At 45.8% G+C, this 1,153,433-nt stretch overlaps 1 protein-coding gene and 1 pseudogene across 11 annotated transcripts; one reads left to right on the top strand and one right to left on the bottom strand.

Annotated features, from left to right (window-relative positions):
• Nucleotides 1-49,798: 49,798 nt before the first annotated feature.
• C2CD5 (C2 calcium dependent domain containing 5) lies at nt 49,799-925,112 on the bottom strand. Of its 11 annotated transcripts, none has more exons than XM_085652740.1 (28): nt 925,020-925,112; nt 842,838-842,950; nt 832,126-832,212; nt 812,015-812,186; nt 801,694-801,789; nt 788,239-788,394; nt 763,692-763,890; nt 736,550-736,701; nt 731,252-731,440; nt 728,809-728,894; nt 687,556-687,664; nt 528,473-528,587; nt 492,144-492,239; nt 467,072-467,263; nt 430,968-431,154; nt 420,857-421,021; nt 388,296-388,436; nt 369,285-369,348; nt 342,666-342,727; nt 331,543-331,641; nt 303,984-304,073; nt 294,182-294,269; nt 270,768-270,854; nt 253,689-253,751; nt 253,413-253,514; nt 252,330-252,520; nt 134,010-134,156; nt 49,799-51,671 (listed from the first exon to the last, which is right to left on the bottom strand). In XM_085652740.1, the coding sequence occupies exons 2-28, from the start codon at nt 842,925-842,927 to the stop codon at nt 51,543-51,545; spliced, it is 3,354 nt and encodes a 1,117-aa protein (XP_085508866.1). In that variant the 5' UTR covers nt 842,928-842,950; nt 925,020-925,112; the 3' UTR covers nt 49,799-51,542. The 11 variants fall into 11 exon arrangements, with proteins under 11 accessions (XP_085508866.1, XP_085508864.1, XP_085508872.1 ...); XM_085652738.1 differs by having other exon boundaries at nt 492,051-492,239; XM_085652746.1 differs by lacking the exon at nt 731,252-731,440.
• On the top strand, nt 403,125-403,424 carry LOC146855157 (ARL14 effector protein pseudogene; annotated as a pseudogene).
• Nucleotides 925,113-1,153,433: the final 228,321 nt, after the last annotated feature.

Genomic DNA, 1,153,433 nt, shown 5'->3' on the forward strand with positions numbered 1-1,153,433 from the left:
AGTGCAGAAAGAGGCAATAGAGTTGCAGAAACATGCAAAAGAGGTGCAGATAGAAGCAAGAGCAGTGCAGAGAGAACCAACAGGGGTGCAGGAGGCAAGAGCAGTGCAGAAAGAGGCAAGGAGGATGCAGAACTTGCAAGAGCAGTGCAGAAAGAACCAACAGAGGTGCAGAGACCAACAAGAGGGGTAGAGAAAGAGGCAAGAGAGGTGCAGAAAGAGGCATGAGAGGTACAGAAAGAAGCAAGATAAGTGCAGAAAGAACCATCAGAGGTACAGAAAGAGGCAAGAAGGGCTGAAAAAGAGGCAAGAGGGATACAAAAAGAAGCAAGAGAAGTAAAGAAAGAGGCCAGAGAAGTACAGAAACAAGCAACTGAGGTGCAGAAAGAGGCAAGAGGGGTGCAAAAAGAGGCAAGAGAAGTACAGAAAGAGGCAAGGGAAGTACAGAAAGATGCAAGAGAGTTGCAGAAACAGGCAAAGAGGTGCAGAAAGAGGTAACAGGTGCAGAAAGAGGCAAGAGAGGTGAGGAAAGAGGTGTGCAGAAAGGAACAAGAATAGTGTAGAAACAAGCAACAGAGGTGTAGAAAGAGGCAAGAGGGTGCAGAAAGAGGCAAGAGCCATGCATGGAGCACCAACAGAGGTGCACAAAGAGGGAAGAAGGGTGCACAAAGAGGCAAGAGGGGTGCAGAAAGAAGAAAGAGAGGTGCAGAAAGAAGCAAGAGAAGTGTAGAAAGAAGCAAGAGAAGTGCAGAAACAAGTAAAAAGAGATAAAAGAGGCAAGAGGGTGCAGAAACAGGCAAATGAGGTGGAGAAAGAAGGAACAAAGATACAGAAAGAGGGAAGCGAGTTGCAGAAATAGGACGAGAGGTACACAAACAGGCAAACGAGGTACAGAAAGAGGCAAGGGGGGCAGAAAGAAGCAACAGAGGTGCAGAAGGAGGCAAGAGAAGTGCAGAAAGAGGCATGACAGTTGCAGAAACAGGCAGAAGAGGTACAGAAAGAAGCAAGAGCAGTGCAGAAAGAACCACCAGAGGTGCACAGAGAGGGATGCAGAAAGAAGCAAGAGAGGTGCAGAAAGAAACAAGTGAAGTGCAGAAACAAGCAACAGAGGTGCAGGAAGAAGCAAGAGGGGTGCAGAAAGAGGCAAGAGAAGTACAGAAAGAAGCAAAGAGAGGTGCAGAAAGAAGCAAGAGAAATACAGAAACAAGCAACAGAGGTGCAGAAAGAGGCAAGAGAAGTACAGAAAGAGGCAAGAGAGTTGGATGAAGAGGGAACAGGGGTGCAGAAAGAGGGACCAGGGTGTAGAAAGAGGCAAGAGATTTGCAGAAAGAGGCAAGAGAGGTGCAGAAAGAAGCATGAGAGGTACACAAACAGGCAAAAGAGGTGCAGAAAGATGCAAGAGGGGTGCAGAAAGAAGCACAAGAGGTGTAGAAACAGGCAGAAGAGGTGTAGAAACAGGCACAAGAGGTACAGAAACAGGCAAATTAGGTGCAGAAAGAAGGAACAGAGGTGCAGAAAGAGGCAAGAGAGGTGCAGAAAGAGGCACATGAGGTGCAGAAAGAAGGAACAGAGGCGCAGAAAGAGGCAAGAGAGGTGCAAAATAGGCAAGAGATGTACACAAACAGGCAAAGGCGGTGCAGAAAGATTCAAGAGGGGTGCAGAAAGAGTCAAAAGAGGTGCAGATAGAGGAAAGAGAGATGCACAAAGAGGAAAGAAGGGTGCAGAAAGAGGCAAGGGGGCAGAAAAAAGAAACAGAGGTGCAGAAAGAGGCAAGACAGTTGTAGAAACAGGCAAGAGAGGTACAGAAAGAAGCAAGAGCAGTGCAGAAAGAAGCAAGAGAGGTGCACAAAGAGGGATGCAGAAAGAAGTAAGAGAGGTGCATAAAGAAACAAGCGAAGTGCAGAAACAAGCAGCAGAGGTGCAGGAAGAAGCAAGAGGGGTGCAGAAAGAAACAACAGAGGTGCAGGAAGGAGCAAGAGGGGTGCAGGAAGAAGCAATAGGGGTACAGAAAGAGGCAAGAGAAGTGCAGAAAGAAGCAAGAGAGGTACAGAAAGAAGCAAGAGAAATGCATAAACAAGGAATAGAGGTGCAGAAAGAGGCAAGAGGGTGTCAGAAAGAGGCAAGAGTAGTGCATAAAGAAGCAATAGAGGTGTAGAAAGAGGCACTAGAAGTACAGAAAGAGGCAAGAGTTGCAGAAACAGGCAAAAGAGGTGCAGAAAGAGGCAAGAGAAGTGCAGAAAGAGGCAAGAGAGGTACACAAACAGGCAAAAGAGGTGCAGAAAGATGCAAGAGGGGTGCAGAAAGACACACAAGAGGTGCAGAAACAGGCACAAGAGGTGTAGAAACAGGCAAATGAGGTGCAAAGAAGGAACAGAGATGCAGAAAGAGGCAAGAGAGGTGCAGAAAGAGGCAAGAGAGGTGCAGAAAGAGGCAAGAGAAGTACAGAAAGAGGCAAGAGAGTTTCAGAAACAGGCACATGAGGTGCAGAAAGAAGGACAGAGGTGCAGAAAGAGACAAGAGAGGTGCAAAATAGGCAAGAGAGGTGCACAAACAGACAAAGGAGGTGCAGAAAGATGGAAGAGGGGTGCAGAAAGAGGCAAGAGGTGCAGATAGAGGCACGGGAGATGCACAAAGAGGGAAGAAGGGTGCAGAAAGAGGCAAGGAGGCAGAAAGATGCAACAGAGGTGCAGAAGGAGGCAAGAGAAGTGCAGAAAGAGGCAAGACAGTTGCAGAAACATGCAAAAGAGGTACAGAAAGAAGCAAGAGCAGTGCAGAAAGAACCAACAGAGGTGCACAAAGAGGGATGCAGAAAGAAGCAAGAGAGGTGCGGAAAGAAACAAGCGAATACCGAAACAAGCAACAGAGGTGCAGGAAGAAGCAAGAAGGGTGCAGAAAGAGGCAAGAGAGTTGCATAAAGAGGCAAGAGAGTTGCAAAAACAGGCAAAAGAGGTGCAGAAAGAGGGAACAGGGATGCAGAAAGACGCAAGAGAGGTGCAGAAAGAGGCAAGAGAGGTGAAGAAACAGGCACATGAGGGATAGAAAGAAGGGACAGGGGTGCGGAAAGAGGCAAGAGAGGTGTAGAAATAGGCAAGAGAGGTGCACAAACAGGCAAAGGTGGTGCAGAAAGATGCAAGATGGGTGCAGAAAGATGCAACAGAGGTGCAGAAGGAGGCAAGAGAAGTGCATAAAGAGGAAAGAGTTGTAGAAACAGGCAAAATAGGTGCAGAAAGAAGCAAGTGCAGAAAGAACTAACAGAGGTGCACAAAGAGGGAAGAGGGGTACAGGAAGAAGCAAGAGAGGTACAGAAAGTAACAAGTGAAGTACAGAAACAAGCAACAGAGATGCAGGAAGAGGCAAGAGGGGTGCAGAAAGAGGCAAGAGAAGTGCAGAAAGAGGCAAGAGAGTTGTAGAAACTGGCAAAAGAGGTGCAGAAAGAGGGAACAGGGGTACAGAAAGAGGCAAGAGAGGTGCAGAAAGAGGCAAGAGAGGTGCAAAAAGAGGCATGAGAGGTGCAGAAATAGGCAAGAGAGGTGCAGAAATAGGCAAGAAAGGTGCACAAACAGGTAAAAGATGTGCAGAAAGATGCAAGAGGGGTGCAGAAAGAAGCAAGAGAGGTGCAGAAATAAACAAGAGAAGTGCAGAAACAAGCAACAGAGGTGCAGAAAGAGGCAAGAGGGGTGTAGAAAGAGGCAAGAGAAGTGTAGAAAGTGGCAACAGAGGTACAGAAATAGGCAAGAGAGGTGCAGAAATAGGCAAGAAAGGTGCACAAACAGGTAAAAGATGTGCAGAAAGATGCAAGAGGGGTGCAGAAAGAAGCAAGAGAGGTGCAGAAATAAATAAGAGAAGTGCAGAAACAAGCAACAGAGGTGCAGAAAGAGGCAAGACAGTTGTAGAAATAGGCAAGAGAGGTACAGAAAGAAGCAAGAGCAGTGCAGAAAGAAGCAAGAGAGGTGCACAAAGAAGGATGCAGAAAGAAGTAAGAGAGGTGCATAAAGAAACAAGCGAAGTGTAGAAACAAGCAGCAGAGGTGCAGGAAGAAGCAAGAGGGGTGCAGAAAGAAACAACAGAGGTGCAGGAAGGAGCAAGAGGGGTGCAGGAAGAAGCAATAGGGGTACAGAAAGAGGCAAGAGAAGTGCAGAAACAAGCAAGAGAGGTACAGAAAGAAGCAAGAGAAATGCATAAACAAGGAATAGAGGTGCAGAAAGAGGCAAGAGGGCGTCAGAAAGAGGCAAGAGTAGTGCATAAAGAAGCAATAGAGGTGTAGAAAGAGGCACTAGAAGTACAGAAAGAGGCAAGAGTTGCAGAAACAGGCAAAAGAGGTGCAGAAAGAGGCAAGAGAAGTGCAGAAAGAGGCAAGAGAGGTACACAAACAGGCAAAAGAGGTGCAGAAAGATGCAAGAGGGGTGCAGAAAGACACACAAGAGGTGCAGAAACAGGCACAAGAGGTGTAGAAACAGGCAAATGAGGTGCAAAGAAGGAACAGAGATGCAGAAAGAGGCAAGAGAGGTGCAGAAAGAGGCAAGAGAAGTACAGAAAGAGGCAAGAGAGTTTCAGAAACAGGCACATGAGGTGCAGAAAGAAGGAACAGAGGTGCAGAAAGAGGCAAGAGAGGTGTAAAATAGGCAAGAGAGGTGCACAAACAGACAAAGGAGGTGCAGAAAGATGGAAGAGGGGTGCAGAAAGAGGCAAGAGGTGCAGATAGAGGCACAAGAGATGCACAAAGAGGGAAGAAGGGTGCAGAAAGAGGCAAGGAGGCAGAAAGAAGCAACAGAGGTGCAGAAGGAGGCAAGAGAAGTGCAGAAAGAGGCAAGACAGTTGCAGAAACAGGCAAAAGAGGTACAGAAAGAAGCAAGAGCAGTGCAGAAAGAACCAACAGAGGTGCACAAAGAGGGATGCAGAAAGAAGCAAGAGAGGTGCGGAAAGAAACAAGCGAATACCGAAACAAGCAACAGAGGTGCAGGAAGAAGCAAGAAGGGTGCAGAAACAGGCAAAAGAGGTGCAGAAAGAGGGAACAGGGATGCATAAAGACGCAAGAGAGGTGCAGAAAGAGGCAAGAGAGGTGAAGAAACAGGCACATGAGGTATAGAAAGAAGGGACAGGGGTGCGGAAAGAGGCAAGAGAGGTGTAGAAATAGGCAAGAGAGGTGCACAAACAGGCAAAGGTGGTGCAGAAAGATGCAAGAGGGGTGCAGAAAGATGCAACAGAGGTGCAGAAGGAGGCAAGAGAAGTGCATAAAGAGGAAAGAGTTGTAGAAACAGGCAAAATAGGTGCAGAAAGAAGCAAGTGCAGAAAGAACTAACAGAGGTGCACAAAGAGGGAAGAGGGGTACAGGAAGAAGCAAGAGCAGTACAGAAAGTAACAAGTGAAGTACAGAAACAAGCAACAGAGATGCAGGAAGAGGCAAGAGGGGTGCAGAAAGAGGCAAGAGAAGTGCAGAAAGAGGCAAGAGAGTTGTAGAAACTGGCAAAAGAGGTGCAGAAAGAGGGAACAGGGGTACAGAAAGAGGCAAGAGAGGTGCAGAAAGAGGCAAGAGAGGTGCAAAAAGAGGCATGAGAGGTGCAGAAATAGGCAAGAGAGGTGCAGAAATAGGCAAGAAAGGTGCACAAACAGGTAAAAGATGTGCAGAAAGATGCAAGAGGGGTGCAGAAAGAAGCAAGAGAGGTGCAGAAATAAACAAGAGAAGTGCAGAAACAAGCAACAGAGGTGCAGAAAGAGGCAAGAGGGGTGTAGAAAGAGGCAAGAGAAGTGTAGAAAGTGGCAACAGAGGTACAGAAAGAGGCAAGAGACTTGCAGAAACCGGCAAAAGAGGTGGAGAAAGAGAGTACAGGGGTGCAGAAAAAAGAAAGAGAGGTGCAGAAAGAAGCGAGGTGCAGAAAATGGCAAGAGAATTTCATAAAGAAACAAGAGAGGTACAAAAAGAGGCACGAGAGTTGCAGAAACAAGCAACAGAGGTGCAGAAAGAGGGAAGGGGTGCAGAAAGAGACAAGAGAAGTGCAGAAAGAAGCAAGAGGAGTGCAGAAAGAAGCAAGAGAGGTGCAGAAAGTGGCAAGAGAAGTGAAGAAAGGGAGGTGCGGGAAAGCAGAAGAGATGTGCAGAAAGAGGCAAGAGAAGTACAGAAAAAGGAAGAAAGAAGAGAAATGCAGAAAGAGGCAAGAGAGCCGCAAAAAGAAGCAAGAATGGTTTGCGCACCATTAGTACTAATTTACACCCACATTTAGCAATAAGTAACAGGTGACCATTCAAGGTTTGCAAAGGTCCTTCCACCATGCTGAAACACTTGTCGCTGCATTTTTGTTGACATTTGAGCCGTTAGAGCTAGAAACAAGTTTTTTTTGTTCCAATCTGCAGATTATGCAGCAGATGATGGATTATGTGGCAAATGCAGAAAATGTATAATTATGCAAAAATCGGTGCAGCCAAACAGTTGCATAATTCCAGTGGCCCTGCTCATACCTCCGACTAGATCCAGAAGCGCTTCTCAGTGGTTCCTTCTTTTTTTGTCTCATTGAGTTTATAGTTTAGCTTCTATGGAAACGAGGAAGTCTAAACCTGAGGTTACCACGCCACAACACAGGCTACCATACCAATTAATTACTCTCAATAATACATAATCCCACTCTACATAATTCTTCAACACCAAATACCACATACTTTCTATCCACATAATTTCACAGCACAACATACCACATAATTCCACTACACACAACGTACATCCACTCCACTCCAATGAACATTAGTAAACAACTTTTACATTTACAACGCCAATAGCCCTACCTTTCGCGACTGCAAGACCTATTACACTGCAAATGCTTATTTAACTAGTAGTCGCGTTTACAGAGTGGTGGATAAAGGGGGCTGGGCCTCCAACCAGCGCTAAGGAATTCCGCTGCATTACACTTACAGAAGGTACCAGCAGGGCTTCTTCACCCCCAAAGTCCCTCAGCAGTAAAGTGGGCTTCATCCCCCAACCAGTAGTATGCCAGGAGGCGCATTTGCAGAGTGCTGGTGAAAGGGGGGGCGTGGCCTCTGAAGACCTCTTAGCAATCCAACTGTGTGGGACTTACTGGAGGTAACAGGAGGGGTAGTTGGCCCCCAGGGACATCCTTGGTGGCCAACTACCTGTGAGAAGTTGTCCTGATATATGCTGTCCACTAGTTCTAGTGGGCACACTGTATCAGTCCAAACAACCCCTTATTGGTTATAGGTTAAAGACAACCTTTATTGAAAGCTATCCTAGTGGTAGCTATGGAGAACAGCCTTCAGGCTAAGTCTTGAAGGAATGTAAAGCAGCTTGTTTTACCAGTCTATAATCTCTTGAGTCACTAAATGAAAGATATCCACACCAGGTTTATATATAAAATATATGTATTTATTATTAAACACACCCTCCTAGTCTCTTTATGAGACTAGAGGTCAAAACACATAAGTTACACTTCAATAATCACAGTAAAATAGCACAAATAAACGTCAGGCCCTAGGGGCGAGCCAAACCATATACTACAATAGTGGTATAAGAATCACGACTTAACTAGACATAAGGCCTAGAGCCTGTAGAATCGCTGGGACCCCAAGGAACCACCCAAGGTAGTGACACAGGAGACCCACGGGGCCGTGTGCAGTGTGTGAACACAGCCGCGAGCTCCCGTTAGCTTCTATGGGGAAAGTCGCGGTTAGATTTTTAAAGATTAGGGACACTTAGAAATGAGTCAGGACCAAACCCTTTTGGACTTCGGAAGTTCTAGAGCTAGCACCCACGGGAGCACTTGTGTTACCTCACCCAGGGAAGCCGGGTGCATAGGTGTCTTGGTGTCAGGTCGCGTCGTCGATTTCAATGGGAGCTGGCGAAGAAGTGCTGCTGCCGTGATGATTGCTAAGTGTCTGAAGAGACCCTGAAAGCAGAGGGGACAGAGTCTGGGTCACTTGCCAGTGACAAGGGAGGCGATGAGCAGATGCCCACCGATGCCGGGTGATTTCAGGTGGAGGAGGTGAAGCTTGACTCTTCAGCCACGAGGTCCAGGAGGCGTCAAGGACGACCAGGAACTGGATTCAAGCTGTCCCACAAAGGATGTCGAGTGCTGCAGCGTCGGTGCCTGGATTGGACACAACAATCCTTGGCAACAGTAACCCACGCAGAAACGAGAAAGATGCTTCGGTGCAGACCAGCAAGGTCTGTGGGACTCACCACTTGGATGGGAGTCAGGGCACGTCTGGAGCAACCAGGAAAGCCCAAGAAACCTCAGGGACCCACCAGTCAACGGACCAGGGATCGCAAAGGGACTTCGAGATGAAACACAAAATGGCTGCCCACGGGTCACTCGGAATGACCAGGCTGACAATCTTCGGTGGATTCAGTGCTCGAGGTGGGGGCTACAAGTCAGCTCAAGCACGACTTCAAGTGATGTCGAGAAGTCAATGCACTTGCAGAAATGCACGGTGACCAGGATTTCCGGTTCCATGCTACTCACAAGAGCTGCGGGTCTCAGCTTTGCTGGGGACACGGGTCGGCCTCTGAGATGTCCGGAAATCCTCTTCCTGGGCTGCAAATACTTTGGAGTCCGGCGGGAGCTTCGATGATGCAGACCGGCAAATTGCTTTGTTAGTGCCTGCCAAGCAGGGGACTCACTCCTTGACCCCAACTGAAATTTCTTCAGTCCTCTGATCTTGAGCAGAGCGTCGAAGGTCCAGGATTCAGCTTTAGAGTTTTGTCCAGGGTAATCTAAAGTCCTAATGACAGGGGTCCCATACTTATACTAAGGTAGGGGGTTGGACATACTCTGGGGACCCACCTATGGGAGGGTTTGGAAAGAGGGGTGGCTACACCCATTTCATTTGTCCAGTTTCGCGCCAGAGCAGGGGCTGGAAGCCCCTGAACCGGTTTGGGCTGAACTATGCACAGGGACACCAAATGTGCCCCCAGTGCAGGACTTCAAAGCACTCAGAGAGTGCTCCCACCCAGCCCCAATACACATAAGCCTGTCTGGGAGGTGGTTACACCTCCCTGTGACAGGAAACCTATTGTCCAGGCCTCCCCTGCTGTAGTTTCGGTCAGCAGCAGGAGGCCAGACCTGTGTCTGTGGCTGCAGCATCCATTTTGTGATGCCAGGGCTCTATTAAGTTTCTACCGGGTATAACAGTACAGTCATGTCTCTCCCTCTAGAAGGGTGGAATCATACTCCCACACCAGTTTCTGGTGTGGGGGTATGATTCCAAGGTGTTTGACACCAAACACGACATGTTTCCGTGCAGCCAGTCCAAAGTTAGCATTTACCGTTTAGTTATAATGCACTTAAGAGTATATGGTCAGGCTGCACTACAAACAGCATCAGAGAAGGGTCTGCGAACGCTGCAGAGGGGCTCTGCTCATGCAGGGGCACCCTCTCACATAAGAACCAAACACTCTGCCTTCAGGATTGATAAGGCCTGCCATAGGAGTGACTTATAGGTTTATATGTGTACATAAGCACGTATCCTCCTGAGGCGGAAGCCGGGAGTTCTTTGTTGTTTATTTTAAAATTTTGATGTCACTGTAATTTCCTGTTTTTAAAAGCACTCACTTGTTCTTTGGGACCCCAGGACTTGCCCTTCGAGCATACCGCACAGCCGAGTGAAGGCTGGTAGCGGACCCAAACCAACAAACATTTCCCGCTGCCATCGCTGGCGAGCCGCGAGGCCACGCCCACTCTGAGGCCACGCCCATCGACCTTCCTACCCCTTGATAAACATGTGCTTTCACCGTACGCGCAGCGGACGGGCGCAGCGGACGCGCCTAAGGCAAGCCCGTCTGCGCCCGTCATCGCCAAGATATCGCCTCTCGCCTGTCCCCCTGGTCAAATCCCCCGGGAAGCCCATCGCTATGATAGAGACTGTCTTCTCGCTCTAAATCCGGGACAAAACTGCGAGAAGATATCGGGAAATGTTGGACAGACATACCTACACTGTAAGTCGTGCCACTTCTCCACACCCAACCCTTGCTCTTCAAAGCGCCTTTCAGCTGCGTATAAACTCACCCCTCTCACCATTTTACAACTTAATGTGAGATCACTATGTAAGCACCATCAAGAGATCAACACCATTCTACTTGAAGATAACCCTGATATCCTTTTTATCTGTGAAACCTGGCTACATGATGATATGACCAGTATCATCAATCTTGCGCTGCCAGAGAGCTATCACATGAAGTCGATAAATAGAGACACCAGAGGAGGTGGCATTGCTGTCATTTATAGAAAGAAATTTCTGTGCTCCTTCACTAAAGAATTTATTTCGAACTGTGAAAGCGCTCACTTTAAGATCATAGCGGGCCCCCACTTCTCTTTATCTGGCCTCTACATTTATCGGCCTCCCGGCCCTTCATCTAAATTTATAGAAGCTCTCCTTGAAACGGCGAACTCCCTGGTGGTGAGCTCGGCTAACTTTACGACTCTGGTAGACCTGAATCTCCATTTCGAGAGGAATCTAGATCCCACTATTAAAAACCTCCTAGCCGACCTATCAGCCCTACAACTCTGCCCCCTGATCCAGGACGCCACCCACTCGGCTGGTCACATCCTAGACCCTGTTTTTACCAACATCCCGGATACTATAATAGAGACGCCCAAACCTATGGATTGGTCGGATCACTACTTAGTCAAATTTACGATACTGATTAAGGAAGTGTTTAATAAAGCTGAACCTATCCGTCATCTCAAAAGAGCATGGCACAAACTCTCAGCTAACGACCTACATACCACCTTAGGAGAATTCCATCAAGAAGAACATACAAACATAAACACCACATATGCTGCTTTCTATGATTGGATTAACCAGGGATTGGATACCCTTGTACCTCTTAAATGGATTAAAGGACGCAGCTCTCCCTCTAACCCTTGGTATAACAACACCTTGAAAGCCATGCGTAAGGACTGCAAGACAGCCGAAAGAACATGGAGACGAGAATACAGTATCAAAGACAAATCTGCCTATCGACTCAAACAAAATCTTTATCACAAAGCTATTTGTTCTGCTAGGGCCACTTTCTATGCGGAAGAAATTACTTCCAGTACCAACCCCTCCAAAGTTATATTTAATTTAGTAGATGAGCTGCAGAAAAACAGATCTCCTTCCTCCAATGCTATGTCAGCACAGCAATGTGAGGATCTTGCCTCTTTCTGTGTGAACAAAGTACAAAACATCTACAAATCCTTTCCACGCCACTCTGCTATAGCTCTTAGCTCCCCTCCTCCTATTAATAAATGCACCAGGATGGAGCTTATACCTGGAATCTCTCATGAAGACCTAGCTGTACTTTGCAGGAAGGTCAAATCTGGTTCCCCAGCAGACCCCATGAGACCGGCCCACTTCTTAGAATCCCTGGATTTCTTTTTACCCTCTCTAGCATCCATATTAAATTTGTCCTTTTTCTCGGCCACTGTCCCGACTGTCTGGAAGCAAGCATGGGTCTCTCCTATCATTAAAAAACCGACCCTTGACCCCTCCAAACCGGAGAATTATAGACCCATTTCGCTGCTTCCATGGATTTCCAAACTCGCAGAAGCTCACGTTAACAACATCCTGACCAAATACATGGATCTATATAACATCTTAGATCCATCCCAAAATGGGTTTAGGCCACGCCATAGCACTGAATCTGCCCTCCTAGCCACGTCAGAACATCTTCGGACGATACTTGATGCCGGCCAAAGTGCTGCGCTGATCTTATTAGATCTCAGCGCGGCCTTTGACTCGGTATCACATAACATTCCACTGTATCGTCTGAACATGGCAGGTATCTCGGACCGTGCATTGGACTGGTTCCGCTCCTTTTTGGAGGACAGGTCTTTTCGGGTGTCAGCCCCTCCTTTCCTCTCCCAGTCCCGCTCCATCGGACAGGGAGTACCTCAGTGCTCCGCACTCAGCCCATCCCTTTTTAACCTATATGTACAGCCGCTTGCGGCTGTAGCTAGAGAATGGGACCTCTCGCTGGTGTCCTACGCTGATGACACACAGCTAGTAATCACTCTTACTGAGGGTACCTCTATTTCTGCAGCGAGGTTCAGGGATGGGCTGGCTGCCGTAGCCCAATGGATAACGGATAATTGCCTGCAGCTCAATCCAGGCAAGACGGAGGTACTGCTTCTTGGAAAGAATACCAGCTACTGGAACCAACACTGGTGGCCTTTGTCACTAGGTACCATCCCTCCCCCCAAATCCCTGGTTAAAAACCTGGGCGTTTGGATGGACTCATCACTCAATTTCCAGACCCACACAAAAAGAGTAGCGGCCACTTGTGTGGGCCTGATGAGGAGCCTTAATCCCATACTCGGCTTCTTCGACTCCAAGGTTCGCCAAACAATTATACAAGCCACAATTCTGTCCCGCCTAGACTACGCTAACGTCTTACTCATGGGCGCTAATAAAGCTGAGATTGCGCGTCTACAGCGTGTACAGAACACCGCGGCAAGAACCTTGGCCGGACTTCCCCGTAGGTGCTCGGCTAGAGCCACTATACACGAAAGCTGCATTGGCTGCCGATTGAGTCCCGTATCCAGTTTAAAGCTCTCGTTATGATCTTTAAAATTCTCAAAACTGGACGCCCAAAACTTCTCCGCCCTTTCCTTATACCTTACGTGCCACAGCGCAATCTGCACTCTCTTGGCCAACATTTATTGACAGTTCCCCTCACAAAATTAGCTCGCATAGGTGGGCGCTCCTTTAGAGTACTAGGAGCCAAACTTTGGAACAATCTGCCGGTGAACATCCGCTCAATGGAAAATCTGTCTGCTTTCCAGAGAGCTGTCAAAACCCATCTATTTCCTCCCCTTAAGGTTTCTGACTCCTGGTTTTCTGTTTTTTGTGAAGATTCTGTGGTTCTTTAGCGCCGGGACGCCCCTTTGCTGGGGCAGCTGTTTTGCGCTCTACCAAATTTTAACATAACATTTAACATAACATATATATAGTGATATAGGTAACCTATATCACAGTGAGGGGTGCATGCCCAGGCTGCAGTAGCAGTGCGTCATTTTGGTTGGCTTTCCAGGGGTGGCATAATACATGCTTCAGCCCCTGGTAGGCCTCTAGAGTACCTATACCCTGGGTACATAGTATACCATATACTAGGGACTTACAAGGGCACCTCAGATCCAATCTGAACTGTACCTAAAGTCCATGGAATCATTTTAGAGAGGAAGCAGCTAGGCTGGGGCCATGATTAGCAGGGTCCCAGCCTGACTAAAATCGAAAAACAATGAAACACCAGCAAAACGTGGGGATAAACATGTGAAGCAGATCCCACTCTCCTACAGGGGTGGTCCCCAGGGCCAAGGAGGGGTCGTGGAAGGGGGCCCCCGCACATTATTAATAAAGCCACATGGAGGTGGCCGTCCCCGGGCCCCTGCATAGTAATTGAATATTGCCCCTGGGACCTGGCCAACCCTGTGGCTTAAAAAAATGAAGTGCGTGAGACCGTGCTTCGTTTTCTAAAAATAATTTGGCGCGATGTGTGTACCGTACGCTAATCCCGCCAAAATCTGTTTAAAAAAATGCTTTTTTATGGCCCTGGGGGCCCCTGTGAGACCTCCTGAGCAGGCAGGTGTTTGCACCCTGCCCCCTTTTCTTGTTTTTTAAAGATTTTTCACCTTTTTTCTTGTGACTCGGTTCAACCAAGTCACAAGATGGCTGCCAACACCTCCTGGTTTGAAGTGCTGGCAGCCGATCAGAGTCAGGCTCATGCTCGGGAGGGTTCGCGGATCCACCGCGGTCACTAAATAAAAATAATTTTTTACGAATGTATTTCTTAGAAACTACTGAACAGATTAACACCATTTTTTTTTTAAAAGCCCACTTTCTGAAGCAAGAGCTACCTTTTTGCCAAATTTGGTGTAATTCCATTCAGCAGTTCGGGCTGTAGCTTTGTCTAAAGTTTCCTATGGAAATTAACATGGCGAAAAAACGTTTTGGGACCCCCTTTTTTGTCAGCCCCCGCTTGAAGAATCACCCCGAAACTTTCAAGATAGGAGCTGACTTGAGCAGCGTATTATTCTTGAAAATTTCGCGAAGATTCATCAAACGGCGGCAAAGATATTGGCAAATCAAAAAACGCTTTTCCTATGGAAACTAGGTCCTAATTATAACTACCTACTAGCGACCGTAGGTCATATATGTATAGTAATATTTAAAATTTTTCATTTAACAGAGGAGGAGATGTAGCGTATTGCGAGTTAGCAATGAAAGAACCCTTTTGGCTCCTGATGGACTCCGTAGAGCTGTGACGTAAGTGTTAGGAGGAATGTAATGAAGGTTGATTTATAATGGAGTTTGCAGTTACACGCAGTAGAATAGACATGTAATATTAAGCTCCGTGTGTGGCGTAGTCATTGGTAGATACTCAGGTTGCATAAGACACTACAGAGGGCAGAAAGGCTTTTAATGCCAAACGGATCGCTCGGAGCTCCAACAGGTTTATGTGGAGTCTGGATTCCGCCGGAGACCACAGTCCTCTGATCTCCACCTCTCTCAGATGGCCACCCTTTCCCAGGAGTTACGCAACTGTCACTCTTGTGAGAGCTTGTTGCAGAAGGGACAGGGGTCTGCCGCTGACCCAATCGTGATTTGTTAACCACCACTGCAGATCGTCTGCAGTACCTTTTGAGATCTGGACCATGTCAAAGATTCCCCTGATGCTGCGCCCACTGGAACATCAGGTCCCACTGCAGAGCCGGCATATGCCAATGGGCATGTGTCACCAGCAGGATGCAGGAGGCCGTGAGGCCCACCAGCCTCAGAGTCAGTCTCATCGAAATCCAGGATACAGGATGAAACATTGGTATCAGAGCCGGAGTATTCTGGACTCTACCTGTAATGGACGATAGGCCTGAAACTGCATAAGGTCCAGAACAGCTCTGATGAAAGGGAGTGTCTGAGAGGGAGTTAGGTGTGACTTCAGCATGTTGATAGTGAACCCCAACGAATGCAGGAGGTCCACCGTAGACTGGAGGTGGGAGCCTGGGGCGAGTCAGTCTTCAACAGCCAGGCGTCAAGAAATGAGAAGACTGGCAGATGAGATGTAACCACTGCCATCGCCTTGGTGAACACCCAAGGGGCGGTGGTGAGGCAAAAGGGGAGCACAGCAAACTGAAAGTTCTGGTGACCCACCATGAACTGCAGGTGACACCTGTGGGCAGGCAGGATGGGAATATGGAAATATGCGTCCTGCAAGTCCAACGCCACCATCCAGTCTGCCGGGTTCAGGACAGTTAGGGTCTGAGCTAGAGTGAGCATTTTAAATTCTCCTGCTTAAGGGAGCAGTTGAGAGAGTGCAGGTCAAGGATAGGACGAAGGCCTCCTTCATTCTTGGGCACCAGAAAGTAGTGGGCATAAGAACCACAAATCACTGGCCCTGGCACTCTCTCTATGGCCCCTTTGACCAAAAGAGCCACCATTTCCTGGCGGAGAAGAGATAGGTGGTCCTCCGTCAGCCTGTCCTAGGTAAGTGACATTGAAGGAGGGGTAATCTCAAAGGTGAGTAGCCTCTTCAGACAATCTGCGAAACCCACCTGCCCGATGTTATTAACTGCCAGCTGGGCAGGTGATGGAGAATCCTGTCGCCCACTGGGTGCCGATGATTGTGAACGAGCAGACTAGGAGGGCTTGGAGGCTGCGACTGTTGGGGGGTGGTGGACTGATCCAACCATTGGCCACCTAGCCCACAGGGCCGGTAGGTACCGCATTCACAGCCATGTAGAGCCTGGAAAGGTTGCACAGCGCAGTGACTGGGTGGGTAAGGACTCGCCTACATACCCTTTCCGTGGTAGCAAAAGGCAGATTGAGCAGGACGAGGAGCCATGGAAAGGACTGGCCGTAGCCCTGATGTCCTTACAGTGCTCTGGCGCAGAATTCCCCTAGTCACCAAAGATCTGGGAGCCATCAAAAGGCCATGAGTGATGTCTGGACATCCCCAGAAAAGCCAGTAGTGTTCAACCAAACGTGGCATCGCAGGGTCACTGTCGACAAAAGTGCCCTGCCCAGTGAGCAGGTGGTGTCTATTCTACATTGAATGGTGTACTTTGCTGCATCCCTTCTATTGGCAACAGCCTGGGAGAGCACAGCCTGGGCCTCCTCCGGTACCGTAGGCAGTACCTGCGCAACCGTATCCTGCAGGGTGGGGGACTAGGGCCCCAGAAAGGCATTCAGTGTTCACTAACCGCAATGCCAGGCTAGTGGAAGAAAAAACATTTTCTTGCCTAAATTGTCCAGCCTCTTGTATTCCCGATCCGGTGGGGTGGTCGGGAATGCATCAGGATTTACATGAGAAGTGGAGTCTTGGACCACCAAGATCTCAGGGGTAGGGTGTTCTGTGAGGAATTTGGGGTCCCCTGGAGTGGGGCAGTGGCGGCAGGCAATTGTCCTGTTCACAAGAGCGCGTGTTGGGCTTGGACCAGATCACAATCAGGACATCAGTAAGTGCTTTTTTGAATGGGAGAAACAGTTCGAAAGAGGACATTCCCAGTTGAAGCACTTCCATCAAGACATTAGACTTGACTGCAACTGAGGGCAAAGCAATGCCCAGGACCTCAGCCACCCTCAGCACTACCATAGCAAATGAAGCTCCCTCCTCGGTAGCCATGGTAGAGGGAGAAAGCCTGACAGTATAAGGAGAAGTATCCAGCAAACTGGCTTCAACCAGTGTAGAAAGCTGCTTAGTATATGGTGCACACTTATTTAAGTGAAGCAACTTGCACTAATCCAGACAACCCTTATGGCGATTGTAATGGTCTTAGACAACCATAGAAAGCTCACCAAGTGGTAGCTGTGGAGAGTAGCCTTCAGGCTTAGTACAAAAGGAGTGTTAAGCAGAACTAATCATATAGTGTAGGTTAAACAAAAAAAAGAACCACACAGTGAAGTTATAGAAAAAGTTATATTTAATATACACACTAACACATTGGTATATCTCCTACCCGGAAGTATCAACACAATATTTCAAATGCAAACAGGTAAGTAAGCACAAATTCAAGTGGTCTCAAGGGGGAGACCAAACCAAATATTAAAGAAGTGGAATGTGAACTGTGACTAAAGTAGAGAATCGGACCAGAAGACTCTGAGCTTGGGACCCAAGGAACCACCCAAGGGATGTGCTCAGGAACCCCACGGAGGCGGTATGCAGAGTGGAAAAGAGGCCGCATACTCAATGCAAGTCAATGGGAAAGTCACGGTTGCAGTTTTCAAAAAGAAGGACCCTTCCCAGTGGAACTTGAAGAAACCCAGTGGAACATGGAAGGTTGGAGAGTCACCCCACCAGTGGATACCCAGGAACCAGGATACCTACACCAGGGAAGCCAGGTGCAAAGTGATGTGGGAAAATGCAGTAGACCACAATGGAGGACTTCAGAAAAGATGCCACTGGCGAAGAAGGTGAAAGAGTTTGGTGGAATCCAAGGATGGATGCTTGATAAGGAGTAACTGCAAGCAGAGCAGACAGAGTCTATGCCACTCGGGAGTGAGTAGGAGGCATGGCAGACTAATGACCTCCGGTGACGGAAGATGCAGCAGGGAGGACGGTGACGTTATTGCTGCAGCTGCGACGACCAGGCAATGCTGTGAAAGATCAGGAGTCATTCACGAGCTGTCCCATGTTGGAAGTCGAGAACCAGGGGGTCGGTGTCCAGCGGGAACACTAACAACCCTTGGCAGCAGCAACAGACGAGGTAAATGGTACAACGTTGGGACCAGCAAGATCCAAGGGACTCACCATGTGCAGGAGAGTCCGAGCAGGCCCCGAGCAAGCAGATAAGCCAACTGAAGCAAAAGACAACCCTCAATAGGACCCACAGGCCGAAGGCACAGGAATAGCAAGAGGACCTTGAGCAGCTCAAGAAGGATGCAGGCTCATGGTGCAGAGGATGCGGCAAGGATGAAGATCTTGGTAGGAAGAGATGTTGGAGGCTGGAGCTTCTTGTAGCCTCAAGATCTCTGGAGGACAGTCAACAAGCCTTGGCAACGGCAAGTCGTCGCGGTGCACAGGGATGCTGTTCCAGCAGTTCCGACGAGGGATACTGGCTTCAAACTTCCTGAGAGGACAGGTCAGGCTTCGAAGGAGATGCAGAACCACCAACTGTGTTGCTGAGCGCTTCGAAGTCTGGTGCAGCAGACCGGTCAGCTTCGTTGCGATGCCTGCAGATGCAGGGGAGTGACTCCTTCACTCCAAGGGAGATTCCTTTGGGTGTCTTTGATGCCCACAAGCTTGGAAAAGAACCTGGATGAAGCACAGGCACAGACGACGCAGAAGACTGGCAGGACAATGAGACCAGGTGCAGCAAGAGTCTTTCTTGGTGCAGTCTTGGTTCTTAGGCGAAGTCCAAAGTGCCCAGATGGTAGAAGTTGAAATGGCTTTGGGTTTGAATCTTGTCCCACAGCGAATCTGAAGAGCCACCCACAGGTAAGCCCTTAAGTCCTATCTGGGAGGTGGTTACACCTCCTTGTGACAGGAACCCTAATGTTCAACCTTTCCCTGCTCGAGCTTAGCTCAGCAGCAGGAGGGCAGAATCATGTCTGTGGTCGGCAGAAGTACTAGCTTGCTCTTAGACCCTGAAAGGCTGGTACTGGGAATACAAGGGGGCTCCCTATTGGAACCCCCTCAGTTCATGGGACCCTACACCCAACACAGGAATCAGTGTTGGGGTAGGATTCCGACATGTTTGATACCAAACCTGACCAGTTTCGGTGCAGCCACTATATAGTTAGACATCTAATAATTCACCTGATGTTCACTATATGTATTAAATGGCTGACTGCACTTACAAAGCCTGGGAAATTGACTCTGGGGTTTGTAGGGGGTGTCCTGCTCATACAGGGGCACACACACACACCCCTATAACCCAACACCCTGCCTTCAGGATTAAAAGGCCTGCCTTAGGGGTGACTTATAGGATTTAAGTGCAGTGACCTCAGATATAAGAAGACATATATCTGTTGTAAGTGGTGCTAGCACCAACTCACACAGGCTGCAATGGCAGGCCTATAGTCACATTTTGAGTGGCCTCTCTTGGGTGGCATAATACATGTTGCAGCCCGTGAGAGACCCGTGGTGTACCTATGCCCTGGGTACCTTAGTACCATATACTAGGGACTTATGAGGGTACACCAGTAGCCAAACTGGAGCGTACCCAAGTACTCACCATGTCTAATTTAGGGAGGAAGCACAGAGACTGGGGTCCTGATTAGCAGGATCCCAGTTACACTTGTCGGAAACCATAGCAGCACCAAGCAGATCCTACTTTCCTATACTCAGAAACCTCAAATCAGTCCAAGGATTTGTAAGGCTGGTATTCTTCAGGGTCCAGCAACCCCTTAAATTCTTCCCAGAGTCCTAGCCCATAGAAATAGGGCACAGGCTCTGGCCTGAAAGTCAGGGCACCAGCTGGCGTTGGATTCGGACGACGTCCCTCCATGTCGGAGTCGGGGATGTAAATTACGGGGAAGATCGACATGGCACGACCTGTGCCGATCTGGCTCCATCTCTGGACTTTGGGCCCCGACTGGCACTGGAGATGCTGGTGTGGATCCAGTAGGGGCCCCTACCGAACCTGTGGGACTCGAAGGCGCACCAGACTGAACCAGCCGCTCAAATATGAAGCACATAGCCTCATAAAACTCTTGAATTTGAGCAGGGGTCGCTCTGGCTGCTGGAACCGCGGGGAGGTGCAGAGTATGCACAGGCACTGGCTTAACCACAGAGCCACACCTCCCTTGTCTTGTCGGTCGAAGGATGAGGTGAAGTCTAAGCATTCTTTGATTTCTTCTTCTGTGTGATAGAGACGTACCTGAATGGCTTGACGACTTCGAGTGTGACAACAATCTCGGACTCTGAGGCAGCTCCCTGGACCTTCCCTTGATGAACATCTTGAGCGTCAAGGCTACACGTGTCGAGCTGCCTGGAGTTTGAGGGATCGCTCTCTCAAGGCCTTCAGATACAAGGTACAGCAGTCGTGACAGGCCTTTGGGTCATGGTGTCGTAAGAGGCACAAGAGGCAAACAATGTGCAGGTCAGTTACCGACATCGGTTGGTGAAACATGCTGTAGGGCTTGAAGCTGACCGTCTCTGATGGCATTTTTGCCACACCAGGAGGTAAGACCTCAAAAAAGACTTCGACAAAACGTCAAAAAAAGCTTAGACAAAAATTGACAAGGGGGTAGTAGCTCTTCCCAGATCTGTTGTGACTGGCGCAGAAAGGAAAGTACTGCCATCAGTATGCCTAGGTGGCACCTGCGCAGCGAGGACACCAACGACGCCAAGCTGAGCAGAACGACGCCACCTACCGGCGCTCAGGGGTACTGCTCATACAATTTCCAGTACAAGTCTGACACCTGGGGATAATTTTAAAGTAAGGAATCTGAGGCTTGAAGTCTCTATCACATGTAGGGGACCACTCCGCCCCCCTCCCCATTACGACAGGATGACCCATCCTAACAATACCCAGACCCTCCATTGTGATGCTGTCTGGGAGGAATACACAAATGTCAACTGCTGACTACACCTAGTCTTATGACCAGCGACAGGCTGCAGACATCAAAGTGTTGGGGACAGAAAAATGCCATAATTCTAAAAAGTGGCATTTTCAAAATTGCTTCTTAAAATTCGACTTTACCAAGAGGATTTCAAATTATAACTTCTCACACACCAAATGTGACTTTCCTACCTGCTCCTAAACAAAATGGTAACCTAATGTTATTCTATGGGGGAGGTAGGCCTCACAGTAGTGAAAAAATGAATTTCTCAGTTTTTCACTAACACACAAGTCACTTACCTTCGGTAATGATATATCTGTAAGAAGCATTAGTTAGTTATAGATTCCTTACCTTAGAATTACCCTCAGGTGTCAGACTGGATCCGGAAAGTTTTTTCGTCAGCAGTACTTCTGCCCTTCGGAAGGTGGCATCGGTCGGCTCCGCATCCGTTGTCAGCGTCGTGATCACCGGGATGACGTCGCGGCAGCTACTTAGACGCCGCTCTCGCGTGCTGACGTCAGTTCTGTATACAACTTTCCGCGCCAGAAACGCAGAACCATGCAAGACATTGTCTATTGGTGCACAAAACTAGGGCCCTAAAAGGATGTCCTTAACCCTAGAAATCAGTTCGCAGAACGGGGAGGATGGGTGTGGCGGTATGGAATCTATAACTAATGTTTGTTACAGATATATCGTTACCGAAGGTAAGTAACTTGTGCATCTGAAAGAAACACGCTAGTTATAGATTCCTTACCTTAGAATAGATACCCCAGTAACACAAACCCCGGTGGAGGGTCAGTGAACCAAGATCACACCAGAAAGTCCTGGAGAACAGAACGGCCAAAGAAACCGTCTCTCCGGACTTGGCTGTCCAGGCAGTAGTGTTTGGTAAACGTGTGCAGCGATGCCCACGTGGCTGCCTGACAATCTTCATTAAGAGGCACTCCCCTTCCCAAGGCAGTAGTGGCTGCCGTCGCCCTGGTAGAGTGAGTGCGTAGCCTGACTGGAGGCTCTTTTTTAGCCAGAGAGTAACAAGCCTTAATACACAACACGACCCATCGAGTAATGGTGCGTTTGTGTACAGCCCGACCCTTCTTTGCACCCATATAACCAACAAAAAGTTGATCATCCACCCAGAACTGTTGTGTGCGATCCAGATAGGGGAGCGCATGTTTTGGGTCCAGACGGTGAAGCCTCTCTTCTTCCTTTGAAGGAGGCGGAAAGAAGGTGGGCAAAGTAATGGTCTGCCCGATGTGAAAGGCAATGACCACTGAAGGAAGGAAGGATGGACGGGTCCGGAGAACCATCTTGTCTGGCTGAACAGATAGGAAAGGAGGTTTTGAAGAAAGAGCCTGGAGCTCACTTACTCTTCTAGCAGAGGTGATGGCTACCAAGAAAGCAGTTTTAAGAGTCAGAAGGCGTAAAGGACATTTATGCAGTGGCTCAAAGGCAGCACACATGAGACACAAGTCCCACTGAGGCATAACGAAGGGAAATGGAGGAAAAAGATGCGTTAAGCCTTTTAGGAAATGGTTAACAACCTGGGACTTGAAAAGAGAAGGCTGATCTGGCAACCGAAGGAAGGCAGAAATGGCTGAAAGATAGCCCTTGTTAGTGCCCAGAGCAGAGCCCTGCTAGGCTAAGAAGAGAAGAAACAAGAGTACTTCAGAAAAAGGGGCAGAAAAGGGATCCACAGCCTTTGCTGAGCACTATGCCCTAAATTTGTTTCACCTACAGGCATATATCGTCTTAGTGGAGGGACACCTGGCTGCCAAGATTACATCACAGACTTCAGGAGGCAGGTCGAACGACGTTAACTGCCGCCGCTCAATGTCCATGCAAGGAGGTGGAGACTGGACAGGGTCGGGTGGAGAACCGTCCCCTGCTGCGGCAGCAGAAAATCCTCCCAAAGAGGCAGTCTGATCGGAGGATCGACGGCCATGTTGATTTGCTCGGAATACCAGACTCTTTGAGCCCAATCCGGAGCCACAAGAATGACTTGGGCCTGGTAACGCCTGATCTTCAGCACTCTGGGCAGAAGTGGTATAGGTGGAAAGGCATACAACAGACTGCAACGCCACTTGTGACGAAAAGTGTTGCAGAGCAAGTGATGCCTTGGAAATTCCAAAGCACGGAATTGCTGACATTGCGCATTCTCTTTGGTGGCGAATAGATCTAACCAAGGCTCTCCCCACTGTTGAAAGAGACCTTGCAACACCTCCGAGTAAAGACGCCATTCGTGATCCATCATGCACCTGCGGCTGAGTTCATAGGCCCAGGTGTTCAGAGAACCAGCCAGGTGTTGAACCACCAAGGAAATGCTCTGATGTTCCAGCCATGTCCTGAAGCGGAGGGCATCTTGACATAAGGTCCATGACCCCACCCCGCCCAATTTGTTGCAATACCATATGGCGGTGGTGTTGTCCTTGGACACCTGCACTCTTCTTCCCCAGACAGAGGGAAGGAATGCCTTCAGTGCAAGACGAATCGCCCGGAGCTCCAGAACGTTGATGTGAAGCCCGGACTCCGCCAGAGGCCTCTGATCTTCACCTCTTCCATGTGGCCGCCCCATCCCAGAAGGGATGCGTCCGTCACCACAGTTTGGTCTGGTTGGGGAAGGGAGAGGGATCTGCCATTGACCCAATCCTGGTTCGTAAGCCACCACTGCAGTTGTTGGGCAGTGCCCTCCGAGATCTGGACACAATCGTACAGATTCCCCTGATGCTGCGCCCACTGGAACTTCAGGTCCCACTGTAGAGCCCGCATATACCACCTGGCATGTTCGACCAGCAGGATGCAGGAGGCCATGAGGCCTAGCAGCCTCAGGGTCATTCTGACCGAAACCCGGTATAGAGACTGAAAGATCGAAATCATAGCCGAATATCCTAGACTCGCTGTTCAGGAGGATAGACCCGAAACCGCGTCATGTCTAGAACCGCTCCGATGAAGAGGAGCTTTTGAGAGGGAAACAGGTGTGACTTCAGCACATTGATGGAAATCCCCAGCAAATCCAAGAGGTCGGCCGTAGTCTGGAGGTGGGAGACGACTGCCTGGGGTGAGCCCGCCTTCAACAGCTAGTCATCGAGATAGGGGAAGATTGAAACCCCTGATCTGTGCAGATGAGCTGCGACCACCGCCATCACTTTCGTGAACACCCGAGGAGCTCTGGTAAGGCCAAAGGGGAGAATGGTAAACTGAAAGTACTCGTGGCCTACCGTGAATTGTAGGTTACGCCGGTCGGCCGGCAGGACGGAAATGTGAAAATAGGAATCCTGCAAGTCCAACGCTACAATTCAGCCTTGCGGGTCGAGGGCAGACAAGACCTGAGCAAGCGTCAACATCTTGAACTTCTCCTTCTGGAGAAAGCGATTGACGTCCCTCAGATCCAAGATAGGGCGCAGACCCTTGACCTTCTTGGGGACCAGAAAGTAGTGGGAGTAACAACCACGACCTACTTCTGGGACAGGAACGTGCTTGACGGCTCCCTTGGCCAAGAGAGCCGTAACTTCCTGCTGGAGAAGGGCCAGATGATCCTCCGACATGCGGTGGTATTTCGGTAGCATGGCTGGAGGAGTAGTCTCGAAGGGGAGGGAGTAGCCTCTTCAGACTAGTTGCAAAACACACCTGTCTGACATGATGGTGCGCCAGTGGGGGAGGTGATGGCAAATCCTGCTGCCCATCGGCGTTTGATGGGCCTGAAAGGACGGACTAGGAGGGTTTGGAGGCTACTGCAGAGGAGGGGGTTGGTGGACCGGCCCACTCGCTGGCCCCCGGAACCATGCCGGTTGTTTCCACATCCCCGCCGCGCGAAGGTTGGGTAACTTGCTGCGGCCTGTGACCCTGGGTGGGACGTAGCGGGGCACCCCTTCCGTAGCCACAAAAGGGGCGAAAAGCAGACATCGCTAGACGGGTGGAGAGGCCCAAGGACTTAGCCATGGCCGGGAGTCCTTGAAGCGCTCTAGGGCGTTGTCTGTTTTGTTGCCAAAAAGGTTACTGCCATCAAAAGGCATCTCCATCAAGGTGTTCTGGACATCGCCTGAAAAGCCAGTGGACCTCATCCAGGCGTAGTAACGAAGTGCTACCGACATTGAAATGGTCCTGCCCAGAGTGTCGGCGGTGTCCAGCCCACAACGGATTGTAAACTTTGCTGCATCTCTCCTGGCGGCAACAGCCTGAGAGAGCACTGCCCGGGCCTCCTCCAGACACTGAGGCAGCACTTGCGCCACCGTATCCCACACTGAGTGCGAATAACAGCCCTAGAGACATGTGGTGTTTACAGACCGCAGTCCTAAGCTGGCGGAAGAGCACATATTCTTGCCAAGGTGGTCCAGCTTCTTGGATTCCTTTCCGGTGGAGCGGTAGGGAAGGCGCTTTTGGAGGTGGAAGCTTGAATAACCAAGCTCTCAGGGGTGGGGTGTTGGGCGAGGAAAATGGGATCGCCCGGAGCCAGGCGGTGGTGTCGGGCAATCATCCTGTCCACGGGAGCCCCTGTGTTGGGCCTGGACCACGTGCTCAATAGGAAGTCTGTAAGGGCATCATTAAACGGCAGCAGGGGCTCCGAAGAGCTTGCAGCCGGTTGAAAGGAACAAGTTACTTACCTTCAGTAACTATGTATCTGTAAGAAACATTAGTTAGTTAGATTCCTCACCTTAGAATATCCCCAGGCGTCAGGCTGGATCCGGAAAGATTTTTCGTCAGCAATACCCTTTGAGCGTCGCTAGGCGTCGTCTGCTGCTCCACGTCCATCGGCATTGTGCGCCGGAATGACATCGGAGTACTTAGACGCCGCCCTCGCGCGCTGACGTCAGTTCTTGTACATAGCTTTCTGTGCCAGAAACGCAGAGCCATGCAAGAGACCGACACCGGTGCCAAAAAAGTCTAGGGGCCTGAAAAGGATAACCTTAACCCTAGATGTCGGTTCGCAGAACAGGGAGGATGGGTGGGTTGGTGAGGAATCCAACTAACTAATGTTTCTTACCGAAGGTAAGTAGCTTGTTCATCTGAAAGAAACACGTTAGTTAGATTCCTCACCTTAGAATAGATAGCCCAGGAATACCAACTCCGGTGGTGGGCCTGCAAACCAAGATCACACCAGAAAGTCCTGGAGAACAGAACGGCCAAAGAAGCCGTCTCTCCGGACTTGGCTGTCCAGGCAATAATGCTTGGCAAATGTGTGCAGCGAGGCCCACTTGGCTGCCTGACAGATGTCCTGCAAGGGGACTCCCCGACCCAGGGCTGTCGTCGCCGCCGTGGCCCGAGTGGAATGGGCCCTCAACCCAACAGGAGGTTCCTTTTTAGCTAAGGAGTAACAAGTTTTGATGCACAAAACGACCCACCGAGAGATGGTTCGCTTGTGCACCGCCCGCCCCTTCTTAGCGCCCACGTAGCCAACGAAGAGTTGGTCGTCCACCCGGAACTGTTTTGTGCGGTCCAGATAGAAGGAGAGCGCACGTTTTGGGTCCAGACGGTGGAGCCGCTCTTCCTCTTTCAAGGGATGCGGAGGCGGAAAGAAGGTGGGCAGCGTAACAGACTGCCCGATGTGAAAGGCAGTCACAACCTCAGGAAGGAAGGAAGGGCGAGTGCGGAGCACAACCTTGTCCGGATGAATAGAAAGGAAAGGAGGCTTAGAAGAGAGAGCCTGGAGCTCACTCACCCTTCTAGCAGAGGTGATGGCTACCAGGAAAGCAGTCTTAAGCGTCAAGAGGACAATTGTGAAGTGGCTCAAAGGGAGCGCACATCAGATAAGTCAAAACAAGATTCAAATCCCACATTACGAAAGGGACAGGAGGAAACATGTGAGTAATGCCCTTAAGGAACCGAGAAACAACAGGGGATTTGAAGAGAGAAGGCTGATCAGGAAGCCGAAGAAAGGCAGAGATAGCAGACAGATAACCTTTAAGAGTGCCCAGAGCAGAGCCCTGCTGGGCCAACGAAAGAAGGAAGAGGAGAACCTCAGAAAGAGGGGTGGAAAGGGGATCCACAGCCTTTGCTGTGCACCATGCCACAAATTTGTTCCACCTACAGGCGTATACCGTTTTAGTGGAGGGACGCCTGGCTGCCAGAATCACATCGCAGACTTCAGGAGGCAAGTCAAATGGCATCAACTGTCGCCGCTCAATCTCCACGCATGAAGGTGGAGACTGGACAGGTTCAGGTGGAGGACCGTCCCCTGCTGCTGGGACAGAAGGTCCTCCTGAAGAGGCAGTCGTATCGGGGGATCGATTGACAGACTGAGTAGCTCGGGATACCAGTACCTTCGTGCCCAATCTGGAGCCACCAAGATGACTTGGGCCCGGTCGCGCCTGATCTTCTTCAGCACTCTGGGCAGAAGTGGTATAGGCGGAAAGGCGTACAACAGACCGCAACTCCACTCGCGATGAAAAGCGTCCCCGAGCGAGTGCCGCCTTGGAAACTCCAACGCGCAGAACTGCTGACATTGCGCGTTCTCTTCGGTGGCGAATAGATCTAACCAAGGCTCTCCCCACTGCCACAAGAGGCCTTGCGCCACGTCCGAGTTGGGACGCCATTCGCGATCCATCATGCACTGGCGGCTAAGTTCGTCTGCTCTGGCGTTCAGAGAGCCCACCAGATGTTGAACCACCAGGGTGATGCCCTGATGTTCCAGCCATGTCCAGAGGCGCAGAGCCTCCTGACAAAGGGTCCACGACCCCACCCGCCCTGTTTGTTGCAATACCACATGGCGGTGGTGTTGTCCGTGAACACCTGCACCACACTTCCCTGGACAACAGGAAGGAATGCCTTCAGTGCAAGTCGGATAGCTCTCAGCTCCAAAAGGTTGATATGGAGCCAAGATTCCGCCGGAGACCAGAGTCTCCTGATCTCCGCCTCCCCCATGTGGCCCCCCATCCCAGGAGGGACGCATCCATCACTACTACGTGCTCCAGGTGGGGTAGGGAGAGGGATCTGCCGCTGACCCAATCGCGGTTCATGAGCCACCACTGCAACTGTTTTGCAGTGCCCTCCGAGATCAAGACATGGTCGGACAGGTTGCCCCAATGCTGGGCCCACTGAAACTTCAGGTCCCACTGCAGAGCCCGCATTCGCCACCTGGCGTGATGCACTAACAGGATGCAGGAGGCCATCAGACCCAGAAGCCGCAGCACCAACCTGACCGAAACCCGGGATAGAGGCTGAAAGATAAGAATTAGAGCCTGAATATCCCGGACCCGCTGCTCCGGAGGATAAGCCCGGAACTGCGCCGAGTCCAGAACCGCCCGATGAAATGGAGCTTCTAGGAGGGACTCAGATGCGACTTCGTCACGTTGATGGAGAACCCCAGCAAATGCAGGAGGTCGGCCGTAGTCTGGAGGTGGGAGATAACCTGCTGGGGCGAGCCCGCCTTCAACAGACAGTCGTCGAGATAGGGGAAGACTGGAACCCCTGATCTGCGCAGATGAGCTGCGACCACCGCCATCACTTTCGTGAACACCCGAGGGGCACTGGTGAGGCCGAAGGGGAGCACCGTGAACTGGAAATGCTCCTGACCCACCGTGAACCGCAGGTAACGCCGGTGGGACGGCAAGACGGGAATATGAAAATAGGCGTCCTGCAAGTCCAACGCTACCATCCAGTCTCCTGGATCCAGGGCAGCCAGAACCTGAGCTAGGGTAAGCATTTTGAACCTCTCCTTCCAGAGGAAGGCGTTGACGCTCCTGAGGTCCAAGATAGGGCGTAGGCCCCCTTTGCCCTTCTTGGGAACCAGAAAGTAGTGGGAATAACAACCATGACCTACTTCTGGACCAGGAATGCGCTCGATGACCCCTTGGCCAAGAGGGCTGCAACTTCCCCCCGTAGAAGATTCAAGTGATCCCCTGACATGCAGTGGCACTGCGGTGGCATGGCTGGAGGGGTCGTCTCGAACAGGAGGGAGTAGCCCCTTCAGACGATTTGCAGCACCCACCTGTCCGACGTGATGGAACGCCAGTGGAGCAGGAGATGGTGAACTCTGCTGCTCACTGGCGTGGGATGGGCCTGAAAGCACGGACTAGGAGGGCTTTGAGGCGGGTGCTGCCGGGGTGGATGTGGACTGACCGGCACATTGACCCCCGGTACCGCCTCAGCGGAATCCACGTCCGCGACCACGTGCAGGTTAGATCTGCGGCCAGTGGCTAGGCGGACGTGAAGGGGCACGCCTTCCTTGGCCACGAAAGGTGGAAGTTACCGGTCGCGGCCCCAAGAGGCGCAAGGACTTGGCCGTAGCCCAGAAGTCCTCGAAGCGCACCAGCGCACTATCTGCCTTCTCGCCAAAAAGGCGAGTGCCATCAAAGGGCATATCCATGAGGGCGCTCTGGACATCCCCTGAGAAAGACGTGGACCGCAGCCAGGCGTGGCGGCAGAGAGCCACCGTGGTTGACATCCCCCTACCCAGCGAGTCCATGGTGTCTAGTCCACATCGAATAGCATGTCGTGCTGCATCCCGCCTGTCGGCAAGAGCCTGGGCGAGCCGCATCCGGGCCTCCTCCGGACACTGGGGCAGCACGTCCTCCACCGTATCCCACAGAGAATGGGAATAACGGTCCAAGAGGCAAGCAGTGTTCAAGGACCGCAGTCCCAAACTAAGGGAAGCGAACAGCTTCTTACCGAACTGCTCTAGCCTCTTGGATTCCCGATCCGGGGGAGCTGACGGGAAGGAGGTTTGGGAAGTAGAGGCCTGGATAACCAGGCTCTCGGGCGTGGGGTGTTGGGACAGAAAACTGGGGTCGGTGGCGCCGGGCGACGTTTCGATCCACAGGAGGTACTGTGGAGGTCTTGGACCAGGTGCCTTTCAGAACGTCCACTAGTGCCTCATTGAACTGCAGCAGAGGCTCCGAGGAGCTTGCTGACGGTTGAAGCACTTCAGTGAGGAGGTTAGTCCTTACGGCCACAGCAGGCAGCTCCAGCCCAAGGGCTTCGGCCGCCTTGCGCAGCACCACTGAAAATGCAGCACCTTCCTCCGAAGCCACAGTCGGAGGAGAGATGAAACCAGTGTCCGGGGAGGTGTCCAGACCACTGGCATCCCCCAGCTCATCTGCCCAGTCCTGAGATAAGTTGGCCTGCATGGCCAGAGGGTCCTCAGACCCCTCCCAGTTGCCCCTGCCATCCGATTCCTGATAAACATGGGGAATAATCGGAGCCGGAGAGTAGATGAAATTATCATCCATCGGCGTCGACTGCGGCGCCAGATGGCGCCGCACCGGCGCCTGGCCCGGACCGGGGCTGAACCGGGGAAGGCGTCGTCCGGAGATGGCGCCGGGGTTGGAACCGGTGCCGGCGGAGGAGGCATCGTGAGGTCGACCGGCACCGACTGAGATCCAGGCCTAGATCCCACAGGAACCTGCAGCGTTGGGACCGAAGTCGACGACGGCGCCGGGGCCGCCGGCTCGCTAGGTCGCCCAGTCAAGCCCGCGGGGCCCGAAGGCGCGCCGGCAGGCGTTGATGGCGGAGCCAGGCCCCTCACGGCCGAGAGGAAGGCACTGATCTCTGCCGGAGTTGCGTCAGTCCCAGGGACCGGAGGGTATGGGGACAGACGCGGCTCCTGCGGCTCCGACGGAACCGCGGGGGTGGTACCACCCAGACCCTCGAACGAGTCGTGCGACCGGCGAGGGGAGCCCGAAGAGTGATGTCGCCTCTTGGACTTCTTACCATGCTTCGACTTACCCAAAGACTTTGACCCCGACGAGCGGTGGTGGTGGCTGCGGCTCCGGCTCCGCGACCGGTCTTTCGACCTCCTCCTGGAACCGGGACCGTGAACGGCGCGGAGCCGAGTGTCGGAGCTCGAGAAGCTTACGGGACCGCTCCCGCCTAGCCTTCGAGGTCAAGGCCTGGCAGTCGATGCACGACTCCGCATCGTGGTCGGCCCCCAGGCAGTAAAGGAACCGGCGGTGGTGATCCGTCACCGACATCAGTCGATGACAGGAGTCACAGGCTTTAAACCCGGGCATCCTACCGGCACCAGTTCGAATCGAGTAGACAAAAGAGTCCAAAAAGTTTTAGTAAAAAGTGACTAAAGGGGTAAGCTCTTTACGGCGCTGTCTGGCACGGAAAAAAGAAGAACGGACGTCAGCGCGCGAGGGCGGCATCTAAGTACTCCGACGACGTCATTCCGGCACACGACGCCGACGACGGACGCGGATCCACAGAGGACACCTAGCGACGCGCAAGGGGTATTGCTGACGAAAAATCTTTCCGGATCCAGCCTGACGCCTGGGGATATTCTAAGGAGAGGAATCTAACTAACGTGTTTCTTTCAGATACCTCTGTCAGGAGGTTCGTCCGGGGTCAACGCCGGCCAGGGAGCCGACCCGCGCCGAACGCAGTAGTGGTGCCATAAGGAGTGGCGCCAGTAGAGGTGAAACAAGGTCAACCGGGGCCGATCCGGATCCAAGCCTGGATCTAAGGAGGGCCTGCAGCGCCGGGGTGGAACTGCCAGCAGCGGAGACCTAGGCCCCTCAACGGAGTCCGCGGGGCCCGAAGGCACGCTGGCAGGGTTGGTCCGCCCAAAGATGGCATGCATCGCCTTGTAGAACGTACGAAGCTGGGCGGGGGTCACTCCGGGTCCCGGAAAGGGAGGGAAGCTCGGATTCGACCCGTCAGGCTCCGCGCGCAGAGCCACGGGAGTGGCCCCACCCGTGTTCCTCGTCGGATCGGCTTACCGACAAGGAGAAGTCAGAGAGCGCCGATGCTTCTATGACTTCTTATGCTTTGACTTACCCTACCCCAAGTGCGAAGACTTCCAATGATTTCGAACAGGAATGGTGGTGGCTCCGCGACCGGTCCCTTGACCTCCCTCTCGACCAGGACCTTGAACGCCGTGGAGCCGACGGTCGGCGTTCAAGCAGCTTTCGGGACCACCCCTGCAAAGTCTTTAGCGCCATCAACGGACAGTCGGAGCACAACTTGGGGTCATGGTCGCGCTCCAGACAAAAGAGGCACACGCGTGCAGATCTGTCACTGACATCTGTCGGGTACAGGAACCGCCGGCCTTGAAGCCAGGCATCCCTCGTGCACCTGTTCGGAGTCAGAGACTCGAAACAAGAAGTCGACAAAAGTCGAGAAAAACTTAGTCAAAAAATGACTGAGGTACCGCTCTTCCCGTATCTGTGATGGCTGGCGCGGAAAAAGAAAGAACTGACGTCAGCGCAAGAGGGCAGTGTCTAAGTAGCTGCTGCGACGTCATCCCAGCGACCATGACGCCGATGATGGATGCGGAGCCGACCAACGCCACCTTCCGATGCGCAGAGGTACTGCTGACGAAAAAACTTTTAGGATCCAGTCTGACGCCTGGGGATCATTCTAAGGTAAGGAATCTATAACTAACGTGTTTCTTTCAGATAGGACATGTATCACTTAACCCTTTCAGTGCTCATGACTGAATGGTTTCGTCATGAGCACCAGTGCTCCTGTGCTCATGACGGAACCATTCAATCATGAGTACAGGGGTACTAAATCCCTCTGCTGCATATAGCGGAGGAATTTCCTTTTTTTTAATTGGCCTCAGGAGTTTCGGGAAGAGCTTCCCCAACCTCCAGAGGCCGTTTTGCATTTTCAATGCAATGACGATCGCGCGTATGGCACGCTGACGTCATTGCATTGAAAAGTAAACTGAAACTTAGTTTCATTGTTTCGGTGCTCGTTAGGCTATCTCAGCCCCCGAGCACCAAAACACTTGGGAGAGGTATCATTGTAAAGGGGAGAATCTCCCCTTTCCAATTGTACCTTCCTCTAGAGGATACCTGCTTGGGGATCACTGTGATCCCTAAGCAGGGATCCACCCACTAGCCACCAGGGAGGGGGGGAGCGGCCCCTTGGGCAAGGGCCTTTGCTCCCCCTCATAAAATTGGTCACGTCCAGTTTTTCTGCACCCCGAGGGGCAGAAAGCACCCTAGACGCCAGGTATTATTTTTTTTATAGGCGAGGGGTGAAGGCTGTCCAGAATGGGCATTCCAATGACCCACACTACCCCCCAAAGAACGCAAGACTTTCTGCCCCCTAAGAGGCAGATGGGGGCAATGGCCCCTGATCTGCCCCCCAGGGGGGGCAGAAAGCCCACTAGGCCACAGGAATTTTCTTTTTTTTATATACGTAGGGGTGGGGGCTGCCCAGAATGGGCATGCCGATGCCCTCACCCAAATAAATTGCTTGTCTTTCTCCCCCCTGGGAGGCAGATAGGGGCAGTAGCTCCTGATCTTCCCCCCAGGGGGGGGGATAAAGCCCACAAAGCACCAGGGATTTATTTCCCTTAACGTTTGGGGTGGGGGCTGCCCAGAATGGGCATGCCAATGCCCTCTCCCCCGAAAACAAATCCCAGTCTTCAGCCCCCCGAGGCAGAGAGGGGCAGTAGCCCCAGGCAGAAGGCCCACAAGGAACCAGGGATTTTTATTTTTATATAAGTAGTGGTGGGGGCTGCCCAGAATGGGCAAGCCAATGCCCCAACCCCCCAAAAATGCTGGTCTTTCTGAACACCCGGGAGGCAGATGGTGCAATAGCCCCTTATCTGCCCCCTGGGGGGGGGGGGGGGGGAGCAGAAAGCACACTAGGAACCAGGCATTTTTTTAATAAGTAAGGGTGGGGAATTTCCAGAATGGGCATGCCATTGCCCTCACCCCCAAAAATATGCCACAGTCTTTCTACCCCCCCCAGAGGCAGGTGGGTCTGTAGCCTTGCAAACCTCAAATTTTGTAAAAATAAAAATACATTTTCCTCACATTTCTGTGGTGGAAAGTTCTGGAATCTGCGCAGATCCACAAACTTCCACTCACCCAGTATTCCCCAAAGTCTTCCGATAAAAATGGTACCTCTCTTGTGTGGGTAGGCCTTGTGCCTGGGATAGGAAATGGCCCAAAACGCAACGTGGACACCACATTTTTACAGTGAAAACTGACCCCTTTTTGCAAAGTGCCTAGCTGGTGATTTTGAACCGCAGCTCTGCCGGCACCTAGGGACACCTAGCAAACCTATAAATTTTTGAAAACTAGACACCCAGGGGAATCCAGGATGGGGTGAATTGTGTGGCTCTCACCAGGTTCTGTTACCCAGAATCCCTTGCAAACCAAAAAAAAAAAACATTTCCCCATATTTCTGTAATGGAAATTTCTGCTATCTGCGTTGGTCCACAAACTTCCACCCCCCCCGCATTCTCCAAAGTCTCTGATAAAAATGGCACCTCACCCGTGTGGGTGGGTCAAGTACCCGCAAAACGTATTAGGGAGACATCAAAATTACCCATCACAAAATGACCTGGTTTTGCAAGGGGGGGGGGCACCTGGGTTTTTGGCACCGGGCTCAGTGGCCATCTAGGGAAACGTTCCAAACCCACACATTTCTGAAAACTAGACACCCTGGGGAGTCCAGTGAGGTATGGCTTGCGTGGATCCCAAACGTATCCCTATTCAAAATCCCCTGCAAACCTCAACTTTAGGTGGAAAAAAAATCAAATTTTCCTCACTTTTCTGTGTGGGAAAGTTGTGGGATCACCGGGCTGACACAAATTTCCTACCAACTAGCGTTCCCCCAGGTCTCCCGATATAAATGGTACCTCACTTGTGTGGGTAGGCATAGTGGCTGCCACAGGAAATGGCCCAAATCGTACTGTGGTGACTGCAAAATTACCTATCATAAAACTACCTGGTTTTTTTGGCCCGGGTTCGTGGCCATCTAGGGAAACCTTCCAAACCCACACCTTTCCAAAAACTAGACACCCTGGGGAGTCAACTGAGGTATGGCAGTCTTTTGGCTGTCTATTTGTCTTGGTGTAATCTCTGTAACATTTTTTGAGAGTCCTTTTGTTTGTAAATATGACTTACAATTGGTATTTACAAATGGTTTAGTTTGAGTACAGTCTGTGGGCTGTCTCTTGTTTTGTTCCAAGTGTTGATTTGTGGGTTAGTTGTTTTTTTGGAGTGTTTATGTGGTTGTGGACTGACATACTTGTGAAGTACTTGTTTCAGTAAGTAAACTATGTTTTTTGTGTGAGAATGGCTTGCTGTAACAAGCAGTGTTGTGTGTTCTGAGTGTATGACCCCCTTCTTGAAAATGTCTGGAATGAGCTCAATTTGTTTGTTGTTGTTATTCTGTTATGCAAGTGTCATCGAAAAAAAATAGGCCTCATAGAAAGGAAGAAAAAACGAAATTGAGTGCTTTGCAATAACTAGGACTAAAATACAAAATGTTACAGCATTCTCCTTAGATACATTGTATTAGATACTAAAAGGCATTCACATTATTTGAGTAATTAGTTGCTGTAAAATAAAAGCGCCTCTTTTGTACCACATTACAAAACGATAGATTTTGACTGGCTTGAAAGGCATGAGTTTTAAAAAGATCAAACCGTGCTCACATTTCAGCACCAGAAAGAGAGCCTTTCTTTTTGCAGCTGTTCAAAGCTGTCTGTACCGAAGGAAGCTGTCTGAACAGCAGAGGTTAGAAATGGTTTGCAAACAGGGGGCGTGGTTTGGACACCGGGGAAGATGGCGGCTTAGCGCACTGCTCCTCCCGTGGTCGTGCAATCTGAAGCAGTTTAAGGAGTTAAAGTCAAGCCATGCAAGCGGAAAATGACTGATTTGGCGATCGGAGTTCAATGCCTGACTCTGGTTCGAGTTTGAGACGCCTCTGCAGCCCTGTCAGTGAGTTCTTGCCGAGTCCCATGGAGGCTGATCCCGAGCGAGACACAGGGTCGTAGGACCCTGCTGGCCACCGGACGGATGCTGACGCTGCCGATGTTACTGCACTACTGGAAGGTCTGTCTTGGTGGGTCGTAGGGACTGCACGCAACAACAGGAGTGAGGGGGACCTTTGCAGGATTGAATAAGGTGGTGCTTCCCCGACAGGAGAGGTAACGCGGATACGCAAGATGGCGGCGACGGGAATCCTTGGAGTCCCGGTTTCGGAGCGCGAATCGGCTTCACCGAGGCTTAACTGAGGAAAGGTCAGTGCGAGATCGCTGTTGGCGCATATAAGCGGGGAGCACCTTGGGACCTGTAGCTTTCACCACCAATGTGCCGGGTTGGCCGTGATTCACCGATGTATGAAAGGGCATAAAATGGCGGCGGCAGGGTTCCCCGGAGCCCCTGTGCATTCGTGAGGCTGCGAGGACTGCTGTGTTGAGGAAGAGGTCAGCGTGGACTACAGATGTGGTACAAGACGGGCGAAGTAATGCTGCACATGGCACATAAGAGTGCAATTATGATTTAGTCGGCTGCGCAGGTCTGCTCTCTCACGGAATAGCGGTAGCGGTGGTAGATAGTGGGCTCCTTTGAGGCGCTGTACCTAGCGGCAGGATGTTGGGAGTTCACTTATGCGTGGAGCATGAATGGAGCATAAGGAGCATAACAGACACAAATGAGCATGGAATATGAATGTCGGCATAAGGAGCACGATGAACATAATAAGCACTAATGAAGGCTGGGAGTGCTGATGATGCAGGGGGCTTCCTGATTGCACGTGCACCGACTGTGTAGCTAATGCCTGAGCAGCACATGGAAGCAGTAAGCTAAGAGGAGGCGTGATTGACTCGGATTTGTCGCGGATTTGCCGCTCCATCTGTGCGTTGGCTGGCCTCAAACGGGATGCTGTTGTATGCTGAGGTATGCTCTAAGGTTTTGGATTCCTACCCACACTGCTTCTGGGGAGAGAGACCACATTGAAGGACTCTTGCCGAGGTGAATGTCTTTGGGATTTGTAATTGAGCTTAGCAGCTTCTACGTGCGATCACAAGATGGGGGACAAAGAAACAAACAAAGAAACAAAGAATCTGAAAAGACTCAAAGCGGAGCCACCTAATCCGATCTCACCTGTCAAGGGTAAAAAGGATGTGACGGACACGATGGACATAATACTAAATAGATTGGATGAGGTGAGAGAGATTGCGAAGTCTACAAAAGAAGAAATTGTAGCAATCCGCAAAGACATCAGAGACACTAATGCCAGATTGACGGAGTCGGAATCGAGAATCAGCCGCCTCGAGGATTCGGAGACCAAGACGTGTAGCTCCTTGAAACAACTACATATTTCCACAGAGCAGATGTCAAGGAAGTTGTCGGAATTGGAAGACAGAAATCGGAGGGGGAACCTACGCATTTTTGGGATACCGGAGGGGTCAGAAGAAACGTACGGGTCCTGTGTCCCATTTTTGGAGACATGGTTCTCGCAGGCAACTAATCTTAACTTTCATCACCCACTGGAATTTGATAGAGCTCATAGGGTTCCGATGATTAATGTTGATAATCCCAATGGGAGGTGACCTAGCGTCAGCTTTAATTGTATAAGTTAGTTGTTGCCTGGATAGGCTCGGTTGCTTAATGGGCGCTCAGGTTTGGGCTGTTTAGACGTTGGGTTAATTCCCGAATTGCCTACACTAATGCGATTTGTGACCATGGGAGGGACACTAGTCTTTCCGTGTCACCATGCCTACTAGTTTATCTCGGGGTGGAGGGGTGGGGGAGGGTGGTTGGGAGGGTGAGGGGGAGGTGGGAGGATGGGAGAGGGAGATTGGGGGGGGGTGCGTGTTTGTTTTCTGTGTTAATTTTTATTTATGTTGTTGCTTACGTCATGTTCCAGCGCATACCAGGTCCATTTTATTGCCAATGCCTATGTCGATTGCACTGCCGCGATACTACTTATGTTTCTGTCATGTTCCAATGCACTCCAGACTCAGACTCTTTCTACTGCCACTGTCTACGCTGGGGTGGCTGTCACGATCCTGATAGTGTTTATGTCCAGTTGCAATGCATACCAGGTCTAGTATCATTCTCCTGTTATTGCCCTTGTCGATTGTACTTCTATCTTCATGCCAGTGCTGTGAGAGTTGGGGCGTTTTTGGCGAGAGTGAGGGAGGACCGAGTAAACACTTTTAAGGGTAGTTTGTTAACAATCCACCATGTTGGCTCTTGATTAGTTATGTCATTATCCGCTATTGATACTCCTATAGGCGTAACGAGAATGAATAACTTGAAAATACTCTCTCTCAACGTCAAGGGTCTCAATCAGCCAGTTAAGCGCCAGAAGGTCCTGGAGTATTTACGTAGGCAAAAAGGTGATATTGTGTTGTTGCAGGAATCTAAACTTGAAGCCTCACAATTTCATACTCTCAGGAATAAATTCTTTGTTGAGGTTGCAGGGTCTGAGGCGATAGGAAAGAAAAATGGGGTCCTGACATTGATTGCAAAAAAATCTAACGTAGATTTGCTCTCCTCCGACTTGGACTCAAAAGGGCGATGGGTTACGACCAAGCTGACTAAAGACGACACTGAATTTTATGTGACAAATGTTTATGCCCCTAATACCTGCGACCTAACCTCTTGTATTTCCTTGTCCATCTCCAATGTTAAATCTTCTACTCGACAATCAATCTGGAGGTTTAATGAGGAGGTCCTTGATAAAGAACAACATAAGGTAGAGATAGAGTCCGCGATTAGAGAATATTTAGAACATAATGGTAGAGGAGATACTACTGATCTGATTCGTTGGGAGGCGCTAAAGAGTACAATAAGAGGGGTTGTTATTAAAATAAAATCTGTTATCAACAAGGAACACAATAAAGCTCTGGAGACTTTAGAAAAAGAAATTGCCGCGCTAGAGAAGAAACACCTGTCTGATAGGAAAGAGGACACAATGAATAAACTAGCAAATAAGAAGTATGAATATAACAAAATAGTAAGTGAGAGAGCAGGGATTTGGTTGACTAAGAGGAAGCAATTCAAACTCTGTGCATCCAACAAGGCAGGGAAGAGCCTCGCGGCATACCTCAAATTTAAAATACAAAAAAATACGATAATTTCCATCAAAGATCAGGGGGGAACAGCACACTCTGACCCGGTCAAGATAGCGGAAGTATTCAAACAATTTTATGAGCAACTTTATGCCAAGAATACGGAAGTAGTCGATTCCAAAATAGTCGGTTACTTGGATGGCTGCAATCTTCCCTCCCTCTCCACTGTAGATCGTGATGGCCTTAACGGTCCCATCACACTCCAGGAAGTCGAGATGGTCATTAAATCGTTAAAATGCGGTAAGGCACCCGGACCGGACGGGTTCACTGCTAGATTCTACAAAAGCTTTTCCCCACTATTATCACAACCACTCTTACACCTATTCCAAGAAATCAGTACTGTGGGGGAAGTGAGAGGAACGTTGTCGGAAGCCATCATTGCGGTACTGCCAAAGGAGGGAAAAGATCCGGCGCTACCAAAGAATTATAGGCCTATCTCCCTCATTAATCTTGACTGTAAGCTTCTAGCCATGATTTTGGCTAATCGGCTTCAAAAGGTCCTGTCCAAATTGATACATGCCTCACAGGCGGGGTTTTTAAAGCATAGACTGTCTAGCGATAATACCAGAATACTGGCGCATGTACTTGAAAGGTCAAGACTGTTATCTACCCCCACTGTTGCAATCACGCTTGACGCCGAGAAGGCATTCGACAGAGTCGATTGGAACTATTTGAATGCAGTCCTAAATAAGTTCAACCTGGGTCAAACTTTTATAAAGATGGTGAGGTCTCTCTACTCCTGTCCCTCTGCGAGAGTTAGGGCTGGCGGCTCATTTTCCTCCTCGTTTCACTTACACCAAGGCACCAGACAAGGCTGTCCTCTCTCACCCTCACTGTTTTTATTGGCCATTGAACCCTTTCTCTATCAATTGAGAAATAACGATGGTATTGCTGGTATCCCATTTGAAGACTGTATAATAAAGTTGACCGCATATGCGGATGATGTTTTATTAGTCTCAGAAAGGGCGGAAGAAGCTATACCGGCTCTCCTTTCTACCATTGACGATTTCTCCAGGGTGTCAGGATACAAGCTGAATAAAGAAAAAACAGAGGTTAAATTGTTGAATAATTTGGGTAATAGAGAGATTATGGGGGACTCAGGTTTGACGTGGCAGCCAGGCTGCTTTAAATACTTTAAATACTCGAGCGACCCTTGGCTTAAGACCCAGGTTCCACGACTTATGAGGTCGGGTCACTTTGTCTCTAAAATCTATAAATTACTCCTCCCTACCCCAAGGAAGGCATACAAGAAAAATGAATCCAAGTGGGAATCTGAGCCTAACTCTACTGGTTTGATATTTGACTGGGACTTGATACATGCTGCTGCCCTAACGAATAAGATTTCCCCGATTCTGGCCCAAACCAAATACATGCTCCTTAACAGGACATACTGGACGCCAGAAAAACTCCATCGACTGCATCTGAGGGATAGCCCCCTATGTTGGAACTGTAATTCAGCGGTGGGTGACTTAGCTCATATGCTCTTTGGGTGCTCTGCGCTAGGACTGTTTTGGGGGAAAGTGTTTGACTGCATAGATCATATTTTTAAGATCAAATCTAAGAGGGAGTTTGTCTATGTTCTATTGGGGGTGCTGGATCACGAGCTTCATAATGACAATGACCGTCAGTTGTTAGATATTCTGCTTACTCTAGCTTGCAAGGTGGTACTATGTAAATGGAAGAGCGCCTCTGAGGTCTCATTCAGGGTTTGGCAGGAATGGCTCTCGTTTCTAAGAGAAGCTGATAATCCAGCTCTACACTCATCCCCGTGGTGCGCTCCCAATAGGAGGCTCTGGAAATCCCTGGACAGTTCTTCGTTCTCATTTGACCCGCCCTGAGGGGAAGAGACAGAATTATGTCTGCTAGGCTATAGAGTACAGGGCGTGGCGGACTCTGAAGGTACCACACATGATATAGGGCATTGGCTGATATGGCGCTCACTCACCATAGCGCAATCGGAGTCTGGGGGCCGATATGGGGTTCATGACATATCTTAGTTTAATTCAATTTCATTTATTTTCATTTCATTTAATTTAATTTAATTTCATTTAGTTTCAGTTTCAGTAGTTTCAGTTTCACTACAAGTTCGTCCATGTTATTCGGACGTAAGGTCAGAATTATAGTCCTGACGTACGGATCTTATTACTATGTATATAGGAATATGACTCCATATATGTCTGTGTTGGGGGCGACTCCCCTATCGATTTGCCAGTTCTCAGGGGCTCGGGGATTGCATATGTCATTTATTGTCATTTATTGTATGTCTTTGTCATCTCTTTATTTCTTTCTCAATAAAAAAGATTTGAAATTAAAAAAAAGAAATGGTTTGCAAACTTTTTCAGGACATTACAATACAGTAAAAGGGGGTTCTCCTGAAAAAGGTTAAGAAGTTGACACCTGCTGGTCGCAAAAAGCACAGCTGAGTAAATAACACATGGCTATTCCTGGCCACAAGCCACAGAGGAAAATGCTGGGTCAACTAGATCTTAAGAGAGTGCAACATTGTATGAAGACACGTTCATTAAAGGCTACTGATTTTGAAAAGTTAGATTTACAGTTTTATTATTTTGGATAAAATAGAAAGGATTAAAAGTGTAGGTCTTTCTTTCTTGTTGCTTTTTACATAAGTACATCTGTGGATCTGATGGTAAAATAATTACTGCCCTTTAAAAAGTGGCGCAGGCTATTTCATGTTTCAGTAAAGATTCTGTGCTTAGTGTTATAAATAAATGCATTTAAAGGCGAAAGGAAAGGAATAAAGCTTGCTTTTCATATGTGGAACGATCAAAAGGGGTTAGTGATCATTATTCAGGAAAGATGACTACAAGAAAAAAATTGTTAAAAGCCACTGCATTAAAATCGTTTTTACACTAACAGGATTGTTCTAATGTCTAATACCACTATTGTGAAAACTCAATAATATTTAGCACTGTAGAAAATGACTGTGCACGTTGTGGGTTTAAATTTCAATGTTTAGATGGTTAAATACTGTCCATCAGAATTTAAAAGGCGACTATTAGTTTTTCTAACAATGACAACATTATTGAATCTTAGGGACAAACTTAATGATTCCTAGTATGGCCTGTTGGCTGCAGTCTCAAATACATTTACAAAGTTATGCAAAGAGTACACAGACATGTGAATTACATTACAAGCCTTTATGCAATTTTTCTTGTACAAGAATTCTGGGCACATTATGGCATTATGAAAACTTTAGTTCTTTAGGTGCTAGAACACGCAGTGCACAAGAAATAAATAATAATATGGAATATAAGTCATATCCTACCTTCTAAAATGTCAGCACACAGGCACTGAGCAGGAATGTTTTTCAACCATGCTTCTCGAGCGAGCGTTACTTTGAGTTGTGATAGCTACGTGGGAATAGCCCTTGCACAGAGATGGGACAGCTGGTTTAAGGGTCAGGGGTCGAGTTCTACATTTAGCAGCCTAGCAGGGCTAAGGGCAAGGTTTGCTTAGGCACTTCGACCTCTGAAAAGATTCTGAAAGAAGAGATGACAGCGCAGAGAGAGAAAGAGAAGCTTTGCTTATTTTTTTTGACAAAAGACCAAGCAAGTTTTGCGCAGTCATAGGAAGAGAAGGAAAGGCAGTAACGTATGTGCGCCCTGTGTAGAGCATAGCTCTGCCATGTATATAAAAATAATGGTTTTAGCTTAAAGATTACTGTGCAAGGGCTGAGATAAGGAGGCAATGGGATTTAGTTTGCATTCATGCGCCCTCATGTTAAAATAGTACAATTGCCAAGGAAATTGGTAGTTGGTTATTAATGCTTTCTAAGTTAACTCAATGTGCTTGTGTTAGGCTGAACAAGAACATAGCCACTTTCTAAAGTGCTATTTTCAAACACAATCCTTCCTAACAGATGGGTTATTAAATTCTGAGTTCAGGGATGGCAGACTCTATATGTCCAGCTTGCCGTTATGGAAATATGTAGGTAAACGTTACATAGCATTCCCATGTTATTCTGAGGCCAAGATAGCCTTTCAATAGTGAAAAACGAAATTGAAATTGACAGTATTTCACTATCAGGACATGTTACCCACACTAGTACATGTCCTACCTTTTACATACACTGCACCCTGCCCAGGGGTGTACTTGGGGCCTACCATAGGGGTGTCCAATGTGTGAGAAAAGGGAAGTGTCAGGCCTGGCATGTGTGTACACTGGCCAGGACAATGTGACAGTTCACAGACAGGGGCACTGTGGTGGCAGGCCTGAGACACCATTTTAGGACTACTTATGTGGGTGGCACAATCAGTGCTGCAGGCCCACTAGTAGCATTTGAATCACCAGCCCTGATATACTCGGTGCACTTTACTGGAACATACTGGTAAGACAAATAAGCCAATCATAGATAATTAATTATAACAGCAATTTACAGAGAGGGCATATGCACTTTTAGCATTGATTAGCGGTGGTAAAGTGCCCAGAGTCCTATTGCCAACAACAATAGGTAAGGAAAAATAAAGGGGGAAGAAGAAAAAAAAGTTTGGGGATAACCCTGCAAAAAGGGCCATTTCCAACACTTTGTATACCAAAATGTATAAAGTGGTACAGTTCAATATATTGGATATGGCCTGCTTGATATGGATTCCCCTAGCTATTTACCTCCTATAAGTCTTTCGACAGAAGGTCACCTGTATAGGTTTCCTACTGTCGAAATGGGGGAAAGGAGGTTAGCTCCTGGGCAAATTAAGGGTAAGCAAATTTGTTTTCTCTCTCTTTTTCTCACTCTCTTTTGCGCCTGTCTAAGCTGTCTAGGAATGGCCATGAGACCTTTAATTGGCTATTCAATAAAACTTTTAAAATTAATGTTAGCATTAATAAAATGAATAAATAAATACGTCATGTTACTGCCCATCCTGTCTGATGAAATTATGAAAGGATGAGTAGTCTAGGTTGCTATTACCTTATTTGACCTTTAAGGGGGACTATATGCTATTCTCATGCTATATACAGTTGTGTAAGGGCATTGCTAGTCTCTTATTAGTTAATCTGTGTAAATAAGCTGACAGCCCTTATTAGAGCTGGTGAATGTTTTTTTTTCTTTGAATATTATGTTGCATAGTCCAGATCGTGAAAAGTAGAATGCACGAGGTTCATAATGTCAGGAAAGATGCACATGTGATCCTCAGCAAACATTGTTGAAGGAAAATATTGTTTTATAGGAGTTTGTTTGTTACAACATGTTCTGCTGGAGAAATGTATGTACCCACTATGTTGAAGTTTTTTTTTAGTTATTTATGTAATAAGAATCCATGTTAAAATAGCAGTTTTAGATTTTCCCGCTGCACCTATAACATGAGAGCATAGTCCTAAGCGTACAATGTAGGTGTTTTTACGTAAGAAAAATAATTTTAGAAGTGTCTGCAGTCCTGTACAAGTAGTGAAAGGTTATGCCTTATGAAACACAAGCTTGTTAAGACAAGAAGCACAAAAGAATGCTTGTTCTAAAACTTCCCTTTCTTGGGGTTATTCAGATGAATAATATAGGAATACACAAATGTAAGGATTTAGACTATGTCTGTATTGTTTTTCTTTTTTCCCTCAGAATTTAGTATATAAAAACAGACTTACTTGGCTGCTTCAAATAGTGTAACGTTTTACTCTGGTCAGTTCATCAAAAAGTTTCTTTTATACTCGCTAATAGGTCCAGGGTGTTTTTTACTCTCAGATAGATTAAATGGTTCTTGGGTGCCTTGCTAATATCCCCATTAGACTAAGAAAGTATTCTGAGACTATCCTCTCTGTTGATAGATTTTTTGTATGCCTTGTCTAAAGATTTATTGTTCTGTCCACCAATAGATATTCGCTGCCTTACAACCATTGCCAGAGGGGCCCGGACATCAGATCCAGTCTGGGGAGTCAGCACCAGTCCAGCTTGAAGCCAGGGTAAAGGGAACCAGCACAGGCATTGCTGGCAAATAGTACCTCAGTGAAGGTAGAAGGCCGGAAGCACTGGGTCATGAAGTGTGTACCCCAGCCACTGTCTTGGGCGAAAGACGGGGTCACAAATCAGAATGGAGAAATTGTGAATGCAGTTTTTGATGCCCAGCTGAGAGAGTCACAGACCGACAAGGACGGCAAGGAGGCTTTTGCTTGAGGTGACCCCCTTTGAAACAAGGGTTGCTTCAGATATCCCAACATCAAGCCTTTGAGTCCTAGTCTCCAAGTGAATGCAAGTCTGCACCTCTGTTTGTTGATGAAGAGATACCTGGGCATACTGGGTACAATCTGTGGCCCTAACAAAAGAGTAGTGCGTCAGCAGAGCAACACAGGAGTTAGGGAAGGACTTGAGTTCAGGGTACAGGTGCTGTGCCTTTGGTGCCTGTTAGATTAAAGTGAAGAAAACTGGTACACTGCCTGAGACACTGGACAGGATCGTTGAGGGCATTTGCCCCGGAGGGTGATTGCCCTATCCTGAGAGAAGAAACTTTTCCCTTAAAATTGGGCCGTGATTGTTTTCTTGAGTTGCAAGTTGTGCAGCTCCACCGTTGGATAAACAATAGGAGCCTGCCTGTGAGGCTCAGACGGACACAGGGAGAAGACTCCCCTCTGACTGGTTGTACAGCGGCTTCAATTCCCCCAAGGACTTTTTGTTAGTAATGTACCTGTTTGGTCGTCCCTTTTTTGAGGAGGCGCAGCCCTTTGCGGCTCCTTGTCCTAATTCCCATGGACCCGTGTGGTCCCCTGAAGTGAAGATTGTTTTCGTGACAATATGTCTAATTGCTTTAATATTTGCATTAGGAATGTTTATTCTGCAAGAGAAACGTTTTGTTGAACAGTTGATAAATTCTTCTTTGCCCTCTTCCTGAGCGTTTTAATTGGTACTCTAGCCCTCATGAAAAGAACATTGGAAAGGTCTATTAAAAATACATAGGAGCCCTAAAATATAGAATTGGACTGGATGGTTTTGGGATTTGACTTCTGCTTGGGGATGGAAAATATTGATAGTTCTGTTTGTAATAATAGCCATTATTTTCTCCTGCTATCTGTGTGTTCATTATGACCCAATGCTCTGTTCCCTTTGTGCTCCTGGCTATACCTTATATATGCCCGCTTAACAATGTTTAGAATGTAAATACCCACCTAGCAATGGATCAAGATATTAATTTATGAGAATTAATGTCCGAAATATTTCTTATATTCCTTCTAGATCATAGCGGATGTCTTCAGCTAATGCTAAAACGGCCATCTGTCGAAAGTAGCTGCAATGGCTGTTAGCATCAGCTGAAGCCATTTTGTTTGTGGCAGCCATTTTAGTTAGCCATGTGCTCGCCATGTGCTTGCTCCCTCTTCACTGTTGACTGCCCTTGTAGTCTGCTTGTGTCATGTGATATAGTTAACTCCTTCAGCACTGAGCCAGAGTCTTGCACATGCTCAGAAAGACCTGTAGCTGCCAGAATGCACCTGCTCTTAGTGTATAACTGTCAGGCTGTTTTTACTGATGTATGGAGAAATATCTCCCCTCCCACTTTGTTGAGCAAGCAATTATTGTATACCCATATTAGTCAATAACTATTCTTGTATGTGCCAGTACCTCCCCTTGGTCTCATGCTGACTATGCAACAAATGTATATATAAGACCCATGTTCTCTGTACTCCTTAGACTGTCTCATTACAGTGGCCTGAGGGTACCGTATTGACGCAGTCTCCCTCATGTGAGGTCAGTCTCCCTCATGTGAGGTCAGTCTCCCTCATGTGAGGTTAATAAACTTGTGTTTTACTATTCCAACTTCCGTACCAATCTCTTCTTTGTTGGTTTAAGGACCAGGTGCATCAGTGAACCCCTTAAAGGGTTTTTGATTTCTATAGTGTGAGTGGGGGAGGGGCTGCAGGGGCAGCAGTAGCAGCAGGAAAAACCAGCAAGGATTAAGCTTCAATTAAGCTTAATGAAAAATAAAGTAAACATCAAGTAAGCCTACTTAAAAATAAGCAGCTCAAGTGTGCTAAAAAAAGTGATTTTTTCAGCTAAATTTGTGGTTTGCAGGGGATTTTTGGTAGGGAAACGTTGAGGGATCCACGCAACCCATACCTCACTGGACTCCCCAGGGTATCTAGTTTTCAGAAATGTGAGGGTTTGGTAGGCTTCCCTAGATGGCCTCTGAGCCAGGGGCCAAAAACCCAGGTGACCCCCACCCCCTGCAAAAGCAGGTCGTTTTATGAGAGTTAATTTTGAAGTCTCCATAATGCGTTTAGGGCCCTTGCCTGTTGAGGGGACTTGACTCACCCACACGAGTGAGGTACCATGTTTATTGCAAGACCTGGGTGAACGTTGGGTGGAGGGAAAATTATGTCAGCCCAGTGATCCTACAAATTTCCCACACCAAAAATTTAGAAACATTTGTTTTTTTCAGCAAAATTTGCAGGGGATTTTGGGTAGAAAACATTGGGGAGTACATGGAAGCCATACCTCCCTGGACTCCGCGGGTGTCTAGTTTCCAGAAATGTGTGGGTTTGGTAGGTTTCCCTAGATGGCTGCCGACCCTGGGACTGCGTTGTTGGTGCCATGCTCGGCGGCCATCAGGGGGAAACCTAGCAAACGCAGACATTTCTGAAAACTAGACACCCGGAGAGTTCAGGAAGGTATGGCTTGCATGGATCCCCGTAATGTTTTCCTACCAAGAATCCCCTGCAAACCTCAAAATTAGCTAAAAATAAATCACATTTTCCCTACATTTTTGTGTGGGATCACCGCGCTGGCAAATATGTCCTACCACCCAGTGTTCCCTTTGGTCTTCCGATAAAAATGATACCTCACTTTTGTGAGTGTCCAACGCAGAGTCGCATAAAAACTTATAAAAAATATATATATATATATATAGCGCTTAGAGTTTTCGGTGCTATACCCTCAATGTCGCAGGCACTTGGCCCACCCACACAAGTAAGGTATCATTTTACTCAAGAGACTTAGGTGAACGCTAAGTGGTAGGACATTTGTGCTGGCGTGGTGATTCCACACAAAAAGTGTGGGAAAAGTGATTTTGTTCAGCTAATTTTGAGCTTTGCAGGCAATTCTGTGTGGGAAAACGTTAGGGGATCCACGCAAGCCATACCTAATTTGGCTCCCCAGGGAGTCTAGTTTTGAGAAATGTGTGGGGTTGGTAGTTTTCCCTAGATGGCCGCGAGCCCCAGGTAGTTTTATGAAGGGTAATTTTGAAGTCACCACAGTATGATTTAGGCCATTTCCTGTTGCAGCCACTATGCCTACCAACACAAGTGAGGTATCATTTTTATCGGGAGACCTGGGGGAACGCTAGGTGGTAGGAAATTTGTGTCAGCCCGGTGATCCCATAACTTTCCCACACAGAAAAGTGAGGAAAATGTGATTTTGTTTTCAGCTAAATTTGAGGTTTTCAGGGGATTCTGGGTAGGGAAACGTTGGGGGATCCACATAAGCCATACTTCACTGGACTCCCCAGGGTGTCTAGTTTTCAGAAATGTGTGGGTTTGGAACGTTTCCCTAGATGGCCGCTGAGCCCGGGGCTAAAAACCCTGGTGCCCCCCTTGCAAACCAGGTCGTTTTGTGATAGGTAATTTTGATGTCAATACGTTTTGGGCCCTTGCCTGTCGCGTGTACTTGACCCACCCACATGAGCGAGGTACCATTTTTGTCCACGTTGCGTTTTGCGCCATTTCCTGTTGTGGGCACTAAGTCTGCTCACACAATTGAGGTACTATTTTTATTGGAAGACTGTCGCGGGCTCTAGGCCTTCCCACACAAGTGAGGTACCATTGCTATCGGGATACTTAGCAGAACACAGCATTATAGAGCAACTGTTATTACCTATTGACATCAGATGCATTTCTGCCTTCCTAATGTAAGACAATGTGTAAAAAATATGTCTCTTTGAAAAATGTCCTATTATTCACATGCTAGTATGGGTACAGACGCTTTCTTCTGCAGCACTTTTTTCCCTTTCTCCCCCCCCCGCCCCCCCAAAAAAAATGTAGCTGTAGTTTGCCTAATTTCTGTGTCTCCTGCAGGGGAATCAACAAACCCTGGGTGCCTTTAAAATCCCCATGATGTTGGAAAAAAGGGACGCAAAGTTGGCGTGGATACCTTATGTGGTCAAAATGTTACCAGGGCCTAAGCGCAAACTACCCCAAATAGCCAAAAAAGGCTTAGCACAGGGGGGGAAATGCCTAGCAGCGAAGGGGTTAAAAGTGTATGTCCATCTTTTTAATTCAAAAGGCAGCCTGCACTGTGGGTTTTTAGGGCCTAACAGAGGGGTGACATATGGAATAAAAAGGGAGTTTGAGCATTGGTGAAGGGGTTAACTTGCCAGTCAAATTGGCAGTTTACCACTGCTAACAGGCTGCAGCGGCAGGCCTGAGATATGCTATAAAGGGCTACTTAAGTGGGTGGCACAATAAATGCTCCAAGCCCATTACTAGCATTTAATTTACCAGCTCTAGGCATATGGTATACCACTTTACTAGGGAAATAAGTAAATTAAATATGCCAATCAGTTATTAGCTAATTACACGTGTTTAAGGGAGTGAGCACAAGAACTTTAGCACCTGTTAGCAGTAGTAAAGCGCACATAGTCCTAAAGCGAACAAAAACGAACTCAGCAAAAATTAGGAGGCGTGCAGGCAAAAAGTTTCGGGGGGGGGGGGGAGGGGCAAACCTGCAGAGTAGGCAGAGTCCAACACTTAGGCATTCTTCCAACAAATACTTGTTGGAACCAACAAGCCTCTAAAGCGAACTCCGTCCAGAAATCAATAAATTCATTAATAAAAAATTTGACATGAGCATGTCCCATGACCTGCTTACTGCATGTATAGGCATTCAAGCAAGAATGTACTTACTGGGCTTGATAAATCAAATGTAATGCTATTAGATATACTCACAATTCTGCGAACTAAAACCATCCTCACCGAATGGAAGCTAATCAAGCCATTAAATAATGACATTTGGTAGGAATATTTAGGTTTCCGGTGCAGTGCAGATAATATATTCTTTCACCAATCAATGCTCATTACTCATGATAGAAACACATGGAATTAACTGAGCACCTACCTTCAGAAGAACCAACCACCATCAACAGCATTTGTTTTTTAAACATTTTGAACAATTTCCCTTGCTTTTAATGGAGATCCATAGCTCACCTTTGATATTCATACAAGTGTCCTCTTTCTCAACTCTTAAACTTTCTTAAATTACTATTTTGTATTTTTATATCCTCTTCTATAGGCAAAACATCCCTCCAACTAGGTCTTGCCATGATGCACTAAGGTAGGAGGGGCCAGTTGTATAATATTTAAATCACTTATAATTGTTTTTCTAAGGTTCAATGATAAATCCATAATTCTAAAGACAAGCCACTTGTACAAGTATAGTTGATCCATATGTATGTGTATATACATGCATTCTTATTCACTAGTGCCAAACACAATTGTGATACATTAAACATCAGGGTTGATACTTTATACAACTACAAGCTACTGTCTTCTTTTCTTGAAATCAATACAAACGTTTGAATGATAAAAGAAAATACCAATCATTTTAAAGAAAGGATCTGTAACAAATAATCATTTTTAAATTTAAACTTTACTGTACAATGATACATTTGACAATGATGTGTATACACAATAAATGGGTCATTTGTGGCAAAAGGACAAATAATTTCAGTGCTTCTCTGATGCATACAAGTGCATTAACATTCACATTCTATAGAGAATCAAATTGGATTAAAAAAGAGAAGCCAAAATTCTCGAAGTTTTACAACCAAAAATACATCTTTTGATTATAGTCTGTTTTGGATTTGTGAAGTTTATTTTTAAGGTACTGATGCTACCTAAGTTTAAGTTCTTTGTAAAGGACTATATATTATTTACAAAAATAGTTTCTTTAAAATAATATTTTCTATTAGTCTTTCCACATCAGTCAGGGAGTTTACATGAATATGACATGGCCCATTTGAATGCATATAATTCTTTGTTATACAATGCTGAATACCATGTTTAAATAAATATTATCAGATAAAACTAGTTTTAAACAGTAGGAACACTGAAGAATGCTTGCAAGCATACGATAATACAGGGAAGCCTGTCAAAAAGCTAATCAATAAATATGGTACAACATGTACAATCCTCAGTTTTCTGAGATATATGGAATATAAAACCAGTTCATATGGAGTGCAGGTCACTTTGGCTTCCCCTTAAACATTCATAAACAGTTACAGAAAATGTATATTCCCTCAGTGCATGATCATAAGCATTTTCATTTACAAATAAACAATGTTAATTTATAATGGTCTATATTCCTATATAGAAAGTTGACTATCTTTCCAATTGTATTCCAGTTTTTCTAATAAAAATTAAAATAAGCATGCATAAGTTGCCCACAAAGTCCTCGAAAGTGCTATCCCTTAAACAATTGTTGTATGTGGATTTGCAGTTGTACTGTTTACAACACCCGTTCTATAAGATCCTCATTGCGTTCACCTCCGTTTCAGAAAAAATGGTTCAGGTGTGTCAAAAGCTAATCTTTATGAATGGCTACTTGACAAACATTCACACTTGACTTCTTACAGGTGAATGTAAACAATAGCATGTTTTTCCATGTGTTACAGGCTTGGTATTCTCAGAACTACAGGCCTGATCTAATTTTTTGCATATGGCCCGTCCTCTGCCAGGTCAAAGAAAACGAATCAGTCACCCTGACATTAACAGGAACCTCTGTCACAATGGTTCTTGCTAATGCATTGTAACTTTGAAGGAATTCTCTGTCAAACATGACAAAGCCCCATGTCAAAGTTACATTTATTTTGTTTATTTTCAAAAATCCATTCCAACACAGGATTTTCTTTTAAAAAAAAAAAACAATTCCCCTCGCCATGGGAATTTCCTTCAATGGTGAGGGGGCATTGTGCACTTTTCAGTGCCTCTTAATGCCATATTTTCCCTTGTGGTGATGGGCACTAAAACACTGCTGAAGTTCGCTCATCTAAATTAGGCATTCGTACATAAAGCTAACCTTCCGACACCCCTCATTTTGTGAAGCCATCGGAGCAGTCTGACTACGGCAGAGTAGTCTGTCATCATCAAACTGTGGTCTGCCTGAATTTAAATCGGGTGGGCAGACTATAGTCTTGGTGGGGAGGGAACTTCCGTCCTTGTAACGGACTACCTTCTAAGCCAAGATTAAACCAGGCCCTAAGTTACATTCATCTCTCTATGGAGAAATCATTAAACCAAAACAAAATATTGTGAGTCAACGTTTTCATATTAACTTCAACAAAGTTATAAACTGTGACGGAGGCCTTGCTGAACTTTACGTCGTAACTTCTCCATTACTTGCTGGTTGAGATGCAGCTGACAAGGTCTGGGTTGGTGCCACTTCTATCTCAGATTCACGAAAAGAGATCACTGCATCACCACTGACATTTATTAAACATTGGGCCTGCAAAGCAAAAAGATTAAGGAGATGTTAGTATTAAGAGAAAGTACTTTTACCTAATCCACAGTTGCATTTCCTTCTGGCTGTTACTTATCCTTTTAATTGTCTGTGAGTCTTTTTCTGACTAAAACGTTTGGCCTAATAATACGTGACACTTGCGTTTAATGTTTGTTTTGTAATGACATTGTTCCTAAAGAACTCCAGAGGAAGCTTTTATATACTTTCAAAGCTCTTCCTGCTTGCACACTGGACTTCATTCACTCATGAGTCTTTTCATTGTTAATGTAACCATATTTGTTATGACACTTCTGATGACAATAGGTCAGAAGGGGCATAATTATTATTCAATTAGGGGGATAGTTCTATGGTTACGGTGGACGGTAGCATTATACAACATTTTGTAGTGTTGACCTGTGATTTGCTGACGTTTTTATACATTTGCTCACCTCACACTGGCTGCCTGTGGAATTTCCTTTGCTTTCTATTGTGAAATTTGCTACAAAAACCCTTGAATTTGTGGGTGAGCCAGACCTTTTTGAGTCTCTACTAGGAGGATGTTGCCGATTTCTTGATCGCTTTGCTGACCATTCTGGAGTTGGACTATTATTCCGATTTTGCTTAATGCTGCATCTCTTTAAACTCTGGAACCATCATTGATTTGTAGGTCTTTTGACTGATGCATTGAGATTGCTATATTTTCACCTTTGTGTATTGCACTTTAATATTTTAATAAAACTTTAAGGTTTTACTATATTACTGATCCTAAACTCCTTTTTGAAGTTAGTCTTAATTATTGATTGTATTTTGAAAGGCTGTTTGAACCTTTTCACTAAGGGCACATTGCCTCATCTAGTCTTGTGGACAACACCGCCCCGACCCCATGTGATTTTCCTCTCTATCCTGGCACTGATAGGTCTAACAAAAAAGCAAGCATCAGCAATGATTTTACCGACAAGCGATGGGCCTTCCTCTCACGTCTTTATGATAATGCAATTCTCTCTGTTTTCAATCTAAACCAACACAATGTCACCATGACTCGGGTTTAGCTCAGTTTTATACAAATTACCATAAACTATCACTACTATTTCAAACAGAAATATTTCAGATTTGTGGAGACTTGAATGAAAAGTAGCAGGTAGATTCCATGTTCAGCCTGAAGTTGTGCACTCTGTGGATTATAAATCTACAGCCACCACATCATCAATATTTACTATGCCATTTACACATCTAACATGACACATCTAATACAACTATACTGTCACTACATACTTAAAACACCATTATATTATCAATATCAGGAAAAAAGTACCCTCTGCAATACATTGCAAGGATGTTGCAAGTTACAGAATTCCATGACCATTAAGAGAAATGAGGCTGAAGGCCAGGTTACTTACAAAATGCTTTAACTGTATGGCAGATGGTATTTTATTCCTTATAATACATGGCTATACCATCATCCTTCACACTAATTGTTAAAAAAACTTGGTGTCTTGCTGTTTTATGTTTATTACAGACAAGGAGAACAAAAGCAAAACCTGTATTGTTAAATTAAACCCCCCAAAGTGCTGTTAGTATGTTTTAAAGAGGGTATTAGAATCAGTTTCAGTTAGCAAGGTTAGAAAATGTTGTGGCTCAATTTCTATCTTTCCTAAAATGATGAAGAACTGCTGTTATTTTGTTTTTCAAGCCTTCTATATTGTTCATTGATATCAAAGATTGACATTTTCCTTTTTTCCACACAGGCACACACACACACACACACTGAACTGATAGAAGTCACTTTAAACAAGATGGATGCCATCTCTGTCACTCATTCCGGTTTCACCTCCTGCACACATCTTCTCCTCAAGGGCTCTGCAGGGCTCAATGAAGCTGACGTGTAGTAGTTTATTTCCACTGGTATGATTACATTGCTTTCAATTAACTTTCCCTGTTCTCTATGACTTGCAACATCTGTCAAGGATATTCCGCTGCCGTCACTAGTCTATTCACTGGGTGAAAGTCTTATTGTCTTAATGTATCATGTTAGTTAGAATTTCTTTGGGTGACATTAGCATAGAGGGTGTTGAATGACTTTTTCTGAAATTGGATAATGCCTGTTTGTTAATGTAATGAAGTGTATAAGTCTTGTGCGCTGACTTTCTAAGTAAATGATACTTTTGCTCTCATCACAATGATTCTGCAGTTTCTCTAATTTACTATGCAAGAAATGTGTATACCCCGTAATTTTGTGGGTGAGATAGATTTTACAAAGACTTTCTTATGCTGCTAGGGTGCTTTTGGGGGTATCTAAATTTTGGGGTATGGGTTTGCTCCCACAAATCTTGACACGTCAAGGTGCCCTCCTTTTTCTAAAAGACCCCTTTTAAGTTTTCCACTTATCCCTTATGCCTGACCCTGGGGGATAATTGGTTTTCTGGTGGAGTTCCCAGTGTTGATATTATGCCAACAAGCCTGACTTGCAGTGCTGTCCCTGAATGATTTGGAGTTTAAGTATGACAGTATGTTTTTGTGAGTTGTATTATGAGGTGTTTGTGATGTGTTGCTTAAGTTAGTGTTTGTGAGATGGACTGCTATGCTTTATGTGAGGTAGTTAGTTATGCGATGCAGATTTCTGGTCCAACTAGAAGTTTGATCACTTTTGTGCTGATGTATGATTCTCATTTGAGTATCATGTTTTATAAAAGAGTCGACCTTTGATAGAACTGCACTAAGAGTGGTTGTTGTTCGCTAGCTTGTTTTGTGTGGTTTTTTTTTTGAGTGATCTGAACAAAATTAATGGGTGCTGTATTGAAAAAGCCTAAGGTTTCTATTGTATATTTTACTGAAGGTCAGAAATTACCTCTTGAGGGAACACCTGCAAATGAAATAATGACGGACATTGGGTTATGTACGTATACCTGGATTTCGGAATGGCATGACTATACTGCTTCGGATAAAGATTTACAGTTTCCTTTAGAAGTTCCTTTTAACATTAGGAAGCTAGACTTTCTGAGACAAACAATGAACAACAAAAGGCCTTGCCTAGACATGCACAATTTGAGGCAATAAACAAATGGAATCGAATGGCTAAAGAGAAGGGGGGGAAAAAAGTAAATGACAAAGCAATTAAAGGGTTCACTTAGACTGAGACAGTGGTTACAGAACAAGTGGGATTGACAAGAGAAGTGTTGGAGGGTAGATATTATGTAAAGTATGAACATTTTTCCAGCAATAATTAAAGAAAACTGAAGACAGAAAGAACAATCATTGGTAATGCATCGGTTTTGCCTACATAACAAATAAAGAGCTGTTTTCATCAATCATCGTCCTGTCAGATAACACGAGAGCGGAGAGGATGTGTCACAGCGGCCAGAGCTGCTGACTCGAGTGCTGCGGATCCCGGTTCAAGTCTCGGTGGCGCCGCGCAATATCCTGTGATTCTATGCAAATCACTTAATCTCTCCGGTGATGAGATGGCATATAAATATGCGGCAAGAGTAGAAGGCAAAGCTTTATGAAAATATAGGCAGGAAACTGATAAGTGAAGCAGATGAGGAACAAACATTGGTAAATGCAGGAAAATATGCTACAGCCAATAGAAATGCAGAAAAGCTAAGTGGCACGCACAGGAACCAATTAGAGGCCAGGAAAGAGAGGAGGCGGGACTCCTTTTTAAGTTTATATTAAAACCAATAGATTTCCCAAGCACAGCACATGCGCTGTGCATGCAAAGCCTAAAAATGAGGAGGGGAAAGAACAAAACAAGATTCAGAAGTGGAAAATAACTTTTTAAATGATCTTTCAAACTCTGACCTTCTGCATATCTCAACAGGGAACAAGGAACTGGTGCTGGTGGTGTACCAGAAACGTGTGCGGCAGGAAATAAAGAGCTCACCTATGGCTGTGTCTGTTAGTACAATAGCGAGTGCCCCTTCTAAAATTACAATGACAGCATTACCAAGTACTAATAGAGAGACCTCAGTTGTTACTCAAATTCAAATCTATTCACTTGTTACCACAGTTGTGGTTGAAAAGACTTCGAAAGAGTGGACTAATAATGTTGGTCTTTTGAAAATGATATTTAGAGAAATGTAACAAGATACAATTGACAAATAGATTGTCATACATTGTTGAAGAAATGAAGTATTTGATCAAAGAAGTAGTCAAATGTGCAAATGAAGAAGCTGATAAATTAGAGTAATTAGTTGATGCGTGTGAATTTGACACAGAGAAGATGTAGAATGTGAGGAAAAATTATAATATTGATTTATCACATGACAAAATAAAGGAATTGGATTGGTTTGATGACTTGGAAACAAGGGTATGGAGTCATTCAAAGAAATCCAGCGAAAGGTGGAAGAGTGGGACAACATATCAAAAGAATATTAAGGAATTAGACAGAAAAGTGAAGGGATCAGTTAGGCGATTCAGAAATGGGATTAGGAAGGTTTTGGAATTTCATGGAGAGAAGTACATGGGGGAAATTTAGTGCATGCCATGGACGAGATCTGAAATTTATGCTTCTTCTACAAATTTTCCCGAAACTGCGAGAAGAACCTGATAGTTGGTACAAGGAGGTTCATAGGCTGACACCGGTTTCTCAAATATTGCGGACTGACTTGAATTCACTATTTGAGATTTTAATCACTAGTAATTTATGGTCCGAATGTAAGGTCAGCATAGCCAACTGACGAACCAGTTATAGTTGCTCCTAATAATGCTCCTTCTGAGGAGGCAGCTAACAAATACAGACAGGTGGTTGAACAGTTCAAAAAGAAGGTACCAGAGAAGGAAATAAATTGGGCAACCAGTTTGAGAACTTCATGGGAGCTGAAAAAGTCAAATCATGCCTATTATGAGAGGCTCATGCAGATTTTCAAGAGGAACAGCGGAGTTGATGATCCAAAGAAAGAGTGGTTTTGTTTCTGCTTTTGTTATGGGTTTGGGTCCTGAGTGGAGTAGCCATATACAACAAAGTGAAATGTGTTGGCAGACAAAGAATTTTGATGAGATCATGAAACTGGCCAAATGAAGTAGTGACTGGTTTGATCTGAAGCAGAAGAGAAACAAATAGAATCTGATGGTTGCCCAGATAAAGCAATTTGAAAGATATGCAAGGTGATGGAAAAGAAATGATGGTGAATAATCCCGGAATGAATGCAAATGTTGAAATGGAGCAGCGCTTGCCATTCCTGGGGTAAGACTGGGAATTAGAAGCGGAAATGCAGACAAAATCCTCATAGAATCCAGAATTAATTTGTCCCTCAGATGCAGAAAAATACATGGTCCATGGTCCCGAACCCAATCGACTTCTGCACAGAGGATGCATGATCAGAAATAGTTTTTCATGAAAATGCCTTCAGCCCCAGTGAGTTAGCAAAACAAGAAAAAGAAAATACTATATAGTCCAGGGTACCAACACAATCCACTGATTCTGGACAATGATTCCTCTCAATTTTCTTCAGGGAGTGCCTGAGAAGGGAAGAAGATTGCTTTCTTAGAGAAGTCTTGCAAGTAGATCAAAGTGGGCCATTCATTGCTGGTCAAGTCAATGGCCACCCAGTTTCATTTTTAATCTATATGCCAGCTACCAGTTCTACAGTTTGCTCTGTGAAAGTTCCAAACTGACCCTCACAGAACGTGAAGTCCAAGTTGAAGGGATCAGTAATAGTTAATCAGGTGCAGAAGATGTAGGACATATGGAAAATAAACATCAATTCATCTTGTGTGATTCAAGTCTGGTAAAACAGTTGGGCTGGGACTTTCTTTGCTAAATGAATGTGATTTACTGCACACCGGAAGGTGTTGCGATTTAAACACAAGATGAATTTCAGTGTTCAAAATCAAATCACAAGATTCAAGGGTTCAATAGTTAACAGCTTTAACAAAATATGACCTGCTTTTGAATTTAAGACATGCTGGCAAACAAAAAGTGTGGCATATCTCTGGTAAACAGAGAGGACTGATAAAAAAAAAGTGCAGAAGTTGTTCAAATTGAAATAAAACCTGATGCCATTTTCACCAAGAATTATACATTATAAACTCTCCAGAGAAGCAATGGAAGGGATGAAACCAGTTATGGAAAAATTGATCGAAAGGGGAATCCTTCTGGAAGTGTAGCCCTTGCAATTGTCCTGTGATGGGGATAAACAAACCAAGTGGGAAATGGAGCATTATCCAGGGCCTCCGAAAAATTAAAGTAACTGTCATCCCATGTTGTCTGTGGGTACCCAATCCAGCAGTGACTTTGTTCCCAACTCCATGACATACAGAATGGTGTACAATCATTTACTTATGCCAAGAGTCAATCTCTCTGCATTTGGAAAGTCAGCTCCTCTTTGCATTTCAATTTCAAAATAAAGTTCTTGTATGATGTTGAATACCACAGGAAATACAGAAAGCCTTTAATTCTTTAGCCACATTTTGAAGATAGATCTAGAAAATTTGAGGTTGCTTGTAACATAACCTTAGTTCAGTGAATGTATAGATGAGTTGTTGGTCGCATCCAAGAGGAAACATGACTGTAAACCTGATACAATTGTCATAAAGTTTCCCTACCAAAGATGCAGTAAAAATATGTAATCTATCTTGGTCACTATATTGAGAAAGGTGCAAGAAGAGTCTCAAAAGAACATTTTAGTCTGGACAGCAACATTTTTAATATGGTTGACTTCCAGTGACATAAAAGATCTGGTGCCATTTGCCAAAAATGTACAGAGGCACATTCCAAATACTGGGGAAGAAAGCTTCTGCAATGCATCAACATTTGGAAAGCCCGACTATAAATTAACCATCTATTTGGACTGCCAAGAGCAGGGTGGGTGTGCATTATCAATTCGTACACAAAGACACGGTGGAGCAGGGGGGCGCTAGAGGGCGCCAAGCATGATGGCCGCATTCACATGAGGCTCCTGCAGCTCGGGACACAATCCGACAGGCATCCTCCTAATTTCTTGCCCTACACACCGGACAAACTGATGCAGGGATAGCGCACAATAACTGCCAGCCGTTGACGGGACGAAACTGTTGAAAAACACGCCACAGCTGTGGAGACTGCTTCTTTTATCTTCTCTGCCTCGCGGCTCCAAAATGGCTGCCTCCATGGTCGCGGTCCTCTGAACTCGCCACTGATGCCCTGAGGCAGGACAATCCTGAACTCACATCACCGCTGGAGGCGGCTGCTGACTCTGGGGACGACTCGGCCCGGAGTGCGGAGGCTGCCCTGCCTGCTGTCGGGGGCCCCGGAGATCCACTGTCGTGCCGAAGATCCGGACAAACTTACCCCCGGATGCTGGGAGCCCCGGGACCGAATTGGCTGGCCGGGTGGGAGCGCTGGGGGCCTCGCTCTGCCTCGGCGCCTGTCCGCCTTAATGTGCCTGCGCAGCGGACTACCACCGGGAGTTTCTGCTGACGAGACGGAGGGGAGGATCGGCGTGAACTCTGCCGCAGTGGACTTGGCGGGCCTGGCAGCGCACGCCTGGGCCCTGACCCGGCTGGATCTCCTCTGTACTTGTTGCGGCATAGAGAGACAGCGCCTACCCCTGCTGCACCTGAGTGCTGGCAGGCCTCTCCACGCCGAGGACATTGCCACCCTGTGCCTTCTGTTGGTGAGTCTGCCCGCGGTGGCTGCTACCGCCTCTGGCTGCTGCCCTGATCCCGCGGCACGGCGACCTGCTCCACCACACTGAGGTGTGCTGCCCCCTGAGCGTTCTCCCCTCGGCTGTGCTCCCAGAACACCATCCCGCGGCCTCTGGGCCCTGTCAAACTCATCCCTGCGGTTGCAGGCGTGCTCGGACGTTCTGGCCTCTTCGCCCGGCTAAAAGTCCGACAGAGCGCCATACCCGCCGCACCTCCCGGAAAAGGACTCCCTTCTCCGCCAGGATACCTGCGCCATACTGTCACCATCTCCATATTGATGCATCTTGCATAACCACTTTGCATCCGCAGACCTAACACTCACAAACTGTTGGTGGCTACCCCTTTGCTAAGGTCTGTCCTGCTCCCACCATCAAGGCGGACTGTTTTCACAATCTCTACGCCTGCTCAGCCACCTAGCAATGCCCGCCGGCCATCTCACTGTTGCGGACCAAGCTTAACAACGCTTTCTCACATGGACACCATTCGAGGGCCCGCCGCACCTTCCAGCCTACCTTCGCCACCTGCCTGCCTGTGACTGGGGCTGGAGCGAGAGGACCCTAGCAACAACCCATCCCAATTTCCGCTGACCGCTGCTCTTGCCTGCCCTTTGCCACCAGCAGGGACTATCCTGCTCCTGGGCCTCCTCAACGACGTGCACCGCTGCCCCATGACCAACAACAGAGCTGCGCAACCGCACCATTGGGACCTGCGAGGGAAATAGCGGCGCCGCCTGCCTGTGCTGGAGTACTGTGGAAGAGATTACCCCTGGCCATCCTGATCAAAGATACCTCGCTGCACCTGGTGAGTTACCTTGCCGCTGCGAACTGTTGAACGCTGGTGGCCTTGTGTTGTGGTGGCCGGTACGGTCCTGGGACGCCCCCGCTACCTAGCGATTGACACTGTCCTATTACCTGGGGGATGGCCTCGTTGCTGGTCTGGTGCCCCACCTCTCCGGAGGCCCCACCGCGACCGCGGTTCCTGCTGCCGCCACCGGGCGCATTTCCCACCTTTCCAGGAAGCGGCCTCATCGCCCACTTCCCCGCAGATTGCCACCTTGGGATTGGCGCGGAGCGGATTGGCCTCAGACCTACGTCGCCCCCATGCGCGCCATCCCCATCTCACCAGCGGCCTGTGCAAATTGCGGTGCCTTAGGTTTCCCGTCTTGCGCACAGACGTATCGCTCGGCCCCGGTGCTAGGGTTGGTGGGGCCGCGAGCATCGGCCAGCGCACTTCCCTCTTGGCTGACGCACATCTGCCCCCTCGCTGCACAGCATCATCCCGCCAGCCCGGTCGCTGCCTGTTTCCCGCTGGATCACTTCCCCGCCACGGGATGAACAGATGGAAAGCAACCTTAAACTTACCTTTGAGGCCAGGAAATCCACAAGAACGCAGGCTGACATGGAAGGTGAACACTCCGGCACCCCGGACCAACCCACATCCACGGACGACCTGAAGGCCCTCCTCCTCGCCATAGAGTCCAGCCTGTCCTCTATTGAAACCAAAATGGTTACTATGAATGCCCGCATAGACATCCTAACGCACAAAAGTGACCAACATGATTAACGCCTCAAGGAAGCTGAGCAACGTATTTCTGACCTGGATGATTCCTCCACCACAACCATTACCAAAACGTTGGATATGGAGAAGGTCCTGAAACTCATAGCCGCAAAGAACAAGGACTTGGAAACGCACTCCAGATGCAATAATCTACGAGTCCTGGGAGTACCGGAATCCACCGCCACTGGCAGGATGGAAGAGTACGCAGAACGCATGCTCACCACCGCCTTTAGAAGAGAGGCGTTCTCACCAGTATTCATCATTGAGAGAGCACATCGCTCACTGGCCTCTCGCCCGTGCCTGGCGCCCCTCCTCGCCCCATTATTGCGAGACTCCTTAACTATAGGGATCGGGACACCGCCCTGCGACTCGCCAGGAAACACAAGAAGGTGTTCTTTGACGGCATAGAAGTCCCACTATACCCGGATTTTACAATGGCTGTCCAGGAGGAGTGCAGAAAATTCCTCCCAGTAAAGAAAAAACTCCCAAAAATGAACATTGAGTGCGCTATGCTCTTCTCAGCACGCCCCAAAGTTACTCACCAGGGGAAACAACACTTTACTAACCCTCAACATGTATATGACTTTCTTAAAAGCTTACTCAGGGTGTCCGCGGGCCGTACCTCCTGTAACTCCTCCTCCACTCAACTCACTGACGATGGAGGTACATCGGATGTAGAGTGACGATTCTGCCCCGGCCTGAGGATTCTGTGTCCATCTCCACTTGGTAACTTCCATGGCCACTGACCCCCTTTTTTGACCCACAGCCTGGAACACCGAGCACTGCGCGGTGAACTGTGACACGACCCCCGCTGGGCCTACCCGGCGGATGGTGGGGCTGCTCCCCTCACTAGCAGCTCGCTACTGCAGTAGCTCTGGACTGATGAGGGCCTCTACTAATACCTCCCAAGCACCCTTGCTGAAGCGAGGAGTAATTGGTCGCCCTCTTTCTACTACCCACTCAGGAAAACCCTACATTGTTCTAGTTTGGAATGTTTGACACTTTGCGCCCATTCTCCCCTGTTGGGAGTATGGAACATAGGGTCTTTGGGGAAGGTGGGAGGGGTACACGACGCGGCAGGTTTAGGCTGCTGCTGTGGGAGGGAAAGGGGAATGTTTCATGCCACTTTTCACTAAATTGACTAGCACATGTATGCCCTGGTTAGCTGACCAGCTCAGAAAGCGTCTACTCTCCACCACTATTACTCTGCCACACTGCCATGGAGACCCGACCTAGGCCCCCTAACTATAACTTTCTGACATGGAACATACGTGGCCTGGGAGACCTCCACAAACACCGACACATCCTCTCTTATCTAGACCGCCAAAATGTCCACTGTGCTATGCTTCAGGAGACACATCTTGGCCCCACCGCGTCCCGCTGGGCAACCTGTAGATGCTTCTCATCATATTCCTCCTGGGGCACGGTTATACTGGTGAAACACACACTCCCCTACACCCCCATCGGGTCTCATACCGACCCCAAGGCCGCTACAGTATCCTATGGGGTAGATTGGCTGCTCAATCTAAGACTTTTGTCTCCTGCTACGGACCGAACACTGCCGATCCAGAATTTTTTAGGGTGCCCTGGGGTAAGATACTTGACATTGGCTCCCCACATTTGATGTGGGGAGGAGATTTTAATGTTACCCTGGATCCGACACTAGACCATTCACACCCACAACCCCATCACTACTCCAATGCACATCACATCCTCAACCACATTATCAATGACCATGATCTGATCGACGCATGGCGTGCCCTTCATCCGCAGGTTCGGGAAGGCTCCTGCTTCTCCACGGCTCATTCCTCCTGGTCGTGTATAGACGGCTGGCTTCTCACTACAGGGTTAACCGCACGCACGCTTCTCACCTCTCTCGCACATACTCCGATCATTCACCGGTGCTCATCACCCTCACGAAGAATCTCCCTATCTATCCTGGCGCCTGGCCCCGCAGGCCCTGTTAGACCCAGTATTCAAGACAGAACTAGAGCAAGAGATCACAGATTTTTTCCCCGAAACGACAACTCTGTCACACAATATTCCACGATCTGGGAGGCCTTTAAGGTCACCATACGCAGAATTTGTATTGCCAAAAGTGGGTGAGTCTTCGAAGATATCCGCGCTACACTCCGTATGTTAGAACTGGAGCTCAAACAAACAGAAACGTAGATACAGACTGCACCCGCCCCTGAGTTGAAGGCGCGCCTGAGAGACCTGCTCACTGACTATCAGGAGACGGCCGAGAGGGAATGTAAGTTCAGAGGGAAATACCACCAAGCACACCGCTATGGAGAAGGCGAGAGACTAGGCAAAGTGCTCGCATCTTTGATCCGCCCTCCTAGATTCTCCAATACCATCCTAGAAATCGTTGATGAGGAAGGCCAGCTACACAGAACCACCCCAGATATTGTAGCCGTCTTTAGACGTTTTTACAAAACCCTGTACACAACACACAGAAGGCAACCCGTAGATTTCACCCCCTTCTTTGAGGACACCGCGATAGCCTGGCTGGGAGACAATCAAAGAGAATTTCTCCTTGCGCACCATGAGGACGAGGAGATCATATCCGCTATAATGCAACTACAATCTGGCAAGGCCCCGGGGCCTGATGGCCTCACGGCCGAATTCTACAAAACATATCGCCATTTACTCATCCCCGTGCTGTATCATGTCTTCAAGGAGGCCCGTGAAACGTGCATGTTGCCCCAGACAATTTGAGAGGCGCTAATAATCTCCTTGCCGAAACCTGGCAAGCCGGCCACGCAGTGCGATTCCTACAGACCCCTCTCCCTCATCAATGTAGATGCTAAGATTTTAGCAAAGTTGATTGCAAATCGCATTAGTCCCCTCATGACCGCCCTGGTCCTTCCTGACCAATCAGGATTTGTACCAAGCAGAGGCACATCTCACAACCTGCGCACCCTGTTTGCTGTCCTCCAAGATATTGACCCTGACAAGAACGCTGCGGTCGTCTTTCTCGACGCCACTAAGGCGTTCAATTCCCTAGAATGGGATTATCTTGTGTTAGATCTGGGGGTCTCTAGTTGGCAGGATAGGTACCACTGTCCAAGTAGGGACCCTTGCTTCTAGTCAGGGAAAGGGGGATACACTGTTAAGATAACCCCTGCTCACCCTCTAGGTAGCTTGGCCTGAGCAGTCTAGGCTATCAAAGGCAATGTGTAAAGTATTTGTACCAACACTCACAGTAACACAGTGAAAACACCACAGATTTACTCCACACCAGTTTTAGAAAAATAATGTATCTTTACTAAAAACTTCACAAGACCAAATGATACAGAAAAACCAACATACAATTAAAAAGATTACTTTAAAGATAGTTCAAGAGTTTGCAGAAAGTACTCCAGGATGTAAAAGTCAGTGTCCTGCACAATGCGACTCTCAATGCACAAAATGCGACACTCTCATGCCCAACAGTACCTGTAGTTGCGATAAGGTTCCCAAAAGCTATAACAAGGAAGATGGCAAAGGCGATGCGATACTCCTGAGATCCTGGGGAGGCTTTGCAGCAGCCCTGCTTCACGCAGCAGAGGTGGATGCGCCGGCTCCGATCTGTAGGGGGAGGATGCGATGACTTTGGCTTTCGTTGCGTAGGTTTCTTAGGTGGAAGCTTCACGCACAGGTTCGATGTGACACTCTTCGAGGTGGCACGATGCGCGGCACAGAGTTGACTTCCGGCGCCGCAACTCTCGATGCGCCACGTAACGGGACTCTGCGTCGACGCACGCAGCGACTGGATACTTTTCACGCACCGGCAGTGGTGCGGCCCGCAAACTGGTTCTGCGACGACCCTCGCAGCGTCAGGAATCTTCTCGCACCGGGACGATGCTCGACACACTCGGCGATGCGGGGACTCCGGGTGCTGCGATGACGCCGCAATGAAATTCTCCTCGCACTCTCGTTCTTGCGACACGCAATCGGATGATGCGTTGGGTACCAGTTACTCTTTTTCACGCTTCTGCTTCCCAGCTCACAAAACACAGCAAAACGACCTCCTGAGGCCCCAAGACTGGGCAAGCACTCCAAGGCAGGTCAGAACTCCTTCAGCAGAGTTCCAGGGGAGCTGGTGGTGAAGTCCTTTTGTTCCTGGGACTTCTTAACACGGAGCCAGCTCTTCTCAGGCCCTTGGAGATCAGAATCAAAAGAAGGGGACACAGCAAAGTCCTTCCCCTCTCCTTGGCAGCAAAGCAAAACAGCAAGCAGGCAGTCTTCTCCTCTTCAGTCCTTTTCAGCTTTCTCCTTGGCAGAGGTTTCTTCTTAGTTCCAAAGCGATCTAAAGTTTAGGTGTCTGGGGTCCTCTTCTTATACCCCTCCAAGCCTTTGTCTCTCTTTGTTCAGTGGGGGGATTCCCCTGCTCAAACCGGTTCCTGGGTGTGCTCTGCTCTGGAGCACCTGGTTCCTTTCAGAGTGAGGGGCAGGGTCGTTAGACGCTCAGCAGGAGGTGGAGCCTTCTTTGTGCCAGCAGAGGCAGAGTCCTCAGCCTGGCCAGCAGGGGGTGGAGCCAGCTTTGTGTTTGGCAGGGACAGCCCTATTCAAACCCAGGGACTACTCCTCCCACCCATCTAAAGCAGATCTCCCTATTCACCATGCTGCTGACTCATCCAGGCTCCTGGAGCCACCCAGCCCATCACATGACACCAGTCAGCCAACCAGCACACAGGCACACAGGAAGGTTAAACAGGAGAATAGCTACTTTCTAAAAAGTGCTATTCTCACACAGTGAATTTAAAAACCATCTTGCTAAAAAGATGTATAATTAAATTCTGAACACAGAGATATCAAACTTGGATTTTCTATCTTGCCCCTATGGGAAGATAGGCATGTAAACAGCCTTCCCCATTCTATCCTATGGGCAAGATAGCCTCTCAGCAGTGAAAAACGAAAATGGCTGTAATTCACTACCAGGGCATGTTACACACCTTAGTACATGCCCTACCTTTCAGATACACTGCACCCAGCCCAGGGGGGTACCTAGGGCCACCATAGGGATGCCTGACATGTACAGAAAGGGAAGGATAAGGCCTGGTCAGTGGGTACACTGGCCAGGTCGACATGGCAGTCCTGGACTGCACATAGGCACTGCAAGCAGGCCTAAGACATCATTTTAGCGCTACTCCTGTGGGTGGCACAATAAGTGCTACAGCCCACTAGTAGCATTTGAATCACCAGCCCTGGCACACGCAGTGCACTTTACTAGGGGCTAACAGGTGAAACAAATATACCAATCATGGATAACCAATCAATATAACAATTTATACAGAGAGCATATGCACTTTAGCACTGATCAGCAGTGGTAAAGTGCCCAGAGTCCTATTGCCAACAACCACGGGTCAGAAAAAATAAAGGAGGAAGAAGCAAAAAGTTTGGGGATAACCCTGCAAAAAGGGCCGTTTCCAACACAACCCCCTTCCAGCCTAAAGCCAGGGTAGACCAAGCGATACCTCGATGGGATTCCCTGCTTAGGGCGAGAGAACACGGAAACTGGCCCACACAGCAGGGCACTATTCCTGTTCTACGCCTTCCTGAACCCGGTTGGATCTCTCCATCCATACTCTCAGGGTCCACCAAACCAACCCATGTGGAACCCTTCTCTTCACCTGTGGACACCACCTGTGCAGCACCTAGCCTTAACTTGCTCACAGGTGTGTCCCAACAGACAGACAGCAAGCCGCAGTGACCAGTGACAGTGGTCAGGGATGAGACCCAGGCCTTATGCCTCTCAGGGCCCTCAAACCCCTGTGGCGTCAGAAGGTGGGGGGCAGTAGCCCCAGGTGCTTGGCACCCTTTGTCCACTTCCTTTCCTGTCAGGTCGGGTCTGACAACCTGGCACTGACCCACCAGCCCCGGGCCTGTATCCGGCGGCTGGACAGGAGGCTGGGATGGGCCGTTCCATACCCGTTCCTCCTCTTCCTTGGGGCTCTGTACCCTCCCACCTGGAGCGGTACCCCCTTCTAGAATAGTCAGGGCACCTGTGGCAGGTGTCCTGCACCATTCGCCCACCAGTTCAGGGGTTCTATCCTGCAACTGGGACTCCAGGTCAGGGGGGACACCCCGGACCTGGCCCTCCAACCTAGGGTCTAAACCCTCCAGGTGAACCGGGGTCAGAGGCGAGGACTCCCTCCCTCTGCACCCTCTTCCAGAATTCTGCACCCTCCTACTCGGAGCGGTACACCTCGAAGACAAACTGGTAGAAACACTGATTACAGATGTCCCTCCCTCCAGTTCAGGACCTCTCTCCAGCAACTGGTCTCCCAACCTAGGGTCTAAACCCTCAGGTTGCACCGGGGTCAGAGGCGAGGACTCTCTCCCTCTGCACCCCCTTCCAGAGATCTGCACCCTCCCCATTGGAGTGGTACCCCTGGAAGCCAAACCGGTCAGGACACAGCTAACAGATGTCCTTTCCCCCAGGTCAGGCAGATCCTGAACCTGGCCTCCCATCCCAGGGACTAAACCCTGCGGTTGCACACCTGCCTGGCATGCCAGGACTTCTGGGGACTCACACAGTATCTCCCCGAGGGTGACACATGACTCGTGTGTCTCGTGACAGTCTGCCTGGCGCAGATCTCCCGGCCCCTGTCCACCTGACAGTGCGCGAAGATCCCCCAGGACAGAAGTGGTGTCACCATGGTCACTCCTAGGGGACTCAGCCCTTCTGGCTGGTCCCTGACCCACTGGTTCTCCCACTGGGGAACACATCCCCCTCTCACTCCTCAGTCTGGACTTCTGCACCCTCCCAACTGGAGCGGTACCGCCAGACACCAGAACCACTGGAGCTCTGTTTACAGAGGCTCCAGGTTCTCCTGACACTAGGAGATCCTCCTCAAATGGCCTACTAGCACTGTCTAGGCCCCCAACCTGGTGTTCCTCCAGGCCCTGAGACTGGGTTTCGGGCACCTTGGGACCCACAGTCCCACACTCACCCCTTCTCCACTGAGACAGGACGTGAGCCCCTACACCCCTCCCACTACACTGGGACCTAACTGGGCTACACTGAACCTCTTCCACCTCACAGGTCTGGAAGATATCCGGGCCACTCCTTTTGGGATCACTCCCCAATGCCTCTCCAGACCTTTTGACATCCAACCAAAGGTCTGCCTCCAACGCAAGCTCTCTGGAACCAGAGAACTCACACTCCACCGGGTGTTGGCATAGCTCTGGAAAACAGGGACTTAAAATATGCTCTCCAACAAATGAATCACACAGCCCCCCACAGCTGTTAACCAAGCTACCGTTTGCCTCACCCTCCAGTGCCTCACACAAGTACCCCACACCACTCTCCTGAGATTGGCAAGACAGTACCTGACTGTCTCTGTCACACAACTCACACTCTTCTGGGCGGTCTTCACACTCACACACCAAGGTTTCTACCATGGGGGAACCCCTCTCCCTGTACCTCTCATCTAGGGTCAGTAGAGTGTCCCTCCCACCACTAGGAATATGGTCCCCTGTGCCAGTTCCCCAATCCACTTCAGGGACACTGCACTCCACTGGAACTACATCATAAACCTGAACCCCCTGGTGTATGTCAACCCCCTCCCTCAAGTAAGGCACCACATCTCTGGGTGTTTGTACCTCTCCCTCAGCACTGGATATTACAATCTTGCTGCCACCATCTGAGCTGGACTCCACCTCCAACTCAGCAAAGCTCACTTCTAGAGCTAACCATTCTTCTTCAGCTGAGACACTCATGGCCTCAAGCCTCTCGAGCTCCAAATCAAGCTCCCTCATTCTTAATTCATGTGCCAAGGTCAATTTCAATTCTTCCAAGGCATACATCTTCTTGCTCTCCTCCGCCGCCTTGTCTACTTCCATTTGCTTCATTTTCATTCTCATTATTTCCAATTCATGGTCTCTCACCCTTTGATTCTCCTCCAACTCCTCTGGAGTGAGCCCCCTACTGGAATGGGAGCTGCCAGCCCTTGAGACTGTTCTGCCCACGGGCAGATCTTGGGGAGAAAAACCATCCTCTTCATCTGCATCATCCTCCTCTTGGGCCTCCCACCAGGCCTTCAAGACTTTTTGGAGCTCATCCTTTCTAGCTCCGCTTTTAAAGGGGCAACCACGGTCTTTGCAGAATTGCTTGAGTGCTACCACTCCGTACGAATACAACTCCGTAATGGAAAACTCCACTTCTGCCTTCTCACTTGTTGCCACCTGAGACATGATGCTCTTGAAGAGTTACTTAAATAGAATCAAGAAAAAAAAATATAGTATGTGGTTGTCTATTGGTCTGCACTCCTAGTGATGTACACCAATTACTGTGGGTCAAGTACAAATACAAGTTCAATCCCACCGCTGCCACCAAGGTTAGATCTGGGGGTCTCTAGTTGGCAGGATAGGTACCACTGTCCAAGTAGGGACCCTTGCTTCTAGTCAGGGAAAGGGGGATACACTGTTAAGATAACCCCTGCTCACCCTCTAGGTAGCTTGGCCTGAGCAGTCTAGGCTATCAAAGGCAATGTGTAAAGTATTTGTACCAACACTCACAGTAACACAGTGAAAACACCACAGATTTACTCCACACCAGTTTTAGAAAAATAATGTATCTTTACTAAAAACTTCACAAGACCAAATGATACAGAAAAACCAACATACAATTAAAAAGATTACTTTAAAGATAGTTCAAGAGTTTGCAGAAAGTACTCCAGGATGTAAAAGTCAGTGTCCTGCACAATGCGACTCTCAATGCACAAAATGCGACACTCTCATGCCCAACAGTACCTGTAGTTGCGATAAGGTTCCCAAAAGCTATAAAAAGGAAGATGGCAAAGGCGATGCGATACTCCTGAGATCCTGGGGAGGCTTTGCAGCAGCCCTGCTTCACGCAGCAGAGGTGGATGCGCCGGCTCCGATCTGTAGGGGGAGGATGCGATGACTTTGGCTTTCGTTGCGTAGGTTTCTTAGGTGGAAGCTTCACGCACAGGTTCGATGTGACACTCTTCGAGGTGGCACGATGCGCGGCGCAGCGTTGACTTCCGGCGCCGCAACTCTCGATGCACCACGTAACGGGACTCTGCGTCGACGCACGCAGCGACTGGATACTTTTCACGCACCGGCAGTGGTGCGGCCCGCAAACTGGTTCTGCGACGACCCTCGCAGCGTCAGTTATCTTCTCGCACCGGGACGATGCTCGACACACTCGGCGATGCGGGGACTCCGGGTGCTGCGATGACGCCGCAATGAAATTCTCCTCGCACTCTCGTTCTTGCGACACGCAATCGGATGATGCGTTGGGTACCAGTTACTCTTTTTCACGCTTCTGCTTCCCAGCTCCCAAAACACAGCAAAACGACCTCCTGAGGCCCCAAGACTGGGCAAGCACTCCAAGGCAGGTCAGAACTCCTTCAGCAGAGTTCCAGGGGAGCTGGTGGTGAAGTCCTTTTGTTCCTGGGACTTCTTAACAGGGAGCCAGCTCTTCTCAGGCCCTTGGAGATCAGAATCAAAAGAAGGGGACACAGCAAAGTCCTTCCCCTCTCCTTGGCAGCAAAGCAAAACAGCAAGCAGGCAGTCTTCTCCTCTTCAGTCCTTTTCAGCTTTCTCCCTGGCAGAGGTTTCTTCTTAGTTCCAAAGCGATCTAAAGTTTAGGTGTCTGGGGTCCTCTTCTTATACCCCTCCAAGCCTTTGTCTCTCTTTGTTCCAGTGGGGGGATTCCCCTGCTCAAACCGGTTCCTGGGTGTGCTCTGCTCTGGAGCACCTGGTTCCTTTCAGAGTGAGGGGCAGGGTCGTTAGACGCTCAGCAGGAGGTGGAGCCTTCTTTGTGCCAGCAGAGGCAGAGTCCTCAGCCTGGCCAGCAGGGGGTGGAGCCAGCTTTGTGTTTGGCAGGGACAGCCCTATTCAAACCCAGGGACTACTCCTCCCACCCATCTAAAGCAGATCTCCCTATTCACCATGCTGCTGACTCATCCAGGCTCCTGGAGCCACCCAGCCCATCACATGACACCAGTCAGCCAACCAGCACACAGGCACACAGGAAGGTTAAACAGGAGAATAGCTACTTTCTAAAAAGTGCTATTCTCACACAGTGAATTTAAAAACCATCTTGCTAAAAAGATGTATAATTAAATTCTGAACACAGAGATATCAAACTTGGATTTTCTATCTTGCCCCTATGGGAAGATAGGCATGTAAACAGCCTTCCCCATTCTATCCTATGGGCAAGATAGCCTCTCAGCAGTGAAAAACGAAAATGGCTGTAATTCACTACCAGGGCATGTTACACACCTTAGTACATGCCCTACCTTTCAGATACACTGCACCCAGCCCAGGGGGGTACCTAGGGCCACCATAGGGATGCCTGACATGTACAGAAAGGGAAGGATAAGGCCTGGTCAGTGGGTACACTGGCCAGGTCGACATGGCAGTCCTGGACTGCACATAGGCACTGCAAGCAGGCCTAAGACATCATTTTAGCGCTACTCCTGTGGGTGGCACAATAAGTGCTGCAGCCCACTAGTAGCATTTGAATCACCAGCCCTGGCACACGCAGTGCACTTTACTAGGGGCTAACAGGTGAAACAAATATACCAATCATGGATAACCAATCAATATAACAATTTATACAGAGAGCATATGCACTTTAGCACTGATCAGCAGTGGTAAAGTGCCCAGAGTCCTATTGCCAACAACCACGGGTAAGAAAAAATAAAGGAGGAAGAAGCAAAAAGTTTGGGGATAACCCTGCAAAAAGGGCCGTTTCCAACATCTTGCTTTTGTCCTGCAACGTATGGGGTTCCCCGCTCCTTTTTTAGCCTGGATTAACTTGATCTACACTGGCCTGCAGGCCAGCGTTATAGTCAACGGCACTCGATCCTCTCCCTTCACAATAGCCAGAGGTACTCGACAAGGGTGCCCTCTTTCACCCCTTCTTTTTGCCCTTGCTATTGAACCTCTGGCTGCCAAAGTCAGACAGCACTTCCGAGACCACACTCATCTATCCAGAGAGACATATACTAATCTCCTTATATGCGGACGACCTCACCCTCTATCTTCGCAATTCGGACGAAAGTCTCAACCCCATTCTCAGGTTGCTCATTCTCTTTGGTCACCTCTCTGGGGTCCCTATCAATTGGGGAAAGTCCCAGATTTACCCCCTCACTGATGCCACAACGCAATTCGTGCCTGACCATCCCCCTACATGGTGCGACAACACACTCACATATCTCGGCATAGTCATCACTCGCAATGGGAGTGATTTGATGACGGCCAATTATGGGAGGACGCACAATCTAATGACTGAGAAAATCACCAGATGGATTGTGTTACCCCTCTCCCGGGCTGGGAGAATCTCCCTTATGAAAATGGTGGTCCTACCCAAACTGCTCTACTTCTTCATTAATATCCCCTACGCCCCCAGCCGACATTTTGTTAAAGCCCTTAAAACTCAACTCATTCACCTTATATGGGGTGGGAAACAAGCCGGGCTGCGCGGGACACTCTCACTCGACCCTTCAGTGCCGGAGGATTTGAAGTACCAGACATGGATTTATACTTCCGCTGCGCTCAGTCTCACTTTGTGGCATACTGGATAAATCCCCCCCTCCCCTTACATGCCCCACCTGGCGATAGAGGACATGGCATATCAATACATCAAGACCTGATCTTCAAGGCACCTCTTTTGAGGACAATTATATAAGTGGAGGTAAGGGTTCCATAACTTTTTTCTCCATATACACCCCTATTTAATATTCAGAGGTAGTGACCTCCCACTTTAATGCCTTCATTTTTTTTTTTTTTAAATGTAATTATTTTTACAGATGACAGTCACTGAACTACAATACCCCTGGCCAGCATACAGGAGTGTAGCTGTGAATAGTGTATCAAAAATAGATCACCTCAATCTATATACAAATTCAGAAAAAATGGTGAGATGGCAAGATGGCGCCTCACGTGCGCACCACCAATAGAGCTTGCTGATTGGTACTCACCAGCTATGCCCACTTGTTTCATCATTGGTAGCCGTCTTGCCTTAAAGAAAAAGTGTCCCAAACAAACGGAAATGGTGCTAAGAAAACGTGAAGTGAATATATCAAACCACAAACACGACCATGTGAAAATTAAAATTGATATAAGTAGCACGTTAGCCGAAGTCAACTTTATTATTCACTTGTGCACTTATTCAAATTAAAACCGGTTGCAATGTATGCATACCGCTTCATACTGCGCCAACATGTTTCATTGCCACTCAAATTTTTGAGACAATTTCATCAGGGCAGTGAGGTCGACTGGCACCAGTACTGGACACTGACATTTTCTTTTACAGGGACATAAACGAGCCACAGTCCTTCATACCAGCTCTTCTCTTATGTCACTCAGACAAAACTCCATCCGTGAGTCTTCTCAATCTGATTACACTCTGCCGTAGTGTCAATCGCCTACGTCCTCTGGAAGCGTGTTGTCTCAACCGTCCGGAGTGACATAAGGGAAGACACAGTCTAGCCACACTTTTTAATTCTCCCCAGATGCCAGTCTGGATCTGGAAATATTTCAGAAGTAACTCTGGGCACCGGCGTCGTACGGCTCCATGATGCAGTTTTCTACGGATATGACGTCAATGGAGCCATACAAGTCCCCTCTGGAGCGCAGAAGTCCATTTCTTCCGTGAAACTTTCCGTGCCAGAACACAGAGCCATCCTAGAAACTGGCTGTGGAAACAGTGTGCCCAAAAACGACCAAATTCAAAAAAAAAAAAACATCAATTACAAACAAAATGTAATGGAATGTCAATCCCATCCATAGGGTTTAAAGTAAAAACCCCATATTAATTAACAATGCTTAGGCTAAGTGAAACCCTGCACCCCAAGCAGAAACATCCTTAAAAAGGGGAACACCCTCCACTCTACAGACCACTCACTAATGGAAGTGAGAAGTATGAACATACCAATACAAGACCCATGAAACAACAATAACATGTTTTATGAGCTACTATAAGAGAGATAGTGACCACTGGTATACAAACCAGTATAGATATATGGATAAACCCATTGTCTCATAGGTCTTTCACAGAGCAGGGAGGATGGGCAGGGTACTAAGGAATCAGTGGCTAGACTGTGGCTTTACCAGATATTACGTTACTGAAGGTAAGTAACGTGTACATCTGATAGAGACATCTAGCCGCAGATTCCTTAACTTTTTAAATAAATACCATAGCGATCCACCTCCCCCCCCCCCCCCCCCCCCCCGGGGGGGGGGGGGGGGAATAATCCTACAAGAACCAGCTGTTCAATACCAACAAATGACTAAATGTATGTAGGAAAAGAACCTGGCTCCTAATAGTACCTATGATCACTATCACCGAATATACAATTAATACACCACCCTATACACCCGAAAAAATTGAGTCCTGAAAGAAAACCACTAAATAACCATCTGACAGTTATCAGATACTATTATCTATCCCCTGAGGGAAAAGAGAACTCGAGGTCCAAAAGAGACCAGAATAAGACAAGAGCCTTGTTAACCATAATCTTCACATCAGTAAAGAATTATCAGTAAAGAACCGTCCTGATAAAATCCATAAAGAAGTACTCCCAGGACTCATCCCAATTTCACCAAGATCAATCAATCAATCAATCAAACAATCAGGGGTTTGAAGAGCGCACTACTCACTTGTTAGGGTCTCAAGGCGCTGGGGGGAGGGGGTAGTTGCAGCTCAGTTGGGGTCATTTGACGAGCCAGGTCTTGAAGTCTTTTCTGAATTGGCGCAGTGTCAGGCTTTGCCGGAGGTGGAGGTCGTTCCAGGTCTTGGCTGCGAGGCAGGAGAAGGATGTTCCACCCGCTCTGTTCCTGTAGAAGCGTGGGAAGGTGGCTAGGGAGAGGTTGGCTGAGCGGAGGTTACTCATGGGGACATGGAAGGAGAGACAGTTATTGAGGTATTGTGGTCTGATGTTGTGGAGGGCCATGTAGGCCTGCGTGAGCAGCCTGAAAGTTATTCTTCTTTCGACGGGGAGCCAGTGGAGATAGCAAAGGTGTTGGGTGATGTGGTTGTGCCGTGGGATGTCGAGGATTAGTTTGGCCGCGGCGTTCTTGATGGTCAAGTGCGTTGCCATTGTCCAGTCCGCTGTTGATGAGGGCGTGCATGACCGTTTTTCTGGAATCGGCGGGTATCCATTTGAATGTTTTACTGAATAGGCAAAGGGTGTTGAAGCATGTGGAGGAGACGGGGTTGATCTGGTGGTTCATAGTGTGCGATGAGTTCAGTATGATGCCAAGGTTACGTGCATGGTCTGTTGGGGTGGGTGGGTTTCTGAGGGCTCAGGGTCCACCAGGCGTTGTGCCATGTGGAGGGGTGGATCCGAGGATGAGGACTTCTGTTTTTTCTGAGTTGAGTTTCAGGCGACAGTTCTTCAACCCGGTTGCAACAGCTTTCATCCCTTTTTGGAAGTTGTGCCTGGTGAGATCTGGTTCCTTTGTGATGGGGAGGATGAGCTGGGTGTCAGCGGCATAGGAGACTATGTTGAGCCCGTGGTTTCTGATGATGGTTGCGAGGGGAGCCATGTAGACGAAGAGGGTGGGGCTGAGGGAGGATCCTTGGGGTACTCCGCATCTGGTCTCTTGGTTCTGAAAAGAAGGGCAGGAGTCTTATTCTCTGTGTTCTGCTTGTGAGGAATGAGCCTATACAGTCTACAGCATTTTCTTGAATGCCGATGCCGTGGAATCTGGTGGCTAGTTTGCGGTGGGAGACAGTGTTGAAGGCTGCTGATAGGTCCAGGAGGATGACCAAGGCCCTTGGCCTTGGTCGAGGAGTGCGCAGATGTTGTCTGTGGTGGCGAGGAGGGCGGTCTCAGTGCTGTGGAATCCGAGTTGGGAGGTGTCTAGGATGTTGAGCTTAGCTGCGAATGGAAACAGCGAGATGGGCCTGAAGTTCTTGCGGTCCATTGGGTCTGCGAAAGGTTTCTTTAGGAGGTGGTTAACTTCGACATGCTTCCAGTTGTCGGGGAATGTGGCGGTCTCGATGGAGAAGTTGATCATTCGACGTAACTCGGGTGCGATGGCTGTAGTGGCCTGTGGAAGATGTGAGGCGGGCAGGGGTCTGAAGGTGCTCTAGAGTGGATGCTCTTCATAGTCTTTAGGGTGTCTTCTGTCATGAGTGGGGTCCAAGTAAGTAGGGCCTGTTGGGTGGCGTCGCTGGGGGTGGGGGATTAGGAGGTGCTGAGGTCTTGATCGTCGAAGTTGTTGTAAAGCATCTTGATCTTGAGGTGAAAGAAGGAGCGGAGTCTATTGCAGAGGTCTTGGGAGGCAGGGACCTCTGTTTTGCTGTTTTGTTTGACAAATTCCTGTATGATGGATTAGAGTTCCTTGGAGTTGTGGGCAATGCAGAGGATTCTGTCTTGGAGGAAGTTCTTCTTTGTGGATTTGATGAGTTGGTGGTGTGCCGTGGTGGCTGTTTTGTAGGCGGTGTGTGTTTCCAGGGTTTTGCTGTTTCTCCACGTCTTTTCCAGTCGTCGGCAGGAGCGCTTGGATTCTTGTTGTGCCTAGGTGAACCAGTTCACTGTCTTGTTGTGTCGTCTTGTAGATTTCTGGAAAGGGGGGAGGGGGGAGTGTGTTGGCGCAGTTGCCGATCCATTGGTGGAGGTTGCTTGCCGCGGTGTTGGCATCTATCATAGTTGGGGGTGGAGTGCAGGTGAGGTGTTCTTCGGAGACTTTTTTCCAGATTCTGCATGGGAAGCGGCACACATGCTTGTGTGTAGTGAGTTTTCTAAAGGAGAAGTGGACGCAGTGGTGGTCAGTCCAGAGCAGTTCCACGGTGTGGCTGAAGAAGATGCTGTTTCCTCTTGAGAAGATGGGGTTGAGTGTGTCTCCTGCTGTGTGAGTGGGGGCAGAGACAAGTTGCTTCAGTCCTGTTTTGGTATGATACTCTCGGAGGGCGGTGTTGTTGGAATCGTTGTGGTAGTCCAGGTGGAAGTCTAGGTCTCTGAGTAGTATGTAGTCTGTGGAGGCGAGGGCATGGGGAGCAATGATGTCAGCGAGGATGCTGGCTAACGGAGAGCGGAGGCCAGGCGGTATGTAGACGAGGGTTCCGCGGAGCGTCATTCTGGGGTTGGTCTGGATCTGGAAGTGGATGTGTTCCATGGGGGGGGGGAGAGGAGGCGTCCGGGTTGTGGCTGTCATGGGGAGGGAGGTTTTGTGGATGATGACGAGGACTCCTCCTGGGCAGGTGGGGCGGTCTTTTCTCAGGATCTTGTAACCGTCGGGTATGGTGGTTGCGATGTTGGGGCGGAGCTGGCGTTGGTCCAGGTCTCTGTGAGGAAGGAGACGTCGGGCGTGTGGGTGTTGAGGAGGTCCCAGATTTCTATGGCATGTCTGTGCAGGGAGCACACGTTGAGGAGGATACAGTTCAGTGGTTTGTGTGTGCTGATGTCTGGTGGGCTTGGGGTTACTGCTGGGGTCCAGAGTTGCGTGAAGGTGCCGTGGCAGTGTCGGCAGGAGATCGGGCCTTTGGTGTTGCTCAGCGTCGAGACCTGGGAGTTGTTGCTGCAACCGGGGTTGAGGGTGCTGTGGTCATAACGGTGGCGTGTAGGGGGACCAGGGTCCCTGGCACTGGTCGGCCACAGACAGGCTTGCATTTGGCACGGCCGCCATTAAGCAGGGGACAGGGGAGGGACATCAGCTGGGAGGCGGGAGCGATACGCTTGGGGGGAGGGCCGCGGGGGCAGCAGAGGCGGGGAACGGGAAAACAGAACAAAAATAGAAGCAAAAGAGGAACTAAAATAGAGACAAAAGAGAAAAGCAAAACCACAAAGAGCAAAAAGAAGGAAAAGAGCAAGGCAGAAAGAGTGGAAAAAAAGAAAAAGCCTAAGAGAAGTAGCAAAAAGAGAGAAACGGGCACAGAATAGCAGAAGAGTAGATTGCTCTTCCACTAGACCACCAGGGATGAGGTGCAGGCAGGAGCCTGCTGGTGGAGGAGAACCATTAACACCTACTTGGCACAGAGCTCGGGCTATATGGAATATGCTACTTACCAGTATGCATCTGTTCTTGGCATGTAGAGCTGCAGATCTACACACTTGTGCATAGATCTCCACCTGGTGTTGGGCCCGGATGTTTGCAGTTGTTTTTCCTCTTGGAAAGTCTTTGGAAGTCACGAGGTCCGTGACTCCTCCTTTGGATCGTATTGCGCATGGGCTTCGGCTCCATCCTCAGATTGTTTTTCGCCAACAGGGAAAGATGGAGCGTAGTAATAACCAGAAAGATGCCCATGTGTGTTGCATCTAAATAAGATAAACTGGAACAGATAAAGGTAGCCGGGGAGGCGGGTGGGCGTGTGTAGATCTGCAGCTCTACATGCCAAGAACAGATGCATACTGGTAAGTAGCATATTCCGTTCGAGGCATATGAGCTGCAGATTACACACTTGTGAATAGATTATATAGCAGTACCCACCGTCAGCGGCGACCACCCGTATCTGTGGCAGTGGTTTGAAATAATGTTTTGAGCACAGCCTGGCCCACACTAGCTTGTTGCTTAGTTTGCACATCTACACAATAGTGTTTAGTGAAAGTGTGCGGTGTTGACCAAGTAGCTGCTCTGCAGATATCATCTAATGGGATGTTCCCTAAAAATGCCATTGAAGCCCCTATTTTGCGTGTAGAGTGGGCTTTAGGGGGAACGGAAAGCGTTCGTTTTTCTTTGTGGTAGCAAATCTGGATGCATTTGACAATCCACCTAGCTATTCCCGACTTGGAGATGGGGTTACCCTTGTGTGGTGGAGAGAAAGAGACAAACAGCTGTTTGGTCTTGCGGAAAGGTTGTGTTCTCTGTATGTAGTAGAGTAAGGCTCTTTTGACATCTAGTGTGTGAAGAGTTCTTTCTGCAACGGTTTGTGGTTGCGAGAAGAAAACTGGTAGTTCTACCGCTTGGTTTATGTGAAAGGGAGAAACGACTTTAGGGAGGAATTTTGGGTTGGTACGGAGAACAACCTTGTTATGGTGTATTTGCAGAAAAGGTTCTTGAATGGTAAGTGCTTGTAGCTCACTGTCCCTTCTGAAGGAAGTGAAGGCTACAAGAAAAGCGTTTTTTTATCTTAGGAATTGGAGTTCACATTTGTGCAGAGGTTCGAAGGGAGGTCCCATTAGTCTGGTGAGAACGGTGTTTAGGTTCCAAACAGGTGAGGGTGGCAGTCTGGGTGGAATTATTCTTTTAAGGCCTTCCATGAAGGCTTTAATGGCAGGTACTCTAAAAAGTGATAGATTTTGCCTGTTTTGCAGATAAGCTGCTATGGCTGTGAGATGCAGTCTAATAGACGTATAGGCTAGATTGCATCTTTGCAGGTGTAGCAAATAGCCTATGATGTGTTGAATGGACACATCTAGGGGATTGATGGTATTGTTGTGACAGTAGACAACAAAACGATTCCACTTGGCGGCGTAGCACGCTCTAGTGGTGGGTCGCCTAGCTTCTTTGATGACGTTCATACAGTCAGGGGGAAGATTGAGGTAACCAAATTCTAGCATTTCAGGAGCCAGATCGCTAGGTTGAGCTGAGCTGGGTCCGGGTGTCTGATCTCTCCATGGTTCTGGGTTAGGAGGTGTGGAGAGAGGTGTAACTTTTGGTGCAGTACTACAGATAATTCTAGCAGTGTGGTGTACCACGGTTGTCTGGCCCAAGTTGGAGCTACTAGTATGAGAGTGAGGGAGTGTTGTTGTAGTTTGCGCACCACTAATGGAATGAGTGGGAGAGGCAGAAAAGCGTACGCAAATTTGCCTGACCAGTTCATCCATATCGCATTGCCTTTGGACAATGGGTGTGGATATCTGGCGGCGAAGCTTGAGCATTTGGCGTTTTCGTGGGTGGCGAAGAGGTCTATCTGTGGATGCCCCCACAATTGAAAGTACGGGTGAAGAACTTGTGGATGTAGTTCCCACTCGTGGATCTGTTGTGTCTTTCTGCTGAGTAGATCGGCCATAGTGTTTTGGACTTCTGGGACATGTTGGGCCAGGAGAAAGATTTTCTGGGGTATGGCCCATCTCCATATACTCTGCGCTAGCTGAGAGAGCTGTGGAGAGTGTGTGCCGCCTTGTTTTTGAATGTAGTACCTGGCTGTCATGTTGTCTGTGCAGACTCGGACTGCCTTGCCTGAAATCTGTGTCTGGAAGGATTTCAGGGCTAAGAATATTTCCAGTAACTCCAGATGGTTGATGTGGAGTAACTTTTGTTGAGGTGTCCATCTGCCCTGCATGGTGTGATGTAACAGGTGAGCTCCCCAGCCGGAGAGCAATGCGTCCGTTGTCAGTATTATCTGAGGAACCGGGTCCAGGAACGGTCGCCCTTTGGAAAGGTTTTTGGTGGTCCACCACTGCAGAGAGCGATGCGTACGACCGTCTACCAACACCAGATCTGTTAATTGATCTTGGGCCTGGTTCAATTGGCGCACAAAGCACTCTTGGAGAGGACGCATCTGGAGTCTTGCGTGAGGTACTATGAATATGCAAGAGGCCATCATCCCGATTAGTTGCATAAACACTCGAGCTGGAAGGGAGTGTTGTGCTATAAATTGTGCGCGTAGAGCCTGAATGCTTGTGATCCTGGCCGGACTGGGGTAGGCTAGCGCTTTTGAGGTGTCTATGGTGGCACCGAGGTATTGTTTTACGTGGGACGGTTGCAGATGGGACTTTGTGTGGTTTACCGTGACGCCCAGTTGGTGAAGTAGTTGGATAGTGGCATGCGTGTGTTGTACACACTGGTTGTATGAGCTGGCTTTTATTAGCCAGTCGTCTAGGTATGGGAAGACATGGATGTGTTGTCTCCTGAGGTGTGCTGCCATGACTGCTAGGCACTTGGTGAATACCCGTGGTGCTGTTGTGACTCCGAATGGGAGTACCCTGAATTGGTAGTGTTGGTTGTCCACTACGAATCTGAGGAACTTTCTGTGAGCGTGGTGTACAGGAATGTGGAAGTAAGCGTCCTTTAAGTCTAAAGTGGCCAGGAAGTAGTTTTGGGAGAGCAAGAGAAGTACCTGCTGAAGTTTTACCATGTGAAAATGGTCCGAGTGTTTGTATGCGTTTAGGGGCCGGAGGTCTAGGATGGGCCGTAGAGTCTCGTCCCTTTGTGGTATGAGAAAATATAGGGAGTAAACCCCCAGATTTCGTTGGTTGGTAGGAACGTGTTCTATCGCCCCTTTTTGTAGGAGGGAGATTACCTCCTGCTTTAGTAATGCTAGATGTTCCTGTGACATTGGGCGTTGTCTGGGTGGAATGTTTGGGGGGGTAGACATTAGCTCTAGGCAGTAGCCTGACCAAATTATTTGTGTCACCCATTTGTCTGAGGTGATGGTAGCCCAGACATGAAGGAAATTTTGGAGTCTGCCCCCGACCGGAGTGGGATGGTCTGGGGGGAGTGGAGGGAAGTTATTGGGCAGGTGTGGGAGCAGAGCGGGCGGTGTTTGTTTTGCCTCTGCCTTTATTATTGTTGCCCCTGTAGCCGCCTCTTTGGTAACCCCTTGTAAAGGTGGATTGGGTAGTAGCTTTGTATGACGTGGAAGCGGTATCAGAGGAGTAGCCTCTGGATGTGCTCCGAAAGGAGGAACGGCTAAAGGAACGCCTGGGAGGGTGTGATTGTAAGGCTCCCATAGATATCGCCTTGTCGGTGTCTTTTTTTCATTTTTTCTAGGGCCTCATCCACTTTTGGGCCGAACAGATATTCCTGGTCAAAGGGATGGTTCAGGATGGAAGCTTGCACTTCTGGTTTAAATCCTGAGATCCTGAGCCAGGCATGGTGGCGGAGGAGGACGCTAGTATTGATGGCCCTGGAGGTGGTGTCTGCTGCATCTAGGGCACAACGGATGGAGGTATTACTGATGATTTTACCCTCCTGAATTAACTCGTTTGCCCTGTTTTTGTATGTGTCAGGGAGGTGTTGCATTATGGCTTCTAACTCATCATAATGGGCCCTGTCATATCTAGCCAGTAACGCTTGTGTATTGGCGTTACGCCATATGTTGGCAGCTTGTGATGCAGTACGCTTGTCGGATGCGTCCAAGAGTTTTGACTCTTTGTCAGGTGGTGGTGCATCGCCTGATGCCTGGGAGTTGGCCCTCTTCCGTGCTGTGGATACTACCAGGGAATCTAGGGGTGCTGGCCCTCTGATGTAGGAGGGATCTGTAGGGGCGGCTTTGTATTTTTTGTCAATGCGCGGGTTAATAACCCTGGCTCTGACTGGGTCTTTAAAGACCTCTGGCGCATGTTTTACCACTCCTTTGAGCATGGGCAGTATGGAGGTGGCCCTATGCGTGGTGTCAAAGGTATCGAGGAGGAAATCCTCCTCCACGGGGTCGGTATGGAGATCTACCCCGTGATAGTGTGCCGCCCTCTGGAGTAAATGGTTGAACCCCAATGAGTCTTCTTGTGGGGATGGTCTCGAAGGATAGAGATCATCTTGTGGGACGTTAGTGATGTCGGGGTTGTTATAGTCGTCCCATGGGTCTGGATGTGGGAGTGGGGTCTCCTGTAGGTAAATCATGGGGCACATCCCCCATGTCATCATATGGGGGATGATGACACGACCCTCTGTGCCGGAGTGATGTCCTCCACATCTGAATCGTCGGCTTCGGAGGCGCTGATGAGGCCCTCGTCGGTGTGGTGTTCTTCCGGAGCGTTGACGTCCTCTCCGAAGATGTCATCTGGAATCGCCGTCGACGAGTGCGCCATGGTCCTTTTTGCTCTTCGGTCTCGAATCGTTTTCTTGGACCGGAAGGACTTGCACGCCAGGCAGTCTCGAGCCTCGTGTTCAGGGGAGAGGCAGAGATTACATACTTCGTGGAGATCGGTGTGGGGGAATTTGGACCCACATCGAGGGCACTTCTTGAAGGGAGTCCTTTCCATGAGCCAGGACCGGAGCTTGGGTAGGCCCGAAGGCCGGCGTCGACGACTGGAATCGAAGGTGTTGATCGATGAGAGCCGCGTCGAGTGTGGAGATCGCGATCTAAACAATACCGCAAATTGGGGTGAGGATTGCGCGTCGATTGAACTGGAAACCTGTTCGGAACCGGAGCGCGAAGATTACATCAGAGCCCGATGGCGGAAAAAAACAATCTGAGGATGGAGCCGAAGCCCATGCGCAATACGATCCAAAGGAGGAGTCACCGACCTCGTGACTTCCAAAGACTTTCCAAGAGGAAAAACAACTGCAAACATCCGGGCCCAACACCAGATGGCGATCTATGCACAAGTGTGTAATCTGCAGCTCATATGCCTCGAACATATAGATAGATAGCTATATATATATATATATATACACAAATAAATATATACATGCCAGGTATCTTCCACCAGAGACTCCGACTGGCCGAATAACTCATGGAATTTCACTGGTCAATGTCCCCTGCTGGACCGCAAAGATCTACAAAGCTTGTCCAGCATGGACCTCAGAGCCATAGCCCGGCAGTCTAAACATGAACTCGAGTCGAGGACACCTCGAGGCACCAAAGGGAAATGAGGAAAGAGAAGCAACCGCATCTCACACTAAAAACCTCTGTTTTCTTCCTCTCTCTTTTAAAAAACAAACATGTGTGACACATGCACACAGCCATGTATACACTGTATACAGAATGGCGAAACAGAACTGAGAAACCATTTCCAAACACTTTATAATATTGAAAAAAGTACTGCACTTAACAACAAAACCACCTTAGGTGACAAGCACCAAAAGTTTCATAACCAAAGGTAAACTGCCATTAAGATAATGCGTCCTGTAAAACTGAAACTTTGTCAGCAGCAAGCACATGCAATCACACTTTTGATTGAAACAAAAAAAACACACCCACACCCACCCCTATATATCATTTACCCTTCGTCACAAAGCAGCAGTCATGAATTATCCAGAACTGTTGAGTACCAAAAAGAAAATTAGATACATACCTAAAAAAAAAAACGGTGATATCTAACCTTAGAAAGAAACATATGAAGAAACATTGTAGAAGAGTAAGAATACCACCTTCTTATTCCAAGAATAACTCCTACTATGTAGCCAATGACTAAAAACAGCCTTATGTGTTTCAGACACTACCTCTTAGACAGTTTAAGGCACTGAGCTTATACCACCTTGTTCTAAAATTGAACAAAGGAATTTCCTATGCCTCACAAGAAAGGAGGGATCAATGAACCTATGTATTCCAAGAACACATCATGGTTGTTCATAATCGAAATACTCCTAATAAATATGCAGTCCACTTCAAGCAAAGAAAACAAACTGCACAAAATACGCAGGTTAGAAAAAAACAGACGAGAGTGAAAGGTAGCAAGAAGGAAAATAATGACTATGAGCCCACCTAATGGCCCCTAAAGGACATATAATATAGTCCAAGAAGGACCAATCCAATAGCAAACAAGTAGACTGTGTAAGTAGTACACATACAAGCTATACAATAGCCAACCAATACTCCACATAGAGTAAGGCATATAGAACAAAAGGTATGAACTCTTAAGACTGAGCTCCTCATCAGAGTAAAATAAAAGAACAAATCAGCTATGCAGCTGCAAAGACCATCCAGAGATCAGAAACCAGAGGCAAACACTCTCTCAATAAGAAAGAAGTAGTGCTTAATACTTCAACACCACAAGCACAACAACAGCATAGGTAGCAAATAAACCTTTACCCAACTTAAAGATCCACGACCGTGGCTGTATAAAAAGGGAAGCAAAAGACCTGAAAAGGCCATACTACATGCGCTCAGCTCCCGCAACAAAGCGTGTTTGCAAAGACCAGCAGAACAAGCCATAACACCAGCAATAGAATAGGTGGTGAAAAACCATACAGACTGATTTAACTCAAGTGCAAAGGAAGAAAGTCTGCAAAAAAGTGGGGGGACCCCTCCACCCATGCACACAAACTGAAAAAAGGAAGGGGGAGACAGGCTAAGGATCTGGCCCTCCCGGATTAGCCCTAAACCTAGGTAGGGCCCCATTAGCTTGGGCTCCAAAAAGATGAGCACCATCAAATGGCATGTCAATCAAGACCGAAAATCCAGACGTCCGCAGCCATGCATGTAGTCGCAACGCCACAGCCAGTCCATCTGAGACCAACTGTTACAACTAGCCCCTCTAAGCCTCAGGGAACAAGGGTAAAAACTGACTCAAAGACTCCCACACGGTATGGAGAAAGTGTTCGAGGATGCAGACCGTATTAGTGGAGCGTAAAGCCGCACTTGTCAAGGAAAAAAACAGTTTCTCACAAGAATCCTGTTCCCTGGATTCTTTAACAAAAGGGGTATAAGGGAGGTTCCCCATCTCGGAGGACGACATAATGGCCTGGACCACGAAGCTGTGGTGGGTTGGTTGCCGAACAAGGCAAGCGGGGGTCACCCGGGGCAGGACGGTATGTGTGGGCAATGATACAATCCACTGGCACACCTGACTTGGGTTTTGCCCATGCCCCTAACAAAGTGTCAAAAAGGGCCTCAAGAAAGGGAGCACTGGCTCAATCCCCGAATGGCCAGGATGTAAAACCTCAACAAGAGGGTCTATAGTCTTCTCCACAGTAGGCAGAGTGAGATGCAAGATATCAGCCACTCTCCTCAAGACCTCTGCTAAAGAGGAACTGGCTTCCGAGGCAAGGCCTGGGACAAAAGGGAGGAAGTAGGGGACAAATCCAGCCCGCTTGCTTCACCCAGCGCCGCAATCCAGCTGTCCAACCCAGAAAGAGCCACTGGCTGTTCCGAAGGGGGTCATCTCCTCACAACCTTCCCCTAATAGGTATTGAGGATCCCCCACAGAAATGACCAGTGATGCACATAGCTTCATGAACTACGTTGAACGGCATTGAGGCGACGTCAAAGGGCGTTGAGGCAACGCCGTGTCGATGTCCACCTGGTAAGGAGGAGAGTCTTCAGCCGGTGTCTGCGTTGGTTTCCGGTGTCGCGGCAAAGCTGGTTCCACAGCGCACATCGACTCCAGATTGGAGTCTGCCGGGTGCTGCTATGACAGGCACTGAAATGGCAACCGGCATTGTGTGGGAGTGTAGCGCCATTGGTGGCCCCGAAGGACGGTTCACCGGTGCCTCAGCCAAGGCTGGAACTGCCGCCGAGGCCGAACCTGCCAGCCATGATGCAGTTACGGCGTCTACAACCTCCTTGGGGCCCGCAGGCCCTCCAGAGGATGACAAGGGCCCGAAGACCAGATGGAGAGCTTCATAGTACTCTTGCCTCTGCTTCCAGGTTGCTCCGGCTCCAGGGCAAACCAAGAGGCTCAAGAGCAATGCCGGAGAGGGAGTCTCAGGACAAGATAAACACCCACATCATGAGTCGAAGATGTCATAGAGGATTGTACCTTCGACTTATTGTGACGCAGTTTGCCATGCGATAATGGTGACTGGGAACATTGCCGTTGACCATGGGGAGAAGAGCGGCGTTCCGGGGAACGAACTCTGTCCCGGGAGGAAGATAGATGACATGAGCCAGAAGGACGCGACAATTACGACGTCAGACGCTTCATGCACCGCTCCAGCAGCACCTTCGGCTTCAACTGCTGTCAGGCATCACATTCGTCGGCGTCGTGGTGCTGGCCTAGGCACCTCATACAGATAAAATGTGGGTCCGTACCCAACATCTTACATGCACCTGACCCACAAGACTTCAATCCAGAGGGCATAGAACACACTGTTTCAGACGACAAAAGATCATCGCAGCAGGCCGAAAAATTGCCAGAGATACGCTTCTCTGGATCCGCGTTGTAACAGAGAAAAGAAGAAACTGACTCTCTGACCCCCGGAGGGGACATATGGCTCCCATGACGTCATTTCTGGAGACTACATCATCATTTAGCCGTATGACGCCGTCCTATGGCGCACAGAGGTACTGCTGAAATATTTCCAGATCTAGACTGACACCTGGCTGAGTTCAAAGGTTAAGGAACATGGGGCTAGATGTGTCTATCAGATATTGAACTATATTCCTTCAGTTGCATTAGTCTCAATAACTGATGACATTTTCCTAGATTACTGCAAAGGTCTGGCTGATATGGTGGAATCTGTCTCTCATCAGTTGAGTGTGGCACCAGAAGCAACAAAAGAGATACTATGTGTAGGAAGCTGGCTCTGTATATACTATACCAAAATGAGGTATAGTGTGCACAGAATCCAGGGATTCCCCAGAGGTATAGCAGAGGCTAAATTTGGTAAGTACCAACAGCTCTTTGTGGTAGTGTGAGCGAGCAGTTAGGCTTATCCAGAGGGTGTGTTAAGCATTCATTGTATTCACTCAATCAAGGACTGATACACTCAGAGACAGAATCCAGACCAATTAGGTAAGTCTAAAAAAGATATACTTATCTTTTATTTTTAGAACCAAGCAGAACTTGGCACATGTGAGTAATACATACTTTCAAAATGCAAGACTGTTCAGGGTAATGCAGTTGTGCTTAAAATTAAAATTGTTACAGGTTTGTATCATGTACTTTCAAATTACTTTTGAGTTACTTTGGATTACTTTGAGTACTGGGGGGGGGGCGGAGGGGGGTATGCCTAGGTACCCAACCCTAGGAGCTCTATATAGGTACCCAACCCTAGGAGCTCTATATAGAAGGTAAGTATGACTTTTTATACTTTGCAATTGAGTTCACTTTTCTCCGTAGATCAACAGTTTCACACTTAAAACTATTTTAGGCCCAAAATCTTATATCATGGGTTCTTATGGGAGAAGCATGGTTATCAGTTTTAGAGGTAAGTACACGACTAACAAGGGTGAGCTTTGGGGGTTAGGACCAAGGTTCCCCAAGGTCTAGATGGGCACTCAAGTTGCACCACCAGCGACACTGGGGCGGCCGAGTGCAGGGGCCCAATTTTAGCCAATGGGGCTAAGGGGGCCTTTGTTTAGGGACTGCTGACAAGCAGGCCACTCAGTTGCGGGGCCTTGACAGAGGATTTACGCCTCGTCGTCCACAGGTCTGATGAGGAGGCATGAGATTTATCTCTATCCCAGTTAGACGGTTTAAATGGCACAGATAAGGCTGTCTCTGAGGAGAATTGTTTTTGCTTATCCTTTTTCTTAAGAGTCCTTAGTCTGATGGGAAGTCTCCATAGATTTCCTGCTCAGAAGTCCCTTCATGAGACCTAGCTCTCTTTGTGAGACCTAGCAGACATATCACTGTCTTCCTTAGAAGATGCTCCCTTAGTTTTTACTTTCTGAAGCCACAATAGCAGCCTCCTCTCCGCTCAACAACCTGTCTCCATTTATACTTGGTATATTCTTTAATAAAATCATTCTCGATTTAGGTAACTTACATGCTTGTGTTACTGCTTTCAGTGTTAGTACTTCGAAACATTAAAACACCTTTACTACTTTCAGTTGCTTCCAGATTTCTAAATTCAGGAAAATTATCTATTGAACTGTCAAGGCCTACATTAGTTTCCTCTAAATAATCCTGATGTTCAATGAGTGAATATATTACACTGCACACACACAAACACAACAACCCTTAAGTAAGAGGCAATTGAACATATGTTACACTCTCTGAAACAGAAGTTGGTAAATGCATACTAATGTAACAAGTAGGCATTCATTATTTCTCTACAATTCTTAAATACATTTATAGAAGCGTTTTCTTCAAACCCTTCATCAAAACTATCTCTACATTCTAATCTATGATTCTTAGTGTCTGTCACAGATATTGAACTATTTATTAGTAGTGTTTGAAAGATAGCCATTATGAGGATATATATACAATAACCGCGCAATAAGGGTAGCCAAAATAAAAACTATAAAAATGAATTAGAAAGCCATGCAAAGTTTTTATTTCCTTGAATCTTATTGCGCTACAAGAGTAATCCTTAAACTGGGTATAAATAATTATCCTGCAACAATGGTTCTCATTAGTATAATTGAGGATAAATAAATGAATCAGAAGGTTAAATGACCTTGCACAATAAATGCTGTTGTATGGTAACACCAATATCTTCATGAACATATAAGACCACCACAATTGTTCATAGAATAAAGAAAACCGTTTTATCACTTCAAATATTTTACTAATCCAATGTATTCTGTCATCAAAGTGTAAAACAGTGCATAGTGTCCCCAGTGAATAAAATCACATCACAACCAAAGAAGCAAGCAAAACCAAACAAATACAGAAATGCTTTTGTGTTTGTAACAAACAACTGTTGAAGATGTAATCAAATTAGTCTATTGCTTGTAGTTGGTTGCCCACTTGTTTGTTTGTTACTCATCAGTGTTAACAGCGCTTCGGCCCTTGGCCCTGATACAAGGGTCTCATCGGGACGAGGAATATAGGGACATCTGAATCCTAAATACCAGTGACTGTCTAAGCTTCCGTGTTGTCAAGTGGCAACTTGGAGGACTGACTCCATCTGGTAGGCTTATATTCGTTAGAGGCTTCTTGGCCATCTAATCTGTTTTAGCACTGTGTCCATTATTCATCACAGGCCCTTGCCACTCGGGGTATCAGTCACTCCTGAATGACTATAATTTTTCAATTTTGCTTGGGTGAGCATGGCATGTGTGATTCAGCCACTCTATCCGCACTACTGAATATTGGGATTTTCAGATGTCTCTAGATCCGTTTAGTGCTGAATCCTTGCCCAATGCAGGACTTTTTAAAATCTGAATTCTAAAAGATATTGGCTATCCTGGATTTGGCACCACGGGAAAACTTGGAACTATGATCTCACTAATCTCTCTCAAATCTTGAACTATTCTCCATTTCCCATTCAGTTTGGACAAGCCCATTATCGGCGAGTTGCATGGACTCTCCAAACCATAAATAAAATGCCTCGCTGAACCATCATTTCAATCATAAGTATTATACCTTCCTCCGTTTCTTGAGAAAGTCTATATTGGGGAATGCTTTGAAACACTGCATATGGTTTCATTGTAATTTGCACTGGTTTTGCACTTTTAATTAGCCCAACATCTTTTCCAATAAAATTCCAATTCTCACTTTCGTAAATATTGAGGTATGTTCTCTTCTGTGAGTCCTGGAAATATAACATTTTTCATTTCTTGTGATCTCAGTTTAAATTCTGCATCTGGATCTATTGTCTGAATGTCAAACGTCTGGTGCACAATAAATCAAACTATTCATTTTACACAATAGGTCACAACCCAACACATTTATTGGACTAGTTTTACTCATCGTGAATTCATGCTCCTTTATATTTGAACCTGTTTTCCTTGGAATGTTTAATGACTACCTATTAATCACATATTTATTTTAAATACTTAAACTTGGACTTACATTTCTCAAGAAGTGTAGTTTAGGAACTCCCACTGGTCTAATTGTGGAAAATGTAGCACCTGTCTCAAACAAAAACGATGCAGGATGGCCATTCCCTTCTCTTTCTATAAATGGGCCATTCGTTCTGGCCTACCCTTAAAACTGTATCTACCATACAGTCCTCTTTCACCTCCTTCCCCCGGCACCATCATTGAGTCAAGTCAGCCACATGACTCTGTCCTTGCAGCACTGTGAGGGTACGAAACCAATAAGGGTATCCCTCTGTCTAGTCAAAAAAGCTAGGGTGCACTTCACAGAAAGACACTGCCTCTGCATGAGATGGAAAAAGGAAAAATAATTGTTTTTTATGTATAACCATCACCCACTCAAATATTGGCTTGCTTCATCATTGGGTTCATCTTGACCCCTAAAAGTCAGGGTGCGCTCGACAGTATTCCAGGGAGTTCTTTGAATTTTATGGTGTCTGCAGAAAGCTATGTGTAATAAAAATGTCTCAGCCACACCCAAGGATTATTATTATTATTAATAGTGGGGTGAATGGGCACAAAATAAAATAATTAATAATGGGAGACAGTGAAGGATGTAATAGTAGCCCTATGATCCTCATAGCGCCAACATGTTTATGCCCTATGCTAACGGCCAAAAATGATCCAGAGCATTCGTCAGGGCGGGTTCATTTTGCTAGCACTACCCCGGTGATGGGCTTTTCACTGTGGCATGCACATAAAAATATGGCATGCAAAACGTGTATTGTACTCGCCTGATCAATGGTACCTACAGATACAACTACATAAAAGAAAACATTCTTGTTTGGTGTGCATAAATGGGGATCGTGATGTGCAACCAGCAAACAAATGCGTGTTCATCGGACAAATACATCCTTCGTTGTCCCTCATTATTAATACTTTTCTACTCTGCCCATCCACTCAACTAATAAAGGGATAACTTTAGTGTAGATAAGATATTTTTATTACACATACCTTCCCCAGGACACCATAATATTCAAAGAACTCCCTGGAATATGATGAAGCCCATCCTGGCTTTTAGGGATCAGGATGAACATGATGATGAAGCAAGCCACTGTAAGAGTGGGTGAGGGTTATACATAAAAAAGGATTATTTTTCCTTTTCGCATCTCATGTAGAGGGGGTGACTATCAATAAAGCGCACCCTACCTTTTTCGACTAGGCAGATGGATACCCTTATTGGTTTTGTAACTTTAGACTCGGGAGAGCATATCCTCCTTTGTGTAACAGAAAGGTCTCTGTTCCTTCCTGTTCGGTTAGTCCCCTGACCTCCCATAGAGTTGTTTTGAAGGCACTCCGAGGGTAGCCACAACGGTAGCGATTACTTATGGTCTTACTATGAGTTGAACTGAATTTTGTTGAAATTAAAACTTATGTAGAGTCTGTGGAAATCCTGATCCGCTATTCCATCCACATCTGAGATTGCAGCACTAGAGCTGGAGCCATAGTTCCACTAAACTGCCTTGTATTGTGCATATTCTGTGCAGGTATCGGTAGGGTTGGTCCCTTGATCTACTTTTCCTTGGAAATCAGATTCTGCTGCACAGGGTTCATTTGAGTCACCATGTGTGTCCCATTAGCATATGGCCTGACATTAAATGTAACATTTTTCTCCCAATGTTCTTTAACACAAATGTGACAAGCTTCCGAATTTATATGAACACTGTTAGCATTGTTATTAAAACCACTACCTCTACCTGGAAAACCATTTACTCCAGCTTTTTGAGGACCCTTCAGTTGCACCCCATTTCCCAGAGGAACTTATCCTAGTCCTCCTTGTGAGAGAATTCATTCTGTGTTAACATCTACTTCTCTTTTGTCAATTTCTTTTTAGTCACAATATCACTGCAATATTCACATCACACTGCTGAAGCTATGAAATCAACTCCGGATGCAATCACAATGCAAAAGCTGAAGGAAATCACAAAGTATCTTCTTTAAGTGGATCTGCCTTCAACTCTATTGCCTATAAATCTGCATACATCTCTCATAGAACACATGTACTGATTACTCTGCATTTTGAGTTGGAGTCATGACCTTTGACCAATTAATCTGTTTTGTTGAAACTTCTGCTTTTAAATAATTACTGCCTACTGTGTATTTTTATATCACCACAGCTGAAGGCCCATAAGTCAGCACATTCCTATGCAGTGTGGGAGCAAAACTTTACACCACAATTTAGTCACCCAAAAATTGAACACCCTGCAAATGTCACCTCATACCGTTCTCCCACAATTTGGTGTCAAGGCACTTCACCAAATATCAATTAGGAGAGTAAAACAGTTTATTAACAATTGGGGCTTCTCAATCATTTAATTCTTCATCGATAAAAGTTAAAGGACTTTATTGCACAATTTAAAAATAAGCGGAACAGAGTCAATGCCATGAAGGCTCTCAGATTCAAAGTACAGCATGTTTTAAAATCAGAAAAATATTCAAAGTTGTAGTGTGCAGCAGAATCATAAAAACCATCTGACAGCATCCCTACCAGCATAGAAAAGTCTTTGTTAAATCCGGTTTATCCCCAAAATTAAGGGGTTCTTATACACAATTCTTGCATAGCAAATAACAGAAACTGCAGAGAATCATTGTGTGTGAGCAAAAGTATCATTTCACTGGCAGATCAGAACACAAGAATAATGCATGTCATTACCCTAACACATAAGCACCATCCCATTTCAGAAAAACTCATTCAGCATACTCAATGCTAACGTCATCAGAGATGTTCCAACTAATATGAAACATTTAGAGAAAAGGACTTTCTTTCAATGAGTAGGCAGGTCCTAAAGCAGTTAATCAAATGCAATGTAATCATAACATTGGAAATAAACTACTACACGTCCGCTTGATTGTGCTCTGCAGAGCCTGTGGGGGTGAAGATGTGCACAGGGGGTGAAACAGGAGTGAGTGACAGAGATGGCATACATCTTTTTCTAAATAGCGTTTTTCAGGAAATTTTGGCATAACTAAAACACATTAAGAATATGTTACTGCACATCATATGAAATTCCTTTTGAATGCTATTGTCAATTCAGTATGTGTGTGTGTGTGTATATCTATATATATATATGTATTCACTGAAAAAACCCTAGGTTTCAGGCACGTTATAGTTAGGAATTAGCATTTAAAAAACCTTAGAAATTCACTGGGCGTTATAGTTAGCTGGACTTTTCACTCGTACAAAACCATTGAAATTCCCCCGTTATAGTTAGTTCAGCTAACTATAACTCGCGCGCCCACAATGCACTGCTGATGACGTCACATATTACATCACTCATGACATGGTCAGTGACATCACTCATGACATCTCAAATGACAGAGAGGTGTAAAAAGTGGCACGGCCTGGACCACCTCTCTGCAACGCAGCTCAGTGGTGCTTACTGGAAGCACCTGGTGGGCTAGTTGGCCCCCAGGGTCCCTCAGGATTGAAAGGGAATTATTTCTCCAACTTAAAACGCGCCACAGGGCAGTTTGCACACGTCACCTCAGGCCCCGTCCCCCTCCCTTCACCACTGTGTAAACGCGCCCTGTGGCCTTTCTAAGTTGAGAGATTAAGTCCCCTTGAATCCTAAGGGTCCCTAGGGTCAAACTAGGCCACTAGGTACCTCCAGTAAGCGCCACAGAGCTGCGTTGCATAGAGGTGTAAAAAGGGGCGTGGCCTCAGAACACCTGTCTGCAAGCAGCTCCCTGGCGCATACTGGAGAAACCTGTTGGGCTAATTGGCCCTCAGGGACCCTCAGTATTGAAGGGGAATTAATTCCCCAACTTACAACTGGCCAGGGGGCGCGTTTGCAGAGTGCTGCAAGGAGGGTCATGGCCTACGGCGCGATGCCGGTCATTTATTTATTTTATTTTTTTAAGAAGGAGGGCTGTGTGGCCCCCCTTCTTTTTCTAATTTACTGTCCCTGGGGACCCCATCCCCCAGGGCCTGCACCCTAATTTTTTTTGGTGAAAAAAATTAATTTGGCCTTAATCGGTCCCGGGGACCCCAACCCCCGGGTCATGGCCTTTTTTTGTTTTTTAATTCTTTAGGCCACTTATGGCCCTGGGGACCCCATCCCCCGGGGCCGGCCTTTGTTTTTTATTATTTAAAAAATATATATATTTATAGAAACACCTAGGACATGCTGGACAAACCGTATGTACCTATCACCATGACGATTTGCGTGATATTCATTAAAAGGCGACTATGCATAGAATGAATCCACATGGAATGTATTTACACCGCTAGTGAAGCTCTGACGTGTCTGACGCCCTACCGTGCCTAATCCCGGCGCCCCCGCCGGTGGGTACTCTCCAAGTAGACACCCTTGTCGTTTATTTATACAAACATGGGTAGCTATTGACGGGCACATTTAATATACACGCACACCAAGCCATTCAAAGGAGATTCAACAAAAATTCGACCAAACTATGCAAGAAACCCCCCTCACGGTTAATAAAACACACATCCACCGCCGGATATGTAATACTTTTTATTTTACTCTCTGGAAAGGAGACAAACCTCACTTGAGAGTCACAGCGTGCTCCTGGCTGAGCCCAATGCTGTGTTACACCCACCAGTGCCCGCCGAGTGCCTCACACCTCTGTGTTGTATTCCACCAGCTAGTGCGTATGCTATGACACTCTCTAGCCCATGTGCACTGTAACACCACCCCGTGAATATGTTTATATTACAACTTTAGAGACTAGTTAGGTTACACAACACTGCCCTGTGCATATTACACTCCAAGGCGCATATCTCATAGCACGTGCTAGTGCCTGTGCTATCTCGTGCTCTCCAATGAATCTGTCATTGCGCACAATGTATTGCACATTATATTTCACGCCCTGGTTCATCTTATATCACACTTTTTGGTGCATAGTTTATACCATATACTATATCTAATTTTCATTTTTAATCGTGCTCTCTGGACTATGTTCTATATAACACTACGTCCACCTACCCTTTTCACGGGCATTACATTTTGCGATGGGGGGGTGGGTCAGGGGGTGTTTCTGCCAAGTGAGCCTGGAGTCACAGTCACAAACGTCCTCTTCTTCCTGAATAAAAGTGAGATTATGCTGCATACTTGTTCATATTTTAAGTAGTTTGCACAGACACACATTTTAAAAACAATAACGTTCCTAATACCCACCTTCTCTGAACAGTTAGCTTGCTGCCCCATCCACCTCCTCCCTATCCTCTGTTGTCTGAATCCATGGACTAGCCTCCTCCCTCCTGCCATGCATGGTCTGATGTGCTGCCACTGCCCTCCATTTAGCATGATGTACCAGTCCACTCCTCCTGCCCTCCATTGCCCAATTATATGGCCCATCATTGACCTCCTGCTTAGCCTCTGTGCTTAGATTGCTGCCCCTATTCTCCTTCCCCCTGCCCTCCGATGTCTTTGTGCATGCCCCTGCTCCATCCTTTTTGCCCACCATGTTCCATGGACCTGCCATTCCTATCTACACTGAGTGTTCTGTTGAGCTGCCACTCCCCTCCCACCTGCCTAGCATTGTCAGATGACTGTAACCTGTCCCTGCCACCTCCACCCTGCCTGTCCACATGCCATGCCCCTATCCCCTTCCTCCTGTCCTCCATGGTCCATTTTACTGCCACACCATTCTGCCCTCCCTGGTCTGTTGTGCTGCAACTGCTCCTCCTGCCTGCCCCACGCGGTCTGTTGTGAGGCCCCCTTCCCCTTAACTCTCTTGTCTGTGCCCAGGTCCTGACCCCTGCCTTCTATCCTCCATGGTCCTTTGTGCATGCCCCTGCACCCTCCTTCTTGCCCATCATAGCCATTGTGCTGCCACTAACCCTCCCGCTTGCCATGCATGGTCTTCCGTGCTGCCATAGCCCCTCCCACCTTCCCTGTGTGGTCAGCTAGCTGCCCCTGACCCCCTACTACCTTCCCTCCATGGTCTGTGTGTATGCCATCATAGTCTCATTGTTGCTCTCCATGGTGTGTCTTGTTTCTATTGCCCATCCTGCCTGACCTCCATGGTCATCTTGCTGCTCCTGCCCTGCCCCCTTGCCCCCAGCCCTCTGTTTCCATGTGCAGACCCCTATTCCCCCCCCTCCTGGCTTGTCTGTTCCATTGTAATGCCCCTGATCCGTCCCTCCTGCCCTTTATGGTCTGTTATGCTGCAGCTTTCTCTCCTGTCTGTCCATTATGGTCAGCTAGCTACCATTGCCTCTTTCCCCTCTGTTGTCTGTTGTCCATGTGCATGGTCCTGTCCCCTCTCTATTGCTTTCTATGGATTGTTGTGCTGCACTCCCGTCCCGCATGCGCTGTGTGGTGTATTGTGCTGCTGCAAACCCTGATGCCTGCCCTGTAGGGTCAGTTTGGTGCACCTCTCCATGTCCCTCCTGTCCTCTGTTATCCCAGTCCATGTCCCTACCGCAATTCCTCCTGCCTACCATGATCCAATGTACCATACTTGCGAACATTTTGAACTTGGTAAGAGGGAGATTTTGAAAAAAAAATGGGGTATTGATTTTCCCCTTTGAGTTACATTGAAAAAGAGGAGATTGTAGACAGGAGACAGATCAAATAAAGCCCATTTGAGCTTAAAAACATTGGACATTTCCTGGCTGAAACGGTTCTGTTGGCATGTATGGTTGTACTACCACTGTCTCTTCCTTCTGCAAAACAATGGACTATTATATTGCCACAGCCTCTCTTGCCAGTCCTGTATTGGTTTGTTGCCCCTGCCCCCATTTCCACTGCCCTCCATAGTCTGTCGTGCTGCCAGTGCCCTTCCTGCCTGCCCACTGTGGTCAAATTGTTGCATCTGCACTCTCCTACCTGCCTTCAATTTTCAGAGTCCGTGCCCCTGGCCTCTGCCTCTCAACAGTATCCCAATGAACAACTAGATTGCTAACGTTCTATATTTATTACAAAAGTGTGTAACGCCTGACGTCATCTTGATGTAATCAAAACTGTAATACCTAGAGTATTTCCTTTAGAAATTACATATATGAGAGGGTCTTATTTACATCAAAATTATGGTTAGTGCTCTAAAAAACTAAAATGAGGACATATTTTCTGAGTTTTCAAATAGCGACAAAGAACTTTTAAATTATTTGTAATCTTTATGTTTTTTTCTCCAGTTGACCACTTGATTAAATGTTGCACCTAGGGGAGAGGATGTGGTGTTACTTCCAGAGCTGCAGACTTTGCAACTGGGGAACCAGGTTGGAGTTTCTGCTTCAGCTCAACATTCTGTGATTCTGTTCAAATCACTTAATCTCCCCATGTCTACAACCAAAATGAATTTGATCTTGTGTGATGTAACCAATGCTCATGTAAAGCACTCCAATACCTGACATGTCTGCACTATATAAAACTGCAAATACACAAAAAATAAGTGTATTGCACACTTCTGTCATTGGGCTATACTTGGGCTACATCTGGGTGATATTTGTGCTGCATTTGGGCTCTTTTGTCTCTGGTGGCCATCTTGGGAGATTTATTTGTTATGAAGTTTCCTAATTTCCTCATTTACTGCAGTCTCCTCAGTGGGAATACTTTCAGTTTTTTATTTTGGTTCCATCAAGAAGGCATTCAGATGTGTCACACATTTGCCATACAATCTGAATGTTAGCACTCTAGTTGCTCATTAGATCACTGTAGTAAAACTACTGCTCACCAGGGAAGACTGCTGCTGGTATTCAAAGTGCATGTTTCAGTCTGCATGTCAAAATTTGTTTATGAAATAGAAGAGGATTTGAGAAGTCAAAATGTGCCCTAATTTTTCTTTCTGCAGAACTAATAATAATTTCTATGGCAAAATTAACCCCCTCATTTTGTTCCTTTGTAAATTAAATGTTTTAAGTATTACCACTTTATTCCAATCAAGATGGCTTCAGGTGTGCCATACTTTTGTCATAAGTAAGACTGTTAGCGCTCCAGTTGTTCGTTAGAACACTCTGGGACATTCTGTCATTGGACTATACTTGGGCTACATCTAGGTGATATTGGGGCTACATTTGGGCTCTTTTGTCTCTGGTGGCCATCTTGGGAGATTTATTTGTTATGAAGTTTCCTAATTTCCTCATTTACTGCAGTCTCCTCAGTAGGAAATACTTTCAGTTTTTTACTTTGGTTCCATCAAGAAGGCATTCAGATGTGTCACACATTTGCCATAAAATCTGAATGTTAGCACTCTAGTTGCTCATTAGATCACTATAGTAAAGCTACTGCTCACCAGGGAAGTCTGCTGCTGGTATTCAAAGTGCATGTTTCAGTCTGCATGTCAGAATTATTTTATTAAATAGAAGAGGATTTGAGAAGTCAAAATGTGCCCTCATTTTTCTTTCTGCAGAACTAATAATAATTTCTTTGGCAAAATGAACCCCCTCATTTTGTTCCTTTGTAAATTAAATGTTTTAAGTGTTACCACTTTATTCCAATCAAGATGGCTTCAGGTGTGCCATACGTTTGTCATAAGTAGGACTGTTAGCGCTCTAGTTGTTCTTTAGAACACTCTGGGAAGCTGCAGTAGAACACAAAGGAATCAACTGACAGTATCTGCCCTTGTTGGATGTACATGTTTTACTGAGAATGTCAGACTTCATTCTCACATGACTGAGAAAGATAATGTAAATTTACAGAAAATATGCTCTCAGTTTAGCTTATAGATCACCTTCCAAACCTCTGTGGGAAAAGCATGAGAAAATAGTTTAAGGAATCAACTGACAGTATCTGCCCTTGTTGGATGTACATGTTTTACTGAGAATGTCAGACTTCATTCTCACATGACTGAGAAAGATAATGTGAATTTACAGAAAATATGCTCTCAGTTTAGCTTATAGATCACCTTCCAAACCTCTGTGGGAAAAGCATGAGAAAATAGTTTTCTCTCAAACATGATATCACAGCAGAAGGCTTTTTCACATGGTAAAATCACCTTAGAACACACCACAATTCCTAAAATGAGAATGGTACCATCAACAAATGATTTATAATGTAACTTGTCTTAAAACCTTCTATTAACTGCAATGCTTTTTAATGAGGTGCTATCATGTATATTGGTCCCAAGATGGATGCTAACACTTCTTGGATGAAGTGCTGACAGCCAATCAGATCTCACGATGAGATGTGTGGTTAGGCTCCGCCCAGATATATATGTGATTTTACTTTTGATTTTCTCAGGAACTACTTAACGGATTTACACCATTTAAGCAAAAGGCACGAGTCTGAACTGAGGACTACCTCTTTGCCAAATTTGGTGTAATTCCGTTCAGCACTTCGGGCTGTAGCTGCGTCAACAGGTCCTATGGGAAAATGCATGGGGAAAACGCGTTTTTGGATCCCCCTTTTTTCTTGGCCCCTGCTTGACGAATCACAGTGAAATTTTCAGGATAGGAGCGGACCGGCGATGGCCAAAAGTTTGGAAAATTTCGCGAAGATTCATCAATCGACGCCAACGATATTCCAAATAAAATGTTGCGGATTTCCTATGGAAAATAGGTCCTAACTATAACTACCTACTGGCGACTGCCAGTAGGTAATATCTATCTATATATCTATATCTATATATATATATATATATATGAAGATATGCGTTCCTGGCTCGCTCCTTATCAGCCAAGAAACAGGTACGGACCACAGCGTGCGTTTTCAGTGCAGGTTTATTGCATCCTTATTCAGCTACATTCGTACAGCAAGTGCCCGGCATGACGCGTTTCGACAGCAGAACGCTGTCTTGATCACATATATATATATTATATTGCTCCAACTCTCCATGCCACATACGCACGTAGTCCAGCACATTTTAAGATCAATGTAGGAGAAGGCTCGACCGCCAGAGTTGGTTTTCCATATGCGAGGGATGTGTGCAAGCAGGAGTCTGCACAAGCTGAGTTGTCTGGAAGGTTTGTGAAAGAAGGTGCAATTGTTGAGGTATGCTGGGCAAGTGTTATGTAGTGCCTTGAAAGTGTGGGTAAAAAGTTTGAATTGTGCTAGTTTGTGAACTGGTAGCCAGTGGAGCTCCTTCAGGAATGGTATGATGAGTGCGGCATTGGAGGTTGAAGGTGATTCTGGTCGCCGAGTTCTGAATGGTTTGCAGCCTTCTGGTGAGTTTTTTGTTGATCCTGGCGTAGAGGGTGTTTCCACAGCCCAGCTTGCTTGTTATCAGAGCGTGTTTGACTGTTTTCTGGGTGCTGATTGGGAGCCATTTGAAAATCATCCTCATCGTATGGAAGCATGAGGCGGTGTAGGCATTGACTTGGGCGGCCATGCTCAGTTTGCTGTTGCTGATCAAGAGGTTCTTGGCATAGGTGGTGTGGGTGGAAGGCAGTCCTAGCTTTGTTGGCCAAAAGATCATGATTTTGCTATGGTCGATGTTCAGCTTTAGACAGCTAGTCTTCATTGAGTGGGCTAGTTCAGTCATGCAGCCATTGAACTTGATTCAAGTACATGATGGAGGGAATGAGTTCAGTAATGAAAAGTTGCGTGTCATGGATGAGTTAAGAGAAAAACGTTTTGCCGACAAGTATTAGATGTTTTTGGTGTTTTAATTCCTCCTATAAGCGTAGCTTTAAATGCTACATAGATTAAAGAATTATCAACTTTAGCAGAGCATTTGAACAGTAACACAGTAAGTGCTTTAGCTAAGTTTAATGAAGAGATGCTTGCAAGTAGATCAATGATGAGTCTAAATCGCCTATCTTTAGATATGGTTTAGGCTAAAGAAGTAGGGGTCTGTCATGGTGTGAGAACACAATACTGTATATTCCAGATAATAGTGAGGATGTTGAGAGATAAATGAACAATTCAACTAACATCGTGATTGAGATTCAACTGTTATAAAAGACTTGAGTCTGGGAAAAGATTGGCTCATGGATAGAAGAATTGGTACAGATTTGTTGGTAAACATTTTCATTTCACCAGTAATGATAGCAGTAGCGATGAAAAAGTTACTTACCTACAGAAAATCTTTTTATGGTTGTGACTATCTTCTGGAGACTTTTAATAACAATTTCCTTGTGCCTCAATAGGTGGCGTAGCGTGGCTCTGCCTCGGAACCATCCTTCCCAGAATGTGACTTTGGGGTCAGTATATATGCGCCACCTCCTCATGATGACATCTGTTTCTTTCCAATCTCAGTTCATGCCATCAGACGCAGAGCCCTTAGAAAACAGAAAATTCCAGTGTGCAAATCTGAAGTTTGGGATCTTGCTAATGAACTGTATTAGTCCATTCCATAGAATGGGGAGAGAGTGGGGCATGAGTATCTGTGGTTACATAGTGTCTGTACCAGAAAAATGTGACCCAAGGTTAGCAAGTTATTCTTCTAACCACAGATTCCTCACCTTGTAGATACCAAAGCAGTACCACTCCAGGTGGTACGTCTAAGACTAGAAAATCCTGCCTGATGAATTGGGTAAAATGCCCACCTTCTGTGCTTGGATATTGAGGTAATAGTGCTTAGTGAACGTGTGGAAGGATGCTCCATAGCATCAAGACTGACACACTGCATGTTTGCACAGTGGTACCAGCCTCTGCTCTGGTGGAAGGAAGGAGCAAGCCTTTTGGGGGCTGCTTTTTGGCCAGCCCACAGTAGATCCTAATGTACGAGTTACTTACCTTCAGTAATGATGTATCTGGTAGAGACGTTGTTTAGCCACAGATTCCTTAACTTAGCATTATCCCCAGGCGTCAGACTGGATCCGGATTTTTTTTTCAGCAGCACCTCTGGACCACACTACCCTGTCCTGACGTCGTCCACGGACATGACGTCAGCGAGGTCATATAAGTTCCTCCCGGCGAGCTGATGTCAGTTTTCTTCAGAGAAACTTTTCCGCGGCACAACGCGGAGCCACTAACAAAACAGTGAAAGTATGGGAACAGTGTGCGAAGGAGAAAAAATCTGTATGGCAAAGAAAGCGGATGGTGCATAGCACCATCATAAAGGACAGTATCAGACACTGTCTACTTACAACCCAAGAAGTAAAGGCTAGAGCAACACTCAGAAACAACCCCGCAAAGCGAAGCGTGGACCCTTCCCAGAGACTGAGTAACCAGGGAAGAATATCCCGATAGACAAAGATAGACTGTTATTACAACATAGAACTGTGCCAGCCAACAAGGGCACAGCACAGGAAGAACAACAATCTACTGCGAGAAGGCATTACAAGAATGGCACTTCCCCTATGATAATGGAAAGCTGAAGCACAGCCCAGCAGATCCCAAAAGGACGACTGAATAGGAGACAAGATCTCCAAGTAGAAAGAGGAGGCGGGAGGGAGGGAAAGTAATAGGAGAAGATCCCACACTGAAAGGACCAGGGTGGAGGAATGCAGAGAAAAGGAAGAAGAATCTCCCGGTGAAGGCGAAGCAAAAAGCACCGCTCAACAGGAAGAGAAGCCACCTGGAGGAAGGTGGCTGCATATTGTAAATCATAAAAGGGTTGCACCAAATTGAACACCTTGGATGAAGACCAGTGCCAACTGAAAGGAGGCAAAGCGGAGAAACTCACCTGGCAAGGTCCTCGCAGAACGGGGAGGATGGGCGGGCGTTAAGGAATCTGAGGCTAGACAAAGTCTCTACCAGATACATCGTTACTGAAGGTAAGTAACCCATACATCTGATAGAGACATCTAGCCGCAGATTCCTTAACACAGAATAGATACCACAGCCATACCCCAGGGGGAGGTGGGTCTGCGACAGAACAACAGAAAGTGCCCGATAGCACTGAGCCGGCAACAGAGTGATGGACTAAGGGGAAAGCTGTGGTGGTGCAGCCAGTCAGCAACCCAAGCAGCTCGGAAGAGCAAAAGATAACAGGAGGCGAGGCATCACAAGACTGCCAAAATGGCGTGACACCATACCTGTGTGAGTGCAAGATGTAGAAACGGCACTAAGCCATATCCCAGAATGGAAGAGAGAGTAGATAACGATGGGAGGAAGGAGAACTACTCCCAGAGCTGCATACTGCACTAACCACTCCCAGAGCTCAATGGCGCAGTAAATTGACACCAACCAAGCTAGAGGACAACATGGAGAGACGTACCCAGAGCCTACCAGGCGAGCCCACGCAAAGGAGGCCGGGCAGGCAGCATCCAGAAAGCGAAGGGCAAGAGGCAGGAACAGAGCAGCGCCTCAGAAGCACAGGCGTGTATATAAGACACGCCAAGTGCACAGTTAGTCACTAGAACGCGACGGGCGGACAGTACCACGCCGAACCATATCGAAGCAGGCCACAACGAGAACATGCACATAGAAGAAAGCTACAGCGACAACAAGGTGGAGTAGCTATGAGGAGTACGGGACTGCCCAGCAAGGCAGTTTGAAGGCCAAGGGGAGAACACTCCCAGAAGACAGAAGCGCAGGGTGCAGCACCTGGGACGACCTTCATTAGAGGAGCTGGCCGTATGCACCCAAGACACAGATGAGGGTAACACCCAAAGTAAAAAGACACACCCGAAGAGTGTAGCATCCGAGGCACTGAAGGTGCCTACAGGAACTGTGAAGAAGAACACACATAGCTGTTGAGAACAACATCAGATCTTCAGACCACCACCTCCGACCCGGAGGGCAAATGCACCCCCACAGAAGAGAGGGACTGTGGAGTAAATGAACGGGACAGATAAGGCCCTAGAAAGAGCATCCAGGAGCGGAGGTCCACCTCAGGGAGCGGAACCCTGGGAAACCTCATTGCTGAAGATGCAGGAACATGAACCGAAGGGCAGCATAAACATTGTAAGAAAAAACACCGCCGTGCAGAACGGTGGCAAGCCTGAGTATAAGGGACCCAACTGCTCCACGAAATACGAGGATATAGAACCAGACCTCGCAGAAGCGAAGAGAGGTGGAGGTGTGTAGAAAGGGATACCCAACTGGCAATCCGAAATATATATATCTATATATATATTTATATATATATATCTCAAAAGGGGCCCAGCCACGAGACCAGGCAACTGCGGGTACGGTAGGAGGACCTGCCTGATGCACCTGTGGCAGGAGGCAGCTTCATTTTGAAGCGTGTTGAAATACACTGAAAAGAGATAATACAAGGAAAAAAAACCTAGAATGAGGCATACACGCAAGGCTCAAGGAAGGCGAGACCTGTGGCATGTAGGAGACAGTGCCAGAAGGCACAACACTATAAACTGTCCAACGGTAAGCAAATAACGGTAGTAGGCGTGTGGAGCCCAAGGGAACCTCCACGCCTGCCTGGCGCAGAGCAGAGCTACACAATAGCATACAGGTACCCCACCTGGAGTATATCACACCCCCAAGAAAAACAGGGGAACACCTCTTAGGGTAAACTACAGTCAGAGGACACAACAGAACAATCTGTGGAACACCACCACAGTAGGCTTACTGCCAGCCCAATAACACATAGTCCAACAGGCAGACGTTAAATGAAAGCGTAACCACCCCAGGATATGACAACGTGAGACCCGCTAAGTACAGACCTATTGGGGAGGGCGAAAGCCCGCAAGGAGGCACCGAACTGCCGAATCAGCGTGGGCATCAAACAAAAGGACCCCATCAAAGGGCAGGTCACCAAGGCGTTCCCGGATATTCTCCGGCAAGATGACATCCCGCAACCAAGCATGGCGTCGTAGTGCAACCGAACCAACCACAGCTTGGCCTAAGAAATCCGAGGTATCCAGGGTCGAGCGGATAGTAAATTCCGCCAGATCACTGCAGTTACGGATAAGACAGAGGAGGTCAACACGAGCACCCTGAGATGTGGAAGATAGAAGAGACTCAGCAGAGTCCCAAAGGGTAAGTAGCCCAAGCCAAGACACACACTGTATTGAGTGATCGAAGTGCTGCGCTAGTGGAGGTGAAAATATTACGACCCCACGACTCCAGCCATCTGGACTCTCGGGAGGGAGGAAGCAGCAGCTGGGCAAGGAAGGAAAAGCAGCTTGCAGAACCAACTCCTGAACGTCTGGATGAACCAATAAGCAAACTGGATTGTTTGGAGCAGGGCGGTGCATGATAGAACGAGCCACCGGATCACCCGATGCCGGCTGAGGCCAGGTGCCCAGAAGGGCAACATAAAGAGAAGCTTCGAAAGGCAGAATCGGCTCTACCTTACCCGAACCGTGGTGGAGGACATCCAACAGAGGGTCAACAGGCAGAGGGACTGAAGGGGGATGCATACTCAGAATGCGGCCGGCCATGGAAACAAATCTTAGAAATGACGCACCAGCCTCGGTAGCCCTCCGAGGAGGGGGACAATATCTCATCTGTGGGTGAGAGCTGTAAACTGAGCCTCCCACCCTAAGGAGGGTTTCCGATGAACGGAGGATGAGACCAATGTCCAAATGAAGGAAGCCCCATGGACGAATGAGGGTCCTGAGGAGGCGGAGAATCCACCGGAACCACAAATTCCAAGGGAGGAAGAGGCAATGACAGATCTGGCATTGCCGGACGTTGGGGTGACGCCGAACTCCCCCCGGAAGCCTCCGGAGAGGAGTCAATGATCCGGCGTCGAGGCCGAGGCAGGGCGTCCTCGGCCGGCACTGACTCTGCCTCGTCTGGCACTGACTCTGCCTTGTCCGGTGCCGACTCTGCCTCGTCCGGTGCCGACTCGGCCTCAACCACAATAGGCTCTGGCTCCGAAGAAGGGAACGGTGCCGGAGCGGCAAGTCTACGGCGCCGACCCTGCCTCGACCACAACAGGCCCTCACTCTGAAGTAAGGGACGGAGCCGGAGCCGGGTAGGCAAGCCTTCGGCGCCGAACCGGCTCGGCCTCCGAAAAGGCAGCCGCCTGTCTGGAAGGCCGAGGTGGGCTCAGAGCCAAGCTGTTTGCGACGCCACAGAGAGCCCCAATGGACTATGCGGCGCGGTGGGGGTGCTATGGGTCGAAGAGGGGGACCCAGCCGGGCCACGCCTTGACAATGCCATATCTCCTTCATCCCTAGAGGCAAGGGGCTCAATTGGCGCCGGGGGTGTACCCACCGGCGCCCCGCACGTAGCGGAGGGTCCGAGGATGCCCCAGGGAGAGGAGGGGACCCAAGGGAGGCCAGCAAGGCCGCGGCATAGGCCACCATCTGGGTCCGAGTCGCCGTCACGCCCGGGAAAGGCGGATAGGGGAGGGACGACTCCCGGGGGCACAAGTTTGGAGAGATCCGGGAACTAGTGCCCCCGACAACAGAAGGAAGGGAGGTCGAGAACCTCGGCGACATGTGCCGGGACTTACCAGGGAGGGGCGAGCGACACACACGGGAGCCAGACGGCCGCTGAAGAGGAGGCCAGGGGCCTGGATGGCTCCCACCGGGACAGGCGAGCCGAAAGTAACTTCATCCGGCGCTCCCGCCGGGACTTAGGCTTGAGCTGTTGGCAGGCGTCGCAATCCGTCGAGTCGTGGTGTTCGCCCAGACACCACATGCAGATATGTGGTTCCGTTGCGGACAATTGCCGCGAACAGGAGGTACATGTTTTAAAGCCCGAAGGCATCGCACACTGTTCCAGACGTGAAAGTGTCAAAATGGGCCTGAAAACAGGCCAGAGGAACCGCTTACTGCGGATCCGCGTTGCACGCGGAAAAGAAGGAGACTGACGTTAGTGCGCCGGGAGGGACTTATTTGACCTCGCTGACGTCACGTCTGTGGACGACGTCAGGGCGGGGTCGTGTGGCGCCGTCCTCTGGCGCGCAGAGGTGCTGCTGCAAAACAGTTCCGGATCGAGTCTGATGCCTGGGGATAATTCTAAGTTAAGGAATCAGCGGCTAGATGTCTCTATCAGATACACAGCGCAATCCATTGGGATATGGTTCTCTTTTGCACCACTTTCCCCATTTTGCACTAGAGAAACCCACAAACAGTTGATTGTTTCTGGTCCAATCAATGTAAAAAAAATGAGTCCTCGTAGGGCCAAGATGGTAGAGGTGTTCCACAGCATTAGAGGGGTGGGATAGGGCGGAGCCAGGGCAGGAGGACAATCCTTCTCTCACATTGCGGCCAAGACATGGAACGAGCTCCCAGCAGACATCAGACTCTCCGCCTCCCTGAACACCTTCAGAAGGACCCTCAAGATCTGGCTCTTTAGCTAAGCAGATCTGCGGACCCTCCCCCCGTACCTTGAGACCCTCAGAGGTGAGTAGTGCACTTACAAACTCCTGATTGATTGATTGGTGTGTAAAAGGTCAGCAAGGTGATGTGTAAGGGTGTAACTACCTTCGGTGGTTATCCAATCAATCAAATCTTTATTGTATGATTAATTACAAAATGTAAAATTCAAATCAAAAGTTGAAGACGACTCTTTAGCTAAAAATAGCGTTAAAACATTTCACCACCCCACTAAGTCACCCTATGTCTAAAGGTTCAAAACCTTCAGTTATTGCGTCTCAATATTATCTGGTATTCAACTATTTAAAAGGTGATAGAAATTTCATGCATTCTTAACCCTTTCAACAGCAGAGTACATGGGCCAAGGATTCAGTCTTATATGAATAAGAGGGTAAACCTTCAAGACATCTGGAGTGAAACTGCTAGTCAGATAAAACTGAATAGAGTTTTGCATGAAGGGATGTAATAAAGTGCTGATGTAGATGAAGGTAAGACAGACAGGGCTGTCTAGTACAAAAGAGCTACCCCACTGTTTTCTCAGTAATGGTTTCAGTTGGTGCCACGGGACAGAATGCTCCTAGAGTTCCTCCATGTTAAGCATTTTGATTGCATTTTTCAGGGGCTATAGATGAGACTATGTTAAGTACCGGCAAACCCATAATGCTCTACATAGGCACAATATTAGCAGGACCTGTTTGTCTCTCTTGCAACTTTGCCAGTATGAAAATAAGCGGCCAGCCTGATTTTCTAATTGTTTTTGTAGGTCAAATTCTGTATAGCCTTCTGAAGATAGCACTTTGCTGTATCCAACATCTAAATCTGAATTGAGGAAAAGATTTCACAGCCATACTATAGGGAAAGTACATAAGTTGCTTTTAGCCCCTTTCATAATGGGTTTAGACTTCACAGGGAAATGCTACTTTCGCCCCGGAAGGCTAATTTGTCTGGGAAGAATAATGTGTATAGCTTTTGGATGAACAGGATCTAGAATTCACTCTCTCGCCTTGCAGATTTAATGGTGATGAGGAACATAGTCTTGATCATCAACAAGCATAGAGGACAGCTGTGCATTGGTTCATCCTAAGTGAAAACCAAAGTGATCTGAAAAGTGATGGCTGATCTGGCAAACATAACAAGACCCAAAGGAACAAAAGATAACATTTCACTGTTGCCACAACAAGGCCTTACTAGGCTAAAAACAGACAAAGCAACAAGATATCAGACAACTTTGCATTCAAAGGTTGGATGTTCTGTTGAGAAAAGCAGGTAAACTTCTCCTACCATCCTGCGTACATTGTTTTGATGGTGAATGCCTGGCTGCCGAGATGTCACCAACTACCTTGGGAGGAAGATTAAAAGCCATCAACTATTGGTGCTCAATTTCCACGCATGGAGATGCCAGCTGTGCAAGCTTGGATGCAGGACCCTGCCCTGCTGCTGCAACAGGATGTCCTCCTGAAGGGGCAACATGACTGAAGGACAAATGCTCAAAGCCAGAAGTTATGGCTACCACGCCCTCCGTGGCCAATCTGGAGCCATTAGTACAACTTGTTCCTGGTCTTTCTTGATCTTTTTCAGCACTCTGGGCGGGAGAGGTAGGGGCGGATAGTTATACAGCAATCAGACAGAAGGCATCTCCGAGGGAGTACTGCCTTGGGAACTCCAACATGCAAAATCGCTGACATGTTGCGTTCTCTACAGTGGCAAATAGATTGAGCCAGGGTTCTCCCAAGGGCTTGAAGATGTCCTGCACCATCTTCGAATGTAAATGCCATTCATGAGCAACTTGGTAACAGCACCTGAGTTTATCTGCCCTGGTGTGTAAAGATTCTGCCAGGTTCTGGACAATTAGGGAAATGCCCAAAGCATTCATCCACTTCCAGAGACGTCTCCTGGCACAGGACCCCACTTTGCCTTGTTTCTTGCAATACCACATGGCAGTCGTGTGTTCCATGGCAGCCAGCACTCATTCCCCCTTTATGGTTGGGAGGAACGCTCGAGTGTCAAGTGAATTGTTTGCAAATCCAGCAGGATTATGTGGAGGCAAGTATCCGCTGGAGACCAGAGTCCCCTGATCTTCACCTCTCAAAAATTACTTCCACAACCCAGAATTGATGCATCCATCACCACCATCAGTTCTGGGTGGGACAGGGTTGGGGTCTCCTGCTGGTCTAATTGTGGTCGGCCAGCCACCACTGCAGGTCTCTTGCAGTCACATTCGATACATGGATAGAGTCTAACACGTCTCATTGGTGCTGAGCGTACTGAGACTTCAGATTTCACTGCAGAGCCCGCATGCGCCATCTGACGTGGTCCACGGGCAGGATGCAGAGGGTCAGGAGACGGAGAAGCCCGAGAGCCGCTCTCACTGAGACCCATGTCAACTGTTGAAACATCAGGATCATAGTCCGGATGTCCTGCACCCGTCGAAGCAGCGGAAAGCCTCGGAAGAGCCCCATGTCTAGGATGGCTCCAATGAAGGGGAGGCGTTGAGGAGTCAGATGTGACTTCAGCAAGTTGATGGAAACCCTAATGATGTTGTCAACAGGTAGGCCACTGTCTGAAAGTGGCTTACGTCTGCCTGATGCGAACCTGCCTTAATTAGCCACTCATTAAGGTATGGGAAGACTGGCATTAGCCTCCTCTACAGGTTGCCTGCAACCAATACCATCACCTTCGTGAACACGTGTCATGCTCTGGTAAGACCAAAGAGGAAAATGGAAAACTTAAAGTGTGTTTGACCTACCTGAAACCGCAGATAGCGTCTGTGGAACTGCAGGATGGGAATATGAAACTAAGTTTCCTGTAATCCCAATACCCCAATCTAGTCTCCTGGATCCAGGGTAGACAGAACTTGGGTCAGAGTGAGAATTTTTAAACTTGTTCTAGCAGAGGAAGAAATTCAGAAGGCCAAGATCTAGGATGGTCTGAAGGCCTTCATCCCTCTTCGTCACCAGAAAAAAACATGATTAACAACCAGTCTCGATCTCTGGTGCTGGCACCGATATTTTTGCTCTCTTGGCCAAGAGAGCTTTAACTTCTCCTAGGCGTATGGACATTTTTAGACTTAGCTGCATTCCATCACTTTGAAGATATTGTGCTATGAAAACTGTTTGCTTTCTTTCTTTAAAACATAATAAAATACATGCCTATTGGGGAACAGCAATGATTTTATGTATTTTGCTTTTAGCTTCAGAGCACTGAGGGTTGGTCAGAGCTTATCTTTGGATTTTGGTTGGTTTGGGTCAATCTGGTTGACACGTAGACACACATATGTTTTGCTTATGGTTGGATTATGTTAATTCCCTAATGATTAACTAATCTTTTTGCTTTCTGCAATGATCATTTCGATATTTGAATAAATTAACAGAACTGAGATTTGTATTTCAAGCCTTTTCCTTAATGTTAATGGCTAAATATATGATATCAATATTTCTCTCGTTCCCGCAATTTGACCCTCATAAAATTAGATGTATTTGGGGGTCAACGTCTGCATTCTGGGTCTTGCAAGTTTGATCACGTCTTTTTTCTTTTTCAGCAAAAGTTTATAGCCAGATCCAATAATAAGACATGTATTGGCATAATGCACACTGATTTTGCCACAATTCTGTACCACAACAATAAATAGACTTTTAAACAGACATAAAAGTCTATATACACAGAGTCCTAATATGCAAAATTTCTACGCAGAGAATAAAATATCTCAAGAGAATGTATGTGATCTTTTTAGTCACACAGCATACAGAATGTATGAAACCACAACAGTAACCAGCTGGCTACTATCACTTTTGCAAATTCTTAAAGCATTAACTTGATCCCTTAGTTCTAGGCACATATAGAAATAATCTATCTGGCTCTCAGCTTATAGAAGAAAGGGCAGAAGAAAAGCAAGTGCTCCTCTATTTCCTGAAAGTAACAGCACACTGGACACAGTTTTGACTTGTCAACAGAGGGCAACCAAGACGAGGTCAAATTGACAATTGGCAAGATGTCGTATCTAAAATTCATATTAAGAAACCTCGCATACATTTGTTTGATGTAATCAAGAAACTCCTCAAACCTGAACATGTTTATAAATCAAGAAAAGTATGGACCAACTATTGATGAAATTAGATGATTTGGTTTGTTTAATGAATAAAGAATAATACCTTTTTGTGGAAGAAATAGTGAGGAAGGGTGTGATAGAGGAGTTTAAATTTAAAACTGCACTATGTATATTATAAGATAATGATAATACCTTGTAGGGAGTTTTATTTTTTTGGAACAGTATAGACTAGCCTGTGTCCATCAAATGTATATTGCTCTCTCCCTAAGTAAAACCTGCTAAAACAGACATAAAACAGCCACTTAAGTGATTGAATATAGCTTGTTTTGCTGCCCTTCTGCAGCTGACACATATAGAAGGCTAGGAAGCAAAAGACACAATTGATGGACGGAATGCAGAACAAATCAAAACATTCACCCCCAGTCAAGAGATCTGGGTTAAATCCATCATTCTTTTGCTCACCATGCCACCCCAGTTTAAACTTGGCCATATGCAAATCAGTCTTGACCCTGTGCCTCATGAGAACAGTCGAGCCCGAGCTGCTAAGCCAGGTCCTTCATGGACCGGAAACAAGCATCCTAGGACCGGCTTGGGGGTTTCACCCCTCTTCAGACAGGATAGCTTGAATCCAGTGGCACAGTGAGCCCGGGACCCACGTCTGGGCATACCCGGCACACTTAGGGCGAGGAAGCAAAAGACACACAAGTGATGGACGGAATTCAGAACAAATCAAAATATTCACCCCCCAGTCAAGAGATCTGGGTTAAATCCATCATTCTTTTGCTCACCATGCCACCCCAGTTTAGACCTAGCCATATGCAAATCCGTCTTGACCCTGTGCCTCATGGGACCAGTCCAGCCCGAACTGCTAAGCCAGGTCCTTCCTGGACAGGAAACAAGCATCCTAGGACTGGTTTTGGGGTTTCACCCTTCTTCAGCTAGGATAGCTTGAATCCAGTGGCACGATGAGCCCGGGACCCACGTCTGGGCATACCCGGTGCCCTTAGGGCGAGGAAGCAAAAGACACACAAGTGATGGACAGAATGCAGAACAAATCAAAAGATTCACCCCCAGTCACGAGATCTGGGTTAAATCCATCATTCTTTTGCTCACCATGCCACCCCAGTTTAGACCTGGCCATATGCAAATCAGTCTTGACCCAGTGCCTCATGGGAACAGTCCAGCCCGAACTGCTAAGCCAGGTCCTTCCTGGACTGGAAACAAGCATCCTAGGACTGGTTTCGGGGTTTCACCCCTCTTCAGCCAGGATAGCTTGAATCCAGTGGCACAGTGAGCCCGGGACCCACGTCTGGGCATACCCGGCACACTTAGGGAGAGGAAGCAAAAGACACACAAGTGATGGACGAAATGCAGAACTAATCAAAACATTCACCCCAAGTCAAGAGACCTGGGTTAAATCCATCATTCTTTTGCTCACCATGCCACCCCAGTTTAGACCTGGCAATATGCAAATCAGTCTTGACCCTGTGTTTGTATTGTCAGCATTCCGTCCATCATTTGTTTGCTGTAACACTTTTCGCCCTAAGTGGAATGGGTATGCCCAGACGTAGGTCCCCTGCTCACTGTGCCACTGGATTCAAGCTAGCCGGGCTGAAGAAGTGTGACATACCCTGAAACCTCTTAACTTTTTAAAAATTAAGCTTATCCTTTATGTACTCTAAGAACATTGTTAGAGAACAGTTGACTCCAGTATATGTGATTACATCTCTACATCCACTTGTTTTTATCCCACAAGAGTTTGATTCCTTCTTAACCAACAGACCCTTAACAGGTAATCAAAGCCCAAGGTATCTGAATAGACCAGTGTGATTTCAAAAGATTTATTTCCAGGTAATGTGTTTGAGGTCATTGATTGTGTTCAGGGTTGCACAACACTGCTAGATCAATGTATGATTCTCAATATAAATATAGTTTGTTATCAAGTCTGGGCGACTTTACAAGGCAATATAAAAATCTCCTCAAGAATGTTTCTAGATGGCTCATCTGTGACAAAACAAGCTCTGCATAACTGAGATTAAACACTCATTTAAGCTCACGAGGCAATAAAGAGAATCTGAGACACGTGGTACTCTATTACAAACCTGCATAACTGTTCAGTTAATGTTGAATAGGTTAAGGTGTTTTAAAAGTAAACACTTAATATTAAAAATGTAAAGACCAACATTTGGAGCAATCTGGTGTGAAATGGCTACTATGTATCTCTTTAGTATGGTACACCGCGGAGTGGAGCATATGTGTATCCATATTAGTGCAATCCTTCCCTCTTGTTTTCAAATTCAAAATACTTTATTTAGACAATTAAGTCTGTCAAAGTGTTTTAGTGCCAAGTAGAATAAAAATAATAGACAGTGCCACAATTTTTTCAAAAGTGTTGATGTTTCGACAGATAACCCATGGATCTTCAGCAGGTTTCCTAAATGGTGGTACTGTTAATAATTCAAAACGTGATTCGAAAAGCAAATAGTAACTTGGTAAAATAATCTTTAGGTAAAATTTCATCATGTGAAGCTTGCTAATTATCAGTCTGCTTGAAAAAAAGCCAAAACTTTAGTAATGCTCTGTTTCTATTTAAAGGTAGTCTTTGAGGCTGCTGGGATTCAAGGTTCCTCCCCTTCTTAGTTTAGTGCTTCTGTGTTATTTCTTAGTTGCTGGTCTATACTCTTTAGGAATTTTACCAGTTTAGTAATCTCTTGCGGCTGCGCATTGTTCAGTAGAAAGCTAACGGCAGATGGTAATGTCCGTGTCCCAACCTTAGTTCACAGATGCCGAAGCAATCTTCTGCGGTCTTCCAGGAGTATAGGGCATATGCAGAGCAAGTGAGTTAATGATCGCTGGAATAGACTGTATAGTCGACATGGTTTCAACTCTGGTCTAACAGCCCATGGAGGAGATAGTTCTAAAGACGCAGAAGAGCCCATCCGAAACTGCAGGTATTTCATTTTATAATAGGAGGAGAATGGTTCCATGATATATTTTTGTGGGCCTTCTCTATTGTAACTGCTGAGGACCAAGTGGGCATGTTCTCTTTTGGCAAATGCTCTTTGGTCAGTTTCAAGAGATTTAATTTTAACTTTTCTATTTAGAGCTGTTTTAAACTGAAGGTGTGGTAATTTTAAATTCCATAGCTCCATTGAGGATATTTGCAGCAATGTTTCGGAAAGGGCATGTGATCACACATTTGAGTGGCTTGCACTATAAGGACACGCAACTTCGAGGCAGAGGAGGTTTTTCAATGATCCTTGCTCAGCTGACCTTGTGGAGTGCAAATATTTTATTATGATGGCCTTCTGTGCGAACAACTGGTCCTTTAATGCAAATTCGTCCCTGGGCTGGCGAGGTATTACATGGTAATTGAAATAGAGACATGAACACTGCGCTCTGTGCCCTGTTAAAAAACGTCCCCAGTTTCCCCGGGCCAGCCTCTGACCCATATGACAATGTTGGCACTAATTTGGCAGGGACTATTTTTAGCAGTGTCTCAAAAGAACAACTTGTTAGTACTCTTGAAAATTGTTCAAAAGGCACATTGCAACAAAGCTAGTTTTTGTTTTTAATGCATTCAGGTGCAATAAGTGACCTTCTTTGTCGTATAACCAGCATCCCAAATATTTGTATTTATTCGCGATATTCAAGCGATGGTTGTCAAGATGCCAGTGATGATGTTTTTTCTTTTTCCGGCCGAATACAACAATATTCTTTTTTTCATGATTAATTTTCATCTCGGTTGCGAGGCAGTGTGTATCTAAGACGTCTAACAGTCTTTGAAGCCCTACTGGCGTTTGGCTGAGCAGGACAACATCATCCACATAAAGCCGAGAAGAGATGTGTTGGATAGCTAATTTAGGAGCACAACTGTTTTCTTGGTTTAATGCAGGAACCACATCGCTCATAAACAAGTTTAAAAGGGTGGGTGCTAATACGCACCCCTGTTTGACCCCTTGTTCCAGGCTGAACTTTTCCGATACCGCAGTGTGTCGTCCTAATTTTACTCTGGCCCATGTGTTGGAGTAGAGCAATATGATGCCTTGTAATATTGGCTCTGGGATTTCCTTTTTGTTAGTAATCATGGTTTTGCTCGGATTCAAAAGCAAGTTCCAAAGGTCCATGTTAGGTCTCACATATGGAAGAGTCATACGTCTGCCTGTTTAAGTTGACTAATTCAGCGATGATGATTATGTACACCAGAACCAATATTCACTGAAAGAGCAGGTGAAACTTTCTGCACCAGGAAAGTCCCTATAAGCCTGAAAATACTGGAGCACGCTATTCTACTAGAGCAGGCATCTCCAACCTTTTCTATAACAAGAGCTATTTCTGATCAGTGATAATCGGCGTGAGCTACTAAAGGCCAAGTAACTTGCACATTGTTACCAGACACCCCCTCACCCAGCAATATAACCTTAAACCTAATGTCCAAGGAGCCTGATAATATGGTTTAAACTAAATACTGGGACTGGGGGTACAATGATAGGGCTGCCATGTAAGTCAGTGAGTTCATGGTCTGTAAGGATGTAAGAACATGTGTGTGAATAAATGGGATATATGTGTATGGGTGACTGAGAGACTGTGTAGGGCATACCTTTCGCCATATGTGGCACCATTACATGTACAACACAAACGTATAACCTTTTTTTTTTAATGGGAACAATTAAAGTGCAGAAAAATGTTCTGTAAAAATGGTTCTAATAAGGAACATTTTTCTACACTTTTAAATTTCTCCAATTTATAAGATAAATAGCATATTTTTCAGTTATAAACATGGCAGTGTGTCTACCAGCCAGTGGAACCAAGATGCCTGCTGTGTGTAAATGCAACACTTTGAAATGGGAGAAAATGTAACTTCACAGTTAACGTTCTGTTTATACGCATTACATGAAGCTCATCATTTTAATTTTCTCCCATGTCTAAGTATCTTTACAAACAATTTTATTCCTAGCGGCCAGAAAATATGGTGCGATATTTATAACAGGAAAATACAGTAATTTCTTTAAATGAGAGGAATGTAAAGTGAAGAAACATGCTTCATAAAACACTAGGGCTTAATCTAAAGCAGAGAAAACAATATTTCATTGAAACAAAATCTTCACTTTAAATTTCTCTCATTTAAAAGAAAATAACTGTATTTTTAAGTTATAAATATGGCACTGTGTTTACCAGCCACTGGGATCAAGATGCCTGCTGTTTGTAAACGCACTTTGAAAAGGGAGAAAATTAAAATAAAGTTTATGTAAGCATTAAGTTAACTCTTTATTTGATTTATGTCATGTGAAAGCATTCAGAAACATCATTTTGTTCTCATGCTCCAATATTGAGTTGACAAGGACTTTTATTTAAGAGTTAAATATGTCAGTGCTTCAGATCTTGAACTCTGTGACCCATGTGGGTCATAAATCTGAGTGAAGCAATGCGCATTATCAGTCTCTGCTATCTGCAGCCTGATAAAATAAACATAGCCTTTCCATAATTTTAAAAGGAAAACTTATTGCAGTTCTTAGCTAAAAATGAACTCAAGGCTGGGAGCTACTCTGAAGGTTTCTTTGAACTATGGGTAGCTCGCAATCCACTGGTTGGAGACACCTGTCCTAGAGGCATTGCTAGAAAAAATATCTGTTTAAACACTTTTCAGTAGTAATTGCACAGTCTATAAACCTAAATGGGAATCCGTACAGTTGGTTTAGCTTCAAGCCCCACCAGAAAAGAAATGGTTGAAGGGACAGCACAATAAAGACTGCCTTCAGTTGTTTTTCATTTCCCTATTCTGAGCCAAGCTAACCCACTGGAGTGTATGGAGGTCTTCGTCTTACTCTCTATGGAACCACCATTGTGAAATCATCACCTTTAAATATACCATGGTATTGTCTGGGGTGATAAATATGAGCTGTACACTTGTAACTGGAACATTAAAACTAAAAGTATCGATACAATTCATGGATTTTGGGTTACAGGAGGAAATAAAGAAACTAGCCCACATCAATCAGTATATCAGCTGTACAAGTACTGCTGTAATAGAGTCAAACACACTTTGTTTAATTGTGGCATTTGCCCATGCTGGAATATCTCATTTAAAATTGGGGTACATATGAAAACATTATCACAGGTTTTGCAGGGAAACTGAAATTACCTGGTCAGTCACTGCTCAACATTTTGATGCAAAATTATAAGGCTCGACTCCATTTTTAGTAGGCTGTGACTCTTTTCTGTATTTCTGCAGAAACATCCACATGTCTGCCTTTGACGCAGATGTTGTCCATTCCTATCTTTCCAATAACTGGGAAAGTGTCAAGTCATTTAGAAATAGACATCAACAAAACACATGATTTGACATGTGTCTTTAACAAGTGCTTTGGTATCTCAATTTCAAGGTAAAAAAAAAAAAAAAAAGTCAAAATAGTGAAGTCTGAATTGTCGACTTTTACCTTGTATGTTTAAAAGAATGCATCTAAAGCACACGTTACTTACTTGTGTAACAATATATCTGTAAGAGACATTAGTTAGTGATAGATTCTTTACCTTAGAATTTCCCCAGGCGTCATACTGGATCTGGAAAGTTTTCGTCAGCAGTACCCCTGCACGTCGCTAGGCGTCGTCGTATGGCTCCGCGTACGTCGCTGGCGTCGTAGCCTGTGAGATGACGTCGTTGGAGCTACTAAGATGCGCCCACGCGCGCTGGCGTCAGTTCTGTACGCAACTTTTCCACGCCAGGAGCGCAGAGCCATGCCAGAGACCGACTACTGGTGCAATAGAACTAGGGCCCTGAAAGGGAGGACCTGAACCCTAGAGAACAGTTCGCAGAACGGGGAGGATGGGCAGGCGGTAAGGAATCTATCACTAACTGTCTCTTACAGATATATCGTTACACAAGTAACTTATGCATCTGAAAGAGACACGTTAGTGATAGATTCCTTAACTTAGAATACGTATCCAAGCAATACCAACCCCGGTGGTGGGTCTGCGAAGTGAGATTACACCAGAAAGTCACAAAGAAGCCGTCTCTCAGGACCTGACTGTCAAGGCAAAAGTGCTTTGTGAAAGTATGCAGTGAGGCCCAAGTGGCCGCCTGACAGATGTCTTGCAGGGGGACACTGTGTCCAATGCTGTAGTAGCTGCTGTCGCCCTGGTAGAATGGGCGTGTAGCCCAACCGGAAGTTCCTTTTTAGCCAGAGAGTAACAGGCTTTAATGCACAAGACAATCCATCGGGAGATAGTTCGCTTGTGCACAGCCCGGCCTTTCTTGGCGCCCACGTAACCAACAAACAGCTGGTCTTCCTCCCATTGAAGCATCACAAAAGGAATAGGAGGGAAAAGGTGAGTAATGCCTTTGAGAAATCTATTGACAAGTGGGGACTTGAAAAGAGAGGGCTGATCAGGCAGCCTAAGAAAGGCTGAAAGCAGAAAGGTAGCCCCTGATAGTGCCCAGAGCAGAGCCCTGCTGGGCCAAAGAGAGAAGGAACAATAGGACCTCAGAAAGAGGGGCAGCAAGAGGATCTACAGCTTTCGCTGTGCACCATGCCACAAATTGATCCCACCGACAGGCGTATACCGTTTTAGTGGAGGGACGCCTGGCTGCCAGAATCACATTACAGACTTCAGGAGGCAAGTCAAATGGAATCAGCTGTCGCCGCTCAATCTCCAAGCAAGGAGGTGGAGGTTGGACAGGTTCGGGTGGAGGACCGTCCCCTGTTGCTGCGACATGAGATCCTCCCAAAGAGGCAGTCGGATCGGGGATCTACGCTCACACTGAGTAGCTCGGGATACCAAATTCTTCGAGCCCAGTCCGGTGCCACAAGAATGACTTGGGCCTGGTCGCGCCTGATCTTCTTCAGCACTCTGGGCACAAGTGGCATAGGCGGAAAGGTGTACAATAGACCGCAACTCCACTCGTGATGAAAAGCGTCTCCGAGCGAGTCCCGCATTGGAAACTCCAATGCGAAGAACTGCTGACATTGCGCGTTCTCTTTGGTGGCGAACAGATCTAACCAAGGCTCTCCTCACTGCTGAAAGAGACCTTGCGCCACCTCCGAGTGAAGACGCCATTCGTGATCCAACATGCACCTGCGGCTGAGTTCGTCCTCCCTGACGTTCAGGGTACGTGCCTGGTGTTGAACCACCAAGGAAATGCCATGACGTTCCAGCCATGTCCAGAGGCACAGAGCCTCCTGACATAGGCTCCAGGACCCCACCCCGCCCTGCTTGTTGCAGTACCACATGGCGGTGGTGTTGTCTATGAACACCTGCACCACTTTCCCCTTGACAGAGGGAAGGAACGCTTTCAGTGCAAGTAGGAGCGCCCTGAGCTTCAAAAGGTTGATATGGAGCTTGGACTCCGCCGGAGTCCAGAGGCCTCTGATCTCCGCCTCTCCCATGTGGCTGCCCCATCCCAGGAGGGATGCGTTTGTCACTACTGTGTGCTCCCGTTGGGGAAGGGAGAGGGATTTGCCGCTGACCCAACGCTGGTTCGTGAGCCACCACTGCAAGTCCTGTGCAGTGCCCTCCGAGATCTGGATGTAGTCACATAGATTTCCCCGATGCTGCGTCCACTGGAACTTCAGGTCCCACTGCAGAGCCCGCATATGCCATCTGGCATGATAGATCAGCAGAATGCAGGAGGCCATGAGGCCCAGCAGCCTCAGGGTCTTCCTGACCTAAACCCAGGACCAGTGCCGAAAGATCGGAATCATAGCCCGAATGTCCCGGGCTCGCTTTTCGGGAGGATAAATCGGAAACTGCGCCGTGTCCAGAACCACTGCGATGAAGAGAAGCTTCTGAGAGGGAATCCGGTGCGACTTCGGAACGTTGATGGAAAACCCCAGCAAATGCAGGTGGTCTATCATAGTCTGGAGGTGGGAGACGACTGCCTGGGGGGAGCCCGCCTTCAAAAGCCATTCGTCGAGATAGGGTAAGACTGAAACCCCTGATCAGCGCAGATGAGATGCGACCACCGCCATCACTTTCGTGAACACCCGAGGGGCGCTGGTAAGGCCGAAAGGGAGCAGGGTGAACTGAAAGTGCTCGTGGCCTACCGTGAACCGTAGGTAACGCCGGTGGGACGGCAGGATGGGTATATGAAAATAAGGATCCTGGAAGTCCAACACTACCAGCCAGTCTTGTGGGTCCAGGGCAGACAAGACCGGAGCAAGCGTGAGCATCTTGAACTTCTCCTTCCGGAGGAAGCGGTTGACGTTCCGGAGGTCCAAGATAGAACGCAGGGCCTTGTCCTTCTTTGGAACCACGAAGTATTGGGAATAACAACCACAACCTACTTCTGGCATCGGAACACGCTCGATGGCCCCCTTGGCCAAGAGGGCCGCAACTTCCCTGCTGGAGAAGTGACAAGTGATCCCCTGATATGCGGTGGAACTGAGGTAGCATGGCTGGAGGGGTAGACTCGAAGGGGAGCGAGTAGCTCCTTCGGACTATTTGCAGAACCCACCTGTCCGAAGTGATGGTGTGCCAATAGGGAAGGTGATGGCGAATCCTGCCACCCACTGGCGTCTGATGGGCCTGAAACACCGGACTAGGAAGGTTTTGAGGCAGCGGCGGCAGGAATGGTGGTGGACTGACCCGCAGGCTGTCCCCGGGACCCACCACGGCGGGCCCCACGTCCGCAGCTGCGCTGAGACGCGGCTGCGCAAGGTTGCGGGTCTGAAAGGAACGCACCTGGGCGCCTCGACCCTGACCTCGAAAGGAGCGAAAAGCCGACCCCGAGGGAGTATGCGTGGTGGCGAGACCTAAGGACTGGGCCGTAGCTCGAGAGTCCTTGAAGCGTTCCAGGGTGCTATCCGCCTAGTCACCATAGAGGCGTGTGCCATCAAAAGGCATGTCCAACAAGGTGTACTGGACATCCCCGGAGAAGCCAGTTGTTCTAAGCCAAGCATAACAGCGCAGCGCCGCTGTTGTGGAAAGTGCCCTGCCGAGAGAATCGACTGTGTCAAGCCAATAACGGATGGTAAATTTAGCATCAAGCCAATAACGGATGGTAAATTTAGCAACAACTCTCCCCTCGGTAATGGCTTGGGAGAGAAGCGCCCGTGCCTCCACAGGGCACTGAGGCAGCACCTGTGCCATGGTATCCCACACAAAATGGGAATAGCGGCCCAATAAGCACACAGTATTCACCGCTCGCAAACCCGGAACTGGCAGAAGTGAAAATCTTTTTCCCCAAACTGCTCCACTTTTCTAGATTCCTTGTCCGGAGGAGCAGAAGGGAATGCACTCGGCGAGGCAGAAGCCTGGGCAACCAGACTCTCAGGCGTCGGGTGTTGTATGAGAAAGCTGGGATCACCCGGCGCCGGGTGATGGCGGCGTGCCACATCCTTGTCTACAGGAATTCCTGTGTTAGGTTTGTTCCAGGTGCTCAACAAGATATCAGTAAGCGCCTCATTGAAGGGCAGCAACAGCTCCGCAGAGGAGGACTGTGGCTGCAACACCTCGGTCAGAAGATTGGTCCTGATAGGTACAGAAGGGAGCTCGAGGTTAAGAGCCTCAGCCGCCTGACGCAACACCACTGAAAAAGTTCCAACCTCCTCCGTAGACACGGAAGAAAGGGACAGTGTACCCGGGTGTGGAGAAAAATCCAGATCTACTGGACCCTCCACATCGCCTTCCCATTCAGGCTCATCCTCGCATTGAGCTGCAAGAGGGTCCTCAGACCCCTCCCAGTACTCCCCTTCATCGACCGGTTGTTGAAGAGGCCGGTAAGGACGAGGTGCCCGGGACAAACTCCCCACCAAGAAATGGAATGGGGGGGGGGGGGGAGGTAAGATACCAGTCCCTGTTCGACACCGTCTGGCGTCAGTGGCGGCGCCGCGCCCAGCGCCGAGGCCCGTTCCAGGCACGGCACCGAGGCCGGAGCCGGCGGCGCTGAAGGGCATGGTACTGGTCTAGCCGAGAAAAAAGTCGGCGGCATGGAGGCAGACCCTCCCAATGGATCCGCGGGGCCCGAAGGTGCTCCGGAGGGACCCGATGGGGCAACCAATGGCGCAAGGCCGACACAAAGGCCTGCACCTCGGCCAAAGTCACGCGCGGTCCCAGAAAGGGTGGGTAGGCCGCAGGTAACAACGGAGGCTCCAACGGAGGCGCGGGGGAGAGACCGCCCGCCCCCTCCACCTCGTCCCACGACCGGTGAGGGGTAGAGGAAGAACAACGTCACTTCTTCGACTTCTTATGGTGCCTAGAATTACCTGTCCCCGATTCCAGCGAGGGATGCTGATGGCTCCGCGACCGGTCCCTTGACCTTCCACGGGAGCGGGACATCGATCGGCGCGGAACTGATTACCGGACCTCCAACAACTTTTGGGAACACTCCTGCAAGGCTTTCGGCGCCATGGCCCGACAATCGGGGCATGCCTCGGGGTCATGGGCTTGCCCCAAGCAGAAGAGACCTGTCATGCGGGTCCGCTACCGATATATTTCGGTGGCAGGCCCTACAGGACTTAAACCCGGGCATCCCTACTGCACCAGGAGTCAAGTACTCGACAAAACAAGTTGTCAGGAACCAAGTTAAAACTTTTAACTAGGGGTACTGCTCTCTCTCAGATCTGCGCTGCTGCGCGGAAAAAGAAAGAACTGACGTCAGCGCGCGTGAGCGCATCCAAGTAGCTCCAACGAAGCCATCTCGGTGGCTACGATGCCAGCGACGTACGCGTAGCCGTACAATGATGCCTACCGGCGCGCAGGAGTACTGCTGACCAAAACTTTCCGGATCCATTCTGATGCCTGGGAATATTCTAAGGTAAGGAATCTATCACTAACGTCTCTCTTTCAGATAAAGGAATTCACCTTGTATGTTTAAAGGAATGCATCTTGATGCTTATTGGCTAAATCAAACATTACTAAGGAGACAATACAAATTACATCTCAAATTTAATAAGGTGTATAAGGATTTGCCACTTAACCACCTGTACTAGAAGTCCTCCTCTCCAGATTATCATGAGCAAGATACTGCCAGACCAGAAGACGATCCTGCCTGCCAGAGATGCTCCTGCCATATCGCGCTTTCGACTGAAAGCGGATACCGAGCCCGGGAGGCGTTGCTGTTTAACATGTGTTTGCCTTTCGCTGTGAACACGGTATCCTTGACTTCTAATAATTATAGCGTTCTCCTTTAAACAGGTATGCAGTGCGCTTATCCTCCCTAAGAAAATCTATCTGCAAGTTATTTCTGCTTTCCATGCTCTCTTAGTATAGCACATAGAAGTAGGTCTTAGATGAGATTTTAACCATGTTAATTTTATTTTTGTTGTTCACAATGTGCATTTGTGCTGTTTTAATTGTATTCTGTGTGGTTAATTTGGATGTGCTGAGCAGACCATCATCAAATCTATCCCTCTCTCATGCTCCTGTCTATTTGCAATGTCATAGCTATCTACCACCTTGATGATCAATTCCCCATGAAGGCCTGTGCAATTCTGCAGGTTATCCTATACTTGAATGCTGAATCGTATGATGGGATTTTTTGCACAGATTGATGCCTGTTGTTTATCAAACAGATACATAGATAAGCCACCTCAAGCAGCTTAGACTAGGCAGGACCTAGCAGTGGGATGGGTAGAGACATAGCATTCCTTTGGTTGATTTATTGTGCATCTGTTTGGTACCGAAATGCAAAGAAATCAGTTCTTTCCAAGTTTACTTCGGCTAGACCACAGACATCAGGGTATAACTAGAAGGACTGCCTCTGAACATTCTGCTACTTAGTATTGCAAATCTGAATGAAAGAACCGTACTGTGTCTGAATTCAAGTCAAGTATGAGAGTGGAGCAGTACAGAGTGGGCAAGCATTGATCAGGCGACCCTGGCTCAAAGCTGTGTGGGTGAGAAGTTGTCTCAATTTTCACTGCTATTGCCTCTATACTTGAGGAAGGAACATGTAATAAGATTGCCAGCTGGGATTGTTGCTCTTACTGCTACCAAAGGATGGATTTCCTTTGCATGTCATGGGACTGCAAATGAATCCATTTATAGTTTTAGACGTATTTCCTACAATTTGTATCTGTGGCACTCTTCCCCATAGGATTAATCTCTTCAGAGACAGCTGAACTCATACAATACAAAAAATGTGAGACATAGGAGGGTTGTTGCAGAAGAATTTGCATTAGGGCACACATTGGAACAAATATGGGGCATTTGGGTTCTTTCTTATACCAAGCAGACTTGGAGAGACAGTAATTTAGTGTTATATTTTGGCTGTTCCAGCTGAATCCACTTCCTTCTGTTCGTGCTTCACTTCCCTTCCCCAACTACAAGAACACCCTTTTCATTCAACTGGGACTTTGATCATGTGCTCTGGCTAGAAGGGTGTACCCTCCACTTTATGTGTCTGACATCTGTTGAACCCGACCCAAGGTGTAACCAAACCAGATGTCAAGATGGAGGCTCTGTGATGCCACGTGTGGTATCAGAAGGCAGACCCAATTTTGAGCAATTAAGTCTCCAAGACAGAGCCATATACCTTCTATCGAAGGTTTGCTTAAAATGTGCTTCTCTGTCTACAGCCAGGGAAGATGCATGTGGAGCATTGAAGCTTTGAAAGAGCGGTAAACATTTTCTTTTGGAAATGTCACTCTGCTACTATGTATACTTTAACGTAAGTAGTGACAAGAAAAAACACAAAAGAAAAAAAACGCTATGAACAATACAGCAAGCAATAGAATTAGTCAAGGATACATTTGATTGTAATGCTCATAGACACAAATCTCTTGTTTATTTTCATTATTCTACCCACCACAAGTCTTTGTACCGCTGCATGCATTCCACTTCAAAAGTTAAAAAAAGGTAATGCTAGCAAAGGGTTCACACAAGATGATCATATTCTTTACAAGTCCCTAGGTTGGTTTATTAATCTTTTCACTTTACTAACGTATTTGGGAAGGCATATTGCTAGTTTTGTCCTGACTGAGAACAGAGGCTGGCACTAATACAAAATAAGCTATTTATAGAAGCCTGTTTCTATTTGCCATGCTATATCTGGGACACGTCCTTGTGCTGTCTTCTTGACTAACATTCTTCTTCTCTCAGATATATAAGTAAGATGGTGTGTTGTGGAGAATATTGCATGAAGACATGTCCTTACCTATAAAGCAGTTTTTTCCTTTACGTTTACATATTTGTATAGCACATTGCAAGCAATCTCAGAAACACTTTATGGGACAGGATGACGGAGAAGGGAAAAGCACCTGCAGTCCCAGAAAAATTCTTCACATCTTTTAGGAAGGAGGGAAGAACTCCCAGAGAAGGTGCTAAGGAGAGGGATAAAATAAGGGCTGTAAAAAAGCAGGCCAATGTGAAGCCACGGAAATTTGAACTCTGGCTTTTGATGAGCACTTTGGGATTCTCTGAATAGGGAAGTAGCCAAGAAGATCTTAAGCTGCAAGAGGAGGGGTTGGTTAGAAAAGTCCAATCACAGGTAAAAAAAAAAAAAAAAAGAAGCACTAGAAAAGCTAATAGGTCTCGCCTATTTAAGAGCTATTGAATTAGCCAATGTGTTTTAGCCATGTTGTATACCAGCGTGGATGCTGATCAGCATGACTAAAATTCTGTGGCGTAGAGGAGTGTGGCGTAGAGTGTAGTGTCGTGAAGTAGAGTTTATTGAAGAGGAGAGGAGTAGAGTATTGAGGAGTGCAGTGTTGTTGAGTGGAGTGGCACAGAGTGGCGTTGAGTGGAGTGGAGTAGAGTGCCGTAGAAGGATTTGTGTAAATTGGAATACAGTGTTGTACAGTGGACTGGCATAGAGTGGAGTAGAGTAGAATTTTGTAGTGTGGCGTAGAGGGGAGTAGAGAAGAGAAAGATTGTGTGGAAGTATTGGCACAGGGTGGAGTGACAGAGTGGAGTAGTATGTCATGCAGTGGCATGGAGGGATTTGTGTAGATTGGAGTGAAGCGCCATAGATTGGCGTAGTGTGTCATATAGTGGAATGGAGTGTCGTACAGTAGAGTGGCATAGAGTGGAATAGAATAAAGTGTCGTGGTGTGGCACAGAGTGTAGTAAAATAGCATAGAGGGGGTTGAGTAGAGGGTCATAGAGTGGAGTAAAGTGGTGTGGCATGGTTTGGAGTGAAGTGCCACAGTGGAGTGGTGTACACTGTCAGAGTGGAGTATTGTAGACTGGCATTGATGGAGATGGGTGGAGTAGAGTGTGATAGAGTGCAGTGGCATGGCATATCATAGCGTGGAGTAAAATGTCAGAGTGACGTGGAGTGGCGTAGCGTAGAGTGGTGTAAAGTGTCATGGAATGTCATTAAGTTGGGTGTCCTATAGTGGAGCGCTGTGGAGAGATGTGGCCTAGAGTGAAGTGACATAGCGTGTCGCAGAGTGGAGTGTCAAGAGAGTGGAGTAGGGTGTTGTAGAGTGTAGTATGCAAGGTGTATTACCATGCTGCCATTACTGACAACACATTTTAATTTGAAATTACCATTACACTTTTACTGATAAAACTATACAGCACACAAATGATAATGTGTGGAAATGCCATCACCTAGTGTAATGATTTGTTTTGATTTAATTAAAATATGTTTTGATTTAATTAAAATATGTTTCCACCACACTTCAGAATTACAAAAAAAAGTACTTGATTTTTGCTTTCCATATTCTGAAACATTTGCAACGTTCATTTACAGACATTTAAATTTTGTAGTGCGCTCGAAAAAGGCGTTTCCCACCCATACCCAGCAAGATTGTCATATAAATCCTCTCACTTTGAAGTCACAGAAAGAAAAGTAAACACCAAACTCCCTCGGAAGACAGAGCCTGACAATTGGCCTCTGTCTTTGAATGCACAGCAAATGTGACAAAATAAGAACAAAATGTATGAGCCTGTTTATAGAAAGTGAGCACTTGTGGAAGAATAAAGTGAACATGATATGCTTCATGTGAGCGGACTAACTCAAGCGGTACAGCCTAAAAAAATAAACCCACCAAATATAGAGAAAGCAAATGTGAATTACAAATCACAAAACCAATGGTAAGCAATGGGAGAAACGCATTCCCAGGGAAGCTTTCGGTATGCCCATAACAAGTCTTTTCACAACCAAATGGCAGCATTGTCTGGTACGGTTTGACCTAAAAACAGGACAGAGAGCTCTAGGTTCCCCGAGAGAACCGCCAAGGAGAACATTTCCCTATTAAAAAAGAGAGTTAGAGAATGTTATCCGGCTGTGCCAAGTTCAAAAAGGGGCCAAGCCAGGAATTGAAGACTATTTTTAAAACAAAAGTTAAAGCATGGTTTAATGAATACTTGGCCACTGTCATGTGTCCAATTGCAAGAAAGTGGCTGATACAAATCAGGCTGGGTCAACTTTCCATTCTAGCCGTGGTAGGCAGATGTTCAAGGGGAACCTGGCTGAGACGAATTCTTAAAAATAAGGCGTTCAAACTGTAAGGGAGTCAACAATCCTGTAATTAATATATGAAATTTATCAAGAGCTCATAGAAAAGCCTAATTTTTAGAGAAGCGTGCAAACAAGGACGCGCACAAGTCAAAGGTGAAAAGAAAAGGAGGATTCTCGTCCCTCATATAGAATTCAGTTATAAGCCACTTGCTAGATGTATTTGGGTGTCTTTTGAGAAATTATAATTTGTATGCGTTTTACAAAATCAGTATATTTATTGTTGGTTGTTTTGTACAGCTGTAAAGTAAAATTTATTGACAGGCACTAATGAAAGACCAATCCAGGAGAGCCCCTGGGCTAATTTAGCGACACCAGTGAGGACAGCGAATGGGAGATTCTACCTTAGTTTGGGGGATTGACTACAAAGGAGCCCAGACCAAATAAGATCTGCCCCATTCGAAAAATGTGTGTCCTCTGCATCAAATGTTAACAGTTCGCTACTGCATGTGATGCAGTTGTGAGCACTGCTACCAATTGGAATGCAGAGATTTTCTCTAATATTCCATATTCTCAAATAGAACAGGGAGAGTTCCTTTGCACTACATGTCTGAATATTAACTAATTATCGAAGTTGGAGGCCATAGAAACAAGTAAAAGCAAGAGTTGAACACATTTGCCCTTTTAGGGGAACATTGTTTGTTTAGGAATACTTCATCTGTTTTTTCTAAGTTTAGGATTGTGGTGTAAAAGTAGGTAAAGTATGCATCTGCATCAGGGTCTGCGGCGCTTGCTACAGGCAGACTGCAAACTAGAGCCTAAACCACAGGGAAGAGATTAGTTTTTATTGCCTTCCAAAACAACAGGTAGTTCTCCAAACTGCGAATGTGAGGGGGAAGGGAGTTCCAAAGCTTGGCCGCCAGACAGCGGAAAGATCATCCGCCGGCACGTAAACGTTTTACCCTTGGGACAAGGACCAAGCATGACGCCATAGAGCGCAGATGGCGCGTGCGTGTCAATGGGGCCAGCACATCAGTCAAAATCCAGGGGGAAGAAAGTTTCAGGATTTTAAAGGCCAGGTAGAGAGCTTTGATTTCTATGCGCTTGGCCACCGGCAGCCAGTGTAATCGCCGGATTGCACCTGAGATGGGGCGCCTTCTCGGGAGACCCAAAAGAGCTCTGGCAGCCGCATTTTGGACCCTTTGTAGGCGCATGACCTCAGCTTTATTCGCCCGCCAAAAAAGCGAATAAGCATAATCAAGCCTTGACAGTATGGCCGCCTGGACAATCAGTTGTCTAGAGGACGGGTCAAAGTAACCCAAAAGGGGTTTCAGTCCACGTAATAGACCGAAACACGTGCCTGCTAAATTCTTGCTGTGGTCCTGAAAACTGAGGGTTGAGTCCATCCATACCCCTAAGTTTTTCACCAACGATTTAGGGGTAGGTGCGCTCCCAAGGGAGTTGGGTCACCAGTTCTCACTCCAAAGTTTGATGTTTTTTCCCACCAACAACACCTCGGATTTATTAGCATTAAGCTGGAGGCAGTTAGTGGTCATCCACTTCGCGACCGCCGCCAGCCTGCTCCTAAATTTAGGGGCATCCTGCGTAGAATTGTCGGAGAGAACCACCACTAACTGCGTGTTGTCGGCGTAAGAGACAATGGAGAGACCCCTGTCCTTAGCTATCACTGCCAGAGGTTGGACGTACAAATTAAAAAGTACGGGACTCAGGGCAGAGCCCTGTGGCACACCCTGGCCGGTAGACTGACACAGGAAAGAAAAGGCGGGGCAGACACCTGAAAAGATCTTTCAGAGAGGAAAGATCTAAACCATTCCAAGGCAGAACCACCGATTCCTGCCTCCTCCAGACGATTTAGAAGGATCTGGTGGGACACAGTGTCAAACGCGGCACTGGGATCTAACAAGATCAGTGCCGCGGTATTGACCGCATCTAGAATGGTCCGCAGATGCTCGGTCACAGCGAGGAGCCCTGTCTCCGTACTGTGGCCTGGGCAGAAACCATTCTGCGTGGGATCCAGGATGCCGTTGGTATTCTAAAATGCAGTAAGGATGGTATTGATGTGTGCCTCAGCGATTTTAGCAGCCCAAGGTAGAAGAGAGATAGGGTGAACGTTTTCTTATTTTGCTGGATCCAATGATGGCTTTTGAGAAGGGGGGCTACCATAGCCTGTTTCCATTGCCTCGGAACCGTAGCTGTGGAGAGAGAAGTATTAATCAACTGGCACAGAGGCGCCAAAACCACAGGCAGAGATTTTAAAAACTGGTCCGGCTTGAGCGGGTCTGCAGGGAAGCCAGATTTAATTTTGCTGCAGAGCAGGCGGAGCTCATCCTGATCGACATGAGGAAAAGCTGTAAGAGTGTGAACGGTAGGGGGCCTGGACACAAGGCTGGCACAGGCCGGGCCGGAGGAAAGGACTTGTATATAGTCTCAACTTTTTTTTACAAAAAAGGTGGCAAGGTCCTCACAGTACTTCTTAGACGTTATCCAGAGGCCACAGGTTTTCTTGAGTTTAAAATCATTAAGTATTTTAAAAATGCATTCAGATGGATTGCGAATAGACTGAATTTCCTTAGCAAGGTAAGCAGCACGCTCAGCCTGAATGGCCCGATTATATCTTTTGATGGCAGTCTGATACCATCTCTTAGCAAACAGATCATAATCCCTTCTACAAGCCTGTTCCATTGTTTTACTTGCTTTGCGCATAACAGCCAGTCTATTGGAAAACCAAGGATTGGCATGAGAAGTACGGCACTTGGACCAATTGGCCGGAATAAGAGAGTCCAGTACTTGGTGAATCCAGTCGCAAAAGATTTTATAAGCCGCATCTGGATCCGTAAGTAACGTGGGCAATTTTAGAGCAAGAAGGACGTTAAATTGCTTGAGGTTCAATTTACGCCAAGGGCACTTATATGAGGATTTTTGGGCACCTATAATTGGAGGTACAGGAGCCAAAATGGGCACTGAAATTAAAAAGTGGTCGGACCAACAGACCGGACTAGGTGTGCTAACAGTCAGGAATGGAATGTTAGAAAAGATGGGGTCTATAAATGGCCTGCAGCGTGGGTGGGACCAGAGACTAGTTGATTTAGTTGACATGCTGCAAGATCTGCGAGGAAGTTGCTGATTCTTATCTCTGTAAGGTCATCAAAATGTAAATTCAGGTTCCCAAAAATAGTGAAGTTAGCTGATCTCATTGCCACAGCACTGGTGACCTCAATAAGTGCAGATTTAAATTCCTTGGAGTGTCCAGGAGGGCGATAAACCAGCAGCCCTGATATAGTGTAGTTCGCACTAAAGGAGATCGCAAAACATGCGCATTCACAGCCCGCCACAGGCTCTTTAACAAATGTGCAGCCGTAACAGGATTTAAAAATGGCCGCGATACCCCCGCCTCTTGACATCCTATTTAAGGTCACAATACTATAGCCAGGTGGGAGCGCTAAGCCTGGCTCCGCAACCATATCGTCAGCGAGCCAGGTTTCTCTCAAAAAGAAAACATCAGGCACTTCATCCTGTATTAGATCATAAACATTCAGATAGTGTTTGGCCAGGGACTGGCAGTTGAGACTCAGAATTTTAAAAGAATTCCTGGGTGACGGCACAGAGGAAGAGGGGGACGTATTAATAAAAGAATTAAAACCACAGCAGAGGCAGCAAAAAGGTCTTTCTAAACAGGTTAGCAGCTGACGGCATGGGCTTACCCCAGTATTGGCAGCCCATAATTGTTGAGAAATCACAAAGTCCAGACCAAATCTGGGGAGAGGGAACCAGAGGCACGGGGTGCTGGGAGACGGCAGCCTCCAACATAAACTATGTACCACAATGTAGCCGCTCCCAGGGTGGTGTCGCTAGTGCTAATGCAGTTTTAGTTTGTGAGTGCAAGCTTCTCACAAAAAGTGAAGGACTGGTCTCACACATCACCTGGTGTCATGCTTCATCATAGACCAGTCCTCGACCTCTAAAAACTTAGTTTGATAGAGGGCGGGCATACACCTGACGACAGGGATGCACTTCTAAACTAAGTGGGGGCCCATGGAATAAAATAGTGAGTTAAAAGGCCATTAAAGTTGTCAGCTTAAATTTAATAGTGCTGGCATCTATATGGTAGTTTAAAATAAGGTGATCGGTGTAATGGGGATATTATTGTGCCCCCACCGCTGTCAATGAGGTCAACATGTTTCTGCCTGTAGGCCCAGTTGGGTCCGCGGCATTCATCAGGACCGTGATAACAAAAAAGAGAAAGGGCTCCACTCTTACCACACTACGGTGAGAGGATTTCCACTCAGTGGGGTGATGTGGATCACACTCCACTGTGAAATGGCTAAATTCTAAAGCCCTAAATGAGGTCAGAATGGCCCCATAGGAGGGTGAGGGCAGGAGACCCCTTAGGTCCAATGTGTGAATAGACGTGGTCTCCGCCTCTATACCTAGGTCTGCGCACCTCCGCTCCTCGCCGGTGATTATTTCCACGAATATGAACGCACACCCCTGGCACCGCCTGCAGCATCTCTGGCGTCAGGCAGCGTCCAGGCGCAGACGGGCTTGCCTTTGGCTCGCTTTCGGCGTGTCGGCGCCAGCAGCCCCAGAAATAGGCAAGCTCGTTAGGAAGTCTCAAGTGACTAGAGCGTCACCCGACCCAAGAGGGCGGTAGCAGATGGAACGCAGGAAGTGAGGGAGATTGTGATACCAGAAGGGGCATAGAGGGAGTGGCAGCCCTAAAGAAGTCCAGCATTGACAGCAGCTGAAAGGACTCGGCCTGAGACAGATGAAGTTGTAAACTTTTTTAAGAACCATGATTACCTTCGAGGAAGAGTCTGCTACTGGGGAATACAGCCGCTGATTATCTGAAAAGTCCCAGGAGCTGGGCCAGTTCCTAAAAGAAGAAGAGAAGGACTTGCCCTCCTGATTATGTTCCTTATATGCTTTTAACGGAGGGTGTTTGGACAATCGCGCTCTGTCAAGAAAGTTGCCAAAGGGTGGGAGGGGTACCAGAGTCTCCTTACTGATAGAACCAGAAATAAATTGGCTACAAGGTCCCTGATAACTTTCGCATGAGTCGCAAGCCAAATGAATATGGCCACACGCATGAGTCACAAACTGAACGACTGTAGTCAGGGCTCAGATACCACAGGAAGAAATTTCAGTTATCGGTCAGGAACATTTTCTTGCAGCATCTTCAAGGGAGCTTTAATGCCGATACTTTAAAAGGTGGCATGAAACTTAATCTGCATTGTTCAAACAGTTGAGTTATTTAGTAATCAACGAAAAGAGCTTGAGGCCGGCAATGGTAAGGCACGTAAAAAAACTAACTGATGCCAGTGTGCAAAGCAGTGTAATATCTAAGTTCTGTAGAACGGTGTTGGGACTTCCCATATGGGCGAAGGTGCAATTGAAGCCATAAGGCGCCACCTGACAGTAGAGTTATGGCTTGAGAAAAACTTTTCTGGATCCAGTCTTCCTCTTTGGAATATTCATGAGGTTAGGAATCAGTGGAAATAAGCATCCGTTAAAGATGACCAATGTATTCTTATTACCTGTAAGTCCACACGCATGCTCTACACGCGCACACACACACATAAAGCGGATGAGCAGGCGAGCCTGTGCGGATCCCAACTCTGCACTGGTGTTCTACAGTAGGAGGACTCGGCTTGCCTATCTGCCCCACTGAACAGTCCGTGGATTTCCCAGATGCTCGTGTATGCACAAACCCCTATAGCCTAGTGATTGGTTTTGTGCTTCAACAAGCATGCGTGTGTTCGAGGCCACAAGCTTAAGCGACAGCAATGATCCACTGGACTTCAGAAAAGTGGCTTGACACTAAAATACTCATTATTTTCATGCGCTTCAAAAATAACAGACACCTATTTAAAAAATACTACAACCTATAAATGTAATACTTGCGTAAAATCTTATCTTTGCCCCATATTACTAATACTTGCCTATAATGCGAACATAAACAATTACAGGACTCTTAAGTCATCCAATATTATCAACATCTAACATACAAACCAATTCTATAAAGCATAAGCTAAAACACAGTACATATTTACATACGCCGTGTGATGCCAGATTTTCTGAAGCCCCTGCAGAATCAGAGGGATTGGTGAAAAAATACAGTGGAGACTGAATGACCACTCTGAACATAACCCATTGCCTAGCGATATTTACCGCTAAAATCATTGGCAAATCAATCTGTCTGAATGGCTCCATTTCTCGACAATCCATTGTGCTATTTCTGGAAGCAGCTCCTATTCATGGTTCATTGGATTCCATCTTCTCATCCTACGCCCTCTCACATTCAGAGCGACTTCCAGGCTAATATCTCTGTTTGGGGCCCATTGGCTTAAGCCCTAATCCTATGCACTCCTTTCCTAATTAATGTGTTAAATGGTCTTAATGTTCATATAACAGATGTGAAGTATGTATGTTCATGAAGCACTTTCTACTGTTACATGGCTACTGAATAAACATACCATTGAACTGAATTAGTAAGAATATCTGTTTACCTGATTCTTGTTGGCGTTTTCACTGAACACACACTGCCTCATAATGTAGGAGACCACAGCATTCCCTCCTAAGGCTGCAACGTGAGCACGCACCATGGCAAATACCTCACAGATGAATGCGTGCAGGAAGCCACTGACTCCGCCCTCCTATAATATTGCAATGAACATAAACAAGGATTTACTGATTAGGTTTATCTCACTTTTATTCGCTCACAAGCACATGTAGCTAACCTGGATTACATTAATGCTCATTCAAAAATATTACAGCATTACTACTAGTCATAATGTGGCATATCAGCAATATTTTTTGTACAGGTGAAATTAGCATGGTAGATGACATTTGAAAAAAATACTTTAAGTTACAGAAATGTGGGAGTTGGATTAAGAAGAGAAAGCAAAGTTTAAAACACCACTGTTGTCTGATTCGTTTCAGTGCAGAGGGCTAAACCGGTGAGAATGCTTTCAGGAAAAAACTGAAGACATGGCTATTCCCAGGCTGAGTCGTTGGTGTCCGCTCTCCCCTGCTCCCTAGCGCTGGGAAGCACCTTGGACAGCTATGTGCTCAACATAACTCATAAACCTAAACATAAACGATTGGTCACCCGTTATTTGTTTTTAAATTTAATGAGGATGATTAGGTAGTGAGGTGTAGAAAATGGAGCATAAGAACTAGTACAGGAGCGAAAGCAAAGGGAGATCAGGGGTTAAAAAGCCTCAACTGAGTGAGATTGAGTCCATTTACCTCTAGCTTCTTGGGGCTAAACTATTGGTGCTCTTAAAAGTGAGCACCAAAAAATGTGAATACTAAGAGACTCAGAATACAACATTAAGCACAATAACACTCAGAAACTGATTGTCAGGACCGGAGGCGAGGATTATGCTTTTTACCTTCGCTTTATTCAAACAGCAGCAGCCATTTTCAACAGTATTTTCAAAACTAACATTCCCATAAGCACTTGGAAATAAAGCAAAACTTCACAACCAATCATGGATCAACAGTTCAAAGTCCCTTGTCAGTGTTGCAGCTCTCTCTCTTTCTTTGCTGCTCGCAGCTACAGAGAAGTCCCGTTTTCTTAACTGCTCCGTGTGACAATGTCATTATTGTGCTGACCCACTGTTGGGAAAGGGTTTTAATGACATGTTGCGGCCGCAGTAACGCTTTGCACTCCTCTCGCAGCTGTGTTTTCCTGTTGGGACGGTGCGCGTGGTGCGGTTCGCCGGCCGCTGCCCATCAGGTAACGCTGTGCCCAGCGCGACACTCGGCTTCGCGGCGCGCATGCTTCAAATTGCGAAGTGAAATGGACAGTGCACTGGAGACTGTAAACAGCTGTGAGCAAATTGGTGATGTTTTCAGGGGTCTGTATTTCATTTCTTGACGCCCAGCAGGGCTTATAAAACTGTCAATGGCCACCCAGCCCTCTGTCGGGACACTGTCTCAGGCTCTCACTCCGGCGACCCGAAGGGGTGTGTGTCCCTGGGCATAGACACTATACACTGTGCGGCTTGGCCCACCCCAACACTACTGGACCCTTAGTACCATATCAAGCTGCACTGGGCCTGGTAACCTTTTAACCTTGGTGCCTACTTGATGCAGACGCCTGAGGGTACACTTGGGGAAGGGAAACCCCTGGCTATTCTCCCCTGGGATGATGATTTCTACGAGGCAGTAGATACCTCTGTTTACAGGGCAGTCGCGGAGACTATGGAACCTATGGAAATCGACCAGGTGTGCTCTTCAGCAACCAAATCGGACCTTGCATCTCTAGGCCCCTGGGGCCCTCGCTCCCCCCTCGGGCGCAAAATGGTTCAGAGCCCTTAACTCCCTATAAAAGAGCCCAGGAAGCCAGGGTGGATTACGATGCATTTGTGCGCCTAGAGTGGGTCTTCCTGGCCCACACTTATCCCCCCCCCCCCACACCCAGAGCCGTAGACACAGCCCTCCCAGCTTGTTTCGCTGGGTTACCCTGATGGGGATGACTCCCAGGGGTGATAACGCGGCAGGGCCCTCTAGACCCTGGCACCCCTCCCCTGACCCAGGCTCTGCTGTGGGATCCCTTCCCCCGGGCGTGAAGGAGGACATGCTACGGATGAATGCAGTTAAAACATGGTCTCTGGCAATGTTCAGTCCACAACTGCTGAGGACATGGGAGCTTGGGCAGTGGCTTCAATCATGAGGAGCCGCAGCCATCGGAAGCCACAGTTCAACCCCACGGGAAGTATAGAAGTTTGTGGTAGGTGAGTAGTCACAGATCTCAGCTTTAAGGCCCAGTAAAACCACCCACCGAGAATAGGAATCTGGACCAGCCACAGCTTCTTCAAGTAGGTTACAGGAGCCTTTTGTGGGATTAAAGGTAGTCAAAGAGCCCCAGGATACTGGACAATGGAGATAGCGGCCACTGGCACACTTGAAAGATGAAAGTACAGTTTAGTCCTGAAATACAACTGCGGAAAGGAGCTAAGCTTTGCTATGGCACAGCATGTCTCAGGGCCCAGTCAGGGTCTGCAATAAGTAATGGGAGGGACACAAACACAGAGCTCCCTTGCAGTTCATGCAAGCAACTCTGCCAATCACTCCTAGGCCAAGGGGCAATTGGGGATACAGACTTATGACAGGGGTGCAGGACTTATCATGGACTCCAGGAGCTCCATTGCTTCTCCTCAAGACAAGAGCTGCAACGGGATCATAAATTCAAAGCTGTTCCGAACAGGGGCCCGACATACCTGCCCTGCTACTTACGTCTAACGGGGGTGTAAGAAAAGGAGGGATATAACCAGAGACTTTTGTTGCATTTCTGAAGAACCAACTGTGTGTACATCCCTCCGGCACAAAGGCTATAGAAATGCAAACAGTGTAGTATGCTTTTCTGAGAGGCCACGTCCACTTCAACTTTGCACAGCAATTCTTTAGTGGCATTCCAAGAAGGATTCCACCGAGCCTACAGTCCAACAGGACTCATACTCTCCGGACTTGCGCTACCACACAACAGTACTCTCAATTTAGAAAAAGATCCAGTCCCTGAAGTTTGGCAGTGCTTACCATTTTGAGGCAAATAGGACCCTCACCCATTAGCAGGAACAGGTAAAACATACTGTTCCACTACTACAAATTACACACCACGACTACTGTCCGTCGCAAGGAACACAGTGATCTGGTGATAGGCTCGATGGCTAAAGAGAGAAATCTTGTTGTGTCGCTTCAGATCAGCTCTGAGTCCCAATGTCACTAAAAAGGATCCTCTGTGTACACACGATTGACTGAAACAGGACAAATTGCACCACTTCTTCATCTAGGGGTAACCCAGGGATAGGATGAATGCTCAAACGTCATACGGGGGACTTTCCAAAACAACACAAAGTTGTAGATGTACTAGGTGAGGCGACTGGGCTCCATTGGTATCCTTATATAACTATAACGTGGGTCGCACACCGCTCGTCATACTAGCAAGTAGCCCCATAGGATTCTGGAGAATGAAGTAGCAGCGGCGAGTACACCTATGCCACAAGTATAATATATAAATGCCATCCCTGGACACGTGTTTCGAGGTAGTTGCCTCTCGTCAGCAGGGAGCAGGTCTGTATGCGGGGTGCCTAGTAGACTGCCAAATATATAAGGTTTAGTACCTTTCACGGCGCGCGGGTGCGGGATCCTGACTCGTCAGCCAATCGCTCAAGGGAGCTTTTAAATACAACTATAACGTGGGTCGCACACCGCTCGTCATACTAGCAAGTAGCCCCATAGGATTCTGGAGAATGAAGTAGCAGCGGCGAGTACACCTATGCCACAAGTATAATATATAAATGCCATCCCTGGACACGTGTTTCGAGGTAGTTGCCTCTCGTCAGCAGGGAGCAGGTCTGTATGCGGGGTGCCTAGTAGACTGCCAAATATATAAGGTTTAGTACCTTTCACGGCGCGCGGGTGCGGGATCCTGACTCGTCAGCCAATCGCTCAAGGGAGCTTTTAAATACAACTATAACGTGGGTCGCACACCGCTCGTCATACTAGCAAGTAGCCCCATAGGATTCTGGAGAATGAAGTAGCAGCGGCGAGTACACCTATGCCACAAGTATAATATATAAATGCCATCCCTGGACACGTGTTTCGAGGTAGTTGCCTCTCGTCAGCAGGGAGCAGGTCTGTATGCGGGGTGCCTAGTAGACTGCCAAATATATAAGGTTTAGTACCTTTCACGGCGCGCGGGTGCGGGATCCTGGCTCGTCAGCCAATCGCTCAAGGGAGCTTTTAAATACAACTATAACGTGGGTCGCACACCGCTCGTCATACTAGCAAGTAGCCCCATAGGATTCTGGAGAATGAAGTAGCAGCGGCGAGTACACCTATGCCACAAGTATAATATATAAATGCCATCCCTGGACACGTGTTTCGAGGTAGTTGCCTCTCGTCAGCAGGGAGCAGGTCTGTATGCGGGGTGCCTAGTAGACTGCCAAATATATAAGGTTTAGTACCTTTCACGGCGCGCGGGTGCGGGATCCTGGCTCGTCAGCCAATCGCTCAAGGGAGCTTTTAAATACAACTATAACGTGGGTCGCACACCGCTCGTCATACTAGCAAGTAGCCCCATAGGATTCTGGAGAATGAAGTAGCAGCGGCGAGTACACCTATGCCACAAGTATAATATATAAATGCCATCCCTGGACACGTGTTTCGAGGTAGTTGCCTCTCGTCAGCAGGGAGCAGGTCTGTATGCGGGGTGCCTAGTAGACTGCCAAATATATAAGGTTTAGTACCTTTCACGGCGCGCGGGTGCTTGGTAGGTGGAGCAGTGTGCGACCAATTAGACTTAACTTTATTTCAGGCTCCCTTGAGCCGTTGGAGCCGACGGGCTCATGGTTACGCACCTGCGCGCTACGAGAGGTACTTGACCTGATAACGATTTTAGCAGCTTACACAGCAACCCTACACACTTTCCTACTCCCTGCTGACGAGAGGCAACTACCTCGAAACACGTGTCCAGGGATGGCTAACGCTACTCATACTTGCATGCATTACACGGGCATAGGCGTACTCGCCGACGCTGACCTCAGGGACCATTTTTCATTGGGGTAACACGCTTGGTAGGTGGAGCAGTGTGCGACCAATTAGACTTAACTCCATTGGTATCCTGTCTAAAGCAAATTTGTAAATGAGACAGTTAAAGAAAGGATATGAAGCAACCGATGGCACCCATCCATGTAGCAACGACTGTCAAACCTACCAACCACCTTTTTTGCCCAGATTACGGTTTAAGGACGAGCACTACTTTTGGTTGGATAAAGAACAATCAGACTACCTCACATGTCTTGTTAGGGATGCCAGAGTTAAAGGAACTCAGAAAAAAATGTTGAAATATTTACATGTCTGTAAATATATTCCTTAAACTTTGGGGGGCAAAATAGTTCACTCACAACTTTGGTCCAGTCAGGAGGTAAAACCACAAGATGCATCACTGCCAGCAGTTGTACCGGCCACAATTGAAGTCTTCCACCGTGAGGTTTTCTGGTATGTACTCTATGGCCAAGATGGGCTGCAGGGGCAGGATCCAAATGTGTTTATAATCCTTCCTTTCCGATGGCTGTCAACAGTGCTTCAGGTCTCCGCTCTTGCCCTTGCACTGTGCAGTATCAGAAGGCGCTATCATGAGTACTGATGTGGTTTTATTATTATGTTTTATAGCAGTAGGTTCTACATGAAGATCTCCTCCAGAGAACTCATCACTCACAGAGTGCTGCCTAAACTTTAGTCGTCTTATACTCAGCATTTCTGTACCGACTTGACACAACCAAAAAAGGGGCTCATCCTTAAACTGTAATCTGCGCATAAAAAGGCGATAGGTAGTTTTGACAGCAGCAGCCACCTCCTGTCCTCTGCCGCAGGCCTATGGTATAATCTCAAGTGCCCTAACTCGCTGAAGGGTAGGTCTTTATGAGGCATAAAATGCCTTAGATTATAAATGACTCTGATCAAAAACAATTCACATTGCCCGCTATGCTTTTTTTCTTAGTGTCTTTTCAACAACCTGTTTCAATCCATTATGCAATCCTTTTTTTCCTTCAAACAGATAACCAGCATCAGAGATTCAGCCAGCCTCAAAGGCTATGTGCAACAAGCTTTGGCATAGCCAATAGGTCTCGCCTTTGGGACCTTAGAAGTGTTTAGCCATGCAGCAGTTGCATAACTAAATACTTATAAGGTCCCAAAAGCGAGACCTATTGGCTATGTCAAGCGGCAGTGCGGCCGCGAAAGTGATCGCGATCAAACATCAAAGTAATCGTGGTCAAGCGCGCGCGCACATGCACTTTAGCTTTAGGCTGGCCTGGTAGCACTTTTTGGAGCCCTCTCAATAAGTCTCGCCAGACCAACGCATGCGCTGGGTCAGGGGAGACCTAAAAAACAGGTAACATTTCCTTCCCTTTTTTGAGAGACAACAGACTGTCATCAAGGCCACTGAGCAGAGCCGCGATTCTCCAGCAACAATAAGACTGACTGGTGCACATGCCTCTTTGATGAATCGAGCCCCAGTTTGAGTCGCAAGCCTCGAAACGGGATTAAGTCCCTCAAATTCACAACTTTCCTCAGCTCGGACCCTTCTAAAATATCCATGTTTTGGTCTTCTGAAGTCACTAAATTGTGGCACAATAAGTCAACTATAGAATGTTCATAGCGTTACGGTCTAAGGCTTGAATAATCCAGCCACCATGTAGGTGATTAAAGCGAGGTAGACCCTTCAGTGTCATTTTCACCAATATTGTCTTCTCTTTCCAATAAAAGGCTCAAGCTTTCTTTGGAGGGCACCTGGTCAAGGCTAATACCATTCAAGTAAAATTTACCATAAGATGGTTTCTCGCCAAACACCAATGACTTGTTTTTGAGTGGTAAAACACAAAAATAACTGACACAACAATAACCTGCCAGTCAGTTTAGCAAATGTTGGTACTCAATAATGCGAGGCAGTGCAGCACTTAAACTAGCAGCTTAATTATCAATGAAAGTTAATTCATCACAGAGTTTAACAATCAAGAATTCTCCTCACCACAACATGCAGTAACTACCAGTGTCGCCCGCTTGCCAGCACCTGGTTGGAAAACCAGTCTTCACACAATCGAACTGAATATGGGTACAAGGTCTACAAACAGTAATACTAGGGTGAACTGCTCTACACCATAGCTGACGGAGCTAAACAGCGAATCACCAGCGTATTATACAACATAGAGAAGCATCCCGAGCAAAATCTAATCTGAAGCTATGAAAGTATCCTATTTAATGGACCCATTCATCAATCTGCTTAGACAATTCTTTGGCAAATGTTTTACAGGGATGGCTTTCCATTTTAAAGACTAATAGGTGTAGAAATAAGTATAAGTGCATCTAGCACGGTAGAGGAACACTACACTATTTATCAGGAGTTCATTACGGATGCCTTGGACCAATTAATTCCACTGAGGAAAATAAAAACCAGAAATAAAATCTCTGCACCCTGGTATAATGATGAACTGAAACAGTCATGTCTACTGTGCAAAAAGGCTGAAAGGAAATGGAGGAAGGGGTATTTGGAGGGGGATAAGTTAGTGTTAAGGACGGCACAGACTAGGTATAAGAAACTCATCCTGGAAAGCAAAGCCAACTTCTATGCCAAAACCATCGTACAAGCATCTAATGGGACTAAAGAACTCTTCAAGATTGTTAGAGATATCTCGGCTCCAACCTGTTTGGAAAATAAAGTGGAGGCTTCACAGAAGTTATGCGATGAGATCGCTGCCCACTTTGAGGAAAAAGTGGCAAAGATCGTTGGCTCCTTTAAGGACAACGAAATTGCCATCCAGGACCTTGGTATAGAGGCAACTGAAGGGACTCCGGGTCAGCAATGCTCCTTGGTTAGTTTTACTACCCTCACAGACCTCACTTTTAACACAATGGTGCAAAGTATTTCTTCGGGTTCGCCACTTGACCCCCTGCCCCAGAAAGTGTGGAAGACATATGGCCGCCTGACTCTCCCCTGGCTACGTCAGATATGCAACCACTCTCTGGAAGAAGGCATAGTCTTGAAGGGATGGAAGCAGGCGGTGGTGTCACCTTTAATTAAGAAACCCTCGTTGGACCCAGCCAACTTTCGGCCAATTTCCCTCCTCCCTTTTCTAATTAAAATTTTGAAAAAGGTTGTAAGTAGATCTCTATCAGATTACCTGGAGGAACATCACTTGTTGGACAGGGATCAGTTTGGCTTCCGACCCGGAAACGGGACAGAGTCAGCCCGGACAACCATGATGGACAACTTGCGGATGCGGGCAGACAACAGGAACACCGCAGTCTTGGTGCTCCTGGATATGTCGGCCGCATTCGACACAGTGAGTCATCCAATTCTGCTTGAGAGATTGGAGGGTATAGGGGTAAAGGGACGGGCACTGCAGTGGCTTCGGTCCTACTTGGCGGGGAGACAACAGATGGTAACTTTGGGTCCATTTACATCTGGGAAATCACCCATAGTCTATGGAGTACCACAGGGCTCTAGTATCAGCCCCATTCTTTTTAATATATATCTACAACCACTTTTTTCTATTATTAAAGCGTTTGGGGTCGAATTAGTCAATTATGCAGACGACACGCAACTGGCATTTTCTGTGGAGGGAAAACAGGCTGTCCCCATGGAACAATTTCAAGAATGCATGCGTCTGACCACAGAATGGCTGCGGAGAAATTCCTTGCAGTTCAATGGAGGGAAGACTGAGGTATTGTATTACTCACCGGCAAGGTTTTGTTGGCCCCGGCCAATACAATACGCAATCTGGCGGTTCTAATAGATAAAAACCTCCAAATGGATTCACAGGCAAACAAGACAGCCAGTGTGTGTTTTGGGTTATTGCGCCTGCTGCGCCAGATTCTTCCGATTTTGCTGAAGGACATGCGCCCCCTGATTGTAAGCAGCACGTTGTTGAGTAGAATGGACTACTGTAATTCTCTGTACTTAGGGGCCCCTCAATACATCTTCCAGGGGCTGCTAAGAGTCCAGTCGGCCACGGCTAAACTTGTGTTCAACCGTAGGCGCGACTCATCTTCTACTCAGGCTCTGAGAGAACTCCACTGGCTGCCAATCAAGGAAAGGGTCCTCTTTAAATCTCTTTGCCTGATACACAGAGCAACACATGGGATGGGCCCAGTCCCTCTTCAGGAAAGGTTCACCTGGTATCTCCCCAGAGACAGCTTCGCTCTTCCAGAGCCAATTTGCTGGTAACGCCTAGATTCAAACGGGCTAGAATGGGCGGGAGGGCATTCAGCGTTGTGGGCGCTCGGATGTGGAATGAGTTACCACAGAGGATCAGACAGATCGACTCTTTAACTGATTTCAGAAAGAGCCTTAAAACATGGCTCTTCCCGAGAGCCTGATCTCTTCGTCCTGCCTAATTTCTCCAGCACCGGCAACACTTGTCTATATCAGAGCGCCAGGATACCCGTGGGGTGACAGCAGTGCTATACAAGAATCAATACATTACAAGTGACCAGAGCAATAATGTATGTGTACTTAATGGGCGAGGCAATGAGGAAGAACACTTAATTATGTGTGTTTACTAAAAGAGATACCACCGGACAATTCGGCCATCCTCTGTACTGTCCATTGTTGATGATGAAGAGAATGTAAGTTCTTATTCCGAATTGATAAATTTGATCAGCTCTACGGAAAAGTCATGAGTAGCTGGTCTGGACGGCAAAGTCAGAATGTCGCTGAAAGCACACAGTATGTTGAGAATTAGTTCTGCACACTGTATTCAAAGATAATATGTGGGGTTCACAAACGTTGCATCCCTAGGAGGGTTCGGATTTTGTCCTTTTATTAAAAAGTGTGACATACTCAAGCCATGTAATTACAGATTTGTGATGCACGCGCATAGCACAGACACCATTTTTGAAGGTATAATCCAAACACAACCAGTTATGGGGGCCAGGACAGACTTGTGGCCATTCAGAATTCTTACATCGTCAATGCAAAATAAAAGAGTGCGCTTTGCCACAGCCATGAGTTAGTACAATAGAGAACTTAATATAGGCTACCTAGCTGAATCAAAGTTTAGTGGGCAAGTCATCCAGGCATTAACATTCCCCAGTAAAAATAAACAACCATTTGCAATCCAATCGGTCTCGCCTATGGGACTTTATATGTATTTAGCTATGCAGCACATTATCCTGGGTGCTGAAACATCTACTGTTCTTTAACATGGAGGCTTTGACACTAATAGGTAAATTATCATACTATACATTATCGCACATTACTGTAGCGTAGCCTCATCCACATTTATCTTCAGGACAATGACATCCCCAGCTCATGGTAATCACCAAGACACAGGGAAGATCCAACGACTTCCGGTGAGTATTACATATATTTTTTAAATCACAGCAGCACGAGTAAAAGCAGGCACTGAGCATCTCTACTTGCCTTTCAGTGCGATGATGCAGGAACATGCAGTGGAATGCATTTTTTTGAAACCACTATGCCATGGCGATTCGCCTGTAGAAAAGTGCCTGAATGTTCCCCCTCGTCGAAATACCAACACATATGGTCATATCGCCACAGTTGGTTTTAGTAAACATAGAAGTGAAGAGTCCTACTCAATCATTTTGGGATGGTTCCAGGACATGACACTTTGTGGCCTGTTGAGTTTTCTGTTTCTGAACAATATTGGTAAAAAGCCACAACAAAGCGAAGCCTGTTGGCACTGCCAATGCTTGTTTTTGTATGTAGTGAATGCCATTGTGGATTTACCATTTACTAGTCCTGTAAACATGAGGTAGTACAATAACCCAACAAGGATGTACTGTCTTTAGTGAATTCAGAAGGCTAAAGTTGCTTTATCGGCATTCAAACCTGAGACTCGGAAGAGTGCAAGCTGAGTCAGTCTTGGTAGGAGTTGAAGCCATGATCTCCAGAACACTGCAAGTGTCAGCAGCGAGAGTTCATATCTGATATTCAGTATTCCTAACGATTCTAAGCAGTTTGGAGCTTGAAGTAACATCCTGTCACAAGATTTACAGTTGTACAGAGGCACAACTTGTGTTAGGGTAAGTCAAATTTGCTTGTTACGTGGTTTGAGAGTACACGTTTTCACAACGTGATTTGATGATTTATAATTTCAGGAAATTGGTCTCTTGCATAAAAAGTGTATGAGAGGGTGAGATGATATCAGAGTGTGTCGCCTTGGGGCAGCCATATGAAGCTGTGAGGGTGTTGAATGCGATAGCAGGTGGCAGAGATTTGCTGTGCATAAGAGAGATGCTGAGCACTAAACCAGGGATGTAACAGGTCTCTGCCCTGCACCCTCAGGCTCGACCTAAAAATGTGGCGACGTAATCAAGGAAAAGACTCCCAGGGTTTCTCTCTAGCTCAAATGTACATGGATTATTTGCTGTTACAGGGGAAAATGTACAGTGACAAGCACCAATTTTTTGGCGCCCTAGGGGAAACCCACTCAAGAAATTATTATAAGACACTATCAAAACGTACCTGTACTTTATAAGCTGACAGCGTAAATTTGTCAAAAAAACCTAGCAACAAGCTGCTACTTGGTTAACTTCTAGGACTCTTATTAGGTTTAGAAAAAAACAATGAATATGCTGAAACCAAAACAATCAAGAATCATGCGGAGCAATAAAGGAAATGAGACAAAAAGTCACAATTGTTAGGTTGAACAACAAGTCGCTTTACACCTCTGATGTTTCAAACAATATTTCTTTGAAGTCATGGCTCTCACAGGGTTTTTTCACACGGCCCTTATGCAGTGCTGTGGCTATTCAACACCAATCTTTCTCAGCTGTCAATGGGGAAAGAGTCAGAAGATTGAATGTACAGGCTACAATCATGATCATCACTACTTCCCCAATAGTAAAAATGGCTCCATAGGCTTCCCTGGCCGACTGGAACCATTTTCTAAATCAGTTGCATCATTTACAAAGCCATCACAACCAGTACGCCCCACTTAACTGGTGGTTCTTAGCTTTCCTTCACAATGCCAGGACACCATCAGATAACAGACTGAGAAGTTTAAAAAAGAGGAACCAGGCAGCAGTCCTTTTACCTCTATGCACTCGGGATCTGGGCAAACATCCCAATAAAAATTAAGAGCAGCCCGAGATGCTCCAATTTAGGAGAAGGTTTAATACACACCTCTCTTGGATTTCCTGTCCCGGGGTGAGAAAGCGAACGTGCCACGGTAAGTGGAAGCCTGGACCACCAAGCTTTGTGGTGTGGGGTTGGTGGTGAGGAGAAGTGGGTCGCCCGGTGCAGGGCGATGGCAGCGGGAGATCGTACTATTCACAGAAGCCCCTGTGCTGGGTTTAGAACAGGTACCCAGAAGGACGTCTTAAAGCCTCATTAAAGGGCAATAGGAGTTCCGTACTGGAGAACCCAGGCTGCAGGACCTCTGTCAAGACATTAGGCCACTGTAGGGAGCTGCAGGTCCAGGGCCTCCGCAGCCCTACGCACTACCATGGCAAATGATGGTCCCTCCTCTGTAGCCATGGTAGAAGAGGAAAGCTGGCCGGAATCTGGGGAGGTGTCCAAACCACTGGCATTACCCAACTCCTCGTACCAGTCCACATCTTGTTAGTGCGGGATTTCTAAGAGAGTCTGCGCCCCCTCACAATCCTCGTCCTCCATCCCTAACCCTTCAGAATAGGGCAGGGTGAAAGGCATGGAGCCGTACGGCTCCGTCAGTGCTGGTCTCAACGTCGGGGGATGCCCGACCGGCTCTGTGTCATCGGGAATGAGGATCTGGTGGGTGCGGGTGGTCACCGGCAACACCGAGGACATCGGACGCGATGCAGGGGAAGGTTGCTGTGGAGGTGCGACCGGCGTCGGTTCAGACCCGGGAATGGACCAATCGGAGGCCGTGGCAGGAGTCGCAGGCATGGGAACCACGGGGGCCCCTCCATCCTCTGAGCCTGTGGGCCCGAAAGCATGCCGGCAGGGTCAGGCCGCCCAAATATGGCACAAATGGCATCACAGAACTCCTTCAGCTGGGCGGGGGTCGCTCCCGGACCCAGAAAGGCAGGGAAGCGCGGAGCAGACGCAAGCGCCTGCTCCACGGAGTGGGCCTTGAACGCCGAGGTTCCTCAGCCATGTCGCGAAACGAGCAGGGCGAAGTCGAATCACGCTTCGACTTCATGTGTTTTTTGTGGTGCCTCTTACCTGACATTGATGACTTCGACAAAGAGGACTTCGATTCACCGAAGCCGTGCTCGGACCTTCCTCTCAACCGAGACCTGGACTGGGATCGAGAACGACGAAGCAACCTCCGTGGTGCCGGCTGCCGGGCCACAAGTAGCTTTAGGGACTGCTTCCTCAAAGCCTTCGGTGCCATGGCCCGGCAGTTGGAGCATGACTTCGAGTCGTGGTCAAGCTCCAGGTACCAGAGACACACTAAATGGGGGTCCGTGACAGACATGGCGTGGTGACAGGCGCCACAAGGCTTGAACCCCGAAATCTTCTTGCTTGACATACCTAAACACAATAACGAAGTAGACAAAAGGGTAACAAAAAAGTCTGTCAAAAATTGACAGGGGGTAGTTCTCTTCAATGGATTGGTGCTGGCTGGCGCGGAAAGAAAAGAACTGACATCAGCGTGCCAGCATGCCAGAGTGGCGGTAATATTGACGACGCAGATATCATGACGATGACGAACACAACGCCGAAGGTATGTGTAGTCAACCAATGCCACCTACTGGCCCGCAGGGGTACAGCTGAGAAAAATCTTCCTGATCCAGCCTGACGCCTGGAAGTTGAGGAAGGTAAGGAATTTGCGGTTAGATGTCTCTATCAGATGCCTGGGTTAGACAAAATTTGAAGCGAACCGCATACATTGCCGCAAACGTGTTCAACTTGCTTAATTTGCATACATTTTTTCCTACAGTAGTGTCCATGAAGGGTTTTTACATAAATTGTCTCCAGTGCTTACAAACCGCTAGGGGGAATGTTGAACCAATGCTACACTTACAAAGAAGAAAAATGTCTATGACCATGAGAGCTATAGAACAATCAAAAACAATTGTGTAACACAATGTTTTCAGTATCAAATGAGATATATGGTTCCTTTCACTTAGACCTATGTAAATACATTTCCCAGATAAACAACATTTTGACAACTTTGAGTATTTCCTTCCCCCAATGTTTTGAGTATTTTTTTATTTTCTGGTGATGTTTTCACTTAAATTCGATCATTTTGCTTTTGAGCACATTCATTTTCAAGAAATGCTATTTTAGTCTACCTAATTTTTTTGGGGTTAACCTTTGGTCGTCACATCAGATATCGCAATATCATATCGTCCATATATAACCAGCAGACTTTTTTTTGGCTTCCTACCATAGGGGCACCTCCATTAACAGGGAACATAATAGAAGGGCCAGTAAGCATTCCTGTTTTCACCCAATATTTGTGGGGATTTTTGAAGAGAGGCCCTGATTTCCCTCAGAGACGATGACACCAAGTAGAAGCAAACAGGGACATACTAGACGTAACAATGGTTGAGGAACCCCTCTCAACCCTGCTAACAGCATCTTCCATTGGATGGTCTGACTACGTCGTTAAAAGCCTCATATTTTTCATTAATTCTTGAACTACTGCAATATTATTTTTGGTAGAGCTGCTAGCCCTGAATCTGGCTTGTTCGCCCAGCAAAATCATCTTGTCTGATACCCCCCTCCTCCTCCTCCCCCCCCTATAGATGTTCTAAAATACTTTTCGGGGAGATTTCTCCTACTAAGTTTATTAGTAGAACTATCCTTCAGCTCGTCTTTAGTAAGCAAGAGCCTATTCTGTCCTTCTTGACCATTACCAGTGATCTAGTGAGATGCTTCAGAGAAGGGCTCATTAGCCACCCAAGGTCACTGGTCTGATTCTCATTTTTATAAGAAGGGCTCTTGCACATTATAAGGCCATCATGAATCGATGCTAAGGGAGAACCATCTGTATAAATACTATTCATGGTTGATGACACAAAACCATCAGAATTCACAGTAACTCTTTCACCATTACACATGTAGGAAATAAATAAAAAAAGATCAATAGTTCTCTTCCGGATCACACTCTTGATCCTAGGTATGACTGGTGGAAGAGGATACTCCATTGCTATGGTGCATTCTGTAAAATACGTTTGTGTTAAGGAATTGAGTGTGCATAGCGGACAGTGAGTCGCCATAGCTTGTAACTTATGCTCAAATCTTCAATGAAGGATCAAATAATAGGAGAGCATACTTGAGTTCCAGGCCCAAGAGAATTTTCTGGGCATTTACTTGTAGCTTGGCAAGCCCCAGAGAAAATGGTTTGGTAACACTCTCCAAGCTTGTGCCTAATCCGGTTGATGCACATTAACGAACTACATCGCCTGTCTAAGCCTGTGCACCCGCATAAAAGTAGAGGTGCCTAATGCTACCCCTAAAACTCTTGAGGTTCAGAATTCCAGAACTCATACTGACCAGCAGAATTATGGGGGCACAAATCACCAAACCAATCATATACATCTCTATGGAACCAGAAACAACAAATTTATGACACATTAAATGAAACCTACACGAAAGGACACTCACTTTATCTCCACATCATTACCACAGTGCTTGGGTAAACCGCAAGAGATTTAGGACTGACACAAACTCGCAGTCAAACCTGTGCTAAATACTTCCTAGGAGTTCAATTAGCTGTACCCAGCTAAACAGAGGCTGAATACAGGAGCTAATTCCACATCAGTGGAATCGATTTTAGGTTGCGGCCTGGTGAAAGCAGCGCATGCGCTGCACTGCCATGGAGAGGCCTTTTGGAATCGATACGATCCCAGCATGCACGCGGGGGAGACAAACGAGACAGAAGATGTGCACGCGGGGATTGGATGCTTTACTGGTAGCGCGATATATTGGGGACTTTTTTACTCGCCGCCAGTAAAGGCAGTACACGCGTGCACATCTTCTGCCCGTCTACTCTGTCTATTGGGACAGAGTCCAGTGGGGAGACAATGGGATTGTATGGTCTTTTTCGGAGTCCTATCAGAACATCTGTTGAGGAAACAAAACCCCTCTGAGCAGGGAGAGGAGTGACGGCTATCCTGCGAGGTCGTCTTTAAGTCCGATCTACGCATCCAGAAAACCAGAGTACTCTGAGCTCTGCCAATGTGAAGTTTTTATTCCAGGACAGGGTAAAATATTTCCAGATGGGTGTATTTAATTAAAAGGTCGCTTTAAGAAGTTTTTCCTCCGATGTTTCCAGGGATGAACCCCATTGTTTTCAGTCCTCTTGAACTCTTGATGACTCGCTCATACCTCAGTCTTACAGCTGGTGCCAGGCTCTGCTCCCTAGAAGGCCCTGAGTAAGTTCACCGAAGAGCTGGTGAGGGGCGCATCCATCTTCTCTAACACAAGACAGTCTGAGCTCCTGGTACCCAAGGCTCTTGGGAGCCATGTTTCCCTGCAGGGAAGATGCTGTTCTCCAGCAGAACAGGACGTGCTCACTATCAGGGGCAGCGGTGCACCCGGAAGAAAAGGGATTTCAATTCACTGCAGAGGAAATAATGACAGAGAGCCCGATAAAACAAGCATTGGCATAGCCAATAGGTCTAGCCTTTGGGACCTTATAAGGTTTTAGCCATGCAACAGTTGATGTTATTGCACCAAGGATATTGTGCTGCATAACTAAATACTTATAAGGTCCCAAAAGCGAGACCTATTGGCTATGCCAATGCTTGTTAAACTTAGGAACTCCGCAGATTGCAGGGCCACAAATTTAAAAAAACGAATTGTGTAGTTTCAAACTAAGAAACTTTTCGACGTCGTAGACCCCTAATCAGGACCATTTTATTTTTATTTTGCTCTAATTCTGATTCACAGCTGGTTGTAAATTTGATCGGTAGTTTCTCCCATGCATGAACCACAAAAGAAAGCTCAAATACAGAAAAATTAATAAATAAATGTGGAACAAGTTTAAAAAATACAGTTTGTGTGGTGTATTCCTAATTGTGATGATGTTTAGAACTGAATGATCAAGCTATGATGTAATGGAGCCATAATCATGATAGAGTTCCAATTTAAACCAGTACTAAGATGTAATGCTGGAGGTTGTTGTGTTCAGATTCACTTCAATAAAGATCCTATTTTTGATCCTGGATTTGGACTATTTACTACATATTGGCGACGAGCGATCTTGTGCAGGGGACAAGCGATCAACCTCCACCTCTGGACCGACACTGATTTGAGAATTGGTGCTATTGAAGAGACTTTTTGCTGTTTTCTCATCTACTGTAAGTTATTATATACAAGGCTATCTAAAACGGATTAAATTAATATATAACTACAGTAGGAAAGTACATGGTGCAAATTATGTCTACTTTGCAAAGAATCCTTATTGATGAATGAAAGAACTGTCAAGACACTGCAAGTGGGAAGCTACGTATTAAATTAATTGAGAGCTCATTTGAGGATTTGTGATTTTTGAGACGCTGTTTCGTTGCTTTCATCAACATAAGCACCCAAAAGATGAACCAACGTTTTGATGTCTAATTAATGGGGAAGTGATTTCGCTGGCCCGTCCGTGCACAAATTTGAATATAAACACGGCGCATGGTTACCACGCGCGTATTCACTTCAAGTGTACCGATTGCGGTCTATATTCAAGGAGCTTTTCTGTATGTGTGAGCACTAATTTACTGCTACGCGTTGTGGAATACACGTACGATTCAGAGCATCAAAGCGCATCGGTGAACGAAATACGTAAACTGCATAAACTCAAAATTAGCCATCATACAAATTCGAATGTAAACACGGCGCATGGTTACCACGCGCGTGTTCACTTCAAACGTTCCGATTGCTATCTATAGTCAAGACGTTTTTTTGAATGCGTGTGCACTAATTTACTGCTACGTGTTGTGGAATACACGTAAGATTCAGAGCATCAAAACGCATCGGCGAACGAAATATGTAAACTGCACAAACTTAAGATTGCCATCATACTTGTGCTGGTGCCTCGCAAATTATTTTGTAAAAAGAAGACACACCGTATCCACAAGAAAATATTCACAAATCAAATACCTTTCGAACTTCGAGCTATTTTGTGTGCGTTGTAACCGGTGAAGGAGCAGTGGAAATAAAGGAGGACTTACTTTGGAAAAAAGGTTCAAGGAAACAGAAAAAGGACTTGCGTAGTGAAACAAAGTTGTTAAAGAAACTGAAATAGGACTTACGTAGTGGAACAAAGTTGTTAAAGAAACTGAAAAAGGCCTACTTGACCAAGAAGTACACAGTGGTGAAAATAGATTAACTGGAATTTATTTAAGAATGGGTTCAAGTGACTATTCTAGTTGGTTGTTTTAGTTGATTATTTTAATTAATTGTTTTAATTAGTTATTTTAATTAATTATTTCAGCTAATTATTTTAGTTATTTTTATTAATCATCAAATTTGAAAATGTCTGAAGATTCTATGTCAGCTCCACCAACATTTTTGCCTGTGCCTGGAGAACCCACTATCCCATGGAAACGGTGGAAAATATTTTTTTCACTTATTTATTAGCGATTGGTGGCGATAAGTATGGACTTGTCCGGAGACAAGCCATATTACTGCATCATTTAGGTCTAGAGGGTAGGAGAATTTATGATGACTTGCCAGAAATTTCTTTGGGGATGGGAGATGGGCAACCAGTAAACATTTATGAAATGTCATTGCAAATGCTGGAGAAACATTTCACGCCAAAAATTAATGTTGCTTTTGAGAGGCATAGATTTTTTTCCAGAGGGCAAAAACCTGATGAGAGCATTGTATCTTATGTAGCAACTCTTCGTGGATTGGCTGTCACATGTGAATTCCAAACTCTCTGTGATTCGTTAATAAGAGATCAGATAGTCAGGTGCACAAATAATAAAAGAGTTAGGGAAAAGTTATTATCCAAGAATCCTACTCTGGAAGAAGCCATCCAAATTGCTAGAAGCATGGAAGATACTGATCATTGGATTAAGGAGATTGATAAAGAAAAAATAAATCCAGAGAGTTCATTAACAGTAATTGAAAAAGAAATATCAGCCGAAGTAAAGGATGTAAAGAAGGAGGCTAAGAAAACAACATATAAGGGTTATGGGAATGTACCGATAAAACCAGGAGAGAGAAGGCCTGTAATTTGCTACAGGTGTGGGTGTCCTGGGCATATAAATTCAAGTTTTGCATGCGGAGCTAGAAATGCTACATGCAGGTCTTGTGGAAAAAGGGGTCACTTAGCCAAGGCATGTAGGTCAAAAGGAAGCGTACCATCAACAGGAGTGAAAGAAATAGGAAACGAAGAAGAAGACAGTGGAGAGATATTTTTAACTGTAGATGGCATTGAATTAAATGAATGCCAATTGATGGAGACAGTTGAGGAAGATAATGTAGAAGTTGTTTCAAAAGTCAATAAAAATCCAATGAATTTAAAAATGGAGAGTACAGAGAAACTGGTAAAACCACATTGTGAAATTACTGTGGGGGATGGGGTTGTGAAATTAATAGTGGATTCTGGTAGTCTATTCACTCTTATTTCTAAAGAAACTTTTCAAGAGAAATTGAGTGGGAAGATGAGTGAACTTGCATCTCCTGATGTGAAAGCTGTTGGATATGGGGGTTCAAAAATCAATATCTTAGGGATGCAGTGGACAAGTATTATCTTTGAGAAGAGAGGGGTTTATGGAAGGGTCTATATCACGGAAGAGGGATCCAATTTGCTAGGGTGGAGACATCAGAAAGACTTAAGCATAATTCTCAATCCTAATGCACCAGAACCTGTAATGACGGTTGAGAATAATGTGGGAGAAAAGTTAGTTAAAGAAAATGCAGAGGATGAATGGCGTGAAAGGATGATGTATAAGTACTCTAAAGTATTTACTGAAAATTTAGGAATGTTAAAGGGTTTCACACATAAAATTGTTTTGAAAAGTAATGCAAAACCTGTGGTACATAAAGTAAGGACAATACCTTACATGATGAAGGAACCCCTGCAGAAGGAATTAGAAAAACCCTTGCAAGCCAAGGTTATTGAACCAATTGAGTCATCAGAGTGGCTATCTCCGATTGTCGTAGCCCCTAAGGAGGGAAATAATATTAGTTTGTGTATTGACTTACGAGACCTAAATAGAAACATCTGGGTAGATAGGCAACCCTTGCCCAATATTGGAGAAATGTTGAGTGTGATGGGTGGGGGGTGTGTTTTTAGTGTTTTGGATATGTCTTCGGCTTATCATCAGATAAATTTGCATTCAGATTCACGACATTTGACCTAATTTGTGACACCACTAGTAGCATTTCGTTATCGGAGGATGCCATTTGGTCTGGCATCAGCTTCTGCTGTATTTCAGAGGGTGATGCAGAACATATTTAAGGGTTTGGAGAGAGTGATGTGTTTCCAGGATGATATAATGATAGTAGGGAGGTCATTCAAAGAGCACGATGAGATCATGGAAGAAGTTTTACATAGAGTTGACAAATGTGGTTTGACGATAAAGAAGGAAAAGTGTCAAGTCAGATTGGGAGTGGTCAATTATCTTGGACATCAAATATCAGCCGAAGGGATAAAACCAAAGAACAGTATTGTGAAAGCAGTTAAGGATGCACCTTCTCCCACCAATAGGGAGCAATTAAAATCTTTTCTGGGACTTGCAGAATATTGTTCCAAGTTTGTTTCCAAGTTTAGTGAGTTAGTGGAACCTATGAGACTCTTGTTGAAAAAAGGAGCTGTTTTTGATTGGGATTTGGATTGTGAAAGAGCATTTGGGGATTTGAAGTCTTGTCTTGCTAGTGCACCATCGTTAGGGCATTTTGATCCGAAAAGGAAAACTATTTTAGTTAGTGATGCAAGTAACGTGGGTATTGGTGCTGTATTGCTACAAGTGTCTGATGGGGATGAGAAGATTATAGGATTTGCTTCTAGGAGATTGCAAGGTGCAGAGAGAAGCTATTCGACAATTGAAAAAGAAGCGCTTGCCTGTTGTTGGGGGATAGTGCATTTTAGGTATTATTTGTGGGGAATACCTTTTGTACTTAAGACAGACCACAAACCTTTAGTTCACATATTCAAGGGTGGTCGTGGACTAGATGATAGTGTGACTCCCCGCATATCTAGGTGGTTGACATCGGTACTGGATTACAATTTTGTTGTAGAGTATGTGCGGGGAAACAGGAATGTGATGGCTGATTGTCTTTCCAGGATGCCAGTAGAAGATGACTCTGGTATTTTAGATGTGGATGTGGAGGATTTAGTTGTAGAGGTGGATGATGAATTTGCCATAAGTCAAGATGAATGGAAGGAAGCGGTGGAGAAAGATGAGGAATACAAAGGATTGAAAGAACTCATTATCAATTGTTGGGTTGATTCTAATGTGTTGCATAAATACAAACAATATTTACAGGTCAAAGATGAATTGAGTCTGCAAGGTGATAGGATTTTGAGAAGGAGCAGGATTGTTCCCCCAGTTGTGTTGAGACTTAAGATACTGAGAATTGTACATGAGGGACATCTAGGTAGGAGTTTGACCAAGCGGAGGTTGAGAGAGTCGTTTTGGTGGCCTGGAATGGACAAAGATGTGGAAGATCTGGTGAAAGAATGTTGTGTGTGCAGTAATAGTGACAAGGTGAAAATCACAAGAAATCCTCCTATGAAGTGCATTGAGCATCCGAAGAAGCCATGGGAGAAACTGGGGTTAGATATATTAGGCCCGGTTGAGAAATTGGGTAGTAATAACAGATACTTAGTGGTGTTAGTAGACTACCATAGCAAATGGTTCACCTGTAAATCCATGGGTGAAGTGACTTCAAGAAATGTAATAACATTTCTGAAGGAAGTTTTTTTAGAGGAAGGGGTGCCAAAGACACTTGTGACTGACAATGGTGTCCAATTGGTTTCATCGGAAATGGGCAATTACTTAAGTAGTCTTGGAGTTTTCCATAATAAGGTTGCTTTGTTCCATCCACAAGCAAATGGTTTAGTGGAGAGGATAAATCGAATTGTTATGGAATCTATTCAGCTTTCATTGGCGAATGGTTTGTCTTGGAAAGATGAACTGAGAAGAATGATGTGGGGTCATAGGATCACACCTCACACGGTGACTGGAGTTTCTCCTTTTGTTGCATTGAGAGGAAGGGAGCCTGGAACTAAAGAATCTCCAATGTGGTTGCAAGAAAAGAGGCAAATTTGGGTTGACAGAGAAGGAATGAGATTAAGGGTGCTGGAAAGTCAGAGGCGAAATAAAATGGAGTATGATCACAGAAAGGCAGTTAAGGAATTGGTCTTTGATAAGGGTGATTGGGTGGTGGTAAGAAGATTTGGATTTATAAAGAAAGGTGAGAGTAAGTTTTCTCAACCCTGTAGAATAATATCGGTGGAAGGTTCTGTGGCTCTTCTTGATAATGGGAAAAAAAGGAGTGTGGGAGATTTATGTAAAGTATCTCATTTATGAAATCTAATGAATGTAAGATTTATGTAGAGTATTTCATTCATTAACGAATTCCAATGGATGGAAGATAGTTTAAGCATTTATAGTTTCTTTTGCTTAATTTGCATTGTTTTTTTGTTCTGTGGGGTGATTTGGAAAATGTTTATTAATTATTTCTATAAGGGGGAAGATATGTGATGATGTTTAGAACTGAATGTTCAAGCTATGATGTAATGGAGCCATAGTCATGATAGAGTTCCAATTTAAACCAGTACTAAGATGTAATGCTGGAGGTTGTTGTGTTCAGATTCACTTCAATAAAGATCTTATTTTTGATCCTGGATTTGGACTATTTACTACACTAATTTTTTGCACAACCTTAAAAGAGGGCGTAAAAGCTAAAAACTAACTCATTCTGTAACTGGTCCCAAATTTTGCACTAAGGTCGAAATGACCCACAGTTTCACTCAGGGTACACTTCTATAACAAAATGATTCAAGAATAGATCTGTACTGCACTATTTAGTTTTTAGTGACAAAATTAGGGACGCATTTGAAGTTTTACAAGGAAGGTGGGCACAAAATACCCTTTCCACCTCTCTTTTCACGTTTCTAAAAGTCTGTTTCCTTGTAATAAAATTAGAATAATTCAGAACAAAGTTTTAAAGGACAAAGGTGGCATTTCTCTTTCCTTTTGCCCTTGGGACGCTTTGTTTATAAATGTCTTGCTGACAAATTATTTAGGAATATTGTGCGCGTTTAAATATTTATAATTATAAACATTACACAATTTCGAAAGAATTAATTTTGGTTTGCCTATTTAAGTCACCAAATCTTGTGGCATGTAGTTGCATACAAAGGTAATTAATTTTGTTATTTTAGGTTAAATTACCACTCTACTATTCACACCATTACTACGCAAGAGGTTGTAAGTAGGAATTCCATGGAGTAGTTTACCTTAGACGTTTGGGAACGCCCACATACATGCATGTTTGCGGACATTTCAAAACTCCTCTCCGACCACTTTAAACCCTGGAAATGATCGGAAATGTACAGTCCCTTTTCAGGATGAACAGGTGAACGGGTCACTACCACAATTCTTGGGGGTGTAAAAAAATGCGCAATTGCACAGGAGTTTGCAGGCCTAATTCTGGAAATGTTTGTAAACAGAAAAAAATCATAAACGTACTTTCAGGAGGTGTAAATCTCCACCCCTACTCTATGATTATTTTTATGTTTTAGGGCCTTAAGTGCTCAACTTTGCAGGGGGATTTAGACCAGCCGACCCACTCAATCACTAACGCTTTTCTGTGACAGTTAGTCAAATTTCACTTTGCACTGCACTGTTACACTGGGACGTGCCATTTGCACGATTTCATTACATTACAATTGGCAACATACCTTCAGAAGGTCTTTGATTGGATGAGCAGCTCCTTCTTGAAGCTTAATGGATCCAAGACTGAGCTTATGCTCTCGGGAAATCCGCCCCCTCTATCATTGACCATCTGTGGCCTAACTGCTTGGCTGTCCCCCCCCCCCCTCCCCCTCCCCCCCCCCGGCCCCAAAAAGTCGAGTCAAGTGTTTAGGAGTCTGGATTGATCGCAACTTGGATTTTAGAGAGCAATCGCGTAAAGTGGCAGCAAACTGTTACGGATTGCTCAGTAGATTTAGAAAGGTACTGCCAATGCTTCCGTTTGCAGCAAGACGACTACTTGTACAATCCATTGTACTGTCGCGGCTTGACTACGCCAACGCATTATATCTAGGAGCCCCCCTGGCCACTATCAAAAGACTCCAAATCGTACAGAATTGTGCGGCACGCATGCTGATGAACATTCCTAAACGTTCCTTGGCTAGACCGGCCTTTAACATTCTTCATTGGCTTCCTGTCCAGCAAACATACAATTTAAAGCGCTTTGTATTATTCATAAATCATTGGCAGGAACGGGCCCGCCCTTGATCCGCACTTGGAATCAACTGTACATTCCTAATCGAAATCTTAGGTCAGGGAGAAAAGGTTTAATCTGTGTGCCTAAGATCAAACGTGCTCGTAGTGGAGGTCGAATGTTTTCATATAATGGGGATAGACTTTGGTACAGTATTCCACTGCACATACGTTCTGAACCGGATCATCTTAAGTTCAGAAAATTAGTGAAAACCTTCCTCTTCCAGCAATTCATTCGTAGCTTACCGAGTGCCTTTTAGCGCTGGGATGCCTCTGGGTAACCATGCGCTTTACAAATATTCCTTCCTTCATTCATTAATTACATGTGTTAAAGGAAATTAAGCAAATAGTTTTCGCTCCAAACTTAAATACTACAGGTGGGCAAAGCATAGAGCATCTGACTTGCAGCATGTGTTCCCTTTTTTGTATACTTATCATTAATAGGGCTAATCTACGCTCTCAATTTTGTAAATTGAAAAAGAATGAAGTATATCGCAGGCAATATCATAAGTAGCATTTGACACTGACCTATTCTCTAATATTTGAAGAGCAAAATAAATTCCACGATCTGCTTCAAGCAACGGCTACCCGAAAACGAATCTGCGATCTGTGGGCATTAAAAAATAAAACAAGCATTTTCAATGCAATAGGTCTCGCATTTACTAGAGTTTGAGCTATTGGCATTGTAAATGACAATGCTTAGGCTTGCAAATTAAAAACATAGATAAGAACGAAAAGACACGCCCCTTTCACGTGCCCCTGGTTGTAAAAGGAAGTGACACGTAGAATGAAAGCCTACACCATGTGTTGTGCACATGAAAGTGACAATCCGGAAACAAAGCAGGCTGGCCGGCTCTGTGGTCTGCAGAGATCTTATCAGGCGCTATAACCGTCTTCACCATCAATGGGCCCTAAACACTGTCGATCGCCCAAAGTGGCCATATGTTAATGTGATGCTAACACTTGAATGGGTATTTTCCACTTTGAATTCTTCCAACTCTGCCCGAATGAGGAAACATTTTCGTTTCAAACTGCTTTGCCCAGTGCTGTTCTATTACTTAAATTCTGAATGTGAAATCGTGCTTGCATACAATAATATTGTATTTGTGCACACAAACGAAATGGGTGTGTTCCTAAAAGCAGGGCATAAATAAATGGAATAAATGCAATTTTGAGTCTTTCATTAAGGATGAAAGCATGTAAGAGTTCCTGTGTCAACCAAGGAGGCCTTGAGGACACATAGCTGTGCTATCAGAAACTTGGTCCGAAACACGATTTGCTAATGATATGAATGTATTTTTTTAGGAGTGATTAAGTTCATGTTTTGTGGCTTGGAGATAGCACACACACACACACATCTAGTCAGGCGCAAACGTAACTTCAAAGAGTTAGCACATTAAAGTCCGATCATTTGCCTTCAGCGATGCACGTTATGAGTGTCACTTGGCCTTGGAACAGTTTGTGGTTCATGAATGCAGCAAACTGCTGTGTTAAGAGACATATTATGTGCAACGACTGATTACAGAATATGCAGCCCTCCATATGTGCGGTCTGTATGGAGACACAAATGTATAGCATATCTAGTTTTAAAAGCCACCTTATTTTTTGTATTTGTGGCAGTGAGCTGCTCTTTAAGCAGGACTTCCCGTGCCACTGACACGGCCCCAGCCCTTCCAGTGTATCCAACGTGGTAACATGGATTTTTTTACTTTAACTAACAGGCACCATAGTTTTCCCCTTTTACAGTGGCAGTGAGTTGCACGTCAAAGCAGGGTTTGCCATGTCACTAATACTGCCCCAGCCCTTCCAGTCTTTCCATTGCGCACTTCCACTACAGATAATTCCTGCTTTTCCTAGTGACAGGAAAGGAGTAACCTGAAGATGGGGAATCTGTACATTTCCTTGACCTAGAATGTTTCCCCATCATATATTACTTTAAGCAATAAGTAAAGAAAAGAAAATTTGATAAGCAAAACCAACAGCATTGATTTTTAGAACTGCTGCAATACTTTCCGCGGTGCTGTTTTAGCAAAAGATATGCGCTACCCACAACTGAAAGCTTGGGAATGTGCAGCAGATAATACCATCAAGCCAGCACACAATTTGAGACATTACTTCACTATTTACCAGTCTGCTGCACCCGAGCGCAAGATAAATATCTAGCGGTTCTGAGTGAAAAAGAGAGCAGGCTTTCCTATCATCACTCGGGTACTCATATTAATTCCTGCGCCAACAACCAAACACCAGCATTGGACCTTCATGTAAAATTTACAGTACTTCCTCGCTCTGTGATTATCTCACACACTGCACTTCCCCGGTCTTTCTTGTGCCTGGCCCGAACAGACTGTGTCATGTGAAGTAGCACAACCCAAGACTTCCTTTGCCCATGTCTCAGTCATGAGGCAGCAGAAAGGAACAGAAATAACCTGGGGGAAGCTAACCTAATAGCACTCTTAGGATGAGTGCAAATTATCTCACTACCTTTCTCCAGTGAGAGGTGCGTTCAGATCAAAAGTAATCACTGGGACGAGGACGGAGGAAAGTAGGGATAGTGAGACCACTGTCATAATTTGTCACCTCATTGCATGGCAAGTGATAATAGCCAGCCTCTGCACTGCATGGAGAAGTAGTACAATGGTATGCCATATAGGAACTCACACCATTCAATGCATTGTGCTCAAGTGCACAGAAACAGGTATACAAAAGCAACCGTCAACTCTGATTACGAACATGCACTAAGAAATACATCAAACAATATGGGGAAGTGCACAAGACAAACCAAAAGAGAGAAAAACAGCCCGTGGTACCAATCATTAGGAGCTAGGGGAAATGTATGAGTCTAAGCTATGGGGCAAAGGGAAGGCACAGCACATCGACCACATGCCTCCCACCCACATTTACAGAGGTGGATCCCTACACCCCCAAAGTGAGATGTGGCAGGACTATGGGGTTTCTCTACGGGAACTTAACGGTCATTCGGCGAAAAAGAGTCAATTAACGTACTTAACCGGGCAAGTAAAGAGTAAGAGGTTACAGACGGGCCCAGGAGGAGGTAGGGGGGCTCTTACGACTGCAGTACTGGGAACTCCAATTCTAAGGCCCCACTACAAACGCAAACCCCTTGTTTCTACTAAGTATTACCCTTTCACTTAGGTTCATCAGGCAGCCTTCTAGACCAGCTTTGTGAATAAACTCCTGGGAAAACAAGTCCAAACGGTCCCTCTATCCGGCACTGAACATTACGCATAGAACAACAAAAAAATTCCCATCAGCCTTGTGGGTCGTTGGGGCAATTGTGTACAACAGCAGGACGTCATCATCATATGAAAGTCAGGCGCTGACACACCATCTTGAGTGGGACATTAAAACGCCTCCATGGAAATAAACAAAAATGAGTGCAAGTGCCAACACCCACCACCACCGGCACAAGTTCATCTCTGCCACGGTGCTCTAGTTATAAAGCGGGTCTTCTCCTCACACTGACCTACAGGGACCAGTTCTTGTGGTTCATGAGCTACTCGGGTAAATCAGCAGCTCGACGCTCCCACGCTGTTCTACATCTCCACGCCATGAAGAAGGAATCGCACACGGCGTGCAAACAATGTTGCACCGCACAGTTAACATGAGCTCCTGGAAGGAGGAATTTTAAGGGCGTTTCTGCACTCTAGTGCCTGCTGGCAGCACCTGCCCAGCTTGGTTCCATTGGCCAACTGTTTGCGTGTGTTCATGGCACCCTAGAGGAATGTGTGATCCAAGCTGTCTTCAGAAGGAGTTGCAAAAGTACTGTTAACTGACCATTGCACTCCAAGATAACTCGGGTACCAGACTCAGACACACTTTAGAAATGGCCACCTCTGTGTCGTGCAAACTTATACTGCCAGTCAGCAGGTCGCTTTCAGGCAAAGAGTTGGGACATCCCCAAGACCTCCCTGAACTTGAAGAAGTTTGGTTTAAGCTTTCGCAGGGCAATTGCAATAAAGAACAAGCGGCAGAGAAAGCAATCGTTTTCCCTTCCGCTTGAAAAAACCACAAAGAAGCCCACGACTGGTGCGCGCGGGCGCCACTGCGAGCCATGGCCTATTGGTGTCTATTACACGCACCAAGCGCGTAATAGACACCAATAGGCCATGGGCGGAGCACTGCGCCCGCCTTTTGGCCAATTGCGTGCAGTCTTTTATAAAAAGACGCACGCAAAGGCCAATTGCGTAGCACAAAAGGAATCGCACACACACGAGCGTGTGCGATTCCAGGGTCGATTTCTGAACCTCGGACAAAAGGACTCTTGCCTGCGCGAGCACTGCTGCGCAGTGCAACGCAGGTCGCGAGACCTAAAAAACTGCTAAATGGCCATGAGGTATGATGCTTAAAAAAACAATAAATTTTTTTTTAGAAAAGGTTGAAAAAGGATGCACTAGGGATAAAGTCGCCTTGGAAGGAAAAACACCAAGTAACAGTTCGTGTGGGTCCATATACACACATCAAATCACAAAGTCCGTACTTTATACCTTGTCTGCAACAGTAATGGAAATCACTCAACCACGAGCCTCGTCTACAAGCCCGATCATGAATTAATAGTGTAAAAAAGCAAAGGAACACGTTTTCCCGGAGTTTCAGGTTTTTAAAGCACTGCGGATGGCTGAAATAGGAACAAGCACAGGCGCGCCATTAAAAAAAAAAACACGCTTGCGCAACTCGCGCTTTAGAAGGGAGGGAAGACAGGAGGGGGGCCTGCGCCTGTTTCCCTTCCGGGAACGAGCAGGGGCACCATATGTTTGCATGTTAATTACAAACATATGGTGTCAAAGCTCGCTCCCGCAAGGGAATCGCCAGACGTGCACGTGTTGCCATTAAAAGCAATGCACTGCGTACACATTTTTGGTTGAAAGGGCGCATCGATGGCTAAAGGTCTTTCTCTTAAGCAGCGCATGCGCGCTGCGCAGGCGAGACCTAAACAGAGGGACATGCATCTGGTAAAAGGAATTGCTCCCCCACTTCATCTCCTCTGCTTTATCCGTCTGTCCAACTCCACGAAGTGCTGTGCACTATGAAATCACCCAACGCTAACACACCGGGGCGTTCGTCTAATGATGGAGCTCTGAACACTGAAAGACTGTGTCCATCACACCTTTGAAGAGTGATGCTGACACACCTTGTTATGTCTGCTCTTCTTATAATGATGACCTCATGTGCATAGATACCACACCCTTAACACCTGGATAATGAAACAATAACAATCCCAAAAATGCATTGTACAGGACAGCCACCAGCCAGCCTTGTGCGACCTAAAGCCCTTTCCTAGGTGGTCCAGTTACATAAGGGAGAGAAAAGAATGAAGCAGAGAGAAAGGGTGACAAATTTAAGGTGAGAGAAAAGAGAAAAAGGATGAAAGAAAAAAAGTAAGAAATGTATAAAATTATAGCACAGATATGAATTTTATTAAAATATTTCTGTACGTCACCAATTTCTTTTCAGGAAGAATATGTGGAGTGTCATCTGTAGATCTTCAAATGGATTACTGTTAAGTGTTTTTCAGAGAGAGGTGTGGAATGTCAGTGTGACTGCATACATCTGCGTCTCCATGTGTCACTAATTCTATGTCCTATGAGCAACAAAAATATGATGAGGGCTTGCCAGCGCTATATGAAACCCTTCAAATAAATAAATAAATACATGATTTAATTAATCTAGATCACTAGTAGTCTGGAGTTGCATTATATTCCATCGTTTTGTGTTCACCTGCATCAGTAGAGAACGAAAAACGTTGTGCAGTCATGCCCACTTTCCAAAAAAGCAGCACTTGTGCTCAAAATGCTAGGGCACCTGGACCAATCAGGTGCTGAAGAAATTCCCCATGCTCTGCCCATGCACCCTTCTTGCAGCTCCTCCTTGCCTGCCTACCTAGATACCTGTGGTGCTGCACCCAGTGTATATCAGGGGGTCAGGCTCCACATCACACATGCATACACATTCTCATAGGAAAGGGCAACTGCATTATTCTTCATTTTCTCGGATAGTTGGCAGAGGTATGGTACAGTGAAGTAGCCTGTACTGTACAGTAGGTGCGAGAGTAGATAGTTTTCACTTAGGTACGACTGAAGGTCCAGTAGCATGTGCGTTACTGAGATGTACAGGGGCTCACTGTTGAGTAATGCAGCGTAGTCGCCATAGTGGGTGAACTTCGTTGGGTGTCCCTGCCTAGTACTACCCAACTTTGGTAGAGCTTTTCCTTTACTGTGCATCACCAGTGTGGTTGTGTTTTGTGGAAGGGAAGGTGTGTTGTAATTTATGTGTTGCGTGAAGACACGTTGTGATTTGTATGTAGCGTCCTGTGTGTTGTTGTTGTGAAGGAGGGAGCCGTGTATTTTTGTGTTTTCTTGTGTGTCCTGTTCAGGCAATCTTCTATGATGCCATATGGAAATGTGCAGGTGTTACTGTGTGAGTGGACTGGTCCTTTGGCAGTGAAGAGAGGGAGGCTGGGCAAGGAGCTGGTCCTCCTCCTAGTGGGACGCCTTATTAGGTCAAGCCTAGCGGCAGCGCGGAAACGCTGCTCGCTCTGCGAGATTGCTGTAGTAGAGTATGGGAGAGAAGCTGTGCCCACTCTCCTCCCATATTTTTAATTGGCTTGTGTCATTGTCTTTCTTAAATGCTGCCTTTGGATTCGTTAATAGGCTTGTTAGTCCCTCCTGAGTACGGCCTTGTCTTCATTTGTACCCTTCCATGGTGACTGGCCCTTTTACTTCGGCTGTTACACAGGACCTGTTATTTAGTCTGTAAGCACTGTTTACTTTATTGAGTTTCTCTTACTGCAGGCTGGACATGCACTGCTTCAGCTGAAACCGCTTGTGTTTTTTTGAGCAGCACGGCCGCCCTCGTAATACGGGCGCCTGCTTTCAATCACTTTAACCCAGCATTATCTTGTGTCTGTTTCAACCGCTGCCCCAAGTAAAAGGGATTTAGAAATGATTAGCGAAAGTCATGTGAATCCTGTGCTAATGGGCTGAAGCTGACAACAGCACATCTGTGTTACATGTCATCTGCAGTAAAGCCACCTGATGGGTTGTTTTCAAAAGCCTGTTTTATTAACAACACCTCCACCAATTCCCCCACCACCAATACCACCACCTCCACCAACACTCCCACCTCCACCAATACCACCACCACCGCCAATACCACCACCAATACCGCCACCACTAATACCAATACCACCACCACCACCAATACCATCACACATACCACCAACACTACCACTTCCACCACCAATACCACCACCACCACCAATACCATCACCACCAATACCACCACCACCACCAATACCAACAGCACCAATACAAATACCACCAATACTACCAACGCCACCAATACCACCACCACCACCACCAAAACCACCACCACCACCAATACCACCACCAGTGCAAATAACAATACCATCACCACCAATACCACCAGCACCAATACCACCACCAATACCAATACAACCACCACCAATACCAGTACTAGTACCACCACCAATACCACCACCACCAATGCCATCACCATCAATACCAGCACCACCAATACAATCACCATCAATACCACGACCACCAATATCAACACCTCAGCATCTCTCGCTCACTAGTAACAGCAGGGGCACTGTACGAGGCCGGAGCTGCAGCCGAGACCATCCCTCCATGCATGCCATAAAGCACAGCCTGCCCTGCACTAGGAGGTGAAGCCAGGGCCCTACTACAGCTGGAGTGTTTTTCATCATGCCAAAGATAGCAATGACATTACGCAATGCCACACTGCACACTCAAATCACGGAGAGGACAGGAACTAGACCCCCTCCCGCTCTTCCTCCTGAGCCGCGACAGTGTAATCACAGAGCAAAAGGTGTTGGAGAGCTTTGTTAGTGTTTATAGCTCGGATCATATGCAACTCTCGCTTCACACTTGTGTCTGTGTAATTTACAACACTTACAAATCTTCTTCACTGCACTATTTATCACTACTTTGAAGACGTTGCAGGTCAGTCTCTTCTTCTGATATTTACAATCTAACAAGCGGTCGAAAAGGCCCTTTATTGCAATGCAATAGGTCTCACATTTGCAAGAGTTTAAGCTATTAGTATTGTAATTGACATTGCCTTTTATTTATGTTTTAAAACCCAAAACATAAATAAAAGGCATTGTCATTTACAATGCCAATAGCTCAAACTCGTGTGAATGCGAGACCTACTGCATTGCAAATGCTTGTTATTTGCTTAGAGTTGTGGAGCCTAATAAAGAGGGCTCATATGAAGTGGGACATCCTCATACCCATATATATAGCAAACTGAGTTTAGGAAGTTTATGTTTATAATGAGAATGGCCACAGTACAAGTCCTATAATACAACATGTAGCTGGCTAAAAAGCTTGGGTTAAGTGAAGGTATAATACAGGACACAAAGCAGTTTGGTAGCACTTCAGTTACATGTTAGGCTGACCTCTGAAAGGCAATCAAATGTCAGCATCACTCTTGAAAGCACGGCAGGCCTGAGGAATTGTCAGTAACATATTAGGATCTCCACTGAAAGGCTAACAAAGCAAAGTCCATCTCAGTAATGTCATAAAAGTGCCGTCCTTGGGCAACCTAACAAGTAACTGATTCTGCTCCAGCGGTACTGTGCTATATGCTGAAAATAACTGCCCTCTGATGTCTAAGCATCTACTCTGAGCCAGATGTAGAATGAAAACAACCCCTTCTAAAACAGTGGTATCTCCAAATTCCCAAGCCTACTGTAGAAACCAGCTTTCAAGTAAAAGCAACCAGGTCACAACCCAGTAGATTGGTTGTCGCCTTAGATTAATATTGCCCTGAAGAAGTTCTATGTAAAAAGGACGAAACGCGTTGGCTGATGGTTTTGTACAAATTGAAAAATAAAGAAGAGAAACATCATATATTTTGCATTAGCAGTGACTTTTTTCATTGAATTAGGATTCCGCAATATTTATGGTTAATTTCTTATGGACTTTTCTGATGAGTTGTGATGCAGTTCCAATCTAGTTTTTCTTTTTGTATCTATATTCCCCATTGAGGGGAAGTGCCTTTGGACAGGGAGCACATTTGAGTACTTGCACACTAAACTGTTCAGCATTTAAAATGTATTGGTAATTCAAGGAACCGGTGCTGCACATGCTCTTTATGGTCCACTGTCCGCATCTCGAGTTTTCTCTTATTGGATTAACTAAACTATTTAATGATGGACTACTAAAATCATATCTCTATCAATGGTATTGTCATTACATTTACAAAGACTAAAAAGTCCCACACATGGGCCAGACAACTCAGTTTTTACAACAATTAATGAAGAATCCATGATGGAGAACCTCGAAATGTCAACAGCAGACAAGAATAAGATATCATACACAGGAAGAGATATAAAAAGGTCAGTTTAAAGAACTTAGTTAAGATACAAATGAAATTAAGACAGATTGTTCATTGTTCAACAGATGATGGCCAAACTGGATGCCCTGACAAACGTGTGTGTAATGCATCAGAACGATGACTATCTTCTGCTGTTTTCTTTTAAAAAACTGCTAAACTACAGAACTACATATAGAGCAACTCTAAATTTTCACTTTGTCCTCCAATTAAAATTCAATCCGACTGCAACATCTTCCGCAAAATGACACCGAGGTTTCGAGGCTGGCCAAAAGGATGAAAGCATCCAATCTACCTGTAGAACACTGCACGGTAGCATGTACAAAGCAATTACTCAGCTGTATTACAGGCAGATCCAAAAGCAAGGTTCAATGAATCCTTTTGCCACCGAGGACTGCCAGTCCACTTGAAACATGCCTACTCCGCAGAAGAAATGATCAGGTCCACTGTACTGATTAATTATAGCCCAATTTACCTTGCTCCAGCAAAAATACGGAAAGCTAAGTTACAAGACATTTGCAAGAGTACATTGAAGTAATCTCATCATTTGGGATCACCAGGTAGGGTTTAGGGAAACAAGGGGCACTGAATCCGTCCATTGTACTATAGAAAATGTGCCTTTTTTTTTTTTCTTTTAAATTCAGAACAAAACATACCTACCTGCCCTCTCAGGAGCCAACATCATCATGGCCCATGATCTGTTGAGCAGACTCAACAAATTGGTCCAAATCACTCATCTTCCAAGGAGAATCTCTGACACTTCCTCTTCAACTGCATTCTATAAATCTGTTTGGAATCATTCTTCCCATTTGCTTTGAGTCCTATTATTTTCTGAACTCTTCATAGTTCCTATTCTTCAGGGGTAAGACCGGGGAATTACTTCTAGACTGTCATAAATGGTATGACCTTAAATGGCATTACTAACCACAAGACAGTTGCATATCAAACATCCATTGGAGATGAACATTGAGTCGATGCCACAATTGATAAGTGGGTGACTGAGACTTATAGGGGGGGGGGATATTGATAAATGATGTGTGCAAGGGGTTTACTTGGATCTATAAACCTAATAAAGTTTGTTTAAAAAAAATAAAAATAAATGGTATGACTTTCCACCCCTAAATTGAGTAGCATGAATGCTTATTTCCTGGTAGATGAAAATTTCTCTTCCCCCCTCAAAAAGCTTTATCCACCTCTCCTACGGTATCAGTGGTTCACATTTGTCCGTTAAAAATTATGGAGAAGGCATGCTAGTTGTAGCGTTTGCTCGGGCCAGATTAATTCCTAAGTCCCCTTCAGGGGTGCCTGAATCGTCTCCAGGATTATCATCTATTCCTTGAGGTGAACGGGAACCCTCATCAGGGGTACAGCCAGGTTGGAAATTGTTCTGAGCCTCTAGAGCGTCGAGCTGCCTTTTTAAGAAGGCCTTACGAAGCCAAGGAGGGTAGAGGTCGCCCTAACTTCTATGGTCAGTTTGGATTTTCGTTTGCCCTTAGGTGACCTTTAGGCATCAAGAGGAGGCATAGGCCTTCTCTATCCAGAGGTACAACACTGTGCCAGACTTGAATACTCCCCAGGCGTCAGTCTGGATACGGAAAACTTTCAGCAGTAACTCTGCGTGTCGGTGGATGGCATCGTACGGTTCCGTGATGATGACGACTTCAGTCATGATGTCAGTGGTGCCATATAAGTCCCCTCCGGCACGCGGACTGCAGTTTCTTCTTTTCTGCGCTGCAACGCGGATCTGAAGAAGAGTATCTCTGGATGATTTTTGGCCTGCTGTGACAAATTTTTTTCGGCTGAAACAGTGTTTTCTATACCCTCTGGGTTTAAGTCTTGTGGGTACTATGCTCTCAAGATGTCTGGTATGGACCCAAACTCTATCTGTAAGTGGTAAGTGGGTGAACACCACGACGTCGACAAGTGTAATGCCTGTCTGCGGTTAAAGCCAAATGCACTGCGGGAGCAGCGCATGAAGCTTCTGACGGCGTAGTTGTTGTGGACTTCCAGCTCATGTCGTCGGTCTTCCTTCCGGTCCAGAAGTCATTCCCGGGAGCGCCGCTCTTCACCCGGTGGTCAATGTGATAAAGTGGCTCTGTATATACTGTTCCCAAATAGGTACAGTGTGTACAGAGTCCACAGTCCCCAGAGGTTTGGCAGAGGCTAAAGTTTGATATAACCTTACTCTCTAAAGTGGTAGCTTGGTCGAGCAGTAAGGCAGTATCAGAGGACAGTGTAAAGCATTAGTTGCACACACTCAGTCAGCAAATGGTCTCCCACACTCAATAACTGAACTCTAGGCCAATGGAATATAATATAATAAATATATGCTTGTTTTATGTTAGAACCAACACTTGGTATTAAAATATACTTTCTCAGAATGAGATGCTTTATATAAATACTTTTGCAATATGCAATTGGCTTTTGTAGGAAGTTACAAGTGGTTGCAATAGGCAACACAATTGTATGGTTTAAATCTTTTATTGGCATTTCAAAAATATACAACAAGGCTCCAACCCAAATAGATAATAACACCTTGCTCAGTCTCTGAATGGTGGATAGGTTCCACACTTCTCTACCGCAGTCTAAATCAAACGTGGACCAATCTGGAGACTCCATATTAATTCCCCATTATATGCTGTGGAGCAAACTATATATCGAAGATAAAACACCCCTCCCGTACCCCAACCCACCCCCTCCCCCTTCTCCACGTCCATCTGTCCCCCTTCCCCCACCACTGTCTCAGCCGCTCCCAAGCCCTACCCCTCCGTCCGCCCCTCGGACAGCCGCAGCAGGCGCAAATAGCGAGGACAAGTAATTTCCCTGAACTCGAAGGACAACAATGCCAGAAAGGGCCTCCACAACTCCCCATATTTGGAGCCCTCCCCGGTCAGTGTTAGTGTGAGTTTTTCCATGCCTAGGACATGCCACAATCGGTATAGCCAGCCCATAAACATTGGTGGGTTGGGAGTGCGCCAATGAGTAAGTATATTCTGTGTCGCTGAGCCCAACGCTATGGCAATCTGTCGTCCCCTACGCGATTTGAGCGGGTATGTCAAAGGGCTTGGGAGGCCCAACAGTGTGTACGCCGGGAAGCGCAGTATCGTAGTGTCGAAATGCTTGTCCACCTCGTCGAGCACCTGGGTCCAGTATGGCTGGACACACTCCCAATCCTAAAGCAGATGGGTCAAGGTGCCTATCTGCCCACATCCCCTCCAGCAGTGTGCATCTCTCTGCCCATCTATCGCATTTAAGTGCTCCGGAGTGTAATACCAATATGTCGCAATCTTTGTGAGGGTGTCCGTGAGTCCCATGTGGTACGCAGAGTTTCTGGCCCTGTAATATATCCCCCCCCACTCCTCGTGAGTCAAATTCCTACCGAGCTCCCTTTCCCAACGTGTCCATCCTGCATTGTAAGTGTGCGCGAATCGCATTTGGAGCATTCTGTACAGATCAGAGATTAGCTGCTTATCTGATGATCGTGTTATTAACCATCGGTCGTACTGGGAGAGCCGCCGGTCCGCAAATGGGCAGACCCGCCCATCGAGCGCCCAATGTCGGACCTGGAGGTATCGTGTCCGTTCCTCCTCCGGTAACCCGTATTCCTGCCTGAATTGCTGGAATGGGTGCACCCCCTCCGCATCATACATATGATAGAGGAAACGGCAGCCAGCTGGTTTCCACCCGCTGAAGGCCGCCGAGTCCATTCCAGGAGTGAATTCCGGATTGTCGAACAGGGGTGTAAGCGGGGAGGGAAAGGTGGTGAGATCATGAGGGACGTTAGTTCGATCCCAGAATTCTAAGGGGGGCCTGTGTTGCTTCCGCAGGAAGGGGATTTCTTGTAGAGGCCGGGCTGCTACAGCCTGGTCTTGAAACAGCCAATGTTTCTCAGACTCCCAGCGGCTCCACTCCACCAGATAGCGTAACTGTGTGGCCCGGAAATAGAGCTGAAGATCAGGGATCCCGAGTCCCCCGGTTTCAGGTGCGAGAGTGGACAATGACCTCTTCATGCGCGGCTTCCGCCCGTTCCAAATGAACTGGGCCAACTCTGATTGAGTCTGCTGAAGCCACCCCACCAGCGGATACAGAGGAATGGTGCGAAAGAGGTAGAGGATCTGTGGTAGTATGGTCATCTTGACCTCCGCGACCTTGCCCAACTATAAGAGGGGATAGTGCTTCCACTGCCCTAACTCCCTGCGGATCCTCCAGCGCAAAGCGGCATAGTTGAGGGCCACCACTCGCGAAAGCGTAGGAGCCAAGTGAATCCCCAAATAGGGGACCGATTCCTCTGCCCAAATGTTCCCGGGTAGAAGGAGTCAGGGAGATGCCAAGAGCCACCGACTTGTCCGCGTTCACCTTGAACCCCGCCACTCGTTCAAAGGCGTCCAATTCCGCCATGCACGCCGGCAGTGCCTCCCGCGGGTTTGATAGAGACAATAGCACATTGTCCGCGTATAGGCTGATGGTGTGAATATACCCCCCGAACGTAATTCCGGAAATTCACGGATTTTGTCTGATCTTCTGGGCAAGGGGTTCCATGTATGCAGCAAAAAGCAGCGGAGACAACGGGCACCCCTGCCTCGTGCTCCTCGCTATAGGGAAGCTGGTGGACGTGTGGTCATTCACCCAAACCATCGCCGACGGAAATTTGTATTAGTTAAAAATATGGGTGCGGAATTTCTCCCCCAGCCCCATCCGCAGCAATACCTGCTCCAAATACGGCCAGTGAACACGGTCAAACGCCTTTTCAGCGTCGATCGTGAGCAACATGTATTCTCCCGCCGTACGAGAGGCTTTCTCGACCAAATGCAGGACACGTTTCGTATTGTCGGGGGCCTGACGTTCTGGGATGAACCCCGCCTGATCCGGGTCAATTAGGCGTGGCATATACGATGCCAGTCGGCCGGCCAGGATTTCCGAGTAAAGCTTAAGATCGATGTTCAACAGCGAGATGGGGCGGTAGGCCCCACAGCGAGTCCAATCTTTCCCCGGCTTGGGGATGACTACTATGTGGGCCCCCAAAAGGTCTGGGGGGATCGCCCCTGCACTCGAGAAGGAATTGAAGAGCCGAGTGAGAAGGGGCGCCAGCAAGGTGCAGAACTTCTTATAGAAGATGGCGGTGAAGCCATCCGGCCCAGGGGCTTTCGCCGGTTTCAACCGGGAGATAGCAGCAATCACCTCCTCAGGACTGATTTCTTCATCCAGCTGATCTGCCTGGACCTTGGTCAGGGTTGAGAGCGTGACCGAGTCCAGGAAGGCCGCCCCACCTTCGGCGGTCAACTGAGAGCCAGTGTACAAGGTAGCGTAGTACGCGTGGAATGCTTCAGCTATGTCCCTGTCTTCGGTAACTCTTGTGCCGTCCTCCCGGCAGATCTCGTGGACCCCCTGGCGTTTCCGGACCTCCCGAAGTTTGTGCGCGAGAAGGCGCCCGCACCTATCCCCTCCCGTGTAGTAGGCATGTTTTAAGCGAAGGGCAGCGTATTCCGCTCTATCCTGATCAAGCGCAGCCAGCTGCTGTCGAGTGGCTCTCAGCTGCCGCCACACCCTAGGGTCCCCCGTCCTCTAAGGCATCCGCTCCAACTCCTTAGTTTTTTGTGCAAGCTCCTCCCGCTTGCGTCGCCACTCTAGATTGTCAGCAGCAGAGATAGCAATGAACTCTCCCCGAAGGACCGCCTTCATCGCCACCCACTGTGTCGCTAAGGTTGTGTCGGTATTGGCGTTGTGTGCAAGAAAATCTGTGATCGACCCACGAATCTGCCCTATCACCTCCTCCCGGTGTAGCAGGGTGTCCCTAAGGCGCCATATCCTATCCGGTCGCACCACCGGCGACAGAGTCAAGATAGTAAACACCGGAGCGTGATCCGAAAGCGAAGCCACCCCCATCTCTACTGTCGTAGCCATCTCTCTGACCGTGGAGGAAACCAGAAGGTAATCCAGCCGCGCATATGTTTTATGTGCATTAGAGTAATAAGAAAACTCCCGACTCTGCGGGTGGAAACTACGCCACAAATCATCAAGCCCTATGTCTCGTAGACGGTCAAGGCCCGCCGCTGAAAATGCACCTGCCTGATGTGTGCGTTGACAAGATCTATCCTGTACGTTATCAAAAACGAGATTCAAATCTCTCCCCATGAGGATATGGCGGTCGCTCGTTGCCGTGACTTCCGTGAGGGCGGACTGCAAAAAGCGCTCCTGACCCTCATTGGGAGCGTAGAGAGAGCCGATGGTAAAGGTCAGGGCTCCCAAGGCAAACCTGTAGATCAACAGCCGTCCTCTAATTTCCGCCTCCTTCTGCAAAACCTCCCCCCTAAACCGCTGGGCCACCAGGATCGCTACCCCCGCCGTCTTGGTGAGGCTAGAAGAGAAGAGTTGTACCGGAAACTTACGGGACCTGAGCCGGTGACAGTCTTGCGCTAGTAAGTGGGTCTCCTGGAGGAGACAAATATCAGCCTGGGAGTTCTCCAAACAGGACAGCACGTCTCTGCGCTTTACCGGGTTGTTGAGACCCCTAACATTAAGGGTTAATATTTTAAGCGTGTGCGACGCCATTCACTCCATCCAGCCATCTCAGAAAATGCAATGTATACTGCGCAGCCCGTGCAGGAGGAATGTATCATGGGCAAGCGGTGTGTGCTCCCTGTGTGCCTGCAACTGTCACAACCCCACCCCATGATGGACGTGGAACCCCATTCCCTCCCTCAACCCGCTCCCCCCAACCCCAACCCGAACCTCGCAACAATTGAATAGCAACAGTCCATAACCAGTGTCCTCCACCTTCCGGTGGATGGTAATGTAGCAACGTAGAGTGAGGTAGCAGAATGAGAAGCGCCCCCCCCCCCCATAGGCGACCCCTTCAAAAATCCAGTGGTGATGCCGGCTACAACTGTCACACAACTCCGCTGGGCGAAAGACTACGCAGACCCGCAGAGACTGTCTCTAGTGCTGCTTGCTGTCTTCGGAGGATCTCCGCCACTGGAGGTTTCTTAGCGCGCTTACGTCGGCCCTGTTGGCACCAGCCCGGTCCGGCCGTCTTTGCCTCCGTTGGGCCCCCCTCAGCACCGCTGTCTTCTGCCGGTAACTCCACCCCCAACAGCTTGGCCGCCTCTGACAGGGACCGCAATTGGTAGAGTGTGTTGTCAATGCGGAACACCAAGCGGAAGGGATGTCCCCAACTATACCGAATGTTGCGCTGGTGAAGGTGCGCCGTAATCGGCTTAAAAAGTCTACGTTTGTGGAGCGTGAGGGCCGATAGGTCCTGGTATAGCACCGGCGCGTGGTCTAGGAACTTCACTGGATGTTGTTGACGGGCGTTACGCAGTATGTCCTCTTTGGTGCGGTAGTCTTGCACACACACTAATATGTCGGGCGGAGTGGCGGATGAGGGCCTCGGGGGACCCACCCTGTGTGCCCGGTCTATCCGCAACTCCGACTCCAGTGGGCGTTCTAGGATATGATTAAAGAGCTCTTTCGTGAATTCAAATAGATCTTTTGAGTCCTCGGTTACCCGCACTCCCCGGATGCGTATGTTGTGGCGTCGAGACCGGTTTTCCAGGTCTTCCACGTGCGACTGAAGGTCGACCTGTTGGTCATGGATCCGAATGATCTCCTGTTGTAGCGCCGCCAGCTCCGTATCGCGACCATCACTTTTGTCCTCCAGCGTGGCGACCCTTTCCCCGATGTCGTCCACATCCCTGCGAACTTCCTTAAGTTCCGCCGCAAATTCCTTTTGAAGATTTTGGATATCAGCTCTCAGGCCAGTGAACATGGATTCTAGAAATGACTTAGTGATCGGTTCAGCTCCCTCTGGCTGCGTGGATGGGGGACCAGACGCAACCGCCGCCATGACCCCTGTCGAGGGCCCCACCTGTGGCTTCGCGAACAGTTCTTTCAGTGTCTTGTCTCTGCGGCCCTTAGGGGGGACCATAACGTGCCCCCGGCTCCTCCACCTGCTCGCCCGGGAGAAGTCACGACCTCGCCCGACAGCTATCCAGTGCCGGCCGCCCGTCTGCCTTGAACGACTCTGCCGCCTCTGCCGTCCAGTCCACTCATGCGGATCTCACTCTTGATATCGAACCCCAACAGTCTGCTGTGGTGCCCCCGATGCAACCCTGAAGCCGTGCTCCCGGTGACTCTCCGCCCGTTCACTCCGCCGTGGTCTATTGCCCATCGGGCGCCAAGCGCTGTCCAGCCGCGCCACGGTCCTAAACCCGCCGCAGAGTACCGGACGCCGCTGGTCCGCTGGGGCAGCAGGGACCTGGAACGCTTCACCCTGACCCGGCGGGGCCGCCACCTCGAATCTCCTCACCGCTGCTCGGGTGTCCCCAACGTCTGTCCGTGCTATCCCTCGTCGGTAGGTCTCGCCACCAGACAACGGGCCCCAACCTCGATGCTATGCTTCCCGCTTCGCGGACGCAGTAAGTCCCTTCCGGCGTGCCAAGTAGGCGTGGGGCTCGAAAGTCTCTGCATGCTTCACAGGGCCCCACTCCCCCTTCCAGTGCATGTGCGTCCCAGATCCAGGCCTAGCCAGACACGCTTCGGGCCTGCCCTCACAGATCCACGGCCGTACACCGCTGGGTCCCCCGCTGGCAGCAGCCGCCGCAGATCCCACCTTCTGTACGATCGTTTGCCTGACCGCTGTAGAGGCCGGAGGGCCCCGTCCAGGCAATGGGCCCCTCCACTCGCTCCGGGCCGTCCAGCCGCTGTGTAACCGCCTCACGGCTGCAGGCCCAGTCTCTCCGAGGCTCCCGCCCCGACCCCAGCGCTTCACCAGCTGGCAGGCCCCGGGCCCATCGACACGCGTCCCCTCTGTGCGCAAATTGCCAGTCCCCCTCAGGACCTCACGTGCACTCAGGGCCCGCTGGCCCCCCAGCTTGGGCCTCTGTGTCCTTGGGTGTGCTATCGGGCCTTCGTCCCAGGGAAGGGCATCGCAGGTCTCCCGCCGCTGGCTCCTTCCTTCCACCCCGGACCCCCACCGTTGGCGCTGACAGCGCGATCACTTGCCTGTCCGGCGGTGGGGCGGCGGGGTCCCGTCGTTGCTCCCAATCTCCTCCGGGGTCCCCGAGTTGCTGCAGCCGCCCCGAGATGGCCGATCCGTATCTTGCCACTCCGGGTCCGCCGCGCCCGCACTGCATTCGCTGATTCCGTCGCTCAAGGGAGGGAGGAGTCCCCCTCTGCACCGTCCGCCACTGTCGACCTCCCCGCAGGGGCTCACGCTGCCGCCGACTGGTTCTCACTGCCCCCGCCTGGCCGCTACCGCTGCGGGGCCGCGTTGACTCCCCGCCAGACCTCGGCCTCCGGGTCCCCTCCTCGCTCTGCTTAGCCCGGCTTAGGATGCCGGTGTGCTCCTGCGCGGGGGTGGCAGGGATCGTCCGCGGCTCGGCTCCTCTTATCAGTCCTCCGCCCGGGCTCCGCGTCGTAGCAGGCCTACCCTGGATGTGCCTGCCCAGCCTCATTTGCGGCGAGGCCGCGCCCCCTCTCCGACAGGCCTCTCCCTCGCGGGTCCGCTCTCCGTCGCCTACTTTCGGGCCCCGGGGGTCATGTCCGCACCGGACTGCTGCTCTTGTGCCTCCTTCGTCACCACTGGCACCCGCTGGGCTAATGTCGTCGGTGTCGGCCAGGTGGAAACGGCCGATCACCGGTGCTGAGCTAGGCCGCCTGCGATAGAGGCAGAACAACACGTCTGCCTAAGCCGCCATCTTAACCACGCCCCCCCGGCAACACAATTTTAAACACAATAATGCATTGAGTTCAATGGAGGTTTCAAGTTATTTGCAGTAGATTACTTTTTGGAATTCCAGGACTGGATCCTAGATTCAGTCCTGGGACAGTACTTAGAAACAAGTGATAAAAGTCGACTTAATTACTGTGATGATTTTTAGACAATATTTTACTATTTTAAAAGTTGACACTTAGAAAATATTTCATAGAAAACAGTCAATGATTTCCTATGGGAGAAAATTGGGTTACTGGTAAGTACAGTTGTAAGCATTTTTCAGAGTCAATGCTGGGCACCAAGATCCAGCACTGGGAGCAGGTGAGTATTTTCGTTTTCGTTACTCGGCTGATTTTTGGTGAATATTTTAAGTTTTGAAAAGTCCACACTTGGAAGAAATTTCAGGAAAAACCAGTCAATGTTACCCTATGGAGAAAATTGAGTTATCGGTTTAAAGGTAAGTACTCAACTGGCAGAGTTAAGGTTCTGGGCATAGACTCAGGGGTCTCCCAGGGTCAGGTAGGTACAGTTGGTTCACCCTCAGTGGCACAAGGGCGGCCTGGTGCAGAGAGAGTTAGGCCCAATGTTATACTATGAGAGGTAGGGGGGCCTTTGTTGGTGGCTGCTGACTAGCAGGCCACGCGGCTGTGGGAGCTGGGCTCCTGGTCACTTACTCAGGGCAAGTGGGGAAGTGGATAGGTGTAGAGGTTGCACTGCCAGGGCCACTCGGGCGGCTGGGTGCAGGGTGCTTTTGAGCCTTCGGGCGCTCAATTGATTTCGATGGGAAAGCTCTGGTTTAGAAAAAGACTGCAAGCTCGGGGACGAAGATTCTTCAGGTGCCACCACCACTTCGAGAGGTAAGTTGGGTAGTTGGAGGATAGGTAGGTACCCCGGGCTTGGGCAGGGGGGCTGTGGGGTGCCTTTTGGTGTAGGGAAATCTTACCCTCTGTTGATCGCGGTTGGGGGGGCACCTGGTTCTGAGGCTGCAGGCTTCTTCAGGTTTGTTGAGGGAGGTCCTTGGGTGCCGGACTCGGGGTCACAGTCGCCGTGGGGTCGTCCTCATGGTCTTTGTTCACTCCGGCACAGGCCAGGCTTGGCGGGTGCAGAGTGTGCTGGGTTCGCGGTTCCGGGCTGCTGCCAGGGATTAGAAGTAGATTTTGAGTAGTCCCAGGGGGCTTAGAGTCAAAAGGTAGCCAGGTCCTCCGGGGTTTGTGAGGTTGCTGGCCACAAGAGATGCCGGGTTGGAGCAGGAGCAGGTTCGAGGATAGACAGGCCGGTAGGGCTGGGTCCCAAGCAGTTGGTGTCTTCCTCTTCTTAGCAGCTGCAGGGCAGGTCTTCTTTCTTCTAGCTCTTCTTCGGATTTTGGAACCTGGGGAAGGAAGGTTCAGGGTGCCCCTAAATACTAGATTTAGGGGCGTTACAGGTAGGTGAAGGGCAGGGACCTATGGGTCCCTGTCCTGGGGTGGGTACACCCCCTATCCTGACTCTCTCCTGTGGGAGGGGGGCAGTAGCCTAGTCCTGATTGGGCAGGGCTTCCCATCTTGAAGATGGCGAGAGCCCGGAGATGTGCTTCACCTCGCCTCCCCCACCTGAGGGGTGGGGTTGGCAGGCTGGCGCATACTTATTTGGGGTTTCCTGGCCAATCTTCCCGCCAGAGTGGGGGGGTTGCAGTGGCCTGGGGAAGCTCACAGAGGCGGCATGCCTTTGAAGCTTCCCCCTGCCCATCCTGGGGGAGGAGATTTAGCACCTCGCCCAGGATGTGCATTGTTGTAGGCCCAGGAGAGCAGAGGCTCTCCTACCCAGGGGTCCAGCAACATGTCTGCTGTGTGGCAGCCTCCCAGACCAGATGTGGATTGTAGGTTAGGTTTCAGGGGGCATCTCTAAGATGCCCTCTGCTGGATGGCGGACTTTCTAGAGTCCTTTGGGCTTACTGACCTATGGCGCATGCTCCACCCCACCGAAAGTCAATTTAGTTTCTTCTCCGGGGCACATCACTCCTTCTCGCGGCTTGACCACATCCTTACTCCGCTGCAGCTTGATATGGAGGTACTGGAGGCGGTACTCCTCCCTCGGGGCATCTCTGACCATTCACCGGTCCTTACACATATCGTATTTGGGAGTAGACGAGAGGGCTGCACTGCCCCAATACAGGCCTGGCACCTGAAACATGAGGTTACTAGAAAACACATTTCCACCTCCATATCGCGTTACTTTACCGAGAATGAGGGGTCGGTGGACTCCCCGGTCACCCTGTGGGAGGCGTTCAAACCCGTGGTGCGGGGTGAGGTGCTGGAGCAGAGTTTTCTGTTTGAAAATTCGTTGGGTTTTGAAGCTCTGGCATGTCTATTTGTCATATTAAGTTATTAATTACTAATAATTAATTATTTGTCTTGTGCAAGTGTGTTTATATTAATCAATCCGTTTGTCCTAATAAGAGAGAGTTACACGTGGGTACGCATAAATGTGCTGTTTAATAATAACGTGCGTGTTTTCATGTTTAAACGTTGCTATGTGCTGTTTATTTTTGAGCACAAAACGCTTTTCGAATTAATGCTTTTCTATGTTGCAAGTGCTAGATAGATACATACACATAAGGGTATTAGTGGGATTAGCACTGTTTAATCACTATGCTGTGGTAACGTTGTTTTTGTTTCTTTTAATTAAGATGGTCTATTGTGGCCTATGGTGGCCTAGACAAAGATGGCCGATTTTGTAAGCCTGGCCTCGATTTGAAAGTAGAAAACCGTGATGGGAGAGAGCCCTGCTGAATATGGTCCTGAAGTCAGCTGACCACAGTCCTTGCTTTCCTTGTTAAAATTTCCGTGAGGACAGCAGCAGCCTGGGTAATCTTCAAGTGAAATGGAACGTCCTTGGCAGCCTTGGGAAACAAAGGAGCCTTAGAGAAAGACTATGAACTATGGTCTCATTGCCGAGGAGAAGTAGAACTAACAAGATACATTTATGTTTCTTGGTTCCTGTTCCGTAGTCTTTATTTTGTGATTTTTCCTGAGCGGAGATTTTCAAATGTAGCAATGTTACATCCTTTCCTTCTCGCTCTGCTCAGCGGTCCAGCGGACATTACAACTTTTCTATGTATCTTTCCTTTGTTCGATTCATTATAAGAATTGTTAGCCTAGAGAGGCCATTTGCCACTTGCCATTTGCCTTTGCCGCGTACCGAATCTGCGTTGCTGAGGATTGATGCTGAAGGGACTTCGTCTTGAGAGACTTTACCGAGAGACTTGTCCTGACCCGTTCTGACATTTAGCTAGAATAGGTAACTATGAGAAAAATGATTTATTCTGATTGATTTCCATTTTGACTAATTTTAGATAAAGCAATATAATTTGAACATGGTGTTGGATATTATTTCTTGTCAATTATTGAGTATTATATTTTGATTATTGCCGTATAGGTTGTATAGATTATGTTTATGGACAGTCATAATAACCAGGTCTTATCAACCTCGATATAGATGCAGGGTGACTAGGAGTTTTCTTTCCACAGGTTTATTGCTGGTTGAGTATTTGAGTGTATGTTAGTGAAATGGGCCCTAGCGTATGATGAATGTATGTGCGTGTAACTGTGAGATTACTCTATCTGTGGTAGTGGGAATATTATACACACCCTGATCTCTATCAATTTCCTGGTAGCAGAGTAGGATGGTTATTGATGATTGTCTTGATCTGATAAGATTGCTTGTACATTAGCTTATTGATTATTGATTATTGGTTGATGTTGGTATATGTACTAATACTATATGTTGGAGTCGTAATGTTGAGTTATATGTAGTGCTTCTGGAACTTGGGAGCTGGTAGCAGTTCCGTAGTAGGGCAGAGGGAAGTATATGCTGCTCTCGGGAAAGACGGAATTGTAAGGAATAACGTGTGACAATTGAAGTTGCGCGTCACATTGTCTGGGTTCGGAATCAGTGACATTGTCGTATGTTACTATTAGATATTTCTGGTATATAAGGAGTGTGTATGATAGTGAAGGTTATCTGTGAAACTCTGGTCTTAAGTCCCAGGGATCCGTAAGGATTACCGTTAAAGCTTATCGCGGGAGAAGTAATAGGTATTCTCTGAGCTTGTTTGAGAAACTGGGCAGAGGAAAGCTGTTTAGTTGATGTATGTTATAATTCTGTAGTGGGACAGATTGTTCGCTGTTCTCGGGAAGCAGGATTCTGTGTGTGTGTACTATATTTTCTTGTATGAATGTGCGTAAATGTATATACATTTAATTGATTGTAAGACTCTTTGGACAAGTCCTAGAGGAAACAGTTAAGAGATGTATGAAAGTTTGTTGACTCTTGAGGAATAGACTCTCTTTTACTATTCTGTGGTTAGCGAAGCAGACAATGGAGATGTTTTTATGTTGTAACTAATAGATTTTGTAGAAATTTTGACACGAAGTCTACTGAGAAGATTTTGTAAAGAAGGGGTAGACGAGTGACAGAAGACAGGAGACAAGCGACTGCAGCGACTGTTGACGTCAGAAAGACCGCGCTCTGATTGGATAGTGGATCAGAATAGTGTTCGCGCTAGGATTGGTGCGTTGGTGTGAGCCGCGCAAGGATTGGAAGAGCTATTTAGTGACGTAGACGCTCCAGGATTGGTGCGTTGGTGTGAGTCGCGCTGTTATTGGTTGAAAATTCGTATTGTATATTTATAATACGGAAAGAGTAGAGAGTTTTGGTAAACGCTAAAATGTATTATCAAGAAGAGAAAAAGAAGAAAACATTTTTTGGTAAAATTAAAAAGTGGTTTAACAAGGATAAAGATGTTAAAACGAGAGAGGGCGAGTTGTTACCTCCAACGAAAACACCTGCATCCTTCATGGCTGCGAAATATGGGTTTCATACCTGTATATGGTTGGAGAATTGGGTTAGGTATACTAAAGAAGATGGTGTTCTAGCATTTCCAGAACATGGTTCATTTAATCTGGCCGTGTTGAGAAATTTACGGGAAAAGATGTTATGTCTAGACCCGAAACCAAGACCTACACAGTTCGAGGCTTTAGTGGAATGGGAAGAGGAAGTACATGAGCGAGAAAAACAGAGATCTGGAGGGTACTACAGGTACATGTTTGGGAGGAGACATGATCGTGAGACTCATAATGATCGAATGAAAAGGTGGCGAGATGCTAGTATGTCAGAGGGATTATATCCGATGAGAACAGTTGAAGGAGGAGCAGAAAGGGTTCCTGAGTCAGAAATGAGAAAATATGGAGTTAATGAGTATGAGGATGAGGTCTTGAATGACATGATTTACAAGAGACCACCTCCATATAGACCAGAACCGGATAAGAGTACACCAGTTGTTTCTCCGATAAGAGATACAGTTTGTGTCAATGAGACAGAAAATGAGACACCTGAGTTAGGAAGTGATCACTACCTTGATGAGAATGCCAGACAATTAGCCAGAACTACAACAGAGTTGACTGAGAAGATTAGGGAGTTAACGAAGAATCTGGAAGCTGTTACGGTGCCTGTAACTATAGGTCCGGTTATGCCTGTGTTTGACAAACAGAGGACAGGTGAAAATGGACTGGTGATTCCATATGTTGGGAATAATTTGACAAATTCAGTTGGTCCTTCAGGAGATTCAGGCAAAAGAGCAGAAAGAAGTGACCTGAGACAATCAAGACATGACATATGTAGTGAAATATTGGATACTAGTGAAGCTAGTTGTTCAGGGATGCCAATTTTAGAACCGCAGAAGAGAGTGGTTCCAGTGAGAAAAACTGCTGAAATAACAGTTGAAGATTTGAATGATTGGATGAAAGTTCTACAGAAAAAGGATAAAGATTCACAAGTAATTGACGTGGCTAGGTTGCGTGTAGAACTAGAAGAGCTTGTTACAGGAACAGTTCCAACAGAAATTCTGAAGAGTCATCATGATGGTGAGTTAATGTTTATGTGCAAGAACATTACCTGGAGAGCAAGAAATACACATGACAGGCTAAGAGCAATAGCGAATGAGCAGGGAGTTGACATTGATAAAGTGAAAGCTTTACAAAAAACCTACAGGATGGATTTTACAGAGAAGGATATTGAAAATTTGAATGCTACTGGTAGAACAGGACAGATTAAGGAAATGGTAGCATTATTGCGAAGATGGGGTGATGTAGAAAAGTGGAAGGATAGGTGGTATAAGAAAAGAGAGGAAGCTGAAGATAGAACAACTTATTCAGCATTTCCAGTGAGAGAAAAAGAGAAACCGGTGGATAATTATCCTATGAGAGAAATACCTGGAGGAGGATATGTACATGTTCCATGGACCAGACAGGATATTTTATCATTTACGAATGATTTCCCTCGATTGAGAGAAAAGCCCGTCGAGTGGTATAGGCAGGTAGATAGGTTTGTGAAATTGTCAAAAGTGCTGTGGGTTGACCTGAATAGTCTGTTTGATATAATTGTTCCAGCAGACTTGTGGACTGAGTGTAAAATAGTTGTGAGTTGGCCTACTGAGGAATATCCAAGAGACCCAAGAACAGGGGCACCAGATCCAGAGGTAATGAGAAAGTATGATCAGGTGATGGTATACCTGAAGAGTAAAGTTCCTGCAAAAGAGACAGACTGGGTAAAAATAGATCGAACACAACAGGAAGCGAAAGAATCAGTTCATGCTTTTTACGAGAGGCTGATACTGGCATTTAAACAATTCAGTGGAGATGAATACCTGGGTGACAAGGATTTGAGTCATTTTGTATACAGATTTGTATATGGCCTTAGACCTGAAATTGGTGAAAGAATTCGTGAGCATACAGTGGATTGGCAGAGTAAGAAAGTAGATGAGATTCTGAGACATGCGAAATACTTTAGTGATGAAATTGAAGCAAAACAAAGAAAGCTGAAAGAGAAAGCAATGTGGGCACAGGTGAAAGTTGCGGAAAGACAGGAAGCACAGTTAGTGGAACAGGCGAATAATCCAGGAAACAATGCAGGGAATAGACCTAGATATGCAGGGAAAGGAAAAGGAAGTCTTGAGGAGGCGAAAAAAAAGTTTCCTTGTCACAACTGTGGCCAATTGGGGCATTGGAGATCAGAATGTCCTAATCCACCATTAGTGAGTAATGAGAATAAATCCTTAAATCAACAGGTGCAGAATGAAGGAAATAATCAACAGCAGCAACAACAGAAAGTTGTGAGACAGCAGAGTCAAGAGCCAAAACCGCCCTTGCCGCAGAATAAAGGGTTACAAAAGTATAATCAGGATTCAGGATTCTACAATGATGAACAGGTAAACAAACCAAGACGTTCAAACAAGGTACAACAGTACTTGTTAAAGAGTGAAGGGAGTGAATCTGAGGGTGATTATTGACGGTGCCGAGGAGAGGAAGAAGAGTGCATACTTGGTGCAACTCTAGAAATAGACCAGGCAGGACCATTTGTGGATGGGAAAATAAATGAGGAGAGTGTTACTTTTTTGGTAGACACAGGTGCGACAAGATCAACTGTCAGGTCAACAGATGTTAGAAATCTTCCTCTCTCGGATGAAGCAATCCAAGTAGTTGGTGTAGCCAATACGCAAATCAGAACACGTCTTACTGAACCAGTAAGAGTACAGATAGGGAAATTTTCAGACATGCACAGATTCATTGTCTGTGACACGAGTCCAGTGAACCTGTTAGGTAGGGACTTGTTGTGCAAGATGAACTGCACAATTTTTTGTACACCGGATGGAATAGCCTTTGAGACACCAGATGAGGATGTTTTGTACCGAGTGACTCTAGAGAATAGAGAAAGTGAGTTAATTGGTGCATTTGCTGTGTTTAATCCGGAGGATTTGCCTCGAGAGCTGAGAGACACAGTGAAAAGGACAGTTTGGGATTTTACTGGAGAGGATGTGGGATTGATGAATAATGTAGATCCAGTGAAAATTGCAGTAAAAGAGGAAATTACATATCCTAACATTCCTCAATACAAAATGACACCAGAAATAATTGAAGGGATAACTCCTATAATTGAGAAAATGATTCAGCAGGGAGTCCTGAGAGAACTACTGAGTAGTCCGTGTAATTCACCGATAATGGGACTAAAAAAGCCTAATGGGAAATTTAGGATCGTACAGGATTTGAGGAAAGTTAATCAAATCGTGGTGGCATGTTGTCCTATCGTGCCAAATCCATCAGTGATCCTGTATCAAATTCCACATGATGCTGAGTAGTATACAGTAATTGATTTGTGTCATGCGTTCTTTTCAATTCCATTGCATCATGATAGCCAGCCGATTTTTGCATTTAGGTTTGGCCAGCGTATTTTAGCATGGTGTCGTATCCCACAGGGGTATACGGAGAGTCCTTCGATATTCAATCAGTTGAAGAAATCGTTGGAGAGTTTGATCATGCCTGAAAGTTCAGTACTAGTGCAGTATATTGATGACCTACTTGTGGCATCAAAGACACGTGAAGCTTGTGAAGTAGATACCATAGCTTTACTGAATCATCTGGCCGATGGAGGGTTAAAGGTATCTCCAGCTAAATTGCAATTTTGCAAGAAAGAGGTGCATTATCTTGGACACAATATTGAAAAGGGTCTGAGAAAAGTGACGGATGACAGGATCAGAATAATCAGAGAAATGAAAGCCCCAAAAACTCAGAGGGAAGTGAGAATGTTCCTGGGTATGGTGGGTTATTGTCGTCAGTGGATAATTCATTTTTCTTTGATAGCAAAGCCACTGATTAAACTGACAAAAAGTGGGATGACAGACCCATTGGCTCTAGATGCAGAACAAATGGCAGCATTTGAAGAGCTCAAAAGTAAAATGTGTGAGGCTCCAGCTTTGGGTATGCCTGACTATGAAAAGGAGTTTGAGTTGTACTGCAGTGAGAGAAATGGATGTGCACTTTCAGTGTTAATTCAGAAGCATGGATTACTGAGAAGGCCTATTGCGTACTTCTCATCGACACTTGACCCTGTAGCTGTGGGTTTACCAGGTTGTCTGAAATCTGTGGCTGCAACATGCAAAAGTCTGGAACAAAGTGAGGGAATCATAATGGGATATCCTGTAAGGGTATTCGTACCTCACAATGTGGCAATTCTTTTGACAAGAAGCAGAACCCAGACATGTCACATAGTCGGTTGACTAAATATGAGAAAGTGATTCTAGGAGCATCAAATGTGACTCTTGAAAGATGTGTGAATGTGAATCCAGCGACACTCTTGCCGGATATTGAAAACGTGGGTGTAAAGATGGAAGATGATCATGATTGTTTGGATGTGCTTGAGTACTGTACAAAACCGAGACCAGACATAAGGGATCTTCCCTTGCATGAGAGTGATCATGTGTTGTTTGTGGATGGATCATGCCTGAGAAATGATAATGGTGTGTTATGTGCAGCATATGCGGTGTGCAAAGTTTCAGAGGTCATGGAAGCATCACCATTGAAAGGAGTGAAATCTGCGCAAGTTGCTGAATTGATGGCATTGACAAAAGCTTGCGAAATTGGGAAAAATTTGAGGACAACTGTGATGACTGATAGTCAGTATGGATTTGGAGTTGTGCATGATTTTGGCCAGCTTTGGCTACAAAGAGGTTTCTTGACATCGAGTGGAACTCCGATAAAGAATGCTGAAATGATTGGTAAATTGCTTGAGGCGATACAGCTGCCTAAGGAGTTAGCAGTTGTAAAATGTGCTGCCCATGGACAAGGAGAAGATTTTATAACGGTCGGAAACCGTTACGCGAATGATGTTGCGCAATACTGCGCCAAAACAAATCAGTCCATTAATCGGGACCGAGAGGGGGAAATGTCTTTTCTCTCTGTGATGTTTACTAATGTCTTAGAAACATGGGATGAAGTGAAACAGTTGCAAGATGAGGCAGGAGAGGAAGAGAAAAAAGATTGGATTAAGGCAGGATGTGCTCCAAGAGAAACAGACCATGTTTGGGTCTACAGAGATGGCAGACCAGTAATGCCTAACTCCATTTTGTCGTCAATGGCAAGAATGTATCATGGCCAGGGACATTTGGGGAGGGATGCAATGGTTAGGTCATTTAAACAAATCTGGTACAATGCAAAGTTCAGGACAATTGCAGAAAGCATCTGTCAGAGGTGTTTGGTTTGTCAGCAATTTAACACTGGGAAAAAGACAGTGGTGAGTCTGGGAACAATAGGCAGAGAAGGAGGTCCTTTTACAAGAATGCAGATTGATTTCATTGAAATGCCCCAAGTAAACAGACTGAGGTATGTTCTAGTGGTAGTCTGTTTGTTTTCAAGGTGGGTGGAAGCTTACCCGACTAGAAGAAATGATGGAATAACAGTGGCAAAGTTACTGTTAAGGGAGTTGATTCCTAGGTACGGGTTTCCAGTAACAGTTGAGTCTGATAGAGGTGGACACTTTCAAAATGAACTCATGGGTTTGATTTGTGAAGCATTGAAAATACAGCAGAAGCTACATTGTGCATACCGACCAGAGGCTTCTGGTGTGGTTGAGCAGATTAATGGCACAATCAAGAACAGGATTGGAAAAATGTGCTTAGCCACCGGCATGAAATGGCCAGATGTTTTACCTCTAGTGCTGATGACTATTAGATCTACTCCAGATAGAACTACTGGCTTGAGTCCGCACAAAATAATCATGGGACGTGCAATGCGCCATGCATTTTTGCCTGTCAATAAGTTGGTGACAATAACTGATGACATGATTTTGGATTACTGTAAAGGCCTGGCTGACGCAGTTCATTCTGTGTTTCACCAGGTTGGAGAAGAAGCTACCACACTTGAGAAGAAGCAAGCCCATGATCTGAGTCCAGGAGACTGGGTGAGGATTAAGGTACATAGAAGAAGAAATTGCTTGGTTCCAAGGTGGGGAAGGCCGAGACAAGTTATTCTGACTACGACAACTGCAGTAAAGTGTGCTGGAGTGAAACACTGGGTACATGCAAGTCATACTCTGAGAGTTCCAAACCCAAAAGAAGGGACTGGTAAAGAGTATTTTGAAGAGTCAGATTCCAGTGATGATGAAGATACAGAATCAGTGAGGAAAGAAGTAGGAAAAGCTTCAAATGAACCACTGCGAGTATCAGAGAAAAGATCAGATTCTGTAAGAAAGCCTGAAGTTTCAAAAAGCAGTGAAGGAAAAAGAAAAGAAAAGAGAAATTTCACAGAGACTACTCCTGAATCAGAAGAGGAGGAGATTGAGGAACCACTTGAGATTATACTTGAAGAAGTAGGGTCAGAAGAAGATAGAGAGGGAAAGATTGCGGAAGACCCCCGAGGAGGTGTAGGGAACATTCTTGATGAGCTAGGTGAAGGGACAAGTAGACAGCAAGAAGATTGCGTGTCGGAGACTCGAGGAGGGACAGAAGTAGGGAAATCTCAAACAGTGGTGAAAGAATCTGTGGAAAAGAAGAAAACTGCTAGAAAACGAAAACAGAAGGCACTTGAAGTAGAATTGGATGATGAGAATGAACAAACAGAGGGTCGAGTTCTGAGAAAGAGAACTTGGATTTGAGAAAGAAGTAATAAAGAAATAAAGCCGAAAAAGGTGATAAAAGGAGATCGTTGGCCTAACAACAGAGTTAAGAGGCTGAGATACAGAATAATAAGAGCAAATACATCAAAAGCTGAACAAGTGAATGAAGTATCGAGTCAAAGTTCAAAAGCTGAAGGAGAAGAATCAAAGGAATCAAAAGAACCAGTAGAAATAAAAAGAGTAAGAAGACCCAACCAAAAGTACAGATCACCGGAATGGTGTTATGTGGCACTGTCTGAAGAATGAAAAGAAGAAACAGTGACTCGAGATAATCCGGAAGAGATCTTGAGAGAAGTGGTTGAGGAAGATACTGGTGAAATTCTGAAAGTACTCTTGACTGACATTGGAGAAGAGTCAAATACTGAGGATTTTGATGTTGGAGATCTAATACAATTTGATTTTGAAGAAATTGAAGTGAAGAATGACAAGTATCCAAACTGAATAAAGGAAGGATTCACTTGGATTAAGTGAACGAAAGGATCATTTGGAAAAACTGAGGAAAAAAAATTTTTGGGAAAGAATTGTTGAAGAATTTAAGAGTTCCAATTTCAGTAGTGGAGTAGTAGAGGCTAAATTAAAGTAGTAAAATGGCTAACATAGAGGATAATCGAAATAGATGTGCCTTCTTTAAAAGGTGGTGTAGAATGTGCTGCTGCTGTACTGGATTATTAATGCTTCTATGGGGTGTTTTAGTTTTATTAGTTACTTTTAAAGTTGAGTTTGAGATGCATACAGAGAATGTGACAAATGTAGAGAAGAATTCGCAAAAAGTAGTTCCGATTAGAATTAGTAATACTTACATACACAAAGGTAATGTTTTTTCAAAATTGTTATATGAATATGTGAAAACAATGGAAGTGAGGGATTGCTACGTTTGTATGCAATTACCTGCATCCGTTTCAGAGGGTGTTACTTATCATCATTTACCAGCTACATATGGTATTTCTTGTAGTATTTTAAGTAGTGTTTTTTATTTGTTAGGGAAAGTAGATTATAAGATGTCTAGCAGAGATAGTATTTTTGGGCATTTGCCAATGAACAAGGAGCTGAATCCAGCTAAAGAAGCTAACACTTTTGGTGAGATTTTTATTGAAGAAAAAGGATTAACATTAGATTATATTTTTAAGAATAATTTAACTTGCAGTCTGAAAGGAGAGGAGAAAGCTTTCCTGGATATGGTAGAGGAAAGGAGATTGAACATGCAGGAGAAAGCAGGAAAATATAAAGTGAGTGAGACAATTTGGGACATTGAGATGGGAAAAGAGTTGAAGAATGGGGCTAGTCCAACTTTAGCTTTAGATGCACCACAGAAGGGTAAACTTTGCATTACAAGAAGGAAATCCCAATATGATACATATTTTGTTGGGACTAGTGAGTGCCATGATACATACTTCATTGCAACAGGTTGGGGTTTCAGAGGTGGAGAAGATACAATTTTTCCAGGAGTATACTATGTTTGTGGGAACAAGGCTTATTACAAGTTGCCTGACCATTGGTATGGCACGTGTTATGTGGGCCTGGTTTTTCCAAAGATTTTTCATATAGATAAGATAAGAGATGTGGAACATATTAATTTACTAATGCGTTTTAAGAGAGAAACTTGGTCTGAAATAGTGGGTGATATTTTTGGAGTTTTGATTCCAGCAGTGGGAATTTCTTTGAATGCTTATGGAATTAGGAAACTGTCCACAGTGGTTGATCGCTTATCGACAAATACCGCTGGAGGGTTTCTTTTGGTGAATACGGAATTAAGTGCCGTACGTGCCATGTCTATGCAAAATCGACTTGCCCTTGATATTCTATTGGCCAAGGAGGGTGGAGTCTGTGGAATGCTGAAAGTTCAACATTGTTGCACTTACATTCCAGACGAAAGCAAAGACCTGAAGGTCTATATCAAAAATATTACTGATTTGCATGAAGAATTAGTACCACTTGAAGCTGAGAATTTATGGACTAAAATAGCTAATAAAATGATAGCTGTTAAGGATTTTATTGCGAAAGTAGGTAGTAATATTATAGGTAGAATATTGTTTCCTTTAACTTGTATAATTGTTGCTTTATTGATACTGAGATTAGTGTGTGTGTGTTGTAAAAACAGGGGAGGGAAAAAAGGGAAAAAGAAATTGAATAAAGAGAAGAAAAACAAGAGGTTGAAAAGAGAACCGCAAGAAATTGAATTGGAAGAATTGAGGGAGAGTGTTTACTTAGAGACAAAAAGGGATGATGAAAGAGTGACTGGTGTGTAATGTTGTGTAAGGAGGAAAAGACATTTCTGATTTCTCCTAAAATGGGACTAAATTTTCACTAATTTTTTTTTTGGGTTTATTTGGTGATAAAATCACCAAAGGGGGGATTGCGGGAGCAGAGTTTTCTGTTTGAAAATTCGTTGGGTTTTGAAGCTCTGGCATGTCTATTTGTCATATTAATTTATTAATTACTAATAATTAATTGTCTTGTGCAAGTGTGTTTATATTAATCAATCCGTTTGTCCTAATAAGAGAGAGTTACACGTGGGTACGCATAAATGTGCTGTTTAATAATAACGTGCGTGTTTTCATGTTTAAACGTTGCTATGTGCTGTTTGTTTTTGAGCACAAAACGCTTTTCGAATTAATGCTTTTCTATGTTGCAAGTGCTAGATGGATACATACACATAAGGGTATTAGTGGGATTAGCACTGTTTAATCACTATGCTGTGGTAACGTTGTTTTTGTTTCTTTTAATTAAGATGGTCTATTGTGGCCTATGGTGGCCTAGACAAAGATGGCTGATTTTGTAAGCCTGGCCTCGATTTGAAAGTAGAAAACCGTGATGGGAGAGAGCCCTGCTGAATATGGTCCTGAAGTCAGCTGACCACAGTCCTTGCTTTCCTTGTTAAAATTTCCGTGAGGACAGCAGCAGCCTGGGTAATCTTCAAGTGAAATGGAACGTCCTTGGCAGCCTTGGGAAACAAAGGAGCCTTAGAGAAAGACTCTGAACTATGGTCTCATTGCCGAGGAGAAGTAGAACTAACAAGATACATTTATGTTTCTTGGTTCCTGTTCCGTAGTCTTTATTTTGTGATTTTTCCTGAGCGGAGATTTTCAAATGTAGCAATGTTACATCCTTTCCTTCTCGCTCTGCTCAGCGGTCCAGCGGACATTACAACTTTTCTACGTATCTTTCCTTTGTTCGATTCATTATAAGAATTGTTAGCCTAGAGAGGCCATTTGCCACTTGCCATTTGCCTTTGCCGCGTACCGAATCTGCGTTGCTGAGGATTGATGCTGAAGGGACTTCGTCTTGAGAGACTTTACCGAGAGACTTGTCCTGACCCGTTCTGACATTTAGCTAGAATAGGTAACTATGAGAAAAATGATTTATTCTGATTGATTTCCATTTTGACTAATTTTAGATAAAGCAATATAATTTGAACATGGTGTTGGATATTATTTCTTGTCAATTATGGAGTATTATATTTTGATTATTGCCGTATAGGTTGTATAGATTATGTTTATGGACAGTCATAATAACCAGGTCTTATCGACCTCGATATAGATGCAGGGTGACTAGGAGTTTTCTTTCCACAGGTTTATTGCTGGTTGAGTATTTGAGTGTATGTTAGTGAAATGGGCCCTAGCGTATGATGAATGTATGTGCGTGTAACTGTGAGATTACTCTATCTGTGGTAGTGGGAATATTATACACACCCTGATCTCTATCAGAGGCACTGTCGGCCATAGCGGCCAGACGGCGTGACCGAACCCAGCAGGTCACGACACTTGAGGCGCAACTGGAAGAACTGGAAAGGGAGGCGACGGCTAGCGGGGACCGGGAGGTGAGGCACAGGATGCAGCTCAAGGCTGCGGAATATAGAGCGCTTGCGACCCACGAAGCCCAGGAGGTGGCGCGGCACAAAATCGGCAGGATATACGACCAAGGTGATAAAGCCGGGAAACTTATTGCTTGGCTTGAGCGGAAACAACGTGCCGGTCGGGTGGTGCCTGAGCTGCGCACTGAAGACGGGAGAGTGCTTACAGAGCCGCGGGAAATAGTACAGCAATTCGCGGATCACTATCAGCAGGTCTATAGGCGGGAATCGGACCGGCCAGAGGAGGACTCTACGGACCTCCTTGCCGACATACGCATGCCCACTCTCTCGGACACAGACCGGGAAGCTTTGGATAGCCCACTCACTGAGGCGGAGCTACAGCAGGCGATTGGGGACCTCCGCCCGGGTAAGGCGCTCGGTCCAAACGGAATTCCCATAGAGCTCTACAAGCTCCAGCCAGACGTCACTAGTAAACACCTTAAACCTATGTTTGACCGTAGCAGGGAGGTGGGGATGCTGCCCCAGGATCAGCGCATAGCCACCATAGTAGCACTCCCGAAAGAGGGGAAACCTAAAGACCTATGTGCCTCCTACAGGCCCATCTCGCTCCTAAACGCGGAACCCAAAATACTGGCGAAAACGTTGGCCAATAGGCTTAAGCCGGTGCTAGCCTCATTAATACACCCCGACCAATCGGGGTTCATGCCTCACCGCAACACGGCCCTCAATATCAGAAGACTCCACGGGGTGCTAGGGCAATGCCATAGGCTGCAGGAGGACGCGGTGGTGGTCTCATTGGATGCCACCATGGCCTTCGACACCTTGGAATGGCCGTATATGTTCGCAGTCTTACGCAAGTTGGGCTTTGGACCTCGCTTCATCGAGTGGGTGCGCTTAATGTACGCAGAACCCCTGGCGCAGGTGCTGGTAAACAACAAGGTGTCTGAAGTCTTCACGCTGGCCAGAGGGACTCGACAGGGCTGCCCCCTTTCGCCACTTCTTTTCGCCCTCTCCCTGGAGCCGCTTGCGGCCTGGATAAGACAGGTTGCCACCGTGCAGGGCATAGTATGGGCGGAGGGGTGGGAGGATAAAATATCGCTGTATGCTGATGACATACTTCTTTACCTCTCTAAGCCGCGTGGATCCCTGATCGCGGCGCTGGACATACTGGCCAGTTTTGGTCGCAACTCTGGGTTCCGAGTCAACTGGGCTAAATCGCATCTCTACGTCCTACACGGGGACCCTCCCAGACTCCCTGCCACTTGTCCTATTCGGGTGGCTAAGGACGGGTTTAAGTATCTCGGAGTGTATATCACCGCTAATAAGGCCCTGATGTACGAACACAACCTCAAACCGCCGCTGCTCCGGCTCCAGAGGGAGGCGAAGTCCTGGCAGAACCTCCCACTGTCCTTGCTGGGCCGAGCAGCGCTATTTAAGATGTTATCGCTCCCGCGATTCCTCTACGCGCTGCAAAACTACCCTGACCTGTTTCCGAACAGTTATTTTCTGGCGATCGAGACCGCGGTACGCACCCTCCTCTGGGCCGGGATGCCCCGTATCTCGCTGACTAAGCTCACGCTGGGGTGGTACGATGGTGGAATTGCTCTCCCCGACATCGGTAAATACTACTGGGCGGCTCACCTGTCCGCGATTAACCATTGGACGTACGGGGACGGGAACGACCCAGCATATGGCATGGATAGATGGTTGCTTCCCGGTGGGAATTATGAAGTAGCACTCTATTCTAAAAGAGGGGCGCGCGGACTCACCGGTCCGACGCTCCACTCGGTGCAGATATGGCATATCGCCCAGAAGAAACTCGGCTGGTCGGGCGTCCTCACGATGGCCACGCCACTTTGGGCCTCCGAGGCACTGGGCAATCTCAGACGCACCAAGGGGTTCCGTAACTGGGACCTGATTGGCATCTCCCAGATCAAAGACATCTGGGGGTCTGGCGGGCTCCGTACGTTCGCCCAAATGCGAGAAACCTACGAGCTGGCGGATACTGAATACTTTAGGTACTTGCAGATAAGTCACTCCCTGCAAGCCAACATCCCACCGGAGGCCAAACTGCCGCCTGCCTCCCCCCTCGAAGACAGGCTGCTGGACGGCCATCTCGCGGAGCACGCCATCTCCCTCACCTACAAAAAACTTATCAATAACCCCCCAGATATGCTTCTCCCCCTAAAAGAAAAATGGGTCGCGGAAGGGTTGGAGATAGATGATGAGGAGTGGCTGTATGCCCTGGCTTCCCCCCGTGAAGTCGCGATATCGGCTAGATTGCGGCTCGTTCAACTGAAGATTCTTCACAGAGTCTACATCTCTTGCACGAGACTACAAGTGATGGGGAGGGCGGACACAGCGCGCTGCAGGAGGGGTTGTGGGGACACGGGAACCTTTTTCCACATATTGTGGGGCTGCCCGAAGATTCAGAGGTATTGGAAAAGAGTGGTGAGATGTATGGAGGAGGTGTGGGAAGTGGAGATTCGCCCGGAGGCTAAAAAGTGCATCCTTAATATATGGGAACCAACCGACCTGCCGCCAAAAGGGAGGCTCTGGGTCACGCTTGGTCATATGGTTGCGAAGCGGAACATTGCTAGGCTCTGGGGAAGCGCTGTTCCACCAAAACTATCAGATTGGAACAACGATATGGACTGGTGCATGCTGCAAGAAAGAACTGTGTATGTGGCGAGAGGGTGCCCTCGCAAATGGGTTGAGGTATGGACCAAGTGGAACGATTTCAGGGGCGGCATTTGCGAACCTCCTGCTATCGCGCAGGAAGACCCTGGAGATGTCTAGTATCCTGCTGATGCGGTTAGGGTGCAGGGAAGGGGGCGGCGACTGCAGCCCCCAGCCTTGGACACGTGAGATGAGCGTAGTGATGACCGGTAGTTAAGGGGTGGGAGGGAGGGGGAGTTTGATTGTTTGGCACATTAATGCAAATTGGGGCGCTCTGCCCATATCTCTGTGGATGTTCTGAAGGACACTAGACCTGCCACATTCTGGTTTCACCTTGGTACACCTGCATCCTTCAACGCCGCCGTACCTCCGGGTTGACGGCATAGGGCTGTGTGATTCGAGACATATGCGAGATATTTACCACGGCCGGCCCATAAGGGTTGTAGGCTCTCTGCTGTGTACCTTGACTCTTTGAATAAAGGTTTTTCAAACAAAAAAAAACAAAACAAAAAAAAAAAAAAAGATGCCCTCTGGGGTGCTTGGTACATTAAATCCCACACTGGCATCAGTGCGGGTTTAATGTGCTGAGAAGTATGATACCAAACGACGCCCCCACACCTCAATGGGGGAGCCGCCACTGATTATACCTCATTTTGCTGTAGTATATATAGAGCCAGATTCTAACAGGGAGGGTCAAACCCTTAGCCTGTCTCCTCCTTCCCTTTTCAATTTGCGTGGATGGGGGAACCCTGTTCTGCGGACTTCCCTCCTTTTTGCCCGAGTTGACTCAGTCTATATGATTTTTACACCACTGATTCTATTGGTGCTGCTATGGCTCGTTTTGCTGCTCTTTGCAGACACGCTTTGTGGCAGGAGTTGAGCGCTTGTAGTGTGGCCTTTTTAGGTATTTTGCTTCCCTTTTAGACAGCCATGGTCGTGGATCTTTAAGTTGGGTAAAGGTTTATTTCCCGAGAACCCAGTCTATCGTTGCCATGTATGGTGGGCTAAGGAATTGGCGGTGTTCAAGCCACGACGAATTGTGAACTTGGTTTCATCACAACCATTTTGAATTACCTAGTAATAACAGTTTGAAGGTCTTTGGGCACAACAGGGATTTGTACTATGAATCCGTAAGGGTGTAGAAGTAGCTTCCCAACAAGCAGCTGGCATTAACAGATCAGAGGGACAGACTGGTGGAAGAAAATACCCATTTGCCAAACGTTTGCACCAATTTAAATTTCCTGTAAGGGGGAGTGGTAGAAAATGTGATGGCATTCGATCGGCTGTAGGTTTAGGGTGCTGCAAGAGAAAATCAGGTTCACCTGCAGCAGGATGATGGTACATGGCAATCTGTAGATTGATTGGGGGAAAGGAACAAGGTTTGTCCCAAGCCGCAAATAAGGTATCTGTCAGTGCCTCATTAATTGGAAGGAAGAGCTCAGAATATGTCTGCCTTGGTTGGAGGACTTCTGTCAATACATTGGGTTTAATCTCCTATGTGAGGAGTTAGAGGTCAAGTATTTCAGCTCTCCTACACATCACCATGTTGTAGGAGGCAGATTCCTGTATCACTGGTACAGTGGGTGAAAGGATACCTGTTTTCAGGGATGTATAGAGACACCTACCCCACTGTAAGTCCTGGTGCCAATTATCATCCTGATAGGGTTGAGCGAACTCATCACCTGGGTCACAGTCATTATCTGAGTCTGTTCCAAACAGAGAATGCAGAGTGTGTGTTCTCCTTTGTGGAGGTGGTAATAAAGTGCAGGAAGTGGTACCTGCACTGGAATTGGGCACAATGTCAGTCGAATTCAGACTGGCATTGACTCTGTGTTGGAAAGAACTATAGGAACTGTTTCCCCTGACATTTAAATGGACATCGAAGTGCCCGGGCCGGCGTAGGTCGTGGTGCCAGAAGTGGGGTCGGGACTGCAGCGTAAGCGAGAAGGGCGCAGAGGGTCCAAATGGTGTCGAGGGTGAAACCGTCAACAGCACTCAAGATGGGAGGTCTCTCAGCTCAATGGGGTTCGAAGACGTGCCAGAGGGAGTCCGTAAGGATCCGATGAGATGGAGCATGGCTGCATGGAACTCCTTGATCTAATGTGGCGTGGCTGTCCGTCCTGGAAACTCCGGTTGTGTTGGAACCAGGTGCGGGATCTACTCCAAAGTCAACCGCTTTTGGGACAGAAATTGAGAGGTGTGGCACCATTCCTGTGCTGATCAGAAAAACGTGAGTGGGGAGAAGGAGCAGAATCCCGCTTCAGTTTCTTGTGGTTTTTTTTCTACTTATCCGACGATTTTACCCATGATAAAGACCCGCCAATAGAGTAGCTTTGTCGATTTCAGGAACAGGACCGCGGTGGAAATATGGATGCAGACTGTGACTTGGAATGGCCCCGGCGAGGAGTCTTTTTATGGTTTGTGGTGTAAATCTTCGCCTCTTAACCCCTAATGGCCTTTGGGCTTATCGGTATGTAATTGCAGGCCTTCGAGTTGTGGCACAACCCCAGACACCACAGGCATACCTGGTAAGGAGGCTTCTCCTGGTGGTGCTCTCTCCTATGTAACTTGCTACTCAATAAACCTACATGGAAAACTACTTGGATTCGACTACCTTCATTTTACTACATTTTGGTACCAGGAGTGTCTAACTACGGTCTGGAAAAGAACTACTGATATTTCAAACATCAAGCCATTCCTAATCTTGAAAAGGCTGACAAAACCGGACACCCATGATCAAGCTAAAGGACTTTCTTTCAAACTAATGCTGAGCACTTCAAGTTAACAGGCACCTCTGAGCCTCACCAGTGATCTTCCATCGGTCGCCCACAACCCAAACGTGCCAGTTACAACTTAAGTCTACTAGCTCCTCCTGCCTGCTACGTACCTGCTGTCTTGCTGCCTGCCTTGCTACTTGCTTCTTCTGTAATGTTTCTGTTCTTGTCCTGCTGCCTTCAGACTAACATCCTTGTCTTGCTGCCTGTGCTACTACCTCTTGTAAGAAGTCTTCATCTCTAAAGAATGAAGTTAACGGAGCTGAGGTGATACCGCCTACATACTGGTGACTGAGTTTACCAAGGAACCGTCGTGAAGGAGAATACCAGCTTTTCCTGTTTTTGCACTGAGGAATTCATTTGTCATGTTTTGAAGAGGAGTGATCAGTGGGAGGGAACTACCTATAGAAAATAACCAATTCCCGCTATCCCTGCCGCCACCGGAGGACCACTGCAACCAGCCTGCCCTGCTCTTTCTGGCGCCTCGCGCCCACCAATCAGTGCTTGGAGGTGCTTTGAAATCGGACGCGGGCTCCCGCAGCGCGGATCCCGCTATCCCTGTCACCACTGGAGGACCACAGCAACCAGCCTGTCCTGCTCTTTCTGGCATCTGGCGCCCACCAATCAGCATCACCAATCAGTGCCTGGAGGCGCTTTGAAATCGGGCGCGGGATCCCGCAGCGTGGGATGTGTGCGGCCGTACCCAGGCTGTGCCCGGACGAAGCCCGGGCCAAGGGCTAGCCCATCTGCGCCCGTCAGAGGCCGGGCTGGGCACCCTCTCTGACACCTGATGATCGGGACACTTGAGCAGGTGACTATAGAGGTACTCATTCTTAAATAAGGTCATTGCGCTGTATTCTGATCAAATCCAAGAGGGTCCTGGAGTAGTGGAAGTCTTCACTAACAGCGGTGTACAGACATTGAACCAAATTCATCTTGGTCTAACAGAGTTTATAATTGTATAATATTGTATTTTACACTTGCTAGGGCTATCCAGTATGGGAAGAGGACATTGTGTGAAGGTGGTACAGGTGATGCACAGAAAAGGAAAGTCATAAAGGGAAGAAGAAAAAGTCCTAGCCACAATGATGCTGAGGGTGGTGTTATGGATAGGATAGATAGTTTACTATCCGAATACGAGGGGTTATTGGAATTCACACACCTTGCCCAGGCCCCTAGGGATAGCACGCAACTCATTCTGAGTAGCAAACAATCGAAAGGGCGTGTACCCGACATGTTTAAAAAATCAGCCAAAAAGCCAATAACACCAGACCCCCAGAATGTACCAGAATTAAATATAACAGTAGAGGGACCCCTCCAGTGCCAGTCGGACACCCACAAAGCTTTTAACACTTTAGCATGTAGTAATAGATTCTCAATTCTGGCTGACCTAACTGACCCGTTGGCAAATACCCTACACAATGGAAATGAGGGATACACTATGGGCCTGGATAATGCAGTGAGTAGCAGCCCTAACAATCATAGGTGTATGGGTGATCGAAGTGTAACCGGCACAGATAACAGTGCGTCCGTTGCTAGCAACTTACAACAAGAAAGACCTATAGATGACACTGTCTATCAAACAGTGACTAATAAGCTGGTTACATTGATGGATGAAATCAGGGCCCTCAAATTGTCAGTTAGCATACTTAGTGACACTATAAGTAAGGTGCATGTAGCAATGGGCACCCATCCGAGTCATAAATCATCCTTACATTCCGTTATAGGTGTTAGCAATTATCCAGTGGTACAAAGTGTGGCTAAGACATCCCAGAGATCAAGTATGAATGGATTTTCTGGTCCCCTAAATACGGATACGATGAGTAAAAGTCATGGGCACCCTGGGAGGAAAGACAATTTAACGTCTATCCTCAGACCCCTGTTGCTGTTATTCCAACCTCTATCAATGCTAATAGATATGATGGCCAGAGAGTGGTAGGAGCAGGGAGTAGCACACCAAGTACAGCAAATAAGGTGTACATGATTAACGTCCCCAAACCTTCAGGTGCATCCTATAGAGAAGATGAGGGATCACTTAAGAATAAGTAAACTCAGTGGATTCGTTATGGTAGGGGCTGTCGGTCAATAATAAGGGATGACATCATCACAGCAGAAAGACACTGATGCCCTAATGCCACATCTGACTATATTGCCCTGACACTAACTCATCAAGACTTAGTGGAAAACCTCGTAAGCTTTGATATTCGCACACAAAATCTTACCTGTTCTAATACTAGACCAAAGTACAATCCGCCAGAGACGGCTTTGATTTCCAGCTCACCTCTAAGGGAGGTAGATTGAAGAGTGAAGTTTACTTCCACCTGCTGGCGACTTTTTTGGAGAACACAATACAACTATCCCCCAGCGATTGTGGAGCTCCCGTGACATTAAATCTAACATCTACTGAACCTAGACAAACACCTGACACTGCCTTGACAATAGCGGGAGGGAGGGATAGTGGTACACTATCTACCAATGTGGGCGTTGGGCAGATTTCATGTGGATTAACTACACGTAGGCTAGCAGTATTGTCATGGAACATCGCAGGGTTGGGCACCAAGGTTACATCCCCTGATTGGTTAACATTTATTGACTGGTTCGACATCTGCCTTTTTCAAGAGACGTGGCTAGTCGACCCTCTCTATCGAGTGAGCTACCTGAATTATTATATTCCAGCCATAAAAGGGGTTAAAGGTCGACCTGCAGGGGGCCTTACAATCTGGGTGCGTCAGGAGATCAGCTATAAAATCCAGTCTCTTCCGACCCAGAATAATGATGTCCTCTCAATACGGCTGAGAGTAAGCCCACAATGTAACATTGAGATTTACAATGTTTACTCAAGGGGTCTTCGTGGGGGCAAGAAGTCTGAGGTTATAACGGCCCTCGACGATCTTCTGGATATACATTCCTGGGACTCCCTAGTGTTGGTGACTGGAGACTTCAACCCGACCTTTGAGCCTCTTTGGCATTGAGGACCAAGACCTCACAGGCGAGGAAGATACTGGGTGGGGCATGCTAAACTGGAACTAGCTGGACGGATGCAGCAATCCAAATTAAAGCACTTTGTCTTGAAAAAGGGTTGCGGGCAGCAAATGGACGCACAGTCTCCGATAGGCATGGGGCTAATACTATTGACAACGGCCATAGTGCTAGCCGTATAGATTATCTACTAATTAATCTATAGTTATGGCACGCCTTAGGGGATATGATTGTGAGGGATCGTCTAGAGAGTGATCATAATCCCTTATAATCAACCCTAGATTTTCAAGTACAGAGCACAGTGGTTCAGCCAGTTCCTGAATTACTTACACTAGATTTGATCCCCACTAATGATATGCGGCGATTTAAATGGGCTAAGCTCGTATAGAACCCAGATTTTCTAGATACTATTAACAGGGACATTGATTTTACTATAGCTGACCTAGACCCCTGCCGTGATCACCCCGAGTTCTCTAAGAAAATTATCGCAACTCACAAAGAATCTTTTTCCCATCTAAGATTGTATTTTTTAAAGCAGGATACAGATAAGAATATAAAAAAGAAAAAACCTAGCTCATGGTTTAATGAGGATTGTAGGCTGGCTCGTACAATACTGGGAAAGGAACTTAAGACTGGGGCGCAAGACAAAGTAAGGGTGGCCAGGAGTAACTATAGGAAGATCCAGGAAAAGACCAAGAAGCAATGGGATGAAAGCAGATGGAAGGATTTGAGACTGGCATGTGCTACTAATAACTCCAAACAGTTTTTGAACATTGTAAAATGGGACAGGGGATGACAGCCAGTCCCGCCACAAAATAATGTACCTCAGGATGAATGGGTTAATCACTTTAAACCCCAATACTCTTGTAGTGATGTAGTGCCCCCGTTGTGCCTTTACACGTGTCCTACCAAGACACAGCCTTTACACTGGCTGATGTTAACTTTACCTTCGGATAATGTAATAGGGGGTAAAGCACCAGGTATAGATGGCATCCTGGCTGACATTTTCTTGCATGATAAACCGAAATGGTGCCGGTACATTATACTATTGGCAAATGCCATTGCCAAAGGAGCCCCAGTGCCTGATTCTTGGAAAGGGGCTGAGATTATCCCACCCAGGTAATTATAGGCCCATAAGCCTCATAGATTCACTACAAAAGGTTATGGGCCGGGTAGTGCTGAATAAGGTCCAAGCCTGGATTGATGAGTATGACATTCTTTCACCACTACAGGCAGGCTTTCGGACCCATATCAGTAATATTGATCAGGTTTTTCGGTTTACTTTAATATATTGGCGGACAGTGGTATTAGGCAAGGGTTCCTTGTATGCTGCATTTGTTGATCTTAAGTCAGCATTTGATTTAGTTTCCCGCAGCAAGTTATGGGCGGTGCTACAGGAGTTAGGGATGTCACTTGAGGTGCTATCGCTAATCATTCGCTTACATGAGGATAATTTTGCCCAAATACGGTGGGGGTCACAAGGTAGTGTTACTAAACCATTTCTCATTGATAGAGGTGTGCGGCAAGGCTGTGTAATGGCTTCCACATTATTCTCACTCTTAATCAATGGGATCGCTAAGTTCTTATCGCTAACCCCCACGGATGCCCCCGTATTAGCGGGAATTCATATCTCTATTTTAATGTTTGCGGATGATACGCTGATTATCTCAAAAACTCCCAGCGGCCTTCAGCGTGCCTTGTTGCTATTCGAGGAGTTTGGAAATAAACATAGCCAAAACAAAGTTTATGTCATTTAATCAACACAAAACTTTTAAGGGTGGTCTATGTATGAATACCCGCCCCTTAGAATAAGTAAGGGCTTTCACTTACCTGGGGGTAATCCGCCAAAAAGACATGAAGTATTGTACTGTATGCGGTATTTGTAGAGCGCAAATATCACCCAACGGGTATCTTGGCGCTATAGTACGCGGATCATCAATCAGTGGAAGGTACCAGAAGTGGGTTTAGCAAGGAAGTCCTCCAAACTGTCGAGTTCTAGGGAACAGCCATGTTTTAACCTTTTTCCTGAACTGCAGAAGATCATGAGACTGTCTAGTTTCCAAAGGGAGGTTATTCCAGAGTTTGGCAGCGGCCGAGCTAAACGCCCTGCCTCCTGATTTGGCTTTGCGAATTTTAGGAGCTCTCACCAGACAGGCAGTGGAGGAGCGAAGACATCTAGATGAAGTATACCATGTAAAGGTCTCCTGAAGAGGTTTGGGTCCAAAACCATGAAGGGCCTTAAAGACCAAGCAGAGAGACTTGAACTGAACCCTCTGCATTATTGGTAGCCAATGAAGCTCTGCAAGGGCCAAAGAGCCTGATGAGTAACGTGGTTTCATCAGTGCCAGTTTGGCCGCCAAGTTTTGGACTCTTTGAAGACGTTCAACCAGGAATATTGGGGCCTCCAATAGTAGGGCGTTGCAATAATCCAACCTGCTGAGGATGATACTTCCAACGACCAGCGCTCTGGCCGTCTTTGGCAACAGCGGGAGGATCTTCCTCAAAGCTCTGATCAGGAAAAAACAATTCCCCACCAACTTGTTTACATGTATTTCCAGGGTTAGATGAGCATCAAGCATAACTCCCAAATTACATACTGCTTTAGCCGGGACCAGAGTAGATGCAGTTGGAGAAGGCGAGAAATTGTCAGGAAATGGGGGAGGGACTTTCCCCACAGCACAATATAAAACTTTAGTCTTATCTGAGTTGAATTGAAGTGAGTTGACTCTTAGCCAATGAGCAGTATCTTGCATACAGTCGTGAAAAGTCGCCAGAGGAGTTGACTGATTTCCCTCTAGGGTGAAGAAGAGCTGAGTGTCATCGGCATAGTTCACCAATTTCACACCATGCGCCTTTATGATTTCAATCAAGGGTCTCATATAAATGTTATAGAGAATAGGGCTTATCGACGATCCCTGAGGAATGCTGTGGTGTATATTGAAAAATTTAGATTGATACGGCGGGAGGGAGACCGCCTGACACCTGCCGGATAGATAGGAGCGGAACCATTCTAAAGCCGTCCCCGACACCCCGACCTCTTCTAACCTGGTCAGCAAGATGTCATGGTTGACCGTGTCAAAAGCGGCAGACAGGTCAAGCAAAATGAGAATGCCAGATTGTCCCCTGTCTGCCCGCAATAGAAGATCATCTAACACGGTCACCAGAGCAGTCTCAGTTCCATGGCCAGGGCGAAAACCAAACTGATCATCATCTAGCCTGGAGTTGGATTCCAGGAATTGAGACAGAGTTTTGCTGACCAGACGTTCGATGATTTTGATCGGATATGGTAAGAGAGAAATTGGTCTGTAGTTACCAGCGCAGGTCGGGTCGAGTGCCGCTTTTTTCAAAAGTGGAGTGACCACAGCCCGTTTCCAGCATGCTGGTACTAGTCCAGAAGTTAGGGAGTTATTGCAAATCTGACGCAAAATGGAAAAAAGCTCAGAACCCAATTCCTTCCAGATTTTGTGTGGGAGAGGATCTAAAGGGGAACCTGATGACACACCCAAAGCGGTTCTGTTAAAAATCTCCTCTGAGGGTGGTTCAAAATGGTTCAGGGAGGTCAGTGGGTCTGACTCTGCCCCGTTTACCTTTCCTATATCTCGTGCCCCATTAGTTTCCACAGTGAGGCCTTCTTTCCTGGAAGGATTATTCACCTTCAATCCATCAATGATGTTACTTATTTTCTCCATACGGAAGGTCGCTAAGCTGTCACACAAAGCTTGAGTTGGCAAGATTTTAGATTGTGTACATTCAGGGACAGTCATTTCCTTCACTAGTGGAACTGCCAACTTGATATGGCTACTTTAAAGCACCGGCAACTATCTGGGGCTCTACTCACTAAGTTCAAAACATCTCTCACAAAGCCAATTAGCCCTGTACTATGTATTTATGGCATGAAAGGTGTGAGCTCCACTCTATATGGGGCCGAGCTCTGGAGTTTTGAGAACCTATCTCAGTTAGCCATTGCATAAAACAGGTTTTTACATAGCATTACGGGCCTTCTGCAAAGTACCCCAGTGTGTCCGATGCTATTTGAATTAGACAGAAAATCTGTGGGTGATATTGCAAGAATACGTCCACTACTCTATTGGCGCAGAATCTGGTGCATGCCAAAACTAGCACCATATGCTTCTGACCTTAATGATTTAATCCGGGCAACTGCTATCACAAAATCAAATGGCTGCGGGAGATAAGAACTGTATTAGTTAAGCTCGGCTTGGCCGTTGTTGTGGGAAGACCCTGTTAATGCGTCTTTCCCCCCCAAAAGATTATCTAAAAGAAAAGTACTGGGAATGGGTTTCCTCCGATATCCATCGAAATAGTGCCACTTCAATGCTTACTGAAAGTTTTTGGAAGTTAAGTTTCCGCCAAATCTCGAGCAATATTGGGATGTAATAAACAAACCATTCGACCGGAAGCTGTATTTTCAATTCAGGGTGGGCACACTAACAATAAGATCGCATACTGCAAAATGGGTTCCATCTGGTAATAGTAAGTGCCCCTTGTGTCTGGACCTACAGGCGACCCTGGCAGACTTATTGTTTGTTTGTCCAGCTTATGTGGCCCCCCCGTAAACTGTGGCTTAAGCTAATCTGTAAGTCTTTGGGCTTCAGAAGGTGTGCCAATGCATTACAAATTTTAAGTACTGAAATGTCTCCATGTATTACCATCGCAATGGCTAAGTTCTTGAGCGGGTCATGGACCAATAGATCTCCGCAAACCCTTGAAACCGGAAGTACGCACTGAAAAGAGCTATTATGGCGATTGCAGATATGTTGGTGGTAATCACTCATCTTGTATTGTATTCATGCCTGGCTCTATGGTAAAGTGCAAGGTCTCCGAAAAAACTATACGTATTAGTGCCATTTTACGTTATGCCCAGTAAAAATATAATCAATTTTATTCTCTGATTTTTAACTCAAAGAAATGTTTTAATACTTGCTATGACAGTTAATGTGAATATTTAATAATGTTTTAAAATTGCGCTGGCTTATTTATTCATTGCTTAGTGTGCTATGTAATATTTTATGTATGTGCTTTTATGACTTAACTGTCGAATAAAGCTTGTTGGAACTTGATATGTCACAATTCTGTTTGTCACAGTCCCAGTAGGGCTTAAAACCTGTTGTTTTTGGGAGTTACATCCATTGCACACTGAAGAAAAATCTGAGGTAAAACTCTGAGAGAGACATGAAGGGATCTCCAGATCAATGTCTGGTGGTGCAAAAACAAAGGAACTGATGTCAGCGCACATGGAACCTATGTGGGCTTCGCACATCATTCTGGAGCTGAAGAGCATCAGGGCGTAGCCACAAAGCGCCACCGGAGGGCAGACCAAGGTACTGCTAAAAACGTTCCGGATCTAGTCTGACGCCAGGAGGATATTCAAAAGGTAAAGGATCTGCAGCTACAATTCTCTATCAGAAACATTGTTTATTCTAAACACCCAAAACAACTGCCTGAAAGGCTTTAAAATATTCAAAAAGAATTCTCTACACCTGTGGCACTGCACTCACGTAAAACAGTGTCAAACGAGATGCGAGAATATAGTTTAAAACTCTTGGTACTGTAAACAAATCTTAGTAGGGCAAAGAAACACCATACCTACAGGGACTGCCCCGCCTCCACTCTTCACGGGCAACTGAAACCTGTGATCAGTGATAGCAAACCTAACCTATCAGACTTCTGAGATTCACTGGACCCAGACTGCGGATCCATGCATAAGGCTGGAAAGGCCTGAAATTGTAACTGTTCTGGAGTACATACAACAAAAAGCCACTATCTTGAGGTTAGTGGTGGAAGAATCGTGGACAGAGACCTCTGCTTTACCGAATAGACTTTAACTCCTCTTTTTCTTTACCTTGCTCAATATTATAAATAAGGCTTTCCAAAGTGAATGAAAGAAATACATGATAAATAAATATCCAATAACATTGATGCAGTAAAATAAGAATTTGAAATATATTTATTAACTACCTAAAAATACATTAGACTTTGCACTTAAAAAAGGATGTGCTGAACCCATTGGTGTAGTAAATTCATAAAGCTATTTGACCCACAAGTCGTCTAGCAATTTACAGATTAGTTGGTCCCTGCATAGGGCATAGATTTTTAACAGTTAAGCACATACATAAAAAGATAGGACAAAGATTTCCCTATTCAGATTTACAACTGAGGGAGCAAGAGAAAGCTGAGGAAAATCTTTGACAGCTCTTATCCTTTGCAATTAATTACATTTCAGTTTGTTTTAAAATGTTTTGGCGTCCTGATTTGCAAATACATTGCAGGCCAGTATGAAAACTACTGTACCATCAGACAGATCATATTATATTTCTTTGAAAATTCACTTAACATAGGGGAGTTCCTCCTACCACTTACTCCGAATAAAACAATAGGTTACTCACTTTAGTATTTCCTTCACACTAAGCCTTAATAGACAACAGTTACTGCAGAACTATTTCATGAAGATATCAAGAGGCTAGAAGCTTTATAATGCTCAGGACTGCAGGGCTTTCATGTACATTACAATGTCCTATACATTTCGATTCCTTGCTCCCGATTCAGTGGCTTTGTCCCAGTCTTGGGCTGGTCCTGTTGCAGAGGCATTCTTTGTTTTTTACTGGGTGAAAAAAAAGCTTCTACTGCTGACATCAGGAAACTTTTCTTTCTTTTTTAAATAAAAAGATTGTAATTTAGCCCTCTATGGGCATGCATATTCTGCTCCTTTTTCTCTCTTGTGCATGCACATTGCATGTTCAGGGCTCCTTTCCTCGCTCCCCGTGTGTCTCTCATTCGCACCATTCAAGCTCTAATGACCCCACATCCCTGTCTAGATGTTTCAAGGTCCACCTTCCTCAGACATCAAGCACTTCATATTCATCTTTCTCTCTCTCTCTTTTGCCTTCTCTTTTCCCCAGCCTCTCTCCCACCACTCTCAGCTTGAGGTTATTGGCTCTGCCAGTACTTTAGTTGTACCAGGAATGGAAAGGCAACAGAAGTGGCTTGCTATTTGAAACTGTATTTTATATACTTCTAAGATGGTCATTGCTTTGTGGGTAGATGCCACATATTGGCCATCTTAGAAGTATATAAAAAAACAGTCCAAGATGGCAGACAGTTATTTTCCAAACTTCCAAGATGACCACCACATTGCAACTACAACATCATGCCATCTAGGAAGTATAGAAAGGAAAATGTTATTTACCCATCAAACATCTCTTTGTGGCATGTAGTGTTGAAGATTCACATGCTTAGCATAATCTCACCGCCTAGTGGATGTGTGCAAGTTGTTTTAATTCAAAGAAAGTCTGGAGTCAGGAGGTATAGAGACTCCTCCTCTTGCTTGTAATGCACATGGTCATCGACTCCATTGTTAGATTGTTCTCCACAAGGTGGGTGAGGATGGAGTGTAAAGGATAGTGTAGTATAGTGAGATGACCATGCGAATGGAATGGAATATATAAGTAACTGCAACCAACAGAGGTAAAACTGGAGGTGACTAGAGTGTAGGGGCTCGAATGGAGGGCCCATGAGCTTTGTTAATACAATAGTAAGATTCAAGCTGGTGGTATCCTAGGAGGAATGACTCTCGAAACCCACCAGGAAGGCTTTAATTACTGGAATCCTGATTAGAGAAGTTTATTATCAGTTCTGGAGATATAAGGCTTCTGCTGTTAGGTGTAGCCTTCTAGATGTAAAAGCTAGGCCAGAGGTATGTAAATGAAATAAATAACACTGTCCTAAACTTTAGCCCCTAGAGGATCAATATGTTAGGAATGACAATAGTGAACTAATCTTTCCCACTTTGCAGCATAACAGGCCCTAGTGGTGGGTTGTCTTGCTTCTTTGAGAATGTCCATAAAAGGTTGTGGTAGATTTAAGGAACCAAACTCTAGAACTTCAGGAGCCCGATCTCAAGGTTGAGGTACTTGGGGTGTCTGACTTCTCCATGGTTCTGCATGAGAAGGTCCTGCCTGTTGGGCAGTACTTGGTGGGAAACTACACACAACACTGTCACTTTACAAACAATAGGAACAATCAACTGTATTTCTGTATCGCCGACTGTCATGAGGAAAGAATTAGATGAGTTGTTTGAGTATGGCAAGAAACGTCATGGTACATTTCTGGAAACAGAACATGCAGACAGGTCTCTAAAAATAGAAAAATCAAATTTTCTAAGGTCCGGACTTTCATTGCTGCCTCAGTGCTAAAAACCATTCTTACCCAAATGAAAATGATTGTCATATCCTATGTTATGGGCAGTGAATCACAGAACACAGTGTTGTGGAATACTTCAATATTGATCAGTTCCCTAGCTAAGGCAGTTCTACTTCTCGGGAAGCTAGTTTTTTCCTCATTCTGCTGTAAATGATATCCACAAGATCCTAAATGATGGGAGCTCTGCTGCTCTCATCCTCATTGATCCATGGGCAGCCTTTGATACCTTCTCCCATACGATTCTTTTGGAGAGGATGTGTGAAATTGGTATTCAAGGCAGTTAATTTCAATGGTTGAAGTCCTTTTTGACAGGTAGAACAAAGGCTGTTCAAATGGCATCGTACTGCTCTAACTTTAAAGCAGAGTCCTTTAGGGCTCCGCCCCCAACCCCCCACTCTAACATTTACCTGGCTCCATTGGCGGATCTGATTTCGATCTTTTGGCATAAAGTTGTAATGCTATGTAGATGACACTCAGATGATCATGCGCATGGAGGGTAATTTCAGTCACCAGCAAGACAAGTTTTAATATGGTCTTGGTGAGATACCATTTAGACTTCAACAGGCCAGACAGTTCTGAATACAAGCTTTGATTATCAGAAGGCAATCTGTGTGGGCAGCACAATTAATCAGTTTACATGAGAATCCACCCTCCGGTTGAAATCTTAATGGCGGCACTATGGTCATTGCTTAATGGCTGCAATCACTGCACTAGACGAATCCATACTTTAAGTAGTTTTCACATTAAAATTCATCATACCGTAAAAACTTTCAATGGGACGAAGCACCGAATGCAGAAAACCGCCAACCGTCCCGTTGGAAGATTTTTACAGGATGGTGAATTATAATGTGAAAACTACTTAAAGTATGGATTCGTCTAGTGCATTCAGTCAACAACCAGCGCTTAGGTTGAAAAAATAAATAAATACAAATAAAATAATATATCTATATACAAACACACACATATATATGTATACATAAAATTATATATTAAATATATCAATGTATTAGAGAAAATGAGAGGAGCACCCATGAAGTGGGTATGTTTACTGCTACTAGGTTTATGGATAATTATTGCTCCAACTGGGATTCCCTATCGTGGGGGTCTCCATAATCACCTGGTTTAAGGATTCCTATTGTTCCTTTGGGATGTGTGCCTTATGAATAGACAGTTCCACAGAGCAGTTAACCTGGCCCTGGTTATGGACATTATTGCATGACAGGGATGATTTCCTGTTATCCAGTAGCTGGTTGCATCTTTCCTTTGGGTACTCGTGTCTTGGGAATATACAGCTCCATGCAATTGTTAGCCTGACCGTGGCTAGCTTACACCAATTCATCACAGGAATGATATATTGCTATCCAGTGGCAGATTACTTTAGTGTGACACCCAGGGTCGGACTCGGACAGAACACAGACCTGGTGTAGGAAGGTATGATCCTTCTGCATGGCTACCCCCACTTTTGGCCTCGTGCTGTGATGGTTTTTTTATTAGTCTGATTGGGATCCTGCTAACCAGGACACCAGTCTATGTGCTTTCTCCCCTAAATTGGTTTGGTAAGTACATAGATACATCCGAGATTGGACAATGGTGCAACCTTATCAGTCCCTAGTATATGGTACTAAGGTACCCAAGGCATAGGTACACCAGGGGTCCCCCATGGGCTGAAGCATGTATCATGCCACCCATGGGAGACCACTCAATTTGTAACTACAGGTCGGCCAATGCAGCCTGTGTAAGCCGGTGATAGCACCACTTACGAAAGATGTAGGATTCCCTATTTCTAAGGTCAATGCACTCAAAACCTATTGGTAACCCCTACAGCAGGCCTTTGCAATCCTGAAGGCAGGGTGCTCGGTTCTAAGTGTGAGGGTGCCCCTGCATGAGCAGGACACCCCTACAACCTACGGAGTCCATTCTCCCGGGTTATAAGTGAGGCAGCCATATGACATATGGAGGGGCAGGCACTGCGTCATTACGCAGTGACCATCTCGGAACTGGCTGCAACGAATCCTATCATGTTTGGTATCAAACATTATGGAATCTTACCCCCACACCGTAAACAGAGTGGTAGGTATGATTCCATGCACCGTAAAGCTCCTCTGGGTGGCCCTCCGTGCTCCCGGTACCAGTCCTCCAAACCCGGACAGCAAGCTAGGGCTTCTGCCGGCCAATGACCCGTTTCTGCCCTCATGCTGCTGAGCCAAGCTTGGGCAGAGGAAGGCAGAACAATAGGTATCCTGTCACAGGGAGGTGTGATCACCTCCCAGACAGGATTTTGTGTATTGGGGCAGGATGGGGGCGCTTGCCAGTGTCACAGAGTCTGTGTGCAGGTCACACTTGGTGCCCTCCATTCCAACCATTTCAGGAAACCGTTGGCTCCTTCTCTGGCACAAACCTGGACAAAGGACAGGGGAGTATCCTCCCCCTTGTCCAGCCCCTCCTTAGGGAGGGACCCCTGCATCATCCCAACCCTTTCCTTAGGGTATTTAAGGGCTTACCTGTGGGTGGGTCCTCAGATTCATCGTGGGACAAGATACATTTCTGACACCACTTCTTCTTCAACTGTCTGGGCACTCTGGACTTCGCTTTGGGCATCAAGGCTGCAACTAAGAATACTCCTGCTTCCCTGATCCCGTCCGTTTCTGTGCACCATACAGGAACTTTACAAGGCCTGTGGGCATCCAAGACACCCTAAGGAATCTCCCTTAAAGTGAAGGAGTCACTTCCCTGCATCTGCAGGCACCGCAACTAAGCTGACCGGTCTGCTGATCCTGGGCTCCCACAGACTCCGAAAGGCTCAGCAACACAGGTGGTGGTTCTCCTCATCCCTCGAGGCCTGCCCTGTCCTCTCACCAAGTTTTAGGCCAGTATCCCTCGTCGGAGCAGCAGGAACTGAACCCCTGTGTACCGCCTCGACTTGAAGTTGCACAGGCTTTTTGACTTCCTCCCACCAAGATCTTTGGGCTCCAAGTAGCCCTATCCTCAAGCATCTCCAGTGACAAAGATCTTCACCCTCACCGCATCTCTTGCATTGTGGGCTTTCATCTTTGGTGAGCTGCTCAAGGCCCTCTTGAGACCCCAATGCCTCCGGCTATGGGTCTTCTTGAGGGCCATCTTCGTATTATTTGGGCATCCCTGATTGTTCGGGGCCTGCCCGGACTCCCATGCTTGTGGAGAGTCTCCTGAACCTTGCTGGTCCCGATATTGCACCTTTCTCCACTTCCACGTTGGTTACAGTTGCCAAGGCTTGTTGGTGCTCCCACCAGACACCGACCCCTCAACTTTCGACATCTGACGTGGGACAGCTCATGTACGGCTCCTTGTCTTTCACAGCATCGCCTGGTCAACACAGCTGCAGATCCACGGTCACCGACAACTCTCCTACAGTATAGATATTGGTGGGCATTCTTCTTCCGTGCCTCCTGGACACTTCCAAGTGGCATAGACTCTGTCCCCTCTGCTTTCAGGTACTTCTCGACTTCAATCCACCTTTGGTTTCCACCGGACACTTCCTTCTTCTCCTGAAGCGGCATCTTCCTGATGTCCCTCATTGGGTCCGACAGAGATTTTCGACGCCACTTCACACCTATGCACCCGGATTCCCTGGTGTAGGTATACTGGTGCTCAGGGTATCCACGAATGGGTGGCTCTCCAACCTTCTGTCTTCCACGGGTTCTATTCAGGGTCCACTGGGAAGGGTCCTTCTTTAAATATGCAACCGCGACTTTCCCATTGATTTGTATTGATCACCCTGTTGTGTTCCCACACTGCACACAGCCTCCGTGAGGCTCCTAGATACTTACCTTGGGTGGTTTCTTGGGTCCCTGACACTTCTACGTCTTCTGGGTGTAGTCTTGACTCGAGTTGTGGTTTGCATTCCACTATTATAGTATATGGTCTGGTCCCCCTGGTGACCACTCTGTATTACGTGTTACTTACATGTTTCTATTGAAATGTATTGTGTGCACTGTGTGTATTTCCTGCTAGGAGACACCTGTATGTGTTAGTGAGTGTTATATAATCGATACATATTTTTATAGGTACACTGTGTGGTTCTTTTTCACATAACCTATATCAATAAGATTATGTGCTGGTAAAAAAAAAGCTGCTTTACACTCCTTTGTTACTAAGCCTGAAGGCTGCTCTCCACAGCTACCACTTAGAAAGCTTTCTAAGGTGGTCGAAGACCACTCAAATCACCATAAGGGTTTTCTGGATTGGTGCATCACATACTAAGCCAGCTTCTCACACCTGGGCACCAAAATAAAAGCGGCACCCAGTAGCAAATTAGATAGCTAGAATATTGCCCCATGTCTGAAAATTGAGGCGGTTTTGAACTTGTAAAGGCATGCAATCATTTGTGAGGTATGGATTTGAGCTTGCTACAGGCAATGTTTGTTTTTATATAAGGGATAGTAAAAACTGACCCAGCAGACCATAAAACAGGCCCTAAAACAACCAAAAAAACAATTCACACACTGTCCTGTCCTGTTGGGCACTACCTGATTGCGTACAGGCCAGTCCAACCCTGGTGCTACCACAGCGTCGATCTCTTGGGCATCTGTTACTTGCAGTGCCCCATTTCATTCGTTATGGTAGCGATTCCCTAATTTACTATAAGTGCAACCTGAACATAACAACACTTGCACTTGTTTTTTTATTCACATAGAACACACATAATTGTCTTCTTTTGGCTTACAGTTCCATATTGCCACGGGTTGTCCGTAGTGCATTGATTATATATTCTGTTTCTTTATGGTCATAAACATGTGAATGCTACTAGAATATGGTTTGTAATATAGGATTCATTCATTAGCTACAATTGCTTATCATGAATTGACAATTTTGTTATTAACCCCTTGTGAATATTATGATGCGGAAGTATGTTTGCCATGTTTATGGTTAATTTGGTATTTGTTTTCATAGGTAAATGGGCACGTTTTCACATGACAAAACGAGTTGTGTTAGTTCGTTCATCACAATAAATCGGTGTTTAATAGTAGGAGAGTGACACATTTTTTTTAATGATTTGTTGCTGGGCATGTAAGACAGGTCTCAAAGCCTGCTGTGGGCACTGGGAACTGAGGTCGCTTCTATGAATAATCTTTCGTCTGAGGATAATGCGATCTGCACTAAAAAGTATCAACACATTTACTGGCTTGGTTCTTGGCAGGCCGCTGTGCAGTTTCAGACGCGAGCTGTTGAGTAATAGGCGGCACACATGGGATTGTTTTATGTTTAGATTAGTTTTCATTAATAATAACATGTGATAAGTAAATTTAACACATGATCCTGCAAAAATAGACTGAATTAATATAGTTGCAATAAAAACTAATTTGATAGGATTTATACAAGTGAAGTAATTCATGCTTTTTAGTTAGGCCACATGTCTGTATAAATCTCAATTTTCAAAAAGATAGATGCCATCTCTGTCACTCACTCCTGCTTCACTCCTTGCAAACATCCTCTCCCCACAAGCTTCACAGAACACAGTTAGCTGATGGCATAATGGTTTATTTCCACTGCAGTAGTTGCCTTAATAGTGTTGAGCTTGCTATGGTGGGGATATAAGATTGCAACAAGTATCTGTCTCATTTGGTTTATTCACTGGGTCCATTCACTAGAAGAAAGTCTTATGTCTAAATGTTTCATAATTGTCTGAACATCGGCAAATTACATTTCCATACGTTGAATATGTTTTTTTTCGAATTTGGATGGTGCTTATGTAAGGTAATGATGTGTATTATTCTTCTGTTCTGATTTGCTAAAGAAATGATACTTTTGCCCACATCATGATGATGCTGCAGTTTTACTATGCAACATTTTGTATAAGAATCTCTTGATTTTCGGGTGAGAGAGAACTCTTTCCTGTGCTACTAAAAAGCTGTCAGATGTTCTTATGATTATGATGCCCATTGAGACTTAGCATATTTTCCGGTTGTTATATACTTTGTGCAACCTTGGATCTGAGCGCCTTTGATGACATTGACTCTGTACTTGAAAATTTGTAATAAAATCCTTTAACTTTTCATTGATTTAGAACTCAATGAGTGGACTCCATTATTTAACGAAATGTTTTTACTCTAATTGATGTTTGGGGAGGTGCCTTAACGGGGGGGCACATGGTGCCTCATGCACTCGAGGTTTAACACCACTTCCGATCCAGTAAACTGTGGGAGAAATGAATGGGATACATTTTGGGGGGGTCCTAATTTTGTTAAACAGTTTTGCTCCTACACACAACGGGCTAAATTCTTTCAAGAGACTTGGGATGATGCTCCCCTATCACTGGAAACTTTCAGCAACGGTTCATTGTGACAACCTTTTTACGCTGCCAAAGCATGAATGACAAACAAAAACGTCAAGAGGATACACAAGCACTTTTCTATGTAAATACATTGGTGGAGATCACAGGCACTTCCTACTTAATACAATTCCCCCAGATTGGTCTAAAAAATATAAACTATTTTAAATTGAAAAAGTTGTCGAAATGAGAATCTAAATAAGTGGTGGAAGTCAACATCTCTACAGAATTAAAATGAGGCATGGTGAGCACCAAGGGGCATTCAGGTCTTTATTGTTCCTATCTATGAAAACCCACATCCTGAACTTCTTGAGGGATGGTCTAAAATCATGGTCAACATGCACAAAAGCATGCTCGAAATTCTAGTAAAATGTGCCAAAAGGCATACTAAAGAGGAACTATCGAAACTAAGGGAAGAAACAGAAAAACATAAGGATGAGACCTTAGTAAAAGAATTTATAGAAGCATTGGTGATCTGACTAACGAAATATGAGAATGAAATTAAATTGAAATTAAGACTGAAGTTCCCCAAGGACAAGAAACACTATATAGAAGGTTGCCAAAAATACACCTTACCTACAAATGAGTTAAGCACCATTCAAGCTCATAGAAAACAGGAATTATTTGTCCCAAATTTTGTTGTCAGTTCGGAGCATGTAGTGGTGTGTCGAGCAAATAATGGACTTATTTTTTTTTAAGAGTTAGGACTTCTAAAACAGAAACAAGACCACCCACTAAGAGGCAGGCCAAAGAGAAAAGGCAGAAGAGATAAAAAAAAATATTCACAAGATGAGAAGAGGTGGCAAGGGACAAAGTAGAGCACGACCAAGCATACCAAGAAAAAGGAATGAATCCAAAATCAATGGAAGAGAATAAAGGAATAAAGTCATTCTATCCAAACATGTATTAACTTCTACTGAATCATCTGTATTTATGCTTGGGCTTATCATTTTGCCCTGATGAACGAGTTACTTACCTTCGGTAACGATGTATCTGGTAGAGACATTGTCTAGCAGCAGATTCCTTAACTTAGAATATCCCCAGGCGTCAGACTGGATCCGGAAAACTTTTCCTGCAGCAGCACCTCTGCGCTCCGGGGGGCGGCGCCGTTCGGCTCTGCCCTGATGTTGTCCCCGGACATGACATCAGTGGAGCCATATATGCCCCTCCCTGTGCGCTGACGTCAGTTTTCGTCGGAGAAACTTTTCCGCATTAGAATGCGGAGCCAGTACCAAAAAACTGTGAGAATGAGGGAACAATGTACAATATGATGAAAAAATTGAAGAAATTGACAGGCGAGATAGAGCAGAGCTCCGAAAAGCCATCCTGCAAAAGCGAACGTGCAATGAATGTGAAAGGAAGACAAGAATGTGGAAAACAGCCTGGCAGAGATTAGAATGCCGCATCCAGAATGGAAAAACGTGAAGTTGAACAAGTGTGGAACCGAGGAGTAAAGAAAGTACACCATAAGACGTCACCAGAAAGAGATGTCCCAATCCAAATTAAAAAACCCCAGAAATGTACAGAACCACAGATCTGAAGTAAAATGGCGCAGGGGTGGGAAAGATCCTGAGGCAATGGAGAAGGGGAGAGAGGGAAGGTGGGAAAAATCCGGAAATGTATGCCACACCGTACAGTTCAGCCTGATGGTTTGGAAGAACACATGATGCATGAACACACCGCTTGCTCCTGAGGAGGCGCGGACTGGATTTGAGAAACAGAATGAAGCAGTCTGTGTTAGAGTGAAGAGAGTACAACACTGTTCAAAAGGGCAAGCCACCTTAAGGGAGGCGAGTATAGAAGGCCCCAACCTGAAAAGGTCCTCGCAGAGCGGGGAGAACGGGTGGGCGTTAAGGAATCTGCGGCTAGACAATGTCTCTACCAGATACATCGCTACCGAAGGTAAGTAACTCGTTCATCTGATAGAGATGTCTAGCTGCAGATTCCTTAACTTAGAATAGATACCAAAGCCATACCCACAGAGGAGGAGGGTCTGCGACTGAATCCCATGAAGTTCTAGAAAGAAGTTAGCGGTCCAAGGGAAGCCGACTCGACGCCGGAGCCGACGTCAATCGGCGCCGTAGTGGAGTCGCCAGGATGCCGACAACCTCCCTGAAGAGAGTACAAGGCGCCCGCGCCGAGCCTTTGGCAGTACCCGGCGCCGAGCTCGGTGTCGCCGAGGCCCACGCCGCTGAGGCCCGCGCCGAGACGTCGGCACAGGGAGCCCTACAGGGCTAACGCTGAACGACGGGGAGGGCCGTGCTCAGGGGCCTGGCTTGTCGGCGTCGCATCGGCTCCGGAATCGGAGTCGACGCACACAGCCGGTGCCGGGGAAACGTCCACAGACGATGACCCGGCCACAGTGCCTGCTACCTCTGTGGGGTCCGACGCACCAGGGAGAGGGGGCGACTGAAAACAACCCTGGAGTGCCTTAGAATAGGCCTCCATTTGGGCACATGTTGCCCCAACACCCGGAAAGGGTGATACGGAGGATGCCGAACGCCTTTAACCAGCTCATTACGAGAGGAATGGCCTGTAGCGGTACGGGTGGAAGAAGATCTCCGTAAGTGACGCCTGTGCTTACGCTTACCTGGTGTCACACGGTGGTCGCGGGAGCGACCTCGGGAACGAGCCTGATCCTGAGAAGAGCGGCAACAGGAGGGAGCTGGACCGGACAGCCGTGCGGCCAGCAATTTCATGCGTCGCTCCCTCAAGGACTTTGGCTTCATCTGTTGACATGCGTCACAGTCCTTGAAGTCGTGGTGCATGCCGAGGTACCACATACGTATGAAGTGCAGGTACGCGCACAGGCTTCACAAGCTTTAAAGCCAGGTGTTGCACACTGTCCCCCCACAACCCCCGACACACACAGCATCGAGAAGGCCCAAAAACCAGGCCAAGGAACTGCTGGTTTTCCAGGATCGGCGTTCGAACGCAGAAAAGAAGAAAACTGACGTCAGTGCGCCGGGAGCGGCATATATGGCTCCACTGACGTCATGTCCGGGGACAACGTCAGGGCGGAGCCGGACAGCGTCGCCCCCGGCGCGCAGAGGTGCTGTTGCAGGAAAAGTTTTCCGGATCCAGTCTGACGCCTGGGGATATTCTAAGTTAAGGAATCTGCAGCTAGACGTCTCTTATCAGATATTGATTTTGACCATCCTAAATCTAGAATTGACTAACTTTTTGTACATTCATAAATAGAAATTGTTGAAAATGTATAAAATATGGAGAAGGGGGAGTGAGCTGGAACCAAGATGCACCAATTGAAGTCTAAACTTAATCCCAACATACCAAATGATCATGAAATGACCATTAGCTGCTTGAAATGACAAAGGAAATGTAGAAGCAACATGAATAAAAATCTCAATAGGGAACATTGAAGAGCCCTAGATAGTCCAATGAACGATCCCAAACCCTTAGCTAAGTGGGGAATGTTGTCTTAACGGATATTGACAAGTCTAGGTCAGAGACGTCTAGACAACTGTCCAATTCTACCTGCTTTGAGAACATCACAATTAATGACATTAAGAAGGCCATTAGTGAACATCATGAACTTTTTTGGGAATGGAGAGAGCCCCGACTACACCTTTTCGAAAACTGATAACCAAGGGATCTATGCTTATTTTCGAAGATTCATTAACATGTAACCAACCTCAGGAAAAAACTTTTTTCCCTCTAATGGTTGGCTTCTAGAAAATACAATTTTATAGGTTATTCACTTTTTACACCCACATGCCAGGGTTTTCTCATCGTGCTGCAGGGACAATTCTGACAAAAAATCATGACATCACATGGGAAGCTATCTAAATCATGATTACATTAGACATGAATTCCAAACACACCTGTATAAAACAAGAAATGGGGGATCACACATGTATACTTTTTCTTAGAGGCAAACCACTTACATTATTCGATCACACTAACATGTTACAATCCGTGATGAATTTTTGCCTCAAACTAAATATATTTAGCTAGCTTCCCCCAGATTCGTAAATCTTTTTACAGGCTGGTGGGATGAGGAGGTGATGTAGATGGAGGCAAATGAACAGTTCACATACCATATACCTCTAAGCGCAAGATACACTGATGATCATTTCTTGAAATGGAATGGTACCACTGAAGTGGGAGGGATATGTATTGGCACCTTACAAAATAGTGATCTTATTTAGACTTTTTTCAATAAAGAAAGGAAGCGGTTTAACATCTTGACATTTTCCTGGAAAGTAAGCATCATCAAATTCTGCCGAAACTACATAGAAAAGAAACAGTGGGTAACAACATGGTACAAGCACACAGACGCCACCCACCCAATCTGAAGTACAGGGATGTGGAATTCCTATAGCCTGACGCCCAGGACATATTGTTTGGGGTCAAGGGCAACACGTTTTCATGTGTATTTTGTCCTTGGGACAAGTTTGCCCAACCCCCTGCGGCACAAACCCTTTAACTGCCAGTTTGCAGTACCACATTATGGATCAGGGAAGGGCACTGTCTGCAGTTAAGGTAATATGTTTGTCCATATGTGAATGCTGTTCAAACTTGTATTTATGGTTCATTAATGTAAAGCCTTTATGATTAAGGGTGAGTGCTCTCAGTAAATGTTGTAGGCTCTGACTGCACTACTGACAGTGGTTTCAGTATAAAAATGTGTAAAAACGTTTTCAAAGTTAAGTAATATGAGGCTCAGTATAATGCTCCCAAGAATGCTCTCTGATTTGATGCAAATATTTGCAGACGCTTGAAAGCAAGATTGATTATTCTTCGCTTTAAAAAAAAAATGTTCATATAGAAATGAAATCAGGAAAAGCATTTTTTAGCTTAACTACTGTAAAATTTCAGGTACCATTTCTTGCATCATTTAGTAACATTTGTTGATGCATGCTGGTATTTCCCAAAAATATTCAGAATGGAAAATGAGTTTAACCAGTTTCAATAAGATTATGGGAAACAAAAATAAACAAGCATTGGCAAGGCCAGTAGGTCTGAAATCGGTGGTCAGCTTTAGTTTTGTCAATATGTGACTTGTATTGGCATGGTTTTTGTAAAACCTTATTGGTGTGGGAGCTGCCGGGCCCTCACCATTATAATAAACATTGGCAAAAGCAAAAATAGTTTTTTGGTCTCAAAAAGCACACAAAACCACAGTAGTTACTGGCACTGAACAAAACTACTTTGTGTGCCGATATGCTCCTTGTGAAAGAGCAGAATGCGGTCAGTCACAGTGAAGCCAGCCGTAACAGAGAGAGAGAGAGAGAGCGACACAGAATTTAATAAACACAAAAGGTCACGGTCAACACCAGACCAAATTAGGGGCCGAATTATAAAAGAAACTCTAAAAAGTGCACCCATGGTATATGTCCTTGCATTTAGTGCAGCTATACAGCTTTCCTGAATTCCCAAGAAGTTACAGAAGTAGGACAGGAAATAGTATTCCTAGAAAATATTTGTGAACTGCATTTTAGCATGAGCAAATGTGCATGTGTAGATTTGCTCATGCAAAAATCTGAGTGTTTGTTAGTTCACTTTCCTCCAACCACTTTTTTCCCCAACTCTGAAAGAAAGTTTTCGTCTGCCATTGTCAGGAGTAGATTTCCAACATTTCTCAGTATGGGAAAAGATTAGAGAAGAGTTGTTGAAGACCCTTAAAACATGCAAGTAAGTAGGTTTGCACAGACTCAAAAGGACATTCTAACCCTGGAACTATTGCTTACCACTACCTTGAGCCCCAGTATGTAGATCTGCAGAAACGTGGCAACATAAGGGAATTGCAAGTATTCAAACACTACTATGGTATGAGCCCTGGCATAATCATAGAGGCTACATGAGAAATCTTATATAATGAGATTGCTGCCATAATTTGTCACTGCACCACATGGCACCAACGGGGCATGTGGGTTTTGTTACAGGACAAGTAGATTTATGAAGCCACCTGCCCCATGGACAAGTAAATATTTTATTAAATTCCACACCCCTGGAAGTACCTCATTCAATCAGAAACTCCTGAACAAACGTAACTGCAATAACACCAGCCGCTATTTAAAAGAGGAATAGCTCAACTTACAAAGATTCATGGAAAGTAGATATGGTGAAAAACAGTAGAGAGAAAGGAATATGCTACTTACCAGTATGCATCTGTTCTTGGCATGTAGAGCTGCAGATCTACACACTTTTGCATAGATCGCCATCTGGTGTTGGGCCCGGATGTTTGCTGTTTGTTTTTCCTCTTGGAAAGTCTTTGGTAGTCACGAGGTTGGTGACTCCTCCCTTGGATCGTATTGCGCATGGGCTTCGGCTCCATCCTCAGATTGTTTTTCGCCAACATGGAAAGATGGAGCGTAGTAATAACAGTGAAGAAACCCATGTGTGTTGTACCTAAATAAGATAGACTGGAACAGATACAGGAAGCCGGGGAGGCGGGTGGGCGTGTGTAGATCTGCAGCTCTACATGCCAAGAACAGATGCATACTGGTAAGTAGCATATTCCCTTCGAGGCACATGAGCTGCTGATTACACACTTTTGCATAGACTATATAGCAGTTCCCAACCTTAGCGGCGACCACCGGTATCTGTTGCAGTGGTTTGAAATAGTGTTTTTAGTACAGCCCGGCCCACACTAGCTTGTTGCTTGGTTTGCACATCTACACAGTAATGTTTAGTGAAAGTGTGCGGTGTTGACCATGTAGCTGCTTTGCAGATATCATCTAATGGGATGTTCCCTAGAAAAGCCATAGAAGCCCCTATCTTTCGTGTAGAGTGGGATTTAGGGGGAACAGATAGCGTTCGTTTTGCTTTGTGGTAGCAAATCTGGATGCATTTTACAATCCACCTAGCTATCCCTGATTTTGAGACAAATAGTTGTTTGGTCTTTCTGAAAGGTTGTGTTCTTTGGATATAGTAAAGTAAGGCTCGTTTGACATCTAGCGTGTGTAGAGCCCTCTCTGCAACAGTTTGAGGTTGCGAGAAAAATACCGGTAATTCTACAGATTGGTTTAGATGAAAAGGGGAAATGACTTTAGGTAGGAATTTTGGGTTGGTACGGAGAACAACCTTGTTCTGGTGCATTTGGAGAAAAGGTTCTTGTATGGTAAGTGCTTGTATCTCACTGACCCTTCTAAGGGAAGTGATGGCTACAAGAAAAGCTGTTTTCCATGTGAGAAATTGCAGTTCACATTTATGCAAAGGTTCGAATGGCGGTCCCATTAGCCTTGTGAGAACTATATTTAAGTTCCACAAAGGTGAGGGTGGTACTCTGGGGGGAATTGTTCGTTTTAGGCCTTCCATGAAGGCTTTAATGGCAGGCACTCTGAAAAGTGATAGGTGCTGCCTGTTTTGTAGGTAAGCGGCAATTGCTGCGAGGTGTAGCCGAATGGATGTATATGCTAGGTTACACCTTTGCAGATGGAGTAAGTAGCATATGATGTGTTGTATAGACACGTGTAGAGGATTGATTGTGTTGTTATGGCAATAAACAACAAATGTTTTCCAATTGGCAGCGTAGCAGGCTCTAGTGGTAGGGCGTCTAGCTTCTCTGATGACGTTCATACAGTCAGGGGGAAGGTTAAGGTATCCGAATTCTAGGATCTCAGGAGCCAGATCGCAAGCTTGAGCTGAGCTGGGTCTGGTGCCTGATCTCTCCATGGTTCTGGGTTAGGAGGCATGGTGAGAGGTGTAGCTTTTGGTGTGGTACTACCGAGAGTTCCAGCAGTGTGGTGTACCACGGTTGTCTGGCCCATGTTGGAGCTACTAGGATCAGTGTGAGGGAATGCTGTTGTAGCTTTCGCACCACTAATGGAATTAGTGGGAGAGGTGGAAAGGCGTACGCAAATTTGTCTGACCAGTTCATCCATATCGCATTGCCTTTGGACAATGGGTGTGGGTATCTGACGGCGAAGCTTGGGCATTTTTTGTTTTCGTGGGTGGCAAAGATGTCTATCTGTGGATGCCCCCACATTTGAAAGAACGGGTGAAGAACCTGCGGGTGAAGTTCCCACTCGTGGATCTGCTGCGTCTGTCTGCTGAGCAGATCTGCCATGGTGTTTTGGACTCCTGGTACATGCTGGGCCAGGAGAAAGATCTTGTGTGGAATTGCCCATCTCCATATGCTCTGTACTAGTTGAGAGAGCTGTGGACAGTGTGCGCCACCTTGTTTTTTAATGTAATACATGGCCGTCATGTTGTCTGTGCGAATGAGGACTGCCTTGCCTAAAATCTGTGTTTGAAAGGATTTTAGGGCTAGAAAGATTGCCAGTAACTCCAGATGGTTGATATGGAGTAACTTTAGTTGCGGCGTCCATGTGCCCTGCACTGTGAGGTGTAATAGATGAGCTCCCCAGCAGGAGAGCGATGCGTCTGTTAGTATTATTTGTGGAACCGGGTCCAGGAACGGTCAACCTCTGGAAATGTTTGTGGTGTTCCACCACTGCAGAGAGCGATGGGTGCGACCGTCTACCAACACCAGATCTGTCAGTTGCCCCTGGGCCTGGTTCCATTGGCGCGCTAAGCACTCTTGGAGTGGACGCATCTGGAGTCTTGCATGAGGCACTATGTAAATGCAAGAGGCCATCATCCCTATCAGTTGCATAAACACTCTTGCTGGAAGGGAGTGTTGAGGTATGAATCTTTGACGCAAAGCCTGAATGCTTGCAATCCTGGCCGGATTGGGGTAGGTTATGGCTTTTGAGGTGCCTATGGTGGCACCGAGGTATTGCTTTATGTGGGATGGTGTTAGCTGGGACTTTTGGTGGTTCACCGTGAAGCCTAGCTGGTGAAGTAGTTGGATTGTAGTGGCGGTGTGGTGTACACATTGGTTGCAGGACGTGGCTTTTATTAGCCAGTCGTCCAAATATGGGAAGACGTGAACGTGCTGTCTTCTGAGGTGTGCCGCCACTACCGCTAGGCACTTGGTGAATACCCTTGGTGCTGTTGTGACCCCGAATGGGAGCACCTTGAACTGGTAGTGTTGCCCGTCCACTACAAATCTGAGGTACTTTCTGTGAGCATTGTGTACCAGAATGTGAAAGTATGCGTCTTTCAAGTCCAGTGTGGTGAGGAAGTCGTTCTGGGAGAGGAGCGGAAGCACCTGCTGAAGCGTTACCATGTGAAAATGGTCTGAATGTATGTATGTGTTTAGGGGCCGGAGATCTTGAATAGACGGTAGAGTCTCGTCCCTTTTTGGTATTAGAAAATATAGGGAGTAGACCCCTAAATTTTGCCGATTGGCGGGAACTTGTTCTATTGCCTATTTTTGTAGGAGGGAGATTACCTCCTGTTTTAGTAATGTGGAATGTTCTTGTGACATTGGGTGTTGCCTGGGTGGAATGTTTGGGGGGGTAGATGTCAATTCTAGGCAGTACCCTGAGCGAATAATTTGGGTCACCCATTTGTCTGAGGTGATGGTCTCCCAGACCTGAAGGAAATTTTGTAGTCTGCCCCCGACCGGAGTGGGATGGTCTGGAGGGAGCGGGGGGAAGTCATTGGGTAGGCGGTGTGGCAGAGCGGGTGGTATTTTTTTGCCTCTGCCTTCATTGTTATTTCCCCTATAGCCACCTCTTTGATAACCCCTTGTGAAGGTGGACTGTGTAGGGGATTTGTAGGAAGTGGACGCGCTATCTGAGGAGTAGCCTCTAGCCGTACTCCGAAAGGAAGAGCGGCGAAAAGAGCGCCTAGGAGGGTGTGACTGCAGGGCTCCCATAGATTTCGCCATATCAGTGTCCTTCTTCATTTTCTCGAGGGCCTCATCTACTTTTGGGCCGAATAGGTGTTCTTGGTCAAAGGGATGATTTAGGATGGTGGCCTGTACCTCCGGTTTGAAACCTGATATTCTCAGCCGAGCATGGCGACGGAGGAGGACGCTAGTGTGAATGGCCCTGGAGGCTGTGTCTGCTGCATCTAAGGCACAGCGTATGGAGGGGTTAGTTATTATCTTACCCTCTTGAATTAATTCATTGGCCCTATTTTTGTATCTTTCTGGGAGGTGGTGCATTATGGTTTCTAATTCATCATAATGTGCCCTATCGTATCTGGCCAATAGCACTTGGGTGTTGGCGATACGCCATATATTGGCTGCCTGTGACGTAGTACGCTTTCCTGACGCATCCAGTAGCTTTGACTCTTTGTCAGGTGGCGGTGCTTCGCCTGACGCCTGGGAGTTTGACCTCTTCCGTGCAGTGGAAACCACTAGGGAATCTAGTGGCGCAGGCCCTTTGATATAGGCAGGATCTATGGGGGCAGCTTTGTACTTTTTTTCTATGCGTGGGTTAATGACCCTAGCCCTGACTGGGTCCTTAAAAACCTCTGGCACATGTTTTACCACCCCCTTGAGCATAGGTAGTATGGAGGTAGACCTATGTGCGGTATCAAAGGTGTCGAGGAGGAAATCCTCCTCTACTGGGTCAGTGTGTAACTCTACCCCGTGATAATGTGCCGCCCTCTGAAGTAGGTGGTGGAAACCTAATGAGTCTTCCGGTGGAGATGGCCTGGAAGGTAAAGGTCATCTTGTGGGACGTCTGGAATATCTGGATTATTGTAGTTGTCCCATGGGTCTGGGGATCCTGTAGGGGTGGGGTCTTGGGGCACATCCCCTGGATCGTAATATGGGTCCCCCTGATCATCATCGTCTGGAGACGGAGTCGGAGAGCGATGAGGTGGGGGTGGAAAAGGCGGAGGGGGCGGAGGTGGAGAGGGTGGAGGAGGTGGGGAAGGCATTCTGAAAGGGGAGGTAACAGAGTCCTTCCTCTTTGGAGGTGGAGGCGGAGCCGGTTTGTCCAAATGTCTCTTTTTGGAAGAGAGTGCCAAATGTCCAGTTTTTGGATCCTTGGTAAGAGTTTTTTGCAAGGGATCCGGTGTAAACAGTTCCTGTGACAATGTTTGTTCCGTCGGTGCCGAAGTTTTTGGGGCCGATGACTTTTTAGGCTTGTCCGTGCCGTGCTTAGTACTGGGCTTTGGAACCTCCGTTTTCTTGGTCGGTGCCGAGGTGGGCTTCGGCGTGGAAGTGTCGGTGCCGAGGGCCTTATGGGGTTTGGTCGGTACAGAAGATGGCGTCGGTACTGAAGGCTGGGTTTCGACACCGAGGAGGTAGAAGCCGGTTTCTTTTTCGGTGCCAAAGTGTGTTTCTCGGCACCGATGGAGGGCTGGCTCGAGCCCGAGCCGCCGGAAGGCTTATTTGGCTTCTTCACCGGGCCCGAAGGTGGGGTGTGTGAAGCAGTGTCTCTGGTCTTGCCTAGGCCCGGAGGCGAAGACGTGACCGAAGCCTTTTTGGGTGTGGGCGCGGGTGTGGGAGGGGGTATAGTACTCACGACCCTCTGCGCCGGGGTGAGTCCTCCACATCTGAGTCGTCTGCTTCGGAAGCACTGACGAGGTCCTCTTCGGTGTGCTGCTGTCCCGGATCTTCGACGTCGTCCCCGAAGATGTCGACTGGAACAGAGGTCGAGGAGTGCGCCATGTTTCGTCTGGCTCTTCAATCTCGAATAGTCTTTTTCGATCTGAAAGACTTACAGGCCGGACAGTCTCGAGCCTCGTGTTCAGGGGAGAGGCAGAGGTTACACACCTCATGAAGATAGGTGTGGGGAAATTTGGACCCATATCGAAGGCACTTCTTGAAAGGAGTTCTTTCCATCAGCCGGGACCGGAGCTTGGGTAGGCCCGAAGGCCGCCGTCGACGACTGGAATCGAAGATGTGTCGATTGAGAAGGTGATTCAGGAGATCTGGATCTTAACAATACCGCGATAAGCGAGGAGTCCGCTTCGATCGTCGAACTGGAAATGTTCGGAACCGGAGCGCGAAGATTACATCAGAGCCCGATGGCGGAAAAAAACAATCTGAGGATGGAGCCGAAGCCCATGCGCAATACGATCCAAGGGAGGAGTCACCGACCTCGTGACTTCCAAAGACTTTCCAAGAGGAAAAACAAACTGCAAACATCCGGGCCCAACACCAGATGGCGATCTATGCAAAAGTGTGTAATCTGCAGCTCATATGCCTCGAACATTGTGTTTCAGAGGAAATTTGATGAGAAAAAAAGAAAATGATTAAATCCGATTAATGCACAAGTTACTACTTTTGTAACGATATATCTGTATGAGACATTAGTTAGTGATAGATTCCTTACCTTAGAATATCCTCAACTTCAGACTAGATCCGGAAACTTTTCTCTAGCAGTACCCCTGCGCGTCAGTAGGTGGTGTCGTGCGGCTCCGCGTCCGTCACTGGAGTCGTAAGCGCTGAGATGACGTCACAGCGACTACTTAGGTGCCACCCATACGCGCTGACGTCAGTTCTGTACACGACTTTCCGTGGCAGGAACGCAGAGCCATGCAAGAAACTGACAGGTGCCATGAAACTAGGGCCCTACAAAGGGGGGGATGACCTTAACCCAAGAAATCAGTTCGCAGAACGGGGAGGATGGGTGGGGCGGTAAGGAATCTATAACTAACTAATGTCTCTTACAGATATATCGTTACACAAGTAGTAACTTGTGCATCTGAAAGAGACACGTTAGTGATGGAGTCCTTACCTTAGAATAGATACCCCAGCAAAACCAACCCCGGTTGCGGGTCTACAAAAGGATTACACCAGAAAGTCACGGAGAACAGAACGGCCAAAGAAGTCATCTCTCTGGACCTGACTGTCAAGGCAGTAATGCTTGGTAAACGTGTGCAGCGAGGCCCACGTAGCTGCCTGACAAATGTCCTGCAAGGCAGTGGTGGCTGCAGTTGCCCTGGTCGAATGGGCACGCAGCCCCACAGGAGGCTCCTTCTTAGCCAAGGAGTAACATGCTTTGATGCACAGAACTGTTCCCATGAGGCACAGGGTCAAGACTGATTTGCATATGGCTGGGTCCAAACTGGAATGGCATGGTGAGCAAAAAAACGATGGATTTAGGCCCAGATCTCTATACTGGGGTGAATGTATGACATTGTTCTGCATTCTGTCCATCAACTGTTGTTTTTGCATTTGTCACCCCGAGTGGGACGGGTATGCTAAGATGTGAGTCCCGTGCTCTCCATGACACTGGAATCAAGCTATCCTGGCTGAAGAGGGGTGAAACCCCGAAACTGGTCCTAGGATGCTTGGTTCCAGTCCAGGGAGGACCTGGCTTGGCAATTCGGGCTGGACTGTTCCCATGAGGCACAGGGTCAAGACTGATTTGCATATGGCTGGGTTCAAACTGGAATGGCATGGTGAGCACAAAAACGATGGATTTAGGCCCAGATCTCTGTACTGGGGTGAATGTATGACATTGTTCTGTATTCTGTCCATCAACTGTTGTTTTGCATTGATGCACAGAACGACCCACCGCAAGATTGTCCGTTTGTGCACAGCCCGACCTCTTTTGGCGCCCACGTAGCCAACAAAGAGCTGGTCATCGGGGCGTGGCCAGGCGCCGACGGAGATGGCCGCCTAGTCCGTGAGCTCCGTTGAGCTACCTGTGCTGCCCGCATAATCCGCTTCAATATCCGCCCTGCAGGCACCGGAGCAGCCGCGCGGCCTTCCTGAAGGGGGGCGCGCTCGGCAGAGGTCAGCGGGAGCGCCCGGCGACGGAGGGGGCGATCAGTGGCCGCATCGCCTGGTGAGGCGCCGGCATCTGCGACCGGCTGGAGCCTGAGACCCGGGCCGGCCGTAACTTGAGGTCCCGACTTGGGGCCTGTCTCGCCTGCGGAGCCGCGGCTGGATCGCGCCTGCGGGAGGCGGCCGGACTGCCGTGAGAGGGCGTGAGGCCTGGATACTGTGCTGCAGAGGGGCCGAGCCTGCAGAGATCCGGAGGGGGAGGCTGCCTCCGCGGCGCTGGGCACCGGAGGCACGTGGCAGGCCCGACGCTTGACCGGGGGCCGGACTGGGAGCGGCGAGGAGAGTGCCGTGGCCCTGACGCTCGGGCCCTGCAATGCTTCGAGACAGTGTGACCAAGCTGCGACAGAGGCAGAGACAGTAGGGTCGCTGCGGGGGTGAGGTGTATTGGTCCCCACGAACGAGGAGCCCACGCCCGGCCCGGGACGAGAGTGAGCAGGCCCTGGCACACGAACTCGGTGGGCAGCTGCGACCCTGAGAATAAGGCTGCCGGGGAGGCGCCGACCGGTGGCAGAGACCTGCTTTGGGTGAGGCGTGACTGGAACAGCCATCCCGCAATCGAGCGCCCACCATTTGGGGGCCCCGGAGAGTGACTCACGCCGGAGGTTGGCGCGCACGGAGGGCGCGAGTGGCCGACGCTTGTAGCAGGGAGACGACTGTTGGTCGGATCACGAGTGCGACGCAGGCCGTGGAAGAGGCGACGGCGCGCACACCCGGGCGACAGGGGGACACACCACGAGGCCCGGGGCCCTGGCTTGCGCCCGGACTGGGGCACGTCTTTGACGGAGCGACGAGGTACTGTTGCCATGCGCCCCAAGGCAGGGAAACCCTCGTAAACTAACAAGCTGGACAAGTATACAGTGCCCGCTGGTCAGGCCCTCCCCGGGGCGACGGCGGATCCCATGGCGGAGAAAGCGGAACCCTCCCTGACTTCCATCATGGCCGCCATCCAGACGCTGGGAACGAACCTGGAGACCAAAATGGACAAGATCTCGATCGAGGTCAACCTACTGCGCACGGATCTTGGAAAGACTACAGAGCGGTCGAAAGCCAACGAGACGGACATTAAGGCCCTGCAGGCAGCTGAGAAGCGACTGGAGGGCCGCATCAATGAGCTAGTCTCTCAACACCGCCAAATGGCTCTGCGGCTCGAGGACCAAGAAGGGAGGGCGAGGCGAAGTAACATCCGTGTCGTGGGTGTGCCGGAGGGAATGGAGGAGGGCAGTGTGGAGCTCTTCCTCGAGGACCTCATCCTCCACCACTTGAAGCCCGGAAGGCTTTCGAAGCTCTTCATGATAGAGCGTGCTCATCGGGCCCCGATCCCTAAGCCGCGGCCGGGGGCCCCACCGAGGACAATCATCGCGAAGATCCTGAACTACCGAGACCGGGACGCCATCCTGCAGGAGGCCAGACGGAAAGGGGATCTCCAACGCGAGGGGGCCACCATCAGATTCTTCCCTGACTTCACGCTCCGGGTACAGCAGGAGCTCGTTCCTGGGCGTCAAGGCGGCGCTCAGGGCGCGAGGGATTAAATACATGATGTTCTTCCCCACTAAACTGAAGATTATCACAGAGGGCAAGTCGCACTTCTTCACCTCTCTCCGGAGGCGGTCCAGGAGTGGCTGGACGCGGCCCCGGCGGAGGTGGACGCGACCAGGACCGCCGGCCCCGGGTGGTGGAAACTTCCCCTGGATCATTAGAGACCGGAGTGGGGAGAGCGGAACAGAGCCAGGGGTCGTGGCGGTCCAGATCGAACAGTCCACGATGGGACTCCCCCCCCGGACACGACGCAGCGCTGAACATTCTGACCACGGCGGCAGGCCGCAACGAACAGTAAAGTATGTGACCAGAACTGGGGACCTGGAAGGGTGGCAGGGAGGTGGGATGGATGGGAATCCCTTCCCCTCCCCCTCTCTTTAGTGCCTTTCAATGACATTGAGCTGATACCTAAAATTGCCTTGCACATTTCATGGTGTTTTACTGCGGGCAGCATAGTGTGGGCGGCGGCTAGAGTTGGCGCCGGCCTCAGTTTTTTCTTTTTTTCCCCTAACAGAGTTTTCCGGGGAGGGTGGCTACTCTCTCCGGGTTGGGCTGGGTGGACAGGCGCTCTGCTAATTGGGGTAGTGGGTAGTTTCAGGCCCGCAGAGCAGGGGGCAGGGAGGGGGGTGGGGGGTTTTGTTTGGGGGACGGTTCTAGGGGCTGCAGGGGAGTTATGGCTAACGCCAGAAGTTGGGCCTCTTGAGTGGGCCTTAATCGTGATGTTTACAGCAGAAGGTTGCGGGGGGGGGGGGGTGGGTGGGAGGGGTTTGACGTTGTAGGGTTGTTATGGTCACACATTGCTAGTTGCTGGGGGACGGCGGACAGCGCCGGGGCCCGGGGACGGGCGGAGATCCTCTGTAGGGACTATGGCTAGTAGTGGAGGGGAGGGCCTTAGGCTCCTTAGTTGGAATGTCAATGGGCTGGGGGATGGGCTCAAGCGTACTATTGTTATGCAGTTTATCAAACGCCACCTTCCAGATGTAGTGCTTCTACAGGAAACGCATTTGATGGGAAACACGTGTCAGGCCCTCAATAGATTTGGATATACCCTAGCGGTGCACTCCGGCTTCACCTCTGGCTCGAGGGGAGTGGGGATCCTGCTGCGACGCTCCCTGCCCTTCCAAATTGACCGCACGGAAATAGACTCCCTGGGACGATTCGCGGGTTTGTTGGGGAGGTGGGCGGGTCGGCGGGTCAACTTCGTGTCCACATATATTCCCCCCGGCTTGCAGACGCTGGCATACGCAGACCTGGGTAAGCTTCTGCTCTCCTTCCCCGACGGACAGTTGATGGTTGGGGGGGGGACTTTAACGCGGTGGCCTCAGGCACACTGGACAGGCACCCGCCTAGGGTGACCCCCCCGGGGCAGGGGTGGTTGGCGGATTTCCTCGAGGCCTTCGGGCTTACGGACGCCTGGCGGCTGATGCACCCTGAGAGTAGACACTTCACCTTCCACTCGGGTCCGCATCGTTCTTTCTCTCGGCTGGACTATGTCCTGACCTCCCTGCTGCCGGATATGCACATCCGGGAGGCCTCGCTCCTGGCACGGGGCATCTCTGACCATTCGCCAGTGTACGTGCGGGCGGAGCTAGGGGGTGGAAGGGAGGGATGTATTTTCCCCATACCCGCTTGGCGCCTACGGAGCGAGGACATGCGAAGAGAGCTGACTAGCTCCATTGAGCGGTACTTTGAGCTCAACACTGGGTCGACGAGCTCGGCAGTCACCCTATGGGAGGCCTTCAAGGCGGTGCTGCGGGGGGAGGCCCGGTCGGCTATTACCGGCTGCCGTAAGGAACGAGAGGCGCAGGTCGCCTCGGCTGAGGCGGACCTGCGAGCGCTTGAAGAGGCCGCGTGTGAGGAGACGGAGCAGGGTGTACATCACCGGCTGCGTCTTAAAACCGCAGAATACAAGGAATTGGTAACACACGCGGCCCAGGCGGCCATTCAGCACAAGGTGGGCAGGATATACGACCAGGGAGACAAGGCAGGCAAACTTATCGCATGGTTGGAGAAAAAGCAGCGGGCAGTAACGGTGGTGCCGGAGATCAGGACGCGGGCGGGGGATACGGTAACGGAGCCCAGAGAGATTGTCGTGGAATTCGCGGAGCACTTCCGACGGGTATATAGTAGAGGGTCGGACCGTCCGGAGGGGGACTCAGACGACTTGCTGGCGGATATTCGTATGCCCAGCCTGTCAGATGCCGACCGCGAGGCTCTGGAAGCCCCTCTCACCGCGACCGAACTGGAGCGCTCGATTTTGGACCTCCGCCCGGGGAAGGCGCTGGGCCCCAACGGCCTGCCTATCGAGCTCTACAAGCTGAAGCCGGACGTCCTTGGCAGGCATCTCCTCCGAATGTTCGAGGAGAGTGTAGAGGCGGGGATACTGCCGCGTGACCAACGCGTGGCCACCATAGTGGCCATACCCAAGGAGGGGAGGCCCAGGGATGCCTGCTCCTCGTATAGGCCGATCTACTGAACGCAGAGCCGAAAATACTGGCCAAGTCTCTTGCGAATAGGCTCCACTCAGTTCTCCCCATGCTGGTCCACCCGAACCAATCCGGCTTCATGCCCCACCGTAACACGGCGCTCAATCTCCGCCGCCTGCACGGGGTACTGGGTAGGTGCCATACGATTCGGGAGGACGCGGTGGTGGTATCGCTTGATGCCACAATGGCATTCGATACACTCGAATGGCCCTACATGATGGCAGTACTCCGAAAGCTGGGTTTTGGACCGCGCTTCGCGGCATGGGTTCGACTCCTATACACGGAGCCACTGGCGCAGGTAGTGGTTAACGGCAGGGTGTCGGAGGTGTTTGGTCAGGAGAGGGGAACCAGGCAGGAGTGCCCGCTTTCCCCTCTCCTCTTCGCGCTTTCTCTCGAGCCGCTGGCGGCGTGGATCCGACAGGACAGATGCCTCACGGGGCTACGGTGGGCGGACGGATGGGAAGACAGAATATCCCTCTACGCTGATGATATCCTCCTTTATCTTTCCCACCCGCGGCGATCTATACTGGCGCTGATGGATATTCTTGTCAGCTTCGGGAAGAATTCTGGGTTGTGCATCAATTGGGCGAAATCCGTCCTTTATGTTCTGCACGGCGACCCCCCCAGACTGCCTGACACCTGTCCACTAGCAATCGCGGATGAAGGCTTCAGATACCTCGGAGTGTTTGTCACACTGGATAAAGCCCTCCGGTTTGAAAGGAATCTCATGCCGCCGCTGCAACGGTTCCAGCGTGACTCAGCCTCGTGGCAAAGGCTGCCGCTGTCGCTGCTGGGCGCGGCCCTCTTCAAAATTATGGCCCTCCCTAGGTTTCTGTATGCGCTCCAAAACCATCCGGACTTGGTGCCTGCCTCGTACTTTGCGGCGGTGGAGGCGGCACAGAGGGCCCTCCTATGGTTGGGAGCGCCCAGAATAGCGCTGCGGAAGCTCACCCTGGGGTGGTATGATGGGGGGATCGCTCTCCCGGATATCCGCAAGTACTACTGGGCCGCCCACCTGTCGGCAATAAACCAGGGGACATACTGCGACGGCAACGACCCGGGGTACGGGATGGACAGGTGGTTGCTCCCAGGGGGGGAACTACGACGTTGCGTTATACTCTAGACCGGGCAAGTTCCACCTCACGGGGCCAACGAAACACTCAGTTCAAATATGGCACACCGCGCACCGGGCGCTGGGGTGGGCTAACACACTTACACTGGCCACCCCCCTGTGGGCGTCAGAGAGATTGGGCAGCCTGAGGCACACGAAGGGGTTCCGTAACTGGGACCTCATTGGGATCTCCCGGGTGGGGGACCTTTGGGGGCCGGAGGGGGTCAGACCATTTGACTACCTCCAGGACACCTACGACATGGCGCAAACAGAATATTTCTGGTACCTCCAGGTCCGTCACTCCCTTCGAGCTAACATCCCTCCGGGGACCCGCCCTCCGCAGGCCTCCCCGCTTGAGGACAGGCTGTTGGACGGCCACATGCCAGAGCATGCCATCTCCCTCGCATACAAAAAACTGATTAATAACCCCCCCGACCCCCTAGACTCCCTGAAAGCGAAATGGGTGGCAGACGGGCTGGAGATTGATGATGAGGAGTGGATTACCGCGCTGGGGTCTCCTAGGGAGGTAGCGATATCAGCTAGACTCCGACTGGTGCAGTTAAAAATTTTGCACAGGGTATGTCTCCTGCACCAGGCTCCAGGCGATGGGGAGGGGAGGGACTGTGCTGTCGGGGGTGTGGAGAGAGAGGTTCCTTTTTTCATATTCTATGGGAGTGCCCGGGGGTACAGCGGTACTGGAGGCGAGTGGTGTCCTGTATGGGGGAGGTGTGGGAAACTGAGATACGCACGGAGGCTAAGAGATGCTTGCTGAACATTTGGGAACCCACGGACTTGTCCCAACGGGGGAGACTATGGGTCACACTGGGACAAATTGTTGCCAAAAGGAATATAGCCCGCCTCTGGGGGGCATCGACCCTGCCGAAATTGAGGGACTGGCAGAACGATATGGACTGGTGTATGCTACAGGAAAAGACGGTATACACGGCACGAGGGTGTCCCAGGAAATGGGAGGAGGTGTGGTCGCTCTGGAACGCATACCGGGGGGATATAGTTGAGCCGCCGCGGGCCCGCCTTTCGAAAGTGTTGACGCCATATAGGCTGCAGGCCGGTTCGGGCTGCTAGCCTGGTCTTTTGACTGTCCTCATAAGTTCCCGGTGCTGCGCCACCCGAGATGAACTGCATGAAAGAGACCTGTCTTGTGTGACCTGTTTTGTGTTTTTTTTTTTTTTTTTGCTGTCTCAAAATAATAAAAAGATTTACAAAAAAAAAAAAAAAAGAGCTGGTCATCCACCCGGAACTGCTGCGTACGCTTCAGATAGAATGCGAGCGCAAGTTTAGGGTCCAGACGGTGGAGCCTCTCCTCCTCCCTTGAAGGCTGCGGAAGCGGAAAGAAGGTGGGCAAAGTGATGGTCTGCCCTATGTCGAAGGGCGCGACCACCTTTGGCAAAAAAGGATGGGTCCGTAACACCACCTGTCCGGATGAACAGAAAGGAAAGGAGGTTTGGAAGAAAGAGCCTGGAGCTCACTCACTCTTCTGGCAGAGGTGATAGCTACCAGGAAAGCCGTCTTGAGAGTGAGAAGACGCAAAGGACAGTTATGAAGGGAGCGCACATCAGATATGTCAAGACAAGGTTTAAGTCCCACTGAGGCATTATGAACGGCACGGGAGGAAACGTGTGTGTAATGCCTTTCAGGAAACGGTTAACAACCAGGGACTTAAAAAGAGAAGGCTGATCTGGAAGCCGTAAAAAGGCTGAGATAGCCGAAAGATAACCTTTGATAGTGCCCAGAGCAGAGCCCTGCTGTGCCAAAGAAAGAAGGAACAGAAGGACTTCAGAAAGAGGGGCAGAAAGGGGATCCACAGCGTTCGCTGTGCACCATGCCACAAACTTGTTCCACCTGCAGGCGTATACCGTTTTAGTGGAGGGACGCCTGGCTGCCAGAATGACATCACAGATTTCGAGAGGAAGATCGAAAGCTGTCAACTGTCGCCGCTCAATCTCCACACATGGAGGTGGAGGCTGGACAGGTTCGGGTGGAGGACCGGCCCCTGGTGCTGCGACAGAAGATCCTCCCGGAGAGGCAGACAGATCGGGTGATCGATCGCCATGCGCAGTAGCTCAGGATATTCGTGCCCAATCCGAAGCCACAAGGATGACTTGGGCCCGGTCGCGCCAAATCTTCTTCAGCACCCTGGGCAGAAGTGGTATAGGCGGAAAGGCGTACAATAGACCGCAACTCCACTCTCGACGAAAAGTTTCGCCGCGCGAGCGCCGCCTTGGAAATTCCAACGCGCAGAACTGATGACATTGCGCGTTCACTTCGGTGGCGAATAGATCTAACCAAGGCTCTCCCCACTGCTGAAAGAGACCTTGCATCACGGCCGAGTTCAGACGCCATTCGTGATCCATCAAACACCGGCGGCTGAGTTCGTCCAGGTCTTGAACCACCAAGGTAATGCCCTGATGTTCCAGCCATGTCCAGAGGCGCAGAGCCTCCTGACATAGGGTCCAGGACCCCACCCCGCCCTGTTTGTTGCAAAACCACATGGCGGTGGTGTTGTCCGTGAACACCTGCACCACACTTCCCCAGACAGAGGGAAGGAATGCTTTCAGTGCAAGTCGGATTGCCCGAAGCTCCAACAGATTCATGTGGAGCCGGGACTCCGCCGGAGACCAGAGGCCTCTGATCTCTGCCTCTCCCAAGTGGCCTCCCCATCCCAGGAGGGACGCATCCGTCACCACTGTGTGCTCCGGTTGGGGAAGGGAGAGGGCTCTACCATTGACCCAATCGTGATTTGTGAGCCACCACTGCAACTGCTGTGCAGTGCCCTCCGAGATCTGGACATGATCGGACAGGTTGCCCTGATGTTGCACCCACTGGAACTTCAGGTCCCACTGCAGAACCCGCATATGCCATCTGGCATGTGTCACCAGCAGGATGCAATCAGGCCCAGAAGCCGGAGGGTCGTCCTGACTGAAACCCGGGACAGAGGCTGAAAAATCAGAATCACAGAATATCCCGGACTCGCTGCTCGGGAGGATAAACCCGAAACAGCGTCGAATCCAGAACCGCTCCAATGAAGGGGAGCTTCTGAGAGGGACTCAGGTGCGACTTCAGCAGGTTGATGGAGAACCCCAGCAAATGCAGGAGGTCGGCCGTAGTCTGGAGGTGGTTAACGACTGTCTGGGGCGAGCCCGCCTTCAACAACCAGTCGTCGAGGTAAGGGAAGACTGACACCACCGACCTGTGCAGGTGAGCTGCGACCACCGCCATCACGTTCGTGAACACCCGAGGGGCGTTGGTAAGGCCGAAGGGGAGCACGGTAAACTGAAAATGCTCCTGGCCTACCGTGAACCGCAGGTAACGCCGGTGGGCCAGCAGGGCGGGGATGTGAAAATAAGCGTCCTGCAAGTCCAACGCTACCATCCAGTCTCCAGGGTCGAGGGCAGCCAGGACCTGAGCCAGAGCCAGCATTTTGAACTTCCTACAGAGGAAGCGATTGATGTTCTGGAGGTCCAAGATGGGGGCGCAGGCCCCCTTTGTCCTTCTTGGGGACCAGAATGTAGTGGGAATAACAACCACTCCCTACTTCCGGCCCAGGAATGCACTCGATGGCCCCCTTGGCCAAGAGGGCTGTGACTTCCTGCTGGAGAAGCACCAAGTGATCCCCCGACATGCGGTGGCACCGAGGTGGCATGGCTGGAGGGGAGGACTGAAAGGGAAGTGAGTAACCCCTGCAGATGATCTGCAACACCCACTTGTCCGATGTGATATCGTGCCAGTGGGGGAGGTGGTGGCGGATCCTGCCACCCACCGGCGTGTGGTGCTCCACAAAGCTTGGATTAGGAAGGTTTGGAGGTAGAAGCGGCGGGGGCAGAGGTGGACTGACCCCCACGCTGATTCCCAGAGCCGCCCCTGCGGAAACCGCATCCGCGGCCGCGCTGAGGCTGGTTCTGCACAGTCTTGCTGAAGGAACGTGCCTGGGCGCCCCTGCCTTGGCCACGAAAGGAACGAAAACCAGGAGTGGCTGGGCTCTTCGTGGAAAGACCCAAGGACTTGGCCGTGGCTCGTGAGTCCTTAAACCGCTCTGGTGCACTGTCGGCCTTATCAACAAATAGGCGAGTGCCATCAAAGGGCATATCCATGAGAGAGCTCTGGACATTGGGCGAGAACCCAGTAGATCACAAGCAGGTGTGGCGACGCAGCGCCACAGTCGTAGAAATCGCCCTGCCCAACGAGTCAGCGGTGTCCAAACCACACCGAATGGCTTACTTTGCCACATCCTTACCCTCAGCAACCGCCTGGGCAAGTACAGCCTGGACCTCCTCAGGACGCTGAGGCAACACCTGAGCAACAGTATCCCACACCGCATGGGAATAGTGGCCCAATAAGCAGGCAGTGTTCACCGACCGCAGCCCAAAGCTGGCTGAAGAGAACAACCGCTTACCGAACTGTTCCAGCTTCTTAGAGTCCTTATCCGGCAGAGCCGTGGGAAAGGCACTCTGCTACGTCGAGGCTTGGATGACCAGACTCAGGTGTGGGGTGAGTGGTCAGAAACGTGGGGTCACCAGGCGCTGGTCAGTGACTCCTGGCGACATTCTTATCCACTGGGACCCCCGTGCCTGGTCGCGACCAAGTGCCCAACAGGACGTCGGTAAGGGCGTGATTGAAGGGAAGCAGGGGCTTCGATGAAGTAGACGTCATCTGGAGCACCTCGGTAAGAAGATCGAGGTTGAGGACCTCAGCAGCCCGACAGAGCACCATCGTGTAGGAAGCACCCTCCTCCATTGTAGGCGGGGGAGAGGCAAACCCTGGGTCAGAAGAGACATCGAGGTCGCCGGCGTCCTCCAGATCGTCCACCCAGTCCTCCCAGTCATTCTCCACCTCAGCTGCAGGAGGAACTGGCCGCGGCGGTAGAGCCGGAGCCAGAGAAGGGACAAACGGCGTCGGAAACGGCCCAATGCGGATCCCAGACAGGAACAAAATGGTCCTGGAACCGAAGGGCAGAACGAACGGCACCCACTGCGGTGCCGAAGGCGGCAGCGCCGGACCTCCTGGCGCCGGGGCCAGAGCCAACGGCGTAGGATCCTGTGGCGCTGAAGCTGGATCCGCCGGCGGTGCTGACGGGCCAACAGGATCTGGACACGGGACCGCAGGCCTGAAGGCGCACCGGCGGGAGCCCGAGGACTAAAAAGGCAGTCCATGGTGTCAAGAAACTCTTGCACCTGTTTGGGAGTCGCCGAAGGACCCGGGTAAGGCAGGTAAGGCCGTGGGACTCCCAGGCCCCAAGGGAGCCACAGGGGCAGAACAGCTGTCCCCCTCGTCCGCATCCGAGGACCGACGGGTGGACGTCGGAGAGCGAACACGCTTCTTCAACTTCTTTTTATGTCCTTGCTTACCGGAATCCGAGGGCGAAGACTTGGAGCCCGAGGAGCAACGACTGCGGCCCCGCGAGCAGTCCCAGGAACGGTCCCTGTACCTGGAGCGGCATTGGGACGAGTGCCAGACCTCCAGCAGTTTCCGGCGCCGCTCCCTCAAGGCCTTCGGGCCATGGCCCGACAGTCCCGAGAGTCGTGGTCGGCCTCCAGCCAGTAGAGGCAAACATCATGGGGGTCCGCCACTGACATATTGCGATGGCAGGCCCCACAGGACTTAAATCCAGGCATCCCTACGTGCACCAGGAGAAAAAAGGGGAGAAAAAAGTCTCAAAAGAATAGTCAAAAAGTGACTAAGGTACGAGTTCTATCCGGATCTGCGCTTGCTTGCGCGGAAAAAGAAAGAACTGACGTCAGCGCGCATGGGTGGCGCCTAAGTAGTCTCCGTGACGTCATCTCGGCGCTTACGACGCCAGTGACGGATGCGGAGCCGCACGACGCCACCTACTGACGCGCAGGGGTACTGCTACAGAAAACTTTCCGGATCCAGTCTGACGCCTGGGGATATTCTAAGGTAAGGAATCTATCACTAGCGTGTCTCTTTCAGATTACTGTTAACAGCAATTGCTCTCATGAACTAAGGTTTACTGCAAACATTGAGATATCCTTAAATATGCCCAAGCAATGAAGCGAGTGGTGGGTTCCCATTTGGCTACAATATAAAAGTTTGGAGCCCTAACTGATATTTTGGTACAGCCACCTAGAGATTCTAGAAAGAAATCCTGGTTAGGATCTTTCAAGAACCCCTTCAAATGTGATAGAGGTAAAGCATGTAAGAACAGAATGAATCAGAAGACATATAATCTACCTACGTGTAAATCTAGATTGATTCTCAAGTATGTCAAATGTTCATCAGATTACTGCATGTATAGTGGCATAGGTCTTACTCCAAAAAAATAATGCATCATGGAACAATTTCAGACTTCCTGACGATGCAGAGCTTCGAAAAATTGTAATGTCACTAAAACCCTCTAATCATTTCCATGATCCCTTGCTGGCCAAATTCTTCAAGGGCCTTAGATCTGCCATCCTCCCTCTCTGGTCCTTGATTATCCATGAATCGCTCATACGGGGTAGGATTCCTGACTGCCTAAAGATAGGACAAGTCACACCCATTCCAAAAAAGCCTAATGTAGACTTATCTGATCACAACAATTTCCGTCCAATTTCCAACATCATGACTCTAGCTAAACTTCTTCAGAAATGTGTACACTTGCAATTCTGCAATCACTTTGAAGAGTTTCAGCTGCTTGACCAATAGCAATCTGGTTTTAGAGCGGAACATAGCACTGAAATGGCCATAACCCACATTGTTGATGACGCCTTGAGTCTACTTGACCAAAATGTGACATGTCTACTTATCCTTCTTGATCTATTCTCAGCGTTTGACACGGTCAAACATGGAAACCTGATTGATATTCTGGAAAAAAGGAGGGGGTTATCGGACCCGGTCTTAAATTGGTTTGACTCGTTCTAACAGAACGCAAAGAATAAAAGTGAATCATTCCCTCGCTAAGAGTACACCAGTTTCATTTGGAGTTCCTCAAGGTTCCACACTCTCTCCAACACTCTTCAACTTGTTCATGGAACTCCTCACAGAAATCCTGAAAATTCAAACATACTACACCACACGTAAGCTGATGATATGCAACTTTCTATGAAAATGGCCTCTCTGGAAGACATCAAAACGCTGAACTGTGTTCTTCTGAAATCTCAACAATGGCTAACTCACATTCACCTTTTGCTTAATACTCTCAAGACTGAATTTCTCCTGATTGCCCCGCCCACCTACTCCTACCATTCAAGATTGGCTCAAACAACTTATGGCCCTTAACGATCCTCATGTTGTTTATTCAACTAGATCCACAGGCATCGCGCTAGACAAACATCTGAATATGCAAAAGCACATCAGCGCAACAACTAGGGGAGCCAACTACCATCTCGAAGCCCTCAAACTCATTGTCCTGTCAATGATCCTATCCCGCCTAGATTATGGCAACGCCCTGTATGTGGGCATTCCTGCCTACGAGTGCCGTCGCCTGCAGCTTATTCAAAATCAAGCGGCTCGCCTCATCTATAGGCTCCCTAAATCTACTCACACCACCCCCCTGCTTCCGACTCTCCACTGGCTCCCCATTAGGGAGCGCTCGCCCTTCAAGATGGGCTGTCTGACCTTTATGTCTCTAGCCGGCAGTGCCCCTGTGTAGGACCTGGGGTCTCCAGGCCCTATGGGGCGGTAACGTAACACGAGCGGTCGGGCCACCAAAGGTCTGTGTGTAAAGCAACCATACAACACGCACCTCACATGGGACGAGGAACACACACAATAAGTGACGCCACACTGTAGGAGTTAGGTAAATACTCAAGTTTATCCAAGTAGATCACGTTAGATGCAGTTCATGAGGTAGCAGTACATTTCATAAGCTGATAACACAATTCCTAGCGATATACATATCAGTCAGGAGCTATAAAAGTTGGTCATACCCTAAATGCAATTCATGAAATATCAGTACTGCCTGAGGGACAACTACTATTCACGTAGGTGTCCAAGCGCGCTTCACTTTCCTGTAGCGCCTTAGGGGGGTGATTACAGCGCTGTGCGCGCTAACTGGTGACGACCTCAGAACGGGGCATCTAGCACCGAGAGCTACTCGTAATAGATGACATTTAGCACTTCAATCTGGAACATGAATAACAGAGCGCTACTCGTAATCAATAGCATGTAGTACTTCAATATGGGCGTGAATAACAGAGCGCTACTCGTAATCAATAGCACGTAGCACTTCAATATGGAACCTGAATAACAGAGCGCTACTCGTAATCAATAGCACGTAGCACTTCAATATGGAACATGAATAACAGAGCGCTACTCGTAATCAATAGCACAATAACAGAGCGCTACTCGTAATCAATAGCACGTAGCGCTTCGATATGGCACATAAATAACAGAGCGCTACTCGTAATCAACTACATTTAGCATTTCACTACGGAGCATGACTAACATAGCGCTGCCCGTAAGCGATGGCCTTTAGCACTTCAGAAAGGAGCAGGGATATCAGAGCGCCACTCGTACTCAAGGACAGTCAAGGCTTCCCACGGGGCTGTCAGCAGGGATCGCACGGGACTTGCGGAGCGAGTCTCTCGGGCTCCGGTGCAGTTCGTAGGGCACCGCACTTCAGTGCAGTCACGGGGGCACCAGGGAGGGATCCCTCGGTGGGGTCTCTCTGTTGCAAAGACAAGGGGGACTCCCACGGAGAGGGAACCTGGGCTGAGGGTGCGGTGTGGCTCCCAACCAGTAGGGGGCGCACCAGGGACAATCCCAGCCTCCGGGCTTACCTCGTTCTCGGCGTCGGAAGGCGTCCGCTCCAGCGGCGATGGGGAAACTTCGGCCCAGGCCTCACGCACCTTCTCACGCAGCTGCGACGGCAGCGGCGGGGCCCGGGCTTCTCACGGGCCTCGCGACTCTGCAGGGCACTTCTTCCGGCCTCCGGGCCGCGGCGGTGAGGGCGCTGGCTTCCACGCCACAGGGGGGTGCTCAAGTTAAGGATGGGGGTTCCGCGCTCAGCGGAGCACGCTGCCGGGGGTCCCAGGCCAGGTCAGGGAGCGCAGGGGTCACAGCGCTAATACCTGGTCGATCCCCGGTGGCTCTTCAATCTGCTTTGCATACGGCTTCAGGGGTCAGTCTGGACATGCAGTCTCAGTGCTTGGCATGTAAGTTTAGAGTTCAATCTGGACACGCAGTCTCAGTGCCTGGCATATAATTTTCTGTTCTCAGATGTTAGGTGAAGTCTTGTTGGCGCAGATGTATCTGGCGCCCTTAAGGGGTTCTGTTACAGGGGGGTAGGGATGGAGAAGGCGACTAGGTCCTTCCTAGTCAGGCTGGGCAGAGGTTCTCTGGGTCCTCCTACTGCTGGGCAAGATCAGTGGGTTTCACAGGGTCCCTCACTCACTTAAGAGGCAGCACCTAAATCCTGTCACTCTCAGAGGCATAAGTCCCTGGCTAGGCCCTACCGCCTCCACTCCTGGTGGATTCTTCCAGCTCTGCTTCACCCCACTGGCCAACTCACCACAAAAAGTTCCCTCCCTCACTTAAGTAGCCCTAGGTCAGATGACCTCTAGCCAAGGCGGCAAAAGAAAAACCACACCTCCCTTCTAGAAGGTTCCAGCCCATTCCAGGAGCTTCCCCACTCTACCTATGGGACAAAAAGGCGGGCTGGTGTCGCAACATTGTTGTGGGGTTCCAGCCAGCTCCTGGCAGCTAGGGTGCTACTATGACAGGCCACTCTGCAGTAGCAGGGGCCTGTGGCAGCCATCTTGGGTGAAGGGAGCACCTGCACCTTAACACTACAAAAACGAAAAAATTCAGGGAAAAAGGGCCAAGTCCAACACCCTGCATTTATTAGATCTAAGATCAATGCATATGCTCCTGTCAGAAATCTTCGCTCCTCCACCCAGTTCCTTCTACTTGTCCCCCGATTCCGCAAGAAGAAATCGGGCGGCTCCAGGTTTGAGACACTCGCCCCCCACTACTGGAACACACTCCCTTTGGCAATCAGGTCTATTCCCTCCTATTTGGACTTTCGGGCTGCCCTGAAAACCCATCTTTTCTCCTCTGCCTATCCCTCTTAAACCCTCACCCCCCCCTTCCCTCCTCAGTTTCAGTTTCCTTCTGCAGCGCCAAGAAACCGCTTGGTAATAGAGCGCTATACAAAACCCTTTCAACTTCAACTTCATCTCAACACTCTTAGGAAAATCAAGGTGATCCTGCCTCCTGTGGACCTGCAACTTGCAGTCTAGTCCCTATTGATCTCCCATGTGGAATATGGAATTGTGACCTTGGCTATATACATATCAGTCAGGAGCTATAAAAGTTGGTCATACCCTAAATGCAATTCATGAAATATCAGTACTGCCTGAGGGACAACTACTATTCACGTAGGTGTCCAAGCGCGCTTCACTTTCCTGTAGCGCCTTAGGGGGGTGATTACAGCGCTGTGCGCGCTAACTGGTGACGACCTCAGAACGGGGCATCTAGCACCGAGAGCTACTCGTAATAGATGACATTTAGCACTTCAATCTGGAACATGAATAACAGAGCGCTACTCGTAATCAATAGCATGTAGTACTTCAATATGGGCGTGAATAACAGAGCGCTACTCGTAATCAATAGCACGTAGCACTTCAATATGGAACCTGAATAACAGAGCGCTACTCGTAATCAATAGCACGTAGCACTTCAATATGGAACATGAATAACAGAGCGCTACTCGTAATCAATAGCACAATAACAGAGCGCTACTCGTAATCAATAGCACGTAGCGCTTCGATATGGCACATAAATAACAGAGCGCTACTCGTAATCAACTACATTTAGCATTTCACTACGGAGCATGACTAACATAGCGCTGCCCGTAAGCGATGGCCTTTAGCACTTCAGAAAGGAGCAGGGATATCAGAGCGCCACTCGTACTCAAGGACAGTCAAGGCTTCCCACGGGGCTGTCAGCAGGGAGCGCACGGGACTTGCGGAGCGAGTCTCTCGGGCTCCGGTGCAGTTCGTAGGGCACCGCACTTCAGTGCAGTCACGGGGGCACCAGGGAGGGATCCCTCGGTGGGGTCTCTCTGTTGCAAAGACAAGGGGGACTCCCACGGAGAGGGAACCTGGGCTGAGGGTGCGGTGTGGCTCCCAACCAGTAGGGGGCGCACCAGGGACAATCCCAGCCTCCGGGCTTACCTCGTTCTCGGCGTCGGAAGGCGTCCGCTCCAGCGGCGATGGGGAAACTTCGGCCCAGGCCTCACGCACCTTCTCACGCAGCTGCGACGGCAGCGGCGGGGCCCGGGCTTCTCACGGGCCTCGCGACTCTGCAGGGCACTTCTTCCGGCCTCCGGGCCGCGGCGGTGAGGGCGCTGGCTTCCACGCCACAGGGGGGTGCTCAAGTTAAGGATGGGGGTTCCGCGCTCAGCGGAGCACGCTGCCGGGGGTCCCAGGCCAGGTCAGGGAGCGCAGGGGTCACAGCGCTAATACCTGGTCGATCCCCGGTGGCTCTTCAATCTGCTTTGCATACGGCTTCAGGGGTCAGTCTGGACATGCAGTCTCAGTGCTTGGCATGTAAGTTTAGAGTTCAATCTGGACACGCAGTCTCAGTGCCTGGCATATAATTTTCTGTTCTCAGATGTTAGGTGAAGTCTTGTTGGCGCAGATGTATCTGGCGCCCTTAAGGGGTTCTGTTACAGGGGGGTAGGGATGGAGAAGGCGACTAGGTCCTTCCTAGTCAGGCTGGGCAGAGGTTCTCTGGGTCCTCCTACTGCTGGGCAAGATCAGTGGGTTTCACAGGGTCCCTCACTCACTTAAGAGGCAGCACCTAAATCCTGTCACTCTCAGAGGCATAAGTCCCTGGCTAGGCCCTACCGCCTCCACTCCTGGTGGATTCTTCCAGCTCTGCTTCACCCCACTGGCCAACTCACCACAAAAAGTTCCCTCCCTCACTTAAGTAGCCCTAGGTCAGATGACCTCTAGCCAAGGCGGCAAAAGAAAAACCACACCTCCCTTCTAGAAGGTTCCAGCCCATTCCAGGAGCTTCCCCACTCTACCTATGGGACAAAAAGGCGGGCTGGTGTCGCAACATTGTTGTGGGGTTCCAGCCAGCTCCTGGCAGCTAGGGTGCTACTATGACAGGCCACTCTGCAGTAGCAGGGGCCTGTGGCAGCCATCTTGGGTGAAGGGAGCACCTGCACCTTAACACTACAAAAACGAAAAAATTCAGGGAAAAAGGGCCAAGTCCAACACCCTGCATTTATTAGATCTAAGATCAATGCATATGCTCCTGTCAGAAATCTTCGCTCCTCCACCCAGTTCCTTCTTCTTGTCCCCCGATTCCGCAAGAAGAAATCGGGCGGCTCCAGGTTTGAGACACTCGCCCCCCACTTCTGGAACACACTCCCTTTGGCAATCAGGTCTATTCCCTCCTATTTGGACTTTCGGGCTGCCCTGAAAACCCATCTTTTCTCCTCTGCCTATCCCTCTTAAACCCTCACCCCCCCCTTCCCTCCTCAGTTTCAGTTTCCTTCTGCAGCGCCAAGAAACCGCTTGGTAATAGAGCGCTATACAAAACCCTTTCAACTTCAACTTCATCTCAACACTCTTAGGAAAATCAAGGTGATCCTGCCTCCTGTGGACCTGCAACTTGCAGTCTAGTCCCTATTGATCTCCCATGTGGAATATGGAATTGTGACCTTGGCTGTGCTGTCCAAAGCTAGACTGACCACCCTAAAGTCCACTCATAACTCTGCTGCCAGACTCATCACGGGCTCTCAAAAACACGATCAGATCACACCTGACCTAATTCAGCTCAACTGGCTATTGCTTGAAGATCGAATTAGGTTCAAGATTGCCTGCCTGACGCACAAAGCGCTCCATCATAATACTCCCACTTACTCGGCAAAAAAGCTCAAACTTTTTAATGTGTCTCGTTCCCTAAGAAGCTCCAGCACTCTCCCACTGAAACAGCACAAATTCAAAAAGAAAATAACATACAACCGCGCATTCTCCGGTCTGGCCCCAAGAATTTGGAAAGCTCTTCCTCCTGATATCCGTTCCAACCCTTTGACCTCCTCATTCAAAATACAAGTCAAAGGACTTCTCCTGAATTACCAGCTGCAACAACCGTCCCGAAGATAATATAACTAATCTTTTTATACCATAAAGAAAACACGGCTATCTCATTTGTTTGAGACATTTTCGGGATGCAACTTATGTTCTTGCTACAGGTTCCTCATGTTTGGTTTTGCCCTTATTGTATTGGGGTTGGTTCACTACAAATGATAAGGATGTTTACATACTTAGTGACTAATCGTATCTTTTTTCTGATGTACAGGGCTCTGATACCCTTTTCGGGTCATGTTCACGCTTTATAAAACTTTACAAATAACTATGTGCTGCACTGGGGAGTCTAAGCAAAGTCAAATATGTGAACAGCACCATATTTCTGGTGAATAAAATGATATTGGAACATTTACACGCTATAAGAAAACTGACTTACTCGGATGCTAGACACTTTGCAGAAAAAGCTTGATAGTAAATCTTATTTACTTGTATTTTTGGGATTGAGAGGATTGAAATGATGGACAGAAAAAGTCTTCGGATTTTGGAATCATGTTTCATTTTGGATTTGGATACTAAGTAACAAATAAAGTAAATTAGATAAGAAATTGGTTATACATATTGGTTCAGTACCTCACTCATGCATGAGCATTCTGTGGCACACATATTTGTCTGTTTTATTTAGCCTCTGTTATATGTTTATTATTTCACTAAGTTATATTTGTTTTTTAAAGCAGTTCTACGTAAGTCTCATGAATGTGTTTGCAATTTTTGCTCATTAGGGTTTTAAAAAAATAATAATTCTGTTAGAACAAATTAGGGGAGCATCCACAAAGAGGGTATACTTATTGGTAGAAGGTTTAAGGATAATTATTACCCCAATTGGGGATTCCTGTCTTGGGAAAATATATTCTTAAAGGAATTCTATCAGATCCCCACTGGAGTGCATGTAAAAGTGTGCACCAATATACATGCAGAAGTGGGAGTCTCCATTATTAATTGGCTTAAGGATTTCTATTCTTAAAAACGTGCACCTAAATGAATAAATCATACAATCAGGTGAAAGATTACCATGACCGCAGGCTTCCAAGTTACCCGAACCCTCTGTTCCTACCCTTCATGGAGCACTAGTACAGTTTGAAGTACAGGAGCTGTGACCTGCAGACGAGTTGCCTTCAGGCTTTCGCGAGCACCTTGTTAGCTGGACTATATCTTAAGGCTAGCATAAGTGGTGAATGGAAGCACTGCGTAACTGCTGGGTCGCAGAAAGAAACCCTCTGGTGGCAGCAGCACCACAATATGAAAAGAGCAGATAATTCCTCTTGGATGGGGTCTGGATGTAATTACCAGCCTTTGCTCAGGATGTTAATTATGCAGATAATAAACGAGCAATCCTGCCTCAAAGCATGGACATCATCAACACGGTGTGGGCAGAAGACATCAGAGCCAGCCTTACTAACTTTGACCACCACCTAGCAGAGGTAAGCATTACCTAGGGCACGCAGAGCCTGCGTGCCAAGTTTAAGTCAGTGAGCTGCAATCTACCTGGCTAACTGAATCACAGACTCTGCAGCCCGAGCTCATATTGCAGTCAGTCAGTTAATGGCATGCACTTAAGCCTGGGAAAGGGTTGGCAAGGGGGACATTGACAATCTATGGAGACCACCCACTGTTTTGGCCATTGCACTGCCCTGAACATAGACTATCTGGCTTCATGTGGTGAAATTTCTATTTCAGTTCCTGGGCAGGGAAAAAAGGATGCGACAGGAACACACAGTGGAACATCTGAGTTTACCTTCTTCACCTGGACTGCTGCCTGTTAGATGGCCTCAAGAGTCACAGTGGACAAAATTAAGTACGGATGATAACCACAGGCAACCACTGCCACAAGCTAAGCACTGTTCACAACTTTTGTGGGATAACTCAACGCATGCTAACTCTCCACATGCAAAGTGTCTGTCATCTATGCTTTTCTAATGTCTACTTCATTGATTTTCTGTGGAAGGCAAGAACTGCCCAAGACTTCACCAATATATTTTACCATAGCTCTTTAGTGACAATATGTGGGAAAGATCAGCCCTCATTATATCCTTGTTTCTAATGACAGTAATGTCAGCTTCATACTGAGAAGTAGGAAGTAGTGTTGCAATGCAATGGCAAGGCAATGACATGTAGAGGTAAAAGCAAATGAACTATAAAACCATATTTTCTAGAAACTCACCATTAGAGTAAACAATTGGTCTTCCTGGAGGCTGGTGGCATATTAATGAACCTTTGGAAGAAAATATAAGCATGGTTCTCTTGATTGTCAAAGATATACTGATCAAAACAAATGAGTCCCTGCGCTCTCCATTTCCAAAGATGTTCACGATATTTACTAATGGGACTCCTATAGTCATTATTTGTGATGGCCTAATAGCAGTCAGAATTGGACAGGTGTCTAGATGCCTCCGACCTATACTATCCATGAAGACGACTTTCCCTCCTTTATCTGAGGGTTTTGGCGACTAATTGGAATAATTCATTGGACTATGCAGGGCTGTTCAATGACATTCCTATTAAAAATAACTCATCAGCGCCAGTAGATTTATTTCGAAGTTTAAGCTAGACCAGCATTTCCATGCTCTATGTTTAGAGGACCCTCTCTGCACGGTTAGGATATCCATTTCAACTTGAGTTTCCGGGCTGGTCCACTGATCTCCACCTCCCCTGCAATCCACATGCTAAAAGTCTCAGATCCACCATAGCAAGCGCCCTTCCTCCCTTAGGTGGCAGACATCCTTCTCACTCATGTGAGCCTTCCGGAGGTGTCAACATTTATTCTCTTCCCTTAATGTCTTAAACAAAATGTCTTTCACTTCCTGCTACTCCTCCTATGTATTGCCCTTGTGACACCTCCTATCTCCTTTTTCTTGTTAATCAATGTCTAGGGGTGCTTTGTCCTCTAATCAATTTCAAAGGTATGTCAACTCCATTTCGACCTTCAATGGGTTATAGAGATGGGATTCCCTCTCATTACATGTGTGAGGGGTCTCACCTTCTCAACATTATTGGCTGTCCTGAAGCGCTGTACCTTATACATCATATAAATGCAGGTCACCTTGTTAAATGTCTCATACTTTCCCATTCTTTCCTCTTCGGATTTGTATTAAGTCTTTTTGTCCCCCACATGTCCACTGCTGAAAGCACGAGTTTCAGTTTTTCCTTACAGATAAAGTTATCAGGATGTGAGAAAGGTGCAGAATTTAAGAGGTGGGGAAAGAACATTACACTTTGACTATTTCTCATAACCCGACACACAGTGCATACATACCTTGTACTAAAATAATATTCAAAACAACAAAAGAGTGTATCCTTGAAAAGGAGAAATATATCAGGAAGGAAAGAGTCACTTCAAAGTGGTAAAAGAACCCTCACTCACCAACCCGGTTGGTGACATGCTTCATCATAGGGTCCCCCCCAGAGATGCAGAATGCATCTCTGGTGTGCTACAACGCTTTAGTATAGCGGAACGTATTTATTTAAAGGGGTCATGAATCAAGTGTGATAAGTGCAGAGATGGTGAATTTAAAAAGAGGGGCCTTTATCCTCCAAAGAGTTTTTATTGACGGAAATAAAGGCGCCAATTTAAAAACAAGTGAAATGGATGTCCCTATCTGGAATTAAATTGACCAGATACATCCTAGAGATAAACAAGTGGTCAACATGTTTCAGCTTCTATTACATAATTTGGTGAAGCTCTCGTCAGGAACCTGTGGTGTATCAGTGTACCATAACTCACGGTTGTGTGGAAACCTTCAAGAATTTTCTCGAAAGCCCAAGGAGTATCGCAAAACCGAAGACTCCGCTCCTTAGGTACTGCCGTGTAGCGGGAGCCTCATTCAAATTTAGCAAAGGGTCAACCGCCGGACATTGAACCTATGGTTCTGCTAAATTTAAATGAGGCTCCCGCTACCCGGCAGTACCTAAGGAGCGGAATCTTCGGAATCGCGATACTCCTTGGGCTTTCGAGAAAATTCTTGAAGGTTTCCACACAACCATGAGTTATGGTACACTGATACACCACAGGTTAGGGTAAGCCTTAGCGTGCTTATACCGCCGTGGTGTTCCCTTGGTCCTGACGAAATCTTCACCAAATTATGTAATAGGAGCTAAAACATGTTGACCACTTGTTTATTTCTAGGATGTATCTGGTCAATTTAATTCCAGATAGGGACATCCATTTCACTTGTTTTTAAATTGGCGCTTTTATTTCCGTCAATAAAAACTCTTTGGTGGATAAAGGCCCCTCTTTTTAAATTCACCATCTCCGCACTTATCACACTTGATTCACGAACCCTTTAAATAAACACGCTCCGCTATACTAAAGCGTTGTAGCACACCAGAGATGCATTCGGCATCTCTGGTGGGGACCCTATGATGAAGCATGTCACCAACCAGGTTGGTGAGTGAGGGTTCTTTTACCACTTTGAAGTGACTCTTTCCTTCCTGATATATTTCTCCTTTTCAAGTATACACTCTTTTGTTGTTTTGATTATATTGACCTAGGGGGACTAAGAGTGGTTCCTCAGTTTTTTCACCCTCTCTCTCTTGTTGTTTTGAAGTACATACCTTGTACAACACACTTTATTTAACAAAAATTACTAGGACATAGTTTATGGTTTTGCCACAAAATGTCAATGTACCCTAGAGTTTGGCGCTTAAGACGCACGAATGTAAGAAATTACTGGAACACGTTAGGATAAACATTGGATATCATTTTCATGTTCAGTTCAATACATCTAACGTGGAGAGGCTAACTGTATGTTACGCATTTGCCAGCTGATTTTCACAAACCAACAATTGATGAAAAACGCACAAAACACATATTTCAATTACTCATGTGTGTGCCACATGAATTCATCTCACCTCACGCAGAGATGTTGTTTCCCGAATAAAAAACATGTTGATTATCCCAAGATATTTGGTTATTTTGGCCCCAGGTATAAGAGAAAGTGGTGTCATCTTAACAACAGGGACGGTGGAACTTGTGCAAGAACCAGTTGAGCGATGGCGTGAGTGTCCTTCCGCCAGTGGACTTGCTTTGTCAAGTGAAGTGACTAAAACAGGCAGGTGGAAAGAAAAGAGAAAAAGAATAACTATTGGCTGCACTTCTACAGCTCATTCACATGAACACAATGACAGACCTGCATTATCGACAACGGCCCGGTGAAAACATATGGATAAAAGATCTGAGAAGCACAGCCATGTGACAACAAGTACAAGACTGTCATAAAAAAACGAAATCATGCAATGCATGCATGCATACCAAAAAAACAAAAGAAAAAAAGCTGAAATGAAATTTGGTTTTAAAGTAGTGACGTACCTGCAAAGAAAATATGGAGGCGTGTGACAGCACATACAGCAGTTGACAATCAATAAGAGAAATTAAAAATCAGGATGCAAAATTTGTCAAATAATTGTTTTGCTGTTGAAATCGAGTATTAATTGAAGAGTGTGAAAGTTGAACAGTTTGAAGTCTTAAATTATCTGTCTTCCTACGTAACGGGAACTTAGGTTTCTCACAGTAAAAGGGACGTTGATGAAACTCTCCTTATACATTCATCATGGTCCCAGTGCATAAAAACCTTTTTTATAGCAGTTATCGAAAACACAATAGCTGTTTTGGGTAAGTCCTTTCCATTTCTAAAGCCATGTGGATGGATGATGTTTCATATATGGTCTCCATGTCCAGACATATGTGAGATAAGTTTCATTATGTGCTGACTTGGAAACATCCTATGTAGAAGTGTTAGTCGTGTACTTTTTAAATTTACCCCTAGAAATATCTATAAATCTCAAATAGAAAGGACCTGCAGCTTTCACACTCTGCTATTGGTTGCGTGTTCAATCGGCAATGCCATTGCTGGGTTGTAATGTCCACCCATCACCTTGGGGGAATCAAAGGCCTCATATTATGATCATAATGTGGTAGAAACAACATCCGCCTACTTGTCTTAACTGATCCGCGCCTTATGGTCTGAGCTTTCAGTTTAATGTGCTCTATCCAGCTGTTGCATCTGTCTGCAAGGGAACTGTAATCAACTGAAGTCACTGGAAACATACAGACAGAAAGGAAAAAAACAGAAAGAAAAAAAAATATATATATGGGTGACGTCTCTTGCGCATTGGAAAGCTCCCTGTGATGAAGCAAGTATCTGTATCTGAGGAAAAGAATGGTCCCGTTGCAAATCAGAATGAAGCATGCGACAAACAGAAAGAACTCACCTCTCTGAGCAGCTGCAGCTGCCACGGCTATAGCAGTATGGGGGCTTGTTCTCTCAAGCAGCTCTGTAAAAGCAAAAAGGGTGATATTATTATGAAAGCATTAATATGGGGACTTTACACAAAACAGACGTTTCTTCAGAAAAGGTTACTTCCCTGCAACAGTAATTCTGCATGATCTGCATCCTCCCCAGATTAGCATTCTGTATAGTTCTTTCCAGCAGTGAATCTACACCAAGGTTCTTTCCCTTCATGAGGGCAACAAAAACATGTTTAAACGAGGTGCTCCAGTAACAATTTTCTCTAACACTACAAATTAGAGGGCGGTAACGGAGCTGAAGAATTAGTGTTAAATAACTTTTAATTCTCTAAAACACATTTGCACTGGTATTAACATCATTCAGAACAGATTATCAAGTACCACAATTGTTATTTTCAATTTCCTGAGCGATATTTGACAACCTAGGAATCAAACAATCACCAGAATAAAGACAGCTATGTCTGCAATATGTATGAAGAGAGCTGCAAAAGGCAGTCACGGCAATCTTTGCCAGAACAATGGGTACCAATGCCCTTATGTCTCAACGGATTTTCCCAAACAGAAAAAATGGTACACCCCCTTGATACAGGAGTACTGCTTTTGTCTCTTTGCCTCTTGTGAACTGGGCTCTGTATGACCTAGTAAAGCATGAATAGTCCTCTGATAGTAGACATAACTACATGTTATATATTGGCCTTGTGTGGTGGACAATAAGTCACAAAAGTCTGTCAACATGCTTGATGCATCTCTTCATTCCAAATGATAACAAATCCCATTTCAATCTGTATAAAACACAGAGATTGATTTGCATGTAATTCGGTCTGAGGGAAAACAATAGGCAAACTGATAGGATCATATAAACAGAAAATTACTTCTAAGAAAAGGTACAGGTGGCTAAATAGTCCCTCACGAATAATTGTTAACAATACAGCCCGAATGCACGCATTGCACTCACCCTGATGACAAACTATTGTCTATAAACAATTTTCAATGAAGATATTCTAACTTAAATTTCCGCATGGCTTCAAATGGGGTGGACTATCGTTTCAGGGCGAGATGAACAAATGGTTTCTGTAAATGGAAAGCCTGTTATTCCCAAACTGACAGGCACTGTGATTGCAAAAACAGTCCCGATCTTCTAAAGGGACACTGCAAATTGATAGCATCTCTGCAGCTCACAATGCTAATAATGTTGAAGGTGTTAAAAATGCTGAAGGTGTTCCATAGTCCCATTAGAGGACTTCAGGAATAACTGAATTTGTTACATACAGGGTGGTGTGTTGGGATTTAAATCCTACCCTCAAGATCAAGAGTTGATTGAGCCTTGGCTGTCTGGAGTAAATCTGGGCAGTGTCAGCTTCACTTATGCAAGAGTAAAAACAAAAATGATAAATCATGCATTCGTGAGTTTTGCCTAATAAACAATTCAGAGAAAAGGCATGAAGAACTCTCTTCTTGAATATCAAGTTGCTGCTATTAATTTCTGTAAACATCTGGAGTTACCCGCTGACTGATTTACAAACTCAGAGTGAAACACACATATAATATTGTGCGTTATGTCTTCTTAGAATGTCATCCTGCTGATTTTGTGTCCCCAAAGGTTTGCTATAAGTCCTTATTCAGAACGTAAATGCAGAGCAAAAGGGCATCTGTTCAAAGTGCTTGAGATGTCAATCCTTGTTAATTGTTTGCTCTTCTCGTACATTGCCTGTGTGTCGCTTGGATGTGCAACCACTTTTGTTTGGAGTTGGAGAGAATGATCAATAAGGTAAAATTAGTGATCTAAGATGTTAAGACTAATCCGAGAGATTTCGGTTACCATTATATTATAGGAATGCCCTTAAACCAAAGAGGATCATCCAGAATATTAAGTCTTCGAATAACTTCAATAACCCGAATACTAGTTGGAAAATCATTATCAAATCTTCCTTGTTATTCCAAATTGTCACCAATTGCCAACTACAAATTTTCAGTGAGCGACACATGTGTGGAGAAGGTAAGAAATACACGACAGAAGAAGTCACCAAAATAGGATTCCTATCCGACACAAATGATCTAAACATAAAAAGCTTGCCTTCCAATGGGTATATACGTTTAACTATATTGTCTAGATAACTTCTCCAAAGTAATATGGTTTGTCAGGATGGGAAGTTACGTTTCTTAAGTGATCGTAAATTCTAATTGGAAAACATCTCTTTATTAAAACATCTCTTTATTCAGAAAAAAAGATGTCTCAAACATAAATGACTTGTTGCTAGAGGCATTCTCTCACAAAGAGGATAGTTCTTAAACAGCTGTCACTACAAACCTTCTGAGGTACTTAAAAACAGAAAAGCAAAGACTTCAATCAGTTAAGTAGATGAAATCAAAATGGTTCAATGCCTTTAAAATGCAGTCAGTTTTTAAGGATTCCCCCACATCCCTCATCACTAATATGTTAATATTACAACAGTATTACTGTGAACCCGCATGTGGGCGGAGACTGAATAAGTCTTGATCGTCCAAGTGGCGCCCCTCCAGTACTGGGCCCTTGGAAGCGGTGCTGAAGGTGCTCAGAGAGCCCAAATCCAAATCTTGGGGCTTGGAAATGATATGTCAAAAAGTGCTCTAAGAGCCGAGAGAGACCGTTCCTTAATTGATTGCTGGTCGGCTTGACTTCACGCTAGCTCTCACTAGCAGCAAATCCTGTACAGCGGCTCCTCGCAGAAGGAATATCCAGGCTCATAGATCCCTCGTTGGCTACAGCCTGCAGCTTTGTTCGCCTACAGATTTTTATCTTCCATAACAGCACTAAGTCCGAACATAGACATTTACACTGTAACTTCGTACAGTGGCTCCCCGATAAACACGACAAGCAAGGTGAAGAAAAGTGTCTGAATTTACAGCGCATCTCAGACACTGAACATCCTCTGAAAGCCCCATCCTTTATAATTGGGCAGGAGTATTGTTAATTTTGAGCAGAAGTGTATTATTCTAAGTCTAAAATTCGGGGAGAGGGTACCAGACTGAGCACAATATCGCCACTGTTATACAGTGAGAACAGGTTCCACATCTGCCTCCCAAGCAGACTGAGCTCCTGGGAAACACTCACAGGCACCCTCTCCTGCATTGTAGCATATTTGTGATCAATGCATCTAACACATGGAGTGTTGGTGGGGCCTTGGGGAAGGTTGTGGGCAACGTGAGAAAAGCAGTATAGAGCGGATGGTACATAAGGACATCTATGGGTGTATGGGATCGATCATCCAAAATGCATTGTGATGGGAGGTCCAGGCAGAGGTCACCAAAAGTGTGTGTGATGTAATTGATGGCGGACATCAGTCATTTATGGCGGAGAGCAAAGGGTTTCTAGCCAGTTAAAAGCTTGGCGCATAGAGGCAGTCCAGTCGGGTACGCAGTAGTAGTCGAGCAAGATTGTTGGGCAGACAGATATAGAGCAGTGAGCCACCTTGCAGGACTCTGCAGATGGAATAGGCAAGGATGAAGCCAGAAGTGGGTGAACTGTGATTGGACGCACTGAAAGTATAGGTCCATTACAGGGGCACCTAGACCACCATACTTAAATGCCCAGCCCAGGCCAGGGTTTGAAGCTTGGATGGGAGACGCATGAGAACATGTTCAGTGAGTGGAACAGGGATATTAATCACAAGATAAATAAACTTGGGAGTACTACCATTTTGGCAACTGCAATTCTGTCCACTAAGATAAATGGCTGTCTGGACCAGGACGGTACACGTCATTCCAGCTAAGTCATTAACTTGCCGTAATTTAATGGCCAGAGTTCATCAGTGTTCCTGCTGAGCCATATTCCAAATGCAAAAAGAACAATTGATGGACAGAATGCAGAACAATGTCATACATTCACCCCCAGTACACAGATTTGGGCCTAAATTCATCGTTTTTTTGCTCGGCATTACAGTTTGAACCCAGCCATACGCAAATCAGTCTTGACCCTGCACCCAATGGGAACAGTCCAGCCCAAACTGCCAGGCCAGGTCCTTCCTGGACTGGAAACAAGCATCCTAGGACCGGTTTCAGGCTTTCTGCCCTCATCAGCCAGGATAGCTTGACTCCAGTGGCATGGAGAGCACGGGACCCACGTCTAGGCATATCCGTCCCACTCGGGGGGACCTATGCAAAAATAACAATTGATGGACAGAATGCAGAACAATGTCATACATTCACCCCAGTACAGAGATCAGGGCCTAAAGCCATCGTTTTTTTGCTCACCATGCCATTCCAGTTTGGACCCAGCCATATGCAATTCAGTCTTGACCCTGCGCCCAATGGTAACAGTCCAGCCCGAACTCCCAGGCCAGGTTCTCGCTGGACTGGAAACAAGCATCCTAGGACCGGTTTCGGGCTTTCAGTCCTCATCAGCCAGGATAGCTTGACTCCAGTGTCATGGAGAGCACAGGACCCACATCTGGGCATACCCGTCCCACTCGGGGTGACAAATGGAGGGTCTATGGTATATATGAGTGCATACATTGCGTGTAGGTTATGAGCTGTTAGTGGCTAAGAACAAAGCTGGATTGGTCAGGTCTAACACTCTCCAGCAGTAGAGGTAGTAGGCAGGTTGCAATTAATTTTTCCAGGATTTTATTATCTACATTAATCATCGAGAGCGGCATACAAGAGTCGCTAATGTTTGGTAGCTTACCAGGTTTCAGTATGGGACGAATACCGATTCACGCAGGGAAGGTGACAGTGTTTCATACAGCAGGGACTCCTCATATACTACCAGAAGATTGGGGAGCGGTGGGACCGTGTGCCCTGTCTCCAAAGGGAGAATTTGGAAATAGTCTTTATAATAGGACATGGTTAATCTGTACAGGCCAGGCGCTTTGTCGCCAGGCATACTCTCGATGACCTCTACTATACCCCCAACAGTGGAAGGCATGGTGAGGTACCGACAATGGGTGTCCTACAGTCATAGGAGTTGTATCAAGTCAAAGAATGCACGCAGGAGAGCGGAGTTCTGTACCAGCGATGTGCTATATAAATCAGTGTATAAAAGGGTCATGGTAAGTAGGATGTTATCAGGAATAGTGTGGATTATCTGCTGTTCATCAATAAGTCCCATGATATAGTCATTGGCACAAGGTTTCCTGACAATACTTACTAGAGTTTTACCTGCTCTCCCACCCTCCCTGTAGCGCCTAGCTATGGCCTCCTTGCCCAAATAGTGTGTGTTCGTGAGTGTTGCCTCTTAAGAGCCTCTAGTATATTTCTGACCCCAATAATGAAGCTTGAGGGTGCATATATCCATTTCCAGTCGGGTCAGCTGTGTACGTAATGCTCTTAGTACCTGTTTGGCCATGCAGGCTCCACAAAGAACAACTATGAAAGCTTCCAAAGTGTTGAGAGGGGTTGAGAGGGATTAGACAGAATGAGTGTTGTGAGTAAAACACTACTGTTTTCATCTCGTCCCGAAAGACAGTGTCCCTAAGAGCAATTGGGGGAAGCCTCTAGGAGAAGTCCCTTTATCAGTGTTAGGGTGAGAACTCTCTAAAGGAACAGGGGCATGGTCTGATAAGAGTCCTGGGGAGGTGGTCCATTCTGGTGGTCTATGTAGCAGTTTCTCTGGAGACCATCTAATAATCAGAACTCTCATTGCACAGATCCCCTCTTCCCCCAGATCCCCTGCTCCCCCGACATTGCTTTTCACATTTGCTTTTATTGTGCAGTTTTATGTAGTGCCAACACCACCCAAAGGTAATGGAGCTCTTTACATAAGCATCAGTTGCTTTTTTGTGTGCAGGTGTATATAGCACCAACACCACCCGAAAGCTGGAGCACTTTCCATTAACGGCAGTTACTTTTCAAGAGGACACCATAAACTTAGGCAAATCACTTATTCACATCATGGTATCCCGCATTCATTGTTGGTTGCCCATTAACCTCTTGTCCATCGCTGCTTGTCCACGCTGAACTCCCATTGCACAGATCCCCTCCTCCCCGACTCTGCTTTTCATATTCGGTTTTATTGTGCAATTTTATGTAGCGCCAACACCACCCAAAGGTACTAGAGCGCTTTACATAAGCACCAGTTACTTTTCTGTGCAGTTTTATACAGCATCAACACCACTTGAAGGTACTGGAGTGCTTTACATTAGTGCACATTACTTTTCACAAGGAGGGGTAGACACCTTGGAGAAGAATCTCCAAGAAAGATTCTGTAACATGAATAAAATGGAAATGAAGGCCTTGGAATCATTGGCAACGGATGAATCCACTGTAATCAAACTTGCTGACAAAGGGGAAGCAATAGTGGTTCTCCCAAGTGAAATGTATAGGAATGAGCACAAAAAAGAGCTACTGAACGAGACAGGCCATTACAAACGGATAACGAAGGATTCCTCAAGAGAGGTACAGGAAGAGATTGCTTAAATGGTAAAGGAGGGCTTTGGAAAATGGGTGGAGAGCAAAACATAGAGCCGATTTCCTAATCCAAAAACAATCCAGAGTACACTTCTGCTATACAATCTAATATATCTGACCCCACTCCGGGTGTCGTTGAGCCAGATAAGTCTAAAAAACAGTGGGTGATGAGTGAATCCTTAGTAGACCTCGAGAGGTAGACAGACACCCAAAATAACGTGTTCTATGGACCATGGTCCCTTGCAATACAAGGCATTTAGTTCACAACAATAACATCACGGGCAGCAATTAGCCTTCCACCGACTAGCGGGGACTCATGGTCATCTTGTGTGCCCTATGTGGCATAGTCTAAGCAAAAACGTTCTCCCAAAAATACCCTGCATTTGCAGGGCTGTCATGTCCCAACAATGGCATCTCAGGGCGTGAACAATCAGTAAGATTGCCATAAGTCCCCTTTTTATTGGTTGGCCAGAACGTACTCTATGGGAAAAACGACTTTTCCCATGAGCACTCTGGAGTCACAGGGCTCTCACTTCCTGAACACACCCCACTAGGCGCACGGCCGCTGTGCAAGTATTGTGGAAGGCGGTGAACAACTCAAAAAGACGGCAATCGCTCCAGCCACCAACACCAGTGGTCCGGAGTGGTTAAAAGTGGGTAACCCAGTGTGGTTGGTGTACCTCTTGAAAAGTGGGATAACACGGGTTCCATTACTTCTGTTAAGCCCACGCAGTCACCACTTGGGAAAGGGACTGAGGCAGTGAAATGGTGTCAGCACTGCCGGGCGACTTGAAAACCGTAGGATCCGGGCAAATCCGCACTCACAGCTTCAGAAATGGGTCTGTAATCATTGGCTTAACCCAGCCCGAACTGTATGTGTGCAATGAGTGTATGTGAGCGGCAACAACATTATGCAGGAGTGCATCCTCGCACAAAGCGATACACCATCTTTTCTGCTTCGTGTTTTACACACACTTGTTGGGCATGCAGTGTGTTGAGCGTGAGAGTGAGCGCATATTGCTTAAACAAGATAGTGCTTATTTCCTGCTATCCATGACAGATAGGTACGATATACGACATAGCATGACTGAAAACAATGCCCTGTGTGAATGTTCAGAGGATAATGCACAAAGTGATTACATGAAACTCTTGTGCGCCTGATGGGACGGTGACCGCCATATACTACCCATTTTGGCTAGATATGCACACATTGATTGGTGATAGCATGGCCCCTTGTGATAGGGTGCAGCGTGGTTATATACCAAATATTTTCTCTCATTACTTGTGGTGTGCCCCTCAAGCAAAGTACTAACTTTTAGTCACCCCTAGGCCGCAGTAGATGTACAATGTGAACCAGTTTTCCTACATTAGGTAGGACAACCTACTTTACCGCGACTAACATTTGTCAACTTGTGATTAGTGTGCGACTACAAAGGACATCATTCCTCCCTTAACCATAAAGTCGGTGTGCCCTATAGTTTAGGAAAAGAAATAGTCTTGTTATTATTATAATAATTGGTTTATTTGAGATTGTTTAAGTCACATGTCAAAGTCGCATCGGATCTCTCCAGGGTTCCCATGCCCTTCCACTTTTCATGTGGGTCATTTTGTAGTGATGTGCAGTAAAAATGCACTTGCATGCCCACATTTAAATGAAAACATCTGCTGATGTAGTAAAGTATCTCTCTCTCTCCTTAATAAACTATTTTTTAATAAGTTGTATTTTTTTTATTAATCTTCTCCTAATAGGGTAATGGATTAAACTAGATCCAGTATCGGGGAGGATTCACCTGGAATAAAGGTAGCTTACAAATTTTAGTAGCATTTGGTTAAGAGACTATTAGAGTCACCGAAGCAAGTTGAAGGGATCCACAAGCCCTGAAAATTGCCCCAGACCTGGCTATTATCAATTGATCAGAAACATGTTGGCAGATGAGACTGGTCTGAGCCATAGTCCTCAGCATACCCGCTCCTGATTGTTTTTAGATATACCGGTGACTAACCAATAAAGGTAAAATACCAAGGAACATCGAGGTATGTTTAGCAAAGTCTGGATTATTCAAGAACTTTTAGCAAAGTCTGGATTATTCAAGAACTCCCTTCTTCCTTTAAAGTCTTTGAGGAAGTGGAGTCCGCCCTGGTGGCACTGAGCACCAGTTACATTCCAAAATGGCACATTCCTTTCTATCGCTGATCCTGCTTTAATTAAGGTATTTTTTTACGCCTTCATTGTTGCTTCCTCCCGCCCCATTTCTGTTGTTACTTCCCATCTCCTCATCCCCTCCTACTTCCCTGCTTAACCCGTACCCCCACTACCTTTATCATCGCTGTTCCTTTTATTTATTTTTGCACAATCCAATGGTATTGGAGCGATTGTTCTGTCCTCTGTCTTGCCATAGTCTCCTTTATACACCTATGCACATACCACTAAAACACATGAAGGTGTGCATAAAGAGATGCATTTCTTAAACAGTTGTTGAAACATTAACAACACTTATTTATTTTTTGAATGATCAGGTGGCATTGGAGCACACTCTCCGTTCTCCGTCTTGCGATAGAGCGGACATGAGCCAATAGTATTAGAGCACTTTAAGCACTCACCAGTTACATTACACACTGAAACATTCACTGTTTTACGCAGGAGGAAGCGGAAGTTATTTGCCTAGAATCACAAACTGTTCGGTCGACCCAGAGATTTGAACCTGGTTCCCCTGTTGGCAGCTCTGGCCATTATACCACATTCTTGCTTCACTACAAAGCTCCTCAACTGTTTCTCACTATCACTTCCACATTTGTTCAGCAAGACCCCATCAACACTGAGTAAGAACCAAACAAGGTTCAATAAATAATCACAAATTCCAAACCCAGGACTGGATCAACTGTGAGACTATATACGTGGTGTACAATATAATCTGTCCATGAGGAAAAAAACTATATTGGCAGCACAATAAGACCCCTCAAACACAGGATACAATAGCACTTCCGCAAAAGTAGACTTGAAATTACCACTGGTTAATCACTTTATAAAATTCAACCACCAGAGAGAACTTTTTCCTTCCATGCGATTGAAAAACTGAACAGAAACCCGAAGGGTGGAGATTTGGAAAATTATCTATGGAAACGGAAAGTAACATAATTCTAAGATGTAATACAGTTAAAAAAGGGTCTCAACGAAGATGCTGAACTTCCCAACTGGCTCATGTAAAGTAATTTTAAACAAACGAACATCCAGAATTTCAACCAGGAATAACCGGAATAAAACACTGGCCAACTCATAATGAAATCAGCCACTCAGAGTGAACTCTCAACAAAGAATTTTCTGATGTGAAGTACTGTACAGTATTTGAACCTTTTCTAGACTTTGACCAGATGGGTCAGAATAAACGAAAGACAATTACTGAAATTTGTTGTGATTTATAATCCTTATTGTCATATCTCATGTAAGAACTAACAATTCTGTCTCTTAAATCAGATTAAGACTTTCAGTCAAACGGAGGGGGGGGGGGGGGGTAGGAGCAATTTGAGGTCCAGGCACATTCTCCCATCCAGAAGTATACATGAAAAAGGAGTGCGACTGTTACAATAGAGATAAGAAAAAGTTGCGGTTAAAATGTGGCTCTTTGGCAGAGAACTTCACTTTTTTGCCATTATGATGAGTGAGGGAATGCGGAGGTAGGGTAGTATGTATACTGAGAGGTGTTTTAAAACTATCTAAAGAGTACCATTTGGTTTAAATTAGTGGTCCCCTTGGCAGGGCTAAACAGAAGAGTGTGAGTGTTGTAAGTGGGATATTATGAACCGTGACAAAATCACATTGTGTCTATTAGGGTCAACATGTTTCACGCCTAAGTGGCCGAGAAGGGAACCATGGCGTTTCTTCAGGACCGAAAAATTTAATAACCCTACCCTACAATTAAGAGGGATATGTGGCTGGGTTTAGAGGTAGCTGAGGTTCACTTAACCAGCATGTAGTATCCCTAACTAGATTTCGATTCTGCGAGTACTCCTTGAGAAATATAGAAAGTCCCCATAGTCATGATTATTGTGTTATCAAATGGACTAAAACCATGCTTGGAGCACAGCGTAGCTCCTTAGTGAAGAGTGAATAAAATACACTACAAATCAGGCGAGTGAACTAGTCGTGGTAATAGGCAACATCACTGCAAGACGGAAACATATCAATTTTGGCAACCATACACCCACACAGTATTATATCTCAGCTTAGGGTAGGGAAAGTATCTTACCCTGCTGGTATTTGGTAAATACACCTTAGATCAGGGCAGAGAACCGCATCTTAACTGCGGCTCAATCTGCAAATATAAATCAATTGGAGTTGTTAAACAAGCATTTGCAATGCAATCGGTCTCGCCTTTGGGAACTTATATGTATTTAGCTATGCAGCACATTAGCCTGGGTGGCAGTTGAACAAGCAGAAAGCATTTCTGTTATTTTACTGACCTCTACTGGTCGTTTTCTATCGAGACAGTTAATTAGAGGCAGCTAAACAGAAAAAAAAGTCCCTAAGCGGAAGCAGACAAGTCCTAGGGCTGATCTCCAGAGCCCACAAAGTACATACACATATAAGTATATACTAAAGTATATACAAGAGGTCTCGAATGCTCGACCTAAAAAGTAGAATGCACTGCAGCCTGGCCCTTCCGACTTAGTGGTAACAAGTTAGGTATATTGAGTAGATGTACTATGCCTTCACCATATATCAGAAAATGGAAAACACCCCACATCTGTGTCCTCAGCACACATTCGCATCACCAGCAACAGCAGATATTTTGCCAGCATTCTTTGCCTCCATTAGGCTTATAGACTGCGCCTGAACAAGAGATTCCCCCAAAGTCCGCAGAATGAAGAGTGCGTACTCCTAGCGAATAATGCAGAGATCGCAGCACGACAGGCCTCTCACTAGAGGCCCAAAACTCAGTATTGACAAACTCATCAAGTGAGGTCTAGACCATGTTCGGCACCGAGCTACAGCCAGACCTCCTCCATTCCTTCTTCTGCCGAACAGGCACGGGTAGCAGAACCTCTTCAGCTTCAGAGGCCATGCTGCATAGGAAAGGATGAGCTGGAGAGGTGTTTTTCAAATAGAAAACTGCAGACCTAGCTGTCCCTTACCTCAATGCTTTGAAGTGCGGCACAGGAACCTGCTGACACCGGTGATAATGCATGCTAAAAAGAAAGCTAACACTTGAACTATTAATCTATGCTAGTACCTTACTGATCAGCCTTTGGAAGACTGGCCCCGTAGTAACCGTAGGCACAAAACACAGACCTATTCACAATTCTTCAGGGATACTCTCGTTTTCAGAAGGGACATGCGTTACAAGAACATTGTTTTTTTTTCAATTTAATTGGTCATGTGAGGCTGTAACCTTACACCCCCAACTCATCAAACCCGCATTGACTTCTGTTTTAAGTCGACCTCTACAAACCCCGTATAAGTAAACAACACAAATGTACTCTTCCTCCAATTATATTACCAAAATTAGCATGCCCGACATGCAAAGATCGCTACGGCATCGTAGTTTCTTTCCAATGATCAAGAGGGGTAGCAAATATAGTTTCCCATTTCTCCCATAAAACATAAAGGCCGCACTCTCCCCAATAAAGTCAATGATCAGTCTCGAACAGTTTCACAGCTGGGAAAATTTATCAGGGACGACAACACCACTGTTGGGGAAATCTAGGGGCAGCCTGCCTTCTCTCTCATCCTCAACCGACCACCCCCCTGCCCTCCCCCTCCCCCAGAAACACAAGGCCTGTAAAGCTTACGTCTCCTCCTTCCCCGCCAGAGGCACTCTGTACCTGGCCGCCCCATTCCAAGAGCTCCGGCTGCACTCTCAATCGAGCCCGAGGCTTCGACAGGCCTAGGCCGCGTTCTATCACACAGAGGAGATTCCGGTCGTAGGAACTGGGGACATTATGGTGCACAGAGTACACGGATGCCGCCACATCACCCCCAGCTCTACCACCCCTCCAGCGCATTACCTGTTGCTGTGTTCATTCTTCCCTCGGGTGTCGGCGGGTGGGTCTGACTCAGATGACCCCTCGCAGTGGGCCTCTCACGTTTCGTGATCACGTGCCCACCCCTTTGGCCACCGGGGCGCTTCTGCGAATCTAATCTTCGCCAACAGCCCCCAGGCCCTGGAAAGCGTGGAGAATTGTCAGGGACCGGCCATTCAATTCCTGCAATAGAGCAAGAAGGCAAGAGGGGGAGAAGGAGGGTGAGGGGGCATGCATGCATTACACTGCGCAGCCTCCCGGGGGTGGGAGGCAGATTTAACCCTCTGCGCACCGACAGCTCAGGGTCTGAGTTAGAACCAGATTTGAAACCGCCGTACAGCACGGTAGCCAGAAAATACATGAAATCCCCACCCCCTTTTGACTTGGACCCATACGTGTAATGGCACCCATCACGAAGGCTCCCTCGGAGAGCACGTCAGGAGCCACGAACGAGTGTGCGGGAATGGCATGGCAGAGGGGGTGGAGTCTCGCCACACCTGGCTGAGCTAAGGCACGGTCGGCTTTCACTTTCATCCTTCGCAAAGCTTTCTTGTCTTTATGGGGCCATATGTTTGAAACACATGGCCCCATAAAGATGAGAAAAGCTTTTCCCACAGACATAAAGCAACCGAGCCAATCCAACTGGGACGGCTCTAAAAGAGAAAAGTGTACGTCACTAGACGCTCTTTTCCAATGGCTGGGCACCGTTTAGCATAAACGGTGACACCAGCCAATGGAAATGAGGGGCGGGGCTTAAAGCCCACTAGAGAAATCTACCCTAACTCATGAAATCTCGCCAGCGAGACTGCGCATGTCTGCGCAGTCTACGCCAAGCGAGACCTAAAAAGCAAGTACACGAACCAGGGGAGGGCATGCTGTTAGGATCATAGCACTTACATGGTCCCATGTGGATTTGCATTATTGACCTACACCTCTCTGCCTGTCTGGAGGTAGTGTGCAGGGCGGAGGAGAGCTGTTTTACATCTGCCATGAATAGTTCTCAGGGGTGCTCTGTTAGCAAGTACACATCCGTGTGAAAGATCGCAGGAGGTAAACACTGATCAGTGTGGCCAACTTGGCCAGGTCTTTTGTTGTGTGAGGCGTACGCTGTTGTTTACAAATAAAATGAAAAAATACTGGGCCGAGTCACTGGCGAAATCAGGGGGGCACCATGTACTCTGAATAGTGGTGGTGTCCCTGCAGCGATCGTCATGGTGTGGTTAAACTGGTTCTCCATGCCTCCCCTCTCTCTCAGGCTCCTTCTCATGACGCTACATAAGCCTGGGAAAAGCACCCAGTTTGTTAACATGGAACTAGTAGCTTAGACAACGGTATCTTGATAGTGTGCTGTCTCTGGTATCTCTGGCACTGATCAGCGTTTACCTCCCACAAGCTTTCTACTGTTCAAATCACTGAAAACAGAGCTATGATGCAGAGAGTGCAGGCCATGTCATAGCACCTTTTTGTGTTAGGAGGGGCAGGACAATTAACACAACATGGGGGTGAAAAGACTTGGCGTTAGCTCAACATCCTTTGATTCTGACCTTTCAGCGACTTTCAGCCATGATGAACAGCAGATATGCTGCTAGAGAACATGGCTAAAAGGCATTCACATTGACAAGGCCAATAGCTTGGGCATTGCCAAGACCTATTGGCTTTACCAATGCTTGTTAAATAATATTGGTTATCTTGTATTTAACCAATTTGCCAGAAGATGGTAGTGTTAATCAATTTAGAAGCATTTTGTCTCCTTTAATTGTGTATATGTGCGTATGTGTGTTTATAGATTTTTTTAATGTTGTAATGTTTATTATTTTACCAGGGAGATCCACAGAACACACTTTAAAAACACAAAATAATTTCTGCTTTCCTTTCCCATCATCTATTTTATTTGCTTTTCCCTCCTGCCCTATTTATTTACCATCTCGACTGTTTTCACTCCACAAATGTATATTTACACTTTATTGTCACAAGATTTGTGTATCGTGAGGTAATGTAACAGAAAAGAACATGCAGCTCTAAGATAAGTTAGCATGCAGCGCGCATTAATACTGTGCAGTCTACAGTGTTTGTCCGGTGTGGCCCTATAGACAGAAAAGTAAGAAGAGATGGGTTTTTAGCTTCGTCTTAAGTTATCTTCATAATGTAAAGGAGGAACAGATGCCCTAAGGAGGAGCATTTGAACGCATCGGAGGTATTAGAAAGTTGTGCAAGGACCCTAAACCCGTTCCTGTTAGACAGGTAGATATTTACCCTGAACGTGAGATGCCAGCCCAAGTCTGCATTTCAAAATAGTGCAAAGAACCTTCAATCTAATACTGCCTATTACTGACAGCCAATGAAGGCGCTCCGTGGTATCCAATTAAATCATTGTGAGCATCATGGCGCTGGTAAATCTCATGTTGGGTAAGCCCATAAAGTAGGCACTGATCCCCACAACCTAGGATGATAGAAAGATTAAAGACATCCCCCCTATTGTTATAAGATGCAAAACAAGGTACCAGATGCTTCTGCTAACTGGAATGGCTTGCGATTCCATGACAAGCGTGTTACCAATAATAGCTCACTATGTTGGTCTGAAATCTTTACTTAGACTCGTGAGCTAATGGGTATATAATCGGCCTTTCAGAGACTTCAAGCAGTTCAGCACACGGAGGGCTGATAAAGGCTACATTAAGCAGTCCAAGGACAGGAAGTCCCTGCTCCCGTTATGGCAAAACCTGTGAGGGTTACTACTGTTAGAGAAGGAGCCGGCAGTTACATCCAAAGGGAAGAATGTATGTCTTTGGGCCTATGTAGTTTTGGAGTAACCAATAATTGACTAAAAAATGGCACACTACACATGAACGCAGAGGCAATTGAAACGGAGTCCTCTACTAAATCGTTGATCCTAATTCTGGTAGGGGGAGAGGGCTGGAAACTGGCACCTACGATACAAGAAGTTGTAGAAGTTCTAATAACAAAGGGCAATAAGCATACGCCTGAGTTACAAAGATTTAGGGTGTGGCAACACAGGCCCATTTGATAAGGCCAGAACCTGGCAATCGTTATGGGGAGGATTCTATCTCAATCGTGTAACTCCTCTGACAAACTAAAGCTAAGAAGTACAAAACCCAAAATGAGAGCTCGAGTCAACACATTTTTGTAAGCTCTTCTGTGAGATCTACGACTCCCTAGCAGCCTGGTCATAGGATAGAAAGGCTCGGTGAGTTTGATCATCATGGGTGAACAAAACTCTAGGGACATATGCCTGACAGAGATAGCTGAGGACAGGCTCAGTACAGTGTCCCACAATGACAGGACTAAATAATTCTTGGGCATCCATGTTTCATTGCATAATTCCATCCTGTCTCTTATGAGATGTGCTTGAGGGAGGGGGTGGGGTACAGTTAACTCTCAGAGAAGAGCAACGCCTCACAAAAGGCATCAACTTAAACCTAAACCCTTTCCTCCCACTTGCCTCCCTGGGCTTCTGGTGCATGCTGTGAGTCGAATGATTGGAAGGGGTTTTGTGGAACAAGGCAAAACAGAACATGACCAGATTGGGATTAAATCAGACCAACCCTGATCAGCCATAGGAAAAAAAGAAGTATTAAGAAGGCAAAAGGACCCAAAAGGGAGCTGCTTAGAATAATGTGTGGAATTTTGACGATACCTCATTAGTGGTAGAAATTCCCTTTCTAGAGGTATCGCTGCTGATCCCAATAAATGAAACCCCCACCGAATACCATCTGGAAAAATAAATTGGAAAGTACTATGAAATCCTTCAATATGGAACAGGAGATGGACTATGAGACTATATGTCCAGGCGGCACTATGCATTTCCTTTTTACACATGAGTCAAACTCATAGGCGACGCAACCTCAGTGTACAGTCCCTCTTGCCCACAGATAGTTTCTATGATTTGAGGACAAATCTTGAGCTCTCCTGGGGGAGTTTCCTTCACCTCTCCTCTGTTAGAAATGTATCTCCGGGAACTCAGTGGTACCCTTGATGTACAGCTGGCAAGAAGTGAGGGGAGACCTAATACATGGCTAGAAGGACTGGAGCCTTAAAGCTGTTCAATGAAAGCCAACATGATTGATGTGATTTCAAGCAAACCACAGGCTACCTGAAGAAAAAGATATGTTTTTTAAAAATGATCTTAATGGGAAACAAAAAGTGTTGCAGAACAAAGCAAATGTAATGCCAAACGCTAAGGGAAAAAAATAGATACAAAGGCGAAAGGTAGCCCAACAAATATATTGGGTGACACTTAAATGTGGGAAAATACACTCAGAATATTGGAAGCTGAGAAGGATCTTGGTAATAAGACTATTACATCGGAGTGATCTATAGGCATATTGACTGCAACAGCTTAGAAAAACACTTTCCGTTCCTCTTATAACTTTCTTTCAAGTCCGACCGGTTGGTAATAGGAAGGGGCCTAATAAAAGAGTCGATGGTCGATATCAAAAATGTTTTTAGCATTAGTCTATCATGGGAAATAGAGCCACACTAGGATGGAATGTTAAACGTAATTGAAACAATCAAGGCCAAATCTGGGCTACACAAGCTGGGTAAAATACAACTGGAAACAATATATGTTTATCCTAATACATTAGGCAAATATTTAGGAGGTTAAATACCCGAAGACAAACCTTTGGAAGGTGAGAAAGGAACAGACGAAGGGGTATCAGAAAAAAGCTCCATTGGAAACTGTAGTTGTTCTTCGTTTTCTGCAGAACCTTGAAAAACACACAGAAAGGTTATTAATTCTGCAGGCACAGTGCACATCGATACAGAGTGAAGGAACCAAATTTAGCATTACCATCAACATAGCTGTAGAGGCAATGAAGCGGTGACTCTAGCACCACATGTCCTAAACGCCCCCTTTTCTTCAGACATTTAAGGTGTAGCCCCCTTTTCTTCAGACATTTAAGATGTTCAACTAGCAGAGACCAGATCCCTTTTTAGGTCTCACCCACATCAGTATTAGCTGTAAGTTTGAGATCTCAGATTACCAATATTTTAAACACATTGCACCTTCAAGAAGTAAGTTAGTCAGTTTTGTGCCAGCCTCTTTTAGGAACCGTGGAATACTTTGAGTCCTCCAAGAACTTTTTTTGAAATTGGTTATTTACCTCTGAACAATATTGGTCTTTATACAACGTACTGTTTCTAGACCCATTGTACTTGAGAAAAGGGTGTGCGTTATTAACTGATTTGTTTTTGATAATTGTACGGACTAGTTGTTTCTTCAACTTGCCAACAACACTTCTAGGTAGTAAGTGTTTACAGTTACATCAGCAGCCCGATATACTTACATGTGCAAATTTGAATACGCCACTTACTGGTTTTTGTGTGACAGGACACTTATAGTTGATGTGCGGTTGTTCACCCATTTTGGGAACACTACTACCTTGTCTGCAATTTAATTTTTAGTGGTTACCGGCACTCATTTTTTCTATAGGCGTTATCTGATCACTATTTCTGATCACTTCAGACTAAAGTAGAATTGTACATAGACAATATGGCAGGATTCAATGATGAAAGGGACAAGTTATTCAATGATATCTTCTCTGGACAGGGAGTTCAAATAGGTAGAACCTCTACAGTAGAGGCCAAACCACAGGGCCTCAAACAGCTATTTACGAAACTGGAGAGACTAAGAAAGGCTGAACACTTCAGATGGTGGGATCTCACTACATTAAAAAAGTATATAGAGATCAAACAAGTCCCGAGAGGGTTGAGAGTCATTATCTTTCCAACTTTCGAGGACTTAGATCTTTTACAAGAGTGGGAAAATCTCATCTCATCTTCATCATTTGGCATGATGGATCTCTTGATCCGCCATGCAGAAAGAAAGAGAGCCAAACTATTGGAGGAGGATGAGATTAAAAAACTTAACTTGGACGAGGCTACAGAAAAAAACTTTAAAATACTGAGAGAAGTACTAAGTGCCCACCAAACATATATCCGGGATAAGAAAATTCGCAAACTAAAAACGGATGAAAACGACTACAGGAATGGTCGTATTTTCACTTTTGCTAAGAAATTTGATGAACTCAGACGCAGAGCTGGGACAAAGGATCTGGACAGGAAAAGATCGGACATTGAGGTCATAACTAGCGAATCAGAGTTGTCTAGCGTTGCCAGCGATATCCGTGATACTAGAAATGATGGCATCTCCACTATAGGATCCAACAACATTGCTCCCGGTACATCTTCCTCTTTTTTATCAGAACTAGAGAGGTACAGATAGGGCACCAGATTGGGGGTCAACAATCCAAGAACGGCAGGAAGACAAGGACTAGGCGGGGGGGGGGGGGTGCAATAAATACAGAGGAAAGCTAAAGGATCACGAGATCGGTATCGCGTGTACAGAAGAAATGAGTGCCGGTAGGGATTCCCGGGATGCCGGCGTAACATTTTGTACTGCTAGTCCTGGTCTTGATTTAAATCATGATGTTTACATTATTAATCTTTCAAAACAATCATTAAATGATACAGAGTTGAATGTATTGAAAAAGGGACTTAGCTTCTGTCCAATGTCCAGGCCCAATTTTACTCAAATTCACATAGATTTGTTTAAATTTACACGTCGACTCAAATTGAAAAAGTTTTTTGACAATCAGAACAAATTGTGCTCTATTCCTATCTATACAACTGATATAATTGGGCAAACAATTCCGGACATCCGGAATTTACAGACGCTAATGTCGCTTGATGACAGTTTGGACATGGTCCCCAATATGGAAGAAATCATGCAGGACCTTAACATCACCATGAATTCACAAACGGATAGTGGGTTAAAAACTAAATCCTCCTTTATTCCAACCTTGTCTCCAGATAACATGATTGACTGTTTCTTCAAGGCAGTCACAACAGAATTGTATAAATTAGAGGACAAATTACATCGCTCCCCAGGCAGATTTCGAGATAATCTTACCAAAGAAGAAAGGACTGCTCTTCTCCAAATCAAAGGTTACTCACATGTTACGATCAGGGAAGCCAACAAAGGGGGTAACATTGTCCTTATGGACAACGATTTCTATCTAAGTGAAATATACTAAGATCATCCACAACACCATGAAAGAAGTCAACATCTTGATTAAAAAAACATTAAGATATTGGTTAAATGCTGGGCTTCTTTCTGACATTGAATTCAAATATTTGTTCAATGTGACACCTAGAACAGCGTACATCTATACCCTGCCAAAGATTCATAAAAACATCACAACGCCACCAGGTAGGCCAATTATCTCGGGTATAGGAGGACCTACTGAACATATATCTGAATACATAGACATTTACCTACAACCTATTGTACGGCAATTACCGGCATTTATTGAGGATACAAAAGATCTCCTTAATAAATTAGAACACTTCTCATTGGCTGATGATCTCACTCTTGTCACATTGGATGTCAATGCACTATACACCAGCATCCCATTGGACAAGGGCATGGAAGCACTAACATACTTTCTGTCCAAACGGGATGCTACTCTGTATGATCACACTAAAATGATATTGGAACTTAGCAAACTAACCCTAGAGAATAACTACTTTAAACATTTGAACACATGGTATAGACAACATTCAGGAGTCGCAATGGGGGCTAAATTTTCGCCCTCATTTGCGAATATCTACATGGGCTTTTATGAATTGCATCACATATGGAAATCATGTCCATCCCATTTGACCAATCACATTGTTTATTGGGGTCGCTTTATTGATGACATCCTACTCATATGGGGGGGTGACAGGAAAGATTTGCGTGACTTCATTTGCCATCTAAACACCAATGATTTCAATCTCGGCTTTACTTACAACTTCAGTAAGACTGAAATTGACTTTTTGGATGTCACACTCTATGTTGACAATGGCATCTTGGAGACAAAACTGTTCCGGAAAAACACTGCATGCAACTCTATTCTACATGCAAGTAGTGCTCACCCTGTCTCCCAAATTCGGGCCATTCCATTTGGGGAGATGGCGCGTCTGAGGAGGAATTGTAGTACAGAACAAAACTTTCAGAAGGAGCTGACTAGCCTGAAGGAGCGATTTACCATCAGAGGATATGACAAACTTACTCTTGATAAAGCACATACTAGAATAAATAGAACAAAACGATCTAATTTTCTCAAAACTAATAAGAAAACTAAGGACAACTCACCAACAAGACATATTGCGATGATTACGCAATTCCATACACACAGCAATGAAATGTATCGAACTCTTCAAAAGCATTGGCATCTTCTAAAGCTTGATCGTGACCTGAACCCATACCTCAGAAATAAACCCCACATTACATATGTGAGAGGTAGGACATTTAAAAACATCCTCAACCAAACATCACAGATTAAAACACAACCAAGCACCTGGTTACCTGCAAAACCAAATGGTTTCTTTAAATGCTCTATGTGCAATGTATGGCAATTTGCACAAGATAAGACCACAAGCTTTAGCTGCAATACTGGACGCGTATACAACATCAATAATTTTATCAATTGCAATACCAAATATGTTGTGTATTGTATTGTGTGCCAATGTAACATGATCTATATCGGTAGCACTATAAGACCATTAAAAGAACGTGTTCAAGAACACATCAGAGCAATCAAAAACAACAATGGCGATTACCCTTTGGCAGTACATTACAATGCCGTACATAGATCATCTGAGATATTGCATATTAAATTCCATGCTATTGACAAGATTATTGATGATCCCCGAGGAGGAAATAAAATCTTGGCTCTAAGAAAATTGGAATCTAAATGGCTAATCCGATTAAGATCTGTTGATCAGGGGCTTAATACTGATAGAGAATTGCACGTTTTCTTAAAAGATTGATTCCAATGTTATCTGATTTTTATATAATTACGATTTATGCTGTGATTGTGTAATAATAAGGTACGATTTCTTTAAAATGCTGAAAAATCGTTTTTTTGCTAACGTAATGTCGTCTATGTTCATAATACATCTGGTTGTCGACACATTATTTGGCATGTACAAGACACTGTTCTATTTGGAGATAAACCCCGATAAATCTAACAAGGGATGTTCACTGTGCTACATGTAATACAGTCAACATCCATTATATAATTTGCTATTTTGGTCTTGCATGGCTCTTCGATTAATCTTACCTGCCCTCCTTCCTTTTTCTTCATTTCTGTGGCCTTTGGTCTTTCCTCTCGTGCTCTGTTATAAAACACTAATGCATGCAATTACTGCTGGATTCGCGATACGAAGATCAGATGCGTCTTACACCAGTACGTGCTTCTTCACTGTTTTTTAACTTACCAATCCACTATATGGATATTTGTATACACGTCATATTATTGTTTACATTTACCTGTGACGTGCATATTTATTACTCGGAATTTTACAGACTAGGCTTTTGCCTTATGGGGGACTGGTACTTAAACTAATGTGAGTGTTCTGAATGTTTATTTGCGGACATTGCAAGATGGCGCCCGCGATTTGGATAACAGTCCTACTTTTATGTTCATATATTCCTTTCCGTGACGATCTATTCTCGCGATAGAGTTCAGCTATTTTTATGATGGCGGCCAGTCATTGCGTTTGGCACTTCCCAAGAGTATTACCAGGCGCGGGTTAATATACGTGCTACCCAAACACACGGTAAGAGGACGTTTGTTATGATACAGATACAAAACATTGCCTTGGTGATCCTAATAGTTTCACAATGTTTAAAACTAAATGACATATTTGCATAAGATCAGTAATAGGCGACTTATGTACGGCTCGTTTTCAAATAGTTTGCGTCTATTTTTATGTTTAAATGTAGTTTTAAGGAGGGGTGGTCTCTTTGCAGGATTGTTATTAACTGATCACACCTTATTTCGAGTGTGACTATTGATGCAAGATTGGATTTCATCTACAAGTTTCAAGAACACTGCTATTCAATTGTTTTGGGTGAGTTCCCATAATATCGTTGGTTCACGGAAAATGCTTTGAAATTTCACTGGCTTAGTTAAATAAGGAGCACCCGAGTAATAAAGTGTGCCGTGGATGTTGTTATAGTAGATGCTATTTCCACAAGGTGGACCTATGAGGAACTGGACATATGTAATAGGGTCTGTTCTCGAACAAATACTTTCATTCAGTCTGGAGGTGGTGTATGTACATTGCTCCCTTAGGTTATATTTTTCTGAGCGATTCCACATTATACATAAATCTGGTGAGGTTCAGGATAGGAATATTGGTGCAAATTGGGGCGTATATATTGCTGACTCTGACCAGTGATGATGAAATAGTGGATAATTTTGTTTATTTATATAGAGGAATGCCACGAAAAATCTTTTAGACATATGGTAAAATACAGATCCATGATGATACCATTCCTCCTCCAAATGTCTTTTATCCTTTTAGGACATTTAAATCGTGTTTATATAATTGTTTTTACAGAGTCATCTATGTACCTTTTTTACTAGAATTTATGTGACGCTTCCTTAGACATTATGGCGATGTCTAATTGATTTGACATCTCGTGATTCACGTCGTATTTTGGAGTTTGGAAGTAACAGCACCAATCTCTAGGTGGGTCCTAATTATATATTTTCGTCCTATTTATTTAGAACTCCACTTCACATGAGGTTTTTGCTGCATGTTGGCACTGCACGCTGATTCGTGACACCATACATTAACCAATTAGGCAATTTCATATATACTTTATCAACATTATAAGACTTATGGGATTGGTCTTTTTGTTGGATTCCCACCTCTCTACCATCATTTAACACTTCGGGGTCATCACACTTTTTGATTGTCTCTTCGGACTATCCCTCTCTTACTTTTTTCTTCTTCTTTTCCGCTTTTTCTGGGAGTCAATGCTTTGGGTGACAGGTCTGGTTCGTTGTATCTCGCGTTTTAATACTTCAACTACTGATTATCTTTCCCTTTTTTGAGTACTTGTGAGATCTTGTATTCCTAATTTCTCTAAAAAACTTTATTGGCAATGTTATGTAGTATTATTGGAGTTGTGTGTATAAATTTCAAATATTGTTTTCTATAAGTTTTATTACAGTATTTATGTACTTATTTCTATGTCCACAGCCTTGAGAAAGTCTTTGTGTATATCAAGCACGGACGAAACACGTGTTGGCTGCTTTGGATATTTGATGGCTATTTTGAATACTGAATATGGGTTTCAAAACCAATAAAAAGAACATTTGCTTGAAGCTGTGACGAGTACTTTGTCCCATCCAGTGGAATGGTGGAACCGTGGAATACTTTGAGTCCTCCAAGAACTGTTTTTGAAATTGGTTATTTACTTATGAACAATATTGGTCTTTATACAACGTACTGTTTCTAGACCCATTGTACTTGTGAAAAGGGTGTGCGTTATTAACTGATTTGTTTTTGACCAGCCTCTTTTAGTACTTGGCCCTCATGTGTTTTTCACAATTTACATAACTGCTTAGATGGGCTCTCAATGAAGCCCACGGCATTTAGAACATGGCTACAAATTCTCATTACATTGTTTTAAAAAGTGTCACACATACACTTATATGACTTTTCACGGTGGGAGCAGCAGTGAGAAGCTTGTCTGGAAGCAGAAATCACCATCATTAGGTCTCGCCTAGCATCGCAGCGCATGCGCTGTCGCTCTGCGAGATCTACTGTTATCGAGGAGATTTCGGAAGTGGAGTGGAAGCTCCGCCCATGCTTTTTATTGGCGCGCATGGCACTTTATGCTAAACGCTCGCTTTCTATTTAAAGTGAGGTTTGTTTGTTCCCTCCCTGTCTCCTTTTGCCCCTGCCCATCCCGACTGGATTGTTTGCTTGCGGCGTTATCCTGTCTTCATTTAGTCGGTACGCACTTTTTTTTAGGTACGCTATGCTATTTGAACTGGTCCTAGTTTTTGTTTGTTTTTGGAATGACTAGAAATGTATAAGTGCATTCTTTACCGATTAGTTAATTAACGCCAAAGAATACAACCTCAGAATAAAACAACACGAGAAACGAATATCTCACCCAGAAACGTGAAACTTTAATACTCGTGACAGACATCGGCAAAATTAAGGATCCCAAATTACTCCCAGTCATCAGACTCCAAATTCTAGTCCAGCCCTCCATTCGACAAACCCCTATGTCCAGCACATCCAGTGGATTCATTGAAGGTGAACAGTGACCCACTCCCAAGGGGTGACAAATGCATGCCCAGGGTTAGACCTCGGCGCCCCCGGTGACATGGAGTCACCCGGTAATTCTAAAACGTATCCTTGCTTATAGGGCCTAGCGCTACAACCGAGCTAGGGGTGCCGCTGGCTTGTTGCTTGATTAGTGTTTGCCCTCCCTGCACCCTGCCCTCTCACCCCCATTGCTGTTTGTTAAGAATTTACTCTAGTTTCAAATATTAGCTCACCTGAAGAAGAAACGTCTTAAACACGAGTTTAAAATCTCATTGATAAACTGAGTTAAGTTTGTACATACAATGGAAGCTGAAACGTAAGTAAAAACTCGAGAGACCCTCCATTCCTCTGAGGAGTGAAGGAGGAGAGGGGGTCAGTCAACTAGCGCTCAACCTGTGCATAAATACAGCGCAAAGATACGCGCTCACCTTCTTTGCAGGCGCCAGGGCACAGGAAGCACAGTGCTAGGAACCCCAGCACGACTGCTGTTCTCATACTGACGTAGTTTGCAGCTCTCCGATGCATGCTGCTGCCCAGACGTCACATTTTCGGGAGCGCTGATGCGGGCTCGAGCCGCGCTCTGTAGCCTTGAACGTACCCGGAGGACGTCCAGGCGGCTGCGGTTCTGTCACTGATCCGAGCGCCTGGAGGGAGGGACCCGGGCTATGACTCGCTGCATCAAGCATGACTTTCAGGCAGGAACCACTCCTGTCACTCCCCAGGGAGCGAAGTTTAGTTCTTAACCCGCTGGGTTTCCCGTCAGAGGCCAGCACGTGTTTTTAATGTTCAGACTGGTATAATGTTTCAAACATTGCGCCCGAATGCCTGTCCTCGATGTGCCTAACATTTCAACGTATCCCGTGTACTTAAATACAACGTTTCCGTGAATTCTCTTACGAAGCACATACCGCTCAGTAAATAAAAGTTGGTACCGCAGATTGGTGCAATAATAAACATTTGTGGTATCTTTTTACCAAGAACTGTCCACGTGTTTGGGTAGGGCCAGGGCCACTGCTGTTATGTGTCAATAAATGTGAAAGTTATGCGCAAGATAATGCCGCGTACATATATTATTCAATAATATGCAAATTCCGTGGTAAGTTGTATGGCAATATCTGTTTTGAAATTCTCCAGCTTATCCTACACTGTTGCAAATTTTATCCCAGAGCAGTCGAAAAACCCTTAAGTCTTAATAAGAAAAATACAATCATTTTATGAGATTCTAATGTTATTCCGCAACTATGAGTTTATCTCGGGAGAGGGGGGGCAAGGGGGTGGGGGGGTGTTGGGCAGAAACGATAATTGGACCGGTCCTTTCCTTTCTACGCCCAGACTAAAACACTTTGTGTAAAATGTATACATTGTTGTACTCGCAGAAAACTAATATATATATATATATATATATATATATATATATATATACACACACACACACACCCCAACCTTCTTGTCAAAAAAGTGCTTCTTTTTTTTTTCCACATCCCAGATATGTTTTTTAATTTTACTTTTATTTCAAGTTTCTCAGTGTTTATAGTATATTTATGTTCTGAATCAACCATCAAATTAGTAGTTTACACCACATCTTTAAGTACCATTGTAGGTCAGCTTTATGGAAAAAACAGCTTGGGCAAACAGGTTCGGAGCTACACTTTCCTTCAGACCAATTTCTCAGAAAATTTCAAGATTAATGAATGTAGTGTTTTTGTGCAAATGCGTAAAAAGTAATTGGTGATGACTTAACGTATTGTGTTAAGCCATGCACGCCAGAATTCCCATCAGCCAGTTTTTACCACAGTGTTCCTTGCTCACTACATTGAATAGCCAGGAGGAGGAAGAACAGGGCCAGACTGGCCTGCCGGGCAAGCGGGTAATCCATCGGTGGCTGGAGGCCGGTTTTGACCTTTGGAGGGCCAGTATCGGCCACCAGGAGGCACAGGGGCTGTCAGTCCTGGCCGAGGTTTCTTACTAAGTACCAGCAGAACACTTTCAGAGCCAAAGGTCAGGTCCATAAGCTATCCACCTGTGCAGCAAACACACACAGATAGTTCTTGTTGGCTCAGGCCTGTTCATTTTTGTGCAGCCTCCCTGCTGATAGTTAACAGGCCTCTGCTGCACCAACGGGCTCAGAGCACAGCCCGGGGCTTTCTTTCGGGTCTGATGGCTTAGTGGACTAATGCGTCTTCTGTAGGGGCCTGTGTTCAACCTCATGGTCAGTTTCAAATCCCGTTGAGTCAACTGAGCCTTTCATCCTTCTGGGGTTGATAAAATGTGTATCCTTATGGAACAATAAACATCTGTTATTCAGTGCTAAGATAACCTTGGTAGAATGCATGCTTTACAAATACACATGTTCTGTTTGCTTGAGCAGCACTTGTCTTTGCCCACCGGCTTGGCATGCTTAAGACATGTTTACCATATGCCCAGGCCTGCAAACAGTCACAGAATGCATAACGCCCCTGCCTTAATGTTTTAATTTGTCCCTCTTCTGATGCAGGGGCATCATATGGGGCCTGTCCGCTGGGTGTCTTTCTTGATAGGCCTGGCTGGATACCTTGTAGGGGGGCAGTGGTTTAGATACATTCGGACAAATTGAGATCAAAGTTGGAGTCTGCAGTTGTTGGTGACTGATGAGGCCTGCTTGCCTTCCTTATATGCCGTCTGTGTTGGGCTTGCGTTCCTTTCCATATGCACCGAAGGTGTTCGGCCTCCAGCTTGGAAGGCAAATAAGGTAAATAATTAAAGCTATACGAAATGCATTACACGTGCAGTTCTATGAACCTGGCCTATTCTAGTGGGGTGCTGGGACAATAGACAAAAAAAACCTCTCTACCAGATTGCCATTTTAGAGAGTGGTCTTATTCTAAAAATGCTTTCATTTATATCTAACATTTACTAGAAAGCATGTGGTAAAACAGAGAGTTTGTGGTTCCCCAAGATCTGAACCAACTCAGTCCAATAAACAACAAAACGTCCCAATAATGAGGAATCTGTGTGTACAGCTGATAGCTAAACTTTTGAAGGCAGGGCTGTAATACAGGGCCCCAGCAATCGCTTCGGTTCAGGGGACCTCCATCCCTTTAGGGTTCCTCCAACCCTTTGCGGTGGGCCCATTTCACCCTAGGCCAATATCTGTGATATAAGGGGGACTCAGGGACCTCTTTTCACATTGTGCGGGGGAGGGTGGGGGGGGGGGGGGGGGGGGAGATTCTACAGACCCAGATTCAACAGACCCATGTCCTGCTTATTCTATTCCACACGCCATATTTACATGTGAAGGCTGCTCTGCAACAGTATACAGATAAGGCAGGCGCTTCAGTGTAGCATGAGGAAACATACCCCCATCATGCATTTCTTTCCAGGAAATAAGCGCAGAGTCTCACAAAGTGCCAAGAGGCACCATATCAGCATGTCCTGGTGTTTTAGCCAACTGGACTCTGAATGCAGGCATTTTTCTGTCCATGTTTATGGATAGTGTTAAAAATAAAACTACAAATCCTAGAATGCAATGTACTATAGGCTGAAAGCTCAAACCCGAGTGAAGTTACAGACTTGGCACCTACAAATGTAGCGTAAATCACTCACTGTTGTCATGATTGACATCTTATTTTGTTCTCGAAGAATGCCTGTACATGCCTTGTTGGTGCCACTATGATTAGGTATTGAGGAGCAGAGCATGGTCATCATTTCTGTGCTTTAAAAATGATGGTATTTCAATATATAACTAAAAATGTGGTAGAAAATGGCCAATTTTCAAACATTTTCACAAATATTTCTGCAGAGAGACACCCCCAGGCCCCAGCTTACAGTGGCGGGCTGCTTTTGCTTCCCAGTCCGGCCCTGAATATGATGATGGCGGGGCAAAGAAAGTGACAAATGCTTATTTAAAATTTCTTCAGCATCAGTGCCCAAGAGGACGATGGTCCAGTCTCCACATACATAACTTAGAGCAGCAGTGATTTCCTACAGCCTAGAAACTAATGCCATAATGGTCCTTCCAGTTACTTGATGGAAGTGAACTGATGTATAGTTGAATGGAGCTTGCTTTTAGCTCGCCATACTTTAACTAGGAGATGCAGTGGGCACCTGCCAAAACAACAATTGTACCTTAGTAGAGAATTACATACAATACTCAAGGATTTTTTTTAACCTGAAAGCTGCCTCCAAAAAAATGTGCTGTCGAACAGTGCTTCCAGATATTGGTAGCTTGTGACTTATCATAAGCGCTTTCCTTTCAAGAATTAGCCTTAGATATGTATTGTCTGAAGCACAGAATTTTGAGTCTTGGTGAGGTTTACTTGGAGGTTGTTGGATGACTTGTAAAGGGCAAGAGGGTTCCAAGTCCCTGGCAAGCCAACTGTGGTTCACTCGAGTAGCAGGGCGTCCTCCTCATTGTCGACTGTCATTACACCGTGCCCACTTAGTGAAGGGAGATTGGTCCGAGCCAGTGCCAGATCGGTGTCCGGACCAGTTACAGAGATGTTGAACTAGAAAAGAGCAAACACGCAAACTGCAAAAAAAAAAGTAATATCTAGTGCGCGACATATCAAAGTTGATAAATACATTATTAAACAAGCATTTACAATGCAATAGGTCTTGCATTTTCAAGAGTTAGAGGTATTGCTGTTGTAAATGACAATGTATTTTACCCATGTGTTTTGGTTTGGAGTGTAGTGAATGTATGTGGTGTGGAGTGGAATTATGTGAGTTGTATTGGAATCGTTTGGGGTGGAATTGTGTGGTGCGGAGTATATTTGTGTAGTGGAATTATGTGGCATGGTGATAAGATTGTGGGTGGGAGCGGCACAGAATAGACAGAAAGCAAGATAAAGAGGAATAGATAGTTTGTTCAGGAAGTGGTGAATGAACGAGATCGAGGAGCAGAAATTGTTTGAGAAAGAACATACTGAAGTCCTGCCTTTCTCTTAATCAGGCAAATGGACCTTCAGTTTGGCACAGAGAGTACTCAGTCCCCTTTGCAACAGAGTATCCTTTCCACCAAACTGTAAATCGGCCCCTCCCTATGTTTGTTGACTTGCGCTGCGAACGCAAAGGCATGATGTAATTTCAAGGATGCACAATATACTTTTTAAAAATCACATAAACTCACAAACACATTGTGTGCCCGGCCTTGTCCACAGAGACAGGCTTCTCACCCTCAAGGCTTTTCGTAACAAGCATTTACAATGCAATAGGTCTCGCATTTACGTGAGTTTGAGCTATTGACATTGTAAATGACAATGCCTTTTATTTTTGTTTCCGTTTTTAAAACAGAAATAAAAGGCATTGTTATTTACAATGCCAATAGCGTAAACTCGCGTAAATGCGAGACCTATTGGATTGCAAATGCTTGTTTTTAAGGTAGTGCTCGACTTTACTATGACAAAAGATTTGGCCAAGAGTCGCAAGGAATGCCAGCAAGAGTAGTTTACACTTGGGACACTAGCCTAGCCAAGGGGTTTACGGACAATATTTCTCATCAGCCACATGATGAGGCCTGATCCCAAAGACATTTGCAGGCCTGGTCCTAGAAAAGGCTTCTTGGGGAATAAGGTGGCTATTTTTTTAAATTTATTTATTTATAAAGTTTTGTATAGCGCGAACATGACCCTTACGGGTATCAGAGCGCTTCACAATTTTGGGTAAGAGAGATACAGTATTGGGAGGCAAAATAATCGTTACATAATTATGCAAGACGCGTGCAGGACTCCTGTAGGTATCGGAACACATCACATAAGGGTACAGGAATGGGTGATGAACATTCGAACATATGTATGAAAAGGCTAGAAAAGGGCAGCAGGAAGTGGAGGTAACGGATGGTGGAAGATTCATTTAGATTTTATAAGAAACTTTTTCGGGAGTAGGCTCTTTTGACAATGCCTTCCATTAAGTATAAGACATAAAATACCATCCAGTATGGTCTCTGCACTTACCCACATTTGATAGCTACATTATGCCCCTCACTTTCAGTTATTCCTTCGTAAGTGCTGGTCCTCTGGGCAGCTGTGTTTACAGCCCCCTCATAAGGTATGGAAATTATCCAAGATGAGATCGCTGCCCAGCTTGCAATGTTTGCAGTTCCTTCCTTTTCCTTGTTCCTGCTTTGTTTTTCTCTACTGGCAATATATTTTGCCATGAGTAACAAACATGCTAAGAAGGATAGTAAATATTTGGAATGCTGGCCTTACGCTATGTAAGACTGACATCTTTAGGCACAACATTTCCCACCAGTTGCGTGATGTGGCATATTACAAAAGACATTTGTAGGCTCAGAAAAGGCTGCTTGGGGATTAACCCCTTCAGCGCGGCGCGGATTTCCGCGCCACGCTGAAGGTTCCATGCGCGGGCGGGGCCATGACGGAACGGTTCCGTCATGCGCACAGCGCAACCGACGTGCATGACGGAACCGTTCCGTCATGCGCGTCGAAGGGGTTAAGGAATCTGGGGTCGGATGCACAAAGGTTTTTTGAGGTCCAGACACCGCAATGGTATGTGTGGATATTTGCGACTGAAGTGCGGTCGTAAAACATATGCATTTTACCACCTATTACAAGTAGTTGGTAACTCCCCCAGGGACCCCTTCGCAAATGTTCGTAAAAATATTTCTGAGAGTAGGCTGTGAACCCATTTTCGTTTTGAAACACATCTCATTTTAATTCAAGGAAAATGGGATGCATTTAAAAAATAGAAAAAATTGCTTTACTGAAAAGCAATCACAGACATGGTGGTCTGCTGACCCTAGCAGGCCACCATCCCTGTGATTTTTGCGATTTCTAATTGGTCGCAAACCAAGACCTACCTCATGAATATTAACGAGGTAGCTCTATTTGCAACCCAATGGGAAACGCAAAATGTGTGAAAGACACATTTGTACATTGGTGTTTATGGTGACCAAATAGGGAATCGCAGAAATTTGCTATTTGGTAATCGCAAACCATTCCCTATATACATCTGGCTCCTCAAAACAGACGGCAGAGAGAACAGAGGTGATGGGTGCTAGTGGACTCATTTATATTTAATGAAACGTCTTTCTTGACATTAGTTATACTATGTTTAATCCCATCCAAGATAGCCTCTGCTCTAACCCACATTCGGCAACCACACTAATGAACTTCACTGTCGGTTCCTCATAAAGGCTGGATTTCTGGGTTGCTGTAATGGTACCTATTCGAAATGGGGGGCCTCACCCTCGATGCAATAACTGCGCAGGTGAAAATGTTTACAGTTCCTCAAATTTCCTTCCTCCTGCTCTGTCTTGACAAATGCACATAATACTTGTTTTGGACGACATCATCATGCTGCCCTTCAGCTTTTAAAGCGTCCACTGATATTGCTAATCCACAGAGATTTTCAATTATTTTATTAGAATATAAATCGGAGACAAATAGTGTGCAATGGGTTTTAGCATTATTGTTTGGCTCTCCCAATTCATGAAAGACTTCGGAAACAAACCAGTCTAGTATGTCTTTTCCTAGCTCTTGCAGAATCAAGGATACAGGGGTAGCCTCTGACGTTACCCTGGCTGGGTCAACTTTCACTGGCCTCCGAGAGTTGTACCCTATGGCAATCTTCTGATATTTCTAGTCAGTTTTTTCATTATCAGTGTAGAAACGTAGAAAGCAGCTGACGGAGGTAATACTGTTTAGATCACTTAATTAAAAAAAACGTTAAAAGCTGCATTAGAAAGTTGAAGAAAAGCACACTGGCTGTACTGCAGTGAACCTTACTGTAGCAATCAATGGTGGTAGCTGAGTATTTTTATCAATTAAAAATAATGGTTATTTGTGTGTGATTAAAGTAGCATAACCAGGTCTCAGGTTGAATGTAGTGGGCATTTGCGTGTTTGCATTGACATCCACCTTAAAGCTGCTGAAGAAAAAGTGCTTTTTTAAAAGTTGCACAATCATTTTTCCTATGCATATTTTTCACTTCTGTATTTTGTCTTTTCATAAAATAGTTGAAATTAGATTTATTTCATGGTGTAGTTTTCTCGTACTGTATTAGAAATGGTTGTCTCTAGTTGGCAGAGGTAGGTACCTTTTTCCAAGTAGGGACCGTTCTTCCTAGTCAGGGTAAGCGGGATACACTTCTAAAATAACCCCTGCTCATCACCTTGGTAGCTTGGCACGGGCAGACAGGCTTATCTCAGAGGCAGTGTGTAAAGCATTTGTGCATACATACAGTAACACAGTGAAAACACTACAAATGAACACCACACCAGTTTAGAAAAATAAGTAATCTTTATCTAAACCAAAGACTAGAACGACAAAAATATACAATACAGTAATAAAAAGGTAGAAACAGTTCTGTTCAAAGCAAATTGCAGAGGCAGCACTTTTGACACAAAGTACCTTGGATGTGTCACGGGCACAAACAAAAAGGGTCGCAGGGAAGGTGATGCGTCGGTTCCTTGAACACAGGGAAGGTGATGCGTCGGTTCCTTACTGCTACGCAGAGGAGGTGATTCGTCAGTTCCTTAACTGAGAGGGGGTGATGCGTCGGTTTCTTACTGCATCCCCCAGCAATGTGACTGACCTGGCGCCTCGATGCGATGTGTGATGATTTTCGGAACGATGCGATGGAGCAGGGCCTGCGTTGGAATCCGTGCGGTGATCTTGGCCTTCGTAGATCGGTACACTCGATGCGCAGTGCGGCGATTTACTGAGTCGCAGGCAGGTGTTGCATCGGTTTTTTTAGCGATGCGTCCGAAACAAGTGCAGATGTGTCTCGCCTCTCTTAGTTGCGTTGCTTTTCCAGCTCCCAACAGAAAGGAACAACCTTCAGAGGCCCAGAACAGCACCAGGCACCTCCTGGCAGGTCAGAACTCCCAGCAAGGAAGTTCAGCGGAGCTGGGGGTAAAGTCTTTGTATGCCTCAGACTTCAGAAACAGGAGGAAATCTCTAGTTCAAACCCTTTGAGATCTTCCTCAAGCAGGAGACACAGCGTCCTTGTCCTTTCCTTGGCAGAAGCATCCCTGCAGGCCAACCCCAGACAGCACTCAGTAAAGGGGCAGTACTTCTCCTCAGTTTCTCTAGCTCCTCTCCTTGGCAAAGGTTCCTCTTGAATTCCAGAAATGATCTAAAGTTCAGGGGTCTGGGCCCCACTCTGTTCTCTGGAGGCAGAGAAGCTCTATGTCCAGCCAAAACTAGTCATGTCCTCTCCGGTGCAGCTTCCTGGCAGGAGGTGGAGACAGCATTGTGCAGGGCAGACCAGGCCCATCCAGGTGTGAAAGAAATCTCCCCCTACTCTGAAAGCAGCCCAGGTCTATTCAGCCCAGCCATGACTCACCCTGGAAAGGCAGGAGACACCTCAACCCCCCAAGTGGCTGTCTGAACAGAATGCAAATCCCCAGCCCCTGTCACTCCAATGCCAGACAGTCAATACACAACCTAGAGAGGCACACTGGATAGAAAATACCTACTTTCTAAAAATGGTATTTTCAAACCCAGAATATAAAGATCACCGTCATTAAAAGATGTAGCTTAACATTCTGGGTTCAGCTGTATCAAACTTTATTTTCCTATCCTTTTCCCATGGGCAGTAATGCCGGTAAGATGTTATGAGCAAACTCCCCATTCTATCCTATGGGGATAGATAGCCTTACAATAGTGAGAAACGAAATTGGCAGTATTTCACTATCAGGACATGCCACACACACCAGGGCATGTCCTGCCTTTCACATACACTGCACCCTGCCCACAGGGGTATCTTGGGCCTACCTTAGCGGTGACTAACATGTAAGAAAAGGGAAGGTTAGGGCCTGAAAAGTGGGTGCACTTGCCAAGTCGACATGGCAGTACTATACTGCACATAGGCTCTGCAATGGCAGGCCTGAGACCTTGTTGCAAGTCTGCTTGTGCAGGTAGTACAATCGGTGCTGCAAGCCTCATAGCAGCATTTGATTTACAGGCCATGGGCACACACAGTGCACTATACTAGGGACTGACTAGTAAATCAAATATGCCAATCATGGAATCACCAATCCATAACAATTACAGGGGGAGCACTTACACTTTTGCACTGAACTGCAGTGGCAAAGTGCCCAAAGCATCTAGACCAGCAAAAACGAAGTCCAGCACACAGCAAAAACACAGGAGGCAGATTTAAGCTAGTTCAATAGTGAACTATATTTTGATTATGGCTAATTGTCTTCTGTTATGATCTGCGGCAATTGCCTTTATTTCTATGCATTATTAATGCAGATTTAAATCTAAATACTTTTTGCCTTCTGTAAGGATTTTTTATTTTGAATAAACATTCATGGTTTTGACTTCTGTTGTGCAAAGGTTTTTATTATTTGTAATATGGCCCCAGTCCCCTGCAACTCACACGGCTCCTGCGTATTGGCCGTTTGATTTTATTAGTGCAAAGCACAGACAGAGGCTACCTAATTAAAATGGTTGCTGGCAGGATGTTTCAAAACGGTAACTCTTAGGTCATGAATATTAATACAAGCAAGGCCAACTTTGACTTCTGTCCTTTTATTATTGGTAAATTGAGTATTTACAACTATTACAAACTGCACTGAGGTGTTGTAAAAACTCCATTACCCATTGAGGGTAGGGGACTATACAAGTTTTGCAGGTGTAAACAGGAGTGTGTGAGGTTCGAGCTCCAAGTCTATTTTTGTCTGAGATCACCAAATTGGAGCCACTACTACCACTGTCTCATGATACCTGTACACCAGCATCTGTAACCTCGCTACCACTGCAAAAGAAGCAAATGCATGAGGCGCTAATCTCCTCTAATTTTGAAAGAATGCGTCCATTCCAAAAGTTTTTGGGTCCTGTTTCCAGCTTAACAATCTTGAAAGCTGGGTGTTCAATCTGAAAATCGTCCCTGAAGGGTTTCCACACTTTCTGAATCATGAGAAATAAACCAATATACAGCATCCAATAACTAGCATCCTGAAAGTTCCTGGAGAACCAGACCAACACTCCACTGATCAGAATTGGAATATGGTCTGCCACCAACACGATTCCCTTGCTCATACAATACTCCTAAAAGACATTGGCTGCCTCTGCTAGTCTCTTTGAAAGCAGCCCCTCCCCATTTTCTTCATATATCGAACTGCTGACATGTCCATGCACAACATTACACAACACTTCATCTTATGCCCTGAAAAACATTGAGCCACAAATGAACCTGCTAACAACTCAAGATAATTGATTTGGAAGTTCTTCTCTTGGGCTGTCTACCGAGCACCAGCAGATAACTCTCCACGTCATTCCACTACCTTCCAAACTTGCAGATTGAGACCTGCTCCAAATGTTGCCTGGCTGTTTTATGCCTTCACATGCTGCAGTTACCACCCCAAGTCTTCCTTTGCCTCTATAATAAATTTCATATTTTCTGAAATTCTCCTTCCTTTTCCTAAATGTGCTATCATTAATCTATGCCAAGCCAGATAACAAAGAGGCCCTGGAAAAACTGCCTGAATAGCTCATAATGAACTACTCTACAATACATGCTAACATTCCCTAAGAAAAATCTATTTCTTTAATTTCTCCCTAGGCAACCTTAATTCCACTACAAGTATGCATCACATATCCGTCTTGGGTGGAGTATCATGACCATGTATAGGCACTCTGTGAAAATAGTCAGCAGGGTTCTGATCTAAAACGCTTGCAAAAACTAGGGTAGCATGGTGAGCAAAAAACAATGGATTTAGGCCCAGATCTCTATACTGGGGTATATTGTTCTTTTTGCATTAGTTACCCTGAATGGGACGGGTATGACCAGATGTGGGTCCCTTGCTCGCGATACCACTGGATTCAAGCGATCCATGCTGATGAGGGGTTATACCCCAAACACAGTCATTGGATGCTTGTTTCCGGTCCAGGGAGGACTTGGCCTGGCAGTTTGGGCTGGGCTATTACCATGGGGAGTAGGGTCAAGACTGATTTGCATATGGCTGAGTCCAAACAGAGGCTGCGTGGTGAGCAAAGAAACAATGTATTGAGAACATATCTCTGTACTGGGAGTGAGTGTTTTCACATTGTTTAGCATTCCGTCCAAAAATTGTCCTTTTTGTATATGTACCAGAAGCTCTCCACAAATAGCCACTGTGTTGATCACCACAAAAAAACGAATTACAGCCCAATATCCGATGGTTCCTTTCAAACAAGTCCTTATGTCATCCTAATCTTCATTATCTGAGGGAGTACAGTGATCCATGCACAACTTTCCCATGATGGTGCAGCCATCAAGAGAAGTCAGATCAAGTAATTGAAAAGATGTCAGCTCCCCACAAAATTATGCTTATGCTGTCAGCATGTAAACTGCTTATACTTCATTCAAAATATGCTTAAGTAAAAAGTCATCTAATTTCTAAGTTGACTCAATTAATCCTCGGAATCGTAAGAAAATTGTTACCACATAAGGCGATACATTAAAGCCCATAGTGTCCCGAGTTAGTGTCATGAAGATCATCAAAACTCAACAAAGGTATAGAAAGATGAATATACCTATATTGAAGACATTACTTTACTGTAAGATACAGGTTAAGCTCAGTCTATCACTCTAAACATCCAGCATTAAGCCCCATTCACTTTATTACTCAATGATTTTTTTAAAATGTAATTTAAATTTGAAAATGACCAATTTTCAAAATTCCAAATACCAAATTCCAAAAAACCCAGTCCTCTCCCAACCCTCCTACCCTTTCTCCTCGTTCTAAGTTTCTTTCTGCTCTGGCTGCTTATTTTGCGAGCAGCAGCAGCAAAAGAAGTGCGAGAGCTGTATGTTTTGGTGTTCTATTACTTCTTAGAATTTTACTAAGGCTCTAAATTATTTCTTATGTTGCAGGTCAAATGGGAGCAATGAAATATACGGAATTATGTCAGCCTCCGTGCATTGTCTTCAAAATAATTTTTCTTACCAAGGTGCTTGTCCCCAGAATTTCTTTTCTTATCTGGGCAGGATAGTGAGTCCTAGGGCAGAAGTGGTGTTTATCCACAAGTCTACTCGAAGTTGGTTCGCTTTTTGTCTCGCACTTGTTGGCAGAATCAATCCTATTTTGCCCAGTACTGGTACTCTAGCAGCCAGGAATTCTTTGCCATGTTGTTTCATCTTTCTTTGAAGGGTTGAATAACTTACTTATTCTATCTAGAGTCATCTTCTCTCCTGCACATTCATGTACAGCTGGTTAAAGGTGCACTTCAGCTCTCCTTTCTCATAGCTTCGTGGAAAACGTGTAATATTTTACTTGGCATAAGCGACAGCCATTTTGGCTGCGGTGTCCATTTAAGTTTCCTTCGTAATTCTTTCGTTTTTTCACTATGCTTGTGCGATCTATTTTAGTTGACTTCCTGACTCAGCTAAAAGCAATGTACGTGCTTCGGGTTCGTAGCTGCCAGAGCACCTGGTCTCAGATGTTAACTGTCAACCATTTACTGCTGCCATAAGCACTCCTGCTCCCCCTCCCACTTTACTGACCACGTGGTTATTCATCTGCCTTTGTTTGCCGATAACTTTTTCTAAAACGTACTCTCCCTATTTCTGTTCACATGCTTACACTGCAGAAAACCCGTATAAAAGACCTGTGTTCTGAGAATTCAGGGTACTACCTCAGGCAGCACTTGAGAGTGCTGTATGGATGTGGTCCTACCCATGAGTGATTAATAAAGTTGTTATTTATTTCCAACTCCAGTGCTGATCTCTATTTTGTTGGTCTCTGAACCGGTGGACAAAAGGGTGACCCTCCACCAGTGTACCCCTAAAAAGGTACAGTTCCACAGCTTTGCCTAGGTCATGGCTTAGATCTTCAAGGACTGATGAAACAGAACTGTGTCCAGAATTTGGTACTAATGTGTTTTATGCAATTTAAGCATGCACATTCAGTTTGAAGCATCAAGCCCTAAACAATGGCTCTTTTTAAAGTGTAGGAAACTATGTCCTGGACAGGAACCCAGAAAAATAATTGAATAATGGAGTAAACTCAAAATTAGACAATGCATTGGTAAAGTGAAAGGAGGCATAATATGTGCTGTGGCTCACTATTTAATTGGACAGAAGCAATACTTCACATGAGTCCAATAAGGTTACAACATGTTTAGTATTAATTGAGTTCCAAGTTATGATCCAATTCTCAGTCGTGTTTGTGGCTTAAAACTGCAGCTCAGGGAATGACTGCATCCTGTTTCTGAATCAGGGCACATTTAGGACAATTTCAAATTTGCTGGTACCAAAGTAGAATTGCTGTAGTAGCAACAGATGCTTTTGCTGCTGGTATCCCAGGGGTTCTGTTGTGCCAGGATGTGCTCCTTCAGAAGGTGGCAAAGGAGAAAGAAAAGGGGGATGATCTAGTGTGGTGGCGGAGCAAACGTCAACAAGGCTTTCAATAAAAATCCTGACAGATATGTAATTTGATTAATACCGTACCCCGAAGCGACTTCTCCAAGCCCACCTGCCTCACAAGTTTCTACACGACGAAGATGGAGCCCAAGGCCCAAGCAGGTAGTCAAGTTCACTCAGTGTATGGCTTGACCTCCAAGTTTTTAGGACAGGAAATGACCTGCACACTTGACTTGGTGTGCCTAACAAGGACACATTTTTCAAAGGGCAAATGTTTTTCAAAACCTACTTCATGTTAATGCCACATGCAAATTTTCAAAACACTAAGGGCATACAGATGCTAAATTTGGGCATTTTTTATTTATTCAAGCCTAATGTCCTTCGCAAGAAAACTGCAATTAGGGGGACTGAGTAGGTAATGGTTTTGGCAGTGCTTAACAAAAAAGGTAAACCAATTGCCAATGTTTGTTTGCATGGACGCCAATTCACCAGAATGCTAGTGGTAGCGGAAGGGACAACACAACATTTGTTCTCCCTAATGAAATCACATAATAGACCTCTTAGCACGGCCAACAGCCTCCTGCAAGCTTTTAAAGACTAATGTAAGGGGTGTAAACTCATTTTCTAAATTGAGCAAGTAAAGCCCAGTTTGATTTCTGCACCTTGACCTGTCATGACTCCCTAAGAATAAGTGACACCCCTGGTGATCCCTAATGCATTTTCCTACATTGCATGAAGTGCACAATTTGGGTGACAGGGGTACCAGTCGCAAAAACAGTTATGAACTGGAGCAGCTTCTATTTTCTTACCAGGTTTGGAATAAGCTAAACTCTGGGCAATGCACGCAGACTGTGCCCTCTGTTCAGAAAGAATGTACCTCCAAGGAGGAGAGGATCAAATTCCATCCAGGATCACAAGAGGACACCTGTAATCATTGTGATCCATAGTGTGGACACGCAAATGATATATGATTAATGTAAATGCACGTCAGAAATATTATGGGCCTTAAATAAAAGGCTTTTGTCGTGATGTTACTATGATGTGCATGAGATGAAATTATTTTATAAGCACGAAAACATAGTACAGGAATTTCAAAAACAAAATGTAAGAAATCTGCAAGGCTCGGTGTCTTTTCAAATGCAAATGTTTTGACTATTATACACAATTACAAAATTGGCAATATGCAACACATATTCTGGCATAGGTGTTGTTTTTGCTCAATCAGTGGAACCAACAGTGTTCCAGAAAGTAGTTTCATTCAACAAATGTTCAATTAAATACATTGTTTAGTTAGTAAATTAATTCATTCACTATTTGCAATACAATCCAGCAAAAAGTACACTTCCCTATTACTTCCTACTCTGATTCGCGGTTTGATGAATTTGTTGATTGAAGTCTTCTGGCGTTCCAGGTTTGCATTTAGTTTATTGAATCAGAAACTAATTTTCCTAGCCATGATTGACACACACATCTAAATACACGCCCACCCAAAAATGAAGCTGGCAACATAAAATATTGAAAATAATTTCTTATGGAAAGTAGTCGTTTACATTTAAATGTAAGTAATGCATCTAATTCTTAAAAATACACCTCCCACCAATTTACTCCCATAACTCCTTACCTCGCTGCATTAATTTTTCTGTTACACTTTTATTCATCTGTAATTCCTGCTGTTTGTCGAAGGTTATTGCAACTGCTGTCACTGCAACCTGCAAAAAGAAACTCAGAAATTTGTTTCACAGATACTTGCTATTGCTAACATTGTTTTCATTGCTACACCACATATAAAAGAAAAAAAGCAATGGCAACACCAACAAGTCTTGGTAAGGCTGAGCTACTGGCTTTGGCAATGCTTTTTGCCGACCCCACTCGTATGATAACATCAACTTGCACGTACACACTTGGCAGGTTATCTTTAAATGGATTTTATATTAAGCAAAGTCCATTCCATGATGACTGGCAATGAACGTACATCCGTCATGACACGTGTCAGTAGAGATGCGAGCGGCCCAGCAGCACATAGCAGCGGAAATAAATAATATATATATATATATATATATATACATATATACATATATCTAACCATCACAAGTGGTATTTGTAGCAGCTATTATTCCCCCTAGGGTAGTACGATCCACAAGTGTCATGGCATTTATGCTATATATTTTACACATTGTTTTATGATCAAATTGTAAACAGTGGGTCCTTTTATTGACTTATTTACTTGTTGTCAAATATACAAACAGCGAATTTTGCACATATTTATGCATTTTAACATTTAAGTTATTCAATATAATCTGAAGATTGGTTTTTGCACTTTTGCACAACCATACTAGGTGCCACTTTGCAGTGGCTTTCTATGTCTATGATCATGGTGATCACATGATCCTAGTTTGAAGTTTGAACCTTGTGCTGACACTATGTATTGAATCACTGCTATTCCTCACGTTGTCATGTGAACAAGGCTCATCTGAGCCGAAAAGTCAAGACGACACTGCGAATGGAATAAATTAAGCACCTAACTGGAGGTCCGTGTCCGCCTTTTATTTTGAAGTTGAGGCGTCAACCGTCGTCTTCATTTTACTCAGCGGCATTTGGATATATGTGGCAGATTGGTTTCGTCAAGCCACAACACGGGACCCTTTCTTGCAACGGTCAACGCCGTCAATCGAAACTTTGTCCAAGTTCACTTGGATTGTATTTGCTCCGGAAAGAGAAAGGCGTTTGATCCCCCTCGTAACCTGAATGAAACGGAAGTCATACGGAAGCTGAGAGCAACTTGCGAGTACCAAGTCGGAGGACGCGGAGCATCGGAAGAGCTCTCCAGCAGTTGTGACTTTACATTAAGCAGGTTCAAGTGGGGGAGGAAAGTTATTGGTGCATAGGCGCATTTCAGTAGTTAGGTCAAACAGCTGATTTTTAGTCGCCAGCATTCTATCATTCTAACAGCAGTATGTCGGCTGACAACGTGAGAGACCGGGAATCAGCCGCGTCAACCATGTTTACAGATAGTCTCCCAATCCCCAGCAATATACGTGGGAGAGTGAATGAAGAAATGAACACCACTAACAAGTCTCTAAAAGACATTTTTAAAACACTAGAAAAGAAATCAGAAAGTGAGCAAGCCAAGTGGTGGGAAGCTAAATCCCTACAAGGATACATAGAAGTAAACCGCATACCGAGGGGTCTTCGTATTATGATAGCACCTAGCTATGAAGACCCGAATCCTGATTTAATGAGGGAATGGGCAGAAAGTAACTTCATGACGACTAGTGCTCATCCTAATTAAATATGCGGAGATAGATCGGACCAAACTATTAACAGAGATAGCTACCCTGCATGAGCAACTGGAAACCCTGGGTACAAAAGAGGAGAAGGAAAAACTAACAATTGAAATAAACATACGTTTAAAAAAAGAGGAGACCAAGATAATGGAAAGAAAGGCATACAAATTCCAATGAGACAGGAATGATTATGATTTAGGACAAATCTTCACATTCTCGAAGAAGTTTGATGCCCTCAGAAATCCCGGTGATAAAAGTCAAGTCAAAATGAGGAATACCAGAAAAATTAATGAACAGGCAGAGTCTTCGTTGTCGGAATTAAGCTCAGGGGCAGGCACGGAATCGGAAACAGAGATGCGTGATGACACCCAGCTGAGACAGAGTGACAGACCATCCCCCGGAAGAGAAATCAGTTTTTTAAACCGGGAAAGGTTGCAAACGCTCAGACCTCGGACTCAAAGGCAGCACGGAGAAAATATGCAAATTACAAATGCAGGCAGAGGCAGAGGACGAGGAAGAAGCACTGCCTTCGCAAACAAAAAGAGGGGCAGAGGTCAATGGATGGCCAAGGAATAATGCCATCCAAAGAATGTGATAAAACCATCATCAATCTCACGTCTTGTACTTTGACTGATGAGGAAGAGGGCATCCTTAAGCTAGGCCTGTCGTAAGTCCCCCTGTGCAATATGAACTATGCCAATACTAGATGTGACATTTACAAAGCAAGGAAACTCAAACTACGGAAATATTTTGCCTTAAATGATACCACAGACAAACCTACGTCAATGAATCAGCCCCCCTCAATCAGTGATTCATCAGAAACATTGCTAACAGCCGAGCTTCTTGAGCTTTGGGAAACTGATGGAACAGGCTATGAGCAGAGAACAGTCTGTGCAAATACAAGAGCTAAAACGCCTTTCAAACCTCCATCTGTTTTCAATCCTCTTATGCCACGGGATGTAATTGACATTTTCCATGAGAATACGACTATTCAAATAAAAAAACTTTATAAAAAAACAGTAACTTAGAAAAAGAAATATAACAAACAAACATCTGAATATGAAACGCTCATGAAAAAACTTAGCGCAGACAAAAACATTGTCATTCGACAAAGCGACAAAGGTGGAAATGTGGTTCTTATGATGCGAACAGATTATGACAAAGAGGCCTACTCTCAACTGAATGACCGCCAGTGCTACGAAAGAAGTAATGCCAGTGCACTCAAGGCTACCCAGCAAGATTATCATCTGAAACTCACCAAGTGGAAAAACAAAAGGCTTATTACAGAGGCGGAGTACAAATTTTTCAAGGTTGATAATCCGGTAACCCCAGTAATCTATTTTATCCCAAAGATACATAAAAATGAGAAGAAACCCCCTGGTAGACCGATAATATCAGCTAGGGGGGGTTACTAGAAAAAACTTCAGTGTATATTGACTATTTTTTACAGCCATTTGTCACAAAACTTTCCTCATATATACAGGATACAGGAGACTTTCTCTGTAAACTTCAACAAATCAAGTGGATTGACGGTTATTGGATGTTAGCTCTTGATGTTACCGCACTGTATACAAGTATTAAGCATGAAGATGGTCTAACAGCAGTAGCATATTATTTGAACCAAAGGGAAGGTCAGGACAGTGAACACAACAGTATGTTATTTCAAATGCTTGAATTTTGTTTAACAAACAATGTCTTCATGGTCAACAATCTCCTTTATCGCCAACTACAGGGAGTTGCCATGGGGGCCAGTCTTTCGCCAAGCTTTGCCTGTCTGCATATGGGCGCTTGGGAGGAACTGGTCCTCAGAGTCAAACACAAGGATGAAATAGACGAATTTGTGGTAGCATGGTTTCGTTACATTGACGATTTGTTTGTTATATGGAGGGTTAATGAGGACCAAGCAAAGGAATTTGTTACTAATATCAATGTGAATGAGTACAATCTTGCATTCACAGTAACTATGAGTCAGACATCTGTCACTTTTTTGGATACTGAGGTTTACATTAAAAATGAATCTATAGAAACAAGATTATTTCGCAAAAAAACAGCTGGCAATACATTATTGCATGCTGGTAGTGCACATCCAGCTCATTTAATTGCGAGCATTCCATTTGGGGAAATGCTACGCCGCATCAGAAGAGTATGTAGCAACACATTAGACCTTGAGACTGCACAATTGTCCAGCAGGAATAGATTCATTGAAAGAGGGTACTCTAAAAACAGCATAGACAGTGCTATAAACAGGATCTTTTAAGTTCTTATACTCCTGTGATACAGAATACTGATGCAACTCAGACTGATATTCTTGCAACAACAGAAAACACCTTCAGAATCATCACAGGTTTCAGTAAGCAACACAAAGACATACATAGGATCATTAACCGCAATTGGCCTATAATCTTGAATGATCCTATCATTGGTCCTTCTTTACCAACACGAGTTTCCCTCACGTTCAGTAGAGCCCCTTCGATGAGGGACCTCCTTGTTGACACTAGCCCTGAGACCATTGAAAAGACCACTTGGCTGCAAACCAATACAGGTTTTTTTAAATGTAAAACTTGTAAATCTTGTACGCATGGGGTGAGTACCAAAACATATCAGGATGGGTTTAGCAATTTTGAACATCAAATCAAAAAGTTACTGACATGCAAAACAGAGTTTGCTGTGTATATACTTGTATGTCCATTTCCCCTCAGATATGCGGGCAGCACAAAATTGGCCGTGCACAAACGGATTTTACAACATCTCAGAGCTATATCCAATCAGGACAATACTTATCCTGTGGCCAGACATTTCAGGGATTTACATCAGAGTGATAACCGTCTTCTCAAAAACTATGTGATTGACGCTGTAAATGCTAGCAGACGAGGGGGCAACAGAGACACTAAACTCCGCAAATTGGAAACCCGCTATATCTTACAGCTAGATACCAAATACCCCATGGGGCTTAATGTTACTGAAGATCTGTACACTTGCTTACCTTAATTCTTCAATTCTTCAGTTCATAACAGCTTGTGTTTATCTGGGCATGTGCAAAATGAATCAACTAAACCTTTTTAGTATGTCCTGATACTCTGATATGTCTTGCTAAAATGCCGGCTGGCATTTATCGTTTTGTGATGTTTTATTCAAACAGAGGGTTACTCTAGTTACCCTGTCCTGCCTTATTGAAATACAATTTGATAACTCTTTAGTATCTATTTATCGTTTTTTCTCTTTACATTTCGTTAGACATGGCAGTTACACCTATTTCTTCTGGGTATAAATGTTTAACCAATGAGAATCCAGGAATTAGCTATTATTTTCTCATTTGGATATGTTCTTTTCATCATTTTTGACCTTGCACACAAAGTGATCCAAATTAGTAACAAGTATAAATCAAGGGTTCAGTACATGGCTATAAGGTATTTTACCAATTTTTATTATTCTATGCATATTCATGTATTTGCTGATCTATTTGTTTGTACATAAAATTATTTATTTGGATGTTAACTGTCATAGGCATTTATGCCGCTATATCTAACCATCACAAGTGGTATTTGTAAGAGCTATTATTCCCCCTAGGGTTGTACGATCCACAAGTGTCATGGCATTTATGCTATATATTTTACACATTGTTTTATGATCAAATTGTAAACAGTGGGTCCTTTTATTGACTTATTTACTTGTTGTCAAATATACAAACAGCGAATTTTGCACATATTTATGCATTTTAACATTTAAGTTATTCAATATAATCTGAAGATTGGTTTTTGCACTTTTGCACATCCATACTAGGTGCCACTTTGCAGTGGCTTTCTATGTCTACGATCATGGTGATCACATGATCCTAGTTTGAACCTTGTGCTGACACTATGTATTGGATCACTGCTATTACTCACGTTGTCATGTGAACAAGGATCATCTGAGCCGAAACGTCAAGACGACACTGCGAATGGAATAAATTAAGCACCTAACTGGAGGTCCGTGTCCGCCTTTTATTTTGAAGTTGAGGCGTCAACCGTCGTCTTCATTTTACTCAGCGGCATTTGGATATATATATTATCTACTGGCGGTCGCCAGTAGATAGTTATAGTTAGGACCGTGTTTCCATAGGAAATCCGCAACATTCTATTTGGAATAACTTTGCCGCCGATTGATGATTCCTCGCGAAATTTTCAAAATAGGTGGGACGCTCCGCTCCTACCCTGAAAGTCTCGGGGGGATTCGTCAAGCGGGGGCTGAGAAAAAAGGGGGGTCCCAAAACGCGTTTTTCCCATGCAATTTTCCATTGGGACCTTTAGTCCAAGGTACAGCCCAAACGGCTGAACAGAATTACTTTAAATTTGGCAAAGAGGTAGTCCTCAGGTCAGGGATGTGCCTTTTGCATATCTGGAGTCAATCTGTTCAGTAGTTCCTGAGAAAATTGCAGTTAAAAGTACATAAATATCTATAGCCTCGCACCGTGCAGGGTGGACAGTTCCTGACCCCCTAGCCTTTGTCAGGGGGTCACTGAAGGACCCCCAAGGATGAAAAAAACATTTATTTTTTTCAAAAAAGCGCGGGGTGCGCGCATGCAACGCACAACGCATCGTGGGCGCACGGTGCGCGCACGGTGAAGAACCTGAAAAAAAAAATATGAATAAATACATAACTTAGCATTTTAAAAAACGTACAAATTCACTTAAAAAACCATAGGTTTCACACACGTTATAGTTAGGAATTAGCATTTAAAAAACCTTGCAAATTCACTTAAAAAACCATAGGTTCACACATGTTATAGTTAGCTGGACATTTCCCTCGTAAAAAACCAATGAAATTCCCCCGTTATAGTTAGTGCAGGCAACTATAACTCACGCGACCGCAATCCTCTGCTGATGACGTCAGATATTACATCACTGATTACATATGTGTCTTTCTGAAAAATAAATATCTGTAATATATGTATAGCTAAAGATTAATGGAAGAAGACATGGGTAAATAGGTGTCTAAATACAGTGATGTAATATCTGACCAGGGCACTCCCTTGGGAGGGAGGTAAGCTGGACCCCGATATTCCCTTGAAAGAAAGGCTGGTCTGCCTCCAGTGAAAGAAAGGAGGCATGGTTGCAACTCATGGTCCTATTCTTTGTCTAATTATCTCTCCTCAGTGACACTTCCTTTTTTTTCCTTTTTTCTACGTCATACTGTTGCAGTCTACACCAGGTACCCCTAAGTAAGGGTGTATAAGGGTGTGACACCATCCAAACAGTGCACCTGATGTCTAATTTCGCCAAGATTGTTTTTAAAAATTATTTGGAATCAATCCGTCCTGGAATCGGGCAACACCTCCCACTCCTTGAGCCCAAACTATTTTTCTCACACCCCCTTACCCCCCCAACTTCCCTACCGAGGCTTTGAGCCCAAATATTACAGTCATCCCCATGGCAAGTGAGATGTAATGTGGATTACTTTGGGCGCGGATTGACATATGGCTTGGCAGGGACTGAGTAAACTCCCACTCTGCCTCCTCACTGTCAGAAATACTGTCCAGCGCCCGGGTTGGGGACTGATGTCAAGATGATCCCACCCCCGACTCAATACTTTTCTCATTTTTTCTCCCAGGTAGTCTGAGGGTTTTGATCATCCCACAGCCCCCGATGAGCATATTGGGGTGTTTACCCCTCATACTCCCATTCCGTGAAGGGGGAGGCTCTGAAAGGAAAGATAATTAGTGCTTATGAATATTACTGAAGATCTCATGATGCAGAAAGCATCTTTGAGAGATAACGATGAACCCAAAGCACTGACCTCTAGACGCAGAGTTTCAGAAAGTGAAGATAATCTCTAAACAGATCTTAAAAGTTTAAATACCTCATCTAATTAGCATCAGATACCAGCGTCTAGCTTAGAGAAATGGGGGAAGGATTAAGGTGCTTTTAAAAAGCGGGATTGCAGGGAAGCTCTTAAGTGTCCAAGAGAAATAGTGATCATGGCAAAACTGAAATGACATCCTACTGCATACTTTAAACAAACAAAAGAAGGAGTACATCCAGGAGACGGATCGAAATCTCCAAATTGCTGGGAAAGGAGCACAAGGCAAGAAAAATGTTCTTTTCTTTAGAAGACCCCTCACTCACCAACCTGGTTGGTTACATGCTTCATCATCGGGGTCCCACCCGGATTGCCGAGTGCCATCCGGGTGTGCTTCGACACCCGATTACAGTGGAGCAGGTAGTGTTTTGGTGCAAGTGGGTGAATAGTGGATTAAAAATAGGCCAGATATCACTCACTATGAAGATTTATTCCGGAGCGACTGGCCAATCTTAAAAACATTGAGTAGATACCTTGCTTGGTTAGATTGACCAATGGTATCTAAAAGTGGGAAATAGAGCTAATAAGTGCAAAAACAACGGTCTACATGTTTCAACCTGTGTTATGGTACTGTTAGGTTTTCGTCAGGACCAAATGACGTGACCCGGGCGGTGTACACACGCCAAGGTGTACCCTACCCTTGATCACTGTGACCTAACCATCTACTCACGGTCAGGTGTCCTGTCATCCAATTTGAAGACAGGAAGAATATACCTATTTCCTCCAGATCGGGTTCTGAGCCAGCACCACGACCCCGACTCCCATGAGGCACGCTATTACGCGTCTAGTAGTAAGTGCCCTTTTCTCCCCTTTCATGTCAACCTGTACCACATTTTAACGCTGAGATAACGAGCATGCATGCTTTGTAACGTATGCCCTCATGATTATGTTTGAGAGCGGAGACACCCACTATGAATGACTGAAGAGAGTGGGTCTGTATGATTCTTTCACAGGCACAAATGATACCCTGTGGATTATCTTAAATGCATTTGCATGCAATGGCGTATTTACGCCCATTGTACTTGACGATTATGAATGGGTCATAATCATTGCTTTCAGCAACTGAATCGGTTACTGAATTACCCACATACCTCTACCACTGCAATTCAGGGGTAGTCCTTCAGTTGTGTTTGTACGCGACGCACACATCTGGGAATAAAAGGAGCACTTTTACATCAAACACTGTATTACATACGTTTTATTGCGTTTGCTTGTAATAATGTGTTTGTTTTTTACAGATTCTTCCGGTCTTCAAATTGGATGACAGAACACCTGACCGTGAGAAGATGGTTAGGTCACAGTGATCAAGGGTAGGTAACACCTTAGTGTGTGTACACTGCCCGGGTCACGTCATTTGGTCCTGACAAAAACCTAACAATACCATAACACAGGTTGAAACATGTAGACCGTTGTTTTTGCACTTATTAGCACTATTTTCCACTTTTAGATACCATTGGTCAATCTAACGAAGCAATGTATCTACTCAATGTTTTTAAGATTGGCCAGTCGCTCCGGAATAAATCTTCATAGTGAGTGATATCTGGCCTATTTTTTATCCACTATTCACCCACTTGCACCAAAAAACTACCTGCTCCACTGTAATCAGGTGTCGAAGCACACCCGGATGGCACTCGGCTATCCGGGTGGGACCCCGATGATGAAGCATGTCACCAACCAGGTTGGTGAGTGAGGGGTCTTCTAAAGAAAAGAACATTTTTCCTGCCTTGTGCACCTTTCCCAGCAATTTGGAGATTTCGATCCGTCTCCCGGATGTACTTCTTCTTTTGTTTGTTTAAAGTATCTCAAGGGGACTAGGAGTATTTCCCTCCATTTTTATGACAATTCCCTTTTCTCTCTTACTTGTTTTGTATATCCTACTGCATACAACAGAATGGTTATTTGCTTAAAAAATGTCTCAGGAGTGTTTCACTATTTTACATCACACAGAGATGCCAAATGAATCTAAAAATAACCATGTAATGGATAATGGGGGAACTATACAGCTAAATAATAAGATGTGGCAGAGCCTAATACGGCCACCTGGCTTGGGTTAACGGAGTCTTTCAAGGTTCAGATTATGAAATGCCTTGGCCAGTACTTTACTTGCTTGTGAGTCACTGCAACACTGCAAATGGCTGTAACAGTAATTTGCCACATGGGTTTTGTGTTTATATTGTAATAAAACCCAAAACAGAGCTATTCTAAAACAAACACATCTACCCACCGAACTAAAATGTACTTTCAAGAATACGACTGAAAAGAAACAGCTGTCCCCAATAGTGAAACCATAGATTATTGTATTACCTGAATTGATTCATCCTCCGGAAGAGCCACTGTAAAATTGACATGACAGAGGCAGCAGGGAATCATTGATCGCAGCTTGAAATACAGACTCTGTTAAAAAATATTGAACATGTGTTTATAGAAAAAGTATAGCATACAGAATACCTAATGGTTTAAATAGTTATAGTCTTCACAGGGAACATAGAGGAATAATTAAACTAAGCATCTGCACATATTCTCACCTAAAACCAGAGGAGAATGACAAATATACATTTTAAGGGATGGTTCTAGATTTACTACAAATAATAAAATCCAAATAAGTTTTATATTTCATTTTGAGTCCTTCTACTTAAGATTAGCATACCAGGCAACTTTGTATACACAGACGCACACATTTAAGTCTAAGGTATTTCAGAATTGTTGCTTCATAGTTTCAGAAATACTGAGAGGCGGCATTACAACATTAATTACACATTATAACTGCCCATTTTACATCAGGCCACGTTTATCACAAATTGAAAAGCTGATGTGAACCCCCTCTTCTCAAAAATTTAAATGCCTTCTCTTCAATTTCTGTCCAACACAGAATTTACATCGATACACCTAATACAATTATAGAGAAAGAGAAGCATTTGGATTCTCACCAGATGAGATGTTAACCAATAAACCAATGCTCACATCTGTCACATGTCCCCTTTCAATGGAAGTGGGTGTGTGAGAGTGAACTGGTGGTTTTCGCCATTGTTTCAATATCTGTTTTATTAATATGCGATGACACAGAAGTGCTACTCAAAAGACTGACATCTCTTGGTTACCCATTTAGCTGACATCATGCTCTCATAGAATTTAGAGGTGCGTAACTAAAACTGGCTAAAATAAAATCTGGATGTAATGATTGCGCTCCTCTACCAATATACCAGTTTTACCAACCAAGCATATGGAAAGCACAAGACCGAAAACACAGATTGTGTACCTTGGAACGAGACTAAGAACGTCCGGGTTCCGCTAATGCGAGCCAACAGAAATACATATTTCAAAGAGAGAAGAAAAGAGTAAACCCTTGGGAGACTACAAGCAACTGCTGGTCACACCACAGCATTTAAACCACACTTGCAGTCCTGTCTGCGCACTACTACATCACTGCAGGTGTAGGTCATTATATCGCCCCTTCAGGAGTCTTATGATATGAGCAGAATTTATAAAGCGCAACAAATGCCCATAAGAGTCAAGGCGCTGTAGTGTCGGTGACCACTGGGAAAAGAAGCTGGTTTGACAGGAAGGCAAGAAAGACTGTCTCTCCCAACAGGGTAAAGAGCCAGGTCTTTAAGGTTTCCCTAAAGGGAGAGTGCATTTTAATACAAGTCAGAGCTTTGCAGCCGCAACCACGAAGCTCTCCCTCCCCATCTTTTCTTTCCAACTCTCGGTATAGTAACCAAGTTGTAATGAGATGAACAAAGATTTCTCCCAGGCATATAACAATGAAACATAGCCTACATTCCCTCTCCCTCCAGGCTAACATGATGTACAATGCAGGGTAACTTGAACATTATGTGCTTTTTTATTGGGAACCAGTGCAGGCAATGTAGTACCTGGACACAGACTGTCGTTTCGGATTATCCAGGCGAGCCTTGCCAGCACATTCTGCACTAGTTGCAGTTTGGCCTGAGTGTCTGCACTAGTTGCAGTTTGGCCTGAGTGTTATTGTTGGTCTCTAGGTACAGCACATTACAATAGTCAATCCTAGAGGAGACCAACGCTAAGGCTACTTGTTTCTGTGCCGGAAGGGGGATGAATGGAAAGATTGTCTTCAACATTCTAATGATCCAGAAACAGGTTGTTGTGGTGCGCTTGACCTGCCGGTGCAGGGAAAGCTCACTGCCCCAAGATTCTTGGTTATGTCTGTTTGAGCTGGTAAGATACCCAGAATATCCGGCAACCAATTATTGTTCCACATAGAGGCTTGTGTTCAGAAGAACATTACCTCCGTCTTCTCACCATTAAGCTTTAGAGAATTTTTTTCATCCACCCAGCTACTGTTGTTATCATACAGCTGATAAAGTTGGCTGCGGTGGCATCCATGTCTTTAGAAATCGACACAATTATCTCGGTGTCATCAGCATACCTCTCTGATTGTAGCCCAAAAGCGTGTATAAGCCTGGCCAGTAGGGAGAAGCTAAAATTAAATAGCATGGGGCTCAAATGTGAGTCCTGCGGCACCCCACATGGCAGGGAGAAAGGGTCAGATTGCAACTGATTCACATACACCCTTTCAGATCTATCCTCAAGTAATGGGGACAGCAGTTTCAGTGCCCTATCTGTGATACCCAGTTCCAGTAAGTTTTCGATCGGCAGGGATGGGGAGATGGTATCAAAAGCGGTGCACTTATCCAACAGGATCAGCACCGCTGCCTGCCCTGCATCCACTAAGCATCTGATACTGTAACATAGCAGATAACACCGCTTTTTCAGTTCCATGATTTTTCAGGAACCCGAACTTTGAAACGTCTAACAGACTCTGTTCCTCCACTTCAGCCATCAAGTGGCTGTTAATATGTTTCTCCAAGTCCTTGGTTGGGACAGGGAGCAGAGAAATAGGACAATAGTTCTTAAGGCCATCGGGGTCAAGATTGGGATTCTTGAGAAGTGGCATTACTATTGCTTCCTTCCAGAGCCGAGGGTAGCACCCTGAGATGATGGCTTTGTTCATCAATGCAGATAACGGTTGAGCTACCCCATCAGTCACCATTTGAAAACTTTTTGGTGCACATAGCTCCTGGGGAGAACCTGATTTGGTTTGAGAAGGTGTAGTTCAACAAACTCCAGTGTAAGTCAATGAATTTTCCTTGACACCTATAGATTTTAAGGAGTCTGGCAGCAGCTCTAAACTTGAAGACAGCGTATCATCGGCTTCTGTTTTAGAGACTTCTAACTATAAATATTTGAGATTTTAAGTTGAAAAAAACTCTGCTAGCTGGTTACATAACTTAAATAAGCCTAACATTTCTGACAAAGCTGGAGGTGTGGATAGCTGCTGAATGATTGTAAAGAGTTCTTTAGAAGAGTTAGTTGTCTCAATTATGTTAGTGCAGTAGATGCCTTTTTCTTCTCTGAGAGCTAATTTATAGTGTCTGATCGCAATCTTATATGCGGATCTTTCCTGCATCTCATAATTGTTTTCTCCAGGCATGTTCTTGGTGACTTCAAGCCATTCTGAGAAGCCTTAGTCTTTCTGTAAACCAGGGGGCCGTGGGCAGTTTTCTCCTGGCATTGACTTACCGTATAAGTGCTACCTTATCAGCTGCTGCACACAGCCAGGCTGAGAGGTCCTCCGCCCCTTTGTCCACATCCTCCTGGACAATGAAGAGCTTGCTTCCAAGAGAAATAGCAACGGATTCTACTGATACCCCCTTCCAATCCCTCCTGGGGATCTTAATATTAGAGAGAGTATCACTTTTTTGGGCAGGTGGCAAGGTGAATGCAAAGTAGACGGCACTATTGTCCAACCAGCTGAGGGAAAACACTTTCTGAAAAGACAGCCGAGGGTCAGAAACCCATAAGCTTGGACCTGTAAGGATTTTTACTGCAATGCTCCTTAGGTGCCTCTGGAAATTCCTTGTTTGTTATTGTCATAACAAGAAGAAAAGAAAGGAGAATGCAGTGCGATTTACTCTCCAAAGAACCTTCAATGGGAAAGGCCTCCAATTACTGGTAAAAGAATTACATTTATAATGCTCTGCACTCACTTGATTATTCTTTCACAGAGAGTGACAGGGTGCCAGGCTACTTCAGTGCCAGGGGTCTCAGCCTTACAACATATAACTGTTGTAAAGAAGCTATGAGCAATTATTTCACCTCTATGCGGATGTTTACAATTTCACATCTTCAAATAGTTAAGAGCATGGCACTTTGGGGCAGATGTTCGCAAACTAGCAGATTAGCAGAATCTGCCTGTTTGTGAACGCAAAAAATACTTTTCCGATGTAGCAAACCCAATTTAGCGATTTGGTAACCTGTTACCGAATCGTAAAATAGGTTTTGATACGGTATTAGGAAGGGGCGTGTTTAGGGCGTCCCTTCCTAATACCGTATCGCATCGGTATGTATGAATGTTTTGTGACCGTAAATGAGGTCACAAAACATTTGCATTTTACCACCTACTTCAAGTAGGTGGTAACCCATTCACAAAGGCTTTGTCAATGTTCGTAAAATCATTTTTTAAGAGAAGGCAGTGGTTCCACAGACTACTGCCTGCCCTTAAAAAATGAAAAGAAAACTTTTCCCTTTTCTTTTTGTAAAGCATCTTGTTTTCCTTTAAGGAAAACCGTCCCCTTTACAAAAAAAAAGATTGCTTTATTTAAAAGCAATCACAGATATGGTGGTCTGCTGATCTCAGCAGGCCACCATCCGTGTGATTTTTGTGATTCCTAGGGGGTAGCAAATTGCAACCTACCTCATTAATATTCTTGAGGTAGGTCATTTGCGACCCCCTAGGAATCGTAAAAAGTGTACTACACACCTTCAAACATGCCATTCTGCGAATTCTTAGGTAATCGCAAAATGGTATCTTCATACATCTGGCCCTTTGATTCCTATTCAGTTTGGTTTAAACCCTGCTCCACTAAGCCACTTCTCTGACAATCATGCAGAAATATACAGTAACATGAAGGAATATGCTACTTACCAGTATGCATCTATTCTTGGCATCTAGAGCTGCAGAGTTGTACGCTTAGCATAGATCGCCATCTGGTGTTGGGCCCGGATGTTTGCAGTTTGTTTTTGTTCTTTGGACAGTCTTTGGAAGTCACGAGTTCGGTGACTCCTCCTTCGGTCCGTACTGCGCATGGGCTTCGGCTCCATCCTCAGATTGTTTTTCGCCAACAGGAAAATGATGGAGCGTAGTAATAACAGTGAGAAACCCATGTGTGTTGTATCTAAATAAGATGGACTGGAACGGATACAGGTAGCCGGGGAGGCGGGTGGGCGTGTACAACTCTGCAGCTCTACATGCCAAGAACAGATGCATACTGGTAAGTAGCATATTCCGTTCGAGGCATATGAGCTGCAGATTGTACACTTAGCATAGATTATATAGCAGTACCCAACCTTAGCGGCGACCACCGGTATCCGTTGCAGTGGTTTGAAAAAGTGTCTTTAGTACAGCCTGGCCCACACTAGCTTGCTGCTTGGAATGCACATGAAGGTGTGCGGTGTTGACCATGTGGCTGCTTTGCAGATGTCATCTAAGGGTATGTTCCCTAGAAAAGCCATAGAAGCCCCTAACTTTCTAGTAGAGTGGGCTTTAGGTGGAACAGATAATGTTCTTTTTGCCTTTTGATAGCAAATTTGTATGCACTTTACAATCCACCTAGCTATCCCTGATTTAGAGATGGGGTTGCCTTTATGTGGTGGAGAGAAGGAAACAAACAATTGTTTAGTTTTCCTGAAAGGTTGCGTTCTCTGTATGTAGTACAGTAAAGCCCTCTTAACATCAAGTGTGTGTAAGGCCCTTTCCGCAACAGATTGAGGTTGCGAGAAAAAGACAGGTAATTCCACCGATTGATTGAGATGGAAGGGGGAAATGACCTTGGGCAGAAACTTCGGATTTGTACGAAGTATGACCTTGCTGTGATGTATTTGTAGGAAGGGTTCCTGTATAGTGAACGCTTGTATTTCACCAACCCTTCTAAGGGAAGTGATAGCTACGAGGAAAGCTGTTTTCCAGGTGAGGAACTGTAGCTCACATTTATGCATTGGTTCGAAGGGTGGACCCATTAGCCGTGTAAGAACTACATTTAGATTCCATACAGGGGAAGATGGTGCCCTGGGAGGAATTACTCGTTTAAGGCCTTCCATAAAGGCTTTAATAGCGGGCACTCTGAACAGTGATAAATGCTGTCTGTTTTGTAGATAAGCAGCAATCGCTGCTAGGTGTAGGCGTATGGATGAATATGCCAGGTTACACCTGTGAAGATGGAGCAGATAGCATATGATGTGCTGTATGGATGCATCTAAAGGGTTGATTGTATTGTTACGGCAGTAAATTACAAATCTTTTCCACTTTGCGGCATAGCATGCTCTAGTGGTAGGACGTCTGGCTTCCATGATAATGTTCATGCAATCAGGGGGAAGGTTAAGGTATCCAAATTCTAAGATTTCAGGAGCCAGATCGCAAGGTTGAGCTGAGCTGGGTCCGGGTGCCTGATTTCTCCATGGTTCTGGGTTAGGAGGCATGGGGACAGGTGCAGTTTTTGATGTGGCACCACCGATAGCTGTAGTAGTGTGGTGTACCACGGCTGCCTGGCCCATGTTGGGGCTACCAGAATGAGTGTGAGGGAGTGCTGTTGTAGCTTTCTTACCACTAACGGAATTAGTGGGAGAGGTGGAAAGGCGTATGCAAATCTGCCTGACCAGTTCATCCATATCGCATTGCCTTTGGACAATGGGTGTGGGTATCTGGCGGCGAAGCTTGGGCATTTTTTGTTTTCGTGGGTGGCGAAGAGGTCTATCTGAGGATGCCCCCACTGTTGGAAGAATGGGTGAAGAACTTGTGGATGCAGTTCCCATTCGTGTAGTTGTTGCGTTTGTCTGCTGAGCAGATCTGCCATGGTGTTTTGTACGCCTGGAACGTGCTGTGCCAGGAGAAAGATGTTTTGGGGAATTGCCCATCTCCATATGCTCTGGGCTAAGCGGGAGAGCTGGGGAGAGTGTGTCCCCCCCTGTTTTTGGATATAATACAATGCAGTCATGTTGTCTGTGCGAATGAGGACTGCTTTGCCCGAAATCTGTTTTTGAAAAGATTTTAGGGCTAGAAAGATCGCCAAGAGCTCCAGATGGTTGATGTGGAGCGATTTTTGCTGTGGCGTCCATAGACCTTGCATGGTGAGGTGTAAGAGGTGCGCTCCCCAGCCGGAGAGCGATGCGTCTGCTGTTAGAGTCACCTGAGGAACCGGGTCCAGGAACGGCCACCCTTTGGAAAGGTTTGTGGTGCTCCACCACTGCAGAGAGTGATGGGTGCGGCCGTCCACCAACACCAGATCCATCAGCTGACCCTGGGCCTGGTTCCACTGTCGTGCTAGGCACTCTTGAAGTGGACGCATGTGGAGTCTTGCATGGGGGACTATGAAAATGCAAGACGCCATCATTCCTATGAGCTTCATAAACACTCTTGCTGGAAGAGAGTGTTGAGGAAGGAATGTTTTGCGCAAGGCTTGTATGCTTGCGATTCTGGCTGAGTTTGGATAGGCAATACCTTTGGAGGTGTCTATAGTGGCCCCGAGATATTGCTTTGTGTGAGATGGTATGAGGTGGGACTTTTGGTAGTTCACCGTGAAGCCTAGCTGGTGGAGCAGTTGGATGGTGCTGTTTGTATGTCGCACACATTGGTCGTAGGACGCTGCTTTTATCAGCCAGTCGTCTAAGTAAGGGAAGACGTGAATATGTTGACGTCTGAGGTGTGCTGCTACTACCGCTAGGCATTTGGTAAACACCCGTGGTGCGGTGGTGACCCCGAAGGGGAGAACCGTGAATTGGTAATGCTGACCGTCCACCACGAACCTGAGGTACTTCCTGTGAGAAGGGTGTATTGGAATGTGAAAGTATGCGTCTTTCAGATCCAAGGTAGTGAGAAAGTCTCCCTGACAGAGGAGCGGGAGGACTTGTTGTAGGGTGACCATGTGGAAATGATCTGAGTGTATGTAGGCATTTAGAGGCCGGAGGTCCAGAATGGGCCTCAGGGTCCCGTCTTTCTTTGGTATTAAGAAATACAGAGAGTAGACCCCTAGATTTTGCTGATTGACGGGGACCTGCTCTATAGCGTGTTTTTGGAGGAGGGAGAGCACCTCCTGTTTGAGTAGTGTGGAATGTTCTTGAGACATTGGACGGTGTCTTGGTGGGATATTGGGTGGGGTAGATGTTAGCTCGAGACAGTACCCTGACCGAATAATTTGGGTCACCCATTTGTCCGATGTTATGGACTCCCATGCGTGGATAAAGTTTTGCAGTCTGCCCCCGACTGGAGTGGGATGGTCTGGGGGGAGGGAAGGGGAGTCATTGTGCGGGCGGGGTGGCAGAACGGGTGGTGTTAGTTTTGCCCCTGCCCTTATTGTTGTTGCCTCTGTAACCACCCCTTTGGTAGCCCTTTGAAAAGGTATTTTGAGGAGGGGACTTGTAGGAGGTAGAGGCGCTATCGGTGGAGTAGCCTCTGCCTGTGCTACGAAAGGATGAGCGTCGAAAGGAGCGTTTAGGGGCCTGTGATTGTAGTGGGCCTGTGATTGTAGTGCCCCCATAGACTTTGCTGTGTCTGTGTCCTTTTTCATCTTTTCTAACGCTTCGTCCACCTTTGGCCCAAAGAGAGTTTGTTGGTCAAAGGGGTGATTTAGTATGGACGCCTGGACTTCAGGCTTGAACCCTGAGATCCTGAGCCAGGCATGACGACGAAGCAGGACACTAGTATTTATGGCTCTAGAAGCAGTGTCAGCTGCATCGAGGGCACACTTAATGGAGGTGTTAGTAATTAGTTTGCCCTCCTGTATTAGTTCATGAGCTTTGCGTTTGTGTTTTTCGGGGAGGTGCTGCATAAGAGCCTCAAGCTCGTCGTAGTGTGCTCTGTCATAGCGCGCAAGTAGCGCTTGTGTATTTGCAATGCGCCACATGTTTGCAGCTTGGGAGGCGGTGTGTTTGCCAGACGCGTCTAGAAGTTTGGATTCTTTATCCGGCGGTGGGGCTTCTCCGGAGGACTGGGAGTTAGCCCGCTTTCTAGCTGTGGACACAACTAGGGAATCTAAGGGAGCAGGGCCCTTAATGTATGCAGGGTCTGTGGGTGCCACCTTGTACTTTTTTTCTATTCTAGGGTTCAATACCCTGGCCCTGACAGGATCTTTGAACACCTCTGCAGCATGCTTGGTGACACCTTTAAGCATGGGCAAGATAGATGTGGACTTGTCCTGAATGTCAAATGTATCCAGTAGGAAGTCGTCTTCCACTGGTTCACTATGCATTTCCACCCCATGGTAGTGTGCTGCTCTCTGCACTAAGTGGTGAAACCCTAAGGAGTCCTCTGGAGGAGACGGCCTGGATGGGTATAGGTCGTCCTGAGCCACATCCGGTATGTCAGGGTTTTGGTAGTCTTCCCATGGGTCTGGGGTCCCCGGTGGAGTGGGGTTCATTGGGGCGTCCGCCGGGTCATAATCTGGATCCCCGTAATCCGGACCTGGGGACGGGGTCGGGGAGTGATGAGGTAAGGGTGGCGGAGACCTGGGAGGGGGAGGGGGGGGAGGGGGTGGAGGGGGTGGAGGAGGTGGAGGAGGTGGAGGAGGCGGAGGATGAGTTAGTGGGGAAGGCACTCTGAGAGGAGAAGTAGCAGAGTCCTTCCGCTTGGGTGGTGGAGGAGGAGCCGGAGTGTCAAGGCGTCTTTTTTTGATAATTAAAGTCAATAGCCCAGTCTTTGGATCTTTAAATAGAGTCTTTTGCAAAGGGTCTGGTGTAAACAGATTCAGTGGCGCCGAATCGTCCGCTGGCGCCGATGGTTTCGGAGCCGAGGGCTTCGATGGTTTCTGTGCGCCATGCTTTTTTGGAGCCTCCGGTTTTTTCGGCGTCGAAGGAGTTTTCGGCGCCGGAGCGTCGGTGCCGACAGATTTGTGTTTGTGTTTGGTCGGCACCGAGAGTCCAGGCTTCGGCACCGGTGGCTTCGGAGTCGAGCTGGGTGTCAGTTTCTTCGGTGCCGGATGGTGTTTTTCAGCACCAGGCGTCGGCTGGCTCGAGCCCGAGCTGCCGTGAGACTTTTGAGGCTTCGACACCGGGCCCGAAGGTGGGGTGATGGAAGCTGTGTGCTTGGTTTTACCCAGGCCTGCAGGCGAGGGTGTAACCTGAGTCTCTTTGGTTTTGGGCGCGGGGGTGGGAGGGGGTACAGTACACACGACCCGCTGCGCCGGTGTGATGTCCTCCACGTCGGAGTCGTCGGCCTCGGAAGCGCTGACGACGTCGTCCTCCTGCTCGGTGTGTAGTTGCCCCGAAGCTTCAGCGTCGTCTCCGAAGATGTCCGGTGGAGCTGCGGTCGATGAGTGCGCCATGGTGCGTCGAGCTCTTCGATCCCGGATGGTCTTTTTTGATCGAAAAGACTTACAGGCGGGGCAGTCTCTGGCCTCGTGTTCTGGAGAGAGGCAAAGGTTACACACCTGATGGAGGTCGGTGTGGGGAAATTTAGACCCACATTTTGGGCACTTTTTGAACGGAGTCCTTTCCATCGGCCGGGACCGGAGTCGAGGAGGGCCCGAAGGCCGGTGCCGATGTACGGAATGGAGAAAAGTGCTGCTTCGAGAGATGAAGATATGATGAAGAAACTCGAAGAACGAGAATTTTCCGTCGAGGCTGGAACCGTAGAAGTTCGAAGCCGGAGCACGAAGTATCACATCCGAGCCCGATGGCGGAAAAAAACAATCTGAGGATGGAGCCGAAGCCCATGCGCAGTACGGACCGAAGGAGGAGTCACCGAACTCGTGACTTCCAAAGACTGTCCAAAGAACAAAAACAAACTGCAAACATCCGGGCCCAACACCAGATGGCGATCTATGCTAAGTGTACAATCTGCAGCTCATATGCCTCGAACATACACTTATTCTATCTATGATTTTACACTGCTTTTAGCACTGAAGAACTAGTTACTTATCTTCGGTAACGGCTTATCTGGTAAAGGCTAACTAGCCACAGATTTCTTTAACTTAGAATTATTTCCAGACATCAGACTGGATCAGGACATTTTTTGTGAGCAGTACTCCCTGCATGCTGATAGGATGCATCGTTCTGCTATGCATGGCATCGCACACGCCAAAAGTGATGTGTACGGTTCCTATATAGGTACCACCCCAGGGTGCTGTCAGTTTCTTTTTGCGACTTTCCACACCAGAAGCACAGAGCCACGAAGAACACTGACCACTTGTGTGGGGAACCAGGGCCCTGAAAAGGGGAACAGCCCTTAACACTAAAATCAGTTCGCAAAGCGGGAAGGATGGGTGGGTTGGTAAGGAATATGAGGCTAGCTAGGGTCTCAAACAGATAAGCCATTACCAAAGGTAAGTAACTTGTTCATCTGACTTCTAGCTGCAGATTCCTTACCTTAGAATAGATACCCAATCAATACCTACCGGGAGGGGAGTCTGCAAACATGATTGAAACCAAAAGTTTCTGCAGGACCGAACATGCAACATGCCCATCCAGACGGACTTCACTGTTCAGGCAGTCTTATTTGGTGAACGTGTGAAGCAAGGCCCATGTTGCTGCCTGGCAGACGTCCAGGACTGGAACTCAATGTGCTAACGCAGTGGTTGCAGCATTCGCTCTGGTGGAATAAGCATGAAAGCCCTCCAGGGGTGGCTTCTTGGCCAATGCATAGCAGATCTCAATGCAGAGTTTAATGCATCTGGAGATGGTTGATTTATGCACGGCCTTCCCCTTCATGGCTCGACATATCTGACACAGAGTCGATTATCCACCTCAAATGTTTTTGTGCGGCCAAGGTAGAAAGACAACGCTCTTTTTGGCATCCAGCCGGTGGAGTCTCTTCGCTTCTTTAGAGTTTGAGGCGGAACGTAAAAGAGTAGGCAAAGTGATGGACTGGCCTACGTAGAATGGTGTGACTACCTTCGACAAGATGGACGCTCGAATCCGAAGGACCAGCTTGTCTGGGAAGAAAGACACATATGGAGACTGAGATGACAGAGCCTGCAGTTCACAAACCCTATGGGCAAGTGCAATTACCACCAGAAAGGCCATTGATGGTGAGAAGCCTAAGAGGGCAGGTATAACTCGGCTCAAAGGGTGCGCACATCAGAAAAGTAAGAACCAAATTAAGGCCCCATTGAGGCATAAAGAATAGAGTTGGTGGAAACATACTGGAACCTATTTACCATGGGGGACTTAAAGAGGGAAGGTTGATCTGGTAGCTGCAGGAAGGCAGGGATGACAAATAAGTAACCTTTAACATGCCCAATGCAGAGCCCTGCTGGGCAAGACTAAGGATACACAACAATACCTGGGAAAAGCAGACAGATAAGGTCAACCTGTTTGTCTGTGCACCATGCCACAAGCCTGTGCCAACGGCCGGCATATACAGTCCTGGTGGAGTGATGCCTCGCTGCCAAGATAACATCACAGATTACATCACAGACTTCAAGAGGAAGGTTGATAATTGCCAACTGTCGCCGCTCAATCCCCACTAATGAAGGCGCAGCATTAACAGGTTTGGATGCAGAAACCTTCCTTGCTGCTGCAACTGAATATCTTCCCAAAGGGGCAGCCTGATCAAAGGACATGCTCAACAGCTCGGGATATCACTCTCTGAGCTCAGTCCGGAGCCACAAGCATGGCTTGGGCCTGGTTGTTTCTGATCTCCATGAGAATTGTGGGCAGGAGTGGTATGGAAAGAGTACAGGAGGCCGGAGCTCCACTTGCGACGAAAATCATCTGCGAGCAAGAGCTGCCCTGGAAACTCCATCACACAGAAGTGCTGACATTGCATGTTCTCAGCAGTGGTGAACAGAACTAGCCAAGGTGTTGTAATGAAAGTCTCCAAGCAGGATAGGAGAGGAGAACAAGTTTATTACAAGTGGACCCTTCAGCCTTCGCTTAGATATCACGAACGTTCTAACCCAAGCTTCAGCCACCAACATTCCAACGGTGGACAAACCCATTAGGAGAGGTAGGGCGGGGGGAAAAACAGGGACAGGGAAAGCGGGACAGATTATAACACATCTCCCTGCGGGACAAAGCAATAACAGTTAAGTTATACTGTAAGTTACATTGTAAACATTTCATACCCAAAAACTGTACAGTGGAAAAGGAAAATGCCGGCTCCCTCGAAACTTGGGAAAAGCATTGTCCAAAACGAGAAAGCAATCACGATATGTACAAGCATACAACAATACTGTAAAACTTCCAATAAAGGGCCCCCACCCGCCTTGGAAGGAGAGCCAAAGGCCCAAGGATGGGTTAAGGTCCCATTTTGTAGTCTGCTTGCCAACTTGGGGGTCTACGTGTTCTGGTAATTTTGTGTTCCTCTCTACACAGCCTACCCGTGTTCTGGTCACTCTCACATGTAGGTTGGGTACCAACTGTGCTTGGGCACCCCGCTATGTTATCCATGCTCCATGTGCCCCCATCTTCTAGCACTACAGCGTTGTTGTAGACCTTCGTTATCCTTAGCGGTTTTGAAAATGAAGAAATCTTGGATTTAGATAGAGAGGGCCTCTTAACCACCACCCATTGGCCTTCTCTCCACTTTTTTGTAGACGCTCCCCATCGGCTGTCGTACCTGAGTTTGTACTCTTGTTGATGTTTCCGCGTCTTCTCAGCCACATAGTCTCTGTCCACCCATACGGGGGTTCCTCCATTAAGCCAGTTGGGCGTAAGTTTAGAACCTGGGTTCCTCCTTTTGAGTGAAACAAACGGTGACACTCCTGAGACCGCATTGGGAGTTGTATGGTATGACCACAGCATCTTCCTGATGGCCTCCTCAACTGGTACCTGAGAGCTCAATGCAAACTGAATGGTGTCCTTAATCATCCTGTTTGCTCTTTCTACTAGCCCGTTGGCCTTGGGACAGTAGAGTGGTGCCTTGATGTGAGTGATAGCCAGTGTGGTCAAAAACAGCTTCATTTCCTCCGAAACGAATTGAACTCCGTTGTCCGTTATTAAGACCTCTGGTATGCCCTCCTTGGCGAAGGTATCTCTAAGGAAACTTAACAATACTGCCGTTGTGATGGATGGGACCAGTCTTGTTTCAATCCAATGAGAGTGATAGTCAATCAAAACTAACAAGAACCTCTGAGATTGGTTCAGTAGATTGAGGGGACCGATTATATCCAACCCCAATTTAGCCCATGGTATAGTAGGGACTTCAACTGGAACAAGCGGGGACTTGCGAATCACTTTGGTTTTGTCGCTGGAACCACACGCCGTGCAGTTCTTAACTTGCTCCTCCACTCTGGAGTCCATCCCCGGGAACCAGTAATGTTGTCTGATTTTACTTTTGGTCATACTTCTCCCTGGGTGACCCTCATGCGCAATCTGAATTATTATTTCGTACATGTCCTTAGGAGGAATGATTTTACTTCCTCTGCAGATGTGCTCACTTATGATGGATAGTTCATCACGCACAGGCCAGAATTGATGGATAGGTTCCGGCACCTCAGACTTGTTATCCGGCCATCCTGTGCGAATCATGTTCTTCAATGCCATCAGAATGCTGTCCTCCTTTAAGGATTCTTCCCACTCCTTGCGGTTGATGGCAGGAATCTCCACCCATAAGACCGTCTCTTCCGGTAGATTTTGCATCGGATCACCCCCGTTCACAGGTAGCCGTGAAAGACAGTCTGCTATCCTATTATCACTTCCTGGGACGTATACCATGGAATAGTTGAACCTTTGAAGACTCAGCACCCACTTCACTATTCTCGGAGTAGTACCTTCCAGCCGTTTGGTGGAGAATAACGGTAATAACGGTTTGTGATCCGTTCTCAACACAAATGGGATACCCCACAAGAAATACTTAAAGTGGTTGATGGGCCAGTAACAGGCTAAAGCCTCTTTTTCCACAGTTGAGTAGTTTAATTCGGCGTCTCACAATGTTCTGGATGCGAACGCTACCACGAACTCTTGTCCGTTTTTTTTCTGGGTTAGTGCTGCTCCTAGCCCCTTCGTGCTAGCGTCCGTGGTAAGTGTGGTCTTGGCATTGGGGTCAAACGCACCCAGAATAGGGGCATCCGCGATTGCCTTCTTGATGAGTGTGAAGGCTGACTGATGCTGTTGATTCCACTCGAAATTGGAACACTTCTTTAGCAACTCTCTGAGGGGCTGCACCTGGTCTGCGAAGTTTTTTACGAACTTAGCCATATACTCTGCTAGACCCAGGAATGATTTGAGCTCCTCTTTGTTGGTGGGCTCTGGGGCTTGTTTGACGGCATCTACCAAACTGGATTTGGGTTTGATTCCTTCGCTTGATATGTTGTGACCAAGATAGACCACCGAATCCACTCCTATTTTGCATTTGTCCCTTTGAGTGGTAAAACCTGCCTTACTGAGTCGGGTCAACACTGCTTCTAAATTCTTATTATGCTCTTCAGCGGATGAACCGTGGATCAAGATATCATCTTGGAAGCAAAGAACTTTTTCCAAGCCTTGCAGGATATGTTGCATGATTCGTTGGAATACTGCTGCCGCCGACGCCAATCCAAAAGGTAACCTGGAGAATTGAAACGCTCCATGTGGGGTTATGAACGAGGTGAGAGGTTTGGACTCCGGATGGAGGGCGACCTGGTGGTATGCTGAAGATAGGTCTAACACCGAAAAAACTTTTGCCTCGTGGATTGCAGATAGCATTTCATTTATGTTGGGGAGAGGGTGTCTGTCCACCCAAATATTAGAGTTTAAATCCCTGAGGTCCACACATAGACGAATCCCTTTGTTTCCCCCTTTAGCTGCTACTACAATGGGCGCCAACCATTCAGAACTTTCAATTCTCTCTATGATCTTGCACTTTTCCAATCTGTCCAGTTCCTTCTTTAGTGGCTCTCTTGTCAAAAGTGGAATGGATCTAGGTTTATGAACTATAGGTTTAGCATTAGTTTTTAGTTTGATTTTGTGAAGGAAACCCTTTAGCAGTCCTACTTCATCCGTAAACACCTCAGGAAATTTGTTGCATATTTCTCTCCCCACATTGGATCTGTCGATCAAGTACACTGGTTCAGGAGCGTTAGGGTCTAACTTGATCCCCAAATCCTTTTGGTGTTTCCATCGCAGTAGGTTTGATCCGTTCTTCGTGATGTAGACTTTCCCCACAGTGGATCTATCTTTGAAATCTATGTTCATAAGTAGCATCCCCACCAGTGGTATAGGATCTTGATTATACCCCCCAGGTTTGATGTCAGGCGGCAGGAGTTTATACGCACGCGTACCTGAATTAGCTTGAAAGGTCGCTTCATATACAAGAGTGTATGGGGAACACGAATCAGCGTTGACTTCGTACTTAATACTGTCCAACAAAATTTCACATTTCGGGTATTCAGTGCTATTACCTTCTAAAAAAAGTTGGCTACTTGAAAAATTATATCTTCACTAATAGGTTGTGGCTCTAAATCACTCCCTATCATATGGGTGTATGGGTGACATTAGTTTTAGCATTGTGACACACTTTGGAAAAATGACCCCTCTTCTTACACTTGCTACATACGACACCCCTTGCAGGACAATTCATGCTGTTGGCCATATGGTTAGGATTCCTACACCTGTAACATTTAGGTTTATTACTCGCTGCAGCATGTACTTCTGGACCAGCAGGTGGGAGTTTATGCTTGATGTCTTTGCTAACTATTTTGTGGACACTGCCCACTGCACCTTGTTTTACCTCAACAGCTTCCTTCATTTCATTCATGCAATACGCTGTGTGTTCAATGCTTTTAGCGATATCAATCGCACGTTTCAAATCTGGGGCTTCTGCTAGAAGTCTTTCTTGAATTTTCTTATTGCTAGTACATCTCACTAACTGATCCCTGACTAAAGACTCAGTTAACGTACCAAAATCACATGTAGAGGCTAACCCTCTCAATGCAGCTACGTAATTTATCACTTTCTCACTTTTCCCTTGAATGCGCAAGAAAAATTTGTGACGTTCTAAGACAATATTGATTTTGTCCCCAAATTGTGCCTCCAATTTCAATAACGTCAACTGATACACATCATGTTGTACATCACCCTCACCCCCTGCTTCTACATTTACATTGTCAACAATGTCATCAGGTAAGTCCTCAAAAGTTTCTCTCCCTTGTTTGCCCAAATTATGTAGTAAGACATGTTGTTTGCGCACAGCGGAAAATCTGTCCCCCCCCAATAGCAATAAGGTATGATCCAAATAATTTTACCCATTTCTTCCATGGAACTGGTGGATCATCCCCTTCCTCAAGAAATGGTGGAGGTTGTGACATTGCGAATGCAGACATGGTAAAAAGCAAGAGGGAAATATGAAGGCAAGTATCCAGCGAAGAGTGAAAGAAAAGACAGAAAGGAATATGTCAGGAGAAAGGGAAATGGGAAGAATGAGTTATGAAAAATTGCGAATAAAAAAAGAGGGGTGGTGCAGATACTTTAGTAATATCAAATGGAACAGACTGGAGAACCCCTTCTACTCCCCTAAACCAGAGGCGATGAAAGGCAAGGTAGTCAAAATTATATAATGTAGATTATATGAACTGTTCACTAAGAAGCTCTTTCCTGTTCAATAACAGCAAAACCGCATATGGCCAGCAGGTGGAACCGATGAGGTGAGGAAATGAAGAATAGTGTCTTGTGACAGAGCGTCCTCCATGAGGAAAAGTTACTGACAGGCTGGCGCTCAGGACCCCAGGTAGTGTCTCCACACGGAGCGCTCCCAAGGACGTCAGATCGCAACAGCAGGCAGAACACTCAGTAACACGGTCCTCGTGGAAGTGAAGATTCCCCCGCTGACAGGCTCGCCCCAACCGCTCCAGCGCACAGGAAAATACCGCAAATACCTTAGGAAGAGCGTCGTTCCAAGTCGGGAGAGTCGTTCCAACGAAGTGCGCGACCCGTCCCAGCTGACTGGAACTCCGGACACCAGCTCCCGGTGAAGAAATGGAAACAGGCAGCCAATACAGCACCAGCCTCGCAGAACCAGCAACAAAGCCTGAATCCGTAACACCAAAGAACCATCACTCGCTGGCCAGAGGTGGAATGACGAACCCCAGAAGATGAGCTCGACGACCGGGAGGCTCCTCGAAGGCAGAACAGAACTGGGGGAAGGGTCCCAACCGTCCCCAGCACAGTGAGTAAAATCGTCGCCAAATGATGTTGTAATGAAAGTCTCCAAGCAGGATAGGAGAGGAAAACAAGTTTATTACAAGTGGACCCTTCAGCCTTCGCTTAGATATCACGAACGTTCTAACCCAAGCTTCAGCCACCAACATTCCAACGGTGGACAAACCCATTAGGAGAGGTAGGGCGGGGGGAAAAACAGGGACAGGGAAAGCGGGACAGATTATAACACAAGGTTTTCCCAACTGCTGAAAGAGACCTTGCACCACCTCAGGATGTAAGCGCCATTTGTGCTTTGCTAGGCATCTTCGGCTGAACTTGTCCACTCTGGCGTTCAGAGATTCCGCCAGGTGTTGAACCACCAGGGAAATGTCCTGATGTTGTAGCCAAGTCCAGAGACGAAGGGTCTCTTGACAGAGGGTCCACAACCCCATCTGCCCCGTTTACTGCAGTACCACATGACGGTGGTGTTTTCCATGAACACCCACACTAGCCTTCCCTTGATGGAAGGTAGAAAGACTTTCAATCCCAGTCGGATCGCCAGAGACCAGAGTCCTCTGATCTTCACCTCTCCCAGATGGCCGTCCTAGGCCAGGAGTGACGCATCTGCCACTGCTGTTAGACCTGGTTAGGGAAGAGAGAGGGGTCTGCAGTTGAACCAATCGCATTTCGTTAACCACCACTGCAGATCTTTTGCAGTGCCCTGCGAGATCTGGACCATGTCGGGAAGATTCCCCTAATGAGGACCCCACTGGAATTTCAACTCCCACTGCAGGTCCCGCAAAGGACAGCTGGCATGTGTCACAAGCATGATGCCATGAGACACAGCAGCCTGAGTCAGTCTCAATAAAATCCAAGATAGAGGCTGAAACATCGGTCTCATAGCCTAAATATCCTGGACTCAGTTTGGAAGGGTGACAGCCCTCCACAACAGCTCCAATGAAAGGGAGCATCTGAGAAGGTATAAAGTGTGACTTCGGCACAATGATAGTGAGTGCAGGCGAGTGCGCCATAGCCTGGGGGTGGGAGACAACTGCCTGTATTTAAAAGCCAGTCATCCTGATAGGGGAAGACTGCCACCCCTGATCTCTGCAGATGAGCTACAACCACGTCATAACCTTGGTGAACTGCCAAGGGGCGCTGGTACGGAAAAAAGGGAGCACTGTGAACTGTAAGTGCTTGTGACCTACCATGAACCGCAGGTAACATTTGTGTGCAGGAAGGACGGGGATGTGGAAGTAGGCGTTTTGCAAGCCCAACACTACCATCTAGTCTCCCGGGTCCAGGGTAGACAGGACTTGAGCGAGCGTGAGCATTTTGAATATCTTCTTCTTCCGCAAGAAATTGAGAAGGCGCAGGTCTATGATAGGATGAAGGCCTCCGTCCTTCTTGGGTACTAGAAAATAGCAGGAATAGCAACCACCACCTAGTTCTGATGGTGGCACCCTCTCTATGTCTCCCTTGGCCAAGAGAATCGCCAATTCCTGTTGGAGCTAGGAGATATGGTCCTCCATCAACCTACTGCAAGCAGGTGGCATAGATGGAGGGGTAGAAACTAAGGGGCGGGAGTGACCCTTTGGGACAATCTGGAGAACCTAGCGATCGGATGTTATCTACCTCATGTGGTGCAGATGATGGCGTATCCTACCTCCCACTGGGTGCCCACGATGTGTGGAGGCTTGGAAGCTGCAGCTGCCGGGGGGGTGGTGGACTGGCCCGACCTCTGGCTACCTAACCTTCGAGGCCTGTGGGTGCTGCGTCCCCAGTCACGGAGGGGCTGGGAAGATTGCATGCTGTGGTGCCTGGACGGGTAGTGACACGGCTGGAAGCCCCTTCCGTAGCCACGAAAGGATCCTAAGGCGGACTGGGGTCGGCGAAGGGCAATGGAAAGGCCCAAGGACCTAGCCGTAGTTCTGCTGTCCTTGAAGCGCTATGAGTCAACCTTATCTCCGAAAAGACATGAGCCATCAAAGGGCATGTCCATGAGCGTGGCCTGGACATCCCCGGAAAAGCCAGTTGTTCTCAGCCGGGTGTGGCGCCTAAGGGCCACCGATGATGAAATGGCTCTGGACAGTGATTTGGACGTATCCAGTCCACAGCGAATGGCGAACTTCGCTGTGTTCCTCCCTTCAGCAGTTGCTTGGGAGAGTATGGCTCGAGCCTCCTTCGAGATCATAAGCAGCACCTGCACAACCAAGTCCCAGAGTGAGTGGAAGTATCGGCCCAAAAGGAACATGGTGTTTACCGACCTCAGTGCCAGGCTGGCAGAAGAAAACGTTTTTTTGCTTAAGGTATGCAGCCTCTTGGATTCCCCGTTCGGTGGAGGGGTAGGGAATGCAGCAGGATTTAGTTTGGACGTGGAGGCTTAGACCACCAAGGTCTCTGGAGTGGGGTATTGAGTGAGGAAGTTGGGGTCCCCTGGGGCGGACCAATGATGGCGGGCTACTGTCCTATTTATAGAAGCCCCTTTGCAGGGCTTGGACCAGGCCTGTGTATGACATCCATGAGGGTTTCGTTAAGTGCGAGAAGCAGTTCAGATGGGGTAACTCTGGGTTTAAGCACCTCCGTCAAGACATTCATCTTGATAGTCACACAGGGTAGTGTAAGGTCCATGACCTCGGCCGCCCTCCTCAACACCATTGATAATGAGGCCCCCTCCTCTGTAGCTACGGTAGGAGGAGAGACCAACCCAGTATCTGAGGAAATGTCTAGTGAATTGGCATCTGGCAAATCCTCACACAAGCTGTCCTCACTGGGGTCGAGGCTGGCATTCGCCAGGGTCCAGTGGCCCATCCCAGTTTTACCCCAAGTCCTAGCCCATAGGAAAAGGGCTCAGGCTCCAGCCTGGAGGGTACGGCTACAGTAGTGCCGGAGTCGGTGGTCAGACGATGCCCATCTGGCTCCATGTCGGAGTCGGGGGATAAGAATTGGCGCTGGCAGTACCGGGGACGTCAGCAACAGACTGGCACCAGGGAACGTCGAGATGACTCGACCGGCATCAATTTGGATCCATCCAAGGGAACCCACTGGTGTCTCGGGCAAACCCACTGGCAGAAAACGACACTGCGGGGCCCAAAGGCGTGACAGTGGGAATAGATCACCTAAATATGAGAGGCATGGCCTGCATACTACTGCCATCTAGTGTTTGGTCTGGATGTTTGCAAGTTGTTTTTCTTCGAATAAGTCTTTTCCAGTCATAAGGTAAGGTGACGCCTACTTTCTGTGACATTGCCATGGGCATACACTCCATTGTTATATTGTTTTCTCGCAAGTGGGTGAGAATGGAGTAAGTAAGTGAAGTATAGAGATGTCCGTGCGTATGTAATGTAAATAAAAGAGAACTGCAACAACTACAGGTGTCTGGTGAGGTGGGAGGGTGCATGTGAATCTACAGCTCTACATGCCAAGAACAGATGATTACAGGGTAAGTAACATAATCCGTTCGAGTTATGTGTGCTGTCGATACACATGCTTTGCATAGACTATATAGCAGTATCCTCCCACAGCGGTGGCTAACTGGTAGGTATTACAGTTGTTTGAAAAAGTGTTTTTAGTACTGCTTGTCCTACATTAGCTTGTTGACGCGCTAACACATCCACACAATAATGTTTAGTAAAATTGTGTGGTGTAGACCATGTTGCTGCTTTACATAGATCAGCTATGGGAATGTCACCTAAAAAGGAAATAGATGCTCCTATTATTCGAGTGGAATGTGCTCTAAGAGGTATAAAGTTCTTTTAGCTTTAACATAGCAAGTTTGAATACATTTAACAATCCATTTAGAAATACTAGATTTAGAGATAGGATTGCCTTCGTGAGGTGGAGCAAATGCCACTAAAAGTTGTTTGTTTTACAAAAAAAATGAGTCCTATCACTATAGTATAATAGTACTCTTTTGACATCAAGAGTGTGAAGAGCCCTATCTGCCACTGAATCAGGCTGAGGAAAGAACACAGGAAACAACTGATTGGTTAATATGAAAAGCACAAACGACTTTAGGAAGGAATTTAGCGTTTGTACAAAGAACTACTCTATCTTTATGAAGTTGAAAGAAGGGTTCTTCTAAGTTTAATCCCTGTAGCTCACCAACTCTCCTAAATGAAGTGATAGCAATTAGAAAGTCAACTTTCCATGAAAGAAATTATAATGAGCAATTGTGTAATGGCTCAAAACATGGACCCATGAACATTGTGAGAACAATGTTAAGGTCCAAAACTGGTGCAGGTGGTATCCTGGGTGGAATTATTACTCTTTTAAGTCCTTCCATAAAGGCTTTAATTGCTGGGACCTTAAACAAGGAGAAGTATTGTCTGTTTTGCAAATATGCGGCTACTGCTGCAAGGTGCAACCGAATGGATATATAGGCTAAGCCAGCTCGCTGTAGTTGCAAAAGGTAACAAATAATATTTTGTATAGATGCATCTAGCGGATTAATAATGTTGTTACGATATACAATAAATTTCTTCCATTTCGCCGCATAACCTGCCCTGGTGGTAGGTTTTCTTGCTTCTTTAAGAATTGTCATACAATCTGGTGGTAAATGTAAGTATACAGACTCTATGACTTCAGGAGCCAGATAGCTAGGTTGAGCTCCTTGGGGTTTGGGTGTCTAATTTGTCGATGTTTCTGAGTGAGAAGGCTGGAGTTGGGGTGCAGCTTTTGATGTGGAATCACTGATAGTTCTAACAGTGTGGTGAACCATGGTTGATGAGCCCATGTGGGAGCCACTAAAATCCGTGTGAGTGATGTTTCCGAACCAGAAGCGAAAGGAGAGGGAGAGGCAGTAAAGCATAAGCAAATATCACTTACCAGTTCATTCATAGGGCATGGCCTTTGGATAGGGGGTTTGGGAACCTGGAGGCAATGTTTGGGTATTTTGAGTTGCCTGCAGTGGCGAACAGATCTATATGTGTGGGAATCCCAATTTTTGGAAGTATGGAAGAAGAACCTGGGGATGAAGCGCCCATTCGTGTATTTGTTGCGGCATCCTGCTGAGGAGGTTGGCAATTTGATTGTTCACGCCTGGGAGGTGCTCTGCCAGAACATGAATTCTGTGATGAATTGCCCAACGCCAAATGATCTGAGAGAGACGTGACCATTGTAGAGAATGTGTGCCTCCCTGTTTTTGTACATAGTACATGGCTAACACAAGGAAATGATGGACGGAGTGCTGAAACTTTTCAGTCACTCGACCCTAGTCACAGATCTGGACTGAATCCATCATCGTTCTTTAGCTCACTTCGCCACCTCAGTTCAGATACAGCTATATGTAAATCAGTCTTGACCCGGTGCCTCATGGGAACAGTCCAGCCCGAACTGCCAAGCTAGGTCTTCCCTGGACCGGAAACAAGCATCCTGGGACCGGTTTCGGGCTAACAGCCCACATCAGCCAGGCTAGCTTGAATCCAATGGCGAAGTTAGCAAGGGACCCACGTCTGGGCATACCCTGCACACTTAGGACGAACAAAGCAAACACAAGGAGATGATGGACAGAGTGCAGGAACTTTTCAGACACTCACCCCCAGACACAGGTGTTAATATACGAGCACGTACAGGGTCTTTAAAAATGCCATCGGCATCATGCCTCATCATGCCTTTTAACATAGGCAAACTTTGAGTTGTTCCATGTGTGGAACCTAGTGTCTTGAACAAAAAGTCAACTTCTAAAGACACTTTCTATAATGTAACCCCATGGTAAGATGCTGTCCTGGAAATCAACTCCTGATATCCTATGTCGTAATCAGAAGGTGATGGTTTTGCAGGATATAAATCAGGGTCATTATCCATCAGTAGATATTATAGTCATCCCATGGGTCTGTTGGTATTGGACTATTGTCATTATCCTCATTCCCTGTATCAGGCTGTGTGTGTGGAGAACCCTGAGGTGTTGTGTGTAAAGGGTATGAACTTGGCAATGGTAGTCGTGGCGAAGATGGTGGAGGGGATTGAGGATTAGGGTAAATAGGACTTGCAGCCAAGTCCTCCTTTTTAGAATAATTTTGTAGCTAGTGTCCTCTGAAAGAATCTTTCTTTTACAAGGTGTCACACCTTTAGCCAATATATGTCCAGTGTCTGGATTTATATAGATTTTCTTTTGCTTAGGGTCCAGTTTCTCCTTCATAATTTCCAGGATAAGTTCCGGAGGCTTTTGAAGGGTATCTTTTAATTTCGGTGCAAAAGGTTTCAGCGTTAATCCGGACTTGTCCTTTTTGTCTTTTGGAGCAGAAGGTTTCGGTTCCGAAGATGTCTTTTGTCATCTTGATCCCGACCGGAAGGCTTGACTGACGGTTTCGGTGCCGAGCCCGAGGGCAGGACGTTGGAAACAACATCTCGGTGTCGACCATGGTCAGAAGGCAGTGGTGGTCCAGAAGCCTTTTGTTTCATTGAAGAGAGTTTGAGGAGCAAAGGGGTTTTGTTACTCATGGCACCCTGTCCTGGTGGAACGTCTTCCGACTAACTCGATTACCAACTCGGAGTCCGATTCGTGGATAGAGAAGGCCTCCTCCTCTTCTGCCACGGACGTCTCCATCTCTTCGTGTTCAGTGTCTTCTTCGAAGATATCCGGAGTGTGTTCAATGTTTTGTGGCTGCATTTCCCTTCGTCGAGGCAGATGATCCCGTAAAGTCTTTTTCGATCAGAACGATAGACAAGCGTCGCAATCCTCTTCTTTGTACACCGTGAGTGGCACAATTTGCAGACTTTATGCAGGTCGGTGCGCGGGTATTTGGAGTGGCACAGAGGACAGAATTGAAACAGAGTCTGTTCCATTGGCAGAAAACTAGAAAACTGACTAGTACGGACGGAGTGGCAGTGAACTGACTAGGCTAGGCCCGAGGGCCACCTACGATCGAAGATGGAGAGTTTTCCAATCTATTCGATACACAGAGAACAGTGGAATGTGTACGAGAACAATACGCACGAGTGTACAGTGGATTGCGCACCGAGGGGAACCTGGAGGACGGTTTCTAACTGGAGCGCCGCAATTCACGTCAGAACTCGATGGTGGAAAGAAAACGATCTAACAATGGAGTTGATGCCCATGTGAAATATCACCGAAACGAGCAGTCACCTTACCTCATGACTGGAAAAGACTTCATCGAAGAAAAACATCCTGCAAACATCCGGACCCAACACTAGATGGCAGGAGTATGCAAAGCATGTGTATCTACAGCATACATGCCTCGAACATAATATTTTCATTCTCCAAGATTTCTCTCATGGGAACATCAAGTCAATGGAGTTCTTCTACGGCCCAGTAACACCTATCAAGGTTTCTCGGCAATAGAAGGGAGAAACCCTACTGGTCTTAGTATACAACTGTAAGCCCTAGAGAACAACTAGTTTTTTTAAACAATTTTCAAAATTTCTCTGTAGCACCTGGCCCCTCTCAATTGCATGGGTCTGAAGCACCTTATTTCATATAAATTTTTTTGGTGCCATTTTTGATTTCATTACTAATGATTTTTTCTGCCTTTGAAGTAATAATTTTTTCTTTTCCCCTTCTTGTTTGTGTCCTCATTTCTGTTTTCCCCTCTTCTTTCCAGCTTCCCCTGGAAGCAGAGGGCATGAAAGATCTCTATAGGTGGAGCAGGAGCATATCCTGAGCGCAGCCCTCTTCCCCATACACCAAGCTTACATAGACACAGACACACTGTCCACAGACCTAATACAGACAGACTTCCAGCTTACATACACCTCCAGATGCACAACGCCTTAGAGACACAAACACACTACAGATGCCAACCCTGCACAGATACACCTACTGATAAGCTCACCCACAAAAGGCATTCAAACATACTGCACAGACACCCACCCTACACGGATACACCTGCCGATTCACTATGAAACATGCATTTAGGCAGACATACACACACCTGCAGACACGCATCGTGGATCGTACACAAACTGACTGATAGAAACACACACACAACGCTCTGCAGACACACACAAACAGTCCTCAGGGAAACACACCCCGTAGACAAAACTCTTAAGAACACCAAGGATGCCCATACAGGCATTGCTACAAACACACAGACATTATGCACGCAAGCACTTAGAGGCTGCTGCCTGGAGGGGTGATGGAAGCAGAGGAAAGAGCACAAGCAAGCGAGATTAAGTCTTCAAACTGCCTGGATTCCAGAAGGTGCTGGGGAACAGTGCATGCAGAGCTGCCTCTGAGTTGTAGGTGAGTGCTTAAGAGATCAGGAGTGGAGAGGGTCAATAGAACGTGCCCTTCAAATGAGGTAAGCGGATTAGCGTTGTTGAACAGCATGGATTCTTGAAGGGTGAGTGTTTGTGAGGAATCCAAAGTCTACAAGATGAACGACCTGATCGTCAGTTGCAAAAAAAAGTGCTGAAATAGTACAAGGACAGAAGGAGGGCTGAATAACAGGTGCCCACTCACTGAAGTAAATTCGGTATCAGCATGATAGTACCCACCCATGGCTTCTTTATGCAGCATTCAAATCAAGACTTCTCCATATCTCACTTCTATTCCTATTCTCCACCACAACTTCACCACCACCCGTATGTCCCCATCACTTTTACCCTAGTCAGCACAGAAGGGGACCATGTGCAGATCCCCAAAACAGTGCTGTACTGTACAGAAGCTTTTTGAGTGCTGGATCCTGTTCTTATCAGTAGCTACGGTGACAGGAAAGAACATCAGAGGCTATTAGCATTCCACCAACTGTGCTCGACTGAAAAAGATGCTTATTTGCATCAAGTTTCAGAAAATTTAGCTGAACTATTCCAAATGACCTCTTAAAGAATATTAAACTGCATCAGACTGGAAACACTTAGTACTGAAATGGACAGTTTGATAAACGACGGGCATTTAGTCATGCTCTGAGGGAAGATTTTCTATGGAAACAGAAGCTAGAACAGCTTAAGGTTTTTAATTTTACTTTAGCCTTCAGAAAACTGTTAGAAGGGGCTGCCACTTCTACGTTTACTTTGTAGCCCCCCAGCTAATAATAGATGAGTGCATGCCTTGAAAATACAATCCGTACCCATGTTATTTTTGCAAGAAGAAATGTTTTACTTGGCAGTGTTTCCGGGGTGCCTAGACCCAATCTCAGTGTATATTGAGATTATGGGCTAGTGGCCAATCATAGACCTTTATACATTTTCCACAGTGATTGGATCTCTTCCTACCATCGGTTGACAGCACTATGGTGCCACAGCTCATTTCTGTTAACCTCAATTTAAAGTCTAGTTGCCCATCGGACTAAATAAACATTAAGTCTGCTAGTCGCTGACGGAAAATCGACAGGTCTCAGGAATTATCAATTTCACACCCCTGCTACTACTGCTTCCTCAACTACATACTACATTGAATTTCCAAGGTCTTGGTGTTTACGAGACTTCAATATTGTTAAACAGTATATGCTGGAGGGCCAATGAAAGAGTTCTTGATGCTACAAAGACAGCAAAACCAACCTGCCAGACCCGACCTCAAACAAGAGAAAATGAAAATAAATAAATACAAGTATTTAATAGTTTGAAGCTGTTCCTTATGATGCGGAACGAGTATGGTCACCATGGTATTCCAGGCCCATCACAACAATATCACTTTCTTTGGCACAATCATATAGTGGTACATGCATCACAAGGATGCATGGTATTTCACCTTTAAATGTAAAAAAACAGAACTTCCAACTACACTAGGGAGAACCACCGAATATCCACATTGAAGGTACATTTTTATTAAATAGATAGATGTTAAAATAGACACAGATGATAAAAAAAAGATTCTCCTTACCTTTAACAAATTCTCACACAGATCATTGAAACTTTTATTAAGTGTTTGATTTGTGAGGTAGATGTTATTCAATCTCATTACTCTTACTGATGTGAACATCTGAAAAAAGTAAAATAAAAACCTTAAAACAAACATGCCAATATTTTAATATAAAATAATCCTAAATCAATAAGCAACCACTAGTTCACTTTTTAGATCACATTTTAGTGAAATTTGAAAAATACTTTATAACGGGTGTTTGTCCAGCTTCTGTGCAAAGCAATAACACTTTTGGGGATGCAGTGTGCCTTCTAACTACAGCGATATGAAGGGGAAAAGATAACCAGAAAGTGCCAGCGTCTTGAACTAAAGCACTTTAATAGTAGAATTTGACCCAATTAAAGAAACAGATCACTTTCTATTGGCTTGGGAAGTAGGGAGTAAAAATCTTACAAGTCACCATAAAAGGTATCTCACAATATCACTTGAAAACATATGCAGGATTGACGACATCAGGTGTTAGAAGCAGTAACAGAATTAAACGTTCCAAGAAAAGCAGGGAACTGAACATCCTAGTGGATATATACAATTGTCATCTAGAAGATGACTGTAAATCAACTCCATTGGCCTCTTCCTAATTACAATAATTACTTCACTAGAGAGGAGCCTACACACTGAAGCAGGCATCCCACTGATTAGCATACACCCTTTGTTTTAATACTATTCCCTCCTTACTGGACATCTTGTAAAAAAAGAACTCTCCACACACATCAATCCTCTTCCCAAATTTTGTCAGTTGCTATATGTGAGGCATGTACCCAGGCCTACAGTGAGCGACAGGCTGGATTTTGGATGTACAGGCTAATAAGACTGCCTGAAGTCATTCATGGTGGGTATGTGAATGGAAAGTAGCTTTACTTATGTTAACAAAGACAACTCCTCCATTTTTCCCAAAAGTAGCAACGTTTCCCTGAAGGGATCAAACTAGTCCTTCTGTACCAAGATACATGTGTCCTAGAAAGTGACCATGAAGGCCTTGATCTGACAATGGTTCTCCTAGACGTCAGCAGGAGCATAGAAGAAGCAGGAAATGTAAGAATGAGTATTAAATGCCTGAAGAAGTCTGAGGCATAACTTCAGGGCCTTGGACTTTCAAGACTTTTAGATAACATATCTGAAGATTATGCACTGAAAGCTTTTTATCTAGGCTAAAGGATGTTTGACATTTGACTTTTAAGATTGTTCTATAGGTGGCTAAAGACCAGACATGTGCATGTTTTTTTTAAGGTAACCATGCATTTCTTCTCTATGCTTCCCCCCTTGAGGCAAAAAACACGCTGTAGAGCATCAACAGGTTCAGAGTCTTTTGCAGATCAGACTCATACTAGCCCTCCTCATTAAAGTAAGGTAAAGCATTACAGAATCTACAGAATATTGGTTGGCATGGAGAAGGAAGAGTCTTTTTTCTTGCTGTATGAAAACCATCTATAGCAAACCAATGAGCCCTGGGTCTCCCGTGACAGAACAGTTACTACATCGAGTAAGTCACATTTCCTAGGCAATATAGCCTCACCTCATCATCCTCAACACTGACTCAGAATCAATCAAAAGAGGATCAAACCCTCCATTTTGAAGAGGTCCATGCATCTGAATAAAGGCAGTGGATTTTGTGATATTTTCAGCACTATCTAAAAAAACCTCCTCTTATTCTTGAGTCATTTAGAACAGCAAGGCACTCGATGGATAAAATATATGCATATCTCCATCCTCACCAGACCAGCACCAAAAAGATCTGAGGTTTGCATTAGGGGAACATAATTATTTAGCAGTTCCTATATGTTAGCTAAGTTCTGCTAAGCCATATTCTCACCAAACACCAGGCTATCCTGGTTATCCCTTCTTTAGAATCAAGGATTGAGGAGATACATGTATTTGGTAAACATGCTAAGTCCCAGTGATAATAACATGCTCTGGTCACCTACCAAAGGAGTGTGCATATGAAGATTTTAATGAGGAGAAACATCAGAAGTAGTGTCTACAGATCTTCCTATCACACTGAATAAAATTAATCTAGAATGGTGCAGAGGTTTTTTTTTTTTTTTCTTTTTTTTTTTCCTTCAGAGGTTTAGGGCATTATGGCATCTATTGAGAAGTCAGTGTAGCCTCTTGACAGGCACATGCTTATTCAGAGTTAGAAAGCTTAGGAAAGAGAGTGAGAAATGTTTTGCAGTTCACTGACAGACTCCAATCCAAGTCTGGAGATGGGCAAGAATGTAAACACAGATGGAAATTTGTGGAAGAAGGAAAATGCTACTTACATTATGCATCTGTTCAGTGCATGTAGAGCTGTAGATTCATATACTTGCATAGATCGCCATCTGGTGTTGGGCTAAGATGTTTGCACTTTGTTTTTGTCTTCGAAGTAGTCACGAGATAGGCGATGCCTCCTTAGGGTGATAGTGCGCATGGGCATCGACTCCATCTCCAGATTGTTTTCGCCATAAAGGGTGATGATGAAGTTAGTAAGATATAGAAATAGAAATAGAAAGAGATGTCCATGTGTGATGTATCTAAGTAAGATAGCACTGCAACAGATAGAGGTACCCGGGAAGGAGGGTGGTGTATATGAATCTACAGCTCTACATGCCTAGAACAGATGCATACTGGTAAGTAGCATTTTCGGTTCAAGGCATATGAGCTGTAGATCATATACTTGCATAGACTATACAGCAGTTATCTACCAAGCGGTGGCTAACCTGTATCTATTGCAGTGGCCTGAAAAAGTGTTCTTAATACAGCCTGGCCCACACTAGCTTGTTGTTTTTCTTGCACATCTGCACAATAGTGTTTTGTGAAAGTGGGCGGTGTAGACCAAGTGTCTCCCTTGCAGATGTCATCTAGGGGAATGTTCCTTAAGAAAGCCATAGAAGCCCCTGGTTTGTGTGTGGAATGAGCTCTAGGGGGAATGGTTAATGTACGTTTGGCTTTAAGGTAGCATATTTGGATGCACTTAACAATCCACCTTGCAATCTCTGCTTTGAGATGGGATTACCTTTATGAGGTGGGGAGAAAACCACAAAGAGTTGTTTAGTTTTTCTAAAAGATTTTGTTCTTTCAATGTTGTAGAGTATTGCTCTTTTAATGTCCAGCATGTGAAGAGCTCGTTCTGCCACTGAGTCTGGTCAAGGTAACAAAACTGGGAGTTCTACAGACTGGTTAAGGTGGAAGACACAACTTTAGGTAAACATTTTGGGTTAGTCCTAAGAACCACTATGTTATGATGGATTTGCAAAAATGCTTCTTGTATGGTTAATGCCTGGAGTTCACTAACTCTTCTAAGAGATGCGATAGCAACCAGGAAGGCTACTTTCCAAGTGAGGAACTGTAATTCACATTTGTGTAGAGGTTCAAATCGAGGACCCATGAGTCTGGTAAGGACAATAGTTAGATTCCATCCCGGAGAGGGTGGAGCTCTGGGTGGAATTATTCTTTTAAGTCCTTCCATAAATGCTTTGATAGCGGGTACTCTAAACAAAGACAAGTGTTGTCTGTTTTGGAGATAAGCTGCTATTGCAGCGAGATGTAGTCTTATGGATGTATATGCTAGGTTACATTGCTGTAGGTGCAAGAGATAACAGATAATGTTTTGAATAGAAGCATCTGGTGGATTGATTTTGTTATTTGTACAGTAAATTACAAATCGTTTCCACTTTGCGGCACAGCATGCTCTGGTGGTAGGACGTCTAGCCTCTTTAATGATGCTCATGCAGTCTGACAGGAGACTGAGGTAGCCAAGACTTCAGGTGCCAGATCGCAAGGTTGAGTTGACTGGGATCTGGATGCCTTATGGTTCTGAGTGAGAAGCTTGGGTGAGAGGCGTAACTTTTGATAAGGAACTTCTGATAGTTCCAAGAGGGTTGTGAACCATGGTTGTCAGGCCCATGTTGGCACAACCAAGATCATTGTGAGGGAATGCTGTTTAAGCTTCCGAACCACTAACGGAATGTGCGGGAGAGGCGGAAAATCATTAGTTAATTTGCCTGACCAGTTAATCCATAGCGCATTGCCTTTGGACAATTGGTGTGGATACCTGGACACGAAGCTTGGGAATTTTGAGTTTTGGTGTGTGGCAAACAGATCTATTTCTGGGTGGCCCCACATGTGAAAGAATGGAAGAAGAACTTGAGGATGAAGTTGCCATTCGTGAAACTGCTGTGTTTGATGACTGAGCATATCTGCAATCTGATTGTGTACGCCTGGGAGGTGTTCTGCAAGGAGATATATGTTTTGCGGAATGGCCCATGTCCATATGCTTTGAGCTAGGTGTGAAAGCTGTAGAGTGTGTCCCCCCTGTTTCTGTATGCAGTGCATTGCTGTAATGTCTGTGCGGACCAGGACAGCTTTGCCTACCAGATTGAGTTGAAAGGATTTTAATGCCAGAAACATTGCCAGCAATTCTAGGAATTTATGTGGAATTGTTTTTGCTGAGGGGTCCATATGCCCTGAATGGTATAGTTTTGAAGATTAACTCCCCAGCAAGTGAGCGATGCGTCTGCTGTTAGCACTATCTGTGGAACCGGGTCGAGGAACGGCCGTCCTTTTGAAAGATTTTGTGTGTTCCACCACTGCAGAGAGTGATGTGGGTGGCTGCCCACCAACACCAGATCTGTTAGCTGACCTTGAGCCTGGTTCCACTGATGTGCCAAACACTATTATAAGGGACGCATTTGGAGTCTTGCATAAGGGACGATGAGAATGCAAGAGGCCGTCATACCGATTAACTGCATGAACACTGGAGCTGGTAATGAGTGTTGAGGCTGAAATTGTGATATTGGAGCTTGCATGTTGCGTATCCTGAGTGGGTTGGGGTATGCTAGAGCTTTTGAAGTGTTAATTGTAGCTCCTGGATATTGTTGTGTGCTGGACGGTTGGAGGTGGGACTTGGTGAGGTTCACCGTGAATCCCATGTTGTGAAGCAACTGGATTGTTTTGGGTGTGTGTTGCACACAGCTGTTGTGTGACTTGGCTTTTATTAGCAGGTCGCCCAGATAAGGGAAAACGTGATTATGTTGTCTTCGTAAGTGAGCTGCCACTACTGCGAGGCCATTTGTGAAGACTCTGCGTGCTGTGGTCACCCCGAACTGGAGGACTTTAAACTGGTAGTGCTGACCGTCTACCACGAACCTGAGATATTTCCTGTGAGCGGGGTGAATGGGAATATGAAAGTAGGCATCTTTTAAATCCAGAGTGGAGAGAAAGTCGCCTTGTTGAAGCAGTGGTAGCACCTGTTGGAGAGTGACCATGTGGAAGTGGTCTGACTGAATGTAAAGGTTTAACGGTCAGAGGTCCAATATTGGTCTGAGAGAGTCGTCCTATTTTAGAATTAGAAAATAGATGGGAGTAAACCCCTGCGCCTTGATGTGGCAAGGGGACTGGTTCTATTGCATGTTTTTGTAATAGAGAGAGAACTTTTGTTTTAGAACAGTCAGATGTTCCGAGGACATTGGACGTTGTCTGGGAGGGATGTTTGTGGGAGTGGAGGTGAGTTCCAGGCAATGTCCATACTGTCTGTTGTGATGGAATTCCAGACAGGTAGGAACTGTGAGAGACGTCCCCCGACAGGAGTGGAATGATCGTGGGCAAGTGAAGTCACTGCTTGGTGGTAGGGGAGCTGCGGGTGTTGTTACTGCGGCCTTTTTCCTTATAGTTGTTACCCCTGTGTCCTCGTCGAAAATATCCTCTGGAGGAGGTAGTTTGATTGGGACATTTATATGATGAAGAGGGATGTTCTGAGCCAGTAATTTTGGAGCCATCCCTGTAAAAGGAGCAACGAAAAGAGCCTCTAGGGGAAGACAATTGCAAGGCCCCCATAGATTTGGCAGTTTCAGTATCCTTTTTCATCTTTTCTAATGATGTATCGACCATAAGCCCAAAAAGATGCTCTTGGTCGAAAGGCTGATTAAGAATAGTAGATTGGACCTCTTGCTTGAATCCGGATATCCGGAGCCAAGTGTGCCTGTGTAGCAAAATGCTGGTATTAATAGCACAAGATGCTGTATCTGCCGCATCAAGGGAGTTTTGATTCCTTATCAGGAAGAGGGGCGTTGCCTGTGCTCTGTGAATTAGCCCTCTAGCGTGTATTAGACACTACAAGAGAATCTAAAGGGACCTGACCTCTGATGTACACTGGGTCATTGGGAGCTGCCTTATATTTTTTGTCCACCCTGGAGTTGAGGATCCTGGCTCTGACAGAGTCTTTAAACACCTCTGGTGCATGTTTTAGCATGTCTTTCAGCATTGACAGGGTGCGTGTAGACTTTTGTGAGGGTGCAAATGTTTCTAATAAGAAGTCTCCTTCTAAGGGATCAGAGTGTAATTGCACCCAGTGGTATTGGGCAGCCCTATTAATTAGTCGCGCAAACCCAATATTATCATCTGGTGGTGATGGCCTAGAGGGGTAGAGGTCTGGATCATTGTGTGGATCGGGATCAGTATTATAATCATCCTAAGGGTATGTATCATGTGGGATAGTATGTGCGTCATCATCCCTATGTGGATCTCCGTTCCCATCACCATCAGTATATTCATCTTCATCATCCTGTGGTTAAGGTGAAAATGTATGTTGAGGAGAGTGTGCTGGAAAAATTAACAAATTGGGATCAGCTGGAGAAGGAGAGGGTGGTAGAGAAGTATTATTGCCCATTTCCTTCCGTTTAATGGGTATTTCAGAGTCTTCTGAATGGTCCAGTTTCCTCTTTTGAGGAGGCTTGGCGGTAACATGACCGGTTTCTGGGTCAATGCGGAGTGTTTTTTTGCTTTGGATCCGAAAAATCTGGCACAGACTGTTGAATGGGTACAATGTCCTTTTTCGGTACTGAAGGCTCAGGGTCAGAATGTTCCTTTGACTTTGTCTCTGAAGCTTTCTGCAGGGTCTTGGACTCTTTAGCTTTTGGGGTGGGAGTTTGTAGTTCCGAGACCTTTTTCGGCTTCTAAGGTTTTGGTTTAGCCTGTTTCGGCTTCGAAGGCTTGTCCGTTGTTTGTTTCGACGCCGAGGGCCTTGGCGTCGAGGTTGTTTTCAGTGCCAACGAATAAAAGTGTGGCACAGGTTTAGTTTTGGGCTTCGGTGCCGAAGGTGACTTGTCGGCACCGGAATGGGGTTGGCTCCAGCCCGAGCCTGAAGGCTTTCCTTCCGGTTTCATAGCCGGGCCCGAGGGCGGGGCGTCTGAAATGCTTTGCCGGTGTTGACCTGAGCCCAAGGGCGGAGGTGTTACCAGAGCTCTTTGTTTTGGATTTGTTAGGGGACGGGTCTTGGAACTCAGAGAGTGATGCGTATGGCTGCCCACCAACACCAGATCTGTTAGCTGACCTTGAGCCTGGTTCCACTGATGTGCCAAACACTATTATAAGGGACGCATTTGGTGTCTTGCATAACGGACGATGAGAATGCATACCGATTAACTGCATGAACACTGGAGCTGGTAATGAGTGTTGAGGCTGAAATTGTGATATTGGAGCTTGCATGTTGCGTATCCTGAGTGGGTTGGGGTATGCTAGAGCTTTTGAAGTGTTTATTGTAGCTCCTGGATATTTTTGTGTGCTGGACGGTTGGAGGTGGGACTTGGTGAGGTTCACCGTGAATCCCATGTTGTGAAGCAACTGGATTGTTTTGGGTGTGTGTTGCACACAGCTGTTGTGTGACTTGGCTTTTATGAGCAGGTCGTCCAGATAAGGGAAAACGTGATTATGTTGTCTTCGTAAGTGAGCTGCCACTACTGCGAGGCCCTTTGTGAAGACTCTGGGTGCTGTGGTCACCCCAAACTGGAGGACTTTAAACTGGTAGTGCTGACCGTCTACCACAAACCTGAGATATTTTCTGTGAGCGGGGTGAATGGGAATATGAAAGTAGGTATCCTTTAAATCCAGAGTGGAGAGAAAGTCGCCTTGTTGAAGCAGTGGTAGCACCTGTTGGAGAGTGACCATGTGGAAGTGGTCTGACTGAATGTAAAGGTTTAACGGTCAGAGGTCCAATATTGGTCTGAGAGAGTCATCCTTTTTTGGAATTAGAAAATAGATGGAGTAAACCCCTGTGCCTTAATGTGGCACGGGGAGTGGTTCTATTGCATGTTTTTGTAATAGAGAGAGAACTTTTGTTTTAGAACAGTCAGATGTTCCGAGGACATTGGACGTTGTCTGGGAGGGATGTTTGTGGGAGTGGAGGTGAGTTCCAGGCAATGCCCATACTGTCTGTTGTGATGGAATTCCAGACAGGTAGGAACTGTGAGAGACGTCCCCCGACAGGGGTGGAATGATCGTGGGCAAGTGAAGTCACTGCTTGGTGGTAGGGGAGCTGCGGGTGTTGTTACTGTGGACTTTTTCCTTATTGTTGTTACCCCTGTGTCCTCGTCGAAAATATCCTCTGGAGGAGGTAGTTTGATTGGGACATTTATATGATGAAGAGGGATGTTCTGAGCCAATAATTTTGGAGCCAGACCTGTAAAAGGAGCAACGAAAAGAGCCTCTAGGGGAAGACAATTGCAAGGCCCTGAAATGCTTTGCTGGTGTTGACCTGAGCCCGAGGGCGGAGGTGTTACCGGAGCTCTTTGTTTTGGATTTGTTAGGGGACGGGTCTTGGCACTCAGAGAGTGATGTGTGTGGCTGCCCACCAACACCAGATCTGTTAGCTGACCTTGATGGGTCTTGGAACTCACGGACTTAGAACTCACGGACCGTTGAGCCGGGGTGACTGTCTGGTCCTCGATGTTGGAGTTGTCGGCCTCAGAGACAGAGATCTCTCCTTTATCAGGTTGTTGTTCTGGATGGACATTGGGATCTGCTCCAAAGATGTCCGGAACCGCGCTGCTTCCGCGGGACGTTTCGTGACTTTGAGCCCGACGGTCACGGATGGTTTTCTTCGACCTGAAAGATGCAGAGGCCTCACAGTTCTTATCTTCGTGCTCCGGGGAGAGGAAGAGAGTACAAACCTCGTGTAAGTCGTTGGTGGAAACCTAGCACCACACCGGGGGCATTTTTTTAAAGGAGTCCTTTCCATTGACTGCTGGCGTGGTCGGCGCAGATAGGCCCAGCGGGCGGCGTCAAAGATCTAGGTCGAGGATTTTTGTATTTTCCAAAGATGCACGTTGAAAGGGAAACACGATCAAAACAATACCGTTGAGTGGTGAGGAATTGTGCGTCAAAGGGGGGGTTCGAGAACGACACCGACCTGGAGCGCAGCAAATCACATCCGAACCTGATGGCAGAAAAAAATAATCTGGAGATGGAGTCGATGCCCATGCGCACTATCACCCTAAGGAGGAGTCACCTATCTCGTGACTACAAAGACTTCTTCGAAGACAAAAAGAAAGTGCAAACATCCGAACCCAACACCAGATGGCAATCTATGCAAGTATATAATCTACCGCTCATATGCCTCAAACATAATGCTTCTCCCCAAGATGTGATTAGAAAGCTGAAGGAATTCTCTGCCAAACTTTGCATAAGCCCTTACATAAAAATCACCACACTACTGGTTCATAAACCCATGTGTCAAATGACGGATAAAATGTTAGAAACAGATTATAATGAAAAAGAATTTAATTACTTTGGGATATGCCCTCTGCTGCTCATTAACTGTGCAGTTATTGGCAAAATCGGTTCTCTCAATATATAGATGAAGCAGTCTGTTCAACGTGTAATTTAAAGCTATTTCGTCAATACTTGTGACTAGTACCATATTTATTTATCTGTTAATGTTTTTTCTGTTTAATTCGAAAAACAAACCCACTGAGTAAGAGGTACCTGAAAGTATAAATTGTTGAACAATCATTAGAGTTGAGGTAATTGTTTCTTCTCCATCATTAGAACTTTCACAGACCCAAATAGTTTAAATTATAACACAAAGGAAAAAAATAAGTGGGATGGTGAAGTGTAAAACAACAAATAATAAACTTTCAAAGAAAATCTGTCCTATTTGAATTTTTTAGCATACATTTTCTCCAACAACATGAATGCTTGGTAGATGTATGTTGTGCCACTATAACAGTCATGCTTATTGTTGAATGAGCTGTGACTTCTCAGTAAATTATTTTTAGCCCTTTGATATGATAGATTAATGTAAGAGATGGTTCAAATGCTACTTCTTTAACAAACATTGGCCTCTGAAAGTCAAAAGGGGCAAAAAATGAGTGATCTGAGATTATGTTTTTCTGTCAACAAAGATCCTTAATGTTCCATTGGTACCTAAGGTGTGCAACGCCATTGCAGACAACATGGTATGATTCTGGAACAAAATGGTAAAGGAATAGTTTTCAGTTCTACATCTACAGAATGCTGTAAAGGGCACATTTCAGGTAACTCCCCAACTCTTCTAGCGAGGAAAGGCATTCTCCTCCACCAGGAATGCCTTTTATTCCCCACTGGGTTTGGGATGTGCTCACCTTGCCCCTTTCATAGCCTTAGCAACAATTCAAACTTACATTGAGGAACACAGACACTATTTAACGCTGAACGGTAAAGGCAACATCAACAACAAAGGCAACATCAACAACATGCAGAAGTCAAGAAAATGAGGCAATGATTTGATTAAAAATGTATATTTTAAAAATGTTCCTGCAATGATACCTGGAATTTGTGTTGAATAATTCTTGAGTGTTGTTAAAATAAACGACAAAATTGTAAATGTGTGCTTTAACTCGTTCCGTGCTCATGACGGAACCACGCCGTCATGAGCCACGGTTGCCGTGTGCTCATGACGGAGTGGTTCCGTCATGCTGCGGCCGTTGGCGGCCGCGCCGCCCACGCGGCGCTAATTCCCCGCCTGTGCGGGCGATTAGCGCCGTGGGCGGAGTCATGACGGAACCACTCCATCATGAGCACAGCCCAACCGTGGCTCATGACGGAGTGGCTCCGTCATGAGCACAGCGCCACCGCGCTGCCCCCAAACCCCCCCCCAGCGCTGCGGCGGAATTTCCGCCGCAGCAAAGGGGTTAAATCATGTTTCACTGAAAATTAATAATAGTCCTTTTCTTTTATAGCTAAACAGACACATTCATTTCAGTTTAGATATTCTCACCATACATATATGCCCTCTGCATGAAAGCAAAAAGATCTTCTGTTACATTGAAAAGAAAGTTAAAAAAATATCTTACCTGGATTTCAGATGTCCAATTATTTATTCCAGGCATTATTTCTGTATTACAGCTGTAGAATCCTATAAACGATATTGGTAAGTGGATTCTAAAGTCTTTTTAGTGGTGCATAATTCATGCATTAATATTTAAGCAGCAAACATATTTTGGTAAACATACAATACTCAGTGGTGAATCTAAATGCTTCCAATGTATTAAAAAAAAGACTCTTCAATAAAAGAATAACTTAGATAAAAATATATAATTTAATCAAATATAAAGTTTAAGAATCTTAGTTTAAAGGCCCTTAACTCCAGGCTTAAGTGATATCCGCATTAACAGTAGGCATAAATAAAATACATTCAGCACAGTACAGGTAAAGAAAGTAGAAGAGATAAAACATCGGCTTGTCCTGAACCTCCATAAATGTCCACTGCCTTAAATACTCCAGATGTCAGGTTTCACCAGCACAGTGCTTGCAAAGACTCTTGTATTCAGGATAAAAACCCGCCCCTTACTTACCTGAACCTACCATTAGTTTATTCCAACGGCGCTCTAATTTATGCGCTTCTGATTGGCCAGCATGTTGTCTGCTTTCACTTCCTGCACTGATGTCCATGCCGTGGGTGTGTAACCTGGACAGTTTCCAGTCACTGGCTACTGGCCAGTGTACTTCCATAAACTACTCACTCTGAAGGTGCTCTTATTTTTGTTTTATTATCAAGCACTCCATTTGAGTGCATCTGTACCAAGACATGGGTCCAGTGCATACTATGCACCCAGATTCAAGCTAGCCTGGCTGATGAGGGGTGATACCCCGAAACCAGTCCCAGGATGTTTGTTTCTGGCCCAGGGAGGACCTGGCCTGAAAGTTCAGGCTGGACAGTTCCCAAGGGGATCAGGGTCAAGACTTTTTTCTTGAAAATGTCCATCTTATGGCCTTCTCGGTTAGGGGAGGTGGTGCATGAGGAAGCTGTGGCTCAAGAACAGAGGGTTTTCAACCATGAAACACAAAGATACTGTGCTCCCTCTCTTCCCAAAGAAGCATCAAGTTGGAACTCTGACCATTTTCCTTGGATGGTCTTTCAAATCTCACAGGAAGCAATCCTACTCCTTTGATGTTACTGTCAGGTCAAATCCTTTGGAAGCCCTTTTCCAGCTTGTGTAATCTAGAAATTATATCCACTGGCTAGTCTGAAGGTTGGAAGTATTTTGAACCGCTACTGGGTGATGTAATTCCACCATTCATTTTCCAGATTATTTTGTACTTCATCCTCTGGCCTCCCGTTTCTCAATAGTGTCCACTTAGGATTGTCATAGAACTATCCAGCTGCGTATAGTGTCTGTGGAGGCGATGGCTAAGGAGGAGCTGGCAGGAAAGTCTATTAAGGAACAGCTGAAGGTTAACATCTGGGAAAATGGGCATACAAATCCTGCATCATAGTTTGGCTTTTTATGAGTTCAGTGCAAGAATCGGTCTGTACTTTAAGTGCTGATAGGCGGTCGTTCCTTTAGTAGTGTGATCCTACTCATCCCTGCAGCTAGCTCCACAATATTGCCACTTCTACTTTTCCACCTGAAGGTAAGCGTTGTGATTCCCCACTGCTTCTGCATCTTTTATATACTTTTCTTCATATACTGTGCAGTTTTCTTTCTCTCCTCCTTACTCCTCACATTTCGGCACACATCTTTGGTGAAGTTTGCCAGGAGAACTGGGTTGGAAGCTCACCACAAATTTTACTAAGCAAGGCATTAGAGACATGGAGAGTTCCAGAGTTTGTAACCATAGTAATCAACATGGTCTGCTTTCTGCCATATGCAAAACCTTTGTTTGAGTAAGGGACAAGACCATGGATGATGAAGCCAGCGCCAAGAATATTTGCAAATATTCAGCTGACAAATAGGCTACTTAATGTGATGTCTCTGATGAGACAGTAGCTGTTGAAGACCTTGATGGACAAACCACTAATAAGTACTTGCTCAGAAGTTTATTGATGCAATGGGGTGCAGAAAACAGAAACACTTTTTCCAGGGCTCATCGAAGACTATATTTTTAGGACAAAGATGGTACAAGGTCTGGAAAAAAGATTTTTCTCTTTTGCTGCCTCACTGTCAAAAGGTGGTTTCCCTTTCCCCAAAATCCTAAAACAACTCTGACTGGAGGAAAGGCTGCGGTAAGGGAAGGTTGCTACTAAATCAACACAGTTGCTTGCCTTTAGGCCTGCTAATACTATTTACTACTATGCACAGAATTACTGGGGACTCATAGTATCATGACAGGGAATGATTTAAGCTTGAAGACCGAATGCTGAAAAACATTTTTACTCATTTTGTTGATAGAGCACTTGCTTGTTCATAGAACACAAAAACAAAATGGAACACAATTAAACCTCATCCTTTAAACACAAGATATACGATCTATGCAGCATGGTTTCATGTGAAAGACAAGAGACGACTAATGAGTTTATCAGAGTAGCAAACACCCATTAGATCTGCAGTGATATGTCAGTTTGGCAGCTAAGTTGTAGTAAGTAGACCTTCGTGCATGTCCCAAGGTTTAGCCTTCAGCTACTCTTGACTTTTACCAGTGTTGTAATCACTGATCAGTAGAGGTCCAAAAAGGATAAAAATGCACTCTGAAATGTATAGCCATCTTATGAAGGCTACCTGTGGTAAACAAAATATTTTATGCTGTTGTCATGCTTCCAGTAGGCTTAGAGTGTCGGATTATTTTAATCTTGTATCAAACCTCATTCTTCTGTTGACAAGTAGCGTAAGGCCTTTACAGGACATATTTTAAAACGTGCAACCTATCGAAGAAAACGGTCAGGTCATATTCTTTGAAAGAAAACTGGATATCCTTTGACAAGATTTATTCTTCTAGTGCGACATTTGTCAATTGCATCTATATTTATGCCATACATCAGGTGCTGCCCCGTATTGCGAGTAAAGATCATCTTTTCCTTCTGTGCTATTGCTTCTAACATAATTGCTTTTCATCCGCAAACAACGTCACAAGTGACATCATTTCACAAATATACCTTTCCATAAAAGTTATGAAATCTCTCTCAGATGTACATAATATACATCCTCAGAATCAATAGATGTAATCTCTCTTTTGGTGGACATGGCAAGTTAAAATGCAAAATTGTCTGTAATAGTGGCCATTATAGGGTCCTCTTTATATTGTTCATCACTTCAATGGTCTGATAGTACTTTTCTAGTCTCAAATTCACAGGTTTAACCACAGTTTTATATAATTTAACTTTCACAGTTTATGTAGGCATCTTGGTGTTGTTTGGCTATTGGGAGCCTCTTGATGGACTGGCCCACAGACAGAGTGTTCCCTTGAGGGTAGGGTCACATGAACCTCAGCTTCTATTACTATGCCTATACTCCTAATTACTTTGAGCTTTCTGAGTCGCTGATTCGGAGACAGTAGGTCTCTACTGGTCAGCTGTATGTGCCCTGTCTCTGTTCATTTGCATTACTAGTCATTTACACTTTCCATGTTTTTCTCTCTTACTGGATCCCACCACCTAGTTATTGGTTATCTCAATGGAGATTTCCTGGGGGCAGTTGGGCAGCTGGTCTTCTTACTTAATGCTATCTCATCTTGGTATTAAATGATAAGAGATGTAGATTTTTCCAATGGCAAGGTTGGTGGGATGTGGTGCCCATGTTAATGTCTTGAGAATACTTGAAATTATGCTCATTAATGCCATGTTTATTGGGCGAGTGCACTTTTCATCAAGGTTGGATTATATCCAATGGCTTAGTCAAAGCTAAATGTATGCCATGTATCCTCTCACCGTACTTCATTCCTGCCTTGTAAGTACTGCCTTCAAGGTGTGGTATAAATGATATCACCTTAACCCCTTTAGCAGCCTGGACATGACGCTCATGTCTCCTGCACTACCTCTGTAGTGCAGAGAATGAGAACAACACACCCTTGCAATGAAAGCAGGAAAACCCTGTAAAACTCGCACTGGAAGGCTTCCTTTTTATTGTCCCCTATTTTTTTTCAATTACAGACTATCAGTAAACCATGCTTGTTGACCTCATCACTGCTGAAAGTGATGGTTTCTGTTTGGTGCTCAGGGACGCTGCTCAATCACCTGGGCACCAATTTCAACAAGAAAGGCACCAATGGAAAGGGGAGACACCCGGGTATCTGTGCCTAAAGCATTTCTGCTCATTGATCACCGCAGGAGATTGCCCTCTCCACTCCACTGGATCACCAGGGAAGAGAATCATTGGGGAAGCGCACTAATGCTCCACATTAACCAGGACCAGCACAGTTTTTATGCCTCAGTGGGGGGCAGGGGGTAGATTGGGACATTTAACCACCATTTGGCATTGGGCTGTCCCCAAACCTCTTGAACAGTACACAATCTTTCTACTCCAGGGAAGGGGTGACTGAGAGGTTTATTTCTAATTTGCCTGCCCCACGTACTGGGCACAAGGGAAATATTTAAATAAATGAAACAATGGGATTACGGCTTTTCCGTCTGGCATCAGGTTGTCCCATTGGCCCCTGAAGACAGAGACTGTCTTTCTTGCCCCATAGGGTAGGCAGTTCGAGGGATTCATCCCTAAATTCCATGCACTTGGGGGCCAAAAGGCCCACTAGTCACCAGGAAACATTTAATTTTTTTTTTGTAGAGACCGGCCTGTCTGGAACAGATGTGCACCCCTAGACAGTCTTTCATCCAGTGAAGCATACTGGGGGATATACCCCCAAGCTGTCAACTAGACTTAAAGAAAAATATATAAATAAAGGAATGGGTGAGGGCTAGCCCATCCTCCCATTGGTCCGGTCGCCACTCTCGCCCTGTGCCTCGCAAGTCTTTCTATTCCCTCTGTGGTGGGGATATTGGGGGATTAACCTCTAGTTTTACCACTCTGACGAAGCAGGGGTCTTAAATATTCGTTTTTAAAAAAAGGAATGGGTGGAAGGAGGGCAGGCTTGGCATCAGGCCACCTCTCACCCACGTGACCTACAAAGTCCAGGAGTGGGAGTCGGGGGTAGGTAGGGGGAAGTGTGCTTAATCCCAATCTGCCCACCTCAAGGGGCAAAAAGCCCACTAGATGCTAGGGGAAATAAATAAATATATATTGTTTTTTTTTTTCAATAAAGGGGCTGAGTGGTTGATGTTTGAAAAAAGGAGAGAAGTGTGGGCCTGTCCTGGCACTGTATTGCATATGCTGACCGCCCAGGCGCTAGTATCGCTTTCAAACTCCTTGTATGTCCCCGAAGCCAACTCTCACATCTCCCTCGACTCCATAGCAGTGGAGAGAGCTCATCTATTATCATCATGCAATCAAATGGTCTTTTTACATCGGAAGAGTTGAGATGCTGTACAACTTCACTTAATAGGATCTCAGAGAAGCACATAATATGAACCGGATGGCAACTTTGCATGACCCTGAGGCAAAAATTTAAATAGAGTGTTTACCATCGACTTCCGTTCAAGTTATTCTCATACAACCTGGAATGTGAGTAGACTACTGTTTGCAACATTAAGTTGAGGTTCTATATGATGATCCTTCGATCAATGCTCTCCAGTCAGGTTCCATGTCTCAACCACTGTGCTATTTTTTCGAGTCGCGTGCACCAAGTACTCTATTTCTGTTCTGAAACAGACAGCTGTAAAAAAACGTGGAGTCCTTGGTTGGAGTCCTCATTCTGATGCATTTTGAATGTCAGGAAAGTGATCACGGCGGTCAGACCATCAGTGCGAATTTGGCGGTCGGACTGCCATGACACCGCTGCTACCGGTGGGGATACCATGGCGGTCTTGCAGTAGTCTGAGGCTGCAATATGCTGGCGGTGCCCTGTGGCACCGCAAAGCATATTACTAGTTTCCTAACTGCCACAGTTTTCATGCCGTGAGCCCCCCATGAAAGTGTAGCATGAGGAAACTATTGGGGCTCTACAGGGTGCTTGGTGCTTCGGTGCACGGGGGTGAAAGCAGAGGGGCACATAGTGTGCCCCCTGTCTGTATGTACCCCGTTCCTGCACAAAACAAAATGTACAACCTTCCTTTCTTTTAATTTTAAAGTGCATACCAAGGAATTTGACCTAGGAGGATTGCCAGTGTAATTTAGCTTTGTTCACGCATGATGATCTTTTCAAGGTTCAGGGTGTAACCGGAAACCTGCACGTAGGAATTTTAGGCTGAGAAGATTGTAGGGATAGCATTTTCGGCCTTGTGAGATTATGAGACCATCGTCAGCATAGGCGGCGACTTTGTAGGAGTGTTTTCAATAGGTATTCCTTTTATAATTTTGTTGGTTCTGATGGAGGTGAGAATGGTGTCAATGGCTAAGAGGTAGAGAAGGGGAGAGAGAGGACATCCCTGTCTAGTATCTAGTGCTAAATTTAGTTTATTGGATAGGAACCCATTAACTCTGACACAGGCCACAGATGAGCATATAGCATGAATGTTTGAGGGATAAAGGATTCTCTGAGATTACATTTACACATGACCACATGAAGAAAAGGCCAAGATACCTTACTAAAGGCATTTTCCTCATCCAAGGCCATAGCCAATGTACGTGATGGTAACGAGCAAGCTTTGTCAATGATGTGACAGATAAGTCAGACATTGTCTGAGCCATGTCTACCTTTGACAAAGCCGGTTTGTGATCTGTGAATAAGGAATGGAAGAATTCTCTCTAATCTGGATGCCAGGATTTTTGCAAAGATTTTACAGTCTAAGTTTAGAAGGAAAAAGGGTCTATAATTTTTAACATCTTGAGGATCTTTTCCTTCTTTATGGGTCATGGTGATAGTGGCTTCAGAGGTTATACCTGTGATTTTGCCAGCTTTATCAAAGTGAGTGAAGAGGGATTCAAAATGAGGGGTCAGTTTATTTTGGAAGGTTTTATAAAAGCTGGCAGGTGTTTTCCCAAGATTAAGGGAGCAAATCCGTTTTTGTAATTTCAGAGTGGTAACGGGGTTGGTTGAGGGAGATGAGGTCAAAGTCGCACAGAGCTGGTAATTTGATGTTTTCTACGTTTTTCTCGCAATCCGCTATTGGTTTGGAATGGTTGGGGTTCTAGAGGTTGTGGTAAAATTCTCTGAAGACTTTAACTATTTCTAGGGGATCTAAGATGGCATTTCCTGTCTGGTTTCTAATAAATGGAATGTAGTTGTGACTGAGTGTGAGTTTGAATTTTAAGTAGTTGGCTAGTGCTTTGCTTGCTTTGTTGGAGTCTTTAAATGTTTCCATTTTGTTGTGCTGCCCCCATGATGTGCTGCCTGCTGCTCAAAATCTTGTTATATTTAGATCTTGAAGTTTTGAGTTGTTGTAAGTGTTCCTGTTTTTATTAACTGAGAATTCCTTTTCTAGTTGTTTAATTGATGGCTCTTAGTCTTTGATTTGTTTTTTCGTGCACTTATTTATGTTGGATATGATGCTAATGCGGGCGTCCCTAATGGTAGCTTTCATAGCATCCCATAAAATATCTTTAGAGATTTCTTTGGAGTCATTTTCATGAAAGAAATCAGTAATAGAGCTTTTACTTTTTTCATTGTGATTGATCTTTAAGGAACTTGTTGTTAAATTTCCATTGGGACTGATGGGGGTGGGGAGGAGGAGGCCTAATTTTAAGTCTACTGATATACAGGCGTGGGCTGAGATCAGTATTGGTTTGATCGATGGGGCGGAGGCAGATGGGGTAAGTATGTTATTTGTTAATATTTAGTCAATTCTTGAGAGCATGTTGTGTGGGTAAGAAGAGAAGAAAGTGAATTCACTTCCAGGTGGATTACGAAGGCAATGTTTTTTTGCATACGTTCCTCATTTGTTTGTGTAATATGTTTGGTCTGTACTTAAAAGCAGAATTCCTATCCAATATAGTAAGTATCTCGTGGGAGATTAATGTTGCCTGCTCAGAGAATATTAGAGTCATTAGGGAGTTGTTTATTTAAAGTCACCCAGAATTCAGGATCATCAGCTGTAGGGGCATATAGGTTAACAATGTAGAAAGAGCTACATGGCTAATTTTAACTTTGGTAATTAGCAATATGTCGTAATTTTCGTTGGCTTTTTTCACAACTCTTAAGTTAGCTTTTTTTCGTAATAAGGGTGATGACCCCATTTTTCTTCTTAGTGGCAGGGGAGGCGATAATGCCATGTATCCCGAGATAAGATAGAGAGTTGATTCTTTGTGACCTAATTTTGTTTCTTGCAAAAGGATTATATCACCCTTAAGTTTGGAGCAGTAGTCTAAGATTTTCCTTAGCTTTGCTGGGTGATTGATACTTTTTGTGTTAAGGGAGAAAAATTTGAGTGGATTGTTAATCATGTTTTTCGGTTAAGGGAGCTGAGATCTGCTTTCATCCATGGGGAATGAGGAATTAGGTTATATAATAGGAGTAGAAGTTCTGGGTGCTTGTGAGCATTCAGTCATGGTGGTATGGTGACCATCTGAATACTGTTGTGACCAATTGTAATACTGGGGTTGTCTTTGGGAACTCTTACTAAGTAATCTCCATGGTGTGACATGGAAACGGGACGTTGGGGATATGGAGAGACGTGTGAGCCAGTTATCGTTGATTATGGGTTTGACACTTCTGATTGTGACATCTGCCAGAAAAGGGGTAGTCTGTGGGTAAGAGAAAGGACAGGGAGAAAAGAAAAATGAGGGAGATCGGCAAGAGGAAGAATGAAAAACCTTTTAGACCCATGACCCACTCACTGAGCACCTTCTGGGAGATGGTGCGAGACCCCCGAGGGGATCAGGAGGCTGAGGGGAGGAGAGAGAACAGGGAGAGGAACAGAGCATAACAATAACTACGATTTATCTGACGTGCATACTTATGCATTCAAATCAAATCAAGCTTTATTCGACTATTTGTGAAATAATCATAAAAGCACAATAAAATTAAGTTAAAACAAAACATGTAAAAGTACATTCGCTGAGAAAACTGGGTGAGCAAACACAGACATTAGCTAATCGTTAAATTCTCAGAATTAAAACCACAGTTTACATAAACATAGTTTTTCTACTTGTGAAGACCGACCTTAAAAATGCAGTTACAGATAAAATTATAAGTTCTTCCCCAAGCGATTGCATAACCAAAAATGCAGGTCGACATTGACGCAGACCTAATGATCTAAGGACAGGGAGTATCCATCTCTTCCTATGAACTTGATAGTATTTACAGAAAAGAACAACATGCATCGTAGTCTGAACTGATATCTCATCACATGGGCAACTGTTTAGCACTCTAGACCAATCATTTCTGGCTGGGAAGCTAAGTGATCTATGAATAATGCCCAACCTAAAATGAGTGAGCAAAAATCTATCGTAGTCAGGGGTAACCAGTTTTAATGGGTTGCATTTTGGGGGAGATCAGATTGTGTTGATGGGCAAGAACTGTAATTTTGGTAATTTCTAAACTAAATCTAAAACTTTCGACAAAATGAAGACAACTTTGTTTAAAAACTTTCCTGTTTAAATTGCATAAAATAGATGGATTATCAAAATATTCCTGGTGACCCATTTTGCACAAAAAGTCTCTGACATATTTCAACCAGCCAATACAGAGAGCCCCATCCAACCTGCAATAATCAGTAATCAATTGGCGGTTCAAAATGGTCTGCTCTGAAGTCCAGAGACGATGCCAGAGAAGAATCGGTTGAATACGAATCTCATCCGTTATATATGGTAAACCAAGTTCCATATGGCAGTTAAAAGTAGAAACACTCTCCAGGACGGCCAATAAGAATCTAAGAAATCTATTTACCGCCGTCTGTAGAGCGGTCACAGACATAACCCCAGATGCCCGCCCCATAAGTTGCGATAGCAATACATTTGGCTTTATATATTTGAAGTAATTCTGGGGGCGAACGTTTACCCAGTTTCCTGCTAAAGTTAGTCAAGGCTGTCAAAGCCTTTGAGAATAACAATTTCCTTGAATGAACAGCCTGGGACCATGTGCCTGTTTGATCAAATAGGATCCCCAAATAGGAGCAGGTATTAGAGCATTCTCTATGGTTTTTCTCTAGGAAGAACGAGCGGATGTTCTTGCTCCCTACTCCACATTTTAAAATAAAGGTTTTGGAGGTATTGCCTGAAAGGCCCAAGTTAGACATAAAATTAGCAAAATTAGATACAACTTTCTGTAGGCTAATCGGGGTACGGGCCATAAGGACAGCGTCATCTGCATACATAAGCGCCGGGAGAGAGCGCTTCCCTACCAGTGGAAGGTCCTGGCATTCATCGGTCAAAACCTTTCCTAAGTTGTTAATATACAAAGTGAATAAGAAAGGTGCCAGGACGCAACCTTGTCTCACTCCTCTTCCAATGGTAAAGGGATCAGTGTACTCACCCCCTGCTCCGTAGCGTACTCTGGCCCTAGCATTGATATAAAATTGTCTCAAAAAGGAGATCAGACTGGAGTCCACTCCCATACTTTCCAGGAATCAGCGTGGATGACGCAGTCAAAGGCCGCGGTTAAATCCACAAACGCCAAATAAAGGTATATTTACCGATGGTAAGATTCAAATTTAAGCATTGATCAATGGTACCAAGGCCTTTACGAAAGCCGTATTGGATGTCGCTAATTATTTGATGGTCATCTGCCTAGTTCTGTAGACGGGCTAAAAGAGCTCTCCGAATTATTTTAACTGTCGTGTCCAATAATGAAATTGGCCTGCAACAAGCCGGGTTATGCCTGTCCCCTTTTTTAAAAATGGGCACCAAAATCGATTCGCTCCAAGTTGAAAGAAAACCAAAAGAACTACATGCATTAATTACCTGAGTTAAAATGGGGCCTCAGAACTCAATATTATACTTAAAAAGGTCCACGGGTATACCGTCTGGCCCGTGTGCCTTCCCCCCCTTACTCAATGTTATAGCCTCTACGATTGCACTCAATTCAAATTGAAGGTGTGAATGGGAACTGATAAGCTGGGGTTCTTCCCTATCCCCAACCTGATCATTACTTGTGGAGTCAGAATGGGATTTATTATATAATTTAGAGAAATGTTCAACCTATTCACCCCTCGTTATTGCAATTTCTACGGTTGCCCTCTCTGTATCTACTAAAAAGGGGGCATTAACCGCATTCCAAAAAGCTGAGGAGTCTCTCTGTTCTGAAGCTTCACGCAAGGCCTTCCAATCGTCCTCCTTTAAAAGTTTTTTCCTTGAAGCCCGTGCAAACTGGTAATCCCTTCTAGCTTCTTTTATCTCTTTCTGGTTTTTAACGGTTCTATGGAGGGCGGCTTTAAGAGCGGAGTGAGCTTTCGAGCAACAGGTATCAAACCAACCCCTCTTTTGTAGGGGTTTACTTCTTGATTTTATATGTAGAGCATTGCTAACAAACTCTGCTATTTTGAAGTAACCCTCCACAATATCTTTGGGGGGGGTTTCCACTACCAAGACACATATTAATAGCATCACTACAGTTTGTGACAACCTTAGTCATAAACACGTCTGGGTTAAGTTTCTTCCAGCGAAAGGCATAGCCGTTTTGTCTGGCCAGGGTAATATCTACCACATGGGGAACACTACTTACAGACCTGCTAACTGCCTTATGGTTGACCTTGACGTTTATGCTCTGTGGAAAATGGTCGCAAAGGGAGATGTCATGTGTATTAAACTCCAATAGTCTTGAAGCATGTCTTACGGATATTAAAATAAAATCTATTAGAGAGAACAACCCTCGACCACTAAAGGTCGGATTAAAAGGGATCGACGGACTACAGAGATTATTTGCAAATCCCAGATCTTCAGTAAACATTATTTCATTAATCGTATCTCCCAGGGTAGAATGGATAAAATGGGGAATACTTGAAACTTTGTCCTGCTCAAGACCACAAACCCTATTATCCTCCTGGTGACATAAGGTTATGTTAAAATCTCCCCCCCAAATACTGAACAAATCCTTTAAGGTAGCTGACTGTAGCCTATTAATGTGCAATTTTATAACACTAAAAAAAACCAGCTAGATCTTCACGTGGCGCATTATTATAGAGATTGACTATTACAATGGCTGTTGAATTATCCATGTTGGCCACCAGGATTTGGACATAGCGATTAATCACTAAAGTTGTAGTTATCCTAAAGTTAAGATGATTTGAAACATAAGTACACAACCCTCCCAAGGGTCTTCCATGGGTTGATGCAACCGCAGGCGTATGAAATGTTTTAAAACCGTTAATGTGAATGGGGTCGATCAGCCAGGTCTCTTGTAAGCACAAAACTTCGAAGCCCATAACAAACTCTGACCACAAGGGGCTCACAATCTTCGCCTTTAGGCCCGCAATATTCCAAACCATGATATGACATCCGATATACCTCTTGAGACCATTAGCAACATGGGTACTAGTTCCAGGGGAAGAGACAATATGGACCACAGGAGGAATAGCTGAGCTAGTAGCTGTGGGGTAAACAGGGGGAGTAGCTGGAGGCAGAGTCTTACACCTGATCATGGATCCTGCTATCGGTGATGGAGGATAGTTATTGTGCCCCTGGTAACCCAATGAACTGGAGTCTAGTGCTGGTGGAGTGCTCGCAGAGGCTTTAACCCAGCCATTCTCCCTAATTCCTGTAACGGAAGTGCCCGTATTTATAAAGATTCCCCCCTTTGCCATGTCTCCTCCTCGGGGGGTAATCGGGAGTCAATCCACCTGATCTAAACAGGAGAAAAGGTCAAAGCTGTTGTGGACTGGGACATTGTACAAAGGGGAGGCATTCGAATAGTGTCTCCCAATAAAAGAATGTAAACGATTGGGGCAACGCAAATGATAGAAAAACCCCAGAGCGATCACAATAATCTCACGATTTCAGATGAAGTAGGAACCTACCATGGTTAGGATATGATGTAACAGTTGTGGAGATTTAAAGGTCAAAATCACACAATCCCCTGGTAGAGACTTCTGGCCTTTCCCTAGCCAACTAACACGTCTGACCATTTTAAAATTTGGAAAGAGACTCTCTGGTGACCCGATTTCAGAACCCAACCAGGACAGTGATTTATTCCTGAGTTCCTCCCAAGATTCAACTACCCCAGCCGATAATACGGGAACATTAGCTAGAATGATCGTGTATGGGGTCACAGCTGGGGGTGGATCCAGCACTACCGTGGATGAGTCAACTCCCTGATTATGGATCGGAGCACAGATGATTAGAGTAGGATGTTTAGAAGTTCCCTGAAGCATAGGAACTTGATGACCTGGCTTAGGGTCATTACTTCTAATCTTATGTGGGAGTAATGGGGCCTTAGTTACGTTATCGGAGGTACTCATAAAGAGTCCACCACGTAAAGCCACCGGAGGAATGGGTGGGACAGGATGTAGATCAAAACACGGCCTGCTCTCATTTCTCCCCAATACCGCCGACTGGTTGCTGGAGATAGTCGCCCCACTCTGAGGCGGATTGTTGGCACCAGAATCAATGTGCTTACTCCTACAGTTGGCTACATCAATTACTTCAAGGTCAGAAGCTGTCGGGTATCAGGGCGTTTCGTAAGGATTTCTTCAGTAGCACTTACTCTACTGGATAATTTAGTCAAAATTTCTCTCAAGTAGAGATCTAATAAGTCGAGCTTATTAGTTAATAGTACCAGGTTGCTGGAGTGAATAAGTCTAGGGCCCATGGTCGCGTTACCTTTACATCCTTGCTTTGGAGACGGCAGTGGCTTGCCCTTAGATGCCGTATTTCTACGCGTTAAACAAGGGTTTGGGCTATTCTCATTTACTGCTATCTCTGGGGGCATAGGAACGGTTTTGGTTGTAGTTGTATTTCTTAAATGTTTAGTAGGGGGCTGGGAGTCGCTATCTAGATCACTGGCCGAAATATGGTCGGAGAGGTTCAGGACACAACCATTGGTGGTTACACCGCTCCTTAAGGTGTTAAAACTGGCCGTAATAAGGGCGGAAGTGCCTGATTCCACGTTACCTGTAGGGGGGCCAAAGACCAAACCGGATCTTTCTGAATTTATGGCCTCCTCCACCGAAGTAATCTGTGGGTCTATTGCCCACCTAGCCCCAGTAAGGTAACTTAAGAGAGAGTGATTCCCCCCCTCCTTAAGAACTTTTTTAGGACCACATGTAGTTTTCCTTTTACCCATCTCGAGGCGACACCACAGGATAAAAGCAATACAAACAATAACAGTAAGGGAAAACCAAAAAGATGGAAAACGACAAGACTAAAGAGTTTTATGAGCTCACCGAGTTCTTGTCCATAAGCTCCTTTGTACTATAATCAATGGAGTCCATATGAATATCATACTGCTAGTGAATTATTGTATCGATTTGTACAACAATTTAAATAATATTTATGAGCTGACTTTAAGGTATAAGCTGTAGTATGTATGAGTCATAGGTTGAGCATCGTACCTGAATCAGGTCACAAGGGGTAACAATTTGGAGTGTGTTGCTGAAATATACAGGTGTGTTGGCTCTAACAAAACTGCAACACAAAACAATTAAGTGCTTTGGTGTCAAAAGATTAATTGGATGGAGTGATAGTTGGTGTGTTTGTTAGGTGTTATTATTTGTTAGTTGTAGTTTGGTCAGTGATGAAAAGGGAAAAGTCAAAGGACGACAATTAATATATGTATGTCAACGAGATTAGTATACTTACGAACACCAGTGATTACATACATCTTGTCGAGCACACCTGTTTGCAGAAGGAGTGGATTAGTGTATTAGTTTCAAGAGAAGGATAAGAACACAATCATGTGGCAACTAAAGTGAGTCACTTTGGACAGGTGAGAGAGAGTGACATATGAGAAGAAACATATCTAAGTTATGTGAAGAAAGAGTTCTATGTGTCCATCTTTTGTTGCATGCAGTCATCCAAGAATATTTCAAGTTCTTTTGGCTCCTCCAAGCAGTAGGCTTTCCCATTTCTCGAAATTCTCAGTTTAGCGGGTCCTACGAGTGAGAAGTAGTCCATTGATTTCAATCTGATCCTTTGAGCCAAAAATCCTTTCCTATGTGTCACTGTGTCTTTCGCGTAGTCCTGAGATATTCAATTTTTTGGGCCTTTCCAGGTTAGTGTGTTAAGGTATCATTTTTGGTTCAGGATTTTCTCAGTATGTTCATACCTTAGAGGTGTAAGGTACATAGGACGGGTCGTCTTTAGAAATTGTGATGGTCTACATGGGACTCTATGAGATCCTTCAATTTCAAATTCTCTTTTAAAAGTCCATTTTTCGTTGTGAATGGCAGAGTGGCGGCGCCCTTCGGGTTGGGAAGAGGCACGCGGCAGGGTTGTCCGCTGTCACCCCTCCTCTTTGCACTTGCCCTGGAACCTCTGGCTGCTTGGTTACGATGGGAGCCCTCGTTGCGCGGCATTAGGTGGACGCCTGAATTTGAGGACTGCATCTCTCTTTATGCGGACGACATTCTCCTGTACCTCACGTCTCCCCGGCAGTCTTTGATAGTACTGGTCGATGTTCTGAACTCATTTGGTCGCAACTCCGGCTTGGTCATTAACTGGGCCAAGTCATGCGTCTATGTTCTCTCTGGGGACGCTCCTCTTCTTCCGGCTGCCCTATCCAGATTGCGCCATCAGGGTTTAAATACCTGGGAGTGTTCATAACTTTGGACCCTGTGGCCCGTTATGAGCGGAACCTACTCCCCCCACTCCAACGATTGAGGGCCGACGTCTCGAGGTGGCGACGGCTTCCGCTCTCGCCGCTCGGGCGCGCGGCGTTGTTTAAAATGATGTCGCTGCCACGATTCCTGTATGCACTGCAAAATACACTCGACGTCATACCGGCCCGCTATTTCCGTGAGGTGGAGAGCCTGCAGAGGCGGTTGTTCTGGGATGGGCAATCCCGAATCGCTCTCACAGAATTGACACTCCCTTGGTATGATGGAGGCATTGCTCTCCCCGATATCAAGCGATATTATTGGGCGTCCCAATTGGCGGCGGTGAACCATGGGATGTACGGGCCGGCCCTGAACCCGGCGTTCGAGATGGATAAAATGCTATTGCCTGGGGGGGATTATAACAGAGCACTCTAGTCGAAGTCTCCTGGTGTGCAGTTGACAGGCCCAACAAAGATAGCGGTACGGGTGTGGCATGCTGCTAATGCTGCGATGGGTTGGAAGGACCGCCTGACTCGAGCGACTCCACTGTATGCTTCGGAAAGGCTGCGCTGTTTGTGGAAAACCAAAGGGTTTGAGAAATGGGATATGATTGGCATAGGTAAGGTGAGTGACCTCTGGGTGAAAGGGGAAGTTTAAAACGTTTGAAATGCTGAAAGCGGAATATAAGCTAAACGATGGGGAGTATTTCCGGTATGCCCAGGTCCGTCATGCGTTGTGCTCGGTTTTCCCTGATGCTACCGCTATCCCGGAAAATTCCCCGCTGGAGGATAGGGTGCTCGATGGCTACGTGCCTGACAGCACAATTCCTTGATCTATAAAAAGCTTATCAACGATCGGGCGGATCTGTTGACCCGCTTGAAGGAGCTCTGGGTGGCTGACGGTCTGGAATTAGATGATGAGGACTGGGTTTCGGCATTGGCCTCCCCGCGGGAGGTGGCAATTCCGGCCCGCCTTCGGTTCGTACAACTAAAGATACTCCATAGAGTGTACGTCACTGGTCCCCGCCTGATGCGCAAGGGTTTCTCCGTGGACGGGATGTGTAAGCGTGGCTGTGGTTTGCTGGGTACTTTCCTTCACGTTATATGGGAATGCCCTGAGGTGGCGCTCTTTTGGCGTCGGGTGCATGCGGTAATGGAGGAAGTCACTCACGTTGCTCTGCTTCCAGAAGCTAGGAGATGCCTGCTGAACGTGTGGGAGCCAAATGATTATAATGTGGCACAGACGCGGTGGGCGACTTTGGGAAATATGGTGGCCAAACGCAATATTGCCCAGTTATGGGGTTCCCAGAGGCCGCCCACGGTCTCGGTGTGGAAGGAGAATATGGATTGGTGCATGTTTAGAGAAAAGACGGTGTATGTAGCGAGAGGCAAGCCGCGGAAATGGACTGGGGTGTGGTGTCCGTGGAACGCTTATCGCGGAGACATCTGTGCCCCTCCACTGGCTGTTGTATTGGATGCCTCTTCGTCCCCCTAGTCGAGCATTCCTCGTCTGTTCAAGTTACGAGTGTGTTACAGTTTGCCTTTTCCTCTGTTCCCGTGCCCCCCTCCCTTTTCTGCCGCTGATCATCGATTCCCTACCCCGGGGAGCGCGTCCTGTCCTTTACAATGTCTATTGCCTTGTTTGTGTGTAATGTTTCTTAGTTTTAAAATTGAAAACTGAAACCGTATTTAATGTTGTCACTCAACCATCGCTTCTGCCTTCACTGGGTGCGGTGATGGACTGACGGGCTCCCCGGATTGACCAATCTGTATAACGGTGAATGGTACGTCTCATGCTACTTAGCGGCCGGCCCAAAGGGTTGTAGGCCCATGTCTGTAACCCCTTGAAGTCAAATAAAGGTTTCTTTAAAAAAAATAAAAAAAAATAAAAAAAGTCAATTTTTCGAACTTGTGGTATCCAGGATGGTAGAAAGGACACGCAAGAGTCATTCATTTTTCATCTACTTCTGACTTCTAGGTTTGTGATTTTTTTTTTCTCTCGAGAAATTGTATCTTTTTTCATTTCTTTGTAGTTTTTTTGTAAGAAGTTAGATTGATCTTCGACACTGCTAACTCTGTTCTCAGCCTCATTTACCCATAGTGTTGTTTTGCAGTTCTTATCTGAGTTCTTGCATATCCGCTTGTAGGTTGTCCATGTTTATTTTGGTTGAGCTTGTTATTTCATGTAGAGCGTTTAGCTTCTCCAAAATAATCTCCATATTTGCTGCCTGTTCAGGTCTTCCGTTGATCACAGATTCTAGGGCTGGTGAAATGGTTTTGGATGTTTTATGCCCTGGTTTGTGCTCTCTGTTATCTTTAGAGTCTCTGTCTTTGTTTATGGAGTCCACCATAGCCGATGGCACGGTTGCTGTAATTAGGACTGTACGCTTTGAGCCCTACACCGTGGTAGACTGATTCACCTTGTGTGAGAAAGGCACACTGGTGGTGTTGGTTGTTGGAAAATTCGATGTCCGACTGCAGATAAGCGACTGATGGGCTGTTGAGCTGGATGTGGCTGGCTATTATTAGGGAGTGACCTACAGTAGAGACCTATATTTATGCAGGTTGTGGGACGAACTGCTTGAAGCGTGGTGGGGACAGACAAGAGAACACACCACTTATAATCAGCGAGTGAATGTGGTTCTTAGTTTTAACAGTGGATTGGCCCTTCTTACTGAGAGGTCTCCAGAGCTCAGGCCTGAGCAGGAGATGTGGTGAACATATACGAGTGGAATTGGCAAATTCCATTGGCGGAGTAGCTCAGGCAAGATTTACTACTTCAATGGTGTTGTGTTAATAAAGGTTAGTAAGTGGCTCTAGAACTGTGTAACCAAACCAACCAACCATCAGACAAGTAAATGAAACGAGGCAAATGTATGTATGAGTTTGGTTGCGAGGTGAGGTATTGTTAGCCCTAGAGAAGAGGCCTTATGAGCTGGCACTCCTCAGCTAGGTTTATAGTGGTAGAGTCAGTGGTATGGCGTAAAAAAGAGTGCACAAGCATGCAAGCTCTGGGATTACCTGAGTAATGGGCGTTAACAATGGATTTATGGTGAATAAGAGAACTAGTCACAATGCTGGTCACATGCCTGGTTGTGCCAGACTGCCAGATTACAACTGCAGGGGGAGCTCAGGAGGCCTCGTGAAATGTAATTCCAGAGAAGAGATGGAGCAATTACAAAGAGGCCTGATATTGGCCTACAGCAGGCTTAAGTCAGACGTACCGATGGGCAGTGAGCTGTACAATCAGCGTCAGTTGGGTGCAGGAGCAATGTGGGACTGCATTTAAAGCAGAGACATAATCAACAATCGCAGGCAGTCGGCAACACAGAGATTGACAGTATTGACGCCCCAGGCTGCTGCAGAGTCGAGGGCGCTGTGTGTAGTTGCAAGTGCTTTAACCGTTGGCGTAACTTTTCATTTAGATTTACTTGCCTCTGTAGTTATGGCAGTCTTTTAAAGACTTTTGTTTATACCTCTCTTGCGATGGGATAGGGTAAAAGCACCTGCCTAGCAAATCACTGCAGAATGCATCATAGTATGTAAATATTATACTAAATAGGCAACATCCAAGATCATCTTCATTCCTATCATGGACTCTTCTAGTTATCCCACAAGTTGTGAAAACAACAAACTGCTACATTCTTCTCTTCGTTGTCTAAAGGCAAGCAGTCGATGCAACATTCAATTTGTTTAAATTGCCATCTTCCACTGCCAGGCAAATCGATGTTTGAAGAGAGGCCTGCTTCAGCTCCTCAAAGCTTTAAAACAATCTATTATCCAGCTAGAAGACAGCCGGAAAGCATAAACGCTATCTTGCTGCCCAATACATGTTGTCAAATATTCTTCACTTTTCCAGTTTAGAACTTGATATTCAAAACACCAGCTTCCTTTGTGGAACAAACCGCTATGTGTTCGCAAAATGCAAAGTATATGAAAGATTCATGCTGCTAAAACCTATTACATCTATAATGTCGCATGAGTAACCAGTGCAGTGTATTTTAAATTCCAAAAAGTCACAATAGAAAAAATAACTACTATGTTACTTTTTGAATTGTATTTTTAAAGTAGTAGTACTAGGACCAAAACATGGGCAAACAAATTGTGAGTAGACAACTAAGTTACTAAATTAGCACACATTTGTATTCCAAGCATTCTTCATTGTAAATAGGACTTACAAATTTTGACTTGATACAGACACTCAAACAAATATCCATCGTCACAGACATATAGAAAGACAAAATACTGATTTAGAGACCTCATGCATCCAGGTTCATAAACCTTGATTTAAATGTATATTAGTGACAAGTCCAGGTTTTTAAATGATAATAATTTATCAATAATGAAGAGGAAGATCAAAGAGAAAGGGATAAAGAAGAAACTAACAAAAAATTAATTTACGTCCATCATCTAAGTCATATATATGCTTTAATGCACAGTAAAGTTATCAGCATATGGAGACTGACAATGATATAACTTAGCCGGATGGCCTGGTTTGAGGAAAATGTAATATTTGTTTTATTCTAGAATGAAGCAACCTATACTTCACAAAAATAAATGTGAAGAGGAAAGAAAAGAGATGAGAATCTGTAGGCATATTACGGAGGCAAGATGGCGGCCGCTTGCTCGGCCGAGTAAGCTGGATAGCGGCACTCTCCCGGAATAACCCCCCCCTGCCGCTTTCTACAAACCCTGGTAGCGAACGGCATATTGGCTAAATCGGAGAATTAAAGAATGGAGAGAATATGAGGAAGTGGATAATTGGTGAATAAGTTGAATATGCTGTGGCAGTTTATTGTCGTGGCGACTGACTTTTTCACAACGCTCCAAGTTCGTTCTTTTTGGCTTCCTATTCAATCGGGATACAGCCTTCCCTCTCATACATGTTGTAATGCCTCCAAAAGGTATGGCCAAGGGAGCTAAGACCCGGGCGCCTCCAGCAGGTAGGGCCCCAGCTGCAGTGAGTCTGGCGAAGGTCAATCGCGGGAAAGGAGGAGACAGTGGCAGTGCTGCTCGTCGTCACATGAACGGCTCCTCACCAGTTTCTGCAGCAAAGGACGGTATTTCAAATCGGAGGCGTCACAAAACAGATTGGTAAAGGCAAGATCCCGGTGGAAGCTGACACGCCGGCTGAGTGTGATGTGAGTACCGTGAAGAGCTCTGGATACAATGTTGCGGCGGGGCCGATTTTCTCGACAATACAAGGTATCAAATTTAATTCAGGGGAGACTCTGAATGAAGCAAATGATGGCGGGGGGCAGCCCAGGGATGTTCAGAGGGCTTGAGAAGCGATGTGCAGCGCGCTGGGGCTATAATGGAAGGAGATAATCAATTGGCTATCTTTTCTAGCAGGAAATGAGACTTTAAGGGATGCAGCAGTTGAAAATGATCTTAAGGTCTCTGTATCTGTAGCAACCCCTAGTGCTAACTCCTTGGTAACCGGTCAGGTGTTGGAGGCCAGTAGCCATAATGTGGACTTTAGCCGTCCGGAAAGGGAGGAAGAAGGAATGCAGGGTTCACAAAGTCTGGATCAATTAATTACAGTTGGTACTAAAGAAGTAGACTCAGGCGACAAATTCTACTCCATGTCGGACCCCTCTAACTCTTCCGGGGATGAGAGTCTGGGTAAAGATTGGGCAGATGATGGAAGCGAGACGAACAGCCTAGGGCTGGATCAAGAAGAGCTGAGTGAGGAGGCTTCAGTAAACAATGCGACCGCCCGGAAGCAAAGGGGGGTGCGTGACTCTCTGGTAAATGGAACTCTTGGCATTGCAGGCTCCTTAGTCTGGGACTATTCGTTCTCCCCACAGATTGCTGATGAAATAGGGCAAGGAGAAAACCTTAAAGAAACTGCAGGGTCAGGGATGCCACCGGAAATTACTCTTGCTACCATTTATCCAAGTATAATGGCACATCGAGAAGAGACCAGGGTGGAAGGGCTCCGGACCCAGGGGGCGGTACGCAAATTGCAGAATGCTGTGCGCAGAGTAGCGAAATCTTGCTCAGATTTTGCAATTAGAATCGGAGAAGCTGAAACCAGAATCTCAGTACTGGCAGATGAATGGACACAGCAGAAGGCCCTAACTGAATCTTTGAAGGCTCAGAAAGATGATACAACGTGGAAGCTGACGGAATTGGAAAACCACTCCAGAAGGAACAATCTGTGGATTCTGGGAGTACCGGAAGGACTGGAGGGCAACGATGTCCGGCAGTTTGTAGTTGAGCTTTTTTCAGAAGCACTTCCAGAGTTGGTGCAATGGGACTAGAAATTTGAGCTACAGAGAGCTCATCGGTTTCCATTTAATCAGTCAAGGAATACGGGGGGGGGGGGGGGTTCAATTGAAAGGCAGAGAGCAATTTTGATATGTCTTAACAATTTCTTGTTACGGGAAGCAATATATGATCTGGCACGACCGGACAGGAAGAGAGCGGGCAAGGGATGTGAATTCTTGGTCCGCCCGTATTTCTGTCAGGTCACAGTCCAAAAGGGCAAATGATCCCTCTATTTCAGGCAAATGGGGCTCAGGCTTTTTTACTTAATCCAGCCAAACTGAAAATTTTACATAGGGGTCAGGCACATTTTTTTGTGTCTGACGTTCTGGCTAGAGAGTTTTGGAGTACAATTTGAGGTGGATAAGGTGCTTTGCTTCCATGTTTGTCTGATATTTGCACTGTTCTTTTCTGCTTTCTAGCTCTCATTTTTCTGACCGCACTATTTTCTGATTATATCAGGGGGGGGGGACTCCAGGGATATGGCCCATTATCCGCTTTCCATCACAAAGGACCATGGTCCTTATGCCTCCTGTGGGAGGGAGGGAGTGGGGGGGGGGGAGAGGGAGGGGAGGGTTGGGGTGGGGGTTGGGGTGGAGGAGGGGGGGAGGGAGGCACGGGCGGTGCAGAGTGTTGTTATCTTATTATGGTTATGGTCCATGGTTTTTGTGTGAGAGAATATGCTCTTTTTCGTGCTCAAGGTACTTAGCTTTGGGTATGGGCTGGTCCGAACTGAGCTGAATCTTTGTTTCGATGAGGATTGGTAGCTTACGTTTCTGTTCTTGGAATATATGTGGTCTGAACGATAGGAGGAAAAGAGGGGTGACCGCTCATATTTTACAGGCTATGCATATCGACCTGCTCTGTTTACATGAAACCCATATCCCTTGTAATAACAGGGGGTGATTGAGGGATTTGGGTCTGGATGTGCTTGCCTGTACTAGACAAGGTACTACGACTAAAGGGGTAGCTATATTGGCTAAACATGGCCTAGGAGACTGTAAACGTGTAAAAGAGGACACTTTGGGGCGGTGGCCCATTGTTGAAATTTCGGTCAAAGGGTCTTTGTTGTCAATTTGCTCTATTTATGGTTCAAATTTAGACGACCCGGAAGTGCTGCATTATTTGAGTGTTGAATTAGCACTATGCTCTCATCCCGTAATTCTGTGTGGAGATTTTAATTTACACTTAGATAGTGGTTTTGACGTAACGAGTAATTTCCCATATAGGGGAAAAAAACAAAAGTCTTCAAAGCCACTCAAGGGTTAGTTAAGGAGTTAGGGCTGGTGGATGTGTGGTACAGGCACATAAGAAATGATCCTGGAGCTACTTTTTATTTAGCTCCCCATAAAAAATGTGTGCGCCTTGATTTCTCTTTTGTTTATGTGGAAAAATCTGAGAAAGCTAAGATAGAGATCGCACCTAAGGTTGTTTCAGATCACAACCCCCTTATTTTAGAATTACCAGTCAGTTTTTAGAAACAGCAAACATCTTGGACTTTTGAAAGAAAGTATCAGTATACTGTGCGTACATGGGAAATTGGATTCAGTAGTTTTTCAAAATCAATAGGGACTCAGCTCCTGACCCTATTGTATGGGATGCATTTAAGGCCAGGGTTATTCTTTATCCAACCAGCGGAAAGTTCTTCGGGAAATTAAGGGGTGGATTGAACAGTTAAGATTGTTAGAAATTGAGCTTATGGGGAAAATAATAAGGCATTTAAGTGGTGAGGAAACCCACAAAGCTATTGCTATTTTTAAAATGAGAATTCATCAACATTTGGCTGAGAAGGTAGCTGCCAAATCTGCCCATTATCGGCCTCAAGTATATGAAATAGGTGAAAATACCGGTAGAATACTAGCAAAGAGACTGCAGAAAAGGGAAGTGGCTAATCGAATTTATAGAATTAAGGATCACGGTGACCAGATTCAGGACTCCCCGGAAGCAGTTCTAGATGTGTTTAGCAGGTATTATCACCATTTATATACAGAGGGAGAGACTGTTGAAGGAAATGATATGATGCAGGAATTTAGTTTAGGAGTAGTGACAAATAAGGTAACATCTGATCAGAATTAGCAACTGGCTGCGCACATTGCCTGGGAAGAAGTGGAGGGATCCATTGTGTCTTTAGCTACTGGGAAAGAGGTAGGGTCGGATGGTTTTCCCCTTGAAATTTTTAAGACGTTTCGGCAGGTGCTTCGACCAGAACTTATATTACTATTCCAAGTTGCTCACCGGGGTTTAGTCCCGGAATCCTGGCGAAAAACTACTATCATTGTCTTTAAAAAAAAAAGACAAAACCTGAGCTAAACCCTTCTTCATACCGACCTATTTCTTTGATTAATTCTGACAGCAAGATTTTTTCAAAAATGTTGGCTTGTCGGTTGGGGAAGATTATTACATCTTTAGTTTCTGATTATCAGCATGGGTTCATTACCGGAAGGGATACAGCCGATCACGTGAGGAGTGTAAAAGCGCTGTTAGACTGGGCTCAGGCTACAGAGTCTCCGCTGGGAGTGATCCTGTTGGACGCCGCAAAGGCGTTCAACAGGGTCTCCTGGCGGTTCCTGTGGGATGTTATGCACTGGAAGGGCTTTTGTTTGGAATATATATAAGCAGTAAAAGCTTTATATATCAATCCAGTGGCGGTTATACAGATCTCTGGGCAGGAGTCAAGTCCATTTAGTATTAGCAGAGGCACTAGGCAAGGGTGCCCATGCTCCCCCTTGCTTTTTGCACTTTATATTGATTTATTTCTTAACAAACTTAATCTGAGTAGTAATATTAAACCAGTTAAGAGTTCATCATACTGAATATAGAGCACTGACGTATGCCGATGATATTGTGGTTCTCACTAGTGATATCACTCCTTGCTATAAAGTTATTGGCCGAGCAGTTTGGTAGATTTTCCGGTTATAAATTAAATATAGATAAAACTCAGATGCTTCACTCGCGCACTAAGGCTCCGGCAAATCTACCATTAGTTTCTTCAGCAACATATTTGGGAATTAAAATTACACCGGACGTGGACTCGATACCAGATCTGAATATTACACCAGTGATGGATAAAATCAATAAAACTCTGGAAAGATTGGATCACCTACATCTTTCTCTTCATGGATGCTGTAACGTTTTAAAAATGCTGGTTCTTCCTAAGTTCCTTTATATGTTCCGAACAATCCCCCTTGAGTTTTCTGTCTCTTGCTTTACCAAGTTAGAGCAGATTTGTTCTAGATTTCTTTGGCGATATCACAGACTGAGAAGAGCATTTAAAAGAATGATTCTACCGAGAGTTCGGGGAGGATGGGGTATTCCACATTTTTTGGTGCATTATTGGGCATCTATGCTACAGCATATGGGCACTCTCTTAGTTGGGGGAAAGGCGGAAATCCCAGTTTTCAACAGACCCTCCATTTATGTTTTGGGGCTAGGGGATGAGGCCAATAGCTGCTTGGTTAGGATATTGGAGCCCAGTTATTATAAAAAAAAAAACAAGTTTGCAATTCTCAAGGCTTCATTTCAAGTTTGGAAGCAGATTAGACGAAGGTTGAATATCCCAAATCTTAATGTATATACCCCTTTTAATGCCTCAGGTATGCTCTCTACTATTTTTCGGGACCAAGTCACATTTAGATGGGGTTTGAAAGACCTTAGCTATTTGGGCGATTTATTTGATGGGGGGCCAATTTATGTCCTTCTCAAATTTATAGGGGAAGTTCGGCCTAATAACGCAATGACTTTTTTAAATATCTTCAAGTTTGTAGTTTTCTAGGTCGGCCCGGGCTAAGAGCAGAGCTATAACTGGTTAGAATTCCCCTGATTGAAAAAGTGAGGGAAAAAACCTCAATAGGGCAGGTATATCAACAGACATTGGAAACATTTCCGGATGATCTTGATATGTGGAATGTTAAATGGGAGAACAAGCTGGGGACTGCCGGTATAAATGTAGAAGAATATTTAGGTTTGCCAAACCAGATTTTAATGACCGGTAGACTAAGGAGTCAGCATCTGATGTGTCTGTTTGATTTATACTATACCCCAGGGAAGATTGCTAAATGGGTGGCATCGAAGGGGGATAAATGTAATAGGTGTGGATTGCAGGCTGCAGACTCGGTCCATATGTTTTTTTCCTGCCCTAGATTAGGGATTTTTCTGTAAGAGATTGAGAATTTTTTGGGCATACTATTTGGGACACCAATAAAAATTACAGGGGAATCGGTAATTTGGGTGTGGGATTTGACAGGGAGGGTAATTCAAGGCCAAGGCCTATGATCGGCTTATTGTTTATCGCTATGGCCTTGGTCCGTTCATGTATCATCAATGAATCGATTAGCCCCGATCCACCCACCTTTATTAATTGGCGGTCGAGACTCCCAGCTATATATAATTTAGAAATCTCAATCTATAAAACCAAAGGGAGAAGAAAAAGGGCCTTGGGCTGTAAAATTTGGGCTCCTGTTACGGATTGGGAACAGTCAATTTTGGGCAGGCTGTATGATAAGGTGGTAAGAAGGTTAGGGAGCCCGTATTTTTTTTTCTTTGAAGGATGTCATGTTTATGTTAATAATTTTCCGGCAGGGGTTTGGGAAACAATCCTAGGTACTATAGTGATATATAGTATCGTGTGGCGGATAACCAGCCCAAAATGAGTAGTCATTTCATTATTCTTTCTTTCTGCTGTTTATTGATTCTGTTTATTACTGTCTTGATTGTACCATAAACATGCTTAGCCGGTTAGTGCCATATAAAAATGAAAGCTTGAAAACCTAATAAAAATATTTTTTTTTTTAAAAGAGAATCTGTAGGCGTACCTGGAGGCGGTGGGATATCTGTCAACAGTGCATGTACATCTTCCATGGCATCGGCATCATCGATCTAAAAGAAGCAACAGTATCAATAGATATCAAGGTCCAAATAAATTCAATTAACAAAAGCAAGGAACACAGTAAAATAAAGACTCTGTTTAGGGTCACTGGCCCTATTCAACAATATGGGTGAGCTTAACAGTTTTCACTTTGTTCACTAAATGTCAATAGAGGCTAAAACGGCATGCAAATATAATCCCCACCACTCATGAAGAAATGTTGTATGGATTACCAGTAGTTGATGAAATGGGTACTTATCGTGTGCAAGAAAGCTCATATTAGTCAACAAAATGGACAGCAAAGTGAAGCCTTATTTATCAAGTGATATGACAGACTCATTGGAAAGCAACCATCAGAAGGGGAGAGGTGATGATCAGAACCAATAACCTAAAAAATAAAATAGTTGCAGGACCGGAAAAGACAGCCACTTGAATTTTACAAATATTGCTCCAAGAACAAACTCACTACTCAACAGATGTTTTAATTATATGTCAAACTACTTTTGCTTCCCAGAGATGTAGAAAGAACACAAATCATTGTATTTTTAAAGGAGGAGAAGCACCATAAGTGAATGGGGGTCTTACTGTTTTTTTTGTTCATAAATGATTCAAAGTTTCTCGCCAAACATGTTACCACAGAATAGAACTTGTTCAGTAACCCGTTCATTCATTCTGAAGCACTAGAGTTTAAACCGAGAAGAGAAACACTGCAGCCAAAAAAGTAATTAAGAAGTCCCTCTTAATTCAGAAACCGCAGTTACTAGTCCCACTAGATCTAAAAGACCTTACAGAATACCATGGATCCATTTAGTTTGACCCAATTGCAGCAGCTAAATTCTCAGGGTAAAAATCTGGTACTGGGGCTTGAATAACAATGGAAATCAGACCTGAAATTGTTAATCCCCAAGAGCTATTGGTACACTTTGTATTAGTTATTCTTGGGGTCAGAATTACAAGATGAGATTCAGAAGCCCTCAGAAGGAGGCCTATAGTTAGCGGTGTCTTTTACAGATCTAGCTAAGGAGAAATCAAAACTCCATCTGACCACTCTAGATGCTTAAAATCTTTTTGATAGAGTATTGTGAAAATTCTTTTGGGAGGTAATGAAAACGGCAAAGTTTGGTGAGCAGCATCTGGGACAACTAACAAGCCTTTACAAAAATCCCAGGGCAGCAATACGAATGAACCCTATCTGTCATGGGATTCGCTTTGAATTGCTGCAGTAGAATATCGCTAAGCATGCAATTGATTTCGGAATAAAAAAAATTAAATACATAAATGTTGATGTTGAAATGAATTTAAAACAAAAAACCACGCACTAAATGCAACATGTTCTATCTTTATTTTAATATTATTATTGTTTAAATAGAAAATTAATCGATTAATCAAAATTAGTCAAATAACTTACATTAATCTGAAATCACCCAACAAAAAGCAGCATGGCAAAAGAAAAGTAAAGTAGGAAATGACGCTACCTGCATAGATCGTAATAAGAATAAAAAAATCAGCTCAGCCTTTTTAAGAATTCCAGAAGCTGCTCCTGCCCCCTTCAAACATATACTTTTTAGGGGAAGGGTTTGTTTTTTCTCTAGGTAGGATTTTTTCCGCCTTTTTCTCAGAGGTGTCTCCTTTTCTGTTTGTCAATCACTGTGATCTCTATTGAGGAAATGCTCATCCTTTGATCGTAAAAGGATTAGGGAAGTATAGTGCTGATATGCGCATGGTCTGCCATACAGCTTCCCACACAACTGAAAGGTGTGGCATTTGCCTAAAGGTGTCCTAAAGAAGCATAGTACACAGAGAAGGAGCATGTTTAAGAGTGTTTCATGGGAGATCAAGAAGCACAGATCTCAACGAAGTACAGATCAGTAGCTCCTCCCGGTCACATTTAACAGATGGGGCCACATTCCTCCTCCTCAACCCTTGTAAAGACTCAGTCTTGCAATCTTCAGAGTTTAGTTCCACCACCACTCTAGTTCATGGTTGATGTTGCATCATTGTAGGCACTCTGTGACGAAAATCTCAGAATACCAAGGATTGATTTCAAGGACATCAATGTCAGTGAGAACATCTCCATATGCTGATTCAATTTAGAAGCCAACTGTAAAGATCCTCTCCAACACAGAATTGGTGATGTCAATCTTTATTTGTAGTACATAGGACATGTACCTCCAGCTTGCTCTTCCAGCTTTGCAGTACCAACTCCCCCACTTCAAAGATCAACATTCTACCCTAGCAACAAGCCTTACATTCAACCATTGAAAAGACTCTACACATCTCCCCCCTTACATATATCATAATAATTAAACATGCAAAAAAACGAGTAAATCATGCAATGAGAAAATAGGCCAGGTAGTAAAACTACATAGTTACCCAACTAATACAAACATAGCAGGAGAACATTAATCTCGTATAATCAGATTAGGAGCACTACATTTAGAAACATTTCCTACGCTCCAAGCAGAACCATCTGTCAAGATGAGAATGTCCCTTTTTACCACTTTCACTTGTATTGGTTGTGAAAATTTGCTTTCACCTTTTATGACAATACCCCCTCGTTTTGTGACAACCCAATCTCCAGCATTTATATCATGGTTCTTGACTCCTTCCCTGGTATTATAATATTTTGCAGAAGCCTTTTGTCGGGCCTCAATTACATCCTTCACTGCATCACGATCAACCCACACACACTCCTTGTTCTTAAGCCAACCTGGAACTTCCTTCATGCCCGGTTCCCGTCCCTTAAGAGAGACAAAAGGAGATACTCCTGTCACTGAATGTGGTGTTACTCTGTACGACCAAACCAGCTTTTTAAGTACTTCTGACCATGGCAAACCATTAGAAATAGAGAGTTGGATGTTTTCCATTATCAAGCGATTAACTCTTTCCACCAACCCATTGGCTTGAGGTCTGAACAACGCAACCCTCTCATAATTGATTTCTAATTTACAGAGGAACTCTTGCATTCTTTTAGAAACGAATTGAACCTCATTGTCTGACACAAGTGTCTTGGGTATTCCCTCATTCATAAACACTCTTTCCATAAATGGAATCATTTTCTCAGTTTCAATGCAATCGGTACTCTCAACAACAAACCACTTAGAGTGATAGTCCACCAAAACCATCAAGAATTTACTACGTGAACCTAGTTTAAAAATAGGCCCTAGAAAGTCAATCGCCACCCTTTCCCATGGACGCTTCGTAAACTCAGTACATACTAGCGGCGGTTGCCTCACGACTTTTGTCTTGTCACTCCTGGCACACGCATAACAATCTTTGACTACTTCCTCTACTTCATTGTCCATACCTGGTCACCAAAAAGACTGTTGCACACGCCTCTTGGTCATGTTGCTCCCCAGATGTCCCTCGTGAGCTATATTCATTATCTTACATCTGAGACTAGTTGGTGGTACTAGTTTATTTCTTCTCCACAACTTTCCTTCACTCACACTTAACTCAGTTTCAACATTCCAATAACTTCTTAATCGAATATCCTGACTATGACTGTCCTTCCAACCTGCCGATACGCAAGCCATGACCTCTTTTAATACCTCATCATTTAACATACCAGTTCCCCACTGTTCTTTATCAAATGCTTGCTCATCACTACACCTAATCACGTCTACTCCTTCATCCAAATCTACATCATTGACATTCACCGACAATTTGGACAAACAATCAGCTACAACATTTCTTAAGCCTTTCACGTATTCCATTTCAAAATTATATTCAATCACTGATAGAATCCACCTGGAAATTCTTGGGGTAACATTCCCTTCTAAGCCTCTACCTCCCTTGAACAAATGTATTAAGGGTTTGTGATCGGTACGGACTTTGAAAGGTAATCCCCAAACAAAATAACGAAAATGCTTAATGCCCCAACTGCAAGCTAAGGCCTCTTTCTCGATTACAGAATAGAATACCTCTGCTCCTTGCAGCCTTCTGGATGTGAATCCAATAATTCTTTCATCACCATTGTATACTTGAGTCAAAACAGCTCCAATGCCAACAGCACTGGCGTCAGTAGTGATGAACGTTTTTGCATTCACATTGAAGTGTCCAAGTGTAGGAGCATGGAGTATACAGTACTTTACTGATCTAAAAGCCTCATCACACCTTTTGTCCCAATCAAATGCAACACCATTCTTCATTAATTGCCTCAAAGGTTCCACAATCTCTGTAAATCCACTCACAAATTTGGAGCAGTACTCCGCTAAACCCAGGAAGGATTTCAGTTGTTCTTTATTGAGTGGGACGGGAGCATCACTAATCGCTAATACAATGCTTTTCTTAGGTTTGATCCCCATTTCGGATATCTCATGACCTAAGTATGTTACGGAACTTTTCCTCAGTTGACATTTTTCTCTCTTTATTGTTAGCCCATGACTTTTCATTAGTTTTAGAACCTCGTTCAGCACCTTATCGTGATGTTCACCACTTTTCCCTACAACCAACACAACAAAACATTCTCTAATACCGTAAATAATTTGTGCATAACCCTTTGGAATACTGCCGAAGCAGATGCCAAACGGCATTCTACAATAGCGAAAGGCTCCTAGCGGTGTTATAAATGAGGTTAGATGCCTCGATGCCTCACAAAGATCAATTTGATGGTAAGCTGATGACATATCTATCACACTGAAAACCCTGCCTCCTCCCATAGCAGTTAACATTTCAGAAATATTAGGTAGCGGTTGTCTATCTACCCATATGTTGCGGTTCAAATCGCGCAAATCCACACACAAACAAATTTTATTTCCATCCTTGGGGGCGACCACTATGGGAGCCAACCACTCTGAAGCCTCAATAGGTTCAATAATTCCTTGATCTAACAATTTATTCAACTCCTTTTGGAGTGGCCCTCTCATTAGGTGAGGAACATTCCTTACCTTATGGTGGGAAAAGTTTACAAGCTTCCCTAATTTATCAGAGAAGACGTTGGAGAATTTTTCCATTACATTTGCAAGATCTTTCTGATGACGCCAACCAAGCAAATTAGATCCCTGTTTTGTTAAGTATACTCGTCTGTAAATTTTTTCATTTGGAAAGCTTATTAACATCCATTTAAACCCTAATATATCTATTGTTCTACCACCATAACCTACAGCTTTAATATCGGGAATATTCCAGTCTTCCAATTTACTCGTCTCTCCCCATACTTGGATATACATGTCTTTAGATAACAATGTATACAAGCTTCCAGAGTCAATTAACATTCTCACATCGTTCATGTCTAAACTGATAATAGAATGAGGCTTTTCCAACTTATCAGTGCTTTCCATAGCAATGTTAGTATTATTGACAACATTACAACTTGCTTCATTAGGAAGAGATAAGGCATCCACACACAGCATTAATTCATGAATGCTTTCGCAAGTGTCGTCAATCTCTTGTACATATTGGGTTTTAGAGTTACATACTTTGGCAAGATGTCCCCTTTTCCCACACGCTCTACAGATGGCATCTCTGGCCATGCACCTGGTGCTTGAAGCAATATGACCAGGAGCACCACACCGATAACATTTAAAACTGCGTGTATTGGTCGATGATGTCATGTTTTTTTAACGTGTTACCTTATCCGTACAGTAAATTTCTGTGGGTTTCTTAGGAGGTCTAGATTGTACATTTCCTAAGTTTTTTACTGTTTTAGTTTCATCAACACAAGCATGAATTTCTGATCCCTCAGAACTTATATCTTTTGAGACTATGTCTTTTGACATTGCCTCCTTTTGCATTATTGAACTACTGCACTTCTCCATTTCTCTTATCCATAGGTCGGTATGCTCTAGCCCTTTCGCTATTTGTACCGCCTCTTCTAAGGTACAATCTTTGATGAGGAGCTTTTCCCGTACCCGTTTATTGTTAGTGCACCTGACAATTTGGTCACGTATGAGCGAATCAGCTAATCCTTCGAAACAACAAGTTAGGGAAAGTCCCCTTAATGCAGCTACATAAGTTCCTATGTCTTTGTCAGATTTTTGTACGCGACAAAAAAACTTATGTCTCTCCAGCACAACATTCATCTTAGTGATAAACCTCACTTCTAACATTTGCATACTCATTTCATATACATTAGTAGGTTGCCCGTCACCCATTCCCAGGGAAATCTCAGGAAGATCCTCATATAAACGCCGGCCTTCCACACCTAGGTGATGTATTAATATGGCCTGCTTGCGTACAGGGCCATATTTATCTGCACCAGTTGCTAAGATGTATGTTAAACATAGTTTTTTCCATTCCTTCCAAGGAATAGAAAGATCGCCCGGAGTGGGAAGAAAAGAAGGAGGCACTGTTAACCCTTGATCCGTCATCATAAAATTGAGGAAATTACAAGTGAGTACAATTAATATATGTAAGATGCAATACAATTGAAATTTCACCTGTGGAGGAAAAGAAAAATGTTACTAAAACAATAAGTTAAAATAATAAATTACTGTTTGTATTTTGGGCTTGCCAGTCCATCCGCTGCAAAGTCTTGTTGAAACTCCTTGTAGAAAACGAAGAATGTGAGATCGAAAATCTCTTCCAGGAAGTAGAAAACGCTAGGTGGATGATTCCCCAATCATCTAAGATGGCCGCCACGCATGCGTGGTTGTGCGTCGCGCGTCTCTTTCTTAAGTTGATTGGGCACGTAACTCAGGAAGTGTTTCACGCGTTGTTAGTGCGCATGCGTCTCGTGACAGGATTGGAATGCAAGTATGAAGTTAAAGAATGCATTCGGCGATGAAAGATTTATGGTCAGTAAATTGTCAGGTAATTATTTATGCCCACAATCTGTTGACAAATATCAATGTAGAATATTGTAGTCAACACATGAATTGCATATTTGGTGTTAAATTAAGTCTAATCTTTTCCGTTACTTGCACTCATGAAAATTCAACGTGTGGTCAATCCATGAATTGCGCGTTTGATATTAAATTCACTCTAGTCTTTCTTGTTCGCTTGCATTCATGTAAGATCAATGCGCGATGACACGAAATATAACTTTCCAGTTTCTTTACACCCGCGAAGAAAAGTTAATCCCCAAACAACAGCGTGCATTCAATCGGTAGTTATAGTTAGTGAATTGACGTCGGAATCAAACAAATTGTGTAAATTCAAGCCTTCGCAAAATAGAGTAAATGTAGAGTAATGAATTGTCACGTAGCACAATTCAGTTGCTTGAGAAATCAAATATCGTCGATGCTGAAAGAGCCATTAATAGAAGTGAGAAGAATTGTTGGATTGAATCACATACAAAGTACATACCCTGACTTCAGTATGGTGATAATTCATCCAAGAAAGTACAATTTCTTCTTTTGAAACGGTGGGTCCTTTTCAATGTGTACCAGAAATTTGGTAATTAATCCAGAGGTTGAGGTACTTGAAGTCTGCCCCCTGCGCAGATTAAGTTCATCGTCGCCAATGTAAAGATCCTCTCCAACACAGTATTGGTGATGTCAATCTTTATTTGTAGTACATAGGACATGTACCTCCAGCTTGCTCTTCCAGCTTTGCAGTACCAACTCCCCCCACTTCAAAGATCAACATTCTACCCTAGCAACAAGCCTTACATTCTAACATTGAAAAGACTCTACACCAACTTAGCCGACATCAAATCACAAGATATGACAAAGGATCATGCCTATCTCTCCTCAGCTGATGAGACAGTGACAATCCCAGCCTGAGAAGATGGCAATCATAATCCTCTCCCACAATTTGACATCAGACACTGCAGTGGAGAGGCAATCACCTTTGAATGTCTCTAGCAGGCTGGTTACACAGCCAAAACTACCGCAGCACTAGTAGAGAGAAGCAGAAAACAAATGTCTAGGACAGATGAATCCTCCATGCACCACAAGAAAAGCACTAATGAAAGAAGAGAAAGCCGGAAACATCATGAAAAGCAATCTTAAGAGGAGAGATCAAGCAGCTGACAAAATCCACATTCCAGCGACAGACATTTAACAAAGGGAGAGAACACACGAATAGTCAACTTCGTCATGTAATGCCCTGCATTTTTTCAAACGCTTAAGTGCCACCCTGCACCCAATGCTCAGTGCCTTACTGGGAGGGAACATAAGAAAACATTTCCCTCCCTAACGTAGTTCAACCCAGGATAGAGGGATGTAGGATAGTATGCATCTTCCCTACGCACATTTCATCAAGGTTAGCAATACCGTTACACCAGTGTCAGGTGGCTTAGGAAACAGGTAGTCTGCTAAAGAACTGAGCAATGTTAAGAAACATCAACAAAACAAAGAGAGTTTACACATGCTACTACCTGGTGAGGAAACAGGCCCCAAAAAGGGCACAATGGCCCATCCAGGATAGCAAACATATGGGTTATAAAGAGAAGTTTGGAATTGTTAACCATTAACCAAATATTTCCCAGCCATCATCAACATGACTGCAAAAGTGCAATAAATTCTGCAAGACGCACTCTTTAACTTCCAATCTTAACAAGATACAAAACGCCCACAATAGCTTCTGATTGGCAAAAAACACCATTATTACACAGTACTTCAGTTCATTCTGAATTCAGGTCTTCAAGCATTTACAAAATGCATGTCTGTGATGACTGGTCAGCTTCATAACAAACTAAAAATTAAAAAAACTGAAGATCTGAGAACTACAAACCTCTTTATTAAACAATAGCTGGCCTTCACATCAATGTGGACAAGTTTTCACTCTCTCTATCACAAATCATCAATTAGTAGGGAGCAAATCTAGACTTAAACAAGCATTTGCAATGCAATCGGTCTTGCCTTTGGGACCTTATATGTATTTAGCTATGCAGCACATTAGCCTGGGTACTGAAACATCTACTGTTCTTTAACATGGAGGGAGAGTAAGCACCAAACTGCGTGACACGCAGGTATGGGAACACATGGAGAGAAATATTTATCCAATATTTGAAAATAATTATTCTCCCATCAGAAACGGAGTCGTCTTTATTATTGTTCATCTGGAACAGAAAGCTTATGTTCAAATCTTCAGTTCACATCTGAATGCTCTGTCCTGAAGATGGTCTTGTAGATGACAACACCAGATAAGACCGAAACTTCGACACTGCCAAGCCATTTTTGTCCATATTTATAGGTAGGAACTGCTCCTTATATATTTAATGACGGTTTCCTTTTGTTTACTGTAAGAAATGTTTTTTTGTAAAAGTGTCCATGAGATAAGATTTCTGTAAAAATATTATCCATCTCAGTTACTTTTGTACATGTGAAATGTTTTTTGTACCCTCTTATGTTAACATTTTCACATACATTTCTATTTATAAAATATACACCCTTTCTGTATTTGTTTTTTGTATTTGTATTGTTTGCCCTTTTCCTTATTTGGATTGATTCTTTAGGAATTATTTTGATTAATTATGCAATTCATTTGTAAAAGGCCAATTGCTTGGGTTCGCATAATTTGTTTTGGACCATCTAAATATTTCCTTTAAAAAAAATCCCTTGTAGGCATTTGTACCCTATATTAAGCTCTATTTACCCAAGCCTCCAAGGGTTTATTGGGTCACCCATTTTTCCCTAAGAGGAGCTCGAGAGAGTGCTCGCTTTAAGCCTTTAGGTACATGGCACGGCAGTCACAGCAGGCCTTCAGGTCATGGTCGCGCTCAAGGCACCAAAGTCACACAAGATGCAGGTTCGTAATCAACATTTGTCTGAGACAGGCGCCACAGGGCTTGAAGCTGGCCTTCTTAGAGGACATAACTGCTATACCAGTATAAAATCTCAAAAAAGATTCAACAAAGAGTCGTAAAACAGATAGTCGAAAAAGACTAAGGGGTGGCTCTCTCCGGATCTGCACTCTGCCATTATAGGCTCTACGCATGTCACTTCCGGCGTGGACTATGCTGACGACACCATGCAGAGCCAATGGACGCCACCTACCGGCACGCAGGGGTACTGCTTGAAAAGGTTTCCGGATCCAGTCTGACGCCTGGGGACCCATCTAAAGTAAGGAGTCTGCGGCTAGAAGTCTCTATCAGATTGGGTGCAAAAAGCTGGGCACAAACACCAAGGAGGGAATATCTGGCCAAAGGACACTCGGCTAAATGGCTTCATGCCAATAGAAAGAAGGATGGATATCTGATAATCTGGTTCCCAGGGATGATGATATATAGGTAAAAAAAGGATTCCATAAAGTAACAACTCAACTACAATGACTATGGGCCAAACCTGTGGAGATCAGTTCTTTGGAATGAAGTGCTTACTATAAAATTTAGCATTGTGCCTCATTTTTGGTTGTTCACATCTTTTATAGCAAGGGGAAAGGACATAACAAGAAGAAAGAGAAACACAGGTGAGGATTGTAAAGCTGATACAAAGAAGATGCAGAATAAACAGAAATAACATGTTAGAAATATAAATGGTTTAGCGTAAACACGATTTGCAATGCCCATTTTTCCACTCACGTCAGCTTCATATCTCACGAGAGGTTCGCTAACTGTGAAGGGTGTGATGCAGGCTAAAGGTTGTCTGTAGTAGGGAATTAGCTATATAACAGAGCTTAAGTGTCTGGAGGTAGTTGGTTGTCTGTAAACAGTGGTTTACAGATTGCAGTTTTGGTGCTCACCTGACCCTTGCCCCTTGCTGACCTCTGGTCCCAAAGACTGGAACTGTAAGTGTGATACTTACCAATTTAACTGTGATATTGTTTTCCCCATAGGATAACATTGAACTGTTCTGTAAATTTTGAATTAAAAAGTATTTTTCTTGAAAAACGTATTTACCTCATTGCGAGGATCTTGGTCTTAAAATAAAATACAAAGTGTATTTTTCTAAAATTGGTGTGGACCTCCTTTCGGAGTTGTGTGTTCATTATTGATCAATGCAATAAATGTCTTGCACTCCTCTGTGTTAGGCCTAAGGCTGCTCGCCCACACTACCACTAATAGAGCACTGTGGGTTTTACATTGAGCCCTGTATACATTTAGGGAACCCCTGGATACTGTGCACGGTATTATCACCTAGTGGCAATATCATATACTAAGTCAGCTTCCTACAAGAAGGAAGCAAAAGAAGGAGCAGGTAAGCTGTACAATAAAGTGCTGCGTGCAGAATGTGAGGAGCTCTGCAAATAGATTACCCCCAAACGAAGCAACCCCAATAAGATGCAATATATTTAAATATCTGGGAATCAGGTAGAAACGCCCCCAAGTTAAAGGCCCTAGATTAACTTCCAGTGTTGGCCCAAGTAGGTAATTAAAACTTGGAAAAAATGTTAAAAACAGAGCTAAAACCCCGCACAATAATGCTGTGTGAAGTTGCCTAGCGATAGCCCCAAGAAAATCACAGCTGGGCTACCTGTCAGCTGCGCGTCAGCGCCATACTTCTCTTTCAATCAGTTCCAACATCAAAATGCTGCTCAGCTGTGCCACAAGCTGTCTAAAATGGCATCCGTCAGGGCACACCAAGGTCAGCAAGTATGCGTTCCAGCTCCCTCTACTCAACTGGGGAACCCGTGGCAGATCAGGGAGCTGGAGCGGGAAGCGTAAGAAGGAGCAGGTAAGCCCTGCAATAAAGTGCTGCGTGCAGTATATGAGTGTAGTCAAGTAGGATCTTTTTGGCATAGATACCCATACTTTTTGCCTGGTGTCAGTGTGTTTTGTCTTTAGTGCAGTGCTCTCTCCTCTAAAGTCTATGGTAAATACGTTGTACACCCCACAATTGGCATGCTGGGGTACACTGTAAGTCCCTAGTATATGGTACTTAGGTAACCAGGACATTGGTACACCAGGGGTCTCCCATGGGCTGCAGCATGTATTTTGCCACCAATGGGAATCCATGCAAACTGTGTCCGCAGAGTTGCAATTGCAGTCTGCGTGAAATGGTGCTGGCAAACTTCAATCTAGATATAAGGTTTCCCTTATATCTCAGTCACTGCACTTTTAACCTATAAGACACTCCTAAGGCAGAGCCGTCAGTCCAAGGGCAGGGTGCATGGTTCTAAGTGTTTGGGTACCCCTGCACAAGCAGAGGTGCCCCTACAAATCACAGACACCATTCTCTGGGCTTTGTAAGTGTGGGGCAGCTATTATAAGGTATATAGTAAGTCAAGATGGCAAATCGAGATGTCTAACTATAAAATGGCTGCTCCAAACCTGGTCATGTCTGGTAACAAACATCTTGGAATCATGCCACTACACCGAATCCAGTGTTAGTTGCATGATACCATGTACTTGGGGGCTTCTTAGAGGACCCCCCCCCCCAATACCTACCAGTGTAGCTATACAGTGTCTGCCTGCTAGCCCGCACTGCTGCCGACCCTAGACAGTGTTCTGCCCCCTCCTGATGCGCTTAACTCAGGCAGGGGAAGCTGTACAAAGGATTTTCTGCAAAGGAGAGGTGTGACCACCTCTCCTTTAGAATTAGGTAGGGTGGAGGCGCGTCGAGTGTCACCAGACTGCATTGAAGGGCACATTTGGTGCCTTCCTTGCATAAGCCTGTTTTGCCCAGTTCAGGAGCCCTTGGCTCCCACTCTGGCGTGAAGCTACAAATAACAGGGGAGTGTCAAACCCTTCCAGCTCCTCCCTAGGGAGCTGCCCAGAGATCCTCCAGGTGCCCACTTGATTGCGCCGTGTTGAATCTTGGCCCCTGGGAGCATCTGACTGGCTAAGCCAGCTGAGTAGCATCCCTGACCCCCTTTGCCCCCCAGGATAGGTGGGACCTCATAGAAGAGGCCTGAGAGTAGGTCCTTAGATTCAAGATCCGACGGCCTGTCATCTGAAGACTGTTAAAAGACTCTTCTGCTGGTGGACACTGGAACTCTGCTGTTCTTCAAGCCAGGACTATTCCCGGTTAGAAGATTCCTGCTGCACCTCGTCCCCGTGTTTCATGTTCTGTAACTCCATGGTCATGTATCCTCTGAGTCACCAAGGACTTAGCCTGCATCCATGCAAGAAGGAATCTCCCTTGGAGTGAAGGAGCTACTTCCTTGCATCCGCAGGCACCTATACATTTGCTGATGCTGTTGTCTCATGAACACTGCCCGGCTTTGCAACACAGGAGGTGGTTTGTTGGTTTTTCAGAGGCCTGAAGAGTCTTCTCTGCAACTTGAACAACTGTTATCCCTTTCCAGCGAACGTGAACCACCTCCCTGTGCACCGCATCTGTTTGCCGTTACCAAGGCTTGTTGGCTCTCTCCATGAAAGTTCTTCAAGCTCCAAGAAGCCCCAGCCTCCAGCATTGCACAGCTCCAAGAACTACGTCCTGCCTGCATCCTCTGCATAGTGGACCTTCATCTCCTATATGCTGTTGAGGTTTCCTGAGGCCCCTGGAGGGTGCTCAATTCCTGCTGGCTCCCCTGCGTGCATAGGGCCGTCTCTGACTTATCCTTGCTGGGTTAGCACCACAGACCTCGCTGGACTGCAACACGGCATCTTCTCCTGCAAACCATTGTTGGCATTTGCCATGGCTTGTTGGTGGTCCAGCCAGCCACTGACCTTCCTGCATTCGTCGACCGGCATGGGACAACTCGTTGACAGCTCCTGCATCATTGCCTGGTCGCCACAGCTGCTGCTTCAACCTCACTGTGCTACAGCAAGAACCAACAAGGGCTGGTAATGTGATCCTGTGCCTCCTGCTCACCTCCGGGTGGTTTGAACTCTCTCCCCTCAGCTTTCAGGTTCTTCTCGTCATGGATTCCACATCCTGGCCCCACGAGACTCTGCAGCTGCTGATCCTCCACGATCCTCCATTAGCGTCAACGAAGGGTTCCGACACCACTTCACCCCTATGCACGCTGGCTTCCTGGTGTAAGTATTTGGGTTTTCTGGGTATACCCGGTGGGGTGACTCCAACCTTCCTTGATCCAAGTGGTTCCTTTGGAAGGGTCCTAGAACCATACATATCTAACCCCGACTTACCCAATGTTATTCTATGGACATCTGACCCGGTGTAGCCACTCTGCACCTAGGCGCCTTGGGGTCCCTGGCTACTCACCTTGGGTGGTTCTGTGCTTCCACTGGGGCCTCCATCCTTGGGTCTTAGTCCCTTTTGGTAACCATTTCACATTCCACTATTTTAGTATATGGTTTGCCCTCCCCCCGTGAGGGGCCCATGTATTTTCCTATGCTATTTATCTGTTTCTGAAGTATTTATTATGTGTAATTGATATCTCTGGCTAGCAGATATACCAAGTTGGTCTCTAGTGTGTGCTCATAAATAAAAAGTATTTTTATACTCATCTGGTGGGGTTCTTATGTGTAAGCTTGCTGACTGACTATAGTGGTACATGCACCCGCTTTACACCCTCCTGAATAAGCCTTAGTTGCTCTCCACAGATAGCCCTTGAGAGCTTTGGTTTTCAGGGACCTAAATACTATCACTAAGGGTTGCCTACACTTAGTGCACAGTGCCTCCCCATAGGTGAACACTATATACTGAGCCAGCCTCCTATAATGAAGAGCTCTGCAAATAGATTATCCCCACACAGTCACCTCAAAAAGATGTATTCAAATACAATATATTTAAATATCTGGGAATCAGATAGAAATGCGCTGAAGTTAAAAGTCCTATAATTCCTTGCAGTGTTGTCCCCAGTAAGCATTTAAAACATATAAAAGATGTTAAAAAAAAAAAAAGAGTTAAAATGCCTGCACAATAATGCCGTGTGAAGTTGCCCGGCAATAGCCCAAGAAAGTCATTGCTGGGCTACCTGTCCGCTGATTTGGTGCTGATAGGGGCCATCGCCCATCGCTCTCCACAGTGGAGGAACTGCAACAGTTTGTTGCAGAGCAGCAGTTGAGCAAGTGACCATCACCACGGACGCAACTCTTGCTGGTTGAGAAGCACATCTCAACGACATGACAGTCCAGGGTAGGAAGCAACCTAATTAACAAGTCTTCACTTAAACTACTTGGAACTTTTAGCTATTCACCTAGCCCTCAAAGCCCTTGAGATATTTGCAGCCAGATGGTTTTGGTGTGTACAACCATTAATGTCTTGTTTCATCTCCAGAGCAGGGAGGAACACACTTCCCTCAGCTGTCAGCCTTAGCACAACAAATCTGGCACTGGGCCACCGATCACCAAGTACATCTCCTAGCAGAGTGTCTTCTGAGACTGGATAATGACTGTGCAGTCTTGCCCTGCAGGATGCTGCAACAAGTCCACGAATGGGAACTTCACCCACAAGTCCTACTCCTTTATTGTCAAAGATGGGGTACTCCAAACATAAGCCTTTTCTTAATGTTTCCAAAAATACAAAATGTTCAGACTTCGCCACCAGGTTTCCACATCCTCAGACCATGGGCAATGCTCTGTGAAATAACTGGTATCTTTGCATACACTTTTCCTCCTCTCCCACCTCTACTGTACGTGCATAGGAAGGGGAGTCAAATATCCCTCGCCCTGGTCGCTCCAACGTTGGCCAGACAACCATGGCTCTCAACCCTTCTAGAGATGTCTATTGCCACTCATGAGAAGCTTCCCAAGTAGCGGACCTTCTCACACAAAACTGTGGCATTCAAACTCCCAGACCCAAGGGAGCTCAACCCGGAGATTTGGCTCCTGAGGTCCTGGAGTATGGTTATCTTCGCCTACTTCAAGTGTGCATGGATATGCTCAGGGAAGCCCTTAGGCCCACTACACACACCTGCTATGCAGCTAGGTGGAAGTGGTTTGTCTACATCTGTATTCCAAACCATATAAACCTTCCTATGCCTACCATACAGGACATTATCTGTTACCTCCTGTTTCTACAAAGCTCAGGGTTGGCCTATACATCAATTTAGCTACAACCAGTCCGCTATTACTGCATGTATGCAGAACAGGACAAAATCCCTGTCAGTAAAGCTTTTATGGAAGACTTTAAATGTGTTATCCTACCAATGGTACATCCAGCACCATTCAGGAATCGCAATATTGTCCTCATCAAAATAATGGGGCCCCTTTTCGAGCCACTACATTTGTGTCCTATGCAGTTCCTGTCTTGGAAAGTTACCCTCCTTGCAGCTATAACTTCCCTTAGACATGTCAGTAAACTTTAGGCCCTCACACTGCAGGAACCTTTTCTCCAGGTTCACAATGACAGTGTGGTGCTTAGAATCAATTCTAAATTTCGACTTAAGGTGGGTCTCACTATTCCACCTCAACCAAATAATCAAGGTTCCAGTCTTTTTTTGTGACCCGACTTGGTAGCTGAGAGAGCACTGCACACACTTGATGTCAAGCGTGCACTCATGTATTATATAGATAAAACCAAGTTCTCTCACAAGACAGAAACATTGTTGATACCTTCTCACAGTCTCATAAAGATCATCCCAATTCCCAGGGATTGTCAGATTAATTGCTAAATGCATCCAAACCACTTACATCAAAGCTGCCTTCCGGACCCTGGCCATACTCCACCTCAAGCAGGGTGCAACTATGGCTTTTCTTGGGAACATACCGATAGACATCTGTGAAGCTGACAAATGGTCCATTCCAAACATCTGTGTAGATATTCCTGCAAGGCAGCAAGCCAGAGTTGGTCAAACAGTCCTCAGGACTCTGTTTCAGACCTCTGCACCATCCACTGGCTAGCCACCGCTTACGGGGTGCTGCTTTCTAGTTGATGCAGAGCATGTGCAGCTACAGCCACAAATGCTACGAATGAAATATGCTACTTACTCTGTCAGCATCTGTTTGTTTCGTGTAGTGCTGTAGATTCACATACGCTGACCCTCCTGCGTAGAAGTCCATGTTTGTTAAAGATATCTTTACCTTCACAGTTCTCTTTCCTACATGCATGCCACTACTCTATTCACTACTTCAGAGCTACTCTCACCTGTTGTATGAAAAACAATCTAACAATGGAGTAGGTGCCCATGAGCGTACACGACCAGAGGAGACATCACCAAGTCCTTGTGATTCTAAAGGCTTCTTAGAAGAAAAACAAGTTTCGATTGTCTGAGCCCAACTCTAGATGGTAGAAATATGCAGAGCATTGTACCTACAGCCACACATGCTAGAAATATTTATTTACATGAGCTTGTATGGTTTTCTCTCTTGGTGCCTTCCTATGCCAAAACACTTCACCTATTGTTATGAATTACTCCCTCTCCAGAGCGTCTGTCGGCCTTTGGCAAACACTGGGGAGGGTTGGAATGGCCCTTGTTTAGGGATCGCCACAGGAGAGCAAGCCCCAAGTAGGGATCCACCCTCTAGCCACCAGGCATATGTGAAGCGATCCCCTAAGGGGCATTTCAGTCTTTCTGCCCCTTCGGATGGCAGACCCAGAGGGGTCAGGGTCAGAGAGCCCACTAGACACCAGGGATTGTGCCCACCAGGCACTCTGGCATTGGCCACACCCCCATTCCAAAAGGGACACATCAATCTTCCTGCCCCTCCCCCCAGAGGTAGACTGGGGGGAAGGGCGGGTTACACCCAATTTGCCCCTGTGGGGGACAGAAAGACCCCTTAGAAACCTAGGAATTCACAATGGCACCAAACCAAACATAAGTAGATGAAAGCCTACCCTGGCATCAAGTTTGACCCCTGACCATAAGGGAAAATAACTCCTTTCTGCCCCCGCCCCTCCCAGGGCCAGATAGGAAGATTGTCCCAATTGAGGTGGTTGCCCCAAAACCGCCCCCCGAGGGGGGGAGGGGGTAGGAGACCCACTAGAGACTATGCATTTGTGGGAAAAGAAAGGGGCACAGGCGTTGCACTATGCCATTGGCCACATCCCCACCCCAAAAGGGACAAACCAATCTCCCTGGCCCTCCCCCAGGAGTAAACAGGGCGTTTGCCCCCGGGAGCAGAAAGCCCTGTGGATGATAAGGCAATGTTTTTTTAATGAGAGTCACACAAGTCACCCCACCTTGTATTCCTCCAGGTATCTCGTTTTCAGAAATGTGCAAGTATGCAAGGTTTCTATAATTAGGGCTCAAAATCCACAGCTACCCAGTTTGCAAAAAAACTGTCAATTTTGAGTGAAAAATGGGATTTATCCATGCTGCATTTTGGATTATTTCCTATCGCTGGCACTGGGCTTACCCACCCAAGAGAGGTCCCATTTGTACTGAATGTCTTTGGGGAATGCTGGGTGGAAAGAGGTTTGTGGCTCTCCACAAACTTCAGAACTTTCCAACACTGAGATGCGAGGAAAAAGTTTGATTTTTGCAAGGGATTATGGGTCAACAACCTTGTGAGCGCCACGCAAATCATCCCACTCTGGATTTCCCCAGGTGTATCGTTTTCAGAAATGTGTACGTTTCCTAGGTTTCCAGAGTTGCCTGCTGAGCTAAGTTCCAAAATCCATGGTATACTGCTTTTGTAAATCAGCCATCGTGACAGATGAAACTGTTGTTACAAATTGGCAGTTTTTTCCTTCTCATTCTCAATATTTTTTTTATTTCAACAGTCCGCTTCTATGGTAAAACCTTGAGGGATCACACATTTGACCCCTTGCTGAATTTAGAATGTTGTCTACTTTTCAGAAATCAATAGCTTTCCTGGATCACCCATGTGTTTCAGACTGGTTTTCACCACTAACTGGAAAAAGGTTGAGAGCACAAAAAAAAGGAAAAGTGCACTACATCATTGAAAAAAGCCAAAACTGTGGTAAAGAAATTAGATTTTTTATTCAGCTCTACATGGTCCTGAAAGCTGGGAACATGGTGACTTTAGCACAACAAACCGGTCATTGATTCTATTTTTAGGGGGAAAAACACTTATTCAGACACTTTTTTCCAACTTTTCCTAAAAAGCGCAAAAGTTTTAAATATTTAGTCTATTTTATCGGTCTCCTCCAGGGGAATCGACAAATCCTGGGTACCTTAAGAATCCCCAGAATTTTAGAAAATGAAGGACACAAATTTGGCATAAATACCTCATGTGGAAAAAAGTTTTGAAGCCCTAAGCACGAACTATCCCAAGTAGCCAAAAAAGAGCTCAACACTCAACGGGTAGGTAGGAAGGGTCAGCAGCTGAATTTATCCAGACATTTTTTAAGTAAAAGGAACAATAATGTTACAATACCTCCAAAACAAATGCATCCTTTTTCCCATGTGACAGGTCCAGCTCTGTAACTTCATCTGAGCTTTCTGACTGAGATCGGAATAGCCTAGAGCGATGTCTGGGCTCTGGAATAGGAGAGCCGATGACTTCCTCCAATATTTCCTGATTTTTAAGAAAGATAAAAAAAATGTTTTTGTTAAACATTCATAAATTCATGTTTTTTCCATATGTTTTTATGCTCTAATATATTTACTAGTCCGTGACAATGTAAAAAGTGACCATGTTTCTCTAAGAAAGACTTTACAAAATGTTGCCGACTGCAGCAGAAGAAAAAAGAAAAACCTCGAAAAATACCTTACAGCTTTGACAATATGGCTTGTTGTAATATTGCTCACTCAATTTATTGTATGTTATGCTCCTTGTCTCCTCTCTCCTCTACCCCTCCTAACAAATAAATGCCTTAAGATGTTGTGACTCATGAACATTCAATTTCTGCTTCCTAGCTGAGAGGCTGTTGATGGTGCTTAATATACTTTGTGTATTCTATAGCGCTTTCCACTTAACTCTTGATTTACAATGGTGATCAGTTAACTAAGGCTATGCTGGGTGAAGTTGGTGACAGTTTAAGAACTTCTGAGGGAATCTTTCCTAAGACCTTATTGTACTGGGTGATTGCATATTTTTTGTCAGCCTCACATGTTCTGCCTTAGGTACTTTTTTCGCACTCCTGCCTGGAATGATTTTGTATGCCATGATTTCTCTACAGCCTTTCCTCGTGTGCATGATCTTTGTGTACTGTTCTATTGTGCTGTGGGGGGCTTATGTTCTTCATAGCTGAAGACACCTTCATCACTTGCTTAATCTACGGTTTTAATCTATTTGCTTTCTTTTATCACTGGTCGAAGTGGGGGAAAAAAAGTAGGGGAACTGTGGGCAGGGAGTATCAGAGGGTGGGAATAACCCGCGGATTGGGTCAGTAGGTGGAGGCAGAGGTGTATCCAGAAAGAACAAAACACCACAATTTTTAGTATTTGTTTGGTATTTCACTGTACAATTACAGCTTATTACATTATTTAATTCAACTATGGAGGCACATGTTTATTAAAGGTTTAATATGAGTTGTTGACATTAAAATACATCAACAAAGTGGGATACGTTTACAATCAAAGAATGTTCCAAAAACGCTTAAAAGTGGAAGCATAAGCCATTGTTTTTCCCATCAGCACTTCTCCTCCCCTTTTCCACAAGAGCAGTTCAAACATGAATGGCAAAATATCCTAGTTTGCAAATGTGTTCCACATAATTATGGCTCTGTCATATTTGCCACATAATACATCATCTGCTGCATAATCGGACGATTTCAATTAAAAAATTGTTTGTAGCTCAAACGGATCAAAAGTTACTAAAAATGTGACTTGTGTTGCTGCGAAGTGGAGGGCTCTTTGCAAAGATTGACTGGTCACCCTTCTCACTACTGCATTTTATGTTACACTGGAACTAATGAGACAAGTTGCAGAGACTGTTAGTATGTTTTAAACTGACAAAATAATAAAGCATCAGAAAATATACTGCATTACGCTGCAGCCTTTTTTTGCTGCATAATCAGTCAACACAGCAGAATTATTTTGTCCTCCATTGCTGCATAATTTCAATGGCCCCAAAGCAGGCAGCACATGTTAAAAGTGCTTGTGCATGAAGTGCAGAGACTGTGAAGTTTGCGAACTCAGTTTGGTGTACGTGCAAACCCTGCATTGTCGATCCCTGGTGAGTTGCAGCTGCTACTGCTGAAACAAGGCCTATGGAGGTACGAATGGGTGAGGCGGACTGGCCTCAAGGGTCCTGTGACCTCAGTCACAAAGTCATTGTCGCTTTAGGATGTGCTGCTTCATAGGCCTGCCCGCAAGACTGGAGGTGAGCTTCAGTATGGATTGTGGTGGACAGGCCATTAAGGTTTATCCACACTTGCCACCACTCGGGCCCAGCTGCTGGTGCTATGACACCAGGGCTTCTAAGGTCTATCAGGGCCTTCTAAGTACTAGCATGGGAATGTGCACTCTCAGGAGAGTGGTCTGATGGACTGTTCATGAAGGATGAACCTGATTCCCCAGTTCCAAATTCAGCAGCTCTGGCCATAGTGCCATATCCTCTCCCCCACTGAACACCATACTGCCCCACTGAGAGAAACTCACACTGCATTCAACTACAACCCAATTGTTCCCCGCTATAAACACCTGGATGCGACTCAATTCATATTATGCACTATACAAGAGTAATATGCTGCCTGAAAAATAAAAGTAACAACATCCAGGAAAAAGCAAACACTTACAAGGAATGCAAGATTAAGGAAAGCATGTTAAATATAAGCAGGAACAACAGACAACATGGTTACCTTAACACATTTACTCTTAATATTCAGGAATCAATGAGTGCTTTTGCCTGAAAAGTTAAGGACATGACTACAGGACCCGAAAGGGACCCGTTTCTATATCCATTGCTTATATCCATACAAAACCTAAGCAGTATGGTTTATAAAGATAGAGAGAACTCCTGAGGCGGAAAGCCGGGAGCAACGAGCATTCTAAAAATTGTTTCTGTGTTTTTTTAACTCACCTTTCTGGCAACATCCTCGCTACTACTATCCCCGCACAGCCGATCGAAACGCTGTCGCGGGCCGCTACACTTGGCGACGTCATTCTGGGGAAGCCTGGTCAGGCCACGCCCCCTTCACAACAGGCCACGCCCCCTCCGCCTTAAAACGCGCCAAATCCCAAGCGCTGGCAGATAGAGAGAACTCCTGAGGCGGAAAGCCGGGAGCAACGAGCATTCTAAAAATTGTTTCTGTGTTTTTTTAACTCACCTTTCTGGCAACATCCTCGCTATTACTATCCCCGCACAGCCGATCGAAACGCTGTCGCGGGCTGCTACACTTGGTGACGTCATTCTGGGGAAGCCTGGTCAGGCCACGCCCCCTTCACAACAGGCCACGCCCCCTCCGCCTTAAACCGCGCCAAATCCCAAGCGCTGGCAGATAGAGAGAACTCCTGAGGCGGAAAGCCGGGAGCAACGAGCATTCTAAAAATTGTTTCTGTGTTTTTTAATTCACCTTTCTGGCAACATCCTCGCTACTACTATCCCCGCACAGCCGATCGAAACGCTGTCGCGGGCCGCTACACTTGGCGACGTCATTCTGGGGAAGCCTGGTCAGGCTACGCCCTCTTTACAACAGGCCACGCCCCCTCCGCCTTAAAACGCGCCAAATCCCAAGCGCTGGCAGACAGAGAGAACTCCTGAGGCGGAAAGCCGGGAGCAACGAGCATTCTAAAAATTGTTTCTGTGTTTTTTTAACTCACCTTTCTGGCAACATCCTCGCTATTACTATCCCCGCACAGCCGATCGAAACGCTGTCGCGGGCCGCTACACTTGGCGACGTCATTCTGGGGAAGCCTGGTCAGGCCACGCCCCCTTCACAACAGGCCACGCCCCCTCCGCCTTAATACGCGCCAAATCCCAAGCGCTGGCAGATAGAGAGAACTCCTGAGGCGGAAAGCCGGGAGCAACGAGCATTCTAAAAATTGTTTCTGTGTTTTTTAATTCACCTTTCTGGCAACATCCTCGCTACTACTATCCCCGCACAGCCGATCGAAACGCTGTCGCGGGCCGCTACACTTGGCGACGTCATTCTGGGGAAGCCTGGTCAGGCCACGCCCTCTTTACAACAGGCCACGCCCCCTCCGCCTTAAAACGCGCCAAATCCCAAGCGCTGGCAGATAGAGAGAACTCCTGAGGCGGAAAGCCGGGAGCAACGAGCATTCTAAAAATTGTTTCTGTGTTTTTTTAACTCACCTTTCTGGCAACATCCTCGCTACTACTATCCCCGCACAGCCGATCGAAACGCTGTCGCGGGCCGCTACACTTCGCGACGTCATTCTGGGGAAGCCTGGTCAGGCCACGCCCCCTTTACAACAGGCTACGCCCCTTCCTGTTGTTTCTCCTCTACTTAAATCATGTGCCTTCCACGTCCGCGCAGCGGACGGGCGCAGCGGGCGCGCCGGCGGCGCGCCAAAGGCAAGCCCGTCTGCGCCCGTCAGCGCCAGGACGGGCCTAAGGGCATGCCACGCTGCCCACTCCATCAGTTACTCAGCTCAGGCACTCAGAGATCTCGAGAACACTGCCATTGTACCATCTCCTACGGCTCTGTGTTGCATCTCCTCTGCTGGCCTCATGCGCTCCGACCTACCCCCCATCGACGGTCGTCCTCCCCCAATCATGCCGACCAGGAACACCACGTCCATCCGGGTAACATATCTGAATACCCGCTCGCTAGTAAAGCATTCTGAGGACATTTTCATCTTGCTATCCACTTCTAGTCCCGATATGCTTCTCCTCACAGAGACGTGGCTCACTTCAGAATCCCTGCCAGATATTCTGGCAGCACTTCCCCCCGATTACTACATCCTCCACGCCGACCGCCCTGGCGACCGGCCTGGAGGCGGGGTAGCGGCCATCATCTCCAAACGCTTTAACTCCATTTCTTCCTACTCTCTCCCCCTTTCTGAGGTGGAGAATCTAATCATCAATGTGCAAACGGACACTGGTCCCCTTACCCTTCTCTTGCTATATCGTCCTCCACACTCTATGCCGCTTTTTCCTACCATCATGAGTGAACAACTGTCCTCCCTTCTTACACTGCACTCCCACTTCGCTATTTTTGGGGACCTAAATTACTGGTTCGGCGATTCTAACGCCGGTCCCCATGCTACTGAGTTTTTCGAGACCCTTAAAAATCTGAATCTCGTCCAACATGTCTCTCAACCCACTCATATTGGGGGACATGTTTTGGACCAGATCTGGTCCTGCAACCTGAAGTTATCCCCACCAGACATATTCCCGTGTGCCTGGTCTGACCACCACCTGGTGGACACCACCATCACGGTCACCGGTCAGACCCCTCTTCCCCTGATGGCCGGCGGCCTTTCCCGCAAATGGAGCTCTTACGATTCCCAGGGCTTCCTTACTACCCTGGTCGACTCCTGCCCAGTCATTCTCGACCCCACCGACATCGACGGGTTAGATCGAGATTTGACTTTTTGGCTTGAGTCGGCTAGCGATCGGTTTGCCCCCCTAGCTAAATTCCCCTGTACCAAACACCGGAATTCTCATAGGTGGTTCTCCGATGACCTCAAAGCCCGGAAACTAAAAACACGCCAGTTAGAACGCACCTGGAGACATCACTACTCTGATTCAGCCAAACAATCTTATTTGGCCGCTCGCACAGACTTCAAAAGAGCCATCCGTTTAGCCAAAATCGAACATTTCTCCAATAGGATCTCCTTGGCAGCCGATAAATCTAAGGAGGTGTTCAGAGTTCTGAACGAACTAACTATTGATGACAGAACCCTCCCAGCCCAGACCCCCACCCAGGAAGCCTGCGACACTCTGAACACTTTCTTCTTAGAAAAAATCTCTACAATCAAAAAATCCATTCCTCCACTCCCTCAATCGTCACCTCTGGACAATTCTTTCAACAATCCCCTGACCTTCACCTCCTTTCCAATTCTAGATTCCATCTCCCTGGCTGAACTAGCCACTCGCGTAAAATCTGGCTCCCCGAAAGACTGCTGCCCGCCGTTCATCTTGCGGAACATATGTCTTAAATTACCCGATAGCATCCTACACTTACTCAATAGCTCTCTCAGTAGCGGCATCTGCCCCACCTCCTTTAAGGAGGCCATCCTGGTACCCCTCTTAAAAAAACCCGGTGCTGATGTGGCGGAGCCGTCGAACTATCGCCCCATTTCCCTCCTTCCTTATTTCTCTAAACTCATGGAGGCCCATGTCACCCGCTGCCTGTCAAGCTTTATAGAATCTTCCTGCTATCTCGAGCCGACCCAGGCCGGTTTCAGACCTGCCCACTCCACTGAAGCCGTTATCTTGGCAGTTCTTGACACACTCAGGAGTAACGCAGACGCGGGTATCCCCCAAGCCCTTGTCTTACTGGATTTGTCTGCCGCGTTCGACACGGTGGACCATAACATCCTTCTCCACCGTGTCGAGCAGGCGGGCATCCAGGGCGTTGCTCTTGAGTGGGTCAAATCCTTTCTCACGGGAAGAACACAGGCGGTTCGCCTAGGTCCTTACACTGCAAATAAGTCCTACACCTCTTGTGGTGTCCCCCAAGGCTCTTCTCTCTCTCCGCTCCTCTTCAATCTTTATCTTCGGCCCCTTATCAACTCACTTTCGAAATGGGATATCGTCACCTATAACTATGCTGACGACCTACAAATTATCTTCTCTCTCAACTCACCACACGCTATTAAAACCTTTCACGGAGCCATGACTCACATCCAACTCTGGATGAACCAGAACCAACTGAAGTTGAACCCCGGCAAAACTGAGCTCCTTCTCCCCGGACTCAGTCACATCTACTGGGGTCCTCAGTTCTGGCCTCCTGAGTTTGGCTCCCCCCCTACCCCAGCAAAAACAGTAAAGAGTCTGGGTGTCATCATTGACACCGAGCTCTCTCTTAGGGCTCAAGTTGGAGCGGTGGTCTCCTCCTGCATGTATCAACTCCGAAGGATCTGTAAAGTCCGTCACTTTCTGCCTCCAGCGGCACTCACCCAAACTATTACTTCGCTGGTACTCTCCCGTCTGGATTTTTCCAATGCCATCTACCACGGTTTGCCACAATTCCTGATTCAACGCCTCCAGGTTGTCCAGAATCAGGCTGCCCGCCTGATTCATGGAACTCCCAGATGGCAATCAGCCAAGCCTCTGCTCACGAACCTCCACTGGCTTCCCATCGATCGAAGGGCCGCCTTTAAGGTGGCATGCCTCACTTTCAAAGCACTTCATTGTCTTAGCCCTGTCTTTTTAAAATCTCTCATTCGCCCTCACTGTCCCACACGCAATCTCCGATCTGCTCACCGCGATCTACTGACTACCCCAAGGAGTAAAACCAAGAGATTCGGCGCTCGTCGTTTCTCCTATCTAGCTCCTGTGCTCTGGAATCTTCTCCCTCTCTCAATCAAATCCTGTTCCTCCCTCCTGAATTTCAGGAAAATGCTAAAAACCCATCTCTTCCCCATTCTCACTTAGAATCTGTCACTTATGTTCCCCCCTCATCTGTTCTGTTTATCAGCGCCAGGAAGCTTCGGTGTCAGTGCGCTTTATAAGTTACATTTAACATAACATAACATAACATATAAAGATAACATCTCTGAGTCATGGTACACATTTGATAAACTTAAATAAGGAAAACAAGTGATAAGATCACATGAAACGTTTTCCACTCTACATATTAACCAGGTATTGCAGGCCCTGCAGGAATGCTGCACTTCCCCACCCGGGGGAAACAATGCTGTTCAAAGAGACAAGAAAACAAAATGAGTGCTTTGCTGGCAAACTCTGTAAAGTGGCGCTAATCTGTGCAGGTGTGAATAAAATCACATCAGGCCACTTTGGGACCACTCTGTCTTGCTTTGTTTAGTTATTTATTTATTTATTGTATTTTGAACCTTTAATTTCTCTCTGTCCCAAGGCTGCTCTTTGGAATCGAAAAAAGTCAGAAAAAGAGGACCTTTCCAACAAATGTTTCTGTTTTTTAAAATCTAGAAACTCCCGTTTCAAATGAGGCCTCTCTGAAACTGTTTCCTGGCAGCGGCTCGCGGACGTGGTGTGATCCACTGCAAGGAAATCCACTAGGCTACCAGAGAGATTGCTTTGGGTGTCAGCCCTCAAAGGAACAATTTTTTTTTTTTTTAAAAGAGATGAGCTTTTGCCCATGGTATTCTGGGTAGAAAACATTAGGGGATCCATACAAGCGACACTTCACCTTGATGTTTACTTTTCAGAAATGTTTGGGTTCGATAGGCTTTCATTCCTTGGTTGCAGATGCCAGGACTAATTAGTATATCTACCATAGTTATCATTATCACCACTATATGTTTTGGGCCCTTCCCTGACGTGGGCACTTGGCCCTCCCACACAAGTGAGATAGCATTTTTATAGGGAGACCTGGGGAGAACGCTGGGTGGTAGAAAATGTCTGCTGGCCCGGTGATCCCAAAACTTTACCACACAGAAATGTGAGGAAATGTGAAACTTTTGCTAAATCTGAGGTTTGCAGGGGATTCTGGGTAAGAAAATGTTCTGGATCCACACAAGCTACACCCTCCTGGACTCTCCCATGTCTAGTTTCTAGAAATATCTGGGATTGGCAGGTTTATCTAAATGGTCACTGAGCCCAGGACCAAAATCGCAGGGCCCCCCCCTTGTTAAACCAAGTTGTTTTGTAATACATATTTCTTTTTTTTTTTTTTTAAAAACCTTTATTTACGTCAACATGGTACACAGCTATTCAGCCGACATCCCGGAGGTCCGGCAGCACGATGAGAGCAATACGTAGGTCGGTCCATGTCCGTACATCAGGAGTAACAAAGGTTTAGTTTTAATGTAAACCAAAAAATAAAAACACAAGCAAGGCAAAGCATACAATAAGCATGCGCTAGTTCTCAGCCGGGGCGAGGTCCCACTCCCATCAGCGGAGCAGTACACCACGCCAAAGAAGTGAGGGGAAAGCAGGGGTACTGACTCCAGGTTATGAACAGTTTTACGTATATAGTTGGGAGTAGAGCTAGGGGGAAAGGTGCACATCGAGCATCTCAGTAACCGGGGGCACACAAATATCTCCCCCTATAATGGTTCCATCGCCCCCATATCTTATGCCACTTCTTAGGGCGACCTCGGGCACTGTACACCGTTTTCTCCCGGAACATGCCCCAGTCCATATTTTCCATCCATGTCACCAAGGTGGGAGGCCTGTGGGATCCCCACAGCTGCGCAATATCTCGCTTCGCCACCATATTCCCCAGGGTCACCCATTGGGTCTGAGCAGCATCATAGTCAGTGGGACCCCAAACATTCAATAGGCATCGTCTCGCCTCCGGGAAGAGTGTGATACCCGTGACCTCCTTCATAACATCATGAATTTGTTTCCAGAACTCTACAATCTCCCCACACTCCCAAATAATGTGTAGAAAGGTGCCCAGCATCCCACAGCCTCTCTTGCATAAGCCATCGTCAGAGAAACCCATATGAATCAGGCGGGGCCCCGTGACATAAACCCTGTGAAGTATCTTAAGCTGCACCAGCCGCAGTCTAGCCGGGATCGCAACCTCCTTCGGAGAGGAGATGGCATATTGCCAGTCCTCATCGTCCAGTTCGAGACCATCCCTAGTCCATTGTTCTCGCACATCAAGGAGGAGGTCGGTCCGAACATTTACAAGCTTCTTGTAGATCAAGGAGATTGTACTCTCCGGCATATGACCATCCAGAATCCGATCCTCCAAAGGAGAAGACTCAGGCACGACCTCCCCCTCGGCACAGACAGATAGTAGAGCGTGACGCACCTGGGCATATCGAAATTATTCGGTACCCCCTAGTTCGTACTCCGTCTGCAGCATCTCAAACGATTTCACCTTACCCTTAATCAGCAAATCCCCAACTCTAGAAATCCCGATTAGGTCCCACTTCTCAAACCCTTTTGTGTGCCATAATTTCCCTAGTATATCGGATTCGAAAAGCGGAGTAGCCTGGGTAAGTCTGCCCTTCCAGCCCAACGAGTTTGTAACCGCCTTCCACACATGCACTGCCGTCTTGGTTGGCCCTGTGAGGGACCCATCCAATGATTTGGAATACAGCACCCTAAGATAATTACCCCCGCGCAACAACCACCGATCCATAGCAAACCCAGGGTTCAACGCCGGACCGTAAACACCGTGGTTAATCGCTCCCAATTGGGTAGCCCAATAATATCTTCTGATGTCAGGGAGTGCTATCCCCCCGTCATACCATGGAAGGGTCAACTTTGCTATAGCTATACGCGGTCGACCGTCCCATAACAGCGAGCGCTGGAGGCTCTCCACCTCACGAAAATAACAGTCAGGAACTAACTCTAGGGTGTTCTGTAAGGCGTAGAGAAATCGGGGAAGAGACATCATTTTAAACAATGCGGCGCGGCCTAGGAGGGAGAGCGGTAGCCGCCTCTAACCCGCAACGTCCCGTCTCAAGCGTGACAATGGAGGGAGTAGGTTCTTCTCGTATCGGACAGAGGGATCGGTGGAAACATATATCCCCAAGTACAGAAAGCCCCGCTGGGCGATCTGGATGGAGCAATTCCGCGGGACGGTGGGGGTGGCTCCACTGAGGACATATAGATGCGACTTTCCCCAATTAATGGTGAGACCCGAGTTTCTACCAAAAGAGTTCAAAACGTCACAGACCACTATGAGGGATTTCCTAGGTGAGGTCAAGTACAACAAAATGTCGTCTGCATACAAAGAAATGCGGTCCTCGTGGTCCGGCGACCATCGGATCCCTTTTATGTCTGGCTGCCATCTAATCCATGCCGCCAGCGGCTCAAGGGCGAGGGCAAACAATAGTGGCGACAGAGGACATCCCTGCCGGGTGCCCCTCCCAAGCTCGAACGGAGATGACGCCCTATCGTTCACCGCGATTTTAGCCAACGGTTCCTCATAAAGTAGCCTAATCCAGCCTATAAAACCCGGGCCGAAGCCGAATTTTGTGAGCACTGCCCACAGATACGGCCATTCCACAGTGTCGAAAGCCATCGTGGCATCAAGTGACACCAAGATGGCCGACTCCCGGAGCGTCCCAACCCTCGCGAGCACGCCATGGAGTCGCCTGAGGTTCAACGCAGTGTTGCGGTGTGGGATAAACCCGGATTGGTCCGGGTGGATCAAGTCCTCAATGACCCTGATCAAACGGTTAGCCAACAGTTTGGCGAGGATTTTTGGCTCAGCGTTGAGTAGGGAGATCGGCCTATACGATCCGCATCTGTTCCGGGGCTTGCCATCTTTATGTATAACCACTATTGTCGCCAGACGTTGGTCAAATGGGAGACGCCCCTGCTCCCGCGCCTCTACAAACATATCTCGCAAATACGGAGCAATCTTATCCGGCTTGAGTTTATACAACTCAATCGGCAAGCCATTCGGGCCCGAGGCCTTGCCCGGGTGTAGCGAACGGATAGCGACTGCAACCTCATCCGCGGTGATGGCACCATCAAGGTCCTCCCTGTCGACGTCGGATAGACAAGGCAGGGCAATGTCTCTCAGCAGTTCATGCGAGTCTTCCTCCGGCCTGTCCGACACAGACGTATAGACCATGCGGAAGTGGTCCGCGAAACACTGGACTATCCCATCGGGTTCTGTGACAATATCCCCGCCATCAGTCAGTATTTCTGGCACTACTCTATTCACTCATTCTTTCCTGTCTAACCACGCTATTAATTTCCCAGCCTTGTCGCCCACATCATACAATCGCCCTTGTTGTTCCCTGCTAAGCACCTTAGCCGCGTTGGTCACCAGTGCTTTATATTCAGACTGTTTTAATCTCAACTTATGCAGTGTTTCCGCCGTAACCTCCTCTTCCAGGACAGACTCTAATGCCACTATCTCAGCCTCGATCTGCGCCACCTCAGCATCTCTCCGACGTTTGACATCCGCTATCAAGGAGAGGGCCTCCCCTCTCAGTACTGTTTTAAACGCTTCCCACAAAGACACCGCGGAGGTAACCGAGCCAAGGTTCTCCGAAAAGTAGAGATCAACCACTTTCAGCAACGCGCTACGAGTCCTAGGGTCACGGAAATACCAGGGGTTAATCGGGGCAACCCTACCTGCCGCTCCACGGCCAAAATCCATACAAACCCACACCGGCGAATGATCGGAGATGCCCCTGGCCATGTGCCTAGCGTCGGACACCAAGGAAGCGTGGGCAGCCAAGGCGAGAACATAGTCTATTCTAGAGAGACTGCCGTGTGCCCCAGAGTGAAAAGTGTACTGCCGCTCAGCGGGGTGCAGCAGCCTCCAGCAGTCAACCAAACCCAGGGTATCAATAAAATCTGGGAGCCATCTCTGCGCCCCCCCAGGGTCCCTTGGCGGATGTCTGTCTAGTAATCCGGAACCAACTGCGTTAAAGTCACCACCCATTACCAACACGCCCTCGGGGAGATCCAACATAGCCCTCCCCAAGTCGACAAATGTGGCGGTGTGCAGGCCAGGAGGGACATAAACAGAAACCAAAACCAGTGTCCTGCCCTCCCATCTCCCCGCAACCGCCACAAAGCGCCCCCTCTCATCGACAGTAGTAGAATCAATCTCAAACGGCAGCGAGGTCCTAACCAGTATTCCAGCCCCCCGGGATCCCGAGGAAAACCCAGAGTGCGCGATAAATTTATAACCCTTTCTATTGAGAGCATGACACGTGTTGCCAATCAGGTGCGTCTCCTGCAGCAAAACTATGTCAGGAGAGCACCTCTTCAGAGATTGCAAAACAATCCCCCGCTTAATACGATCCCCCAAGCCATTAACATTCCAACTAAGTATATTCAAACCCCTACCCCCCATCACAGAATGGCATGAGACCCCCGCCCACCCCCGAGAGCAGCACACGAGACCTGTATTGCGATACCTTGCAAAATGAAGAACAACAACAAACACTCCAACAAACCCAAACCACCCCTCACCCTGCACCCCTGCATAAGCCTAAAAGCCCCCCCAACTTGCAGTGTGCCTGTCGCCCTGGCAGAAGCTAATCTACAAGAAGAAACCCCGTGGGAGGAAAGAGATCCCATTGTACCCTCGCCACCCCCGGACAATAGCTAGCAGTAAAAAACTAATCAGCGAACCACTGTCCCGTGCTTAGCCAGAATGTTCGATCACCAGAGTCCTCACTCTTTCGCGACATGGCCTCCTTCCGCTCCGCCAGCATGATCCCCGCTAGTCCACCGCTGTGGCACTGTGTCGAGCCATTCCCCAACCTCGTCTGGCAAGTCAAAGAAAAAGGTTTGTTCTTCGTACTCGACGCGCAACCTGGCTGGGAAGAGCATGGCATACTTCAGGCCCCTCTCACGTAGCCTCCTCTTGACCCCCAGGAAACTCTGCCGTTGCTTCTGCACCGCCTGGGTGAAGTCAGGATAAAAACTCACTGCAGTGTTCTGGAAAGTGACCGGTCCGGACCCTCGTGACGCCTGCAAGATGGCATCGCGGTCCCTAAAGTTAAAGATCCTGGCGATGATCGGTCTCGGGGGGGCTCCCACCTTGGGCCTCCCGCCCGGGACTCGGTGGGCCCGCTCGACCGCAAAGAACTTGCTGAGGCCCTTAGGCGCCAAATGGTTAACCACCAAGTCCTCGACAAACAAGTCCGCTGATTGCTCCTCCGATTTCTCCGGAACACCAACAATGCGCTCGTTATTGCGCCTCGCCCGGCCTTCAAAATCCTCCATCTTGCGGGCAATGAGGTCATTGGTAGTCCTCAGCGTGCGGACCTCTATTTGCAGATCAGAGACGTCCCCCGTGAGGCCAGTGGTTTTTTGGTCCAATGATTTGACTCTCTCATTAGTTTTCCCCAGGTCAGCGCGAAGCAAATTAACGTCAACTGAGATGGTGTCCACTTTGTGTGCCAGGGTCTCAAACTGTTGCCCAATAGAGGACTTCATCTCCTCAATGGCGCCCATGATGTCTTGCAGTGTCAATTCCGGTGCGGGGACCGAGTCGTCTCTCGATGAGTCCTGTGGCTTCCCCGGTCCGCTTGGCGATCCCTTTTGCTGGGCATAGCGATCCATATTGTTGGTTTGGGTGTAGCCCCCCGCCTGGTATTCTTGGGCTTCTGTTTGTCGGCTTCCGATTTGGTCGACATCCTCAACCCCAGAACAGTCAGCGTCAAAAAACAGGCCGCTCAGCCATGCAATTGGCACGAGGTCCACTGGATCCGGGACCCCGATGCAAGCCCATGCATGTGCAGGCCGAGCTACAAGCAACTGCTGTCCAAGACACTCGCGGGCCGAGGCACGTAGTTGTAAAAGAAAACGAAAGTGAAAGTGTAAACAGGCCCCATCCGATGGTCCAGCCCACACACGGCCGCTGTTATTGAATTAGTGTCCGGGCCCATGCCAACGCGAGACCCGGGCACCTCCCGGTGGATAGGCCGCGAACTTCCACTTGGCACAACTTCGGTCTCCGGTGTACAATTTCAGTCCGGACAACGACGCTCGCCTCAGCAGTGGTTCATCTCCAATATTCCGGATATTTGACACAGGATTTTGTCAGGATAATCGCCGGAGGGAACGAGGGTTGCGGGAGCTCTGTGCTCACGCGGCCATCTTGGTCCCGCGCTAGGCTCCTCCTCCAAGAAGTAATACATAATTTTGATGCTTCCACAATACCTTCTGGGCCCTTCCCCGTCGCAGGCACTTACTTGGCCCACCCACTCAAGTAAGCCACTGTTTTTCTCAGGAGAATTTGGGAAATGCTGGGTGGGAGGAAATTTGGGGCTGCCTGAGATTCCAGGACTTTTTCTCACAGAAATGCAAGTGAAATATGCTTTTAGGTAAAGGTGGAACTTTGCAAGGGATTCTGTCTTAAGGAACCTGGTGAGATCCACGTAAGTCACCCCACCCTGGACTCCCCCGGGTGTCTCGCTTTCAAAGATGTTTGGGTTTGGTAGGTTTCCCTTGGCTGAGCTGGGGCCCAAAATCCACAGCTAGCCACTTGGTAAAAAACACAAACATTCTGCAGGGTGAAATATGAGGTCTCCTAGGTCACGTTTTGGGGTGTTTTGTGTTGAAGGCGCCCAGCCATACAAGGGTGGTACAATTTTTATCAGGAGACATGTGGGAATACAGAATAGTAACTGCAAGGCTCCCATTGATTTAGCCGTGTCGGTGTCTGTTTTCATCTTTCTAGAGATGAATCCACGGCAGGGCCAAATAGATGTTCTTGATAAAATGGTTGGTTAAGTATGGTATTATGAACTTCTGGTTTAAACCACTGAAATGGGGCTCCAACGCGGGATTCGAACAACGCAAGCAGCAAAGCCGCCATGCAGGGGAAGAGGAAGACCAAGACAAACATTGGCATCAAAGAGTAAAGTGTATGACAACCAAGGACTTCTCCTTTTCAACGGAATGGATCTTTGTGACTGCCTTGATGAGGATTGTCTAGGCTGCTTCTATGCTTGCCCAAACTGCGGCTCGAACAAATGTGGAGCTGAATGTCGCTGTGACCGCAAATGGATATATGAACAAATTGAAATCGAAGGAGGGGAAACTATTCGTAATAAACATGTGGGATAATTAGAAAAAAAAAAAAAATAAAAAAATAAACCACTGAAATGCGTAGCCATGCATGTCTACGTAAAAGGACACTTGTGTTGATGGCTCGGGAGGCGGTGTCTGCCACATCTAGAGCACAACGAATGGAGGTGTTTGTTATAAGTTTACCCTCTTGTATGAGGTCGTTGGCTGTGGCCTTGTATTTGTCTGGGAGGTGTTGCAATAGGGTTTCCAACTCACTGTAGTGTGCCCTATCGTATCCAGCCAGCAAAGCTTGTGGGTTGGCGATACGCCATATGTTGGCTGATTGTGACGCTGTTCGTTTACCAGAAGCGTGCAGGAGTTTTGACTCCTTGTCGGGAGGCGTTGCATCGCCTGATGTTTGTGAGTTAACCCTCTTTCTGGTGTTGGACACCACTAAGGAATCCAATGGTATTTGTCCCTTGATGTAAACAGGGTCTGCTGGGGCAAATTTGTATTTTTTCTCTATTCTGGGGTTAATAACCCTAGCCCTAACAGGATCTTTGAACACCTCAGGGGCGTGGTTAATTACCCCTTTTAACATAGGGAGAACAGAAGTGGACCTTTGAGATGTATCAAACGTGTCCATTAGAAAATCCTCCTTCACAGGGTCTGCATGTAGATCCACCCCGTGGTATTGTGCAGCTCTGAACGAGCTGGGTGAAACCCCTAGTGTCCTCTGGAGGGGAAGGTCGGCACATCAGGGACATCTGGCGTGCCATAATTGTCCCATGGGTCGCCTGGGGTGTAAGGGTGACTAGGATCCCCTAATGGTTCATCGTCTGCACCCTCCCCCCCGTCCCCAGAAGTGTCATCATCGTCCTGAGGTGGAAGAGATGGTGAGGGGAGTGGAGATAGAGTAGGGGAGTGGTGTGGCAGGGGAGGTGGAGGAGGAGGTGGAGAAGGAAGTCTGAGAGGAGACGTTGCAATATCCCTCTTCTTTGGTGGAGATAGAGCCGGTACAGGCATGTCCATTGTTCTCTTCTTGGAGCTGAGAGTTAGTTGACCTGTTTTGGGGTCTTTAAGAAGAGTTTTTGTGTTGGATCTGGTGGATCTGGTCGAAAAAGCTCTTCCAGTGGAGGTTTGTCTTTTGGTGCCGATTTTTCTGGTTCCGAAGGTTTGTGTTGCGCCGAATCTGGAGCCGATTTATGCTGTTTAGGCTTGGAAACGTGAGATTTTTTGATTTATGAAGGAGTCTGTGGAACCGGTTGTTTTTATCGGTTCAGAGGGTATTTTCGGTTCCGTAGGTTGAGAACCTGCACTCTTCGGAAGTGGCTTTTTACTCGGTTCTGATTACTTTTTCGAGTCGAGGGGTTGGTACCAGTAGGTTTCGGTGCAGAGTGCGTCGATGTGGAGCCAGTGGTCGGCACGGAGGGGGAAGACAGTTTCTTATTGGGTGCTGGGGATTGGGTTTCGGCACCGACGGCAGGCTGACTCGATCCAGAGTGGCCTGAAGGCTTATTTGTCGACTTATTTGTAGGGCCCGAAGGACGTGTGCACCTAGGCCCGAAGGTGATACTGAAGCCTTTTTCGGGGGTGGCGGGAGGGGGTCGAAGTCACTACTTACGACCCGCTGCCCTGGGGTGATGTCTTCGATGTCGGAGTCGTTGGCTTCAGAGGCGCTGACAAGGCCTTCTTCGACCCGCTCCTGCTCTGGTACATTATGCCCTCCTGGAAGATGTCATCGGGAATGGATGTCAACGATCGAGCCATGCTTCTCTGAGCTCGACAACCCCGGATAGTTTTCTTGGAGAGGAAAGAGACACAAGCTGGGAAGTCTCTGACCTCGTGCTACGGTGAAAGGCAGAGGTTACACACCTCATGCAGATCTGTGTGTGGAAACTTGGATCCACATTGAGGACACTTTTTAAAAGGAGTCCTTTCCATGAGCCAGGTCGAATGGCGTAGGTAGGCCCAAAGGCCTTCTTCGACACCTGGAATAGAAGACTTCGAGCTTGTAGAGATGCGCGTCGAGTAGGGAACGTGATCAGAACAATACTGGAGAAAAGGGTCAAGGATTGCGCGTCGAATGTTGGATCGGTAACGGCACCGAACTGGATCGTGATAAACACATCCGAGCCCGATGGCGGAAAAAAACAATCTGACGACGGAGTCGATGCCCATGTGCATTATTGTCCAAAGGAGGGGCCGCCTATCGAGTGACTTCCAAAGACTTTCCAGGACAACAACAAAGTGCAAACATCCAGGCCCAACACCAGATGGCGATCTATGCATAAGTGTGTGATCTACAGCTGATATGCCTCGAACACCTTTTTATCCTACTTTTTAGGTAGAGCCTGGGCAGCACATGCGCTGCTCTGCGATGCATGCTGTATTCAGGTATGGACCAGAAGCTCAGCCCAATTTCCGCCCATCTTTTCAATTGGCTCCTGTTACTGTTGTTTCTAAATAGTTGCTATTGATCCATGAATAGGCTTAGTAGTCCCTCTTTAGTACTGTGCTGTTTGCATTTGTAACCCACCATGAGGACTCAACATATTACTTGTGTTGTTAATAGTCCGCTTTATCTACAGTCTGTGAGCACTTTTTTCTTAAATGAATCTCCCCTATGGCAAGCACAAAGTGCTTTCCTGCAAGGATGCCCGCTTTGCCTCCGAGTGCTGCGCTACGGTTTCATCATGGCGGTTGCTTTTACATTTTTATTACCAATAGGGCTAACTTGCACCATTTCATCCACGTAATTTTTTATTTGATAGCACAGCACGCTCTTATTTTCTTCGGAACTTACCGCTTTTTATATGCATTGTTTATTTATTTTGCAAGCGTGGCACGCTTTTACTATTTGTGTCGTGCGCCTTTATTTTCTTGTGAACTTGCACCATTTTATATGTATTGTTTGTTTATTTTGCAAGTGCAGCATGCTTTTACTATAGCGACCTCGCACCTTTTTTCCCCTGCAGAAGTAGCCAATGGCGGCCGCAAGCCTTTTTTCAATACACCACCCCCCCTTACTATGGCTGTTGGAACTGGAAGAAGGCATCTCTGTGGCAACCAGCAGCTGCAAGCAGTCACGTTCTGAGGCAGATTTCACTTCTATGGGTAAGAAGAAATGCTTGTTGTGCAAAGGGGTGTGGTGCTGTTTTCTCTTGTGTTTGCCCTACTAAGAAGGAGGGTCCGAAGTTTGCTATCAATTTTTGTGTTTCCGATTCGCGCCCTCTAACTGTGTAACACAAACTCCAAGCAGGCAACTACCACATGCACTCAAACACATACACATTTCTTCGCACCACATACATGTTTCTGCACACCATATGCTGGCAGCTGAGCCCTACTTCTCTCAAATCATAAAGACCAATAAGAAGAGCTAACTGCATCTATGTTTTTACAAGTAAGCAGTATTCCAGTGGGAATACAGCAAACAAATATTTGGCAAATTTGTCCACTGCTTGGCAGATTTTCAATGCGTTTTAAAAAGTTTATTCAAGTTAATTATACCACTTAAAGGGCCACTTGAGGAATTGGGAGATTTTAAATATGAGCAGCTAAGTTAAATAATAGTTGGCTTGCACATTGCTGATCATACTTAACAATATTATAGCACCTAAAGACAAAGCCCCCCTCTACTCCCCGGCCCATGCCAAATGCATTTAGACTGCTCTTCCAATTACAAAGTCGTCTTTTGCTCAACGACCATCAATTACATATCTAAGTGACAAAGCCAAAACAACGTAGCCACATACATCTACTTCACTCCAAACAAAAAACGCATAGGTAAAAGACGTCATTTACAACGAGACCTATTGCATTGCAAATGCTTGTTAGAAATGCTATAGGGGAAACACTTTTTATTAAAAACTTCTGCTATGGTGTTTTCACCGCCATAGTAACAAGACACTTTCCTTCTTGATGATGTGCAAGTAGGCCTCTTTAGAAAAGGACTACAATACCTCCCCTAATAGTGGTGCCATTCATGTAAAACTGAGAAATGTAAGAAATGTAATATACCATTTATAAATTGTTGCTAAACCACAGGCAATAAGGAGAGAATGACAATTCTTATCAAGCTAGGCCCGAAGAGGCCACTGGGCTCAGCTTCTACATACAACTTTTGGTCTCAGTGTGCATGCAATGCATGGCATTCAACTACATCGGACCATTTATCTTGGCTCCCAGTGAATGAACGTTATATAGCCTTTGACAATGCAGAGGGTTCTGGATGAAGCACCCACTGCATTGTCCTGCGGCACCCTAATTTGGAAAAGGGGTCTTCGAGTCAGCACTAGCTCTATAAAGAGTTCTCTGAGAACAAGGCACAGCCATCTGTTACACGTTTAGCTATGCCACCCTGTATGCTGGTTATACATGGTCTTTGTATGAGCATGAACATGTGTAGCGAGACAAATGCTTTGGTGCAACGTGGATCATTTCATTATTTTTACAGTTCAGTGGAACAAGAACAAGGAGGCAGGAACAATAAAAGACATGTGTAAAGAGGAGTTGGATAAAGCAGTATGGACTTAAGTCTTCCATAAACTGTGAATGGTGGCAGAGAAAATGAATTGCTTTTATGAACCATCCATCTTTATCCTGCCAACCTGAGCACCTATTTCCTATGGCAGATTATACATCACACAGAAAAGGAGTGTCAGTGAATTCCTCATCCACCACGATAAGACATACAAAGGTTGTCTACTTGTGGTAAGAGCATCTTCACGAGATATTTTATAGTCACAGAGTGCAGCACAATATTCCTCTTTCGCAACATCATCCAGTTGGACCGACTGTACTTGACACCCCTTTCTGAGAATAGAGATATCTTAAGTCACTTATGTGTTACTGTTGGATACCCTGCAGAACACAAAAGTAGAGAAACTACTACATGGAAGTACTCCTTAGCCTGTCCTACCTGTTATTACTACGGTTTAGGAACTTGAATCTCCAAACAGCACAGTAAGCACATTTCTGATGACAGGTATAAGGTGGTGTGATTAAGCTAAAAGTCCATGAATCTTGTGGACCACTTTAAATGTTCCATTATTTAATCAAGTCCTGAGTTAATGGACGGACTCCGAACAGGTTCCTTACAGCTCCATGGCTAAGGTGTGGAAACAGGTGAAAAATCTTCATCCTAAAGGAAGTGGAAGGGCAGAGAAAGTAACACGGGTCTTCACTCTCTGCTAGAGTGCACTTGTGGTGCTAGAGCAAATGCCAAGGATGAACATAGTGCCATAATATGCTGTGAGGCTATCAGGGGAGGTGAGTGCCTTTCTGTGCTGTTGTATTTCAGGATGCAATAAGCATGAGCTGGAGCACTTGACAAGGGTTCTCCACTTTCTTACTGTTGGAGTCAGCAGATGGACCTACAGGACCAAACTGAAAATGTAACAGACTCTACCCACAGGAGAAGCTAGACTACACTCCCTGTACTAACCTTCTAATGCCTTTTCACAATGATGAAATCCAATGTCTCGGAGTTTCTATGCACCCTTTGCTCCTCATGCAAACTAGATTATGGTTCCTAAGATTGTTCAGCTATTTTTTTTTTTTAGATTGAAGCGACCAGACAGCGCAGCTCTCTGGTTGTGACCTTTGTTAATGCCTTATCTGGTACAGACTATCTAGCTGCAGATTCCTTAGCTTACAATTATACGTAGGCATCAGACTGGTTTCTGACATTTTCCGTGAGCACTATCCCTGCACGGGGGTTGATGGCGTCGTTCAGATCTGCGTGGTATACATGGCGTCATCTGATCAGGAAAGATTATGTTTCCTACCCAGTAAGCATCTGTTCTTGGCATGTAGAGCTGTAGATTCACATGCTTTGCATACCCCTGCCATCTAGTGTTAGGTCAGAATGTTTGCAAGTTGATTTTCTTGAAGCAAGATTTTTGAGTCACGAAGTAAGGTGACTCCTCCTTTCGGTGATCGTGCGCATGGGCATCGACTCCATTGTTAGATTGTTTCCCCACAAGAGGGTGAGAATGGAGTGTAGTAAAGAGATGTCCATGCATATATCATGTAAATAAAGAGAACTCCAACAACTACAGGTGTGTGGGGAGGTGGGAGGGCGCATGTGAATCTACAGTTCTACATGCCAAGAACAGATGCTTACTGGGTAAGTAACATAATCCGTTCGAGGCATGTGTGTTCGAGATACACAGGCTTTGCTTAGACTATACAGCAGTGTTCTCCCAAAGAGGTGGCTAACCATTAGATGTTGCAGTTGTCTAGAAAAGTGTCTTTAGCACTGCTTGTCCTACATTGGCTTGCTGGCGTGCCAACACATCCACACAATACTGTTTAGTAAATGTGTGTGGTGTGGACCATGTTGCTGCTTTACACATATCAGCAATAGGAATATTACCTAAAAAGGCCATAAGATGCCCCTAGTGTACGAGTGGAATGTGCTCTAGGGGGTATAGATAAAGTTCTTTTAGCTTTAACACCCTGCTTCAACAGCCTCCGTATGCTTCGCAAGATCTACAGATGGATCCCCACCGGAACCAGAAGGACGGTCACCCAGGCCCTCGTCAACAGCAGGCTGGACTACGGCAACGCCCTCTACGCGGGAACCACAGCTAAACTCCAGAAGAGACTCCAACGCATACAGCACGCCTCATCCTCGACATCCCCCACCACAACCTCATCACTGCCCACCTGAGGAACCTGCACTGGCTCCTCGTCAATAAGAGGATTACCTTCGAGCTCCTCATCCACGACCACAAAGCCCTCCACGACGCCGGACCAGCATACCTCAACAAACGGCTCACTTACTACACTCCCAACCACCAGCTTCGCTCAGCTGACCTCGCCATTGCCACCGTTCCATGCATTCACCGAATGACCACCGGCGGTAGATCCTTCTCTCACCTCGCCGCCAAGACATGGAACACCCTTCCCATCCACCTATGACAGACCCAGGACCTGCTGGCCTTCAGGAGACTTCTCAAGACCTGGTTGTTCGAACAGTAGCGGCTCCCCTCCCCATCCCCCTCATCACCGTGAGACCCTCACGGGTGAGTAGCGCGCTCTACAAATGTTCGATTGATTAGCTTTAGCATAGCAAGTTTGAATGCATTTAACAATCCATCGGGAAATGCCTAATTTAGAAATAGGATTGCCTTTGTGAGGTGGAATAAATGCAACAAAAAGTTGTTTTGTTTTAAGAAATTGTTTCAATATAACACAATAAAGCTCTTCAAGTGTGTGAAGACCTCTTTATGCTACAGAATACGGTTGAGGGATGAACACAGGTAACTCAACCGATTGGTTAATGTGAAAAGCAGAAACTACTTTAGGGAGAAATTTAGGATTGGTGCGACAAACTACCCTATATTTATGAAGCTGAAAGAAGGGTTCTTCTAAAGTTAATGCCTGTAGCTCACCAACTCTCCTTAATGAAGTGATTGCAATGAGGAAGGCAACCTTCCATGAAAGGAACTGTAAAGGACATTTGTGTAAAGGCTCAAAGGGTAGACCAATGAGTCTTGTAAATACAATGTTAAGATTCCACACCAGTGCCGGGGAATTCCTGGTGGAATGACTCTTGTTAAGCCTTCCATAAAGGCCTTAATCACAGGATCTTTGAACAAGGATAAATGCGGTCTGTTTTGCAAATATGCAGCGTTTGCTGCAAGGTGCAATCTAATAGATGTATAAGCTAGATCAGATTGTTGTAGATGCAGAAGGTAACATATAATGTTTTGAACGGAAGCATCTAAAGGATTAATTTTGCTGTTATCACAATCGATAACAAAATATTTCCATTTTGCTGTATAACAATCTCTGGTGGTAGGCTTTCTTACTTCTTTTAAGATACGCATACAGTCAGGTGGCAGAGTTAAATATTCAGGAGCCAAATTGCTAAATGGAGCTCCTTTGGGTTTGGGTGCCTGATTTCTCTATGGCTCTGTGTGAGAAGGCTGGAGTTGAGATGCAGCTTTTGATGTGGAACCACTGATAATTCTAACAGTGCGGTGAACCAAGGTTGACGAGCCCATGTTGGGGCTACTAGAATCAGTGAGAGTGACGTTTGCCTGAGCTTCCGAACCAGAAACGGGAGTAGTGGGTTTGGCGGAAAAGCATAGGCAAATATCCCTGACCAATTTATCCATAGGGCATTGGAACCTGGAGGCGAAGTTAGTGCATTTTGCGTTGTTCACTGCGGCACACAGATCTATCTCTGGGAATCCCCATACTCAAAAATATGGAAGGAGAACTTGGGGATGAAGTTCCGATTTGTGTATTTGCTGTCTCCTTCTGCTGAGGTCGGCAATTGGATTGTTCACCCATGGAAGGTGTTCCAACAGTAGATACATTCTGTGATGTATTGCCCAACTCCAAATGGTCTGAGAGAGGTGAAACAGTTGGAGAGAGTGCTTCCCCCCCATCTTTGTATATAGAACATAGCTGTCATGTTGTCCATGCAGACTAAGACAACTTTGCCTTTGAGGTGAGACAAACGCTTTGAGTGCTAGAAATACTACTAAAACCTCCAGATAACTGATGTGCAGATGTTTGTGCTTGGTGTCCCAGAGACCCTGGATTGCGTAATCTTGGAGATGGACACCCCAACCTAATAGAAAGGTGTCTGCCGTTAGCACGATCTATACAATAGGGTCGATGAAGGGCCACCATTTTTATAAATGTTGTGGATTCTACCACTGCAGAGAGAGATGGAAGTGGCTGTCTACCAACATTAGATCTGTCAATTGACCCTGTGACTGATTCCACTGACGTACTAAGCATTCTTGTAGGGGACACATGTGTAGTCTTACATAAGCACTATTGCTATGCATGACGCCATCATCCCTAGCAATTGCATGAAGGTTCTGGCAGGTCATTTTTGGTTCGCCTGAAACTAAAGTAACAGAGCTTGAATATTGAGAATTCTGGCTGCATTTGGAGAGGCTAGAGCTTTTTGAGTGTCGAGCGTGGTTCCCAGTACGATTGTGTCTGTGAAGGCTGCAGGTGAGACTTTGATGCGTTTCCCATGAAGCCCAGTCTAGCGTGACCTGAGTGTGTTGTAGACACTTTTGGCATGTGCTGGCTTTGATGAGCCAGTCATTTAGGTACGGGAAGATGTGGGGCTGTAGTCTTCTGAAATGAGCTGCCACTACGGCTAGACATTTGGCGAACACTCTTTGGGGCAGTAGTTACTTCGAATGGGAGTACTTTGAATTGATAGTGTTTGCCTGCTATCACAAATCGGAGGAATTTGCGATGAGCTGGATATATGGGAATGTGAAAGTATGCGTCTTTTAAGTCCAGTGTGGACATAAAATCGCCTTGCTGCAGAAATGGAAGCACCTGTTAAATTGTTACCATATGATGATGTTCTGAGAGTATGAACTGATTTAACACTGAGATCCAAAATGGGTCTTAAGGAGCCGTCCTTTGTGGGAATGAGAATATATAGAGAATAAACCCCTGAACCTTGGTAGTGAAACGGAATTGGATCTATGGCTCCTTACTGTAAGAGGGATCACACCTCTTGAATAATTAACTGTAAGTGGTCTGACAACAGTTTGTAAGTGAGAGGTGGAATGTTTGGAGGATCGGTGGTAAGCTCCAGGCAATAGCCATGACGGATAATGTTGATCACCCATTTGTTGTTGTTATGGATTGCCAAATGGTGAGAAACTGTTGAAGTCTTTCCCCGATAGGTGTTAAGTAATCAGGGGAAAGTGTGGGTAAGTCACTGTTTGTTAGGGTAAGGGGTGTTACATGTTGAGGTGCCTCTACCCCTACCTTTGGAATTATTTCCTCTATACCCTCCTCTATAACAACCTCTAGAGGGAGAGGATTGGGTATTGCTTTTAAGTGGAACCATTTGGGTCTGAGGATGTGATTTTGGACTCTCCTCTGTAAAAGGAGCCTCTATTTGATGGGGACTGGAGCGCTCCCATGGACTTTGCCACTTCTGTATCTTTTTTTATTTTTCTAGGGATTGATCGACTACAGGACCAAACAGGTGTTCTTTGTCTTAAGGGTGTTTAAAACGGATTGTTGAACTTCCCTGAAATCCTAAGCCATGCATGCCTTCTGATGAGAATGCTGGTATTTATCTCCCTAGCAGCAGTGTCAGCAACAATAGAAGAGTTAGAAATACATTTGCCCTCCTCAACTAACTCTGTTGCTTTGTTTTTGTATTCTGGGAGATATTGGAGCAGTTGTTCCATCTCATCCCAGTGTGCTCTGTCGTACCTAGCTAGCAGGCCTTGTGTATTTGCGATGCGCCAGTAATTAGCAGCTTGAGCGGCTACACGTTTGCCTGAAGCATCTATGAGCTTAGATTCTTTATATGGGGGAGGAACATCACAAGAAGCTTGCCAATTAGCTCTTTTGCAAGCGTTGAACACTACAAGGGAGTCAAGAGGCAGCTGACCTTTAATAAAGATAGGATCGGATGGTGAAGGGTTGTATTTTTTACTGACTCTAGGAGTCAAAATGTGTGCTCGCACGGGGTCTTTGAAAATGTCATCTGCATACCTCATCATGCCCTTCAGCATTGGGAGTGTCTGACTTGCTCTGTGTGTGGCCCCAAGTGCCTCAAATAAAAAGTCCTCTTCTAACGACTCTTTATACAACGTCACTCCATGGTACTCTGCTGCTCTAGCAATGAGTTCCTGATAAGCCACATTATCATCAGGTGGGGAAGGCTTTCCAGGGTAAAGGTCTGGGTCATTGTCTAATGGAGGGTCAATGGTGTAATCCTTCCATGGGTCTATAGGTAAATGAATATCTTCCTCATCAATATCCCCCTCTTTAGGCTGTGAAAGTGGAGACCCCTGAGGTGTAATGCGTAAAGGATCTAAATGTGGAGAAGAGGGTGGAAATGGAGAGGTTGGTGGAGCAGGATAAACAGGGCTGGTAGTGACATCCTTCTTCTTTAAAGGAATCTTATTGTGAGAGTCCTGAGAAGGAAGCTTGCGTTTAACTGGAGCTTTAGCATGAATATGTCCTGTGTCAGGACTTGTATAAATCTTCTGTTGTTTGGGATGAACAATGTCTAAATTAGAGTCAGAAGGTACAAAACTGCTGTCTTCTGATTTCGGCATCGGAGGTTTTCAATGCCAAGATGGACTTTTATGAGTGGAAGGTTTCGTCTCTGAAACATGCTTTTCTTTTGGTGTGGAGCATTTTGGCTCTGAACCAGATTTAAATTTCGGAACTGGAAGGTTGCCAATCCGAAGAGGATTTTGGTCAACTCGGTGCCGAACCGGCAGGCTTGACTATCTGTTTCGATGCCGAGCCTGAAGGTGGGGGGTCGGAAACATCGTCTCGGTGCAGACCTTGGCCAGAAGGCAGAGGTGGTGCCGAAGCCTTATGAGGTTTGGGTATGGGCTTAAGGGGCAACGGGTCATTAGTACCCACAGCACCCTGCCCCGGAGGCACGTCTTCAGACTTCATGTCTATCTTGAGCTCCGAATCAAACTCTGGAACCGAGATGGCCTCTTCTTCTTCTGCCACCGACGCTTCAACTCGGACGCTCGGCACATCCTCAGACCCAAATGGTTCCACTTAAAAGCAATACCCAATCCTCTCCCTCTAGAGGTTGTTATAGAGGAGGGTATAGAGGAAATAATTCCAAAGGTAGGGGTAGAGGTACCTCAACATGTAACACCCCTTACCCTAACAAACAGTGACTTACCCACACTTTCCCCTGATTACTTAACACCTATCGGGGAAAGACTTCAACAGTTGAGCGAAACTCGGATTCTTCACTGAAGATATCCGGAGTGTGTTGAATATTCGGATGTTGCATTTCACGATGTCGAGCCCATCGATCCCGGAGAGTCTTTTTGGACCGAAACGTCGCAATTGTCTTCCTTACACTCTTTATGCGAGTCGGTGAGAGGATACTTAGCGTGGCACCGAGGAGAGAATATAAACGGATTGCGTTCCATCGACAGAAGACCGGACTGACGTGGTGAGGCCGGAAGGCTGCCCACGAAGTTTTCTATAAAAAAAATGAAGGATTCGTTGACCGAAACAATACGCGGAGAAGTGGGAAACGTGTACAAAACAATACAATCAAGGGTGAAGTGGATTGCGCACCGAGGGCAACCCGAAGAACGATTTCAAACCAGAGTGCAGCAATACAAGTTCGAACCTGATGGTGGAAAAAAACAATCTAACAATGGAGTTGATGCCCGTGCGCATTATCACTGAAAGGAAGAGTCACCTTACCTTGTGATTAGAAAGACTTCTTCGAAGAAAAACAACTTGCAAATATTCGGACCCAACACTAGATGGCAGGAGTATGCAAAGCATGTCTATCAACAGCACACAAGTCTAGAACATGACGATAGCGATGCCTACATAGGTGCCAACCAAGCACGCTGACGTTAGTTACTTTTCGCAACTTTCCATGCCAGAAGCAAGGAGCCACGAAGTACACTGACCATTGGTGTGAAAGGAGAAGGCTGTGTCCCCAGAAATCCGTTCACAGAGTGGGAAGGATGGGTGGGTCGATAAGGAATCTGCGGCTAGATAGAGTCTCTACAAGATAAGTGTTACCGAAGGTAAGTACCTTGTTCATCCGATAGAGACTTTCAGCCGCAGATTCCTTACCTTAGAACAGGTATCCAAGCAAACCTCCCCTGAGGTGGGTCTGCGGCCCAATTTCACATGAGGAAGTTTTTCAGGACCAAACAGGCAAAATGCTCATCCTTAAGGACTTGACTGTCCAGACAGTAATGTGTAGTAAACGTGTGCAAGGAAGCTCATGTTGCCGCTTGACAGATGTCCAGGACCAGAAGTCCGCATGCTAATACAGTGGTGGCAGTTTTAGCTCTGGTGGAATGAGCAAGTAAACCCTCTCAGGGTTGCTTCTTAGCCAGTGCATAGCAGATCTGCATACAGATCACGATCCATTGGGAGATGGTCTGCTTTCGCACAGCTTGACTTTTCTTCACTCCGACATACCCCACAAAGAGTTGGTCACCCACCTGGAACTCTCATGTGCGATCAAGATACAACTACAATGTTCTTTTTGGGCCTAGATGGTGAAGTCATTCCTCTTCCCTGGAGGGATGAGGCAGAGCACAAAAAGTAGGAAGAGTGATGGTTTGCCCTATGAGGAATGGAGTGACAACTTTCGGAAGAAAGGAGCTCTCGTACGAAGCAGCAGCTTGTCTGGTTGTATGTTCAGGTAAGGAGGTTTGGATGGCAAGGCCTGAAGCTCACTGACCCTCCGGGCAGATGTTACTGCAACCAGGAAGGCCGTCTTGATGGTAAGGAGCCTGAGAAGACAGTCAAGTAAGGGCTCAAACGGAAAGTGAGGACCAGATTAAGGTCCCACTGAGGCATAACAAAGGGAGGAGGAAAAATATGTTGCAAACCTTTCAAAAACCTATGTACAATAGGGGATTGGAAAAGAGAAGGTTAGTCAGGCAACTGCAGCAAAGCAGATATTGCAGAAAGATAGCCCTCAACAGTGCCCAAAGCAGAGCCCTGCTGGGCAAGGGAAAGGACAGACAGAAGAACCTGAGATAGGAGAGCAGAAAGAGGGTCAACTTGTTTCTCGGACACCATTTCACAAATCTGCTCCAATGGCAGGCATACACTGTCTTGGTGGAGGGGTGCCTGGCTGCCAGAATAACACTGCAAATGTTGGGCAGAAGGTCGAAAGCTGTCAACTGTCACTGCTCTATCTCCACACAAGAAGGCGGAGGGCAGACAGGTTTGGGTAGAGAACCCTCCACCCCTGCTGCTGCAACAGAAGATCACACCTAAGGAGCAGCCTGATCGGAGGACCGATGGCCATGCTCAACATCTCTGAATACCAAACTCCGTACCCAATTCAGCACCACAAGGATGACTTGGGCCCGGTCGTTCCTGATCTTCTTGAGGACAGTGGGCAGGAGTGGTATGGGCAGAAAGGAGTACAGGAGGTCTGAGCTCCACCCGAGATGAAATGAGTCTACAAGCGAGAGCCACCTTGGAAAGTCCTGCGCGCGGAATTGCTATCATTGCACATTCTCGTCGGTGACAAAAAGATCAAACCAAGGCTCTCCTCACTGTTGAAAGATACCTTGCTCCACCTCCAGATGGAGATGTCATTCGTGATCTGCTAGGCATCTGCAGCTCAGTTTGTCCACTCTGGCGATCAGAGTACCCCCCCAGATGTGGAACAACCACATCTGCTGTTCCAGTCATGTCCAGAGAGGCATGGCCTCGACCCCACACCAACCTGTTTGTTGCAGTACCACATGGCGGTGGTGCTGTCCAATAACACCTGCATTAGCCTTCCCTGTATGGAAGGTAGAAAGACTTTCAATGCCAACTGGACAGTTTGATGTGGAGTCTGGATTCCGCCAGAGACCAGAGTCCTCTGGTCTCCACATCTCCCAGATGGCTGCCCCATCCCAGGAGTGATGCATCTGTCACTACTGTGAGATCTGGTTGGGGAAGGGAGAGTCGTCAGTTGTGGTTCATTAACCACCACTCCAGGTCTTTTGCAGTTCCCTCTGAGATATGGACCATGTTGGAGAGATTCCCCTTATACTGGGCCCACTGGAACTTCAGAGCCCATTGGAACTTCAGGTTCCACTGCAGAGCCCTCATATGCCAAAGGGCATGTGTCACCAGCAGGATGCAGGAGTGCAGGAGGCTACGAGGCCCAGCAGCCTCCGAGTCAGTCTCACCGACAGCCAGGACAGAGGCTGAAGCATCAGTATCATAGCCTGATTATCCTTGACTCGAAGTTCAGGAGGTTGGGCCTGAAACTACATGGTGTCCAGAACAGCTCCGATGAACGGGCGTGTCTGAGAGGGAGTCCGATGTCACTTCAGCACATTGATAGTGAACCCCAGTAAATGCAGGAGGTCCACCGTAGTCAGGATGAATGAGATGACTGCCTGGGGTGAGCTTGCGTTCAATAGCCAGTCGTCGAGATAGGGGGACACTGGCACCCATGATCTCCGCAGATGAGCTGCCCCCATCGCCATAACCTTGGTGAACACCAGAGGGCCGCTGGTGAGGCTAAAGGAGCGCACAGTGAACTGAAATTCTTTGTGGCCCACCCCAAACCACAGGTAACACCTGTGGGCAGGCAGCACTGGAATGTGGCAATACACGCCCTGCAAGTCCAACACTACCATTCAGTATCCTGGGTAGACAGGATCTGAGCAAGAGTGAGCATTTTGAACTTCTTCTTGCGGAAAAAGTTAAGAGTGCAGGTCTTGAATAGGAAAACGGCATCCGTTCTTCTTGTGCACCAGTAAATAGTGAGAATAACAACGACGGCACTCTCTCTATGGCTGCTTTGGCTAAAAGAGCCGTCACTTCCTGGTGGAGAAGAAATAGGTGGTCCTCTGTGAGCCTGTCAAAGGTAGGTGGAATGGAAGAGTAGTTTCGAGGGGGAGGGAGTAACCCCTTCGGAAAATCTGCAAACCCCACCTGTCCGATGGTATGGCCTTCAGTGGGAGGGTGATGGTGAACCCTGCCAACCACTGGGTGCCTATGACGGTAAGCAGCAGACTAGGTGGGTTTGGAGGCGGCATTTACAGGGAGTTGGTGGACTTACCAAACCGCTGGTCCCCCCCCTCCCCGGTGGCGGTAGGAACTGTATCCACAACCACGCAGAGGCTAGAACGATTGCATGCCGCAGTATCTGGGGGAGTAAAGACGTAGCTTTATGACCCCTCCTTGGCCACGAATGGTGGATTTAGGGTTATGAGGGGCCATAGAAAGGCCCAAGGGCCTGCCCATAGACCTGCGGTCCTTAAAGCGATCCAGCGCCGAATCTGCCTCATCTCCAAAAGGATGGGAGTCATCAAATGGCATGTCCATGAGCGAGGACTGGCCATCCACAGAAAAGCCAGTAGTCCTCAACCAGGCGAAGGGTCTCCGGGCAACTGTGGACAAAACCTCTCTGCCTTGTGAGGGAGCTATCCTGGCTGATGGGGGGTGAAACCCTGAAACCGGTCTTGTATTGTTCATCCTGATTTGATAACAAAATGTCTAGTTTGATTGCTTTGATATGAATAAAAATAAGAACGCAATTTTTTCTTATGTTCTGTGATTCATTTGAATGTATACCATTTGACCTAATTTCTGTACCTTCATTAACTGTATACCCTATGATCGGAATCCTGCTAGGCGCATGTTGTGACTCGTTAGAGCACTCTATAGAGATGAGTTTTTCCATCATTTGTAGTATTTTGCTGACAGGATAATTCTTTTCTTCTAGTGAGTTGGTGGTGCTTAGTCCACAGTGAATGGTGAACTTGGCTGCATCACTCCCATCGGTAACATATTGGGGGAGCATGTCCGGTACCTTAACCAGGACCGTTCGCAGCACCTGCGCAACGGTGTCCCACAGAGATTGCGATTAGCGGCCCAAAAGACATGCAGCGTTCACTGTTCGCAATGCCAGGCTAGTGGAATTAAACATTTTCTTATACAAGCTGTCTAGCCTCTTGGATTCCTGATCCGGCAGTGCAGTTGGGAATGCACCCGGATTTACATGAGATGTGGAAGCCTGAACCACCAAGCTCTCTGGAGTCGGGTGAGGAAGTTTGGGTCCCCTGGAGCAGGGTGAGGCGACAGGCAATTGTCCTGTTCACAGGAGCCCCAGTGCTGGGTTTTGGATAACATCCAAAGCAGGATGTCAGCAAATGCTTCATTGAAAGGGAGAAATGGTTTTGATGGGGACACTCACGGCTGAAGTACTTCCATCATGACACTAGTCTTCACTGCATCCTAGGGCAAGCTAAGGTCCAAGAGCTTAGCTGCCCTCCACACAACCATTGCGAAGGAAGCTCCTACCTCTGTGGCCACGTATCCTGTCCACTGACTTCACCCGGATGCTCACACAAGTCCATTTGTTCTTTTTAAGGCTGGTATTCTTCAGGGTCCAGCGATCCCTCCCTCAAGACCTTTGGATGCATAGAGCGGCAGTAGGGACAGGCCCGCTCGAGGCACCAGAGGCATTCAAGGTGTGGGTCCATTACAGACATCTGTAGGTCAAAGGCGCCACAGGGATTTAAGCTGGTCTTTTTTATGACATTACTGCCACACCAGGAGGTAAGCTTCAAAAATACTTTGACAAAACGTTGAAAAAAACCTAGTCAAAAAATGACTAAGATGTAGCTCTTTCCGGATCTCTGCAATCTGACACGCAAAGAAAAGAACTGAAGACAGGTGCCTGGGTGGTGCCACCTACCAGTGCGCAGGGGTACTGCTCAAGAAACATTTCTGGATCCAGTCTGACGACTGAGGATACTTCTCAGGTGAGGAACCTGTGGCTAGAAGTCTCTATCAGATAAACATTGGGGGCTTACAAAGAAAATGTAGTCTGCCCATTGCTTACCTTTAGGTTGGCAACTGTCACTCATTTGCCTGCTTTTTACTTGATATAAGAGAGAGGAAAATGTAGAGAAACTGCACAAAAATACACGCACACAAAGACAGAGACATCTTCAGTTTCTGATCACTGTGCATAAATGTAACATTTTACTTACAGGTGGGTTAATCTCATATAGCTCCTTGTTTTTAGCAATTGTATCGTTGATTTTTTTCTGCATGTGAGAAATGTGCTGTTCATAAGAGCCATCATTTGGAGTCTTGCCAGCTATTTGGATACCACCAGGAGCCGGCAACGCAGTTAAATATACAGCTGTAGCAGACTAAAATAAAAATAAAAAATAAACACTCCATTAACATTAGGCAAGTGAAAAGTATTAATAACATGATCAAGTAGCATGTACCAACGTCATTTCTGTCAACATCCCTAAATCTTTAGAATTCTAACCTTCTGTCTGCCTGTTAACCTCGGTAACCCTCTTTCAGGTGGCTAATCCAAGTGCAGATTCCTCATCTTTTGAATCCTTCTAGTTGCCAAAGTACACTTGGAAGCATTGCAAAAGCTCATGCGCACAACGAGGTTGCAAAATGTAATGACACGGAGCCGCATATGGGTGCCACCCATGAGCACTGATTTCAGAATATCACTATTTTCACACCCTTAGATGCAGAGCAACTGAGAGATGACAACGTGTCAAATCTAAATTGGAACTTTTTAACACCAAAAGTAAATTCAACAGACTGGGGAGTAGGATGGCCAATGAGGATTACAAGGTTAGAGTACCCACCCAAAAGAGTGCTACCAAAGCACTTCCTGTAGACCGGAGATTCGATAAATAATGCCTGGGGAATGAGTGGACGATGCACATGTAGCAGTCTGGCAGATATCCAGAATAGGAACCCTCCCCCAGCAAGGCTGTAGTGGCAGCTTTGGCCCTGGTGGATACATAGGATGATTCATCTAGACAAGGTTCACTTTTGGACTGACTCCCCTTTTTTCATATCTGCTAACTCAATGAAAGGTTTGTTTTACAGACTGTGCTCCCAAGTTGCTATTAATACAGAAACTAAAAGCCCACTTGTGATACAACATTTGCAGCCTCTAATCCTGCTCCTGAGAAGGATGTGTTGAAAAGAAAAGTGCAGGGAGTGACAGACTGCCCCACATGGAAGGTCGACACCACTGTCAAAGAAAGGATGCCCAAGTGCAAAGCACCAATTTGTCAGGTAAGGGATGTGATGTATTGCAGACGCACAAATAGTTCCTGAAGCCCACTGATGCTACATGAAGGGACAATGTTAATAAGGAATACAGCCTTAAGAATCAATGACCATAGGGCAAAGCTGCGCAGGGGCTCAAAGGATGCATACATCAAAAAAACTTGAGAACTAAATTAAGGTCTTGCTGTGACATAACAAATAAAGAACAGGGGGAAACATAAGTAAGCCCTTACAAAACACAAATCACAACTGGTGATCGGAACAAACAGGACTGATCAGGCAAACACAGAAAGGCCAACAGAGCTGAAAGGAAGCCCTTGACCGTGACTAAAGCAAGACCTTCCCAGAAGATAGACATAACAAACAGGAGTACATCAGTAAACTTCACCTGAAGAAGGCAAATCTGCTTGTTCTCACATTAGGCTGTGAAAGTTTGAGTGCAGAACCAACTTCAGCTGTTTGAATAACAGGTCCTACCAAGAGGAATTTGCAAGCTTTTGGGATCTGAAACAATTAAAGATTGACAGAGAACATAGATGCTGTACACTAATAACGAATGAGCTTGTCTCTAAGATTCAGAGGGCCTTTCTGACAAAAATCCATAGGGGTTATGACTAAGAACTTAAAGTGGATACACTGTTCCATTGGCAGTCAGTGTAGACTTTTCAAAAAAGAACTAGATTGTCGACAAAAGATATCCAACGTTTGCCTAGCTGCACAGTTTTGAACCACCTGCAGCTTATGAATCAAGTAGAACGGCAGACCCAATTACAGACCATTGACATATCCAATGAGTGCACATTGCGTCTAGGACCAGAAGTAGCATTTTCTTCAGGGATTTCAATTCAGCTGGCCACCACTATCTCAGATTTGTATCGGAGTTCAGCTTTAATAAGCTCTTTTTCATCCAGTCTGATACAACTTGCAAACACACTTTAAATGTATCTAGAATGCCTCCATTCATCTGCTGAAAGAAGAGCATCAATTGGATTTCACCTGCATATGATACCACATTGAGATCCCCACAACTTCACAATCTTTCCAAACTATGCCATACACATATTAAACTGTGTAGGGCTCCAAGCAGAGCCCTGAGGGACACCATGTCTCACTGGTATAGAGGTTAGGATGAGGAGATGGAGATTGACAGCCTGGAATCTGTCTGATATTAAAGACTGACACCATTATTGTGCTAGGCCTTGAACCTCTATAGTCCCTAACCACTCCAATAGGATGGGAAGGGCCATAGTGTCAGAGGTCCAGTAGGAACTCCACCACAGAATGACCCTGCTTAAGATACATTTTGATGAATTTAGCCACTTCCAGGAAAGAAGATTCTGCGCTGAAACCAGTACGAAAGCCAGACTGAGTCCTATAGAGTAAGTGGTTAGCATCCATAAAGAAAATGCTACCTACCCAGTATGCATCTGTTCTTGGCATGTAGAGCTGTAGAATCTCATGCTTATGCATAGATCGCCATCTAGTGTTGGGTCTGAATGTTTGCACTTTGTTTTTCTTTGAAGAAGTCTTCCTAGTCACGAGGTAGGTGACTCCTCCTTTAGGTGATAGTGCGCATGGTCATCGACTCCATCTTCAGATTGTTTTCCGCAGAGGGTGAGAGAATGAAGTAGTAGTAAAGAATAGAGATGTCCATGCGTATGTATGTATGTATAGTAACAAGAGAACTACAGCAGCAACAGGTACCCGGGGAGGTGGTTGGGGGCATTAGATTCCACAGCTCTACATGCCAAGAACAGATGCATACTGGGTAAGTAGCATTTTCCGTTCAGGGCATGTGAGCTGTAGATAACATGCTTATGCATAGACTATACAGCAGTCTCCCCTAAGCGGTGGCTATCCTGTAACTGATGGAGTTGTTTGAAATAGCGTTTTAAGTACTGCTTGGCCCACATTAGCTTGTTGTCTGGCTAACACATCTACACAATAGTGCTTGGTGAATGTGTGTGGTGCGGACCATGTTGCAGCTTTGCAGATGTCAGTAATAGTGATGTTCCTTAAGAAGGCCATAGTAGCCCCTAGCTTACGAGTGGAATGTGATCTGGGGGGTACCGTTCGAGTCCTTTTGGATTTTGCATAGCAAATCTGGATATATTTAACGATCCACCTAGCAATACCTGAGTTGGATATAGGATTGCCCTTGTGAGGTGGTGCAAAAGCGACAAAAAGTTGTTTGGTCTTACGAAAAGATTTTATTCTTTCGGTGTAATACAACAGTGCTCTTCTAACATCTAAGGTGTGTAGAGCTTGTTCTGAAAAAGAGTCAGGTTGAGGGAAGAAAACAGGTAATTCAACCAACTGATTTATGTGAAGTGCAGATACTACCTTAGGTAGGAATTTGGGATTGGTACGAAGGACCACTTTATCTTCGTGTAGCAGGAAAAAAGGTTCTTCTATGGTTAGTGCCTGAAGTTCACCCACTCTCCTTAATGAAGTGATTGCAATGAGGAAAGCTGTTTTCCATGTGAGGAACTGTAGTTCACATTTGTACATGGGTTGAAACAGTGGGCCCATTAACCTTGTGAGGACTATTTTAAGATTCCACACTGGGGCAGGTGAAATTCTTGGTGGTATATCTCTTTTCAGTCCTTCCATGAATGCTTTGATTACAGGCACTCTAAAGAGCGATACATGTTGCCTATTTTGACGATAGGCTGCAATTGCAGCTAGATGCTGTCTGGTGGATGTATAGTCCAAAGATGACTGCTGCAAATGTAACAGGTCACAGATAATGTTCTGTATGGAAGCATCAAGAGGGTTGATGTTATTGCTATTGTAATAGATAACAAATAGCTTTCATTTGGATGCGTAGCAAGCTCTTGTGGTAGGCTTTCTGGCTTCCTTAATAATGTTCATACAGTCTGGTGGAAGGTTCAGATAACCAAACTCTATGACTTCAGGAGCCAGATCGCGAGGTTCAATTGTTTGGGATCTGGGTGTTTGATTTCTCCATGGCTCTGTGTGAGGAGACTGGGAGTTAAATGTAATCTTTGATGTGGTACCAGAGAGAGTTCCAACAGGGTTGTGAACCAGGGTTGACGTGCCCATGTTGGAGCTACCAGGATTAGTAGGAGAGTTGTTTTCCTGAGTTTCCGAACCACTCATGGAATGAGTGGGAGAGGCGGAAAAGAAAAGCAAATATCCCTGACCAGTCCATCCGTAGAGCATTGCCCTTGGATAACTGGTGTGTAAACCTGGAGGCGAAGCTTTGGCATTTTGTGTTTTCGGGTGTTGCAAACAGAACTATGTGAGGGACTCCTCAAGCTTGGAAGTATGGGTGGAGAACTTGAGGATGAAGTTCCCATTTTTGTATTTGATGCCTCTGGGGAGATTCGCAATCTGGTTGTTGACTCATGTAAGGTGTTCCACTAGGAGATAGAAGTTGTGGTGATTGGCCCACTTCCAGATGTCGTGGGCTAAGTGGGACAGTTGGAGAGAGTGTGTCACCTCCTGTTTCTGTATGTAATACATAGCTGTCATGTTGTTGATTCGAACGAAGACAGCTTTGCCAGATAGGTGATCTTGAAAGGAGTTGAGAGCTAGAAAAATTGCCATGAGCTCTAAATGATTGATGTGGAGGGACTTTTGGTGGTCACTCCACAGCCCTTGCACTGTGTGTTGCTGCAGATGAGCTCCCCAGCCAGTAAGGGACGCGTCCGCTGTTAATACTGTGTGTGGTACCAGGTCTATGAATGGCCGTCATTTTGACAAATTTTGGGTTTTCCGCCACTGCAGAGAGCGATGAGTATGGGCGCTTACCAACATTAGATAGGTTAATTGACCGTGTGACTGGTTCCACTGACTGGCTAAGCATTCTTGAAGTGGGCGCATGTGCAGCCTGGCATGGAGAACGTTCATGATGCAAGACGCCATCATTCCCAACAGCTGCATAAAAACTTGAGCTGGAAGTGACTGACTGGCTTGAAACTGGAGAATTAATGCCTGAATGTTTCGAATTCTGTCTGCGTTGGGAAACGCCAGAGCCCTCTGAGTATCCAAAGTGGCTCCTAGATAGTTCTGAGTTTTAGCTGGCTGAAGATGTGATTTTAGCACTTTGACTGTAACCACCAGTTGGTGAAGCAACATAATGGTTGCGGAAGTATGCTTGCGGCAATGTTGATACGTGGCGGCTTTGATGAGCCAATCGTCCAGGTATGGGAAGACATGAATGCTTTGTCTTCTTAGATGCTCAGCTACTACAACCAGACACTTTGTGAAAACTCTGGGGGCAGTGGTGACTCCGAATGGGAGTACCTTGAATTGGTAATGTTCACCTGCCACCACAAACTTGAGAAATTTGAGGTGAGCCAGGTGGATTGGAATGTTAAAGTAGGCGTCCTTTAAGTCTAGAGTAGACAGAAAGTCACCCATTTGCAAAAGAGGCAGTATCTGTTGAAGTGTTACCATGTGGAAATGGTCTGACTGTATGTAAGAATGTCGTTCTCGGAGATCTAATATTGGTCAGAGAGAGACGTCCTTTTTGGAAATTAGGAAGTAAAAGAAATATACTCCCGACCCTTGATTTTGTGGTGGTACGGGCTCTATAGCTTGTTTTAGTAGTAGGGATTCTACCTCTTTTTGAGGAGATGTAGGTGATCCAGTGAAAGCTTGTGTGGCTTTGGGGGAATGTTTGGAGGAGTGTTGATAAACCCTAGGCAGTAAACAGAATGCATAATTTGTAGAACTCACTTGTCTGTTGTTATCGACTGGCTCTTTGGTAGGAATTGTGACAGTCTTCCCCCCACTGGTGTTAAGTGGTCGGGGGAACTATGGGCAAGTCACTGCTTTGTATTGCAGGGTGAGGTATGAGTGGTGAAACCTCTACCTCTGCCTTTTCCGTTGTTTCCTCTATACCCCCCCTCTGAAGTAGGTTTTGGAACCAGAGGGTTGGTTATTGCCCTTATAGGTGGATGTAGTTTCCGAGGACGTATTTTTGGACCCTGTCCGATAGAAAGAGCACCGCAAGGAACCACGGCCTGGTGTAGACTGAAGGGTGCCCATAGATTTAGCCACTTCAGTATCTTTTTTCATCTTCAAGTGAAGAGTCTACCACCAGTCCAAAAAGGTGTTCTTTATCAAAAGGTGTGTTCAAAATGGAGGTTTGAACCCTGATATACGTAGCCAGGTGTGTCTTCTCAAAAGGACAGTAGCGTTCACCATACTGGCAGATGTGTCAGCAGCATCTAGGGAGCACCTAATTTGATTGTTTGAAATTAATTGTCCCTCACGTACCAGGTCTTGCGCTTTAGATTTGTGTTCTTGGGGTAGAAATTGGATGAGTTGTTCCACTTCATCCCAATGCGCATGGTCATTCATATCTGGCTAGCAATGCTTGTGTGTTAGATATGCGCCAGAAATTAGCTGCCTGGGAGGCTACCCTTTTCCCTGAAGCATCAAGGAGCTTTGACTCCTTATCTGGGGGTGGAGCGTCTCCAGTAGTTTGGGAGTTTGCCCTTTTGAGTGCATTGGAAACAACTTAACAGGTCCAAGGGTTATTATCCCCTCATGTAGACTGGATCAGATGGTGCAGGTTTGTATTTTTTATCCACTCTAGGGGTAAGGATATGTGCCCCGACAGGATCCTTAAATATTTCATTGACGTGCCTGGTCATCCCCTTGAGCAATGGCAGCATAACAGTTGATTTCTGTGTGCTGTTCAATGTTTCAAGGGATTCCTTATGGAGCTAGACCCCTTGGTAATTGGCAGCCCTGCCTAGCAATTCAATATAGCCTACACTGTCGTCTGGTGGAGAGGGCAAGGTAGGATAAAGGTCAGGATCATTGTCTAAAGGCAAGTCAGTGTTGTTGTCATCCCACTCCTCTGTAGGTCCTGGCTGATCATCATCATTGTTATCATCCCTATCCTCATCACCCTGATTGTCAGGTGTACGTGGTGGTGAGTGCTCAGGTGAAGTTGGCACAGGTAGAGCCTGAGGCAAAGGTGTTGATGGAAGAGGAGGAGGGTAAGGTGTTTGTTCCAATATTTCTCTTCTTCAATGGAATATTACATTCCTCTTTAGAGTCACCTTAGTGGTAATGTGTCCAGTTTTTGGATGTATGACCAAAATGTTCTATTTTGGGTCCGGTTTTTCGAGCGGATCACCAAAAGTATGCTTTTTAGGTGACTTTGGTGTTTCGGCCTTTGCTTCCGATGGTTTGGGGGTTGTTATTTTCGGATCCAAGGTGGTTTTCGGTGCCGAGTGGTGATGGTCGCAGCCGGACTTTGTCTTCGACCCCGAAGGCTTTGGCTCGGTGCCCGACTTGGAATGGGGTTTTCTGAGCCGGAAGACTTTTTGGTAGGCTTTGGTGCCATGCCAGAAGGCGGGTCGTCGGAAGCGCGGTCTTGGTGCCGACCGGGGCCCGAGGGCGCGGGTTGGTCCGGAGCCTTATTTTTGGGTTGACTTGGGAGTCGGGGTGAGTTAGGGACTGTACTTACAGTACATTGTCCATGCAGGATGTCTAAATCCAGGTCGGAGCCATCGTCGGAAAGGGAGATCTGTTCCTGTTTCTCCTCGGCTCTGATAGCGTCGCTGGCTTCTTCATCCACTTCAGGTTCGAAAAGGTCCGGAATGGAGCCTGTGTGTTGGCTCTCCATGCCGCGTCATCAAGCCCGACGGTCGCAAAGTGTCTTTTTGGAATGGAAAGCTCGGCACGGGTCGCAGTCCTGTTCACTGTGTTCCGGTGAAAAACACAGGTTGCACATTTCGTGTGAGTCGGTGCACGGGTATTTCACATGGCACAGAGGACAGAATTTAAAGGGAGTTCGTTCCATCGACTGCGAGTCGAACCAGGGGCTAGGTCCGAAATAGGGTTTTTATCAATAAATACAACACGCGAAGAATGGGGAATGCGATAGGAAACAATACCGTTGAGGGTGAGTGTTCTACGCAGCGAGAGAAACCGAAGGATCAGCGTCGAACCGGAGCGCAGCGAGTAACATCCGAACCCGATGGTGGAAAAAAAAACAATCTGAAGATGGAGTCAATGAGCATGCGCACTATCTCCTAAAGGAGGAGTCACCTACCTCGTGACTAGGAAGACTACTTCGAAGAAAAACAATATGCAAACATACAGACCCAACAATAGATGGCGATCTATGCATAAGCATGTGATTTACAGCTCACATGCCTCGAACACCGTTATACCAGCATGTTAATCAGCTACTCTAGTATTTTAAAGGGGCTGGGAAGAGAGATATGGGCCTAAAATTGGAATGGTGAATTGGTAATGGTCCATCCGAACCATGAACTGGAGGCAACGCCTGTGGGACTTCAAGATGAGCATATGAAAGTATGCATCCCGCAAGTCTACGAGCTCCATTCGGTCTCAGTGATCAAGGGCCGAAAGAAGCCAGGCCAGCTGCAGCATTTTGAGCATTTAGGGACCTGATGTCTAAGACAGGCCTTCACACCCCCTATCCTTTTATGCGTCAGAGCCGGAGTCACCACCAGCACCTACGGCAAAGTAGTCGAGGCATGGCCTGGTGCTAGAAGAGGGCCAGAGAAGATCTGACAGTGCCAGAGAAGGATCCACATCAGTGGAGTGCCACCCTTAGCCCCCAACCGATACATGGGGCCCAAAGGCACACCAGCAGCAATCTAACCACTCTAAACATCTGCAGAATGACCTTGTTAAAGATTTCAAATTGCGCTGAATCGAAAACTTGGGGCACATAAGCTCCAGATCCAGGATGCACCTGGAGTCGGGGCTTTGGCATACCTGCTGCGTGACCTTTCCCTAGAACAAGAGCTTCAGGAAATGCTGAAACCCCACTTGGACTTCTTATGCTTCCGCAGAAACTTCTCTCTTGATTTCATTTTAGACTAATGTAAAGAAGATGAATAACAGGACAGGGGACCGTAAGAGGCCCTGTATTGTGAACAAGACTAGACTTCCTTCTTCTTACATTCCAAGATGTTGTTTTTAACCCAACACTCTCTGATGGCCTAGAGATGTATCCGGGAGCATCTGTCATATAATTTCGAATTATGTTTGGAGCAAAGGCACCAAAGATAGACACCGAGGGGTCTGTGATAACATATGTCTGCAGCAGTTGAGGCATGGCTTGAAGCCTGTAGTCTTCAATGAGACATTTCCTTAGCACGCAATTTTTCTGAATTTGGGAAAATAGGTATAAACCAACTCAAGTTCCAGAGCTTCAGATTCACATCAAAGAGTAAAATGAAAAACTGAAGTAAGTGTGCATCGGAGGCCCTTATGTGGCTCTGTGTCCTTACATCCAGAGGTGCTGCAGCCGATGCTCCAACTGCTGGTGTGCAGGAGCAGTTGCGAAGTTTACAGATCGTGTCATTCACATGGAAGGATTCAAAAGATGAGGATTTCGCGGTTAAAAGCATTCACCAGAAATACAATATGATAAAGATAGTGATTCTTAAACACAATGGTTGTTTTACAGACTCGCTTCTAATGGGAACAGATAATTAACAGAAATGTGTGTGGAAGGGGCGAGTCCAAGGGCAGTATATTATGGGAAAATAGAAAATAAAGAAATTACTTCAAATTAAGCTTGGGTGTTTTAGGCTGTCAGTCACCTTTTAGAACTAGTGGGATGCAATCAAAAGTCTCATCAATTAATTCACAAGGTAATTATCTGATTAACCTTTAAAGGAACAAGATCGCCAAGCATTATTCAACACCTCTGGCGCTGCCTTCCAATACAAAAAAAAAATAGAAAAAATAAATGTAATCGGTCCATCAAAGCATAAACAGAAGTTAGAATTTATTTTCATTACAGATGACAAGTCACTGAAATACGTGAATTTCATTCTGCATCTTCTAGTCACTAATTTTTAGTTACAATAAGTACCCATTTTGATGAGATAATGGTTTATGTGTTTTATCAACGTAAATTGTTATTTAATTACTATTCCGCAAAGTGAACATTGGTCATACCTCAGTTAATGTCAAAAAGTACCTTTTTCTAAAAGATCCATCCTCTGAAAAAATAAACATGTGAAAAAGAAAAAAAGTTTCAATCAGAAAGGATGTATAGATTAATTAGTAACTTACAGCCAAACCCATCAGCATAGTTTCACCGACTGTGATTTGAACCCGCAGGCCAAACAGAGCATTCATGCCTTTTAGCTTCAATTTATTCATTAGCTGCGTGTGTAGCTCGTACTCCATAAAAGGAAGTAGGTTGCTGATGGCTGTGGCATTTGCTTCTGCTTGTGCTTTCTTTTTCAAGCGACATAATCTATTGAGTGAAAAAAAAATTGTTAGAAAACTCCCATCCTTCATCCTATTGCGACTCCACGGCTATAAAATCACACAACAAAACTATCATTTAAATAAAGCACAAGCAATTATTATAGGGTAATAGTTAAACGGCATAGCAGCCAGTCAAGCAATAAATATAAATAAAAAGAGAACAAGATGACAGTGGTAAGTAAAATGATTGCACATCACGATAAAGTTAAGGTTGGTACATAGAATAAAAAAAAGTCCTGTGTGCTCAAATGGATGCACACTATGCCATCAAAGTAGTGTATACAAATATATATAGAAACAGCGTTTCCATACAGAAACAAATTTACATAATCCAGAGCCTGTTACAATTTAGTAGGTAATTTCCTGACTTCTTTCATTTTTATATAAAACATTTTTTATGGTGATTACTCTTTCTCCTTTTGGTTTCCAATCACTGCACTCTATGGTTGTTTTATTTCTAAGGTTTGATTTCAGAAGATATTACATGGTGTGGCTCAAACCTTCTTACCGTTTCTTTACTTTAAGTAAGTGTTTGATCACAACACTATGCATGATCACTATTACTCTTCACTTGTGTCTAAGAATATCATGTTCTAACACATGCCTCTCTTTGCACACTTTTCATGATACATTTTAGTACACACTTTCTGAACAAAATGTATGTATATAAGGAATTTCTACAAATATGTAAGGTATGTATTTTAAATTAACAGCCTTGAAAAAGTCGTCATCACCATTTTTTCCTTGACCTGCGGGTCAATAAAATTCTTGGATTGGATCAATTTGTGAATAAAAATTGGTCTGTGAAATAAGACAGATCGAATTTGACTGTATTTTGTGTAGTGCTCTGGATTATATAAAGCAATACATGTAGCCATGAATACGGTGGCTTCGCAGTGTGAGGACTGAAGGACTAGACACACACGTTGTCTGCCCATTCAAAACAGAGAACCCAACTACTGTATGGGGAAGAAAATACAGAACTTCTACCTGTATTTAAATAACATTTTATTGTACCTGGGTTGATTCAAGAACCAATATAATCGACAAGAACCTACAAACTCAATATCAACATTTACATTTTTATGAAAATAATCATAACGTACTTAGTTGTGCACATAATTTAGCACTTCAAAAGAGAAGTAGTGCAATTCATTAATTTACAAAACACACATATCCAATGCATTGAGTTAGGTGCCAATATCCCACTAAACTAGTTTACAGTACTGTAACCGCCTAAGAGGCCTTTTTATTAAGGCTGTGATGATAAAGTAGAGATTTGGGAAATTTACGTAATTTGCTTTTGCATTAGGATGCGAAATCACAGGAAAATTATGTGAAATTACACAATTATGCAAAATGCTAATCCATCACTTATCACTATATTTCTGTGTAAAATGCTCCTTCACATTACATTTTGACGCAATGGCATGATTTAGTCTGGGGCTTAGTAAACTGGACCATGTTACGGAAATCACAGTGAAACCATATCTTAAATTTAGCTTAGGTGTGGCTTAATCAAAGAACAGTAGCAACAACAAGGCAAAAGCAATTAACTCCAGAACAATCAGCTTTAGAACAATAGGCCTATTCATAAAATATGAGTTAGGATAAAGTCCAACCGATGACTCATTCCGTTTGACTTTATCTTACCTCATAGGCAAAAATACCTTTTTTGTCCTACCACAAAGATGGTGGACAATGAAAAAGAGCTTAACAATTCATTAATCTTATGGACTAGGCTGCAAGTCAAACCAGACAAGTTATTGCCTTGCAGTTGATTTCAGTGGCCCTCTCTGTAAATAGAGGCCGGCATCTGGATATCATCATGGGTGACAAATAGTGCTCTACAAACCTACTGATTGAAAACTGATTGTTTAGTGTAATCAAGGTGGAGTGGGCTGGCGTTCAAATAATGTTGTTCATCGAATTGCTATGGTAAATTATACCTTAGAGTTTTACTATCGCAATCACTTTTCACAGCATGCATCCAGGTTGAAGTCTTCCTTAACAGCGTCACGAGTTGCTAACAGAAGGTATTATAAATGGGTAGAGGTAAGGAGGGCGATGGTATGTTCGGAGAGTGGAGCGGATATGCACAGAGTGTACACCTAAGGGAAGCGTATCAAAAACAAGCATTGGCAAAGCCAATAGCTCTCACCTATGCAAGATTTATTGGCTTTGCGAATATTTTATAGCCATGTTGTCCACCAGCATGCCTGCTGATCAACATGGCTAAATGTTAGTGGGGTAAAGGGGAGCAGGGTGTCGTAAAGTGGAGTGGAGTGTTATGGAGTGGCATAGTGTAGAGTTGAGTGGTGTGAGTATCATGGAGTGGTATAGTGTCATGGAGTGTTGTCTCGTGCAGTGATTAGAGTGTCAAAGTGAAAGGGCGTAGAGTGCAGTAGAGTTAAGTGACAGAGTGGAAAGGAGTAGAGCGTCAGAAGAGAGTAGTGTGTCATGGAGTGGTGTAGAGCCAAGTAAAGTGCTGTAGAGGGTGTTGCATAGAGTCGAGTGGCATGCTGTAGAGTGCAGTAGTGTGTCGTAAAGTAGAGTAGAGTGCGGTAAAGTGGTATGAAGTGGCTTAGAGGGAGTTGCGTGGAGAGTCGCAGTGGCTCAGAGGGGAGCAGAATGTTGTGGAGTAGAGTATCAGAATGGAATAGAGTTTAATGGAGGAGTCTCAGAGTGTAGTGTCGTAGACTGTAGTGTCAGAGTGTAGTGGCGTACAGTGCAGTGGCTTACAGTGTAGGGGCAGTAGAGCGGAGTACAGTGCAGTGGTGTAGAGTGGTGCAGAGTAGATTGCAGTGGCGCTGAACGGTGTGGCGCATAGTAGATTGTTTCAGAGTAGAGTGAAGTGGCGTGGTGCACTGTAGTGTGCAGAGGAGTTAAGTGGCGTAGAGTGCAATGGCATAGAGTGCATCTGCATAGAGTGCATTAGTGCAGAGAAGAGTGGTGTAGAGTACAGCTGAGCAGAGTAGAATAGAGTTGTGTAGAGTGCAATGACGTAGAGCACAATAGAGTATTGCAGAGTATAGTGGTGTACAGTGCAGTGGTGCAGAGTAGTTGGCGTAGAGTGCACTGGCTTTGAGTAAGGCGGTGTAGGGACAGATAAGTTCCTAGTTCTCTTCCAGGGGATTTCCTCATTAAAGTTATAAGCACTGAGTGTTGCCGCCCATGCGGGGGGAACCCCGGAATACACAAAATATATATATATAAAAGTATATTATCTACTGGCGGTCGCCAGTAGATAGTTATAGTTAGGACCGTGTTTCCATAGGAAATCTGAAAATTCTATTTAGAATAACTTTGGCGCCGGTTGACGAATCCTCGCGAAATTTTCAAAACTAATGGGGCGCTCCGCTCAGCTCCTACCCTGAAAGTCTCGGGGTGATTCGTCAAGGGGGGGCCGAGAAAAAAGGGGGTCCCAAAACGCGTTTTCCCCATCGACTAAAGGTCCATGTTTTCCATAGGACCTTTAGTCGAAGGTACAGCCTGAACGGCTGAACAGAATTACTTGAAATTTGGCAGAGAGGTAGTCCTCAGGTCAGGGAAGTGCCTTTTGCAGGTCTGGTGTCAATCTGTTAAGTATTTCCTGAGAAAATAGCATTTAAAAGCATATAAATATCTATACGCGCGCACCGTGCGCGCACAGTGCGCGCGCGAGCGAAATTCTGATTGGTTGATAGATGTCAGTAAACATTCGAATCGGTCGAAATCAGGAAGTGTCGGCCGCCATTTTGTCTGTCGCACTGAAATTAAAGGTGGAAAAAAGGTGGAAAATGTGAAAAGGGGGCAGGGAAGAGAGTTCCTGACCCCCTAGCGTTTGGCAGGGGGTCACAGAAGGAACCCCAAGGGTAAAAAAAACATTGTAATCTTTTTGAAAAAAAGTGCGGGTGAAAAAACCTTGAATTCTTTTTTAAAATTAATAAATACATAACTTAGCATTTAAAAAACCATACAAATTCACTTAATATATATATTCACTTAAAAAACCATAGGTTTCACACACGTTATAGTTAGGAATTAGCATTTAAAAAACCTTGCAAATTCACTTAAAAAACCATAGGTTTCACACAGGTTATAGTTAGGTGGACATTTCACTCGTAAAAAACCAATGAAATTCCCCCGTTATAGTTAGTTCAGATAACTATAACTCGCGCGACCGCCACTCTATCACAAGGATGATGTCATCAGTGATTGCATAAGTGATGCCATTGACCATGTCATGAGTAATGTAATGTGTGACGTCATGAGCAGTGGATTGCGGGCGTGCAAGTTATAGTTATCTGAACTAACTATAACGGGGGAATTTCATTGGTTTTTTACGAGTGAAATGTCCACCTAACTATAACCTGTATGAAACCTATGGTTTTTTAAGTGAATATATATATACAGCTCTATATATATAAAAAATGTATTAGCCAATGCAGCATCCAATGCTCTGGTAACCTGCTTCAGCAGTAAAAGTCACAAATTCTGCTCTCTTTAAAAAAAGAATATATATATATATATATATATATATATATATATATATATATATATATATATATATATATATATATATATATCGTTCCACAAGTGCTCAAAGCTTTAGGAAACACTCTCCATCTGCGAACATCAGTTCCATCCGGCTGCGTCACAGTCACAGTCTATATATATATATAGATTTTTTTTTTAAATACGTTTCCGAATACGCGATTTATGTACATTTGTAAATGTATTGTGTTTCCAATTTTGCGAATCATGAGTGAACAGGTTGCCTTCAATTGTCTGGCTGCAACAAACAATACATTTACAAATTGCAAAATAAAAAATGTGCGGTATGGAATAATCTGCCCATGTAACAAACTTTACATTGGGAAAACTAATCAAGAAATAAGTCAGTGGATTTGTCAACATAAATCGCATATTCAGAAACGTATAAATACAGCACCTTTGGTAACACATTGGTTGGAAAAGAAACAAAGAAATTGATTTGAAATGGACAGTTATTTCATCCATTGACCCAAACGACAGAGGAGGTGATTTGGATCGCAAATTAAGCCAGCGAGAGCGTTTCTTATTGTCAAATTTTACTCTGTGAACTGAAGGTCACAGAATCTGTGAGCCTCCCACATCTCTGCTGGATGACATACCTATTAACAAACGTTTTTATTCTTCCTAGTAATTCTCTATCTTTGATATGAATTATCCATGGGACCTCAGGCATGCAAACTTTTAACTCTCATACCAATTGAGTCTCACTCTTTTGAGACCCGACCAACAAATACACATCTAGTTAATATACCACTGACAACTTTGAATAGAACACCAAATCCTTGAGTTCTTTCATAACCTGTTCACACACCATCAGAGCAATGGTGTGAGTCCCTTAACTGCACGGATCATAAGAACTATTGGCAGTCCTTTTGAATCGAATGCCCTTTGAGATATCCGCTTTTAATAGACTTCATGTTTTAATTGATTGAATAAGGGTTATTATAGTCATCGGCTTAACGATGTGATGTGCTCATCACACATTCAACACAGCATAAGCATTCATTGTGTTACAACACCAAGTAAGATGTAGGTCAGAAGTCAACATGGATTGATTCACCCAGATGGGATGGCAACCTAGATTTGATGAATGGCGCATTAATTCAGGGTTAAACAAGTGCCTAACGTGATCGCATGAAATGAAGAATGCGAATAAGCAGCTGACATTTATTTCGTCCATAAATATACTTTTAGATCTTTTATGCGCAAAGGCATTAAAGACACCAATAAAGCCACTTCCTCTTTGAATGAAAAAACGACGTAATTTTCACTTCAGAGCGCCATACATTTGCACCTCGAGGAGTTGAGGACATCAATAAAGTTGCTCCACATTTGAATTAAAAAACTACGTGACCCGGAAGCAGTTTAAAGTCAGCTGCCGACGTACCGGCATCTTCTGCCATACTCTTATGGTGTTGCTCACAGATAAGTCGGACCGAAACTCTTGGAAAATATTCTTGTTTTGTTTACATAGATCGGTCAAGTAGCATGTCGTGCAATTTAGTATAATGGGTGATTAGGTTAGCCTGACCGCCTGGCCTCTTTTGCTTTTTCCACAGTCGTGAAAATTTGCACAAGATAAAGCGAGACTGAGGTTATCATTCCCATTTTACAAGTAAGAAATCATTCAGCTAATATTTAATTCTTTGTTTTTGGGGTTTTTCTTTTGTTGACATGACGTGGCAGTTTTAAACTGTGGCATTTTGGATATTTTGTTTTATAGTGTTGTCCTGGGTGGCAAGTGTCACCGGACGGTGAAAAAAACAGAAGAGTGAAACTTCACTTTAAGAGACTGAGGTAATTGTTTTGGGATGAATGGGGCTTGAGTGGCTCATGTCTGGATGTGATTTTCATGTTTTGAAACTACAGTAAATTCTTCTGTTTGCTTTGTTTGTTTTTTGCTCTTTTACGGTGTCTTGAGGAGAACCCGACAACTAATCTCAGTGGAAACTAAACGCGTCGACTGGTAGATTCTTTGACCAAATAGGTGCTCATGTAAATAGGACACCACTCGTGCTCACCAAAAATACAGGTTTTTTCAACTACTGCGAATACGTAGTGAACAGAGTAGGGACACCATTTGGCCTTGGCCTCTGATACAACTTAAAAGACGATCATCATAGAAAACATTCATAGACATTGTGGTTCGTGAATATTGTCATGAAAAACCAGACAGAACTAGAGCGAAATATGTATTGTTTAGGTTTGTAATGTGATATGATCTTTTTTGTATAATGAGAACACTTGTGTCATATAAAGTCTCATGCTGTTGTGCCTTCAGTGTTTGCCAAAAGTTTATACATATATATATTTATGTTTAACAGTTAAAAAAAAAAATTTTTTACAGAAAATAAGGTGAAAAAGACTGAAATCAAGTGAAAACAAATTAAAATAAAAAAATGTAGATCAGATTGATTGGGTCCGTTTGATCGTGGTACGAAAGGATGAATGAATGAGCATCAGTACTGGCCTTTTCTGAGGTTTTTTGCTTATATATTGGTCCGGCCTTACTGATTAAGGGCCAGACCCTTGTTTGTTATTTGCGAAACGTAAAGTGTCGGACCCGGGGGGGGCAGATCGGGAATAAGAGGCTGCAAGCCTCGGGTGCCACTGTTGACTGTGTTGATCTGGGCCGAGCCACGCATAACAAAAGAAATGCGTGGCCGCCATCCTGGAACCTGTAGCGTGACTCGAGGTTGAAAAAATAACACAAAGCGCGTCTTTAAACAACAGTGCTTTAAAGAAAATATATTATGGCGTGAGCAGCGTTAATTATTGAATCAAAAAACATAACATAACTTGAAGCGTGGCCGCGTTGCTTGAAGAAAAAAAAAGGCGGTTGCAGCAAAGCATGTTGTGCGTGCAATAAGAGAAAGTTATAGAACAAAATAGTCCACAGACTGTAAATAAAACATCCTGAGTAACAACACACGTAAGAGGGCCTGTTCTCATGGGAGGTTACAAGGGAAAAGGAGGTACGAAGGAGGGACTGCTAAGCTTATTGATCAATGAAAAGTCACCATTTACAAAGGACAATATCAGGAGCCAATTAAAAAGATAGGCAGAACTTAATGCCCATATCCTGAATACAGCATGTCTCGAAAAGACCGGGCAAGTGCTGCTAGGAGAGATCTAAAAAAACATTTCAGTTTTCCTCATGCACATCCCCAATAGCCAGCATGATTGCCACATAAATCCTCTCACTTCAAGTCAGAGAAAGAAAAGTAAACACCAAGCTCCATGGAAGACAAAGCCTGACATTTGAACTCTGTATTTGAATATACAGCCAATGTGACAAGATAAGAACAAGAGATAAAGGCCTGTTTACAGAAATCCAGTACGGGTGGAATAAAACAGTAAATAGGGTTTGGGCAACAGAAGAGATGAACTCATGCTGGACAGCCTACTAAACACAATAAAGCTAGCAAATAGAAAAAAAGCAAATGTACGTTACAAACCACATAGCCAATAATAAGTAATGGGTGGAATGCACTCCCATGAAAGCTTTCCGAATATCCCCAAGATGATGGTAGGCTTCCACCTAAAATGGAGCAGAAAGATACGCTGACTTTGAAACCTATATCTCGTAGTTAGAAACTCACTGCAGTTCTTTAGACAGAGGAGTAACCATTAGTCACAGAAGTACCACATTTCTTGTCAAGATCTAATGAGGGAAACAGATCATGACACATGGTCCTTCAACCCCCGCCATCTATATTACTCTCTGGCATAATACATGCACTATGTAAAAGAGAAAAGCCTAAACATGAACAAGCCAGCTAACAAAGGAATAAAATCCAATGCTCACCCACAACTAGTTCCTAGATAGGAATTGGAATGCATGCATGGCTCCTTAACACACCATATGTAGTGAAATACAGACAAGTATATGATCCTATTACAGATAATACATTTAATCTCATGTATTTAGAGAGTCAGGGACAGATGGGGACTGTGACCCCTGCTCAATTAGATGTAGCTCTCAGTGAGCAGAAATGTGTGCAGTTTAAATGCGGCAAAGGGCATTTTTATACTGCAAGATATACTGCAAGATTTTCACTTTAAATTGCTGCATTTGAAGAAAAACTACCCCTAACCCAAAACACCGGATCCGCTAACTACTAGAATTATGTTGCTCTACTGAACACCACTATCACATTCTAATCTTTCAGAGCGCAGTCAGAATTTGTGGCCAACGTCAGCATTAGTTTAAACTTGTCAACAATCAATGAGCTATCAATGTATGGATATACCAACCTGGGCTCACATTACGTGCACTGCATTGACCTGCACTTTTGTCCACCCTTTCCTGTGAACCCTATCACAATGAAAATGCTGCCCCAGAGCAGCTGCAACTTTGTATCTGCCCTGTGGGAGCACATTAGTTAAAAAAAGGGCTACTAGATGAAGCCGCTGGTCGACCCTTCTCTATGCAGCCCTGTATTTGAAAGTCCTAGACAGAGCTGTGAGGGGTGAATACTGAGGGCCATGCACCCTAAAATGGCTTAACTTTGGGTTTGACAGCTGTCATATCCTTGATTTGTTTATTTAGGGTAGGCAGTCAAAGCAAATTTTAGTTCAAGTCAGTCTGCGATCTGTGGAAATTTCATTTGGTTAATTTATTAAGTGTGATTCAGAGCATTTTCGTTTTTATAAGCAAGGCAACACTTATCACCCCTTATGGGGCTTTATAATAATATCTTTTTGTGATGTGTCTAATAGTGTTCAGTACTTTTAGTAGTGATGTCCACTCTTAGAGATGTATATAGCTCCGATTATAATACTTGCAAAAAACGCTACTACATTCTGCATTTAATATGTTGGTCTGTTAAGAAGATCATCAAACTATTCGCTCAAAAAATGACAGCATTTTCAAGACTTCCCCGTACTTCAATGATTGAAGGAAGATATTAACAAGATATTACCTCCTAACTAGATCAGAATTCTATCACATAAGATAACATAACTCCTTTGAATGATGTTTTACCCTTACTAATACTTATCTAATATATGGCGACAAGTACCAGGCTGTCGATAATTTTACTCTTCTTACTTACCCTATTTCTTCAAAACCATTTACCTATAACTGGTTTGTTGAGTCTTTGTTTTCCTACTATAATAATATGAACTCACTCTACAGAGAGCAATTAACCTTCAGTTACTCCGTATACAAATCAAGACTAAGTTTGCTCACTTCATTTCAAGATGGCCACGATTGGACAAACAGCACCAAGTGACATCCATCCTGACCTTCATTCTGTGTCCATTTTTACAAGTCATTTTTTTATCTTTCCTCAACTATCTTGCCACATGGAGTTTCAGAATCAGATGCTCCCTCTGTTTTCAGGCCATTCTATGGACGTTATAGTATGATAACCCTTTCTGGCTAATCAATTTCAACCATGTTTTCGTTAAATTTTCAGATGGTGATGCCATGATTCACAGTACTTCTCATACCAACTAAGCATAACCCAGTCTGCTTGTGACATTTCAAGATAGCCGCCCCCAACATAAAATCCCATGTGACTTCTACCTTGACTTCTGACAGGGACTCTGTTCATTAAATCCAGTGCTAAACCTTCCGGGTTCATTATGCTATGCACCAAAGGTAATGGGCTGTGTCTGTTTTTTGTCTCTTTGTAGGCCGCCCATAAGTATCTGTTGCCTTCAGCTCAGTCCCATCCTCTTTCACCCTCAGCAGAATGTGCCCGGTAATATGAAGATAAAGGAACTAGGGTATGGACACCATGGCATGCCTTCACAATATTTTCACTTTTTTCCGCTCCATAACAGACTTCCATAGTAAAAAGTCTCACTTTTGCCTCCTACATGAACTAGTTAAACCTGGATTATTGTTACAGCCGAAGGTTTACCTATACTTCTGCCTCAACATTATTGAAAAAACGATTTAGGTATGAATCGATCAGATTACTACTTTCTTCCTTGTCTTCTTGTCTTTCATGACTAGATCAGATAACTACCTGCTTTTCGGTTTCTGTATTTACCAAAACTAACCGGGTCTTGTGCTATTTTATACTATCTACCTATGCACACTTGTCATTACTACGTTTTGGCTCCTCGGCTTGATATATGCGGGATAACCACGGAATTATACCTTTTCCTTTTGACACAGTAATATTGCTGGTATGATTTGTAGTGAGTCATCACAAAAATATTAACACTAAACTTGTATGAATCATTTACTTAAAGAATATTTAATAATGGTAATTTTGTTTGTTCTTTTTTGACTCCTGCTTTTTCCAATCCCCCCAATTTCTATGTATTTTAATTTGATCCTAATTGAATTATCTTTTAATTTGTCCCTACTTTTGTAAATTAGTATGAATGTAACTCTTAACAATCACTGTATACTGCCTTGAAAAAGCCCCAGGCCTGCGCACCATGTTTGGGGCGATCCACATGTGTTGGCTGGCCTATAAAAACAAAAATGCTCAGCATCACCCTTACTAAATTAATCGTATGAAATCACAGACCACAGAACAGAATGACTTGAATAAAAATGTGCTTCAACTACCTACCCTTAATATACCATACTGCTTTTAAAAGTGGAGCATATATCCCCCTTCAAACAGGTGCAGTGAATTATAGCACCTGCCTCTAGATGGTAACTGGGATCTGTCTCAGACTCCCCCCCCCCCCCCTTTCCACCAGGCACCATCGGGGGTCCAGTAGATATGCGCCATCTTTACGTGTGACACGGTCAGTACGCCTTATGATGTCCTCTATGCCTCCGCGTCTATGAAATAGCAAGGGTTCAAAGGCCAAGGATTTCCTCATTTGCATGGGGCCTCACATGTAAATCTTGAGATCACCCTACACGCAAGTAGCATCAGCATGAGCTGTATAACAGAAAGGGCTGGACATGGGTCTGCAGTCCCTTCTGTAATACCAAAGTGCCCAAGGAGCACAAAAAGCAGGCAAATGTACCTATTGAGCCTCTGGACATTTTTGATGTGGGGGGCAGCTATTATCAAAAGTCACCAAGGGTGCAATGGGTTTGTGTATCTGCTTCGTAGGTCCCTAGGCACCTTTATATTAAGACGGGCTGCAGGTGCTCCTTCTGTAATACAAAGCATGCCGGCATGCAAGGGTGCATTTCTTATTTGCATCAGTTTGTGGCCCCATGCAAATAAATAGATACTTTGCCTCAGCTTCTGAGCCCTGAGTTGTATTAAAGATGCGGTCACACAGGCAAAGGAGCTGTCATGGGGTGCACTAACTGCACAGCACAAACCGGTGGCACATAGTCAATGTGCCACAAAAGAATGCCCATTTAAATGGGATAATGAGCATCACATGGACCCGTCAGAAATCACACTGCACACTGGGGCAGTCACTCACTGCACCTGGCTGCAATGGGATTTACCTCCTGGTCAATGCAGGCCAGTTGCTGCCTGCATACTGAAAGGTGAACCTGTAGCTTCAAACAGCTAGGCTGCTTTTCACTAATACCATGGCCCCATGGTAGGTGGGATTTTGAAGCTGCATCGAGGACAACGTTTTTACTTAAATTATTATTTAAGGGTTCACTTCGGTGGAGACTAGGGTAGTTGGCCCTACCTATGATATGGAACATTTTATATTTATTACCATCTATAGGTTATCCCCATAGAATAGGCCCCACACTCAAACTCATTTTCCATGCAATACTATGAAGTTGTATGCTCACACGACTGAAATGTCTGGTCAGACCACTGTGCAGTTGCCTTTGAAAATAAACAGTTGGAAGGAGAATGGAGCTACAGCAACAAAAGCTCCTGCAGTCTCAAGGTTTAGTTAAGCTGAGGTGCTGAAGATCCCTATGAGTGATCCTAATCAGCGAGAAAAGAAAATATCATCTGTAGGAATTTTCATTGTTCTATGGACTGTGCCTTTTGCCTCTGTGCTGAATATTTTCCTTACATGGAACATACTTTTATGTTCGGCTTAGTACCACAGCGATTTGGGCACTGATACAAAGTTGCTCTCGTTCTGGGAGGGCTTTAATGTGATGTCATGGTGTTTAAGCTTTACAAAGCCACTGCCTCTTCCACGTTTCATCTCCAAGTAGTGCGAACATTGGCAGAATATCTTAATTGTTGTATTGTCTGTGAATAGGTGCTTTAAAAACGTTAATTGCTTTACTCCATTTTATTGCTTACACTTCAAAAAAAATGTTTTTAAAATACAAAATCCAAAGAAAATAGTTTGGAAATCTTTCAATAAGAAATCACTGTGATACACCTTAAATCATGGACTGGGACTGTTCCTAGGACTAGCTGACTCATGCACTAGGTTATAAGTTCCAGTGGCAAAATTTAAGTAGTGTAAAATGCACGTAGAGAAAATATGTAAATATCCATGTGAAAAATGGGTTCCTTCCCATTTAATCCCTCCTGGTTTTAAGGACTTATGCCATGAATCAGTCTCACTTAGCGTAAGCTCTATTGTAATAGATTCTGAACGCTAAAGGCCAGTGTCCGCATTTCAAGATAAGGTCTGTAGTTAGGGTATGTTCTGGGCTTGTTGTGCATGTGCACAAATGTTCAGGTTAAGCGTGAGACTAACATGTATTTCTCCCTGGTATCTGTGTGCAGGTAGCCAGTCACAGAGTAGATCCGTCAAAAATTGGTGCTGGCCGGGGCAGGCCTGATAATACGAGTGGGATTGGCAGTGTGAGTATGTGCATCTGTAGTGCTTCAATAAAGTATGTAGAGTGCGTTACTGTGTTGTACACTATGGACAAAATATGCATCAAACTACAGTTTCTCATTGTTCGGCTTAGAGACTACGTTGATGCACCCATATCATGGCAAATCAGAATACCGAAGGCAGATAAGATATTAATTTCCACATTTCCTAGCGACACTTCAAGAATACTTTTTCTCTGACTGCTTCTAATTAGATTCAAACCTTTAAATAACCCTGCTCCACCAAGTTAATTACCCTACTGGCCAGCTGTAGGATCACAGGTCTCTCCACACAACAAGGCCATAAGCAAATAATTAGGCCTGCGCCTGGGAGAGGAGAGGGTGGGGACGGAAGATGCATGGGCTAATAACATTTCACACTGCACTTAGCCCCAGAAACATAGGAGGACAGCCAGAACTCTTAAGACAGTCACAGGACGGGTTTCTCTTTTAAGTTTTGGAGGGAAGTGAAGAGGCAGCTGTGGTAGGGCTTAGGCTCAGAGACAGTCTTTAAACAAACCATCTTGGAAATTCTCAAAATGCGGTGCAGTAGGGTGTGAGCAGGGGGAAGAGTGGTGATGTGTTACCCCAGAACTGGGCAGAGGAACGTTCCACCCCCGTTAAAAATCCCTACCCAAGGGAGAGACTATTGAGAACAGTCTGGACCTGGGGGAAGCAATGTTGGATGAATGCCAAACTGGAGAGAAGAACTCACGGACTTCCAATTTCAGTTGGAACTTCGGGATAAGGACTAGTTTCTCCAGGGCCACAGGCGCTGCCACTCCCACACCCTCTGAGAAACAGAAGAAGGATGCATCTGCTGAGGAGGGAGGAGAACCTGGAGGGTTCACCTGGATCTTCTTGGCTGGTGTGAGTGTAAAAGTAGTTTGTTTTAGAATGAAAAGCACCGACTGGACAATGATTTAGTGGGTGATGTTTGTTGCATGCCTATGGAATTGGCTAATAGCCCACAACATCTCCCCCGAGTAGGCCTTGGACTGCTCATCCTAGTTACCCTGAGACAGTAAAGTGGTACAATGTGGTACTTGGTTCCCAGGAAACTGAAAGTTGCTGACCTATTACTTGTGAAGAACACACATCCTTGCAAACTAATTATCCACTTTCTCACAATTTAAAATGCAGAAGCCAAAAAAAGTTAAGAAATCTCTTGAAAGAAAATGGTGCCAGAGTTACAATACTGAACCTAACTGATATTTGTGTAAGACCCACATGCAAAAGGAGAAAATGCCAATTTCTCAGCATCGATGTATCTAGCATTGTACCCCAGGAGGAATTCGGGAAAATATTAGCTGAAAGCATGACATAATGAAGGCTTTCTGTCCAACATTCCTCGATGCAATCCTGCTGCATTACGCAACAAAAATACCAGACTAGAATCTGAAATCCAGTCTAAGCACGGATTTCCAAAATACAGAGTTTGGAAACAACCTCTGAGCAGACAGGACCTCAGATAAAGTAGCCGTTAGCATATAAGCCACCTCAAACTAGCAGAACACGGGGCATGGTCAAGATGGCGACCGAGTAGGACGTGCCTGCTCGTCACTCCGTCTTACCGACTGGGCCCATTGCCAAGGCATAGAGCTGCTGGGCCGTGGAGTCCGCTCCCTACCCTCCGATAGCCAAGGCGGGGCCAGCAGACCCTGAAGAGGCGCCTTTTTCAGTGAAGGAGCGCGCAACGGCGAGGTGGAGGTGGCCTAGCATTGCGCGGCCCAGGATAGAGGGAGCCACTGGAGGCCGTGGAGGCGCACTGACCATTCTAGGTCTCAGTCGGCAAGCTGCGTGGATCCAAGAGCCGGTCAGCCTACAGCAGCAGCACTCTGGAGGAGAAGCCGAGGTGAGAGATTGCAAACACCTGACTGCATCGAGCCAGAACGATCACAGGGCTGTGCCTGGTGCCCGGTCGGAGGCAAGCCGTGCTCAGGACTGTGCTATCGGGGCCCGGCAGAGCCTGGTAGGAGGGCCCCGCTCACGGGAGCCCTGCAGCAGCGGACAGTTGGAGGTGGAAGGGCTGGCGTCCCGAGGGGGGCCCTTGGGAGCAGCATCAGGAGCGGGCCGCACCAGTGGGGACATAGGCCGCAGTATCAGCACGTGATCAGGTGGCGGACTTGAGGGATCACCTGGGAGGAGCAGCCGTGGAGAGAGATCGCACGTCCCTGGTAGCGCTGAGCCAGAAAGCTTGAGGGAGCGGCGTCCAGCGCCTGGCCAGAGTTGGCAACCTACTGAGGCGGACCGAGGGTGGTACGGCCCGGGAGACTATGCCGCCGGAGTTCGTGGGGGGTGGGAGGTTGGCTGGAGCCTCTCCCCCCAGCCATGAGCACTGCAGGAGTTGGGAATCAGGAGTAAAGAGGGTTTGTGATCCCTGGTGGGGCCATAGGGAGTGACGTATTAAGAGAGCTCCAGACCGCAGCAAAAGTAAGAGGCCAGACGACGGACTTGATGATCCGCATACATACTCTGCGGGCAGAAGAGGGGGCCAATTGATACCCTCCTCCTCTACAGGAAGCACCACCACCACCACGACAAAACTGCTGTGGGTCAGAGGGGCGTCTCACCAACGGCCATGGGGCAGAGAGAAACAAACGCATGAGCCACACCAGCAAGACAAGCGACAGCACGGCCCTGCTCGTGGGGACCCCAGGTGAGATGGGCGGGCCCGCGCAGACGGCGCTGCTCTGTCTAGGGCCATACCTTTGAAGCGAAGGGAGATTCCGCATCAGTACAGCCCACCTCCACAGCACCTCATATCATTATGGAGACTCCTGAGGCGTGAGAGACCAGGGGGAGGCTGTCCGGACTGCAGGGTGAATGCTTCGCCACAACATACTGGGACTCTATCTACGACACCGGCCTCCACCAAGCTCGGAGGGGCCACATCTCCCTGGCCTTCACAGTCAGCACTGAGGAGGGGACAACTTCGCGCCCAACCAGCGCCCCATCATTATCTAGGCATCTGAGTAGGTCGCCTACGCCGCCAGAGCGCAGAGAGACTCCCGAAAGGCGAACAGGGGGGGGCCCCCATAGGATTACAGACTTTAACATGGCTGCCGCTAAAGATAAAAAAGATCGCTCAGTTAAAGATCTCCTACTCAAAACATCCAACACTCGGACGCCAGAGGTAAAAAAACTCCATGGAACCGGGAGAAACAGAGGGTCCGCTCACACGTTTCTTTATTGAAACACTCTTCGCCTCTCTGAGGGAGGACCTGAAAACAATGAAGACCGAGCTATTCCAAGAGTTTGGGGAGGTGAGAAGGGACGTGGACACCTTGGCAGACAGGGTAGACACATTGGAATCGCAGAGCACAAGCAGGGATGAAGAGTTCGAACAGCTCCAATAAGAAGTGATCCGCCTCCAGGATCAGCATCTCGACCTCCAAGCACACGCCGAAGACTTGGAGAACCGCTCGAGATGTAATAACATCCGCATTCGAGGGGTTCCACATGTATCAGAAGGCCAGAACATCGTCTCTTCTGTAGAGGGACTTTTCAGATCAATACTGGAGGCCCCCTCTGATCGACCGTGTGCATTGAGTAGGCCCACTCCTCCGCTCCTCCTGCAGATATCCTTACATGTGTTCAGGACTTTCAGCAGAAGGAACGCATTTTGCAGAAAAAGCCAAAGGACTCCCACCCAGTCCAATATCAAGGGCTCCAACAAACCCCTTTTCAAGACTTAGCGGCCTCCACACTGCAGAAAAGAAGAGCATTTCGGATAGTCACGTCTCGCCTCCTGGCCAATAAAATCCTGTACTCTTGGGGGCACCCCTTCCACCTCATCTTCCGCCTTAACGGGAATATCCACTAAATTTGTTCGCTGAAGGAGGCTTGCCAACTACTGAACATTGCTGAGGATCTTGTCAGGCGCTGAGCAAGGCGCCTACCAAAAGTGCAGTTGGACCACAACTCCCAGACATCTCGGCGGGACGAAGGCGTGGTCACAACTGTTAAGTACGGGCACCGAGGACCAATCGGTGCGCGTAATACTGCCTGGTTGGATTTGTTTTGGTGGAAGCGGCAAGGAAAGAAACGCCGGAGCTCGCACGAGCACGAGAGAAACAGCCGTGTGCCCCGCTTGACCGAGGATTCGTCGAGGGGTACGAGAGGCCGAGTATCGATCTCCACACAACTTGGTTTGCGGGACGCTGAAGTAAGCGTCACCGCGTCTGAAGGTTCTGGGTGCGAACATATCTCTACTCGCGGACCGCTGGACGAGCGTGGCCGCGTTGTCTACACCCTGGACCAAAGAAGAAGTAGGAGCGGACGCTCCCTACTCGAAATACGGACCGGTGAGGTGGGATCACCGGAGACACCGACACCGCAACGTTCAGGTAGCTCAGCAGGAAGGAGGGGCTGCACAGTGCGGGACAATAGTCAGTGGTTGGAAGACACCACGAGTGTAGGGTTCAAGGGGAGAGCGTGACTGTATCCTTACTCCCCGCATACGTCAATATCAGTTGGGGCTTACTCTCGAGGACCTTCGAACTGAGTAGGTTCGGGTTTCGTTTGGCGAGAGAGGTCCCTGGTTTTTCACCTTTTCTTTGTAGGGAACATAGGGGGACTGTCAAGTAGCAAGGTCCTACCGGTTGTCAATTGCTGGAAGGGGAGCGATCTTCTGTTTTGTCACATTGGTTTTGAAGGCACGATTATCGTTGCCTGAGTATGTTTTGGAGAGACACACTGTTGAGGCATACTTAGTGAGACCGAATGAGAGTAGGTTGCCTTATGTGTACCCTAACGTGTGTTATGATTTATGTTATGTTACAGGTATCCCTATCCCTGCTGTTCCCATCCTAATTCCCTTTCCCTCGCCTGATTGCCCTGGCACTCTGTTTCCCTATTCAGAGCCGGGGACGTCGGGAGGTGGACCCCTTGTGCTTCACTCGACTCAGCGGAACAAGAATAAAACGTGACAGAATTACGCGCCCAAGAAATAGTTCTGTGTGGGTCGAGTCAAGCACAAGTATGGCCTCTCTAGATGAGGTGTTACAAGCCCTCATGTTGGTACAACAGGAATTGGCCACATCTAAGATAGAAACCGCAGCCCTAAAAGACAGGGTAGAAAGGCAAGGGCGCAACCCATTTGACGCCTCACAGTCATCGAATCCTATACATGTAAACGTTTCACCACCCATACCCCTGGCAAGCCCGGAGAGGTTCTCGGGTGACCCCCTCAAAATCCAAACCTTCCTCACTCAAATAGCATTACATTTTTCATGCAAACCCGCTTCGTTTCCGACTAACCATTCACGAGTGGCGTTTGCTATATCATATATGACGGGGGACGCGGCCAATTGGGCGGTCCCCTTGGTCAAATACGACGATCCTCTGCTGTCAGACTGGAACGCCTTTAGAAGCGAGTTTGAGCGGGTGTTTGACAGGAGGGCCACCACCTTATCAGCGGATAGAGAATTATTAGCACTCCGACAGGGAAAAAACGATCTAGTAACATATTTGACCCAGTTCAATCGTCTCGTAGCGGAAACAGAGTGGCCTGAGGAAAAGCGTATGTCCCTCTATTACCAGGGCCTGAGGGATGACATGAAGGATGTACTGGCGCAAATTGATCCGCAGCCCACTACGTACACAAACTTGATGAACCTCACGCTTAGGTTAGACCATAGACTGGCAGAGCGGAAGGGAGAGAGGGTTTATGCCCACGTCGAGAAAGCCGAGAGAGGACAGCATCCCCGGACTCTCATGCAGAACCTATGGAGGTGGGTGCAATCAGAGCCCCGTTATCACGGGTCGAGAGAGAGAACCGCAGACTAGCCAGTCTCTGTATGTATTGTGGCAAGAAAGGCCACTATGTTCGTGACTGTCCCGTCAAACCCAAAAGAGGGGGGTACGCAGGTACGAAGAAAGTGGCAGTAGCCACAGTACAGGCATCACCTTCTGAAGTACGGGCCGCTGTCACTCCGGATGAAACACCCGCCTCTAGGGTCTTGCAGTTACCTTCTTTAGCAGTTGTAGAGTCGGTTGCATCTGAATCACACGTTGTGTTACACATGCGAGTAACGGTGGGAACTAGAGAGCACGAGATAGGAGTGATGATTGACTCCGGTGCCACTGGAAATTTCGTTGATAGTGGGTTAGTACAGCGGCTTGGGTTAAGGCGCATCCCGAGAACAAACCCCGAAGTAGTCTGGGCGGTGGATGGAAAGCCTCTCAAATCAGGGCCCATCACCGAGGTTACGGAATCTCTAACCCTGACCAAACCAGGTACCTTGTGGGATCATGTAGAACAGGTAGCTTTGAACATTATTGAGGCTCCACAATATGAAGTGATCCTCGGCATGCCTTGGTTGACGACTCATAACCCCTCCAATAACTGGAAGCAGAAAACGGTGGAGTTCGACACGGATTACTGTAAAGAGGCGTGTGTCAACGCGCATCGGACTCACCTTCTGGCCCTCACTCAGGGGTATCACCTCAGTACCGCGGCAGAGAAAGAGACGGTCCTCCCAGCCGCCTACGAAGCTTACCGAGAGGTGTTCAGCGAAAGTAAGGCTGAACTCCTGCCACCGCATCGCAGTTATGACTGCCAAATAGACTTAATCCCAGGGGCAATCCTGCCGTCTTGTCGAGTCTATGCCTTGTCTGAGCCAGAAACCGAACATCTGCGAAAATACCTAGAGCACTACGTTGAGATAGGGTTCATCAGGCCTTCCCGTTCTCCGGCTGCTTCGCCCCTTTTCTTCATCAAGAAAGCCAATGGCGACTTGAGGACGTGCATCGATTATAGGGCATTGAATAGAAACACCGTCCGCAACCGCTACCCTCTTCCTCTCATCCCTGTCTTGCTGGATCAGATGAAGGAGGCGACCGTATACTCTCGATTGGATCTGAGAGGGGCATATCACCTGGTCCGGATAAGGGAGGGGGATGAGTGGAAGACGGCCTTTAAGACGCGGTACGGGCTGTTTGAGTATAGGGTAATGCCCTTTGGGCTGTGTAACGCCCCGGCCGCGTTCCAGTATTTTCTCGATGACGTCCTCAAAGAGCTCATTGATAGAACAGTAGTGGTGTATATCGATGACATACTGATATATTCCACAGATCCCAGGGAACACGTCACGCACGTCTCACAAGTGTTACACAAGCTAGGAGAGAACAATTTGTTTTGCAAGTTGAGCAAGTGCGAATTCCACGTAGAAAGGGTAGAATTCCTGGGGGTGGTCCTGAGTCCTTCCGGGTTGAGCATGGCTGAACGAAAGGTGGCAGCAGTACAGGAGTGGCCCATACCTAAAACTGGGAGAGATGTGCAGTGTTTTCTGGGCTTTTCAAATTATTATAGGAGGTTCATCTCTCACTTTTCCCAGCTTGTCTCGCCGCTCACTCGTTTGCTACGCAAGGGTCATCCGTTTTCCTGGACTCCGGAGGCCATGCAGCATTCCGCGAGTTGCAACAGGCCTTTACCACCGCTCCCATTCTGCAACATCCACATCCTGAAGTACCTTTCGTGGTAGAGGCGGACGCTTCTGACATCGCCGTGGGAGCCGTGCTATCGCAGAGAGAGGCTCTGACCGGACAATTACATCCAGTAGCATTCCTGTCCCGGAAGTTAACAGCAGCCGAGGCAAACTACACGATTGCCGAAAAGGAACTACTGGCTGTTCACAAGGCGTTCCAGGAATGGAGACACTACCTGTGGGGGGCTAAGCACACCGTAACGGTTTATACCGATCACAGAAACTTGCAGTACTTGAAAACGGCTAGGCATCTCACGCAACGGCAAATGCGTTGGATGCTGTTTTTTGCAGGCTTTGACTTTGTCATTACGTATCGACCTGGGTCAGAGAACCGGAAAGCGGATTCGCTATCGCGGCAAGAGGGGGGACAGGTACATCGGTCAGAGGTGATCAAGGCCCTCATTCCCCCGGAGAAAGTGGTATGTGTGGTGCGGGCTGACACATTTCTGAACTCCATAAGAGGGCACCGCACATTGGTGCAATGGCTTCAATGGGAGGAGCAGGAGGCGGACAGGCACATAAAAGAGGGGTTGCCCTTTTACCGAGATCGTCTGTTTGTGCCTTTGGAGGAGCTGCAACGCCAGGTCTTCGTTTGGTGCCATGAATCACTGGTAGCAGGGCATCCAGGACGGACCAAAACCCTGCACCTTATGAGACGACACTTTTGGTGGGCTTCCATGGACAAGGACATTCGGCAATGGATCCAGCAGTGCGATGTCTGCGCTAGGGCGAAAGGAGACCATTCCAAGGCTAAAGGCAAGTTGGTCCCGCTACCGACTCCCGCAGGGCCCTGGCACAACATAAGCATGGACTTTGTGGTGGGTCTACCACTGGACCAGGGATGTGATGCCATCATGGGAATTGTGGACGGCCTCACCAAAATGGGTCATTTTGTCCCGTGCAAGAACTTACCCTCAGCCAGTCAAACCGCCCAGTTGTTGTTGTCTCACGTGGTGCGACAGCATGGATTGCCAGGAGTGATAGTATCTGACAGGGGTCCGCAGTTTGTTGCCCGGTTTTGGAGGTCTTGGTGTAAAGCCTTGCAAGTGGAAGTGGCCACGTCCACCAGCTTCCACCCCCAGACGGATGGTCAGACCGAACGTCTTAATCAAACGCTCAAGACGTATCTCCGTTGCTACGCAAGAGAAGCCGGTACGTCGTGGGTGTCCCTCCTGTGGTTGGCCGAACTCTCCTACAACAACGCTTGGCACAGCTCCATCAAAGAAACCCCTTTTCGGGCTAACTACGGTTATCATGCCAAGACGCTCCCTTTCACATTTCCAGTGGAGACGCGCAACCAGCCTGCTCTTGCAGCTCAGTTGCAGGCCTTGGGGGAGATACACCAACGTTTGAAAACAAACCTGGAGAGGGCCAAGATCTTGTACAAGACCTGGGCGGACCGCCATCGTCAGGACGGACCCGTGTATCAACCGGGCGACCGAGTGTGGTTGTCCACAAAGAATCTCCGTTTTAAGTTGCGCAGCATCTTCCATCCTCGTTTCATTGGTCCGTATCCCGTGGTGAGACGAGTGGGAGCAGTGGCGTACAGGTTGGCGTTACCGGCCTCGTTGCGGATTCATCCGGTGTTCCACTGCAACCTCCTGAAGCCGGCGCGGGGGGCTCGGTGTGTGGCCGCTCCTCCGGTAATCAGGGAGGGCCAGGAGGAATACGAAGTCCGTAAGGTGGTGGACTCGCAGTTTCGGAGGGGTCGTTTGTGGTACCTCATTGCTTGGAAGGGGTACACGGCGGAGGAGGATTCCTGGGTTCCATCCTCGGATGTGCATGCTCCTACTGCCGTGAGGTTATTTCACGCCCGTTTCCCGGCCAAGCCTGGTCCTAGGAGGCGCTTGGGCGGGGGGCATACTGTCAGTCGCTGAGCAAGGCGCCTACCGAAAGTGCAGTTGGACCACAACTCCCAGACATCTCGGCGGGACGAAGGCGTGGTCACAACTGTTAAGTACGGGCACCGAGGACCAATCGGTGCGCGTAATACTGCCTGGTTGGATTTGTTTTGGTGGAAGCGGCAAGGAAAGAAACGCCGGAGCTCGCACGAGCACGAGAGAAACAGCCGTGTGCCCTGCTTGACCGAGGATTCGTCGGGGGGTACGAGAGGCCGAGTATCGATCTCCACAGAACTTGGTTTGCGGGACGCTGAAGTAAGCGTCACCGCGTCTGAAGGTTCTGGGTGCGAACATATCTCTACTCGCGGACCGCTGGACGAGCGTGGCCGCGTTGTCTACACCCTGGACCAAAGAAGAAGTAGGAGCGGACGCTCCCTACTCGAAATACGGACCGGTGAGGCGGGATCACCGGAGACACCGACACCGCAACGTTCAGGTAGCTCAGCAAGAAGGAGGGGCTGCACAGTGCGGGACAATAGTCAGTGGTTGGAAGACACCACGAGTGTAGGGTTCAAGGGGAGAGCGTGACTGTATCCTTACTCCCCGCATACGTCAATATCAGTTGGGGCTTACTCTCGAGGACCTTTGAACTGAGTAGGTTCGGGTTTCGTTTGGCGAGAGAGGTCCCTGGTTTTTCACCTTTTCTTTGTAGGGAACATAGGGGGACTGTCAAGTAGCAAGGTCCTACCGGTTGTCAATTGCTGGAAGGGGAGCGATCTTCTGTTTTGTCACATTGGTTTTGAAGGCACGATTATCGTTGCCTGAGTATGTTTTGGAGAGACACACTGTTGAGGCATACTTAGTGAGACCGAATGAGAGTAGGTTGCCTTATGTGTACCCTAACGTGTGTTATGATTTATGTTATGTTACAGGTATCCCTATCCCTGCTGTTCCCATCCTAATTCCCTTTCCCTCGCCTGATTGCCCTGGCACTCTGTTTCCCTATTCAGAGCCGTGGACGTCGAGAGGTGGACCCCTTGTGCTTCACTCGACTCAGCGGAACAAGAGAAAAACGTGACAGATCTCACAGCAAGTCCATTGCTTCCCAACAACTCGGATGGGGGGGGGGGGGGGGAGGGGACGAGACTGGGACAAATGGAGAACGGTGGGCCTCACCCGGACTCCGTTACATCCAGACCCAGAGACCATAGCCAAGGAACATCAAGCGGTTCTAGCATCCTTAGGGGAGGATTCGGCTGGCCCCGTATCATCCCCGGACTGCAGGACCTACGCTGAAATGGGACGTCTGCGGTCCCTCACCGGCTGATCTGAAGAGAGAGTGGGCCCGAGTGGGACGGGGGGACGAGATATTCCGAGTTGCTTCCACCCCTCCCTCGTGGGTTTGACCACCCAGGACATTCATGGGACTGACCGGCAATGTTATTTGTTTGTTGTTTGTGTTTTGGTTTGTTGGGTTTTCCTCCCTCTAGGGATTACCTGGCCCGGCTTACAGGTCTATGCACTGCTATGTCACTGCTTTAAGACGCAGACCACGCGGCCACAGCGACTTCCTCACCTCTCCTACAGCACACTCCCACAGCTACATATCATGACCGATTTAATGTCACAGACTCTTAAAATACTTACTGTAAACATGAAGGGGCTTAACAACCAAGTCAAATGCCAGGTTATTCTCTCCTATTTAGAACATTCAGGAGCACACATCTGCCTTCTTCAAGAGACTCATATCCTCCTTGGAGACACACAAAGGTTCCACAATAGAGTATTCTGCTAGGGGCTCTGTTACTCTTTACCCACTAAATCCGCATGGGTAGCTATTCTCATCTCGCCCACGTTCCCTGGGAAGCTGGGCCCTAAACAGGCAGAACTTAAGGGCAGACTACAGGTGTACTCCTTCCTGGTTGGTTCCCACACTCTCACAGTTGGCTCCATCTACGCCCCAAATGTGGGACAGGAGAAATTTATATAGGCGCCAGTGGCCGAAATTAGCGCATCCCCTGACAAGCTGCTGTTACTAGGGGGAGACTTGAATCTGACTTTTGATAACGCCCTAGACAGGTCGGCCCAGAGACAGGGGCAATCTGGGTTGCTTTCCAGGGAGAGAGTCCAGAGGCTGAAGAGCGCCTGCCTAACCGACATTTGGAGAGATATGCACCACACATCCCCGAAATACACATTCTATTCCCACTCTCATAAAACCTACACAAGAATAGATTACCTGCTGGGTACACAGAATTTCAGGTCACACGTCACACAATTGGACATACACCCACGTACCCTGTCCGATCACTAGGCGGTGACAGTGAATCTTTCCCGGCCGTCCACTGGCCACCCGCCCCAAACCTGCCGTCTATGTGACCCGCTACTACAGCAACCCAGGTGGTACAACGGGACTCCAAAACCCTATAGGACTACCTGACGATCAATGACACTCCCAAGCCCCCCATAGCAATCCACTGGGAAGCCCTGAAAGCAGTAGTTTGGGGGGAATTTATAGTGGTTGCAGCCAGAATGCATATAGAGAAAGGAAATCTCCTGACGGCACAGGTACAAGAACTTGAGCGCATACATCAACGAACAGGTGCCTCTAGAGTCTGGCGACAGCTAGAAGCAGCACGTACCCAACTAGCAGCCTTAGCTATAGACAGAGGAGAATATGCGGTGCTTAGGCTACTCCACACCTTCTACACGGGAGGCGACATATGTGGGAGATTACTGGCTAATAGGCTGAGACTGCAGATACAGATATCTGGGATGATCTCAGTATTTACACAGACGGGAGCGTTGCCTGAGAATTACCTACAGATTGCAGAAACATTCCGCCAATACTATGCAGGGCTTTATGAGGCGCAGGATCTCCCCCCAGATGACCCAGCCCAGTATTTGCAGGAATCGGCCACCTCCAAACTGAAGCCAGAACAGGTGGACACTCGAGTCCCCTATTCAGATAGCGGAAGTAATTGCAGCTATTTCCAAACAGAAATTACTTAAGTCCCCAGGTCCGGACAGGTTCACGGCCCTGTTCTACAAGACCTTCTGCCACATTTGCGCTCCGGTCCTCACCAGAGTATACAATGCCATTGAGTCCTCCTCATTACTACCGCAAACCATGCCAGCAGCTTCAGTGGTTGTAATACCCAAACCCGGTAAAGACAAGAGAGACTGCGCCTCATACAGGCCGTTCTCTCCTCTTAACGCTGACCTAAAATTGTTCACAGGAATCTTGGTGACACGGCTGTCTCCCCTTCTCCCTGGCCTGAACAATCCAGACCAAGCTGGACTTGTCTCTAACCGACAATATGCTAAGAGATAATACAAAGAGACTACGCCATATTAGAGATAAGGCACAGAGGTTCAAAACCGAGCGCATGCTTTCATCTGTCGACGCCGAAAAAGCGTTCGACAGAGTACATTGGCCCTATCTAAAAGCGACCCTAAGTCACTTCGGACTCCCCGCCAGATTTATAGACTGGGTCTTCAGTGGCTTCGGTCAGGGTAAACAGATATACGTCTTCTCACTTTCCCATCCAAAGAGGGACAAGGCAGGAGTGTCCTCTCTACCCCCTACTTTTCGCTCTGTACATGGAGCCAAAGGCCCAAAGAATGCGCAGCAATCCACATATAACAGGAGTAAGCTTTGGGGGAGACAAACACACACTAAGCTTATAGCTTATATGCGGATGATGTGATAGCATCACTGGAAGATCCCCAGGCCTCCCTTCCAGCCTTCCTGACCGAGCTGGAGCACTTCTCCCAGGCGGTGGGCTTTAAAACTAATATTCAGAAATCTCAGGCTCTCAGCCTTTCTCTCAAGTCCTCCACACTAGCGGAACTGCGAGACACTTATCCTATTCAATAGGCACCGGTTGCAATAACATACCTGGGAATACAACTCGCCACATCTCTACAACAAACTACATCACTGAACTACACTGCTCTACTCCGGCAAATACGGTCGCACCTCAGGCAGTGGAGACCGTACACACTGTCCTGGTTTGGCTGAATAGCGGCCGTGAAAATGACTATATTACCCAAAATTCTGTTCCTTTTAAAGACACTCCCACTAGAACCTCCCCCCCCCCCAGGCACCATACATTCCCTTCAGCGTGGGGTGGAGCGTTTCGTATGGGCTGATAAGAAACCCCGACTACGCCGGGAGCTAAGCTACAGGTCCCTAGGTGAGGGAGGACTAGGAATTCCAAATCTTCAAGACTACTACTGGGCAGCTCAGATTAGAACATTTGTGGAGTAGTCTTGTCCTGAATCCGAAATGCACAGACTTTTCATGGACAGGGCAGTGGCGGGGAAGTCACTGTGGAAGATCCCCTTCCTCCCAAAGCAAGCGGGTCCCAGGAGCTCTCGCTACTTACATGAGCTTCCCTTGTGGTGTGGGACAAGGTAGCTGAAAGAAGGGCTTTAACAACTCTCCCATCACCTCTGACACCCATTGTAGACAACCCAGAATTCTCCCACAAATGGAAGTGGAGATCTTTCTCTGCTGGACCCAAGATGGCTGTAGATCCATCGGACAGTTTTTTGATGAGTCTGGTCCCCCGACATTCGAGGAAATTGAGCAGTATCGCTACCAGCAAATCAGACACTGCGTGATGCATCCAGATATTCGCCCTCATTTGCAGCGCCAATTGACAACATTCGAGAAATGGCTGCTATCCAAATCGTCCGATACCCACCTTATATCGGAACTATATAGCCAGTTAAGACCCCTAATAAGTCCCCGAGTCAAAGACGCTGGGAATCAAAACTGGGGCGCGAGCTCATGCTACGTGAATGGGAAGACATCTACTATAGGGCCAGACACACAGCACGTAATCTTACAGTAATAGAGACAGCCACCAAAATAGCCACTTGTTGGTATCTCACACCCTCTAGACTCCACAGGGGGAATCCAGCAAGAGACCCCTTGTGTTGGCTTGGATGTGGAACTCCGGGAACTCTAACACACATACTCTGGGAGTGTCCGAACATAGCCACTTACTGGAAACAGGTTCTCGATGATGTTGATACTTGCTTTGACACGCAACTTCTTTCCCTTATGGCTTATATTCTCTTAGGTTTGCCCAATGCCCTTATGTTCCCTCTCAAATCAAGGAAAGGCCGCCAAATAGGCCTGACTCTAGGGGCAGCCCTCCAAAACATTTTGGAGCAGTTCAGCCCGTCTCCCCACCTATTCAGGATGACTACACCGCATAAGGTATGTCCTAGGCATGGAGCGTATTTCCCTTTCCCTCACAAATCAAGGGGCTTCGTTCCCTGACCTTTGGAAACCATTTCTAACAAAGCTCTCATCTAAATTTAAAGAACTCACATGCCCAAAGTACTTACTACTACTACAACTCACAAAGCTGTCGGCGGTATCCCAAGAGAAAGCATAGATTCACACCAACTGATCAGGGGCTGAGTGGGGGGGGGGGGAGAGGGGTTGTGGCGGGGGAAGGAAGGGGACTAGTTTTAGTGGGGAGGTGGGTGTTGGGGGGTTGTTTGTTTTGATAATCTTACCAGCCTTCCTACGATTGTGGGGTGTCAGATTTGTATAAGCTTTTTCTGTTCTTTTTGTGAATTCAAATTCAATAAAGAAATTATAAACCTAAACACCAATGCTTACCAAAAAGTAAGAGACCCGTACTAAGGTCAACAAAAACCACCACAAAGCACTAAGGAATCAACTCATCAGACAAGGCAAATGAGGTAAAATCCAGATGGATGTCCTAACACATACTCTCCAAAAAGGTCAATGGCACATCCACCTCCTAAATAATACGGTTCTTCTTCGCCCACACACCCCCTTAAGCCAGACAATGTACAAAACTGGTGATTAAAACAATTAGAACTAGAAAGAACAGCCTTACCTGTTCTAGTTTCTACCTTTTCTGTTGGGTGTCCCTGCTGCAGTCTAGGAAAAGAAGGACCCTATTCCCCCAAAAGGAAACTTTTTTCATCTGCATTTCCTCCCTCAACATGCAGAATTCTTCAAAGCATTCTGGAGTTTCACCAAAGTGGTGTTTTCTCCCTTGGATTTCCCAAATGAACCCCTTATAGGCAGAGAAGGAAAGTAGGATCTTTCTGTATAGGTACCCCCACTTTTTGCCTGGTGTCAGTGTGTTTTGACTGTAGTTCACTGGGATCCTGCTAATCAGGACCCCTATGGCAGTGCTCTCACCTCTAAATTGTATGGTAAGTACTTTGTACACCTCACAAGTGGCATACTGGGGTACCACTGTAAGTCCCTAGTATATGCTACTGAGGTATCCAGGGCATTGCTAACCCAGGGGTCTCCCATAGACTGCAGTATACATTATGCCACCCAGGGAAGCTCATGCAAACTGTGTCTGCAGACCTGCCATCGCAGTCTGCGTGAAATGGTGCTTGCACCTTTCACTTTGGATATAAGGTTACCCCTATATCCCAGTCACTGCACTTTTAGCTTATAAGTCACCCCTAAGGTAGGCCCTTCAGTCCCAAACAAGGTCATGTTTGGTATCAAACATGTTGGAATCATGCAACTACACCGATTCCAGTGTTAGCTGCATGATACCATGTACCGGGGGCCAGTGGTTAATTTGTCAAATAAAAAGTGCCGGAGCTCTCCTCAGGAGGCAGCGCTAACAGGAGAAATGTGCTGGGACAAACTGCCTCCTGACTAGAGCCCCGGCACTTATTATTCTGGAGAGGACTTGGCCTAATGGCTACAGCTTCTGATTTCGGAGCTGGAGAACCAGGTTTGAGTCTCGGCGTGGCTCACCATCCTGTGATTCTGTGGAAAATCACCTGCCTTCCAAATGAGTGTGTCCTTAACTGGTGCTATAAGCACCGGTGCTGAAGATTAGGTGCCGGTGCTGAGCACCGGAAAGCACCTGCTCAAATTAAGCACTGCCGGGGGCTCTTTAGAGGACCCCCCCATTACCTACATATGTAGCCTTCCAGGGTCTGCCTGCCAGCCTGCACTGCTGATGAGCCTAGACAGTGTTCTGCGGCCTGCCGCTGGTGAGGTTAACTCAGGCAGGGGAAGCTGAACAAAGAATTTCCTGCAAAGGGGAGGTGTGACCACCTCTCCTTTACAATTAGGTAGGGTGGGGGCGCTTTCGAACGCCACCAGACTGCATTGAAGGGCACATTTGGTGCATAAACCAGTTTTGCCCTGTTCAGGAGCCCTCGGCTCCCACTCTGGTGCAAAACTACACAAAGGACAGGGGAATGTACAACCCCCATCCAGCTCCTCCCTTGGGAGGTGCCCAGAGCTCCTCTAGGTAGCCACTTGATTCTACCATGTTGAATCCTGGCCCTGGGGAGCACCTGACTGGCTAGGCCAGCTGAGAAGCGTCCCTGACACCGGAAGCCTTGCCCCTCCGATATCTTGCTCATGCTCAAAGCGCAGAGGCACACTTATTTCCTTGTACAGCATATTGCGGTTTTTAGGAAGTGGCTGGCTCCTGTGAAGTATGTAGATATATTCATGTGTTTCATTTTATGCTTCATTTTCTTTTCTCTTTTTAGTTTGTCTTAAATTAACAGTAGGCTAGCCTTTAAGAGGGAGCCTTTAAGGTTAAGAGGAGTAACTGGACTATGCTTTGTATTTTTATTTTACACCACCTATCTTTTACTGGGTGCGTTACTTCACAGTTGAAGACACACCCTCTGGTCATTGTGGGCTTTTTAGACAAATTAGGAGCGCATCCACCGCAGCAGGTGCACCACTGGCGTGGCAAAACTTGAAGCTTGCCATCACCCTTGATTCTTGCATTGGGCAGCAGATTAACAACTCTATCCAATTCCTTTAGGAACTCAACACATGCAGGAAGTGAAAGACATTCTGCATGCAGATAAATCTCATGAATTTGGATAAGCTGGGATTGTAAATGATATAAAATAACATACTATGTCCACACAGAGGGAATGGGTGCCTGAGGTTATGTCTCCTGACCTGCTTAAGGCTAGCAGTGCTCAATATATCAATGCATGACATCCGGTGGGTAAGCTGGACGGCATTTCGTGTTTTATTCTTTACACCAGCTCGCTGGTCAAAAGCACACAGACCAGAGATTGTATTTTTAATGGAAACATGGGTATGAGAAACTTCTGGAACCGATTTAGCCATTGCAATCCCAGCGGGGTATTCCATACTGTGAAAAGGATGGTTAAATAAGGTGGACGGGCAGATTAATGGTGGTTTTTAAGGACACAATCAAAGGCTCTATATTCAATTTGGAATCCTCCCACTGCAAAGCTATCTTGTTTTCTTTTTAATTAAATGCATTAAGTTCCCTCTAAAGAGTTCGGTTATACAGACCTCCAGGCCCCACAATTCATTTTCATACAATCCTAAGATCCCTGCTAGAACTTTTATTTCAACTGGACTATTCTAGGAAACTTTAACTGTCACTTTTCTAGGACTTTGAAAGAAGAAATTATTGCACTCACTGAAACTCTAAATGCCCTTGGCTTCTCTCCGCTTGAGTATTCCCCCACTCACAGTGCGGGACCCACGCTGCAAGCTATGTATATTAATTATTGTCTATTAAAGTAAAGAACTCCCCTTCAATTAACTTACTCAGACCTTGTTGCCATAGCCTTTATTTTTAAACACCCTACCAAACAAGGCTAGGATTCTTTCTTCCGTAGGCTTTTCAGGCACTTGTGGTAAGGTGAAACAGACATTTTACTGCAGCATTGGAAGGGAACTTGCCCGGAATACAGGATACCATGGTATTTGCTGCTGCTGACTTTAATAAATGGATTACTATGGCTCTCGATAATCTCGGACAATCTCATCATGTGAGGCAGAAAAGCCCTTGCCTTACTACCCCTTGGTATTCTAGCAATCTGAGAACCCACAAACAGAACTATCAAAGGATAGGATAGAGATTGAGGAAAAACTACTAAGCTGATGATAAAACCCATCATAGAGCAGCTATCGTGAATACAAGCCAGGGATTTTAAAGGAAAAATCAAGATATTTTAACTTATAACGTTTTTTTAAATTAGGTTTAGGATTTACTTGCAGGGATTACGAAGATGGCCTTTCCTAGCAGTAGGTCTACTATCAACCGGTCCCAATTTATCAGTAATCCGTTGGCAAACTGTTTCCAAAGTAAAATGGAAACTTCGAAGAGGAATGGGGGGGTGCAGCTGTCCCTGCACCCCACGGGAAGTGATATACAACGTCTGGTGCATGATGATCCGATTTGCACCAGACAATCCAGTCCCAATCAGCCCACAGTCAGGTTCCCCTTACCTCCCTGGAAATGAAGCACAAAATCTGGTCCGCGATGATACGAGTCTCACCAGACAATCCAGTTACAATCAAACAACAGTCGGGTTCGCCTTACCTCCCTAGAATGAGGCACAATGTCTGGCGCGCAATGATACGAGTACCACTGGACAGTCTGGTCCCACAAACACAGTCGCAAGTTCAGTAGTACCGCACAAGATAGAATGAGGCACTACTACAGATGCGTACTCCCTTCAAGGGTCACAACCTGTGAATCGGGCACCGCCTGCAATGAGTATGAAGTCAGCGTGTCGCACAAGAGAGAAGCGGCACGGATGACGAAGCGGGTCACACAACTGGTGAATCCGCTCATCACCAACGATCCAGTTGTGCGTGCTAAGGCCCCACGATGAAGAGCCACACTTCGTAGATGCAGGCACGGTTTGGCGGCTCCGCACAAGGCAATCCGGTCTCCAGGCACAAAACTCAGTTCCACACTCACATAGCACTGCAGTTAGGATCTAGCAGCCGAAGTAGGTGCTTGAGAGTGCACCGCTCTCCAGGTGAAACACGTCGGTGGTGTAGGTCCATCACGAGAGGTCTTTGATGCCACTGAGATCTCCACAAAGAAAAGAAGGCAAGCCAACAAGCCCTTGGAGAGAACATTTCAGGATGCCACACAGGAGCGGTAGTCGGCCCAGGCCAGACACTATTCAGGCAGGGTGCACAATCCCTTTCAATGGCAGTATCCTCCTTGTGCACAAAAGTTTCCTCTGGAAGTGTGCACCACGCAATCCAGGATGTCTGGCCCCATGTCCCCACAAGTGTATCTCTGCCCTGCTAAAATATGGCACCAGTCCTTCTACTGTAGTGTGCATTTGAAGTTGGGGGTGTTTCAGAGGGTTCACCTTTGAACCACAGATGTCTCTCCTAATTTTCAATCCTGTCTGCCATGAGGCCTTGGAAGGAAGATCTTGGTCTTTAGTTTGGCCATGATCCGAGGTCAAGTGTCAAAACCTATCCCCCTCTCAAATGACAGAGGTCTGTCATTCCACTTGCATGCCCAATGTTTATGGCTGTTTCTGGGAATGCACAGATGTGCTCCCCCAGCCTCCAGTGTGGACTGGAGTCAAACTAAAAGACACAAAAGAGTTTAGCGCAGGGAAATGCTCACTTTCTGGAAGTGGCATTTTAAGCTATTAATGACAAATCTGCCTTCACCACAAGAAAGGGTTTGTCATGGTGAATCCAAGGATAGTTAACAACAGGAGGCTGCTCCACAGTCAGCCACCACTGCAGTTTAAAGTAATCTAAGCAATTTCCCCATGTTAACTTATGGGGAGAGCAAACCTCAAAGGTGGTACAAAAAAACACACACAAGGGTTTTTCAATACCTAGGCTGGAGATTAGGGGTGGGCGGAATTTGCGTAATCGTGTTACGCAAATCTCCGCGAAACGGTAAAAAAATCTCCGCGAACATGCAGAAATTCCGCGAACATGCGGAATTGCTTGTTCGCGATGCTTTTTTCCTGTTCACAGTTGCTGTTGCGTGCTCGGGGAGAAATATCTCGCGAACACGCATTTTGAGAACGTGAACAGGAAAAAATTTCGCGAAGTCGCGGAAAGCAGCATTTTGGGCAATTTCGCGTTCTCCGCGGAACGCGAAATTACCGAAATTCCGCAAATTCCGCGAGCGGAACGGAATTTACCGCCCAGGCCTACTGGAGATACACGTGTACCTGCCCTGCCTTTCACCTATCACTTGCTCCACCCCCATGGTTTACCCTAGGCCTGCTTTGGTGTTAGTAAAAGGCACCTTCAGCATTGGCCAATGATTTATACAGGCCAATCTGAGCATAAGTGCAAATGCGCGCACACACAGGTGTGCAGTGGCAGGCTTTAGACATGTTTGAAAACACCATGAAGCTACTCCCGGCTGTAAGCTAAAACTGTAGTTTAAAAGTCATTCAGCAATTCCCCCATGTTGACCCATGGAAAGAGCAGACCTCCTAGGTGAGGAAAACCCACATGGGGATTATTCACTACCTGGGCAGGGCTCGCACATGCATACCTGTCCTGTCTTACCCCTACCACTTGCACCACCCCTTGGGTCTTACGCTAGGGGTGTCTTAGTGGTAGTGAACGGCCCACTCAGCATTGGCTAATGGTTTATAAATGCCAACCTGAGCATAACTGCAACTGCGCGCACACAGGCCTGCAATGGCAGGCTTCAGACATGTTTGAAGGGCTATTCCTGTGAGTGACACAATCAGTGCTGCGGCCTACTAGTAGCCAGTGGAGTACCTACCCTGGGTATGTGGTATACCTCTTTACAGGGTACTCACAGGTACAGCACCTAAACCAATCAGGTAAGCACCACTTCCTACCATGTGTAAGGAGGGCGCGTGCGCTTTCACACTGCATTACAGTGGGAAAGTGCCCAGAGTCCTAAGGCTCAAAAAGAGAATCAGCAAAAACCAGGAGGAAAAAAGTAAAAGGTTTTAGGGAAATCCCAGAAGAAGGGCCATGTACAACAAGGCTTTAGTATGGCATTGAACATTTTGGCTGAGCTCCACAGTGCTGTTGAAAGAGGCATAACAAGACATTGTGGATCGGATCTAAGATATATCCACACAGAGCATTTTGTCCTGCCTCCACAAAGGAGGCATCATAGCCTAAGTTTTAAGCGTTTCTTCCTCTCAATGTACCAGATAAGGCTGGCGCTCCTGTAAAGCACCTTTGCTTTTCTAGGCTGGGAAGCTGGACGCTTGTGTACTATTGTAGTAGCCTTTGGTTACCCCACTTTTGCTGTCCCCTTATTGGTTCGAACTCCAATACCATTTGAGATACTGTCAGTATTTACATTTGACAAAAGTGATTTTACCTCCTGTGAGTTGGGGATAACCCGAGAATGCCCAATGTTTTCTTCCCACATACAGCGCTACTGTTGGATCTAGCCACAGGTGGATAGATAATGTCTGAGGCAAGTAGCAGGCTGCTCCTTTCGCTAAATGAAACATGGGGGGAGGGACGACTTTTACCTAAGGGTTTGACAGAAAGGCAGAAACTACCCAAGTTCTTCTCTGATGCTAGTGGTTTAAACCTGGCTGGACAACCTACTTTTTGTCTACAGCATGGCACTTCATTCGAGGACTGGACTCTGCTGTGGACCGAGTGGGCATTCTTTGCTGTTGCAAGGGAAAATACTCTGGTTGCTAAAATTATGGTAAATAGTTGTTGAAGGATTCGCTAGCCATGCTGTTTCTAGTGTACTTGATGTATTTTGGGAGCATTCTCTTCGCCTTCAGATAGACTACTGGCTACACTGCCGGCTGAGTTCTTCTCTTCTTTGGTGGTATCTTCTCCTTCTATTTTCCTGATTTCTGTCAGGTGTATTAGCAGCATTATAGACACTGTTGTTTAGCCTTTTGTGGTGGTGCAAAGTGCAAAGATTTTGTCAGGCCAAGACTCACCTCTCCTTAAGCATTCTGTGGTGGTGGATCTTGCTGGTTATGAGTGGCAGCAGGGGCCGCTGCAGGTAAGAGAGGGCCAGCTGGGGGGATTTGGAGAGACGACCACGAGGGGAAATTATTTATTCAATTTTCCCTCTTGGTCGTCTCTGGAATTCACCCCCCCCCCCCCCCGCCCCAAGCCGGCCCCACCGCTCTTACCTGCAGCGGCAGCAGCTAATGAGTGGTGCTCCTTTTCTAGCTCCGAGCCAGACGGGCTTTGCCTTGGTGATCACCGACCCACTTTTTGCAGCTGACCCACCTGCCTACATCATCCTAATCTTAATCTACATATTAAGCTGTTTCATGCATGATCTCAGTGTCGTGGCCTGGACATTACACAAGTCTGGAATAAAGGGGACTAAGAACGTCCATTACAAGAGTCATGGTGGTAAGCAAATTATACTGTATTTAACAATGTGCTGAACATAACTGAGTATACTTAAAGTACTTAGGAAATCAAATTATTATTTTTACCATTTATGTTATATTCTTTCTTTAAAACAATGCTGTGGTGTTCTTCAGCAGGTTAACAAAAACAAGCATGGAGCGGAATAAAAAGAATAAAAACGGCATTTTCAAACCGATACCTGGCTTGAATAAGACACCCTTTCCCAGACACGGTTGCATCTGCCGGTAGGTCTATTGTCGTGAACAGAACATCGGGAACCTTCTGCTTGCGACAGCCGTAACAGAACGTGAGGTGTGCGGGGAATGGCATGTTGAGCTCATCATACGGTATGTGACAAAACCCACAGGCCGGAGGCGAAGGTTCATCAGGTCTGAAAACCGAGAAAAAGAAACAGTTAGAAAAAATATAACTTATTTCCGTCATATAAAATTAAGGCCATTTGCAAGCAGAGGTATTTGAACTTTCAACATACTTAGGCCTGTGAAATAAAAGCAGTTGCAGACAATAACTATCACAGTGCCTAGAAGCGTAGGACTGCTACTTTGACCTTGTAGAAATGCACAATGCGATGCAAAAAAACGATATACAGTTCCTGGGAAAACACCAAAACAATTTGCTCTCCTCCACTGTAATCTATCCGACACAAGTCTCACTTTTCAAATGTGTGTTTTGTCCCCTTCCTAAAGTGTACCCGTCAGCGCGCAGTAACCATGGCCGTAGCTGCAGGGGAGGTGTTTGGGGTGTTACACCCCCCTAAAAAATGTATTTTCTAGAAAATTAGTTATACAGGTGCTTTCAGTCGGGGATGGTAAGGTGTATGTTGGATTTCACAAGTTTTTTTTTTACATACACAGATAGAAATTCACACACTCTCTCTCTGTCTATTTTGAAAGTCTTCAAAAAATGTTACTTATTTTACAAAATATTGTGTTTTCTCTCATTTAGTACCTCAACGAATTCGCTTCTCCCTCCGCATGGCCCTCAACCCACCTCAATGCGCCCTGCTTGTTGTATGGTGTATTTTAACATTATATGCCAGACGATTTTTGGACAGTCTGAAGCCCCCCCCCCCTCCTTCCACCCCACTCCCCACCACGCCCAATCTCACGGACCAAGCTACGCCCCAGGCAGTTACACCTCATGCTTGCACATTGACAATTCTACAAATCCACAAAACACACTTTTATGCATTCAACACTTCTCTTTTCCAAAATATAAATTCAATACTTAAACCTTCCTGCAAAATCCCTATCTAACAATTCCCAATGCAACACATTTTACAGGGTTTGAGGACGACACATTGACATCAACTGCTTTAAGGCTCTTTCTTACAGTCTCGGTGAAAACACTTCCCCCGTTTCCACGTACAATACTAAGGGCCTTATGTAGGTAAATTACATTTACCGATTCTTAAATACCGAATTTTACCGATTCGGTATTTATGAATCGGTAAATGTAATGAAGGTAAAAAAATACCGATTCGGTAAGTGTCGGTATTTTAGAATCGGTATTTACCGATTCGGTAATGGTAACCTGTATCTCATTGATTCCTATGGGCCAGGAGGCCCATAGGAATCAATGGAAAGCCAGTTACCATTACCGAATCGGTAAATACCGAATCGATAATGGGGGGAGCTCAATCAAGGGTGGCAGGGTGTCACATTGACACCCTGTTGCACCCAATGATTCCTGCATGTGTGCACATGTGGCACACATACATGCCTTGAGGGCATGTGTGTCTGCCACATTGCACACATCTAAGGGCCAAATAATGCATTAACAGAGACATTCGTCATTTACCACCAACTTTCAGTTGGTGGTAAATAACGAATCCCCACACCCACCACACACTCCCCCTACATCTCATTTCTGTATTCGGTATTTACCGAATCGGTAAAATTACCGATTCGGTAATTTTACTGATTCGGTAAATTACCGAATACAGAAATGATCCCCCAACATCTCAAAAGCCTAAATACCAGTCGGTAACGGTATATTTACCGAAAATCGGCCGTTACCGACCGGTATTGGGCTACCTACATATGGCCCTAAGTCGCATAAAGTGTCAAGGGCCTGGTGAATCAGAGGGGTTTTCCCATGCTGCGTTTATGAAAACGCGTGTTCGTGCGTATGGGCATCAATTATTTTACTAGGTTTAAATCATCAAATCTAACATCCTCAAACACTCCTTTGTTGTTGTTTCACTCATCTTAAATCTGTAAACCCACTATTTTTAAAACAATAGACATAAATCGCGTCTTTTGTAAATTGACACTGAAAGGAGGGGGACAGTGTATTGGGGTTAATAAAAGGTCGAGATACGTTTATCATAAAACCGGGGTCATGCGGATTCCGACAGGGAAACATCAAGCCCTCTTTGTTTTAAATCACGCTGCTCCAACGCAGACAGGCAAACAAGGCAATAACCTCGTGCACCTGACTAACGTACGCTGTATGAAGAACGCGATCAGCTGTTTGTAAAGCCCTATATCACTGCACACACAAAGATCTTAAGACATCCTAGAAGGCACACTGTTTTAGACACAGAGGAAGGACGGCCAATGACAACAAGTGCCCAGAGCAGTCTCTACAGCAGGCCCCTTTCGTTATGAGGTTTTACCTTTAGCGCCACACCGAGCAACAAACTTATTCCAGCGCTCAATGTAGATTTACTTGACCACAAGGATGACATCAACCACCTCGGTCAGCAAATCAGATACATTTACCTGCCGCCACCCAATCCTTACTCATGGGGATGTAGGTTGTGGAACCTTCAATGCAGAACCCTGACCGATTCCTCTGAAAGCACGCAGTCCCAAAGTGGAAGCCTGAACAAAGGACAAATACTCAGGTTCAGGAGCATAGAGCACCACACTTTCCTGACACAGTCTGAGCGATATGAAGGACTTGTGTCCTGTCAGACCTGATATTTCTCAGAACTTGAGGCAGGAGAGGTAGCATCAAAAAGCGTACCGAGGCCCTTCCTTCCATTCCAACGGCACCAGCGTGCAGAATTGCTGATACCGTGCGTTTTCAAGGGTGGCTAATAGTGCTAGCCAAGGCATACCCTACTAATCGAAAAAGTCCTGTAGCACCTCGGGATCAAGACACCACTAGGAATCCACCAGACAGTGCCTTGTTAGTTTGTCCATTCTGGCATTCAGGGCCATGGTAGGTGGTTGGTGGGCAGGGATATGTTCCACTGGTCCAGATACCTCCACAGGCATAGTGCTTCCTGCAGAGGATCCAGGACCCCACTTCACTCTGCTTGTTGTAGTGCTACAACTATTGTGTGTCTGTGAAGACCTACACTAGCCCACTTTTAATGAATGGGAGGGAGGTTTTCAAGGCCAGACAGATCACGGAAAGCACCTGAAGGCTGAAATGGAGCTGCTCACCACAAAATATCAATGGGCTCTGCTTCCCCTTGGGCCTGCAGCGACACAGCTCTCGCCATCATGAACTTTAGATGGGGTATGGAATGGAGAGTAGTCTGACACGTATGGCCTGACACGTATGGCCTGACACATATGGTCTGACACATATCACTTTGGCGTCCGTCACTCACCACTGTAGATCCTGTGACATCTCCTTTGAGATTTAAATGGAAAGACATCCCTGACGCTGAACCCGCTGAGACTGGAGGGTGACCTGCAGGGTCTGAATGTGCCAATCGGCATTTAGGACGAGACAGATGCACAAGACCAAGAAGTCTCAAGAGGTATCCTCACAAGACCCAGAACTGATCCTGAAACATCAAGATCATATCCTGAATGTCCAGGATTCACAGAGCTGTAAAGGGTCAAGTTGACAGCCTCAGGAATAGTTGACAAAGTTTGTCCAACTACCTCAATAGACTGATTTAGTAAACTGGCATCTAGCCACAAGAATTACATCCATTACTTTAGCAGGCAAGTTGAAAGCGCTCAGTTGTTGCCACTTAATCTCCATGCATGGAAGTGAAGGTTGTGGAGATTCAGGTTCAGGTCCTTGACGCAGGAGGTCCACCCAGAAAGGTACACAGATGAGAGGTCAAATGCCAAGGCTCAAAAGATAAGGATACCAGACTCACCTTTCAAACACAGAGAGGTAATTTGAGCCTGGTCTGTCCTGTTCTTTAGAAGTCGGGCAGAAGCAGTATTGTTGGGAAAGCATACAGGACATCTGTGTCCCAATGCAGCTGCAATGCATCTTCCAGGGATCCTCTTGGTCGAAACTCTGGTGTGCAATAATCCAGTCATGGTAAGCCTCATTGGGTAAGGATGCCTTGAGCGACCTCCAGATGAAGATGGCATTTGTGGTCTGGTAGCTGATTTCTGCTGTGCTTGTCTCTCTTGGAGTTTGGCCCTCATGCAAAATGGCTGGCTACGACAGAGATCGCCTGATGATCCAGCCATGTCCAAAAATGCAGGGCCTCCAGTCACAAGGTACAAGATCCCATGACGCTCTGCTTGGTGCAATACCACATGGCGCTGTCCATGAGAATCTGAACTTACATCTTGCTGGTGGATGGGCTGAAGGCCTTCAGAGCCAATCAAATGGCACATAGCTCTTGTAAACGTGATACAGAGCTTTCACTCCATCGGGACAGAAACCAAAGATTTACACTTTTTCCAGATGAGTAATCTAAACCCTGGGAAGATGCATCTGTCACTACAGTGAACGGTCGTTGGAGAAGCTGCAGAGGAAGCTGCTGTCCTCTTGCAACCATTGAAGGTCCCTGGATTTGTCTTTCGAGATGCAGCTGTTGATTAACAGCCAGCCTCAATGTTGTGACCACTGAAACAAAAGTTCAATTTAAGGCCTGCCTGGGCCAGCGGCATAAGGAACCAGAAGAAAACACAAGGCCAAGAGTCCAAGAAGGCTCAGAACCATCAGCTCCAGAACCCAGGAATTATACCCGAAGCATTAGGATCATATCCTGAATGTCCTGGACTTGCAGCAGGAGAGGCGACAGCTCTGAATGCAACTGTGTCTAGGAAGGCCCCATGAAGAGAATCGTCTGTGAAGGCGTCATATGAGACTTTGGCTTGCTGATAGAAACCCCAGCAAATGAAAGAAGGATAATCGTCACTTGAAGGTAGTCTGAGACTGTGGGGAGCCCACTTTAGTAGCTAGTTGTTGAGGTATGGGAACAAGTGTATCCCGACCTGCAAAGGTAGACAGCGACCACTGCCTTCATTTTTTATCAACATTTGAGGGACGGAGTTGGGGCCAAAGGGCAGGACAGCAATTTGACAATGCTGTGACTCCACTATGAACGGAAGTTGACATCTGTGAGACTGCATGCCAGCCACATAGAAATATGTCTCCTGCGGGTTAAAGGACATCAACCAATCCCTTGGAACCAGGTTGGAAAGGACCTAGGCGAGAGTTAGCATCATGAGCATGTCCAGTCGTACAAAGGTATTTAGGGATGCGATTATCAAAAATCGGCCTGAGAACTGCAGCTTTCTTCGGTCCTAAAAAATTAGCAGGCCCAAAAGGCCTTGCCTTTTTCCACCATCATGAGTCTCTCAATGGACGCTTTGGCCAAAAGCAATTGAACATCCTGCAGAAGAATGGTGGAATTATCTAATCAAGTTTGAGGGAAAATAGGCGGCATGTGAGGGGAGGGGGGCGCAGGGGATAGGTGAGAGCTGGCTGCTGCACAGCAGAGGTTTGCCTTTGGTAGTAAGTTAGGCCCCGTGAATATCCTCTGACTTTTATGTACTGTTGTTGGAATTGACGCGCCAGCGAGAATAAATCTATAGAGCAGGGTGCAATTTTAGCAGAGTCACTTTTCTAAAAAAACGTCTTGAACTATCAAACGTGTGGCTCTACATCACTGGAGGAGTCTGTAGCACGCATCCAGGCATGGTGCCTTTTCACAATACTGGAGCCCATTAAATGGCCCAGCACAGTCCGATGTGTCAAGGCATCTTGTCCATTCTGCTTTGTTTGGACAAGGGAAGCCCTGAATGTATACGGGATGGCCAGCAAGCTCTCACTGGTCATGTTCAAAAACGTCTGATTATCAACCCAGGAGACGGACATCTTTCAGTGACCTTAGGACCAAGCCGGCGGAAGAGAACTCTCTTGGGCCAAATGTGCTGAAGGAAAACTATTAGGGATGAACTTATTTGAGGAAACTTGGATGACAGAGCCCTCCCGAGACAGGTGCTTAGTAGGGAAGATCAAGTCTCCAAGAACTGACCAAAGCAGTCTAGCTATTTTGTCAACTAACTGGAGCAGCCAAGTACGACTGTATCCACGACACCATCACGTTGTCTGTTAAGGCCTCAATAAATGGCAAGAAAACCTGCGACACTGTAGGCCCAGGGTGCAAGATATCTGTCAAGAGGTTGGATTTGTTTGTATGTTTTGGCGTTGGAGCGCTTGTATCGCTTGTCCTTCTGCTGCCCTGCAGAAAACAGCCACGAAAGAGGCATTTTCCTCAGTGGTGGTTCCTTGTGGAGATTCTAATTCGGTATCAGAAGTTGAATCTAAACCCACCTACACTAATCCAATTATAGTAACAACATCAGTATAATGAGAGTTAATCAAGCTATCCGCCTCCTCATCGTCGACCTCATTATGTTGAACACTTTGGAGCCCTTGAACTTTGTCTGCACCAATGTCAAACAGGGCCTACAGCCATCGGTACTCCTGGCATTGAGGATGAGGCTTGGGATCAGTCAAAGGTGGAGGCTGGGCTTTGGTTATCTCACAGCCAGACATGGGCCGATGATACTCCGAATCAGACCAGATCTCAGGCAGGAGTTGCAGCAGTCAAGGTCAGCGCCAGAGTGGCAGCAGCCAACGTAGCCTCTGCGTCCAACACGGAGGCGCCAGCAAGGAGCCGGGTGGGTGCCCAATGGGTTCGATCACGTAGTGGGGGTGCCACCAGCCGAAGTCTGACTGGGAGGAGCCCCTAAGGCACTATGGGCCCTGAACGTGCTCTAGAGAAAGGCAGTATTGTCTTGAAAAGTTACAGCATGGCCTCTTTGAAGGCCTTTATCTGCTGTGCGATTTATAGTGTCCCAGGATAATTGGGGCACATCAGGAACAACCTCTGGGTGGGCTAGGAGTCTGTGGTCTTGGGAAGAGAAACTTGCACTGTTGTTTCTCTTGATATTTCGGGTCAGTGAAAACCGTAAGAAATTGGTAGAAGAGCTCGGATTCTGCAGAAATAAAGGAACTGATGTCCGTGCGAAGGTGTGGCACTCCTGGCACAAATATACTTGTGCGGTCACTTTCAGACGGTGGAAGGTCGCCAAAGAGTCTAATGGCACCAGCTAGTGATGCAAGGGAGTAATTGCTTGAAAAATTCCAGATCAAGTCAGGCGCCTTGGAATACTGAAAATGTGAGTAAGCTGGGAGTACATTTCTCTTACAAACGTTTCATTGGAATTCGATTTAAAAACAAATATCTCCTACATGTGTATAAACGTAGTGCTTTAATCTATATCTTATTGCCCTGAATAGGGAAACCCTTTTGGGCAAGGGTAAAGTGGACGTTGACAGATGCTCAAAGCTGGTTCTAGGCATAGGAGACACTGCTTAACTTATTAAGATTAATATTTAGTCTTTACTTTTTCATGTTTTATTTACAGGAATAATTTAGATGAGAATATGGCTGCAGATGCGAGATCTGTTGAAAATATTTTGTGAATAGAACAAAATTTGAAATTTTCCTTAACAAACTCCTTGAACAAGATCATAGGCATGTGGTTTGGACTCCCTGATTTACACACTTATCCTTGTTTTACTGTTTTGCAGGTGAGTTACCAAAAGGTTTTACAGTTCAGGCAGGTAGTCTAATGAATTTTACTAGTAAGATCCATTATTCACTAGGTCTCGTTGCAATTCATATTGCCTAAAAAAAAAAAAAACAGGTTGTTATCACTATGCAGCCAGAAATGATAGATGCTGAAGAAAAATCGGCACTAAAAGCGTCTGGTGTGCATACAAAGTTTCATTGGTTGCCCTAATTTCAGTACATTTGGTTGAGAGTGGACGAGTGTGTCATAGCTTATATGCAACTATTGAAGAGAAAAAACCCAGAAATAGGGCACAAATAAATTGCAATTCACTTTAAACATAGTTTGAGTGTGGGTTGACGATTCGAAGATGAGAGAATCAAATCACTATAAATCGATATGTATCCTTGTCACAAATATTTGAATTGTATGTTTGCCGACACCTTCAAGCAATGAAGAGATGCCAGTGCTCTCAAGATGTGATCCAAAGGCTTTGATTTCAGTATAAAGTGGGTTGCAGAATTCTGAACAGATTGCAGTTTGAAGATTACAGCGTTTGGTAGCCTATCACAGTAAGCATTACAGTTATCCAGTCAGGATGATATAAATGCATTAATTAGAATACATTTAAAAAAAAGTGAATAATTGTGATAGATGTTTTAATGTTTGTATATTAAAGAAGCATGATTTTACCACCACATTACCAGGCACCTAGAAACAATTTCACCCAGTCTCACTGTTATCTTCCAGCAGGTGTTTGCCATCTGATATTTTCCCACTCAATGGAAGGTAGCGTCAATATTTATCCTTATAAAGAAACCTTCTCTTAGTCCCACGGATACCACCAGCTAATGGCCTATTTCGCGCCTGCCCCTACCGGTTAAGATTGTTGAAAAAATAATGAATCTCCAGCTGGCCACAACTATATAGGAGAACAACCTTCTGGACCCCACACAATGTGGGTTCAGAAGTGGGAACAGCACCGAAACAGCCTTAATCAAGGCGACTGAGGAGATCAGAGTGACGTTGGACCAAAGTGGTAAAGCTGCCCTCATCCTACTCGACCTGTCGGCAGCATTTGACACGGTCAACCATGAGCTACTGACAGGCTGATTATATGACATCGGAATCGGAGGAATGGCACTTGCCCTTCTGAAATCTTTTCTGTTCGGGCAGAAACAATCAGTTTCATTAAACGAGATCACTTCTGATCCTTTCTCCCTTTTTTGCGGAGTGCCGCAGGGCTCTTTCTTGAGACCAACACAGTTTAAAGTTCATGTGCCAAACCTGGCTGATTTGATCACACAGTTCAGCTTCTCGCTCACGTCTTATGGCGATGATGCACACATTGTCATCTCCATAACTAAGAGTGATGTTGATACAGGCTCTAAATCGCACAACTATATCCAGGCTGTCAACGACTGGATGGCTAACAATTGCCTAATGTCAAATTCAGGTAAAACTGACGTCATCTTGTTTGGGAACTCTTAATCTTTTTAGTCCCATTCTTCGTGGCCACAAGAGCTGGGAACCTTACGACCCCAGTCAGGAAGGCACGTCATCTCGGAATGATAATTGATGATAGACTAATTATAGTGATGAGGTAAATTCTGTTACTTCTTTCACTGTTTACACCCTTAGGACGATAAAAAAAATCTTACCTTTCCTCCCGACAAATCTGCAGAAAACAGTAGTTTCCTCTATAATACTTTAAAAACTAGACTATTGCAATGGTCTATATATCAATATACAACATTATCTGAACAAACTACAGATTCTGCAGAATGCAGCAGCTCAGCTCCTTTTAGGCATCCCTAAATTCAAATGTGCCTCTAAAGCAGTTACATTGGCTGCCAATAAGCCAGATAATAGCATTTAAGGCCCTCCGCACTGCATTTAAAGCTCTACATGACATTCGACTTGACTACTTAAAGAACAAACTCAACTGGTACATGCTACCAAGAAAGGTCCTCCGCAGTCAAATTCAGACTTGCCTTATGTGGACGAAAACGTTTTGTGATCGGTGTATCACGATCTTGAACACCCTGCCGATCCATCTTAAAACTATAAACAATCTGCTGGTCTTCAGGAAAGCCTTAAAAACGTGGTTATTCAGTTCCCTATGAACTTAGGGCAAAGCCTTTCTGCTGCATTTCTGACAATTGGCGATCTTCTTTGAGCTTTTGATTTTCAGGTTCTGTCAGGCTAGCAGCAAGACACCTCAGGGTAATCGTGCGCTCTAGAAATACATTTAACATAACATTGATTTGTGGTTACCAGACACTCAAATCAGCCTTTCTTAGTGGCATAGTAGTTAGCAATATAGCAGACGGCTTCACTTTATAGAAGTAAAAAGCCTTTGAGGTGCCAGAGGTGATCATCAGTGGGGCACTAACAACTAAGCCAGCGTCAAAATGTGGAAACATTTCACTACTTGGTAAAGCAAAGGTCCAGATATGAAATGCTGATATCAGCATTTTAAGTTGAAGGCAATCTTATCACCTTTGTTACAGGAATGGAACAAAGCGATTGTTCGCATGGTATTGTATGTGACTTGTTATCTGGTATGCAGACTGGAATTATGGCCTCACTAGTTGAAAAAACAAAAATATGCTTCCTGATTAAATGAAGGTTTATGCTAGCCAACATTCCCAAAACAAACTGTGAAATACCTGGAATAATTCTGTAGTATCTTCATATTGTTATAATGTTCTCTGTGATCTTGTTCCTAGCTGTTCAGCCAGTGTGAGTGTTCTGTGTGGAATGTTGGTGTGTGGGCCATGAGTGGAATGCTTGGGTGACTGGTGTGAGTGGGGAAAGTTGGTGGATGGGCTAAGCAGCTAGGAAGCTGCTCCTGATGGGGCTGCTGTATTGGATCTACTCTACAATATGATCTATTTCAATAAACCTACTTAAACAACATCTACCAGCGTGGACTACATTACTACAAATTCTACAGCAAAAAAACAGCATGCGGATGCAGAGGCTTTTTTTTTTATTCTTCACATTTTCGCTGGAGTTGTGGGACTCATCCAGGCTTCTTTACTTCAGAAGAGAAATGAGGGTGAGGGTAAGGTTGAGAATTAAGGTGTGTGAGAAAACCAAGATATTCTGAAGTGTATTAAATGGAACGCGACACCCTGAATTGTAATAACTTACATTTTATTTTGGTGCTATTCTCAATATGTGTTTATGGTTTATGACTCCCTCCATTAGTTGTATGTCTATTGTTTTTGTTTCTATGTGGATGCTCTATTTTCAATATTTCATCAAAATGTTATATATGGATATAAGTTGCTTTTCATACGAAAAAGGGTACTTTATCAAAGGTGATAAGGTAAAAAAACGTAAATGAGTTTAAAAAGGATTGGGACAGATGCTGAGGAAGTGGTGGTAGACCATGTGGGCTTTGTGTAAACAGTAAAATGGCATTTGAGACACATTTGACTGTACTGTTACATAGCCTCCAAATAATTGTTTTAGATTTACCTTGTAAACAAAAAGGAAAAGCTTACACTGGAAGATGTAGGTTCACAAGCGTCTCATACTGCTGCCTTGTAGTGTTGAGCTCTGACGTTTGCAAATTGTTTTTCTTCTAAAAAGTCTTTTGAGTCACGAGATGTGCTGTGACTTCTCTCTTGGTGGAGAATGCGCACATGCATTGGCTCCACTTTAGATTGTTTTTCGTACAGCAGAGGAAAGTGTGTATGAAGTATCAAGTGAGTATAGCATGGTGCACTGCGTGCAATGTCCATTGTTAACTAGTTAATTCGAGAAGAGATCTACAATGAACACAGGCTTAAGTGGGGCGAGTGGGCGCATGTGTGTCTACAGAACTGCACGCTACAAACAGATGTTTACAGGGTACGTAACATTTTCCATTCATAGCATCTGAGGCTGTAGATACGCATGCTCTGTAGAGACTGAAAAGCAGCACTCTTCTAAAGCAGTGGCTAGTATGTGTTCAATGCAGTTATCTGATATAAAGTCCTTACAACTGTTTGCAAACCTTAGCCTTCTGGCGGGCCAGTGTGTCTAAACAAATAGCGTGTGGTAACTGTGTGTGGGGTGGACCAAGTGGCTGCTTTGCAAATGTCAGCTAGCTGTATACTGCCTAGAAAAAGCCATGGATGCCTCTTTATAAAGGTGGAGTTTGCCCAGAGTAGGACAGCAGGAATCTATTGGCATTGTGGTAGCGAGTTTAAAGATGGGGTAGCCTTTGAGAGGTTTGTCAAAGGCAACAAAGAGGTGGTTAGACTTACGAAAAGGCTTAGTACTGTCAATGTAAAACATTGGAGCTCTTTTGATGTCTAACGTGTGTAACTATCTTTCTGCTAGTGAGCCAGGTTAAAGAAGGTGAGCTTTCTAGTTAGACTGAAAAGGAAAGGGGATAGCAGCTTGGGTAGAAATTAGGTATTGGTTCTGAGAACAACCCTATCGTTATCAACTTGAAAAGAAAGGATCTTGTATAGTGAAATTCTGTAGTTCGTCAATACATCTTATGGAATTATTGGCCACAAGGAAAGATACCTCCTAGATAAGGAACTGAAGGGGACCTGAATGTAAATAAAGGTTCAAAGGGTGGCCCCATGAGCCTCCTGAGGACTATGATAAGGTGAGGCACTCTTGTAGGCGGCACATACCGAGCCTGTGTGAAGCACAATGAAGATTTATGATGCTATCAACCCCCGAAGGTGCATGATGGTCCCGACTGTGAGTGAAAGACAGGATTGAAAAAGCATCAATAGGTGCTAGAATCTCAGCACTCTTTGTTGACTGGAGTAATCTTTCTCTGTGACTGCGCCGAATAGGCACCCTAGGACCAGAGCAGAGGAAGGCTTGAAGGTACGATTTGTGGCATTTATATTGAATCTCAGACTGTGAAGCAGGGAAATAGCAGGCTAAGTGTGTGCGAGGCACTGTACTTGGTCAGCCAATAGTTGGGGTAGGAGAAGAAACAAGTGTCTCCCTTCGCACGTTGGCAGCCACCACGGCTCTTAGTGCACAATCTTGGAGCCATAGTTAGCCCGAAAGGCAGTACTCTGAATTTGGTAATGATATCCACTTAACACAAAACAAAAAAAACGGCAGGTGTGCAAGGTGGACGTGTGTAAAAGTAGGTATTGTTGAGGTTAAGCTCAATCATACGATCGTCATGTCAGAGTAGAGAGGTGAGGTCTCCTAGAGTAGTTACATGGAAATGTTCCGACATGATGCATTTGTTGAGAGGCATGAGGTTTAAAATGGGCCTAAGGAAGCCATCCTTTTAGGTAATAAGAAAACACAGGGAGTAACCTCCCCACGCTTGTTGGTACCTAGGCACTCTCTCTATTGCACCTTTCTGGAGGAGCATCTTCTTTGGGCAGGCAAAGACGGTCTTTATTGAGGGAGTCTGCAGGATGGGATATTGGGAGGGGTTGTGAGAACTTCTAGGCAGTAGCTGTAGCAAACCACTGCTAATACCCACTGGTCTGTGATTTCCTCTAAGCAAGAGGAGAAAGCATGCACTCCCCAGTGGCAGGTGAGGTGTGATTGGGGTGGGGTGGAGGAAGGGCACATCACTGCTTTGAGGTGGACGCTTGATTGCCACAGCCACCTCCACCCTTACCTCTGTTATTGCCCCTATAGGCACCCTTGATGTAGACTTTACCTCCATGTTGATGGACGGTCTTTGGTAAAACTGGTTGGGTGAGGTGGGTTTAGCTCCACCACTGGGCTGTTTTCGAAAGGAACCTCTGAGAGAGGTTTGCAGGGCCCCCATACATTTTGCAATCTCCGTGTCCTTTTTAATCTTCCCAAGCATCTCATCAATCTGGGAGCAAATGAGTTGCTCCCAGTTGAACAGAAGGTTGAGACAATGCTGCTAGTCCTTGGGTATGAAAACAGATACGGAGTCAGACATATCACCTGAGGAGAACACTTGTATTAATGCCTTTAGAGGCTATGTCTGCTGCATCAAGCGGGCAGCGGATGCGGACGATGGAAATGACCTTGCCTTTGGACACTATTTCCTCTCACCTCTTCCTGGACTCCTCAGGGAGATCTTTGGCAAGGTCCGGCATCAATTTACTCTGGCACCTGTCATAACTGGCAGGACAAACAGAGCTGGCTATCTGCCAAGTGGCTGCCTCAACAGCTACTCTCTTGTCTGCTGTGTCAATATTCTGGTTTGCTTCATCAAGCAGCGGGGAATCATCTGTATTCTAGGCAGAAGCCTGTCTGTGGGCAGCATGAACCAACAGGGAGTCGGGGAGAACTTGGCTGCTGATGTAAACAGGGCCGTCTGAGTCTCGAGCCAGATGCTGTACATTCGTACGAGAGCCGGTGGTCTTTAGGCCAGCTTGACATTCTGTACCTCTCTATGGTCTGATGCCCATAAAGACAGCCCAATTCGGGACTGGGAGTGCCCTTCATTGCGGGGATACCCGATTGGTCAAGCCTATTCGCCCTCCTTAGTGTCAAAGTGATCTTCCTGAATATATCTTGAGTCTCTGAGCCTACCTACTGGTGGAACTTATAATCAGCCCCTTTCCATTTGATATCATATAGTTTTCTATGAAAGAAAGGCGAGGCAGGAATCACAAGAGGTATCATTATGGTTGAAGCAAAGACACAAATGGCAGACCTTGCAGTAGTCTGCCTACGGTTATTTGGAATTGAACTGAGGGAAATGTTGGAAGAGTATACGTTCGATCATTCCTTTCAGGTCTGAATTCTATAGTGTTAAGGGCCGAAAAAGAGTCTGCAATCCCCGTGTCATCAGGGTTTGAGCATTTGTCATTGGTGCCTTCAGATGTATGTGAGAAGGAGGCACAACAAAGACTGCTCAAGACGTATCAAAAACTAACCGTGTGGGCCGAGAAACGCATTGATGACACAACAAACTATGAGCCTTCTAAATGACTGTCTAAAACCTATGGCAGAATAAAAAATAATTTAACATTAAGTCTGTGCCCATTCAAATTCCCCAATAAGTGTCGAGTCACAGCTTATCTTGTGATACAAAAGACTTATTCAAAGAAAAACTACTTGCAAACGTCTAACACCACCACTAGATGCAAGTAACATGCACAGCATGTGCATCTACAGCAGAGGCTTTCAAACTGTGAGGCACACCCACCGGGGGGGGGGGGGGGGGCGTGGCCATGCTCCTGGGGGGAAGGGGGGTTGGGGGGGGGGGGCAAAAATGCCTCAGTAGGAAATTGTAAATGAAGAAGTCCTGGAAGCGCAAATTTGTTTATAAAACGAGTTTCCAGGTTATCTTCATTTACAAGCAGCAGCTGAAGTACATGACAGGATCAAAGATATGATTAAAAAGAGAATAATATTCTGGAACACTTTTGTACTATTTTTTCACCCGCAGGTTACTGCAGATAAAATAACTCATACGGTAGATGAAAAATTGTTCCAAAATAATTCTTGTGAATCCTAAAAATGGAAAAGAGGCTTGTGGATATATAGATCTATGAGGTCCAAGCACGTAACAGAAAGAACTGTGAATGTCAATATGTAAATCATCATTTTAAAAATACATTACAACCAGTATAAGATACGCTGTTGCAGAATGATTTAGTCAGAGCCACTGGAATTATTCAGCAGGAGAGAGCCAAATTATGTACCAGGGTTGACGAAATTATGCAAGAAAAGGCAAATTATGTGGAATAATGTTCCATATTCTTACATAGTATTACTTCCTTATTGTGTACTTTTTACACATGGTAATACTGTAAGGGTAAAGATTTTACCTCATCAGTACCAGTTTAGCAACAAATACAAAAATAAGCAAATGAAAGCAGACCAGTTAAACTTTGTGAAGGGCCTTCCATTGCACCAGATGATGGACTATGTGGGAAATGTGGCATATCCTGAATTATGCAAAAAATCAAAAGCCACAAAACGCATAATTCCAGTGGCTCTGGGTTTAGTGTTGAAGATAAAACAAGCGATTTCAGAGAATATATTTAGTAATGGATAACCAGACTGTACCTAGTGCAACCATTCTTATAAGTATCCATTAAAAAGGGCACTTACTAGAACTCACCACTCTTATGTCACTTGTCCTCAATAAACTTCCAGTGACTCCTTCAATTGAGGCTTATACTGGGTCCCAAGCAGCTCTTACATTTGGCGATTAACCAATTGCACATATTTAAATTTTTTTCAGGTAGCATGCACCTTGGTGAGAAGGCCTATTTCTTCTTTATCTCAGTCCTGCCCTCTCAACACATGAGAGCACCACCCCTCCGTTTTAACTTTCCGCCAGAGGCACCGCAAGGCCCACATTAACCTCAGGGATCGCGGTTTCTTTTTTTGTTTACTAAAACGTATGGGAACTTCTTTTGTTTAATGAAAGAAGCAGAGGCACATCGATCCCCACAGATCCTGCCCACTTCGACATGCAGATGTCCTTTCAGGTAAGCTGAAGGGGGGCCAGTAGGCTCGCATTCGAAGCCCTGACCATTCGGACTCCTAGGGCTTCAGAGTAATGGCCCAAGATTAAGAGGAAAAGAGCGAGATCAATGGAGAACATCAAAGAAATAACCCAGAGGAGGGGTGCTATCTGGGGGCTAATATTTCCATCTACAAATAGACAGGCATATTGGCAACATATGGGGGCTGTTTTTTTAACGAAAGGGCCAGCGCTTCTATTAATGTAGCAGGTACAGTAGCACTGGGATCAAGAGTGTGATGAGCCCACTGCACCCCAATTATGACAGTCTTACTAGCAAAAAGTGGAGTGGAGGCCCATTTCTCTTGCAATTATTAGGGCCCAGGCCACCCTTGTTGCGCAGGGAACAGTGGCCCATCACAAGGGAGGGGGAAATATGGGGCCTTGCCCCCTTTTTTAATTTCACAAAGGGGCAACAGCCTACTGTGTGCCTTAGGCCTACGAGTAATAGCTCTGTTTAGTAGGCAAAGGACAAAGCCTGTTTTGTAGGGCAGCATGCATCATTGGTGCTGCAGGTGCATTGGCACTGAGCCCCAGTGATGTGAGGGGGCTAACTAAACCCCAATTATGGCTGTTTTATTATCCTTCCTTTCTTCTTTGCATTAGGCCCCAGTGCATCCTTTCTGTGCCAGTGTTTTTGGCCTCATTCCAATGGCCCATGTTTTTAACCAAGAGCAGAGGAGACTGCCTGGTTCGCAAGGCTGTAGCCATCATTAGTGAAGCAGGTAAAGTGGCACTGGATTCAGTGGGTTGAGTGGCCCACTGCATCAGAACCATGACTGTCTTACTCTCCAAGGGGGGCGTGGCCAGCAGGCAAACATGGCGGACGTGGCTCACTGAGGCTCCGCTCTGAATCCCTCCATTATCCTGTATTTTCGCCCTACATCCCGCCCATCTGCCCACAACTACGGTGGGGAAACGCTGATGGCTGCCTAGATTTCACCCTGTAAAGTTACTGCAACGGCATGCCCCATGGCCTCTGGAGGCAGTGAGTGTGCGGGACGGAACAACCCGGCGACCTGAGGATCGCGGCCTGCTGTGCCCGAGTTTGTCCACCTGGTTGGGGCGCGCACCTTCCCCAGTGATCTGTTAAGGTATGCCCTGCGCAGTTGATGGAAGAGGGGGCAGGTGAGGCCTCGCAGGCGATGGGGGAACCACGAGGCTGCCGCTACACAGAAGGCCCGAGATCGCGGCGGTGTTTCCCTATTGGTGGCTGCGACGCCATAGCCCGGTTGGCCTGGGGGAGCACCCTCTGAGCGGGAGCAATCATCCTCCTACCCCCCTGCGGACCATGCTGTAGTGTCCTGCGAGACACGTTCTAGTGTCCCGCAGGAAGTTGCACTTCCAGCCACTCCCTTGAGGGCTGGTCACACTGCACCCCACACCCATCCATCACGGGCGTCACGAGTGACGTGGCCCCGTCAATAAAAGAGCCCGAGTGCACGTGCTCGTGGCCAGTTGCTACAGTACCGATCCTGGTGTCCGTGTCCTTCCTTGCCATGATGGGGGCCTGAGGCCCAACATTACACATGCCAGATTGACGGCGTTGCTGCTGGCCTCCGCCCATGAGTTCAGTGGCACCCGACCGAGACCTGGGAGCACCCGGAGGACAGGCCCTGCAAGCCCGCGGCGGCGAACAGGCCAGCTCCTCTTACCTGAGGGGGCGAAATTAAGTGTTTACCGGCAAGAACCAATCACGGAGGACGCATAGGCTGCCACTATTGCGACTACCGGGGAATCACGAAGACCCAGACCCCGCGGCTTGGAGGCTAGCGCAGAGCTATGCTGCCCCATGTAGACCTGATGTGAGGACAGGGTCGATGTGGACTGCTGCATAGGGAACTGCAGTAACAGGTTTGGATCACCTCGAACGCACTGCCAACCGTGACGGCTCGGGCCTGCTCTCTGCTCTCATCTGTACCTCCTGAAACCAGCTCGACGCAGCTGGCCAGCAGCTGCAAAAACGCAAGATATGCACCCCCCGTTCTGTACCACATCATTGTATCGGCGACACAACTAACTGTGAGTTTGCACTGTCTGTGGGGCGCACCTGGTAGTGGATCAACAGGGGCCCTTCGCTTACCCATATGCTGTCCACCTTGACGATGACCCCATCTACAGAGGGCCGGCATTGAGGACATTTGAGATGACACTCATTCCCTATGTCTCGTAGCTGCGGCACTGGGGGCGGACCTGCGACACAAGCAACGCAGCGTGGGCCTTCTGGGTCTGTTGCACGCCGCGCGAGACACGAATAGCGCCGCGTCAGGTCGTGACACTGCCTGTCGCACACACTGTGATACACGCAGCTCCCGGAATCAACTGTGCTCCCACGCTCTGCCCTGACACCTGTTGCTGTGTTGTCGCCCAGTACTCAGGGTCAATGCTCTCCGCACAGAAGCTGGCAATGGGTCTTCTCCACAACAGTACATAGCAGATTGCAGCGCAGGCTACTAACCTGGACCTGCAAAATGCTACTACTGGTGCCTCTGGTGATACTCCGAATGCCGCACTAGCGTTAAAGCTGGACACGGAGCTGGCGGCGGTCGAGGGACTCGGAACCGCGCTGGAACAGACGCGTACGTCACTTGAGGCGCGCATAGACAAAGTAGCATCGGATTTCACTCTCTTAAAAGCGGATCACCACAAACTGGCGGAGAAGGTGCAGATACAAGCCCAGTCAAAATCGGACCTGAAACCGGTAACCCACAGCCACGCAGCGACTTTGCAAGATGTCCTGGACCGAGTGCACGCCCTGGAGGATACAATCAAAGATGCGGAAGGGCGCTCCCGCCGTAACAATATCCGCGTGGTGGGCCTTCCGGGAGGGAAGGGAGGGAGGGCCAGACCCCAGAACAATATGTGGAGCATTGGCTGCAGGGCGTCCTACCTCCGGGAACACTATCGCCGCAATTTGTAGTGGAAAGAGCCCCTTCGGGTGCCGGCCCAAAGGCCCCCCCCCCCCCCCCCCCCGGGGCACGGTCAAGACCCTTCCTTTTCAAGCTTTTGAATTATAGGGACAGGGACACGGTCCTACGTGAAACATGCAAGCTACCCGACCTGAAGGTCAATGGTAAACCGATCATGGTCTTTCCGGACTACACTTCACAGGTGCAGAGACAGCGTAGCACTTTCATGCCAGTGAAACGTCAGTTGCGGGAACTGGCACTCCCATACTCCCTGCTTTTCCCAGCCAGATTGAGGGTGGTGGCAAACGGCACTACCCGCTTCTTCGAGTTGCCAGACGAAGCGTGGGACTGGTTGGAAGACGCTGGTCTGTGGAAGGGATCCCGCCCCGCAAACGAGGAGGTGGACCGCCCGGGCAATAATAGGACCCGACGCAGTGGGAAACGAAGGAGATCGGGAGGCATGTCACTTACGGCAGCAGCGCCACAACCAGAGCAGTGTGAGATGGAGCGCCGTAACGCTCTGGAAGCGGTTGCAACTCTGGGCTCTCAGACACACCGCAAGACCCACGGAATCAGCTCTTCCGACTCGGCAACCGTCAGCGGCTCGCCTACCCCCACGATGGAGAACTTAGAGGAGGTGGTCCTGCCAGCTGTCACCCAACAGACTGCCGATGACATTATCCGAAGTGTCCTCCTCCACCCGGAGTGACGGGAGGGAAGGCGCAGAGAAGAAACTGTACAAGCAAGTACAAATGACTGTACCGCTGCAGGCTGCTGATGATGTTGTTGTTCCCTTTTTCCCTTTCTGTCATTGCTGCACAGCGCGTCGCCCCTGACTGCGCCAGCCTCATATACATGCGCTCTCCGCTGGCCGTAAACACCGCACCCCACACTTAATATGTTAGACGCGCGTACACGAGGGCTAGGGAATGGAGTGGCATATCCTAGACACAGAGGGACAAGCAAAACATGCAGATAGACGCACACCAGCCACACCCTTATTGTCCTCAACACTAGTCCGTGCCACATACCCCACACCGCACTATAAGTCTGTTTGACACAGTTTAAGCCCGATCGGGCATCAAAGTTTGGACGAATACCGCTTTGGACTTTGCCCTTTAAGTTATGCCCAGTTTCGTTTCTACCAACACCCTGTTGTTAGGCACACTGAGTTGGAGTGCATTTATACAGCTTCGAACATGTCACGTCTGCGAGCCCCCTCGCGCAGGGCTGATTAGTGTACATAGGAATCATGACGCAGGATAACATAGTCACATGGAATGTGCGCGGCCTACACACCCTGTCGAGTAGATACTCGATTTATGCATACCTTCTGCACCAAACTACTGACATAGCTCTGCTTCAAGAGACGCACATGACACACGTAGAACTTGGTCGCTTACGGCAAAGATGGCGAAGCCAGGTGCATAGCACCGGCTACTCAGCGCATGCACGTGGCGTGCTCATCTGAGTCCGAGCAGGAGTCCCCTTTGCAAGCGATGAGGTTCTTGTTGACCCTAAGGGGCGATACACCTTAGTAAGCAGGCAGCTGAATGGCCAACCAGTCCTCCTTGGCTCCATTTATACCCCAAACGCTAATCAGTCTTCCTATCTAGAGTACCTCTCACAGATTCTAGCTGGCTGGAGCGGACTCCCTTGGCTTCTGGGGGGCGACTTTAACTCTGTGCTCAGCGTAGAGCTGGACAGATCCTTCCCGTCTCTTACCAGGACCACAGCTGTGTCCAACGCGCAGGCTCTCAGGGACTGGCTCACCCACTGGGCACTATCAGATTTCTGGCGGCCTCATAATCCAGACGCCTGGGTCTACTCACACTAGTCAGCAGTTCATGGACTGCATGTGCTCCTGGACAGAATAGTGGGGTCACCTGTGCTACTCCCCTTAGTCCGCCGCATTGAATACCTGGACGGCACACACTCGGATCATAATCCCCAGTTGCTTCAACATTGGAGCCTGAATGCCCCCCTGCTCCCACGTGGAGACTCCAAACTGCTGCACTGGAGGATTTTCCATTCCGATCCTCTCTGGGCATGGCGATTCTTGAATTCTTTGAGCTCAATGAGGGTACAGCAGGGGACACGCTAGTGGAGTGGGATGCCTTTAAAGTTACAACGCGGGGCATTGCATGGGCGCGTCCTGGAACATAAGAAAGACATTAACATCTGACCTGAGCACACTTGAAATGAGACTCTTGCAACATGAGGTTGGAGGAGAGGGGGGCGGCAGGGAAGGACAACAGCTAGAGACACCGCACGCACAGCACATTGAGCTATTGGAACGCCTCTGCTGTCACAACTATGTGGCCCACACCGCCCGCAAGCACGCACGCACTCCACAGATGACTGCGCAGGCCATCTTCTGGCTTGGCTGATTCGCCAAGAACACATCTGGTAACCAATCGCAGCAATATGTGATGAGGTGGGACATTTGGTGTATGCACAACGCGACATTCACGCTGCTTTGACGCACCACTACACTCGACTGTATCAGAGTCAAGTCCCACAGGATCCAGACGCCCTCCAGTCCTCTTGGGCCAGGTCCAGCTACCTGAGGCATCTCCAGCGCATTATGAACTTCTGGGCAAGCAGATCTCGCCAGAGGAGATTAAGACAGCCACTGCATCTCTAGCCACAGGGAAGACCCCGGGCCCAGATGGGCTTCCGGCGGAATTCTACAAAGCGTAACAAGTATCGCTGGTGCGGCGGCTCCACACCCTCTACGCCACTACTGTAGTGGAAGAGGGACTTCCCCCCTCATTATGCAAGGCCCACTCTATATCCTTGCCTAAGACCGAGAGGCATCCAACTGATATGAGCTCATACAGGCCCCTCGCCCTGCTCAACACTGATTATAAAGTTCTAGCAAAGCTCCTAGCTGACAGGCTGGTGCAAGTGGTCCCCATCCTCGTACACTCAGACCAGAATGGATTTGTTCCCTCCCGCAGCACCTCTCTCAACCTGCGGCGGTTCTTCATGTCCATCTCAGGATTAAAAGTGAACGCGGCCAAATTTAAGGTATATGCCTTTCGAGAGGGATGTCACAACCCAGCATTGATGTTAAGCGGCACACGAGTGCAGTGTGTGCGAGAACACATGTTGTTACCTGGGCATACGGGTATGCCACCAGCCGATGGACCTTTTTGATGGTAACTTGGGCAGGGTGCTGACAGCAGTGAAATCCCAGATGCAGTTCTGGAGCACACTTCCCCCTGCAGTGGTGGGCAGAGTAGCGCTGGTAAAAATGGTTGCCCTCCAGCGATTTCTGTACTACTTTGCCAATCTGCCTATCTATGTACCCGTGTCCTCCTTCGTGACATGGGAAAAAATGGTTAGAGATTTCATCTGGGGTCCTAATCGACATAGAGTGTTGATTAAGAAGCTTTACTTGCCTACCAACCAGGGAGGTCTGGCGATGCCTAATTTTGAGCATTACTACCTAGCGTCGCAGTGGGTTGCCCGGGTTGTTGGCGGATCGCCAACGCGACGACATGGTAACCACGTGCCCAGCTTACACACTACCCCAGTTACTTGCGTTGTTCTACCCCGGCGCTCGGACAAGACCCCCGGAGCCCCAGCTACTAAATGTGGCCTATCGGTGCAACCGTAGACGCCTTTACTCAACTCGGGACACGACACCCTATGCTCCTGCGCTCCCACTCAACGGTACCCCTAGAGGACAGACTAAACTTGTGAGTGCCGAACTACAATGCTGACATGAAGCCGGGATACAAACGCTAGGAGACCTGTACGGTGATGGGGTTCTCATCCCTTATACCACACTGGTGGAAAGAGATGTTCTCCCTGCAGGACAGTTCCTCCTACACAGATCTCTGATTGCCACACTCGCGCTGCGGTGGGTAGACATGACGGTAGAGCCACAAATGCACTTAACTATACAATATTTACATGTCATGGGGCGGGGCAAACACCCGATGCGCTGGTTTGCGGCCTCACTGCGCCTGCACGCTGCTTTCAGTTTGAACTCTCTCCGACAAAAGTGGGAACAAGATCTGGGCCGTCAATTCTCACACAAGGAGTGGGAGAAGGTGCTTGCCGGCCCAGTCCAGATACCCCGAAACGCTCAATTCAGGCAGATACAATACTACATTACACAGCGCGCGTACCTCACGCTAGCTAATATCAATAGATATTTTCACCGCATAGACGCAGCCTGCCCTAGTTGCGCCGCTATAGGCGCAGACCTAATACATATGCTATGGGGATGCCCCAGGCTCAGTGAGTATTGGACAGGGGTGGTGGATTGGCTCCGTGCCTACACTGACAGAGACATACTCTTTGACTGGCCCACTTATTTGCTACATCTATTTCGTAGAACCCGTAATACTAAAGTCACTTCTCGATTCCTTGACATGGGCATTGTGGCAGCAAAAAGGCTGATTACGAAGCGGTGGAAAGCACCAGACTCCGCGCACACCCACGCTTGCAGACGTCTGTACTAGCATGGGCTAGAGCTGAAGGCGTTGCGATACGCCGTGAGGAAGTTGTAAGCCTCAGGAAAATACCTATCTCTACCTACTGGGATGCGATTCTGGAAGCGTTTCAGCGGGACATGGACAGGCCACACCAGCCCGCGCAACTCCCTTATCCGACAGAATAGGCCTGCACAAGCACTACCTACCTTCGCACTACCCAAAGGCACTGCGTTAGTTCTCCCTGCCTGGGTATGGATATTTAAATCCGCGTGCCCGCTGCGTGAGCGGGGAAACGCCAGGAGACAATCACACATGTCAATAGCTACAGACTAACAACCTCCCTCCAACTCAACCCCCAGTTCTGTTACCTACCCCCCAGTTACTTTCGGATGTTTGGTATGCCACATACACTACTGTGCCACTCACCTTGACAGGTTATCCGCCATACGACTCGCACGTGGCGAGACTAATGGACTATGTATGCTGAGACTGACTAAACATGTTGCATGAACATCTCTTGCCTGGACATACTGCCTGGACATAATGCCTGGACATAATGCCTTCCGATCTGATGTATGTGCGAATATGCCCAGTTGTAACACACGTAATGCTGTCTATGTTATTGCTACAGGCTATAACTTTAATAAACTCAATAAACACATTTAAAAAAAAAAAAAAGACTGTCTTACTCTCCAAAGGAGGCATATGGCCTTGCTAGCATTACAGCTGAAGTAACCGTTGCAGCATAGTGGTGGCAACACATGGGGGTTAATTTTATTCTGAAAGGGTTAGAGTGTTTCAGAACAGGAAGAATGACCAAGCATGGTGTGAGAGGCAGCCTGCTACTCAGGGCTGCTGCTATCATTAGCGCAGGAGGTAAAACTGCATTGGCACCCAGGAGAATGAGGGGCTCACAACACCCTAAAAAATGTGGGGCAACGTTTTTGGGTCAATTGTTTTGTGACATATTGGCTCTTTCATACTGCTCATATTAAGTGCAGAATTTGAGCTACTGAAAAGTACCCGTGAAATGATCTCATACTCCCAGCCCTCTGTGCTCAGCTGTACCACTTCCGCTGCCCCAAGTCTTGCCATAAAGTTATTGGGTGGGGACTTCAAAACATTTTCCTTAGGGGGCTTAGATCAAAAAGTTTAAAGACCTCTGATCTACAGCTACTCGTACTACAAACGAACTAGTTTTTTTAAAATATAATTATTAATGTCGTGAACAGCTGTTCATAGCAGTAGCTCTCAATTCCAGATCTTAGTGAATTAGAATAATAAGTACACCGTTATCTGTAATTTCAACTAACATTTTTTAACTCATCTGTTATCCGCCATCTAATTCTACTGGTAAAGCACAAATCATAGCGCACAAGCTGTCGTCATAAATAAAAATGAAACAACTACGTGAAATAAAGTAAAATATAGCAAAAGATAAGGTTTCAGTATGATGTTTCTACGGTTAGTATTCAAATGTTACCTTACTCATGTTGTTAGAACTAAAAACAGTGTATCTACTTTTGTGCAGAGTCCCGTTGTTGTTGTTAGTGACATCAGTTAAAGTGGTCGGTCCTGCATCCTGCACGGTAACTCTGCAACCTACCCTAAGAGAGGAGCACTATGTTGGGAGTGTAGCAAAAACTCAACCTCTCCCTTCTCAGACCCTAGGGAAAAGAAGCCAGGCTGCCATGACAACCTTTGTTCCAAACAGCCTTCTGTGGTGCCATCCTGGAGAAATCTAGGATTCAGTACAGCTGCTGTGCCGGATGCCGACAAGATACAGACCTCCTCCCTATAAAAGAAAAAGAAAGATTTAAGTGTCACTTCACCATGCGCTCTTTCTAAATATACACTCATGTCAACAAAAAAGTGGCACTGGCACAAGATTAAAAGATGCTCTAATTAGGACTGTCAAGTTTGTGCGCTGAGCACTCTGGCAAAAAAGACCTGAGTCTTTGGTACAGTGTATATATTTTGTTTGAGGCGGTGCCCTTGCAGCATTCAACAGTTGCAATTGATTTCAAATTTACCCTTGAACAACCATCTCATATCCAATTCTGATTCCACGCTTTATACAGATTCCAATCTGTGCACTTGTATACTACTGCAATGTCCTAACAGCACACATGTTTATCACAAAAACACAATCCAAGCAGTTAGACAATATATTTAATAACATCAAACATCCTCTTCATTGACGTGAAAATAAGCACTCGGTGGAGTAGTCACTGTGCTTCGTTGGCAATAAGTTGGGACAGAAATTCTCCACGTTTCGTTGCATAGATGAACTAGAGACCCTACTCTACATAAACACCCATGGGCTGATCCTACAAATGCACACAAATAATCAAACCATACAACACACATCAACACTTCTCTTCTGTGACGTTCTTATAAAGAGGACTCTAGTTACTATTTCACCTTCATCTGTCCAGTGATGAGGGCAATCCAGACCCTCATGGGCTCAGAAAACCTGGACCAGTAGTTTTCAAGCATTTCATTTAGAGCCTTTCACAAGCGAGCTAAAACAGTGCAGTAGACCTTGGGCGCATCCTCAACAAAAGGAAGAGAAAACGGCTATTCAATATGGATTTCCAGAGTAGCACAATAAATATATAAGCTGTGAAACATAGGAGAACAAAATATTTCAAGTAAAGCTGAAATGGACAATTTTACAAGAAAAATCCATGAACTAGCTTTCGAGGGGAGACCGCCTTTACAACGAAACTGTTACAACGCATGCCTTTACATCGCATGTCGTTGCAACGCAAATGGTGTGCAGCAGTGGGTAGGTGTTGGATTTCACTCCAACACCTTACCTACTGTTCCACACACTGGAGTTGGAATAGAAAATGTATCTATTCCAACTTCCAGCACCCCCCCCCCCCAAACAGGAAGTCGGAGTAAAAGTTTGCGTTGCAACGGCGTGCGATGTAATCGCATGCGTTGTAACGTCACCTATTGCAAAACTAATGCCTCCTTATTAAAGAGGTTTGAGCTCTCTTCCTATACCGACTTTTGTTTATATAGCTTGAAGGCTGTCTCCAGGAAGGGTGTGCAAAATTTGTGCAATTTCTGTTTGCGAAAGTTCACGAATTTCTGCAAAAATTCAGTGATTACAATATATAATTTAGTGTTAAAAACAGTGCAAAAACACAACTGCCTCAAACAGACATTTGTATTCCCCTGACCAACAGTGTGAGGACCTCATTTTACGGCAAGCCTTCTCAAGTTTTTTGGCAACCTACAGTAGCATAGCTGTCAGGCCTTACAGCATTTTTCTGAATGTGCTGGATTACTCCTTCATTAACCCGGTCATATTCCCCCTTTACTGACTGAATCCTCTCTGATTCACCTGCCTATTTACAAACGCGCATCCGTCTTATCTGGTCTTTACAGCCCATTCAAGATGACAATGTAAATTCCAGTCCACCTTTCAACATATGAAATGATGTCCCACAAATTATTCCACTAGGTGTTGTGCGATAAGAATGACATATGTAGCTCGTCTATTATGGATCTTCAAACTGGACCAAGTACAACCCTTTCCACATGTGATTGATTGTCAGTGGTAGCAATGAGAGCAGTCACAGACTTCACAGGCAGGAATGTGGGGATGCTTGAGCTCAACAATCACACAACAACACAATAATGAAATTTCCAGCCCAATATTTATCTTTAAAAGAAATTGAATTATTTATTGGCACACCATGAAAATAAATACAACACAATAAACAACAGGATACTTTTAAGTGCCTTTGGGCATTATCAAGGAAGTTCTGTGCCCCTAACATGCTATCTCCCTTCTCAACCCAGACTCCAGGTCCAAGGTGAAGCATTTCCTACGGCGTATGAGGTAGTAGCATGAGTAAATCTAGGGTGCAATTCGTGTCACTCCTAAATCAATAGGTTCAGTTGACAGTCACAGTCTTATCACTCACAGTGGATCAAAACTCAATAAGTTGTTAAGCGCCGTGCTCTCCAGCACACTTGTACCCTCTTTCCTTGAGAGGTTGTCAGACCATTTGGTAGCGTTTTCAGCAAGCCCTGCTTTGTTTTCTAGACCAGCACTTGTTAGTGTCAAGTGGCGGAGAGAGGAGTCCTGGGGAAATGCAGTACCAACTGGACACACAGTGAGAATCTCAGTGCTAAAGGTATTGGTGTTGGGCTCACACTGGATCCCGATTCAGCCAGAAAACTCTCGTAGATGTAGTCTCTACTGGACAGTCACAAATTCAGCAGATGTAGCCCTTCATGGATACGGTACAAAGGATTGTTGCAGAAGTGTGCACGGGCTGATCACGCTGGGCAGTTAAGGCCAAACACAGGTCTGTCGCTGTGGACAATTTACGTTCTGGCTGTGGTGCTTCACTTGCTTACCTTTTTCCCCTACCTTATGTTTCTCAGTTTGTTTGGGCAGAAGCACAACCTGGGTGTTACGCAGAACTCCTACCTGGTGCCATGCAAATGGGGTGGTGAAGTTCAACGTAGAGAGGGACCGAAAACCTGGTGAACTGTGACTGCCTGGAAGCAGAAACCGAGGCTGTGAGAGGCGTACATGCTGCATGCATCGCTTTTTGAAAGCGAAAGGAGAAGCCGGAGCTCAGCTGAAGTGTCTGGCGAGCAGCAGCAGAGAACCGGGTGAGCCCGCTTTCCACCTGCCCACCTCCCGCAGCCAGATTGGTATCAGGGCGACACCCCGGGGACAGATGTCGACAGGGCCCAGAGGGCCTAATAGTGAGAAGCGGGACAGGGTCGGCCACTCGGCCTGTCAAGTAAGACTGTGGCTGCAGAGCAGGGAGAGTGATCATGAGACGGCCAGGCCCGGAGAAGGACACCCCGCAAGGCCAACAGCGCCCAGAGCTACACAAGATGGGGGATAAAGTTGGACCTGGGTAGACTGGAACGCGAAAGGTGCACGGACAGTGCCGCGAGAGGAGATAAGAGGCTGAAGGTACCCGGTAGCGACCGGCATTGAGGAACCTGCACACCGCGAGATCAGCATTCCGGGATGGGGCAGCCGGGGCGAGAGGGTGTGGAGAGCGACCGGCAGGGAACTTTGAGTACTGCCTGAACGTGCCTCTCCGCCCTCCTAGTCAGGCGGTGCGGCGTGCACGAAATGGTGATCAGCAGGGGCATTACCAGAGGCGTGCCCCTGGAAAAGGGAGACGGGTTCAAGACCAAGCCGGACAGAGGCAGTGAATTAAGCCTTTTCGGGAAGGACAGAGCACTGAGGATCAGTCGAGCCCCGAAAGTGAACTGCGGGCCAGATTACAAAGCGTATAAAGAATACACAATTGACGCTGGGGTGCATCATTGTAACAGGGCTACCGCAATTGGAAGAGCAGTGTCTGACTGTGCATCAGAGAGGTAACGGAGTGTGAGTGTGCTGACAGGATAGTGCAACTCGGTGAAGTAGACGATGCAGGAAGGGTGAGGAAACCCTGGAGGCCCACCAAGACGTCACAGAATACAGGCCCGAAGTAGCACCCAGATTGACAAGCCCCGAGTTGTGAGCGCACGCGCAAAAAAAAAGCCCGCGAGTGCTGCGTGCGAGGGCGGCAAAAGGGAGTGCGCTACAAAAAAAAAGCACACGAGTGCTGCGCGTGAGCAAAGTGAAAGTAAGGCAAAAGTGAAAGTAATCGAGATCGCGCTGTAAGGGTGCCCCAAGGATGCGCTTAATGAGGCATGGCGGAAAGCCAGATGGCGGCTGCGCGCGTGCACGTGACCGCTAGCGCTAGGCCAGCAAAAGCGCGTGGTAGCACTTTCAAAACCCCACTTACTAAATGTCTCGCGGAGCAGCGCATGCGCTAGCTCAGGTGAGACCTAAAAATGTTAAATCTTTTTTTATCCAATGTCTCTGCCCCTAAAAGGGATGCAGTGGGAGGTTTTGTATAAAGCAAACCATGGGCACAGCTTCAAGGTAAAGAAAACCAATCAAAGTGAAAGAATTGTTCATTAAAAGATAACAATACGGCTGCTCAAAAATAATTCTTCACGTTTTAAATAAGTAGCCGCAGAAAATGTGACATCATTATTCTAATTACGCAATTAGGATTCATTAGTGATTGGTTCACAAGTTGATACTCCTTTCTGGTACACAAGCAAACAAAGAAAGTTCTATTTGTCTTGGGTCAGGTTTGGGAAGCATCCTTTACTTTAGTGCTCTTCTGAAGAGCTTGATATTTGAAGCAAAACAACACTACATTTAGCCAAACCCGGGCTAAGTGGACATCTACAAACTGAATTAAAAAGATCTATTTTTATAAACTTCCTCGAAATATTTCCAGAGTCTGGGGAAATCCTGATTATCTCAATATTTAGTGTACAAAACTGTGTATAGAACAAAGAACAGAACGTTTCTTTTTGATATTTATTTATTGTTCGGTGCTTCGACCTCTTCTTTCTAGTCGATCTTGTGAGCTTTGTCAAATATCAAGTTTCCATGCCAATACAGCACAACCAAAATTATCGTTCTGGATGTAGAATTATTCATACTGGACAGCAAGATACACATTAAGCTTTTTCGGAAGCTCACATCAAGCAACTCTATTCTGCACTCTTCCAGCAGCCATCCAAGACATCAAATAAAATCCATCCCTTATGGGGAAATGATCCGTGCCAGACGCAACTGTAGTGAGGACTCTGGTTTCATTTTCTGCATACAGGCCATGAAAGTGTGCTTTTCACAAAGAGGATACCAATCACGGGACATAAATCAAGCATGCAGCAGGGTCATGAAGATGAAACGAGAACGAACACCGAGGCATGCTACACCAAAACAGAGACATTTGTGAGGATGGTCACCGACTATATCTACTTATACATCAAATTGATATACAAAAGCATGCAAAAACATTGGCACATCTTGAGTGCAGCTAGCACACTTGAAGACTGTACCTCAAGAAGACCGGACATCACATTTCGTAAGGGTAGAACCAGGAGTACCATTCTGAGCCCCAGCTCTCCTGCTTTACCTTCGCAGGACAATTGGCTAACACAACATACACGAGTTCTACAAGTGTGGCCACTATGGCATGTGCAAATGGGCACTGAATAAGCAAATGACTTTTGGATTGGATACAATAAATATGTATGAAATCTGTAAAACATCAACTTTAACACCAAATTGGTATTTATGTCATTGAATACAAGTGTCACCAAATTTATGATGGGAGCACTATAAGGTCCCTTAAAGAAAGAATAAGTGAACATATGCGGGCACTTAAGCAAGCAGAAGAAAGATATCCAATCAAAGTAAATGCTATGAACTGTAGTGCACAAGTGTCAATCAAAAATTTCAATTTTTATGGCATAGAACATATCCTCAGAGACCATTGTGGGCAGTGGTGTAACAAAACTTAAGGGGGCCCCCCTGCAAAGTACATGCAGGGGGAGGCCCAGGCTCCGGACCCAGTCTGGAGCTTTCAGGCCAGGGATCTGCCAATAATGAAGGGGGCCCCCTGAGATTGGGGCCCCCCACACCGCAGGGGCTGCGGGGGCTTTTGTTACGCCACTGGGTTCACTTGGTTCTACACATCTCCCTTTGCTAGGAATCTTAGCATTATCACTTCATAAAACTTCCTCTTCCTAGTCCTAAAATTTGAAGGGTGCTAATCTCCAAGGACTGACTTCTAAAATCTTTAACTAGAAATCTAAAAGATTTTTGCACCACGCCTCCAGGGAAGGGATAAGACAGAGCTGTAGCATGGCACAGGCTTGTATGGCGCCTGTGGTAGACAGGTAAGATGATGTTTCTCTTATTATTTAGTTCAGTGAGGTTTGGAGGACTTATCCGAAGAGAATGAATTAAAGAGGAGGCTGCTCTGCTTCCAACCTCTTTATGATTAAGGCATTAGTCTTGTTATATGAGCAGCCAATGGATTCCTGCATGCCACGTCTCCTCTTTGCCCTGGGATGATGCCATGAAACTGTTTATGTACTCCACAATGCACAGCAAGCAGCATGGCGGGGAGAGTTTAAAAAAAAACTTTCTTTTTCCCTGTCTGTGTAAAATTTGGAAAATTGTTATGGAGCCTTGCTTGGCTGATCTTGTGGAGTGGATCTCTAGATGCAGAGGGTTGTAACTGATGCTTCTGGGCCAGTTTTGTGCTGTATCCCAGTAGTGTTTGTACACACTTTCCATAGGAGCTTTCTTTATTTAAGACGCTCAGTTTTATATGGTTAGTAGTTTTACTAAGCATATTTTGTGCTAAAAGTATCTCTTTGTGAGCTATGAACTTGCTCTCCCTTCCATGAGAAAGTGTTTCTCAAAACAGAAACATGCAAATCAAGAAAGAAAGCCTGTCTCACTCACACAGATGACACAGGCATAACAGGAGAGAGCAATAGAATTGGTCCATTTTCCCAACATCTCCTGCTACTCTAGTCCTGTTAACAAATATTTTGAGGCTGATGATTGAAAAGCCCTAATGCCGTCATTGATCTGCATTTCCAACCTCGGTTGCATCTGCATGGTACTGGTCTTATTCCAAATGAACAGCCTTCTCAACCTGGTTATCGTCTGGGTGGGAATGATGGAAGATTTTCTCTCTATAACAAATCATGATGAAATCCTTACAGTGGAGCAAAATGGTGTTATATTTTAAAAAATGTTTTTTCTTTCAAAGACCTAAGATATGATTTTTTGCTTCCTCTCTTAGATCTTCCATTAGTTGCAAAGGCTTTCCAGCTGGCCCGTTTGAGCCCTTAAAAGAGGCCCCTTTTAATATCCTTTCTGCTAAGGTAGTTTTCTGGAGGCCGTCGCTTTGGCAAGGAGAATAGAGCAAATTGGTGCCCTACATTTTTTCTTCTTTTCTTTCCAGTCGTCCTTGTCCTACGTCTCTCTCCTGCTTTCATTGCAAAAGAAATTATTCGTCCTCATCTATATCCCTCCACTTCTTTACCTGGAGAGATTCCTCTGCACTCTCTAGATGTGGACAGAGCTGTATGCATTCACCTTCAGAGAACTTCTGAACTTCGTTCATCAGATAATTTTTTATGACTTTTGGTTCAGTAAGAAAATGATATAAACCTTCAGTGGCTACCTTTAAGTCATTGAGTATGAAATGCAATTTTAACCTCTTATGAGTTGTCATGTATTCCTTTGTCTCCCTCTATTTTGGGCTGCTCCATGAGGCGTATGGCTACTAGTTGGGCAGTGGCCCTGAGAATTTCAGTGTCTATGGTGCACTGAGCAGCCACTTTACAGACTGCATGTGTTAAATATTGTGGCTATGTTGGTTCCTTCAGTCTTTGAAGCAGTGAATACATTAATATATTTTATTTGTTTTCCAGGGTAAATGCATGGGTGCAGCATCAATTTCTTATTTTGTTTGTTCAACCATGCCTCTTTTGTTTGTTATATCCTGAAATTCTATAACTGAGAGAAAGAGGTGTAACAAAGCAGTAATGCCCTGACTGCGTACTGGCACTTTCCATTATCCTAAGTATACTTTTCCTTGCCCCAGTCCTACTCCCTCCCTCCCTCCCTTGAGGTTGTGGGAGGCATAGATGTATTTTGTTATGCTTACAATTTCAGGAAGTGTTTAGGGTAGAGCTCTGTCTAGTACCCCCCTTGGAGGAGGGTCAGAAGCCAACCCTTCCGCAACTCTTAGGACTGGGAAAAGGAAGAGTTTATAATGAAAGTAACTGGTAAGTAGTAAAGGAGTTCTGTTAAACACTGGAAGCTTCTAAGCTTTCCTCTCACCACTGCCCAGCAACAGGATACAAGGAAATATATATGAAATCATCCAAAGCCTTCCCTTCCTCTCTGCAGAGGCCTTATTAATGAGCAGAATAGACAACTGTAAAAGCCCCTTTCCAACCTTCCATGATATGATCTTGCATTACTGGATAAGGACCTCAGCTTTGCCACTCAAACCCTCTTTGACCACTCCAAACAATGTTTCGCCTCCTCTTTCATACACAATGCCTGGTGTTTGTCTGCAAACAACTACTGATGCAGGTGTGGCCTATTGACCTGATCACACGCTCTCGCTGTATACCCGCATGCAAGATACACTTTGCTGCCCGCCACATACTATCCACTCCCAAGCTGCGTGGCACCACATCCAGGTTTGAACGTTTCAGCCTCTTTGCTTTGCTGCGTTTGTACGCACCCTAGCGTGTTATAAGTAGCCACCTCCCTCTCCTCTCTAAAACTGCACTCATAGTGCACCTCACTTCAATCAAATCAGTGGAATACTGGTTATAGAGTGCGACTGCTACACAAAGGGAGCCCCACCACGAAACAAGGAAAACAGAAATTGTAAAAGTGTGCTACACAAAAGAAGGGAAGGGAAGGAAAAAGGGAAGGGAAAATGTAAGGGAAAAGGGAAGGGAGCGAGCGGCGTACTGTGTGCTGCACTCGAAACATGCAGGGTAACAGGGGCTAACAGTGTGAGGAGCAGAACTGAGGAGAGACAGGCACAGAGGAGAGACAGGCACAGAGGAGAGACAGGCACAGAGGAGAGATAGGCACAGAGGAGCGGCTGCACGGAGAGAGGAGAAAGAGGAATAGGAGAGACAGCGGGGGGAGACACAGGGGCCGAGGATAGACAGACGGGAGTGACAGATACAGTGGGGGAGAGGTGGGGCAGAGCGAGAAGCACACATGAGAAAGAGGCACAGAGGAGAATGGATAAGGGGGGTGAGCCACAGAAGAGAGCAGGAAAGAGGCAGCCGAAGCAGAGAGTAACATAGAGAAGAGACAGGCACAGAAAAGGAATAGATAACAAGCATTTGCAATGCAATAGGTCTCGCATTTACGCGAGTTTAAGCTATTGGCATTGTAAATGACACTGCCTTTTATTTAAGTTTTAAAAAAGAAAACAAAAATAAAAGGCATTGTTATCTGTAATGTGAATAGCTCAAACCTAAATGCGAGACCTATTGCATTGCAAATGCTTGTTCTGCAAATGTAGAGGGGAGTAGAATTACGTGGTGTCAAGTAGAGTGGAAATATGCAGAGTGAAATTATGATGTGTGGGGTGAAATTATGTGGCATGAAAGTATGTTGAGTGGCTTGGAACTGTGTGGCATGGAGCTGAATTGTGAGATGTGGAATTGATTGGCGTGGATTGTATGGAAATGAATTATGTTACCTGGAGTTAAATTATGTGGCATGGTGTGGAATTAAGGGATGTGGTGTGGAATTAGTTGGCATGGCGTGGAGTAGGATTATATGGTGTGGTGTGGAATTGTGTGGAGTGGAATTGTGTGGCATGGAATTGTGTGGCATGGAATTGTGTTGAGAGGAATGGAAGTATGTGTCATGGAATGGAATGGAAATATGTGGCATGGAATGAAATTATGTGGTGGACTTGAATTTTGTGCCGCTAAGTGGAATTATGTTATTGAGTGGATTCATTAATAGTGGAGTGGAATTATGTGGCATGGAATTACGTTCCATGGAGTGTAATTATGTGGTATGGCATGGAATTAATTGGTGTGGATTTGTGTGGTGTGGCCTAGAATTGTGGGGTGTTGAGGGAAATTGTGAGACATGGAATTGTGTGGCGTGGTATGCAATTGTGTGACATGGAGTGCAATTCTGCGGAGAGGAAGTATGGGGGTGGAGTGGAATTATGTGATGTGGTGTGGAATTATGGGGTGTGGTATGGAATTATGTGGCATGGAATTGTGTGCCATGGAATGGAATTATGTGGTGTGGATTTATGAGAAGTGGAGAGCACTTTATGTGGCATGGAATTATGTGGAGTGGAATTATTTTGCATTCACTGAGATAGACATGTTACTGTGTGGCGTGAACTACAATTATGTGACGTGGTGTGCAATTGTGTGGAGAGGAATTCAGTGCCGTGAAGTGGAATTATGTGGCATGGTGTGAAATCAAGTGGTGTGGCATAGAATTAGGTGGCAAGGAGTGGAATTATGCTCCGTGTAGTAGAATTATGAGATGTGACATGGAATGGTCTGGCGTGGAATTGTGTGGTGTGGAATTGTGTGGTGTGAAATTATGTTGGTTTGGGGAGATTAAATTTAGGTGGTACAGTGTGGTACAATGTGGAATTATGTGGTATGGAGTGGAATTACGTCTCATGGAGTGGAAATATGTAGCATGATGTGGAGTCATGTGATGTTGCATGGAGTGAAATTATGTGGCATGGAGTTGAATTGTGTGGCATGGAATTGTGGGGTGTTGACTAGTGGAATTATGTGGTGTAGAGTAGAATTAGTTGGCGTGAAATTATGTGGAGAAGAATTGTGTTGCATGGAATTGTTTGGCATGGTATTGTGCGGCATTGAGAGGATTGGAATTATGCGACATGGAGTGGAATTATGTGGCTTGGATTGGAAATATGAGGGTGGAGAGCACTTAGGTGGCATGGAGTTGAATTGTGTGGTGCAGAATTGTGTTGCATGGAGTGTAATTGTGTTGACTGGAGTGGAATTGTGCAACGTGGAATTGTGTGGCGTGAAATGCAATTGTGTGATGTGGAGTGCAATTGGGTGACATGGAGTGTCACTGAGTGGAGTGGAAATCATATAGCATGGAGTGGAATTATGTGACATGGTAATGAATTGTGTGGTGTTGAGTGGAATTACGTGCCGTGGAATTATGTGGCATGGAGCCGAATTATGTTGATTTGAATTGTGTGGCATGGCATTACATGCCATGGATTGGATTTAAGTGGCGCAGAATTATTTGGCATGGAATTGTGTGGTGTGAAATTGTATGGCGTGCAATTGTGTGCCATGGAGTGAAATTTTGAGACATGGAATTGTGAGGAGTGCCACTGTATGACATGGAGTGCAATTGTGTGGAGTGGGATTAAGTGATGTGGAGTGGAATTATGTGACGTGGTGTGGAATTATGTGGTGTGGAGTGAAAGTGTGTGGCATATAGTAGAATTATGTGGCATGGATTTATGTGATGTGCAATTGTGTCGCATGGCAAGGAATTGAGTTGAGTGGAAATATGTTGAGCTGAATTATGTGGCACGAAAGGGAAGAGGCATTATGTGACACAGAGTGGAATTATGTTGTAGGGAGTGAAATTATGTGGCATAGTATGTGGCATGATGTGGAATTATATGTTGTGCACTGAAGTGGAATTATGTGGTATGGAGTAGAATTATGTGGCATGGAATTGTGTGAGTGGAAATTTGTGGCATGAGTGGAATTATGAGATGTGGAATTGTGTGGCATGGACCTGCGAGGCCTTGAGTGGTGTGAAATTATGTGGCATGGGGTGAAATGATGTGGTATGGAGTGGATTGTAAATAGGTGGAGTGAAATTATGTGACTTGGAGGGGTAATATATGGCATGAAATTATGTGGTGTGGAGTTGAATTACGTTGCGTGGAACTTGGTTGCGTGGGATTCTGTGGCGTGGAGTCGAATTATGAGACATGGAATTGTGCAGCATGGAGAGCAATTGTGTGGCATGAAGGGCAGATGTGTAACTTGGAGTGCAATTGTGTGATGTGGAATGCCATTGTGTGGAGTGGAGTCATGTAGGGAGGAGTGGAATTATGTTACACTTTGTTGAATTATGTGGTGTTCTGTCAAATTATGTGGCATGATGTGGAGTGGCATTATGTGATGTGGAGTAGAATTATGTGACATAGAATTGTGTAGCATGGCGTGGAATTGTGTTGCATTGAGTGGTGTAAAATTATGTGGCATATAATAAAGCATAATTATGTATAGAGGATTTGAGCTCACTGATGGATTGTTATTCAGCTGCTCACTGCATACATCTATTGTAATCAATTGCTCTTAAATGCACATCGGAGGTCAGCGAAATTAATTTAAACCACCTTCCTTTTCTTAAGTCATGGAAACAGCTGTATTTGTGTTCATATTTTTCAAAAATGTCTGTAATTCATTTCAAACAAACGACGTTTTCGGCAAAACTCACACACGCTGGCGACTGTTTTTTCAGGAACATATATTTCCCGAGAGATATTTACCAACGCGTGTAAAAGCGTGAAAGTGAGGGTTTCAGAATATTGCTGGTACGGATTACTCGAAACATGCATTTCAAACTCAAACTACAGCAGCAATTTGTCAGAATTACTCTCATCCCCGTGCCTCCAGACAAGATGCGTCATCGTGCATCTTACGTCTCAATGTGCATGGGGCAGTTCTCTGGTTCACACGCCACCAGTTTATCAACTGAAGCAGCAACCAGTGCCTGTGCGCTTATCCCCAACGCCATTTCAGGAACAAGGCACTTGCGGGATCCGTAGATGTGCTTAATGAAAGAAACGCTAACAAGCAAACATTGGCATAGGTACTGAAGATAGCCCCAACCCCCCCCCCCCCCCACCTAGTTTAAAATAGCCCCCCCCCCCCTTAAAGTGTGTATGTAATAGCGCCCCTGACAGCAGATGCAGTGTTTTAAACTTTGATTGGAGAGCTCTGGGGCCAGCATGCATTGGCACGGTGTGATGGTCACTCGTAAAGAAGAACCCACGCGTGCCGGCAGGAACGCCAGTGTAATTAGTGTTGTCAGAGGGAGAACACGTGGAAAGTATGCGGCCAGGAAAGTGTGAGAATGAGCCGGTTAAAGCAGGGCGAGAGGCAGAGAGGAGTAGGTGTTTTTAGCGAGATGGAGAGGGAGGGAACACGGAGAGCTGTGAATGCAAAGAAAGATGTAGCGGTGAGAAAAGGAAGGGTGTAAAAGAGGAAGGTATTTCACGGGTTGCTGATAGCAGGGAGAACGGATAAAGGGAGAGGAGGAGTGAAAGAGGTGAAGCTGGCGAAAGATGAGGAGGGAGCGGGGTGTATGCTCAGAGCTTTGTCATAATGTGTGCTATTAAACGCTGCAGGGTGGCACGACTTGATGGGCAGTGCTCACGAGAGCACACCGACACCCAAACACATGGCATGTGACTCGTGTCGGTTTGTACAGATTTCTATCTGATTTTCGTAGTGTTTAGCATTATTGGGGCCCCATAGGTCATTTAAGTGCCTGCTGCTTGTTTCCTCTGACAGACGGTCACTTGAGAGCAATGTATCGGAGTTCGGAGCTGATCAATAACGTGTCCACAGGACCCGATGTGTTCTCGGCTCAGAGGGGAAACAGCAATTAAGGAGGATGTCTCTGTCTCCCTTCACGCCCAGGGAGGAGGGAGATGCGAGCAGAGCATCAAAGGGCTGGGTGAGAAGGGAGGGGGGAATGCAAGGGTCAAAGCGGCGAAAGTGAAAGTAATCGAGCAGAGCATCAAAGGACTGGGTGAGAAGGGAGGGGGGAATGCAATTAGCAGAGGAGCAGCTGTGCACGTGCATGTGATCTCGTGCACTCAAGGTTTAGGCCAGCCAAAAGACTGTGGGTAGCACTTTGAAAATCCCACATATAAAATGTCTCTTCGAGCCTTTGGCTCGCCAGACCTAAAAAGGAAGTGCAACAGTAGAGATAAATAAAAGAAAAGACGGAGGGCGAGAAGGCATGCTGTCACACCGGGGTGGAGAAAGACAGACAAGAAAGAGGCACAGAGGCCTCAGAGTGGAGAGAGACATACATCGTGACAGAAGACACCACGGGGGGAGGGGATGGGGGGGGGGATAAGGACAAAGAGACAAGGAAACCGAAACATACAAAGACTGAAAGAGACACTCAAGACATGCACTCCGAGACAAGCTGAGCAGCAAAGTCTTGAGCAGTAACTAGTCTAGAGCAAGAAAGAACACTGTGCGTCAGCCTCAGGAGACGCTGTAGGAGAGACATCAGCAGACAGGCAGCCCAAAGGGAGAGAGACCACAGCGTCAGCAGCGCTCTTTTATCATCCGAGAAACCCCCGAATCTAAACCCGCGCGGCCCTGCAAGATGGGGTCCCCAAGACAAGGTAGGTGATACCCCATTGCTCAGATAAAGACATGCATTTCTCAAGGTCTGGGTCAGAGAGAAATTTGCTTTGTTGAGGTCACTGGTGGCCGTGGCCCTCAACATGTTGAACATGTGCAGCGCCGAGTTTGGGACTGCATAGTGCTTAGCGCGCGCTTCAAAGCCTGTTCGAAGAGGTGCACGTCTGTGTGTCTGGAGATCCCATTGGGGCCCCCCACATTACAGGGAGGCTGGAACACGGGGGCTGCGGGGACTACATTACATTTTATGGCCTGCCCCATGAAGCATGTGATGTCTAGTATGCTGTCCAGCCCAGAGCCTACCCCACCCTCTGAGACTCACCTGAGACCTGGCCTGCAGCTTCAGTGAAAGGCACGAGCGGGTGCCAGAAGACCGGGCAAAGCTAGCCAGGGGCTAGCAATAATTAAATTATGGCTGCAGCTGCCGCACCCTCTCAGCCGTCTCGGATTGATGGTGTGCCTTGTTCGGCCTTGTGCATACTTTTAATTGCGCAATGCAAATGCGCATGACAATGACTAGCTCACATGAGGTGCAAGGTGCAACGACGGCGAGACAAGCGTAACGTAAGTTACGTAACCTAACCAACATATAATCACATCCCAAGCACAGTGATGTGTGCAGTGCTTTCTTGCTTCGCGGAGGGGGTCCCCAGGAGCGCAGGGCCCCCTGCCGAATCGGGGGCTGCGGGGGCCTGTGTTACGCCCCTGATTGTGGGGGAAACAGAGAACTAAGATTAAGGAAGAGAGACGCAATTTGGATAATGTGCCTCAATACAGTTGGATAGAGACTTAATATTGACCAGGAACTTCAATGTCCTGGGTGACTTATTATTTGCTTCACAACCAGGCCTAATTAATCAACTTTTCACTTCACCACTTAGGATTCCGATTAGGAATTTGGGGGTACACAACAGATGAACGAGCACTCTAACATATTTAAAGATGGCGGCCGCTTTACCTTGGCAGGCCACATGGCACTGGCAATGTAGAATCCGTCCTCTATTGCCAGCGTATTTCCCAAACCAGGCATGGACACCGAACAGAAGATGTCTCAATCGGATGTGAGTGGCGTATCTTTAACAGGAAAGCGATACGAGCGATCCGGGTTACACCCTGCGGACGATCCTACCTAGCAGTTGTTACCCTGGTTTGTGGGGGAGAACCATAAGTCCCATTTTCTCATTTATACTCTTTCAGGGAGGACTCTCCTGCTCTTCAGAGAGAATTGAGCATGATATAAGAGGTCTTCAGTATAGCCCTTAGACCACGGATATATTCCGTCAGAAAAGCATAGAGTAGAGATTGACACAATCATTGAGGTAGACCATTATGGATCTCTTTAAATACTTAGAGTATATATTGGTATGCTTGTGCTTGATCTAGGACTATTAGTACAGCGTTTTCAATTTTGTTACAGGGTAACACTCATACACACTTTGGTTGAGATTCCAAGAATACAGGTAATCTGACAATGGACAATCGTAATGCAATATAAGGAATCCAGGTCAAACCATTGACCTACTCTCTTTAGTTAGCCTTCTTTAAGATTACCATCCATAGGAGGGATTACAGAAGCATATAGTTCCTATGGACCTAATACTACTATAGCGGTTGTATCATTCTATGGGCGTGACTATCGAGGAAACAGCGTAAAGCACACCGCATCAGGGACACAGGAAGGCTGAATATATTATTTTGGGGGGTTGCACGCACAGCTGGATGTAAGGCTCATAACTCTCTAAACCTGTTACTCAGTGTTCAATGTCTGTTGGCCTAAACATTATTTATCATTTACACCATAGGGCATTTTATAAGATGCTGGTAATACAAGAGGTACATATTTATTTGTTATGGATTTGATCCACCAGAACTAATGTGCTAACAATAGAGGACACATCAGCACTGTAATATTGGTTGAGTAACAAGTCTCAATGGGGGCATATGGTCCTTGAAATAACACAAACACCCTCTTCTGTCCAGCTCAACACAACAGCTAGGAGCTAACCATGTATGAACTTTAACATGAGCATTATTTTCTTGAATTCTAATTCACTAGGTGTAAAGAGGTGCTAAATACTGCTCTGATCTACGTTAGATTCCGAGACAATATTGAATCTGAATAAATAGACAAACGTTTTATAGGCATGGGTTTCAATGAAACAGAACTCATATGTTGTGATATTTGAAGTTGAATGCTTACATTAGGGTGGCATTCTGAAATATTCCATGTTTACTTTTTGGTATAAATTTTAAAACAATGTTGCAACTGTAGCTAACTTTTACTGTTTTGGCCTTGAGAAAGTAGTTGAGAGACTCCCCATATACAACAAAACAAGTGTTGGCTAAAGCTCACAAAATCGACTAGAAAGAAGAGGTCGAAGCACCAAGCAATCAATGAATATCATCAAAATAATTCTGTTCTTTATTCTGTACACTGTTTTGTACACTAAATATTGAGATAATCACAAGTGTCTCAGACTGTGGAACACTGGTAGTCTAATCCTGAGATTGGACTCTTTTTGTGGGAGGGGGGCATTTATTCCCTCGTTTTGAGAGCACTGGGTTGCATAATCCCTAAACCAAAGAATACTTGTAGGTGACTGTCAACAGAGTACTGCATACCTATCTAATGGCCACTTTATAGATATATCTCCTCATAATACATTGTAAAAGCTTATAAACATCATAAAATATCAGAATTAACATGTCAATGACTGAAGCGTGTATTGGCTTTCAGAAGAATCTGCCATATTTCTGTCTGGCCTGTGATGCTAGAAAGCCCGTGTGATTGGTAAAGAGTCAGTCATCCTGTAGATCGGTTTCAGACATGTGAGGGTCTGAGGGTCCCCTCCTTGCTGACCTTTAAGAGGCTTCGGACAGAGAAGAATTCATTCGATTTCACAACCCCCCCAAAAGACCACGGGATTGACTGACTGTGCCCTAGCACAGAGGCCCTAGACAGTAGAGCTTTCTCCAGATTGCCTTAAAGCTTTATGTAAGTAACCAACCACCTCAGCCATACTGACCTCCTAGAGACTCTTCTATGGACTTCTCTTCTAATCCTATAAACCGCCAGTACAGACTGACAAGAATGACAGCACAAGTAATGTTAGGTTCCTAAATTCACCAAAAATGTGCCAGAGTCTGGCATCTGATTTACTATTCCCAGTACCGCTGCGTTTTCATTGTCCGGCAGAGTCGCCCATACAAGATGGCAGACGTGGCTGCATATTTCTCAGCCTTGCTGCTTGGCTGCCAAATATATATAAAAAGTGTGACCCCTTCATTCACTCCTATTTCTTTACCAATAGCCTAGTGTTTGTTAGAAATTGTAAGCCCATGCTGCCATTGGAAAATGTAAAACTTCAGGTCCCAGAATGCAAAGTGGTGTAGGGTAAAATGTTAGGATTTGTTAAAGTTGTGGGGTTACACAAAAGCTATGCTTACTAGCCTTGCACATGCCCTGGTCTGTCTGGAATAGTGCTAAGTTCCAATATTTTACAAGTGCAGTTAGGTTTTCAGCTGTCCCCGTGTTATAAGAGTTGTCAAGCAGTGGCACAACTACCATCGCTGCAGTGGCACCAGGACCTGGAGCGCCTGATAGCTGCTATATTCACCACTCCGTCGGATTCCACAGGGGCCATTTTCCTTGCTTGGACCAGAGCCTACAGCATCCTTGCTACTCTGATAGTCTGACTCTTGCTTTGCTTTTATAAATCACTGTTAGTGCAAAAGAAATGAACCACCACTACTACTCCTAGAATGCTTTCAATTTTTAGAGAAAACCGCGGGACTGAATATTGTCATCGCTGTTAAGACGAGCAGTCTGGTAAACGTATTCTGGTTGTGTTTTTAAATTAGACGGTTGGCTAAAATATACATTTTGGGGGGATTCTGTTGCAGTTTTTGTATTCTGTGAACTCATACCGAAGATATTAGAGCACTTTACATGAGCACCAGTTATATTACACAAGGACACATCAATTGTTTTTGTCACAGGACGGTTCCCCAGCTTCAAAGTCAGCAGCACCAACCTAAAATGGTAAAAGGTAAAACAACAGCGGAGAGTCTTTTTAATATGAGTTTTTGCACAGTGAAGTTTCTCATACGCTGGGTCGAAGCTGCCAGTAAACCCTGGGGTCTGGCTGCCCTTGAAAGGCCGTTAATGGCGTTTTCTTTTTCAAATGATATGTTTGTCACTTACAATGTTCAGAGCATCCAGCACACATTGAATACACATATGGTAAGGAATGGAGTAGCCTAACAGCTAGGCGGGTCGACCTCGAATCTGGGGAGCTGGATTCGAGTCTCGGCAATGACGCTGAACATCCTGTGATTCAGGACAAAACACTTAATCTCCCCGTGCCTCACACAAAAATGAATGTGTCCTCATGTAATACAACTGGTGCTATGTAAAGCGCTTTTTACCGGATTTGGGTCAAGTTCGCGCTATATAAAACTCTGTGGGGGAAAAAAAATGTCTAGCTTGTTATCTATTGCACTGGAATTAGGTAAACTCTTCTGTCTTGTCTAACACCAGCCCTAAGAACTGAAAAGGTCTGTGTCGCTGTTCAAGTGATTCTGAACTGCCTGCCCAGAGCACCTCTTGTAATAGAGGTATCAGAAACACTATTTTGTGTTTAATTGTAGTACCAAGAAAGAACCTAGACACAGTTATAGAGGAGTATTTTCTTGCCTCACTCGCCACTCCCAAGTAATTGGAAGGCTGTGTGGTGTATGCCAACCTGCAGATTCAGACAGTGGGGGGTGTTAAATGATGAGCCCTCCCCTCCAGAATGTGATAAGGGCCCCAAATCCCCCCACCAGTCACACATATCTTGCAGATACTGATTGGCCTTGGCATGAATGGAGGCATAGCTGCCAGGTCCATGGGTGATGTGCTACTCCAGTCTAGGCTTCACCCTTTGAACGCTGGGACTTGCAGACCTGCTTTATTCAGGAATAAACAAAACTACGAGTCGTTGAATTAAAAGAAAAACCTGGACTGGTGCAGAAAATCACGCGTGGACCTGGGAAACCTGGAAAAGCTGCTCCCCTCTCTTTTACGTCGCAGGGGCTTGTGTTACGCGCCCTTATTCGTGCCAGAACTCTGTCAAACACTGAATTTACATATCAAACAGAGGCTGCACAACTGAGAAGAATGACATACATCAAATGTACCGATACAAGACTCAGGAAGTAGGCTCTGGCATCATGTTTATTAGCAGGTCAACCATTTTTCTACTATCATTGACCGACTTGGTTCGTCTGATTAGCAGTATTTAAAGATTTAACCCATTTATAAAGGAATTTAAGGTACCAGGCTTAAACCCCATTTAATACAGTTCTGGGGTCAGCTTGTGAATAGAGGCTTACGTTTGGCCCATTACAGCTCTTATTTAGATCAGATTCCAGTTCATATTGGAGATTGTTCGCTAATCTAGAATCATGGTTATCTAGTGTTCCTTTTGCTTAAATTACTATTCAGTTAAATCATCATGAACGGACACCTGATGAAGGCTTAGCCGAAACGCGTTGTGTGAAGAAAATCATCGTCATTAGGGTTCTGTCTTGTTCTATGTACATATATATTTTTGGTCATGTTACATGTCAGATTATGTATATAATTCTGTGTATTATTTAAATAATATAGTTATTTTAGAAATTATCATTGTCCATGTATCAAATAAGAGTTACTAGGAATATTTATTGATTCATAATAACTACTACAAACAAACAAAAAAAAATTATTAAAAATATATATTTTGTCTATAAAAATTGTTTGCTTCTTTTTCACCTATATATATATTTTCATTTATACACCACTGGGATATTATCTAGAGCTAATATATAATTTTCTGCACACTCCGTTTTATTATCCTTGCCCTCCTTTTTACCCTTAACGCTCCTGTATTCATACACTTCTTGGAAGCTTTGAAATAGGGTTCTCAACTTAGCTGTGATCATCTGGCAGATAAGGATTGTGTATTGTAGGCAACTGATGGTGCAGCCAAGGTCCAATAAATATAATGGAAGGAGAAAAAAATGCCGTATTTTCTGAACAAACTGCCTTGCCCAGCGACCGGCAAGCGGCGCAAAACAGGGAACAGGATTAGAGCATTTTTAAAGGGCTAAAAACAAGATCAAATGAACCGAGGGATGGTAGAGGTCCAGAAATGATACAATATTTTTATTTTACTAAAATTATTTGCGTAGTTAACTTACAGAGGCTTTTAGTCGGCCTTCTTCATCCATTGTTCTGTTATTGAGTCATTCACATTTCTACATCTTGCTTGAGGAAGTGCGCATGCGCAGTCTCTTCGAGAGCTATTGTATCTTAAACCTGAAAAAGGCTTGGAGCCCATCCATTGCCAGTCATTAGTTGGCATCTTCATCACTCTAGCTTCTTTCAATTTGTCAGCTCCTCTTGCTTCAGAGAGCTTTGTGAGGATTTCGGCTTCACTTATTTAGATTAGACACACACCGACTTGCACTCACGCATTCTCACATACACGGTCTCTCTCTCATTTATTTTTAGGTCTCACCTGCACGAGCAGGTGCTCTCACTTGTGAGACTACTGTGTTCTACAATGGGCTTGGAACCAGCCCGTTGCTTACTATTCGCTTGCAGCGTTGTCACTCTTCTTTGCTGCCTTCTAATTGGGCGGTGCTTGCCATGCGTCAGTCTTTCTTTCAGTGGCGCATGGACCGAGCCCAGATTAATGAACTTTAATTAGTGTCCATCTGCTGCTTACACTGTGACTGAGGTACTATTTCTTAAATTAAGAAAAAGCTATGACGCAGAGAATGCTGGCTGTGTCATAGTGCTTTATTTTTACCTTACCCAGCCTGCCCTATCCTGTTTCTTCAACATTCTGCTTATTCTCCCCAGCACACCCACATCTTGTTTCTTTTCCCCTCCAACCCACCCCATTTGTTTCTTCTCCCCTCCCACCCGCCCCATCTGTTTCTTCTCCCCTCCCACCCGTCCCATCTGTTTCTTCTCCTCTGCCCGCTCCATATGTTTCTTCAACCCTCCGGCCGGCTCCATCTATTTCTTCAACCCCCTGCCTGCCCAATCTGTTTCTTCAACCCCCTGCCTGCCCAATCTGTTTCTTCAACCCCCTGCCTGCCCAATCTGTTTCTTCAACCCCCTGCCTGCCCAACCTGTTTCTTCTCCCCCTGCCTGCTCCATCTGTTTCTTCAAGTCCCTGCCTGCCCCATCTGTTTCTTCAACCCAAAGCCCGTCCCAACTGTTTCTTCTTTCCCTGCCTGCTCCATTTGTTTCTTCAACCCTGTTTTTATTCCCCCCGCCGACTGATGGATCCTGTTTCCTCTTGCCCCCCCACCCCTTCCTTTTCTCTCAGTCTGCCATCCCCATCCTGTTTCTTCTCCCCCTGCCCCATCCTGTTTATTTGAACACTGCCTGCCCCATCTGTTTTTTCACACCCACACCTGCCCCATCCTGTTTCTTTTGCCCCACACCATCATGTTTCTTTTTCCTCCGCTCACCTAATCCTGGTTCTTCTTCGCTGCCTGCCCCTTTCTGTTTCTTCTCCCCCACCCTCCCCATCCTGTTTCTTCTCCCCCACCCTCCCCATCCTGTTTCTTTTCCCCCACCCATCCCATTTCTTCACCCCAACCTGTTTAACGTCATTCCACTCAATGCCACTCCACTCCATTCTATGCCAGTCCACTCTAATCTACACTTGACTCCACTTTACTCAACTATATGCTACGCCACTATACACCTCTCCGCAACACTCTACTACACTCTATGCCACAACACTTCTACGCCCCTCCACTCTATATCACTCAATATTACATCACTCCACGACACACCACTCCATGACACTCCATTCTAATCCTTGGCACTCCACTCTAATCCACAACAATCCACTTTACGACACTCTATGCCACTCAACAACACTGCACAACACTCCATTCTACGCCATTTCACTCCATGACACTCTATGCAACTTCACTCTACACCACTCCACTCTATGCCTTGCCACTCTCCTCTATGCTAAAATCTATTAGTCATGCTGAACATTAGCCATGCTGGTGTACAATATGGCTAAACAACATTGGCATAGCCAATAGCTCTTGCATAGACGAGATCTATTGGCTTTGTCAGTGCTGGTTTTTACTTGTCTACAACAAGTTGATAGACGTCGACCATCATGTATTGAAGGTATAACCATGGTGGTTGACACAGGGTCTGGAGGGAGCTTGCTTGTCCGGCAACATTTGTGTGGTTTTCCTACAATTGTGCAGCTGGGATTTGCCTCCACTGCTCACACCAGAATACTTGAGGATCTGTACAAATCCAAGAGAAGGAGAGTTCCAAGCAGTGGCACTGTGTGGCAGACACCCTGTGTACACAGAGGGGTATGCAAGTGTCTTCCTATCAAGAATCACAGTTGGTTGCTTAGAATTTAAAGTGAGATGATCAGCAAAAAGAAAAGGAGTATGTTACTTACTCTGTAAGCATATATTCGTAGCGTGTAGTGCTACTAATTCACATCCTATGTTCACTCCAGCCATCTAGTGCTGTGTCCGGACTCTGCAAGTTGGTTTTCTCCCAGAAAGTCTTTATGGTCGACTCCGTGACCCCTCATCCTCGAGGTACTGCGCATGTTCAACTGCTCCTTTGTTAGATTGTTTTTTTCACTATCGAGCTCGGAAAGACTGTGACGGAAATCCATAGTCCTATAAATTCAGAGTAGTCCCTAGTACAGGAAAGATGTGGAGTAGTAGAAGATACATTTGAAGCGGAGTGGTCACGTTTCCTAGAGTTCCTGAAAGAACCTGCCTTGTTACTATGCCATGTATGGCACCTTTGAGGAGACCAAAACTTTCTGAGAAATCTAGATCTAGTGCGTAATCTCCACTTTTGCAGTCTCCTCAGGAGCACACATAGGTGGCACCTGACAGATCACTGGTGACGTTGGCCACTGCAGTGATCTTTAAGGTAGTGTAGTAGTAGATGGTGTTCACGAAAAATGTGGCGAAACAGTATTGTACCACATTAACCACAGGTGTCACATCTCTGGCGGGTGAGTACACTCTGGAGGAATCCAAGTCTGAAGAACATGGCACTCCTCTTTTTTTAAGGGGACACAGCCAATTGACTATAGTCTCTATATAGGAGAACCAGAAGAAGGTCCTGGTTGTAACAGGGATTGTCTAGATGCCAGTGGAGCATCTTCTTGGCGAGGGAGGTGGCACCAATGTTGCGGGAGGTGGCACTGATGTCAAAGGTGGTAGCGTCAACTTATTGTACCTTCTGGACTTCGATGTTATGGATGGCTCGTGTCTCGATGGCGAGCATGTTGACAGTACCTGTTCTGGACGTGGAGGACCTCAACATCCAACAGAAATGTTGTCCTTTTTCTTGCCTTCTACGCACCTTAGATCTACCACTTGCGTAGTCATTTGAGCATGAAGGAGGTGCTAAGGTAGATGGTGAAACCTCTCCTTGCACTTTTGAAGGTCCTGAAGCTTATCCCTGAATCCTCTCCTGCAGACATTGTAGCCTGATCTTTTGTCTACCCTACAGTATCCTCCTGGACATTTTTTGACAGTGTTTGCAGTCTTCATTATGGCGAACCTCTGGAAAGGATACACAATACAGAGGTTGTGGCGGTCTGACTAGGATTTCTTTCTTGCCACAGGCAGGCCACTTCACAGAAAGTAAAGTCATTCTGACAAGAAAAAATAAAGGAGTCCTGGCAGAAATTGGGTAAACAACCTCTCTAGTCCTAAGGGACAAAGTGAGGTAGATTAAACCAGGTTTTAAAAGGAGTTTAAAGAGAAAAAGTAAAAAAACGGGTTGAGCTCAGAGCTCCAGGGTCCTACTGAATGAACTGACCTAACTGGGGCACGATGGGACATTGAGGAAAGATGAAACTCTTCAATGTACAGTGCAGACTGACTCCTAGCATTGCCCTGCCTTCCTTTTCTTTGTCCTTATTTCTACTTTTTGAAAAGGGATTTGGGAATATTTTCTAGTCACTTTAAGTGTAATCGCAATTTTCCTACAATTAAAGATATTTGAAAAGAAAAACTATATGTAATTTGGGCATTTCTAGATTATCTCACGCTAAAAAGAATTATATTTAGGAATATGCGCTTTTATTGAAAAAAGGGTTTGTCCATTTATATGTATATATATATGTATATATATACACACATATATATATACACACATATATATATATTTGTATCTTACATATTTGCTCTGCAAAGTGCTACGGGATCTGACACGTGGCCGGGACAATGCTGTGCTTAGGACTATTAATGAGGAGTTATATGTAATACATGATAATATGTATCCAAATGTAGGAGGTGGGATGCAACAAAATCATATCAGGTGAATACATTATAGACAGGGTATCTCTTTATCCCACATGATGAAGCCATAACAGTTCTCATGTCAACCATGGATTAATTTTCCTACAGATTCTTTCCAATCTCACATGAGGAGAATGCTAGTGCAGTGGCTACTTGGTCCTTAACCCTAGGTAGCTGTTGGTGCTGCCCATGAACCCTGTAACATACCGCCAAAATGCACTTAACATGTTCTAAGATGTATGGGAAGTCAGCAAACCTGCCCGTGTACAGGTAAAACATACAAGTTAGGTTCTGTCTCTCACTCTTCCTTACTGTTAAATGTATTGTGCTTGAGAGTGTGTTGGAGTATCAGGGTTTCAGTGTGGAGTTAGTAGAGTTGGGCTGACCAAATGTCAACCCGACTCTTAAACAAGTAAAATTTGACGAACTCTTCAAGCATACGTTTGTGACACGCAGTGCTGTAGATTCACATGCTCTACATACTCCTGCCATCTTGTGTTGGACTTGGACAAGTATAACTTGTTTTTTTTCGAAGAAGCCTTTCAAGTGACCAGGTATAGTGACTACTCCTATGAATGGTACTACGCATGGGCATCAGCCCCATCGTTAGATTCTTTTGCCTTGTGGCAGGCAAGAATGGAGATGGAACACAGAATTGACAGAAAATGTCCATGACAGTGAATGTTGAAAAGCAAAGCATTTGCAACCACCGGGCGCATGGTAATCTACAGCACTACATGCCACGTACAGGGTAACATTTTTAGTTTGTGGCAGATGTAGTTGTAAATACACATGCTCTGCACAAACAGTAAAGCAGTTCTTCCCGAAGCGGTGGTTAGCCAGAAGATGTTGCAGAGAACTGAAAAAGTGTACGTAGAATTCAAGTCTTATTTAACTAAATCTCGCATAAGTACGAATAAGTCTTCGCTGGCAGGATCTTACGCCCTCAAGGACGCCAACAGGGTCCTAACAACTGCACAGCCGGCTACTGAAGCCGACGGAACGGAGGTGGGTGACAAATCTTAGGTGGTCAACATAAAGTGCAAGAATAGATTTTCAGCCCTGGGAACAAGTGAGGGTCTTTTGGCTTTACCTGACCCAACACAAAGTGGCCTTAAAACTACCCCAAATCAACACTTAGAGAGAAGTGTAACAGTGGAACAGTTGCTCCATCTGAAGGCTGCGATATAAGGGCTAGAAAAGGCTATTCCCACCCTCAAACAAACACTGGCTGCAAAGGTAGACAAATTAACTGAAATCTCGTCTAATCTTAGAAAGGAGGTGTGGAACAGGACATCTAGTAGTACAATAGTGCAGAGCCTCATTTTCATGAGGTTTATGTCTTAAATAACCTATCTAGTCAAGGGACAACTACCCACTCAACAAGTCAGGGGGACCAAACTAACAAACAGAGGCAAATCTAAACTAGTGGATAGTGACTTTAGGAAGGGGAATGGGAGTACCACACTTACCCAGGCACCAAGGCACCCCATGAGCGTGGGACCATCAACAGATAAGTCTTCAAGCCCAAATGGACAGTCCAACAGTTTTTCGCCCTAGAAGAGAATGGTTGTGGTTCCGCTGCCTTATGCATAGAGAGACACAGGAGTGACCGGTCAGCCAGGCAATTACATTTTTATGATGTCCCCAAATTGAGGCCAGAGTCTTTAGAAAACAGAGATTCGTAAGTAATAAAACCATTAAGTGACTGCAACAAGTTCGCAATTGCAGATCGATAATAAGAGATGATATTGTGATGGGGAGACACCACATAAACAAGCATAGTAATATGGAATACACTGGAGTACGATTTGCTAATAGCAAAATGTATTAAGGTTTAATAGCAGTGGAACAGAGTAGCATTAAATCATGGCTCAAATATATGTATACAAATGAACTCACCCCAGAATACACTTCCCAAGAGAAGTAATGAGATTGTAGTGCCACAAAACGAGGTGCGGGTTGCACTAATGGGTAGTTGATGCTCCTTGGTAGCCTTAGATATAGATTGACTCCCACAAACACACTGGCACAACAATGATGGAAACTAGGTTACAAGATGTGCCCCACAGGTGGCCATTGGTTTAAACTCCCAGTGGTCTACAAGTGTTGGTTGGGAATGGCAAAAGGATCTTTTAAATGGCCACCTAAAGTATGCAATACAATCCCAGACTGCAACGTTGGCTCCTTCTCTGTCCACAATTCCAACTGCTCCTGAACCTGGGAAGGGAACTATAGTTAGTTCATGTATCATGGAATGTGGCTGGACTACAGGCTAAGCATAATGACCTCGAGTGGGGAGAATTCAATGATAATCATATTATCCTCCTGCAGGAAACATGGGTGACAGAGCAAATCTATAGGCCAGATTATCTTTCATTCTTTATTATTGCCACTCCTGCTAGTTCGGGGACAGCCTTGGAGGCTTTACTACTCTGGCTAAAAACATGAATCACTTTAAGGTGAAGGTCTCAGACTCTGAATCAAAGCCTATACAGGGGATTATTTTGACGTCAGATTGTGCTGTCCCGATTAAACATATTGTAATGGTAAACATGTATGTATACGATCAGTCCAGGATAACATTGCATCCCCCATCATACATGCTTTACCTACCTTACTAGACACTAGTTTACACTGCACTTGGCCAGTTATTATAGCAGGTGACTATATGAAATGTTACCTTTTCTCCCTTATGATAGTGGAGGATGAAGAGTGGGGCTTACCTGGGCTATCAAGTAAACCAGTTAAGAAATGGTCAAAAGTGGGCAGACAACCTTTCCACCTTTGCCTGGAGCATAGGCTGATAGCTGTAAACGGGTATACTAAATTCAATCATTACCAAGAGGACTGTATATAAATCACATAGATTACATATATTGCCTGACCTAAGGATATGGTATTATATGATCAACATGAAAAATTTGGTACGTCCGGACAAAGATCACAACACTCTTGTTGCAGAATTTCACTTAGATGTGTTCTCACACCCCACGATCATATTCATTACAACGTCCCAATACTGTTAGCTCTTACAAATAATTGTAAGAATATAAGATGGACTAACATCAATGACAAGGAACATGGTGAGATCAAGATTTATCAAGCACTGGTGGCTTATTTTGACCCTTACAAACAAGCTTTGTTTCTTAACTTAATTTCAATACATTCGGATTTCTTTGAGACCCTAAAGCTTGTATACAGGAGCAATCCAGGAAGTCGCAACCTACAACCATTTTGTGTCCCTGGTACACTAGAGACTATAGGGTAGCAAATGGCCATATAGGCCATAAAAGAGGGTGCTAAACCCGGTGTAATATGCGCCAGGAAGGTCTAAAAGACAACGTTGAATAATTCTTTAAAAAAAACAGGAAGAAGGGCAGTGAGTTGAGTTACTAGAGCTTTTTGGAGGAATATTGCCACCAGCAGCAGCTCTGGAATAACCAAACCAGACTTATTCGTCCCAGCAGAGCAATGGATTGCAAATTTTCTGCTCTATATGATGTAAGGGATAATGCTAGGCTAGGCTTAAATTCTAATAATGTTAATAGATGAGTTTCTTTTTTGGCTCCGCCATCCTGCTTAGGTGTCCCTTCACTTGTCTTCACTCTTAAGGAAACCAAGCTTACTCTCTTACATATGAAAAAAATAAAAAACTCACTGCACTGAAAGTATACTAGGGAATTTGTTTCACCCAGAGCCAGATATATGGGCTCCTTACCTGAATATGCTCACTAATGCCATAGCTAGTGGGGAGGAAATTCCAGCGTCATGGCGCGGTGCCATCATTGTTACAATTCACAAGTAGGGGGCAAAAGATAACCCTGCAAATTATAGGCCGATTAGCCTCATTGATAACACACAGAAGATATTTTGAAGGCAGGTCCTCCACAGGTTGCAGGGGTGGATGTTGAACACCAGGTTTACTTTTATCGAACTTCCAGGCAGGTTTTCGCAAGAAAACAAGTAATATTGGCCAGGTGTTTTACTTCATGCCCATCTGTTGGAAGAACATCTTCATTAATAAAGACCACTTCTACATAGACTTTAAGGACACGAGGGCTGCATTTGACCCAGAATAATTCTATGGGAGGTACCGGGCCAATATGGAATGCCACAAGATCTCCTTCATCTCTCAGATAGACTCAGGCACTTATGCACAGATCAGGTGGAGTGACCAAGTGAAGTGGAATACCAGGATCCCTATAAAGTGGGGGTGAGACAAGAGTGTGTCCTGGCCCAAACACTGTTCTCTTTGTATCTGAACGGCGTAGTGGAATTATTGAATGAATGCCAGCATGACGCACCTAATTTAGCTGGTACTGTTTCGCTGTTCACAGGGACCCTAATACGAATGATGCCACAACCACTTTGTAAGGGACAGGATCTTTTTATATGGTCTTTTTTTTAAGTAGGTTTTTTTGTATAGTTTGTTGCACTAGACTTGTTAATTTTCTACATAGGCAAGTGTGTCAAAGCATTTTGAACGGTGACATTTATGTGATTGCTGCTATTTTGAATTGTTGAACTTGCTATTTTGAATTATGAATTTTTTGTTGCAAGTTGAATGTGTTCTGGATTTGGGATCGTTTTGCGAAAACAGCACTTGTCGCTTTACAAACGCTCAGATTTTGCACATGCCAGCCTTCTTACATGCTTTTTGCATAGGCCCAGATGCACTAGTCACTCTAAAACCGATTGACTTTTTATCCTGTAAATTTGATAATGATTTGATGATGATCGCATAACTGTGAACCAACACAAGTAGTACTGGACTATTTTAAATTTGGCGATGAGTATCCAATTTGTAGTCTATGTACTACGATGCTTTTTGACTCTATTATGTTTCTATTGTACGTTTAAGGTTGCTTACAACCGAAGTAAAGTAAAGATTGAGTATCTCTCATCCTACGATGAGCAGCTATCACTGCAAGGCATTTGGTAAAAGACTCTGGGAGCGGTAGCTACCTCGAAGAGCAGAACTCTGAATTGAAAGAGATGTCCACTTAACAAGTATCAGGGGTGTGCAGGATGGATCGAGATGGGGAAATATGCGTGCTTCAGGTCTAGAGCACTCATGAAGTTGCCTTGAGTCAGCAGAGGAATGGCATCTTGAAATGTTACCATGTGGAAGTGTTCTGACAGGATGCACCTGTTGTATGAGGTGGCATATGGGCCTGAGGGACCAGTCTTTCTTGGGGATGAGAAAGTACAGGGAGTACACCTCTTTGCCGCATTTGTGTGGTGGCACTGCTTCTATGACCTTTTTGAGTAATAGCGAATCCACCTCCTCCTGGAAAAGACGTTGGAGTTCTGTGGAGAGGGAGAGTTTGTGGGGGCATGTTTAGGGGTGAAGCAGTGAGTTTGAGGTGGGAGCCCTGTTCTACAATGGGCAGAACGCATTGGTCTAAGCTGATGTTTTGTGCAAGCATTTCCCTGGCAGGTGTAATGTGGTCGGAGGAAATGAGGAGGGAGTCACTGCTTGGCAGGAGCAGCTCCCTTTGCCGCACCACCTCTGCCCTTGTGGTTATTTCCCTATAGGCACCTTTGGAATATCCCCAGGAGGTCTGCTGCTGTTGCCTCTGGTATGAGGTGGAAGCCTCCGGGGAGGTAGCTTTGGCGCCACCACAGAACTAGGAGTGTCTAAAAGTGCCATGGGGCAATGGAGACTAAAGATCCTCAATTGCCTTGGCTGTGTTAGTGTCCTTCTTGAGCTTCTATAGCATCTGATCAACTCGAGGCCTGAAGAGGTGTTCCCCATTACAGGGCATGTTGATCAGATGCTGTTGGACTTCTTGCTTGAAGTCAGAGACACCGAACCAGGCATGTCGGTGGATTACGAAGCTAGAGTTAATATCCCCTGCAGCTGTGTCAGCCGCGTCCAGGGCACATATAATGGTCATGCTCGAGATGGTTTGCCCCACCGCTATGAGCTCCTGAGCCCTTTGGCTGTACTGATCCAAGAGGTGTTGGATCAGGTCTCCCATTTCATCCCACTGTGCTTAGTCGTACCTAGAGAGTAGGCCGACTGAGTTGGTGATGCGCCAATGGGTGGCAGATTCAGTGGCCACCTGTTTGCCCCCTACCTCAATCTTTTCACTTTCTTTGTCAGGGGTGGGGCGTCACCAGTACCCTGTGCATTTGCACATTTACGGGTGGTATGAATGACCAGAGAATCGATGGGAGCTACCCCCTGATATAAGGAGGGTTCAAAGGAGAAGCCTTGTACTTTTTGTCACCCATGGCTGTGATTATTCAGGCTTTAACAGGGTCTCTAAATGCTTCCTCAGTGGATTTTAATATTCCTTTAAACATAGGTTGGTATAGGTCTGAGTGCGAGAGATAGTTTCCACCAGGAAGTCATCTTTCTCCGTGATGGTGTTTAGGTCCACTTGTTAAAGGTGGCCACTCTTAGGATGACATCATGAAACGAAGTGGTATCATCCGGAGAGGAGTATTTGGCTGGGTAAAGGTCAGGATCGTTGTCACCTGGGGGGACAGCACCATAATCATCCCAGGGATTATCCTGGGGCTCCAGGGTTATGCGTCTGTAGAATCTAGGGGACTACTCTCTCCATCGGAGGAATGAGGGGACCCCTCTAGCAAGGAAGGCAGAGAAGGCCTGTGTGGTGGAGGGGAAGTAGCAGCATAAGGTGGAGGGGTAGGTACCTTCGATAGAGGAGGCCGAATTTTAGGTGGAGAAGAGGAAGGAGGAGGAAGAAAGGAGGAATGAGAAGGAATAGGGCTACTACCCCTGTCTCAATGCTTCTGTCACTTGGGAGATGGTGGTGGCTCCAGTGTAAGCTGCTCCTCGAAGGTACGTTTTCTGTTGCGAGGAAGAGTGTCCTGCACCTTTCGTGGCAGCTTAGCAGAAATCTTGGCATTTGTGGGAGTATGCATAGTTTATTCTAACTACTGTCCAGCTCCTCCTGAATGTGTTGTCTCATGTTCCCCATCCTTGGGCGTTGGCCCAATGGGGATGGTCAATCTTCAGTATCGGAGCCCAATGGAGAATTCGGCTATAGGCCGCAGGTTGATCGGCGGAGGTGGAGGCACCTGTTTCCTCTTCAACGTCCTCCCCAAAAATGCTGGGGAGGGTTTCCTCATTTTGCCACGAGCCATCTTGTGGTCGAGCGAGGCATCGATCACATCGGTATCTCAGGGTCCTCTTGCACCAGAATGTGAGGGAGGCAGGGCAGGAGAGCTCGTCGTGCTCCAGGGACAAGCAAAGGTTAAAGACCAGATGATGATCTTGCCACTAGTACTTTGAGGGACATCCTGGACAGTACTGGAAAGGGGTCCTTTCCATTAAGGCCTGTACATTCTCAAAGAGAGTAACTGAGGAGAAAGGCCAGAGGGGGGCATTGAAGATAACAGGAAACGGATACCGTGGGCGGGTCGCAGTCCTCGTTCCGTCACGGCATACCAGTGCCGATTGATGCGGAGGGACTGACGCGACTCCGCCCACTTCCCACAGTACTTCCGGTGCAGGGGGCATATGATGGGCGAGACTCGGCGGCCGCGCAGCTCGAGTTGAGTGTGTGGTGATCAAAACTGTCAATTCTAATTTTTAACTTGCTTTTACATTGCCTGAATTTATTTGTCTGTCTGTTTAGTACCGATCCTTTTAAACGATCTTTTAAACGTTTTAAAAAAACGCTTTTTTTTCATTGTACTTACTTTTGCTGCTGCTGCACTTTGTCACTTTTTGGGGGGCCACTGCTTGGGGTTGTTAGTAGCTGGGCGGGTCGCAGTCCTCGTTCCGTCACGGCATACCAGTGCCGATTGATGCGGAGGGACTGACGCGACTCCGCCCACTTCCCACAGTACTTCCGGTGCAGGGGGCATATGATGGGCGAGACTCGGCGGCCGCACAGCGGCCGCGCGCAGCGGGCGCGCCGCTGGCGCGCCGAAGGCGCGCCTAAGGCAAGCCCGTCTGCGCCCGTCCGCGTCCGTTGCGCGGCCAGCGCCAGCCACGCTGCCGGGATGGTTGGAAGGAGCCACCTACGGTGGTCACGAGAGTTACTTTTAAGCCTCCAGGGCGCTGTCTGTAGGAGGGCACATCAGCTTGATCTGGCTCGTTCCTGATTGCCACACTATTGCATAGAATGTGGTCGCCGCTGGTTCAAAGTAAGGTGGGGGTGGGGCAGGCTTCCCAAAGCTCTCTCTCCGATCAGGGGGCCGCACTTAGTTTGGGATTGGTTAACTGCAGGTCTTTACCTAAACATGTCGAGGAGATCTGGTCAATTTTAATTGAAGAGAAGTGGGATGCCCTATTCCTTACAGAAACCTGGTTGAGCGCTGATGCAATAACATCGATCTCACTTGCTACCCCACCAGGGTTCAAAATATGTTTTGTTAATCGTGAAGGGGGAAAAAGAGGTGGAGGGGTAGCGATTATCTTTAGAGATTCCTGGGAGCTTGTGTCTTCTGCCTCGCTGCTCCTGCATGGTATTGAAGGCTTACATTTTTGCTTCCAGATTACCCCTGCATTTGCCCTAGCTGGCATTCTTATTTATAGACCGCCTGCATGTGCAGCAACGGCCGTGCAGTCTCTATGCGATCTGATTGCCCAAAAATCAGTGCTCTATTCGAATTTTCTGGTTTTAGGTGACTTTAATTTACATGTAGACGACCCAGATTGCGTACAAGCAGCGCAACTTGTGTCATCCTTAGAGGGGGCTAACCTCCTACAAGGGGTGCTTTCCCCGACACACATGGCAGGTCACACGTTAGACCTTATTTTTTCGAATATACAAAATACCGTAATAGGGCCCCCACTACCACTGACCTGGTCGGACCACTCCCTAATTCCCTTTTCAATTACTCTCCCGACTGTCAAGTTAGTAAAAAATATTCAGATGGTGCAAAAAAGAGACTGGAAGAAACTGTCGGTGGAATCCTTAAGCCCCATACTGAGGGAGAGTTATCCTCAGCTATCCTACGACCCCACTCGAGATGCAGCTATTCTGCACAAATGGATTGGGGACGCAATGGAAGCTGTCGCACCAATTAGAATGAGGAAACCAGATAGATGCTCTCCCTCGGCGCCATGGTTCTCCGCGTCCCTGAAAGAACAAAAAAGTCATTGTAAAAAATTGGAACGCCAATGGAGATTAGCCTACTGTGATTTAGCCAAAGTGGTTTATAAAAAAGCGATAAAAGAACTCCATAAGGCTTTAAAAATTGCTAGACGAGACTACCTTGTAGCACGCATTCAGAATGCGAACCACTCTGGCACAGAAGTTTTTAAAGTAGTTCAATCCTTTTTTAAACCCAAGGCTAGTGAACTCGAGGTTACAGCCTCTGCAGAAGGGTGCGAAAAAATCGCTGACTACTTTGACGACAAAATCTCTAAAGTCTATGACTCTTTTACTCCCTCCGAGGCCACGGTAAAACTGGAAACAACTGCAGATGGTGGCGGGAGGGAAACACTTTTAAACTTTACCCAGCTATCGCACCAGGAGGCATTAGCAGAAATATTGAAATGTAGGTCGGGCGCACCAGATGACCCCTGCCCTTCAAAGTTTTGGAAAATGTTAGCTCCATCTTTGATTGAGGGACTTCGCCATATCTGGAATACCTCCTTAGAGACAGGTATCTTTCCCGATTCTTGGAAACACGCATCTCTCCTCCCTCTGAGGAAGAAAGTTAATGGCGACCCGGGTGACCTTAGCAATTTGAGGCCCATTTCTTTGCTTCCTGCCCCGGGTAAGATGCTGGAGAAAATAGTTCAACGCCAATTGACCCCGTTCTTAGAGCAGAACCGTGCTCTTCATGACACGCAATCGGGTTTTCGGGCAGGTTTTAGTACCGAGACAGCTCTTCTCGAGGTGGCAGAGTCGGTAAAATGGATATTGGATTCAGGAGCATCGGCACTCCTGGTGCTCCTGGACCTGTCCGCGGCTTTTGATACGGTAGACCATGGCATCCTGATCCAGAGACTACAAAATGCGGGTCTTGGTGGGACGGTGCTAGCTTGGGTTCAATCTTACCTAAGTGGGCGCTCCCAGAAAGTTGTTCAACAATCATTTGTTTCCAGACCTAAGCCAATTAAACGTGGCGTCCCCCAGGGCTCAGCCCGTAGCCCCCTGTTGTTTAATGTCTACCTAGCTCCGCTTTTCACTCTTATTGCCAACTGGGGGGTCAAGGCGATTTCGTACGCTGATGACACCCAGTTGGTTTTTCCATTTAAGGAGCGGTCGGTAGATACTTTCAAGAATTTTAAGGGCTGCCTTCAAGATATATCATGCTGGATGAATGCTAATAAACTAAAGCTCAATGCCGGAAAAACTGAAGTCTTGATTTTTGGCAAGGGCTTAGCTCCAGATCCAGCACTGTGGTGGCCATCAGAGATGGGGACACCACCAATACCTGGTTCCTGCACTAGGAATTTGGGTGTGAAATGGGAGGCAAATCTCTCCTTCTCTGCTCAAATTAAGCAGGTGTCTGCTAGGTGTTTTAGCACCCTGAAAAATTTACGAAAAATTTTGCACTTTGTACCGGAGGACTGTCGAAAAACTATAGTACACGCTACAGTCACGTCCAGGTTAGACTATGCGAATAGTCTCTATTTAGGCCTACCCAAATATGCCATAGGACGTCTCCAGATGATTCAGAATGCGGCTGCGAGACTGGTGTTACGAATACCTTTTAAACAACATGTCTCTCCGTATTTACAGAAGCTCCACTGGTTGAAAGTGGAGAAGCGAATCCAATTTAAGGCCATGATTCTGGCGTATCGGGCCCTAAATGGGAATTGTCCTAAATATCTGAAGCAAAGATTGAGCATATATAAACAAAATCGGGTGTTACGCTCAAACTCTCAGATGCTGTTGCAAGCCCCGCGCTTTGCGAAGGCTCGTTTGGGTGGAAGGACTTTCACAGTGGGGGCTGCATCACTGTGGAACAACCTTCCAGAGCCCTTGCGGAAGGTTAATACTGAATCTAGCTTCAGAAAATTATTGAAAACATGGCTTTTTTAGGTCCCTTTGGCTTTTTCTGGTCACCACTCACCTATCTCTAGCGCCGGGACACCCCTATTTGGGGTAGCCGTGCGCTCTATAAATTGCATTAATAATAATAATAATAATACCGACGGAACCAAGACGAAGTAGAGAATAACGCAAAGAACACAACTGTTTAATGCCAATGGGGTGGAAGCACCAGAAGGCCCCACCCAAGGAGTGCCACGGACGTCAACTCGGAGCTTCAGCGACACACATTCAAACCTGATGGCGGAAGACAACAATCTAGCGATGGAGCTGGTGCTCAAGCAAAGACTTCATCGAAGAAAAACAAATTGTACATGTCCAAGCCCAACACTAGATGGCAGGAGTATGCAGAGCATGTGTATCTACAGCGATGTATGCCACAATCATCTCATTTAGGTTTCTTACAACATATTGACAATTGAAAACATGAAGCTCAAAAGGAAGGACTTTTTATGCAGTTTTTAAAACTATGCGTTTAAACATATGCATTTCAAGTGAACAGCAAATCCAAGTGGCTCATAAGGTCTTCTCCTAAAATGTAAACTTCCTCTTTCATAAGTTTCTCTTTATGGTTCTCAGTGCGACTTTGCATACTAGTGACACTGCAAGAATTCGACTCAAACTCTTTGTGAAACCTGCCATTTTGATTTTGGCTTCTTCTACCACTTGCAGTATATGTCTGCTCCCGAATGCAACCCACAAAGGTTAACATTTTAAATTAAACAACAGATATTAATATGCTTTTTAAGATTCACACATATCTGCTTCTAAAAACAATCAGCAAATTGATTACACTTGAAAACAAAAGGCAAATGTTATAATGATTATTAAGACTCACCGAATACTGGTTGATTCACTATAGCCTACAACAGCATGACAACCTAGTGCTTTAGCATGGGATTTTATCTCTTGTCTGATTTCTGCCCACCAAGCATCTCGCGTTTCTGGTTCTTCTGCAAAAAAAAGTAATGCATCCGTTCATTAATTCTAAAGAATCAACATGCACATGAAACATCCTTATGTTAATACTGAAAAAATAATATTCTGAATAAATAGAATTTGTCATGCAAATCGTCTTAGTGAAAAAAGTATATACATCGATTCATTTTCAATACTTTTACCTGCTTGATTACATTTATAGGACCTGAACCACTTCTGATATTTCAATAGTGCAAACTTAGCCAAAAGGCAGTGGAGCGCATTTCACGGTTAAATACATAAAAAGCATAAAGTCAATGAGGGAAAGGAGAGGTAGCTGAGTTATGGACAGTCCATGCAGTGTGATATTCTGTTCTTTAAAATGATAAGACTTCAACTCTTTACTGAACTGGACCAGCACTAGGCAGTCCTGACGGATATGGAGATATTTTTCTAGAGCCTGGGGGTGAAGATGGAAATTGCCTGCTGCCTTGTACTTTTCTCTTTTTCACTTCTTAGTCTGATGGTGTCCAGACTGCAGGTGTACCAAGAACCACCAGAGATGGTGGGCTTGTCTGCAATGTAAGCGGGGTTAGTGAACGCAATGGCTTTGTAAGTGATGCAGTTGGTTTACAAGATGGTGAGGGACAACAAGGGGAACCAATGGAGTTCAATCAGGATTGATGTGATGTGATATTTCTTCAGGCTCGGGATGAAAAGTGCTGCTAGATATAGTATGCCAAGGTGGAGCATGGAATTACCATCACTCATATTAGAGTATAAGGACTTGAACAGCTGTTCTGAAGTCACGTCTGGACTAGACAAGAGAGCTGGTACCAGGTCATCTTTGTATTTTTTTAGGATGAGATTGGTGACTAGGAAGAATCCAAGTGACTTGGCATTCGGTGGTACATTAGGGTTCAAAGCTGAATTTGAGTCTTGGTTGGCTTCGGCTTCACAGAGGCGTTGGACATCCTGGTCTGAATAATGTGCACACACTGTTTGAGTTGCTGCATTCATTCAAAGGCCTGACAGACTCAAGGCTCACCAAGTAATACCCTTTTTAATCCAGTTCCATCTTCTGATAAGGAAGATCCAAAGTCACTCATATAAGGGTAGGGCCAACAACACCTCTTGTTTAGATTCAAACGTGCAGTAGACAATGAGTGCATCCTCCACAAAGCTTAATTCAGTTCTTTTCAACAAAATTGGCAAAGGCCCATATAAGGTGTGTCAATGAAAGACATTAATTCTAAAAGGAATATGTTCCTACTTCTGTGCTTTTATTGTTCTTCAAAAGTAACAATATTTTTAACCAAGTGACAATGTTTTAAGCCAACACGTATTTCACCCTATTGAGGCATGCAAGCCTTTGGAAGAACGATAAAAGTTCCTGCTTGCAGAAAGAAATGTGCTCTTTCATTTTTTGTTAACAAGGCTTCTCAAGTGCATGTGTTTGTGGGCTTTTCTAATCCAGAAGATCAGATAAATAGAAGCCTAGAGAATGTTCTCTATAATAATTAATTGTATTAACGTGTGCTCCTCATGAGGAAGCCATGCTTATGGATGCTCATGTTTTGTAAGTTTCAAGGTCCTTTGCTTGTGTCTTGCCTAATGTTCATTCATTAGTTGAACCTCTCAATGCATTTCCGTATTATAAATGTCATTTTGTACATGTTATTCATTAATATGCAGTAAAGTAGGTGTTTCTAGATGTATCTTTTAGAATAAATCTTATGTACTAGAAAGCTTATTAGCTAATGTTTCGATACATTGCTAAGCCAACCCTCACAGACCATTTGAATTAGATAAATGAATGTGTCTAAAACCCTATAAAAATTATGGTTTTTGGGATATATGCCAGTCTTTTCTGGTGGTCCTCTTGCTGCATTGTACCTAATTCTGGCTATTTGCATACTTTAAAGGTAGGCCTTCTCTTGATCCTCTTGATCCTCTTCCATTATTTTGCTGTACTACTGAGATATTTATTGCTAATTCCCCAACTAATTATTTTTGCCTTCTGTAATGATTTTAATTTTGAATACACCTTATTGGCTTTTTATTTTATTTTAAAATCTTGTCTTGTGAAGGTTTTCTTGATTGGCTCAGACAGTCTTGCTAATTCTCACAAGGTCACACAAAGATTTAGATAATCCGGACCCTTCGCATTGCCCCATTTCATTATTTAACTAGTGTGACAGCAGTACAAAGCGGCTCCATGTAGACGCTAAAGACGATGGGAGACAGTATGGAACCATGCGGGGCTCCACAGGTGATGGGGAACTTTTGTGGCCTGGAGGTACTCATGTGAAAAAACTGTTGTTGGTTGGAAAGGCTGGAGTATTGGTACAGGAAATTGTAGGCGAATCCCATTCAAGACTACAGGGTGTTTATGAGGGAAAGATGGTCGATTGTGTTGAAGGAAGCTGAGAGGCCCAGCAATATCAGGAGGCAGGGGGCATCTTTATCTGTGCTGAGTAGGGCATGGTAACCGATGTTTAAGTTAGAGGTCTCCATGCTGCTTCGTGAGCTGAAGCCAAACGGGTAGCCATGCAGAAAATGGTTAAGCGGAGCAAAATATCTGGAGACAGTGGATCACAAAAACATTAATATTATCATTTCTATTTCATAGACAGTGACCAACTATTATTTATCATCAAGCTTGTTTAGAGAACATATTAGTCATCTTACTTCTTTTTTGTATCTTCTCCTGAAGCACAAGAAAGATTTCTTCCAGAATGTTGGTCTTTGACATCTATCTTAAGTACAGACATGCCATGCTCATAGTTCATTCTCTAAAACCTTTGAGAAGTGAACTATTTTAGCAGTATGAATTCTGAACAGACCTCACCATTTCGCAGACTTACTAGTGCCTAGTGGCTGTGCCAAGAGCTGGTACCACTTGTTTCTGCCACCATAAGCAAAATAATGTTTTGTAATTTCAATCACCACCGACCACAATGCAGGATCTATCCCCACTGTTTTGAGCTGGGCCCTCTCACCTTGGGGTGCAATGGGGGAACACCTAGGTTTGGGCTTCTACAGAAACTGACAACAAAACAAGTAAAGTGACAAACAAAAACTGGCAAAGCAAATAGGTCTGGCTTTAGTATGTAAAACGTTAATACATGCAGTAACACATTCTATTTATATGTGTTGCATGAATTAATCACATTAAACCCTGCCGCAATGTTTTTGTCAATGCTTGGAAAACATAAGGTCTTTGTCAATGATGGAAAAAAGCAGCAAAAACGGAGTTGCTTTCTGTATAGAAAACATTTATTCACGTAGAAAATAAAGAATTCAATGTGACAAACTGTGGGATGATTGAGTGCACTTTTCAGATCCAAAATAATCCCCAATACAATTCAATGAAAGCACTTTGTGAAAGCCTAAATCTATATCAAATAGCCAACCCCATGAAGTGAAAAAGTAATACTCCTCTGGTTGGAGATTGGTAAGATATTGGGCAGACAGTTGTGCTGTCAAACCAGACCCAATTGATTGCTGTGCTTTGATGAAGCCCCCCACTAGCTTGGCAAGCTTGAAAGCAGTAATGTTCTTACATTACGTTTACGATTCAAATTTCAAAACAATCACAAAATCTTGCTGACCAACAACAAGTAAGCTGAACTTAATATAACGGAATTGCGATTTTTTTTCAACAACCTGATAAATGAAACAATGCAGTAAACTGCCTGAAGATCTCCCAATAGTAGTTTAAGTAGTAAGTCTATTAACATATATCTCCCTAACTTCTTTACAGAATGTGGGAGTTGAATCAATGCTACGCAACCCTTGAGGCATTATGAGTGTACACCCAAGCTTTGCTAATTGTTCCTCAGTGATGCCTAACTTGTGAAGGTGGTGACAGCTATTACCATATGAGTTATTATCAATGTATCCTACGGTCCTGGGTGTGGAGTCCCATTCTCTTTGTTTAATGTGGTGTTACTTAGTCACACAGACAGGGGCCACTCCTACATCATCTTCCTTTACTTGTACTTATTTTTAGGCTTAAACTAGGGAAGGTAACCTAGAAAGATTACATATAAATGCACTCTGTCCATGTTTGAACTGGGAAAACATAAGTTAACCTCACCCAGATTTCCCTCTATTTATTTCTAGTCTAGTCCCATGAACCCGTGAAAAGGTAAATTTCCAATTGGTGTAATTAGCAGCTTAGTAATGGAACCAATGATGATCTGTTCCCATTTCCGCTTCAAAATTGTAGGCGCCACAATATTCACAGAATCTATTCGGAAAGAAGGGGAAAGCCTATCGCCATAGAAGACATGAATCAGGCCTTTCAAGCACCAAAGATTTCCATGCAGTCCAGCTTCAATATACTGCAATACAAATAAACTCAGTGGTGTAGGAACACTCAGAGCATAGTAACTATAATGCAGTACAGATATTTAACTCAGAATAATTAGTACAACAATTGGCAAAACAGATGAGTCTCAAGATGCTTTCTGAAAGCTGTATAGACAGTGGTGTCCTTACATCAGGGGGTTAAGCTTCCTGGTGTTGGTAGCAAACCCAAAAAAGGATGCCTGTAAAGCAGATGAGGTTTTGAATTTGGAAACATTCAGCAGTAGGGTATTACGATTACTAATGCTTCTCGTGCCCCAAACTGATTGTGATCAGATCTACTAGCTATGGAGGGATATTTTAATGTATTTCTTTTAAGCCATGCAGTGTAGCTGAAATTAAATACTTGCTGACATTTAGAGCCTGTGGAGTTGTCACAGAATAAAGGTGACATGATCGCAATTGTCCTAAAGTGGTGATGAGCCTGGCTGCATAGCAAAACACTGCTTTGAGTGTTGAAGTGGAGGTCTGAGAACCCACTTGTATAACACAAAGAAAGTCATGTGACAGGATAACTGAGGAAATACAGCAATTTGTAGTGGGCTGATAGACATATTACGGGGCAACTTTTTTTTCCGTGTGAGAGGTAAAGATACCAATTACAATACATTGATTATGTATAGGATTCGTGTGAGGGCAGGACTAGGGGTGCAACTAAGTGATTTTACCAGCAGAGAGAGCGAAGAGCAGAATCAACTAATTTCCAGCTTATCTGGTATATAGAAGTCAATTTTGTTCCTACTGGAGGAAATTAAAATTTAAAATCCGTTTGCTCTGGCTTTAGCTAAAGGATGTTCTCTTTCATACATTTCTGGAGATCAGCTGGGTAGGTCTGCAGAGTTATGTTGTCCTCCAATGTTGATGTTTTTAGATTCAGTGTAGTTTCATCTTTCCTGAATACTAGACACAGGGGTACCACATTCAGATCAATCAGAACCGGAGGCAAGATTTGAACCCTGCAGACAGCGTATAATATTTTGGCTTTTAATGAAGCGTATTTGCAATCCTCACTGCTTGGGATCTATTGGTGAGGAAATAGGTAAACCACCTCGGGGTCGACCCTATGAAGCAGATTGCTGCCATGGTCAACAGTATCAAAGGTCTTTGATATGTCCGACAGTACACATGAGCGGGTGTAACTTGTGCTCAATGTCTAATATACGTCATCCAGTATCTTAATGGTGGGAGTTTTTATACTGAAGTCCACATGATAGTTTGTCAGAAGGTGTTCCTTGTTGACTACATTTAGTTGCTTTCACTAGTCAGTCAGTTTGAGACAGGTCAGTAGTCTGATACCAAGTTTGAGTCAAGGAAAGGTTTTTGGTTTAAGTGACACGACTAAGCATCAGGGAGTTTTAGTTTAAAGGTATTGATCACGCCACAGCTTGTATTTTCAAAGATGTGGAAATTGTCTTTGTGGGGTGAAGATTGTTGAAATATTTTGTTGGATTTTGCTGTTTTATGATGGTACAAGTTATGGTTCTATGCACTAAGATAAAAGGCTTCTGATCAAGTGCTAGAAAGGTATCTTTATGAAAGATCATTTCTTCTTTATGTCATGGCTAAAGATAAAATATGCTTTCTGCAATACAGCTGCCCAAAGTATTATGAGTGGCTCCCAAGGGCCGGACGCAGGCTCTCCTCATGTCCTGGCCTAGACAAACTGGAGTTGCTACTTAGCTCCAAAGATCCTCTGGTAGAACGGAATTAAGGGAATGAAGCACTGCACTTCATTCGAAGTACCAAGCAAAAGGTCTTAGTTGGATGATGAAGAAAAACATTGGTGTAAACTGACAAACAAGTGGGAAAGATGGCCAGCCTCATCCACGGACGATGCACATTAGTCAATTCAGTGCGTGCAATCCGTTCACTCCTGTAAGGAAGACTAGTGAAATCAGTAGTTGGGGAAAACACAAACATAAGAAATGCTTGGTGAGAACTAATGAACAAGTTACTAACCTTCGGTAGCGATGTATCTGTAAGAAACATTAGTTAGTTAGATTCCTCACCTTAGAATATCCCCAGGCGTCAGACTGGATCCGGAAGATTTTTCGTCAGCAATACCCCTTGCGCGTCGCTAGGCGTCGTCTGCGGCTCCGCGTCCGTCGTCGGCGTCGTGCGCCGGGATGACGTCGTCGGAGTACTTAGACGCCGCCCTCGCGCGCTGACGTCAGTTCTTGTACATAGCCTTCCGCGCCAGGAACGCAGAGCCATGCAAAGACCGACACTGGTGCCAAAAATAAAATCTAGGGGCCTGAAAGGACAACCTTAACCCTAGATGTCAGTTCGCAGAACGGGGAGGATGGGAGGGTCGGTGAGGAATCTAACTAACTAATGTTTCTTACAGATACATCGTTACCGAAGGTTAGTAACTTGTTCATCTGAAAGAAACACGTTAGTTAGATTCCTCACCTTAGAATAGATACCCAAGCAATACCATCCCCGGTGGTGGGTCTGCGAACCAAGATCACACCAGAAAGTCCTGGAGGACAGAACGGCCAAAGAAGCCATCCCTCCGGACTTGGCTGTCAAGGCAATAATGCCTGGCAAACGTGTGTAGAGAAGCCCACGTCGCCGCCTGACAGATGTCCTGCAAAGGGACTCCCCGTCCCAAGGCAGTAGTAGCCGCCGTGGCCCGAGTAGAATGGGCGCGCAGCCCAACAGGAGGGTCCTTTTTAGCCAAGGAATAGCAGATTTTTATACACAAAACGACCCACCGAGAGATGGTTCGTTTGTGCACAGCTTTCCCCTTCTTAGCGCCCACGTACCCAACAAAAAGCTGGTCGTCCACCCGGAACTGTTTTGTGCGGTCCAGATAAAAGGAGAGCGCACGTTTTGGGTCCAGACGGTGGAGCCTCTCTTCCTCTTTGGAAGGATGCGGAGGCGGAAAGAAGGTGGGCAAGGTGACAGACTGCCCAAGGTGAAAAGGAGTCACCACTTTAGGAAGAAAGGAGGGACGAGGCCGAAGGACAACCTTGTCCGGATGAACAGATAGGAAAGGAGGCTTTGAAGATAAAGCCTGGAGCTCACTCACCCGTCTAGCCGAGGTGATGGCTACCAGAAAAGCAGTCTTTAGAGTTAGAAGACGAAGAGGGCAATTGTGAAGAGGCTCGAAGGGAGCGCACATCAGGAAGGTCAATACCAGATTCAAGTCCCACTGAGGCATTACAAAAGGGACAGGAGGGAACGTGTGTGTAATGCCTTTGAGAAAGCGTGTAACCACAGGGGACTTGAAAAGAGAAGGCTGATCAGGAAGCCGCAAGAAGGCGGAGATGGCAGCAAGATAACCCTTCAGGGTGCCCAGGGCAGAGCCCTGCCGGGCCAGAGAAAGAAGGAAGAGGAGAACCTCAGAAAGAGGGGCGGAAAGGGGATCCACAGCCTTTGCTGTGCACCATGCCACAAATTTGTTCCACCGGCAGGCGTATACCGACTTCGTGGAGGGACGCCTGGCTGCCAGAATGATATCACAGACTTCAGGAGGCAAGTCAAATGGCATCAACTGCCGCCGCTCAATCTCCACGCATGGAGGTGGAGGCTGGACAGGTTCGGGTGGAGGACCGTCCCCTGCTGCTGCGACAGAAGATCCTCCCGAAGGGGCAGACGTATCGGGGGATCGGTCAACAGACTGAGTAGCTCGGGATACCAGTATCTTCGTGCCCAATCCGGAGCCACCAAGATGACTTGGGCCCGGTCGCGCCTGATCTTCTTCAGCACTCTGGGCAGAAGTGGTATAGGCGGAAAGGCGTACAACAGACCGCAACTCCACTCGTGACGAAAAGAGTCGCCGAGCGAGTGCCGCCTTGGAAATTCCAACGCGCAGAACTGCTGACATTGCGCGTTCTCTTCGGTGGCGAATAGATCTAACCAAGGCTCTCCCCACTGCTGAAAGAGGCCTTGCACCACTTCGGAGTTTAGACGCCATTCGTGATCCATCATGCACCGGCGGCTGAGTTCGTCTGCTCTGGCGTTCAGAGAGCCCGCCAGATGTTGAACCACCAGGGTGACGCCCTGGTGTTCCAGCCATGTCCAGAGGCGCAGAGCCTCCTGACAAAGGGTCCACGACCCCACCCCGCCCTGTTTGTTGCAGTACCACATGGCGGTGGTGTTGTCCGTGAACACCAGCACGACACTTCCCCTGACAGAGGGAAGGAAGGCTTTCAGTGCAAGCCGGATCGCTCTCAACTCCAACAGGTTGATGTGGAGACGAGACTCCGCCGGAGACCAGAGGCCTCTGATCTCCGCCTCTCCCATATGGCCACCCCAACCCAAGAGGGACGCATCCGTCACTACGACATGCTCCGGTTGGGGAAGGGAGAGGCTCTTGCCCTTGACCCACTCGCGGTCCGTGAGCCACCACTGCAACTGCTGTGCAGTGCCCTCCGAGATCAAGACATGGTCGGACAGGTTGCCGTGATGCTGGGCCCACTGAAACTTCAGGTCCCACTGCAGAGCCCGCATGCGCCGCCTGGCGTGATGCACTAGTAGGATGCAGGAGGCCATCAGCCCCAGAAGCCGCAACACTAGCCTGACCGAAACCCGGGATAGAGGCCGAAAGATGGGAATCAGGGCCTGTATATCCCGGACCCGCTGTTCCGGTGGATGGACCCGGAACTGCGCCGAATCGAGAACCGCTCCGATGAAGAGGAGCTTCTGAGAGGGACTCAAGTGTGACTTCGGCACGTTGATGGAAAACCCCAGCAAATGCAGGAGATCCGCCGTAGTCTGGAGGTGGGAGACGACTGCCTGGGGCGAGCCCGCCTTCAACAACCAGTCGTCGAGATAGGGGAAGACTGGGACCCCTGATCTGCGCAGATGAGCTGCGACCACCGCCATCACTTTCGTGAACACCCGAGGGGCACTGGTGAGGCCGAAGGGGAGCACGGTAAACTGAAAGTGCTCTTGGCCCACCGTGAACCGCAGGTAACGCCGGTGGGCCGGCAGGACGGGGATATGGAAATATGCGTCCTGCAAGTCCAACGCTACCATCCAGTCTCCAGGGTCTAGGGCAGCTAAAACCTGAGCCAACGTTAGCATCTTGAACCTTTCCTTTCGGAGGAAGGCATTGACGTTCCGGAGGTCCAAGATAGGGCGCAGGCCCCCCTTGCCCTTCTTGGGAACCAGAAAGTAGTGGGAATAACAACCACGACCTACTTCTGGACTCGGAACGCGCTCGACGGCCCCCTTGGCCAGGAGAGCCGAAACTTCCTCGCGGAGAAGATCCAAATGATCCCCCGAGATACGGTGGTGTTGTGGTGGCATGGCTGGAGGGGTCGTCTCGAAGGAGAGGGAGTAGCCCCTTCGGACGATTTGCAGCACCCACCTGTCCGAAGTGATGGACCGCCAGTGGAGCAGGTGATGGCGAACTCTGCCGCCCACTGGCGTGGTATGGGCCTGAAAGCTCGGACTAGGAAGGCTTTGAGGCGGATGCTGCCGGGGTGGATGTGGGCTGACCACGTCGGCCTCCATTTCCGCCACGGCGGAAGCCACGTCCGCGACCGCGTGCAGGTTGGTTCTGCGGCTGGTGGCTCTGCGGACGTGAGGAGGCGCCCCTTCCTTGGCCACGAAAGGGGCGAAAAGCGGAGGTGTGCGCCCGCGGAGCCGAGAGGCCCAAGGACTTGGCCGTAGCCCGGGAGTCCTTAAAGCGGTTCAGCGCACTGTCCGCCTTCTCACCAAACAGGCGAGTGCCATCAAAGGGCATGTCCATGAGGGTGTTCTGGACATCCCCGGAAAAGGACGTGGACCGCATCCAGGCGTGGCGGCGGAGCGCCACCGTGGTGGAAATCGCCCGACCTAGCGAGTCCGTGGTGTCAAGCCCACATCTTATGGCGTGCCGTGCTGCATCCCTCCCATCGGCCAGAGCCTGGGAAAGACGCGTCCGGACCTCCTCCGGACACAGGGGCAGCACGTCCTCCACCGTATCCCACAGAGAATGGGAATAACGGTCCAAGAGACAGGCGGTATTTAAAGACCGCAGGCCCAAACTAAGGGACGAGAACAGTTTCTTGCCAAACTGCTCGAGTCTCTTGGAATCCCGGTCCGGCGGAGCGGTCGGGAAGGAGGATTGGGAAGTAGAGGCCTGGATAACCAGACTCTCGGGGGTGGGGTGTTGGGACAGGAAGCTGGGGTCGCCCGGAGCAGGGCGGTGGCGCCTGGCAACGTTCCTATCCACAGGAGGAACTGTGGAGGGCTTGGACCAGGTGCCCTGCAGAACGTCAGTGAGGGCCTCGTTAAACGGCAGCAGAGGCTCAGTGGAGCTTGCTGAGGTTTGAAGCACCTCAGTGAGGATGTTGGTCCTCACAGCCACGGCAGGCAACTCGAGCCCAAGGGCCTCAGCCGCCTTGCGCAGCACCACAGAAAATGCTGCACCCTCCTCCGAAGCCACGGTCGGAGGAGAAGTGAATCCAGCGTCTGGAGAGGTGTCCAGCCCGCTGGCCTCCCCCAGCTCATCTGCCCAGTCCTGAGAAAGCTGTGACTGAACAGCCAGAGGGTCCTCGAACCCCTCCCAGTCGCCCCCTTCTTCCGATTCCTGATAAACAGGAGGAATGATCGGAACCGGACTGTAGAGATGGTAGGTCTCTAGCGGCGTCGGATGCGGCGTCGGCGGACGCCGTGCCGGCGTCGGGTCCGGATGAGGGCTAAACTGGGGCGTCGGCGTCACAGGCGTCGGCGTCGGCGGCGCCGGTGACGGCGTCGGTGGTTCAGGCGTCGGCGCCGGTGGAGGAGTGACAAGGTCAACCGGCGTCGACTGGGGCCCAGGCATGGGCCCCGCGGGGACCTGCGGCGTCGAGACCGGAGTCGTCGACGGCGCCGGGGCCGGAGCCGCCGGCACGCGAGGTCGCCCAGTCGAGCCCGCGGGGCCCGAAGGCGCGCCAGCGGGCGTCGACGGCGGGGCCAGGCTCCTCATGGCCGAGAGGAAGGCACTGATCTCCGCCGGCGCCGCGTCAGCCCCAGGGACCGGAAGGTATGGGGGCGGACGCGGCACCTGCGGCTCCGCCGGAGCCGCGGGGGTGGAACCACTTGGACCCTCGGCCGAGTCGCGCGACCGGCGAGGGGAGTCCGAAGAGCGATGTCGCCTCTTGGACTTCTTTGAGTGTTTGGACTTACCCGACGACTTGGAGCCCGACGATCGATGGTGGCGTCGGCTAGGGCTCCGCGAGCGATCCTTGGACCTCCTCCTGGACCGGGATCGCGCACGACGCGGAGCCGAGTGGCGAAGCTCGAGAAGCTTGCGGGACCGCTCCCGCCTAGCCTTCGAAGTCAGGGCCTGACAGTCGTTGCACGACTCCGCGTCGTGGTCGAGGCCTAAGCAATAGAGGCACCGGCGGTGGTGATCGGTCACCGACATCAGTCGATGACAGTCTTCACAAGCCTTGAACCCAGGCATCCTACCGGCACCAGATGTCGACAGACAGGGATCAAAAATGATCAAAAAGATTTAGTCAAAAAAGACTAAAAGGGGTAGCTCTCCCGGATCTGCGCTTACTGGCGCGGAAAAAAGAAGAACTGACGTCAGCGCGCGAGGGCGGCGTCTAAGTACTCCGACGACGTCATCCCGGCGCACGACGCCGACGACGGACGCGGAGCCGCAGACGACGCCTAGCGACGCGCAAGGGGTATTGCTGACGAAAAATCTTCCGGATCCAGTCTGACGCCTGGGGATATTCTAAGGTGAGGAATCTAACTAACGTGTTTCTTTCAGATGCATAAGTACACGAGTAACAAGCACTGCAAAACCAATACCTCTCGCCTATGCAAAATCTATTAGCTTTGTCAATGTTGTTTTAGGCATGTTGTACAGCAGCGCTGAAAGTCGGGGGGGGGGGGGACGCTATGACACAGTCAACGCTGGCCACGTCACAGCCACAAAATGGCAAAAAAAATAAAACACAGACAAAGTGAAACAGCTTTATTGTTTGGCTGTGTTAATGTGTTTTGAGCCATGTTGTACAGCAGCACGCCTGCTGTGCAGCATGGTTAGAGGGCAAAAAAAAAAACGGTCTGTGACACAGTCAACACAATTTTTCGAGACGTTTCAAATACAAGTCCGGGAGAGTAAACCACATGACACACATACCAATGCCAAGCGCATATATTGACGAGCACAAATGTGCTTAGCTTGCCAAATTCCTGTCACTGAAGATCCAGATAACATTCTTGAACGGCAACACATGCATTGAAATTCAAGTATAAAACCAACAGGTGAAAGTAGCGTCAAGTATGAAGCCTACGGAAGATGCAGTATACACAACACTGCACACGAGACACCGTGGAAAAAAGAAACATACAACTTTGCAGACACAGGAAGATATCATTCCCCCTCATTTCATAATATCGGCACTATTGTCATCATTATTGCCATGTACACAGCAAAGAGTGGCTCACGGGGTACACAAATGCACAGTCATGGACCATCATGAGGAAACGGTTGCAGCAGCAAAAACCGACAACTTGTCGACAGAGCAACCCAACACGCCAGATCACATTCTGAACCTATGTCATTGTCAATATCAGTATGTGCTATTCAGAAGATTTACCCTGTATGGTTACTGCATTCTCCATGCATGCTCCAATAGTGAGCACGGAACCCTCCCAGGAATAAAGAATATTATCAAAAGTTTGAAAAAGAGTAAGATCATACATTTATAAAGCATGTATTACAGCAAAGACAAGTTCAACTGAATGCTACCCTCAGCAAAACTGTTCCAAGTAAAATTGAAGCATACTATTCCAAATGTAACCCATCATTAGCACAGGGGACGTGACTATTTGAGAGTACAGGGCTAAATCAGGCAATCATTATGAAATACATCTCTTAGGAAAAAAAACCTCACAGGCTGTCAAGTTTCTAACTTAACAGCTTACAGTTCTGCATGTGCAGGTGAACCGGTCATGTAGTTTTTGCAGAGTGTGGGTTAATCTCTCTGAGGAGCAGGAGACAAAGAGTGAGGGTTGGCGAGGGTGCAGCCAATTCCCTACCTTATGAATTTCCACAGACACAAGACTGAATCCATAAAACTTAAAAACAATGCTCCTATGCGCTGCTAGGTGGTGACACGTGTCTTTGCGTTTCAGAAGGACCAAACGCAGCCACATAAAAGCCCCACCTATGCACAGGCGTCAGTTTCCTTTACGAGGTCTTCCAGGTCCTCAGACAAGGAGCCCTTTAGCAAACTAACTAATGTGCAGATTACTAGATTGGGACCTTTTGGATGAAAGAGACTTTACCACTGAAAGTGGGGTGAGAGGGCGGTAAGGAATCTGCTGGTAGATAGGGTATCCACCAAAAAGAGCATTACCGAAGGTAAGTAACTTATTCTTCTGATGGATACTTATAACCGCTGAATTCTCTCTTTGAGAATAGATACCAAAAACATACCTCCAAGGGTGGTGGGTCTGTGGAATGGCTCAGACCAAAAAGTCCTGAAGGACTGAGTGGGCAAAATGCCCATCTCGACGGACCTAACTACTAAGGCAGAAGTACTCTGAACATATGCAATGATGCCCATATAGCTACCTGACAAATATCCGGAACAGGTACTCTGCTTGCAAAAACACAGTTCACCCTTAGGCCTTCTGGGGGCTGCTTCTTAGACAACACATAGCAGATTTCAATGGAGACGACTATCCATTGAGAGATGGCCCACGTCTACACAGCCATGTCATTCTTCTCTCCAGAGAAACCCACAAAGGGCTAATCATCCATCCGATGCTCTCTGCTGCTAACAATGTAAACACTTAGTGCCCTCTTGAGGTCCAGACAATGGAGTCTTCCTCTTTTGAAGGATGAGCTAAGAGAAATTGGAAGTGTGACGGCTTATCCAACATGAAAACAAGTCACTGCCTTCAGCAGGAAAACAGCTTGAGTCTTTCACACTAGTTTGTCAGGGAAAAAGGTGGTACAAGGAGGCTGGAGCGAAAGGGATTGAAGTTTACTCACTCAGCATGCAGATATCATGCCAACCAGGAATATAGCTTTTAGAATTAATGGTTGCAATGGACAACGGAGCACTGATCAAAAGGATTAAACATTAGAAACATGCGAACCAGATCTAAGTCCCACTGTGTCATCACAGAGGGCTTAGGTGAAAACAAGTGTTGTATACCTGTTAGAAAATCCACCATAACTGTGGATTTGGTTAAGGACAATTGGCACGGTAAATGGAAAAATGCTGAAAGAGCCAAAAGGTAACTTTTAACTGAGCCCAGAGCAACACGTTACTGGGACGAAACAAAACAAACAACATTACATAGAACAGCTTTGCCTGCAGTGGTTCCAACTGAAGGGCACTGCACCAAGCCACACACTTGTCCCAGCACCCTGCATACCCTGATTTCGTTGGAAGAGAAATCTGGCTGCCAAATTGACATCTATGACCTCAGAAAAAACTCAAAGGGGATCAACTGTCACCACTCAATATTCACATGCAGAGGTGCAGGTTGAGCAGGTTCAGGTGCAAGACCCTGCCAGATTGCTCAACAGTAGGTTCTCTTGAAGTGACAGCCTGTCTGGAGGACGGATGGTCAAGCCCAGAAAAACAAGTAATTTCACTTAGGCAACGCCTTTTCTGGTAGAGACTTTATTCTAACATCAGTCTACTCATCATGTGAATCTACCCAGGTGCCACACTGGGTCTAGAAGATTTTCATAGCAACACCTTCATGTGCAGATAGGAGGGACTGTACGGCTCCCAAGAAGTGACATCGGGGCCACTATATCTTCAGCTTGTTCTGCGTGCTGTCAGTTTTTTTATGATCTGTGTCTACACAGAACCCATAGAAATCTGAATATGCTATTGTGCGGGTCTCTAATTTTGAGAACATATTAATGGGCTATATGGGTCCATTTCACAGAATGGTGAGGAGGGTGGGTCGGTAAGGAACCTGCAGTTAAGAGTTTATACCAGAAAAGGCGTTAACACAAGTAACTTGTTCTTCCTTGTGAAGAGATATTAAAGCAGCACCTCCACAAGTGGTGGGTCTATGGAAGATCAGGAATTCTTGCACAACAGATTGGGAGAATGCCCTTCCCACCAGACTTGGCTATCCATGCAATAGTGCTTTGTGAACGTATGGAAGAAAGACCTGCACACCAGAAGGTGTAGGCTGTGAGGCTCTGGTGTAAGACAAAGCTCTGCTGTTGAGACAGTCCTGAAGGGGTAGCCAAATCAGAGGACATATGCGCATTGCCAGATGTTCTAGATACCACACACTCCTTGCACAGTATGAAGCCACTAGGATGACTTGGGCCCGGTCTATCTTATTCTTTTATAATACTCTGGGCAGGAGAGGGAGAGGTGGAAAGGTGTACAGGAGTCCCAAGGGCCATTCCAGGCAGAATGGTTCTCTGATGGAGAAGAGACTTGGGAACTCAGACTTGCAAAAACCTGCAGTGGCAAACAGATTGAGCCATGGTCCTCCCATTGTTGGAAGACACCCTGTGCCACCTCCAAGTGCAACTGCCACTCTTGATATGCTATGGAACGTTACCCGAGTTGGTCTGCCCTGGTCTTTAAAGATCCTTCCAGGTGCTGAGCACTCAGGGAGATGGCCTCAGAGTTCAGCCACTTCCACAGGCACAGGACCCAAGACTCCACACCGCCCTGTTCACTGTAGTACCACATGGTGGTCATGTAGTCTGTGAGAACTGTACCGGTTCCCCCCGATGCCTTGAAAATCGTCTGATACTCTAAGAAGCTGATATGGAGAAATGTCTCCGTCGGAGACCAGAGACCTCTGATTGCCACCTCTCACAGATGAAATCCCCAACCCAGCAAAAACGTGTACACCATGAGCATTCGCTTTAGTATGGGGAGCGAAAGAGGTCTGCCAACAGGCTAAATGTGGTCAAGCAACCACCACTGCAGAACTTTCGCAGTTTCCTCCACTCAAATACAAAAGGTTCCCTTTGTGATCAGCCCAGTGAGACTCCAGAGCCCACTGCAGAACCTGTGTGCGCCATCTGGCATGATCAGCAAGCAGGAGGCTTCGCACTCTCAGAGGCGCGCTCACTAAAACTTTGGCAATGTTTGAAACAACGGGACCATAGCCGAAACATTACTGAGGTGGAGAGAAGGCTTGGAAAAAAACAACATTCCAAGGATGCCTACGATGAAGGGGAGTCATTGTGAAGGAGCCAGGTGTGATATCGGCACATTGATGGAAAAGCCCAACTATGGCAACAAGTTGCCTGTCATCTGGAGGAGGTTTATGATGGTTTGAGGTAAGCCTGCCTTCAATAAATCGATCATGCAATCAGGGGTTAGTGAAACGCACTACTCACCCGTGAGGGTCTCAAGGCATGCAGGGGGTTGAGCAGCTCCATTGGGGTCACTCAAAGAGCCAGATTTTGAGGTCCTTTCTGAACTGGTGCAGTGTAGGGCTTCATCAGATGTGAGGGGGGAGTTCGTTTCAGGCCTTGAATGCGAGGTGGGAGAACGATCTTCCACCTGCTCTGGTCCTGAAGAAACGAGGTATGGGGGCATAGAAGGAGATTCAGTTGTTGAGGTATTGGGTCTGGTGTTGCGGAGGGCTTTGTAGGAGTGTGCGAGCAGTTTGAAGGTTATTCTTCTTTCGAGGGGAAGCCAGTGGAGGTGTTGCGGGATGTGGCTGTGTCGTGGGATATCGAGGATAAGTCTGGCTGCGGCGTTCTGGGCGGTCTGTAGTTTGTGCAGGAGTTTTTTATTAATTCGGGAGTAGAGGCGTTGTCGTAGGCCAGTCTGCTGGTGAGGAGTGCGTGGGTGACGGTTTCCTGGAGTCGGGGGTCAAGGAACCACTTGAACAGCTTTTGAAGTGTTCAGAGGGTGTTGAAGCATTCGAGAGGATACGGTGTTGATATGGCAATTCATGGTGAGTGAAGAGTGGAGTATGATGCAGAGGTTGCATGCATGGTCCATTGGGGTGGGTGTGTTTCTGAGGGCAGGAGGGCACCAGGCGGAGGGGGTGGAGCCGAGGATGAGGACTTCTGTTTTCTCCGTGTTTAGCTTCAGGCAGTTGTTGCTCATCCAGGTCGCAACAGCTTTCATCCCATCTTGGAAGTTGCGCCTGGTGATGTTGGGTTCCTTGGTGAGGGAGAGGAAGAGCCGGGTTCCTTGGTGAGGGAGAGGATAAGCTGGGTGTAATCGGCGTAGGAGATGATGTTGAGCCCGTGGTTTCTGACGATGGTTGCAAGGGGGGCCATGTAAACGTTGAAGAGCATGGGGCTGAGGCAGGATCCTTGGGGTACTCCGCATCTGATCTCTGTTGGCTCTGAAAGGAAGGGCGGGAGTCTTATTCTCTTTGGTCAGCCTGAGAGGAAAGATCGTATCCAGTCAAAGGTTTTTCCTTGGATGCCGGCGTTGTGGAGTCTGGTGGCTAGTCTGCGGTGGGAGAGGGTGTTGTAGGCTGCTGATAGGTCCAGGAGGATGAGGGCTGCCGTGTGGCCTTGGTCGAGGAGGGCGAGGATGTCGTCGGTGACGGCGAGGGCGGTCTCACTGCTGTGGTTGTTGCGGCATCTGTATTGAGAGGTATCTAGGATGCTGTTGGTTTCTAGGAAGTGTGCTAGCTGGATGTTGACGGCCTTTCTGATGACTTAGGCAGCAAAAGGAAACTGAGATGGGCTTGAGGTTCTTGAAGTCAGATGGGTCTTCAGAGGGCTTCTTTAGGAGGGGGTTGACTTAGGCGCGCTTCCAGTTGTCAGGGAATGTGGTGGTCTTGAGGTAGCAGTTGATAGTTCGGCGTAGCTCGGGTGCGGTGGCGGCTCTGCGGAAGATGTGAGGCGGGCAGGTGGTGCTCTGCAGTGGATGCTTTTCATTGTCTTTAAGGTGTCTTCTGTGTTGAGAGGGGTCCAGGTGAGAAGGGTGTGCTGGGCGAAGCTGAGGCGGTGCCGTGGTCTTAGTTGTTAAAGTTGTCGTAGAGCTTCTTGATCTTGAGGTGAAAGACAGAGCCAAGTTTGTTGCAGAGGTCTTGGGAGGGAGGAACATCAGTTGTTTTGTGTCTGGTTTGGTGAATTCCTGTATGATGGCGAAGAGTTCCTTGGAGTAGTGGGCGTTGGAGAGGATTCTGTCTTGGGTGAAGTTTTTCTTAGATGCTTTGATGAGTTAGTGGTGTGCTGTGATGGCTGTTTTGTAAGCGGAACATGCTTACGGGGTTTTGCTGTTTCTCCACCTCTTCTCCAGTCATTGGCAGAAGAGCTTGGATTTATGGAGATCTGTGGTGAGCCAGTTGGGTTTCTTGTTTTGTTGTCTCGTCGTGTTCTGGAGGGGGCGAGGGTGTTGGCGCAGTTGGTGATCCTTTGATGAGGTTGTTTGTCGCTGTGTTGGTGTCAGTCGTAGTTGGGGGTGGAGTGTAGGTGAGGGTGGAGGTGAGGTGTTCTTCAGAGGCTTTGTTCCAGCTTCTGCGAGGGAGGCGGCCTGTGTGCTTGTGTGCGGTGGGTTTCGTAAAGGAGAAATGGATGTAGTGGTGGTCTGTTCAGAGTCGGTCCGTGTGTGGCTGCAGCAAATGTTGTTTCCTCCGGCAAAGATGGGGTAGAGCGTGTGTCCTGCTGTGTGAGTGGGGCTGGAGACCAGTTGCTTCAGTCCTATGTTGGGGAGGTTCTCCCGGAGGGCGGTGGTGTTGGGAATTGCTGTGAGTGTCCAGGTGGAAGTTCAGGTCTCAGAGTAGTATGTAGTCTGTAGAGGCGCAGGCGTGGAGTGCAATGTGGTCGGCGATGGTGTTGGTGAAGGAGGTGCGGGCTCCAGGAGGTCTGTTGGCGAGTGTTCAGCGGAACGTTATTTTGGGATTGGACTGGATCTGGAAGTGGATGTGTTCCATGGAGGTCGAGGTGTTGTCCAAGTAGGTGGTTGTCAGTCAGAGGGAGATTTTGTGGACGATGGCAAAGCCTCCTCCTGGGCGGTTGGGGCGGTCCTTTCTCAGGATCATGTACCTGTCTGGGATTGAGGCTGCGATGTCGGATGCAGAGTTGACGTCCAACGGGTCCAGGTCTTTGCGAGGAAGGCGACGTCGGGCTTGTGAGTGTTGAGGAGGTCCCAGATTTCTATGGCGTGTCTGTGCAGTGCAAACACAAAGGACAGGGGAGACCCTACTCACTAGGAACCAGGGCAAGTAACTTATTAACAGAAACAGCGGTTCCTGTGGAGAAAATATCAACAAAGGATGTAATACTAACATGCGCAATCGCAATGTCTATGGGTTGCAACGGTGTCCAAAGGAGAAATGACCATACACAGCTTAATATCCAATAATAAATATTTATACAAGTATGAATACACTTTTACAGTATATTTAAAAAAAACTGTGATTAAGTGTCCCCAGTGAACATGGAACCTAAAAACAGTAGTAACACGTTAGTGACATATACAATCGGTTTCCAACATGTGTAAAGTCGACCATTTAGGGAAAATAAATGATTACAACAGCATCCTTATTGAATAATAGGAGCTGGCAAAAATGGTTCGCTTTGCTTGTGTCTACGGCGTTTCGATCCATAGTTAAATTAGGGGTCTCATCAGGACCTATGATTGTAGGGACATCTATGGGAAAAAGGGAAAAGATAACATAAGAGAGGGCCTTGTATAGTCTAGCACACAGTGTTAAGAGAGGTACGGACGGCTTGGACCTGAAGGGGAGGATAGCAGGCCAGCGTGATTCAAAAGTGCACCTCCAGGAAGTGATAAAGTGAAAAGGGGAAGAGGGTTTACTCACATGGCACTGCACATGTGGAGGGAGGAATGAGAAAACGAGTCAGCCCAATTAAGCACAAAAGTAGGTCTAGTACATCTGTATAAGAATAACAACAATGGCTGTTGTTGATATTTTCTCCACAGGAACCGCTGTTTCGGTTAATAAGTTACTTACCCTGGTTCCTAGTGAGTAGGGGCTCTCCTGTCCTTTGTTTTCGACTTTTAGAGCGGTGGCTACACCGCGAGGGACTATTCTGTAAGGATTTTCCTCGACACCCTGTGCCAATGCAGGCTTTATCAGGTTGCTTCTGGGTAACGATGTCCGAAGGAGAAGCCCCACTTTACACTGATGAGTATTTTGCAAAGATCATTAGTGGCCCATCATTGTTCTCAAATCAACCTAGCAACAGTGTGAGTCCTAAGCATTAATTGTTAGAGGAATTGGAAAAGGCCAAGAAAAAACCAGTTAGAAAAGAGATTCTTGCTCGAATGCTAACCGAGTATCTAAAGGCAAGGATCATCCCTCAGGGATTACAAGTCAGGAACGTCCCTGGTATTTTTAGGGAAGATCCCAAATTCAAAAGGTAACTTCAGCCACATCTCTTCCACATGCTCACACCATTGGATGGTGTTAGGTGTAGAGACTGCAGTATAACACGCAAAAATTGAAGTAAAGGAAGTAGAAGAGTTAGAAAAAGAACTTCTAGGAGGAGATGGAATAGCGGAAGCAAAGGTACTACTAGACCAGGGGTCTCCAACCTTTTCTGTAGTGAGAGCTACTTCTGCTCAAGGAAAGTCTTCCCGAGCTACTAGCAAATTTTATACCTGTAAAATAGTGACTACACTATGACCACCCAAAGCAAGATTTTCAGTAGTTACCACCCAAGTATACCAAGTGCGGTTGCTAGCAGAAATGCCCACTGGGGGAGAGTGTTGACGTTTCGACCCTGGTGCAATGAGGGTAGTTTATATACTCTGCAGGTGGGTTTTCCTCAGGACGGGGGGAGGGGAGGCAACTTAGGGTGAGGTACAGTCAGGATACAGCCCCTGAGGAAGACCCGCCTGCAGAGGATATAAATTACCCTCATTGCACCAGGGTCGAAACGTCGACACTCTCCCCCAGTGAGCCTTTACCTGATATCATCCCAGTCTGCCTTTTCACAGATGAATGTTCTCTGTGCATCATCAGAAATTCATGAAATGAATATTTGTAAATCTATAAGGGACTGGTCTATCTGTAAAACTGGTGTCATTATGAACCACGGCCAGTTTTACTAAGGATACCAGAATGTGTAATTGATTGGTTATTGAATTTGCCTTTTGGATTCTCCTCCTTTATATCGGTCCTACCTCACAAGCACTTTCCTTTTTCACACTCCCCTTGGAGCAACCTCTTTCTCTATTTGGAACATTGAGTATGGTGATCTGTTATAAAAGTAACTAAATAATAAACAGTCACTAGTGGAGTGATATTTTGTGCCTTTGTGTCTTTTGAGGATATACGTGTTTGCATTGTAAAGAAAATGGTGGTACATTAATGATAGAATGCTAATTTTATATGTACCGGATGCTCTTTGACTAATGAATGTTTTTCTTAACTGAATTGTAGCTTTAAAGAAGTCTAGGAACTTTGTTTCCTATACCAATCGTTACCCAGGTCCGTGGACAATTGTGGGTTACCCCATTATATCATAATGGATGCTCACCATAGCACCACGGATGCCTGGATTATGCCAGTAATGCCCACCATTCTACTAGGGCAACAGTTGTGCCAAGGCTGGAAACCAGAAGGATCAGGGATAAGACCATATATCAGCCATGACCATTAATATGCCAGGAATAGGTACATATAGGCTAGTCATGCACTTAGTATGTCAATGACGGATGCTAGCATACAACAACTAGACCAAAAATACTAAAATAGTCAAGGATGACCATAATTATGCCATTGGCACTATTATGTCAGGAATGGACACAATTATACCAAATATAACACTCTTATGATGGGGCAAGCATAAATATTTGGCGGTTCTTGGCACCAGGCATAGTTTCAGGAAGCAATATTGTTTATTATGGACACACACATAAATGTTGATGAATCTCTTAATTTTCTCTGGTCTGGATCATACCCTGTTCTCCTCAGGTCTTGAGCTGTTCATGCATCTACCTGACACATTTTCACTCTGGCTCCTGCAGTCCCGAACTTTGGTGGGTCAGCACTGATTACAGCTCAGGCTACTGCTACCATACTTTTTTGATGATGCACTGTTCACACACATGTTGTGACTACTAAAGTAGAGACTGCAACATGGTCAATCTCCTTGTGGCTTAATTATATTGAGATTGGATACAGACTGTCATGTAGCAGGTCCTATAAGCTGGCACAGTGTGTGTTTGAGTGTTAGTATGAGTTACTGTGATAAGTGTGGCTGGCTGTCACTCTTATGGTCTTGAGATGATCAGTGCTACCTTTTTTAATAGGCACCTACTCTTGAATTGATACTGGGCTTGACTTCACCTCAGAGAGCTACTTTGAATGTACTGGTGAGCTACCAGTAGCTCCCGAGCTACTCGTTGGAGACCCCTGCACTAGACAAACGTAACAAAACCATAGACGACTTTAACACATTTGAGTTAAAGAAAAAAGCAGACAAGGTCACCAAGGACATAAAAACGTTTCCAAAGAAAGGGCCTACCCATAAAGAGGACTACAATACCACGATAGGTATACACAACTGACAGAACATGTGGGGCAGCTTCAGAAGAAATCAACCCATTAACTTTATGAATCTTAAGGTGTCTCTGAAGATTCGGACGCACAACCCGGAACAAGCCATTCCGACAACCACCCAGGACAGCCTTTTTTAGTAAGAGGTGTCAAGACAAAAGCCAAGACGTGGTATCTGTATCCGGGAGAAGGGCAGACACGGAGGAAGCATTATCAATGGGGTCCCCAACCATATTAGACTAGGGAGCGTAACAAAATCATGTGGTACCAGTTTTTAATTTGTCCCAGCACATATCATCATCAGCGGAGGTGTCCCTATTAAGCAAGGGCCTATCATAAGTTATCACCAAACTGACTCATTTTTTTCAATCTTAAAACTGAGCTCTTTCAATTCTTTAGAAAGATAAAACTACAACTGTTTTTTAAAGACAGAGAACCCATGCAGCAGGAGTCAGTAACAGGGTTAAAACCTCCCTCCACCTTTTATCCCTCAAACTCAACGATGCCACCGGAACTGTTAACCTTTGAGAAAGTAGTACTGGGAGGTCTAGTCAAACTCAAAACTGAGAAATGTTTCATTCCTTACAACATCACTAGAGATGAACGAGAGGCTCTTCTAGCACTAAAAAATGACAATACCATAATCTTAAAGCCTGCAGACAAAGGAGGGGGCATCTTAATTCAGGACAGAAAAGAGTATGATGTAGGACTTCGCAAGCAGATAAACGAGGAGAAACACTACAGGAAACTAAGCAAAAACCCACTGACATATAAAAAAAGAAATCTAGAGGGTCACTACAGAAGGTAAAGAACAGGGTTTTATCAGAAAAAAAGAATTTGAGTATCTAAATGCTGAGTATCTGTAGTAATGTATTCCACCATTCATTAGAATGTTCCCCCAGCACCATGGTTATAGAATGTATACACTTGAACTCCCCAGGGCTGTTGCTCATTTTCCCTGGAAGCTGTGGAGACGAACGGTAATTAAACCTCAGGTGTTACTACTTACTTCGTGTTTGTGGTCACTTCAATTTGCGACAAGGTGGTCTACCGTTCACTGTCTCCATCCACGCGTGTAGATGAGAAAGAGTGGAACAGACTGAATTCTGCATCTGATCTCTTCGGAGTGCCATCGTGAGGAATTTTTCCTTCAAACTGCCGATGGGACATCGTGTCTCAGCTTAAGGCGCTGTTCAAAGTCTTTGGTCCGCATTGGAAAAGCTGCAGATTTTCTTCGGTTTGGTGGCACAAGAGGATTTCATTTTTGTGAAAGGTGAATTCTGGATGTCAATCCGACAATGTACTTTGGCAGATAACAGTCTGTAGTCTTTTCCGTTGTATGGTTGAGGTTCGCTGTTCCCAAAGAAAGTGTGCTTTTCATTTCCCTATCCTTCTTTTTGGGGCTACGTGATAAGACTGGAGGAGAAACCTTTGGTCCGCACCCTCCAGCTACCGCGCGTCGAGTGATGACGTAGGAGCATACAGCTCCTGTGACACATACCCTACGCGCGCACCCCACAGTAGAATAATCAAGGACAGAGGTGATGTGCGCATGAACGCAACGCAGCATCTTTCACGTCAGACGTCGGGTGTCAGATACAGAGTGAAAGAATCACAAGAATTCACCATCGTGGAGGAGGAACAAGTTATGTGCGCTTATCACTTTGAATTATCATCACGGAGAAGAAACAAGGGTTTGTTTTATTCCGATTGTTAGCATTATTATACTGAAATTTGTTCTATTTAGTACGCACATATTTTTTTACATGTTACTTCCTGTCCTACGTTCATCCTTTTGGACTGTGATGAAGACAACTACCACGAGATTTTGAGGACAAACTCTGCTCCTTTATCATGAAATTGTCATTGTTGGACGTGTGAAACTTTTGTGGTGTACATACGAGTAGTTGTACACATTTCTCAAAACTACATTTCTTTTTTGAGCATATTGTATTAATTTTCCAGAGTGCGTTTTTAAATAAAAAAGGAAAATTCTATTAGGTTGGAAAAGGGGGTGGCAGTTAATTCACAAATTATCGATTTGTGTACATTTTGTATTTGTACTGTCTTTCTTAGGAGTTACAACTTATACTGTTGTGTGTTTCACAGTAGTTATCTGTTTAATCAATATGCAGAGTGTACAAGCCCCTCCTCCCTTTTTACAGCTTCCAGGAGACCCACCAGTTAGGTGGAAAGTGTGGTATAGTGCATTTGCAAAATATTTAGGAGCTATTGGTGGTATTAGATTTAGCGCAGAATGAAAAAAAAATATTTTAGAGCACTATCTTGGCCTTGAAGGACAAGCTGTTCTAGAACATTTACCCCCACTTAAAGTACAAGAGGGTGAGGAACCTCTTAACGAATTTGACCAAGCTGTTGCTATGTTCGAAAAACAATTTGACGTTGAGAGTAGTTTAGTCGTGGCTAGGCACACATTTTTTAAAAGAGAGCAAGAAATAGATGAAAGTATTGTATCATACGTGGCTTTGCTGTGCATTTTGGCTTTGAAGTGTGAGTTTGAACAGTTTACTTCGCAACTGATCAGAGATCAAATTGTGGTACGTTGTAGGGATAAAAAAGTACAAGAAAAGCTTCTAACGTTAAAAGATCCCTCATTACAAGAAACTATTTCTATTGTTAAAAGTTATCCCACACGGCTTCTAAAGAGTTAAAACCAGACAAAACTGCTATGGGAGTGATCAAAGAAGGGAAGGATTTTGGGGAAAAACAAACCTTTGAACAAAATGGAGTAAGTTACCTTTTGTCAAGCAAGGAAAAAAAAATACGAAGTCAACACAGAAATCTGTGTACAAAGTGTGGTTTCCCTTCACATTTTCCCAACTCACGTGTGTGCCCTGCTAGGAATTCATCTTGTTGAATGTGTGGAAGACAAGGACATTTTGCAAAAGTGTGTAATTCCAGAAGTAATGTCAATGCGGTATGGGTTGACAATGATAAGTCTGACACATCTGTGGATGTGGTAAGTTGATGTTAGTTGTAAAGGATGATTGTAAAGACTGTGTGGATCCAATTGTTGATGTCACTGGTGATGGGAAAACTTTACAATTACTGGTTGATTAGGGAGCCCGGATGACGATGGTCACCGAGGAATTGTTGTGTCTGCGTGGACTGATAAGTGTCTAGAACCTCCAGACAGAAGTCTCGTATGAGGGCAGAAGAATTAAGTTGAAAGGTTTTTTTGACAGTACTCTGATGTTCAAAGAGAGATGTATCACTGTTAAAGTGTATGTTGCTAAAAAAGGATTGAACATTTTAGGGTGTATCACCAAGGGTTATTTGGAATGACCCTTAGACCGGGGACAAAGGAACCTGTGTCTGTGGTGGGTGATGAGGTACATAATGATGGCTCATCTCCTTGGGCTACCAAATTCAGTAGTGTGTTTGTTGACAACCTTGGGCTGATTAAAGGATGTAAACATCTTATCAAAGTGAAGGATCAAGCAGTTCCCGTAAAACACAAGTTGCGTAATGTACCTCAGAGATGATTTAGCTGAGAAACTTAAGAAAATGTGTGAGTCGGGTGTCATTGAGCCTGTGGAATGATCGTTGTGGTCAAGTCCCTTGGTCGTGGCTCAAAAATAAAATGGTAATCTTAGGGTCTTCATCGATTTACGCAGTCTCAACAAGGAAATATGGGTTGATTCACACCCTTTACCCCGTATTGATGACATTCTTTCCCAGTTTGCAGGTTCAAAGTGGTTTTCAAAGATTGATTTATCTTCGGGCTACCATCAGGTTGAGCTGGATTCATCTTCCAAACATCGGACTGCTTTTGTTGCCCCTGTTGGAACGTTTCAGTTCAAAAGGATGCCTTTCGGGCTTGCCTCGGCAGCTTCCGTGTTTCAACGCATCATGGAAAAAGTATTGATGAGAATTGAAGACACAGTTGTTTTCCAGGATGATATTCTGGTAGCGGGAAAATGTAAGACCTCACATGACAAGAATCTTACCGAAGTTTTGAGCAGATTACATGAGAAACGGATTGTTGCCAACAAGAGTAAATGTGTATTTGGTGTTGAGTCCATTGAATATCTAGGCCACTGTATTTCTGGTGAAAGAAATCTTCCAAGAGAGGGGTTGATTGATGCAATTGTTAAGGCTCCGTGTCCTAAATCAAAAGAACAAGTGTCATCGTTTTTGGGGATGTGTGAATTTTATTCTAAATTTATCTCCAATTTTGCTGCTAAGACCGTTTATTTACGTGAACTTCTTAAAAAGAGAGCAACTTTTTTGTGGGATCAAGTGTGTCAAGGTGTATTTGAACAGATTAAGATTGAGCTTGGTGCTAGTAAAATTTTAACTCCTTTTGATCCTTCTTTGCAATTCATTGTCTCAGTTGATGCTAGTTTGGATGGTCTTGGTGGAATGATAACACAAATCAAGCAAGGTGTTGAGCACACTGTTGGGTTCGCATCCCGTTCTTTGGGTCCAAGTGAAAAAAACAACTCTGTAATTGAGAGAGAGCTCTTAGCTTTTTGTTGGGGTGTGAACAGATTCAAGAGCTTTTTATGGGGCAGGACTTTCAAGCTCTTGACTGATCATAAGCCTCTTATTCCCATTTTGAATGGAGCTGTGGTAAAGGAACATAGTCCCAATATAGCCAGACTGAGTTCCAAATTGCTTCAGTACAATTTCCTTGTTGAATACATTCCTGGTGGAAGAAATATTAGGCCTGATTTTCTCTCTAGATCATCTTTACCATGTTGTGAGTCTGATTTTCCTGGGTGTGATGAAGATGAGGAGTGTTTAATTGCAGTCGTAGATGTTTGCAATGTTGGATTTTTCAATGAAAAAGAATGGTTTGATGCTTTGGATTCTGATTCTACACTTAGGGAGGTTAAGAATTTTATTATTTGAGGTTGGCCCAAAGAAAAACACCATGATGGCGAACTCCAGCCATTCTCGAAGGTTGCTGATGAACTTTCTATTGAGGGTGGTGAAATGATCTTACGGGGCGACAATTTTGTCCCTCCAGTGTGTTTGAGAGATCGTATTGTTGATGCTGGACATGAAGGTCATCTTGGACAGATTAGCACCAAACGCAGAATTGGAGCTGTCTATTGGTGGCCTTCCATGGACCGTCAAATTGAAAATGCGGTCAAAAGCTGTATTATTAGTTGCTCAAGTGACAAGGTGGGTAAAATTGTTTCTTCCCCTAAACTAGTAGTGGAGCTTCCCTCTGGACCCTGGATGAAGTTAGCTGTGGATTTTGTTGGACCTTTTAACGCGTTACCTAACAGGTATAAGTTTGCCTTGGTGGTTGCAGATTATTATAGTAAATGGTGGGAGGCGCACTTTATGGTTGATCCTAACACTCATGAAGACTTTAGATTTTTTGAAAGTCTCTTTGCCAGGGAAGGATTTCCTAAAGAATTAGTGTCAGATAATGGGTTCCAATTTGTCTCAAAGGAGATGTCCAATTTTCTTGGTCAATCTGGCATCGTTCACCGTCGAGTCGCTCTGTATCACCCACAGGCCAATGGTTTTATTGAGCGCATGAACCGAATTTTGGTTGAGTGTGTTCAGTGGGCGGTATCCAACAAGGTGGAGGTAAGAGAAGTTATTCAGAGCATGTTGTGGGCTCACCGTACCACTCTGTGTATAGTTGTGGGAAAGAGTCCTTTCGAGTTGCTGCGAGGGAGAGTGGCCACTTTTGGTATGTGTCCTGCTTGGATGAGGCGGTGGGGTTTGTTTTCTAAAGTGTCTACTTCTTTGTCTGGTGTGGAAGCTGCGGTGAGATGTTTAAACCCAGATGTGGTGGCGAATCTAGCAAATCTTCTGTTTCTGTTCCCTCAAAAATGGGTTCGGATAAAAAGGAATGGGATTCGAAAATCAAGGTGGGAGATTGGGTGACGATTAAAATTCCTCACAATGTACCTAAGGGCCTGTCCAAATTTGATCCACCTGTTCGTGTAGATGCTATTTCTCGCTATGCAGTCAGAGTCAATGGTAAGAGTTGGTGAAATATCTCAAGGATTTATAGAATTCCTGATATTGTTGTACATCAAATGGGACTGGAAGTTGGTTCTGAACGTTCTTTGGAAATGTCTATCCGTGGAGCTTCTGGTTATGATATCAACAAAAGAGCTTCTGGTTCTGATATCGACAAAAGTCTGGTTCAACCTCCTTCTATGCGGAAAAGTAGTCGGAGAAGAGTTCCGCCGAAACGGTTGGATTTGTAATCTACTCTACATGGATATTTCTATGTAAATGCTTTTATATCCTTTTTCTGGATGTATTTTTTTATATTGTATTTGGATCTTTGTTTCTCTATATTTCTTTTTATCTTATGTATGGCTTCTTGGTTTTTCTTTTCTTCATTTTCTCTGGTTTTTATCTTTATATTTTGTGTGCTGTAAAGAAGGGAGATGTTGTAGTAATGTATTCCACCATTCATTAGAATGTTCCCCCAGCACCATGGTTATAGAATGTATACACTTGAACTCCCCAGGGCTGTTGCTCATTTCCCTGGAAGCTGTGGAGACGAACGGTAATTAAACCTCAGGTGTTACTACTTACTTCGTGTTTGTGGTCACTTCAGTATCCGAGAACCCCCATCCTGTATACCCTCCCAAAGATCCATAAGAGTACCACCAACCCAGCAGGGCGTCCCATTCTATCTGGATGTGGTTCAGCTCTGGAGCCTATTGGGAGGTATATTGATTTTTTCATTAAATAATTTGTCCCTGTGCAAGACACATATGTGAAAGACACCATGTATATGATTAACTTGGTGGATGAGATGCCCTACAATAGTGAGACAGACTGGCTTGCCACCTTAGACATTTCCTCTTAGTATACCAACATACCCCACGAAGACAGCATTCTTATAATAGGGAAACTACTAGATACAAGAACAAAGCCTACACAAATCCCCACAAATTTGTATCATTTCTCTACTCAAAATTGCTCTTGAATTCAACTATTTTGTATCTGAGGGTACATACTATCAACAATGCTCCGGAACTAGTATGGGGGCTGTTTTCGCTCCTAATCTAGCAAATATTTACATGGATTATGTTGAACAGAACTACGCCTTTGACACCACTAACAGATACCGCCCTAACATTAAGTGTTGGAAGGGGTATATTGACGATATTGTTTTAGTCTGATTCAGCAGAAAAACCGAATTCTATGAGTTTGTCGAATACCTCAACAATGTTCGGAAACACATGACTTTTACATCTACCATAAATAAGTCAGTAATAGCCTTCCAAGATCTAAAAATCATACATGAAAAAGGTACCCTTTATACCAGTCTCCACAGGAAACATACAGAAAGAAATACACTTTTAGCATATAAAATCACCACCCGCGAGCTTTACAAGATGGCCTACCCGTTGGCCAATTCCTGAGGCTACGCAGGAATTTCCCACATAAAGAGGACTACATGCGTGAGGCCCAGATTATGAAATCCAAACAGCTGGCCAGAGGGTACCCTAATAGAGTGGTTAGAAAATCAATGGTTTCATGGGTTCTGTCCAAAAGACGAACTTTTAGTTACCAAAGAAAAGACTGCAATGGACAGAGTGATTTGTGTCACTACTTTTGGTGTGCACACAAACAAGATTCGGAATTTGATTACCAAAAATTGGAATCTGATAAAAAGCACTGATTCTACCATAGAGACACCGATGTTTGCTTTCAAACGGGGCAAAAATGTGAAGGATCACCTGATACGGTCCTCCACTGAGAGTAGCACCGCAAAACCAAGTGGCACAATAGGATCAGCATGGGGACTACCAGCACCCAAAGGACATATTAAATGTGGGAATTGTGTCGCGTGTGCTTACACTTTTGACACCAACACGTTTGAACATGCGAATGTAAAACAAACACTTACATTTCTATCGAACTGTAACACACGCAAAGTGATGTATTGCATATGGTGTCCATGCAATTTACCTTACATTGGTCAGACACAACAACCTATTAAAGCACAAATTGGGCAGCATCATAGCCGAATCAGATGTTCAGTACAAAATGCCTGGCTAGTGACACACTTTTCTGAAAAAAATCACACAGAAGATGATATCAAGTGGCAAATAATTGATAAAGCAAAAATCCATGAAAGAGGGGGTGACTTGACACAAATCTTACAGCGACTAGAATACCGATGGATAGAAAGAACCAACTCTATAACAGAAGGATTAAATTCAGCTGAGGAATGGCGAGGTTTTGTGACCACATTAATTAAATGAATTGTGTGGGTTCCATATACTTATTCTGCGTAGGACTTATGTTCTGCATCTTTTGCAAGATGTTTCAATATTTTCCAACTTGTATGAGTCCAACACTTCATAACAGACTTTGGAATTGCTTATGCTGTTGCAATAATCTTTAATTCCCTGGACTATTGACACCGTTGCATGTTCATTCACTGTATTATGTAACACTGTATACAGAGGTTTGCAGGATGACAGATCTCACTATTATGATTCAATGTTGCAAAAGGTTGGCAATTTTTCTGCAAGATTTATGTTTTACAATTGTTATAAGGGTGCACGACTGTGGACTTCAGCCACACAGCTTTTATCTTCAAAATGTCTATAATATAATTTAAACATACCAAGAGATGTTATTCAACAAATACATATCAATAGTGTTTGTAATTGATTTACCCCCGTTATGGGAGGGTCCCTATGCCAGAGGTATACTGTGTATTTGTAATAGGGGAATGGTATAAAGAATCAGCATTTGTGTGTGGGGATATGGTTGTCTACAGGATAATATATGAAAGTGGATAAATTTGTTTAAATATGCAGACTATTGCGATTTTCCATGGGCTACAGTTGCCTTTTTCTGTAGATACGGTTGACATATGTCACCAGAAGATTCTTCCTGGGTGTCTGTACCATTTTGGTTTATCCATGAGCTCCACCTTGAGCAACATCCATTAATATTTTAATTCCATCCCCTTTTCGTACCCCCCACTTCTCATGTGGTTTCGCCACACTTTCCAATTTTTACAGGCTTGGCCTCTCACAGGTCTGTCCTCCATCTCCTTCTTTTTCCAACCGGAATCCATCGTCAAGCGGCTATCTAGTAGGATGCCTGCTGTGACGTCCAGTTCTGACGCGCCCCGGGATCTGCATTTAGCGACTGCCTGAGTCCCAGCACGCTGTCATTACACAAGTGCAGACGGACTCCGGCAGTTCTGCACCACGCGTAGCAGACGCACAAGTTTCCCGATTGGAGGCCTCCCCTGGCAGGTACAAGCAGATAATTAACTGCTTAAGCAAGTGAATGGTTTGCCCCTTACTTACCACCACTTCATTTTCCACAGATACACAGATTGACGTGTACCGTAGTGCCTTATTCTCATCACTTTCAAAATAGAGGGCTGAATGACTGTGGTCTACGCCCAGTAAGGGTTTATCGTTTCCCGTTTTTCCACACCGTAATTGTATTACGATGGGTCAGACTTTATTAATTAGTCTTCCATTACTCTTCACAGAGGCTTTACTACACTAACTGGACTATTGTGATCCGAGTGAATATTCATTTCCTTATATTCTGCAACCTGTGCAGCTGCCAGTGTCAGCACCCCCCTTTACTTCCCATGGGGTAAGTCCACAGCCATTGTTGTTGTTCTTATACAGGTGTACTAGACCTACTTTTGTGCTTAATTGGGCTAACTCTTTTTCTCATTCCTCCCTTCACATGTGCAGTGCCTGGCTGGGTCCCATGTGAGTAAACCCTCTTCCCCTTTTCATTTTATCACTTCCCGGAGGCGCACTTTTGAATCACGCTGACCTGCTATCCTCCCCTTCAGGTACAAGCCGTCCGTACCTCTCTAACACTGTGCTACTACACAAGGCCCTCTCTTATGTTATCTTTTCCCTTTTTCTCATAGATGTCCCTACAATCATAGGTCCTGAAGAGACCCCTCATTTAACTAGGGGTTGAAACGCCGTTGACACAAACAAAGCAATCCATTTTTGCCAGCTACTATTATTCAATAAGGATGCTGTTGTAATCATTTATTTTCCCTAAATGGTCGACTTCAACACATGTTGGAAACCGATTGTACAAGTCATTAATGTGTAACTACTGTTTTTAGGTTCCATATTCACTTAATCACTTTTTTTTAATAACTTGTAAAAGTGTATTCATACTTCTATAAATATTTATTATTAGATATTGCGTTGTGTACGGTCATTTCTCCATTGGACACCGTTGCAACCCATAGACATTGCGATTGCGCATGTTAGTATTACATCCTTTGTTGATATTTTCTTAACAGGAAAAAGTGTGTGTGCAGGGAGCGTACGTTGAGGAGGATGCAGCTCAGTTGCCTGTGTGTGGTGGCGTCCGGCGGGTTGGGGGTAATTGTCAGGGTACGGTGAAGGATAAAAGTGTGGCGGAAGTGTCGGCAGGAGGTCAGGCCTTGAACTTATCCTACAGAAGGAAACAATCAGAGGGTAAAGATCTATGATGGGGAAAAGACCTCCGTCGTTTTTCATCACCAACGAACAATATGAATGACAGCCAGTACCAATCTTTGATGCCAGCTCTCTCTCTACGGCTCCCTTCGCCAAGAGAACCTGAACTTCCCCTCCAAGTGTGGGTAAGTGGTCCTCCGAGAGGTGATGTGGTGTTGGTGGCATATCCAAGGATGTGACGGGAAGGTTAGGGAGTAACTGTGTTCAACAATCTGGAGCACCCATTGGTCAGATGTGATACCCCTCCACCCCAGGAGATGAAAGATGATTCAATCTCCCTTGGGACGAGTCGATCATGTGTTGCAGAGCTGAAAAAGTAGTTTTGCAACAGCTGATGGGAGGAAGGACTGGAGTTTAGGGAGATAAAGATGGTAGAGGTGAGGTTGATGCAAAATTGGTGGAGGTAGTACCGGGTTCACTTAGAAGTAGGGAAGGATAGTAAGCTCCCACTTTGGCATCAGCGGCTTCGAAGACGTTAGAAGCATCGATATTGAGCTGGAAGCCAGAGGTGACATTGAGGAGTTGCACATTCGGCATTGGGAATGGACCTACCAGCAGTGGACTGACAGGAAGTCACCCTGGATCCTTGGGGTCCATAGGGGCACCATAGGGGTCCAGCTGGGCAATGAAAATGTAGTCCCTAGCGTCGCCATGAGCTCCAAAAGTCGTGAAAGAAAGTCATGAGGGTCAGAATCTGTGCCGGGGTCAGAGACTGATTTTGCCATCTTGCAGTACCCGAAGCATTGCACTACTATGAGTGATGGGAGGGGCGGGGCGGGGCAAGGCAGAGCAGTGTTTAGGCTTCTTATGTTTATCACTCTTTCTGGACTTTTCTGAAGACCTCGATTATAAGGATGACTGGATCGGCACTGGAAGCAGGAACGTGCCTGCTTCCTCAACCAGGATAGGGCTTAGAGCACACCCAACAGACACAGGCTTCTTGTGGGTCCGTTACAGACATCTGCTTGTGGCAAGCCTCACACAGTTTAAATCCTGTCATTTTAGGGAGGGGCAAGGCCTAATTCTTTTGAGGGAAAAACTCTCAGACTTGAGGAAGCAAGCTCTGGATCAGCATCAAATGGCGCAGAAAAAAGGAACAGATATCAGTGTGTGGAGGTGGTGCAGATATAGTGGCACAACATCACATGCAAGGTGGGGAGGACCAGACACGGAGCCGCAAGATGCCACCTACTGGCACTGAAGGGAGTTGGTATGAAACTCTTCCGGATCCAATTTGGCACCTGGGGAAATTCACAAAATGAGGAAGCCGCAGTTAGAAGTCTCTAAAAGAAGTTCCAGGTATGACACTGTCCTGGCCCCATCCGGAGGAACTCAAATTACTTGGGCCCGATCGGCCCTCATTTTCTTCAACTCTGGGAAAGAAAGGAAGTGGCGGAAGGCATGCAGGAGTCCCATGCTCCTCTCTACATGGAATGTAACCAAAAGTAAACTCTTGGGGGGATAAATTCAAACAATTTTTAAAACCACTTCCCAAGGGAGTGAATGTCCATTATAAAACATCAAATCCTCATGTATCTTTCTTGACTCTGATTAACTTACTCTGTATTATTATATATAGAATTCATGACGAATACATACATTTTCTTATTACAATTACAAACATTTTCTTACTACACATATAACATATGCTCATAGGACAGTTCATTCATAACAAATATTTCCAAACAAGGAACACACGACTTATGAACAACCCATTAAATATGGAGTCCTTGTATACAAATTTAAATCAATAGTGATTAGTGTTTGAAAATTCCTCCTATTTCAATCTAACTGAAGCTTGTGTGGGAATCCAATTGCCTCCTAATCAGTCCTTCAATATAATGCACCGCATAGCTAACTTTCTGCTTGTATTGCTATTTGGAGTTGAGCTTTGTTTATGTGGTGTAGACTCATTTCGGCCCCCTTTAAATACTTTCTATGGACCTTATAAAGGGCCTCGTTTGTTTTATTATTTGGGTGCTTCCTCTAAAAAAATGCCAGACATCACTACTGGAAATGAAATTCCAATCGAAATGAAATGTCGGCTACCGCCTTTCAGCAAACCGAAGATGGGCAATGTTTGACTAGAAAAGTTTCCCAGCTCGCTCTCAGGTGGCATGAATTTCTGGGAGACAGCCTTCTTGGGAACTCCAGCATGCTAACTGCTGACATTGTATACTCTCAGCGGTGGCAAAGAGATAGAGCCAGGGATCTTCCCTTGGCAAAAGGTGCCGCCCTGTGCCACCTTCATATGCGATCGGCTATGCCCCAGCTGATTTAATCTGCTATAGCGTTTAAAGATCCCACCAGGTGATGTACCCACCAGGGAAATCAACTGATAATTCAGCTGACTCCAAAGGTGGAGGGCCTTTTGGCACAAGACCAAGGATCCCCGCCCCATCCTGCTTGTTGTAGTACCACATGGCAGTTGTATTGTTTGTTAGAACCTGCACCAGCTGCCCCTAGATGGAGGGCAGGAATGTCTTCAATGTAAAGAAAATCTGCCACAGCTAAAGCACACTGATGTGGAGGAAGGTCTCTGCTGGAGACCAGAGTCCTCTGATCTACTTGCCTCCCAGATGACCTCCCCAACCTAGTAGTGAAGCATCTGTTGCTACCATCTGTTCTGGGTGGGGCAGGGAGAGGGTCTTCCCGCCTCCAACAGTAGTCGAGCAGCCACCAGTGCAGGTCTTTTGCAGTCTCCTTCAACACCTGGGTGTAATCGGACAGGTTCTCCAGGTGCTGGGGTAGCTGAACTTTCAAATTCAAGCAAGCCTGGCTGATGGCGACTGATTAGCCAGAAACCGGTCCCTGGATGCTTGTTTCCAGTCCAGGGAAGACATGGCTTGGCAGTTCGGGCTGGACTGTTCCCATGAGGGACAGGGTCAGACTGATTTGCATACGGCCATGTCTGAACTGGGGTGGCGGAGTGAGCTAAAGAATGATGATGGATTAAACCTAGATCAGATGACTGGGGGTGAGTGCTTGCAATGTTCAACACTCCGTCCATCATCCCCTTTGGTTTTGCTTTGTTCGCCCTAAGTTGGCAAGGTATGCCCAGACGTGGTGCCTTGCTCACTTTGCCACTGGATTCAAGCTAGCCTGGCTGATGACGGCTGATTAGCCTGAAAGCGGTCCCAGGACGCTTGTTTCTGGTCTAGGGAAGACATGGCTTGGCAGCTTGGGCTGGACTTTTCCCATGAGGCACAGAGTCAGACTGGTTTGCATATGGCCCTGTCTGAACTGGGGTGGTGGAGCGAGCTAAAGAATGATGATGGATTAAATCCAGATCAGTTGACTGGGGGTGAGTGCTTGCAATGTTCAACACTCCGTCCATCATCCCCTCTTTGGTTTAACCTCACTGGGAGTCCCAGCATATCCCTGGAGCATGAAGTCATGCCAGACAGAGCCAAGAGAATGCCTAAGTTGCGCAGCAATATATATCTAGGGACAAGGGTCCCTATAACACAAATGTACAAGGCATAAACACAGAATTCACAAGGTAAGAAATCTACAGTTAGAAGTATACATCGGGAAATGTTCTTTTTTGCCAAATGTTCCCCATTCTAAATGGTGTAAGCAATTGGTGTTGTCCCTCCTTAAGCCTTTTGCTTGTTCTTCTTTCTCACCCGAGTAGAATTTAAGGTGTTGGGTCTGATATAAAGATAGGATGTGACCAATCAACTGATCTGTACTCTTATCTTATCAGATCTACCTATTTCTCAATTTCCTTATCTGCCAGAACCTAGGATGGCTTAGCATCATGCTAAATGCAGTGTAGCCATATTGTTATTGTCATGCTGGAATGGTTTATTTGATCAGTAGACCTCACCAAGTTAGCGTTCCCTACTTCAAACATTTGAGGCAGAGGAGTGCTATGCAGTCGGTAACCAGGCAGAAACTGCCTAAATCACAAGTAAGCTGGAATATGTGAACAGTAGAAGCTGCTGTGGCAGTGGATGCCTGTTCCTGGCTTTGACCAAATGGGGTTTTGCAGGATTAAAATAAACCAAACTAAATTTCCAAATTTGAGTGTGGCTTCTTTCTGCCTCAGAAGCATTTCAAAGTGATGGGTGTGATGCTGAACTTGTGAAAACGGAACTACTGATTTAGGTTAGTTTGAAATATTCTTGCTCAAATTTCTATTCCTTTATTTTTAGAAACATAAAATGTCTGACGCCTGCCATCTCTGATAAGCAAGCATTGGCAACAGGTCTCACCTACATAATGCGAGTGGTCAAGCTGTTGGCTTTGCCAATGTTTGTTTGTAGAGTATTTTTTTTTTTTAAAGGGAACAAACATTTCAAAACACTATTAGGGTATCTGGTGTCTCAAAACTGTACACCAAATTCAATGGTTTCAATCTTAATAAATGGCATGGTATAGTTTTCAAATAGTTTTCATTCAGGAAACTGTACAGGATTTACAAACAGTAAGAAAGTAACAGAATGTAAAGTGAAATGCTTGTCAAGGCCTCATTTACTTTCCACAAGATTCAGCCACACGATCTTCTGTACTAGCCGCAGATTTTTGGGCCTCCAGGAGATGTATCATGCTAAGTACACCTTCTGCCTCGGATGACAGCTGAGTGAGTGCAGCACCATAAATCCTTAGTGTTCCAAAGCTTGTCCTTTCATTCAATTTGTGGACTGCAGAAGATGAAACAAAAACAACCCTTACACTCTACTCTTCATTCACACACCAATACAAATATCCCTGTTGCTGTGCTTTTGACAGATAAGCTGGGAGAGATGGGGAACAACATAGTGCAGGAAGGGAATGGGGGAGAGGATGTATCCTAACGGCTAGGGTGGTCGATGTTAAATCTGGGGAACCGGGGTTGAGTCTCGGCAATGATGCTCAACATCCTGTGATTCTGGGCAAATCACCATCTCCCCGTACCTACGTGCCCTTGTGTAACACAACTGGTGCTCATTAAAGCACTCTGATACATTTGGGTCAAGTTTGCGCTATATAAAACAACGAAAAAGGAGAGAAAAAAAAAAGGAGAACACGAGTGATGGAGTTAGAGAACACCTGCACTCTCATGGAATACTGAATGAAAAAGCAAAATGTAGATCCCCAATTGCGAGCACTGGAACGATACCAGCGAGTCGATAACGAGGAGGCTATACCACAGAAAAGGGACAAATGCAAGTAGAGCAAGGGATGCAAGCTATTGAAGAGAAAGCAAGCAAATATGAGTGAAAAAGCCAACCAATGGTAATCAATAGGCAGACTTTGAGCCCACTGTAAATTCACAATAAGTCTTTCGCAACAAGACAGTGGCTTGCACTGTCTGGTAGGCTCGACCAAGAAAAGCACAGATTCCAAACAAAAACTAGTAGTACGATCAAATTTCATGCTGAGCAACAGCTCTGGTATGGTCATTTATGGTAAGGGGGCAAAATCCATCAACTACTGAGCCTTGTCACCTGTCACATTTGGTTTAGTGTGCATATTTTTACTGTTTATTCCAATTTTTAATAAGCCCAATTACATATGAATGTTTGATGAAAACTGCTAGACTATTTTGATTTGCAATTCTGGCGATAGTGTATTTACTTATTTTTATATGATTCTTGATCTTCTACCGTGTGTCAGTAAAATCGACCCTTTGTAAAAATTCAGGACAAAGCATCAAAATTCAGGACAGTCAATGCCCATATTCTGCCTCCATGCCAGGTGGTCACCATAACCAGGATGGTGCTGCTGCTGGAAGAAAACCAGAAGAGATTTGCCATGCTTTTGTTTGTGTTTGCAGTAAGTTTGTCTATCAGGACATGTGAGGCCAGGTTCATTCTGCATATGTGTACAACTGTAAAACGAATGATTGATAAAAGAAATTTTGGGTGCTGGAATAACCAGCAACTGATTTACATGAACTTAGAAGGATTATGGTTCAAACGAGGTGTATATTTAGGTTTGTAAAATGGTGTATGCTGCAACAATGCAATAAAACATCGTAAAGAGGCGTGGCCAAGAGTGTCAAGATGGCGGTCGCACTTTAGGAGTGCTCCAGACCCCTCGGTCATCCGCTCTCCATCTGCCACCATCTTCTATTACCTGCAGTCAGATCCTGTTGCCGCTTTGTCCTGGAGTCCGACCCTGTGCCTGCCTGGAGTGCGGTCTTAAGGCCATCCGCAGCCTGAGAAGCGATCCTGCCTCGCGGCACTTATAAAATGGCGGCCGCCTCGGGCCGGGGCTCTGGCCTCACCCGGAGATCTGAGGTCGGTGCTGGACGGGGCTGAAGGGGCTGGCGTGTGCTGCTCACCGGACTCTCGCCAGACTCCCTCGCTGAGATCTGGAAGAGGTTTGTCGGCGCCTCCTGTGGTAATCTTGCAGCGGCGGCCGCTCCCGTACCCTTAGGGACAGTGGCGCCACTGCGACTCTTCCCACCGCCTGGACCCTGGGAGTGCTTCGCCTCGACCATCCCTATCAGTGCATGCTAATACACAGACCTTTCCCGAAGCCCGGTCCTCCCTGCTGGGTCACTCTGACTCTGCCGCACTCCCTGGCACTGACAGGCTTTGCGGCTGTTTGCGCTACAACTGACTGATTGCTCACTTGGTCTACAATGGTGACTTCTATAGCACATCCTGCTAAGAGGAGGGGTCCTCTACGTCTCCTAATCCCAAGCGTTCTAGTTTGGTTTTTCTTTTCAGGTTTCTCAGTTCGGTCGACAGATGCTTCTGTTGCTGAAGTATAGGGATGGGGGAGGGGGTTGGGTGGGGAGAGGGGACAATTGTTCCAGTTCTTGTTTGTTCCTTTTCGTCTGCACACACAGTCTAACTCAATCACACTCCTTCTGCGCACCTTGTGGAGCCCGCAGCTTGGGCTCTTTACAGCCACATGTTTCTCACCACATCCACACCTCTGGCCGCCACCATGGCAGTCACCCACGCCATCAGCTTCCCGACGATTCTCTGTGCGTCAAGCGCGGACCCGTCCGCCCACCTGTGCCCGCTGCCCGTGTGAGGCATCTCTTTCTGCATTCATACCCCCCATGACTGACGCACGCAGTGGAACAGAGTTGCTCCATGTAATGCCAACGGGTTACTGGACAGGGTCAAGCGCACTGCGGTCCTGCGGTATGCTCAGCGCCAGGCAGTTGACATTCTGATCCTTCAAGAAACTCATCTCATAGGCAATAATTGCCTCTTCCTGGCGAGATATGGTTGTGGCGGGGTTTGGCACTCAGGCTTCACACGGAGGTCGAGGGGGGTGGCCATTCTTGTGCGTTGCTCCCTTCCCTTTGTCATTCACAGGGTTGTGACTGATCCCATGGGTTCCTTTGTTGTCCTGGAGGGGGCGGTGGGAGACCGCGCACTCAACCCGTTGTCGATTTACTCCCCACCGTCTCTGATGAGTTCTACACTCAAGCAACTCGCGGAGTTGATCGCTGCCCTGCCTCCGGGGATGACTATTATAGGGGGCGACTTCAACGCGGTCATGGACCCTATCCGTGATGTCACAGGGATCCCCTCGGCCTCTAGGACCTCTCAGGCCAAGCACTTGTCCGGCTGGGCAGCTGCACTGGGGCTCTGCGACGCCCGGAGACTCTGGCATCCCACAGCCAGTCAATATACTCATACATCGGCATGCCATCACACTCACACCCGGATAGACTTCATCTTCCTCCCGGCTCTTGACTGTCGCACGTTCAAGGAGATAACCATACTCCCTCAGGGTATTTCCGACCATTCCCCAGTTGCACTGCGGGTTGGGGATCTACCGAGCACCTTGAGGCCGATATGGTGGCTGAATGCCTCGTTTCTCCAGGATAAAGGCTTCCATGAATCAGTAGACGGGGAGCTCCGGCAATTTTTCGCCACTAATCAGGGATCCGTTTCTTCCCCCGCCACCCTGTGGGAGGCGGGCAAAGCCACCATTCGTGGGTTCGCTAAGAGTCAGCTCAAACTCAGTCGCACCGAACAGGAATCCCGGATCACCCTCCTGGAGGCCCAGGCTACTCTCATTGAGGGGCGCCCACCTGATGAGCGAACTAAGGCCCTGAATAGGAGGCTGACATCCTTGCAGGACGAGATCAGGTTGACTTCCATGGAGGCTGCGAAGCTGCTTTGGAGGTCCTCGGTGGCGCGCGTATACGGGTGGGGGGATAAAAATGGCAAGCTTCTCCATCGACTGGCCACCTATCCGTTGGCCAATCGGATTATCCCTGAGGGGCAGGACTCAAGCGGCGAGACCCAACGATCTCCAATGGCGATAGCTCAGTGCTTTGCCACCTACTATGCTGTCCTCTACACCGCACAGCCTTCACGGCTGTTGCTCCCTGACTTGCTTCGCCGGGAGGGAATTTCTCTTTCACGCCTCAGCGAGACCGATGCTGAGGTGCTGGACCTCCCGATTGCTCCAGAGGAGATCAATGTAGTGATCTCCCACATGGCGTCTGATAAGACATCGGGTCCGGACGGTTATCCCCAAGAGTTCTACGCGGGCTACCGCGACACGCTGGTGCACCATTTGCTGGAGCTGTACAACGAGGCGGTTGATCAGGGCTCATTCCGCTCTGAGACCGACATGGCCACCATCGTGGTGATCTCAAAGTCTCAGCTGCCCTTGAGGCATTGTACCGATTACCGGCCCATCTCTCTTATTAATACGGAGCTCAAAATCTTTTCTACCGTCCTGGTCAACCGCATGCGGCCAAACTGGTTCATCCTGACAAGTGCGGCTTTATGCCCGCCCGGGGTACTAGTCACTGCCTCCGGCGACTTAATCTCGCTCTAGCATATCGCCAGTGCCTGACCCCGTACCTCTCCCTCCTCCTTATAGATTTTGAAAAGGCATTTGATTCGGTGGACTTGCGATATTTGGAGGCGGTCTTGGAAGAAATGGACTTCGGGGAGCGCTTCCGCTGGCTTGTGAAAACACTATATTGCCGACCGAGGGCCCGAGTGCTGGTTAATGGAGCCATGTCCCCGTCTTTCCCTATCTGCAGGGACACCAGGCAGGGCTGCTCCCTGTCGCCCCTCCTCTTCGCCCTTGCAATGGAACCCCTGGCGTGCCTGATGCGCTCTGATGAGCTCATCCAGGGGTGGAGATGGCCTTTACCTGGCTGACCCTGCGCGGTCAAATCCGTCCTGGTCCCCCTTCATCTTTCCCGTGAGTGCTTCGAATGGCAGCCCACAATACGCCTCCGGCGGCAGTCCTTTAAGTATCTTGGGATCTGGGTGGCCCTCCTCCCTGATCTAACCTGGGCGCTGAACGTCACCCCAGTGGTGAAGAAGGCCCGGGCCGATCTCCTCCGATGGCAGTCGTTGCCCCTGAACCCTATGGGTAAAATTGCCTTATTTAAAATGATGATATTGCCCAGGTTCCTCTATATGTCCAGAATATGCCCCTGCTTTTTATTCCCGTGCGTGGTTCAGAGACATGGTTAGCCTAGCTGTCAAATTTCTCGGGGGGGGGGGGGGGGGGGTCGACGGCCTCGCCTGGCCCTCACGCAATGTCGGATCCCACCTTGCGATGGCGGTCTAGGGATGACGAACCAACATCTTTACTATGTGGCGACCCGCCTTCTTGTAGTGCATGACTGGTTCAAAGGGGGATGGTCGGATCCGACCTACCGGTTGGAGCTTCACACTCTGGGTCTGCCCAGTATTCAGGGAATGCTATACGGTAACACCATTCCCGTAGTGCTGCCGGAGATCACACGCGGGGTCCTCCTGGCCTGGCGGGCCTCCCTACGCCACACTCATTGGACCGGGAAGCTGACCCAATGCACTTCACTCTGGCAGGGCGCCCAGCTCTAAGGAGTGGCGGCATAATCCGGCTTCAGGGCATGGGACTTAATCGGAATCTCACAGTTGGGAGATGTCTTGAAGGAGGGACACATCCATACTTTTCAAGATACAACGTACCTTCTCTTTACACCCTTCGCATTTCTTTCGCTATCTACAGCTGCGACACGCCATCCAATCACACGTCCCAGAGGGCACGACTCTGCCTGACTACAGCCCGCCGGAGGCCCAGGTTCTGACTGGCATCTTTGGTGGAGGGGGGATCTCCCGCATCTATCGCCCCCTTACCAACCACACCCCCAACACACTCTCACAGCTCAGAGTCCGGTGGGAGGGCTGGATTGAATCCTTAGATGACTCTGACTGGCGCGACGCCCTAATGGCCCCTAAGTTCATCACTGTCTCTGACTGGTGCAATTATTCTACTTACACGCTGCCTATCTCATGCCGCTGCGCCTCCACCGAGCAGGTCTCCGTTCAGAGGCATACTGTCCGTGCTGTTCACACCCTCATGCAGACTTTTTCCACATGGTATGGCCATGTTCACACATCACACACTTTTGGGAATCCGTGCTGGGGGAACTCACTGAGGTCCTGGGATGGGAGGTGTCCTTTAATCACACTAACGTACTCCTAGGTATCACAGAGGGACTGGACGGTTCTCGTGAATATAAGCTCTTCCTCCACACGGCCCTAGTGGTGGCATAGAGAGACATTGCACGATGCTGGCTGAATTCAGCGGCCCCTGCCCTGTCCCGATGGCGCAGAGGAATGGAAAGGTGTGCCGCGCAGGAGCGCTCTGTGTATGAGGCTAGGGGTTATCCTAAGAAATTCCATAAGGTGTGGGGTAAATGGGTGGGGGCGGTAGACGACTAGCTTTCCGTTTGGACATTGTGGGATGTGGTTAGTGCCAGGTTTAACCCCTTCAACCACTGGATATTATTGTGCAGTGTTATGGCATATAATGTTCTCAGGTGCATTGTATATTGAACAGACTGTGTATACTTCGTTTGTGTTGTGTGCCTTCTTCAAAAACTCAATAAAATTGGTTATCAAAAAAAAAACATCGGAAAATGAAAAAGTGTGTTTGATGCTTTTCATCATGAAAACAAAGAAAGAGAAAAAAAGCCGGACCCAAACTAGGGCCTTGATGTAGGGGAAAGTCACTCTGCCACTTTGCTACACGCCAGGACCTCCAGATAAATGTAGAAAGAGACATAAGGAACGAACTCCTTTGAGTCCTATGAGTGAAATAGATCCCATCCAATACAAATCACTGTCAATAGCAGAACTTCTAACAAATGACATCGGATCTTTCTTTATATTTGTTGACGAGGCTTCAACGAGATTTGAGTTTAAGCAGAACTACAATTCATGATACACATTAACTGCTGTGTTTTGAGGAAGATGCAGTAAAGGGTTGATAAAGGTTTCCAAGCTTCTGAGGCAAAAGGGAAGGAGATGTCATTAAAGCGGTATACGATGCAGATCAGAGAAATGAAAGAACCGTGAGTAAGGGTGAAAATAAAAGCTATAATGGAGACCAACAATACATAAGAAGCGCTCCGGAGAAACAAACTCCCTAAAAAGACCCAACAGAGCACAGAAGAGACGTGTGTAGCTTTAGCTTGTCGCCCCCTCCCTTCACCTGAAATGCAAGTACAGCTGTGAACAGCTTGAAGGAGACACTGGGCACAGGACTAAGAGATATATGGCCTGTTGAAAACTGTGTGCACCCGCAATGCAACGAAAACTATAGGACAATAAAAGTTCCTTTAACATTACAAGTGAGAAAAAAGCTTAGATTCGAACTAGAGTTGCCGCTCTGTGAGGACGTTACATACTTCCCTTTACTACATTCCTTTGTTTTTTAAATGTAAAAATGCAGCTTAGGTACACAAACTGACTGGCTTGATGAATCTGCTTTTAGGACCCCGAGCACTCAAGAAAGAACAGCAAGGGAGCCGCGGGACGCTTAGAAATTCAATGTAAACGGCGAAGCAAAGAGAAAGTGTTGGGGCTTGGGGAATATCTTATTTGACCAGTACAAAATGTCAAAACTGCAATACACAAGCGTGGAATTCCGCGGGCTGAAAAAAAGCATGAGGGTCCCTTCACACAACCACTGGCTGAAGGCTCCGTGCACTAATGCATCTACTGCAGGGTCCTGTGTTCAACCTCATGGTCACAGGTTCAAATCCCAGCGGGTCCACTCAGCCTTTCATCCATCGGAGGTCGATAAAAGGAGAAACATTGAGTTGGGTAACAATAAACATGTTATTCAGCGCCAAGATACCTACGGGTGAAGGTGTGCTTTACAAATACACGTAAGGAGCCAGAACACAGCAAGCCAACAGCTGAAGGAGGCTTGTCCAAAGCGCCCCTTTGTGGATTATATACAGTACTTGAAGTGCACGTACCCTATACCAGAGTACCTACTTGTTTTTGTAAAGTGTTGGTGTTCTCCAATTCAAAGTATTGCACCCCTATCGGGTAGTGCTGGTACTCACCCTCTCAAAATAAAGTATCACAGGTACTCAGTACCCACGAGTACAGGCCCATTTAAAGCACTGATTATATGCTGTATGTCGTCTGAGTGTGGACTGCGGACATGAAGTCCTTCAAAGCGGTCCACAGTGAGGCCTAAAAACAGAAAAAGTACAAGAGGCACATTATAATTATCTACTAACTATAAAGTAACAGAAGTAGATTCTTTGGTCCTCTTAAAAAACGTTTGATTGTTCAAAGCCACAGACAGCCTTCCCTCATTCCCTGAAAATACACTATTACAATGTGTAAATCACTCTCAGACTTTATCTTAAAAAAACAAGTTTCCATTTATGTCTTCTTCTGAACAGGTCACATCTGCTTCCCCTTACTCTGAATTAGCTGTGCATTTAAATTCACCAGCCAGATCATATGGAAGTGTTACAGTTGATAAAAGGATGTCCTTCCTACCAACATGTTCCCTCAGCCAAATTGAAGATATGCAACTTTTGTGAAAGGCCTTACTCTAGCTATCACATTTAACTAAATATTTCCTTTCAGATTCCGAGTACCGAGCAATATCCATTACTAGTTTGAGCCAGGTTGAAGCTCAACATCCTTCACCATGGTCAGGCAAGGCCCCATTCTAGGCAGGGGCAGGCACGGCTCTTCTGAGGTGGATGCAGAGGGGTGGACTCTTCCCCAGAGATACCGAAATGCTTTTATACCATACATTTTCCCCAGCCAGGAGGAGCTCAACAGACTGATTCCCGGAAGCGGGAGACCTAGGAGAACAACAGAGCACTCCAAAGTGTAATTGCTGGGGGCGCCGGCAAGTACACCAGAGTGCTAGAGCCGAGTTGTCTGGAAGGGTGTGGTAGGCCCAAATGAGAAGGGGCAGTTGGCGAGGGCGAGGCAGCTCCTGCAACCGCGTACCATGTTGGTCAAGGTTGAGGGCCGTAGACTTGTAGTAAGCAGTCTACTGCGTTGAGCCAGGAATTGGACAACGTGAGACACGTTGAAAAAAGACAAACTTTGGCCCCCTCTATAATACCAGTAATCACGGTGGGGTTGCGTGAATTTGGCCAGTCTGTTAACGCACCGGACAGGTGAGGACACAGTGAGCCAGGGTGCTGCACTGGGCTGGAACTAGCCACTGCAGGACCCTAAAGGTGAGCTGAATTGGACTTTAGACAGTGGTGTGATAGCAGGCCTGATACTACAACCAACGACTCATAGCCAGAGTGCAGCCCAGGGAATGAACGGGGGTATGGGCTGTTTGCTGTTGTCTGAAATGTCTGGGCCCTGCTATTTAAGGTCACTGAAGAAGTGTATGCAAGGAAAATATCTTCGACACAGACTCCCCAGGACTTTATCCTGAGGCCCTGTGCAGAGACACTCAGTGGTGCAGTGACCCAGCAAAACATCAGCCCCGCAAGACCAAGACAACTCCACATACATGACAGAGTGCTGGAGGGCAAGCTAATCACCCAGTCATCAGTGTATCAAGTCACTAATGGGGCAGGTTTCGCGCGTCTCTCTGGACAGAATGTTGTTTACATCCCATCCCAGATGATGTCCTACACCATGCGCACTGGGGAAACGAAACAGTAGGTACACCAGGCAGCCCTTTGAAACACAACGGGTGCAGTAGCGAGGCAGAGAGAGGGTTTATACATTCAGGTGAGGGGAGTGAGATCCCACAAGGAAGGGACGTCACAAGGACTCAACTGCTGGAATTGAAAAGTAGCCTCAACTCCACTGATGGCAAAATAGCCCACTTTATGAGGCTAGATAGACTACATGAAAGAACACATCGATAAAAAGGGGGTAACAACTGGCATGCCACTGCCACCCAGATTTCTACTTTCTTTATTTCTTGTTATATGAGAATCGGATTTCTGGAGGTAAACATTATTTGGCACCGCATGTTTCCAACTTTACTGTCCATTGGTAAACATGAGATAACAATAAGACTGGTAAACAGGGCCACTGTGTGCGTGTGTTGATGTATGTGAGAGGAGATAGGAGATTCAAAATATGTATGAGGAAGTGGCAGAAAAGGAATAGAATTTCTTGCCTTTTTCTTTAAGAACATAGATCTTCAAAGCCTTTTATTCATCAAAAGGCCAAGAAAGTACCAGAAAACCCATGGACGCTTTAGCAAACGTGTGTATTTAAAATAGCTTGTTTTTTCACAACATGCAGACGGAGTTGGATTAATTTTAGTTCAGTGTATGCACAAGGTTAATATACGTTTTCTTAGTTTAAACTAAGTCGTGCAAGTCAGGGAGTACATTTATGTAACTTTTGGGCATAAGTCAGAAAGAGCCGATGTACCACCAAAGTGACCTCCTAAATACAGCAAGAATCCTCCCCCTTGTGGTGAAGAAATACTCAAGCCTAAATCCATTTCACGCAATTGATTTATTCCATAAGCAAGTTGTGAGTCAAACGCCCGACGCGTTTCGGTGCAGCTGCACCTTGGGTACGGGTCGAGGGAATGTGTTAAGGACTATGAAGACCCTTGAAACAGGGGTGAATACCATTGGGGTAGCAGGGGAGGAGTTGGTTGGAGAAAGTCTAACTCTTGACTGTACTAGTGGTAGTAATTTTAAACCCACATCTAAATTTATGCCTCAAATCCATAACGAAGCGATTGAAATTTTCGAAAAAAAGAGTTAAAAATAGAGTTTAGAAAACTAGAAATAATGTCAAGCAAGAAACACAGCAATCTCACCCTAAAACAACAGAAAGCAGTGAAAGAGCTGCAAGATAACAATCAAATTATTATTAAAAAATCAGATAAGGGTGGCAATGTTGTGGTTTGGCCCAAACAAATGTACCTAGAGGAAGGCAAAAGACAACTGAATAACAAGAATTATTCTGTGACAAGTAGAAAATGTTATGAGAGAAGCAATGACATGTATAGAACACAATTGAAAGAGTGGAGAAATGAAAAATTGTTATCTGAAGATGAATACAAGTATCTGTATTGTGAATTTCCTAAATTGGCCACAATGTATCTTTTACCAAAGATCCATAAGAACAAGTCAAATCCACCTGGACGACCTATTGTATCCTCCATAGGAAGCATGTATGAGAATACTTCCAAATATATTGATTATTTTTTACGCCCATACGTCCAAACTCTCCCCTCGTATATTCAAGATACAGGGGACTTTTTGAGACTAATAGAGTGATCTGGGATCCTGGTATGTTGTTAATGACACTAGATGTCAATAGGCTCTATACCTGCATACCGCATTCTATGGGTATGGAGGCTAGTAGACAGTATCTAGAAAAACGTGATTTATCATATTATAAACATACAGAGATGATTTTAACTATGATGCACACATGTTTGGCAAATAACTACTTTGTGTTTGACCACGTGATCTACTGCCAGGCCCAGGGTACTGCGATGGGGACCTGCTTCGCTCCCAGTTATGCGGGGTTGTACCTCGGATGGTGGGAGGAGCAGGTGGTGAGTAACATCGAAGCCTTTAACCGGCATGTAGTACTCTGGGCCAGATATATTGATGACGTTTTCTGTATTTGGAAGGGAACTAAGCAAGAAGTAATACTGTTTGTTGATACACTTAACGTAAACCAGTGTAATTTTACATTCACAAGCACTAAACAAGAAAAAACAATTGAATTTCTAGATGTGGAAGTTACAGTGAACAATAATAAACTGGAGAGTAGACTGTTTTGCAAAGCTACCGCAGGAAACAGTTTATTACATGCAAAGAGCTGTCATCCTTTAAACTTGGTACAGAGCTCGCTGTGTGTTGGGCAAGATGGCTGCCGAGAGTCCATAGGGGAAAGTCGCTTTTTCCTTCCTCTCCTCAGAATATAGTATTATCCCATAACTGTGCTAGGAGATCTCTTGTCTTTTCGACCCACATAGCGAACCATGTTCTGCACTTGGTAGCTGTTGATCAAGCGATTTTATGAGCTATGAGGCATGGGACGGCGTTTATGGATGCAGTCGAATATCCTGAGCTTAACGAATTTAACGGCGCTCCTTCCTAAGCACCGTACTGCGAGCCAGCTGACCGTAACTATTATCTGGGCCTCCATCACTCAGCGCAAAATAAGGAAAAATAAGAAAATGGCTTCCAAAACTCTGCAAGCTGCAAGGGGGCTAAGGGACCCCGGAGTAGAAGAGAAAGACTACCTGAACGACAGTCCGGGACATAGCGATCCCGATCCCGGTGCTCCTGCAGACAATTCGAGAGCAAAGACTCGCCTGAAAGCCCAGGCGCAGAAGGACAGTGGGAAAAATATTCGAGCAGAGAGATATGAGAAGGTTTCTAGGAGTGTCCCAAGAAAAGAAAAAGAATCTAAGAAAGCGAAGGTTTTGCCAATTAAGAAGATTATTAAGGATCGTGCAGCTGACACGGCGACAGGATTGCCTGGGCTCGAAGGGAGAGATGGAAGAGATGCAGTTCTTCGCCAGCCTACCTTGAGGGAAGTTTTTTCCGCCACAGCGACGACAGCATCGGCCACCCGAGGGCTGCTTCAGGATCGAGAGAAGGCACCCCCCTCTCTCAACGATGTTGCCGGAAAGGACGCCACTAGCAACGTAGCCTCACGCATGCGGAGTGAGAGGACGAGCGGTGAGCTGACTGGGCCAGACTGTGCGCTGGGAGCCCGGAGCAACAACGCAAAGCGGATTACAGCCGGGGACGTGGCCCCTGAGAACACAGCAGCACCAGATTCACTGCAGCACGAGAAGGACGCCGACACTGATACTGACCCCCTTAGCGTTCCTAGGAAAACCCAGGTACAGACACAGTCATGGGGGGGGGGCAAGAATAAGAGTTTACACTTGGTACCTGCTGAGAATGTAGAAAATGATACTGACCTACTTTGTGAAATTGCAGAACCTGAGCCTGAGCTCAAAACTGGGACTAAATCAGACATACAGCCCACTACTATGGGAGAACCAGGTGACAGGCAATGCTCAGCCGAACCCTTAACTGAAACTGCTCAAGCTATTACTAATGGCAAACAAATACTACAACCCTTAAAAACAGTGCAGGGTGTAGTTATTCCAGGCTCGCCAACTGATGATTGTTTCTATTCAGTTGATGACGACGAGGAGGAGGAACAGGCGGGCAAAAATAAGGGTAAGGGCAAAGGTTCTTCCCATATGGACTTAAATATAGACTCAGCCTCGGGATTAAGCGATAGATCTGACTCATATTTGGATTCAGATTCAGCTTCAGGGTCATCCTCATCCTCATTGTCTCCAGGACACCAGCACAGAAAATCTGAGATTGAAATCGAGACCTCAGAAGTAGAATTAAAAAGAGCAATGGGGAGTAGAGACCTCAGAGGCCGTAGGTCGAAGAGCGTTAGAACGAGGTCGCATGGAAAAGTACATGACCCAGCACAGAATTTAGCGAGCCCTACGCAGCGGGAGGTGGCTAAGAAGCTGGACTGGGATTATTCAGCCACATCGCATATTTATCAAGAGGGAACCGTATACCCTCAACCCCAGCAACCCCAGCAACCTTCTCAACATGGTTATCCGGAGCAATCAGTGACTCAGGATTCCAGTTCTAATTTTGATTTGCTACTTGGAACATTAAAACAAATGCAGAGCGAAGCAAGGCTAATAAAAAAATAGAAGGATCCCTGCGCAAAGTGAATAAACTATATGCAGATATGGCTGGAAGAGTCACAGAGGTAGAGGAAAGGACTGGGAAGCTAGAGGATTTAGTCGCCAAGCTTCAGGAAGATAAATGTCTACAGGAGAAAACAGCAACAGATGTTCTTTGGAAGCTTGAGGAGTTTGAGAATAGACAAAGGCGGAACAATATAAGGCTTCTTGGTGTGGAGGAAGGCAAAGAGGGTCAAGACGTCCGAGCCTTTGTGGTGGACCTGTTTAGAGGGGCATTTCCCGAAATTACTAAATGGAGCTGGGAAAATGAAATTCAGCGGGCCCATCGTTTCCCTCTAAACCAGAGAAGAGGAGATACAGAAGGCAACCCAAGGGCGATCCTTGTCTACGTTGGTAATTTTCTGGCGAAAGAAGAGATTATGAGTAAGGCAAAGCCAGCGACCAAGAGATCTTATAAAGACATACACTTCTTCGCTCGGCCAGACTTTTGTCACACTACCGTCGAAAGAAGATGGCGGATGAGACAATTAATAACTCCTTTTCAAAATGCAGGCTGTGAAGCGTATTTGATGTTCCCGTCCCGTCTAAAAGTAATAGCTAATGGGCAATACAGGGTGTTCTCTTCTGAGATACTTGCTCAGGAATACCTGGTGGAATTGAAGGATAAAAGGGGTCAGAAGAGTCAAGTAACTACTTCAGACACAATTTGATCAAGATGATGAATATGATGAATAATAGGAATGTTCACAATTTAATCTATTTGGCAAGTACAAGTACAAGAAGGATAGTATTGAGGGAGTATAGTGGTAGCACACGGGATAAAAGTAGGAAAGACAGGGCAGTAGGCGTGTGGGGGGAGGAGGAGATGGACATCCCAGGGTTAAGGTAGCCATATATAGGTCAACCTTGACCTATTTGCCAGTAAGGGGGGGTGGGTTTGCAGGGTGGGGGGGGGAGACTGGGTGGGGGGGGAGGTGGGGGGAAGGGGGACAGGGCACGACAAACTAAGAATCGCACAACTGAAGATAAGCAATTAAGAGAAGGATTAGCATTGCTTTGTATTTTAGGAACACAGGGAAAGCTAGTTGCACGGAAATCAGAAAATAACACTGGTAGTAAGGTAGCGATATTTCTGAAGCAAAGTCCCTATGATTTCTGTTCTTTTCTGCTTTTTTTTTGAGAATATTGGCTTTACTTGAGATATAATGGTGATTAGAATAGCGACGTGGAACGTCAGTGGTTTGAATGACCGCCAGAAAAGACAAAAAAATCGCCGTGTCATTAAAACAAATGAATGCCGACTTTATATTCATTCAAGAAACACATATTATGGCCTCAAAGGTATATCTTTTGGACCAATTAGGCTTCCAAGTATTAGCATATTCAAAGCAAGGTTCTAAACTTAGAGGGGTCGCAATATTATCAAAGAGTAGAAATTTGAATATTAGAAGAAAACTAGAAGACCAATGGGGGAGGTGGGCATTAATTGAATGCTTTATTGAGGGAGAGTGGTATACCCTCGGGGTCATCTATGGGTCAACGGAGGATGATCTAGAGAGTTTTAAATTCTTAGATGCAGAACTATCCTCCTGGTCACCTCAGATTATACTAGGAGGAGACTTTAACATAAATGGTGCAGATGGCTTAGGCGTAGAGACAGGATCATACGGGAGGTATCAGGGAAGAAAGAAAAGAGTATATCGAGCACTAGGAGAGCTTGTGAGGAACAATATGTTGTCAGATATTTGGGGGAAGTTAAAAAAAGGAGATAGTGGATTTACGTACTATTCTGCCCCTCACCAGGTCTGTGTAAGATTAGATTATTTTTTTGCTTCGAACTCAATGATCTCCTATGTAAAGATAGAAAGACTTCCCCGCATATTTAGTGATCATAACCCTTTGATTATGAGCCTAAATAGCCCCATTCGATCTAGGAAAGCTAGAATATGGACATTTGAGCGTGGGCTTCTCCAAGACTAAAAATATATTCAGCATATGACTCGTTGGATTAAGGAGTTCTTTGAAAATAATAGAGATAGCGCAGAGACAGGAATAGTCTGGGATGCTTTCAAGGCGGGGATACGTGGGGAAACCTTAAGTTTCAATACTTTTAAACGTAAACAGGAGCAATCTAGAATAGGAGAGCTAACTGGGGCAGTCTTGGAGGCGGAGGAAGAATTACAATACTGCGTCTTAGCAGGGGCTCCCTTAGACCAGGCCCTTTTAAAAGTAACAAAGGCAAAAATGGATGTTAATTTGTGTACAAGTCAAGATGAAATAAGAGAGGTATTTAGGAAATTTTATACCTCGCTCTATGATGAGCAAAATGGTTACGATCTGGATGAGATGGGGATGTACTTGGAAGATATCCCGGTGGTGCGAATGGCAGAGGAAGAAGCAGAGGGGCTGGAAGATCCATTGGATTTACAAGAGATTAAAAATGCTATAGCGAATCTCCCCTCGGGTAAAGCGTCAGGCCCCGATCAAATACCAATCGAATTTTATAAAATATTCTGGGATGCTCTTTCTCAAGACCTCGCTATAATGATACAGAAAGCACAATCTGGGGTCTCTGTACCAGAGTCATGGGGTGGCGCTGAAATAGTGGTAATTTTGAAGAAAGGAAAACCTCCCACTATGCCGACATCATATAGGCCAATCACGCACATGAATACTGACGCAAATTTTTTTTCTAAAATACTAGCTACAAGGTTTGCCCAAATAATTGGCTCCCTTGTGAGTATTAACCAGCATGGATTTATTCCGGGGAGGGGTACTACTCACCATACCCGTAAGGTCATTACACTTTTTGATGCCATGGAGGTTTTAGGAGACCCGATGGCCGTAATGTTATTAGATGCAGAAAAAGCATTCGATCGGGTCTCCTGGAACTATTTGTGGTACATCTTGAGAAGAGTAGGGTTCAAAGATGGTTACATTAAGGCAATCCAAGCGCTATACAGAGCTCCAAGCGCTATAATCCGGATTAACTCAGGCTTAACTAAGTCTTTTCAAATTAAGAGAGGCACCAGGCAAGGCTGCCCTTGCTCTCCGCTTTTATTTGCGATGTATATTGACCCCCTGGTTCGAAGACTAGAGAGCTGTGATATGATCTGCCCAGTATGCACGCCCATGGGATATAGCAAGGTCCTCGCATATGCCGATGACGTGGCAGTGATTACATCTAATCCCACAGAAGCTATAGCGCAGGTTGAAATTGAGGCCATCAGATTTGGACAAATATCGGGCTACAAAATGAATGCCAATAAGACTCAGATAATTAAGAACAAGTATGTAGACTGCCTTGACTATCGGGTGGTGCAGGATGCGGAGTATTTGGGGGTAACTATCTCTTCCGACTTAGATACGTTGGTAGAGAAAAATACGACACCAGTCTTTCTTAAGGCAAGAAAGGATCTAGATAGGCTCGAGAATCTTCATCTTTCCATTGTGGGGCGCACTAATATTATAAAGATGTTGATTTTACCTAAGTTTTTATATCTCTTCAGGGCAATACCATTATTATTTGAAACAAAATGGTTTAAGGAATGTGAATATATGATTAATAGATTTATCTGGGCAAAGGGAAAGACAAGGAGAGCTCTTAGGTTCATGGCACTGCCTCGTGATAGGGGAGGTTGGTCCTTTCCGGACCTAAAACTATACTATTGGGCAGCGGCCCTACAAAATATGCTGGGCCTGATAGGAGGGGCAGAGGTCGAAGGACAGGATAAGTTTGGCACGTTGGCAATTCACGGCTTAGTCATGGGGGTAGAAGCTGAGAACTTATTCTTAAAACAAACCGATTTTTGTTACTTTAAAAGGACGCGATTTAAGACGGTTTTAGCAGCTTATAATATATGGAAAGCATTCTCAAAAAGTTTTGGTTTAGGGAAATATAATGCATACACTAGAATGAGCGCGAACCCTACTTTCCCAGTAGATATTTTTGCAGGTTGGGTTTTTGGAGAATGGGGAAGAAAGGGGATAAGGATGCTGGGAGACATTAGGACCACACAAGGGGTCTCGCAATTCTCCGAGCTACAGGCAAACTATGGAATTGAGACAAGACATTTTTTTAAGTTTTTGCAAATAAGAAGTTATATAGAAACAAAGCGGGGGGGTCCAGCCGGGTTTTTGAAGGATTCCAATTATGGATTTAGTACAAGCTGGGTCAGACTGCACGATTCGGAGGTTTTACTCAGAGTTGATAAAGGCTAAACAAGACGATAAGGATAGAATGGCGCAGAAATGGGGGAGGAAGTTGGATATAGTAGAAGAGTGTTTTCATGTGTCACTAGAGTTGGGACAGAGTATTTTATGTTCGGCACCCCTACAGGCGCAGCACTACAAAACTATTTACCATCTTTATTACACTCCTGCGAGAATTGCTCAGTGGGGAGGAATCTCGGGAATTAGATGTCCGAGATGCGGAAGCTCAGACGCTGATTTGACTCACATGCTTGCAACATGTATCCATTTGCAATCTACTCAAAAGAATATCGAGGAATTTCTATCTAGAGTTTTAGCTGTAGAAATAATCTTGTCTCCATCGATAATCCTCCTTGGGGTTAACCATAATGACATACACATGAAGGGGGGATACTTTATATTTGTTGCCATGGCAGTATTAAGACTATGTATAACTTCAGCCTGGCTAGATCCTATACCCCCATTGTACCATCAATGGTTTGCTCGATTATTGGCAATATATAATTTAGAGAACGCTATATTTGCTAGAAAGGGGAAAAGAGGGAGAAAATAAGGAAGAAAAATTTGGGATCCAATGAAGAAATGGAAAGAGGATCCTATCTGACTCCCTATTGAAGCTTTGAAGTAATAAGAGTATTTTATAGAGACATTGTGTATGGCAACAATATTTTTCCTGTTTACTGCTTTGTATATTATTTCATTTCAAATGTGTTGTGCCCTGTTTATATTTATCAGAAACTCATAAATAAAATAAAAAAATAAAAAATAAAAAAATAAACTTGGTACAGAGTATTCCATATGGTGAGCTCCTTCGAGCTAAGAGAAATTGTAGCTCGGAGGTAGCATTTAAGGAAGAATCACTAATCATGCAGAACAGGTTTCCACAGAGAGGTTATTCAGAAAAGGTCCGAGCAGATACATTAAAAGTAGTAAAAAAAGATACAGTTCAAGAGGAACCTATCAGGTTCATAAAGTCCTACAGTAATCAGTTTTGGGAAATGAGAAAATGCCTTAAAAAACATTGGCATGTGCTTAACACGGATGAAACCTTGAAGAAACATGTAGGAGGAAATCCGAACATTACATTTAGGAAATGTAGGGCACTCAATGATCTACTTTGTAGCAGTACATTACCAACTGAAACAGTGTTGAGTCCCATTAAGGTTTTTTTTGTCTGCGGCTCTTGTAAAGCTTGTAAGACAAGTGTGAACCGCAAGGAAATCAAATTGTCTAAAATACAAAAACCCTTTAAAATTGAAAAACATTTGACATGTAAATCGGACTATTGTGTGTATGCGCTGAGTTGCCACTGCTCCTTGACATAGCACAGTTCACCCCGCTAAACGACGCATCCTGGAACATTTGCGTGCTATCAAAATGAAGATAGAAGCTATCCAGTTGCGACACATTGTAAAGAGTTCCACAGTAAAAATAGTGGTCTCCTTCTGTTTTGTGCCTTGGATAGAATTCCCGTTGCTTGATGATGACACGTTTGACCGGATTCTTAGTGCAGAGGTAACTGTTGATAATTCTTCGTAATTTTCTTCGTTTTTTTTGCCGTTTGGGACGCATTAGCGACATTAGACCACTAAATGATTCCACGCAGGGAATATCATGGATGTACGAGACTGGTGGAACGTGATATTCTACATTACTTGTCAATTTGTGAACTATGTAACGCATTTATGTGTCCATATATCACTGTATGATGCCCGGCTTAATGATTTGTGTAATTCAAGAAAAACAAATTTAAAAGGAAAAAATTGACAGAATTCTCGTTACAGAAAGAGGAGGTAACAGGATAAGGGAACTTAGACGCTTGGAGTCTAGGATGATTATCACATTTGGGACAACGTATCCGATAGGATTAAATAAAGACGAGGAATTATCAGTCCATTTGGGATAAGGTTTCATGTAATATGGTGTCTGTAATTATGTCCATCTCTAGAAATGAAATGATTCTCTTGCCATGTTTGTTTTTTAAGAGTCACATTGTGTTAATTGCACTTTTTTATATTTTACTGTAGGAGACGATGATATCGGCTTGTTGGAAGGAGAAATACAAAAGAGCCACGAATATCTTATATAGGATCATGAATGCTGTTTAATTTATTTGATTTGTTTTTTTTATTATGGGTAACACAATGTTAAATGGATCTAATCTTGTTGCTTAACAGGTATACCCACCGGGGTGTAATTGAAATTATACAAATAGGAATAAGTAATAAGGTATTTCTTTATTTGAATATTGGCCCACTGGGGCAGAATTGTTGTTTAGTGCTAAAAAAAAATCTGTGTTACTATTTGAACAAAGTTGTAATCACAGTATTTCTGTATCCAGAAAATAATCAGTGAAATATTGTTTGATTTTCACCATTACAAAATAGCCGCTGTTTTTCACCTTTAAAATTGCAGCATTTGGGATAGGTAGTCCTACACTTATGTTTATTGAGCACTATATGTAATTACGATTTACAAACGTTCCCTCGACCAAGGTGCGACTGCACCAAAACGCGCCGGGCGTTTGACTCACAACTTGCTTATGGAATAAATCAATTGTGTGAAATGGATTTGGGCTTGAGTATTTCTTCACCACAAAGGAAAGGATTCTTGATAGATATATATATATATATATTACCTACTGGCGGTCGCCAGTAGGTAGTTATAGTTAGGACCCTGTTTCCATAGGAAATCCGCAACATTCTATTTTGAATAACTTTGGCGCCGGTCGACGAATCCTCGCGAATTTCTCAAAATAGGTGGGGCGCTACGCTCCGCTCCTACCCTGAAAGTCTCGGGGGGATTCGTCAAGCGGGGGCTGAGATAAAAGGGGGGTCCCAAAACGCGTTTTTCCCATGCATTTTTCCATAGGACCTTTAGACAGGGCTACAGCCCGAACGGCTGAACAGAATTACTAGAAATTTGGCAGAGAGGTAGTCCTCAGGTCAAGGAAGTGCCTTTTGTAGGTTTGGTGTAAATCTGTTCAGTAGATTCTGAGAAAATAGCCTTTAAATCAATATATATATCTGAGCCAGCTTACGGTACGCTTACCGTAAGCTTACCGTACGCGTACGGTGGCGTGCGCGAGCGCGATTCTGATTGGCTGTTACATCTAAGTAAACATTCGAATCGGTCGAAACCAGGAAGCGGCGGCCGCCATTTTCTCTCTCGCACTCTGAGGGGGGGGCTGTAAACAAAGGCAAAAAACATATAAAGGGGCTGTTTAGACAGACCCCATGCACATAGCCATGTTAGTTGAGTCCTCAAAGATCCCCCAAGGCCAAAAACGTTTTTTTTTTTTTTTTGAAAATTTCGCCGATTACGCTTACCGTACGCGTACGGTGCGCTTACGCTAAAAATTTTAATAAAAAAAAAAACACTCTGTGCATGGCATATTATTGTCATCACTTACAAATTAAATTTAACAGATTACCTATCACAAGGAAGCGCATAATATGTCCTCCATGTGCGCACGGTGCGTAACGTGGGCACGCGGTGCGCGTAGCGCACTGCGTGCCCACCTTGCGTGTACGGCACTAACTGCGTAAAGTGGGCGCGCGGTATGGCGTAAAGTAACTTAGCATTTAAAAAAACGTACAAATTCACTGAAAAAACCATAGGTTTCACACACGTTATAGTTAGGAATTAGCATTTAAAAAACCTTGCAAATTCACTGAAAAAACCATAGGTTTCAGACATGTTATAGTTAGCGGAAATTTTACTGATAAAAAACCAATGAAATTCCCCCGTTATAGTTAGTGCAGGCAACTATAACTCACGCGACCGCAATCTTCTGCTGATGACATATGTGTCTTTATGAAAAAAAAATATTTGTAATATATGTATAGCTAAAAATTTATGGAAGAAGACATGGGCAAATAAGTGTCTAAATACAGTATTAGCATCAGCAGAGGATTGCGGTCGCGTGAGTTATAGTTGCCTGCACTAACTATAACGGGGGAATTTCATTGGTTTTTTATCAGTAAAATTTCCGCTAACTATAACATGTCTGAAACCTATGGTTTTTTCAGTGAATATATATATATATATATCAATCAAACATTTATAAAGTGCGGCACCTCACCGGTGAGGGTCTCGAGCAGCTGTGGACATTTAGGCTGCTGCATGGTGAGATGTTCAGTCGAACGGCCATGTCTTGAATTCCCTCTTGAAAAGCTGGAGTGAGGGTGAGGTTCTTAGGTGGAGGGAAGGGCTGTTTCAAGCCTTGGCCGCAAGGTGCAAGAAGGAGAGTCCTCTGCCCTTGGTTTGGTAAATCCGAAGGGGTGTCTGCGAGGGCGATGGAGGCAGATTGAAGGATGTGTGGTTGCTGGAAGGTCAGGTGTTTGTTGAAGTATGCTGGTCTTTTGTTTTGTAGGACCTTATAGGCATTGGTCAGCATACTGAACTGGTATCTCTTCTGGATCAGGAGCCAGTGGAGTTTCCTGAGGTGGGGCATTCTGGAGAGGTCAAATATGAGTCTTGCTGCAGAGTTTTGATCGGTCTGTAGTCTTTTCAGGAGCCGTTTGGGGATTCCTATGTGGAGTGTATTTCCGTAGGCCAGTCTACTGGTCACGAAAGCCTGCATGACGGTAATTGTGGTCTTGACTTGAAGCCAGCTAAAGATCTTGAGGAGCAAACGGGGTATGTGAAAGCAGGCGGATGAGACTGTGTTGACTTGTTTCTTCATTGAAAGCTGGCTGTCAAGGATGATGCTTATATTGCAGGCGTGGTCTGTTGGGGCAGGGGAGGTCCGAGTTCTGTGTGCTGCCATGCATCGTTCCAAGGCAAGGTATGGTTTCCAAAAATTAGGATTTTCGTCTCGTCTATGTTGAGTTTGAGACAGGTGACTTTCATCCAATCCGCTATGTACCTTATGCAACTGTGAATGTTAGCTATGGTGGTGGAGGGGTCGTCGGAAAGTGAGGATGAGCTGGGTGTCGTCAGCGCAAGAGATGATATTGAGTCCATGCGTCCTGACGGTGTCAGCCAGCGGGGTCATGTAGGTGTTAAAGAGTGTGGGGCTGAGGGACACTCCTTGGGGGACTCTCCAGATGATTTTCTTGGACTCCAAGGTGAACGGTGGGAGCCAGAAACTCTGGGTTCTACTAGTGAGGTGAGAGGCGATATATTTGAGGGCTGCTTCTTTCATCCTAATGAGGTGAAGTCTGTTGATCAGGGCGTGATGGGAGACTGTGTTGAACACTGGTGACAAGTCCAGGAGGAAGAGGTCTGTAGTTCTTACGCAGTCGAGGAGTGCCCTGATGTCGTTGTTGGCTAAGATCAGGGCTGTCTCGGATCTGTGGTTGGCACGAAATCCTGACTGAGAGGGGTCCATGAGGTCATGGTGTTCTAGGTGTCGAGTGAGTTGCTTGTTGACTGCTTTCTCAAGGACTTTTGCAGGAAAGGGGAATAGAGAATTGGGCCGGTAATGCTCAGGTTCTACTGGGTCAGGGGATGGCTTCTTTAGGGGGGTTTCACTTGAGCGGGTTTACAGCCCTCTGCTATGATGGAAGTCTCCAGGACTTTCCTGAATTTGTCAACGATAGTCTTGATTCCCAAGTTGAAGACGTGGTGGGGGCAAGACTCTGTGGGTGCTCCCAAGTGCACAGAGTTGATAATGGCTATAGTGTCTTGAGTGGTGAGGAGGTCCCTGTGGGTGAACTGATGTTCGGAGTTTGAGTTTGTGGGGGGCCAACTGGTTGATGGGGTTGTTGGCAAGGGGTTGGCGTTCAAAATATTTATAGATGGCCGATAACGTGTCAGCAAGGTTGTTGCACAGTTCCTGGGAGTGAGTGAGGTCGTTCTCGACGGCTGCTGGGTTGGAGTAATCCTTTACGATGGTAAAGAGTTTGTTGTTTCAGTTCAATGCGATCTGCCAGGGCATTCTTCTTGGGTTTCTCTCAGGAGGCAGTGGTACTGGTTTAGTGCCGTCCTGAAGACAGTGTGGTCTTCTGACAGTTTGCTTATGAGCCACTTTATTTCTAGTCGCCGGCAGTTGCATTTTGTGGCTTGCAGTTCCTCGGTGAAAGAGATGGCTCTTTTGGTTAGTCCTCTAACGATTCTGTCAGCTCCTCCTGTGATCCACTGGGAGAGGTTTTTTGCTGCTTGATCGGTCAGGTGTCGAGTCTGGGATGTGGGAGCAAAAAGTGTTGTTCTACAGTTCTTCTGATATCTCTTTTCAGGCTACGCACATGGATCTGAGGGCTGCAATGCATGCGTTGGTGGGCCCTGCGATGGTGAAATGGATGCTGTAGTGGTCGGTCCAGATTTGTTGTGCAGTGTGGGTGTAATTTGACTCTGTCGCTGGAGGTGAAGATGGGGTTGAGCATGTGTCCTGCGATGTCGGTGGGGTTTGTAACCAGTTACCCCAGGCTGATGTTGCTCAAACTTTCCAAGAGGTCGGTGGTGTGAGCGTAGATTGGGTCATCGAGGTGAAAGTTGAGGCCCCCTAGGAAGATGTAGTGCTTGGAGTCAATGGCGATCAGGGTAATGAGGTCTGGGATGGCACTGCAGAAGCAGGGGAGCCGTCCAGGTGGTTTGTAGGCAAGGGTGCCCCTTATGGTTCTTTTTCCATCTGTGTATAGTTGGAAGTTGAGGTGTTCCATCAGTGGGGTTGAGTTGTCTGGGGATGTCGCGCAGTGGATGGTGTCCTTGTAGATGACGGCAATTCCACCTCTGTGTGTTAGTTTGGTCTTAGTGAGTAATTATGTAGTCTCCAAGAATGGCGGTTGCAGTGTCCGGTGCAGAGGGAGGGTTCAGCCAGGTCTCCTTGAGGAAGACAACATCCAGAGTGAGGTATATTATTGTGTCCCAGATTTCTGTGGCGTGTTTGACGAGAGATCGTGCGTTGAGCAAAATGCACTGAAGTTTTGTCGGGGTAATCCCGGTCTGCATGGTGTTTGTGTTGTCTCTGGTGCCGTTGGTTGCTTCGGTGCTGAAGGTAAGGCAGCAGTGTTGGCAGGAGAATGGTGCTCTGGTGGTGGGGACCTGCAGCAGCAGTGGTTGTTGGCCCATCCGGAGTCCAGGATTTGGAGGTCTGCGGATGTGTAGGTACATAGGAGGAAGAGCCAGAGTACATGGTGCTAAGCACGGTTCAGAAATGGTCTAGGCGCAGACGGGCTTGCCTTAGGCACACCGGTGGCGCAGCTGTGCAGCGGCATGCATAAATCGAGGTGGGAGGGGCTGTCGGGGAGGCAGGAGGGCAAGTGGCAGGAGAATCAGTAAAGGGGTGTCAGCACAAAGAAATCAAGACAACAGTTTTAAATTAAAAATAAACCGTGATCACAACAGTGAGTACAACATTTAAGACACTTTTGGCTAACAAAATACACTGGCTGTGGAAAACAAATAAGTGGCTAAAGCAAGGAGGAGATTCCTACAGTGGTACTGAACCTGCAGGCTCATGGATCGTGTTAAGGTTGCCTGGCCTGTAGTGCAAGTCGGCAGAACAGCGGCGGTTGGGAGAAGTGGGCTAGACCAGTGAGGTCAGGACTAGAATTCCCTTATTAGACTTCAACAATCAGCAAAAAGTATCAACACAGGGATTAATAGAGGCGTATGTTGGACTTTACCGAAAGATATAAATCCAGAGGTACTTGGGGTTGACTACAACTTTGTTATATCACAAAAGACAAAGCACCACTTCCAGGTAATGCTGCTCACCAAAGATGCTGCATGGAGATTTTGTTGTTGTTGAGTTACCATAAATGCTGTAATAAGAGAATTCTGTTTGTTGTACGTTTTAGGAGTCATTTGCACGGTTGTGCAATCAGCAACGTTTCTGTTTCTTAAAAGCCAATCACAGTGCATGTGTGAGTCACAATCACTCACTGACCCTGCTCATTTATGTTATAAACCTGTTCTGACTAAGAAATGGCAACTTTTCAATCACTCCATAACTTTAGTAAATTACAACAGAGGACACTGCCCTGATGTGACTGCCTGGCACTACTTACATGGCAATAATATTGCTGCCTGTACTTCAGATGTCCTAATGTGACACCTATGAGCCCAATCTCGGTTTCTTTTTCAGTGCACTGCTTTAACATTGTATCCTGCTAAAATCAACTGCTGAAGAGGATATCTTTTTCAGGCAGCTCAAAGCTGTTCAAAACTGTTTCAAGCATGCTAGGGTCTTCAGTATAACAAACGAGCATTGGTAGAGCCAGTAGGTCTCAATAATCCAAGAACTATTGATGTTGGCAATGTTATTGTTTTTTAGCCATGTGTTATTGGCTTTACTTGTCAAGACGGGTATAAAAACTTTAACTTGAATGTCTAAAGAAGGCAGCTCGTAAGACGAGAGGGGCCTCAGGCAGACTAAAACCAAACTTCACATGTGCTCTTATCATAGCCCAGATAGAGCAGTCGGCTTCAAGAGATTGTTGTAGTGAATGCTTATACACTCGGCAGTGCTTTTTGACAGTGCCCGGAGTAGCTTCTTGGCGCAGGAGATGGCTAAATGAATGAAACGTAATATACATCTCCATATATAATACAGCTGGACCACTTATAACGAATAGTTAGTAACCGAGTTTGGTTCAGTTTATTTTTCTTACAGTCCATGTAGTGCTAGCTTGTTTTTTGTTTCTCATTTCCTGGTATTAATCTGAGATAATCTCTGTTTAAACTCATTTTCTCAATATGGGGAAACGCAAACCTAACCCTGCACCCAAACTGGGTTGATTGGATCATCCAGTAGGAGGGGACGAGGGGGTGGAATGGGCAAGTTGGGCAAGGAACCCTTGCGCCTGGAGGGGTGAGAAACACACAAGAAATAAGAAGTGACTCAGACACTGGGCATAGAGGACTAGCTGGGAATGGGGATGGAAATACTCTAAACCTACCCCCTGACTGCACTCCTTATAAAGTAGTTTGGACAGGCGTTCCTTATCTTCCCACAGGTCAACAAGAAAGCTGCTCGAGCCTCATAAGTAAGGCAGCAAACTGCTCAATGAGAATTCCATCCCCCTTTAATAGGCCCAATGTTATTATTATGGCTAGGAGGGTGGGCTGGAAAGGCCCCACAACCAAACATCTAGAAGGGGATTGCGTTGTACTTAATTTCAACCACGCAAGGTGCGCATCCTTTGCTTTGAAGCATGTTACAGCTTCATTAAACGAGCAAATAAAGGTTTGTCCTTTGTTTTTTTTCTATCCCCCTCAACGGGAGATAAGTGGGTGGCAACAGGCCCCGGGATTGGGCCCAAAAAGACACCTTCCCTTCATTGTTCATTTATCCATCTGAACCGCTTTGATGTTCTCTCAGGCCTAACAGAGATTGATTGACTGCCTGCTCATTCAGGCAGTCTAGAAGATCGGAAAAGGTCCTGCCTAAGGTCCAATGTTTCAGGGAGAAACTTAAGAAAAGATGTCAGTGGGAGTAGGCAATTAATACATTTATCTGGTCTCTCGCTGTCAAATGCCAATACCCCCAGCATTGATCTAAAGTCTCCTGAACTTCTCATTTGGGATTTAAATCCTGATTCCTACACAAATAAGGGGGGGGGGTGGGGGAGAGGCTTGTGGTGCTTTGACAATGCCCGCCTTACTTCCAAAGTATCCAACTAGGATGAGCACGCCAAGCCAGGACCCGGTTACCCCCGTGTAAAATCATATCATGGAACATTGCAGGAATACGCACAAAATTATCAAATGAGGATTGGGTGTCTTATATTAAGGATTTTGACATTATTTGTCGGCAAGAGACATGGTACCAAGCTGATATTATGTTGGATGGGTACTGTTCTTTTAATGTCAATACAACACCTTCACTAGCTGGGAGGGTGAAAGGTGGTCTTGTGATTTTGATTTCAGCCAAATATGGGCATATACAAACACAGGTTGTGAAAAACACTCCCAGGTACCAGTTAGTCCTCATCTCCAATTTAATTGGGGTTAAGTTACTGTTAATAAACTGGTATTATAACACCTTTGACCAGAATAGCAGTCATGTGATCGAGGACCTACAGGTGCAGATTAATAATATCGCAGGGAAATGGCAGCCCCTATGCTTCCTGTGGGTGGGTTACTTTAACTATACTATTTGTCCGTTGAGCAAATCAGGAGTTTGTGGGTTGCTAGACACAGATGGGCAGCCACAGCCACATTTCATTCATACTGTGCAGGGTGAGGCATTGAATTCTATTATAATGGCTAATGATCTAGGCCTCATCAACACTAACACCAATTGTATGGATTGCGATCCTCTACCCCTGTGTCCTACATATGTTGGAAGTGGCAGGGAAAGTAAAATCGATTTCATGTTCATAAATAGGAAGTACTCCCCTCTCATTGGAGACTTTGAGGTAGCACCAAATGCTGCAAGTGATCATAAGCCATTAATCGTTCTTTTTAAGATAATAGCTGGTATAGGAAAAGCAGAAGGATGTCCAAGTGATTTTAACCAAAATAAGGTAATGAGGCTAAATTGGGGTAAAGTTGATCACACCCAATTCGAAGAAAAAATCCTCAAGGCAAACTTGAACCTTTTAAAGAATTGTCTATCTGATGATTCTCCACCAAATGAGGTGGTTTGCGACTTCGAGCTGATCTGTAGAGACGTGGTAAAAGAGCAGATCGGTTCGAAGAAGGGAACCCCAGGAGGTGCGTTGGTTTAATCCAGAGTGCTCTAGAGCACATAGGATAGGGATTTAAAAACGGCCCTCCACACCAACCCACATGATAGAACACAAATTAAAATTATAAGGCAGATTCATAAGCATCACATCAAAGAAAGGCAAGAGGAATTGAGAAGTATGGCGCAGGAGGACCTAGAGAGAGCAAGTGCCTTGAAATACTCAAAGTTTTTGGGATATAATTAACCGCCCGTTATTTAAGAACAAATCTAAACTTGTAGACTCGCTGATCCTGGGCCCTGTCTGGAAATCCCATTTTTCAGCTATTTTTAACCCAAAAAATGGCTCAATAGATGAAGTGAGAGATGCACCGGTATTTGATTTAAGTCTGGCCTTACAATTTAGCTCATCGCTCACAGTGATAGAGGTAGAGGATGCATTGATAAGGGGAATTAGGTTGAAAACTCCTGGCCCCGATGGAGTCCCTCTGGATTTATTTAAAACTAATTCCAAATTATGGGCACCTATACTTACTAATGTTTTTAAGGCTGTAGTGATCGGTCCCATCCCAACAACCTGGAAGGAGGCAATTGTTGTCCCAGTATACAAGAAAGGTAGTAGGAACGACCCTGCATGTTACAGGCCAATTACATTAATTGACGCTACCGCTGAAGTACTGGGGAGGGTTATCCTGGCGCGCATCGAGACCTGGGCAAATGAGACAGGGATTGTGTCAAGATTACAATATGGCTTTAGAAGGGGGATGGGCACTACTGAGCAATGCCTAAACCTGTCACGTATTATGGGCAAGTACATGAAGGCCAGGAGGGATCTATCCATCTGGCCTTCATGGACTTGTCCAGTGCTTTTGATACGGTTAACCGGGAGAAATTGTGGGGGTTAATGGAGCAAATGGGTTTGGAGGAAGCCCTAATAACTCTCCTACGCAGGCTTCGTACCTCCACGACGGTCGCCGTACGTTATGGCTCTAGGGGGGAGAAGAGGGAGTCCGGCAGGGCTGTATTTTAGCACCATTCCTTTTATTATTATATACTAATGATTTAGAGGCCTTTTTAGTAGAGAAGAACCTCGATTTCCCCAAAATCGGAGGCATGACGATCCCATTGCTATCATATGCAGACAAAACTGTTTTATTGGCTTTAACAGACAATAGCCTCCAAAAATCACTTAACGCTTTCACTGATTTTATGGCATCATTAGATTTTAAAGTTATTTTTACCAAATCCTGTCATTGTCTGTGGCTCCAAAGGCACTAAAAGAATAAAGTTCAAAGTTGGAGGCAAGACCATTGAAAAGCGAATTATTTTTTACATATTCAGGGAATATTTTTAATGAAACTATGCCCTGGGACCTACTCATTGCAGCTAGGGCACATCAGACTAGCAGTGTTGTGGAAGGACTATTTCAATTTGCTCGTAAGCTACGCCATAAACCAGTGACAGAACTAGTCACCCTATATAAAGCGAAGTTTTTACCGGTGGCATCATATGGGGTGGGAGTTTGGGGTTACTATAACACTAAACGGCTGCAGGTCATTGAAAATAAATTTATAAAGAGACTTGTATTGCTCTCGAATAGTAGTCCCACACATTTTTGCCATCAGGAGATAGGGCTGACCTACCTTGAAGATCGCATTGCCATTGCTCCGTTGCTCCTATGGACCAAGATCCGGTTGTCTGAGGACCTAACGTTCTCACGTGACTTTATTTTGGACTGTATGAACTTAGATAGCGCACTGACTATCCCCTGGCTTCGCTTTGTGAAGGAAAATTTGAATGAGTTACGTCTGGGTCATTATTATGATAAACCCCCAAGCATTAACAAATGCGAAGGATGCCATAAAAGAGGCATTCTATGCCAAGGCCCACTTATGTCGCGCACAATTGGTAGTGCCTGATCCTTCAGGTTTATCCACCGGTGAACAGAAATTGTATTAATCTTTTACTACTAATCTTCAAGTACGATTTTCTCTGACCAGGTTGCGATGAAATACATTGCACTATTTAGTAGCATTTCCTAAACAATCAGGTTGGGCTCAGAATGTATCACCCTGCCCGTGAGACAATGTAACGGCACAAAGCACGTTGCACTTTATCCTATTTTGTCCCCTCTATAAGGACCCAAGGAGGCAATTTTCAACTTCACTAAGGGAAATAAGGCCTTGCACTTTTATTGGCGGTTTTAATTTTTGAATGTCTCTGTCGACACCAACCATTTGCATTGCTGTTACGAATTTTAATAGAACTGCAATGTCTTTAAGAAAACGTTATGAATTGGTATAGTTGATGAAATTATTAGTGACTGCTGCTGATAAATCAGTTATACTGTACGGGTGATATTAGAGATGAATGCCTAATGTATTAGATATCAAGGTTTATATATTTTTAATGTGCATGTGCATTTTTTTTTTATTTTTTATCCATGGTCCTGTAATCCTGATAGATTAATCATAATTTTGCAATGTATCTGTGTCAAACTTTTATCGTTCTCATAACCGAATAAACCTATTTTTACTTGACTTGGTTTGCTGCAGTACACTCACAAATAGTTAAGAAGACGACAAAGGCAAATGAATGATTGAAAGATTTCATACAGTGCCTCAAATCAAAGATGTGTTACTTTCACTTCTTTGACATGGCTATATTGTACAGATGTCAGCGTTTAAACAGCAGATCACCAAAACTCTTTTGTAGATTTTTGCTTCCTTGGCCCATTGCCCACGAAGGTGTCTTCACAGCCCACCTTGACCGAGAATAATGAAACCTCGCAAAGGCTAATTGTGAATAGAGCCATGATAATGTGTCACTCAAGATATCACTCACACTCAGGAACTGGCAATATCAGACATAAGATGAAAAGTACTAAATAAGCAGATTGAAAATGCATTGGGCCGGATTTGAACTAAAATTACTCACTTCATAATGGTTATTTCTGTTGTCACTCACTGAACGCCAGTTTATAGCAGACGCATCATGATGATTTAATTTGATCTGATGTTGCCTGGTTCCAAAATGGCTGCTAATCCAGACAAAGTAGCGCACAGCTTGCAACGTTTGGCTAGGTTTAGTAACTAAAGAGGTAGAAAGAGTTATGCCAACATTCAATCCTATTAATAGGTGAAGAATCAGGGAAGTAGTAAATTAGTACCAGCTGTACATTTCCTACGCATTTTGTTCTAGACACAAGGTCTTTAAACTGGCGCTTGAGCGAATGCGACCAGAACATCGAAATATGCCATCTGCATTCTATGTTAGTGGTAGGTAAATTGGAAGCAAGAGCAACCATCTGGGAAAATACTGCCCAAAGCAAGCTTATCTCCATCTAATTAAAGTGTTACGTATACTAATGTCACTGAATTCGTGTAGTGAATCAGCCACTTTAGTGGTCTGACACCCTATGATGACCCTCAACCACCACCATTCTGTACTGACTTAAGTGTGTTATGTTATCTTAGCCTTAATGTAGGATGGGTTTGCATATGCCTGCTTTTCTTCTGCCTTTTAGTGGAATAGTCTTTCCAAGAATAGAAGGTATGGGATGTTGAGGTGCAGTCTTGTGGGTGGTGGTACACACGTGCTCAATGTTGTATACTGAGGAATTAAGTGTATAATGTTATTTGGGTTAGGTGAATTATGACTTTGACCTATTGGCTTTGACGTGGTCTAATGTCATTCCTTCTGACTTTACCTTGCTTCAAATTTTTCTGTGTGCACAGTGGTGCTTGTAAGTTGTGTGGATGAGAATTATAGGTGCTCCTTTGACATGGTTGTATGTCATCCTTGCTTTTCTGATTCCATCTTGCTTTGGGTCTTTGTGTGCATGGCTTAACTAACTCCATTTTCATGCTGAAGCCATTTTCTGTGCCTGCACGAAGAAGAGGGCATGTTCTGCTCTCTCCTGTTTTTCGCATTTTTCTGACTAGAGAGAACTGGTTCTTATCAGAGGAATGTACATGGTTTGACTTGTAGTCATAGCAAGGGCCTGATCAACCGTTGCTCTGACCTTGAAGCAGGCTGGTACGGGCTCTCATGAGAACTAGGGGGCGGAGTTTGCTAGAAGCTTCGCTGTGTTTGAATGTGTATTAAAAAGGGGAGTCTACACTGGCCTGGTGGGAGTTCATCCGTGGAGCAGACGTGTTGTCACGGAAAAGTGGTGTCACCTCTGAGCTTTCGCCCGGTTCAAGCAATGGACTCCCCTTGAACAAAGTGGGGTGATATGATGGAGCATTAGGTGAGGTGTCTCTGCTACTGTCTCTTGATTCTTTACTGATTCTCTCCTTATTTTCTGATTCTTATATCCACACATATATATTTCTACATATATATTTGCCTTGATTGGGTTTCAATCATACTATTGATATGTTAGAGTCTGCTATGATAGGTGCATTTGGCTTACTGTGTGATGCTATTTACTAATAAATACATCCCAGATATACCAATTCGTCTTTTCCTTGTAGCAGGAGGGGTGGACTCTTCTTGGCCAAGTATGATGTTGTAGAAGGATGGGTGAATTCCCTTCTAGCAGGTAATTGTGTTATAGGAAGTTGTGCTACTTACTCCTGACAAGTGATGCGCAAATTATTGTTTTCTTGCCTTGCCTTTGGGGGAGTGTTGAAAGTTTGCCCACCTTAGGAAGTGCTGTGTATATGTTATATTCCATAAGTTTGGAACTGATATTCTCTCCCTGGGAAAGTGACGGTACATTCCTTGGTCCAGGGGAGATCTAAAGTTTGTCATTACAGTGCGACAGCTTGTTTTGGCTAATTGCTGTTGGCAGTAGCGATTACTCTGACATAGTAGTTCCCTAGCAATTTGTTGCTGTATAACTGCCGCTGCCAGTTGAAGGCAAGATTATTCCGGGATTTTCTTTTCAGAGGCGCTTAGGTCAGGAACCGTATGTACTGCTTTGAGACGTTTATTATGAAGTTTGTCAGGTTTTATGATATTTGGGATATATAAAGCTCTGTGACGTATCCAAGTACTGGAAGTAAAATATTATAAAGCCTCCTGAAAATGTTTGGGTTATGTTTAACTTTAATTGTCAAGCAGCCTGCTATCAGACCAGTCATTCCGAATGCAAGCTTCCTGAAACATGTTCATTCCATATTTTCAAACTTCCTTTATTAAAAAGTATTAGAATTACGAGAACTTGTGTGGAGTGCTAAAAAACAAAGTAAAAAGTAGCTCCTAAAACGGAAGGAGTAGATGGACACAAGTACTTGGTCCACGTTCTGGGGGCGGGTTAAACACAAGAAGAGGCATGACGCATGCATGCCATTGATAAATGGGGATAAAGGATATGGGAGTGACGATGGAGAGCACAAATGGTAAGCCTATGGGCGGGTTAAAGCCAACAGTTTGGACACAACACATCTCTTTAAGACAGCGCATACACGGTCTAGTCGAGACCTAAAAAGGTCTGTCTAGTCTCCAAAGTCGCCCGTATAAACTACCTCTTCAGCATTAATTAATCTTCCCATCCTAACAGGATGCGAAGCAACTGCGTGAAACTGGAATAAATATAAAAATACCAAATAATCAGTTAGAGAAAATGCAATGTTTTCAAAACATTAGGTTATGCAGGGCATAAGAAATCACTGAGTACTTATCAACCAGAATTGATAATGTATCCATTACATGCCTCTAAGACCTGAACAAATCAAAACGAAAACATAAATAAAGCATGTGCAAGGCTGCATCAAAATTTTCACATTATAGCTTGAGTATGTTTCAATCCTTGCATGTATAGATCTGAACAGTGCTGGCATTTTTGAACATCCGATGCCACATTCAGCAATAATTGCGTACAATCTACAAGTCAAATATAGTACGGAGCTCAGACTTACCTTTACATACCATAGCACATCTGAATAACAAGGCAAATTCATTGCAGAAGCAGGCGATACAAATACTAAATGCAGTGGAATGATTAGGATTTCATATTTTGTGTGTGATAAATATATTCATAGATTGTGTAAGAAGATTCTTTGACACGAGACAATTCCACATGGGGATACCATTATAACAATGATGTTTTAGCTACGCTGAGGATTTCGACAGCTGCTAACACATTTTATACAAGGGGTATACTGCAGGAGAGCGAGTGTCAAACACACAAAGAATCATATTTCCAGAAAGGGTTAGGAGCTCACAAAACTAGGGATGTGCAAAGCAGACAGACAGACATGAGGGTATTTTGCCACATGCTTGGATCAGATGATGGTGCAGACTGAAAACTATGGCAGCTCACTGAAATGATCACAAAGTAATGATGCTAAACTCTAAGAAAAGCAAGGCAAGCATTGACCTCTTCCAAGTGTTAACATCTCTCATTTAGGTTGAAGAAAAAGTAAGCGTTCAGTACAGTATTTGAAATCATTTCAAAGCTTTTATACTAGTGGCAGCAATTAAAGATTATTATGATATGCTATCACTGCAATGATTAATTAGATAGGTCTTCGAACATTTTCATATTGTTAATTTGTACCAGTGACGAAGTTTAAAACAATGGCAAAGAAAGTCTGTTAAATAAAACTTACTATAATTTTATAAGCAATGGCTGGAAAAGAGCACCTACAACATTTAAGCCCTAATGTACATTTGAGTAGTAATGGAACATCTTCTGATTTCTGGAAGAAATATTGAACTATTTTTAGGTCGAAACCTACCAGATAGCGCAACTGTCTGCTTTGCTAAAGATATCTTGGGGACATTCAGAAAGATGACCTAGTATTGCATTCATCCATTACTAACCATTTGCTTTGAGGTTTGTAACTCACATTACTGGCTTTCTATTTGCTGATTTTATTTGTTTTAGGCTGCTGTCCCTCCAGATGCCAAAACCTTGTTTTCTGTATTCTTCCACAAACTCGCTTTTTGTAAATAGGCCTTTAAATCTTGTCATGATCTTGTTAAATTTGCTGTGCATTCAAAGACAGAGGTCAAATGTCAAGCTGCCTTCCAAGGGAGCTTGGTGTTTACTTTTCTTTCTCTGACTTCAAAGTGAGATAATTTATGTGACAAGTACCCATGTAAGAGGAGAGGGTGTAGGATGTTATTTTTCAAGCACAAAACAAACAAGCATTTGCAATGCAATAGGTCTCGCATTTGCTAGAGTTTAGGCAATTGGCATTCTAAATGACAATGTCTGTTATTTTTTTGTTTTGAAAACCAACACATAAACAAAAGGCATTGTCATTTCCAATGCCAATAGCTCAAAGTCTCGCAAATGGTTGTTATTGTAGTCAAGCAGGCCCACAGGCTTGCCCCAGTTTCAGGGGCTGGGACAGCATGACGGCCATTCTGAATCACTTTGAGGAGTAACTGCCAAGCCACAGTCTTTGCAAGGACCTCACGTCAGGACACGCAAAGCTCCAAAAAATACAATCCTGACAGCTCTGAAATGGAAACCGTTGCCTTTGGCTTCATGTTTCCCGAATTCCGCCACAATCCTGCGCTGTTCTCCTTCTCGTTCGGGTAAACATGAAGTGAGTGATGGCCCATTACCGCCACGCTCCAGACGTAGCTGTAGGTAATTCTCGCAGCCAGGCCTCGCCCTGATGTAAGAGGCATTTTGGCGTCTGCTGTTCCAGGTTCTGCTAAAACCTGCTCTAACACACGATTTGCATGTCTGGTTTACGATAATCAATCACCAAAGACTGTTGCTCACGCAGGTTAGGTCTATAGACTGCACACACCAGCTGATGGAGAGAACATTTTCGCAATCTCTGGTTACTAATGTGCTGTTAGTAGGTTGTCTTCATAGTCTGTGAATGCAGGTGTTCCCGCGTCAACTTTTGTGCATTTTTACTCCGACTCTCGGCAAGCAAGGGCATTATTTAGATCTGATGGTGAGATATGGAGATTGACAAAATCTGCCATTTAAGTGAAGTTGTTCAGTTGTTTCAAACAGCCTAGTGAAGGATAAAGTGGTAATTGCAAGAGACATACAAACCACTAGAAAGCAATCCCAACAAAAACTAAACATCCTAATGGTGAAGGAAACAGCACTTTGAGCTCCAGCTAGTGGAACAAGCGGACGCGAAAGTGAAAGTGATCGCAATCGCGATCAAACTTCAAAGCGGCCGTGCGGCCGTGAAAGTGAAAGAAAACGAATGCTTTCAGGCTGCCAAATGGTGCGCGCGCCCGGAGCACATGCACTGTAGTTGGCGGCCTGAAATGCACTCGTTTCCACTTCCAAAAGCGCTTACTATAAGTCTCGCCAGAGCAGCGCTAAAGCGCTGTCTCAGGCGAGACCTAAAAAATAACTGTGCAAAATTAGCATAAATGAAGCACTTTTTTGTAATTCTGAAGTGTGGTGGAAACAAATATTTGAATACGAACAAAAGAACACTAGTTGATGACGTTTGCACACATTACCGTTTGTGTGCAGTAAAACCGTATTTAAGTGCAAATGTAGTGGTCATTTAAAAAAAAAATGTGTTGTCTGTAATGGCAGTGCACCACACCATACATACACCACACTATGCCACTCCACACCATGATCTTACTCTCTATGACACACCACTCCATTCTACGCCACTCCACTCTATGCCACTCGACTCCTAGCCACTCCAATCTACATCACTCACTCCACGACAAAACACAACTACACTCCAATCTACATCTCAGCAGTCCACACTACTTACTCCACTCTACCCCACTCTATTCTACCCTACTCCACTCCACTCCAATGTACCCCAATCTACCCTGTTCCACTAGGCTAGTATCTACCTCACTTCATTTCAATCGACCTCAATCTACCCCCCCTTAATCAAACCCATCAACCCCACCCCAATCCAATCAAACCCACTGTACTACACTCCATTCAAATCTACCCCACTCAGCTCAAATCAACCCATTCAACCCCACTCCACTCCAATCTATCCCAATCTGCCCCACGCCAATGTACCCCAATTCAACCCACTGCACCTCAGCCTACCTGACTCCAGTCCAATCTACCCCAGTCCATTCCAATTAACCTCACTCAACTCCAGACTCTACTACAATCTATCCAACTCCTCTCTCCCACAATCTACCCCACTCCACCACACTCTACCACAATTTACCCCACTCCAATCTACCACAATTTATCCCACTCCAATCTATCGCACTCCAAACTACCACAGTCTACGACACTCCACTCTACCCTACTCCAGTCCATCCCTACCTACCCCACTCCAATTCATCCTTAGCTAACCCACCCCACTCTATCCCTATCAACCCCACCCATCTATCCCTATCTACCCCACTCCAATCTACCCCTATGCGCCCTATCTATTCCACCCCTATCTACCCCAATCTAACCCACTCCACCCCACCCCACTGCAATCTACCTCCAGTCCAGTCCACTACACTACACTCCACTCCACTTCACTCTTACCCAATCTATCTCAATCCACTCCAATGTCAAATCCATCTCAATCTATTCAACTCCACTCCAATCTACCACGCTCCACTCTACCCTAACCTTCTCCAATCTACCCACTCCACCCCAATCAACCTCACTCCTTTTCATTCTACCCTACAATGCACCCATTCTACCCCACTTCAAACCAATCTACCCCACTCCTCCTCAAGCTCCCCCACTCAAACACAATCTACCCCATATATCTCACTCCACCCCAATATATCCCACTCCACTCTACCGCCAATTTACCCCAATATAACCGACCCCACTCCACCCCAATCTATTCAAATTCATTCTACCCCACTCCAATCTACCACACTAATCTACCCAACTCTGCCACTCCAATCTACCCCATTCTAGCGCGCTTCAATCTACCCCCACTTTAAGCCAATCTACCCACTCCTCTCTACCCCACTTCAATCCAATCTATCCCCATCCCATGCCACTAACTTTTAGCCATGTTGAACAGCAGCCAAAATGGTGTACAACAGGACTAAAACACCTTGCCAAAGTCAATAGCACTCACACAGGCACGACCTATTGGCTTTATCAATACTTGTTTACATTTATGCTAAACTGTTTGCACATTCATTGCTCACACGTACATACCCCAATTACCAGTTACAGTGGTTAATATATACACTACCTTTACCCAGCACAAGATTAAGCAAAAGACCTGGGTGAAAAAAAAACTTTCCCTCATGGGGTTTATAAGAAGCTGGATTTGGAAGACGAATGGGATCAATAGATTGCAACCCTGGGATGGAACAGAAGGTTCCTAGTTAGTTGTGTTTATAGGACTGGCAGTATTCTATGTCTACATCGCAGGAATTGTGGGTTTCACTCTAAGGGGCCGATTAGGATGGCGGGCGGACTTCCGTCTGCCTGCCACCCTAGCGGTTCTGGGACCGGCCGCCACTGGATCCGCAGTACCTCTGCGCATCGGTAGAGGTCGTCGAGCGACTTCGTAACGACGTAATCCACCTTTTGTAACGTCATCAGAATCCGTATAAGCCCTCCTCTGACGCGTTGACGTCAGTTTCTTCTGCGACTACTTTCCGTGATAAAACGCAGAGCCACATATAGAAATTGCAATGGAAAAAATATGCCCAAAAACGAATTCCTCTTTTGAACGATGTAGGAAGCTGGCTTTGTATATACTTGACTAAAGTAAGGTATAGTGTGCACAGAGCACAGTGGATTCTCAAAAATAGGCAGAGGTAAAAGTAGATAATATCTTACTCTCTATTTGTGATAGTGTGGGTGAGCAGTAAGGCTTTATCAGAGGGAAGTGTTAAGCATTTATTGTACACACTCAGGCAAGACATAATGTCACACACTTAAAGACTGAACTCAGACCAATTTGTTCGTATAAAAATATTATTTAGTTGTATTTTATTTTATAGATCCAAGCCAGGCCTGGTACAGGTAATCATAAAAATACTTTGCAAGAATAATGCAGTTAAATACAGTTTCAATGCAGTTGAATTGCATTGGATTGGTTACAGGTAAGTCATTAGTTTATTAAACAAATAGAATTACTTTTCAGATTACTGAGTACATTAATTTTCAGATTACTTTTTAATAGACTTTTTCTACTCAGTGTGATATGCCTACATATCACAATGGGACATTTTCTGGATAAAAGGTAAGTAAATCAGTTTTTGTATATACGTAATTTCTTAAGGTTTCATACAAACCAACTCCACACAAACAACAATTTTACAAGAAAGCAGTCAATGCAGTCCTATGGGAGAAAACAATGTTGTCGGTAAGTACTTCGTTTTGGGAGTTGTTTTTCTGGGGTTAGGGAAAGGGTTCCCCCAGGGTCAAAGATGAACTCTCAAAGCACCCTCAGCAGCACAAGAGCTGCTGAGGCTCAGTGTTATCCAATGGGGGGAGGGGGTTTTTGGTTGGTGGCTGCTCATGAGCAGGCCACAAGGTTGTGGGAGCAAAGCTCCAGGACTTAAGCTCAGGGCAAATGGCACAGCGGCACAGGGGTGGCTGGGTGCAGAGTGCTGTTCTGGCATCAGGTGCCCTGTTGTTTTCAATGGGAGTTGCAGGTTTTGAATTTTGGCTCCAGGCTTGATCCTGGTAGTCTTATGGGAGGACCCATCAGCTGGGCAGGTAAGTTGGAGGGCTCGGGAACGTAGGTGCACCTCAGGTCCTCTTCTCCCAGGGCACAGGGCGGCTGGATGCAGGGGTGTCTTTTGAGGTTGGATTTCACCTTACCGGGCTACTAGCATTTGGGGAGGGGAGTCAGTGGGGGGGGGGGGGCTCTGTGCAGAGGCTGCAGACGACATCAGGGAGTCCTGGAGGGGTCAGCCCACGGTGAACCCAGACTCTGGATTGCTGGTGACCTCGCTGAGACCGGTGGGCCACTCAGATTCAGGACGTAGGCGTCAGGTGTCTTCTTAAGTCCTTCTTCCTAGGTTGCGGGAATCGGCCATCTTGGTTCAGGGCTGCCCCCTAAAATTGTATGTAGGGGGTGTTTTGGGGGTCTCAAGGTTAGTAGCCAATGACCTACTGACCGTAGGGTGACTACACCCTTGGTGTGCTCACCCCACGTGGGGGGGGCAGACACAATCCCTAACCCTGATTGGAGAGTGCCTGCCATCTGCAAGATGGCAGGCACTGAAGAATAGGCTTCACCTCGCCTCCCCCACCTGAGGGATTGGCAGAAGTGGGCACACCTTCTGGGCTGTTCTAACTTTTCCCACCTGTATTCCCGCCGAAAATGAGGGGAGACAGGAATGAGGCCTGCTCCTGATAGCAGGAGAGGCTGGGGGTCAAAGGCAGCAAGGCCTCTAAAGCTCCCCTGCAACAGATGGCTCTTCCAAACCTGAGGGAGGTGTGACCTCTGCCCAGGAAAGGCTTTGTTTCTGGGCTCCGATAGATAGATTCAAATGCTATCGCCAGAGGGGTGTGTCTCAATACAGCAAGCTTTGAGAAAGGCAGTGGTGCCGAAACGCATCTGCTTTCAGGAACAATAAACCTATCTTGATATTACCCCGTGAGTGCCCACATCTCCTTAGTTGGGGAAATTGGTGGATGTTGACGTGAGTTCACACTCACGAACGGTGCACCCGCTGAAAGAGTTCAGCAACTTGGTGAGCTTGTAAAATTGATATATATATAAATATATATATAGAGAGAGGTTTATTTTTTTAAAGGTTGAATAAATTATGACCACACTGGCATTGAAGAAGGCGATCGTGCCAAAACTGTCCAGTGTTTCTAACATGCTGGCAATAGACAGAAGATAAATACAAGTTCTGAGTGTGCGCTTCAATTTTCCTTGGTCATGAAGGGACATGGACATGGAATATAAATATATTTTATCTACTGGCGGTCGCCAATAGGTAGTTATAGTTAGGATCTATTATCCATAGGAAAAGCATTTATTGATTATAAATATATATATATATATATATATATATATATATTTATTTATTTATATATATAATATACAAGTATCCCGGCACTCAAAAGTGATATCCTATTTTTTCCCGTATATAACCATTATAAGCAAACTACATTTAATTGTGTCAATATATCACTGGCGACAAACAAAGATGGATTCATACAAAAAATGTATTTTTAATTTAAAAAGACATTGTGTAAAACATCACAATTTTCAAGCAAGACCATAAAGACCCATTGTCCCTAGACAAGCATAACATTGAAGAGTATTTATAAAGGGTATTTGTAGCTTTACAGTCTTGATCCGAATGCGCAACACCCGACACGTGTTTCGTCACATCAATTGACTTCCTCAAGGCTTACAAAAAGTATTCTTTTCTGTGACTAAAAAATTCCTTATTGTTCCAAGGTAATTTGCCAGACACGGTCCGAATACGACCAATATGTTCCCCGTTATATGAGCGATATCCGCCTATCTCATAAGTTAGGATACCATAAATCTCCCTAACAGGTAGTTCCGCGAATGTGTACCATATGTCTCCGTTTGTATGTCAAACTATTCTATATATAGCGTTCGTTTGCAAAGCCCAAAGGACCGGATCCAAAATATCCTTGCCCCTGTTAGAATCTCTTCATTCCATAGTTCAATTTCCAAAGGTATATGTAGCCTTTAAAGTATCTTGTATGTAACAGCCATATTTGAATTCACAACAGGCTATGATAAGCTCCAGATGTTCAGTGCAGGAATCCAACGGCGTGGGCTTTGCGGAACACGTCCGATGAAAAAGCTTGCTTCACATAGTGACTATATGTAGGATCTGTGTATTTATGCACCTAAGGTAGTAAGGTGCATTTGTTATGCCGAGGGGCACCACAACAAATTGCTTTTTGTCATTTGTGAAAAAGAAAATTAAGTAAAATATTTTGACTGCCCAGTCTGATTATATACTGCTCTCTGAGGTGCGATCCGCTATACATTACTACCACTCTTGTGTTTGCCATATATTTATATATATTACCTACTGGTGGTCGACAGTAGGTAGTTATAGTTAGGACCCAGTTTCCATATGAAAAGCGTTTTTTGCTTTCGCAATAACTTTGGCACCGGTTGAAGAATCTTCGCAAAAATTTAAAAACTAGTGATCAGCTCCTGTCTTGAAAGTTTTGGGGTGATTCGCCAAATGGGGGCCGAGAAAAAAGGGGGGTCTCAAAAGGTGTTTTCCCCATGTTTTTCTGCATAGGAAACTTTAGACAAAGCTACAGCCTGAACTGCTGAACGGAATTACACACAATTTGGCAAAAAGGTAGCCCTTGGTTCAGAAAGAGTCCTTTTTGTTAAATGATGTAAATCCGTTCAGTAGTTACTGAGAAATTCAAAAATAAAAGTTTCAAAATCAATTTTCCATAGGAAACTTTAGCCAAGGCTACAGCCTGAACTACTGTCCGAGGCCACGCCCCATTTTACACCTCTCTGCAACGCAGCTCTGTGGCACTTACTGGAGGTATCTGGTGGGCTAGTTGGACCCCAGTGACCCTCAGGATTCAAGGGGACTTAATACCCCAACTTAAAACGCGCCACGGGGCGCGTTTGCACACTTGTCACATCAGGCCCTGCCCCTTGCCTTCACCACTGTGCAAACGAGCCCTGTGGCGTGTTTTAAGGTGGGGGATTAAGTCCACTTGAATCCTGAGGGTCCCTGGGGGCCAACTAGCCCACCAGGTAACTCCAATAAGCACCAGGGAGCTGCATTGCAGAGAGGTGGTCCAAGGCCACGCCCCCTTTTTACACCACTATGCAACACAACTTTGTGACGCTTACTGGAGGTAGCTGGTGGGCTAGTTGGCCCCCGGGGACCCTCAGGACTCAAGGGGATTTAATCCCCCAATTTAAAACGCACCAGGGTGCGCGTTTGCACAGTGATGAAGGCAGGGGGCAGGGCCTGATGCGACAAGTGTGCAAACGTGCCCTGTGGCGCGTTTTAAGTTGGGGGATTAAGTCCCCTTGATTCCTGAGGGACCCTGGGGGCCAACTAGCCCACTAGGTACGTCCAGTAAGCGCCACAGAGTTGAGCTGCAGAGAGATGTAAAAAGGGGTGTGGCCTCAGACTACCTCTCTGCAACGCAGCTCTGTGGCGCTTACTGGAGGTACCTGGTGGGCTAGTTGGCCCCCAGGGACCCTCAGGATTCAAGGGGAATTAATCCTCCGACTTAAAACCCGCCAGGAGGTGCGTTTGCACAGTGGTGAAGGGAGGGGGCGGGGCCTAATGTGACATGTGTGTACTTATCCAATCACTCCGCCAAAACCCAAGCACTTATTAATACATCATGCACTCTCCTTGCAGCACTCTAATCATCCAGTCACTACCCATGCACTCATGCAATGACCCATGTACCAACTCATGCACTGCTACAATATGATAAGCACTACCCATGCAGTCCAGCCATCGCCCTGTCACTACCCATCCACTCCTCCAATCACCCAGCGAGCACCATGTACTTATCCAATCACTCCGCCAAAACCCAAGCACTAATAATTTCAACATGCACTCTCCACGCAGTACTCTAATCATTTAATCAGTACCCATGTACTCATGCAATGACCCAGTCACTCCCCGTGCACTCCTCCAGTCACTCAGCCACTACTATGTACTAATCCAAACACTCTGCCAATACCCAAGCACTTATAAATTCACTCTGGCTCTCTCCTTGCAGTATTCTAATGTTTCAGTCAGAAGCTATGTACTCATGCAGTGATCCAGGCACTAACTGATCACTGCTACAATCCCCTATGCACTACCCATGCAGTCCTCTAACCACCTACACAGTACTGATTCACTCCTGCAATTACCCAGGCAGTACCCATGCTCTCCAGCAATCCCCCTGTCACTACCCATGCACTCCTCCAATCACCCATCCAGCATCATGTACTTATCCATCACTCCGCCACAACCCAAGCAGTTATAAAATCACCATGCACTGTCCTTGCAGCACTCTAATCATCCAGTCACTACCCATGTACTCATGGAATGACCCAAGCCCTAACTCATTGCAAATGCAGAGGTCATGCTAATCACAGTGGTACCCCAACACATAGTGCTCCCTAGTGTATGTTGGTGTTTTCACTGTATTAGAAGTGTCTTTTAGCATAGCACTGGCTCTAGGCCTGGTTAGTCAGAGTCAGTTACCACCAGTACCCGTCAGTAAAAGGTTGGGGGCACAGGAGGACTTTCTGCTCCTCTGTTGGTTCTTTCTGCATTTGTCTTGCTTCTTCCTAGACTTTTCTTTGTCTTTCGAGACTTCTGTTGCCTCTTTCTGCATTTGTCTTGCTTGTATGTAGTAACCGTTATTGGTGTGTCGATGGTTTCAAAAACGTAGTCTGTATTTTACAGTGAGTGTATCAAAGGTTATAGTGTGAGGAGGTGCATCAGATTTTCACTTGGATGATATCATCAGTGATGTCATTTGAGATGTTATCAGTGATGTCACTGACCAGGTCATGAATGACGTAATAAGAAACGTCATCAGCAGTGTATTGCGGAGGCGCGAGTTATAGTTATCTGAACTAACTATAACGGCGGAATTTCTCTGGTTTTGTACGAGTGAAATGTCCAACTAACTATAACGTCCCTGAAACCTATGGTTTTTTCAGTGAATTTTGAAGGTTTTATATATACACACATATACATATACACATATATATATGTATATGTAAATGTATATATATTAGATTTACAGGCGACACATTTATAGCTTTTGGCGTCTCATGTGTAATATATGAGGTTTCCCACTTAGGTTGGCAACATATAGATTTGTTTTGATGCTTAGATTCTTCATCCACACAACATATTTCTATGTGACTGTGTATATATTTTGTATGTGTATTGCGCAGCATTTTATCCATCATCAGAGCACTTGTTAAATGTAGAGGGTTTGAAGTGAGGCACGTAGTAGGTTGTTTATGTTTACTAATGCCTTAAGTGGGAGTGACTATTTAGTGTGAAAGTGAACTGGCGCCAAATAGATTGATAAAGGCTTCCTAGAAGCCGAAACGCGTCTCTTTGGTCTTGGGGTCGAGGGTGACTAAAAGAAGCCGTATACCATCAACCTGAAGTCCGTGCCTTCTTCGTTTGGAGTTTCCTTTTGAAGTTAGGTGTTCTGTATGTATATATATATATATGTGTGTGTGTGTGTGTGTGTGTATATATATATATTCACTGAAAAAACCATAGGTTTCACACACGTTATAGTTACGAATTAGCATTTAAAAAACCTTGCAAATTCACTTAAAAAAACATAGGTTTCCCACATGTTATAGTTAGCTGGACATTTCACTCGTAAAAAACCAATTAAATTCCCCCGTTATAGTTAGTGCAGGCAACTATAACTCACGCGACCGCAATCCTCTGCTGATGACGTCAGATATTACATCCCTGTATTTAGACACTTATTTACCCATGTCTTCTTCCATTAATCTTTAGCTATACATATATTACAAATATTTATTTTTCATAAAGACACATATGTCATCAGTGATGTAATATCTGACGTCATCAGCAGAGGATTGCGGTCGCGTGAGTTATAGTTGCCTGCACTAACTATAACGGGGGAATTTCATTGGTTTTTTACAAGTGAAATGTCCAGCTAACTATAACATGTGTGAAACCTATGGTTTTTTAAGTGATTTTGCAAGGTTTTTTAAATGCTAATTCGTAACTATAACGTGTGTGAAACCCATGGTTTTGTCAGTGAATTTGTACGGTTTTTTAAATGCTAAGTTATGTATTATTATTATTTTTTTTTTCAGGTATTTTTACCGTGCACGCACCGTGCGCGCTATGTGGGCGCTCGGTGCGCTTCGCGCACCGACAACCCCCGGTTCGCAGTGCGTGCCGTGCGTGCACCTAGCGATTAAAAAAAAAAAAAAAATTGTTTTTTTCTCCCTTGGGGGTCCTTCTGTGACCCCCTGACCAAGGCTAGGGGGTCAGGAACTGTCCACTCTGCCCCCTTTTCACGTTCTCCACCTTTGTTTTTCACCCCCTCAGACTGCGAGAGACAAAATGGCGGCTGACACTTCCTGGTTTCGACCGATTCAAATGTTTACCGACATCTAACAACCAAACAGAATTGCGCTTGCGCACGGCAGGGGGCGCGCACGGTGCGCGCGTATAGATATTGATATGCTTTTAAATGCTATTTTCACAGGAAATACTGAACAGATTTACATCAGACCTGCAAAAGGCACTTCCTTGACCTTATGGCTACCTCTCTGCCAAATTTCACGTAATTCTGTTCAGTCGTTCGGGCTGTAGCTGCGACTAAAGGTCCTATGGAAAAATGCATGGATTTCCACTACCTTTGAGAGATCTGAAGTTATTGTTATCCCTAAATAGGTAGCTGAGTCTGTAATTCTTTGATCCACCATCGTTACCTTTTTATTAATTACTATTTGAGTTTTGCTCTGGTTTAATTTATACCCCGAGAGCGCCCCGTAAGCCATTGCTTCCCTTTCTATTTCTAACAGCGCTACTGCTGGATCCGTAGATGTTGTGGCTAGGTCGTCGGCATACCCTAAAATTTTTGTTTCAAATCCATTCAAAACAACAGGCTTGATATTTTCATTTAACTCTATCTTTCTTATGAAAGCGTCTATATAGAAGGCAAAGAGTAACGGGGAGCAGGGGCACCCTTGCCTGGTACCCCGTCCAATCTTTATTATCTCGCTCTGCTCTCTCATAATCCTTAATCTTATCGTGGGGTTCTTATATAGAGCTCTCAGAGCCCCAATACAGACATCTCCTATGTTTGCCTTCCCCAAAGCCGCCCAGAGGAAGCCCCACGAGACCCTATCAAACGCTTTTTCAGCATCTAACAAAATTAAAGCCATAGGGTCTCGTGAGGTTGCCGTCCCGTCAAACAATGCACACACTCTTCTAATATGGTCCGCTGTGCCCCTTCCTGGGATAAACCCATGCTGTCGGGGAGAGATAATCTTGCCTATGACTGCACTAAGGCGATTAGCTAATATCTTAGAGTAAACCTTAGTGTCGCTGTTCATCAGACTTATGGGTCTATATGACCCGGGATCGGTTGAAATTTTATTCTTTTTTTAGGAATACCACCATAGTTGCTTCCCCCCATGACTCGGGAGGTATCTCCCCTCTTTGTGTAGCTACCATTAATTGATAGAGATCCTCTTCTATACTGGGAAGGAATTTTTTATAAAATTCAAGCGGTATAAGATCAGGACCCACAGCTTTCCCAGCAGGTAAATCTTTAATTGCTGCCCGTACCTCTTCTATCGAGAAATTAATTTCCAACTCCGCTCTATCCTCCATTGTCATTTTCTCTACTAGCGCACTTTCTAAGTAATTCTCTATTTCACCACCTGCAGCACCACTTTCAGGATTATATAAATTCTGATAAAACTCTTGGAAAACAGAGCATATCCCCCTTGGTGTTGTCGCTGCTATCCCTGCCACGGAATTGACCTGTAAAATTTCTCCTTTAGTGGCCGCCTGTCGTGTCCTAATAGCTAAAATACGCCCTATCTGTTCGCTGAACTCATATTGGTCCTGTTTCCACGCCAAATATTTTCCAGCCGCTTTGACTGCGAGCAACTCACCCACTGCTGCCTTTGCTATTGCCACCCTTTGTAGTATTCCAGCGACCTCTTGCCTGGCCTCAATTGCTTTAATTAATTCTTCTTCGACAGCAGCGACTGATCTCTGTTTGCCCTCCATTTCTTCTTTTTCTAGTTTATTTCGTTTTAATGTAAAGCTGATAGTCTCCCCCCTTATGCCAGCCTTCATAGCATCCCAAACTATTCTGGGGGAAGCAGTTCCTCTGTTTACCTTTAAATATTCTTTTAGCCAGCTATCCATCTGGGTAACATACTTAGAATCAAGCAACAGAGCTCTCTCGAAGGTCCAGCTAGATCTCTCTTTTTGTTGATTTGAGATAGCGATATCTAATATCAGAGGGCTATGGTCTGATACCACCCGTGGCAATTTTCTAACCTTAGAAATCGTCGTCAATACTGGTGATACCAGAAAATAGTCCAATCTAGCTAAAGATTTGTGTGGCGCAGAATAATAGGTGCTTCCCCCTCCCCCAGTATTTTGCTGTTCCCAAATATCCATCAGCCCGTTATCCTGCATCATCTGTATTAGTGCCCTATGACTTTTCTTTTTTCGACCTGTAAATCTAGTTGGATCATTTTTCCACAGACCATGTAAGCCGTTAATATTCAAGTCTCCACAAACTATAATCGGCATAGGCCAGTTTGTCAATTGTGCGTTAATATGATCTATGGCCTCTGGATCATCGACTGTTGGAGCATAGATGGAGCATAGTGTAAAGACAAACTCTTGCACCTTGCATTCTATTATGACCCATCGACCATGGGGATCTGCCTTCTTTTTTTTTACTGTCACCATGCCGCCCCGTGCTAATACCGCCACCCCCCGTGTCCTAGACCCTTGCGTTGTACATATTAGGAGTTGATACCCTAGTTGCTCTAGCAGGTATTTTTGAGATATCTCAATATGTGTCTCCTGTACACATACTATATCGGCGTGTATTGCCCTAAAATATTCTTTCAGCTCTCTCCGTTTTTTAGCATCGTTCAGACCGCTTATATTGATTGTGACTATCCGCATAAAGTTCGATTTTTTTTCCCCTTTTTCCACTTAATCCCCTCCTTCCTCCTACTGTATAATTTCTTGATGATGATGTCATTTTTCTCTCTCTTTTCTCCCCCTAAACCCCCCCCTATCCCACCCTTCCTACAGGGTCCCCCCGTGGGGTGGCCCCTCCCTCCCTCCCCTCCACCCAGTGAGGCAAGCAGACCAATAGGTCTCTGTGATGGAGTCTGACTGTCAGCCTCCCTAAGCCTAAAATCCTTTAACTTTTTTTTTTTGGTGCATTATACAACCATATCGTCCGTTTCTTCTTCTGTTGTTACACCCCTCCTTCATTTTCTACCCCTTTTTTTTTTTTTTTTCCCCCCCCCCCCATCAGCAATATCTAAATAAATTACATGGCCTATAATATTTCTTATATTTCCTCCTTCAGGCAGTGGTACTAATCTTTTTTTAATGTATCCATATACGCCTTTGCTTGTACTTCAGAAGTGAATACTCTAACCGTGTTTTTATATATAATCTTCAACCTGGCAGGGTTCATCAAATAAGCCTGCAATCCCATTTGATGGCATGGATCTAGCAACTCTCTCAGTCTCCATCTCCTTTCCACTGTTGTATGACAATAATCAGGGGTTGTAAAGAAAGATTGGCCATCGAACGAGCATTTAGAGTTGGGACGGGCTTTGGCATACACTTCCTCCCTTAATAAGAAGTTTCCAAAAAATATCAATATAGCTCTTGGTCTCTGTGGTCTCTGGGTTCCACCCTGAGCCTGAGCCTGTGTCTCTTTCTTCTTCATCATCAATGGGAATCGATGTACTCTTTGGACTTCCTTCTCCCAGTCCCAATGACTCAGTTCAGGAAAGGCTCCTTTCAACATCTTCAATACGTAGACTCTCACATCATTCCCTTCCTTTCCCTCTTCAATACCCAGGACTCTTAGATTATTCCGCCGTTGGCGGTTTTCTAAGTCTTCCAATTTCCATTGGATGTCAGAGAGTTGCTGTTCATGTCCTTTCGCCTTAGCAGTATCTTCTGCATGTCGATCTTCCATGGTGCTGATACGGTCCTCTAGATGGGATACCTTCGTTTTTGTGTCTGAGCAGATTTTGGCTATTCTTTTAATTGAGCCTTGCAGACTCCTGGTTGCGAGCCGATTTTTCCTCCCCTTAATCTTTGTTGCCTCTTGGAGTTGTTTTATCGAATTTAATATCAACTGCAGCGGAGGAGCTTCCATTTCTGGCTCTCCGACACCCCCCTGCATCGGTGGTTCCGGATAAACCTCCTGGGTGGCTGAGTAATCCCATTTTAGATTTGTTGCGCTACCCCCTCCGCGTATGTATTTTTCCAATGCGCACACAATAGGTGTGTATTCATAATTTCGTTTTCACTTTATTATAGGTCCTGCACGGAGTGGTGCACATGGGACTGGTCCCCATGTTGTCCTGAAGAAGAGGTTTTAGGGGATACCTCGAAACATGTTGACATAATACTAGGGATTGTAATTACATAACAGTTATTTTTCCCATTATTAACCCCTTTTTATCCTTACCAACCAGGAGCAAGAATAAAAGATTAGCTCACTAGTTAGGTAAATTTTAATTATCACACACACCACTCCCCGTACACTGCACTACACATATTCTCACAAAATAAGTGCTCCTACGTAACTCTGCAAGTCGCAGCACGCCCCAAGCAGTAGATGTTTGGGATGGCCCCAATGATGAAGCATGTCACCTCGGTGCAACCCTGGGTGAGTGAGGGGACTCAAGAAAAGACATTTTTCTTTTCTACTAGGAGATGCGGTTCACACCAAATTGGTGAACCCCCCGTTTTCCTTGGCTAGGTTCTTGTAATCCGTCATCTACGGATTCTTTTTGGTGTACTCTTAACTCTTTCACCATAAGTGCCAGAACAGAAAGCATTATGAAGGGGACTACCTGGTCAGTAGAGTCACTGTTTAAGCCATTTTACTTTGATCCTATGACTGACATTGCTTTTCTACTAGTGTTCAAACTGCCAACAAGTGTAATCCTCAGCTCTGGACCTATCACAGAATATAACATTTCCTTATTTTAAAATCTATTAAAGCCATGCAAAATGAGTTATTAATGTTTGTTGCCCCCTTATACAGTGCCTGTACGTATAAAAGCTAGGCTTCCATTTATGAATAGAGAGTAAAAATTGATGCAGATATTTATGATTGTTTGGACTAAATGAGTTTCATTGAAGATTCTATGAAGTCAAAGAAAACTGTTTCAGTGATTAACACAGGCTAGAAAAGGGGCTCAAATGATATTTCCACTAATGAGTGAAACAGGCTACAACATCATATTGCTAGTCCAAATGAGGTGTCAGCAGCCTGTTAGCACAAAATAGTCACCCAATTATTTCTGCAGAGCATGCAGAAAGGCAAGTAGCTTGCCATCCTATTCCTCTTCTGCCTCTGACGTATTCATGTTCTCTTGTTTCTCATGTTTTTGACAGCATTGTTCATAGATGAGGGTATAGTTCAACGTGCGGCACTGGTGGAGGTGTGTAGGTAGTTTAAGAATGTTTTGACGATTCAAAACATTGTGTGGACCTACAGATTTTTACATTGGGCATAAGTTGATTTCAGTAGCTGCCTTCGTTATAGTTTCTAGCGTTTTGTTTGCATTACCTTTGTTGTCCAAATTGAGTAGATTGGTAACTCCATTAAAAACTCAATGCAGAATATTATATCTTTCACGGACTGAGATGGATAAGCCCCTTGTGGGGGCTCAAACTATGCACCGGACGAGAATATCACCGTTTTGAGATGATCAACTGTTGTTGACTTTTCTTAGGGTGATAGTGACCTAATTGAGGAGCAAGTTGGTGGGAAGAAGTCAGTTCATTAGTTATAAATAGTAGATCGTCTGCAATATTTATTATTGTGTCTGGAGAAGCAGCCGGAGATCCAAGAGTTTTATTACCAAGGTTTGCATCAACAAGGCCTGTTGAGGGACGCTCTGCACTGAACAAGTTGCAGTATGTCTCAGCAGTTCATCAGGGATCTCACCCGAGGTTAGGTTCCCTATGTGACATGTCGTACACACAATTATATGATCTAGTATTATTCACAGACTTGAAAATAGGTTAATGCTTAAGTGATGTTTCAGAGAGATAGGAAAAGTGAAGTAAGATGGTTTTGTTGCAATTAGTATTTTTAGCTACAAGATTTTTATTGAGCTTTTTCACTTTCTTCCTCCACCTTTTACTTCTATACTGTTAAAATCCACTATTCCTGTCCTTAGTACCTATACTGCCATTCTGGTGAAGATTCTGATAAACTGGCTTTGACTTCATTTCCGTTGTTTGTGGAAGTTTAGCTATTAGTATCAAAGTTGTCAATAAGGGTTGTTGTAGCCTTGGCGGGCAATTGTGCCCTCTTGACATTTTGAGAGGCTTTGTTGGTGCAACAAAAAGTTGTAGTCTGTGTAGTATTTTCCATACTTGAATTGTGTACGGCTCCTAGGTGACTTTTAATGGTAGCAATTGTTAAGAATCTATAACATCATTGCTTGGTATGGAAGCAAGGTTTGCTTCCAATTTAGAAAATTAGTTCTCGACTTTCACTAAGGATTTAGATTCATTGCACAAGAACTGCATGTCCAGATTATTATGTGTTTAAAATGGATACTTGCTCAGCAATAAGTTGGGATTGAGTGGAAAGAATATCAGATATTTGAGTTAACGTGGAACTAATAGTGCCCATTGCAGCAAGTGCTGGGTAGGTGTGGAAATAGAGTTCCAAGTTTGAATTAGATGATGATGATTTCTGTTTGAGCTGTCCGGGTAACCCTAGATCCAGGGGAACACCTGCTGTATTTGGGGTAAGGCAGTGAGTCCATCAAGTGCCGAGAGTAGTGATAAGTTATCCAGCGAGCTGGCTAGTTCTGAAAAAGTCTCCTTTGGATCATCGGGTTCCAGATTCTCATCTACAGAATCCAATCCACTGAGATAAGCGAAAATATTGTCCTGATTATTGGAGGCTTATAATGTTGAGTTAACTGTAGTTCTATGAGGTGCATTTCGCACATTGGGATTTGCATAAGTTAATCCCATGTTTGATAAGTTGATAGACGAAGACACATTAAAATCAGGATGATCCGTGGTCGTTTTAGCTGCTAGAACAGTTGAAGTGGCGACTGCCATATTCGAGAGAAAGTGGTTAAAACATTTTGTTATAATTTGCAGGGTAAATCTTGTTAATGCTGAGGAACCTGCTTCCAAGAGTGTATCTGATCCAGATATTAATCTTGATTGATCGATGGTTGAGGCCAGAGAGTGCATTAAACAAAGTGACTTGATGGTTATCGAGTCTGTCTTTGTAGAACTGGGGAAGAGTAAGCAAATGTTTTGGCCCCACATTATAAACACATGGATTTAGGTGAGGCTTAGATGCAAGAGGCTTTGAGCATTGCTGGCCAGGCACAATATTCAAACTTTCCTTGCATTTTGTAGTCTTTTTCAGACTTAAAGATTTGTGGGATATTGTTCTCATGTTGTTAATTGCTGGTCAGTCGGAGCAAAAGATTTAATTATTAATGGCCAACTAATAATTACATTAATCAACAGGCCGACCAGTTACTTAAGAAAAATAAAGTCAAGAATCAGCAAGGGATGCGGAGACACGAAGAACATAGGGGTTGGCAGCAGAAACAGAGTAACGATTACATTTTTCAGAGGGAGGAAAACAAATAAAACCAGCATTGGCAAAGCATCCATGCACCCCAGCACCCTTCACCCCACAATTGGGGTGAAACACCCAGCATCCAGGAGTACCCAGTTACCTGCAATCCAGAGGATACCCAGCAGGACACTCTAGCAAGCCCTTGTGCACCCGCCACTGGCCCCCTACTGGCAGGAGATAGTGACTGGGCAACTCTGTCTGCTAGGCCCTCAAACCGATGCCAGGCACCTCACTTCAGAGTGCAGCCCTGGGATGCTAAACCTCTGGGACACCTAAGCACCAAGGTGCTTGAGGTTGGGTCCTGCGCCAGGGTAGTTTCCCCAACTGTGACTGGGACTAACTAGAGTATCGGGACACAGCAAGATACAACAAGATTCGACAGATACAGCGGGATTACAGCAGACATTTTTCAGAAGGCGTGGTCAGTGGTGCAGCAAGCCCGGAGTCAGGATATCCTTAAACTACCAAGTCATTTTAATGAACTGCAGTCAACAACTTCGACAAACTTAATTAGCCTTCAATTTATATATAATCAGACCTATAAAACTAATGTCATTTAAACACAGTAGAACTCCAGACCGTCTAAAAAAATATGGCCCAAGAGATGTGATTTGGCACAGTGGGGTATTATAGTCAACCAAGTTCCAAAACCAAATATATGGTTTTTTTTTGTTGAAATTTTTTTTTTTGTAGTTGAAACAAATAAGAGCAACATATATGGCACCAATTCAGGCACCCACAAAAAGAAATACAAAAAAGGAACAACGCAACCGCCCTCCCGTTCCAGTCGTCCTACAGCCAATACACTTCAAAAAAAGGAAAGAAGAGAAAAGGGACAGCAGAAACATTACATAGACCGGTACTAAATTTACACCCTTTGTGTCTCCTGGCACTGGGCAACCAATGCACCATTGTTCTGCTCAATGTCTACCCAAGGGACTACAGTGAAAAGAACTTAAGCCAACCGCCCCACACTTTATAAAGGTTTTGGGGGCAAACCCTGCTAGCATACGTAATTTTCCCTGCCGTCATGTAACTGTCCATACCTCGTCTTCACTCATGAAGTTTAATTAACCCCTATTTGCCACTACCAGGCCTAGGCCATAGAACAGCAACTTGGCCCGCAGAAGGTCCACATTATTAGGGATCCCCAAAAGAATAAACTTTGAGTCCAGCAGGATCTGACTAAGTTCTTTGAGAATTGCCACCCAATATTCATGAATCAATGGGCACCCACAAAGTGTGTGAATGGAAGACCCATCCAAACCCTTAAAACACAGGCATTTCAGGGACATCGTCCTTCCCATACTATGTAACAACAGAATCTTAAACTGAATCAGTCGTAGCCATGCATTTTGCAGGAATGGTTTGGAGTGCATTCCGTACTAGCAATCCGGAAAATAGCATGACGTCCCTCACCTTAGGGACACCAGTCAGGCCTCAGTGCGCTAACCCCGCTAGTTTCCCCACCTCCATGAGCCAGGTTCCCTCCCACAAGGGTGTTTCTATCGTGATTTTCTGGGACCAGCTCAGAAATTTTGTGGCCCTGTTGGAAGGCCGCTATGGCCACTTGGATGGCAGGGAGTAATATCTGTGTCCCTTAACTCTCACAGAGGTAATGCGTGTACACTTGCATCCCCCACTTGGCCCGGATTTACATATATTCTTACACCAAACTATGTAAGTAACAGATCTGTTTCACTAATTTCAAATAGAATGTGTAGTATTAAAGGCCCTGAATTCAAGCACAGCAATGTCATTTTTTATATCTTAACTAATCAAGTTGTTCTACCAGCTCAAAGTCTTGATTCTTTAACTTTAAATACTCACAACTCAACCTAAACACCTTTCAGGATCCCTAACCCAATGAGCATTTCTCTTATGCCTCAAGAGAAAGCATTTATAATTTGCTCATGGAACATTACTGGCTAGGAACAACAACTTTTAGATTTCACGAGACAGTCTACTTGTTTTTTCTTTTACCTCACAAAATAATTTGCTTCCAAGAATCTTGAAAAGCCTCTGCCTTCAGCTTATCTCATTTTACTACATATAAAAGCCTAGCAACAAAAAACAATGCAGGACGCCCTAGTGGTAGCCAGGTCACTCTAATAAGTAAAACCTTAACTATGAAATTAACTAGGATTGAACTTAATTTAAATGATATCTTAGCAATTCTGCTGGAAGATACTCATAAAACCAACATAGTAATCATATATACTTTACTTTGGATTTGCTAAAAAACTATTCTCAGTACCTATTTACACTGGATTAATTAGATTATATTCTAGAGCTCTATGCCCAGCACTTGATCATACCAAGAGGTGACTTTAATCAATATCCTTTTTCTGTTAACAGTGCTACTGCAGCAGAAGATCCGCCTGACCTGTTCTTCAATATGCAATACCCTGTTGTAAACAACAATGATGTTTCTCAGACCTTGTGTACAACGTTAAGGAACTTTACTTATGATCTGCTTCATGATTTAGGTTTTAGAACCTTAAATGGTAGATTTATAATGGACCAGCCTATGGAGTGTACATGTCAGTGCACAAAGGCTTCCAACATATAGAATTATGCCTTTCTTTGCTATTTCAAATGTTATTGTTGTTTCGCATTTGAAATCTTGCCTCGAGATGAGAGCACTCATAACCTGCATGTTACAACACCGAGTGTAAATTACCAGGAATACAAACACAAGCAGATCATTATTAATGGTTCCTCTATTTCCATAAATATTGAATAAATAATAACATTCACTAATTGAAATGGAACCCTGTCATTACCTCTAAATTAAAAATTCTGTGGAATCAAAGGTTTATAACAGCAGCCCATTCATTTGTCAACCCAGGTACCTCCTGGTCTGAATGGGAAACTCTGCTAAGTCTTGAGCAAAGACATCTCTCAGTACAATCGACGTCCTGTAACTTAAGAAACCAGTCTTCTTCCTAAAAAAACTATGCTTCCCCTTTAATAACAAATGCAAAGCGGGTGTACTGCAAACAATTAAGAGCATTCGTAAAAAATCCTGGCTCCAAAGAGAGGGATACCTTGATAAAATCGGCCAAGGCACAGATGAAATTTACAATTAAGAGTATGACTCTTAACTTACAGGAAGAGGCTTGGGCGAAGTTAATAACCATTATTAAAACAAATAACATTGAAATATTCTGGTCACCGATTGGCCCGGGTTCAGGAGCGCACAGACTAGCAAATGACCACATTAATTCTAGTGGCTCCTGGTTATCCCAAATTGAAACATTATATTCTTCTTCTACTTTGGTCACTCCATCTTACATTGCTTATGAGAACCCTGCTTTTATACTCTCGGTGAAAGAAATCACTACTTTAATAAAGAGGTCTTGCTCCTCCCGAGCAATAGGCCCAAATGGCAGATCCTGATCTTGGGGTGTCATGTTATACAAACTATTTAGTGCAGTGCTTGCTGTTGGATCTATGCCAGCTCCTGGAAGGGCTGTATTATTCACTCTATCTTTAAACAAGCATTTGCAATGCAATAGGTCTCGCATTATTAAAGTTTGAGCTATTGGCATTACTAAGAGAGAGCAGAGAGAGCGATATATATATATATTTTTTTTACAGTTTTATATAGCACGATGACCCGAAGGTATCAGAGCGCTTAACATGGACACCTGTTGCATTACAGACGGACACATTCATTTTTAGGCACAGGGATATTTAAGTGATTTGCTCACATCACAGGATGTTTGAGCCTCCGGCCAGACTTGAACTGGATTCCCCAGCTTCAGTCGGCCGCCCTAACCGTTAAGCTACACCCTTTCCCTAAATTTCTTGGCTGTGTGACACTACAGCGCTCCCTTGCACAGCGTCTGCAACGTGACCCGTTTAAACCTTTGTGCAGTAACATTGATGCTCAAGGTGCATTCTCTGAATTTGTAGGACTTGCTACAAATGCCGAGATGATGGCCAGCAGGGCATCTCTTTACCTTTTTACTGCCGATTCTCAATGATTTACACTGTTGACATTTTGACCTGCAAAAACGTGCATGTAGCAGAATCCCTTTGGGGCTTGGTTCTTTGAGTTTCACACTTGCAAAGCCCGTTGCCTTCCGAAAACGAGTTTGGAGTATTGGCATTGTAAATCACAACTCATTTTATTTATTTTTTGGTTTTTAAAACATAACTAAATGCATTGTCATTTACAATGCCAATAGCTTCAACTGAAAGGTCTTGGCTAACGCCAGACCTAAACGTCTATGTCTTCTAAAACACGAAAGCAAAGCAGATGGATGTCCTCACAGTGAGCACGGCAGCAGTCAGAGGGCTGTAGGCCAAGTGCTGCTGCCACGTGGCCATACACAATAGGCCATGGATCAGGCCCTTTTGAAGGTCACCGGATCAGCTACCAAACATGATCCTGTTTGCAACCTGGCACCGTATTTGGTAGCGTGCAGAATTGGCATCACCTACCCTCACCGGCACCAAGGAATGAGAACCAGCACTTCGCCTGTAATACAAGGGCAGAAAGAATGTCAGTCGACTCCACAGGGTTTAATCCGGCACTGCAGTAGGTCGTTTAGCTTACCCAAACGGTGCTTCATACTGGGTTTCACCTTCCATATTCAAGAATTTTGCTGGAGTATTGGCAGAAACTTTACTTGAAGACTTGTCTTTAGGAAGTAGGACAGACAACACTCCTTCTGCTGAGCTAATAGCAGACTGAAAACGGCCTTCAAATTCGGTGATCGGTCTTTCCACAGGGAGTGCTTCATTTACCTGTAGACTGGCTCGATGCCGTCCTGGTGCCGATGAGGTGTCGAGGATACCAGTCACTGATAAGGGCAGCATAGATATGGACTTACTTATTGAGGGAGCTCTGGAGATGGCACCATCCACAGGAATTGTTCTAGTGGTAAGTGTTGAAGACTGAGTCAATGAGGGTTGCGGTGGGTGTCTCAAAACACAGTTTAAGTGGTCTGTTTGGCAGTTTGGCTGATTTTAGAGACCTTATTTGATGCTTCCCAAGGCGCACATACAGACTCCTCTACTGAAGATAATATCTTTAATGCCTCATCTCCATGTATTGGGCACTTTAGTGGCTTTTTCATTTTAGGTATGTCATTTTGAGTGGACTCCTTGCAAGAGAAAGCTGGGTTACTGGCTTTTTCTTTTGTAGCCACCTCAGAAGGCAACCCTCACAGTCATTCAGGCATTGGAAGAGAACGTCTGACGGCTTCTATAATTCTCAGGCTGTTTTAGTACGGTAGAGACAATAAATGCAGTCTTTCTTAGGACTGTAAGGCAATAGCCCTTAAGACCCACAAGACCACAAAATGGCTTACTTTGGCGATTCAGCCATGTTCAAAAGCAAGGGAAAATTGGACTATAGTCCAAGGACAACAGTTACCATTAGGAATGGTCACAGGACACAAAAATCCAGGAAAGATGTGAAGAAAATCCACACAAATGCGATAGAGATCTTCTGCAGGGAATTGAGCCAGTGGAGCTGTCACCTTAGTTGCAAAACCCTGGATTTTTTTAGATGAGGTGGATGTGTTACTAAAGTGAGGCTATCCTTTGACTTTTTAGACAGAGTTGTTTCCTTATCACCATTAAAACTTTACAGTAGGGGCTCGACAACGGGCATTGCTTCAAGGATGTGAATTTATGAAACATTCAATGTTCGAAAACTGTTTTTAATATAGGTTTTAGGTTTGTGAACTGAAGATTGATGCCCATGTCTTTTGTTTTATATACGATGAACAGAAACAAGGTTGAGAGGCAAAGAAAACAATGATAATGTCATTAAGTCACTCTGATGCAAAGAAAGAGATCTAGATGGAAGACTAAAAAAGTGTTATCCTATTTCTTCATTTGTGATTGGTCAGTTTCTCATTTGTTTCTAATTGTAACGAATTTACTCACTGGTCATTCATTTTTCATGGTATTAATTGATAAGGAGTTATAAGTAGAGAATGTTTAAAATATAATCCACGCATCAGTATTTTTACTTAAGTTGAAAATCTCCGGTCATGTTAGATTTTTTTGTAAAATCAGTGTAAGATAAAACTTCTTTGCAACATAATTCAACTGACCCCGGCACAACTTCTGTGACATCTGGGAAAGACTAGTAACATTATATACTGATTAAAATTGAAATCAGTGAGAGTCAAAAAATTAGGATGTTGGTGCTCCACTAGTGCCAAAGAGGACATGTATGAACACATAAAGCCTGCGCCAAACTGTCATAATACATTTAACAAAAACACAAGTGTAATACTTTCAACAAAACTACATTTGATAAAAAGTGTGCTAAAATTATGGTCTAACAAATATTGATTGTGGCTGAAATACAAATAATGTATTATTTTCAAAGATTATAATTTTGTGGCAGTGCTAAAGTTTGAATTTATTTGAGGCCAACCTTACTCTGCAATATTTCTCTCTTTCTGGTGAATACTCTATCTAACCACAGATTCCTCACCTTGTGAATACCACTCAGGTGCCACACTGTTTCGGGAACTTTTTCTCAGCATTGTTCCCATGTGTTGGTAGGTGTCATTGTGCAGCTACTCCACACTCCAAAGGCCATATACATGTGCCACCCCTGCACGATGAACTTCATTTCTTTCCTGACTCTATCTGCACAATCGGATGCGGAGCTTACTAATCAATCAGATATGACAGTGTGCAGATCTCTGAATTGGGATCTTTGATGTATGATGCAGAGTCCATTCCACATAACGGAAAAGTGGGGGGATGGAAAGGATCAGCAATTAGATAGAATATTCTTCAGAAGGAAAATGCTACTTACCCAGTATGCATCTGTTCTCGACATATAGAGCTGTGAAGTCATATGCTATTCATAGATCGCCATCTAGTGTTGGGTCTGGATGTTTGCACTTTGTTTTTCTTCGAAGAAGTCTTTCCAGTCACAAGGTAGGTGATTCTTCCTTTCGGTGATAGTGCACATGGGCATCAACTCCATTGTTAGATTGTTTTCCCGCCGAAGATAGTAGGAGTAGTAAAAGGAGATGTCCATGAATGCATGTATCTAAATAAGATATTACTACAACAGGTATAGGTACCAGGGGAGGTGGGTGGGAGCATATGACTCTACAGCTCTATATTCCAAGAACAGATGCATACTGGGTAAGTAGCATTTTCCGTTCGAGGCATACGAGCTGTAGATCATACGCTATGCATAGACTATATAGCAGTTATCTCCCAAAGCGGTGGTTAACCTGTATCTGTTGCAGCGGTCTGAAATAGTGTACGTAAAACTGCCTGGCCCACTCTAGCTTGTTGTCTTGCTAACACATCCACACAATAGTGTTTTGTGAATAAGTGAGGTGTAGACCATGATGCAGCTTTGCATTGTAATCTATAGGTATATTTCCTAAGAATGCCATAGAAGCTCCCAGTTTGCGTGTAGAGTGTGCTTTAGGGGGAACTGTTAATGTTTGTTTTGCTTTTGCGTAGCATATTTGAATGCACTTGACTATCAACCTTGCAATTCCTGATTTTGATATGGGATTGCCTTTGTGTGGTGGAGCAAAAGCGACAAAAAGTTGATTTGTGTTACGGAAAGGTTTTGTCCTTTCTATGTAATACAGCAATGCTCTTTTTACATCTAATGTGTGTAGGGCACATTCTGCTACTGAATCTGGTTGAGGGAAGAACACGGGTAACTCAACGGATTGATTGATGTGAAAGGCAGAAATAACTTTAGGAAAAAATTTAGGATTAGTCCGAAGAACCGCTTTATTTAGGTGCATTTGTAAAAAAAGATTCTTCTATAGTTAATGCCTGAAGCTTACCCACTCTTCTTAGTGATGAGATAGCGACAAAGAAAGCAGTTTACCATGTGATAAATTTCAGTTCACATGTGCGCGATGGCTCAAAGGGTGGACCATTAGTCTGGTGAGGACAATGTTGAGATTTCATACTGGAGCAGGTGGACGTCTTGGAGGAATGACTCTTTTGAGTCCCTCCATAAAGGCTTTGATAACAGGCACTCTAAAGAGAGCTAGATATTGCCTATTCTGTAAGTATGCTGCTATCGCAGCCAGATGTAAGCGCATGGTAGTGTAAGCTAAATTGGACCGCTGTAAATGTAAGAAATAACATATAATGTTTTGTAAAGAAGCATCAAGCGGGTTGATGTGGTTGTTATTACAGTATATTACAAACTGCTTCCACTTTGCTGCATAGCAGGCTCTTGTTGTAGGACGCCTAGCCTCTTTGATGATATTCATGCAGTCTGGCAGTAGATATAGATAGCCAAACTCTAAGACTTCAGGAGCCAGATCGCCAGATTGAGTTGACTGTGGTCCGGATGTCTTACGTCTCCATGGCTGTGTGTGAGAAGATTGGGTGTAAGACGTAATGTTTGGTGAGGAACTAGTGAGAGTTCCAATAGGGTTGTGAACCACGGTTGCTGTACCCATGTGGGAGCAACTAGGATTAGTGTCAGGGATGCTTGTTTGAGTTTCTGAACCACTAATGGAATGAGTGGGAGAGGCAGAAAAGCGTAAGCAAATATCCCTGACCAATTCATCCATAGTGCATTGCCTTTTGACAATGGGTGTGGATACCTGGACGCGAAGCTTGGGCATTTTGCGTTTTGGTATGTGGCAAACAGGTCTATGTGAGGGACTCCCCAATGTTGAAAGTATGAAAGGAGGACATGAGGGCGGAGTTCCCATTTGTGTATTTGCTTTCTCTGCCTGCTGAGGAGATCTGCAATCTGGTTGTATACTTCTGGGAGATGTTCCGCTAGGAGATACATTTTGTGGTGAATGGTCCACTTCCAGATGTCTTGGGCCAAGCTAGATAGTTGGAGAGAGTGTGTCCCACCCTGGTTTTGTATGTGATACATGGCTGTCATGTTGTCTGTACGAATTAGGACAGCTTTTCCCTTTAGGTAAGTTTGAAACGCCTTGAGTGCTAGGAATATTGCAGCTCTGGGTAATTGATGTGAAGCAACCTCTGGTGTTGGCTCCACAAGCTGTGCACTGTGTGCTGTTGTAGATCAGCTCCCCAGCCAGTGAGGGACGCGTCCACTGTCAGTACTATCTGTGGAACCGGGTCTAGGAACGGCTGTCCTTTTGATAAATTTTGTGTGTTCCACCACTGTAGAGAGCAATGAGTACGGCCACTTACCAACACTAGATCGGTTAATAGACCGTTTGACTGGTTCCACTGTTTGGATAAGCATTCCTGAAGTGGACGCATGTGCAACCTGGCATGGGGAACGATCATGATGCAAGATGCCATCATTCCCAGCAGTTGCATATAAACCCGAGCTTGAAGTGATTGATTGGGTTGAAACTGGAGAACTAAAGGCTGAATGTTGCGAATTCTGGCTGCATTGGGAAACGCTAGAGCCTTTTGAGTATCTAAAGTGTCTCCTAGATAGTTCTGAGTCTTGGCTGGTTGAAGATGTGATTTAGCACGTTGACTGTGAACCCTAGTTGATGTAGTAACTGAATGGTTACTGAAGTATGTTTGAGACATTGTTGGTATGTGCTGGCCTTGATGAGCCAGTTGTCCAAGTATGGGAAGACATGAATGCTTTGTCTTCTCAGGTGAGCAGCTACCACCGCCAGACACTTTGTGAAGACTCTGGGGGCAGTGGTGACTCCAAATGGAAGTACCTTGAACAAGTAATGTTGGCCCGCTAACACAAATCTGAGAAATTTGCGATGAGCAGGGTGGATTGGGATATGAAAGCATGCATCCTTTAAGAGTAGGCAGAAAGTCGTCCTTTTGCAAAAGAGGCAGTACCTGTTGAAGTGTTACCATGAGGAAATGGTCTGACTGTATGTAAAAATTGAGCTCACTGAGATCGAATATTGGTCTGAGTGAGCAGTCATTTTTGGGTATTAGGAAGTAAAAGGAGTACACGCCCGCCCCTTGGTGATGTAGTGGTACGGGTTCATTAGCTCCCTTTAGAAGTAACGACTGTACCTCTTGTTTGAGGAGGTGTAGGAGATCCTGTGAAAGTTTGTGTGACTTTGGCGGAATGTTTGAAGAAGTGTTGATGAACTCCGGGCAGTAACCAGAACGGATAATCTCTAGAACCCATTTGTCTGTTGTTATTGACTGCCAAGTTGGTAGGAAATTTGACAGTCTTCCCCCGACTGGTGTTAAGTTGTCGGGGGGAAGTACAGGTAAGTCACTGTTTTGTATTGAGGGGGAGGTGCGTGTGTTTGAACCTCTAACTCTGCCTTTGCAGTTGTTTCCTCTGTAACCCTCTCTGAAGTAATTTTTAGAGCCAGGGGGTTGGTTATTACTCTTGTAGGTGGATGTAGTGTCTGAGGAAGCAGTTTTGGACCCTGCTCGATTAAATGAGAGCCGAAAGGAACCACGGCCTAGTGTTGACTGAAGGGCTCCCATGGATTTGCCCACTTTGGTGTCCTTTGCCATTTTTTCTAATGATGTATCTACCACTGGGCCAAAGAGGTGTTCCTTATCAAAAGGTGTATTTAGTATGGAGGTTTGGACCTCTGGTTGGAACCCAGAATACGTAGCCAGGCGTGCCTTCTTAAAAGGACACTGGTGTTTACCGCTCTAGCAGCATCTAGGGAGCATCTAATTTGATTATTCAAAATCAGTTGAGCCTCCCTCACTAGGTCTTGAGCTTTAGCTCTATGCTCTTGTAGTATGTTAGAGTAATTGTTCCATTTCGTCCCAGTGTGCACAGTCGTATCTGGCTAGCAATGCTTGTGTGTTAGATATGCGCCAGACGTTTTCTGCCTGAGAGGCCATCCTTTTCCATGAAGTATCAAGAAGCTTAGATTCTTTATCTGGAGGTGGAGCATCTCCTGTAGTTTGGGAGTTGTCTCTTTTACGTGTGTTGGATACCACTAATGAATCCAATGGTAATTGTCCTTTTATGTACACTGGGTCAGATGGTGCAGACTTATATTTTTATCTACCCTAGGGGTAAGGATACGTGCCCTGACCGGATCATTAAATATATCAGAGACATGCCTAATCATTCCTTTGAGCATGGGTAACGTGTCTCATGATTTTTGTGTACTGCTAAGGGTCTCAAAGAGGAAATCCTCTTAGAGAGAATTTTAATGGAGCTGCACCCATGATAATTAGCATCTCTACCCAGCAAATCAATGTATCCTACACTGTCATCTGGTGAAGAGGGCTTGGTAGGGTATAAGTCCGGATTTGCCTGATGGCGAGTCAGTGTTGTAGTCCTCTCATGGGTCTGTAGGCACTGGCTGAATATCATCATCATCCCCATTCCCATTGTCATCCCCATCATCCTAATTGTCAGGTGTATGTGGTGGTGAATGCTCAGATTAAATTGACACAGGTAGAGACTGAGGAGAAGGAGGTGATGGAATATGAAGAGGAAGAGAAGGAGGGAAGGGTTAGTTCCAACCGTTCTCTCCTTAAAGGAATGTGATATTCCTCCTCTGCATCTGTTCTCCTTTTTAAAGTCACTTTGGTGGTAATATGTCCAGTATTGGGATGAATGTAAAACACTTTCTGTTTCGGGTCCGGTTTATCGAGCGGATCATCAAAACTGTGCTTTTTGGTTGACTTCGGTGCATCAGGCTGTTTGACGCCGAAGATTTCTGTGCCGACGGCTTCAGGGTTGGTGTTTTCGGATTCAAAGTGTGTTTCGGTGCCAAGTGTTGTGGGTTAGAGCTGGACTTAGGCTTCGATCCAGAGGTTTTCAGCTCAGTGCCCGATTTGGCTTGAGGATTTTCGAAGCCTGAAGGCATTTTGTAGGCTTCAGTGCCGAGCCAGAAGGCGGGGCGTCAGAAGCGTGGTCTTGGTGCAGACCGGAGCCCGCGGTAGCCATCTTTTTCGGTTGAGGTGGATTTTGGGTCGAGGGAGGATCTGTACTTACGGTACGCTGTCCATGTGGGATGTTTTCATCCTGGTCGGAGCCATACTCGGAAGTGGAGATCGGTTCCTTTTCCTCCTCGGCCCCGATAGCATCGCCGGCTTCTTCCTCCGATTCAGGTCTGAAGAGGTCCGGAATAGAGCCTGTGTGCTGGCTCTGCATGTCGCGACGTCTAGCTCAACGGTCGTGAAGCGTCTTCTTGGAGTGGAAAGCCCTGCACGCATTGCAGTCCTGTTCACTGTGCTCAGGGAACAAGCACAGGTTACAAATTTCATGAGTCGCGGGTACTTCGCGTGGCACCGAGGGCAGAATTTAAATGGAGTTCATTTCATCGACTGCGAGTCGAACCGACACGCAAAGAATAGAATACGTGATCGGAATCAGTACTGTTGAGGTAGAGTGTCTTGCGCACCGAGGGAAACCGAAGGAACAGTGTCGGAGCAAAGCGATTAACATCTGAACCCAATGGCGGAAAAAAACAATCTAACAATAGAGTCGATACCCATGTGCACTATTACCGAAAGGAGGGGTCACCTACCTCGTGACTGGGAAGACTTATTCGAAGAAAAACAAAGTTAAACATCCGGACCCAACACTAGATGGCGATCTATGCATAGCATATGATGTACAGCTCATAAGCCTCGAACAGAGTGTTACCTAAGGTAAGTAACCTTCTTCTAATGGATACTTTTAACTGCAGATGGCTTGCATTGTGAAAAGATACCAAAGAAGTACCTCCCAAGGTGGTGTGTCTCTGGAATGATACAAACGAGGAAATACTGCAGGACAAAACAGGCAGAATGTCCTTCCGCAAGACGTGGTGATTAAGGCATTAGTGCTTCATGAACATATGGAGTGGCGCTCACATCACGGCCTGACAGATGCCGAGAGAAGGCCCTCTGCATGCCAACGCAGCGGTAGGAGCCTTGTCTCCAGTCTAGTGAGACATCAGACACAGTCTGCTTTAGTGCCAATATGTAGCACATTTTCATACAGAAGACTATCCATCTTTGAATGGCCCTTTTCTTCACTGCTTCCGTGAACCATATGAAGAGCTGACAGTCCACTAGATAGTCTTTGGAACGATCAATGTAAAAGTTGAGCGCTGTTTTGGGGCCCAAGCAATTAATTCTCTCCTCCTTTATCTAGGTGTGAGGTGTAGCAAAGAATGCCAAAAGGTTCATGGATTGTCCAACATAAATGGGCGTCACAACGTTAATCAAAAATGCCACCCTAGTATGTAACACCAGTTCATCCAGAAAGAAGGTGGTGTTGGGTGAGTGAATGGGCACAGCTTATAGCGCACTCATCCGATGAGCTGAGGTTATTACTATTAGGAAGAAAGTTTTGAGAGTCAGTAATCTCAAAGAACAGCTGTGCATTGGCTCAAATGAAGTACACATCCTGAAAGTGATGACCAAATTAAGGTTCCGCTGTGGCAATACAAAAGTTTTGGGTGGACCAAATCTTTAAAGTAACTCATCACAATAGGTGAATTACACATGAATAGTTGGTTAGGTAAAAGTAAAAAGGCAGAAAGGGAGGACAAGTACCATTTAACTGTGCCCAAGGCAAGTCCTTGCTGGGCTAGAGACAGCACGAAAAGCAGATCATCCGATAGCCATGCTTGTAATGGGTCTGTGTGGTAGCAATTTCACAAACTTGTTCCAGCATAAACAGATTTCATAGATGGACGTGTGGTTGCTAGAATAACATCAACTACTTCGGAAGGCAGTCGACTGTTGCCACACAATCTCTACGCATGGAGGTGTAGCTTGTGAAGGCCTGGGTGCACAGAGACCCAGAACCGACGCAGAAGAATAAGGATAATAGCCCAAATGTCCTAAACTCATTGAGCTGAAGGAAAAGCTCAAAACTGCATAGTATCAGAATGCTTCAAATGAATGACAGCCTATGCAAATGAGTCAAATGTGACTTTGGTATGATGACCGAAAACATCACAGACCTGCAGGAGGTTTGCCATCGGAGATGGTCGATAACTGACAGTGGTTACTCACCTTTAACAGCCAGTCATCGAGATTTGGGAAGTTTGGAATCCCAATCTGCGAAGATGTGGTGCAACCACTGTCATCATTTTCGTAAAACCTCTGAGAGGCTTTGGTAAGTCCAAAGGGGGCAAGGAAAACTAAAAATGCTCTGGGCCAACCAGAGAAGGTAACGCTTGTGGGACTGCAGGAGAGGAATGAGAAATTAGCCATCCCGCAGATCCAGAGCTACCATCCAGTCCTTTGGATACAGGGCAGCGTGAACTGTGCCAAAATGAGCATCTTGAATTCGTTCTTTTTCAGGAAGCGATTGAGAAGGCAAAGGTCTAAAATAGGGCAAAGGCATCAGCAACATCCCTGCCCCTGTTTGTGATGCCGGGAAACTGTCTAAAGCTCCTTTGTCCTTCGACAGACACTCTCGTGTAGGTGGAAAGTGCAGCGGGTCTGAAAGGAAAGGTAGGGCATAGTCTGGCTGGACTATCTGGAGCACCCACCTGTCATATGTGATGCTATGCCACCCATTGAGGTAATATCCTATCCTTCCTCCAACAGGGTAGCCATGTACCACTGAGGGCATGCTAAAGTGGCTTGGTGGCAGTAGCAAGGGGCAGGCGGCTGAGCAGTGCATGAGGGCATGCATGGTGTTGGCTGGATTCCCAAAGCTGGCCTCTTAAGGGCAGGAGGTCTGTTCCTGTGGAGGCAAATCTTGGCTTAGTCCCTGCACCAAGAAACTTCCAAAGCCTCAAAAAGGGCACTGCTGCACAGATGAGAAAGGTCCAGAAAGGGTTAGGTTTGCGCCTAGTTGTCAATGACTGAACCACCAACCAAGCTTCAGGCATACGGTGTTGCATAAGGAAAAGAGGGTCACCCAGGGCAGGAGCGTGTGTCCTGAAAATTTCTGTTAGTTGTCTGGCAAGGGACAGGTTTGGCCCAAGAACCCATTGGTGTGTCTGTCAGGGCTTCAGTAGAAAAGAGGAGTGGTGCTGTGGAAGTCTGCCCAGGTTCTAGGACCTTTGTCAGGACATTAGTCTTTACTTCTACAGACGGAAGTTGAAGGTCTAAAATGTCAGCACCCAATCTTATCACTACAGCATCATACCAGTCATCTCCATGAACATTTTGACTGTGGTTCTGAAGCAATAGGAATGTGGAACGTTTTAGATGAAGAAAGAGCTCTATCAGTCAGAATGAGGATGGACAGGCTACACTAAAACTTGCAGAGGGTACTTCATCAGTCGAGGCCATATTTGATTTCCTTCTAAGTCTGATAAGATAATGGGTTCTTTTTCCAGCGTCTATGTGAGAGGAACCGGTGAAAATCATGGCAACAGATTTGAAGTTGGACTGGGTGTCGACCCTTGAATCGAGGCGGACCCTGCAGTAAAGGTACGAAGCATAGAGGACACGGAGGATGGATCCACAGATGGTAGCCTGACTTAAGACCTCTTTGGATCCTTGGGGCCAGAAGGCAGTTCGAAGAGAGGCAGAAGGGGGCCAAAGATGCACAATATGTTCTCCTTGAAGGCCTCAACATGATGCCTTGAATTGGTATAAGCTGTGGAATGGGCTATTCGGTAGGGGACCAGGACTGAGCTCAGGAGGCACTTTGATGTCCACGCAATGTTTCCTGCAGAGAGTGGCGGAATAAGGGAGACACACACTTCGACTTCTCATATTTCTTTTTTTGCCTTGGAGTTACCTGACAACTCGGGAGTACAAAGAGGAGCAATCACAGGAACAGCCTTGAGAATGGGAATTGTCTGGCGTTCTCAACCACGATCGGAACACACGCTCCTTCTAATTGTGTTTGGCGGCATAAAGCTTGATTTCGCAGTCATGAAGAGCCTTGAGATGTATTAATGCATAGAATCCCACAAGACTTGGACTTGTGCGCATTTGGAGCATTATCAAGGTCCAATACCAATGCTCCTTATAAGGTTTGGCATGTGTATCAACAAAACTAGTGCACTCATTCCTGTCTAGAAAAGATGAAAAGAGAATCGTTGAAAATAGAAAAATGTGAGGGGGATCTTCCTTATTAGGAAGTGATGTCCTCACACACCCATGTGGGTGTCATGCTTCCTCATCTGGCTTTTTGCTCTTCGTAGGGAGCTACAAATCCTCACGGGCCCCACGAGAGGCCTCTTTGCCTGAGATCTTTTTAATAAAAAAGCCTTGATGGTGCGTGCAGGTGTGTTGAGCTGACGTGTGTGTATTTGTGAATTAAAACTACCTAAAGGGTGCCTTGTGACAAGTTTATTAAAAGGTCCCTATGGTAGGGTTAAAAAAAGTGTAAACTCTTGGCAGTCGATGCAGAGTTAGGAAACAAGACAGTCTGGAGAATAGAGTATAAATGCAGTGTAGTTTATACTTGGTCAGGTCGACATGTTTCACGCCTTGGTGGTCCAGACAGATCTGTGGCGTTTTGTCAGGACCAATGAATGTAGTGTAGACCCTTCTCTGGGTCTGAAAGTGTGTGGGGGTGTTGTAATATATAACCTATTCTGGTGGATCAGCATAAGGTTATGCAAGTACCTAAGATATGCTTCTCCTATTGTACATCATAATCCGACCTAGAGAGAGGGAGGAAAAAACAAGAAGAAAAAATAATAATGAAAGTAATAAACTGGCCACAGAATAAATAATGCTGTGTCCTGGTAGGGGAACTCTCAATGGAGAGTCACTTAAACAAATCATTACAAAGTGCATACTGTTCTTTCAATCGTAAGCATAATTGGGAGTTATATATGCGATTTCTGTGTCAATTATGGGGCCGGGTTAAGCTGACACAGAGCACCACAATGCCAACTAACTGATTTCAGAAGAAATGGTGAAAAAGTCTGTGGATCCAGTCTGGCACTTGAGGGTATTCACAAGGTGAGGAATCTGTGGTTAAAAGTATCGATTTGAAGGTACGTGGTCCACTTTTGGAATGGATTAACAGAGAAATAGACTCCTTATAGTTCTCGTACAAGACAAAGTTGACAATTGTGTCTAGTAGTGTGCCTCAAGAAAATTAAGAGAGTGGACTGGCCTTATAGCTTTGTAAAGTTCCCAAGTAAAGATATTAGATCACCTTGTGTCCTTAGAGACAATGTTACAGTCCTGGACTGACATGTAACCATCAACAGCATTCTTTCACTTGCAACCACGCGTACAATTACATTTCACTCGCTGGACTAAATGTCTAGCTTCAAGAAGGAAAAGACAGTCTGGAATATCATGTCTCTGGACACAGATCCAATGCGCAACAATAAATACTTACCTCTGGAAAGCAAGTGTTATTTCCTTGAAGTTAACCACTCTACTAAAAAAAGTATTTTTTTAATTTGCGTTAATGCCTTCATTTGGTTTCAAATTATGTTGAAGATAAATCAAAAAGTATCAATTGAATTTGTATTGCAGAGACAAAGTACTGTGGAGTCAGGGTGAACTTGGAAACAAATGATACTACTAAAAAATTAAAAGGCATTAAATACATGAAATGACTAACTGGTTCTAGCTAATTGAACGAACATGTTGATTTTTTTGTTAACCTTTGATTCTATTAGGATGAAATCTGTACTTCGCTGAATTACATTTACCTTATTGTATTAGTATGTCAAGAAATGAAACGGAGATGGATTACACTAGGATCTGGGTCCATTAACAAATTCAAAACATAGCAATGTATAGCTTGCCTGCAGTTTAGATAATTTTTATCTGAATGTGTTTTGAGAAGGCATACTGAGGATACATTCTGAGAATTGCTTGGTTTAACTAAGCATGGCAATATTTGTATAAATCATTAAACACACATCTTTTACACTGTCCAAGTTTAGTAGATGTGAAAATATTGGTGTATGGTCAAAAAAGCTTCCTAGCGTCTTCACTGAGCTGCCATAATTTATTTAAGTGTGTGCGGTATGGAAGAGCTAATGAAATACCTGCATTGACACTATTCCAGTCTAGCAGTTTGTGTGATCTTGTGTTACCCATAATTCCGACAAAAGCTGAGTTCAAAACAGCAAAATACATCAGTTAAAAGTGACAAACACCACACAAACAAGAACAAAACTTACAGCACAAGGTTGAAAGAGACAAACAACATTATTAATAAGAGGTTGACTAGCAAACAGAAGAAAGTAGGAGCATGCAACAGCAATTTGTAAACATTAATCAAAACAGTAACTACAGTATTGTTAATTCATGGACTTCATCACATTACTCTTGAGTGCCAAGTTTATGCTGTGCCTTCTAAACAGCTCATCTCCACATAGACCCCAGCATGCCTCTTTCCCAGTTAAAAAGCACTGGAGTGGAACGGACATAGATATAGGTCACTATAATTTCAATTAGAAAAGGTGAATGAATTAAGAGTACCGAAATTGTTATAGTAAGTTATTGTTTCCCAACAACTTGCTCTCTTTTCAGATGCCTTCTAATGTCCAACTTTTGGAAAATGATATGCAAGTCAATGTTTAGCTGTAAACAAAACAGATGACGAGGAGCAGTTTGAACAAATTAGATTCCAATTCCAGAGCACTGGTGCCAATTGAAATCCAGAGAATAATATTAACATAATACAAAAAAATAAAAGAAATAGTCCATGATCTTTCAGTTCAGTTTCAGTATAGGAACTCATGTTTATATATTTAGCCTGAACAGAGATATGAAATACATAATTACTGGGGGCTAGACAAGAATGGATGCGTGGGAGTATTCCAATCTTAGTCTATCTGATGAAGAGTCAAACTAAGGCCTTTGCCCATCTAAATTGTGAAGGGTTTCTGTGAAGCATCAGTGAAACCTGAGGGTTTCTGGAGTGAAAGAAGGAATATAGGATTGTTACAAGTCAAATTCAGTAAGAACAGTGAAGTTATAAATGATATGGATACAATCAGAGGGTTGAAAAGGATGAAGATACTAACAATGGGGAAAATCTTGGATCTTGCTGTTTGAGAAACAAGTCCGTAGCAAAGGAAATGAACCCGAAACCACAGATCTAATACAACTGGAGGATGGCACTGTCGATCCCAGAGTAGTACAAGGAGTCAGGGGTGGGGGAATCATATCGCCCGACGCCCGAGCCATGTTGTTTTTTGTGACGGGCAAGAAGATTTAATGTCTATTTTGTCCGATGGACAAGTAGACATTAAATCACGTAAGTAATACATGCCCAGAGTACCCACAGCCAATCAGAAAGGCTGGAAGAGAGCCAGAGACCCGTTAGAGGCCTCTGATTGGCTAGCAGCCCATGACTGGGCTCGAGCCTACCCAGTGATTGTCTGGGGGAGTGAAACGTCAGTCTCACTCAGCTAGTGGTTGTTTATTGCCGGCCGCTGCAAGGCTTACACTTATATAAAAAATAAGCACTAAGAAGGTGTACCTTCATGCAAACAAATCGCTCTAAACATTAATAGAAACTCACTGCCCGCTGTCACGGAAAGCGTCTAGTGAGGTGTCCTTGTGGCTGCAGGAAGGGCTGGCTCATATTGATCTAATCGCTGCTATTGGAGCAGTGCTGCAGCCGTGCGGACTGCACCTTTTAATTGGTCGGCGCAGAGCAGATTCGAACACCCCTTTCGAGCCGGGCGTGCTGCAACAATCCCAACGGAACGATGGCTGAGAGGATGCCTTTGAGCAGGTCGGAGTGCAGTGCTTCTCCCGGTATCATGGCGAGTGACGGCAGCAAATAGGAGCAGTAGAGGAGACCGGTAGTGTGTGTGCGCTGCATCACTGCCTGTGAGTGCTGGTGTGCAGACTACGAGCATCGCATGCCCGTGTCCAGCACCTTAGTGCTGCATCTCCTCAGCCGCGGGATGGCCTGCCTGTGCGTCATGTCATCAGTGCTTTGCAGAGCCGAACTTGAACTTAAGGTACACGATTACGAGACTTTTATGTTGAATATATGTCGGGGTGGGGGGTATCTCCCCCAAAGTATCTGCACTTGCCACTCCCCTGCCCCACCCTTTACTAAGAGGACTCCTGCCTCGCCACCCCCCTTCTTCTCTGTAATGGAAGATACAAGAAGCTGTCAAGAGTGACCTGTCACCCCGTGACCTGAAGACCTGAAAAGCAGTTAAACTGACATCACGCACAGCAGTGGTGATTAGCAACACAGCGGCATCCCCGGGGGCTATTTACTGCATAGCCCCCAAAGCCAGTGGTGGCAAAATGCGAAGCCCCCAAATGAACACCAAAGCCTCGCGATCAACTCCCGCGCACACTTTAGTGGTTAAAGCAAGCATAGGATCGAGTGGGGCAGTACTCTCTGATACCCGAATGTAGACATTATATACAAATCATAAAAATAAAAACACAATGCCATACTCTATTGCTGTTTTGCAGCTGAAGCGATCTGGTATGTAGATTGTTTCCTAGAGGTGCGTCGTATGCTTCAAAGAACTACACCAAAAACAAAGAATTCTGAAAAACTAAAATTATATTTTTCTCAAGGGGTGAACATTACCCAGTGAGTCCGACTCCACCACAGTGTTATCTCTACTATTTCCCACCAGAGGCCTGGGCCGTGCTGCCTGGAGGGCGTATGAAGGCCTCAGTCACTGCTCACTGTGTTGATATGAGTGCATACATGGGAGATTCATTTGGGCATGTGTCTTGAGCAGATAAGGTCATGGTTTCACGGGAGCATCGACTTGCCATTGTTAGCATTCGCATTGCTCCTCCCTTGCTTACCTTGTAAAGTTTTAAAGGAGTGTAATGTACTGCCAGAAAGTTCATATTGCTCGCTGGTGTGCTAAACTCCAATGCAGAAATATGTATGTGGCCCGCAAGTCATTAGAATGTTTCTAGATGTTCCGGCTTATCTATTCATCCTTCCTCTCACAAAAAGGACAGACTTTAGCAGCCAGTTTGTTAAAAGGGTCTCCCACTTCAAATGTGAAAATATGGGGATTTGTGGCAATATCATTATTTTACTTTCTGGTGCCTTCCCCAGTAGTCGAGGCCCTCAAGTAAACAGGTCAGTTTGGTGTGCGTGGCCTGTTCATCAGGTACGAGTGCTGAAGGCTCAATAAATGGAAATGTTGTGCCGCCGTGGAGGTGCAGGGGTGGTGCTATTCTTGTTCTGAGCCACATCCTCTGACTTTTTCTATGATGAAATTCCTAGTAAGTAGGAGGGTTTCCAGGCTGATGGATTAATTTGAAGAAAGGGCAGGTAGAAGCACTCACATACCCGAAAAAAGCCAGAGCCCTCAGATAATAGAGCTGTCAGCCTTGTTTTAAATTACCCGCAGAATCCAGGGAGGGGAAGGCCTAGATGAGTTATGGTAGCGTGGGGATCAATAACTGAACTACCGAAAAAAATTATCTTGCGTCAGGTTATCTCCCTGAGCAGAAGTCGTTATCATGGAAACTAAGACTTTAACATTTGCACAAACAGTTTTCACTTCTTGCCTGTCAAGATCCTTAGAATTATGTACCAGCATTCCTACATCTCCCACCTCTAGATTGATTCATAGTCACTCAGAAGGCTGGCCACAGACTTCAGTGTGGTGTGCCCTGCACAACCAACATCAGTGGAAGTGACACCTTTCACACTTCTGCTCTGTTAGCAGCAACACGAGCGACCATGCCACAGCAATGTGATAAAACTGGAGGATAAGTGCAGAAACTGTCAGATGCTTTTTTAACCTGCATTTAATTTTCATTAAAGCTGTCCATTATAATACTACCTGAAGGTGAAAGACCAAAAAAGTTAAACAATATTTTGTTTTTTTTTGCTACTACTTTGACCGCACCCCCAGACTCATTCACCCTGTATCCTTTTTGGACAGAATAACAAACAGTTCCGTTTCTTTTATAATGCACTTCTTCGACCACTGAGCCTACAGCACCTTCTCCAGCCTCACATACTGTGCCTGGTACCACTACTGCGCTCACACTGCCTATGCTACTACCGCTGCACTCACACTGCCCCCTACATACAGTATTCAGAACAGGGCATGAGAAGGAGTAGGGCCAGGGCCTTCAGTCACAGACTCAAGACTGGGCAAAGGGAGCAAATAGTCACCTACTGCGAAGAGAGAGTGGGGCTGCTTCATCACAATATTACCAACCACCATCCCTATGCCAATCACACACACACACACATACCAACCCTGCTCCCGACCCCCAACCCCCCAGACACAGCCAGAGCTGCCGATTTCAAACCTTGGGGTTCACGTTTGAGTTTCAGTGTTGCTAAACATCCAGCGATTCTGGGCAGTTCCCTTAATCTGCCCATGCCTAAATAACATGAAGTTGATCTTGTGTAAATGTAACTGGTGTTCATTAGAAGTGCTCGCCTTCGGGTCATATTTGTGCTATATCAAAAACCTGCACGAAATAAACGCCCACACCAGGCTCGCATTACAAGCTTGGTGCTTTCCTTTCACAGATGAAGCAGACTCCCGGTTTAAAGGAGAAAGGCAAGAATTGATGTAGGGACGGAAGTAGGTGGGACAAGTGGATTTTACAGGACATATAGATCGCAGTGGCATTTTGTCCCTCGGTCAAGTAGATTATTTTAAAAATTCCACACCCCTACTTAAAGAGTGTTTAGTGAAATGTTCAAAGGTATGGGAACAGCAAGCTGGTGTTATGAGGACTGTTAGCCAAGTGTTCATGATCCCAGTCTGCTAATTAGGGGCTGGTTGCCTTTTACAAAACAAGGCCACCATTTCTTATGAAAAATGAGAGGCAGAGGTAGAAATTTACTGTTAATTAACACCACAATAAGAGAATAAGTCAAAAACCGAGATTTTGATCCGATTTAATAGATAATGTGCGAAGGAAAATAATGTAATGCGAAAGTAGGTGCTGTGTCTAGCCCAAATCATCAGGGAAAAATATTACACTTTAAAAGATAAATTTACAGTTTTACAATAAATGACTGGGTACATTAACAATTGATGAACTTCTAAATACCTCAAAGGCAGCCTGAAAGTCAGCACTCAAGGTTAAACATTAGGTGTGATATAAAAAAAAAAAATTCTTCAATCTTTATTTATGCATATGCATACATCAATCCCCCTAACCCCAACAACAGATAGCGCATGTTAGTGAGTTTGAGTATCAAATCACATTTCCCCAGTGGAGGAGTAGCAAGCACATCACAGAACAAATATCATATGTACCAAGTCGGATTACAGATCATGGACGTCAATATCCGAAAACCCCCCACTTGGCAATGTCGGCTCTCCTACTCATCACGTCTCCAGTTCACCCGGGTTGGAGTCCATATCTGGGTCTTATGTTCATTGAGAGCGTCCGGCATTGCCCCCCAGGCTGCCAAGTCCTCTGCGACCCTATCATCTGTGCGAGAAAGTCTCATGTGTTGCTTCTCTGCAACTTCCCACTCTAAAACATCCCTAATCCATAAGACCTCACTCTGGATCCGGGACCCCATCCACCAAATAGTTGTTCATCGTTTATCAAGAAGTAGTGCTAACTGTAGGAGTTTGTATGAGATTTAGTGTCTCTTGGGTTTCACCACTATACCCACCGCTTCCTGAATGCGGAGGCTCCAACTCCTCGCAGAAACCATGCACTCCTGCACAGTGCCATCCCAGATGTATGAATGTGGCATCCTCCTCCCAAAAGCATGCACACCTAGGGGCCTTGCCAGGGTCAATACTATTGAGCGGGTTGGTGTTATGAATGTGTGGTGCAGGAAATTAAAGTAGAGTAGTTTACATCAGTTGTTACATGAGACCGTCTTTACCAGGCTGCAAGCATGATTCTAGTCCGAATCCTCAACGGCTTCCCCCAAATCTGTTTCCCCATGCAGTTTTCGCTATGTTCACGCTCTTCACCAGGTCACCCTGAAGATCTTTATAGAACAGGGAGATAAGGTGTTTGCCCTCCCCCATCAAATGCGCCCCCCCAAAAACCTTAGATGGTGATGATGCTGATGGGTATGTGCGCCAGGGTGCATTCGCAGTATTCTCCAATTTGGCATACTACAAGAAATGGCCCCGTCCCACATCAGAGCAAAGAGGTATCCACCCTCTCTTCACCTGTACATGGACATATCAAGGCCAATAGAGCCAATTGGTCCCAAATCCCATATGTGTAATTCCCTGACAAATGGGGCCTTAAGTAGCACTTTCTTTACCACCATTGTTCACGCTTCTGCTGTGTGGCCGACAAAATATGGTATGGGAGCATTTGGCCAACCCCCCTCATTAAGATGTGGGGTAACATGTCATCCCCTACCAAAACCTGCAGGAGCCGTTACAGTAAGTTGTCGGTATCCGTCAGCCATCTGGCAACATGTTGCAGGTGGCTGCAATATAATAACGTTGAATGTTCAGAAGGGCCAGACTGCCCTGCTCCATATTCCTTTTCAAAACAGGTAGAACCACCCTGCTACTATTCCCTGCCGACACCAGTGAGATGAGAAGGGTAGGAGGTGTCCGAAAAAGATTCTCGTGCAAAGGTAATAGCACATTTTCTACTAGGTATAGGCACCTAGGAAGGAAGATCATTTTGGCTACAGTCGCTCGTCCCGAAACTGGAAATTTAAAAGTTACCTTTTAAAGAGGTGAATTCAGTCAAAATCAACGACTCCCTCTTATATACACACTGAAACATAATGGGACTAACTGATACGTAGACTGACACAACCATGGACAAAAAAATCCATTTTACTAACACATGCAAACAGTTACGCATACACACCCTGACATAAACTATGACTAATTGACACATACACTGACAGACCCATGGATTCAGTAAAGCATTCACTAACACACTCGCACACTTACTTGTACACACCCGAGACAGCCTAGGACTCCCTAATACATAGGCTGACACAACTATGAACACACTGATGCATTAACTGACACTCTCTCTGTCATACACACACTGACACACTCCAAAACATAGTGATGTATTAAGTAACATACTCACTGACTCAGTGATACACACTATGACACACCCTAGGTCTCTCTAATACATACACTGATACACCCATGGACACACTGATTTATTAACTGACATACTCCTTAACTCAGTCCTACACACTTTGACACACCCTAGGTCTCACTATTACATACACTAACACATTTATGTACACACTCATGATTTCACAGACTCACTCAGTCACTCACTCATACATACATAGACTCAAACACCGCAGGACAGACTGATACATACCCTAACACAACAATGCACAAACTAATGCATTCACAGACTCTCTCAATCACTCATGCTAAACTGAAACACCCCATGACACACGGCTACATACACTAAAACAACCATGCACACACTCATGCATTCAGTCACTCATACATGGACTAAAACACCCTATGACACATTGATACATACACTGACATACCCATACACACATTCATGCATTTACTGGCTAACCTAGTCACTCACTCATACATCGAATCAGACACCCTGGAACACACTGATACATGCACTCACAAAGCAATGCTTATACACTGAGAAATTCACACAAATACTCACATACACACTGAGATACTATGGAAGTCATTACTATATAGAAATAAAATCCACATATTGACTTATTGAGTCACCATTTACCATATAGACAAAAATTCAAAAGAATAATAAAGAGCCAGACACAGCTCTTTCTTTGTATCGATGGTGGTTCTAACAAGAACCTTGTTTTCGTATATTTTTGTAAATGTTTTTTATTTAGTTTTTTTATCTTTGCTTCAAATTAACTTTAGTAAAAAAACAAAATGCACCAACTTTGCATTATCGAAGCACAACAGTGCTGTACAACAATTATTACAAAATTGAGTATAAAAAAACTAGCAACGGTGCTTCTTTACATCCGCAAAAAAATTATTTTACGTCATTCACCATTGCAGCTGCAAGCTTGCGGTAGGTGGCACAGTGAGTAACCACAGTGCACAACTACTAATAATCTCAGGAATTTGTGGAGTTTCCTGGCTGTTAGAATGTGAAAGTATGCATGCTGAAGATATATGAAACAGTCAGTCTCCTTCATGGATTTGAGGATAATTTGATGTAATACTAGCATTCTGAAATTGTCTCCATAACCATTTGTTTGCGAGTTTTCAGATCTAGTATGGGTCTGAATTTGTTTTTTGAGATCTTTCTTTTTCACCAACCAATTACGGGAATATAAATCCCCGTTGTTTGGGAGAAACGTGCACCACCGCATATTTCTGCGGAACAATGTTCACTTCTGATCTCAGCATTTGTAGATGTTGATCGGATGATTTTGGTGGAATATTTGGTGGAAGACTGGTGAATCTGAGACAATAATTATTCTGTGCAATATTCAGAACTAATGCATCATTTGTGAGTAATTTCCACTTAAATATTGAGAAATACTTCCCCCTACCTGAGCAGGTAACAGAAGAAGGAGAAGCAGAGACTCATTGTTTGGAGCCTGTAGGCGGCTTTCCTGCTTGGGCAGGTTGGTGGCCAGTTCTTTCCTTTGGTTGACACCTTTGGTGCAGCTAGAAAAGTCTTTGCTGCTGCTCTTAGTGGTGTCCTTCCAACCACTGAGGTGTTTGAACCCCCAGTGGCTAGAAAAGTCTTTCATACGTTTTGTGAGGGTGCTTTTGTTGCTCCTTACGTTTCTCATGACCAGCCGCCTTCAAGGTCTCCCTTTGGGTGTTCATTTGATCCATTTATCATCTTTACGAGTTCCAAATGGAGTGTTACCAAAGAAAGGAAGATTAAGTATTCTCTGTTAGGATCCCTGCTTGAGTGCCGTAAGACGAAGCCAAGAATGTCGTCTAAGGGGGCGTGGCTAACTGCTGCAGAAGATGGCTGCTTGGTGAAGCGGCTCTGCAACTTAGCCTCCCTAGCCCCAGTCTATTGACACTTAAATCCGCATTTGTCTAACAGCTGCTGCTGTGTAGGGTAGCTGAGCGCCCGACGACTGCTCCAGTGACTCAGTGAAGTGTGGCTAGAATGCGGCAGTGAATCCTGTCCTAAATTCAGAGGTGGGGTGTGCCTGAGCCGCTCCAGTAATGTGGGGGCTTATTGAGTCGCGGCCGAGTACCGGGCCAGACCAACGGGCTACAATACTTTCTCTCCCGCCTCTCTTGGCGAAGACAGTGGGGGAAATATTGCAGCACCTCACGGACCGAGGATGCGAGATAAGGCGGCGCCAAGGTTGTGGCGTACATGCATGCTCCGTCGTTGGATCGGTAGCGGAGGAAACCAACGTGAGTGAAAATAAAGGCCCCGAGGAGAGGACTGATTCCAATCAGGGCCCACAAGAGTTCCAGAAGAAGGGCAGGAGGGGAGCCAACCTCCCACTGGCCCTATGCCTACTCTGTATGACACTGGAGACCTCACCGAACATCCCAGATCGGAGAGCCAGATTGGTCACAGTACAGCAAGCCACGCAAATGTAAACCGCTTCCAAGGTAAGTGGCACTAATAACATTGATTTCAAACACTGCTATGGTGAAAACATTCAGCAATCAGCCACACTACTGGAAGAGGCTGGATACTGGTGGCACCAGACGGACGACAAGAGACCCTGATCCCTGTAGGCCCACTGCACACCCATTAAGTGTGAAGGTAGGTGTTAGAGACGCAGGGGAAGACCTGACAGGCCGCAGTAGCTGGCTTGCGCAAAGCCTCGGAGGCGGCCGCGACTATCCCGGTCTCCCACTTGCCCCACACTAGATCCACCTGCTCAGAGGCCCAGGATGATAGGAGGGAAAAACATGAAGGGAACTCACCAGACCAAGCTCGACAAATTCACGCTACCCAAGGGAGCGGAGGCCCAGGAAAGCTCCCGGGAACATCCACCCTCCGAGACTTCACCAACCCCTACTGGAGAAAGGTTATCTCTCCATGACATTATTGCAGATATACAAGGGGTCCATAAAGCGTTGGAGGGCCGCATGGACTTATGACAGAAGTGTCACTGATACGTGCTGACCTACGCAATATCGGGACAAGATTGAAAGAAGAAGACTCAGCCACAACTCTGCTCCACGACACTAAGGTCCTTAAGCTTCAAATGGTGGAGTTACAAACAGCCAACTCTCACCTGGAGACAAGAACAGAAGATTACGAGAGTAGATCAAGGCGCAATAACGTTCGTATCCTGGGGGTACCTGAACAGGCAGAGGGACCAAATGTTGACCGGCTTGTTCAAGATCTCATAATGAAGCACCTCCATCCACGGGGTCTCTCTAAGTTCTTCTCGGTGAAAGGGGCCCACCGAGTACCAGGATGTTGGACTCGACCTGGGGCCCCACCTAGACCTATCCCCGCTCGTTTCCTCAACTTCCCAGATTGATATGTAGTACAACAGACAGCACTGCTCTACCAGTCCTCTATGAAAATACTCAAATTATCTTTTTCTCCTGACTTCACTCTAAAGGTTCAGAGACTGCGGTAAAGCTTCTTCGAAGTGAAGAAGGCTCTAAAAGACATGGAAGTGAAGTACTCAATACCTTTCCCGGCAATACTGAGGATTGAATCAGAGGGTAAGCTATGGTTCTTAACAACCCAAGAAGCCTTATGGGAATTGCTTGAGGGTTGGAGGACAGTGGTGGGCCCAACCGAGCATGGTGCCAAGGGAGAGAAAAGAAATTAACAGAGACAACTGATGATGGCTCCTCTGATGATGCGTCCCGGGGGGAGGTTTAGAACTATGTTCATAAACACCATAACAACTGACTCCCGTGATATTAAGTGGAAGAGTCTTCCCTCCAGATCCAGTCTGTGTGACCTCTGCCAAACTATACTCGAGCCACTATGTGGTTGGGCTTGAGGTCTCTGCAATCAGTTGGAGCCAGTACCACAGTCAAATTCTTTAGTTGGCTCATATTGACTATTGGACGGGGGAAGAAGAAACCGGATCACTGACTACCCAGTTATTCATTTACTTGATATAAAAAAAATACATGCTTATGCCTTGTTGGGGGCGGGGTGAGAGTTAGAAGGATAATCCACGTTTCCCTATGTTTGTTATGTTTGGAAACGGTTGACAGGCACTCTGCGGAGTTGGGGGCGGGGGGGAGCAGGCAGGTGCAGGTACATCAGGCAGGGATGCAGGTTGCGAGGTAGGTTTAATAAGGGAGGGTGGGACATAGTTGAGAGCACTCTAATGTTTTTATTCTGTTTCCTTTCTGTTTCGGGCTCTATAAGACGAGCAGTAGTTATCCATCACTATACTCCACCTACTATGACTAATACTATCAAATCGAACATGGCGTGTCGAGGGCAGGGAACACAACACATACAATACCAGTCTCCCTAAGACAGGGCAATCAAACCCTGAAATTCGACTAATGATCTGGAATGTCAATGGCTTAGGGGACCAGATTAAACCTGGAATAGTACTTCAATTCATTAAAAGGCACTCCCCTGACATTGTCCTATTGCAGGAAACTGATGTGATGGGTAATACATATAAAGCCCTAGACCGGAGTGGGTATTAAATAAGAGTATATGCGGCTTACACTTCTTGGTCTGGGGGTACCGGGATTCTCCTCAGGAAACGATTGTTCCTCATAATTGACAACATTTGGGCAGATAAGCTAGGCAGATGTGCTGCACATTCGGGTACATGGGCAGGACAAACCAATAATATCCTTCCAGCTCATGTCCCCCCCGACTCTGAAGGAGTCGAGTCTGTCCAATCTAGGGGCTCTTATGCTCCAATTCCCGATTGGACAGCTCTTGTTGGGAGGCGATATAATATGGCAAGATGTGATTATTTGGATCGCTTAACGTCCCTCCCAAACAAGTCTTGCGGAGTTGCTCTCCACCCGGGCACAGACTGATATCTGGAAAACCCTAAATCCTACCACACATGAATACATTTTTCACTAGGGGGGGCACAAGGAGTCGCTCGAGAATCGACTTCCTCTAATCCCTAGCACCACATCTCCCACATTTTACAGACGTGAGACACATGACGAGAGGCCTCTCCGATCACTCCCTATTATGGGCAAAATATAATGTGGGTAGCCCTTGCAACACTGGACCAATCGCCGTTAATTCCTGGTATATCAAAATGCCCAAAATTAGGAAAGGGCTTGTTGAGGCCATGGACCACTACTTTTGAGAGAATATGCACTCAGTTACTTAACCACTGACACTTTGGGAGGCATACAAGACGGTGATTAGGGGACAAGCTCTCTCATTAATAGCAGGACACAAACGAGATAGGAGAGCTGGGGAAATGGAATTAGAGTAGGCGATACTGGATCTCGAGGCCATATTAGTGATACATGACACCGAGAACACAAGAAATACATTAGGCCTCAAACAGAAATACAAAGTCGACACAGCACGAGGTAAATGAGCCGGGAGACAAGGTATGTAAACTACTCGCATAGCTTCACCAAACCTTTTTCTACGAGAGGGCTAAGTGAAGGGTTGCGGCCACACGTAAGTAAGAGGGGGAGCTCCTCCGTGATCCTCATGCGATCGCAGACTACTATTAGTAGATCCACTCCGCAGACTCTACATCATCAGAGCAAGACTCTCTGGCGTTCTTAGCAGACATTTCACTCCCGTCCGTAACTCATGAGGATGCATGAATTTTAGATACTTACAAAAGATGAAGTAGCGCAAGCAATCAGGGCCATTAACTCAGGCAAGGCAATAGGCAAGAACGGTATTTCAATCGAACTATACAAACTCAAAGCCCCCTCCGCAGCGCCACATTTATTGAAGATGTTTGAAAAAAGAGACAGCGTAGGCTCCCAACCGATCAAAGACTCACTGCCATAATGGTTATTCAACGGGACGGAAGACCTGCAGGGCAGTGCACCTCCTATCGACCTATCTCAATGCTAAATGTGGAAGCAAAGATTCAAGTTAAACTTTTAGCCCTTCGACTTCTCCCGCTTCTCTCTGGATTGGTCCATCCGGACCAATCAGGTTTTATGCCAGGGCCCAGCACCGCGCTGAATTTAAGACGACTCCATAGAGTGTTCGGACGCACACACAGAATCCGAGAAGAGGTACTGGTCCTGTCCCATGATGCACATATGGTATTTGACACCATTGAGTGGCCATACCTATTTGCCGTACTTAGGCGCATGGGCTTTGGGCCACGTTTTTTCTCCTGGCTTCGCCTCCTGTGCCCAGACCCCCGTAGCCACAAGTAGTGGTTGTAGGAAGCTGGCTTTGTATATACTATACAAAAGTGGATCCCCAAAGGGAGGCAGATGTAAAAGTAGATAGTACCTTACTCATTATTAGTGGTAGTGTGGATGAGCAGTAAGGCTTTATCAGAGGGTAATGTTAAGCATTTATTGTACACACTCAGGCAAGAAATGATGTCACACACTCAAAGACTGAACTCAGACTAATTTATTTATATAAAAAATATTATTTAGCTGTATTTTGCCAGGCCTGGTACAGATAAGTTATTGTACTTTGCAAGAATAATGCAGGTGAACACAGTTGAAATGCAGTAGAATGTATTGGTTTACAGAAAGGTCATTTGTTTATATAACCATTTGAATTAGTTTTCAGTTACTTTTCAGATTCTTTTTAAGTTACTTTTTCTACTCGGTGTGATATGCCTTGGTATCACACTGGGACATTTCCTAAATAAAAGGTAAGTAAATCAGTTTTTGTACATATACAGTTTCTTAAGATTTCATACAAACCAACTCCACACTTAGAAGATTTTTCACAGAAAATCAGTCAATGCAGTCCTATTGGAGGACACATTGTTATCGATTTATCAGTAAGTATTTACTGGGGTTAGAACAAGGGTTCCCCCAGGATCAAGGATGCACTCTAAAAGCACCCTCAGCTGCACTAGGGCGGCTGGGTGCAGAGTGCTGAGACCCAATGTTATCTAATGGGGGAAAGAGGGCCTCCGGTTAGTGGCTGCTCACAAGCAGGCAACAAGGTTGTGGGAGCAAAGCTCCTGGACTTAAGCTCAAGGCAAAGGGAGATTCAAGTTAGTACACAAAGTGCACCCACAGCGGCACTGGGGCAGCTAGGTGCAGGGTGCTGTTTTGGCGTCGGGTCCCTTGTTATTTCAATAGGGGTCGCCAGTTTGGGATTTTGGCTGTAGGCTCGGTCCAGGAACTCTTCCGAGAGGAACCAACAGCTCGGCAGGTAGTTGGAGGGCTCTGGGAAATAGGTCTACCTTGGGTTCTTTTCTCCAGTGCGCAGGGCGGCTGGATACATGGGTGCCGTTTGAGGTTGGATTTCCCCTTACCGGGCCATTCGCGGTTGGGGGGGTGGGGTCTCCATGCAGAGGCTGCAGACGAAGTCAGGGAGTCCAGGAGGGGTCAACCCATAGTGGACTTGGACTTTGGAGCACTTGGGGACCTCGCTGTGACCGGTGAGCCACTTGAACTCGGGCCATAGGCGACGGGTACAGTGGTGGTTCCAGGAGACAGGTGTCTTTGTCTTAAGCAGGCTCAGAGTCTTGCTTTGGAGATTCTTTTGAAAATAGCTGCTGTTCACAGGAGATCCGTTCTTTGTTGAAGGCAGTCAGTCCTTCCTGGAGTTCTGGAGGTCGCTGGCTGCAGGACAAGGCGACTTTTGGCACTGGAGGTCTCCGCTGGATGGAGGCCTGAGAAGATAATATATCACTATAAGCAGATAATATTCTTCTCTATGTGGCGTCACCCGGTCCTCCATTCCCAGAATACTAAACATTTTCCAACCTTCAGAATGTACTCCGGATATCTGATCAACTGGTCCAAATCGGAGGTGTTTGTCCTTCATGGACCGACACTATGTTTACCTAAAGAATGTGCTGCGCAAAAAGTCACTGATGGGTTTCGCTATCTTGGTATTTCCATCACTATTAACGCGGTCCTCTTTCATGTTCACAACTTAGAGCCCCATAACCCAACGCATGAAGGATATACAATATTGGTGGTCTCTTCCGCTCTCACTCCTGACAAGAGCAGCTCTACTTAAAATGATGGCATTACCACAGTTCCTCTACATATTACAAAACACGTAGTTTTCAATACTCAATACATATTTCAAAACTATAAAGACCGAAATACAGACCCTCCTTTGGGACGGAGGCTTCCCACGAATCGCGCTTAATTAACTACTGTGTAGTTGGTGTGAAGGGCTAAGTGTTTTGTCTGACATCCAAACCTACTATAGAGCTGCACAGTTGAAATCTATAAATCAATGGGTCCACCAACCACTGACTGAACCCGGATGGACCGACTGGTTCTCCAACCAAAGGGATACCTTGGAGCTCTCTACACCAGTCCTCAACGACTCCCTCTAGAAGGGCTTACCGCCTTGACAGTCCACCTATGGCATTCAACTCTCACCAAGCTGGGTTGGAAAAATAAAATTACCAGGGCTACGCCCTTTGTGGGAATCCGAGCTCCTGGGCACAATCGGCACAAGAAAAGGATTTGATACATGGGATTTCATTGGGCTCTCGCAAGTGGGCGATCTTCACTCCGGAACTGAAATAATACCATTCCGAAAACTACAGAGTTCACATGACCTAGCCCACACCAAAACTTTCTGATACCTGCAGGTTTGTCATGCCCTACTGGCAGTAGTACTGCTTTGTGTGGCCTTAGCCGCATATTATACTCCAATTATAACAATGTAATCATGATAATCCTTTAGATTCTCCTATACAATTTTTCTTGCTTGCTGGTCCACACGTGGAGTTAAATGCCATTTTCTAATTTTCTAATGTTTCAAATGTGCCCATCCGGACCTCTTTAGGAAACACGACTGACGCATGATTCATCGCAGGCAGTGTTTATTCAAAAAATCCAATGCATTTCAGGCATTGCACATGCCCTTCGTCAGGGATCACTATAAATAACAAATACAATTCTAATTAATTATACGGCCGTCATGAATTTCACGAATACATTCATTACATTCCAGTGCAATTGGTTTGGGGTAAGATGATGCCCCATCATGCGTCAGTCGTGTTTCCTAAAGAGGTCCGGATGGGCACATTTGAAACATTAGAAATTTAGAAAATGGCATTTAACTCCACGTGTGGACCAGCAAGCAAGAAAAATTGTATAGGAGAATCTAAAGGATTATCATGATTACATTGTTATAATTGGAGTATAATATGCGGCTAAGGCCACACAAAGCAGTGCAATTGGTTTGGGATAAGATGATGCCCCATCTTCTGTAGTTGTAACTAAGTTGGTGCCGTTTGGGCATGGCACTTCACCAATGTGCACGCAATTATTGAACAAGATGGATGAATTTGACAAATCGGAATAATGGAGTGCATCCCAACCCCCCCTAATGTTGATTATATTCAAATGCCCTACATGGAGATAAGCACCCGCTGGTCGAAAAAGAATCAGAAAGGAGAAATGGACAACGTTACATGAGTCCACACGGAGGAGAAACATCTTGGTTCATCAATATAGTTGGTGTTGAATTCCTAAAGAGAAAACAAACTTTTTATCATTCACTATTCACAAAAGGCAATATGTTTTTATATTAAGATCTAATTTTGAAATGGCAGTTATATATGCACATCCTCGTGTTTATGGTTTCACCTAGAACATTGCATTATGGGCGTTGAAGTTGGGCAGACGGGTTAATAGCTTCAGGTGAATCAAATGTGTGAAACGGGCCTATCGGGAGGCAGTATTAAGTTTGAATTTCGGTGAAATAGGGGAGGAGTAATGGCGTGAAATATCATTTCCGGGAAAGCAGAGACGGATGTAGGTTTTTCAGCGTGAATGGCAGGTATGAGAATATTTTCACAGGTCACTACGGGAGATTGGTAAAAACAAAACGGGTGGTTTTCAGCTGTGATTAAACTGTAAATGCGTGCATATGCACCAATTTGAAATGTAATAAAGTGACGATGGGTGAAATAAGGAAGGTTAACAGCAGGGTGAATTAATCGTAGTGACCGTAACGTTTCATACAAACGGGACGAGAATGTTAACCGAAAGAAAGGGAAGGGAAAGTAACAACAGTTATGAACAGGTGGTTTACAAAACAGAGTGATTTACTTAAATGAAAGAATAGAAGAGTTAAAGTTTAGGGAATGACACATAGATTGTTTTTTTGTGATATAAAAGGAAGGAAATAACTTGTACAGGTGATGCATGGGTTCATGGTGGGAGTCAATGACTGGGTTGTAAAGCATACGTTAGTGTAAAGCATACGTTATTGGAATGTAAGGAATGTATTCGTGAAATTCATAACGGCCATATAATTAATTAGAATTGTATTTGTTATTTATAGTGATCCCTGACAAAGGGCATGTGCAATGCCCGAAATGCATTGGATTTTTTGAATAAACACTGCCTGCGATGAATCATGCGTCAGTCGTGTTTCCTAAAAAGGTCCGGATGGGCACAACTGAAACATTAGAAATTTAGAAAATGGCATTTAACTCCATGTGTGGACCAGCAAGCAAGAAAAATTGTATAGAAGAATCTAAAGGATTATCATGATTACATTGTTATAATTGGAGTATAATATGCGGCTAAGGCCACACAAAGCAGTGCAATTGGTTTGGGGTAAGATGATGCCCCATCTTCTGTAGTTGTAACTAAGTTGGTGCCGTTTGGGCATGGCACTTCACCAATGTGCACGCAATTATTGAATAAGATGGATGAATTTGACAAATCGGAATAATGGAGTGCATCCCAACCCCCTCTAATGTTAATTATATATTCAAATGCCCTACATGGAGATAAGCACCCGCTGGTCGAAAAAGAATCAGAAAGGAGAAATGGACAACGTTACATGAGTCCACACGGAGGCGAAACATCTTGGTTCATCAATATAGTTGGTGTTGAATTCCTAAAGAGAAAAACTTTTTATCATTCACTATTCACAAAAGGCAATATGGTTTTATATTAAGATCTAATTTTGAAATGGCAGTTATATATGCACATCCTCGTGTTTATGGTTTCACCTAGAATATTGCATTATGGGCGTTGAAGTTGGGCAGACGGGTTAATAGCTTCAAGTGAATCAAATGTGTGAAACGGGCCTATCGGGAGGCAGTATTAAGTTTGAATTTCGGTGAAATAGGGGAGGAGTAATGGCGGGAATTATCATTTCCGGGAAAGCAGAGAAGGATGTAGGTTTTTCAGCGTGAATGGCAGGTATGAGAATATTTTCACAGGTCACTACGGGAGACTGGTAAAAACAAAACGGGTGGTTTTCAGCTGTGATTAAACTGTAAATGCGTGCATATGCACCAATTTGAAATGTAATAAAGTGACGCTGGGTGAAATAAGGAAGGTTAACAGCAGGGCGAATTAATCGTAGTGACCGTAACGTTTCATACAAACGGGACGAGAATGTTAACCGAAAGAAAGGGAAGGGAAAGTAACAACAGTTATGAACAGGTGGTTTACAAAACAGAGTGATTTACTTAAATGAAAGAATAGAACAGTTAAAGTTTAGGGAATGACACATAGATTGGATTTTTGTGATATAAAAGGAAGGAACTAACTTGTACAGGTGATGCATGGGTTCATGGTGGGAGTCAATGACTGGGTTGTAAAGCATACGTTAGTGTAAAGCATACGTTATTGGAATGTAATGAATGTATTCGTGAAATTCATGACGGCCATATAATTAATTAGAATTGTATTTGTTATTTATAGTGATCCCTTACGAAGGGCATGTGCAATGCCCGAAATGCATTGGATTTTTTGAATAAACACTGCCTGCGATGAATCATGCGTCAGTCGTGTTTCCTAAAGAGGTCCGGATGGGCACATTTGAAACATTAGAAATTTAGAAAATGGCATTTTACTCCACGTGTGGACCAGCAAGCAAGAAAAATTGTATAGAAGAATCTAAAGGATTATCATGATTACATTGTTATAATTGGAGTATAATATGCGGCTAAGGCCACACAAAGCAGTGCAATTGGTTTGGGGTAAGATGATGCCCCATCTTCTGTAGTTGTAACTAAGTTGGTGCCGTTTGGGCATGGCACTTCACCAATGTGCACGCAATTATTGAACAAGATGGATGAATTTGACAAATCGGAATAATGGAGTGCATCCCAACCCCCCCTAATGTTGACTACTGGCAGTAGTGCCACGCCCCGAAACCCTGCCAGAGGCGTCACACTTATAATGTAGACTCCTTGAGCAACATATAACACGCAGGGCGACTTCACTCACACTTCAGAAGCTCATTAACAACTTCCCCGCCACCCTCACACACCTACAGAAACGCTGAGAAAGTGACACTGCAGCCCTACATGAAGACGACTGACCAGAGGCCCTGGCGTTCCCTAGGGAGGTGGCCATGAGAGCACGTTTTAGATTGGTTCAGCTTACAATTCTACACAGAGATTACATCTCCTGCAACACAATGGTCAGGGTGGGTAGGTGGGCTGACCCACTTTGTCTTAGACGTTGTGGGGTAGGGGTAATTTTACCACATTTTGTGGTCCTGTGTGAAAATCCACTCATATTGGGATACCGTAGTAGCATGTATGTCGGAGATATGTGGGGAGAAACTATTGCTTTTGCCCAAATATTGTCTTCTCAATGTTTGGGAGGCCACAGACATTGGACGAGCGGACCAAATTTGGGTTACCTTAGGCCTGATGCTTGAAAAATGCAACACAGCATGGAATTGTGAGGCGGAAGCTCCACCAATCCTTTGAGATTGAAAGAAAGACATGGATTGGTGTATGGTGGCAGAAAAAACAATATATGTGAACAGAGAATGGCCCCGGAAATGGGGGAAGTGTGGGACAAATTCAATATGATTGGTATGGTGCAACTCTACATTGTCAATGTGTTATATACGACTGTGATATATTGTTTTTACTGCCTCAAGTTAATACAAAGATATATAAAAAAAAATAGTTTACATTCGTCTGAGGGCCAAACCGTGATAGTAGCCGTGGGGTGCCAGCAAAGATAAATCAGCAGTAGCGCTAATCAATTGGTTCAGGACCATCATGCCTTCATTCATGATTGAGAAATCATGAGAAATCTTGAGAAATCTTCAACAAACTGCTGCAGGGAGTCCCATAAGGATCTGTCATGCCTGCCTTGCAGGGCAGATGCACTTGTCGCTTTCATGACTCTTTCAGCTATGCCACATACATTACGTCCTACTGAAGGCAAATGCTACTCACCAGTATGCATTTGTTCTTGGCATGTAGAGCTGCAGATCTACACACTGTGCATAGATCGCCATCTGGTGTTGGGCCCGGATGTTGCAGTTGTTTTTCTCTTGGAAAGTCTTTGGAAGTCACGAGGTATGTGACTCCTCCTTTGGATCGTATTGCGCATGGGCTTCGGCTCCATCCTCAGATTGTTTTTCGCCAGCAGGGAAATGATGGAGCGTAGTAATAAACAGTGAATAGGCCCATGTGTGTTGTATCTAAATAAGATAAACTGGAACAGATAAAGGTAGCCGTGGAGGCGGGTGGGCGTGTGTAGATCTGCAGCTCTACATGCCAAGAACAGATGCATACTGGTAAGTAGCATTTGCCGTTCGAGTCATATGAGCTGCAGATTACACACTGTGCATAGATTGTATAGCAGTACCCATCCCTTGCGGTGACCACCAGTATCTGTTGCAGTGGTTTGAAACAATGTTTTGAGTACAGCCTGGCCTACACTAGCTTGTTGCTTAGCCTGCACATCTACACAATAGTGTTTAGTGAAAGTGTGCGGTGTTGACCATGTAGCTGCTTTGCAGAGATAATCTAAGGGGATGTTCCCTAAGAATGCCATGGAAGCCCCTATCTTACATGTAGAGTAGGCTTTAGGGGGAACAGATAGCGTTCATTTTGCTTTGCGGTAGAAAATCTGAATGCATTTGACAATCCACCTAGCTATCCCAGATTTGGAGATGGGGTTGCCTTAATGTGGTGGTGAGAAGGAAACGAACAGTTGTTTGGTCTTACGAAAGGGTTGTGTTCTCTCGATGTAGTAGAGTAAGGCTCGTTTGGCATCTAATGTATGGAGAGCTCTTTCTGCAACGGTTTGTGGCTGCAAGAAGGATACAGGTAGTTCCACAGATTGGTTTAGGTGAAAAGAAGAAATGACTTTAGGGAGCAATTTTGGATTAGTACGGAGAACAACCTTGTTATGGTGCATTTGCAGAAAAGGTTCTTGAATGGTGAGTGCTTGTATTTCACTGACCCTTCTGAGGGAAGTGATGGCAGTTTTCCATGTTAGGAATTGAAGTTCACATTTGTGTAGAGGTTCAAAGGGTGGCCCCATTAGTCCAGTGAGAACGATGTTTAAGTTCCACAAAGGTGAGGGTGGCACTCTGGGGGGAATTATTATTTTGAGGCCTTCCATGAAGGCTTTTATGGCAGGTACTCGAAAGAGTGATAGATGTTGCCTGTTTTGCAGGTAAGCTGCTATGGCTGCAAGGTGCAGTCTAATAGACGTGTAGGTTAGATTGCATCTTTGGAGGTTTAGTAAATAGCCTATGATGTGTTGAATGGACACATCTAGGGGATCGAAGTTATTGTTGTGGCAATAGACCACAAAACGTTTCCACTTGGCTGAGTAACAAGCTCTAGTGGTAGGTCGCCTAGCCTCTTTAATGACATTCATACAGTCAGGAGTAAGATTTAGATAAACAAATTCTAGGATTTCAGGAGGCAGATCGCAAGGTTGAGCTGAGCTGGGTCCGGGTGTCTGATCTCTCCGTGGTTCTGGGTTAAGAGGCTTGGAGAGAGGTGTAACTTTTGGTGCGGTACTACAGATAGTTCCAGTAGTGTGGTGTACCACGGTTGTCTGGCCCACGTTGGAGCTACTAGGATGAGAGTGAGGGAGTGTTGTTGTAGTTTGCGCACCACTAAAGGAATGAGTGGGAGAGGTGGAAAAGCGTACGTAAATCTGCCTGACCAGTTCATCCATATCGCATTGCCTTTAGACAATGGGTGTGGATATCTAGCGGTGAAGCTTGGGCATCTGTGGATGCCCCCACATTCGAAAGTACGGGTGAAGAACTTGTGGATGGAGTTCCCACTCCTGGATTTGTTGTGTTTGTCTGCTCAGCAGATCTGCTATAGTGTTCTGGACTCCTGGGACATGTTGGGCTAGAAGGACGATTTTGTGGGGTATGGCCCATCTCCATATGCTCTGTGCTAGTTGAGAGAGCTGCAGAGAGTGTGTGCTGCCTTGTTTTTGTATATCGTACATGGCTGTCATGTTGTCTGTGCGGACTAGGACGGCCTTGCCTGATATGTGTGTTTGAAATGCCTTTAGTGCTAAGAATATTGCTAGTAGCTCCAGATAGTTGATGTGGAGCAACTTTTGCTGAGGTGTCCACCTGCCCTGCATGGTGTGATGATGTAGGTGAGCTCCCCAGCCAGAGAGCGATGCGTCCGCTGTCAGTACTATCTGAGGAACAGGGTCCAGGAACGATCGCCCTTTGGAAAGGTTTTTGGTGGTCCACCAATGCAGAGAGCGATGGGCACGACCGTCTAACAACACCAGATCTGTCAGTTGACCCTGGGCCTGGTTCCATTGCCACGCTAAGTATTCTTGGAGAGGACGCATCTGGAGTCTTGCATGAGGTACTATGAATATGCAAGAGGCCATCATTCCTATGAGTTGCATGAACACTCGAGCTGTAAGAGAGTGTTCTGGCTGAAATTTTCCACGTAGGGCCTGAATGTTTGCTATCCTGGCAAGACTGGGGTAGGCGAGCGCTCTTGAGGTGTCTATCGTGGCACCTAGGTATTGTTGTAAATACTTTATTCGATAAAAAATTCATCATAAAAGTGTGCAATTTACAATACAATGAAAATATAAAAACAAGAACCCACCTATCCTAAAGTACAAACAGCAATTCCGATTTCACAATTACTAATTTAATAAGAAATACGAAAGGAACACTGTCAATTTTCAAGGAGGCCTCCTTCCAAACCTTCTAACAATTAAATAGGGTGGGGGAAGGCTTTAATACGCCTCATGCGTGACAACCATGCACTGCCCAAGAATTTAGCTACTCCGCACACCATGGCAATGGAAGTCGTGTCAGTGCATAGAATCCTTAGGGCCATTTTATGACATCTAAGGCCCAGCCCCTTACATAATGGTTTTAGCCATATCCTCCTAGCTACCCTGTAAGCTGGGCAGGCAAAAAAGAAATGCGCCACGGACTCAGTAGGGGCTGCGCAACCTGGACCAGAGTTCGATTGGCCACCCTGTTTTTTCCACCCCAAGGTAAAATCGTTCACCGGGAGAGTCCCGAACCTAACCTTTAAATAAAGTGCTCTGTCCAGGGGTTTCTCTATAAAATCCAATAACGACATGAACCGCTCAGTTAGGGAGCCCCCAACACAACTACAATAGGTCTCCTTCTGAACCCAATCCCAGTACAACTGCTTGATCACTAGCTTAGGTGGTGGTGTTTGGCTCTTCCATGCTTCGCTCAGACCCAATAGAACAACCAGCTGCCTCAGATTGTTCAACCACTTAATCCTGTTTCCTGTATTAAGCGAAATGAGTTCATCTAAAGCAGCTGCATACTTTTGAAGCTCCCTGGTCCTTCGCAGGCGAACCCAAAAGAGTAGTGGGCGCAGGTGCACTAGATCTTTAAATGGGCGCCTGCCCATGTCTAACTGTAGAGGGATTAACGGGGTGGAAGCGGGAAGGGCAACCAGGTCCCTCAAGAACTTGTTTTCGGACATCACTAGCTCCTGTGTGTTCTCGAATCCCCATGATTCAGAGCCATATAGTGCGGATGGTAATACTTGGCCCTCATAAATTGCGAGAATCGGTGCCACGGGCTTGCTCGTGGACTCCTGGTGTTCTCTTAAGACCGCACCTGAAACTCTTTTATAATTTAGCAACATTTTGGCCAAGTGGTCTTTCCAACTCATCCGACTATTAACCCTAATGCCCAGATAATCGAAGGATTCTACCAGCTCCAAAGGCTCACCATTAAGCAAAAGATTATTCCTAAATCTGGTAGAAGGTGATAAAGCCATAAGCTTTGTTTTTGAGGTATTGATGGTAAGACCTCTATCGGTGCAAAACGCACTAAAGCGGTTCAGGAGCTTTTGGAGGCCTGAGGGGGACTTGGAGATCAGAATGGTGTCATCCGCGAAGAGGAGTGTGGGAGTTTTTTCACCTGCCAGGGATGGCGCATCAGCCGGGTTCTCTCTCAGATGGTCCACCACACCATTCACAAAGAGAGAAAACAGCGTTGGTGCCATGACACATCCCTGGCGTACTCCCCTCCTCACGGGTATCCTCTCCGTCAGTTGGCCTTGGGTGCCCCATCTGATCCTCGCATAATTCCCCTCGTGAAGTTTCACAATAAAGCCCAAAAGTGAACCTGGAATGCCCATCTTCTCTAGGACTTCCCACAACCTTTCACGAGGAACCAGGTCAAAAGCCATCCTGAGGTCTATGAAAGCCAGGTATAGGCTACCTTTGTTGATGGTTACTGTCTTCCAATAGATCGCAGAAAAGCGGAAGACCTGGTCCATCGTGCCCACCTTTTGGCGGAACCCAGCTTGGAAGTGAGACAAAACGTGCTCCTCTTCCATCCAGACACCTACCCTCATAATAATGACCCTGCCAACCACCTTCTGAATCACGTCAATCAGACTGATCGGTCTGTAGTTGGCAGGGTCATCTCTGGCACCCTTCTTAAACACAGTAATCACCTCCGCTCCCTTCCATGAGTCTGGGACGGGGAATCCCCTAGAGATCAAATTCATTATTAGGGCAATGAGTTTAGCCCATAATGCGGGTTCTTCCAATAGGAGATTTCCTGGAATTCCATCAGGGCCAGCAGCTTTCTTTGGTGTCAAGTGTCTAATAGCCAGCATCACCTCAGAAGTCAAGAAGGGATCTACAGGCAGCAATAAAGAAGAAGCCCTAATAGATGAATTGGGGGGAGGAGAATGGACCGCTTCTGTCCCACCATACAATGCAAAAAAATGGCGATACCATTGCTGGCTTGTTATATGATTAACTAAAGATGGTGAGTTACGCTGCCTAGCTTTGTTAATAAATTCCCAAGACAACAATGAGTTCTTCCTTTTAGAAGCACATTTAAGGTCCTGCCAGTATTGTTCCTCCCACTCACGTTTGGCCTGCTTCAGAGCCTTTGCACAGTCCTTTCTGGCTGCTCTAACTAGAGGTTGACTCTTTTTACGCAAGGCGGCTGTTATCTCTTTTCTTTTTGCCTTGCACTGGTCAGAGTACCAAGGGTTGCTGGGTTTGGGCGTTTTTTTTCACCAAACTACCATTTTTGTCTTGAATTAAAAAGAATTTCCCTACTTCCTCTACTGCATTCTTGTAAGCCTGTTCTTAGGTATTGTTTTATGTGGGACGGTTGCAGATGGGACATAGTGTGGTTTACTGTGAAGCCCAGTTGGTGAAGTAGCTGTATAGTTGCACGAGTGTGTTGTACACACTGGTTGTATGAGCTGGCTTTTATTAGCCAGTCGTCCAGGTATGGGAAGACGTGTATGTGTTGTCTTCGCAGATGTGCTGCCACGACCGCTAGGCACTTGGTAAACACTCGCGGTGCTGTGGTGACTCCGAATGGGAGCACATTGAATTGATAGTGTTGACCGTCCACTACAAACCTGAGATACTTTCTGTGAGCTGTGTGAACGGGAATGTGGAAATAGGCGTCCTTGAGGCCTAGGGTGGCAAGGAAGTCGTTTTGGGAGAGCAGGGGAAGTACCTGCTGAAGTGCGACCATGTGGAAATGGTCTAAATGGATATAGTGATTTAGGGGTCTGAGGTCCAGGATGGGCCATTGAGTGTCGTCCCTTTTTGGTATGAGGAAATATAGGGAGTAATCTCCCATATTTTGTTGTTGGGTAGGAACTGGCTTTATCGCACTCTTTTGTAGGAGGGAGATTACCTCCTGCTTGAGAAGTGACAAATGTTCCTGTGACATTGGGCGGTGTTTTGGTGGAATGTTTGGGGGGATTGATTTTAGTTCGAGGCAGTAGCCTGACCGAATTATTTGTGTCACCCATTTGTCTGAGGTGATAGTAGCCCAGACATGAAGGAAATTTTGTAGTCTGCCCCCGACTGGAGTGGGATAGTCTGGGGGGAGTGAAGGGAAGTCATTGGGTAGGAGTGGAAGCAGAGCGGGAGGTATTAGTTTTGGCTCTGCCTTTATTGTTGTTACCCCTGTAGCCACCTCTCTGGTAAACCCTAGTGAAGGTGGATTGTGTAGGGGCTTTATAGGAAGTAGAAGCGCTGTTGGAGGAGTAGCCTCTAGATGTGCTTCGAAAGGAAGAACGACGAAAGGAGCGTCTAGGAGGGTGTGACTGTAAGGCTCCCATAGATTTTGCCGTATCGGTGTCTTTCTTCATTTTCTCAAGGGCTACGTCTACGTTTGGGCCAAAGAGATGTTCTTGGTCAAAGGGGTAGTTAAGGATGGAAGCCTGTACCTCTGGTTTAAAACCGGAAATGCGCAGCCAGGCATGCCTCCGGAGGACGACGCTGGTGTTAATTGCCCTAGAGACGGTGTCGGCAACATCGAGGGCACAGCGTATGGAGGTGTTTGTGATGGTTTTTCCCTCCTGGATTAGCTCGTTGGCTCTATTCTTGTACTTGACAGGGAGGTGCTGCATGATTGCTTCTAGCTCATCATAATGTGCCCTGTCGTATCGTGCTAAAAGCGCTTGTGTGTTCGCAATGCGCCATATGTTGGCCGCATGGGATGCTGTTCGCTTGCCAGAGGCATCTAGGAGTTTAGACTCTTTATCATTTGGTGGTGCCTCACCTGATGCAGGGGAGTTTGCACGTTTCCTTGCAGTGGAGACTACGAGGGAGTCTAGTGGTGCGGGCCCTCTCATGTAGGTGGGGTCTGTAGGGGCAGCCTTATATTTCTTTTCGATACGAGGGTTGATGACCCTGGCTCTGACCGGGTCTTTAAAGACCTCTGGCGCGTGTTTGATAACACCTTTAAGCATGGGCAGAATGGAAGTGGCCCTGTGGGTGGTATCAAAAGTGTCTAGGAGGAAGTCCTCCTCCACGGAGTCTGTTTGGAGATCAACTCCGTGGTAGTGTGCAGCCCTATGTAGCAGCTGGTTAAACCCCATAGTGTCTTCTGGGGGGCCGGTCTTGAAGGGTAAATGTCGTCCTGCGGGACGTTAGGTATGTCTGGGATGTTGTAGTCGTCCCATGGGTCTGGGGAGCCTGTAGGAGTGGGGTCTCCTGTGGGTTGGTCATGGGGTCCCTCCCCTATGTCTTCATAGACATCGTCATCATGCTCATCTGGAGAGGGTGTGGGGGAATGATAAGGTAGGGGAGGCGGAGGAGATGGAGGAGGTGGAGGAGGAGGTGGAGGAGGAGGTGGAGGAGGGGGTGAGGGTAGTCTCAACGGGGAGGTACCACAGTCCTTTTTCTTTGGAGGTGGAGCCGGTGAAGGCTTGTCCAGCGGTCTCTTTTTGATGCTGATCATCAAATGCCCAGTTTTAGGGTCTTTAGTAAGAGTTTTTTGGAGTGGATCGGGCCGAAACAGTTCCTCTGTGAGCGCGTCGATCCGTCGGCGCCGAAGGGGTCAGAGCCGGTGGTTTTTTAGTCTTGGAATCATCTGTTCGTTGTTTTGAACTGTGTGGTTTAGACATGTCCGGTTGTTTTCTCGGTTCCGAGATGGCTTTCGGCTTCGAGGTGTGGGTGTCGATGGCGTTGGCTTTTTTGCTCGGTTCCGAAGCTGGCGTCGGTACCGAGGAACTAGTGGGTGTCTTCGGCACAGAGTGTTTCGGTGTGGAGCTCGGCGCAGAGGAAGCCATTTTCGTTTTCGGTGCAGAGGGTTTCTCGGCACCGACGGCAGGCTGGCTCCAGCCCGAGCTGCGAGAAGGCTTGATGGGCTTCTTAACCGGGCCCGAAAGCGAGATATGTGAAGCAGTGTCTTTGGTCGTGCCTAGGCCCAAGGGCGAAGGCGTGACCAAAGCCTTTTTCGATGCCGTCGAGGGTGGGGATCGATATAGTAGTACTCACGCCCCTCTGTGCCGGAGTGATGCCCTGGACATCTGAATCGTCGGCTTCGGAGGCGCTGACGAGGCCCTCTTCAGTGTGCTGTTCCTTGGGAACATCGACACCTTCTCCGAAGATGTTGTCGGGGATTGCAGTCGGCGCGTGTGTCATGGTTCTCCTCGCTCTTCGGTCTCGAATAGTCCATTTGGACCGGAAGAATTTGCACGCCGGACAGTCTCGAGCCTCGTGTTCTGGGGAGAGGCAGAGGTTGCACACCTCATGGAGATCGGTGAGGGGAAATTTGGATCCACATCGAGGACACTTCTTAAATGGAGTCCTTTCCATGAGCTAGGACTGGAGCTGAGGTAGGCCCGAAGGCCTGCGTCGACGCCTGGAATCGAAGTTTCTCGACGAGTCGCATCGAGTGTGGAGATCGCGATCAGGAACAATATCGCGGAAGGGAAGGATTGCGTGCCGATGAGAAGAACTGTAACTGGAAACGGTTCGGAGCCGGAGCGCGAAGAAACACATCCGAGCCCCATGGCGGAAAAAAACAATCTGAGGATGGAGCCGAAGCCCATGCGCAATACGATCTAAAGGAGGAGTCACATACCTCGTGACTTCCAAAGACTTTCCAAGAGAAAAACAACTGCAATATCCGGGCCCAACACCAGATGGCGATCTATGCACAGTGTGTAATCTGCAGCCCATATACCTCGAACTCTAGTTTTCTACTTCTTTGTCTGGTGGAGCTGTGGATGAAGGAGTAGTTAAATGTATTTTCCTTGCAGCCAAAACAACAACTGAATCAGGTGGAACATCTGACTGCAGGAATATTCGGTCCTTCTCTTGAGGCTTATATTTTTTTCTGAAGCCTAGACGGAGCTGCTTTTGCTGCGGTTGGCATAAGGAAAAGTTCCATGGCTGGTTGTAATAAACCTGGAACTAGACGTAGAAGGGGTCCTGATGTTGCACGTTAGTGAAGAGTCACAAAAATCGCCAATGTAGACACTGATGGAGCAGGTACTGAAATGTTCAGTTTTGCAGCCCCTTGTACAAGCACCTTTTCAAGCACGATGTCAGCAACTGGCAAGACCCTTGGCTGTGGAGAATTCATCAGTGTCAGTGAGTACCTTTCACTACTGAAGGAGGAGGTGAAATCACATTACCTCCGTCTTGATGGTAACCTAGATCTGGATCGTGACCTAGGACAATGTCTTTGAGTGCGCCGAGAAGAGCGGCTTGATGTGGAGTGCATAGGAGAGCCTACAATGATGACTATGTCTCAAAGGTACCTATGTTCGCGACCCATGGCGAGATCTGGATTGACGACACCTTGATCTCAGAGAGGAAGCTACCGTACTTGCCAGAGAAGGAGACCTTCCAAAGGTGTCTCTGTCTAAAGTAGTGGTGGAGGTGAAAGCTGTTGAGTGAAGGTGCTGACAAAACTTTCTAAAAGAAAGTTTTGAAGGAAAAAGCAAAACAAGGCCAATTTCAGTGCTCCAAGATCCTACCACCAAGAGACGCAAAAAATAACTTAAGTAACTGTCACCTACTGAGCATGATGGGATACTGGTGAAAATAAGCTCTTAAAGGCAGATTTTCTTTCCATATCTGTAGAGTTGCAGCTTATTAATCCACATTGTCCTCTTCGGTTTTCCACATTTTCCTTTAAAATGGTTTGTGACTAAAATTTACAAGAACAAATCAGGAGTGTGTAATTTTTAAAATCATCTACTTGGCCAAGGGACAAAATGCCACTGAGATCTACATGTTCTGTAAAATCTACTTGTCCCACCTTACTCACGTCCCTACATTAATTCTTGCCTTTCACCTTTAAACCGTCAGTCTGCTTCATCTGTGAAAGGAAAGCACCAAGCTTGTATTGTGAGCCTGGTGTGGGCGTTTATTTTTTGCAGATTTTTGATATAGCGCAAACATGACCTGAAGGCGGCTTTGGTATGCGTGTGTGTGTTTGATTGGCATAGGGATGGTGGTTGGTAAAAAGGTGATGAAGCAGCCCCACTCCCTCTTTGCAGTAGGTGACTATTTGCTCCCTTTGCCCAGTCTTGAGTCTGTGACAGGAGGCCCTGGCCCTACCCCTTCACATGCCCTGTTCTGACTACTGTATGTAGGGTGCAGTGTGAGTGCAGAGTTGGTAGCAGGGGCAGTGAGAGCGCAGTAGTGATAGCAGGCACAGTATGTGAAGCTGGAGAAGGTGCTGTAGGCTCAGTGGTCGAGGAAGTGCATTATAAAAGAAAGGGAACTGTTAGTTATGCTGCACAAAAAGAAAGCAAGGCGAATGAGTCTGGGGGTGCGGTCAAAGCAGTAGTAAAAAAATATATATATTGTTTAACTTTTTTTGGTCTTTCACCTTCAGGTAGTACTATAATGGACAGCTTTAATGAAAATTAAAGGCAGGTTATAAAAGCATCTGCCAGTTTCTGCACTTATCCTCCAGTTTTATCACATTCCCGTGGCATGGTAGCACGTGTTGCTGCTAACAGAGCAGGAGTGTGAAAGGAGTCACTTCCACTGATGTTGGTTGTGCAGGGAACACTACATTGAAGTCTGTGGCCAGCCTTCTGAGTGGCTATGAATCAATCTTGAGGTGGGAGACGCAGGAATGCTGATACATAATTCTAAGGATCTTGACAGGCAAGAAGTGAACACCGTTTGTGCAAATGTTAAAGTCTTAGTTTCCATGATAACGACTTCTGCTCAGGGAGATAACCTGACGCAAGATCACTTTTTTCGGTAGTTCAGTTATTGATCCCCACGCTACCATAACTCATCTAGGCCTTCCCCTCCCTGGATTCTGCGGGTCATTTAAAGCAAGGCTGGCATGGAAGCTCTATTATCTGAGGGCTCGGGCTTTTTTCGGGTATGTGAGTGCTTCTACCTGCCCTTTCTTCAAATTAATCCATCAGGCTGGAAACCTTCCTACTTACTAGGAATTTCGTCATAGAAAAAGTCAGAGGATGTGGCTCAGAACAAGAATATCAACACCCCTGCACCTCCACGGCGGCACAACATTTCCATTTATTGAGCCTTCAGCACTCGTACCTGATGAACAGGCCACACCAAACTAACCTGTTTACTTGAGGACCTCGACTACTGGGGAAGGGGAATCCTAAAAAAGGCACCAGAAAGTAAAAGAATGATATTGCCACAAATCCCCATATTTTCACATTTGAAGTGGGAGACCCTTTTAACAAACTGGCTGATGAAGTCTGTCCTTTTTGTGAGAGGAATGATGAATAGATAAGCCGGAACATCTACAAACATTCTAATCACGTGCGGGCCACATACATATTCCTGCATCAGAGTTTAGCACACCAGCGAGCAATATGATCTTTCTGGCAGTACATTACACTCCCTTAAAACATTACAAGGTAAGCAAGGGAGGAGCAATGCGAATGCTCACAATGGCAAGTTGATGCTCCCGTGAAACCATGACCTTATCTGCGCAAGACACATGCCCAAATGAATCACCCATACATGCACACATATCAACACAGTCCCACAGTGAGCAGTGACTGAGGCCTTCATGCGCCCTCCAAGCAGCACGGCCTTGTCCTCTGGTGGGAAATAGTAGAGATAACACTGTGGTGGAGTCGGACTCACTGGGTAATGTTCACCCCTTGGAACAATATAATATTAGTATTTCAGAATTCTTTGTTTTTGGTGTAGTTCTTTGAAGCATGCGACACAGCTCTAGGAAACAATCTACATACCAGATCACTTCAGCTGCAAAACAGCAATAGAGTATGGCATTGTGTTTTTATTTGTATGATTTGTGTATAACGTCTACATTCCGATATCAGAGAGTACTGACCCACTCGATTCTATGCTGGCTTTAACCACTAAAGTGTGCGCGGGAGTTGATCGCGAGGCTTTGGTGTTCATTTGGGGGCTTTGCATTTTGCCACCACTGGCTTTGGGGGCTATGCAGTAATTAGCCCCCGGGGATGCCGCTGTGTTGCTAATCACCACTGTTGTGCGTGATGTCAGTTTAACTGCTTTTCAGGTCTTCAGGTCACTACTGACAGCTTCTCGTATCTTCCATTACAGAGGAGAGGGGTGGAGAAGGGGGTGGCATCGCAGGAGTCCTCTTAGGAAAGGGTGGGGGCAGGGGAGCGGCAAGTGCAGATACTTCGAGGGAGATATTCCCCACCCCGACATATATTCAACATAAAAGTCTCATAATCGTGTACCCTAAGTTCAAGTTCGGCTCTGCAAAGCACTGATGACATGACGCACAGGCAGGCCATCCCGCGGCTGAGGAGATACTGCACTAAGGTGCTGGACACGGACTGGCGATGCTCGTAGTCTGCACACCAGCACTCACATGAAGTGATGCAGCGCACACGAACTGCCGGTCTCCTCTACTGCTCCTATTTGCTGCAGTCACTTGCCGTGATACCGGGAGAAGCACAGCAAACCGACCTGCTCAAAGGCAGCCTCTCAGCCTTCGTTCCGGATTGTTGCAGCACGCCTAGCGCGAAAGGGGTGTTTCAATCTGCTCTGCGCCAACCAATTAAAGGTGCAGTCAGCCCGGGTACAGCACTGCTCCAATAGCAGTGATTAGGTCTATATGAGCCCGCCCTTCCTGCAGCCACAAGGACGCCTCACTAGACGCTTTCAGTGACAGCAGGCAGTGAGTTTCTATTAATCTTTAAAGCGAGTTGGTTGCAAGAAGATACACCTTTTTAGCGGTCATTATGGCAGTGCTTATTTTTAAGATAAATGTAAGCCTCGTAGCGGCCGGCTACAAACTACCACTAGCTGAGTTAGACTGACGTTTCACTCCTCCAGCCAATCACTGGCTAGGCTCGAGCCCAGTCATGGGCTGCTAGCCAATCAGAGGCCTCTACCAAGTCTCTAGCTCTCTTCCAGCCTTTCTGATTGACTGTGGGTACTCTGGGCCTGTATTACTTATGATTTAATGTCTACTTGTCCATTGGACACAATAGACATTAAATCATCTTGCCCATCACAAAAAACAACATGACTCTGGTGTCGGGTGATGATTTCCCCCACCCCTGACAAATACAGCTCCTGCTAATTTTTTCCTCGTCTATTAATTACACATGAACCCCTTTTGTAACGCAAATTAAAGCAATTGGCCATTATAGCCTCATTTATAGGCTGAATAATATTTTAATAAACGATGTGCTTATACTGGCCTTACCAAAGAAAGGTGAACATCTACACTTAAGAATAAATATTGTAAATAAGTTCTCTGGCATCCCCGCACGTCGGCTTGACTATTCAGTGCTTATGATTATCAAAGGAGATCGCATGAGAGAGAACTTGTTTTTCATTTTACTTGCTGGTATTGAGATTTCATAAAACAGCAACCAGGTAAATACATACTAAATATAATGTTCAAACATGACAGCACCTACTGCAAACTTTGTTTTCTGATATTGATGACTGGTAACCTTTGTAAGAAATTGCAGTATTAGTTTAGTGGGGTAAGTACCAACCTCAAAAATAATCACAATCCTGGTCAAGGTGAACCCTCAATTTCACTGAATTAACCTGAATTCAACCCTCAAGTAGCTATGACACGTAGCAGACAGGCTTAACTTAGGGCAATGTGAAGAGTATCTATGCAGTACCAAAACAGGACTAAAGTCTGGGCAGGAGTGGTATAGGCGGAAAGGCGTACACAAGACCGCAACTCCACTTGGGATGAAAAGTGTTGCCTAGCGAGTGCCGCCTTGGATATTTCAACGTGCAGAATTGCTGACATTGTGCGTTCTCTTTGGTGGCGAATAGATCTAACCAAAGCTCTCCCCACTGCTGAAAGAGAGCTTGCGCCACCTCCAAGTGAAGACGCCATCCATGATCCATCATGCACCTGCGGCTGAGTTCGTCCGCCCTGGCGTTCAGGGAACCTGCCCGGTGTTGAACCACCAGGGATTTGCTCTGAAGTTCCAGCCATGTCCAGACACGGGAAACCTCTCGACATAGGATCCACGATCCTACCTCGCCCCTTTTGTTGCAGTAACACATGGCGGTGGTGTTGTCCTTGAACACCTGCACTACTCTTCCCCGGACAGAGAGAATGAATGCTTTTAGTGCAAGACGGATCGCCTGAAGCTCCAGAAGATTGATGTGGAGCCCAGACTCTGCCGGAGACCAGAGGCCTCTGATCTCCGTCTCCCCCATGTGGCCGCTCCATCCCAGAAGAGATGCATCGGTCACCTCTGTGAACTCTGGTTGGGGAAGGGAGAGGGATCTGCCGTCGACCCAATCCTGGTTCATTAGTCACCACTGCAGTTTGTGTACAGTGCCCTCCGAGATCTGGACGCAATCGGACAGGTTCCCATGATGTTGTGCCCACTGGAACTTCACGTCCCACTGCAGAGCCTGCATATGCCACTTGGCATGGTCCACTAGCAGGATGCAGGAGGCCATCGGGCCCAGCAGCCTGAGAATCATCCTGACCGAAACCCGGGATAGAGGCTGAAAGATCGGAATCATAGGCCGAATATTCTGAACTCGCTGTTCGGGGGGATAGAACCAAAACTGTGCCGTGTCCAGAACCGCTCCGATGAAGAGGAGCTTCTGAGAGGGAGTCAGGTGCGACTTCGGCACGCTGCTGGAGAACCCCCGTAGTCTGGAGGTGGGAGACGACAGACTGGGCGAGCCCGCCTTCAACAGCCAGTCGTCGAGATAGTGGGAAGACTGGAACGCCTGATCTGCGACCACCGCCATAACTTTCGTGAACACCTGAGGGGCGCTGGTAAGGCCAAAGGGGAGCACGGTAAACTGAAAGTACTCGTGACCTACCGTGAACCACAGGTAACGCCGGTGGGCCAGCAGGATAGAGATGTGAAAATAAGTGTGTCCTGCAAATCCAACACTACCATCCAGTCTCCATGGTCGAGAGCAGACATAACCTGAGCTGGCGTCAACATTTTGAACTTCTCCTTCCGGAGGAAGCGGATGACATTCCTGAGATTCAAGAAAGGACGCAGGACTTTGTCCTTCTTGAGCACCAAAAAGTAGTGTGAATAGCAACCACAACCTACTTCTGGGACAGGAACTCGCTCGATGGCTCCCTTGGCCAAGAGTGCCAAAACTTCCTGTTGGAGAAGGGCCAGATGATCCTCCGACATGCGATGGTACTGAGGTGGCATGGATGGAGGGGTAGTCTAGAAGGGGAGGGGGCAGTCTCGAAGGGGAGGGTGTAACCCCTTCGGACTGTTTGCAAAACCCACATGTTCGACGTGATGGTGCGCCAGTGGGGGAAGTGATGGCGAATCCTGCCGCCCACTGGCAGTTGGTGGTCCTGAAAGGTCAGACTAGGAGGGTTTGGAGGCTGCTGCAGAGGGGGATGTGGTGGACTGGTCCGCCCGCTGGCCCTAGAACCACGGCGGTGGTTTCCACGTCCCCGGCCACGCAGGGGCTGAACAGCATGCGCTGACCTGTAGCTTTGGGAAGGACGTGGCGGGGCACCCTTTCTGTAGCCCCGAAAGGAGCAAAAAGCAGACTGCGCAGGGCAAGTGATGGAGAAGCCCAAGGACCTGGCCGTGGCCGGAGAGTCCTTAAAGTGCTCCAGCGCGTTGTCTGCCTTGTCGCCGAATAGGCGACGGCCATCAAAGGGCATGTACATGAGAGTGGATTGGACATCCCTGGAAAAACCAGTCGACCTCAAACAGGCGTAGCGTCGAAGGGCTACCGACGTGGAAATCATCCGGTCTAGTGAGTCGGCGGTATCCAGCCCACAGCGGATGGTAAACTTTGCTGCATCTTTCCCTTCGGCAACTGCATGGGAGAGTATGTCCCGGGCCTCCTGCGGGGACTGGGGCAGCACTTGCACCACCGTATCCCACACAGAGTGGCTGTAACGGCCCAACAGACATGCAGTGTTTACTGACCGCTGTCCCAAGCTGGAGGAAGAAAACATCTTCTTACCAAGATGGTCCAGATTTTTGGATTCCCTATCAGGTGGTGAGTTAGGGAATGCGCCTTTGGAGGTGGAGGCTTGAACCACCAAGCTCTCAGAGGTGGGGTGGTGGGAGAGGAAAGTGGGGTCGCCCGGGGCCGGGCGGTGGCGTCGGGCAATCATCCTATCCACTGAAGCCCCTGTGTTGTGCTTTGACTAGTTGCCAAGAAGGATGTCTTTTAGGGCTTCATTAAACACCAGCAGGGGCTCCCAAGAGCTCGCTGACAGTTGAAGCATCTCTGTCAGGTTAGTCCTGACCGCCACCATAGGTAGCTCGAGGCTGAGAGCCTTGGCCGCCTTACGCAACACCACTGCGTAAGACGCTCTCTCCTCCGTAGCCACGGTAGGAGGAGACAGCATGCCAAGGTCTGGCGAGGTATCCAGACCACTGGCCTCCCCCAGTTCTTCTCTCCAGTCCGGTTCATAGCCCAACTGGTCAGTTAAAGGGTCTCCAGACCACTCCCAGTCCTCACCTTCCTCTGGCTGCCATTCTGATCTAAAAGATCCAGGGTAGAACAAGGGTACAAAAGTACCCGTCAGCGCCGGACACAGTATCGGTCAACACCGGTCCGGCTCCATGTCTACATCGGGATGAAGGACGGGGTCGATGCCGGCTGGGGACACAACCGGCGTCGGCTGCGGGCATGGTGCCAGTGGAATCGGCATGGGGAGGAGTAATGAGGTCGACCGGTGCCAATCCGGATCCAGGCCTGGATCCAAGGTGGAGCAGCCGGCGTTGAAGGCCCAGGGCCCCTCCGCCCACCGAGTCCGCAGTGCCCGAAGGTGCACCGGTGGAGTCAGTCTGCCCAAAGATGGCATGCATCACTTCATAAAATTGGCGAAGCTGGGTAGGGGTCGCTCCAGGTCCCGGGAAGCCGCATGAGGGGCACCATCCGCATCACTCATCGTGTCAGCCGACAGACTGGGAGAAGTCGAAGAACGACGATGCTTCTTCGACTTCTTCTTGTGCTTCGACTTACCTGCCCACAAGTGCGAAGACTTGGAAGAAGAATGATGATGATGACTCCGCGACTGGTCCCTCGACCTCCCACGCGACCGGGATCTAGAACGGTACAGAGCAGATTGCTGGGGGGCCTCAGGAAGCTTTCGGGACCGCTCCCGCAAAGACTTCGGATTCATGGTCCGGCAATCAGAGCACGACGTGGGGTCATGGTCGCGCTCCAAGCAAAACAAGCACACGCTGAGCGGATCCGTCACCGACATCAGTCGGCTACAGGAACCACACACCTTGAAGTCCCTGACGTGCACCAGGAGTTGAAGACTCGAAAACGGTGTTGATAAAAAGTCAGTCAAAAAGTGACTGAAGGTACTGCTCTCTCCGGATCTGTGCTGGCTGGCGCGGAAAAATTAAGAACGGACGTCAGTTCTACGAGGGCAGCATCTAAGTAGCTTCCGTGCCGTCAACCCAGCGACCACGACGCCAACAACAAACATGGAGCCAACCAACGCCGCCTTTCGACGCACAGGGGTACTGCTGATGAAAAAATTCTCCGGATCCAGTCTGACGCCTGGGGATAATTCTAAAGTAAGGAATCTATAACTAGCTGTTTCTTTCAGATATATTTGTTATCACTAAATTGGATTTGAAATATCTATTAAAGAGTCATTGTATTATATTTCTAGCTGCTTCCAAAACGAAATTCGCAATATAGCATTATTATATGTAATAATGTAACCCAGTGTTTTCCTATGGGCAGCCTTGCTAAAGTAGCATTTAAAGAGTTTCCACTCTCAGGCCATGTGTGACACTTATATGCTCAGCTTTCAAATACTATGCACCCTGCCTTATGGGCAGTAAGGCCTATTTAGGGGGTGACCTATAAATATTGTAAAGGAAGATTGCGGCCAGTGAAAAGACTTTATTTTGGCAGGCTAAATTGAGTTTTAAAACTGCAACAGCTAGGCCATATACAGTAGGTCTGCAGTCATGTTTGCACTGTCAGTGAAGTGGATGGCAATTCACTAGTGACATTTAAATTGCAAGGCCAGGGTAGGGTACAGTTTAGTATCACATAATAGGGATTTCTAGATAACTTATTCAACCAATGCCAATTAGGAGAGTCCCAATTTTACCATGCGTAAAGCGCAGAAAGCTCAATAGTCAGGAAACATACAGGGTCCAGCAAAGGTGAAAGGTTCGATGGAGGAATTCATTCAACCTAGTGCACAGTAGTGACATGTGCAATGCTAAGCAAGATTTCATTTCAATGCACTACATATAGCCAAATGATCATCTAAGATGGTGGACACACTAGCAGGTCCACAAGCAGAGAATGCATGGAAAATGACAGAAAGAGCAAAAAAACAAGCATCTGGTAAAGAATCTTCAAAAATGCAGATAAAGGGGGAGGAGCCTAGCGCGCATCCAAGATGGTCGCGTGAGCACAGGGCTCCCCGGACCCTCTCCGCTCCTCGGAATCTATCCTGAGAATATCCTGAAGTGGCTTATGGAATCTGGGAGATAAAGACCAGCTGAGCATATATCTCTTTTCAAAACTCAAATCGGACCTGGGAATCCTGAGTTGTCGTCGTCGGAACTTTTGGGACCCACCCGACGGAGGTGACCGGGGTGAAGGTGACCCGAGGGGCCGGGCTGCAATTGAACAACAGCGGCTTCAGCGCGGTGCCAACTGCCGATCCATCACTTTCGGTTTCGGTTTTGCACTTCAGGAGACCGGCAGGGGGGTGCGCTCGGGGTGGCGAGGTGCTTCCTGGGCCTCTGCATGAGGTTTCCTTTCAACTGCCACTAGAGTGCCTATCGCTTCGGACCCCCTATATTGACATTTTGTGGTCTTCTTGCTGGTGCCCTTACACCTCTTGATTGGAGGTCCCCTTGAGTGACCGTGTTCACATGGGGGGTAAAGGGGGTCCCGAGGGCCGCAAGACCAAGGCTTCCCTCCGCGGGGGACCGGTCCAGAGCAATAACATGGATCGCTACACCCAGGGCAGGGGGCCCTCTGGCGCTGCCGGCCTCCCCTCGGATACTGCGGAGGGAGGCGCGACCGTCTCTACGGAACTATCCCTACAAGACATTATGGGCGCCATTGATGGCATTAGGGAAACCATCGCGACGCAATATGAGGCCCTGGCCCGTAAGATTGACACTGTCGCGATTGATGTCACCCTGATCCGGGCCGACCTCTCCAAAACTAACGAGAGGGTCCAGGCTCTCGACACGCGGACCTCCACCCTCGGTGCGGAGGTGTCGGATCTGCGGGCCGCGCTTGGAGACGCCAGGGTGGTTAACGATCATATGGCCCGGCGGCTTGAGGACTTCGAGGGACGGGCCCGACGCAACAACATTCGCGTCATAGGTGTACCGGAGTCCTCCGACGGCAGCCCGGTTGACCTCGTGGTCGAGGAACTTATCCTGAAACAGTTGACCCCGGCTGGCCTAAGTAAGTTCTTTGCCGTGGAGCGGGCCCATCGAGTTCCGGGCGGTCGGCCACGGCCGGGGGCCCCCCCGAGGCCTATCGTGGCCAAACTGTTCTACTACAGGGACCGCGACGCTATTCTGCAGGCCTCACGGGCCCACGGCCCGGTTCGTTATGAGAACTCGACCATTAATTTTTATCCGGACTTCACGCAACTGGTCCAGAAACAACGGATGGGATTCCAGGGGGTGAAGCGTCGTCTTCGCGAGCTGGGCCTAAAATATTCGATGCTCTACCCTGCAAAACTCCGAGTGGAACATGGGGATCGGACAGCCTTTTTTGACTCTCCCGTGGCTGCAAGTGACTGGCTGGACTCTCTGCCGGACGGAGGTGGCCGTCCCGGACCCTCCGCGGGCACCGCGGGTGACGGGTCCCCTCTAGAATGACTTTTGGTCCTTGATTTTGCCGTTTTGCACTGTACAGTCGGGTCTTATTTCATTTGCATATTGTGTTTTACCAGGACCAGTGAGGGGGGCGGGCGGGGACGGGTCCCTTACCTCCTCTGGGGTCTTTTCGTAGAATGGGGTTAGAGGGGCGACAGGCACACTGCAAGTTGGGGGGGTTTTTTGGCCCGCAGGGGTGCAGGGTGGGGGGAGTTTGTCCTGGGGTGGGGTTGGGGGGGAGGAGGGGTTGTTTTGTTGTGTGTTTTTTGTTTACAGGGCGAGGTACTGATTTTTGTCCACATTTGGTAACTGTGCTGCAGGCTGGGGGACCCTTGATCTATTGGGGGGGATGGGGGGGGACGGGTTGAGGCTTATGTCATGGAACGTCAATGGGTTGGGGGACCGTATCAAGCGGGGTGTAGTACTGCAATATTTGCGTCGTTTGACTCCTGATGTGGTGTTTCTCCAGGAGACGCATCTGGTTGGCAATGTTTGTCATGCAATGAACAGGGGGGGATACCGCCTCGTGGCCCATTCTGGTTTCACAACTGGTTCCAGAGGGGTGGGCATTCTCCTGCGAACCTCACTTCCGGTGGAGATCACTAAGATAGTCTCGGATGACAGAGGGCGCTATGTGTGCTTGATTGGGAGGTGGGAGGGGCAGCCCCTTGCCCTGGTTTCAGTTTACGTCCCCCCGGGCCTCCAGAACTCCACCTTCACTGACTTGGGTCGAATGCTGCTTGACCTTCCGGACAGCCTCCTGCTCATGGGCGGGGACTTTAATTCTGTGGTCTCGGGGGAACTGGATCGTCACCCACCAAGGACCCTCCCCGCTGCCCAGGCATGGCTGGGTGGGATGCTGGATACCTTCGGCCTGGTGGATAGTTGGAGATTAATGCATCCGACCCAATGTCAATTCACCTTTCACTCGGGGGCGCATGGGAGTCTCTCTAGGTTAGACTACTTCCTGATGCCCGCGGCGCAGACTGGTCGGATTCGAGAGGTCAGGCACCTGGCGCGGGGTATCTCCGACCATTCTCCGCTGTGGCTTCTTTTCGACACCGGGCCGCGGTCTGCAGGGCGGATCGCTCCCATTAACCCATGGTACCTGCGAGACCCTACGACTCGTGACAGCCTGGTTAAGGCTATGGACCAATACTTCCTGGATAACGAGGGGTCGGTGTCGTCTGCAATGTCCCTGTGGGAAGCCTTTAAAACCGTGATCCGCGGACATGCCCTTTCCCAGATAGTGGTGGCTAAGAGGGTCAAGAGTGAGGCAGTGGTGAGGCTGGAGACTGACATCTTGGGGCTGGAGTCGGCCTTGGAGGCGAATGTCACTCCGGACGGGCTCCATGCCCTCAGCCTGAAACAGTTTGAATATAGGTCCCTGGTCACTGGCGCGGCCAAAACTATGTATAGGGAGCAGCAGGGTCGACTGTACGATGCCGGGGACAAGGCGGGAAAGTTGATCGCGTGGCTGGACAGGAAGGAGAGAGTGAATCGTGTGGTCCCGGAGTTGCGTGCTGCGGATGGTGTGTGTGTGACGGAGCCTGACGAGATTGTGGAATGTTTTGCCGACCACCTCCGGGCTGTGTACTCCCCAGTGACTGACAGGGATGAGGACGACTCTCGCCTTCTTCTGAGGGATATCGCCTTGCCCGGCCTGTCCGTCGAGGACCGTGAGCGGCTGGACGCCCCCTTGTCGGCGGATGAAATAGCGACCGCGATCCGCTCCCTTCGCTCGGGCAAGGCTATGGGTCCCAACGGTCTGCCCATTGAGCTATATAAATTGCGCCCTGACAAGCTTGCGCCCTTCCTCAGTCGCATGTTCCGTGAGTCTCTGGCGGCGGGTTCCCTCCCGGCTGACCAGCGTCTGGCCACGATAGTCGTTATCCCCAAGGAGGGCAAGCCGCGAGACCGCTGTACTTCTTACCGGCCTATTTCACTGCTAAATGCGGAGCCTAAGATCTTGGCGAAAGTCCTTGCCACTCGTCTGTTGAGCGTCGTGTGCGATCTTATTCATCCGGACCAATGCGGATTCATCCCGCATCGTAACACCGCTCTTAACTTGCGGCGTCTTCACGGCGCCCTTGCCAGGGCGGAGCTCCTCTCCGAACCGGCCGTGCTGGTTTCTCTGGACGCCACGATGGCTTTTGACACCATCGAGTGGCCATTCCTCTGGGCTGTCTTGGCTAAATTTGGCTTTGGGGAAGGATTTATTGGCTGGGTGAAGCTTCTTTACACGGGACCCATGGCCCAGGTGGTGGTGAATGGGCGGGTCTCGCGGCCCTTTGCCCTCGGCAGGGGCACGAGGCAGGGATGCCCGTTGTCCCCTTTGCTCTTTGCTCTCGCCCTGGAGCCACTCGCTGCTTGGCTCCGCTGGGAGCCCTCGCTTAGAGGGATCCGGTGGGCCCCGGGCTTTGAGGATCGGGTTTCCCTGTATGCGGACGATATTCTCCTATATCTCACCTCACCGCGGCAGTCGCTCAACGTCCTCTTTGACGTTCTGACTTCCTTTGGGAATAATTCGGGTCTCACGATCAATTGGTCTAAATCCTGCGTCTATCCGATCTCCGGTGGTCCTCCTCTCCTGCCGCCTCGGCTTCCGATCCAGGTATCTCTGAGCGGCTTTAAGTACCTGGGGATATACGTTTCGCTGGACCCGGTGGCTCGCTATGAGCAGAATCTCCTGCGTCCGCTTCGGCGATTGCGGGAGGACACGGCCCGGTGGTGCAGGCTGCCCCTGTCCCCGCTGGGTCGGGCCGCGCTGTTCAAAATGATGTCTCTTCCCAGGTTCCTCTATGCACTCCAGAATTCCTTCGACGTCATCCCAGTGGCCTACTTTCGGGAGGTTGAGAGCCTGCAGAGGAGACTGGTGTGGGACGGGCGGGCGCGTATTGCTCTGGCTAAGCTTACTCTACCCTGGTACGACGGGGGCATCGCGCTTCCCGACATTCGCAGGTATTATTGGGCCGCGCAGCTTTCGGCCATCAACCATGCCACGTATGCGCCTGGCCTGAATCCGGCGTATGAGATGGACAAGTTCCTGCTTCCCGGCGGGGACTATAAGAGGGCGCTTTACTCCCGCTCGGCTGGCCGGACCCTTACGGGTCCTACTAAGATTGCGGTGAGGACTTGGAGGGCTGCCACTGCGGCCACGGGCTGGAGTGAGCGACTGACTTGTGCTACTCCTTTGTTTGCCTCCGATCGCCTGGGGAGCCTCTGGACTACGAAGGGGTTTGACCAGTGGGACACGATTGGTATCAGCAAAGTGGGAGACCTGTGGCATAAGGGCGCGGTTAAGACTTTTGCGGCTCTTCAGGCCGAATATGAGCTTACGGACAGGGAGTTCTTCCGCTATGCCCAGGTTCGACACGCCCTGCTCTCGGTCTTTGGAGAGGGGACCAAGATCCCGGTTTCCTCGCCCCTCGAGGACCGCATACTCGACGGACATGTCCCTGACAGTACTATTTCTTTAATTTATAAGAAACTGATTAATCATCGGGCTGACCTCTTGGTGCGCCTTCGGGAGGCTTGGACGGGGGATGGGGTGGAATTGGACGACGAGGACTGGCAGTCTGCACTGTCGTCCCCCAAGGAGGTCGCCATTCCAGCCCGTCTCCGGTCGGTACAGCTTAAGATTCTTCACCGGGTGTATGTGACGGGTCCTCGCTTGGTCTCGATGGGGTATTCCGACGATGGGCTCTGTAAGCGGGGTTGTGGGCTCAGCGCCACCTTTCTCCATATCCTGTGGGAGTGCCGCGAGGTGGCGGACTACTGGCGCCGGGTACATACGGTTATGGGACAGGTCACTGGGGTTGTGCTGTTGCCGGAAGTGCGTCGCTGTGTCCTGAATGTGTGGGAGCCCAATGATTATAGCGCGGCTCAGACTCGGTGGGCGGCCCTGGGGAACATGATTGCCAAGAGAGATATAGCGCAGCTTTGGGGTGCCCAGCGGCCGCCCACCGTGTCAGTATGGAAGGAGAATATGGACTGGTGTATGTTCAGGGAGAAGACTGTGTATGTAGCCCGTGGTAAGCCGGGGGCATGGGGCAGAATCTGGGGGCAATGGAATGCATATCGTGGGGGTATCTGTACGCCCCCCCTGGTGGACACCGATATCGCCATGTCCCCCTGACCCTTGACGGTTCCGGGCACCTTTTGGAATGACTACATATGGACGTTCATTTCCCTTGGCCCCCCCCCCCGTCCCCAGCCTCCCGGGACTCCTTCCTTTCGCGTGCTGCTTAATGGTCTGAACTGGAGTTCCCCGGAGGAAGCCTGACCTGCACTGTTTGTCTTTATGCCTCGCCTTTTGTTTTTCTTTTAGTTTTTTGTGTTTGTTGGATTTACGTCTCCTGTTCCTTTAGGACTATCCGGAGTCACTACGGGGCCGAACCCCGGGAACCGACTGCAGCTTTGATAAATGTATATTTCATTCTGTCCTTAGCGGCCGGCCCTGGTGGTTGTAGGCCCGTGCTTGTAATCGAATTATTGTTCAATAAAAACCTTTAAAAAAAAAAAAAAAAAAAAAAATAAATGCAGATAAAGTTGCTATAGAAATGGGACTCCACATATAAGAATTTATCTTCCACTGTACACTTTTTATTGTGCGTCTATACATCAGGGATGCTGCATTACGTACTTAAGCCACCAGTCCTAAGGCCCTAGTTGAGCGTTGATTCTTATGATGGTTTTCCAAATGCACAAAAGTGAATATCCCGTTTGAGTTGGATAAATGTTTAGAAGTCAACACTTTGTATTACGTACAAAGTAAGAGTACAAAAAAGAATGAGAAAGATGGTACATATGACTGCACCTTAAAGGCCAAGGAAACTTCTCTATGTTCAAATAGTTATTAAATAAATAAGTGAACATAAATGTGCATTTGAATACAACATAATCTCATCTCATTAGGCTCCACATAGCACCCAAATAATCAATATGTACATCTCTCAATAAATAACAGCTAGTCTTAAGTATATTTAGAATCCTGGGTAAATCCCATATGTCGCGATGCACAATTAAATAATTATTTACAAATATATTTACCAAAGACTTGAAAATATACATAGCAGCCCACTTTTTCTAGGCTTAACTGGTATCCTAGAGAATTAATATTTAGGACTAACGTAACTATGAAATGAGTAATAAAGTATGATAATTCAAAGTAGTTTGAGAGCAAAAGAACACGTTTTTGCTCAGAGGAAGACAAAGGTTGCATTTCTCTTTCACTTTCAAGTAAACAGCATCCTTTCGATGATTTTCAGGACATTTTCCAAAAGGAAAGCAAGTTTGATATTTTTCAGAAGCAAATTACTTGTGAATGACAAATCTATTTGGAAAAAAAACACAATCACATAATCCAGAGTCACAAAAACAGAATAAGCATTACTTTTCACATAAGAGGAATCCAGATTCACCACTAGTGATGGAATGGTGGGAGACCTTGCACTTTTTGCAGCAGAGATGCTGCATTGATAGCAATGAGATGGAAACGTTCTAGTAAGAAATTTCATTGGGTTAAGCACCTATTACAGATTTCTATGTGTCCAATGCAGGCCAATGGTTCAAACTATAGCAAGGATGAATTTACCTTATCTTCTTCTGAAAGTTGTTAAAAGGAGAACCATTAAGTTGGTTAATAGAAAGATGTGTAAATTGCATTGTAATAATATTATGCTCCTAGGCCCGCATTAAATACAGTGCCCTAAGGGGCGCAATGGGCATGTACATCTGTTTTCGGCACCCCAGAAAACAGTAATATTACAAAAGAGAGCGCAGATGCTTATGATGGTATCAGTGCACATATAGCGTCAGCGCTATTATAAAAGGGGGTGGGGTTCCCTCATTTGCAGGGGAGTGGCCCTATGCAAATGAATGGATGACTTTGCCTCTGCACCCATGCTGTATTATTGACGTGGGCGCGGAGGCAAAGAAGCAGTCAGTAGGTACACTAACTGTGCACCGCAAAGAGGTGCCGTAGTCAGTGGCCCATGACAGCAGCCCTTTGGAGGAAATAAAGTCCCACTGCTGTGTTCTGGTGGGCTTTCATCCACCAGTTATGCCAAATTCCACAAAGTATGAACATAGCGGCCTAGTAGGACTGGAATATTCAAAATATTAAGAGTGAGGCTGTCTGGAGTGACTACCTTCTGGAACGCCGAGTCCAGTCGTTTAGACTCAGTGCCCACAGTGCCATAAGGAAGGCACAGATACTCAGTTTTGAGGATGAAGACTGAAGCACAAGGCTCTATAGTAAAGAGTGTGAGGAAATTAATTGTGTGTCACCCAGCGTAGACCTATGGCATCTGGCAAATTGCCTGTGACTGCTGGACCTGAGAAGGGCTTTCCCATGCTGCCAAGACAGGGTCCAATAGTGCCTTATTAAATGGGCGCAAGAACCAGGAACCTGAAGAGGCAAGCTGAAAGATTGTCATGCTAGACTCAGAAGGCAAGGTCAGTTCCAGAACTTCAGGAGCTTTTTGTACCACTGTTGTAAATGAGGCTATTTCTCTGTCAGAATGCCAAAGGGGTAAGGGGCACTCCTTTCTGATGTGGTATCTAACCCACTGGCATTTAATGAGTCAACATATAAGACAGCATTGGAGTAAGAGGGAGAAAGCAGAATTTCAGTCTCCGAGCATCTTCTGTACAGTCATACTCCCTATCGCGAAGGTATATGCCATCAGAATCTCATTGAAATAAGCCCCCCTCCTGGCAAATGAATCTATTCTGAGAGGAGTCCTTTCATCCAATCAAGCTCTGACGTTTTCTTTTGCTACCTGGATAATTCCTGCTGAATTTGAGGGCAGTGTCGACAGCTCTGATCGCAGTGCAATAATCAGCTCAAGGACGGCGACATGGATGGCACCAGACCAGCAGGAGATGCTTCTGTGACATGGAGTTTCGATTAGGTGCTGAGACCACTGCATGCAACAATGCAGAGTTGCAAGGTTTTGGAGCTGAGGCCGCCAAACCAAAAGAGGCAGGTTTGCCCTTGGGGAGTGGCTCAGAGGGTGCTATAGCCATTCAGAAGATACCAAACATCCCTTGACCTGCAGACGAAGAAGGCTAATTCTGGTTAGATCTTTTGTAGCTTTAGAATTGGTTCCAAGGACAAGCAAGAGCCTGGCACTGGAAAACAGCATGGAAAACCAAATAGTCTTGGGAGCAGGACAGTTTCCTTCAGAAGAAAATAGATTCTCCTACCTATGACACTTTTGTTTTTTTCTGGAAAGATCTCCTGGGAGATTATTTCCTCTCAGGGAATAGGAACTCTTTTGCATGTCTCTGCATTACTTAGACCAGGAATATTTAGCCATTCATTCCTAAATGGCCTTGATGCGCATCAGGAAACAATGGTTGTATGTCGAGAAGTCATGGTCAGGGCTAGGAAAACTTATGCAAATGTTGTGTGGATCCAAAATACATCTGCTAGATGTAATTATGACAGGGCTTGCACCCTGAAACTTTTCGGGGAGAATTTGAAGTTGGAAAGCTAAGGAATTTCTTTTGATTAAGTCCAGAAAAAGAGCTGAAAAACTGAAACCGAGGTCAGTGTGCATGCTGGCACCTATTATATGGTGCTGTTGATGCCTGGTGAACAGAGTAGCAGATGGCGCTGCATGAGGTCACCTGGCGGCGCTTGAGAGCTACTGCTGGGAAAAAGACAGATTTGAGACCAGTCGGATGCCTGGACAGATATTCTTAAGATGGAGAATCTCTAGGAAGATGTAGCTATCAGAACCGTTGCTACTAAGTAAGTACTTTATTAATGTTTGATTAATGAAAATCTTACATACAATGCACTCTAAAAAAAACAATCCCCATTTCATTCAAGTAGAAGGTATAGAATTATAATAATAATAAAGGTAAAATTTAAATTCTCTAAAATTATTATGTGGGGAAACTGCAATAAACGTATTTAATTATGTGCAAAATGGCAGAGAATTTGGCTATAAACCGTTTGATGGAAACCTTTAAAAAATCTAGCAGCTTGGGATAGATCTGTAAATGGTGGACTATTGGTGCAATGCCTAAGGGCATCATTACAAATGTCCAATATTATTCTTTAATAACATCTGCTACAATAGAATCTTCCTTTCCCTCTACATTCCTTAGCAGCTGCATGTAATATGTGTACGCGATTCTTTATCATAGTAACATAGTCTGCACCTGTAGTCTTGTGGCTACTGAGACTTCCAGGATCGTCTCAGTTCTTTGAAAAAAAGAAATAAAAATCACATACAAAAAGATAATCTAGTTGAATTACACAAGGGCTCCAATACATTTTCCTGTGGAGTGATTGTATTGTATGAATCCATAATGTACCCTGAGTGCTTATAAGTGGCTAAGACAGTTGTATTGATAAGTCTGCTAAGCAATAGGATTTGTGTTTTCAGGGCTTATTTAAGATCAGTATACGAAAGATCATGAGCCCAAATTTATCATGTCTCCACATCTTTAAAAGAGAACTGAAAAAATGTGGTCCATGGGGTAGAGGATGGTGCATCTTGTATCAAAAACTACCTGAATTTTGCTTTTAATGATCCTGGCTTTACCTTTTTAACCATTGAGCAGTGTCCAAAATGTTTGCCTCGCAGGCAAGATCTTGACGCACTAGGCCAGATTCTAATCAAATTTGTCTACAAGCACAGCATCATGGTTGGTGAAACAACCTTTGAAACGTATACACTGTATCAAATCCAACATGGAGGCAAATAAGCCTGGGAAGTCCTGATGACCATAAAGCATAGAAGAAATTAATTTTGTTCTGGCAACATGTAGGATTGAGGTGGCTAAAGGACTTTAGAGTTTGACATCAAGCTTACAAAGAGCATATTTCACCGAAATTCCTTTGTACCTTAACTTCACCAGGTGAGATCTTGGTGTGCCATTCTCAGTCGGCCGGATGCCCAGATATTGATAGCTTGTTGAATATTTTATTCGGCATGGGGCAGATAGCCAAGTTTTCTCAACTTTCTTCTGGACCTTTCCAAAAATCATGACGCTAGACTTAGATGGATTTCGCTCAAGCCTATTTCTCACAGTGCTAGGCAAATAGTTTATTTAGTGCCCTTTGCAACCCTATGTTTGTATGATCAAGAAGGACAATTTCATCTGCATACTGTAAAATGTATAAATAGTTGTTGATGATCTTCGAAAGAAACAATCCTACCTTCCTGTGAGCTGGCCCAATGACTGCAGTGTAAAGTTGAATAACAGAGGAGCGAGGATGCAGCCCTGCTTTAATCCCTATTAGTGAAGATAGTTTTTGAGACTGTGGACCCTTTTCCAACCTTAACCAGGGCCTAGCTATAAGAGTATGAAGAGATTATCACTTGAAGCAAAGCAGATGTAATGCGCAAGGCTTACAGCTTCCTCCACTATATATGCCAATCGAACCTTGTCGAAGGCATCCATGTAATCAATAAAAGAGGCATATAAAGGGGTCATTGGTGACTAGTGGCTCAGCTGATTAGATGAGAAAGCAATACAATATTGCCTACGGCACTGCAATTTTGTCTGAACACAGTTTGACAAGAAGGAATTATGTTCTTACTGGTTGCCAATCTTCAAGTTCTAGTAATAACATTTTTGCATAAGCTTTATCTTCAATGTAATTTGACGATAATTAGATCAATCTGATCTACTACCCTTGTTCTTATAAAGTGGATGTAAGTTTCAAGAGTCCACAACTGACTGAGCTAAAAACGAGGTCCTGAACAAAGTGGTCGGAGACAACTGCCGAAAGGCTTTATCTGATTTAAACACAGTCTGTGTTTAAATTAGATAAAGCCTTTTATGCCATTCACACCCGGAGCTCAACTCGATCTCCACTTGTTACCACAGGGTACACTGTTCTTTTCTTTCAAGTATATTTTCTTCACACACAGCTGGCACACCAAATAACAGAGCTTTAATAAAGTCAGAATAGTAGAACAACACAGACTTCCATTTAGGTTTATATCTTGTTAAAGAAAATGGTTTTAATTGAAATTACAGGTACTCGATGGATCCAGCATCTCTGTGCAAATTATTCCAAATGCTTTATATGAGAAAAAATGTAAGGATATTTTTTCATTTTCCACAATGTGCACTGGCATTACGGTTTTACAGACCATAAAGAAACTGGTAAAGGCAACTGGACATTATCTGGGTACAGATGAAAATTAATATGATCAGGATGGCAATAACAAATGAGTTAATGAGAGTGTAGTTCCTAAGTCAACAAAAAATTATAACTGAATGACAATCAAAAGATTATACTGTAAAATTATTTTTAAATTCATATTCTTCATAGCAATCGACAATCACATATGTACGTTTTATTATTTCCTAGCTGAATCAAAAGGATTTTTTACTGGTAGGGGACAGTTTCTGTTACCAAACATACCAGGGTTGTGTATACGATCCAAAAGCTTCACAGAACGTGCGCTGACAACACCTCCGACATGGACAAGGAAACCCAGAGGAAAGGTCGTCAAGGTGAAAAATGGAAACTCCTGAAATTATAAAACGTGCTATCAGAATTCCTCAATAAGATGATTTTACCAAGAAGATAATTACTTAAAATACTTTATATAGATATGCTATATAAAGTTGGCTAGCACAAAAAGTGGTTTCTTCCACCTATTAACCTGTTAGTTATATTTCATATGTAGTCATTCAACTGCAAATACCCCTGTATGGTTTTAACTCTGGAGTTGTTTGTGAGTGGCAGTTTAAGAATTGCTAATCTTTATGAAATGTAATATATGCAGATTTCAAGGATAGGCTATGACTGGTCAACCCAGCCTAACATTCTTGCACAGCACAGTAAATTGAAAAAAATTATCAACTGTAAGTTGAACAGGTGGTTCAAAGGTTTCAGAAGAGTTGAAGCATGACACAATTAGCCCATCAATAAAACAATACTTCCATGTAGCTAAACTGATACTTGGAATTTTAATAGGTATTCAAGTGAGTACTATCTAGGGAACAAACAAGCTGGTTTTTCAGGTTCTGATTGTCAATCCATGATCAATGTTGCATTAAGCAGGTTCAACATTAGTAAGATGTTCCCCACAAATTACCCCCACTCACCTCTAGCCAATACTTAGAATTGTAATGTATAGTTGTATTGAGAGTGATTTCCTTTTCTAACGGTATTCCTCTTATTTTAACAAACTCAGTGGTTTCTTGTAATTCAAGCAGCTAACTTTTGTGATCCACTTTCCTCACCATCTTCCCAATCCATGCTCCAACTTTCTGCATCAGATCAACTCCCTTCTTTCCCAAAACCCTTCTGGTCACTGTCTCTCAGCTTCTCTGTCACATCGACTGCAAAATGTCTCATTCCTCATATTTACTCCCACTCATTCTGTTGTAAGACAGGCTTGTCTTACTTTTGTCTCTGCCATTATCAATGTAGAGGTTGAAGTATACAGTGATTGACACAATCCCCTGAAACCTAGGATCATCATTCCTGTCTTTATTAACTATATTAGTCTATCATCCTTGGCTATCAGATGCCACATTAGCTGCAAACCCAGGTCTCTGTAGGTACCGCTCCCTGGCTGCAAAGCTTGGCACAATCTGCATTGGTCAGTGAAGAACAAGTTACTTACCTTTGGCAATGCTATTGCCAGTAGATACTCAATCTAACCGCAGATTCCTCAACTTGGGAATATCCCCAGGTACCAAATTAGATTGAGAGATTTTTCTCAGCAATTCCCCAACGCACGGGTATGTGGTGTCGTGTGGCTCTGGGTCAACTCCGTCATGTCCCGGAAATAACACTGGAGCCACATAGAGCCGCCACCCTGAGTGCTGCCATTAGTTTCCTTCTTTGATTGCTAAGGAACAATAGTCCCTATGGTAACTGTGATACTAAATAATAACACTTTCTGTACAGGAGTGACAGTGAGGTAAAATAAAAAGTGCTCTGGCAAGAGTGACACATATGTGTAATTTATTAAATGTATCATAAATCCACAAAATTGATATACATCTTGAGTCTTTTAAATTCTCATTTAACTGTGACTGCAATATTTGGCATCTGCATTGCAAACCACTACAATTGTAGGATCATTTTTAGGACTTCAATTAGTGTTGACTCTAGACAGTACTAAGTAAAATAAAAAGGGAAACGCAAAAAGAAACGTATATAAGGGAAGCTCACACAACAAAATTACTGCATAATTATTGCAAACTGTGCACTGGTATGGAAGTCCTATATGCATTACTTATATATATTGGTATAAGAAACGGTTCTCAATATAGAAGGGATGCAGGTGCATCCAAAGAATAAGAAAATGCAGAGAATGAGAGGGTAAGAAAGCTTGCAGGTTTGCAAGCACAGATCAGAGTCATACAGGTTCGAGGGAGAACTTACCGGTCCGAGAAAGCAAAGTGTCTGCACACTGGGTTGTCATGGTGATTCACACAGGGATTGGGTTGGACATGAAGGATTCCAACTCAGATGGTGCTCGAGGAAGCAACCAATGGGAGAGGGAGGAGAGAGTTTCAAGGCTACATGGTGTGGCCATATAGTACTGCCAGACTTTAATCAAAACATACTTACTTGGTTGCCTGCAGACAGGGAATTTTGTATTGAAAGGTGTGGAAACCAAGGGATAAACTTCCCTTGTCAGGCACCCTTTATGCGACTGAATCGCCACGAGAATTTGGGTCATGCTGGGACACTTGAGCGCTGAATAACCCGTGTTATAGGCAACGCAGTGTATCCTTCAATAAGAGATGCTCAGAGGAGTGATACAAGCCATGCAAAAAGGGCCACTGCGGGCAAACAACTTTGACTGGCAAGACAGTGGCCATTTTGAAATGAGGACAGGGCACATGAACAATAAGGGAAAAGGATCATAATAAATACATTGGGAGAGAAATCTGGGAGAGAAAAAAACATTCACAGAATTAAGTTGAACAGTGGGATCAACCTCTCTTACAACTCTGGGAGAAAGATGAAAGTGGGACCAAACTGAATAGCCAGCTTGACAGAGCAAAATGGCATCCCTATTTGGACTGTTTTTGGGAAAAGAATAAGTTAGTAAAAAGGAGAATTATGTCAGGTTATCAGAGACCATGTCGTCTGACCGTTGTGTTACAGTAAGGCTGCATAATTTCCATTCTGTTCAGGCCGGAGTTTATGGTGTCAAGACCCAAGAACCATTTTAATTCTTCGTTGTTCAATAATGCTATGATGTCGCTGCCTCTGCTTGGCTTCTTGATGACTGAAATCATTTGCCAAAGGAGATTATCTTCGGTATGATTTTTTTGTAAAAACAGTTCAACTAATGGTGCACTTGTGACGTCACACCTGGCTCTGCTTCAGTGTAAGCAGATTCTGATTTCATGCATGGTTTGCCCAATGTATACCAATTTGCAGGGGAAAATTTTGTGTACACCATATCTTGAGTGTTGCAATGGAGAACTGCTTCAGACTGATTTGGTATTGGCAGGTTTATGCTATGTTATGTTAATAGTACTTGCTAAAGCGCAAGTCCACCAGCGCTATAAAACTAAGGGAATGAAAAGGACCAGAGAGTCTTACTAGCACGTAAAGGCCTGTCTAAGAGTCGAAGACCTCCAACTTGCACATATAGGCTTGTCTAAACAGCCAAGTTTTAAGCTTGTCCAACAAGTAGATCTCTAGCTACTTTCAAGTAGCTCTCCCGCTCGTAGCCTGTAGTACTAAATTAGAAGATTTTGCTTGGTTGAAAGAATGTATGAATCCCCAAAGTAAAACATTTGATGGTTCAATCATGCATCATTTCGGAGACTTATTACAAATATTATTACATTGGTGCCAGGGGCATTGCAGCTACAGCTGTCATGTAATAAACATGATTAGGTATTCCAAATCCAAAATCTTGTTTGGAGAGCCCACTAATGTAATCATCTCTGACTTGGTCACGGTTACCATACTAATAATATTAGTAGCTCAGGATGATTTTCATATAATATTGTTAGTTCTGATTACGGAAACAGTTGAAAATCCCTGTTTTAAGCATTGTGCTTAAGGTCAAATTGCTGTTTTCTTGCCTCCAGTAATTAGCTAAGGGTTACACAACAGGGTGACCTAGACTGAAAAATTAGGGACTCCCTATACATTGCTTCTTATACCATGGAACCTGAGAAAGATATGTGCTGGAATATCTTAACCTGTATGAGAGAATGTATTAAGTAAGTCTCTTCACTAAAGAAAATACAGAATTTGTGAATCTTATTGAGATTAAATATTGTGTCAATAGTTAAAATCCCCAACCACTTCCAGTTGATAATAATGAGTCATAAGAGAACTGGCCAATTCATGAAAGGTTTGGGAAAGAAAGTCCTATCTGGGGTTATAATAGTAAGCATAACAAAGAATTATTGTTGAAGTCAATCTTTAAATCAATTAAATCAATGTCAGGGATAGGTTCAAGAGACATTACTGAAATCTGGAGGTGGTGTTGTACTATTGCAGCGAACCCCCCACATCGCTTTCTAAGAGGGTCTATTCCTGTATAACAAATTATAGTCACTGGGTGTAGCTGCCAATAAATCAGCCAATAATTCATAGTTAAGCCAGGTTTATATTAACAGAAATATATCAGGTTTGCTTTGATCTAATAAGGTAAAGAGTTCAGCGTTATGTTTACCAAGCAAACGTGTTATGGTGCGCCCGTAATTGCTGTACCATCTGTGTCTTCTTATTTACCTTGCTGAACTGTCTGTGTTTTTTCGCTGTTAATTTGTTTTTCAGTCCCTTGCCTCATTCTATCCCCGCTCCCGTTCCACCGCTGCTGCCCCTGCGGCCCAGCCCCCCTGTCCTCGTCCGCTCCCCGCCTCCCAGCTGACGCCTCTTCCACCTCCCCTAATTGATGGCGGCCGCTGTGGGGTAGCGCTAGTAAGACCTCTGACCCTGGTCTCAGGCCTACGCTCTCCCCACAGTTCGATCCACCTTCGTCGCCGTTGAGCCCTTCTACCCCCCCCCCGGGGAGGTGTTCGAGGCCGCTGTGTGCTCTGCCTGCGCCTGTAATTGCTGGTACTATCTGTGCTGTTCCTAATTTAGCTGCGCCCGTAAGTGCTGTACCATCTGTGTCTTCTTATTTACCTTGCTGTACTGTCTGTGTTTTTTCGCTGTTAATTTGTTTTTCAGTCCCTTGCCTCATTCTATCCCCGCTCCATTCCCGCCGCTGCATCCCCTGCGGCCCACCCCCCCTGTCTTCGTCCGCTCCCCACCTCCCAGCTGACGTCCCCCCCACCTCACCTGGCGGGCGCTGCTGGCGTGCCTAAGGCAAACCCATCTGTGCCCGTCCACGACCCACCGCGGCCAGGGACCCTGCATCTCGCACCCCCCCACACACTACAGCTCAGCTGCCCTCCATGCACTCAATACAGGAAGACACGGGGACTGCCTCTAAGCCACGTCAAACACGACCCACAGCCAGTTCTCCTGCCTCCACTGCCACCAGACCTTCAACACCACCCCGGCCTCCAAAACTACCGACAACCATACCAACGACACCCTCATCTGCATCTTCCTCAACGCGCTCTCTGTGCACAAACATGCCGTGGAGACATGGAACCTACTAGATGCACTCTCGCCCGACATCGCCTTCTTCACAGAGACCTGGACCAATGCCACCTCCGCCCCGACATTAACACCGCCATCCCTGACGGATATAAGATCCAGAGGACGGACCGCCCCAACCAGCCCGGAAGGGGGCCTCGCCATCGCCCACAAGAACACACTCCGCCTCACACCTACAGCGAGACCATCTCTATTGCTGAACACCTGAACTTCCAGATGAAGACCAGCCCCGGCACAACACTCCACGTAACCCTAGTCTACAGAACCCCCGGGCCTGCTTCTCTGCTGCCATCACAGACCTCATCACACTCCATGCCATCGCCTCAATGAACTACATACTCATCAGGGACCTGAACTTCCATCTCGACAACCCCACGGACCCCAACTCCACCACCCTACGGGACAACCTCGCCAACATCGGACTCAAGCAACTCCTCACCACACCAACCCACAGGGCGGGACACACCCTCGACCCCATCTTCACCGCAGGAAACAGCGTACACTTCAGCCACACCACGCAACCTCCTTGAACCGACCACCACTGTGTACACCTCACCATCGACAATCCCAAAACACCCAAACCTGCCCCACACCCACCATGACGGAACTGGAGCAAATCACAGATGAGCATCTGAACTCCACCCTCACCAGAGTGAACCACACCACGGCAGCAGATGCCAATGCCGCAGCTAGGGAACTCCACACCTGGATCTCCACTTGTGCAGGCGAGCTTACCCCGCTACGCAACCCAGACAAACAACGAACCCAGGAAAGCCGCCTGGTTCACCTCCGATCTCCAAGAGGCCAGACGCACCTGCAGACGCCTTAAGAAGAACGGGAGAAATACCATGACACGAAAACCACACCACCTACAAGAATGCCAAGACGGACTACCACAACCGGATCAGAACCACCAAGAGGACCTTCATCCACACCAAGATCCTCGCCAACTCCACCAACTCCAAGGAGCTCTTCAGTGTCATCCAAGAATTCTCCAACCCTAGGAGCGAATCCACAGACATCACGCCATCCCAAGACCTCTGCGACTAGCTTGGGACTTACTTCCACCTCAAAATCAAAAACCTCTACGACAACTTCAGAGACCATCAACCTCACGCCACAGCCAACCCGCCCCATAGACACACCAGCCACCCCACCATCTCCACCTGGATGCCAATCACGGCCGAAGACACTGCCTCAACCATGTAAGGCATCCACTCAGGGCCCCCCACCGACCCCTGCCGACCTCACATCTACCACAGAGCCGCCGCAGTCATCGCACCCGAACTACAAAACACCATCAACACCACCTTCGAAACAGGCACTTTCCCAGATGAGTCGAAATGCGCGGAAGTCAGGCCCCTGCTCAAGAAGCCCACAGCTGACACCACTGACCTCAAAAACTACCGCCCCATCTCGCTCCTCCCCTTCGCAGCAAAAGCTGCAGAGAAAATGGTCAACAGGGAGCTGACACGCTTCATTGATTACAACGCCATACTCGACCCATCACAATCAGGATTCCGAAGCAAACACAGCACCGAAACCGCCCTACTCGCCGCCACAGACAACATACGCAACATCCCTGACCAGGGCCACTCCGCAGCCCTCATCCTTCTGGACCTCTCAGAAGCCTTCGACAACGTCTCCCACTACACCCCCCTCGCCTGACTACACCCAGCTCATCCCCTCCCTCACCAAAGACCCCATCAGCGCCAGACTTGTGTTACATCCTGCTCTTCCTCCCTCTTTGTCCCTCCTTAGTGTTAGTGTCTGCTTGTCTATATCATGTCTCTGTGATGTCATCCATGATTCTACCTGTTGCTGTTCAAGGGATTTTATCAGTTACCTGGAGGGTGAGCAGGAGGTTATCTGCTCCCGGTGGGGTTTTCTTATCAGATTACATTTCTACTTGAATGCTGTACCTGACCATCTGATCCCAAGATTAAATATACTACTTGAACATTACAACGAGGAGTCTTTCTTCTTTATTCTATTGAATGCAACACTGGCAACGATTTAAGGAAAGAAACAACACGTGATCAAAACATACTGCAACAGAAGAAACTAACAACCTCATGCCCAACCTCTTGATTGCCCCACCGGTGTCTACAACAGCAGACAGCCAGAAGAAAGTTGGGTTTGGGACATGATAAATTACGCATAAACGTTGGATGTTTAAGCTGTCACCTGCTGTTTGAAATCTGCTCTTACATGATATAATATGCAGCTACATGTGGAGACTCCCTGCCTTACAGTCATCTTACAAAAGGAAGTGATTCGATTTGAATAACTTGGAACTTGTACATGGATACTTTATGCTGCTAGTATATTCTGAAACTAACTTTGTTGCCATCAGAGTTGTGAAATAATGTAGCGTTGGTGTGCTGTGAACAATTATCAATTTTGCCGGCTGTGCATCTGAGATGATCCGGATAGTCTGTGAACCCTGCTGAGATTACTTGGTATAGTTTAAGGGAAATTTCTGCCTCCCCGATGGCATCATCCTTCGCACTACTTGGGGGGAAAAAGGTGACTTTCATGGACTTTTTGTGCGCTTTCTGTTTGTTTGGGAGTACAACTGAGGTGAGCCTATCTACATCCATGAAAAGGCTGCTTCATCTAGTGGTGGGAAATAGCTGAATAAACACCCAAATTCAGATCACGTCACGTCTTGCAGATGAACTCGGATTTCGAGGTGCTCTGCCGTGAGATCGGTAAAGTACTGTTACATTGATTTTATTTGGGTACTTTGGAAATCAATGTTAAAAGCAAACTGTCTAGTTTAACTGCTGTGCTGACATTCAAACGTTTAAACTAGGCACGCGCTCCTCACCTTTCAAGCGGACCAGCTGAAGAACCTTGTGTGACGTTTTTCTTCGTTCCAGTTTTCATTGCTGCCTGTAGATATCTTCCAGCAGCAGCGTGCCTGGAGCGACTCAGCGTGCGTCTCCGGTACGTGCCGCCATATTATGCTTGGAAGTAGCACATAAAGTGTGTAGTGTTAACCACATAAAAGCAATCAAAACGTCGTGGCAGTTCTATAATTAAAGGTGATTTTAGGATTAGCGTACAAGATTTACCAGGTTGCATTTCACTCGCCTTGTGGACACATAAATCACCATTTCCAGTCTGAATTCAGTTAGTTAAATACCAATCCAGCCTACGATGCGACCGATGGAGTTTGATTCATCAGCAGGCATGTGTTTCCTCTTTTGAAACACATGGAAGACACTGAACTTTGACAATGGTTTCACCGCAGTGAACATTCAGTCTCCATGTTCTAAAAGATTTATTGGTACGGTGATTATCCTTCGTCCACACTCTATTCAGAGAAGAAGCTGTCTCCAAAGCTTTGATAACGGTGACTACATTTATTATTTTAATTTATTATGTTTATAATATTGTCAACTAATGTACGATCTGTGCTGTTGGTCTGATTATTTACAGTTTGTTATTTATTTTCTGTTTTGTGATACATTATGCAGGTCATTTCATGCATGCCAGTTTACAATGCTTCCTTAGAGCTGGAGATTCTAATTTATTTTGTGTGGGGAGCCATTTTTGATGCTCAATATTTACATTTTGAGGTGCTCCATTTATTTGTTGAGGTGTTTAATGGTTTAAATGAAAGAAAGAACGAAAGGAAGAAACTATGCATGCTGATGAATTCTTCAAGTGTTGCTGTGAGGAGCCACATCTGTGCTCAACTTCGTTGAGGCGCTCCATTCTTGTTAAGTTTAAAGTTGAAGAGCCGTGGTGTGCTCACTTTTGTTCATGTTCAGTTTTATTTGTACTAAAATTTTGATGAACCAAGGAAGTGCTGTAATTATTTAGAGGTGTTCAGTTTCAGTATTTCACATCCTTACAGTGAGGAGCCGTAGGTGCTCCACTCTTCTCTTGCTTATTGTTGATCAGCTTTAGTGATGCTCAGTTGTTAGTTCTTGTTTTTTGTGAACCACTTTATAAATGCTCTATTATGTTAGAGGAGTTCATGTGCATGCTGTGAGGAGCCGTAAGGGCTCAATTTTATTGTCATTTCAGGTAAACCACTTATAGTGCTCTATGGTTAGAGGAGTTCATGTTTTTACTGTGAGGAGCCGCTTTGGCTCAGTTGTATTGGTGATTTTCTGTTACTTATTGTAAGGAGCCGCAGGGGCTTAGTTTCTGTGAAGAGCTGTTTTATTGTCATGGACCACTTTTATTGTGCTCTTTTTTTAGAGGTGTTCATGTATTTACTGTGAGGAGTTGGGCTCAATTTTATTGTGATTTATTTTGAGAGGAATCGAAAATATTCGAATTTGAGGAGTTGAAATTTTATTTTCTATCTAAGGTACTTAGCCATACTGTACTTTTGCTCATTTGGTTTTGAGATGTTCAGTTTTCATTTTGTGGATTTGTCATCTTATGGACTTTACCACATATACTTATGCTTACGTTCTTTTGTTAGCTTACAGTGCTTGTACAACCTTTGTACCTGCGCCCTTTGGTGTTACCTCTTCTTTCCACCATGTTGAAGAGGGTGTTTATTTCTTGTGCGTTTATGTTCTTTCTTTCTTCTGCCTTTCTGCTTCTGCCATCTTCTGTTTTATCTTCTTCATCTTTTCAGTTAAAGGGGGGAGGTGTGTTACATCCTGTTCTTCCTCCCTCTTTGTCCATCCTTAGTGTTAGTGTCTGCTTGTCTATGTCATGCTTCTGTGATGTCATCCATGATTCTACCTGTTGCTGTTCAAGGGATTTTATCAGTTACCTGGAGCCTGAGCAGGAGGTTATCTGCTCCCGGTGGGGTTTTCTTACCAGATTACATTTCTACTTGAATGCTGTACCGGACGATCTAATCCCAAGATTAAATATACTACTTGAACATTACAACGAGGAGTCTTTCTTCTTTATTCTATTGAATGCAACACCTACATTTCCAGAAAGGAATGCAGGACATAGCGGCCTGGATGACCGACAGCTGCCTAAAACTCAACGCCGAGAAGACAGAAGTCCTCGTACTCGGTACCACCCCCTCAGCATGCGACAACACCTGGTGGCCGACTGCTCTTGGAAGTCCACCCACCCCCTCGGACCACGCCAGAAACCTCAGAATCATACTCTACTCTTCTCTCAACATGAACCAACAGGTCAACGCATCACCTCCAGCTGCTTTAACACCCGGCACATCCTCTGCAAGACATTCAAATGTATCCCCTCTCCCCCGAGTCAAAAAAGACCGCCACCCACGCACTCATCACAAGCAGAGTGGACTATGGAAACGCACCCTACGCCGGCATCAACAAGCCCCTACTCCGAAAACTCCAGACGATCCAGAACAACGATGGCACTCGTCCAGGGCATCCCCCGGCATGAACACATCAGCCACCACCTTCGAAGCCTTTTACTGTCTCCCCGTAGAGAATAGAGTCACCTTCAAAATCCTCATCCACGCCTACAAATGCCTACACAACACCGGACCCAAATAACTCAATGACAGAGTCAACTTCCACGTACCCAAGAGAAACCTCCGATCCTCGAACCTCGCACTGGCCGATTCCCCGCACATCCACAGCGCCAGGGCAGACGGAAGATCCTTCTCTCACACTGCGGTCAAATCCTGGAACGAGCTCCCGGAAAACGTCAGACACGCCTCCTCCCTGAACACCTTCAGGAAGACCCTCAAGACCTGGCTGTTCGGCTAACAGATCTGTGGACCGCCCCCCACCCACTCAGCGTCTTGTGACCCTCACGGGTGTGTAGCACGCTAACAATTGATTGATTGATGGTAAGTAACCTGGAATAACTCTGCAGAGCTAATAGTCAATTGCCGCCTTTCAGGTAATGTTTGTGTGCTCTTATTAATCTCCGGTATCTAGGTATAATTTGAAAACCATGATGATAAAACAGGTCATTTTACTTAAAAGTTCTCAAGAGCAAAACAGTTTCCAGGACACAAATTCAGCCACTGAGTACGATAGAAACACAGCAGGCGGCAGGATCCCTGGCCCCTGGTCTCATTTGGGCACTGAAGGGCTTGCTTTTGGCATGTCAGGGGCACAACTGCACTGGAAGCTGTTTAAATAGGAAGAGCTCACAGCTGGTTGGACACCTCCAACAGCTAGAGCGCTAACTTCCAAAATAATGGCTTCACACTAGAAAGGACGAAAAAGAAGTCCAGAATATACACAGTAGCAGAGCTCCAACACCAAAGGAAGCACAAATTAGCAATTAAAGCACAACTGCAAACAAAACAACTTCTGTCGCAGAAAAACGAAAATCAAAACAGTCCCCCAATACAAGTTCTGTGCCACATAAAAACAGCATGAATATGTACTCACACTATCCAAGGATTAAAAAGGTTAAAACGGTTCAGAGTTGTCCAGCAAAAATAGCAGCAAAATTGCAGCAATAGAACCCTTACTCCTTAGACTCAATGGTGAGCAAGCAAAGGCTGCATTGTTTGCCCTTGAAAGGTCCGAACACTGCAGGTAATCCCCCACAGATTACTTTATATAAGGGCGGCATCGACTAAATGGTCTTTGAACTTTCTCCTTTACAGAATGCACAGATGGAGCTTTCAAGTGTAAGGCCAATAGCTGCAAGGACAATCCAGTTTAAAAAATATATATTTTTAGTATTTTCATTTTAAACAAAAACAAAACTTCAGCCATTGCATGTAAGAAAGTGGCTCTGTATATACTGCACCAAAGTAAGGTTCAGTGTGCACAGAGTCCACAGTCCCCAGAGGTTTGGCAGAGGCTAAAGTTAGATATAACCTTACTCTCTAAAGTGGTAGCTTGGTCGAGCAGTAAGGCAGTATCAGAGGACAGTGTAAAGCATTTGTTGTACACACAGTCAAGAAATGGTCTCACACACTCAAGAACTGAACTCTGGGCCAATTGTTTTGTATATAAAAATATATAGTTGTTTTATTTTAGCACCACAAGTAGGTATCAAAATACTTTCTCAGAATGAGATGCTTTAGTTAAATACTTTCAATAAGCAATAGACTTTCAAATGCAATAGTTACAGTTGTTGCAATTGGCAACACAAGTTAAACACAATTATAACATTGAGCTCAATGGGAATTTTTAAGTAAAGGCAATGTCAATTACTTTGCATAGGTTTTTCTTACTCAGGGCTGGATCCTGGATTCAGCCCTGGTGCATCTCCTCTAAACAGTTGAAAGAAATCGTTTTTGTTACACAGGGGATTTTTAAGGAATATTTGTATGTTTTAAAAATCGACACTTGGAAGAATTTCTGGCAAAATCCAGGCAATGTTATCCTAAGGAGGAAAGTTTGGTTATCGGAAAATCACAGTTGTAATTGCTTTGCAGGGTCCGTGCTGGGCACAAAGATCCAGCACTGGGATCTCTCCTGATAACAGGCGAGTAATTTCGTTTTTGTTGATCGGGTGATTTTTAGTGAATATTTCAAAGTTTCAAAACTTGACAGAAGAAATTCCAAGTGAAAACCAGTCAATGTTACCCTATGCAGAAAAAGTGAGTTATCGGCTTTCAGGTAAGTACTCGACTGCCAGAGTTAAGGTTCTGGGCATAGACTCAGGGGTCTCCCAGGGTCAGGTAGGTACAGTTGTTACACCTTCAGCGGCACAGGGGCAGCCGGGTGCAGAGAGGGTAGGCCCAATGTCAGCCTATGGCGGGCAGGGGGCCTTTGGTTGGTGGCTACTTGCAGGCAGGCTACGCGGCTGTGGGAGCTGAACTCCTGGTCACTTACACAGGGCAAGTGGGGAAGTAAGATAGGATAGATGTTGCACTTCCAGGGGCACTCGGGCGGCTAGGTGCAGGGTGCTTTTGAGCCGTCGGGCGCTCAATGCATTTCAATGGAGAAGCTGCAAGACGAACAAAGGCTGCAAGCTCGGGGACGAAGATTCTTCAGGTGCGACCACCACTTCGAGAGGTAAGTTGGGGAGCTGTAGGTTAGGTAGGCACCCAGGAGTTAGGCACAGAGGGCCGCAGGGCGCCGGGGTGTCTTTTGGCGTCGGGAAATCTTAACCTCAGCTGGTCGCGGTTGGGGGGGATGTCTGGTTGTGAGGCTGCAGGCATCGTCAGGGGCGTCGAGGTGGGTCCTTTGGTGCTGGATTCGTGGTCACAGTCGCCGGGGGGACGTCCTTATGGTCTTTGTTCACTCAGGCACAGTCCGGGCTCTGCGGGTGCAGAGTGTGCTGGATTCGTGGTTCCTGGCTTGGCACCAAGGGTTGTTGCTTTGTTTGTGCAGAAACACCGCTCGTGGGAGTCTCAGTCATTTAGAGGAGCAAAGCAGTCAGGTCTTCCGGGATTTTTGAGGTTGCTGACCACTGGAGACGCCGGGATTTAGCAGGAGCAGGTTCGAGGGTCGACAGGCCTGTAGGGCTGGGGCCAAGTCAGTTGGTGTCGTCCGCTTGTTAGCAGCTGCACGGCAGGTCTTCTTTCTTCTTGTTCTTCTTGGTAGTTTCAGAATCGGGATCTGAGGAAGGAAGGTTCAGGGTGCCCCTAAATACTAAATTTAGGGGCGTTACAGGTAGGTGAAGGTCAGGGACCAATGGGTCCCTTCCCTGGGGTGGGTACTATTAGGGAAGAGGTGTGGCGCCGCGGCCAGAGTGACTAACTCTGGAATCTGGGGATCACGGTTCGATCCCCGGCGACGGAGGCAGCTTAGCCCAGCACCATGTGACTCTGGGCAACAGATTGCTTAATCTTCCCGACAGCCCCCAGTGCCTAGAGACCCTTACGGGTGATTGTTCGCGCTTTATAAATGTGGATTATTATCCTGCCACTTTCCAGTGGGAGCAGGCAGGAGCCTAGTCCTGATTGGGTAGGGCTCCCCATTCTCATGATGGCAAGAGCCCGGAATTGTGCTTCACCTCGCCTCCCCCACCTGAGGGGTGGGGTTGGCAGAGGCTGGCACTCCCCCTTTCCTCACTTGGGTTTTCCCGCCGATCTTCCCGCCAGAGTGGGGGGTCAGAACCGGTGGGTGCCAGTTGCTGAGCACAGCAAGTGGCCTGGAGAAGCTCACAAAGGCGGCATGCCTTTGAAGCTTCCCCTGCCCATCCTGGGGGAGGAGACCTAGCACCTCGCCCGGGATGAGCATTGTTGCAGACCCACGAGAGCGGATGGCTCTCTACCCAGGGGTCCAGCAACATGTCTGCTGGGTGGCAGCCTCTCAGTCAGGACGCTGGTTGTTGGTTAGGTCCAAGGGGCATCTCTAAGATGCCCTCTGTCGTGCATTTTACATTAAATCCCACACTGGCATCAGTGTGGGTTTAATGTGCTGAGAAGTTTGATATCAAACTTCTCAGTCTTCCCAGCACCATATACTCTAAATGGCAGCACTGCACTTACAGTGCCCAGGAATGGACCTGGGAACTGTAGGGATACCGGGCTCATGCACCTGTACTCACACCACTGGCATAGGGCACACAGCTAGAGGGGTGACTGAGGTATGCCAGGGCAGTGTGTTTTGTGGGCATGGCACACAGAGATATTTTGTTCTGCACCAAGTCACTCAGCCTGCAAAGGCAGTGTGTGTGTGTCAGGGTACAGGGCCTCTACGGGTGGCACAATAAGTGCTGCAGCCCTTAGGGGGCTTCTCTGGTCACAGGGCCCTGGGTACCATTTACCAGGGGCTGACATGTGGGCAGAGATGCCAATTGGGTTTAGGCTTCAATGCAGTTTTAGGGAAGGAACACAGGTGTAGTGGTGGACTTGTGTAGCATCGCGCGGTTAGCGCGCGATGTAGTTTGTGTTTGTTCGAATGTAGTCGGATGCATGGAGTGTCCGCGGGCGGGGATTCGATGTCGGTAGGACAGTTGCCGTTCATCGCCTGCCTGGGAGGACGCTCCATGTGTGTTGGGTGGAGTTAAATGAATAAAGCCTTATTCATACATCTGGAGATTGCGTCCTTATCGTTCATCATTACATTTGGCGACGAGTGACTCCACCCACATACCCACGCAAAGGAGGATTTCCGAATTTTACGAATAAACTATCGTACCTGTATCCTTTCGCCGTCTTCGAAGCAGGAGCTGCAGAATCGCGTGACAAGTCAAGAAACGCTGACCTGCGCCGCCTGTGTGGTGAGGGTACAAGGAGGTACGTGGTCTTTGCCTTGTAATTTGTGCGGAGCACTCGGAGCACCCAGCCGGCGCGCGCTCAGCCCCCAGACATCACTCGGCGGATCGACGTCATCACGCGACGCGACGCCATCTTGTATTGGGAGCATTGGAATTGGGATTACCGGCAACAAGCACAGCGCGTCTGAAGCCCACTCATTTTATTCAGCGACGCGCACGCTTTATTTATTTATTTGTTTTCAAATTGCCGTGCACCTGCTCAATTGCCAGCGATGCACACGCTTGAGGTTAGATTTCATTAACGGTGTTACTCAGCGCTCCTGTGCTACTTACTGCGATGCGCACGCTACAGCAGGGGATCATTTAATTAGTTATCGTTTTCAAGCATCAGCCTGCCGAGCGTTTGATCATAAGCTCTGCTATTTCTGTTCATAGTGCATCTGTTTCTCCCAGCGATGCGCACGCTATAATTTGGAAGTTTCGAAGTTCGTGACTGACTATTGTTTAATCTGGGTCATCACAGCACTGCACAGCACATACATCTGGAATAGGGTTCATCATAACGTCCAGCAATACATCAAGTATTGGAGACACTGCATATCGTAATTGAATTATTTTTTCTCTTTCTTCAACATATTTGGTTTTTGAGAATTCATATAATATTTTGTTGGGTTGTTAAAAAGTTCTGGTACACATATTTGTCTCCGTAAATTGGTTGTTTTCTATGATGGCCAATGTTCAGTTGATAACACAACCCCCTCCTTTCCTCAGCAAACCAGGGTGCCCACCAATTATTTGGTCAGAATGGTACAGACTATTCGAAAATCATTTGGTAGCCATTGATGCAACAGAGTATTCACCTGCACGTAAATTTGCTTTACTCTTCGGATGTTTGGGTCAAGCTGCACAAAGGATTTTCGATAGTAATGACCCTGTTCCTGCTCCGGCATCCAGTTCTGGGGACAACGAATGGAACGTATATATAGAAGCCGTCGCTCGGTTAAAAAACAGTTTTCTGATGAGCCAAATATTATGTTGGAGCGTCATAAATTCTACAAAAGGAAACAGGGAGAGGAAGAGAAGGTCGAAGAATACATTTCAGCACTAAGGGTTTTGGCTACTACTTGTGGTTTTGGATCACTCACTGACAATTACATCAGGGACCAATTTGTTTTTAATTGTGTTTCACGAAAGATCAGGGAAAGAATTCTGGGTTGTAAAAATCCTTCTTTATCTGAGGTTACTGAATTAGCTCTGAGTATCGAGCGTTCCGTGATCTCAAGTAAAGTCATGCTAGAAACAGCTAAAACCGGCATTAATGTTGTGTCATCCGCTGAGGCAGAACAAGACAATCCTATTTGTACCATAAATGTCAAAAATAGAAATGTAAAATTCATTCAAAAGAAACAATTGTTCTGTTACAGATGTGGGTCCAAGTTCCACATAGGTAATTCTCCAAGTTGCCCTGCCATAGGTAAACGCTGTGTTATTTGTAAAAAAGTTGGTCCTTTCCAGGGTGTGTGCAGGAATGCCCGAAGGTCACTCAATGTGAACAGTATCGACAATGAGATAGATACATGCAGCAATTCGCTAAGTAATGTAATTGTTACACTTGATTGTGATAATGGACCTAACAGTATAAAAGGTCCTTTATGTTCTGCTATTATTGATAGTGTCCCATTGCAGGTAATGGCCGATTCAGGATCACCCATTACGATTTTAAGGGACACAACTTTCTACGAATTGTGGACAAGACAGGTTAAATCACTACAGTCCGACGTAAATCCCAAGGCATTTGGGGAAAAAGATATTAATATGATTGGGTATTTTACGGGCACTGTACAATGTCTCGGGAGAGAAACCGAGACTAAAATCTACGTTGCTGAGAAAGGGAAAAACATCATTGGGTGGAAAGACTTAGCACGGATGGGACTATATTTAGTCCCAGGGGATGAGAATGCAATTAAGGTGGGTGATCTGCCAGTATGTAGTTTAGAGTGTCCTGTCACTATACATGAGAACGTACAAGTAGAAAAAATAATTTCTGAATTTAAAGAGGTTTTTAACGAGAAAGTGGGTTTGGTCAAAGGATTTGAACATCACATCAGATTAGTTCCCGGTGCCCAGCCAGTCACGCATAAAGTACGCTCTGTTCCTTTGAGTGTCAAGGACGAATTGAAGCATACTTTACAAAACCTATGTGATCAAGGGATTATTGAGGCTACCGACTCTTCACAGTGGGTGGCTCCCATTGTGGTAGCACGCAAGAAATCCGGCGAGATTAGACTCTGTGCCGACTTGCACGCGCTAAATAAAAATGTTATTGTGGATTGCCACCCGCTGCCGAAGATTCACGAGTTGTTAGCGAATCTCGGGGGGGCCAGATGGTTTTCATTGATAGATTTAAGATCGGCGTACCATCAGGTAGCGTTGACGAAAGACTCGCAAGAGCTAACAACTTTCGTCACCCCATTCGGGGCATTCAAGTTCTTACGTTTACCGTTCGGTCTTGTCTCCGCTGGCAGCGTTTTCCAGAAGCTTATGGATACCCTTTTTCGTAACGTTGAGGGAGTTCAAGCTTACTTGGACGACATTTTAATTTTCGCAAAATCTGTGAATGACCATAATGTCATTTTGGGGAGAGTACTTTCTATCCTGAAGTCTAGAAACATGACCGTCCGTGCGGACAAGTGCAAATTCGCCATACAGGAACTGGATTATTTGGGTCACTCCATATCAAGTTTTGGAATTAAACCCAAGTTCTCTGTAATCAGAGCTATTGAGGACGCTAAGCCTCCTTTAGACAAGGATGCCTTACGTTCCTTTCTTGGGCTAGCTGAATATTATGCTAGGTTCGTACCTTGCTATGCCCAAGCTGAAGAACCTTTGCGCACACTGCTTAGGAAGGGACAGAGTTTCAATTGGTCTACTGAGTTAGACAAGTGTTTTGAAGATGTAAAAGAAATGGTGGTGGCAGCTCAGGCGTTACACGCTTTCAGAGATGACTGTCTCTCTTGTATAACAGTAGATGCTAGTATCCATGGGCTCGGGGCAATTCTCAGTCAGAAAGTAGAGGGTCAAGAACAGACTGTAGCGTTTGCCTCGCGTTCCTTGAAATCGTTTGAGCAACAGTACAGTACCATCGAGAGGGAGGCACTGGCATGCGTATGGGCTGTTCACAAGTTCAGAATGTATATTTGGGGACGTAAGTTTGAGTTGGTTACGGACCATAAACCGCTCGTTTACATTTTTAGTAAAGTAAATTCACCTAGCATGTCGGCGAGATTAATGAGATTGGTATCCAAACTACAAGAGTTTTGTTTTGAGATCAAGTACATACAGGGCGGTAAGAATTTTCGTGCTGACTGTTTGTCTAGATTATTAATGCACAAAGATGATGACGAAGATTCGGTCCCTGAAGAGATTGAATGCGTAGCTATTGTGGACGCAATTCAAGAATATAAGTCTGCTCTATCTGAATCCGATTGGAGTTCTGCGAGCGAAAAAGATTTGGTTTTACAGAAAGTGGTAGAGTATTCCTCTCATTCTTGGCCTGATGCTAGGTGCTTGTCTGGGGAATTGCGTGTGTTTGCTCAGGTTGCTGCTGAACTTTCGGTGGAAAATAAGATTGTTCAGCGCGGTGACAAATTTGTTCCTCCGACCTCCCTTCGGCCCTCAATTATCAACGAGGCGCATCTGGGACATTTAGGGGTGACTAAAACCATAATGAAAATCAAGCAGCATTACTGGTGGCCATCATTAGATACCCAAGTCAAAAAGATGATTGATTGCTGTTCCGTCTGTTTGCTGTCAGACAAGCATTGGCGCACCATCAAATCTCCTATACACCCCACAGAGTTTCCAGGTAGTCCGTGGGAAAAAATTGGTCTTGATTTTTCAGGTCCTTATTCTATTCTTAATCGAGACGAAAGGTATGTGATTTTAGCGGTAGACTATTTTTCGAAATGGATGTATCATAGTTTTGTGGCATCTCCGGACACTGATGCAACTATCAATTTTTTGAGGAAAATTTTTCATTTGGAGGATTTTCCGAAAACGATAGTTACCGATAATGGCACACACTTCGTTTCAGAGAGAATGTGTTCATTTTTAAAGGATTCCGATGTCAAACATTTGAAGGTTGCATTATATTCCCCTACATCCAACGGGTTGGTTGAGCGTGGTAATAAGGTTCTGAAAGAGGGCATTCAATCCGCACTTGCTTCTGGGATAGATGTGACATCCTTTGTTGAACAAAAGATTTGGAATTACAATACTTCCCCACATTGTACCACTGACGTAGCTCCTTTCACTTTATTAAGGGGTAGAGAAGCACACACTGTTCTTTTTCCTTCTTGGCTACAGAAGATTTCTGGTGAAAATAAGGTCAACTTTAATGAAATTGCGGAGAGGGTAAAGTCAAAACAGGTTGTGATGAAAAATGTGTTTAATAAAAAATGTAACTTGCATTGCATGGATGTGCTGGTTGGAGATTGGGTGTTGATCAAGAACCCAAACTTTGTAAGGAAAGGGGAATCGAAATTTCTTACTCCTGAACAGGTGCTTAAAGTCAGTAAGGGGGCTGCTTTTGTAGGTAACAAAGGTTGGTGGAATAAAAGGCATCTAGTTAAAGTTTCTCCGCGTCAAGCGGAGATCATACACGATAATCACAAGAAAATGGAAGATGATTCAGAGTGGGAACAGTGGTTAGATTCAGGGAAGGAAGCCGCGGGTTCGGTTCCACCTGTTTTAACACAAAGTGTTGAGCATGGGTCAGTCATTAACACCCAATCTGTTTCTTCCACATCATGTCATAATTCTAGTGCCTGTACCTCTAGGGGTCGGACACTGAAATTACCCAAGAAATTTGAGGGTTTTATTAGATATTAGGATTTTACTGTAAATGTTAAATACATTTTGTTTTGTGTTTTTAAAAGGGGGAAGGTGGTGTAGTGGTGGACTTGTGTAGCATCGCGCGGTTAGCGCGCGATGTAGTTTGTGTTTGTTCGAATGTAGTCGGATGCATGGAGTGTCCGCGGGCGGGGATTCGATGTCGGTAGGACAGTTGCCGTTCATCGCCTGACTGGGAGGACGCTCCATGTGTGTTGGGTGGAGTTAAATGAATAAAGCCTGGAGATTGCGTCCTTACCTTTCATCATTACAACAGGCCCTGGGCACCTGATTGGCAGGAGCCCAGGGCACACTCAAAGCACACCAGCAATTCAACAAAAAGTGGGGGCATACCATGCAAGAAAGATGGCACTTTCTCACATTGCATCAGTAGGAGAACCATTGTACACAGTACATTTTACATTAATACATTCAATAATCACTTCGGGCAAACAGAGGTACAAGAATATGTTCCAGAAATTGCACCTACCCCCTCCGTACCCAGCGGTGGTCCCTTCTTATTAACATATGCATGAAGAGTGACTACTCTTCTGTAGTTGGATGAGTGTTGTGAACTCCCAACCCTTCTATTTCTAGGCCATAGTAGCTCAGCCATGGGGACCATATCTTAGTTAACTTTTTGGGGCATCCTCTGGCCGGTTAAGTTGTCTTCTCTGCTCCAATGTAAAAGTCCATACTGGCTCACCACTCTGCTCTTGTGGGCAGGTCCGTGGCTCCCCAGTGTCTGGCAATGTCTCTTTTGGCAAATATCAGCCCTAAGTTACATAGTAGAAGTTTGTGTCTGGGAAGGTCATCTTCCGTGGGGATGCAAAGTAATATGCATTTAGGGTCCATGGCAATCTGAGCCTCCAGTATATCATTCAGTTCTTTTACTAGCCGTGACCAGTAGCTTTGTATGTATTGGCATTCCCATAACGTGTGTATATAGGTGCCCCGTTCTATATTGCAGTGTAAGCAATTGGGTGAGACTGCCCTCCCCGTAGTATGAGTCGGGCCCTATCAAAGTATACCCTGTGGAGGATTTTGTATTGTATCAGTCTTAGTCGGAGCTTAATTACCACCTCTCTTGGGTGCATCAAAGCCCCTTCCCAATCAATATCCTCTAGTAGATCAGTGGTGTCTTCTCATTTGGACCGGAGGATTTCAATTTATCAGCAATGCTATTGATTAAAGTTTTGTATGTCCAGGATACCGCCCTGGAGGGCATTTCCTCTTACAGTAATCTACCCTCCAATGGTGCATATTTGAGGATGTCTGCAGTATCTATCGTTTCTGCTCTCCAGGCGTCTTGCAATTGCAGGTTTTGGTATTTTTGTGTATGTGCAAGGTGGTATTCAGTTTAAAGTGCTGAAAGGAGATTAAGTTGCCACCTTGTAGGATATTACCTACAGTAGTAATCCCAACCATGTCCCATTTCTTGAATCTCTGAAGTCTACATATTTCAGGTAGCCTCTTGCCCTCCCAGAGGGGCGTCCCCCTTATCAGCTTTTCGTCCCATCTCATTTGTTGCTCCGCCCCTTTCCATGCCTCGATCGATCTGTGTGTGGCAGGCAACAGGCCCTGAGTTCCTGCATCCCAGTAGATGTAGTGGAGGTAAGCGTGTTTCTGGAATTGGAGTCTTTCCAGACCCTATGTGGGGTGGTCTCCAGTCACACGTTCCCATTCATTAATTACGATGAGATGTGTGGCTCAATAATAAGATTGTATGTCTGGCAGGGTAATCCCCCGATTGTATTGGTTGCGTTGTAGGGTCTGCAGCACCACACTTAGGTGACCCTCATTCCATTAAACTGTACGGAATTCAATGTTAATCGCATTGAAAATTGCCCCTGGCGCTCTATGGTATGTGGTCTGTAAGATGTAGAGTAGCTTAGGGAGAATGGTCATTTAATACATAGCTGCTCTACCCAGCAGTGCCAGAGGGAGCTGCCTCCATCTGGCCCCGTCTTCACGGAATTACACAATAACCTGTTTGATGTTATGGTGTAGGCAGTCTACTTCATTGGTGGAGATGTAAAGTCCCAGGTATCTGAATCCCTCACTGGTTATGTAAAGGTGTCTCGGAATTGTGTTTGTATCAATGGTACCTCAAACAGGGTACAGATTTGACTTATCCCAATTTATGCTATATCCCACATGTTCACTATACACCTTAAACAGTTGCAGTATTAGTGGGAGTGTCTCGTCAGGGTAAGTTAAATAAAGTAGGATGTCCTCTGCATAGAGAGAAATTAGTTTGTCTCCGAGGCAACCTCAATTGTCTCGGAAACCACTTATTCCTGGATGAGTTCTAATCAGACATGCCAGTGGCTCCAATATCAGAGCGAATAGCAAGAAGGCAACCTTGACAAGTTCCTCTTTTTATTGGGAAGTCTGCCGACAATTTCCTATTAAATCGGACCCTGGCTCTGGGATTAGTGTAGACCAACTTCACCCATGTCATAAAACAGTGTCCAAATCCAAATTTCACTAGGACTTAGCGCATGAAAGGTCAGGTGTTAGACCTGGCATCATTGGTGTGGGTTTCCCCTGTATATTTGTCCTTGCCTACTGTTATTTTGCTGTGTGTTGGGCTTCGTTTTTGCTGTTCTAGATGCTTTGGGCACTATGCCACTGCTGTTCAGTGCCAAAGTGCAAGTGCTCCCTTTGTAAATTGTTATGTATTGGTGATTCCATGATTGGCATATTTGATTTACTAGTCAGTCCCTAGTACAGTGCGCTGTGTGTGCCCAGGGCCTGTAAATCAAATGCTGCCAGTAGGTTTGCAGCACCAATTGTGCCACCTACAAAAGCAGCCTTGCAACAAGGTCGCAGACCTGCCATTGCCTATATGCAGTCTGGTTATTGCTATGTCGAATTGGAAAGTGCACCCACTTGCCAGGCCCTAGCCTTCCTTTTTCTTACGTTAGTCACCGCTAAGGTAAGCCCAAGTCACCCATGTGGGCAGGGTGCAGTGTATGTGAAAGGTGGGACATGCCCTTGTGTGTGTGGAATGTCCTGATATTGAAATACTGCCAATCTTGTTTTTCACTATTGTAAGGCTATCTGTCCCCATAGGATAGAATGGGGAGTTTTCTCATAACATCTGATGTGCATTACTGCCCATCGGAAAAAGATAGAAAAATAAAGTTTGACATGCCTGAACTCAGAATGTTAAGATGCATCTTTTAGTGAGGGGGATTTTTACATTCTGGGTTTGAAAACACCACCTTTAGAAAGTAGGTATTTTCTTGCTTAACCATCCAGTGTGCCTCTGCTAGGTTGTGTATTGACTGTCTGGCTTTGGATTGACAGCAGCTGGGGATGTGCATTCTGTTTTAGACAGCCACTTGGGGGGTTGAGGTGTGTCCTGCCTTTCCAGTGTGAGTCAGGGGTGGGCTGAATAGACCTGGGCTACATTCAGAGTAGGGGGAGGAGATTTCTTTCACACCTGAATGGGCCTGGTCTGCCAAGGACAATGCTGTCTCCACCTCCTGCCAGGAAGCTGCACCAGAGAGGACAAAACTGGTTTGGGCTGGGCAAAGAGCTTCTCTGCACTAGAGAACAAAGAGATTTACTATAGACATACCCCAGACTTTTAGATCATTTCTGGGAATCAAGAGGAAGCTTTGCCAAGGAGAAGAGCTGGAGAAACTGAGGAGGAATACTAGCCCTGTGTGCTGTTGGCGGTCTGGGGTTGGCCTGTAGTGGCTACATTCCGCCAAGGAAAGGGAAAAGGACTTTGCTGTGTGCTGTGTCCCCTGCTTGAGGAAGATCTTTAGGGCTTGAAGAAGAGCTTGCCTCCTGTTCTGAAGTCTCAGGGACAGAAAGACTTCAACCCCAGCTCCCCTGAACTTCCTTGCTGAGAGTTCTGACCTGCCAAGAGGTGCCTGTAGCTGTTCTGGGCCTCTGGAGGTTATTCTGGCTGTCGGGAGCTGGAAAAGCAACGCAACAACGAGAAGCGTCATGCATCCGCACCTGTTTCAGCCGCATCGCCGAGGGAAATCATCGCACCACCTGCCCGCGACTCGAGATATCGCCACACACCGCATCGAGTGCACCGATCTCCAAAGTCGGAGATCACCTCACCGATTCCAACGCAAACCCTGCTTTGCAGCTGCAAGAATCCATGCATTGTCCCGGATCGTCGCATCACACCTCTCCACGCAGTTAGAAACCGATGCATCACTTCCTCTCCGGTAAGGAACTGACACATTACCTCCCCTGCGCAGCAGTAAGGACCCTCACCTTCCCCGGAGCAAAGAACCGACGCATCAACTTTCCTGAATGTAAGGAACCGACACATCACCTTACCGGTAACCCTTTTTGTTTGTGTGCGCGAAGCATCCAAGGTACTTTGTGTGAAAAGTGTTGCATCTGCAATTTACTTTGAACTGAACTATTTCTACCATTTAAAAGTCATATTTTTAAAAGTGTATTGTGGATGACTGTCGTTTTGGCTTGTTTGGTTTAGATATGTTGGCCAAAACCCGTAATATCTCTCTGGTGTCATATGCAGATGATGCTATACTTTACTAAGGATCCCAGGCAGGATGCCGCCAAATTTCGAGACGATCTATCTGCCATAGCCATCTGGATGGAAATGAACTGTCTCCAGCTTAACTCATCCAAAACAGAGATCCTCCTATTTGGCAGACTTTCACCTCTGGAGAGACAAGTGGTGGCCGCCAACGCCGGGTACTCCCCCAGTGCCCAAACCCATTGTAAAAAACCTGTGTGTTCGGTTCGATAATTCCCTCTCCTTTGAGGACCATGCTAAATCCGTGGCTTTGGCCTTCTGCGTGGTGTTAAACCCATATTAGGCCTATCTCTGCCAACTAGAGACCCCCATTTCTAACACCAGTGAACTGTGTCAAAGGGTTTTTCTGCATCTAGGGAAAGAAACTGATGTGGGGCGGACCCATTTTTCACCGTATCTAGCCAGTTGGCCAAGCGACGGAGGTTGAAGCGTGGAGCTCGTTTGTGCATGAAGCCGGATTGATCATGGTGGATGAGAGACATGATCACCAGTAGCAAACGCGTCGCTAGAATGGAGGCCAGGGTTTTGGTTTCAAGATTAAGTAATGAGATTGGGTGATAGGACCCACAGCTCTCCAATGGCTTCCCTGGTTTGAGAATCACCACTACAGAGGTCTGTGGGGAGTGTTCCCTCCTCTCGTGCTACGTGGTACATATTTAAGAGATGAGGGCGCTGGCGGTCCATTTGAACATGGGGTTTTCCCAGATTTGTGTACATTAATTACATCTAGTACTTCTGTCATGGTAATATCCTGATCTAGGGCTCGGTCCTCCTTGGTCAAGCTTTCTTCTCGTGTATCGTGGCCACCCATCTTGATTCTCTTTCCTTCATGCCTAACCAGGCCAGTAGTTTCCCTGCCGTATCTCCCAACTCATACAGTCGGTGATGGGAGTCCTGGATGTGAGTCTGCACCTCCCGTTCTGTCCGGGATCAGAGTTTCTTACGTGTGAGTGCGATTTGGCAAAACAGGGTCATATCCATGTCTGGGTCTACGTCTTTCTCAGGCTGCAGGAGCTTTCGTTCCTATGTCTCGACTTCGCGGATCTCCTCCCTTCTTTTCCGCGCTGCAACATCCTGCACCCTGCCTCATATAAAGAGGGAAGGAACAATAGGACCTCAGTAAGAGGGGCAGAAAGGGGATCCACAGCTTTCGCTGTGCACCATGCCACAAATTTGTTCCACGACAGGCATATACAGTTTTAGTTGAGGGACGCCTGGCTGCCAGAATCACATTACAGACTTCAGGAGGCAAGTAAAATGGAATAGAGTGTTGCCGCTCAATCTCCACGCAAGGAGGTGGAGGCTGCACCTGTGGCTGCGTTTGTCCGCCCTGGCGTTCAGAAAACCTGCCAAGTGTTGAACCACTAAGGAAAAGTCTTGACGTTCCAGCCACGTCCAGAGACGCAGAGCCTCCTGACATAGGGTCCACGACCCCACCCCACCTTGCTTGTTGCAGTACCACATGGCAGTGGTGTTGTCCGTGAACACCTGCACTACTCTCCCCTTGACAGAGGGAAGGAATGCTTTCAGTGCAAGTAGGATCACCCTGAGCTCTAAAAGGTTGATATGGAGCTTGGACTCCGCTGGAGACCAGAGGCCTCTGATCTCCGCCTCTCCCATGTGGCCGCCCCACCCCAGGAGGGACGCGTCCGTCACCACTGTGTGCTCCAGTTGGGGAAGGGAGAGGGATCTGCCACTGACCCAACGCTGGTCCGTGAGCCACCACTGCAAGTCCTGTGCAGTGCCCTCCGAGATCTGGACGTAGTCGGACAGATTTCCCCGATGCTACGCCCACTGGAACTTCAGGTCCCACTGCAGAGCCTGCATATGCCACCTGGCATGATTGAGGAGCAGGATGCAGGAGGCCATGAGGCCCAGCAGCCTCAGGGTCTTCCTGACCGAAACCCAGGACCAGGGCCGAAAGATCGGAATCATAGCCCGAATTTCCCGGACTCGCTGTTCGGGAGGATAAACCCGAAACTGTAACGTATCCAGAACCGCTCCGATGAAGAGGAGCTTCTGAGAGGGAATCAGGTGCGACTTTGGCACGTTGAAGGAAAACCCCAGCAAATGCAGGAGGTCGGCCGTTGTCTGGAGGTGGGAGACGACTGCCTGCGGCGAGCCCGCCTTCAAGAGCCAGTCGTCGAGATAGGGGAAGACTGAAACCCCCGATCTGCGCAGATGAGCTGCGACTACTGCCATCACTTTCGTGAACACCTGAGGGGTGCTGGTAAGGCCGAAAGGGAGCCCGGTGAACTGAAAGTGCTCGTGGCCTACCGTGAACCGTAGGTAACGCCTGTGGGCCAGCAGGATGGGGATATGAAAATAAGCGTCCTGCAAGTCCAACTCTTCCAGCCAGTCTTGCAGGTCTAGGGCAGACAAGACCTGAGCAAGCGTGAGCATCTTGATCTTCTCCTTCCAGAGGAAGCGATTGACATTCCGGAGGTCTAAGATAGGACGCAGGCCCCTGTCCTTCTTTGGAACCAAGAAGTAGTGGGAATAACAACCACAACCTACTTCTGGCGTCGGAACGCGCTCGATGGCCCCCTTGGCCAAGAGGGCTGCAACTTCCTGCTGGAGAAGTGCCAAGTGATCCCCCGATATGCTGTGGCACTGAGGTGGCATGGCTGGAGGGGTTGACTCAAAGGGGAGGGAGTTGCCCCTTCGGACTATCTGGAGAACCCACCTGTCTGAAGTGATGGTGTGCCAGTGGGGAAGGTGATGGCGAATCCTGCCGCCCACTGGCGTCCAGTTGGCATGAAACACCCGACTAGGAAGGTTTTGAGGCAGTGGTGGCAGGGGCGGTGGTGGATTGACCCGCCCGCTGGCCCCGGGACCCACCACGACGGGCCCCACGACCGCTGCGTTGAGGTTGCGGTTGCGTTGGCTGGCGGTTCTGAAAGGAACGCGCTTGAGCGTTTCATCCCTGACCTCGAAAGGAGCGAAAAGCAGACCCCGAAGGAGTGTGCATGGTGGCGAGACCAAAGGACTGGGCCGTAGCCCTAGAGTCCTTAAAGCGTTCCAGGGTGCTAGCCGCCTCGACACCAAAGAGGCGTGCACCATCAAAGGGCATGTCTAACAGAGTGTTCTGGACATCCCCAGAAAAGCCAGTAGTTCGGAGCCAAGCCTAACGGCGTAGCGTCACAGTTGTGGAAAGAGCCCAGCAAAGGGAGTCATCCGTGTCAAGTCCACAACGGATAGTGAATTTGGCAGCATCTCTCCCCTCGGTAATGGCCTGGGAGAGCACCGCCCGAGCTTACACAGGGCACTGAGGCAACACCTGTGCCACGGTGTCCCACACAGAATGTGAGTAGCGGCCCAACAGGCATGCAGTATTCACCGCCCGTAGTCCGGAACTGGCAGAAGTGAAAATCTTTTTCCCAAATTGCTCCAGTTTCTTAGATTCCTTGCCCAGAGGAGCAGAAGGGAAGGCACTCGGAGAGGCAGAGGCCTGGACAACCAGACTCTGAGGCATCGGGGGTTGTGTGAGAAAGCTGGGGTTGCCAGGCGCCGGGGGATGGCGGCGTGCTACGCCCTTATCCACAGGAACCCCTGTGTTAGGTCTGTTCCAGGTGCTTACCAGGATGTCAGTAAGGGCGTCGTTGAAGGGCATCAGCGGCTCTGTAGAGGAGGACACTGGCTGCAGCACTTCAGTCAGGAGATTGGTCCTGATAGGCACAGAAGGGAGCTCGAGGTTAAGAGCCTCAGCCGCCCTTTGCAACACCACAGAAAAAGTCCCAATCTCCTCCGTAGCCACGGAAGAAGGGGACAGGGTACCAGGGTGTGGAGAGAAATCCAGATCGCCTGGACCTTCCATATCACCCTCCCAGTCGGGTTCATCCTCACATTGAGCTGCGAGAGGGTCCTCAGACCCCTCCCAGTACTCCCCTTTGTCCGCCGGCTGTGGAAGAGGCCGGTAAGGACGAGGTTCCTGAGGAAATGGGAAAAACTCCCCACTCGGAATTGGATTTGGGGGGGTAGTAGACCAATCCAGGATCAACGCAGTCCGGCGCCGAGGCCGGAGCCGGCAGCGCCGCAGGGTATCGTGCCGGCGTAGCCGGGGCCAAAGGCAGCAGAAGGGGTAGACCCTCCCAACGGGTCCACGGGGTCTGAAGGCGCTCCGGAGCGACCCGATGGGGCAAACAAACAGCCCATGGCCGACAGGAAGGCCTGTATTTTGTCCGGAGTCGCGTGCGGGCCTGGGAAGGGCGGGTAGGCCACAGGCAACAACGGAGGCTCCATCAGAGCCGCGGGGGAGTGACCGCCCACCCCCTCCACCGCTTCCCGCGACCAGTGAGGGGTAGATGAAGAGCGACGTCGCCTCTTCAACTTCTTTTGGCACCGTGACATACCTGTCCCCAAATCCGACGAGCGATGGTGCCGGCTTCGCGACCTGTCCCTCGACCTCCCATGGGGGCGGGACTTCGAGCGGCGCGGAACCGACTGTTGGACCATGGCCAGACAATCAGGGCACGCCTCGGGGTCATGGGCGTGCCCCAAGCAGAAGAGACACACGTCGAGCGGGGCCGCCACCGACATGTTCCTACGGCAGGCCCTACAGGACTTAAACCCAGACATCCCTACTGCACCAGGAGTCGAGTACTCGACAAAACAAGAGAAACACGTTCTCAGAAACCAAGTTAAAGTTTTAACTAGGGGTACTGCTCTCTCTCAGATCTACGCTTGCTGGCGCGGACAAAGAAAGAACTGACGCCAGCGTGCATGGGCGCGTCTAAGTAGCTCCGATGACGTCATCTCGGCAGCTACGACGCCAGCGAAGTACGCGGAGCCGGACAACGATGCCTATCGACGCGCAGGGGTACTGCTGACGAAAACTTTCTGGATCAAGTCTGACGCTTGGGGATATTCTATGGTAAGGAATCTATCACCAACGTGTCACTTTCAGATTGTGTTAGCAATGTTAAGTAACTTGTTCATCTGATGAATACCTCTCACTGTAGATTCCTCACCTTGTGAATTGATACAAGAGCAGTACCCCTCCCACATACTGGGTCTGTGGGATATCTCAGACTCTAAAGTCCTGCAGGACCGAACGAGCAAAATGTTCCTACTGACAAACCTGGTCTATCAGTGCAGTAGTTCTTTGTGAACGCGGTACTGATGCCCAAGTAGCAGCCAGACAGATTTCCGAAACAGATACTCCACTCGCAATGCTATGGGGTCAGCCTTTGCCTTGGTGGAGTGAGCCATCTGGAGGTTGCTTCTTAGCCAAAGCAAACAGATCTTTATGCAGAGAGCTATCCATCTAGAGATCAATCTTTTCTGCACCTCTTTAACCTTCTTTCCTTCTGCGAACCCCATAAAAAGATGATCACTAACCCTGTGTTGTCTGATGCAATAAATATAGAAACTTAAGGCTCTCCTGGGATCCAAGCAATGTAGCCTCTCTTCTTCCTTGGATAGATGAGTTGGAGCAAAAAATGCCAAATGGGTGACAGGCTGTCCAATGTGTAGCTGCATCGTGACTTTTGATAGAATTACTGCCCTGTTCCTGAGCACCCAGTTTGTCTAAGAAGAAGGTGGCATGTAGTTGCTGGACAGGACTTGTGATATACTCATTCGACGAGCAGAAGTTTTTACTATAAAGAAAACAGTTTTCAGGGTTAGAAGCCGCCAAGAGCAGCTATGCACCCACTCAAACAGGGTGCACATTGAGAATTTTAAGACGCAATTAAGGTCCTGCTCTGGAGTCACCAAGGGTTCAATGGGAAACGTGGGTTAAACTATTCAACCAACACATCACAACAGGTGAACTGAATAACAATGGTTGATTAGGTAACCACAAAAAATCCGAAAGGGTTAAATAGAGAAAAAAATAACACATCAGACAGCTGAGCCAGCAGAGATTGTATGTAATGAAAAGTTCACCAAGCAACACATTTTTCCCAATGTCAAGGCAAGAATTGGCAATGTATGGGCTGCCTTCATTTAGCAAAAGAAGATTCGGAGCTTCAAGGACCTAACGCTGCAAACTAAGATCAGGCTTTTAACAACCATTGTAAAATCGGTTCTTCTCTATGAGCAGAAACCTAGAGGACAACAGTGACCACCACCGAAAAAGCCTTGATCCTCATCAAAACCTGTCTGAGGAAAATCCTCCAAATACGCTGGCCAAACACTGTCAGCAACAACGACCTATGGCAGCAGACTGTCCAACTCCCTGCTCACGAAGAAATCAGGAAAAGATGCTGGCGCTGGATCTGTCACAACCTCTGCTAGCTCCCATAAAACACCACCAGGGAAAGGAAAAGTGGAAAGCCAAGAAATACCTGGCACCAATACCTCGAAGCTGACTGCAAGGGAAGGGTTACACCTGGAGTTAGACTGAAAGAAACACCCAGAACAGAGCTGGCTGGACAGTCCTGGTTGATGGCCTATACCCTAGGTATGGAGGCCAGCAGGAATAAGGAAGATGGATGACCAGCTGTCAAAATGGCATCTACGACCTCAGGACGATCAAATGCATTCAAATGTCGCTGCTCAATCTCCATGCCTAGAGGTGTAGACTGCACAGGCTAAGAAGCAGGACTTTGTCCTGATGCTGCAACAGAAGATCCAATTGAAGTAGCAGCTGGATCAAAGTACACAAATGCTCATGGCCAGACGTTCTGGGTACCACACTCCACACTCTACTGGACCAGTCTGGTGCCACTAAGACAACTTGGTCTTGGCCCTTCCTGATCTTCAGAACACAGGCAGGAATGGTACAGAGTCCTAGGTGGACAGGAGTCCTGAGCAGCAGACCGGTCAGAAGGCAACTCCGAGGGAGAACGGCCTGGGGAACTCCTGCAAAAGCTTGGACACTGCGCAGTCTCTGCAGTGATAAGAATCATTGAGTCAGCGTACTCCCTAATGCTGGATGACCCCAGCGCTACCTCTGAATGTAATTGCCATTTGCTAGAAAACGCCAACTGAGTTTGTCCAGCCCTGGCATTTAAAAATCCTACCAAGAGGTGTACTATTAGGAAAATGCCCTGAAAATTCAGCAAGTTCAGTACTAACCACCAGACTTTTGGCTCATCTCCCCGATCTTATTTACCCGGATCAGGCGGAATTTATGCCCCAGCGGGCTACGCGGCATAATATACGCAGGGTGCATAATGCAATCATGGCTGTAGATCGTCTCCATCATCACGCTGCCCTTTTGCTAGCTGATATCGATAGGGCTTTCAATTCGGTCAGCTGGGCATATTTATTCATGCTCTTAAAGCACCTAGATTTTGGTCCAAAGTTCCTATCATATATTCGTCTGCTGTATAACGAGTTGACCGCCTCCGTGCGTATAGCTGGAAGGGTGTCTGCACCATTTCCAACTGGCCAGGGGCACTAGAAAAGAATGCCCACTCTACCCTTTGTTTACCCTGGTCATTGATTCACTTTGAAGCTCAGGTCAGGGGCTGTGAGTGGAACGCCAAAGTTTCTGATTGGATAGCCATATACGCCAATGATATCCTCTTCTTTATGACAGACCCGCATAGGTCTGACCCCAGAATTCTCCAAATTATGCGCATATTTGGCGAGACCACAGGGATCTTTCTGTATGTAAATAAATCTACACTCTGGCCTCTGCGGGGGAAGGATGACTATTATAGATGAACTACAGATCTCTCTTAGACTTAGGAGGGCTTGAAATATTTAGGGGTTTTCATCACAGATAGGCAAGACATGGCGTGGTCTCGTAATCTAGACACGGTCCTTACCAAAGTTAAAACAGAACTGAAATCCTGGGCGGGCCTATCCTTCTCCCTATACGTACGCTCTGCAATATTTAAGATGATCTCTCTCCCCAGGCTCTTATACCAGCTTCAGAATCGCCCCTATCCCATTACGCAAACGTGGTGCGGGACGATAAATTCCTTGTTAAATGGGTTTATTTGGGGGAGGGGCAGTCAGGCTAGAGCGCCGCATCTGTTTTCTCTCCATCCATTGTGATGGCATTGATACGGCCGATATACAGTCATACTATGCGGCCTCCCAGCTACAGGTGCTTAATGACAGGTGGTACTACCCAAGAGAGGAACCTGCATACAATGTCGAGAGATGGCTCTTGGGAGATCCCTTGGTACAAAAATTCCTATATGGTACTGGGCGTGTGGCGGCCGTCTCTTCACCGCATCGGCTGGCTAAATAGGCTCACAGGCAGGGCCCCACAATTACAATGCTTGCAAGGCTTTCAAGGTTGAGATCGGATTGGGATCTCTACATTGGGAGATGTCCTTCAAGGCACTATTCTTAAATCCTTCTCAGACCTACAGAGGGACTATTCCATGCCACACACCCAATTTTACAAATATTTACAATTCTGCCAAGCTCTCTCTCCCTAGCTCAAAAAACTCACAGACATCCCCGAATTAAGTCCACTGGAGGTCAAACTTCTTATGGGGGACCTACAAGACCAAAATATTTACAAAATATATCAAATCTTGGTTACCCACAGCACATCATAGCTACTGTCCCTTCGAGAGGTTTGGCAGGTGGATATTGGCCCTATTGATGATGACGACTGGAGGGAGGCTCTGGAGTCCCCCCGAGGAGCTGCCATCTCCTCGCGACTGCGGTTGATACAGTTAAAATATCTGCATAGATTATATTATACTCTGGTTCAGCTCCATAGAGCCGGGCTCATTGAGTCCCCTACATGTCTACGCTGTGAGGCGGAAGAGGCCACCTTTATACATACGGTGTGGACATGTTCTGCTCTGGATAGGTTCTGGAAGGGGGGCTCATAGATGCCTAGCTGAGGTGCTGGGATGGACCATACACAGTACACCAAGACTAGCCCTACTTCATATCGCTGAAGATATTGGGGGCAATAGATATAAGCGCCACTTATTGCTTTTAGGAATAACCTTGGCCAAACAAGACATTGCTCACTCCTGGAAGGCACCCTCGTCACCGCTATTAGTAGTCTGGAAGCGGCGTCCAGATTTTTGCATAGGACTGGAAGAACCCGTCTTCAAGGCCTGGGTTTTTCCTCAGAAACACACACTTATATGGCAGCGTTGGGTGGACTATAGAGGAATTGTATTGACCCCTCAGACTCCACCACCTACCTTACTAGACCTGGAAGTGATGCCCCATCCAGAATGTTTTTTTCATATATATCGTCACCAAATTACTGACTGGGTTGACAACCGAGACAACATCCAGGGACTAGATTATTCAGCAATGATATTATTCCATTCTACCTGGATCGCAGCTGGTTATATGTTCTTTTTGATTTTGGTTATATTGTTAAATTATGCAAATGTAATTCTTGCTTATACATGTCAACATTACTTTTGGTTGATTGTATAATGTGGCTCCTGGAACATGATGTTGGCAAACAGAAATCAATAAAGTAGGTTTATAAAAAAAGAAAAGTCAGCAAGTTCAACCAACATAAGCTTCCTGGCACAGGCTTCCCAAACCCAGCCCTACCTGCTTGTTACAGTACCACATGCCAGTAGTGGTTTTTTGGAGCACCTGCACCCTTTCCCTCTTGATGGACGGAAGTGCCAAGTGCATCGCCCACAACTCCAGCAGACTGATGTGGAGCCAGGTCTCTGCTCTCCACCTCTCCTGGTAGCCTGCCCAAACTATCAATGCATCCATCACAACTGTCAGCTCTGGGTGAGGTAGAGAGCAAGATCTGTCACTGATCCATATGCGGTAGATCAACCACCACTGCAGATCTTCTGCAGACTCCTCTGACACCTGGATGGAATCTTATAGGTTCCCTTGATGCTAAGCCCACTGAGACTTCAGATCTCACTGCTGAGCCTGCACGTGACACCTGGTGTGGTCCACTAGCAGGATGCAAGAGGTCAAGAAGTCTCAGAGCCAATCTCTCTGAGACAAAGGCCAAAGGGGTACAGGTAGAGCCGAAGGGGAGCATAGAGAACTGGACGTGCTAATGGCTCACTTGTAAACACTGGCATTGTCTGTGGGATTGCGAAACGGGAATGTGGAAATAGGCATCCTGCAAATCCAATTCCACTATTCAGTCTCTTGGATTCAAAGCAGACAGAAGTTTGGTCAGGCTGAGCACCATGTACTTGTCTTTTTTGAGAAGAAGTTCAGAAGGTGAAGGTCTAAATTAGATTAGTCTTTAGTTTTTCTTCAGCACCAGAAAATAATGGGAGTAGCATTCAGTCCCTATATTGTATGCCAGCATCCTCTCAATGGCTCTTTAGCCCAAATTAGCCTAGACTTCCATTTGTAGAGTAGACGAGTGGTCCTTCAAACGTTGCTGTGGTGTAGGCGGCATGTGTGGAATGGTGGAGGAGTATGGTAAGGCATATCCATTCTGGACAATTTGAAGCACCCATCTGTCCGATGTGATGCTTTGTCACCTGTAGCGGTAATAACGTATCCTGCCTCCAACAGGGCAACAATGTGTCACCAGAAAAAGCTAAAGGGGTTTGGGAATGGTGGCAAGGGTGGGCGGGAATCTGGGTGGTGCATTGCCCACTAGGGCCTGGACACAGTCTGCTGTGGATCCCAGACCCGTATCTCAAAAGTATATGGAGGTCTGTTGTTGCAGAGGCGGGCATTGGCATTGCCTCTACTGGATGGCCCTTCCAAAGCCTTGAAAAGGGCAGTACTTTTGGAGATCAGGCAGCATGATTGCTAAGAGGCCAAGGGAGCAAACTGTGCCCGTTTGTTCTTTAAAGCACACCAAGGCCGAATCTTCTTTGTACCTGTAGACACTGGTGCCATCGAATGTCAATCAGTGGCACCTTGAAGTCACTGGAGAAGTCTGAGGATCTCATTGACGCGCGGTAGTGAAGCACCACCTTGGTACAGACTGCCACACCTAAGCAACGGGTGGTGTCCAGCTTGGTCTGATGACATTCTTTGCAGTGTCTTGTCCATCTTGTATGATCTGGGCTACATTGGCAAGAAACTCATCAGGGACCACAGGTAAGATTTTGCTCACCATGTCACATAAAATGTATGATTAACACCCTAAGAGGCAACTAGAGTGAAATGATCTGAGGGCTAGGCTGGCTGATACATGCCTTCTCGCCTCAAAGGCCTCCATGCATTTGGATTCCCTATCTGGGGGCATAGCAGGTTAAGAGTTAGGATTCAACCTGCTTGTAGAAGTGTGAACCACAATGCTCTCAGGAATACAGGCAGGCAACATCTAGGTTTGGTCCAACTGCCTATCAAGGTATCTGTTAGGGCCTCACTGAAAGAGAGGAGCAGATATAAAGAAGTCTGGCCAGGCTGCAGAACTTCTGCGAGAACATTAGTTTTTACCTCTACTGGTGGCAGATGGAGGTCGAGGACTTCCACAGTCCTCCTAATGACCACAACAGAAGATGCTGACTCCTCTAGCGAAGAGCCAAGGTGGAGAGTACCGGCCAGCGTAATGGGAATCGTGATCCCAGTCATCACGGTGTTGGGATGGGCAATGTCCCTTCAGAATCAGAATGGGGCTTAATGGGCTGTGTCTGCCGTCTAAGTGAGTGTGACTTCAATATAGGTCATGGTGGATTCACTTCTGGCCATCTGTTCTTCCTCTGATGCACAGGAAACCACCGATTACCTCAGCACAAGGTGAAAAGCCGGGGCATGCATCAACCCCGGAGTTAAAGCGGGCCCTGCAGTCAGGTCAAGTAACACACCTGGCATGGGAACTGCTGGCAGTTGTCCTGGAGACCTCCTTGGATCCTTGCGACCCAGAGGCATGCCAGAGGGAACTGATAGGGTGCCAAATAAACACAACATGGCCCCTGGAGGGCTTCAACCTGTTGTGGCACCGCATTGAATTCCAGATTCTTTATCTTTTCACTGAATTTGGAAGTCCTCTTTTTTTTGGTAAGGGTGCATTGACATATGGGCCTGATCTACAAAACAAGATTAATTTGTAGCATTTCTGGATTATTTTTAGATTGTTTAAAGTATATATACTTTAATTTACACGAATGAAAAACATTTTCATTACATTATTTTGCAGTTTAATATTTTTGCAATTTAATATTTTAAAAATCTACCCTCGATATCTAATTCTATTAGCTTGCCTACATCACTCCCCATGGCACAATTAATGATACTCAAATTGCGAACTCCCAAACAGCAACATGACCCATATGACCCCGGCGATCCTACTCAGTCAGCTCACTAGTTCTACACCTCCTCCCCTCAAGTTTACCTCCATCTCCAACCTGCCCTCCCCTCATCTGGCTCTCTGGCCAGCAGTGTTTAACACCAAAGGTCTGAACACTTCCCCACCTCACCCCCGGCCCCTTGATCCAAACCTCGAGCACCTGTTTCCATAACTCACCAGAATGCAGACTCAACGAGATTACACTGGACTTACATCAACTTATGGCCGACTTACAAAGCCTAATAAACATTACCTCAAAAGTGGTGAACAACTGGTGGTCCAAAATGATCCCTGCGAAGAATCATCACAACCTTGCCCAACCCACTAACTACGACACAAGGCTGTTATCACACACCCCAACTCGTGCGTCCTCTACAGTTTCGACGTCTCTCCTGTAAAATGGAGAACTGACCCTACCCTAACTCCCCCACTCAGCCCACTAGACTGAAAGATCCACTATCAGACAGGGACACCAACTCCCTCCTTTGATATAAATCTACACACTACATTAATCCTGACAATGTTAATCAAATACAAACTAACAATGTGAACCCACACAGAGAACACATGCCCAACTCCAGAGCCGTAAATAATTCTAACCTTATGAAGAGTTCCCATCACACAGACTACCTCAGCTGACACTAACCCACACCTGAAGAATAAGTTATTTACCTTCCTTAACGCCTTATCTGGTAAAGTCTAGATCTAGCCGTAGATTCCCTACCTTGGAATTACCCCCAGGTGCCAGACTAGATCCAGAAATCGTTCTACAGCAGTACCTTTGCATGTCGGTAGAGAGCATCAAGCGACTCCGTAACGATGTATTCCACCGCATGTGGATGGGTGGGTCGTTAAGGAATCTGCGGCTAGATCTAGAATCGACCAGATAAGGCGTACCTGAAGTTAAGTAAGGAACAGTTTCTTACCTGTAACTCCAGTTCTCTCGAATTTCCATGATAAGTCATAAGCACTTGAATAGTCCCGCCCACGTACAGAGACCCCGGAGCACTTCTTTTAGATATATCTTCTAAAGTGGATATTCTTCACCTTTCTGCAGGAAGGTCTGCAAAGACACTTAAGAGACAGAGACTATAGTGCAGCCTAAATACATAGGCTACACTGGCAACGTCTTCATCTTGAAGTGAAAAAAGGGTGCCAGTGTACTATATTTTGTGCAATTTTGTAGTGTTTAAAACACAGAAGAATCCCCTTCACAAAAATCATTTTTTAATGATAGGGAAGAAATGCAGAGGACAGAATAGCTTCATAGGCTGCCATGTCTTGAAAGAATAAGCTGTGCCTTTAAGAATCCAGAGACCACCAGTATCCCATCATGCACAGCTAGTGGCAGTTACCGCAGTTCTTTTTTCTGGCTCCTGCCATCAGGACCCTGGAGCATTGAGCTCGACCAATTTTGTTTTTTTTCTTTAACATTCACTAATGAATTTACCTAAAAGCTACTTCACTTGACGTCTTTGGCCTTTCCCTACCTTTTTCTGTCAGGAATTTCTACAGTTTTTCAGTCAAAAATGCCATCTCTTATTGATAAGTGTCCAGACTGTGGTAGAAAGAAGGCCAAGACTGATGCTCACTGAGCGTGTATATTATGCTTACCGGCAAGCCATGCTCCGGATTCTTGTCTTTTAACCGTAAAACGTTCTCAAAGTGCACTCTGCGTGACAGAGATTCAACTCCAAGGAGCAGAGGAGAGGCAAAAACAGCAGGCTCAGTCTTCAGGTGGGAGAGGGTTAGTCCTCTACCAGGGCTCGGTCTTCAACATCTGGGGGTCCCCCCAGCAGAAGGGTTGAAAAACGGCATCAGTCCCGGTTTACGTGGAGGAGTTACAGCACCGACCTGTTCACAATCGACCCAGGGCTCAGGGTCAAAAAGGAAATATCCCGTTGTCGATTACACAGCTGACGATGAGGACACCCTGGTTGGTGTCAGGAAGCCTACAGCAGACGACACTGTGGAGGCCACCGTTGAGATCCTCATCAATGTCTACGCATCATCACCAAGCGGCGTCAACATACGATCACAGCCGCTTGACGTCGAGACACCGCCATCGATCTCCAACTCTTTCTCACTGTCAGTCGACGCCAAGGCATCATTGTCGTTGATTGCCGACGAGACACCACCGTTCGACGTCAAGATCCGCTGTCAAGGGGGACAGAGGGTTCGGCTTTAAGGTGCTCAGCCACTTCAAGGCCTCAGAAGGGAAGCAAAAAGAGAAGGCTAATATATACATCGGATTCAGAGTATTCCCAAACCTATTCTCTTTCTAGGGAATTTCCCTCTCAGATGCCAGTGCTTCCTCCTGAGCAGCCTCCTCCTCAGGTACCTGATTTGGAACCAAGATCGCCAACACCTCTGCCACCTGCACCACCTCCTCCGCCTCCACCTCCTTCACCACCACCTCCACCGCCTCCACTACCACCTTCAAGACAAAGATCTAGGTATGGCACTAGACATCGGTCTCACAGACAAAGACGCTCAGCGATATCCACTGCATTTCTCATTGCCTATCTGCAATTGAGTAACATGCATATCTGATAGAGACGTCTAGTCGCGGATTCCTTACCTTTGAATTATCCCCAGGTGCCAGACTGGATCCAGACATTTTTCTACAGCAGTACCTCTGTGCATCGGTATGTGATGTTGCTAGAGTCCATATAAACACTTCCGTGATACGCTGACGTCCGTTTTTTCCTTTCCATGCTTCCACGTGGATCCGGAGAGCAGTACCTCAGGCCATTTTAGCCTACTACGATGATACAGTGTGCTTTTTCTAGAGATCTCCAAGATCTACCATGGCGACCCCGCATGCTCATCCTATTTGCCCGTGGTGTCTAGGCATGCACCCTGACTCCGAACAGTGTGGCTTGTGTCTTCAGCTTCAATGACGTCGCAGAAGGACCACATGACGCTGTTGGCGATGCGGTGGTCGGCGGCCCCTCATCGGTCGCGAGCCTCTTCTTCCTCAAGGATCTTTTAAGGGCTATCTCCCCAAGTCCTTCATCCTTGAGGTCGCCTGGTAAATCACACTATACTAGCCTAAACGCAGAAAGACGTAATCTTAGACTAGCTGAACGATCGTTGAGATTCTCACCGTCCTTCGAACACCTTAAGCACTCGCGATTAATGAGGAACACTTATAACAAGTACATTGGAAGTTCAAAAGCAAACTTCTTTAGAAATCAGCTAGATAAAGCCAGAAACTGACCTAAAAAGTTTTTCGCACTAATCAAACTAGTGATTTCTAGGTTGGACTAAGGAAGTGCAACCCTCCACTGAGGGCCCTCCTTAACTTTGCTGCAAGGCTAATCACAGACTCTAAAAGAAACAACCACATCACTCCTGATTTGAAATTTCTAAACTGGCTCCTAAATGTGGAAAGGATACACTTAAAAATTGCTTGTATGACCCATAAAGCCCTACACTTCTACACCCTGGGGTACCTTGCACCAAAACTAGAGTTATCTGGTGGCTGCATATCCTCTAGAAGCACCAGCAGAAAACAAAGACAGTTTCTAAAACGAAAACCTACAACTGAGCCTTCTCTGATATTGCCCCAAGAATCTGGAACTCCCTGCCCCCTGAGATCAGACTGAACCCTTCAAATGCATCATTCAAAAAGAAGGCAAAGCTTTACTAATTAACAAATTCCTGACCTAGAACCCACACACTCTACTCACCTGTCCTTGCTATAGTGCAGGATCTACACCTAGGTCTATTGCTTGCTTGTTATTCTCTTGCTTGTGGAACTAACGTGCTGGCCCTTGTGGTTGTCTTCTCCCTGACCTGGTGAATTATTACATCTTGTACTGTTCAAAATTCGGTTGGGGTTCTCTCAACCTGCTTCTATTCTTGACCATTTGTAAAGCACTCAGATACCCTCTAGAGTCATGTTCGCGCTATATAAAACTTTACAAAAAAATAATGCTGTACGTATGCATATTTCTAAAAACTGTTTTTTTCTAATTTTCTCTTCCACTATATTTTTTTCACTACTTTTGAAGTTTATATACAACATATGTAAACTCAATATTGTTCCTGGTAATACGTCTGATACAATATTCTCTTGTCACAATATGTTTGGTGATAATTTTGTGGCATACAACCTCATAAGAGGCATAAAGCTTACTCTGTGTAGAACTATAAAATGCTGTCTACGACAGACAGCTGAGGCTGCCCACACTGAGAATGAAAAAGGGGACAAAGAAGACCCGTCACACCACAGTAATGTAGGAGGCAAGGCTAAACAGGTTTTCTTTAAGTGGAAGGATAGGTAGACACTGCTAGAGGGATCACTTTCAAGTACTTACTTTTAAGGCCAAAAGTATCAATACTCTTGTCCCTCAGTATTTATTAATCATATATACTGTTCTCAATTATACATTCACCTGCTCCAACAAAAGAATTAGTATTACAAAACAATCAAACTTTACGGATATTTGAAAAACATGCTTACCCTCTGTTCCAGCGCTGACTGTGTTTGTTGTCTTAAAAGAGCTTTAAATGGCCCCCCTTCTTTTCCACCACTGCCACTGCCCATTCCTAAAGAATATTGGCAGAAAAATACATCCAAAGAAATGCGTGTTATATACAGGCTCGTTTCAGACTCTTTATGCTTGATAAATACATTTAAAAAAATCAAGTAAGGGTTGTTTTAATAAAAACAGCCAAGGATGACTGCTTTGCTCAGGTTGAAATCTACAGCAAACATTTACATACCCCGTCTAAGCTAAATATTCAGAATAAGAACACACACGTTGAGAATCAAGCCCACAGCAAAATGTGCTCACAATTTAAATGACAATTAATATTGCCCACATTGCCCTTAATTCCCCTAACTGCTGGAATTATTTCCACAGAAAAGTACCTCAAATTATTACACCTGCTGATTCTAGAATTCAGCATTTGCCAACAAGATTAGTATTATCCTGTTCCCAAATTCAGCTAATGAGAAGTCATATGAAGTGCACTGAGATTTGTATGTATGTGTTTACCATTATGGGATATCTTAAAGGGTTACTTCTTAGAATGTAGCCCCCTCCCCCCCAAAGTTAGTGTTGACAGTCATTTGTGAGCTCTGTAATAGAGAGTTTAATTAAATGGAGACTTTCTGTATATATGGTACACTAATATTACAACTTTAAGCCATACAGAAAAAGTGGACAGCCTCACGTATTAAGAGTCATTTTGTTGACTATTACATGATTGAATGTTAATTGGCATGCATCATTCAGTACTTTCATTTGCAAACTGTTACTGTGTTTGTTGGTGATCTCATCCTGATTGTCTGCACTTTCAACACTATGAACAAAATTACACAATATGATTCTAAACGGTGTACATCCGTCCTTACAGTCAACAAATAAGATTCAATATAACCCTTCACAAACTGAGGAAAAAATATCTATAGTTATCAGTGATTGTTGCAGCTAGAACCAATACTAAAATGGGCCTTTTATACAATATGTCCCTCTCCATTGTACCTTTTCTTAAACACTTATCACTGAAACTATGCTACCGTAGCTATTCAAAAAGGATTCTTCTAAGGCAATCCACACACATTACAAAATCTATTTGTTCTACTACAAAAATAAATTAAATAAAGAACATTATTCTTGCCTCTTACCTTTTGGTACAGTGATGTTTACTCTTAACACAACTCAATTAGAGGTGCTGGTCAACTAAAAACAAAACCGACCTATCAACTTACACGACTTGCATAGTGAGTTCTACTTTGTGAAGTATAATAAGAGATAACAACTGAAAAGTTAATTATCATTCAATTAAAAAAGAATTCAGCAAAGCATGCTCTAACTACTAGGGTATACAAAGGTACGACAACATTTTTAGCTGTTCTTGGATAAGGAAACAAAATACAAGTACGTGACTAGATCCTTGTTTTTTTCTGTTTTTTTTTTTAAACAACGGTGTCTTTATCAGAACTGAACAAACATTTAATTCACTTTTAAAAGGAACTAAGTAATATTAAATCAGGCATGTGAAATTAATAAACATAGCTATAAAACAAACTATAATGCAGAGCAAAACAATATCTCTCAAAAGATAACTGTCTACAAAAAAGCAGACAACTGTATTAACTATGTTAATTTAACATGGCAATTTGAGGCTGGGCTTAGACAGGGAAATGTCAAAGTACACTACATGCTGAGAGATTTTTGGCTGTTGAAATAAATATCCTGTTCAGATTTCATTCTGATTACAGAAATACCTAAAGGCTAAGACAGTAATTACAAAAGCCAAAATTTGATAAATGAACAAAAAAGTCAACATTTATAATAACCAAGCCGGCACCTTGCAGCATTTCCAATGAGAAAAATTGGAAATGTCAAGTGCAAAACAGTGCAATGAAATGCGAGACCATATGATGAGAACATGAAGATATGATTAAGAGCGGTTTAGTCATGGAATTTTAACTAAGTGACAAAAACGTACACAGAAAATTATGGTATGTTTAATGTGTCAACTATGAAAGTTCTCTGCTGATGAACTGAAAAGTTAACATATTTACTGATTAAATATGTAGCTGAAATACATTTGTAGCTGAACTGGAGAAAGGCACTATTCAAAATGTTAAATAGTGGCATTAAATATATGTGTTGACGGTTAGCATGAGGATTTGAGGGTTAAAATAGAAAAGAAAAATAGTTTTGAGACTGTTCAAAAACCTACAACACATGCTAAGTCTACAAAACGTTAAACGTAAATAAAAGTCATGCTTTTTTAATTTGATTTCAAATGTTATGGTGTTTGTGTCAGAGCATTAGAAGTGTCATGCAAAATAAAAATTATGATGTTGCGTCAAATAACTGTTGTTAGATTCCACAACAAAAAACAGAAAGCAAAATCTTTGTGAATATATTGTTGCAGGTTGTTCCTACCAGCCAGAAGCAGCTCTTCGCTGAAAGAAATGGATTTCCTCAAAACAGGGCAGATATGGCTAGTGTGAAGTGGGTTTAGACTAGACCCCAAGACGAGGGCATGTGTCTTTCTAAGGTCTGGAGACACACAATAGAGATTAGGGGAGCTGGGACACAGGGAAATCCTATGCCTCAGTGAAAGGAAGGGAGCTGTTGAAGGAAAGCAGCAGAGAAAAGATGCAGATTCAGAAGATGAAAACTGGAGAACAACAGGAATAAAAGAAAAGAATGATGAATCAACTAAACAACAAAAGCTACCAAAGAGATTTATCAAGTATGTAGTACTGTTTTTATGAGAAATACCACTAATGGTTACAAAATAATGAGAACAAAAATACAACACCATGGGGATGAAAGGCAAGTTATCAAAAATCTGTTCATGAACTAGTATATTTGTGATGCCTTTGGTAAAATATTCAAATTATTATCTCACATTTTGAAACTGCAATGGCAGCTAAACATTAGTCTCAAACATCACAGAAAAAGATGTTAAATGAGAAATCTTTGTCAAATTCTAATTAAGAGATATTTTTGATTTCCAGAAGAGAAATCTATTGTTTCATACTTTTGCGCCTAAAAGGAGATATGTTAACTTTTCTAAGCCTAGCAATTTTTTGTCTTATTATCTAAGGGTGAAAAATTCTTTCAACAGAAAGTAGAATCATGTGTACATCAAGTAGCACAAATCAGTATGCAACACATACTAGTGGTAAATCTGCAATAAGCATTTTGGAAAATGTAAACAAATGGACATGAAGATGTGGACCACCCAGGTATTTAGATCTCAAGAAACATCTTAGAGATCTGACTTCACATGCAGCAAGCGTAATCGGTCAGCTTGTGGAGCAATATTTTGTTAAGCCATAAAAGTTTAGGTTAGCTATCAAATTTTTTGCAATTTGCCTCATCCAATTAGTTTGATTGGGAGACGATTGTATTCATTCTCAAGAGGAACATGTGCATATATAGTTGTACTTTTGGCATCTCTGTTGATGCTGCATGCCACTCTTTCGGGTCGGTTCACAAAGAGTTTTCTGAAAGTAGGTGCCTGACTATTGTATTACTCCTTTTACTTCTACTGGAGATGCTTAAAAATATTTTTGTGAACTTGCAAAAAATGTAATAGAATTCTTAGTGAAATAACTGAACTATTAGAGTTTACATTAGGCATTAAATGTGAGATCTGTCATCTAGAAGTAGAAGTACATTTACATGCCTACCTGTATTGCAGACTGACAGAACCTAAGACCTCAAAACTACTCTTCATTCCCATACTTGTCCAACAAACACCACCTGATAGCGATTTGTACAGAGTTTGATTTTAACATCATTGCATAGTTTATTCACAATTATATAGGATTGTAGTTTGTGCTACTGCAATCTCCACAGGCTCAAACTTCCCAGATAATTAATTTGTTAGGTTTTGTTTGGAGACACAGCAGAAATCAACACCTAATGTGATGCTTAGTTAGGCATCCAATTTATTTGCACATTTGAGTAATTTTAGTATTTGCTGGTTATCTTCATCCGAGACCTCTAGGCTTACTGTGGCATTTACATTAGAAATCACTTGAGGAAAACGTTTACCTGTACATGAGGAAGCATTTATATTAGAACCAGTTTAAAAGAAATCCTATTGTTATTCAGACAACTGGTAGTTTGTTATTCAGATAAACGTGATGAGTATGCTACTACAAAATAGTGTGCGACGTCTCTTTGGAAAATGTATGTATGTGCAAACTGCATTGTCTCTATACCTCGCTGCCTATTCTCTCATGTTGAGTCTACGTTTTCTTTAGATTAGACTAACCAGAGTCTGTGCTTTCTATAAAACCTTGTAACATAAATTCCACTTCATTCATTATTTATTTATTTCAGACTTTCTAATTGCTACAGGTTTTGCCAATCACTGTGCCCATAAATATCTACTTTAAAATAAACAACCAGCTGAAAACACAGGAATAAAGACCCACACTAAATCTTTCCCATGACTGACCTTATGTGTAATGCACAGAGCTATATTACAAAACTGTATCTTGGGAAATTTATACAGATTGAAGGTTTAAGTCCAATAGTCTTACAATATAAGAATTATGTTTATTTAGTGTGGGAGTAACACAGGATTCTTCTGGAAAGCAAAAATCACATCATAACTGTGAATCTTTTTATCATACTGTACTTCACACAGTATCACAGTTCACATTTGTGTTCATAAAATTTATTTTTTAGATAAAATTTGTTTAGCATAGCCTTTGCCGTCCTCTAGAACTCTGAAACATCAAATGCATAAGAATACATTTTCAGTGCAAGTGCTGCAGAACACAATTGAAAACAATATTCAAACACCTTTTAGAAAATGTAGAGGTAAAAGAGTAGTAAAAAATCATAACAGTTCAGGACTTATTTTGCAACCGTTTATTTGTGAATACCCGGTAATGGGTTTTTTGAAATACCAAGAAATGCAACTGGTCAACTGGAAAAAAACATTGATAATTCAGGATTACAGATTCAACACACTTGTTTATGTCTCTGTAAATATATCTTATATGTTAGCCTTAGCAACCAAGGTCCTTGCAATTAACAATGAATAGGTAACCCGTCGTCTTTTGGGACCTACTGGAAAATGTGCCGAGGCTAAATGGTATCGAGGACACATGCATGGCACCTCTCTATTGAACTCACACTTGGATACCATGCATCATTTAATTCTCTGTTACCTAACACATTGGTTAAAACTTGACCTGGGTCCCTGGGGCATATTTCTCAGTCCTAAAAACGAATATCTGACAGCAAACGGAGGAGCGGTGTCATGCTGAACTAGTGCTACATCTGTCAGGTCTCATTTGCTCTTCTGCATACCTTTACCTGGGAATACCCTTTATCTCAACAGACATTCTAATCTGTCTTAATCAATGCAGGTATCAGTCCACCAGATTTTAAAGGTCACACATTTGCACTCCACTGGCCACTCTAGTAGTCAAAACACTGTGAAGGACTCAGAAATGCTTGCAATTGTGTTGCTGTAGTCAACCATATAGGATCTTAATCAGTGTCCACACTGCTGGCAACAGTCATCAGTCATTTAGCTGTCTGAACTGACGCCCTTCTATATGCCAGACCGGAGAAGTGCTGTCTGTAAAGCAGCACAATACCAAAGCACTGGTTCAGTTGCCTATTCTCTCTACCTAGTTTGCACAAGAAAATGTGCTTTCTGTACTGCTATTCAGCAGTCAGTCGCATACATAGCCTATGGTTCCACACATGATGGACAGCATGAAAAGCTGTTCAAAATGAGGAGAAAGGTCTTCCCTGGGTAGGATTATTCAAATGTAAAAGTGTAGAACTTCAATTCTGGAATACTGAATAAAACACAAGTAGAACTGAGATACTCTGAAATAGCAAGGCAAGTACAGAACATAAAGGAACAGTTGGATGTGCTGCAACATGCAGGACAGAACAGAAGTACGTTGGCAGAGCGGTGTATTGTTTCGATGTGCTTGAATCTGCACATCAGTACATTGTAAGGGAAGTGCACTTTCTTTATTTCTGGACTAGCTGGATGAGCTGCAACCTGAAGTTCACAACTGAACTACCTTTTGCTGAGCAATGACAGTCTTGCTGAACTTGGAAGTGTTGAACCCTTTCATTAATTATTATGGAACATTGATAGAGGAACGTAATAATCTCAGTGCAGTCAAACCTCTAGCACGTCATGACTGAGTTGTGTTAAATAAGCCTTATATATGGTAGTTGTATCCGTTAAAGGTCAGCAAGTAGCCATTTCTGTATATTGGTTTATGGCTCTTAGGTTTGCAAAAAGCGCGATCTGATAGGAGGTGGTATTTAAATACATTGGTATTGGGTGCCTAAGGCCTAAAATCGGATTTGGGTTCAAACTCTGATTTTTATTTAACACAAATTAAGCAATGGCCTCGTAAAAGGGTAAGGACTGACCTCACAATACATTTTATTTTGTGGCGAGCACCCTTAGTTCTCATTGTTTGGCGGCATTCTAAAGAAGACCAAAGACCAGTCTTAAACTCAGCTAAGTTAATAATTTTGAAATCCTTTATGAAATATACTTGTATATGTCAATGGTGATGAAAACATGCAGCAGTTATTTTGCTCTTCAAAACCACTAGAAAACCCACGGTCAAAGTGTAAGGATGAATGAGCACTTCTAAGTTAGCAACCAAAGTCATTTCTGAGACTAGCGGTGCTTATCTAAATTTAGGCTTATTAGGATGATCAATCTTCCGGTCTTCCAAGATCAAAAGGTGCTTTTGTATGTCTTTTGCTCTAAAAAGCTATTGCCATTAAGCATATTAGCACTTGGGGAGCCAGAAAACAAGATGGAGCAAACAACATGGTATTCATTACTACACTGCTTAAGACTTGATGTGAAAAATCTCAACAATTCTGATGGTGATCCTCGGTAGTGATTGAATAGTTATAAAAAACACTGCACTACTACAAATATTTTTCCTGTATTGTATTTTGTACACTAGAAACCTAATTATCAGTAATCACTATTTGAGCTGCCAAAATATCTGGACATTCATTATTCACTAGTTCATTGACATCATGCCAGAACATTTTAGTATATTTCACAACAAATAAAGATGACTCAAAATCTAGTTACTCTTACCACAGGAATTTGTTGCCCATTACATTTCTTCAGTATCTTTGTCCTAATTCAAGTACTAGATATTGATATATATTTGGAAAGACCTAACATTCTTGATTTTCTAAGACTGTTACATGGAGATGGTGCATGCTTTTTTAAATAGCTACTACATTAAAATAAAATAGCTCTGCCAACCTACAGCCATTGAATTAACGGATTTAAAGCTGAAGATTGGCACCCTCCACTGAAAATCAAGCTAAAAGAAGTTGCTTTCCCAGTTCATTTCTGCAACACAATGAAAATGCAGTCTCAATGCGAATCTCTGTCTAATTAAGTGAGCACCACACTTCTACATAAAACTAAACGGTTTATGCATGTTTAGTTTCAATCCGAGTAATTTACTCTATGTAGAAAATGAAATCTCAAAAATTAGGAAATTACTTTTTAGTGGTGTATTTCTCTTATTTCAATGTAAGACATCTTAACAAATATTTGGGCTTCAACCTCTGGTGAAATTTCCTAGCTTGTCCATCATTCTGATAACGTGCCAAAAAATGATAACAAAGAGGATAAACAAACAAGTAATAAAATAGGAAACATAAAAAAATATAAAGTGGGTGGAAACACCTTACCAGTTTTGGGTGTCAAACTTAAATCTGTGTCAGAAGAGGAGGACTGTCGGCTGTAACACTTGGAAGGTGAAAAGGAATAGGTTTGGTTTTTCAGAGGGGTGGAGGGTCCTGATGAATGAGTATTGGGGTTAGGATCTTCAGTGAAGGGAACCCTGCCAGAAGAAGGTGGAAACACATTCAGTAATCCTGCCCCAAAGGGACTGGATGACAATGGCATGATCCAAAACTCTCACCCAGGGCAGCACTTACTTTTCCTCACGGTAGATTCAGGAAATTTAGGTAGAATGATAGAAAACAAGTCTACACATTAGCCATTTTCAGCGTAAAATTATGTACATCAACAATTAAAATCCATAAGAAAGCCAATTTAAAAAAGCATGAAATGTCAGACAAAACAAAAAGAATAAATATGCAAAAAATACAAAAATGAAATACTTAAAAAAAATAATCATAAATATATATCTTTTTTATTTGGTCAAGTGATCTGGAAAACAAATAATAAAGGGAAAAATAAAGATGTTTCCTTATCCTATAGCATCAAAATGCCACAGCTAAAAACAAAGTCAAGGACAGCAGATCCTACGAGGCATTACTACAGCAAAAAGTCTCTTCTCTAACAGCAGGTTTCCTACTTACCTGTTCTCCACTGAGGTCTCTTCCACAGATCCACATACAAATAGGCCCTTATTTCTGGACCCTTTACTTGGTGCTTAAGATTAGATGGGTGTCAGATTGCAGAAATACAAAATGACCAACATTTCCACAAAAATACATTGAAAATGGACTATATGATTGACACGTTTTTTGAAAAAACAAATTGAAATGTAGACTCCTTGCTTTTAGGATAGGGCTATTTTTTAAGCAGTAAAAAGCACCATCAAATCTGTGGAACAGACTTCTTAATCACTCATTCATATATGCAACTATTGTCTTTAATTTAGCAGTTGGTTTCTTTATGACAACAGCACACTCCCAGTTAGAAAAGGAGGGAGAGAGTGGAGAGAGTAAAGATGAAGGGTACCTGCCTACACTGCCTGCCTGCCTGCATTTTGTGAAAAATATGTCTTTGGCCTGCCTCATCCCTGTTCCTGAGCTTGTGCAGTCTCGTACCAGTGAAGATGAGAGTGGGAACAGACACAGAGAAGTTCTGAGTTAGTCGTGAGCCAGTAGCAGTGTGAATAGGGCTGTTGTGAGTCGAACGGCATCCATGGCTTGGCGGAAGTACCAGCGGAGACCTGAGAGAATCGGTGGCCAAGATGGAAGAAAAAAAAACAATGTATACAACAAATTGCAAAGTTTTATGTTAAAACTAAGTTCAGGGAAAATTAATTAGTGGTCACTTCATAAACCATTCATATGAGCATGCATGCAAAAGTATAAATGAAAACAAATAAGGTGGTAAAAGGAATTAGCAAAAGCATTTCAGAGTGAGTAAGCAAAATCATCTGCAGAAGGTTGCTACTAATGAAAGATTCTATTAGGTTTAGGGTGACTTTAACGTCCATTCTCCGTTAAACCAACTACTCTTATCAAAATAATTATTTTCCATAAATGTTCACTAATCAATTATTAGTGCCTGAAAATACTAAGCATCAAACACAAATGGCTCACAATACACATCAATTTGTCGAAAGCCTTAAACTGCATTGTTTTTTACTTAATTGTAATACAAAATAGAATCTGGGTTTTTCTCAACAGTGAAATTTGCAAGCAGAATCCTAGAAGTATCAAGTACTTCAAGCGAACATCAGTAAGCCAAGTGTGGTTTAAATCACTACTCTATTACACAAACCATACATACTTCATTTTTTAACAATTAGATCTAGAAATGGAAGTAACAGTATTTCAAGTGTGACATGAACTACTTTAAAAGCACTTCATACAAAAAAGCTAAGGTGCATCTCTGCACCCTATGGCCAACCACCCAACACAAATCTTGAATGGATGCCACTCAAATGAAACAGTTATCAAATTTTTGAGCTAGACCACAAATAGTTCAAACTAAATGAGAAATGTGTGGTCACAAACCTGATATTTGTTCTTAGAAATTGACACTCCTTTTTGTATTTCGAAGGCCTTGAGTGCCATACCTTAAATGACCATCACAATTCACAAGCAACTTTGCTACAACAGCTGAAAGAAAAGTACAGCAGCAATAAAAACTCTAAGACAAAGCTCCTGGGCTTCAGTGAAGAGTAAATTAACAAGCCTTTCTGAATTTTTTAGGGCATGGTGCGAAGACAGGAGATGGCAGGGGATGTGTGTACAATTACAGGAAACGGGAGTCAATACACATTTGAGGACAAATGGTAGGTGGATTATCTCAAAACGAAGAAGTGTTAAATTTCACTGCTAGAGCTCTCATCTGGATTTGCAGAGAGGGCAGCATGTGAAAGAAAGCTTGCATTTAATTGAAATCATAGTCTGAGTATTTTCTAGAACGTGTTTATAATACTTCATTGGGCTCGGCCAGAATTTGCTGCTTTCCTAAGCATCTTGAATACCACCTCCTGCAAGACCCAATTCTGTGTCTGATTAGTGTATCCATAGTTTATATAGAGGCAGGCCAATATGCTGAAGTGTATAGTCATTGATTACATTATCAGGCTGTCTACTCCTGCTGCTCATATTCGTCTATGAGCCTATGATGGTGTTGAAGTTACTCCTGTGGAGAGGTTGAACTCCGAAACTCAATTCGAGTCCAGGGCATTGGAAAACCTTGTAGCTCCAAGAAGAGTTTGAGGCAGGGGGACACGATGGTGTTTTTAACTGTATAAAAGGACCAAATAAGTGAGTGATTACATCAGAGCATGTTCCACAGCAGTGTGAGACATAAGAGAGAACAAAAAGACCACAGAAACTACATCCCTTTCCTAAACATTCCCTACAGATACCTTTCCACTCTCACCCACATTGGCAAGCATCTACTTATTTTTTTATTTCTATTCAACCGCCTGAAAAAAAAATGTCTCTATTAACTTTAATGGAGTCATCCGCTTTTTAAATTTATATCACCTTCAAAAAATGATTCATTACTTTAATGGATTACTCTTAAATTGCCAATTTCACCCACATTTTTGAGTCGAGGGTTTGACAGATAGGTTTCTTGTCGCACACATAACCATAGTAACACATATTACCATAGCAGACCCTGGCCCTGAAGAGAACGACTTTGTGTGTGAATGTGTTCCGTGTGAAAGGGGAACATACCATAACTCTTAATGAAGTAAGCCACTAACTCAAGTGGGCTGATGCACTGCCCCTTAATGAATGCTGAAGTGGGTAGGAGAAAAATGTGAAAGACACCAACCACAGACTAATAGATGAAGTCTGGCTGAAACCCCTATAAATAACTATGTTATACACAGGTCTTGGCTAACACAAACCTACAAAGGTCATCAGTCTGGGATTGGCTGCTGGCCTCTTCCATAGAAAGAAAGAGGGGAAGAAAGAGTGAAAGAAAAAGAGGGGGAAGAAACGGGGGAATGAAACAGGGGGGGAAGAGACAGAAAGAGGGAAAGAAAGGAAAAGGGGGGAAAGAAAGAAAAAGGGGTCACCTGTAGGAAGCTGACTCTGTATATACTATACAAAAGTAAGGTAGAGTGTGCACAGAGTCCAGTGGAACCCCAAAGGTAGGTAGAGGTAAAAGTAGATAATACCTTACTCTATTTGTGGTAGTGTGGGCGAGCAGTAAAGTTTTATCATAGGGTAGTGTCAGTCAGTCAGTCAGTCAAAACCACTTTATTCGATAATTTAAAATCATAAAAGTATGTGCAAGATACAGAAAGATAAAACATCTTGATTAAAATTCAGATAAAAACTATTTTGTTAACATTAAAAGGTTTGAAAATCAGCCAAGTCCATTTTAAACAGTTAAGACAAGATCATTTGTTGCCAGATACTGAAACGGGGTCACTGTCTTGGACATTTTTGAGTCTGACCCTCCTCTCTCTAACAGATGCTGCTAAAAAACTGGCAACACAAAACATGGTTAATGGACACTCTAAAAAAGTCAAAAACATTAAAGCTGGCCTATACTGGACAAAATTCATGCTTTTTAACAGTGGTATAATAAACTTTTTCCTAGCCTGTTTAAAGAATGAACAAAAAAGTAGAAAGTGCAAAGTGTCTTGGGGGGAAAAGTCATCGCACTTACATGGAGCAACGTCTACAGGTCTATGCCATCCCTCCACATCCCAAAGGACCATATGTATTTGGTTAAATCGCAGTTTGGTCAATAACCATCTGTGGAAAGGTTTGGAAACTAATGTCAAGTATGGGGACAACCCTGAAGATATTGTTAGCAAAACATGCCCCCTGACAGAGGATTTACCCAGCTCAACTCTCTCCCGCTCGGCCTCCCTTAGTTTAATGAAGTTTGATTTCACCCACTCCAAATCTGCCTTACAAAGGGATTCCGGATTGAGGAAAATATCCGGTCTCCCTAGGTATGCAGCTGACGTCTCGATGTTCAACAACCACTGAATTTTGTTCCTCTTGTCTAGTCTCATGCAGTCCTTCAAGATCTTATGGTTAAGGGATAAATTCGGGTTTAACCAAATTTTGATCCATAGCAGTAAAGGTGCTAAATTAATTTTATCTGCTATGAAGCCCATCCCAAGTTCCAAATGGACTGAGTAGGAAGCGGTTGAATGTGGGAGTCCAAGAAGAGAGCGCAAAAATTTATTTTCCTCTGTCTGAATGGCATCGGGTTTAATATAACCCCAAATTGAGGCCCCATAACTTACAATAGAAATGGATTTAGCTTTGTAAATTGTCAATATTGCCTCAACCGGTTTACCACCTAGCCTTTTTGCAAAACCAAGAACTGCCGCAGAGGAATTTCTTACAGAATTAACCTTTAGTAAGAGCTGAGGGGACCAGGAGCATTTGTCATCAAAAACTACTCCCAAATAGGTGAATGCCTTCACTCTTGATATTTCTTCTCCCCCACAAAAAAAAGGGTTAACACTTTTCTTGGCCGGACCCAGCGACATCACATGTGATTTCCCATAGTTAACTACCAGGTCCAGACTGGTCATAAAGTCACCAAACGAGTCAAGCAGTCTTTGCAGGGCCAGAGGGGTCCTGGCTAGAAGAACGGCATCATCCGCGTACAGGAGGACCGGGATCGGGGAACCTCCCATACGCGGAATGTCCGGAGTTGCTGCCAACAAGTTTTGTTCCAAGGCATTTATATATAAAGTGAACAACATGGGGGCTAGAATACAACCCTGACGTACCCCTCTACCGGATTAAAAACTAGATGTACAATGTCCCTTGGAGGTCATCCTGATACAAGCATTCAGGTCTTTGTGGAGCTCAGCAAGGAAATGCACAAGGGGTCCATCAAGTCCCAATTCCAGGAGCATTGTCCACAATTTAGTCCTCTTGACTAAATCAAAAGCCGTGGACAAGTCCATGAAGCCAAGATAGATGGAACCCCTGGCCGCCTTGGTATATTTAGCTGTTATTAAAAGTAGGTTCAGGCATTGGTCCTCCGTGCTCCGCCCTGCTCTGAAGCCGTATTGGGCATCTGACAGGATATTATTGTCAGAGGCCCACCGCGTTATCCTGGCTAGGATGACCTTCCCCAGAATTTTAATAGAGGAATCCAGGAGGGATATGGGCCTATAACATCTGGGGTCTGCCCTTTGGCCCTTTTTAAAAATCGGTATTATTACCGACCTGGACCATGATTTAGGAAAACCAACACAGACCGAGTGGTTAAATACATTTGTCAATATGTTGGCCCAAAACAGAGGATTAGCTTTGTACATGTCGGCAGGAACTCCATCTGGGCCAGGGGCCTTTTTCCCTGCAGAGTCTTCGATTGCTTTTATGACCTCTCCTATGTGAAACTTGAGAGGTGCTGAGGAAGAGTCAGAGACTGGTCCCGCAAAAGTATCAAATTCAAGGTGACTGCCATAAATGTTTTCAAAGTGTCTCAACCAATCCTCCTCTGCGATATTAGTTTCCAAAACACCATTATTTGTATTAGAAAAAAAGGGTGTATTAATTATAGACCAAAATTTTGCACTGTCTTTTAGAGTGGCTTTGTCCATAAGTTCAACCCAGGCATTGTGTTTGATTTCTACTTTCCTATCCTGAATAATTTTTTTGTATTCTTTTCTAAGCTGTGACACTAGGCTTTTGTTCCTTGGACAAGCCTGAAGAGCTTTTTTGAGATCTTTATGGGCTTTAGTGCATTTATGATTGAACCAGCCCATAACTGAACTATCAGTGGCCGACCTAGTTTTACAAGTTAGCTCTTTTGCCACAAAATGACAGATAGCTTCATACGAGGATATTACTTGTTTCCCCGTAGAGAAAAATCTCCACAGATTTCCAAATCCGGCGCCACCTCTAAGGAAATGGTTTTGAAAAATTCCTCTGGAATTACCTTGCTCCAACGTAACCTCCTCCCCTGATCCTTTACCTTCAGATCGGCCACCACCAGGTGAGGGGAGCAAGAGTTTAGAAACTGGAGGCCATCAATCAATTCAAGTGTCACCGGATTATGGTCGCTAAAGATTGACTGTATAGCGGTGTAGGACACAACAAAATTTAAAAGCCCGAGAGAAAGAAATATGTAGTCAATAATTGTATCGGTGTCCCTACCTTTAAAAGTGGGAATCCGCAACCTTTGATCGGGGAAACCTGGTTCGTACAAACCGATCTCAGATAAAAGGGTAGTGTTAAGCATTTATTGTACACACTCAGGCATGAAATGATGTCACACACTCAAAGACTGAACTCAGACCAATTTGTTTGTGTGAAAATATTATTTAGTCGTATTTTATTTTCTAGAACCAAGCCAGGCCTGGTACAGGTAAGTGTAATACTTTGCAAGAATAATGCAGTTGAATACAATTGAAATGCAGTAGAATGCAATTGGTTTGTTTACAGTTAAGTCAACTGTCAAAATTACTTTTCAGTTACTATTGTGATTACTTTGTATGTTACTTTACAGATTACTTTTTAGATTACTTTTTCTACTCATTGTGATATCACACTGGGACACTTCCTAAAGAAAAGATAAGTAATTCAGTTTTTGTACATTAGCACTTTCTTAGGTTTTCATACAAACCAACTCCACACAAGATTTTTCACAGAAAAGCAGTCAATGCAATCCTATGGGAGAAAACAGTGTTATCGGTTTAATGAGAAGTACTTTGGTTTTGAAGTTGGTATTCTGGGGTTAGAACCAGGGTTCCCACATGGTCAAAGATGCACCCTCAGCAGCACTAGGGCGACCAGGTGCAGAGTGCTGAGGCCCTATGTTATCCAAGGGGGGATAGGGAGCCTCCGGTTGGTGGCTGCTCACGAGCAGTCCACAAGGTTGTGGGAGAAAAGCTCCTGGTGTTAGGCTCAGGGCAAATGGGGATCGATTTAGCACACAAGGTGCTCCCACAGCGGCACAGGGGAAGCCAAGTGCAGGGTGCTGGTTTGGCATCGGGAGCCCTGTTGATTTCAATGGGTATTCTCTGATTGGAACAAACACTGCAGGCTCAGGGACAAAGATCTTCTGGAGGTGGCCACCAGTTGGAGAGGTAAGTGAGGATGCTTGGGGATGCCAGGACACCGTCGGTTGAGCCGCCCAAGGTCGTGGGACATCGGATGCAGGGGTATTTTTTGGTGTCGGGTTTTTCTAACCGGCTACGACGTGGTCGGAGGGATCCTCCAGAAAGGGGTTCTAGGCGTCAGGTGGAGACTTGAGGCAGGTCAGGGATCACCAGATCAGAGGTCAGGGTCGCCAGGGAGACTGCCTTGTGGTGTTGGGCCACCCGAAATCCGGCCGTGGGTATCGGGTGCAAACTCACGAATTTGGCCGGAGCCAGCGTCTGTGGGTGAGCAAATCCAGGGCTCATGGGTGACAGAGTATGGTTTGGGAAGGCAGGGCAGGTCAGGTCAGGTCCTACGGGTTCTTGGGGGCTGATGGCTGCAAGACACCAGGATTTCACAGGAGCAGACCAGTAGGGCTGGGGCCAATGTAGTTGGTGTCGTCCTCTTCTTTTTCAGTCCGTCTTCTTTCTTCTTGTCTGAGGAGGAAAGGTCCAGGGTTGCCCCTAAATACTCAAATTAGGGTCGTTACAGGTAGGTACAGGTCAGGACTAATGGGTCCCTTCCTGGGGGTGGGTACACCCCCTATTATGCTATTAGTGGGAGGGGGGCATAAGCCTCACTCTTGTTCGCTGGGTACCCATATCTGCAGGAAGGCGTGGACAGAGTTGTGCTTCACCTCGCCTCCCCCACCTTAGGGGTGGGATTAGCAAAGGTGGGCACACTTCTCCTAACTTGGTTTTCCTGCCGATTCTCCCATTCAATGGGGGAGGGGGGTCAGAACCGGTGGGGGCCAGGTGCTGGGAGCAGCAAATGGCTGGGGTAGCTCACAAAGGCGGCAAGCCTTTGAACATTCCCCTTCGTGGATCCTGCCCATCCTGGGGAGGAGGCAGAGCACCTCGTCCCAGGTTGTGCTTGGTTTCAGGACCCTGAGAGCAGCAGGCTCTCGACCGGGGGGTCCAGAAACATGTCTGGTGGTCGCAGTTGGCAGCAGGTAAGCCATTATGGTGCAGTGGAGTTCGTAATGACAAACTCCCAGACCATATACTCTTTATGGCATTACTGCACATACAAGGTCTAAGAATTGACTTGGACACTGTGGGGGTTCAGGGCTCATGCAACTTTACCCTCACCAGTGTTATAGTGCACCCAGTTAGAGGGGTGGCATGGCACACAAGGATGTTTGCCATGTCGACTCTTCACTTTGTTCTGCACCAAAACCCGCAGCCTGCAACGGCAGTGTGTGTGTACAGGGCCTCTAAGGGTGGCACAATAAGTGCTGCACCCTCAGAGGCCTTACCTGGTCACAGTGCCCTTGGTACCCATGGTACCTTTTATAAGGGACTTACAGGTGGCCAGAGAGTAGCCAATTTGGGTTTTGCATCAGTACAGTTTAGGGAAAGAACATAGGCCCTGGATACCTGGTTGGCAGGAACCCAGGGCACACTCCAACAAAGTACATCAACATTAGGCAAAAAGTGTGGGGGGGGGGAACCATGCAAAATGGGGCACTTTCCTCCCTCACTAGCATTTTTTAGTCAAAGTTTTGACAAATTGTTTTCTTGTTCTGTGACTCCCACAACTGATTAAGGAACAAGTTCACTGTACCAGTCCTCAGAGTGCTGATATTTTCTTCATACGGTGAATGCTGTTTGTATGTGGCTGGGATTATGTGCTCATCTCTAATGTGTGAGTTTATCTAGTCTATGTGTATACATCTATAGTTTATTGTATATTTATAGTACCAATCCTAAGTACAAGTTATTCATCACAGTATATCTTGCATTCCTAGTACCACACTTCTTCTGCCGCTGCATTTGTGGCTAACTTCTCCACTAGGAAGGAGATTGGAATCTTTTCAGAAACAAAAAGAAGCTTTTGAAACCCAGGTACATTTGGAGGAATTCCTGTTGAAGCTCAACTCCACACCACTCACCATTTTCTTCACAGTTTCCCTTCAAAGAGTTCTATTATCCCAGTTGGTGTGCATGTACAGAATGGTAATGGGGTGTCAACTGAAACTGGTGATCTTGGAATGCAAGAGTCACTACAGTGAGTTAAGTGCCCATACTCCAACGTCCATCACACGCTTCTTCTGTAATGGATGGGACAACATAGGCAAAAGCTCAGAACGTTCAAAGATTAGGCTACAATTCAATTTAAAGTCTTTATAGAAAGTTTGAGGCAGCCCAAATGATTGGCCTGCAAATCAATTCAAGAGGAATGGGTAGAGGGACAGTGATTAGCAAAAAGCCACAACTCAGCCTCCGCCTTAATACATAACCATGAAAGTCATTTTAAAAAAAGCACACTGACAGGATAACATTTCAGTAAGCTTTGAAGCACTTTACTCACAGACAGAACCATCATATGGTAAATAATGATAACAATTACTTGTGAACCAAGCAGTATCTGCATGCTTCAAACAGAACTCGAGAGTCCTAATGATACCAACATTTGAATATTTTTCATTTTCTCGTACAACATTCAAGAAGAATGTTGAGGAATGCATCTTTAATAGGCAAATCTCATACAACCTTCAGTAGGTTTTTGATATGGGATCTAGAAATGTCCATATCTTTATTGTACACTGTTTAGAAGTCATCAGGAGAGCAAATAGGTGGGTGCTTGTAGTTAACCATTGAACCCATAGAGTACAGTATTCAAATCACCATGCCCACTACAGGAAAAAATAGATGAGCACTGGCAAAAGCAATAGCTCTGGCGTTGGCAATCAGCCTTCTGGCAACTCTTGTTTTGTGATGGTTTTTGCAAAGCTTTATTGTTTGGGAATATGCTGTGCCATCAAACTATTTTTTTAAAAATGTGCTACATGCAAAAACGTTAATGGAATCTAAATAAAAAAAAACACACATTTCCATTGTACTCAAGAACTATTTTGTGTGTGAATGTGTTCCTTGTGAAAGGGGAACATGCCATAACTCTTAATGTATTCAACCAGTAGCTTAAGTGGGCTAATGCACTGCCCCTTAATGCATGCTGGAGTGGGTGGGAGAAATATGTGAATAATAATAATAGTAATAATAGTTATATTTGTAAAGCGCGAACAGCTACCTCAAACAGAGGTGTCCCAGCGCTGTGCGGAAGACAGGTATGGAGACTGGGACCTAGAAGCTATCCTTGCCTGAAGAGCCAGGTCTTCAAGATCTTCCTGAACTCAGGTTCTGTGTACACCATGCACAGGTGCAGTGGTAGGGAATTCCATACCATGGCTGTCCTAACTGTTAAGGACCTTCCTCCCATTCGGGCATTTACAAATCGAGGAACACAGAGTAGGTGCTAGGAGTTCGATCTCAGCGTTCGATTAGGTTGGTATGGGCGAAGCCTACGTCTGAGGTATCTCTGTCCTTTGTTGCGCATGGCCCGAGGTCTGGCTGAAACCCCTATAAGTAACTATGTTATACACATAGATTTAGTAAAACCAAAAGGTCTTAGCTAACACAAACCTAATAAGGTCAATCAGTCTGGCATTGGCTGCCAGCCTCTTGCCTTATATATAAAAAAAAAAGAAAGGGGGGGAAGCAAGAAAGGGAGGAAGCAAAAAAGGGAGGAAGCAAGAAATGGAGGAAGCAAGAGTGGAAGAAAATGGGAATAAAGAGGAGAAAGAAAAAAAGAGGAATAAGAAAGAAGAGGAGAAAGAAAGAAAGATGAGAAAGGAGTAAGAAAGAAGGAGGAGAAAAAATAAAGGAGAAAGAAAAAAGAAAGTGGGGAAAAAGAAAAAGGCAAGAGGAGAGAAAGAAATAGGAAGCAAGAAACCAAGAGAGAACGTGGAAGAAAGAAAGAAAGGCAAAGAAAATACTAAACAGAAGAAAGAATGTATGAGACAAAGAAAATGAAGCAAAGAAAGAAGGAAAGAAAGAAAGAAAAAAAAAAAAGAAGATAACCTAATACAAAAGAGTTACATGGACACCATCTGGTATACTGTGAAATAGCAGCAGTCAGAAAAGCAAAACAGTCCAAAAGGAATTTAGAGCAGCATTGTCAGGAGATGGGATCTGAGAAAGATGGAATGTACACACAACAGGCCAATGGAAGAAGAGAGGTGGCTGAAATCCTCGATATGTAAATATATCATACAGATTTTAGTAAAAATCAAAATAACTTACCTGACCTAAATAGGATACCCTTTATCTTATTAGTTTGGTTTTACTGGTTTACGAGGCTCTAGAGAACATGTGAACCACAAAAGAATGAACATTAATATCCCAACTGATATGGGGTATTCTAAACAGGGTATATAACCAGTAGAAATCTGCATGCTTTCTTCTGGATGCTCAACTGCCTTTGTGAGACAAACAATGACAACACATGTTTCTAAGTGCAGAAGACAAATTATTTTTTTTTAAACTTAAAACAAAGGTCAAACCTCCAACTACTTTGACTCAGATACCCATATTACATGAAATTGCTGCCTTGTGATTGTCTTCTACAGATCAATTTTGTTCAGGGAGAATTACAGTCACAAGCTTTATTACACTCACTAAGCACAAATCAATCTCTAGAAAGTATTTCCATAACACCAGTAAAAGATCACAGAGTTGTGATACACAACTAGATTGATAACCTTGCTCAAATAATGTGTCATCTCTGGAATCTATTACATGGAATGTACCAGTTTTAGAACCAGACAGTTTTGATCTATGCAGATACAAATTTTTTGTACTTAGAGGTCAGAAAACATTACTTCTCCTACCATGTTTCCAGTTTGCGTAAAATATGTTATACGAGGTAATATATTAAAAAACGTATTTTGTTTTAAAGTAACTAACTGCCCCATTGCTCAGATAAGTACAATAAGTGCTGCAAGACCAGCCATGTTTGAAGTAAAAGAAAACAGAAAGTATGGAGATCTTCAAAAGACGAGCGAACAAGGCAGCAACCACAGCAAAGAGAAAGGAGAATAACAAACCTAAAAAGTAAACTCTCAAAAAAAGAACAGGAAACAAAAACCGGAACCAGAAAGAAAATAAAACATTGTTTTGCATCACATTAAACTATTAATGCCGGCCTTTAAATAGGAGTGTTGCATAATGGCACATCCATGAATCACCCAAAAGGGCTCCTGCCCCATCTTGGATTGGGGCTCCCTCGTTTGTCTTTTTTCCTGAAATAATCAGATCCATTTTGAACTGGCGATAGAACATTTTCTCTTTATTACCAGTAGCTGTCACAAAAAGCAGGAGGCCCGGATAAGAGCAACCAACTCTGTCCTCAGATGCCATGCACTCAAGTGCCAGTGACATACCACTGGTGGAAAATCCAGGGGAAAAACCAGTACATGGGTGGTGTGACTCCCAAAAAATGCATATAAGGCGGTACCACAATGGTGAGCTGTGTTAGAGACCGACCAGCCACATTCCCACTTGTTTCACCATGTATGTAAATTACAACTAATGCTAAATTCTCCTGGTGAAAAGCTGCAACAAGAAAAATCAAGAGAGGAATGCTTTCAAAACACATGGGAGGTGGTTTAAGTTGCTGCCCTCCAATTGTCTATGATAGGAACACACCTTTTGAGGAAACTCATGCTCCCTTTGCTCTGATAAAATGAGCAAAGGAGCCCAAACTCTTCTTATATCTTTAGCTTTACAGATGTAGGAATCTGACGAAATGGCAATAGTTACTTTTTTCATATTTTTTTTTAAAAGTATTTTATTTATTTGAACAAAACATGGCCATTTATATGCAAGTGTCAAATCATGGACGAACGGTAATAATACACTGCAGAGTTGCTCCATTGCATTAACATTGTACAGTTAAATGATCTCAAAAGGCATATTCTCCCACTGGACTTTCTGCATCTCCCAGTACCCCACCGCCCTCCACATCCCCAAAAAAGCTTTCCCTGAGATTATCATGCATATTGAACAATGCTAGAGTGAGGTTACGTAATCCATGCCTTTTCTACACCGGCGAGTGTTGTGTCTACAGGTGTTACGGCCGGTCCAGTGTCCAGTGTTACGGCATCTGAGGTAAGTTATGAACGGTTCCCATATATCATGAGGGCGACTACCTTGTGGCTGCAGTTCCCAATAAACAGTCAATTCTTCTTGGCAATGTGCAATGTCTGTTAGCCAATCTGGGAGCTCACGACCTCCCCCAATGCATAGCCACCTGACGCTTTGCTAGAATGAGTAATATCCCAACCAATTTCCGAGCTACCCGGGCGACCTCGCCCACATAACCCAGCACCCCAGTAATGGTGTAAACTCGACAGACAACCCCATGACCTCTTCTATTATGCGAAAGACCTCGCCCCAGTAGGCTATAACGGTGGGACAGTGCCATGCAGGGTGAATAAAGTTTGAATGTGGCGCACGACAGCGTTGAAATCGGGAATCAACCCCATTCGGAATAACTGCGCAGGTGTGCGGTATAGTCTGTGCAAAATTTTAAATGAATCCAGCACAATCTGTAATTGTGAGAAAGCATATCTAGCTGACGGCAACAAAGCAATCGGCAATAGTGACTTTAGTTGCATATTTGAAAACAGATGCTGAGAGAATCTGAAAGATTTTGATCTTTTACAGTATATGTTAACAGCTCTAGAAACATCTGAGTAGTCTCTCCAGCTAAAGAAGCATGGGGTTTATGCTGAAATAACCAAGAAAACAAGTTCTATATTTAAGGGGAATGGTGTGTAAATCTTCAGAATGAAAGACGGGACTGTTCAAAGAACAACTTTGACCATGAAGAAGACGATACCTAATGCCTCAGAAGAGAGCACCTGACTCTTATGATAGCTTATTGCAGAAGTGATCGCTGTCAAAAAGATCACCTTCCAAGACAGCAACTCAATATCAAAGAACAGCAGGGGATCAGTTTATGCAAGAGGGAAACCAAAACCAACTTGAAGTCCCATTAGAGAGCAGCATTCCCAAAACATGGAAGAAGATGGAGAATACAATCAAAATGAAGTACCATCACTCTATTTGCCCACGAAAAGGTCTAGGAAAGTCTAATTAAATACTCTGCATTAGCCATTTGGTAATGCTTGCATTACTACATTTTGGTTTTCTATAGAAGCTAAAAACAATATGAAAGAAAGAAAATCATCCAAGGAATCCTTGAGTTGATTCAATAGCCTCTCTCGGGCCAAGTAACAAAAACCTAGCCATTTCCAACAGCATCCTTTCCTAGTACAATCCTTTCAAGCCACCTACATCATAGCTATGTTTAATTTAGGCAAGCCTAAGTGTAAACACTCTAGTTTTTCAGAAACCAGGCCCTCAATTTAGACATGGGTAGGTAGAACTGCATAATTAGATCAAACTGGAGAAGCAATAGAAAGCTTTGCCTGAGAGGAGGTGACCTAAGGAACACATTTGGGAAAAGCAGAAATAGGATATCTTGAACTTAAGCATCCAAGGATCAGATGAAATAGTTGAAATCTGTGAAGAAATGCTCCCAAGCAGTCTAGAAGGAGGCCACCCCCCAATGACTACTCTCAATTATCTAATCGATAGGAAAACGTCACATAATATGCCACTTACACTTAGAGGAAACAGTGAAACAAAGTGCACCAATATAAAAGAAGAACCACTTAAGAAGTAAATCCCTCCCCAATATGTGGGAAAGAACTGGCACCAAATGAGGCTGCTGGTGGTGCAAACACATGAAAGCCCTTTTTATGATTTGGATTGCAGCACAGGAATTTGGCAATCACAAGAGAAGATGGTAGAGAAGGACAAGAGAGTAAAGATATTGAAAATCAAGATGAACCATTTTTTAAAACCTCGAAGTTAGAAAAAAAGCACCTGGATAAATCCAATGCCTCTTAAGAAGTGTAAGAAATTGGATCATTATTTGGGGTGGGTGGCCACCCACCTCGAGGAATAATCACAACCCTTGTCAGGGTGAATCTCAAAGTAACTAAGTTAACCAGAGGGACAGAAAAGACAGGCTGAACATAGGCCTATTTGTAAAGTACTTATGCAGTACCAAACAGTAAGAAAGTCAAAACGCAAAACATTACGAACACCAAACAGGAAAATAGAGTAAAATGTAATAAACAAAATGACAAAAATCCAATAAGAAAAACTGGTGACAGGAACAATTAAAGTTTCATATAAAAATAGCGCCAAGACTCATAAAGTGCCAATGACAGTGAAAAGTCATAGTTGACCAGGACCTAGCCACAATTTGACTTTCACCGTGATGGAGCGTGAGTCAAATACACCAACCAAGCATGTCTGAATCAAAGATTTTACCTTCTGACTTTCCATCACAGGAGTACATTTGCAAAACCCTTAGGGCTCCTGAGGAAGCACTTAAAGTCTCCCAGAGTGTCAGGCAGAGGCCAAACAACAAGGTCAAGTTCAGATGGCAGTGGTAGTTCCACTGGTTAGCTGGGCGGTTGCAGGAAAGACATGATGTAGCTTCTTGTATCCCTGTAGCTTCAACAGGAAGTCAGCCGGATGACCATTGGAGTCCACTTCTTTGTTATGGGTACAAGAAGGAGAGCAGATCCAGTCCTTTAAGGCTCTTTTCTGGTCTCAGATATCAGGTCCAGACCTCTCCTGATCCTCCTCCGGTCCGTAAGTGTTTTATTTTATGCCTCACATTTGCTAGTGGATGGAAATGACTTCTGTGGAAGCCCTAACCAATGGGGCACAAGTTTCCAGGGTCTCCTCTACCCAATTTGGGCATTTTCAAGATGAAGGAAATCTTCAGCCGCACTAAACTTAGGATCTGAAGAATGGGGGGTGTGGGCATGCACTATGGCAATCCTAGTGTCCTCCCTCAACAGTGCGGCGACAATCCCATTATATAAGAGCTCTGATATAGCCTCTCTGATTATGCCAGGGCTCATTCCATAGTAGTGTTTGAATACTTGCAATCCCCTTATGTTGTCAGGTTCCTGCAGATCTATATACTTGGGCTGAAGGTAGTGGTAAGCAATAGTTCCAGGGTTAGAATGCCCTTTTGAGTCAGTACAAACCTATAACTTGCATGTTTTAAGGATTTTAAACAACTCTTCTCTAATCTTTTCCCATAATGAGAAAGGTTGGAAATTTACTCCTGACAATGGCAGACGTAAACAGGAAAAAAGTGGTTGGAGGGAAAGTGTACTTGCAAAACACTCAGATTTTCGCATGAGCAAATCTACACATGCATATTTGCTCATGCTAAAATGCAGTTCACTATTTCTTGTCCTACTTCTGTAAATTCTTGGAAATTCACAAAAGCCATATAGCTGCACTTAATGCAAGGACATATACCATGGGTGTAGTTTTGAGACTTTCTTTAATTGGACCCCAAATTTGGTCTGGCGTTGACCATCACCTTTTGCGTTTATTGAAATTCTGTGTCTCTCTCTCTCTCCGTATCGGCTGGCTTAACTGTGAGTGACAGCATTCTACTCTTTCACAAGGAGCACATTGGCACAAGTAGTTTTGTTCAATGCCAGTAGCTACTGTGGCAGTGTGTGCTTTTTGAGACCAAACGCCATTTTTTGCTTTTGTCAATTTTTGTTATGATGGTGGGGGTCCGGTAGCTCCCACACCAATAAGGTTTTACAAAAACAATGCCAAAACAAGACGCACATTGACAAAACTAAAAATCTGACCACAAATTTCAGACCAACTGGCTTTGCCAATGCTTGTTTATTTTTGATCCCCATAATCTTATTGAAACTGCTTACACTGATTCTTCCTTATGAATATTGTTGTGATATGCTAGCAGGCATCAACACATGTTACTAAATGATGCTGCAAAGAAAAGGTACCTGAAATTTTAGAGTAGTTTTGCAAAATGTTTTTTTTTCCTGCTTTCATCTTTTTATGAACATTTTATTTTGACTGCGTAGAATCATCAATCTTACTTTGAAGCTTCTGCAAATATTTGCATCAAATCAAAGAGCATTCTGGGAGTATTATACATAGCCTCATATTGCTAAACTTTGAAAACATGTGTACACATTTTTAAACTGGAATCACTGTCAGTAGTGCAGTCAAAGCTTATAACATTTGCTTATAGCGCTCACCCTAATAATAAAGGCTTTCAATTAATGAACCATAAATACAAGTTTGGACAGCATCAACGTATGGACAACAATATTACCTTAACTGCAGACAGTGCCCTTCCCTGATCCATAATGTGGTACTGTAAACTGGCAGCCAAAGGGCTTGTACTGCAGGGGGTTGGGCCTACTTGTCCCAAGGACAGAATACACATGAAAACTTGGTGCCCTTGACCCCAATCAACATGTCCTGGGCGTTGGGCTATAGGAATTCCACATCTCTGCAGCCTACCTGGCTGGGGGGACAAAACAAGATCTCTGCCCAGGTGCCAACTAAAATTTGTTTGGAAACAAGGATATGGAAATGTAAAAACACAGACCAAGCCCAGAGGGTGGCGAGTTCCTTTAGAAACTAAGAAAGGAAAACAGGAAGATACGTCCTCCTGAAACTGAACGAACACTACCTGGATTGTATCCCTCCTGACCTAATGACACTCAATATTATAAGAATAAGTGCCTGCCTCACCTAGACACCACTTAAATAGGAGTGGGAAAGGAAAAAAATATATTTTTATATGTAACCGTCACACACTCTATGAGTTTCATGCTTCATCATTGGGTTCACCCTGACTTCTAAAGGTCAGGGTGGACTGGACTGTGTTCCAAGGACCTCTTAAATGAAAAACTGACTAGGGGGCATAACTGGAAGATAAAAATCCCTCATCCACTCCAAGGTATCCTTTTATTCACGGAGTATATGGGAACGCTAACATCAAAACTATAGAAGGCCATTGTAGGATTCAATGGTCCTATGACCCTTACTCAGCCAACATGTTTCAGCCCTACTCCCACAGCCCTGAAGAGGTCCGGGGCTTTCATCAGGATAGATTCATCTGTGGAACACTCCCTCAGTGACGTGGCAAATTATGTGGTCTTATTTATTATGTTTAGCATGCGGTTTCCTTACAACATGCACTGGCAGTGTAATACTTACCACTTATGGTCTCACTCAAACCTTGGGAGAAACTGACTCCACGGTGCGGGAGGTATGGAGGTTGGCCCTGTAGTCAAACCTTTGTTAAGGGTCCCTACCCCCCATTGCACCTACTTGGCTCTGCTCTACCTAGCTTGTGGCAAGATTCTCAAACCCTTTTAGGCCTGTGAGAAGGGATGAAACATGTTGGCTGAGTAAGGGTCGTAGGACTACTAAATCCTACAATGGCCTTCTGTAGTTTTGATGTTAGCGTTCCCATCTACTCTGTGAATAAAGGAATACCTTGGAATGGTTGAGGGATTTTTGTCTTCCAGTTACACCCTCTAGTCTGTTTTCCTTTTAAGAGCTTGTTAAACAAGCTGATCAGGGGTATGCCAATTTTACCTTGATGAAAGGAGAAGCACAGCAGCGTTATCACTTATTAGCAGGGGTAAAGTGCACATAGGTCTCTAGCTAGCAAGACTATAGAGTCCAGTAAAAGGCAAAAATTCTGGGTTGACCCTGCAGAAAGGTCAAATTTCCTACAAACAGGGATGCAAAATTTGAAAATGTTACTTATGGTACTACAAGTACCGTATTTGGAGACAAAGTTCTTCAACCAGGACTCAAAAATAGGACTTTAGAAAAGCAAATTATTATGAGAGAAAAGCAAATTGTGACAAACTTCAGAGATCATCTTCCCTAGTGGAGAAATTGAGAGGTCGGGAAGGTGTGGAAATGTGTAGGGTAGTTTTCGAGTTTATATCACTTTATAGAAGGCTTTGAGTCCTGTTAAAGTGAATTAAATACAATAGTGTGGCTGCACAATGGGCTTGGTCGATCTCTGGCGCAAACACCACCCCACAGATCCCATATACTCCTTTTTTTCTGGAGCACATAAGGTCTTTTTCAGGCTAGATTACCTCCTTACCCCAGTGGGAGAAATAGGGGTGGTTGATAAGATACAATATTTGGCAAGGGGGCAATTCGCCCACTCTGGTTGACAGCAGGGGACGACACCATGGACAACGGTCAGGGTGGAGACTAAACGCATGGTACCTAAGGGACAGGGAGGTAGCCTGTGAGATCAGAGTAGATTCAGAACTATACTTTAGTGAACACAAGGGCACATGTCCTCAGCAGTCAGCCTATTGGAGGCATACAAAATCGTGCTTCGGGGTAGGGCACAACATACAATAACCCACAAGAAGGAGAAAGAGACCTGTGAGATCGAAGCACTGGAACATAGCCTTTTAGAACTGGAGGGGCAGGCCGACCGAGACAATGACCCACATGTGATCCTTCAGATATCAATCACTCGTAGGGAGTACTACGCTCTAGCCAGACGGGAAGCGAAAACCCAGCTGATGGCAATGCACCCTCGTTTGTACGAGATCAGCCATAGAGCTGGGAGATTATTAGCGTGGTTAGACAGAAAAGGGAGGGCAACGGCCATCCAGCAGGATGGCGTCACGTACATGGAAAACCAGGGTATAGCAGACGGCTTTGCACGATATTACACAGACTTCTATAAAGCCAGGGCATTTTCAGAGACCCCCCCCCACCCATTTCCTAACTACTTAAACACAATTAATGTCCCCATTCTCACCATAGACGACCGAGTAGCCCTTGAAAATAACTAACCCTGGAAGGAGTAGTGAAAGCTATAGCTAAGCAAAAAATCAGGGAAGACCCTGGGTCCCACCGAACTTCCGGCAGAATTTTTTGAGGCGAATGCCAGTTTGCTGGGTCCTCATCTCCTCAAGATGTACCTGGCGGCGCGGGCAGCTGGGACTCTATCACCTGACCTCCGCAACGCCACAGTAGTGGTGATCCACAAGCCAGGGAAGCCCGCTTTGGACTGTGGGTCATATCGACCTATCTCATTACTGAAAGTTGAAACCAAAATATTAACTACAATATTAGCCACAAGAACGTTGCCAGTGAGAACCTCCCTCATACACTGCGACCAATCCGGAGTTATGCCCAAAAGGACAACGAGATTTAACCTCTGTAGGCTGGCTAACTGGCTTACCACAGTGCAAAACAGAATTGACCCGCATGCGATTCGGTCCTTGGATGCAGAGAAGGCATCGAAGGATGTTCATTGGCCATTCATGAGATGAGTTCTACTGAAATTTGGGTTAGGCCCCACTTTCCTAGCCTGGATAGATCTACTATACGCAAACCCAATGGCACAAGTGTGGGTAAATGCAGTAATGTCGATAGATGTTCCAGTGTGCTGGGGCACCAGGTAGGGATGCCCTCTCTCCCCCTTGATATTTGTCTTGATAGTGGAACCACTGGCATGCCTGCTCCGAAACCACCTGGACATTAGAGGCTTTAGAGACTATTTGGAGCTGCTCAAAGATGAGCGGCTCTCACTGTATGCAGATGACATCCTTTTATATGTCCCCAACCCAGACCTGACACTCCCCACTATATTGAAGGTATTTGAGGACTATGGACACCAGGCGGGTTATCCAATAAATTGGGATAAATCCAGCTTATTCCAGGTAGGGGGTGCCTAAATACAGGGAGTCTACCCAGACAACTACACGTCGAGAGGGAGGGGCTTCAATACTAAGGCCGCTATATAATCATCAATCTAGCGGCGAGCATCGACCGCAACATCAAAAGGATACTGAGGGAACTCCACGAAGACACAGAAAGATGGAGAAAGCTTTCCCTGAAGCTACTAGGTAGAGCAGCCATGTACATAATGATCACACTCTCCAGGTTGCTATATATTCTCTAAAACACACATCACAAAATCCCCGAGGAGACAATAGATTAAGGGACACGCATACTCCTATGGGATGAGGAACACCCACGGGTAACCCTCCAGACACTTCAACGTAGCCAATACAATGTAGGGATGGTGCTCCCAGGTATAAGATCTTACTATTGAGCATCCCACCTGGTGGTCATAAACGAATGGTGACACCTGCCAGCCGATCATCCAACATACGCTCTTGAGATGCTTCAATTTCAACCCCGAACATCTCTCCACTACACATATGGGGCAGAGGAGCATGACAGTTACTCCCAGCAACCCAAAGGACAAAAGATGCTTCAAAGGTGTCGGAATGCCAAATGAAGTGGGACAAGAAATGTACGAAAGAAACCCCACTGCGGGAGGGGACACGCCTACCAGAAATGGGCAAACTGCAGGGCTTTAGATCCTGGGACACTATAGGGATCTCCAGACCTGGGGACAATCTAGAGAAGGATTCCCTGATCCCTTTCCGCTCACTCCAACGTGAATTAAAGCTGAATGATACCCAAAGATCATACCTGCAACTACAACACGCCCACCAAAGGGCAGAGAACCTAAACACATCAGACAACCCAGAATTTGCACCATTAGTGGGAAGATTACTGCAGGGAGAAAGACAAAGTGATCTCCTGGACATACAAAACCTTCATCAATAATATGCCAGACAACCTGAGAACTCTCAGATCAAGATGGGAAACTTCCAAGGGCGAGCTGGAGGACATAGATTGGGAGACGGTATTAATGCACCTGAGAGAAGTGGCCATTAAACTAAGGTTATGCCGAATACAATTTAGGGATCGTACACAGGGCCTACTTTGATAGGGTGTGACTACACAAAATGGGGAGGGCTGAGTCACCAGAATGTATCTGTTGTAAGACAGAAAATGGGACCTACATTCACATGGTATGGGAATGCCACCATATAAAGCTATACTGGAACCAACTAACAGAGGAAAGGAGAAGGGAGGTGGAGGCACAATTACCCATACATTCCCAAGTATGTCCCCCACTCAGGTGGATCTCCCCCCGCTACAAACTGCTGTTATGTAACCTAGGACTGATAGTAGCCAAAAGAGATCTTGCCAAATACTGGGGAGCTCCGAACCTCCCCACATTGGCTGAGTGGAGGACAGGAATGGACTTCTACATGGGGGCAGAGAAGGTGACATTCCAGGCAAGGGGGTGCCCAAAGAAATTTACCAATATCGGGGGCCAATGGCTGAGATATTATGGGCTGGATTTAGAGAGTGGGACAGAAAAACCCATGCCAGGGACATGGAAACCAGAAACGGTATGAAGCAAGATATCCCACACACCTCCGACACACATCATATGTTAGTATGAATCACCAAATACTGTTTAGTGATGGACATTCCGATAACGATTTGTATTGGTATCATTGTCAACTGGATTCAAAGCTGTTACACTTCATGTTGCTCTTAGTCTGCAGTTCACATATGTATCTATACTGTGTTTTCTGGCAAACTTTAATAAAAATATTTTCAAAAAACAAATTGTGTGGCTGCATGTAGTATATCTTGTTAGGGCACGCTGAATACAACTGAAATGGATTCTTGAAACATAAAAACTTAAGACAGATTCATATTACCAAAAATATTTACTAAAAAAACAAAATTGTAAAAAAGAGACCATAATGCATAAATAACATTTACAGACAAAAAGAACAAATAATTGAATGTCAATACTGTGGGTAGGTTCACAAGTGTGAGAAACAGCGCTATAGATAAATGTAAAGGTGAAAGTGGGACTGAACTAATAGAATGTGAGCAAAATGTGACTAACAGATTAGGTGCATCATGCTTTGAGTACCAGATGGAGAAAACTAGATACAAAGTGTTAGCATGTGATTAACATTCCAGCAGTCTGCAGCAAAGCAACAGTGGGAATTGCAAAAATATGTGTATCCTTATGTTAGTTTAATTGTGGCAACAAAGATCTTTGGATTAAATGAGGAAACAGTGCAGTCATGCTCACTGTCAAATTTATAAAACTGTAATAAACAGCATCATGAGTACATTTACAGCTGACTAGGCCAAGAGATTGGAGAGTGCCACAGGCTTTCGCATCGATTGCAAGTGTTCTGTGCCGAGGTGTCATCCCTTTCGCCCGGCTTCTCAAATATTGATTTTTCATACTTGATAATTACTCATGCTTCTTATATAGTAATTGGACAGGGTTTGTGGTTTTTGTGGTAATCAGACACTTGCCTACTAGTTTTTCCGAGTACCCTGCGGGACTACCGCTTTTTCAGCAGGCCGCATCAGCCTCAGGCATGTAACTCTATGTCCTGATGATGATACTGGTACTCCTGTGTATGGGATCGAAACGTCGTCGACTCCTTGTAACCATCATATGTATTACTGAATTGTGCTATGGTATTTGCCTTCATTCATGCTTGACAATTTACTGATTCTTTTCCGAATTCTAAGAAATGCCTGAGCCTTTGTTCTTTTTCTTGCTTTAATTGTCGCAGAGTTTGTGTTTCCACTTCATAGTTTTTGTTTTCTTCACAAATACGCAAAATATTAAAAGTATTTCTGTCCGGATGGACAAAGTGATATAGATATAATTGTATTTCTATATTTATTGCTTCTCCCTTATCCTTCTTGTGAGGGACCACTGTTCATATAACAGGCTTACCGGAAGCACATACAATGCATCTCATTTATCAAATAAATACTTTTCTCTATCTCATAAATGCTCATATTGGTTCCTAAGAAGTATTGGGAGCCCATAGGGTGGGGGGGGGCACGATTGTTAGTTAGGAAGCAGCACATGGAAGGATGAGCAAGAAAATACATGCAATCCCATGGCGTGTTCAAAGATAAAAAGCAATTCCCTGATATGAGCTGTAGAAGGATAATACAAGTCATCCAATCAAAAGGATGTTAAAGAAGATATGTCGCAGGGGAAGGATAAAAACAAGAAGAGCAAGAAGAGGCATCAAAGAAGAAGCAAGCAAATACGAGTGACATTAACCCCTTCCCCGCTCATGACGGAACCGCTCCGTCATGAGCCACGGTTGCCGTGTGCTCATGACGGAGCGGTTCCGTCATGCCGCGACCGTTGGCGGCCGCTCCGCCCACGCGGCGCTGTTTTCCCGCCTGTGCGGGGGGACAATGCAACTGGGCGGAGTCATGACGGAACCACTCCGTCATGAGCACAGCTCAACCGTGGCTCATGACGGAGTGGCTCCGTCATGAGCACAGCGCCACCGCGCTGCCCCCCCGCACCCCCCAGCGCTGCGGCGGAATTCCCGCCGCAGCGAAGGGGTTAAAACCACCCATTGGTGTGCAATAGACTGACCCAAAGTCTACTGTAAACATTGGCATCATCCACAACAGGCTTTCAACACGAACCAGGATAACATACTCTACCTTTTATTAATACAAACAAAATACGAATGTTGGAGAAATAGGACTGCAAGTATGTCACTCTGTTTTCTCTCTAATCAGGTTAGTTGCGATAAATGATGACATTCTTAGCCTTTTTCAAAATTGTAGAGCTAAGTAGACATGCTATTACCAAGTGAAGACATTCTGTAGGGTTGTAACCATTTTAGTTAGAGATGCCCCACCATATCTGCTGCAATAGTTATTCGCAGATTACTGTAATGCCCTGAGCAGGGTTGATGCTACTAGGAGAAACATACAGGATGCACAAAGCAAATAATGCTAAAGAAAAATTGGCTACAGATCTATAGAAACACAATGTTTTCCTAAAAAGGCTCAGTGGAGGTTCAAAATCCATCTTGGAGGTTTTAGGTTATATACAAATGTATGAATGAAGGTGCAGTAGCTCTCTAGCCCAATTTATCTCCCAGTTTCAGGCCAGTAGTCCTTTCAGTGGTGGCCAAAAATAACTACCTCACCAGAGACAGGTGCTTTGTCAGTTTACGGTCCACAGCTGAGGAAGAACCTCCCTGTAGATATTATAATCATTTACTTCTTTTTCTTCAGAAAGTCTCAGTGTCATCACTTCACACATGTTACAATCTGTGAATGGCTGTGAACTTACACAGCACAAACCTAGTTAAAAGGACACAGAGCAAGACATAAAGGAAAAAAGTAATGGGAAAAGGGAGGAGTGGTTTGAAGTGGGGTTTTCAACAGGAATAGGCCAGGGGTTATGTGAAGCAGCTGGTTTGGTTGGAGGAGGGGAAGGGAAAGGTTGCAGTAAAGCATATAAGAAAGGGACAAATCTGCAATGTCCATGGCAGGGAGGTTACACCACAAGGTGTTATTGCTTAAACAGCTGGGCTATGAATTATTTTGTGGGGGAAGAAAAAGAGTGCTTGGAAACTTTTGCTTGGAGGCTCCTGCACCCCCCACACAGTTAGTCTGGAAAGAACTGTTGGAGGACGTGTAGAGGACAAGAGATTTTGCTCAATTGTATAGTTAAGGTGTGAAGCCATGCAATACACCTCATTGGGAATATTCATGGACAAGATGTTGCTACCTCATATTGGCAACAGGGACAGACTCTGACCTGGTCTGTTTCGGCTGAGATAGGTGTTGAAAATTCAGGCTGGAATGTGCAATGAAATGTTCAAAATGTGACCCTCAGGTAGAACTCGGACAGCCTACAATACTCCCAGGTGTTCCATACACAATATGAAAATCATTAGCAAGAGAATGAAGCCTTTGGGGGTGCCTTAAGTTACTACAGGTTTGGACCTTGAAGTCCTCCGCTCCAATTTTCGGTTCTATTGATATGACTAAAACCACTGCAGGACAATGCATAAGAACACATTTGGAGTGTGAGAGTGCAAAGTATGGCATGATAAGCAATAGAGTAGAAGGCTAGGGAGAGTTCAAGCATACCAAACAAACAGTAAACATTTTCTATGATCCAGGGAACCTTGCCAGTTAGGTGACTGATCGTTATCTCTATGCTGCATCATTATCGAAAGCAACAGGGATTACTGCAGAAGGGCTTTGCAAATAATCTGTTTAAGTACCAGGATTGTGACAGCCTTCATAGCGATGCGCTCTGGGAATGATAGGTGTGTAACTGAGTAGCCGTTTACAAAGCCATTATGGTCTAAATCCTGCGATCCGAAGTAAAAAATAGTTAATCCTCTACATGGGTCATTTTTCAAGGGCTCCATTTTTCAAGAATGGCCAATCCATGAGTAAAACACATAAGCACTTTCTCAGCGTAAAAACAAAGATTTGCTTCTCTAAAGGGACTTGCTTATTGTGAGGAGTGCTTTCTGCCACATTCCGTTATAATCACAGGCTAGGGAACAAAGTATTCTAAATAACAGATTCTCTTGCACAGTTCTGTCAGAATGAAGATCAGATCTCTCAGACATAGGTTCAAACTGCATCTACCGAGAAGAGTGGAATGGAGGTTATGCCTCTTACTACTTTGAGATTCATTATGTATTTCTACTGTAAATGTAATGGGGCACTAACTGTTCTTTAGATACCACTGAGTCTTTTGAGCTTCAGTTACCATGTAGCCCACAACAGCATGTAAAGCAGAGATGGCATGCTGTAATTAAAAAACTGCATCTCCGTTTAGGCAAATGTTATTGCCAAAGAAAGAACTGTACTAGTTTCATTCAATTAAGAGGTTGCCAGTGTTATGAGCATGCTGTTTCAGTGGACCAAAGCTCGAAACTACATGCCTTTCTATTAAATGCTGGCAGTTATGCCTTTACCACTGAAAACTGCATAAACGTAGACGCGCAGGCTATGAAGGCAGAGCATACAGCTGCAAAACAAAATCATACTAAACATGCACAAAGTTAACTGGGTATGCAACCAAAAGGAAAGTAAAAAGCTCAAGGCCTTTTAAGATTTATGGCAATACTTACTCTTTCATTTCTTTGGATGGAGAATTACATGCAGGCGGAAAGGTAGATGTATTACTTAATTTGTCCAGGGTACATGCAGTCCCTATTGCTCGTACAACCAACCCAGATTCTCCTTCCAGGTCAAAACACTGCAGGTAACCAACCACTGCATTTCCTCTCATTTCAAGAACCTTAACTCCAATCTTCCTCTGCAGTTCACCTAAAAAAGAAATAACATTGTTCAAGAAGGGTCAAACATGCATATTTAAAAAACTTTGCTCTAGTCTTCTCAATTGTACTTTTCTTGAAATGAAAATCTCATGAAAATTTCAGAAATGTCAGACACACAGTACATTTATTGATTAAGAGAACCGATACATAGATAGGGTTAGAATTCTCTTAACTGAAGCCATCAGGCTGTGAGCAAGTGCATGTGACCAGGCAACAGACCGTAATTGGTTTACAGAAAACAGATTGGATGTAGGGACTTATAGAGTTTCCCAAACATGAAATATTGATGACTGCTTATGATTCTTGGTGGTGTTCAACGCATCCCACTTTTCAAACTCATGTTCTGAGATTTCTAAATTATTTATTAATGCATGAGAAGAGATGAATTGCACGAATGTAACAACAAAAACAAGGAAGAAAAGGTTTCTTTCTGTAATCCTAGTTCTCCTTTAGGGGAATCTTCATAGAAATCAAACAGTGAATAGTCCCACCCATACGCAGGACCCCGGAGCACATCCTTAAAATAAATCCTCTTTACAAAGTCTTCACCTTATTTCAGGAAGTCCAAGTTTTAACATACTTTAAAAATTGTGAGAAAAAGTTAATCTTTAAAACAAAATCTATTTCACAAACCTTTTGAAAGGAAATGGGGTTGAAGGAATCAGGGCAATGCAGACATATAGGTTGAGGCTATGCGAGTATAAAAACAGATGCACCTTTAGGGGCCCATAGCCTTCAAGTACCTCATCATGTTTAGCATGTGGTAGTATCTCAGTTCTTTTTTTGCAGAGAGACAGAGAAAAAGGATTCTAAAAACTAGAACGGCTGTTAATTAGGTTTGTCCTTTCCATCAGGGAGGAGGGAAACGTGCCTATGGTTTCAATGGAGATTCCCCTAATGGAGAACTAGGGTTGCAGGAAAGAAATCTTTTTTCCTCCTTCAGGGGATCATCATTGATAATCATAAGCATTGAGCAGAGTAGCAAGTACATCCTTATAAAAAAAAAAGAGGGGACGAAATAGGAGAAAGGAGTCCAACGGGAAATTCAGCAAAGAGAATTCTGAAAGAGGCTTGTGCTACTTAAGCATCTGTTCAAGTATCTGGATCAAGACAAAAGTGCCGTGTAAAATTGTAAACAGATCACCATGAGGTTGCTTGGCAAATTTCCGCAGTGGGACTATATCTCATTTAAAAAATCTGTTGCAGATTTACCCCTGGTACAGTGAGCTGTTGATTTACCAGTTAATATTTTGTTTGAGAGTTGTCAATCTGAGCCAAGATTGCAACATTCCACTTTACGACCCTCTACTCCTTCCACTCTACAGCACTCTACTCCACTCCACATTTCTCTAAACCACTAACATTTACCCATGCTGAGCAGCAGCCACACTGGTGTACAACATGGCTAAAACACATTTGCAAAGTCAATAGTTCTTACATAGACAAGAGCTATTGACTTTGCCAATGCTCGTTTTATTTATAATCTCCAGAAAATAATTAAAGGCCTCTATGTTGAAATCTTACTTTGTGTCTAAAGCAGCCCTAGCCAGCACAGAGCATAGTGGGGATTTGGGTCACTGAAAGCTGCTCTTGCACACTGCATGGGTGGTTCACCAGGGATATGGGGACATCCAATACCTCAAGACCTTAATATCTCTTAGTCTGATTAGAAAGACCCTTAGACTGCTAAGAGCCACCTGGCCCCTTTTAAACAACTTGTAGCTAAAACAACTGAACGTGATGGCAAAGATGATTACCTACCCTGGTAAATACACTGCTGTGTTATTTTATCTGCATATATATTCGCCAAGTATCACAGGGTAGCACCACAGCCCATCATCAATGTCTCTTCCTTAATGATTCAAGCTCTGCGATCTTGGTTTGCGTGGCTCTGCTTAGGTTCAAGAAAATCAGTATTTTGCTTCCCTTACAGGAAAGCACTCGGTTCTTGATGGGTATTACTGTAACTTCTTCCTCCTTTTGTGGAGATCTCAATCAAAACAGTTCCATTGTTCAAGGAGTTTCTCTCTGGTCATCCAGCTGACGGATGGACTGCCCTAGGAGCCTCCTTTGGGACTGTCTCTTCTTTTCCCTTCACCTTTATTTCCAAAGAATGCTGTACCACCTCTCTGAGGTTTTCTAGCCTAAGGAACCCCTGGATTTTCAAGTATGAGGCCTGGAAGAAGTTGTCCAGAACTTCAACCTTCTCCTCCAATCAGACCATAGCAGAGATGGCACATTTCTTGAGGCTCCCCTGCTTCTCTATCGGCTCCACCTGGGTAATGACAGTATGCTTCAGTTTCATCATGTGCCTCTCTACACCCCTCTGTTGTAGCTCATTTTGGTGTACTGTCCCCTTAAGTTCTTCCAAACTGCCTTCAATAGTTGTGATGCTGCGGTCAGTACATCAGATAGTAAGTGGCCTTCAACTCTCTCAATAAGGGTATTAATAGCTCTCCTGGGGTGAAATTAGCCATAATAGGGTCCTCCTTGCTGCTATACTTCCAGATCACCTGGGACTGCGCTGCATGGCATTTGGCAAAATAATATATTTTTTTCTCTGGAGGTCTTTGGTTTCATATATTAAGATGGCATGTTAGCTGATGCCCACCAATTTTAAACTCCCCTGTAAAGTGTGGAATCAGTGTCTATGTGTAAGGAGCAAAGAGGACTCTGTAAGCTCACCGTAGGCAGGCAACTGTCATCAAATTGAGTCAGCTCTCATGGGCACTCTATGCCCTATTCTTCCCCACACTGTCTCTCCCCCACCTCTCCCTAGGTTCACCACATTACCATAGTAGGTGGGGAGCCATAAGCAGCTTGCCCCAAATTCCAATTTTATGGGAGGCCTCGGGTTCCTCTCATGCAGCCTGCTCCTCTGACTGCAGTACTATGTCTGTAACATGCAATCAGAGAGCCTACTTGCAATGCTATGCAGCCCTTTGCTGGCTCCGTGAAAAGTGCTGTGGCGCCATCTTGGATCTTTGGTGCAAAGGGAAGGAAGAGAGGTCAGATCTCTAGTTTTCAGGGGAGAAAATAGAAAACCAAGGTTTAGGACCGAACCATCGCACTCCCCACCACCAGTTCTGGAGGGGCATGAACTGAGGCAATGGGCAAAGCAAGACAAAGGTGGAGAGCTTGAGGGGCAGTGACTTCTGCAGAGTGTCTTGCCAAGGGTGCTTGGATGTGCTGGCAGTAAGTTCCTCTCCGGTGCAGTTATCTGAACTTGTGCAAGACCTGAAGTGGTGCTGGTAGCAGTTAAGAGTGATGAACAGAGGACGTGTTTATCAACTCCACATTTTACACCTAGTGACTTCAGGTGTCTTGCTTTTTTCTGGGCCTTATTTCTGCTGGCGTTAGGTCTCTTTACACTTTGCTACTGCTAAACTGTAGTTAAACGAACCTCTGCTTCCCGTCTAAAACATGTACAATAAATCAGATCTTCCAATTGGACCTAATTAGCTTCCCTGTAAATCCACTGTATATGGTTTCTGAAGTGCACCTACTGAATGGAAAAGTCAAGGTCATAAGTGGGATGTTGTTTATATTTACAGCATCCATATATGCAAAACAAAAGTATATTTCTGCCAGGATCGCCACTGTGCTCTAAATAAGACTGCAATTTAAATGCATTGCAGTGACACAGGGAAAGTAAAATTGACTTTGCCGTGTAAGAAAAGCCTTGTTTTTATATTTATAATTCACTTCAAAAGTGTGCCTTGTAAGCGCAATAGGCAGTCAATATATAAAAATAAGACAATACATTATGGGGCTAGTGTGAAATAAAATGGGAGAATGAGGTCTCCTGCAAATCACAATCCAGAGCTGGAATACACATATTTGGCTGGGAGTTAACAACTCTGGCGCAAAGGACAACAGAAGCAAAGAAAAGGCCAATGGGTATTAACTGCTGACCACACAGGGATTAGCTGTCTGGGAGTGGACAGAACAGCTGGCAGCACAAAGGACAGCTTTAGCACTACCTCTATTGACATGAAGATATCAGGGTGACATTTTTCTATTCATCCACAGGACCCTCCTAAATAGTGAGACTCAAGCCAGAGAAGGAGGCAAAACCAGTTTTGACCTTTTAGGAGGGGGAGTAGAAGAAGCAGAAGACAGGCCTGCCTGGGAGCCCCGGCATGTTGAAACCTAGGATCCTAGGTAATTTTACAGTAAGGCCAAATAGAAAATGCTTCACAAGCAGTTGGGGGCACTGCAAGAGTTGGAACTGGGTGGTAGATTCTCTCCTGTCACTGGCTAGGGCACAGAATACATCTGGCACCATGTCAAGGTACTGCTGGCACCACTTCCTCTCAGCACGGGAGCAGAATGTCGCAAGTTCCCAGTACCTCCCCTAGCCTTCCCAGTGTTCCGCGTAATAACCTGAGCGAACACACCAAGGAATTCCAGAGGGGGAAAGGGGATGGGACAGAGAAGAGGCAGCCACTATTGTCCTCTTGGTTCTTCACTCTTCACGCCCTTCTATCTTCTTGGACCGGACAGGTGAGTCTTTACTAAAAGAGAAAACGACATTTAAATCAAATATATCCTTCCTGCCTATCCATATGTTGGTGTATTGTGTAATCCTCCTCTAGACACCTACCCTGTCTATAGTGACCTATGCTTCTCTTCTTTTGCTTTTTATCTCGGTTCTTTCTTTCTGTTCTTCTGCGGACTGTAACCACAGACTCGAGACGAGCGCCTCGACTGGATTCTGTTCTGGTTAGTAATATCCCTCTCTACAAGTTTTTTATTCTGTTTTCAGTGTGAGTCTGGAATTCCTTAGTTCTTTCTCCTCCTTGCTCTCTAATTCTTTTCTTTTCTGTACACTACTCTCCACACTAAGAGTTCTGAAATTACATCTGACTGAAAATCTTTATTTTACATGGTATGAGTTGTTCTCATGAAATGCCTTAAACAGTTGATTACTGCTCTGTTATTTCTCCTCAAATTATGCTGCCTTACACTGCGGTAGGTAATTGCCACTAATGTGCTCGAAGACGAGGCAGACTACTTCAGCTCCAGGAAAATATCTTAATAATTAATATCAGGAACAGTCTTAGTTTGCTTTTCTCCGCTACGGACTAACAATGCTCAAATACTGGTTTGCGCGACGCAGCGTCTTATCCCTGACTGACTTCACGACGCTTGCCAAACAACGACCTTCTCTCCTCAGCTTCTTGGTGAAGTGCAAAGCGGCAACCGCTCAACACCTGCACCTTCATAATCTTTGTGGAACGCTAGAGCGCTAACCTGCAGCTCCTTCGGACCAGTGTTGGCGGCCATTTTGGGTTCAGCTCGATCCTTAAATAAGCTTAAGGAGCCGCTCTTCTTTTTATGAACATTCGTCTCCAGCACCCTTGACCTTACAAAAGGCTTCAATCTTATCTTTGGTCTGACAGTCCTGACACACCACAACCACTTCTTCATAATATTCCTGGACGTGGGAATGCACCAACGGACAGAAGGCCCTGCCTATGATTCCTGCTAAAAGAAAAGGACTCAAACAATGACTCCCGAATTCTGCTGGCAACCCGGGACTGTATTTGCTCTCCAAGGGTCAATGAGCTTGGCTTCCTGTTTACCAGGGCCTAGATGAATAAAGAGGACTAGACCCTGCAAGAGACTTGGCTGAAGAGAGGACTAGTGCCGACATGCCCGCCCTGAGGAGCTAGGGGGCTGCAAGACTGATTACAAGAAGCTTTTCCAGCAGTTGGATACCAAGGGTCGGATTTATAATCTGGCCGGTGGTCCGTTTCTCCACCAGGGCGACTGAGTAAATTACTCAGTCAACCAGACGGAGGTACAGTGGTACCTTCCACCAGATTTAAAATTACCACCAAACCAGGCAGGAAAAAACAAAGGATTGCCAGGAACAGCTGTCATATCTGGTGCTGTCAATGCTTTTGGCAGTTTGGTGCAGGGCTCGATCAACACCAAACAGTTTTCTTTTTCAAAAATGAAATCCTGAAACGGGATTTTCTTTTTGAAAATAAAAAATAAGGGGGGTGTGGCTAAGCGCTGATGGAGACGGCTGCAAGTTAGATCATCTCTGCTGAAATATCGCCGGATTCCCCAATAATCCGACCAAGTGATCCGGAATCCAGAGAGCCACATTCTATAATCGAAACCCTCTCGATGTGATACGGCCACAGCAGAACTGTACTCTCTCATCCGAGGGCTGGAACCGGAGCGGCCTATAGAGAGTGATAAGCCAGGAGCCTGCGTGATTTGACCGGCTGAAGACCAAGCGGCGGCCTGGAAGGTTAGGTAAGAGAAGCGAACCTCAGAGTGAGAGGGGAGTGAATTACTCGCCAAACGACGTCTTCCCTCCCCCACCCTTCTGCCCCGATTGCAAAGCTAACTCTGGGGGCCCGGAGAGAGTAGAATGGCCCCCAGTACAGAGCGCAGGCAGGCGAGGTGGCGGTCTTACGACTCAGAGGAAAATATACCCGGAGGCTCTAATTAGCATACAAATAAGGATGCGCGCCGGCAGTTAACAAGGAAAGAAGCCCCAGCACAGGTATTGAAGCCCTGAAGGGAACACACAGAACAACTTTGGTGACCCACTAGAACTCACACATACAGCACGCATCGCACTCAGGAGAGCAGAGTAAAACTGCGAAACACGCCCAATGCCTCGCAGATCAGAGGAAGTCTCGTGGAGGTCCTAATAGACGTGCATATAAGACTGCGCGCTTGCAGTTAAAGTGAGCTCTGGAGACTCAGAGAGTGGAGTAGCCCTCAGAGCACAACACAGACAGAAACAGAAGCAGCCCTGCGGCTTGGACGAAAGCACGGCTGGAGACTCAGATTGGCACGCATGTAAGGCGGTAGGTACGCCCATTGTCAATAAGCAGGGAAGCATCAGTGACAGAGGTCTTGGTCCACCAGCATCCGCACCTATATAGCAGATACCGTGCACGCCGGAGCGAGCCCGGTAAAATAACGGCCCCACCAGTGGCAAGACACCGGAGGGCAAATCAACGGGCACAGCCCTGGAAAAGCCCCCGCCCTTTAACCATAAAGTCTACAGCCAGTGACATCATCCCTGGGGCGACTCGCCCGAGTGGAGCTCCAACACAGACCTCGAAATCTACCTCGGGGAGATACCTGGCAGGCCACGTAGAAAGAACTCACGTAACAGTCAGGCGACGGGGAGTAACCCAGAGTTTCCAAACCTTGGTGGGACACACAAAATCCTCCCATTCGCTAGGGTTGACGGGTGGGAGGGAAGAGGGCCGAGAGGAGCGCATCAAACAAAGCTTGATAAATTCACGACATATAAACACCAGATGGAGGCCACTCCAAATTCTTCTCGGTGGAAAGGGCACACTGGGTCCCCGGGAGCAGGCCCAAACCCGGAGCCCCACCTAGACCTATCCTGGCCCACTTGTTTAACTTCCTTGTGTGGCAGACTCACAACCCAATAACACAGCACTACACATTCCACTCAGGAGCTCACAATAGTCTCTCCAGAATAGATTACGTGATTACCTTGGCGGATATCGTGGGGCGTTTCAGAGGTGCATCATCTAACATGGAGACTACAGGACCACTCACCGCTTTGGGGGGTCTATTCAGAGGGTGCGCTTCAGGTAGGAGGGAGGATAGCAATCAACCCATGGTGGCATAAAATATTCCGGGTAAGAAAATGGACTGCCTCAGGCAACAAAAAATGTATTTCTCAGAAAAAGTGGGATAGGTACAATCAACAAGGACTCTATGGGAAGAGTGCAAGCCTGTGGGAAGGGGACAAGCTATTTCCTTGGCAGTTGGGCACAGAAAAGAAAAAAGAGCCGCAATTTAAACTCCTGAACACAAGCTCTAACAGCTGGAGGCAGCCCTGATGGGCAACAGCTCCAAAGAGACCAAACACATCCTCAATCTCAAACAAAGAGAGAGCATAGAGAGCTGATAACGGAAGCAGCAAAGGCCCACCATACGGGAACTCGGCACAAGCTATATGAAGCAGTAGAAAAGGCAGGGAAGCTGCTTGCATGGCTCGACAGGTGAGAGCAGACCAATAGACTAGTTAAAGCCATAACCTCGGAAGAGGGCGAGACGCTCAGAGACCCACAACAGATAGCGGACACGGTTGCCACTTAATACCGTGGCGTCTACTCGCCCTCTGGGACATTGACAAGAGAGGAGGCCAAGGACCTGTTGACAGATATTCCCCTCCCTATCCTCAGCTCAGAGGCTTTAGCACTAACAGAGGGTGAATTTACAGAGGGAGAGATAGCACAAGCTATCCGAAACACACAAAACGGGGAAAGCAACGGGGCCCAACAGCCTCCCAATTGAGCTATACAAGCTAGCAGTCAGCACGGTGGCCCCTCACCTTAAAAATATGTACCTAAAGAGTTGAGCGGTGGGGACACTCCCAGAGGACAAACGGCTTGCTTCCATAGTAGTGATCCATAAGGAGGGAAAACCGAAGGACAACTGTGCATCCTACTGCCCTATTTCATTGATCAATGCCAAAGCCAAAATCCTAGCTAAATTACTCAGCAGGCGCTTGGTCCCGATCATTCCTCAGCCGGTGCATTGTGACCAATCAGGCTTCATGCCCGGACGAAATACAGCACTTAACTTAAAGTGACTGCACAAAGTGTTGGGGAGAGTGAAGACGCTCAGAGAAGATGCAGTGGTCATGTCGCTTGATGCCCGTGTGGCCTTCGACACTGTGGAACGGCCATAAATGTTCACAGTGTTGGAAAAAATGGGATTAGGTCCCAAATTTAGGCCTGGCTCAGACCCCATAGCACAAGTAGAGGTCAACAACAAAACATCTCACAGATTCCCTTTACGGAGAGGTACAAGTCAGGGCTGTCCCCGTTGCCATTCATTTTTGTTTAAATGCTAGATTCACTAGCTACTTGGAACCGAAGGAATCCATTGATAAGGGGCCTACTATGGACCAACAGCTGGGTGGATAGAATATCGTTATACGTGGATGACGTACTTCTTTATTTAGCATCCCTCAAAACCTCAATAGAGTATTGAACATACTTACATTTTCGGCAGATATTCAGGCTACAACAGCAAAAGGCCACCACCTACACACTTCACTGAGCGTTCCCAAAACATCCCAAGGAATGTGTGGCAGAGGTGGTGACAGAGGGGTTTTGCTATCTTGGAGTTTCCATCACCATAGATCCTGATCTCTTATCAACGTAATCGTTCGCTCCTGCTGCAGCGCTTACAAGGAGATGTGTATCACTGGAGGACACTGCCACTTTCCCCATTAGGGACAGCTGCCCTCTTTAAAACTCCCTTTATATCCTGTAAGTCACAACATGTGCACTTCCTTCCAAGTATTTCCAAACAATAGAAAGTGAACAAAGGATATTATAGGACGGGAAGCCTTTGAGAATGGCACTTCAGAAACTGGTCTGGGTGTGGTACGACAGGGGTATTGCATTGCCTGACATACTGAAATACCACTGGGCGGCACAACTAGTAGCCATCAATCAATTTATCAATCACAAGATGAGCCTGCTTACCAAATGGCAAGACATGTATTATGTATGTATGTATAGGATTTATAAAGCGCTGGAATCACCCCCGTAGGGGTATCTCTGCGCTATAAGAAAGAGATTAGGCAAGAGGGGATTATACCAAAGCACTCTACACCTCTCCCTGACGGGCCCAACATAGACTACAGTCCAACTTTGGCACATGGTCCAGAACAGATGGGATAGGACAACAAAATAACACTGTACACTCCACTGCGGGATGCAGAAAGGCTAGGTACCATGGGCAGAATTCATGGCTTTGACAGGTGGGACTTAATAGGCATATCCCGCATGGGCGACCTATGGGCAAGAGGAGGCGTGATATATCTGTTGCAACACTCCAGAAAGAATATGTACTGTCAGACGCAGATTCATTTAGTTATCTGCAAATTAATCATGCATTACAAGCAGCAATGCCCAAAGGTATGGAGGTTCCGGAGTCTTCCCCACTAGAGGACAGAATTCTGATTGTCCACATGGCCCATAAGGCAATATCCCTGACGTACCAGAAATTAGTCAATAACTCCCCTGACCCCCTCACTAGGCTCCAGGAAAGGTGGAAAGCAGACATAGGTGACCTGGATGACGAGGCTGGCAAGAAGCTTTGGCATCCCCAATCGAGAAGTGACCATATCGAGCAAATTACAGTTGCTACAACTGAAAATACTCCACAGAATATACTACTCTTGTCGTAGTTTGGTTAAAATGGACAGAGTGGATGATCCTACTTGCAGTAGGTGGTGTGGCCACGAGGGAACACACTATCACACACTATGGGACTGCCCTCTCATACAACAGCACTGGGCAGCCATTGTCCAAAACTTGAACGGGGCCACAGGAGTGGAGATGGCCCCTACTCCGAAATGGTGCCTCCTCAATGTATGGGAAACCACTGATCCCAGTGTCAAAGAAAGAAACTAGGTGACACTGGGAAAGGTAATTGCTAAGCGCAATATAGTCAAGAAATGGTGGGCGCCAGACATACCAAAGTTACGAGATTGGATGGAAGACCTTGATTGGTGAATGATAGCAGAAAAAAAGTGTATGAAAGCAGGGGCTGCCCCAGGAAGTGGGAACAGGTCTAGAGTAAGTGGAACACTTACTGTGGGGAGCTAAGCAGGAGCCCGGAAAGGGGACTGCAGCAAGGGACTGACAGATGGGATGACCTCCCCTCCCCCCCTGAGATCGCAGCTGAATGTTGTAGAGGAAAAAGGGAAACGGCAAAGTGGTGTTAAGAGTCATTGTTTGAGTCCTTTTCTTTTAGCAGTTATCATAGGTAGGGCCTTCTGTTCTTGACAGTGGCAGGCAGTGAAATCTGCCCTCCAATTCCACCCATCTAAATTAGGTAGGCTGAATTAGAGGTGAGGGGTTTAATCACGGCAGTGACATAACAGTCTCCGCTGTGATTAAACCAAAGGTCCATCTGCAACTACATTTGGCAGGCAGACTGTTATGTTGGTATTATGTATGCTCATCACCACTGAGACTGCCTCAGTTTGAAGGTAAAATCTTTGGCCTGGACTTGGTGTATCTGACCTCCGCTCCATCACGATAGGCATGAAATAGCACCTAGGTCCTGGCCCACCACGAACTGTTGTTTTCCCATAGTGCTGGATTTTTTCTTAGCGCTTCTTGCCTTTACATTTTTTTTAATTCATATTTCCATTTCCCCTTACCCTATTTTGACTATCTTGGTGTGGATTCGCTCATTACATTTAGTTTGTGAACTTTCTTGTGTTGTGTTCTTTACTTTGGAATTGTTAGTACTACGTAAACTTAGCACGCACTTCTCTGGTGATTGCCTACTGTTTGTGCCATAGGAACAGGGGTTAAGCAGAGATTCTCTCAGAACTGTGTTTTGACTTATTCAGAGTGAATTTATTGTACTTCTTAGGGGTACAGTCAACTGAAAATAATAACCTCATTTCTGAAGTGTGGATGGGCTGCAAAGAAAGGGAGCTGCAGCCACCAAAGTGACAGATATGCAAATGAGTTACTAATTAACAGAAGTATAATTAAAAATGCAGAAGAGATTCCCTGAGTGGGATCCAGTTGTAGAGAGATGTCTAAAAGTGGAGCCTGACAGTAATGGAGACATGAGGTTGCTATTTGGCGTCAAAAGAGGAGGTTATGAAATGATACTGGTAGGAGGCACTAAGGAGGTTTGGAATAGGAGACGGTTCAACATGTCTGGGCATCTTGTGGTTTGCTGGGGATGCTATATAATGTGGGCATACAATATCCAGACACACATGCTGCAAAGTCTATGAGAAAAATACTTTTCTATACACCACCTCCTTCCAGAAGAACTAGGAGATTTAATAATTAAGAGGTGTGTACTGGACAACTGCAAGCTAATGCATGTACAACTTTTCTGACAACTAATTCAATTAAACATTGAAATAAAGGTAAATAGACAAAGCCATGGTAGTATTCTGCCTTATTCATGATTAGGTTTACATCTGTAGTTTCAACAAGGTTTACAGTAAGGAGAGAAACAGTTGGGAAAGGGTTCTTAGATGTCTACTCAAGTCAAAAGATTTTATTGAGTTAGATCTCAGCTGAGATCAGCAATATTTAACATTATATACATTATAAATATTTACAGATCAACAACAGTTAAAACAATTGTAAAAAGGATTTTAACAAATTTAAAAATGTTATAGCAGACTAACTCGTTTTGAGAAGCTATTACCACGTAAGCCAGTTCATGAACTTCTGTAATTTCACATTTAAATTACAGTGGTATTATAAAACGATTTTTAGCATCAACAGCTGCATTTGGACATACAAAACATTTGTGTCTAAAATCTTGGTCCCCGCCATCACAAAGCTCTCTTATTCCCATCAAACTGACAGTGCCATATCGGTGCCTTTCATAAACATTCAAAGGTAATATACGCAGTCTTAACATAAGTATTGTTCGTCTAACACTGTGATCCAAAGAAAGGGATACATATTTTTGAATATGCTTAAAAGTAAATGTATCAGAGTAAAATGTATATATTATTAACAACGAACAGTGGGCGATGTCACTCATGTAACTTATTCTAGGGGATGCGTTTTTTAATTATAGCTTACATTGAGCAGGAGTCCAAGTCTGTAAGTGAACTGGAGTATATTGTATTTCAGATAAGGCAACTCAATGATTTGCATACAAAATATTGTCTTTTGTGCTGTCAATAGCATATATCTCATAGTGCGGTCAGGAGCATGCATGCATTAAGTTGTAAGCCCATCTGGGCACATTAGCCATAGATTAAAAAAATAGGCAATTGTAAATGCAAATTCAAGGCCCTAAGGCTTGTGCAGGAGTAGCTTTGATGAGTGTCTGCCAAGAGAAACTGCATTATCTTTTGATATTTGTGAACAATTTATGTTATGAAAATAATATGCACAATCTGAAACAAGACACACACACATACTATGGCCACAACTTTTCAAGCCAAATGTAAAACAGTTACATTCCAATACCCTTTTCTCAGAAGTGCAGGGTCTAAAAATTATTCATTAACCAAAGGATTCTAAAGCTTGTTTGGAAACATGAAGTGTCACTGTAACCTTTGAAACGCCAACAATTGCAAATTCCTCGTGGCTGTCTATTTTAGGATATGAACGTGAATACCTTCCTCTAGGAGAAAGAGATATATAACATCAGCCCATCCAGTTCTCAAAGTAAACTTTGGACACAATCCCTATTTTGAAAGGTGCAAGGCAGATTTCTGTTTGCCTGCCAGTAAGTGAACAGAGAAGGAAGCTCCTTAGGCTTATACATATTGTACATGGTACTGCTAAGTTTTTTTAACTACTAAACCCCACAAGAAGACTTTCACTGAAACGTTTCTCAGAACATGCCCACAAAATTCGATGTGTATGAAACAGACTTTAATAAACAGCATTAACGAGTTCCTGCTGTTAGTTCCAGCACACCACTGTGTACAGGTGATTATACTAGATAGATTAAAATAATTATTTGAAGACTTAATAGTATACTTGCCTTACAGCCTGGCCAGATTACTACTAACCAATCCCGGGTCGGCTAGTTAATTGGTCCCTTGATGGGTGTTTACCATGGTCCGTGTCACAATATATCTAGATGATCCTAGCTTGTATGATTATACAACTAGTGTGGTGCAGCTTAAAATAATGTTTCAGTGTGCTGACCGAGAGGAGCGGACCTGTTTGACATTGCTCAGGGAGATGTTTAAGTTTTCACAAATATTTACCAATTTAGATAATTATAAGATGTGATGTACACTTAGTTTAAACAAATCCAACGACCTTATTCAGAGGAGGTCTGAAAAATTATGCAAGTGACTAACTTATTGGCACAAGTCGTCCGTCATCTCTGTTGGACCTCTTGGACATGTCACTGATTGAGCACTAGCTTCAGAACAGGAAAACTAAAGGCTTAGGAAAAGCTGTTTTACCTTGATCATCTTCACCCAAACGTACTGCGACGAGGATTTCAAAAGTTTCTTTTCTTCTCACGGACAATTAGTACAGATAGTAACTGCTAGAGGCCCTTTATCTGAGATAGAAAAGGAACCAAAGACGTGAAAATATATATATATCTCAGAACCTCTGGCCTCTACTATTTGGCCTTTCGGTGACAACTCTTGGTGACAGGCCCTAGGTTTGCATGCTTACCCATGCCTCTTGGGCAGGGCCTTTACATGGAAGCACCGAGACGAGTCACTGGAGGGTACTGGGAAGGGGAGGGCCTAGTGCTGGTGCTCTGCATGCATGCTCAGCTGGAAAATACAACAAGCATTGGTATAGCCAATAGGTCTCACCTTTGGGACCTTATAAGTGTTTAGCCATGCAACAGTTGCATAACTAAATACTTAGAAGGTCCCAAAAGTGAGACCTATTGGCTATGCAAAGCAGCCATGCGGCCGCGAAAATGAAAGTAATCGCGGTAAAGCGCGGCGCGCGTGCCCGCGCACATGCACCTTAGCGCTAGGCTGGCCTGGTAGCACTTTTTGGAGCCCTCTCAATAAGTCTCGCCAGACAAGCGCATGCGCTGGGTCAGGCGAGACCTAAAAAAGCGATGGATGGAATGCTTGAATTAATCTCAGCTACTGGTAATTACTTGAGAAGCATCCCTGTCCGTTTTATTTTTACACACCATGTCACCTCCGATTGGACACAGCAATATGCAAATCTGTCTGCCTGGTCCAATGGCAACAGTACAGCCCGAACTCCCCTGAACAGAACACAAACAAATCGGGATTGATTTTGGCCGTATTAGGGCCCATCAGTTGCGTATAGCTTTAGTCCAGTAGAAAAGTGTGTATGGAATCCACGTCTGGGCATACAGTCTTACTTACGGCCTCACACTGAAGTATACCAGAAAGTGATGGCTGGAATGCTTGAATTGATCTCAGCCGCTCGTAATTACTCAGACTGCATCTCAGTCCTTCGTTATTGTGCACATCATGCCATCTCTGATTGGACCTAGACAGATTGGTTCATGTAAGTAAATGCTCTCATTGTTATATAGTTATGATGCTTCCCTTTTCCTTTCAGTGTAGGGGTTAATATTTCACGTATCAATAACACATGAAGGGTAACAATGCTTTCAAGATTAGTAATCTGAAGGAAACACTTCCCTTCCTGCGCAAAATAAAGAAACAAACCTCAACCACATGTAGATCATTTATTACTGTAAACTTCTCTTCCACGCAGCTGCTAACCTACCAATGCCCCATCTATGCATCACAACATCGCCTTCAGACTTTGAGAAAGCAGGTAAATCTTTATCTAAGAAATTATTGACATTACAACCCAGCACTAACATCAATCAGATCCTCAACCCGGAATATTGTAATTTACAAGTGGACCCAAACACCAAAGTAATGAAAACTCCTCAGGCCTCAAAGCACCTCAACTCTATAAATGCATCCTTAGCAACAACACTGGCCTTTTCAATAACAACCACTGTCTGGCGAGGCCTGCTACAATTCAACACACTGAGCAGATCATTTTACCACCACATTCTTTATTGAACGCACAACAACTATCCACCTGATGGCAAGCAAAGCAATAGTATACCTGTTTACTTACAATGCTTTCTTCATCCAAATATAATGCATGATTTTTATCAACCTTCATGCCATCTAAGAACCAACTGACAATGCAAAACACCCACCATCAACATTCACAACCCTCCCCCAAACACAATGCACCATAAAAGCACTATGAAGGTAAAACCACGTGTCACCTGATATTCTCAAGAATAATCAGGAAGAAAAAGTGCTATAAGTAACAAAAGAACAAGAAATGGGATAGGATACAATTCCAGTACACCCAATAGAATGTGCACATTTGATCGTCAAGCCCAGCTGCATCACAGAGAAAGCAGTGAGAAAAAGCGACAGGAAAACTTTACATATTCAGTGGACAACATAGCATAAGAAATGAGACCATGAAAAAGTGGATAATGAAATATGCCAAGAAGGAAAAACATAACAAATCTTCTGTAGACTTACCCTTGGAATAATTAAAAATATCCTTACATACATACATCTAAGCCCCATTACTGCTGCATTTCAGAAAGAATCGCAGGTCCCATCTCTTAAAGAAACATCTTATTATTCAAGAAGGACCACATAAAGGTACAACATTAAACACTCTCTCCCCTCACTCCATTCCAACACTGCTAGGTTTACTGCTACACTTGCACATCATTCTCGAGCATTCCAATAAAGCCTAAGGAAGTCTTTCTAGACTCCATGGCAGGACTTTTTTCAAATTATACAGCACTTTTCACATAATAAATTGCTGCAAAACTAATACTGGTGCTGCAGCAGTTGACACATGCACAGCTCACTATAGCTTTTAACTCGAAACAATGTAGACGCCATTTTGCTCTGCATTAAAACAAACCAGCAATCCACATACACTGTTCTCAGCAAGTGAATATTTGCACTACTAGCAAAGCCAATTTGTCAACTATAACACCTTTCATCGTCCATTGCATTGTCCAAAGAACGTATATTGAAAACTTGCCCAAAGCTAGAAAAGCAATTATCTATTAGATTAATTGACATGATCATATTTGATTTGTTTCAGTTTTATGTCTAAAAATATCAAACTAGGGGATGTTTGAGATCTTTTCACAGACAAATATTAACTTTAAGAAAGAAAGACAACAATGATCAGGTAGGAAAGTAATGGGGAGGGTATTTGAGAAACCAAAAGAGCTGCATGGCATAGCAAACGAAAATAGAATACTAAATGTTATGGAACTCTTCAGATACTTTTTTCTTGATTTTAGCAATGCACACTGTTCTCTGTCGAGGAATCTGGTGTGAAGTAGGCCAGAGCATTGTTTAACTTTTTTTAAACGCACGTGGAGTCTGTGTCGTACGCTAAGTCTCAACTTCTGACATCATTTGATTGTAGTGTCTTTTTTCCTCAGCCATGATTTTTCCTTCAGGGATGCGAGGACTAGATTATAGACCTTGTTATGTTTTAGGTTCTTGCATGGCGTGATGCAGCTAACTTGAGAAGATGTATACCACCACTAAGATAAATCTACTTATTACAAAGGAAGAGGTTGAAGCAATCATATGGATCGTTTAAAAAAGCATGGCCTTCAGCATTTTTAAACATATCTACATTTCTCACAGCACTGGATGGAAAACGGAAGCATATTCCAATATTGGGACGCCAAATAAGAAAAGGAAGAGCCCTCGCTCTCATCTTGTGGATCCTGACAGAAGTCACAAGAACCATAGGTAAGGCCACCGCTGTACAGTGCTCTATGAGAATGGCACAACAACTTAAACATAATCCATTTGCAGATAAGCAACAAATGCAAGAGGTTCAGAAGTAGTCCCGAAGATGTCCTTGAAGAAAGGTTGAAAATTAATCTTGATGCGGTATTCTGAATAATTTGCATCCACGACAGTAATGACCCAATATTAGAACCATAAAGCGCATTACCATAGTCCAAACAACTAGTAATGATAGCCTGCACACAAGTCTTCCAACATTGCAAGGTTAACCACATAAATATGTTCCTCAGCAGACGGACAACACAAAAGCAAGATTCACAGACAGCATCAATATGAATTTTCATGCCAATGGTATCGTACAGGAGGATATCCCCATTTTGTGCCACCCGTCTTAGGAGACTGAAGTGCTCAATTCAATAGGCCATTAATCATCTGACCGGAACATTTTTGCATTTCCAAACAAAATATCCTTATCTCCATTGAGTTGAAGATGGTTCCGTTTCACCCAGCAGGCAACTGATTTCAGGCAGTCGTGGAATCTAATTCAGTTTAAGTTTAGATTTCCCATGACCAGAACAGCCAATCAGCAAAATCCAGAACAGTAACTATTTTAGCCACTGGTGCCATATAAATAATGAACAAAGTGGGGATAAGGCACCCCGCACTGTGTACTGGTGATCTTTGATCTGAATAGTGGCAAATAAAGGGTTTGAGTCCTGTTGGCCCAAAAAATAAGTAAGCCATGCCAATCCTCTAGAACATGGTTACTCAACGAACATTTTCCTGGGGGGGCCACGAAGTACTGTCTGTGGCGTGCCAGCGGGCCGCACCTATGCCAACAGAGCAAGAGTCGGGTTAATGATAGGTGGGCATAGAAATGAAATGAAAAAAACATTTGAATACCGCGATAGCTACCCTGAGGCATCCCAGCGCTGTAGACGGACGCGGACAGGAGAAAGGACTAAGCGGTTATAGGGACAATTGTTAAAAAGTATAGTTTTTAAAAGTTTGCGAAAGGGTAGGAGATTGGGCTCCGTTCGCATGCGTAGGGGAAGAGAATTCCAAAGCTTGGCAGAGCTGTAGGAGAAAGAGCCTCCGCCGCATCTAGCTCTCTTTATCCTAGGTAGTAGGGCGAGGGAGTAGGATGCTGAGCAGAGGTGCCTGTTGGGCTGGTAGGGAGTTATCATGGACCGGCTGATTATAGTGCCCTTCTTCCAGAAAGCCTTGTGCACAATGCACATGGGTTTAAATTGAATTCTCTCCCTGACCGGTAGCCAGTGGAGGCTCCTTAGGGTGGGAGCAGCGGACTGTTGTTGCGGGGGTCTGGAGGAGTGTGCGAGCTGCACAGTTTTGAATTATCTGGAGCTTGGATTGAGGGGCCCCTAGATACAGGGCATTCCCATAATCCAGGCAGGAGAGGATAAGACCTTGGACCAGGATTTTTTTTGCTTGAAATGGGAGCAGGGGGGAGTATTTTACATAACATCCTCAGCAGGCCGTAGCAGGCAGCCAAGAGTTTTGCTGCTTGGTAGTTGAAACTCAGGGAGCGGTCCAACCATATGCCAAGGCTTTTGACTCGGTCTCTGGGGACTGGAGCGTCACCAAGGCATTTCGGCCAGAGTTAAAAGAGGGGTAGTTCCCTAAAAGCATAAACTCGGTTTTGTCCCCATTAAGCTTTAGGCAAGAGAGTTCCATCCATTTGGCAACCTCAAGACAGCTTCCCAGGTTGCTTGGTGATTTTCCGGGGTGGTTTAATGCCACCACGAGCTGAGTGTCATCAGCGTAACTGATGATTTTTATGCCAAATGGACGGACAATCTCTGCCAAGGGGCTCATGTAAATATTAAATAGTGTGCGGTTCAGGGAAGAGCCCTGGGGCACATCACAACTGAGTGGCATCCGTTTGGAGACCACATCGCCTTCAAAGACCTGGAAGGATTGTTCGCCTAGAAAGGATTGTATCCAGGCGATGGCACTGTCTGACACACCCAGGTTCCCAAGTCTCAGAATCAACGTTTCGTGGTTTACAGTGTCAAATGCGGCACTGAGGTGGAGAAGAATGATTGCCGCAGAACCTCCATGAGCCAAGATCCTCCTAGCCTCCTCCGTTACCACGAGGAGGGCGCCCCTCGGTCCTATGTTGGGGACGGAAGACAGTCTGTGAAAGATGGAGTAGATTGTTGGCTTCTAGAAACCCTACCAGTACTGAGTTGACGTATTTTTCCAAAATCTTGCTCAGCGAGGGAAGGAGGGAGATGGGGCGGTAGTTGCTCAGGTTATCCTGGTCAAGATTGGGCTATTTTAGGAGATGCCTTTACCATAGCACATTTCCATACCGGGGGAACCAATCCAGAGGAAATGGAGGCATTCAGCAGGTCAAGAACCGTTGGTAGAATGTTTGCTATGACTGGTAACAAGTCACTGGGGGGCGCTGGGTCTAAGGGGGAGCCCAACTTTACCCGGTGCATGATGGAATCTAAGTTTACGAAGTCCAGGGGAAGGAACAGCTGTAAAATAGCTTGGGTTCCGCATCCTGTACTATTGGAGGGGGCCAAAGTTAATTTAGACTGGTTAGGAGTAAAGGTGAAGTATATATTTTGTATTTTCTGGTGGAAGAACTCCACCAGGTTGTTACAACGGGACTGAGCATCATCCGTGGTTGGTTGCTTATGGGGCAATTTTGAAAGGGTTTTGGCGATCTGAAAGATTTCCTTGGGAGAGTTAGAAGCTGCATTGATTTTCTCCTCGTAAAAGGCGACTTAAGCGATTTTAATTTCGCCTTTATAGGTTTTTATTGCCTCCCTATATTCGGATTTGCTAGAGACTGTATAGGTATGTCTCAATTTCCTCTCTATCCTTTTGCAGTGTTGTTTGAGATCCCGTAACTTTGGGGAGTACCAAGGGGACGAGGTCTAAGGAGTTCTGGGTCCAGCAATTACATTTCTCGCTGGCTAAACTAGGGTTAGGGTCCCTGTTAGGTCTGGAAGTTTCGAGGGCTGAGATCCAAAATTCTCTGGGGAGCTTAGACCAGTTGCGTTCCTGGCGTGAGGTTGAATTGGGTGGAAGGGTGTGGTCCGGGATTTCCCAGGTCAAGGGAATCAGGAAGCGATCCGACCAGGGTAGCGGGGTTGGTACTCCTGATGTAAGTTCGGAGCAGTTTCTAAAAACGGGGTCAAGTAAGTGGCCTTTAATGTGGGTGGGTTCGGATACTAGCTGCTTTAGCTGAAGAGCGGGGAGAGGCTCATTGTTAATTCTTTAGTGGTATGGTCAGAGGTGTTGTCTAGGTGGATATTAAGATCCCCCAATACTATGAAGTTGGATGGCGAGCAGGCTAAATTAGCGATGGTTGGTGGGAGGGTATTGAGGAATTGACCCAGGGCCCCGGGTGAGTGGTGATTAATAGCCCTGAGAAGGTGATAGTGGGGGAGAAGTCAATGGAGAAGAAAAGTTCATCGCAGTCTGGTATCTGGTCTGGGGAAATGCAGCAGTTAAAATGGTCTTTAAAGACTATCGCTAAGCCCCCCCCCGCCTTCCTTACGCTCCTCATGTTGTATGAGGTAACCATGAGGGAGATTTTGAGTGAGGACCGGCTCGGACTCATTATTAAGCCATGATTCCGTCAAGAAGAGGGCATCAGGTTTAAGTTCCTCCAATAGTAAGGCGATTTCAGTGGCATGCTTAGGGAACGACCTGCAGTTTAGCAAGAACATCTTTATAATTAAACGATTTGCAGGGGGGTTCCACGCCTTAATAACTGGCCGGAAGTTAAACCCACAGTGTGGACAGTCGATGTGTTCAACTGCTACATTCCACGAGTGTCGGCAGTTGTCAAATGTCGTTCCTCTTAGGTTGAGTAGGGCGTGTAGGCTATAGGATCTAATATGGGTCGGGGAATAGGCAGAGGTTGTGGCCCCTGGCACCGGCTGGACACAGACGGGCGCAGATGGGCTTGCCTTAGGCACGCCTTCGGCCCGCCGGTGGCGCGTCTGCAAGGCAAAGCTTGTGGCATGTGGGCTAAGTACTGAAGACGCTCCGCCCTCTCCGGTCTCCTGCCTGGAAGTGGGTGGGTAAGGTTGGGGGACATAGGGGGACGTGATGAAGATGCATGGTGTGGACAACAAATGGAGCCTCATGACTTCAGTCTGCCACCAACGCTCTATTCTCATGCACCAAGTAAACTATTAATGTAAAATGTGAGCGAGAAAGAGATCCTCATTTGGTGACAAAGCAAAAGATACACAATTGATGGACGGAATGCAGAACAAATCAAAACATTCACGCACAGTCAAGAGATCTGGGTTTATTTATTTATTTATTTTTAGCTTTTGTACCGCGCCTGAATCACCCCCGAAGGGGTATCTCTGCGCCAAGGATTTGCATTAGCCAAGTAGACAGACCTTAAGGAAATAGGGCAGTTTTAAGAAGTTTTCTAAAACGCAGATAGTTAGGGCACTGTCTCAGGTCGATTCAAAGCTGGTTCCAATAGAAGGGAGCGAGGTAGGGGAAAGACTTCCCGCCTAACCTCGCTTTCCTCACCCGAAGGACAACAAGGAGAGCCTTGTCTCCCGACCTGAGTGACCTGATAGGGACATAAGGCTTAAGTTTCCTGGAAATATAAGAAGGACCTTTGTTATGCAAGGCCTTATAGACAATGCATCAAACTTTAAATTTTGCCCGCTTATGGATGGGCAACCAGTGTAGACGTTGAAGCAAGGGAAAAGAAGGAGTTCATGGCGGGGCATTCATAATAAGACGTGCCGCCGTGTTTTGAACCACCTGCAATCTGCTTAGCGAGGACTCATTAGCAGATATCAGGAGAGCATTGCTGTAGTCCAAGCGGCTCATAACCATGGTCTGAACAAGGGTTTTGAGAGTAGAGTCCGGAAGAAGGGGGGAAGACTCGACGAAGCATACCCAACACATGAAAGCAACAGCTTACCAGATAACCAGAGCCTTCAGGGCAGGAGGAGAACCAAGGGCTGCTGGCCACCAATCAGGTGACCACAGCAAAGGAGCCTCACTGAAGAGCATAATCCCCGTCTTCTCAGCATTAAGTTGGAGAAAATTACTTTTCAGCCAATTTGCGGTAGCGGTCATACCGGCAGAGAAAGAGGACTGAGCCAACAAGGAGGATTTGTTGAACGAAAAGAGGAGCTGCGTGTTTTTAGCGTAAGAAATCGGCGTGAAGCCACAGGATCTAAGAAGATTGGCCAAGGGAGCAATGTAGATATTAAACAATGTGGGGCTGAAACACGAGCCCTGAGGAACTCCCTTGGTCAATTCCAGAGGCTTCGACCGAAAAGGGTCCAAATTGACAATCTGGGAGCGGGAAGACAGAAAACTAGTCATCCACTGAAACGCGGAGCCACTAAGTCCAATGTCCTCTAATCTACTCTAAAATCCATCATTCTTTTGCTCACCATGCCACCCAAGTTTAGACCTGTCCATATGCAAAACAGTTACGACATTGTGCCTCATGGGAAAAATCCAGCCCGAACTCCCAAGCCAGGTTCTCCCTGGACCGGAACCAAGCATCCTAGGACTGGTTTCATCAGGTGGCTGAATAGCAAAATGTGAAACCAGAAATCCTTTATTTATGCCAGTTTCTTAGCTTTCTGAATGTTCCTGATCTGGCAAGTAAACAACAGCCCAGAGATGCTCGTCACCAAGGGGCTGCAATTAAAAGTCAGGAGAGCCGCCTGTAAATTATAACCACTGCTAGAGATCACAAAAAAACGTAAACGCCTGGAACAATTACTTAAGCCGTCTCCTATCACACACCAAATTTCTAATAGCATCTGAGGATGTCAGACTGTTGCTTAACATGCTTTCCTTCAAGAAAAAAACTTGAAAACCAATCTATTCAGAGTTTAATTAAAGAATACTTTCACCCTTGATTGTTAGAAGCTGGTGTTTACTTTGTGTTGCATTTATTTTTTCAAGTGAAGCACTTGAGCAAACACTACACTAGTATCTTAAATAAATAATTAGTAAATTGGTGGCAAGCAACGGGGTTTGGAACATTATTTAACTGAGTGGCTTACAAAAAATGTACAATTACCTTTTCAGCCCATAGCTATATTCACCAATTCCTCACTTCTAAATTACTAGTCGACATAACTAGCTATGCAAAAGCCTTTGTCCCAAGCTGAAGAAATACCTTATACTCGTCCTCTCTAAAAGAGACATATAACACTCAAGTACTTGTCCTCATGAAATCACTAACTTTTTCTGTAATTTGCTATAGCTCGGATATTGGAGATCCAGGACAATGATGCCTTCATATTATTACATTTATTTTTCCCTTGAGGTGATAAATGTGCATCTCTCCTTACATTTAAGGTTTTTATGGTATCAGCTCTTTGCTTTCATTAGTGAATCTTTAGTTTGTCCTGAAAGGAAACGTAATCTAAACCAAAGTAACTGCCATACTCTTCTATCTAATCATAACGTAAGAATCCTATAAAGTCATTGTATGGTCACATCATTTTCTGATTTTACCACACAGACTGCTAGATTTAAAAAACAACGTTAACTGCAACAACCTGATTCACCCTTGAATTAAAGAGAGTCTGCTACATACTGTACCTCGCCATTACATTAGCTCACTGACTGAACTACCACAAGGATACACTTCGAATGTCCTTCAAATGCTTCAGGTTGTTAGGTGGTTGAAAATCAGCCATAGGAACACTTTAAGGGTAATTTAAAGCGGTTTGCTTTCCTTCAAGAATCCTGCAGCTGTGCCATGAAGAATAATGTGAACAGTAGTCAAACTACCGAGATGATGTTAAAGATTAGAATTTCTTAAACAACGCAGAATATACATTAAAATAATTTCTTGGACAATAGTTTAGAAAAAAGCTCTAGCAAAAAATAGAGCCAAGAAATGGAAAACAGTTAGCAGACCATTCCAAGCTTCACAGCATGGATATCCTGAGAATGATACACTGTGATATAACTTGAAAAGTTGCATGCAATAATCGGGTTGGTCTATCAAGCGTAGTCAGAATACATTTGCAGAAGAACAAATACTACTGAGATCATTAATGAATTAGAGAAGAATACCTGACATTAATGAAATAAGCCGCTGTCTGGCCTCATTGGAAGCTCTGGGAGTGCGGATTCGATCAATCCACTGGTATTCAGGATCCTCGTTGACCACCAATTCTTCAACAAATCCATGAATTGTTACAGCTCTGTAGCACTTAGGAATCGATGTTGCTGTTAATGAAATAAATGGTGCACATTTGAATACTACAGTTACAGTACCACAAAAGGAGAAATTTAGCCATTCTCCACTCCTGAGAAGCCCACAAAAAACTGTTTACACAAATGGAAAAAAAACCTCCATGTGAGGGCAGAGGATGGAGATAAAACTGGGCAAGGGTGGGGGAAAGCAAGGAGAGTGGCCACGGAATGGAATAAAAGAGTTGGAGTAAAGCAGAGTAAGGAATTCATGAATTTAAGAGGTACTTTCTATGATCATTGGGTTTGTCAATGAAGAGCACTGCGAATGAGGATGATGGGCACACACATTTTAACTCTTGCTCTTTGCAATACTTTTAAAAATAGCAATTTTTTTTCTTCTAACATGTGAAGTGTGTTTCATAGCATTGAAACCTAGCACACAAGTCAAAAAAGTTATCTGGTTAACTTTATCGATGACTTTATAACTAAAAACATAGGCTGTTTCCTATAACCAACTAATGAAAGTAACAGAAAATGTTTATGCACTTGGTTACAATAAAGTCAAACGTCAGAGGAAAAAGAAGATTTATTGTGATCCACCCACAAAATGGAGCACCAACCATCCCCAGCAACAGGTGAACATCAACTGCACAAGAAATACTGCAGCTATAGGCCTATACTGATTTGAAGGATTTAGCAATTTAACCATGATCAGGCACATCCTGGACTGCTGGAAGTCTGTGTTTTCAACAAGTTCTTCCCATAAAAACGGAGGAGGATGGCGTCAGCCTGAGCCTTGTGTTTAAAGTCTAAAAACTTGAGCCATAAAGACAGCCACATGGCCAGATCAGTGTTCATGGTTCTGGCAACTAAATCAATGTCCATGAACAGCAGCGGTTCCTGCTCTTCAGCTTCCTTGCCCATGGAAAGCATAAGCTGATGCTCTTCCTATGCAAACTATAGCAGCAGTGCCTAGAGCCATCAATATTGTATTAGAGGTGACAACAGCAGCTGGCCATGATGATTGCTACATACATGGACATAGATACATACTAGCTGCAACTGGGTCTGGCATTTACCAACCCGGAGTTTATATGTTCAATATTTGCAACGCTGGTAATCCCATGTCTCGAAACATCAGGACATGTTTAGTTGCTAAAGTGGCCAAGAATGAGCTAATCATAGAAATGTAAGGAAAAAATGTAGAAGACCTATGAAAACATGAAGAACAAAAACAAAGGCTTTTCATTTCAAAAAGACATCCTGCCAGCAATATTTAACAGAAGAATATTCGCACAATAAGACTGTGGGAGATACTTAAATACATTACTAGTAATATACCTGACGCAGACATATTTGAGACAAGCTAGACTACCAAATTAGCGATTCCCTACAACAGAAACCCCCAGATATGAAGACAAGAAACATTATGGCAATAGACCGAAGTACCTGGAACAAACATTACACATCAGGCTTACTTACATCTGTATCAAATAGGAGAGATTGGGGAAATATAATATATGTAAAACAGGTCACACGTCCTGACAGCAGCACAAATAAGCAATAAAGAATAAGAGTGGGAGAGCTGCACATTCATGATCCCTTGGTATCAATGTTATTTCATGAGTGTGTAATAATAAAGCCACAAATAAAGCACAACCCCACAGTGTAAAAGAATGTTGGCTAGCTTGTGGCAAACAAAGCAATGGAAATCCTTACACTGCCTCATATTAACAACTATTACTTTTCATGACTAAGCTTCAACTCAGGCATTTGTTCCAGGTGGTATAAACAGCTGACATCTGAGAGGGATAGTGTGAAGCATGGTGCATGAGATATGTACAAGAGGTACCCAAGAACGTAATTCACAGTGGTGTAATGTTTCTACACCTACAGTCTAATTGGGTGCATTTTCCAGTGGTTGAATGAGGGTTAACAGTACTTACCTTGCTTTCAGCAGTGGCAATTATCTCTGAAAGACTGCTTGCCTTTCAGGTTTTCATCTTACATTTGTCAACCACCCCCTGCACATACTGCAGCTCTCCAAAGTCAGTTGCTTAGTATTATACGGATACATGCATTGGTCATAGCTCATTCACTGAATCAACTTTATGTGTGTACTTCGGTCAACCTTGGATGCATAAAGAAAGGTTTTCAATATAAAGGCTGCACTAGATGTCAGGAATGTTGCTGATGATCATGAAAATTACTTGATCTGGTCTGCAACCTATCTACAATAAGGCTAAATATCTCCTGACCTCATTCTCTTATTCACTTCTTTAATCTAAAGTTCAAAAGGTAAAACCCACCACAAAGCAACGTCCACAATTCTACGGTACTTGGATCTGGTCACGTTATCTATAGTTCTGTAGAAGATAATGAGGTCTATAAGAGAGAGCACGTTTAATGAACTAGTCATATTCATCCTGTGAGGAAATCCATCCCGGCCCCCAAAACATACCTGCACAACAGGACGAGGGTACCCCCTCCGACGACCGGAGGCAGGACGTGACCCAGAATCAAAATAAGTATCCCATCCACTTCCAGGAAATAACCCCTCCTGTTATGTGTCATCACAGGACGAGACGGGTTGGTTGAACCCTACACCTGGAAGCGGAGCTAACCCTGGAAAGACACTCGTGGAGAGAGAGAAAACCGACGATCCAGAGATAACTAGGAGAGACCCGGAATTGTGGAAAGAAGACGAAGACAACTCGACAGAAGCTTATGTCCCGAGAAATCCAGTGGAGGGAACGCGAGAGGAAGGCGGAGCAGAGGAAGAATCCGAGAGCTGGAGCAAGAAGTGGTGGTGTCCACCGGAGGATGCGGAAGTGCGGCCGCAACTCAGGAGAGTGGGGGCGGAAAGGGTGAGTGCTGACGGGACGGGTGAGTAGCTGTTTAGGAAACGACCACGTCGGCAAGGTGGGGAGCATGAAAAGGCTAGCTCCTGGCACTGTTTTTGTCTGTCCTCACTAGACACATCCTGAGAAAACCCTCACACCACTGATCCAGGACACATAGTAACCGCCGATAGGCTGTTAAATATAGCTGGTGCTTACCCCGACCTGTAAAGAGAACTTGCGAACTACGCTGGAGAAACCCGTGGAAGAAGCATTCCACAAATATTTGTTCTTCCAATTATTTTTTGTTAACTCCCCCCACTTCATTACCTTGGTGCACCAAACGGGTGAGGTGAAGAGATGGTTTCCTTTTTTCCCAGTTACTGTCTGCTCCTTTGTTTTGCTCATTTCGAAGCCTCTGGGGAAAGCATCCAACCAGGAGAAGGTGAGAAGAAGGAACTAGGGTACTGGAAGGAAGAGGAAGAACCGAGATACACCAAGAGGTTCCTTATAAGCAGGCTGTGAAATCTGAGAGACCAAATAAAATACCACCATTAAGACATATATCCAGCATCCGCATCTGTTTATCTGGCCTGCCCCCCCACAGGTGGTATCAGAAGTGGGATCCGGAGACATGGAGGCCGTGATAACCCAGATGGCAGAGAGCCAACGGAACTTGGAAAAGGTCATAGAGAAGTTCTTACCGGAGGCCGAAGAGAACCGAGAAAAGCTATAACAGGCATTGACTGGTCAAAGCCAGACACAAGAAAAAGCCATGGGAAAGCTAGCTGAGGCCATAGGGCAACAGAGGGGGTCATACCTCTCTACCCTCCGTTGTCATGCAGAGGTATGTGAGCGGTGAAGATCCTGACTACTTTTTCAACAATTTCGAACAAATGGCATTGGTGGCAGCCTGTCCCGCGAACAAATGGGGTAAATACTTGGGTCCGTTATTATCAGGAGACCTACAGGCAGCATATCAGATGGCAAATATGCAAGGAGTGACCCCATATGCAGACATTAAACAGTGTATATTGGAATGATTGGGTATTGACTACGAGACATATAGGATACGACTGCGACAGTTTAAAGAGGGGCCTCAAGAGACACCCAGAGCTTTGTATTTGCAAGACGTTTTATTTAATGCTTTTAACGTGGTTTTAAAGGGCTTTGAAGATAAAGCGTGTATTTCTTTTTAAACTAAAGTTCTCTCAGCAGCAGGGGCACACTCTTCTTACCTGTGCGCTGTGTTCCCGAGCAGGCTGTCATTGTGGTGCTGGGCTCGGAAGCGGCCATCTTGGGGGGATCGAAGGGTGACAGACTAGTTGTCTGGACGCCTGCCTATTTAGGGCAACGCTTGGCCATGGACTCAAGGGATATTTTACCTACTGGGTCCTGCTTAAACTGTAAGATGACGCTCCCCAAGATTCTGCATCAACAGGTTAAGACTAAGAAGGTCCTCGATCTACGGGCCGGCTTTATGGCTAAGACGATTAGTTGTATTTTGATTAATGCCAGGTCATTAGTAAAACACAGTATTGAATGCGCTAACTTGATGGAAGATAATGGGATAAAATTAGCATTCATTACGGAAACATGGACGGACGAAGCGTCCGGACCGGACCTAGTCAAAGCCACCCCACCCGGGTTCCAGTGTGAGGTTCTGAACAGGCCAATTAGGAAAGGAGGGGGGCTGGCTATCCTCTATCATAATTCTATTCAGGGGACTTTCAAACCTGTAAACTTGCCCACATGTGAAGCCCTCTGCTTTAACCTTAATTTAACACATCACCACTCTTTTAAGGGCACTCTACTATATAGGCCTCCAGGAGCCAGACTTTATTTTTTCCCTTCCCTGGGAAAGAAGAAGCCCTACTGGGCGATTCTTACACTATTCTTGGAGACTTTAATTTCCACTTGGAACTCGCTAATGACCTGGAGACAGCTCGGTTAATGGATTTGATGGAAGCCGCAGAGCTCACACAGCATGTTAAAGGACCCTCTCACCAAGCGGGCCACACCTTGGATGGTGTTTTTTCCAATTTTCCAGGTCTGTCCTTTGTGGGCCTACTGCCTCAGGCCTGGTCGGATCATGCCACGGCGCTGTTTAATCTTAATCTGAAGAGTCAAAAGACTAAAGGTAGAGATTCAAGAGAACAGATTAAAATTAGAGCATGGAATATGGTGGAGGCAGGGAGCCTGCATAATGCACTGACCTCTTCAGCAGCCCACATATCGTTTGGAATGAAGAAGCAGTAGCCTCATATACGAGATGGCCCTCGCAGGCTTGTGAAGAACTAGCCCCACATAAATTTATCACGCCTAAAAGATTTCTTCCTTCGGCCCCCTGTTATTCAGAGGAGTTAAAACGGCAAAAATGTACGTGCAAACGTCTGGAGCGTAATTGGAGGAAAGGGTATCTTGATAATGAGAAGGTGTTATACAAAACTAGTTTGCATATTTATAAGCAAATGGTACGGTTGGCCAAACAGAAATACTATGCAGTCCAAATAGAGTCGGCCAAGAACTCCTCTAGAGAGCTCTTTCATACGGTCTCCAAGTTGGCCACCCTTAGGCCATCTACTATCCAGTCCAGCCCGGAGCTTTGCGAAGAGATGGCTTCGTTCTTTCAAACAAAGGTTACTAATATCTTCTCAAGCCTTTGTGATCCAATAGACGATGTCTCGTCGGAAGGTACGGATTCTGTAGATTCAGAACCGCCGGAAGGAACTATGCAGGTGTTTAATTCACCCACTGTGCAAGACACGTTGGAGCTTTTAACAGGTTCTAAATCTGGATCACCTCTAGACCCTTGCCCTCTGAAAATTATTAAAATGGTCCCGGTCCCTATTGCTCGATATCTTACCCCCATTTTTAACGGTATGTTCGATGGTGGCCAGTTTCCTAAACAATGGAAGACGGCCTCCATACTACCTCTTTTAAAAAAGCCCAGCCTTGACCCTCAGGATCCGAATAACTTTCGGCCTATTTCCCGCCTGCCTCTTCCCGCCAAGATGGTAGAAAAGGCAATGAATAGACAACTTAGTGCCTTCCTTAAGAAAACTCATAAGCTCGATCCCTCCCAATATGGCTTCAGGGAAGGACACAGCACTGAGTCTGCCTTGATTAAAGCCACGGAGGAAATTAGAGCAGCAGTGGACCAGGGAGGTAGGGCAGCCCTGATCCTGTTAGATCTCTCAGCCGCATTTGATACGGTCCATCATGGGCTTTTGATGGACCGTTTAAGGAAATGCGGGGTTCAGGGCAAAGCTTGGGAGTTGCTTAACTCATTTCTCTCTGACAGAAGCCAGATAGTTGCATTTGGCAAATTTCACTCAAAATCCTTTTCATTACCTTGTGGGGTCCCGCAGGGGTCGTCTCTAAGCCCGACCCTCTTCAATGTTTATGTCGCTACCCTGGCTCCAGTTATAAGTGGCTACAGGTTTAGGATTACCTCGTACGCAGACGATACACAAATTGTGGTATCACTACTACCTGGCAAGGAAACTGGATTGGATACGCGTTTCCAGTCATGCATGGCAGAAGTAGGACGTTGGATGGCAAGCAATTGCCTAAGGTTGAACTCGGATAAAACCGAGGTGATGTTGTTTGGAAACAACCCTAACTTTTGGACTCCCTCTTGTTGGCCGTCTTCACTGGGGTCTCTCCCTACCCCAGCTGAGTAAGTCAAAAACTTGGGTATACTGTTAGATGTAAAATTATCTATGGGTTCCCAGGTCAAGGCGGTAGTTTCCAAAACAGGTTACATCTTAAGAACATTGAAAAAAAATCCTGAATTTGCTGCCGCTAGACTGTCGTAGAACCGTGGTCTCGGCCTTGGTTTTATCAAGGCTGGACTACTGCAATAGTCTATACTTAAACATACAGCAAAAACTGTTGCACAAGCTTCAATGCTCCAAAATGCTGCGGCTAGACTTCTTACGAGTACTCCCAAATTTGCCCCTATCTCCAATGTTATAAAAAAACTGTACTGGCTCCCGGTCGGGAAGTGGGTTCGGTTTAAATCTCTATGCCTGGTTTTCAAAGCTCTGCATGGAGAGGGGCCTGACCATCTTAAAAGACAATTTCAATGGTATACTCCACCGCGCTTGCTCCGTTCGTTAGAAGCAAAATTGATCGCAGTCCCTTCTACAAAAAAAGCCCTTTGGGGCGGTCATAGATTCACTTTCGGGGCGGTAAAATCCTGGAATAAATTGCCTTTTCATTTAAGAAATGCCAATAATCTGCTTAGTTTCAGAAAGGATTTGAAGACTTGGCTGTTTGTAAAATAACTCTCCCTGCCATGGCCTTGCCCTTGGAGAAGTAGTCAGCGCCAGGACACCTATCTGGTAACCGCACGCTTTAAAAATCGCCTTAACATAACATAACATAACATAAAGGACATGGCCGACAGGTGGTTGAAACCCATAGCCACAACCAAGGAAGAGATAATGGCCAAAATGTATTTAGAACAGTACTTGTCGTCCCTTCATCTCCCAATACAAAAGTGGGTTCGATAGCATACCCGGCTCACACTAGAGTCAGCTGTGGAGATAGACAGTGCTAACAGCAGACCGCAAGAAATCCAGAAGGGCCGAGAGGAGACACCTTGGAGACCCGGAGGAAGTGGGGGTCATCGTCTTCCTCGACCCTCTATCATGAGGAAACCAGACCCCGTTAGAGTCATACCCAATCTTCCTGTACTTAGACCGCCAACGGCTGGACCACAGTGTGGTGGTATAGGGCATATAGCAAGGTTCTGCCCACAGAAAGAAGAACCTATGGAGATTGGAGTCATAAGAAACTACTACTGTTCCCCTCCAGAGAAGAAAACACCTCCCCACCATTGCCGGCTTTCTGTGAACAGACAACCAGCCACAGTCTTGGTGGACACAGGCTGTCTCCAGAGTGTCCTACGACCCCAAGACCTGAACCAAGGGATAAAACACACTACGGAGACTGTGACCATATAATGTGTACACCGAGACAAAAAACAGTACCCTACCATGGATGTGTCTATCCAACGCAGATCAGAACCAGCGTCAACCCTATGGGTAGGGCTCATCCCACAATTACCAGAACAGTTAATTGTCGGAAACGATTACCCCGACCTGACTGGGTTACTTCGACAAACCCAAGAAGAGGGAGAAAAGTGATGGGACACCGCTCCATTTTCCTAGGATGACAAACCGGAAGGGCCACCTTCAAAAGTTAGAAAAAGCCCGACGCAAAGACGAGAAGAGAAGAAGAATCATATCAGGGATTTTCCTGTCCTAAGAGAGGAAACCCCCTGGGTAACCGACAGGAAATTCCATGCAGCTCAAAGAGAGGATCCTGTTCTGCAAGAGGCCTGGAATATGGCAACAACGCAAGAAGACCCCCTTCAAGTAGGTCCCCAATATTTTGTGAAGAAAGGGTTACTATATAGAAAGGGGGGCCCAACACAACATCCACAGTTATTAGTACCTGGACCCTTTCGTGATAAAGTCCTCTACCTCGCACACAGTGATCTATTGGGTAGGCATTTCAGTAATGAAAAAACCGAGAAGGCCATCTTGGAGAGATTCTACTGGCCAGGGATATACCAGCAGATAAAAACCTACTGCCGTGAATGCTCCATATGCCAGAAGAATAGCCGATATAGGCCTGCCCGTGTACCCCTTCATCTGCTCCCCATCATAGACGAGCCCTTTTGTCGAGTGAGCATGGACATCATAGGTCCCCTGTTACCCTCACTGAGTGGTGTCGTTATGTGTTGGTCTTGGTCGATTGTGCCACCCGAATGTCTCCAATATCGCAAAAGCCATGGTTAATATCTTTTCCAGGGTGGGGTTCCCGAAGGAGATGTTAACCGACCAAGGCACACCATTTGTTTCCAAGCTCATGAGACTGGTATGCTCACAGCTAGGAATCACACAGATACGCACGGCCACATCCCACCCACAAACCGATGGGTTGGTGGAACGATACAACACCACCTTGAAAAGTACTCTAAAAAAACTCCTAGCTCTTGAAACCACGAAACAGGAGGAGATGCTGCCACTAGTTCTGTTCGACATCTGGTGCAAGGTCCAGAAAAGTACAGGCTATTCTCCTTTCGAGTTATTGTACGGCCGACAACCTCGTTCTTTATTGGAGACGGCTCACGAAGCATGGGAGAACAAGAAACACGAAACCAACCTCAAAACCCATTTAGGCCAAATCCGGGCTATCGTCCGAAATAACATGGAAGAGGCACAGACCGCACAAAAAGCCCAATACGACAAGAAAGCCAAGGAGAGATCTTTCAACGTGGGTGATCCCGTACTGCTGATAATGGCATTGTCCGATCATAAGCTGTTAGGCCAAAGGCAGGGTCCTTACACAGTACTTGAGAAGGTGACTCCTGACACCTATTGGATCGAGCTACACGCCAACCGGGGAACATCCCAAATAAATCATATAAATCTGCTAATAAAATGGGAGGGTCCTGTTCTTATGTTGGTGGGGGTAACGTTAGGACAAAATCCGATGTTTGACCAATGTATAGATACAGACCTCTCACAACCCTTAAAACAGAACCTAATAGAGAGACTTCACCCTTTGAGGCAGGTGTTTTCCCTATCGTCAGGAAAAATGTCCTTACTGGAGCACTCCATAAAAACCCTTCCAGGGAAAAGAGTATGCCTGAGACCCTTTAGGATACCTGAAGCACGCAGAGAAACCATCAAGGAGGAGGTCCAACAGTTGCTGCACATGGGCATCATAGAACCCTCGGTTAGTGAATGGAGTTCGCCTATTGTCTTGGTGCCCAAACCCGATGGATCGATTTGTTTCTGTATAGACTTCAGGGAAGTCAATAAAATATCAGAATTTGACTGCTATCCATTACTTAGGGTGGACGAGATGATCGAACAAATGGGCAAAGCTAAATACAACAGCACCCTAGATCTGTCTAAGTGGCAAATACTTCTTAGAGAACAAAATAAGGAGATGACAGGCCTTTTCCACCCCTGACAGGCTATACCAATTCACCGCATTGCCTTTAGGTTTGCATGGAGCTCTAGCCACCTTTCAGAGGGCGATGAATATGATTCTCCAGCCACATGAAAGGTACTCTGCTGCCTATATAGATGACATCATCATTTAAAGTGACACGTGGGACCAACACTCAGACCTGTGCGGTGATACAGGCCTTAGGGGCTCATGAGCTGAAGATCAACCCCGCTAAAAGTCACCTGGCAGCCTAAACTGTCCGTTACCTGGGGTACCGGTTAGGGGGAAGGGGTCATCAAACCCCAAAGCAACAAGGTAGCGGCTACTTCCCAGATTCCCTTTCCCAAACCAAAGCGTGATCTCCGAGCCTTCTTGGGTTTTCTGGGTTATTACTGTCGGTTCATTCTGAATGTTTCCCAAACAGCCGCCCCTCTGACGGATTGGTTACAGAAGAACATAAAAACAGAAGCAGTATTACGGCATCCCTCTCTTGATCTACTTCAAGCCTTTAATTCCCTAAAAACGTCCCTGACTTCCGAAACCGTACTATCCCGTCCTGACTATTCACGACCATTCATACTACAAAACGACGCCTCAGAGGAGAAGAAAAAACCCATTGTGTATATAAGTCGTAAACTTTTCCCCAGAGAGAAAAACTATGCAGTCATAGAGAAGGAAGCACTTGCCATTAAATGGGCTTTCGAAACCTTACGGTACTATTTGGAGGGACGGGAATTTGTACTGTTCACTGATCATGCCCCCCTAGAATGGTTGGTCTGGAACAAGGTAAATAACAAGAGGGTGCTAAGATGGTTCCTAGCCCTACAGCCATATCACTTTCTCACCCAACATCGAAAAGGGACAGACCAAGTCAATGTGGATTTTCTATCCAGATATCCACAGGAAAACAATACCACTAGAAAGACAGCTAGGGAAGGGGGATGTGAGGAAATCCATCACAGCCACCAAAACATACCTGCACAACCGGACGAGGGTCCGTGCTCCGACGACCGGAGGCAGGACATGACCCGGAATCAAAATAAGGATCCCATCCACTTCTGGGAAATAACCCTATCCCGTCATGTGTCATCACAGGACGGGACGGGTTAGTTGAACCCTACACCTGGAGGCGGAGCTAACCCCAGAAAGACTCTCGTGGAGAGAGAGAAAACGGACAACCCAGAGATAACGAGGAGAGACCCAGAATTGTGGAAAGGAGACGGAGACAACTCGACAGAAGCTGAAGTACCGAGAAATCCAGAGGAAGGAACACGAGAGGAAGGCGGAGCAGAGGAAGAATCAGAGAGCTGGAGCGAGGGGTGGTGGTGTCCACCAGAGGATGCAGAACTGCGGTCACAACTCGGAAGAGTTGCGGCGGAGCAGGTGAGTGCTGACGGGACGGGTGGGTAGATGTTTAGGAAACGAGCACGTCAGGAAGGTGGGGAGCACGAAAAACTAGCACCTGGCACTGTTTTTGTCTGTCCTCACTAGACACATCCTGAGAAAACCCTCATATCACTGATCCAGGACACATAGTGGGCAATTAAAGACGAGGCATTGGACGAAACCGCCAATAAGTTGTTAGATGTAGTTGGTGTTTACCCCGAAAGAGAATTTGCGAACTATGTTGGAGGAATCCGTGGTTGAAGCATACCACAAATATTTGTTCTTTCTGTTTTTTGTTAACCCCCCCACCCCTTCTTTCCTTTGTGCACCGAACGGGTGAGGTGAAAGGATTGCGTCTGTTGCTTTTTTGCCATTTATTGACTGCATCTTTGTTTTCCTTATTTCCGGGCTTCTGGGGAAAGCATCCAACCAGGAGACGCTGAGAAGAAGGAAGAAGGATACTGGAAGGAAGAGGAAGAATAGAGATACACAGAGATGTCACTTATAACCAGGCTGTGAAATTTGAGACACCAAATAAAATATCGCCATCAAGAAATATATCCAGCCTCTGCGTCTGTTTAACCGGCCTGCCCTCCCACACATCCTTTATCAGTATGTGCTGCCTCCCAGTTTGTCTCTACAAAAAGTGTTATTCTTTGTAGCCGGTGTCTGGCTGCTACAAGCTTAAAGACCTGCTTATTGTCATTAGCACTAACAACCAAATCGTTTTCGTTTTTTATTTTATTTAGGATAAACAAAATCTTACCTTTAGTGTCAGAACAAAGAGTAGAAAGCAGCAGTTACTTACTAGTAGTCTTTGTTGTGCATGGTAAGGATCTTCAATAAAGTCATAATATTAGAGTACGGGGTAGCCGGGAACAATTTATGTATCTCAACGAGGGTGAAGAGCCCACTGTCTCCAAACAGAGAAAAGCACCATCATAAGTCTATCAAATGGAAGCCTGTCTGAATTTTCAGACAGTTAAAACCCCTTTCCCAAAACTTGCAGCATAAGTCACACAAACTTCTGCCTATCAATTCGAAGGAATAAAGAATAAAGCAACCTGATAAGATTTAAAATTAGGAAAGTTGAAAGCACCCTCTCCAGGAGATTCCAAATTTTCTATAGTTTTTGTAAAGCGGGTAGCCACCCAAACCATCAGTTGGAATCTCAAGATATCGCACAAACTCAGTTCTTTTTTGAGGATATCTTAAGTTGAATATAGAATAACCTCTTCATTTTGATCCTGTAGGGCAGAGAGAGCAAGCTCACGGAGGAGGGAGGGTCGTTTTTTACTTCAATGAAGATCCTAATAATTAAAAAATGAATAAAAGTCAGTTGATATACTTCCATTCAATTGAAGAGCCTGCAAAGGCACTTCTAGTGGATTATCCAATGAAACAACAAAAAGGGAGATCCTAATGTTTGTGGAGACTCGTCAGGTGGCATCGACTTTCCATTCTGTTCTTAGGAAATATGTCTGGCCTCTGAAGATTCCTGATCTACTCTATAGCACCCCAATAAGTGGCCTAAAGCGGATATATTGTCTTATATTTTATAGATGTATTAGGTAATTAATGTAGTATAAATTGCGTTCTTCATGGAGTCTGGTCTATCTGCATTTAGCATAATTTAAATATGTAGACATAAATAAAACATTGCTTTGTATTTTCGTTGCCCTTTGTACGTGTTGATGTCTGCGTTTCTCATGAGTTGTATAATTAATTTGAAGAACGTGCATTTGGGCATTGTATCACGTTTTCCAAAGTGCTATTTTATACATAATACTTATACCTCAACAGTGTTTTTAGGTAATTTATTCTGTTTTTGGTATATCATTTTAATAGTACAATGTTTTAATCAGAGTATACGCAAATAACTACTGAGTCTATCCGAGTAGCAAACGAAAGGTAATCCCAGATGTCCTAGTTCAAGGTTTAGCTTTGTGTTTACAGCTGCAATGTTGGTAACGCATTCACTGGTCCCTAGTGCAAATTAGAAAACAGATAATAAAAATGTGTAAAACGTGTTTAAAAAACAGGAAACTGCAATTTTATTAACTGTTATTTTCAAAACCAGTTAGTAATTTACTTCAGTTTGCCCAAAGAATACAATTTCCAAATCACTTACTGCAGAAAAACTTGACCCCGCAGGATGACTGCCTGAAGCGGTTTAAGTCATTGAACAGGTCAACTTTAACCACAACGCTGATCTCTCCACGAATCCCTGTGTTAATAAAGGACAATCAGAGGAGAAGGTTTATCTCAACTAAATTGCCAGAAAGCTAAATACAAATTACTTTGTACAAAATCTCACAAAACAGTGGCATTTCATTTTAATAGCACTTTTATGGTACGTAAAACTGGTAATTAATTCAGAATTTACAACATAAATTATGATGCTAAGTACAAAGCAATGGGAGCATCTTTACTCCAAGTAGTGCACAGGCCTTCGAGATCCACGCTGCACACAACCAGAGAACTTTTTATCACTTATTACATTACCATGTATTAGCTATAGTATGTGTCCCGGTTAAAAGACTCCTTCACAAAAATAAAACATAAAAACTGACACAGTGAGGGAGTAGGTAATATAACAGAAAAGCAGATCATTAGACATGAAAAAAATACTTGAATTGCATAATACCTCCATGTAAACGTAATCCCTACTTGCTTTACCGCAGATAGTTCAGGAAAACAACATTTTTAAATCATACAATAATTTGGTAGAGTCTAATCAATCATCTGAGTCACGAGTCAATAAGTAAGCAAGCATACACTTGCAAACATTGTTCCCTTTAATGGTGTGACCCATCCTAACCGACCCTTAGACTTCCAGCATTGTTTAGATATCCCCCGGGGACGGGGGTCTCTCCTGTCAATCGTCAGGTACAGCGGAGGGCTCCCAGATGTCTCTCCATGCCCCCAGCACTACCTGTGTTGCTGGAGGCAGGTCTGCCAGAATCGGTTCCCTGTATAAGAAGTGTAAAAGTGGGGTGACATGCATCGCTGAACCTTTGGAAGCATAGGTTGAATCCTGAAATTGAACAAACCATTTTTCATTTAGGATGACCAGTTGGGCTGCTCTGTAATTGCACTGGATGTCCAGAGTTGCCATTGCTCCATCATATGTAGATTTAAAACATTTGCTCAACGCAATGCAGGAAGGGAGGTGGGCTTTTGGGTCCAAAGTAAGCACCTAATTAATGAGTTAAAGCCAGTAAAATGCTTCTCGTGATCACATATGGTTCGTTTTGGAGTTAATATAGTAAACGTGTGGGGGCTACCATCTTGAAGATAGTCAAACGGCCCAGAAAGGAGAGAGGATGATCAGCCCAAAAACGGAAATCTTTCATGATGTCAAGCTGCTGATTCGAGTGCTAAGGTCACTGAAGGCCCTCTATTATATATACCTCCAAGTAGATGAACCCCTCAGTGACGACTTGCATGTCCACAGCTCAAGGCATAAGAGGGGGGACTGCCACCAATCGGGTATAGTGACGATTTGGTGAGCAATTTCAAGAATTGCACTAATCACGTTTCAGATTCAATAGGGTCTTCTGAAAAAAAAAGGACATGGACCATGCATAGTTAAATTCTATTTTCAAACCGGGGGGCCCACTTGAACCCTTTTTATGTGGGCGTCAATCCTCACCTGCTCCACCAAAGGTTCAATGACCAGAGTAAAGAGCAGGGGCAGCAGTGGGCAACCCTGTCTCGGATCCCTTTGGATCGACAAAGGCTCAGACACTGCTCCCCCGTACCTTTGCAGTTAGTGCTGTCTATAACAATCGGACACAAGCAATGTATCGGGGTCCAAGGTGAATTTTGGCTATCACAGAGAAGAGGTAGTCCCATCACACCGAGTCTAAAGCTTTGCAGAGGTTTAAGAGGATTACTGTGTGTTCTTCGAGAAGCCTACTCGCTAAGGACAGAGAGTTGGGAACTCAACGGATGATGTGTCTAGTTGCCTGTTTCGGCATAAAGCCTGACTAGTTAGAGCAGATCAAAGAGCTCACCACTTTCAGCATCCTGTTCTGCATAATGTTAACCCATATTTTAACTTCTATATTGAGAAGTGAGAAAGGGCAGTTGGACTCATACCCTTAGGGGGGTTAATAATGTTTTGGAATAACTATGTCCGCAGACCGCATGTCCGCCGGTAGCAGCAGTTTCCAGGGCCTCCCGGAAAATGGCCTGCAAATGCGGCTCCAGGTGCAACCACTCAGCCTTGAAGAACTCTGCCTGAAATCCATCCAGTCCAGGGGTTTTGACAGATTGCGGCTGAGCCAAGGTCTCCCAAATTTCTTCCAGGGTGGTTCTACCCTCAAGAGACTTCCTTCTCTTCACTGGACAGTGTAGGAGTTGGGAGATCAGCCAATACAGGAGTGCAAGTCACCTAGTGCAGAAACGTCAGAACAAGCTTAATAGTTTGGTTTAATAGGCCTCGAAGCCACGGTCAATAGGGAGATTTCCACTGACCTCACTGTCTCCGCAATCGCTGATGTAAGCAATGGGGTCTCTCTCCATTTGAGTTGAACTAAGCCTGTATAGTGTCTTGCTAGCCTTGTCTCCCTAATGGTAAATTCAACTCTTGTAGCGTGGACCAAATTGAATGAGATTCCTGAAGCATGGTCTGTTCGACTGAGTGGAACGAGTCGCGGAGGATGGTGATTGCAGCTTTAGCTTCCGTCATCACACGCTGCTCACTACTCTTCTCTTTCCCTCCTTTCTGCTGCTGTTTTCCTTGGAAGAGTCTCACCAATTTACTCTCCCTGCAATATGGAGCTTCTTTTCAGACAGGCTATCACTCTCTTCTCCACTCCTCCAACTTTTCGCCATCTAGCCCAAGACAGTTTGAATTCCACTAACTGTAACCTAGCTACATATCCGGCAATAATCTCTGGTCTTCTCTCACGATCTTTAGATTTTAATATTGTAGGAAGCTGGTTCTGTATAGGCTATACCAAAGTAAGGTATAGTGTGTACAGAGCCCAGTGGATCCTCAAAGATAGGCAGAAGCTAAAGTAGATAATACCTTACTATCGATTTGTGGTAGTGTGGGTAAGCAGTAAGGCCTTATAAGAGGGTAGTGTTATGCATTTATTGAGCACACACAGGCAAGACATTATGTCACACACTGAAGTATTGAACTCAGACCAATTTTGTTGTATAAAAATATAAGTTAGTTGTACATAGGATTGGTGCAGGTAAGTGAAAATACTTTTCAAGAATAACACAGTTGAATACAGTTGAAATGCAGTAGCATGCAACTTGTTTGTTTACAGGTAAGTTACCAGTAAAAATAACTTTTCAGTTATATTGCAATTGCTTTACAGTTACTATTACTGATAATGCAATTTGCTATCACAACACACTTGTATGCTTTTTCATAGAACTTCCAACTCCACACACATAACTTTCTACAGAAAAGCAGTCAATGCAGTACTATGGGAAGAAATGAAGTTATCGGTTTCGAAGTAAGAACTTTGTTCAGGGAGCTGGGTTTTGGGGGTTAGACCAAGGGATCCCCCACAGGCAAGGATGCCCTCTCAAAGCACCCTTAGTGGCACTAGGGCAGCCAGGTGCAGATTGCTGAGGCTTGTGGCGTTGGATTCTTCTTACCGGCTCCAGTCGCGGTTGGGGGGGTATCCTCTAGAAAGGGGCTGCAGGCGTCGGCTGAAGACTTGAGACTTGAGGTAGGTCAGGGATCGCCAGGTCAGATCACCAAGGAGACCTCCTTGTGGTGTTGGGTCACTTAAACTCAGGCAGTGGGTGTCGGGTGTAGAGTGGAGCAGACTCACGGATTTGGCCGGAGCCAGAGTCTGTTGGTGAGCAAATTCCTCACTCACAGGAGACAAAGTCTGGTTTGGTAAGGCTGGGCAGGTCCTCCGGGTTCTGTGGTGCTGCTGGCTGCAGGACACACTGGGATTTCATTGGAGAATGTCGAGGTCGGGACAGACCGGTAGGGCTGGAGCCAAGTCAGTAGGTGTTCTTCTCCTCTTCTTCTTTTAGCACGGCTTCTTCGGTCCTTCTTCTTCTATCTACTTGACTGAGGAGGCAAGGTTCAGGGTTGCCCCTAAATACTAAATTTAGGGGTGTTACAGGTAGGTACAGGTCGGGACCAATGGGTCCTTTCATTGGGGTGGATAAACCCCCTATTATGCCACCCTCCAGTGGTAGGGGGCATAAGCTCTGGTTGGCTGGGTCCCCACACCTTCAAGATGGCTGGGACTGAGAGTTATGCTTCACCTCACCTCCCCCACCTGAGGGGTGGGGTTAGCAAAGGTGTGCACACCTCTCCTCCTAATTTGGTTTTCCTACTGATTCTCCAGCCCTAAGTGGGGGTCAGAACCGGTGGGGGCCAGTTGCTGGGAGCAGCAAATGGCTGGGGCAGCTTAGAAGGCGAAGGTTTCCCTTCGTGGACCCTGTCCATCCTGGGGGAGGGGGCCTGGCACTCGACCCAGGATGTGCTTTGTTTCAGGGCCTGAGAGTGGCAGGCTTGTTAGATTAGACACGTAAATGTTCTATGCTATGTCATCTTTAAGTTAACATTCACTATGCCATTTTCTTTGCAGGTGCCATTTTAGGCTGTTCGAAACGGATTTTGTCCTTTTCTGAGAAATGGTCTTTGCTAAGTTTCGTTTCTGAAATGATACGTTTTGTCTCAGTAATTAGTAGACTGTTCAGGTCAGCGCATAGCTTTCTCACTAGATAGTGGCCCTCTCCCACCTGTCTGGTGGCGGGCCCAGGGTGAAACGACCTTGGACTGTGCAAGATAAGAGAACTGAAACCTTTTTTTGTATTTCACTGTCCAGCTGCATCTGCATGAAAAATTCCTTTGCGGGCGTGTCTTTGCCCAGCTATGAAATGTACATAACGTATCTCTATGCTTGCTGTTCTTTAGTTCCCTTTGTAACACTCCCAGCGACTATACAGATGGGGCTCCACTCTGAGTGTATATACCTAAATAGTTATTGGTTCATATTCTCCACTGCCTGAGCGACTCTTCATTTGGTACGGAAGGCTGAAAGGTGGTCATTGGTGACCCGGGTAGCCCCAAGCGGGTCACTTCCTTCAGGCTCTCGATCCAGGGGTCCAGAAATATGTCTCGTGGTGGCAGCTGGCGAGCAGCCACTCAACCAGGACACTAGAGTTAGGTCGTTTTTCAGGGGCATTTCTAAGATGCCCTCTGTGAGTGCATTTTTCATTAAATCCTACACTGGCATCAGTGTGGGTTTAATGTGCTGAGAAGTTTGATAATAAACTTTCCAGTTTTCAGTAAAACCATTATAGTGCAGTGGAGTTCGTAATGACAAATTCCCAGACCATATACTCTTTATGGCTTTACTCCACTTACAAAGATTAAGAATGGACTTAGACACTGTAGGGGTACAGGGCTCATGCACCTCTACCCTCACCACTGGTATAGTGAACCCAGCTAGAGGGGTGGCTTACCTATGCCAGGGCAGTGGTTTGTAGGCATGGCACACCTGGATGTGTGCCATGTCAACTTTTCACTTTGTTCTGCACCAAAACACGCAGCCTGCAATGGGTGTGTGGGTGTGTCTGTGTGTGTGTGTGTCTGTCTGTCTGGTCTGTCTGACTAACTGACTGTCTGTGTGTGTAATGGCACAGGGCCTCTGAGGGTGGCACAACAAATGCTACAGCCCTTAGAGGCCATCCCTGGTCACAGTGCCTTTGGTACCTATGGTACATTTTACAAGGGACAGAGAGTTGACAATTGGGTTTTGCAACAAAACAGTTTAGGGAAAGAGCATATGCCCTGGGTACCTGGCTGGAAGGAACTCAGGGCACACTCAGTCAAACTGCATCAACATTAGGCAAAAGGTGGAGGGGTAACTATGCAAAATGGGGCACTTTCCTACTAATATGTGATGAATATGTTATATGCTCTACAAATGCTCAGTCTTCTGAATCCGATGACTGTGTCATCCTTTTAAATTTTTTTATTTTCCAACTTGCTGTTTTTCCTAGCTCTGTACACCCATAAATTCTTTCTTAAAACCCTCGCCCGCTACATTTCCACATGATCTTTTAACATTCTCTGCTGGTTATGTTAGCTGGATTTGGATTCTTCCTCCCCAGTTCCCATATGTATAATTTCCACACACTAGTGAGCATTTCAAAAGCTTTTTCCAACACGCCGCTCAACACCATCACCTTAATATTGCTCATATTGTCTCGATATATGATATACTTTTTTTTATTCTGAACCTTTCGAGTTTATCGCTAGCAGATGGAATGCTTCTTTTAGTCATTAATTTAATGTTCATGCTGGGAAAATAGATATTTTTTGGGGTGGAGACTATCATTCAACAGCACAAACTAGCATAAGATTCTTATTATTAGATTCCAGAATAATGTTTTGTAGGATATAATAAATCTAAATTCTATTTATGGCTAGAGTGTAGAATTCCTATCAGACAAAGTTAAAGATATATTGTTTAAGATCCAAGACTACAAGTCTTATTTTTTATTTTGTCCACAGGACAAGTAGGCCTGTAGCACAGACGCTTTAGCTGACAGTTTACAGTATCAAAATATTCACGGCCGCCACATTATGGAATACTTTACCTCTGGCATTGAGGAGTAGCCAAGATCTGCCCTTTTTCAAAAGGGATCTTAAGACCTACCTGTTCCCAAGAGCAATGTAATACACCTCACCTGATGGTTAGATACGGTCTCAGCGCCAGGATACCCTTTCGGGTGACAGTTGCGCTTAATAAGCATTAAATACATACATACATACATATTAATGGCCCTGGAGGCTGTGTCTGCTGCATCCAAGGCACAGCGTATGGAGGTGTTAGTTATTGTCTTACCCTCTTGAATTAATTCATTGGCCCTATTTTTGTATCTTTCCGGGAGGTGGTGCATTATGGTTTCTAATTCATCATAATGTGCCCTATCGTATCTGGCCAATAGCGCTTGGTTGTTGGCTGCCTGTGACGCAGTGCGCTTTCCTGACGCGCCCAGTAGCTTTGACTCTTTGTCAGGTGGTGGTGCTTCGCCTGACGCCTGGGAATTTGACCTCTTTCGTGCAGTGGAAACCACTAGGGAATCTAGTGGCGCTGGCCCTTTGATATAGGCAGGATCTGTGGGGGCAGCTTTGTACTTTTTCTCTATGCGTGGGTTAATGACCCTGGCCCTGACTGGGTCATTAAAAACCTCTGGTGCATGTTTTACCACCCCCTTGAGCATAGGTAGTATGGAGGTAGACCTATGTGCGGTATCAAATGTGTCGAGGAGGAAATCCTCCTCCACTGGGTCAGTGTGTAACTCTACCCCATGATAATGTGCCGCCCTCTGAAGTAGGTGGTGGAAACCTAATGAGTCTTCCAGTGGAGATGGCCTGGAAGGGTAAAGGTCATCTTGTGGGACGTCTGGAATATCTGGGTTATTGTAGTTGCCCCATGGGTCTGGGGATCCTGTAGGGGTGGGGTCTTGGGGCACATCCCCTGGATCGTGATATGGGTCCCCCTGATCACCATCGTCTGGAGACGGGGTCAGAGAGCGATGAGGTGGGGGTGGAGAAGGCGGAGGTGGAGAGGGTGGAGGAGGCGGAGGAGGTGGGGAAGGTATTCTGAAAGGGGAGGTAGCAGAGTCCTTCCTCTTTGGAGGTGGAGGCGGAGCCGGTTTGTCCAAATGTCTCTTTTTGGAAGAGAGTGCCAAATGTCCAGTTTTTGGATCCTTGGTAAGAGTTTTTTGTAAGGGATTCGGTGTAAACAGTTCCTGTGACAATGTTTGTTCCGTCGGCGTCGAAGTCTTCGGGGCCGATGACTTTTTAGGCTTGTCCGTGCCGTGCTTAGCACTGGGCTTGGGAACCTCCGATTTCTTGGTCGGTGCCGAGGTGGGCTTCGGCGTGGAAGTGTCGGTGCCAAGGGCCTTATGGGGTTTGGTCGGTACCGAAGATGGCGTCGGTACGGAAGCGCTGGGTTTCGACACCGAGGACTTTGGTGCGGAACTCGGTGTCGAGGTAGTGGCCGGTTTCTTTTTCGGTGCTGAAGTGTGTTTCTCGGCACCACTGGAAGGCTGGCTCGAGCCCGAGCCGCCGGAAGGCTTATTTAGCTTCTTCACCGGGCCCGAAGGTGGGGTGTGTGAAGCAGTGTCTCTGGTCTTGCCTAGGCCCGGAGGCGAAGGCATGACCAAAGCCTTTTTGGGTGTCGGCGCGGGTTTGGGGGGGGGGGGTATATTGCTCACGACCCTCTGCGCCGGGGTGATGTCCTCTACATCTGACTCGTCGGCTTCGGAAGCACTGACGAGGTCCTCTTCGGTGCGCTGTTGTCCCGGATCTTCGACGTCGTCTCCGAAGATGTCGACTAGAACGGAGGTCGAGGAGTGTGCCATGTTTCGTCTGGCTCTTCCGGCCCGAATAGTCTTTTTCGATCTGAAAGACTTACAGGCCGGACAGTCTCAAGCCTCGTGTTCAGGGGAGAGGCAGAGGTTGCACACCTCATGAAGATCGGTGTGGGGGAATTTGGACCCACATCGAGGGCACTTCTTGAATGGAGTTCTTTCAATCAGCCGGGACCGGAGCTTGGGTAGGCCCAAAGGCCGCCGTCGACGACTGGAACTGAAAATTTGTCGATGAGAAGGTGATTGAGGAGACCGCGATCTGAACAATACCGCGATGTGAGTGAGGATTCCGCTTCGATCGTTGAACTGGAAATGTTCGGAACTGGAGCGCGAAGATTACATCCGAGCCCGATGGCAGAAAAAAACAATCTGAGGATGGAGCCGAAGCCCATGCGCAATACGATCCAAAGGAGGAGTCACCGACCTCGTGACTTCCAAAGACTTTCCAAGAGGAAAAACATACTGCAAACATCCGGGCCCAACACAAGATGGCGTTCTATGCAAAAGTGTGTAATCTTCAGCTCATATGCCTCGAACAACTATTTCTTTGATATATAAAAAAAACTGATAAATAATATGCTAGACCCTCTTCATTCACTCCGGGAAAAATGGTCAGGGGATGGAATTGAGATGGATGATGAAGAATGGCAAGAGGCCGTTTCCTCACCTAGAGTCGTGGCGATACCAGCGCGACTCCGATTAGTGCAACTTAAAATCCTCCATAGGGTATACGTGACGGGACCCCAGCTGGTGCGGATGGGAAAAGTGGATGGGGGGGAAAGAAGACTGGGATGTGGCCAAGAGGGTACATTTATGCACATTATTTGGGAATGCGACTTTATTCAACCCTACTGGCGTAGGATACATGACACCCTCAACACAGTGCTAACCACCCAGCTTGGTCCTGAGGCCCGTAGATGCCTATTGAATATTTGGGAACCGACAGATTTGAACATTTGTCCTACACAGTGGGTCACTCTGGGGCTTATGCTAGCTAAGAGAAACATCGCACAGTTATGGGGAGTTTCACATCCTCCTACAGCGGATAACTGGAAGAAAGACATGGATTGGTCCATGTATAGGGAGAAGATAGTATATGTGGCTCGGGGTTGCCCTAAAAAGTGGACCCGCATATGGGGTTTGTGGAATTCTTATCATGATGATTTATGTCCACCGCCCCGCGCTGTCAGTTATGATGATCCCCCTAGATCTTCCGGCGATATACTGCAATGACTGATTTTACCTGTTGTCTCCATGATGCTAGATTTATTACTTCCTCTGTACTGAAATTAATAAGCTGATGTATGTTAATAAAAAGATTTACAAAAAAAAACAAAAACTTGGGCATCTGGTCCAATCTGTAGCCAAAGACAGGCTCTGTGCCGAATGCAGAGTCTGCACAGACTTAAATATTTGACATAAATAAGCCCCTGATATGCTAGGGGTCTGGTATAATCAGTACGGTGGCATAATCACAGCCTTGTTAACATCCAAACCCTAACACAGCATAATCCTCTGCATAATCAGGGATGATTTTTTCAAAGCTATGATTTAATGACAATGCTGCTGTAATTTGTCACCTCACTGCATGACACCAAATGAGACAAGTGCATTTGTTTTTAGAAGACAAGGAGATTTCAGAAGCATCTCGTCATTTAGAAAAGTAGACATGTTATCAAATTTCACACCTTTTTGATGGGTTCACTTACAAGTTTGCATAAATGATTCTAGCTTAAAAATACACCACTGCAGCTTGTGCAAAAGTTAAGTTTCCCGAGTACTAGAACTGTAATGTTCTAGAGTTATGCTCTAGACAAATGACTTAGATCCCAGCATTTCAATTCCCCTAATCATCCCTACTCTCTGGGATTAAATAATACCTCACTTCTAGGTGCACTATTTCAAAATAAAAGTTGACTCTGTATGTACTTCAATGAAGCTTGGCTAAATAATACATTTGGATTCTAAGGTGTCTTGCGATAAATGACTTCAGTTAGTGATCTAACTTTCAGTACAAGGATATACTGTGTAAGATCTGCCTGCTAGATAATATAAAGAAGGAAAAAAAATACCGTGTATTGTGTCATAGATTGGGAACCATCCTGAGATAACAGTAGCTGCCTCGCTGTAGAGCAGTGGATCAATATCGATGTACACTTTGCCAATGGCATCATTAGCACTGTAGGTGTCATGGTCAAGGACTGTGATCTGCAAAGGCTCATCTTGCAAGTCTTCATCATCCACCTAGAACAAAAGAGACCAGCTTTAACAGGTTAGTATTTCTAGTCTGGAACAAGGTTTTTAACAAAAAAATCTCTGACAATGAAAAATGATACAGTTCAACTGACAAAAAACAAAGGGATCCACCCTTATGGGAAAGTATAGAAGTGTTCCTCCAGACTACGTGTGTCTCCTACAATGGTGGAAAGCACAAAGCTTTGTTTAAATACCCCTCACCCACCAAATGGACCCTTGGTGGCATGCTTTATCATCGGGGTCTTCCCGCCCCTCTGCGGGACGGGGCGTGCTACGACCACGTGGGAGCATTGGTTATGAAAAAAAATACTGTGTGTGGTGTAGGAGTGTGAGTGGAAGGGTCAGAAGTGAGTAAATGGAGAAAAATTAAAAAATACCTAGCTTAGTGAAAAAAATAATTTTAATGTTCCTTTGAGCTGATATCGTTAAAAGTAGGGAATGAGATGGAGATACTATGCTTTAATGAGCAGTGTCTCCTGTGTCGACATGTTTCGAAGCCCTTCCCTGGCTTCTCATCAGGACCTAGAAGAGATCCCTTCTACAATCAAATCAAATCAACTGTGTATTTACATATAATCCTAACTAAAGGGTGCACATAAATTTAACATGCACAGTATACTATACCCCAGTAGGTATATTGCTGAATATGAAATTGGAAGCTCACATTTTTCGATGGCTAAAGCAACTATGAGGGCCCTTTTATAGCCCGATCCGGAACTCTGAATACTGATGCGTTTCCACAAATAAGAGTTGGAGGATACATGAACTTCTTGGTATATGAACATAGGAACCACTACTAGCGCACAGGAATAAACATACCCTGGAAATTGTTTTTGGGCTTCCAACTATTAATACGCTCTGGACATCTGTTAAATACGTTGAATCTTGCAACCAGATACACTCAGGACCTACGAGAAAAGTATTTGAGACAACTAATGAGCTTGATCTCCGGAACTACAGTTGGTCAAACAGGTTGAAAATTCTTTGGGAAATATATAAAAAACACAGTTGGGATTCATGTTATAGTCGTGTCCTTCACAGTCTATGAAGGAGCAGGACTGGCCGTTATTACGAGCACCAAATATTTTCTAGAAAGCCTTGAGTAAGTCACTGGATGTGACGAAACACGTGTCCGCTGTTCTTGTGCATCTTGATCAAGACTGTGTACCATTGAATTCTATGTACAATATCTCCCCACTTGTATGATTCTGAAAACAGGGGTGTATACAGTCTTGACTGAAATTGTCATGTTTTAAGATATCTGCACAAATGAAAGAAAATAACTTTTTTTGTACAAACTCATCTCTGTTCTTTGACAATATATTTTTGTGAAATCAACTTATTAAGGTTCCATATTTGAAGGAATTTAACATTTAGAGTGCCGGGGTATAACTGTGTTATAATATATTGCTGAATGGGTTCTGGAAGAATAAATACAGAGTTAAAATAACATAACACATCCAAACTGCACCATATGTGGTGTTGACCTGTAAAGAACAGTTCTAAATTTCTGTGATATATTTTTCTTATCTTTATCCATTGTAATTGATAATCAGTGGTGTGTTATGCCGGCGAGATGGGACAATACAAAAACATACACACACAAAACATAAAACACACATTCTCTATCTATGGACCGCGTGGTATGCATATCCATATGATAAGTATAACTGAGAGTATCTCTTAAATATATCTCTCCTTCAAAAAAACAGTTTAGTGACAGATAAAGAAGCCTCCACAGTTTAGGCTGTTACTCTTATGTCGCCCAGATAATGCCCGATGAGCCTTCAAAACGGGAGGGAAGGGCTACCTATAGTCACACACTGTTAAAAGAAATTGAAAAAGAAAAAAACTGTTTGTTTTGAGATCCTTCCTAATTGAGCTGCGTTTCACTGTTGCAAATCGGCTGTGCTGTACTTACAATATCAAGGTTACCGCCTCACCAGGACACTGCCTCGTCGCGGCTCCGTGGAACATTGAGCCAATGTGGCAATGTCCTTAAACACTGAGCATAATTGGCAGCTTTGCCGCCAAAAAACTGCACTAGACCGTCAGAAAATCCAAGATGGTGACCTAGAATGGCACCACCGGCTGAATGTGTTTGTTCCTCGCTTCATGTTGCTCAAGGGTGCCTGTTGTATAGCCCTGGGATGGAAAAAGACTAGTGCGCTAACTAAAAGGACACTACCTCTTCCTAACTCTTTAAACTATCTGGTCGTAAAATGTGGACCAGTCGGAAAATGAAAAAAATAATAATATTAAAAATAATAATAATATTAAAAATAAAGTAAACTAGGTCTGGGCAAGTATTTACTAATGGTACATATAATCACGTTTATGGTAGACAGTGTACCAAGGGAGTGTGCAGCCAGACATGCAGGTTACTCCGAAGTATTTTTTTCATGTTTCATAATATGCACGACAAAAAGATGTTCAAAAGATTTTTATGTAGAGGACATATAGTGGTAATGACACCTCTCTACAGAAGGGTGAGCTCAAGATGGCAAAAGTCAATGTGAGTGGGAAAACGTGTGGCAGGACATTAAATTCCACAGGGTAGTGTACAGGCCACATTATTTCAAGGGTGTTTTTTTGCTGGCCCCAAGTGTTTAATAGAAGGTTGGCTAACATAAGGGTTCTGCCCAGTCGTTTCAAGAGTTTCTATGCAGTGTATTTGCAGTAGTTTTCTCTTCCCAGAGATAGTGACAAAAGTCACGGGGAGATACAAATCAGCTAAATTGTACCCAGGGGATGTCGTCTTTCAGACCTGTAATGTGTGTCCCCAAGCGGAACACTTCTCGAGAAGACCATTTTCACTGTTCAGTGTAGTTCTTCCATTGTGTGTTGGGTTGTCAAGTAGTGGATAGCCATTTTCGTAGTGCTTCTTTTGCAACGTACGTTGCTCCTGTGCTCTCCTATGCATGTCTTGACATGTCTAGTTGTCATTCTGACATATTCCATTCTGCATGGGCAACTGATGATATGAACCACATTCCTGCTGTTGCAGTTCGTAAATCTCCTCTGCTCCCATTCCGTACCATTCCTGAATTTTATAGTTTTGCTTTTCTTCGTCAGGTGGCAAGTGCTGCAATTACCACAAGGATAATGGCCCTTCACTGGGGGGTAGGCGGGTATTTTCTGCCTCAATTGCTAAGGTGTGTTGTGGTCTTGTGTGGAAGCAACTTTTTATCGTGCATATTGTGAAACATGAAAAAAACACTTTGGGGTAACCTGCATGTCTGGCTGCACACTCCCTTGGTACAATATCTACCATAAACGCGATTACATGTACAATTAGTAAATACTTGCCCAGACCTGGTTTACTTTATTTTTAATATTATTTTTTTTTTTTCCATTATCCGGCTGGTCCACATTTTATGCTCAGACAGTTTAAAGAGTTAGGAAGAAGTAGTGTCCTTTAAGTGAGCGCACTAGTCTTTTTCGCTCCTAGGGCTATACAATAGGCACCCTTCAGCAACAGGCAGTGAGGAGCAAACACCCTCGAGCAACAGGAAGTGAGGAACAAACACATTCAGCCGGAAGTCCCATTCTAGGTCACCAGCTTGGATTTTCTGACAGTGTAGTGTTTGTACCAATTAGTGCAGTTTTTTGGCGGCAAAACTACCAATTATGCTCACTATTTAAGGATACTGCCCACACCGGCTGAATGTTCCATGGAGCCGCAGCGAGACAGTGTCCTGGTGAGGAGGTAACCTTGATATTGTAAGTACGGCACAGCCGATTTGCAACAGTGAAATGCAGCTCAATTAAGAAGGATCTCAAAACCAACAGCATTTCTTTTTCTTTTTCAATTTCTTTTAACAGTGTGTGACTATAGGTAGCCCTTCCCTACTGTTTTGAAGGCTCATGGGGCATTATCTGGGCGACATAAGAGTACGTGAACAGCCTAAAGCATGGAGGCTTCTTTATCTGTCACTAAACAGTTTTTTGAATGAGAGATATATTTAACAGATACTCTCAGTTATACATATCATATGGATACACACACCACGCGGTCCTTAGATATAGAGTGTGTGTTTTATGTTTTGTGTGTGTATGTTTTTGTATTGTCCCATCTCTCCGGCATAACACAGCACTGATTACCAATTATAACGGATAAAGATAAGAAAAATATATCGCAGAAATATATCGCTGTTCTTTACAGGTCAACACCACATATGGTGCAGTTTCGATCTGTTATGTTATTTTAACTCTGTTTTTATTCTTCCCGAACGCATTCAGCAATATACCTACTGGGATATAGTATAATGTGCATGTTAAAAAATTTTGTGCACCACTTAGTTAGGATTATATGTAAATACACACTTGTTTTGATTTGAGTGTAGAAGGGATCTCTTCTAGGTCCTGATGAAAAACCAGGGGAGGGCTTCAAAACATGTCGACACAGGAGACACTGCTCAATAAAGCATAATATCTCCATCTCATTCCCCACTTTTAACGATACCAGCCCAAAGGAACATTAAAATTTATTTTTTCCACTGAGCCAGGTATTTTTTAATTTTTCACCATTCACTCACTTCTGACCCTTCCACTCAAAACTCCTACACCACACATAGTATTGTTTTTCATAACCAGCGCTCCCACGTAGTCGTAGGTCGCAGCACGCCCCTTCCCGCAGCGGGCGGGAAGACCCCGATGATGAAGCATGCCACCAAGGGTCCTTTGGGTGGGTGAGGGGTATTTAAACAAACCTGTATGCGTTCCACCATTGTAGGAGACACACGTAGTCTGGAGGAACACTTCTATACTTTCCCATAAGGGTGGATCCCTTTGTTTTTTGACAATAGAACTTGAGGAGGATGTATCCACCTCTTCTGCTCTTTTGAGCATTACCTCTTCACTCCCTTCTTGTGTTACTTTGATATAACGACAGCGTGCAACTGTGGGAGCGATCCAGTATTTCTGGCGATTAGGTATCGGAAATATTATCAATACTATAGGAAGTCATTGAATCCTTTAGAATCTCAGACACAATCATAACACACACTTCTATCACCTTTATTTTTCAAGTACCAGAGTCCCAATATTTTGACCATGGCTGAAGCAACCGGCCTCACTTTTTCAGAGGAAGAAGTGGATAGAATCCTGAATTCCATCAATCCCTTTGAGGGGTTAAATACCTCTGAACCTGGTCCAAAGAATGGGGATTGGGATGAGTTGGCAAGTTTGAGGAGAAATCAGATCAAGAAAGCACTTCAAGGTTTGCTGATGACAGAGTATGTCAGGGCGAACGCAGCACCACAGGGCCTAATCGTCCGCAATGAACCCTTCATATTCCAGCACGATAGGATGTTCAAGAAGGATTGGTCATTGACATCATGGCATTGTACCCGTGACTGGCTCATCCTAATCATCAAAACGGCCACATGGTTGACCCAGGAACTCAAGATTCAGATCCAGGCTTTGGAAGTACAGCTGAAGAGTTACCAGTCTCCAAGTGTTCTTAAAAAAAGCCTGGAAGAATTAAACTAGCAAATGAACGAATTTGAGATAACACTAAAACAAAGCAAATACAATAAGCTGAAGAAAGACACAGCGCGTTTCAGTCACCGAAAGGTATACCCATACATTCGTGACGACTATGTACCTAGGAACTCAAACCAAGATCAGAGCTCAGAAGGAGCCGCATCTGACTCAAGGTTGCATAGTTCCAGTTCCAGCAGAGGGAGCGGCCAAAGATACCAACAAGGGGGCAGACAACACCAAAAAACCCTCAACAGAGGACGAAGAGGATGGTGGCACTATCACGGGCCACCAGCATATCCACCATATCCCTATGGCCCACCACCAATGGGAGGGGCCTACCCACACTGGTTACCCCCACCACAGGAGTATGACTATAATTATTATGGACCACCACCTTTTTTAGGGGCATGCCCTGGACCACGAAGGGGTCGGAACCGGAGGGGCAGCAATGTCCACTGGTCAACCATAGAAGACGAGGCGTCACGTGTCTCCACCAGGAGCATGACAAGCGCATTGTCCAACCAACCATCAACGAGCCGGAAGATAACTTAGTGGTCAACCTAACAGATCATGAATTGACACCAGCAAGGAATTAATTCGAAAACTCAAGTTACGCACTTTCTTTAAAGGAAAAGAACCATCTGAGGAAGAGCGAGAGGACACAGGAATACAAGTAAAATCCTCCTTCACCCATCCTGACTCAACACTCCCTATAAACTACTAACTTTCGAGAAAGCGGTGATGAAAGAAGTGGAGAATATTTGTCCCCTGAGGCTTGAGCCGGGTGGACGCTGTTGAGCGCGATACTTGGTATTTTTAACCTCTTTTTAACCTTTGCTTTTAATAGTGATACTGTGTGTGCTGCTATTATACGTTGCCTAATTTGCACAAACCTTCAGTCCCTATGGGGTCCTCATGCCATTAGACGCGACCGCCATCTTCAGAGGTAGGCAGGTTGACAGTCTAGTTGCCGCTCCTCCAGGCTAATTAATCCGGAAATCAGAGCGAGCTCGCTTGGTTGTCCCCTGAGGCTTGAGCCGGGTGGACGCTGTTGAGCGCGATACTTGGTATTTTTAACCTCTTTTTAACCTTTGCTTTTAATAGTGATACTGTGTGTGCTGCTATTATACGTTGCCTAATTTGCACAAACCTTCAGTCCCTATGGGGTCCTCATGCCATTAGACGCGACCGCCATCTTCAGAGGTAGGCAGGTTGACGGTCTAGTTGCCGCTCCTCCAGGCTATTTAATCCGGAAGTCAGAGCGAGCACGCTTGGTTGTCCCCTGAGGCTTGAGCCGGGTGGACGCTGTTGAGCGCGATACTTGGTATTTTTAACCTCTTTTTAACCTTTGCTTTTAATAGTGATACTGTGTGTGCTGCTATTATACGTTGCCTAATTTGCACAAACCTTCAGTCCGGCACCGGCGCACGGAAGGCAAGCCCATCTGCGCCCGTCCGCGCACGATCCGCGACCAGCGCCAGCCCTAATGACGGTTTACAGCGACAGAAACTACACGTTGGACATACTCTAGCCAATCGTTGCATAAACTAAACAGTAAGATACATAATTCCAGCTGTATTGGTCTATTTCCTGACACACTTCCTTGTATGGACCAGACAACTTGTACTAACTGCAGTTCCAGAATATTATTACATCACCCTCACGCGCTAGTGAGCACACAGTCCTGGTCCAAAGAAAATAGTGGGGGTAAAGAAAAGAATGCATTTAAATGCCTTCTGCTAAATACCAGATCTCTAGTCAAACATAGTATTGAATGTGCAAATTTTTGGGAGAACGAAGGGATTAAGATCGCTTTTATCACTGAGACCTGGATGGATGAGGCATCGGGTCCAGATTTGGTAAAAGCTACACCTCTGGGGTTTAGTTGCCATACACTAAACAGACTGAATAGGAAAGGAGGGGGGCTTGCAATAATTTTTCATGAATCTCTAAACGCTATGTTCAAGAGCTCGTTAAGGCCAGAATGTGAAGCATTAGATTTTTGTTTCTATCTTTCCCATCAATACACGTTTAAAGGTACTCTGTTGTATCGGCCTCCGGGTCCTAAATCTCAGTTCATAACCCAAGCCGGTAGCTGGGTCGAGAACGAACTAGGGACATGTTCTTATACGATACTAGGGGATTTTAATTTTAATTTAGAAGTAGAGGGAGATCCAGATACTAATAAGTTAGTAGATCTCATGAATACAATTGACCTGAAGCAATTGGTCTCGGGTGCCACACACAATGCGGGCCATACCCTGGATGGAATATTCTCTAATAACGAACAGGGTACCTTTATTGATACCTACCCAGTAACCTGGTCGGACCATAACGCTGTGATATTCACGGTTGCTTCCCCCTCACCGAACCTTAAACAAGGCATGACGAAATATTTGGTAAACCGACCTTGGAGTAAGGCAAGGGAAAAATACTTAAATAATCTACTAGCTGATACCTTTCCCACTCTTCCTATTGATCTAGACGACGCCGTTATATGCTATTCTAATTGGCTAGAAGCAGCCAGCAACAAACTGGCTCCTAAAAAAATTTACTGTAACACCAGAAAGCGACCAACGTCCCCCTGGTATTCTCCTGAACTCAGAGAAAAAAAACTCTGTTGTAAACTTCTTGAAAGAACCTGGCGAAGGAATTATACTGAAAAAAAAAAAAATTACACAAAGACTGTTTGAATGAATATAAGAAACTTTATTTAAAAACTAAACAAGAGTTTTTTGCTCTCAAAATCAATGATGCAAAAAACTCTTCCAAAGAATGGGTCAAAACAGTAATGACGCTGGCTCACCCAGTTCCCCCCCTATAAAAACTACCCAAGATCTCTGTGATAAGATAGCCAATCACCTTTTCGATAAGGTTGATGCTATCTTCTCTACTTTTTCACATTCCCCTAAAATATCCCCACCTAGGCTGACAGATCAGAAAGTTATAAATAATTTGTTGGATCTCCTCTGGACCCCTGTCCCATTTCAGTATTGAAATTAGCACAGGAACCAGTTACGGCAATCTTAGCATCCATGATTAACTCCATGTTCGAAAAAGGCTATTTCCCTAAAGATTGGAAATCAGCATCGATCCTTCCGCTCTTAAAAAAAACACAATTGGACACCAATGATCCTAACAATTTTAGGCCCATATCTAGGCTCCCGCTGCCTGCTAAAATTGCGGAAAAAATAATGAACACTCAACTCAGTAGTTTCTTGGAAGAAGGCCACGTGCTGGATCCCACTCAATATGGTTTTCGGGCAGGACACAGCACCGAATCGGCGCTCCTCAAGTCTACTGAGGAGATCAGAGCCATACTGGGCCAAGGAGGAAAAGCGGCTCTGATCATGTTGGATCTATCAGCGGCCTTTGATACGGTCCATCACGGGCTATTGATGGACCGTCTATATGAAATTGGAGTCAAAGGCAATGCCTGGAATCTTATCAAATCTTTTTTGGAAGATAGAGTACAAACGGTTACATTGGGAGATTTCTCTGCCAAACCCTTCTCCTTTCCCTGTGGGGTTCCACAGGGTTCTTCCATCAGTCCAACCCTTTTTAATATTTACGTAAAACAGTTGGCCCCTTTGGTAGAATCCTTCGGGTTCTATCTTACCTCCTATGCAGATGATACCCAGATCGTGGTGTCTCTGCTCCCGGGGCAACACCAGAATACTACTTCTGGGTTTAAGGACTGTATGACGGCGGTTGGTAATTGGATGGCCCAAAATTGCCTTAAGTTGAATTCCAACAAAACTGAGGTGGTCCTTTTCGGTAATGATTTAAATCTCTGGACCCCAGAATGGTGGCCAGATTCATTGGGACCACTTCCGTCGCCCAGTAGGAAAGTAAAAAACTTAGGTATATTGATAGATAACCAGCTGTCCTATAAAGAACAAGTTAATGCGGTAGTTTCGGCTACGTCATTTACTTTGAGGTCATGTAAAAAAATCCTACCCCTGCTGCCAAAAGAGAGTCAAAGAATTGTGGTCTCAGCCCTTGCCCTTTCAAAATTGGACTATTGCAATAGCCTTTATCTAAATATTCGGGAAGGGCTATTGCAAAAACTCCAATTATTACAAAATTCAGCCGCTCGACTTATCTCAGGGATTCCAAAATAGGCTGCAATCTCCTCTGAAATCAAAAAACTTCACTGGCTTCCAGTGAAAAAACTAATACTGTTTAAAGCCATGTGTGTCGTGCACAGGTCACTTCAAGGCAAGGGGTCTACCTACTTGACTAAGCACATTCGGTGGTATGCGCCCAGAAGAATGTTACGTTCCTCTGAGGCAAAATTGGCCTCAATCCCCTTGGTAAAAAAAGCTAATTGGGGAGGACGAAGCTTTTTAGTTGGACCAACTAAGGCTTGGAACACTCTGCCACGATACCTCAGAGACACTTCAAATCACCTGAGTTTTAGGAAGGCACTGAAAACCTGGCTATTCACGCTCAAGTGGTATTGTTCATACCCAACTAAACCTAAGGAGGGACTTCCTACTGTAGCGCCAGGACACCTGCGGGTAACAGCTGCGCTCTACAAATTTTATAACATAACATTTGATTCTAGAACCACTATCAAAGTTGGCGGACGCTTTCCTTCGCCCACTGGTCCAAAAAACTGATACATAACTGAAGGATACAAAGGAAGTCCTACAGCTACTCCAAGGAATTGACTTTGACCCCAACAGACACCTCCTGATGGGACTGGACGTGGAGAGTCTGTATACCAGTCTCCCACATGAAGCGACACTAACGATCATTGAGGATGTAATCTTCACCACCGATTGGGGATACCACGCACCGCGTAACGTGGTTATGGAATGTGTGTTCCTGGCACTTACAAAAAACGTCTTTGCTTACGAGGATACCATCTAGCTACAGAAGCACAGGACCAGCATGGGGAGCACATTTGCTCCCAGTATAGCTGGGCTGTACGTCTACCACCTAGAAGTGAAGAAGATCCTACACCCCAGTAACTCGTTTGTCAACAACATAAAAACATAGAAACGTTACATAGACGATGTGTTGGTTATATGGAAAGGAGACATTACATCAACTGAAAACTTTATGACCTGGCTGAACCAACAAAACATCTATCTGAAATTCACCAGCACAACCTCACGGACCAACTTGGTCTTCCTGGATTTGAATATCTACCCAGATGACGGCACTTTAAAGACTACCACTCACTTTAAAGTTACAGCAAAGATCTGTCTGCTGTTATAGAACAGCTTCCATCCCCGCCCTCTTCGGGACAATCCCCCATACGGACAGTTCCTCCGCTTGCGGAGGAACTGTACGGAGATTAAAGACTTCAAGAGGCAGGCAACTGATCTACAAGAGAAACTACAGAAACGCAACTACCCTACACGAATCATTGATAGAGCCATGACGAGGGCACGTAACAACAATAGGGAAGCACTGCTGGAACCGAAAGTACCCAAGGACCCAGAAGCGAGACCAACAGGTGTCACTACTTACAATACCAACTCCAATCAAGTGACAAAAATTGTAAACAAACATTGGAGACTCCTGCCATGCGGAACCCTCAACCTTCCCAAACCGATGTTTGCCCACAAAAGGGGAAAGAGCCTGAGGGAAAATGGAATATGTCGGAATGACAACTATACCTGTCAAGACACGCATAGGAGAGCACAGGAGCAACGTACGTTGCAAAAGAAGCACTACAAAAATGGCTACCCACTACTTGACAACCCAACACACATTGGAAGACCTACAGTGGACCATTATCGAACAACCGAACAGTGAACATGGTTTTCTCGAGAAGCAACAGCGGTGGGTGTTCCGCTTGGGAACACACATTACAGGTCTGAAGGACGACATCCCCTGGGGACAATTTAGCTGATTTATATCTCCCTGTGACTTTTGTCACTATATCTGGGAAGAGAAAACTACTGCAAATACACTGCATAGAAACTCTTGAAACGACTGGGCAGAACCCTTATGTTAGCCAACCTTCTATTAAACACTAGGGGCCAGCAGAAAAACACCCCTGAAATAATGTGGCCTGTACATTACCAAGTGGAATTTAATGTCCTGCCACACGTTTTTTCACTCCTATTGACTTTTGCCATCTTGAGCTCACCCTTCTGTAGAGAGGTGTCATTACCTCTATATGTCCTCCACATAAAAATCTATTGGAACAACTGTTTTTCATGTTGCATATTATGAAACATGAAAAAAACACTTCAGAGTAACCTGCATGTCTGGCTGCACACTCCCTTGGTACAATGTCTACCATAAACGCGATTACATGTACCATTAGTAAATACTTGCCCAGACCTGGTTTACTTTATTATTAATATTATTATTATTATTTTTTTCATTATCCAGCTGGTCCACATTTTACACTCGGATAGTTTAAAGAGTTAGGAAGAGGCAGTGTCCTTTTATTGAGCGCACTAGTCTTTTTCGCTCCTAGGGCTATACAACAGGCACCCTTGAGCAATAGGTAGTGAGGAACAAACACCCTCGAGAAACAGGAAGTGAGGAACAAACACCCTCGAGCAACATTCAGCCGGAGGTGCCATTAGGTCACCATCTTAGATTTTCTGACGGTCGTGTTTGTACCAATTAGTGGAGTTTTTTGGCAGCAAAACTACCAATTATGCCCAGTATTTAAGGACACTGCCCACACTGGCTCAATGTTCCATGGAGCCGAGCCGAGGCAGTGTCCTGTGTGAGGAGGTAACCTTGATATTGTAAGTACGGCACAGCCGATTTGCAACAGTGAAACGCAGCTCAATTAGAAAGGATCCCAAAATCAACAGTTTTTCTTTTTCAATTTCTTTTAACAGTGTGTGACTATAGGTACTCCTGTTTTGAAGGTTCATGGAGCATTATCTAGGCGACATGAGAGTACGTGAACAGCCTAAACTTTGGAGGCTTCTTTATCTGTCACTAAACTGTTTTTTAAAGGAGAGATATATTTAACAGATACTCTCAGTTATACTTATCATATGGATACGCACACTAAGTGGTCCTTAGCTATAGAGTGTGTGTTTTATGTTTTGTGTGTGTATGTTTTTGTATTGTCCCATCTCTCTGGCATAACACAGCACTGATTACCAGTTATAACAGATAAAGATAAGAAAAATGTATCACAGAAATATATCACTTTTCTTTACAGGCCAACACCATATAAGGTGCAGTTTGGATGTGTTATGTTATTTTAACTCTGTTTTTATTCTTCCAGAACCCATTCAGCAATATACCTACTGGGGTATAGTATACTGTGCATGTCAAATTTATGTGCACCACTTAGTTTGGATTATATGTAAATACACAGTTGTTTTGATTTGAGTTTAGAAGGGATCTCCTCTAGGTCCTGATGAGAAACCAGAAGAGGGGTTCGAAACATGTTGACACAGGAGACACTGCTCATTAAAGCATAGTATCTCCATCTCATTTCCCATTTTTAACGATACCAGCTAAAAGGAACATTAAAAACAAAAAATCCACTGAGCCAGGTATTTCACCATTCAATCACTTCTGACCCTTCCACTCACACTCCTACACCACACATAGTATTGTTTTTCATTATCAGTGCTCCCTCGTAATCGTAGGTCGTAGCACGCCCCTTCCCGCAGCGGGGCGGGAAGACCCCGATGATGAAGCATGCCACCAAGGGTCCTTTTGGTGGGTGAGGAGTATTTAAACAAAGCTGTGTGCTTTCCACCATTGTAGGAAACACACAGAGTCTGGAGGAACACTTCTATACTTTCCCATAATGGTGGATTCCTTTGTTTTTTGACAATATAACTTGAGGACGACGTATCCACCTCTTTTGCTCTTTTGAGCATTACCTCTTCACTCCCTTCTTGTGTTACTTTGATACAGATCTACTGAGACAGCTTCAATATTGTTTAGTTATTCAGAGATGATCATGTTTTACCTCTTTGAAAGTTACACACTTGCAAAAAGTCTTGACTATTACAAGGTTTATTACACACAGTTCACGTTTAAGCAAATGCTTATTAAACTTTCACCAGTGCATATAACCAAAGTGTAGGATGTCAGCCTTTTTCTGTGGGGGTCACTTCCAATTTTTCATCTTTTGCTGGACCTTTTGTGCTGGCTTTAAGACTCTGTGCACTCTACCCGTAAAAACCAGTGGTAAAATGCCAGTGCTTCCTCTTTAATATATTTTAAATGTTCTTACTCCTAACTGGCACTTCTAAGTTATCGATAGGCCCCTAATATGTGGTGTAAAAGTGCACCCAACGCCAGGAGCTTAATGCCACTAGTAGACTGCAGCACCTATTGTGCCATCCACTACAGTGGTAGGGTAATCATGTCTTCATGCCTACCTTGTGTACCCCGACTGCTGAAGTATAGACCCTGCAGTAGCATCTGTTAAAATAACACTTCTTGATCGTAGAAAATCTTCCTTTTAAATAATAGTCACCCCTATTTGGCCTTGCAGTTGAAGCAGTAGTGTGTGTGGTATTTAAAACTGGGACATGTAGCGGGGTGCCTGACAGACCGGCAGCAGATGGTGACCACTTATCCAGGCTTCACTGGCTGCTGAATTAATTTGATCATTCTCTCCAGTGGAAAGACGACCTCAAGTCTCACACTGCCTCGCATCAGCTGTTGACTACTCCTGAGTGCGGACGGGCCCTGTATTGCCCTGCTCTGGGTCTTTTGAGGAGAGTGATCAGGCTGGGGTGGGCTTCATCGGCCAGCGCAGCAGCCTTAATACATGGAAGGAAGAGCCACCTACCTCTCCCCTATCGGCATCTGAATTTGCTGCACCCCAGAGCAGACGGTGGGCCCAGAGGGCACGATTCCTCTGCCATCAGGCCAGCAGGGCCTCCCAAGGAGACCACAATGCCAAGAAATGTGGCAGCCCTGGGGAGCCATAGAGGGAGCAGTTGAGAAGCCGGCAGGTCAATTTGACTCCGAGGAGTATCCCTGCTCTTGGTACAACAAACGAAGGCCCAGAACACTACAGAGACGGGTACATGAGGGGGCTGGTGCTCGGGGACAGTGCACACCACACAAGGATCCCCCTGGCCTTGAGGCGTGAAGCTGGAGCCCGCAGGGGAGAGGACGCTGAAGCCCTTTTGCTGCACAACTGGAGACTGATCCGGTCAATCTGTGGACCCCTCCGATATTCCTGCAATACTTGCCCGAGTATTTCTATAGGACTGCGCCCCAAGAGGCTATGGCAGCTTACATTATAAGGGAGTCTACGTCACTCCTTGCAAGCAAACAAAGCTTCCTGGCCCTCTGCCCCGTGTACTCTGATAAGGAAACAAACATTGCAATAGCTCTGTCCCCAAACCAACATTGCCCAACAGAGAACTGAGTCTCCTCATGCCTCCCAGTCCAGTTCCTGCAATGGTTGTGGTCAAGTGTGACTAAGTGTTGCCTGTACATTGTGATCAGTGGCTGACAAAACCTGTTCATCATGGGCAAACGAGATACAAAACAAGCTAAACTAGCGTTTGATGGCAAGAGAGACAAATGCACACGACTGAGCCGGACCAGGGTACTCAGGTCCTCACTGTGCCTGCACCTGGGGTGCTCAAAAGATATGCTTGTTGATGTAAAAAAACAGCCTCTGCACTATTGACTCCAAAACAGATCTACTCACTTAACAGAATGGATTGCATCAAGGAGAGAGTGGAAAAACACAAAGATGGCATTGACCATTTGGAGAGACAAGCCTCATACACTAAAGACTCCCATGCCTCTGTTGACGAACATCTCCTTAGAATAGAGAAAGTACTGGAGGTCATCAAGAACAAAAGGGAGGAGCTTGAAGCACGCTCCAGGCACAACAACCTCTGAATCCTGGGAATGCCTGAATCAACTGCCATTGAAAAATGGAAACCGTAATCGAAAATATTCTTTGTTCCCGGTTTGAAGATGCTCTATTAGAGGTCTTTATTGTTCAACGCTATGCTCACACCCCCTACCTGGCATACCAGTGAGACCTATTGTGGACAGACTGATTAATTATGGGGGCAGGGACACCACTTTAAGGCTCGCCAGACAATGTCAACCTGTCCATTACCAAGGCAATGCTATATCCCTGCATCCCTACTTTGCTGTCAAAACTGGTTGCTAGATTTTTTTACCTGTGAAACACAAACAGCAGAAATTGGGGGTTGTCTGCTCCTCAATTTACCCAGCCAAACTACAAATTCACTTGGATGGTAAGCAATACTACTTCACAGACACCAAGGCAACTAAGAAATTCTCTCTGAAACGTGCAACATAGATCTGCCCATCGCTACAACCAACACTGGGGAACTGCTCAGCAACAATGACTAGCCGATATATGGACATCCCCTCGCTGAGATGTTCAATTACTATGCTGAGGATGTGAGCAGGGACTCCGGACCTGGATACCACTTATAACTCACTACTTAATCCACATGATTGAAGATACAGCCATCCTGCCCGTATCTGCACCAGAGGTCCTGCTTGTCATGAACATACAGTTCTTTGCACAAACCTGCTCTTTCGGTTCTTTTCCACTTTGCCCCTCAGCCACCCGGTCTAGGACTGACTGGGATGAGCTTAGACCTTTGGCGACCCTGAGGGATGTTTCCTGGTGTGTTGCACTGTGGTTGGGGTATGTAATTAGGGTGTGCTGGGGTTAAAGTCATTCAACTAGTTGAGTGGGCTGGAGTTAGAGGGTGCCTTATTGTTCCGTTCCTGTTTGCTAAACATGCCTTACATTCCTCTACAGTAGCCAAATTTACCCTGCAACTCTGCACACACAGCACACAACCCCCACATCTGTTGCACAACCACCATACACTCACGGCGTACGTGATGACATCCATTAGACGCCTTGCTTGAAATATCCAGGGACTCAATGATAGACGCGGCTAATGTATGAATATCTTAACCGGCACAGCATAGATATTTGTTTTCTGCAGGAACTTCACCCGACTGATGAGATATGCACTGCTATACTCCTTCGTAAGGAACAACAATGGCACACACACAGAATCTCTGTGATACGGAGGCAGATTCGTCATAATATAGAGCACACTATGCGGCTTCCCTAAATACTTGCCTTGATTTATGGTCTCAATACAGATGCCTTGACTTCTTTGCAGAAGTTTTGCATTTGATCACTGCCATGGGACACGGCACAATAGTCTGGGGTGGCAACTTTAATGCGATACTGTACCACATTTTCGATAGGTCTAGGGACCCACACTGAATTATTACTGGAAGACTGGGACCCGGGATAAGCATTTTCGATTATTTGAACTGCAAGACTACACAAAAAATACAGAAGCAAGCATTCACCAAATAAGTGAATGAATATGAATTATTGTATTTAATTCACAAACAACTATATAAAAGATCAAAAGTTTAAATTTTATGGGAAGGTTGGAGCTTTTATAAATTCAACTGAGACCACTTATCAGCCATACTATTTTCTGTTTGATGCACGTACACTGCTCCTACAAATCAATCTAAAGCAGGGCTCAAAAAATCCGCTCGCATTTGCGAGCCAGATTTAATCAAGACAAGCTATTTCTAGTTCCTACTCGCCCTTTCTGGCAAGTAGGAAGACAAACTGACTTTTGACCTCTGCCTCTGAAAGCAAAGCAAAACTTGTCACATTTCCTCTGCTTTCAGAGACATTATGATTTTTGAGCCCCGTAAGGATACTAACTTAATTCTTAGCCTCCAATTTCAAAGTCCTTCACATTTACAGAAAGTTTTAACATGTTTATTATTACATGGTGCTTCTTAACTTTTGTACTCTTTATTTATCGGTTAGTAATATTCAATTTTCTAAGCATTCGCGGACCCCCTTAGAAAGCTTTGCAGACCTCCAGGGATCCCCGGACCACAGGTTGAGAACCTCTGATGTAGATCATTGTTACCATTTCCCTACAGTGGCAAGGGACTAAAAGCTAGTTTCACAGTGGCAGGCCTAAATGTCCCATGTAGAACCAGAGTGCAGATTAAAATATTAATACTGTATCTCAGGAATGGGAACAGCCACAAAAATAATTAAACCACTATTTATAATTGCAATTAAAAAGAAATGTAATGGCAAAGTCAGATTTTTCAATAATTAGTAAGAAAAAGTAACTTTTGGGAAGTTACTCTTTACCTGACTGAACTGTCAGGAGGCTAATTAGACTAATCCTCTGCCAGCTATCAGACTTAAATAGGTGTGAAATGCCCCCAGGATCAAACAATGAACCCTCTGAACTCCACAGAATATTCAGAATTAGGGCTGTGGGCATCCAATGGCCCCATACTGTCAAATCCTGCTTGAAAGATCTGTTGAGCCACATGTAGCACTTGGGGCACAATGGAAAGGGAGAGAACAGGATGCAAAGACAATTCTGGTAGCTGAAGGACCCTGCTTTTGTCCTACCAGACATCTGTCTCTGACTTTCAGACAAGTGTCTCTGGTATCATATTTCCGGGACCCCTTAATGGATTCTGGAGCAATTATATTACATTTTACTCTATTTTTCTAATTTGGTTGGGATTTTTATTGTTTGCTATTTTGACGGTTACTGTTTTGGTACAGCATAAATACTTTACACATTGCCCTATGTTATGGTTCTCTGCTCTATGCCATAGCTACCAGGGGATTGAGTTCCGATTAATTTAATGACTTGGAAGATTCATCTTAATAGGAGTTGTCATTATTCCTTGAAATAAGCAGTAAGCCACCCCAAATATAAATCAAATGTATTCACCTACTCTTAAATGTTACCCACACAATTCTGTTAAATAATAAAGCAGAAGCATATTGATCTGAGTTACAGTTACTCACACATTGAGAATCATTCAACTAAGAAATGTATCACAACAAGCATTAGAGGAAAAACAATATTCTTTATAATCAGCTCACACTGCTCAGCACTGCGGTGGATATAAACTCTGAACCAACACAGAAGCAGACTGTGCAGATATGCACAATGGCCCTGAGGGGGCAGATATTGTTTCCCGTGAGTCCAAGAAATTGTTTTGAATAAAGCCATAACTGTCAGCCTCAAGAATTTAACAAAGGTAAACCACTCCAAACATTGCTTAATAATCGCGTAGGCAGTTCTCCCCCTGTGTTGGTAAGCAGTATTCAATTATTTTTACTTCACTTTAAATTGTACATATCATAATATTTTAACTTATGATATCATAAATGTGGTTTGTTAAAGTCCATTGTTCAAGCTCCCTTACCCGCAGGTCAACTAAATCACAAAGCTGTAATCCAAACATGTTTGTGTCATCTGAGAAAATCATCAATCTATGTATTGATTCTCGTGAGCAATCTGATGTTAAAAACGTATAGAAAGCAAACTAGAACATCACGGTGTACAGAACATCACAGTGTACCCCTATCTGCAATATCTGCAAAACGTTGGCACTGCGTAGAATTCATCAAATTATTTTGCCTATTACAACAAAATAGTTATCAAGCTGGTTGCATGTTTCTCCAATTCACAGGAATTTTAGCAACAGCACTGAATATATATATATCAGTTAATATGGTTCAGCAACCTTCTTTTGAAAAACCGTATTGTTTCTTGCTCATAATTATTATACAAATAATTTATAACATCACATTTTCAATGTCAAAAAATTCATATTTTTCCATGTGTGTATTTTGAAGAAAATTCTTTATTCTTATTCAAACCCTTCTTCTTCTAAGACTAAAAGCCACATTAGCCAACACCTTTCGTCCTGAGGGACATATGATTTTTCACAGGGGACCACTTCCAAAGGTCACCTTGCCTTATACCGTAGCCTAAATCCATGTCCTGGAACAATCCTACCTCTAAAATGTCATAAGAAACAAACTAGTGAGCTGTGGCAAAACCTTCTGTGCCAAATAAAAAGTGGTCCACTGTGATAAATCATATGTACCACAGGATTTGAGAAACAAGTCTCTCTTTCAGGAAAATTGATCAAATAAAGTCTGAACCCATTATTTTCAATAAGAACAGTTAACAGTTTTAAAAGAAGCCCTGAAGAAGTCCCTCAGGACGAAATCAGTTGGCTAATGTGGCTTTTAATCTTAGAAGGAGAAGAGTTTGAAAAAGAAAAAAGAATAAAGAATTTTCTTCAAAATACACACATGGAAGAATGTAAATGTTTGACATTGAACATGTGATGTTATGAATTCTGTGTCAAATGATTATGAGCAAGAAACAATACGGTTTTCCAAAAGAAGGGTGCTGAACCATACTAACTGATTTAAGTTGGAAATGTTTCCATTGAAAGAGGTTGAACTTCCGGTTCTGTGCACCTGATAAGTTTAAATAACTTCTCACACGGTAGCATTGCGTGCGGTAGGATTTTGTCTCAAACTCTTTTGCATATTTTATAGATATATATACATATACACACACACACCAAAGTTTGGCTGCATCTTTTTTTTAAATATTTAAGAAAAACATAGATACACATATCTTACCTCAAACTTAAACCATTCAGAGTTCCACTGGGGGTTGAGGGATTTGGGATATACATCAGTCTTAAATGTGGTATTAGAAAATTTAACCTAAAAACAAAAGTTATATTCAGATGAAAACAAATATTAAGATAATACAAAATGCTCAAGGTGCATTCATAAATAACTGTGTTAAATATGATGAATACTCTATAGCCTCTATTTCACTTCAAACCAGGGATGCAAAGTTTATGCAAAACATAGTAATTATATCAACCTCATATGAACTGGCATTATGTTAACACTTTAATTAAATTTACACTGTCATGCAATCTGCAGGTCATAATTCCAGGCTGACACTATGGGCACGATTACGATGTCGGTCTGAGTTGCCTCCGACTGACACCATCGTGGTTTCGAGACCGGCGACCAGAGGTCAGTCGGTCCCGACACCGCAATTACAATGCGAATGCACATTGTGCTGTTGCATACTCCCATTTCTTTATGGGAGCTTGTGCTACTGCTGTAAACCAGCAATGGCACAAGCTCCCATAGAGAACTGGGAGATTCTGTTATTGCCTACACCGCGTGGCAGGCACCTTAAGGTGCCTGCCACGCGGTGCAGGGATTAACAGGGGGCCCCTAACCAGAGGCCACAGGGAGAAGTAGGCCCTGCTAGGGGCCCCCAAACTTGCTTTCCGACAAGCTTTCCATGTCAGAAAGCCCAGCATGGAAAGCCCGCCTGAAACAGAGCATCATAATCCCAACGGCGGAAATGCCATCCATTGGGATTACATGCTGGTCTCCGACTGCCCATCAGTCTCCTTCAGTCAGTCGGAATCAAGCCATAAATGACCAGCCGGTTTCAGTTTTGACCGCGTGCAATGTAATGCGGTGGTCAGAACTGAAACCGCGATGAGGCTCGGAGAGTCTGAGAATTTCCAAGCCTCATCGTAATTGGGTTCTTTGTACGTCACTTAGTTACCATTTGTTACAAACTGGGTTTTTGGTTGGCAGAGGTATGCACCCTGTCCAAGCAGGAACCACAATCCTAGTCATGGTAAGTCACAACACACCCTAAATGATCTTGTGCTCACCCTCTGGTAGCTTGGCACAGAGCTGTCAGGCTTAGCTTGAAGAAGTTGAAACATTTTAGGAAACATTTACCACCTATTAAAATAAAGATGTGCCTTAACTTTAACATAAAAATGTGTAATAAAATAGATGCTAGGAAAATGTGCCTATATTAAATGTGCAATAGTGAAAATGTTGCTTGTTTCCTGCAGAAAGCTCGCATTTCTATCGTTCTCACACTGCTAGGCCGCACTTTTATTCTTCTATATCCCTTAATATCAATGCTTTTAGCAAAAAGATGAATCAATGTTATAATTGAACTGTAGAACCTGACCTCTTAGTGAAATGTACAGTTTCCTGAAAATTGTCCTTCTCTTTTCCACATACCATATGATTCCACTGTATTTAGATTGTTTCCTCTACTACATATTCATAATGAATACGCATATTAATGAAAGAAAAAGCTTGCTGCAGCTTAAATTTCGTGATCTAACAAGGACATACCATATTTAAAAGATTCATTTCATAGAATAAACTCATAGTTACACAATAGGGCACTAAGCAGTTAATTTTTTTATTTTACAGAGTTTTATATAGCGCAAACCTGACCCGAATTGGGTATCAGAGCACTTTACATAGCACCAGTTGCATTACACGAGGATACATTCATTTTTTATTTTTTTTTGCTGGGCATGGGGAGATTAAGTGATTTGCTCAGGATCATAGGATGTTCAGCGTCATTGCCGAGACTCGAACCCAGTTCCCCAGATTCGAGGTCGACCGCCCTAGCAGTTATGCCAAGAGTAGGCTTTCAAAAAGTTCTTTGAAGAACCTTCATATATGTATCTTTTTGTAGTAAGCTGTAGCCACTTCTGAGTGACTTCATGTTGATATGAACGGTAACCGTGGGAACAAGGACAAAGACGACGGACCATCGGAAGATCTTCCTCCATTGGACGTTGATGACATTCGCCTGTTTTTGCAACATGTGTAGTGGCTTTTCTAAATAGCCCGTGCTCCTAGCTAGAGTCAAGGCATTCTATGCACTCCTACCCTGCCATGCCCCTTAACACTTTATGGTGCTAGCTCGCGCATTCCCATAAGGTATCGCTAAGGGTGATTTTCTTGGATTATCCTTGTTGTATGTGAGGAGACTTTCTATCACTATGTCAATCACAGCTATTGCTGTGGTTCTTACCTTTCACTTGTCTTAATGGTTACTATTGCAGCAGTTTGGGGAGTTCTACTTTTCTTAGTTATCTGACTTTGCTCCATAATTTACTTAGTCTTTTCAAAAAGGAACTCTTTATGGTTTCTCGTTAGGATAGGATAGGTCCTTTAGATTAGAATAGGGACTACATTCTGAATGCAACACGCTGCTATTTTTTATGCTTGTTCTACCTAAACTTATTTTCGATAATTTCTGTAATTGGATCTATTTGACTAATTTGAATAAAAAGAACAAAAATACTGACTAATCTCTTAAAGAGAAAATAAACTTTTGAAATACCCTAAGTATAGAGAGCAGTGTAGGCAATTAATTTCAAAAGTTAACTCCAACTTTTTTCTTATTGCAATTATTCCCTAAATCATTTTATTTTTGCAGTATTAGCAATGATTATTTTTCTGAATGCGCCCAAAAAGGAAATCTATAATCACAATCATAAAGAGATTAACACTAAAGTCACATCGGGGCGTGGCTTGCCAGCGCCCTAGATGGCCGCGTTCCTGTAGAGCTCCGGCAGCCTCCGTAATATAAATCCCCCTTATCCGCCAAAGATATCTGTTTGCTGACCCAGATAGAGACAGCTGAGACCTCACACCGCCCCCCATGTTGAACCGTATCACCCGCCGTTTGATTTTCGAGAGTCGGTGGCCAGGACCTGGAGAACTCGGTCCCGACGTGTAGAGCCGCTGCGGAGCCGAGGTTTCGGCCGTGACATCACACGGCTCTCTGCGGCGGGCTTCGGAGTGAGACCTGGTGGATCCTTCGGAGCCGCGCTGGCCTTTCTCTACGGCCCCTGTGTGGTGTTGCACTGTGACCTCCAGTGCTGCACCACAGAGCGGTGCTCCCGGCCGCTAGGGAAGGCGGCGGTGAGTCTTATGTACTCTAACATTGGGGCCCTGCTAACTCTTGATCAGCTGCAACTCTGCCTGCCCGTGTTAAGGTGAGTGCTGTGGGCCTGATCGGAGTTCCCACCTCCCTACACGGGGCTCCTTTACATGCTTTGGGGAGAGGTGTAATAACATTAGGCACATCCGCCATCTTGTGCTCCCTTTCCTGATCAGGACGGGCCAGGCCGATCAGTCGAGTTCCCCCGGATCGGTACGCTACATGAGTTGTGCTCTGCAGGGATCCACCAGAGGGACGCACAGAGAGATAGCGCAGCGGGGGTCAAGACGAACATTGAGGCTCCTTTCTTGTCAGGGCTTCCCCCGTCCCCTCCCCCCCCCCCAACCATCTGAGAAGCATTTTTGACTGGATTCCCCAGGTGTGATGATTGCGGCCCTCGATGTCTTTGGTTGGCCAGGAGTCCTTGTGAGGCCTGTGGAGATTATGAATTTCAGCTAGTTCATTCGGATCTGCCACCAGTCTGAAGTCTGGAGAGCCCACTCTTGAGGGCTGTTTTCATTGGGCTCCACTCTGCTTGCCTACTACTCCCCGGGTTTGGCCCATCGCATGCCTAGATACAGTAGGCATGGCCACGGCTAAGAGCACCAAGCAACCCCCTGCTGCGCGGTTGGCAAAATACACGCAAACCAGGTCGGATGGGGCATAAGAGCTCAACCGACTCAAAACATCCCTCGGAAGAAGATACCCTGACCTTGGTTGATGTGATGGCGGCGATCCAAGGGGTTCGCACAGCGCTTGAAACGAAAATAGATACTGTGACCACGGAAATCACCCTGATCCGTGCGGACTTGAGATATATGGGGGACAGGGTTAAGACAAATGAAGACTATCTCCACCTAACAACACTCCACCAAAGCGTTGGAGACTACGGTTAAACGCCTTCAGACTCAGACAATGGACTTAAAGGCCAAGCTAGAAGACTGCAAAGGGAGGGCACGCCGGAACAACGTGTGAATTTTGGGGGTGCCGGAAAGAGCGGAAGGACATACGGCGGATCTATTTGTGGAGGACCTCATTCAAAAGCATCTGCAACCCCGATCGCGGTCATAATTATTCTCAGTGGAGCGTGCCCACAGAGTACCCGGGAGATCCCCCAAGCCAAGTTCGCATCTTTAATTTCCGAGACAGAGATGCTATCGTTCAGACGGCGAGGGCTGCTCCGCCGCTTGTTTGAAAACTCTACCATCACCTTTTTTCCGGACTTCACCTACAAAGTGCAGCTACAACATCGGTCCTTTTTGGAGGTCAAGCGTGCTCTCAGAGGTCACATCTTGAGGTACGCTTGCTGTTCCCAGCGAAACTCCGGATGCAGGATGATGGGAAGACGTGGTTCTTTAGGACCCTAGAGGACACCTGGGACTGGCTGGAAGGCTGGCGATTGGCTGCGGCTCGGAGGGGGTACTCCCCGTCTGGTGAACCTCGAACTGGGGATGAGTGACACTTTGGAGACCCTATTAGTGAGAAATGTACCTCAATTATTGCAGACCTGTATACCTTGCAGGGTTATGCAATTGTGGGTTAACAATGTCTTTTGATTTGTTCTGTATTGCTGCAAACTGATGACAATCTCGTGAGTTTAAAGGGGTCTCCTAATTGATTGGCTGCACTGTACCTTCTTCAGTGTTTATGGTGGTGGGGTGGTGGGGGGACAGTTTGATATTGATTGTCTGCGCTGGACACTCGTGTTGCGAAGCTCTGTTTACGGTTTGCTACTGGGCAAGTCTATGGGTTTGAGAAGGGGGCGGAAATGTTGGGTTTCATGTGCGGCGTGCTCAGGTTGCTTTGGCTGAGTAGCATTCCCCTACATTTAATCTGTTGTTGTTTGGGTATACAGGCGCTCTGCAATTTTGGGGGTGGGCAGTTTTAAGTCCACGTTGCCGGGAGGTGGGGAGGGGGGTATACATGAGTAGTTTGGAACGTTAATGGTCTGGGGGATCGAATAAAAAGAGGTGTAGTGTTGCGATACCTTAAACGCCAGACCTGGTGCTTCTTCAAGAAACTCATATCCAAGGTCCCTCTTACTGTGCGCTCAATAGATGGGGATATAAGCTCATAGCCAATGCAGGTTATACCCGCAGGTCTAGAGGAGTTGGTACCCTAGCATGCGGCTCCTTTCCTTTTCAGGTTCAGAAAGTTATACGTGATCCCTTGGGTCGATTTGTCTCGGTCTTGGGGAAGTGGGAGGGTAGATCTCTAAATGTCACATCCTTGTATGTCCCTCCACAGTTACACGCTACCACCTTGAATGACTTGGGTTCACATCTGTTGAATCTGCCTGAAGGAGACATGCTTTGGGGCAGGGGGGGGGGGGGGATTGTAATGCAGCTTAGGACAGGATGTTGGATCGCCTACCCCCTAGATCGGGCGAATCATCGGGTAGATTGTTGTCTGATTTTTTGAGGGCTCTTGGTATTATAGATGTTTGGCGAGTCTGTAACCCCTCTGAGAAACAATATACTTTTCACTCTGGTGTGCACGGTAGTCTGTCACGCATTGATTATCTCTTTTGTGAGGCTGTTCAGCTCCCCCTGTTCGATAAATTATCCCTTCTTCCCAGGGGAATATCAGACCACTCGTCCATTGTGACTTATTATGGAGGCACACCCCCAGCAGGCCGATGGGAGATGATTCTCCAACCCTGGTATCTTAAAAACCCTGAAATACGTACCAAACTGACTGAGGCCACTCAACATTATTTTGAAGAAAATGTGGGTTCGGTTCAGTCGGACGTGTTACTGTGGGAAGCATTCAAGACCGTGATATGGGGGTGTGGGGTGGCGGCTGTGGCAGGACACAAGAAAGAAAAGCAGAACAACTTGAGGTTATTGAAAGTGAGATTTCGGCCCTTGAACGGGACCTGGTTTCCGAGGGGTCGCCAGAGATCTCATATAAATTGACCGTTAAGCAAAAAGAATTCTGGGACATTGCAGGTGATTCCACTAGGGCTCACTATAGGGCCACCCAGGACAGGATTTATGATATTGGCGATAAAGCAAATAAGTTGCTGGCTTGGCTTGATAGAAGAGATCTAGCGAATAGATGGGTTGCGGATATTGTGGATGGTGATGCTGTCCGTCATCATGATAGAACTGGTTTTGCAGATGCTTTTGCCACTTATTTTGGCACGGTTTATTCTCCTGTCTCCTCTTCCATGGAGGAAGAGGCAACGGAGTTGCTCGCCACACTGCCACTGCCGTGTCTAGACCCCTCTAGAAGTCGCAGAGCTGGACGCGGCGTTAACGCCTGATGAAATATCTAAGGCCGTCTCCTCCTTGCAATCTGGAAAGGGCATGGGCCCCAGTGGACTTCCGATTGAGCTATATAAGACCGTGGCTTCTCTTATTGCCCCTCATGTATGATACTAGTGTGCAAAAAGGCGTTCTCCCACCTACACAACGTTTGGCCAATATAGTTGTCATTCATAAGCAAGGGACACTTCCAGACCAATGCTCCTCCTACCGACTAATTTCCCTCCTAGATTCTGAGGTCAAAATTTTTGCTAAAATACTGGCTCTACGCCTCTCGCCCCTCCTTCCCAAACTGATTCACCGGGACCAGTCGGGCTTTATGCCAACCAAAAATACAGCCCTCAATCTACATCGCTTGTTAGGGGTATTGGGACGGGCCTCCGCTATACAGGAGAATTTGGTTATTATGTCCCTGGACGCCAAAATGGCGTTCGACATGATTGAATGGTCTTTCCTTTTTGCAGCATTGAAAAGGTAAGGTTTCGGTGACTGGTTCATAGCTTGGATTCGTCTCCTCTATTCGAAACCCTTGGCGAGTGTTGCAGTGAACGGGAGCAGATCGGCAGCTTTTGAGTTGAGATGCAGTACACGACAGGGATGTTCATTGTCCCGTTTGTTGTTTGCCCTGGCGCTTGAACCTCTTGCGATATGGCTCAGGGGGCACTCCTGGATTCGGGGAGTGAAATGGTCACCGGAGTGAATGGACAAAGTGTCCCTCTACGCAGATGATATTTTGCTTTATCTGGCCAATCCCCGGTCTTCTATCCATGAAGTACTCCACGTTTTTACTCTATTTCAGAAATACTCCGGCTATACTATTAACTGGGATAAGTCCCTAATATATGTCATGAGTGGACACCCTCCGTGTCTCCCGTCGAGTTGTGGCACTAAAATTGTAATTGATGGCTTCCGATATTTGGGAGTCTACATTACGACGGACGAGGGTTTTTTTATCAACGTAATCTGCTGCCTTCCCTTCAGCTTTTTAAGGCGGATGTACTACACTGGAGGACTCTTCCTCTTACGCTCTTGGGAAGAGCAGCTCTCTATGATGGCCCTTCCTCGCTTCCTTTATGCGTTACAAAATACACTGCATTCAGTCCCAGCTCAGTACTTTTACCCTCGCTAAACTTATTAGGAGCTGGTATGATGGCAGTATTGCTTTGCCAACCATCAGAGCATATTACTGGGCTTCTCAACTTATTGTCCTTAATCACTGGACACATTGGCCAGTTGATGACCCAGCATATCAGATGGACAGACATAACATGCTACGTGGTACGTATTTGAGGGCGTTATACAGAGGGTCGAAACTAGAGCCCAAATTCACCCCGACCTCCACGACAATCTCTGTCCGACATATCGCGAACGCAGCGCTGGGCTGGAAGGGTAAAATTACGCAGGCGACTCCATTACTTGACTCCTGTCGCCTGAGTGTCCTCGGGCGGCAACAGGGGTTTGATAAATGGGATTTGATCGGGCTGTCCAGGGTGGGAGACTTATGGGTTAAGGGCGGTGTGGTGTCTTTCAGTGATCTACAGCGGCAATACCAATTACATGACGGCGAGACTTTTCGGTATCTACAGGTGCGCAATGTATTGACCAAGGTGCTTTCTAGAGGCGAGGAACTGCCGGTTTCCTCCCCTTTGGAAGACAGACTATTGGATGACTATCGCCCCAAGAAAGCCATATCTCTCACATACCGGAAAATTCTTAACAATTCACCTGACCCCCTCGATAAAGACCGTACAAAGTGGTATTCTGATGTGGGTGAGCTTTCCGATGAAGAGTGGAGGGAGGCTTTGGCGTCGCCCCATGAGGTTGCAAATCACCCCCGGTTTAAACTGATCCAACTCAAGCTATTGCATAGGGTTTATTACACAAGCTCCGTATTGGTTAAAATGGGTCTTCTGGCATCTCCGATATGTTCCCGCGGATGTGGCCACATGGGTACATATTTGCACCAATGGTGGGACTGTCCGATTCTTCAAGGATATTGGAGGGACGTTATCGCCGCTGTATCTCAGACTTTCGGTAAAGAGGTGGAGGCCACCCTGAAGTTGTGTCTCTTGAATATCTGGGACGTCACTGATCTGTCTAGGCCAAAGCGGCTGTAGGTCACTTTGGGATGCATGGTTGCGAAGCGCAACATCGTCAGAACCTGGAGGCAAGGGGTTGATTTGAAAAGTGCTGAATGGGAGTCCGATATGGACTGGTGCATGCAGGCTGAGAGAGTGGTATATGAAAGTAGAGGTTGCCTGGGTAAATGGATGAAAATTTGGGCCCCCTGGAACAAGAGTAGATGTTGGCTGTGTGCTCCTTTTACGGACACCTCTCCGTTTGCTGTCAATGATGAAACATTGTAACTATGCATTGCTAGATTATCTGCAAATAGGAATTCTTCAATCGGGCTTCACTCTGTAATGCTTTTCGTAATATTCATAATTATTTTGGTCGGCCACTTCTCATTTAATTTTTAATTGTGTATTTTAATGATGGCTTGTTTTGCATTTATGTGATGTTTTTTGATTAACCTTTTTCAATAAATAGATTTTTTTTTTAAACACTAAACTCACATCTGCAATTTTTTGCCTTAAGCTACTTTTTGTTTTAAATGTTTCATGATGACATCAACAAGATTGCAATGAACATTAGACAAATTGCCCCTAGTAACTTCCAGGATGGCTAACAGTAGTCCTATAGAACATAGCACCAAGTCATGACATTTTAACATTCTGAATAGCATGCACTGAAAGTGCCACTCCGATCTGAAAAATCTACAATGTGTAGAAAATAGGAATGGTGAGGGGGACAAAGAGACAAGAAGAGAAACATACAGTTTACACTCTGTGTGAACTATTGCACCATGAGTCCCTGCCAGCATTCAAGATGACATCTACTTTTGAGCCACAACCCTAGAGACAGCGAATTCTACTGAGGCTTGCCCCAAGACCAGACAACCAGGTACATAAGCAACTCATTAAAGAGCATACATCCTCAGAGGATTGCTTACCTATCAAGATCTCAGTAAATATTAACAATTTCATATTTCTTTTAGATTGCTTGACTACTCCCCAAAACTGCACTTAACATGCAGAAATGGACCTTTCTGCAGAAATCCTAATTCAGAAGTATCCACGCCACTGGCACTTTGAATATTAGCCAATCATGTGCTGTCGGAATCGATTGGAGGAAGCAAATGACCACCCTCGCTATCGTCATCCTCAGCATTTGAATTGGATCAGAGTCTGAGCCCAAAAACAATTCAAATATTATCTCCAGACATTTCTTGGTATTTAACTTGGGAATCTCAGGAAATATTCCTGCAGGTATGCTTCCGATTTAGTCGTAGCAGACAACAAAATGGATTGGGTTTAAGAAATCAAAGCAGGCCCCAAAAAAGGAGTATCTGACACAAGATGCTCTTGAGGTGTTTACTGACAAAATCTGTGCACATAAGGTGCTCTATTGTGTTCCCTCTTACGTTTATCATTCATTGATGGACAGTGACTCCTAGTTCGAGAGCAGGTACAAGCCCTCCCTTGACTGTGATCTGGAGTTGCTCTTCGTGGAAGCAACCAAAAGCTTAGCCTCCATATCCTGAATTTCCTTTGGGGGGCTGAAGGGGAGTGGGCGCACACAAGAAACAAGAGATGTTGTAGTGAGACTTGCTCAGACACCACAAGCCCTGATAGAGTGTGTCCATGATTTACATTGATCAATAACACTAGGAACATAGCTCAATTGCCTCAAGATGTCAGAAAACAATTGTACCAAAACAAAGACACCAAAGCAAGCTCGTCAACTGTTGAAAGTAAACTTCAATGGTACAGATGTTGTATCGAAAAGGTGCAGAAAAATTGGACTGATGACAAAAACAGTAGGTGCCCTTTACACTAAATGTACATCCGGTGTAGTTGCATGGTTACGTTTTTAATATGATAGGAAGCCTTTTGGCATTAATGGCATGTTGCTGGCAAAATGTTTCTGGATCCAACCCTCCTGGAAAGGGGGTTCCATCAAGAAAGTTAAAGGAACAAGTAGGTATACATCAAAAGTAAATGTGTACATAACTGTTAACACACTATCCAGCACTTCATGACAACTAATTTTTCAAATTTCTTTACAGCAGAAAACATATTTCAGCAAATGAAAAAGCAGGTATATGAACTGTTTATTTGTGCACTTGGCACAAAAACATTACTATTTACTTCATGGTAAGTTAGTTTTCCCCCAAATACATGCACATGTTGATTTTTCTTTTTTAGAACAAAACCAACCTCTACAAAGGCATCTGTCAAATCACTGGCTCTATCCATTACAGGCAAATGGCGCCCAGCCACAATTTTGACTTTCAGCTTCCCAGGCATGACTGTGTAGTTTGTTCATTTGCCTAAAAGATAACAAAGTTTTAATATTAAATGTTAAAAAAAACATTCAAAGTTACAATAGGCATTGCGCATGATAGACAGTCTATATAACAAATGATTAACCACCTCAAACCTTTTCAAGTTCATTAAAAATGACATAATTCTCCGTAATAAAATATCTTCTTCATGCATGTGCATACACCTAAGGATGGATGCCAACCCTTGGTCTATTCTGAAGACAAAAAAAATAATTTCATTCTGTATTTTCGATTTAGAGAATGGTAAAGCTGAATAAAATATTAAATATTAAAAACATTATGATTTTCTTAAAACAATGCATTAGTCCTAGAGCACAGGCTTTTAGGCCATAAAACACACATGTACGGAGAAAAGAAACCCCATGATTGGTGCAACGTGTACATTTCCTACAAGACATGCAATGTCTTAAGCACGGTGGGCATAAAGCTTCTCACAGTATAGCTATATCAGCATGTCCGAATGTAGTTGATGGTGCCCCCTCACGACGGGGTAATCTAGGTTAAGGGGCTTTACAATCCTCCCTCATTTTACTGAAGAATGCTAGGACTAGTATGATCTCTTTTTCAAAGAGTGAAAAACGCTCATAAATAGTTGAATAAAAAGGTTTGGACGATCAACAGCGCAAGGTATAACTGGAATACCCGCATGACCTCTTATTTCTGCATATGGATCTACAAATACTTATTAAGGCCTTGCAGTAAGAGGTACTGAAGAGGAGCTGTGAACTGGTATCTCAAGTCATTGTAGAACCAAATCTACAATAGACCATGTTTGCCATTCATTTTGGTGACTTTGGTCTGAAATATATGTAAAGGTGGGTTCAATTAGTGCTCAAGGAACAACAAGCAACTCATGAAAGAGCTTTTGATAATAACAGTCTTACTCAGAACAACTAAGCCCCTAGCATACAATAACCATTGATTTAATCATAGATGTATCTCCATCTGACGGCAATCGTGCAATTATGGTCACAGTACATACCACTTTCAAGATGGCTCATTGTTCATCTTCCCAGTCCACTACACAAATGGTAAAACAATTTATTACAGATGTCATTTGACTTCATTATTCTTGTACACACTAATGTCTCAGACAGAGGCATATATCAAGTGTTGAAGGGTCTTTCTTCATCACTAGTCATAAAACAATCACCATCATCTTAGTTCCATCCACAGACAAATAGTCAGGCAGGGAGGGTAAACCAGTGTCTTGGGCAGTATCTCCGATGGTAAAGCAATGCTACCCAAAAACTGGTCTGAATATCTACCTCTCACAGAATGTGCATGTAAGAATGCCACTCTGCCACCAAAGTATGACAATTTTTCTGTCTCCAAGGATGTCCTTATTTTTCCTTCAATACTCCAGATAAAACCTTTAACTTCAGCAGCCACTGAATTTATGGAACACTCCTAAGTACATGAGTAACGTAACTCGTGATTGAGAATCTATAACGAGCCATAAAGACTGACATTTTAAGTCAATAAATTCATAGGATTTAGCCATGATTTTGGACCTGGATATACTTTGGATGTCTTCTCGCTGCCGCCGGTCAACGCTGTTCGTCTCTGACCTCATTATTTTAGTACTTTTACTACTGTCAAAAGCATTCCAACTACCTGCCTCACAAATACTACTTCCCATGTTTCACATTAAGAACACTAAGTCACTTTTTTATTTTTATTTTTAAACACATTTTTATTGCCTTTTACATGGTATACAGCAGGGCAGCTCTCCGCGGTGTCAACAGATAAGTTACAGGATCACTGTAATGCATCACATTGCAGCCTTTACCTGGTCTGGTAGTCCCAGGTTCTGAGTTTATGGCCTTCACAGACGCCTGCCAGAAGCTTTTTAAGTGTTAGCTGTATCTGGGTCCGTGTTGTAATTGTGTGTGTGCGTGCAAAAAAAGGGTGGCAGCTGCTACACACAGACCCCAGCTGCAGTGCTTAAAGGAGACACCACGAATGGGGGGTAATATCCCCTCCACTGCATGAGTCACCACCCAGGCCTGCGAATGATGGAGGTGACCACAGGACGGGGCTGATGGGAGTGGTGTGTCACCGTCCCTGTGACCGGCATCCGAGGCGCAAGAGGGTTTCTGCTGCAAGGATGGCTCTCCTCCAGTTACCCACCTGCAGGCAGGCTCTGGGGGTGGGGTGTGAGGGGGGAATGCTGCTGGCAGCTGCTCTCGGAGGTGAGAAGTTAGCAAGCACGTTTCCTGTGAGACACACAACACGGTCTCTTCCTCTGCAGATTCCGTTGAGATCTGAGGCATGTTATCCTTTAGGAGGCTTAGATTTAAGGTAACATGGCACGTTTTATTCTCACATTTGCACTTATCACCGGAACAGTGACTTTATCCTCAGGAAGGTAGCACGGGAGGACACTGGAGCTGCCGGGAGCAATCCACCCCGTTCATCTCAACGAATTCCGTGTTTACATGTCAGTGCACCTACTTCTCTTTTGGCAGGGTTAGCAGAACCCCGACCCTTGCCGTGTCTTATCTCCCCTATTGAGTGTAAGCTGAGCACGGTACTCTCGATGTAACTTCCAGAACAGAACACAGAGCCCCAGTAGTGGCCTCCACAACAGGAAGCAGCGCCCCAGCGGTGGCCTCATAGCAGGGTGCATTACTCCAGATGAGGCCTCCTAGCAGGGTGCTTTGCTATAGATGTGCCCCCCCTTGAACTGGACACAATACCCATGCCTCACCCCACAAGCTCACTTTTGTACAGAAAACAGGCTACAAACATTCACAATAAAATATGCGGACAGTGCATCCTCTTAGCCTTCGAGGCTTCGTTCCGCCTTTGCTTTTACTTTAGGAACGAATGAAAGCAGTATTTGTAAAGCGCGAACAATTACTGGAGGATGTCCCTGGGGGGCACTGGGGGCCATCGGGAAGATTAAGTGAGCTATTGCCAGAGTCACATGGTGCTGGGCTGACCTCTGCCGGCATCGAACCGTGAGCCCCCTAGTCAGCCGCCCTGGCCGCTGCGCCACACCTCTTCCCTAAACCCATGAGTCTTTACTCTGCTGGTGACGTGTTACTTGAAAGGAGACCCGGTTTGTGTAGCACATTTTCGGTACATCTAAACCTCAAACAGTTATGTCCATGTATATATTAAGGTTTTTTCTGTCGCATTTAATATGAAGGTTCATCAACACTTACATTTTTTGTTCGGCAACGATTGAGGACACGAAAATGTAAATTATGAATGGCCCATATTACAAGATTAGAATGTCCATCTCCGAGTCCGTCTAAATGTGTCCTGTTCTATGCATGCGCTGCTCATCCTTCACACTTCAGAAAAAGAAATCTGGGACATGTATTTCGGACTTTATAATGATATACTCAAGACTACAATTACCAGAATGCAACGAAAAAACCTGCAGAAGGAATTACAAGGTTGTGATAAAACACAATAATAATAATTCCCCACCCCCTCCTCACTACCCCTCTGGCCCGTCCCATCGCCGTTACTCACCGTTGCCGATGGCTATTGGTATTCAGGCCAGCGCCTGGAAGAGATTTGTTTCGCTGGGCGCAGCGCTGAAGGAAGCTCTCTGTTCTTCGCTCTCTGCCCCCAGCAGTCGAATCAGATCGTCATGCCGCCTCCAGTCGTAGGGGGCAACCGACAGGGAGTGTACCTGGAGTTGGCAGCCAGGGTTTTGGACTCGCCACTCTCACCGGACAGCAACAATGCTGCACATTTGTTGAGTCATATCTGTCACGTGCTCTTATATCTAAAGGGACATACACAGCGCTGGATTTTCACACAGGAGCGCTTTAATTGGTGGGCTCTTTCATAAAATGTAAAGAAGAAAACTACGAGTCCCAGAATGCACAGGTGAGATATAACGCTGCCACCTGTCCGCCATGAGTAGCTGATTTACTACTGTGTTATCTTTTATATTTTGGAACTTGTTGTTTGGTTTCCCATTATAAACACAGGACTACTCATCCCAGGCTGAAAAGGGAAAAAAAGCAAGCGTGTGTCTGCCTTGTAGTGTGAGCGCGCGGTGGGAGCTTGAGAGCCAGAAAGGAGACGCCATGCGGGCGCGCACATATACTGAAAGCCAAAATGAAGCGCGCACTGACAGCCTGTAAAACAGAGAGGAGACGCCATGCGCGTGCACATCGCCTGTCTGTGCACGCACATGGTTTGTCTCCCTTTGCTAGCAAAACCGACAACAATAGTCTCGCCAAGGTGAAGCAGCGCATGCGCTGCGTTCGCTAGGTGAGACCTAACAAGGCGAAGCAGCGCATCCGCTGCATTCGCTAGGCGAGACCTAAAAAGTGACTTGAGGCGCTTTTACAGCACAATGGAGCAGCTGAAACCAACCGTATCTGATAATCTCGATTTCACCCTCTGTGCCTAATGAAAGAGAGGTATTGGAGACTGTCCTGCGTAGCTCGCTCACTGGTCCAGTGAAGCTATTATTTTTCATTTCAACAAAGCCTATTTATTCAGGGCGGGCAGTCTCCCTGAGCACTGTCTGCTCTCTGTGTCATCCCTACTAAAAGACTGAGAAAGAGGTTCGACTTCTCCCCAAGTTTTCAAGGATTTACTGCAGCCAATGCCTGGCTAAATTTAGAAGTAAAAATAAAAAACACACGTGTGTACGTTGGACAATGACACAGTGGGTTTAGAGACGAGTAAAATGAAGCTGCGTGCAGGCACGTAAATGGGGAGACGGTAAATCTAGCCAAAACATACTTTGGAATTCGCAAAATTCATGTTTAAACTTTGTTCTTTTCACTGCCAACAGACTTATAATTCAGGCCCATCTTGTTTCCTTTGAATCATTGTTGTTCTCGGTGTGTGGATCTACCGCGGCATGCTTTACTTTCACTATCATCAATTCTTTAGTCACCGGTTCGAATTCTATGTGGTCACAGAATCTCCGATCATGTTGCTCCTTACATAGCACAGCTTTGTTGGCTACCTATTGTTTTTGTTTACAGTTTTATCATTATTTGCAGGCGAGATCACGGCCAGATCTGCAGACAGGTAGCCAGGTTTGACTCTCGACGTCAACTCATCATCCTGTGATTTTGAACAAATTATTCAATCACCCCATGGGTAACAAAAAAGCATGGCTGCAGTGGTACTATTTATGCAAGTTGTATTTTATTATTATATTAATTAGCAATTTATGAATATTGTATTGTATCATCATATTAATTTTGTATTAGAGGGTAGTCATGTTTTGTATTGGCATTGTTCAGGTTTGTGAGTCTCTTGTATTTTGCCCGCTGCTCCTCTAAGGTTCTAGAGTCCTTGACTTAGAACTAGAGGAGTTGCTTGGAGAGGAGACAGGGACAGGACAAGTGAACTGATACTGCTGTATGTGGGGTTTCAACTTTACAATAAATTCATCTTAAACCGTCAGTGCCGTGCATTTATCATTAAAAAGCTGGCGACGAGTTGTTTAAGCACCGAATAACCCAATTTCATCTTGTTGGAATTTATCGTCTCCATTTCTTTTATTCTGGAGTCTACAGTGGCAGTTGTCTTACATCAGAGGATTTTGCCGTGCCTTACCTGTGAAGCTACTCTTTACGGATTGGGGTAGGAACAAGTTCTGTTTATTTCTATACCGCCTTTCTCGGTTCCAGCATCAGTCCTCTGTTGCTGTGACATGTCAAGTGGGAGGAATGCGGTCTGCGTTGCAACTACGCGGTGGCCTGCGCTCCAGTTTCACCGTGTTCATCCACATTTAATTGCCTTCTGCTTAAGGTTACAGGCCATTTACGTGCTTATGTTGCATGCATGCCAACATCTTTGTTACTTTGAAATTGACTATGCAAATTCCTACTCAGCAAATCCTGCTGGACTCCTTCAGTTCAACAGCAGATCTGTGACCGTCTGCTACGTGGCAACATTTTTCTTCAGGCGTCGTGTTGGACTGCAGTGTGAGTCTACATATATTTTGGGGGGAAGCTGCCAAAACACCGTTTGGATTATTTGTTTGGGCGTGGTTTTTTGAGGGCAGTGAACTAGTCTCTTCTCTGAGTGAAGAATGGGCCCTGTTTCTTTGAGTTTGTTTGCAGTGGACTAGTCCCTCATTAGGGTGAAGATTGGACACCGAGTTTGTCGTTGGATTATAATTTTTTGTTCTCTCTTTCCATCTTTTACTTTCAAGTTATTACGGTTTCCAAGAGTTAGTTGCATTAATCAGTACGGTTTGTATGGCAGTGATGATAATTTTTAGATTTCTTACATAATGGCTACACAAGGTTTTGCACTGCAACCCCCACAACCCTTTTGGCCTATGGGTGGAAATCCTTGCATGAAGTGGGTGGATTGGAAGTCGTATTTTTTTAAATTTTCTTGATACAATTGATGAGGAAGGTAAAACGAAGCCAGAGAGGACAAAACATTTTTTCTTGCATTCTGTGAGTCCGGGGGGTTTAAAAGTCTATGAACAAATGACTAAATCTGCATCTAGTGGGGATTTGAATGTGTTTGATACGACATTAAAAGATTTTGGCAATCACTTTGCGCCTACAGTAGGTATTGGTATTGTTAGATTTAAACATTTTCAGAGGAAACCAGAATCTGTGGAAACTGTGGATGAGTATGCAGCTGCATTTAAGAAATTAGCTAGTGATTGTAAGTTTGATCATCTCCAGCTTAACCGAGATCAGGTAGTCATGCATACTGCTGATCCTGCGATTCAGGAAAGATTGTGGATCATTGTGGATGCTGAACTTAATGGACTAATCTTAGCATTAGTGAGAAAAGATGAGCTTTCTAGTTGCAGTGCGAAAGCTCTTAAGGCAGATTCTAGAGAAGTATCAGATGTGGTTGGTAAAGTGAATAACTAAATGTTTAAGAAAGTTAAGAAAGAGGGTACGAAAATGCAGGAGTCGGTCAAGAAAGGGAATTCTAAGGGGCATGATACCCCAAGGAAGGATGGTTTTAGATGTTATCATTGTAATAGTAGTTCCTATTTAGCTTCAAGCAAGTTTTGTCCAGCACTCAAACAGGTGTTCGGCGTGCAATTTGGTTGGGCACTTTGCTAAAGTTTGTAAAAAAAAAAAAAGAACAGTTTAAGGTAAAGTGCGTGGATGAGCCTAATTCTAGCGGGGACAAAGGTAGTATGAAGAAAGTCATGCATTGTGATACTGACAACAATAGTCAACAGGATTTATTCTTAATATTAAGGACAATGCAGGGGAAATTAAGAAAAAGCCTATTGGTATGATGTCTATAGGTGGAGTCAATGTGCAAATGTATGCAGACTCTTGGTCCCCCATTCACTATTGTGAACGAGGAAGTGTGGAACTCCAGTATGTTGCAAAGTTATTGGGGACCTTACTAGCATCTGATAATAACCTTGAGGGTTTCTCAGGAGAGAAGATTGATTTGGTTGGGTATGGATTGCTTGTATGCAGCTTCAAAAATAGGGAATGCATTGGGAAACTTTACATCACCAAGAAGGGTCCTTCAGTGCTTAGGTGGAGGGACCAAGGTGATCTGTACATTATTTTAGATACTATGATTTCGGATCCTGTTCTCATTGTGGATGATAGCGAGACTGTAGGAAATTAAATGCTTAAGAGGTTTCCTCAAGTTTTTTGTCGGGAAATCGGTATGTTGAAGGTCTTTGGACACTGTATTGAATTGAAAAAGAATGCATGTCCAAAGATTCACAGAGCTAGAAACATTCCTATTCTCCTCAGAGAGAGAGTTGAACAGGAATTAGATAAATTAGTCTATGCATGTATAATTGAACCCATTGAGACCTTTGAGTGGATTTCACCAGTAGTTGTTGTGAGACGGAGCATTGGGAAAATCAAATTATGCATTGACTTTCGCCCTTTAACAACAATATTGAGGCAGATCAATTTCCTCTTCCCAAAATTTCTGAAATGCTGGTGTTAGTTAAGAGTGCTAAATGGTTTTCCACTATACATTTGTCTGCTGCTTACCACCAGATTTGGCTGAAGGAGGAGAGTAAACCACACACAGCATTCATCACCCCCATGGGTTGTTTTCAATACAAAAGGATGCCTTTTTGATTGGCATCAGCACAAGCCATTTTTCAAAGATTAATGTACCAGCTTTTTGGAAAACACTCCAAAGTAAAATGTTTCCAGGACAATATTCTTCTATTTGGGAAGGATAGAAAGAAAATGATGAAGTGTTGACCGAGGTTTTGGGTATTCTTGATATGAATAGGTTGACTGTAGAACACTCTGTAGTGTAAGTTTGCTGTGTGTTCTGTTACATATTTGGAACATGTTCTGTGCAGAGAAAGGGTTGCTACCAAACCTAAGTTGGTGGAAGCAGTGCAGAATTCACCACATCTGTCTAATAAGGGTGAGCTTAGGTCCTTTATGGGCCTCGTTGAATTTTATGCAAAGTTTGTTAAAAGATTTTTTAATAGAGGCTATAACATCAGACAATTACTGAAAAATAAAAGGAGCTTTGTGCGGTCGGAGGATTGTAAGGTGAAATTTGCTGATATACAGAAAGCTATTGCTGAGGCTCAGGTATGGAGTGGCTTTAATTCTGAACTCCCAAAAATTGTCACAGTGGATTCCAGTAACAAGGGCTTGTGTGTTGTGTTGTCACAAATTGATAAGAAGTGTAAGGAGTATATTATGGCATATGCCTCACGTGCTCTTTTGCATATTGAAGAGAAGTTTTCGTTATTGAGAAAGAAACTCTTGCCTGTGTGTGGGTCTTGGAACATCTTCGTTCTTTTGTGTGGGGTAAATCGCGCACTGTGCGAAGTGATCGCAAGCCCCTTGAGAAATTGTTAACTACGGAGGGTTTTTTCTTTCTTTTTCTTTTTTTTAACAGAGGTTTATATAGCGCAAATCACCCGAAGGTATCGGGTGTTGGAGCACTTTACATAGCACCAGTTGCGTTACAGGAGGACACATTCATTTTTGTTAGGCACGGGGAGATTAAGTGATTTGCCCTGAATCACAGGATGTTCAGTGTCATTGCTGAGTCTCGAACCCTGTTTCCCATATTGTAGGTCGACCGCCCTAGCCATTAGGCCAACTCCTCTCCCCAATGTACCGGCTAGGATAGCAAGGATTTTAATGCGGTTGCAAGATTTTATTTACAATGTAGTGTACGTTCCTGGTAGAAGTGACGTTTTTGCATATTATTGGTCTTGTTTTCCGACTGATATGCAGGAGTGTGATAAAATTGAATTGGAGGATGTGCAACTTGCCCTTATTCATGATCAAGGTGCTCCTAAAATCAAGGAGGATGTGTGGAGGAAGATGTATGTGGGGGATAATCTGTTAAAAAAGCTCATTGACCTAATAGAGCATGGTTGGCCTCAAACGTCCTGTGTGGCTATAGATTTAAGGAACTTTTGCGAAATCAGGAATTAATTATCTGTTTGTCAAGGTAGTGTCCTTAGGGTTAATAGGGTCATTCCACCATCTATGCTGAAGCAAAATATTGTGAAGTTTTACCATGAGGGCCCTTTTGGCACTGTGAAAACTAAACAGAGGGTGAAAAGGTGGTATTGGTAGCCTGGATTGGATTTGTGCGTAGAGAGGTTGGTGAGGAATTGTGTGTGGTGCGCTAACTCTGACAAATCTTTGAGGACTTGAAGACCAAACATGTGAACCAATCATACCAAAGAAACCATGGCATACGGTTGCAGTGGATCTCGGTACTGTGGGATCGCCTGCCAAGTATAATATTTTGATGATTAATGTGTTTTCTAGGTGGGCTATAGTCGAGGTTGTGGAGAAGGTTGATTCAGTGAAGTATTATGATTCACTGACAAGGTTTTCGTGGACGAGGGTCTACGGGTTCAGTTAATTAGCGACAATGGTGTGCAGTTTACATCAAATTTGGCTAAAACGTATTTTCGGAGAAAGTTAGGGGTGAAGCCCTGTTCTACTTCCCTATAGAATCCAAGTGGTAATGGAATGATTAAGAAGTTTAACAAGGTTTTGAAGGCGTCCATACAGATTGCAATACAAAATGATGTTGACTGGGAGAATTAAGTTCATAAGACGGTATGGGCTTATATGACCACTGTTCATGAGGCACTGGAGGTGTCTCCTTTTGAGGTGATGAGAGGAATGCAATCCCAAGTGGCTGTTAAATGGTTCTGATTTTGATGTGCCAATGGAGGAGGTAAGGAGAAGGATTATTAACAAACACAAGAAGGACAAGGAAATATTTGATCACAGGAGGGTTCAGGAAATATAAGTAACAGTAAAGGTGATTGGGTGAAGGTGAAACTTCCTTGGACAGTCAGCAAGGGTGAGAGTCAATTTTCGGAGCCTTTGCAAGTGATTGACATTTTGCGCAATGCAGTGTGCCTCAGTGATGGCAAGGTGTGGAGTCTCAGGAGAATAGCCATTCTTAAAGGTGAACGTCAGGTGTATGAGAAGAAGGTTGGGGATTTCGAAGAGTTATTTCCGGATGAGACTGTTGATTTGGAGGGTTCTGGCAGTAAGGAAATAATTTGTGCGGATGCTGAGACGGTGGAGAGCAGAAAGGGTGATGTGATGGATTTGGATGCTGGTGCTGTGCCTTCAGAGGAGGGGGATGATGGTAATAAGGATGGTTCTGTTGGGGAAGGAACAAATTTAGATGCTAGTTCTGTTCCTGTATGTGAAGGAGATTTGTCAGTTTGAAGGTTGGGAATGATTATGTACTGGAGAAGAATAGGAGTGTGGAAGGGTGCAACTAGAGGCCACATGTGAGACCCAAGTGGATGTTAGATTTAGAGTGTGATATAAAATAGTTTTTGGGAGAAGAAAGGGAATGATGTGTTGTGTTGCTATTTATGTATGTTGTATTTTTATGAAATTAATTTGCCATTTATGTATATTGAGTTATATCATTATACTAATTTGGTATTAGAGGGTAGTCATGTTTTGTATTGGCATTGCTTAGATTTGTGAGTGTCTTGCATTCTGCCTTCTGCTCCTCTACGGTTCTAGAGTCCTTGACGTAGAACCAAAGGAGTTGCTGGGAGAGAAGACCAAGACAGGACGCGTGGACTGATGCTGCTCTATGCGCTTTCAGCTTTACAATAAATGTATCTTGAACCTTCAGTGCAGTGGATTTATCATTACAATGGCCTCGGGAAATGTAACTGCCACTCATAAAGCGCTCCAGTACCTTCGGGTCGAGTTTGTGCTGTGTAAAACTGCAAGAAAGTTGCTTATAAAATATTCTTTGTTCTCAGTAGGCAAGTTCCTAGTTCTAATAAATGTAGACATTTACACAGCCGCTGTCGGACACAGACTTAAGACTGCATCATGAGCAAAGAAAATCTTCCTTAATGCTCCCCGAAGAAGTAAAGGAAGTAATTTTTGACGTATCTTAAAATTGATATTGGTTATAACAATATTGCATGCAAACAGTAAACTGGTATTTTACTTGGAAATGCGAACGTTTTCGTGACTCACCTGCATGTGTAACATTATAACAGGCTTAATTAGCATAATACTTATCAGCCATGGTTTATGAAGGGTTAGGGGCTATCTGTAGTGTTCTGGTAATAGAGTGGTTAAGGTGAATGGAACGTTAATAGGTCATCAACAGAATGTTCCCATTCAAGTGTTCTTTGTTTATATGTGAAATGTGGGGGAAGCCTTTTGACAGCAGGATGTTGGCTGTCACGAGCTGCATGCCACTTTCCTTGTATGGCCGTTCATTGGAATAAATGTACCTTTCTGAAACTTCTAAATTATCGTAATTTCTTCCCTGGTGGTGTCAGAATGGCTATATTCTGTGTGGCGCAGAGACAAAGAGGAGCTGCCATGCAACAGACACCAGCATTTAGAGGACTTTGGCTGCGACCAACAAACCACAGGTCAATTCTTTTTATAGACTACAGGATAAAGCAGCAAGGTGCACCATTTTAAAGCAAACATGAGTGGCGCCTATCTTTTCGGCAGTACAGGCATATTCGATAGTGCTCGTGTTTTAAGATAGTGTGTTTTAAAATAATATGGATGTGCTTATGCAGGGCTCGGCTGCCCTTTTGTAAGCGATTCATCCTCTTTTTGTTTTTAATTAAATGTTTTTATTGAATTTTCCAGCTCGCATACAGGCAATGCATGGTACAATATAACATGTGAAAGTACAGTACATGTGATGGGCAAATATAAATACAAACGTATTGCGGTCTTGCAATGCCTGCATTGGGTCTCAATACAGCATTAACTTACAGAGTGTTGGTTGAGCCCAGGGTCCTCTTTCTTACAAATACAGCATGATGCACAATGCAGAGTTTCCATCCTACTGCATGAGTTTTCTCATGTTGACAGGTCCATGGCACATGCTCTAGAGTCCCTCCGCACCCCCTCCCTTTATGGACCACGACACAAGAAATCCCCCCAGGTGGCCAGCCATGTACACACGTCTCATCTGCATGCTCCCGTAGATATTCCACCAGGGGTTCCCAAATGTCTCTGGGGCGGGATGGGACGGCCAGCAGAGCTGTATAGGTTGTAAGCTGGTCTTTAAAATATATGAAGTCTGTGAGCCAGTCTTTGAACTTGGGGGGGAGGCCATCTGCCCAGCTGCAAGCCACCATGCGCTTGGCCAAAAACATTTTGGATCGTCCATCTATCACCTCCCGCCAGTACCCCTGAACCTCCCAGCATTGCCATGCGAGATATAGGAAATCTGCTCCCTCCTGCCAGCAACACACGCAATTATAGTTGTTTCTCAATTTATATTTGTAGGCAGTGTAGGTGTATAATTGGTTCTGTGCAGGAACTTTAAAGTGGAAGATTCGCAGTCGGCTGCTCGCCTTGATGGCTTCAGTTTATGTGCAGCAATAAGACAATTGCTCATCCGTCAATGGCATTTCCAAGTCTTGATCCCATGCCTCCCTCGCCCCGTATGTCAATGGTGGCTTTTCTAACAGCACAGTTCGATATATTGGGGACACAGCTTTCGCCGGTCCTGACATTTTTAACATTGTGTGCAGAACCATTAGCGTGGGGGGCTCCTTTGGGAATCCCGGGATATTGGCCCTAATTTCATGCTTAAGCATGTGTATAGAAAAACCTCCAGCGGGGTAGGCCCCTCCCCAGTCAGAAGCTCCTGTGGGTCTTTAAACTTGCCCTCCGGTACAGATCTCCCCATACACTGGGGTTCCTTTTGCGAAGCATTTTCCGACATACAGCCTCCTGAGTAACAGGAGCAAATCGGGAGATGCCGAAGTGGCACAAGCAGGAAATATAGCACAGGTTTAGCCACTATTCTAGCTAAGAGCTTCCACGCTTGATTGGTGCAGGTTACCGTGTGGTGAGCCAATCCCTCCCCAGGGACATGTGTTCCCAGGACGGAGTTTAGGGGCGTGGCTCCATGTATCCCCACTCAATGGCCTGGTGTGGCATAAAAGGCAGTAGATGGCGCCAGTATACTGCATAATGGGCTTGAGCACTGAGGTAATATAGTTCCATATCCCCAAATCCCCCCTAGTGAAGGGTTGCTTCATGATCCTCCAGCCCACCCGGGGTTGCTTATCCCCACGCCAGCTTGATAAGTAAAGATCGGAGAGTGTTGAAGAAGGGGCATCCTGGGTTGCAGGGTATGTTGATGAAAAGATATAGGAGTTTGAGCAATATATTGTTCTTCATCAGTGCAACCCTGCCGGCTAATGAGAGTGGCAAGTGTGATCCATCGTTCCAACCAGTTGCAGATAGTTTCAACTGCAGTGCCATAGTTTGCGCAGAGTTTCCTCCTTGTCTCTAGTGATGGTCACGCCTAAATATTTTTACTTTAGTTTCACACAAGCTCAGTGGGAATTCCAGGGTAAATTTTGCAGTGTTGGGGGTGAGCGGGAAGATCTGTGATTCACTCCAGTTAAATCTTATCCCGGATAGGTCGCCAAACCTGAGAAACTCCCGAAGGATCGGGTTGAGGCTAATGTTTGGTTCCCATAGACAGAGGGTGATCTCATCGGCATACAATCATATTAATATCTGTCGGGAAGGGTATTCTATGGCATAGTCTCTGTGATGTTGCCATATTTTGGCCGCCAGGGTTTTGATGGCCAGGGCAAATGGCAGCAGGAATAATGGGCATCCCTGAGCCGTGCCTCTCATAATGGAGACCGGGGTGAAATATAGACCATTAATCTGAACAACGGCCTCAGGCTGGGAGTAGAGTAGTCTTATTCACGCTAGGAATGGCTGGTGGAGGCCTATTCTGCCCAGTATTGTGATCATGTAATCCCCACCCCAAGGAATCAAAGGTTTTTGTGGCATCTAAAAAAATCCCAGCCGCGGAGATCTCTGAATCTAAGTCATGCAGGAGCGCATATGTGCTTCGCAAATTATGTGAGGTGCCTCTGCCCGGTATAAAGCCTGCATGGTCTGGGATGACTAGTCCGTCCATCAATAGGGTCAGCAGGTTGGCAATGACTTTAGCAAGGATCTTGGTGTCACAGTTTATTAGTGACAAAAGTCTATATGCCTCGCATTTATTGGCCTCCTTGCCTGGCTTAAGCAGGGATATGAACATGGCTTGCTGCATGGAAATGTGAAGAGTCCTGGTCTCTCTAGCTTCCTCAAAGACTTGCTTGAGGAAGGGGGCCAATCGCTCAATGTAACATTTATAAAAATCTGTGGGGTAGCCGTCAGGCCCTGGGACCTTACCCGAGCGCAGGTCCATTATTGCGGCCCGGATTTCTTCCTCCTCGACGACAGCAGCCAGAAATTCTCTGCGGGAATCATTGATCCACCCAAGGGCGGTATCTTCAAAATAGGAAGCTAGGTCCGGTGAATCGCAGCTACGCGTGTGGTATTGTCGTGTAGTTCCTATATTACCTATACAGGATCTGCACGTTTGGATAACAAACTGTGGGATTGTTGGCAGACTAATTCTGTGCACCCCCACCGGATAAGTTACCCTGTCTGTATCAGCTAGCTCCCAGTGCTGCTAGAATCTCCTCTTATAGGGGAGAGAATAGTTCTTGGCAACCTCAGAACATAACAACAATGATCCCTCAGAATCGTGGAAACAATATACTACCTTTCGCTCAGTCACTCGTGCTCACTTAGTTCGTCTCAGAGATACACAGAATAAACAGTCTGGGTATTTCAATAAGAATTTTATTCAAGAGTTATTATTCTATTGTAGAATAGATGAGCTGAAACAACCATCAGACAGTAGCAAAGATATATGATTAGCAGTACTGCGAAAGTGAAAGGATGGTACAGTTCAATCATTTTGCAATAGTCATGAATACATACAAGTATATAAAACACATGATAAAAAGTGTGTACTCCTACTTTGCCTCCCTAACTAGATGTACCTAAATGTGCCCAGCATCTGTGTAGCGGTTATGTCAAGAATCCCTCTAGGATATAGTCAACTCCATTACCTGAGAATGAGAGAGTATGGTACCCCGTCCTGGTTTCAAGTTGGACAACCCGCGAGGGATGTTAGACCACTGCTAGCTGGAGCGTCTGCATGCAGGTACCTCAGCGTCTCTGGTCAGTGTGTCAGCCGGGAAGTCACGGTCTCCTCTGTCTTTCTAAGCAAGACATGATTTATATATACCCATAGGTCTCCCCAGGGGTCCTACCTTGCTGTGTTACTGTGTCTGCCTAAAGGATGACGTTGGGCCTGAACGTTATACAGAGATATTATACAGGAGATGTCAGCCCTGCTGTTAGTCCTGCTGTGCTTCCAAGAAGCCTCATGCATGATGTATGAGATTCGAACTAGGGAAAAACCAGTGTTCTGAATGCAGTGTCATATCTAGGTAAAAGGTCAGTCCCTTTGAACCGTTATGTATGTAATGTAGGTAAGGATATAGGTGAAAGGTTGCAATGTTACCTGCGCCTATATAGGGTACCTATATGGAATATAACAGTATAGTGCTGTATAATATTTGGAGAAGACGTTAAGGATCGCCAGTGAGTCTGTATGCCTATTGCCTTAGTCGTCAAGTATTTCCAGGATCTGATTAGCAAACCTGGGGATTCTAGTTACTTCAACTAAGGTTTTGCCAGAACGCTCTTCCTCCCCGTAGGACCTAGCAATGTGGTATTTGGAGCAGAATTTAGATTTGCGCTCCACCTCTAGTAAATATTTAGTTAGCAGCTCTTTGAGCTGTGCCTTTTGGTGCGGGGTAGAGATGGAGGCCAGTTACTCCTCAACTTGTTTAATGTCTTTTTCTAATCTGTGTTGAGTCCCTCCGATGGAGCGAAGGATCCCCCCCCCCCCGCTCTTGGCCATACAGAAGCCCCTCATTGTTGCTCAGAGTTGAAATGCTATCTATGTTGTGAGGGAGGAATTCACGGATTTCTTGGCGTATGTCTTCGCGAAAAGGCGCTATCTAGCAGGGCTATATGGGGACTTGTTACCTGGCGGTGATATCTTCATGAACACAGGAGACTGATTTGAGACGGTGTGTGCCAGGTGTGACACCTCTCAGGGCCCTGTATTCAGTCCCGTCAATAGGAGCCAATAAACTAAATGGGACCAGCTGGAGTGCACCCTGGAAAAGAAGGTGCCCTCCCTCTGCGTTGGGTGTAGGACCCTCCATGCAACAAAAAGTTGGTGGTCGGCCATGATATTTGAGAGATGTTTAGTCACTTACGGATGCGAGGGTGAGCGCGCGAGATCGACCAATGCGTGGATCCAATGCTAAGTTAGGATCTAGATGCGTCTCCTGTGGCATAGCCACCTGGACTTGGTGCCTGTCTAATTAGCTTAGGACCTGCCTGTGCTTGCGGGGATCCCGGAGCCCTCGCACATTCCATGTCAAACAATGATGGGGGGTTTTACTGGGCACAGTTTAGTCATGGCCTCTGTGTTGTCACCGGGGAAAAGGGTGTGCGAGGGTGTTGCCATGCTGAGACTGCTGAAAGTGACGTTTGTGTATTCGCTACTGCACAAGTTCTAGGTTGTTCCATGCAATGCCGCTGTGTACAACTATAACAAACCTATCCCACCACCCTCTCCCACCTACGGCCCAATCCCGCAGGCGTATGGTGACCCGCCCTGCCCTCCCACAATTTAGCACATTCAAAATAAATTCTAATTTAAATGTTGGTCCACATCTTCCACAGAAATGGCGGTGGAGCGTGAAGGGAGGGTAGCTTGCAAGTAGCTGATATTTGAAAGTGCACTAACGAAAAAACAACAACAAGTGATAACATATAAGCAATACAAAAGATTTTCCGGGGGGGGGGGGGGGGGGAATCCCACTGGGAACATGCGCTAGAGAGGCCGTCAGCGCACCTTGCAAGTGAGAGGGAGCCTAGGAAATCATTATTATATGGCAGGGTCACCAGGGCCAGTGGCGCCCTCATAGGAACGAACAGGTTTTGTACAGGGTCAGACCCATGCAGACCAGCACGTGCTCTCTCTTGCCATATAATTGAACAAGATGCATAGCCTTACCAGTTCTAAGTGCAGTCTCTAACCTTACGCAATCTACCATTAGTCCTCTTCAGGAGCCGGTGAGGATCGGCTGGAGTACGGGCCATAGTCCTGTGGTGTGGGTTAGCACCTCATGGTGGTTTTTAGGAAGTGCTGAGCTTGTTGCCGGTTATTGAAGACGTGTCTTCCTGCGGTGAAGAACTCGCATTCTTGCAGGGTAATGTATAACATAATGTATATTAGCTTGTTGGAGCTTTTTTTTTTTTTTAACAGGCAGAATTATTTTTTCGTGCTTCCTGTACACCAAGATGAAATCTGGGTATATCGAAAGTCTAATTCCGTCATATATCAGGATCTTGCTTTTCTCTGGCTAGCCTCAGCCAGCACCGTGTCACGGTCCTTGTAATTGAGTATGCATGCCAGGATAGGGCGGGACGGTGCGCCTAGTGGCAGCCTTGCCGCGAGTGAACAATGGCCCTCTCCACCACTAAAACTTTAGAAAATGCCTCTGCACCGATGAGGCCCAACAGCATTTGTACCACATAGTCCTCCATGTGGCCGTAGCAGTGGACTCTGGGACCCCCACTATGTGCAAATTATTTCTGCGCGAACAAGCTTCCAAGTCCTCATTTTTAGCAGCGATAATTTTCTGTAATTTCTCCATGCATTGTAGCCTTTCGGCGCTCGTAGAAGAGTGATCTTCAAGTGAGAAAATGCGCTGCTCCACCTCCAATATGCGCTCGTCATGGTTTTCTAATTTTTGTGTGATGAAGTCAATGCGCATATTCATAGCATCCACAGTGGACTCAACAGAGGTGAGACTTTGAGGCATACTGAGGAGCAATGCTTTTAGATCTGTATCCTGTGAGGAAGTGGAGGCCGGGTCTACTTCCTCCCTTTATGGATCGGTGTCCTCGCTGGGAGCGTTCTTCCATACGGAGAATTGTAGTTTGGCCTGCTTGCCCTCAGTGGGGCCCATGGTGCGTTCCCCTGTGTGGCCCAGACGAGCGCTGATTGCCCCACAGAATGTCCAGCAAGGATTATTTGCTTTAACTGACTTTGTAGTGGCGGGGGGAGTAGGAGACACCGCAATGTTGTAGTGCCCCTTTGTGCCTCCTGGTGGTGGTTATGGCCGGTCTCAGCCTCTCTCCGACGTGGGCCCACACCACTTGCTCAACTTTGGCTCTTCACTTGGGCTTCCGGATCAATGAGCGCGAACTCTCAGGCAGGTCCAGCGCCCACATCGCCCCCATCGCCCCGTGGTGGCTATGGCTGGTCTCAGCCTCTCTCCGGCGTTAGCCCCTGCGGCCAGCTCTACTACAGCTCATCACTAGGGCTTCCAGATCAACAAGCATGAAGTCCCAGGCAAGTTCAGCGCCCCCCGTCCCCACAGCCTCTCCAATCACCTAGCACCCCAGAGGGTCCCTAGCACGGTGGCCCCCGGACTCAGGACTGCAACGTCACCGTACAGCCCACCACCTCTCACCTGTAACTTCCTAGGCTGAGCGCCAGCCGGGACACTCCTGCAGCACCCTCAGGGGTAGGCCGCACACGCAGGTCGGGGCAGTTGGCAGGTTTCATGCAGGCCGCCGGGGCCGCCCGTCCCTACAGCGGGTCCTGGAGGGTCTACAGGAGGCCGGTACTGTATTTCTCTCAGCTCCACAGTGGCGGCAGAACGGGACGGTCACCGCTGACCCCGCCCTCGATTAGCGTCTCTTTGCCTCAAAGATCAGGATGCTCACACATGCCAGGCACAGCAGGAGATGAGTCCCCGCTTCTTATAACAGCAGCAGCCGCAAGCCCGGCTATTGCGTCTCCACCATGTTGTCTCGGTCACAGGCCGTAATCGGAGGCAAGCGGCGGCAGGTGCCCATCCGTCTGTCTGCAGACTCGTGTTCCCCGGTGGTTCTCTAAGAGTGTGCCATAGGTTTACAAGTGGTTATGCTGTCATGAAGTGCATGATTTTGTAGGATAGTGTTCCCAGGCTAACAGAGACTCTCTAGGGTGCGGCCATCTTGTTCGTCGGCTCTCTAGCGCCCCCCCCTCTTGTTGGTCACCTTTTGACTGGTGATTTTTTTGTTTTTGTGTTCAGCCATAGAACCACATATCATCAATCACACAGAATATTGTAACAACAGCGGACCAAAGCTACTGCACCTCATTCCACGTTTCAGCAAAGTAGGGTCCCATGCACTATTCTGGGACATGCCATTGTTTTGGTACCACTGTGCAGCAGAAACAAGTTAATACCAAATGTGGAAAGGTGCACTCTGAAAACCGTTCAGAACCATAAAAATTCAATAATATGTTTGCAAAAAATCTTTTTTATTATTTCTTCTTCACTTTGAGTCCATAGATATAAAAAGAATATCCAGCCAACGCGTTTCGTTCATAAACATCTCTTTTGAATTTCATCAGGGCTGTAGAAATAGAACTTAGAAAGAAATTGAGTGAATTGAGTGCAAAGAGCTGATTGAGAAAAACTATGATATCTTAAATAAGGTGATAGAGAACCACCATCAGTATTTAAAAGACAAGATGATGAGAGAGATCAAGCGCGATGATCGTGATTACAGAGGTCGCACATACACCTTTGCAAAAAAGACATGTAAATGTCAACACAATGGAGGATAGGAGGAGAGCTAAAGAGGAGAGCAATAGAACTAAGCCAGCTAACAGTAGCTTCATTGCGTCTGTGGGTACTACCACCTCAAGCAATTCAAAATCAGATAACCCTTTAGGGGAAGGTCCCTCCGCTTTCCAAAGGGAATTGGAGAGATTACGAATAAGCAACAGACAATGCAAAAAGGAAGTAAAAATATCAGGAGAGATGGGAGAAGATGGAAAGGGAAAGCAGTCAGAGAGAATTGGTGTTCAGGCTTGTTCAAAGAGAAATTAGTTGATGTAACTTTTACAAGAGTAACTAGTCATACCACTGTGGTCAAGAATTCAACTCAAACCAACCAATGTGACACTGATACACATAAGGGCCTACAAATCATGAATTTTTCAAATAGACTACTTGACGAAAATTAGACTAATCTATTATGAAAAGGTCTAGGATTTTGTCCAACACAATGTGGTGATGTGGGGGATGTACACAAAGATCTGTATACATTTATGGGATCTTTGATTTTTTTTTTCACAACAACCGCACAAAACTCTGATGTTTATGTCTCTAAACAATCTCCAGCTAAACACACTATTTCTGATGTACATGATCTGCTGTGTCTCTTATCGATTGAAAATAATGAAATTATTGATATGCAAGCACTATTATATGATCTCATTGTGACAAAGAGTCTAGATGTGAATAGTCGTTTAAGGCCGGGCCCTGGTGAGAGGGTAAAACAAGAATTACACTTGTTGAACTCTCCTAACAGGTATGGCCCCCAATCTAAATTTAACCTATCACAAAATGGAAGACAGGCACTCTTAAAATTACAAAAAGACACAAACGTTGTGACCAGAGAAGCGGGCAAGGGCGATAATATGGTCATCATGAATAGGGTTGATAGCAGATGCTCAGGCTGACTTGTGGGGCAACTAATAGAGTTTCCTGGGGGTGAATGAACCCTCAGAATGTGGATTGCTTCCCCCTGTTTGCTCGACAGAGCCCCCTTAGTTGGCGGTCTCCAGGACATATCCGGGATTATTGGTGGCTACTAGGGTTGGTGGAACTGATGGAGGGTTGGCTAACAGCAGTACATAAAGTGGGGGCTGGCTCAGCATCTAAGATGCCTTCACATTCATTTAGCAGGCAATCACTGCGGTCTAAAACACAATTGATGCCTGAATGCTTTGACGATTTTAATGATTTTTTTGCTTTTACCCCTTACCAACAGGCCTACTTCCAGTGCCCTCCATAGCTTTCCTTTTCCTCATCCCTCTCTGCCCAGAACAGGATGCGGTTGTGGGTCCGAACCTAATCAGCGCTTTGCAGAAATGTTACCAAACAGGGATATTTATGAGCACTTAGGCAAACAGGAGGTTATATACCACCAAGGAACTGTAACCCACCCAATTTGAAAGAAAAAACACCAAGCAGGAGTCTCTTCAATAGTCCCAGGATAAAGAACATCAGAGTACCCCTCTCATGATGGACGAATGGGAGAGCTTGATCGGAGAGCTTGAGAGGGTAGTTATTGACAGTCAGTTGGAACGGCCGGGGGGGGGGGGGGAGGGGGTCAAGAGTCTCGTGCAATGTCAGAACAGATAGTCAGTACCGGGAAGCAGGTTGTAGGACAATGAAAGACTGTTCATAGACCACCAAACAAGCAAACGGGAATATTATAGTACCTTATGGGTCAGGGATGACTCCTCACACAACTATCAGAAGGCCAGATGCAAGGGGGGTGGGCCCTGCCTCTTCCTGGCAATGATGGGCAAGAACGGGCCTGCCCTTGGCCAGGGCTTTGACCGGGCACAGCCCAGGCGAGTCTGCGCACGGCCCGCGCCATGGTAGCCCGGTGCAGCTAAAAGCGCCTCCAGGCACAATGACGTGGCAGCGGTGTCTGCCGCGAGGCAACGGCAGTGCTGACTGGAGTTCCTCTCCCCGGGTTGGCGAAGTCTCAATAGCAGGTTCCCATGCCGCAGGAGCCCGTTGCAGCTAAAACTGCTTCCTGGGGCGATGACGTGGCAGCGTGTCTGCCGCGAGGTGAGGCAACCACAGTGCTGGCTGAGGGCTGGAGTTTCTCTCCCTTGGTCGGCAAAGTGTCAATAGCAGGCTCCACATATTACAACAGTCACCTTGTCTTCATTTTAATTCCACAGTCACCCAATGATATTCGCAGTGATACGCATTCTAGAGAGTCTGTGATCTGCTTTGGAGTAGCTCGAAGGATTTTCAATGTATACTATTCTTTTATTCCTGTTCAGGGATACATGCACTTTCATGGACTCTGAGCATTTCATTTCGGCGTGTCACCTAACTGTACTTGCTGTGATAGGCACACTAGAGATTTTGTGGTCAGCTCTAGAGTAGTTACAAGAATTTCTGTTGAATCTTATTTCTTCATTCCTGCTCAGACTCGCCATATTTTATGATCTGTGGTCTTTTTTTGGGATATCTAGTGTGTTCAGGCATGTTCCAGTGTCATATACGTGTCTACATCAAGCAGTCAGTAAACCCACTGGATTCTAGAATCACCTGTTGAACCACCTGTTGAATGGAAAGTCGTTTGACGCATTCCAAACTTATCTGGGAGCAATTGGAGCATCCAGGTTTCGACCAGAGTGGATTTTTCTTTTTATTACTACACTCTTTGACTTTTGAGGGTCGTGCAATTTTTGGGCACTTACTGGAGGTGGAGGGTGCAGTTGTTGATGAGTACACTGAAGCTGTTAAAAAACTAGGGTTACGATTTGATGTTCAGCCCAGTCAGGTAGTGTTACTTCACAAATTCCTCAGGAGAAGGCAACTAAGTAGTGAAAATGTTGACATTTTCACTACTTCAGCGCTCAGAAGACTGGTAGCCGATTGTCACTTAGAAAATTTCACATATCAGTTGGTTTGTGATCAATTAATTTGTAATAGAACGAACAAAACTATTCAACAGAAACTGTTGTCATGAGATAATACTACATTGGAAGAAACATTGCGTATAGCTAAAAGCGTTGAAACTTCACAGCTTTCCATGAGAGAACTAGAAAGAAACAACAGGTGTTGTTAGTGTTATTCGTCATAAAGGGGAAATGATGGAAAATAAATAAGTTATGTTGAAGAGGTTTCCAGGTCGGATTTTTTATTTATTTTTATAAGCCAATATACGTTTCCGATGTGGAACTATTGCTGATACTAAGAGTGGGAAACAATGTCTGGCTAAGAATTTTACTTTCAGAATTTGCAACAAGTCAGGACATTTTGCCAAGATGAGTCAGAGTCAGATGAAACAAACGGAAAGGGGAAACAATTTAGTACCAATTCGGTATTACCAGAGACAGTCAGTTAGGCAAATTCTAAGAGGATCTTCAAAACATGGTTAAGTAGTTCGTGAGAAAGGTGTGGCCACAGGTGATTCAGCTGAGTGTGTGGCCCCATGTGATGGTGGGTGATAGATCAGTGAAGACTTTGGTGGATTTAAGGGCCAAGCTAACCATGATAACTAAAAAATTGCTTGATGTAAAATGGACCGGTAGAGTTCTGGAACTCCCTGATCGCATCCCACTGTCCTATGAAGGGAGACACATTGAACTGACATGTTTCTTGAGTAAGTGACTGCGTTAGAGGACAGAAATATTTTTGGTAAAAGATGTGTGACGGTCAAAAGGTTCCACCAGCGTTTTTTCAAAAGGGTATTGAGACCTGGCACCAAAGACCAAGTTTATTTAGTAGGAGAAGAATTGGTGGAGGAACTCAAGATCAAGTTCCTTCTGTTTTTTTCTGATAACCTGGGTACCATTAGTGGTTTCTAACATAGAACTAAAGTTAAGAAGGCTTCAGTGCCAATCAAAAACAAGTTACGGTGTGCTCTTTTTCTATTACAGAAGATATTGAAAAAGAGTTGATGAAATTATGTGACAAGTGGTTATTGTTGATGGTGGTAGCACCCAAGCGCAATGGTAAACTAAGTTTGTACAGATTTGTGTAGCATGAATAAGGCCAAATTGGTCGATTCACACCCTTTTCCAAAAAGTTTAGATTTTTTGGCTTCAGGGTTCTCCGAGCTGGATCTAGCTTCAGCTTACCAACAAGTTGTATTGGAACCACAGTCTAGACATTACACTGCATTTGTTTCTCCTATAGGTATGTTACAATACTGTGGAATGCAGTTTGGGTTAACCTCAGAGACACTGGCTTTTCAGAGGGTTATGTACCAGTTGTTCAAAAGCATCAAAGGAATTGTTGTGTTCCAAGATGATGTTCTGTTTATGCAGTAACTAAAGAGAAGCATGAATTAATTCTCAACCAGGTGTTTAGCATTTTGCAACAGAAGGGAGTGGTCCTGAAAATGGAAATATGTAAAAACAGGGTGGAGTACTTGGGTCATGTTGTCTCTGCTGAGGGAATCAAACTGAGACCAGGTTTAGTAAATGCCATAATAGATGCTTTACCACCCACTGATAAAACCTCACTCAAGTCTTTGATGTGAATTTTACACTTGTTTCATTCCCGGTTATGCTTCACATATCAAGCCCCTTACCATGCTTTTGAAGAAAAATGTACTGTTTAAGTGAGAGTCAATTTGCCAGGAGTCCTTTGCATAGATAAAGAAGCAGTTGGCAAGAGCAGCGTTTCTCTAAATGTTTATCCCAAGGTTGTCCTGTTTTGTCACCATTGATGCAAGCAATAATGGTTTGGGGGGCGGTTCTCGCCCAAAGCTATGGCAATGTTGAAAATACCACTAGGTATGCCTCTAGTGTTTTGAGAGAGGACGAGACTATTTTTCTTCCATCGAAAAATAATTGTTGGGCTGTTGGGGGGCCGACACCCAAGTTCATACCATATATTTGGGGCGCAATCTTTATTGTGAAAACAGATCATAAACCCCTGGTGGCTATTCTGAGCAGTTTTAACATAACTAGAATTTCAAAGCTGTCAACTAAACTTTTGCAGTACCTTTTTGACATAGCACAAATAATGAGAAAAGAATGTGGGAGCTAAATTTATGTCTAGGTTTCCTTCTGAAAACAATGGTGGTGGATGAGGTCAGATCAACTGGAGGAGTATGGTCTAATTGCTGTGTTAGATTTTGAAAGTGTGTGAGTCAGTTTCAGAGTATCAGTGGAAGGCAGAGATGTTGAGAGATGAGAATCTGAAGTTATTCGTTACATGTGTGACACACTGGTGGCTGTGACACACTGGTGGCTCACAGAAGATGCCTTGGCATAGCCAATAGGTCTCGCCTTTGGGATGTATAAGTGTTTAGCCAGAGTTATTTGGAAAGAAATTGCGTGTGTGTGTGTGTGTGACTGTGTGTGCTTGAGCGAGAGATAGAGGAAGTGAGAGAGAGAGAGAGAGAGAGAGAAGGAGTGAGACAGAGAGGGGACAGAAAGTGCTTGTTACGAAGAGTGACCACAGGAGGGATGAAAAGAAATAGAGGATGAGTGCCTGGGTGATGGCTACACAGAGAAAGTCAGCTGAAGACTAGATACAGAGATTTAAAAAAAGAGCAGCAAAGAGACGAGGGAAAATGGTGAGAGGAAGAGTGGAAAGAGAAACAGAGGAGGAAAGAAATAAGAAGAGAAAGGTTGACAGAGGAAGTGCGAAAGAGAGCTAAATTAATATATAGGAAAGGGGACAGGAGAATAAAATACATGAAAACTAGCACCCATAATTCGGCTAGAAGCCTCGTGGCCCTTAAGACGCAACACAACCTTCCCATGGGCGTGTCACAATACCACTGTGCTCCGCAAGTAAATGGATATAGTGTGAGGGGAGCATGATGTGCAGCAGAGAAATGACGTACCACCCCCGGTCCCACTGGACCCTCCGGCTGAACTGGTCTGCGTCATTGTAAGGTGCCCCACAATTACATTATAAAACACATACACCAGCTGTAGGCAGCTGTACGCAGAGCACCGATTTCACCAGGTAAAGGGGAGGTGGGGGACATACTGGGTAAGATGCAGTTGGCAGCCCCCACTTGCTACCCGTGAACGTATTCGAACAAATGGGCATGTGTGAAAAACCAAATTACCAGGGGGAGTGAGGGGCGTAAGAGGGGCAGGGAGTTGCGATGAGGGCGAAGCAGGCATAGTGAGGGTGGGGGAGGATTCACTGAGTGTTGGATTGAAGCACCGAAGGTCGGAGAGGGAACATGGTGGCCTGGGGGGGTGGGCTAGAGATAAGGTCGGCTATGGGCAATGCGGGGTTTAGGGTGAAGGAAGTAGTGTTCAGTGAGCTCGAGTATGAGGTTCAAACCAGGCAGAGTGAGGGTTGTGAGGATGCAATGAGGGTCGGACAGGGACTGAGAGGACTGTAGTAGTTGTGGTTAGAGCGGAGGTGAGCCAGTGCAGAGATTGGTCTAGAGGTTGCAGTAAATGTTTCAGTGAGATTTAGAGGTGAGTGTGTTGCAGTGGGAGGTTTAGTGAGTGCTGGAGAGTGGGTGTGTTGCAGTGAATGCTGTAGTGAATGCTAGAGAGGTAGGTGTCGCAGTGAGGGTTTTAGTGAGTGGTAGAGTGGGAGTGAATGGCAGTGAATGGTTTAGTGAGTGCAGAAGGGTGAGTGTGTTGTAGTGAGGGTTTAGTGAGTGCTGGAGTGACAGGGTGTTGCAGTGAGGGTTTTAATGAGTGCTGGTGGGCAAGTGCGTTGCAGTGAGCATTGTAGTAAGTTCTGGTGCAGGACTGTGTTTCAGTGAGGGCTGTAGTCAGTACTTTAGAGGGAATGTGCCGCAGTAATGGAGTTAGTGAGTGCTGGATTGGTAGGGTATTGCGGTGAGGCTGTAATTAATACTGGGGAGTTAGTGAGTTATGGTGAGGGCTGACTTGACCACGGTCGGTTTCACTGGCACCTTGTTGCATTTACTAATATGTACTTATGTGCACTAGAGAACATGTGAAAGGGGCCTGTTTTGGGGGGCAGGTCTGGCACTCACTGCTGGAGCAGGCCCAGGAAGACCTCTGTGTTATACACAGAACATGTACGTACAGTGTATGTTTTACACTTAAGCACACGCGGTGTTGGATGTCGGTACATTCTGCTACGCAGAATATTTGATACACTAGGGGTACCCAATGCTAGCGCTTCCCAAGGCTGCTTCGCGGGGGTCTGAATTGTAGTGTGTGGATACACAATTGAGTACACAAAGTACACAACAGGGCACAGTACACGTAATAACAGGCGCTGCACAAACATCCCCATGGTGCTGATGTGTGCGCTCACGGCTATGTGTGTTCTGGGGCTGCTTGTCACAGGTTCTCTAAGGGAGAGATGCGCACTAGATTTATTCAGTGCACAGTGCGGCACCGCACAATTCCGTGCACCCTGAGACCCGCTGCCAGAGACTTCCCAAGTCATGTCGAACTATTTTACAAACGTGTGGTCTTTGGTGCTAAATGGGGCGCATGTGGATACAAACAGCTTACTTCCAATTAAACGTACAGGCAAAGGGCCTACAGGGTCCAGCATGCGTAGTGTTATAAAATGCGAGGAATGGCTGAAGGGGAGGTCACATGACAAATGAGTCGCAAGCTTTTATATGGGAAGGAAAAACAAGTCCTGTGCGTGCTGGTATTACCAAACTCACGTTGTGCTGGCTACTCACATGGTTGAGGCGCCGGGGAGGAACCAGTCCCTGGAATCCTACAACAATTAGCTGAACTAAAATGGGTAGCCTCTGCTTTCTTTCAGAATCCACCAAACACCATGACAAGCACAGGCCTCCTTTAAAACAAGTTTCAAGCCCATGGTGATAAAAACCAGTAGACTACCAAGCTGGCTGCTGAGGGTGCCCGGGGCTTTTGCTGCCTCACTTGATGCGCACAGAATGGTTGGGTGGAGGTAAACGCTGTGTTTGTGTGCGCAGAGGGTGGGTGGAGTGCTCCTAATGCAAATAAACAAGGAGGCACTGCAGCTGCCGCCCTGCGCGCTACTGCTCGCTCCCAAGGCAAAACGCTGTGGGAGTGAACCTTTTCAGAATAGGTGGGACATGCACCCACCTTTAGCCATTTGCGTGCTTTCATTATAGTAAGACACACGCAAAAGCAAATCAAATGTGTGGGAGGAATTAGACCTGCACAGAGTAGATAAAAGGAGCCTCGCAGAGCAGCGCATGCGTAGTTCCGGTTTGCATTGGTGGTAGTTTATTAGGTCTCGCCTGATCCAGCGCTTGCACTAATCTGGCCGAGACATTTTGTATACAGGCTTTTCAAAGTGCTGCCGTGGCCTAAAGCTTCAGTGCACGTGAACGTGCACGCGCGCAGTGCCATGTGTCTTTCCTCCGTAGCACACGATCATAATCGCGATCACTTTCACTTCCAATTTCCCGGTATTTAACTCTTCTGCTTGTCTTTACCATCATATCTCCGTATTCTGTTGATTGCGGCATCCTTCTACCGCGGTCCCACATCCCGTCTTTCACGTCGACTGTTCACGATCACTTTCACTTCCAATTTCCCGGTATTTAACTCTTCTGCTTGTCTTTACCATCATATCTCCGTATTCTGTTGATTGCGGCATCCTTCTACCGCGGTCCCACATCCCGTCTTTCACGTCGACTGTTCAATCTCTGGTCAACGGAGCACTCTTCTTTCTGCCTGTCTGACCTCAAGTGCACCTACTTTTTCGTCTCACCGTCCCCCTGCGTTCCCTCTTTTTAACCTACCAATGTCTATGGATCGTGCCCTTTCACATCCGTGAGGGCAATTGTACCTTTCCCGCTCTTCCGGACTCGGACCTCTCTCAACTCAGTACATTTTGCCCATTGCCCTTTCACCACCTCTCTCGTGCCGTACACTGACATTTACCGTATTCATCATCTTAGCACTTTACCAGCGGCCACTCACCCTCATTCACGGTGTGTCCATTGCAGGCAAGGAACATCGCCCCATCTGAGGACATCGCCCCATCTGTTTAAGTAGAGATATTCAACCATAATCGGATACAGAGGCTTCCTTATGCCCCTGGACTCCCTCACCAACGCACCTGCTGCATTATTGATTTCGCCGACCTTGCCCTCCCTCCCTCCCTTCTGTGTCTTTTCTTTAGTCCTTCAGGCCTTGGGCCTCACTCTTTTACGCCTTCATTGCCCCATCGCCCGCCACTCTTTCCTTTGAACCTTAAATGTTATTCGTCTTATATTATATCCTCTGTCTTCTCGGGTACTTTCACAAACTTCCAGCAACGTGTCTCTCGTCCAATAATCCCTGTTTCCCGAGCTTTTGTGGCCTCACACTCACCCCTCGCCTCACCATGTCTTCGGCTCCACCCTTGCCCACCATCTCCTACCCCTTCAAGCTCTGTTTGTCTTCCCTTCCTCTCCAGCCTCGTGCACACACCACCCCTGCCCTGTTCCTTCATCGCTCCCGCTCTCCCATCTCCTTGGTGATGCTGATGTCATGGTCGCACCTGCACGAGCACTTTTAATGTGCAGCTCACCTGTGTCTAATTGTTTTGTTTGAACTCTGTGCAGAGGCAGAGGCAGCAGCATCCCCCGGGAAGGCCGCTCAGACTGACGCGTCCCGCGCGGACGCTGTAAAGTGACCTTGAGGCACGCGGGTGGGCATGGGACAGACTGTTGAGGCTCACTGGCCTACAGGGAAATGATCACATTTTTATGCCATCCAGTGTATTTTCACTGACTAGCGTGGCGAGGGCTGGGATTTATCTGCTAGGCCAAATCAAGAGATGTCACCCCAGACTGTTGTCTCTGAATGAACGGCGGAACACAGACAGAAACAGTGGATATACTATTCTTTTCAGCCTGCTGTATCCCAGAATAGTAGTGTGTAGGATTGTCACAATCCAGGAGTCCCCCCAGAGTCACAGTAGTCAGATTTCCAACTCATTGGGGCAAGGACTTGCTCCAATGCACCAACAACAATAATTTGCAATGCATTAGGTCTCGCATTTGCGAGATTTTGTGCTATTGACATTGTAAATGACAATGCCTTTTAGTTATATGTTTAACCCCTTCCCCGCTCATGACGGAACCGCTCTGTCATGAGCCACGGTTGCGCTGTGCTCATGACGGAGTGGTTCCGTCATGCCACGGCCGTTGGCTGCCGCTCCGCCCACGCAAGGCGTTTTCCCTGCCTGTGCGGGCGTCCAACGTAAGTGGGCGGCGCCGTGACGGAACCACTCCGTCATGAGCACAGCTCAACCGTGGCTCGTGACGGAGCGGTTCCGTCACGAGCACAGCGCCACCGCGCTGCCCCCAAACCCCCCCCAGCGCCGCGGCGGAATTCCTGCCGCGGCGAAGGGGTTAAAAAACAACACATAAATAAAAGGCGTTGTCATTTACAATGCCAATAGCACAAAATCTCGCAAATGCGAGACCTAATGCATTGCAAATGCTTGTCTCTATTCCAAGTGGCTAGAGAGAGGTAAACTGGGCCCAACACCAAGACTGTCATTGAATCTTTAAAGAATAATTTATTCTGAGAAGGTTTTCCTCAATTTATAGTTTCTAATAATGGCTTACAAATTGTGGATGAGGAATAAGGCTGGTTTCTTAAGTTGGGAGATGTTAAGCATTTGAAAACATTGTTCTATCATCCCCAAACCAATAGCCACGTTGAGCGTATGTACCGTGTGTTGGTTCAGAGTATTCAGTGGGCAATTTCCAATCAGTATGTAATGCTTTAGGTGGTGCATTTAATGTTATGGTTTTACCGCACTGGTACGCATTCATCTAATCGGGTGTCTTTTTTTTAGTTGCTTAGTGGAAGGAAGTTTGCCACCAAAGTTAGCCCGTGTTTGATGAGCAAATGGGTGAAATTTGGAGTCGAACTGCAGGATCTTGACTTCAAGGTAAAAGGTAATGTTGTGGAGGCTAAATACAAGCAGAAGGACGTTTTTGACTGCTGCAACCACATGCGAGGTCAAGTTTCATGTAGGTGATGTGGTACGCATCAGGAAAGGAGGTTTTGTTAAATAGGCTGGTAAAAATTCAGACGCTCTATGGTGGTGGACAAAGTGTGTGAAAGAAATGGGATTTTTGGGAGGCTAGGGCGTGGGCCAAAGCCAGGCAAAAACCACCACTCTAGGATAAGGGAGTTACACGTCTAAAATAACCCCTGCTCACCCCCTTGGTAGCTTGGCACGAGCAGCCAGGCTTATCTTAGAGGCAGTGTGTAAAGCATTTGCACATAACCAACAGTAATACAGTGTACGCACTACAAAAGGACACCACACCAGTTTAGAAAAATATCCAATATTTTTATATAATTAAGACAAGACGAAAAACGATAAAAATTCACAATACTATACTTAAAAGTTCACAGTCCCAAAAATACGCTGATTAAAAAGTGTTCCTTGTGTGGATAGCTTCGTCCGGGCTACCACGGCATCGTGAACAACAAAATCCAACAGTTCTGGCTGGTCGCGGGCCAGCTACGGTGTCAGGAAGACCCGCAAAACAGTACCTGTGAGAAATGCAGGGAGTTGATGCCCTTGAAGTCACTCGCGTTTGCAAGTTGGGCTCCTCTCTGGTTGAATCAGGAGCGCTGGCACTGGCAGACATCGGGTGCTGTGGTGCGAAGCGCAGCGGTGCGGTGCCCCCAGGTCGTGGTGAGAGCAACGGCTCGGTGGTGGCGTCAAATGACGTCGTCGTGAGACCAGGGTCGCGGTGCGAGATGAAGGCTTTGCTCATCACGGTGCTAGCAGATCGCGGTGCAAGCAGCAGCGTCGTCTTTGCTGAAGCGCTGCCGTCGGCTGACGAACTGGTGTCGATGGTGCCGGCGTCGGTAGGCCAAGGCTGCGGATCGGGAAAATGGCGGTGTGTCATGCAACTTACGAGCGGTGCTCTCAAACACGGTGCAAGCAGCAGCATCGATTTTGGTGGGAAGTGGCGGCGTCAGGCCGGCCAACGCGTCCTCGTGAAGCAAGGCGGTGCAGAGTGCAGTGGCAACAGGCTTCGTCGGTGAGACCTGGGTCGCGGTGCGGCGGTGCTCTCTACGGTGCCAAAGCAAGGCGGTGCCCACAGGTCGCGGTGCAAGCAGCGGCTCGGTTGCGGCGGCGGCGGTGAGACCAGGGTTGCAGTGCGGCAGTGCCAAAGCATCGGCGTGAAGCGAGGCGGTGCGGAGTGCGGTGCCCACAGGTCACGGTGCAAGCAGCGGCTCGGTGGCGGCATCACCGGTGAGACCAGGGTTGTGGTGTGGCATTGCCCTCTGCGGTGCCTTCAGGACACGGAGTCGGCAGTGGCATCGTAGACGTCGTTGAGTTGGTGTTCCTCAGGTTGCAGCACAAAACACACAGTCCCCAGTGCTGCAGGGTCGAAGAACTTTAAGTCTTTGCTGTTTCTGAGACTTTGTGAACAGGGGGCAAGCTCTACCTCAAGCCCTTGGAAAGATTCACAAATTAGGTTGCAGAAAGTCTAGTCCAGGCCTTTCACTGCACAAGACAGAAGCAGCCACTGCAGGTCAGCCCAGCAAAGCACCTAGCAAAGCAGTTGTTCCTTTTTGCAGCTTCTCCGGCTCTTCTTCTTGGCAGTCTTCTTGTTCCAGATGAGTTCTAAAGTTCAGGGGTCCAGGATCCAGTATTTATGTCCAAAACTCCTTTGTTCTCTTAGGCAGAGAGGGCCTGTGCTCGGCCAGAACCAGTTCTGCTTTCTCTGGTGTGAATTCCTGGCAGGAGAAGGAGACGGCATTTGTCAGAGGCAGAGCAGGCCCTTTGAGGTGCAAGGAAATCTCCTCCCCCTTCCCCCATCGCAACCCAGGTCTATTTAGCCCTTGCCTGACCTACCTAGACAATCTGGAGCCCCTCCGGCCCCCCAGCCTTCTGTCATCCAAAACCCAGACAGGCAATCCAAATTCCAGCAGAGGCACACGGGATGACTGAGCAAGAAAATACCCACTTTCTAATAGTGGTATTTTCAAACACAGAATGTAAAAACCACCTTCACTAAAAGATGCATCTTTAGATTCTGAGTTCAGGCATACTAAAATCTATTTTCTTGCAGAATTCCCGGGCCAGTTATGTTTATAAGATGTTATAAACAATCCTCCCATTCTTTCCTATGGGGAACTGGCTCCAATTGGAGGAATTTTGGAAGAGTGGTGAGATGCAGGGGAGGTTTCTGTACAGGTGACATGAAGGCTGTTGATGAGAACAGTGCCAATAGAGTTGGTCGTGAAGATGCTTCGGAGGAGGGTGTGACTAATGGTCAGCAAAGTCCCAGAGTTGAAGTCCGTAGGAGCAGTAGAGTCAGACAAGTGCTACTATATTGCAGTGATTTATGATTTGTTCTATTTTATTATCTATTATTTTTAGACCTTATTTATGTCTCAGATAGTTTTAATCAGCATCTTTATTCAGTTTATGTAAAACAGCTATAGACAACAGAGATAAAAAAAATAATAAATACATCATACAATAGGTAAAAATTTTGCAGAGTCTAGCAGCACCAAATAAAACTTAAACATCATACATTGAATAAAATCTTGCGTAATCGCACAGCACCATGGAAAAAACAAGCCAGATTAAAACAGGTAAATCCATTGGATAGTAGTATTAAATAGAACAAGGCAGTTCAAACTTGATCAAACTGCGTGTCAACAAATAGATGTACAATAAAATATTTACATATTTTTTTGTAGAGTGTAAAACATTGCAAGGTGTCCTGAGTTGAAACTTTTCATAACTGAATGGGATGAAAACAAGTTCGAATGAACTGCCTCTAGGGACGGCTAGCAAATAATGTATTAAATTTAATCTAACACATGTCAAAAAGATACAAGGATGTTCTGGCATAACATAAATTAGATATGGTTAGATTAAAGAGTTGCCTGTGGTGGAAAATAAACTCTAACAGTTAAGTTTTCTGATACAGATCTGGATCCCTCATTTTCCCACAAAGCCTTTAAAACAATCTTAGTCCATCCCATATCTTCTGTATTTATAGACTGAGGATTGTTAAAAATCTTAGGTCGGCCCATTTTAGAGAAATTGTCCCTTTACATAGCTTAGCCAAATAAAACTGGACACTCGGTCAAGGGCCAAACAATCATTTAATAGTAAGGGATCAAAGCTTGCAGCAGGGCGGAACCAAACCGATATCGAAAGAAGTAAGGGCCATATCTGCAATATATCAGCAAGGTATTCTAGCCCAAGTTATTTATGGATGATAATTGAAGATGAGCTCTGAGGAAGACATAAGTCCTAAAAATGTGTTGTCTAAAACAGTTAATAGAGTCACAATTGCAAATCCCCATATGTCACTACCATAAGCAGCCATAGGAACACAATTCTAAAGCAATGCCCCAAGCTGGTTGAGAAATCAAATACTAAAGCAATGCTCCTAGTGAGCATATGACACCTGGGAGTTAACAAGAAAGACTAGGACACAGAAGAGTCGAAAAATACTCCTAGGTAGGGTAGTGTAGCGACTTGAATGATGCCATGACCTTCAATTTGACACCTTCTGTATTAGTAGACCAGGGGCCAACCACCAGGACGTGTGATTTTAGTATAGTTAGTGCTTAGACCAAGGCTATCCATAAATTCCACAAAGGAATTAAGCAAACAATCTAGTCCCAATGCTGTTCTGGTAATTAGAACAGCATCGTCTGCGTAGAGCAGCACAGGGATCGGACGAAGACCAATGTTGTGCATATCTTTTCCTCCTTCAATTAATGACTTTTCTAAACTATTAATATATAATGCAAATAAAAAAACAAGGGCCGGATGCAGCCTTTACGTCCCCAGGTTTAGCTCAAAAATCTCAGTACATTTCTCCCATTGTTCCAAATCAGACTGAGGCAGACAAGTTAAAATGAAGATCCATCAGTGATAAAACCACATTTTTTTCCACCCGTAAGCCCAGCAAAATATTTAATAACTTCTCCCTGTTGACCCTATCAAATGCAGTACTCGCATCCATAAAAGCCAGGTGCGAGGCCCCTTGTTTAACAACTGTGTATTCGTTAATAAGCTAAAGATCGAGACATTTGTGAAACGTCCCTAAACCAAGCCGGAAGCGAAAATAGGACAAAACGCTGTGATTGAAAGCCCAATCAGTAATCTATTCAAGACAACCCGGCCTAGAACCTTGACCGTAGACCTGATAAGAGAGATAGGATGGTAACACTTAGGATCAGAGCTGTTACCTTTGATGAAAACAGGAACAATCACACAAATGGACCAGCATTTTGGGATAGATGATTTCATGGCTGCGTTAAGGTATAGGGTTATCAGCAAGCACAAGAGCTCAAAGTTTGATTTAAAAACATCCAATGGGACAACATCTGGAATGGTAAAACTTGTATAGCATTAGAAACCTGATAAGAGAAGTTAGTATATTCATTTCAAATATCAGTTCCTAGGGTCTCAAATAATAGATGTCAGATTAGGTGCAAGATTAGGTGCATTATAAATGCATTCAAAATGTTTTACCCAGACATCCGGCGAAATAGAAGTCAGTAAGGCAGGATGCGTAGCAGACTTAACAAGCATTTGCAATGCAATAGGTCTTTTTATTTGAGTTAGAGCTATTGCTGTTGTAAATTATAATTTTTTATCTTTATGTGTTTTGGTTTGGAGTGTAGTGGATGTATGAACAGAGACACAGCTGCACCACTGCCTAGCTGACTTTGAATGAGAAATTACCACTGGGACCAGAGAAGCAGCTGGAGCACTGTCTAAATGTCTTAGGAATGGGTAATTACTGACAAGATCAAAGATGCAGCTGTAGCACTAGAGAACTTAGAATGAGGAAATACCAACGGAACCTGAGAAGCAGCTAGCAGCACAGCCTAGAGGACTAAGAATGAGGAATTACCACTGTGACCAAAGACACAGCTGCAGCACTGCCTAGAGGATTTAGAATGTGGGAGATATTGATGGAACCAGAGAAGCAGGTAGCAGTACTGTCTCGAGCACAGCTTTCCAAACTTTTCATGCTGGTGTCACACTTTTTCGACATTCATCTTTTTGCGACACGGTAATGTGTGCGAACCCGAACCACCTAAAGGGAGTTTGGGGGGGGGGGGGTTCTCCCCCAGAGAAAATTTTGAAAAAATAGTGGGCAAATGGTGCATTTTCAAGCAAATTTGAGAAAGCAGGTATGTTAATAAAGCAATTGTGAATCTGTTCTAACAAAGACAGTGACTGGCAAAACTGGGTGTACGGTTCGGTATGTGCCTGAAACAAATATATAATCATGCACACATTGACACATGCCCCAGTGATTTACAGCACAAAAAGGGCGGGTGCACGCACTGCCAACCCTTGCAACCATGCACAAAGTCCGCCTGCTGACTTGCTGAATATGAGTTATACGAAAATCCGTTCAGGAAGGGGGATTTGTGAGTGGTAAAATAATGATGCAACTTATCAGCCGGTCTCTGTGCACTGAACTCAGGTGGGGCCGCTTTCCTCAGTGCAGCGCGCCAAAAGCCAACAGAAAATAAGACGAGTCATATGTTTTTCCATTCAGCACTTTGAGGTAAAATTAACTGCATAGAAGAGATAAGGCTACAAAAAATAGCTAAAATATTCTACCAAACTCATACCCCAACAAAAAAACAGTTAAAAAAATTAAGTACAAACAGCATTTTAGAGACCATTTAAAAATGAGCTTCTGGCCTGGGCTGTGTGAAGAGTTACATTCAGCTGGAGTGGGCTAGTTGAGCGCAGCCAGTGGGGCTGTGAGGTTCGGTGGAAGTCCCCAGTCAGAGCTGGAGAAGGTGCTTCTGCTGCTGACAGACACGCGCTGGCTGCGTTTGCAATGGAAATGCCAGGACAGTCTATTGATCACATTAGCGCTCACAAAAGCTGCCTGTAGTGTAGCCAGATGCTTAAAGAGGAGTAAATGGCAGAACTCTGGCTCCAGTTCCAACAAGGCGTAGTGTAGTCAGTGTCAGCCAGAGGAGCCCTATGCTGCGGCATAATGCACAACGATGGAATTACTATTTGCAGAGGACAGCCAGGTGTGTGTGTCTGCATCTGTTTGGATGAGATGTGTGTGGTCTGTCGCAGGTTGCTCAGGGCTCATTGCCTGGTATGCCAAGGCTACAGTAACTATGCATCACTATGCCAAAATCAAACAGATGGCTGTAGTATTCACTCATGTTCCTGACAACTTCAGTTCTCTGCTGTTCGACACACTTTCCCAAGAAACCAGAAATGTGATGGAGTAGTATATGGTGCTAAAACCTACAGAGCAGATGGCCGTTTTACGCTCCCCATGGGTGGACAGGCCCTACTTGTATCCTTCAGGGATTTTGACACTTTGCCATATAAATCAAGTATTATTATGTGTCTTTGGGCAGGTGTCTATTGCCCGCTCCCACGTTGGTGCTCAGTACCTGTTTGTGTTTATCTGCTGATAGAATGGGTAAAAGAGATAGACAAGACCTATTGGTTTGCCAGTGGTAGTTTTTCCCCTGGCTCTGCACATTCTTCGGCTCTTAGAGCCAAGGCAGCGCCCTCCCATGAATTCTCTGGCTCGCCCACCTCTACACTTACGGCCAGGTAGACTCAGGTAGAGGCTAGCTGACAGATCCCTAGTGCATGGTGACTGTTTCGTGAGCCCCCTCCTCTGTACAATGATTATCTGCTTCCTGCAGATGTGCGTCTGGAAATTGTGGCTCAGATGAGGGCTAGATCGCTAACCAGTGGGGAAGTGTGCAGCAGCCAATGAGGAGTGACCTGCCAAGACCAGCCCTCTCCACTCAAACAGTGCGTAATCACAATGCTGCGGCAGGCCGGAGGGTCTTCTAAACAGCAAGACAGAGATTTAGAATAAACTGAAGCTTAAAGTCCCCGCCCAACACAACCCCAAATACTTAAAATATGGCGATTATTAAAACTGGTTCCAGGAAACACGAGTAAGGGCTCATCCACGCTATCATCTGGCTAAATAGCGTAGTAGAGATGAGCGCTAGACTGCTAACCAATGGTGGAGTGTGCAGCAGCCAATGAGGAGTGACTTGCCTTCTCCACTCAAAACAGAGCGTAATCACCACACTGTTGAGGACCAGAGGGTCTTCTAAACAGTAAGATGAAGATTTAAAATAAACTGCAAGCCAAACGATCCCTCCCAGCACAACCCCAAAATTGTATACAGGGAACCTGAGTAAGGCTGTACAACCACTTTGTCTCCATTAAGCACTCAGTTTATCACCACTCAAAATTGTCTACCTTCTTTCAGCAGTTGTCTCTGCTTTATTATAGTTTTTCTCTCACCAATCTCTCTCTTCCTCATCTGTTTCTGTCTGTATCACAGCTCTCATATTGACATCACCTTTTTTCTGACATACCTCATGGTGGCAGGAGCACCCGGCGTCTCCGCACCCCAGGGCTCAAAAAGACAACATAGCCAGGCTCCCCTCGGTGGCCTCGGGGTTTTGCTCCCCCGTCGTCTCCCAAAACTGCGCCCTACCGAGCGCCTGGAAAGGGGGGCAGAGGCAGCTCTACTGACTGCGCATTCGACGCGCAGGCACACGCTCGCCTGTCTCCCTCTCCTTACTCCGCGCACTGCGTCACAGTCATGCGCAGTCCATCCTAATTGAAATTCAGAGCGTTGCAATGCTCCAGCGATCAATTCAGCTCTGAAGCCGGTAATGGCAATCACTATATACCGGAAATGCATATCCTGGAATTTCTTCCTAGGTCTAGTCTGACGTAACGTACACAGTGGCAGCAGCAACTGCAGTATCACCTTCTGGGGAGGACGTGGCCCTAGCGACAGACCTGCCGACTCTGGCACCAGAGAACAAAATTGGAGTCTCTGGGCCCGCACAACATCCTGGGATTCTGGCCAAATCACGTAATCTTCTCGTGCCTAAAAACACGAATGTGACCTTGTGTAATATAACATGTTAAAGCTATCCAATACATTCGGATCGCGTTCAAGCAAAATTGGAGCGGCACTGTACCCGTTGTCTCACTGCACGGTACAATATGTCAGCTTATGAAAAGAAGGTGCTTGTGAGGCGGTAACCACAGACTGACTTTTCCCGGTTCAGTTTTTTCTTCAGGCAAGAAATTACACTTCGGGCGAGGAGAGACGCTTAGAGCAGTGAAGGGCAGCAGAGATGATACGGGCAGTTGTAAAGCGAGAGAGAAGTAGTGTCTGGGGAGGGGGCAGGGAATGGGTGAAGGGCAGTACTGAAATGGCAAGAAAGTCCAGGAGAGGCTGGCGAGCCACACAGAGACTGAGGGTCAGAGAAGTGCATGTAAATTGGGGGCAGAGCAGTTAAGACACCGCATCTCCGCGACATACCCACACATAGCAGGCAACACAGTACCGTGTCGCGACACAGAGTTTGGAAAGCTCTGGTCTAGAGGACTAACAATGAGGAATTACCAATAGGACCAGAGAAGCAGCTAGCAGCACTGCCTAGAGGACTGAGAATGAGGAATTACCACTGGGAACAGAGACACAGCTACATCAATGCCTAGAGAATTTAAAATGCAGGAATTTCCGATGGGACCAGTAGCAGCTAGCACCACTGTGTGGAAGATGGAGATGAAGAAATTACTGAATGGACCAGAGTAGCAGCTAGCAGTGGCAAGTAACAAAATATGATAACTAAAGAAAACAAGAATTTACAACGCAATAGGTCTCGTACTGATATTATTTTGAGCTATTGACATAGTAAATGTTATTTTTAAATATTTTGTGTGCGGATTCCTCTGAGCCTCCGCTAGTAATCCAGGCGTATCTCTGCGTGGACCCTTTAGACACCATGGGCTTGGCTGCCATCTCCAGCCTCTATGTTTGTCTACCAGCTCTGAAAACCATCTGTTTACCTGTCGGAAGTTAGGTCCAGGAAAGAGTGTTCTGTCAGCGTGATAAGGCATTACACGTGGGGACATTCCGTGAGAAGCCACAAGAGAGCAAGGGGTGAACGATGCAGCAGGCCGTGTGCTGGGACCTCTTCGCCACAGGTGTCGGTCAGTGCACAGAGCACAGTACGGGAATGGTATGGCCCTTCTCTTTTGCCGGTCGTCATCGGAACCTAAGCCCTTGTACTCTTCCCTCTGGTGTGTTCCTGCCGGGACTCCTGGGAGACCCACAGAGACAAATGACACGGTACTAACAAGAGGACAACATAGCTGTGGTCCCTACTGCCCTGTGTGACCAGAACACACTGGAGAGACCTGGTGCAGGACTAAGATGATAGATGCAGGGCATGACCACTACTCACCTGCAGTGACAAAATAGGTTTAGGTTGACAGTCAGTCAATCAGGACGTTCTTTCTAGAGGGAGATAATATTAATGTGTGACTGGGCAACACCAATCTACTGCAAGTCAGGCGGTATGTTATTGGATTTTGGTTTTATTTTGTATATATGGCACAGGAATGCCGGACAAATCAGCTTCAAGCTGCAGACGCCATTGATGCACAAATGTCCGCATCTGAAGACGGCGCAACAGAGCACGGATTAAAGTGATATGTATCCTCTTTCCCAAACTCTCGATATGAGAGGCGAGAGTCACGGCCCAAGAATGGCCTCAGATGAGCTGCAAAGCCCCAGGGGAGATCACAACAGGACTGTCTTTGAGGTCACTTCCTTTGACATGACGAACCACGGAGGTCCACACGTCACAGACTCTCCTCATCCAGTGTTCTTTAGTGCAAATGAGGCCGCCTGGAAGAGAACAGAAGAATCACGGATGGGAGCTACAGCCCCAGCAGGGTAAGGACGCAGTCCCAGAAAGGTTCTCGCTCTCTCTCTCTGCTGTTAAGTAGGTGTGCACAAGGGGCACGTAGATGGAGCCACGCTATTTATGCACAGGAACGTACTACCTGCAGGATATATTTCGGGGGTACAACGTGCTTACAGACTCATCTAGGGTGAGCAGAGCAGCAACAATAATTCAAACGTACATTCTCATTGTACGGACATCTTTGTCTTGCCAACGAATGCCCCCCCCCCCAATCAGTAAAGACCCGGTGCTCATTGCGCAACGACCTTCTCCTTCCTGCAGCTGATCACCCGCACCTTCTTGTCTTTGTACGTCGTGCAGATGAGGCTGCTGTTGCGGTTCCAGCACAGGTTGAAAATCATGTCGGAGTGCATGTTGTCGAGGGTGATGAGCGCCTTGCCAGTGCCCACATTACAGATGATGATCACATGATCCGTCACTACACTCCCCTAGGCACAGACTAACTCGTAAACATACACGCCCCCTATAGATAAGAAATTGCTTGACGACAGCCCTGAAGCAGACGACCCAGTCCGGATAGGCCGGACAAAAAGGAGAAAGGGCGGTAACGAAAAAGCATAATTTTCAATGGGAAGCCAGCGTTTAGCATAAACTCTGACGCGACCCAATGAAAATGATGGGCGGGGTTTTAAGTCCCCTTCTGAAATCTACTTAAACACAATTTTTCTCGCAAAGCGAGTAAAACATGCACGCTGCAACGCTAGGCGAGACCTAAAAAACACATACGGTCACAGAGAGCAACACAGAAGGGTGGAAACATGATGCAGTGGACATCGTGCAAATACATGCAGAAGGAGAGTGAAAAGACAGTGATTGAGCAGCTGGTGCAAAATTGTGTATACCTCCTCTATTTTGCATGAAAATATTAATTGAATAACCTACTTATTATAATTTATAATTTATTAACTGTGTGCTGTGATATATTAAAACTAACCATTTGCATACACAAATTATACGCGGGAACTTGCAATTTCCATGGCAGAATAACTCTAATAACTAAAATATGTACGCATATTAATATTAGTATACGTGGTAATTAGATATTGCATGATTTATGTTGCTTTTGTGAGGGTTGCATCTTCGTGGAGGACCGTAAAAGGTGAATATAATGCTTTAAATGTCGCTATATGCTAGGTAAATACTGATACATAAAGGGATTAGTAAGGGTATAACATTAGAAGCATCATTTATTTGTATTAATTATTCTTTTGTGTTTGTTTCGCTTAAGTTGACATCTGGGTCTAACGCAATATGGCGGCAGAAACCGAGTTCAGAAGTGGCCACCGTCTCGTGAAGCGCGAAGTCTACGGCGCAGACCCGGACGGCTCCGTGAACTTCCTAGCGACCTCTATACACTCTGTTCCTGTCAAGGATAGGTTATTGGAGGACTGCCCAGACCCTGAAACTAGAAACTGGTATAAATGAACAATGGATTCTCTAACTAGAAGTCGAAGCTTTGCAACATTATCATTATATCATCACCGGAAACCGAATCAGCAAAATCCGTGTGAACCCGGACTGACTAGAAATCGGACGTTTGCCACTAGCCAATCACGAACATTCTCCGCCCAAAAATGTTTCATGTTATCCCGAAATTCATTATAAAAGAATAGTAGACTAGGGAGGGGTTTGATGCATTCGACGGTTACTATGACCGCACACCCTCTTTGACCCCACAGGCAATGACTGATGCTGGCACGACTTCTGGTCCTTTGGCAATTTTTGGGACTGTAACGTGCTGAGCAGAGGACTTTTGGACTTTGAGCCTTGGCCTGCTTTACTCTGACAAATGGCAACAAAATTCGGTTATGCAGAGCCAATGAATTAGAGAAACCCCAGATAGCCAGAATAGGTAAATATGATGTTCTGCGATTTAAATAAATTGATCTAGAAATTCTAAACTTTGATGAGACAATTGCAAATATTAGTTACAATGAAATTTTAGATAAACAAATATTGATTAACAGAAATTATGAGTTTGTGTTTTTTTCGTTAAAGAGAATAAAGGATTCTGAGTCTTAAATGTGTTTTAGCTGGTTCAAAATCACCATCAACCAATCCAACTAATTGGTCCGTCGACCAAGTGGGTGGAGTGCCTTGATGTTTAGGATTAGGGATCTATAGGTGACGAATGTAAATGTATATTTTGTAAGATAACCTTTCTCTCCCTATAGGTTATAAGGTATTTCCCCACATGTCCAGTGCATGAATTATTCATCCCTGTGTGTAGGCTTATGGGAGGAAGTGTGAGTGTTGGTGTTATGGGCCCCACCAATGAATACGTGTGCGAATGAGTTAGTGTGACGACAGGTCTGCGACGCAGGGAGGATATCGGTATATGTTATTTCCCTTTTCCCAGTCTCGCGCTGGATCAACAGCAATGGAGAGGAAGGAGATGAAGCATGAAACATGCAGATGAGGGGGCTTCAGAAAGAGATGTATGGTATTGGTGTTTTGAAACGTTTATTCAAAATGTCTCCTAAGAAATGTGGTGTTCCTTGTTCTGTACACGCAAAAAGAAAATTCCTGAGTGACATTGTTACAGTAGTTACAAATAGGTAAGACAGGTGTGTATGACGACTAGTTCCAGAGGTTAAAGTAGGCAGGATTTATTGGTAACTACATCCCCAAGCTTTTTTAATTTTACCAAATCAGTAGCTATACTTAGTGTCAAAAAACAACCGTTCCTGCACTGTTAATGCCCATGTTCGGCTGCCTCAGTCTGAAAGGGAAACAAGACTCTCGTCTACTCTGTGAAGAGAAAGAAGGGACAGACAGCCGAAGAAAAAAACAAGCCTCTCCGTAGGTACTACCTGAAAGAAATGGAAGTGTGTGCAACAGTATAATTAGCCAATGTAAATGGCTAATTCATCTGTAGAATCATTTGAAGCAATGTGGCAAACAAAGAGTTCTTGTATTTGCGAGGCACTGTAAGCCCATTATCTGTTCTTGAATGTGTCATTTTAATGGAAACCTATAAGACATGTCTGCACTAGGTAAAGTCTAATAGCATAATGCTAAATATATAACTTTTTTTAAAGTACTGTAAGCACTCAAATAATGATGGAGTTACTAAATGTTCATGTAATGCCTTGCAGCAGCCACATTTGTCTACTGCTGCTGTAATCTCCTGTACTGGCACTTTAATAAGGGTGCCTAAAGCTATGCAAGCCTCACTAGCGCAGAAATGGGTGCGTGCTGTCTAGCGTAGGATTTGTACTGAAAGCACATCCATCCATTTTAAAATCCTATGTTTATACACATTTCAGAAGGGTCCCACGCACTAGAGGTGTGCTGTGCACATTAGGACAAATATGAAATGTCTGTTTTTTTCCTCGAGCAGCAGTACTTTTTCCACATTTCTGCACTGCAGTACATTTTTTGAGAAGTTCGGCAGGAAATTGCTGTAATTAAATTGCTGAACAGCGCCTTGCTCTTATACAAAGATACCGGCACCATTATCAGACGCTACCACGAACTATACTATAACCCAAGTGCGCCATCTATCTACTCACTATTGTGAGTTCATGTTTTATAAATACATCCAATACAATATTTTGCCTTTGCTTACATAATGTACGTGCAGTTGTTTAGTAAGGGTACAGCCAGTGGGCCCTATTGTAACCATGGAAAATGATCTTCTATTCCTATGGTGAGTAGTATAAAACTGCACCATTCGAGTGCAGACAACCCTTTACAGCCGGGTCCCAGTGCCACTGCTGCCCCATTGATAGCCACACCCCGGTACTAGCACCAAAGGAGTGATGTGCCTAAACTAGATGAGTACAGATTTACCAAAAGGCCCATGTTCAGGGCTAGCTTTAGGGCAGTGCAGCCGCACCTGTTGCTAACCTTGGGCGCCCTGTGTTTAGAAATAAGTTATGGTTTTAAAAGCACCTGCTACTGAGTGTCTTGTGCATCCAGTAGTTTTCAGGCAGCAAATAAAATGTCAAGATAACGATAGTAATTAATGTAGTAAGGTAGTGCAGAGGGCTAATATGCCTGCTGCAAAGAACGTGTACCTTGCAGATCTCAGAACGGTATTTTTTGTGGCTAGCTCAGTGGATTACTGCTTTTTCACAGAGATCCTTGTTACAACAGTTCATAAATTACAGTCCCAATATAGAACAGTTACTTCTACTGGCATCAAAGAGCTGCACGTAAACTGCATATTACAGGCTAGGACGTTATGCTTTTTTCACCAGTATTTCATTATCAATCCCTACTATTGCTAGAAAGGGTTTATTTGGGTACCTATACATCCTTATTAGTAAAGACAACCCCAAGCAGCGATTTAAAACAAATTAAGTATGTGAGAGAGGGCCTATGGAGAGATGAAAGGCTGTTAGAGGATGGTAGTGAGAAATCCGTGAAGGGGGCCAATGGTTTGGGTTTGGAGGGGAGAATAGAGGCTCCAAAAACGATTGTCGCATCGGCAATACCAACACTTAAGTCGGCCCTGCTTATGTTGCTGTGTGACGCCCTCTGACAGCCCTGGCTTTTTCATCCACAGGCGAATTCTGGTACTTGTAGTTTTGTTTTTATGTGTTCTGATTCGGAAGATTTTTACAAAATACTGGGGTATCCCAAAGAAAGACCCAGAGGACCTGGGTAACGTGGTACGTAGAACAGAAAGGTCCTACTGGGACATGATCAATAGAAGATACAACACTAAATTTGTATTGCTGGAAAGCGAAAAAAACAAGCAAATAAAACAAAGGCAACATTATAAATGAGTCTCACTCTGTGCTGAATTTAATAGCGATGGCAATGAGAGAATCCAATTTTGCCACGGCCAAATAGCCTAACTGGGAAATTTATACAATCATTTATTACTCTGTTCAGAAATAGGTGGTGCCTGGATAGGACAACCACCCCACACAGTTATATTCAGTCCAGGCTAGGTGGTATAATAACATAGACGCTTCAACCCGACTGTTGCGAGAGGCAATTAGAGTCCTAGCATGCGGGTCTTCATCAGGGCAGTAAAAAAGTACGGTGACTTGAAGGGCAACCTAAAAGAAGACACACTCGATTAGTTCTAAAGTGTGTCTCATGAAAAACATTTGCATTGCCAAAAGTGAGGGTAGATACCAACCTCACAGCAGTGCAGCCGCACTGTGTAATGTGGGAGATGTAGATCTTCCCCTCTTGAAGTTAAGGATTGTTGTGGACTATTTTGCACCTCAATTTGTGATTAAAACAGAAGGATGAGTGGCCTGGAGTTGCCATCCAACCATTAAAGGATAAACAAGTATCAATAAAATGGGAGCCTACCTTCCCGTATGGAAGTTCCCTGTTGGAATCGACTCAGTCAAGCAGCCATTAGCTCTCAGGAAGTGACTGAAAGGTAAAAAGGGGCAATCAACCTGATATGGGGTCGAGTAAAAGCAATTAAACAGAGCTAAGCAACCTTCAACAACACTTGCCCAAAGGTGATAGAAATCAATTCTATGTTGGCAGAGCCTTGGGGGACCCCACATAGCAAGGGTTTTTCGTCTGAGACAAAAGGAGGGAGGGAAACTTGTTGGGTCCGGCTGCTCGGATAGGACCGGATCCAAGACAGGGGTGTGCCGTGAATCCCCCAGATGGTTTAATCTATCTAGAAGAATAGGATGGGAGACCGTATCGAACGCCGCGGACAGGCCGAGAAGCACTAGCTTGGCTGCTTTGCCTGAATCGACGCATTCACAGATGGTCTCAGAGACTTCGAGAAGGGCTGTCTCAGTACTGTAGCCGGACTGAGAGTCATGGAAAAGGTTACGGGATTCCAAATGGCTGGAAATGTATTTCTGAACTAATTCTTTAATAATTTTAGCTGGTGCTGGTAGAAGGGAGATAGGTCTATAATTTTTATAAACAGTAGGGTCGGCATCCGTTTTTTTAAGAATAGGCACTAGGAGGGCCTGTTTCCACAATGTAGGGAATGGTACCAGAGCAAAGGGATGCGTTCCAAATGTGGTTTAATGGGGTGTTGATGAGTGGGGCTAAGGCATTAAAGAACTGAGCCGGGCAAGGATCCTTGGGAGAGCCGGATTTGCACGTTAAAAGTTTATGAAGTGAGGTATCGGAAGAGATGGGACTTAAGGTGTTCAGAAAATCATTGCCGGCCGACCCAGTGACAGGGACTGGGGGGGTGAAGTGGAGGGGCAAAAGTTGAATAGATATCAAGAATTTTGTCCTGAAAGAAATCTGATAGCCCAACTGCAAATGGCTTTTCTCTACACGCAGCTCAGAAGTAAACCAAGAGACTGATGATTTTTTTGTATAGAAGAGTTTGTGGGTTTGAAGGGGGCAACAATATCTAGAGCAAAGGTTAACCAACTGTTAAAATTTATAGAATCAAGGTCAGGATCACCTGTCAGCTGAAGGGAGATGGGGGAGAGTGCAGGGGACATGCTATTGCTAGTGATTTTGAACCATTTCCTTCTGCTTTCCAAGTTATGGGGAGGACTGGAAGTCCGTGGAGGTAGTAACAGGCTGAAAGGAATTAGGAAATGGTCAGACCAGGTAAGTGGGAAGGTGGTGCTGAAGTCAAGTTGGAATTATTTGGGAAAATCAGGTCTAACGTGTGCCCGGCCGAGTGCTTAGGGCCATTATACAGCTGGGTCAGATTTAGGCCATCCAAAGTATCAATAAGTTGACAGGCTTTGGTGCAGTGGTTGTCATCTGCGTGTGCGTTGAAATCTCCTAGGATCGTGAAATGAGCATGTTTGAGACAGAGGTCTGTCACCGCACTCCTCCTCCAGGTTTGTTATCGGCCCTATTGACCCCCACGATCCGATAGCTAGTTGGAATGGCTAGGGCAAGGTCGGGATTAAAATGGATTCAAATGGTCCTTGGTCCAAGTTTCGGTCAGGAACATTAACCCAGGAATGGGCTTCCAGGGAAAGCCAGATGTCATTTTCTTTCTGCTTCGAATAGGTAGGGGGAGAGGAGATGGCCGGGAATGGTTGAACAGGATCAGCCATGAAAGAGAATTGACAGGTTCTACATTTAGATGAAGAAAGGAACCCTGAGTGGTCAGGATTTAGCGAGTGCTCGCATTTCCCGGACCTCAGATTTAAGAGTTGAGCCCTGGACCATAGGTCCATCGGAAGGGCCACGGGCAGCAAGGCTGGCACTGGCCGCGGGAAGGACGCAGAGGGGCGCAGAGGAGCTTGCCTTTGGCGCACCTTCGGCACGCTGGTGGCGCGCCTGCTACACATCGAGAATGGCAGGTGGTGTAAATAGGCAGTGGCCGTTAACCGTCAAGCTCCGCCTCGGTTTTTAGGCCGGAGGAGGAACCAAAATGCCACCAGCTCCCTCCGGGCAATTGGGCGAACCCGTGGTGGACCGGGCAGCGGTGGGGTGGGGAGGTGCAATGCAAACACTTCATAAGAGGTCAAGTTATAATGCCAAACAGCCAAAGTGCCGAGAGTGAAATGTACTTTACCTCTGGGGGGAAAGCCAAAGTCCACTCCAAGTACAAGCTGATAACAGGAACGCAGACAGCTGCATTGCCAAGCCAGACCGAAAAAGCATGAGACAACTTGGGTAACTGTTCTGGGGACTTACAAGACAACAGCACTAATCAGAGCAGTAGGAGCAATAGCTTCTTAAATATTAAAAGATCTTTAAGCAAATATGGGATGAACCTTACTTTGTGCTGTAGCTACAGAGGAGGATATTTACTAACCTCCTGTATTGTCCCATTCACTTTCTTATTTCTACACCCACAATACCATTACTCTTAAGCGCCATGAGTACATTCATAATGTATTTCCATGCCAATGTTTTTTAAGTGGAGATTTGCTTTCAAGGAGTTTCTAGGGTCTTGGTAAGAGCAAGGTGAAGATTTTAAGCATACCTTTTATGCTCCATTTTTGTGTTTAACAGTGCTGCCTGTAATGTGGTGGCGAGCAACACCCTTGGCAGAGTTTAATTAGTATTTTACTTTAGCGTCCATGTTGAGTGCTTATTGTAGTCTGGACATTAATTTCAGTTTGTTGGTGGAAGGAGTTGTATAAGGTGAATTTTTGAATTTAGTTAGATGTTGGATGCAGTGAGCATACCAGTAGTAGTAGTATGTATGTATGCATGTATGTATGAATTGTGTTGTGAGGATGGGTACTAGATTTGTACATCAGAATCTGGTCATCTTGTTGCTATTTTTCAGGTGAATATTCTGGCACATGTGGTGCTGTAGCTGCAAGGTGCAACAAGCCTTGGCTACTTGTTCTCAGAGTGAAAGATGGTCTGATGATACCTTGCTGCTCCAGTAGTTTGGGACACCAGAGAGGAGTGGTGATATGTACGCATTTGGCCTCGCTCCCATGCACGCCTGCCTCCATGTTGCTAGCTCTGTGAAGGGTGAGGTGTGATTTGCTGTCTTACTTCTGCATGAATTGTGATTCATGCAGTGCCAGCTTTTGGAGTGAGCCAACTAGACCCAGGCCCATGGCTGCAATCTTCTGAGGGCTGCATGGAGATGTCTGCATTAAGGACACGGAAACTGCAGAGTCCCTCTTACTTGGCTTAAGAGATTCAGTTTTAGGGGTTTTTAATTTTTTTTAAAAAACATTCAAGCACTATATCAACATCCCATCAGTTATCGGTCTTCTCCTCCCATTCTCCTTAGTGAAGTTCTCAGAGCTGCAGAGAAGTTTGTGTTCAGAGCGCTAGTCACTCCTCTGATGTAATCAGGTAGGTACTGACTGGTGAACAGAAAAGGCCCAGCTACAGCATTTTAATTACCAGCATCAGCAAGGGCGCTCAATTTCTATGAATTGAGGGCAGTATTCTAGCAAAGGCTAACTGTGGATTAATCTACATGGTTTGCTTGTGATTTGGCTGCTGTTATTATATGGTTGATTAATAAATATACAAATTTGTGTTTTGGCAACAAAAAAAAGGTAATGTGGTATTCAACAAGGACAAACCCAAAACTTGGAAGTATGAATTCCCCTTAAGAGAAAGAAAAATATCTCAAAGACATATGGATTGTCATATCCTCCAGCCCAGGCAAGATGCAGCATATCTTGGGATCAACTAAGAGTGCAGAGGCAGCAGAAAATAACGTGCTGAGTTCTGCTAAGAGACATGAAGTTAACATGCCAATTTAACTGGAGAGGTTCTTCCAGCCAAACCAGGGATGATTATAACAGGGCAGGACTTTTGGCTCCTACGAGACTACCGCAAACTTCTTAAATTATAAAAGAAAGTTCTCGAAAAGAGCCCGAGCACCCCATCAACCAGCTCTATCGGGAGCCCTGAAGGCAGAATGTGGCTCCATGCCAACAGCAAGCGGTAGTGCACTACGGTTCAGTTAAAAAATAATGTTCATTTAGACCATTTGGTCTTTAAACCACAGCTTTTACAATAACATTTAAAAATGTTCACATTGCTAAATTACGTTCTTAAACATTAAGAGTCATAAAATCCTTAAAAGATCATTCTTAACAATTTTAAAACAGTTTTACAACAGATAATTTCATTTACAATTGTAAGGCACTAGCTACTCTTACGCCTCTAATGAGGCAGGGAACTTATATATACCCTGCATATATTTCCCAATGGCTATTGCGATATCTAAATTTTCCATATCAGCAAAAAGCTCCCATGCTTGTAAGTGCGCCCTTACACCATATTTTAAAAATATCGGACGGAGGAATAATTTACGTAAATTTAAAAATCTTAGACAATCCAATAAAATGTGTAAAATGTTGCATTTCAATCCTATCTTGCACATACACTTGCCCTCACGTTGCATTAAAACAGATTTTATTGCGCAATTTATTATGGCTGGGTTAATGCCAATTCTTATCCTAAGTACTTCCATTCTTAACCAACGGTTCGGTAGTAAATCGAGATAGGGAAAGCTGATATCTTTCCCCCAGCTAGAACGCATGAATTTTACAGAATCTTTCTTGCTCAAATACTCGCGATCTGTTGCTCTAGAAAATTCTTTACCCTGCATTTTAAGTACACTCTTTATTACATTTATTTGTAGAGTCAGGGGGTCAATTTTCACATTCAAGTGATCACACATGGTCAGGAGTTTCCTTCTTGAGGCCTTAGTCCACTTTAACTCACTGGACTGAATTTCTTTCATACACCATTGGGACACCTTTGTGACCTCCCCAAGACTCAAACGATTCCAAAATCTGAGAAAACTTAATTGCACCTGAATGTTCCATGCAGTTAGGCCTAAGTCCATTCTGATTGCCTGGGTCATTGCCGAGCTGGGAAGTGACAATAATGATTTCAGACATTTCCCTTCTTCTTTATCCCAAGAGCTTTTACCATCAATACAAATTACTTCTGAACCATATTGGAATTGCGGAGGGATCATGGCTTTATAAGCCGTCAAAAGTGGCTTATGGGACATATCACCATAACTGTGATTGAATCTTTTCAGCCCACATACCGCTAGATGAGCTTTTATTTTCTGTGCCTCCAGATGTATGCCCCACTTCAAGGAATTCGTAAACCATATTCCAAGGTATTTGTATTCATTTACAACCTTTAGTTTTGTTTGGCCCAAATACCAATTAAACTTCATATTCCTCTTCCCAAAGCACAAAATGTTTGTTTTGTCCATGTTTACAGTAAGTCGTTTTGCCGTACAGTATTCGCTGAATATATTCAGCTTTCTTTGAAGCCCTATATCAGTTTGATCCAGTATTACTAGATCGTTGGCATACAACAAACAAGACAAATGCCTTCCATTTACTTTTGGGCTTGCACCTCTGGCAGAGCCCAAGGCAAGAGGCAAATCTGCTAAGAATATTGCGATCACATAGTTGACGTCGACATTCTGGATGTCCTGGCCGACGACCAATCGATCACGATTAAACAGGCAGATAAAGGTGGTGCTACAGTCATCCAGTCCACCTCTGACTACGAGACAGAATGTCGACGTCAACTATGTGATCGCAAGTATTATACACCAATCACAATAGATCCTACGACAAGATTGAAGAATGCCATCACTAGTCTAACTCTTGAAGCAGAGACTAATGGATGGATCACAAAGAAAGAAGCAGATTACCTCACTGTTCGTGATCCTGTAACACCATATTTCTACACGTTGCCCAAGGTCCATAAAGGAACCTCACCGGTCCCGGGCAGACCTATTGTGTCCCGGATAGGCTCTATTCTTGAGCCTCTGTCCAGATTCGTAGACCATTTCCTACAACCACTGGTCCAAAAAATACCGTCATACATCAAAGACACCAGTGACATCCTCAGAACTAATGAAGGGTTTGAACCTAATGGGGAGATTAGCCTCCTGGTTACTTTAGATGTGGAGGCTTTGTACACCAATATCCCCCAACAGGCAACCCTCACAGTGATTGAAGCGGTCCTTCGAAATGAGGAATGGTCTTCACCCATTCCTGTGTCATTCATCATGGACCTTGCTTCCCTGGCATTGACGGAGAACTTCTTTGAATTCCAGAATGAGCTATTCCACCAATGCCAAGGCACTTCAATGGGTAGTACCTTTGCCCCTAGCCTGGCCTGCCTATACATGGCCGCATTCGAAGAGGAGATCATCCGGAGCCCCACCAATCCTTTTGGTGACAACTTGATCATGTGGAGACGCTTTATAGATGATATCCTAATTTTTTGGAATGGGTCGCGTACACTATGTGATGAATTCTGTCAATGGATTAATGTGCAGAACCCTTATTTGAAATTTACTAATCACATCTCAACGACCCACATAGCATTCCTGGACCTTGACATCAGATTGGCTTCCGGGGTACTATCAACCAGCCTTTACAAAAAACCTACCGATAGGAATAGCCTCTTGCTTTACAGCAGCCACCATCCCAAGGCACTGAGGGACAACTTACCTTTCGGTCAGTTTCTCAGTTTGAGGAGAAACTGTAGCTCAGTAGTGGACTACAAAAAAGAGGCAGATATCCTAGCGATTAATCTAAAAGAAAGAGGGTATCCAACTAACACAGTTACAAGAGCTATGAAACGCGCTAGGAATAATCCCAGAGAGGCACTGCTAGAGACCAGGACTAGGGAACAAACTGACATCCTGACCTGCGTTACCTCGTTTACCCCAGCTTCCAATAGAATGAAAAAGGTGATTAAAAAACACTGGGGTATCTTATCTTCTAGTGAACTTTCCTTACCCCAACCCAGATTCGCTTTTAAGAGGACCCAGAATCTGAAAGACATTTTGATCCATACAAGACCTGCCAGAAAAGAAATACAGAACCCCCAGGGCACTCTATGGGGGCTTCCACCAGTTGTTGGACATTTCCCCTGTGGCAATTGTACGTCCTGTAAACAGACGATTGCCACTAAGGAGGTGACCTTGTCTGATACTCTCACTTGGTCACTGACACGCCACACGAATTGTAATTCCACCAACTGCATTTACCTATTGCAATGCCCCTGTGCACTGATATACATAGGGATGACGACACGAGCTATTAAGACACGCATCACCGAGCATAAGAGTAATATAAGATGCTTGAAGGAGACCACAAAACTGTATACCCACTTCAAGAGTTTACACCATACACCGGACTCCCTTAGATGGGTCGTTTTGGAGTCACATCCGAGAATTACAGCACAAGCACTGTTCAAACTCGAACAAAGATGGGTACACAGACTTTCATCTGATAGGAGAGGTTTGAATGACGATATACCGTGGGGTGCACTGACACACTGACATATTGACACTGCCTCTACAGTATTGTCATTGACCCTACAGTCTTGTACCGCCCCCAATATGTAATGGGTGGACCCAGTTATTTATTGTCGTGATGGTTACCTCCCAATGTCCCATGCCAATAACTATACTTCCCTGGTGCGTGAACATTGTAACAGTGACTCCGGAGATACCTTGGTCCAACGCACATTACGCACTCTTTTTTACGGTACATACAACCAACACTACTCACACTGTTGAGTTGACCCATACTCTATGAACTAAACTACACAGGTCCTTACTGAAGTGAGTAATAAGACTCCTTCAGGGGTTCTTTGAGCCCCTAAAAGATACCGACTGCGACTATACTCTATCTGGTGCGGATCCACTACCCCGTCCCAAGAAGGCGCCCACAGTCACACTAAACAAGTTGGTCTAACCCACACACTAGGAACCACCCAACACGGCGCCATACACATCCTACCTCTCAAGAGAGTAACTAGACTTTATCCGGGCCGCTCCTTGTGTCTTACAAGATACCATAACCATCTTGACTTAACCTGGTACTGATTCAGTACCCCGTTCCAAGATGGCGCTCATAGTCACACAACACTTGGGTGGGACTTCCAACACGAATCACATGACACTAGACGCCCAAGCAGTTTACACCCACACCTGTCCCAACCGGTTCTTATTGGAGCACTGGATAGTGAACACCACTTCCCGGTTTCGGCGGAGCGGGGTAGGTTCTGAGACCACCCTTGGGCAACAGAAACGTAAGTAAACAACTGCTTGGACCGCTTAGCATTGATCGTACGGACTGTGATCCCTAGACGCTTGGTAGACGGGTGACCGCTGTTCGTGTGGTTAACCGACCCTAACGCTGACATGGCTGCCGACTCCCGTGGGCGGCACATTAGGCTTAGAGGTGGGTCGCTCCTCGAGCGGCGTCTCCCTGTTGCCGGGGGTCTGGGGGATCATAGCCTACTTGTTCCCTTGACCGCACCTAGCGCTCAGCAGGTGTATTGTGTTAATATACCCACGCAGTTGAGTCTCTTGTTTCAATGTACTTTACAGCAGGCTACTACGCCTTCCCATGAGGCTCGCCACGCACCGACTGGAGCGGTACTAGCTTAATTCTTAGGTGAGCGCTTTAGACTTCGTTACTGTAATTCGGGTTGTCCTTAATTCAAGTCTTCTAGATCACTTGACACGGTGTCTGACACTGCATCCACTTATGCATGATCACTATATTCGAGCGTATCTGCCTCATATATAGGGCATGCACACGAGGAGTCTTCTGCTCCATATTACCATGTACATATACGATAAAGTGTTTTTAATGTTTCGTGTTGGCCTGTTATGCTTATCTTTCCCTTTCTTTTAGGCCACTCCTTTGCGGAAGTGTTAGATTTTTCCACACTTTCATAGGGCAGATTTGACTAGGCACATACACATAAATGTGATATCCTGTCATACACCCTCACGATTGTAGATAGTTTACACCACATTGGTCCTGATGAATTGCCGTTGGATCCTCCTGACCATTAGGCGAGAAACATGTTGACCATCTGAGCTGAGCGGAGCGAGTCTTTGACCCACTGTGTCCAGACTACCGCCACTCATATCGTTTTTAAATAGGGTGGTTTACTGACCCAATAAACTCGTTATTCAGACTAACCAACCCTGTTTTATATACACTCGCCAACATCTACACCTACCTGGCCCTCACTTGCACTCACCTTTCGGCAAGGAACAAAAGATCTCCGACAAAGAGCCCCTTCTTTGGGTGCCCGTTGGGAATTGCAGCGCCGACCCGACGAGGAGCAAAACCCAGATGATGAAGCATGACACCTAGCTTGCTGGGTGTGTGAGGGTTTTATTTCCACCCCTGTGGGTCCCCCACCCGCCACGTGCATTGAGTTCTCAGGCCGTCTAGATATCATTTTCCACTTTGTCTCCACCCTGGGGTAGAGTGTATACTTCACACAACCTCCCCTGACCAGGAGGAACAGCATACTTTTTCTTTCTTAATTAAACATATAGTCATCATGACTTAAGAAAACTCTCCCTGTACGTCTTCGCCCGACCCTCTCCTCTCACTTTGGCTACCAGATCCTCTGTACACATCCATCAGATGTCAGCCATAGGCTGCGCTTCTCCTCCTCTTAAAGCTAGAGTGAAAACATGCAGCAATAGGTGCTCCAAAATGTCTTCCAGACAGGGTGGTTGTTTTTTTGCTGCGGGCAGTGACCCAGGGAGGCAGGCCTTTGATCTCATGGGTGTTTCCCGGATAGATGATTGCCTGTCTGCAGCTATCGCCCTGTCCAAACCAATGTGTTTGCTTATTCCCTCCCATGCTAGGGTCACTTTACTGGTGGAGAACAGCGAGAGGAAAATGCGATCTTCAGGTTTTCATTAAAGTGATATGCTCAGTAAATTCCAAAAGCAGTATCTTTAACACGCTGCAACTTTTCTGTGACTTATCTATTCTGCCTTATTATAGTGAAAATATTCTGACCAGGCATGTAAAATGTAAATGTCAAGGTACTTATAGAGCGCACTGTCACCAGACGGCCACCTTGCGGTGTCGCCTTTGCGGTTTCCTGGCGCTGATACTCATACCGCTGTGGAACCCCTCCTGGCTTTCCCTGTGAAGTGTCCACTCCTGGGCACCCCCAGGGTGAAGCCAGGCATCCTTAGCGCTGTTGGGACCGGTGTGGAGGCTAAGCAAGCTATTGCCCAGAGTTGCAGCGTGGGGCCCGTGATTAGAATAGGCACCGAGGCGAGAATAGAAGGGTCCGAGGAAATTGAGCCCGAGCCCCGCCGAGGCAGGAATCGAACTCTGGTCCCTGGCCAGAACTCTGCTTCAGGGTCTGCCGCTCTAACCATTGAGCCACACTCCTCCATACGCCTCTGCTTTATGCCTAATCACTCTGCCTCTGGCATTTTGCTAGGAAACCTTGTGGCTGGACAATCCTGACATTGGGCATTCAACTTTAGAACTCAACCCTGAGCTTTTGGGAGCGCTCTGTAGCTGATGGGTGGTCCTGCAAGTCACATGCTAAAGTCATTTTCCCGTACGACTCTTTTGAAAGCTGAATTTTCTCTCATGTATTTTTCTTTTTGAAGTTAACTGTTCTGTAGGGTGAACAACTTGGTCTAAGAGTATTGGCACACTTTACCTGAGCACCTGTTACATTACATTAGGCCAGATTTAAATATATTTTAATTTTTCTTTAGGTGCAGCAAGATTCATTGATTTGCCCAGAATCACAGTATCTTGAGGGGGATGCTGATATTGAACCAGGGCCCCTAGTTTTAAAGTTGGTACCTCTAGATTGACCCTCAACTTTCTCGTGAGTTGCCAAGTGCCTGCTCGAGCAGTGCGATGCCGTGGGGCATCTGTGTGTGGCAAACGGGCTGCGAGTGTATTTACAGACACACATGCCAGGATCCCACTCTTACAGAGAGGTTTGTATGCGGCAGGACAGGCATTTGCAGCCTCCGGTCACAGAAGCCGCTCTAGCCCTGCTGGAGAGGGGTCAGCTGCTCTTTGGGGTCTGGTGGAGGAAGCCAGTCCTACTGCCTGCCCCTGAGATGTACGAGAAACAATCTTGAGTGCCAACTTTCACAGCCGTCATACAGCGGGGTGGGATCTGTGATTCTTATGGACCACACTCCATCCTCTGACAAAATGAGAAAAGGAGGCAGTGAAAATGAGCATGAAGCCCCAGGCAGTACAGAGCTGATAATCAAGCCGCCAGAAGCTGCTTCAAAAACTGAAGTCCTTTCAGCTACTGGAGGACTGACCCATGCACGCGCACCATACTGCGAGCGCAGAGCCAGAGTATGAAGCCAACAAAAACAAGCATTTGCAATGCAACAGGTCTCGCATTTCGTGAGTTGTAAATCACAATTCCTTTTATTTATGTTTTGGTTTTTAAAACATGAATAAAGGCATTGTCATTTACAATGCAATAGCTTAAACTCGCGTAAAAGCGAGACCGATTGCATTGCAAATGCTTGTTAATACAGTGCCTGTGGCAAACTCTGTTTACACTGAGGGGAAATCATTGGCCACACTTGGTTAAAACAGCAATTGGACCCAACATATCAGAATTCTAAGGTGAGAATTACATTGACAAAATATATGACTTGGTGTGAATCCCTAAAGCATCAGAAGACTCCTAAAAGAGGTATTATCTGACCATAACTGCACAGAAAGGAGACTGCATTCCTTTGCAAGAATTAACATTAAATCAATAGCGATTTTCATTAAATAAGGGGAGGATTATCAAATTAATGGGGAAAATGTGACCCGATTGAGTACAGTCCTGTGAAGCAAGTTAAGGACAAGGGAGTCCTATGTTACTGTTGAGGCATTGAATTGAAGCACATACGAAGAGTGTGATTCCTGCACAGGGATAGTGTCAACTATGGGAAGGTCCCTGCAATGGAAAATGCAGTTCCTGCAAGGGGGTTGGGGGGGATCTGACAAGAGTGCTCTGGACAATTGATCACGATAGGCTGTCGCAATTATTTTACTGTTACAGAAGATTTAATCAAAGTAAAAAAATTAAAAAAACGTAGCTCTTCCACCCGCTTTTTGGGGCTACACATGCTCCCTGCCTGATGTGTTTCTTTACAGAGAAGTGGTAAAGGACTGTCACTCTTGGATGTTTTTCACTCCAATCAAAGAGGGTACATTCACAGACCAACAGGCTATTTGAATTGGGGCGTATGAGGCAATTCATAAGTCTAATGCCTTTTCTATTGTTCTTTACTGCTTTGCTTCTCATTTAATTAATCCTTCCTGTCTCATACATTAGCAGATATTGTTTACATTTTGGTGTTTTAGTCTGTGTGCAAATGTCAAGAAGCTCAATTAAAAAAGAAACAAGTAGGCGTACCATGTCCTCTCTATTGCTGTCTTATGTCTGAGGCCGGGGTCAATAAAATGAGTATCATTGATGGGAGTAATAAAATCTGTTAAACAGTGCTGAGAGGTGGATGTGGGCTTCACAAACACACTTGCTATGTTGACAATCCAATATGTTTGTCCACAGCAGGACTAGCTCTATACCTCTGGCATTTTCCCAGTGAGATTGCCGCTCTTGACTGCTTTTAAAGCAGGATGGGCTGTCATCAATGCCTGATTTATAAAAATAAAAAATAAAAGTGTTGGGGCTCTAATGATAGTAACAACAAAACTACTAACCATCACACTCCTACAAGTGTGAAAATTCGGACTAGTTCAGGCCCCCAAAGCTGTCAAAATGGTTTGGGTGGCAGGTAATATCCATTTTTAATGTATATTGAATCAATAATTAACTGTTGTTGTTGTCGTCATCTCTAAATTAGCGAGACAGAGTCACCTTGTGGCAGACTATCACAAGCACTGGTGTTGACAATTAAGAGCCGGTGCTAAGCACCGGAAACCACCTGCTCAAATTAAGCCCTGGCTGTCATGATCCAGGCATGCCCTGATGGCCCAGATCTAGTCAAGGCCTCCAGCAGCGTACGCGCACTTTGTATATTTTTGCCATGATCAAATTTGGTTTCTGGCCCTGGGTCTGGCTTTAGGTTACTGCATGTACAGTGGGACAATGCACATATATACATGTACACACAACACATACAGGGAACCTTGCACCCAGACCCACCGATATACATTCATCTATGGAGAGATGGCGACAGATAAAGACAAAGAATCTGCGGGTCTTGATGAGGAATATATACACAGACCAGTAAGCAGTACACCTCCACAGGAGAACACACAAAAAGGAGGGGAATCTCAATTAAGAGGACGGAATCCCATCACCCACCGAGGTGGCATGCTTCATCATTTGGGATCTCCTCTTGGCTGCATGCTAGTGCAACCAAGAGATACAACTCCATGCGAGTGTACAGGAGGAGCTCACGGATGTTTTGGTATAATCCGGACCTAGATCATCTAAGATCGATGAAGCTACAAAACAGTGTGGTGAGAATGCGTGATTCAGTGTCTATAATAGGTGTATTAAAATTGACTACCAGGAGAGAAATAAATATTTAATGAGTATCTTGTGGTGTCAAAGGTTAACAAGCATTTGCAAAGCAATAGGTCTCGCATTATAAAAGTTTGAGCTATTGGCATTGCTAATAATAATGCAACACCACTCGCGCAAACATTCAGTAATGCGAGACCTATTGCATTGCAAACGTTTTTTGTTTGTTGTTTTTTTATATAGCGCGACTTGACCCAAAGGCGTGCATTTATGTTGTATTGAGTTCAGTGCAATTATGTGGTATGTTATTATATGGCACGGAGTGGTATTAAGCGGAGTGTATTTATGTTGCATTAAGTAGAGAGTAATTATGTGACGTTGAATGATATAGTATTGAGTGGTATGTGGAGTGCATGTATGTTGCATTGACTACAGTAATTATGTAACGTGTAATTATGTGCTACTATGTGGTATTATGTTGAGTGCAGTTATGTTGCATTGAGTAGAGTGTAAAATATGTGGTGTGTAATTCTGTGATACTGAGTGGTATTTTGAGGAGTGTATTTATGTTGCATTCAGTAGAGTGTAAATATGTGGTATGTAATTATGTGGCACTGAGTGGTATTATGTGGAATGTATGTTGCATTTAGTAGAGTGTAATTATGTGGCGTGTCATTACGTGCCACAGAGTGGAGTGCGAGAGTGAGAGGGAAGAGGGATAAAGAGAGAGAGGGAGGGAGAGAAAGAGAGCTAGAGAGAGAAAGAGAGAGAGAGAGAGAGAGGGTTAGAAAGAGAGAAAGAGAGAGAGGGAGAGAGAGAGAGAGGGAGAGGGAGAGAGAGAGAGAGGGAGAGAGAGAGAGAGATAGAAACAGGGGAAGAGAGGGAGGAGAGATAAAGAGAGAGCGGGAGGGAAAGAGGGAGGGAGAGACAGATTAAGAGAAATAGAGAGGAGAGGAGAGGAGAGGAGAGGGAGAGAGAGAGAGATAGAGAGAGCGGGAGGGATATCGGGGTGATTTCCACTTCCAAAATGAATAAAGTAAGGCTGAGAGAAATGTGGGGCAGAGGGGTCATTATGTCACAATCCTCACAGTGTGTTTCAGGTCTCTTGTGCTGTGATATTTAGTCTGAGCTGCAGTTAAAAATGTTATGCTACAACTCCTGCTTTGTAAAATTAGGATAAGGGCAAACTTGGCACCTCGCTGCTGCCCGAAGTATCATCGTTTTGAGTTTAACAAGGGTCAGAAAGTACTTGAGACAAGAGAAGCTGTTTAAATGCAGACAAACATAGATGAGCCACAGCTCCTAACAGCCTTCCAGCAGCCTTTGAGTGCTATGTACCTGGGATCAGACTGGTCGCTCTCGTCTGGCCCAAAGTAACCGACTGCAAACTGAGTGAAATGTACCTCATTTAAATAAACATGTTCAAATCGGCGAGATTTTAGAGAAGAGTGCGGTTCTTTGTAAATATTACTGGGAACAATTAAACTGCATTTCCTGGGATGTTAACGCTACCTTCAGCAAAGCAAAAAGAGCTTTTCAAACATGCAAGCATGAAAGGGAAGAATATGCAGAGTGCCGGGCAGTTTGTTACAGTAAGGGGTCACATTGGGGGAAAGACTGTAACTACTGTGATAATACCAAGCCAAGACACCCGCGACGCTGGGCCATGAAGAGCCGAAAAACCCCACCGCTTTATTACAAGCGTGCTGAGCTACAAATCCGAGCCGCCAAGGGAGGGGGGTGGCAAATGGTGAGCACTTTCGCGGCCGCTTTGATGTTCTCAGTGGCCGCGCGGCTCACTGAGAACATCAAAGCGGCCGTGAATGTGATCACACAGGCTGACAAATGGTGCGCGCGCCCGGCGCTCATGCACTGTATTTGGAGGCCTGAAAAGCACTAGTCTGCACTTCCAAATCGCAGTTTACTAAAGATCTCGCCAGAGCAGCGCTAAAGCGCTGGCTCAGGTGAGACCTAAAAAGCAGTAAGAGCGCGATCTGAGTAAATGTGCGAGCGCGCTAGTGAGAAGGTCTACATGTTTCAGCCAACCATGATCTTACTTTGATTGTGGCTTTCTTCAGGACCAAGTTGTGACTACTGCATACAAAATATGTGAAAAAGTAACACAAACAACCTTATAGGAACGATACAACCATATACCTGTGTGATGCTTATGTAGAAACTACAGGCATAGGTGCTTGCACTCCCGTATTTACTATTGTATCGCTTGCGATACTCAGGATCCGGCCCAGGGTAGCGACGGAGCAGAGCATTGCCTCACGCCCTGAGCTGTTGCAAGGAGCGGTGGGTTCCATCCTGATTAAAAAGGGGAGTGCAATGTGTAATCCTAGCATGCATGAACTGAATAATTACCATCCCGGAGGCACACCGGAGGCCATTTAATGAATGCAAACACGCAGGGGGGCTGTAGTGAGCCTTGTTTAATTGTCTGCTCAACACGGCCTCTGAAGAGAAGCAACACCGCTTTGAAACACGTCAGGCCAGGGACTCATATCGGGGAAGAGAAGTTGTATGCTTTCAATAAAGAAATTGGAAACTTACTTGGTGTGGAGTGCGGTCCTACATCTGGGGAACTTTATGGTGAATAATTACAACGCGGCGCCGCCAGGCCGCAGGGACGACGCACCGCCTGAGAGCAACGAGGGATCCTTGGATGTGAGAAGTCACATCCTGATGGACACATCAAGTGAAATAAATTAGGCATACAAAGTCTCTTTCTGTAGCCCACTGGAGAGCTGTGAAAAGGTGTCCTAGATTGAATGCGGCGGACAAACCCACTGGAGGGTGTAACTGGCGAAAAAAGACTACTAATCCCAGCGTGCATGAACTGAATAATTACCATCCCGGAGGCACACCGGAGGCCATTTAATGAATGCAAACACACAGGGGGGATATGGTGAGCCTTGTTTAATTGTCTGGTCAACACGGCCTCTGAAGAGAAGCAATACCGCTTTGAATATATATCCATCAAACAAAGGTTTGCTCCTTTTGGAGAAAGCCTCTAAAGGTGAAAAAACGAATTCCCTGAGTGAAGGTGCAGCGAGCAGAAAAAAAGTGCCTCAAATCTCAGCCATACGCGTTTCGGGCCACCGCCCTTGTTCATGGGCAGCAGGAGAAGGAACTTAAATTTGCAGTCACATGCTTTTATTTTTAACATTGCCCCGCCCCAACAGGCCCCTGGGCACTCTGGCATTTGTAGTGCTGCACATGATAAAACCCCAGTGGGTTTCAGAGATAATATATATATATTTTAAGCAGGTTTCCTACTGCCCTCACCTAAGATCTACTGCCTAACAGCTGACAACTATATTTATAATGCCCGTAATCATTCTCACTATTATGGTTCAATAACTATGGCCTTCATCCCGACTTGTGGGGTGCCACCAGGGGCGTTAACTTGGAGTGGGATATCGTTCTCGGCCATAACAGGCCAAAACAGACAGCACAAACTGTACACGCTCCATAATTCCAGGTTAGGATACCCTATATACACATGCCCACCATGTGAAACCGCTGCAGGGGCGGTGGCTGCAAGTAGGAGTACAACCCAGGCCCCCACCCAACCCATGCAGCCCCAGGGGGGGAGCAGAACACGCCCCCCACAGCCTACTGAAACCTGCCTTGGTCGGCCTAGGCTCCAGTGGTCACTTTATAGAAAGAAGCAGAATCTCCACACTTTTTACAAGAGGTAAGTGGCAGCATGGCCTGCAGTGTAAAAAAAAGCACCAACAGGCCAAAAGATGACGGCTGCAGGGGCTGTGTGCACTCCGAGGTGGGGCGGAGGGCTTATAACGTTGAAGCAGAGCAGAACGAAAACAGGAGGACGCCGCACCTAAATAAAATAAACAGAAAAAAAAAATCCATGAATAACCTATGGTGTACGAAAACTGTAAATGGATGGTGCTCCTAGTTTGAAAACGGAAGTGATGTATCGGGAGCACTGGCCAATAAGGAGCAGCGATGGGGTTGTCAGCTGTGGAGTGATTACAGCAGGTCTTGCAGACAGCGCATGCACGCTGATGCTTCGCCAAAAAGAAAAATACATAGGCTCTAAAAAAGGGCTAATCGTGTCATTAGGCTGACTAAAGCACCCTAGAGTACAAGGATGCAGATTAAAATCCCCAGCTAAAATAAAGTATTTCTCTAACCTGGATTTAGGTAAACAGTCTGAAAAAACTCTTGAGAGTCTGTACTTGGTTGGGGGATCCGTATAAAGAAAAAAACATTCTAAAAATGCACTATTTGGAGGCTAGGAGAGTTAAGAAACTCCAGAAAAACTGCTGCAAGATTAAGTGTGCTAATATGAACCATTGAAGCAATACAAACTGGCTTTAGTGAAACCAAAATAAGATATCCACCTACTGCCCTACCATGAGATGAGAGAGCAGCTGGAACATAAAAGAAAGGTAACCATTAAGATAAAAATCAGAAGGATTCTCCCAAGTCTCTTGTAGACACACCATATTAAATTTAGATAAGAAATCATCAAAAAAACTAATTTCCCTTCATGTTAGTGGGACCTGCAATGTTTCAGCTAAGAACATCCAGTGTATCAATGTTCACCTGGCACTGTCGAGTGACACCTGGATTTGGGAGCACTCTCGTGTAGACAGTAGTGGGCAGTCGATTATCATTACATCGCAAGTTTAAAGGAGTAAATTGATTAAGAGTAGGAACCGTACCCTTGGACAAAGGCAGTGTGATGGAAACTGATGAGCCAACAGGGGGAACTCGGTTAACCTTGCACTCCTTAGGAAGAGGAAGAAAGTTTATAGAAAAAACCTAAGTGAAACTCAGTAATGCCAACAGGTGTCAAATGGGATAACAAAGGCCAGCTGTATTGAAGTTATCAAAATTGAATACTGAACAAACTTAGAGGTAGTTGTTTTTACTGATGCATAAGGTCATTCACCCTATTTTAATGCTCTTTGTTCTATGTGTTAATTTTGTATTGTCTTTTGTTTTGTTTTATCCGTGTTTTGTGTGATTCGTTAGTTTTGAAAGTTTGGTTTATGTTTTCGTAAGGGGGAAAGTAATGTAGTGTTCTGGTAACAGAGATTAATGTGAACGAAACGTTAATAGGTCATCAACAGAATATTTCCATTCGAGTTATCTTTGTTTATATGTGGAATGTAGGGAAAGGCTTTTGACAGTTCGGAGTTGGTTGCCGAGAGCTGCATGATGCTTCATGCGTGTGGCAGTACATTGGAATAAACTTACCTTTCTGCAACTGCAGAATTATAGGGATTTCTTCTGTCGTGTGCTATTGGAATCACTACATTATCCTTTATTTTACATGAGTTGGGGACAAAGAGAAGGAAGTGAAGAGAAATAAAAAGGAGCATCGAAAGGGGCAAAAGAAGATGGGGAGATGAGTGGATGAAGACAAAAAGAAGGATGACAAGTTGGGGAGGAAGTAGGAGGGAAAGAAGAAGAAATATAGCAGTTGGAAGAAAGCATACCTAGAGAAGCTGAGAGATGGGGGAAAAGAGGACAGAAAGTCGAGAGGTAGATCATAGAGAGAGGAAAGGTTGGAGGAGAGGTAAAGATTTAGAAAGGGTGAAAGATAAAAGAAAGGGTGGTGAACCAAAATGTGGTGGAGGTTGGGGACAAAGAAAGAGTGACTGAGCAGCTAAGAGAAGGGTGAGAGGTGAGGGGGGGAGTGTGTCAGGTGTTTCCTGGTTTGTAACAACAAGGAAAGTGTGTATATTGTGACCTCAGCACGATCTCAGATCACGAGTGAGCCAGTAGTCTACGGGGCTCATTTCAGGATAGGCTTTAATACAGATGTCTAAAAGAATTTAAAGATCTGGAGGAAAATACACCAGTGGAATTTCCCTCTACAGGTATAGTACTGCGACGGACGTACTACTGGTAGATTCTCCTCTGGTTTTTGCACTTCATGCAGAAATCTTTTATTACATTCGGAAGAGGGGAGCATTCCAGATATTTACCTCATTACATGTACCTAACTGCTTTCTTCTCTTTAAGGTGTCACTTATCATGTCACACATAGGCCATTGAATGTCACACACAAATGTGCTTAAAATATCACACGTTGAAGTGAAAACTTGACAACTATCATTGATTAATAATAAAAGTAAACACTGACAAAAAGGCTATGTTAACAAGCATTTGCAATGCAATAGGTCTCGCATTTATAAGAGTTTGAGCTATTGGCATTGTAAAATTACAATGCCTTTTATTTATGTTTTGGTTTTAAAACAAATAAAAGGCATTGTCATTTACAATGTCAGTAGCATAAATTCGCATAAAAGCAGTGTGTGGAGTGCAGCAGTGTGCGGCGTGCAGCAGTGTGCGGCGTGCAGCAGTGTGCGGCGTGCAGCAGTGTGCGGCGTGCAGCAGTGTGCGGCGTGCAGCAGTGTTTCGTGTAGCAGTGTGAGGCATGCAGCACTGTGACATGCAGCGGCGTGCAGCAGTGTGTGGCGTGCAGCAGTGTGCGGCGTGCAGCAGTGTTTCGTGTAGCAGTGTGAGACATGCAGCACTGTGGCGTGCAGCAGTGTGCGGCGTGCAGCAGTGTGCGGCGTGCAGCAGTGTCGTGCAGCATGCAGCAGTGAGTAATGCAGCAGTGTGCAGCAGTGTGTGGCGTGCAGCAGTGTGCCGGTTGCATCAGTGTGTGCCGTGCATCAGTGTGTGGCATGCAGCAATGTTTTGTGTAGCAGTGTGCGGCGTGCAGCAGTGTGCGGCGTGCAGCAGTGTGCGGCGTGCAACAGTGTGCGGCGTGCAGCAGTGTGCGGCGTGCAGCAGTGTGTGGCGTGCAGCAGTGTGAGGTGTGCAGCAGTGTGTGGCGTGCAGCGGCATGCAGCAGTGTGTGGCGTGCAGCAGTGTGCGGCGTGCAGCAGTGTTTCGTGTAGCAGTGTGAGGCATGCAGCACTGTGGCGTGCAGCAGTGTGTGGCGTGCAGCAGTGTGCCGGTTGCATCAGTGTGTGCCGTGCAGCAGTGTGTGGCATGCAGCAATGTTTCGTGTAGCAGTGTGTGATGTGCAGCAGTGTGCGGCATGCAGCAGTGTGCGGCGTGCAGCAGTGTGAGGTGTGCAGCAGTGTGTGGCGTGCAGCGGCATGCAGCAGTGTGTGGCGTGCAGCAGTGTGAGGCGTGCAGCAGTGTGAGGCATGCAGCAGTGTGGCAGTGTGAGGCGTGCAGCAGAGACACGTGGAGGGTGAGGACAGACACGTGGAGGGTGGGGAGAGACACGTGGAGGGTGAGGAGAGACACGTGGAGGGTGAGGAGAGACACGTGGAGGGTGAGGAGAGACACGTGGAGGGTGAGGAGAGACACGTGGAGGGTGAGGAGAGACACGTGGAGGGTGAGGAGAGACACATGTGGAGCGTGAGGAGGAGACACCTGTGGAGGGTGAGGAGGGGACATGTGGAGGGTGAGGCGGAGGGTGAGGAGAGACACGTGTGGAGGGTGAGGAGAGACACGTGTGGAGGGTGAGGAGAGACACATGTGGAGGGTGAGGAGAGACGTGGAGGGTGAGGAGAGACACGTGTGGAGGGTGAGGAGAGACACGTGTGGAGGGTGAGGACAGACACGTGGAGGGTGGGGAGAGACACGTGGAGGGTGATGAGAGACACCTGTGGAGGGTGAGGAGAGACACCTGTGGAGGGTGAGGAGGAGACACCTGTGGAGGGTGAGGAGGAGACACCTGTGGAGGGTGAGGAGGAGACACGTGTGGAGGGTGAGGAGAGACACGTGTGGAGGGTGAGGAAAGACACGTGTGGAGGGTGAGGAGAGACACGTGTAGAGGGTGAGGAGAGACACGTGTAGAGGGTGAGGAGACACGTGTGGAGGGTGAGGAGAGACACATGGAGGGTGAGGAGAGACACATGGAGGGTGAGGAGGAGACACCTGTGGAGGGTGAGGAGGAGACACGTGTGGAGGGTGAGGAGGAGACACGTGTGGAGGGTGAGGAGAGACACGTGTGGAGGGTGAGGAGATACGTGTGGAGGGTGAGGAGAGACACGTGTGGAGGGTGAGGAGAGACACGTGTGGAGGGTGAGGAGAGACATGTGTGGAGGGTGAGGAGACACGTGTGGAGGGTGAGGAGACACGTGTGGAGGGTGAGGAGACACGTGTGAAGGGAGAGGAGAGACGTGTGGAGGGTGAGGAGAGACGTGGAGGGTGAGAGACGTGGAGGATGAGGAGAGACACGTGGAGGGTGAGGAGAGACACGTGGAGGGTGAGGAGAGACGTGTGGAGGGTGAGGAGAGACATGGAGGGTGAGGAGAGACATGGAGGGTGAGGAGAGACACGTGGAGGGTGAGGAGAGACACGTGGAGGGTGAGGAGAGACATGGAGGGTGAGGAAAGACCTGGAGGGTGAGGAGAGACACGTGTGGAGGGTGAGGTGGAGGGTGAGGAGAGACGTGTGGAGGGTGAGGAGAGACGTGTGGAGGGTGAGCAGAGACACGTGGAGGGTGAGAAGAGACATGTGGAGGGTGAGGAGAGACGTGTGGAGGGTGAGGAGAGACACGTGGAGGGTGAGGAGAGACACGTGGAGGGTGAGGAGAGATGTGGAGGGTGAGGAGAGACACATGTGGAGCTTGAGGAGGAGACACCTGTGGAGGGTGAGGAGGGGACATGTGGAGGGTGAGGCGGAGGGTGAGGAGACACGTGTGGAGGGTGAGGAGAGACACGTGTGGAGGGTGAGGAGAGACACATGTGGAGGGTGAGGAGAGACCAAGGTGGAGAGTGAGGAGAGACCGAGGTGGAGAGTGAGGAGAGACCGAGGTGGAGAGTGAGGAGAGACCGAGGTGGAGGGTAAGGAGAGACCGAGGTGGAGGGTAAGGAGAGACCGAGGTGGAGGGTAAGGAGAGACCGAGTTGGAAGGGAATCAGAAGTGGAGGAGAGAGAGAGGTGGAGGGTGAGGAGAGACAGTGGTGGAGTGGGGGGGGAGGGGAGGATATCACTTTTACTTCCTCTCCTAGTGTAAGGTAACGCCCCCACCCCACAGGCCCTGCCGGGGCCGAGAGCAGATCACTGTTCGCATCAGCCGTCACCCGAGACCGCTCCGTACTTGTTGGTAAATAGAGGTTCACTATCTGTTGATAATGGGATTCACTTGGGGGGCTGACTTACCTCCTCCACCCCCAGGGCCAACACTGAGAAGGCATCAGAGACCTGGTGCTGCCTATGCTGCAGTACTACGAGAGAGAGAGGGATGGGGGGGCGGGCAGAGGAAGAGGAGTGGGGTTAGAGAAGGGACAGGTGGGGAGAGAAAGAGGAGAGAAGGGACAGAGAGTTGGGGAAAATGAAAACATTACGAGAGAACATGTAGCAAAGAGGTGGAGAGAGAAGATGGGAGAGAGTAAGGACGCAGCCAATAGATAGGGCAGAGACAAAAAGAATCGAAACAATACAAAAGTATTTTCCAAACTCGTAAATAACCACGGGCCAAACAACTGATCTGCAATGAAGCATCCGAATCCGGTATATCATGACGTTAACCATGCAATAAAAAATTTTTTTTTTTAAAAACACCCAAAAACACGTATACACCATGTTGACCCTTTTCCATGCAACGTATTCTAAAATGCCATTCTCATTCATACATTCACAGCAAACCTGTTCACAAGAGTGACAGAAAATGTGGTATTAGTGTTACATTTTTGTTTACATCCATACCCGCTCACTTATGCAATTAAAGGATTCATGACCACACGGATGTATGACGTTACAACGCATACTATTACAACGCATACCATTACAACGCATTTTTTACAACGCAAGTACTACTACAACGCATTACTTTACAACGAATACTTTTACAACGCAAAACCTATTAAAATACTGAAAAGTGCTGTTACAACGAAATCTATTACAACGCATACCATTACAACGCGAATTTTTTTTTTTTTTATTTAAAAGTACAATAAAATCTGGCACGGGATGCAGGGAAATTAGGGGTTTTAGGGTGGGGAAGTGTATTAAAATGTGGAGAAAAACTGAGCGTAAATCTACTGAAATGCATTACCAAATTAATACTCGAGTATTAAAATTAATACTCGAGTATTAAAATTCATGCTCAAGATCCCCCATAAAATTCCGTTTTCACACATTTGAAAGAAGATTTAACAACAGTGCTTACACATTTTTATCATGATTACATCGGAAAGTAAGTAAACAGAGTAAAACAGAAGACACATACACATAGGCGCCATTTTAACCATCTCACTTGTAAAACTTGTCCTACAACACTTTCTATGAAAACAATACCAAAAGACATGTTCCAAAATGGATGCCAAAACGGAGCAAATGAATGAAAACGATACATTTTAAAATGCATTTTTAAATTATCATTTTCCACAGTAAAATAAAGTATAAAAAAAAACACAACGAACGCAGTTTTAAAAAGAATTAATAGTGACACAGAGTAAAACTTATAAATACCAGGAAGACACCATTTTGCAATCAGTTGATTATCAACTACCAGAGAGACCAGACGTCAAAACCTGACCCTCTGTCACCTCCACTGCGACCTCCTCAGAGAGAGCACTGAATTCCTTCGGAAAAGCATTATTAGTAGACAACTACTAGTAAGTCAGTAAAATATTTTTATACCATGGTTTTGCGTAAAATATGTCTGCTTTCCATACAAAATATATTTTTAAATTTTTAATATTAACTTTTAAAATGTACTGTTTCTAATTTGTTATCACTAAAAATATATACCAACTTAAAACAACTACTTTCTTTTCCTAAAACAGAAACTTGCTAAATATTGAGAATCAAGAATTGGTGTACCTATTTTTGCATCACCTCAAAGGAATCGACTCACCTTTACGATTGTGAAGGTAAATGTAATTTAATTTAAATTATTTTACTTTAAAAATATATTTTTAGCATTAGCAAAAGTGTTGTATTGCAAAGGTAACTTTTTTTTCCCCTCAAACACACTACATCATAAACGAAATTATACCATGGTGCAGGGGTAACAATTACTAATAGGACTTCAGTTAGGTACTACATGTGAAAAAGCGTTTCAAGTTACTGAGGTAACTATTAGTATTCTATGTCCCAGAATGTTCAGCGGTAGAGTAATTGAGTGATAGTGTAGGTGTATCCATTATTACTCTTATTTTAAAATGCATTCAATGTGTATTATGTTTTGCTTAACCAATTGTTACTCATACTCATTTGACAAATATCATAATTTTCAAAAATGGTTTTTTTTTTAACCAACGTTGGCAAAGTAACATTAATTTTTTTAACTTTTTTTTTTTTCCAGAGTAAATCGGTTACAAAAAAATAACTATATCCTGCAGCAAGCATTACCTTAAAGGCACGAGAACAAACAACAACTGAAAAAGGTATTTTACATTATGAGTATTATAATTTCCACAATTTAATAGTCATTCCTTTTGCTATTGTTACTCGACTAAAGTGCAGAAATAGGATAACTGATGGATAGTGTAGGGGTACAATTTACTATTCCAACTCCAGGAAGGTGCAGCAGTAGGGAAAGTGTTGGATGGTGTAGGGGTAAATTTCTCTATTTTAACTCCAGGAAGATGCAGTGCTTAGGAAAGTGTTATGTAGCATTAGTTATATTCTATGTCAAAATTTCGAAAAGATAATCTGAATTTACATTTTAAAACAACGTTAAGTTTTTTTTTCCTCTTTTTTTTCCAAAGACAATTGTTTTTTTCGTTCCTGAAAGATTCTTTCCATCACATACGTTACAACTGCAGCCAACAGGCCAATTCAACTTTACAAGCCTCACCAAGAAAAGCAATTTTAAAAAAACAAGGTATTGTTATACAGCATTGTTTTTAAACCTTCAATATGTTAGAATAACCATTTAATTGTTAATGTAAATAAAACCCAAAATAATTAGAAAAACAGTTGCAGTTTGAAGAATTTCTTTTCAGAACTCCAGGAAGGTGCATCAGTAGGGAAAGTGTTGGATGGTGTAGGGGTGTAATTTACTATTCCAACTCCAGGAAGGTGCAACAGTAGGGAAAGTGTTGGATGGTGTAGGGGTGCAATTTACTATTGTAACTCCAGGAAGGTGCATCAGTAGGGAAAGTGTTGGATGGTGTAGGGGTGCAATTTACTATTCCAACTCCAGGAAGGTGCATCAGTAGGGAAAGTGTTGGATGGTGTAGGGGTGCAATTTACTATTCCAACTCCAGGAAGGTGCAACAGTAGGGAAAGTGTTATGTACTATATATTAAAATGGATTTAATTTTTGCAAAAAGTTATTGTAAATTTGCATATCTCTACAACGTTCAGTTTTCTCATTTTTTCCTTTTATCACTTTTGCAGACAATTGTTTTTGTTTTACCATTGAAATCAACACATAAGTGTCTACTCCAGCCTACAGGCCATCCCCACTTAAGAAGACTCACCAAGAAAACCAATTTCAAAAAAACAAGGTATTTTTACACAACATTATAAGGTGCAGCAGTAGGGAAAGTGTTGGATGGTGTAGGGGTGCAATTTACTATTCCAACTCCAGGAAGGTGCAGCAGTAGGGAAAGTGTTGGATGGTGTAGGGGTGCAATTTACTATTGTAACTCCAGGAAGGTGCATCAGTAGGGAAAGTGTTGGATGGTGTAGGGGTGCAATTTACTATTCCAACTCCAGGAAGGTGCATCAGTAGGGAAAGTGTTGGATGGTGTAGGGGTGCAATTTACTATTCCAACTCCAGGAAGGTGCAGCAGTAGGGAAAGTGTTGGATGGTGTAGGGGTGCAATTTACTATTGTAACTCCAGGAAGGTGCATCAGTAGGGAAAGTGTTGGATGGTGTAGGGGTGCAATTTACTATTCCAACTCCAGGAAGGTGCATCAGTAGGGAAAGTGTTGGATGGTGTAGGGGTGCAATTTACTATTCCAACTCCAGGAAGGTGCATCAGTAGGGAAAGTGTTGGATGGTGTAGGGGTGCAATTTACTATTCCAACTCCAGGAAGGTGCATCAGTAGGGAAAGTGTTGGATGGTGTAGGGGTGCAATTTACTATTCCAACTCCAGGAAGGTGCAGCAGTAGGGAAAGTGTTGGATGGTGTAGGGGTGCAATTTACTATTCCAACTCCAGGAAGGTGCATCAGTAGGGAAAGTGTTGGATGGTGTAGGGGTGCAATTTACTATTCCAACTCCTGGAAGGTGCAGCAGTAGGGAAAGTGTTGGATGGTGTAGGGGTGCAATTTACTATTCCAACTCCAGGAAGGTGCAGCAGTAGGGAAAGTGTTGGATGGTGTAGGGGTGTAATTTACTATTCCAACTCCAGGAAGGTGCAGCAGTAGGGAAAGTGTTGGATGGTGTAGGGGTGCAATTTACTATTCCAACTCCAGGAAGGTGCAGCAGTAGGGAAAGTGTTGGATGGTGTAGGGGTGCAATTTACTATTCCAACTCCAGGAAGGTGCAGCAGTAGGGAAAGTGTTGGATGGTGTAGGGGTGCAATTTACTATTCCAACTCCAGGAAGGTGCAGCAGTAGGGAAAGTGTTGGATGGTGTAGGGGTGCAATTTACTATTCCAACTCCAGGAAGGTGCAGCAGTAGGGAAAGTGTTGGATGGTGTAACTGTTATATTTTAGGTATTTCATTTAATTTTTCAGACTAATTTGTTTTTCTTCTCTTCTCTTTTCAGATAATGTCTAGTCTGGAAGCTGCAAAGTATGTTAAATCCAGGAAGGGCAAAAATTTATTAAACCATGGAGGATACATATATAGTAAGGAAAGAATAAGTTTAACTAGAAATCATTGGAGGTGTGTGCAATACTACACTACCCGTTGCAGTGGCAGAGCGGTTACTGTTGATAATTTAGTTGTGAAAACCACAGAACATAACCACTCTGCCTCTGCAATGGAGGTAGAAATTAGAGAAACTGTGAACGAAATGAAAGCTATTGCAAGCACCTCCAATGATTCTACAGGATCCATTTTAAGAGAGGTTGCACAGCATGTCCCCAGTCATGTTGCTAGTAACATGCCTATAATTCCTAATTTGAGAAGAATTATTCAAAGACAAAAGCAGGCAAGTAACATTCAATTATCTGCACCACATTCTTTCTCTGACATTAGAATTCCACATGATCTTTCTATTTCTTTTTCTGATGAACCTTTCCTTCTGCATGACAACGAAAACCCTCAGAAACGAATTCTCATTTTTAGTACCCCACGTAACCTTGCTAAGTTAGAAAGTAGTGAAATTTGGATGATGGATGGGACGTTTAAAAGTACACCCCATCCTTTCACTCAAATTTACACTATACATGCCAAAATTAACAATAGTGTAATTCCCTTAGTATACAGTTTGCTACCTGATAAGACTTCTGCAACATACACTGAACTTTTATCAGTGATTAAAAGTAAAACATCTCAAAGTCCTCGGAAAATAATTATTGATTTTGAATTGAGCATGATCAATGTGATCACTAAAACGTACACGGATACCCAAATTCAGGGATGTTTTTTTCATTTTTCCCAGGCATTTTGGCGTAAATTACAAAAAACATCCCTAGTTGCAGAATATTCTCGTGATAGCAAACTGCAATTTGAACTAAAAAAATTAACTGCACTTTGTTTTGTTGCTCCCGATAGTGTGGACGAGTACTACACTGCAATTATAGAATCTGTTTATTACACGAGTAACGAAGAAAAATTGGCACCCATTCTAAATTATTTCGAGGACACATGGATTGGACACCTAAGCAGATCGGGTCGCAGGAGGAAGCCACGATTCCATGTGGAGTGGTGGAACTGCTACACGAGTTGTTTAGAGGGAGAAGCAAAAACAAACAATGCCATTGAGGGATGGCATAACTCCTTCAACCACACAATTGGCAAACCTCATCCAAACTTCTACTCTTTTTTGGAAACTTTGAAGAAGGAGCAAAGTTTTCAAGAAATGAGAATAGCCCAAACACTCGCAGGTAGTCTAAACCCACGAGTAACAGTCAAAACAAGGGAAATGTCTGAGAGACTATTGGCTATTGTACAACAATTTTCGTTGTGCGTGGCTATAGACTACCTGGAAAATCTTTCTAACATTCTTTCTTTCTAAATTCTTTTTTTACTTACTTTCCTGCTTTGCTTCAAATTTAAAAAAAATTCAAATTACAATTGGCATACAATGTATTTTCTAAAAAATTTTTCAAACAACCAAGTCGGGTTTTTTTTTTTTTTTCAAAATCTTCATTTCTAGCACAACTACCAATGTCAACAAATTTACTTTCCCATAGTATTTGACCAATTTTTCTACATCCGTACGCCATTAATATAATTACAGAAAACTTCCTTTTTTATTTCCGACCTAAAAAATCACCAAAACTCAAACCAATCTAAATTGTACATGTCAAGCCATAATCCAAAATGCACATTGCTGCATAAACACCAATTTTTATTCAATCATTATCTCCCAAAATTTACGAGTACGCTATTTTTTTTCACTTAGAAATGAAGATCAAAATCACTTTTTTTAGTTCCGAAGTAAAGAAATAAACTTTGTGAACAGTAACTTTTAATTTTTAAACAGTTACATACATTTTTTAAATAAACAAATAACTTTTCGCGACCCGACATAGGCATGCATTAATGACATTATTGTGGACATGTTTAAAAACATTTAAAACATCAATTAGTTTTCCCGCAACCTCTCCTTATTCTTTCCTCACTATATATGTATCACTATTAAAGGTTTAATATATATTTTAAAGTGAAAATATTTCCTACCTGGACGCAGATCAGCTTCCTGCTGCTTCCTCCTCCGATGCTCTTCAAAATGGCGCATTACGTCGACGCTCACGTCATTACGTCATCGCGTGCATCAATATTTATAACGGACTACTTTATTTAACTAATCTGTAAATAAATGTTTAAAAATGTTAATAAAATATTTATATGTTTTCTAAAAATTGTTACTTGCTTTGCAAAATTAAATAAAAATATGGTTTATTTTTTATGGATTTTTCAATAAATAAATATTTTGAAAACATTATTTGTTTACTGTCATTATTTTTTAAATTGTAATTTATTCATTAAAAATGTAACTTTTTTATTGTAAATTTACTAAATGTGTTCCTTACCTCGACTCTATTGTCTTTTTCCTTCAAAACTTGCTCTTTCTTCTCTTTCTGATTCTTCTTTTCTTGTTCCGCGGGTTGTATATTCTGAAGCTGCCAAAATAAATGAAGGACAAATTATCTCATAGACTTCAATGTAAAAGCATGGGAATTTTTTTTTCAAGTAAGTTATTTTTTTCCTGGGATTTTTTCTTAAGGTATTATTATTTCTGAAATTCATTTCTGATTACTCTTTTAATTTTAATAATATATATTTTTTTTTTTTACATTTCTCTAATTTTTAAATATAATACTCCAAAAGTACTCTTCCTTTTTTTAGACAAACATTAAACTTTATATAAGTAACTTAAAAATACTCTAGTATTAATCTTTCTTAATACTAATTTTTTCTTTAATTAACTGTTATTAATTTTAAATAATTGGTCTAGTATTAATATTTAATAATAATCCTTTTTTAAATTTTATTTACATATTTAATTTTAAATAAAATTACTCATTTATTAATTCCTCAAAATACAATTCTTTTATTATTAATATTAATACTCTTTTATATTTGAAAAAAACTCAAGTACTAATATTTTGTTAAACTACTCACACTTATATTTTTAATTTTATAATAAAATATACTCTTTCTATTTTGAAAAATACTCAAGTATTAATTTAACTTAAAAAATACTCTTTTACATTAGAAAAATACTCAAGTATTAATATTTAGTTAAACTACTCACACTTATATTTTTAAATTTAAATTAAAATATACTCTTTCTTTTTTTAAAAATACCCAAGCATTAAATTAACTTAAAAAATACTCTTTTATATTAGAAAAATACTCAAGTATTAATATTTTGTAAAACTACTCACTTGTTTTAAATTTATATTTTTATAAAAAACATTTAATTATACGATATATATTTATTTAAGTTAAAATTCCAAAATTAAAAAATGCGTTGTAATAGTATATGCGTTGTAAAAGTACTTACCATATAATATCATGCGTTGTAAATGCATGCGTTGTAAATGCATGCGTTGTAAAGGCATTTTCAAAGAATGCGTTGTAATGGTATATGCGTTGTAAAAGTACTTACCATATAATAGCATGCGTTGTAAAAGCATGCGTTGTAAAAGCTTTTGCGTTGTAAAAAATGCGTTGTAATAGCATAGCGTTGTAAAAGTTGCGTTGTAAAGGTAGTTCCCCGACCACACGGTTAAACAAAACGTACTGATTGGCCTTGCCGTGAAGGAGAAACATGTGTTGACACACACTCCCGATCTGTGAAACGTTCACCCCACTTTCTCGAAATTGAAACCAGTGCATGTGTCCGACGAACTTCCTGCCGCTTATCTGAATGCACCAGTGGCAGAAGATAGTCCCCATCTTGCAACACCACAATTAAAGGGAGGCATGTCTGTCTCTCCCCACCGTCACATGTTTCTGAGTCTTATTGTCTCATGCACGATCTCCCTCTAGGAGACAGCTGACACCGACTCTTCCCCTGAGACAGTACGGGAGATGCGTGTGTGTGCATAGTGTGTGTGTCTATATGTATATATCTGCGTGTGTATGCATGTGTGTGTGTGTTTGTATGTGTATATGTTTGTGTATGCATGTGTGTGTTGGTGTGCAAGTATGGGTGTGTCATTGTGTTCATTTGTCTTCATGGATGTGTACACATATGTTTGTGTGTATACCTATGTCTGTGTATGCATGTTTGTGTGTATGTATATGTGTTTGAGTATGTTGGTGTGCGTGCTTGTTTATATGTGTATGTGGGGTTGGTGTGTTGGTGTGCATGTATATGCATATGTTTATGCATGTCTGTGTGTGTTTGTATATGTTCATATGTGTGTGTAAATGCATGTGTGTGTTTGTATGTGTGCATAGTTGTGTATGCATGTGATCAGAGGGAAGAGTGCACTTGAGGGCAAAGAGGAAAACATACAGGGAAGAGTATGTGAGGGCAGAGAGAAAAATACAGAGGGAAAAGCACGCGAGGGCAGAGAGAAAATACAGAGGGAAGAGTCCATGTGAGGGAGGAGAGAAAAATAGAGAGGGAAGAGCTCATGTGAGAGCAAAGCGAAAAAAATACAGAGGGTAGGGCGCATGTTAGACCGGAGATAAAAACATAGAGGGAAGAGAGCATGTGAGAGCAGAGAGAAAAATATAGAGAGAAGAACACATGCGAGGGCAGAGAAAAAAATACAGAGGGAAGAGTACATGTGAGGGAAGAGAGACAAATACAGAGGGAATAGCATGTGTGAGGAAAGAGAGAAAAATAGAGAGGGAATAGCACATGTGAGACCAGAGAGAAAAACATAGAGGGAAGAGCATATGTGAGGTCTAGACGCCTTATACAATTGGCGCCCTGAGCAGCATTTCCTTTTCATGCCCTGGCACAATCAATCTTACATTCTATGTCACGTCACTCAGGAGTACAACCTCGAATGCTAAACACTGACCAATGAAATTACGTGGCGAAACACCAGCCTATTCAGTGTCATGGACCCCAGGGCAAGTAAGTAAATGACCCCCCAACCTCCTCAATATGCTACAGTTATATTAAATACACGAATTATCAGCGTTCGTGGGCCCTGGTGCCACTGCACCTGCTGCACCAATTGAAGAAACGCCCCTGGGCAAAGGTACACAAACAAGGAATCAATGACTGCCGACCTACCGGAACCACTGCAAAATGATAAAATAAAAATACTTTCCAAAGAACATTTACGATGGAATGCATAGAAGCGCTGCCATTATAGCATTATTAATAGAAGATCGTTGCTACACGTTTGTTTTTCAAGTGTCGAATTCTAACCTGGAGAGTGAGGATGGTATATTTTAGGAGGGCTGAAGAGGCGCATGGCGTGGGATCGCGCTAGCATGCATCACAGCTCACAAACCTCGGACACATTAGGGGCAGCGGAATGTACAACATACAGAAAGTATGTGCATCACCACGTCGTTACAAAATTGCAGAAACCTGATGCTTTGGTTAAAACATGGCCACAATGTTATCAACTACTGCAGAAGAAAAGATGGACAAATGGGAAACGTGTGGAAGGAGAGGAGTTTTCTTGTTTGAGAACAAGGCTGTAAGATTACGACGACATTTAAAAGTCAATTGCTTCACTTAAGGCGAGAGTTTATTATTAAAGTAAATTAAAGGGAGTGGACAAAAATAACCGGTTCCTAGTCGGGAAAGATGGGTCTAGTGAAGCAAAGGTGACCCAAACAAGATGGACTTACAAAGGGATTTAAGGACAGTGAAAAGGAATTGAGCAGAGCATCAAAGGGCTGGGTGAGAAGGGAGGGGGGAATGAAAGTGAAAGTAATCGAGCAGAGCATCAAAGGGCTGGGTGAGAAGGGAGGGGGGAATGCAAGGGTCAAAGCGGCGAAATTGAAAGTAATCGAGCAGAGCATCAAAGGGCTGGGTGAGAAGGGAGGGGGGAATGCAAGGAGCAGCTGTGCACGTCATCGTGCACTCAAGCCCTAGGCCAGCAAAACCATGTGGGTAGCACTTTTGAAAGCCCACTTACAAAATGTCTCAAAGAGACAGCTTTCGCTGTCTCAGCGAGACCTAAAATTGAATAAAGACAATTTAGTATCACATCCAGGCGTCTCTTGGAAAGGTGTCTATCCTGTAGCCCCAAATGAGAACTCCGGAATCGTGTTCTCTGTTGTAGCTCTCTGTACTTGTGATGGATGGCGCCAGATCGAGGCAGAGTCTGACACGGATGAATGAAAATAATTCAGAAAGGAATGGAAGGAGCTGGGTGGAGTACCTGCTTCGGGAAAAAAAATCCTTTGTACTTTCGCTTTTAAAGGCTTACTAGGCGTCGGCGCTGTACACGCAGCAGGAAGCTCTTTCACAGACACAGAACTAGGACAAAGAAGCATTGAAAATGCAATAGGTCTCGTATTTACTGGAGTAGAGCTATTGGCATTGTAAATGGCAATGTCTTTTACCTATGTGTTACGGGGTGTATGTATGTGGTGTGTAGTGGAATTATGTGGGTTGCATTGGATTAGTTAATTGTGGAATTGTGTGGCGTGGAATTGTGCAGTGTGTAGTAGAATTATGTGCCATGGTGTGCTGTGGAATTATGTCGATAGTAATTATGTGGTAGTAAGTGGATAATGGGCAGTGGGTTTATGTGTTATGGGGTGTAATTATGTGGAATGGTATTTCGTGTTGTGGATTGGTATCTTTACAGCGACCATGGTAGTATTGTATATTAAACTGCACATTAACACCAATGGCCACATATGGCTAAATGGCAAAATCAGAGTGCAGCTATGACCACAAACGTACAAGTAGTCTGCTTACTAATATGCATACTTGCAATTTCTTGGAGGCTATATTGCTTATTATACAAGACCCTCGTCTCACAGCCTCCAACGCCCAATATCTGTTAGAGAAACATCCAATATCAACTGTATGGTCATGCAAGCTAATGACCACACTGATTAAATTATAATTCCAACAAACGTGGCTATACCAGTCGCAATAAATAAACTATGAAACCACACAAGATCACACTGCATATGAAAAATACAAAGAAAAAAGCTAGTTAGGAAAAATGCATCTAGCTACAGATATGCATGTTTATTTATGTATTTGCATTAGGCGAACTAGAGGTCACATAATACACAGGCTAACGTATTCAGCCTTCATGACTCTAAAACCAAGCTCAGAACTACTTAACCGAACCATGTAAACCAAAACGTTTGTAGCAACAGCGGAGTTAAACCCCGAAGATGTCTTGTGGATATTCAAATGAAGGTTTGCACATAAACTGACTGTGACATATACTTGTGAGCGTTATAATGAACTTTAAACAGGAATATATAAGAAAGGTAACTTTTTTTTTAGCTAAGTAAATCAGAAGGAAACAGCATACAGTGGTGGCAGTGAAGTACAGGTGATAAGGCCTAGGGGAGGGTGGTGTTTGGGTGCAAATAGAAGCTGTTCAGTCATGTGCAGATGTTTGCTTCTTGAGAGCTGTCTTCCATGTAAGGTAAATTTACAATACGAGTTCTCTAGAGGTGTATTGGTGAAGGTGCATACATTGTGGAGCATGCGGACGAGTTTGTAATCATTTGGCAATTGATTTTTAGGTCTCGCCTGACCCAGCGCATGCGCTGGGCTGGCGAGAAATTTTGTGAGGGCTCCAAAAAGTGCTACCAGGCCAGCCTAGACATACAGTGCATGTGCGCGGGCGTGTGCGTCGCGCTTTCCCGCGATTACTTTCACTTTAGCGGCTGCACGGCCGCTTTGATACTTGATCGCGATCACTTTCGCGGCCGCATGGCCGCTTTGATGTTCTCCGTGAGGCTTCAATAAATTGCAGCAGTTAAAACAAGCATTGGCATAGCCAATAGGTCTCGCTTTTGGGACCTTATAAGTGTTTAGTTATGCAACTGTTGCATGGCTAAACACTTATAAGGTCCCAAAGGCGAGACCTATTGGCTATGCCAATGCTTGTTACATTTGGTTTCAAACGTGGTGCCCAGCCCTGGGTCAAACTTTTGCGAAGTTTAGTGTGGGAGGTGGAGGTTTTTACAGCATGGTTACTATAATGAGCCAAAGGCAGTTGTGGCACGCATTGCTAATCAGTATATCTGTACACATTGCACTGATACTGTGTGTTCACTCCTATTGTCATTCCACAGTTGTATGGGAGTTCCTTCCAGGAGTGTCACCTAGCAGCTCCGGTGCTTCTGTTTTTGGCGAGGCAGGTAATTGTGGTGGTCGGTGGGCACTGAGTTTTTTGTAAGAAGAGCTATAGATCTCTGTTACTAGTTAGACTGTGTTATAGTGCACTTTTTGTACTTCAACTTATGTGTGTGGTTTTGTGTGTGTCTGCTGGTAAAACAGCCTAGAGTCCTGTTGGGTACTCAGCATTGGGTTGGCTATGCATTTACAGTATTTTCCCCAAAGTAGCTAACTAATGTTGTATCTTTGTGTTTAGAACGAGTTTGCTTATGATACATGTTCTTTGCATATTATCATGTCCCTTTTAGCCTCTTGCATCTGGATTGAGATATCTTGGCTTTGTAGGCTTGTACAGATGTGTGTATACACATTGGATTTTTTTCAGGTTTCAGTAGTGTAGGTTGCTTCTACTTTCGTTACTACTGAGGTATTTAATTGATGCCCATTATCAGTGCGAACCTGTGGGTGCGATATTAAGTGCTGTTTGTATGCTCTGTTTATTGTACACACGGACTTCGCTGTACATCTGTGCATTTTATCTCCTGGACTTCTACTCTGTCGAACACTGCTAACCCGACTTTATAGATGAGCTCATTGTATTTGAAATGTACGATTATGACAATTGTGCATAAAAATGTTTGAACTAAATTCCAGCTGGACAAAGATGACAAATTAATAGTAGGACGCTAAAAACACTGTCTTGTGCAACCAGAGGATCAGTGTTGCAAAACCTTAATACGCGCCGTGGAAGATGCATATAGAAAAAAATAATACTTGCGAAGGTGAGCATGTGTCAAGTTTCATTTAAGTGAACGCTTTAGGTTTGGTACGTCAAACTGTATTTTGATTGACCCTTCGGCCAAGTTACTGACCTTCTGCAGTCACCCTGCACTGCAGTCACCCTGCACTGCAGAAGGAATGCATAAAAGAAAAAGGCAACAAAGGAACACCAGAGGAACGGGCCAGGTATACAATAAAAATAAAAAAAGTCAACACTCACCCTACAAGTGGCGCCCGTAACATAAGCACCCGAATCTAGTAGTGGGAGGCGGAGGCCTCTTCGCCCGCTCACTGATGACGCACACCTACAGAGGAGGAGGCAGTGGTAAAGACAGAAGACGGACACCGCCTTTTCTGTATTTGCTCTTCTACTGTGGCCGCCCTTTTGGAACAGAAACACTTCCGCCTCACATTGATACTAACATTGCCATTCCATTATTTACTAAGCTGTTATTGAACGGTTTGCTCTTCAAGTTCGCTCCTCAACGGTAGCAGAATAAAAATAATATAACAAGAATAGCACGAGCACCCAGCGAGCGAAGGAATTCGGTCCAATCCTATATATTAATTTTTAACCTGGCTTGTCTTTATTTATCGGTCATTAAGGCAGCTGTAAAACACATTTTAAAGTGTATTCTTCTCAGATTTACTGTTGAAAATATGTACAAAAAGGGCTTTAAGTGGTTTTCAACTAAAATTAGTACCGAAAGGGACATTAAAATACTGATCATAGTGGTATAAAAACCTGCCAGGTGGCAACTATGCATGCTTCAGGTTATGGTTGTGGCAATATGAGGGAAATTACAAGTAACAACCATTTGCAATGCAGTAGGTTTCGCATTTACACGAGTTTAAGATATTGGCATTGTAAATGACAATGCCTTTTATTTATTTAAAAATATATATATATATAAATAAAAGGCATTGTCATTTAAAATGCCAATAGCTCAATCTCGCGTAAATACGAGACCCAATTGTAGTGGGCTGATACGGCGAGAAAGGAGACGCTGTACAGGATCGCGTTATAAGTTTCCTTTATTAGGTCTCGGCTAGCGAAGGCTGTGCTTGCGCAGTCTCGCCGGCGAGATTTTACGTTTTCCAGTAGTGGGCCTTGAACCCGCCCCTCTTCTCCATTGGCTGGCCTCTTAAATGCTGGTCAGCCATTGGTGAAGAGCTTTGTCTGTCAATTCAAGCCCCGTCTTTTTCAGATTTGGGGGTTGTGTTTTTTCGCTTCTTTCTCTTTTTTAAGCCCCGTCCCTTTTACACTGGTGGGCGTGGTTTTTTTTTTTACAGGGACGTTCTCGTGTTTATTCGTGTCTCTTGCTGGGATGTACAGAGCGAATTCCGAACATCGAAGGTAAGCTATCTTTGTTTATTTACATTTCTTGTTATTTTCTTAATCTCCTGCGTTTTTCTTTTTCTACTTAGCTAGTCAGACCCACCAGAATTCGAGAGAGGTAGTGGAGTTGAGGTAAAAGGTTGAGCGCGAGTTGCATGACAGAAGGGCAGAGGTCCGCCTTTCTCTTGGTTCCAGGCCGTGCTTTGCCTTCTTCCTCTGGGCTTTGTTTAACTGACTGCCAGGAGGAGGCGGAGCGTCTTGTGTATGCGGGCAAGGAGGTCTGGCCTATCATTTTCTTTGTCCCTGCTGTCGGAGAAGACGGTGCTGGTTACAGCTGGAGGGTAGAGAAGAAAATAACGTCTCACAGCACCCTTCACCACCTGCTACCAAAACGTACGGGCCTTGCTCGCTATGTCGGGCCAGCTCTGCTTCGACGCCGGCTTTTCCAGTGAGGAAGTGCTGAGCAGCCGATTCCCACTCCACCGTGCCTGCAGGGACGGGGACCTCCGCGAGTTGTGCTTCCTATTGCAGCCGCCGCGCGCCCCGAATGGCGCCATCGACCTGGCCGCGGAGGACTCCTTCTACGGCTGGACCCCGATTCACTGGGCCGCACATTTCGGCAAGTTACAGGGCAAAGGCGGGGGTCGCGTTTCTTCTTTATTGTGGCGCGCAGCGAGTGAAACTACTGCTGTCACCTGGACCATTTGGTTTGGTGGGGTGTAACCCCTTCTCTGCAAAGGACACATCACGCATGTATAATAGTTTGTTAGGGTATTTGGTTTAATGGTCCATCGCCTCATTTTGAATTCCTCCCCTCTTCTCGCTCCAATGGAACGTTCCTTACGTATCTTTCTGTACATGGCGGGGATGGGCTGCACCATTTTTTGAACGGGGTGGGGGGCAGAGTTTTCCACAGCTAAAACATTCATTTTTCGCGGGCAGATGTTGCCGGCTAGAGTTTGCCTGTGGTTTTCGCCCACCTCTTCTCCCGCCTTGAATTTTTTTTTTATTCTTTCTCCTTTCGGGCAAGATATGGCACCTTTATTCGCCAAAGCAAGGAGTATCCTACAAACTGCTGTTTGTTAGAAATGGCGATTTCTGGTTGGCTAGGGCTTGCGCCAAAGCCAGGCAGAAACCACCACTCTAGTCAGGGCTGGGGAGTTGCACGCCAAAGATAACCCCTGCTCACCCCCTTGGTAGCTTGGCACGAGCAGTCAGGCTTATCCCGGAGGCAATGTGTAAAGCGTTTGCGCGCGCCCCCAGCAACAACACCCAAGGCCCTACACAAAGGTAACTCCACACAAGGATATATATAAAAATAGCCTTTGTATTATACCATACACATTAGATAATATTCACACAATTTACACTGTGCCAACTGGCACTGGGCAGAATTTTACAAGGGACTATTTACACGGGACAGGGCCACATGGGCCACTGTCAGAATTAGCACAAATCACCAAGTGTACATGTAGAACATCACACAAATTAGCACAGTAGAACACAACCAGTAACTACTGGCGCAATAATGACCTCAGCGTCATCACTCTAGCATCAGGTATAAAACCTATCCTGCATCCATCACAGGGGCATAAACACATTATGCAATTTCTCCTTGGTCTAACGCATTAGACCTAACCACCTAAGTATACCTATACTAGGGGCATACATCGCACAGGGAAGTACAATCTCCCTAACAGAAACCTAAACAGGTAAAACAACCTCCTAGGCAGAAATAACCACATTTAGAGGTATAAGACACAGGGGGCGCAAAACATGCTATACACAGTACATTTCCTAGCACCAAAAGCATGAACACAGGGTGCGCAAAACATACTACACCGTACATTTCGTAGCACCAAAATCACATTAGAGTCCAGGTCGCACCAGAACCTAAACGTAGCAGCTGCCCACTACTTGCTGGCCAGCTGGGGACAAGAACAGGGCCTAAACGCTGCAGCTGGCACTAAGTGCTGCGCAGCTGTGAAGGCAAATAGGAGGCATGGGCGCTCACTAGCCCTTGAAACAATATGCCAAGACGTTGGGGCCATCTGGCTCAGAAAATAACATGTCCCCATGGAGCGCACGGGCTGGGGAGTTGCACGCCAAAGATAACCCCTGCTCACCCCCTTGGTAGCTTGGCACGAGCAGTCAGGCTTATCCCGGAGGCAATGTGTAAAGCGTTTGCGCGCGCCCCCAGCAACAACACCCAAGGCCCTACACAAAGGTAACTCCACACAAGGATATATATAAAAATAGCCTTTGTATTATACCATACACATTAGATAATATTCACACAATTTACACTGTGCCAACTGGCACTGGGCCGAATTTTACAAGGGACTATTTACACGGGACAGGGCCACATGGGCCACTGTCAGAATTAGCACAAATCCCCAAGTGTACATGTAGAACATCACACAAATTAGCACAGTAGAACACAACCAGTAACTACTGGCGCAATAATGACCTCAGCGTCATCACACTAGCATCAGGTATAAAACCTATCCTGCATCCATCACAGGGGCATAAACACATTATGCAATTTCTCCTTGGTCTAACGCATTAGACCTAACCACCTAAGTATACCTATACTAGGGGCTTTCATCGCACAGGGAAGTACAATCTCCCTAACAGAAACCTAAACAGGTAAAACAACCTCCTAGGCAGAAATAACCACATTTAGAGGTATAAGACACAGGGGGCGCAAAACATGCTATACACAGTACATTTCCTAGCACCAAAAGCATGAACACAGGGTGCGCAAAACATACTACACCGTACATTTCGTAGCACCAAAATCACATTAGAGTCCAGGTCGCACCAGAACCTAAACGTAGCAGCTGCCCACTATTTGCTGGCCAGCTGGGGACAAGAACAGGGCCTAAACGCTGCAGCTGGCACTAAGTGCTGCGCAGCTGTGAAGGCAAATAGGAGGCATGGGCTCTCACTAGCCCTTGAAACAATATGCCAAGACGTTGGGGCCATCTCGCTCAGAAAATAACATGTCCCCATGGAGCGCACGGGCTCCTGAAATAATTGTGCGCCAATATAGCAAAGGGGCTTGCCCCAAAGTACTGTGGAGCGCACTGGCGCTCTCTGTGCAAACAATGCTGGGCTGGAGCCTCTCTGGCTCTCAAGGAAATGAGGGGGGCCAAACGTTGGAGCCTTCTAGGCTCTTAAACCAAACTTGCCCACGTGTTGGAGCCACCCGGGGCTCTTAGAATCATTCTGCCAATCACTAGAGCCACACTGGGCTCTTAGAATCATTCTGCCAATCGCTAGAGCCACCCGGGCTCTTAGAAGAATAACCATGTCATCCTCGTTGGAGTGGCCCGCTCTCTTGCGGGACCACTCAGCACCAATGTCAATAATCATGCCCCACGTTGGAGCGGAGGGGCGCTCAACCCAAACACGCCCCCTTTGGAGCGGCCCGCTCTCCTGCGGGGCCGCTCAATCCCAGGCACCGTCTCGGTGCCTCCACCGGCACCATCGCAGTGCACACGGAGTCCCACTCACCGGTTTGCAGGATCCCCGGCAGGCTCGGCTTCACTGGAGGCACTCTCCCTCGCTCCAGCGGCCTGTTGGAAAGAAGGCTGTGGAGCAGGGAGAACCCTCTGGACTCCTGGTCGACTCCTCTTCGGTTCGTCCCAGGGCGGACTCTTCTCTCGCGGGGCTTCCCTTCCCGGAAGCCCAGCCCATGGAGTCCCTACCTTCCGGGTCGCACTGGGCAGCGGCCCGGAAGGAATTCAATGTGCGGCTCGGGCCGCGGCGGTGAATCTCGGCCACAAAATGCGGGGTGGCACCCGCATTAAATAATGGAACAAGCGGGGTGGGCACCCGTAACGGCCGCCAATGCGGGGTGGGCACCCGCGAGATAAGCGTAAGGCAGGGTGGGCTCCTGCCCACCGTAAGTAACAAAAGCGGCAAAGAAGGGTAGGCTCCCTCCATGCAATCAGAGTGACGGGGGACTCCCGCCAAGGCACACAACGCGGGGTGGGCACCCGCATTAAAGGTATTCACATAAGCGGGGTAGGCTCCCGCAATTACGATACAGGTATCACGGGGGAATCCCTAGGTAGGGGATTCCCCCAGCAGGGGCAGCAGCGCCGCGCTGCGCAGCCCCACATTCTCCATCAGCTGGGCAGCTCCTCGAAGGTAGCGCTGCCAGGGCGTTGGAACCCAGGAAAAGAAACAGAGCTCTCACCAGGCACTGGAAGATCAAAGCAAGCCTTGGCAAAAGCAAAAATAAAGCAATAGGTCCAAGAAGTCCATCAGGTATCCAGGGGCTGGGCAGGGCCCAGGGAGGCAAGCCTTCCCCTGAGCCCCAGCAGCAGCACGCTCCTCGTAGTTTCTAGTCCAAGAACAAGAACATTTTCATGGGGTCACAGCCCCTCTTTTATACACCATATCCTTTGTTCTCAAGGTGCAGGGAAGGGGCGAACCAGTTACAACTGGTTCCTGAGCACTTTGTTTTGCTCAGCCCCTCTCCCTATTCACAGGGCAGGCCAGGGTCATCAGTTGCACCACAGGGGGCGGAGCCAGCATTGTGTGGGGAAAGCCCAGCCCTATTCAGGACCCAGGTGTACTCCTCCCACCCATCTAGCTGCTGATCTCCCTATTCACCACTGGGTGACTCCTCCTGACTCTGGGGATTCCCTAGCCCGTCACCTGACCTCAGCCAGCCAATCACGCAACAGGCAGTCACTGCACATTTATGCCAGCGTCTAGAAGTGGCACTTCCACACTAGACACAGCCACGCCGCACACATCATCGCGCAGCATTTAATCACACGAGTCCGCACATACCAAACTCGCACCTGCACTCCCCACGCATCAGGAACTACCAGGGACACATACATTCCCCCATGCATTCCTATGGGAGGGCAGGTCGGTCTCACTAAATCCTACACAGAGCGCACGCGCTTTCCACTGGGACACAGTGTGAAAGCGCCTAGAGGCCTAAATCCACTAATACACCATAGGAAAAAGGCTAGGACACTGCAAAAAGTTCTAGGGGTGATAATAATAACTGGTAGGAGAGTTGTGTTCTGGTGGGTGCTTCCCTGGGAGGGTGCGGAACCCCAGAAGTAGAGGTAGGGTGGGGCATTCTTGCCCGTGACCTCTGGTCAGCCTGAGGGTGCGGACCCTAGGTTGAAGGATCAGTGGTAGTTTGGAACTACACTGAGAGGGAGAGTGGAGAATGGCTTGTATGCCAGGGGTTACTACCCCCCACTCTGGGTTTGGCAAGGACCAGTGGTATCTGGGTGGCCTAGGGCCTGGCCCTGGCCGTGGACAACTAGGAAGTACCAGTGGGGTAGCCTAGTTGGGCCTGAGTTTTTTTTCGGTTGTTGTTTTTCCAGATGGAACCATGTTGATTGAGAATGGCGTAGAACCGGAGAGTGTCCCTGCAGTGCGGGCCTGCGTCCGTGTTCTATTGCCCCAAGCAGGGAAGACCATCACGGTGGTGATTGGTCTGCCCTGCGTTTTGGCTGGAAGGGGGTTGTGTTGGACTTGGCCCTTCTGGCAAGTTCACCCCTAGACTGGGTTTCGGGCACCTGGAGACACGCAGTCCCACCCACTCCTTCTCCGCAGAGACAGGACGTGAGCCCCTACACCGAGACCTAGCTGGGCTACTCTGAACCTCTTCCACCATGCTGGGCTGGAAGACACCTCAGCCACTCCTTTTGGAATCACTCCCCAATGCAAGCTCCCTATCCCAGAGAACTCACACCCAATCAACCAGCAAGCTCCTTATTTCAGAGAACTCACAGCAAAGTATTCAACAAGCTCCTTATTTCAGAGAACTCACACCATTCATCCACATACACACACCCCCCAGACTAGTAAGACAGTTTCTACCGCCCCTGATTTCTCAACCTGACCACCAATTGACACAGGTACTGTTACTCCGGGAACTGGGAATGGGACATTCACATTCATCCAGCGCATTACACATTCATCCCCAAACCCCTCCCAAGACTGGTAAGACAGTTTCTACCGCCCCTGATTTCTCAACCTGACCACCACGTGACACAGGTACCACTACCCCGGGAACTGGGAATGGGAATACATGCACTGGACACACATCTGCTGCCACCACTGGATCCCACCCTTACTGGTGAATCCAGAAACGCATTTCCACAGAAATGATACTTAAAAACAAATTTAGAACAATAATCCCTATACCATGTGATTATCTAAATGCAGAGTTTTTTAGTGCAGCCAGTTGCTGCTGCGGTACTGCGCAAACGCAAGTCCTAATCTCACCGCTGATCACCAATGTTAGAAATGGCGATTTCTGGTTGGCTAGGGCTTGCGCCAAAGCCAGGCAGAAACCACCACTCTAGTCAGGGCTGGGGAGTTACACGCCAAAGATAACCCCTGCTCACCCCCTTGGTAGCTTGGCACGAGCAGTCAGGCTTATCCCGGAGGCAATGTGTAAAGCGTTTGCGCGCGCACCCAGCAACAACACCCAAGGCCCACCACAAAGGAAACTCCACACAAGGTTATATATAAAAATAGCCTTTGTATTATACCAAACACATTAGATAATATTCACACAATTTACACTGTGCCAACTGGCACTGGGCCGAATTTTACAAGGGACTATTTACACGGGACAGGGCCACATGGGCCACTGTCAGAATTAGCACAAATCACCAAGTGTACATGTAGAACATAACACAAATTAGCACGGTAGAACACAACCAGTAACTACTGGCGCAATAATGACCTCAGCGTCATCACACTAGCATCAGGTATAAAACCAATCCTGCATCCATCACAGGGGCATAAACACATTATGCAATTTCTCCTTGGTCTAACGCATTAGACCTAACCACCTAAGTATACCTATACTAGGGGCATACATCGCACAGGGAAGTACAATCTCCCTAACAGAAACCTAAACAGGTAAAACAACTTCCTAGGCAGAAATAACCACATTTAGAGGTATAAGACACAGGGGGCGCAAAACATGCTATACACAGTACATTTCCTAGCACCAAAAGCATGAACACAGGGTGCGCAAAACATACTACACCGTACATTTCCTAGCACCAAAATCACATTAGAGTCCAGGTCGCACCAGAACCTAAACGTAGCAGCTGCCCACTACTTGCTGGGCAGCTGGGGACAAGAACAGGGCCTCAACGCTGCAGCTGGCACTAAGTGCTGCGCAGCTGGGAAGGCAAATAGGAGGCATGGGCTCTCACTAGCCCCTGAAACAATATGCCAAGACGTTGGGGCCATCTGGCTCAGAAAATAACATTTCCCCATGGAGCACACGGGCTCCTGAAATAATTGTGCGCCAATATAGCAAATGGGCTTGCCCCAAAGTACTGTGGAGCGCACTGGCGCTCTCTGTGCAACCAATGCTGGGCTGGAGCCTCTCTGGCTCTCAAGGAAATGAGGGGGGCCAAACGTTGGAGCCTTCTAGGCTCTTAAACCAAACTTGCCCACGTGTTGGAGCCACCCGGGGCTCTTAGAATCATTCTGCCAATCGCTAGAGCCACACTGGGCTCTTAGAATCATTCTGCCAATCGCTAGAGCCACACGGGGCTCTTAGAAGAATATAGAGAACAACGAGAGAGCTAGGGAAAAGGAGAGGTACGTCCGTATCCCCTGAATGTAAGTTAGTTTTATCAATGGTGGACGAACCCAATGCTGTGTGGTACGATCACTGTGAGACAGTGTTTGGGAACCCACTAGGTAGGTTAAAAGACCCCTCACACACCAACCTGGTTGGTGTCATGCTTCATCATCGGGGTCCCAACCGGGTGGCCGAATGCCCCCCGGTTGTGCTACGACGCCTGGCTACAGCGGAGCTGGTGTGGTGCAAGAGTGTGATGTAGTGATTGTTAAAAATATCTCTGAGAGTCCTTACCATTAGGAAATTTATTACTAGCGGCTCAGGATATAAATAAAAACAGGGTATGTGATGCAACTACGAAAGAAATTATTATCTACTAGTTGTCGGTGTTGTAGGTCTACATGTTTCAGCTCTCGTGGTGAAATATGGAGCTTTCGTCAGGACCAGTGAAGTAAGTGAGTGGCAAAGTGCGAAGTGCCACGTGATGAGTGAAAAAATAAAAAGGTTGTTTACCTACACACTCGCTAAGGTGTGTGGACCCAGTGTCGGCACAATTGCGGACACTGCAGCGCAAAACCTGTGGAAGGAAACAAGACAGCACAAGAACACATATGAGACTACCACTTTGGTGCCGTGGATTATAGCAACTATAAAATGCAATCTTGGGGGGCGCTAGAGGGCGCACAAGCAGAATGGCCGCACTTGTGTGAGGCTCCTGCTGCCTGGAAGAACATCCTCCATTTATCCTGGTCTAGACCGCTGCTCCTGCGACGGAAACCGCCAACGAGTGTTGCTATCACCATCTAGCACACTCGGTGAAAGTTTGGTGACTGTGTGTTTTTCCGCGTTAAAGATATGAACAGTGCAAGTTGGAGCGGGCGACTGGCTGCCTGAAGGTGCGGACCCTGCCCGGCGAGCGCTCCACTGTGGACCGGTGCGTGACATGTGGCGGACAGGCCCTGACGGAGTTTAGCGGTCACGGAGCCCTCCATTCTTGGGAGATCAGCGACGGCTGCCGCCTGGTGACTTCTCCCCCCCCCCCCTCTGCCGAGGTGAGGGGCTTTGTGGCGTACCCTGCACCGGGACCTGCTACGCTATCTGTGGAGGGGGATCAGAGGTGAGGGGAAGGGGAATGCTGCTGGACCCCGAAAGTATGCCACACTGACACTGGCTACAGGCCGTCCCCTCCCCCCGCTAGGGTACTGAGGAGGAGTGTAACCTGCAACGGGGCGCCTGGCCAGCGGAGGCGGTGCCGGTCGTCAGAGACCTCGCCGTACTGGAGGCTCGAGTGCGGGGTGCTGCCTGCTGCGTGTTGCGCCCGGGGCACTGGCGGCCGGCGCATTGCAAAGGCCCTGAGGGGTGAAGGCTCCGCGGACGACTGAGCTCGCCCCCCCCCCCCCCGGCTGTGAAGTGCGGATGAGAGCGGTGACTTCCCGATATACCGGGGGACGGAGACCAGCAGGTGCGTTTCTGGGAGCGCACGTGACGGCTCACGGCTTCCCACTTTGAGATTCTGGAAGGCGGAGCACTTGTACTGGGGGCAGATCCTGAGGCGAGCCCCGGTGGTGGTGGGGCCGTATCCTTAGCTGCGGGGGGCTGCTGAATGCCACCGCTCCAACTTCCCGCTGCCTGGAGGACCGTGGGAGAGGCTATCAGAGGTATGGGCCTGTCGCCCTGAGGCTGGGTGCGCGGCGCGGCCCCCCTCACCCCCCTTCCTGCTGCTTCTCGGCTGACGTGCTGGGCCATACTGGTGGAGAATAAGTGATTGCTGCAGGGCCCAGTCCGACTAGTTCCTGCCCTGACTCCAACGGCGGCTGCTTGGCGGCGACGACCGGTGGAGCGCGAGTGTCGCCACCTTCCCTGCTTGACTTCTTGGCCCAAGGGAACAGGACTGGGCCATCTCGAAGACTGCTGTTTCGTTGCCGCGCTCCGCTCGGTGCCCCGGGCCCGTCTGCGCCTCAGTGGAGCACGAACTTGCCCGCCCCCCCCCTGTTGACTCCAGCTGGCCCTTACGCGCCGTCCGTGATGGGGAAACAAGACAATCGGCAGCCTAAACTCACGTTTGAGGCCCCGGCGACTAAGAAGGGGGTGCGAGGCACGCAGGATGCGGGGACTTCTCTGGGCCCATCTGCGGATGGCGCGACATCGGGCCCCTCTGCATCGGAGGTACAGCAGCTGATGCAGGAGATGCGGCAGGGGTTTGCTACCGTGGTGGATAAAGTAGATCGGCTGTCGTTGCGAATGGACGCATTTGCTCATAAACTGGATGTACGCTAGCGCCACACGGGGCTCTTAGAAGAATATAGAGAACAACGAGAGATCTAGGGAAAAGGAGAGGTACGTCCGTATCCCCTGAATGTAAGTTAGTTTTATCAATGGTGGACGAACCCAATGCTATGTGGTACGATCACTGTGAGACAGTGTTTGGGAACCCACTAGGTAGGTTAAAAGTTCCCTCACACACCAACCTGGTTGGTGTCATGCTTCATCATCGGGGTCCCAACCGGGTGGCCGAATGCCCCCCGGCTGTGCTACGACACCTGGCTACAGCGGAGCTGGTGTGGTGCAAGAGTGTGATGTAGTGATTGTTAAAAATATCTCTGAGAGTCCTTACCATTAGGAAATTTATTACTGGCGGCTCAGGATATAAATAAAAACAGGGTATGTGATGCAACTACGAAAGAAATTATTATCTACTAGTTGTCGGTGTTGTAGGTCTACATGTTTCAGCTCTCGTGGTGAAATATGGAGCTTTCGTCAGGAGCAGTGAAGTAAGTGAGTGGCAAAGTGCGAAGTGCCACGTGATGAGTGAAAAAATAAAAAGGTTGTTTACCTACACACTCGCTAAGGTGTGTGGACCCAGTGTCGGCACAATTGCGGACACTGCAGCGCAAAACCTGTGGAAGGAAACAAGACAGCACAAGAACACATATGAGACTACCACTTTGGTGCCGTGGATTATAGCAACTATAAAATGCAATCTTGGGGGGCGCTAGAGGGCGCACAAGCAGAATGGCCGCACTTGTGTGAGGCTCCTGCTGCCTGGAAGAACATCCTCCATTTATCCTGGTCTAGACCGCTGCTCCTGCGACGGAAACCGCCAACGAGTGTTGCTATCACCATCTAGAACACTCGGTGAAAGTTTGGTGACTGTGCGTTTTTCCGCGTTAAAGATATGAACAGTGCAAGTTGGAGCGGGCGACTGGCTGCCTGAAGGTGCGGACCCTGCCCGGCGAGCGCTCCACTGTGGACCGGTGCGTGACATGTGGCGGACAGGCCCTGACGGAGTTTAGCGGTCACGGAGCCCTCCATTCTTGGGAGATCAGCGACGGCTGCCTCCTGGTGACTTCTCCCCCCCCCCTCCGCCGAGGTGAGGGGCTTTGTGGCGTACCCTGCACCGGGACCTGCTACGCTATCTGTGGAGGGGGATCAGAGGTGAGGGGAAGGGGAATGCTGCTGGACCCCGAAAGTATGCCACACTGACACTGGCTACAGGCTGTCCCCCCCCCGCTAGGGTACTGAGGAGGAGTGTAACCTGCAACGGGGCGCCTGGCCAGCGGAGGCGGTGCCGGTCGTCAGAGACCTCGCCGTACTGGAGGCTCGAGTGCGGGGTGCTGCCTGCTGCGTGTTGCGCCCGGGGCACTGGCGGCCGGCGCATTGCAAAGGCCCTGAGGGGTGAAGGCTCCGCGGACGACTGAGCTCGCCCCCCCCGGCTGTGAAGTGCGGATGAGAGCGGTGACTTCCCGATATACCGGGGGACGGAGACCAGCAGGTGCGTTTCTGGGAGCGCGCGTGACGGCTCACGGCTTCCCACTTTGAGATTCTGGAAGGCGGAGCACTTGTACTGGGGGCAGATCCTGAGGCGAGCCCTGGTGGTGGTGGGGCCGTATCCTTTGCTGCGGGGGGCTGCTGAATGCCACCGCTCCAACTTCCCGCTGCCTGGAGGACCGTGGGAGAGGCTTTCAGAGGTATGGGCCTGTCGCCCTGAGGCTGGGTGCGCGGCGCGGCCCCCCTCCCCCCCCCCTGCTGCTTCTCGGCTGACGTGCTGGGCCACACTGGTGGAGAATAAGTGATTGCTGCGGGGCCCAGTCCGACTAGTTCCTGCCCTGACTCCAACGGCAGCTGCTTGGCGGCGACGACCGGTGGAGCGCGAGTGTCGCCACCTTCCCTGCTTGACTTCTTGGCCCAAGGGAACAGGACTGGGCCATCTCGAAGACTGCTGTTCCGTTGCCGCGCTCCGCTCGGTGCCCCGGGCCCGTCTGCGCCTCAGTGGAGCACGAACTTGCCCGCCCCCCCCCTGTTGACTCCAGCTGGCCCTTACGCGCCGTCCGTGATGGGGAAACAAGACAATCGGCAGCCTAAACTCACGTTTGAGGCCCCGGCGACTAAGAAGGGGGTGCGAGGCACGCAGGATGCGGGGACTTCTCTGGGCCCATCTGCGGATGGCGCGACATCGGGCCCCTCTGCATCGGAGGTACAGCAGCTGATGCAGGAGATGCGGCAGGGGTTTGCTACCGTGGTGGATAAAGTAGATCGGCTGTCGTTGCGAATGGACGCATTTGCTCATAAACTGGATGTACACGAGGAGCGTATAACAGAAGCGGAGAGACGAATATCCGATCATGACGACACTACGGCCGCGCATGCCACACAGCTCTCAAGAATGGACAATGTCTTACGAGTCATTGCCGCCAAGAATGAGGAGTTGGAAGCCCGCAGCCGCCGTAACAACATCCGCGTGGTGGGGGTGCCGGAGTCTACCAATACAGGACGCATGGAAGAATACGTGGAGAAGATACTCCTTGCCTCCGTAGGGTCTGAAGCGTTCTCTAGGCAGTTCATCGTCGAAAGAGCGCACCGCTCTCTTGGACCGCGGCCCAGGCCCGGAGCTCCGCCGCGACCCATCATTGCACGACTCTTAAACTACCGCGATCGTGATGTGGCGCTCAAGGCGGCACGCGCGAACCAACCGCTATCGTATGATGGTGTCAGCTTTACCCTCTACCCGGACTTCACGCCAACTGTGCAGGAACAACGCCGCAAATTCCTAGAGGTTAAAAAGAAACTCCGAGCCCTGCAAATTGATTATGCATTACTGTACCCTGCAAGGCTGCGAATCACCCATCAAGCCAAGCAACATTTCTTTCTGAATCCACAACAAGTGGAAGATTTCTTGAAGGCTTTAAAACAGGCGAGGACGGAGCGCCGCGAGGAGGATGATGAAGCTCATGAGGATGAACACTGACGGCGGATGCAACTTCTTATTGAAAGGTCCCCGCGCCACGAAACTGCTGCTTGGCCACTACTGTGGTGGCCTTTCTGCTGAACATGCGGGAGCTGTGGTGCCTTGACTGTACGAAGATGGCGTGGCCGGCCGGAGAACGGTGGTTGGTAATGTATTCCAGGCACCACCCCCCCCCTCCTCTTGACTGCGGTGGAGGGCAGGTTGTAGGGGGTGGCCTCGGGCGCACTCTGGATGACCCCCGTAGGGTGTACCCCACTGAGACTGTTGACACTGTTGCTCTTGTTGAGCTGTTTGATGGGATTTGGGGGATGGGGGTGGGGACGGGATGCTGGCAAGTTGGGGAAGCTTCAGTGGGTGGGGGGATCGAGGTGGCTCTGGATTTTCCCATTGGGTGGGTTAAGGGGGACTTTTATCCTGAGATGTATGAGACTGACACTCTTCCATTACCTGATGGTATTACGGGGGAGGCGGTTATGGAGAACTCTTCGAGGAACTTTCGGATGAGGGGATGGAGACTGGGGATGTTTGGGATTATTGTCATAATGTTGAGTTTGGATGTTATCACAGTGATGTATTTCACGGATCTTGAGAGAGAGCACGAAAACGCAATGCGAAAGAAACCCTATTATGGTGTATATGGGACACGCAGACATTCACATAGGCTTTGCAGTGGGGCTTATGTTTGGGCAGGACACACGGCACGATTCTGTTGCGCTGTACAGATGGAACGGGTCACGCACACGCTCACTGGAGGGAACGAGTTAAGATTTCTTGTGCTGATACTATTTGCTCCCCTTTCATGGCTAACACGGCTAGGGTAGATACGGATTTAAATATCCTGACTTGGAATGTCAGAGGCCTGGGAGACCCGCGCAAAAAAAGGCAGATCCTTTCTTATTTGGATCGCCACACAGTCCATATAGCATTCCTCCGGGAGACTCATTTTAAAGTGCAAGCTACTCACACTTTTGCCAGTAGATGGGCGAAACACGCAGTCTTCTCCTCCTACTCTTCCTACTCCAGAGGGACGGCGATACTGGTCAAAAAGGGTACACCCTTCAATATGACAGGCGTCAATGCGGCCATAGTGGGCGTGGGCCCTGGACACCTCATTTGGGGTGGGGATTTTAATACTACGATTGATCCGTCTAAAGACAGGTCCCACCCGGCCCCGCACCACTATACAAAAGCGCGTGTAGCGATGACAGAGGCGATAGCTGAACACAATCTGATTGACACATGGCGCCATTTTTTCGCGGACAAGCGGGAAGGCACACATTTCACGGCGCAAGCCCGGTCGTGGGCACGGTTAGATTACGTTTTCCTGTCGCTCCATTTCTATACGGCTCTTGTGCGGGCATCCCATCTTCCACGAACGTTCTCTGATCACTCGCCGGTACGCGTTACGCTAAGGGCTGCGGACATTGGCCCCCCCCCTGACTGCGTGGCGTTTACGGCCCGCAATGCTCCTTGATGCGGTGTTTCAAGAGGAACTACGGGACGAATGTTTGGATTTCTTTAGGCGCAACAAGGACTCTGTGGATGCGGTTGAAACTATCTGGGATGCATTTAAGGTGGCAGTGCTGAGTGAATGCCGGACACGGACGCAATATCGACTCACGATAGGAGTCGAGGGGATGAGCCTTGAACAAGTGATTGCCGCCACACATACAAAAGCTCGAGGGTAAAGGTATGCCCATGATGGGCAATATCCCGAACTGTTTTTAATTGATCAAGCAAGGCTAAAGGGTGAAATGATAATACCCCACGCCCTGAAGAAGTTGCCGTGAGTTTTTCCAAATGGCAATGAAACATGTCGGCATTTTTTATATATGAGTGGTCACACAGCATAGAATAAAAAGTATAAAGCCAGTGTGAACCAACTCAAATTTGTGTATATACACTGTGGGGTCTATTACGGTGCACGGTTCTCTGCACAGCTTTTTTCATCTTCCTGTTACACACCCTAGCACTTTGCGTTTTGGGTCATTACCCAGTCTCTTGTTTACACTCTCTCACACACATTTTCTTCCTGCGGAGTGGTGGCAGCTGATGATGAGATCTTGAGGTAGCAGGCGAGTACCTTCCTGCTTTATCCTCTGTGGTGTTGCTACCGTGAGGCGCCATCACTCCTTTCTTACACTTTTTACCACATGTGGGTGTCTGTAGATATTATTGTTGGATAAAAAGACAGCCTTTTTCTTATCTCGTTTGAATAACCTTTGTCTTCCCTTTGATTAGTGAGCCATACCTACAAGCAGCAAAGATGACATTATCACTTGCTCTACAGTCTGTCTAAATTAGATGACAACTGCAATGGATATATGAACTAAATGCTCACTGTGTGAACAGGTCCTTTACTGTATACATGCATTTAAGGTGACTCTGAGGGGCATGTGCATAGCCAAGGGGTACGGTGTGCTGAAGAGTATACTGGCTTGCATAAGAACGTTGGAGGGAGACCTTGCTGCGCTGGAGGTGTCGTTGGCTGGCGGCCCGGACGATGCTACACTGGCGCGAATCCGGGAAAAGGTGTCGGAGTATACGGAGGAAGCCAATAGGGAGGCGAAATTCAGAGGCAAATACTGGGTAGTCCGTCGCTATGGCGAAGGCGAGAGGCCTGGAAAGGCCTTAGCGGCGACGATCAGGCTGACAAGGGCCCCCGCCACTATAATAGGAATTGAAAGCATGGAGGGCGTGGTGTATCGTGACACCGCACAAATCCTTAACGTGTTTGTGGAGCACTATCAACACCTGTACACGTCAACTAGAACGGGGGACTTAGATTTGCAGGACTACCTGAAGGATGTGTCCCTCGGATGGCTCAGCGACACACACAGGGCGTTTCTGAGCACTCCCTTTGAGTTAGATGAGGTATGTGAGGCCATTATGCACATGCGCTCGGGCAAGGCCACGGGCCTAGATGGAATATCAATAAAGTTCTATAAAACCTACATTGATTTCATGGCACCGGTCTTGCGGGAGGTGTATGAAGATGCCCTTGAGGTGGGCCATTTGCCCCCTTCTATGCGCATGGCCCTCATTACGTCTCTCCTCAAACCTGGGAAGCCGGCAAACAGGTGTGACTCATATCGGCCCCTTTCATTGCTCAATTGCGATGTGAAAATCTTAGCGAAACTAATTGCTACTCGTCTTAACTTGCTACTCCCTAACTTGATACTACCTGATCAGGCGGGGTTTGTGCCCGGGAGGGCAACATCCCATAACCTGCGTACCTTTTTTTCGATCCTACACTCGGTACATGAGGACCTGCCGATGGCCGCCGTCTTCCTCGACGCTTCGAAGGCCTTCGACTCCTTAGACTGGGATTATGTATTCCAAGTACTGGTGCGAATGGGGTTTCCGCTCATCTTCATCTCCTGGATTAGATTGTTATATACGTCCCCTAAGGCCATGGTGCTGATCAACGGCAAACTTTCCTCGCCGTTTCCCATCACCAGGGGGACTAGGCAGGGTTGCCCCCTGTCGCCCCTGCTATTTGCTATAGCCATGGAGCCCCTCGCAGCTAAGTTACAGCAACATCATAAGGAAAAGGCATTGCGGTGCTTTCAGAGGCAAATATTAATATCTATGTACGCAGATGATATCACTCTGTACATAAGGGACCCCAGTGATAACCTCAACCCGATCCTTAGGGAATTTATCCGGTTTGGCATGCTCTCGGGAGTCCAGATCAACTGGAGTAAGTCGCGGGTTTTTTTCCTCACGGCTGCTACGAAGCAGTTTGTTCTGGAATACCCAATAGCATGGAGTGAAGGTGACTTTAAGTATTTGGGGGTGCACATAGAGAGGGACAGGGGTGAGCTAATGAGGGCGAACTATGGCACGACAATGACACGCATTGCAGACTACGTTGCTAGATGGATCACGCTCCCCATCTCCATGGCGGGAAGGGTGTCGTTGATTAAAATGGTAATTTTGCCTCAGCTGTTGTACCTGTTTTTGAATATCCTTTTTTACCCGGGCAGTTTCTTCTTCCGGCAATTACGGTCGGAGCTTATTAGATTGGTTTGGGGCGGGAAGTCACCCCGGCTCAAGTGGGAGGTGCTTATCAAGCCATATGACCAGGGCGGGTTTGGCGTCCCTGATTTTGAGCTCTACTATCAGGCGGCGCAGGCACATTATGCATATTTTTGGATAAAGCAGCCTCTCTATATGCCCCAACTGGCGGCCGAACACTGGCTGGCGCACCCGGTTCCCATAGAGGGTGCCTTATATATCCCCGTGCAAGGGAAGGACACGTCACCTACGTCTGTGATGAGTACGGTCCGGGCGTGGAATCTAATCACAGCTAAATTGGGGAATACCCAGTTGTATGCACCGCTCCTACCCCTGGTTTACCATCCAAGCATGCCCCTGTTGCAGGAGACGGGGTTTCGGAAATTACTTCATAGTATCCACGTTACGACGTGGAGGGACCTATACCACAATGGCATGTTCCGTTCTATGGACCACTTATTTGCGGGCATCCAGCCATCTCCCCTTGACGTTTTTCTGTATATCAGGCTTCGGCAAGGGATTAGGGCACTGACACCCGATTTTCCGCATGAGCCCCCCGCTGTGGCACCACTGCAACGTATTCTCTTAGGTGACTCCCCTGCAAAGTTAGTCTCCCAAATATATAAAATGACCCATTCGCACATGGTCGCCCCGCCTCTGACGGCTCGAGCTAAATGGGACCTAGAACTGCAAGTCTAGTAGCAGATTTCGGATTATACATTATAAATACATTCACAGGCTCTATCATACTCCTGCACGGCTTTGCAGATACCGGCTCCGTGAAGATGACAGATGTGACAGGTGTCAGTCCCCGGGGGCGGATTTTCTCCACCTGGCATGGTCGTGTGAACCGGTGCACCGCTATTGGTGCCAGATATTTACGGCACTTTCTAAAATGGTTAATTTGGAGATTGAACCCTCCCCTATACTTGCCCTCTTGGGATACGTGGAACCCATACAGGCTGCGCATCGCAAATTCGTTGCGCTTGCCCTTTTGATGGCTAAAAGACGAGTCGCATGTAAATGGGGCAGGGGCAGAGCCCCCAAATTTAAAGATTGGGTGCGGGATCTTACTTACTGCAACGAACAGATTAATACATACTCCGAACTCATGCCGCCAACATCACGACCAGCGGATATTTGGGCTCCACTGCGCTGCTATCTGTTAGGGGGAGAGGATGCTATGGGAAATGGGAATCTCGCTTAGCCTCTTATTGGGCACTTGAGAGTAGACTGTTTAGGGATTGTTGTGGGATGGTGTGGGGCTCTGCGGGTGTTTCCTGGTGGGAAAATCTGGCCTCCCACGCCATATTCACTAGATGCCTGATGCCAAAACACATGTGACCTGCAGGGAGGACCCCCCCTCTTCCATTCCCCCCCCTCCTCTCCCCCCTCCATCCCCCCCCCTCCCCTCGAGGCGTGGGTGGCATAGGCAAGCTGTCGCCCTGATATCCAGCACTGCTTTGATAGCCAGAATTGAAATGTCCGTGTCTGATGTGTTGACAATTTCATGCCTCTACTGTGTTGCTTGTGAATGGAATATGTCCTCATGGATGCTCTCGAGACTTTGATGTATGTTCGCTCCAATCCATTTTTCTTCAAAATAAAGTTTAAAAAAAAAAAAAAACTATAAAATGCAATCTTAAGTGCTGTGGTGTAGCAAACCTATCTTCAAGGATCGTACCTGTGGTGACACACGAACTATGGAGGTGTATCATGCTGCTGAGCGTATGAAAATCGGAGGCAATTCAATTAGAGATGCTAGGTAAACGCAGAGCGCTCTGTGAACTATGTGTGCCAAGTGGTAGATAACACGGCACTACAGCAGTGAAAACAGATGGTGGATTATACACATATGGTGCCTGGTGAGTTTGCAGGCATCGATCTGGTGTGAGGAAGAACCGTGAGACCTCGAGTGAGGTGTGTCACAGTGAATGACCCAGTGAGCGCTGGTACGACGAGGCTGACTGAAGCCATGAGGATAGCGCTTGACTAGTTCGGAGTGGGCGCTGGTTACTAAAAAAAGGGGGGGGATGCGCAATGCAGGGAAGAAAAAGTAAAGAAATTAAAATAATTACACTATGGCTGAGTGAGTACGCTGCTCAGGAAACGGGAGGAGAGCGCTCCTCGCGTCAATTCTGAAGAGAAAAGAAGTTACACGTCTCAGGGGTGTGGTAGGGAAGAATGTTGTAATCCCCAGGGAAAAAGGCAAACGCCACCTTACTTGGTTGAGGAGCTGTCAACGCCTGGCACCTACTGTGGTCTCCCGAAGTCCCGGATGCTGTGGGACCCCAGGAAGGGAGATGTTAAATAGTGAAGTGCTCCATTAGGTACGTGCGGGCTGGCTGGTGAGTTTGGGCGGGGCCGTGAGGACTGCGCATGCTTGAAGGAGCAGTGTGAGCCTGGCACGCATGCGTGAGTGCTGCGGGAACGCAAGGCGGAAGGCTAAGTAAAAGGCGCCGGCTCCAAGGAGAGAAGTGAGCCAGGCGCGCAAGCGTAGGTGCTCCGGGGGCGCGATGGGGAAAGTGAATGGCATAGGGAGATGTCACTATACCTGCGCGTGCGCAGTAGGAATAAGGCCAGTGATGTTGAATTGCAGGGAATGGCCTGTGGGGGACCGGTAGAGAGCCGATACTGATGCTAATTTAGGGCTCAGAGGATTAAAAGTCTCGAAGGAGGTTAGGATGCTAAGTTAAGCAGAGATATGTTTAGGACAGAAACACCAGGGAGGGGCAGAATGATGGTTAAGCCTATTCCAGGGAAAAAAAATCAGGATTTTCTCAGGCTGTTCCAGGGGATATTATCGTTCAGGCCGGTGATGTGGCTGGACAGCCGATATATCCATCTCTGTTCCTGTTCCAGGAGGCGGGTCTGGATGTCGGGGAGGTTGTGGTCTAAGGCTTCCAGTACGACCCATCTCATATCATTGGTCGTATGGCCTTTTTCCAGAAAGTGGTTGGTCATTTTTGTGGTATTTTTCTTGCAGCGTATCGTGCTGCGGTGTTCGCAAATGCGGGTTTTGATTTTGCGAGTGGTCATACCAATGTAAATGAGGTTACATGGGCATATGATCCGGTACACAACATTTTCTGTGTTACAGTTAGTATGTTTGCGTAATTCCCATGTTTTTCCAGGTTCAAGGTTGAGGTTTTTGGTCGTCTCAGTGATGTGACAGACGCTACAGTTTCCGCAGGGGAAGTGCCCTTTGATGTTTGGGAGACCCCAGGAATTGAGCACCGTGTTCAATGGTCTGACGGGGAGAACCGGTCTGGTAGATACAATAGTGTCCTTGATAGATTTTGCTCTTTTTGTTGAGAGAAGGGGAGGTTCCCATTTCAGGTTACCTGTATTCAAGATCTTCCAATTCTTTTTGATGATTTGGGAAACTTTATTGGTCACCGTATTGTAGGTGGTTACGCATGTCAGTGGCGGAGGAGTGGGTTCTCTGGGATAGGTTTCCAGTAGGCCTTCGCGGTTTTGGTTTCTGGCCCTCTTATTAGCGATCTTGGTTATGTGAGTTGGATAGCCGCGTTGGTGCAGCTTGTGGCAAAGATCCTTGGCTTGCAATTTGTAATCCTTAGGGTCACTGCAGTTTCTGCGAAGTCGCAGAAATTGGCCATACGGGAGGTTTTCACGGAGGGCTCTGGGGTGAAAACTGGAAAAGTGCAGGAGGGAGTTGCGGGCAGTGGGTTTGAAGTGTGTCTTACTCATGAGTCCTCCTGATGCTGCTTTTATGTCCAGATCTAAGAAAGTGGTCTGGTGCCATGCCATTCACTTTCCCCATCACGCCCCCGGAGCACCTACGCTTGCGCGCCTGGCTCACTTCTCTCCTTGGAGCCGGCGCCTTTTACTTAGCCTTCCGCCTTGCGTTCCCGCAACACTCACGCATGCGTGCCAGGCTCACACTGCTCCTTCAAGCATGCGCAGTCCTCGCGGCCCCGCCCGAGCTCACCAGCCAGCCCGCACGTACCTAATGGAGCACTTCACTATTTAAAATCTCCCTTTCTGGGGTCCCACAGCATCCGGGACTTCGGGAGACCACAGTAGGTGCCAGGCATTGACAGCTCCTCAACCAAGTAAGGTGGCGTTTGCCTTTTTCCCTGGGGATTACAACATTCTTCCCTACCACACCCCTGAGACGTGTAACTTCTTTTCTCTTCAGAATTGACGCGAGGAGCGCTCTCCTCCCGTTTCCTGAGCAGCGTACTCACTCAGCCATAGTGTAATTATTTTAATTTCTTTACTTTTTCTTCCCTGCATTGCGCATCCCCCCCCTTTTTTTTAGTAACCAGCGCCCACTCCGAACTAGTCAAGCGCTATCCTCATGCCTTCAGTCAGCCTCGTCGTACCAGCGCTCACTGGGTCATTCACTGTGACACACCTCACTCGAGGTCTCACGGTTCTTCCTCACACCAGATCGATGCCTGCAAACTCACCAGGCACCATATGTGTATAATCCACCATCTGTTTTCACTGCTGTAGTGCCGTGTTATCTACCACTTGGCACACATAGTTCACAGAGCGCTCTGCGTTTACCTAGCATCTCTAATTGACTTGCCTCCGATTTTCATACGCTCAGCAGCATGATACACCTCCATAGTTCGTGTGTCACCACAGGTACGATCCTTGAAGATAGGTTTGCTACACCACAGCACTTAAGATTGCATTTTATAGTTGCTATAATCCACGGCACCAAAGTGGTAGTCTCATATGTGTTCTTGTGCTGTCTTGTTTCCTTCCACAGGTTTTGCGCTGCAGTGTCCGCAATTGTGCCGACACTGGGTCCACACACCTTAGCGAGTGTGTAGGTAAACAACCTTTTTATTTTTTCACTTATCACGTGGCACTTCGCACTTTGCCACTCACTTACTTCACTGGTCCTGACGAAAGCTCCATATTTCCCCACGAGAGCTGAAACATGTAGACCTACAACACCGACAACTAGTAGATAATAATTTCTTTCGTAGTTGCATCACATACCCTGTTTTTATTTATATCCTGAGCCGCCAGTAATAAATTTCCTAATGGTAAGGACTCTCAGAGATATTTTTAACAATCACTACATTACACTCTTGCACCACACCAGCTCCGCTGTAGCCAGGCGTCGTAGCACAACCGGGGGGCATTCGGCCACCCGGTTGGGACCCCGATGATGAAGCATGACACCAACCAGGTTGGTGTGTGAGGGGTCTTTTAACCTACCTAGTGGGTTCCCAAACACTGTCTCACAGTGATCATACCACACAGCATTGGGTTCGTCCACCACTCTTAGAAGAATAACCATGTCCTCCTCGTTGGAGTGGTCCGCTCTCTTGCGGGACCACTCAGCACCAATGTCAATTCAATTCATGAAGCTTTATTCGGCACATGTAAATGACCATAAAAGCATAAACAAAAAACAACAATACATTTTTAAAAAGACATTACAGCTAAAATTTACAATTGATAGTTATAGTCAATTACTCATTAGACAATGCATATTATCTTCATAAATATGTGAGATTAATGATCAGAATTCATTAAAGCTCATACTTTTCCTGGAATTGATGCACTGGTTTAAAAATGTGGCAGTATAAAAACAAATATCTGCCGATTGCAAATTAAAAATTAAAGCCATAGCATGTTTGACTGTACGTACTCCGTATTTAACAAACAGAGGTTTCAAAAATACTATACGAAAGCTCGTGTACAGTTTACAGTACAGCAGAAGGTGCACAGTGCTCTGTGTGGATACATCATCGCACCTACATGGCCCGATTGGATGTTTCTTAATGTTTGGATGGGCTACTAAACAATGTGCCATCCCAAATCTTAGTCTGGTTAGCACAAATTTGTGTGAACGCCTAGTCACCATAGTTAGGTAAGATGGAAAACCCTCCACTAAATTATGTCTATTATAAAAAATGACAGAGGACAATGATCCGGCTATGATTGCTGGTTTCCTTTCCGCATAAGTCAGGAATATACTTTTCATTTCTAATTTGGAGATCGTTGATGCTGCGCTAGGGTTATTTAAAATATTCAGCTTAAAAATGTCTGAAAAACAGACGACGACATATTTAACCCAGGGAATATCTCGGTATTTATCCAAACGTAAACAATCGCCGACAATAAATCTATTAAGTGACTTCTCATCGCCAAGCCAAAAAGACCGCCAAATCATCAATGGTCTAAGCGATAAATCAATTAGGTAATTAATGGCTACTTCTCGATGGCTTAATTCAGTTGAGACAGAGATGGGCAAAAACAGGAGCTCTTTTAAAAACATATTTTCCTCTAACTGTAAGTTGTAAGAACAGCTATAGCCCCATACTCCCGCCCCATACAAAGCTATGGTCACACATCTAGCTTGGTAAATCTTAAGCATATCCCTGGTACGACGATCCCCAACTATTGCAGCAAATCTATAAATACCATGGGCATTTTTTGCCATTTTGTTCCGGATATTATTAAATTCATTGTTCCACTTCCTGTCGTTGGAGAAGGTAATACCTAAGTAACAAAATTTGTCCACCTGTTGCACCTTTTCACCGTCTATAAAAAAGGCATTTAACCTTTTAGCTTTAGTTCCACAGGTCATGGTATGCGTTTTCCCCTTATAAATTACTAGTTTTCTACCTTTAATAAAGGAGGAGAAACTATCCATTAGTCGTTGTAGTCCAACAGGTGTTCTAGAAAGTAAAACAGCGTCATCGGCATATAGTAACACCGGCACCGGAACACCGTTGATCTGGGGAGCATCAGCATTAACTTTTTTTAAAATAGCACCAATTCCATTAATAAATAAAATAAATAGGAGGGGTGCCAGAACACAGCCCTGTCTAATTCCTCGTGTAACACAGATTTTTGGGGTACATTCTCCTCTGGTTCCAAAACGTACATTGGTTTTCAATTTCTCATATAACCTAGCGAGAAAAAAGATTATGCCTTCTGGTGCTCCTAGCTTTAACAAGGTTGGCCATAGAATAGAATGATCTACCATATCGAATGCGCTGCTCAGGTCTGCAAAGCAGAGATACAGGGAGCCAGGTTTCGCTTCAGTATATTTCCCGATCAGTAAATCAAGATTGATGCACTGGTCGAGCGTACCCCGTCCCTTCCTAAAACCATACTAGCTGTCGGCCAGTATGCTATCCTGCTCAACCTATTCCTCTAATCTCACTAGCATGACTCTACTCATAACCTTAACTGAAGATTCAAGTAGAGAGATTGGGCGGTAATTCTTAGCATCAGACCTACTTCCCTTTTTATGAATTGGCACAATGATTGATTCGCCCCAGGTTACAGGGGCCTCGGCACACACAGCTGCAGTAAAAACGATAGTTAAAAGAGGGGCCCCAGACATCTGGTGCAGCTTTATAGACATCTATAGGTACCCCATGCGGGCCCTGGGCTTTCCCTCCTTTGCTAGCACGTATACCACATTTAACCTCACTAATAGAAATGTCCAATGTCAATAATCATGCCCCACGTTGGAGCGGAGGGGCGCTCACCCCAAACATGCCCCCTTTGGAGCGGCCCGCTCTCCTGCGGGGCCGCTCAATCCCAGGCAACGTCTCGGTGCCTCCACCGGCACCATCGCAGTGCACACGGAGTCCCACTCACCGGTTTGCAGGATCCCCGGCAGGCTCGGCTTCACTGGAGGCACTCTCCCTCGCTCCAGCGGCCGGTTGCAAAGAAGGCTGCGGAGCAGGGAGAACCCTCTGGACTCCTGGTCGACTCCTCTTCGGTTCGTTCCAGAGCGGACTCTTCTCTCGCGGGGCTTCCCTTCCCGGAAGCCCCGCCCATGGAGTCCCTACCTTCCGGGTCGCGCTGGGCAGCGGCCCGGAAGGAATTCAATGTGCGGCTCGGGCCGCGGCGGTGAATCTCGCCCACAAAATGCGGGGTGGCACCCGCATTAAATAATGGAACAAGCGGGGTGGGCACCCGTAACGGCCGCCAATGCGGGGTGGGCACCCGCGAGATAAGCATAAGGCAGGGTGGGCTCCCGCCCACCGTAAGTAACAAAAGCGGCAAAGAAGGGTAGGCTCCCTCCATGCAATCAGAGTGACGGAGGACTCCCGCCAAGGCACACAACGCGGGGTGGGCACCCGCATTAAAGGTATTCACATAAGCGGGGTAGGCTCCCGCAATTACGATACAGGTATGACGGGGGAATCCCTAGGTAGGGGATTCCCCCAGCAGGGGCAGCAGCGCCGCGCTGCGCAGCCTCACATTCTCCATCAGCTGGGCAGCTCCTCGAAGGTAGCGCTGCCAGGGCGCTGGAACCCAGGAAAAGAAACAGAGCTCTCACCAGGCGCTGGAAGATCAAAGCAAGCCTTGGCAAAAGCAAAAATAAAGCAATAGGTCCAAGAAGTCCATCAAGTATCCAGGGGCTGGGCAGGGCCCAGGGAGGCAAGCCTTCCCCTGAGCCCCAGCAGCAGCACGCCACTCGTAGTTTCTAGTCCAAGAACAAGAACATTTTCATGGGGTCACAGCCCCTCTTTTATACACCAAATCCTTTGTTCTCAAGGTGCAGGGAAGGGGCGAACCAGTTACAACTGGTTCCTGAGCACTTTGTTTTGCTCAGCCCCTCTCCCTATTCACAGGGCAGGCCAGGGTCATCAGTCGCACCACAGGGGGCGGAGCCAGCATTGTGTGGGGAAAGCCCAGCCCTATTCAGGACCCAGGTGTACTCCTCCCACCCATCTAGCTGCTGATCTCCCTATTCACCACTGGGTGACTCCTCCTGACTCTGGGGATTCCCTAGCCCGTCACCTGACCTCAGCCAGCCAATCACGTGACAGGCAGTCACTCCACATTTATGCCAGCGTCTAGAAGTGGCACTTCCACACTAGATACAGCCACGCCGCACACATCATCACACAGCATTTAATCACACGAGTCCGCACATACCAAACTCGCACCTGCACACCCCACGCATCAGGAACTACCAGGGACACATACATTCCCCCATGCATTCCTATGGGAGGACAGGTCGGTCTCACTAAATCCTACACAGAGCGCACGCGCTTTCGACTGGGACACAGTGTGAAAGCGCCTAGAGGCCAAAATCCACTAATACACCATAGGAAAAAGGCTAGGATACTGCAAAAAGTTCTAGGGGTGAACTTGCCAGAAGGGCAAAGTCCAACACTGTTCATCCACAGTAACTTCTAATTAGTTTTACACGGTATAAGTGCAGATTGCGAGTTATCCCCGTTCGTGGAGTCACGAAAACAAATTATTTTATGAACTGTAACAGATTTTTAACCCTATTGAGACTTCTCTTCTTCGTGATTTATCTGTTGCGTCCGGTATTTTTCAAAATAAGACTTTGTTGAAATCTTAGCATCCGTTTTCATTTCAGATTTAGTTTAAGGACCTGAACGTCAAAACATTTGATTGGTTTGTGAAATATTTCCTCGTGTGTTAGGTGAGGTGCTTCCCATTTACCTCGGGTTCAACTGGTGACATTCGGAAGTCTCCAATTTTGACAAAATGACAAGAAGGTATGCTCGTAAATAACTTGAGCTTCTTGCTGAATGCTAATTCTGACGTTCCTTATGAGGGTATCTGTATTTCATGATGAAAACTCACTACACTGTATACACGGTTATGCCTTAAAGAATAGGAAATAAAACCTTTTTGTAAACCAGTGATTTTTTGATGATGTTTGGGCAATTTGGCCTGCAGAATAACTCCCTCTGAGACAAATGTATATTTGTACTCCTTCGCATAGCTGCCGCTGTCATCACTTTCTAGAATCTCGTGAATTGTTGTATCGAGCTTGTTTTTGTTGAGGGTGTATTTTGTTTAGTTTTTTCACGTGGCCCAACACATCAATGCATTTTGCCTTAAACTATAGTCGAATCCCTTTGATACAGTATTCAGAGCCGAGCAGGAAAGATGCCCAGACTTTGTAAGCGCTACAATGATACACACACACGGTACCAGTTACTACACAAATACTCGTGGCATAATATAACATCCTTCAATTTAATAATCTGTGTAAGCAAAGTCCAAAAGTTCTTTGGTCACTTTTCAGTTTTGAAAGCTCTACCTTTACTCGGATCCAGTCGAAATGAACAGAGGGGAAATGGGCTTGTAGCGCAAGTAACAATTTAGTGTCACTTTTAACTGGGCCGAAAAAAAGTTAGTGTAAATTTACCGAGCATTGGGGCATATCAACAAGGGCTTTATCTCTGCTTTTTTGGCTTTAAAAGCCAAAAAAGGAGAGATAAAACTAGCGCCCTATCAACAACAGGGTGCTAACACGCAAATTTGCATGTTAGCACCCTTTTATTCTACGCTTCCCCTTGCATCTCTAATGAGATGCAAAGGGGGCGTTCCAGAGTAAAATAATAGGAGAAATGTCGCTAAGCGACATTTCTCCTATTATCAAGAATGTCGCTAACCCTGTTAGAGACAAAAAAAGCAGCGCTAACCGCGGTTAACGCTGCTTTTTTACATCTGGTATTTTTCAGACTTAGCCATGATATCCTATGGAAGGAGGATATCATGGCTAAGTTTGCCTGTCCCTATCAACAAGGTAACGTGAGATTATCGCTGGGTTTCCAGCGATAATCTCACGTTAGCCTGTTAGCGTGAGGATTTTTATCGCTATTGAGATAAGCGTTGATAATAGCACGCTATCTCAGTGATAAAAATCAACGCTAGCCGGCGATAATTATCCTAGCGCTAAGTGCGCTTAGAGATAATTATCGCCGGTTGTTGTTGATATGCCCCTTCTTTCTTTCCAGGTTGTCCACTGGTTTTGTTTTTGAGTACATTCGTTTTGGCACTGTCCCTACTTGTGTCACCCGTCCTAGTCGGTATTTTTCCCAGTGCTCAGCCCCCTTGGTTCCCAGCTGCTTACTGCACAGATGGTTTTTCTTTATGCATACTTGGTACATTATTTATTGGAGTATAAATAGTGACACTGTGTGATGTTTTCCAGAAGCCAAGCCTTCCTCTTAGTCACGTAACTCCTACTGGACTGCTTAGCTGCATCAGTTCCTGATTTTAAGCCAAGTATCATCTTCCCTAGATATTGGACTCAGGCCAACTTGTGACTGGAGCAAAGAAAATGAGCTGTAGTAGTGTAAAGTAAACTATTATTTACAGCCTACGGTATATATGTATGTTTTCATTCGTTTGGACTGAGCATTATGGACTACTATGCATCCTCTACTACACACACTGTCTTACACACTATACCACACAATTCTGCCATACACTCTCTACCACATACTCTTTAGCACACACTCTTTACTACACACACTCTTTACTACACACACTCTTTACTATGCACACTCTGTGTGTGTGTAGGTGTGCAGGTGGCTCTGTGTGGGTGGCTCTATTTGTGTGTGGGTTGCTCTATGTGAATAGCTCTGTGTAGGTGGCTCTGTGTGTGTGGGTGGCTTTGTGTGTGTGGCTCTGTGTGTGGGTGCAAATGCAATAGGTCTCGCATTTGAGAGAGATTAAGCTAATGACATTGTAAATAATAAATGTTTTAACCCCTTCAGTGCCACGCCCTTTCCCCCTCCTGTGCCGGGCGTTGCACTAGTGGGTGGGGTTCATGACGAGATAGTCTCGTCATGGGCACAGCGCAACCGTGCTCCATGACAAGACTATCTCGTCATGGGCACTGAAGAGGTTAAAAACAAAAACATAAACAAAAATAATGTCATGAGCAATGCCAATAGCTCTAACTTTAACAATGCCGAGACCATTGCATTGTAAATGCTTGTTAAAATACGGAGCGAGAGCGCCGGGGTGACTCACGCGCGTAGAGCACCCAGCGCGGAATGGCCGCCGGCGCTCCCAGCATGCCTCTGTGCATCACGTGGTGATAGCCACTAGAACGCTACACCACATATCTCCTCCCTTTAATCAATTATAACAACGGGAACTGTAGACCATACAGTGGTGCTAAAGGGGTAACATTAAAGGGCTCTGATATCTTAACACATGTCAATATATTGTGCAGGGGGGTGGAAACAATGGGAAAAAAGGAGTGCATAACATAGCGGGAAGTCACAAATCATATTCTCTGTATCTTTTTGGTAATTCTACTGCCCTGCCTGTCCGGGTGCATGTAGTGGGTACTTGTGGCGCATATGTGTCCCTCGTGCGTGTTCTGGTTTCCCCTGTGCTCTCTTGTTGGCCGCTATCGAGAGCTGTGGGGTTTTGTAGCGAAGTGTCTGCTTCACGGGCTTGGTGGCTTTCTTGTGGCCCGAGGTGTAGTGTGTCCTCAGGACTCCTCTGTTCTCTTGTGTTACTACTTTCGTCTTCATTGTCTCTTGTTGTACTGTGTCTCTGTGTGTCTCTCTCTGTTCCGTCCTCCTCGTTATCTAACTCCCAACTGGTTGTTCTGGTGCTTGTTGTGGAGTCTTCCTTGTTCCAACCAATCACTTTGTTGCATTTGGTCATTCTGCTGTGGGACCATATTTTGCCATCACTTAATAAGGCGGATCTCGAGTAGGTTTCTTTGACTTGCAAGGGTTCACTGAACTTGCTTTCGCCTTTCCTACGTAGTTGGGCTAGCTTTACTCGGACCCATTCCCCTTTTTCCAACGAGACCTCTCTCACGCTGTGTTTCTTGTTGTAGTGGTCCGTGTAGATTTTCTGGGCCTTCTCCACATTGCTTCTGACGACCGCTGGGGACCACTTACTCTGTACTGTAAGGTTCAGGCAAACTGTGTTGTCTCGTGTAAACGGGTCCCGGCCACGTAGAATCTTAAACAGACTGTATCCGGTCGTTGTGGGAGTGATGCGGGAAGCCCATACAGTGTGTCTGATTTCCGTCTCCTAGTTCTTCCCTGCACTGATGGCTGCTTGGACGGACCCCATGATCACACGATTGAACCTATCTGCGAGGCCGCTCCCGGGCCGATGGCACATAGGGGTATGTCTAGTTACGATGCCATTCCTCTTCATGAATGCAATACATTTGTCCGATGTGAACTGGGGACCATTGTCACACGTGATGGTCTTCGGAATTCCCTCTCTCAAGAATGTGGTTGTGAGGAAAGCTAGGATCCTGTCCGTGTCCACTTTTCACATAACTCCACTTCTGGCCACTTGGAGTATCGATCCATTAACACAATGGCATACTTGGGTACGCCCCACGACTCATTGATGGGACCCAGGACATCAACCAACAACTCTTCCCATGGACTGGTGGGAGTGGTGAACTTCCCCATAGGTGGTCGTAGCATGGACTGTGATTTGTCCGCGTTGCTGCACTGCTCGCAGGCCCTCACGTGCTTCTCAACATGGTTGTCGAGTGCGGGCCACCAATATGAGTGTTTGACTCGACTCTTTTTCTTCACTATTCCTAAATGGCCTTCATGCAAGATTGTGAGAAGTCTTTCCACCAGTTGTCACGGAGGAATCTCTTTGTCCCCCCTTAAGAGGAATATGGCATTCTCACTGATGAACAGTTCCTCCCGCACTTCCCAGAATTTCAGTGCCCAAGTGCCTCTTCTCAGGCCACCCCTGCGTGACAAACTTTTTCATGTTCTTAAGATGGGGGTCTGTCTCGTACACTGCCTTCCATTCCTGCGCACTGATAACTTCTTCCTGGTCATTTGTGAATGCTATTGTGTACTTGTCCCATTCCGAGTGTGTTGGCGTTCCTTCCATTGCCGCCGATCTACTGAGGTAGTCTGCCACTTTGTTCTTGTTCCCTGGTAAGTATTCAACATCATACACATAGTCCAACAATCTGAGGGTAATTTTTGCAATGCGCGGTGTGGCGCTGGCATGACCGCTGGATGTAAGAACTTTAATTAGCGGCTTGTGGTCCGTCCTGAGGAGGAACCTGGAACCCCAGAGAAATTGTCTGAACTTTTCCATTGCCCAGACTGCCGTCAGCATCTCCTTCTCTATGACGCTGAACTTCTTTTAATTGGGGGCGAGGGAGCGGGACGCGAAACTGACGGTGGTCATAGCGCCTTCGGTGGACCTTTGCGACAGGACAGCTCCCAGACCCTTGTCACTGGCATCCGTGGTGAGGATGGAGAGGGCCGATTGGTCGATTCCATGTAGAGGCACTGCATTGCAAATATCATTTTTGATTTGTAGGAATTCCCCATTGGAATGGCCGACCAGCTGAAGGCATTTTTGTCTTTAAGTAGCTGGTGGCAAAGTTTTGCACAAATTTTCTGTGGAACTCGGCCAATCCTTGGAATGAACGGACTTCTTCTTTGTTCTGTGGAGTGGGTGCAGCCATGATTGCTTCCACGTTGGATTTCTTGGGAAATATCCCTTCGTCGCTTATTTCGTGGCCCAAGTATGTGACGGAGTGAAGGCCGAACTTGCATTTTTCCCATTCCTCCGTAAGGTCGTTCTGCGATAGGATCCGTAGTACTGTAGCATGTTTCTCATCATGGTCTTGTTAGTTTTTCCCCATGATCAGGATGTCATCCTGGAAGTATTGCACTCTCCGTTGATGTCTTTGAATAACCTGTGCATCCGCCGGATCCTGTAGCATCCAAATGGGGTTATGAAGGATGTAAGTTTCTTACTTGAGGGGTGTAGTGAAATTTGGTGATATGCCGCTGTGAGGTTGATGGTTGGAAACCATTTGATTCCCTTTGTCTGGGCCAACATTTCATTAATTTTGGGCAACGGGAATTTGTCCACTATGATGTTTTGTTCAGTTCCCTGAGGTCTATGCAGAGATGCACTTTCCCGTTGGGCTTGCGTGCGACCACCAAGTGTGCCAACCATTCAGCACTCTCTACGGGCTCAATCACACCATTGTCCTCCAGGCACTGTAGTTCCGTCTGTACTGCCTCCCTGCAATTGAACGGGATGTTTCGTACTTTGTGACATACCGGTGTGGCTCCTTCCTTGAGGCAAATTCTGTGCATAAATCTGGTGAGCTTGCCTATGGTGCCACCGAAGACCGATGGAAAGTCGTCTTTTAGTGTACCTCCCTCTGGTGTTGGTGAATCATCTGTCATGAGGACTTGGGTTGAGCCTCCTGGATTAAGCCCCTAATGCCTCCTGGTTGACCCACACTAACACAGAGGGTCCCTTTTCCACCACATACAGTTTGCCGACTGAGGTCCTCCCGTTGAACTCAAATCGGAGTGTGTGGAAGCCTACCATGGAGATCTTCTCTCCTGTGAAGGTGACAGGATGGACGTCCGTGGGGTGTAGGTGAGTGCCTAAGGTGTGCATGAAGTCCCTCTCTCAAATGTTGTGTTGAATGATGATGTAGGGGGACCCTGAGTCTGCCCCCATGGAAACCTGTATTCCCCCAATGGACAATAAACATGGGGGTTTCTTACTGCTGTAGCAATCGATACCCAGAATCTGGTCATCTATGCATATAATACTGTCTTCATCTGCTTCACCCTCCACCCCTTCAGTGTCAGAATCCTGCATAACGTATTTGACAAAGGAGTTGCTAGGTTTACATCTACACACTTTCCCAAAATGGCCCATCACCCCACAAAAGGAGCATTTAACACGGAATGCTGGATATCGCCTGTCGCTGGCTACGTGTGCTTGACTGCCACACCTGTAGCAACTAGTCTTGTGGTCACCGGGTGCCTTGTGGTGTCCAACCGCTTTCGACATGTGCTTCTTGTTGTACTTTGCCCCAACCATGGGTGGTGTTTTGGCATTGTGGGCTTTGGTGTCAGTCACTTTGCATACTTTGGCCTTACTTTCACTGTCTTTTTTCGCTGCGCATCTTTTAGGGAGTTCTGCTTTCTTCACTATAGCAATGATCTCGTTGAGGGGGCATCACCGCTAACCCACAATTTCTCTTGTATGTTCGTGTTGACAGTGTGCATTATGATCTGGTCACGTACCAGGTCATCGTGGAGGTGGCCAAATTTGCAAGTGACCCCTTCAGCGCAGCTACGTAGTCTTCCACAGACTCAGTGTCCATTTGTTTTCGTTGGAAGAAATTATAGCGGTCTATGGCAGTGCAGACGACAGGTTGATAGTAACTGTCTAAATCTTCCAACACATGCTGGAATACATCGTCGTCGTTGGGAATTCTAGTCTTCTTCACCATGTTCTCATATACCCTAAAACCCTCCGGCCCCAGATTATGCAAAAGGATTTTTTTTCTGCGTTTGCTAGAAAATGCCTCTTCCCCTTCGTCTTCCAGAGCAGACAAATAATTCAAGAAATAACCCTTCCAGTCCTCCCACTTCATGGCTGGCTCCCCCGGTTTTGGCAGGAAGGGGACTGGATTGGTGGGGGAAAATGTCTGTGCACACATGCTGGCTGGGTGATGGGGCCGGGGTCCACCGGGTATGTACCTGCGGATGCAGAAAGAGAACTAGCCATGTATATGAGCTGTACCAGTCCGGTGTGCTTGGCTGTCGACGGTGTGTGCTCCTGATACTTCAGTGCAAGGGGCCGGTGTGAATGGCAGGGATGCTGCGCTCCTCGACCCTGTGTGTGCTCTGTGGGTGCTCTGGGAAATCAATAAACACATTTTATCAAAAAGGGAGGTCCAAGGGAAATATGTTTACCGACCCTCCGGTTTCTAATCCCTTATTACCTTATATGAAACACCAGCAAAGAAACCTAGGGTCAAAAACAATGAGCACTACAAAATTCAGTAAGAATACTCAGAAAGTTAGGAAGCAAGGGAACATTATCATTTTTGATAAATCCCATCAGCCACCAAGAGTAGCAAGCATCATCATTTGGGATTCATGCAGTCGTGCAACACCCTCCAAAACGTGAGGGCTGAATCTTATATGAGCAACCGTATCTTTTAGACATAGATAAGGTTTTTACTCAAGTGTTCATATCTTGTTGAGAATCCACGTGATGTAGCAAACATGTGTTTAAATGGTGGTGATGATGAAAGCAGTGCAAGTGAACCAACAATAGTGAGTGCCAATATTAAGATCATCTAACTGGCCGGAACAGACATTTTATTAATAACTGACCAGGTGATGAGATTAAAAACAAGTTTAGAAGCAGTTTGACAAAATAACTGCTAAAGTCCAAAAGGAGGTCTACATGTTTCAGCCTTTAGATTTAATGACAATCAGGCTTTCGTCAGGACCAAAATTAACTTATGCTACTGCTGTAACAATCGTGTAGTCCAAAAGTAAAACACACCAGTGATGAAATATACAAAACCTACTTGAGTAAGGGTTTTCATAGACTCCCAAATAGTTTTGGAGTTGTTTTCAAATCCCGTAAAAGTACGGGAGCCCTCCTCACCTCACCTGGCATCCGCTCAGATAAATGAGTCCCCGCTCTGTCCGTTGGTACCTCCGGCTGTATCGAGCTGGATGGGAAGACCTTCCCATCCAGCTCGATACAGCCGGAGGTACCGACATGTACTTTTGGACTACATGATTGTTACAGCTGTAGCATAAGTTCATTTTGGTCCTGACGAAAGCCTGATTGTCATTAAATCTAAAGGCTGAAACATGTAGACCTCCTTTTGGACTTTAGCAGTTATTTTGTCAAACTGCTTCTACACTTGTTTTTAATCTCATCACCTGGTCAGTTATTAATAAAATGTCTGTTCCGGCCAGTTAGATGATCTTAATATTGGCACTCACTATTTTTGGTTCACTTGCACTGCTTTCATCATCACCACCATTTAAACACGTTAGCTACATCAAGTAGATTCTCAACAAGATATGAACACTTGAGTAAAAACCTTATCTATGTCTAAAAGATACGGTTGCTCATATAAGATGCAGCCCTCACGTTTTGGAGGGTGTTGCACGACTGAATGAATCCCAAATGATGATGCTTGCTACTCTTGGTGGCTGATGGGATTTATCAAAAATGATAATGTTCACTTGCTTCCTAACTTTCTGAGTATTCTTACTGAATGTTGTAGTGCTCATTGTTTTTGACCCTAGGTTTCTTTGCTCAGGGAAATCACCAGGCGTGGCTGCAATCTGGGGAGCTTCCTGTAGGCAATCTGCTCCCAGGGCTCACCTCTAAGGGTACTCCGCAGGTTCTGTGGTGGGGCTGTAGGCTGTGGCTGGTAGTGGGGTGGAAGGTCCCTGGTGATGATCCTCTCCCCACACAGGCAGGCAAGCACTCCACCAGGCACTTACTGTGGAGGAGCTGGTCCTTGGAGGTCTGGTGTGCCAGCTGCTGGGCTGTGGTTCAGGGCTTCCCGGATCACTGGAGGGGGGGCGCCTCACATACCCAGGATCCCTCTGCCACACTCTCCCTCCTTGGCAGGATGGCTGCGCCGATCGTGGGGCCTATTCAAATGTGCACTCGGGGTGGGTGCTGCACAGCGTGACTCGAGCACCAGCCTCATCGCCAATTTGTAGTGGGCTGATACGGCGAGAAAGGAGAGGCTGCACAGGATCGGGTTATAAGTTTCCTTTATTACAATATGGAGGGAGAGCGCCGGGGTCACTCACACGCGTAGAGCACCCAACGCGGAATGGCCGCCGGCGCTCCCGGCATGCCTCTGTGCGGCACATGGTGATAGCCACTAGAACGCTACACCACACCAATGCACTGCAAATGCAAACTGCAAACATACTAACATTTTCCAGTGAAGAAACCCATTCTGCCACCCACAGCAAATTTTGGCATATTTACTTACCCCCACCCACCCTTGAAGGGCATTTAATTATGCCCATGACACACCTACATTTTCAACCATTTTTCAGGGTCGGAAGAAGTCGTACCCTCAAAGTTGTAAGTTTGTATGTGTTTACAAAATTCCTGGCATTTCTCACCCTGGCTCGGGCATTCACACCCACAGGAGGAAATGTATTCGCACAGAATCCTCCGTGTAAAAGTGACTTCTGCGTATTATAGAATTTTATCATAAAAGTTATTTTGAACTTAAATAAAAGGCTTTTTTCGGGCATGAGTCGTTTGACACAAGTTAATGGTTTGGTGAACGAGAACCATTGGGCTCACTTGTAACTTCACAGCCTTCAGCATGTATACATGGAGCCTGCCTTTCAGTGTTGGCTTTATTGCATGCTTTCTAGAACTTAAACATATTGTAAGGAGCTAGTTTCTCATTATAGTAAGCATTTGCTTGTATTAGACTTCAATATATAAGGCATGTTAATTTAAGTGGACATGTCCGACTTTTTTCATTTTTTTGTTGCACATAATACTAATTTGGGCAGAAAGAAATACAGACGCTGTGATCTGTTCAAAAGAATTTGTGTTTTCTGTAAAAAGAAAAATAATGATAAAAGATAGAGGCGGCTTTTGCTTCCACCGCATTCCCCTCTCACCCACACCAAATATGGACAGCTATTTTTTTTAATTTAGAGCGCCACATATATCACACATGCTTTACAATCCGCTGTCAGATGCCACCATTTTATTTTTCCAGGGAAGCAGCAGAGTGACAATTTTGAATAAAGTACGGCCCGCTTTGGTCTAGCAGTGGCATCCGTTTAACAACTACAGGCATGTACTGTTACTCATAATGAACGTAACTTGAGGCCTCTGCCACCCATTCACCTACTGACAGTAATAAATGTATGGGAATCACAAAAGCATTAAGTAAATAAATAATTAAATGTGACTGCTATAGTGAAAGTGGATGTGCTATAATTGAAATATATACATATAAAAATCAGAGGGCCTGCTGAAATGTCGTGGGTGGAATAGGGAAGTTCATTAAAGAAAAAATGCTTACCGGCTTATGAAGGAGGCCATGTAACGCCACAAGTGAAAGATCCAGTCCTCATAGGAAGTAACAAACGGCGACAAGGTGGTAACAAGGAGGGACTAACAAGCCTCATAATCAATCAGAAGCCAGCATTTACCAAGGACAATGACATCAGCCAATGAACAATTTGGGAGGAGAGTGGGTGAGGCTTCCACAGCATCCTCTACTATAGCATGTCTCGCATGCTAGGCTCGACCTAAAACCCAGCCCAACAGACCATGAAACAGGCCCACAAATAGCCAAAAACCAGCCCAGATACTGACCTATCAGACAAGTCCTTCTTACACTGCAGTGTCATCCTTTAGGTCAGTCCAACATTGCACATGACATTCATTTGCCAGATTGCTGAGGGGCTCAATCCCAACGTGGGGGATGCCGCCCACCCCCAGCTCTGCGGGCCTGCATGTCCTTTTCTTTTGCCCCTGAACTACATAATATAGAGATCTTTTGCTGCCCCATATTTCCAATCAAAAACTTCATTTCCAAGGGGTTAAACTCAGGTATATTGTAAGATTTTCAATTTGTGGGTGCAGGGCACATCTAAGCTGTAGATGCACAAAACAAAAATAATGATGTTTTTGCACTTCAGTCTGTTGATAAGCCTTCAAATTAACACATCACTGCCCCCTAATTTATACCCCGAGGTTAGACACGATGATGGCATTCCAACACTAAAGGGTGTGTACCTGGCCCAGCACTTTCCCCAGCAGAAGCGGAGATTGTTTTATCAACTTGTTATGCCAAGTTTTACTATGCAGGTTTTTCAGCCGTAGTTTTCGTACTGTAATTTTCATGGGTTACAAACAGGGGGCAATGGACCTGATCCAGCGAACGTCCAGGGATGAACACGTCACAATCAAATGAAAAATTCAATGGGCCCATATACACATTCAAGTTTCCTTGTTGTTTCGCGGGGGTCGAGTTTTGTAATTCACTTTGATCTTGATTAGTTAACTCACTGAAGATTCAGTTTACTCCTGAAACATTTCTAATGCCTAACTAATCCTTTGGTCAATTGACCATTAGTTGAGTAGTTGATGGTGATATGAACAATCAACTAATTAACTTACGGATCTTAGTGAAATAACTACAGACTCTGCGTAAGATTCAATAAAGTTTATCTAAATCTCAGTCATAAATGTACGCTCAATACAAATTCATAGTGCAAACACCATCAAATTTTCATGGGAGAGAAAAATTCATTTAGCAATATACATTCAATTCACAGACTCATTCAACAAATCGATGCATTAAGAGTGGATAGATAAAGAGACAAAAGGCATAATAAATCATACATTTGCAAAGGTATGCAAATTTGAGACAGAATAATAATTACCCAATGGTGATAATGGAAAACCAACTCTCTGGCCAAAAGGGCTGGTGGAGGTTTCCTGATTAAGAATCAAAGGACAAAGACTATATGACAGGCTCAGGACAGAATAATACTTACTAAATTTCTCTACAGACCCGACGCACCGGGGTGCATCCCTCACTTACACTCTCTCCCTCCACGATATTCTTCTGGAATCTTAAATCTAATCAAGTGTCTTTCAGAGGTGAATCTTCCCAGTCTGTTTTCTCCTTCCTCAGCAGCAGTAGTTCTTGCCTCTCTCTCTCTCTGCAAAGTCGATCTCTCTAACACGCCTGACAACTCTTACATTTTAAGTCACTCCAGTTATAGTCTTCATTTCTGCTTGTCCCACACTCAAAAGTTACAAATCTTGAAGAAATACGAACTCTGATTGGGCAGGACCAGGGGAGTTATCATCACCTCACGCTGACATGTTTAATGTCTTAATAAACTCTTTTGTCCAACAAACCCTTCTCCCTTCGCTCATTCATTATTCTGTCTCATTTCCTTTCCCATATATTTGATGTTGCAAATCAGACACATCGTGTATGCTGTTTCAAAGTCAAGAAGAGGTTTCATACAGCTGTCGTCCCTGAAGCTTGGCAGTTTGTCAGCGACACGGTCAGCTGGTCACATGATGATTTCACTGCGCAGGCTTAGCTTGCCTCCATTTTTGTAGCCATCTTTTTCTCTTGCACGTAACCACAGGCCCAAACGTACACTATAAATAAAGGAATCATAAACAGATGTTAATTTCTCAAATATGTGATTTTCAATGTTCAACACCCACTTCTACTCTATCCCAAGTTATGTTCTCTTTCATTAAGCAAAAGCATTAGCAGCAACAGCTCTCTTGAAATTCAGGCGAGCATATGCCAGGCATGCGGTGCCTCAAGATCTAATGTTAGTAATTTCTATGCATGCGTGAGAGTTTTCCCTCTCAAAACGGGTTAGTCACGTTACTATCTACGTAGTTCTAATTCGCACATGCGCAAAGCATTTTACAGTTTAAAGCGGGTTTTAGTCACGTTGCATTCTATTTTCATTAATTAAGCATGCATGAAGCTCTTTTCCCCATATGTAAATGTTGTGCGTGTATATTAATTTTGTTTTCTCTACTATTTCTAACAATTAGTACTGCTAATGAGGGATTTCTCCAAGCAAGTTTTGTTTTCTTGAATCCTTGCTCCATCAATCCCCCCTCTGATGGCATTTTAGAGCCATCATAAAATACCCATCACTACCAAGTGCCAACTGTATCTGTTCTTGGCATCTCCATTAGATTTTACACACCCTTCATTTATCTATTTCATGTTTAGTTCTTTCATTTTTCCATATAGATTTTCTTTCATTTCTTCTAATTCTATCTCTTCCCTTTTTCTCTTTCTTCCCATCCTTTTATTCTTTGTTTCATTCTCTAATCGTGTTCTCAATTTTCCTTTGCAACACTTATATGTCATTATTATCATCAAAAGGACTAAAGCTATTGATATTACTGGAATTAATATCTTCCCTAACAAGCTACTCCCAAAAGTGGAAAACCAGCTACCTATAGTGGAAATGCTTTAACTGAGTCTTTCCCAAACACCATCAACCTCCAGTTGGGTCAAGTCTTTATGTATTTTTGTAATATTCTTGATATATCCCTCAATACCTTTGCTTTTGTCTGGGATATATGTACAGCAGTGTTGAACTTTCAACATGCCGCAGACTCCACCCTTTTTTGCCAATAATATATCCAGGGCAAGTTTATGTTGTAAAACCATGGATCTTATTGCAACCATTTCGGTATTAATCATTAAGAACCCTCTAGCAGTACCTGTTGATAAACGATCAACTACTGTTGATAATTGACGTATCTTATGTGAGTTCAATACGACTCCAACTGATGGTATCAGTGCACCAAATATGTCACCTACTATTTCTGAAAAACTTGCTCTTTTATTTCTGGTTAGTCCTTCACTTATTACATCCACTTCATTGTTCTTAGTTATGTGATATACCTTCGGGAGTACAATGCCAAAATAGCAACTACCACACCATCGCGCAGGCAACCTATATTAGGCATTTTTATTGCACACGTAATAGATACCTGGGAAAACAGGATCAGTTAGCCCTTTCAGTCCCCATCCCCCATAATTAGGAAGGTATGTTCACATTCACTAGTACCAATGAAAATGCTATTATACTCTGTTTTTAGTCTATGTAGACAGAATTTCCCCAATTTTGATAAGTCTAGAGACATTGCAGCATGAGTCTCGCTTTTCTTATAGTCTCTCTCTAAAATAGTCCATGGCGGTACATGTGACTTCTGCTCTTCTACTAAATTTAGAAAATCTTTCTCTTCATCACGCAAAAGACACGTTAATTTATTTCTATGAGCATGTGTTATATCTATAGGATTCGTTGTTAGGAAAAATTCACCCATGAATTCTGCATCTTTACTTCTAAGCACTGGATTCATGTTTCTTCTAATAGGGATTCTGAAAAGACTAAATATATATTAGAATAATAATATTGCAACTTACCAGTAACATAGAACAAACTAGACACACTACAGGACACACCATAAGTTAATGGAAGATGGTGATATGTCATACCTTCTGAGACAGAAGTAGGTAGTTTCATGCAGACATAACAGTCACTCACATCCATCGTGTTAACATATTGGTAAAGGTGTTTAGTAAATACATTTAATAACGAATCACAATTTTATTTGTCATGATAATACATGCTCTTATCCATTTGTTCTAAATCTGTAGTAGTCGTTTTCTTTGTGACTGCATTCTTTCTTTCACTAGTATTTGTGTTAATCTGATTATTAGTCACCATTAGAACAGGTATCACAACAGTTAACAGTAACCACATCAACATTAATATTGTAATACTACATAAACAATACTTAACACATCTCTGTTTCAAACTATGTTCAGTCACTTTTACTTCTGCCATTTTTAGTATCTAAAATTATTTCTAAAATGTATTTTCTTTCTAAAAAAGAATATGTAAAAAATGTAAAATCTTTGTGTGATCCCACACTTCAAAAGCTTTCAGCTTTAGTTAGCCCTTTTCTTTGGATCCTTTCTCATCTTTGTTTGATACATTTTTCAATAAATCCACCTTTTGTGCAAAATGTCTTTCTTTAAGGTGGTCTCAATTCCCTTTCATTAGATCCTCCAAAAGTGTCACTTATTGGTTCTTCATTATTAAAATCTTCAAGGATGATGTACGTCCACTCTGGAGCCTTATATTTTCTACTTGGAACCCTCACTCTTTTTGACAACCTTAATGATCTTCTTCTTGATTCTTCTTGCTCAACCTGACTTGACACCTCATTTACTTGCTCTAGTTCTTTCCCTGTTTTTCTTCTTAGAAAGTATCTCAGTCTTTTTACTCCACTCGGCCAGTGATCTCCTGTTCTAATCCTTTTTGTCTGTACTGCCCTTTCACCTTCTTCACCTATTTCAAGTGTCCTTTTATTTTCTCTTTCTTTTGGTTGAACGTGTCCTGAATTTTCTGCTTCTTCTTCTTCTGTTGTTTGTATTTGCTCTGGACCTTTAGGTCTTTCCTTATCTTCTTCTGACTGAGCTTGAGCTGGATTTTCTATAGAAGATTATTCTATTCTTTGTTCACTTTGTTGTGGTCCTTAAAGCTCTGGCTCTTCCTCAGTCTCTACAGCAGTATCTTCAGTCCCAGTAACTGGTGCCCCCTCTACTTGACTTGTAATTGGTTATTCTTCGTCAATGCATTCTTCAGAGTCTGATTTCTTCGACTCCATAACTCTCAGCTTCTGGTTCTTTTCTTTGTTCTACCAGTTGCTGCTCTTGTTGTTCAGGTGGACTTGGGACTTTTTGGGTATGACTGGCATGGATCCAATTTGGCAAGCCAGCACACTTCACTGCTATTGTCGTGACCAATATGATTTGATGAGGTCCTTTCCACCTGGATTCCAAACACCATTTCCTTGTGTGCTTCTTTACCACGACTCAGTCTCCAGGACACAAATCATGAGCTTGATTCTGCTGTGCTGTGGTTGCATCTTCTCCAACCTGGCGAGACACAGAACGTACCAGAACAGCTAGTCCTTTCCAATAATCCAACATTAGATCATCAGTTATATTCATCAATTTGTTTGAAGGTACAAATGCTTGTCTCGTTGCTCTTCCCATGAGGTTCTCAGGTGGACTCAATCCGGTTGTTCGGTCAGGAATGCTTCTAAGGCTCATCAATACAAGGGGCAAAGCATCAGGCCATTTCAGTGAAGTGAATGCACACACCTTTCCTACCCTGGATTTTATTGTACCATTGTGCTGCTCAACCACTCCAGAGGCTTCTGGTCGATAGGCACAATGTCATTTCTGCTCAATTTCAAAAGCGGTACAAATTAGTTTGATTACCTCATTATTAAAATTAGGTCCTCTATCTGATTCCCAAAGTGACTGGAAATCCAAATCTAGGTATGAGCTCTCCCAACAGTAGTTTGGCAACTGTGAGACTGTCATTCCTTCTCGTGGGATAAGCTTCTACCCATCGAGAAAACAGGCATACAGTGACAAGGACATACTTCAAACCGTTACACGGTGGCAACCCAATGAAGTCAAGTTGAAATCATGTGAATGGTCCCTCTGCTCTTCCAATTTTTCCCCAACTGACAACCGTTTTCCTAGCTGAGTTTTGCTGTTGGCAGGTCAAACACCTCTGGCAAAGACTCTCTGCAACTACCCTTAACTTGGGATTATACCATGTCTGTCTGAAATGTCTAATCATGGCGTACCTCCCAATGTGTGTGTTGGCTTACCATCTGGACACACCCACACTTCATTGTCTGCTCTTCTTGTGCAACCTGATTTGATCCAGTGTTCCTTCTCTTTTGCATCTGACTCATCCTGTAACTGTCTAACTTTGTCCCATGTTTCAAAAGCCGAGAAAAACATTAGTTGGCAATTGGTAACTTCTTTTTCCATCCCTCTGTTCAAAGACATTGTATGTCGAGCACAAAATTGTGCAATTTGGTCAGCATACCTATTACCCAATGTCAAATAATCATCTCCTGACTTATGTGCGGCACATTTGACCACAGAAATTTCTTTTGGCAATTGCAATGCTTCCAATAGTTCTTTGACATTTTTCCCATCAGAGATCCTGAAGAAGCCTGAAATCCCCTCTGTAGCCACAATTTGCCAAAGTCGTGCACAATCCCAAAACCATATTGACTATCCGTAAATATGGTTACTCTCAATTTCCTCCCAATTTGACATGCTTTGGTTAGAGCGAACAATTCAGCAATTTGTGCAGACTTGACTCCTCTTAAACAGGAATCTTCTAGAGTACCTGACACAGTACATACAGCATAGGCAGAACTCAGTTCTCCATTTTCCTCCTCAAGCATGACCCATCCACAAACATTACATAGTCTGACTCTTCCAAAGGGACGTCAAGGATGCCGGGCCTGGGCTTTGTACACATTTCTGTCACATCCAAACAATCATGATCAACTTCCTCTTTCACTTCTTTACAGTATGAATCAGTCAACAAAGTCGCGGGATTCATCATGGTGCATCTTGTCACACTTACATTTTCAGCACCCAATATTACTCTTTCATACTTAGTCAGCAGACTAGGGGTCAAATGCTGAGTAGGAGTCCTTGTTAAAATGATCTCGACTGAATGTGGCACATACACCTTGATAGGATGTCCCATCACAATCGATTCACTCTGTTCCAGACTCACTCAAGTAGCAGCTACTGCATTTAAGCAGCCTGGTAATACCGCAGCTACTGGATCCTGAGTAGCAGAAAAGTATGCTACTGGATGTCAGACAATCCGTGTCTTTGTGTTAACACTGAAAGTGCACAACCTTCTCTTTCACAACAGAAGAAAGCAAACTCTTTCGTATAGTCTGGCATTCCCAATGCTAGTGCTTGACACAAACAACTTTTCAGATTTACAAATGCTTCTGCACTTTCATCATCCCATTCAATCGGATCCATCACATCCTTTCGTGTCAACCTTATCAAAGGTTTTGCAAGCAGTGAGAATCCACTAATCCATTGACGACAGTATCCAACCACTCCTAAAAACATTTGCACTTCTTTCTTGGTTTTAGGCAGACTCATTTGTCGAATCACTTTTATTCTTTCTGGTGTCACTTTTCTGAGTCCTCTTTCAATCTTGTGTCCTAAATATTGAACTTCTTGTCGGCGAAACTGTAATTTTTCTGGCGACACCTTGTGTCCACCCTCTGCTAAATGGTTTAGTAAAGCTACTGTGTCAATGACACAAGCTTCGCGTGTCTTTGATGCCACCAATAGGTCATCAATATACTGAACCAAGACCTAATTTCCTGGCATAACCAAAGTCTATAAACATTTTTTCAGGATCTGATTAAAAATCAGGGGACTCTTTGTGTACCCTTGAGGAACTCTTCACCATGCCAGAACACGGTCTCCGAACCGGAATGCAAATAAATATTGGCTATCCGGATGCAATGGAAATGAAAAGAATGCTAGGCACAAATCAATCACAGTGTACCAATGGGCATCCCATGGTATCTGATAAAGAATCACTGCTGGATTCGGTACACCTGGACAACAGGGTACTACTATTTTATTGATTTTCCTCAATTCTTGCACTCTTCTATATTTTCCACTAGGCTTTTTAAGTCCCATGATTGGTGAATTACAAGTACTGCTCAATATTTCTTTTAGACTACCTTGCTCAATCATTTGATCAATCACTGGGGCAACTCCTGATTTTACTTCAGGACTCATTGTGGTGTGTTTGGATATATCGCACCTTCTTTCACCACAATTTTGATTGGGTCTACCTTTGCCATTAGACCAATTTCCTTTCCTGTAAAATCCCACATATCTGACCTCACTGTGGTTCTCAATTCATCAGGCAAATCGCTTTCAGTAAGAAGTGAAAACATCTTATCCACTTCTGTTCCCTGTTTCACTAACATCATTTTGAAAGCGACATCTTCATCAGGTGTTTGGAAAGCAACACCATCAGGCGTACAGAAGATGGTACAGTTTATCTTACACAATAAGTCCCTACCTAACACACTCACTGGACTTGAATCACATACTACAAACCGATGCATGTCTCTGAAATAACCAATATTTACTTCTATTGGTTTTGTGACTGGGGTCCTTATTTGTTTATTTGAGACTCCTACCACTTGGATAGATTCTCCCGCGAGGGGTAGGTTTGGAATTTCTGCTGCTCTCACAGTAGAACAGGTAGCGCAAGTGTTGCAAAGTCATCCTGTGCCCTGGACAACCCCCAACGTTTTGCTGACTGATGCTGGTGGTAACTGACTAACCAGGCCCAGGGTCAGTGCTATGCTGAAAGAAACACATTAGAATACAGTTAAAACACCTACATACACTAGGGTACACAATGGTATGGTGGGGTACCCCTGTGATTGGCATGACCTACCCTATAAGCCCATAGTATATAATAGGGCAGGGGATTGAAACTACCCAAAAGTCTCCAGTAGCATGGGGCATGGCAGTTTAGAGGCCAGCAGCCTTTTTTCTGCACTTGCATGTGTGCACTGCTGAGGCCTGAGGTCAGTTTAAAATCAGCCCTGGGTGCCAGGACTGCTTTTGAAAGGTAAATTGTGCCCAAACTCAACTTTGATGTTTGGGACACTTAAAATAGATACCCTACAATGTTGTGGCATATTAGGGACCCCCAGGGTCTCCCCTAGGTATCTCAGGGGTGGGGGGGTCAGGTATATATAGGGTGCGCCCTTATAAAATAAGTTTTTATATGCCTGGGTAAAGTGAAATTTCACATTTCACTCCCCACATTGTGGTACAGTGCTACTCAAATTTGACTTTGATGCCAGGAGCACTGTGAAGGGAAAATCTTCAATCTTTTTACAGATTCAGAACCCCTAAAGTTTCCCCTAGTTGCACATGGGTTGGGGTTCCTGTAGATATTAGGCAAGTACTTATAAAATAGGTTTTTGTAAGTCCTGGTGCTGGAAAAATGGCCCAAGTCATTTTTCCCATTGCAAATCCCTTGTTACATAGGTTAACATTGCAGGAAGTTATTAAATAATAACTCCTCATATGAAGGCGGCAGAGCTACCGTAAAAAACACTTCCTAGAATGGTAGTGAAAAATCCAATAATATTATATTGTTGAATTTCTCCTAAAATGTACAGACAAGAAGTTATTAGACTTTGTTTGTGGATCCAAATTCAGCCTTCCAATGGTCTGCCCTGATTGGTCATAATTAAGTGGATTAGCCAGGCTGTCTTGAAGAGGTGCTAAAGAGCACCTGGGGTTAACCAGCTCTGCTGGGAGGGCAGTGTGCTGTTCCATAGGAATGCCAGGCCAGGCCAGGGGGAGGATTCGTAAACCATGGGCTTCACAGGCAGAGGGATGGCCACATTGTCAGTTTCTACTTTACACTTTTGACCTCTACCATACCCAGGTTTAGGGACGGTATGTTCCTGATTGTAGGGGGAAAGTCTATGGAAATAAGCCATCCTAGGGGGTGTGTTTAGCCAGCTCTTACCTCCTTGCTGGAAAATCAGCCATTATGGATTTGGAAGATTTGATGCACTCTGGGACACAATAATGCCACACTCTACAGGATGTGGTCATAACTTTGAGGAGTGACCCTGCTCCCATTGGTCAGAAGTGACCTCCTGCATGACCCAGAGCACTTGAAATAAGTATCTGAGAGGGGCAGAGCCCTCCAGATCTGCTGCTTGAAACTTACTGAAGCAAGAAGTGCCCTGCTGAGAAGCTTTGCTGTGCAAAGATTTCTAAGGCCTGACCTCTCAAAACTGCACCATCTGAAACTACAGCCCTGTGGATTATTTTGCTGAAAAAGAACTAACGAGTGGACTCCCTGAAGGCTACAGGTTGAAAGAGCTTAACTGGAACATAACCAACTAAATCTACACCTTGGAGACCCATCAGTGGATTTGTAAGGGTTTTGTACCAGTGGAATGTGGGAACTCATGTCCTCAACTTTCAACGACCATCTTGGAGCTGCCAGACCCTTGGAGTAAGTTTGAGACACTTTGAGGAACCTCTGGAAGAAAAGCTCCAGAAAAGTTTCTAAGTGTGAAGGTAGAGACTGAGACCGGGACCTGCCAGGAGTTCTATCTACTCAGGGCTCCATCGCACCTGGCCTGAAACTTTGACTTCACCATGGCCTATCCTGAGCAGGTATCACAATATGGTGCTATAATCTTCTAAGTGCCTTATTTTATTAAATCTTTGAAAAGTCATATCTCTGGTTTCCTACATTGGATTTTGTCGTTTTGGTGTCATTTTAAAGATGAAAATATTTCCTATTTTTATCAATTGGTGTTGTATTTTTATTATGTGTTGTGTCTTAATTATTTACTGAAATTGTGTTTTTAAATGCTTTACATACCTGTCTTTGAAGTTAAGCCTGTCTGCTCGCAGCCACGTTACCAAGGGTTGAGCACAGGAATAATTTTCTAAGACCTATGCTGAGTCCTATCATGTGTTAGTGGCCTTATTTCCAATGGCAGACCTACATTTGCCCCTACCAATAACCCACTTTCCAACATTTGGTGGCAGCGGTGGGATGAGGACTTGTGTTTAAAAAGTACACCTTTCAGCGAATGATTTAAGATTATAAGAATCCTCTAAATTGCCTTAGAACAACACTTTTGAGTTTGATTATTGGAATTTGGACTAAACTGTTTTTAATCCATTGTTTTGATTTTTCCAAATTTTTCTAAGTCCGGTGTGCCTAGGTTTTTGTGACCCAAAACTAGAGAACCATGGAGCTGGACCTGGCTAAACTGTCCCAGTTTAAGATGGCTGATCTTAGGGAACAGTGTAGGCTTAGGGGGCTGTATGCTGCCAAGAAGATGAGGAAGGCAAGGTTGCTTGAGTCCCTAATGGCCTGAGCCAGGGCAGCTGAGGAAAACCCCTGGGGGTAGGAGGATGTTCCCCCCCAACCTCACCCAGAGTGGGGTGAGGACGAGACCTCTTCCATTGTGACTACGGTTAGCCAGGTGAACCAAGGGGGTGGTGGGAGTGGGGAAGGGTCCCTGATGCAGGCACCACTACCGTCTCTTGCAGGGAGACAGCTCCAGGCTCAATTAGAGTTGATTACCTTGGAGAAGGAGAAATTGGAATTGGCTAGGAGAAAATGGGAGAGGGAGGAGGAGAAGAGGAATGGTGGCAGCGAAAGTGAAGAAGATGTTGAGATGTCCAGGGGTGGTAGATTTGAACCTAAACTTCCCAAGGGCAGAGTGCCCAAGTACACTGAGGGGGATGACATTGACAGGTGGCTAGCAGCTTTTGAGAGGGCCCTTAAAATGAGTAGGGTCCACTCTAGGTATTGGGATCCACTCCTGTGGGAGTTGATTCCAGTAGCTGGGAGGGATAGGCTCCTGACCCTGAAGGGAGAGGATGCAGAATCATACCAGCAGATGAAGGCATGCTTAGTCAACAGATTTGGTCTGACTCCGGAACAGTACAGGGTGAAGTTTAGAGGCACCCAGAAAATGAGTTCAAAGTCTTGGGTAGACTTTGTGGACATTTCAGTGAAGGCACTGGAAGGCTGGACTGTTGGTAACAAAGTTGACACATATGAGGGATTGTATAATTTGTTATTGAAGGAACATATTTTGACTCATTGTGCAGAAGAGAAGTTACGCCAGTATCTAGTGGACTCTAAGATGACAGACCCCAGAGAGTTGGGGGAATCAGCTGATGAGTGGGTGAGAACCCGGGTTTCCATTCAGCACCAGGGGGGTGACCAGGGGAAAGGAGGACAGGTCCCTTCCCAAGGGAAAGCCCAGGGAAATGAAGGTCAAAAACCTAAGGAGTCCTCCAAAGACCCACAAAAACCTGCACAAGGAGGGGGCACGAGCCAACCCAAATTCAAAGGGAGGGGGTTTCAGGGAAAGCCTGGTAGGTTCTTTGATCCCTCAAAGGTGGGTAAGAGATTTGACTATAACCAGCCAGGTCATAAGCAGGGAGATGCTGTCTGCACCAAGAAGCTCCCCCCTAAGGGGCCATCCACAGGGATTGCCAGTATCAGTGTAGGGGTAGAGAGTGGTGCCCCAGGGAGGGGTAGTCAGGTGGTGGAAGCAACCTTAGTTTTCCTGAGTGGGGTAAATATTGCCACCATTGCGCCTTACCTCCAAACATGGACAAGTACCGGCAGAGGCCTAAAGTGAATGGGACTGAGGCTGAGGCTATCAGAGACACTGGGGCTAGTGTAACTATGGTCCTGGATGAACTGGTGCCTCCAGAGAGGTTGTTACCTGGTCAGTTTCACCAGGTGACTTATGCAGAGAGCACTACCAAACTCCATCCTATGGCTGTGGTGGATTTGGAATGGGGAGATGTGAAAGGACCTATGAAGGTAGCTGTGTCAAAGGTGCTCCCAGTCCAGTGTTTACTGGGCAATGATCTTGAAGCCTCTGTGTGCTCAGAGGTGGAGAGAGAACTTCATATGAAAATATTGGAGCTCCCTGTGTGGGTATGTGCTGTGACTAGGTCACAGACTAGCCAGAAGGGAGGTGCTGGACACTTGAACCCTGGAACAAAGGGCCAAGCATCCAAGTACAAGGGTACTGGGCCTGGTGAGCCAGCCCAGGGAACTGCAGAGATGCAGGAATAATCTATCCCTGATGGGGAGGATCTGGCCTCTGAGAGGGACTCCATCCCTGCCAGAGCTGGCAGATTTGGCAGAACTGACAGGAGCAGGTGTACCCTCCAGAGAGGAGTTCAGTCAGGGACAGCGTAACTGTCCCACCCTTGAAAGCTTGAGGCAGATTGCTTCTAAGCAAGAGGAGGGAGATGACAGTGGGTTTCATAAACTCTACTGGGAAGATGGACTGCTTTATACTGAGGCCAGAAACTTCAAGGAGGGGGCCACCAGGAGGTTGGTGGTGCCCCAGAAGTACAGAGAGTTCATCCTGACTTTGGGTCATGATATCCCCTTGGCAGGACATTTGGGACGGACAAAGACATGGAACCGGTTGGTGAACCATTTCTACTGGCCCCATATGTCTGAAAAGGTAAAGGAGTTTTGCAGCTCCTGTGTCACCTGTCAGGCAAGTGGCAAGGCAGGGGAGGGGGGCAAGACAAAGGGTGTAGATGGTCATTGTTGATCCCCTAGACCCACCTACTGCATCAGGGAATAGGTATATCTTGGTGGTAGTTGACCATGCCATTAGATACCCTGTAGCCATTCCTCTTAGAACCATTGATGCTACTGCTGTGGCTAGAGCATTACTTGGTGTGTTCACCAGAGTGGGTTTTCCAAAAGAGGTGATGTCAGATAAGGGAACGAACTTCCTGTCCAGCTATCTGACTGCTATGTGGGATGAGTGTGGTGTCAACTACAAGTTCACCACCCACTATCACCCACAAGCAAATGGTCTTATTGAGAGATTCAACAAAATCCTGAAGGGCATGATAAATGGGATGTCAGAGAAACTCAGGAGGAGATGGGATGTTCTCCTCCCATGCTTACTGTTTGCCTACAAGGAGGTGCCACAGAAAGGGGTTGGTTTCAGTCCCTTTGAGTTGTTGTTTGGACACCCTGTGAGGGGGCCATTGAGCTTGCTAAGAAAGTCTTTAGAGAAGCCTCTTAAAGAAGCTAAGGACAATGTGCTTGATTGTGTGCTAGGCCTGAGGTCTAGAATGGCAGAGTACATGTACAAGACAAACAAGAAACTGGACGCCAGCCAGAAGCTCATGAAGCACTGGTATGAACAAAAGGCTACTATACCTGAGTATACTCCAGGACAATTGGTGTGGGTGTTGGAGCCTGTATCTCCAAGGGCCCTCCATGACAAGTGGAGTGGGCCCTATACAATCTTAGAAAAGAAGGGTGAGGTTGCCTATTTGGTTGACCTTGGCACCCCCAGGAACCCTCATAGGGTACTGTATGTGAATAGATTGAAACCCCACCACGACAGGGCAGACATGACCATGTTACTGGTCACTGATGAGGGTGTGGAGGAGGAAACTGAGCCTGTGCCCAACCTCCTCTCCACTAATGTACAAGATGGGTCAGTGGAGGGGGTTGTACTCTCTCCCAAATTGACAGACAAGCAGCACAGAGACTGTAAGCAAGTGCTGGAGCAGTTTGCTGGCCTGTTCTCTTTGTCCCCAGGCATCACTGAGTGGTGTGTGCACCACATTGACACTGGTGACAGCCTGCCTGTCACAAATAAACTGTACAGGTTGTCTGATCATGTCAGAGCCAGCATTAATGCCAAGGTTGCTAAAACGCTGGAACTGGGGGTAATTGAACCATCTGAGAGTCCATGGGCCAGTCCAGTGGTGCTGTTACCCTCTTAGGGGGGACCCAAGGAGTTAAGGTTCTGTGTGGACTACAGAGGATTGAATGCAGTCACAAAGACTGACGCTCACCCTATACCTAGAGCTGATGAGCTCATTGATAGGTTAGGGGTTGCTAAGTACCTGAGTACTTCAGGTTACTGGCAGATTGCCCTCACTGATGGAGCAAAGGAGAGGTCACCATTCGCCACACCAGAGGGATCTTATCAGTTCAAGGTAATGCCCTTTGGCTTAAAGAATGCACCTGCCACCTTCCAAAGGTTGGTGAACAGGGTCTTGTCTGGGTTGGAACAAATCCCTTGTTACATAGGTTAACATTGCAGGAAGTTATTAAATAATAACTCCTGATAGGAAGGAGATAGAGCTACCGTTCAAACACTTCCTAGAATGGTAGCGAAAAATCCAATAATATTATATTGTTGAATTTCTCCTAAAATGTACAGACAAGAAGTTATTAGACTTTCTTGTTTGCGGATCCAAATTCAGTCTTCAAGTTGTCTGCCCTGATTGGTCAGAGTTAAGTGGATTAGCCAGGCTGCCTTGAAGAGGTGATAAATAGCCCCTGGGGTTAACCAGCTCTGCTGGGAGGGCAGTGTGCTGTTCCATAGGAATGCCAGGCCAGGGGAGGAGTCGTAAACCATCGACTTCAAAGGCAGAGGGATGGCCACAGTGTCAGTTTCCACTTTACACTTTTGACACTCACCAGACCCAGGATTAGGGAAGGTATGTGCAGATGGTAGGGGGAGAGTCAATGGAAATAAGCCATCCTAGAGGGTGTGTTTAGTCAGCTCTGACCTCCTTGCTGGAAAATCTGCCATTATGGATTTGGAAGATTTGATGCACTCTGGGACAAAATAATGCCACACTCTACAAGATGTGGTCATAACTTTTAGGAGTTACCCTGCTCCCATTGGTCAGAAATGACCTCCTGCATGACCCAGAGCCCTCCAGATCTGCTGCTTGAAACTAACTGAAGCAAGACGTGCCCTGCTGAGAAGTTTTGCTGTGCAAAGATTTCTAAAGCCTGACCTCTGAAAACTGCACCATCTGAAACTACAGCCCTGTGGATTATTTTGCTGAAAAAGAACTAGAGAGTGGACTTCCTGAAAGCTACAGGTTAAAAGAGCTCTACTGGAACATCACCAACTAAATCTACACCTTGGAGTCCCATCAGTGGATTTGTAAGGGTTTTGTACCAGTGGATTGTGGGAACTGAAGTCCTCAACTTTCAAGGACCATCTTGGAGCTTCCAGACCCTTGGAGTAAGTTTGAGACACTTTGAGGACCCTCGGCAAGAAAAGCTCCAGAAAAGTTTCTAAGTGTGAAGGTAGAAACTGAGACTGGGACTTGCCGGGAGCTGTAGCACCTCAGGGCTCTATCGCGCCCAGCGTGAAACTTTGACTTTTCCCTGGTCTAATGTGAGCAGGTATCACAATATGGTGCTATAATCTTCTAAGTGCTACATTTAAGTAAATCTTTGAAAATTCATATTTCCTGTTCCCTGCATTGGATTTTGTCGTTTTGGTGTCATTTTAAAGATAAAAATATTTCCTACCTATATAAATTGGTGTTGTGTTTATATTATGTGTTGTGTCTTAATTATTTACTGAAATTGTGTTTTTAAATGCTTTACATACCTGTCTTTGAAGTTAAGCCTGTCTGCTCGTAGCCACATTACCAAGGGTTGAGCATAGGAATAATTTTCTAAGACCTATGCTGAGTCCTATCATGTGTTAGTGGCCTTATTTCCAGTGGCAGACCTACATTTGCCACTACCAACAACCCACTTTCCAACAGCCAGTATCTACTAGAAAAGTAATGTAATTTCCTTCAACCTTTCCATCAACAAATGGACCTGACTAATCTTCCGCCAAGGATGCACCAAGCACGCACTCTTCTTCCCCCTCAGGCACCGTCATTGGGACATTTCCAAATCATTCTCATTACTTTGCATCCAATATTGTTGAACCGTCTGTGTATTCTTACCACTTTCTCCACGAAATCCGGTGTTCGCACCTGAGCGTTCACATTGGTGGGCATAGTGGCTCGTGGCACCTGCAACTGAGGAGTAACTACCTGTTGTTGATTCACAACCACCTCATTCTGCATCTGAGGATTTAAAATGTGATTTACCCCATTATTCTGTTGAATATTTCTACACTCGTTCTTCCAATATCCAAGTTTTCCGCATCCATGACAAGGATATTTCTTTTTCGCTTCTTCTCTACTCATTCGTCCTTATTTCCATTCGACACTTGACTATTCTGATTCTGCCCATTCATCTGGTTATCATTTTGAGAACCAGAAGTTGCCTCTTGGTGTTCTGCTAACTTTACTTATGCCCACTGTTGAGGGGTGCATTAGACCCTCCTGTGGTGGTCAGGGGCCACACAAACACTGATTATCTAAAAATAATGAACACGGATGTGAAGCAAAGGTCTTACGTTGAGGTGGCCCTTTTATGTATCAAATCATTAACACAGCAGGGAATATATTCATCAATTCATTAGCTCCAGAAAGACTATTCAAAACTACAATTGTAATCAGCCAGAAATAGCAACACAAGAATACATGTTTACGACGCTCAAGTGCCCAGAAGGCAAACCCTTAAATGAGAAAATTAACCATGCAATAATTTACAATTTCAAAGTACATTTAAAGGCTATGAAAGGGTGAAATTTCATGGTCCTGGGGCACTGCACCAAGGCATCTTAATTTGAAGGGGTGCTGCAAAATTATGACAAAATAGACGTGGAAACGATAGAGAAAAATAGCTTTCTGATTTATATGAAAGAAGAACCCTTTTTAAAATTCAATAATGAGCCTGGGAGTCTTAGCACAGTCTTGGCATTTAAAGACACATTTCTGGAGTGAAGAACAAACTCATGCAATTCAAATATATTTTAAATCAATGGAAATACTTTAAAAATGCAAAATACACTTGACTGCAATGCTAGGAATGCACACGTTAGGTTAGGAGGACAACCATTATTGCTTTGCAATTGCAATACTGTTTTAGAATAAGGGCAATGCAGAGGAGAGAGAAAGAGACAATTTCAAAGTACAATAAGAAATTAGGGCATCAGCCAAAGATGCTTAGATAGAGGGCTGAAGGAGACCACACAGGCGTTAGCGACCCAAGGGGTCACTGCAGCTGGGTAGTCTGTCGAATGGACTAAGGAGCAGATCTTTCTACTCTTTCAATGATGAACTATTGACCACAAAATGACGACATTATCAGGTGCCTTGGACCTATAGGACATGACGCATTGTGGTCACTTCTGGGAAATATTTAAGAAAATAGAAGTGCCACTCACGCTACAAAAAGTTTTTCTGAAGGTCACAGGATGTTTGACCATGAATCATAATGAAATTGAACATCTATTGAACAGGATTTGCGTCACTTCAGGGAAACCTTTATAGGAAAGCGGAACATTAAGGAAGATATAGGTTGCATGTCTTAGCTACATTAAAGCTAGCAACAGATACAATAATATGAAAGATGACAGATGGCCGGTGGCCCCCACCATCAGGTATTGCGAGATGTCTCTTTTAGCTTGGGAAATTCCCTATTCTTGCAGTATTGCTATTCTTGCGGTAACTATGTGGGTGTAAGAGAAGAAGAGCACATCAAGGGAGCGGGGGCCCGGGGAAGCTGGGCCTCGCTGAGGAGATGTTGTGTGAGAGAGACACTTTGGGGCCTATTCATAGAAAGAGAACAGCTGGGACAGTTTGGTCAATTTAACAGATTCCTTTTTTGCTAGCTGGTGGGGGCTTATCAGGGTCTCATGCCTCAGGTGTGGGCAGCATTGGCCTAGGGTACTATGTGATAAAAAAATAGACACTGCTTCACCACACCATTTTCTCTTTTAACTTTGTGTGCTTTGCATCAATTTAATCACTACAATACTTCGCATATTTTAAAATATCATCAATCGGCTTGCTTTGCCAGCAAAGCATATGCTGCTGAATCATCTGACACATTTTTGACCTTAATCCATACACAAACCTATATGCAAAATGTCCCATATCTTTATCACCCATATTTTCAAATCCACTATACTGCTTAAACACCTGTAGCAACCTTTCATAGTGTGCATGCACTGACTCCTTTGGTTCTTGAGTTGTTCTATCTATTTTAACCCAATCTGTTTCTTTAGAGGGAATTTTCCCTTTCAAAAAGGTAGCCACTTGATTATATTTTTTCATCACATCCTCTGAAGGTGCACCTGTCTTTGCATCTCTAGGATACTCTTCAGTTGGCCAATCAACTGTAATTTTACGTTCTGTCCACAAATCAGTTGGTACCACTATGTCAAACAGGCCATCCAAATCTTTCAACAAAACCTTTGAAACCCTTACGAATCTCTCTACCTGCTTTTACCATTCAATTAGTTTTTCTCTCAATCTAGGGAAGTCATTCGTAAAGGACAAAATATCCTGTCTACTCCATGGGACATGAACATATCCACCACCAGGAACTTCTCCCATCGGACACATCCTTTCAACCTTTTCTACTTCTCTCAACGGGAATGTGGATGCTTCCTTTGTAGCTGCTTAATCCCTCTTTTTTGTCCATCTACTTCTCCATCGAGTTACATCTCCTCATTTCTTTAAAATGTGCATTAGTTCCATTATTTGCAATCTCCTTCCCGACACATTCAAACTCTCTAAATCCTCCTCAGTAAATTCTGATCTATAAGGTTTTTATAATATTTTAGATTTCTCTACATCTATTCCAAATTCTAAAGCTGCTTCCACTATCTTCTCATGAAGATTCTTTGTTCTCCGGGTTATACTTTTACACAAAAACAACAATTCTTCATCTCCATATGAACCTAATCTGTCTGGACTTATTGTACCAATAATCATTTCCTCCAAACCCACTGTCAACTTTCTTACATTTATAGTTTTTGGTTGTGGTTTCTTCTTTTCTAATCCTTTTGCCCATTCTTCTAGATCTTCAGGTGAAAATCCAGTATAATTTCCTATCACTGGGTTATCAGTGGTTACTTTCCTCCTTGTATCTATGGGTGAAATTCTTTTTGGGGTTTCGGTCACAGTCTCAAGATTTGGGAGATCTAATAATGAAACATCCTAATCACTCTCACTAGTTTGATCTTCTAACAACACTTTTCTCACACCATTCTGTGTAACTGTCAACATTTTGTGGTTTTGGTGCACCACGTTTGTCACCATACAATAGAATAACAGGACCAATAGTTACTGGTACTGTCAATGCTTCTGCATTCAAACCTAACTGATTTATTTTCTGAATTATCTCTTCTTTTGTTTTATTCAATGCATCCCTTTCCTTTTCTTGTGACGCTTGGATGACTGTTGCATCATATAGCACTTGTGGAACCAATGGTGTTACCATCATAGGGGCACTGGGAGTTGTATCTCTAGCACTTTCTTGATAAGGCGGAGGTCTTTTGACTAGAATATCTTCCAACAACTCATCATCAGATTTATCACACCCTATCCCTGTCACACCTATGTGTTTCGTTTTTTCCTTACATTTACTCTCTTCTTGATCCTCTATACTGGATATAAACCTTCCGTTACTACAGCCCTTCTCCATCTTTTCATTAAATCTTCTCGGGTGTGAAATAGGTATCTGGGTAAAAATCCTCTATTTATTCTTCTGCCTCCTCTGTATTTCTCTCGTTCAAATGCCTCAACTTCACATTCTTCCAAAGGCTCATACTGTGTTAACCTAGGATTTGGTTCTAACAAATTCATCCTGTTTCTCAAATTCTGAAGAATCCTTACATTAAATTTACCATGTTCTGGAAAAGCTGAAACACCATCATCTTTCGTATACTCCACCCAATTTTCCAACCATACACACGTATGATATCCACTTTCCATCATCATATAGGAAGCTGGCGTATTAAGAGGTGGCATAAGAATTCCCTCCCCAGTTACTATGCGCTTGTCCTTCCTAAAGAAAATCTTGATCTTATTAATCAACTTCATTCTCACGTTCTTGTGACTTGTAACTTGATAAAATCCCAAAACTCTTCCGTGTTTTCACGAATCCTGTTAGCTAACACTCATCCTATACCAGCGCGACTCACACCAACAGTCCAATCAGGTCTCAATACGTTTCTTTTTCCACAACCAATACTAGCACAGTTCTTGTCTACTGACCAATCAAGGCTTACAACACACCCACTCCTCTGACCAATGCCAGTGTGGTTATTTGTGATGTCAGTATTGCTCCTACTACTGACCCTCCCTTTAGAATCTGGACCTTTCACACGCCCGCTGTTTCAACCAATACCAGCGCGGCTCTCTGTGACGTCAGTATGACTCCTGCTACTGACCCTCGCTTTACAAGGTAATACGAAAATGTATTTTCCTACCTTTTCTTTATAAATTTCTGTTGGTAACAACGTAAAAACAGCACTACTCTGTCTGTTCTGCTAAACCAAAAATAGTTTCTTCACTCGCTTCAAAGAGAAAATTCTTCCTTTCACTATGAGTAAAAACCACTATGTACCCCTCACTTAAGCTCTGGGAGGACCTGTTACTCCTCTAGGGATACTCCTTCTTTGGGTAAGGCCAAAGTTTCACAGGCGGGCCCTTTGCTGTCACTCACACTCTACGGTTATACAATATAATCCCTAATATAACACCTACAGCCCTGCGTAGCTTTTAGGTATTATGACAACAGACGAGTAACCTTCTGCTTTGTGATTTCCTTACCACACTCTTCTAAATTCCGTTCCCAGGATTCCCAGGTATCTCTGTACCTGTACTTCCAGACAACATAGAGCACAAAACTAACTCTTGGTGTTAAACATATAGTTAATATTCAGAAATCAATATTCAATAATTAATAATCACCAAACTAATCAATAATAACCATAGCTCTGCTACCAGAAAAGCGGATCCAGTAAAAGGCCATGGATGAACACATCACAATCAAATGAAAAATTCAATGGGCCCATATACACATTCAAGTTTCCTGGCTGTTTCGCTGGGGGTCAAGTTTTGTAATTCACTTTGATCTTGATTAGTTAATTCACTGGAGATTCAGTTTACTCCTGAAAATGTTGATTTCAATGTCTAACTAATCTTCACAGATCAGCACTCTTCCTTTGGTCAATGGACCATTAGTTGAGTAGTTGATGGTGATATGAACAATCAACTAATTAACTTACGGATCTTAGTGAAATAACCACAGACTCTGCGTAAGATTCAATAAAGTTTATCTACATCTCAGTCATAAATGAACGCTCATTAATACAAATTCACAGTTTAAACACCATAAAATGTTTATGGGAGAGAAAAATTAATTTAGCAATATACATTCAATTCACAGACTCATTCAACAAATCGATGCATTAAGAGTGGATAGATGAAGAGACAAAAGGCATAATAAATCATACATTTGCAAAGGGATGCAAATTTGAGACAGAATAATAATTACCCAATGGTGATAACGGAAAACCAACTCTCTGGCCAAAAGGGCTGGTGGAGGTCTCTAAGAATCAAAAGACAAAGACTATAGGACAGGCTCAGGACAGGATAATACTTACTAAACTTCTCTACAGACCCGACACAACGGGCGCATCCCTCACACTCTCTCCCTCCTCAATATTCTTCTGGAATATTCAAGTGTCTTTCAGAGGTGAATCTTCCCAGTCTGTTCTCTTCTTCCTCAGCAGCAGCAGTTCTTGCATCTCTCTCTGTCTGCTAAGTTGAACTCTCTAACACGCCTGACAACTCTTACATTTTAAGTCACTCCAGTTATAGTCTTCATTTTCGCATGTCCCACCCTCAAAAGTTACAAATCTTGATAACATACGAACTCTGATTGGGCAGGGACAGGGGAGTTGTCATCACCTCACGCTGACATGTTTAATTTCTTAATAAACTCTTTTGTCTAACAAACCCTTCCCCATTCATTATTCTGTCTCATTTCCTTTCCCATATATTTAATGTTGCAAATCAGACACATCGTGTATGCTGTTTCACAGTCAAGAAGAGGTTTCACACAGCTGTTATCCCTGACTCTTGGCAGTCTGTCAGCGACACGGTCAGCGGGTCACATGAGGATTCCACTGCGCAGGCTTAACTTGCCTCCATTTTCGTCGCCATCTTTTTCTCTTGCATGTAACCACAGGCCCAAACGTACACTATTAATAAAGGAATCATAAACAGATGTTCATTTCTCAAATATGTGATTTTCACTGTTCAACACCCACTTCTACTCTATTCCATGTTATTTTCTCTTTCGTTAAGCAAAAGCATTAGCAGCAACAGCTCTCTTTAAATTCAGGCAAGCATATGCCAGGCATGTGGTGCCTCAAGACCTAGGAGGGTCATTAGTATGGCGGGCGGACTTTTTCCACCCGCCATACCCCTGGGAAACGGGACCGCCCACAATGCTTGCGGCAGTCCCGCACCTACAATTAGATGGCGGGCGCATCCCGCATTTGTAACACTTTTGAAAGCACCGCCCACCGCAATGCCACAAAAGCAAGTTGTGCCTTTCAAAGCACAATGTGAAAGGCACCGTGCGGTGCCTGTCACCTTGTACATTGAAATGCTATGTACACCCCCCACCCACCCAGAATCCCTGGGGGCCCGCTACTGCCCACCAATGTTGAAGACCGCATGCCGGTATGTCCCCGCCTGCATTCTAACATGGATGGCAGTGTCTACCAGCCACCGCCACCATATTAACAGCTTTTCTGCCCGGTAGGCAATCGGGCGGATTGCCTACCGGCAGAAAACCGGCGGACGGTCTTTCCGTCCGTCGGGGTCCCCCCCCGCCATAGTAATATGGCGGGGGGAGAATGGCATGCGGGCGGGAAAGAATGTCGGGAGGATCGCCACCGCCATGTGGGCGGAGGAGATCCGCCCGCCATTCTAATGGGCCTCCTAATGTTAGTAATTTCTGCGCATGCGTGTGAGTTTTCCCTCTCAAAACGGGTTAGTCACGATACTATCTATGTAGTTCTAATTCGCAGATGCGCAAAGCGTTTACCAGTTTAAAGCGGGTTTTAGTCGCGTTGCATTCTATTTTCATTAATTAAGCAAGCGTAAAGCTCTTTTCCCTATATGTAAATGTTGTGCGTTTATATTAATTTTGTTTTCTCTACTATTTCTAACAATTAGTACTGCTAATGAGGGATTTCTCCGAGCAAGTTTCGTTTTCTTGAATCCTTGCTCCATCATACATGCCTTAAGGAAGTGTAGTGGGTGTGTTTCTCGAAAGCCCAATTCTCATTTGCAAACGCGGGTATGCTTTTGTGTCATTAAGTCATTCTTTGGCTTTTACTAGGTGGAAAGCACAATAATATGACACAATGCCTATGACACTTATCCCTCCGCCATCATAAAGAGATTTGTAAAATTTCTCCACAGCAATCCTTTGGTTTTTCTCTCCCAATAAGGAATTCCAAGCTATCAAGTTGAGATGAGCAGTGGCGTAGCTTGTAAGCTACCAATGTCGGACGTGTGAGCCGGGCCCTCTGCACCCGCCCACATCCAATCCTGAAAATTACCAGTCCCACCTGCTTGATATACTGCAGGGTGGGTGGCGCCTCCAGGGGGACAGCCCGCAGGATACAATCCCGCTGTACGAAAGCCCGGAAAGAGCTCATAAGATCATAGCTGAGAAGATGGGCTCTGCGAAGGGCCGGGCTCCGAGGTGGTGGTTCTGGCCGGTTGAGCATAGAACAGAAAAGGAGAAACCGGAGCCTACTCGGAGACAGAGGGCAACCGAGAACCGTGAGGTCCACTGAAAAAAAACGAGGAAGGAGTGGTCCAGCATTGGGGGCAAAATCCAAACCTGACACCTGTGAGTACAGCCGAGCCGAGACCGAGATTGCAGGGAGGAGCTCAGAATCTGGCTGTGGGGGTGCCGGTGGTTTATCCCCTGCACCTGCAAATATTTGATTGCGCCATGAGCGAGTGCCCGACCCTTTAGACTGCGGATGATTGCTGGTGAGGCCAGAAGGCAAGTGAGATGGTGGCTGGCCTAGCAAAGGCCTGGGCACATAATGAAGAGGAATAGACACGGGTGAGTGGCCCTGAACTGATACAGTTGGCCTTGCTCTGAAGTGGGACTGCACATTGCCCCCACACACGAATCCTGCATGCACAGTTAGGAACCCGTGCCTGTGCGGGTGATTTGGCCCCTCAGAATCACCATAAGTCCCCCGCTCTGGAGCTGTGCTACGTTTTCTGGTGACCTGTCAGGCCAGGGTGCAAGGGGTACGGTGTAGAGCGCCTGAAATCTGGGTAGCACCTGCTGGACCCCACTTAATCATCCCTGGCTGGTGTACAGCGCTGAGGTTGTGGGACTTGCCTGGCCGTGGACAGTGCAATGAAGATACCTACCTTGGCAAGATGGGAAAGGCCAAGGCGAAGACGGCGAGAGTGCCCTCGGACCACGGAGAGGACGCCGATGAGCAACAACAGGTGCCACCAGGATTGACTGTCCTAGTAGGCCTGGTGCAACAACAACTGAACAGAATTCTTTAAACTGTTGCAGATACCAAGGCCACCCTCCACCAGGACATTAGTACTGTGCCAGTAGGCCAGGGGCTGTTCAGAGCTGAGCACCACAAACTGGTAGAAAGGGTGAAAACTGCAGAAGCCTCAATCAAAGAACTTACTCTGCACAATCGGCACTGACACACTAAGTCACTGACCTTACTGACCAGGTCCGCAGGTTGGAACGCAAGGCTGAATTTGGAATACCAGAAGAGTCAGAGGGTGGAGATATAATCACCTTTGTAGAACCTTGGCTATGCAACACAGTGGCACAAACTGGTCTCTCGACGTTCGACACACTCGTAAGGGTACACAGGGTCCCAGTTAGCACTCCTGCACCAGACCGCTCACCATGACCTATGATGGCAAGACTCCTTCATTATAAATATAAAGATGCCCTCTTACAAAAAGCAGGCTCATATGGTCCATTTGTTTTAGACAATAGTAAGGTTTCTACTTCCCGACTACACTGCAGAAGTGCAAAGGCGAAGGGCCTCATTCCTTGAAGTCAACAGAGCCCTACATGAAGAGAATTCTACAATACTTCTTAATGTCCCCTGCCAGTCTCCCCATAATGCTCGAAGGGAAGGCACACTTCTGCGGTGACCCTGAGGCAGCCTGGGAGTGGCTCGAATCTCACAAAACTGGGGGATCACCCTGAAAAACGGATACTGCCTCTGAGACCCGCGGTTCAGGAAGTCCAAACGGAGACCATCTAAAAAACCAAGTTCCTCCTAGACCGAAAAGGAGAGAGCTGCAGCATTACAGGCAGGAGCCCACATCATGAAAGAAAGAGAACCACTTTATCCTAACCTGGTTCCCGTTCAGCTAAGGGGACCAGAGACATAGACTCGGATGCCTCTTGTGCTGATAATGCCACACTGTCTTGGATCACCCCAAGAACGGCAGACGATTTTGCAACCTCTTACTCCGCAAATGCCAGGGTAGTGTTTTTGGATACGGGCCGGAGTACCATTCGGACCCCTGCACACACTGATAGATAAAGAGGGTAGATATGTACTAATGCAGGGTAAACTGTTTGGGCATGATGTTATATTATGCAGCATCTACACACCTAATCAGGACCAGGTGTCCTTCCGCCGGGACCTCTCCTCCCCTATGGTCGAGATGTCAGTGACAGTCATGCTCTTGGGGGGCGATTTAACTGTGTTGCTGATAGTGCACTAAGTTGCTCCCATCCCTCGTTGCCAGGTGCCCAGGCTCCATGCATGACAGCAGGGTTCCGAGACTGGGAGAGACACAGTGGGCTAGTCTACATTTGGAGAAAGCAACACATGGGTGACAGAGACTACTTGTAATATTCTCCCATACATTGATTGCACACGAGGCTAGACTCCTTCTTTTGCACCTTCGGCCTGGGCAGCTCTGTCACCCACATGGAATACTTAGGGCATACACTCTCAGATCTTAGCCCCCTGCTGTTGACCTTCAAACATGTTGGGGAACGACCGCGGATCCCACTAAGGCATCCTAATACATTGATGCTGGAAGACTCTTGTTTTAAGGAAACCACGGGTGCTGCAATAGATACCTATTTTTCTAATAATACACTAATGGTATCCACAGCGCTCGTGGAATGGGAGGTGTTCAAAGTAGTGATAAGGGGACACTGCCTGGGACCATTGATAGGGGCACAAAGAGAGATGCACTAGGAATTAGAGGACCTGGATAATAGATTTAATGTGCTGGATAATGTGCAGGGAACTAGTCCAGGTGCGCAAGACACTTTACGAGAAGCACAACCACTTTACCACCAGACACCCAAAAGACTGCGATGTCATGACTATAAGGGGAATCTTAATAAAGTGAAAGAGGAGGAGGGGAGGCCTGGTAGATTGTTGGTGTGGTTAATTAGACCAGAGACCCGGGTATCCCCGATCACACATGTCCGGACTGGCACAGGGGACTCTGTCCATGTCCCTGAGGCGATTTATAACCTCTTTCGGGAATATTATGTAGCCCTCTACAGGTCACACCTGCCAACCTCACCAGAAGAACAGAAAGAATTCCTGACAGCATTAGGGCTTTGAGTGCTGGATCAGCGGGAGGGGTGCTGGGGGGCCCCTGTGACGATACAAGAGATTCGGGGTGCCATGGGTAGTATGGCTACCGGGAATACCCCAGGTCCTGATGGCCTCCCTGCAGAATGTTATTTAGTATATGCCTCACGACTGGCTTCCCGCTTAGAAACCCTATACTCAGAATCTCTGAGGCTCGGACAACTCCCGGAATCTACACAGGATGCATTAGTGATTCTACTCCTAAAGAAGACCACTGCAGAACTCAGAGAGGGTCGGTTGAAATGGGTGACAATGCTCTATGAAAAACCTATGGCACGTGTCAAGACAGGAAAAACGGTATCCACACAATATGGTATCTTCCACGGCACACAACATGGTTGCCAACTGTCACACCTCCTGTTTGCCCTAGCGTTCGAGCCCCTGGTGCCACTGTTCAGACAGGTAGGTGAGGGGATAGGCCTAACTGTGGGGGGGGGGGGGGCAGACCCACATTATATTCCTATATGCAGACAACCTCTTGATCTATATTAGTGAGGCGGTGGTGGGCTCTGCAACAGCGCTGGACCTGCTGGGACAGTTTGAGCACCTATCAGGACTGAAAATTAACAGGAGTAAGACCTATTTATTCCCTGCAACAGTGGAACTGCCCCACCCCCTGGATCTCCCTGTAGACCTCAACTGGCCCTCTCCACCTTTAGATACCTGGGGTTTCATAACTTCCACTCCTTAGATGACCTACACGAGGAAAATCTCGGATGGGCTCTCAGATCGCTTCGGTCATGCACCTCCCTATCTAAAATTGTTATACTGCCATGCCTGCTATACTTTTTCATTAATCTTCCAACCACCATACCTTCCACATGGTTTAGACAGTTGGACACACTGTTGCAGGACCTCATGTAGGAGAAGGTTAGAAGGAAGGCAGGCTTAGCAACACTGCGGTGCCCAGTGACCGAGGGTGGCTTGGGGGTGCCGAACTTCGAGCTATATTTCTGGCCTCCCAACTACAGTGTTTAGCGCAGTGGCTGGAGGGAATGGGCCTGCAGGGGACAGACAGGACAAATTCTGGAACCCGCACAGATTTGCTTTTGGTCAAAATGCTTGTTACAGCGGTGGTCATCCCCCAACAATCCCTGTTACTGACCACAGCACTACAATGCTGGAAACGCTGTATGGTTAAAGTGCCTCTGGTTGGCCTACCACATGGTAACCCCAAGACGACGTTCACTATTGAACAAATGAAAGCCTGGACCGACATGGGGCTGGAAACAGTGGGAGACTGCTAACAGCAATCTGCCCTGACCCCCTTTGAAGAATTAGTTGAGAATTTCGGCCTTCAAACTGGTCAATTTCTGATATATGAAGCTGTGGTGCGGACATTCAGGGAGATATGGGGCGGGTGCCAGGAAGAACCCACAATGCATGCAGTTTTGCACTCTACACTCACTCTTGAGGCTGCAAGGCACCAAATAAAATGGTTTTACGCCTCGCTGTTGGAGATGTCTCGCACTCCCTTATTAAAACTCAGTGAATGTTGGGAGTCTATTCTAGATAAGGAACTCCCAGACCCAGAATGGGGTAGGGTCATTTCTTATCCCTAAAAGGTCTCCTGCAATACTAGTCTAAAATACATGCAGTTTAATTATATACAAATGACCTACATGACACCTCACAGGTTCAGGATTGCCTACAGAAGCGAAGTACGTAATTGCTAGCGATGTAATCACAATGACACAGATTTCATACACATGACCTGGGGTTGTCCCATGCTGTGAGAGTTCTGGGAAGAGGTACTGGAATTTATAGGGGCAGCGGTGGGGCGTACATTAGAACCCACAATTGAGGTCTGCCTGTTGGGGCTCTCACCCCGGCCACCTAAACGTAAGATGGGAATTAGATTTTTGGATCTTGCCTTGGTCTTAGCTAAGAGGACAATAGCAATGGCCTAGGAAAGTGTAACTGGACCTATGGTTGAGGCATGGAAACGAGATGTAATGTACTGGGCTTGAGCGGGGGAAATAGTCCTGGCTAGAGAAGAAATGAGGGGGCTAAGGCAACACCCCATTCCAAGGCTCTGGAGACAGGTCCTGGAGGACTGGGAAAACCCGGAATGTGACAGGGGTGAAGGAGTAAGGAGTGGTGAAAGCACCAAATCTGATGGAGAACATAACCAGGCAGAGGTGTGGTACCTAAAAGGAATAATGCCGCAGCTAGGGACTAAGGAACTAATTGGTGAATATCGTGATACCACACGAGCAGCTAGTCAGCTGACAGGTACAGAATAGCTACCATATTAGCTAGAAGCCAAATAATAGTGGAGGCCTACTGTTCACCCTCCCTCCATGCACAGCGCCACACTTCCCAGTCCCCTATGTATACCCATATACCGCTATTGAGTAGATTGGACCTTCCCTTGCATTTGTTTTCACTGTTTTACATAATCTGAGTGATTTTCCTCCTCTGCAGGCCCCTTTTTAGGTCTCGCCTAGGCAGCGCGCATGCGCTGCCCTAGGAGATGACCTTTAGAAATCGATCTGCTCTTTTTCCCCACACTTGTACTGGCCTCCACCTTGCAGGAGCAAATGGGCCTTCCCTTGCATTTGTTTTCACTGTTTTACATAATCTGAGTGATTTTCCTCCTCTGCAGGCCCCCTTTTTAGGTCTCGCCTAGGCAGCGCCCATGCGCTGTTCTAGGAGATGACCTTTAGAAACCGATCTGCTCCTTTCCCCCACACTCGTGCTTGTGTTGGCCTCCACCTGGCAGGAGCGAGCAGCGGCACCGCTGCTCGCTCCCGCAAGGCAAAGGCCAGCACAAGCACAAGTGCTTCTGTTTATAATTAGGGACATGAGAGCACTTGCTATACCATGCGCCCCATTCCACGCTTTACCTTGCATTCGCTGTTCGTTCTTAAACTTCTCACGAATTGTACTAACTTGTCATCGGGCCGCGCAGTCAGTGCTTGCTTTCATTATTTATTTTCTTTGCTCCTCGCACGCCTGCATAAAAGACTACCTTTAGACACATTCTGTAGTGACTAGTTATGCCTTCTTAAAAAACACATTTGGACTTGGAAACAAAAACCCTGTATTATAGAAATTGCAGCACAGGTGCACTATGGGTATGGAAATTAAAAATTACACCAAAAATATTCGAGAAATATAATGGTCATGAAACCCTCCCTTGGGTATCTCATGATGGAGCGAGGGCACTGTTAGGGACAACTGCTTCTAGTAGGAAACAGCTCAGGGAGCTCGTCCACAGGGACCCCTAGTAACAGCATAAGGTACTGCACCATTTCCTTACTTGTGCTTCCTGTTCCTCGCACGCTCTACGGGCAACGTGGAGGTTTCTTCAGATATCAGCGCTGCATACAAGTCAACTACCATTCATCACATTTTGTAGTGACTAGTTATGTTAATGCAGCATGGAAATCTATATTTGAAGATAACCTTCTTTGCCCTGTGCACTGCCGAAGCAAGCACAAACCTAATGATGTACGAGTCTAAATTTTGCAAAATTACTTACTAAGGGTGGCCATCTCATACTAGAGATCTGTGGGTATTACGTTTGTGGTAGCTTGTTTTCAACATTAGTTACGCCTTCTTCTTACAAAACATTTAGATGTGGAAAGAAAACCTGCATTACAGCAATTGCAGCGGAGGTGCACTATGGGTATGCATATTAAAAAAATATGACACCCTCGCCCCAGGCTGGTTGTACAGTACTGCTGGCAAAACACATGGACCTAGAGAAATATCAATCAAGAAGCTTGAACTTCACTGTAATTTGAAATTCAAACCCCTGATTCCCTTAACAGCAATCCTAATTTGGCATTCCTAACAGCCACAAATATTCGGGAAATATAATGGGCATGAAACCCTGCCTTGGGTATCTCATGACGAAGCGAGGGCACTGTTAAGGACAGCTGCTTCTAGCAGGAAACAACTCGGGGAGCTCGTCACTTCCTTCCTCTAATAGGAACCAGCAAGGCAATTGGAGGTCCTAATGCTCTGTGTCTTGCATAGTTTACGGATTGTGCATACATTTTATCTCACAAACTGTCTTGCAAATACCAAGTTTACTACCGTTAGGTTAAGATTTTTATCGAGCCACCTTCAACCTCAATGAAAAGATTTTTAAAGTTGCAACAAGCATGTGCCCCCTCGGAGAACTCACAATGGGAAAATAGACTCGTACAACATTAGGTTTGTGCTTGCTTCGGCTGTGCACAGGGCAAAGAAGGTTATCTTAAAATATAGAGTTCCACGCTGCATTAACATGACAAGTCACTACAGAATGTGATGAATGTGTCTTGCATAGTTTACGGATTGTGCATACATTTTATCTCACAAACTGTCTTGCAAATTTTTTTATTTTTTTTTATAGGGTCTTTCAGTTGTACATAATGTCTTCTTGGGTATATATAAGGTAAGAAAAATGCTTACAACATGTTTTTATTATAAATTTTCAACATGCAGCCACTCTGCTCTATAACCTAGTTTAAAGACTTTGGCAAAACCATTCACTCTGGCTAAACACTTATAAGGTCCCAAAGGCGAGACCTATTGGCTATGCCAATGCTTGTTATATATAGTAGTATACCATTTATGCTGTTACCATGATTGCTAGAAATCAGAATACGGTACAGTCAAAAGAAAAAAAGTATGCGTAAACCTGTATATGATACTGTTATGCTGTGTGTTACAATGAGATATGTGTAATGTATGCGTCAGAACTCCTGATTGAAGATACATTCAATGGCAATAAAAATATGTTTGAAAAAAGAAATCAAAGTAAGATGAGCAAGAAGCTTATTTGGAATTTGAGAGGGGCAGCTTTGAAACTAGAATAACAAACAAGGAACGGGTATCATTTTAAAGATTACAGCTCTGCCTATTAAAACTGCCTAAAGAGTCAGTCTGTAAACTTACATGGGGGGAGATGGGGGTGGGAGTTTCTCCTTTGTGACATGTACACCTAGACACCTGAATCCCTCTCTTGCTATCATCAAATATGAGGCTGTGTAAGATGGAATGTCTGGAGAGACCCAGCACACTGAGAAAATTACGAGCACCTTGAAGAGAGCATAGCCTGTAAGACCTCAGTTCATCTCGTCCTTTCTTTTTAGGTCATGCGTACCAGAAAGAGAAGCTGTCTGGTCGCAAAATACCTATTGTCACCTTATCAATAATTTACAGTGGGATTAAGGTCCACTGATTGCCTACTGTAACAATGTGCTTATTTCACTGCATGCATTTCTCTGCATTACTTAGGCCTGTCTCCATGTATTCATTTGAGTGGCACCATGGTGATAGAACCTTGTGCTAGATGTGAGAGTCAGTTGCATCTGGCTCAAGCTCCTGGATGGATGAGACCTTTTTCTCCTTAGAATAAACTTTCTTCAATTTGATCCTGAGTCTTCCTTGAGCCTCAATTACTTGATTTTACACTGGGGACGAGTGAAGGAAACCTACCCTGCGTACGTACCCACGTCTGGGGGAGAAAGATAACGGTCTCAACATCTTTTGAAAAAAGAAGAAAGTGATTCATCTTCAAGATCACCTTTAAAGAACAGCTATCCTTGGTGTTTCTATGTACCACGTGAGTTACTACATAAACTTTTCTTGGGAGACATAAGAGCATTTGCCGCATGTATCACCATTATTTATTTATACAATTCTGAGTTGGGAGGCTTTGATGCAGGCTCCACTAAGTTACTCCTCTCTTTCTTGTTGGGAGCAATCGCCGCATTCCTCACCTTTTAACACCAGGGGTTGGGAGGTTCGTTGCAGGCTCGCGAATAAGGAGTTAACTGTTTCCCTTTCTCGCCATTTGTGACTCAGGGGTGCAAAACCACTCACAAGTAAGGAGTTAGCTGTTTTCCTTGCACTTTGACTAGCAACGCATGATTGCGAACTGTGTCACTGCAGAGTTTCGTCTTTCGAGTGTGCGGAATCTCCCCTGCTTCTACTTTTAAATTACAGCGCTCATGCTGGTGATTTCCAGAGTGCGGAGTCTGCTCTGCTTCTACTTTTAAATTACAGCGCACAGGCTGGAGATTTTTTTTTTGAGTGTCTGTGATTTCTCTATTCTAAGGTTACTAGTGCCTTAAGACAATCCTTGTTTTTGTGTACTTTATACTAGTCCATGTTGTTGGAAAGTTGAACTCACAGCACAACGTAAAACATCTACTGCTCTTTACTTTTAAACATTAGTGCTGCGGTTTTTTAAAAATTCCAGCGTTGCCAACACCACATGTTTTGACTCAAACGCACTTGCCAGGCATTGTGATCGTTGCTGTTCTTGGCTCGTGAGATTTCCACTGCTTCGAACGTCTAGATTGCGCCTCGGGTGAGCTGCTTCTTCTATTCCTGACATCACAACGTCACGTTAAGCTTTACGTGGCGTACGCGAAGTGACGGCCATTTTGATTCTGTATATGCCTGGACATCGGGATTTTCTCTCATGGACCGGAACATTACAGATTTATTCAAGCCATTAGAGAGTTACCAACAACCGGTAACCAACTTATTTTATTTTTCTCATTGACTGGCATTATTCGTGCAGCATAATCGACTATGTTCTGAACAGTGAATTTAAATATTTTTATCGCTGTGCTGCCGGTTCTTGTTTGGCTTATCTCTAACTTTTATTTCTTTTTCAGGTCTATTATTTTACTGATACATTTTTTCACCGCTATTCATTAGTACTAGTGATTTCACTTCAGAATTTTGCATTCAAATGTGTGTTTGATTGTACTATTTCTTGCATATGCCTGACTGTGATCAATCTCTGCTTCATGTACACTTTCATGTTCATTAAGCATGATAATACTGGGAATTTCATATAGAGTGGTGTACTCATATATACCTTGCCTGATTTGACCATCCTTTTATGTTTTAGCTTTAGTTTTATCTTGTCAGGTGTACACAGCCATGCAAAATGTAACTACTCCACCATTTTTCCTGTCGTCACCTGGTGATCCACCCATCAGGTGGCAGAAATGGAAATACGTATTTGAAAGGTACTTCAAGGTGTGTGGAACTAACCTTAGTGCAGAAAGGAGAACGGCTCTTCTTCTGCATTGTCTTGGCTCGGAAGGGCAAGAAGTTTTTGATCACCTACCTGCGATTGTTGACCCTAATTTGAATGAGTATGAAATGTGTATTTTGAAACTAGATAGGCATTACTTGCCCAAGGTAAGCATGATCAGGGAACGCTGCCATTTTGGTCGCACAACACAAAATGATGGTGAATCTGTAGAGAACTACATAATTGCCTTAAGGAAGTTAGGGTCCTCGTGTAAGTTTGGAGCTTTGTTGGAAGAGAGAATAAGAGATCAATTTATGTTTGGTTGCAATGTCCAGAAAGTTAGGGATGATATTTGGCAAAAAGATGATCCCTCGTTAGAAGAAGTGATAACCATTGCCATACAAATAGAACATTCACAAAAATGCGTAGACATCATTACCAAACATGAAACAAAGAATGATGTTGTACATGAGGTAAACTTTCATGTATTTGCATAGCAATGGTTTTCAATGTTGTTTCTTCTTGTTTTCATTTTTTCCAGCCGCCCCTGAAGAAGGGATGTGAATCATCCCGAAATGCATTGGGCTCGTTTTTGATTTTCTTCAGAATTGACGATACAATTTACTGCTCTAGTGCAGTTTACCGTTGTTTGTATGATTTTGTTTCAATTGCTTCACTGTTTGTAGATCGAACAGTTACTGTGTTTTTCATTTTTTCAATACAATGAGTTAGCAATAAATTATGTGTTGATTGTTTATTAAATCACAGTTCAAAACATACTTATACTTCACGATAACTTTGCCTAGTTGTTCAAGATCACTGCAATTGTTTCTTTCCTCCGCAGTGCACTCAGTACACTGGTGACTGTTCACCAGCAACATTGCAGTACATGAGGTAAAGACATCCTCAAAAGAAAAGCATGTTAAAAAAGGGTAAATTGTTAAGACAGAAATAAGCGTGTCTCGCAATTTTCAAAAAACAAGTTTCCAACCTAAGTGTTTGTAATGAAAGGTCTCAGATCTCCCCTGGACCAAGGTATGTACCGTCACTTTCCCAGGGAGAGAATATCAGTTCCAAACTTATGGAATATAACATATACACAGTACTTCCTAAGGTGGGCAAACTTTCAACACTCCCCCAAAGGCAAGGCAAGAAAACAATATCACATGAGACTCCTCTAGACCAAGGTAACACACACAACACTTCTCTAGAGCGAGACATACTTTGCACATCACTTGCCATGAGTAGAACAACTTCCTATAACACAATTACCTGCTAGAAGGGAATCCACCCATCCTTTTACAACAGAATACTTGGCCAAGAAGAGTCCACACCTTCTGCTACAAGGAAAAGACGAATTGCTATATCTGGGATATATTTATTAGTAAATAGCACCACACGGTAAGCCAAATGTGCCTATCATAGCAGACTCTAACATATCAATAGTATGATTGAAACACAATCAAGGCAAACATATATGTAGAAATATATATTTGTATATAAATGTATGGAACCTGAAAATAAAGTTATAGTAAGCAAGAACAGTAGGAAAACTAGAAATTAGTGGAACACCTCACTAACTGTCTGTCCTTCCCGTTTCCACTTCGCCAAAGGGGAGTCCGGTTCTTCGGCCGAAACAGGAGACAGTAGTGACACTATACGCCCCACCGCCGCAGCTGCACGTCTGCCCTGTGATGAACTTCCACCGAACAGAACACAGACACCTCCTTTAGTACAAGTGGAGACGCAAGAAAAAGCTCATGGTGAGCCTCGCCCCCTTTTCCCATCAGAGTCCGTACCACTCCGCACCAAGGCCACAGCTTCAGCTGGCCAGGCGTCTGTTATGGCTTCAGAGCAGAGCGAGCACATTCCTCTGACAACATCCAGTTCTTTCTGGTCAGTAAAGTGCGAAAAATAAGTGAAAAGGAAAACATGCCCTTCTCACCTAGTGAAGCTCGGAAAATGGCAAAAGCTCAGAAAATGGAGTCACTCAAGCATAAGCCTCTATTCACGCAAAGGAGCAAAATTAGTATGCAAGATGACATAAGATCAGGCCAAAGCCAATAGCAAGCACTGCCGTTAAGCAAGATAAAGTCAGAATCTGTGTTATAATATGCTAAATAAGACTGAGATGGTGATGGGCGACGGTCATTATCAGGCTATTTATCCACATAAATGGCACATTCATTACATTCCACCCATGACCATCGTTCAACACCATCAAACATAAACATAACGTATAGACTGCACACGTTGAATGCAATAACATAATGCAACTAAAAAACAAATAACTAAGAGTGCACCACCCAAGATAGAACGTAGCATACCAAAATCTGGTAGCCACCCAAAAAACCAGTCCCATCACCCTTTATTCTTGGCAAGACTATTCTACTGAAAGACAGCAAGATTATAGAACAGAAGAGAAGCAGGCATATGCAAGACCATCCTACATTAAGGCTAGGCTAACATAACACATTAAAATCAGTTAAAATGGTGGTGGTTGAGGGTCATCATAGGGTGTCAGACCGCAAAAGTGGCTCATTCACTACAGTGTTACAGATGCGGGAATCCAGGACATCTCGCTAATGACAAGAAGTGTCCAGCATTGAAAGCCACTTGTTTGAATTGTAAAAAGGTTGGGCATTTGACTGCTGTTTGCAAAGCCAAGAAAAATAAGGCAAAAGTAAATGTCATTTCACATCACACTTATAGTGATAGTAATTCTGGTTCTGACTTTGACTGTGGTCAAATAGTATCACAAGTAACAGATAACAGGAAGAAGGGTCCTTTTGATGAAGTGTTGGTTGAAGGTAGAGGAACTCATGTGTTATTTGATTTGGGGGAGAAAATAACCATTGTCTCTAGACATTTCTACACTCACAACTTGAAAGATAAAGTTAAACTTTTGAGAGCTGACATCAAACCAAGTGCCTATGGTGGAGTACCTATAAAGCTCATGGGTTATTTTCATGGTTTGATTGGGTACAAAGGGAGGTACATTTCTGGGAAAATTTACATATCACATTAAGGTGATAGTATCCTAAGCTGGTTCCATCAGAGGGATTTGGGTGTCATTCTTGATCCCAATAATGATCCTCCTTTAATGAAATACATTTTTTCCGGAGAATGAAATTAACACTCAAGACAGCAATGATGTTTATACTTCAAATCTGAGGAGGACATTTCCCAATGTTTTCAGGATTGAATTGGGATACCTTTGTGACTATGTGCACAAAATACAGTTGGTGTCTGTGGCTGTACCAGTAGCAAGTAAAGTTTGTGGGGTTTACCTAGCAGTGAGAGATGAGATGAAATCTTTCAATTGGAGAAACTTAAGTCAGAAGGTATAATTGAGGAGGTTAAAGGGACCCAATGGTTGGGGCCAGTCGTCCCTGCACGAAAATCTGATGGTAGTCTCTGTCTATGCATAGACTTGAGGGAGCTCAACAAACAGGTTGTGGTGGATAGATATCCACTTCCCAAAATCTCTGATATGCTTATGCTTTTGCAAGGAGCTAAGGTCTTTTCCACCGTAGACCTAAAATCTGCATATCATCAAATAAAGTTGGATGAACATTCCAAAGACTACACTGCGTTTGTAACTCCATTTGGATCCTTCAGATTCATAAGGCTACCTTTTGGGTTGGTATCGGCAGCCTCAGTATTCCAAAGGGCTTTAGAAAAGGTATTAAGAGGACAGCTGGATGTCAAAATCTACCAAGACGGTGTCCTGATTTACGGCAGTGATGAGGAAGAACACGATTTGAGACTCAAGCAAGTGTTAGAGAGGTTTAATCAACACACTCTCAATGTCAGGATAGATAAGTGCAAATTTAGGAAATCCTCTATCGACTACCTTGGTCACACTATATCTGGCAAGGGTGTAGAACCTAAGGGTGAGTTGATCGAGGCCATACAAAAATTGGCTTCACCAACAAACAAAAAGGAACTGATGAAATTTCTTGGCATGGATGAGTATTACTGCAAATTTGTGAAGGGTTTTGCTGAAAAGTATGTTAATATGTGGACTCTTCTGTGTAAAGGTGCTGACTTCATCTGGTCGGAAGAGTGTGAAGCTGAATTTAATGAGGTCAAAGAATTACTTAAGAAAACTCCAAAGTGAAGGAATTTTGATCCTTCTATGAAGTCTGTCCTTATCACTGATGCCAGCATGAAGGGCTTGGGGGCCGTTTTGCAGCAAGAGAATGGTAACACGGTTAATGTGATCCTGTTCCTCTCTAGGAGTCTTAGAGGGGCAGAATTGCGGGATTCGGTCATAGAAAGGGAGGCCCTTGCAGTACACTGGGCCACTAAGAAACTTAGAAATCTCCTCTGGTGTACCAAGTTTGTTGTACGTATGGACCATAAACCTCTATGTGAAGTATTCAATAAAAAAGGAATTGATGCAATTTCTGGCAGAATTTCCAAGTGGGTTGTGGCACTTCAAGGATGTGATTTTAATGTTGAGTATTTGCCTGGAGCACGCAACAGCATAGCTGACACACTTTCAAGACTTGTGCCACCTAACGAGGACAATTTGTGCTATGAGGAACAAGAACTTAATGAATGGGTGTGTAACATTGAAAATGATGGTGTGAAAGAAAGCAGGTGGTGTGAAGTGTGCGGATCTGATAAAGAGTTATTAGAACTTTCTTCTTTGCCCAAGGAAGCTTGGAATAGGAAAATCCAAGGACACTCCGAAAGTATTGGAATGTAAGGCATGAATTGTCTGAGTGCAGGGGTTAGATTGTTCAAGGGACAAGACTGACTCCTCCTATGGTACTTCATAGTGAATTGCTTGAGTTAGCCCATCAAGGGCATCAAGGGATGTCAAAGACTAAGGAGACGCTCAGACTCAATTACTGGTGGCCAGGGATGTACCTATAAGTTGAACGCCTGGTTAGAGAATGCATACAATGTACATTAAGTGAAAAAAATGCCTTAAACCCAGGGTACAACCCATGATTATCAGAGAACATCCTAAACGACTTTGGGAAGAGTTAGCGTTAGATATCTTGGGTCCGATACAAGGTAAAGACTGTGACAGTTATGTTTTTGTCCTCATTGACATGTATTCCAGGTGGCCTGAAATTAAGATCACAAAGGGCATTGAGACTAAACATGTTTTTGCATTTCTTAAAGAGGTATTTACACGAGAAGGACTACGTGGTTTCTTTTAACGAATATGGGGTCCAGTTTGTTTCCAATGACATGGAGGAGGTCTTACAAGGGTGTTCCATCAAGCAGAAACGCTGTTCACTATATCATCCCGAGACAAATGGTATGGTGGAACACTTTAACCGTGTCCTTAAAGAAACCATTGCCATGTCCAAACAGAACTGTTTGGACTGGAAAGAAGAGATTAATTAAAAGGTGCAGATGTATAGAATCTCTACTCATGCAACTACTGGATGTACTCCATTTGAATTATTCAAGGGAAGACATCCTAACACACTGATTGCACCTTTTTGGGTAAATGAGGCTGAATCAAAGTTTATTTTATTTGTTTGATTAATTAAAATCTTACAAAAAATTACTAAGAATGTCATCAAATATAAAAGATTAAAGGAACATATATGATTAATATCATAACTTATACTTGATAAAATACAATACACAATATATTTTAAGATACAATAGATAAGGAATTCAAATGATACTCATCTAATTTTTTTCCAACAGCACACAGAAATTTTACAAATGCAAAATTCATGGATATATCGTCAGAGCTTAGACATACTATCAAAGCTTGCCTACATGTCCTTACTTCACGATCATTAAATAGTCTCTTAAGAGTAATTTTCCATTCATTTTCTAATTCAGGACAAAGACACAGTAAATGTATAATGTTCTCTTGTCCGGATTTACATAACCTACATTGGGTATTCTCTTCTGATTTCTTCCATGGAGGTAAATGACATAAACCCGGCAGTAAGCCAAATCGTGATTTAATAAAGATATGTTTGTTTTTCTGCGACCACGATGTTTCAAGATATTCTTGGACTTTTTTTTTCTTAAATCCATTTATTATTGGCCATGCATGTTTTCTTTTTACAAATATATCTTTATCTTTTATCATCGATAGATGATTAGTTATTTTGTTGATTTTTTTTTTAAACTTTCCTGAGTAATTGTATTTTCCCAAATCGGTATTGCGCCAAATTCTTCTATCGCGGCATTTAAGTAGGTCCAGGCCTGCAGTTTCCTATTATCTTTTACTTCTTGCCATAGCAGCTGAGACAATTGATTTTCTTGATCATTTTTAGGTCGAGGACCGTCCGATCTGCCGAAGGCAGAACCGGAAGTCGGAGATTTAATGTTTCTTAGAGTGGCTATTTAGCCCGCCTCTCTTTTTGCTTCTCCTCCATTGGCTGGCTTCCTAAACGGAGGCCAGCCACTGGAGGAGAGAGCCGTCCCTCCAAATAGGCTACGTCTTTTTCAGATTCGGGGGCGAGTTCCGTGCTCTTCTTTCCACTTTTTAGCCACGCCCCCTGTTGGACCTACGTCCTAGGGGTAGCTTGACTCCGGTCAACAGGCTTACATCTCCACTTGGCCTCTCATGCTTGCATCCTGCCCAGCTCGCAATCTTGCGCAGCCTCACACAAAAAGGACACTACACCGATTAAATTTGAGGTTTACTAGAATCCTTTAACTTTCCTTCTCTTTAACAGGGATACTCAGTTTCACATAGCAGAGTAAAACATTACATTTGCATTTAGAAGGGCAATTTCATTCCAACGTTACATCTTAAAGAAAACGGTACGTGAACACCCTCTGAGCTTCTTCTCCCACCCGGATTCAGAAGACCCAGGATAAATTCCCACTGGGAGGGCTCCAAACCACCACTATAATTTCTGCAATGTCAAAAGAGAACTTGGTCAACTCCCAATCTCCTCTGTTTAAGCGCTGCGTTGGATACTCCCTGTTGCTGGCAATAAATGGATTACCTCTAACAATCTACACTTGACTATTTGCTATCTGGCCAATAAATGATTACATTACAACACTGTACATGAGCCCCGGTGATTACCAGTGGGGAGACTGCTTTTCTCAACCCTATGATGGATATCTGTTTCTTCGCCTCCACCCTCCCCTCTCGGTGGACAGTCTCGTTTACAAACAAATCAGTCTGCCCGCACTATCAGTCTCGAACCTGGGTCTCTCAGAGACTGTCACTAGGATACCTCACGGCAACGCCTGGCCGCCACTGTGCGCTCTTGGGTGCCCTCCGGGGTTCTCTCCCACCTCACCTTCTTAAACCCCTCTTACTGTGCAGCCACGGAGGTCTTCTGCCGACCGGTTCAGTGGAAACCGGAGCTGAATGACTTGGGGGTGGGCCAGTACTCACAGCGCCAGACGGGAAATCCTGACACCAGGTAGAAGGTGAAAAGCTCGACACCCTCTTTCAAAGCGCTTTCCCCCTGCCACGGGCCTCACTTTCTCCGCAGACTTGACCAGCTGGGTAGACTCGGGTCGACCCGGTTTCAATGGCAGGATACGGCCGCCGCCTCAGGAGTCAGCGTGTCTTGGGGGGGCGCGGCCTACCTCAGCTTCCGGCAACAGAGAGGGGCGGCCTCTCGGCCCCTCTCACGTGATACGAGGAGGACGGCCTCCAAGCCTGTCGCGTCCCTCGCCTCCCTCAGACGACTCTCCTCACCCAGATCGCGGCGCCGTTTGCTCACCAGCCTCCTCTCCCCAAGCCTTTCCACACCGCTCTTGCCAGCAGCGAGCCACCACCAGCGGACAACAGGAGCCCTCAGTGCTCTTCAGGGACAGCAGAATCCACTTCAGGTAGGGACTCGGGTAGGGAGGTTGAAGGGGGCCCCAAATTGAAGGTGCCCAGAATTCTCCGGTGCAGCTTGTCCGGATTTTATAGTTCTCTTATCTCCTGGGGGGGGGGGGGCCTCGCCTCTTCAGCTCGAGATGAGAGGGTATCGCCACCGCCAGTCAAACTCCACCCAAGAAGAGATGAGGATAGGGCTGGTCGCATTTAGGGATCCTGGACCTCCTTCAAGGGTTCGGGCCACTTTTCTTGGAAATACTATAATTACGCTGTTCCACCAGTTCACTGCCTGCATTCAGGGACCGGTCACAAGAGTAGGGGTGGCGTTACTAGGATAGGACTCAGTGCAGACCCGTGGACCTGTCCGTTCCCCTCTGAGTACAACCACCTCCTCACACGAGCGCCTCACTCCTGAATGACTCCACAGCCCAACTTGATTCTAAAATGGCCGCCCTCCTGCCACCTCTATTTGTCACCTTGGCCTGGACTTGCCAGAGGGGTCCAGAAGGTTCTGGAACCTCCCATGGCAGTCATGGCCCGGGTGCTGAGGTGACAGTTGGAGCCACCATTTTGTGAATCCTACCTTCCTCATCTATCTACCTCAGGGGAGCACCTTGCGCCTTTCCCTCACGTGATGTGGAAAAGACACCCAGAACCTCTACATCAGCACCCCAAAAAGTTTAGTAGACAGAAAAAATGAGAAGGTGAAAAGGGACAGAAAATAATAAAATGAGGAGGGAACTGCCAAAGGGCTGACAGGTCTAACACCCCCGAATCTGAAACCACAGCTGCGTTTCTCCGAGGCATTGCTTCGCCTCGGAGAAAGGCAGTGGTGTGCTTGTTTATTCGTTTCCCCACTTTGAGAGCTTGCCCTGTCCTTGCATATAACTGGTTATTTAACCCAAATTCCAGCCTCACTTGCGCTTGTAAGGCGTTATTAGGCAGGCAAATATGGATTTTATAACTTTTTGCAACCGTATTATTAAAGATCTCCGCATCTTTTCCATTTAGTACCTCACTACCATATGTCAGAGTAGGTAACAATTTCGCCGAAATAATCTTTAAAAAAGGACGATAAGACAAGTCACTTATTGCTTTCTGTACGATCCTAAATGCTGCTTCCAAAGTATTTGCTTTTCTGGTGATATCCTTTTTTTGCAGAAGGAAATTTCCATTATCCTGAAATATAACACCAAGATATTTATAGGATTCAACTTGTTCTAATTGAGTTTCTTCCAATGACCATTTATATTTATATTTAACTCTTATATTTTTTGTAACTACCATTACTTTGGTCTTTGCTTAATTTATTACCATATCATTTTCTTTTGCATATGTTGATATACGATCGATTAACCTTTGCAACCTGACTTTAGTTTGACTTAAAAGTATAACGTCGTCTGCATACAGCAAATTGGATATTTGCTTATCAGCTAACCTAGACTGATGTGCGTTTACTTCATTCAGTGCGGTTGAGAGATCTGCTAAGAAAAAATTAAAAAGCAGTGGGGCCAGGACGCACCCCTGTTTTAATCCTCCAGTCGTAGGTATTTCTTTTGTTAGCGTCCGACCAGCACCAATCCTCACCCTGATCCAAGTATCAGTATGCAAAAGTTGAATCAATTTTAATAGTGAGAGTGGAATTCCTTGCTCTTCTAGTTTTTTCTACAAGCGATGTCTATTCACACAATCGAAAGCCGATTTAAAAATCAACAAAGCAGAAATACAAGGGCTGTTTTGCTAAAATTGCCTTGTCCATTAATAAAGATGGGATTAGTATGTTTGTAGAAGTTCCTAGATCTTTGATGAATCCTGTTTGATTCAGGGGCAGTATCTGCTTATCTTTTACCCAATCTGTTAAGTTTGATAATAAAATCCCAGCGAACAATTTTGCGTCAGTATCTTGAAGGGTTATCAAACAATAGTTCTCCGGCAATTGCTAATTTCCTTTCTTAAAAAGAGGAGATATTAATGACCCTCGCCAAGATTTTGGAATCAACCCAGTCTGTACAACTTCGTTAAAAACCTCTGTTAGATATGCAGACCAAAAGTCTGTTTTTTCTTTATAGAGAGCAAACTGGATACCATTGGGGCCTGGTGCCCTATCGTTTTGTTTCTTTATTAGTTTAGCGATTTGAGATTTTGTAATATAGATTTCAATGTCACATTCTAAGTCTGTTGTATCCATCCTGATCTGTTTGCCATCCTGTATATTTCCTTTAGCAACTGGGTTTAAGAGTTTTATAAGGAATGTAAACCATTCATCTTCGGTTAAGATGGATGCTATCACAGATTTGTTAGGTCTGACTAGACCATTAATCATTTTCCAAAACTCACTTGAGCTTGCTTGATTACTAGCGTAGAAATTTTTTGTCCACCAGTCCTGCCTGGCTTTGTTTTTTTCGTTCCAGATTAGTTTCCTCAAATTATGGTTTATATTTTTAAATTTTATTTGTATATCTTCATTGTTTGGAAACTTAGTTAGGTGTTTCCTGAGTCTGTTATGGGTCCGTCTAATTTTTCTAACCGTATATGGTAGGTTGATATTATTTTCCCTTTTCCCATTTGAGTCACTTGTTTTTTCTCTACGCAAGGAGTGGAATCATATGGTTTAACTATTTTCTGTGTGAAGTTTTCCCATTGCTCAATTGCAGACCTCATGGTGTTATCTTTAAAACATTCTTTAACCAGTTCTTGCACCTTTTCCTTTATATCATCCATATTATTTGTTTTCCATATAAGTTTTCTATAATTGATGGTACAGGTCTGACCTTGCGTTGTCAAATACATTTGATGTTTCAAACATGACAATTTCATATTAATTATTTGTTGACTATGGTCGCTATCAAGCACCTTCCTTAGATGGTAGGAAATGACGTTGTTAAAGATATTTAGTGATACCATTGTATAGTCAATTCGTGAATTAAAATTATGTGACTGAAATGTCCAAGCCGGTGGAATATCCAACGCAAATCATCCGTTTAATATTCTTAGTCCCAATGCTTCCACATCCATCAAAAAAATTCTCCCCATTAAACTTTGTTTAGCGTTTATTGAGGGATCCAACATTGAGGCTGCATCAAAAAAAGGGAGGATGTCCTCGGATAGCAAATGGAAGCTCAAAGAGGCAGAAAAAATTGATGCATAGAAACCAAGTTGTGACGCAAGGAAATCAGTCAAGGTAACTCCTGTGTAAGTAGGTGATTGGGTACCCCCAAGGCAAGGGTACCCAAGGCACCCTTTGGAAGGAAAGCGTCTGGTCTGTTCCAAAGACCGCATAGAGTTGTCAAGCTGTTAACAAATGCCATAAAACCTGAAGATTCTCGTATATGGAATCTCAATATTATCAAGAACAGTTCCTTTTTGTGTGATGGGTGTGTTAGTCAACCGACGAATTTGGCCTCTTGTCTTCCATCGATTTCAAGTTTTACTCACCAAAGAGAAAGAAGAGCAGTAAAACAACCCTATAGGTTCAAGAACTTTGTCATGAAGTAATTATGTTATATTCTCCTTATTCTAGTATAGTTGGTTCCTTTCAATTTTGTTTTTTATTTTTTGTTCTTTCCTCTTACTGTTCCTCATTGTAATATAAAGAGGGAAGGTGTGAAACAATGTGCTTATTTCTCTGCATGTATTTCTCTGCATTACTTAGGCCTGTCTCCATGTATTCATTGAGTGGCCCATAGTGATAGAACCTAGTACTAGATGTGAGAGTCAGTTGCATCTGGCTCAAGCTCCTGGATGGAGAGACCTTTTTCTCCTTAGAATAAACGTTCTTCAATTTGATCCTGAGTCTTCCTTGAGCCTCAGTTACTTGATTTTACACCTACCATTGGCTGCTTTATTCTCCCTCTTATTTGCCAGCTTCTTAATCGATGTCTTACCATCTTGAGTTTGTTCCTCCCCTGGAGCATAGCTTATTTACTTGTGTTCTTCCACCGCTCACTTTTAGGGAACTGTGAGAAAGTGGATTATTAGTTGGGGTGGAGAGTTTACCACCACAAGCAATAATATCACAGTACTTTATAAGGTCCGGTAAAGGTTTCAGAATTTTAAATCTGAGCTCAACCCTTTGTATCTATGGTATAGAGCAGACAGCGTTATCTTAAGAAATAGTGTAAAGCATTTAGAAGTACCAAAACATTTCAAAAGTTGAAAACACAACACAATAAAAATACCACCCTCCTTTCTAAAATGAGAGAATATTTTAGTGAACAAAATGAAACAAAAATCCTAATAAGGCGAAGTGGAGATTTGAATTTTTAAAGTTTTGAATAAAATAGCTCCAAAAATTACAAATCCCCAACTATGGCTGTCTGATCGTGGTAGACCTGGTCAAAAATGAAGCCCGAAGTCCACGCCAAAGAAGGCCTCGGTGTCAGTCGAATGCTGCTCAGCGCCAGTCCAATAAAGCCCTCTATATTCTAACTTAGAAGCTTTTATGGAAGTTGAATTCCTTTCAGTGGGGCCCGCCTGCAAGTTGAAGCCAACCAGAGATTCAATGTCGGCAGCTGCATCTTTGATGGTGATCTCGGTCTCAGTTGGTTCTCCAGGCAGAACGTTGGCAAAATGTCCCACAGTTTAGGAACAAGGGCTGTACACTCTAATATATCAAATGGGTATGCAGTTCCTTAATTGAAGTAAGAGAAAGAATATGTGTGGTCGTCAATTATCTAAAGGAACGGTCTGGGGGTCCGCTCCTTTAGGAACTTGGGCCCTTAGACACCCAGTTGGGTGTCACGCTTCATCATAGGGCTCGCTCCTCATCAGGCTGGCGCTGCAGTGCCCGACAGGCACACGTAAAGGGGCTCTATATCAGAGATCTTTAATTCCAAAGCCGGAATATGAAGTTGGGGTGTAGGGCTGTGATCTGTAGATCAGTGATGTGAGGTGTAGGTGGGTCGAGATAGTGTTGTGTTGTCAAAATAGACTAAGTAGTTCTTTAAAGCAAGTTCAGTGCTGATTTGGAAATCGCCCCATGCATAGGACACAATCAGAGTCAAGTAAAGGTAGACGCGCAAACATGAAGTCAAACTCACCTCTCCGTCGGTGCCTCGGTCCTTCCTGTGTTTGTGGGAGGTGCCGAGGCAATGTGTGACGAGAGTTTAAAGCGTGAGTGAGTCATGTGACGCTTCACGCTACGTATAGCAAATGACTCGGGGTGATGGACAACTTGTCACTTTTTCTTTTTTCTTAATCACTTGCAGTAGCAATTATGTATTGGTCCTGAAGAAAGCCGGGAACACTTTCCCTTCTGGCTGAAACTAGTCGACCCCTATATGACGCAACCTATTTGCTAAAAGTTGCCGCTACACGCCTTTTTAATAGGATTGGAACAGAGATATTTAATAAACATAGTTTTCTCTGTCCAACTCCCTTTTAATATTTTCACTTGCACTGCACATTTACACATAGTACCCTTCAACAGAAATACATATGGCCACTCTTGGTCGATTTCTCTCTTGAACTTGTACTCTGCTCTGATCTTGGCTACTACATCTGCCTCTTGGCTTGGAGGAGTAGTGACAAGAAGGAAGGATTACCAAGTGATGACACTGGCCTCCCTTGGCAGTTGATGGGAATCCGCATCTAGAGTTCAATGTTCTATCTCTATCAACCACACTCAGACTTGTTGATTATAGTAACTCTCTATATCTTATCTGTTCTTCATATTCAGTTCCTCATTGTGCACGACCACCAGTTCACGATTGTTTTTCATATGTAAGGATTGGGGATTTGAACTGTTGTTTTGGTCATTAAACTTTTCCCTCAGACCCTTTTCCCTTCGGGAATTAACGTTGATGCTCTCTGATTACAAGCCTTGATTAGGTAGACACCTGGCGGCATACACATGGGGACAAGAGGGAGTTTACGTACCTTTCGGCGGTTCATGAGTCATTCTCTAGGATCGACTATGTATTTGTTCCCCGAGCGCTGGTTACAAATGTGGTGTCCGCCGCCATCCTCCTCCAGGGGTTCACTCTCCGAGGTCTGTAGAGCTGCAGATGGGCAGGGGACGGCAGCCCTTTCGTTGGCGTCTCTCCGTATGGAACTTGCAGAATGACGAATACGAGAGGCACTTGAGGGAGGTGGTCGCAAACTACCTTACCGCCAATGTGGGGTCGATCTCCAGTGCCGTGACACTTTGGGAGGCGCTGAAGCCCACTTTACGTGGGGAGGACATAGCATGGTGCGTGGCGGCTCGTAAGAAGCGCCGCGAGGAGTTGGTCCAGGCTGAGGCAGAGGTGGAAGCGCTCGAGCGTCATAGCCGGGAGGCTGGTGACGGGCCGGCGGTGCGACAATTACTTCTGGCACAGCAGTCCTAAGCCTCGCTCCTAATGGACGAGGCCAAACAAGTCTGGCTGGCAATGCGTAGCAGAATCTGTCAATGGGGTGACAAGTCGAGTAAGATGCTACATCGGCTTTACCAGGGTACTCTACAACCCCATGCCCTTCCGGGTGTGCTGGATGAGGGTGGGGTGCCGATGATAGACCCTAAGGCCATAGCAGAGAGCTTTGCCATTTACAATGCGGACCTCTACGCCCCTCGGGAGTGCTTACCGGAGGCTATGGTTGACAAATTCATTGCGGATCTCCCGCCCAAAGCGGTGTCCAATGAGACGCGTCAACAACTGGAGCTTCCTCTATTGGATGAGGAGTTGAGCAAGGGCCTGGGAGAGTTTAACTCGGGGAAGGCACCTGGATCCAACTGGTTCCCCAGTGAGTTCTTTCGTCGGTATAACGTCGGTATAACCTTCAGTTAGCCTCTTATTATCGGGCAGCTGTGGAGGAGGCCAGGGAGGCCGGTCGGCTCCCCCCGGACTGGAGATTGGGGTTCCACAAGTCTGGTCGGCCTCATACCGCCCCATCTCTCTTCTTAATGTGGAGGCCAAAGTCTTGGCCAAAGCATTGGCCAACCGCCTCTTGCCGCACATTTCGGCCTTGGTACACCCGGTTCATGCCCCAGAGGGCGACGTGACACAACATTAGGCGGGCACACGTGGTGCTGGCAGCGGTCCGATGGACTGGGGAGCCAGTGGCACTCCTGCTAGCGGACATGGACAGGGCATTCGACTCCCTGAGTTGGGTCTACCTGTTCGCCCTCCTACGTAGACTTAATTTCGGCCCACGCTTTTTGTCATATATGATGCTCCTGTATACAGATCTGACAGCGTCGGTACATGTGGCGGGAGCGGTCTCGTCCAGCTTTCCTATTAGACGAGGCACCAGATAGGGGTGCCCCCTGTCGCCATATTTATTCGCCCTAGCTATGGAGCCATTGGCGGCCTGGGTGCATATCGACGCACAGTTTAGGGGTTTTGAGTGGGCTCCGGGTCTATCCGACATGATAGCATTATATGCGGATGAAGTTCTCTTTTTTCTAACTGCATTGGATAGATCGGGGCCAGGAATCCTTGAGATCATGCAAATTTTCAGGGAAATGACTGGGTTGTACATGAACCCCCGTCGGTCCACGCTGTGGGTCTCAGGAGTTCGGGTGAGCATGGGCACGTGGGCATCAGCGCTGCAGGTGGCGGTGGGAGGTCTCAAATACCTGTTGGATGTACCAGCCATATCTTGGAGCGGAACTTGGCACCGGTCTGGGAGCGCGTTCGTGCGGATATAAAGATCTGGTCGCGTATGACCGTAACAATATATGGCAGATCAGCGATCTTTAAGATGGTGGCGCTCCCTCGCTTGTTGTACCAACTGCAAAATCACCCGTATCCGATCGCGCCAAGATGGTTCAGGCTGGTGAATTCCGTGCTGGGGCAATTCCTCTGGGGTGGGGGGCGGTGCGGGTAGCGTTGCGCATGTGCTTTCTCTCCACCTACTGTGGAGGTCTGGTGACCTCAGATATTCTTTCATACTACCAGGCCTCGCACCTATTAGTTCTAAATGAGTGGTGGTATGGAGACAGGGGGGATCCGGCTTATGCGCTGGAGCGACACCTTATGGGGCCTCACACCCTTCACACGATTCTCTATTCAGCAACGCTGCGTGGTAGGCTACCACCGGTGACAAAGGTAGTTTTTAGGTCTCGCGATCAAACATCAAAGCGGCCGTGCGGCCGCGAAAGTGAAAGCTAATGGTGTGCAGGCTGACAAATGGTGGGGGATCTGGAAGTGCAAACGAGTGCCTTCAGGCCTCCAAATACAGTGCATGTGCGCCGGGCGCGCGCACCATTTGTCAGCCTGAAAGCACTCGTTTGCACTTCCTGATCCCCCACCATTTGTCAGCCTGCACACCATTAGCTTTCACTTTCGCGGCCGCACGGCCGCTTTGATGTTTGATCGCGATCACTTCGCGGTTAACTTCCTTGTATATTTATGAAGTGCACTGCTTTGACTTCAAGCCCACACGCGCTGTTTTAATCAATTGCTTTCTGTTCCATTATCAGCCGCCCTCCACCCTCCGAACACAAACACAGCAGAAGCAGTCCTCCGGTGGTCCGCCCATTCTGCGAGCAGGCCTCCACCATCTCCCTGCTCAGGTAGGGAGAAGCCCGCCGAGGCGTACTGCACATTGGCAGACACAAATGTCGGACATCGGCAATCTGAAACTTGACCTTGCCAATGCTTGTTATCTTCGCTCCGGAACCACTCACGTATACTTAGATGCCCCTACTCGAGCTGTAGACCTTGTTTCCTAGTAAAACAGGACATAGCACAGCGCTGTCACTGGCAGTGGACATCAAAGACGGACGAGTGTACATTCCTGTCTGCGGGAAATAAATGTAAACAAATTTTCCTATAATCAGAGTCCAGCCCCCTTTGCAGAGCAAGCTACCCCGGGCCGGGGCCTAGCCTTCCCAAATGGAGCATATGTTTGCCCACACCCCAGGCCCCGTGCAGCTGGCTCACCCCCGCAGAGTAGGCCTGGCATGTGAGGGGGCTGGCAGGCACAGCATCAAAGCCCAGAATGCGCTGTACCAACCCTGCGTGGCATCCCCCAGCCCGAGGGACATCTACGGCCTTTGTGCACGGTGGTCGCACCTACCGAGCAGGTCACACGGCTTCTGGAAGGGATTATGCATGTGCAGTGATGTGTGTGCCAGCCTCTTACTTGCTTTTAAATATGAATTTCACATTGACGCGGCGCCTTAAAGCCATGGATACCACATATGGCACTACTGCTTACACAGTGGGCAGTGCCAGTATTAAACATCGGCACACCGGCTCCGAGACGAATGCAATATTGACCCTACTGTGACACTGATGAAGCCATAAACAGAAATGAACACTTGTTTAGATAACCAGCCTGATTTCACAATAGTTTAAGGCGCCCCTCACGTTCAATAATTATATCACACCTGAATCCATTCATATCTAAGAATTAGACCATTTCACTAAAACAGTAAAATAATAAATAGAAAGATAAAATAGCTTTACTTATAGTGGTATCAACATTAAATCCTTCTTATAGTTATTATCATTATTAATATCAATAATAACTATTGCAGTCCTATAATTATTGTATTGGCGTTAATATTTTACTTGTTATTATTACTGTTGTCTTTTTTTGTTAGTACTTTTTTTTGTCTCATGTCTTTGGCATGCTAGTCTATATTTTCAGCTAATAGGCAAATCTTTTTTTCCCGCCATTCTCTCTCTCCACTTTTATTACCTTTCATTCTCTTTGCCTATCTCAGCCTCTTCTTCCATGATAACTTTTCCCCTTCTTTCTTGCAGTCCCACTGCGCTCTCTCTCTCTCTGTGTCTCTCTCTCTCTCTCCCTTTGTCTCTGTCTCTCTCTCTCGCTCCCTCTCTCTTTCTTTCCCGCTCCCTCTCTCTTTCTTTCCCTCTCTCTTTCTCTCTCCCCCTCTCTCTCTCCCACTCTCTTTCTCTCTCTCCCTTCATTTCTCTCTCTTTCTTTCCCTCTAGCTCTCCTCTCTCTCTCGCTCTCTCTCTACCCCTCTCTCTCTCCCTCTTCTTTCCCTGTCAGTTTCTCGCCCTCTCTCTCTTACTCTCTCTCTCTCTCTCTCTCTCTCTCTCTCTCTCTCTCTCTCTCTCTCTCTCTCTCTCTCCCCCCTCTCTCTATCTTTCCTTCCCTCTCTCTCGCTCTTTCTCTCTCCCACTCTCTTTCTTTCTTTCTCTCTCCCACTCTCTTTCTCTCTCTCCCCCCTCGCTTCTTCCATGATGACTTTTCTCCATCTTTCTTGCTGTCCCACTGTGCTTTGTCTCTCTCCTCCCCTCTCCCTCCCTCTCTCTTTCTTTCACTCTCTCTCTTTCTCTCCCTCTCTCTCCCTTTCTCCCTCTCCCTCTCTTTTTCTCTTTCTCTGTCCCTCTCTCTCTCTCTCTCCCTCTCTCTCTCTCCCTCTCTTTCTCTCCCTCTCTCTCCCCTCTCTTTCATTCCCTCTCTCATTCTGTTTCTCTTTCTCTCTCTCTCTATTTCTCTCTCCCACTCTAGCTTTCTTTCCCCCCTCTCTCTTTCCCTCTCTCTTTCCCTCTCTCTCTCCCTTTCTCTCTCCCCCTCTATCTCTCTCCCTCTCTCTTTCTCTCTCTTTCGTTCCCTCTCGCTCTACTCTCTCTCTCTCTCCCCCTCTCTCTCTTTCTTTCTTTCTCTATCTCTCTCCCCTCTCTCTCTCTCCCTCCCTCTTCTCTCCATCTCTTTCTATCCCTCTCACTTTTTCTGTCCCTCTCTCTCTCCCTCTCTCTCTCCCTCTCTCTCTCCCTCCTCCTCTCTCTTTCTTTCGCTCTTTCTCTCTCTCTCGCACACACACACACACTCTTTTTCCCGAGAGCCATATATTTATAACCACATCTTAAACTTATGGTGGTGCGATAGGTGGCACTTCCTCCTTGTGATTGCTCCCTGATGGAAAAAATGCAAAATGTAAAAAATATTCAGTCTCTAATTTGTATTCATGGCTACAAAACCAATGCTTGATTTCCAAAATGTGGTAAACCATACATTGCTAACAACCTTCCTCAAATATGCTTTTTACACAGCATAAAGTGAATATAAACTGCTTTCTTAGCACCACAAAACATATTTTTTTAGGTCTCGCCTAGGCGCATTAGGGTTAGTAATGCTCATTAAGAAAACATTTATGGTTGTGGTTGAAGCAAAATCAGCTAATAATTTTAAGGATGTTGGATCACCAGCATGTGTCAGATAGCTAAGTTAACAGAAAATACAGAACATGAGTAGTTAAACTGGTGGAATAATTTTTGGTTATAAATGGAACGTCGACAGATGAGGCAAGGATGAAAAAGCATGTACCAATGACTGGTAACAACAAGCATTTGCAATGCAATATGTCTCACATTTACGCGAGTTTAAGCTATTAGCATTGTAAATGACAATGCGTTTTATTTATATTTCAAAAACCAAAACATAAATAAAAGGCCTTTTTATTTACAATGCCAATAGCTCATGCTCAGGTAAATGCGAGACCTGTTGCATTGCAAATGCTTGTTCAAATTTGGCGGCAGTCACTAAGACGGATGGGGTGGTGGAATACCCTAACTGGAGAGACTCCGCTATGGCAAAATGGGCGCCTGCCTGAGCTAGCGGCCTTGCAGGGTTTTCGGGGATGGGATGCCATCAGCATTTCAACCCTGGGGGATGTCGTGCAGGATGGTTCCATTAAGTCCTTCCGGGATCTACAGGTTGATTTTTGCATGCCCCGGTCCCAGTTTTATCAGTACCTCCTGTTCCGCCATGCGCTTTCCCCCAGTCTGGTGGGTCTTGACTCTCTCCCCGAATTTAGTCCGTTGGAGGCGAAGGTCTTTATGGGGGATTTGGAGACCAAGAAGATCCCACGGATATATCAGTCCCTAGTCACCCACTGCGCTCCTACGCTTGGAAAGCTACGGGGAGTATGGGAGGAGGATGTGGGTACGTTAGAGGAGGAAGACTGGAGGGAGGCCCTAGCCGCCCCCCTGGGAGCGGCCATAGCGATGCGGCTCCGCCTCATTCAATTTAAATACCTCCACCGGGTCTACTTTACTCTGGTGCGACTGTGGCGGGCGGGACTGATTGCCTCTCCGGAGTGCCTCCGGTGTGGCGGGGAGGAGGGCACATTCTTGCACACCGTTTGGCTATGCCCATCACTTGATCGATTCTGGAGGGGGATATTCTCCTGTCTATCTGAGGTACTGGGATGGACACTTCCACGTACACCACAGTTCCCCCTGTTGCATGTGATGCATAAATGGCATCTTATGCTGCTGGGCCTCACATTGGCGAAACAAGATATATCCAGGATGTGGAAGGATGCACGGGCCCCCTCAGTGGCCACCTGGAAAAATGGCCTTGACTTCTGTATGGGACTGGAACAGCCAATCTTTGTGGCCCGGGGATGTCCGCGTAAGCACTACAAAAGATGGAAGAGGTGGGCGGAATATAGGGGTTTGTGGCTGGAACCTCGGATTGCGATGGACGATCCTCCGGGGGAATGAGGGCAGGGGCGGTCGGATTGGATACAGGGGAGGGTAGAGGGGTAGTCTGGGGTGTGTGTGTGCCAAGGCTGGTTTTTTCTTTTGCTGTTCCTATTTTTCTATTCTTGTTTCTTCTGGCCCGATATTATGTGCCTATGGACTGGTCTCAGTGGACTTTGCGCAACTCGGGGGGGGGGGGTAAGTTGGGGAGGGTGGGCTTCACATCCTAACAGATATGATATGTCAAGTATTTTGGTTGCCTTGTTTGATGAAAAAGAAAGTCCGTTGCTGTTGTGCAAATGTATAAATTGATACTGCAGGGGCCTTTGGGGTACAGAGCCCTGCGACCTCTGTGCAAATTGACAATAAAATATGTTTTAAAAAAAAAAAATTGCAGGCATGGCTCACAAAGCCATCCACTTCAAGACGCCGTTGTACCTTGCACAGAAACTGGAACTCTCCTGTGGTTCTACAGCCTCCAGAAGCGCCAGCTCCCTTTTGCTTAAACCTCAAAAATTCAACAACAAAAAAGACCTATAACCGAGCGTTCTCAGGGATGGCTCCGAGGATCTGGAACTCCCTTCCCCCTGAAGTCAGGGTGAACCCGTCTACTGTCTTCTTAAAAAAAGAAGTCAAAGGTCTACTGATGAAGACATTTCTGCCTTAGCCTGGCACCTTCCTCTGATTAGGGGATCATACACGTTGTTCTGTTCCCCAGTCACCTGTTAATGAGTTGGCCGGACAATTCTAGACTGTGGTCTTTTTTTTTTTCACCCTCTGTTGTTTATGATATGTTTTCCTGTGCCTCCACTAGATTGTTGGTCATTTCTGACTTTGTATTTGTTGTTTAGGTTATTCTGTTTTGTATGTTCTGTACCTGGTGATGCATAATCTGTAAAGCGCTCTGATACCCTCGGTGGTCAAGTTTGCGCTATATAAAACTTTCAAATTAAAATAAAATAAAATAGGTCATATTCTCATTCTGGTGAAGCATGCAACAGAATCATCGACATGCTGTTAATGGTATAGTTCAAGTTGTGCAGTGAAAAGAAAAGAAAAGTGACAAGAGTGTGACAAGGCTAAATGAAGGCAAGTAGATTTCAAACACTCTGATGGGGGAATAAATAACTCACCCAAGTTGGGTGGCTCTCAGGTCCCCTCCAGTAAAACCAGAAAGAACGCTCATTTAGCATCCTGAAAATAAAGAGTTAGAAATTGACATAATAGTTCGGCAGTTTTAGCACTCATGTATGACCTGTGCATAAAATCATTCAGCAAGTACTCACTGCATCATAGTGACGGTCCCGATGAATTGCCATTTGATCATTTTTGACAGTCTAGGCAAGAAACATGTTGACCTATGATTTCTTAGAGCTACCAGAGATCATTGTCTCTAAGGCTAGCCATTACTGTTTTAACCAGACAAGCGGACTCACTCATTAAAACTTTCTTTAGAGAACTACTTAGTCCATTTTAACAACAGTATCTCAATGCACCTACACCTCACAACACGCATCTACATACCACAGCACTACACCCCCACTTCACACTATGGCTTTGGAATAAAAGATCTCCGAAAAGAGCCCCTTTACGGGTGCCTGTCGGGCATTACAGCACCGGCCCGATGAGGAGAAAGCCCCATGATGAAGCATGACACCCAACTGGGTGTGTCTCCTTAAGTTTCTCTCGAAGTTTTATATAGCGCGAACTTGACCCGAAATCAGGTATCAGAGCACTTTACATGAGCACCAGTTGAGTTACATGAGGACACATTCATTTTTGTTAGGCACAGAGAGATTAAGTGATTTTCCCAGAATCACAGAATGTTGAGTGTCGTTGTCGAGACTCAAACCCGGTTCCCCAGATTTGAAGTCCACCGCCCTAACCGTTAGGTTACATCCTCTCAAGGGCCAAAGTTCCTAAGGGAGCAGACCCTCCATCTGTTCCTTTAGATATTTGACCGACCACACATAATACTCTCTCTTACTTCTATTAAGGAACTGCATACCCATTTGATATATTTGAGATTAGGGGCACATATGATGGAACTACTAGCACCCCTGGTCTCCTTTTTAGGTCTCGCCTAACAAGCAATTTCATCTCTCGCTAGCGAGATCTATTGTTGCCGACTTGAGTTTGGAAGGGGGACAGGAGATGTGCACTTTCCCAGACAGCCGATGTGCACGCTCACAGCGTAGCTTCGGGCCGGACAGCTGATGTGCACGCTCGCACGCTCACAGCGTCTCTTTCAGCTTGCGCCCTGCCCGGACAGCCCATGTGCACGCTTGCACGCCAGTCAACCCCTTGCCCAGCTGGGGTTGCTGGATGGTGCGGAGTGCTGGCACGTTTGCCCGTCACGCCCCCTGCGGGAGCTGGAGGCTGAGGGCCGCCGCTACCCAGCCGTGGTCATTAAGGACGTGTGGCTTTTGGACGCCAGGGTGCTACTCCCGCTACTGCAGAACTGGGCGCTCAACCTGCGCATCATCCAGCTCTTCCGCGACCCCCGGGTGGTGCACAACTCCCACCTCAAGTCCAAGCAGGCGTGGTGGCCGGTGTGAGGCCGTGTTTCAGTGGAAAGGAGGGTGAATATTCCCAGACTTGGAATGCTGCAACAACAAAAAAGTCAGTACGAACAAAAGCTTAATAATGTATGATCGATGTGGTAAATTGTGTAAACGCTTGTGTGCTCGCATGCCATGCCTGTGTCTGAGGGGTGTTCGCGCAGCTGCTGCCTGCTCCTCACCCGGATGCTGGCGCGTTCCTCCTTTGAAGAAGGCTGGGCGCTCAGGTAGCAGAGCGCGCAGGGGTTGTTGCTTTCCGAGGCTCCCATATCAGCATCCCGAGGCCCAGCTTGGAAGCAGTCAGCTGTGCTCGTCTGGTGATTAATGCGCTGCTTGCTGGAGGTGTTGATGGGATAAGGGTGAGAGGGGCTACTCGTGGCCAAGGTAGCGAGCAATTACTCCAGAGTAATGTGTTCATCAACTTAAAGCACAGGCAACTTGGAGGCTGGCACCGTAGAATGTACAAGTGCCTACAGGAGCGCGTGCTGGTGATTCATGGCGGAGATTAGCGGGAGACGCACCGTATCCAGCAGGGATTCCTTTATCTCCGCAACCGCTACATGTGTGTGCGGAGACAGCAGCTCATGGAGCACGAGGGCTTAGGTCTTCCATTTTTTCTTTATTATTATATTTTTATTGCATTTTGATTGTCCCCAACATACTCGACTCATTATGTTCTATCCAGCCATTACTTGTTGCGCTTGCGCCTTTATACTCACATGATGTGCTGCCTCCAGAAATCGACTATGGAAGGCAATGATGAGATTTTTGAACAAGCCATTACCTCGCCTGACATGTGACCGACTGTCCCAAACCTTTTACCTGTGAGATGAAATCGCTAGTCACATATCTAATCCCTCTGCCCACTGCACAGCTATACTGATCCTGTTGTCTGCCTGCAGTGCTTCACCCATGCAAAAGACACCCATCGATAGGCGCCATTGGACAAGGCTTGTTTGTATGCAGTCCTGTGTGTTTGCCTGTTCCTTGGAAAAAAAGCATGAGGATCATAGGCTGTTGTGGCGATAGTGAGGTGCTCCTATGATGTTCTTTTTAGGTCAAGCCTATGCAGCGCATGTGCTGCTCTGCTGCATACTGTATTGGAGTATGGAATAGAAGCCCCGCCCACTCTCCGCCCATATTTGTCATTGGCTTGTGTCATTGTCCTTCGTAAATGCTGGCTTCTGAATCGTTAATAGGCTTGTTAGTTCCTCCTTAGTACTGCCTTGTCTTCATTTGTAACCTCCCATGAGGACTGGCCCTTTCACTTTGGTTGTTACATAGTACGTCTTTTTTGGTCTGTAAGCACTATTTTCTTTAATGAGTTTCTCCAACTGCAGGCACTACATGCTTTCCTGCAACATTCAGCCCGCCATGCGTGCTTTCACTTTGAGAGGACTATGGCGGCCACTTCTTTGAATATGTCTTGCATTTAATTAGCAAAAGAGATAAATAAAAGGCATTGTCATTTACAATGCCAATAGCTTAAACTCTTGCAAATGCGAGACCTATTGCATTGCAAATGCTTGTTTCATTTGATACAGTGTGCACTTTAATACCTGCCACGTGTCCAAGAACTTGGGGCACCACCTTGGGGGTTAGGATCAATGTTCCCTCCAATAGTTTTTCTCTATGGACGCCAATAAAAGTGCTCTGTTCACTGCAGCCAAGGCTTTGTGCACTGAAGACAGGCGGCAACGTACTATGCAAGCACATGCAGTGGGCAGCTACTAAAGTCAGTGATGTTGCAAGAGCGTGATAGGCCTTTATGCAAACCAGAAAAAATTGACCCCTTGTTTAATATTCAAAGGCACACGTTATAGGTGGCCCCTTTCACCCGTGGGCACTAGTGCCATTGCATCTTGTGCCCTAATCAATCAACTTCTTATTCCTTTCTCTTCTTTATCTCCATGCCTCTCCTATAAGCCCCTTGCAACTTTGCAATCTCATGCGTGTCCTTACCCCAGCTTCCCTTTTTTCGTTGTCTTCTCTGCTTGCTCCTCCTTTCCCTCCCCACTTTCCTTTCTCCCTTTCTGCTCTTTTCCACTGTTCCCTCATGCTGTCTCCTCTCTTTAATCTACCTCCTACCTTCTCTCCCCCAATTTCCCTGTAATCTCCCTATCCTGTCTCTCATTCCACCCTTTCTCTATCAAATCTATATCTTGAGAATGCTTCTCTCTCACTCATTGTGTTCATTTTCTTGTCTGCTACCTCCTTGTTTGTTCTCTTTGTCTTCCTATTCCCTTATGTTTGTTCGTATCATCCTTGTCTCCTTCTTTCTTTCACTTCCTTTCTCCTGTCCCTGCTACAATTCACTCCCCTTTGTTTCTTTTCCTCTACATTTTGTGTGTATTCACTTCTTCCTTTTTCTACTGCACTTGCATAGTTCATACTCTCCATAGATGCTCCCTTTTCATTCTAAACTCAAATCTTCCCTTTCCTTGCTCTCTTTTCTAAATATCTTACTTCTCTCCATATTTCTTTCTTTGCATTCCCTGTTATCTTCTTTTTTCTTTTTTCTGCTCTTCATCTTTCTTTCCATTCTGACTTTCCTGTCTCCTTTGTCCAGGGCCAGACTGGCTGTAGCAGGCAGCAGGCGTTTCCCCAGAAGGCTTGAAGAGTTGGACCAATTTTGCCCTGGTGGGGGCCGGTTTGGTTACTGGGGGCTGGCAGAAATGTGTCACACTTGCCTCACCGTCCCTGGGGCGTGGGGTTGGGGGGTTTCTGGTCCAGCAAAATTGCCAGGGTTGCTTTGGGTTCCCAGTTCGGCTTTGCCTTTTTCCATTTTCTCGCACTGTCTCCTCTTCTTTTATTCTCTCTACTTCAGATCCCATTCTTATCCACATCCCTCCTTTCTTCGCCGCCTTAATATCTTGCCTCAATATCTGCTCTCCTGAAGCCTGGCTCTGGCTCCCCACGAGGACTTGTTGGAACCTGAAGCTCATAACGAGCCCAACTTTCATGTGGCTTCTGTGTGGCATTCACCCATATCCAGGATTCGGCATTACAGCCAGAGCTGCCGACTTTGGGCCTGGGGAACCAAATCTAAGGCCCAGCATTGGCTCAACATCCTCTGATTCTGGGAATGTCACTTGATCTCCCGGTGCCTAAAAGACAAATGTGACATTGTGTAATGTAACTGGTGCTCATGTAAAGTGCTCCAATATCTTTGATCAAGTTTGCGTTATACAAAAAAAGGCACAAAAATGTAAATGCAAAGCCTTAACATAAAAAAAGGAAAGAATTAGGTACCCATTTAGTGACTGATTTGTACAAAGTGAAACCAGAAAACCTGGATAAATTGTGGCTGCCACACTCAAATTGTGTGATTTTAGGTAAATGTTAATTATACCAAAACTCCTTTATAGGTCTCGCGCCTAGCGTTGCAGTGCGTAGCACTGCTCGCGCAGCGAGAGACTTCTTTCAGGAGGTTTCAAAACTAACCTAGGAATCGCACACGCTCGTGCGTGTGCTTTTTGTTTTGCCCAACGCTATTGGCCATTGCATGCGTCTTTTTATCAAAATAGCACGCAATTGGCCAAAGGCGGGTGCATTGCTCTGCCCATGGCCTACTGGTGTCGGTTACCCTCACCACCGCCATGTGGTTTCAATTATCGTGCCCAGACACGGGCGCGACAATTGAAACCACATGTGTCGCACTTTCGCGATCGCTTTCACTGCCGCTTATTATTATTGCGGCTCCAAGTTCTCAGAGTGTCTCGTTGTTCCAATAAGTGTGATTTCTGATATTTATGTTCCCCTCGTCTTCATTGCTTGAGTTTGCTCGCGAGAAAGTGTCGCTCATAGTCGCTGAATGTCACTAATATTATATAGAAATTATGAAAATTTCATAACGTGAGCAATCTGAAACCATGACATACATGGCTTTGCTATAGATACATTTGGCACACACACATTTTAAGATGGCCGCCTCGTTCACGTACTTTTTAAATCGATCCGTTTACACTCTTGCCCCGAATTAGTAGTAGTGAATGCTTGTCAGTTGCCATGCCAACCACCAAACTCTCAGTAAAGAAAGGCTGAGAGTTCTCGTTTTTCTTCTGCATCTCGGCAATGGAAACGGTAAGTGTTACCTCCTACACTTCCCGATGTCTTACCCTCGCCCAGTCACAGTGATGGAGTTGGCACCCTCACAGCACACACGACTGCAGAAGTTGTGAAAACTCAATGAGCTGTACACAGAAGTAATCACACGAGGCTGCTTCTAATCAAAGCGGAGGAGTAAAATGCATGTACCTGGTGATTCGCGCATGAACATACCATTAGATTCGACCACACGACGCTCGCAAAGGTGTATAAAGCAAGCTCCTTTGCTTAATGTCATTTTTCATTCCAGAGATACAAATGCTTTGCCTTTGCGGGATCCTCTGCGCTAACTACACTACATTGGACACGTTTTGTTTGAGGGGACGACAGGCAAAACTCGATTGGAACAAAGTTTGTTTCGCCCTTCTGTAAACCGCTGTATTCACTTTAACTTATACACTATCCCAACTTTCTTAGATCTTAAATCAAGTTCAGCTGAGATCCCGATTAAAAGTTTCACACAGTGTATGGTGTGTATGGTGCTGTAACAATTTTCAATGTCTTCAAAATCAACAAGCATTTGCAGTGCAATAGGTCTCGTATTTACACGAATTTGAGATATTGACATTGCAAATAATAATGCTTTTTATTTTTGTTTTAATTTTAACCTCTTCAGTGCCCATGACGAGATAGTCTCGTCATGGAGCACGGTTGCGCTGTGCCCATGACGAGACTATCTCGTCATGAACCCCACCCACTAGTGCAACGCCCGGCACAGGAGGGGGAAAGGGCGTGGCACTGAAGGGGTTAAATACATAAATAAAAGGCATTGGTATTTGCAATGCCAATAGCTGAAACTCTCGTAACTGCGAGACCTATTGCATTGCAAATGCTTGTTCTTCATTATGGTGTATGAAAGCACTTTCAAATATGTAAGTTCAGAATACCAGTTGTAAAAAGAAAAACGATTGTGCTTTATTTAATAGACTATAATGTTGCTCTTTAACCCCTTCCATGCTCATGACGGAACGGTTCCGTCATGAGCATCGGTTGAGCTGTGCTCATGACGGAACCGTTCCGTCATGGCCCCGCCCGCGCTCGAACCCTGCAGCACCGCGGGGGAATCCGCGCAGCGCTGAAGGGGTTAATAATCTAGGCCGTGTACAAGGTTTACATAACATCCCTCTTGCCTCTTAGTTTACTAATTGTTCATGTTTAAAAACTAGCCCTTTTCACAGGTACTTCTCAATGTAGTGCTATAAAGTGACGTATTAATGTCAAATCTTCCACATGTTAGAGAAATACACATTTTTGAATTTTGAAGAGATCTTAATATATTTAACATGATGTTTGTTGTGTGATTTGCATAACAATATATTTAGGCATTGGCCCGTGCACAGGCTGTAGCATTTGGCATCTAAAGTTGAATCTGGCCTGAAAAATATTTTATCATTTATTTACTGTAGGGGATATGGCCTGCAAATGGAAAAAGACAAATGATTGCAACTCAATGTTTTGTTTAGGCAAACTAATGAAGCTCAGCATGCCATTACTGTGTGAAATATAATCATAATTATGTTTCTATTTCACACAGAGTGGGATCGAAACCTGTCTGAAGCACTTCATTCTTAAATTAAAGGAAATAGAAGCCCCTCTGTTTTCAGTCGATGTCCTAGTGTGCCTACCGCCTGCCACACGCAAAAAGAATCAAGCATTGGCTGCAAAAGTGAAAGTAATCACGGTAAAGCGCGGCGCGCGTGCCCGCGCACATGCACTGTAGCTCTAGGCTGGCCTGGTAGCACTTTTTGGAGCCCTCTCAATAAGTCTCGCCAGACCAGCGCATGCGCTGGGTCAGGCGAGACCTAAAAAATAAAAGTTTTTACACCTTTTGCATCTTTGTAAACATGTGACTGGCATATGCAAAATATCTCTTTTGTTGTCTCTTTTAATTCTGGCTGCGTGCTTGTCTGGGAGCATAAAGCGCACTCCCAGAGACAGTCTGGGCGCTAAGCATGTTTACATGTGCACAAATGCGAACAGCATAGAGCGGGCATAGGTTAGGAGTCTTTCCAAAAGAAGCCACCAGCAGGGTGTAGGGCAGGTCAGGTTGAAACTGGTCAGTTGGGCTCTTTCAGGAAAGTCGGCGCTTCGCAGCATTGTTTCCCTGTAGCTTAAGATAAGCTCAACCAACAAATGCTTGGAGTTCACTTCTATGTCTAGGAAACAAGTGGGAGCAGGTTTTCTCTTAGGGTGTTACTTACAGGTCTCAACAGCAGGTGCTGTTCTTGTCATCGACATGTCTTTCTATTGTGTACCAAAAGAGACCATTGTCATCATATTATAATTTTCTTTGTATTGTATTGTAGCTATGGTATTGTTGCTCCCTTTTCTTTAAATTTAATTAACATGTTGAGATGCCATCTCGTGGCGCTCCCATTCTATTTTTTTGTAGCAATGGGTGTATTAGTGAACTCTAGAGCTCTAAATGGGCGGGGTGGATGGGTTTATGCTCTCTCTCTTGCATTTTACTTGTTATATTTTCCCCAATAGCTTTCTCTTCATCCCTATCTCTATCACTTGCAGTTTTGTTAGGCTTACCTCACGTTTTGGGCCCTCCGATACCCTTAAAGGGCATAAATGGCTTACATACTGATACACTCTGTTCTGTTGGTGCCATCTATGCACAATCTTAGTCTCTTAAAGGGCATACATGGCTTACATACTGATACACTCTGTTCTATTGCTGCCATCTATGCACAATCTTAGTCCATTTTGTTACCCTATTTTGATCCTCATGGGACACTTTAGACAGTACATCACACTAACCTTCCACTGTTGCGTGCTAATATTTAACAACCTTTCTAAATACTTTCTCTCAAAACTAAGGGCCTTAATCAGCACAAGAAAAATGAGTTGCAACATTGAATTCAAAACATTCTAACATTTCAGCTACTTTACACCAACAGGAAAACTTAGGCAGATGGGTACTTATTTTACCTAAAAAAGAAGAAACAAGAGTTTTATGTTATCAACATCTACACTCCAAATAACGACAACACTGATTTTTGGTCTTTTCTCAATAGAACAATCACAGATCTCCCACAACGTTACAGCACAATATTAGGTGGTGATTTCAGCCTCCCAATAGATGGCACTCTTGACAGTAAATATCAAAAGAGATCTTAGGCAAGTGAATATACAGGCAAATTGTAGGCACAAAACACAGTAATAACAACTCGATAAGTTATTCAAACAAATTACAAACACAAAACACAACATAACAATCATAAGTGTTTAGGACAAACATATAAAATATATTTAATTAATGAACAATGATATAGGTTTAAATACACATACTAAAAATAATGAGAATGTTCATCAGACATACTCTCACTCATGCTTACTAACATCATTTACTCATCATGCTTAGTGTCAATATATATTACGAAAGTAAAGAATTATTTAAATCTTTGCTAATGCAGAATTGGGCACAATGTTCACAATTATCAGTGATGCAAATGAATGAGCATGTGATGACCATAGGACATAATACTGAAGGGCTGTGATGTTCTACGCGCGTTTCGGCATAGTGCCTTCATCAGGAAGCCCTCAGGGTAATGTCTGTATCTATATAAAAGATTACATGGTTCTGGCTTTCTTGCTTTTAGGGCAAACGAGAATTTTTTTTCGAACCGTGACCAAAAGATGAAGGAGAACATATAATCAGTAGAAAGGTCACTGTCCTAACGTTGTCATGCCGTTAACAGAATATCCAGGCTGGCAGTAGACTTGTGGAGTGTAAAGAATTCATCAACTTGTCTTTAGATTAACTGACACATGGGCAGTTCAAGATTAGATGAAAGGAGCCTATTATACTGACTCAAGTAGGTCGCGTCCAGGGATGAGGTTTGGCATGGTGAACTCACTCCTTAGCCTATTACAAGTACAATTTAGGCCCAACAGATTACAAGCCTACCTTCCAAACCTTTGTAAAACACATAATTTAATGGATATATGGAGGATTCATAATCCTATGGGTAGTGAATATACATTTTACTCACATCCACATGACTCCTTTTCTAAGATTGATTACCTTTTAGTAGAGGATTGTCTTCTACAAACAATCAGCTTCCCCACAAATAGAACAGATTGTTATATCTCCTTAGACTTGAATTTCTGTTGTGTTGATAGTAATTCCTAAGAAGGGTAAAGACCCACTGGAGATTAAAAAAATAAAAAACTACTGCCCTATCTAACTTATAAACATTGACTGCAAGATCTATGCCAAATTGTTAGCAACAAGAATAGAAAAAATATTAGTTCACTTGATACATCCATCTCAATCAGGGTTCCTCAAAAGTTGATTAGCATGTGATAACGTTAGAACAGTCAATAACAGTTGTTATAGCCCTTGTGCTAGCTAGAGCTGATTATTGTAATGGATTTTATCAAAACCTTCCCAAAATCTTGCTTGATAAATTACATATTCTTCAAAACTTGGCTGCTCAGATGCTGTTGAAGGTCCCCAGATTTCATTTTGCCTCACAGGATACCAACATATCCTGTGAGGCAGTGGTTGCTTGTGAGGAAACACATAATTTTCAATGCCCTCTGCATCACATATAAGGCTCTTCATGGCTCTGGTCCAGTGTATCTGAGAGAAAACTTCAGATGGTATGTGCCAAGCAGAACTCTTTGTTCAAGCTTACCCAATAGTGTGACCGATCCCTCCCACAAGCTTTCCTCCTGGAGAGGTAGGAGTTTTGTTATTCGCACTGCACGCAACTGGAACTCGCTCTCTTTAGGACAGAAAATCTTTTAAAACCTGGCTCTTTAGCTACTAGGTTTCCAGTCTGCTCTGTAATGTTTAATTTATTGGCTTGTCTGCCAATAGAACCTTCATTCTTCTCACTAATCCTGTCACGTAGCACCAAGATGCCTCCTGGTATTTGCTTGCGCTTTACAAATAAATACATCAAATCAAAATCAAACATTGTGTCATGCTCTAGAAAAAGCCAAATTCTTGCTTTCTCCCACAGCTGCTATAGCCCTAGACGTGGAGAAAGCTTTTGATAAAGTATCATGGACCTTCCTGAAGGCCACCTTACTGAAATAAATTCAATCTATGTGAACATTTTGTAAAGATGTCTTTTGCACCTTTTTCCAATCCACAGGTTACAGTACAAATCAATGATTGCACCTCAAAAAGATTCCCTCTACAATTAGGCCCATATCAGGGTTGCCCCTTTTTCCCGCTTCCTCTCATATCATCTGGTGAACCCCTTCTTAAGTTCATTAGAGATGATAGTGGCATTAAGGGAATTTCTTTCTCCTGTGGGTCACAAAAAGTAGCAGTTTATGTCAACGATGTCTTAATCTTCACAGAAGCAGCTGACAGAGGTATTCCTTGTATCCTATCAGTGATTTCGGACTATGAGGACACTTCTGGCTCCTCACTCACAAAGAAATAAAAAAACAAAGTCTTTCCCATGAATATCTACTGTTGCCTCTCTCATATTCAGAATACAGGTCTCACATGGCAAAGAACCACATTAAAATACTTAGGAATATGGTTTGGGAAAGACCTTCAAGAAACCCTGACAATTATTGAAAGTAAAACCATTTGCAAGATTTGAGAACTGAGTACACAATGGTCTCCTAGAGTTATAGCCTGGTGGGGTACATTGGAAACAATTAACATGATTCTGACACCTATAATTAACATCCTGACCAGCATACTTCTCTTTAAATTCTCACACAACCTTTAAAAATCCTACTTGATTTCTTATGGAAAAACAAGAAATCTAAATTTTCTCTCTAGATACTTAGAATGGACAAAAAGAAAGGAGGTGCTAAAGTCCCAGATTGCTTTGATACCAACAGTCCTTTCTGGGTAGACAAGACCCTTGGTGGTTTTGTGCCACCACTTCTAATATACCTACATGGCTGCCTATAGAAAACATCCTCTTAACAAAACAGAAGTCCTCATCCTTGGCTCCACTCCCTCAGCATGGGATGCCACCTGGTGACCCCCACCCTCAGAAACAGCCCCACTCCAACAGGACATGCATGAAACCTCAGCATCATACTGGACTCATCGCTCAGTTTGAACTTCCAGATCAACGCTGTATCCTCTGCATGCTTCAACACCCTCCGCATACTCTGAAAAACATTTAAATGGATCCTCTCCGAATCCCAAAAAAGTTCACACACGTCATCATCACTAGCAGACTGGACTACGGCCACGCCCTCTATGCCGGAATCAACAAAAAAACTTCTCCACAAGCTCCAGACCGTCCAGACCGCGGCAGCCAGACTGATCCTAGACATCCCCCATCACAACCACATCCCCCAACTTCTCTGCAATCTCCACTGGCTCCCCATCGACAGAAGAATAACCTTCAAGCTCCTCACTCATGCTTACAAGACCCTGCACAACATCAAACCAGAACAACCGCCTCTCTTTCCACGCCCTCCGGTCAGCATAGTCTCATACTCCGACGACACCCAGCTCCCTCACCATGGAACCTGACATCACCAGGTATAGTTTCTAAGAAGGGGTGTTGCAACCTGGATGAGCAGCAGCTGCATGAAGCTCAACTCGGAGAAAACAGAAGTCCTCATCCTCGGCTCCACCCTCTCCGCATGGGACAAAAACAGATCAAGTAGAACAAAGTGACAGTGATCGTGAACAACCAAAGGTCAGAAGACCAAAGAGAGTGAGAGATTTTACCAGAAAGTATTCATCTCCAGCATGGTCATATCTATTCCATGCCCAACAAGCCTAACATCAGATGAAATAATCAATTTAACAAGCTATCCAATCATTTTCAAAGAACCTCCATGAGCACTGATCTCATCAAAAGATGAAACAATCTTTCCTGAATATTTTCTTTTTGTATTTCAAAAGAGTTCATTGATAAAAGATACTCATAATACATCATAACGGTATAATTAGTATATATCAAGCAATACATCTAATGTCTAATAAACTGTGTGTTTTTGCTAGAGGCCCTCTAATGGTTTGACACCACGTGATGACCTTTGGCTACCATCATTTTAATTGTCTTTTGGTGTTTTACTTTACTCTAACCTGTATGTACGACGTCCTGCATATGCCTTGTTTCTCTTGAAAGTTTATTTCTTGTAATCTTGCAGTCTTACAGTAGGAGCTGCCACAGAATAGAACAGCCTTGCCAAGAACAGAACGTGTGGGATGTGCATTTGAAAGAATGAGAGACAGAGAGGTGTGGAATGTACTTTTTGATCTCAAAGTGAAGTGTTATAAGCAGTGGTGCTCAAATGTGCATTGTGTTGTAACTTGGAAAGTATAATGAAGTTCTTACTATTGGCCTCATGCCATCCAGAATTCTGACTCTGCCTTGCTTGAGCTTTTCTGCGCGCACAGACAGGCCACCCGAGTGTTTGCAAGTTGTTTGGGTTAATCACGTTCAAGGTTGTTTTGTTTTTGGAGAAAAGATTGTTTATTTGTACCGAAGGCTTTCATAAGCTTTGTTAGGATAAAGGCTGAAACATGTGAGAATGAAGAGGGAACGTGGGACCTCCTTTTGCCCTGGAATGCTTGCATGGAAGGTGGCCAATTCCAGTAGGTTTCCTTGGTGAAGAGGGAAAGACTCTCAAACCTTCTAGTGTGTTTTGAGACTATAAGGCCGGAGACTCTTGGCAGCCAGCTTGGGAGCTCATTTGTGGGACAGACATGTCCTCACAAAAGAACAGAACCTGAGTCCCGGTCGAGAGTCTATTGCATGGCTGTTAATGGGCTCCTCCAGCTTGAGTTGGCAAGGATGTCGAGTGAACGATCGGGTGAGGTGATTTGTTTCTGGCTAGTGCCATTGTGATGCGTGATTCCAGTGGCTGTGGTCATTTGAGGTGTTTTCTTTGTGATGTGTGAGTGAGTCACATGCAAAGTAATCATATATTTAGTGTATATATATTTCTGATTTCTTGCAGGACGTCCAGTGTTATGTGCTGCTTGTTTAATTATCATTATTATTTGTGAATTTAACTGTTGCATTTACCAAGTGTGTTATTATTGCTTGCATATAAATATATATCTCTATATACATTTGAACCCTGAACCTCATTCTAAAAAGAGAGTCTTTGATGTGTTTAATTTTATAAAGTGAAACCCCTTTCTAGGTGTTGTTGTGTTTTATGGACATGGACTGACCACTTCCTTGTCTCTCTGTGCCTCTGTATTGTAGGCACCACCATTCGCTCCCACAGTCAGTCCTTTATGAAGAGCCCTTGGCATAAATTTGTAGCGTCTACCTTTATATCCACCCTAAACCTGTCCCGCCCAGAATGGCCCACTGACTTAGAGGCAGCCGATAGCGTGTTTGGAGGTTGGATTGACAACACACTTATCACTGTATTCTGCGGAAATCGATTTGTGCCAAGCTTATTCAAACCCACGCCTGGTACAACAAGGTACTGAGCATGGAAAAGAAAACATTTTAAATAGTAGAATGGGAATATCATAGGAGAACTGCCTATGGCTCCACTGCCAAAGCTACTTATAGGAAAGCAATTAAAGTTTATCATAAACTAGTTCAAAAGACCAAGGCCACGTTCTATGCCAATCTGATCTCGTCAAGCCCCAATCCCTCTAAAACCATCTTTTCTCTTATAAAAAACATGGTGAAATCCCTGGCGGAGGCTAATAACATCATATCCTCCAATACACAATGTGAGACACTGGCTAAACACTTCATTAATAAGGTGGAATGTATTTACAGTGCACTCGAAATGAGGAAGGGAGTTTCCGAAGTTTTAGAGAACCTCACTATGACAGTACAATCCCACTCCTTACAAGATCTGCCACCCATGTCCCTTAAAGACATGAGGGTTCTGTCTACTAGGGTCAAATCAGGCTCTCCAGATGATCCTTTAAAACCTGACCTTTTTAGGAAATTCCAGGACTGCCTCTTGACTGAGGGTCGGGAACTGATAAACATGTCACTCCAAACCGCGACGATCACCAAATCATGGAAGCACGCTAAGGTTATTCTTTTGTTGAAAAAGCCCACACTAGACACGTCTCTGCCAGAGAACTTTCATCCTATTTCTCTGCTTCCCTATTTGGCCAAGATTATGGAGTCCCATGTAAATATTGCTCTGACCAAGACACAGTACTGAACCGGCCCTACTGGTAGTAACAGAGCAGCTACGGGCCACGTTAGATGAGGGCAACACTTCTGCACTGATATTATTAGACCACCTTTGACATGGTCTCCCATAAAATTCAGCTTCAATGGCTTGAGGAGATCAGGGTCAAGGGCAAGGCCCTGGCCTGGTTTGCATCTTTCTTGGCCGACCGCTCCTTTCAGGCCTCTGTCCTTCCCTATCTGTCCTCTCGGTTGTGGTGTACCACAGGGCTCTGCCTTGAGCCTGACGTCCTTCAACGTGTACGTCCGCCCATTGGCCCTCTTGGCTAAAGCACGGAATAACAATATGGTATCATATGCGGACGATACCCAATTGGTATTCACCTTCTCCAACAACCTTAAACAGGACCAAGTGAAATTCTAAGCGGATCTTTTGGCCATCTCAGACTGGATGTCAAATAATTGCTTACAGCTGAACTCTTCTAAGTCTGAGGTGCTCTTGGTGGGCCACGATGTCAAGGTCTCACCTATGTTTTTGCAGGAACATCATGGACATGAATGAAAGTCCACAACTTCACCAAATCCCATATTGCACCCAACGAGGTCAAAGTGACAATGGTAACCTGGGGAACAACGGAAACAAAACAAGGAAGGAGAAGGACACTCGTCGAGCCCCAAGCTGCATTAGGGCCAGGCAAAAACAAGGCACAGCATCTTAAGGTTCCCCTTCTTTGTAGTATTATTAATGGCTATGGTATCAAGCAAGGATCTGATCCTTATCCTTCCTAACACCTGCTGGACAATCTTCATCACAAATAAAATGTCTACTTGTAAATAAATGAAATAGCCTTAAAGCTCAGGCAAAAAACAATTAACTTTCTCTTTCTTCCTATTCAGGTTCAAATATCCCAAGGAGCAAGAGAAGGAACGAATGCCTAAAGCGCCAGAATAGCCTGATCAGATAAGTATAATGGGGCGAGTACAAAGAAAAATAAATAACAGCGCAAGCGCTACCACCGTAATGTGGAAGTAAATCGGCTTTCTGTTTGTCTTTTCTGTCTTGCCGGAGTGCACAGTACATAGGGGGACAGGAGGAGGAAGCACCAGAACAATGAACCGTACTGTCTGCAGGCAGTAGGCGCCGTAATCAGGAACACCGGGAGGGGAGAGTGCTAAGACGAGGAACCAAGCAACGCGGAAGCAGGATGCCGAAGAAACTTCCGAAGCTCCAGAAGTGACGAGACCCGGAAGGTAAGCCTCAACCCAAAAAGACTGAAACGTGAAGCGCTGCCGCTCGGGGACATCCGCGCTTTAACCTGTCTGGTCATTGCGCATGCGCGTCCCCCATGCGGTGGCCATTTTGGTAGTTCGCATGGCTCCAGACGTCCGGCAGCCGTGACAAGCGATACCCATCAATGGGACAACCAATGGTGGCCTACGGCTCTAGATACCCCCCTACCAAAAACCGTGGTAAGGAATTTAGGGGTTCTGATGGATAATGCCCTCTCACACAAAAAAAGTGGCGGGGACTTGTTTTGGCCTCTTACGTGACCTGAAACCCACCTTGGGATACTTTGACGCACCCACCTGCCAAACGATCATTCAATCTGTAGTGCAGCCTTGATTAGACCATTGCAATGGGCTCTTACTCGGTGTGGACAAATCTGTAACTAAAAGACTCCAAAGGGCACAGAATGCGGCAGCCTGCACTCTTTTTGCCTTACCAAAGCACTACCATGCCTCTAATCTTCTCTGCCGTCTTCACTGGTTGATGATTGAATAGAGTCCAGTTTAAGACCCTGTGCACTACGCATAAAATCTTACATAGCCAAGGCCCTCAAATTCTGCAAGGGCTATGTTCCCCATATTTTCTGACTCATGCCCTACGTTCTGCTGACTTGCACCTGGCTTGTACTCCCCGAGTGCACAGGCGGAGAGCAGGAGGGCGCTCCTTTAGGGCAATGGCCTCTGCCCTATGGAATTCTGCCCCTCTTGCTGCTCGATGTACACAGGATCACTGTGTTGCAGGGATTCTGCTCATGCACAGAACTATGCGCAGGAAACCAGGTCGTCAGTGAATTGCGGTGTACCAAAAATTCACCTCAGTGCCCAGAACCCCTATCTGACCAGCATCAGTGTCTCATTCGCTCTTCATACCATATAGAAGCTACCAATGATTAGACAACCCAGAACATGCGACTTTAGAGTACTCTCAGGAATGGTGGGAATCAGAAATATCTGTTCATTATTATTCTCATATCAGTCCACAACAAGTGTATTCAGAGACACAGTAAAGTTTAAAATGTTTATTTTATAAACTACGTGTCCTAAGATGCAGTACTTTGGCTAACATAAGCAGACAAATGATTAAAATTAAAACCATCAGCATTGTTACAATACCATAGAAAATGAAGGGAGAAATCATATTACAAATGATAGTGGAATACAACCGCCCTCCCTTCGCTAGTAAGCTAGTATTATCAGACTAATAGAAGGTCTCTAGGCTTGAATGGGGTACCCCATACCGTAAAGATAAGCTTAGGTGAATCACATCACAGGATCAGCTTTGCTCTGCGCCTGGAAAAGTTCTTCCCCAGAATGTGTGTCTAATGCATGCAAACTGCAATATTAAAGGCTCTCGACTTTCAGATATTTGCAGCTGTGCGTGTGTTATGGCTAGACCGTGGGCCGATCAACCTGAACTCAAAAGCATACATTGTTTGTTGGCTCAGACTGTTTCTGCACACAATGTTCAGACCAAGGACGCAGTGCACGTCTAGGGATGTGAACAACAGACAGTTCTCATGTGAAGAAAAGGCAAGCAAGCAGTTTTCAAATAATAACATCTATCTGCAGTGTCGTGTGCAAAAGCAGCAAAAGTGGCAAAATGGCATTTCTAGCATCTAAGACGCTTATGCTAACATAGCAATGTGTGCATCTAAAACTCCGCCTCCACTACACCCTCCCTTGATCGGACCACGAACAAATAGGGATACAATTGAGGAACGCAGAGTTCAAGTTCAACAGAGACAGAACCAAGTGCATGTATTGTAAATCCATAGAAATGGGAGTGAAAGTTCGAATAAAAAAAAACTGCGTAAAAACTGAAGGGGAAAAAAGAAAAAAGTAACATCTTGCAAAGGCCCAGCCGAGCCTAAATGTTGAATAAAAAAAAAAAAGAAAAAAATGTGTCGTTCGTATCTCTAAAGGTGGATGACATCCGAGTTAATACATCAATGCGTAAGCACAATAAGTAGCGACAGCTTCTAAGAGGAAGTCATTAGAATGTTCTGCAAAAGTTTCCGCCATCCAGTCTAATAAGGTAAACGAACATACATGTTCCTTGACAACCGGGGCCTCTAGCACAATCAGAGGACAACTGGCGTGTTCTTCAAGATAACTTCTTGCCAAGAAGTCATACGCTGCCGTACCAATGTCCCAGTTTCCTAGGACTCCATGTGCCGCTTCACAGGCCATAATCCTGACACCAGAACAGTCCAACTCATGAGCCACTAAGGGACTTATCAGTCGATCATAATCTGGGGCAGGAGACACTGAGTTTGACAAGTACAAATCCAGAGCCCATTCGAAAGGACAATCTAGGCAATGAAAAACAGGTTGCACGCAAGTTAAGTATGAAAACCGGAAGGACAATCCATAGGCTATGCTTAAGGTGGCCAGTGGCAATGTTCCATAATACTCAAGCATCCGGTTACGAAGATGGAGCAGCCGGGACAGGCTGTCGTGTGACACAAATTGTGCAGCCATTGCGCAGTAAGCAGACCAACAACAGCACACCAGCCGTGAGGGCGAGAATCAACGGGAACCCGCCAAAGACGCTGGAAAAAATAGAATGAAAAAATGCCGGTATCACACAAAAATAGTTTGGAAAGAGGTCACGAGGCCGGAGCCCACAATTTTGAAAAAATGTGCCAAGCCAGTTGTTGACAAGGCATTAAATATAGTTTGAATCAGGGCACCGAAATGAAGTGGGAGATCAGTATTTAAAAGAGCCTGCACCTCGGTGCGGGTGTTTGCCACGTGAAGGACAAATGTTTCACGGGATGAAGTCAGAGCGACTTCTTTTTGAGAAGATGAGCTGAATAAGGATTCAGCTCATCTTGTTGAACTCTGCTTTCAAGGTTGGAATGGAAGGCCAGATGGATACATCCAGCCGCCCATGCGGGGGCAGGAAAAGGACATTTTTACAGCAGACTACTCTTTGTGATACAGTCACAATGTAGGGAATTCCCACTAGCATCCCACAGCAAGCCTCGTTATTTAAAAGCAAATAACTACCATTAGCTAACAACGTGAAAGAGGGTGTAATAGCTGGCACTGGAATCCCTTTCAGGACGCATGCTAAATTTGGTGCCTGAACATTGCACGCACCATGCAATTGGATGTGTCTACAGACTACTGAGTGATCAGGTGTGGAAGTGCATTCCTCACCTTTCAAATAAACTTCTTTTCCTTCTCTCATGCACCTGTATGTAAATGGGAGTGACCAAACTTCATGCAGGAAAGCTGTACCCAACGGTTCATATCTGCCTAGGGCATAATGTTTCATGCACGAACTGAACTTAAACAAAGGGAACGGTAATGTGAGTAACCCGTGGATAAGCCACACAGCGGAGTTCAATTCGGCCACAGAGAAAGGCAAAGGTTCTAACTTTTCAATATGTAGTAATGAATATGTTGCATCTTTCATGGACATGAACTGTTGTTTCGCAGTCAGATTAAAAGGAAGGAATAAAAACGATGTATTCATGTAGTCCCAGGGAACTTTCCCAGCCTTCAACGTTTGTAAAGTCCATGCAAACTGCATTATAGTACGCAATTGATTTTGACCATGGTACAAAACAGACATATCATCCTGCACAATATCAACAATAGATGAAACAATATTATCTAATGTGCAAATTCTGGAAGAAAGGGTGTTAATGCTATTATCGATAACAGCTAGTACTTTTTCCAAATTGGCTTGATCAATGGCTCTCAATCTGGAAGCCGCTTCAATTTGCGACAATTTCCAAACTTCGTTATAAACAGCATACACCCATCTTTTGGACCTGCCACCAATAGGACCGTTTACAAAATCGTTCAAATCTATTTTGTCATGCAACTTTGATAAATGATGCTTAACAGAAGCCAATGTTGAATGTTGCAGCCAAGTTTGGCATAACTTCCCCACAGAGTAGGTAGTAACTGAATGGGAAGATTCAAAGCTGGGGTCCACTCGAACCTGCGTATACCCAGGTTGCAGACCCAGAAAACGATGTTGACAGGAATCTGAGCTCGTCTGCCATGTTAACCATCCTTCCGGATCTAATTTGGAAACATTGAAGGTTGCATTAGTAATGTATGACTGCAACTCATCAAGGGACAGGTCTGTATGATTATCCCAATTAGGATAAGCACCCAGATCAGGAATAGAGGGGGAATTCAGCTTTTTAGAAGTAGCCAATCCAAAGCAGGTGGTTTGAAGAATAGTAGAATTCAAGAATAACATGTGGGTTGGGATGAGGCAGGCACGATGCAGAGCTTCTGTTCCTCGTACCTGCCATGTCTTAGAACCCCAAACTGATTTAAGATCAATAGTAGCTTTCCACAGATCATAACCCCGACAGCCAATTCATCCATAAAGGATTTGGAATACAATAATGTATTGTGTGTCATCCTAACTGTCGAGGCAGACTGTGCTGCCAATTTAAAATAAAAGGCGGCAGGTTTTGAGACACTGAAATCAGTAAAATATGCAAATTTGTTCACCAATGTGTTGGAGCTGCCTTGCATTGGCGTCGCACAATGTTCCCATTGTGTATAATTTACAAAATTTCGAAATGTATTGGCTTTATGTAGGAAATGATTGCCATAATGTTGATAGCAAAACAGTTCCCCATAATTAGCAGTGTCTAAATACAAATCTCCAGCATCAAAGGCAGCATAATATTTTAAATCAGAAAACAGTGCCTCTATGGCCTGAACGTTCCAATCATCAGAGCGGATGTTTTGTTTCACAACATCACCCATAGAAACACGAAGAACATTGGGAACATTAATAACCTCCGTGGGTCCATGAATCTGAAATTTAACAGCATCCCACACAATCCTATCTAACACAGGCCAGGGAGTAATATTCACAAAAGTCTGGTCCCTCTTCATGATGTGTGATGAGGAGTGGGGGGCCAAAGTTCCAAAAATTAGTCTAATTGTAGATCTTTCCTTGATATAGTGTCCATTTATAAGACGAAAAAATACCACCACAAATACAACGGACATAAACAAAAAAATACTGATCAGCACTAGCCAAATGTAAGTCCAAGGGGGAATTAAAAAATGTCTCTTAAACCAAACAGCAAAAATAGAAGTTTTTGATGGAGCATTGGAAGTCAAAGACTTAGTGTCAAACGAGAAACGCGACTGGTTAACTGCAGTCAATTGTAAAACAGGCAATTTAACATCTGTGGGATAAGCATACTCAGAATCTTCAGGTGGTCCAGCAGCCGGTGGTGGCAACAAAGGATTAGTAACTGTATGCATCTCGACGGCAATATCAGGCATGGTGGTAGAAGCCGGAGCCAAAACAGAATTTCTCAGCATTGCAGGGCAAGAGACCGCTGGAGTCATACTAAGAAGAATCAGCCACTCGCTGTAGTTTGACATTGTCAATGGAGATGTACCTGTTATCCTTGCGACCAGGAAGTGGAGGTAAAATGGCTGTTCTTGTACCCTGCACGCCAAGCACTGGAACCAGTGCACGATAAGAGGGGCCGAACTCCTTCTTGTTCTCCACCTTCTCACGGACCAGGTCACCAACTCGAGGTAGCCAGCCGACTACCGGAATCTGAAGCGCAGCATCTGATGTGGAGGGCAAGTGTTCCTTTGCAAGACTGTCTCTGGTCTCTTGTAGATTCTGTAATACAGCACAGTGATCATCTACATGAAAGGGTGCGTCTGACGCCGCCATGTCTAGACCATCAAGGTCTGGGACAAATATTTTCATGCCAAAGAGCATCTCGTATGGGGTCCGCCCACCCAGAGACCTTCTAGGGAGATTATTAAGTGTACGTTGCACGTTATACAGATGGGCTAACCAATTCCTGCCAGTGCCTAAAACCGTAGCTGTCAGGGATTGCTTTAAGTCACGGTTAATTCGCTCCACCACACTATTACCCTCAGGCTGGTATGGAGACGAAAATTTGACTTGGACCCCCAAAGATCTCATGGCTTCTTTGTACGCCTTAGAGGCGAACGCAGGGCCCTGGTAAGTACGCCCGAAATTCAGAAAACTCAGCAAAGATTGTAATTTTTTCAGTGTTGTTGGAGCACGCAAATATGCGCACTTCTCCAGGAAGTGAGGAGCTAATCCTCGACCTTCATTGTTGAGCTCGTAGCCCAAAAACAACACTGTATACTCTGCAATGTGGGACTTCGCAAAGTTGAGTTTGTAACCGAAGTCCGCAAACATAACAATGATGCGATCAACGCGACACAGATGCGGCCATAATTCGTCGTCTGTGAGATAGATATCATCAACATACGAGTACGCATCAGGGTCAATGCTCTCCAATAGAGAGACAACACGTGCGGCAAAGATGCCAGGGCTGTTTTTATAGCCCATGGCTAATCTCTTAAACTGTTTTTGTTTGCCGCCAGAAGTAAACGCTGTCCACTGACTACTAATAGAGGACAGGTTATGGCTGTAAAACCCATTGGATATGTCTAATGTGGTCTTTAGCCTTTTTCTCACAAGACTATCAACAAGGGCAGAACTGTGGGTATTCTGTACAGCACAAGTCCGACAATGAGAGTTCAAATGCCTGTAATCCAAAACTAGGCGGTACGACCTATCGGGTTTAGTTACAGTGAATAAAGGATTATTCATTGGTGACACACATGTTTCAATAACACCCTGATATTCCAATTGCTGAAGTATTTCCGCGACGTGAGATCTAGCTTGGCGGCGCATGGGATATTGGGGCTGCGGCTGGGGCATAGACCGTAAAGGAATCTCATGGTTTGGTGACAATTAATCCCACTCAACCTGAGTACGGTACAAAGCCAGAGAAAGCACCTGAACCCACTCTTCGGCAAACCTTTCAGCGTGCTCCTTTGGCACTGTGTGCGCAAAGGACGGGAGGATTACTTCATCCCCTCTAGGAGCCTCCAAAACGAAAGCAGGGGACCAGTCCGCCTCTGCTAAGAGAATATCATAGGAGGAGGTCAGATTATCCCAAAAAATCCCTTGTATTGTACGTTGTATATCACCTTCAATTAAGAGGACTATGTCATATAGTCTGTCAGGGGGAGCCACTCTAGTATCAGCAGTTTCTACAGTTATGAACGTATCAGTTGCTGTCGCCTCCAGATATGGATGCAGTGCTTGCCGCACTACTGTAACCTCCGCTGCGCTGTTGAGCAGCGTTAGTGCCCATGTCAGGTTCCGAAACTGCGTTCTCACTATCTGTGGCATACCTCGCTGCTAGCGCAGCAACTTTCTTCTTCTGAAATGGGGAACGTTGACGTGCAAACTCGTCCTGCTTGCCTTTACCGTCAGACTGACGGGGTTGCTCACGTCCTTGTTGGGCACCCCGACCTTTGCCACGTTCTCTGCCACCAGACTGTGAGGCTGATGTTTCCTGTGAAGAACGAGGAGAATGTTGTTCAGTAACCTGAAATCTATCAGGTGACCTAATACTAGTGTGATCGCGCAAATCATATGTGCGTTCACCAGTCGCCTGTACCGGTGACGCAGGACGGGACCCTTGTTTCTGTTGCTGCTTTCCCTGTTTCTTTGTTCTCCAATTTTGTTTAGGAAAATTTGGACGATCGTCTTTTTGTGGTAAATATTTAAATTACCTGTACTATTTTTTTATGCGGTAAAGTCTAGTAAGAATAACTCAGTCAAAATAAGAGGCAGAATCCGTGGTATTAGAGGTTCTGAAAAGGACTTTATTCCTTACAAAGGAATTATGGTTCGAACCAGGCAGTCATATTCCATCACCACGAAGGTTCAGGAAGGGATCAGCAATACATTATTGACAAGTAACAATATATATATGAGAAGCATTGCATTAAGACAGATGCAGGAGGCGTAACAGCTGATAATACAGATAAGAATACACATACGTAATGAAAATAGGCGTAAATACAGGCGTATACTAGAAACGTCATTTAAAGTGATGTCACAAGTGGGTGGATCCATAAGAGAATCCTGCAGTGTCAGCAGAAATATTTGGCAAAGATGCGCGCGCAGCCGCATGACGTGTGATTGACGTGCAACTAGAGGGTGAAGGGGAATTGACATTTAGCTCTACATGTGGAGACAGAAGTCTGGGGTGTCAGGACAACCTAGTCCTAAATCGTATCTAGTATCTTGTGTTTAAGGAACTATATTATCTGGAAGGAAAGGTCTTCTCGGACAGATCCTATTCTATACTGACTGTTAGTGCGTGTACAGGCGTCTATGTGTCTACATGAGATGCGAGGGGGCAGGAATCTTCCCTGGTAACAAGGGCTATGAATTACTTGCATAAAGACAGGGAGGCCTGCCCCTTTGCTCGGTAGCTAGAAGGATGTTTACCTGAACTACTAGACAGGAATGCATCGGATGAGGAGCGGAGCAGATAACTTGAAGGCTGAATACAGTTTTTGGCAGGCAACAGGCCGCGTCAGGCACCGTTAGCCGCGCAGGGAGTAGGACAGAGTTCAGGGATACAGATGTAGGTCCAGGCTGGAGCATTCAGAGGCAGAAGCAGGAAAAGGCTCGATGGCAGAATTCAGGGCCTACCTTGCCAGAGCTGTAAAATGTAAAAAGTGTACCATATAAAGTCGGTGGCCAATCATACTTAGGAACGGAATATCTGGCCCATTCATGGCAGATATGAAAGAGTACATATTAACGTTGGACACGATTGTATTTGCGTTTTCATAGCTTGAAGTGGAGGGAACATACATGTACTTGTAGCATGTACATGGAGCCGTTGGGGGTCTAAGATAGGGGACACAATTGACCATAAAAATTCATATTTCCTCATTCCCTCCTTGTCCCCTACGGACCCTCATGAAATATCCATCTTCATCAATCCATCAATCTGTTCATATAGCATCATTTGTTCTTCTTTCTTCTTCCGGGATCTTGAATGAAAATTTGAAGGCGGGATACACGATGTGGCACACAGACCACAAATCGCTGGCCCACATTGTAGACACAAGCAGCAACTGAATAGTATGAGAAAACCAATACCTAGGAAGGATAGGATCCTCCATCCCCAGGCTGACAACACGCTCCAAAACCAACCGGACCAAGTCCAGGTGCCTGGATTCTGGTGTATCTGGCTTACGATCTTATGAAGTCGAGTTATGGCTTTATATACTGACGGCGCGTTTTCTGGTATGAAAACACAGCAACTTGATCCGATGACCCTACAAGCTCCGCCCCTATCGGCCAGAATGACGTCAAGGACAAGACGATTTTGAAGAACAACAATCCGCATCGCAGACTGCTCCTCTGTTAAGTTGCCTAAGGCGGAAGTAGTTTCATTCACTACTGCTTCAAGGGTTCTAGTTAATCTACGTATTAACTTACTATTAGTGACTGTACCTATGTAGGGAAAGAAACCTTTATTGAAATCTGTGTATTGCTCCCATGCTGTTTCGGTGTAGTCGACAATCGGGAGATCTCTCTGTTGTCTATTGTGTACTAAATGGGTGTTCCTATGATAATCAGGCGGGGCTAGGAAAACAGGTGGCAGAAGGAATGCAATATAACAGGTACCATCCCAATCTAGGGGTAGGCGTATGTATGCGGTGTGACCACAGATGAAGTAGGAGTGACGAGAAGCTCTAAATGTAGACTTGCCTTTATCCCTGAATTCTATTACAGTGGTACATTTACTATGGCCCATGTGTATTGAACCATTCTTTCTTACACATAATTCGCCTCTAACTGGAAATACTGACATAGCGGGCAGGATTGGTGTAGCTTCGGATTCAACATTCAGGATCATGAGGTTAAGTGTAAAGTTACCTAATCCATATACTTCATTTTCTAGATCAGTCCCTGTTCTTTTGGGAAGTCCCTCCTTGTTAGGGTAGCAGACTTTAAGTAAAACTAGGTTCAGGTTTCCCCATACCCAGTTGTCTTGATAAACTACTGAATTTGAATCTAGGGAATTAATCAAACTAAACCATGCTCCACAGGAGCCATTGTGTGTGAATGGATACGGAAAGAGAGGCAGAACTCCTTTGTATTTCTGATAGGGAGGAAGTCGGCCACATATCCAACAATTTGTAGCATTTCTGGTCTGATGGGAATGATGTAACATACTAATGAATGTGTTGTTGCGCAGCGCAAGTCTATAGGACAACTCATGCGGGGGTAATTCGCTAAAAGAATGTTCGGCAGTAGCATTGAAAGCACGCTTGGAAATTGGGTAATACATGTGTAATAATATACTGGCAATGATAATCAGAAGACTTAGAAAAAACATAATTAACAATGTCACTATGCAGTGACCACGAAGTGATTTACAGTACGCCTGTTTCTTAAGCTGTTTCTGTCTCTTTCTCTCTCTATTTCGGTCTAGAGGATACATGTCAGAGACAAATTCAACCGATTCACCTTGGAGAGGACTTAAACAATCGAATTGTCTGACTTGCTAGACCTTAGTTTCAGTTTATAGTTCTCCTTTCCAGTCTTTTCAACCAGGGGGAGTTTTGAGTCAGTCTGTGAGGGAATGTAGGGCTGAAAATTCAAGTCGGATGATAGTCCATGAAACTTTTTGATATGGCTCGAGTGCAACCACCCTTTACGTCCCTCAATCTTCACAGCTGTCCTTGTGGTCAATAAGACGAGTTTAGGTGACTGCCAGCGAGGCTCCAGCGGGTTCCTTCTGTCGAAGTTCCTTACTAGTACGATATCTCCCGGAACCACGTCATGGGGCTTCACCTCAGTGTTATCGGGAAAAGCTGCAGCTACCTGTGAACGACAAGATTGTAGTGCAGACATCAAGGAAGCCAGGTAATCTGTCAGCATATTACAATCAACATCAGTTATTTTACGAGGTATAGGCGTCCCCCACATATTTGGTGGTCTACCGAAGATCACCTCATACGGGGATAGCCCTGTTCGAGAGTGTGCTACCATTCTCATGTAAAAGAGTGCAACTGGTAGAGCTACTATCCAGTCGACACCTTTTTCTCTACATACTTTGGACAGTCTAATTTTCAAAGTTTGATTATGCCGCTCCACGAGACCTGCTGCCTCGGGATGTCGAACACAGTGGAATTTCCATTGATAGCCTAACAAAAGTGAAACATGTTTCATTAGCTCTGATGAGAACGGTTGGCCATTATCTGAGTACACGATACGGGGCAAACCATACCGTGGGAAGAATTCTCGAACTAACTGCTTGGCAGTAGTCGGGGCAGTGTAATCTGAGACGGGATACGCCTCTGTCCACCGGGAAAGAGCGCATACAACTACGAGGACATATTTGAATCCTCGACATCGTTCCATCTGGATATAATCCATCTGGAGGACTTCAAAAGGGTGATCGGGGGGTTGAAATCCACCCTGCTCTACAGGTACGCCTTTTCCTGGATTGAACTGACAACAAATCATACAGGTACGTACTTTCTGTTTAGCTGCTGCTCGCAAGTGTTTATTGAACCAAATGTGTTGAATACTGTCTAGCATAGCTTTCTCTCCTAGGTGCGCTGGACTATGTATTGTGTTAATGATGACTTGAACCATTGAGTCGGGGAGAAACCATATAGATTTTCCCTTCGTCATCCATCCTTGATCCGTTTGGATCCCTCCTAATTCAGTCCATCTCTTTATTTCTTCTGGTGTAGCATGTGTCTGTATGTCAATTACATCAAGGGCGGGATCCTTAACTGTCATGCAGTGTGTTGGTGTCGGAACTATTGTCTTTGTCGTGTCAGTTGGACGAGTCTGATTCTGAGCAGTCTGTTTAGCTGTTCTGTCAGCTAGGTCGTTACCCTGAGAAATAATGTCAGTCACTTTCGTATGGGCCTTGCACTTCATAATCGATATTGCAGTAGGCAGATGTATTGCATCTAACAGAGCTTGAATAAGGGGACCGTGCTGGATGTGGGCACCGTGAGAAGTTAAATAACCTCTCTCTCGCCAAAGCACGCCGAAGTCATGGACGACTCCGAATGCATAACGTGAATCTGTGTATATGTTGACTTTCTTATTTTTGGCTTGAATACAGGCTTGTGTCAGAGCGATGAGCTCTGCTGCTTGAGCTGACAAGGTATCGATACAATTTGTTTCAATAATTTCAGTATCTGTTGTGACTGCATAAGCGGCCACTAACTCTCCTGTATTTGTTCTCATGCATGAACCATCTACATACAATGTCAGGTCTGGGTCTGATAATGGAATATCTGTCAAGTCTTGTCTGGGTTTCGTCGTAATAGTAATGACTTCAATACAATCATGTGCCAATGGGTCTGTTCCATTTAATGGCAAAAGTGTGGCAGGATTTAATGTACTACAACGTCTGATTTCTATGTGTGGCTGGAACAATGTTAATTCATAACCCGTCAGTCTTGCTATAGTCAAGTGTTGTGTTTGGGTCCGGTTCAAGAGAACCTCTACTGCGTGTGGTACTTGTACTGTCAATTGATGTCCTAATACTATGGCATCGCTTTGTCTGATTGCTAAAGCTGTTGCTGCGACTGATTTCAGGCACGCAGGAAGAGCCTGAGCTACGGGATCTAATGTACTAGAAAAATAAGCACATGGCTTGTGTGATCCTGCTTGTTCCTGCGTGAGTACTGACAAAGCAGTACCTTCACGTTCTGTAACAAAAAGTGTAAAACGTTTGCTGTAACATGGTGTTGCTAAAACAGGTGCTTGGCATAAAGCTTTCTTTAAGCTTTCAAAAGCTTGCATATGTTCCTGAGTCCAAGGGAGGACAGTCGATGTCGCTGCCTCCTGTGTTGTCAACTGAATGAGTGGTTTCGCTAGAAATGCATATTGAGGGATCCACTGCCTGCAGTACGAAGTGAGGCCTATGAATGCCCGTACCTCCTTTTGTGTCTTGGGTGGCGGCATGTTAACAATTAACTGGATACGGTCGGGTGTAAGCTGTCTTCCCCCCTTGGACAGCAAGTGCCCAAGGTACACAACTTGCTGGACACAGAATTGCAGCTTTGAAGGGGACACTTTGTGCCCCTTGTCGGCTAAGAAATGTAAAACCGTCAGTGATGCTTTTTCACATTCCGGTTCGCTTCGGGCGGTGATCAGCAGGTCATCGACATATTGAAGCAGGGCAGTGTTAGCTGGCATGTGGATACTGTCAAGTTCTCTTTTCAGTGCTTGGCTATAGATGCTGGGGCTTTCTGTGAATCCTTGAGGTGCGCGTGTGAATTTAAAACTTCGTCCATTTAAACTGAATCCGAACAAATATTGGCTTTCCGGATCGATTGGGACGCTAAAGAAAGCGTTCTTGAGATCAATTACAGTAAAGAACGTTGCTTCTGAATCTATGGCTGTTAGCAATGAAGAGATATCTGGGACCACGGGGTATTGTGGTATAATGCATTTATTTAATTCTCGCAGATCAATAACTAATCGATATACTGGTGGTGCTTTTGGATCAGTTCGTTTAAGAATCGGAATTATCGGGGAATTACATACATTGGAGTCGGTTTCCACAACCACTCCTTGTTTAATGAGCTCGTCAATGATTTGCAGTAAAGCCACTACAGCATCTGGGGGTAACTTGTATTGTCGTATTCGTGGTAGTACCACTCCTGTTTTGATTGTGACTCGATATGGTGTAATGTGCATACAACCTACATCAGTGGGGCCTTGTGCCCATAAATGTGCAGGTAGATTCTGTAACCGGTGATCCATGTCTCTAGACACGTAGTGACCTTTAAAGTCACGCAAAAATAATCGTACTCCTTCCGGAGAACAGCATATTACAGCTCCTAGAGCCTTCAATGTTTTTATACCTAACAAGTTTTCTGGACATGATTTCGTAAGCAATAGATCTGTAGTCCGTGTTAATGGACCGACTGTTAATGCAAGCGGTTGCGATACTTCGTTAATAGTGGGCTTTCCTGAAAAACCAAGGGAAATATTTTGTGAGCCTGAGAGGGGTGCCCCTGGGACTTCGCTGTGACTGATAGTGGTTCTGCTTGCCCCTGTATCGAGTAGAAACTTTCTGTCTTTCCCTAATACTTGACTCTGTACGTAAGGACCTTCTTGATCTACGGGAACCTCAATAAGGGGTAGACCAACTTCCCTCTCTAGGCTATTTCATGTGTAGCGCTGATACTCTGGGTAGTCATTTTGTGCATACTGGTACATCTGTTGTGTCGTGTTTTGTATTGCAGCAATAGGCTGTGGCTGTTGTTGTGGTTGTTGTTGTTGTTGTGGTGCGGTCTGTTGTACAGCTGGCATAGGCTGTATATTCTGAGGTACTTGTTGTTGGATCTGATCCTGTCTAGGCGGACGTGGTCTCTCCTTCGTTATACCCGTAGAGATATTATGTTTTAAAACTGCGCAATCGTGTATATAATGACCTGGCTGTTTACAATAGTTGCATGTCCCTCTAACAGGACCTACTGAATCATTGGACTGTGTCGTACCCTTTTTATGACCGTCAACTGGAACTGACTGAGCAACAAGCATTTTCATTTTCGTGTCTTTCATACGTCTTTGTTCATGTTCTTGTTCTTCCCTAATTCTATTGTGATGATATTGTAACATTTGTAACATCTGTGACGGTGTGTTTCCTTGCCAGGTACTCTCGAATTTCAGTACTCTACTCTTAACTTGGGGCAGAGAATTTTCAACTAATTTTGTCACAAACAGATGTGGATACGACTCACTACTTGCTTTTATGCCACTATTAATACCAAAACATTTTTCAAATCGGGAATAGAAATCACTAGTGTCTTCATCTTGTTTTTGTTTACAGGCTGAGATTGCACCCCAATCTTCCTTTTTCGTAGTTAATAAACGTGGTAGTACCTGCACTAATAATCCTGGTAATGCTGTAGTCCTTTCCCCAAGCCCTGAACCTGCAGCTCGGGCCTTTTCTTCGTTTTCTAATACTGTCCAATCTATCTTTTGGTCTCCCACCTCCCATTCCTTTTCTTTGAGTTTCTCGTAAATACCGGCGGGTAATAGGACTTTTAATATTTTCATAATGTCAGGGTAAGTATACTCTCCCATGAGTAACATGTCTTTTATCTCACGGTGGAAACCTGCTGGGTCTTTGTCATGGCTAGGTACTACTTTCTTCATTTCTAATAATTCAATTTTAGTTATGGGCGCGTACACGCGCTTAAAAATATTGTCCTCACCTCTGATTGGGTGTACTTCGCGTAAGGGATTCTGTCTGTCTATGTGATACATTTTTCTTTCCAACTTGGGGGGAACTGAAACATGTTCTGGGCATACGAAGACAATGTACTGGTGTCGATATTCCAGAATTTCTTTAATTAAGTCAGTACCTGAACCTCTCCATTTGTTCGTGAGTAATTCTATCAGTATATCGGGTAGAGGACCCGGATCGGAGTATTGGCTTCTATATAATATAAGGAGGTGTTGTATCATGTATATACCAGCTAAACGTTGTTCGTCTGGGGTAAGGTTCAAAAACGTGTGTGCTAACGCATCATCACTGTATTTTTCAGAACTGTCAGCCCATTGTACTGCTGACCTGGCTAATTCTTGTTCATCCATGGAATCGAGCATATAATACCCCCTTCGGTCTCGGAGTAATTTATCAGCAGCCTGGAATAAGTGTTCAGGGGACTTCGTATTTAGCATAGGGGCTTGAAAATGTCTGTTGTCTGGACGTATCGGACGTATCGGATCATTAAAGTATCTGGTATTGTTACAAGGTCTTCCCCTACCTACATAAGCTATCGTTTCTAATTGTCCTGTGGGCATTGCTGATTCGTCCTCCTCCTCTCCCTCTGATTCAGTTTTGTCTGCCTCTAATCTGGCTTTATGTATTCGTTCTACTTCTTTGCGGATCTTTCGGCACATAGCTACTATACATGTCTGTTTATCATGTTTTCCCTCTGATATATTCTGACCCCATCGGGTAAGTACTTGCATTTCATCCTGGTCTACCTCGGACCTATCTCTGTCTCTGATCAAGCAGTTTATGAAGAAACGTAACAGTTGTCTCTGTATATCCGCTTTCTGGTATTCCATGGCTTCGTCAATACTTTCAGGGCCTTGCCCTGTTTGGACAAAGCGATATATATTGTCTAAATGTTTAATCATTCCTGGTAGCGTCGTTAAATATAGTGAAGCTCGTCGTATACGTAGTGATGATAGCAGCATTCTATCATTTTTACCGGGCACTGGATCATATCTACAATCTACAAGATGTTCTTTAAACATGTCGGACGTTGCTATTTGGGGTGTACGTTGGTTGGCTAAATCTCTAAGAGACGATTTACTTCGTGACGGTGGCGTGGCAAAAACTGCTGTCGCACCTTCTGAGGTGCTAGGCACGAAAGGATTTGTGGGATGTAAGGTAGAAACTGTGGATGCAGGAAAAGCGGTGGAAACAGATGAACCTGTTGGATTATGCGGAGGAGTTTGTTGTTGCGGAGGTGGGGGTAGATGATCTCGAGGTTGAGCACCATCGACAGGTGGCGTGTGTGGTGGATCATTAACATATTCGGGAGCTACATCGTCTAAATAGGATGAAAGGAAAATATCTTTTGCGGTCTTGGGATGTGCTTTAGTCGGGAGTAATGGGGGTGGCAAATCTCTCGGTACTTCCGGGGTGGCCTTGGGTAAACCCTCGGCCAGAAGAGGATACATACCATTCATAAAAGTGTTTCGTTGTCTGTCTACTTGTTCTGATTTTACTCGAATACCTTCCTCAATTAATACGTTTTCTCTGGCTTTATTTGAGTTCTCCCTACTTTTCTCTTCCTGTCTGAGCGCTTTCTCTGTGCGCCTATGCGATTCTTTACGCCATAGTTCAATGGCATCTTTCTGTGACTGTCTGGCTTTCTTTTTCCATAATTCTTCTTCTACTCTCATGATGCAATCTGCATCCCATGTCCCAGCTGCGGGCCACCTCTGACTTTCTGCTAGATCCTTGGTGTAGTCCATCCATAAGTCAAGATATAATACGGCATCTAGGCCATGTTTATGATACATAAAGTACCCTGGAGTGTCCCTAGGTGGAATGGGAACAGCTTCTTCGAGTACTCCTTTTCTAGTTTTGATCTGTCTTAATTTTGAAAAGAAAGGCATCTTTAAACCTTGCTACTTAGTCCTTACTCGAACTGGACTTGAACACAATTAATACGATAAACACAATAATGAACACTCATTCATACCACAATTTTTAACCTATTAAAACATTTAACATTTAACATTTAACGAACAATGATAATTAGAAGAAAACTAGTTACTGACATAATACTAATACTAGATAATACTGAATTATATACATGAACATACTGGATATACTGCTAAACAGTACAGATACACTGCTAAAACAGTGCAGACCGGATTTGTGTACCCAAACCCGTCAGGACCGGCACAAATTAATGTGCACGTCTAAATGCCTCCCCGGCAACGGTACTCACCGGGTAGCGCGGAACGGAAGGCCTCGGAACTGAACTGAACTGGACCGGACTGGACTCGACTCGACTCGGAACTTCGGAACCTGGTGGGCCTCTGTATACCTCGGATCTTGCTCTCTCAGCTAGGCTCTGGTCGGGATACTTCGCACTTCTCACCGCCTCGTCTGGGTGTTGATCGCAGCCTCAGTCACCCCCGCTTGGCCGGAGGGAGATACAGGAAATCCTGTGGGTACGCGTTTTTGTCCGTTTAGCTGTGGCAGGGGACCGGGCCTGCAACGCACCTCCGGCGCGTGAGATGAGAAAGTGTCCCTATTCGGGCGCCAATTTATGTGGTAAATATTTAAATTACCTGTACTATTTTTTTATGCGGTAAAGTCTAGTAAGAATAACTCAGTCAAAATAAGAGGCAGAATCCGTGGTATTAGAGGTTCTGAAAAGGACTTTATTCCTTACAAAGGAATTATGGTTCGAACCAGGCAGTTATATTCCATCACCACGAAGGTTCAGGAAGGGATCAGCAATACATTATTGACAAGTAACAATATATATATGAGAAGCATTGCATTAAGACAGATGCAGGAGGCGTAACAGCTGATAATACAGATAAGAATACACATACGTAATGAAAATAGGCGTAAATACAGGCGTATACTAGAAACGTCATTTAAAGTGATGTCACAAGTGGGTGGATCCATAAGAGAATCCTGCAGTGTCAGCAGAAATATTTGGCAAAGATGCGCGCGCAGCCGCATGACGTGTGATTGACGTGCAACTAGAGGGTGAAGGGGAATTGACATTTAGCTCTACATGTGGAGACAGAAGTCTGGGGTGTCAGGACAACCTAGTCCTAAATCGTATCTAGTATCTTGTGTTTAAGGAACTATATTATCTGGAAGGAAAGGTCTTCTCGGACAGATCCTATTCTATACTGACTGTTAGTGCGTGTACAGGCGTCTATGTGTCTACATGAGATGCGAGGGGGCAGGAATCTTCCCTGGTAACAAGGGCTATGAATTACTTGCATAAAGACAGGGAGGCCTGCCCCTTTGCTCGGTAGCTAGAAGGATGTTTACCTGAACTACTAGACAGGAATGCATCGGATGAGGAGCGGAGCAGATAACTTGAAGGCTGAATACAGTTTTTGGCAGGCAACAGGCCGCGTCAGGCACCGTTAGCCGCGCAGGGAGTAGGACAGAGTTCAGGGATACAGATGTAGGTCCAGGCTGGAGCATTCAGAGGCAGAAGCAGGAAAAGGCTCGATGGCAGAATTCAGGGCCTACCTTGCCAGAGCTGTAAAACGTAAAAAGTGTACCATATAAAGTCGGTGGCCAATCATACTTAGGAACGGAATATCTGGCCCATTCATGGCAGATATGAAAGAGTACATATTAACGTTGGACACGATTGTATTTGCGTTTTCATAGCTTGAAGTGGAGGGAACATACATGTACTTGTAGCATGTACATGGAGCCGTTGGGGGTCTAAGATAGGGGACACAATTGACCATAAAAATTCATATTTCCTCATTCCCTCCTTGTCCCCTACGGACCCTCATGAAATATCCATCTTCATCAATCCATCAATCTGTTCATATAGCATCATTTGTTCTTCTTTCTTCTTCCGGGATCTTGAATGAAAATTTGAAGGCGGGATACACGATGTGGCACACAGACCACAAATCGCTGGCCCACATTGTAGACACAAGCAGCAACTGAATAGTATGAGAAAACCAATACCTAGGAAGGATAGGATCCTCCATCCCCAGGCTGACAACACGCTCCAAAACCAACCGGACCAAGTCCAGGTGCCTGGATTCTGGTGTATCTGGCTTACGATCTTATGAAGTCGAGTTATGGCTTTATATACTGACGGCGCGTTTTCTGGTATGAAAACACAGCAACTTGATCCGATGACCCTACAAGCTCCGCCCCTATCGGCCAGAATGACGTCAAGGACAAGACGATTTTGAAGAACAACAATCCGCATCGCAGACTGCTCCTCTGTTAAGTTGCCTAAGGCGGAAGTAGTTTCATTCACTACTGCTTCAAGGGTTCTAGTTAATCTACGTATTAACTTACTATTAGTGACTGTACCTATGTAGGGAAAGAAACCTTTATTGAAATCTGTGTATTGCTCCCATGCTGTTTCGGTGTAGTCGACAATCGGGAGATCTCTCTGTTGTCTATTGTGTACTAAATGGGTGTTCCTATGATAATCAGGCGGGGCTAGGAAAACAGGTGGCAGAAGGAATGCAATATAACAGGTACCATCCCAATCTAGGGGTAGGCGTATGTATGCGGTGTGACCACAGATGAAGTAGGAGTGACGAGAAGCTCTAAATGTAGACTTGCCTTTATCCCTGAATTCTATTACAGTGGTACATTTACTATGGCCCATGTGTATTGAACCATTCTTTCTTACACATAATTCGCCTCTAACTGGAAATACTGACATAGCGGGCAGGATTGGTGTAGCTTCGGATTCAACATTCAGGATCATGAGGTTAAGTGTAAAGTTACCTAATCCATATACTTCATTTTCTAGATCAGTCCCTGTTCTTTTGGGAAGTCCCTCCTTGTTAGGGTAGCAGACTTTAAGTAAAACTAGGTTCAGGTTTCCCCATACCCAGTTGTCTTGATAAACTACTGAATTTGAATCTAGGGAATTAATCAAACTAAACCATGCTCCACAGGAGCCATTGTGTGTGAATGGATACGGAAAGAGAGGCAGAACTCCTTTGTATTTCTGATAGGGAGGAAGTCGGCCACATATCCAACAATTTGTAGCATTTCTGGTCTGATGGGAATGATGTAACATACTAATGAATGTGTTGTTGCGCAGCGCAAGTCTATAGGACAACTCATGCGGGGGTAATTCGCTAAAAGAATGTTCGGCAGTAGCATTGAAAGCACGCTTGGAAATTGGGTAATACATGTGTAATAATATACTGGCAATGATAATCAGAAGACTTAGAAAAAACATAATTAACAATGTCACTATGCAGTGACCACGAAGTGATTTACAGTACGCCTGTTTCTTAAGCTGTTTCTGTCTCTTTCTCTCTCTATTTCGGTCTAGAGGATACATGTCAGAGACAAATTCAACCGATTCACCTTGGAGAGGACTTAAACAATCGAATTGTCTGACTTGCTAGACCTTAGTTTCAGTTTATAGTTCTCCTTTCCAGTCTTTTCAACCAGGGGGAGTTTTGAGTCAGTCTGTGAGGGAATGTAGGGCTGAAAATTCAAGTCGGATGATAGTCCATGAAACTTTTTGATATGGCTCGAGTGCAACCACCCTTTACGTCCCTCAATCTTCACAGCTGTCCTTGTGGTCAATAAGACGAGTTTAGGTGACTGCCAGCGAGGCTCCAGCGGGTTCCTTCTGTCGAAGTTCCTTACTAGTACGATATCTCCCGGAACCACGTCATGGGGCTTCACCTCAGTGTTATCGGGAAAAGCTGCAGCTACCTGTGAACGACAAGATTGTAGTGCAGACATCAAGGAAGCCAGGTAATCTGTCAGCATATTACAATCAACATCAGTTATTTTACGAGGTATAGGCGTCCCCCACATATTTGGTGGTCTACCGAAGATCACCTCATACGGGGATAGCCCTGTTCGAGAGTGTGCTACCATTCTCATGTAAAAGAGTGCAACTGGTAGAGCTACTATCCAGTCGACACCTTTTTCTCTACATACTTTGGACAGTCTAATTTTCAAAGTTTGATTATGCCGCTCCACGAGACCTGCTGCCTCGGGATGTCGAACACAGTGGAATTTCCATTGATAGCCTAACAAAAGTGAAACATGTTTCATTAGCTCTGATGAGAACGGTTGGCCATTATCTGAGTACACGATACGGGGCAAACCATACCGTGGGAAGAATTCTCGAACTAACTGCTTGGCAGTAGTCGGGGCAGTGTAATCTGAGACGGGATACGCCTCTGTCCACCGGGAAAGAGCGCATACAACTACGAGGACATATTTGAATCCTCGACATCGTTCCATCTGGATATAATCCATCTGGAGGACTTCAAAAGGGTGATCGGGGGGTTGAAATCCACCCTGCTCTACAGGTACGCCTTTTCCTGGATTGAACTGACAACAAATCATACAGGTACGTACTTTCTGTTTAGCTGCTGCTCGCAAGTGTTTATTGAACCAAATGTGTTGAATACTGTCTAGCATAGCTTTCTCTCCTAGGTGCGCTGGACTATGTATTGTGTTAATGATGACTTGAACCATTGAGTCGGGGAGAAACCATATAGATTTTCCCTTCGTCATCCATCCTTGATCCGTTTGGATCCCTCCTAATTCAGTCCATCTCTTTATTTCTTCTGGTGTAGCATGTGTCTGTATGTCAATTACATCAAGGGCGGGATCCTTAACTGTCATGCAGTGTGTTGGTGTCGGAACTATTGTCTTTGTCGTGTCAGTTGGACGAGTCTGATTCTGAGCAGTCTGTTTAGCTGTTCTGTCAGCTAGGTCGTTACCCTGAGAAATAATGTCAGTCACTTTCGTATGGGCCTTGCACTTCATAATCGATATTGCAGTAGGCAGATGTATTGCATCTAACAGAGCTTGAATAAGGGGACCGTGCTGGATGTGGGCACCGTGAGAAGTTAAATAACCTCTCTCTCGCCAAAGCACGCCGAAGTCATGGACGACTCCGAATGCATAACGTGAATCTGTGTATATGTTGACTTTCTTATTTTTGGCTTGAATACAGGCTTGTGTCAGAGCGATGAGCTCTGCTGCTTGAGCTGACAAGGTATCGATACAATTTGTTTCAATAATTTCAGTATCTGTTGTGACTGCATAAGCGGCCACTAACTCTCCTGTATTTGTTCTCATGCATGAACCATCTACATACAATGTCAGGTCTGGGTCTGATAATGGAATATCTGTCAAGTCTTGTCTGGGTTTCGTCGTAATAGTAATGACTTCAATACAATCATGTGCCAATGGGTCTGTTCCATTTAATGGCAAAAGTGTGGCAGGATTTAATGTACTACAACGTCTGATTTCTATGTGTGGCTGGAACAATGTTAATTCATAACCCGTCAGTCTTGCTATAGTCAAGTGTTGTGTTTGGGTCCGGTTCAAGAGAACCTCTACTGCGTGTGGTACTTGTACTGTCAATTGATGTCCTAATACTATGGCATCGCTTTGTCTGATTGCTAAAGCTGTTGCTGCGACTGATTTCAGGCACGCAGGAAGAGCCTGAGCTACGGGATCTAATGTACTAGAAAAATAAGCACATGGCTTGTGTGATCCTGCTTGTTCCTGCGTGAGTACTGACAAAGCAGTACCTTCACGTTCTGTAACAAAAAGTGTAAAACGTTTGCTGTAACATGGTGTTGCTAAAACAGGTGCTTGGCATAAAGCTTTCTTTAAGCTTTCAAAAGCTTGCATATGTTCCTGAGTCCAAGGGAGGACAGTCGATGTCGCTGCCTCCTGTGTTGTCAACTGAATGAGTGGTTTCGCTAGAAATGCATATTGAGGGATCCACTGCCTGCAGTACGAAGTGAGGCCTATGAATGCCCGTACCTCCTTTTGTGTCTTGGGTGGCGGCATGTTAACAATTAACTGGATACGGTCGGGTGTAAGCTGTCTTCCCCCCTTGGACAGCAAGTGCCCAAGGTACACAACTTGCTGGACACAGAATTGCAGCTTTGAAGGGGACACTTTGTGCCCCTTGTCGGCTAAGAAATGTAAAACCGTCAGTGATGCTTTTTCACATTCCGGTTCGCTTCGGGCGGTGATCAGCAGGTCATCGACATATTGAAGCAGGGCAGTGTTAGCTGGCATGTGGATACTGTCAAGTTCTCTTTTCAGTGCTTGGCTATAGATGCTGGGGCTTTCTGTGAATCCTTGAGGTGCGCGTGTGAATTTAAAACTTCGTCCATTTAAACTGAATCCGAACAAATATTGGCTTTCCGGATCGATTGGGACGCTAAAGAAAGCGTTCTTGAGATCAATTACAGTAAAGAACGTTGCTTCTGAATCTATGGCTGTTAGCAATGAAGAGATATCTGGGACCACGGGGTATTGTGGTATAATGCATTTATTTAATTCTCGCAGATCAATAACTAATCGATATACTGGTGGTGCTTTTGGATCAGTTCGTTTAAGAATCGGAATTATCGGGGAATTACATACATTGGAGTCGGTTTCCACAACCACTCCTTGTTTAATGAGCTCGTCAATGATTTGCAGTAAAGCCACTACAGCATCTGGGGGTAACTTGTATTGTCGTATTCGTGGTAGTACCACTCCTGTTTTGATTGTGACTCGATATGGTGTAATGTGCATACAACCTACATCAGTGGGGCCTTGTGCCCATAAATGTGCAGGTAGATTCTGTAACCGGTGATCCATGTCTCTAGACACGTAGTGACCTTTAAAGTCACGCAAAAATAATCGTACTCCTTCCGGAGAACAGCATATTACAGCTCCTAGAGCCTTCAATGTTTTTATACCTAACAAGTTTTCTGGACATGATTTCGTAAGCAATAGATCTGTAGTCCGTGTTAATGGACCGACTGTGAATGCAAGCGGTTGCGATACTTCGTTAATAGTGGGCTTTCCTGAAAAACCAAGGGAAATATTTTGTGAGCCTGAGAGGGGTGCCCCTGGGACTTCGCTGTGACTGATAGTGGTTCTGCTTGCCCCTGTATCGAGTAGAAACTTTCTGTCTTTCCCTAATACTTGACTCTGTACGTAAGGACCTTCTTGATCTACGGGAACCTCAATAAGGGGTAGGCCAACTTCCCTCTCTAGGCTATTTCATGTGTAGCGCTGATACTCTGGGTAGTCATTTTGTGCATACTGGTACATCTGTTGTGTCGTGTTTTGTATTGCAGCAATAGGCTGTGGCTGTTGTTGTGGTTGTTGTTGTTGTTGTGGTGCGGTCTGTTGTACAGCTGGCATAGGCTGTATATTCTGAGGTACTTGTTGTTGGATCTGATCCTGTCTAGGCGGACGTGGTCTCTCCTTCGTTATACCCGTAGAGATATTATGTTTTAAAACTGCGCAATCGTGTATATAATGACCTGGCTGTTTACAATAGTTGCATGTCCCTCTAACAGGACCTACTGAATCATTGGACTGTGTCGTACCCTTTTTATGACCGTCAACTGGAACTGACTGAGCAACAAGCATTTTCATTTTCGTGTCTTTCATACGTCTTTGTTCATGTTCTTGTTCTTCCCTAATTCTATTGTGATGATATTGTAACATTTGTAACATCTGTGACGGTGTGTTTCCTTGCCAGGTACTCTCGAATTTCAGTACTCTACTCTTAACTTGGGGCAGAGAATTTTCAACTAATTTTGTCACAAACAGATGTGGATACGACTCACTACTTGCTTTTATGCCACTATTAATACCAAAACATTTTTCAAATCGGGAATAGAAATCACTAGTGTCTTCATCTTGTTTTTGTTTACAGGCTGAGATTGCACCCCAATCTTCCTTTTTTGTAGTTAATAAACGTGGTAGTACCAGCACTAATAATCCTGGTAATGCTGTAGTCCTTTCCCCAAGCCCTGAACCTGCAGCTCGGGCCTTTTCTTCGTTTTCTAATACTGTCCAATCTATCTTTTGGTCTCCCACCTCCCATTCCTTTTCTTTGAGTTTCTCGTAAATACCGGCGGGTAATAGGACTTTTAATATTTTCATAATGTCAGGGTAAGTATACTCTCCCATGAGTAACATGTCTTTTATCTCACGGTGGAAACCTGCTGGGTCTTTGTCATGGCTAGGTACTACTTTCTTCATTTCTAATAATTCAATTTTAGTTATGGGCGCGTACACGCGCTTAAAAATATTGTCCTCACCTCTGATTGGGTGTACTTCGCGTAAGGGATTCTGTCTGTCTATGTGATACATTTTTCTTTCCAACTTGGGGGGAACTGAAACATGTTCTGGGCATACGAAGACAATGTACTGGTGTCGATATTCCAGAATTTCTTTAATTAAGTCAGTACCTGAACCTCTCCATTTGTTCGTGAGTAATTCTATCAGTATATCGGGTAGAGGACCAGGATCGGAGTATTGGCTTCTATATAATATAAGGAGGTGTTGTATCATGTATATACCAGCTAAACGTTGTTCGTCTGGGGTAAGGTTCAAAAACGTGTGTGCTAACGCATCATCACTGTATTTTTCAGAACTGTCAGCCCATTGTACTGCTGACCTGGCTAATTCTTGTTCATCCATGGAATCGAGCATATAATACCCCCTTCGGTCTCGGAGTAATTTATCAGCAGCCTGGAATAAGTGTTCAGGGGACTTCGTATTTAGCATAGGGGCTTGAAAATGTCTGTTGTCTGGACGTATCGGACGTATCGGATCATTAAAGTATCTGGTATTGTTACAAGGTCTTCCCCTACCTACATAAGCTATCGTTTCTAATTGTCCTGTGGGCATTGCTGATTCGTCCTCCTCCTCTCCCTCTGATTCAGTTTTGTCTGCCTCTAATCTGGCTTTATGTATTCGTTCTACTTCTTTGCGGATCTTTCGGCACATAGCTACTATACATGTCTGTTTATCATGTTTTCCCTCTGATATATTCTGACCCCATCGGGTAAGTACTTGCATTTCATCCTGGTCTACCTCGGACCTATCTCTGTCTCTGATCAAGCAGTTTATGAAGAAACGTAACAGTTGTCTCTGTATATCCGCTTTCTGGTATTCCATGGCTTCGTCAATACTTTCAGGGCCTTGCCCTGTTTGGACAAAGCGATATATATTGTCTAAATGTTTAATCATTCCTGGTAGCGTCGTTAAATATAGTGAAGCTCGTCGTATACGTAGTGATGATAGCAGCATTCTATCATTTTTACCGGGCACTGGATCATATCTACAATCTACAAGATGTTCTTTAAACATGTCGGACGTTGCTATTTGGGGTGTACGTTGGTTGGCTAAATCTCTAAGAGACGATTTACTTCGTGACGGTGGCGTGGCAAAAACTGCTGTCGCACCTTCTGAGGTGCTAGGCACGAAAGGATTTGTGGGATGTAAGGTAGAAACTGTGGATGCAGGAAAAGCGGTGGAAACAGATGAACCTGTTGGATTATGCGGAGGAGTTTGTTGTTGCGGAGGTGGGGGTAGATGATCTCGAGGTTGAGCACCATCGACAGGTGGCGTGTGTGGTGGATCATTAACATATTCGGGAGCTACATCGTCTAAATAGGATGAAAGGAAAATATCTTTTGCGGTCTTGGGATGTGCTTTAGTCGGGAGTAATGGGGGTGGCAAATCTCTCGGTACTTCCGGGGTGGCCTTGGGTAAACCCTCGGCCAGAAGAGGATACATACCATTCATAAAAGTGTTTCGTTGTCTGTCTACTTGTTCTGATTTTACTCGAATACCTTCCTCAATTTTTTTTTTTTTTTTGAAAAAAGTTTTTATTGAACAATAATTCGGTTACAAGTATGGGCCTACAACCACCCGGGCCGGCCGCTAGGTACATAAGGAAATATACACATATCAAAGCTGCAATCCGTTCCCCGGGCACTGCCCCGCAGTGGCTCAAGATAGTCCTCGAGGAACAGCAAGCGTCAGTCCAACAATAACAGAAACAAAAAGAAAAACAATAAAAACAAAAGGCGAGTTACGAGGGATACCAGTGCGGTTCAGGCTGCCCCCGGGAGACTCCAGTCAGAACATTTGAGCAATCCGCTAAAGAGAGGAGTACCGGGAGGCCGGGGACGGAGGGGGGGGGGGAGGGGGTCAAGGGAGATGAACGTCCGTATGTGGTTGTTACAAAAAGCGCCAGGAGCCGTCAAGGGTCAGGGGGACATGGCGATATCAGTGTCTACCAGGGGGGGCGTACAGATGCCTCCGCGATACGCATTCCATTGACCCCAAATTCTACCCCATGCCCCCGGCTTGCCACGGGCCACATACACTGTCTTCTCCCGAAACATACACCAGTCCATATTCTCCTTCCATACAGACACGGTGGGCGGCCGTTGAGCGCCCCAATGTTGCGCTATATCCCTCTTGGCAATCATGTTCCCTAGGGCCGCCCACCGAGTCTGAGCCGCGTTGTAGTCATTGGGCTCCCACACATTCAGGACACAGCGACGCACCTCCGGCAGCAGCACAACCCCGGTGACCTGTCCCATAACCGTGTGGACCCGGCGCCAGTAGTCCGCCACCTCGCGACACTCCCAAAGGATATGAAGAAAGGTGGCGCTGAGCCCGCAGCCTCGCTTACAGAGTCCGTCGTCGGAGAATCCCATCGCGACCAAGCGCGGACCCGTAACATACACCCGGTGGAGAATCTTGAGCTGTACCAACCGGAGACGAGCCGGAATGGCAACCTCCTTGGGGGACGACAGTGCAGACTGCCAGTCTTCGTCGTCCAATTCAACCCCATCCCCAGTCCAAGCCCCCCGAAGGCGCACCAGGAGATCCGCCCGGTGATTAATCAATTTTTTATAAATTAAAGAAATAGTACTATCAGGGACATGTCCGTCAAGTACGCGGTCCTCGAGGGGCGAGGAAACAGGGATCTCGGTCCCCTCCCCGAAGACCGAGAGCAGGGCGTGTCGAACCTGGGCGTAGCGGAAGAACTCCCTGTCGGTCAGCTCGTATTCGGCCTGGAGCACCGCGAAAGTCTTGACCGCGCCCTTGTGCCACAGGTCCCCCACTTTGCTGATACCAATCGTGTCCCACTGGTCAAACCCCTTGGTGGTCCACAAGCTGCCCAGGCGGTCGGAGGCAAACAAGGGAGTAGCACATGTCATTCGCTCACTCCAGCCCGTGGCCGCAGTGGCAGCCCTCCAGGTCCGCACAGCAATCTTAGTAGGACCCGTAAGGGTCCGGTCAGCCAGGCGGGAATAAAGTGCCCTGTTGTAGTTCCCGCCGGGAAGCAGGAACTTGTCCATCTCATACGCCGGATTCAAGCCGGGCGCATACGTGGCGTGGTTAATGGCAGTTAGCTGCGAGGCCCAATAGTACCTGCGAATGTCAGGAAGCGCGATGCCCCCGTCATACCAGGGGAGAGTGAGCTTGGCAAGAGCAATACGCGCCCGGCCGTTCCACACCAGTCTCCTCTGCAGGCTCTCCACCTCCCGAAAGTAAGCCACTGGGATAACGTCAAAGGAGTTCTGGAGTGCATAGAGGAACCTGGGAAGGGACATCATTTTAAACAGCGCGGCCCGACCCAGCGGGGACAGGGGCAGCCTGCACCACCGGGCCGTGTCCTCCCGCAGCCGCCGAAGTGGACGCAGAAGATTCTGCTCGTAGCGAGCCACCGGGTCCAGCGAAACGTATATCCCCAGGTACTTAAAGCCGCTCAGAGATATTTGAATCGGGAGCCGAGGCGGCAGGAGAGGAGGACCACCAGCGATGGGATAAACGCAGGATTTAGACCAATTGATCGTGAGACCCGAATTGTTCCCAAAGGAGGTCAGAACGTCAAAAAGGACGTTGAGTGACTGCCGCGGTGAGGTGAGGTACAGGAGAATGTCGTCCGCATACAGCGAGACCCGATCTTCAAAGCCCGGGCCCCACCGGATCCCTCTAAGCGAGGGCTCCCAACGGAGCCAGGCAGCGAGTGGCTCCAGGGCGAGAGCAAAAAGCAACGGGGACAACGGGCACCCCTGCCTCGTGCCCCTGCCAAGGGCAAAGGGCCGAGAGACCCGCCCATTCACCACCACTTGAGCCATGGGTCCCGTGTAAAGGAGCCTCACCCAGCCAATAAATCCCTCTCCAAAGCCGAATTTATCCAAGACGGCCCAGAGGAATGGCCACTCAATAGTGTCAAATGCCATCGTGGCATCCAAAGAAACCAGCACGGCCGGTTCGGAGAGAAACTCCGCCCTGGCGAGGACCCCGTGCAGACGCCGCAAGTTAAGAGCGGTGTTGCGGTGCGGGATAAAGCCGCATTGGTCCGGATGAATAAGGTCGCACACTACACTCAACAATCGATTGGCCAGGACTTTCGCCAGGATTTTAGGCTCCGCATTGAGCAGTGAAATAGGCCGGTAGGAGGTACAGCGGTCACGAGGCTTGCCCTCCTTGGGAATAACGACTATAGTGGCCAAGCGCTGGTCGGCAGGAAGGGAACCCGCCGCAAGAGAGTCGCGGAACATGCGGCCGAGGAAGGGCGCAAGCTTATCAGGACGCAATTTGTATAGTTCAATGGGCAGACCGTTAGGACCCATAGCCTTGCCCGAGCGAAGGGAACGAATCGCGGTCGCTATTTCATCCGACGATAAGGGGGCGTCCAACCGCTCCCGGTCCTCAACGGACAGGCCGGGCAGAGCAATATCTCTCAGTAGGAGGCGAGAGTCATCCTCGTCCCTGTCAGTCACCGGGGAGTACACCGCCCGGAGGTGATCAGCGAAGCATTCCACAATCTCATCCGGCTCAGTCACACACACACCATCCGTAGCACGCAACTCGGGGACCACACGATTCACTCTCTCTTTTTTGTCCAGCCACGCAATCAACTTACCCGCCTTGTCCCCCGCGTCATACAATCGGCCCTGCCGCTCCCTATACATAGTTTTGGCCGCGTCAGTGACCAGGGACCTATATTCGAACTGTTTCAGGCTAAGGGCATGTAGTCCGTCCGGAGTAACATTCGCCTCCAGGGCCGACTCCAGCCCCGAGATGTCAGTCTCCAGCTTTACCACCGCCTCGCTCCTAACCTTCTTGGCCACCACTATCTGGGCGAGGGCGTGTCCGCGTAGCACAGTTTTAAAGGCTTCCCAAAGGGACAACGCAGACGACACCGACCCCTCGTTTTCACTAAAGTATTGGTCCATGGCCTTAACCAGGCTGTCCCGAGTCACAGGGTCCCGCAGGTACCAGGGGTTAATGGGAGCTATCCGACCTGCGGACCGCGACCCGGTGTCAAAGAGAAGCCACAGCGGAGAATGGTCGGAGATACCACGCGCCAGGTGTCTGACCTCTCGAATCCGACCAGTCTGCGCCGCGGGCATGAGAAAGTAGTCTAACCTGGAGAGACTCCCATGCGCCCCTGAATGAAAGGTGAACTGGCACTGGGTCGGATGCAATAGTCTCCAACTATCCACCAAGCCGAAGGTCTCCAACATCCCACCCAGCCATGACTGGGCAGCGGGGAGGGTCCTAGGTGGGTGACGATCCAGTTCACCCGAAACCACAGAATTAAAGTCCCCGCCCATGAGCAGGAGGCCGTCCGGAAGGTCAAGCAGCATTCGACCCAAGTCAGTGAAGGTGGAGTTCTGGAGGCCCGGGGGGACGTAGACTGAAACCAGGGTAAGGGGCTGCCCCTCCCACCTCCCAGTCAAACACACATAGCGCCCCCTGTCATCAGAGACTATCCTCGTGATCTCCACCGGAAGGGAGGTTCGCAGGAGAATGCCCACCCCCCTGGAGCCAGTTGTGAAACCAGAATGGGCTACGAGGCGGTATCCCCCCCTGTTCATCGCATGGCAGACATTGCCGACCAAATGCGTCTCCTGGAGAAACACCACATCAGGAGTCAAACGACGCAAATATTGCAGTACAACACCCCGCTTAATACGGTCCCCCAACCCATTGACGTTCCATGACATAATCCTCAACCCGTCTCCCCCCATCCCATCCAATAGCTCAAGAAGCCCCCAGCCCGCAGCACCGCTCCCAAATATGGATAAAAATCAATACCTCGCCCTGTAAACAAAAAACACACAACTAAACAACCCCTCTTCCCCCCCAACCCCACCCCAAGTCCAACGCCCCCCACCCTGCACCCCTGCGGGCCAAAGACCCCCCCCAACTTGCAGTGTGCCTGTCGCCCCATTAACCCCATTCTACAAAAAGACCCCGGAGGAGGAAAGGGACCCGTACCCGCCCGCACCCCTCACGGGTCCTGGTAAAGCACAGTATGCAAAAGAAGTGAGACCCAACTGTACAGTGCCAAGCCGCAGAAAGTAAAGACCAAAAGTCAGTCTAAGGGGACCCGTCACCTGCGGTGCCCCCAGAGGGCCCGGGCCGGCCACCCCCGTCCGGCAGCGAGTCCAGCCAGTTACTTGCGGCCACAGGAGAGTCAAAAAAGGCTGTCCGCTCTCCATGCTCCACTCGAAGTTTCGCCGGGTAGATCATTGAGTACTTCAGGCCTAGCTCGCGGAGACGGCGCTTCACCCCTTGGAATCCCATCCGCTGTTTCTGGACCAGTTGCGTGAAGTCCGGATAAAAGTTGATGGTCGAGTTCTCGTAGCGGACCGGGCCACGGGTCCGTGAAGCCTGCAGAATAGCATCGCGGTCCCTGTAGTGGAACAGTTTAGCCACGATAGGCCTCGGGGGGGCCCCCGGCCGCGGCCGGCCGCCCGGAACTCGATGGGCCCGCTCCACAGCGAAGAATTTGCTTAGGCCAACCGGGGACAGCTGTTGCAGGATAAGTTCCTCGACCACGAGGTCCACCGGGCGGCTGTCGGAGGACTCCGGTACCCCAATGATGCGGATATTGTTGCGTCGGGCCCGTCCCTCGAAGTCCTCAAGTCGCCGGGCCATATGGTCGTTGACCACTCTAATGTCCCCAAGCGCGGCCCGCAGATCCGACACCTCCGCACCCAGGGTGGAGGTCCGTGCAGCAAGGGCCTGGACCTTCTCGTTGGTTTTAGAGAGGTCGGCCCGAATCAAGGTGACGTCGATCGCGACAGTGTCGATCTTACGGGCCAGGGCCTCATATTGCGTCGCGATAGTTTCCCTGATGCCCTCGATGGCGCCCATAATGTCCTGCAGGGAAGGTTCCACAGCAACGGTCGTGCCTCCCCCTGCAGCATCCGGGGAGAGGCCAGCAGCGCCAGGGGACCTCCTGCCCTGGGTATAGCGGTCCATGTTGTTGCTCTGGACCGCTCCCCCGCGCAGTGAAGCCTTGGTCTTGCGCCCCTCCGGACCCCCTTTGCCCGCCATATGAGCACAGTCACTTAATGGGACCTCCGATCAAGGGGTGCGCGGGTGCCAGCGAAAGGACCACAAACCGTCGGTGTAGGGGCCGGAGGCGTCAGACCCGCCAGTAGCAGATGAAAGCAAACCTCGGGCAGAGGCCCAGGAGGCACCTCGCCACCTTGAGCACGCACGCCAGCTGATCTCCTGAAGGCCAAAACCGAAACCGAAAGTGCTGAATCGGTAACTGGCACCGCGCTGAGGCCGCTGTTGTTCAATTGCAGCCCGGCCCCACGGGTCACCTTCACCCCGGCCACCTCCGTCGGGTGGGTCCCAAAAGTTCCGGCGACAATAACTCAGGAGCCCCAGGTCCGATTAGAGTTTTGAAAAGAGATATATGATCAGCTGGTCTTCATCTCCCAGATTCCATACACCAAATCAGGATAGTCTCAGGATATATTCCGAGGAGCAGAAAGGGTCCGGGGAGCCCTGTGCTCACGCGACCATCTTGGATGCGCGCTAAGCTCCTCCCCCTCTACCTTCCTCAATTAATACGTTTTCTCTGGCTTTATTTGAGTTCTCCCTACTTTTCTCTTCCTGTCTGAGCGCTTTCTCTGTGCGCCTATGCGATTCTTTACGCCATAGTTCAATGGCATCTTTCTGTGACTGTCTGGCTTTCTTTTTCCATAATTCTTCTTCTACTCTCATGATGCAATCTGCATCCCATGTCCCAGCTGCGGACCACCTATGACTTTCTGCTAGATCCTTGGTGTAGTCCATCCATAAGTCAAGATATAATACGGCATCTAGGCCATGTTTATGATACATAAAGTACCCTGGAGTGTCCCTAGGTGGAATGGGAACAGCTTCTTCGAGTACTCCTTTTCTAGTTTTGATCTGTCTTAATTTTGAAAAGAAAGGCATCTTTAAACCTTGCTACTTAGTCCTTACTCGAACTGGACTTGAACACAATTAATACGATAAACACAATAATGAACACTCATTCATACCACAATTTTTAACCTATTAAAACATTTAACATTTAACATTTAACGAACAATGATAATTAGAAGAAAACTAGTTACTGACATAATACTAATACTAGATAATACTGAATTATATACATGAACATACTGGATATACTGCTAAACAGTACAGATACACTGCTAAAACAGTGCAGACCGGATTTGTGTACCCAAACCCGTCAGGACCGGCACAAATTAATGTGCACGTCTAAATGCCTCCCCGGCAACGGTACTCACCGGGTAGCGCGGAACGGAAGGCCTCGGAACTGAACTGAACTGAACTGGACCGGACTGGACTCGACTCGGAACTTCGGAACCTGGTGGGCCTCTGTATACCTCGGATCTTGCTCTCTCAGCTAGGCTCTGGTCGGGATACTTCGCACTTCTCACCGCCTCGTCTGGGTGTTGATCGCAGCCTCAGTCACCCCCGCTTGGCCGGAGGGAGATACAGGAAATCCTGTGGGTACGCGTTTTTGTCCGTTTAGCTGTGGCAGGGGACCGGGCCTGCAACGCACCTCCGGCGCGTGAGATGAGAAAGTGTCCCTATTCGGGCGCCAATTTATGTGGTAAATATTTAAATTACCTGTACTATTTTTTTATGCGGTAAAGTCTAGTAAGAATAACTCAAATAAGTCAAAATAAGAGGCAGAATCCGTGGTATTAGAGGTTCTGAAAAGGACTTTATTCCTTACAAAGGAATTATGGTTCGAACCAGGCAGTCATATTCCATCACCACGAAGGTTCAGGAAGGGATCAGCAATACATTATTGACAAGTAACAATATATATATGAGAAGCATTGCATTAAGACAGATGCAGGAGGCGTAACAGCTGATAATACAGATAAGAATACACATACGTAATGAAAATAGGCGTAAATACAGGCGTATACTAGAAACGTCATTTAAAGTGATGTCACAAGTGGGTGGATCCATAAGAGAATCCTGCAGTGTCAGCAGAAATATTTGGCAAAGATGCGCGCGCAGCCGCATGACGTGTGATTGACGTGCAACTAGAGGGTGAAGGGGAATTGACATTTAGCTCTACATGTGGAGACAGAAGTCTGGGGTGTCAGGACAACCTAGTCCTAAATCGTATCTAGTATCTTGTGTTTAAGGAACTATATTATCTGGAAGGAAAGGTCTTCTCGGACAGATCCTATTCTATACTGACTCTTAGTGCGTGTACAGGCGTCTATGTGTCTACATGAGATGCGAGGGGGCAGGAATCTTCCCTGGTAACAAGGGCTATGAATTACTTGCATAAAGACAGCGAGGCCGGCCCCTTTGCTCGGTAGCTAGAAGGATGTTTACCTGAACTACTAGACAGGAATGCATCGGATGAGGAGCGGAGCAGATAACTTGAAGGCTGAATACAGTTTTTGGCAGGCAACAGGCCGCGTCAGGCACCGTTAGCCGCGCAGGGAGTAGGACAGAGTTCAGGGATACAGATGTAGGTCCAGGCTGGAGCATTCAGAAGCAGAAGCAGGAAAAGGCTCGATGGCAGAATTCAGGGCCTACCTTGCCAGAGCTGTAAAACGTAAAAAGTGTACCATATAAAGTCGGTGGCCAATCATACTTAGGAACGGAATATCTGGCCCATTCATGGCAGATATGAAAGAGTACATATTAACGTTGGACACGATTGTATTTGCGTTTTCATAGCTTGAAGTGGAGGGAACATACATGTACTTGTAGCATGTACATGGAGCCGTTGGGGGTCTAAGATAGGGGACACAATTGACCATAAAAATTCATATTTCCTCACTGTGAGGCTGATGTTTCCTGTGAAGAACGAGGAGAACGTTGTTCAGTAACCTGAAATCTATCAGGTGACCTAATACTAGTGTGATCGCGCAAATCATATGTGCGTTCACCAGTCGCCTGTACCGGTGACGCAGGACGGGACCCTTGTTTCTGTTGCTGCTTTCCCTGTTTCTTTGTTCTCCAATTTTGTTTAGGAAAATTTGGACGATCGTCTTTTACAGACGAACGCACCTTAGTTTGCTGTTGTATGTCTGGAATGACAATAGTAGGCTTAATCCCCAAACTACTGCAGCCAATAGCTCTATAAGCCTCCGCAATAATTTTAGGAAACTCTCGGGGCTTATTGAGTTCGTCAACGAGGGCTAACCCATTCGCCACTTGAAAGTGTACCGCATCTCCCTTGAGGTTACCAAGGATGAGAGAGGCCACTACGTCAAACACTCCGACAAGCCTCATCCCAACTCTACTGCCGCCTCCGGACCGTGTTGATCTTGAACACGCTTTATGACGGAAGGAAGCATGTCCATAGATGGGGTGCCGAAGTATTACAAGTAGACCGCTGCAAAACCTTTACCCCAGTTGTCACAATCGGACACCTCTGGGACTAAGTCCTTCTGCAAACTAATGGTGAGTATCCTGTGTTTCTCCACAGGAGTAGAGTGCGGAAAGAAAGCCTCTAGCTGGTCAAATTTCTCAGCAAGCCAATAAGGTAAATCATCCTTATTCTGGGGACGGTTGCCCATTACCGAATTAACCATGACGGGACTAATGACAATCCCGGCTGGGCCAGCTGGCTGCCCCGCAACAACAGGTGCCCACACCTGCACGTTACGAGAAACGTACTACACTAAAGCCCGATATACTGTAATCAGGGCTGTATGGAGGACACACAACTCATCTACCGGAGCCGTTTAATAACGAGGGTGAGGTGTAAATCCGGCCAGTACTGGCCAAGTGGCCCCTGGAATTGACAAAGGGCCAATTCGAACTGGTGTAACCGTATGGGGAAGGGCGGAATTAAACCAAATGCGATGCTGCCAAATTGAAATAGGAATCTCCTGTGTCCTATATGGCGTATAATTTGCTGGGATCCGCGTGGGAGTATAGGAGTGAAACGTATCATCATCCGCATTTACTGCCGGCATAGTCACCCAAGAGTAAAATAACTCGTAGGGATATGATGCATCGGCACTCACCACAAAAATAACAGCAATCCCATCGTCCGGCACCCCAAACTGCGTCAAATGACGCCGCAGAGGTGTACGGCTATGTGCTGCAATATCGACCGCCATATGGACACAGAGAAGAACAACAATGTATATTATAGTAGCACAAAGGTTCAAAAAATATAAAAACCTTTTTAATTGACAAGCTTGATGGAAACTATTGTACCAATAGGTAGGTTAAAACCGTCACTCCCGCTATCCGGAAACAAGAGTGAGGGTGTCGTACTATAAGCACTACTAAGGCGTCTCAAATCAGAAGACCAAACTTTAGGTGCGCCATGTTGCAGGGATTCTGCTCATGCACAGAACTATGCGCAGGAAACCAGGACCTCAGTGAATTGCTGTGTACCAAAAACTCACCTCAGTGCTCAGAACCCCTATCCGACCAGCATCAGTGTGTCATTCGCTCTTCATACCATATAGAAGCTACCAATGATTAGACAACCCAGAACATGCGTCTTTAGAGTACTCTCAGGAATGGTGGGAATCAGAAATACCTGTTAATTATTATTCTCATATCAGTCCAGAGTATTCAGAGACACAGTAAAGTTAAAAATGTTTATTTTATAAACTACGTGTCCTAAGATGCAGTACTTTGGCTAACATAAGCAGACAAATGATTTAAATTAAAACCATCAGCATTGTTACAATACCATAGAAAATGAAGGGAGAAATCATATTACAAATGATAGTGGAATACAACCACCCTCCCTTCGCTAGTAAGCTAGTATTATTAGACTAATAGAAGGTCTCTGGGCTTGAATGGGGAACCCCATACTGTAAAGATAAGCTTAAGTGAATCACATCACAGGATCAGCTTTGCTCTGCACCTGGAAAAGTTATTCTCCAGAATGTGTGTCTAATGCATGCAAACTGCAATATTAAAGGCTCTCGACTTTCAAATATTTGCAGCTGTGTGCGTGTTATGGCTAGAGCGTGGGTCGATCAACCTCAACTCAAAAGCATACATTGTTTGTTGGCTCAAACTGTTTCTGCAAACAATGTTCAGACCAAGGTCGCAGTGCACGTCTAGGGATGTGAACAACAGACAGTTCTCATGTGAAGAAAAGGCAAGCAAGAAGTTTTCAAATAATAACATCTATCTGCAGTGTCGTGTGCAAAAGCAGCAAAAGTGGCAAGATGGCGTTTCTAACATCTAAGACGCTTATGCTAACATAGCAATGTGTGCATCTAAAACTCCGCCTCCACTACAACTGGGCATTTAGGAAATTGATTGAAACCTGGCTTTTTTCTACTCTTTAGTTTCCTCTCTATTGCCCTCTGTCTGTCAGTGCTGGGACGCCCCGTTGTTGGGGCAGCCATGCGCTTTACAAGTTTGTTTAACATAACATAACATATATCTCCTGTTTCGTTGTGTTTGGGCCATCATGTGGGTGTGGTATTTTGAGGGCGAGGCAAGACATGTGGGTAGGACCATGGGGGTGTCAGACCATTGCAGACAACAGGGAATCTGGAAACATGGGCCTACCATCATTTGAAACCCAGGTGACACTTGCATCTGTGAAACATTCTGTTCTCACTCCCTTCACTTTCTCATCTGTTATTCAGCGCCAAGATACCCGTAGTGGTGAACGTGCGCTTTACAAATACACGTGTTATGTTTATGTTATGTTCGTGTTAGAGCTCCCTGAATGGCTAAACTATTGTCAACAAAATTTCTGGTCACATTGTCACTGAAGTTTTACATGGTTCATCTAGATTGAATGATCTGGACTAGAGTGCAATATTTTGCTACCTGATCAACAAGTTAATTTCCCACTGTGACCGCGTTCATGCCGCTCTTTTGTGCAGCTCATTTCACAAAAGAAAAAATATCGCTACGTAACTTCAATGCATCAAAAAGATTTAGAATGTACATGCCTTTGCAACAGAATCAGAGGAAGTCAAGAAATCTCTTTGCAGCTGTCCTAAATGATGTACTACGCCAAACCTGTATTGGCTGTCAGTGCAGATAGTAACACTCGTATCAGTGGCCACCAATCATGCTCTTGTTAAGGCAAGCAATTTGGCTACTTATGCTGAGGTTACATTCTTCAAGTAGGATGCTTCCACAATACCAGAGGTGGTGAAAACTACATAGGCTGCTCTCAAAGTTACATAAGGGTCTTTCAGACAAGAGCCATCTACAAATAATGTCAAATCAGCAAATTCTAGTGGTATGTGGCATATGTGTGGCCTTGGCTTGGTGCATAATTCTGTGACTTCCATATAGTCTTAGTCAAAATTCTCTTCCTCATCATCTACTCTAAAGAGAGTCCCACAAAATCTTCAGAGGCCGCTATCTATGCAAATCATAAATAAGCAAATTGTTAATCCCTCCATATCTACCATATGTGCAAAAAAATAGCGTGTATTACGTTCCTCGTGCACGTCGCACAGCAATGTAAGAATTCATGAAAACACTTGTCCGTTCAATATTCCATTTTAATCATATTTTTATTTATGATATTCTCCACAAGATTATCAAATTTTTTCACCATTTGAATTTGAGACTTCGTAAATCCTATTTATTTCAAATGCTGAGGAAATGCCTATCCAGGCCTTTTTCATAAGCACATGGCAGCCTCAGGCAGCCTCGTTCATGATTACTTAATGCATTTCGGGCTAAAAGCAGCCCTTCTTCAGGGGTAGCTGCAAAGTTAAAACAAACAACGATGTCACAATGCTTGGACAGCTCTCTATTCAACATGCCTGTAACCCTAGTACTTAATGCAATCGATCTACAATTATCAGGTGTATATTGTGATACTACTGTTCATTTATGTCCCCCTGTGCAAAACCACATCCCGTTAATTGAAATCTAAAATCGGAAAAACACCGTCATCAATAATGTGCTCCCCAACATTCCTAAACATTTCTTTCAACTACAATGATCCTTAAAAAAAGCATTCTACATAAACCCCAATAACCCATCCACCCCCCTGTTTTTAACCCTCAATCCTAAAACAAACCACATTAGTATCTTTACATTCCTACTTGATGTGCCGAAAACATAACCATCTCAAAGGCACATCGTTGTTTGTTTTCACTTTGCAGCTACCCCTGTTGAAGTGTTGCTTTTTGCCCGAAATGCATTGGGTATCATGAATGAGGCTGCCTGGGGCTGCATAGTCCCATGTGCTTTTGGAAAAGGCCTAGATAGGCATTTCCCCAACATTTGAAACAAATGGGATTAACAAAGTCTCGAATTCAAAAGGCGAAAAAAATTGATAAACTTGTGGAATATATCATGGATAAAAATTGAATTGAAATGGAATATTGAACGAACAAGAGTTTTCTGGAATCCTTACATTGCTTTGAGACGTACCCGTGGACCATTATGCACGCTCCACTTGTTTGGGAATCAATGAAGACGTGCTGCTGGGGCATAGCACGAGCACGTCTGCACGCACAATCTTGCCTAAGAGTATTCTTTAAAAACAATGCACTACTACTATAAAGGAGTGCCTTCTATCACATTCATAAAACTAGTGATCTTTATCCCAACAGATTTTATTTAGAAAAAGACTCTAGTTATGGTTCATAGAATTGTGTGAAAGAAAGAACCATAGTCAAATAAAAAGAACCGTGTTATGAGGTAAACTCTGGGTTTTTTGTCAAGGATGGACAACAACACACTCTCCATAACTACTCATTTAGTATTCCAACCAGTTTTCAAACGAAAAAAGCACATCACACGCTGAATCTCGTAACTCAATAAGGATGGCCACGAGTAATTTATTGTGTTAAAAGCTGTAATGATATAGAATTCTACGTCAACAACAGTGTTTTCAGTAGAAGGTGGGCCAGCCAACAAATTAATGTGGAGATCCGAGCTAAGGGTCTGGCTCGGGTTTTGGAGCCTTTGCATGAGCTGACCCCTGAAAATGTTTGCTATGTAAATCACAGACCAAACATCAGGTAAAAAAATGATAACATCTCTTTAAAATTCAAAAAAGTTTATTTTTGTAGCATGTGTAAGATTTGACATTAATAGATCACAATATAGTGCTGCCCTGAGAAGTACTTATTAAAAGTGATTGTTTTTAAATGTGAACTAAGAGGCCAGACAATTGTCCTGTAAACCCTGTACATGATCCAGATTATTACAGGGCACCATTATAGTCTACAAAATCAAACAGAATAGTTTTAGTACAACTGGCATTGTGAGCTCACATATTTGAAAGAGCTTTCATACATGATAATGAACGAAAAGGAGTTTGGGTGCAATACAATTTGCCTAAGATCACACAATTTAATTGGGAAAGCTGCTATAAATCAATTTTTTCTGGTTTCACTTAGTACAAATAAGTTAGTAAATGTCTTTCCCTATCTTTGTTCCTACATTTTAACACATTTCCTGACATTTTAAATATAGCGCAAACTGGAGATGAAGGCTGAGTGCCTTCACAGGAGCACCGGTTACATTATACAAGGTCATATGCATTGTTTGTAGGCACTGGGAGATTAAGTGATTTGCCCAGAATCACAGGATGTTGAATGACTCCTGTATTTGTAGCTTCTACCCCAATTGCACAGTCGGCACATCCTGGGCAGAGTGAGGGTGGCAGGCAATCAATCAATCAATCAATCAATCAATCAATCAATCAATCAATCAATCAATCCATTTGTAGAGAGCACTACTCACCCGTGAGGGTCTCAAGGCGCTGGGGGGAGTGCAGGGGTGCTGCTACTGCTCAAACAGCCAGGTCTTGAGGAGTCGCCTGAAGGCCAGCAGGTCCTGTGTCTGTCGCAGGCGGATGGGGAGGGTGTTCCAGGTTTTTGTGGCGAGGTGGGAGAATTATCTGCTGCAGGTGGTCGCTCGCAGAATGCGGGGGACGGTGGCGGGGGTGAGGTCAGCGGAGCGAAGCTGGCAGTTCGGGGTGTAAAAGGTGAGTCATTTGTTGAGGTACGCTGGTCCGGTGTTGTGGAGTGCTTTGTGAGCGTGGGTGAGGAGCTTGAAGGTGATTCTCTTGTTGACGGGGAGCCAGTGCAGGTCTTTCAGGTGGGCTGTGATGTGGCGGCGGATGTCGAGGATGAGGCATGCAGAGGCGTTCTGTATGCATTGTAGTCGTTTCTGGAGTTTGGCTGAGGCTCCTGCGTAGAGAGCGTTGTCGTAGTCCAGCCTGCTGCTGACGAGGGCCTGGGTGACCGTCCTTCTGGTTCCGATGGGGATCCATCTGTAGATCTTGCGGAGCATGCGGAGGGTGTTGAAGCAGGAGGAGGAGATGGCATTTACTTTCTGGGTCAATACCAACACTGAGTCCAGGATAACCCCCAGGTTGCGTGTGTGGTCAGTGGGGGTCGGTGCTGCCTCCAGTCCGGGTGGCCACCATGAGTCGTTCCAGGCGGAGGGGATGGATCCGATGATGAGGACCTCCGTCTTGCCTGAGTTCAGTTTCAGGTAGCTGTTCATCATCCATTCGGCGATGGTCTTCAATCCTTGGTGGAGGCTAGATTTCGCGGTGCCATTTAGACGTTGAAGAGTGTCGGGCTAAGTGACGGTCCATGATCTTGGTGTCTTTAGAACGGAATGGGGGGAGGCAGACACTCTGGGTTCTGCCGGTGAGGAAGGAGGTGGTCCAGTCCAGGGCTTTGTCGCGGATCCCTGCGTTGTGGCGGCGTGTGCGGAGGGTTTGGTGCCAGACGGTGTGGAAGGCGGCCGAAAGGTCCAGGAGGATGAGGGCCGCGGTTTCTCCATTGTCCAGCATGGCCCTGATGTAGTCGGTGGCGGTGATGAGGGCTATTTCGGTGCTGTGGTTGCTGCAGAATCCAGATTGGGATGGGTCCAGGATGTTGTTCTCTTCGAAGAAGGAGGTCAGTTGCCTGTTGACAATCTTCTCGATGACTAAATCTGCATGAAAGCTTGGCTTGTTCTGGGCTTCAAGTTCCAACAGGACCTCGAGCTGAGCCAGAGCCAGGCTTTAGGTTCAAGCTTTCAGTGATTCGCCCACCTCTAGTTTTCAGCCAACCAAGCCAAATATCTAAGCCAGCACAGTCACAGTTGTAATCCGTGTATAGCAGCCTACATAGCAGCCTTCGATCAGTGTTCAGAGCACTTGACAAACGCAGAAACCCAGGATCATGCAGGTAGTTTTGAGTGGGCAGTCCAACGTATTCTTGCAGTCTGGGGTTCAGACAAGGTGCAGTACGATGACTTTTTCTAAAAGCTTTTAAGTAGATTGGAAGGTTCTGGACTTACTATTGAAGTAGAAAAATGTCTGTTTGAAGTTGAGGAAGTGGAGACACATTGTTGTATGATGGTGTGAAACCCAAATTAAAGTTGGTGGAGGCCATTGAGAGAGCACTTCCACTGGTGAATGTATTGCAATCTTTTCTAGGATTGCTAGAGTACTACTCCAAATTTGGATAACATTTTGCTGAAAGGTACATGTGTTACGCTCCTTGATGAAAAAGGGAGTGGAATATCATTGTTTGGTTACTTGTCAACAGGCTTTTGAGGCACAGTGAAATAGTCTATCATTAAGTCTGTTGTGTTGAAACCATTTGATCTGTGTGATGATAATTGTTGTCACCAATGCGAGTGTTATGGCTTTGGGGCAGTTCAAATGCAAGCGTGTAATGGTCAAGAGAGCGTGGTAGTGTTTGCGTTGAGGACGCTTAAGGATGTTGAAAGTACATACTCTACCATTGAGAATGAGGCATTAGCATGCTAGTGGGGCTATCAGACTTCAGGACATTTGTTTGTGCACCGATCACAAGCCCCGTGTTGATTTATTTACTACTATGGGGTTAGGTAGGCAAACTCCGGGTATCGTCAAGTGGCTGTATCTCTTCCAAGAATTTATATTTACCATCAATTATCTACCGAATGTTAAGAAGGTTAATGCTGATTGTCTTTCACAATTACCTTTGGATGATGATCAATATGTAGATGATGGAGACTGGGTAGTAGCTAAGGAAGGAGTTGTGAGGAAGCTATTTCAGAGGAGCAATGGAAAGAGACTATGTCGAGGGATCAGAAGTTACAGTTAGTTGAGAAATTTGCTGTTAAAGATTGTACGCAAAAAAAGTGAATGAGACCTTGAGTAGGTGCACAAATGTGTTGGAGGAATTGTTGTAAAATGAAATTTTTGTAAGGTGTAATAGGTTATTGGTATCTATAGGCATTTGTCCACGCTTGTTGATCTTCTTGCATGTTGGACATGCGGGTACGTTAGCCATGAAGAGGAGAGCATGCCTTGATTTTTGGTCGCCATGTATGGACAGGGAAATTGAGAGGTTTGTCAGGAACTGTGTGGCGTGCACTTGTAGTGACAAGTCTCATAAAGCCACAGAGACACCTATTGAATTGGTAGAATGTCCTCAAAGAGCATGGTCAAAAGTTGGCCATAGATATTTGTAGTCCATTTGAGTGTCTGGGCTGGATAGTAGGTTTGTCATCATGAGGATAGGCTAATATTCTAAGTGGTCAAAAGAAGCTTTTCTGGGGGAGATAAAAGCTTCCAATTTGGTTGCTTTTTGTGAAAATGTTTTCAGGCAAGAAGGGTGTCCTGGAATGATCATCTCGGACAGTAATACACAGTTTGTTGTGGAGGAGTTTGAGACTAAGCCCCAAGAAAGTGGGCATCAAGCATCATAAAACTGCGGTATATCACACTTGTGAGAATGGCTTAGTGGGACGCTTCAATTAAGTGTTAAGAGAGTATATCCAATTGGCAATGAGTGGGGACTTGAACTGGAAGCAAGAAGTGAGTAACATGCTTTGGAGTTAGTGAACCACTCCACATTCAATGACAGCTGAGACCCTGTTTTTCCTTCTAAAAGGAAGGGTGCTATGTAGTACAGTAGTTCCAGCTTGGATGGAAAGGATGACTCATTCTGGGGTAAACAAACAACTTTTGGATGATAAAGTGGGAACATTTCAAGATCAATGTGTGCAAAGACACAATGATAGATTGATGAGAAGAAGCAGGACAATAAAGATAGGAGATTAGGTATGTGTATAAATTGGACCCTGGAAAATGGCAGTTGCAAATATTTGTGCCCTAAAGAGGTGTGTGAGGCAAAAAGATAACATGACACTTTTGTTTGATGGCAGATGATGGAATGTAAGGAAAGTAAAGTGTTGCATTGGATTAGAGCAGAACATTTGAAAGAACAAGGATACATCGGAAGCTCCGGCTGAGATGGACAGATGTAAGATAAGATATATCATCTTAGAAGGTTTTCTCTTCATGATTCTGTGATGAGGGACAGGCATTAGGGCACGCAGTTGGCAATGATTAGTGGTGTGACTGCCAGCGGTCGTATTGGTATTCCATGCATAATAAACCTTTATTTCCTTTACTCCGGCATGTGTGGTCCTCTTTCCAAAAATAATTGTCTTTTAAAACATGTACTCCTGGCTCCCAGTATATGGGCGAAGCCAAAACCCCTCTCCTGGTGATTCTCACATAATTTTCTGGTGATAGCTGTGCCAGACAATAAAAAGCAAGCAGAAAGAGACAACAATTCACACCAGGGCGACCCTCCTGCAACTGGAAATGCAAGGCAATTGCTCACTACATGGCTGCCTAGAATAAACAATTCACTCTGCCTTAATACACGGTCGAAGCGCAGGGGTCAAAGGTGTCATAATCCATTGTTATTTTGCCCACCATGCCACTTCAGTTTGGATCCAGCCATATGCAAATCAGTCTTTACCCTGCTCCAATGGGAACAGTCCACCCTGAACTGCCAGGTCATGACCTCCCTGAACTGGAACACAAGAAACCCAGGGCCCGCTTTGCCCTAGTTAGGACTTATCTGCCAGGAATTGTTTGGTTCCAGTGACACAGTGTGCATGTGATCCACCTCTGGGCATATCCATCTCAGTCAGGGTGGTAAACTAAAGTATGCCAGTAGCTGGGATTAATTCAAGCATTCCATCCATTACTTTTTTTTGTATACTTTAGTGTGTCGCCGTGAGTGGGACGGGTGTGCCCATATGTGAGTCCCATGCACACTGCATCACTGGAACCAAGCTTTGCCTCACTGATGAGCCCTAACTAGGACAAAGCCAGTTCTAGGTTACTTGTTTATACGTTCAGGGAGGACCTGGCCTGGCAGTTCAGGCTAGACTGTTCCCACTGGAGCAGATAAAGACTGATTTGTATATGGCTGTGTCCTAACTGAGATGGCATGGTGTGCAAAATAATGATGGATTGGGATGCAGGCCTAGTAATTAGCAGTGGCTGAGGTTAATTTAAGCATTCCATCACTTTTTGTTGTGTATATTTTATAAAATACCATACACCTTAAATCAAAAATGAATGCAAGATAAGCTAATCAGTGAGAAATGCACTATTTTATGTGATGAAACCTCTACTGGATAATGTGATCACTGCAGATGTCTGTGTGTGAAACCAAACAGGCACAGAATTGAATCCTGAATAGTGTAGTGGAGAAGAGTGACAAGTGAATATATACATTTAAAATTACGCAATTGATGTAGCATGAGAGAGAAACAACATATCATAACTTATACTTACTTACATTAAAGACATAAAGTGAAAATGAAAAACGGTCACAAAAGAAATGGAAAGAGTGCTTGTGAAAAAGGAGATAAAACTGCTTTAAGTATTTTTGTCACAGGGTTAAATGAACCAGTCTAGTTATTTCACAAGAAGAAGTGGAGTACGGAAAAGAACATTCTTTGAGGGGGATGTACTTCTCTGTGCAAAGCATGCTTAACAGGGAAGCTGCAAAGCTACATGCCTTGTTTGGGCACAGCTTTGTCATTTTCCGTTCTCTATTACTGCCACATATGAGGAATTCTGACTAACTTCAATCCCTGAAAGGTGGTGAAATGCCCTATTTAACCAGATGAAACCTCTACTGCTTAATGTGATCAATGTAGTTATCTGTGTGGCTAACCAGAGACACAGAATTAAATCCTATTTGGAGGACTGGGTAAGAATAGAGTATTTTTAGTGCTATAGGGTCACAGCCTGTGAAGGAATGGACTCCGAATATGTAAGTTATTATTTTAAACTTGCATTACACACAGTATAAGATATCTGTGCTCCAAGAACACCTGTAGCATTCTATGAGTCTCTTAATGGGTCTGTGAGTGGGTGTGTGAGTCTCTGAGTGGGTATATGAGTCAGGGTGTGAGTTTCTGAGAAGATCTGCAAGTGGGTGAGAGACAATATGAGTGATTCTGTAAGTGGGTGCATAGGTGTTCAACTGGGTCTGTGAGAAGGCGCTAGAGTGCCTAAGTTGTTCTGTGAGTGGGTGCATGAGTGCCTGAGTGGGCTCTGCTCAATTTCTGCCTTATTGTCTGCTCACTTCTGACCTTTATTTTGCCTCTTTTTACTCGCTGCTGGCCTTTATTTTTCCTCCTCTGCTCATTTCTGACTTTTATCTTACTTCTTTCTGCTCGTTGCGGACCTTTATTTTTTCTCTTTCTGCTTGTTGCTGATCTCTATTTTGTCTCTTTCTGCTCGTTTCTGATCTTTATTTTGCATCATTCTGCTAGTTTCTGATCGGTTCGTCGTCTTTCTACTCAGTGCTGGCCTTTATTCTGCCTCTTTCTGCTCATTACTGGCCTTTATTTTGCCTCTTTCTGCTCATTTCTGACCTCTACTTGCCTCTTTCTGCTCGTTTCTGATCTCTATTTTGCCTGTTTCTGCTCGTTGCTGACCTTTATTTTGCCTCTTTCTGCTCGTTGTTGACCTTTATTTTGACTCTTTCTGCTCTTTGCTGACCTTTATTCTGCCTCTTTCTGCTTGTTCCTGACCTTTATTCTGCCTCTTTCTCCTCTTCCCCCGGGACCGCGGGGGAGCTTCAAAGCCTGCAGTCCCAGCTGGCTTCAATTTACTTTCACACACAGGAAACTGCTAAACATGCAGAAGCAATTCCTCTGTTTCCCTGTTCACTTGACAGCGAATAGGAAAATAGACAAAATCTCTGCTTCCAGCAAGCGAGAGCATTTTCACAGCTATTGCTTGCTGAAAGTGGAGTGTTTGCTGTGACTTGATGGAAGCGGTTACAGCTCCTGCCAAGCCACAGCAAACAGCTATGTCCCGGGTTGCGGTCCCCAGGGCCATATACGGCTCGTGGAGGGGGGGGTTGTGCAGCCCTCCTCCTTTCTTCAGGAAGGTGGTGGTCGCCGGCCCCCCTTCTTTTAAAAAAGTGAAAGCCCCAGGGAGGTGGTGGTCCCCAGAGTGCGGAGTTCAATCGTCCCCCAGCTAAGTTTAACAGGTAGCCCTGAGGAGGTGGTGGTGGTCCCCGGGGACTAAGGGAGGTCTGCCTCATTTTTGGAGCAGCCCGGAGAGGTGGCAGTCCCCCCCTCAACATTTACAATTAGCCCTGGGGAGGTGGAGGTCCCCGGGGCCAGGAGGTTCAGAGCGGCCCTCTTTATCAAATTAGAAGCCCTGGGGAGCTGTGATTCCTGGGGCTCAAAAGAGTCAAAGGGGGCAGGGGTACCCATGCACCACCTCCCTGCATTAATCATGCATGCTTCCGGGACCTGGCCCACGCTTTTTAAAAAAAATATAAAAATTCAGCAGGAGCCATGGATCCAGCACAGCTGCCACTAAAAATGAAAAATAATAATAATAATTCCCTGAGGGACACCCCTAAGAGGCCTAGGGGGTCAGGACTTCCTACCCTGACCCCTTCTCTTTTCTTTAACATTTTGCTTTGGGATTAGGCTGAAGCCGAGTGTACAGCCCCCAGCCTAAGAAAAAGAATAAGCCCTTGACTTTGTAAAAACACATAGGCCCCAGTGTGGAGGATAACGTGCCAGATGAACGACCAATTTGCGAGTGCAAATTCGGCCACAAACAAATTTGCACATGCAAAATTGGCCGTGCGCAATGTACGAAAGGCACTCACTAAACCAAAAACAGCGAAGCAGATGAATACTGACTTCCAATAAAAGCGACAGGTATGTGCGTACCAAAAATAGCAAATCGCAGTTTGCGACTTGCAAATTACAATGAACAGACCATTCGCAAATAACTAATATGTGCAAAATGGCCCGCTTGCGCGAGCGCGAGCAATTCACCATGAATCAGAAACAGGGGAGAGGATGTGGTCTAAATGCTAGGGCAGTCAACCACAAATTTGGGGAACCGGGTTCGAGTCTTGGGAATGACGCTGAATATCCTGTGAATCTGGGCAAATCACTTAATATTCACATGCCTAACAGAAATTAATTTGTACTTGTGTAATGCAACTGGTTCTCATGTAAAGCGCTCTGATACCTGATACCTTCGGGTCAAGTTCGAGCTATATAAAACTCTGGAAAAAAATCCAGGCCCAACCTATAAAAACAGGCCCAGAATGCATCAGAAACCTTCCCACAATGGCTGCCCTGTACGTGATAGCTAGGGGGATGCAGATACTGGCTGCTCAGCAGAGGAGATGAACACATGACAGCTTAACCTTGTTTGAGAAGACAGAGGAGGAGATATATGACCAGTACAGGCTGAGTAGACCTCATAGACATCTTGAAGCCACAATTGGAAAGCAGAACTCAGCGCAGCAATGCAATCCCCACACATGTTCAGATGTTCTGCACCCTCCTCCTATTGGCCACTGGAAGCTACCAAGATGTCATTGCAGTGGCTGGAGGTGTGACGCAGAGTACGTTATTGCATTTCTTTCACAATGTCCTAGATGCCATGCTACACCACATACATACAACACATCTATCTGCCCAGGGATGATGTGTAACTGGAAAATACAAAACTGCAATTTTACAGAATAGCAAGGTTTCCACATGTCATAGAGTGCATAGATGGGACCCATTTCCCCTATGTCCCCATACCGGATAGAATACATATTCTGCAATAGGAAAAGTACACGTTCCCTCAACTTCCAAGTTGACTGTGACGCAAACAACATCATCACAGACATTGTGGCCAAATATCCTGGGAGCACCCAGGACTCATGCATATTCAGACAGAGTGGCATAAACCACAAGTTAGAAAGAGGTGACTTTGATGAAGGATACCTACTAGGTACTCATATGTCATGTCAACACTTAAATGTATTTGCACTTTCATGTCTGTCTGCATGTTGCCTCACCATCATATTTTCATTACCAGGTGACAGCGCGTATGCCCTGCGGCAATGGATACTCACACCATACCTGTCCCCAAACAAACCAAATGAGAGGCGGTAAAACATAGCACATAGGTGCACCAGGTCTGTGATTGTGTGCACTTTTAGCATCCAAAAATCGCACCTCAGGTGCATTCACAAGAGTGGCGGAGCCCTGCAGTATGCAACTAAGACAGTGTGCAAAACAGTGGCAACATGTGCCATGCTCCACAACATGGCCTGTAGGGGTGGCTTGCCCATGGATGTGTCTGACTCACATTCAGAGGATGATGACCCTTGACCATCTAACCAACAGCAACGGGATGGTAGCTCTGCAGCAGAGAGAGGAGGAGGCGCAGGGACCAGATAGCCAAGAATTCGTTTTCAAGGTTTGTCCAAACTAACGACACACTGCCCTCTACAAAAGACAGTACAAAATGTGAAGTAACTTTGAATTTAGCTTTAAAAACAAGATATGGGCAACCTGTCCGTATAAAAACATATAAACAAACACATGCAGCAGTGTATTGTGGGTATAGAACCACAAATGAAAACAATGCTATGGGCCCATGACTGTGCAATTACTGTTCACAAGTCACTTGCTGCCTTTACGTCAGGCCTGGGAGAGCTTATACCTTGTACAGATTCCTGGTGGCTGCTGCTTCTCCACAGCTTTGGTGTGTCCACTGCAGACATGCTACTGCAGCCTGAGACCTCACTGTCAGCTCCCTCAGTTGCACCCCCACTGGCACACATGTGAGTTTGCAGTGTCTCCACTGCTGCTGTAATGTGTTGCAGGCCACGTGCCACATCACCACTGTAGTGGCCCATCTCCACCTGGAGCCCCAGGGTGTGTGTCATGTGTTGGGTAGTTGCCTGCGCTAACCTCCCAAAGGCCCTGGTCAAAGCATCAATCCTGTTTCCCGTGCTGCGCTCCATGCATCTTTGCTTCCCCCGCTCCTCAGCCAATTCCTTTCACAGATCACCAATTGCACCTGTGAGGGCATCAAATTTCTCCTCCATGTGGCACGGGTTTCCACCATCTGCTGAGTTATGTCCCTGAAACCTGGCTCAGCTTCAGGTTCATCAGCCTTACTTGTTTTTGTTGCAGGCGCTGAATTCAAAGAGGTGCCTGTTCCAGGCTGCCAAACAACACCTGATTGAATGCCCCAGCAGGTGGCTGGGTGTTCAGGCTGGCTTGCATCCGCCTTCTGGACTGCTGGGATGGACGGACCAGCCGGACCCTGGTGGCAGGAGTGCATTGTGCATCACACTGGCTGGAGCCTGTGTTAAAGTCGATGCACCACTTTCTTGGACTTCGGGACTACGTTGACCACTTGATGTTGCCCCATCCTGCCCTTCCTCCATCTGGGCCTGCTCCTGGCTTCCCTCAGTGTCATCTGCACTGTGCTCTCCTCCCAGAGATGTAGTTGTGTGGCAAAAGATGTAAGGAGACAATAAATTATGTGAGTCACTATCTCAGTGGTGTTGCAATGTTTTTCAGCTTATGTAATTCTGTAACTAAACTGTGTGTGTGTCAGTGACTATGTTTCCCATGATGCACCACTTGGGTTTTTTGGGTGTGACGATGGACTTTAGTGTGTGGCTGATTGGCATGCCTGTGCCGAACCGGCTTGAGTGGTGGAGTCAACACATCTTACACATTTCACACTTACCAGGGTTTGTTGTTGGCTGTTATGTGTCGAGGGTCCCAAAACCAACAAATGCCTCCCTCTCTAGGGTACTCTCCACCATGGCCTCTGCTACAGATGGTTACGATGCAGTAGTTGGCTTTCCTCCTGTCACTTGGACTTCTTGCAGTCATGCTGTCACCCTCTCCTTGGCCCTGGAGCGCATATCATACCATCTTTTTTTAATGTCGTCCAGGGACCTGTGTGCTACACCCAGGGCATTAATGTGCTGCTGCATTTCCCTCCAGATCTTTCGTTTGTCCACTTCTGGGACAACGTATGATGCCCTTCCGAACAGCTGCTCATGGTTGTTGCAGCATTCCTCTATTATGATGTCTATCTCCTTTTCAGAGAATTTCAGTTTCCTCAAACGCTCCTTTTCAGCCTTGTCACTGACCTTGCTCCTCATGTTTTTTCCGCGAGCCTGCCTGCAGTGTTGAACTATGCTGCTGCACCTGACCATGTGCTTGCTAATCTGCTCAGTACTCTCCAGGGACACCACTTCCTGTTTTGGGATCCTCCAGCTCTCCCAGGAAGTGGTTTTGCCTTTTTTTCTCGCGTTTGCAATTTGCGGGCGCTTATTGGGCTTGTTTTGGCCGCTCTCGCTATTTACGCACGCAATAGGTCCTTTTCAACCGGCAACGCTATTTACCTTTTTGGTAAGTAGTTATTTTTTACAAATCGCAAATTGCAAGTCTCAAATTGGTACAATTTGCGACTTGTAGTTTTGGTTGGTCGAACATCTGGCCCAACATGTCCGATATAAGATTACCAACAGCCATTCTACAATATTTTGAACTTGACTGGATATTTTGAGGAGTAACTGGCAGAAGCTATGTTTCCATTGGTTATTTCCACAGGCCTCACCTGAGAACAAAGGACTACCAAATACGCCTTTAATAATGCTCAAGAGGCATGTGGTATTAACATGACTCCTTCTGGTATTACCCTAAAAGGTACAAGTAATTGCCAGATGTAGTTAGAAAGCTCTGGGCGTTTAAAATCATAGACTCTTGATCAATACACACTTTTCCACTACAGTGGAATGAATGCTGTAAAATATAATGACCCTATACAATGAAAACTAAATTTACACTTAAAAGCACCTCTTTCGCACATGGGCACGCAAGGAGTTATTACAAAAATACTAATATTTATCTTGGTCCATTTCATCCAAATACTAATACTTTTCTCTAATCAAAACTTTTGGAATTTGGGAAAATACAAAGCAGAAAGTTCTAAGGGTAAAGTAATCCTCGGGAGCAAAAAGCACCACATATGCCTCATCACTTGGTGGAGATGGGACTATTATACATTTTTAGGTCTCGGGACCATCCGGTCTGCCGAAGGCAGAACCGGAAGTCGAGAGATTTAATGACTTGGAGAAGAGGGGCTTGAACCAGCCCCTCTTCTCCCCTGTTCTCCATTGGCTGGCCTCTTGAATGCTGGCCAGCCACTGGAGAAGAGGTCCCGTCACTCAGATCATGCCCCGTCCTTTTCGGATCGGGGGGCGTGTTTTTTGCAGAAAGTCTCAGTTATCTCCTCCAGCCAATGGCTGGAGGAGATAACAGCAAAACACGCCTCCGAATCCGAAAAGGACGCTGCGTTTCTCCGAGGCATTTCTGCTCTGCCTCGGAGAAAGGCGGTGGTGTCTTCCGGTGCCCTCGGCTTGTTAAAGCAGTGATGGGACCCAGGCTTGGAAAGAATGCTTCAGCTTTCATTCTGTTTGTGATCCTGAGCATACGTAAGTTAGCGGGAGCAGGCGTGCACGCTGCCTTTCTCTCTGCTCCTTTCACAACAACACCAGCGCGCCTATGCTCCAGGGAGATTTGTATGGGATCCGACGCCTGTATCAGCCCTGCAAAAAAAGGAAACAAGCATTTGCAATGCAATAGGTCTCGCATTATAAAAGTGTGAGCAGTTGGCATTGCTAATAATAATGCAACACTAGCTATTGGCATTGTAAATGATAATGGCATTTATTTATGTGTTTGTTTTATAAAATAGATAAAAAAAGGCATTGTCATGAACAATGCCAATAGCTTAAACTTTTGCAAATGCGAGACCTATTGCATTGCAAATGCTTGTCTTTGTTTGCTGGAGTTATCCACAATCGTCGGCCCATGCACCCTTGTCATTGACATCATCAGATACGTCATCCTCAATGGAGATCACCCAAATACTGATTTTAATATAATTTCTCTTTGGGCTTTTAAACGTGTTTCTGTCTGCTGGGGAATGTAGATATTTATTTTTCCTACTATAATGTTATGAGTGCACATTGGTATTACTGTCTGCAGGCCTGCGGTGTTGGTGCCAACGTGAGAAACATTTAAACAGTGTCACAACGCGTTTGTAGATCGCCTCAATGTTGGCAATCTTTATTACAGCTGGGATTTTGGTGTTTTTTTTTAGGTCTGCACAAATGTGCTTTTTTTCCAATCTTTGCAAAAGTTTGTAGCAACGTTCAATGAGTTAGTGAAGGTTTAGCTTCGTGACATTAGCATAAACATCGTGACACTGACAAAATATTCTTTTTGGCCGCTAAAACTGTTCTGAAGAGGCATTCTTTGCAGTTTCTAGTTAGGGTTCTTGTTTATATTTGCCTTTTACATAGCTGTGAGCTAGTGATTTTCCCGAATTGTGATTTGTTCTCGACTTCATCTTGTTGCCTTCGCCCTATTAGAGAGCTCTTTTCGGCTGTCTGTGCAGTGCAAGTGATGCCTCTCCCATCGTCACATGAGGCTGCAGGCCGACCCTGATTGACTTCACCGGACCACCTAGTCTCCGTGCTTAGCCATCTGTGTGAATGCGACAGGGCAGACCGCGTGAGTGGCGCCAGCACGCGGTGATGTCTTTGTTAGGGGTGAGATGTTCCTGCTGTGACATAATAGGGGAGTGGGTTGGATGTGGCAGACCACGTCTGATGCTGACTCCCAATGACAGATACATGAGCCAGACGCACGTCAATACAGATTGCAAGTGACTCTGCCGGCGCTAACGGTACAGAAACATTCTCAGCTGCTCTTCAGGTATCCTGGACACAGAAGAGAGTTTCAATGGTAAACCTCATAGCCAATAGGTCCCGCCTTTGTGGCCTTATATGTGTTTAGCCATGCAACCGTTGATGTTGTTGCACTAAGGATATTGTGCTGGTTAATCAAACACTTATAAGGTCCCAAAGGCGAGACCTATTGGCTATGCCAATGATTGTTTTTTTGTTTTTGCTCTCCTTCTCTCGGGCAAAGTTTGTTGAGGAAAAATGAGTGCCATTGGCCCCACCTGCAACCACCGATTGAAATTACACCCGGTCTCCATTTCAGTGCCGCACCTACCCTCACATAATTGCATACGTAACACAGTATGTTTTATGCTCAGTTGATTTTGCTTCTGCGCTGGAATGTTGGACTCATCTTGAAAATGCGGGCCCCGGGGGAAGTGAAGGTCGCAGACCAGTCTTCCCCCGGGGCATTCGCGCAACGACCGGAAGGACATGGTGGGGGTGGGATCATAGGAAGGAGAGGGGCGGGAGTTGGGAGGGTATATAGGTGTCAGGAGAGGAGTATCCGGCCTCTTCCTGACACCTGAGCACCACCGGGGGGAGGAAAAAAGATTGTCCCCCCACCCACCCTACAGACATTAGGCGAAGGGTGGGGATAGATTTTGGGCTGAGCGTGCCAGTTTAGGGCAGGGTTGCAGAGTAGAGGCGTCACGGTACTTTGGAGGGGTGGGTAGTCACATACGGGCGGATCCACCCCTCGGGAGGGGAGAACGGTACACAGGTGACTGATAGCGGGCGCGGGAAGCAATGACCAATGAAGGAAATTACACTGAGGATGCTTGGAGGGCAAGTGATGGGGAGAGGAAGGAGGTCACCGAGTAAATGGGGGAAGAGTCTAACAGGTGAGATGGTTTTGAGAATGGATGAAAGGAGAATGAGTCGGTATGGGTTGGGGTAAGTATATTTATTGCATTTATGTACTGTCGAATAAAGTCTAAATGATTGCAACCATGTCCTAATAAAATGGCCTTTTACGCTTCAAGTAACAGCGTGGAGTGTGGTTCTTCCGCGAGGGATTATTTATAAATACGGGCCCAGCGAGATAGCAGCGGTTTGTGTGTTGTTTATGTCAACGTTTCATCTTGATGTAAACTTTCGTGTAGGTTTCTGACGGTGCCTTTAATCAAATCTTAATTAGGCAACGATTGTGCTTCCACCCCTTGGTTATTACCGACACTTAATGACTGGTTTGCGAGTTTACAGCCAAGGGGAAGGCATGGGTGACTGAAGTTTGAAGAAACAGCTTGATTTAACTGCAGTGGAGACTGATTTAAAGGGGGCGCTCAAAAAAAGAAGGCTGGCCAGATTGATGTGCTTAGCAGAGAGATGCAAGTGTCTGGAGCTCATTTGAGGCCCGGCTGCATAGGAAACGTCTCCTCGCGTTGTCCTCTGTCGGTTTACCATGTATTTTCTTACCGGTAATAATACAAGACATTCCCTCGGTTATTTTTATTACGGGAACTGTATCGCTTTGATCCAAGCCGAGATCTAAAAGACAGCCCATCAATATAGCGTGAGAGAAAATTAAGAGCACAACAACCCAGCAGCATTGTTAAGATGAAAAACATGTTAACGTGATGACTATGTGCCATAATTTGCTCATAAATGAGGAGAAATGTATTTCCGCCTCGTGCAACCCGGAGGAAGTTTGTGTTCTGAATACAGTACCGGCGGCATGAGGTGTGTCTGAGCATTTGTAGGATTATTGGATCAAAGTGGTCGACCTCCTGTTGGCAGTCGTATGCTGATCCCTCCCGCCTGCCCATGTTCAGAGGCGACTTCCTAGTCTTTTAATGAGGAGACCGTGCTTTCCTTTCTCTAGGTCTGGCTGGAGACTTCTTTGGTAAAACTAACCTAATCACACAAAAAAGGAAATAAAAAGCAGTATAGCTATATGGGCTTTGGTGGCACCCCTTTGTTGAACATTTCTTTAGGAACATGTGATTAGGCAGCAGTTATGTCAGTCTGCCCGTGAAATAGATTCCTGGCTCATAAATAGTAAAATATTGTTAATGCAGACCCCATGTTCAATACAGGAATGAGGGTCTTTTTATGTAGTTACTTCGTAAACAAGAGCGCACTGAAGCTGACGAGGAGGGAATGGGAGGGGGGAGTGGGGGCGGGCACAGTGGTGCGGGCCGCAGTTGTAAAAGGCAGGGAGAGGGTGAGATTGAGAAAGGGAAAGATAGGGATCAACGGAAACAAGGACGACACCTAGATAGACAATAACAAGCAAGAAGGGGGTGGCAAATGGTGTGCACTTTGATGTCCTCAGTGGCCGCGCGGCTCACTGAGGACATCAAAGCGAAAGTGATCAGGCAGTGCTTTTCAGGCTGCCAAATGGTGCGCGCGCCGGCCGACGCACATGCACTGTATTTGGAGGCCTGAAAAGCCACTGTTTGCAATTCCAAAACTCGCTTACTATAAGTCTCGCCAGAGCAGCGCTAAAGCGCTGTCTCAGACGAGACCTAAAAACAAGAAAATTACATAGGGCCTCATGTAGGTAGCCAAATACCGGTCGGTAACGGCCGATTTTCGGTAAATATGCCGTTACCGACCGGTATTCAGACAAGTGAGATGTAGGAGTCCAAAAACGACTTTTCGGTAAATATGAGGCGGTAAATACCGAATCATATTTACCGAATTCTAAAATACCGAATCAGATTTACCGAATACATACTTAACGAATCGGTAAATATGAAGTGGTAAATATGAAGTGGTAAAAATTAAAATGACATGTAGGAGCACTCGGTAATTAAGAAATCCAAGAAAATCGGTAAATAAGAGTCGGTAATTAACACGGATTGAAAGCAGGTGGTAACCATCAACAGTACAAAAGGGGGACCCCTAAGACAATAGAGGTAGAGCAGCAGGGGATAAATCACAAATAAATACAAAACGATCTGCTATACCTATAATCTTTTAAATGTTGCATATAAGTCAATTTTTGAAAAGAGAAGAACCACTCTATCTAGACCATGCATAAATCAAGATGAAAAACAATTAACGATATTTATCTTTTTTTATTTTGTTTTGGTTTCTGAATTAATTGAAAAAAACTTATTTAATAAGTGTGCAAATTAGTATTGCAAAGACAATTTAACGAACAAAGGCCAAAATGGTCCTACAACACAATAATGCCCATGGAAAGCCTAAGACATAAGATTGTTCAATACTCTCATTCATACTCAATCACACCATAATCACATATAAAGCATACATCCTAAGGGGTAAAAAAGTGAACAATTTAGAGGCCCAACGTGGTAGGCTAGTCTATTAAGGCGTGAAAACACACAAATAGAAAATAGGACATGAATATTAATACAATCAAAAATATCCAATAATGGAAAGTAATGAATCTGTGTGAGGAACTATTCAGTTCAAGACGCCGACGCGCGTTTCGGTGTGACACCCCCTTTCCTGGGGTAACACCTTCTTCAGGGCATGAAATTATTCAAATTCGGTTTCCATGGGACATATCAGGTAATAGACACAAGATATGAACATAGTATACAAATTTTGAATTGTTACATTGAAGGATCTAACATTTTCAACACTTAGACATTTCAATCATCAAATTGGATGGGCACTGGTCTAGGCAATTGAGTGGTTGAGAACATGATACATTGTTTATATTAAAACGTTGCACACATCGAACAGATAAGTGGAAAAAAATAAGAAATAGAACACATAAAGTGACGTTTGTAAAAGAAACAATATGAAGACAGTTTATGACAGGAGCCCAAGAGTTGTTTAAGGGTTGCTGCTAACATTCCTACTTCTAAACGCCAACAGATGGCTCAGAGATAAGGTACAGATGCGTGCTCACCAATAAACATAGGGAAAATGTCCTCAGGTTCAGTAAGACAAGTTCAAAATTTCTTGCAGGGGACGTGAATAGCAGTAGAATAGAGCTCGTCCTCTAAGGAAGTTAATGAATCTGAGAGCAAGTAAGGAAAGAGATTTTGGTTAAGTTATGGAGACTGAAATGAATGAATACTGAATAACATAAGCCACAAACATGGGATTGATCTACCTGGGGTTCAGTGAGTCCCACAATATCTTTAGTGGTTGCTAACAGACAAGTCAGTTGAAATTCTGAGTCTGAAAAGAGAAGTACAAACACTATCGTTGAGTCGTTCTACAAAAGACTCCAGATAACGATCAACAAACTTAATTGTCAGGGTGTGCTACCTACTTGATTAAAAAAGGAAAGAACTTGATTCCGCTGCTTGGCCCAAACGTGAGGGCGACTCCGAGGAAGTGGGGTAGGTGATGAATGATATGGCAATTCCTCCAGATCTGGGAGTCAAGAAACACTCGGTGTTAGAAAGAAATAAAAAAGAAAAAACGAGAAAAACGTAGGTTTATGGACACCTTTACTAGCATAGTTCCGCCGTTTTTAACAATTCGCTCACCGTAGAGAAATATCCAGACTGGATAGTTAGAAAGGAGAAAACCACGTAACTCGGATTGGATATGTAGATTAAGCAATAACGCGGGCTTGACGCGAACTCTAAAAATAATCAAAGAAAAGAAGATGTTGGCGTTAATGGAAGGCGCGGGGGATTTAAAAGGGTTCCAACTAGCCTAGTTACACCAATTATTAAAGCCGCTTACCGTGAGGATGTGTCTCGGCAAAGTGAAACACCCGTCTAAGCTCACTCGAGCCGAGCAGATAATGGGAGGCGCTCCTTCCTCAAGAGGGTCTTTCTACACTGAAGAGGCCACGTAGCTCCGATAAGATGGCTGGGTTAGGCAATGATGTGTGTTAACCGCGAGTTCTAAACACAAACAGAAAGCAGATGCTGTTAGCGCTCACAGAGAGCGCAGGGAGTTTGGGAAAGCTTCACCTTGAAATATGGCAACGATTTTTGAGGCTGCCTACCGTGGAAACGTTTCTTAGCTGGATAGAAATTCGTCTAAGCTCGCTCGGGCAGCACGGACTATTGAAAAATACTCCTCCCTCAATGAGGCTCTCTCCGAGGAAAGAGGAACGAACAGTTTGACGGCACTCAGCTGTTTAAGTATCGTTAGGGGGAGTGCACAAACTACGTCAAAAGGCGGCATATAAGAGGTGGCTAAGGATCACACCGGAAATATCGGACCGGATTTTTCAGGACTGGTAACAGGGGCTGGTCATTAAGAAGTGCACTAACTGCACTATTATTGCGCGAAGGCCCAGAGTGGAACGTGTTGAGTCGCACAATTTGTAGGAAAGAATTCAAAAGATCAAAATAAACATAGCTCAGGTGAGAAATATATAGGGACAATCCAAATAAGATTAGTAAGTGTCATATAACGTTACAGGAATATGAGGTTAATGAATCAAAGTCCGAAACAGATTTAGCGTGGGAAATGCGATCAAGGAAGAATAAAATGATGGAGGTAGTCTTAGAAGGCAGGTAACTCGCTGTATCAAGGGGATTATATAATTGCGTTTTCCCAAGGTAATTCCTCGTTTAATCCCTGTGTTTTGGAGTCCAGAAGAAAAATCCAAAAAACTTCTCGCTTCTTTCGAATGCGAGCGCTGTCGATGCCCTTTTGTGTTCTGACCTTCTCTAAGATGGTCCAACGCAGTTCTTTCTCTGTATGTTTGGACTCCATCCAGTGTTTAACCAATGGGGCTGCAAGATTGTTGCGCCTGATGTTGGACTTATGTTCCCCTATGCGTGTTTTGCATTCTCTGCCAGTCTCACCCACATAGGGGATGTCACAGGGGCATAAGATGACGTATATGCAGTTCGATGTTTTGCAGTTAGTCATCTCTTTGAGGTTGATTGTCCTACCATTGATTACGAAATTGTCACCAACAATGGCATTAGGACATGCCTGGCAGCTTCCACATTGATAGTGACCCACAACGGGGGTGCTGCCAGTTATGGATCTCTGTGTCGCAATGTTTCGTTCTGGCAGTTTAGCCCTTACCAACATGTTTTTAAGGTTTTTATTCCGTCGGAATGCGAAAAGAGGTTTCGGGATCCTAGTTGTCTGGTTGTCCAGATTGAGTAGATGCCATTGTGAGTTGACAATTTGACGTATTTTGTGGTTTATGGGGGAGTGTTTGATGACACAAACCAGTTTTTCCATCTCATTTTCTTTCTCTTTGGGGATGAACAGCGCATCCCTATTGTAATATCTCGCTCTCTTGAGAGCATCCCTAACAAGTCTGTTGGGGTACCCTCTTAGTATGAATTTCTGTTTCATAAGCTCTGAATGAAAGAGATAATCTTTGACCGAAGTGCAGTTTCTACGAAGTCGTAGAAACTGGCTGAATGGAATGCTTGATTTCTGGCTGTTGGGATGAAAGCTCTTGAAGTGGAGCAGAGTATTCCTAGCGGTAGGTTTCGTGAAGAGTGATACCTGAAGTTGATGGTCTTCATGTTTGACATAAACATCCAGGAATTCTAGTTGCTCCACACTTCTTTGTGCTGTAAAACGGAGATTGGAGTCTGCTGAATTAATCCAAGAGATGAATTCATTAAGGGAACCTTGGTCACCGCTCCAGACAAAAAATATATCGTCGATGAAGCGTGACCAGTGACGGATGTTCTCGTAGAAGGGGGCCACCTCGTTATAGATGTTTCGATCCTCGAAGTGCCCCATGTATAGACAGGCGACACTGGGCGCACAGGCCGCCCCCATGCTTACTCCCTGAATTTGATGATAAAAATCACCGTCAAACTCAAAAAAGTTTTCTTCTAGAACAATTTCCAAGCATTGGATCAGAAATGTTTTGTTGTGTAGTGAGGGGCCACCTTATCAAACCCCCCAATACAGATCAGACGCGGAGAGACATCAGAGTGAGAATCGTTTTTTAGGGAATCGAAGGGGCGGATTCCGCCCACGATTTCAAAACCAATACCGAAATCAATACCAGGGTACACATCAGAGAAGTCAATATCAGGAACCAGTCCAACAACAGAGATACCAGGAACCAGCTCAACCACAAAGATACATCAGGACTCGCCAGAACCAATACTGGCGAACATAGAGAAAATTCCAGTGTTTAACTTATCAACATACACGATGGATGACCCCACTGAAGCTTTACTTACCAAAGGCTTATCCTTTGTTCCTTCAGTTAAGATGAACAAATTCGAACTCATGACAGACATGCATGCTTTCTTCCGTAAAATCAGACTCAAGAAATTTTTCCAGAACAGAGAGGCATCTAATGACAATGAGAACCGTTCCGGTTTTAAACCACCATCGAGCTTTACCCCCACTATTGATCAAATTGGCAAAGAAGTAGACCTCTTTGAGAAAGCTGTCCTGAACAAGATGCAAAAAATAACCTCATTTGTCCCCTTTCCCACCAACAATATCACTAGGGAAGAAAATAATGCCCTCTCCATCATGAAAAACAACAAAGATATCACATTGAAACCATGTGATAAAGGGGGAGGCATAGTAATTTTTGACACTTGTGACTATAAGGATAGAATGTATGCACTCTTGGGGGCACCTAGACATTATTCAAAAATCAACATCAATCCGGAACCTAGACTGAAACGTAGAATCCTTCAGGTGGTGATATCAGCCGTAGAGAGGGGGGAAATATGCGAAAAAGAAGCAGAGTATCTTACCCCCACTCATACCCGGATCCCGATTATTTATGGAGTTCCTAAAACTCATAAAAATCAAAAAGACCCCCCAATGAGACCCATTGTATCCACTATAGGATCGGCGACAGAACCACTTTCAAAATATATTGATCGGTTCCTGCAACCTTTGGTTACCATGCTCCAATCCTATGTCAAGGATACAGGACATTTTATCTCCAAAATAGAGGGTCTGCAGTTCGATCCTGAACGAGAAATTTTAGTCACCATGGATATCGAGTCCTTATACTCGAATATCCCACAAGGAGATGCCCTGAGAACAGTTAAAGACAAAATCGAATCAGAAACCTCACTACACAACAAAACATTTCTGATGCAATGCTTGGAAATTGTTCTAGAAGAAAACTTTTTTGAGTGTGACGGTGATTTTTATCATCAAATTCAGGGAGTAAGCATGGGGGCGGCCTGTGCGCCCAGTGTCGCCTGTCTATACATGGGGCACTTCGAGGATCGAAACATCTATAACGAGGTGGCCCCCTTCTACGAGAACATCCGTCACTGGTCACGCTTCATCGACGATATATTTTTTGTCTGGAGCGGTGACCAAGGTTCCCTTAATGAATTCATCTCTTGGATTAATTCAGCAGACTCCAATCTCCGTTTTACAGCACAAAGAAGTGTGGAGCAACTAGAATTCCTGGATGTTTATGTCAAACATGAAGACCATCAACTTCAGGTATCACTCTTCACGAAACCTACCGCTAGGAATACTCTGCTCCACTTCAAGAGCTTTCATCCCAACAGCCAGAAATCAAGCATTCCATTCAGCCAGTTTCTACGACTTCGTAGAAACTGCACTTCGGTCAAAGATTATCTCTTTCATTCAGAGCTTATGAAACAGAAATTCATACTAAGAGGGTACCCCAACAGACTTGTTAGGGATGCTCTCAAGAGAGCGAGATATTACAATAGGGATGCGCTGTTCATCCCCAAAGAGAAAGAAAATGAGATGGAAAAACTGGTTTGTGTCATCAAACACTCCCCCATAAACCACAAAATACGTCAAATTGTCAACTCACAATGGCATCTACTCAATCTGGACAACCAGACAACTAGGATCCCGAAACCTCTTTTCGCATTCCGACGGAATAAAAACCTTAAAAACATGTTGGTAAGGGCTAAACTGCCAGAACGAAACATTGCGACACAGAGATCCATAACTGGCAGCACCCCCGTTGTGGGTCACTATCAATGTGGAAGCTGCCAGGCATGTCCTAATGCCATTGTTGGTGACAATTTCGTAATCAATGGTAGGACAATCAACCTCAAAGAGATGACTAACTGCAAAACATCGAACTGCATATACGTCATCTTATGCCCCTGTGACATCCCCTATGTGGGTGAGACTGGCAGAGAATGCAAAACACGCATAGGGGAACATAAGTCCAACATCAGGCGCAACAATCTTGCAGCCCCATTGGTTAAACACTGGATGGAGTCCAAACATACAGAGAAAGAACTGCGTTGGACCATCTTAGAGAAGGTCAGAACACAAAAGGGCATCGACAGCGCTCGCATTCGAAAGAAGCGAGAAGTTTTTTGGATTTTTCTTCTGGACTCCAAAACACAGGGATTAAACGAGGAATTACCTTGGGAAAACGCAATTATATAATCCCCTTGATACAGCGAGTTACCTGCCTTCTAAGACTACCTCCATCATTTTATTCTTCCTTGATCGCAGTTCCCACGCTAAATCTGTTTCGGACTTTGATTCATTAACCTCATATTCCTGTAACGTTATATGACACTTACTAATCTTATTTGGATTGTCCCTATATATTTCTCACCTGAGCTATGTTTATTTTGATCTTTTGAATTCTTTCCTACAAATTGTGCGACTCAACACGTTCCACTCTGGGCCTTCGCGCAATAATAGTGCAGTTAGTGCACTTCTTAATGACCAGCCCCTGTTACCAGTCCTGAAAAATCCGGTCCGATATTTCCGGTGTGATCCTTAGCCACCTCTTATATGCCGCCTTTTGACGTAGTTTGTGCACTCCCCCTAACGATACTTAAACAGCTGAGTGCCGTCAAACTGTTCGTTCCTCTTTCCTCGGAGAGAGCCTCATTGAGGGAGGAGTATTTTTCAATAGTCCGTGCTGCCCGAGCGAGCTTAGACGAATTTCTATCCAGCTAAGAAACGTTTCCACGGTAAGCAGCCTCAAAAATCGTTGCCATATTTCAAGGTGAAGCTTTCCCAAACTCCCTGCGCTCTCTGTGAGCGCTAACAGCATCTGCTTTCTGTTTGTGTTTAGAACTCGCGGTTAACACACATCATTGCCTAACCCAGCTATCTTATCGGAGCTACGTGGCCTCTTCAGTGTAGAAAGACCCTCTTGAGGAAGGAGCGCCTCCCATTATCTGCTCGGCTCGAGTGAGCTTAGACGGGTGTTTCACTTTGCCGAGACACATCCTCACGGTAAGCGGCTTTAATAATTGGTGTAACTAGGCTAGTTGGAACCCTTTTAAATCCCCCGCGCCTTCCATTAACGCCAACATCTTCTTTTCTTTGATTATTTTTAGAGTTCGCGTCAAGCCCGCGTTATTGCTTAATCTACATATCCAATCCGAGTTACGTGGTTTTCTCCTTTCTAACTATCCAGTCTGGATATTTCTCTACGGTGAGCGAATTGTTAAAAACGGCGGAACTATGCTAGTAAAGGTGTCCATAAACCTACGTTTTTCTCGTTTTTTCTTTTTTATTTCTTTCTAACACCGAGTGTTTCTTGACTCCCAGATCTGGAGGAATTGCCATATCATTCATCACCTACCCCACTTCCTCGGAGTCGCCCTCACGTTTGGGCCAAGCAGCGGAATCAAGTTCTTTCCTTTTTTAATCAAGTAGGTAGCACACCCTGACAATTAAGTTTGTTGATCGTTATCTGGAGTCTTTTGTAGAACGACTCAACGATAGTGTTTGTACTTCTCTTTTCAGACTCAGAATTTCAACTGACTTGTCTGTTAGCAACCACTAAAGATATTGTGGGACTCACTGAACCCCAGGTAGATCAATCCCATGTTTGTGGCTTATGTTATTCAGTATTCATTCATTTCAGTCTCCATAACTTAACCAAAATCTCTTTCCTTACTTGCTCTCAGATTCATTAACTTCCTTAGAGGACGAGCTCTATTCTACTGCTATTCACGTCCCCTGCAAGAAATTTTGAACTTGTCTTACTGAACCTGAGGACATTTTCCCTATGTTTATTGGTGAGCACGCATCTGTACCTTATCTCTGAGCCATCTGTTGGCGTTTAGAAATAGGAATGTTAGCAGCAACCCTTAAACAACTCGGGCTCCTGTCATAAACTGTCTTCATATTGTTTCTTTTACAAACGTCACTTTATGTGTTCTATTTCTTATTTTTTTCCACTTATCTGTTCGATGTGTGCAACGTTTTAATATAAACAATGTATCATGTTCTCAACCACTCAATTGCCTAGACCAGTGCCCATCCAATTTGATGATTGAAATGTCTAAGTGTTGAAAATGTTAGATCCTTCAATGTAACAATTCAAAATGTGTATACTATGTTCATATCTTGTGTCTATTACCTGATAGGTCCCATGGAAACCGAATTTGAATAATTTCATGCCCTGAAGAAGGTGTTACCCCAGGAAAGGGGGTGTCACACCGAAACGCGCGTCGGCGTCTTGAACTGAATAGTTCCTCACACAGATTCATTACTTTCCATTATTGGATATTTTTGATTGTATTAATATTCATGTCCTATTTTCTATTTGTGTGTTTTCACGCCTTAATAGACTAGCCTACCACGTTGGGCCTCTAAATTGTTCACTTTTTTACCCCTTAGGATGTATGCTTTATATGTGATTATGGTGTGATTGAGTATGAATGAGAGTATTGAACAATCTTATGTCTTAGGCTTTCCATGGGCATTATTGTGTTGTAGGACCATTTTGGCCTTTGTTCGTTAAATTGTCTTTGCAATACTAATTTGCACACTTATTAAATAAGTTTTTTTCAATTAATTCAGAAACCAAAACAAAATAAAAAAAGATAAATATCGTTAATTGTTTTTCATCTTGATTTATGCATGGTCTAGATAGAGTGGTTCTTCTCTTTTCAAAAATTGACTTATATGCAACATTTAAAAGATTATAGGTATAGCAGATCGTTTTGTATTTATTGGTAACCATCAACAGTGCATATAAGCAATCCCAAAATGCAACAGCGTGGACAACATGGCCGCTATGTATGTCATTGCAAGGCGCCTACGTCTACAGGCAGCAGGACTGAGGGCTTGGCGACGGGAGGAACGCATCTACAGACAGCGCATCACACTATTCCAGCTGACTGATGCAGAGATACATGAGAGGTACAGGCTACACCCCGAAACCATCATGGACTTAATCAGGGACCTTCACCCACTCCTGGACCAGCCAATAAGAAGGGCGCACGCCATACCCCCACATGTGCAGGTGCTCTGCAGCCTACATCTGCTGGCATCCGGCAGTTATCAGGTGGTGATAGCTGCGGTGGGTGGTGTATCCCAGAGTTGCCTGTCACGTTTCCTCAGGAAGTTCCTGGATGCCATGATGCAGAGAATGCACCACTACATCAGCTTCCCCAACACACAGGCTGCACTGCAGAAAACAAAAACAGACTTTTATCACATGGCACAGTTCCCCCATGTCATCGGCTGCATTGATGGTACACACATCCCAATCTGTCCACCAGCTGACACAGAGCACATCTACAGGAACAGGAAGTCCACCCACTCCATCAATGTGCAGGTGATCTGTGATGCAGGGAACATCATCACAGATATTGTTGCAAAGTTTCCTGGGAGCACCCACGACTCGTACATCTTCCAGAATAGTGGGATCTACACACGACTGAGTGCCGGAGAATTTGGAGAGGGATACCTGCTAGGTGAGTAACAGTGACGCCCCTTGCAACCTGCAAATCATAGTGTAAAGAGGCATGTGACTGATGTGTCCCTTTTACTCATCTAGGCGACAGTGCATATGCATGCCGGTCATTCATCCTCACTCCCTACCTACACCCAGCAACCCAGAGTGAGAGACGATACAACGTGGCACACAAAACAACACGCAATGTGGTGGAGCGCACGTTTGGACTACTGAAGAGCAGGTTCCGCTGCCTCCACAAGAGCGGAGGCGCACGCCAGTACACACCCATCACCTGCTGCAAGATTATTGCCACTTGTGCAATGCTGCACAACCTTGCCACGAAAAAAGGTACAGATGTGGAACTAACATATTTTGAGGACAACGAGGATGAGTCAGGCCAGCCACAGGGCAACGCAGCTAGAGTGCCAACTGCAATCGATGGGAGAGAGAGACGGACAGAGATCACATGCAACTATTTCTGAGTAAGTAAGGGGACACAGCCAGTTGTGATGAGTCATGACGTAGTTTTAATGTGGCACCACGCCATGAACACATGAACAAGCCAATCTGGCAATATACCATCTATACAAGGAGTATGTCCAGGGTTACGTCACCCATTGGGAAGTGGCTAAGCAGGGCCACATCAATGTTTGCGCATACGCGCTGCTGTGGTGGAAGGCACGGCCTGTGCATCCTCACTAGAGCCAACCCCAAGCCGCCTGCTGCTCCTGCGTCCTTCTGGGACGGGGGGTGTGATGCTGCTCCTGCTGCTGGTGTCGATGCTCTCCGCAGCATCCCCTGCAGCAGTTGTCGACGCCTGACTAGTTGATAGCACCCCTAGTGCACTTGTCACCTGCACCATCCCCCGAGACAGGTCGCTGCAGCAGTGTGTTAGGCCCTCCTGCATCGTCACAGAGCGCCGGCACAGTAGAGAAGTCGCAGTTGCCAGACGGTTGAGTGCCCTGTTGGTAGTGTCCCTTCTCTGCCGTTCCCGGCGCCGTGCTTCGATGTCAGCATCTAATTTGCTGCACAACTGCTGGATTGACTGGGACATGTCCCGAATGCCCGCAGCCATGCCGCTGATGTTATTGTCCATGTTGACTAATGTAGTTTTCATCACCCGCATGTGCCTCTGGACTGACATGACTGCCTTTGTTTGCAGGCGCTGTTGTTTCAACATTTGGCCCTTGAGACCCAAGAAGACACCATGGCCGTCAATGGGTGCTGGTGGACTCTGGACACGCGACCTGCGGCGCCCTCTTGCTCCCGTCTGTGCTGCCTGTGAGGTGTGGGGCACAGTGGCATGGCTCCCTTCCTGGGGCCTGGTGAGTTCTTCAGGGCCCATGCTGTCGTCTGACGAGGTGTCTAAGGCTCGTAGCCTGGCTGCTGGACGCCTCCTCATTCCCACACCTGCAAGCGGAGATGTGGCCGGTGATTCAAACATGAGTGGCGATGCTGGCTCTGGGTGAGGTGATGCTGGCTCTGGGTGAGGTGATGCTGGCTCTGGCTGCGGCGAGGCTGCCTGTGTTGGTGGTGCGGCTGCCAGTGGGCCTGCTCCCTGGTCTGAACTTGTGCTGGCTAGAGGTGATATTTGTGGCCGGTGTGCCGTCTCTCCTGCAGCATGCCCTGTCCTGCATGATGTCACATCTGTGGACAGAAATACAACATTGGCTCAGTGTCCCCGAAGGGCTGCATTGAAAGCGTCACAATAAATCATTTCACATTCCAAAATGTCCTCTGTCTCCTTGTGCCTCGAGTGCGTGACATGCCTTGTTGCCCTGTAACATCTACGTCATGGTTGGTGTTTCCCTGACTAAATCTCCCGGAATGCATTGCCTGTCTGCACTGACACGTGTGGACTGCAGTGTGATTCTCGTTTCACAATGGGGGATGTGGGATAGGGATAGGGGGTGCTACATTGCTGTGCTTTCGTCTTACCTTGTTGTGTGGCGGCTCTGGCAGAGCTGTCGGCGTCCCCAAGACCCACGACGCTCTCTTGCTCGATTGTGGCCCCCACCAGCTCCTCCAGTTCGGTGAGGGCAGGTGCCCTGTTGGTTCCACCTCCAGTCTGGCTGGCTTCCTTCTGGATGTCGCCCATCTTCCTCTTGGTTACAATCCTCAGGTCATACCAGCGCTTCTTTAGGACCTCTATGTCCCTGTGGGTCACTCCCACAGCATTCACCTGGGCCTGGATGGCCAGCCATATGTTGCGCTTTTCAGCCTCAGGCACTTGCAGGGATTGCCTTCCAAACAGCTTCTGGTGCTGCTTCACCACCTCCTCCACCAGCACCTGGAGTTCCTTGGGGCTAAATTTCAGCTTCCTCCTCCTTTCCCCTCCGTCTCTCTGTGTTCTCTGGCTGGACATGATGTTCGTTTTCCCGCTCGCACAGGCACCGGCTCCCTGCCTCTCCTCTGCACTCCAAGCCTCTCCAGGGTCGGCTAATTATGTACACCTGCCTGGGTGTGGCCACTTCCTGGTTGGGTGGGCTGTGGTTGCACGGGATTAGCTGTTTCGTCAAGTCATGTGATTTTATTTACCGATTCCGTACATACCGATTCGGTATTTTCCGATTCGGTAAATACCACCTCGGTATTTTCCGATTCGGTAAATACCACCTCGGTATTTACCGATTCGGTGAATTCCGATTCGTGATTACCGAATGTTACCGAATCGGTAACTGTTACCGAATTTTTACCTACATATAACTTACCGATTCTAATTTACCGATTCGGTACGGCTCGGTATTTAAGAAACGGTAAAATGTATTTACCTACATGAGGCCCATAGTGAGCTGATGCAAATGATATCCTTGGCGCATCTTCCCCCAATGCTCCTGTGAGCTTCTTGACAGCTGATGGCTAGATTAAACAAAAAGGCCAGTACCATGCGAGTATTAGCTCAAAGCAATCACGGCTCATTATTTCAATTACATGGGTAAATGCGCGCAATCACATATCAAATGCCTGCTCCCTTTTCAAGAGCTTCTCCGTGGAGCGGGATTTCTGCCAGCCAAAAATGTGCAAATATTTACACTGCTTTTTTATGCAACTCAACCTTTGTTTGGCAAAACCACCCTATGGCTACAATTTTTGAGTGATATTTTGAAGAAAAGGGGGGAAAAACACAAACAAAAAGAAGGCGGGGAGGGGGAGGGTGGGGTGCAGGTTGCGGCGGCTCATTAGCAGTCTGGGGGCAGCCCCCTCCTGTTTCTTATTGCTACCTGCCTTGTCGCCGTGAATGCCGGCCCTTGCTTTCCCCAAAGCCCAGGCCGCGCGGGCTGCAGCGCCGGCAACTCTGGCTACTGATGGATGGATGCGCCGGCGCTGCCAGGGGCGCGCGCTCATGAATTATTCAGGCGCATCCCTGCGCCAGAGGAGCTGACAGCAGCTCCTGACACCGCCTGAGCGCAGCTCACCAGCAAATCACTTACGAGGAGCTGCAAAAAAGCGCTTGTGGCATGGCGGCGGCGTCGGGGCCCTACGAGCGGCAGCGCGGGCGGGCGTGCGTGAGGGCGTGAGGGGCGAGGGTGAGCCATGCCCGTCCAGCCCTCCGTCCATCCATCCATCCCTGCGCCCTTAGCTTCCTGGCAGTCTCTGCAAAGCACGGACAGACAGATGGACAGATCATGTGTCCCTACAAATCCCTGGGGAAGTAGAAATGATCGGATACTTCATTTTATGCACCTCCTTGCTATGTTTTCAAAGCCTCGTTCCTCATTCACATCTGAACAAAGTGATCGATCTGGTCAGAAATCATTGCAAATAAATTATGTGGTGAAAGTTAATTAAAATATCCATTTGTTGTTTTCCGGCTACAAATAAATATACTATTATAAAAACGTACTTTCACGTGGTTTCTAAACTTTTTAGATAAAAAATAAAACAGTTTACGACCAACTTTAAATAAAATTAAAAAAATTAACGTCTGAAATATAGCAACATTAAAATATATGTCAGCCATTCAACATGAATGTCCCTCAATTAAACGGTATATTACATTTCTGGGAGTTTTTTAGTGCTCATAATGTTATATGATGTCTAATGGTGTTGTAAGGCAGTATTATCTGAAGCCAAATGATCACTTGTTTTAATGTAACACAACTCTTTAGAAGGGCGTGGTATGGGGTCGCTGTTCGGTTCGAGTGTGGTGGGTGTTGCTCATAATTGATACATAGTTATGTATGTAGTAAATGTTGTGTGGATGAGTGGACGAGGAGCGTGGGCTGTACTCAGGAGTGATACACATGTAGTCATTTCACTAGTGCAAGCAGAACATGGACTGGATTCCGCTTGTGTTATGCACACGTCTGGTCCTGCAGAGTAGACGTCCCTTCTTGTGGTGTTGCTCAGTGTGGTACCTGTTGTGCTCATGTGTGATGCACATGTGGAAGATTCACACGTGTAGTCATTTCACTAGTGCAAGCAGCACATGGACTGGATTCCGCTTGTGTTATGCACACATCTGGTCCTGCAGAGTAGACGTACCTTCTTGTGGTGTTGCTCAGTGTGGTACCTGTTGTACTCATGAGTGATGCACATGTGCAAGATGCACACGTGGAGTCATTTCACTAGTGCAAGCAGAACATGGACTGGATTCCGCTTGTGTTATGCACACATCTGGTCCTGCAGAGTAGACGTCCCTTCTTGTGGTGTTGCTCAGTGTGGTACCTGTTGTGCTCATGTGTGATGCACATGTGGAAGATTCACACGTGTAGTCATTTCACTAGTGCAAGCAGCACATGGACTGGATTCCGCTTGTGTTATGCACACATCTGGTCCTGCAGAGTAGACGTACCTTCTTGTGGTGTTGCTCAGTGTGGTACCTGTTGTACTCATGAGTGATGCACATGTGCAAGATGCACACGTGGAGTCATTTCACTAGTGCAAGCAGAACATGGACTGGATTCCGCTTGTGTTATGCACACGTCTGGTCCTGCAGAGTAGACGTACCTTCTTGTGGTGTTGCTCAGTGTGGTACCTGTTGTGCTCATGAGTGATGCACATGAGGGAATCTCCGAAAGCGCCATGCTTTCTGACCAGTCCCAGGGTCGCACTGCGTGGACTCTCCCCATTGGACGCTTGTGGGAGTTCACACAAACCACGCTTTGTAAGACCCGTTCCCCGCACTTGGCGTGGGAGCAGGATGTGGAGGTACGGATGTCCCCTTACTGTTGGTGGAGGAATCCAAACTGGTAAATCTATGTTTACACCCGTCAGGAGCCCTTTGTGAGTTGTTTGCGCGCGTGAATGGGCCGTTCTCGCCATTAAACATGCGTTTATATCCAAAATGCCCTTTGTTAAGGCCTCATATGTTGAAGGACATGTTTACAAGGAGCTGTTCGACACTGGTGCACTTTGGAAGACGCATCACTGTAGTTTTACCCACAGGAATGTTTTCTAATTCCAATAAAAAAGTTGAGAAAGTACAATGTGAAGTTCAGTACACTTCGGAAATTGCAGCACTGTAATATTTATGCAAATGTGCATTTTGGGTGTTGTCTGTTTGAGGGACAGGGTTCTGTGAGATCCAAGCAGAGTCACAGCCCAATAAAAATTGAATAAACATTAAGCGGACTCAACTTAAAAAGTTTTAAGTTGCCAAAACATTTAAAGAAGATGACAGGGCTGCGTACATTGAATGTATTAAAAAACAGAAACTCAACAAAAATAAACAAGCATTTACAATGCAATGGTCTCGACATTGGTAAAGTTAGAGCTATTGGCATTGCTCATGACGTTATTTTTGTTTATGTTTTTGTTTTTGAAACATTTAAAGAAACGGCATTGTTATTTACAATGTCAATAGCTTAATCACTCTCAAATGCGAGACCTATTGCATTTGCACCCACACACAGAGCCACCTACATACACACTGATTAAGCTATTGACATTGTAAATAACAATGCCGTTTCTCTACATGTTTTAAAAACATAAACAAAAATAATGTCATGAGCAATGCCAATGGCTCTAACTTTAACAATGCCGAGACCGTTGCATTGTAAATGCTTGTTAAAATATGCATCTGTGTAAACAGCGCATCATGTTGAGATTACAAATTAGGAAAATGCATTCTTTATGCTTTAGCAAATGACATTCTGCAACACCTGATTTGATGGTTTAAAGAAAAGAAAAAAATATTGTATTATCACTCAGGCCACATGATTGTTTAATGTACAGAAAAGCACTACTTTCAAAAACAGGCACTTTACTTCCAAGTCTTCCTTTGTAACTAAAAGTCGCTGATGCGAAAACCCTGGATGATTTCGGATAAAAGGTACACTATTCTAACATAGAGAGAATCACAGAAAATACAATATTGACTGCAGAATCAAAAGAAACATAATCATTATATATGGGCAAATCAAACTATGAATCTTGCCAATCAAAGAAAAAGTGTGGAAATAAAAGTAATAATCATATACTATTTTAAAGTATGTTCCTCCTCATCAGTGAGATCAAATGTGCAATTCCATATGAGGGGTACCTAAGACTATATAGGCTTTCTATTCCATCTATGCACTACCAAATACTTCTGATCAGTTCCCTTTAGTGAACCTAAATGGTGTGACTAATAATTTATCTACATCAATTACTTCACAGGTTGAGAATGAAGTTTTGCTTATGGGATTTCTTCCTTTCTGGTAAAGCTAAAAGGACGGTCCAGGCACTAGGAGAGCTGTCACTGAATGTTGCATGTCATTATTCAAAATGAAAATGTATGGCTCACATATTGGTTATTCACAAACAGGGTGTAATTGTATCAGATGGAGTGAAATGGGTTACTGTACCGTTGAAAGTCAGATAATTGCCAAATGACATTGGGGCTGATGTATTTTTATTATTTCAAAATAATCACAGCATGGCATTTTTGCAACAAGCCAACATGCATGCATGCTTATAAAAAATGAGTCCTCCCAAGATATAGATATTGGAGGCAAACTAGGCAAAATACACAATGAGATGGTTAGCCATTAGTTTTTGTTTACTTTACATGTGATTTAGACATCCTGTCACTGGTAACATGCCAGAACCAGATATTTATGAGGAAGGCAAACTACAAAAAATTAATGATACTATCTATCCAAGAGGAAATGTCATGGAGGTGCAAAGGTCTACCAGAGCAATAGACATTCTACTGCTTTCTACTGTAATTACTACTCTGTTTGCTTATTTGCTGTGTTACTGCTGATTGGCTGACCGATAAATAGTGGTGTCTACCCATTTTTAAACACAGCAAGGGTATGTGTGGCTGTACGATGTGTAAACAATGTAGGGTCGTTTGGTGTATGTCTACTATTCAATCCTGATCGTGTGCATAGGGTAACATTGATCTATTAGCGGAAGGAACTTACACTTCTTATAGAAGCGCGATAAACACCTAATTTTAGTGAAGCTGAAGATGGTCACTCCAGCACCTTGAGAATTGCTGACCGGTAAAGGTAGATTTTCTGACAGCTCTGCTCCGCAGTCATCAATGTTATTACGTATGTAGTTCTCTAGTTAGTGCCTTGACTTGACCTTTGAAATTATCACGAGGAATCAAATACTCAGCAACTAAACCAATTAGTTAAATAACTGCCCCATCATAGACCTAGATATGGCCAGGGGTGCTAATTTCTCTATGCATGCATCAGCATCAACAAGCATCTACATACCATCTACATACCATCTACATACCATTACGCCGTCAGCAGTTTCAATTCAATATATTGTTTAGTTTAAAACTATAAAATATGGTTAAACATTAATGTATATCATATTTGTCTATATCACTGTTATGTTCACATTCATCCAAGAGTAAGTTCTACAAATTGTAGTAATAAAAGGATGGTGTTTATTGGTAACAAGAGCAACCACCAAGATCCAGCAAGAATAGCTGCTGTTACAATCTACCAGCAGTACCGCGCATTCTCTAATATATTATGTGGTTCCTTGGCACTGAAATGCACAAGCCACAACACATCCCCCATGTAACCCAAATCTAGTTACAAAATAACGCAGTATATTTATCTTTCTACTAAGATGCATCTAAGGAAAGAAAACAACAATTAATAAAACAATAATTATAGAAAACAGGGAGTGGAGTAGGAAACTACAACCACAATTCAATAGTCTATAGAACATGAAATGAGCAATACTACCCCAGGTATATCATACAAGGTCCTTTATCCAATGTGGCCTCCTCCAAGGACACAGCCTATCAAAGTGCTGCCAGAAGTCTGATGTAGCAGCTTTTCCTGAGTGCCAGATGCACTAGCAAGCCTGGGCAGGCTCCAGATGTCACCAGTGTCAGCAACCGCTACATTTCTTCAGACCTCATTGATGACAAATGGCACCAGAAAATTGGTGTTCCTCTTTTTCACAAACCTGGAGTTCTTTAACCACACACTGCCACAACTTCTAGTTAACTTGTCTACCTTTAAAGTTCATGTCTGGTCAGGACCTGTACTTGTTCTGATATGTTTGACTTTGTCTGCCAAAGTAGAACTGTCAAATACTATCTTCCACAATGTAATCTTCAACTATTCCTGACTTTACTTTATTCCATGCACTTGTCTCTTCGGGCTTGCAAATGGCAACACATTATTTACACAGTTTGGTGAATGCACAATGTCTCTCAACGCAGTTTACAGGGGCAATTTCCTTGTACGCTATCTGTGATTATCCTTGCCATCCTTCAGTCTAATACGTGGGAAGCACCATTTACATCACATTTAGTACAACGCATGCAATTACAACGTGGTCATTACAACGACCGCGTGGTTACAACGCTAACCATTACAACGCAAGTCATTTCTACGACTTGCTTTAGGGGGCACTCTAAACTAAGGAATAGTATAATTTACTATTCCAACACCTTCCCTACTGTTGCGCTGGCTGGAGTTTGAATAGTAAATTATACTATTCCTAAGTCCAACGCGCCCCCTACAGCAAGTCGTAGAAACAACATACAATGTAATGGTATGCGTTGTAACAACGCGGTCAGTGTAACGACTGCGTTGTAATTGCATGCGTTGTACCGCATGCGATGTAACATCACATATTCCTAATACGTTAGCCTGGGGTGCATAAAGATTAGCTCTTAGATGAGCAATTGCTCAACTTCCAACACATTTCTGCATCTCCAAGGACATGATGAATGAAACAACATTTTCCATTTCCATGGTTTTGGTAACTTCAATTTGTCAGCAATTCAAGAATCGTGTGAGTCATGATGCTGCCCACACACCAGGCAGATACACGTTTTGTTGTATTGTCAACAAAACAATAACACATCTTTCAGTGGGTTACAAAAGTTCGAATGGGCCGATGATATCCATTGCCACTTTAGACCGTTGTTGAGCAGGACCCACTACTGGAGTGAAAAGAGGCTGACTTATTAGTCTACTTTTGTCATTAGAGACACACTGTAGGCAATAACATAGTACATGCTGTACCAATAGGACTTTATTGGGCCACCAATCTAGTTTTCTCAATTGTGCCTATGTAAACTTTCTCCAAGATGTCCCTTGTGAACCAAGTTGATTAACTTTGTCTTAACTTTGTCCCTGAGGTTTTCTAGAGGTACCCAGTAATTTATTGTGCACAGCAACCCTTGTTCAGTACTCATTCCTGACTTGAATTATTCTCAGCTGCTGGCTACCGATCGGGCCACATTCCCAGTCCATCGTTTTTCGCCCACTATGCCACCTCATTTTGGACACAAACATTTGTAAATCAGTCTTGACCCTGCTCTAATGGGAACAGTCCAGCCCAAACTGCCAGGCCAGGTCCTCCCTGAACCGGAACACATCCAGGACTCGCTTTGCCTTAGTTATGGGCTCATCAGCTGGGTACAGCTTGGTTTCAGTAACACATTGTGCTCTGAACGCACATCTGGGCATACCCAGCCCGCTTAAGGTGTTACACTGAAGAATACAAACAAGTGATGGATAGAATGCTTGAATTATTCTCAGCGATGGTAATTATTGGGACCACATCCCAGGACATCGTTATTTAGCACACTGTTTGGCCAGCAAAGAAAGTGGGCGTGAACCTGCAGCGCTCTGCTTGCTTGCCCGACAATCTTCATCCATCCGTGCCATGTAGCCAATCATATTGGTGTTCCAGCACCAGCGGTCTACTTATCAATCCCTCCTTCTCATGCCTGCCATCAGAGGAGCACCCACGAGTGCTGCAGCGTGGCCCGGTGCATGCCGAGACTGATGGCTGCACACAAAATGGCAGTGGTGCGGGAGGCCGGGGGGAGGCATGGACCGCCTGGGTGCTGAGGAGGCCCTGCCGGAAACTGTCCCTTCGATATTTCACTGTTTGTGGTGACTCGGCCACTGGCGGCCTCTTGGACTCGCGGCCGTGCTCTGCAGGCGGGGGTGCTGATCTGTGACCCGCCTGCCTTGAGAGCCCCACTGAGCTTTGACGGGTAAGCCAGGGGCATCTGGGGACGGAGAACTGCATCTGGCACAGAGTTGCTGCACGGCGCAAAGGAGTGTTGGACGGGTGGCCCATTAGTGGTGCCGGGAGAGAGGAGAGAAGGTGGCAACATTGATCCCCCTGGACCCGGTGTAGGATCCCTGAGGTGAGATGCTCACAGGTGGGTGGGATGTGTGGACTGCATAGGTGGAGTGATCCCCCTGCAGTGTCCGACCTTCCCCGACAGCTGCCAGGCCTGCTTTAAAGCGGAGGGGCTCCCACTGGAATTTACTCTCTGGCCTGCAGCTCCACTTTGGGCTCACTGAGCCGGCAAGGAGGATGGAGAGGTGCCCTTTACCCACTGCATACTTGCTTTAGGAGGCGCTATAGTGGCACAATCGAGATGCGCACTTTCCCTCCCTGGGATGGAGCAGCCATCACAAGTTCGAGTTCCCTCAGTCAAGGGCACACAGCGAAGAGAAGACTACCACGACAGCGAGGGACGTGCAATGGCGTGGGGGAGTGGTGCAAGCAAGCTGTGGGGACAGAGTGGTTCCCCTCCTCACGCTGCCTGATTTACTCAGGGGATAATTAGGCCTTGTAGTGACGGAGCCACCCGGCCCGTTCACGTACGCCTTACACGCACACACGCCCCCGAGGGCGGGCTCGCCCGAGGGTTTAAATAAAGGGGCTCAGGACCGCTAGGGGTCTTGGCCCAGTACTGTATCCAAGTGTGTGTGTCCCTCATTTGCTGTGGCCCAAGCCTGCGGCCTAACTAATTGCAGCAAGTGTCCTGCTAGTCAGGGACACTACACTGGCGACGAGGCGGGTCTCACCCACACCTCGTGTTGACCTCACCTGGAGTGCTCCCCAGTGCTCGTGGTCGCGGCCGACCACCGTCGCCAAAGTTCCTGGTGCGTGTGCGGTCCACGCAGCCGGTGCCGCGGGTGCTGCCCTGCAGGTGCCCACCCCGCGCGCCTCTGGTTGCGCTGGTGAAAAGGTGCACCGGCGTGTGTATCCTCAGCAAGTGCCCACCCCGCCACACGTCGCTGCCAGCCTGACATCTTCGGCGCGTGGAACAGTGCCACGAGGTGAGGCCAACCCTGTCCACGTATGCCTGGGCCTGCAACTCCATTACTTGTGCCTTCGCGCCTACGCCCCTGCGTTGTCACAGCCCAGCCGTGCTCCCACAGGCACATGGTCGAGCCGGCGGGCGAAGCACACGCCTCTCACCACATGTCTGCTGTCTGGACCCCGCTGCACATTTGCCCTGCACGAGCATGCTCATTACGTCGATCGGCCCAGCAGCCCTCAGCCTATCAGCCCAGCAGCCCATCAGGTCCAGGAGAGGGAGACCTACACCACGTGAAGGAGCCACGCACAGCCCTGACACTTGGTCCTCTAGGGAGCGGACAGGCTTCCCAGCATGAAAGCTCACACCTGAGCCAGCCAAGACATTCAGCCAGCTCTGCCAGCTGCTCGGAGGCTCCCCTGTTCGGCACTAGCAGCAGCAGCGCAACCTCAGGGCGCGCATAGCAATGCCACACCCGGCGCAGACACCACGTGCCTGCCTCACACGCCACAAACCAGCGACACATCAGCTCTAATACGAGCCCCAGGCCAACCGGTGTCACCAGTCATCACTGCCCACACACTTCACCAGGCAAGCTAACATTGGAGGATGAGCATCCAAGGTACCAGTGGAGGAGGCGCTTCCTCGGTGGCGCAGCCGTCACCCTTCAGCGGGTAGACTCACCGGCTCATGCTTGGCCTGGCCAGGCCACAGCTGCCCCTTTACCACCTTTCAGCAAGCTCTCTGACCCTTCCACAGCCGCGGCGCACTGGAAATCCTGGATTGGCAGCCTAGATTATTACTTCATTGGCGTGCTAGAAACCGACGGGAGGGAGAAGAGGTCGCTCCTCATGTGCTATGGAGGAGGCGAGTTGTATGACCTTTTTGAGACTATGCCGGATAGAGAGGCAGACGACTACTACAACGGGGCAGTCGCTGCCCTAAACCGACATTTTGATCCCCAGATAAACCCAGACTTTGAGTGTTTCAAGCTCCGGCAAGTGTGGCAAGGGGAGGCTGAGACCATCAATGTCTTCTATGCTCGCTAAGGAAGCTAGCTAGCTCCTGTATGCTGCCGGACCAGAGGGAGGAGAACAGGGCACAGGTCATCCAGGGATGTTGGTCAGTCACGCTGCAACGCCTGATACTATGACAACCTGGCATCAGTCTGGATGAGAGTCTATTACTCGCCAGGTCCCACGAGCTGTCCAACGCTCGCACGGACAAAATGGAGGTGGCCTCAACCGGCCTCCTTCGCAGCCCACTTCAACGCAGCCACCCACGATCCAAGAGGAGAGAGTGGACGTGATTCAGAGACGACCGACTCAATCAAGAGGATCCACGAGGCCTCCCCAGAGGAGTACATGCGGGAACGGTGGTTTGGATCACCCTCCGGCAGGGAGGTGTTTCGCGAGAGGAAAGACGAGCTCCCAGTGCGGAAAATTTAACCACTTTGCAAAGGTCTGCAGGAGTGGAAGAGGAAGGAGCAACACCCCTGGCCCACAAGGGCTCTTGACGGCTGTGAAGCAATTGACGCTGGAAGACCCAGTAGAGCAAGTGGAGCAAGTGGACAACACCCCACCAGGGTTTGGCCTCGTATCTAAAGATGACGGTGTGTTCTTTGTGTCATTTGTCTGCCGGGATAGAACAAAGCGCCGACCAGCGCCCATGTGCACCATCACCGTACCTGGGTCTCCTGTAAGTGCCCTCATAGACACCGGAGCGTCAGTCAACGTGATGGAACCAGACCAGTAGGAGAAACTTTCACCACGCCCGCCACTCCTACCGCCAAAGGCAAGGATATACATGTACAACGGAAATGAGCCACTTCCTCTACGAGGAGTCATGGAGGTCGAAATTGCCAGCGAAGGCCATCGTCTCAACACAAAGTTTCACGTCACCGAAGGAAAACGAGGCACTCTCCTCAGTTGCCACCCGGCGGAGGACCTGGAGTTAGTGTTCTTTGAGAACCAGGTGCATGATTTGCATGCCCGAGAGATGCTCAGAGACTTTCCTATGCTGTTTGAGGGCCTTGGGTTCCTGAAAGGGAAAACGTTCAAGCTGCACCTTGATCCAACGGTCGGGCCCATGGTGCTGAGGCATCGGCGAGTGCCATTTCACTTGCATCCGCAAGTGGAGGAGGAGCTGAAGACATTGGAGGACTTGGGGGTGTTAGAGAAGGTGTCGGGCCCCACACCGTGGGTGTCTCCTCTAGTCGTAGCCCCGAAACCAAAACAGCCGGGAGCCATTCTTCTCTACGTCGACATGCGTCTACCAAACAAGGCCTTGAAGAGAGAACATCATCTCACACCCACGATGGATGACATTGTGGCCGACCTGAACGGCGCCAAGTGGTTCACCAAACTTGACCTCAATGCCAGCTATCATCAGCTGGAACTCCACCCCGACAATCGAAACATCATAACATTCTCCACCCATGTAGGACTGCATCGCTACAAGAGGCAGAGCTTCGGCGTCTCTTCGGTCGCGCAGGTGTTCCAGAATGCAATAAGGGAGACTCTTACAGGACTGCAGAGCATAATAAATTTGAGCGATAACATTTTCGTATTCTCCAAGACACTAGAGGAGCACCACGTACACCTCCGGGCCACCCTTCAACGACTCGCAGACAACGGACTCACCCTACACAGAGCCAAGTGCTCGTTCTATCAGGAGTCGGTGGACTTCTTCGGATACATCTTCTCCAGGGAAGGGCTGCAAGTTGACCCGAAGAAGGCGGCGGCCATACGATCTTCCCTGAGACCCACGTCAGCCACTGAAGTCCGGAGTTTCCTGGGGATGGCCACGTACTGTGGCCGGTTCATTCCTAACCTGGCGTCCCGGTCAGAGCCACTCCATACCCTCAGAAAGTCTGGTCAACGGTGGGTCTGGTCTGCAAAGGAAGATCTGGCATTCCATGCCATCAAGGAAGCCCTCATCGATGACCAAGTCATGGCATACTTTCGCCCGCATCGGCGCACCGAGGTAGTGGTGGATGCAAGTCCTGTAGGACTGGGCGCAGACCTGATGCAGGAGACGGAGTCCAAGGAATGGGTCTCAACCTCGGCTCCTCCCTGGATTGAGAGGTGGGCAGTTCAGCTGCAGGCATACTGCTTTGAGGTGATCTTCCATCCGGGGGTCAACAACCCTGCCGACTTCCTGTCGCGGCACCCCGGCCCGGCCGTACCGTCCGATGCACTGGCCGACGAAGACTACACCAAAGAGTTTGTCCGGATGGTCTCTCTCTAGAAGCATGCCCAGTCGCCCTCATGCTAGAGGACATCGGAAAGGCAACCGAATCCGAAGAGTGCCTTGCCAAGGTCAAGACTACGTCAGCCAACAGGAACTGGCATCACTTTCTAGATGGTATCAGCTCCCTGACTGCGGACGAAAGACTATTCCGACAACAAGTGTGGAGAGTACAGAGCGAACTCAGCGAGGGCCTTCATGGAGTTGTATTGCGTGGAACCACACTCGTGATTCCGAGGAGCCTGCAAGAGGAAGTGGTCCGTCTAGCACACCAAGGTCATCAAGGGGTCTCGAAAACCAAGGCCAGGCTGTGGAGCAAAGTCTGGTTCCCGGGGATGGACTCCATGGTCGAGGAAGTCATATGCACATGCCACACCTGCAACATCACAGGTGGCGACCCTGCACCCCACCCGGTGATCACAGAAGATCCATGTCTGGAGCCGTGGTCCAAAGTGAGCATCGACTTTGGGTCATTTTTGGATGGACGAAACACCCTGGTACTCGTCGACTCCCATTCAAAGTTCCCGGTGGTGGAGGTAGTGTCGTTGACAGCGTTCCACCACATCAAGACTGCTCTTGAGCACGCCTTTGCCATGATGGGACTGCCTGAGGAGATCAAGTCAGATAATGGGCGCTGTTCCAGGGGAGGGACTTCCAAGAGTACCTGGCCTCCAGAGGCATTCAACACTGAAAGATCACGCCACAGTGGCCCCAGGCGAATGAGGAGGTGGAGCGATTCATGCGAACAATGAACCGGGCCCTCAGAATTGGAGTTGAGAAGGGAGAAGATGTCAAGCATTGCCTTCTGCAGTTTATCAGTGCCTATCGTCAACCCCCACACTGCACCACCCAGTGTGCACCAGCTCCCCTAGTATTTCGTAGGACGCCAAGAGACAGTGTTCCTTTAGACCCATTGTAGAGTCCCCCGGCGTTGGATCAAGGGGCTGCCCAGACCCGAAGGAAAGCGTCTAATGATAAGGCACGCTAAGCTCGAAGGGCAGAGCCAATGAACATTCATGTTGGGGACCGAGTCGTGGTGAAGGACCGCCACCCCAGCTGGAAGTATCGCACCCCGTATGAGCCCGAGGTGTGGGAGGTCATCAATGTGCATGGCACCATGTTATCGGCTATGCGAGGGGCTTGTGTGGTCACAAGGAACACCTCATGGTTCAAGAAAGTTGTGAATGGGACACCTCCTACCGACCAAGTCACAGAAGACCTGGAGGAAGGAGATGGGGTAGTCACCACAGACACCCCTCTTGGTAGCCCGGAGCCTACACAACACCAGGCAGGAAGATAAGTGGAGGCGGCGAAAGAACCGCACAATTCTGGAGCCGTGTCCTCTGAGCCAGAAAGGGACAAATAGAGGTCGGAAGCAAGGAAGAACTCCCGGAGCCAGAGGTATGGTCTCTGGCCGTACCCAACCCCTAGCCAGAGACTGAGAGATTTTGCGTGGTGCACAAAGAAAGACTGAACAAAAACCTTAAAGGGTCACTGTAGCTAAAAGATTGGATGGATGTAGTGATGGTGCCACCAGGCCCGTTCACGTACACCTTACACGCACACACACACCCCGAAGGCGGGCTCGCCCGAGGGTTTAAATAAAGGGGCTCAGGACTGCTCGGGCTCTTGGCCCGGTACTGTATCCAAGTGTGTGTGTCCCTCATTTGCTGTGGCCCAAGCCTGTGGCCTAACTAAGTGCAGCGAGTGTCCTGCTAGTCAGGGACACTACAGGCCTATCTAGAAACGAGTGGCCACGTTGTAGTCCACGATGCTTCCCCCTCCCTCCTGCTGCAAACTCACCCGATCCTGCTGAGCTGACAGATGGATGGGGGGGCCTCTGCCAGCTGCCCACCTGCCCTGAGTGGCACATCGGTGCCACAATCGTGGCACAGGACTCCTCCCCTGAAACTGCACTACAGGAGCAGACCGGCCCGGGCGCCAGGCTCTGCCTGAGGTCATACCACTGAGGGACACCCGTTTGAGAGCCCCCCGCACAGCGTGTCAGTTGGACCAAGGCTTCCCCCAGGACCAATTGGAAAAGCCACAGCATTCCACCACCCCTAGGGGACAGCTACAGGGCCCTCTTCCCTGGGCTACGCACAACCAAGGGAAAGTCCCTCACCCTGCTGAGGGCTCTGGGAGCCCGCAACGGTCTGAGTCTTCCTGTTGCCCTGGTCCTGTTGGAGCCTTAACGCAGATCTGGTCGACGTGGGAAAGATGGGGATGTTGCGATCGGCATTTGAGGCCCACCCACTGGCTCCGTCTGGCCTGCGGACGGAAGACACTGTCACTCTGCAAGAAGAAGACAGCCCATCCCTCACCATCGGGGTCTCCCTTGGAGAAGCTGGACAGAGTCATGGCAGCCATTGAGCACTACCACATCACAATGGAGGCCCGTTTCGGGTCCCTTGCGATTGACTTCTCGCTCCACCCAGATGACCAATACAAGTTGACCGACAGGGTCATAGATTGGGAGAAGGCCCCTGTAACTCCCCAGCTGTTTGCTAAGGAGAACTGCTCTGGCATTGCTTACTTTCAAGCCCAGATTGCACACTTAGAAGGCAGAGCGGACCCCCTTGCCTAACTGGACTCCTGGTTTCGCTCGTTCACCCCTGCCACCGAACTCACTGCCTTCTACTCCCAGGAGCGAGCACATCGGATTCCAGTGCGGTGTCTGCCCACGGGATACCCTCCTCGCCCAATGCTGGTGAAATTACTACACTTCAGGGACAGAGATGCGATACTCCTTGTGGCCAGAGCATCAGGGGCACTACGAGTGGAAGACATAGGGGCCGATTCTGATCTGGGTCAGAAGGGCACCGAACGCGATCCGGCCGTAAAAATACGAGCCGTACGCTTGTTTTCCGCCCAACTCGTACAGCTGTACGAGCGAGCCAGTACGATGGGAGCTACATGAAATTCACCGACCGAGTCGTTTCCGGGTCCGAACCGCTCCGTACGTCTCGGTCGTAAGCTAACCGTGGCGTGCAATGGATGCGATTCACGACCGAGCCAGTACGATGCACGCGCCGGACAGCCTGTGCGAGCCGGAGTGTCCGGCTCGCAAAAGCTCCCGGAGTCGGACTTCGGGGGTCCGCGTCGGACCCTCTGACACCCGCAGCCGTACGACTCGCACACAGGGGGAGACACATGGGTCTTCCCCACACAGGCATGTACGGCACAGATGGCACCGATGCGTACCCACTGTAGGGGGCACACTTGTTCGAGACGTACCCATTCAGTCAATGGGAGCGCATGTACGCGTCGTACAACTGGCTCCCATTGACTTCTATGGGAGTCCGACTGAACCAAGTCCGAGAGCATACGTGCGCATCATACTTGCTCGTCGGACTGTAGGGGTTCGGCTTGGTCAAAAAACACTCTGGATCTGACTCGGTCGGAGTGCTTTCCGACCCAGATCGGCATCGGCCCCAAAGTTGTTATTCCTAGTTTACACTCGAGTAATCCAACACCCGCGCTTTTCCTTCTTGGAGGTCAAGCACCGCATCCAGCAATGATGGTCACTCCACAGGCAGCAGACCCTCTCTTTTAAACCTTTATGCAATATCCTTTTTATACTGCTGGTGTCAGCTGCCCCTTTGCTGTTTGACGATCTACGTATGGCCGACAACATTGTATTAGACTTTGATGGGCTCTCAATTGCTCTACAAGGACAGGAGTTGTTACATACTTTTTTCTCCTCCCCCCCCTTGATTCTCTAGAGAACATAGTGGATACCAGGTTTGGGCAAATCGCCGTGTGCAATGGGCTACTATTGGGACTCTATCTCTACCCAGTTACAGAAGTTTTCTCCCACTCTCTTCTCCCATGCTTCCCCGCTACACAAGTGGGGGGGGACACTGCATGGCGCCCGAGGTATGGACAGAAAGGCTGTGCTTCAGATATTTCCCATCGCAGGCACTCACCACTCCAGTTAGCTCATGACTCCAACCTCTGAGATTCGATTAATGATTTTTTTAAATGTATTAATAATAGGCTCCCGGTTTTATGGTATTTATTTTTTTGACATTTCCGTCTGTATTTATCCATATTTATTTGTTGCTAATTTTATCTGTATTTATCCATATTTATTTTGGGTTTTATGGAAAAATGAAGCTGAAATTAGTATATTTCCACACTAATTTAATCGGTAAATATGCACTCATGCTTGAATGCCTACTAGGTTTCAATATTGTAAACCCCCACAGAAGATAAATCAATGCACTGATAAGAAAATATGCATATTTCAGTATCAACTTTGTGCATATCTACTGCTGTTAAAGCCTCTTTACTAAAATTCCTTTCTTTTTTAGCCCCCTTACCTATCAATCCATAAAGCAATTGGCCTGCAGTCATGGCAGACAGTACTTAGAATTACTCAAAAAGCAACCCAATTTCCGTTTTTATCCACATTTAAAAATAAATACAGACAAGAAAATAAGGTGCCGATTTCGATCCGTTAAAACCCGGGTATGAACCGTCGGACGGAGCGTTTTCTCCGTCCGACTCGTACCCGGGAAAAATACCTTACAAACATGCAAGTACGATTCGTACGCAAACACCATTTGCATACGAATCGCAAAAAGCACCGACCGACCTAAAAATACCCACAATTCCGATCGGGACACCGCGGACGTGACGTCCGGACGGAGTCAGGCAGCGTTTCACGAACCAGCAATTACGATTCGTGCCGACGTCACTCCGCACGGACAATATTTTACGGCAGCCAAAAACTGCCAGGAAATCAGGACGACGCGCAGAAGGAGCACCTGTACGCGACGGACAGCCATGGACCCCAACCTACATGTCCTCCCGGCCCTCATAGCAGTCCACCTGGTGTACAGGAACCGACGCAGACGCCGCAGAAGGTCAGAACAACACCCAGGGGTAAAGGGGGGGGCAGGGGCAGGAAACATAACCCCCACCCAAGTCCAAAATCACACATGCCCTGTACATACCTGACCCCCAGGTCCTGGTCACTTCGGGGGTGGGGGCGTCTCCACCAAGGCCTGCGTCCGCCACAACGGAAGTCAACATGGACGCGGACCGGCATCACAACTATTCCGGTACGCACTGTACCCACGCCTTAAGAGCGTGGGTACGGGTCGTACCACGCCCACCCCTATGTCAGCCCAACAATGGCGGTACGGCCCGTACCCACGTCCCAAAGGCATGGGTACGGGCCGTACCGCCATTGTTGGGGTGACATAGGGGTGGGCGTGGTACGACCCGTACCCACACTCCTAAGGCGTGGGTACGGGCCGTACCCCTACGGCACCCCAACAATGGCGGTACGGCCCGTATCCATGTCCCAAAGGCATGGGTACGGGCCGTACCGCCATTGTTGGGGTGATGTAAGGGTACGAACCGTACCCACGCCTGAAGAGTGTGGGTACGGCCCGTACCACGCATACCCCTACGTCACCGCCACAATGGTGGCACGGCCCGTACCCAGGCCCCCCGAGCGTGGGTATGGCCTGTACCACCATTGCAGTGGTGATGTAGGGGTACGCGTGGTACGACTCGTACCCACGTCCTAAAGGCCTGGGTATGGGCGTTACCTCTACGTCACCGTCACAATGGTGGTACGACCCGTACCCACGTCCCACAGGCATGGGTAGGGCCCGTACCACCATTCCAGTGGTGATGTAGGGGTACGCTTGGTACGAGCCGTACCCACGTCCTAAAGGCATGGGTACGGTACGTACCCCTACGGCACCCCAACAATGGGGGTACGACCCGTACCCACGTCCAAAAGGCATGGGTACGGGCCGTCCCGCCATTGTTGGGGTTTGCCGTAGGGGTACGGCCGTACCCACGCCTTAGGAGCGTGGGTACGGCTCGTACTACGCCAGTGGACAGACACATATGGGTGTGTGGCCATCAGCCCCAGCAGTGCCCAGACATAGGAGGGGTGGGTGCCTATCACTCCCAGCAGTGCCCAGACATAGGAGGGGTGGGTGCAGAGTCCTCCCAGCAGTGCCCAGACATAGGAGGGGTGGGTGCCTATCACTCGCAGCAGTGCCCAGACATAGGAGGGGTGGGTGCAGAGTCCTCCCAGCAGTGCCCAGACATAGGAGGGGTGGGTGCCTATCACTCCCAGCAGTGACCCAGACATAGGAGGGGTGGGTGCAGAGTCCTCCCAGCAGTGCCCAGACATAGGAGGGGTGGGTGCCTATCACTCCCAGCAGTGCCCAGACATAGGAGGAGTGGGTGCCTATCACTCCCAGCAGTGCCCAGACATAGGAGGGGTGGGTGCCTATCACTCCCAGCAGTGTCCAGACATAGGAGGGGTGTGTGCAGAGTCCCCCCAGCAGTGCCCAGACATAGGAGGGTGGGTGCAGAGTCCTCCCAGCAGTGCCCAGACATAGGAGGGGTGGGTGCCTATCACTCCCAGCAGTGCCCAGACATAGGAGGGGTGTGTGCAGAGTCCCCCCAGCAGTGCCCAGACATAGGAGGGGTGGGTGCAGAGTCCTTCCAGCAGTGCCCAGACATAGGAGGGGTGGGTGCAGATTCCTCCCAGCAGTGCCCAGCCATAGGAGGGGTGGGTGCAGAGTCCTCCCAGCAGTGCCCAGACATAGGAGGGGTGGGTGCCTATCACTCCCAGCAGTGCCCAGACATAGGAGGGGTGGGTGCCTATCACTCCCAGCAGTGCCCAGACATAGGAGGGGTGGGTGCAGAGTCCTCCCAGCAGTGCCCAGACATAGGAGGGGTGAGTGCCTATCACTCCCAGCAGTGCCCAGACATAGGAGGGGTGGGTGCCTATCACTCCCAGCAGTGCCCAGACATAGGAGGGGTGTGTGCAGAGTCCCCCCAGCAGTGCCCAGACATAGGAGGGGTGGGTGCCTATCACTCCCAGCAGTGCCCAGACATAGGAGGGGTGTGTGCAGAGTCCCCCTAGCAGTGCCCAGACATAGAAGGGGTGGGTGCAGAGTCCTCCCAGCAGTGCCCAGACATAGGAGGGGTGGGTGCAGAGTCCTCCCAGCAGTGCCCAGACATAGGAGGGGTGGGTGCAGAGTCCTCCCAGCAGTGCCCAGACATAGGAGGGGTGGGTGGGTGCCTATCACTCCCAGCAGTGCCCAGACATAGGAGGCGTGGGTGCCTATCACTCCCAGCAGTGCCCAGACATAGGAAGGGTGGGTGCAGAGTCCCCCCAGCAGTGCCCAGACATAGGAGGGGTGGGTGCCTATCACTCCCAGGAGTGCCCAGACATAGGAGGGGTGGGTGCAGAGTCCTCCCAGCAGTGCCCAGACATAGGAGGGGTGGGTGCAGAGTCCCCCCAGCAGTGGACAGAGACATGGTGGTGTGTACACCATCCTACAATTAGCAAAACACCATGGGTGCATGAAGGCATACACAAAGTGAGACAATATTGAGAGTGGCATGCCAACACATCACTGACAGCAGTGTCCCACTCCCATGAGGGTGGATGTCCATCCCCCACTGCATGACACACCACATGTGGGTGTGATGACAAATGACACATGCATACCCACCCCTGGTGCTGGCAGCACAATACACACAATGAGAGCATGCAACAAGACTGTAAACTCATGTGCCACCCTGTTGGACCCGGCCTCGTGGCGTGGTCCCGAACCCTCCTACCCGACCAGACGGGGGCAGCCCCCACCCTTCGTGGTCCCCCTGGATTGTACCCCGCTACCCGCACCCGCCTTCACGACGCGGCCCGCTCCGGCCTCAGTCCCAGCGAAGCCCCGACATCGAGGCGCCAAGACCCGACCAAGGGGGGTCAAGTGGCCACTCCACAGCTCCCGGAGGAGGAGAGTTTCGATGGGGCCTCCAGCCGTCCCCCGACGCCTGGCTCTGATCGCCCTCCGGCCTCCCTAGGCGCTGGCGTCCCCCCCCGCTGGGTGTCTGGACTCTCTCATCCCGGCCCCTCCGACTCCCCCCAGGCGCGAAGGGTCCGGACATCAAAGGGCTCCAGCCCTATATCTGGGGCAGCCCAAAACCAGGACGGCAGTTGTATCCTGGAGTCAAGAGCCCTGCTGATCGGATCGCGGCTGACCCTACGGAGAGAGACTCATTGCCTGGAACTTGGAACTTGAGCCCTGCTGACTGCGTCGCGGCTCCCCCTTTCTGAGAAGAAGACCCTCACGGAACATCAGAGCCCTGCTGACCTCGTCGCGGCTCGACCTCGCTGAGCTAAACCATCGGAGCCCTGCTGACCTCGTCGCGGCTCGACCTCGCTGAAGCTAAACCATCGGAGCCCTGCTGACCTCGTCGCGGCTCGACCTCGCTGAAGTAACCATCCGAGCCTGCGGACGACGTCCCGGCTTGCGGAACCCTCCCAGCTCGAGGATTGAGAGCCGGGCGCAGGGTGCTCCCGTAGCAGGCCGGTACTGAGACTGTCCCGCTACCCCGTCCCTGAAAGACCCTGAGACTCTTTTGGATCCCTCTATCCGCCTGTAAATATTGCCACAGAAACCTGCCTTTAATACCGATAAAGACTTGTGAGAATTGATACCCTTGTTGTGTCCCTTTGTGGTGGGGGGGTTGCTTGGCTGGTACGATCATAGGAGAAGGACCTCGCCCCGGAGGCTTCTCAGCGGCGCTCGGCTACTTTCCTACGGAACGGTGGCACTCGGGGTGGCCCATCCGACACCGTCTGACTCCCCGGAGAGCGGCCTTCCAACATTGGTGGCCAGCGGTGCGATCCGAGCCCGACGCAAATCGTACAGCGAGTAACTCACCCACTACCTACCCAGACACAGAGTAACCATGAGCAACCAAGAGACCGCCCCAACCGCGGAGTTCCAACAAGAACGGTTGGAGGAAAATACCCATAAAGAACTAAAACAGTTTTGTAAAGACAAAGGCATCGCGACCACCGGATTAAACACAAAAGAGGACCTGCAAAAAGCCCTAAAGGCCTGGGTAGAGTCCGAAACGGCCTCCCCCCAGACCGAAGAAAACCCGGTGCCAAACGTGCACCAGCAACCAACCGCAGCACCGGCAGATGGGAGAAGAACCAGCATAGAGACGGGCCTCTCCCCGGAAGAGATACGAGAACGGGAGAGGGTCAGGACCCACGAGTTGGAGCTCGCCCGACTCTGCCTGGACGGCGAACTCCTACTAGCCGAAAAGAAATTAGCCCTAGAGCAACTGCGGCTGCAAGAAGAAATAGAAGAGAAAAAGCGGCACCGAGAACTGGAAGAAAGGAGGCTAACCCTCGAGCATGAGCGGGGCCTGAAAGAACTTGAAATTAAGTCCAAAGATGGAGAGACCGGCACCCCCGGAAACAGGGACACCCATCCGCCGGCCGAGGCGAAAGTACATATCCCCAAGGATGTCGTCAAAGAGTACTACAAGAACGACGACATCCAACAATGGTTCAAGGCCTACGAGGTAGCCATGACCGCCCATCGGGTACCCCGGAAAGATTGAGGTGCCGGCCTATGGGGACGGTTCCTCAGCGAAGGCAGAGACACCCTGCTACAGCTCCCCGACGAAGTGATGACCTCTTACGACCATATGAAGGAGGCCCTGCTCACCCGCTACGGTCTCACCTCAGAGATGTACCGCCAGCGCTTCCGGGACTGCAAGAAGCTCCCCGGTACCACCTGGGTGGAATACGTGGACTTTTTCAGCAGAGCCCTGGAAGGTTGGATCAAGGGCAGCAAGGTCACCTCCTACGAACAGCTGTTCGGCCTCATTGTATGGGAGCACCTCTCCAACAACTGCTTCGTCGAGCTAAGACAGCACCTCCTCGACAGCAAGCTGACCGAGCTGCAGAAGCTCGCAGCCGAGGCCGATCGATAGGTGAACACCCGGGTCCCTCGGAACTCGATGGGGGAGTACCAACGGAACACCACGGTGCCCCCCCCTTCCAGCGGGGCGGAGAAGGAGGATCGAACAGGAACAGAGACTTTCCAGCAGGGCCGCCCCGGAGTCCTCCCCGGGGACCGCCCCCGAACCGCACGTCTCCGTCCCTCACCCGAAGAGGGGCCCCCCTAGCCCGACCAGGACCTCGGCCGACGGCAACGTGCTACAACTGCCAACAGCCAGGGCACTATGCCAGTGACCCAACCTGCCCCGTGAACCGACGAGCTGGGACCACCGGGCCACCTCCCCGCCAGTTGGCGGCCGCTGCCCTGCGGGAAGGGGGAGAAGAGGAGGAGAACTACGACGCCGGGCCAACTGAGTGGGAACCCGCCGCCATGACCTTAGTATGCCTGGGAAGCCGAGAAATGGTGCCCCGGGCTCCCATCCCGAGCAACACCCAGAAGTACCAACAGTGGGTCACCATAAATGGACGCCGGGCCGAAGCCCTCCGCGACACCGGAGCCAGCGTGACAGCCGTCCGCTGCCACTTGGTGACCCCCGAACAGATCATGCCTAATGTACAGTGCCCCGTCCGGTCGGCAGACAACACCGAGAGCTTGTGCCAGATGGCCCGGATCCCCTTCGAATGGGGGGGGAGTGTCGGGCATGCTGAAGGTGACCGTCCGTGATGACGCCCCCGTAGACTGCCTCCTTGGGAACGACCTGGAAAGTTCCCCCTGGGCCCACGTCGAGCACCGAGAGCATCTGGGAATGCTGGGACTGCCCGAGTGGGTCTGCGCAACCACCCGGTCAATGACCGCCCGGGCCATCCAACCGAGCGGAGCTGCTCCCCCCGAAGAGCCGGAGTGGCCCGAGCTGCCACCTCCCTCTGTAGAGGAATAAACCGACGCCGAGTCCGGGCCGCCACAACCCGCCCCGGACGAGGTCGCCGTGCTCGGCGACCTCCCCGAACTCGCCCAATGGCGCCAAGAAGGTGGCCCCACAAGGGAGCAGTTCCGCCAAGAACAGAAGACTTGCCCCTCCCTCGAAGGGACCCAACAGCAAGCAGCCACCCAGGCCGCCGGAGATCAGACAGGGATCCACTGGGTCTATTGGGACAATGACCTCCTCTACAGCGAGCAGAAGACCGCAGAATTGGGGGCCAGCTGAGTACCGGTGGTCCCCCTCCGATTCAGGGACTTCCTCCTCAATCTGGCGCATGATGTTCCGCTCGCCGGGCACCTGGGGCAAGACAAAACATACAGCCGCCTGGTGACTCACTTCTACTGGCCCCGAATGCGGAAGGACGTGGACAATCATTGCTGAACCTGCCCGACCTGCCAAGCCAGCGGGAAGAGTGGGGGAAGGGTCAAAGCCCCTCTCCAGCCCTTTCCAATAGTAAACACCCCGTTCGAGCGAGTGGGGATCGACATCGTGGGGCTCCTGGACCCCCAAACCTCCCAAGGAAATCGCTTCATCCTCGTCCTGGTCAATCATGCCACCCGATACCCCGAGGCCATCCCTCTCCGAACAGTGACGGCCCCCATGGTGGGCCGGGCCTTGATGGGAATCTTCTCCCGTGTGGGTTTCCCCCGGGAGGTTGTGAGCGACCGAGGCACAAACTTTATCTCAAAGTATATGCGGTCCCTGTGGCAACAATGCGGGGTCACCTACAAGTTCACCACCCCGTACCACCCCCAGGGGAACGGACTAGTCGAACTATTCAACCGGACGTTGAAGGGAATGATCAAAGGCCTGGAGGAGCCCCTGAGATGCAAATGGGACGTCCTGCTGCCCTGCCTCCTGTTTGCCTATCGGGAGGTCCCGCAAAAGTCTCTGGGGTTCAGCCCCTTCGAACTCTTGTACGGACACCCTGTCCGAGGCCCCCTCAGCCTGGTCAACGAAGGCTGGGAGACCACCATCCAAAATGCTCCTCCCGATGTCTATCGGTAGCTCCTGACCCTGCGAAACCAAACCCGGAAGTTTAGGGAACTGGCCGAAGCCAACCTCGAGGCCAGCCAGGAGGAAATTAAACGCTGGTATGACCAGAACGCCTCCTCCATCGAGTTCGAGCCAGGCCAGCAGGTCTGGGTCATGTCGCCCGTCGACCCCTGTGCCCTCCAAGACAAATGGACCGGGCCCTTCAAGGTGATCGAGAAGAAGAGCCCCGTCACCTACCTGGTCGACATGGAGTCCCCCAGGAACCCCCTCCGGGTCCTCCACGCCAACAGGCTCAAACCCCACTTTGCCCGAACGGAACTTAGCCTGCTGATGGCTACAGACAATGTGGCCGAAGACGACTCCGAGCCCCTGCCCGACCTCCTGAAAACCTCCGAAAAGGACGGCTCCGTGGAGGGAGTCATCCTCTCCGCCACCCTGACTCCAGAGCAGCGCCAAGATTGTCAAGGGCTACCGCATCACTTCGCTGCTCTCTTCTCCCTCACTCCCGGAGTCACCCGATGGTGCGTCCACGACGTCGACACTGGGGACAGCCACCCCGTGCGACACAGAGCCTACCGGGTCCCCGAACGGGTGCGGGCCTGCATCCACGCCGAGGTCGCCAAGATGTTGGCCCTGGGGGTCATCGAACCCTCCGACAGTCCCTGGGCCAGCCCTGTGGTCCTGGTGCCGAAAGCTGCCGCCCCCGGCACCACCCCGGAGCTCCGGTTTTGCGTGGACTATCGGGGATTGAATGCCGTCACAAAGACCGATGCCCATCCCATTCCTCGGGCAGATGAACTGATCGACCGCCTAGGAGCAGCCCGCTACCTAAGCACCTTTGACCTCACCGCCGGATACTGGCAGATCGGGCTCACCCCAGGCGCCCAAGAGCGTTCCGCTTTCTCCACCCCGATGGCCACTACCACTTCCGAGTGATGCCCTTCGGCATGAAAAATGCCCCAGCGACCTTCCAAAGACTGGTGAACAAAGTACTGGCCGGCCTAGAAGCGTTCAGCGCCGCCTACCTGGACGATATTGCAGTGTTCAGCAGCCACTGGGCCGAGCACCTGAGGCACCTCTGGGAGGTCCTGACCGCCCTCCAAAGGGCCGGACTCACCGTAAAAGCCAGCAAGTGTCAGATAGGCCAAGGGTCCGTAACCTATCTGGGACATCAAGTTGGGAGCGGCCATGTGGCTCCCCTCCAGCCAAAGATCGACGCCATCATGGCCTGGGAGCCCCCAACCACCCAAACCGCTGTGAGGGCCTTCCTGGGTCTCACAGGCTATTACAGGCGGTTCATTCAGAACTATGGAAGCATTGTGGGCCCCCTCACGGAGCTCACATCAAAGAAACAACCAAAGAAGGTGCACTGGACGCCCCTCTGTCAGGCGGCCTTCGAGACCCTCAAGACAGCGATGTGTACCGCCCCCGTGCTACAAGCCCCCGACTACAACAAAGAGTTCGTGGTACAGACGGACGCCTCGGAGTACGGAGTCAGGGCTGTCTTGTCCCAAGTGAACTCTGAGGGGATTGACCAGCCGGTGGCCTTCATCAGCCGGCGCCTGCTGCCCCGGGAGCAGAGATGGAGCACCATTGAACGGGAGGCCTTCGCCGTGGTGTGGGCCCTCAAGAAGCTCCGGCCCTACCTCTTCAGCACCCACTTTCGGGTCCAAACCAACCACCGACCCCTGCGGTGGTTAATGCAGATGAGAGGCGAGAACCCGAAGTTGTTGCGATGGTCCATCTCCCTGCAGGGGATGGACTTCACTGTAGACCATCGGCCCGGCACCGACCACGCCAACGCCGACGGCCTGTCCCGCTTCTTCCGCCTCGGCGAGGAGACCCCCCAAGACGATGGGTGACTCTCCCTGCCTTCAGATGGGGGGGACGCCTGTTGGACCCGGCCTCGTGGCGTGGTCCCGGACCCTCCTACCCGACCAGACCGGGGCAGCCCCCACCCTTCGGGGTCCCCCTGGATTGTACCCCGCTACCCACACCCGCCTTCGCGACGCGGCCCGCTCCGGCCTCAGTCCCAGCGAAGCCCCGACATCGAGGCGCCAAGACCCGACCAAGGGGGGTCGAGTGGCCACTCCACAGCTCCCGGAGGAGGAGAGTTTCGATGGGGCCTCCAGCCGTCCCCCGACGCCTGGCTCCGATCGCCCTACGGCCTCCCTAGGCGCTGGCGTCCCCCCCGCTGGGTGTCTGGACTCTCTCATCCCGGCCCCTCCGACTCCCCTCAGGCATAAAGGGTCCGGACTGCAAAGGGCTCCAGCCCTATATCTGGGGCAGCCCAAAACCAGGACGGCAGTTGCATCCTGGAGTCAAGAGCCCTGCTGATCGGATCGCGGCTGACCCTACGGAGAGAGACTAATTGCCTGGAACTTGGAACTCGAGCCCTGCTGACTGCGTTGCGGCTCCCCCTTTCTGAGAAGAAGACCCTCACGGAACATCGGAGCCCTGCTGACCTCGTCGCGGCTCGACCTCGCTGAGCTAAACCATCGGAGCCCTGCTGACCTCGTCGCGGCTCGACCTCGCTGAAGCTAAACCATCGGAGCCCTGCTGACCTCATCGCGGCTCGACCTCGCTGAGCTAAACCATCGGAGCCCTGCTGACCTCGTCGCGGCTCGACCTCGCAGAAGTAACCATCCGAGCCTGCGGACGACGTCCCGGTTCCCGGAACCCTCCCAGTTCGAGGATTGAGAGCTGGGCGCAGGGTGCTCCCGTACCAGGCCGGTACTGAGACTGTCCCGCTACCCCGTCCCTGAAAGACCCTGAGACTCTTTTGGATCCCTCGATCCGCCTGTAAATATTGCCACAGAAACCTGCCTTTAATACCGATAAAGACTTGTGAGAGTTGATACCCTTGTTGTGTCCCTTTGTGGTGGGGGGGTTGCTTGGCTGGTATGATCATAGGAGAAGGACCTCGTCCCGGAGGCTTCTCAGCGGCGCTCGGCTACTTTCCTACGGAACGGTGGCTCTCGGGGTGGCCCATCCGACACCGTCTGACTCCCCGGAGAGCGGACTTCCAACACACCCTACTAATCTAAGAGACCCAAAGGGAACACACACTGTCACGCACATTCCAGGACTGATAGGAATGTACAGGTGCTGGGGCAGCCAACAAGTTGTTGCCTCCCATGGAAGGAAAAGGGTGGAGTACCCACAGATACAATGCCCACAATTGTCAGTCAGGTGACCAAAGACCCTGCAGAACACGAACACATGTGTGCGAGGCTGGGAGTACACACATGCATAGGGCGTAAAAGGGAACATGTCCACATGAAGTCATGTCAATATACTCCATACACTAGTACAGTGACCACCAAGGATGCCACAAATGATGCAGGTGGAGACATTGCTGAGCATGCAAGGCCAAAGTTGAAGGGATCCGTCACACACCCAGGATATGTAGACACAGCTCAGCACAACAATTGGGAAACAGCCTGCAGGGAAGATGTCAGGGTCCACAGAGGAAGGAACACACCTTGGGACAAAATCACCATACAGTAAGAGCACACATGACCAAGGATTATTTGCAGAGCCCTTGTGATGGCACACAGATACCAGGGTCCACCCCATGAGCAGCACACTACAACATTTCCCAGACACCTAACACATTATCACCACCCCAAATCATGGAGCAGCACCACCAACAGCAAGTCCAGGAAAGCATTAGTGTGCAAAAGAAAAAGAAAAATGCTTTATTCAGCAGAAAATAATATTTGCTAAATGAATGTCCAGAATATAGAGGGCCCATAGGCCAGGCCATGTGAAAAGTCCTGGTGGGGGACACTTAGGGACGTGTCTCCCCTAGCTTGCCTGCACAGTTCACTGTTCCATTTTATCCACAGAAGGGGGGGCATCATGGGGGGGGGGAAGGACCAGGCACCGCAGGGACAGGAGGGGCAAGGGTAGGTGTTGTGGGTGCAGGGACGGACGACTCCACCACAGGGGGTGGGGCAGCGCCAAAGGTGGTGGTGAGGATGGCGCTGCATACGGTGACAAAGTCTCCCAGCATCTCCCCTGCACCCCAATGAACCACAGGCCCCAAGGAGGGGGGGGGGGTCGGAGGGATGGGTTGCAGCACTACTGGGGGAGGGTGTGGACAGGGGGGGGACTCAACTCCCCTGCTCGGGGACTCTCTCGACCGCTTGCGGGGTGGTGTCACACTGGGGCTGAGGGACAGACTGGCCATGAAGGACTCCTTGTCCGACTGTTGGGCAGGGGAGCTAAGGGGAGTGGTTTTGGAGGAAGTGGGTCTTGAGGACTGCGGACTCCCACTGTGGCTGCGTGCCTGCCATTTGCCCCCAGACCCAGTGGGTGTGCCTACTTCCCCCTGTGTGTGCATGACTGGAGGAGTGCGCTTGGCCTTCCCTGGTGGTGTGCTGCCTGTGTCTGGTGGGGTGCGTGCATGGGGACGTCTGGGTGTGCGTGGGACAGGCATGGGAGTGGGAAGTGTGGATGGTGCAGGGGTGGGGGGGGACGGAGCGCTGCTGGAGATCCACTGATGCAGTCAGTGACGAGTCTATGGACCTCAGCAACATCCGTTGATCAGACATCGCTGCTGACATGCCCTCCAAGTACGACACCATCTGTGTCAGCAGTGTGGTGTGGCCATGGAGGACAGTAAGCATCGATGTCTGACCAACCTGCAACTGCCGCAGAATGTCCACAGACTCGGCATTGACGGAAGCAGGGGAGACAGGGGCAGGGGGTGCGGTGCCTGGCCCGAAGGAGACCTGTTGGCGCCTAGCATGGAGGGAAGGGACCAGAGCAACTGGTAGGCGGGTGATGGGAATGGAGGGGGCGGCGACAGATGGAGTGCTGCTTTCAGCTCTGGGAGCAGCGTCCGCCCCCTCTGGGAGCTCAGCCTCGGACCCGTCAGCGTCATAGTCTGTGGTGAGACTGGACAGGTCCTCCGCCGCACTCCCCTCCGCCTCCGTGCCACTCGCTGAGCCAGACTCGCCAGCACTGGTGGCACCGCTGCTGGATCCCTCCTCAAGGTCCGTGCCAGTGTCTCCCTCGGTTTCCCCCGACGATGCTGTGGGCAAGGTGAAGAGACAGGAAATAATCAGACACCTGTATACATATGACACATGATTCAAAACTACATAGGTCACAGTGCATAGCATGAAAAGCAACATGAGTTACATCTACAATACTACGCACATATGTAGGCCCTGCACGACACAGTTGGTTGACCCACCATGCCACTGAGAAACAATGGAGAGCATGACACAACAGCAAAGAACTTGTTATCAAATTAGACAGAGGAGCTAGCCTCTGGGGACAGTTGAGTACTGCATCTGGACCACACACCGTGGCCAAAAAAGGGATGAGCAGGAACCATGTCTTTTAATTTTTGGCACATGCTGCTTAGCAAATACATTAAACCCTGCCCAACATGACTGGGTCACTGCATGTTGAGTGTATGTTCAGACAATCATCACACACAGGCCAGACCTGGCAAGGACACATACGGTTTGGACATGTAGGCCTTGCCCGCACAAACCCCCCCTACCTGAGACAATGTGAGTGACACAGAGGAAGTACTTACACCTCTTATTCGGGGATTACTAAAATGCCCTTCAATGAATCCTGAATGTACACGAACTAACCCTCGTGTGCCTGTCCACACATATAATTGACAAACAACCATCATCAGATAGTTGTACCAAAACACACAGGCACCGGCCACTGTGAGTATGCACAAGCCAAATTGGGTCACCCTGTACAGTGGACACATGTAGCACACTTAACGTAAATACAAATGAGGCCAGGGTACAATGCCACAGAGCCCAACCTATGCTGAAGACACAGAGAATGTCCACTTTGTTGGATGACACACATGATACCTAGGAAAAGGTGCCCCAGGGGACTGTAGTGGCCACACTCCTCCATGGTCCTGGATGGATATGACTGCAACAGAAGCAAACGTCCCTGCACTATGCATATCTCCCACTCATGCACATCATGTCTGAGGGCACAACATTGGTCATGCATGCTGTAAGGCAGTACACTTTTCAGACACACTCCTATGTCGGGACTCAGCATCAGTGCCAACTAACATGGATCCCACATTGACTGAACTGGCCAGGGCACAGGCAAGGACCCAACACATGTTACACACCACCCCCACACATGATGCTGCAAGCATTGGGCACTTGGATTAACTGGCAGCCTAGATAACCTTGTGCAAGAGTGACTACACACAGACCAGGGACCACATGTCAAGGAGGGGAAGGGAGGAAGAACAGCACCGGTTAACTGGGGGGAACCGGATATGTACTGCACATATGAACCCTGGCAGTGTATCCATGCAACTGGGCACTTCCAAGAGCTGGTGACACACAACAAACACACATGTACCTACCCCCTTCCTGCTGCTGCTTCTCCGCTAAGCGCCTATCCAAGTCAGGGAAGACCACCGCCAGGACACGCTTCATCTGGTGGGTCAGACGCCGGCGCCCATGGTTCTTATGGCTCTCTGGTGAGTCCCCCAGCAGGACCCGGGCGATCCTCCTGGTCCAGCACCGGATATCCTGCCAGCGTTTCCTCACCTGGGCCAGGCGCCGCCTCCGACCCTCCACCGACCTCACGGCACTGACGGCTTGCTTCTAGATCTCCCCCTTGGCATAGACGCCTACCTGTGAGGATGACAAAGTGAGACAACATCAATACACCTGCTCCATGTCACAGAGACACACATTTGAACAATTTGGCTGGTTTGAACAGGGCATAGTATGCAGCAAACTCATTGCACCTTTGTCATAGGGACATCATCCTCTGGGGACGGCCAAATGCACTACATAGCATTGAAAGTACACAGGTGGAATGAGGGGTGCAACACAATCACTGATCCCGGCTCACACTGTGCATCACAAGCTACACCACGAGTATGTACAGCACCTCAAAGCAGTCACATGCCCCAGGCCACTGACGCAACCTCAGCAGGGTACACAGACACACACAGGCACAGGACAATCACCTGCCATTGGCAACTGCGGGTACAAACATCACTCTGCACATGTGCCACTAGACTGGGGGGTGTCACAGGTGTGGGGCAGGCTCAGCACGTCAGACATACAGCACTGCTCCCTGCACACATCAGATGGGTAGGGTATATGCATCCCTCATGCAGCTGGGGTGCAACACTCCACATAGACACTCACCCACATGACAGGGGACTTACACACAGACCAATGTCCAGAGGACGAACACATCATTTGGACACCCTCACCACAGGTACACTCAACTCACACACATCTGTGGGTACAGTCACCTGTCACACTGGGGGGACCACAGAATCACATCAGGACTGTAGAAACAACATTCCCAAGAGGATTAGCCAGGCTGAATGTGGCATGCACCATGCAGTGATTGTCACAGTAAGCACTATGCAAGTGAGGAGTGCAGACATGCACTACAGCATGCTCTGCATGGGAGACATGAGGCATTCCCCCCCCCCCCTGGGACCCACTCCAAAGAACATTGCATGTCTGTCACACTTGGACACAGTGCCAGAAGTGACAGTCACAAAAAAGGGGCACAGTCTAAGCTAATGGAGTCAGCACTCACCTTCACCCCTGGTCTCCCATACAGGCAAGGGTACTGTGGGAGGATCACATCCAGCAGGGCCTCGTTCTCCTCCTGGGTGAATGGCTGTGCCCTCTCCACAGACCTGGACATGGTGCCAGAGGAATCACGAGCAGCAGCAGTGGTGTGGAATGAAAGGTTGTGCAGGCAAGTGCTCTCTCAAGGGGCCTGGCTGCCTTATATTTGCCTTGCTGGCCAGTTTCATTTACAGGAGTACAGAGTGATTGGTCAATCTCATTTGCATCCTACGTTTCCTCCAATCCCTTTAAACCTACCCCAGTGGGTGCCTTTGCATGTTTTAAAAAAGGAGCATGATGTCAAGTCAACAACCACTTTGCAACTTTGTATATTGTCTCCAACCGACTTCTGCTGGCCACCTGATGAAAAGATTTGAACTTGAAACTGGGTCTCCATGACAGCCAGCATGCATTTAGGCACTTATAATTGTCCCTCATGTGTCCCCTATGTAATTTCACTATACACACACAGGTACGGAGCGTTCCACGCCCCTAGGGCACCACTACTCCAGTGATACGGTCCGTACAGGCGTCTGTAGGGTCCGTACCACTATGGCTGTGTCACCATAGGCGTACGCCATAGGGATACGGTCCGTACACGCGTGTGTAGAGTCCGTACCACTATGGTTGTGTCGCTGTAGGCGTACGCCCTAGGGATACGGTCCATACAGGCGTCTGTAGGGTCCGTACCACTATGGTTGTGTCGCCGTAGGCATACGCCATAGGGATACGGTCCGTACAGGCGTCTGTAGGGTCCGTACCACTATGGTTGTGTCGCCGTACGCGTACGCCATAGTGATACGGCCCCTACACACGCGTGTACGGACCGTCTCACTATGGCGTACACCTACGGCGACACAACCATAGTGGTACGGCCCCAACACATGCGTTAACGGACCGTCTCACTATGGCGTACGCCTACGTCGACACAACCATAGTGGTACGGACCCTACAGACGCCTGTACGGACCGTATCCCTAGGGCGTACGCCTACAGCGACACAACCATAGTGGTACGGACCCTACAGACGCCTGTACGGACTGTATCCCTAGGGCGTACGCCTACGGCGACACAACCATAGTGGTACGGACCCTACAGACGCCTGTACGGACCGTATCCCTATGGCGTACGCCTACGGCGACACAACCATAGTGGTATGGACCCTACAGACGCCTGTTCGGACCCTATCCCTAGGGCGTCCGCCTACGGCGACACAACCATAGTGGTACGGACCCTACAGATGCCTGTACGGACCGTCTCCCTAGGGCGTACGCCTACGGCGACACAACCATAGTGGTACGGACCCTACAGATGCCTTTACGGACCGTATCCCTATGGCGTACGCCTACGGCGACACAACCATAGTGGTACGGACCCTACAGACGCCTGTACGGACCGTATCCCTATGGCGTACGCCTACGGCGATTTCAACAAGCAAGAACTGGCACCACGTAGCATAATTTTCATGTAATCTGGACTGGGTGGAGGAAAAATAAGTTTATCAAAAACCTCCAATATCCATTAAATCATATTGTATAACCCCATCCAGTATTCTACCAATACTTAAAATTTCAAAGCAACAGAAAAGATGGAAACAAGAGAGTGAAGAGTCAGTCCACAAGATAGTTTAACTACTTTTCTCACTCTACACACACCCTTATTATTCAAAAGGTAGGTGAAAAAATGTGTAAAGGAAGAGAAAGTATCTCACGTGCACACCACCAGAGGAGCTACTGGTAGGTTCTCACCAGCTTGCCCACGTTTGTTTCATCATTGATAACTTTCTCATGAGAAAAAGAGTGATGTGTCCAGTGCAAAGAAAGAAACGAACACAACAAAGAGATGTGCACTGTGAAGACGAGAACAAAAAATGTACCAACAGAAACAAAGAAGGGGTTAGACTCACAATTATGCTTTTATTTATTTCAATTAGGAGTCTATCCCACTATTTAAAAACACAGCATGTTGTATACCTTATTAATGACGGCCAACATGTTTCATTGCTAATTAATTTGTGGCAAATTCATCAGGGCTATAGAGGTCAAAAATCACCTCCCTGGACACACAACAATAAAAAGGACTAGTCGGAGCCTTGGGCCCACGTACCACCTACCAACCAGTCACAGGGGCGTGTAAACTGTTTGCTATCGCCTCCCTGTTCAAAAAAGCACACCTGTTGCTAGTGCCTGCGTCGTATACCTTCCCACACGGGCGGTAACTCAACCCAGCAACCAGGGATACGGTCCATACATGCGTGTGTAGGGTCCGTACCACTATGGTTGTGTCGCCGTAGGCGTACGCCCTAGGGATACGGTCCGTACAGGCGTCTGTAGGGTCCGTACCACTATGATTGTGTCGCTGTAGGCGTATGCCATAGGGATACGGTCCGTACAGGCGTCTGTAGGGTCCGTACCACTATGGTTGTGTCGACGTACGCGTACGCCATAGTGATACGGCCCCTACACACGCGTGTACGGACCGTCTCACTATGGCGTACGCCTACGGCGACACAACCATAGTGGTACGGCCCCTACACACGCGTGTACGGACGTCTCACTATGGCGTACGCCTACGGCGACACAACCATAGTGGTACGGACCCTGCAGACGCCTGTACGGACCGTATCCCTAGGGCGTACGCCTACGGCGACACAACCATAGTGGTACGGACCCTACACACGCCCTCAGAGCGTGTGTACGGTGCGTTTCACACCTTACACTGGTGACAGGCGGCACACAGAAAGGAATTGAGCTGTTATACTTGGCCGAGGCTGGACATCAAGTCATTGTCAGTGCAGTCCTACATGTCTCGGGCCTAGGTGTGTCAGGCTGTGATGTGGCACAAATCTCCTCATGTTTGAACCCAATAGATGTGTGATGAGCTGTGTACACATGTCATGTGTCAAGGTGCACTATGTGCCACACATTCCCTTCACACCTTTGACATGTGTGCATGTAGTACAGACTTATTGAGCACTGCGTCACTGGCATGGCACAGTCGCCAACACCCGCAACTGTCCCCTGATGCCAGGTACATGGATAATGACACCTGACATGTGACTACCGGCGTTGCACGATGTGAGAATGTCATGTGTGTGTCATGTGTTCCCATAAGCTTGCTGTTGGTGTTCCGTCAAATGCATCTGCAGTTGCTGCATCCAACATGTGCATGTGTGTGGATGGGCATGGCACACTATTATGCACACCAGGACACATGTGGAATCAGACATAACGTGTGTATGTATGCATCGAACATGGACTTGCGAGACAAGGACATATCTGCGTAGTATCAATGTATGTGTGATCAGTTTTGACATGTACCCCTTCATGGCAAGGTGTGTGGTCTGTCCTTTTTTCAGGGACATGAGACCTGTGCCTCTAGTGTTCCGCAAACTGTCTGTATGATAAACATCCTTCTTCTGCACACATGTGGATGTCTGTCACTCCTGTAATGCGTCTGCCTGTTCACTTACACTGGCCCACAGCTAGTTTCATGCCATGTCATGTTGAGCTTGTGAATCCACGTTTGTAGCTGGCTCTTGGTAGGAGTGTCACCTGCCTGGCATACGTGTCCAGGATATATTGCACAGACCTGACTCTGCATGTAGCATATGTGTATTGGCTGTTCAACATGTACTCAGTACATTGACAGTGTAGTTGTACTGTACTCACTCTTCCAAATTACTGCAGGGCTCCGCCTCTCCCCCGACCAATCCCAGACTTGGCTGCCCTGAGGGAACGTGACTGTATACGCCGCTACCGCTTCACCCAACGGTTGATTCTGAACTTGACAGCAAGGCTGGCACCACACCTCCAACCGCTACACTGGTATCCTACTGCACTGACACCCAAGATGAAGGTGATGGCAGCCCTACATTTCTTTGCCACGGGTACGTTTCAAGAGACCATAGTTCATGTTGGTGGCATGTCCCAGACCATGTTCAGCCGTGTCCTGCATGATTTTTTAGAGGCCATGTTGCTTCACCTGGATGAGTTCATTCATTTCCCAACTCCTGAGCAGTTGACAGGTGTCAAGGGTGACTTCTATGCCTTGGGAGGGATGCCCCATGTCATTGGGTCTATTGATGGGACACATGTGGCTTTGGTACCACCACAGGCACAGGAGGTAGCCTATAGAAACAGGAAACATTACCACTCTATTAATGCCCTTGTGGTGTGTCTTGCTAACATGGTGATTTCCCATGTCTGTGCTCGTTTTCCAGGATCAGCACACAATGCCTACATCATGAGGCGTAGCAGGGTGCCTGAAATGATGCTGCAGCTGCGCAACGAATGAGCATGTCTTGTTGGTGGGTATACTCTGTTACTCCTGTATTTAGCGTCATCTTTCTGTCTTACTGCTTCTCCTGACCCACTTCTGTCCATGATGTTTCCATGTAGGGGACTCTGGCTATCCGAACATGCCATGGCTGATCACGCCTCTCCGCAACCCCAGAACGGCTGCCGATCACCGGTACAACAACGCCCATGGGCAGACCAGGCGAGTGATAGAGAGGACCTTTGGCCTTCTGAAGAGCCGATTCCGGTGCCTCCACAAGATGGCGGCGCACTCCCATATGCACCGGTGAAGGTCTGCAAAATCTTCCTTGTGTGCTGCATGCTGCACAACATGGCAGTGGAGAAAGCTGTGCCACTCATCCTGGATCCGGATGAGCAGGAACATCCACCCGTGGAGGATGAGGGGCTTGGTGACGAGGCAAGTGATGTTGAGGAGGAGGAGGAAGAGGACATCCGGAGTCGGCTCATACGCAACTTCTTTGCTTAGTGGTGAGTTGCAGTGTCTGAGTGTGCACGCATTGAGCCTTGTGTGGCATGTGTTGCAATGTGTGGGTCCATCTGCATGTATGGCAAGTGAGTCAGAGGTGTGTTTGGATGTGTCACTCGAGTGATGGTGTAATAACAGTATGTCTTACCTGAGACACTATTTTCACCTAGCATGTTGACAACCTTATACGTGTCGAGTACATGCCCATGCATGCGGATGTGCTTCTTTTGGCTCACTTCTTGTGTGTCTCTCATGCCCAGGTATTTGCGCATGCTGTCTGCTGGTGGCATTGTTGTGCTCCTGCTATTCCTCATGAATACAGCAATGTGTGCTGAATCAGCGTAACATGCACGGACATGTTGAAAAATCACCTTAGGGTAAGGGATGCACCACGGCTTTTTGGGTGTGCTCTGATCCTGTTCATGTTTGGTTACTTAGCATACATGTAGAATCACCATGGGTCACAAGACATGGAGCTGGATTCACCCGAATTGATAGTCACACTTGGTGACAGTCATCTGTAATGCGATTGTGGATTGTGATGAAGGCATCAAAGTGTGTAACACTGCCCTTGGAAACATACGGGATGCACCAGGTTGACATAGTGTGGGACATCCCCATTAGTGGCTCAATGGTGAATTGCAGCCTCTCCGTGAGCAGCACGGGGTGTTTGCCTCAAACCCGTCACTTGTGTGCCAGTTCTATGGGTTTCCTGCATCTGTGGTGCAAAGGGGGGTGCCAATGTAGGTTCCACATGTTCATCCACATGACCTGTGCATCTGTTAATATAGATGCATTTGCTTTCCGGCAAACATGACTAATAAAGGTGTCCCTCAGCCTCCAAGGTGCCTCATCTCTGTCAATGCAGGTCTCTTGCCACTGTTTATGCGGCATGTCTGGCATAGTTGTCACAGATTGTGCATATGAGTCTATGTGTAGAGTAGCAAGATGCAAGCTGTTTGTTAGGGATTATGATATGTATTGTGCATGATGTACATGGCTGTGTAGGTATTTTGGCATCTCAGTCCCCACAACGGCCACTTTGCTGCATGTGCATCCATTGTCTGTGTGTGTGCCATGTTGAACCAGACACTCCTCCCTTCTCATACACCATTTGCAGTAGTCATTTCTGACATGCTTGTGTTAGTGTGCAACTTGTGCCATGGTTTTCAGGACATGGCGCCTGCTGCTGCAAGCCCTGCAGCAAGGGCACACAGAGTTTCTATATTTGCCCTCACACACACGCCTCTACGACGCACCCCCCTTCCTCCCTCCACCCATTCATTTTGGTGTAATCTGCTTGTGTGTGACACAGTTGCGGTGGGAAAGGCTGGACCGTCTGTACATGCTACGTGCACATTGCACGTGCCTCATGTCCTTGCATGTGCCACATCACGCTACACTATGATGTTGAGGCCACTCACCAAGCAATGTCCATCCAATACATCTGTTGCATGCACTCAGGCATGCACTCATCGCCCACACAACACCTTTGCATAATGAGTGTGCAACTCCAACTGCCTACACAGCGCTGGCACGCCTTCCAGGCCCTGTCACACCAACCAGGTCATGTCCCTCCTACTCCCCACCGGCTCTGTACCCCAACATGGCCATGCGAGTGGTACTCCAGGCCTCTGCATGTAGTATGGTGTCGTTGTGGGACACATGGCACAGGTATCATGTCTCAGCGTGTCAGTCTACAATGTGTCCAGGATCCCCCTCTACCCTCACCCCGAGTGGGAAGGGTATGCTCAGACGTGAGTCCCTTGCTCTCCATGCCACTGGAATCAAGCTATCCTGGCTGACGAGGGCTGAAAGCCCGAAACCGGTCCTAGGATGCTTGTTTCCAGTCCAGGGAGGACCTGGCTTGGCAGTTCGGGCTGGACTGTTCCCATGGGGCACAGGGTCAAGACTGATTTGCATATGGCTGGGTTCAAACTGGAATGGCATGGTGAGCAAAAAAACGATGGATTTAGGCCCAGATCTCTGTACTGGGGTGAATGTATGACTTTGTTCTGCATTCTGTCCATCAATTGTTATTTTTGCAGGATCCCCCTCTACACCATGACATGCGCACTGCATCTCATCATCATCTGGTGTCCCATTGACAGGCAGGTGCTCCTCACCCTCCCCAAAGACGCAGTCCTTGCCAGTTCTCATATTGAATAATGCATGGTATCCATTAGCAGATGGCTGCACGTTGGCCACCTGATGCTGGACTTCTACACAACTGAGGTGTTCATCTGCGGATTTTCCCCTTACAGCTGGGTCAACTGCTTGTGTCCCACCCGCAAGGGCCCTGCACAGGCACACAGTGTCCACGCACACGAGCTGGTGTGCATCATGGAATGCTTGCTCACATGTGCTATGCTGATCACCAGCATCTGTACCTCAGGCTTCAGCACACTCTGCATTATGCACAAGATCCACAGTTCAATCCACCTCAAGGCAAGACAGACCATCCCCCAGGTCAACTTCAACATCCGTGTCTAATCCTACCCTGCACTCTAGGGAGAAGTACGTTACAACTCCCATGAGACTTGTCCACATCCAGGGTGCATCTGCACAGCTCTGCTTCAACATCCGGCGACCCAGCCACATCACCGTTCAACAGAGATAGCTGCAATGGATCACTGTCAGCTGCAGGATGACCTTCACAATCCACGCCCACACTCAGGATGCAGACCACGACCCCAACACAACCTTGTGACACTGTCATCCAAGACCCCATTGTGCCATCTCCATGCATCCAACCTTGGCCTGGCCACCATTCTCCACATCCACCTGACTCCTGCTTGCAGGACATAGTTCTCCCACCTGGCTACACATACCTGGGACTCCCACCCCAGGACACTCCACATGATCCCTGACCTCTGCGCATGACTGTTGTTCTTCGAAATAGGTTTGTCCGCACAGTTGTGCAGGCACCCCCTCAGCTGGTTGGGCCCATCACGGGTGAGTATGGTGCTCCATGTCTGTATTGGATGATACATTGTGACCCATGTGTGTCCTGTGCCAGACTCAGACCCCAGGGTATGCATGGTTGGAGTTACTTAAAAACTCAGGCATGGTTTGACTTTCCAACACACACATGTAATGGAATAATGCTAAATGACGGCATCATCTCGTGATTTCTAAGATCTTTATTAGTGGTGGGGTACGTGTTTGGGGGGATGTAAAGTGGTGCTCGCCGGGTGTCTATAATCCAAAGTTCACAGGGGGAGTTGGGATCCTTGCCATTGGAAGTCATCAAAGTCCATGCCACAGTCTTTGTCAACATTGGTCAGACAGTGACCAGCAAGTCCATGTGGCAGAGAATGTCATTGGATGAGGTGCTGCTGTTGCGCCAGAGGGCCAGGTGCCAGCCCAGGTGACCTGGGAGATGGTGATGGTCCGCTGACTCTCACGGTCTTTTGCGTGGACGACCCACCTTCCTCCGGGGACCCTCAGAAGCAGGCCGTGATGATGTCTGGGATGCTCCATCGGACGAATCCTCCTCCTCCTGATCCCTCCCTGTGGCTGGTGGTGAGCTACGCCTGGTGGCACAGGGAGGGTTGCCCTTGTTTTCGGCAATCCGACGGAGTACACGGGTTATGTCCGTTTGCACCGCCACGAGCTCAGCCAGTCTTGCCTCCATCCGTCCTTGGTGTTGCTGTTGAGTGGCATATTGCTCGGCCTGCACGTTCTTAAGCTGATGACCCTGGTGTCACGCCGGTATGTGTCCAGGATGTTGCAGACGTGTGACGTAACCGGTTCCTCAGCTGTCTGGTCAGGTTCGCGCCTCCGCCATCCTCCACTCCCACCACCCCTGCCCACTTGAGCCTGGCCTGCCGTTGTGGGCACATCGGGTCTTCGGGACCCCTGAGGGATGGCATTTGCGGGGTCGCCTGCCTCCTCCTGGGTGCCCGGGGTACCTTGTCCCTCCTGGTCAGACTGGCTGCGTTGTGTGCGATCAGGGCTCCTGTGTGTATCCTGGGATGTGGCAGGAATGGGGGTGGTGGTTGGCACAGTTGTACCTGACGCAGGTGCTGCAGGTGCTTGGGCACCAGAGGGGCCAGGTTGGTCGGGGTCATCCACGGTGTGGTGAGAGTCACCGCTGCCGGTGGGATCATCGTCGCACCGAGCCTGGTCCTGTGATTCTTCTCCCCCAGTGTTGGGGGTAGATCGACGACGTTGACCTGTGTGTGAGAGAGACAATGTTAATGGTGTTACATGGGTCATCCATGTTTCATACATATTCAAGTTGGCACAGTTCCTCTGGGTAGTTGGATATGTCTAGCATTCCTCTCACAGTGCACTTGTGGATGGGTATGTTGCGGGGGACAGATTGATATGTACTCCTGGTTATTTGGCCTGTCTGATGAGTGTTGGGATGCTTATTTGGCTATGGATTGGTCTTGTTGTGTCACATATCCATTGTGGGAGTGCCAATTTGCGTTGGCTGCCCCGGGGGTGTGTGCTTGTGTAAGGGGGGGGGTGTGTGTGACCGGGCATGCTGTTGGGTGTGGTATGATTTGTCATTGGGTCTACCAGGTGATGTGTCTATCCCCTCATGGTGCCTGCTGGCATGACAGTGAATGTGAGTTCCTGTGGTAGGTAGGTGGCATGTGGAGTTGGTGTTTGAGTGTACAGTGGTCACAGGTTTGCCTTGTGCTGTCTACAGCAGGGCCAAGTGTCATCTACCTTGTCTGTACTTGGCAAGTCCCTGTGCATTGTGCATGGTGCATGGGTATGTCCCTTGGCCACAGCTGTCAACACTTTTCCTATGTGTGACACACTCTTTGTTGTTGCATCAGTTTTGAACGCAGTGAGCAGTGTAGCAAGCGTGCGTAGCGAGCGCTGCAGAACCGACTTACGTGTTGCACTGTACGTGGCCAAATGTTGCTTTGTCATGTCTATTGGAGAATGCAGGTAGGTAACTTATGCATTTGTGACTGGGTTCTAACAAACACAGTGAGTGGGTATACTGGGTGTGAGGTTAGGTTTGTGCCTGCAGCAAGGATCGACTCGTGCACAGTTTGACACATGGCCCAGTGCTTTCCAAACGAATGAGGGGTGTTTCACGCACTGCCAGACCTTGTCAACATGCACACAGTCCACCTGCTGATGAGCGGACATGCCCACACCACCCAAGGGTGATTTTGTCTCCCTCTGTCTCCCTCTCTCCCTCCCTCTGTCACCCTCCTCCCTCTGTCTGTCTCCCTCTGTCGCCCTCTGTCACCCTCTGTCGCCCTCTGTCTCCCTCCCTCTCTCTCCCTCTCCCTCCCTCTGTCTGTCTCCATCTGTCGCCCTCTGTCGCCCTCCCTCTCTCTCCCTCCCTCTATCTGTCTCCATCTGTCGCCCTCTGTCGCCCTCTGTCACCCTCTGTCTCCCTCCCTCTCTCTCCCTCTCCCTCCCTCTGTCTGTCTCCATCTGTCGCCCTCTGTCGCCCTCCCTCTCTCTCCCTCTCCCTCCGTCTGTCTGTCTCCCTCTGTCGCCCTCTGTCGCCCTCTGTCGCCCTCTGTCTCCCTCCCTCTCTCTCCCTCTCCCTCCCTCTGTCTGTCTCCATCTGTCGCCCTCTGTCGCCCTCCCTCTCTCTCCCTCTCCCTCCGTCTGTCTGTCTCCCTCTGTTGCCCTCAGTCTCCCTCCCTCTCCCTCCCTCCCTCTCCCTCCCTCTGTCTGTCTCCCTCTGCCGCCCTCTGTCTCCCTCCCTCTCTCTCCCTCTCCATCCCTCTGTCTATCTCCCTCTGTCGCCCTCTGTCTCCCTCCCTCTCTCTTCCTCTCCCTCCCTCTGTCTGTCTCCCTCTGTCTCCCTCCCTCTCTCTCTCTCTCCCTCCCTCTCTCTCCCTCCCTCTGTCGCTCTCTGTCGCCCTCTGTCGCCCTCCCTCTCTCTCCCACTCCCTCCCTCTGTCTGTCTCCATCTGTCGCCCTCTGTCGCCCTCTGTCTCCCTCCCTCTCCCTCCCTCTGTCTGTCTCCCTCTGTCGCCCTCTGTCTCCCCCCCTCTCCCTCCCTCTGTCTGTCTCCCTCTGTCGCCCTCTGTCTCCCTCCCTCTCCCTCCCTCTCCCTGTGTCTGTCTCCATCTGTCGCCCTCTGTCTCCCTCCCTCTCTCTCCCTCTCCCTCTCCCTCCGTCTGTCTGTCTCCCTCTGTCGCCCTCTGTCGCCCTCTGTTGCCCTCTGTCGCCCTCTGTCGCCCTCTGTCTCCCTCCCTCTCTCTCCCTCTCCCTCCCTGTCTGTCTCCATCTGTCGCCCTCTGTTGCCCTCCCTCTCTCTCCCTCTCCCTCCCTCTGTCTGTCTCCATCTGTCGCTCTCTGTCGCCCTCTGTCTTCCTCCCTTTCTCTCCCTCTCCCTCCGTCTGTCTGTCACCCTCTGTCACCTCAGCCCAGCTTACTGGGCACACACACTTTGCAGGTCTTTCAAAGGCCATTGGCTTGTTCATGTGGCTTTGTTTAGAATCTCCCGGACCCCATTGGGCAGAGTGTCTCTGAGTCTGCGCTGCAGCGGCGGTGTGTGCTGACACTCTTTCACAGTGATGCCTCTTCATTAGCTGCTGTTATGTGCAAATTGGGCCTTCATACCCATGTCATCCTGCGACGCGGCCGCCATTTGCAGGCGACACAGTACAGTGTCAGGACACACTGTTTGTATAGCTGTGTCCTAGGCCATATGGGCTGAGGGCATTGGTGTCTGCTTCTGAGTTGCACAATGTGATTTTGGAGGCCCCCCCTCCCGGCATCACGGACATCCTGTCTTGTGTTGGTGTTTTGTGTGGCCTGTGACTTGGCATGGCCTTGCTTGGTGCATGGGGCATGGAGCCGCTAGTGGCATGTGCGTGTTTTTGGAGTGTGGTTGTGTCCGGTGATGGCTTTGGGGTAGTTACGTGCATTATTGTGAGTTGGGTTGTTGATGCGGTTCCCCCCATGTGGGGTGAGTTGTTTGTGTACTCACCAGGCTCGGCGACTCCTCCTACTACGTGTACTCCCACCGGCGGCAGCGTGCGCATCACCTTCTCCTCCCAGGGATGGTAGTGTACCGGTCTGCGGGGCGGGCCACCTCCAGTGATGGTCCCCTGGTTGTATTCGTCTGTCATTTTGCGGAGGACCGTCCTCCGCAGATCGTACCACCTGGCTTGGCATTCATGCCTGGTCCTTCTGATGGGCGCAACAGCATTCACCCTCTCGATGATCCTCTGCCACATGGCTGATTTAGCTGATACGCTGGTCTGTCTGACCAATGTTCCAAAGAGCTGTGGCTCGACTCTGATGATTTCGTTGACAAGGATCTCCAGCTCTGCTGTTGTGAACTTTGGATTCCTGTCTGTGGGCATGGTGTGGGGTGTGGGTGTGGATGGTTGTGGGTGTGTGTGTGTGGTTGTGAAGGTGTGTGTGTGAATGTGATGAGGGGGTGTTTGTGATGGTGGTTGTGTGAAGGTGTGCAAGTGTAAGGTGTAGTAAAGGTTCAAGTTTTGTGCTGTGGATTGTCTGTGGGGTCTGGCAGCAGTGGGTCTGTTGCAAAGGCTCATGGTTTGTGTGTGTGGGCCCTTTTTATTGGTCCATTTGTGGGTGTGGCTGTGTTTGAACTTTGGGTGGGTGTGTTATAAGGAGTGGTTGTGTTTGGGCCTCTGTTTACCTGTTTGGTTGTTGCAGGTCAGTGTATTGGATGTATTTGGGCTTGTTGGACGTGTTTTGTGGTGTTGTGCGATTCGAATTGACTCTCCTTGTGGTGTTTTGCAGTGTCCTGGTTCAGTACGTGTGTTTTTCGCGTCTGTGAGGTGCGTACATCGGTGTTAGAAGGGCTTGCCTTAGGGAAGGACAGAATATGTACCTGACCACCCTGCGCCCCACCCTTCCGGGAGAAATAGCCGAGCACTGGCTGGAGACCCCCCTCAGGGCTGGGTCTCGTACCTAGGATCGTACACGCTGATTTAGCACCAGGCAACACAGAGACACCACACCATAGATTCTGGAGTACGTATGCTTTATCTAGAAATATCAGGATCTTTATGATCCGCAGAGGCATATGTACAAGTAGAGCAAGGGCTCACAAAGTCTCGGTTGGGGTAGGGGTAGCGGGACAGTCTTAGGATCGGGGTCAATGCGGGAGTGTATCCGGCGCACGGCTCTCAATCCTCGAGCCGGGGGATACGAGACGATCTTTGGGGCCCAGCCGGACCGGAATGTCTCTTGAGGGTGTCCAAATCTGCAGGACTCGAGTCCGGGTGTCGGAGGTCGGACAATCTTCCAGGAGCCACGAGTTGCTCAGCAGGGCTCAGAGTTCTCTAGGGTGCAAGGTGAGCCGCGACCACGTCAGCAGGGCTTGGATGTTTTAGGCAGAAGTCTCTGCCAGGTGGAGCCGCGACCCTGTCTGCAGGGCTCCCCGAGGTTCCAAGAGTTCCGTCGGATTTCGGGAGGATGTTCTTCAGCCGCGACCACGTCAGCAGGGCTCGTTTCGTTCCAGGATTCAACTGCTGAGGGTCCCAGAGCGCACCTTGTTATAGGGTGACTCCTCTTTGATGTCCGGAGCCCTCATGGGCAGGGGTCTTAGCGCCTGGGGGTCGTTTGTTGGGGGTTCCTGCCACGCGGCCCTTTGATCCTTTCAAAGCGGGTTCGGGAGGGATCCCAGACACGCAGCAGGCGTGGAGACAGCCCCCAGGGTGGCCGGAGGGCCGACCGAAACCATCTCTTGGGAGGAGGCCAGGTGTGAATGAAACCCCTCCTCCCTCTCCTGCTCTCTCTCCTCCCAGCCGGCATGGCGCGACTAGGCCAGGGTTGCGCTTGGGTCGAGGGCGGCCATCTAGGGTGCTGGGCCGGGTCACTGGAGGCCGCGAGGCCGATGGAGGGGGAAGGATGCCCGGTGTCGGGAAGATGGAGGGGAGGACGTGGGTAACCCCAGGTTCTGGGTCGGGTAGGCTATGCTAGTCAGTGTCATGTGGGGTGTAGAGGTTAGTCTGGTTCACTACGGGTCGGGATGGGCCACGCCATGAGGCCGGGTCCAACAATCGGCCATGTTGTTGTACAGTGCTTACATTTGCTATGGCTTGGTACGACTCGTACATGCGCAAGGCTGGGTGAGGGTGCTGGTGTAGGGGCCTTGGGTAGGGTGCGTACAGGCACGGGCAGGGTGTAGGGGCCTGGGGGTACATGCCGTACATACGTGAACCGAGGGTACGGTGCTTACATGGGGGGGCTGGGGGTATGGCACGTACATACGGGGTGCTGGGGGTACGGTCTGTACCCCCACCCCCGTATGGACGGTGCGTACCCCCACCTCCCCATGGACGGTGCGTACCCCCAGCCCCCGTATGTAAGCACCATCCCCCAGCACATACCCCCATCCCCCGTATGTACGCGCAGTACCCCCAGCCCCCGTATGTACGCGCCGTACACCCGCCCCCCCTATGTACGTGCCGTACCCCCAGCACCCCTATGGACGGTGCGTACCCCCACCCCACCCCGTAGGTATGGAGCATACCCCCACCCCCCGTAGGTACGGAGCGTACCACCACCCCCGTAGGTACGCTGTGCACCCCAAAGCGTAACGCACCGTACATACGGTGGGGTGGGGGTACGCTCCATACCTACGGGGTGGGGGTACGCTCCGTACCTACGGGGTGGGGGTACGCTCCGTCCCTACGGGGGTGGTGGTATGCTCCGTACCTGGGGGGGTACGGCACGGACATGGGGAGGTGCTGGGGTACGGCGCGTACGTGGGGGGGTGTGCTGGGGCGGTGTTCGGCACGTATGCGGGCAACTATTTGGACGTCTCCATACTTGCTATGGGAGTTCGCACCGTACGGTGTTTTTTCCATACGGTTGTGCATTCAGACGGACGGGAAGGATCGTACTTGCGCGCTCGGACTTCAGTTTCCCGTTTCGTAGGTAAAACTGTCCGGGGACGTGTCGGACACTTTTTCCGACCCGAGGAAGTGTCGGGGAATTTTCCCAATGCGATTCGTATGGATTTTTTCACATACGAATCGTACTTGCCAGTTTGTACGGGACTTGTACGATTCGTACGGAAAAAAAACCGGATACGATTCGTACGGGGAATATTTTTCACGGATCGGAATCGGCACCTAAATGTTTTCTGTCTGTATTTATCTGTGAAAATCAGTAAAAACGGAAAACAGGGAGCCTTAATTAATATTTATTTATTTGAGATTTTAGTAGTGTTAATCGTGGGAGTAATTTATTATTAATTATTAATAAGTTGTTAATTAATATGAATTGATTAATCGGTAATTAATGATGGTAATTGCGTAATTGTTTTAGCTGTAGGGTGTGGGGTTTATAGGGTTAAAGGGTGGGAAGTAATTTATTTTAAATTAATTAATAATACGTTGTTAATTAATATTAATTAATTAATTGAAAATTAAATATGGCAATTGTGTAATAAATTTTAGGTGTGGGTTGTGGGATTTATGGGGTATAGGGTGGGAAGTAATTTATGTTTAATTAATTAATTGATCATTAATATTAATTCATTAATTGATATTAAATTAGGGTCATTGTTTATTTTTTGGTGTGTGGGTTTTACTTTTATAGGGGTAAGGGTGAGGAGTAAATTAATTTTACTTACTTTATAATTAGTTGTTAAATACTAGTAGTTTTTGAATTTAAAATACATTTTAATTGTGTAATTCATTTTTTTCAGTTTAATTTTAGATGTGGGTTCTGCGGATTACAGGGTAAAGTGTGGGACATTAATCAATTTTTACGTGTTTTAATGAGTTTTTTTAATGAATAATATTTCTTTAATTGGTAATTGATTATTTTAATTATGGAAGTACATTTTTTTTATATTTAGATGTGGGTTGTGAATTATTTGGTCTTACAAGGTAGGAAATAAAAAAGAAAAAATGTAATTCATGTAATAATGTTTTTGTTTGTAAATATTTTCTAATTAAAAATATTTATTTGTTTGAAAATTCTTTTTTTATTTTATTTAATATTTGTAGGTTTTTTGGCATATGTATTTAACATTATAATATGTTTTCATTAATTTTTATTTTAAATATTAAATATATTTATATTTTTAATTTTTTGCTTATATATATATATATTTTTTGTTTTCTTAAAATATTGTGTTGTTAAAATGTTGTTTGTTTTTAATTTTGAACTGATTGGAGTGGGAATATTAATTGTTACCCATCTGCAATCCATCACTTTCCCTACTGTTGCACTGATTGGAGTGGGAATAGTTCATTTTATCCCACCACTATCCAAAACACTTTCCCTACTGTTGCACTCACTGGAGTGGGAATATCAATTTTTACCCCTCCGCTATCCAAACTTTCCTTGCTGCTGCACTTATTGGAGTGGAAATAGTCATTTTTACCCCTCTGCTATCCAATACTTTCCGTACTGTTGCACTGACTGGAGTGGCATAGTAAATTTTATTCCTCCGCTATCATACACTTTCCCTACTGTTGCACTCACAAGAGTGGGCATAGTAATTTTCACTCCTACGAAATGCAACACTTTCCCTACTGTTGCACTTATTGGAATAGGAATAGTAATTCTTACCCCTCCGCTATCCCACACTTTCCCTCCTGTTGCACTCATTGGAGTGGGAATAGTAAATTGTATTCCTCCGCTATCCAACACTTTCCTTACTGTTGCACTCACTGAAATGGGAATAGTAATTTTTACCTCTTCGATATCCAACACTTTCCCTACTGTGGCAGTTATTGGAGTGAGAATAGAAATATTTCCCCTCCGCTATACAACACTTTCCCTACTGTTGCACAGACTGGAGTGGGAAATTTAAGTTTAAAGATTTTTAAATAGTTTAATGTTTTAATTTATAATAGAATGTGTTCTTTATTAGCTTTTATGTTATTTGAAAATGTTTATATAATTTTAAAATTCTAAAATAAATTAAAATTAATAGTTTATTAATTGTGTTAAAGTAAAAAAATATATATATATAAATTCTATGTATGTGTGTTTAACTTTTTTAAATTAAGTACATTGTTGTATTTGTTAAAATGTATATTAAGTTTTAAAAATATATTTTATTATTTAATATATTTACTATTTAATATTTTATATATATATATATATTCACTGAAAAAACCATAGGTTTCACACATGTTATAGTTAGCGGAAATTTTACTGATAAAAAAACCAATGAAATTCCCCCGTTATAGTTAGTGCAGGCAACTATAACTCACGCGACCGCAATCCTCTGCTGATGCTAATACTGTATTTAGACACTTATTTGCCCATGTCTTCTTCCATAAATTTTTAGCTATACATATATTACAAATATTTTTTTTTCATAAAGACACATATGTCATCAGCAGAAGATTGCGGTCGCGTGAGTTATAGTTGCCTGCACTAACTATAACGGGGGAATTTCATTGGTTTTTTATCAGTAAAATTTCCGCTAACTATAACATGTGTGAAACCTATGGTTTTTTCAGTGAATTTGCAAGGTTTTTTAAATGCTAATTCCTAACTATAACGTGTGTGAAACCTATGGTTTTTTCAGTGAATTTGTACGTTTTTTTAAATGCTAAGTCACTTTACGCCATTCGTGGCGTGCGCGCCCACTTAACGCAGTTCGTTCCTTGCGTGCACGGTGCGCTTCGCGCACCGTGCGCGCACAGTGAGCACCGCGCGCCCACTTTACGCAGTTAGTGCCGTGCACGCACGGTGGGCACGCGGTGCGCGTAGCGCACCGCGTGCCCACGTTATGCTAGATGAGCCAGGTACGCACGATGCGCTTCGCGCACCGTGCGCACATGGAGGACATATGATGCACTTCATTTTGAAATGTAATATTTTAATTTTTCACACCTGTTATAAGCCATGCACAAATGGTGCCCTTCGGGGACCATTTGCACACGGGGTGGGGAGAGTGTGGATGATTTTTTTTTTTTTATATTTTTTTACCGTACGCGTACGGTAAGCGTAATCGGCGAAATTAGCGAAAAAATAAAAATTCCGTTTTTGGCCTTGGGGGATCTTTGGGGACTCCGTCAACATGGCTAGGTGTTTTGGAGCTGTCCAAACAGCCCCTTTACATGTTTTTGTGCTTTGTATTTTAATCCACTCTCTCAGTGAGAGAGAGAAAATGGCGGCCGCCGCTTCCTGGTTTTGGCCGATTCGAATGTTTACTAAGATCTAAGAGCCAATCAGAATCGGGCTCGCGCACGCCACCGTACGCGTACGGTAAGCGTACCGTAAGCGCACCGTAAGCTGGCTCAGATATATATATTGATTTAAAGGCTATTTTCTCAGAATCTACTCAACAGATTTACACCAAACCTACAAAAGGCACTTCCTTGACCTGAGGACTACCTCTCTGCCAAATTTCTAGTAATTCTGTTCAGCCGTTCGGGCTGTAGCTGTGTCTAAAGGTCCTATGGAAAAATGCATGGGAAAAATGCGTTTTGGGACCCCCCTTTTATCTCAGCCCCCGCTTGACGAATCCCCCCGAGACTTTCAGGGTAGGAGCGGAGCGTAGCGCCCCACCTATTTTGAAAAATTCGAGAGGATTCGTCGACCGGCGCCAAAGTTATTCAAAATAGAATGTTGCGGATTTCCTATGGAAACGTGGTCCTAACTATAACTACCTACTGGCGACCGCCAGTAGGTAATATATATATATATATATATATATATATATATATATATATGTTACCTACTGGCGGTTGCCAGTAGCTAGATATAGTTAGGACCTATTTTCCATAGCAAATCCGCAACATTCTATTTGGAATAACGTTGGCGCCGATTGACGAATCTTCGTGGAATTTTCCAAACTTTTTCCTATCCTGAAATTTTCACGGTGATTCGTCAAGCGGGGGCGGAGAAAAAAGGGTAGGTCCCACAACGCGTTTTCCCCATGCATTTTCCCATAGGACCTTTAGCCGCAGCTACAGCCCGAACTGGTGAACGGAATTACACCAAATTTGGCAAAGAGGTAGTCCTCAGTTCAGACTCGTGC

Source organism: Triturus cristatus, chromosome 4_1 (genome assembly GCF_964204655.1).
Source record: "Triturus cristatus chromosome 4_1, aTriCri1.1, whole genome shotgun sequence".
NCBI lineage: Eukaryota > Metazoa > Chordata > Amphibia > Caudata > Salamandridae > Triturus > Triturus cristatus.

What these genes read in the sequence shown, in the direction of transcription:
- C2CD5 (XM_085652738.1), bottom strand. Translation starts at nt 842,927, where the DNA reads ATGCCTGGGAAGCTGAAAGTCAAAATTGTGGCTGGGCGCCATTTGCCT. An exon ending in CGAAGAGCTGCTTCTGGCTG is followed by an intron (nt 728,895 to 731,251) that starts GTAGGAACAACC and finishes AATATTCTTTAG; the next exon opens with GAATGGGCAGTGGCAGTGGT. An exon ending in AGTGAATCAACCAGTATTCG is followed by an intron (nt 492,240 to 528,472) that starts GTGAGTCTTAAT and finishes TTTCTTTTATAG; the next exon opens with GGAGGAGGTCTGTATCTTGT.